Source organism: Mustela erminea, chromosome 1, assembly GCF_009829155.1.
Source record: "Mustela erminea isolate mMusErm1 chromosome 1, mMusErm1.Pri, whole genome shotgun sequence".
NCBI classification, from domain to species: domain Eukaryota; kingdom Metazoa; phylum Chordata; class Mammalia; order Carnivora; family Mustelidae; genus Mustela; species Mustela erminea.
The window spans coordinates 35,666,277-36,594,572 of record NC_045614.1 but is presented as its reverse complement, the minus strand read 5'-3'; the positions used below and the strand labels follow the sequence as shown (position 1 = coordinate 36,594,572).

Genomic DNA, 928,296 nt, shown 5'->3' with positions numbered 1-928,296 from the left:
ATTTTGATTCCATTCCTTCTGCCGGGACAAGGTGACCCCCCCCCTTCCCCCTCATGTGCCTCAGTGCATAAAACCCTGTCTTTTGTCCTCACAGGTAATGAGGCATATCTCCAGCTCCCCATCCCCAACTGAGAATACTGTGGTGTTGAATCCTGTCACCAACACAAAAGTAAGGTGGAAGAAAATAGCACTGCAGAGGCTTTATAAGCTAAATTGACATTTCAACCACAACCCACAAGAGTGAGCCAGGACATACAATTTGAACTTAATAGGTTGACTAGCTGTCAAAATAGAAGATTTAAATGGGACCCAGGGTTGAATAATATGTTATTCAAAATGTCTAGGATACAGACCAAAATTACTCATCATACCAAGAACAGGAAAATCTCAACTTACGAAAATATCATTAGCAGATGTCAACATTGAGATGGCAGAGATGCTGTAATTTTCAGACAAGGATTTTCAAGCAGCTGGCATAAAAATGGTCCAATGGGTAATTTTGACACTCCTGAAGCATATATAATAAGATAGGCTATCTCAACAATGCAATAGAAGATATAAAGAAGAACTAAATTGAAATTTTAGAACTGAAAAGTATAGTAAGTGATATGTTAAAAAGAACTTCAATGGATGGGTTTCATAGCAAAAATGAAATGTGATAGGGAAAAAAAATCAGTTAACTTGAAGATAGATCAATAGAAATTACCCAGTCTGAGACACAGAGAAGGAGCAGCTTGAAGGAAAATAAAATGAGCCTCAGGGGCCTGTAACAAAAGAAAAGAGATCAAAGATTCATCCCCTAAGAGTCCCATAATGAGAAGAAAAAGAATATGGTGCTCAAGAAATCAGCTGAAAACCTCCCAAATTTGTCAGAAGACATACACCTGTAAATTCAAAGGTCTATGTAGAGGGGCGCCTGGGTGGTGTGGTGGGTTAAGCCTCTGCCGTCACCTTGGGTCATGATCTCACGGTCCTGGAATTGAGCCCCGCTTCGGGCTCTCTGCTCAGCGGGGAGCCTGCTTACCCCTCTCTCTGTCTCCGCCTGCCTCTCTGCCTACTTGTGGTCTCTCTCTCTGTCAAATAAATAAATAAAATCTTTTAAAAAAAGGGTCTATGTACAAATTTTTCATTTCTCTGTGATAAATATGCAATTATTGGGTTCTATGGTAAGTGAATGTTTAACTTTGTAAGAAAGGTTGCTAAACTTTTTCAAAATTATATAACGTTCTACATTCCTATCAGCCAACATGTGAGAGATTCAGTTACTCTGCATACCCCCCCAGCGCTGTACAAATGCTTATTGTTATTCATGGTAGTTATTATCTACAGAGTCACCGTGAACATTACATTAATGAGTCCTAAATTATTGTTCTTTTGGGTTTATAGGGCTATGTTTCTGTGGGCCTCTGGTCACATTTTCATCAACCACTCAATATAGGACCTTATTTTATATATGTTTCTGTTTAAAGACACCTTATTCAGGGGGTGCCTGGGGGCTCAGTCTATTAAGTGTCTGACTCCTGATTTTGGCTCAGGTTGTGATCTCAGGATTGAACTGAGACTGAACACCACATTGGGCTCTGTACTCAGCACTCAAGTCTGCTTGGGATTCTCTCCTCCCTTGCTCTCTGTCCCTCCCCACTCATGCTATAAATAAATAAATAAATAAAATTCTTTAAGGATAAAGACACCTTATTTAACACAACAATGTTGATTAACATTGAACTCCTGGCCAAAAGCCCTGTAACCCGTGCTAGAACGAAGCTTATTTAACACATGTATTTTCTACTGGGTAAAACACAGCAAGCACTTCAGTACTGTGCTTAAATTCTATCTCAAACAGTGCTATCACCAACACAAAGCTCAAACTGCCAGAAAATGTGGTGCTAAGGAGACTGCAGAAAGGACTCTTATTTACTCTATAGGGCTTGAAACAAAAAGGCCAAGAATCCCTGTATTCAACCTCAGCTGTGAACATCTGCATTGGGCAACCCGGATTGTTGTACCGCTCCGAGTAGGTGCATGTCCAAATGACTGTGAATGCTCTCTGAATATTGATTTTGGGGATACAAATAAATTTTAGCAAGTAGACAAATTCACAAATACAGGACCCATGAATAAGGAGGACCCATTATACCGGCATCAATTTTATGGTTTTGACATGGTGTAAAAGGTACACTTCTACTCTACTAATTTTTTAACTTCTTCTGTCTTAAAATATTTCAAAATAAAGCATTATTATAAGGAGGGGTGACTAAATATATTATCAGACCTATGAACAATGAATTACTAAAGAAACATTAACATGACATTGACCTTTCTCAAATAATCCTTTTCAATTAAAATATACACATATATCTCATATATAAAATGCTAAAGGGAAAGACAATGTGTGGGTTTCAACTTTCTCCTTCCCTGTCTTCCTCTGAGACAGGTTCACTAACATGTTTAATCTCCACCTGGGTTCCCTTTGCATATTCCCTTGGCTTACCTGGTCATTCTAACATAAGATTGAATTATTATTCCAGGGCAGAGAAGACAATCCAGATATGACAATCCAGATATGACATTCTGTTTAAATGGTTAAATTCTCTGAGATGACCATGTATCAGAATGTTTGAAAAGACTGTTGTGTAGCCATCAGAATTCATCTATTGCCTTTTCTGTCTGATCCCCCACATTCTAGGTTTTGGTTCAAGTCTAAGAAATCTTTGGCTCCGATATACGGAAGTTGCTAGGAAAAGAAAAGGAACTGATGTTAATGAGCACCAACTATGAGTAAAGCACAACATGGTCCCAAGATCTTCCAGAAGAACAGAGTCAGTCTTAGAAAAAAAAATGAAAAGCCATCCCAAATACTCACAAATGTTATCAGAGCTTGTCGTGTTCCTACCTCACCTTTTTCAGAGGACTATAATTTGAGAGTAAATGTTGGGAAATAGTAATGTTAGAAACCCCAAGCCATTCTCATGGCTTTCAAGGCTTCCAACACCCCCCTCCCCTACCCCAGAGAAGGCAGTATAAAAATAAAGCTATCTCAGGGTGGTGATATTAAAATCAAAAGAAAAGAAATGTGGAAGCTAATGCTATAATTAATTTTATAATTACACAAGACTGTCCAGAACTGGGAGTTTGAGTTCTTAGAAAATAAATAAATTTAAATGAGAATTACTTAACTAAAAATTTGATAAGACACTAACTGATTTTAGTAAAAAGACATTACGTGAAGTATAGTCAGCAAGACTGGCAAAATAAGGAAGTACGTGTCTTGGAGTTTAACAGAACATCGTCCCAGTTGCCAAGACGCTGACTCAGCAGAAAACAGGAGCCCACAGGATGCTATTGGGTAGGAAGAGGTTGTTTTCATGGCTAAAAGGAGTGGGCAAGGCCTGGGGTAAAAATCTCTTCTAGCTCTGCAGTTCCACATGTGATTTGACTGCACAAGCTGGTTGGGCTCCTCCCACTGTGGGCCCCAAGACTCTGAACCATCCGAGGAGCAGGCAGTTCTTCTAAGGAGGGTTCTTCTGTGAGTAAGCATGACTCATGGACTTCTGTCTACAAGTGGGGCAGGGTTGGAAGAATCTGGGCTGTTTTTAGACCTTCTGGTCAGCTGTATTTGTGTAACAAATTTTGTGATGAACAGAAAACCCTCAGGAAAAAAAAAAGGGGGGTGCCTAGGACCTTGGCCCATCTGAGATTTCTTCAGGGCAGAGAAAAGTACTCCTTAAACCTGGGTCACCGCTTAAGGCCAGAAAAACAAGGACAAAATTCAGGCCTGAGAGAAAAAAGATGCTTATCTTCATTTGACCTCCAATGGAGACTTGAAGCCACATATATTTTTCACTAAGTATCCCTATTCTATTTTGTCACAATCTTTCTCTAACAAAGGAAAATTCCTTTTATCTTAAGTTTCTGTCTAAAAAATTCTCCTTGTCAGAAACATAGTGAGTATTGTGTTATCATGTGCAATGTGAAATCAGTGCTAATGACTGCGTTTGGAATAAAGTGTAGATAGACAAATTATAAAACCAAGCTCTATTTCATAGCATCCCCATGGAGGGACCATAGTGGATGTTGGTTTATTGAATCAAAGTAAAGCCTTTGTTGGTAAAAGTGCCTGATGACATAATTAAACCTTTGATCATGTGTAATGTTTGAGCCCTGCTTTAGCTTTTTACTACACATGTAAAAGCAATAGTAACTCTTTTAACACAGCTAAAAAAGAGGAAGACTCAAGAAACAAAGTTTTTGTTTTTTTTTTTTTGTTTTTTTGTTTGTCCCTGATCATTGGAATAGCTGTGGTGTGGTACAGATCAATTGCTAGAGATGCCTTTGTACATCAGATGTATTCAAGAGATACATTGATTCAGTCGCTCAGAATAAATCAGAGCTCATCTAATGGGAGGTTAAGATACTAGAAGCACATCAGCTTCAATTTTCCTGCAGTTTTCATCCTCCAACTGCATCTGAAATTTCGTTGTCCAGACAGTCCCAAGATACTGACGGAGACATGTAGTTAGTTTGCCCATTAGAATCTAAGATGTTTTTAAAGGTAGGCAGATCATTCTCAGGAAACTTGACTCTTTAAATAAGTCACAGTTGTTAGCAAAATGGCATGTTGAAAATGTAGGCCCATGGGGGTGAATGGTTCCCTTTGGATTTGCTTTTTTAAGTTTTTATTTAGAAGTAATTAGAGGACTTGCCGAGATAATACAGAGACACAGATCTCTTGTCTCTTTTTCACCCAGATCACCCACTGCTCCCTCTGACATAATTACCCATAGTATCAAAACCAGGAACTTGACACTGGTACAATGTGTGTGTGTGCAATTTTTGATATAAAATTATTTCATTACACAACAGTCTCCTTCATATGATCCTTCTAAGTCATGCCACCACCTCTACCACCTTCCATTCCTAAACTTTGACAACCACTGATCTATTTTCCTTCTCTATAGAAAGGCAGCTCAAGGCCCTTGACGTCCATCCTGGTTGGTATGTGCCCATAGCTTGTTCTTTTTTTATTGTTGAGTAGTATTCCGGGGTATGAATGGACCACAATGTGTTTAGCCATTTACTTTTTCTTTTTCTTTTTTTTTAGCCATTTACTTTCTAAGGCATAATGTGACTGCTTCCACCTTTTGGCTGTAATAAAAAAAGTTGCTATGAACAATTATGCACAAGTGTTTGATGTGGACATTATGTTTTCCTTTCTCCATGATAAATGCCCAGGAATGCAACTGTTGGGTCTTATGATAAATGTACGTATATTTTTGTTTTTTGATTTTTTTTTGTTTTTGTTGTTGTTGTTTAGAAAATGAAAAATTTTCAGGAGTGGCTATACTATTTTACATTCCACTAGCAATGTATGTGTGCCCTTCTCTTTCCACGTCCTCACCAGTACTTCACCAATGTTTGTTTTTAACGGTGAGTTTTTCAGAGTTTCTCATATACTCTAAATGGGAACACTTTGTCAGCTATGTGGCTTGTTAATATTTTCTCCCAGACTGTAGCTAGTCTCAATAACTAGTTTAGTCTCTAGCTAGTTTCTCAACTGGTTATTTAAGAGAGTAAATATTTTCAATTTTAACAAGGGCAAATTTATCAGTCTTTTCTTTGATTGTCCTGTTTGTGTCCTAACAACCTTTCATTAAGCAGTTGGTCGTGAAGATTTACTCCGATGTTGTCCTCTCTAAGTTTTATAATTTTACATTTTACACTTAAATCTATGATCCATTTTGAGTTATTGTTTTCTGCAACGAGTGAGGTTTAGGTCAGGTTTCATTTTTTCCCCTCTTTGCATGTCCAGTTGCTCTAACACTACTTGTTGAAAAGATTATCCTTCCTCCATTGAATCATTTTTGCCCCAGTGTCCAAAATCAGTTGGCCATACCTGTAGGGATCTACTTCTGGATTCTCTTTCTTGTTCCCTTTATCCATGTATCTATCCCTCCACCAAATATAGTAGTATATAATAAATCTTAAAATCAACAGAAAGGGCACCTGGGTGGATCAGTGGGTTAAAGCCTCTGCCTTCGGCTCGGGTCGTGGTCCTGGGGTCTTGGGTTTGAGCCCCACATTGGGCTCTCTGCTCAGTGGGGAGCCTGCTTCCTCCTCTCCCTCTGCCTGCCTCTCTGCCTACTTGAGATCTCTGTCTGTGAAATAGATAAATAAAATCTTAAAAAAAAAAATCAACAGAATGATTCCTTGACTTTACTCTTTTTTTTTTTAAAAGATTTTATTCATTTATTTGACAGACAGAGATCACAAGTAGGCAGAGAAACAGGCAGAGAGAGGGAGGAAGCAGGCTGCCTGCTGAGCAGAGAGCCCAATGCGGGGCTCGATTCCAGGACCCTGAGACCATGACCTGAGTCGAAGGCAGAGGCTTAATCCACTGAGCCATCTAGGCACCCCCCCCCTTGACTTTACTCTTATTTTTCAGTATTATTTTTAGGTATTCTAGTTCCACTGTTTTTCCATATCAATTTTAGAGCAGTTTTGCCTATATACAGAAACATGATTGCATTAAATTTCTTATTTTAGGAGAATCAGTCTTTACTAATTGGAGACTTCTAATCCATGAACATGGAATATTTTTTTACTTTTTTAGATCTTCTTTTTTCCCCCATCGGTACTATGTAATTTTTAGCACACAAGTCCTATACAGGTTTTGATAGGTTTGCAACTAAGTATTTCATATTTTTGGAATAATTGTTAATGTTTTATTTTTAAATTTCATTTTCCATGTGTTTGTTGCTGCTGCAAAGAAATACAATTTGTTTTTGAATGTTGATCACGTATCATGAGACCTTATTAAACTCATTTATAAGTTCAAAGTTCCAGGAGGTTTTGTTTTCTTTTTATATATTCTTTGGAATTTTTTCATATCTGCAAAGAGAGTCAGTTTTATTCCTTCCTTTCTGACACATGTACCTTTCCTTTCCTCTTTCTTTTCCCCTTTCCCCTTTCCTTATGGTACTAGCTAAAACTTCCAGTAGCATGTTGAATATGAGTGATGAGAGCAATCATCCTTGCTTTGTACTTGATCTTAGGGGACAAGCATTTAGTCTTTTAGCATAAAGTAAAATGTGAGCTGCAGGGTTTTTGTAAGTCCTTTTTATCAATTTGAAGTTCACTTCTATTTTTTTTTTCTGAAAGTTTTTATCACAAATAGGTGCTGAATGTTGTCAAATACTTTTTCATGCATCAAGTGATATGATATTGCCCCGTTTCTTCTTTAACCTGTAATACAGTGAGTTATATTGATTGATATCTGAATAGCAACCTCATATCCTTGGAATAAACCTCTCTTGGTCATGGTGTTTACTTCTTTTTATTTATTACTCAGTTCTATCTGAAAGTATATTGTTAATGATTTCTCTATTTATATTCATGTGGGATAATGGTGCATAGTTTTCTTTTTTTGTACTGCCTTTGTCTGGTTTGGTATTAGAATAATAGAGTGATTTGGGACATGCTCCCTCCTCTTTGATTTTCTGGGAGACACTGTTTAGAGTTGGTGTTAATTCTGCCTTAGACATGAGGTCGACTTCTCTAGTAAAACAGTGTGGGCTTTGAGAATTTCTTGTCTATGCACACTGATGTTTCCAGGTTACTGGTTTCTTTAGCACCCAGTTGGACACAGAAATGAGGCAGAAAGAAAACCCAAAGGATTCACTATCATGTTGTTCCCTGGATCCCAGTTTTCCTAGCTAGTCTGCCTTCTTTTTTCTACCTTTTTGACTTCTGTTATATCTGTCCAAAGTGTTTATTTATACTTGGTGGGAGAAACAAGGAAGGTACATATATTCTGTCTTCCCAGAGGTGGAAGTTTCCCAGAGGATTTTAATCTGGTGGTTAGCCAACAAGAAAAGTATTCAGGAAAAAGGGGAAAAGAAGGCAAATTTTCCAAACAGTTCTGTCTCGGACATAAATGGAGAGTGATGTGCTGGGTCCAGTGATAAACTATTACACCTCTTTGTTTCGCTTTCCTTTCTATAGAGATACAATTCTCCTATCATAAAATGCCCCCCTTTCAAGTGTACCATTCAGTGGGTTTTCAGTATATTCAAAAAGTTATAAAGAATAAAATCCTGAGAGACAAGATGGCGGGGAAGTACGAGGAGGCGCCCTTTCAACCTGTACCCTAAAGTGAGCTGATTACCTTCCAAAGAACTCCGATCACCCACGAAATCAGCCTGAGATCAGAATTATACATGTCTGGATCTCTGCCGGAGCAGAATACACCAGTGGGAAGCTAGAGTAACTGAGACAGAAGATAGAATTAGTGATCTGGAGGACAAACAGATAGAAAGGATCAGGAGGAAGCCTGGAATAAACAGCTTAGAAGCCACGGAACAGAATCAGGGAAATAAATGATGCCATGAAACATTCCAACATCAGAATTATTGGAATCCCTGAAGGGGAGGAGAAAGAAAGAAGTCTAGAAGATATAGTGGAACAAGTTCTTCATGAATCTTGTGAATGGAACCAGCGTTCATGTACTAGAGGCCGAAAGGTTTCCACCCAAGATTACAGATTCTCGAAAGTCCTCTAGACACCTAATAGTAAGAATGAAGAATTATAATTGTAGGCAGAACCTCTTGAAAGCAGCTAGGACAAAGAAGATCCATACGTACAGAGGAAAGCCCATCAGAATAAGGTCAGACCTGTCCACAGAGACCTGGCAAGCCAGAAAGGGCTGGCAAGATATATTCAGGGCACTGAATGAGAAGAACATGTGGCCAAGAATACTTTATCCAGCAAGACTGACATTCAAAATGGATGGAGAGATAAAGAGTTTCCAAGACCGGCAAGGCTTAAAAGAGTATGCGACCACCAAGCCGACACTGCAGGAAATATTAAGGGGGGTTCTATAAAAGAGGAAAAAGCCCAAGAATAGCATTGAACAGAAATATAGAGACAATCTACAGAAAGAAAGACTTAAAGGTAACATGATGTCAATAAAAACATATCTATCAATAATCACCCTCAATGTGAATGGCCTAAATGCGCCCATAAAATGGCACAGGGTTGCAGATTGGATAAAACGACAGGACCCATCCATATGTTGTCTACAAGAGACCCATTTTGAACCTAAAGATACACCCAGACTGAAAGTGAAGGGATGGAGAAGCATCTTTCATGCCAATGGGCCTCAAAAGAAGGCTGGGGTAGCGATTCTCATATCAGACAAATTAGATTTTAAACTAAAGACTGTAGTCAGAGATACAGAATGACACTACATCATTCTTAAAGGGACTATCCATCAAGATGATCTAACAATTTTAAATATCTATGCCCCCAATATGGGAGCAGCCAATTACATAAGAAAACTGTTAATCAAGATAAAGAGTCATATTGATATGAATACACTAATCGTTGGAGATCTTAACATGCCTCTCTCAGAAATAGATCATTGAAGCAGAAAATGAATAAAGAAACAAGAGCATTGAATGACACATTGGACCAGATGGACCTCACAGATATATACAGAACATTCCACCCTAAAACAACAGAATACTCATTCTTCTCAAGTGCACATGGAACCTTCTCCAGAATAGACCACATACTGGGTCATAAATCAGGACTCAACCGATACCAAAAGACCGAGATTATTCCCTGCACATTCTCAGATCACAATGCTTTGAAACTGGAGCTCAATCACAAGGAAAAGTTCCGAAGGAACTCAAACACCTGGAAACCAAAGACCACCTTGTTTAAGAATGCTTGGATCAGGGCGCCTAGGTGGCTCAGTGGATTAGGCTGCTGCCTTCGGCTCGGGTCATGATCTCAGGGTCCTGGGATCGAGTCCCACGTCGGGCTCTCTGCTCGGCGGGGAGCCTGCTTCCCCCCCCCCCCCCCTGCCTGCCTCTCTGCCTACTTGTGATCTCTGTCTTTCAAATAAATAAATAAAATCTAAAAAAAAAAAAAAAAGAATGCTTAGATCAACCAGGAGATCAAGGAAGAACTAAAACAATTCATGGAAACCAATGAGAATGAAGACACTTCGGTCCAAAACCTATGGGATACAGCAAAGGCGGTCCTAAGTGGGAAATACATAGCCATCCAAGCATCCCTCAAAAAAATGGAAAAATCCAGAACACAGCAGCTGTCTCTACACCTTAAAGAACTGGAGAATCAATTACAAATCAAACGAATGCCACACATGAGAAGGGAAATAATCAAGATTAGAGTTGAGATCGATGAGGTAGAAACCAGAGATACAGTAGAACGTATCAGTGAAACTAGAAGCTGGCTTTTTGAAAGAATCAAAAAGATTGATAAACCATTGGCCACATTAATCCAAAAGAAAAGAGAGAAAGCTCAAATTCATAAAATTATGAATGAAAAGGGAGAGATCACAACGAACACCAATGAAGTGGAAACAATCATCAGAAGTTATTATCGACAGTTATACACCAATAAGCTAAGCAACCTAGATGAAATGGATGCATTCCTGGAAAACTATAAACTCCCAAAATTGAACCAGAAAGAAATCGACAACCTGAATAGACCAATATCTAATAATGAGATTGAAGCAGTGATCAAAAACCTCCCAAAAAACAAGAGCCCAGGACCTGATGGATTTCCTGGGGGAATTCTACCAAACTTTCAAAGAAGAAATAACACCTATTCTCCTGAAGCTGTTTCAAAAAATTGAAGCAGAAGGAAAACTTCCAGACTCTTTCTATGAAGCCAGCATTACCCTGATCCCCAAACCAGGCAAAGACCCCACCAAAAAGGAGAATTTTAGACCAATATCACTAATGAATATGGATGCTAAGATTCTCAACAAGATCCTAGCAAACAGGATCCAACAGCACATTAAAAAGATTATCCACCATGACCTGGTGGGATTCATCCCTGGGCTACAAGGATGGTTCAACACTCACAAATCAATCAATGTGATAGAACAAATTAATAAGAAAAGAGAGAAGAACCACATAATCCTCTCAATTGATACAGAAAAAGCATTTGACAAAATCCAGCATCCTTTCCTGATAAAAACGCTTCAAAGTATAGGGATAGAGGGAACATTCCTGAACTTCATCAAATCTATCTATGAAAGACCCACAGCAAGTATCATCCTCAATGGGAAAAAGCTTGCAGCCTTCCCATTGAGATCAGGAACACGACAAGGATGCCCAGTCTCACCACTCTTGTTCAACATAGTATTAGAAGTCCTAGCAACAGCAATCAGACAACAAAGAGAAATAAAAGGTATCCAAATTGGTAATGAAGAAGTCAAACTCTCTCTCTTTGCAGATGACATGATTCTTTATATGGAAAACCCAAAAGACTCCATCCCCAAACTACTAGAACTCATACAACAATTCAGCAACGTGACAGGATACAAAGTCAATGTACAGAAATCAGTGGCTTTCTTATACACTAATAATGAAAATACAGAAAGGGAAATTAGAGAATCAATTCCATTTACTATAGCACCAAGAACCATAAGATACCTGGGAATAAACCTAACCAAGAGGTAAAGGATCTGTACTCGAGGAACTACAGAACACTCATGAAAGAAATTGAAGAAGACACAAAAAGATGGAAGACCATTCCATGCTCTTGGATCGGAAGAATAAACATTGTTAAAATGTCTATACTGCCTAGAGCAATCTATACTTTCAATGCTATTCTGATCAAAATTCCACCAGTATTCTTCAAAGAACTGGAGCAAATAATCCAAAAATTTGTATGGAATCAGAAGAGACCCCGAATCACTAAGGAAATGTTGAAAAACAAAAATAAAACAGGGGGCATCACATTAACTGATTTCAAGCTTTAATACAAAGCTGTGATCACGGGGCACCTGGGTAGCTCAGTGGATTAAAGCCTCTGCCTTCAGCTCAGTCATGATCCCAGGGTCCTGGGATCGAGCCCCACATCGGGTTCTCTGCTCAGTGAGGAGCCTGCTTCCTCCTTTCTCCTCTCTCTCTGCCTGCCTCTCTGCCTACTTGTGATCTCTGTCTGTCAAATAAATAAATAAAATCTTAAAAAAAAAAAAAAAAGCTGTGATCACCAAGACAGCATGGTACTGGCATAAAAACAGACACATAAACCAGTGGAACAGAGTAGAGAGCCCAGATATGGACCCTGAACTCTATGGGCAAATAATCTTCAACAAAACAGGAAAAAATATACAGTGGAAAAAAGATAGTCTTTTCAATAAATGGTGCTGGGAAAACTGGGCAGCTATATGTAGAAGAATGAAACTGGCCCATTCGCTTACACCATACACAAAGATAAACTCAAAATGGATAAAAGACTTCAATGTGAGATAGGAATCCATCAGAATCCTAGAGGAGAACATAGGCAGTAATCTCTTCGATATCAGCCACAGCAACTTCTTTCAAGATATGTCTCCAAAGGCAAAGGAAACAAAAGCGAAAATGAACTTTTGGGACTTCATCAAGATCAAAAGCTTCTGCACAGCAAAGGAAACAGTCAAGAAAACAAAGAGGCAACCCACGGAATGGGAGAAGATATTTGCAAATGACAGTACAGACAAAAGGTTGATATCCAGGAACTATAAAGAACTCCTCAAACTCAATACCCACAAAAGAGACAGTCATATTGAAAAATGGGCAGAAGATATGAACAGACACTTCTCCAATGAAGACATACAAATAGCTATCAGACACATGAAAAAATGTTCATCATCACTAGCCATCAGGGAGATTCAAATTAAAACCACATTGAGATATCACCTTACACCAGTTAGAATGGCCAAAATTAGCAAGTCAGGAAACAACATGTGTTGGAGAGGATGTGGAGAAAGGGGAACCCTCTTACACTGTTGGTGGGAATGCAAGTTGGTGCAGCCTCTTTGGAGAACAGTGTGGAGATTCCTCAAGAAATTAAAAATAGAACTTCCCTATGACCCTGCAATTGTACTACTGGGTATTTACCCCAAAGATACAGATATAGTGAAAAGTAGGGCCATCTGTACCCCAATGTTTATAGCAGCAATGGCCACGGTCACCACACTGTGGAAAGAACCAAGATGCCCTTCAACAGACGAATGGATAAGGAAGATGTGGTCCGTATACACTATGGAGTATTATGCCTCCATCAGAAAGGACGAATACCCAACTTTTGTAGCAACATGGACAGGACTGGAAGAGATTATGCTGAGTGAAATAAGTCAAGCAAAGAGAGTCAATTATCATATGGTTTCACTTATTTGTGGAGCATAACAAATAGCATGGAGGACATGGGGAGTTAGAGAGGAGAAGGGAGTTGGGGGAAATTGTAAGGGGAGGTGAACCATGAGAGACTATGGACTCTGAAAAACAATCTGAGGGTTTTGAAGGGGCGGGGGGTGGGAGGTCGGAGTACCAGGTGGCGGGTATTATAGAGGGCAAGGATTGCATGGAGCACTGGGTGTGGTACAAAAACAATGAATACTGTTATGCTGAAAATAAATTTAAAAAAAAGAAAGAAAGAAAAAGAATAAAATCCCATACCAATTAATAGTCACTCCACATTCCTTTCCTCCTGGCCCAAAGCTCTTCACTGAACTACTATCTCTATATTTGCCCATTTGTATATCTCATATATACATGGAATCATACAGTATGTGTTCCTTTGTGTCCGGGTTTGCTAACTTTGCATGATTTTTGTGTTTATGCATGTTGTAGTATGTATCAACACTTTCTTCTTTTCTTCTGACTGGTATTCTATTGAATAGAATATACCAGATTTTCTTTATTCAGTCATCAGTTGATGGGCATTTAGATTATTCCTACTTTTTAACTACTGGAAATAATGCTGCTATAAACATTTGCTTACAAGTTTTTGTGTGGAGATATGTTTACAGTTTTCTTGGTATAGATCTAGTAATAGAACTTCTGGGTCATATAGTAACCATTTTTAACTTTTTGAGAGTTTTCCCAGGTGTTTTCCAAAATGGCTGCTTCCTCTTACATTCCCATTGGTGAATATATGGAGGGTTCCAATTTCTCTACATTCTCATCTTTTCTATTTAAAAAAAAATTACAGTCATCCTAATGAGTGTGAAATGTTATCACCTACTGGTTTTATTTTCAGTTCCCTATTTATTTTCATTTCTCTATTGACTAATGATGTGATTTCCTTTTCATGAGCTTGTTGGCCTTTTGTATATTTTCTTTGGAGATGCACCTAGCCAAATCCTTTGCCCATTTAAAAATTTCATTGCCTTTTATTGTTAAAATATAACAGTTGGATATTGGATTCTAATCAGATCAAAGATTTGCAAGTATATTTCCCCCATTTTGTAGGCTGCATTTATATACTTTTGACAGTATCTTTTGATGCACAAAATTTTAAATTTTGATCAAATTTATTTTTTCTTCTGTTCCTTGTGCTTTAGAGATCTTATCTCAGAGCCCACTATCTAATCAAAGGTCACCAAAATTTACACTTGTATTTTTTTTCAGGTGTTGAATAATAATTTGGACTCTTGCATTTTAATCTTTGATCTATTTGGAGCTAATTTTTATATATGATGTGACGTTGGCCTAACAGTTTCATGTGGCTTTTCTAACAATTTATCACAAAGTTCATGGGTTGTCACATTTTTTGAAAATTAGTTGACCTTCAATATATGTTTATTTTCCTGGTTTCTCAATTCAGTTTCGTTCATCTATATGTCTGTCCTTATGGCAGCACCACAGTGTCTTGATTACTGTAGTTGTATACTAAATTTTGAAGTTTGCAAATGTGAGTTTTCCAATTCTGTTCTTTTTCAAGATTGTTTTGATAATTGTAGATCTTTTGTATTTCCTTTTGAGTTTGAATCAGCCTATAGATTTCCGTAAAGCAGTCAGCTGGGATTTTGATAGAGAATGCACATGATCAGTGTATCAGTTTAGAGGGCATTGAAATATGTTAACAATATTAAGTCTTCTAATCCATGATCATAGGACAACTTTTCACTTATTCAAGTCTTTTTGGAAAATTTTCAACAATTTTGTGTAGTTTTCAAGTGTACAAATCTTATACATTTTTGTTACATTTATTCCAAAGAATGTATTCATTTTGATATCATTGTAAACGGAATTGTTTTAAGTTTTTTTATTTCTCATGACCGAAGTATAGAAAGACAATGGAGTTTTAAATAATGATTTTGTATCCTACAACCTTTATTAAATTGTTTATTAGCTGTAATACCTTTTTTGTGTATATTTTAGAATTTTCATTATACAAAATCATGTTATCTGACAAGAGAGATAATTTTACTTCCTTCTTTTTAATCTGGACACTTTTTATTTTACTTTCTTGCCTAATTACTCTGAGGTAAAACTTCCAGGACACTGTTGAATAGAAGTGGTGAGAGTGGCCGTGTTTACCTTGTCCCTGATCTCAGGGAAAAATCTCCCGTACTTCCAACATTGAGTATGATGCTAGCTGTGGATTTTTCATGTGTACTCTTAAACAGGTTAAAGAAGTTTCCTTCTATTTTTACTGTGTTATTATTATTATTTTTAATCCTGAGTTGATGTTAACCTTTATCAAGAGTCTTCTTTATTTAGAGTTAGGTGATCATGTGTTTTTGTCCTATATTTTATTAATGTGGTGAATTGCATTAATTCTCATACACTAAACCAACCTTGCATTCCTGGAATTATTTTCAGGCATGATATGCAACTATTTTTACATATTGCTGGATTTGGTTGGATAAAGTTTTGTATTTTTCCATCAATATTCTTAAGAGATTTTGATCTGTATTTCCAATTTCCTGTTATATTTTTTGTTTAATTTTGGTAGCGGGATAATTCTGATACAATAGAATGAGTTGGGAAGTATTCCCTCCTTTCCTATTTCTGGGAAGAATTTGAGAAGTTTCAGTATTAATTGTTCTTTAATCATTTTGTAGTATTCATCAGTGAAGCCATTTGCACCTTTCCTTTTTATTGTGGAAAGATATTCTAAGTACTAACTAAATCACTTTACTTATAGGCCTAGTCAGGTCTGTAATTTATTTCTTCTTGAGTTAGTTCCACTTGTTTCTATCCAGGAGTTTTTCTACTTAATGTAGGTCATCTAATATATTGGCATATAATGATCATAGCATTCTGTTAAAATTCTTTTTATTTCTGTAAAGTTCATAGTAATATTCTTTCTTTTATTCATAATTTTAATAATTTTAGTGTTTTGGTTCTTGGTCACTTTAAAGATTTGCCAATTTTGTTGACATTCCAAAGAATCAACTTTTTTTTAATTTAAATTTTAGGTAGTTAGCATACAGTGCAATATTGGATTCTGGAGTGGAATTCAGTGATTCATCACTTATATACAACATCCAGTGCTCATCACAGCAAGTGCCCTCCTTAATACCCATTAACCATCAAGCCTATCCCCTACCCACACTCCTCCCTCAACCCTCACTTTGTTCTCTATCATTAAGAGTTTCTTAGGGCCTGTTTCGCTTCTCTCCTTTTTTTTCTCCCTTCCCATATGTTCGTCTGTTTTCTTTCTTAAGTTCCACATATAAGTGAGATCATATGGTATTTTTCTTTCTCTGATTTCACATAGCATAATATGCTTTAATTCCAACCATGTCAGTGCAAGTAACAAGACTTTTTTTTTCAGATGGCTAAATAATATACATATATCACATCTTCTTCATCCATTCATTAGTTGAACATTTGGGCTCTTTCCCTAATTTAGCTATTATTGACAATGCTGCTATAAACATTAAGGTAAATATATCTTTTCAAATCTGTATTTTTATATACTTTGGGTAAATACCTAATAGCTCAATTTCTGGGTCATAGGATAATTCTATTTTTTACTTTGTGAGGAACTTCCATACTCTTTTCCAGAGTGGCTGCACCAGTGTGGCTAGTGGCTTTTCCAGAGTGGCTGCACCTCTAAATCCTTACCAACACTTGTTGTTCCTTGAATTGTTAATTTTAGCCATTCTGAAAGATGTGAGGTGGAATCTTATTGTGGTTTGGGTTTGTATTTCCCTGATGATGAGATGTTGAGCATCTTTTAACATATCTGTTAGGCATCTGGATGTCTTCTTTGGAAAAGAGTCTAAAGAATCAACTTTTAGTTTTGATTTCGTCTATGTTTTTTCCCTACTCTCTAATTCATTTAATTTCACTCTCATCTTTATTATTTCCTTTTCTCTAGTTGTATTGGAGGTAGTGCTTCCCCCCTCCTTAAGGTGTAAAGTTAGCTAACTAATTTGAGAACTTTTTAAAATATAGGGGTTTACAGCTATAAGTTTTTCTCTAGGCACTGTGTTGGTTGTACCCTGTAAATTTTGGTATGCTGTGTTTTCATTTTCATTCATCTCAAACTACTTTCTAATTTCTCTTGTGATTTCATCTTTGACTACTTAGTTATTTAGAAGTGCACTGTTTAATATCCACACATGTATTCCCCAAATTTCCTTTGACTAATGATTTATAATTTCATCCCATTGTGGTTAGGGAATGTGGTTTATATGATTTCAATTCTTTTAACATTTTCAAGATTTGTTGTATAGTCTAACATATAATTTACATTAGAGAAGTTTTAATATACACTTTCCACTTTCAGTGTATTCTGTTGTTGTTGGGGAGAGTGTTCTATGGATAGCTACAGTTTAGTTGGTTCATGGTGTTATTCCACATAGTGGAGTAGAATTCCATAGTGTTATTCCTTGTTAATTTTTTATTTGTTTTATCCACTTATGAAAGTAGGATATTTAAGTCTCCAACTATTATTATTGAATGATCTATTTATTCCTTCAATTTTGCCAAATTTTGCTTAGATAGTTTGGGACTCTAATGTTAGGTGCACCTGTCTCTTGTTGACCCACTTTGTCTTAATTGACTCTTTTGTGACTTAACTGTAAAGCAATATTCTCAAAGTATTTTGTGTGTAATTGTCTTTGAAAAGGTAATTGAATAACTAATATTTTAGATCAGGAACCAGAAAATGTTTTCAGTAAAGAGCCAAATACTGTTTTAGGTTTCTACGGGACATACAGTCTCAGTTACAACCACTCCATTCTTCATTTGAAGTGAGAAAACAGCCACAGAAAACATAAAGCTAATGAGGGTGACTTTGTTCCAGTGAAACTTTATTTACAGAAACAGTCAGTGGGCTGGACCATGTGTACCAACCCCTGGCCTAGATGATTGTTTTTTGGCAGTGTGATTTATTAACAGGGTACTTTTGTCAATATTATTCTCTGTGTTCTTTTGGGCTATTTCCTCTGCATAATTCCAGCGAATAATTTGATTTTATGCACTTTACTCATATCACAGAGACTCTAATCGACCAACTTGTAATGAGTTTATTTGCAAGAAAAAATTCTTTCTTCTTTATAATGTCTTCACTTTGGGAGCAAGGATATGAAAACACATTCCTCTGTTTTTGTTTTTTACCAGCCAGGTCTACATTAGTAGAAACTTGAATATCAATATTTGACATATTATCAATCTGAAACAACACAGTATTTTCATCCTAAACCAAGACATCCTTATGCATGGATTTGAATGAGTTGCATCTGTGTTCAGAGTAAGTCCCTACAAATCAATTACAAAAAAGCAAACCAAGGTGTATCATATTTACGTGAGAATGTACGAAACTCTGTATTAGAGAATATTTGGCAAGTATTGAGACTTCAAGACTCCAAGAATACTCCTAAGGTTTCATAGGTACAGGGCAGGGAAATTGTACCCATTCCAACATACAGGTGTGACAACAGGAAAATTGAGTGCTAATTGATTACTTGCTGCTCAGCAGCATGAAACAGTCTGTAGCAGAGTCCAAAGGAATACATAATCAAATCCCAGCTATAAAGTAATGGAATGATAGATTTCTCAGGAAGGTTCTGGTACCAAGACATGTTAGTCAGAGCTGCAAGAATACCTTTATACTCTGGAAGGGAACAACAGACCCAATGCAAGGTATTTATCAGGATATGATTATTCCATAGCACATTTGTTCCCCCTGAGAGCCTTGAATTGCTGCCACAAACTTCATCAGCGAGAGGAGACAGAGGGGGAAGTTATCTTCGTTTAACAGACTTGGAAATGATGGCCCACAGTGGCTTAGTGACATACCAGTGAGCTTGTTCGCTTCAGCTCTGGAACCCCTCCGGGGATGAAACCTGGAGAGCTTCCCAAGCTGCCAGCCTTCAGCTGTATTACAGCAACAAGTACTTATCTGGCTTTGGCTGTGTCTGGTGAGGAGGATAAGAGGATAATAGCAGCCACTGGTGGTTGCAAGCGTCTCTGGTGCCAGGTCTGGTGTTAAGGATTTGACACATGCTATCTCATTTATTCCTTGCAAATGATGCAAATGATGTAGTGATTAAAATGGTCCCCATTTTGAAGATGAAGAAACTAAGCCTAAGAGCAGATGAACAACTTGACCATATTGAATCTTCTCTCTCTTATTCCAAAACTCTCTTTAAATACTTTCTGCACTTTCTTCAGAGAACACTGTTCTGATTTGCTTGGGAGGTACGTCGTGTGTTAAATGACAGTGATGTCATTCTGCTTTACTGACCAGTCTCCTGTGAATCTGGGCAAGCTAAATTAGACTGCCAGAGCTGAATTGGTGACCAAATTAAGTTGCCCCCAAATGATAGACAATGGTTTCTTATGACCCACGTGAATGAACTGGTTCTTTAGGGGTGATAGCTGCCTACTTCTTGCCCATTTTCCCCTTAAGTACAGGTGGTTCTGGAAGGTTAAACGCTATGTGAGTTTGGACAACCACAAAAGCTGTGGTAGGCAGATTTCTAAGATGGCACCACCCCATCCAGAGATTTCTGCCCCCTAGTGTCCACCCCCTGTGCAATCCCCTCCCTTCAGTATGAACAGGACCTGTGAATACGACAGAATATCACACCTGTGATTAGATTGTATGTCAAAGGTAAAGGGATTTTGCAGATGTAATTAAGACTTCAAGTCTATGGGGTTTGAATTAATCAAAAAGGACATTATCCCGGGTGGGCCTCAATTAGGTAAAATAGTGTTTTTTTGTTTTGTTTTGTCTTGTTTCTTTTTGAAGAGATTCATTCTCATGCTCACATTGAAGGAATAAGCTGGCCCTTTGTGGGAGAGCCACATACAAAGGACAGCAGGCATCAGAATGAGCCCGAGCTGGCATCCTATTAAGAAAATAGGGACCTCAGTCCTATAATTAGAAAGAACTGAATTCTTTCAACAACCACCTAAATTGATAAAGGACTCCAAGTTCTAGAATGTACAGTTTGACCAACAGGTGGATTTGTAGTCTGGTTAGGTCCTGAGCAAAACAGTCAGTTAAGCCATGAAGGGACTTCTGACTCACTGAAAATGAGATCATAAATGAGTGTTGTTTAAAGCCCCATGTCTGCAACTTTTTGCTGTATAGCGGCAGATAACTAATATAGAATCCTTTCTCAAGGAAGGATGTATTAGTCAGGGTTCTCTAGAAAAAGAACTGTTGTTTACAAGCCAGAGAACCAGGAAACCAGTGGTGTTACTTAAATCTGTGCCTGAAGGTCCAAGAGCCACATGTGCTGATGTCCCAAGGCAGGAGAAAGGGAAGGTCTCAGCTCAGCTAGAAAGCAATCTGCCCTTCCTCCACTTTTTTGTTCTATTCAGGTCCTTAACAGATTGGAGGACGCCCACCCACACTGCTGAGGACAATCTTTCCTCATTCAACTGATTCAACGCTAATCTGCCCTAGAAACACCCTCACAGACTTTCCCAGAAATAATGTTTCACCTGCTCCCTGGACATCTTTTAGCCCATTCAGATTGACACATAAAATTAACCAACACAGTGGGCTTTTCCCACTTCTCCTCTCTTGTCCCTCTTTAAACCCACTGTCCAAAGAGCAGCTCAAGCGACCTTTCAAAACTATATAGCAGATCACGTCTGTCCTTGCAGAAAACTCTGTCTTTCCCCATGACCAGAGTCTACTCTGAATCACTTCAGCCTTTAACACTGTGTATGACGTGGTCCTTGCTCTGTCCACATTCACTGTGCCATTTTCTTCCCTGGGCCTGTTCTCCAAACTCACAAGACTTCTCAGAAGACTCCATCAAGCCCTTTCCAAATCCAGAGCCTTCACCCACACTCTTTGTCTGAAATACTCTTTACTGTGCTCTGAACCACTTCATACCCTTCATTCAGGTCCCTTTTCCACGGACGACCTTCCGTCTTCCTTATTTAAATTACAAGTCTTTATTTACAACCAGTTATTCTGTCTGAAGAATATGTAACTGGGTATTTGTGTATTTTTAATGATCATCTCCATACTCCCCTCCACACCCCCACTAGATTCTAAGCTCTATGAGGGCAAAGGACACATTTTGCACTGGATGTACAGAATGCTAACCAGCAGTGGTATGCAGTTCATTAGAGCTACTCAGTGATAATTTTTTCTGTCTTTCAACGAGGACAAGGTGGAATATCTCTATGCAACCCCTGGAAGGTAGACATGAACATGGGCCTTACTTTGGCTGATTCAACACCAGAGGGCAGGATGATCACTACTTCTGGGTAGAAGATTTGAAGGACCGGTACATATGGAGAGAAACAGAGTTTCTCTCTCCCCTAGCAGTACATGATGTTCTAGACTCTAGCCAGTGGCCGAATGTGGCTATTGAAATTTAAATTAATTGAAGTTAAATAAAAGCCAAAATTAAGTTTCTTGGTTACATTAACCATATTTCAAATATTCCATTGCAACCTGTGGCTAGTGAGTACCATTTGCAGCAGTGCAGATACTTGCTATGTCCTTTAACATGTAAAGATCTGCTGGACAGAGCTGTTGTAAATGCTGGAGACTCTGGGCTTCTAAGTGAAGAAACTATGAAGTCCAGCCTTCAGTCACCTATAATACACATATTATATGAGTATGAAATAACCTGTGTTATCAGCAACTTATATTTCAGGTTTGTTTGTTTCTGCAGCAAAACCCAGCCTATCCCTGAGTGATAGTAAGTACTTAAGGACTTACTTCAGTAATTCTTTGCTAAGTAACTTAATGATTGAATTTCGTCTGAGGAAATTGGATAAAGGAGCGGGAGGGAAGAGCTCTTAAGAGCAGTGAACTACATAAGCAAAGGCTTGAGGTAACAAGATCTTTGGGAGTAGTACGGTTTATGTGATGAAACTTCAGAAAAGGGAGAGACCTGGAGAGTAGGAGTGAAGACCAAGAACTGGTGCACAGAAAATGAGACACTCAAGGGTCAATCCCAAACTTTCATCTGACTTCTAGATCTACCGAAGAGTTCTAATTTTTAGAATTAGATGAAAATGGAGATTTTCAAATCTACTTGAGAACATTATTATTAATTTGCTAAGAGAGAATGGGTAAAGAACTTGGGTGATGACTGGCATCCAGGAGTATGCATGCCCTTGTGGTTATAGAACTGTGACTATGGCCCACAGCTGAACAAGAGTCTGGAAATAGACTATGTTCTAAAGTCAGAATAAAGAAGGCAGCTACTTCCCTATAGCACTTAAGAATGACAGAATGGGCAGAATGAGTAGTCCCCCCTCCCCCACTTAGCCTTGCCCCTGCATGAGTAAGAGAAGGACAGTGGGAAGAGCTGCTGCTTCTACCTCTCCCAATAGGTCAATGATAAGAGGCCCTTCCTCTCCTTGGAGTCAACAGTTCTCCAGGAAAGTCATTTCTAAAGCTTGTGAGTGACTGAATTGCTCCCCTCAAAGTTTGGGGAGAGTTGGAGACAGGACATTCTTAATGTTGGTGAGATTCAGAACTGGACACAATGGGGCAAAAAGGGAAAAGAGATCAGAATAACATTTAAAAACATCCAGGACTGAATCTCAGTATAAATCCTAAAGAGACCATTGGACCAAGTAAACAAACAAACAAACAAACAAAAAATACCTAAAAATTGTGGAATTGGGCTGAAATGCTGACAACAGTGTTACTCAGCTGGGAAAGAGTGGGGGTGATTTTACATATGCTTCTTGAAGGTTATTATTAGGAAAAAGTTTTCCCCTATGAGTTATCCTAGTCATTTGAGACTCTTCAATGAGCCAATTACACCAGGATGATGCTGGGGTCATAGTAAGCCGTTGAAGATCTTCCCAGGTACTACAGTTGGAGAGAGGTTTTAAAAACTGGCTCTTGAATGTCTTCAGTTCCATCCCTTAAGCTCTGAGTTGATGAAACATAAAGTTGTCATTAAAAGAGAAAGTGGGGATACAATCTGATATTCTTAGAGTATTGCTAGTTTTATAATTAATTCACGGATGAGAGAGCCATTATGCAATAGCATCCAGAAATGTGGAAATTATTCGTTTCAGACAAGCACCCCTGGTCCTGTTACAGTTTTTGATTAAAATGAAAACTTACCAAGTTTTAGTCTTCAAAATGTGATAGCTTCACAGGCAATTGCAATCAGCTAGTTCCATTGTTGGATTTCTAATTCCAGGCTTTATAATAATATTTTTTTTTTTTTGGAGTCAAACATGACATAATGCTAGAACTCCTGGAGCTAGCAAAGATGATAAAATGTTTTTGCCACAGCAGGTGCTCTGCAAAATCCTTTATTAAAAAGGGCTGCCACACACAGGCAAAGAGTGTGATGGATTGTAAAGAAATTAAGAGTGACACGCTATGAATTTATGCCATCAAAATTTTCCCCTAATTAAAGCAATGGGAATGGCCCCCAAACAGAATCTGGCTGGGCTGGACAAGAATGATTGTCCAGCCTGGGGACTCCAGAAGAAGGATTCTTGACCCACTGTTCTCACAACAAGAAAGCTTGAATTAAACTATGAGCTAACTGTAAAAGGTAACCAATGTTATTTAATTAAAATCCTCTCTTTTCCATTATACTTCAACTTCTATTTCCAACATGTTATGTGGACATTTTCCTTTTTTAAAAAAGTGTGTAATTAGACTTGGTAATGTAGCTGTCCTGTTGAGTATCCACCTCCCCCCTGTCCTGCCCTGACAGGACAAGTGTTCTACTTCCAGACATCAGAAGGGCTCAGAGTCATTCCAGCTGGGACGGAGTGTGTGCTAGCAGTGACTGAGTGAAGCTTGACAAGTGTGAGCTACTAACAACTTCATGATTGCTGGGGAAGGAGTTGAATGACTTCCTTATCTGCACGTTCATTCTTGTGCAGAGGGAAACAGAGGTGTGTGTAGGTCTCCTGTGGGAGGCATTTAATGAGCCACAACTATGATATGAGAACAGAGGAATACTGAGTCTTTTCAAAGCCTTTGGAAGAGAAAAGATAGGTGGCCAGGATCATGTCTGGAAACAGAGTTTTTCAGAAACCATAATGTACTCGAACAAATAATAGACTGTAGAGTTAACAAGCTTCCTTCTCCCTGATGTTTGTTCATCTCCTAATTGTCACTTATGTGTTTCCCTCACTGAGCCAGACAGGGACACCCATGTGTTTCCTTCATCCGGTAGATTTATGGCTCCCCCCCACCTACAGAACTCTGAGGATGACATAAATAGCAATACACACTCACACAATATTTCCATACAATCCCATATACATACACCAAAGACTTCAATTTCTGTTTCTTAAATACATCTGTATTTCTCATCCCAATACATCATTTATTTTAATAACTTTTCTTAACTAGTATGAATAGCATTATTATTAATAGTGTGGACTTCAGAGCCAAACAGCTTCCAAGGTTTCTCCGAGCTGGGCTGTCTAGGGCAAGTTACATAACTAGATCTCTTTTGTAAAAGGAGGAGGTTAATACTATCTATCCTCCAAGAGTTGTTCTGAAGAAGGAATGAAATTATGCGTGTCTATCCAGCACATGGGAGGCACCCACTAAATGTTAGCTATGAATATTTACCACCATTGTAATTATTATCAATGAACTGAGACCCGAAATCACCCAAGCTAATAAAAAATTACATTTGCAGAAGCTGAAACTGGTAATAAATTACCCAACTATTTCAGGAAGACAAGGAGAGACTTCTGCCTTTATTCATAGACTCCTATTTTCATTATTCTCAGTGTTTGGGACGAGCAATGTCAGAAGGAGAGGGTAAGAAAAATGCAAGGAAAGGGAAGGTGGAAGAAATGAGAAGACGGAGCAGATGAAACTTCCAGGAGGTAGAGGGTAAGAAAGATGTAGAGGTGCATGATTCTAAAACGACATTCTTCTCTCTTTTTCCCAAACCAGCAGCTTCTCCGACTGTTCTACCTATTTTAATGAGGCCCCAGATTTCTGCTCACATGTTTGGGAAATCTTCTCCAAATGCTTTCCTGTCACAATGATTTTCATGGTGTCAGGGCTGGACCAGAAATATCCTTGCTATCAAAATCCCATCTCCCCATTAGTCTATTCTACTAAAACCACTGTGACTCCTTCGAATCCACAGTCCCGGGATGGCAAAGAGAGCTCAGCTCAGGTACCATTTCCCATTGGGTGGTTATGGACACTTGGATTGCTGTGTTGAAAAGAGTTCTGAGAGCCTGTCTGGCTACAGTAACAAAGAGAGGCACAACTCATCTTATGCCAGCCTCAAGTATGGAAGGGGAGGCAAGATTCTCATGTATTACTGTCCCTCTTGGGACCTTCAGCATCTGTGTCATTACCTTAATTGGTAATGAATCCAATCCTTCCTTGAGTTCACTCTTGTCTGCCATCATTTCACCTAACCCCCAATTTTTTTGAGGAATTCAGATAACTCAGTTTTTTTTCTCTCCTCAACTAACAGTTGCACACGAATACTTTGCATGCTGTAAATACTTGGTAATTATATGTTGACTGATTGACACCTGGGAACAGAAATTAAGGTGTTTGAGCAAGTACAGACAGCCACATGACAGCTCTTCCTTTCTACTGCCATTTTTTTTTTTTTTTTCCCTAAACACCCAGACTGTAACACCTCACCAGCTCCCTTGGTGCTTTTCAAAGGAAAACATACATATGCTGTATGTGGAAAGGAAGGGGTGTGTGTCTGCCACAATCTGCAGGATTAGTCTCTGTAACACACCAATTACTGAATCTGTGATGCCAAGTATTATTTCCTCTGTCCTGCAAGCCATTGGGAATGGCAGGCTGGAAAAAGCATCACTTGAAAGGGAATGCACATCCACTCATCTCCACGGGAACCACATTGAAAAGGGTGTTCAAAGCCAGGGCACAAGAGCTTAAGCTTGGCAAGAATCACCGGTAGGATGGAAAGCAAGTGCCTACTCACAGTCGTGCCTTTCAGCTTTTCCTATTCCCCATTGCTCCTCTCCATGGGCTCATTAAAAAGCCACAATGAACCAACCACTGCAGGAACATGCAGTCAGCAAGTCAGAATAATTATGGCAACTTTCAGGAAGCCGAGACATAGGTGCAAGAGACAGGCTTTATATTGGGGTTCACAGCGTAAGTGTGTGTGTGTACGCATGCACACACGTATGTGCATGTACCAGTGAAGCGGCACATGGAATCATATCAGCTAAAGCAAGCCAGAGAGTTTTGCATTCACCAAATAAGTTAGTGAGATATCACTTGGGTAGAAGCCAAAATGGCTATCCGCTAACGTGCTATGGATGTCCACACCTAAAGGATACCCAAGGGATTTACATTCTTCAGACTCACTCAGGATTTCTCATCCTTGGCTTTATTCATTTGGGCCAAATAATTCTTTGTTAGAGCAGGACTGACTTGTGCATTGTAGAATACTAAGGGCCATTCCTGGCCTCTCTACCCACTGGATACCAACAGTGCCCACTCCTTAGTTGGGATACAAGTGTCTCTAGGTATCGTGAAATGTCCCCTGAGGAAGAATCACCCACTGTGGAGAACCACCAGACAAGACTTTTCTCTTTCCGTTTCCTGAGGGTGAGAGAGACATCAAATACACACAGGGTTCACTGGTAATACAAATTATATATGTGTACCTTGTATTTTTATCACTCAGCATTGCCTTGGAGGAAAGTTCTATCTGTCCCAAGCAGCTATTATGTTAAAAATGTCTTTAGTGTATTAAATACTTGCAAAGAACACAGAATTTTAAGTTTGAAACACATCAGCCTACATTAATCAGAGCATTTTCATGCAGATAGAAATATATATTCAAACCCCAAGAAGGTCTAACTACAAATCACGGCAAAGCTGGCAGCATAACTAAAGTGGAAATGAGTCTACAATATCAATGAAAACGCAAAACATTATAGAATAAACATGTCCCTTACTGCATCCTTTTTGGGATTGTTATAAATTGAAAAGGAAAGAACATGTACAGTGGGAGTTCAACACAATACATTCCACCTGTCAAAATTACCTAGCACAAATAGATTTCCGAGCAGGTGTATCTAAATACTGCGGTCATTAATCTGGGTTTGCCAATGTCTTGAGTTTCCAATGGCAAGGTGGAGAAAAGTAAGTGAAATCCTTGTCAGCATTAATTGAATGACAAAAGAGTGTTCAAGATAGACTGTGTCATAATCTTTTAATAAAATCTTTATGACTTTTATAACCAGGCAGTCTTTCCATTTGTTTCTAGTCCTTCTATCTGTAGAGCTAGCTATATTCATTAACTTATTGGACAGTTATGGTAAGGAAAGAGGACAAAGATGGGCAAATGACTTCCAGGAACCTTTCCAGTTCACACATATATGTCCTCTTGGACAAAGACAAGCATTTGGTCAAATTGCTCTCACCTAATAAAGCTTAGTTGTTAATTTAGCAAATCCAGGGCTTGAATAAAGCTGTTTTAAGTGTTGTTCTTATCACTACAAAAAACAAGAATTAGGAACGTGTAGTGCCCTCAACATTATGGTTATACTGGATGATTTAACCCAGTAAGTAGTCGCTCTTTCGAACTGATGTATCACACTATTCCTTCCCATCCTAACAGCAAGGACGTTTTCTATCCAAGTTAAATTTATTCTCTGTCAACAGCTCTCTTGCACAAACAGGTGAAGTCGCTATGTCTTTTTCATTGTGAGGACAAGGTTTTCTATTTCATTTAATGAAATGGTTTATTCTTACTGAATTTGTTATTTTGCTTGATATTTAGGCACATGCAATGCCAGAAATTAATTCCTGCACTAAACTGGCACTCCACTTACACTTCCATTGTGAAAGATAGTCCGTTGCTTGCTGAAGTATTTCCCCCATGCTTCCATTCCAACCAAGAGTAACTGAAAATACTCTCGGAGCTTGCTTTCTTTCCAGATTTCAACCAGGGAGTCCAAACCAACTGCTACCGAACTTGTGAAAATGTAAGGTGTTTTGTTTTACCAACTGAAGTTAATATCTTCTATGGGTTTATACATGGGATCAAATGCTGGGATTGAAAACAAGAAGTCACCCCTTCAGACTCAGCTAGGAGAATACTGCCTTTGTAAACCACCAGGATTGGGTGGCTTGGGTGGCTCAGTTGTTGAAGTGTCTGCCTCTGGCTCAGGTCAAGATCCCCACGCCCTGGGATTGAGCCCCATATTGGGCTTCCTGCTCAGCAGGGGGTCTGCTTCCCTCCCCCCTCACCTCTCTACCTCCCTCTGCTACTCCCTACCACTCACTCTCTCTCTTTTTCAAATAAATAAATAAAATCTAAACCATCAGTTGGTCTATTCTTACTCTGTGCTGAAGCATTTTGGATGTAACTCCTATTAGCATTTAGTTAATGGTGTTAGGATTATTTATGTGAATGTCTTTTTCCCCTAACAGACTGTGAACTACTTGAGGGCTGTGAGCACACCTTATTTATTGGTTTACTCTCAGAGATTGTCCTTTCCTGATACTTAACATCATTATATTAACTTGTCTAGTCCTGTCTTCTCTGCTGGACTTGATGACATTGATGATGGTAACTTACACTTACATGATATTTTATGTGTGAAGCATTGTTCAAAATGGTTTATAATATTAGTTACATCCTATTTCATCCCCCAAACAGTACATGAGGTGGATACAGCTATAAACTTCATGTTATAATTGAGAAACCTCACATCACAGAAGACAGTTGCCTAAAGTAATCAGCTACTAGGTGAGGGGGCTAAATTTGAACCCATGTAGTCTGGCCCAGAGGCAGTTACTCTTAATTCCATTATGCTGCCTATTAGGGACCCAAACAGCAGTAAGTAAATGCATACAAGAAGGATAAAGGAAGAAAAAGATTGAATACATGAAGCAAAGAACAAATGAACAAGGAGCTGATAGTCATTAAATGTTTGCCAGGTGACAGAAGAGTGGAATCCAAGTGCCACACCAAAAAAAGTGAGTATCACAAGAGGGAAAAAGAAGGTTTTATAGTATAAATTAGAATATTCAAATGATAAAATATTGAATTGATATTAAAAATGATAATCTTGATGAATTCTTTACTGTGTATAAAAAAACATTATTGCCTGTGCAATAAGTGAAAAAATATGGAAATCAGTCTCTATCAGCTCTGTCCAAAGGAAATAAGAGACCAAATATGAATCACATAAGTGATTTTAAATGTGCTTGAAATCACATTTAGTAAATAATTTTTAAAAAATAGGTGAGGCACTTATGGTTTGTCTCCCTCCCAATCCCATCTTGTTTCATTGATTCTTCTCCTACCCACTTAAGCCCTCATGTTGCATCACCACTTCCTCATATCAGGGAGATTATATGATAGTTGTCTTTCTCTGCTTGACTTATTTCGCTAAGCATGATACGCTCTAGTTCCATCCATGTTGTCGCAAATGGCAAGAAACCATAAGTGACTCTTAATCTCACAAAACAAACTGAGGGTTGCTGGGGGGAGGGGGGTTGGGAGAAGGGGGTGGGATTATGGACATTGGGGAGGGTATGTGCTTTGGTGAGTGCTGTGAAGTGTGTAAACCTGGTGATTCACAGACCTGTACTCCTGGGGATAAAAATATATGTTTATAAAAAATAAAAAATTTAAAAAAAAAGGAAAAAAAATGGTGAGGCATATTTTAACTTTTATTTAACCTAATATAGCCAAAATATTGTCATTTCAAATAGGTAATTAACATAAAAATTATAAATGATGTATTTTACTTTTTTCCATAATAAATCTTCTAAATCTGGGATATATATTCCAGTTAGAACACATTTCAAAAAAGACTATCCACATTTCAAATGCTCAATAGTCACATGTGGCTAGTTGCTACCATACTGGACAGTTCAAGCTTAATCATATCATTCCTATTAAACATAGTTGGTCAGCTCATCTACCTATGTGTAAGAAGAACCTGTTGGCAGGAAGTGTACTAATACATTCATTGCTTTGGATCATAAGAGACTGCTATGAAAAATTAGATGCTAACAAAAAAGAAAACTGTAAAGAAATGGATACATTCTTAGAAAATAAAATCTTCCAGGGCTACATCAAGGCAGAAACAGAAAATCTAAACAGATTGATTATTAACAACAAAATCAAATCAGTAATTAAAACAGCCAATTAAAAAAATCCAGGAACAGATGGTTTCACAGGTGAAGTCTACCAACATTTAAAGAAGAGTTAATACTTAACTTTTTCTAACTATCCCCCCAAATAGAAAAGGGATGCTTCCCAGTTCACTCTATGAGGCCAGCATCAGCCTGACATCAAAATCAGACAGATGCTATAAAACAAAGAACATTACAGACCTATATGCTTGATGAACAAAAATGCAAGATTTCTCAACTAAATATCAGTGAATTGTATTCAAAAACACATTAGAAGTATCATTCACCACAATAAGTGACATTTATTCCAGGGTTACAAGGTTGGTTCAATATATAAACATCAATCAACATGATATACCACATTAAAAAAATGAAGGCTAAAAATCATATGATCATCTTGGGGCACCTGGGTGGCTCAGTTGGTTAAGTGTCTGATTTTGGATTTCAACTCAGGTCATGATCTCAGTGGTGTGAGATCAAACGCTATGTGGGGCTTCGTGCTAGGTGTGGAGCCTGCTTAAGAAACTCTCTCTCCCTCTTTCTGCCCTTACACCTTACCCCCTGGGGCTCATATGAGCTTTCTTTCTTTCCCTCTTTTTCAAAAAAAAAATCACATGATAATCTCTAAAGATTCATAGAGAGCATTTGATAAAATTCAATATCCCTTTATGAAGAAAACTCTGAACAAGTGGGTATAGAGGGAACACACCTCACACAATAAAGGTCAAGTATGACAAACCCTCAACTAACATCATAGTCAAAGGTGAAAAGCTAAAAGCTTTTCCCCTAAGATCAGGACCAAAACAAGGATGTCCACTTTCGCTTCTATTATTCAACATAGTACTGAACTCCCAGCCATAGCAATCAGAAAAGGAAAAAAAGAAAAGAAATAAAAGACATCCCAAATGGTATGGAATAAATAAAACTGTCATCATTTGCAGATAACATGATACTACCTACATAGAAAACACTAAAGAACCCCCAAAACTACTAGAGATAAAAAATTAGTAAAGTTGCAGGACTTAAATTCAATATACAGAAATCTGTCATATTTCTATACACTAATAATCAAGTAGCAAGAGAAAGACATTAACAAAACATTTCTATTTACAATGGCATCAAAAAGAATAAAATATCAAGGAATAAATTTAACCTAGAAGGTAAGAGATCTGTACTCTGAAAACTATAAAATACTATTGAAAGAAATTGAAGGTGACACAAATTAATGAAAAGATAGACCACACTCATCGATTCAGTTAATATTGTTAAAATGTTTGTACTACTTAAAGAAATCTACATATTATTTTTTTTTAAAAAATATTTATTTGAAGGAGGGAAGGAGAGAGAGAGAAAGAGAGGGAGAGAGAGAGCACCAATAGGGAGAGAAACTCAAGCAGACTTCATACTGAGCAGAGAACCTGACATGAGGCTTGATCCCACAACACTGAGATCATGACCTGAGCTGAAATCAATAGTTGAATGCTTAAACAAATGAGCCACCCAGGTGCTCCAACACTCTACATAATCAATGCAATTCCTATCAAAACACCAATGGTGTTTTTTGTTTTTTTTTTTTAACAGAACTAGAATAAATAATCCTAAAATTTGTATGGATTTTCACAAGACCCCAAGTAACCAAAACATTCTGGAGAAAAAAAGCACAATGCTGGAAGTAGTATCACAATTCCAGCTTTCAAACCATATGAGGAAGCTACAGTAACGAAAAAAGTATGGTACTGGCACAAAAATAGGCACAGAAGTCAATGGAACAAAATAGAGCCCAGAAATAAATCCTTAGGTATATGGGTCAAGGGACCTATGACAAAGAAGAGAAGAGTATAGAATAGGCAAAAGAGAGTTTCTTCAAAAGATGGTGCTAAGAAAACTGGGTAGCTACGTATAAAGGAAAGAAACCAGACCACTTTCTTACACCATACACACAAATATACTTAAAGTGATCCAATACTTAAATGTAATACCTGAAACCATAGAACTCCTGTAAGAATGCATAGGCAATAAAGTCTTAGCAATGTTTTTTTAGCCTTAGCAATGTTTTTGAAATTATGTTTTTCCAGGCAAGGGAAACAAAAAAAACAAATGTGTGGGACTACATCAAACTAAAAACTTATGCACAGTGAAAAAAAACCACCACACACACAAAGTCAACTGAATGAATTGGAGAAGATATTTGCAAATGATCTATCTGATAAGAGGTTAATATCCAAAATATATGTAAAAGATATAACAATATAAGAAAATCCACAAATAATCCAATTAAAGTGGGCAGAGGACCTGGATAGACATTCTCCCAAAAAAGAAATACATATGGCCAAGAGACACATGAAAAGAAGCTCAACATCACTAATCAGCAGGGAAATGCAGATGAAAACCATAATGAGATATCACCTCACACCAGTTAGAATGGCTAGTGTCACAAAGACAAGAAATAACAAGTGTTGGTGAGGATGCAGAGCAAAGAAGAGAAACCCTTGTGCCCCATTGGTGGTTGGTGGGAATGGTGCAGCCACTATGGCAAACAATTTAGAGGTTGCTCAAAAAATGTAACTCAAAATACTGTACAACCCAGCAATTCCACTTCTGTATATTTACCTTAGGAAAACAAAAGTACTAACATATGCACTCTTATGTTTACTGTACCATTATTCACAATAGGCAAGATAGGGAAACAATCAAAATGTTAATTGATGGAAGAATGATAAAGATGTGGCATTTCTATGCAATGGATTACCGCTCAGACATACAAAGGAATGAAATCTTACAATTTGTGACAACGTGAATGGACCTAGAGTGTATTATGCTGAGTAAAATAAGGCTGACAAAGAAAGACAAATAGCATATGATTTTATTTATATGTAGAATCTAAAAACCAAAACAAATAACAAAATCCAGAAATAAACTCATAAAAACAGAGAACAAACTGGTAGTTGTGGGGTGGGGGTAGCAGCCATTGGTGAACTAGGTGAAGGTGATTAAGAGGTACAAGCTTCTATTTTTAAAATAATTAAGTCATGCTGATGAAAAATACAGCACAGAGAATATAGTTGATAAGATTTAAATAACTTTGCATAGTGACAGTAACTACACTTATCATGGTGAACATATCATAATGTATATAATTGTCCAATAACTGCTCTACACCTTAAGCTAATAAATGTCAACTACAATTAAAAATAAAACATAAAAATAAAAGATTTGTTTTATCTAAAAGTCAAGGAAACATTAACAGTCTTCTCTTACAGTCTCTCAGGAAATGCAAATATTATAAAAAGGAGTAAAATCAGCATGACATGTGGAAGAATAAATTCAACATGAGTGTCCTGAAGATAAAATTATAATCAAGATTCTGATAGAATATGAAAAGAAAAAAGGAAAGAGGCCCAGATGACTTTGAGACAATCACCCTCCAAAGTAATGTATCTCAACATAGTAAAGGCCATATATGAAAAACCCACAGCTAATATGATCCTTGATGGGGAAAAAATGGGAAATTTTCCTCCATGCCCAGGAACAAGACAGGAATGTCTATTCTCACCAGTGTCATTTAACAGAGTAACCGGAAGTCCTAGCCACAGAAGTCAGACAACAAAAAGAAATAAAAGACATCCAAATTGGTGAAGAAGTGAAACTTTCACTATTTCCAGATGACATGATACTATAGAAAACCCAAAAGACACCAAAATACTGCTAGAAGTGATACAACAATTCAGTAAAGTTGCATGACACAAAATGAACATACAAAAATCTCTTGCATTTCTGTATACCAATAATGAAGCAGCAGAAAGAGGAATTAAGGAATCAATCCTATTTACAATTGTACCAAAAACGATTAAGATATCTAAGAATAAGCTTAACCAAAGAGGTAAAAGACATATATTCTGTTTGTTGTCAATATTTAAGAGTCTCATGGTATCCCTCCCTCTTTGTTTTTATCTTATTTCCCCTTCCTCTCCACTATGTTCATCAGTTTTGTTTCTTAAATTCCACATATGAGTGAAATCATATGATATTTGTCTTTCTCTGATTGACGTATTTCACTCATTTCTAGAGGGAGATGGGTGGGGGGATGGGCTAGGTGGGTGATGGGCATTAAGGGGGGCACTTGTTGGGATGAGCACAGGGCGTTATGTGTAAGTGATGAATCACTAAATTCTATTCCTGAAACCAATATTACACTATGTTAAATAACTTGAATTAAAAATTCAAAAAAATTGAAGATGACACAAAAAATGGAAAAACCTACTCATGAATTGGAAGAACAGGTATTGTTATGATGTCTATACTACCAAAGCAAGTTGCATATTTAATGTAATCCCTATTAAAATACCAACAGCATTTTCCACAGAGCTAGAACAAATAATCCTAAAATTTGTATGGGACCACAAAAGACACTGAATAGACAGAGCGACCTTGAAAAAGAAAAGCAAAGCTGGAGGCCTCACAATTCTGGACTTCAAGCTATATTACAAAGCCATAGTGATAAAAAAAAGTATGGTATTGGCACAATAATAGACACATAGATCAATAGAACATAAAACTCAGAAAGGAACCCACAGCTGGATGGTCAGTAGATTTTCAACAAAGAAGGAAAGAATATCCAATGGAAAAGCAACAGTCTCTTCAACAAATGGTGTTGGGAAAATGGGACAGCAAGAATGAAACTGGACTACTCTCTTACCCTATACAGAAAAATAAATTGAATATGGATTAAATAATCTAAATTTGAGACGTAAAACCATAAAGATCCTCAAGAAGCACACAGGTAGTAACTTCTTTGATATTGGCTATAGCAACTTCTTTCCATGTATGTCTCCAGAGGCAAGGAAAATAAAAGCAAAACCAAACTATTGGGATTTAATGAAAATAAAAACTTCTGTTCAGCAAAACAAACTATTGACAGAACTGAAAGGTAATCTACAAAATGAGAGAAAGTATTTGCAAATAACATATCTGATAAAGGGTTAGTATCCAAAATATACAAAGAACTTATGAAATTAACACCCCCCCAAATGAAAATCCAATTACAACTGGGCAGAAGTTATAAACAGGCATTTTTCCAAAGAAGACTTACAGATGGCCAACAGACACATGAAAAGATACTCAACATCAAAGATCATCAGGTTAAGACAAATCAAAACTACAATGAGATATCACCTCAACCAAGAAACCACAGGTGTTGGCGAGGATGTGGAGAAAGTTGAACCCTCTTGCACTGTTGGTGGGAAGGCACACTGGTACAGTCACTCTTGTAAACAGTACAGAGGTTCCTCAAAAATTTAAAAATAAAACTACCCTACAATCCAGAAATCACACTACTAGGTATTTATCTGAAGAGCACAAATATACTAATTCAAAAGGATTCATGTACCCTGATGTTTATGGCAGCATTATGTACAATAGCCAAATTATAAAAGCAGCCCAAGTGTCCGTTGACTGATGAATGGATAAAGAAGATGTGGTGTATATATGAAATGGAATATTATTCAGCCATAAGATAGAATCGAATCTTGCCATTTGCAACAACATGGATGGAGCTAGAGAATATCATGCTAAGAGAAATAAGTCAGAGAAAGACAAATCAATCAGAGAAAGACAAACCATATGATTTCACTCATATATGGAATTTAAGAAAAAAATAAGCAAAAGGAAAAAAAAGAGAGACAAGCTAAGAAACAGACCCTTAACTAAAGAGAACAAACTGATGGTTACAAGAGGGGAGGTGGGTAGGGATTGGGTAAAATAGGTGATGGGAATGAAGGAGTACAGTTGCTGTGTTCAGCACTGGGTGATATATGGAAGTGTTGAATTACTTTATTGTACACCTGAAACTAATATTATACTGTATGTCAACTAACTGGAATTTATTTTCATTATTATTACTTTTAAAATATTTTATTTATTTATTTGACAGCACAAACATGGGGAGCAGCAGACAGCAGAAGAGGGAGAAGCAGGCTCCCCTCTGAGCATGGGCCCTGACATGGGGCTCGATCCCAAGACCCTGGGATCTTGACCTGAGCTGAAGGCAGACACTTAACCAACTAAGCCACCCAGGTGCCCCAACTAAATGGAATTCAAATAAAAACTTAAAAAACAAAACCCTCCAAAAAAAAAGAGAGAAACTACGTGGGACGCGAATTTCTGTTAATATAAAATATCATGGCTTTCTCTCCAAGTTTAAGAACAAGACAAAGATGCCAGATTTTGTCATTTCTATTTAGCATAGTGTGTGAAGTTCTAGCCAGAATAATTAAGCACGAAAAGAAAAGTCATCCAAATTAGAAAGGAAAAAAAAATAATTTCTGCTTTCAGATGACATGATTTCTAAAAGAGAAACTTTAAAGAATCCACAACAAACCCTGTTAGAGCTAATAAATAAATCCAGCACGTTTGTAAGATATAGTCAACACACAAAATCTGTATTTCTACACACCAGCAAAAATAGTCCAAATAGGATATTAACAATTCCTTTACAATATCAACAAAAGAATCACACAATTAGGAATATATTTAACCAAGGGGACAAAAAATTATAACTGAAAATTGTAAAACATTACTGAAAAAATTATAGAAGATATAAATAAATGAAAAGACATCATGAGGTTATCTGGGTGGTTCAGTTGGTTAAGTGTCTGACTCTTGGTTTTGGCACAGGTCATTATCTCAGGATTGTGAGATCAAGCCCCACATCAGGCTCTGCACTCAGCACAAGATCTACTTGAGATTCTCTCTCTCACTCTCCCTCTGCCCCTCCTCCTCTATCTAAATAAATAAATTAATAAATAATAAAGAAAATCTTAAAAAAAGAAAGACATCCCACATTCATAGCCTTGAAGATTAAAAAAAATTATAATGCCATCTGATACAACAATGATGATTAAAAATGGAAGGTAAAGGGACCTAAGTGTAATGAAATATATGAAATGAAATTGTAATACTCAACCACTACAAAAAATACATTAAGAGATATACTAAAAAATACTATAAATGAATCAAGATGAAATTATATAAAAAATTTTTCACAAAACCCAGAGGAAGGCAGGAAAAGACAAACAGAGGAATGAAATCCAGAGGAGACAAATATGAAACAAATAATAGAATGGCACATGTAAGTGCTAGCATATCAGTTATCACCTTAAATGTAAATGGTCTAGGTAGAACAATGAAAAGACAGAGAAGGGCAGAGTACATTTCAAAACTACATGGTTCAATTATATGTTATTAACAAGAAACTCTCTTCAAATTAAATGATATAGGTAGATTGAAAATAAAAGGATAGGAAAAGACACAACACACAAGTTTTTACAAAAAATACTTGTGGCCATATTAATATCTGACAGTTGTAGAATTTAAAGCAAAGAAATTACTAGAGACAAAGAGAGATATTGTGAAATGATAAGAAGATTAATTCTTCAGGATGACAGAATAATCGTAAGTGTTTATGCACCAGAGTACAGTGCCTCAAAGTACCTGAGACAAAAACTAATAGGGCCAAAGGGGAAAAAGACAAATTCATACAAAAGTTGGACACTTGAACACTCCCCTCTCAGCAAGAATATGGAAGATTCATACAACATAATCAACCAATGTCATCTAATGACCTAGCTAGAAGACCCAACATCAGTAGAAAACAAAGTTTTTCAAGGGGTGTGGAGCATTCACCAAGATAAACTATGTCCTGACCCATAAATAAACCTTTACAATTTTGAAAAAGTTGAAATCACAGAGAGTATGTTCTCTGACGATTATAGGATCACACCAGAAAATCATTAACAGAAAGACAACAAAGAGATCCCTAATTATGTGGCAATTAATCAACACACTGCTAAATAGTCTGTAGACCAAAGAGGAAGTCTCAAAAGAAATTAAAAATTACATAGGATGGAATTAAAATAAAAATATAACATATCAAAATACGTGGGATACAACTAAAGCAGCACTCAGAGGGAAATTTATAGCACCAAGGGCGTATACAAGAAATGGAGAAAGGTTTCAAATCAGCAATCTAATTACATGCCTCAAAAACTAGAAAAAGAGAACCAAATTAACTCAAAGCAAGTGGAAGGCAGGAAATAGTAAATATAGAAGTCAAATGGAAGAGAGAATAGAAAAATAATATAAAACAATCTGAATCAATCATGCTGGCTCTTTGAAAAAAAATCACTGTAAATGATACGCTTCTACTAAGACTGACAAAAATAAAAGAGAAGAAGACACAAGAAGAATATCAGATATGAAATAGGTGACAGTTTTAGTCTCATGAATTTGACAACATAAAGGGCCCAATTTCTCACAAACCACAAACTATCCAAACTTAATCTAGAGGGAAGAGAAACACTGAAGAGTTATATAATCCTTAAACAACTTGAATTTGTAATTTTAAAGTTCCCCAAAATAAAATTTCTGGACCTACATTGTTTCCCTGGAGAAAATAAAATAAAATCCAGAGATTTTATTTTATTTATTTTTTAAAAGATTATTTATTTATTTATTTGACAAACAGGGATCATAAGTAGGCAGAGAGAGAGAGAGGAAGGGAAGCAGGCTCCCTGCCATGCAGAGAGCCCGATGTGGGGCTTGATTCCAGGACCCTGGGATCACGACTTGAGCTGAAGGCAGAAGCCCAACCCACTGAACCACCCAGTGCCCCTTTACAGAAATTCTAAAAAATTAAAAATTTTACACATCAGAAAATACAAGAGAAGGGAATACATCCTAACTCATTTTATGAGGCACGTATTATCCCGATACCAAAACCAGACAAAAACAGTACAAATAAAGAAAAATTCATACCAGTATCTCTCAAGAACTTAGATGCAAAAATCCCTAATATTAACACACTGGCCCAAATATATTTTAAAAATTTACACACCAGGAATAAATTAGAATTACTTCAGGTATGCAAAGATTGTTCAGGAATTGGGAAAAAAGTCAATATAATCTATCATATCAAAAAGCTAAAGAAGAAAATTCATATAATCTTATCAACTGGTACAGAAGCAATATTTGACAAAACCTAACAGCCATTGTGATAACTATTCTCACCAAGTTAGGCATAGAAAGAAATTGTTTTAATTGATAAAGCACATCCACAATTTACTACTAATATCATACTTAATTCTGTCCAACTTTTCTCCTAATATCAGGAAAAAAGCAAAGTTTTCTGCTGTCACCACTCTTTCAACATAGTACTAGAAAGTGTAGCCACTGCAATAGGCAAGAAAAAAAATAAAAGACATACATGTGGGAAAGGAACATATAAAATTATCCTTGTTGCTGATGACATGGTTGTCTGTATAGAAAACCAAGTAACGAACAACAAAAAAATCAGTGCTATAACTAATAGCTGTAGGTTCAGAATGGCTACGGTAAAGAAGATGAACATACACACATCAGTTGCATTTTTCAATACTAAAAAAAATATGCATAAAGAGGAATGAAAAATACAATACCACTAACAAATGAAAAAAGAAACAAAGAAGTAAAATAAGAAAATATACACTTAGATATAAATCTAACCAAATATGTACAGGATTTGTACATTGAAAATAAAAAAATATTGATGAAATAAAGAAGATATAAATAAAATCAGAGAAATACCACGTTAATGGACTGGGAGGCTCAACATAGTAACAATATCAACTATCCTCAACTGATCTATACAGTTACTGTAATTTAAGTAAAAATCCCAGAAACATTTTGTATAGACACATCAGATAATGCAATTCTGCAATTTCCATAGGAAGAGAAACTAGGGGGCGCCTGGGTGGCTCAGTGTGTTAAAGCCTCTGCCTTCAGCTCAGGTCATGATCCCAGAGTCCTGGGATTGAGCCCGGCATTGGGCTCTCTGCTTAGTGGGGAGCCTGCTTCCCCCTCTCTCTCTGACTGCCTCTCTGCCTACTTATAATCTCTCTCTCTCTCACTCTGTTAAATAAATAATTAAAATCTTTTTTAAAAAAGAAAGAAACTGGAATTTTAAAACGTTCTTTAAAAAGAAGATGAAGTAGGAGGAATCACTCTGATATTAAAGCCTACTATATGGTGACAGAAATAAAAACAATATGGTTTCACAAAGGGTTAGACGCATAGATCATTGGAATAAAAAAGATAATCTCCAAATAGACTGATACAAATATAGACAACTGGTTTTCAACACAGGTTTAAAAGTGATTCAGTGGAGGAATGTTGCCTTTCAACAAATAGTGTTAGAGCAGCTGAGAATCCATTAACAAAAAAATGAACCTCAATTTAAACCTCATGTTTTATACAAAAATTAACTTTAGATGGATCACAGACTTAAATGTAAAATGTAAAAACTACAAAACTAAAAAAGACACAGGAGAAAAATCTTTGCAATGTAAAGCTATGCAAACTCTTCAACTTGTCATCAAAAACAATTTATAAGAGGAAAAATAAATTGAACTTACTTTATCATAAGTCAAAAAGCCCACATGAAAAGGATAAAAAGACAACCTATACCCTGAGAGAAAATATTTGCAAACCATAAGTATAACAAAGACCCAGACTTTAGAATATTTTAAACAAATTTTTCAAAAGTCAATAATGAAGCATGAACACATTAATTAGAAAATGGGCAATAATCATAAAGGGACATTTCCCTCAAGAAGATCTACAGATAGCAAATAAGCACATGAAAAGATGTTCAACATCACTGACTATCAGGGAAATGTAAATTAAAACCAAAATGAGCTATTATCATCAGCCTATCTGAATGGATACAGTAAGAAAATGGGAATTATACTAAATGTCAGTGAGAAATGGTTCACTCATATATGCTGATGAGACTGTTGAGTGGTACAGACACTTTAGGAAATATTTATGTAGTTTTTTCTTTATAAAACCCAACATGCAATTCCCATATGACTCAGTAACTACAGTCTTGAAAATTTATCCCAGATTTTTAAAAAATGTAGGTTCATACAAAAACCTGTACATGAGTGTTCATCGTTTTTTTTTTCTTTTCTTTTTTTTTAAACAATTGCCCCAACTAGAAACAGTTCAGATGGCCTTCAACAAGAGAATGGTTATAAAAAGTGTGGTACAGAAACAGCATAGAATATACTCAACAGGGACGCCTGGGTGGCTCAGTTGGTTAAGCAGCTGCCTTCGGCTCAGGTCATGATCCTGGTGTCCCGGGATCGAGTCCCACATCAGGCTCCATGCTCAGCAGGGAGCCTGCTTCTCCTTCTGCCTCTGCTTGTGACTCTGTCTGCCTGTGCTCGCTCTCTCTTTCTCTGACAAATAAATAAAAATAAATTTAAAAAAAAGAATATACTCAACAACAAAAAGGGACAGATTACTGATACTCACAAAAAATGGACCAAGTTATGCTGAGCAAAAGAAAAGAGCCAATTCCAAAATGTCAAATACTATATGATTCTATCAACGTATATATTTTAATGTCAAAATTTTAGAATTGGAGAACAGAATTAGTGTTTCCTATTGTTAGGGAAATGGGGGTGGGGTGGGAGATGGTTGTTGTCAATAAAAGGGCCACATGGGTGAATTTCATAATGTTCCAAGTGTTCATTATTTTGACCATGGTGGTAGACACATAAACCTACACACTTGATAAAATTATATAGAACTAAACACACTTATATAGACACACACACAAATAAACACATGTGAAAGTAAGGGAATCTGAAAAAATATAGATTGTATCAGTGTCAATATTCTGGTTGTGAAATTATACAATAGTTTTGCCAAATGTTACCATTGGGAGAAACTGGCTAAGGGCACATGAGATCTCTGTATTAATTCTTCTATCCACATGTGACTCTACAGTTATCTCAATGAAAATTTTAATTAAAATACTGTGTTTATTAGTTTTGAGAGAAAAATCTAATTATGTAAAAAATACAGACTTTTAGAAAAAGATGTAAAATTTGAGAAATTTATAACAGCTGAAGGGTATTATGTGTAAAATGTTGATCAAAAGCATACATTTATTGTCCTTTTGGGAGAAGGCCAGTTTTTCATAGAAAAAAAAGAGTTGGTAAGATGTCACCATTGAGGGAGACTGGGAAAAGTGTATACAGAGACTCTGTATTATTTCTTACAACTGCATGTGAATCTATAATTATTTCCAAATTAAAAACTTCATTTGAAATTAGTGACAAATTCCCAAAAGATGAGAGGTCATGGAGAAGGAGAGAAAAACAGGGAGATAGTGCCAAGGGAACTGACACATATATTCAATGATGGGAAAAAGGAAGAAGTTAGGCCCACAGCTACAACTTGACCAAATAGAACAAGAATTTCCATAAAGACTGGAGTACATATTTCATTCTGTTGCCCTTGATAGGGTCTGTACTTTATGATAGTGATACATTAAAAAGAAATGTCTCAGGCAAGTTAGCTAGGAAAGTAATAAAAATCAGCATGAATCAGCAGTTGTTATTGCCAGTATTCAGAGGTAGAGGAGCCCATGTAATGCCATGCCTTAGACTGAATTGGGGAGGCTAAAGGACTGCATACAAAGAAATAACTTGAGTTTATAGACAGATTCTATTAAGATATAGGTCTAAATATTTCTGGGTATTTCCTATACCTATTTCCCCTCACCGGTTCAGCCACTAACTGAGACAAAAAATTAAGCAGCTATAAAGCTATTCTGTCATAATTCTACTAACAGCCAACACTGTAAGAAGACACTTGGACTCAGGTATGGGAAAACTCATTGTCCTGGTGGTCTGTACAGATCTGTATCTTAAGGCTGCCTAGAAAAAAGGAGGGATATTAGAAAAAAAAAATGTCAGCAGAAAAATCTCCAAAAATGTTCCTAAAGTAGAAGCACTACAAGGCACATATAAGTACAATGTAGTAAAAGTTTAATGAATTGGAAACTCAACCTTCTAATAGTCCTTAGGTGAAAGAGGAAACCAACAGTGAAATTGCAGACTTTTGGAAAATACCATCAATGACACTTGTATTTATTAAAGTGTAGAGGACGCAACAAATAAGGAAAACTTGAAAGACAAAGAATTCTCACTCTTCAGTAGTTCCAAAAAAAAAAAAAAAACCTGCATCAAATAAACAGTCAGTACAATAATATAAAAAGAATAAAGTGGGGGCGCCTGGGTGGCTCAGTGGGTTAAGCCACTGCCTTTGACTCAGATCGTGATCTCAGGGTCCTGGGATCGAACCCCGCATCGGGCTCTCAGCTCAGCGGGGAGCCTGCTTCCTCCTCTCTCTCTGCCTGCCTCTCTGCCTGCTTATCATCTCTCTCTGTCAAATAAATTAGAAAAAAAAAAAGAATAAAGTGACCAATGAGAAATTTGAAAGAGTAAAAATAAAGCAGAAATTAATTAATCTAAAAGCAAAAAAGGAGATGGGTGAGACCTCTAAGAGCTAGATATGTAAAGGACCAAGAAAATAGACCAATTTTTCTCTGGTTTGAAAAAAAAAAAAAAAAAAAGGAACAAAGAAAGGACAACTTTGGAATTAGAAACAGCTAAAAGCTACACATGGAGGAAATTTTTAAACAACACCACAATTGTGCGTAAAGTTTGCCCATTTAAAAATCTAGGTTAAGGAGGAGCAAGATGGCAGAGGAGTAGGAAACCTAAATATCATCGGGTCCCAGGAGTCTACTAGATAGTTGTCAAACCATTCTGAACACCTACAAACTCAACAGGAGATTGAAGAGAAGAAGAGCAGCAATTCTAGAAACAGATAAGTGACCACTTTCTGGAAAACAGGACGTGTGGAAAGTGAATCTGAGGCAATATACAGGCAGATAGACCACAGGGGGATGGACAAGCTCCTGGTAAGCAGTAGAGCAGTGGAGCACAAAATTGGAACTTTTAGAAGTCTGCTCCACTGAGGGATGTCACTCCTGAGGCTAAGCAGGTGGTGGAGTCCTTGCAGGGACAGTGTGGTCTCCGGACCAGTGGAGTCACAGAAAGACCAGCAGTGTCTGAGTACAGCAGAGCTATCAGGTAACAGAGCGGGGAAGCCAGCTTCAGAGACAGAGACCTGTAGTGGGCTTTCAACTCAGGGTTATCTTAAACTGTGATTCAAGGCACACTCAGGCTACTACTCCTCAAGCAGGGACCCCACAAGTGGCAGATCCAGAGAGACTCATCTTTCTCCTCTGGGAGGAGCAGCACACTGTGCTACAGGAATCTGCTGGGTTTGGAGACTCTAAACAGGGCCGTGCACCAGAGACAGAAATGCTTGGTCACAGGCTGGGTAAGCATAGGACATAGCCTCAGACCAGGGAGACCAGAGTGATTAACTGCTTTTCTCTCAGGGTACACTGAGGAGTAGGGCCCTGAGCTCTCAGCTCCTCCAGAGTTGGAGATTGGGAGGCCGCCATCTTCATTCTTATCCTCCAAAGATGTACAGAAAGCATTCAGGGAATAAAAGCTACAAGAGCAAACTAGTGCAGATTACTTAGCCTGGCTTCTGGCAAGGGCAGTGCAATTCTGCCTCAGGCAAAGACATTTGAGAATTGCTATCACAGGCCCCTACCCCAGAAGATCAGCAAGAACATCCAGCTAAGACCAAGTTCACTGACCAATGAGAAATGTGGAACTCCAGATTTAGGGGAATGCAACACATAGAATTCATGGCTTTTCCCCCATGATTCTTTAGTCTTTCAAAGTTAAAATTTTTTTTTTAAAGATTTTATTTATTTATTTTACAGACATAGATCACAAGTAGGCAGAGAGGCAGGCCAGGGGGCCGGGGGAAGCAGACTCCTAGCCGAGCAGGGAGCCTGATGTGGGGCTCGATCCCAGGACCCTGAGATCATGGCCTGAGCCCAAGGCAGAGGCTTTAACCCACTGAGCCACACAAATTTTTAATTTTTTTTCTTATAATATTTAAAAAAATTTTGCCTCTTTCCTATTTTAATGTTTTTAACTATTTTATCTTATCAATGCCTTTTAAAAAATCATTTTAAATTTTTATTGTTATAGTCATATTTTATCCCTTCATTGTATTTAACCATATTTTTTATATACATATAGGTTTTTCTTTCTTTAAAATTTTGGGATACTGTTTCTTCTAACAGATCAAAATATACCTTAAATCTAGCACATGGTTTTGTTCTAGTCTCCAGCCTAATCACATCCTTTCCTCTTGTGTTTTCTTTTTTCAACCAACTTCTTATCAATTCCTTTTTTAGAATCTTTTAAAATTTTCATCTTTATAGTCATGTGCCATTCCTTCATCGTATTTCCACTTATTTTTTTTGTGTACGTGCACACACACACACACACACACACACACATTTCTTTCTTTAAAATTTTGGAAGGCAGTTTCTTCTAACAGACCAAAATACACCCAAAATCAAATGTGTGGTTCTGTTCTACTCACTAGTATATGTATGTATATATTTTCCTTCCTTTCTTCTCCGCTAGTGTCAGGTCTCTTCCAATTTTGTTAGTGTATATTTTTCTGGGGTTGTTGCTACCCTTTTAGTATTTTATTCTCTCATTCATCTATTCTTATCTGGATAAAATAATAAAGCAGAAAAACTCACCTCAAAAAAAAAAAAAAAAAAAAGAACAAGAGGCAGGACTGATGACTAGGGACCTAATCAATACAGACATTAGTAACATGTCAGACCTAGAGTTCAAAATGATGATTATCAAGGTACTATCTGAGTTCAAATAAAGCATGGGAAATATTAGACAATTCCTTTCTGGAGAAATAAAAGAACTAAAATCTAATCAAGTTGAAATTTTAAAAAAGCTACTAATGAGGTACAATCAAAAATTGAGTCTCTTACTGCTAGGATAAATGAGGCAGAAGAATTAGTGATATAGAAGACCAAATAAGGGAGAATAAAGAAGCTGAGAAAAAGAGAGATAAACAGCTACTGGACCACAAGGGGAGAATTAAAGAGATAAGTGATACCATAAGATGAAACAATATTAGAATAATTGGGTTCCCAGAAGAAGAAGAAAGGGGGGACAGAAGGTATATTGGAGCAAATTATAACAGAGATTTTCCCTAATTTGGGGAAGGGAAGAAGCTTCAAAATCCAGGAGGCACAGAGAATGCCCCTCATAATCAATTAAAATAAGTCAACACCCTATTATCTGATAGTAAAACTTACAAGTCTCAGTGACAAAGAAAATCCTGAAAGCAGCTTGGGATAAGAGGTCTGTAACATACAATGGTAGAAATATTAGATTGGCAGCAGACCAATCCAGAGAGACCTGGCAGGCCAGAAAGGACTGGCATAATATATTCAGAGCACTAACTGAGAAAAATATCCACCCCAGAGTACTATATCCTGCTGGGCTATCATTGAAAATAGAAGGAAAGATAAAAACCTTTCAGGACAAACAAAAACTAAAAGCACTTGTAAACACTAAGCCAGCCCTACAGGAAATATTGAAAAGGGTCCTCTAAGCAAAGAGAGAGCCTTAAAATAACAGACCAGAAAGGAATAGAGACAATATACAGTAACAGTCACCTTACAGGCAATATAATGACACCAAATTCATATCTTTCAATAGTTACCCTAAATGTAAATGGACTAAATGCCCAATCAAAAGACACAGGGTATCAGAATGGATTAAAAAAACATAACACCCATTGATATGCTATCTGTAAGAAACTCATTTTAGGCCTAAAGGGACATCCAGATTCAAAGTAAGGGGATGGAAAACAATTTACCATGCTAATGGACATCAAAATAAAGCTGGGGTGGCAATCCTTATATCAGATAAATTAGATTTTAAGCTAAAGACTATAATAAGAGATGAGGAAGGACACTATATCATACTTAAAGGGTCTGTCCAATAAGAAGATCTAACAATTTTAAATATTTGTGTCCCTAACATAGGAACAGCCAACTATATAAACCAATTAACAAAATCAAAGAAACACATTGACAGTAATACAATAGTAATAGGGGACTTTAACACCCCCTCACTGAAATGGACAGATCATCTAAGCAAAAGATTAACAAGGAAATAAAGGCTTTAAAGGACACACATTGGACCAGATGGACATCACAGATATATTAAGAACATTTCATCCCAAAGCAACAGAGTACACATTCTTCTCTAGTGCACATGGAACATTCTCCAGAATAGATCCCATCCTGGGTCACAAATCAGGTCTCAACTGGTACCAAAAGTTTGAGATCACTCCCTGCATATTTTCAGACCACAATGCTCTGAAGCTGGAACTCAATCACAAGAGGAAAGTTGGAAAGAACTCAAATACATGGAAGCTAAAGAGCATCCTACTAAAGAAGGAATGGGTCAACCAGGAAATTAAAGAAGAATTTCAAAAAATTCATGAAAACAAATAATGAAAACACAACTGTTCAAAATATGTGGGACACAGCAAAGGTGGTCCTGAGAGGAAAGTATATAGCCATACAAGCCTTTTGCAAGAAACAAGAAAGGTCTCGAGTAATACAACCTAACCGTACACCTGAAGGAGCTGGAGAAAGAAGAGCACAGAAAGCCTAAACCTAAAGCAGGAGAAGAGAAATAATAAAAATCAGAGCAGAAATAAATGAAATAGAAACCTAAAGAACAGTAGAATGAATCAACGAAACTAGGAGCTGGTGCTTTGAAAGACTTACTAAGATAAACTCCTGGCCAGAATTATCTAAAAAAAAAAAAAAAAAAAAAAGAGAGAGAGAGAGAGAGAGAGAAAGGACCCAAATTAATAAGATCATAAATGAAAGAGGAGAGATCACAACCAACACCAAAGAAATACAATTATAAGAACATATTATGAGCAACTACACATAGTAAATTTAACAATCTGGAAGAAATGGATGCATTTCTAGAGACATAGAAACTACCAAAGCTGAACCAGGAAGAAATAGAAAACCTGAGCAGACCCACAACAAGTAAGGAGATTGAAGTAGTCATCAAAAATCTCCCAAAAACAAGACCCCAGGGCCAGATGGCTTCCCAGGGGAATTCGACCAAGCATTTAAAGAAGAAATAATACCCATTCTCCTGAAACTGTTCCAAAAAATAGGCATGGAAGGGAAACCTCCAAACTTATTTTTTGAGGCCAGCATTACAAATCAAAACCAGACAAAGACCCTATCAAAAAGGAGAATTACAGACCAATATCCCTGATGAACATGGATGTAAAAATTCTCACCAAAATACTAGCCAATAGGATCCAAAAGTACATTAAAAGAATTATTCACCATGACCAAGTAGGATTTATTCCAGGGCTGCAAGATTGGTTCAACATCTGCAAATCAATGTGATTTGCAGAAAGAACAAGAGCCATATGATATTCTCAATAGATACAGAAAAAGCATTTGACAAAGTACAGCATCCTTTCTTGATCAAAGCTCTTCAGAGTGTAGGGATAGAGAGTACATACCTCAATATCATCAAAGTCATCTATGAAAAACTCAGTAAATATCATTCTCAATAGAGAAAAACTGAAAGCTTTTCCACTAACGTCAGGAACACAGCAGGGACGTCCATCATCACCACTGCTATTCAACATAGTACTAGAAGTCCTAACCTCAGCAATCAGACAACCAAAAGAAATTAAAGGCATCCAAATTAGCAAAGAAGAAGTCAAACTATCACTCTTTGCAGATGATGTGATACTTAATGTGGGAAATCCAAAAGTCTCCACTCCAAGTCTGCTAGAATTTGTACAGGAATTCAGTAAAGTGTCAGGATATAAAATCAATACACAGAAATAAGTTATGTTTCTATATACCAACAGCAAGAAATCAGTTATATTTCTGTACACCAACAGCAAGACAGAAGAAAGAGAAATTAGGGAGTCAATACCATTTACAATTGCACCCAAAACCATAAGATACCTAGGAATAAACCTAACCAAAGAGGCAAAGAATCTGTACTCAGAAAATGATAAAGTACTCATGAAAGAAATTGAGGAAGACAAAGAAATGGAAAAACATTCCATGCTCATGGATTGGAAGAACAAATATTGTGAAAATGTCTATGTTACCTAAAGCAATCTACTCGTTTAATGCAATCCCTATCAAAATACCATCCATTTCTTTTCAAAGAAATGGAAAAATAATCCTAAAATTTATATGGAAACAGAAAAAGACCTCGAATAGCCAGAGGAATGTTGAAAAAGAAAGCCAAAGTTGGTGGCATCACAATTCCAGACTTCAAGCTCTATTGCAAAGCTGTCATCATCAAGACAGTATGGTACTGGCACAAAAACAGACACATAGATCAGTGGAACAGAGTAGAGAGCCCAGAAATAGACCCTCAACTCTATGGTCAACTAATCTTTGACAAAGCAGGAAAAAATGTCCAATGGGAAAAAGATAGTCTCTTCAACAAATGGTGTTGGGAAAATTGGACAGCCACATGCAGAAGAATGAAACTGGACCATTTCCTTACAGCACACATAAAAATAGACTCAAAAATGGATGAAAGATCTCAATGTGAAAAAAGAATCCATCAAAACCCTTGAGGAGAAAACAGGCAGCAACCTCTTTGATCACAGCTGCAGTAATTTCTTCCTAAAAACATTGCCAAGGGAAGCAAGGGCAAAAATAAACTATTGGAACTTCACCAAGATCAAAAGCTTTTTTGCACAACAAAGGAAGCATTCAACAAAACCAAAACACAACCAACAAAATGGGAGAAGATATTTGAAAATGACATATCAGATAAAGGGCTAGTATCCAAAATCTATAAAGAACTCTTCAAACTCAACACCCAAAGAACAAATAATACAATCAAGAAATGGGCAGAAGATATGAACAGACATTTCTGCAAAGAAGACATCCAAATGGCCAACAGACACATGGAAAAGTGATCCACATCACTAGACATCAGGGAAATACAAATCAAAACCACAATGAGATATCACCTCACACCAATCAGTTAACCAGTCAGGAAACTACAGGTGTTGGCGAGGATGTAGAGAAAGGGGAACCTCCCTGCACTGTTGGTGGGAATACAAACAGGTGCAGCCACTCTGGAAAACAGTATGGAGGTTCCTCAAAAAGTTGAAAATAGAACTGCCATATAACCTAGCAACTGCACTACTGGGTATTTACCCTAAAGATACAAATGTAGTGATCCAAAGGGGCACGTGTACCTGAATGTTTATAGCATCAATATCCACAATAGTCAAACTATAGAAAGAACCTAGATGTCCATCAACACATGTATGGATAAAGAAGACGTGCTATCTATCTATCTATACACAACAGAATACTATGCAGTCATCAGAACCCCCAAATCTTGCCATTTACAACAACCTGGATAGAACTAGAAAGTATTATGCTAAGCAAAATAAGTCAATCAGAGAAGGACAATTATCATATGATCTCTCTGATATGAGGAATTTGAGAGACAGGGCAGGGGTTGTGGGGGTAGGTAGGAAAAAATTAAGCAAGATGGGACTGGGGAGGGAGACAAACCATGACTGGCTCTTAATCTCAGGAAACAAACTTAAGGTTGCTGGGGATGAGGGCTGAGGGATAGGGTGGTTGGGTATTAGACATTGCAGAGGGTATAAGCTATGGTTAGTGCTGTGCGTTGCTGATGATTCACAGACCTGTAACCCATGAAGCAAATAATACATTATATGTTAATTTAAAAAATCTAGGCTAAATGGTTGTTGATTTAAAGAAATGTTTACCAAAATGGATTAGAAATCAGTATATCTACAAATAAAATTAGAAAGGGTACACAAGATCTGTCTTACAAAAAAAAAAAAAAAAGCAGGAGAAAAAAAATTGTTGTTGACTCTATAAAATTCTTTGATAGTTTTCAGAACACAGAAAAACATGGTGTTACAGGTTGAATTGTAAGCCCCCCTCAAATTCTTAAATTGAAGCCCTAATCTCCAAAGTGACTATACATGGAGATTGTGCATTTAGGAGATAAATTGTGTGAAGTGAGGTCAGTAGGTCCCTAGTCTGATAGAACCGATGGCTTTAGACACTAGAGAACTATTTTGCTCTCTCTCCCAGCCATGTGAACACACATTAAGAAGGTGGCCATTTCCTAGCCAGGAAAAGACTCTCTTACCAGAAACCTAATTAGGCTTTACCTTTACCTTGGCCTTTAAAACATTAAGAAATAAATTTCTGGGGACAGTGTGGTGGATGAAAGAAAGAAAGAAAGGAAGGAAGGAAGAAAGAAAAAACATTTCTGTTGTTTTAGCCCCCCAGTCTGTGGTAATTTGTTATGGCAGTCTTAGCATATTAATATAGATGAAAACCTTCCCAGTTTGTTTTTACCAAAGTAACATAAAATTAATTCCCAAGCCTGACAGACAATAATACCAAGAACTGATAGACTGAATCTTCTTCACGTTTCAAAACCTAAAGAAAATATTACCAACTAAATTTAGCAGAGTATTCAAAGAATTAACACTATGACATGGTTGTATTTTTATTTAAGTAATATAAGAATAGTTGAATACTGGTAATTTTATATTTTAATATATGTATGCATAGGCTAAAATAGGAGACAGAGAATGTTTTCTATGTAAGACCAACAAATCTTTTAGGTTTTATGGAAAAATCAGTCTCTGTTACAAGTACTCTGCCAATATAGCACAAAAGCATCCATAGATAGTACATAAATGAATGGGTGTGGTTGCATTCCAATAAAACTATTTATAAAAATAAGCAGTGGATTTTGCTGACCTTTGAGCCAAGGGAGAAAAATAATATTTAATAGGGGTGCCTGGGTGGCTCAGTTGATTAAGCATCTGCCTTCAGCTCAGGTCATGATCCCAGGGTCCTGGCATCGAGTTCCACATTGGGTTCCTTGCTCAGTGGAAGACTGCTTCTCCCTCTATATGCTTCTCTCTCTCTGATAAATAAGTAAATTAAAATCTTTTAAAAAGTTTAATAAATCTAGATGCTAAAAAGATATATGATGAAATTCAACATACAACACGAAAAACAGAAGTCTTAGCACAATGAATAATATAATTTTCATCAACATGAATATCAGAAAGCAGTCATCTTTTTTAAAAAAAAATTTTATTTTTTATTTGACAGAGAGAGAGATCACAAGTAGGCAGAGCAGCAGGCAGAGAAAGGGGGAACCAGGCTCTCTGCTGAACAGAGAGCCGGATGTGTGGCTCAATCCCAGGACCCTGAGATCATGACCTGAGCTGAAGGCAGAGGCTTTAAACCACTGAGCCATCCAGGTGCCCCGAGCAGTCATCTTTTATAGGGAAACACAAGAAGTACAGCTCTTCAAGTCAGAAAAAGGCAACTGATGCCTGGCATTATTGCTATTATTCAGTTACACTGGATATCTTTGTTAAAGCATAAGGTAAAAAAAGAGATAAATATCCTAATAGAGAAGATCATTTTTATGCAATAATGTTTTCTATTCTAAAATATAAGACATCAACTGAACAAGTATTGAAACAGACACAGATTTGAATGATGTGGTTGGATATAAGATAAATAAACCAAAAAAATCAGAAGTGTTCCTCTTTACAAAAACTAACATAAGATCCCAACAACGTCATTCTTCTAAATAAATGATTCACCCTGCAAAATTATGATAAGCCCCCCTGAAAGGAAACATGGCTACTGTAAGTCACTGTTAAGAACAAATACTGACTGCAGCTTTCAGATGTTTAAATAAAGAAGAAACTACTGAAAATTCCTGAAGAATGGGAAGAAGCCAGTTGTCAAGGGAAATACATCTAGTTTCCCTGAGTGAAACACTGACCCTTATAAGAATATTTTGTCTCCAATAAAATCACAAAAGCATGTTTTTGAATCATTTTTTTCATGTATTTACTCATTCATCAAATGATGACTCCAGTCCTTCACTTAGTGCTTGGATTTATTAAGGAATAAAAGAGGCAAATGTTCCTGTCTTTGTGGAGATTACACTCTAGTCAGGCATGATCAACCTTAAACAAAAAACTTACTAAGTAATATTTATTAGAAGACAAGGAATATAGTAAGGGAAGAGAGGTCAACAATTTAGGAGCAGGCAGGGGAGTGGCGGGTTGCCATTTTAAATAGGGGGTTGGGTGTGTTTGACCTTTTTGAAGAGGCACGTTTAAGCACAAATCTGGAGCAGGTGAGCCATGGTGGGTTCTGATGGAAGGAACATCCTGGAGCTGAGGGGTTGGGGGATGGATCACTTAGTGCGAACGCTTTAAGGCATGAATGTGACTAAGGAACACTAGAGAGAGCCAGGGACAACCTGACTGGAGTGGAATGAGCACAGGAGGGGAAGAGAAGTAAGACAGGAGCTTATTGGGCAACAGGAGATGATCATATGGATCTTACATCATTCCGTGAACCTAAACAAGAAGTTAAACTTTAAATAGCACAATGTTAGTATCGTGGGAAATAATTTATTAAAACATCATAAATGAATCCATTATGTAACAAGTAGATAAAAGAGGTTTAATAAAGCCTGTTTTGCGACCCCATTCTGAAGATTCACAGAACTGTACCACTGGGGCAAATAATACTTATATGTTAATTTAAAAAAAATACAAAAAAAGAGGCTTAATAAAACAGAAGAAATAATTTATAAGAGCCATATATTTGATAATTCAGTATACGACAGATGCAGTGTTTCAAATTTAGAAGAGCTGTCTATTTGGAAAAAATAAATGTAAATTAACCATACCATGGAAGAATAGGGAGCGGATTGAAGGGTAAGAGAGAACTGACCTACCATTGCTGGCTTTGAAGATAGAAGAAGCAAGTCCTAGCCAAGACATGTGGTTAGACTCTACAGGCAAAGAATGATCCTGAGCAAAGAAACTGGGACTTCAATCTTAAAACTGGAAGGACATGAACTGTGCCACCAACCCCAATGAGCAAGAAAGTCGATCATCTCATAAAGCCCTGCCAACAACTTGAGTTTAGTCTGATGTCTTGTGTTTAGCCTCTTGTCAATTTTTCATCTATAGAACTGTTTAATAAATGTGTTGTTTTAAGTTAAAAAGAAAAAGAAAAACATTAATTCCACCTGAGTTAAAAAATTAAGGATTAAATAATTTCTAGGAGAAAATACATGAAAATATGTTCGTAGTGTTGACAGTGGAAGACCTTTCTTGTCATAGAGATAAACCCAGAAATTTTAAAGAAAAGGATTTTTTGTTGTATATAAAAAATTCTAACATAGCAAATGGTATAATAAACAAAATTAAAAGAGAAACAAAAACCTAGAGAATTTTTGCAGTGTATTATCATGATGTGTTAATATTTTTCAACATGAAAAACAGTAAATAATCAAGATAAAGACAGCCTCCCAATAACAACATGCACAAAGGTAGGAGACCAAACGTTATAAAAAAGAAATACAGTTACCCATATAAACATACTAAGCTCACCAATAATGAAAGAAATGCAAATTAAGCACTAAGTCTGTTTTTCCTAGCAGATGGAAATGGATTTGGGGTGACAATAATGCTCAGGAATGGAGAAGGAAGAGGTGGGATCTCTCACACACTGGTAGGCTGGTGAACATTTAAATTGTCACACCCTTTGAGATCATATGACAAGGATAGCATGATTCTCAATGTGGAGTTCATTTCAAAATTTCATCCCTATAAATTTATCTCAAGGATCCAATAAGTAACTGTAAAGATATGTAAAATTACATATACAGGAACACTGTAATAGTACAGTCCTGTCAAACTGGTAAATTTCAATTCATAATGGATAATCAAATTATGGAACATTCATATAGTTCGATTCATAAGAAGCGATTGGCCATGATGAATTAATTCTACATGCACAAGCAGGAAAAGTTTTCCTCTCTACGTTAAGCTGAAAAAGCAGGTAACAAGTAGTATGGGCACACTTAAGAAAGAAGATGAATGTTACACAGAAGATTACATACGTAGACAGTCTGAAAAGGAGTATTCCTCAAATATTTGGAGTTGGGGAAAATAAACACCAAAAAAGCAATTATCTCTATGTGCACTATATTGAGGTTTTTTTTCTTTTCTTGTATTTTTGGATTAATCCTTATTGAAGTAGGTAGCATTTGTAAAAATTATTTTATATAAAAATGTGTTAACAGTAAGGAAGACAGTGAATAAATGATGAAGGATCTAGGCAATAAATTATTGCAGTATCCAACAGTCTTGTTAAATACATCCAGAATTCAGGGAAAATAAGCAGGTAAAATATAGGGAAAAAAGGGTAGAAAACAAAAAAATACATACAAGGAATCTCTGAAATACAATGAAAGTGTTGGAACAGAATGAGTAGCAAAGAAAGGTACAGAGGTATAGTTTCTGTCTTTAAGAAAGGCTTGAAGAAAAATTAACAGGGAGAGCTAATTGCCTAGGGCTTATCTAGTGACATCTTCTGAATATTATGAAATTAAAAAGCATCTTGTACATACACAGGAAAAATGTCACTTACAAAGGAACAAAATTCCAGCGGTATGTAGAGACTATAAAACTAAACCAGGAAAAATAAACAAATCACATACATTTGAGAAAAATATTTAACTCAGGAAATCTACTTCTGGCAAGATAATTTCTCATCCCTGAAGACAGTAGTAGTAAGACGTTCTTAAAGATTTAATGACACAAAAAGTAGCCTACACGTATATCCTTCCTCAAAACAATTACATGTATATGTGCATGTAAATTTTATGTATGCAACATATTTAAATTTAGATATATACGTAAAATTTGCAAATAGATGTAATGTTTTGAAATGAATTAGTTACGGTATAAGAGCAATTATCCCTGAAATAAAACAGGAATTTTACATGACACTGTGAATGGGGTCACGAAACAATGGAAAGTTAAAAATAAGTCTTGAAAGATTTATAATATTTTAAAAATCAGTCCTGACTAAGGTTTAAGATAGTGTTAAAATTAAGTAGTGGGTACAGAGAAGATATACAAGTAAGCTTAAGGACTAAACTACTATAGACCAGATATATATTTTTTAATTTTCTATATTGAAAGTTCATAACACCAAGTTAATTTTTTATGTCAAAGGTAATCATTAGTCAGGAGGTGGAATGGAATAAAGAGTTGACATTTTCTTAAGACCAAAGGTGATTTTCAGGGCGTCTGGGTGGCTCAGTGAGTTAAAGCCTCTGCCTTCGGCTCAGGTCATGATCCCAGGGTCCTGGGATCGAGCCCCGCATTGGGCTGTCCACTCTGCGGAGGGCCTGCTTCCTCCTCTCTCTCTCTGCCTACTTCTGATCTCTGTCTGTCAAATAAATAAATAAAATCTTAAAAAAAAAAGTCATTTTCTAGATATTTTCTAAACACCTGTGACTACACAACAGATTTAATTTAGCCAAATAGATATTTATGTTTCTCCTCCCACTGGTCATTAAAAGAGACCATGTATTGTACAGTATTGTTTTTCTAGCAGATTAAGGCGATGAGAACACAGGGATTTTTGCTGATCACAGATGATGGACATGATCTCAAACATTCAAGCATGGTTCATTATCCGTGAAAGGGTCCAGGAGGAATAAAGAAATGGAGAACAGGATGGGGAGATATAGTTAGCTGACACTGTCTTTTGCCCAAGGTCAACCCAACATAAAAACTGTGTCTTGTGCATGCCTGTGCCATATATTGATGCAGAGAAATGTACATGTAAAATAGCGATAAATGAAGAGGATTCTGGATGGGGCTTGCTTTCTTAGGCTCTTGAGAACCAAGAGCAAGTGCTTCTGAAATGGCTAGGTAGAAGATCCGGGGATGGCTTTTGAGACAATCCCTCTCAAATTCTAGTGCTTTTCAAGGAGACAGCTCTTTGAAGGGAAGCAATTTCAGTTTCCATAGATGCAAACTTCTGACAAGCATTTTTAAAAAATGCAGAGAGCCATTATGTTGAGTTCATATAAGAAAGAGTATCACTTGGAAAAGCGCGGCTTCTACTTTAAAGAGTAAAACTTACTCTTCATTAGAGGGATGAAAATTAAATGCTTGTGTAGGGTTATATCAATAGAAAAGGAGCATCTGAACAATCTTGCATGATAAGCATTGCAAACTAAGACGGGGCTGAGGACGTCGGGTGCCCCACAGGCAGGAATGGGAAGGCTGGCCTCAGTTTCCCTGTGGTCACTGGGAGATCCCTTGAAAGGTAAGGAGCCTCCCGGAGCCCTGGTTTTCTCAATCCATGTCCCTGTCTGATTTCCAACGCTCCTGAAAAAGCCCCTGAACACACATCAGCACATGATACTGGATGAGAGCCCAGTGGTTCAGGGTCCAGCGACTGTAGTTCAAATCCTGATCACAGAATCTGACCACAGAATTGCAGTGAGACCGTGGGCAATCTTGCTTTTAATCATTCTCATCTCCAAAGTAAGCTACAACCCCTTATCTTACAGGTACATCTGGACTAAACAGAGAGATATTGTACCTTACCTAGTCTGAAAGTGTTCCATAACTCCTTTATCAGAAGGAATATATTCTTGCCATAAGACAATGATACTAATAAAAGCTTGCTTTTTATATGGTGAGTGCTGTGAGGTGTGTAATCCTGACGATTCACAGACCTGTACCCCTGGGGCAAATAATACATTATATGTTAATAAAAATAATTTTAAAAAACCTCACTGCTTCTATGCCAGGCACTTAATTGTTGCCTACAATGATTCCATGAGAAAGGTTTTATTGTCCCCATTTTACTGATCGGCGGGCAGGCTGACAGGGATAAGAAACTTGATCAAGTAAGAAACACAAGCACAGAGCTTCTCCTGTATTTCAGGTCTGACTTATTCCAGAGCTCAACTTTCAGCCACCACCATTTAATGTCTGAATAATTACCTATATATTTAAGACATTTTGTGTACATTACACATTTTACCTAAAAATGACTCCGCTAAGATAGAGTATCCATTTTCCTTTCCCGAGCTTGAATCGAGGTGACTCATTTGGTGACATGCAAGCTGGTTCCTTAGAGAGTGAGAACAATTATAAGTCCCTCAGGAATCTGTAAATGGTGAAGTTTGTCAAAAAGTAAAGTATTACAAAGGCAGTTGCTATTAATTTTTAAGTAATTGCTAGATCATACTTCCCTCATCCAGGAGATAGATATATATATATACATACACACACACACATACATATTCTGACTAATTTGATGGGGCTGAACTTCAAAAAACAGATTAAGTCTTTTTAGGTTTTTACCTCAAAGATAATTAGCTTGAAATACAGGAGAGGAGAATAAATCACAAATACTGTTATTTCAAAGACATTTCCTTTCACTCGATCCTGATTCGCTTGACATGTCGATGCATAAAAAGTAATCTTCCATCTGTACAAAAGTTTTGCACAGTTTGCTCGGAAGGACCATTTTTATATTTCAGCCCCTGGATGGTAATTTGCACGGCTTCGTCTCCTCTCGTGTGACAGTTACTCAGTGATTGCCTGGGACCTCCTGAGTATAGACAGCAAATAGGAAAATGTGGTAAGAGTGAGAAACATCAGGACGCTAGAGATGAAGTAAGGGAATTGTACTTTATAAGCTTGAGAGAAATAGTTCAATTCTCCCTGCTGCTTTGGAAGACCACAAGCCACTCCTAAGCCATTCTCCATTGCTGGATTATGTCAGCTTGAGCTCTCACTGGCCTAGAAGGAACCTCAAGATATTTATGTCTGCCTGACAGTTTCCGGCAAGGTTTTACCTAATATAGCAACATGGACATCGGGCCAGTGCTCGGGAAATTGAAATAAGCATTTGTCGACAGAACCCTAAGTTTGCCTTAAACGAATTTATTTTTTTTAAAGTGTTGCCTTATTTCTAGCAAAACCTCTACTCTGGGACCATGTCTAAGGGACCCTAGATAAAGTCCTAGTTGATTTCTCTTCTTGGCTTTGCTTGATGGGTCATGCTCTATGCCCTCTTCTAACTTGTTTCCCAGGAGTTAATATTTACATTAGCCTTCTAAAGAAATACTCTTTTTTAAAGATTTTTTAAATTTATTTGACAGACAGAGATCACAAGTAGGCAGAGAGGCAGACAGAGAGAGACGTGGAGGCAGGCTCCCTGCTGAGCGGAGAGCCCAATGTGGGGCTCAATCCCAGGACCTTGGGATCATGACCTGAGCTGAAGGCAGAGGCTTTAACCCACTGAGCCACCCAGGAGTCCCTGAACACTACCTGTGTATCTGACTCTGTGGGTCACTGTCAATAACAAAATACTGAACTGAGTATTTTTCTGTTTGTTGTTCCTATTGGATTGACCAGCCACATCCCGGCAGCTATCCCCCACCATAGCACCCAAATCACTGGCATTTGGGTGCTATGGTGGCTGAGGAAGAGAAATATTTATTTTGGACAATTACTTGCCCTTCTCCAAATCCTAGACTCTAACTGCCAATCTTTTAATAAAATATCCTGAAACCTGACCACATCGTCGGAAATACATTTGTAAAAAAGCTTCCCTTTTGGATCACTTCCCATTGGCTACCTCATTACAATGAGAGAATGTGTATTAGTGACTGAACGTCTCATCAATTCTGAGAACTGGAGCTGTAGGCAGTTCATAAAATGGAAATCGGTAACTGGTTGGATTATTTGCATGTGTACCACATGTGCAATTGTTTAATTTGCAAAAAGAATGTGTATACTTTGCGCTCAAAGCTTATATTCATGTACTGTGGGGTACACGAGTGGGGTGGAGTGGAGTGGAGTGGGGGGTTGCTTTATGGTGGTGGAAAAAGTTGTTCTAATACAATTTGAGAGTCAATTTAGGGTTGCTTGTGTAGTAGGTAAGAAACTAAAACATTGTAAAATAGTCTATTATTCTAAAGTAATGCCTTACATGTCTTTTTTTTTTTTTAAAGATTGAGGTATAATTGACCTATAGCATTATACTAGTTTCAAATGTACAACAAAGTGATTTGGTATTTGTATATATTGCAAACGATCAGAATGGTAAGTCTGATTAACATTAAAGTTAACATCTGTCAACATAGCTAGTCAAAAAACGTTTTTTTTTCTTGTGATGTACATATCCTCTTCTGATATCTCTGGTATTTACATTCTACCTGCCAGAATTCATTCTAGGGCTACACTGAGTGAATCATGACCCTGTATGGATCAGATAACAGAATCACTGCCTGTCTTTTGAAGTGTTTGTGTGAGAAACGCAATTGATTAAGGTGAAATTGATCTCTGCAGATCACCGTGGCAACTCCCAACAACTCAGTTTTTTTGTTTTGTTTTGTTTTGTTTTTCCCTCCTGTGTCAAAGCTCCAACCAGACAGGCAGGGGCCACAAGGACCTACGTGACTCTCGCTTAACACAAGGTATTTTCTTGGCAAACATTTTTCTCCAGGATGGCCAACGATCATTTTGATACCACACTATCCCCTACGTGCCACAGGCTTTGCGGTCTGCTAAAATAATGAACACGGCCAAATCCAAACATGAGTCTTGGCACTGCTATCCTGAAAGCGTGGGATGGAGTGAGTTTTCACCCCAATCTGCTTATGCTAAGTGCCCATGTAACCAGTATAATATGTGATAAAGCCCAAGTGATTATGGAACAGGGTTTCATGTCACGGATATGTTTCCCATGATCTCTGTTCCCGGACTTCAAACCTCCTTAGTATCTTTATTGATTGTCACGTGGGCAAAGTTTGCAAGGGTTGCAGTCAGTCTGAGCTCCTGCCAATCTCTAATGCTCTTTGTAGTTAAGGTCACTTCAAGGAAAGTGATGAGGAGGGTGTATTGCCACCTCCCAGAACAACCCATTGGAGCAGGTTGAGGGAAGGTAGCTCTGCAGGCTCAAGAGCCATTTTGAACAACAAAGCTTAGCTCCAAATTTGACTTATGCTTGAAACACAGGAGTTACTGGGGCAGGCACAGGCAGGAAAGTGTCCCCTAGAGGGCAGGTGCTCTCTGCTTCTCAGGGGCAGCTCAGAAAACTTCACTGTTGAATCAGAGGACAGTGCCAGAGAAGGAGCTCTGAGCTCTGGGATCTTCACTAGGACTTGAAGACAAGATTGACAGATGGTAATAAATCTTCCACTGAAGAACCTGATGATTGGTTCTGCTATTTTTGTGTTGGCAAACCCTGAAAAAAAGAAAAATTCAGCCTAATGAAAGGATTTCTTAGGCACAGGGCTGGCTCAGTCAGTGAAGCATGTGACTCTTGATTTCCATCTTGGGGTGGGGAGTTTAATCCCCACTTGTGTGTAGAGATTACTTAAAAATAAAATCTTAAAAAAACAAAAACAAAAGCTTCTTAAATCCCAGAATTGGACTCATTGCCTCGAGAGGATTGGGCCAGGTGGACCCATGTTTTAGACACCAACCTATCATTCATGTTGGTGTTTAGAAAATAAATTTATTTTATCTTCATTTCTTCCACCCTGTACCTTGACAAAAGCAGAAAACTTACTCCATTCAAGAGTCTACTGGCCCACAATACTGGGTGACTAGTGTAGTCAGTAGAGTAGTAGAGACCAATGAGTCACTTTGGAAATACAAAACCATGATCCTCAAAAGGGTTTTACCTGATACAAAAGGAAAAACCTTATACTCAGAAACAATTAGAGAACAGTTATATTTTATAACTACTTAGAAGATCACTACATTCTAAGGCAGCCAAAAATGTTTTGTAGAATGTAAGGAATTGAGAAAGCTAAATAGAATTTAGATAGGCATTTTATTCATCTGCCTCTTTTAACATTGGGTGGGTTACACCACCATTTACTTGGTCACACGTTTCTCTCTCCTCCAGGAAAAGTGAGCTTCCAACTTTGGGTGTAAGAAAATCAAGTCCAGTTCTGGGTACTCTCTCAGCTACGTCGGTGTCTTCTCACATTCAGAAGGGGCTCTGAGCCTCTCCTTGGGTTATACCCTCTTAAAAAGATAGGCGAGAATTGTACAAAGTAACAATTTCTCCTCTTACAAGCACGTAGAAGTATTATTTTGTCTCTATTTACAACAAATGGATTAGAAATCTATTATTCAGATAAGGATCCTGACTCTGGGTTGTTCGTCCTGGGTAGCTGGCTAGGCCTGGGGAGGGGTCTACGGATGTGATGTGGCTGGACAGGTAGCTCAAAGAGAGAAGGGGAGCATCCAGGAAGCTCGGTGTAACGAAAGTAATTAGAATTATTTTGTGTATTTAGTGTATTTTTGAATTTTCAAACTGCCATATCACTATTTACAATTCATTGTATCAGTAAAAATGTTTATATGGCATGCAATACATGTGTTACATTTTTAATAGCTCAAGTTTTTAAATTTTAAAATGGGAGGAGAAATGAGTACAATTTCTTGCATCTCATCCTAAGAGATCAGGATCTGCAGGGGGTTCCCTCCAGAACCCTGCATTTGGGAATAAGTCTAGGTATCAAGAACGCAGGTTACATGTGAGCTACCTTTTGAAAAACAGTAAAGTAAACTCCAAATGTCTTGTTGGGAAGACAGTAGGTCACTTTTCTTTTCTTTCTTTCTTTTTTTTTTTTTTTTTAAGATTTTATTTATTTATATGACAGAGAGAGAGAGAGAGATCACAATTAGGTAGAGAGGCAGGCAGAGAAAGAGGGGAAAGCAGGCTCCCTGCCGAGCAGAGAGCCCAATGTGGGGCTCGAACCCAGGACCCTGGGATCATGACCTGAGCTGAAGGCAGAGGCTTTAAGCCACTGAGCCCTAGTAAGGTCACTTTTCTGGATATCTTCAGCAGCTAGTACAGAGCATGAACATAGTCACTACTCAATAAACATTTGATGAATGAGTAAAGGAGTGAACTGTTGGATGAAAAGACATACTAATCCTGAGTCTCTCAACCTCAGAGTTGACATTTTGGGCCAAATAATTCTTTCTTGTAAGTGCTGTCCTGAGCATGGCAGGATATTTAGGAACATCCCTGACCATCCAGTTGTGAGAACCCCAAATGTCACCAGACATTTATCTTAGCAGGGCCAAACTACACCCAGCTTAAAGCTACTATCCCAGACTAAGGCAACAGTAGAAGCATTAAACACAGTAAGCATTGAACAAACATTGGGGCTGTTGCTTAAAACCATTTGGGAAGTTGTGCTGCTGCAGATGAATTGGAGGAAATGCCGAATGAAAGGGTTGAAGGATAGTTCTGTGAGCCTTCTCATAAGATAATTACTTTCTCCTTCAGAATGGTCACCTGAGTATGGTTGTAAGAGAAAAAAATTAATTTGATTTTGAGAATCCCTAGCAGACGTCTAGCCCTTAATTTAGAAAAAAAATGTTATGTGTTGTAATTTATCAGTGTGATTCCTATTAAGTCAGTGGGGGGAGTCAATGAATAAACCATGTACAAGACTTCTTGGGTGTGATCTGCTTGTTACATTCAGGAGAATTACAATTGATGGCCTATATATGGACACACTTTTTTTCTATTCCCCCTGCCCTTTAAAAATCAAAAGCCACATACACTTTGTAAAAGGAACTCAGTTTGCCAAGAGAGCAAATAGGCAAATGAAATGTAAAAGATTAGTATCCTAAACAACATTTTCACTTTATTCTTTTCATTTCACATATGGCCACTTGTAGAGCTTCAACCAAATTTTTGAGTTTCTCTCAGGCACCTGACAATTACAATTTGAAGTACAAGTAGGCGAGGCTCGGTACCCTCTTCCCACAAAGGAAAAACTGAGGCTTAATGGCCTTATAGAAGCACACGTGGGTATGGACCTCAGTCGGAACTCTGTGTTTCACTTGGGGTTCAAAATCATGAACTGGGAACTTGAGCGAGACAGGTAAAATGAAAGAAATAATAGAGCAATCCAGCCTGAATTCTGCTGCTATAACAACAGTGACAACAGCCACCGACCACAGGACAACACATCTCTCAACTAGAAGAACTACCACCAGCACCACAAAGTTGTGCAACCACACAATCACGGCAGTTGTTCTTCCCACTGTAGGTCCATACAGAGAACAGCTAGGACAACCACCACACCTGCTCTTGCTACTACCACTCCCCCACCACTGGGGGCACTAACTGTACTCACAACTCCCTATATGCCACCAACTTCAAACCATCCTATGAGGTCGGTGTTGAACGCCATGAATCCAAATGGAGGCTGAGAGTTAATGAATGTGCTCACTAAACGTAGTAAATGAGGGTTCCAGAGAGACCAGTCAAACGAGGAGTCCTTGCCTCCAGTTCAATGATGTGCAGCTACACACCGAGGCCTGTGGCCACATGGCTCCACCTTCTTGGAACGTGACCGTCTTGTTTCCTGAACACCGCCGAGAATGTACTAGATCATGGATAAGCTGTTTCCTCTAGTCCTTCTCAGATGAACTGTCACTGTGCTTTGTAAGTCCAGAGCAGCTTGGCACCACACAGTGACATGGAATTGAATGTTTAGATGTGTCCCTCCTATGGGGGACAGCTAGCTAGAGCTGCGATTCAAGACAATGGGTGTTAGTAAATTTGTCCTCTCCTGGCCAATGGGACAATGTTGAGATCAGAGCCATCCCCCGGCTTTGCCTGTGTCCACACCAGGGTAGGCCATAAAATGAGCCATTTTTATTTGAACTTCGAGGTCCAAAAAATCATGACAATGGAAACCCCCTAAGTTAGACATCCTTTAAAAATACATTCTTTCAAAAAGAAAGCATGAGGGAGGATTTGGGAGTAGGAAGAACACATTCAGGACTGTTTATAAATAACAGAATTGTCAATGGCAGCCATGTACCTACTAGTGTTGTTCATAATGATGAAGTCCCAGAACCTAAGTCAGGTTCGGTGGGGTGAGGAGGTTCGGAGCCGACGACTAAAGAAAGAATTCTTAAGACGTCATTGGTGCAAAATGGTGGTTTATTAAAGCACGGGGACAGGGCCCGTGGGCAGGCAGAGATGCTGCTGCCCCGGGTTGTGAAGGTGGGCATGTTATATACCCCACGGTTGGGTAGGTGAGGACAAAGGGGTGTTCAGAAGGGCTATTGGGGCAAAGAATACTATCAGGATATTGAAGGCTTAGTTGCTATCGAGTAAAGACAATTGGGAGTCTCCTGGTGGAGTGTTCCATTCCTGCTATCAAGCATCCTTGTTAATAAGATTTAGGTTTAGAAGAAATTGAACTTTATTTACTTTTCCTTCTACCTCCGCCTCCTTCGGTTTCTCATGGAGGGGAGGGTGACATTAGGGCTATTGATAAGGTAACTTCTTTGTTCTAAATCTCAAGGACATTTGCAAACCAAAGGAGACTCCTACCTTGCAGGACTGTGATCTCTGCAAGATAACCATTTGCCCTTCTTTTAGGGCAGTCAGGGGTGCCTGTGAAATGTCACACATATGGAGGGGAGCGGATGAAAGGGGGGGGTGCAAGGCGCCAGCTTTTGCTTTGTTCTCAGCCAGCCTCTTGCTCCCTCATCATTCCCCCTGAACAATTTTGACCCTTAAATCTTTAAGGTGGTTGAAGGTGGAAGGTCTCATCTTCTGTAACTTCTTCGTGCTGAATAGGGGCGTAGAGCTGTCCCTACCTGCTCGGGTCAATATTGATCAGGGTAGGAACGTATAGGGGAGTTACAAAAGGTAGAGGCAGCTGAATCCAGCGCTGACAGTGAAGAGGCGTCCTCGCGCGCGACAAGGATCGTCTGTCGTGGTGAAGTCATTGTAGCAATGGAGTCTCGGCACCAAGTAGAGAAACATGGAACAAAGCAACATATTAAGGTTAATAAGACGATAAGAATGAGAAGCCCGAAAAGGAGATTCGGCCATAGTCCTCCTTCAAACCAGGAACTTAACCATTCACTGAGAGAGAGAGAAGGATCTTGTAGGGCCTTAATTTGGGTATTCATATCTTTTATTAGTCCTGTGACATTTTTGTGATAGTCTGGGATGTACACACAACATTCTGTTTTGATAATTGCGCATGTGCCACCCTGGGCTGCTGTCAGGACATCTAAGGCCATCCTATTTTGTAGGACTGCCCTGCGTATCTGTGACACTTCAGTATTAAGTAGGGAGATGCCATTTAGTGAATCATTGAGTGCCTTTGTAGTATATTTATTAAGGGCTTCTACATGCCACATGACATCCTCTAGTCCCGCAGATGGAACAAAAATGGATGCTAAGTGATCATACCATTTAAAAACAGATCGTGTCCATCTTTGTTTCAAGTTGGGGAGATTAGCTGGGGTTGCAGTGGTTTTAGTAATGCGCCCATGAATCCAGGCAAATCCTAAAGTACAGCGACCTATCCACCCTGGAGGAAGCCAGGGCCACAGGTTGGTTCCACATATCCAGTGGGTTCCATTTGGAGCTGGCCATCTAATGCCAGGTCGCCTTGCCCAGTCAGTAGCAAACCAGTCAGTAGCCTGGATTACTATTACTTGGGAACACATTTCTAGTGATAGCCATCCCAGATATCGTGTGTTCTTTGCCCAAGTATCACTCGTATGATTTCTTTGTTCCCAGCATAAAACTGCCTTTTGACTGAGCCTTCCAATCGTGGGTGTAAGCCACAGATATGTATCCCAGATTTGATATATATCATCCTTAGTATAGCGATAAGGAGGGTTTCGTAACTTAGGCCCATATTTGATTGGGGAGTTATGGCTTGATAGCAATCCCCTTTCCTTCCAAATAGCTCCATGGGCATGTAGTACCAGGAAAGCATATTTGGAGTCAGTATAAATGTTAATTCTTAGGCTTTGGCAATTGCAAAGTGCTAGTGAGCACTATGGCACACCTAGCTTATCTTATTTTTTTCTATGAAAACTATTGTCATCAGAAAACCAACTGTCAGTCGTATTTTTAACAGGGGCATCTTAAATCTGGACAAATAGAGTAAGCAAGATCAATAACCTCTTTTGCTCTATAGAGAAAGAAGTACAGGTCAGGTTCAGGCATACAGGTAACTAGGTTTAAAGTTTGACAAATTTTAAGTATTATTTCTGGCATATCTATAAGTATGACCCAATATTTAATTAGTTGGCCTCCATCATCCATTGGTGGCCTTTGGCTTCTAAGACAAATCTGGACCTGATGTGAAGTCATTACAGTCACGGACTGTCCCATAGTGAGCTTTGAGGCTCTTTTATAGGAGGGCTGTTCCATAGTAAGCTTTGAGGCTCCTTTTATGAGGGCTGTTCTATGCTTAGCTAAAGCATCTATTTGCAATTGCACCTCAACAGAGGTGGCCTCTAGGATAAATATGACTAAGGGATGAAACCAATAAGAAGACCTTTGAGTGGTCCAACCTTAACAATATCCTGATTACAGAGGATCATTGTCAAGTGAGAAAACTTGTCAAGAGATAAGGGGAGTCCCCCATGAATCATCCAGTCGACTCATAAAGAAAGTGGGGTCATCCATTATCTCCACAAGTCCATAGTTAATCCTATGGAGTGCGACAGGTTGGCTTTTAGGCAATTTCATTATTCCAGTTGTTTAATCATGTGCCGTAGGGTCTGCTAATATCCCCACAAAACAGTAAGATCGACTAAAGAATCTATTGTGTAACTTCTCTGAAGTTTACCTCAAATTGTTTAGCTTAGGTAAACATTTAAAGACAATCAAATATAGAATTTAACATCCATAAAGGTGTGTTACTAAAACAATTTTTCTCTCTAAAATAACCCTCATTTACAGAGATAGCCAAATCAGGACTAATGCACTTGTGAAACAAGTCCAGTTTTAACAAACTTGGCCCATTATTTACATAAGCTCAGCAAGAACAGTGAGTGTGATCAATAGATCTTTTAGAATCTGCTTTGCTGGAACTTCTTATGAGCAATCTCTAGGTTGAACTTTTAGTAGCCTCTCCGGGCCAGAAGCCAAGCCCTGTACTTGCCATCAGTCATGCCTGCAATACCTTTGGGCGAATTCCTCTTCCCGAGACTGCACCTACCAAGGAGTGACATTCTTTACTCACCTGGTGAGGCTGCTGGGAACTCTGTAAGCAAGGTATCAGGCCAACAGTCCCAAGGGGCTTTATGGCTCCAGGTTTCATAAAGTCAACCTTAGTTCCTTTAAACTGTCTGCTCATATCTGAGTCTTTTTAAATATGACATCCCAGTCAAAGCCTTGGTAAAATAACCAGTTTCCAATGGTGTCCTGTTACAAGGAGAACAGATTCTTATTGAACTTATGCAAATGACTGCTTGCCATGGAAGAATGCTTACTGAGACCTTTTGGTTTCAGAGGGTTCAGATAGAGAGAAAAGCTTGAATGTTTTGAGCACTTTTACAAATGAGCACTTTTACATCTCTATAAGTTAGAGATAAGTAGGAGGAAGTATCCCTAGTCTGGAAGAGCAAACATTAGAGAGAACCAGCAATGTTTAAAGTAAGAGACACAACACTATAATCTTTTAGTTCATTTAGTCCCATGTTACTAATTCTGGTGAATGCGGCTTTAGTCAGTTTTGGAAATTCTTACCCATTTCAGTTTTAGGATTTTCAAGCATATCAAATATCTGTATTTGTCCTGAAAGTCCTTTATAGGAATCTCCTTGAAGATAAAACTCATTTTACAAGAGAATTAAAACAATTAAAATGACAAAAACTCAGAATGGATATGGTTAGAGTTAAAAAGACACAGGAGTTTACAATTTAGCTGCAAGGAAATCAGGTTATTTCTGTGATACATAACATTTCCATAATTACAATATCAAGTGATGATCTCTCAAAACATTAAAACTTTAGGAAATGCATAGAATCTCTAGAATAGTTATAGCATTTTCCCAAATGTAACCCAAGGTTTATCACTGGTTCAGTAGTACTTCATGAGCAACTTCACATATCAAGGAAAAGCCTGAGTTAAAGAGATTTACAATTTAAATCTTGTCAACATTTGCTAAAATCTTAGGAAGTGTTGAATGAAGCACATGCCTAAATATAATTAGGGATGTTAAACACCTGATAAAACTGAACATAGAAACTGGTTTTTCTGGGCAGGCAAAGAGAAAACCATTTACATTTTTTAACAGCAGATCAATTGATCTAAGAAAACATTGTCCTTTTGAACAGAGACAATTTCAGTCTTGTACCAATGTACCTTTAAAACCCATTCATTTCGATCTTAATCCATTCTTGACCATAGCTAAAATTCCTTTTCTGAAGATTTCCCTTCACAGACCTTCTACAACTTTCCATTGCATTCAGGTTTTGTCCCAAGCCATTCCCTTCTAAACAACCATCTCATTTAGGACAAAATTACCTTCCTTTACCTTCAACAAAATTTATTCCCATTCCTTAAATCTTTTTTACATATCTCCTACTTTCCTACATACAGTTTCCCTTTATTTCCATCAGTCTTAGTTACACTAAGCAGAACTTTGTATTCTTAGAAACACCTTTAGTTATTAACCAATTGTGAACTGTTACAACAGAATTCTTCAGGTGGCAATTTATGAATCAGTTAAGTGGAAAACAAGTTTACCAGCAGATTTAAATACTCTTAGTTTCTTTGCAGTAAGAAGTCAAAAGCACAAACCTACATCCAGTAATTAACGACTTAGCATTTTATCCTGTTTGGTTAAGACCTAGATGTCCACAATTTAATTCCATTTGTCATCCAAGCAAAACTTTAAAACTTTCAGGTTACCAAAGACTTTGAAAGCTACTTCAGCAATTACCCATTAAAAATTTGAGATAGACAATTAACCATCAGTTTAGTCATTTCTTTGCTAACAAATTTTAACAAGTAACACAAGCTTATCTGACCTTCAGTAAACTTTGATATGATAGAATAAAAGCTTCACATTTACTGCTGTTAACTTCAAAGACAGATCTTATCTTAATTAAACCAACAAACTTAACTTAGTTCCAATAGTGATTTATGTTCCACCTGGGCCCACTCCACTTTGAATGTTTACCTGAGACATGCGTGGGAAGATCTGGAGTGGGGAGTGTTAGGTCCAGGGGCTGCTCTTCTTGCTCCTTGACAGTGGAAAGAGAAGGAGCTGTGGTGCATGATCTAGAGGCTAGTCATGCAGGCTGCACGCACCTTGGTGCAGAAACAGAAGGGGAAAACAGGAAACAAAGTGCTGCCAGGAGGCAGAGAAGGGATTCCCGGTTTCAGAGCTCATAAGCCCTAACAGAGGAGCAGACGCCATGCTTTCCCATCAGCCAGGGGGGAGGGGTTAGGCAGTCCAAGTCAGGCCAGAGAACACAGGGAAACTTCCCCGAAACTCTTTCGGCAGCTGCTTGGGAATATTCCTTATGGTCTCTGTCTCGAGTTAGACCAACCCCAGTTGGCTCCAGCTATAGCATTAACACGGGAAGTGAGTGAGGGAGAAGCTCCCACATCTATTAGGAGAAACAGAGAGAAATAAAGCCAGAGTCCCCTTTGCTAGGGATGGCCCAGCAACCTGGGTTTACTAGAAGAAGGCTTATTTACGTAATTTCCATCCAATATGTACACTGACGAGAAACAGTAAAGACTGAAATCCATCATGGTCTATGCGACATTCCAACACATGTGGTCCTTACAGCCAGCTTCCCTAGGAAACGGTCCCCGGTTGCGTTTTAATTCAATCGGGTACTGGTTTCGGCCGGCTCCCAGTGGAGGTCTCGCGGCCAGAAGTGGCTAGACCAGGGATGTGGAGGGGATCACATTAGATCAATCAGGAGGAAACCTCACACGGGAGTCTTAAGATTGGCAGCCGTCCTGGTGACTTAGGTGGCTGTCCCGTGCCCAAGAGAGACAACTTTCTATAAGAACAGGAATAGAGTGAGGCCATCGAGTTTCTGGGTCTTATTGCCATTCCGGCCAGGGTACTAGCTTACAGCCAAAAGGCAGACGCTCTCCTCCCCGTAGAGTAGCCACGGGCTAGAGGATTACAGCCTGAGCAATTGACATGCAAGTGTTCCAATAAGACCATACTCCTTGAAAAAGCCCTGGAATGAGAGTACAGGAAAAGGAGAGAAAGTACTCACCAATTTTGCACCGAAGCTCAGAGTCCAAATGTGAACTCACACAACTCCTGGCTGGCTCGCCAAAAATGATGAAGTCCCAGAACCTAAGTCAGGTTCGGTGGGGTGAGGAGGTTCGGAGCCGACGACTAAAGAAAGAATTCTTAAGACGTCATTGGTGCAAAATGGTGGTTTATTAAAGCACGGGGACAGGGCCCGTGGGCAGGCAGAGATGCGGCCGCCCCGGGTTGTGAAGGTGGGCATGTTATATACCCCATGGTTGGGTAGGTGAGGACAAAGGGGTGTTCAGAAGGGCTATTGGGGCAAAGAATACTATCAGGATATTGAAGGCTTAGTTGTTATCGAGTAAAGACAATTGGAAGTCTGGTGGAATGTTCCATTCCTGCTATCAAGCATCCTTGTTAATAAGATTTAGGTTTAGAAGAAATTTAACTTTATTTACTTTTCCTTCTACCTCCGCCTCCTTCCGTTTCTCATGGAGGGGAGGGTAACATTAGGCTTGAGGAACTGAGTTCTGTGTCTTTGGAGATTGGGCTATTGATAAGGTAACTTCTTTGTTGTAAATCTCAAGGATATTTGCAAACCAAGGGAGACTCCTACCTTGCAGGACTGTGATCTCTGCAAGTTAACTATTTATCGTTTTATGGCGGTCAGGGGTCCTGAGGAATGCCACACGTATGGAGGGGAGCGGATGAAAGGTGGGGGGTGCAAGGCGCCAGCTTTTGCTTTGTCTTCAGCCAGCCTCTTGCTCCCTCATCAATAATACTGAAAAATTGGATCCCACTTACACACATGTCCATGAAGAGAGGGCTAACTACATAGATTATGTCATCTTCCTAAAGCACAGGGCTGCAAAGCCATTAAAAATTACTCCTAATTCTACAAAGGACGCAGAACGATACGCATTTTATGTGATGAGATAAATTATCATTATAATTCCATTTATAAAAGACAATTCCTCATTTCAAATTCTATATAAACAAGGAAAATTAAAAATATATATATATATACACACACACACAAAAATGTACATCACTGGTATCTCTTGGTAGTGGATTAAACTTGCTCTTTACTTTTGTCTGTATAAATTTTAAATAATAGGCAAAAAAATATAAAACTTCTCTAATGAGGGAAAATCTAGAGGTAGGAGGCTAGAATCATATTCTAGTGACGATTTTCTGTCTCAACTTTGCATGCAAATTGTAGATTTAATTTACATACTATATTAGGAAATCAGACCTCTTCTCTTTAAAAATCCCAATCTCCTATCTGATCAGCCACATTATTTGTTCGCTTTGATTGGGAACAACTGGGAGTTTCTCACGAAAATCAAATCACCCCAGAAGATGTATTAATATGGCAGGCACAAAAGGGATGACCTGTAGGTTATGAAGGCAGCTCATGCAAACATCATTAGGATAAATACGAAGCGTCAAAGTCAACTACAGGGAAGGAAACTGCTTATTTGACCACATACATTATAAGGTGTGACGTAAGAAAAGCACCTTTTTTTTTTTTTTAAAGCACGTAAGTGAACACGTAGAAAGATACAGTCAGCTCCCTTGAGCCTAAGTTTTATATGACTTTCAAATTAAGCCTTTCCAATCTCTAGTCTTGCTTTCCAGACCCAATTTGGTTTGCTGATCTGTTTTCATCCGTCAGTTTTCTCTTTGAGTACAGTGCATTTTGGGCTCGTCTTTTTTTTCCGAGGCCTGGAGGCATTTGAATAGGGTGAGTCAACAAATGAGCTTAATTGATCCTGTTGGGCCTTTGTTTATACAAGGACGGTGAGAAGCTGCTGGTTCAGTTCTCTTCGGAAAATTTTGACTTGGGAAAAATGCATCTCTATCTAATTTTACTTGCTGAAAGGATAGTCACTTATCTATTATTCAACGCATACTGACCGCTAGATTACAAGCATCCTCACTTCAAAAGACACCTTTCCCCACTCCTGCTGGAATTCACGCTAGCACGCAGCTTGGTGATTCACAACAGCTGTTCTCCAAAAAAGGTTCAGGGGCTTTTTAAAAAATTTTCTCGCAGATTCCACCCCATCCCTACCCCCACCAAAAAAAACCCTTGGTAGTGTGAAGGCGAGAAGGAAAACTCATTTACCAGAGGATTAAGAACTAGCCCAAGGCCGATATCAAATTTACACCAAAAAGCTCAGCCAGACATAATCCGCAGGTCCCTCCTACCTCCCAGTCCGGCCAGAGTCTGCCTCTCCAGCATTTTCTTAGGCTGCCAAGACTCAGTTCCTTGGTTTCTCCTGAACACATTCCTCAAAACAATGCCCAGTGCTGGAGATGCTGTCTTATCTCCTCTGCCACAACACAACATAGAAAAGAGATACTTGATCATTTTCTTATACCCTGACCCAGAGTCTGCTGCTTAGCCATGCTTTGGGGGCTAGTACATAGGTTCCCTCCCCCTGCTGCCTCCTGACACCCTCCTTCTCAAAATGCTATCTCCTTCTGCTCAGCATTCGTAGCTGACCTTCTTGTTCTTTCCACAAACTCCCGTGTTCGCATCAACTCACTTTTCCATGTGCTCTGTCTCCCTTCTTGTTCCTGCGGGTAAACCACCTGTGCTCCTCTTCAAAGGCAGTACCTTCACTTCTGCCCACCTTCCTTCTCTCTCCTGCTCAAATACCCGACTCCTGCAAGATGCCCCGCCCCCCACGTCATCAATTCTTCCCTCTCTACCAGATTGTTGCCAGCAGCGTGAAACCACTGGTGGCTCCAAACTGACAACAGTCTCCGTTCATTCCATGGCTACTTCCTCCTGGAGTCTCCTTTAGCAAACTTCCTCTAGGAATTGTTTATGCTAATGGTCTTCACTTTGACCCTGAATGTATTCAATCTTTTACTCCCCCAGGCTTTTTTACCCAGATCACTGGGCTGAAGCCACTTTGTAATATCATCAGTGAGTTCCACACAACTGCTTCTAATAACCTCCTAACTAGTCTCCCTTTCCCCCCTCTTTGCTTCCCATGCAATACGTTAAACCCATCAATAAGAGTCAAATCATGTCACACTTCTGCTCAAAACGTGTTCAGGGCTTCCCAGTATACAAAGTTCTTAAAATTTTATGCAAGGTCCTATGTGATATCACTCCCTCTCTGCATTTACTCTCGACCCTCATCCATTTCATTCTGCCTCAGACATGTCATCTCCTTAGTACTCCTTGAATAAGTCAGACACCCACCTACCTCAGGGCCTTTGCACTGGCTGTTCTTTTTTTTTTTTTTTAAGATTTTATTTATTTATTTGACAGACAGAGATCACAAGTAGGCAGAGCAGCAGGCGGGGACGGGGAGTGAGGGGAAGCAGGCTCCCTGCTGAGTAGAGAGCCCTATGTGGGACGCACATCCCAGGAACCTGAGATCATGACCTGAGCCAAAGGCAGAGGCTTTAGCCCACTGAACCACCCAGGTGCCCAGGCTGTTCTCCTCCTGAAATGCTCTTCCCTCAGTTGCATGCTGGCATACTTCCTTAAATTCTCCAGGTGCCTGCCCAAATATTAGTCTCTCACTCTGGTCACCTACCTTGTGTACTCTATTTACAAAAACACTTAAAAAAAAAAAATCACTCCTGGGACTTCCCTTCTGCTATCTCCACAATTAGATTTGATTTTTTCCTGTTGCTTACCACATTTTATTTATTTATTTATTTATTTTTGGATTTTTTGAAAAAAATTTCTTTTCAGCATAACAGTATTCATTGTTTTTGCACCACACCCAGTGCTCCATGCAATACGTGCCCTCCTTAATACCCACCACCTGGCTCCCCCAACCTCCCCCCCCCCCCCCGCCATTTCAAAACTCTCAGATTGTTTTTCAGAGTCCATAGTCTCTCATGGTTCACCTCCCCTTCCAATTTCCCTCAACTCCCTTCTCCTCTCCATCTCCCCATGTCCTCCATGTTATTTGTTGCTCCACAAATAAGTGAAACCATATGAAATTGACTCTCTCTGCTTGACTGATTTCACTCAGCATAATCTCTTCCAGTCCCGTCCATGTTGCTACAAAAGTTGTGTATTCGTCCTTTCTGATGGAGGCATAATACTCCATAGTGTATATGGACCACATCTTCCTTATCCATTCGTCCGTTGAAGGGCATCTTGGTTCTTTCTACAGTTTGGCGACCGTGGCCATTGCTGCTATGAACACTGGGGTACAGATGGCCCTTCTTTTCACTACATCTGTATCTTTGGTATAAATACCCAGTAGTGCAATTGCAGGGTCATAGGGAAGCTCTATTTTTAATTTCTTGAGGAATCTCCACACTATTCTCCAAAGTGGCTGCACCAACTTGCATTCCCACCAACAGTGTAAAAGGTTTCCCCTTTCTCCACATCCTCTCCAACACATGTTGTTTCCTATCTTGCTAATTTTGGCCATTCTAACTGGTGTAAGATGGCTTACCACATTTTATGATACTATTATTTACTTATGTTTTGCATTTATTGTTTGTCTCCTCTCCTGGAATGAAAGCTCCTTGAGGGAAGTGGTAACAATTCCTGGTACAGCACAGGCTCAGTAAATAGATCCTGAATGAAGGAACTAGAGGCAAGATGACCACAAGTACTTAAAGGAACTGGCATCAAAGTACTTAAAAAAAAAATGCTAGTTGTTTGGCTTCATACATGACTACTTAATTATAGTCTGGGAGCAGGTCCCAAGAATCCAATAATGATTTCTGATAGTGATGATTCGAAGAAGGTTCAGGTGCTAGAGCTACAGAATTCTGAATGGCTCTTTGGTAGTAAACCAGGGAGAGGGGGGTCACTCAAATGGCTTGACTAGGCCAAAGATTCTGAACCAGGGATGACTGAGCTCCCCCTTGGACAATGTCTAGAGACATTTTTCTGTGTCTGTTCTGAGCAGGAGTGGGAAATAATGCTACTCACATCTAGTGAACAGAGGCTAGGAAGGCTCCCAACAATCAATAACTATGTGAGCCAAAAAGACAATGGTGGTAAGGTTAATCTTGGACTAAGCTAGTTTGATATTCTAGTCCGTTCACTTGCACAGTTTCTGAACCCTGGTTCCAAATCAGTAGCCTGGCAGAGATTTATAGAGAGAGACCAAAAGGCCATCAGGCAAAGGGAACATTGCGTTAGGAGTGGTTATGCGCCTTCCAGTTTCAGCCTTGCCTTTAATTGTATCCTCTTGATCTCACTATTCTCTCTATTTGGATCACTTTATGGACTGAATTGTATCAAATATCATATGTGAACGCGCTAACCCTTAATGTGGTTGCATTTGCCAATAGGGCAGTAAGGAGGTAATTCAGGTTCAATGAGGTTGTCCTTATAAGACGGTGCCTTTATAAGAAGAGGAGGAGACACCAAAAGTCCGTGAGCCCAGACAAAAGGCCACGTGAAGAAAGTAGCCCTCTGCAAGCCAGTAGGAGAGGTCGCATCAGAAACCAGCCATGCCAGCACTTTGATCTTGGACTTCCAGCCCATAGAATGGGGAGAAAATAAAAATAAGTGTCTGTCGGTGATATTTTCTATGGTCGCTCGAGATGACAAATGGAGATTGCAAATAAACTGTTTATGCCGCCTAGTCTGTGTTCCCCTTTCTTCTTATGGCAGCAGCTTGATTTTCCTTTGGAGGACCACCTCAACTGTTCCCTCACTCTCTATAGATCAAGGAGGGTTGACTTCAGCCTCTGGGTCCCAGGGCCACGAACTTGGCCTGGTTAATAAAAGCCTTTGTTCTCTTGATCACACTGACTGAGACCCAGCCAATGGAAAGTCTAGGATTTTTGTTGGATTTTTTGGAAAATTGGATCTTGCCTTCTGCCGGTTTGAAGCTGGGAGCCTGGGAAACAGCAGCTAGCAGCCAGGTGTCTCTACAAGGCTGCCTGAGCAGAAAGCAGAACCAGGAAACAGAGAGAAAGCAAGTTCTAATGACTTGCAACCAGTTGAGTCCTACCTCAAATTTTCTCACATATAAAATAAAAAGCTAGGGGGTGCCTGGGTGGCTCAGTGGGTTAAGCCGCTGCCTTCGGCTCAGGTCATGATCTCGGGTTCCTGGAATCGAGTCCCGCATCGGGCTCTCTGCTCGGCGGGGGCCTGCTTCCCTCTCTCTCTCTCTCTGCCTGCCTCTCCATCTACTTGTGATTTCTCTCTGTCAAATAAATAAATAAAATCTTTAAAAAAAATAAAATAAAAAAAAATAAAAAGCTAGATTTACCTTACAGCTAAAACATGAAAAGCTGCAGTAAGTCAGATGGAGAAGCCAATTTTGGACATCTTTCACAATTATCAGTCAGAATCCCATGCCAGGTGAGCCTCTGTTGCCCCTGTCCCAGCCCCACGATGTGGACTATAAATCTAGTTTGAGGCGTACAGTAGGGATTAGAAGACATCATGGGACTCTTCCCTGGGATGAAGTTTATATTGGAAACAGGAGAAGGCCTTGTCGCATTTGTGAGGAATTCAAGTTCAAGTGGTGAGACAGGCCAACTCTGTCCTCATGGAAGATGAGAGACAGGAGAAGAAATACAATAAATCAGAGTTTGGGCGCCTGGGTGGCTCAGTGGGTTAAGCTGCCTTCGGCTCAGGTCATGATCTCAGGGTCCTGGGATCGAGTCCCACATCGGGCTCTCTGCTCAGCAGGGGGCCTGCTTCCCTTCCTCTCTATCTGCCTGCCTCTGTCTACTTGTGTTCTCTGTCTGTCAAATAAATAAATAAAATCTTTAAAAAAAAAATCAGGGTTTAATGTGTGCAGGACAAGTGGCTTTGCTGGTAAGTCTTCATGTATTATATACATCCCACGACGTACCTAGTGTGGAAACAGGGTTTATCATCCCTAGGAAAAGACAGTTATAATTCAGAGCTATTAACAAAAATAATAGGGCTGGGGCCCTCAGGAGCTTTTCTTAGAATGCCTACCCACATTCTACCTAACCTAATTTAAGCGATGTCATGAGTCAGAATAGATCCCCATCAAATCTGTCATGCTTGTCATAACACAGCGTTTGAACAGAAGACATTCCTTCCCAGGAGATATTCCCGCTAAGGAACTGTGTTATTTAATGGGGTTTAAAGATTCCTTTTAAGTTGCAGGGACTGTTGTAGGAAATTTGCATTGGAGAAAGCAACTGTTGGCTGAGCTCCTCTTAAAGGGAAAGAAGTTTTCTCCAGGCTAGGATTTGGAGGGCAGGCACCATAGCTGTAATTAGCTAATGATGGTTGGGAAGCCTAGCAGAGAAAGGAAGGGGGGGCGATAGAGGGGGATATGGGACTTGAGTTTGAATTTGGAATGACAGACACAGTTTTTTAAAAGCTACCATCTGTGATTCTCACTTACTTCCAAAATAACCCCGTGATTATTCATGACGATATCTGCATTTCATAATGTCACCTCCTGGATGAGGTGACTGGACCAGAGGTGGACACCTGGCCCAGCTGTGGCCATCCTATCCTCTGGGGATTTGGAAATGAAGTAATCTAATCTGTTTGTGCAGAACTTTTTTTCCTTGAACTTGGGACATGTACATTGCAAGAGGTATACGCTGACAGAAGCCCCAATTTCCATTTAGCTCGGAGGAAGGCACAGAGTTAGCTTTGAAGCCTTTAGGAGGAAGCCCTAGAAAAAGCAGAAGGCGAAGTGAGAGAGAAACCCAGTGCACTTAGAACTTGCCGTCTGGTTTCCAGACCCAGGGTGATTCCTTACCAGGTTAGTGATTTCAAGACAAGTATGAAGAGAAAAGAGAGTATTTAATTATCAAAACCACATTCTAATTTCATTTCAAAAGTATCATCTCAGACTCCTTGCTTTTCTGCTGGTATGAAAGTGACAGAGTAATAATGTTGCTGGAGTTACGTAAGCAGAGATTTACTGAGGCATCTTAGTTTTCTTTCCATCTTTAAATTCCCTCCTTCTTGCCATCTTCACCTTTTCAAATGATAGTGATCGGCTCAGTACCCATACTTCACTTGAAAGGTACATGATGAGGGAAACAGAGGCAGAAGAGAAGTTACTAAATTTCCTTACTACCTAGAGCCCATGGACAAGTCCTTGAAACTGGCAGAATGATATTCCTCTAAGGACTCAACTGCCTCCACCTGAATACTTTGCCCAGGGCAAAAGGCAATCCTAGCCTGACGCCCTCCCCCCACCCCTAACCAGGATTCTGTAAGTCTACTTTAACATATAAAAAATTCCTTCTGAGACTTCATCTTTAAATCCTCCAAGATACATGCTGCAATCATCCCCAAGCATACAGCCCACCGATACACATCTGAAGGGTCTCATGACTAAAGGTTTTATTATACAGTAATAAATGACCTTTTCCCAACAATAGCTAGCCCCTCAAGATCCTGGAAACCTTGCTTCCAAAATTCCTTAGAGACTCACGCCATCCCTGACCACCCCTCCACCCCCCAACTTGCAAGTGTATAATGGACCACTCCTCACAACTCTGGGGCAGCAGCCGCTCTTCCTCCCCACGGGTCCTGTCCCCATGCTTTAATAAACCACCATTTTGCACCAAAGACCATCTCAAGAATTCTATCTTGGTTGTTGGCTCTGGACTCTACCCCACCAAACCTCACCTATATTCTAAAACTTTACACACAGACATTAACAAAAGTTGTACCGAAGAAAGGGCCATTGCCAAAACCACCCAGGAAGATTCAGCTTGTGCAATTCAGAGGATATCTGCTCTCGAAAAGGTAGACATTGATTGCAGATACAAGAAGGCTGGCTGCGTATGTCACCCGTGGACCCAAATCTTGCAGTTCCAAAACATCCGCCCTCATCTTAATGTCACTGGCTGGGTCAGTATGCAAGTGATTTGTTATTCCCCTGGGTCTGTTTTGCAGAGTTTATTTGGCAGTTCAGTAGCAAGAAGAAGTTATATTTTTCACATCAGGAAAAATTTGCGAATAAAATGAAACCTTTCATTAGTGACTGTCCTTTCTAGAAGCTCTGTTGCCATATTTATCACACATTATGACAGCACGTTCCTCGAACCTTACACTTTGTGTTTCCGGTCTCCTTGCTTTCTTTCCTTACCTATTGTTATCTGTCTCTTTTACCTCCCTGATTAGAAAAACCTCTCAAATGCTATTTTAGGAGAAGCACCATCTGGACTTTCTGGAAGAGAACATGGTTGGGGTGGAAGCAAGAAAAGCAGCCGCTAATTGTTCATGTTTGGGGGACTTCGGGCAGCAGGTAACAGTTGGAACATTTGTTGCTGGATCAAATTATGTTAGCCCTGCGTCCCTTACTCAGTGAGCATGGCAAGGAGAATTCCCCTTGTCTGTTAGAGAGGAATGGCTTAGATTTCATAGTCTCTGGAGGCCTGGGGCAGTGTAGACAGAAAGTGAATCATCCCTACAACCAACAACAAATGTTCCAACTGTGGCTGGGGTCAGGCTGCTAAGCATACGGAAATGGTATGTGCAACCTGGCTATCCATAACCATTCCTAACCAATTAGTCCTGGGATGGTCCTAACAGTGTTCCAACTGCAGCTGGACTCTCAGTTTGGCTGAGAAAGTTAACTCATGAACGTGGGTAATTTTGCCCCAAGGTGAAATCCTGAAATACTTGTGAGAAAGCACATTCATCAGGAGTTTCCCTGTAGGCAGATCAAATTTGTTCGGGCCTAAACATTAATTGGCTTAAATTCCTGGGAAATCAAGGGAACCAAGAGCTTCAGGAACAGCTGTATCCAGGGAACCTGTTGTGGTCAGTCTTTCTCCATCTTTCAGCTCTGCTTTCTTCTGTATTGGCTTCTTAGTCTCATACAGGACTTCTTAGCATGGTGTTCCCTGACAGCTCCATGCTTACACTACACTTAAAACCAGCAGAAATCCAAAAATTCCAGCAGAAAGAGATCTTCCTCCTTAATAGTTCCCCCTCCCCCCACCCCTATCATCCTAACAATTTTCCTGAGAGTGATTTACTCTGGTCTGGTGTGGGTAATGAAACTCCCTGACCAGACCAAGGAAGTATTCTTTTCTGGAGTCAGGTGTGTGTGTGTGTGTGTGTGTGTATGGGACAGGGTGTTGTCAGCTCTTACTTCTAAAACCCATAGATAAAGAGTGAGAAAAAGGTGACTTCCCAAGGAGAACCAAGATACAATTGCCAGAAGAATGGGGGCTAGAAGACAGGTTTACAAAACCAGTGTTTGCAGATACCTACCCTAAGGAAAGCCCTATAAGGATTGTCCTTCACCCCTGAGTACACAAATGTTGGTAATTATCCAGACCAGGCATCCATATTCACATACCTTCATTCACACTCACAGGTGATCTAAACACGACTCAGTTAGGTTTGACCTCGTTTAAATTGACCAGGATGCGCCTAGATGGGAGGGGAGCCCACTTAACTTTACTGAGTACCTGCCATATACGGAGTACTTTCATATATGTGATTTCATTCGCTCACGTTCTTTCAAGGTGGGTGTTATTTGCCCTGCTTTAATATGGAAACCAAGATGGTAAAGCAGTGAAGAATCCTGTCCACAGTCAGAGAGCTAGTGAGAATCTAGCTCTTGTCTTCAACCTAGCACATCATTTTTATGTTTACATAATTCACGAAGTTAGTTAATAAACCAGAGGTCTCATGTTTGGTGGTGATGGGGGGGGTCACTCCTAGACCCTCAAATGTGCTCTTTTTCTGGCTCTTGATAAAGTTTCTGTGGTTCAGAGGCTAGTCTATCTTAATGCTCACACTGTTGTGACAAATACCATAGGCTGGATGGCTTATACGATAGACATTGATTGCTTATAGTTCTGGAGTCAGGGAAATTCAAGATCAGTGTGACAGCATGGTTGGGTTCTAGGTGAGGGCTTTCTTCTTGGTTTTCAGTCACCTCATTGCTGTGTCCTTGCATTAGGAGATAGAAAGAGAGAGAAAGCAAGCGAGCTCTGCTCTGTTCTTCTAGTAAGGATACTAATCCCATCATGGGGCCCTGCTCTCAGGACCCCATCTTTACTTAATTACCTCCCCCAGCTCTAAAAACCATCATACTGGGGGTTAGAGCTTCAATTTGGGAATTTTTTTGTGTGTGTGGAGGGGGACACAAATATTCAGTCTACAACATCGTCCTACCTTCCATCCTTCCTGATTTTTAACTCATAGGCATTTATTCTGGTAATCCGTTTCCCAGTTGTGATTGCCTGCTGCATCTCTCTCCTAAACTTATCTATGCCACAATAGGGATTTCTTTTGGAAAATGAGCTGGAGTCTCTCTCTCTCTCTCTCGTCTGATATCAGGCATCCTTTGCCAAGCATGTGAACTCAGAGAAGGGAGAAATGGCTTTGTAGAGGTCACTTTCGCTTCTGTGTTCAATAATGCCCACATCTAAGAGCCGGAGGAATCACTTTTACTCTTTTACTCAGGTTTTACTGTATTTCATCCCAATATATCTTGGGATTTTTGAACCAGTAATAGTTATGAGCTGGATTCCAATTAACTTTCCCAAATAAAAAGGAGGGGCACAATGCCACCCCACTCATTTTGATAAAACACTTTATTTGGCATCTACTGAGAGGAACAGCCTTAAGGGGTTTGCTGGCTGGGCTGAGTAGATTAATAACTTGCCTTGGGTTATCAGCTGAGTTTTATCCACAAATAAATCCTGTCTGATCTCTTGGTACAAACCATGAGATTACTCCATCTAGTCCAGAGGCAAGGATTTTTTGCCTTGTAATTGAGCAGCAAAATGACTCTGACTAAAGCATATTTTGTGTGTCTCAGGGTTTGGCTAATTTATGAGTTAGGATCATGGGAGAAAGATGGTTTGCTCACTGTCATCAGAAATTTTATGGTCAAAGAGCATACAATGAAGCTACAACAGTGGTTTTCAGCCTAGGGGCAATTTTGCCACCCTTCCTGCACCCCAGGAGACATGTGGTAATGTACGGAGATATTTTTGATTGTCACCATTGAGGAGAGGAGGTACTACTGGAAGGTCACAGGCAGAAGTCAGGGATGTTGCTAAGCATCCTAAGATACACAAAACATCCCCACAACAAGGGATTATCCAGCCAAAGTGTTACTAGTGCTAAGGTTGAGAAACATTAAGGTAAATCATACATACCCAAAGATGATACTTGGAAAGAATATTTTCTTAAGCTCAAAGAGGAGACACCTTTCTTTTCGGCAGATGTTGCGGATAAGGAACTCAGTCCTTGTATTAGTCTTCAATGACTAATGTAACAAATGACCACAAGCAAGATGGCTTGAGAAATACAAATGTATCATGTTACACTTTGGGAGGTCAGCAGTCTCACTAAGACCCTTCTGGAGGCTCTAGGGGAGAATTAATTCCTTGCCTGTCTCATCTTCTAGAGGATATCTGCATTCCTTGGTTTGTGGCTCTCTTCCATCTTCAAGGCGAGCAATCTCATCACTCTGACCTCTGTTCCATCACCACATCTCTCTCTCTGACTCCCTGTAACACCTTGCCTCCATCTAGGAAGGAGTCATGTGATTACATTGAGCTCAGCGGCTAACCCAGGAAAATGTTTCCATCTCAAGACCCTTCACGTAACCACATATGAAAAGTACTTTTGCCATATAAAAGTAGCATATTCACAGGTTTTGGGGATTAGAACATAGATATTTCGGGAGAACATTATTTTGCCTATCATGGCCCCCTTCCTCTGTTATAACAATCTGCAAACTACCCCTGCTTTCTGAAACATCTCTGCAACATAGTATTAGAAGTCCTAGTAACAGCAATCAGACAACAAAGAGAAATAAAAGGTATCCAAATTGGCAATGAAGAACTCAAACTCTCTCTCTTCCCAGATGACATGATTCTTTATATGGAAAACCCAAAAGACTCCACCCCCAAACTACTAGAACTCATACAGCAATTCAGCAACGTGGCAGGATACAAAGTCAATGTACAGAAATCAGTGGCTTTCTTATACACTAACAATGAAAATACAGAAAGGGAAATTAGAGAATCAATTCCATTTACTATAGCACCAAGAACCATAAGATACCTGGGAATAAACCTAACCAAAGAGGTAAAGGATCTGTACTCGAGGAACTACAGAACATTCATGAAAGAAATTGAAGAAGACACAAAAAGATGGAAGACCATTCCATGCTTTTGGTTCGGAAGAATAAACATTGTTAAAATGTCTATACTGCCTAGAGCAATCCATACTTTTAATGCCATTCTGATCAAAATTCCACAGGTATTCTTCAAAGAGCTGGAGAAAATAATCCAAAAATCTGTATGGAATCAGAAGAGACCCCAAATCGATAAGGAAATGTTGAAAAACAAAAATAAAGCTGGGGGCATCACGTTACCTGATTTCAAGCTTTATTACAAAGCTGTGATCACCAAGACAGCATGGTACTGGCATAAAAACAGGCCATAGACCAGTGGAACAAAGTAGAGAGCCCAGATATGGACCCTCAACTCTATGGGCAATTAATCTTTGACAAAACAGGAAAAAATATACAGTGGAAAAAAAGTCTCTTCAATAAATGGTGCTGGGAAAACTGGACAGCTGTATGTAGAAGAATGTAACTTGATCATTCTCTTACACCATTACACAAAGATAAACTCAAAATGGATAAAAGACCTCAACGTGAGACAGGAATCCATCAGAATCCTAGAAGAGAACATAGGCAGTAATCTCTTCGATATCAGCCACAGCAACTTCTCTCAAGATATGTCAGAAACATCTCTGCCCCAAATTCTTATACTTTACTAGAATCCTGAGACTAGAGAAAAATAAAAAGCAGTTCTAGACCAATGAAGCAAAACAACAACATCCCTGGGGCGCCTGGGTGGCTCAGTGGGTTAAGCCACTGCCTTCGGCTCAGGTCATGATCTCAGGGTCCTGGGATCGAGCCCCGCATCGGGCTCTCTGCTCAGCAGGGAGCCTGCTTCCCTCTCTCTCTCTCTGCCTGCCTCCCCATCTACTTGTGATTTCTCTCTGTCAAATAAATAAATAAAATCTTAAACAACAACAACAACAACAATAACAACATCCATAACCATACGAAAAGGACAATTCTTCTCTTTCTTCTTTTTTGGGAATCCAGTGTGGGGCTTCAACTCATGACCCTGAGGTCAAGACCTGAGCTGAGATCAAGAGTTGCTTAACAGACTGAGCCACCTAGGGATCCCCAAAAAGAATTCATGAAGTAAGTTTCTGACCACTTGTTCAAGTATGAACGTAATTCCACATAAGGTTGAATACAACAATGATTATAATATCAAGAAGTTGGGAGAGTTGAACCACTCTTTTGGTCTTCAATCATTTCTTCTTTCTGAATAGAGCTTTGCAGTAGACAGTCTTCTTTTAAAGATTTGAATCTCTAGTAGTCTTTATTCTCTCAGACTTGCTTAATCAAATTTCCAAGAACACAGCTACTGTTTTGATACAGGTGTGCGTCAATGTTCAACTCAGTCCTTCCTGGCCTTCCAAAATGCAGATTCTGAACTTGAAATTCACCATAACAGAACTCCCTGGGGGGTTTGTATTAACTGCTTCAAACTGAGCCCTGCATGCTGACCATTGTGCTTTAAAGAACAAAAATCGGACTGGAGAAATGCCAGATAACCTCCCAGGTTTCAAGAAACTTAAAATGTTTTGGCTCCACTTAAAGGGTTTGGGATCTAGAAGAACAAAATCCAAGCCAACTGAGTAAACATTTATGGAACATGTACTCTACACTAGCTTGACATAAAATGCTAAGATGTAAAGATAGATACACAAATGCTGCTTTTAAACTTAGGATCCGGAAGGAATTTACCCTAATCTTTCTCATTCGGCTACGTTATCAAAGACATTTCTACAATAGCAAGGCTTCAGTATGTCCTCACCTCTTAAAAAAAAAAAATCTGTAAATAAATGTGACACTGTGCAAAGAAAATCAAGTCATTTCCTCCCTTAACTAAACCGTCAAACCATAGAATTTCTCTTGGGGTCTCTTTTTAGAAAGGCAACATGGCATAGTAGAATGCACACTAGCTCTCAAGTACAGAGACATCAGTATGAACCCCAGTTCAGGCAGGAAGACCCAGGGCAAGGCACTTACTATGTCTCAGTTTCAGTTTCTTCATCTGCAAAATGGGGCTACTAAGGGTTCCAACGAAAACACTGTAGGAAGGACCACAAAAAATGGAGGAAGGACTTTACACAGGGTGGGTGGTGGATTAAGCAATGGCTATTATCCTTCCTCTCCCTTTCTGTCTCTGGTCTCTGGACCCGCTTCCGTGCAGCCTCCCCAGATTGAAGTGAGGTTGCACGCTCATCCTTTATGGCTCCCTAACGTCCCCCAAGGGCTTGGAAAGAGCTTAATATGCAGACCAGTTACAATTGCTCACACTCCTCAATTCAAGATATTTTCAATATCTTTTTTTTTAAAGATTTTATTTACTTATTTGACACACAGAAAGATCACAAGTAGGCAGAGAGGCAGGCAGAGAGAGAGAGGGAGAAGCAGGCTCCCCGCTGAGGAGAGAGCCTGATGTGGGGCTTGATCCCAGGACCCCAGGATCATGACCTGAGCCGAAGACAGAGGCTTTAGCCCACTAAGCCACCCAGGTGCCCCCAAGATATTTTCAATATCTTGAAATGTAATTCACATTGGATGAATTACACTTGTCACATAATTGGATGTTATAAAAGCTTGTGCTTTTTTTTTTTTTTTAAATTACACAACTGAGTATCTTCTAGAAGGTGCTGACTTTACACTTTTTAAACTGGCTACTAAAGGAGTCATTCTTCCCTTTAGAAACAATCCCTCATTTTCATGGAGCACACAGGGCTGGCCACACAGCCAGCTGGGAGCCTTTACAACTCTCCATTCCATTCATCTGTCTCCCATTTGGTATAATTCTTCCCAGAGAAAAAAAGTAGTATTGACATTTTTGACCCATCCATCCCATGTTTCTAGAGAATTTGAACATTGACATCTTCATTTTATGATGTAATATTTTTGTAGTTTGGAGTTATGAGTAATTGAGAGCTTGGGATCTGGAGTCAGGGAGGATGTAATTTCAATGCCAACTCGGCTACTTACCAGTTATATGGCTTTGGGCAAGATAGTTACCTTTCTGTGTCTCAGTTTACCCATCTACAGAATAGAGACTATAACAGAACCTCGCTGGAAAGGTTTGGTGAGATTAGACAGGGTACTATAGTGCCTAATGTATACATTATTATAATTATTGCTGCCATTACTATTATCATTATTTATGATTTATTATTACCATCACCCTGCTATATTTCATTGGTTTATGGTTGGGATAAATTTAGATATTAAATGTAAAGGACTTAGCATAAAATCAGGCACATAGTAAGTTCTTAGTAAAAGGCAAATATTATTTTTTATTTTTACTTATGGAAAGATTTTATAAACAATAACTTAATCATTATCCTATGTTCAATTTCCATTATGCTCATTTCAAAGACAGATAAACTGAAGTACCAAATGGCTAAAAATCTTGCTCAAAGTCAAGGGTATTAGGTGGCAAAGCTGAGATTCTAACTCAGGCAATTATTCAACAGAGCTCCATTTTATTCATTTGGCTGTAAGATTCTGCTCTATCTAAAATCTGTCACCAAAATGCCCCTCATATGTCATTAAAGTCATGGCCATCCTGAAAGGTCAGTTAAATTATCTAGAGCTAGGCAAGATAAATGAGATTATAAAAACATTACTGGGCTGGGGCGCCTGGGTGGCTCAGTGGTTTGGGCTGCTGCCTTAGGCTGGGGTCATGATCTCAGGGTCCTGGGATCGAGTCCCGCATCGGGCTCCCTGCTCCGCGGGAAGCCTGCTTCTCTCTCTCTCTCTCTCTCTCTCTCTCTCTCTCTCTGCCTGCCTCTCTGCCTACTTGTGATCTCTGTCTGTCAAATAAATAAATAAAATCTTTAAAAAAAAAAAAAAAAGCAAAGGAAAACATTACTGGGCTTAGCACGGTCCCTCCCTTTCCAGGGCAAGACACCATCTGGCTGGCCCGGAGAGGGTAGGAAGTCAACATCATTAAAATGGCCATGAGTTCAGCATCCGGAACGACAGACACGTGCTCATTCAAGCAGACTGGTTCTTCGGTAAGAATGACCAAACGTTTTCATTGTTTTGATGGCGACTGAAGCAACTTCTAAGGAGCAGCTGCTTTACTCCCTTAAGAAGGAAGAAAGTTTTCAAGGGGATGGGGTTTAGGAACACTGCTTCTGACACGAATATGAAGCTGAAGGGGGAGATTGCACTGTAATGCCTATTAGAGCCGGTTTAGTTAGGGCGATTGGCTGAGAGATCGCAGAGGGTTCTGGGAAATCAGTAGGTTGGGTTACTCAGGGCACAACAGGGAGGCTGCCTCACGGAGGCAACACTCCTTGACTCAGAGCAGTCTGCTGTGCACGTAGACACTGTATTTTAGAGTGTGGTGGCAATGAGGGGCTTGATAATACTGTGCTCACCAGACACCATCTATTGAGCACTTACAAGGGCTTGATCCTTCCCCTGCTAATTCTCCCTGCATCCTCACACCAGCCATCTAAAGAAAGTAGTAGACCTGTTTCTTACCATTTCACAGCTGAGGAAACTGAGACACAAAAGCTTGAAGTCCCCCATCTGGCAGAGTCAGAATTGAAACTCAGTCTGGGCCAACTCTGTTACCCACTGGTCTAGTTACTCAGCCACACAGGGGGCTAAAGATGGGGGTGGGGGGAAGAGCAGATCAGAAGAATTTTAGTTAGCCGGGAAGTATAAGGGATGCCACCCTGTTTTCTCATCCTTACAATGAGAAGTTTGTATACAAAACATCCTTGGTGACTCTCTTTGGCCTTCACGAAGATAACCTGAAGAACAAAGACAACTCCAATGGATTTGAAAAGTTAAGGAAGGATCTTAATTAAGGCAACTCATCTGATTTTCCACTCTTAGAACAAACAGGTTAAAGCTGAGATAAGGAATGTAAAAGCCAGATTTATAGAGCTTTCCAAAGAAAGGTATAGATTCATCTATGGTACTGAAAATTCTGGCATTATTATACTTGAGGTACACAAGCTGATTTTCCATCAGCTTTCTGGATCACTCAGCATCATCGCTTCTTAAACTTTAGTGTATATGGAATCGCCTAGCAGGCTTACAGAAATGTAAATTGTAGAGTTCCACACACAGAGTTCTGATTCCAGAAGTCTGTACTGGGGACACAGCAGCTTGCATTTCTTTCTCTCTTTCTCTCTCTCTTTTTTTTCATTTTTTAAAAAGATTTTATCCATTTATTTGACAGACTGAGATCATAAGTAGGCAGAGAGGCAGGCAGGGAGAGAGGGGGAAGCAGGCCCCCTGCTGAACAGAGAACCCAATGCGGGGCCTGATCCCAGGACGCTGAGATCATGACCTGAGCTGAAAGTAGAGGTTAACTCACTGAACCACGCAGGTGCCCCTCTCTTTTTTTTTTCTCCCCCCCTAAAGATTTATTTATGTGAGAGAGAGAGAGAGAGAGTAAGAGTGCACAGGGAGAGGGCAGAAGGGAAGGAGAGAAACTCAAATAGACTCCCCACTGAGCGGAGAGGAGCCTGACCCAGGGTCCCACATCCCTGAGATCATGACCTGAGCAGAAACCAAGAGTAGGATGCTCAACAGACTGAGCCACCCAGACGGCCCAGCAGATTGTGCTTCTAAGTTGCAAGCTAATGCTGGTCCAGGAACCACACACTGGAAACCACTGATCTAGAGACCGTGGTATATTTCACGCAAGGCTTCATTTGCAGGCACACACAATAGCAGCAGCACCCAAAAAGCTCTCATCTCTTCTGCCACCTGCAGAATTCCCTTTATCTTAGCCTCTGAATTTGCCTTCAACAATTCCTCAGGGTAAAGACAGCTGTATTTCTGTAGCAGTGTGAGATTTGATTTCCTCATACCTCACTTTGTAGGGGTGAGAAAGCAAGAGTGCCTCATTCCTGGAAACACCATCTCTTTCTCCCAAATGTTCCATGAATCTTATTGGTTGTGATCTGTTCAGGAGCTCATCCTTGAGCCAATCCCTTGGGGCTGGGTGTGATTTTGGCCAAGCAGAGACTCTGGAATAAAAGTGGAAGGTGGTCCCCAACTGAAACACATGGCTGGAAAGGGCCAAGGAATGAATCCCCTAAAGAAAAATCAGGGACCTCACTTATCGTGGGGTGGAGTGGGGGGTAGATATTGGAGAGATAAACAACATATTCCCACAATTTTATAATAGGATGAGATCCTATGATGAAGGCAGCACTGATGTCAGAGGGAGCTCTCACCATACAGGTTATCTCAGAACAGGAATTCCTTCAGAAGGTAGACCCACTTCTCTCAGAATGCCTAGCTGTGCTCATGTGGGGTTCTACTCCATTTTCTCTTCTTAAATGGGTATTATGTGTTCAAGCTAAATGTTATCTCTTCCCGCCTACATGGCTTTATAGAACTAAGAAATACCAAGATCTTACAGTCAAGAGATACCAACTTCCAGTTATAAGATAAATAAGTCTGGGGGATATAATACACAACATGGTGACTCCAGTTAATACTACTGTATTGTACATTTGAAAGTTACTGAGAGAGCAGATCTTGAAAGTTCTTGTCACAAGAAATAAGAAAAAAATATCAAAATTGTGTGTTGGTATTGGATGTTAATTACACTTACCGTGTGATCATTTCACAATATACACGCGTATCAACTCATTCTGTTGTACACCTAAAACTAATACAATATTATATTGCCATAAAAATGAGAGAGACCGGGGCACCTGGGTGGCTTAGTGGGTTAAAGCCTCCGCCTTCAGCTCAGGTTATGATCTCAGAGTCCTGGGATCGAGCCCCGCATCATGCCCTCTGCTGAGAGGGAAGCCTGCTTCCTCTTCTCTCTCTCTCTGCCTGCCTGTCCACCTACTTGAGATCTCTGTCTGTCAAATAAATAAAATCTTAAAAAAAAAAAAAAGTCATGACCTCATTTTAAAATTACTGGTCAGTTAAAAAAAAAAGGTAACAACACTAATATTTAGTATATTTTTGAGTGCTCATTGTATGAGAGGCATTTTAAAAAAGCACTTTATATGTTTTAGCTGTACTGTTATTATTGCCATTTCCCAGATGGAGAAATTAAGGCAAAGAGGTTAGGTTACTTGCCTAAAGTCATGTGAGTAATAAGTGGCATATGCTGCTTTCGGTGTTAGTTGGGTGATTCTCAAATATATGTAAGCAACAGATCCCGCTGGGGTGTTTGTTAAAACACAGGTGGCTAGACCACACCCACAGAGCCTCTTATGGTGTAGGTCTGGGGTGGGGGCCTAAGAAGGTTCACAAGTGGTGCTGATGGTGTTTTCCAAAGGCTGCACTTTGAGAACCATGATTGTATATAGATAGATTCTGGAGTTTACACACTTCACAAATTTGGGGTCAAAAGGCCATTCATTCAAGTGATTGTAGCACTTGTTGCTTTCATTTTTTTACTCTACGTTCCTGGTATGGGATCTCATTTTGGGGCCCAAGTAGGAGTCATTCCTTTCTTACACCCAAGACCGCAAGCAGTCAGGCCGTGCACTAACCAAACCCTTTGTGCAGAGCTCCCCCAGCTGTCGCATGAGGTCGACTCGCCTCCTGCTGATTGTTCACTCCCAGAGTAACTCGCTACACCAGACGGAAAGGCCCAACGTCTGGTGGCCATCATTTACTGATTAATTAAATAAAAGCAAATACACCTAAACAAAGGAATACCGCAGAGCTGGAGAAGGATGGTGGTCCTCCTCGTATCTATTTTCTGCTTTTAACTGGCTCTATGGCTGATCCCATGAAGAGGTAACTTCCCAGACTTTCTGGCAGTTAGGGGCGGCCGTGTGATTAAGTGGTCCCCAGATGAGACGGATAAAGCTCTCATTTTATTTCTTTATGGGAAATTGCTTTTGCTTGTTTTCTCCTTTCTGCAAGCTGGAATATAGATAAGGTAGCAACATGGCTTGGATCTTATAGATGAAGACAGTACCCAAGGGGGTAAGAGAACAATGAGAGGCACCTGGGTCCCTGAAAGACTGTGAGGAACAGACCTTCCCTACCAGCCAAGGCCTCACATCTCCAAATTATTTTATGGGAAGGAAAGAGTGTTATGCGTATTGAAGTCATTGTACTTTAGGGCTGTTCTTTCTTTCTTTCTTTCTTTTTTTTAAAAATTTTTTAAAAAAGATTTTATTTATTTATTTGACAGACAAGTAGGCAGAGAGGCAGGCAGAGAGAGAGGAAGGGAAGCAGCCTCCCCACTGAGCAGAAAGCCCGATGCGGGGCTCGATCCCAGGACCCTGAGATTATGACCTGAGCCAAAAGCAGAGGCTTTAACCCACTGAGCCACCCACGTGCCCCAGAATGTTATTTCTTTATTAGTTTTTGCAATATAACTAACAAAAATGATATATGACGGTATATATTATCTAAAATTACCCCAAACTTAGTGGCATAAAGAAACAAGTGTTTATCATCTCACAGGATCTATGGGTCCGGAATTTTGGAGGAGGTTAGCTGGATGGTCTTTGGCTCAGTCTCGCGTGAGGTTGTAGATGAGATGTTGAATGACAGCCTTACTTGGACTGGGAGATCCACTTCCAAAGTGACTCACTCACATCGTTTTGGAAAGCTAGCTCAGGGCGCCTAGGTGGCTCAGTGGGTTAAGCCGCTGCCTTCTGCTCAGGTCATGATCTCGGGGTCCTGGGATCGAGTCCCGCATTGAGCTCTCTGCTCAGCAGGGAGCCTGCTTCCCTCTCTCTCTCTCTGTCTGCCTCTCCGTCTACTTGTGATTTCTCTCTGTCAAATAAATCAATAAAATCTTAAAAAAAAAAAAAAAAAAAAGAAAGCTAGCTCAGTTCTTTGCCTCTCCATAGGGCTACTTGAGTGCCCTCCCAGTATGGTGGTAGGATTCCACGAGGCTGAGTGATCCAAGAGAGAACAAAGAGGAAAGCGCAATGCTTTTCATGACCTGGGTTTGGAAATCACACTTCCTTCTTTCTGCAGGATCCCATTTGCACATGTCAGCCCTATTCAATATGGGAGGGGATTAAACCATAGGAGGGGTCAGCGGGGTCATCTTAGAAGGTATGAAACTATGTCCAAGATAAACTCTTGGCTGGTAGGGAATGAAAGGCAGGCCCAACATGCTGCTCTTTGTTTTGATTTTATGGATATACATAATACCTGTCCTCACATATACATGTGTGTCGAGATGCTCTGAGAGGACACCTAACAAACTCCTAGGTGAGATTACCTCTGGAGTGGGAGTCTGGGAACTAGGGGTGGACAGTAGCATAGTAATATCTTTTATCAATTTTTGTACAGTTGGAGCTATATATTTATTTGTAGCCAATGTTTAGTGAAAACACTTTTTGGTTAAAAAGCAAAAAAAAAAAAAAAAAAAAAAAAAGAAAACAAAGCACACAAAAATTGTATTTCAAACTTGAGTCCAATATACCATTTGTAAAAAAGCAAGTTAGTGTTAGAATTTGATGTTGCTCTTTTTTTCCCTCAGATTGTTAACTCAATATCACAGAAATGATAGGGTTTTTTTTTTTATTGTGTAAAAAGCAGTTTTCTGAAGTGATTTTTTTTTTTTTTTTTTGCAGAGTTAAGATCTTTGCTGTAATGCACAATATTTGGCAGGTATAGTTGGAAGTACTTGAAAACACAAAGTATTACCAATACAATGTTCAGTAGGCAGAAAAACAAAGAAACATAATAAACTCCTTTTTTCACTTTTGGAAGAACAACTTCTTTTATGTCACCCAAGGCATTTAAAATGCTCCTAATTGATAAGCAGCCCGTGTCTACAGAATTACAAAGTTATTTGCAAACAATGAACAAACTCTGTCCCCTGGAAGGCTTTACAGAGAACTTATTTTAGATTGTATTCTTCAAAAGAAAAAGGGAGATTTTTAAATTAGCTAGAACAATAACTTGGTAGAAATAGTAACAAACTTTTGTTTAGGACCCAAGGGTTGGAATGGTGAATGGGGTTTATATAAATAACTATGGAAAAGTGGAAAACTTATTTTTTTTCCATTTGTGATCATTCCCAGTCTGTTCACCATATCAGTGGATCTCAAAGGATTTATAGAGAGCAAACCTGCCAGTCCATGGTGTGACCAATGCGCCGCCCATGCCGTGTGACTCACCACATGAGTTAACATTCAAAAGGGCCTATTTCCTTTAAAACAAGCTAAGTTCAGTGAGTACGTACTTGACTGTCACAGCATGCTAAAATTGCTCTGGAAGTATCTTAAACCTACTCTCTCTTTCTATATTTATTGCATCCCGGACCTAGTCAGACAGTTCACAAAAGGGGTCAATCACGGGGCCAGACATTAAACAAGACTGAGCTACGTCACTGTTTGTAGGTAGGAAATGATTTGGGCCTGTAAAGTATGGTTAGACCTGTTTGTCTTATATACACTGCAGTGGGTTGACTTGTTTCTTGAAAAGATATGTTCAAGTCCTAACCCCAGTTGCCTGTGAATATACCTTATTTGGATGTAGGCTTTGCCGCAGATATAGTCAAGTGACGATGAGGTCATACTGGACGAGGGTGAGTTTGAAATCCAATGACTTGGTGTCCCTATAAAGAGAGAGTGAGCTGAAGACCAGAGGAGCCTCAAGGAGGAAGGCTATGTGAAGAATGAGGGAGAGATGAATTATGTGTCCACAGGTTAAGGGACACAAAAGATTGTTGGCAACTATCCCAACATCAGAAGAGGAAAGGGGAAGTTTTTTCCTCCAGCGCCTTCAGAGAGAGCGAGCCCTGCTGTCACCTTGATTTTGGACTTCTAACTTCCAGATCTCCAAGAGCATACTCTGATGAGTGTTTTGCTACCCAGTTTGAGCTACTTTGTTAGCACAGCTTTAGCAAGCGAATACAGACACCTGTATGTTGTGGGAAATGCTGTGGGAAAACGTTTTAATACATTCATTAGGTTGAAAAATGGTTTTTATGGCCAAATAAGTTTAACAAGAAGAAAGTTAAACAAAACTAAAGATTAACTCTCTATCAGTTCTCAGGCCTTTGCCATAAAATCAGCAATGCCTATTGGCTAAACACTTCCCAGAAGAGGTGTCAAAATGATAAGCATAGTAACGTATTTGATTGACGCAATAACTCTATGAAGTTGGGAACTGTGGCTCTCCCCATTTTAGCGTTGATGGAATGCAGGCAGGGAATGCTAGGATGACCAACATAGCTGATGAGGGAGGCTGGAGCCAAGATGCAAAGCCTGGAAGTCTGAGTCTGGAGCCTGGGCTCTCCCTGACATATAAGGAGCACCGGGGATCTCTAAGGTCTTGCATGATGTCAGCAGGTTCCTTTTTTTGTGCAGGATGAATACTCCATGTGTAATGATGGCAGCCCCGTTCTAGTGCTGAGGTGCTCTCAGGACTTGGGCAGTTCAGAATCTCTGAGAAACGAACTCAAGGGACTATCCATGGCCTCCAGGGATACAGACATTTTCAAAGAGGAAATTATTTTTATATCTAAATATTCCAGTTTGGAATCAACTTTTTTTTTTCTTCCACAGGATTTGGGATTTGGACAGGGAAGTGCACCTTGGTTAGTGACAAATACTGCCTGACAAAAGTGAAAGGAAAAAAACTTACACCCTTTCCCTTCCAGCAAATGGAAGGCGGTGCCAAATCAATGAATGGGCCATACGAGCTGAAGGGAAACTGACTAAGGTGTGAAGAAATGGCACGGTTGTGAGTCATACCGTGTTGCCACGCTGCCACATTTTAAATGAGCTCATTTAAAAAAATGAACAACAGAAAAGGAATCAGGGAGACCCTGACACAGAGCCAGGGGGGTATGGCTATTGGAAAGCAGAAGGAACGTGAGAAGTAGTCAGTCGGAAGCATTTCAACATGTACCCATTGAGTGAGGAATAGAAGCTGTAGAAGACCACAGTACTGGCATCAAGATACATTTTCTGGCTCTCAGATAACAACCTTCCTTCTTATTGCGTCGGGTATACAGGAGCGACCAGAAATCATATTCTCATGTTTCTATCACCACATCTACCACCACCCACCTGCATCTGTACTGATTTCTTTTCTTTCACTCCTGATACATGGCATCATCTGTCCCTTCTGGTCCTGCCAACGTACCCTGGATGCCAACGTACCCTTCTCTCTCACTCTGGGAATTTCTCCTGTGACCTCCCTCCTTCCCTTTTGTGTCAGTATTTGTTGGTTCTCTTTAGGATGAAATCAATCGGTTTATAGCCACACTGAAATTATTTCCCTCCTTAAAGTTTTTTCCCCCAGCCTTATTTTTCCCTCCAGCCAAACCCCATTTTTTCTCCTCCCCTTCCTAGCAAAACTGAAAAACTCTCTGTGCTCCTCTTGTCCACCTCTTTATGCCCAGTCTATCTTGAAAACACTCCAACCAGGCTTTTTATCTGGACCACTCCACTGTATCATTCTTGTTAAATTGGCAATGACTCTGTGTTGCCAAATCAAACAATTACCTCTCTGGCCTCATCTTATCCAACCTCTTAGCACAACTGACATGGCTGATCACCTCTTCTTTGAAACTCTTTCTTTGCTGGGTTTCCAGAGTACCAAACTCACCTGGAGTTTCTTCTGTTTCACTGCCTGCTTCTTCTTAATCTTCTTCATTGGACTCTCTTCTTTCTGACCTCTAAATGTTAGGACTCGTCCTTGGATCTCTTCTCCATCTACACCTGCTCAGCGAGAGTTCTCATTTAGTCCCATGGCTTTACATAGCATCCATGATTGGTTGCCTCCCAAGTCTGCATTTCCATCCCTGCATTTCTCCTGAGCTCTAGGCTCATATATAGAATGGTTTCCTTGACATCTCTCTCTAGCTGTTCAATAAATGACTTGCGCACACCCTGTTTAAAACAGAACTCTTAATTTTCTTCCCTTTTTGCTCTCAAATATGCCGGTTGAGATCTCTGGAAGGAGATGTTGAGATGGAGTTTGGTGAGCTGGTGTTCAGTAGGGATCAGCCTCTGTGGAGGTGAACGTGGAAAGGCGGTGAGAAGCAAGATTGAGAAAAGAAAGAAATTTTGTTGTGAGGCGGACCCAACAAAGCCTTGGCTTACCCCATAGAGAGTTCTGGACCCCTGCTTGGGCCAGGCCTTTAGACTCCCACTTTACCAATCATTGAATGTGGACTGCCCTCAGAAGAGTGATCTCTGGGTTGGGACAACTCTGCAGCTGAGCAGACTGGGAAGGAAGGCACTCACCATTGGAGGTGTGTATCTCTGATTGGGAGTCTTTGTCATTGGGTTACCTGCCCATTTTCTAGAGCAGATAACTTCGGAGTTTTAACCAAGCAGCTCATTGCGAATGCGGGTAGTTTGCTAATTATTGATACTTTGTCCCAATCTACAAGTATTCTTTGAGTAACATCAGGACACTGTTTTCCCTACTCATTCTACAAGGATTACAATGATCATCTCCCCAATACCACTACCTATTTTATTTCTTTTTAAAAGATTTTGTTTATTTATTTGAGAGAGAAAGTGCATGAGGCAGTATGAGCATGAGGGGGTGGGAAAGGGCAGAGGGAGAGCTGGCAGAATCAAGCCTCAGGGCTGATCCCAGGACCCTGGGATCATGACCTGAGCCAAAAGCTAATGCTTAACTGACTGAGCCACCTGGGCAGCCCTATTTTGTTTCATTTTAAGGAGATTTTAAAAAGTCACATGTATGACAATGAGGCTTTGCAACTGTGAATATCATACCTCCAGAAATATTTTATCTGTATATAAAGACAAGCAGAAACTAAATGTAAGACATTAATTCGGTACAGGGGTCTCTGTAAGTATCTTAAGCTAGAATGGACTGAGGAACTTTCAAGCGAGGCTTTTTCTAAATTCTGCTTGGCTGTGGAAAATAATTGAGAAACTGTGTAAAGACTTGTGTGTAAGGTGATTCCCTATTTTCTGTTCCATGAATTTTGGGGAAAAGGCCTTGCCTTATATTCAGGCACATATGTTATTTAAGATTACATAAAAACTAGATAGATAGATCTGTCACAGTGGTTGAAGTAAACCTTAATCTATATACTGAAGTCAATTCCTCACAGACCCAAACAACAAAACCACTTTTCTTCAAAGCAACACGTCTTGAAAAAAATCCCACAATCCTGTTTCACCTCTATTTAATTTTCTACATGGAGCGCCTCTTGAAAACCCAAGCACCTCATGGAGCAAGTGACAGGGCCTTAATTCAAGGCACAGACTTTAGAATTCCACAACACATGGGCCCAAGAAACCAATTTCATATTTTATAATCTGCTTTTAGTGAACTTGGCCTCTTCCCTTCTCTTCTGGGGTTGGTTTCCTCATCCTGGACATTTCGGTTATCTTAAGTCAAGAGATAATAATGAAAGTGCCTGTGGGGACAGGTCCCCGAAGCCCATGCACAGCACCTGGGTCTTCCAGAGGATTTTATGGATATTTCTGCCCCCTCATTCTGTCACCTTACGATTTGTCAAGACCTCAGACACAGAACAAATGAATATAGAATTGAGAAGTGGTGTGGAGAATAGACATGTTCTGGTTAATAAAGTTTTTTAAAATTTCTTTTTATTTTTTTAAAAACTTTTATTTATTTTTTAAAATTTCTTTTCAGTGTCCCAGAATTCACTGTTTATGCACCACACCCAGTGCTCCATGCAAAACGTGCCCTCTGGTTATCTTCCCCCAACCTCACTCTGCCTGTTATCACTAAACACCTAATGAGTAACAGCAGTGAATAGGACTTGGTAATATAGTTTAACTTTATTGCGAGATGTCCCCAGACGGCCCGAAGCCACGTGGAACACCCTGTGGGCCACCACATGGCATGACTGGAGGTCACCCCTACACTGCCTCCTACTCTATTTCTGTCCCATGACATTGGTTGGCTTAAAAAAAATTTAAACCCCAGTCATTATTACAAAACAACCCAAAGAAACCAGCTACTCTTTGTTGACCGTAGGTTTCAAGGTGCTTCATCTAAACTATCTCCTTTGGTAGTTAACATTGTTAAGCCCATTTTCTAGATAAGAAAATTGAAATTTAAAGAAGTTAAGAAACGTCACAGACAAAGGTATTTCAGGGGGTGGGAGGCGTGGCATAACTGCCAGAACTTAGCTCTTAACCTCTGCCTATCTCCGTGTGATCAGAGCTACAGCGCCTCCAGTAAATGCTTTACTTCAGTGCCCTTGTTTTTCAGTACAGTAGAGTGACTCATTTGAAAGTGCACAACAGCTAATCCCGACTACCGCTTGGATCTTTTCCATTCAAATCCTAGGTTCCAGGTACAATATGGTGATATCTCCAACGTGATTAGGATGCTATGAAATAAGGGACTCATGGCTCGCACTGGCTTTGGCTCAAAGGAAACGGACTTCAGATTGTAATAGAGCTGTGTGAGGGCAAGCACCTTGGAGAGAAAGTACTGACTCTTTAGTTCCTGTTACTTTTCAGCTTCTTTTTAATTCATGCTCCTCAGGCTAAATTGGCATCCTTCGGTGACTCCCATATAAAGTGCTCTCCCTGCCTGGGTGTCCGTGTGTGTGGATTTCTGGGTGTGGCTGGGAAGAAATCAGTTCCGTTCATCTGACTTTCTAGGACTTTGTTCTCACTTTTCTTATCATGCTTGTTTAGAAAGTGAAACCAATAGATTCACTAAAATGAATTTTTGAGATATTTTGCAAGCTGCATCTTTTTAAAGGATAGTTTTTATTTTGTTTTTTAAAAGAATTTATTTATTTATTTGACAGACAGTGCAAGTAGGCAAAGTGGCAGGCAGAGTGAGAGGGAGAAGCAGGCTCTCCATTGAGCAGAGAGCCCAATGGGGGGCTTGATTTCAGGATGCTAGGATCATGACCTGAGCCGAAGGCAGATGCTTAACTGACTGAGCCACCCAGGCACCCTGAAGGATAGTTTTTTAAGGATATATAGAACGTTTTCTCCCTCTAAGTTTTATCACTTCTCTGTCCAATATCTATTTACCTATCAATCTATCATCTACATATTTATCTATCGATCTGTAATTATATTTTTATTACTATAGCAGACAGGTGAGAAAACAGATTCATACACAAAACCAACTATCATAATAGAACTGCTCAGAGAGTTAATAGTTGACTTTCTATGCACTCTGATTCAACTAGGCTTTTGCAAAAACATTTCATTGATCCTGATGAAGAATTCCAGAACCATTTCTGAGCTAGCTGCCACGCCTATACATTAATAAAATTAACCAGGACAGTGACTTCATGCAGGGGGAGTGACTTCATAAAGGATGGCATAGATCGTGATCTACAAAACTCTTCTAACCGATTTCCTGGCTAGAGTTTCAATTCCTGTTTGCCATGGTATTAAGGCACATTATTTTTCATGGATGAAAACAAATGATTGTGTTGCAGAATAATTTGCCACCTCTTGTACTGGAGTTTGAGAGAACTATTCAAAGCCATTTGATTGATGAATTATTTATAAACTACAGTACTGATGTCTGGTAGCAATGCTATTGTTAAGGTTCTGCCAGACTTGCCAATAGATCTTGGCTTTTTTCCTTCCCTGACTGTGGATCACTTACCCATTTTAAATTGCAGCAAGTAGAAACTTGGTGGAGAGAATGATAGTTTATAACAAAAATCACCATTGGTTCAGTAGATAGCAAAGAAAATTGCCTTCTCCTCAGTCATTTAAATCCCCAGGCGTACCAAGTTTTGAGCTGAGGGAATTGGAATAAGCACACATTTTTCTCAAAATAAAACCAAGATGGTTTTATTTATCATATTTATATTTATTTTATTTTATCAAAAGGAATGATACAATATGTTTTTATATAAGATTGAGGGTAGGTTGAATATACAAATAAAATACAGGGCAAACTCATACTACCATTTCCACATTTATAGGGATCACTTTTCCCCTGTCACCATTAGATCTACCCCCTAAATTCTCTCAAGCCAGCATTTCCTAACATCCTGAACTGCCCGTCATTAGGATGGGGGAAATGTGGTGCTCATGGGTGTGACAGACATCACTAATAACTGCGGCACTATCACAACCCTCTTTGCTGCCGAGCCTGGCTTGGCCAAATGTATTTCACCTTTGCTAGTTGTCTGGGTGCTGGTATCCACTGATTTTGCACTTCTCTACTCCCATTCTATAGGAAGAGCAAACACATTTTTTTAAAAAACTAAATCCTATTTCAAATCAGTTTAACAACTCTTGCAGGCACTGTGGAGATAATGGGAGAAGAATCAGATGTTACTCCAGTGCAGAAATTAGCTCACTAAACCGCTCTGTGTGTGTGTGTGTTACAGTAAATGCCTAGTTCATGACTTTAAAGCCACAGTTACTCAATAAATAATGGGAATGAAAAGGATTTGCACAGACAGGCCATACGCTGGTTGTTTGTTTAAAAAAAGGAGTCACTATACATTAGAATAAATTCTAATAAATTCACTGTTCTCATCTTTCCTCCCCCCAATCCCATCAAGTTTATAGTAAGCCAAGCTTACTATAATCTAAGCCATCGTCATCTCCTATCTGGAATAATGCAATAGCATTGTAATCTTAACTTGGGTCCATGCTCAGAGTTTTGAGGGGGGGGGTGTGTGTGCCTTGAATTACAATGGAAAAATAATACATAATTTTCACTAACCTCTAAGTGAAATTGAGCATTTCCTTCAGTTATATCTACCTGCAGCAAATCACAGTGCTACAGATAGAATCTGTGACTTGTCACGAATAGAAACATAGGAATTGTCATGTTACAAATGTTGAAAATACCTCAAAATAAGCTTGGTATTATAATATCTTTGAAATAATGGTTAGAGTCATGATGAGATTCAGTTATTTAATGTCTTCATAAAGAGATATATATATATATATATTCTTCAATGACAGTTTTCCTTTAATGTTTTGCTAACTTTATTTTGTAGAACTATTTCCTTTGTAATCCTATGTATTTTATAAACATCTGAAAACATTTTTTTTTTTTTTTCTGAGAAGGGGTGAGATGCTGAAGTCCCAAAAAAGTTTAAACCTTCATTCTTACTGGTTTGCCTGTTTTCATTTGTAGTTGATTCTCAATGCTAAAATCTCAGTGATTCCTGTCAAAGGTTAGCACTCTCATGTCTCTGACCTCCTTCTACCCTCCAATGGCTTCCCAGCACAGGATGGAATCTAGAATCCCTGCCGTGGACTATGTAGAACCCTATGAGACCTACCCACCACCTTCCTTATCTTCTCAGATCCCATCTGCTCTGTCTCTTATGAATCACTCCACTTGAAATTTCCATCCTGACTTTGCTCTTCTTTTCATGTGCTCGTCTCTCTGGAAATTTTGTCTTTATTTTCATGGGTCCCTCCTTATTTCTTTAGGTTTGCATTCAAATCTCTTTATCAAAAAAAAAAAAACCAACAAAAACAACCTTCCCTATTTAAAACACTCCCAATATCATCATTCTCTATCCTCAGTCTGCCTAAATTTCTTCATTGTTTTATCACCACAAACATATCATATATCGGTTTCTTCCCCAGAAGATGCTCATGTTTGTATCAAAACAACAGGAAAATGTAAGGGAATGTGAGGAGAGTGAATAGGTCAGGGCACCGAGGTGGCTCAGTTGGTTGAGCGCCTGCCTTGGGTTCAGGTCAGGATCTCAGGGTCCTGGGATCGAGCCCTACATTGGGTTCCCCATTCAGCAGCGAGGATGCTTCTCCCTCTCCCTCTGCCCCTCACCCATCTCACACTTTCTCCCTCTCAAATAAATAAATAAAATCTTTAAAAAAGAAAAAGAAAACGAACAGGTTAGTAATGTGCAGGTGAGATAAAGCAATGATATGCCAAAGGGCTGAGCCAAAGAATCTCCCTCTTTCTCTAAAGTCTTCTCCTGTCTGGGGGATAATTCAGGTGGTCTTCACAGTTTGACAAAAGCCCAGGTAATTTGACGCTGGTCCTTGGCAAGGGGAATTCTGGGAAGTCCAAGCAAAAAAAGCATGTGGTCTGGAAGAATGAGGCCTAAAATTCTTGACCTGGGGCGAGCTATGTAACCTCTCCAAAATCCATGTTCTTCCGTTGGGGGGATAATAATACTCCTTAATCCTCAGGGGAGTTCAAGAGTGAAATGGAATAAGACAGGGAAGTAGTCCAGTGCCAGCCAGTTGGGGCCAGTGTCCAGAGAAAGGTCCGTTGTTGCCACAGTTATTGTATAGAAATGAACCTTCTATCTGCTTAGGATTCAGATCAAGTCTTCTTCACCTGGGAGCCTGAAAAACGTTTCACCGGGGGTTGTGAACACCAAATATTTTTGGCATGCACCCATCTCGATTTCTCTAGAAAAGAAAGCATGATGAACTCGTTTTACCACGCTTCCCCTCACACCGCCAGAGGGGGTCAGCGTAAAGGTGAGACCATAGAGGACTGTAAGGAATGGCATGGTTAGGGAGGCACAAGCCTCTGTTCTTCATGCCTCTGACAATTTATCTAAAATATTATAGGAAAATATTTGTGTTCATTGGGTAGACTGTATTGCAATACAGAAGACTAAATGTTCATGAACTCTAGAGAGAAAATACTATAGCTCGAAGACATTTCCTACCATGGAGGCTTAGGATGTTGCCCCCATATCCCCTGAGGAAGAGGGCTTGTGGCTGTTAATGGGTGGAAGTGATGAAGAGTGGGAGAAGAAACAGTGGTGCTTACATTTTATTGTGAATCAAAATTCTCTGCAACATGGATTAAAATGCCCTAGATTCTGTTTCACTGGTTAACCCACGAGACCCAAGGATGTGCATTTGTAATAAGCACCCTAAGGAATTTTGATACCTGAGGTTCAAGGCCCACTCTAAAAAAATAAAAATAAAAATAAAAAATAGAAAGATGTATTGAAATGAAAGAAGTTAGCATGAAGGCCTTCCAGCATATTCTAGCCTAGGATCAGAGGGCATAATGGAATACGGCAAACTCTATAGGTAACTAAAGAAAGGATGCGTCTGTATGGAGGGTCTTCTGTATCTATAGTGTTGGAAATCTGTACAGTGATGGGGCCAAGTTGAGGCTGAGAGATATTTACTATTTCCTCGTTGGGGACCTAGCTTATAATCACTGCAATTTCTATGATTCATTCATAGTCCTCTTTATCCTGGAGCACTTTTTCATCCATCTAGGAGTCCAACGGTAAGTTCTCAGTGGTCTCCCAGAATTCTGGATTTAGAAAGAAAATCTAGTGTGCAAAAACTACCAAAGAAACAAGACAAAGAATGGTAAATTAGGTTATTATTTGGCCAAAAAGAAAAAAAAAATCACTTGTTTTCACTCCTCCCTGACCTCCATGGGAGTAGTATATTTCCCAGCCCCTTTAATTCTGGGTTTGGTACGGTAACTTGCCTTGGCTAATGGAAAGTGAGGAGTTATGACGGTGTGTGAATTCCGAGCCCATCACATAAGATTCTGTATGTTTTTACTCACTGCTCTGTCTGTTTTTTGGGGTTGCTGTAACAAATTGCCATAAACCGAGCAGCTTAAAATAAATTTTTTTAAAGATTTTATTTATTTATTTGACAGAGAGAGAGACAGGGAAAGATGGAACACAAGCAGGGGTATTGGGAGAGGGAGAAGCAGGTTCCCCACGGAGCAGGAAGCCCGATGCAGGGCTCAATCCTAGAACCCCAGGACTATGACCTGAGCCAAAGGCAGATGCGTAATGACTGAGCCGCCAAGGCGCCCGAGATAAATTTTTTCTTTCACTGTTCTGGAGACCGGAAGTCTGTAGTCAAACTGTCAGAAGGGTGACAGTCTCTCCCAAGAAGCTAAGGGAAAATCCTTCCTTGCCTCTTCCAGCTCCCTGTGGCCCCAGGCACTCCTTAACTTGTTCCCATATCACTCCACTTTCTCTTTTTAAATAATTTTAAATTTAAATTCAATTTAGTTAACATACAGTGTATTATTAGCTTCAGGGCTAGGATTTAGTGATTCCTCCATTGCATATAACACCCAGTGCTCATGACATCAAGTGCCCTCCTTAATGCCCATCACCTATTTACCCCATTCCCCCCACCACACTCTCCTCCAGCAACCCTGCCTGTTTCCAAGAGTTAAGATTCTCTTATGGTTTTCCTCCCTCTGAATTTTCATCTTATTTTATTTATCCTTTCCTTCCCCTATGGTCATCTGTTTTGTTTCTTAAATCCCACATATGAATGAACTCATATGGTATTACCCCTCATGGACTGACTTATTTTGCTTAGCATAATACCCTCTAGCTCCATCCATGTCATTACAAATGGCATGATTTAATTCCTTTTGATGGCTGTATGATATTCCATTATAGTTATATACCACATCTTCTTTATCTATTCAATCAGTTGGGTGACATCTGGGCTCTTTCCCTAGTTTGGCTATTGTGGACATTGCTGCTATAAACATTTGGGTGCATGTGCCCTTTTGGATCACTACATTTGTATCTTTGGTGTAAATACCCAGTAGTGCAATTGTTGGGTCATAGGGTAGCTCTATTTTTAAGTTTTTGAGGAACCGCAATACTGTTTTCCAGAGCGGTTGCTCTGGTTTACATTCCCACCAACACTGTAATCCTCTTCAATATCTGTTGTTTCCTGTGTTGTTAATTTTAGCCATTTTGACCCATCTGAGGTGGTGGTATCTTATTGTGGTTTTGATTTGTATTTCCCTGATGCTGAGTGACGTTGAGCACTTTTTCATGTGTCTGTTGGTCATTTGGATGTCTTCTCTGGAGAAATGTCTATTTATGTCTTCTGCCCAATTCTTCACTGGATTGTATGTTATTAGGTGTTGAATTTGATAAGTTCTTTATAGATTTTGGATACTAGCCCTTTATCTGATAAGACATTTGCAAATACCTCCTCCCATTTCTTAGGTGACCTTTTAGTTTTTTTGACTATTGCCCTTGCTGTGCAAAAGGTTTTTATTTTGAGGAGGTCCCAATAGTTCATTTTTGCTTTTGTTTCTCTTGCCTCTGGAGACATGTATGCAAGAAGTTGCTGTGGCCAAGGTCGAAGAGGTTTCGGCTTGTGTTCTCCTCTAGGATTTTGATGAATTCCTATCTCAGTTGAGGTCTTGGTATAAGAAGAATGAAACTGGATGACTTTTGTACACCATACTCAAAAATAAACTCCACTCTCTCTTATCTTCACATGGCCAACCCTTCTATGTCTCTCTTCTCTTCTTCTGTCTCTTATAAGGATGCTTGATTTTTTAATTTAGGGCCCATCAGGATTATGAATCATGATCTTATCTTGAGTACCTTAATTATATCCGCAAAGACCCTTTTTTCAAGTAAGATCACATTCATAGGTTCATGAGATTAGGGCATGGACATGCCATTTTGGAGAACATCATTCAACTCAATACAGTCTGGGAACTTCTGGCTATTGCTATGAGAACATGCCTTAGTTCTTCAGTCTGGGCCTCAACAGAATTAAACCCAACCCACTGCCTGAAGCAGAGAGTACCAGCTGATTTGTCAAAATCTGAACAAGAGACAATTGCTGATTATGATGTGCCACTGAGACATTCTGGTAGTTTGTTATGCAGCAAAAGCTGACTAATATACCAGGGGTGAAGAGCATACGCATTTATTTCTCTCCTGGCAGATGACAATTTGCAAACCATGTCAGAGATATAGTTATAGTAAGCAACAGTAAGAAGTGACTTTGTGACAAGTTAATAGAGAAGCTGGTATGGGGATCTTGTACCAGAAATCTTACCCTCATGTTAGAGTGGAAATATTTATTCTGTCTTGGGACTCACATATAATGATATGACTGCTAATACAGTGGGTGGGGAGAGGAAATTATTAAGCACTTCTTACTTGCTTACTTCTCAATAATGTAAGCCACAGTTGCAAATAGTGATAAGGCTCCTTTTGGGTAATTTGTATTTTTTCCTTACAGAGAGAAACTAGCATTTTGAAATCTGATTAAATGTATCTTGCTACAGCACACTTTTAGCTGAATATATACCAGTCCTTGTTCAGCTTTAAGAAACGAGTTATTAGTCAAATTAGAGAAAGTAATGGATGAGACTGTGAAAAATGGGTTTGCCACCAAGCAAACAGAAGGCAATATATAGGAATGGAGGAGGCACCATGGGCAGTGGAATAAAATTACAGCCTCACTTATAGCCCATGGTCCTTGCCCACGGACTGAATTAAATAAGACATTTACTCATTTTCACAGCAACCTGTATAAACAGCTGCTGCAGAGTCTGTGAATGGATAGAAGGGAGCAGGTTTTGCCCAGTTTTGCTCCCCAATCCTGGCCTCAAGCGTGATACTAAGTATATGCTCACTACGTATTTTAAATGAACGTGCAGGAGCCAGAGTGAACTTGAAATGTAAGTCCCATTATGTCACTCCTCTTCCTCAAAAACCTTTTAAAAGTGGCTTCGACTTCACCCAAAGATAACTTCAAAGTTCCCCTGATGACTTTTAAAGCTCTCCAGGGTCTGACCCTGAATGCCCAGTCTAACCTTAGCTGTCTTCTTGTTCTCTACAACTCACTCATTCTTCCCCAACAAGACAATCCTTCCCATTCCACGAACTCAACAAGCATGTTCCTGTTACAGGACTTTGCATTTCCACCTCTTCTACCTGTGTTATTCTTCCCTGGATATCTCCATGGTTCACCTCCGCACTTCCTTGAAGTCCTTATTACTCAACTGTTTCTCTCTCCAACCGGCCTTCTAGGACCACCACATATAGAACTGCAGCTCCCAGCCCAGCTCCCCAACACTTCCTGCTTCCACTTACTGCTTTATTCATTTCATTTTTTCTTGTTTCTTAACCCAGTATAACAATGGATACGGATATATTTATTTCACTCTCTAGCTAGGCTATAGTCTCTCCCAAATGAAGAGATTTTTATATATTTTTTGTTTATTGCTCTACTCTAAAATAGGGCTTGGCACAGAGTAGTCACACAGTATAATTTGTTAAATGAGCAGTAGAGTGGCAGTTGTGTTCCACAGCGGGTGATTCCAAGAACAAAGAAATACACCTTGGCAATGAATGCTGTTGCCCCGGCTTAGGGCCATGACTGTTTCTGCAGAACTCACTTGAAAGGAACGCTAGTCTTCAGACAGGTAGAAGGCATGTAGCAGATAATTCTTCAAGCTGTTTGTGATTATCTAACCTTGACAGCTAGAATAATAAGCCAACTTGGTGCTAATGTGCCATGTAGTAGCATCAACGATGCTTCCGTTCAATATCGCTGTCAGTCTGCAGCTTGGTACCGGTCAACAGGAGACAGCCGGATGAGTGTTGTCATTTATTAAACGTGTCTCCCTAATTAAGCTAAAATAGTTATGCATTAGTATTTTCTTTCTCTGTTGTCTGAGTCTTAGGAGGCAGAAATCCAGCAAGGGATATGCTCCTTTGATACTTATGAATTGCCTTGGGCGGGGGAGGACTGTGAAAAGCTGTTTTTTTTCTGATGGAAAGAAAAAAGCAGAGGCACCTTAAATGTTGTGAGCTCTGGAGCAGATTGTGGCTGCATCTTCGCCATTATAACCAGCCGTGAAGGAGGGGCTTTAAGAACCAAGGCTCCCTCTCTGGCTCTCCCTGGGTAGAAAAGATGAGGGCCCAAGTCAATGGTTCAGAAAATGTCATTAACACAGCATTTCCCATAAATCAAACCAATTCTTACGGGAAGGAACCCCAGACCTTGTTTATGGAGAGTGTGTTCTATCTTGGAGTCAAGGTAGGAGAAGTGAGGAGGGGACCAAGATACCCATGTCCGCTGTATCTTATTCTGCTCTACACACATGCACACATCTCTTGAGTAGGCTTTCCTGAATACTGGGATTAAAGAATGTTTAAATCTGGTAAACCAAATTGGTAGGCTAAAGAGAACTCAAAGACACTCTTACTTTTTAAATAATCCAAATGATGGTGTATAAAATGAATAGGGCTGTTCTATGCAAAGGGAAAAATTCAGTCTATCAGATCCTAGGGCATGTATAGAAGACTGCTCTGAAATGCAGGGAAAGGGATATCTTGAATATTGGCAATGTATGGTCAAGGTACATTCGCCACATTATCTAGTAGAATTCTCATCATAACCTTGTCAAACTGATAATATCATCCTGATTGTTTGTTAAGCACCAGAAGGTTACTATCACTTGACTCAATAATGTAATCTTTTACTTCTTCCCTTCTTTTCACTTTACCCCCCTTCTTCCTCTCCTCCTCCTTCTTTCTTCTTCTTTACCAAAGAGGAAACGATTGTAATGAAGTTAGGTAACTTGTCCAAAGTCAAAGAGAAGCAGTAGTCATGATCTGAAACTGGGTCTTTCTCTCCCTAAGTCCTCATCACTATACCCTACCATTTCTTTTTTTTTTTCTTTTCTTTCAGATTTTTATTTAAATCCTAGGTGGTTAGCATAGAGTGCAATGTTGGTTTCAGGTGTAGAATTCAGTGATCTATCATTACATACAACACCCAGTCCTCATAGTATCAATACCCATCACCTACATAGTCCATCCCCCGCTCACATTCCTCCAATACCCCTCAGTTTGTTCTCTTTTTAAAAGTCTTTAATCATTTGTTTCCTTCTCTCTTTCTTCTCCCCCCTTCCATATGTTCATCTGTCTTGTTTCTTAAATTAATATCAGTGAAATCATGTGGCATTTGTCTTTCTCTGACTGACTTATTTTGCTTTGCATAATACCCTTGAGTTCCATCCACATTGTTGCAAACAGCAAGATTTCATTTCTGAGTACTATTTAATTGTGTATATAAACATATCTTCTTTATCCATTCATCAGTCAATGGACATTTGGGTTCTTTCCATAGTTTGGTCATTATTGATAATGCTACTATGAACATCGGGGTACATGTACACCTTCAAATCTGTATCTTTGTATCTTTTGGGTAAATACCTAGTAGTTCAATTGCTAGGTTGTAGGGTAGCTCTATTTTCAACTCTTTGAGGAACCTCCGTGATGTTCTCCAGAGTGGATGCCCCAGTTTGGATTCCCACCAAAGGTGCAAGAGGATTCCCCCATCTCTGCATCCTCACCAACACCTGTTGTTTCCTGTTTGTTAATTGTAGCCATTCTGACAGGTGTGAGATGTATACCTCACTATTTCACCAGAAACATGAAAATATTGGATGGACAGCACCTCAAAGAAGTACAGTATTACATACAGTATTACATAGAAAATAGCTCAGTATAAAACTAGTTTTCCAAAAATGGCATTCTTAGAAAATTCAAAGTTTCCAAAGGGGTCTGGATAAATTCAACTCTTGCCCACATCATTGACTACGCATCATATTTGACTTAACTCTTCAGCTGAACATGATTCTGCACATTTCTCATCTCTGTGTCTTTACATGAACATCATTCTTTCACACAAGATGCTTTGACTTTCAGTACAAATGTTACATAATTTCCCAAACCTATACAAGATGCGTCCTTTCTTTGGAGCCTCCATCTTTGGAACTTAGGTAACTGCCCCTTTACACACCTCATTGGGAGCCAGGTTTGTTCCTGATTTATGGCTCTGATGCATAGTAGACACTCAGAATATGGTTTATAAAATGAATAAATAAAATGAAAATAGATTAAAACTCCTTAGTCTGTAAAAAATTTAAGTCAGAGCTTCTTTTGCAGACTTCACCAAGCATCACAGATTGGCCCCCTGAAGAGCTGCCAAGCCTACTGAAAATCCGGCTACATGTGGTCCACTGACCTTGTCCCTTTTGACATCTGTGCTTGGCCTTCTAAAAACTCTCCACTTGTTATTAAGGAGGTATAGGTAATATAGAGAGGATAAACTGGAATTTTTTATCCATTGAAAAACCTTACATGCATTGAACAACATTTTAGTTGTTATGGTTCACATCAACACATGGTAGGGAATTCAGAGAAATGCTCTTCTCCTAGAAGCAGATGAGGCAATTTTGTAGGAGGAAAATGACACAGGCCTAAGAGTCACGGGATCTGGGTTATTATTTCAGATGTGCTACTTTAGCCAATCACTGAATCTCACTAAGCTCAGTTTCTTCATTTGCAAACAAAATCCATCATATTTTCTCTCTCTACTTTGGAGGGAAATCAGATAAGAAAATATTTTGTTGATCACTATATAAGAATAATTATATTTTTTCTAAGTTTCAAAAACCCATGGCTCTTGTTAGGACAATCTTGACCCCATAGACAACCCCCCTATACGGACAGACCAGCCAGACCATTAGGTATCTAGGAATGTGTAAGCAGAGGATATTTAAATCTACCACCAGTCATATTTCTTTTAAATAAGTTATTTTCTTATTTCTTATGTCACCCATATACTAGCAATACTATGAGATTAAAATTCACAAAGTTTCTTTTTTCTTTCTTTTTTAGTGTTTAATATGTTACAGGTTAATTGAGAGGAAAAGCAACTCCATGTTTGATGTGGCTACTGCTCCTCAAGTTTCCAAGTCAGCACTTAAGACCTTATCTTGAAAACCTTAATGAAGGTGAAACCAGCTAATAGGATAATGGGAATTTATGGATCTAAGTATATGCATCCTTTGGGGGCAGCTCTTTGCTCAGGGGGGAATGAAAAAAATGTTGGGAAAGTGATAAATATTTACTACCCTCTGAAAATATATTTGGAAGATGCCATCTTCCTCTCTGCTTAGGCTTAGGGCAGGTTTAATGCTGTGTCAAGAATTCAGAAGGAATTCTCCAGGGTCTGGGATTAATAGATACTTCCTTATCCCCCAGTCTCTTGTGTAATTCTTCCTTTACACACACACACACACACACGCACACACACACACACACACACACACAGCCCTCTGCAATATGCCCTGTGGAACTCATTTTCCCCTTTAAGCCTGCCTTTATGATGATACCCCAGCACAGCCTCCAGAGTTTATGAGCTCTCTTTATCATCCTTTTTGCTGGCTCTCCCAGGAGAAGTCAGTACTATTTTTACTGGTCAGATTCTGGGTACTTTAGGGAAAATTTGCTAGTGGATGGAGTCACTGCAAATCACTGCAAATTAAGAGGTTATACATATGGTATTTAGGGATAGAATTAAATTCTCAAGAAAGTTCAATGTTAAAATAGACCTTGAATGAACAAAAGCACATTTTATATCTAGAATTCTTCCCCTAAGGTCTGTCTTGCATCTGTAAAACTAGATTCCTGTGGCTCCTCAGACAAAAGCTTGAGTTTTCTTGTCTTTCTTGCCCTCCTAGAAAAGTGAGTGAGAATTTCTTCTTCATTCATACTTTCAGTTCTGAGAACCAGTTACAGTTCAGGGTAAGCTAGGGTAGAGACGTGAAAGGTGAGTAAAAGTAAGTTTTTCTGCCTAGGGATTTATATTTCTGTGGTTCTATTATTGGGTTCCCAGAAGTTTATTCTTGTATCTTTGAAATATTAAGTGACAAGCTTTCTCACGTTCCCACCTCTCCCCATTCTGTCTCAGGGACATGGGCATTTGTGGTCTTTGGCTGAAGGAATTAATGGGAGCAAGTATGTCACTGGTTATCATTTGGAGTTCATAAACTGCTTGTGAAAGCCTGTCTCTCTGAGTCAGTCCTGAGCCAGGACTTTGTTTGACTCTCAGGACATATGGTATACCACACCAGAAGAACAAATTCCAAGTTTCGTCAACCTAATTTTCTCTTTCTCAGAGGCATTGGCTAAACAGGAGAGCCTGGCATACACACACACATTAGACATAAGAGTTGGACGTAGGTCTCTTTCTGCTTTTCTCCCTTCTCTAGCTTACTTCTAAGATAAAGGTGCACATAGTCACTGGGATGAACTTGCTAAAATTCTGATTCTGATTCAGTAATTTGGGGGCAGGGGGAGGACAGAGATTCTGCCTTTCTATGCTGCTGGTCTACAGACCACACACAAGGACATCCCCAAGCTTTAGCTCTGCTTGCCAGATCATGGTCAGGTTCAGGGAGCAGGCACAGATCCCCCTAAAGTCATCTGCTATTCTGTTTTCTCCTCCTTCTCTCCCTTGTAGTTGCAATTCCCTTAAACCCTCTGGTGGAGGGATGACTGGGGAGGTAGGGGGGGTCTCCTGGTGCAAATACTATGCTGCTAACCTCCAGGATATCACCACGATTCCTGCATTCCACTATTCCATGGAAAAGTCTAGATTTCAAACTGCAGTAGTGAAGTACTTGCCATCCAGATGATGATGGCTGGTGGCCAGAAGAATGTCGTTGTCACTTTTATCCTTTGGCCTCGACTTATGTTTAAGTTTCTTAAGACATCCAGTCTCCATGGAAGCTGTCATCCATCAGATGACTGATATTTTTGGAGACTCCTGCGCCAGGGTTAGAAAGAACTTTTCTAAACTAATGACACCTGAATTAAAATAACATCCACAAACACAGCTTTAAACATAAATGAAGACTCAGCAAAGCTACAGAGGCACATTAGCCTGCTTAACGAGGCAGGCAGGGAGAAAGAGAGTGATTCTCGTTGGATCGAGATGTTAGCAGCCTCTGTAGACTGGCTGTTCCTTGGTATCAATAATAATACTGAATTTTATTCCTTTGTGGTTGTTCTATAAACATGACTGAACATTTGCTTTGCGTCAGGGACCATGTGAGGTACTGTGGGAGAAACAAAGATAAACAAGACAAGTGCCTACTCTTCACAAATCCAAACACAGGCTGGAACTAACACATTCCTAGCGTAAGACTTTAAAGGACTTAGCAGACCATTAACATATTCATCTGATAGATATTTTGGGGGGCCACTACCATGTGCCGGGCCACAGTGGTGAGAAGAATACGCAGGGTCCTCCTAAAGTGGAGCTTATGAGATGGCCAGTCACACAAATTAATAGGGGATGGCAAGTCGATAGAAGCATCAGGAACAGTAGTAGATGGGCCATAACGAAGAAAAAAAGAGAAACCAGGTGGAGAACAGAATCAGAGACGTGCTCTGAGGAGAGTGAGCTGCTCTGCTCATTTCTCCCAAGACTCTGAAGGATGAGGAGGTATGCGCGAGGTAAAGAGAGAGCAAGACGAGTCCAGGAAGAAAGACAGGTGCATCCTGAGGGAGGCGGGAAAGAACTGGAGCATTCCAGAACTAAAAGCAGGCCAGTGTGGCCAGATGGCTGTGAGGGAGAGAAAGGGGGGGAATAAGATGAGGCAGGACCAATAAGCAGAGGAAGGGCCCATGACGGCACCCGTGGGACCTTTCGCATAGTCGCCATTTTCTTCTCTATGCCCTGGGACACCTCGTGATCCAGTCTGCACTTTGGGAAGCCGACTCCGCCTGCAAAGGCAAGAGGGACCGGTGGGAGCTGCCTCCTGGGTCACGCTCCTCCTCCTCCTCAAAAGCTTTGACACTGACTGGCGTACTTCAAGTCAACTTGTCACAATATTTTTCATCCATCTATTTGGTAATTACTTACTAAATATCTCTTATATGCTGGACACTGGGGGAAAAGATGTTAGTGAAGCAGTAAAAAAAGTCTTCGCTACTCCCCTTCCTCCTTCCTCCCTCTGTCCTTTCCTCTCTGCTTTCCTTCCTTCCTTCTTTCCCCCCTTCCTTCTCTCCCTCCCTTCCTGAAAGTCAATTAAGTGGCTTCTGTGTGTCAGTCATTCTATAACGAGCTTGTGAATAATTCTTTGCACAGAGGTCCTTTAACTACTTATACCCTTGGGTGGATCAAATCCATTAGTTATTAATATCTACATTGGGATATAATAAGAAGGTACTTCCTATAAATGTTTATCATTACTATTAATTATCTTCTATTCCCTTGCTTTTCTCTATATTCTAAGATCAGGCCCTTTTAGAAGGTGTGAATTAGAGAAAAAAATCTTACAGTGTGTCCTCCAGTGAAGAGTGTGAGTTTTAGACATGACCTAAAAATACAGAGTAAATCTTATATTATACTTTTGGATAAGACCAATGTACTAGGCGCTGGGGGACATGAATTCTCATTTCCATTCAGCTATGTATAAATTGTAACCTTGGGCAGAATGCTTATTCTTCTTGTACAAAGTAAAAACGTTGAATCGTATAATCTCTAAGGCCCCGCTCAGCGGTAAGTTTCTTCTGTGGAAATCAACATGGGATTTGGAATCAGAAGACCTAATACTTCTGCTCATTAACTTGTGACCTTGGCAAAGTCATTTGATATTCCTGAAGCCAGATTCCTCATCCGAAATGAGGAGAAAAATGATGCTACTTCAAATTTCAACCCAGCATTTTAATGCAATGCCTGGCATTTAGTAGAAAGTAAAAAACTAGTTTTCAATGGATGGTGAATACTTTCCACCTTGTAAACTTTAAATGAGATCAGGTATACGAAAGAAGATTGGGAACTATTTGGTGCTGTTTCATCAATAGTTCATACATACACTTATTATGAACTCGACTTGTATGTGTGTGTTTTAAACCTTTTGTTGTGGTTTGGGTGGAGCAATGACTCTTTATCCAGTATTATTTGTTAAATTGAGGATACATCTCCAAATTCTTTAGTTTGCATTAAAACAGCAGAAAGTAAGGCTGGGAAAAATGAGTAGGAATGCCATTTAATGAGCTATTAAATTTCCCATCAGAAAGCCAGAAATTCAGAGGCAGTCCAAAATAGCAACTCTGCATAACCAGCCAAATAATAAACTACATTTAAGAGCCAACAATCCATTCTTAACACGCCTACAAGATAAAATAAACAGGGGGGAGAAAAGCCAGCTTTGGCTCAGAGACTTTGCTGTAAGGTAACTTGATTCATCATCTTTAACCCTTCCAATTTCCAGGCAACTGTCTCTTAATCTGGGCTTGCAGGTTTCATATGAGAACGATAAGGAGTTTAAAGTGTGAAAAGTTACCTCTGCTGCAGAGTGTTTGTCTTGGGCTGGAATTTCTTTGATTTCAACCTGTCGATTTCATTTAAATGCCAGGGTGGCTGTGCCCTGCTGCTCCCTACTCCCTCTCCCACCACTCCAGTGTATCCACTGCTGCTTTCTCATTCTGGAAAGAGTTGTAAGGGGACCGGCTGTAGTTTTGGTTTGGCTTTGATGTTCAGGAGCCTTCCCATCTTTCCCATGAATGATTTCTCTCATCGAGACTCATTTTGAGCTTGAGGTAGAGTTCAATGGTCACAAAAGACTAAAAAAAATTCCCTTTGGTATGTGTTCTAAAGAAAAAAACATTGCCTCCTTCTTTCTGTTCCAATTCATCCATCTAGAAGGTGGGCCAGTGGGAAGGCTAGAACAAAGACAAGCCTGAATTAACATTCTGGTTCCAACACTCACTAGTGATACATTACACCAGGAAGTCTTCTGGTGGCCTCCTTGAGTGAGCTGGGAAGGAGAGAATGCAGGGATGGCTGTGTGTGTAAATGGCATGAGAGAGAAGAGCTAATGTTTCCTCCGGGGTAGTATGGGCTGACTATCTTACTGGTAAGAACCACAACAAAAAGTGAAGCAACATGGAAAACAAACCAGCAATCCTTTAAGGGAGTGCCTACTGTGTGTCAGGTAGCATGCTACATCCATCATATATGCTGGCTTGTTTACTCCTTATGAAAACCACCTGAGATTTTCACACATGAGAAAAAGGAGGCAAAGAGAGATTAAATGTTTTACCCAAAGTTATGTAATTCGGGTGACACAGAGCTGGGATGCAAAGCCAGTTCCATCGCATGCTCTGCAAACCAGGGTCTGTACATTTTGTCACGCCAAAGAGGGTCTTAAGAACATTTGAATGGTGGTCTTTTCTTTCTGGATCTCCTGATTTCCAGGGCCTATACGGAGGAGATGGAGCTGGCTCAGGGCTAATGGAATGATTCCTTTCTGCTGAGAGAATGAGAGCTTAGAGTCCCCCCCCTCCATTTAAAGCTAAAAAGTAATTTGAAATGTGAGATGTTGGCAAAAAGGAAAGTCGGTGTGGTACAAAAGGGAAAGGGCATCTTGGTGATGTTCGCAAGTTAGTAGCAGGTGCCTACAGTTCAGGAGCATAGATGGCCGAAGGGGAAACATAAAGCCCAGCAGAGACAAAGTCTGTCTAGCTGGGTGGAAGGAATTGACTCCCAAGAGGCTTCACGGAGTAAGTGACTTTTGAGCTGTGCTTTTGAAAGAGAGGAAGAATGACGGCACATAGAAATGGGTATATTCCAAAGACAAAAATAGAATCCTTATCAGGGTGCCTAGGTGGCTCAGTGGGTTAAGGCTGTGCCTTCGGATCAGGTCATGATCTCAGGATGGTGGGATTGATCCCTGAATCGGGCTCTCTGCTCAGCGGGAAGCCTGCTTCCCTCCCTCTCTCTCTGCCAGCTTCTCTGCCTACCTGTGATCTCTCTCTCTCTCTCTGTCAAATAAATAAAATCTTAAAAAAAAAAATAGAATCCTTTGGCTATTCGAGGTCTTTTCTGGTTCCATATAAATTTTAGGATTATTTGTTCCATTTCTTTGAAGAAAATGGATGGTACTTTGATAGGAATTGCATTAAATGTGTAGATTGCTTTAGGTAGCATAGACATTTTCACAATATTTATTCTTCCAATCCAGGAGCATGGAACATTTCCCCATTTCTTTGTGTCTTCCTCAATTTCTTTCATGAGTACTTTATAGTTTTCTGAGTATAGATTCTTAGCCTCCTTGGTTAGGTTTATTCCTAGGTATCTTATAGTTTTGGGTGCAATTGCAAATGGGATTGACCCCTTAATTTCTCTTTCTTCTGTCTTGTTGTTGGTGTACAGAAATGCAACTGATTTCTGTGCATTGCTTTTATATCCTGACCCTTTACTGAATTCCTGTACAAGTTCTAGCAGTTTTGGAGTGGATTCTTTTGAGTTTTCCACATATAGTATCATATCATCTGCGAAGAGTGATAGTTTGACTTCTTCTTTGCCGATTTGGATGCCTTTAGTTTCCTTTTGTTGTCTGATTACTGAGGCTAGGACTATTGAAAAAGAAACCCAAAGTTGGTGGCATCACAATTCTAGACTTCAAGCTCTATTATAAAGCTGTCATCATCAAGACAGCATGGTACTGGCACAAAAACAGACACTTAGATCAGTGGAACAGAATAGAGAGCCCAGAAATAGACCCTCAACTCTATGGCCAACTAATCTTCGACAAAGCAGGAAAGAATGTCCAATGGAAAAAGGACAGCCTCTTCAATAAATGGTGTTGGGAAAACTGGACAACCACATGCAGAAAAATGAAATTGGACCATTTCCTTACACCACACGCAAAAATAGACTCAAAATGGATGAAGGACCTCCATGTGAGACAGGAATCCATCAAAATCCTTGAGGAGAATACAGGCAGCAACCTCTTGGACCTCAGCCGCAGCAACATCTTCCTAGGAACATCGCCAAAGGTAAGGGAAGCAAGGGCAAAAATGAACTATTGGGATTTTATCAAGATCAAAAGCTTTTGCACAGCAAAGGAAACAGTTAACAAAACCAAAAGACAACTGACAGAATGGGAGAAGATATTTGCAAATGACATATCAGATAAAGGGCTAGCATCCAAAATCTATAAGAACTTAACAAACTCAACACCCAAAGGACAAATAATCCAGTCAAGAAATGGGCAGAAGACATGAACAGACATTTCTGCAAAGAAGACATCCAGATGGCCAACAGACACATGAAAAAGTGCTCCACATCACTCCGCATCAGGGAAATACAAATCAAAGCCACAGTGAGATATCACCTCACACCAGAATGGCTAAAATTAACAAGTCAGGAAATGACAGATGCTGGCGAGGATGTGGAGAAAGGGGAACCCTCCTACTCTGTGGGTGGGAATACAAGCTGGTGCAGCCACTCTGGAAAACAGCATGGAGGTACCTCAAAAAGTTGAAAATAGAACTACCCTATGACCCAGCAATTGCACTACTGGGTATTTATCCTAAAGATACAAACGTAGTGATCCGAAGGGGCACGTGCACCCAAATGTTTATAGCAGCAATGTCTACAATAGCCAAACTATGGAAAGAACTTAGATGTCTACCAACAGATGAATGGATAAAGAAAATGTGGTGTATATATACACAATGGAATACTATGCAGCCATCAAAAGAAATGAAATCTTGCCATTTGCGACAATGTGGATAGAACTAGAGGGTATCATGCTTAGCGAAATAAGTCAAGCAGAGAAAGACAACTATCATATGATCTCCCTGATATGAGGAAGTGGAGATGAAACATGGGGGGCTAAGGGGGTAGGAGAAGAATAAATGAAACAAGATAGGATTGGGAGGGAGACAAACCATAAGTGACTCTTAATCTCACAAAACAAACTGAGGGTTGCTGGGGGGAGGGGGGTTGGGAGAAGGTGGGTGGGGTTATGGACATTGGGGAGGGTATGTGCTATGGTGAGTGCTGTGAAATGTGTAAACCTGGCGATTCACAGACCTGTACCCTTGGGGATAAAAAATATATTATATGTTTATAAAAAATAAAAAGAAATAGAATTCTTACTAACTGCAAACCAGACCAAAGTGTGATTTTAGGTAGGAGAAACACACCATGAAGGCAAGCAACTTCTGGCCAATAGAAATGTTGACCTCGGCAGTTTGCTGGAGTGGCCGAGTACACTCAAGTAGAAAGAACATTTACTTGGATAGAAGTCTGCTTTGAAATTCTAATTCTGGCACTGAGGTAGGAGGTAAGCACTCCGAGACTCCATTCCTTCAGCTGGAAAGCTGTAATAGCCTCTGCTCACCTTCCTCCCAGCTTTTAGAAACGTTCAAATATGATAAAGTAGACGAAGAAGTTGCAAGTGAAAAGAATTATCATTCCCTTTGGAAGACTTTTTTTCCCCCTAGTACATTCTGGAAATTTCTGAGGATAGCAGCTTCCACTGGAAAGTTACTTTGAGTTCCACTGGCTAAATGACTAAGTGAAAGCTCACGAAGTATTTGAATTTCTCAGAGAAATAAATGATGAAAATCCATTTTTGATGTATGTTTCAACAGAATTGAAGTAGGTCATAAGGAAATCCATCACATTTGCACACAAAGCACTTACAGGCGTGCACACACTACCATCTGTTCTTACCAGTCTTCTATTGAAGAATGACGTTTGGATGCCAAACGTCACAAAATATTAGGAAGGACAGAACCTCAGTAAAATGCCCTTTAAATGGAATAAGTGTGACTTTATGAGAAACTCACTGCACCTCTCTCCACTGCAGAAGCTAAAAACGTCATATTGTGATGACATCAAGCCACATTGGGCCCCATTTCTAATTTGTCAGATGTTTTCTAGGGACAGTTTATTTTATTTACTAATTTTTTTGTGGTCATTCTATATGCTTGATGATAGGACTTCTAGGTATTGGACTTCTGTAGGTTGAGATGAAGGTTAAGGCTTCCAAATTATCCTTTTAGGGTATCTACCTTCCTAGCCCCAGCTACTGTACAGGGCCACATGGAATATGAAAGATAATTATTTTATTTATTATTTGAAGTTTCTATGGGTTTATTAGGTAAAATAGAAATTATGCTGGAAAAGGAGCATTTAATCTACAAGATGAATACACACCCACCTACCCCTCAAACTCCAGATTCTACTCTATCATATCCTCAAATAGATTAAGATAGGCAGTCTTCCTAGGTAAGTGGCATCAACTCTGAAGAGGGAGGGGCATTTTATAGTTTTCCACATATCTCATTTACTGCTAAAGATTTTTCTCATTATGTCAAATGCTGACATTTAAATGTCCTGGTATCCACATAGAAACTTCTCTTTTGTTTCTTCCTTCAGGGCTTCTCAAAATTTAGTAGGCATATAGTTATAGAAGTGTGTACACAATCATGGACCTGAACTTTGGGGGATAATCTGCAACGTTTTCAAGGTTATTTCTGATTGGTCACAGTCTCTATTTTAACGTGATGACTTTAACACTTTGCCTTTCCCTTTGAACTGAACAATGGGACTCAAACCATGGAACAACTGATCCATACTGTGAATCACTGGGCTACCCCACACAGAACTTGGACATTTATGGCAAATGGAGAAATTGTTAGCACTGTGGTTAAGTAACCCAACAAGTTTGGGAGGAGAATACTGAGACACTGTCCAAGAATTTGCATGAAAACTGGAAAACAACATCTAGCTTGTGTTTGTGATATTCTGTAGTGAGCTATGACCACAGTAATGCCATGTAAAAATTACTCCCAAGCTCAGTAATTGAAAATCACAATTAAGTATTCCTGTGCATTGGGGTCAGGGCCTCAGGCTCCAGGCTGTGCTCATCTGGGCAGCTCTGCCTCCAACTGTGGGTCAGCTGGACCTGGCTCTGGGCTTGGAGTTGGGCTCAGTTTGTTCTGTGGTCCAGGCAGAAATAGCAGGAGGAATTGAGGGCAAGCTCCTTTCAACCTTGGAAGTACAGCTCAAGTGTATGCTTGTGTCATTACTAATGGCCTATTATCAAAATACGTCCCATGATTTGCAATCAGTAATTAATGCTACTCCAACTGAAGCAGTCCACCTATACCATGGAAGGAAGAGTTTGGGAAGCTAAAAGGACCAATCCTTGCTTGGTGAGTTAAGTTTTCCTTCAGCCTATTAAATAAACACCCTTTCCCAAGGTAGTGACTTGAGTTTTTTTCTATTAGGTTGTATTTTGGTTGTCAGATCCAGGCCATGGTGGCTCTCATTGGTTTCCCCAGCACTAGTATATGACATATCAGTAAATACAGATTAAAGGTTCACCAAACTGTGGAAAACCCGATCGTTGGTTTCTGTGATTCAATTCCTAGCTCCAAAATACAGCGGGGGTAACCTGAGACCAGTTACTTCACCTCTCTCAGCCTCCGTTTCTTTGTTGATGAAACAGACTCAGCAAAGGTATCTACTTCCTAGACCACTGCGAAGAAATAGAAGACAATGCAAATGAAGTACTTGTTGTGATAGCTTCTCGATAAATGATCTCTTTGTTCCTTATATGAAAACAACTCTCAAGAAGCCCATCCTACAGATGGACAAAGAAAGACGTCTAGGAATATGTAATATTAAGTTCTTCTTGACATGACTAGAGAACGAAGAATACTTTCATGGCACTTTTAAGAGATATTGTCTGCCAAGAGAACAAAAAAACCAGGTATCAGAACACAAGAGCTCTGACCAATCTGACTGCTAAGCGCCAGCAGATCCTCATTTCTGTCCTGCCTTATTATCTCGCATACTGGGTTTGTGGTCACTTCGGGAATATTTGCTGAACGTCCTGTCAGGGTTTTCACTGGAAGAACAAAGAAGTGTCTGGAAGCACCATTCATAGGACCTCTCAAGCTCATGCTATTTTTGCCCTGCTCTGAGCATTAGGACTTTGGAATGTGTTCATTAGTCTGAATTTGTAAGAAGTATCATTCTGAGAAATCTTTTCATAACTCACAAACTTGTCTAGACACAATGACTTAGGACCCAGACAACTTTCAGGAAATCACAGAGCTTTATTTGACTTGGCAAAATTTTGATCAAACGCTAGGCTGGGAGTTTTGTGTACTGACAATATCACAGCCTGTGTGATATTATCCTAGGAGCGGTTATTGCTCTTTGAAATAAAAATCCGGAGTCCGGTGACAACCCTTATTTTAGCGATTCTTGAAAAGAATGTCATAATATTAGAGCGTGTCCTGAATCCTTTGCATGTTTCCCTTCTCTTTTTGATCAATGTGTCCAATTAATTTCTGTTTCAACTGAGGGCACATATTATTATCATTTCTGTCAGATACAAGGTTGTGCTGAGTGAGACTTAGGAAGCCTTGTAGAGTCGAGAAATGCTGACTTTAAGAAGAGGGTGATCATACCAAGTCAGCATGAAGAAAGAGTCTTGGGTTTTTTGGAATACTCAAGAATTCTGCCTTGTAGGTATAGTGGGAGAACCTAGTCAGGAAGTACACCGTTCTTCTAAAATTGTCTGCTTTGAGTTGAAGGACAATCAACAAGGGGATAAAAAAATGGTTACTTTCATAAGCACTGTGTAGTATCTCCCCGTAGTCGTAATACTTTACTATAATTATTATAGATTGATTTATTGCTGCTTTCAATCTCTTAAGTGCTTTAATGTATGGCCAGAATTTCTGTTACCATAAAGGTAGAGAATCATTAATTTATCACCAGAAAACCATATCCTTTAAATGGCATGGGGAGAGAAGCTCAGTATTTACCCAGTGAATGAGAATCTGGGATCTAATATTCCGGGTTCTCAGGAGAACTTTGGGATTTGAAGAAGCAGAAAAATATCTGAGGAATGGCAAGTTTAGAGCTTCCTCATATTAAAAAGTTAGAGGGAATGGGTGCCTGAGTGGCTCAGTCATTGGGCATCTGCCTTTGTTCGTCTCAGGTCGCGATCCCAGGGTCCTGGGATTGAGCCTCGCATCGGACTTCCTGCTCAGTGGGAAGCCTGCTTCACCTTCTCCCACCACCCCCTTCTTATGTTTCCTCTCTCCCCCTCTCTCTTTCTGTCAATAAAATTTAGAAAGAAAAAAGAGAGTGATGATGGGGAATCAAATGCTCTAAAAAAATTATCATATGATTTCACTCATGTGTGGATTTTAAGAAATAAAACAGAGGAAGAGAGGGAAAAATAAAACAAGATGTAATTAGAGAGGGAGAAAAACCACAAGCGACTTAACCAAGGAAACAAACTGAGGGCTGCTGGAGGGAAGGGGGTGAAGGGAGAGGGTAAATGGGTGGTGGACATTAAGGAGGGCACGTGATGTAATGAACACTACCTGTTATAGGCAACTGATGAATCACTGAACCCTACCTCTGAAACCAATGATACACCATATGTTAATTGAATTTTACAAAATGCTTTAAAAATAATAAATAATAAAATGCAGCTAGTAAAAAAAATTGCTACACGCAGAACTTTGAAGGAGCAGAACACTAGTGATTGAGGACATATTGGTTGACTACACAAACAAATGAATAAATCAGTCAACAAATAAATAAGCTTTACCAGATTTTCTATGTACTAAACATGTATATGATCTTATATAAGAAGGCAAATATTGTTATGTCTATTTTGCCTTTAAGGGCTTAATGCAAGAAATTAAATAACTTCCAAGATCAAATGAGCTGGTAAATGGTAGAGTTAGGATTTGAACTCAGAACTGTCTAATCACCAAAACGTATTCTTTTTTTTTTTTTAAAGATTTTATTTATTTATTTATTTATTTATTTATTTATAGCACAGGGGAGATGCAGAGGGAGAGTAAGAGAGGGGAATCCCAAACAGAATCTCAAGCTGAATCCAGCGCTGAGTGTGGAGCCTGGCCCAGGGCTCGATTTCATGAGCCTGAGCTCATGACCTGAGATGAAATCAAGAGTCAGATGCTTACCACCTGAGCTGTCCAGGTGTCCCTACCAAAATCTATTCTATCAAAACTATTATTATTAAACAAAAAGATGTAGCTCTATTCACTACAGATCCACCCGCATTTAATCATATAAAAGTTAAACGTGATCATATGCTTCTCCTATTTAAATCCTGTGATGGTTCTCCCATCACTCAGAGAATAAAACCCAAACTCCTGACCTAGGCCAAGAAGGTCCCACATCATCTGGTCCCCACCCACATATGGGCCCTGATCTTTTTTACACTGGGCTCTTGTTTTTCTAATCAGCCCAGCTTCTTACTCCCCGCCGGGGCTTGCCTTTGCTCTCTCATCAGTCTGGAATATTCTTCTCCTAAATTTTTTTAGATCTCTGCACAAATGCCGCCTCTTAGAAATTTTTTCAGTGGCCACCCTGTCTACTGGGATGCTCTATTTCTTGACCTTCTTGTTTAAATCACTATTTGAAATTAGGTGTTTCATTTGCTTACTTATTGTCTCTCATTCCCAGTAGTATGTGAGCTGCAAAGATCCTCTCAGTATTATCAGTATAGCCCTAGGCTCTAAATTAATACCTGGAAACAACAGAGATTCCACTAATGCTTATTAAGCAAATGCATGAATTCATTCTCTGAAGCAAAGACTGAGTGCTGGTTGCAATCATGCAAACATTTCCCTTGTCTGGAAGACAGATAATACCTTGCAGGATTAGGGAGGTGAAGAATCATGCCTGGGTAAAATGTTGTCATTTTAGGAAAGCACAAGATTGATCAAGGGGTATAACCCCCCAGACTGTAAGAACAAGGTAGCAAAAAGGTGAAGGTGAAACAGCGACTTGCAAGGGTTGAAAATCTGTGGTTTTAGTCTCACTGGTCAGGTGAAACTTTATGACCTCAAAATAGTGCAGGAAAAAGTGAATTTTGGTCAAAGTGAGTTGATGACAAATTTGGCCTCAGGGTCACAAGGCAGGTATAATTTTCACCTAAACCCCCTTCTGTAGTGATGGCAGTGTCCTATCTGTGACCGTGATTCCAGTGTGATATTGTAAAGGGCTGCAACGGTCTTGGCCAGGCAACGGACCATAACAAGTCTCCAGCTAAGTTTAAAGCACTGCGGAATTCAGAATCTATCGTCTAAGAGCCAATTTGTGAACTCTAAGCTATAGCAAGTTTTAGAAGGTGACAAATCAATTCCCATTCAGCTCCCCTTCCCAAGGTTAAGGTATCTCTGAGGCCCGATCACCGAGACGCAGATGGAGTTTGGAATTTAACAGTTATTGTTTCGGGTTAGAAGTATAATCTAATGAAGTGTGCAGTAATATCCTGCGGTGAGCACTTGAACGTTAATCTGCTCGGAATAAGGCAGTGGATCTCCTCCGACCTTGTCATCTATATTGAATTTAACACTCCCAGTGAACGCATTTCGAGCAGCCCATGTCAAATGGATGCGATCTATTTCGATTTTCATTCTTCCCCCTAATAGTTTAATACAGCTGAGTAACTCCTGGGGCCTCGGTACAAATCAGCAGTTGCTGCCTGTGACGGGTTGGTGAGTGACGTAGCTAGAAACTGACCTTCATACAGCACTTCTCTATTTCCACCACTGATCCTGACACCAGGAGGTGGCTGTGAAACCCAACGGCTGGCTCATTCTCCCCCAAGGGTCCTCCCCCGCCACCGCCTAGCTCTTGGGGAGCCCTGGCGGACAGAGAATGCAGGAGAGTTGGGAACATCTGGTTTTTTGTTGTTGTTTGTGTTTGTTTGTTCTTTGTTTTGTTTTGTTTTTTCATAATTAGAGCTAAACTTCTTTGAGCAGTAGTTTGAGGCTGTGGGGTAACATAATGCAGTGGCTGCTAGTTTCTATATTTGGGAAAGAACAGGGAGGCTGGCGTATTTCAACAGCGATCAGTTCCATTTTCCTGCGTGCGCTGCTTACTGCCAAGAATAAGCGTTTATGTTTCCAGGATATTCGCAAGGATTCCACTGCAATAACCCATTAGCGTCCCCGTCTGAAGAGCAGGAAGAATAACTTTTTCCTACACCCCATCCAGCAAATAATTGATAATTATTTGATTAACATTATTGTATGGGTAACTGGAGAATCCAGGTTTCAGGAAAGGGGCTGCTTATGTCCTCTCTGTTGAAAATGAATACATTCATCTAGAAAATGGCATTGGTAACTGGGCAAAACACTCCCTTTGGACTGTAAGGGAATATGATATTCATTCTCTTCATACAAATCAGATTAAACTAGGTAAATTAAAAAAAAAAACACAATTCTGTCTCATGGGATGCCTGGGTGGCTCAGTTGGCTAAGCAGCTGCCTTTGGCTCAGGTCAAGATCCCAGTGTCCTGGGATCGAGTCCCACATCAGGCTCCTTGCTCAGCAGGGAGTCTGCTTCTCCCTCTGCCTTTGCCTGCCATTCTGTTTGCCTCTGCGCTCTCTCTGTCTCTCTGACAAATAAATACATTAAACAAAACAAAACAAAACAAACTCTGTCTCTCCTCGATGTAGATTACAGAGTTTTATGCTCTCAGGAAAACAACTACAGTTTACACACTCAAAAGTACAACAAAACTGGGTCAAAATATCACCTTAGTCATTTATGAAGAGTCTATCATGTGCTAGATATTACTGCTGGATTTCATAAAATGAAGTCATTTAAGAGATGAGAAAATTAAGGCTCAAAGAGATGAAATGATTTTGCCAGTCTCCCACAGCTGGTGAGCGGCAGCCCTAGGATTTTTCACCAAGTTCTTTCTGACTTTAAAGTCCAGTGTTTCCTCAGTCCAACTGTGATCAAGTTTTGAGGTTCTACCAACAATGGGCTGACGCCCTAAAGAGAGAAGCTATCTCTGAGGTCAGGGCTCTGTAGGGTCCTTCTGAAATAGACTACTCTCTGGTGCTTTAGGCACCGAAGTACTTTGAGGATCATACCTGAGCACTCAATTTCCATGAGGATGTAAATACCTGTCTGTTGCATTCATTAGTTATTCCTAGTGTCTGGTGAACAGTAGGTGCTCAGTAAGTAATTAGATGCACAAGGGAATGAATGAAGTCAACAAATGGCATGGACCAGAAGAGTCTAAAATACTTTCCTAAGTAGAAAGAAGTTAGATGATCGGATCTGGGTAAGACATGTAAGTAAAAAAAAAGAAGCATTGAAGCATACCCAGTTCAGGCCAGCATCTCTGCCTGAGTATTTCCATAAATCTTTGTGCATTTGGCTCATTCTTTCCCTTTAGAGCCGATCTCCAGTGTCATTTCCTCAGAGATGTTTTCCTCGACACTGGTGGGAGTTTACCTCAAATCTAGTCACTTCTTATTCCCTGACCCTGATTTATTTTCTTTATAGAATCCATGATGGAGGCTGTCTTCATTATTCATTAATTAATTTGTTTGTTTCCTTGTGTATCATCTGCTTCCTGTCTTTCCAATCCAGTTGGTATCATGCTTGTTTTCTCCACTCTATCCCCAGTGCCTAGGCCCACAGCAGGCCCTTAATAATTATTTCTTAAAAGATTGAAGCCAAATCCTGGAAAATGGGTTCACATCAGGATCTCAGAGGTCAAGGTCCAAAAAGCTGGTATTAGGTAACCCAATAGCATATAGCTGAATCCCCCAAGCTCTACATATTGTCCCCTTTGGAACCAGCCTTCTCTCCAGGACATCCTCCCCACAAAGACTGCTTGGACTAAACTATTTCCATCCCTTGGCCTTTCAAATTATTCCTCATGAACTGAACACAGGTGCTCAGTGATAGAACACATTCCATTCTGGGCATCCAGATGGCTTAGCTGTTAAGTGTCTGCCTTTGGCTTGGGTCATGATCCTGGGGTCCTGGGATCGAGTCCCACATCAGGGTCCCTACTCAGCAAGGAGTCTACCACTCCCTCTGACCCACACCAATTTGTGCTCTCTCTCTCTCTCAAATAAATAAATTTTCAAAAATAAAAAAAGAACAGGTTCCATCCTATGACATCAACGTTTCCTGCCCTCATTTCAAAGGGCATAAGGGGTCCAACTGGCCCCTGGCTGGAGAGAACTAAGAATCTCCTAGGACACAGTGTGTCGTCCCTGTGTCCCTGAACTCCAGGAAGCTATTATTCTCCAGGATCAGCCCATCTAGCATTTTCAGCTTCTCTATGACCACTGTTACCATTGACGCCTCTCGGTTTTCTTTTATAAAAGTCCTCTCACTTATGTCTCACCATTACTGCCATCTCGTAGAGGAAGAAATGGAGGCTAAGAGAGGTAGAGCAGCCTGACCCACAGTCACCCGGCTGGAAAGTGATGCTGGAGAAATTTGAATACAAGTTATTCTGACTTCAAGGATCATACATTTCTACGTCGACATGCAAAAGAAAAGCTGCATGGCTGCCTGAAGCTGAACGTTCCATTAGAACCCCAGTGATAATGAGGGGCTGGAGTGGAAGCCTTCAGTCTCCTTCCATCTGTGTCCTATCAAAACTGTAATTTTAGGTAATGCTCCTTTTGGCTTTAGCTTTGAGCTCCTTAACAGCAGAGGTCATGACCTCTAACTGGTTTGGAGGCCATGATATGTAAAGTAAGGCTTACATGACTTCAAAGTCCACAGTATTGAGCAGTCAATGAGTAGTTTGGAAACATTCCCTGGAGATGATTCACCTAAACAGATCCAGCGTCAGGGGTGGGCTCCTTATCCAGTGGTGACTTTTCCTCTCACTTCCCCTACCCTTGTTCTCCAGTGAGACGGATGGTTTCATATTCCTGCCATCGCACTGAGTTTCTCACCCTGGGATTCAATAAATGAGTCTAACCAAAGTAAATCTCATACAGGCTGTGTGGGCTGCCTTGGCATTAGTGCAGGAAACACTGCTGTCCATCATTGTTTGGGCTTTTCCTGAGAAAGCCTGCAGGTCCAGGGAAGTCCATCATTTTCCAAAAGGTACATTCTGTTCCTCAAGGCAAAAAAAGGACATTTGTCTAAACCCAAATTGCCCTCAAAATCATTTTTCCCCCCAGAGGCTGATAGGCTTGAAACAAATAGGAATGTGTTAGTTGTGTGTCACTCACACAAGGTGAATTGATAATAATGATCGTGCTTAGTGTTATGATTGCTGACATTTATCAAGTGTTTATTAAGTGTCAGTCTGCATGTTACAAAACTGCACTTGATCCTCATATCAGTCTTCTGAATTGGGTGTTATGGTTACCCCTATTTTCTAGACACTCAGAGACACTAAGGAATTTTCCCCAGGCCATGCAGCTAGAAAGTAGTCGAGGTGGGAATTGAACCCAGATACTCTACAACAATGGTTCTCAGTTGAAGGTGATTTTGCTTCCAAGGGGAATTTGCCAAGATCAGGAGACACTGCTTTGGATTAGCTTCTCATTTTCTAGTAGTTTTAGGTTTACAGAAAAGATTTGAAAGTAGTAAGAGAGCTCCCACATACCTCACATCCAGTTTCTCCTATTAAAAATATCTCATGCTAATAATTTATAGGGTACATTTGTAACAATTAATAACCAATATCAATACATCACTGTTAAAAAAAGTCTATACCTTATTTAGATTTCATGTTTCTTTCTTTTTTTTTTTTTTTAAAGGATTTTTTTTTTTTTAAGATTTTATTTATTTATCAGAGAGAGAGTGGGAGAGAGCGAGCACAGGCAGACAGAATGGCAGGCAGAGGCAGAGGGAGAAGCAGACTCCCCGCTGAGCAAGGAGCCCAATGTGGGACTCGATCCCAGGACGCTGGGATCATGACCTGAGCCGAAGGCAGCTGCTTAACAACTGAGCCACCCAGGCGTCCCTCATGTTTCTTTCTTGATCCAGGGTCCATCCCTGATACCAGAATATGTTTAGTCATCTGACTCCTTGGGTTTCTCTGGGGCTGTGACAGTTTCTTGAATTTTCCTTGTTTTGGAGGACCTTGACAATTTTGAGGAGTGCTGGTTAGATATTTTGTAGAACATCCCCCCAGTTGGATTAATCTTTGTATGTCTCATGATTGGAACAGGGTCATAGGTTTTGGAAGAAAAAGACAGAAGTAAACGGTGATTTCATCACATCATATCAAGGGTACATAGTGTCAACATGACTTATCACTGTGGATGATCACCTTGATCACCTGGCTGAGTAGTGGCTATAAATCACCCTTTACATACTGTAATCTTCAGAAGGAAGTCACTACCTGCAGATACACACCACCTCCTTGGAGGTTGAGTAACTACATAGTTCACTTCTAATTCTTCTGTAGAGTGACTTTACTATCCCCATTTATTTAATCGTTCAATAATTTACTTATATCAATACAAACTCATGAATACAGGGTTTATACTTTTGGGGAATAATCCGGTGCCACTTTATTTTGTTGCTCAAATTGTTCCAGCTTTGGCGCCATGGAGGGCTCTTTTTTTGGTTATGTGTCCTTCTGACATCCCCCATCATTGACTGTGTATGTGTATGTTGTTACAACTTTCTTTTCTTTCTGATACTATGAGACACACTATACTCATCTACTCTTTCCCCAGCCACAGAATCAATCATTTCTCCAGACACATTTGGGGAGAGAGTTCTATTGGGATCTGGTAAGTAGAGGCCAGGGATGCTGCTGAACACCTTGCAATACACAGACAACTTCCAAGGCAAAGAATTATCTGGTTGAAAATGGCAGCGGTGTCAAGACTGAGAAACTCTGACCTATTTCTATAAGTAAAAATGTGTTATCGTGACAATTATTATCTTCTCTTCATCTAAGCCTTTGAGGGAAAATGTAGGCAAGGTGGGGATATAATTTGTGGATGTCATACAAATGAAAACATCTGGCTGTTTCAAAGGTTCTTTTTGTACTTGCCCAAATTTTCCTTCCTTTGTTCTTGCCTTGAAGAATGAGATAGATTTGACAAAAGGAGGAAGGATTTTTAACATAGAGCACATAAAACAGAAGGTGCAATAAATGAAAATATGAAGTTAGCATCTGCTAAATTAAAAATAAAAGTTTGTGTCCCTGGAGAAAGCTCTGTTACCTTTCTGTTTTCCCTTCTAGCAAATTCTCCTTAGTAAGAAGAATGAAGACTTCTTTCCTAGCCTCTTCTATTGGAGGATATTTTAGAATTCACCCTGGGAGAAATTATATGGTTGAAAAATATAATAGTACATAGTAAATAGAAATATATACAGAAATAAATATATATACTTATAGAATATATATGGAGTGCCTCGTGGCTCATATATAACCCTCATGGGTTAAACCTCTGCCTTTGGCTCAGGTCATGATCCCAGGGTCCTGGGATTGAGCCCTGCTTTGGGCTCTCTGCTCAGTGGGGAGCCTGCTTCCCCCTCTCTCTCTGCCTACCTCTCTGCCTGCTTGTGATCTCTATCTCTTCAAATAAATAAAATAAAATTTAAAAATTATTTAAAAAACCCTACATTTACTTAAAAAAAGAATATATAGAGCGGGGAGGAGTCAAGATGGCAGAGGAGTAGCAGGCTGAGATGACATCAGGTCGCAGGAGTTCACTTAGATAGTTATCAAACCATTCTGAACACCTACAAATCCAACAGAAGATCAAAGAGAAGAGCACAATTCTAGAAACAGAAAATCAATCACTTTCTGAAAGGCAGGATGTGCAGAGAAGAGAAGCAAATCCAAGGCGATGGGAAGATAGACCATGGGGGGAGGGGCTGGCTCTCAGCAAGTGATGGAGCAAGGGAGCACAAAATCAGAACGTTTAAAAAGTTTTCTCCACTGAGGACATCACTCCAGAGGCTAAGCAGGGGTGGAGCCCTTGTGGAGACAGTGTAGTCTCAAGGTCCCATGGGGTCACAGAAAGATTGGGGGTGTCTGAGTGTAGCACAGATATCAGAGTGGGGAAGTTGGCTACAGAGACGGAGCTGAGGAGTGAGCTCTCAGCTCTAGGTTACCTTAAACTGAGATCCAAGGCACAGTTGGACCCTGCTCTTTGAGCAGGGACCCCAACAAGTGGCAGAGCTGGGGAGACCAGCCTTCATCTGCCAGAAGAGCAGAGCAACAGGATCTGCTGGGTTTGGAGACTCCAAATCGGTCTGTGTGTCAGAGACAGAAATGCTCTGTCACAGGTTGGGTGAACTCAGAGCGTGGCCAGAGACTACAGAAATGAGAGTGATTGAGTGCTTTTCTCTGAGGGTGTGCTGAGGAGTGGGGCTCCGAGCTCTTGGCTCCTCAGGGCAAGAGACTGGGAGATCGCCATTTTTATTCCCATCCTGCAGAGCTCTATGGAAAGCATTCAGGGAACAAAAGCTCCCAAGAGTGAACCTGAGCAGATTGCTTAGCCTGGCCCTGGGCAAGGGCGGCACAATTCCACCTCAGGCAAAGACACTTGAGAATCACTACAATAGGTCCCTCCCACAGAAGATCATCAAGAACATCCAGCAAAGACAAAGCTCACTGATCAAGACCAGCAGAATTCCAGAGGAGAAGAAAGCAAAGCACGGAATTCATGGCTTTCTCCCCATGCATCTTCAGTCTTGCAAAGTTAATTAAAATTTTTTAATTTCATTTTTTTCTTATTCTAATTTTTTTAAACTTTTCCTCTCTCCTCTTTTAACATTTTTTAACTAGTTTATCTTAACAATACCTTTCTAAAAAATCTTTTAAATTTTTATTATTATAGTCATATTTTATCATTCATTGTATCTAACTTTATTTTTTGTATACATATAGGGTTTTTTCTTCTAAAAAAGTTTGGGATACAACTTCTTCTAATAGATCAAAATATATCCTAAATCTAGCACAGGGCTTTGTTCTAGTCTCCAGCCTGAGCAAATTCTCTCCTCTTTCTTTTTCTTGGTTTTCTCAACCAACTTATCAACCCCTTTTTTAGAATTTTTTTTAAATTATCATCTTTACAGTCATATTCCATCCCTTCATCATGTTTACCCTTATTTTTGTATATATGTAAGTTTTCTTTTCTTTCTTTAAAATTTTGGGAGGTAGTGTCTTCTAAGAGACCAAAATACACCCATATTAAGTGGGTGGCTCTGTTCTATTCACCAGTCTAATATAGATATTAGACTGATGAATAGAAAATATATATATATATATATATATATATATATATATATATATATATATATATATTTTTTTTTTTTTTTTAAATTAAAAAAATTTTTTTTGAAATTTTTACCCTCTATCTTCTCCTCCCAATTTGGCCTCTCTTCTGATTTGGTTAACACATATTTTTCTGGGGTCTTTGCCACACTTTCAGTATTTTATTCTCTCATTCATATATTCTTATTTGGATAAAATGACAAAGCGGAAAAACTCACCACAAAAAAAAAAAAAGGAACAAGAAGCAGTACCAAAGTCTTAGTACCTAATCAATGTGGACATTGGTCAGATTTGGAGTTCAGAATGATGATTCTCAAGGTGCTAGCTGGGCTCAAAAAGTCATGAAACATATTAGAGAAACCCCATCTGGAGAAATAAAAGCCCTTTATAGAGAAATAAAAGAACTAAAATCTAACCAAACGGAAATCAAAAAAGCAATTAATGAGGTGCACTAAAAAATGGAGGCTCTTACTGCTAGGATAAATGAGGCAGAAGAGAGAGTTAGTGATATAGAAGACCAAATGTTGGAGAATAAAGAAGCTGAGCAAAAGAGAGATAAACAAATACTGGACCACAAGGGAAGAATTTGAGAGATAAGTGATACCATAAGATGAAACAATACTAGAATAGTTGGGATTCCAGAAGAAGAAGAAAGGGGGGGCAGAAGGTATATTGGAGTGAATTATTGTAGAGAATTTCCCAAATACAAAATAAATCATGAATGAAAGGAGAGATTACAACCAACACCAAAGAAATACAAACAATTACAATAACATATTATGAGCAACTATACACCAGCAAACTGGACAATCTGGAAGACATGGATGCATTCCTAGAGACATATAAACTGAACCAAAACTGAACCAGGAAGAAATAGAAAACCTGAAAAGACCCATAACCAGTAAGGAGATTGAAGCAGCCATAAAAAACCTTCCAACCACCAAGTTCCCAGGGCCAGATGGCTTCCCAGGGGAATTCTGCCAAGAATTTAAAGAAGAATTAAATTTTATTCTCCTGAAACTGTTAAAAAAAAAATAGAAATAGAAGGAAAACTTCCAAACTGATTTTATGAGGCCAGCATTACCTTGATCCCCAAACCAGACAAAGACCCCATCAAAAAAGAGAATTAAGACCAATATCCTTGATGAAACAGATGTAAAAATTCTCACCAAAATACTAGCCAATACGATCCAACAGTACATTAAAAGAATTATTCACCATGACCAAGTGGGATTTATACCAGGGCTGCAAGGTTTGTTCAACATCCACAAATCAATCAATGCGATACAATACATTAATAAAAGAAAGAACAAGAACCATGTGATACTCTCAATAGATGCTGAAAAAGCATTTGACAAAGTACTGCATCCTTTCTTGATCAAAACTCTTCACAGTGTAGGGATAGAGGGTACATACCTCAATATCATCAGAGCCATCTATGAAAATCCCAATGTGAATATCATTCTCAATGGAGAAAAACTAAGAGCTTTTCCCCTAAGGTCAGGAACATGGCAGGGATGTCCATTATCACCACTGCTATTCAACATAGTACTAGAAGTCCTAGCCTCAGCAATCAGACAACCAAAAGAAATTAAAGGCATCCAAATCAGCAAAAAAGTCTAACTATCACTCTTTGCAGATGATATGATACTTCATGTGGGAAACCCAAAAGTTTCCACTCCAAATCTGCTAGAACTTGTACAGGAATTCAGTAGAGTGTCAGGATATAAAATCAATGCACAGAAATCGGTTGCATTTCTATACACCAACAAGAAGACAGAAGAAAGAGAAATTAAGGAGTCAATCCCATTTAAAATTGCACTGAAAAACCACAAGATACCTAGGAATAAACCTAACCAAAGAGGCAAAGAATCTGTACTCAGAAAACTATAAAGTACTCATGAAAGAAATTGAGGAAGACACAAAGAAATGGAAAAATGTTCCATGCTCGTGGATTGGAAGAACAAATATTGTGAAAATGTCTATGCTACCTAAAGCAATATACATGTTTAATGCAATCCCTATCAACATACCATCCATTTTTTTCAAAGAAAGGGAACAAATAATCCTAAAATCTATATGGAACCAGAAAAGACTTCGAATAGCCAGAGGAATGTTGAAAAAGAAAGCCAAAGTTGGTGGCATCACAATTCCGGACTTCAAGCTCTATTACAAAGCTGTCATCTTCGAGAGAGTATGGTACTGGCACAAAAACAGACACATAGATCAGTGGAACAGAATAGAGAGCCCAGAAATAGACCCTCAACTCTATGGCCAACTGATCTTTGACAAATCAGGAAAGAATGTCCAATGGAAAAGACAGTCTCTTCAACAAATGGTGTTGGGAAAATTGGACAGCTATGTGCAGAAAAATGAAATGGACCATTTCCTTACACCACACACAAAAACAGACTCAAAATGGATGAAGGACCTCCATGTGAGACAGGAATCCATCAAAATCCTTGAGGAGAACACAGGCAGCAACCTCTTTGACCTCAGCTGCAGCAACTTCTTCCTAGGAACATCGCCAAAGGCAAGGGAAGCAAGGACAAAAATGAACTATTGGGACTTCATCAAGATCAAAAGATTTTGCAGAGCAAAGGAAACAGTTAACAAAACCAAAAGACAGCTGACAGAATGGGAGAAGATATTTGCAAATGACATATCAGATAAAGGGCTAGTATCAAAATCTATAAAGAACTTACCCAACTCAACACCCAAAGAACAAATATTCCAACCAAGAAATGGGCAGAAGATATGAACAGCCATTTCTGCAAAGAAGACATCCAGATGGCCAACAGACACATGAAAAAGTGCTCCACATCACTCGGCATCAGGGAAACACAAATCAAAACCACAATGAGATACTACCTCACACCAGTCAGAATGGCTAAAATTAGTAAGTCAGGAAATGACAGATGTTGGCAAGGATGCGGAGAATCCTATACTGTTGGTGGGAATGCAAGCTGGTGAAGCCACTCTGGAAAACAGTATGGAGGTTCCTCAAAAAGTTGAAAATAGAGCTACCCTATGACCAGCAATCACACTACTGGGTATTTACCCTAAAGATACAAATGTGTTGATCTGAAGGGGCACGTGTGCCTGAATGTTTATAGCAGCAATGTCCACAGTAGCCAAACTATGGAAAGAACCTAGATGTCCATCAACAGATGAGTGGATAATGAAGATGTGGTATATATACACAATGGAACACTATGCAGCCATCAAAAGAAATGGAAATCTTGCCATTTGCAATGGCATGGATGGAACTAGAGGGTATTATGCTGAGCTAAATAAGTCAATCAGAGAAAGGAAATTATCATATGATCTCCCTGATATGAGGAATTTGAGAGGCAATGTGAGGTTTTGGGGGTTAGGGAAGGAATAAATGAAACAAGATGGGATCAGAAGGGAGACAAACCGTGAGACTCTTAATCTCACAAAACAAACTGAGGGTTGCTGTGGAGAGGTGGGTAGGGATAGGGTGGTTGGGTTATGGACACTGGGGAGGGTATGTGCTATGGTGAGTGCTGTGAAGTGTGTAAGCCTGACAATTCACAGACCTGTACCCCTGGGGCTAATAATGCATTATATGTTAATAAAAAAATAAAAAAATTAAAAAGTATATGTAAAATATATAGAGATAAATATATAGAAATAAATAGAAAATATAACAATACATATTAAGAGGAGCAGACCTGTAGCTTGATTTAAGTAGTTATATTTTGATTCAAGTAGTTTTATAGTTTAGTGTGGGCAATGATTACTGCCTTACGTCTGATTGTCACCAGTTCCTAACACTTGTTCATGTCAAATTCATGTTCGTGATTGATTTTCAGACTGTCATCCTGTGCTAATAGGGCTCGCGTGTTCTATCTGATGTGCATACTTCCTCTCTTTCTTTTGAACAAGACCATTATTTTATCTCCCTTTTGCCACCATTCCCACTTAACAGGACATACAAATTCTTAGCAGACCAACCAGTAAAAGAACAACCTATGAACGAGGACAAAGCCAAGTCATTGAGAGAAAGTCAGAGCTTATGGAGCATGCCAGGTCAATCTCTGGGACACCCAAATGTGTCTTGGCAGATTGAAATGGATTGAGAAAGAACAAATTACCATCTATTGTGGAACATCCTTACCCCCCCCCCTCCCTCCACCACATACAACGATTCATGATGGAAAGGCAGCTTTGTGCAGGCAAAGGCACTGGACTCAGACAAGTTTCTCACCTTGCCTCCCTCACGGCCTCGCTGGGTGAAGAGCTAGTCACTATATCTCTTTGAGCCTTTCAGATACTCATTGTGAAACTGGGCTCATTTAACTACTTCACAGAGTTAAGAAGATTCAATGAAATGGTGAATATAAAGCACTTTTCATAATGCTTTTTTCATAAAGCTACATGTTGCAGATGTTCCATAAGTTATGCTAATTAGACATCCATATACACATTTATACTGATACGGTGATTAATAGAGGAATAGCTTTCTCAGAAAAAGTGAAGCTCAGGCAAATTAATTCACTGCTATTGATCTCAGGTTTCTTCATTTATAAAAGATAGGGTGGGACAAAATGATTTTAGAACTTCCAGGGCTGATAAAATTATAAAATTCTATGATTCTATTAAACTAGCTTTGAAATAATGAACATCAGCCACTTATGGCTGATATAACACATAACTGTTATTGCTATTAGTTATTATACGATGTCCATAGATCCTATTTCCATAGACCCAAAAAGAATGGATCATTTTCAGCCCCAATTCTCTCTCTGGCGCCCCACTTTGTAATCCCTCCCTTGTCTTTCCCCAGCTGGGGGACCTGTGCATGCAGATCTGGTGAAGAGCAAGGACAGCAGACCCCCCCGAGGGGCATTGGTGGAGTAAGACTTGGTGAGAGATTCAGTAAACCATGTGAACTTTGTGAAACCATGTGAATGCTTACTGAGTGATTCAGTAAACCACAGGAAAGCCATGGAGAAGAAGGAAGGCTGGGCATGCGCAGCATGGGATGGGAGGAGACGGGACAAATGAGAGCTCCAAGGAGTTTCAGGCATGTAGACAGAAGAGGAAAGGGGATATAGTCAGTGTTGAAATTTTTGAATTAAATCTCTTGTATTATCTCATGAATGCCTTACTTGATGGACTTTTCCCTTTGAACTTCAAATAAGTACATACGGTTCCTGCTCTACTGTCTTTGTCCATTCAGACTGCTCTAACACGATACTACAGACCAGGGTGTTTCTAAAAGCATCAGTTCTTACAGTTCCAGAGGCTAAAAGTTGAAGATCAAGGTGCCAACATGGTCGCTTTCTCCTGAGATCCCTCTTCCTGGTTGATAGCTGGTATATTCTTGCTGAATCCTCACATGGGAGAAGGAGTGAGGGGTCTCTGAGGGTCTCTTTTATAAGAGCATGAATCCCATTCATGAGGGCTTCACTCTCATGACCTAAGCACTTCCCAGAAACCCTACCTCCAAATACCATCAAATTCCAGGTTAGAATTTCAACACAGGAGTTTGGCAGGGGTGGGAGTGGGGGGGATACACGTTTGCAACATTGCATCTATTTTAGCACTTGGATACCTAATAAGTGTTTAAATATCACCTGTTCAGAACTGAATTCCTAATGTTTTCCCTAAACCATTTGCTTTTCTTATCATCTTTCTTATCTCATTTGGGGACCATGTTATCCTTTAAATTGCTCAGGACAGTCTTAGAGTCTACCATACTATAGTCTTTCTTCCACACTAATATCAAATGATTAGAAAAGTCAGTCAGTGCCACTGTCAAAAACCAATCCGATTATTTCTCTCCATCTACATTGCTACCACCTTGTTTAAGTCACAATTATCTATTGCCTAGAATATTGAAATAGCCTTATAGTTGGTTGCCCTACAACTGCCCAACACACCAGCTAGAGTGATCCAGCTAACATGGAATCAGGTCATGCCATTTCACAGCCCCAAATCCTTCAGTGGCTCTCTCTCATATAAAAGGTGATGGTGGTTAATTCTGTGTCAACTTGACTGGGACACAGGATACCAAGATATCTGTCCAAACATAATCTGGGTGTTTCTGTGAGGGTATTTGTGGATGGGCTTAACGTTTAAATTGATAAACTGAGTAAAGCAGATCTCCTTTCCCAGTGGAAGTGGGCCTTATCTAATCAGTTGAAGGTCTGACTAGACCAAAAGGACTGACCCTTTTCTGAATAGGAGCAAATACCTCCCACCTGAGTGCCTTCAAATTGGGTGAGGCCTCATGTTTTTTCCTGCCCCTAGACTTGAACTAAAATATTGGCTTTTCTTGGGTTTTGAGCCTGCTGGTCTTCAGGATGGAACTATACCATCAGCTCTTCTGGGTCTCCAGCTTGGCAACTGTGAGTTTTGGTATCTGTCAGCCTCTAGAATCTTATGAGCCAATTCCTGATAATCTCTTTCTTCCTCTACCCACCCCCCCAAATTTATATACACATGCACACACGCACGCACGCGTGCGCAGGCACACACACACACACACACACACACACACACACACATACACACCTATTGGTTCTGTTTCTCTGGGGAGCCCTAACTAATATACAAAATAAAATCTAAAGTTGTTGCAATGATATATAAGACCCTACACATTCAGATATCACTACACCTGCTCATGTTTTTTAAGCCAAGGGCCAGAAAACTATGGCTTGTCTCTGGGAGCCTTCATACCACAATGACAGAGCTGAGTGCTTATTGTGGATGCTGTATGGACCTCAGAATTGAAATCTTTTACTATATAGTCCTTCCCAGAAAAAGTTGGCTGACCTTTCTCTAGTATCATACTGGTCTCCTTATAGTTCTAAGAAAGGCCCAGTGCTCTCCCACCTCAGGGCCTTTGTACGTGCTGTCCTCTCTGCCTGGAATGCTCTTTCCTCAGACAATTGCCTTTACACTTTTGGACAAAAGTCGTCATCTCAAAGGGACCCTCCCCTCGTGATGTTCCCAATCCTCTTTTGCTGTGTTTTCTGCATATCACTTATCATCATCTAATTGGTTACACATTTTATTTGGGTCCTCATCTGTCATTTTCCGCTCACTGTAAAATCAATGAGAGGACACGTTTTGTTTAGTCTGTTCACTGTTCAATCACTAGTGGCATGAATAGTGCCATATCCCACAGAAATGGTAAATAAACAAATGGAATCCATCTTAATTTATTTCTGGGGTGTTGAACTGTGCCTCCTGAATAAGATACCATAGACTGACCACATGGGTCATAGATTCAATAGGGATTCACACACTTATTTAGCTTGTGTAAGTGTGGATCAGCCCAAATCACATTGAATGAAATAGCAATCTGAGCAAAAATATAAAAGAAACGGATTCCATTTCCTTCGAGAACACACACACAAATGCAGGGTGTATGCTTTGGGCATTACAAGTAATTTCTTTTAATCTTTTTTCTGACCCTCTCTTGCACTCATAAGCATGTGCCGTCCTTTGCTTACTCCCTTGACTCTCGGACTTTCCCGGAAATGACTACATTTGTTTTTCCTGGTCTTATTATTTTCTGATCCTCTTCTATTTGTCCAGAACATCTCAATTCTAATCCTTTAATTCCATTTAGTAAATACGAGTAGAAAGAACAAAAAAGAGAGATAAACCTTCAGCACAGAGACTGTGGACAAAAGTAGGTTATTACGAGGAATAGACATTGGTCTCTTATGATATAACTCCTGCGAGTCTGCTGGTCAACCTTGCACACTTGCTTCTCTTCATGGAAGCAGATATTTCTGGGCTTACATGTAGTGGATGGATGGAAGGGTTGTGGGGATCTGGTGACTTTTCTATGAGAACTTTCATTATATTCTTATTTAACCTTTTGTATACCACTGAAAAACCAACATATTTATGTATCTCTCTCCTGAACGCTGTACCACCAACCCCCTGTACATAGGCATAGCACAGATACAGATGTTATCAAATGTTGTATGTGATCTGTATCTACAGTCACGATGATATATAAGATTTATATCTATATATCTAGACTTAGGGTCTTTTCAGAATTCTATATACCTCAAAATATTTTTCAGAGTTTGGGATGAATCAGTACCAGTAGAAAATAAATTCCAACTTCTCATGTGCTTTATTTAGTCCTTGTTGATTCATATGGTCGGAAACTTGACTCAAACTGGTTTAAGCAAAAAGGAAATTCATTGGCTCCTAACTAAAATGTCTGTGGGATGATTTCAGGCACAGTATGATTTCAGAGTGCAAACTGAGTCAAGTCAGCCCCCACTTTCTCCGGAATCCCAATAGGGAGAGTAACCCAATTCTGTGGTAGCAAAAGCTATAGATAGGTGCCTTACCCAGACCCTCCTTAGGTCTTATTTCAGACCAGCAGAATCTGACTTCCAAATTCTAGCATCTATACCTCTTTGTTTGACATTGCTCTTTTGTGACTGAAACATCTACTCTGCTGCTGCTCAGGCAGGCCTGAGGTAACAGGGATGAGCAGGCCAAGGAACAGCCCTCTACCAGTGACTGACAGAAACCTGGTGGACTAATTTGGAGGTTTCTGTTCTACACTGACTCTGTGCCCCCCAGGATGAAGCTCCGATTCCCCTCCATTATAATTTTCTTGAAACCATCAACCAATATTTCCTGAGATCATTTCTCAAATAAACCATTCACACTCAAATCTTTACATCTAGATCTGGAGGATTCCTTCTGGTTGAACATATCACAAACCTGATCCTGACTGGGCAAGTTGGGGCCATACCCCATCCCTGCATCTGTCACTATGGCTTGGGGGATTGGTGGGCTCATGGGTTAGATTTGGACCACATTCTTTACTCCTGGAGCCAGAACCCAGTCAAAGCAAACGTATGTGGATTGAGAGTGGGGTGAGCGTGGTTTCCAAATGACACCAAGGGAAATAAATCTTAAGTAGCCCAGAAAATAAAATCAACAATGACTACTATTACCTCTGTCTGCTACATGCAACAGACAAGTCTATTAGTATGCTCACATTTTAGGCCCCAGGCATCATATCTAGTGGCCAGGTCAACTTTCTTGGATGCAGATAAGCTAGATTAGAGGCAAGGCTGACTCCAGCTGGTCACTGTTGTATACAGATACAGTTTTATTAGAACCTAGCTACACTCCTCTACTTATGAATTGTGACAGTTGTTTTCGTGCTGTAACAGTGGCGTTGAGCAGTTGTAACAGAGATCTCACGGCTCACAAAGCCTAGAACATTTACTATCTGGCCTGCTATGGTGTGAACATTTGTGTTTCCTCAAAACTCACAGGTTGAAATCCCAATTCCTTTATAAAAGAGGTCCCAGAGAGCTCCACGGCCCTTTCTGCCAGATTAGATTAAAAGAAGACATTTTTCACCTGGCAGAGGTGGCATTTTTGTCCTTCCACCATGCTGGCAGCCTGCTCTCAGATTTCCTGCCTTCAAAACGGTGACAGATAGATCTTAGGTGTTTACAAGCCACCAGTCTACGGCAGTTTGTTCCAGCAGCCCAAACTAATGAAGACGTGACCTTTGCAGAAAAGAATTTGCTGACCCCAGAGCTGAACAGCAAGCCCTTGGACTTCCAGACACTGTGTCGTAGATTCCAAGACAGCATGTGAGTGAGGAAACCTTATTCTCAACCCTGCTGTCTCTTTTTCTGTTCTCTCACAGAGACCTCCGTGTGAGGAGGAACATCTGAACAAATGGTGATTAACTTGCAGATTCAACTTGTCATACTTGCTTAAGCAAGAACTTTGTATTAAGTCACACAACCCTCCACACAACCCTTGTCAGCAGCTTCATGCCCATGGTACAGGTAATAGAACACACTTCATACAAAATGCAACCTGAGCTCTTCTAAACACAGTTGTTGCAAGCATGATTAATTCAGTGACATTCCTCACATCCAGCCCAAGAGAATGAATGACCTGTAAGGCCAAATGTTTGTGGGTTATGAACCTAAGGTGACAATCTCAGGTGTGTAAACATTAACTTTATTACTATGAAACCTTTTGATTTTAAGACTCAAGAATCCCCCAGAGAGAAAAATCACCCTAACTCTTTCTGGGATTATCTCAGTCCAGTCCGGAGGTTTTTACTCATTCCTCCTAGGTTGAAAGTCAGGCTCATTCAGAAGATCTTCCAGAATCGTCCTGAAGTTCTCTTCTTCCACCTAATTCACTCCCGATTTTAAATGCTCCGGGGTTAAGACAACTGCTGCAAGATGCCTCTGGGGAGACAAGTATAGATTTTGGTCTTATTCCATAGTCATACTTGGAATTTTTTTGGAAGGGGGGGCACATTTTTAAATATCTGCCCAACCTGTGTTGCTTGAGACTTGAGTGTGTGATCCTGTGTATTGTGGGACTTTACCCTTCATGGCTTAGGGTCATTGGCTCTGAGCTACTCTGTTCCTTGAGATGATCAAAGTTTTACTTTAGTTCTGATCCCAAGTCCTCTGGGTCATTCTCCATCCTTCATGTTCTTGCCCACAATTTCATTCAGATTTTTTTGGCCAACCTGGGTCCTTCAGGTCTCTCCTATAGGTCTGATTGCTGTTCTTCATCTTGGCAGGGTCCACAGGAAAGAGAGAATTATTCTTTTCCCTAGGACCTTATTTTCAACTCTTTGAGACTACTAATGACTAGAGTTTGAGAACAAATTGGCAGGGAGCCAATCCTCTGTAATCTTAGATCCTCAAATTAAAATCAGATGTGAGGTGGTTTCCTTTCTTTATCACCAGGGTTGAGTCCAGGAAAAAGAGACAGAGTAAATGCTCCTGTTATGTGTCTTCTCTCTTCTCAATCAAATTCTTTGCTTCGACTACTGCTTAGAATCTGAGGACACAGAGAATACATCTTTTCCTGCTTACCCCTCCATTTGGAAGCTAAGGATGTCACCTTTGTTCTCAGCAGTGGATTGTCCTCTGCAATTGGTGTTCATCCATTAGGCTGCTAAAACAAATGGTCACCTGCTACACTGGGAGGAAGTAAGTAGTACTTCAATTAACACATCAAGAGGCACCTGGGTGGCTCAGTAGGTTAAGTGTCTGCCTTCAGCTCAGGTCATGATCCTGGGGTCTTGGGATTGGAGTACTCTATTGGGCTATCTGCTCAGTGGGGAGCCTGCTTCTCCCTCTGCCTCTGCCCCTCCCTTCTGCTGTTTTCTCTCTCTCTCTCAAGTAAAATAAAATTTAAACAAAAAACACTTCAAAATTTTATTTTGCTACACTGAATAATAGGTTTTTTTTTGACATCCAAAAAAAAGACAAAGGATTATCCTAAATGATAATTAAAGTTAGCACTTCTGGGATGCAAAGAATATGCTAGACCGTAAGCAAAGCAATTCATAAACCTCATCTAATTCTCAAAAATCCCTATGAAATAGATGTCTCATAATCCCCATTTTTAGGGGGAGGATGACTTTCTTAAAATTCAATTTTCTCTGGAATTTATTATGCTTAATAAAATATGTGTCAGCAAGATTTAGAAAAAAATATATTTGCAGCTTAATAAATGGCTAAAATAGTTCTCCAGAATTGATTCATTCTGTATAAATGAAATTTGTACTCTTAACCAACATGTCCTCAATTCTTTTCCCAGTCCCTGGGAAACACCATTCCACTCTGTTTTTGTGAGTTTGACTATTTTAGATTTCACATATAAGTGGGATAATATAGTATTTGTCTTTCTGTGTCTGGCTTATGTCACTTAGCATGATGTTCTCCAGGTACATTCATGTTGTTACAATGTCAGAATTTCTTCGTTTTGCAAGGCTGAATAATGTTTCAGTGTGTTGCGTGTATGTGTATATTTCTATATTTCACATATTCTAATCCATTCATCTGGTGATGAACATTTATTGCTATGTTGTTTCCATATCTCAGCTATCGTGACTAATGTTCACATGAACATACTGATTTCATTTGCTTCGGATAAGGGGGGAAAAATTTGAGAAAATTAAATGAAATCATTTAAACAAGATCATGTGACCACTGTTGCAGAGATAGGGCTTAATCCCAAATCTCTGGCTTTCTAATGAATGTCCTTAACTCTTAAATGATACTACCTCCCCAGCGATGTTAGCAGCCCATATTTCTTTTCTTTCTTTCTTTCTTTTTTTTTTTTTTTTGTAGAAACATGGCTTTGCAAAGAGTCTTTATGGATTCCAATAAGACTCAGAAAATGACCTGTTCACATGTGAGAAGAACACCTATCAGCACTGATCCATTGTGGGTTCATATACGTCTGTCCTCAAAACTGTTACTTCCTTAATGGAAAGAATTTAAGTTAGCTTCATGTCCCTGGGGCCTGCCATTTAGTAGGTAGGTAGCACTCAAGTGTTGCATAACTGAAGAAATCAAGATCAAAAGGAAGAGATTCTATGAACTGAAGGCTTGCTCAATTCTCACAGAATAGTGTTCATTTTTGGTATATATAAATGTTGGACACATACTTTAGCCACATTCATGTCTTTGTTTAAAAGGACCATAGATACCATCGTGTTTGAATGGAGATATCAGTGATTTTCAAACATCCCACCCTTCATTCATCCACCCAACTTTCAGTATTGCCTGCTATACACATGATTCTGGGCCACGTTCTGGGGACATACAGCTTGCCCTTGAGAAACTCTCATTCAACTGGGGGAGCCAGAAAGGTAAAGAGCTAATTTCAATGTAATACAATAAATACAAAATGAGAAGTATGACTAGAAGGCTGTAGGACCCCAAGAAAAGAGTAGCTTCTAGCTTCTGGCCCATAGAAACATTAATGGAAAAGTTAAAGAGAGCAACTTTCTAGAAGGAGTTGACCGAATAATATAGAAATTAAGAGAATTACTGTGGTAGGCTTCACAAAGTTACACATTTCTAATCACCAGAACCTGTAACTATGTTTCCTTACGTGGCAGGTGGCGGGAGGAGTGGGGGTTGGGGGGGAGCTTTGAGGATATGGTAAATTAAGAACTGAGACAGGCAGATTATCCTGGTGAACCCAATGTAATAACAAGAGTCCTTTTAAGAGAAAAGGAAAATGGTAGAAGTTAGAGGAGATGTGAGTAGGGAAGCAGAGCCCCCCTCAATGAGAGGGGAAGAGAGAGACAGAGAAAGAAGGAGGAGGGGGAAGGGGAGAAGAAAGAGAGAGGGAGAGTGAGATATCAAAGTACAACATTGTTGACTTGGAAGATAGAGGAAGAGCCATGAACCAAGGAATGCAGGCAGCCTCTAGAAGCTGGAAATGTCAAAGGAGCAGATTCTCTCCTAGAGATTCCAGAAGGAATGTAGCCTGCTGACATTTTTAACCCAGTAAAATTCATTTTAAACTTCTGACCTCTAGAACTATATGATAATACATTTGTGTTGGTCTGTTATGGCAGCAGTAGAAGACTGATAAAGCTACTTTGCAGGCAGAAAGTCCTGATTAGAACTCTCACTCTGCCATTCCTGAGACATGTATCTTTGGATGGATATCACTTTGCTGATGGACAAGTATCCTTGGATCGGTATCACTTTGCTGGGCATACATCCTTGGCATGGTGTCACTTTGTTGAGCTCCACTTTGTTCCCCATATGCCTTCTTACGCCTAATAATGGTAGCACATCATAGGGTGTTGATCATCATGCTGCTGGGCATGCACCATGCACTGAACAAATACGAGCTACTACAAGGTGACCCTTGATGAAAGCCTTGAGACCCCCATAGAAACATTCCAGGCAAAGGGAAGAGAACATGCGAGACATCACATCATGAGCAGCTAGGGTACAGTGAGAACTTTGCTCTGGCTTTAGTAAAACATGCAGGGTGGGAGGAAGTCAGATATGAGGCAGAAGGGGTACAAGAGGAAGCAGACTGGGAATGCCTTGTATGGTATTTTAAAGAGTTTTAGCTTTATCTGGTTGACTAGGAGTGATCCTTAAGAGGAGGAGGGTCATGATAAGCTTGGGTATTTGGAGAGGTAGCTGTTTTGTTGGTTAAAAGAAATATAAAAATAGAGAAGATTTATTTAAAGGAGATAATGTAAAATGCCCTGCAGTCCTAAAAATAACGATGATGATTACTGTCATCCTCCTCCTCCTTCTCCTCCTCATCAAAGTGCAAGTATTTTGTGACTACTTATTTTATGCCAGACACTATGCTAAATAATTTTCAAAGGTTATCTAATTTAATGATCCCAACAACCCTATAACTTAATATATCATTAACCTCAGTAGAGAGAAAGAACCATGTATACTTAGAAAGTTAAGTGACTTGCCCAGGGTTACCAAGAAGTAAGGATTCAAGTCTAAGCTAGTCAGATGCCCGAATCTTATTGTTTTACCTGCTGTGTAGTTTTTCACGTCTGTCTCTCTGGGACTATCTCATAAGTGAAGCTATCTTTTGATGAAGTCCTTGGGTCCTCAGAAACCAAATTAGGGCTCCATGAAGGGCCCTCACTCTATTTTATCCAATCTCATTGTTCACAATCCATGCAATAGCTGGTTTCCAGTATAATAGTTTCTCTACAACCTTATTCTTCAATCTAGCACTTCTATATGCTAGAGACTGTTTAACCACTGCACGTCTTTATGGCTGTGGATTTATACTCTTCTCTGGGTTCAGCAGATGAAATAACAGCCATTGATGAGCCAGTGATGTGTTGCTGATCTGGTACTCTAGAAATACAGCCGATTAAGTTCATTGGGCAGAAGTGAACCCTATCATAACTGTTGCTGGTGACAGAAACTGCCATTAGTGTTGGTAGAGTAAATAAACATAATCAGTTTTTGCTTTCTGAAAGTGCATCAGAGACAGTATCAGCCTTTCTGGGTGCAGAAGATTCTATGATAGCAACTTGGTATCTTTCCTTATGTGAAATGGGTGAGAAGGATTTTGATGGAAGGAGCTCAAGGTTATGGGAGTTGTATGAAATGTCCTTTATTAGGGGTTGTAATGGAGAATGTGCCCAACTTCATTCATATACCCTTAAACACTGAGTGTTCCCAAATCCCCAGATAGCAAGATCAAGAAAGGAAGGTATGGAATTTGAGGTTACACACTTAAGCCCAAGAGAAATTGAAGAGTATCTTCAAAGGCAAAGAAAAACACTTGCGGTTCCTATACCAGAATAAGGAAGGTAAGGAGAAATAAGAAGGTAAGGAGAAATAGAAAAAGGAAAAGGAAAAATATGGAATTATGGACTTCAAGAGATAGAATGTTCTAGCTTATCTAGTTTGGGGTTAGCAAAGAGGTGATATTTGGTCCATTATATCCTGTGCAACCCTACAGGAACTATCTGGGGATTAATCCCTGATCTCAGTTTTCTCCCTCCTTCCAATTCCCTGCTTGTGTTTTCTGTTGGATGAACCAAAACAACAGCCAGGAATTATGGAAACCAGAGATATCATACATACAGTCAGCCTGGAAGCAGAGATAAGGTGAAAAGTAGATAAAGAAGGGCAAAAATGTGGCTCAGTCAGTTAAGCGTCTCCCTTCAACTCAGCTCATGATCCTGGGGTTCTGGGATGGAGCCCCATGTTGGGCTCCCTGCTCAGCAGGGAGTCTGCTTCTCCCTCCCATCTTACCTTACCCCCAGCTTGTGCATGCTTTCTGTCAAATAAATAAACTAATAAAATCTCAAAAAAAAAAAAAGGGCAAAAGTCAGACATCTACAACACTGTGAGGAAGAGTTAATCTTAGTCTAACAATTAGAAAGGACTCTCAAGTCCCTAGTGTGGTGACACCGCGGAATGAAACCATCTGATGACCTACATAACATACTAGGACAGATACTTAGCTGCCTGGTGGTATCTCCCTCTACTTGTAGAGAATCTGGCAGGGGTTTCCTGTGAAAAGACATAATAAACCTCTCTTCTCTCTTTTAAGCCAAATAGTTCATCTTAATAAATACTTGGTGACAAAGATTTTACTGTTGTGCTTGAGCTAGACCCAGAGTCAGACCCAGCTGGGGGAAAAGCATGCAGAGATGCCCTTCAACAGATAAATGGATAAAGAAGATGTGGTCCATATACACAATGGAATATTTTACTCAGCCACCAGGAAGGATGAATACCCAACTTTTACATCAACATGTATGGGACTGGAGGAGATTATACTGTGCGAAATAAGCAGAGAAAGTCAATTATCATATGGTTTCACTTTTTTGTGGAACATAAGGAATAGCATGGAGGACATTAGGAGAAGGAGGGGGAAAATGAAGGGGGGGAGATGTCAGAAAAGGAGAGGAACCACGCAATACTATGGACTCCAGGAAACAAACAGGGTTTGTTGAGGGGATGGGTTAGCATGGTGATGGGTATTAAGGAGGGCACATATTACTTGGAGCACTGGGTGTTATATGTAAACAATCATGGAACACTACATCAAAAACTAATGAGGTACAGTATGGTGACTAACATAACATTAAAAAAAAAAGAAAAAGAAAAACATGCTGAATAAGTTACAGGGCCCACTTGCTTTCAACAGCTGGCAGTTCTCACTCCTGTCTCCTTCCGCCCTACCTTCTAGACTATATCCACAGCACATTTTACCACACTATTCACTACTTAGACTAAGCTGTATAGCTGTTTTTGAACATGGGAACACTCCTCAACCTTATGAGAAGAAATGAAATATTACCACATAATTCATTAAGCTGGACACTCACCAAAGGCTTACTTTTCTATATATACATATACATATTATACTTCAATAAAAAGTTAAAATTTGTTAGCCTGAAGAAAGGAATGTCTCCACATAAAATGTATGCATCTCTTGTTTTCAAACATTCAAATGTGGTTATTTTAATATAGATAATTGGAAAGTACCTTTGTGTTAGAATTAAAAAAATGTGGTTTTAGTGGACACATAGATCTTTGTCTTCTCTACTCCACTTTTTTTTGCCTCTGTCTCTGGCTCTATGACTTCGCGTATGGCTGCCCCTGCTCCCCGAGCCTACAGATGATCATGTAATTCCATTCTGGCCAAGTAGTCTTCTTCTAGCTTCAGCGACTGATGTGAGTATGGATACTCAACTCAAGGAGGCTGATACAGTCCTCCTTGGACATCTCTGCTAGAAATCTGAAGCAGACACATCCCGTTTGCTTAGATAATAAATCGTCCGAATGACTGACTATACATGGGACTCCCGGTTATCATCTATCCATTTGCATGAAAATGAAACCAATGCATTACTGGAAGTAAAACTAGAGATGGAGGAGAAAAGGCAGCCAGACATCATCTGAGCCCCTGGAACCTGCTCTGTCTGGCATGTCAATATCTTCTATGCTTGACTCCTCTCCTGGACCTCACAGCTTAATGAGCCAATGTATTCTCTTTTTGCTAGTTTGGGTTATGTTTCTGCCATTTGTTTTATTTATTTCTTTAAAAGACATTTATTTATTGGAGCGCTTGGGTGGCTCAGTGGGTTAAAGCCTCTGCCTTTGGCTCAGGTCATGATCCCAGGGTTCTGGGATCGAGCCCCACATCAGGCTCTCTGCTCAGTGGGGAGTCTGCTTCCCTACTTGTGATCTCTGTCTGTCAAATAAATAAATAAAATCTTAAAAAAGAAGATATATATATATAGATATATATATATAGATATATATATATATCTTATATGAGAGAGTGCACAAGAAGTGGGAGGGACAGAGGGAAAGGGACAAGCAGACTACATTTAGCATGGAGCATAATGCAGGGCTCAGTCCCAGGAACCCAAGACCATGACGTGAGCTGAAGTCAAGACTCTTAACCCACTGGGCCACCCAGGCACTCCACGTTTCTGCCATTTGTAACCAAAAGAATTCAATCAACACAATGGTACTAGTAGTGTTGCTATATTTAGAATTATTATTAGGTTTCTTTTCTCCCAGGGTTGAAACATTATGGGCTTCTCCCTTGGAAACAGAAATGAAATAATTGTCCCAATATTTTCCAATCTCATTGAGCTTCACATTAAAGGAGAGATAATCTTATATGCATCAGCAAACACTAAGCCCAGTTTCTATATCCAAGGATCATTATTGTTTAAAAGGTAGATAAAGCTCTAACAAAATCATAGAATCTTCCAGATTTTAGATTCCTCCCACACAGTGGTCTTGAGACTCTTGACTTGGAACTTGCCCTGAGACTACATTTCTGAGAAAGCATTTAGCTCAGTAGAGCTCACCTCAGCTTACTGGGATTTGTAGGAAGAAAGAGAAAGGCAACACCTCTTTGGCTGGAGAAGCAGAGGAACACTGGTGTGTGGCTTCCACTGAGAACTTGAGATAACCAAGCCCTCAGAAAGAGAAGACTGAGTGACCAGCAAAGCTGTCCCAGCCTGCTGAAAACTGGCACCTGGAATCTGGCCAAGAGCTCAGAGGGGATGACAGCTAATTGTTTCCTTAACTCTGTCCTCATCCTCCTACTTTCTGGGAACTTCCTTATACTTTGACCTATAGACTCTCTTTATATTGCTATTTTAAAGAAATTGCACATGTTCCTACATTCTCTCTTGAAATAGTTGCAAAGATAAACATTGTTTCCTTCTCTTAGTTTGACTAGTTTCATAACAGGGCTGATGACAAACCTTCTAAGGGGACACTTAATGAGAACAAAACCCTTAGCTTAAAGGTATTTAGTCCAAATGAGATGTGATCCCAGGTGTTAAGATTTTACTTTCTAGTCTGACTTTGGCCTTTCCCTGAGGTCTGAAGATCTGGCCTGTGTTACAGTGTCATCATTTTTGCAATGAGAGGGAGTTACTTACTGAGGTGGTTTTCCTTTCCTCTGGCTTTCATAGCACTCATTTCTTACTACCCTGCCTTTTTCAGTTCAGGCTCCTATACAAATTGTCATTGACCAGGGGGCTTAAACAAAAAACACTTATTTCTCACAGTCCTGGAAGCGCTGAAGTCCAAGATCAAGGTTCCAGCAGATCTGGTGCTCGGGGAAGTCCTCTTCCTAATTTGCAGATGAATATTTTCCTTGAATCTCAGATGGTGGAAAGCAGAGAGAGAGAGAAAGATCTGGAATCTCCTCTCCATTCTATAAGGACATTAATCCCATCATAAGCCCCTTACCTTCATGATCTTATCTACCCCTAATTACCTCCCAAAGACTCTACCACCAAATACCATGACATTGGGGATTAAGATTTCAACATACGAATTTGGGAGGACATGAACTTTCACTCCACAACACACCCACACTTCTACCCCCACTTCTGGGCTGCTACCCTATCTCACCTAGATTGTGATCACAGTCTGCTAGGACTGGTTTAGCTGGTTCTCTTTTTGTATTTCTGTCTCTAGAATCTGTTTTCAAAGCAGCAACCAGAATTATTTTATTAAAAGCAATTTAGGGCACATCACTCTTGTGCTCAATACCCTACCATGGCTCCCATTTCACTCAGATTAAAAGCTGAAGTCCTCATGACAGCCCATGGGTCCCCCATGATACAGGTCTTTCTTATCTTGCCAACCTCATTCCCACTACTGTCTTCCTCATTCACTTTGCTTCTGCCATACTGATCTTCCTCATGTTCACCAGGCACGTGACCACCTCAGTCTTTTCCATGTGCTGCTTCTTTTGTCCAGAATGCTTCCCTTCAGATATTCTCATGGCTAGCACCCTCATTTCTGCAGGGTCTATGCTGAAGAGTCACCTTCTCACTCAGGCCATCTAGCACCACTTGATCTCAATGTCAAGCCCTACCCTCTAGAATTTCATATTGTCCTTCCTTGTTTCATACTATATTTTCCTAACTGGTTCCATTCCTTCTAGTAGAGTGCAGGCTCTATGAGGTAGGACGTTTGGGCTGTTTATTTCACTATCCTGAATCCTCAAGGGCTGAACGAGTACCCAACACATGGTATCTGTCAAAAGAGATTTTTAGAATAAACAAATGAATGGATGGATATTTATTTATTTATTTTTAAAGATTTCATTTATTTATTTGACAGACGGAGATCACAAGCAGGCAGAGAGAGATGGAGAAGCAGGCTCCCAGCTGAGCAGAGAGCCCGATATGGAACTCTATCCCAGGACCCTGGGATCATGACCTGAGCCAAAGGCAGAGGTTTTAACCCACTGAGCCACCCAGACGCCCCATGGATGGATATTTAAAATGGAAGCCAGGGACACATGGTGGAGGGGTGAAGTGAGGACATGTGGGGGAGATTTTTCAGAGAAGGGTTGTTCCTAATTGCAGAAGGTGGGGGGCAATGGCTTTATAGAGGCAGGGAACACACAACAGGTATGAAATGCTCTTTGGAGTCATACAAAAAGTAAGCTGAGGTAAATATATTGACACAGAACAATTGTCGACATATACTATGAAGTAAAAAAAGCAAGTTGCAGAGCAATGAAGACATAAAAATATGCAAAACTAAGGATCCCCATATATCTATTTGTGTGTTTATATATGTACAGACATAGATACATATCTAGAAAAAGGTCTGAAGTCTATGCCAGCAGTCAAACCTTTTTTTTTTTTTTCGGTGAAGGACCAGACTGGAAATATTTTAGGCTTTTCAGGCCCTGTAACAGTTGCTGCTGCATATTGTTCATATTTTTACTTTTAAATAACCCTTTCAAAATGTAAAAAGATTCTTAGCTCATGGAATGTACAAAAATAAAATCTGCCCGTGGGCTCACTGGCTGTTGACTCCTAATCTGGGGCTTGGTTAGTTATGGTGAAAGCAGTGGCCTTGGGAAGAATGAAGGGAGATTTTAGGTTTCTTTTTTTTCCTTTAAATGCTCTCTATCATTTGGATCCCCCCCCCCCACCCCGGGGATGTATTCCTGAAATGTATGGGCAAAATATACTGTGTATAAAATAAAGGAATGGGAAAAAGCTTGGTGCATAGTAGGCACTCAAGATTATTTGCTGAATAAGTGAGTAAATTTTAAATGAATTAATAACTAAATATTCAAGTGAGTAAATGAATGCATGGATTCATGAGCTTCCAGCCCTTTTGCTATGTTTTTGCATGGAAGCAAGGAAATTGCTTGTGAAGTCCTAGGGCAAACAGAGCATGTGCTGCTGAAGATTACATAAGCTCCTAATTTTATGTTTTCCATCATTATCAGTTTCATAATATTAGGGCAGGAAAACCTGTTAAAAAGTCATTTTTTTGCAATAAAAACCCTTTTACCTAGTGCATTCATCTTTGATTTGTATCAAGTTCTACTACAATACACCAGAGGAAAGCTTAAAATAATATTTGGTTACTTCACATTTTATTCCAGGCTTAAGTGGGCATTGGGCCACAAATATTTATTCATATTAAACCCACTTGTCTAGGTATGAGCTGCTTTGCAGGCTCAACATATCAAACAGTTTTTTAGAATAAGCACTTTAAACCTTCTTGGATTTTTGCAAAAACCTGTCGTTCAATGGTCTCTTTGCAAAGAAGCAAAATGAAACACGCACATCTGTGTCCTTGTGGAGAAAGGAGACTGTCTTGTCTTTTCTTTAGAATGCTATTTTTATAATAATAATAATGTAAATTACATACTGTCCTTGAGATTACTGTCTAAATTGCTAACAATTGTTTAAAACATCTCACCATGCTTTAGTAGCTATCCCATGTGGTTTCACAAAACAGCATATTTATCATCATCAACATAAATCTCATTAAAAACACACATTAGGCACCCATCTGTACTGTCCTGGTGCCACATCAAAAGATTTTGGGAAAAAAGAAAACCAACAGTGTAAGTCTGGGGAGTCCTTTAAAAGACACTATCAAGATTTATTTTAATCCTGCCAGAATTCTACCTCTTAAACATCTAGATTTCCCCCCAGTGTCATTGAGATAACAACTGACACACAACATTATGTCAATTTAAAGTGTACAATATGAGGATCTGATAATTAAATATCTAGATTTCCCCCCTTTGTTTGTAGGAAGTTCTCACCACTTAGTTGATTTCCTAGTTTTATTTTCAAAAAAATATTTGACTGAGGTCCACATTTCCCTGTTTTTAGGCTCAGAGTCACCATTTTCATACAAGAGTTTCCTTCAGCTATAACTGATGCTGTCAAATTTACGGCACTGAATGCCATTTAAAATAAATGCTAAAATACAACATTAACTGTCTGTGAGCAAATATCCTACTACAATATGTGAACTACCTAATATTTTCTTATCGTCCTAAAAAGTGCGAATTAAATTATAACATAATGAGAAACTAGCGGTTTGTAATAATTCTAAATGTGGCAAATCTTCACCAGTGCGTAAAGATTTTCAGTGACTATGGAAAACAGCAGAATGATTTGAGCCTTGAAGCCTTCTCCCAACGACCGAAGAGGACCCAAAACAAACAAGCATAGCTAAGCGTTTCATCCTGCAAGCGGCTTACTGAATTAATAAGACAAGTCAATTAATGTAATGCTCTGTTGCTTCGGGATAAAACATGAAAATGGAAAAATGTGGAGCTGTTTACGGTATTAGGATCAAGCAACCAGGAAGGCTCTGGAAAAAAAAAAAAAAAAGCCTCCTCTCTCCAAGTCTTAGACAAGAACTTGACACACGGCTTCTGCTATGGACTGAAATGTGTTTCTCCCAAATTCATCTGTTAAGGGACTATGTCTCAGTGTGACTGTGTTTGTAGACAGGGCCTATAAAGAGTAAATAAGTTTATATAAGGTCTTAAGAGTTGGGCCCTGACTCCATGGGATTAGCATCCTTATGAGAAGCGACACTTGGAGAGATCACTGTCTTTCTTCACCGCGTGAGAACACAGTGAGAAGGTGGCCATCTATTAGGTATGAAGCGGACTCTTACCAAATTGGTAGTAGCTTGATCTTGGACTTCCAGTCTCCAGAACTGTAAGAAAACACATTTCTCTTACTTAAATCACTCAGTCTGTGGTGTTGTGTTATGGCAACCAAAGCAGAGGGATGCAGCTTCCACAGGTGTTCTGTGTAGTAGTCTGGAGAGGAGACTGTGGTGAAGACCAGTTGGGTGTTCACTAGGTGGCTCTCTTCTTCTTCCCAGGCACACAGCTGGACTACATTTCCCAGGGTCCCTTGCAGGTTACAGGGCTGTCCCTTAACAACTCTAGAATGGCTCTCTGTGCTTGTTCTCATGTCTCTTTGCTGATGAGAAGCAGAGGCTCAAATGGAATTTTCCATGGGCCTAGAAATGGCAAAGACTCTCAGGTACTTTTAGCCTTGAGTCTCTGAACGCTGGCCTATGGATAAAATTCATATGGATAAAAGACCACAAGTTTGGTTAGAAAAACAGTATTTCTCTATTTTCATGAAACTCTCTGCTTGGTTAGTTTCATGAAACTCTGCTTGGTTGTTAAAACATTACATCCCTATGTTCACTTAATTTAGCATTTTCTTCTATTATGAATGTGGACAAATAATGACGAGGGTTGAAGTACTTCCTGTAACTTTGTCACCTAGGGAAATCATAGATATTTCATGTCACATCATAGTTGCATCTTCTTCAAAATATTTTACACTTAACACTGTTTTAAAATTATGGTAGTTATTAAGCCTGCTTCTAGATTTTATTATTTAATGATTTAAAAAAGAGGCACATATATTACTACATCAAATCAAAGAATATTTTGATTACTGAACTTCAGTATAATTTTCTTTAAATCCTACATATTTTATTGTATACATCTGAAAATTATCCTCCTGGAAGAGGGTTGACAGACTTTGCCAGACTGGCCAAAGGATCCAGGACACAAAAAGGTTAAGGATCTCAGTACAACATGGAAAGAACCTGTGACATGAAGGGGAAATAAACATTCGTTGGGTTAACCTACTGAGACTTTGAAGTTTCTTGTTATATTTGTTAATATTTGCAAATAAAAGAGTCTATATCCTCCAAAACACTGGTCAGCAAAAGTTTTCTGTAATGGGTCAGATGGCAAATATTTTGGTCTCTGTAGGCCATTGTAGTGTAAATGCTACCACAGACTGTATATGAACGAACAGGCATGGGTAGGTTCCAATAAAACTTTATTTATAGGCCCTGTAATTTGAATTTCTTATCATTTTGATGTATCATTAATATTATTTTTTAAAATTCTTTTCAGCCATTTAAATATGTAAAAACTATTCTTCGTTCACAGGCTATACAAAAGTAGATAATGAACTAAGTTTGCCACCCCCTGATCTAAGACACTAGTCAGGTGATACTTCTGCAAGGATTGGGGAGGGTAATTGTGTTAACTGTTCAACTTGCTGGATGACTCAATGCAACACTGTATCCCTTGTTGGACATATCACTCAACAGCCATCTGAAGCAATTCTTCATTGTGTATGCTTTGTAAATCTAAATATCATCCTAATACCATGTCCTTAATGTCAATGTTTGTGGTTCTTCAGCCTGGCTGTGCCTCAGAATAAGATGGAGAGAATTCAAAAACAAAAAACATCAAGGCCTTGGGCTTCACACTGGACCCAGGGAGTCAGAATCTCTGGGTTCTGAGCACTGGCATTCTCCCAAAGCTCCCAAATGATCTCATGTACAGTGAGGGAGGGAACACTGCTAAGTGCAGCAAAGATGGAGATGACGTTGCCTGCCTTCCACAGTGGGGGGTGGGGGGGTGGGGGTGGGAATGAAAACCAAGGTTTCTTTCTCCAGGGTCCCGGTCTTCCCTTGGTTTCATTTTTGTTAGGTTGAAAATGGCACATATCATTTTGACTACATAAATATAGGACATCTCCTGTCTTGTAGTACATATCATGTCATCAGAGCAGTATTGGTGTCAAATATGAATGAATGGGCCCAGCCTTTTGCTTGGAGATTGAAAACTGGTAGTTTGAAGAATGGTTTTGGTCATTTGGTTCTTTTTCATTTTTTCTGACTTTTACCTTTTTGTTTTTGTTTCCTCTCAAACTCTCTGCCTCCGACCCCCCCCCCACTTTTTAAAAAAGTATTTTATTTATTTATTTGACAGACAGAGATCACAAGTAGGGAGAGAGGCAGGCAGCGAGAGAGGGGGAAACAGGCTCCCCTCTGAACAGAGAGATGAAGGCAGGGATCGATCCCAGAACCCTGAGATCATGACCTGAGCTGAAGGCAGAGGCTTAACCCACTGAGCCACCCAGGTGCCCCTCCTCTTCCTTTCTAACATTTATTTATTGAGACCCTTCTCTGTGCTTGACTGATACTTATCTGGATGCCATGAGATTTGTTTTGGTTTTCCTCCGCATTGCCCTACATTTTAAAAATTATTTTCCAACATCTAAAAATAGGGAGATTTCACCTGATCGCTAGAGAAGATAGAGACAATGGACATTTCCACATGGTGACAGTCAGGTAGGACTGATTACCAAGGTCCCTTTACATTGGTGGGGTGGGAGAGGAGCCAGGGGCTTCCTGCTGAACTATGATCTCACCAGATCCAGACATCTTGTACACACTTATGTCTCATGTAACTGAAAGTTTTCACCCTGTGGATATTTGAGCTGTGATTTCCTACTGGAGCCACTGTTTCAGAAAAATATCCCATAATTATACCTTTCCTCTCACACCTGTCACTAAGTGTTAAATTCTTCCATGAAAACAAAATATTCTGTCTTCATATATACCAGAAGTCTGCAACCTATGGCTCATACGTCAAATCTAGCCTGCTGCTTATTCTTGTACATAATTTTGTAAATAAATTATATCAGAATACAGGCCTGTCCATTTGTCTATGTATTGTTCATGCTTTCTTTCAAGTGGTGATGGCAGATTTCAGTAGTTGCCTGCAACTACTGTTTGGCCTTCTAGAGAAAAAAGAGTTTGCTAACCCATGACTTAGCTATTTGGTGTAAGGCACTTGAATATCTAGACATCTATTAAAACCAGACTTTTTTCATTTTTAGCTTTTAATTCAGACGTTTCATATTACTGTGGTGTTCACTTACTTCCACATAGCCTGCTCAGCAACCTGGAGGGCCTTGCCTATCTTTAGAATATAGCAATTTGAGTAACATAGAACAAACATGGAGAGATCCTGCCTTCAAATTAATTTAAGTCACAGTCACTTCTTTTTCAGTCAACTGTCAAAAGAGTCATTAGGAAAAATTTTACTTCACCTTATTATCAAGGAGAACAAAATCATTGCCTGACTTTTCAGCAAATTCTCATTTACTCCCAGCCTGAAGGAAAACACTACTGGTTGGCTATCATTAGACCATTTTAAACAGTACAATTGCAACTAATTTATTTAACACATGTTTAAGTTACACTGCTTATGTTAGATCTCCAGTCAGCAGGAAAATAATCCAGTTTACTGGGTGAGAGCACAACGCTTGACAGTAGCAAGATACCTATCACAGGTCTTCATCCTTTCCCGGGAAAAGCTTGTCCAACCAGAAATTTTTTTTTTTGAGTTTCCTCTTTTAACTCCAGTTTCTCCCTACCCTTGCTTCACCAAGAAGTACTTGCTAAAATAAGATCTAGTCTCTACACAGTGCTTATGTGGCAATACTTCCTAAATCTTCCTCCATCCTGGGAAATGGACCGAGGAACCTCATGGACTGTGATTCTCATCAAGAGAAAATATAACCTGCTATCATCCACCATGTTGGTCCATAGCATGAAAATGTTCTGTGAGAAGGGGTAACAGTTGGTTTAATCACACATTTGTGTCTTCAAGTATCTTAGAAGTTGTCTAAGATTGTTCCCAAGACCTTGATGGGAATCATCCTAATAAGGATAATATGGTCAGCTTTATTAAGATATGTGTTAAGAGCCCTGAAATCAGAAGATCTGATATCTCATCACAGTTCTACCATCAAGAAGTCCTGGTGAACTTGGCAGGGTTGTTTCATTTACCTGGGTTGTGTATTCTCTCCTATTCGACACAGTTACCACCAGATGCTGTCTGAGAGCCCATCCCCAGCATTGCTATGACTGTGGGTGAGTCCATATGAGAGGAGTGTAGCACTTTGGACAGCACACTACAAAGGGAAGGAGTTCTTAGTCTGCTGCTCAGGAAGCCCTTGGAATTCCTACTGAAATTCCCTTCTGGTTTGCCTTTACAAGTCCCTAAAAAGATATCAGTAAGTTTCAAATGGCAGAAGAGGGGGCAATTTTTTGAGCTTCAGTAAGGATAATACATGCAAAGAATTAAAACACATCAACTATGTTGACTTCCATGAAGTCATAATGATACCAAAAAATGCACTGGTCACTTTGGATGATGTTGGCAAAACATCTCAATAGTTTGAAATCTGACAAACAAAGAGAATCAACCACTTATCATGCCTTCTTATAAAATCTGTCCCTACAGATACTGATGAGGAAAAATTCCTTTTCAGACAAGTGTTCCAGTTAATAAAGAAGGAATAATAGAATTTAAAATATCAGTATTTATAACTGTTAAGAAATTAATGAATGAGTAGTGATCCTCAATGACTGGCAATCAATCATTGATGATCAATGACATCACAAAAATCAACCAGACATTATGTACCTTCTGATGAAAGTAGACATCTTTGCTGAAGAAGTCTTTCCAGAGCAATGAAAAAATAAAAAGATTACAATGTGAATCTGATTTAGCCTCTTGATCTAATTACTAACTTACAGGAAATTCAAGGGACAAGATAATTTTAAACAATACTATGGAGATGTAGTCCACAAAGTGGAGACTTTGGAAAGATTCTACAGGACAGAGGCAATCCACTGTTTCAAATTTTTTTTCAGGAAAAAAAAAAAAAGCAAGACAGAAGGGAAACCTGCAAGACTTAGGAAAGATATCAATCCATTGTTATTCATGGAACTCATAACCATATTTGGACCCTGACTCAAGAAATTTACTAAAAAATTATAAGACAGAAGGTCATAGGTAGCACTGATTTGGCATTTGGTGATATTAATGATTCATTGTTAATTGTTTATTAGTTTTGATAATCATATTGTGATAATATTTTTTAAAAGATGCCTTATCTATTATGGTCTGATATAGTTACAGATGGGATGGTATGAGTTGCTTCAAAATAATCTGGGGTGGGGGTTGTCAGCAGGTATGGGGTTAAAAAACATGATGGGCTATGTACTAGTACTTGTTCAAGCTAGGTTATAGGTAAAGGAGTTTTTATTATACTATTCTATCTACTTCTGTTTATGCTTGATGCTTTCTATAATAAAAAGTTAAAAAAGAAAGAAAAAAAAAAACCAACTGCTCCAGTATGCAACAAGTCATGATATGCATATCCTCATGCGTGTTCAGAGACTGTGACCTTAGAGTCAGCAGTTCTCAGAGCAGAGAGAGTAGGGGGAGGGCCTCCAAGATGCACTTTTCCAACAAATGCTTAAATTAGGTTTTGAGTTGTCAGTCCCGAAACCCCTGGACCTTCACAGCCCCCTCCATAAAATCCATGTCTTCCTATTATGAGCAACTCTACACCAACAAATTTGACAATCTGGAAGAAATGGATGCATTCCTAGAGACATATAAACTACCAAAACTGAACCAGGAAGAAATAGAAAACCTGAAAAGACCCATAACCAGTAAGGAGATTGAAATAGTCATAAAAAATCTCCAAACAAACAAAAGCCCAGGGCCATATGGCTTTCCAGGGGAATTCTACCAAACTTTTAAAGAAGAATTGAATCCTATCTCCTGAAACTGTTCCAAAAAAAAGAAATGGAAGGAAAACCTCCAAACTCATTTTATGAGGCCAGCATCACCTTGATCCCAAAACCAGACAAGGAGCCTATCAAAAGAGAGAATATAGACCAATATCCTTGATGAACACAGATGCAAAAATTCTCACCAAAGTACTAGCCAATAGGATCCAACAGTACATTAAAAGGATTATTCACCATGACCAAGTGAGATTTATTCCAGGGCTGCAAGTTTGAGTCAACATCCGCAAATCAATCAATGTGATACAATAATTAAAAAAAGAAAGAACAAGAACCATATGATACTCTCAATAGATGCTGAAAAAGCATTTGACAAAGTACTGTATCCTTTCTTGATCAAAACTCTTCAAAGAGTAGGGATAGAGGGTACATACCTCAATATCATCAGAGCCATCTATGAAAAACCCACCACAAATATCATTCTCAATGGAGAAAAACTGAGAGCTTTTCCCCTAAGGTCAGCAACATGGCAGGGATGTCCATTATCACCACTGCTATTCAACATAGTACCAGAAGTCCTAGCCTCAGCAATCAGACAACAAAAAGAAATTAAAGGCATCCAAACTGGTGAAGAAGAAGTCAAACTATCACTCTTTGCAGATAATATGATATTATATGTGGAAAACCCAAAAGACCCCACTCCAAATCTGCTAGAACTTGTACAGGAATTCAGTAAAGTGTCAGGATATAAAATTAATGCACAGAAATCAGTTGCATTTCTGTACACTAACAGCAAGACAGAAGAAAGAGAAATTAAGGAGTCAATCCCATTTAAAATTGCACTGAAAAACCATAAGATACTTAGGAATACACCTAACTGAAAAGGCAAAGAATCTGTACTCAGAGAACTATAAAGTACTCATGAAAGAAATGAGGAAGACACAAAGAAATGGAAAAATGTTCCATGCTTATGGATTGGAGGAATAAATATTGTGAAAATGTCTATGCTACCTAAAGCAATCTACACATTTAATGCAATCCCTATCAAAATCCCATCCAGTTTTTTCAAAGAAATGGAAAAAATAATCCTAAAATTTATATGGAACCAGAAAAGACCTAGAATAGCCAAAGGCATATTGAAAAAGAAAGCCAAAGTTGGTGGCATCACAATTCCAGACTTCAAGCTCTATTACAAAGCTGTCATCATCAAGACAGTATGGTACTGGCACAAAAACAGACACATAGATCAGTGGAATAGAGTAAAGAGCCCAGAAATAGACCCTCAGCTCTAAGGCCAACTAATCTTTGACAAAGCAGGAAAAAATGTCCAATGGAAAAAAGACAGCCTCTTCAACAAATGGTGTTGGGAAAATTGGACAGCCACATGCAGAAAAATGAAATTGGACCATTTCCTTACACCATACACGAAAATAGACTCAAAATGGATGAAGGACCTCAATGTGCGAAAGGAATCCATCAAAATCCTTGAGGAGAACACAGGCAGCAATCTTTTGACCTCAGCTGCAGCAACTTCTTCCTAGGAACATCGCCAAAGGCAAGGGAAGCAAGGGCAAAAATGAACTATTGGGACTTCATCAAGATCAAAAGATTTTGCACAGCAAAGGAAATAGTTAACAAAACCAAAAGACAACTGACAGAATAGGAGAAGATATTTGCAAACAGCATATCAGATAAAGGGCTAGTATCAAAATCTACAAAGAACTTAGCAAACTCAACACCCAAAGGACAAATCATCCAATCAAGAAATGGGCAGAGGACATGAACAGACATTTCTGCAAAGAAGACATCCAGATGGCCAGCAGACACATGAAAAAGTGCTCCACATCACTCGGCATCAGGGAAATACAAATCAAAACCACAATGAGATTACATCTCACACCAGTCAGAATGGCTAAAATTAATAAGTCAGGAAATGACAGATGTTGGCAAGTATGCAGAAAAAAGGGAACCCTCCTATACTGTTGATGGGGATGCAAGCTGGTGCAGCCACTCTGGAAAACAGCACAGAGGTTCCTCCAAAAGTTGAAAATAGAGCTACCCTACGACCCAGCAATTGCACTACTGGGTATTTACCCTAAAGATACAAACGTAGTGATCCAAAGGGGCACATGCACTCTAATGTTTGTAGCAACAATGTTCACAATAACCAAACTTTGGAAAGAACCTAGATGTCCATCAACAGATGAATGGGTAAAGAAGAGTTGGTGTATATACACAATGGAACACTATGCAGCCATCAAAAGAAATGAAATCTTGCCATTTGCAACGACGTGGATGGAACTAGAGGGTGTTATGCTGAACAAAATAAGTCAATCGGAGAAAGACAACTATCATATGATCTCTCTTATATGAGGAGGTGGAGATGCAATGTGGGAGATTTGGGGGGTAGGAAAAAAATAAATGAAACAAGTTGAGATGGGGAGGGAGATAAACCATAAGAGACTCTTAATGTCACAAAACAAACTGAGGGTTGCTGGGGGGAGGGGTTTGGGAGAGGGTGGTGGGGTTATGGATATTGGGGAGGGTATGTGATACTGTGAGTGCTGTGAACTGTGTAAACCTGGCAATTCACAGACCTGTACCCCTGGGGCTAATAAGACCTTATATGCTTATAAAAAAAATTAAAAAATTAAAAAAAATCCATGTCTTCCACTTATACATATCTCAAATATCACTGAAATCTGTTAAATAGCTCAGAAATTATACAATTAACATAATGACCATTACTTCCTTGATAACTGGAAGGCGGTCTCCAACAGACTTTTAGCTTGACTTGAGTTTTTTTAATAATATGTTGGATCTGACCCAAACCTATTATGCTTCTTAGATACAACCTTGAATAAATGTGAACATAAAGCTAGATTTCACTTTATTCAAAGAGAGAATTAATGTTATGCTGAGATTAAAATATTTGACAAAAAGTTTTTATTTCCAGTTGTAGAATTTGCCAAGTTTTATATTAGGAAGCCAAATGGAATGATCCTGAAAAATAGAAGATACCTAATCCTACTCTGGGATTTCAAAATCCTCTTTGGTGTTTAGGACATTTTTGAATAAAATGCCTTCACTTCTCCTCTCTTTGAGATTATAGTCAATGTGTAAGCTGAATAATTATCTCATTAAAATCCCACCCCATAAGAGACAATGGTTCGTAGGAGCCTGCAGAAAGCACACTCAGGCAGATATCAGCCAGTGACCAACAGCCTGCGACGGTATTTTTGAGAAAGTCTGGGTCGCGTTGTACACCTTTTCTATGTTACTCTGGGGGCATATTTTATTTTGAAAAAGACTGTCAACAAAAATCAAGTATTTGGAAAATTTTTGACTCTCCTCGCAACCATTAGAGACATCCTTGTGTGTACCAAAACTCGGTTTAGGAATCACTGACTGAGATCCCAGTTTTAAGCCTTCAGCACTTGGAAGGAGCCAATTTGAGAAAAGAAAAACTGAAAAGATTCTTGGCTGCTTTTTGTGGTGCCAGCAGCCCATGATGGTGTTACAACCCAGCAAGCCGTCAGCTACTTCGATGCACATTTGAAGCCCTTCCCATGCCTCGAGGCTTTCTTAACTGCTGTGTTAAATGGAGAAAAACAAGCAAGAATAAAAAATCCCGGAGAAACATGAAAAAAAATCCTAAATAGCTTGGAAGCTTTGGGGTTTTTTTGTTGTTGTTGTTGTGTTATTTTGCTTTTTCACCCTCTACCTCAAAGCACCACAGAACTATAAAGTTGTTAAAGTCCTTCTGAGACACGTATCATTACCGGATCTTTTTTTTTTTTTTTTTTTTAAGATTTTATTTATTTGACAGAGAGGCACAGCGAGAGAGGGAACACAAGCAGGGGGAGTAGGAGAGGGCGAACCAGGAGCCTGAGGCAGGGCTCCCTTCCAGGACCCTGGGATCACGACCTGATTTGAAGGCGGAGGCTCTAAGAATGAGCCACCCACGTGTCCCTCATTACTGAATCTTGAGATGCTGCAAATTCTGAGAAACACCGCATATCTGAATAATGTGTATTTGAGAAAAAGAAATCCAAACAGAAACCTGCAAACATTTCACAGGTCACTGGAGAGGAGTATATTTTGCACTGTTGTCTTAAAAGTTGGGTGGAAAAGGAGGGAGAAGTCGGAGAAAGGACCAACAGATGCAGCTTGAACAGGCCTCGAAGTGGTCTTTAAGTGGCGGCAAGTGCTGTCAGTGGGTTCGAAAGCCAGCAGTGTGTGGTGCCAAGTATTTATACGTCTGAATTATTTTTGCATCCATTTATGATTGTCGTTCTCAACAAGGCAATACCTCACTTACCCTCAAAGGCCACGTGGAAATTTGTGCAATAGTTTCTTTTCTTTCTTTCTTTCTTTTTTTTTTTTTAAATATTTTATTTATTTACTTGTCAGAGAGATAGAGTACAGGCAGGCAGAGTGGCAGGCAGAGGCAGAAGGAGAAGCAGGCTCCCTGCAGATCAAGGAGTCCGATGGGGGACTCAATCCCAGGACACTGGGATCACGACCCGAGCCGAAGGCAGCCGCTTAACCGACTGAGCCAGGGATTGTGGGCGGCTGCTAATACGTGGTGAGCGGGGAGAGACCGTATGTGCCAAAAAGTGCATGAGATGTTTCTGCTTAAGGCAGAATTATTGTCTCAAAGCATTATTAATGTCACAGTGAACATCAGTGGAAGTGAAAAATCTGTTTTAAATGATCTGGGCCCAGAAGTGAACTCAGACACAAAAAGAGAAATTTTTGTATGCTTTCAAAAACCTGAGGCATAATTGGCATTCCATAAAATTCACCCTTTTAAAGATTTTTAAAAATTTATTTATTTATTTTGAGAGAGAGAGAGAGCACAAACAGGGGGAGTGGCAGAGGGAGAGAGAGAAGCAGGTCTCCACTGAGCAAGAAGCCCAACACAGGGTTCAATCCCAGGACCTGAGGATCATGACCTGAGCTGAAGGCAAGATGCTTAATGGACTGAGCCACGCAGTCACCTTCTAAAGCAGTGAACAAGTCAATGGTTTTAAGTATATTCCAAAGGTTGTATACCTAGATGACAGTTTACACTTGTAGTGAACAGAGCATAATATTTACAGATGATGAATCACTATGTTGTATACCTGAAACTAATGTAACATTGTGTATCCATGATACTAAAAAAAGAAAAGAAAAGAGAAAGGTTGTGCAATGCCACTAACTAGTTCCAGACAATTGTCATCAATCCCAAACAATAAACTAGCCGCCATTCTCTCCTCCCCGCTTCCCTCCAGCTCCTGGAAACTGACCCACCTCTTTTCTTTCTCTAGAGACTTGTCCATTCTGGACATTTCATAGAGATAGAATCACAGGATACGTGACCTTTGGTGTCTGGTTTCTTTGACTCAGCCCCGTGTTTTCCAAGTTCACCCATGTTGGAGCATGTATCAGCACCGCATTCCTTTTTAGGGTTCAGTGACATTCAGTGACATGTATAGATGAGACACATTTTGTTTTATCCATTCATAAAGTGATGGACATCTGTGTGGACATGATTTTGATACACACTAAAATTACTCGGGAGTGTAACTGACATGTACATGGGGAAGGATTGTCCTGGTTTGTTCTGAACTTGGTCAAGAATTAGTCACCATTCCAGAAAAATCGTATTAGTGCTAGGAACATGGATTCTGGATTTGAGTCAGCAATAAACCCACTTGTTTCGGTTTTTATTTATAGATGCTGCATTCTTGGCTTTATGTAAGTACACCATATCTGTTACTTCATCTGTATTTTAAAATATTTGTACACACACACTTTCGCTTAGTCTATAATTTAAAATATAATACGTCAACCGTATCTGAATAAATTTTACTTCTTAAATCCAAATTTAGTCATTAGAAGTGTGTTCAAATCTTTATGTATTTCATTATGTCTTCTAACATTATGTGCTAGAGCACTTACAGAATAAAATAAATATTAGTTTATTATAAGTCAATTTTCTTGCAGATATCTTTTATATTATACTTGTGAATTACATTAACTTTTTGGAATTACATGTATAGGGAATTTATATTATCCATGAATTTCATTTCAGGAGGCTTAGATGACGTCCTAAGGGGGCATTCGATCTTGCAGGGTTGACAAACATTGTATTAGGGCAGGATTGTAAAGAGATTATTTTGTAGGGTGATGTCCTTCTGACATAGGGCCCACATTTCTTTGATGGCATTTGCAAGCATGGAGCTTTGTTCCACACTTTGGAATATTTGGGACATTTTGTTGCTGGACTCCGGGTAAATGTACCACAATGATAAATGAATCAACGATGGATGTGGCACCTCCAGGTTCGCACTGATTATTCCCATTTAATAATTTTCTCCCAAAACAAAACTTCCTCCCAGAGCAAAGAAGTATCTGATGGTCTTTTATTTAGACGTATCTGGAAAGAGCACAGAGATCATAAGTAGCATAAGTTAAAATGGGAAGATGAAATAGAGTTGAGAGATTCTGTCCAGATGAATTTTCATATATTGACTATCCCACTACTCAAATGTGTTATTGCCTCTAAATCTGGTAGATAATGAGAGGATAACAATCATCTGCCAAACCATTGTAAATGGTAGTGGAGACATCCCTGGCTAAAATACTGGTGACTTGCTCAGTTTTACATCTTTGAACCAATCCCTACCTTCAAACATTTTGGTTTCGGTGGCTTTGTTTTTGGTCTGCTTCCCTGTGATTAAACTTCTGATCGGTTCATCCTTGCAGTTGAGGTTATACCTGACTGAGATTCTAGCCCAGCTCCCTAACAAAGGGCTGCTGGTTTCTTAGAAAATTCCTCTGATTCCAAGTCCTTTCCATCATCACCTCATCATTGCTGTAACCCATTGGGTAGGAGTGGCGTGGACTTGCTTGCTAATTGACTTTGAAGAAACTGATACCACTGAAGCTGGGAAGGAGGACCTGTTTTCCCTGGTGAGCAATACTTTGGGGACAGTTAAGGGACATCTGTACATCCAAACCAAACCATTTGGATATAGGCAGTGTTAGTTGCTCTTGAGAACTTGAGAATTTCTCGCATCGTAAGAATCTGATATTATCAAAGATCTCTAATTCTCTAACCCTAACTCTAACCCTAACCCTAGAAGACTTAGATCATCACAAATTCTGAGAAGTACGAGATTGTTCAGGCACAAATCCTCCTACAGAACTCCTAAGAGTTCTCATCTGTTTGAACACCCTTCACAACAAGAGAATCACTACCTACTGTGAAAAACCTATCAAGTAAATTGTTCTTGTTTTAACTGAAATATATTTAGTTATATATCCATGCACTCTGGGGCACCTGGATGGCTCAACAGGCTAATCATCTAACTTGGCTCAGGTTGTGATCTCAGAGTCCTGGGATCAAGCCCCACTTGGCGGGGAGTCTGATGGTTCTTCTCCCTCTGCCCCTCCCCACCTCATGCACACACTCTTTCTCTCAAATAAATAAATAAAATCTTTTAAAATTATAAATTCCATGCACTCTTTAGAAACTAATTTTATCCTTTTCTTTTTTTTTTAAGATTTTATTTATTTATTTGAGAGAGAGAGACAGTGAGAGAGAGCATGAGCGAGGAGAAGGTCAGAGGGAGAAGCAGACTCCCCATGGAGCTGGGAGCCCGATGTGGGATTCGATCCTGGGACTCCGGGATCATGACCTGAGCCGAAGGCAGTCGTCCAACCAACTGAGCCACCCAGGCATCCCTAATTTTATCCTTTTCTAAATGACAGAACTTTCAATATTTAAGTACACCTTTCATTCTTCATCTACTTATTCTTTCTCACAAATCTAAAGTTCATGTCCTTTGACTGTTCCTCACCAACAAAGCTGCTTTCCTCTACCTATCTATTTGCTTGAACTTGATTTAACCATCCTACTTTCTCAATGACCACTTTGATTTTGGACCAGCTGCAAGACTGGCCTGCATACTATGTCAATACTCTCCTCCGTGTGGTTAATCATAAAACAAGGCATAGGACACAGCCCAGACAGAACTCGCTTTTCTGCTACCAGAAGTATTTCTCCAGGATACAATCGTTCCATGAATTAGAAACCTTTGAATATGGATATTCATTGTGGTTATGAGCTCGCATGAACTTTTCCTATCATCCAGACTTTTCCATGATAGACTAGGGGCCAGCAAACTTCATAAAGGGCCCAGTAGTAGATATTTTAGGCTTTCTGAGCCGTAAGATCTCTGCAGCACCAACTGTTCAACTGTTGTTGTAGCTCAAGTGTAGCTGTAGCCAATATGTAAACGTGGCTATGTTACAATAAAACTTTATTTACAAAAACAGACAGCAGGACAGATTTACTGTGAGGGCCGTAGTTTGCCAATTCTTGGCCAAAAACTCATACCTTGTTAAAATCCGGACATACTGTGGTCATCAATGTCTTGAAATCTTTCAGATTGGTTAAAGAACAACGAAAAGTCAATGAAAGGTCAATGAACAATTAAAGGTCAATGAAAAAGGTGTCCGACAGGACTTTTTTTCCCTGGTTAATGCAAGTTGGCTCCTGGTGATCACTGCTTGCCTAACTATTCACAGAAATCACTTAAAACATCTACTGCAGAATCCTGCCCTGGGCTGGCCTCAGGGTCACTGGTCTTTACTTTTAAGAACTCACTTCTTCTTTTTAACAATTATAGCTATACTTAACCCATATGGGTGCCTCTCCCAGATACCTCAAAATTCCCTGTCACTAGGGAGGTCATTTTTTGATAGTTCAGAAATTTGAAAGTTTCGCGATTCTCTCTCAGAGATGGTGATATGCTGGAGCTGACTCTCACTGGCTGTGGGAGTCAATGGTGCATGGTAGCTTGAAATCAGCCAGGGTGGGGGTATTTACACTAAAGAAATCAATAAATAGTACAAAGCAGAGTTATCCCCCTCCCATGATCATGGCACACAGGACACTTGAACAACTGGGGAGAGCTAGATGCTCTGTTACAAATCTCTTGAATTTATTTCTTTCTGAACAATATTCCATTCTGATGTTTTAGACACTAGATAATTTTATTAACACAGGAAAATGAAAAGAGAAATAAAACAGTTGCTTGAGAGAAAACCCTAAATTTTCTATCACCTATACATTCCTGGTTTAGGCAGATTTGTCCTACTAGCTGTGAACATAGCTACAAGATGCTTTTTAGGGTGACCTTACTATTTCTGGAAGTCGATGTTAGTCCTTAATTCATTTAGCCTTTGTAATGATATTCTTAGAGATCTCTGTCATTCTTATACAGACTTTCCTGATTATGTGACTTTCCTAGATCTTTCACTTATGCCCTTAAATTTCTACACTGGCATTTTAGGCTACCATTTTATCCTTTTGGGATGATTTGGTGTTGTCTGCACAGAAGGTCATTTGTGAGAACCTCTTTAAGAAGTGTTAATGATTCCCTAATTGGGGATTGGAGATTACGGTTTTTTGGTGTATTTCTAGAATGCCATACTTGTTTTACCATTTGGTGAAAGAAATACTAGGATTAGAGATGAATTAAAATTTTCTCATTAACAATTCAATTAAACTTTGTTCATTGACAATGAGGTAGGTCAAATCAGAAGGGACAGAAAGCTTTCTCATTATGACTTACTTTTATGAGATGCAGCCCAGGCTTACTCTTGGCTCATCAAGATGGCCTTGGATAGCTAAGCCTATGAAATGGAATCAATGGATGTAGTTGAGACCTGAATGTAAACTCTCAGCTTCTCCATAAAAGGGAAAGAAGAATTCACTAATCTGTGCCTAGTTTGTGACAGGAAAGTGTTCCATTTTCTAAATAGTATAAAAAACTATTACTAAATAGTAATTTACATTTACTAAATAGTATAAAAACCCTCCTTACTGGGGCGCCTGGGTGGCTCAGTGGGTTAAAGCCTCTGCCTTCGGCTTGGGTCATGATCCCAGGGTCCTGGGATCGAGCCCCACAGCGGGCTCTCTGCTCTGTGGAGAGCCTGTTTCCTCCTCTCTCTCTCTGCCTGCCTCTCTGCCTACTTGTGATCTCTTTCTGTTAAATAAATAAATAAAATCTTAAAACAAAAACAAAAACAAAAACAAAAAACCTCCTTACTGGTCCCTTCAGTTTCACTTGTGTGCCTATCCTATCTTTTTCCTCTCTTGGAATAGAGTGGTCACCTTAACATTGCCTTAGGTGGGTCTGTCCATAAGAAGGCCCTGAGACAGGGATTTTAATGCAAGTAGTTTATTTGGGAGATGAATATAGGAAGCACTGATAAGGAAACAAGGACATGAGACAGGAATGAAGTGAACCCTCAAAATGTATGTTTATGAGCAGGTTTTGGGCAGCTGGGCCTCAATCTCATTTGGCACAACTCAGAGACTGAATAGAACTGTGGTGTCCCATAAGATAGCCATTAGCAGCATGTGGCTGTCTATTAAGTTAATAAAATTAAATAAAAATAAAAATTATTTCCTGTGTCACAGGTGACACATTTCAAGTGCTCAACAGCTACAGGTGGCTACCATAATGGAGAGCTCAGATAAAGAACATTTTCACAGTACAGAAAGTTCTACTTGACGGTCATGATGTAGAACAACCCTCAGAGTTGTCCCACCTGAGAATGAGGAAGCTGGGAAATTTGTATATCAAGTTTCATCTGCCAGTGGTCGATGGTTGCTCTCCTAATTCCCTGAGACATCTGGTCTACCCTGCACATGTATAGGACCAAGGACAGGATCCAGATGGACACCAATATTTTCTGGTGTAAGTATAAATTAGATTGTGTAACTGGCTAAAAACCTTTTTTCATCTCTTCCTGCCACAGTTTAGACAAAACTCGAACTTTTTTTGTGTAGCCCCATGATCTGACTCCAAGTTTACTTCTCCAAACTCATGCCACTTTGCTCTAACTACTCTGATTTGACAACATACAGAAAGAGACTTTGTTTCAGGCTTGCAGATACGTAGAAATTCTCCTTGGCTGAGGCCTTGGCATATACTAATTCAGCCACCTGCAACACCCACACTGCTCACCCTCGCTCACCCTCACTCCCTGTTTGGGTCTCTGCATGGCTGTTTCCTGCTACCGTCTAGTTCTTAGTTCTACCTCCTTCAAGAGACACTTCCTGCTTATCCTCCCCAAGCTCATGTTTCCCTTCCATTATTTACTTTTGTGGCTCCTTTTGCATGTCTTTTATCATGATTTATGGTTACTTGTTCACTGTTTTTTGTCTATTTCCCCTAGAATGATGTAAACTCTGGAGTTATCTCAGTATCTAGTACTGTGCCTGACACATAGTAACCACTCAGCAGGTTCTTGGTAATTGAGTGGAGTGAATGAACGAGTGAAAGCAGTCTCTGTCGCTGTGCTAGCTGTAAGAGCAGACAATGAAAAGTCATGCCTCTGCCATAACAAGGGTTCACATAGGAATCCGGTAGGACAATAGTCTGAATGACAAGAGACCAGATGTGGGGAAAAAGTAGCCAGGTAATGACATTGTGTAGTTGCTGAAAATTGTCTTACACAGCAGATGGTTCAGGTCATTAGCAATTCAAGATCTGGATAAACAGTCTGGACACCAGCAAGGTGCCTTCTCCAACATGCAATTACTTGCTTGTGCCAATGCCAACGCTTGAATGTAAGTTATATTGACATTTTCCAGTGGCTTAAAAACATTAGCAGTGGTAATGGCAAATGGCAAATCCCACAAAGTTGAGAAAGATCAGTTTAGTCCTTGAGCGTTCTATCAAGAGAACATGAAATCATATTTTGGCTGTTAGTTACCCAAGTTTCTTTTTTTGTTTGCCTTCGGTGGGGCTAGCATTGACATGGAACATCTAGGTGACACAGAATCATGGGAATCTGAGAAGAGCACAGCCACCACAGCTTACCTGCTGCTTTCCATTTATAACATATTTCCACTTTCTCTATTTTCCTCATTTTCCTATAACCTTTAAATTTGGGGCACGATCTCCATTTTATATACATAAAAACTCAGAGAGTTCAGGCTTTTCTAGGTTATAAGTAGAAAACAAGGATTTGAAACTTTGGGGAGGGGGTTGGGGGCTGTACTAGCTCATAATCTTGGGGCTCTTTGCAATGGATATAGTCCTTTATCAGCCTGAAATGTGAAAGAGAGAAGAAGAAATGTTTCAGGGGGGTGGGAGGGTTGGGGAGGTGGGGTGTGTGTGTGAGAGAGAGAGAAATGGTGGGTGGGGGAGGGGTGAGAAACCTTGAGAGCTTCTAGATCTGGAGGAGGATCCAGCTCAGGGCACAAAGAAGTCATGAATCTGCATATGTGGGAAGGTATCTTTGGAACATGAAAGCAGGGAGAAAAGGCCATTCCAATTGGGCAGCCAGTTTGTAACATTCTTTTTTTTTTTTTTTTTTAAAGATTTTATTTATTTATCAGAAAGAGAGAGGGAGCGCGAGCGAGCACAGGCAGACAGAGAGGCAGGCAGAGGCAGAGGGAGAAGCAGTCTCCCTGCCGAGCAAGGAGCCCGACGTGGGACTCGATCCCAGGGCGCCGGGACCATGACCTGAGCCAAAGGCAGCTGCTCAACCAACTCAGCCACCCAGGCGTCCCAAGTTTGTAACATTCTTTAAACTAAATGTACAAGCTCCTCATATCTATTAGCACCAACTGGTGGGTTCTGCTGACTTCATACTGCCTCTTCCCAGTCCCTAAATTTTGCTCCCACACCAGCTTGTGACCCCCAGGTTGGAATCTATGGAAGTTTAATCAATTAACTTCACTCTAGCCAGGGGCTGACCCCTTTTTGTAACCATGGCATGCCCCCAGTTGAGGACAGTTGAGGTGGATCGATGCCCCCAGAGTTCTCAGTGGAAAAGTACGACAGTCTGCAGGTTAAGTGCAGTGAACGTCAAACAAGCTCTAACTCCATTGGTTTTTCTACCAGCAGAGAATGTACGCAAAGACACAAATCCAAGAGAATAATGCAATGTTAGGCCAGACTTGTATTTCACTGGACGGTTTCATTCAAACTGGCATTTCATGGGTGAAACAGAGTTGTTAGCCCTTTTCTTTTAATGCAAATTCAATGGGTTATAAATAGCTAACATTTTGAGAAATCATACAAGCCTCTAGGTTTCTGGATTTTCCCAAAATAACAACCACCACCACGACCACAACAACAAATAAAACAGAAGAACTGGGCCACCCTGGCTCCCTAACGCTACAGGATAATAATATTCTGGAACCAATGCTAGCTGCTGAACAGGGAAGGAGAGAGAGGGAAAAGCAGGCTACTCGCGGGGAGCCTGATAGGGGACTCGATCCCGGGACTGTGGAATCATGACCTCAGCTGAAGCAGACGTGAGCTGAAGACAGATGTTTAACAGACTGAGACACTCAGGCTCCTGACACCACTGTCTTGAGGCAAGTCTGGCCCCAGAGTTCCCTCGGCACATGCGTGTGAGTATACTTTCAGGTTACAGCTTCTCCGAACAGGTGGGAGTTAGGGCTGCCTGTATGCCACCTGATCTATAAACCAGTCTGTTAGGACTGGGGTCCCAGCTTTCATGTTTGATAATCAGTAGTTATTATTTTTTTAAAATAATACAAATAGCTGCCAAGACAAAAAAATGAGAGCTTAACATGTGGTGAAACGTGAAGCAAACTAAATAACGAATAGATAAATAAATGAGAACGCTTTGCAGACCAATGATGTGAGAACATGTCACAACATCTCTTGATATGCCCCTAAGACCTTTTCAAGGAAAAAAAAAAGCCTTATTCTACCTAAAAGTTTTACCTAAAACTAAAAGTTATTCTACCTAAAAGTTTTAAATCTTTAATAGGAGATGTATGTGTGTGTGTGTGTGTGTGTGTGTGTACGTATGCCTGAACAAGGAATTAATGATTTTCTCTTTAATTTTCTTTGAAGTGTGAACATGTCTATTTTATCACTTTGTATGATGCCCGTGGGCACTAAGCCTTCTGATTCTACCACTGTTTTCCCTAGTCCAGAGCCCTCACTTTTCTTAATATATCTTATATCCTATTTTCTTATATTTATACACTTGATGGAGGTGGCTTGAGCCCTAGAATTTCCTAGACACTAAATCTTTTATTTGGAAAACAGACAGCTCATGAAAAGGGAAATCGTATACTTCTTTGTCAGGTAAACCTTAATAGATTCTGAAATGGAAGTGTGAAGCTTAATTAAAAGAAAAACTAGTATTATTATTTGACATTTAACCTTCCAGGAGGGAGTACATATCCTACGTAGGCGAGGAATGTGTGGATCTCCTCATATAAACAATTTTTATACCCTTCATAACTTACATCAGTGACAATGGCAGGTTGGTATAATATACTGCGCTATAGAAAACCACTGTATTGCTTTGTGAAAGTTACTCTGGATTTGATCAGAAAATGATGTTGAATTTTTGTGTTGGTGAAAACATTCTTCATCATTTGATAACAGAAAAAAGTCTCATAGTAAAACTTCTCAGCATGCTTGCCAAATCCATTAATAGATAAATCTAATCACACACACACACAAAAGTCAACAAATAAGCTTTACCTAACTCAAAAACCTGTCTTATGAAATGAGCCACATTTTCCGTTTTACCAAGAGACGGGCTTTGGATGAAAGCCTTTCCATTGGCTCTAAGTATGTCAGAACAGTGTCACACCTGATGTACAAGCTTGAAGTCATTATCAGTCATACCACACCGAGCTCTTTATTTCCAGCAATAACATGATAAAAGTTTTTCAACAACAGATGTAGGCACGGAGTAGCTACTGAGTCCCTTAACTGAGATGGGTCCAATTTAAATACAACTTGATGGTTCACACATTTGTATAAGGGCCTTGATGAATCCAAATTGAATTTGATGACATTTACAAATATTTGCACTGTTTTATTGGATGGTTGCCTGATTCTGATGTGGTCTTTTTCTCCCTTTTCTCTTCTTCTAGGTATTTTCAAGGGAGGTTATTGCATGAAGTGAACACTAGGAAATAAATTGGCAGACCCGGGCCTCTAGACTAACTCTTTCATTGACTTACAGGCTCTGGTTACAGAATGGGAGAAGCTGTAAGCTCCATGTATCATAAATTATGAGAAGCGTCTGTATGCATGAGGCCATAGAAAAGAGAATATTCTTTTTTTTTTTCCATTGGATTTTCATTCAGGACCGATGCTTTTAAAAGGATATTCCAGGAAATACTCATCTCCTTGAAAAGGCCACATGACCAGGGAATTTGGAGGCAATAATAATGCTAGTACAATTTGTAATGGCAAACATCTCATAGTTAATCTTACTGAAGAATGTTAGGAGATTTTATATAAAAATCCAGATTTCTGGTTCTATTGAAAAAACTGAAGATGTGACAAGGCCGTGAATATATCCTCACACAGAAATTAAGCAGTGACGTACCGTCCATTAGTTAAGTAACCACCTTACATGTCTAGATTCTGGAAACTCTTGACTTGGCAATGCATGTTTTAGTCTTTCTTGGAGATGTACATCATGTTTGGTATATTAAAGGCTCTGAAAATTTCCCCAGTAAATATTTCTGTTCTATTTTATTTAAAAACTTTTCCCCAATGTATTTGATTATGGATGTTTTTTTCCTCCCCATTTTGAGAATTGCCATTCCAGATCATTTTTTGCATTCAGGATTTCAGGTTTCTCTCTGAAGTTTACAAGTGGAAGTCATTTGCTAATATATTATTTGGTAAATGAATGTGGACCATAAATTCACGGGATTCTGATTTTGCTGTATGGATTTTATGCTATCTTCTGGCAATGTTTGTGAAGGTATTTGGAAAACCTAGATTTTGCAATTAGGAGTCTATTTCCATTTCTGTGTGCTTTTTATAGGCATTCAATATTCAGAGTCAATCTATCCGATTAGAGTATTTACATATTCAATCACACTTCAAGCTATATCGGCAGACATGAAGGAACTTCTGGATTTCACCCAAGGTTTACCTTTAAAAATCCCCACTAGGGGACCACTTGTGCTGGCGATGTAGTAAGAGGTCCTAACCACATGTATTCTAGAGAGAAGGCTTTGGAGAAAAAATCAGATATACTTGCCATATGCTAGGTTAAGTAACAGGAATGTTTGGTATTATTATGCTATCCCGGTAGATAATAAATAGTATTTCCTTTCTATAATCATCGTATGAGTAAGTTTTAAAAAGAAAATATGGAGAAAAATGTCTTTTTTGAGAAGTGAGCCCCATATGTCTCAATCAAGTGACCAGTAGAGGAACCCAATCATGGGATTTGACATTTCATCTTGCGGGCTATGTACACAGCAGTTATAGTAATGAATTTCTGATTTTCAAAATACTGGGATTAGAAATATTGGCTCTGATGGCAGCAAAGACCTCACGGAAAAAATTCTGGCTGACTACAAGTCTCTAAGCAGGGTGTTCTCTGGATTTGGCTAAGGCTGACTCAGGACAAATACATGGCAAATAAAGAGGACAAGTAGGTTTAGAAAGAAGTTATTTACCACTTTAATAGGGCTGTCCAGCATTTGGTCACATAGATCATTCTGAAATTTAATTGCTTTAATGGTCTTCCTGTCTCACCAGAAGAGATCTGAATCCTCTTGGAAAAAGCAAATCAAACATAGAAAGAGGTGCCATGATAAGACTTGTTGCTACAGCACTATGTACTTAATGATGCCAGACTTTGGATTTAATCGGAGGACATTTCTGCAGTCTAGGACAGCTATACAAAGCCTTAAGACATCGTATTTACAGAACTTATTAATACAGGGATCCATATTCTACCATAATTTTGCCAGAGTCTTAATAGCATGGTGGAGTAGCTCCCTCAAGAATCCTCATTGTCTTATCTGTGGAAAAGCTAGTAGTTCTAAAAATACTTTCCTGGAAGAGGTTAGAATGGTTATTATATATCAATTGAATATAAAGTATGGTTATGTAAGCCAAGCTTGCATGCTAATATTGCACAGGGTAGAAAGCAATAAAACAGGACAATGTGCTTCCTTGGGCCATCTGGTAGAAACAGAAGGAAGCTCTCGATTCAGTATTGTTATGATGCCTCAGATTCCAGGAGTCCACCTGTAGCTGGCCTTCCACTGTGAGTACCATGCTGAAATTTCAAAAGGGCACATGTCTTCTTCCTTGCCAATCAAAAAAGAAATTGCGACAAAACAAAACAAAATATCCAAACTCAAAGAGGTACACCAGCCGTCTCAAACTGTGGTATTGTTCATTTCTTGAAGAGAATATATAATATTTCAAAATATTATATATATACATATATTTAAAATGGTACAAAGGAACTATAGATCCAAATTAGAAGATAGTTGATCGTTCTTCGTAATCCCAAAAATTTTCATTGAGAAAACCCTTTTTTTTTTTAAACCCACTTCCCATGGTGTTGCCAAAAGCGTGGGGTCTTCTCACTATAGAATACTTCGTGACACACAGTAAAAGCACTGTGATTATCTGTTAACCAGTCAAAGTGCAAATAAGAAATCCATTTGGCTTGTAACGTATAAGATGTTTTAAATTCTTAAAATGTGTTTTCCGCAGAGGTGGTTTTCCTTTGCTTCTATAACAAATGCTTCCATTAGGTTCTTGGGTGAATCTGAAACCAAAGAAAGAAAGAAATTTCAGGGAGAAAAGAATGAGATGAAGGCATAAAGAAAGGTGAATAGGTAGAAAATGAGGACATCTTGAATTTATAGTACGTTGCTTCTTTCAAGTGCTCTGAAGCCAAAAATGTTAGTCTAGAACTGTAGTTCTCAAATGGTGATCAAAAAGCACACTGATAGGCCATCGTATTTTTATCAATTCATTACATTTATTTTGCCATAGCTGAGCAGATAGGCTCTGGGAGCAATGAATAACCATGACCGGATTCACAGACACGTGACCTACCCAGTGTTACACAGACCCCGGTGCTGAACAGGCCCCCACACTTCATTTAATGACCTGCTACTGCAGTCTTGAAATTACTACTTATTTTTGAGCAAGAAGCCTGTTGTCATTTTTGCCTTGGGCCCTTCAAGTTATGTAGTTAGTCCCATGTCTGTTTGATGAGAATTTGAACTAAGTAAGTCATTCAATGGCCTTGTCAAGTTGGCCTGCTGTATCATGTAGGGGGGTGGCATGAGGTAAAGTCACTGCCAAGGTTAGAACACATTTTCTTAGGAACACAGGAGACTCTTGTAGGATGAGGAACTCTTCCTCTCAATGACATGGCACTCAAGGGCAACTGAGAGCGAACTGTTACAACTTAGGGTGCCACTTAATATATTTGAATATGGTCCCAAAGACTTTGATGTTCAAAAAAAATGCATGCACAGAGAATCACTGGTGTGGGGCAGAAATGATGATTCTAAGAGAGTTGAAGTTTCTACTTTAGAGTTTTAGGCCATAGGTATTTTTCTTCATCATCTCTAAGTTTTTTGTTTGTTTGTTTGTTTTCTTTTTTTTTTTTTTTTCATCTCTAAGTTCTTTATAGTCTTGGGAATTGAGTGTTCTGAGTCCAGGGGTGGAGTCCATGAAAAGCTTTCAGGGTTGGGTGGCAACAGTAATAAAAGTTGGCTTTCAAAAGTTGGTTGCACCAGGGGCAGCACGTATCAGAAATCTTCACACATTTAAATTTTTATCCTCTCCATATGACTAACAGATTCTTCCAAAATTTGGTTTCTCATATTCCAGTAGTATTTATCCCCTCCTGTTTCCACTGTCTTCTTCATCAAAGGGAGAGGGAAAGTGACATTTGCAAAACTGAAATGGAATTGCCTGTCTTTTGTCTGTATCGAATTGCCATTCCGCCCCCACCCCTCCAACCTTAGGTCCTATCCTCCATGGAAGAACAGGAGATTGGTCATACCCACCATTCCATCCCCCAAACTTGACTACACTAACTTTAGATAGAAGAGTTTAAAATATATTTATTGGTTAAATAAATGAATCATTCACTCTAACCCAGGGGCAATTTTGACAACATAAATTGATTTATTTTTCCCTCCTGCAATTTCCCGATCCACCCACCCTGCACACCCCACTCCTGATAAAGCTGGGATCTATCCAAGCTGGTACATTACTCTTCTGTAGTATAAAAAGAACTGGCTGATGAGAATGGATGGAGATATGCAAAGTCAGAGCTGCCATTAGGAGGATGGGTCCGGTAGGGTGTGGACAAATGACTGTAGTGGATTTGTGTAAATCATCAATTTGACAAGATACCCATTGTGGTTAGGTGTGCAGTCTGAGGTCTGCTAACACCCTTTTAGGGAAAGGGAACTTGACTCTACATTGTGCAAATCTAACTGCTGATTATCTCATTAGTCTGAAAGACACTAACATACTGAGTTGAAGGAAATCCAAAGTTGCTTGATATGTTCCCAGATATTATACCAGATTATGCTCTATTATTTTAATCTGCTGATTTTTCCTTCCAAGCGCCTTTAGTTTTCTCCTCATTTTATTCCCTTCCTCATTATGATCCCAAACGATGAATGTTCACTTTTTACATGTGAATTATTACAGCATTGTCAAACAACTTATTTTCTCCAGGGAAAAGTCTAGCTTTCTAAATTAAGGCATCATTCCTGAATATACAGAGTATACATTTATTCCTGAATGCATTGGATGCAGTGTCCCCAATTTCTTTTTTTAAAATACACATTATACCATATTACACCTTATTATTTTGTATATATTACATAAAATACTTATTATAGGGAATTAGCTCAACTAATTTTTGGAGATTGGCAAATTCAGAATCTACAGAGCCAATTTTCCAATAGTGTCACCACCTTTCAAACTTATGTTTTGGATATATAAGTTTAAAAGAAAGAAATAAACCAATAGGTTTCTAAAACCATAAGAAAAGATTTTTTGTCAATATCTGAATTGGTGTGTCTTGCCACAGACTACCAACAAAGCAATTTTAATGAAACAATTGAAGGGACGGTTAAGTGGGAATAGGGTTAAAATTTAGCCTGGAGGCTTCACCCAGATGTACCAGACTTCTTTCCAGGAGGGTTTCTGTCACCAGCTTTACTGTACCCCCTGCTGAATTTTGGAAAACTTCTCAGGAGTAACTATTTTTTCTCTGTAAAATGACATTCAGGAAGCTTCCTCTTTCCCTAAGTTTTATTCTTTCCAATCTCCTGAAAGGGAAGCCTATGCTGGCTTCTACTTATCTTTTCTCCTTCCCTCTATAGGTTATATTATCATCTAAATCTAATTATCCCAGGGTTTTCCTTCAGATTGTGTCCCATTACCCTGGCTAGTTCCCATTCTGCAATATTTGGTCCTTTAAATGAAACAATGATTTTCTACTCTCCATCCTCCTTAAAAATGAGCATGATGAACCTCTGAATTAGATCACACTTTTTGTTTATCTATATTTCACAGACTGCTGAGAATTTTGAGTTGGAATGATTATTTAGGAAATAACTCATAATAGCAAGGTTTTGAAAAAAACCTATATAAGGAAAAGTGATATTCAGGACTCTATCTTACAAATCTCTTCATATTGGAGTTATTTTAAAAAATTAACAGTAGGAAGGTAACTCTCTATTGCCATTAACAAGCTGGGCGTGTTTCTTCTTCTTTTTTTTCTTTTATGTTTTTTTTTCCCCCTAAGAGCACTCTCTTTGAATAAGCCTTGTACATAAGAACCAAAGAGTTGATTTTATTTTTCTTCTTACTTTAAGAACTTGATTTTTTTTATCCTAAAGTTTACCTCTTAGATAAGAACAGAACAATGAAAGCCTATGACTCATAATTAAAGTACATCTGAATACTGAACTGTTTTAAATGTTAAACTACCAGAGGCAATATTTGAAGTATGTAGGCATATTTCTACTCTGACTGGGACAAACGAACAGGGCAAACTAGAAAAATTAATATAAAACCTATTTCGGAGCACATAATTTAAGGACTGGTGTCGGCATGCCATTTATATAGAAGGGAAAGTTCCTTTATGTATTAGCTGCACTTAATTGTGCCTTTGTGTTTAAAAGTGTGTATTTCACTGTGAATTTCTTTGCAAGGAAGTAGAGGAGATAACTAAGTCAGTAGTAGTGTCTGGGTCTTCTCAAGGTGTTAAAAGGTATTTTCCTAGTGTTTCCTTTTTTCCTTCTCTAAAGACAGTGTGGACGTTTATTAGTTGAGTGGTGTGTTGCTCACACGGCTATAGAGCAGTCTCTTGTTTCCTCACTTGAAATGGATGCACACATTAGAACAGGTACATCCTCTGCTTTCAAACCAACTGCATGGGTGATTTACTTCTCTTGTACACTCAGTGGTCTTGGTTGCGTTCATCCCACCCAGGACAGTAGCAAACACAGTACACTCCAGCCTCTATTGCTGTGAACAGACCTGCACTGTACTTCGGGAAGAACAGAAAATGTCTAGGAGGTATTTATAATATGTTTTAAAATACACTCTACAGAGGCCAAATCAAAGAAAATTACAGTCATAAAAAGTAGCATTAACATTTCTGTGTTTTGTTTATTTATATTCTGTCTTCCAAAGAGTCCTGTAGTTGGTACCCTTGGAATTTCACATACTTAAATCCTGAAATAATTGGACTTGTGCTATTGTTCTTTACCAAGTTTCAGGTCTGGAGGAACCATGGGATCAGGGCTTATGTTCAATAAAGGGAGATCAGTTATCATTTGAAAGAGGAAATAGAGATTTGGCAGAAAACATATCAGCAACCAGCTTGAAATAATGGTGATCGAATTCCAGTCGTACCGGTCATGATTCAGAGTAGCTGAAAACCGACTTGTGAGAGCATCTTCAGATGGTTTAGTAGAATTAGTTTCAGGCAAAATGTAACCTGAAAAGGGAAACCTGAAATCCATGCTTTGTCCGTTAATGAAGATGGTTTCTGGAGGTGAAGGTCATGAACTGGGCTCATTTCGAATAATCTCTCCTGAGGGTGTTTCTTTGAACTGAAATATGATAATCCATGCTGAATGTCTCAGGTGCACGAAAATGCATGTTAACAGGTAGGATGTTCAGGAACCTCTCCTGGCCATGAGCCAAGGAGGTATAACCATTTACTGCTTATTGTGGCCAATACTGGCAACTAAATTTGATATGCAAAGATTCTCTATTTATTTTTATATCTAAAACAGGTTTTATAAGGTATGATGTTTTCTGCATCACAAGGTTGCAACTATCAGTTTTATTTCTTGAAAGGATAATGTCGAGAAGGAAGATCTTGAAAGGATAACGTCATTATATGGGGGCGGGAGTCAGGGATGTCCTTTTAAATTTGAGTCACCCTTTTTGGAAGGCTCAAATTCAATATGTTGGAATTTCTAAGTAGTCGTGCTTGTTTTCAACAATACCCAATGCATTAAAATACATACACACGTAACAGGGCTCATGGTCACATGATACAGATACGTGTAATAGACACGTGTTAAAATATTAACATTGTTCTGTTAATGTTGAATAAATGCTGTCTTAAATGCTCCAAGCAACCCTTCCTCCCCTTTTAGTACTCCCACATTGTCCTATGATCTAATATCTACAGGGTCAATGGCTGGCCTGGCCGGGGCCCTAACCTGCCATTGCAACACCAATTCCTATGCGTTGGCCTCCCTATGCAGGTTGTTTCATATTTTGAAGGTAACTCCTTATTTTACCACAGAAACCAAGGAATGAAAATTCACATCACAAAAACCTTTCACTTCTTTAAAAAAATCATCAACTAAATCTTTGAAAGACCTATAGAACATGGCTGTACTTAAATGCAGTTTTTCTCAGCAAACCATCTGGATGAGTTAGGCAAGACCTTTATTTTATAACCTCTTTTGAGCACCACAGTTGTTGGCTGAATTATTTGAATAATTACTGTCTCTCTTCCCTTTGGCTATGACACCCCAGCCTTATTTATGAGCCAGTCACAGAAACACTGAAGTGCTCAGCATGGAAAAGTCAAGTTCAATCTCCAACTTCTTGTTGATGGATGGACACCGATATGAATGTTTAAGAATGTTTTCTGTCAGGGAAAGGCTATTTTATCTCCTGTTCAAAGCTTCTCTGGGGGCAGTTTGTAGAACCCAAAGGCAAACAATACAGTGGGTAACATGCATGAAACATTTGAAAGAAATCCACTTACTCTTGTGGTCTTAATTTTATTGCCCGTAGCGCACATCCATCCGGAATTATCAGGTAATGTCTTACACTCTTCTCCTTCTAGACAAGGCTCCATCTCACACCACCATTTGCCAATCACTATAGAAGCTGCATGGAAACAGGAAACAAGTATGTTTGCATTCATCCGAACAACTCGGGCACAGGGGCCGTGACCTTCTGGAAGTGTCAATTCCCTTTCGAGCACGCAAATTTCTCTTTAAGCTTCTATGATTGGCTAAGCATTCTCTCTGAAGAAGAGTAATATTTTCATGTATCAGTCTCAACATCACAAATATAATTTTATGCTGACTGGTTTGATCAAGCAACATTTTGTCAAAAATCTCCTCAGACAACGAAAGATGAAAACATATGGTTGGAAAGACATACTTTTTGGAGGAGCTTCTATGTTAGTTTTTACAAAACAAGGACCTGTACTATTTCTTTTTAGGGACAGGGACAAAAGTGTTAACTGCTCTTCAGAATGACAGAACTGTTCCCTCGGGAAGGCCAGTTTATCCACCCAGCATTAGGGTTAATCCCCCAACCTAATGCTTTTGAGAAAAAAACCAAAATGACTGGAAGCATGAAAGAAAACCTGCAAAATAAAAACTAAGAGTAAAAATTAATAAGAGTACTTGTTTACAATCAAAGGTATGTTTGAGGTGAACTGGGTTTCCTTTTGATGTTTCATCTGATGTGGCTGGAACTTTGGAAAGTTAAACCTCTGATTAAAAAGCCCCACTTTTCAGGGGAGTATCACAGATGACCACGACAGGAAGCTGGCAATGAACTTAGTGGATCTATTTATAGCACAGGCTTGTTTTTTGATCATAAGATTTTATAGGATAGTGACTGGATCACTCCGCACAAATCAAGAAGGTCCAATCTTCCCTAATGCCTTAACGAGTGAAGAATTATTTCTGCCATCCCAGATTCTCAAATGTCTGCCCGTGTCTCTTTCTGGCACTTTCCGATTGGCTTGTTTTCATACTGGCCTGGAACCCTAGTTCTGGAGATATTCACCCCTCAGCCCCTTACCCTCCAAAGAGGAGGCCCCACCGTGATGCTTTCTCTCATAAAGACAAAGAGGTCAGATGACATCTGTTAACATCACGGAGGATTCATATTTAAAAGGAATGGAGTAACATCCTCCCTCCCCAAAGTGAAGCAGGAGCACCCACTGAAATTCTTCCGCCATCCAGTGTTAGGCATTCTTTTTTTTTTTTTTTTAAAGATTTTATTTACTTATTTGACAGACAGAAATCACAAGTAGGCAGAGAGGCAGGCAGAGAGAGAGAGAGAGAAAGAGGGAAGCAGGCTTCCTGCAGAGAGCCCGATGCAGGGCTTGATCCCAGGACCCTGAGATCATGACCCGAGCCGAAGGCAGCAGCCCAAACCACTGAGCCACCCAGGCGCCCCCAGTGTTAGGCATTCTATGGAAGGAGTATCTTGCTAACTTACAAGCGAACGGTTTAACCATACGGCCATGCTTGCATTCAAGTTTTCCTCTTTCTATACTACCCTTACTTTGGACTTGCCTTCCTTTGGAATCCAGCCTACAGATTGCAAAATTTTGATATTATATGCAAAACCATGTCTACTCTGTTATCCAGTCAATTTGAGGAATTTTCCAAGGGTAATTTCCCTCTGTTTGATTCATACCTTATGTGTGGACCAGACTGAACGACATAAAATGCATCTCTATTGGAATACAGCACGCAAGTATAGAAAATAAAATCTTGTAAATAGTCTATCCGTATGCAAAACAACGTGGTATTTCAGTAAAACACAGAGTAAGTAGCAACAGAAGATACAGATCTTCCGCAGGATAGAGAATGATTATGAGTTTTTCTTTTCCTTTTTCTTCTCTTCTTTTCTTTCTTAAGATTTATTTATTTATTGGGGGGGGGGTAGGAGAAAGAGAGAGTACCAGCATGCATGTGCAAGTTGGGGAGGGACAGAGGGAGAGAATCTCAAGTAGACTCCTGCTGAGCACGGAGCCTAACGTGGGGCTGAAGGAGCAGGAGGCTGGCTGAGGACAAAGCAAAAGCTGGCGCCTTGCACCCCCCCTTCACCCGCTCCCCTCCATATGTGTAGCATTCCTCAGGCACCCCTGACTGCCATAAAACGATAAATAGTTAACTTGCAGAGATCGCAGTCCTGCAGGGTAGGAGTCTCCCTTGGTTTGCAAATGTCCTTGAGATTTACAACAAAGAAGTTACCTTATCAATAGCCCAATTTCCAAGGACACAGAAATCAGTTCCTCGAGCCCTAATGTCACCCTCCCCTCCATGAAAAACCGAAGGAGGTGGAGGTAGAAGGAAAAGTAAATAAAGTTAAATTTCTTCTAAACCTAAATCTCACTAACAAGGATGTTTGATAGCAGGAATGTAACATTCCACCAGGATACTCCCAATTGTCTTTATGTTAGTGCCTCATTAGAGGGAAAGTGGCCTTGGCTTGATAGTAACCAGGCCATCAATATCCTGATAGTGCTTTTTTCGCATGCGTGGGCTAACCGGCCAGGCCAGTTCTGCTTCTGTAAGATTGCTTTGTCTGCTTTTGCGCGTGGGTCCCCTGACCCAATCCACTGACGCCAAGTATGCCTGTTCAAACTATCGATCAATCAGCTCAGCCCCACCCGAAACTTGCTTGTATCTGTCTATAAAAATCCTGCACCGACCCAGCTCCGGACCTCTCGGCGTTATCGGCAACGAGCGGCGCAGAGGTCCAGGTTCGAACCTGCAATAAATGACCCTTGCTGCTTGGCTTTGACTCACGTCTCTGGTGGTCTTTTAAGGTGGGGGTAATATTCAGTTGGCATCAGGGCTCGATCTCACAACCCATGAGACCATGACCTGAGCGGAAACCAAGAGTCAGACACTTAACTGACTGAGCCACCCAGGAGCCCCAGGAGCACTTTTCTTTTCAATAGTGGGGCTCTGTATGAGGGTGTAGAATAGGGTCACATTCCAGTCATAGGTAAGGGACCATATTTATAGGTGCCTTGATAAGAGACAATAGTAAATAAGACACGCATGTATTTTGGAGGCAAGAAAAACACTTGTACTGTTGAAAGGGGACAAAAATAAATTGCCAGGCTTCCGGTGACATAAGATCAATGGCAGGGTTTGGCAGTGTTTATCAAGAGACCACAGTCCGAAGCTTCCTTTTGGCCAGCACTTAGTCAGCAACAGGCCGGTGACATTTGCCACACTTGTCCCCTGAAATCCCACCTAATATCTCATGATTGCTGCCCTGAATCGACACCAAGAATGGAAACCATCTGGTCTGAGCTCTGAGGGGAAACCACCTTTCCCGACAGTCTCCCATTTAGCGGTTGTGACTTTTTTTTCCGCCATGGAGGCACACAAATAACGAACAAACTGCCAGTAAGGTCAGCTTCAGCATCTTTACTTCCTTCAAAAGGACACTGTTCCCTCTTCTCTAGGCTGCTCTCTGCCCTCTAAGAGCTGGCTTACTTTGTTGTAAGCTAACAAAGGAGCTTCTCTTTCTTTTAAGCATTAATATCTTCTCAATGACAATGTAGACAATAGGGGAAAAAAGGCATCTTACAACCCACAGATCACCTTTAATTCCAGGGAATAAAGGTCCACTGACTCACAGGGAAAAAGGAAAGGCTTTCTAAGAATAAAAAACATCCCCAGACCTGCCTATAATCTCTAAAAATTCGTATTACACTTGCTTCTCCTAAATAGGGTTTGACGCTTGGACATTACCCTCTGGTTTATTAGAATTGAGTTCATTCTTCCAGTGTTGCTTTTCTAAAGATGCTATTAGACTGACTTTACTTCTGATTTATGCATTACATTGTCATTTTAACATACATCACTTCATGTCTTGGGTCAAACTACAGTCTTTTTTCATAACTTTCTTTCCCCATATACTCATATTTCCTGCAATAACTTCAAGAAAATTCAGGGAGGATTTATAGATTACTCCCTCTTCCATACTGGAAGCTACCTAAAACCTTCAGATTATTGGAAGAGGAATGATTTAAAGAGATTTAACACAGTGGGCTAACATAAATGTTACCTGTTTTTATAATTTTTCTCATAAGAAAACTGTAAACACAAATAACTCTAAATATCTTGCATTATAATGGTCAGTGCAGTAATAAAAATGACAACTGAGGTTCCTGATGGTTTCTTCTATGTTTCTCTGTTAGGTACCTTAAATGTTATTATCTAATTTTCATAGCAATCCTAAAGGTGGGTATTATTTTGAACCATGGATGAAAAACCTGAAGTCCAGTGGGGCTAAATACGTTTGCCCAGCTTACACACATAAGAAGTGTAGGAATTAAGACTAAAATGCAGGCTTGGGGGCGCTTGGGTGGCTCAGTGAGTTAAAGCCTCTGCTTCAGCTCAGGTCATGATCTTGGTGTCCTGGGATAGAGCCCTGCACTGGGCTCTCTGCTGAGTGGGGACCCTGCTTCCCCCTCTCTTTCTGCCTGCCTCTCTACCTACTTGTGATCTCTGTCAAATAAATAATAAAACTAAAAAAAATAAAATAAAATGCAGGCCTGCTTACTGATAAAATCCATGATTTGCATCATAAATGTGCAAACTCATTCTAGTTTTGTGTTCAGGATTCTCAGAACTCTTTAAAAGCATTTACTGGCTGCTGAGTGAATGAATGAATTCTCTCTGGTATATGATTACTGAAAATAAATTTCATATAAACACAAAACACTTGAGGCAAACACAAAACATTTAATTTCTTATAAAATTAATGTAAAAATATTTTGGGTAAGAGCCAGTTTACATCACATTTGTTTCTTCCTAGACAGAGCTACATATTGCTTGATTCTACTACTTATTGTGTTTTAGTAGTAAGTCCCAGCAGTGAACAATTTTTGAAGCCACAAGAAATTTGTGACATAGATGCCTAATTTCTATGAGGACTCTTTATCCCCTAGAAGAACTGAGTTAATTAAATATCAGCTGCAAAAACCAACTCTCTCTTATCTGTGGTGATTATAAAAGAGGCTCCCTTTTAGCCCTGGGGTTCTGGAATTCGCTCTATGAATGTGCCATATTTAGGAAAATATCCGGTCTCCTACTTTTTCAAGAATGTTCATCTTTCCTTAAGAGATTCATAAAATCACTAAAGCTACTTTAATCCTAAGTTTTGACTTCTCCCTTGTACCAGGTCCTGTTGCTACAGACCAAAAGAGAGACTTGTCAAAAGAGAATCAACCCATCCGTGATAAATCTTAAATGACCAGAAATCCTTTTGTTATTGTTGTTGTTGTTACTCACTTTGAGGCCTTTTTCCACATAAAGAGAACACAGTACTGGTAAGCAATGGGCTTAATAAGTACAGCAAATATACATTAGTTTGTTGAAGAAATGCCTTTCCCGTTTATCATTTCAATAGACAATATTTGGGTCTCAACTCAGTAAATGGTCTTTGAGCACTTTCTATAGTCAAAGGACTACCTGATTTAGTGGGATGGATCAAATAATGACCATGACATAGTCTCCGCCCTGAGAGCTTACAGTTTAGCTCAGAGTTTCTCAGTATGGGCACAACTGGCATTTTGGCATGGATTACTATAAGGGGTATAAATGAGCAAAATACTCCCTTGGCAGTAAGTACATCATTGTGCTGGAAATGTAGGCTCCCCCTGGGGAGTGGGAAGAGAAAAATCTTAATAAGATTGTGGAGGTTCTTGAAAGCATGAAGCTCAGGCTGGGTTTTTGTTTTGTTTTGTTTTCCTTCAAGGAATGATAAGTCACTGAATATTCTAGATTCTGTGTGCAAAGGGAAGAGACGATTAATGGGATGGTTGGGAAAGATGGATTTGGCCGTGATGTACAAGATGCAAGAAGAAAGAAACAAACAGCTGAAATGCTACGTAAGCATGGCTGCATTCACACAGGAGGGCTAGGTCTGGATTTTGGTTGCCTACTCCAGAATTGTGAAGAAGGGCAGAGCTGAAAGCAATGTCAGGAACAACTGCGGAAACCATATGACTAATAACTCAACTACATCTACTGTAACCCTCACTACATGGGACTAGTATTATTAGTTCATGTACCTGCCTATTCACCAGACAATGTGCCCCTGGAGGGCAGGGCTCCTACTACATTCATCACTGAATGGCACAGAGTAACTCAAGACAGGTTTAGAATTTATGAATGAGTGAATTAAAAAAAAAAAAAGAAACAGAGAAAAAGAAAAAAATAGTGCTTGTATGAAAGGATTGGAGGATTTCATGAGAAAGCGCATTCAAAGCACTTAGCAGAGTGTCTGGCATCCAATAAATGTTCAATAAATATTAGCTGTTATTATCATCAGCGTCATCATTTTTATTACTCTAAAGAATAAAATCACTGCAAAACAGAAAAGGCAATTCCTCACGAAGTGAGAGAGTGAACCATTGTTCTTCAATATTATGCCAAACTCTCAGCTTGCTTCTATGACTTATGAGAGTTTGAGCATAAATTAAATAGCTGAGCATACGATTTCATTCATGTTCCCAGAAGTAGGTTCTAAGTACATCAATCAAGACAAATTTCCCAGCTCATTTTTGTGCGACCTGCCATGCAGTTTAGGCAATGGCTGGAACTCCATGAGGGGACTGCAGCAGCTCTCCTGCCTTCCTTTATGCACAAGTTGTTGTAACAGCTGTTACAATGCTCTTCTTCAAAGGACCTGCCTGTGACTCCCTCTGTGTTATTGTCTTTATCAAAGTAAAGTTAAAGGCATAGAATAATGTGGCTGGCAATCATTCCAAATCCCCTCTTTCCTGCGAGCCCACATTTAAGGTTAGGATCCAGGGTAGAGAGACATTATGTAATAGTTAGCCTCTGAGCTCTTGGATATAAGATAGAAAGACCTGGGTTTGAATCTGAAGCCCACTACTCACTGGTAGTATTGCTTTGGAAAGTTGCTCAGGTCAACTCTAAGGTTCTTGAGTTATAAATGCAGTTAATAGAAATCACAACTGGTAATAGTAAATTTTAAAGTGAGGTCAGCATCCTAGTATGATACATAATAAACTTTATACTTAACATGTGGCAATTATTCTGTTACTTGTCCACATGTCCTCTATCCTCCTGTATATACATCTGTCCAATCATCTTCATAGAGAGTTAATGCCTTATCTTATTGGAAGTTCATACTAATTGTGGGATGCATATATTCAGTTTTTGCTAACTAGACTGTGTTTATTTCTAGGGTCTACAATATATTTCGGAAACATACATGGAACTAATGACGTGATTGATTAGTATTGCTTTCCTTCTACAAATTCTATTCCAGTGCTTTTCAAACTGGGGCAATTTTATCTTCCTTGAAGGTATTTGAAGACAAAGGTTATCTTTTATTTATTCAGAAGTTATTCACTGGGCGCCTGGGTGGCTCAGTGGGTTAAGCCGCTGCCTTCGGCTCAGGTCATGATCTCGGGGTCCTGGGATCGAGTCCCGCATCGGGCTCTCTGCTCGGCAGGGAGCCTGCTTCCCTCTCTCTCTCTCTGCCTGCCTCTCCATCTACTTGTGATTTCTCTCTGTCAAATAAATAAATAAAATCTTTAAAAAAAAAAAAGCTATTAAAAAAAAAAGAAGTTATTCACTAACTGCTGTTAATGATATAAATAAATATAAAACAGACACAGTTCCTATCCTAAAGTAGCTTACAATCTATTGTAGGAGATAAATACTAATTGTGACGATGTGATAATACACACAGACAAATCATGAGAAAGATACTAGGGACACTAATGAGGGGATCTGCTTTGAATCATCAGAGTGATATAGTAAGAAGAGCCCTTATTAAATATAAGGGTGCCTATATCTTTTCGATTAGTCTTTTCGCTTTAGATAAATAACTGATAGTAGAGTTATTTGATTATATGGTATTTCTATTTTTAAATTTTTGAGGAAACTCCATACTCTTTTCCACAGTGGCTGTACTAATTTACATTCTCACCAACAATGCATGATGGTTCATTTTCCTCCACATTCTCACCAACACTTGTTATTTCATGTGTGGGTATGTGTTTAAACCATTCTGACAGGTGAAGGTGGCATCTCATCATGGTTTTGACTTGCATCTCCCTGATCATGAGTTTATGTTGAGCAACTTTTCATGTGTCTGTTGGCCATCTGTGTGTCTTTTGTGGAAAAATGTCTTTTCAGGTCCACAGCCCATTTTTAAATTGGATTTTTTGTGGGTTTTTTTGGCGTTGAGGTGTATAAGTTTTTAATATATTTTGGACATTAACCCTTTATCAGATATGTCATTTGCAAATATCTTCTCTCATCTAGTAGCTTGCTTTTTTGTTTCATTGGTGGCATCATCATTTACAACAACCAAGATACGGAAGCAGCCAAAACGTCCATCAATAGATGAGTGATTAAAGATGATGTGGTATGCGTGCACGCATACACGTGCACACACACACACACACACACACACACACACAGGAATATTATACAGCCATAAAAGAGTAATCTTGACATATGCTACAACATAGATGGACCTAGAGGATATTATACTAAGTAAAATAAGCTAGACTGAGAAAGACAAATACCATATGATTTTACTCATGTGTGGCATCTAGAAAACAAAACAACTGAATCAAAAAAGAAGAACAAAAAAGGCAGCGTCAGACCTACACATACAGAAAACAAACTGAAGTTTGCCCGAGGGAAGGGAGGTGGGGGATGGGCAAAATGGGTGGGGAAGAGTGGGAAATACAGGCTTCCAGGTATAGAATGTTACAGAAATAAAAGACAGGCATAGGAAATATAGGCAATGACACTGTAATAGCATTGTAAGATGACAGATGGTAGCTCCACTTGAGTACAGCATAAAGTGTATAGAATTTGAATCACTGTGTTGTACACTTAAAACTAATGTAACATTGTGAGTCAACTACAGTCAAATAAAAAATGAAAGAAAGTCTTCATTGCTGAGGTAATTTAAAAACTAAGTAATCAGCAAAATTGTTTCCATAGTAAAGCAAATAAGTATATATATTATGAGGTCTAACTTCACATGAATTTTAAGATAAGACACAAAACATTAATCTTTTGCTTGTCACAGGCTGTTCCAAGCTGTCTTATCAGAATGCACGGGTATAGTTTCTACTGCTCTGAAAAAAGCTATCTGCTCTGGTGACAAGGAATATTCAGATTTTTTTATCAACTCAAGGGAATGCTCTTAATTCCTGCCAATTCTAATATTCTTCTTTGTGCGCTCTACACCAAGGTTGCAGTCCCTGGCTTATCATGCACTTTGAATACCTGATAACTCTATCCTTGTGCCCACTTATAAATTAAACACTGCATGTCTTGGTTTCACTAAATCAGTAGTTTTATTTTAGAATTTAATTCAATGATATTTTTCCCTTTGTAGACATAATTTTAAATCTATGTATAAGAAGAAACATCAAGAATCATGATTATTAAATAAATTTCCTATTGAACACTCCTGGATTCTCAAGTTTAACATTCTGTGATTAAAACATTCAAGAGCAGCCCCATAGTTTATGATAGAGTAGGATTTGTAAATTTGTTGAGACCCTTGCATTCTGATGCTCTGGTTTTTGCCAACCAGAGAAACCTTTGGTTATCCTTCTTAATTTTAAAAGTAATATCTACTCTTTTCCAAAATTCAAAGCATACATTTAGCAAAAGGAAAGTAAATGTAGTCACATTAAGCAGAAGTAGACTACTACATTTGGCTATGGATTTTCCAGTCTTTTTCTCTAATTATTCTTGACACAGCATTCAGAGTGATCTTTAAAATGCAAATCATTTGATATCAATCCTCTGCTTAAAACTCTCCAATTGTGTCAGCACATGGAATAAATTCTATACTCCTTACTCTAGCCTTCAAAGAGCCATGTTACTTGGTTCATCCTATCTCTCCATCCATTTTTTTTTTCTACCAGCTCCATCTTCACCCTTCAGCAATTGCTCTACCCCCTCTAGCTCTTTTGCAAACACGTAAATCTCTTTTCTGATTTGGCTCACCCTCTGTCCTGGACATGTTCATCCAGAATTGACATCAATTGAGCCTCAATTCAACTGTTTTGTTTTGTTTTGTTTTATTCTTGAGTGGCCCTTCTTGAAAATTTATCAAAAATAAGCCATATCCACCTGACCCTGACACTTTCCCCTTATAGCCTGCTTTGATTTTCCTCATAATATGTGCTACATCCTGAATCCACACACCATTTTCAGTGTACCTGGATATTTGTCCTTTCTTCCCACTTGGCTCTAAGTTCCATGAAGGTTTGGACTTTATATTCTTAAGTGGCTAGAAGGGTGCTGTCATATAGCAGATCATCAATATATATATTTTTAAATGGTTGAAAAAAATGTATACACTAACATATACAATATTTTTTATGTAAGTAAGACCATTCCACACAGACCATTTGCTACCCTTCTTTAAAATCTACCATGGAGGGGCACCTGGGTGGCTCAGTGGGTTAAAGCCTCTGCTTTCGGCTCAGGTTATGATCTCAGGGTCCTGGGATCGAGCCCCACATCAGGCTCTCTGCTCAGCAGGAGTCCTGCTCCCCCCTTACCTGCCTGCCTCTCTGCCTACTTGTGATCTCTCTCTCTGTGTGTCAAATAAATAATCTAAAAAAAAAATCTACCATGGAATCATAAATATTTTTGCACATCTCTAAATAAATGAAATGAATCATTACCTTAAGGCCTATATCACATCCCCTATTAAGGTGCATTTTATTTAACCAGTCCCTTGGTGTTGGAAATTTGTCTTTTTTGTTGCTAGTTGTTTGCTATTAGTAAAAATGCTTATATTAACACCCTTGTGCATACACCATTGCAAATGTATTTAATTATTTCTCCAGGGTAAATTCTAAGAAGTGGTATTTCTGAGTGAAAAGGTAAAAAAAAACACAAAAATGTTTAGCATTTGTGATATATAAACTGTCAAGAAACTGTTCATAACCGCTATTTCTCACCAGAAGCACGCATTTCTCTGCACAGTTTCCGAAACACTGGTTAGAATTTTTAATGATTTGAGTGAAAGCATAGATTTTGTTTGTCTTTTGGGGGTACAGAAGCATGGTCTTAGCCAGCTGGGGAACCCAGCCTGCTCCCAGTCTTCATATTCCACGTTGACTCTTTGTAGAATAGACCTAACGTAGTGAAACAACAACAACAACAACAACAAAATCTCAATTTCTTGGTGACTAATTTCTCCTCCAGGAAATCTAACCAAAAGGGCTGAAATACCGGAGGGGACTATCATGAGGTCAAACAGAGTGAAGGCTCTAAGCCAAACACACACAAGGGCCAGAAGAATATTACATTCCTTAGTGTAAACTTTTTTTCTTGGAAGTCCCTGCTGAATGGGACGTACTTACTCTACACGTGCATCATAGGGTTAGCAAACTCAGCATGGAGAATCTTGCTATTTCAGAATAAAACATGCATTTATGCTTGTCCCTTTGAAATTTGACTTCCTGGTGGCTGCTACTTCTATGTGGTCCATTTACATCCATGGCAACAGATTGAGGAGAGGCACTGTTAACTGGATATGGATATAGAGAAGAACTCCAAAATCTCTATTTTTTAAATCAGAAGAAAAGTGAGATTTTAAAACAAAATATTTAGGGGCACCTGGGTGGCTCGGTAGGTTAGAGTCTCTGCCTTGGGCTCAGGTCATGATCTCAGGGTCCTGGGATTGAGCCCCGCATTGGGCTCTGCGCATCAGGGAGCCTGCTTCCTCCTCTCTCTCTGCCTGCCTCTCTGCCTACTTGTGATCTCTGTCTGTCAAATAAATAAATAAAATCTTAAAAAAATTAAATTACCCCAAAGATACAGATGTAGTGAAAAGAAGGGCCATCTGTACCCCAATGTTTATAGCAGCAATGGCCACGGTCGCCACACTGGAAAGAACCAAGATGCCCTTCAATGGACGAATGGATAAGGAAGATGTGGTCCATATACACTATGAAGTATTATGCCTCCATCAGAAAGGAGGAATTCCCAACTTTTGTAGCAACATGGACGGGACTGGAAGAGATTATGCTGAGTGAAATAAGTCAAGCAGAGAGAGTCAATTATCATATGGTTTCACTTATTTGTGGAGCATAACAAATAGCATAGAGGAAAAGAGGAGATGGAGAGGAGAAGAGAGTTGAGGGAAATTGGAAGGGGAGGTGAACCATGAGAGGCTATGGACTCTGAAAAACAACCTGAGGGTTTTGAAGGGGCGGGGGGTGGGAGGTTGGGGGAACCAGGTGGTGGGTATTGGAGAGGGCACGGATTGCATGGAGCACTGGGTGTGGTGCAAAAACAATGAATACTGTTACGCTGAAAATAAATTAAAAAAAAAAAAAAAGCCTAGACAGGAGCAGGGTCTGGACACATATAAAAAAAATATTAAATAAATAAAGACATTTATAAGCAAGTTTTTAAATAAAAATTTACTTATTTATTTAGAGAGAGAGTGGGGTGGGAGGGGTGGGGCGGACAGAGGGAGAGTGAGCAAGAGCCTCTCTGCTGAGCCCAGAGCCTAATGTGAGGGTCAGTCTCATAACCTTGAGATCATAACCTGAGAAGAACCAAGAGTTAGATGTTCAACCTACTGCACCACCCAGGCGCCCCTTATAAGCAACATTTAAGCCACATGCACATGTGTATATCTTTTGAGTGCTAGCTCTCTGTGTTCTTACAATTTGGAAATGGCTCACTGGAGGAATATATTTATACACAAGTGTTTTCCCAATTTGAAAAAGTACTTTGTGAAGTTATTATTAAATTCTATAACATAGTCTTTGCTAAAATTGCTACAGATTTACCATAATCAAATAATGTCAGTTAAGTCCATTTTCTTCTTTTCATATGTAAAGTAATCACTTTTATTGTTATTGATACATTAAAATATCACTTTTGGTTAATTTCACTTTGCAACTAATCCCAGATATTAAATTATTTCCAGAAAATTCTTGGCCTCAAGCTCCTTTGCAAAACTAGGGCTCGAAATCTTGGCAGTAATGGGAAAGTTGTACACTGATTGTAAGATCTTTCATTTTAATCTTGTTCTCACTAGAGAAGATTGATATAAATAAAATTTAAATAGAAAACACATTTCAGATGCCAACAGTGAAAAAGACTTTGTCAGCCTAATGAAAAGGTATCAATTTTCTCTACTTTATTCAATAAATTGTGAGTCATTTTCTAAATGGATTAGATTAAAGGAAAGTTCAAACTCCCAGTGAGATGCTCTTGGCACTGATGGAGACTTTAGACAAGAGAGAAAGAACCAGGGCACATAAAACCTCTTAAGCCTCTTCAGATCTATAAAATTGATAGCAAGTAAGAAAGAGGCATCTCTAACCCTGAACTCACCTATCGCCTGAGAAGCCAAATCTTGGGGAATTGAACAAGACACCCTGTTTCTCTTATTTTATTAGGATGTCATGGTGGTTGAGTAAATTACAACTGAGAACATGGAAATCTTGGGAGGGGTGAGTCTTGGATAAAAAGCCTGTGGCTCTCAATGCTTTATACGCCTGTCTCATAGATGTATGATAACATAAGAGAACATTACGCTCTAATGAGATTATGCTCATACAGCCTCTGTGGGAGACTTTGATACCTTCAGGTTTATTATAATTAATTTAACTTCAGAAAATATAACCTAACTTTCATGTGAGGATGAAATGTGTAAACCTTGATCATAGAACACTCTTGGATCTAATCTGATTCCTCTGTATGTGTTTGAAATGGCAAAATCATTTTATAACTGGTTATTTTTGTATTTGGCAGAACTGCCCCAAAACTCGGTAAGCATATACATTCTCTTGCCAGCCTTTTGAGAAGTGGAAAATAACAATCAAGTGTTTTTATTTTCCCCTACAGAATACCACACAACTATCATGGTTGTTTTTGTGGAAATGCCTGAATAGTTTGGAAGAATTTAGCTTTCCTTATCAGAAAATATTTATAGACTATCTGCTGTATGCTTAGCACCATTTAATATAGGCAGTCTGAGTTACATAAAAACATGCTAGAGCTTTCACATGTGTTTTTAAGTAGAAGAGGAAATAAGAAATGTCATAAGGAAACAAAAGCAAGATGAACTTTTGGGACTTCATCAAGATCAAAAGCTTCTGCACAGCAAAGGAAATAGTCAACAAAACAAAGAGGCAACCCACGGAATGGGAGAAGATATTTACAAATGACAGTACAGACAAAAGGTTGATATTCAGGACCTATAAAGAACTCCTCAAACTCAACACACAAAACAGACAATCATATTAAAAAATGGGCAGAAGATATGAACAGACACTTCTCCAATGAAGATATACAGATGGCTATCAGACACCTGAAAAAATGTTCATCATCACTAGCCATCAGGGAGATTCAAATTAAAACCACATTGAGATACCACCTTACACCAGTTAGAATGGCCGAAATTAGCAAAACAAGAAACAACATGTGTTGGAGAGGATGTGGAGAAAGGGGAACCCTCTTACTCTATTGGTGGGAATGCAAGTTGGTGCAGCCAATTTGGAAAACAGTGTGGAGATTCCTCAAGAAATTAAAAATAGAGCTTCCCTATAACCCTGCAATTTCACTACTGGGTATTTACCCCAAAGATGCAGATGTCGTGAAAAGAAGGGCCATCTGTACCCCAATGTTTATAGCAGCAATGGCCACGGTCACCAAACTGTGGAAAGAACCAAGATGCCCTTCAACGGACGAATGGATAAGGAAGATGTGGTCCATATACACTATGAAGTATTATGCCTCCATCAGAAAGGATGAATACCCAACTTTTGTAGCAACATGGACGGGACTGGAAGAGATTATGCTGAGTGAAATAAGGGAAGCAGAGAGAGTCAATTATCATATGGTTTCACTTATTTGTGGAGCATAACAAATAGCATGGAGGACAAGGGGAGATGGAGAGGAGAAGGGATTTGAGGGAAATTGGAAGGGGAGGTGAACCATGAGAGACTATGGACTCTGAAAAACAACCTGAGGGTTTTGAAGGGGCGAGGGGTGGGAGGTTGGGAGAACCAGGTGGTGGGTATTGGAGAGGGCACGGATTGCATGGAGCACTGGGTGTGGTGCAAAAACAATGAATACTGTTACGCTGAAAATAGGTTAAAAAAAAAAAAGAAAAAGAAATGTCATAAGGTCCTCATTTCTAAATATTTACTTTCAATAATACTGAACAGTTAGATACTGTGTGTGTGATGGTGGCAGAGGAGGACCCTGAATTCACTTTGTCCCATGGAGCCACCAAATCTACATCCACACATATAGCAATTAGGAACAGTTTCTGTACAACAAACAATAGGGGGACCGCATAAAGAAGGGTAGGGTAGACGGAGAGATGGTAATAATGGGAATCCCACCCCCAGTGTGATGATCTCTAGTAGGAAAGGATATCATCGAGAGGCCAGTGCACCAACTTGCCTGTCCTGGAAAACAGTGGAAAAAAAGCAAGGAAACATAAACAAAAACAAAAACAGTAGCTTAAAGGCAAAGTAGATTACAAGTGAAGGAAATCCATTTACTAAGCTTAGATTGCTAAAAGGTGGGAAATACTAGAGCTCCCTCAGGAGGGGGAGGCACTAGCAATTTCCTACATTTCCCTCTGCCTTGATAGCAAGGGTGTTGGCACCCTAGCCAGCCTTCTAGGGCAACCCAGAGAGCTCCAAGCCCCCAGCTCACCTTAGCTCTCACTATTCCACCAAGGTGTCACTGATGCGGTGGGTCCCAGGAATCCCCTGACCCACCCTTGTTCTGTCTCCAAATGTTCTACTAAAGTGGTTCCACTGCAACGTGCCCCAGAACCCTGATCCACACCCACATCAACTGCAGGTGTCCTACCATGGTGGCTCTTGTGTGGTGCACCTTGCCCCTGACCCACACCTGTCCCAGCTCCAGCAGGTCTATCAAAGACCAGCATATGCAAGCTACATATGGAGGTTCCTACACCAGGGGACTCCTTCCCCACAGGGAGAGGTAGTAGTACCACCCAATTCATAGGATCAAATACAACAAGTCAAACAAAAGGAGGAGACAGGGAAGTATGTTTCAAATGAAAGAACAAGATAAAACTCCAGAAGAAAACCATAATGAAATAGAGATAAATAATTCACCTAATAGGAAGTTCAAAGTGATGGTCATAAAGATGTTCACCGAATTCACCAAAGAGTGGCGGGACACTCTTTGTGAAGAAGTTCAACCAAGAGTTAAAAAAATATGACAGAACTAGTCAGAGTTGAAGAGTACAATAACTGAAATAAAAAAATATTCTAGGGAGAATTAACAGCAGATTAAATGATAAGAAGAATGGATCAGCAATCTGGAAGACAGGGCAATATAAATCATCCAATCATAATAGCAGAAAGAAAAAAGAGTTTTAAAAAGAGAAGTTAGGGGGCGCCTGGGTGGCTCAGTGGGTTAAAGCCTCTGCCTTCAGCTCAGGTCATGACCTCAGGGTCCTGGGATCGAGCTCGGCATCGGGCTGCCTGCTCAGTGGGGAGCCTGCTTCTGCTCTGCCTGCTTGTGCTCTCTCTCCATCTCTCTAATAAATAAATAAAATCTTAAAAAACCCCAAAAAACAAAAACCTTACTTGAAAAAAAAACTTAAAAAAAAAGTCAAGTTAATTTAAGGAATGTCTGGGAAAACATCAGGGGTATTAACATTCACTTTATAGGTGTCCCAGATGAAAAGAAAAGGAGAAAGAAGGCAGAAAACTTATTTGAAGAAATACTGGCTGAAATATTTCTAACCTGGGCAAGGAAACAGATATCCAGGCTCAAGAAGTACAGAGTTCCAAACAAGAAAACCCAAAGAGATCCACACCAAGACACAGTATAATAAAAATGACAGAAGTTAAAGATAAAGGAAGAATCCTAAGCTTCTTTAAAAGAATAAAACAAATAGTCACAGATAAGGAAAAGCCCGTAAGACTGTCAGTTGAATTGTCAGCAGAAATTTTCAGGCCAGAAGAGACTGGCATGGTACATTTAAAGTGCTGAAAGGGAAAAACTTAGAACTGAGGATACTACCTGGTAAAGAATACTATCGTGGTCACGGATGGGAAGAATTAATGCTGTTAAAAGGTCCACACTAATCAAAGCATTCTACAGATTTAACGCTCTCCACATCAAAATACCAATGGCAATTTTCACAGAGCAAGAACAAATAATCTTGAAATTTGTATGGACACACAAAAAGTCCAGAATAGCCAAATTCATCTTGAGAAAGAAGAACAAAGCTGGAGACATCATGTACCCTGATTTCAAACTACACTGCAAAGTGATGGTAATCAAAACAATATGGTACTAGCATGCATTAGAACAGAATAAAGTATCCATATATAAACTCACAAATATATGGTCAATTAATCTATGACAAAGGAGGTGAGAATCTACAATGGGGAAAAAGCAGTCTCTTCAACAAATGGTGTTGAGAAAACTGGAACAACTACATGAAAAAGAAGGAAACTGGACACTGCCTTATACCATACATAAAAATAATTCAAGAGGGTTTAAAGCCTTGAATGTAAGATCTAAAACCATAAAAATCCTAGAAGATAATCGGCAATAAATGCCAATAAATTCCAGTCTCCTCAGGCAAGGACAACTACAAGCTAAAATTAACAAATGGGATTACATTGGACAAAAATCTTTCACATGGCAAGGAAAACCATCAACAAAACAAATGGTAACCTACTGAGTGAGAGAAGATACTGGCAAGTTATACATTCAGTAGAGGTTAATATCCAAAATACAGAGAATGTACACAACCTAATATCACCCCCCCAAAAAAAAATTTAAAAAAGTGAGCCGAGAGCTTGAGTAGATATTTTTCCAAAGAAGACTACAGATAGCAAACAGGCACATGAAAGGATGATGAACATCATTAATCATCAGGGAAATGAAAATCAAAACCACAGTGAGATGTCACCTTATACTAGCAAGAATGGTTAGTTTCAAAAGACAAGAAATAACAAATATTGGTGAGGATTTGGAGAAAAAGTACCTTGGTGTACTGTTGATGGGAATGTAAATTGGTGCAACCATTAAGAAAAACAGTATGGAGATTGCATAAAAATTAGAACTATCATATGATTCTGCAATTCTACTTCTGGGTGTTTATTTGAAAAGAAAAAAGAAAACACCAATTTGAACAGAGATATGCACCCCTATGTTCATTGGAGCAGTTTACAAGAGCCAAGTTATAAAAGCAACTTAAAAGTTTATGGCTAGATAAATGAATAAAGAAGATACGGCAAGTATACTATGGAATATTAGTCATAAAAAAGAATGAAGTCTTGTCATTGACAATTACACAGATAGACATAGAGGCTACTATGCTAAGGGAAATAAGTAAGATGGAGAAAGAAATACTGTATGATTTTACTTATATCTGAAATCTAAAAAACAAAATCAACCAACACCACAAAACAGAAACAGACTCCTAGAAACAGGAAACACACTGTTTGTTACCTGGGGAGGGGGTGCAAAATGGGTATAGGGAATTAAGCAGTATAAACTTCTAGTCACAGAATAAGTAAGTCACAGAGATGCAAGGTACAGCATAGGAAATATAGTCAGTAATGTCACAATTTTGTATGGTGACAGATGGTAACTAGATTTAATTATGAGGATCACTTTATAATGTATAAGAATACAAAATCACTATGATATACACCTGAATCTAATAAGGTATTGTATGTCAATTATATTGTGATTAAAAAAAAATCAGACACTTTATTTAAACATCCAGAATAAGCTTTTAGAAACTGCCAACACACATGGGAAAAGAAAACTCACAATATTTGCGCTTTGCAATTTGTTTTGTTCATGTTAATGATAGCATCAGGAAAGCCGAAAAATCAAAGGAAACCAGTAATATAAATACAACAATGTTTCAGGTGCAGTGATGGGCAAAATGTTCAGAATTAAGTTGTTCTGCCTCAAGCTGTATATCCCCTTCTCTTCTGACTTGAAAAGCGGCAAGTTTAGCTAAACTGGAAGTAGAATGTAAACCCGAAAATTCAATCTGAGGGCTGAGAATCTGGGAAGGAGGTGGGGATGGTTGTAATGGTTGTGGTGGTTTGAAACATCTCAACGTAATAGCAATCGTGATTTGGTAATGCTGATTCATTTTTAGTTTTCGTATTGATCATCTCTTTATGTCTGGTAATAGTGATATCCCCTTTTCTGGGGATGCCTGGGTGGCTCAGTGGGCTAAGACCTCTGCCTTCCGTTGGGGTCGTAATCCCGGGGTCCTCGGATCGAGCCCCGCATCGGACTCTCTGCTCAGCAGGGAGCCTGCTTCCTCCTCTCTCTCTGTCTGCTTCTCTGCCTACTTGTGATCTCTGTCAAATTAAAAAAATATATATATATCCTTTTCTGCTTGTAGAAATGGCCAAAGAATCTTTCTCTTTGTGCAGTCCTTTGCAATGTGATGTTGATCTCTTCCTATCAAGGGCAGGATGGGGGGAGGGGCGAGGGGTGTAATAGGTGTTGGGGAAAGGAGAGCACTTGTGAGGAGCGCCCCATGAGGTATGGAAGTGCTGAATCACTACATGACCAAATGCATGAAATTAACGTTATCATTATATGTTAACTAACTGGAATTGAATAAAAACCTTTTCAAAAAAGAAGTGGAATCTATTTCCCCAGCCCTTCTTTTCTTTTTATTTTAAATTCATTTAATTAGCATATAGTGCATTATTAGCTTCAGAGGTAGAGTTCATCAGTTGCATCTGACACCCAGTGCTCATCACATCATGTGCCCTTCTTAATGCCCATCCCCCAGTTACCATTCCTCTACCCACCTCCCCTCCAGCAACCCTCAGTTGGTTTCCTATAGTTAAGTGTCTCTTATGGTTTATCCCCAGGCCTTCTATCTGGGTCTGGTCATTTGATTATTTTGGGCCAATTAGAGATTAGCCAACATGACATAGGAAGAGGCTTGAAAGTGCTTGTGCTTGGGACATGCTGCCCTTTGGAACCTTCCATGATGAAAGGTCACATGGAATAGAGTTTACTATTCCACCTGAGGCTTTCCTGGATTAATTAGCCTGCTAACTATTAGACATATGACTGAGGTCATCCTTGACTCCATGAAGCTCCACGAAGACACTGCTGACCCGTCCTCAATCCTTCCACTTTCTGTCTTGAACACTTATATGGCAGTTGCGACTTCGATGGTTATCATAGCAGGAAGGGTGCTGCAATGCTGGCACTTATGTCACTAACGAACCAATATTACTACCCAATGCCTCTAGATTTCTTGTTACATAAGAAAAATTAATGCATATTATTCAAGCTACTCCAATTGGACATCTGTTACTTGCTTCCTAACACAATCCTAAGTAACACTAAAGGTCTTTAATAAATATTTGTGGTCTAAATGAATGAATGGATGGATGGATGGATGAATGGATGAATCTGGTGGCTTCTTTGTACCAAAGCCAGCTCTCTGTCATTTCTATCCACATAGTACTAGATATTCACAACAGCTGAATGATTTTTTTTTTGGCATTAAAATTCAGAAATTCGATTGACCTATAGACAATCCTGAGAGTGGCTTTCTGTCCTCATTATGTGTCTTCCTATTTTGCATGTACAATCACATTATCTTTCACAAGGCACCAGATGCTGAGGATAGAGAGTTGGCATGGCTCAATGTAAATTAGGCATTTTCCCAGAGCACTTCAGTGTCAGTGGCAATGTTGAGTTTTCTTAATTACAATCCAGACAAGCTCACAATGGAGTAATACTAACTATTATGGTCTAGAGAAGCTACATTCAATTTTACTAAACTATTAAGATTCATTTAGATGTCTCTGCTATGATTTGGGCAAGAAGAAGAGAGCATTTAGAAATTGCTCTCATGGTGAAGTTTTTTTCTGAAGCTTGCTATAGCACAAGAAAGAAATTGGGAGAGGGCTGAAAATTAGCCATCAAAATAGGGGGGAAATAGCACCTAAAGAAACTTCTAATATTTATTTATTTGCTGGTTTAAAATCATTTTCTGTCTTACCTGAAGCAAGCTGAAATCTGTCTCTACCTGAGTCCAAGCCATGGGGACAGAGCCTGAAAATATTTTTGAATTGATATGATTTAGGGAGAAGACAGGTCTAAAGAAAATTTTTTACTTTATGCTCTGGGTTTCTTAAGTTGGCTCTAACCCAAGTGCCAAGCTCAAAAACCATTTTCATTTCACTTTCTGAGATGACAACTTTTCTCAAAGAAAAAACAATCACCAGGGCAACACAGCTTCACATGAAATTCTGAGCAAAGGCATACTGCTTTGTATCATAGGATTTTGTTAGGTCATAAGAGCCTCTTTCTATGGGAAGGAATATACCAAAAGTACTTCCTTTCAATTATGAATCTCATTATGCAACCTTTCTTAAACCATGTTCCTCTTATATTCAGAAAGTTAAAGTGTATCGAGTATATAAATCCATAATACACACATATCCTAATATCAGTTAATTCTGAGATGCATGATGCTATGGAATATAGTTGATATAAAACTATAAGGCAATCAATAGCCCTTCCTAGAATGTAATTTAGACCAAGAGCCTAAATAGCCTGAATACTATAGACACATGGGTCAACTCCTACTGCTTGGTAGTTGAAAAAAAATAACTGATACTCAAAAATTAAATTAAAAAATTGAATTTAGGGGTGGCTGTGTGGCTCATTCATTGGGCATCTGCCTTTGGCTCAGGTCATGATCCTGGGGTCCTGGGATCGAGCCCCATATTGGGCTCCTTGCCCCATGGGAAGCCTGCTTCTCTCTCTCCCATTCCCCCTGCTTCAGTTCCCTCTCTAGCTGTGTCTCTTTCTGTCAAATAAATAAAGAAAATCTTTAAAAAATTAAATTTAGTCTTATTTATACTCATTGCTAAAACTGTTGTCTGGTAAATTACCCAAGAAGCAGGCCTCATGGACAAATAAAACAACCTGAAACCAGTATTGCTCTTGTCTACTATTTTGACCTCTCCAGCAATAATTTCATTTCCCCCTTAATTTACTAATTGAGTTTACCTTTGGGGAAACAAGCTTCTTTCATTCTCCCAATGCATGTGGTCATGAGACCTAGTCCCAACCTCTATGCATATCCCTCCCCCTCTGCCGCAGTTGTTGGTTCAGATGTGAATGAAACTACCCAAGACTGGGTAGTGAGACGTTGGCTCTGAAAGAAGGTCTCTTTGCCATAAGCTCGTTAAACTGGTAAGTCATAAATCTGACATGTTCGGGAACCACCCGCTCCCCCAAAATGGTTCTGTTTGAACACACAGGAAATCACAGCTAAGAGGTGATGACCAAGAGCCTTGAGCTCTGCTTGATGGCCTGAGTCCAGATATGCCTAACTTGGTATTTGGACTACTCAGTAGCAAGCCACAGACCTTCTTGTTTTGCTCAAGTCACTTTGACTGGTGCCTTTGTAACTAACAAATGGCATGAACCAGAGTTATATATATTTAGGTCATGGTTTTGATGCAAATGGTGGTGACAATGTGAGTTTTAACAAAAAGTTTATCATCTGCAATAAATGAAAAACAATCTATTACACATACGCATGGAGATGTATACATATTATGCAAATTTCCTGGGCAGCAAATCATTTAAGTGCAGTTGTTAAAAGTGAAATCTTTGGAGTCTGATTCCCTTGCTTTAAATCCTGACACTATTCTATGATCTTGGGAAAAGCATGTTTCTGCCTCAGTTTTTTTAGTCTCTAAAATAGGACTTAGATTAAAAGATGGTAGAATTGAAGAAATTGATACACATAAAGCCCAAGATCAGTGCCTGATACAAATGTTAGCTTTTAATTATTATTATACAAGGAAGCATCAGTTGACCTCATCCTGATGTAATTCATTTAAACATGAATGTACTGCATTTCTGTACTATGCTGGGGCTAAGGACAAACTGAATTAATTTCAGTCTATAACTGAAGCCTAAGAGCGCTCAGGTTAATGAAATATAGTTTAATCAATCAATGTGGTACCATGATAAAATAAATAAGACTTTGAAATCACAACACCTATTGAACACTTACTGTCAGCCGGGCAATGAGCTCATTGAATTGTATTGATTCTATAATTTAATCCTTGTAACAATTCTGGGATGTGAGCAAAGTTATGAGCCCATTTTAGGGAGAAGGAAATTGGAGCAATGGAACGTTACATAACTTGTCCATGCTTACCCAGCTAGAAAGAGGCAGAATTAGCCAAAGTAAGTTTCTTCAGAGCTGCGTAGAGGTCAGAAAAGTGATGTCAGGGATAAGTGCTGAAGGATGAATAGTGGTTTGCAAAGGAAGCAAAGTGGAGATGAGTAATCTCAGTGGAGCTCACACTGTGCACAACCCAGAGGTGTGAACTAGAATGCTGTGTTCTCACAACTCTTGGTGGCTCAGCATTTCTGGAGCACAAGGGCACGTTTGTGGGTGAGTGAGGGCACGTAAGGATGGCTGTGTTTGAGGTATTATGAAATCTGATCACAGTTTCTTAATTAACTACATTTTACACAAATGCAGTTGCTGTGGCAAAGCAAGGAGGGAGGCCATGAGGAGAATGGAAACAATCACTTTTGACCCCGCGCGAGCTGTCTCATCTCAGGTGAGATGGCTCCATCAGATGGATTTCCCCTCCTGGGCCATGGTTCTGCATTTGGAAAGTGCAATTTAGGAGATGGTTCTGGGCATGAGTTCATTCATTGGACGGAAGCAAGCAGTCTGGCCTCACTGAATATTTGCTTCTGTTCAGGTCTCCATCGGAGGCAGTCTGGAGGATGTTTGCTCAGGGTTTTAGCTCTCTCTGATTGCAGGTCCCTTGCCTATGGGCTCGCAGAGCCCTCCCTGCACCCAGGCTGTGAGAGGAACTGGGGATCCTTGGTTTATAAACACAGAGCCAGGGCAAAAGCAACGGGATGAGGCCATGACCCAGGTCAAGAGCTTCACTGAAGTTTTAAGCCACAGGGTATCCTTTTGTGATACTTAAACAAATTTGTATTAAAAGGGAACCTCACTTCCTTGTTATAAATGGAAAACTGGTATTTGCTGTAAGGTCTAAACAAAACAGAACAAAACAAGTTTACCGACTCTAGTTAGATACTGTCGTCCTGAGGTGAAGTCCTCAGTTTAGTTTAAAAAAATTGGAGACAGGGGCGCCTGGGTGGCTCAATGGGTTAAGCCTCTGCCTTTGGCTCAGGTCATGATCTCAGGGTCCTGGGATCGAGTCCCGCATTGCTCTCTCTGCTCAGCGGTGAGCCTGCTTCCCCCTCTCTCTGCCTGCCTCTCTGCCTACTTGTGATCTCTCTCTCTCTCTCTCTGTCAAATAAATAAATAAAATCTTTAAAAAAAATGGTGACAAGTAAATTTTAGGGGGGTGGTAGAAACATGAGTGTACCAAACTGAGATCTTCTCTTTCAAGATGGCAGACAGTCACAATAAAACAATCTCTCTCTTTTGTTCTGGCTTTCATGATCCTTGTTCTTGCCTAGTACCATAGCAGGAGGTAGCAACAACTAAATCTATCCCTAGATATCACACAATATCCAGATTGCTTTCAATCTAAGACCACTTTTAATTGAAATCAAATCCAAGAACTAGGTATTTTAATTGAAGAGATAAATAAATGAAACTGTAAAATACCAAAAAAGCTGCAACTTAAAGAGCTTAAGATTTTCAGCTGGTGTTCACAGTAAAAAATGTATAAACCAAGGCTAACATTTCTTGAAGGACAGTTCAGTTTCAGCTATGTCTTCGTGATGAAAAGCACCAGACTGAGAAGTCATCGGTCTGGTATTTTAAGACACATTTAATCACTGGATATGGAAGACAGTTTCCAGTACCCGAATGTCCAGAAAAAATATTAAGCCATCAAGTTTTATCAGTGACGACCAATAAAAGAGACAAGGTAAATTCGGTCCTAAATTTCATTATTAAGATGGGCTGAGCAACCTCTGACATTCCTTAAAAAGACCCATGGCCTTGAATGCTTAGGATTGTGAGAGAAATGATTTTTGAAGATAAAACAGGAAAAAGATGCATAAAGGCTCTTTCTGAGATGAACAGAGACCAAACGGCATCTGCTTATATCGAAGAAAGTGAATGATGTGAATTGGATTTGGCAAACCCATGGCCAGAGAAGCCTGTAAACAATGGTGGGTCTCTGCACACTTGACACTCTGTAGGTTACTACATTCCAAGATACTCTCAAAGGGTGAGTTAGTTTTAAGAGGAGCTCATGGCTATAATTTAAGAAGTTTCATCAGGGAAGGAAAAGAAGGGGATAACATTTTTGAACAAACCTCAAGTGCCTTATACAGAGTACTTCATTAATGCTCATAACAACCCTGGGATAGTTATTATTGGCCACTTTTTATAAAGCAGGAAGGTTCAGATTTTAAGTAGTCAGCCCAAGCTAATGAATGGCTGGGTTAGGATACAACTCAAGCTTTTATGAGCCTGATGTATTTTTTTTTAATTTTGGCATTTTTTTAAAAGATTTTATTTATTTATTTGACAGACAGAGATCACAAGTAGGCAGAGAGGCAGACAGAAAGAGAGAGGGGAGGAAGCAGGCTCCCTGCTAAACAGAAAGCCTGATGTGGGGTTCGATCCCAGGACCCTGGGATCATGACCTGAGCCAAAGGCAGAGGCTTTAACCACTGAGCCACCCAGGTGTCCCGGCATTTTTTTTTTTTTTTTAAATTCCACAATGCTGTTGGAATCACTGATTTGGTGATGCCAACATCAGTTTGTAACATAGCTTGTTCTTTCTACGTACCTAGCCTCTGCTTCCTTGCCTTTTGGCAATAATACCCTATTTTTCTTTTGGGGAACTATTCTTCTCAAAATGTCAGTCAGATGCTTTGGATGGAGCGGATTCCAACCTTCAGAAACAGAGAAGACAGATGACCGGGCTTGTCCAATCAGATCCACATCTATGTAGATTAGCGACTGTTGCAAAAAATTAGCTACTCCTCTTGTTGAAAAGTAAACTATCATTTCCCTTCTGTTGAAACTGGATTGGCCGTAGTAACTGGCTCGAGCAACAGAAAATAGCAGAAGTGGCATTCTAGGATTTCATAAGGTAGGTCATAGAAAACCTTGTAACTTCCACTTTTGCTTCTTGGAATCCTCTTTCTGGGAATGCTAAGCCATCTTGTTGGAAGATCAACTACCCTGAGACTACGCTGTGAAAAAGGATGTAGATAGCATATTGATGAAGCCAGCTAAGTTCATCCTTCTAACCATCTATGTTAGACCTGAGCAGATGAACCAGTTTTGGCTTTCCAGACCAGACCATCCCAGCCCAGTCACCAAATGAATACTGTGGAATGACCTCTAGTAATAGAATGTGGGACAGAAGAATCACCCTGTAGACACTTATAAATTACTGACTACTAAAATAATAACATGTAATAAAATGATTATTATTTTAAGCCACTTAGTTTTGGGGTTATTATGCAGCAATTAAAAATGAGAACAATCTCTTTGGCCACAATGATTGGTTCAGAGATGAGCCTGTGACCCGAGTCAATCAGTGACATTCACTGTATGAGTTTTGCTAATGCAATTGGGAAAAAGAAGCTCTCTTTCATTGTGAGGTGGTGATCAGGTAAGATAGAAAACTGAGTGTAACTACTGGAACAGAGCTTGTTTGACTGAGTTCAGAAGAGAAGAGAATAATAGGAGAATGGAGAGAGGGGTAGTGATACCTGAAAACATCATAGCCCTGGTCTTTCATTTCATGGCAAAATAAACCTTTTGTTTAAATTAGTTTATTTTTTTATTTTTGCCACCAAGAAAAGCTATACTAGGGGAAGAAAGGTGAAATGAAAAGGAAAAGTCTACAAACAATGAAATGAAGGATCTCTATGCATGTAGATTTCTACAGGTGTGCATATATTTTTTTAAGATTTTGTTTTTATTTATTTGAGAGAGAGGGAGAAAGAGAGAGAAAACATGAGCTGGAGGAGAGGCAGTTGGAGAGCGAGAGCCAGACTCCCCGCTGAGCAGGGAGCCTGACGTGGGGCTTTATCTCAGGATCCTGGGATCAGGATGGGAGCCGAGAGCAGATGCATAAGTGACTGAGCCACTCAGGTGCACTGAAGTGTGTATATTTTAAGTGAATATCAAAGATTCTGTTTAATGGTGGAGTCACACTTAAAGAAGGATGAAGGGGCACAAACTAAAGGCACATCTAAAAATATTTTTCCAGACCCATGGAGGAAGATCTCAATTCAAAGGCCATTTTTGTGGTTCTAAACAATAACAGAAGTTCAGATACATAGGACCCTGAAATCCTGACCGGAGCAGAAACCAAGAGTTGGACACTCAACTGACTGAGCCATCCAAGAGCCCCAATACTAATATCAATTTTTAAAAGGTACATTTCTTACACTGGCTATTCATTATTTTTCATTGATTGGTAGAATAATCTCTTCTTTTAAAAGTTCATGAATGATGCCTTCTAAAGTGTAAGGTTTTTGGAAGGGCCTCGGTTCTATATTGCGGGAAACCATCTGAGTCCACTAGATAATGAGAGAAGTAGAATGAAGCTCTTAAATTGGTAGTCCCAGTTATTGGGTTGCTGCTATGAAGTGGGTGAGAACTTTAAATGGGGAATCACTGAGGCTGAGTTTCTTGTAAACTTGATTAAGTTATGCAACATCTATAAACCTTGGTGCCCTGTTTCGTCAAATAGGGATGATCACAGTGTTCCCTCTTGGTGGCATTGTTGGAAGGATTTTGTATTAAACAGTTAATATAGAAAGAAGTTGGAAGAGGGCAAGTCATCTACAAGCACAATCCATATTATTATTATTTTTTAAGATTTTATTTATTTATTTGACAGAGAGATAGAGCACAAGTAGGCAGAGCAGAAGGCAGAAGGAGAGGGAGAAGCAGGCTCTCTTTTAAGCAGGGAGCCTGACGTGGGCCTCGACCTCAGGACCCTGGGATCATGACCTGAGCTGAAGGCAGATGCTTAACTGACTGAGTCACCCAGGCATCCCTGTGCAATATGTATTATTAATGATGACGGTGGTGGCTACCATCATCACTTACATTGCTTAGAACAATTGCTGGTATGTAACAAGTCCTTAATTAAATTCTGGAATTCATTTATATATTTATTATTGTCTTCTGTAATTCTACAATGATATATTTGGTTTTAATTTGAATAAGTAAACTATATGGAGAATTATAATAAAGGCAAATAATTGCAACAAATTCTCTCTGGCAACTAAGACCACTGGGAAAATACTGAAAGATTGTTAAGTTTGGTAAATATTCATCTGAATTTAATAGTATTCTTTTAAAATTTGAAACTATATTTCTTTTTACTAAATAATCCTTGATATTTACTTTCTCAAAGTATTTTTTTATGGCAGAAAAAACTCACATAATTTATCCAGTTGGCACCCCATTTCCTCTATTCAGTTAACTCAGGTTTTACTGTTTTGATATAAAAACAATGGTTACCTTTCCTAATGTATTTCTAAGCCAGTTTTAGAAGGAATGAGTTATTTCAACTTGTCTGCCAGTAGAAATATGTGATTATTCAACCTACTGAAGCTACAAAGATAATTACGTTAATAACATTTATGGCAACTGCATTTGCTAATAGTATTATTTTCACATTCGTTTTCCTACCTATTACTTCATGTTTAAATTCATCATAGCAAGAGGCTGAGCCTTATTTCCATATTTATTGCTACCTAGATATTTATACTATATGTTTATTTAAAAAGTAGCAATGGTTGTAATCTTGAATGTGCAACGCAAATGAAATATGATTACCAAAGGTCCAATGAGATTTTTTCCTTTCCCTCCTTTCAGGAAATTGCTAACACAGTGGAGAGATGTACCTGCATTTGAGTTATCTTAATATATGCTCTGGAAAATCAATACAATAGATACTTGACCTTCCTCTTGTTCTTCTGAATAAGCAAGTCCGTATTGAAATCAAAAGGTATAAAATCTTAAGTATCCTAACAAGCTGATTTACATCAGGGAGTGAATTTGTAACATATTTACCTGATAGGCAAAGAAGAATAATGACTTGCCTATTACTTCCTTTTATTCTTTTGTAGAACCCAATAAATCTGTCACTTTCCTGCATTTTTATATTTGTTTTATTCATTTTTTTCCTGTCTATGCAAAATAATACAGTGGAAAGAACATTGAACTGGGAGTCAGAATTCCCTAGTGTACATCTGCACTTTGTTAATGAACTGTGTCACCTTGTTCAACTTGAATTTTGTGAGTCTCCATTTCTTTACCTTAAGAAGTATGTGAACTCTAAATTCTAAAGATAATGTAAAATTTGATAATATCTTATGGGCAGATCGGAGCATAGGTGGCTGAGGGCTTTTGTCCTGAGATGTGTAACTAGGAAACGTGTGGTTGGACCAGTCAGCCAGGGGTGGCTCTCTGGGTTAACAAGGAAGCAGGCTCTTCTTCAGGAGACAAGAGGGTTAGACAGTGCTTCCTACAGCTCACGGTGGTAAGACTGGGTGTCAGTTTTCATTTTGGAACCCTTGAGTGGAAGGGAAAATATCAAAAATAACATGATGTTATTATGTATGTATCTGTGTATGAGTGTATGTGTTGCGAGGGATGGTAGGTGATCACTGATTCTTTGGTGGTCTGGTAGAGCTTGGCCAAGTGCTAAGCACTAGAAAACAGGGGTGGCCAAAGCACTATACATTTTCTTTCCTTGTTGCTCAAAATGCAGAAGTGACAGTCATATTAAGAGGCAATTATGCTTTAGTATAATAAGTCCTACTGTAGAGTAAGCAGTGGGTACCAACTAAGGCAGCACCGGTGAGAGACACCAGACTCAGCCTGGGAGGGTAATTAAGGAAGACTCGTGTTAAGAGATATTGATGCAAAAGAGTACTAGAGGCGGGGGGATCAGATTTTGCAAATGCCTGAAGATGAGAAGAAGTTTGAAATAAAAAGATGGGGACAGATGATTAAAAATCTTATAAAACCTAATATTGACTCTGGACTTTATCCAAAGATAATGGGGACTCGAAGTTACATGTAATATGGATCTTTCCCCCTTAAGTCCAGAAAGGGCATTAAACTAGTTATGATAGCTCTATAGAGCCAGATGCCCTGGTGAAATGGTCCAGTTCCCTTCAGCCTCATTTTATTCTTCTCTTCAAAGTCTCATTTCCCTTTGGTTTATCTTCCATCCTCTGCCTCCTTGGCAGTGTTCATATTCTGGGACCCTTCTTTTACTTTTCCTTGTGTAGTTGTCTGTCTTTCTCTGAAACGGATTGAACCAATAAATCACTTTCACATGGTAATGGATGAAAAATGACTAGATGTGCTATCCTTTCAAAGGGATTTGGGTTTTAAAAACAATTAGGATTATAAGAGTGATTTTTTAAAAAAGTCTCCCATTTTTCATGATCTCCATTAGTCCTTGCCTGTAAGCATATCTAAATTTTATAGGATTTAAGCTGAAATTCAGTTAATTGTTTGAGTCCTTTTTTGTTCATATAAATCTGAGAATGTATTCATTTTGTCTTGATAATGGCTTAATACTGTGGAAGAGTAGAATGTGGAATTCAAGAGACAGGGCTGCCAGATATACCTGCATAAGATCATGAAGGATATCTGGCCAGTGGCCTTCAGTTAAATGTACAAGTGTCTTTCTCCCTACTTTTGTGAAAGGAAGAACGAACAGGAAATGAACTCTAGCAAGGCCACATATATTGACAACACTTGATTAACTTGTGGTCTTTCTTTTCCCACCGTACCATAAAATACAGACTCTTCCAGATTCCTTTGGTAATTTGTTTGTGACAGTTAAACATAAAAGTATATGTCACCTAGCACTGTGCCTAACACATACCAGATGTTCAATAAATAGTAGTTCCTTTTTTAAAAAATAAATGATTTTATTTATTTATTTGACAGAGACAGAGATCACAAGTAGGCAGAGAGGCAGGCAGAGGGGGAGGAAGAAGGAGGCTCCCTGCTGAGCAGAGAGCCTGATGTGGGGCTCGATCCCAGGACCCTGAGATCATGTCCTGAGCCGAAGGCAGAGGCTTAACCCACTGAGCCCCCCAGGTGCCCCCAGTAGTTCTCTTTTGTACGTAGTGATTTATAGGGACACATCAATATCTAGAGGCGTTATATGACAGTGATTTGGAGGTCAGACAGAGTGGTGCTTGATTCTTCAGCTCACTGCTGGTGCTCAGACACATCCACACAACGCTCCTGCCTTCCAGCCTCTGCTCTTGCTCTTTCTGCTGCCTCTCGTCTCCTATCCCATGGCTTTGCTTGGCCAACGCCGACATCTTCTGGTGCTTGCTCAAGTCTAACTTGCTCTGTGAGCTCTAATTGTATCCTTTTATTTAATGTTATTACTTACCTCCTTTTCCCCCGGCACTGTGGATCTGACATCACCTATCCTATTTTTTCATGAATGTATAATTTCCTAAGTTAGCATATTATTGTCCTTCCTCCCTCCCTCCGTCCCTCCTTTCCTTCCTTCCTTGGTTTTTGGGCTGTTCCTGTCACAAACGATGAAAAGTAATTCTTAAATGAATGATTCTATCACAGGTCATGTGGTCACTCGGCCCAATGCTTGACTTTTTGAAGCATCTAGAAAGTGAATGACCATACATACCTGTCTACCACATAGGGTTGCTGTGAAGATTAACTGAGACAATGAAGAGGCTGACACCTAGGGAAAGCTCAAGAAATGCTACAGAAGATACAAATGCAAATCCAAGATGTCTTTCTGGACAATTGGAGTTTTTCCATGTTGTTATGTACTGAATGGTGTACCCCCAGATTTACAGGTGGGAACCCTGACCCCTTAATGTGGCTGCATTTGAAGTAAATAAGGCTAAATGTGGTCAGAAGGATGGGGCCCTGATATGATATGATTAAAGTCTTTATAAGAAGTGACACCAGAGGCGCCTGTGTAGCTCAGTTGGTTGAGCATCTGGCTCTTCCTTTTGGCTCAGATTATGATCTCAGGGTCCTGGGATCAAGCCCTGTATCAAGCTTCATGTTGGGTTCCACGCTTTGTGTAGAATCTGCTTGGGATTCTCTTCCCGCTGACCCCCATCAATAAATAAATCTTAAAACAAAATTGACGCCAGAGAGCTCAGTCTCTGCCTCACTCTCCATTTCCATGTGTACACACCAAAAAAAGATGATGTGAAGATATAGGGAACCATGGGAACCATCCACAAGCCAAGAAGAGAGACTTTACCAAAAATATGAACCTTCATCTTGGACTTCCACCCTGCAGAAGAGTGAGAAATTGTTCTTGTTGTTGTTTAAGCTGTCCAGTCTGAGTACTTTGCCATTTTGCATATGGAAAAATGGGTTCAAGGAATTATGAGCTTAATTTAAGTTCACACAGTGAGATATGTTAAGAATCTGGGTATTTGGTCAACAGGTATCTTTGTGATATCACAGTGCTTCTCAAATCTACTCTTACGGAAAATGTAACAATGTTAGAGTTTAAAAACTTGTAAGCCCCTTAATCACTTAGTAGGACAGATACGTTTGTTATAATGGATATTGTATTTCTCAGCACAGCTCAGCTGAATGTTAATATAGCTAACAGGTAAACTGAAGGGCAGAAGAGCTGAAGAATTCTAGCTACTAGTTTTAGTAGTTAGAAGTGAACTGTTTGATCTGATCTGACTACCTAGTATAGATTATAGAATCTATATAGGTATAGATTATAATTTGCAAATGCATACTGACATATCTCATTTTTTCCATATACATTTCAACAAAACCTTCTTTCTACTTTATCTCAGTAGTGTCAGTAGCAGGTGTCTCTTTCCCCAGCCCATCACATCATTGTTCTTCATCAGTATATGGTTGTTATTTGTTTTTGAGCAGATTATCTCATCTTTAGTTCATTTTCAGGGCCCAAAGGTGGCTCTATGGTAAGATAAATTAAGTGAATATCCAGACCAAGGAGGGTCAAGAGGCTTTAACTCAAGTTCTAATCCAGTCATTGGTAATGGCTGCCTGGGGCACAATGTTTAAGATTCTAAAGCAGGGTCTAGATTTGAGGAGAAAGAGTGCTTTGATCTATTATCAGTGTCTCCCATGGGTGACAGAATGGCAGCATGAAAGCTGTGGATTTGCTATGTACGGGGTACAACTTTAAATATTCAAGACCCTTCCTGGAAACACAGGCCTGGCCTGTGGCCATAAAAAATACTCTCCCAGCCCAGAAAAAACAATGTAGGCTACTTTAGTGCCATAGGAAAACATGCTTCTGATTTATCTGCAAGATGGCTGCTTTGGGGGATGATTCAAATGAAATGAATGGGTATATTTCAATCATTCCAAAATGAAAGACATTTTTAGGAGTATTTCATCTATCAATTCATAGAAATAGTCACTTCTAGGTATTACATTAGAGCAACCTGAAAAATTAACTTCCATGACAAATATTTCAAATTTTAAAACATTTTGTCAATGCAAGGACAGGTATTTCACCTTGAATTAATGGGTATCAATGAACCAAGCAGACCACAACCAAACACTGAGCAATGGAACTCAGTATTACTCTGATTATGCTTGCCTAAGACTTACACCAAATCTCAGATACTGCAAACTACCCTGGAGTATAAATTGATAAGGCATGGGGTACCTGGGTGGCTCAGTCAGTTAAGCAACTGTCTTTGGCGCAGGTCATGATCTCAGGGTCCTGGGACTGAGCAACAGATCAGGGGAGTCTGCCCCTTCCCCCAGCTCATGCTGTCTCTCTCTCACTCTAATATATAAATAAAATCTTAAAAAAATAAATTGATAAGGCATATTTGCTATATGCATGGTATGTAGGGGACACACTGTAAGGTAACTGCTTGCTTATTCATGCCCTTATTCATGTCCTTGTGCAATTTTTTCTGCTCATAGTGAGCAGGATCTGAAACTTGATTTAAAAAAATAGAATATGGAAAAAGGGATGGGACTGCCACTCCCATGATTATGTTTCATTATATAAGACTCTATCTTGGTAGACTAGAGAGAGATTTTCTTATTGACCTTGAGGAAGCATTCATGTGTGAATGTCTATGGAGAGGACCACATGATAGGGAATTATAAGCAGCTTCTAGGATCAAAGCGTGGCTTTCATCTGGCATCCAAAAAGAATCCAGGTCCTTCTATCAGACAGCTACAAGGAAATAAATTCTGCCAACTGCCTGAATAAGCTTGAAATTGGATGCTTCCCTAGTTGAGCCTGCAGATGAGAACACAGCCCAGCTGACTTTGATGACAGCCTGGTAGACAGTGAAGAGAGGACCAGCTAAGCTGTGCTTGAACTCCTGACATACAAAAACTCTGAGTTAATATATGTGTGTTAAGTTGCTAGATTTGTGATATATTATACAGAAATAGAAAGATAATATAAAGTGGTGGAGAATTTATAATGGAGACCTTATACTTGAACAGTGTGATTATAAAGTTATTAATGTGATTATAAAGTTCTACCCAAATGTCATGAGTATGAGAAAACCTGTTAAAAGATAGGACAATGTAGGAATAATACAACTTATATGTGTATAACTATACCCTGGACCATGGTTCTTAACTTGCTGTGTTTGCTAAACATGGCAGTTAAACACTTGAAAGGATTAAATTGTTTCTGCCTCTGTGGTTATCCACTGGGGCACTCCCCAAAACCTTGTCACTGTCTGAGAAGAAGTATTTGTTACCCTGACTCTGCTTTTTTATGTGCATAGGCGGTAGCTCTCCCATGTCTCAGTGGCTTAACAGAATGCCACACTTCTTACTTTCACTTACAGCCAGATGTACTCTGTTCTTACCAATCTACATCATCTACAAACTTTATAATCTGACATCCTTTTCTCATAACCTTTTCCTTTGAGTAGATCACTCCATTTCAGCAGGAATTATATTTATTTCTTAACCATATTTAGATTCTTTGAAGGGACTGTGGTAGAGCTGTGTACCACAGCACAAGGTTGAAACTACTGTCCTTTGGGTTTGTTACTGTTAGAGAGATTTTATGATCATTGATATTTTTATTAATGCAGATGGGGAACATTTTAAAGCTCACTACCTCAAATGTTTAGAGGCTGGATGGTAAATTTGTAGTAAAGGGATAAGAAAAGGATTGATGACCTCAATGTAGATTTGATAGAAGGTGTCCTTTTTCTTTTAAAGAACTGGAGTTAGTTGTGAGGACACTAGATATATTGTGACATGGCAGGGACAGCTAGAGAGCTTTTGTGATTGTGCTCCTGTATGGTGAAACTAATCAAGTCAGCTCAAAGACTCAGTGGCGGAAACAACATGGCCCTCATTCTTGGCTCTTAGTAACAGCTGGAGTTAAGAGACTCCAGGAAAACAACTGAGTCAAAGGAGGTCCCTCACGGGGCTGTGGCAGGCAAATCTATACTTCCTGCTCAGAGAACAGTTTGTGCTTAGAGCCACTCAGGTTAGGATGGCAGTGAGGCGGACCTACTGGTTATCAAAATAAAGGCCTACCAAGCAATTTCCCCCTGGCTCAACCTGCTGAGCTGGGCAAGAGAAGCTTGGTTGTACAGGAAAGATCCTTATGGAAAAATGCCTAGGTAGACTAAGGGGATATATGGACTCCATGGCTGGAAAGAGCTACACTTTTGTGTATTTAGCGGTACACAAGTGAGACTCACATGTGGTTATTCATCTTCTCCTTGTCCCAGTTTATAAAAAACCAGTCAAGTATGCACTAAAAATGAGTTTTCTGTACACTGGATAAAATTTTCTTCTGTAGGGCACCTGGGTGGCTCAGTGGTTGAAGCCTCTGCCTTCGGCTTGGGTCATGATCTCGGGGTCCTGGGATCGAGTCCTGCATCGGGCTCTCTGCTCAGCAGGGAGCCTGCCACCTCCTCCTTTCTCTCTCTGCCTGCCTCTCTGACTACTTGTGGTCTCTCTGTCAAATAAATTAAAAAAAAAAATTTCTTCTGTGATGACCAAGTTTACCCAGATTACATGATGGATTGTATAATGAGGATGATGATGGTTACCAGGGCCATAGATCATCATCACCACCAGCTACTGAATCATTCTTTCAGCCATGAGCACTTAATTTGAACACAAAAACAAATCTATCAGAGCTGTTTCACTGGCTTCCTTCTCAAAATATGTGTTATCAGAAAATGAGGCCTCGGGGCACCTGGGTGGCTCAGTGGTTAAAGCCTCTGCCTTCAGCTCAGGTCATGATCCCAGGGTCCTGGGATCAAGACCCGAGCTAGGCTCTCTGCTCAGCAGGGAGCCTGCTTCCCCCGCTCTCTCTGCCTGCCTCTCTGCTGACTTGTGATCTCTGTCTGTCAAATAAATAAATAAAATCTTTACAAAAATAAAAAAAAAAAAAAAAGAAAATGAGGTCTCATTCTGGGGAAATGCACACATACTTGCTTTTTGCCAGAAAGGCCTTCCTATCAGGTATGATTCTTCAAATAATTTTTAAGAAGTTAAAAAGTTAAAAGTTAAGAAGTTATCAAGGCAAAATTCACATAACTAAACCATATCATCTTTACCATTTTAAAGAGTAATATTCAGTGGATTTTAGTGCATTCACAATGTATAACTATCACTACTATCCGGGTTCTGGAACTATTTCATCACCCTAAAAGGAAACCTTGTGCCCACTCAGCATCACTCCCCCCTCCCTTCTCTCCACAGTCCTTGGCAACCTCAGGCATGCTGCCTGTTTCTAAAGACTTGCCTATTCTGGAAATTTCAGACAAACGGATAATATAATATTTGGCCTTTTATTTCTGGCTCTTTCATAAAGTATAATGTTTTCAAAGTTCATCTATGTTGTAGTATGGATTTCATTCCCTTTTAATGGCTGAATAATATTCTACTGTATGTTTACCTGTTCATCCATTGATTGACATTTGAGTATTTTTGACCTCTTGACCAATATGAATATTGCTACTATAAAATTTGTGTGAGTTTGGGTTTGAAAAGGAATCTTCAATTCTTTTGGGTCTTGGGATGATTTTAGGGCTTGATTTTGATTTTGATTTTGATTCTTTTGGTCTGGTCAAGACTGGTTCTAGCAACACCATAGCTCGGGCCTGTTCTATTTCTGACATCTCTGAGAAGGAGCTGTTTGATTTTCAAGGATGAAGGTGAACAAGGGAAATGCAAGTGCAAGTGGTGAAGTCAGGGAGGGAGAAGCATGCAGGCAAAGGGACGTGGGTCCTCTCTGAAGTAAATATAATTTTCCATCATCTATCATATTGATAGTGGTAGAGATTATAGCCACTTGCCTATGATGATTAGTCTGACGGTCTATGTTCATCTGTGTTCCAGGAATATGTTCAGTTTCTATCCAGTTACTCAATGGTTAGTAATCCATCAATTGTCTGAAATGATTAGGGCTAATTATCACAAATCAGGATATTTGGGCACTGTAAGCCAGGTTCCATTAACAAGTATTTTGTGTTTGATGACAGTCTTTGCTTCTATGTATTTTAAAGCACAAGAAGACCCAAATTTATTTTTCCTAGCAGACAATAAAAAGAGTAATTATCATCATTATCTGTAAAATGGAATTAATAACAGGCTTGCTGTAAGGATTAAGAAACTTAACATATTTAAATTGCTTAGAACATTGCCCTTAATGTGAGTCAACTATTATCATTATTATTACTCATTCCATGCACATCAACAAAAGTAATGTTAAAAAAAGTAAGTCAAACCATGCCATCCACCTGCTTACTAGGCTTCAGTATCTTTCCACTTTACTATTCAGTAGAGAATTTGCATGTACTAAGCCCTTGCCTGAATGATTTAGCCTCTAACTTTTCAAAGGTTTTTGGACTACTTTTATTCTGGCTTATTCCATGTCAACCACACTTTCTTTCCTAGAACAGATCAAGACTTCCCGGCTGCAGAGACTTGGCACCTGCTTTTCTCTTAGCTGGGAATGTTTGTACACTGTATTTCTTTTGGCATCCTTTCTCACGGATGTCTTACTTGCCAAAGAAGATTCTCCCATTTTTGATCTCTATTTCCACTCCTTTTGGTTAGGTCAAATGATAGCCTAATTAAAACCTGAAGCTATTTTATTTAATTACCCACTGACTATAGTTTTGTTCATCTCTGAGAGTCACTTGAAAATACCAATCTCTAGCACAGTGTTTAGATATTCATGGTATATATTTATTAAATATTTTCCAAATAAATGTAATCTATTAAATATTTTCCAAATAAATATAATTTCTAATAGTTTTCATTTCCACTTCTGGAAATTAAAGTTAACTAGGTATTTAAAGGTATGATCATTTTAAGATTTATTTATTTATTTATTTGACAGAGGGAGAGAGATTGAGAGCACAAGCAGGGAGAACAGCAGGCTCCCTGCTGAGCAGGGATCCTGATGCGGGACTTGATTCCCAGGACCCTGAGATCATGCCCTAGCAGAAGGCAGACGCTTAACTAACTGAGCCACCCAGGCACCCACATATGATCATCTTATACACTATCATGGTAGGTATCATCAATTCTCATATTATATATAATACCGTTTAAAAATTATTTATTTATTATTTTGCATATTTTATTCCTCAAAGGATTTGAGATAACAAATTCTATCCAGCCTTGGTTATGGCCTGACTTCACCTAAGGTATGTTTTGACTTTGCATTCTTTTATTTTCTTTTATTTATTTTTTTAATTAAAAAATATTTTATTTATTTATTTGAGAAAGAGACAGGTTGTGAGAGGGAGAGAGAGCACAAGCAGAGAGGAGAGGGGGAGGCAGGCTCTCCGCTGATCAGGGAGCCCAACTTGGGGCTCGTTCTCAGGACCTTGGGATCATGACCTGAGCTGACGGCAGAAGCTTAGCTGATTGAGCCATCTGTATGCCCCATTCCTAAAATTTTTTATTTAAATTAAATTAGGCAACATATAGGACATCATTAATTTTAGATGGAGGGTTTAATAATTCATCAGTTGCTCATCAGGTTTTCATCACCTCATGTGCCTTCCTGAAGGGCATTCATTTCATATAGTAATTCAATTTTAAGTAGAATCAAGAAAAGAAGAAAAAAAAGTGGAAAGATCTAAATTCTGCATTTGAAGGTCTTCAGCTTCCATGAATAATTTTCCCTTTCTTTTGGTAGTTGAATTTCAATTTCCTTTGGAGAATCATCCCATTCTTACTGTCCATGTATGTGCTTCTTGGGTTGAGAATGTTGCTGCTTCTTCTCCATAAACCATGGTCTTCTGGTCACAGTGATCGCTTACTGTAGTAACTGGCAAACTTTATTCTGTAGAGGGCCAGATAGTAAATATTTTTGGCCTTGTAGATGATAGTCTCTGTCCAACTACTGAACTCTGTTATTACATGATAAAAACAACCTAGACAACATATAAACAAATGGGCATGGCTATGTTCCAACAAAATTTTACTAACAATTGGGATAGGAGGAGACTTGGTATATGGGTTGTAGTTTCCTGAACCCTTGCTTATAGCACTGCTCCTTCAAAGTGTGATTGTTATGGATCTGCATCAAGGTTAAGACAAAAATTAAGAGTAAGTGTTTAGAAAAATTTATACCAATCTGACTGAGTAGTCTTATGTCTGTGAAATATAATAATAATTTGGGCTTGTTTTCTGTAGGTCTATTTTTTTTTTGCTTTCATTTTTATGTTAATTCATTTTTAATTGTATTTCACAAAGTTATTGGACCATGACAGATTAGATTAAAAAAAAAAGACAATTAAAAAGTCCTTCATGATGATAGGCTTGAGAAGCACTGGCTTAGGACACAACAAGACTTAAGCCAAACTCATCAGCCCAAACCAAGCTGATCTCAAGAATTTTATGAAGAGACTCATGTCCCCCTTGGCCCTCAAACCCAGAAAAATGTGCGGGTGGAGATGTCCAGAGCCACCTGAAAGAGACTACGAAGACTTCACCAAGAGGTGAAGAGAAATCGAGCATGGTGACATCATTTGAGACTATACCTTGTTGAAACCTGCGGCTTACTTGTCACCCTGTCCTTGTGTTTTGTCTGTTCTCCCAGCTAGTAAGTTTCACCATGGGACTTTACTTGTACGTAAGCTAAAAAATCCCTTCTGCTCCTTCAAAGAAAAAAAAAAAACAGTTAAAACTAGGCTTTCTGTCACTTGTCACCAAGAGAATCCTGACAAATATGAATTTTCTAACCCCTCACTTCCATTTACTAACTGTGGTATAATCACTTCCCCATTCATATATTCATTTCCCTGAGTATGAAAATAATGAGGTTTTACCAAATACTCTCTCAGTTCTATTAAAATTTTAAAACATATTACTACGCTTGCATTTTTATGGTAAATTAATTGTATTTATGTTCTAAATTTAAAACGCGAGTTCAAGGTTTTAGTGTGTAGTGTGTATTCTAAGGAAAAAAATTCTCAAACAATAAACAAAAAACAATAAGCAAAAGTAGCAAGGATTCAAGTTTTAGTTAAGTCGTGTCCTTGCCAAAACACATTTAAAAATCATCTAAATGCTTCAATAAACAGTAGGGGTTTTTTTTTTTTGAATTAACATATAAAGAGTTTTCATAGAAATACTGCCCCAGATAATTGTTATTCCTATCAGTTTGGCCCTGACAAAATGAGTTGCTTAGTATAAATAAAAATTCTGCCTGGATCTCAAAAGGTATTTTAATACCCAGGCTGTTTAGGAGAGTTGAGAGATAATGTATCTCTTCGATAATTTCTACAGTTCCCATTTTAATGACAAGTTGACTATTTTGACTTCTATCAGGATTAAAGCAAAAGTCTGTTGCAAAAGTAAGAGAAGGAAAATTTACTTCTAGGCTCTAGCCAATACATGTCAAAAATCCCGTTTACTGGAGACAGGCTTTCAAGGCTCTATTTCCCAGCAAGTGTTAAAAAATATCTCTTATACTCATGAAAGTCCCTGAAGACTGTTTCAAAGTCAATCACCCTGGCAGCCAATCCTCCAGACATAGGCACTGCTTCAAATGTTTCCTTCTACATGGTGGCCACTAAAATAGTTTTTGTTCAGAAAAAAAAAATAAATAAAATAAAATAAAAAGCCACCAAAAATTTTTGGAGGCATTTTTATGATCCAAAATAGGCTTTTTAAAATCTACTTGAATCAGCTTTTGAAAGAAAATGATCTTTGCATCCTCAAGCTGTCTTGCATTTCCATTGACATCTTGGGCTGTTAACTACCGCAATTTCAATCAGGGGTCACCTTGGCCTTGTTTTCTTAAAATAATAAACTCTGCTAGAAAGAGAGGCAGTGATTTGGGCCCACCTAGCCACCATGCGCTTTTCTAATCTGGCATTCACATTTTGCACAGATGCAGCACTGTTCTTTGCCCGTTTATCCTTGTGATTTATAGCCCAACACTTGTAGATTATAAACATCTATAAGAGTGGGGACATTCACTAATTTGTCTTTGACTCCCAGGACCTGGTTGCATACATATGTGTGGAATGGCTGATTATAAGATAACAAAAATTATGGGGTTATGGACATTGGGGAGGGTATGTGCTTTGGTGAGTGCTGTGATGTGTGTAAACCTGGCGATTCACAGACCTGTACCCCGGGGATAAAGATATATGTTTATAAAAAATAAAAAATTAAAAAAAATAGGAAAGAAAAAAAATAACAAAAATTATTATTATTACATAGTCTCTCCATTCCAGGCCCTATCACGAATACTTTCCCTACTTCTAATCCTCACTGCAACTCCCTGAAGCAGACAGTATTCTTAGCCCCATTTTACAGATGAGAAAAGGGGCACAGAGAAGTATTTTTCCAAGGTCATACAACAACCAGTAAGTGCTGGGCCAGGATTTAAACTGTGACTCAGAATCTCTAAACTGTTTCACAATACCTCGGATTGCGCTTTAAGCCACTGCTGATGAAGAAAGAACATGCTAACTACCAAGCGAGAGATTAGTAATCAGAATCACTCACAGGTGATGCTCTCCTCAGTATCATCAGATTCAAGTGGATCTTTTGGAAAAATTCCATTAGTTCACTACCAACTAGGGATAATTACCCAATGGCAGGTGACTGCTCACTATTCCTCTAATTCCCGGCCACCACTCTGTAGTACAAACCATCCTCTTCCTCCTGGGCTAATTATTTCCTCTAACACACATACCCTTCCTGTCCTTTCCAAGTGACAGCCACCTAAACAAACAAATAAACACACCATACTGATTCTGTCATTTCCTTTTTTAAAACCTTGATTGGAATCCCATAGACCCATAGGGAAAAAGTCAAAATCCTCATCTGAGCGTGGAGAGTCCTTAGTGAGTGGTCTGCTCATTTTTCCAGGCTCTTCTCAAGCTACTTTCACTATATCCAACCATACTCTGTCTGCTTTCATTTCCTGGGGGAAGCATGCTCTTTCTTAGCTGAGGACATTTGCTCAGGCTGGTCCTTCTGCTGGACACATTACCACTCCACACTTCCACCCACCCGACTGTGTCACTCTGACTTGCTTGTGCATTTCCACTCATCCTTCTTTTTGGCGTCATCTTATACAGAAAGGACCTTCCGATACCTCCCAATCCCAGATCACATTAGATTCCTCTAATTTATACAAACATAGCCTTGTCTTGTTTTTTTTTTTTTAAACCCTCATGATACCCTTATAATTACTTGTTTAATATCTGTCTGTCTTTCTTGCCAAATCCTCTGTATTCATCATAATAAGGTCTGTCATATGGCTGACACCCCATAAATAGTTGTTGAATGAATTAGTGGACATATGTTAAATCATTAAAACATTGTTACTTCTAGGAATTGTTACCTTGGAGAAGATAAAGGGTCTAAAACATTTTGAGTGGTTGATAGAGCACTGTAACAATTTACACAAGAATACTGAAAAATCAGAAAAAAAAGAGGTATATGTCAAGTATTTTTGTAAAAGAAACCGCAAAGTGGCCATTTTGGTCTTGTTTTTCTATTGTGTGTGTGTGTTTTTTTTTAAGATTTTATTTATTTAGTTGACAGACAGAGATCACAAGTACGCAGTGAGGCAGGCAGAGAGAAAGGAAGAAGAGCAGAGAGCCTGATGTGGGGCTTGATCCCAGTGGGATCATGACCTGACCTGAAGACAGAGGCTTTAACTCACTGAGCCACCCAGGCACCCCACTATTGGGTTTTTTTGTGAAGTCAGAAATCTCTCTCTTTCCTCCTAAAAGCTGGTGAGAAACAACAATATTAATAGTAGTGGTAGTGTTGATGGCGAGAACAGTAAAGATAATTATGATGATGCCGAATGTCCCTGCGTTACTATATGTCATGCACATTATATGCAGCATAATCATATATGTACTTCAGGACCACCCCATGAAATAAATAATGTTATTACCCATACCATAGAGATGAAGAAACCGAGCCACAGAAGCAGTAAATTATTCCCTACATTTACAAAAATAACAAGGGCAACCCAGTCTTAACATTCAGATTACATGCGTTTGGCCACTGTGTTGAGAAAATCTGTTTTAGTTATCTATTGCTTAAAATTTAGCAGCTGAAAACAGTGATATTCCTTCTTAGTTTTGTGGGCTGAATGGGCTCTGATGTGAGGTTCTTGCTTGGGATCTTCCACGAAACTGTAATTAGTTGTCACTTGGGGTCCTTTAGTGTCTATAGGTTTGACTGGTTTGGATATCCAAGATGATGTACTTGGGGGACCAACAACAGACGCTGCTGATGACTAGGAGCTTTTTGGGACTTTTGGCTGGAGGAGGGCTCCATGAGGCTTGGGTATTTCACAGCCCTAAAGCTGAATTTTGATAGGATACCGCAGCAGGATATTCCATGATACCAGAGGGAGTGGCAAACCTTCATGTGATCTGGAAGTTCAGAACCTGACTTCTCTCACATTCTATCAGTCAAGCAAACACTAAGAACCTTCAGGGTTGAAGGGCAAAGAAATTAAACTCAGTCACTCACCCTTGAGGGAAAGCAAATATACACACAGAGAGGAGAAACTGATGAAGACGGTCTTGGAAACTATCTACCTTAAAATTCTATCTTTTCCCTTTATTTATTCATATCTGCTACTCTTTAACCTTGAACATGCAGACTAAGAAGCTAGGCCTTGCTATATATATTCCTTCCAATTCTCATAGGAGAACAACTTCAGGCGTCTCTTAGACAAAACATAGACGCAGTGGTATCTGATTTGAGAAGATTTGCTGTTTGTCTTTTTTTTTTTTTTTTTTTTGCTTTAGGAAAAGAAGATTCACTATCATTCTATTTCAAGAGGCAAGTGGGAAAATCCTACAGAACAAACAAGAGCACTTCAAAGGAAGCTTCTTAAATCACTGTCCATAGGGATCACTTTTCCCTTTAAGCCTGTGAGGGAAGTTTGGAGTTGCCTAACTTACTTTGATGTAAATTCCTTCCTTGGTTTCCTTTCTTTCCTGACCCACTTGGGAGACGGAAGCATGTATCTTTCTGTAACCTCACAATCAACCCTGAGTTGCTTTAGATATTTGTCCTCAGGCTATGCCTGTAGCAGAGTAGACTGCGGAGGGGATTAAAACCGTGCCCCCGATCCAAAATAATGGAGAATGGTAGTTGGTAAATTAGTTGAAAAATTCAGTTAAAACAATAAATGACCAAAAAAGCCCCAACAATAAATCAAAAGTTGCTACATAAACCTTATATATATATATTAGTATAACTTAAAAGAGCTAAAGGTATACTTATTTGCTAATTAAAAAATTTAAGGCCAAGGACTTTTCTTAGAGTCAGAGACCGGATTTTGAGGTTCCCAGTAGTCATCCTTGCATAAACTATATTTATTATGCATCATCTTTAATGCCATGTTTTCTGTTATTTAAAGTGAGAACTTAAGGCAGAGCACAGAACACTTCCCAAGAATACTTTTTAGACAATTTTTCCCACCTGCAAAAGGGTAATGTTTCTTTTTCATTTAAACTTTTGAAAGCATTTAACTCTCTTCTTTTCCAGCTCATATTTCATTAGCTTATATAATATTTAATGAAGTTAACATATTTCAATAGCAAATACAATATGCATGAACAAGTTTGGAAACACTCTATCTTGCTGAGTATACAACTCAATTAGTGAGAGCACAAGTATTCCAATGAACCAGAAAATGGCCTACCAGCCAGCCAAGTCTCACTATGTTGTTGGCCTCTACTGGGATTTTTACAGAGAGAATGGAGAGTAGGAGTTCACCGGGTGTTCTGGTTAGAGGTCAGTTAAAGGAGTTTCTGCTGTGTTCTTTTGTTTTTCACACTGGCTGTCACTTAACCTCACTGAAAACACATCATTCACAGTCCAGAGGAGAATCAACATGATCTTTTTGGAAAGTCCTATGGAATCCAAGCCCAGTTTAAGTAAAAGTTATCATTTTTAAAAACACGTTCTATGTGCCAGGCATTGTTTAAAGTGTTTCATGTTCCTTATCTAATTTTATCCTTACAGTGACCCTATGGAGTAAAGGATCAGTTAGGAATGGCCTTAAAATGCTAGTGTAGTTGCAACAGGGACTTAAAAAGTTTAGGTTTCTTGTAGGAAAAAATGACTGGAACACTATTAGCCCAAGGTTTGCGTGCTACCATTAGGAATTCATTCATTAGGAGTAACTTCCATTTTCAAGATCATTACATGATCCAAGATGACCACTGGTGCCTTCATATCTGTTTTCTGGCAACAGATGGTGGAAAGGAGAAAAGTTCTTTGGGAGAATTTTCTAAGATCTAAAACGCAACTGTAAAGGCTACACTTGTCTATGAGGGAGGTTGGGATATATACTTTTTAGCTATGCAATTTGGTACTCAGCATAAAATGTGAGTTCTTCAACAAATGAAAAAAGTGTGGATAGTGGCATCAACCAGCAGACCAGGACCCAGGGAGTTCTTCCCACTGTCTCTGTTTCATAGAGGAAGGAACTGAGAATTATAAGTGTCAAGGTCTTGATCATCAAGGTAGTAAATGATAGGTCTGAAATTTATATCAGATGTGACCTTAGAGTTCATCCTTACCACCAACCCTGAAAGATTTATATCAGCCCTAATTTTTAGGAAATTCAAGCTTAGAGAGGCTAAATCTATCAAAAATTACATGGCAAGTAAAATCAGATACTGAAATGGAATCCTGGTGTATCAGATTCCCACGTGAGACCTCTAAACCATGTCACCGTACTTGACTCTATCAGGTGCTCTAGAGGGGAGTCAACATAAATTTCAGATACTGTCTCATCCCTCTGTGCACCATGCCCCCAGAGAACGTTGCTCAGTTGAGGAAAATCTCTCTCATTTACAATATGTAATTAACAATATGGTTCATTATTCTTAAATCTGTTTTCAAACTCAGTATCCAAATTTGCCTGATCATAGAAAATAACTGATGCATTTGTCAAGAAAAAAAATAAATTCCCAGTTCTTCTTCCTAGAAATTACATTGAGCAGCTCTAGGATAAAAATAAGAAATCTATGTTCAAACAGTGCCCCAGCTCATACCTATGAGCAGGCTAATGTGGAAACTACACATTTTACATGTTAAGTCAAGAGCTTTTTTTTTTTTTTTTTTAAAGATTTTATTTATTTATTTGAGAGAGAGACAGTGAGAGAGAGTATGAGCGAGGAGAAGGTCAGAGGGAGAAGCAGACTCCCCATGGAGCCGAGAGCCCGATGCGGGACTCGATCCCGGGACTCCGGGATCATGACCCGAGCCGAAGGCAGTCGTCCAACCAACTGAGCCACCCAGGCGTCCCAAGAGCTTTTTTTTAAAGGCTGAGTTCACACAGATCTTAAAGGTAGCATTGCATTCTCACAATAGTGGTGGGGTTTTTTTTTTGTATTGTTTTGTTTTGTTTTGTTTTATTTTTTAAGGCTTTTCTTCTAACAACAACAAAAAAACAAAAAATGTTGCCTTTCTTTTCCTTTCTAATCTTCTGTGTTTTCTACAAAATAAATATGGGAACAATCCCAACCAAACTGTGGGTTAAATTCCAGTCACTCATCTTGAAACATCACAATTAAAAAAGTCATCCATGAAAAAGGTCAAGAAAGAAAGTCCACAGTGAAACAACAGAGAACTTGAACAAACTCTCTTTTCTGATTCATTCATTGGTTTCTTCTTTCATTCATGGAGAGATCAGATGAACTCAAGGAGAAATGAGGCTATGCGGACTATCAGAGAAGCAACTCACTCAGAAATTCTCTCTGTAGTCTGGCTTCCCTGGGCTTTGCTGCCTTAACTTTCAGAAAAGAAAGTCTCAGAGTAGAAACCTGTACTGAGTGTTCTGGAAAAGGCTTGATGCAGAAAAGGGCATGAAATAGAATAGGGCCAGAAAGAGAGAATGATTCTTAATTTATCAGGGCTCAATCACAGGAGTAAAGGGAGTTTTTACAAAGTGTTTTGCCTTTTTCTGGAGCAACACAACTATAACTGGGGATTCACGTGGGCAAGTGTCTATGAGTGCAAAATATAGAACAGAAAACCCCTCACCCTTTAATATCATTTGTATGAGTGTATATGTATGTGTGTGTATGCATGTTTCAGTTTTTGTCTAGGGTTCAGAGTATACTAGCACAGATGTGCTTGTATACAGACTAAATAAATAAGTATGCATAACCTGAGGGTATGCTCTCAATTTTTATTATTTATTTATTTATTTATTTTTACTATTGAGGTATGTAATGAACACAATTTGATACAGAACAATACTCTCTCTTTAGTGAACTTTATAATCACCTGAAAGTCCTATTAAAATGTAGGTTCTTGGACCCACATCCAGAGATTATGATTTGGTAGGTCTAGGATGGGCCAATAAATTGCATTTTTAACAATTTCCCAGGTTATGCTGACTTTACTTATTCATAAACAACACTTTGAGTATCACTATCCTAGAGCAGTGGTTATCATACTTACTGGTCTCAGGATCCTATAGACTCTTAAAAATGATTGGGAGCACTAAATAATTTTATCTATTGAGATCTATAGATACCTAACAGAATTAAAAATTAAACTAGGGGTATCTGGGTGGCTCAGTGGGTTAGGGATCTGCCTTCGGCTCAGGTCATGATCCTGGAGTTCCTGGATTGAGTCCCTCATCGGGCTCCCTGCTTAGTGGGCAGTCTGCTTCTCCCACTGACCCTTCCCTCTCTGATGCTTTCTCTGTCTATCAAATATTTAAACAGAATCTTAAAAAAAAAAAAAGAAATTAAACTGAGAAACAAAAATTATTAACTCACTTAAACCTAACAGTAAGAGCCTTCCCAGTAACATAAATAGCATATTTTAACGGAAAATAGCTATATTTTGCAACACAAAATAATTTGTAAAAAAAATCATTTATTTTGTTTGTAAAGTTTGTAAATCTCTTTGAAGTCCAGATTAATAAACAAAAGTTGGAATTTCATATCTGCTTCTCTTTCCAATCTCTTGCTATATGTTTTTTGCTTGAAGTATATTAAGAAAATCTGGCCTCCCACTAATATGTGACAGGAAAGGGGGGATACTATATTACATGATGATTTATAGAATCATAAGAGTCTTTTAAGATAATTGTGGACATTTTTATTTGATACTCAAAACTCAAAAGTAGTCTTTCTTAAAGTTTAACAACAATGTAGCTCTAAAATCATATCAATGAACTTTTCATGATCAATTACAGAAGAAATTGTTAATCTAATCCGCACTTTGAATGATCTTATTTCCATGCAAGACTTTGTAATACCATGAATTGTCCATTGAAAAACATTGATTCACTGAGTTAAACAGACTTGCCAAATGTTGTCGTATGTTATTATACGATATAAAATGAATCACATTTGTTAAGATAACTCCCAATCATATCAGAAAGTCTTTAAGTACTGGGGATCTATCAAGTTAAAGTTTCCCAAAATTTTTTTTAAAGATATTATTTATTTATTTGACAGAGAGATCACAAGTAGTCAAAGAGGCAGGCAGAGAGAGATGGGAAGCCAGCTCCCTGCTGAGCAGAGAGCCCGATGCGGGGCTCGATCCCAGGACCCTGGGATCATGACCTGAGCCGAAGGCAGAGGCTTAACCCACTGAGCCACCCAGGTGCCCCAAAGTTTCCCAAAATTTCAGTGTCTCACTTGAAAGCTTGAATTTTATCATTGATAACAAATATTATCAATTCTTTACTTGGAAGTCGCAGGATTTTTTGAGGAGGGAGTGTAGAAAATGTGTGCCAAATATGAATTCTAAACAAACATAGTTTATCAACTTTCCATTTCAATAAAAATGATGTTCCATAAAAACGGTGGCTAGTTCAGCCTGCCATTTGGTCGATTATATAAGCCCTTCTCCTATAGGAAAGGATTTTACATGAGTTTACCGTTTTGTCACACAGACTATTAAAAAGATGTATGCTTAAATGTGTAAAGAAATGAAAACGTTTTACTGCTGTATTAGTAGGTAAACTGACATTTTTTATGTTACTGTATGTGGCAGTGAATAAAACAATAGTTATGGGTACATTTTGGTGAAACTGCCTTAATTCATGCTAAGGCAACAACAGTTTTATCTACTACTGCCTTCGTACCTTTAGTGCACATGTTAACACAATGAAAAAAATTATTTAATTATTATCATGAAAATAATTTTGAACATGCAGCCTCCCTGAAAGGTTTCTTAGGGTACCATCAAAAGTCTATGGATTATACTTTGAAAACCACTGTTCTGGGGAAAAATAGAGTCAGCATTACAAACTGAACTTGGCATATATTGATCTATCTATCCACCTATCTATGTATCTATATCTGTATATTTATATCTATATATGTACAGTTGGTTGTCAGTGTTTACAAATAAATTGAATCAGCTATAAACATTTAATAATTAGGACATTTCATATCAAAATCTGGGTTCCAGATTCTTCTTGATGGATCACAGATCTGATAGGCAATGGATCTTGATCCTTCATGGTGATAATGAGCATTGGTTACCCATTTACATGAGGCTGGTCCCTCCCTAGTGCCATCAACTCTGTCCAACTTATTACATTCATTCCATTTACCTTCCTAGGTATAGGGCAATTTAAATATACAAATCCTTATAATATGATAAATATGTGAGAACTGGAACTCAATATGTGAGAGTCAAAATCTCAACCTTTTTGCCCATTGGTTATGCGACTTAGTGAAATTAGCTCAATTCTTTCTTAATTTCAATTTCCTTATCTTTTAAATGGGGAATAAGAATATGGAAGTTGTGGGACTTATGAGACATTATGACAGTAAAGGGTCATGTCCTGAGTCTATCAGATCCCTAAGGGCACAGTACATGGTAGTTCTATTGGCAGTGTCAATTGGAATAGAGAGGCATTTTCATTTAATCTTCACAGTGACCCAATGAGATACATGATCCCATTTTAGAGATGAAGAAAATGAGGCAAAGAAAGGCAATCAATACATAGCAATAGCTCTGGTGGTACCACTAATAATAGTGAGAAAACAAATGGCATGTACTGAGCACTTACCATATTGCTGGTATTGTGCTAATTATCATATTGAGTCTTTTTTATTGAATGTAATTGACAGGGACATTATGTAAGATTAAAGTACACAGCATGCTGATTTGATACATTTGTGTATTGTAGTATGGTTACCACCATAGAATTAGCGAACACCTCCATCACATCACTTGTTTCTTTATTTTTATTCTTTTTTTTTTTTTTTATGATGAGAAATCTCTCAGCAGCTTTCAAATACACAATCCAGGATTATTAACCACAATCACAATGTGGGGCATTAGATCCTCAGAACTTATTTATCTTCTAACTTCAAGTTTGTACCCCAGGACCAGTATCTTCCCAATTCCTTTACCTCCTAAACCATGGTAACCACCTTTCTATTTTCTGTTTCTATGAGTTTAGGTTTTTAAGATTCCACATATAAGTGAAATCATACAATATTTGTCTTCTTCTAACTTATCTCATTTAGTATAATGCCCTTGAGGACAAATGATAAGATTTCCTTCTTTTTTATGGGTGAATAATATTCTGATTTAAGAAATGGGCAGAGAAACTGAATAGACATTTCTCCAAGGAAGACATACAGATGGGCAACAGACACATGAAAAGATGCTCACTATCACTCATCATCAGGGAAATGAAAATCTAAATCACAATGAGACATCACCTTACACCTGTTAGAACGGCTATTATCGAAAATAACAACAGTTGGTGAGGATGTAAAGAAAAGGGAAACCCTGTGTTCTGTTGGTGGTGTGGAGCTCAAATTGGTACAGTGACTATGGAAAACTATGAAGCTTCCTCAAAAAAAAAAAAAAAGAAAAAGGGGGCACCCGGGTGACTCAGTGGGTTAAACATCTGCCTTCGGTTCCGGTCATGATTCTAGGGTCCTGGGATTGAGCCCCTCAGTCGGGCTTCTCCTCCTCCTCCCCCCTCCGCCTGCTGCTCTGCCTTCTTGTGCTCTCTATCTCTCTGTCAAATATATAAATAAAATCTTTAAAAAAATAAAAAATAAATAAAAATAAAACTACCATATAAACCAGCAATTCCACTTCTGGGTATACACCCAAAGGAAATAAAAACAGGCTATTAAAAAGATACCTGCCCTTTTATGTTCATTGCAACAATAACCAAGATATGGAAACAACCGTAGTGTCCATGAATGAATCAATGAATGAACGAAGAAAGAATATTTGATTTAATCTTTATAAAAACCCTTTGATTTTATTGCCATTATATAGATGGAAACAATGAGGCTCAAGGAATTCAGGGAGTTTGCTCAGGAGCCATTGTAGTACTTGGATTTGGAGCTGGATGGGGCTCTACATTATTTATCCTTAAAAGCCCGAAATGCGGACTTCTATCTATAATATTGGCATGGGCTGAAATAGGCCCATATTTATCTGTACTGGTCACTGATGATCAATGGGCTGGGGTCTCCACAAAGAGGAGATCCGGGCTACTTACTCAGTCTTGTGAATGTTAAATCACATTTTTCCCCTGGTAGAGATTCTCTGACACACACCGATGAAAAGAAAAAGCAGAAACATCCACAAGACCCTAATGTTTCAATAAGATTAATTTATAATATATCATGTTATTTACCTTTTTGGTAGAGAGAACAGTCTGATACTGACAGAAGTTTCAACATTTAGAGGGATAAACGAATACTTCCACCTCCACAAATATGCCACAATTTGTGAATCAGATAACAGAGCAGAATTAACTGCCAGTGAAAATTAAAACTGCAAACACTTTTTTTTTTCTTTTGTCAAACCTAGAGGTTTCAAACAATGAAAGAACTTCATGTTATGGTTTAAAAAAAAATGTTGCTGTTTCTGACTGTAATTAGAACCACCTGAACTTTGCTGTAAAGTACCACCCAGTTTCCCCAAACCTTCCTGACATTGTAATATTTTGGATTTAGGTCACATTTCTGGGCGATTGACATTCTCTCTGATTTGCAATTAAATTCTGGAGTTTTCAAACACTTTCTGACACCTCATAACATTTTCATCTTTTCCTAAGTTTAAGAATGACCTTGCTTGGGTTAATTGATCCCAAAGGGCTATAATTTCTTGTATTTTATTTCATTTTGTCCTTGGCTTATTGTCAAAATTTACTGGAAATAAAGCATCCCAATAAACTCACAATCAGCGTTAAATGGCTTCAAAAATAAGCACATCAACAACCCACAGGTGATGCCAAATTGCCTCTGAAAAGCAGTGTAAACACTGTTTATGATGACAAGATGCCAAGCAGACAGATGAGAAATAGGTAACTCAGTTATCCAAATGCCTAGATACAAAGACATCTGGGTCATTAACATAACAATTGCCTTTTTATAAGGACTATTGCTAGGTTGACAATATCAAACAAAGGGTCAGGTCAAAGACCTGCCAGGTCACCATCCCTGAATTCTTTGCTAGGTAGCCGCATCCTGGGTAAGTACGTTGCATCATCTCTTACATTGACTATTCTACAACGACCCGACTAGAAGGATGAGTTGTTATGTTCATTGTATAGATGAGAACACTGAGACCTGAAAAGATGAAGAAACGTTTTTTGCAGAGCTCTAACCTGGTAAATGGCAGCTTTGAACCGTGTCTGTTTGATTTCAAAGCTCTGGGATTTGTTTATGGCGAAGGCATGGTGTAGATTAGGGACTGCACATGGAAATGCTCTCGGGGTAGGCAAATGGCCTGAATTTGTGAACAGTGACGTGTCTCAGGCCACAGAGAGTGGGCAGACCCACAATGAACTGCAGACTGCCAGCCCTGCCTGGTAGTTTGTAAATCTAAAATTCACAAAAGGAGTAGGTAGGCAAAATGAAGAACTATCATCCAGTTTTCCCAATACCTTCATTTACTGGTCTAATGTAAACAAACAAAGCAATGATCCCCCCCAACACTGGTTTCTATTTCTTTTATTTAGCTACTAATGGTTAGGCAACTGAAATCTATTTTAACAACATAGGGATAAAAAAAAGGCTCCCATGTTACCAAATTCGATGGGATTATAGGCTAAACTTTTTCAACCAGTGCTTGGAGTGAAGTCAGTGATTTCCAGCTCTCCACTTAAATCTTTTCACTAGTAAAGTAGTAAAATGTTCATGTCAATATGAAAATTTATTTATTTATTTTAATAATTAAAAAAAAATTTTATAAACATATAATGTGTTGTTAGCCCCAGGGATACAGGTCTGTGAATTGCCAGGTTTACACACTTCACAGCACTCACCAAAGCATATACCCTCCCCAATTCAGCATGAAAATTTTCTAAAAACTCAGTGTGCTCACCAGTGGTGAACTACCCTCAGACAGGTGACCAGGGAGGGGAGTGGCATCATCTGAATAAATAACTGAGCACTTGAATTTATTTTTTTTTAATTTTTCTAAAAGATTTTATTTATTTATTCGACAGGCAGAGATCACAAGTAGGCAGAGAGGCAGGCAGAGAGAGAGAGAGGGAAGCAGGCTCCCTACTGAGCAGAGAGCCTGATATGGGGCTCAATCCCAGGACCCTAAGATCATGACCTGAGCTGAAGGCAATGGCTTTAACCCACTGAGCCACACAGGCACGCCTGAGCACTTGAATTTAGTTGACTGGACATAAAATTCCTTATTAGGTAGACACAAAGTCTATTATAATAACTATAATTACATTTATTGGAGTGTCAAGAAAAGAAGAAGAATGAAAATATCTCCAATGTGCCCCATAAATATGTTAAGTGGAGACTGGGTTTCTCTATTGTACCAAGAGTGTTTCAGTAATTTTCAATCACACGTACTCGCCTTATCTAAACCTTGACTTTACTGGTAGGGGGAAAAACACATCGACTTTTCCTAATTCTCTAAGGAAGCCAGTGGCAATTAGAAAAACATTCATATTTATTTACGCCACTGTTCTGTGTGTAGTGTGGTTTGGGGTAGAACAGCTTAATTCAAACAAGTGGTTATTTTGGAAACAACTGGCTGGAATCAGTGAAACATCTGGTAAAGCCAGCTGGCGAGTTGACAGCATTTACCCTTCTCCCCCAGCTGGCTTGTGTATGATAAAGTATTTGCACTGACTACCAGAGAGATTCTGTAGCCTGTAGCTGGAAATCGTTAAGAAAAGACAGTCATTTGTTCTGGGTGGATTAGAAGCCCAGAAGGCTTGAGGGCTGGGGACTGCAAGCAATGAGCCCTTTCATGGTTTCCTTGCCTGTGTAGATACTGCCCCATCCACCTCTTTGAAATTCCAACAATCCCTCTACCTTTGCAAGAGCATGAACCGCCATGGAAGGTAATCAAAAGATGGGTTAAAATAGCCCTGGTTATGATTCTTGCCTTGAAATTAAACCTCAGCAAGCAAATTGTTTCCTTTTTTTCTGAAAAGATTTAAAATCCAATTTATTTGAGGTTTCTATTTAAATGGAAAGTACTGTAGCATCTCATGCAAAGTGAAATCAATCTCTTCAGAAAGAGGAGGAGGAGAAGGAAGAAGGAGAGAATGTGGGCCAAGCATATGTAGATTAAAACTTGCTTTTTCAAAGATTTTGGAATATGAGAAACTATCTCTGCCTATAAGATTAATGATGGATCCCTGAGACAGAACCACCCTATTTAACTGCTTTCCTGGATGCCTAATAGGCATCTCGAACTTAATATATCGAAACCCAATTTCTCATTCTGCTTCTGCCTAGCTTAGTTCCTTCCTAGGTTTGTTCAATCAGAAAATGGAACCAACAACCTAGGTGTTGATGCCCACCCATGGAAATCCTCTTTGATTCATCTTTTGCATCACTTCCCACATACAACTTATCTGATTTTATCTCCACAACACAATCCAAATTAATCTCTCTCTGCTACTCTTATCGTGGACCAACCCCTTTCATTTAGACCACTGCTATGGCCTGTTAGCTTGTCCCCTGGCTTCCATCCTTAATTCTGGGGAATCCATTCCCTATAGAGCAGAGTGAGCTCTACAACAACAATGTCCAACAGGGCAGTCACAACACGTAGGTGGCTATGAAACCCTGGAAATGGGGTTACTTCCAACTGAGATACACTCTAAAGTGCGAAATACATTCTATACTTCAGAGATTTAATACCAAGAAAAAAGAATGTGAAACATCCCATTAATAACTCTTTATATTGATTACATTTTCAAGTTATAATATCTTGGATGCATTTGGATTAAAGAAAATACATTATTGAAGTTAATTTCACCTGTTTTTTCAACTTTTTTTTTTATGGTAGCTACTAAGCATTTAAAATCACATGTGTGATTCACATATTTCTATGGGACAGCACTATTGTAAAATATCAGATTGTGGTCCTTGAAAATCTTATAATGGCTTCCCATGGTGTAAAATCCAAGCTTTCTACCATGATCTATAAAGCCCTAAGTGGCCTGCCCTCTGACCTCTTCTTGTGCTCCTCTATAAACCTCAGGTTCCAGTCACACTGATCTTTTGGGTGTCTTTAAAATATATGAAAGAAATTCTCCCTTTAAAGTCTTTGCTCTGGCTGTTTCTTCTTCTTGGAAGGCTTTTCTCCTGGGTATTCACTTGTCTCAGCCCCAAAGAACCTTTTTCTCAGAGAGGTATTTCCCAAACCAGTTATTGTCCTGTTGGTCTCAAATTATCTTGTTGGTTTTCTGTTTTCTTCCCCCATCTCACCCCAACTCATCTCAACTGGGACAAAAAACCAGGATGGTGTGTGCACTTGATGTAGCTTTACATGTAGAGATTACAAACACAGAGAGCCTATTGTACAGCAAGTGCTCAGCAAATATTCACTGAATAGATCAGCGGACAATTCTTGAATGAGTTTGTACCCATGAAGCATTAGAAAAACCAGGTGTTGGTGAACCAAGGCCAACAGGTCAACCCTCCCCCACCCACCCCACGCTCTGGTCTCCACGTGTCTCCCATTGTGTAGAGTCCATATGCATTTGCTTACATATTGTATATTGGCTGCCTCCGTGACAAGTGAGGAGTTGAATATTTTTGAAAGAGACCATAGGTGCCCTCTTGCCCAACAAAGCTGAAGATATTCGCTCTCTAGTCCTTTATAGAAAAAGTATGTCAACCTCTTATATACTTTTTTAAAAGTTATGCAAGATCCTTTAGGAGTTGGGTCTTCTCTGTCTCACCAGGATCTTCTCTATCCCATTCCATGCTGCAGCCAAACTAGGCTACATGCTGAGAACTGCTTGCACCCATCGTTCCTTAGGGGTACACCTTTGTACTTGTTTTGTTGGCTGGAAACATCTTTCTTCCCAACATGCCGCAAAACCCTATGTTCATTGCAAGAGACAACAGGTATGACTGCACCTGTTTAAGAAAGAAGCTGAATTCAGCAATTCCATTAACTAAATAATCTGGACGAGGAATAACTTTGGTTACCACAAGATCCAGGGGTTTAAATGATGTCCACAGGATCTGGTTTCTCCGCCATTGTTCTGTTCCTCCTTCTCTGTTTTGGCTCCAGTTATAGACAGATTTTTCCACTTAGATTACAAGAAGGCTTCCAAGATCTCCCCAAACTAAAAAGTTCCAGAGGTCCCAGGGAGACTGTTACTGAATTAGTTCCAGCGGAGCCGTATGTTCATGCTTGAATCTATCACCTTGGCCAAAGAATGTGTTGTTTTAATTGGTTCGGAACTAGGCTGATTGTCCACCTGCTGAATGAGGTCTGCAGACAGTTCTACCAGAAGGTAGAAAGTTGGCAAAGTGATCTTCTAAAGAAAATCAGGACCTTGTAACAGGAGAATCAAGAAATGAAAACCATATGATAAAAATCATGGATTTTTTTTATCTGCTGCCCAGTCCTTTAAGTCTTGGTGAAAATCCCAACATCTTCCTTTGGAGTCCTCACTGATTCTTTCACCACTGTTCCAGCTGGGTCTTATACCCATTCTGGTCTTCCAGGGCTTTCTTCTAGATCGGCAGGGCTCACACCACATAGTAATAAGTGGTTAGTTGGCTTCTCTCCTGGGAAACTTCCAGCTTCTTGAGATAGGACTTTGCTCTTTGTATCCACAGGGTCCAAACACAGTGCCTGGTAGACAGCAGGAGCCTAATACATGCTGAACACATTTTTATTAATATGTGCTTTATGCACTGTTTTCTTGAGTAAAGCATACGTGTACAAAGGTACATTTTAGGTGGATTACTCTTGTACTGACTAGTAGGGTTAATTTGGAAACATTGCAGCTAGAAGACCCTTATTATTTTCCAGGGTGAAATGAAGAGGGATGACAGGAGGGGCAGAACCATGGCAGAAGGGAAAGAGGTGAAGGGACTGGAAATTCTCTCTCTCTGACTCACTAGAAATTCTCTCTCTCTCTCTCTGAATCACTCGTCTGGAAACAAACTTCTAAATTATTGATCCAAAGCTTAGACAGATTTAAAAAGCTACTGTTTATTGATACTTGCTTACGAACTAAACACTGTGCTATCTACTTTATAGAAATTAACCAATTGAATCCTCTCAATACCTCTTAAGGTAAGTGATATTCTTTTTTTAGAGCTAAAGAAAGAGTTTCAACAATGTTAAGCAAGCTATCCAAATTATGCAATGTGTTAGGGTAGAATCTAGGTCTGAACAGATACTTAACTCTAGAGTTGCATTACTGATAGGGTCAAAAAGGGTATGCAAAGTGACCCGATTTTTCTAAAACTCTTTTATGTGCCCAAATGAGTGACTTTGGGATTGCAGGCTTATGTTCATTTTAATGATTGGAGCAAACCATCACTTGTTTATAGTAATGGTCTTCAGAAAACGAATACATTAAAGTACCCAGTGTTTAGAGACTTCCAAAAGTCTATCACTATGGTAAGGTTTCAGGAGATTTCTCTGACTGCACCCCATAAAGTCACATTTCAGGTAATGTTCATGAGCTGAATACAGAGCTCATGGCTTTGTTGTTATAGGGTCTGAGAGTAAATATTAGATCCAGTAATAAAATATTAGAATTCAATCATTTAACTTCAAAAGATCATTGTTGATAAGGTGGCCAAGCATATGATGTATTCTTATACTGCCCTGATTATTTGCTGAGAGAAGCGACAGTGACTGACCATTAACTGGATTTCTGGCCCACTTCTTGCTCTCAAAAATCTCCAGATCTAAAAGGAACAAATGAGATACCGAGGGTCTCGAGGGTCTGAAAATTTAATAGAACATGTGAGCTGGAAAGGATATTCCAGATCATTTAGGTCGATGGTTCTGAAACTTTAGTGGACTTCAGAATGACCTGGAGGATTTTGTTAAAGCAGGTTAACGGCCCCCCCCTTCAGAGTTTCTGACTTAGTTGGTCGTGAGCAGACCTTGAGAATTCACATATCTCAACACTTTCTAGGTGACGCTGATGCTGCTGGTATCCAAACCACACTATGGAAACCACGCATCTTATTTTGATATGATTTTGAGATAATCTAAGACCAGAGAAGGTAATGACTTGTTTCACACCAGGTTAACTAATGTCACAACTGAAAATGGGGCAAATAATAATTTGGTGGCCCCTCTCAAAAGAGGAGATGTGTGTTTATGAGTTTGTGTGTCTGTCTGTGTGTGAATGTCAATGTGTGTATGTATGGATGCACACTGTTGTTTCGTTGTTGTTATTGTTGGCCTAGGAAGCATTCTTTACTTCTTCTGGTCATGACAATGCCTCCCTGCTCTTAATTGCTATTATTTGGGTGGAGGTGGTTTTTTTTTTTTTTTCCTTAAGATTAATTTATTTGAGAGAGAGAGAGAGCGAGTAAACAAACACACAGAATGAGAGGGAGAGGGAGAAGCAGGCTCCCCGCTGAGCAGGGAGCCCGATGTGGGGCTTGACTCCAGGACCCTGGGATGTGGGGCTTGATCCCAGGACCCCGGGATCATGACCTAAGCTGAAGGCAAATGCTTAACTGACTGAGCCACCCAGGTGCCCCTTATTTGAGTAGTTTTTTTAAATCATGCCTCCCTGCAGAGATAAGCATATGAAAAGAGCCTGGAAATATTTTCAGAATTCATGTTATCTGTCTGATAGAGCATGTAGATTTTTCAGAATCTATCCTACAAATATGGTCTCATGTTAAATAATGATATTAAATATGGATGCTCATTCCAGCATTGTATTAATGGGGAAAAACAGCAAAGAACCAAAAGACCCATTAAAAAGAGAATGTTCAGCTGAATTATGGTATATGCTTGTATTGGCATCTTATGTAGCCATTTCCAAAACTAAGAGAGATGTACTGACACTGATTCCTGAAAGTCTTGTAGAACTCTCACTGAAGACATGGAAAAACTGTAAAATATAAGAAGTGAGAGAAAGATATATCAGAGTGCCGAGATCTATCATTTTTACAGGAAATAGAAATATGCGTATTCATATCAATATGCACCAGCACATAAGTGTATATGTATGTATGGAGTTATCATTTTTAGCTTATAGCAATATATATTCTTAAATATATTTATATACATATATATACATTCATATGCCACATATTAATGCATATGTGATTGCTATGAGGTAATACATATTCAAATGTATCATAAAATTAATTTTCTTTTTAGAATTTTTTCTCTTAGAATGTGGAACTACAGAGTTCAGGATTTGCATACATGATGCTTTTATGCATTTTTCAGGAAAGCATTCACTCATTTAAATAATACTTTTTAGGGTGCCTGGGTGGCTCAATGGTTTAAGCCTCTGCCTTTCGGCTCAGGTCATGATCTCAGGGTCCTGGGATCGAGCCTGGCATCAGGCTCTCTGCTCAGCAGGGAGCCTGCTTCCTCCTCTCTCTCTCTGCCTGCCTCTCTGCCTATTTGTGATCTCTGTCTGTCAAATAAATAAATAAAATTCTTAAAAAATAAATAAATAATACTTTTTAATCACTGTGCAGTTGCACATTAGAGCTTGGGCTATCCTTAAGTAAATGAAAAAAATGGGGTTTCTTCAAAGTGGAACAGAAGTTGAGGACCATTTGAAATAATGTCTTAGAATTGATAGTTTTAATCTACATAAACTTATATTTATTCATCATTTCTCATAGCTTATAAACTACCATGGCACAGATATGATTCTAGAATTTGAAGGGAGAATGATTACCTCAGCTGTTAGCTTCTTATGGAAAGTGGATAAATATTCATTGAAGGAGGGTTTCATGTTTCTCAGACTCTAAGTCTTACTGAAAATAATTTTTGTCTTTTTTCTTACTTCCTTTTCAGGTCCTAGAAGTCTCTAGAGGTTGCTTTCTCACAGGGATTGCTGAAGGCTCGCAGATATCTCAGTTAGGAAGAACTCAATGATTCTTGTGTTGAGGAGACCACCTACTATGCACAGGTGTCCTGACCACAAGGTAAACATTGCGGAGAATTCTCCTCAATTCTTCTGTCAGCGTGCCACGCCATGTTCTGATTTGTTAAACAATAAAAGCAGCAAAGTTAGAAGTACCTAATGAGAGAACAAGGGCTGCTGTTGTCACCTGTGAGAACTCAAGAGTCACAGGGACTATGTCTGCTCATACCTCCGAGGACCAACCTCAGTCTTGATCTCCAAGAGTCCTCCTAAAATTCTGTGATTTAAAAACTGCCCTCCGCTTTTTGGTGAATAAAACACAAGATTCAAGTCTCTTCTGACTCTTCTGACTAGATGAATGATCCCCAAGCCATTAGTTCAGACCGTATCCCTCATTTTTTAAACTCAAATTCTAAAACTCAAATTAAAATGAAATGAGGGGGCACTTGGGTGGTGCAGTGGTTTAAAGCCTCTCTGCCTTCGGCTCAGGTCATGATCCCGGGGTCCTGGGATCAAGCCCTGCATCGGGCGCTCTGCTCAGCAGTGAGTCTGCTTCCTCCTCCTCCTCTCTTTCTGCCTGTCTCTCTGCCTACTTGTGATCTCTGTCTGTCAAATAAAAAATAAAGTCTTTAAAAAAAATAAAGTGAAATGAGATACATAATGGTATGATTTAACACCCCTCCCCCCAAAACTTGATAATACCAAGAGTTAGCAAATGCATGGAACAATTTGAACTCTCACACACTGTTGGCAAGAGTAGAATTTGGTAGAATATTTTTGGAAAATCTTCTGATGGTACCTTCTAAAGCTGAAAATATGTATATTCTTTAACCCAGAAATTCTACTCTTAGATTTATATCCAACAGAGATACTCACATATGCTTGCCAAAAGAGGTGTAAGAGAATGTCTATAAACGTACCATTTGAAATAATCCCAAACTGGAAGCTACTTATATACACATCAAAGTAGAATAAATCAATAAAATGTGTCGTGTTCATTCTGTGAAATACTATACAGCAATGAGAAAGAAGAAAACAAATGATATGGATGAATCTCACCCACCAATTATGCTTAAAAATCAGACATTAAAGAGTAAATAGTATACAATTTCACTGAAAAAAAGTTCTCTTTTTCATTCATTCAGAAAAAAGTTAAAACTATATATAGTGTTAGAAGTCAGGGTAGTTATTATATGTGAGGGAAAGTAGAAGATAAAAGGAAACACAAGGGGGCTTCTGGGATGCTGATAATGTTCTGTTCCTTAACCACGTGCTAGATACATGGATACATTCACTTGGTTTAAATTCCAGCAGCTTTTCAGAAGGTATGTTATATAATGATAAAGACAACAACAAAAAAGACAATAGCTACTGTGATAAAATTTACTTATTTCATTGTATTCCCAATATTGAAAATTGTAATAACTATAACATTGGTAACACTTTTTTCAGGTCGCTATGTTTTACGTCTCCTTTTTAAAATATTTGATCATGGGGAAAAACGGTCTAGGAGCTTGAAAAGACAGACATTAGAAAGTAATCCACTTGAGGTTAATTTGGTTGAGGTCCTAGGTCATACCATATATTGTAGTCTCCACTGTCGAATAATCAACAGGTGTTAACTATGAAGCCATTCTAAGCCAATCTGGAGAAACACTATTTATTAGGTTTCCTTAATTATGGGAAAATATGAATATTTTCATATTCATTACTCCATAGTCAACCAATTCATCATTCTTACTCCATACTTTCAAATACGCAGTGAATGGAGAAGAGGTGTAAATTTTAAATAGCTAACCCTGAATTCTTTAGATTGTTTGTCACCTCAAATTCTTCAGTGCCTGGTACCTGTATTTTTTTTTTAAGATTTTATTTATTCATTTGACAGACAGAGATCACAAGTAGGCAGAGAGGCAGGCAGAGAGAGAGGGGGGAAGCAGGCTCCCCGCAGAGCAGAGAGCCTAATGTGGAGCTTGATCCCAGGACCCCGGGATCATGACCTGAGCCGAAGGTAGAGGCTTTAACCCACGGGGCCACCCAGGCACCCTGGTACCTGCATTTTTAAAGACTAGTTGAGTTCCATGCTTCTATTTCATAGCCTTTGTGTCAGAAAGGATAGGTTCCAAGCACTTTCTCACTGTGTCAAATGGCTGCTGGTTTCTGAAGACTGTGGCTATCTCAGATTTAACAGTTGAAGGTCAAGCCCTTCAAAATGAGAAGCCAACATTTAAAAAGTTGCTCTACAGGTTGGGGACAGAACCTCTTCACATCTGACCTTGAGCAAGATGGATTTTCGATTTCAACATCCATGGTAAACTTAAAGGGACAGAGCTTCTTTGATAAGGAAGTAGGACCTTAGCTAATCGGTTCAGTAGATCTCATCTCAGCTGTGAGAGACTCTACACGTTTCTAATAGTCAAGAGGAAAAACACAGTCGTAGGGAAGAAACAAAGCTACACTAATGTGATAAGCAAGAACTTTGTCCTAGGAATCAAAGTTATCTTTGCCACTTTCATTGCTTCTCCCTCTTATGCTATATTTTCCCCCTCTGCTAGAGACCACATCCTAGTGATGATTTATTTGGTTCCCTTTGTCTTAATCTCTTCTATGCCTTTCTAGGCATGACCCCTCTCTAAATTTTTCTTTCTGTGGAAAAGTAACAGAAATGGCTGGGAATATAATCAAGGAAATAATTTTCAAAGACTTCTGAAGCTGAGATGCCAAACCTATGATATATCTATATAAAGTTGGTTCTCTTGGCAACCACACTCTCTGAAAGCTGTGTTTAACTGTTTGATCACTAGAGACCAAGGACTTCCCAGGGAGTCCATACCTTACTGAGCTCGGTTCTAGTGGCTTCTGCCAAACAAGTTCTAAAGCTTCTAAATTCCCACAGCTGGATAGCTCTGGCTTGCTCCTATGGATGGTACAGCCAACTAACCCTAGTTTTGAGTAATGGGGCATAGATGTGGGAACCAACCCTAATGCAGAGCCTCAGGTTCTCAAATGGATGCGTAGACAGTGTTCATTCCTATTATACTCCCTCTTCCCAGGCCCTTCAAAGAAGTGAAGAAGCCTCAGTGGAGAAAATACAGGTTCTAGAAACACGAGGAATTATATCTTGAGTAATTTTAGCAACCTTGATTTAGTCACTTAATCTCTCTCACCTTTGTTTAGCTGTCTATCTATAGGAACAGTAGTATCTTCATAATAGCATTCTGATTAGAAAACACCTATGTAATGTGCCTAGGAAATGGTTTTTGGCATTTAAATTGTAGGCAAGACTTAACAATGATAGCTTAGCATTTTATTTATTTAGGTGCAGATGCACCATGCCATATGAAGCTGTAAGCTAATCCACTTTGCCCATGGTTACCTGCTCCATGAAGCCTTTCTTCATTCAACAAATATTTATCTCACACCTTCCACAGTTCAGGTGCTCTTATGCACTGGCGATTTAAAGCAGAACAACTTAGAAAAGGTTATAGCTGTTGTGGAGATTACATACTAATGGAGAGGAGATAAAGAATAAATAGGCACACAAGTAAATATACTGATTACAGATTATGATAAGTTCAGGGAAGATAAACAACAATAAGAAACTGGATAGAGTCACCGATAGAGTGACTGGGGTCCCAGGAAGGAGTAAGCTAACTTAAAGTCCAGAAGGTCTTTCTAGCTTGTAGGAAGCTGGAAGTGAGTGGCCAAATCTTAGACTAACATTTCCTTTGCCTGGAGTTCCTTGCTTGCCTCGCCTCACACTGCAGACAGACTTCAGACACGGGGTGCTCATCTCAAGTAATCATGCTATCTCTGGTCAATTCTAGTTGAGGAGTAGGCACGCTAAACCAGTGAGTCCCTTGCTACTGGTGGCAAGTTTCATGATGGAAACAAGGTCCCCACAGATAAGACCACTAGCTCTTTAGTGTCTGGTGATAAAGGCTAAAGACAAAAATAGATGGGAGAGTTAAGAAAAAAAAAATCCATTTAGCAATTTACACATCTAGAGATAACAGAAAATTCATTTTCCATGAAAATGAAACTGAAATGAATGAAAAATCCATTCTCCTGGAATGTCTGTCATGGACTCACAATGATAACAGTCATCATGGTCATGAGCGTCATCATCAGCATCATGGTCTTTGGCATGACCACCATCATTAATCTTCACCCTCCCCTTCTACATTCCCACTTTGTCGTGGGGAAGAAGCTCAGAATTAGAATCCCATTCCCCATGTGTTTTCTGGTTAGATATAGTCATTAAGAGGCATTTGAGTGAGTTTTGGAAGATGGGCAAGAAATAAAAGCCATTGTTCTCCGGTGGAAGTTTCAGCCAGTTCAGATCAACAAGCTCTTCTGGGCCACCGAGGATTCCCAGGTAGCTGAGATAATGGACAGTGGCTTACTTTATCATCTGTGGAATCTTTTGAAAATCAAAAATGTTGGTCTTGAAAGCAGCTGGACTCATTGGTTCTGGCGTGTATGCAATTACATCAAGAGTTCCTGAATGTATCTCCTAAACATTTCTTTACTACTCCTACCTTAGCCCTCCTATCCACTGTTTAAGCCTGTAGCTCCTGTATTAAAAGACGAGAGTGGCTTCAAAATCTCATCAAAATATCTAGTGGTTTCTGTCTTTCTGTTGAAAGCTTGACTGATATACCATTCTTTATTTTTCATGTTGTGTTCCATATAAGAAACCAATTTTATTAGTGAAAGTAATTCATTAGATAAGTGGGCACTTAGCTTAAAAGTAGCTATTATTCATTGGGGACTTAGGACATCCCAGGCATTGAGCTAATTGCTTTATACTCATTTTATTATTTCTAAATTGAGGTAATTGTAGATGCATGTGCTGTTGTAAAAAATAATATAGAGATATCCCATTACCTGGTTTCCTCTGATGGTAACATTTTGCAAAACTATGGTACAATATTACAACTAGGGTATAGTATTGATACAATCTACTGATCATATTGAGATTTTCAGTTTTATTTGTGTGTGTGTGTGTGTGTGTGTGTGTGTGTGTGTGCATATGTTTAGTCCTAAACAATTTCAGCACATGTTACAGACTTATGTGTCCACCCCCACAGTCAAGGAACTGAACAGTTAGTTCCATTACCATAAGGACTTTATATGCACTTTTAAAGTTCAGTCCCACAGGTGCTATGATTTCTGTAGGTGATGTCATTATCTATATTTTCCAGGTAAGAAAACTGAAGCTTAGGTAGTGTAAGTCAATGGTTCAAGGTTATGCAGCTAAAGAGTATCAGAACCAGAATTTGAGTCTAAGTTGTTTAACATGACCAATAGAAAGTTAGGACTGTGCCTGGAAGACAGCCAGTGAAATTCCCAGCATCTGACTCCACTTCTCACTGACTTTTCAAAGGAGAAAACAGGAGAACCAGTCTTGAAAGCTGGCAGGAAATGACAGCTGAATTATGGCTTTCCCTTGTTAACATGCCCCTTTTCCATTTCAAGAGCAATTAAATCTCTGGACGTTTTCTTTCAAATTCCTTCTTTCAACATCCAATAAGATGAAAATATAACAAAATACTCTAAATGCATTCTTCTCTCCTAGCTTTTTAAGCCTTTTTCAGCTCCGACCTAAACAAGTGATTGGAAAAGAACTGAAGTCGGAGCCATTGTGACACATTGTTCATCTCTTCTTTTTCTTCTTTTGTTTTTTTCCTCCTGTGACTTTCCCGTGGATCAACCATTTTGACAAGAAATAATTTGACACTGTGGAATTCATTTCCTACTAAAAATGATAGAGCTATTGATGAGTTGGCAGTTTTTAAAGTCATGCAGGCAGCCAGCATATGTCTTTCTTAGAAACCAGATTCGAAGATAATAGAAAAGCGCTAATGTGAGCTCCACACTGGATGTAGCTAACCAGTGAAGAAGCATCATAAATCTCACCAATATTGCCAACTCTCCACTATTGATGGTAATAGGGGTCTAGGAGAGCACAAATACTATAATTGAAATCCACTGATAATCTAAAAACTTCATTTTACCCAATAGTTTCAGTGCCCTCTTGGGCCAAACCTTTGACAGGAATGGATAACCAGTGGTCAGTGTGACTGATTTGAGTTTCATCTCCTTCTTCCTGTCCTGGCACAAGCTAGCAGCAGAGGTGCTCAGCCTTGAAAATGCAAAGTGCAGGAAGCAAAGCCTGTCATTGAGGGACTGGGGGTGGAATTTGGCTCATGTCTCATAAATACAAAGAACCCCAGTTTAGACTCTCCAGAGAGTTTTTTGCACATAGTCACAGAGGCACAAGGTAGGACTGAAGGAAAGTATATCTGTCATGCACAGTTAAACATCTATGCCATTTTTAGATCACTATTCTCGCTGGTTTAGTTACCACGAATTACTAATTTTTATATTTCCAATTATTAAGGTGTGGATAACACCAAGATACTGTTTCTTTCATTTTGCATTAAAAACTAAAACTTGTTAAATGTAAATCTTCACATATTTTATAATTTTTGAAGCCCTATGTTAACACTTCTTGGCTTATATAAACACTTTATAGATCAAGACCATCAAAACGTGACAACGTCCTGTGACACTGGAAGAAAATTTAAGGGAATTTAAGAGGCACTGGATAATTCCTTCTTGACATCTCAGTAAGGTAACAGTTATCTTCATTTATCAAAAGACAGAGACTACCTATTAAATATTTATGATATGGTATAAGAGGTTTATGAACCTCTCCAGATTTTGTACTGTTTACCCACTCATAAGTATGTTTTTAGTATGACTGTTCAGTGGTCAGTAAGTTAGTAAAACTAGTGAAATCAAGGACTGTGAGGGTCCAGGAGACCTTGAAAAGTATAAATATTGTTTGTTCAACCATGTTTATCATTAGGATAAATAGCTTAATATTTGTAATGGAGCACGGAGAACAAGAAAGACTCAAGTATCACACCTAAATGAGATCCAGTGTTTCCAGTGTAGTCTTTGGCATGTTATCAACCTTCTCTGGCCATATGAAGAGTAGAAATGGTACTATTTATATTTTGGGGCTGTTATAATTAAAGAGACTATATATATATATGTCAGTCAAGATTCCTGGGTTACACCATGAAAACAATATCCAGATCTCAGTGGCTTAACACAAAGTTTTATTTCCCCACGTACATGTCTCCTACAGGTTGGCAGCATGTTTGCTCCATCTCATTGTGGTTCATAGTGTGGGAATTAGACCAACAGAGCAGCCACTCTCTGGAGCACTGCCAGTTACCATGAAAGAGGAGAACCTCTGTACAGTTTTGCATTAGTAGGTAAAGTTTTGCTGAGAAGCGAAGCATGTCACTTTACTCATGCCTTTCCCAATCTCTAGAGTACCAGGAAGTGCAGAAGTCTACCGTGTGACAGGACATAGAGCAAGAAGTGGAATATTTGGCAGCCAGTTCAAATGGAGAGCCTGACACTCAGTCAATGGTAGCTAGTACCATAGCAATACAAGAGATGATCAGTGCTCATCATTGCTGGTCTTTCAATAGAGCTGTCTGTGGCAGAGAGACTGCCTGCAATTCCCCTCCCCCCATATGTCAATTCCCCTCCCCCCACATGTTATCTTCATCTTCCTTTTGTGACTGGTTCTCCCAAGTCTTGACTGGATTCATAGCTTCCTAAGCCAAAAGAGATTTTCCAGCCTTCTTGGCAGCCTGGAGTCTTCCAGTGATGAAGGGCAAAGGGATGGAGGTGAAAGTGGTTGTCCTTAAAAGGAAAATCCTCATCCTTCACTCTTTCCTCTTTACTGCTAGTTGGAAAATGGACTTAGTAGTTAGAGCTGGAGCAGGTGCTTGTTCTATAAGGGAACTTTGGAACTGAGTTCACCGATAGCTGCAGAACAAGAGGAAAGACCCATTCTAGCCCTAGAATATCGACATCTGGATTTTAACTGAGAAACGGGCTGCTATATTGTTTCAGTCATTGCTATGTTGGGCTTCCCTCCTCATTTTCCTGTCGATTGTGAAGAAGGATACAGGGCTTAGCAAATTTATACACAGGCATATCAATTAGGATGCATTTGGCTATAAATAGAACACCCAAATCTAGACACTAGAAGTGTCTAGATGTGGATGGTTCCACAGTTCTGATGCTCCATAGACTCGGGCTCTTTCTTTCTGATCTATGATCCCCCACACGTTAGATGCCATCTCTGTACAGTGGTAAGACTGCTGGTATAGTGCCGGCTATCCCCAATGGTGCTTAAGATATAAAGAGGCAGGGGCCTCTTATTATCTCAGTTTTTATCAGGAAGCAATATTGTTTATAGAAGTTTAAGAAGCGCTCCGCTCCTTTCCCTTCCCACCCCACCCCACCAAGAATCTTCTCCTCCATTATCTAGAATAAAACCACATGCTCTCCTTTAAATCAATCATCAGCAAAGGTGTGCGGAGATTACTGTGCATGGCTTAGGACATCATGACTCATCTCCTGGGACTAGGGAATTTATTGCCCTTCCCTGAGCCGACTTCTGCCAGATCAGGATTCTACAGATTAAGGAAGAAGGGGGAAACAGTGTCTGCCTCAGCAGTTAAAGAATCTGTCTAGTGTCTCTTTTACTTTTATACTTGGCAAGTTACATGGCTCCATGTTTATTCTTAAATAGACAGAACTACAACCTGAGGCGATAGAGAGAAAGGATACCTGTTCTCCCTTATGTCTACCCCTCCCCCCCCACCTGCTGTTTCAACTCACTTATTCTCAAGCAGCAGGTGCTGGCTAAACATTTTTTTTTTAAATTTATTTGACAGGCAGAGATTATAAGCAGGCTGAGAGGCAGGCAGAGAGAGAGAAGGAGGAAGCAGGCTCCCTGCTGAGCAGAGAGCCCGATGCGGGGCTCGATCCCAGGACCCTGGAATCATGACCTGAGCCGAAGGCAGAGGCTTAACCCACTGAGCCACCCAGGCGCCCCTAAACATTTTTTTTTTAAACAAATAGTATATTACTGCCCTTCCTTAAAACCCACTGAAAACTTCCCTCTGCATGGATGAAAACATCCACTCCTCTGACAGAGCCCTACAAGGTCCAGTGCTATATGACCCTGGCTTCCCTCAGTTCGACATCTCATGTCACTCTCTCCTCTCACTGTTTAGTCAGAAGAGATTTTGGAGTATTCTCCGAATGTTATAAACTCAATCTTACAGGGGAGATTATGAAGTCCAGTACTGTCATGGCTGCCTATAAGGCTTTACCTGTTGGACCCCTTCCTGCTGTTCACTCAGTCTCACTTCCAATGTACCTCCCCTGAGAGACTTCCTCTGGTTGTTCAGTGGAAAGGAGCTCCCTCCGCTTCAACGATCTGTACCTTTACCTGCTTTTCTTTTCCTCTTGGTATATTCACTATCAGTAATTATCTCATTTATACTTTTTTATATCTTTCATTTTCATTTACTGTTTTACTCCTACTAGACTGAAACATGAAGGAGAGGTAGGTTGTTATCCATTTTCTTTACCTACATAGTTCCGGCAAATAGACCAGTACTTGGTACCTGGTAAGTGTCCAACAAATGGACAGAAGTTGGGTGATGCTGGTGGTATTCGAGATCATCCCTGCCTGGCCCTCAGAAATGGCATAAATCAAGTTTCCTTTGCCTATAAAAGTGAAATGACATCCCATCAAAGGTGTGCTGACTCAAATCTATGGAGGGCCAGGTGAAGCATGGTTGTTACTTATGAAATGAAGTGGAATATATAGATACATCTTATTCCTGAGGGCTCTTCCAGAGGCTACTAAATTGCCTGGGTTTTTTTTTTTCAGCTTTAGAACAACTTTATACTAAATTGCCTGTTAAGCTATCATCCATAATTCAGCAGAAATGGCTCAAGAAAAAGAAAACTAAATGTCAATCTCACCTAAAAAAAAGTTCATCAGATTGGGTCACGACCCAGTATACTTTCCAACATCAACTAGCAGAGCTTGTTCTTGGGTATGAGGCCATGCTTAACATTTTGTATTGGGGGCTTCTTTTCTGTGTAAATCTGGAACAATAGGGCACAGATTCAAAGTTGGGATAGAAAGAGAGTTTACAAGTGACAAATATAAAGAAAATAAGCCAGACAATTCAGAAGGCAGGGGTACTTGGGAGGAAACCCAGGGAAAAAACCAAACTGATTATAGAACTAAAATTCCCATTTGCTTATCAAGAGAAAGGGGTAGGGGCGCCTGGGTGGCTCAGTGGGATAAAGCCTCTGCCTCCGGCTCAGGTTATGATCCCTGTCCTGGGATCTAGTCCCGCATCAGGCTCTCTGCTCGGTGGAGAGTCTGCTTCCCTCTCTCTCTCTGCCTGCCTCTTTGCCTACTTGTGATCTCTGTCTGTTAAATAAATTTTAAAAATCTTAAAAAAAAAAAAAAAGAGAAAGGGCTAATCAAAGAACTAACCGAAATGAAACCTTTTGATAAAAATCTTGTAAGCGACTGAATTTGAATTGCAAGTTGTTTGTTTCAACTCTCAGATGAAACTGGTATTTCCATTATGCTCCAGGAAATAGATGCTTGCTGAATAACTCCTTTAACTTTTTTGTGACATCTATTGATTATATGCATAGAAATTAAGAGAAGAGGCCAATTAAGTTTAAAATTTAATGGTGTTCCAATGCTGTTAATTTACTGGCTGGCTCAGTCGATGCGTCACCCTGCATCGAAATCTATGCCCTCCTCCCACGTGCTAGAAAAATCTTTGATGCCCTTTCAGCTAAAATTATAGTAATCACAAGAATCCAAAGAACTCAGAAGCAGGTACCATATAAAGAAGTGAGAGAGTGACAACAGCTGCTTACAACAGCTAAATCCATATTCTTACAGAGGCTGCTGAAATTGAAAATAACAAACCCTTTGAATTGTTTTGTTTATCTTAGTGCTTGCCAATTTTGGAATTCATGAAATGGTCTATAAGCCACACCCATAACAAAAGGTAAAATTTTCCCTACCAATAAGAGCTTGCATGTGTGTGTATTTGTGTGTGTGTGTGTGTGTGTGTGTGTGTGTGTGTGTGTGTGTGTGTGAGATAGAATTTTAATTTGCTCATCAGGAAATGAAAAGAAGTTTTGGGTACATATCATGATTTAATCTAAAAAAAAAAAAGCATGTTTTTTTTTTTTTAAGATTTTATTTATTTATTTGACAGAGAGAGATCACAGGTAGGCAGAGAGAGAGGAGGAAGCAGGCTCCCTGCTGAGCAGAGAGCCCGATGGATGCGGGACTGAATCCCAGGACCCTGAGATCATGACCTGAGCCGAAGGCAGAGGCTTACTTAACCCATTGAGCCACCCAGGCGCCCTGGCATGGTTATTCTTACAGGAGATTATTCCTTTTATCGTGAGATATTAGCATACTGGATAAGCCCAAATCTTAAACCATCACTCTAAGACAATGGACTTTCTTTGTGATACTATTTATTTATTTACTTGTTTATTTATAGATTTTATTTATTTATTTGACGGAGAGAGACACAGTGAGAGAGGGAGGGAACACAGCAGGGGCAGAGGGAGAGGGAGAAGCAGGCCCCCTGTGGAGCAGGGATTCAGATATGGGGCTCCATCCCAGGACCCTGGGATCATGACCTGAGCTGAAGGTAGACGCTTAATGACTGAGCCACCAGGTACCCCTTTGCGAAACAATTTAAGACAAATAATTAGAATATCTAACTTTTCACAAGATCTCTCAGTGAACTTTTATCTATTAGGGCAACCTATTACTTCCTTTTAAATTATATTTTATTAAAAATTATTTTGTATATATGTATATATATTCATGAGTACTTCAAAATTCAGAAAGATATAAGGAATGAAACAGAAACCTTCTAATTTCCTAAGCTCCTTTTTATCTACTACTGTAACAAGAATTTTCCCAAAGACTTCAAAAGTGTAGCTTTAGATTTTAAACCTAAAATCTATAAATAAATATATTTTAACAGCTAAAATATATTCTATCTTATTAACGCCTCACAACCAGTAACTTTCTTCTACATAGTATGATTTTACCAATTTTGCTATCATGGTTCCCCTGGGCAACCCTGAAAACAATTCCTGGGGCAATTATTTCTTTTTCTCCAAAGACATTAATCCATCTGCATTACAACCAAAAGTGCCCCCAGAACTCTCTGTCATGGGAGGAGTAACCAGAAAATCAGCCGTGAAGGATACATCTCCTGTCCTGCCCTGAGTCCCAGGGGAGCACTGCTAAGATTACCCATGATTCCAGTGGAAGAAAGGCAAATGGGACCACATGGCCAACTGTCTTCTGCTTGAGAAGAGATAGGTTTTCATTCTCAATGACATGATGATGATATGTTGTGGTTAGCTTGTGCTCTAACACTAGAGGTTCCACAAAAACCACAGAGACCGTTGTTACAGAAGGGGTATGGAAATAAAGTGAGGGAGGTGTATGGATTAAGACTTCCATCTCTCTTCGGGCTGGCACTCCTACCAAGATCCAGGACTCAATGAGAACAGTCAGGGAAGCTGAGAGCAGATTAGATGCTGTTAGGAAAAAATAACTGTACTAGCTGAAAACCTGTACATGGGATATATACATATACATATACACATACATATATACATACACATATATGTACATACATACATACATATACATGTATAGTGTAATTGGTGTGGATCCCTTCAGGATATCCTGGCCAGGTTATCCTTATTGTTTCTGTTCCCAATCTTGGGCTCTTAGAACAGAACTCTTTATGTTTTACATCTTGGGGTTTGGAGAAAATTTTCAGTTTAAGGTGTCTTCCTCTTTTTAAATATATATATATGTAGATATATATATTTAAATTTTTATTTTTTTATAAACGTATAATGTATTTTTATCCCCAAGGGTACAGGTCTGTGAATCGCCAGGTTTACACACTTCACAGCACTCATCATAGCACAGACCCTCCCCAATGTACATAACCCCACCCCCTAAATATATTTAAAAAAGTTTTCTAATGTTTTAGTATAGTGGTGCTCAGAGTATATAGTTCCCTGATCAGTAGCATCAGGATCACCTGGGAACTTGCTAGAAATAGAATTTCTCAGGCCCCACACCAGCTTCACCAGAATCAGAAACTCTGGCCGTGGGACTCGGCAACCTGTGTGTTAGCAAGCCACACAAAGCCCAGACTCTTCTTTCTGTGGCATCTGTGTGGGTGTATATTCACTCTCTGTGTTTTTGGGCCCCGCTCCTGGGAAGGGGCAAGGGATGCTTTGATCCTCGAATGTAGAGAAGAGAAAGATATCCTCACAGAGATCTTGCCTCTGAATGCAGGATCTAAAAATATAGCTCAACTTCTTTTACTGAAGGTTATGTTCCTGCTGGCATCTACTTTGTAACTTATTTTGCTAAAAGTCTGTCTCTTCCCTGGATCTGAGTAACAGTATTGAAAAATAAAAATCCTACATTCATGGGGTTATGAGACCCCACGAGGGGAATGGCAAAAGGAAAAATAAAATCACCTTTCCATTGATTTTTCTATGATGTAAGAAGGGAAAAACTTGGTGCATCAGATAGGCTGGGGTGGGTCAGGATGAGCTGAAATTTTCTTCTAAATCTGGAATGCCAAGATTTGTAAACACATGCTTTGTTTCTTCCCTTTTTCATTTTAAGTAATACCACCCCAATTACTTTCTGGTTCAATTTTTTTTTTTAAGATTTTATTTATTTATTTGACAGAGAGAGGGAGAGACCATGAGAGAGGGAACATAAGCAGGGGGAGTAGGAGAGGGAGAAGCAGGCTTCCTACTGAGCAGGGAGCCCGAAGTAGGGCTCGATCCCAGGACCCTGGGATCATGATCTGAGCCGAAAGCAGGCTCTTAATGACTGAGCCACCCAGGCACCCCTCAGTTTTTACTGTAGAAAGAAGAAATTTCAAAAAACCCCCAAGAAACAAAAACCCAAAAAACTTCATTCCCCGTTTCCTTCTGATACCTAAAACAGTTATTTTTTTTTTAATTTTTTATTTTTTATAAACATATATTTTTATCCCCAGGGGTACAGGTCTGTGAATCACCAGGTTTACACACTTCACAGCACTCACCAAAGCACATACCCTCCCCAATATTTTTTAAACCCACTTGGAGACTGGGGGGAAGACCCTAAGGTCATCATTTCAGAGATGGTGGAGCGATTGCTCTTCTCTCCAGCCCCCAAAAAAGGTCTTGAGCGCTTTTGTTTACCACAAAACAGGGGGTAAGTATTATGTGAATGTGAACAAACTGACATGGGTAACACAGCTCACTTTGAGAAATAATGATTACAACCTAGCCTCTCTGTTTCCCAGAGCTTCAGGAATCTTGGATTACAATGAGAAGTTTACCTTTATTTATGATCTTCTTTTATTTCACTGGGGATGATATTACTTCACGGACATTTGACTGGGGCATCTTAAAATGAAAGTCTTATATGGGTAACTAGGGAATTAGGGAACAAACAGCAATGAGATTTCTCTGTATTGATCTTATCACTCATTTCAAAGATGAGATAATACCTTCTATCAACTGCAAACACTTTCATTTAGCTCCTATAAAACTAGTATTAGTTCCATTTATTTTGTCCTCAGAACCAGGATTTAGTTATATTTATTCAATTCTCAGAACTTGTATTTTGCCAAAATGAACATTCAAGTCCGAATCATTTCTTCCTCCTCTTAGGGCATTCAAAGAAGGCGAGAGCAAAAAAAAAAAAAAAAAAAAAATGTTCGAAATAGGTTCCTGCTTTAAAAATTTTATTTCTAAGACACTCATTCTGAACTCAAGATCAAGTATAAAAATATGAATTTTCAAACAATATCAAGGGTCCTTCATATTCTAAGACCTGTGTCTTATTTTTCTTTTTAAATGCCGCTGAAGCTTATTAGCCTCAAGATTAAGAGATTATTACTTGTAGTGGATCCCCACTCAAGACCAAGACACTCATTCTCCCAGCTCCTGCAGCGGCTGGTGGGTCACTGGGAACCGCCCTCACCTGAAGAGATCCTGCTTGCCCCAGGTCCTACACCCTCAATAATATGGGGAGAGAAAGGCCTGCTTCCCTGCCTTAGGGGAAAATCCTGGAGAGCTATCCTGACAGGATGTCCTTCCTGCTACTCTGTGACACCCCTCCCACAGGTGCAGCTGTGGAGGCCATTACTCAGTATACCTTCTGCAGGCACATCTGCCTGGGAATCTGTATCCCAGGGAACTGATCTAAGATATTACTAAATATATATAACATGATTTACTCTCTTCTAGAGATGTAGTTATACACTTTTTAAAAGGTACGAACTCAGGGTGCCTGGGTGGCTCAGTGGGTTAAGCCTCTGCCTTCAGCTCAGGTCATGATCCCAGGGTCCTGGGATCGAGCCCCGCATTGGGCTCTCTGCTCAGCGGGGAGCCTGCTTCCTCCTTTCTCTGCCTGCCTGCCTCTCTGCCTACTTGTGATCTCTGTCTTTCAAATAAATAAATAAAATCTTTAAAAAAAAAAGGTAGAAACTTTAAATATAGGAATTCCAATCATATAGGATTCTCACCCCAGCAACTCAAAGTGACCCGCCTGTGGAGTGTTTGCACATCAGACAACTGGCAATGGCACAGTGGTAGCTTCCATCATGTGATTTATTCCCAGTGGAGAACCTATAGAGCCTCTTAGGAAGACTGAGGTAGGCAATAAACTCAGAATTAAAACCCTAGGTCCTAATATTGAATTGAGTCAATATCTTCGGATGGACAGCTTAACTTCCTCAAACCCTTGTGGAAATGATCAAAGACTGAAGAAGTAACCCTGGTAAGAAGCAAAACTGTAACTGTGGATTGTCAAATATCCACCAACTCTTTCTTACAAGAAAACCAGAAATTAACATGTTTTATAGATTCATTGCCTTACCCAAGAGTGATAATGGTCAGTCATTTCAAAGCATGATTCACAGGAAGACTTCATCAGAATGACCCAGGAAGCTTGCTAAAAATGCAGATTTTGGGATCCCCACCCCCATCTACTGAATCACAGTCTCTGGGGGTGGTGTTAGAGAGATAGCATTTTAAGTAGGCATTCTTGGTAACTGTTATGCAACCTGAAGAGTGGCAGGACAGGAGTGGGTGTGGGGGCTCAGGGAAGAAAAAAAAAAGGGTCTGAACATACAGCCATGATGGATTAGCAACAACAGTCACAAAGAGTTACCACTGAGAACTCAGGTGTGGATGGATGAAATGGTTTTACACCATGTCCAGATGTCCCAAGACTTCCAGTACTTCTCAGAAGCTTAGGAATGGGCCTGAAGGTAATGGACTCCTCTACCAATCCAGAGCCAGGGGCTGTATCAAGTAGGATACAGTGAGGGAATGTAGCTATAGGCTGTCGAGTTCACAGTCCTGGGGCAAGGCTGCTTGAAACACCGGATACTGATCTAACTCTAGGGAAGAAGAATGTGAGGACCAATGAGGGGACGACAGACAGGAAATAAGGAGGGACCCAGGTGTGTTTTGTGAGGGGTACATAGAATCACTTTAGTAGGAGCAACAGAGTAGATGAAACACACAAATGTTTAAAGACAGAGAACATTTAAGAGATGAAATACATACGGTGACCCTATTTCTTATAAAGAAAGTGCTGGGAGCACAGAAAAGCTGCCACAATTCTTTTGCACGTGGGTCAAATACAGTAGAGTTCATATTTGAAGTCACAGAATGCTCACGTTCATTTAACAACACAATTGCAGGCACGGTTATCAATGTACAAGTTGCCCTGCGTGCCCCGTTGATAACAAACATCTGTTCAACTGCTTCTACTTCCACAGACTGTGCGAAGAATTAATTTCTCATTTCAGTCCTTCTCCTTAAGCTTTATTTACTTCGACAGGCCCAAGAGTTAAGTTCAGATTTCCAGCAGAGTGCCAAGGTGAGAAGCCCCAGAAGTTGCTGCATCTTTATCAATAAAGAATAAGCATGGAGAAGATTATGGGGCATGTGAATGCCTCACCTGTGATGAAAGACTTGTATCTCATTGTCATTTAAATCATGGGTTTGATGAATAACATCCCAGGAATAATGAGTATTCAGCTTGACAAATAGTTCCTTAAAAATTATCTAACACAATTTTGGCATATTGCTGTTTGTCAAATTATTCCTATGCCAGATGCTTACACGAAATCTGTTGCCCATTGCCAAATGGCCTAGCTGCACATTTTCTCATTAGATAGCATTGATATTCTGTGCAGAGGATGTATCAAAATATAATTGGAGACAAAGAGATCTGTACTTGTGTTTGGCATGGACAATGCCTGTTGCCACTCCATACCTTCATTCACCTACTGGTCCTGCGTACTCCTCATCCTCTCATTTGGGGCTTCCAGAATGTGCCAGCCACTGAGGACAGGGCTATAGCTTGCATTTTTATCAGAATGGAAGTGGCTTGAAGAAGAGTTGCATTTATAACGTGCACTATTTCTGTCATTTTTGAAACATGCTGTATTTTCTGATTGGAGACATTTTCACATCCTAATATAGGACCTGTCACTCCCCAGCACAAATTACATGAGGGTGGGAGGAGTCCGCAATGGCTCTCTTGTCAAGACAGAGGGTTTTGGGCACCACCTCTGACCCACTCAAACCCCATCATTCTCAAAAAGAATTCGAAAATCTTGAGCGGGTAACTCTCAAGGTTAGCGAGCACTTATGTCTCTAGAGATTAATCTGGTTTTTCAATCTTAGTGAAATAAAGCAATGCCATAGCAGTAAGAGGGAAAAATGAGTATCTGGCTACACGTAGTGTTTCAAATGAATTCATGTTATCATTCAAAGAGGAGAGTACACAAGTCCGTGATTGACAACTACAGTATGCAACATTTACAATTCCCTCTTCAGGGAAATTCAGAATCGATTGAAAAAGAATGCAGTGTTTAGGAACTACTCAGGGGTACTTTCAGTAAAATGCTTTAAATAATGATTGTCCAAAGCTTTCTAGACACTTGGTAAATGTCAAAAATACATTAAATATGTTAAATGGGCTTGTTCAGCATGTAGAAAACAAAGCAAGTGATTTACAATCAATTTCACACATGCCCAGGACTGTCTCCCTGATGGAAAACAAGAACGTCCTCTTTGACTGGGGCACACAAAACACAAGTCTTCATTTTGGTACAGGATATGATCAACTCACAAGGCTGGTCAACACAGAAGGTGGGGCATTATCTAGAGAGTAAAATCTATGCGTTGGTGTTGAAAACAAGTTCAGGCGCCTTCCATGGCTAAGGAAGTGGCTGACAGCTGGAACTACATTCCCATGAAAAGTGGGGTATAAAAAAGTATACTTGGCTCCTTGAAGTTGAATTCCCATTCTCTGACCACTCCCTGTTGTCCTTTGGGCTTTCTCAGGCTCTTCCCCCCGCCCCCCCACCATCCATACTCTTCACCATCATCGAGGCACTCATACACTTGGTCCTTTTATCTTCTCACAGCCCATCATCCCCTCCCCTGGCTGCTCATTTATGAGTGATCATCTGAACCACTTTCTCATAAGGCATCTGGATTCCTTCACAGTTGCATGCCCCCATCACACGTGTTCAGAAACACTTTGATGCAAACACAGCACTGAACTCATCTTCTCCCCATGCAATGGCTGGTCTCCAACCTCAGTCAGGCCATCAGAACTGCCCTTTAAGCCTTTTATTTGTTATCAGCCAAATGTCTGCCCCATAACCATTGACTGTCCCAAACTTCCACCTCTCTCCTCCAGCTTGCACAACTCTCAGCAAATGGCTCTGACCTCCTCCTCAGAGAGCAAACCTGATTCGTCACTGTGGTCTTCCTCAACTTTCCATCTTGTGTCTTTATTCATTTTTGTACTAGTGTACATCTGACCTCTATTTTTCCCATCTTAGAGGCTGAATTTTACTCTTTTTTCCCCTTTTTTTGTGGTCAACCCCTCTGTTTTCTTTGGAAAAGAGTCTGTTCAGGCCCTTTGCCCATTTTTTAACCAGATTGGTCTTTTTTGGGGGGGGATGCTGTATAAGTTCTCTCTTTATTTGGATATTACCCCCTCATCACATATATCATTTGCAAATGTCTTCTCCCATCTAATAGGTTGCCTTTTTGTTTTGTTGATGATTTCCTTCTCCATGCAAAAGCTTTTTATTTTGCTATAGTCCCAATAGTTTATTTTTGTTTCTGTTTTCCTTGCCTTAGGAGACATATACAGCAGTATAACCATATGGGGCTTCCTCAAAAAATTAAAAAGAAATACTGTATGATCCCATAATTCTGCTACCGAGTATTTACCCAAAGAAAATGAAAACACTAATTCAAAATATATATGCACCTGTATGTTTATTGCAACATTATTTATGGTAGTTCAGATATGGAAGCAACTTAATGCCCCTGAGTAGATGAATGGATAAGAAAGTTGTGGTGTGTGTGTGTGTATATATATGTACATATTTATGTGTATATAGATACATATATGTATATGTCATAAAGATGTATATGTATACATGTATATATCATAAATATATAAATATATATATACATCTTTATGACTCTCTTTATGAGCTCTCTACATATATATGTTTCATAAGTATATATGTACATGTATATACATATACACACATATGTATACACACACATATATACTTATACACACATACACACTATTAATTATATGCAATGATAAAAAATGATGAGATTGTGCCATTTGTGACAACATGGATGGACCTAGAGAGTATTATGCTAAGTAAAATAAGGCAGACTGAAAAAGACAAATTACCATATGATTTCACTCATATATGTGCAATCAGAAAAAAGAACCCAATGAATAAACAAAAAGCAGAATCAGATATGAATACAGAAAACAAACCAATGATTGTCAGAGGGAAGGTATATGGGGGGATGGGCAAATGGGTTAAGGGGAGTGGGGTATATATGCTTCCAGTAATGTAATGAGTAAGTCACAGGAATAAAGCACAGCATAAAGAATATACAGTCAATGATATTGGCACAGCACTATATGGTAACAGATGGCAACTACACTTGAGGTGAAAGTTGGCAATTTACAAACTTATCTGTGGAATCACTACTCAGTACACCTGAAACTAAGATAGCACTGTTTGTCAACTCTACTCAACAAAAACCCCCAATAAAACAAAGTCAACCTCTCTGCACTTAGAACATTATTAGGAGTCAGTAAGTGTGCGTCGAATTAACAGACGAATATACAGATGGAGAGAGAAAATGACAGGACTATGAATTCATGGATAAGGTCATAATAGCCTTTATTTTCTTTGTGATGTAGGAGTGCCTTCAATATCATCTCTTTCTCCTGCTTTTGAGACATGACTGGATCAGTCATGTACCTTTTTCTATGTTCCTACAAGTTTCTCAAATCCCTTTAAATCTTATTAACATGTTTGAGTTTCTCGCATTCCAGGTACCAATTTCCCTTCTCCAACTTTCTCATGCATATGTGTAACAAATATTTCTTAAAGCTTTTATGAACTGTAATACTCTGTGGTTCAAAGAGGTATCCTGGCTCATGATATTTCTCAAATGTTCATTCACTGTGTGAGTGAGGTCGTCAGATATCTTAATCTAGAGAGTACTTCTTTTTGGAGAGGATGTTGGGACAACAGGCCTAAACTGGGTCACTCTAGGTATTACCCATTGCAGTGTGAAAAAAGAGCCGAAGAGTAATAAAACCAAGATCCTGGACTCAGGAGCTAGACTGCCGGAGCTTGAAACTGAGGCTCTATCTCTTACTTCCTGTGTTACCTTGTGAAAATTTTGTAACCTCTCTGTCCATGATTTTCCTCACTATAACATGGGGAAAACCGCAGTACCTCATAAGGTTATTGTTTTAAATGAGTTAAAATGAAAACACTTAAGACTCTGCCGGCAATGTGAATTATTCTTGGTATCTGTTATTGTCCTTACAACTTCACTGATGTCGCTTTCACTAAGATGGACAATGAACTTCAAATTTCCAAAATGAATGGGCCATGCTCTCTTCAGTTCTTATTGCATTTGACACTTCTTAAAAATCTATTCCTTTGCAGTGCCTGGGTGGCTCAGCTGGTTCAATGTCTGATTCTTGATTTTGGCTCAGGTCATGATCTCAGGGTTGTGAGATGGAGCCCTACGTTTGGCTCTGCTCTGGCTACAGAGTCTGCTTAAGATTCTGTCTCCTTCTCTTTCTGTAATCTTCGTAAAAAAAAACCCAAAAAAACCAAAAACCTATTCTCTGCCCTCCATAATATCCTCATGTCTGGATTCTTTTTATTTTTATCTGGTTACATTTTGTCTTTTTTTTTTTTTTTTTCCAGGTTGATTTTGTGGGATCTAGTCCTTAAATGTGCTATTCTCTTGGCATCTGCCCATGAGCCATTCTTGAACCCCAGGCTCTCCCTGAGTGATGGAATTTACTCTCATGGCTTCACCTACCAACCATCTGCTGCTGACTAGTTAAATCCAAACTTTTCACCCAGATCTCTCTTCTGATTTCATGCTCACATATCCAACTTTCTGCTCAACATTGCTACTGTGTGTCCCAACTTTACCTCCAACACAACATATTCCAAATTGATCTCATCTTCATCCTACATCTGCCTTTTCCTTTTTTATTCCCTTGGTTGATGCAACCACGACCAGCCTCCATATACAAAGTAGAAACCAAAGAAGTCATTCTTTTCCTTTCTGAGCCTCCAAGCCAATACTCATGAACCCTGTGATTCCATCACCAATGGATTGTATGAATCCACCTCTCCCTGCCAGGCTCAGCACCATAGTTTTTAACTCTCGCTCTTAGCCCGCCTTGCCTTGATCCTATCAGCTTCCCACCTGTTCTCCCTGCTCTACATGATATCCATCTCCCAGGAGTCCATCAGTCCAAGTTGTCTCTGGCAAGAGGGGCTTCAAATGCAAATGTCAAGCTTGGGCATGTATTGTCAGTGAGGGGAAGCATGCTAGAATAAGAAAGAACATATTGTCTCTTTCATTTTTCTTGAAACATGTGGTCCTGTTGGTCTTTCACTTTTTTACTTTCAACAGATACATGAACACAGAGAAATACTTCTTTACCATAGGAAAAATGCTGTATGCATGATGATAAATGGCCTTACTTATTTGGGCTCAGCATTGGCAAGGAAACAAAGAATGGTGGAACTAAGACCACCTGGAGAACCTCTGTCCACTGAATAGGACAGTCACTAGTTAGCTCTGGCCAATAGATGCCATGCACAATATGAGCTCAGAGATAATGTATCTTTCCAGTTTTGGAAGGAGGGTAGTCTCCTGATTTTTAAATATAGGAGGAATTTTAAAAATTCAACATACTGCCCAAACAAATATGATAGCTAGATATTTCCAGAGGGTCATGGATTTGTACTTTCACTCTAAAACATAGATTAGATCATGTAAATCACTAACTCAGAAGACATTAGGGTCTCCCATCCTCTACAAAATACTGTCCAAGAGCGTTGGCACAGCAGGTAAGAAGGCACGTGCTCTGGCCCATCTTTCTTCCCTTTTATCTCTCCGAAAGCCCTCTCCTTTATAGTATTTCATGCTCTGGAGATGGTCAAATTAGTCTCATATCCTGCATTCATAAGCTCATATTTTATTCTGTACTATCTCTTTTGCTGCCCCCCCGTCCCCAGCTGTACCATTAATACCTCCTTCTATTCAACTTTTATTCAACACGTAAGGCTTGGTCCTCACCTCCTGTAGTGGTAAGGTCTTCTCTGGCTCTTCTCCCTGAACCTCCCTCTCAATGTGCTTCCCTCACTACTTTGTGGGGATGTGTCTGTCTTTCCCATAGTAGATTTCAAGCATCTTGAAGGAAGGTTCTTGTTCCATTCATATTCACACCTTAGCAACATGAGCTCTATCCTAGTGTGGACACACAGGAAACAGTCAATAAAAGATGCTTCTTATTCCCAGTATGAATGAAATCTGAGTAACAGGCAACTCAAATTCTTACACTACCTTGCAGTGGCTTCTTGGAGAATAATTAAGATCTCTTAGAATTTACTAATAAAGGGTTTTACCCTTAACAGGGTCATTTCCAACTATGTTATTGTTTTTTTCTTTCCATGATCTGTATGACAGAGGTTTATTCCCATTTTACAGTGAGAAAAGGAAACTTAGAGAGTATGGGAGACTTATTCAGATCATATAGTTACAAAGAAGTTATTAAATTCTACTTCTACCTCTCCTATCCAGTTTTCCTTTTACAACATCAGAACTACTCTTAGTGTAGTTCAAGTTTCAGTGTATGGAAATAAGAGGGTCTGTGACCTTCGACAGAACAAAAATCACATCCTTACTTTCATTAACCTTTAACTGAAATTTAGCATCTTTTTCAATTACGCAAGAAGGTAAAAAAACCACACTAGAATCAGAAGGACCTGTGACTTTGTCTCAAATGGTAACCACGGAGATTTTCACATCACAGCACAGTTGCTGCAGATTATTTGAAATATTGTTTATGTTCTTCATTATTTCAAACTATGGCTGCTCTTGGATCCATGGATGGATCTTGTTATTTACTGCATTAATAAAGGAGCACAAATTTACTTCTAAAAATATTTTAACAAGTGGATTTCAGTATATTTGACTTTCTTAGTTATCTCATGTGTTTTGTATTATGCATTTAAGACATTATTCTGAGAAAGGGGTCTGTGGATCTTACAAGACTGTTAAAGTCTCCATGGCACAAAGCAGATTAAGAAGCTCTGAGGCAATCTTCTTATGTTGTCCCTCACTAGCAAAGGAGCTCAGGGACCCAAGGTCTGTCATATACACCCTGCCTCACTCTAGCAGCAATGATCACACCACTGACAGACTCTGGCAGACTTCTTGGGCTCAGATGCCAGCTCTGTTACTTAATAATCCTGCGAATTAAGTTAACTCATTAACTTTGGTGTATTTGTTCCTCCATGTGTACCAATTTTATAGGATTGTTGTAGGAGTAACCAAGTGTATATATTTAAAGTGTTCAGTTCTGTATCCGGCTAGTCATGCAATATGTGCTGATTCTTCTGATTACTATTTATAATAGTCTTTCTTTCTACAGCAGAACACAGTCTCACAATTCTTCTCAGCTTAGCCCTGCATTAACCACTAACAATTAATCAGAGGTGACTGGAGAGGTAGAGATTATTTGTCAGTCTTTGAATTATTCAGTTTATGGGCCTGGGCATGCCTCCCCGGGTTTTTGAGTTACATTCCCCTATGAAAACATATACTTTGAAACATTTCAAATATCAGCTACATTTATCTACATATTGACTGTATCTTTGGAATGAACTCTTGGTTTGCCCACAATCAGACCAAAAGCTAGAGAGTTTGGAATCTATGGCCACAGGTACCTCATGGAAAGGTATTTTCTGAAGACTAGAGAAGAGACTCCCTCGGAGAGCAGATGAGACCAAAGTAAATGATGCTTATGGATGAATGTAATGATCACATTCAGAAAATTTACAGGAGGGAACTTACACGGGCAGAGTGGAATAGCCAATAGTTAGGTTCTTAGTCCACAGTTCAATCTTGGCTACAGAATTCCCTAGTAGGGTAAACTTGAGAAAGTCTTTTTAGCTCTTGAAAGCTCAGTTTTGACTGCACTGGGTGGCTCAGTCATTAAGCATCTGCCTTCAGTTTAGGTCATGATCCCAGTGTCCTGGGTTCGAGTCCCATATTAGGCTTCCTGCTCAGTGAGAAGCCTGCTTCTCCCTCTGCCTGCTGCTTCCCCCTGCTTGTGTTCCCTCTCTTGCTATCTCTCTCTGCCATAAATAAATAAAACCATTTTTTAAAAAGCTCAGTTTTTCATCTACAGGAAAGAATAATGCTACCATGAGTATCTTGAGGCTGCCATGGTGTGTCTTGGAGCTGATAAGCATCAATGTAAGAGCACTACAAGACATGGTTAGGGAGACTTGACAAACCCAAGTTTTTCTCTCTTTTCTTTTCTTTTTTTTTAACCTCACTTTTTAAGTATAAGATATCACCTCAAAGCTATATAAATCCTTTTAGAGTTTCTTATCCAAATGGCTACAAATGACCAAATTCCACCCAAGAGAATCTGACAGCTTACCCTTTACTAGTGAATAAATTCAAAGGTGCAACAGACAGATATCTGATGCTCTAAGTAAAAAAAAACAAAAACAAAAACAAACAAACAAAAAACACAATGATCAGATCTAAGGAGCCAGCACAATGACGCAGACCTTCCCTTCTGACTACTCCACTGAAGACCTCATCAAGTAGCGATAGCCTTGAGAGGATGTGCTCCTGTCCAATGAACGCCTTGTTTCATTACTCGTGCCTCGCATCCAGATGCGCAGGTCTAATTAAACGGACACGGCAGTAAACCATTCATCACACTCCCTGAGCCCCTTTATCAAAGATTAAGCTTCCACTGTGCCTTTTCTAAGAGTGAAGAGTTTAAGATGAAACTTGACTTTGTGATTCCTTTTAGATGGAAGTCTTCTATCCATCTGGCAGAAATTGGGTACTGAAGTGTGTAATTCAATTCCTTTTAATTTTTGCTCTTTAATGACAGGCATATATAAATGATTTGTCTTTATAATTGACTGTGCTATTAGTGAGCACAGAGCTAATACCTAATTCCAAGGCAATAAAGGGAACACAATAAAAGGTACAGATGGAAGGAAAGGGGCCAGGTCTCTTGCCATTCTCTTACACACTCACTTCCCTGTACTTTAGCCAGGGGTCAGCAAATTCTTGCACCAAGGATCTGATAGTAAATATTTTTGGCTTTGCATGTCATATGGTCTCTCTTATGGCTATTTGTCTCTTCCATTGTAGTGTGAAAGCAGCCACAGACCATGAGTAAACAAGTGATCATGGCTGTGTTCCAGTAAAACTTTATTTGCAAAAGCAGATGGTAGGTCAGACTGAAGGCGCAAGATGGAGCTTGCCAAACGCTGCTTTAGGCTAGTGGTTTCCAGAGTAAGATCTCAAGAGGGCACCAGCAGCAACATCACTTGAAGAGATGTTAGAAATGCACAACTCTGAGCCTAGATGTACAGAATCCGAAATCTTGAAGATGAAGTCCCCAAATCTGTCTTTTAAGAAGCCCTCTAGTAATTCTGATACATGAGAACCAATGCTTTAGCCTCAGGGACCATATGTGTGATCCAGATAGGATTTCCTCCTACCCGGCTAACAGCTAGAACTCATTTCAAAAATTTTTCATGCTGAATGCTAATTTTAATGTCTGGAACTGCATCGGTATTTATATATTTGTTCAATATAAATTATCCATGGAGAATTCCTCTGAGAAAATTAGTCTGCCCATACTTCATTTCATAGATCATTTGTTCATTTGCTGACTAATTAAAACAATAATCTTGTAAAGCAGATAATCCTTCAGTGTTAAATTCTACAGAGGTGCACAGCCAACCACCACACAAATTGGGATCAAATTATGCACTGTTTGGTACTGTCAGAAGACTTTCTTCCAACTGGACTGAAGTGGTTGATATCACTTTCCCAAAATGCAAAATTAAAAATGGCAGAGATAGACAATGTACCATTCATACATCAGCTAAGCGGGTGTCTTGGTAAATCACCAAGTTTTGCAGTAAAGAAAATAAAATGTTCAACATGAAAATATATATATAAAGTATGAAATGCCTTAGAGATGTAAATATCGCCATGCCAAGTCTTGTCTAATTACCATTGGATCATGACAAAAACTAAACCAAGATAGTAACCATAATTACCAAGATAACTTTTCACACGCATTTTAAATTACTGGGAAGTTATTGGTAAAATGAGATAAATTTATCATGCAATTACAACCTTGTGAATTTTTTTAACTTCTGATGCTCAGAAGTTGCACAGTAATGCTGGAGATGATAAGGATTGCAGATCATAAATGTGGGAACAGAACACAAGCTCATCTCCAAGAAGAGCTAGCAGCAGCAGCACCAATTTACATTTCACATACATGACAGAGTGTTTATATTCCTGCAAATATTGTTTGGGAGATACAGTTGGATGGTCAGCTCTTCACTGAAGAGCTGTACCTTTTCACAACATGACATCATGAGAGAAAGCTCAAACAAGGACTGCATTTCGCCGATTTCCTTCACTTAGAAAGGGTCATGTGAAATAGTGGAAATAATGCATGGCATACGAGGGTGAGAGAGCAAAGACCTCAAACAGACTTGAGGGGCCCCTGGGTGGCTCAGTCAGTTAAATGTCCGACTCTTCACTCTGGCTCAGGTCATGATCTCGGGATCTCAAGATGGAGCTCTATGCTTAGCATGGAGTCTGCTTAAAATTCTCTCTGTCCCTCTGTCCCCTCAATACAGAGTCACACACTCTCTTTAGGTTTGGAAGAGAAGGAGGGAAGGTGAGAAGGAGGAAGGAAGGAAGGATGTAGGTTGAGGATTGTTTCCGAGAAATAACACTGGGAATGATTACTGGTAGGTAGAAGTTATAAGCGGAAATAGGTCAGTAGCCTTCTGAGTGCTTGAAAGAACTATGTTGCCTTAATAAGACGCCCAGATCAAAAAAAAAAAATGTATTTAGCCATCTGAGCTTGAAACAACCCTTGGGTTCCCAAGTTACTAAGAATTTGATGTATGCTGTGAATGCTGCGGAGCCCCAAAGAGGACACACTGCCTGGCACTCCATTCAGGTGGGGCCATGGCGGATGATGGACAAGGAAAACCTTCCATGAGGCAGAGCAGAGCCAAGGAGGGTCTTGGACTGGGATGTTTTTCATACCCTGCTGGGACATGTGTCCCTACAATTGCTGTAGGGCAGGATTTCAGATTATTAGAAAATGGTGACTGCTCTGTCCTACTCTGAAAGGGAGTTTTTCATTGTTTCTATGTCTGCTTCAACACTGTATTTGGTATGTGGGGTGGGATGGTGTGTTATGGTTTCTAGGAGGCCAGATAATGAGGAGTCTCATCCAGACCTGAAGAAACTACTCACGACCTGGAGACTCTGGACTTTGGGGTAACTCTTCTGTTGGGGGGAGGGGTATTCCTCATATGGTGAGATATTTGGTGTCTGGAGAGAAGTACAATGGAGGAGACACTTAGCTGCCCTCCAGAGCTTCACATTCTTTCATGGAGGAAAGAGATGACCAAGACGAGGCTGCTTTGTCTTGCTAGAAACTCAATATTCCAATTTCCTTACAACAATGTGGGGCCATTGCTACTCACCACTGCAATATGAGTAGAAGTGATGTGACCATTTCTGAGTCAAGGGCAGAAGAAGTAGGTGGGCCTTCTCTACTGTCTGCCACTTGATGTAGATGTTCCCGGTAGCCACGCATGATAGAGTTACAGAGTAGAAGACTCAAGGTTTCCCGAATCACCACACTGAAGAGAGCCGCCTGCCATTCAGCTTTCTGTGAGTCAGTTTTCATGTGAGTGAGAAGTAAACTTCTGTCATGTGAAGCCACTGAATGAAGCCCTGGGGCGACACAGGAGTATAACATTCGATTTCTGCCCCTCAAGTCTTATGAGATGCCTGGTGGAGAGTAGCAGTCTTGAGAAAAGTTGGCCTGTGGGATAGTGAATCTGTTCTCTTCCCTAGGTACTCAAGTCTATTTCTGGTTTCAGTCAGACTAGCCAAGTACTGATGCCTGAACCAGGTCATTGTGCATTACACAACCACCAGAACTACTTTTATTGAACTGTGGGAGGCCATCAGCCTACACCAAGGAATGTTGGCAAAGCATCCCGTGAATTTGGGGATATATAGTACAGGTCCTCCCATTCTTTCTTTCTTCTTCCCCATTCACTCACTAAATATGTATTAGCAGCCACTACGTGTCATGGACTCTATTAGGGTGTGGGGTGATGCTGTAGATTACTATTATTTTATATAGGATTCTCTTTTTTAAACCTGGAAATGCTTCTCTCTGGTCTTGTGCCAGAAATAGTTGTTCCTCTCCTAAGTAAACTGCCTGGATGAAGCCGGGAACTTCCTCAACCTTGTAACCACTCTCATTTCCCTCTTTGCATTGCCTGCAAGGCTTAGAAGGCTTCAGGCCAATTTGTAGCCCACTGCTGGCATATTTATAGTCCCTGTGACCTTCTCTCGATGTGTTCACTTCCCCCTTGGCCCCCTCTCAAGTCTCCTACGCTTGCTTTCCCTGGATCCTGACTTTCTTCATGTGTACATTACATTTTATCCTTCCCTGCTGTGTTGGCTGCATCCCTGTAAGTTACCTTTCATCTTCTTTCAGAATATTTATAAATGAACAATGAAAAGAACAGAAACTATTTTCAGCACCATTTAGAGATTCCTAATAAAGTGGGCTGAATGTGGACAACAGAAGTGAGTTGGCTTTCTCTATGAATGAAAGCCACGGTGTCACAAAGATAAGCCTCTCTCTCCCTGAGCACCAGGGATTATTAATACCCAGTAATTCACGGTTCATTTTTGAAGCTCTATGCTGATCTAATCTCAGTTGGTCACAGAGACATCTGTTGGTCTCACATTTGTGTTAAACTCACAACAGAGTCCAAGTTTTGGAATGGACTCGGAGCCACTCTTTAATTTATTCGATTTTGTACAAAATACACCTGCTTGCCTCACATTTGGGGAGCATGTTATTAGATGACCAATTAATGAACACTTGCTCAAATGTGAACATTAACCTGGAACTCAAGAAAGCAATTTGGCCCCAACTTGCCTCACTCAGTGTTTTTTTCTATTACTCCCCGAGGCACCAGCCAGACTAATTGGTGCCCTTGAAACATGCCTTGTGATTTCTGTCTCTCTGTCCTTGCTTCTCCTATTAACTACATCTGGATTAAGGACAAGAGTTTATATTCATTGAACACTTACCTGCCAGGCGTTTGGAGATCACCTTACTGGTTAACCCATTTAGTCCTTGCACTGATCCTATCAGAGAGATACTATTTTTCCCCCCATTTTACAGATAAGGAAACTGAGGGCAAAGGAGTAAGAGCTATATTCCTTTCATGTTGACATTTTGTCTATGTAGATAAATCTGTGTAAGTCACCTTTAATGCATTATACAGAGTTAATAAGTGAAAAGTTAAAAGCATGAAAATAATTGTTTCCAAAAAGAAATGGAATGTCAACTCACACTGCCTTGTTCTCCAGCCCATGCTCTGGGCCATGCTCTACTCCTGATGGTTACAATTTAGTATCCCTTGTGGAGCTTTGAGAAAATACAAATGCCCAACCCCTCCCCCAGCACAAGTAAATACAAATGCCTAGGGGTGTGGTTAAGACATGAACTGCTGTAGGTGATTCTAAGGTCCAGCTAAGTGACATTGCACGGTGTTCTTCAGTCTTCTGGGGAAGTCTCTTCCTAATCCCAGTCCTTTTCACTTCTCCTTTAGTGGAATTACTTCTCCCCTTGCCATAGTGCTCCTGATGACTTACCAAAAGTTTTCTTAAAGAACCTCGAATCCCATCCTTGACCTTCTGAATATACACAAGGCAGGGCTTTCCAGTCATAGGTCTAATTAAATGCAAGAATTTCTCTGCAAGTTACTTCCTCTTGTGTCACGTCCTCTCTGAGTTTTTGGCAGCAGAACCGTGATGCACCTTTGCTGAGTGAGCTTTAAGCCAAAGATGATAACTGACCTGTAGCCTTTCCTGCATTCCTTTCTTGTTTTTTTTTTTTCCTGCCAGTTAGAAATAAGGGCCCAGGTACAATGATGCACCTTTGCTGAGTGAGCTTTAAGCCAAAGATGATAACTGACCTGTAGCCTTTCCTGCATTCCTTTCTTGTTTTTTTTTTTTTTCCTGCCAGTTAGAAATAAGGGCCCAGAAACCATTTCTTTAATGCTTTGCTAGCTAATGATACACTCTAAGATAAAGTCAACCACGTCATGTGTGGGCACCAAACCCTTTAGTGCCTGACTCCATCCGTTTTGGACTGAGTTCCGCTTTAGCATGGCTACTAGGGCACCGCACGAGCTCACCAGAGTGACCACCTGCTCTCACTTCTTTCTATATCTGTCCTATGTGCTTCCCTCCCCAGGTATGCTGAACTTCTGTCAGATCCTTGGATTCATCAGACCCCTTCTTGAATCCAGACTTCTGGCTGTGCAGTTCTTTCTGCCTCAAACTTGCTTCACTTCGTCTTACCTAGATGCTTTTAGGTCTCAAGGTGAATGTAACTTTTGCTGGGAAGCTCTCCAGAGCCCTCCCCACCATGGGTTAAGACGATCACCTCCATTCTCAGAGTATTCTGGGCTAATCCCCATCACAGCCCAAATCATACAATTTTGAAATTACCGGTTTACTGCGCCTCCCCTGGATCTCAGTCTTTAAAGCAGGGTCCATGTCCTATCAGTTACTCTATCTCTAATGCTTAATATCAAAGAGGATGAGTCGATGTTTGTGGAAAGAGCCTTCCAGTGTGGGCATTTTCTTGGGCCATATTACGTATCATTTTTGGTTTAGACAGGGGGTAGTATTAAACACTTTTCTCCTGAATTCTATGGATCCTGTGAGATGAAATAATAAAAAAATGACAGGTTTAAGACAAATGGTGTTAAATCCAAAAGTTATACCAAAATTGTGTATGTCAGTCAGCCAGTAGGCTGCAAGGCCTTTTATGGAGTTTACCTGTCTGAATAATCGTCAAGTACCCAGAATAATTCTACCTTTGATCAAAAGTTCTGGGTAAACATCATACTTACATATGTTTTGCCTCCATTGGGACATAGGAAGAGTCAGGGATGGAATATATTTCTGGTTAAGGTCTTTTTATTTGCCTTAAAATGGAATAAAACATTCTCAGCATATAAATACAAGGAAAGGAGTAAGTAATGTCAAGTTCTTTAACATACTTTAAAAAGTCCTTTTTTTGAGTTTTTATGAATGAATCTATTTCTATACCATTTCTTATAAGTAGCAAAGAATATTTACACTGTGTTTTAACAAGTGTTGCTTGTAACAAATGCATAACTAGAAGAGGCTACATTTACACAGAAGTACAGAAGCCAGGGATAGGCTAACCTTTCACAGAACATCGTCCTTTAATTGCTGCAAAAGCAAACTTAGTGTGAAGCATCCCAAGTTACCACAGCACACAGCATCAGCAACACAACAGTAACACAACATACAAACTCTAGTTTATTTATTTTGGGTTGAGTAAATATTTAAAAGAGTTATCTGTCAATTTAGTTTTGTTGATAGTGATTACCCCTTCTATGAAGTTAAAAACTGCCTGACTTCTGATCGCCCCCCACCAAGTACAAGGAAGCATCTTTTCTCTGCTTTCACCATGCAGAAAAATTAAAGGAGTGTAATATTTAAGTTGAATTTGTAGAATACGGAGGCCAAAAGAATGTCCTGTTCTGGGGCACCTGGGTGGCTCATTTGGTTGGATGACTACCTTCAACTCAGGTCATGATCCTGTGGTCCCGGAATCAAGTCCTGCATTGGGCTCCCTGCTTGGCAGGGAGTCTGCTTCTCCCTTTGGCCCTCCCCCTTCTCATGCTCTCTCTCTCTTTCTCTCTCTCTCTCAAGTAAATAAATAAAAAATCTTTGGGGAAAAAAAAAGAATGTCCTTTTATGTATAAACTACACACACTCAAGTCTAATTCTGAAAGTCGCTCTGTTGGCTTTATTTCTTCTCCATATTAATGGTAGAAAGTCCCACGGATGATCCACCAGAGATGGGGAAGGGGGGATCTTTACTCTCTACGAATGTTCTCAACTCTCAGAACCAATATTTATCAAGAATAACTCTGTGTTAAGTGCTGAGCATGCTTTTCCTCAATTCATCCTCGAAGTTGTCCTGTGTAATGTCTGTTTTCAGGAATGTGGAAACCAAGGATTAGAATCACAGTAGAGCTGGGACTGGAACACAAATCTGTCTGACCCCACTGCCTGGGTACAAAAGGCATATGTTATTGGAGTATTTACTCCAGACATTGTGCTGGCAGTGCAGTAGAACCTGAATGAGACCTTCACACACCATCTGTTGTATTGCAGTGAAGATAATATTGACCTGAAATTTAAAGTGGGAATTATGTTACAGATGGTGACGAATAATAAGCACTGGTAGCATCCACCAGGAGGAATTACAGTAGTTACTGAAGGTCAGGTGTGATAGAGCCTTTAGGCAATAAGAAAGAAGAATTTTCAGTAATCAAGGCAAAGGATGACCATGGCTTGGGTCTGGTTCTTAGAAATGGGGACGGAAAAAAGGGAAAAGATTGGAGAGATGTTTAGGCAGTAGAATCAATGAAGTCCAGTAGAATGGATATGGGCCATGAGGAAGTGAGAAAAGGCAAACATGTTTCCCGAGAGGTTGGCTTGAATAAAGAACAAATGCATGTCTAGGTTCTTACAGGATACTATAATTAAATACCATAGATGGGGTAAACTTATAACCAGAAATTTATTTCTCACAGTTCCAGAGGCTGGAAGTCCAAGATTGGAATGCCAGCATAGTCATGTTCTGGGGACGGTCCTCTTCCAGGTTGTAGATGTTCAACTTGTATCTAAACATGGTAGAAGAAGTTGGGGGTCTCTCTGGGACCTCTTTTCTAAGGACACTAATCCCACTGTGAAGGCTCCACCTCATGACCTAATTACCTCCCTGAAGTCCTACCTCCTAATACCATCACCTTGGGGTTTATAATCTCAACATGTGAACTTTGGGGGGACATGAACTTTAGGTCTACTGCTGTGCAGGTGCTACTCGCTGATATGGAAGTCATCCTTGCATTACTAGGCTGATAGAAATGTGTGCTCCATTTTGAGTGTACTGAATGGTGTGTCTTTGAGAAATGCAAATGGTGACATTTAGTAATTTTCTGAACAAAGGGCCTGGAGTTTGGAAGAATGGATTAGGCTAGATAGCAACTATCTAAGTTTCTGAAGCCATGGAAGTGAATGAACGAAGTCACCTAGACAGAGTGTCTATAGCGAGAAGAGAAAAGGCAGCACTCCTATGAACACTGAGAAAAGACCAAAATGAAGGCTAAGTCAGTCTACACCTCATGAACCTTGTCTTTGACAGAATGCACACTCTCTGCTCCTTTCTGAAACTGACCATGTCTACTGAGATCTTTTATCTCACCCATGCTTATGTGTACCAACAGGCACTTGGAGAATGTGTACCAACAGGCACTTGGACTAGGATTGGAAGAGGATGTCCTCAATATCTTCCCTTCTGAATGGAAAACAAGCACCACTTTCAGCTTGCCTCCTCTCTTCATGCTCCTCAGGAGACAGGCTTCTATATCATTATCCGACATGCTTTTGTTTCTATGCACACATTTTTAGAAGCTCAAGAGCCTTGTTCTACGGTTGGAGATAATCAAATGAGGAAGAGGTATATAACTATTGGTATTTCAATCAAAACTGTAGGTCTGACTCAGGGTTTCTCAAAATCCAGATACACACTCATTAATGAAACTACAAATTTAATATTGTGTTCTTAAAATAATCCTGAGTTTATTAAGGCTCATATAATTAAGGTCTCACAGTCCTGGAGATTGTATTACAGATTTGTGATTTCTATGAATTATCTCATTTGATATTCTCATCACCTCTTTGACCTTGTCACCCCTGATTAACAGATGAGGAAACCGCAGATCCAGGAGAATAACATGCCGAATGAGAGCTGACTCATCAGGGGCAAAGCCAGGGTTGAAATCTACATGTACCTGGGCTCCAATTGGTGTGATTCAGTCTTGCCATGGAAATGTTCCTGCTGTATGTCTGGGAATGAATGCAATCTTAAAATCTTACATGGATGCTGCTATCAGACTGTCCCCAATTAAATCCTGGCTCTACTGTCTGGTAGTTGTGTGACCCTTGGTGAGCCCTTTCTTGCTCTGAGCCTTGATTTCCTCATCAGTAAAATCAGGACAATAATAAGAGTACCCATTTCATATTGTGAAATGTGATGTGAAAATATTAATGTTCTTTGATACATCGTGCTTAACAACTTTCACTCTGTGTAGTTATAAGTCTAATTTTTCTACAAGGGCCATTAAGTAAAGAATTTTTATAGTGTACATGTGACTTTATTAACATTGTTTCTCAAAAGCACGTGCTTGAATAGTTTGAAGGGAGTGGAACTGGGTAACATGAGAAATGACCATTTCTCTGTAACCTTCTTCTTCACAAAGTAGACTCATTAATGCCTACATACCCATTTAAAATTTACACGCTACCCCAGATTTCAGGAACAGGGTGGTCAGGCATCCTTTGGTAGAGGTATTTTAGAAACTGTTTTTTTTGTTTGTTTGTTTGTTTTGGCTACATGAAATAAAGCATTACCAGTTCATAAGGAAATGGAGTTGAAGAAGATACAAATTAGTCAGGAAGAAAATAAACTGACACGAGCCTGTAGTTAGCCACCATATTTAAATATATCCCCAGTTATAAACCCTTTGCCCTAATGCCCTGGTATAAAGAATCTACTGGTTAAATGCTATCTAATGTCAGACAATAGAATGGAAAGACAGTGACTGAACATTTCTATCAGAAGCTGTTGTTTGCTTGATTTGGGCGTGGTTACGAGAATTCTTTCAGCAATGTGAGTGGTTCGCAACAGAGAGAGGGTGAGACATTCAGGTGACAGCAACACTGTGGATAACAGTGTGTGAGGAAGGCGGCAATATCAAAAAGACAATTTGATTTGCCTTGCTTTGCCATTGTCTGAAGTGGGAGTATCGAGGTTTTGCAATCTGCTATCAGACACTACAGAAAGAAGTTTTTATCTCAGTAGAGGGCTCTCAATGTCGTCTCCTCATGCACAAAATTCCAGGTTGGCTTTACCATCCAATTTCCCACAACAGATACCACATCACTGCCTTCTCTAAGAATTTGATGAGCACATCTCAGTTTTAAGAATTATATTAGGATAACATATAAACATGTTGAAACATTACATTGTATACATGAGACTAATGTAACACTGTGTGTCAACTATATGCAAATTAAATGAAGAAGAACTATGTTAAGAACAGGAGATGCACAGCTCAATTATAGAACTACTGTTTAGCTCCCCCTATCTTTTCTGCCTCCTCTCACATATGATCTTATTGTTCTCTGGGTTTCAGCCACAGTGACTGTCTCTAAAGTTCTTGATCAAAACCCAAGGCTTTTGCCCATGCTGGCTCTCTGCCTGGAAAGCTCTTCACCCGGCTAGCTTGAGTTATACCTCGCATCTCCAAATTCCTGTCACTTTTTCACAGAAGTCTTGGCTTTCTGGCCTCCTTCGATTCTTTGTGATAACACCCTCTCCAAAGACTGAGTTATTTTCCTTCTGAACTTGCACTTTCTGCTTGGAACATGTTTGTGTATGATTAGATCGAGGCATGTTCCCCTGATGGATTATAGGCAAGTGCTTTGTTCATCATTAGGTGACCAAGTGTTTGGCATTAATTTCTACGACGCAATGTTCTGAAACAATTGTTGAGTGAATGGGTGAGTCTCTCTATCACAGAAGATCACAAGTCAACAAAAGCATAGAGGACAGTATGGTAAGCTCTGGTAAACGTTTACAGGAGACTTCAGGGATGTGGAGGAGGGTATCTATTGGTTTTGAGTATGATGGTTTGAGGGAGGACCGGTGGAGTTGGTAGTTTAAGCTGGGTGACAAAGTCAGCATTGGGTAATACAGGGTATGGGTGCTAAGGGCACATTAATTAGGGTCAGTACAGGAGTCCTGATTATGGCAGTAATGAAATTAGGGAATGGTGAGGGATTGAAGGATCTGATATGCATAGAATATGAGGATAGTGCTGTATGTGCTGGAGGGGCTGCTTAAATAAAAAACATAGCATGCCTGAATGGTGGTGTCATTCTCTGAGGAAGGGAATACAAGAGTGAGCTGGTACTCTGAACTTTGCTCCCCATGCTGCTTAGGTGATCTCCTACCTATCATTTCTAGCAGCTCCTCATTTGGGGTCCTAGGTCTCCTGCTGCTGCCATGTCTTAGAAGAAATTTCTTTAAGGCCTCAGGTTCCTCCTCAATAAATTGGGGATAAGAATAGTAACTATCTTATAAGGCTGCTATTGGAGGAGTTACATAAAGTAATAGACATATTTCAGAAAGCAAATATTGCAATAAGGCAGGTCAAATAATTTTTTAGTTTCCCGGTGCATATAAAAGTTATGTTTATATTATACTGTAGTCTATTAAGTATGCAATAGCATTACATCTAAAAAACAATGCACATGCCTTAATTTAAAAATGCTTTATTGCTAAAAAATGCTAAGCATCTTTGGAGTTTTCAGTGAGCTGTAATCTTGTTGCTGGTGGAGGGTTTTGGCTCCAGGTTGATGCATGCTGACTGATCAGGGTGGTAGTTGCTAAAGATTAGGGTGGTTGTGGTGATTTTTCGAAATAAGATGACAAGAAATTTGCTGCACTGACTGACTCTTCCTTTCACAAGTGATGCTATGCTGTTCAATGACATTTTACCCATAGTAGAACTTCTTTCAAAATTAGAGTCAATTCTCTCAAATCCTGCCTCTAAGTTTATGTAATATTCTAAATCCTTTGGGACATGTCAACAGTCTTCACAGCATCTTCACAAGTTATGTTATAATATACTGTAGTCTATTAAGTAATTCTACCTTAAGAAGCTCATTTTTAAAGAAATAAATAAATAAGTAAATAAATAAATGAATTTTATTTATTGAATTTGTTCGCTCATCTGGAAGCAACTCCTCATCTGGTTCAAATGTTCTCATGAAATTTGAGCAGTTCAGTCCCACTTTCAGACTCCACTTCTAATTCTAGATTTCCAGGTATTTCTACCACATTTGCAATTACTTTCTTCACTTGAAACCTTCAAAGTCTTCCATGAGGGTTGGAATCAACTTCTTCCAAACTCCTGTTAATGTTGGTATTTTGACCTCCTCCCTTGAGTCACGAATGTTCTTAATGGCATTATAAAGTGATAAATCATTTCCAGAAGGTTCTCAATTTACATTGCCCAGATCTATCAGAGGAATCACTATCTATGGCAGCCATAGCCATATATTTCTTAAATAAGACTGGAAAGTCAAAATTACTCCTTGACCCATGGGCTGCAGAATGGATGTTTGTGTTAGCAGGCACAAAACCAACATTAATCTCACTCTAGGTTGCCATCAGAGCTCAGATGATCAGGTGCATTACAGTGAGCAGCGTTTTCAAGAGAATCTTTTATTATAGCAGTAGGTCTCAACAGTGGGCTTCAAATATTCAATAACTATGTGGTAAATAGATGTGCTGACATTGAGCATTGTTGTTCGACTTCTAGAGCAAAGGGAAAGTAGATTTAGCCTAATTTTTAAAGGTTTTTTTTTTATATTTTAATTCCAGTACAGTTAACATACAGTGCTATATTAATTTCAGGTGTACAATATAGTGACTCGATAGTTCTATACATTACTCAGTGCTCATTATGATAAGTGTACTCTTAATCTCCTTCACCTGTCCCCCCCCCACTCACCTCCCTTCTAGTAACCATCAGTTTGTTCTCTGTAGTTCAGTCCATTTCTTGTTTTTTTCTCTCTCTTTTGTTCCCCTCTTTGTCTTGTTGCTTAAATTTCACATATGCGTGAAATCAGATGGTACCTGTCTTCCTCTTATTCCACTTAGCATTAAACTCTCTAGCTCCATTCATATCATTGCAAATCGCAAGATTTTTTTCTTTTTAATAGTGGGATAATATTCCATTATAGATATATACTCATCATCTCTATCCACTCATCTATCAGTAGACACTTGGGCTGCTTCCATTATTTGGTTCGTGTAAATAATGGGGCAACAAACATGGGGTGCATGTATGTTTTCGAATCACTGTTTTTGTATTTGTATTGGGTAAATACCCAGTTATGGAATTACTGGATAGTAGGGAGACTGAGCATAATTGTTAAGGGCCCTAGGATTTTTGCAATGATAAATGAGTACTGGCTTCAACTTAAAGTCATCCACTGCATTAGCCTCTAACAAGACCATCGATCAGCCTGTCCTCTGAAGTATTAAAAGCAGGTGTTGAGTTCTCCTCTCAAGCTATGGTAGTCCTAGATAGCATGTTCTTTTAAGAGAAGGCTGTTTGATCTACATTGGAAATCTGTAGTTTAATGTAGCTACCATCATTAATTATCTTAGCCTGATCTTCTGAATAACTTGCTATAGCTCCTACATCAGCCCTGCTTGCTTAACCTTGCATTTTTATGTTATAGAGATGGCTTTTCTTACTAAACTTCATGAACCAACCTCTGCTAGATTCTAATTTTTCTTCTGGCTTCCCCACCCCTCTCAGCCTTTGTGGAAATGAATTTGTAGAAATGAATTAGGGCCTTGGTCTGGATTAGGCTTTGACTTAAGGGCATGTTGTGGCTGGTTTGATCTTCTATCCAGACCACTCACACTTTCTCCGTATCAGCAATATGGCTGTTTCCCTTCCTTACCATTCATGTGTTTGCTGGAGTCGCACCTTTAATTTCCTTCAAGAACTTTTCTTTTGCATTCACATCTTGACTAACTATTTCATGCAAGAGGTCTAGCTTTCTTCTTATCTTTGCTTTTGACAGGTCTTCCTCACTAAGCTTAATCATTTCTAGCTTCTGCTTTTTATTGAGAGATGTGTGACTCTTACTTTTACTTGAACACTTTAGGGGTTGTTGTAGAGTTAGTTGGTCTAATTTCAATAGTGTTGTGTTTTAAGGTATAGGGAGGTCTAAGAAGAGGAAGAGAATAGGTCTGGGAGGAATAGGTCTGTGGAGCAGTTAGAATATATACATTGCTCCTTCAAGAGTGTTGATGAGAACAGGTGCCCAGCATGAAGCAAAACTAGTGTATAGGCACCAAAGGAGATGCTGAATGATAACTTCTAAGTTATCACATGTAGGCCAGTCTAAATTTGAAGAAATGGGACCTCCCTTTGAATGAGTGGCTAGCTAACCATGGGATCATTTCACCACCCTAAGTAATATTAGATGGCATGGAATGTGAGTCCATTGAATTTTCCACTGAATTCTTTAAATGATGCAGTAATGAGGGGCACTTGGCTGGGTCAGTTGGTAGACCATGCAACTCTCAATCCCGGGATCATGAATTTGAGCCCCACAACTCTGAGTGTAGAGATGACATAAGAAATAAAAGTAAGATAAATAAATGGCACAAAAATGAAGTACCAAATGATATCAAAGCTTATAAAGATTTCATTTATTTATTTGACAATTGGAGATCACAAATAGGCAGAGAGGCAGGCAGAGAAAGAGGAGGAAACAGGCTCTCGGCTGAGAAGACAGCCCAATGTGGGGCTCGATCCCAGGACCCTGAGAACATGACCTGAGCCAAAGGCAGAGGCCTAACACACTGAGCCACCCAGGTGCCCCAATATCAAGGATTATAAATGAAATAGGTAAGTTAGGGAAGCTGAACATGTTCCACCAATGTCTTAGCTCAGTTACAAATCTAGTCTTACCTAGTGGGTGCATGAAATTTCATTTCTATGTCCACTGCACCCATTAGGGAGCCCAGGTCTCTCCTCTCAATTCCTGGAATTCATAAGCATCCTAGAGGTCACCTCTGCACCACAGAAGCCTAAGGAGGCCTTAGGATACTGGTGATTATGACTCCTGTTGGACAATCAGGCTGCAATATGCTAGCTGCCGTTTATGGATGGTCTTCCTGGGAAGGCAGCCAAAAAGATGCGAAAAGAGTGTGTTGAGCTATCATGTGTGGAACTCTCTTGGCTGGTGGTGGGATCAGTAAGTCTACAGATGGCGACACACGTTTCTGGTGGTAGTGGCAGACAGCCTTTTCTCCAGTGGACCACATTTTTCCTACCCAAGTGTTCCTTCCTTTCTCCCTCCCTGACCTAACTCATCATATTACCTTGGAAACTTTGGAAAGTGAACTCGTCCATTATATATCTGAATCTTAGAATGACTTTTGAACTTAAATACCAAATATTTGGGCCTCTATTCTCTGGTTAGTGGCTGATTCCGTTGTTTGGGTTGGGGTCAGCCCTCAAAAATCCCAGTAGCTTGGGTGGATTGAGGAATACATTAATTTTTCAAAATATTATTCATCTGCATAAATTTCTACACAGGCTTCAGCAGGGGACATAAGTTTTACCATATCCTTAGATGAAGTTATCAGAACCTTCCATAAAGAAATGTACCGATATTCTCAGCAGCTTCCAGTGCTGTTGCAGAAGGACAGGGCTATAGATTTTCCTAGAAGTGTGAAATAATTCACAAGGCTTGCTCGTTATTCATATGGACAGCACATTAATAACATAGGACCCTGAAATCTTGCCTTATCTAGGCTGAAGCCCAACCAGAGGGATGAAGAGCTGACTCCTTAGATTTAGAACAACATTTTTTCCCCCTTTCCAAAAAAAAAAAAAAAAAAAAAGAATTGATTAAAGATACTCTCATATCAGACAAGAACAGGTATTTGAAAACACCTAAGCTTTTTGGAAATAATGGAAACCAATGGCTTTGGAGCTACTTTTGGGAAATTTTCTTTATGAATTTGGAATTTTGTGTAACCAAGTACATTCCAACTAGAAAAATGATAAGGATTTGGGGTGTGTTGTACCATGATTACACACACACACACACACGTGACATACACACCACTACAAATGTTTGTGTAGAGAATTTTGTACCTCCCAAGTGGCTACATTAATTGACATTAAAATGGGGCTTACTATGCTTATGCTCAAGCACATGCACTAAATATACTTTCACATATAGTTTTCCCACAGAAGTGAGACCAAGATCCTTAGAAGATTTCTTTGATGATACCCAGACATATGACCCTGATCCTATTGAAGAAATGGAGGGCATTATGTATACAATAATTGTTGCTAAATAAAGTCACTGTGCACAGTTATAATGAATGTAGTTTGTATTATGTTCCACAAATATCCAGTCCCATTATAAAATTTCCTATTTATCTTCTTCCTTTTTGGTGAACCAAATAAAGAAAAGTGGCTAAGTAATTGAGTTTGTAAGCCATTTATCACTGAGTATGATTTGTATGTAATTTTTCTCTCCTGCCTCTTTAATACTGGGTATTACCAAACTTTTTATCTCTGCCTATTTGATTGATGAAACATTACATTTCAGTGTTCAATTTACATTTCTTCAATTGAGTGATGATGGACCGTTTTTTTTTTTTCCATGTTTACCAGCCATTTTCTTAGGCAAAAACAAAACAAAACAAAAAACAGGCTCAGACCATTTTTTGGTTATATAACACCATTTTGATTTATCAGGTTGTCTACGTGTGTATCATGTGTGTGCATGGATATTTTCTATAAGGATGCACAGAAATCTGGTGGCAGTGGTTGCTTCAACAATGAAGATGTGAGAGATTCAGTGGGCAAGGGGAAGAGAAGAAATACTTCAATTTTTCCTTTCTTGCTGTTTTTGTGTATGTATATTTCAATTTATTTCAGGTTTATATATCAAAGAGTAATTTTTCCAGAAAATTAATCTTTTTATTCAACTTGAGAATAGTAAGGAAATAACTCTGAGCCAGGAAGCAGGAATTTCCAGATCTTTAGGGATCAGGCAGGTCATATGAATGGGCCAGAGTCAGGTGTGTCATAGAAAGGGGCGGGGCCTGTACATACTGGAGTCTCCCATCGAAAGGCACACAGTCCATTTTTTTCACTACTCTGCCAACCTAAGGAACAGGTCTGAAGGTACTTTCTGCCACTGGGCTGTCGGTTGGCAAGTACTGCTTTAAACTTAAAAAAAAAAAAAAAATTACATCCACTCTTAGTTTCAGAAGTATGGGAATATCTGAAGACTGAATTCCTGCTCTCTTTATTATGCAAAGGAACAAAACATAGAGACAGACCTTTTATGAGATGGTACAAAATGCTTTGTCACTTCTACATCTTTCCTCTCATTCCTCCTGCTAATGCAGACTTGGATCCCTCACATACCTGGGCAGGATTAGGTGCCAAGGAAGAGAGCAAAAGAAAATGTGTATGTATTTCAGAAATTATGCCTGAATGTGCCACTATTTTACTAATGATGCTCTAGTAGACCTTCTTCAATAACTGTAGAAACCCCCTTCAGAAATGCCTCCTGATGAAGTCAACTGAGCACACCATCCTGTCTATTAAACAAACTAGAGTCTGTCTTGAAAGAACAGGCAGGCATCGAACAGAGATGGTGATGAAGGGACCCCAGACTGCTGCTGTGTGATGCGTCCCTGACCCACCAAGGTAATTCATTATCTTGGTATTTCACTGGTGTGGATGACAAGTAACAAATGGTGGAACCAAAATAGGTCATCTTCCCTGTCCTCTAAAACGTCTAATATTTGTGAATAAAAATAAAGGCTTAAGCTTTTTCATATAGTTGCTCTGGAAGGTCCCTAGATGATTTCCAAACTGCAGTTGAGCCTGACATGTCATGGAGATATTATAAATCACATTACTACCAAGACCTGTTGTGCAATGTTTGGTTAGCTAGTGTTAAGAAAGGACACTGAGCTATTGGCATAGGAATTATCAGTCAGTCTCAAAAGACCTCAAATGCATTTCTGGAAACAAAAACAAAGACATAGTCCATATAGTCTGTACCAACCTGGCCTGAAGTCCATTTCATGGAATGTTGGGTCTATAGGGCACAGTTAATTATTGCAGAGAAAAAGGTTCTCTAGCTAAAGAAGTCTGGGACATAGTGGGTCCAAGTTCTTGTCTGCAGAACTTCTCAGAGCCTTTAATATGGTATCATATTTTGGATAGCTAAGAAGGGGCTATTACATGCAGTATTATATATATATATATTTCATACCACTCTGTAGAACACTACTGCGGGATTTCGAATTTGCTTTAGTTCTCAGACTTCTTTTTCACCATGGTGGTCTCTAAGGAATATGATAGTATGTGGGCAAGAAAATTTTATCATGTATTTTCCAAAGGAGCAATCTCCAGAAGTAATTTTTATAGATATTAGGGTTCTGGAATCTCATATAATGCAACTTGAAAAAAAAATTCAAAGTCTCAATCTACCAAATAAATCTTATTTGTTAAAATTAGTTATAAACTGTAAGAGTGGGGAAAAAAAACTGTAAGAGTGAATACAAATAATTGTTCTGGGAAAAAATGAACAAAGCCATTTTATAGGTAGATGTTTAACATATCACTTAAGCATTCATTGTCTCTTCTCTCTTTGATCACTCTTTTTCTCTGAACCCTCCTTTCCTTGTTCCTCTTTGTATGTCCTGTCTCACTGTCTGTCTCCTTCCCTGTAAGTCTATCTGTTTCTCTGGGTCTGAGTCTCTGGATATCTTGCTTGCTCTTATCTTATAGCCTATGTATGATGAGTCGAGTTCAAAACATCTTCTTATACAGTGGAGTTTTATCTTCACAGAAATAGGCAGGAGTATGAGGACTTTTTCTATTTTTTTTTAATTTTTTATTTTTTATAAACATATATTTTTATCCCCAGGGGTACAGGTCTGTGAATCACCAGGTTTACACACTTCACAGCACTCACCAAAGCACATACCCTCCCCAATGTCCATAATCCCACCCCCTTCTCCCAAACCTCCTCCCCCCAGCAACCCTCAGTTTGTTTTGTGAGATTAAGAGTCACTTATGGTTTGTCTCCCTCCCAATCCCATCTTGTTTCATTTATTCTTCGAGGACTTTTTCTATTATATTAACTGTACATTAATCCCAGTGATGAAAAAAGGTAGGATTTCCATCGTTGCAAAAGGTAAAAAGTTCTGTGATATAAGGTAGTCACTTCTGGCTGGTATCCAGTATAAGAAAACAAGAACACCATGTTTGTAGCAGTCAGAGAAATGATCAGAATTCACACTGAATGAAAGGAAAGGTCTATGCACTTGTCATGTAAACTTTTCCTAATTAGAGTGATGCTCAAATCCACAGATTAAAAGACCTTCTCTACAAACCAGTACTTATAAAGATGTTTCTCACATATTTGTCTAAGTCACAAATAGACATAAATTGCATGAGAATAAGGACCTAAATAGAGAAAACTGCATGAGAATTTCTCCATAAAACAGTCATTTAATCCCTCCATGCCTTAAACAGTTATATTTCAGTCATTCTATATAACACAAACCATTATCTATAAAAATGTTTTTACAGCGAATAATGGAACACTACATCAAAAACTAATGATGTACTGTATGGTGACTACCATAACATAATAAAATTTTTTTTAAAAAAACATAAATAATTAAAAATGCTATTGTATGAAAAAAAATTCTTCTAACTACTCAAAGGCCATGACCTCAGAAAGAGCAATTAATCAGTCCTCTCTGATACAGAAAGGGAAGGGGCAGGCATGGCCTGAAGGACCAGATGTTTCTGAAAGTGTGCACACTGTTGAACTTTCTCCCCCTTCTCACCCAGGGATTTTGGTCTCTTACATGAAAGGCTTTGGAATAGAATGTGTGTTTATGTCACAACCTCATCTGCTCATGCTTTATATAGGGCCCTGGAGTGAGATAGCCCAGACTGGATCTCTGGCTCTGCCACGATTGGCTGTGTGATTTTGAGCAAGTCACAAAATTCCTATGCCTCAATTTTCTGACTGGCAAGATGGAATAATAGGAGACCCCTTTAGGAGTTGGGGTTAGAAATAAAGGAATGTACAGACATGAAGGACCTCAAAGAGGAGTACAGGATAGGCCTTCAAGAAACTTCTGGCCATCATTTTGATTACTGTTATCAAAGATAAGGAAGGTGCCCTCCTTTTGCATTAGAGAATAATTAACATAACACGAGAAAGTGGGAATCAGTGTCATGACCTAATATCCAGTCAGAATAGTGCTACGCACATGTGCAAGGGTATAACACCTTTCAAAATATTTATAACTACCCATCACAACATTTAAGCTGTTGAGTGTTTTTCTTTGGTATTTTCACTTACTAGGCAATAGAAGATCATTTTTAAACTCAAAGCCCACTCTAAAAATTTCTCCCAATATCCTGTTTTCTATTTTTGAATACATTGCTAAGATTACACTGCAAAATTTATACCCCATTTTAAATTACCTGGTCTCTGATTTTGAATCTTAAAATAATAGAATATATACTTATTTTAAAATCATAGCTGTTTTTCTGGTTTTGAAAACACTGTAGATGACAAGTGACTTGTAATTTCAGAGGCAAGTAAATAACAGCAATTGGAACACTTACATGGGAAATGCACTATGTACAACAGGATATATTCAGGACAACTATGGTGTGTGGATTGTCAGCTGCTGTTGTGGAGAGAAGCTGGTTTCTATACATTTTTAGGCTCAGAAAGGGAAATGCACGAAACACTATAGTGTATCCAAGTGGAGGAGATAGGTAGATAAATGGAAGAGTATCCACCCCTAAAACCCTATGTAGCTATTAACAATAATGTTTTTGAAGAATATGTTTTAAACTGGGGAATGTTTGCTATATGTTAAATGAAACAAGCTGTTGATAAAACAGTACTATGACTTCTTATTTCAATTAAATCCGTGCCATGTGAGTTTCTTTTTAATGATGGGTTAAGCCAAAATGAACATGCACATGTTTTCTTACAAAGTAATGATAATCTCTGAGCAATAATACCATGTCTGCCTCTAATGTGTGGATTATTTCTGCAGTTTTCAAAACTCCTATAAGAAACATGCATTCCTGAGGATGACTCACTAACATTAATGATCTCCAGGATAATTAGATAGAAGCAGTTCCAGGAGAAGATGGTGGCTAAAATGTCACTATGTTCAATTAAAATGCAACAAAATTTTGTAAAACAATGTGCCTTTCTAAGCATTACCCATAAGTTACTAGTAAGATAGGAAAGAGCCACCATCATTCAGCGAGTATTTAATGGGAACAAGAAATTATGCAAAACACTGTACACATGAACAAGACTTCTTTAATCCTCATAAGTTGAAATAATTACCAGCTCCATTTCATAGCCAAGGAACAAATTAAAAAGCATATGTGACTTGCCCAAGGTAATTCTATTAGTAACTGGTATAGCTGAGTTCTGCTCCTGTCTGTCTAATTGCACAGTTCATGATCTTAATAACTACACTGGAATTACTAATTTATATCTACACCTCATTTTTCATTTGCATGTAGAGATTTGGGCCATAAAAACAAATTTGATCAAAGCAGCACAGAGACTTTTCTCATGTATGCCAATGGATTCAAGTTTTTAGAACAGTGGAATGCTATAGAAACTAAAAACCATCAGGTGACACTATACAATACTCTATAATTTGTTGACTTTTGCTTGGAAGATGGGAACCAATAGTCCGCCTGCCAGAAACTACCACTCTAAAGGATTCAGCGTTCCCAAAGTCAAAGAAGCTTGCTCTGAGAGACAGAATATTCCCATTATGTGGCTTAACTTCTCATAGAAACTTAGGGCCAGATGCCATTTTCCTCTCTGCCAGAATAAACAATGTATTGCTCTTTGTGTCTTACATCCAAATCCTGAAGGCAATTCTATTTCTAGATCATTAGAGATAAAAATGAACTGGAGACAAAATGGGGGTTCGTAATCAACAGACTCGAGGCTTTCTTTGGCAGACAACTTGAGACACTATCATGGTTTTATAATGTTTGTGGGCTTCAAGGGTCAAGAGTTTCCTCCTGCAAGTGGAGCAAAGTGGCATTTCTAGTCTAACTGCTTGCCTTTCCTGCATTAGAGGTGCCTTACCATGCTGACTGTGATTTGGAACAAAGAAACAATCGTAAGCGCAAGTTTTCAACCTCAGCTCCATTGACCTTTGGGGCTGGGTAATACTTTGTTGTGGGTGCTGTCCTGTGCATTATAGGATGTTTAGCAGCATTGATGGCTTTTACCCACCAGGTGTGAGTAATATCCCCCTAATTGCAAGAGATGTCTCCATCTCTTGTCTCCATTATCCAAAAATATCTCCAGAGAGTGCCAAATGACCTCTGGAAATCCATTAATGGAGAATTTACTGATCATAGTATATTCCCAAATTTGGCTTTTTCACATCCTTTAGGAGAAAAAAAAAAAAGGCTTGGTCTTACCATGGTACACAATGGGCAGCTGAACATGCCCCATGTACAGCTCACTGGTTAGGGTTGATCGGTCAAAGGCTAATGTGTGACACAAGCCGGGCCAGTTACATTTGGTCCTTTAGGAGAACACATTTAAAACACAGGAAGCAAGGCAAATATATTTGAGTTGTATTGTGATGCTGTGTAAGATCAGAGTTGGCATCATGGAGAAAAAAACTTCATACCAGCCCCTAAGTTATAGGGATTCAAAAGCTAAAATCTTGGAAGCAGGAACCCGTCCACACAGAGGAGAATGAAGGGAACAGAGATCAGAAATAATATGTCCCATGAACAAAGAAAATGAGATAGTGGATGTTAGAAGAATTTAAGAATTTCATGAGATTTTTGGTAACTGGACTCCCAGGATTCTTCTGTTTTCTTAAAAAAAAAATAAATTTACTTGGTCTAGCTTGAGTATGTTTCTCTTTCTAACTACCATATTTCATAATGAAAATATACAACACAAGCCAATCTAGAAAGTGTCCTGCTCTATCTATTTCTAGAGGTGGAAAAATGGGTCCTAAGCCAAGAGATTCAGGTTCTATTTGCTACTGTGTGACCCTGAGTAAGTGATTCATTTGAGTCCTGATTTTCTTACTAGAAACCAGAGTCTTGATTTTCTTACTGAAGAATTTGAACATCATCTCATACTTGGCTCTAAAATTATGAAAGATAACAATGGGGAGAGATACTTATGGTCTTTTGAACCTTGTGTTTTAAAGATGGTGGTCAAGACTTGGTATTACGGTCAGTTACTCTGGTCTTAAGAGTCAGTCGGTCTACAACTTCTCAGCCATGAGACTACTGGAACATTACATAACCCTTCTAAGCCTCAGTTTCTTCATGTTTAAAATGAGGGGGGAGGGGCTGTATCTGCCACAGTGATCCTTGTCTTCTGGCCTTCAAGCCCTTAGAGCTCACTCCCACACTGAAGGGGGATGACTTAAATAATCAAGAGGATATTGTGGAAACAGTCAAGGGTTAACTTCCAAGGCTAGATTACAAAAAAGAAGGCCACTATGGCTTCTCTATTATTCTCTTCTTGGTGAAACCAAGCTGCCACACTATGAGGACACTATGCTCCTATGGAGAGGTCCACACAGCAAGGAACTGAGTCCACCTGCCAACAGCCATGTGAGAATGAACCATCTTGAAACCATCCTCCAGCACCAGTCAAACCTTCTGATCTTGACTACAACTGTGGGAGAGACCCAGAGCCAGACACAATCAGCTAAGTGGAATTCCTGACCCACCAGACCTGTGAGAGAATGTTTGCTGCTTCAAGCTGCTATGTCATTGGGAGTCATTTGTTAACAGCAATAGGTAACTGTTCTAGGATTATTGGGAGGAGTAAATAAAATAATGCATGAGAAGTGTTTAGGACAGTGCTTGGCAGATGGTGAACATTCAGGGCACCTCTATCTGCTTATGAATGCATGTAAGGCACACAGAGCAGTGTCTGGCATAGAGTAAATGCTCGTTAAATACGCACAGAATAAATGTTAGCTGTTGTTATCTTTAGTACCGTCATCACCATCATCATTATATAAAACTTCAATCCAAAATCACTTCCCAAATGAGCTGGACCCTCCAATTTCTTGACTTGACAAATTATTTTACCTTAATCTTCTCTACAAAACATTAAAATAAGCTATGAGAAAGCCACCAAGCCAGAGATACAAAAATTCTAACTATACAGAGTACCATCCTTTGTACAACCTTCCAGAGTTTTGGCTGCTCCTTGTTTATTAACCTGAACCATACGTAAGTGAAAAATATATATATAACAGACAGTGAACACCTAGAAAAACACCTAAAGGGAGATGTAAAACCAGCTACTTACCATCGACACAGGAAGGTCTGTTTCTTGTCGTGCCAGCCACTTTTCCAGGTAGACAGGAACACTTGACTGTTTGTGACCGCTCCTCAATGCGATTCTTATTACAACATCTGTGCGCAGCGATCACTTCACATGTCCCTCCTTCTGGCAAGATAGAAAGAACAGGGACACTGATGAGAAATAATTCACTGGCCATGAAGACCTGTGGGGGAATGTGTGGAGGGGCTGGGGAAAGTGAGAGAAAATACCGAAAAAGTTTCCATGAAACATATCGATGGTGGTACTCTCTCCCATCTACTCTCAATAACATCTATTCACGCATGTCTGCAAAACTCTACGCTCAGTACGCACAGTCCTGGAGAAGACAGATATCCCAGCACTATCCTTCAAATGCAACAAAAAGCTCCGATGGACAGCCCTTAAGAAGCAATGATTCTAGGCTGTAGGTACTGAGAAGCGGCAACAGAATGCATGCCTGGAGTTGACACAAAATAAAGAGTCTGCCTGATTTAAATGCATTATACTTTGAAAGCTCACTCCTGTGTTATCTTTCCATTTAGAATCCTCTGAGCTCCCTCCCACTAATGACAAGCAACTGACATGCCAGTGATACAGAACCCGTGATGGCAGGAAGACTGCCCAGAAATTAGCTCTCCCCCCCACTGCCTGCCCACTCTCCAGGGGGCCGAATAAAAAACCTAGGTGGGGGGTCATTTCCCAAATCCAGATCTCATCTGAAAATGATAGAAGGAACTGCTGGAGAAAATAGGTATGTGCTTTAAATGGCATCTCAAATTATAGAGCTAGGCATATGGCTTCACTTAATTGTTACAGGTCAGCCATGCATTCAACATTTATTGGCAACCTAATGGATGTCACTCTCCACTAGGTTCTTAACAGGTGCACAGCTGGGTCTGCCTGAAGGTTGGTGAGCATTCAGGTGGCGCTTGCCAGCCTATAGGACAGTTCTTCAGGGACACAAAAGATACCCCAAGTGACCAGAAACCAAGAATTAACTTTTCCAATATCAAGTTTTATGTTCCAGAAGAATGTACTTTATTTGACAAGAATGGACTCTGAACATGTAGGATTCCGTTGGCATAAATTCAGTAAGCATTTGTCAAGCGAGCACTATATACAAGTTGCTGTGTTATAAATTGTTAGGGATATGTGTTCAGCCCATCCACGGTGGGCCCTTAGGAAACCCTGGAGAAAAAGAGAGGAGGGAAGGAAGAGAGGAGACGGGAAAGACTTAAGGCCCAGCTTCAGCCTATCCTAAGAATAGGATTCTCAAGGCAGGTGTAGGAATGGATTGATTTAGCTAGTCACCCTCCCTACCAGTGATATTGGAAAAGTCTGGAGACATTTTTAATCGCCATTACTGGTGGAGGGTGGGGGCTACTGGCCTCTAGCAAGAAAAGGACATGGATGCTTCCCACCCTCCCACAGGACACAGGGAAGGTCTCACAACAAAGAACTATCTTGTTGAGACTGTCATTCAGTGCCCAGGCTGACCTCAATGCTAGGGGAGAGTGTGGGCTTTTAAGCCAGTCACTTTTAGTCTAAATCTCAGCTCTGCTACTTACTGAGGGCTTTGCTTTCCTCATCCGTGAAATGGGAACAATATGAACACTTGCCTCACAGGGTTGCATGAGTATAAACCAACATAACACATGCATAGGGGTTAACATTGAGCCTAATACATGGTAGAGTCCATATGTGCTACCGATGATAATATCTGGCCATGATGGTGTCTTTTCTTGGGAAATCACCCCCTTTCTGCCTCAGTAATTCTGCAAATATGGTTTCTCCTAGAATACTCCCTCCAACTTTCCACCCTTCCACCCACTACCCACCACCCACCACCCAACTGCACTCACTACCACTTCTTTGAACTCAATGCAAAGATTAGTTCCGCCGAGAACATCTCCTCACTTTCACCACTGCTTGTTTTCTTGCCTTTCTACGCATTTTCTCATACACGTGTATCTACAGATCTGCAACCACAGGCAAACTGAAAGCTTGGTCAGGGTTAAGGTGAGCCTTATTGTCAACAACTGCTGTAGGTACACTATAACTGTTGCCTGAATGAATGAAGAAAGAAGTGCATTACCTTAAAATTAACACTAAAGGCAAGTACCAAGTTCTATGGACATAGGCCGAAGGGGAGACCCATTTGTTTTTGAAGAATTCAAAAGCTTTCTTAAGTTGCAAGTTGAAAGGTTGAATTTCAACAGGCCATGATGAAGGAAAAGCATTTCACTAATGTGAATGTTTGGCACATATTTTCTTAGAACAACGTCTTAGTTATTTATAGAGTAGTTTTAGATTTATAGGAAATTTGTGAGGATGGTACTGTGAGGTCCCATATGCCACACCCGATAATTTCCTATTTTTATTCCACTAATATTAACATCTTATATGAGTATGCTAAGTTTGTTAAAAGTAATGGATTAAAACTGATACATTATTATTACTTAAAGTCTATGCTATATTCAGATATCCTTAGTTCGTACCTAATGTCTAATTTTTCTGTTCCAGGGTACCATCAAGGATGCCACATTATATTTAGTGGTTTTATCTCCTTAGGCTTCTCTTGGCTATGATAGTGTTGCAGACATTCCTTTCTTTTTGACGACCTTGACAGTTTTGAGAAGCATTGTTCAGGTTATTTTGTAAAATGTCCCTCAGGTGGGATTTATCTGATGCTTTCCTTATGATTAGACTGAGGTTACGTGTTTTGCACAGAGGGAAAGTGCCATTCTCATCACATCATATCAAGGGTACATACTATCAACATGACTTACCACTATTGAAATTGACCTTGATCACTTGGCTCAGATAGTGCTTGTCAGATTCCCCCACTGTAACATCACTCCTCCCTGCCTTTCCACACTGTCCTCTTTGGAAGGAAGTCACTAGGTGCAGTCCACACTTAGGGAGTAGAGAGTTATGTTCCACCTGTCTGAGGTTACAATATCTACTAAAATTGCTGGGAATTCATCCGCATGACAGATGTGTCTCTTCCATCCCATCTACTTACTTATTCAATCATTTATGGACCCACAGATGTTTGTTTTACACACTGGGTTATAATCCAGAACTACATTATTTATTTTGTCCCTCTGAATAGTCCAGCCCTGGCCACTGTGAGCTCCTTCAGTTGGTCTCTGTGTTCTGTCTCCCTGTATTGCCCCCCACCCCTTTTTTGAGCACTTCCTTACTTTCTGACTCTATAAGATGCCTCAGGCTCATCTTACATATTTCCTACCCCATTACGAGAACAGATTCCTCCAAGGAGCTGGTCAGGGTGTTTAAAAAAGGATGTTAGCATAGATGGAACTAAGGAGCTGAAATAGGATTAAATTGGAGAAAGATGCCCTCTCCAGAAAGAGTACTTGGTGTGATTCTGTTTCAGTGAGGCACTAATGGAGATTTTGAAGTCAAGAATGGATAAGATCTAGATATTGTTCAAGAGTGACCCCTCCCCCCCCAGCTGCTGTGTTAAGGAGGAATTGGGGAAGCACAAAATGACAAAGCAGAAGAAACAAAAGGCCAACTCAAAGTTCTGAGCAGAAAGTAAGGGGGCTTGAACCAAGAACATGGGAAGAACATCATACTGTTGCTACATGCCCTTCATTGGGTGAGGGTTAATGAAACAATAGGGCTATTCACACACTGAACTCCTCAAACCAGATTCCTGCAATCAGGTTGCTTTAACTTGTAATTGTCAGCTCTAAGTACTCTTAGCCAGTTCAGTAATTGCTGGTTCTATACTTCATGAAAAAACCACCAATTTTAAAGTTACCACTTGGCTTTCATACAAGAATAGAGCAACATTTATGAGTGAAAATGGCATAAGCTATAAAAAAGCTTCTAGGATATATCTTGAATCTCATTTACACTTAAGTCAATCTGATTTACACTTAAGTCAATGACAGACATGCGAAATCATCCAGATCATTGCCCTGAGTTAAATAATGTGGACACTGAGGCAGCCACTGGAGGCCCAAAATCAGTCTCTCCTACCACTCTTGTAGATGAGCCAAAGGAACAGTTCCGGGTCAGCTCAGGACTCACTGACATTTACTGAATTCCAACTGGATGCCGGACACTGCACTTGGCACTTTACCTACATTATTTATAAACCTCCCAGTAACTGTAAAAGCTTTTGTCCCCACTTTACAGGTGAAAAGCTGAGACTCAGAGAGGTTGAATATGAATAACATGTCCCAAATTATGCAAATGTGAATCTGTCTGCTGGACTTCGAAACTCTGTTTTTGTGCATCTTGTCACAAGTCATCATTCTTTGTTGATAAAGAACTTCCAAAAGGAAGAGGACACTTTGCTTACAAAGGCTATCAAGGTTAAATATCCAATTCACTCTTCTCTCCCCAATTATACTCAGACCCTCTTGCTACCACCCTTCCTTCCGTCGCTCTCCTTTAGGGGTGCTGGTCTCCTTGTAGGCTACCGCCTAAACATGGCAGGCGTGGTCCCTCTCAAGGGTCACTCTAAAAAGAGGCAGGCGTTGCTCCAAAAGAGACGCATTTGGTCTTCTTGACAAGTTGAACTATGTCCCACCTGGGACATGGCAAATCCATGCTCTCTCCACATCTTTGCGCAAAATGTCATTTTTTTCGGTCACACTTGACCACCCTATTTAAATCATAATTCTCTTAGAAAGCATTCACGATCTCCCTTGTTTTGCTTCATGTCCTTACCCATGTCACCTCCAGAATATCTGCAATTTTCAATTACTGTATGTACCTTATTTATTTATTATCCTGATTGTCTCTATGTCTCCCCACCCCCCAAATAACCTCCTCAAGGACAGGAACACCTATTGTTTATTTATTAAACATTGTCTGGCATAGTATTATTAGTATTTAACAAGTGTTTAACAAGTGACACAGCCCCGTAACTAGTGTGACAACTACTGTCATACAGGAGTTAACCGCCTGACTGCTTACTATGTTCCTGACATCATGATAAATACATTATAAACTTTTAATTTATTTTATGTTTACCAAAACCCAATGAGGCTATAGTTGCCCCCATTTCACAGGGTAGGCAACTGAGATCAAGAGCAGCTAAAAAACTAGCCCATGTTTTAACTACCCAGATACCTATTCTCTGGCAGCATATGGACCAGAGCCAAGATCTTCTGACCTCCTCTGCAGTGCTCTTTAACCCAGTACCACTCAGGCATACATGCTGACATTTCTCTGAGAAGGGGAGGAGAACTCAGTGACTGGATATTAACATGTGCCCCATTTTCATGAAAACCTTATGTATAAAGTCAGTGACCCCAGACCATGTCTTCCTTGGGCTGACAGATGATGGATTTGCACACGGGAAGCCAGAGAGGTGTTGCTCTAAATAACAAGCTCATCTGGTCTTGACAGGTTCAACTACAGCTTCATTTTACACCACCTTGTTAGGTATGCCAGTGTGGAATATGCAACCAGGTCCTGGAGCCCATAGGACCCTACAATTTAGAAAGTCTGATTAGACCTGTCATAGCCAATTCTCTTGAATCCACAGGTTTATATCTGTGACCAACCTAGCCATAGTCAACCAAAGCAAGTTCATCTTCCAATCTCTCCAGACCATGAAACCCTGGTTCACTAACTTATGTTGGCAAAATAAAAATATTAGACGATTGACAGGAAGTAGCTCAGTTCTTTTATAACCACAGGGAGATAATTTTTCAAGACCCTCTGCAACTGTGGTCTTACTAACCTATTGTCCTCATTAGCAGGCTGCTTGAAAAAGGGGACTAGAAACTAAAACATCTCCCAGCTTTGTTCCTGATGCATAAGGATCATCATAACCCTTTCTGGAAACTGGAAAATTGTTCCTTTAAATCATTTTATCTGCATTTTAAAGATTACCTAGTGCACTGTCCTTTCAAACCTAACTGCCAAGGTTATTGCAAAATCATAATGATAATATTTGTCATGTAAATGTCTTATAGACTTTGCTTTGGTGCCAATACCAATTCACTCCTAAATTTTATCTTAATCCAACTCAAAATGATTTCAAGCCGAGCTATGGCCTCTCAAAGCAGTCATTTAAGTGCCCAGAAAATTGAGCTTCCTTTTTTGCTTACGGATTATCTGGAAAATGGCTACTTTTCTGGATTTCACACTGTATCTCTAGTTCCCACAAATACAATGATGAGGTGACCTATTAGCTAATGGTAAAGAATGTGGCATAAAGAATAAGCCAGTATAAAGGTTGTCTGTACTATTGAGATTTTCCAGATTATTGCTAATACCATTACTTGACTTTGTCTATGGGAAAACATCTTAGATAAAATATAAGAGATTTGCCTCGTACCTTAAATCTCATTTTATAAGAGGTCCTATTGTTCTTTTAGATTAGAAGGTAAATGCAGCAATTACCCAGCTAACACAGGTCAGTTGAAAACCATTAGATCTGTTAGACGAGCATCAATTCCTGTTCTCCCTCTACCACAAATTTTCTAAATGGTGCCCTTGCTTCTCACTCCCTTTGTCCATGTTCACCCAAGTGGCAATGGCCAAGGCCCCTGCAGGGAAGCTCCACGGGGTAGCTCTCCACTTTCTCTTCTGCCTTTTCTCTTCTGTTTGTCAGACCTCTGAGTACATTATCAAAACCTATTTTTAACAGGAAGAGAAAGTTTCTAATATCCAAAAAGGGGGTGGGGTGAGAAAGACAGCATTTCAAGATTATTTCTGGCAGCAGCAGTGCTCTCTGAGCTGGAGAAGTTAAAAAAATGCCAAGCCCAATATGCTTCTAGCAATGATCCCGCCTTCCCAGCTCAATGCATCACTGTCTTGCTCTGCACAAGCGAGGAAACACAAAGAAGATGAATTGCTAAGGCTAATGTTTCTCTTAAAACAAGTCCCCACTGATGACAATGATATGTCAAGATAGAAAGAGATGATGAGGTTAGAAATGACTGGCAAGCAGGTGGCCAAAAACTTGAAGGCTGGCATCACGAAACAAGGTCAGGCTCCCACAATGGTCATCTAAGAGAGCTCATACCAAGCCACTAGATTCCTCTGGGCTACGAGCTGGGTCAGCCATTTAAGAATGGGCACTTATGGGAAACTGCTATTGCCTGATCCTTTTCATCTGCCCGGGAATTTGACGTTCAGTAGTTGAGTGTGGTTTGATGGCCTCATGTCAATGACGAAGCATGGCCAAGCAATTCAAAATGATCCCAACACCAGGTTTTCTGGGAAAGGAAATGCTGGGGGAGAGTATAAAGTTGGAATAGAAGAGAATCATCTTAAAAATAAGAAAGGGGAGAATACAAGTCTAAACCTTATACTTTATTTTTATTTTATTTATTGATTTCTGCCCCCAGACTCATCACTCAGGTATTCTTTAGGTGTCCTTGAACCATACTGACAGTTAGATGCCCCTGCTATATGATTCTACAACCTCACATTCTCCCAGAATAATATTCACAATGTATTATTTTGACATTTCAAATAATCTTTTGCTTTTCCTGTAAAGGGTAAAGGCAGCAATTTTTCTTTTTTATCACTTTATTCCTAGTACTCAGCTTGGAATCTAGCCTATGTTTGGTCTGTAAATATTTGTTGAATGAACCTCTTCCCCAAAGATTAGCTTTGGATCCCCGTGGTATGATCTCTTCACAAGCCAAACTTCTCTTTTGCAGCGTATCTCTTAGCAGGAATGTTTGGTTCACTGCTTGTCTATCCTGCTGGGCTGGACACTCCGTGATAGCAGGACCACATCTTGTTTGCTTCTCTATCTCTGGTGCCTGGCATAAGAGTAGGAATTCACATGTTGCTAAGTGACTGAAGGAAGTAGGAAGGAATCAGATGAAGAAAGAAGGGAAAAAGTGAGGGGGAGAAAGAGTAAATAAAGAGGGAATAAAAGAAGGGAAAAGAAGAAAACAGTAAAAATTAATCTTCCTTGGGGGATCTTTTCCTATTTAAATCATCATTATGTGATCTTTTAAGAAAATGAACTTGAATGATAGATGTAGCTTTTGCCAGGAAGTGACCTTTTAATACACCTTCTAGAAAAATTGTCTTGGAACTTTGGTTTGGGGTAGAGCCAAAAGGCACAAAAGACAAGCTTTTTATTCTGCACAAATGACTAGAACATGAAATAGCAATTAAGAGGAACCATAAGGAAACTTCAGTCCTCATTAAAAGTTAAGCCAGGACATATCTGCTTCTGGTCGAGGGCAACTTTTGGAGGAAATGAATAAAACGTAATCAAGGAATGTTAAGACTGACATCATTATTCAGATCCTTCCATTTTCACTTCATTATACACGGTCCCTCTCTTTAAAAGCTGTTATGTCTAAGACAAAGCACAGATTTTTTTTTGAGATTCACTTTTATAGGATGTCGTGATCAAGGCCTTATAAATAGTTCTCTTGGAATGTATTGTAGTGGATGTCAGAAATGCATATTTAAGACTCTGTTAAAAATGTTTTATTGACCCAGTAGACTGGAAGGAAGCTCCAAGTGTCCCTGTCTGTAAATCACTGACAAGAGAGACACTAATGGATCCTTAAGCATGCTTTGGTCGAGGAGGACAAAATGGCTGCTTGATTTGTTTATGCTTCAGATTAAACAAATTACCATCTCCTCCCTCCTAGGGCTCTGGAGTATGTAGAAGACAGATGAATGTAGGAATAAAGAACAAATTCGGGGCTGGGCAGTCCTGTTTGAGGCAGTATATAGTATCATCAATAAGATCACAGATTCTAGAGTTAGGTTGCCAAAATTCAAGGTCTGGGTCTGTTGCTTCCAGTCATTTTCCGTGCTGTGCCTCAACGTTCTCATCTATGTGGATAAAAAACATTAATTTCAGCTGTGCTGAGGACTAAGGGAGTATGAAAATTAAATAAGTAGAGGCAGTTATAATAATACCTCCGCTCAGGGTGAGCTCTGAAAGGTATTCTGCTGTTAGTAATACTGTTGGAATCAGGAATATGACTGAGAAAAAATTTGACCCTTTCCAGGTTTTCTTTTGTTTCACTAACATGAACCATTCCTTACACCTGTATCCCTACTCTCAGTCCAGACCAATGACTGGGAAACATTTAGACCCTACTATTCCCCTAAAATGAGATCACTAAAAGTAATGTAAATACGGCAAAAAACTCATCACCCATTTCCCAGATTTCTCCTTTTTTTTTTTTTTTTAAGGAAGAAAAGGGCTTATGGATATGCTGAAACTCTACCACAGAAATCATTTTTAAGAACAGCTCTAACAACATGGAAATAAATTTTACCTAAAGATACACCAATGAGCTCATAAGAAGAACACCTTTGATTCTTTAGTGTTCTTTAAATAGTACAGAACTTTGACTCTTTCCAACAAGGTTGCCTTGGATAGCAACCGCAGGGGGGCAACCCAAGTGATGGTTTAGATATTCGATGATGAAGAATAAATAAGTTGTATTCTACTTTTTGGTTGAAGGCAAAGGTTAGAATAAAATGGGGGTTTTATTTATTTATTTTTTAAAAAGAGTTTATCTATTTATTTGACAGACAGAGATCACAAGTAGGCAGAGAGGCAGGCAGAGAGAGAGGAAAGGAAGTAGGCTCCCTGCTGAGCAGAGAGCCCGATGCAGGGCTCGATCCCAGGACCCTGAGATCATGACCTGAGCCGGAGGCAGAGGCTTTAACCCACTGAGCCACCCAGGCGCCCCAAAGTGGGGCTTTTAGAGGAAAAGCTATGTCCACTGTTGCTGTCTAAGGCACTACACTCATCTAGGTCCTACTCAGATCTCCTCCAACTTTTTGCCTAAACTGGAATCCCTGGGCCAGCTGGGTGATAGGTTATAAGGATTTTCTTCTCCATTGCTAGCCCTCAAGGCTGGGAATGAATGGAAACAGTTTTTAGCACAGACAGACAACCCTCTTTTACATGAGCAACTCCTCTGGCTATGTTAATTTCCTGAAGATTACGTGAAACACTGACCTGGAAGGTCGAATATGTTAATATTGAAATGATATTTCAAATAACCTAATTTGGGTTACTAGCTGGGTGACTAGGAACAAGTTGTAATCTCTAATCTCTGGTCCCTCCTAAGGAAAGTGCACATTTCTATAGGATATTAGAATTAGAAAATTGTGCATCAGTACACCAAACAGCACTCAGAAGGCAAACAATAAATAAAAGCTAACATTCTTATGGTTAACATAAAAAAAAAATGAAACCCAGTTTTAAAGACAACACTGGAGGCAGTTTCTTCTTGCACAAGTTGTGATGGAAGAACAGAATCGTGAAAGGCTGAAAGATGGAAGAACTTACCTTTCAGCCTCCAGGACCTCATGTCATATGTCTGAACTGTTCACGCAATGGTGGATCTAATTGTGTTTTCTTTGTTGAACCCTTGCCTATCTGCTCCTACATCTTTATTCATTTTCCTCATGGCATTTATTTAATGGCATACAACTAGTAATTCTCTCTGAGTTCGAAGTCCGACAACAATTATACACTTGTTTTATTCAATTAAAATGAGATTCTTCTATTATCCTTTGCAGGTTGAGTATAGTGGATGTTAATAGGAACATGGATGGTAATTATACATAAAGTCCATTAGGAAAACAGAAAAGTCCAGCCACAAAATAAAGCAGACAGTGCAATGAATCCAAATCCATCACCTCTAAGCCATAACTGTTCTCTGACATTTTTTCCTCAAGCTAAACAACAACAACAACAAAAAGTGTCCAAGGAACATCATTTCTGACTTGGCTGAGAAGTAAAGACAAGAAGGTTAAGATACACTCTGAGATTATCAAGGAAGAAAGGGACCATAATATACTTTCCTCTGAAAGAAGTATTCTCACTTTAGGGGCTGATGCCCACCAGTGGGTCCCCCTGCTGAGTCAGGAACTGGTCTTAAATCGCAGGCTCTTCCTTTAGTATCTGTTTAGCAGATATGGATATGAATAACCATATCCATCCGTGGGCTAACGATGGATTAGCTCCTAATTGAATTCGTAAGCATTCTGGAAATCTGTTCCACAAACATTAAAATTAGCATTTTGCATCCACTGGCTTTTATCATGAAGACTTTTGTCAGGATGCAGTCTCTGCAGAAGTGAGGGCTGGGGTTCCTACAAGTCCTAAGATGGTCCACATGTGGGGCAATGGCTAAGCGTACAGTGTTTAGGTTGGATTTGGGAGCTCTGGCGGCTGAGCTGAAATACTGCCTTCTCCTTTTATTAACTGTATTAACCTCAGGAAAATGTCTTAAGCTTTTCATTCTTAGTTTTATTGTCTGTAAAATGGGGAAGGTAATAGTGCTTTCCGGATGAGGATGTGAGGGCTGGTGTGTGAACACTGGCAAAGCACTTAGAACAGTGCCTGAAGTGTAGAAATAATGCAATTTCCTGCTATTAATATTCTTGTTATTATTCATTTTAGCCATGGCAGCCATCAAAACTACTAAATGACTGTCTCTGGCTCTCTTCCTCCTGGGCTTACTGGTATTCTTAGCCCCCTTGTGGGAGGTGGAGCCATGTGACTATTTCTGTGTTCATATAAGTGACTTATCACTTCCAGGCTGAGTTTTTAAATCCCCGTGCAGGACTCTCCCAGGCTCTCTTCCTGCTGCTGTGACAACCCAGAAATAGCTTAGATCGGGGGTCCGCAAACTTTCCCTATAAAGGTCCAGATAGTAAATCTTTTTGGCTTTTTAGGCCATCTGGTGTCTGGGGTTAATTACCAAACTCTTATTTCACCACGAGAGTATCCATGAACAATACCTAGACCAACGAGTGAGGCTGTCTGCTGATAACATATTTTATCTTTGGAAACTGAAACTGGAGTTTCATGGAGTTTTTATGTGTCCCCAAATATTCTTTTGAGGGTTTTTTTAGCCACTGAAAAAGGTACAGGCTGCCCTGAGTTCACTGGTGGTGCAAACCAGATGGTGGACCAGATAGGACCACTGGGCTGTCATTTGCCCACACCTGTTCCCTTGTTTTTAGATGGTGTCTGCTTCAGCAAATCTAGTCGTGAGTGACTTCTACAAACACAGCCCCCCTGTCGAACCACGAGAGGCATGGTGCTTGATCAAGAAATACAACTTGGTTGTTTCAAGCCAATAAGATTGGAGGATGGTTTGCTGGTCAATCTAGATGTTAGCCTAATCTGCCTAATAAATTATTAGAATAATAAATTATTCTTTAGAATAATAAATTATTCTTTAGAATAATAAATTATTATTCTATTTTATTATTCTACTAGAATAATAAATTATTCTTTCATATAATTTAAGTCAAAGAAGTCTCTTACCCCCATAAGAGCGTTTCGATAACTTCTATAAATATGTTTAATGGTAACTGGGGGCAGGGGGACAGTGTCTCCAAGGCTTTCACCCGTGAAATACAGTCTTTCAAGTCTGTACCTTCCTCGGAGAACTAGAACAAGATAGAGCCGCTTAGCTTCCTCTGTGCGTATACCTCATCTGAGCCAAGAATCTGGCCCCTGTCAGCTTGATATTTTATCGGGTGAGCTGAAAGGTAATAATAAAAGGATATATTTATTTATATGATGAGATTGTGCCTCACACTCACAGCCAGAGAGAGCAGAAACCACACATTTAGAGGGAAAGAAGACAAACAGAAACTCTGATTTGTGTTATACATTGTAGAAGTCATTAACTATGACTCAGGTAGAGAAACTTATTACTCCCCTTTTTGACAGTGATGACAATTTAATAGTATTTGACTCTACTGAGTTACATACGGTGTCCAGAGGCACTGAAAGGGACTGTTTATCAAGATGATAAACAAGGTTTCATTTCATCCCTGGCTGCATGGATGTGATCAGAAGTCTAAGGCCACCTGAAATCACTTAGTCGGGCCACCAGGCAGAGGAGAACCTACTTGGGATCGTCTGCACTTGAAATGAGCCTCACTTAATGGACCTTCTCTGCGCAGGTCAGAGCTAAGCAAGGTATGTGTGCAGGAGTGTGTGAGGACCGGAGCCGGCGGTGTGGACCTGAGGACTGAGGGAAGGATATTAGTCCTACTCAAAACCCCACTCTCTGGGAATCCCATACTTCATAGGTTTTAACAGAGTTAGTTTTGCCTTCTGGGTTGGGGAAAGCAGGCTGGATAGATTTTCAACACATCCAGGAGTGTAGAACGAGTTTGTATGGGTAGGTATAATAAACCCTTAGAAAATAAGTAGTTTTTCTTCGTGTTATCACTATTATTTCTGTTAGATGTGGCAGCCATGGAAGCCATTAGTCATGTCTACACTGCAGTACGTCCCTGTTCTTTCTGCCTGCCCAACAGACATTCCCACATCTACTGGTGAATCCTTCTTGGTTTTCTAGGAGAAGCCAAGGGTCTTCTTTCCTGTTCCCAAATCACAGAGTTTTGGAGATGCTGATTCTGTCCCCAGTCCAGGAGAAGACACAAGGCTTAGGACTAGCAAAGTGGACATGACTTCTCTTAGATTGCTATAAGGGCTGATACCTGGCCTAAGCCATACACAGTGAGAACCAACTGTAAAACATTTATTCCTGAGAGAAGAAATTTTTTTTCTAAAGAGTTTCTGATAAAAAGCTGTAAGTTTGGAGCTAGGCACTATCTTAGTGTCATGATAAAAAACTTCAGATAAATGGAGTCAACACAGAGGGAAGCCAAGTGGAAAAGTGCAGTGTTAGCAGGCACCATTGATGGTGCTGCTTGATGCAACTGTGCCTGAAGGTGGAAGCTGAACTTTAGCCAATACACGCCTTAAAAAAAAAAAAAATCACTTTAACTTATATATTCTGCTACTTACAATAAAAAGAATCATGAAATACAGTTATAATCTAGGCATCAAAAATTATCTGCAATTACTGTCTGCAATTATCTTTTATTCTTTTCTATGAACTTTTTTATAGGCAGGTCACTATGTTAGGTGCTTAAACTGAACTTGATACCACCCTAACTGCCACCTCCTCAGGGAAGCCTTCCCAACTTTCCTAATTAGGTCACTCATATCCTCCCTCCCATTCTTAATGCTCAGAGCACTGTGACTCTTTTCCCTTTAGCACATTTATAACTGAATTTAACATGTGTTCAACAAATACTTTTCATGACTGTCTGTGCCCTCTAATTAGTAAACAGCCACATGAAGCAGGGGCCATAACTGTTTTCATTGATCGTGGCATCCTGAATGCCCAGCACAATGCCTAACTGGGGAAATCATGTTGCTAACTCAATACTTCGCTTCTTTTTCATAGAACTAGAGCACTAACTTTGAGCAGAGTGACCAAATGTCCACACACTCAAAAATATTTTTCTCTTCTATTAGCAGTGGGTGGAAGCACGACATAGTTCTTATCACTGGGCTACAAATTATACCTAGGGAGACTTTGCCTTCCTGACATATTAACTACCCCTTTCTATTTACCATGTTCTCCAACCTGCCTGAAATGCAGGCTTGCCGGCTGGAACTACAGTAGTCACAGTGTGCCAATGAAAGAAAGAAAGGCAAAAACAAAACCAAAAACAAAACAACAACAACAAAAAACAAACCCAGAGAATCAGAGAGACTCCAACCTTGAGAGTTTTTGGCCACTGAACCAATGTCACTAAAACCCTACTTTCAATCATTTTCTTGTATGAGAAAAAAATAATAAACCACATGGCAATCTGTTTCACCTACCCATCAGTTGGGGTCTCTGTTACTTGAAACAAAATGTAGTTTTGATACATTGGCCCATGTTAAGATTTGACAGAGAGAGAGCGAGAGAGGGCAGAGGGAGAGGGAGAAGAAGGCTCCCCACTGAGCAAGAAGCCCAAAGTAGGGTTCAGTCCTGGGACTATGGGATCATGATCTGGACTGAAGGCTCACACTTAACCATCTGAGCCACCCAGGCACCTGAGGGTGGGACTTCTAAAAACAGACTTAAGAATGGAATACAATATAATTACTCCTATAATTAGGCTACATTATGTGGCAAGGATGAAGGGACGTCCCACCATGGATATCCCCATCTTTATCTCTGTGTGGGGTCATACTAGTATATACTAGGGAAATTCTCTCTCCTTTGCTAGCTTTGAAGACGTTTCCATGGCACAGAGGTGGGTGGCCTCTATGAGCTGAGAACCACAAGGAGATGAATTCTACCAACAACCTAAGGGAAGCTGGAGGCAGATATTTACTCAAGGTATCCTCTGATGAGGGTCTATGTGTCCATCAACACATACTGTCTGGTACATATTCTCACAAATGATGAGGGATTAATTAAGTAATTTCAGGTAAAGAGATGTCTATTACATTTGGTGTTGGATTCCATTTACCACAGACATCTTCCAAGAATTAACAGCCTCTATAAGATTTGTATGAATGTGAAAACATATGTTTTGCTCTTTAAGAATCTGTTCAGGGAAAAAGAGTACTTAGTAATTTTACTTTATAACATCGAAATATAACTCTTTGTTCTAAGTTGTGAGAATTAGGTCAAAGGATGTGGAATGATCAGGGTAATTGTTCCTGGTTTCTTATCAGGATTGAAATAATAAGCAGAAGCAAAAAACTCCTCTTGACAATCTTCACTTGTAGAGACTTAGTTTCTCAAAATGCATTGTGGTTTTGTGACTACCCTGAGAATTCTTGGCTGAAATACTGGCTTTATATCTGACTAATGGGCAGATATCGACAGGTCACTCTAAATTCCTGAACCTTAATTTACTTGTCTGTAAAGTGGGGATAATGGTGACTATCACCTTCTGTAGTTGAAACCCTCTGTTCATGCTTGCCTATGACTCACCTTAACAGCAACAGATTAACAGCATTTAATCCTTTGGGGACTGACCACCCCACCTTAGTTTCAGTCCATGGCATACCGGTGAACAAAGTCTCCAGGGTGAGATTGTGACCTAACGTAGGCCAAACAGCAAAGTCCATTCCAGTGACAAAAAATGGTTTGAGGATGAACCCGTGATCCAAGAAGGGTCAGTCAGACTAAATCTGAGAGTTAGGTGGAGGTATGGGGTAAAAAGCAGCTTGCTTTCTGCTGAGCTGGAAGATATGGGCTGACCTTTGGGGAGATTCTGGGTGAGACTGAGCTGATAAGAAGACAAATAGAGAGAAGCCATAGCAAGGGACCCAGCCCTCATGACATGTTTGAGCTGCCAGATTCAACATGGCGAACTCCACCTTTGAACTTTTTAAGTATGCCAATACACCCTCTGCTTTTTATTGTATGTGCATAGGCCGTTGGGGATTCTGTCCTCTGCTTCTCACACCACATCTCTAACTCTGATATCTAACTCTGATATCAAACAGTTCAATTCAGTTTTGACACTAACTACTTAGAGTTTGCACAGACCCACAGGTTGAAAGGATCAGTCCCCCAAGAATGAGCTCACTTCAGACACCAGTCACAAATGGGGTGCCCAAAACACCTACACTTCTGTCTGACTTGGTGATAAATTTAGAGATTCCCCAGACCCATTGTCAGGTTCAGTAATTTGCTAGAATGGCTCACAGTACTCAAGAAGACAGTTTACTTACATTTACTGATTTATTATAAAGGGTACAACTCAAAAATAGTCAAATGGAAAAGATGCATAGGATAAAGTATGGGGGAGGGGCAGAGTGTTTCTGAGCGGACCTTCCACCCAACTGCCCAGCACCTCAATATGTCCACCAACCCAGTTCTCCAAACCCTGCCATTTAGGTGTTTCTGTGGAATTTTCATTACGTACATGACCGATTGAATCATTGGCTACTGCTGATAAACTCAACCTCCAGCCCCTCTTCCCCCTGGAAGCAGGGGTGTAAGGTTGAAACTTTCAACCCTCTAATCATGCACTCAGTCCTTCTGGTAATCAGCCCCCACCTGGAAGCTACCTAAGAAACTTCAGCCAACAGTCATCTCATTAGCATACAAAAGACACCCTTGTTACTCTGGCAGTTTCCTAGGGTTTTAGCAGCTGTGGCAGGAACAAGAGGCAAGGACAAAATGTCTTTCTAGAATTCCACAGGAATTAAGTTTTAGGGTTCTAACATTATACTTCACAGACTCTTTGTGGGGACTAAATCTAAAAATGCACAAAAAGCATTAAGCACAGTGCCTGGGACATAATAAGTCCTCAGAGTGAGTAGTCATTTTTGTTGCTATTGTTGCTATTATAACTATCATCCTATCCTTTATTATGATGTGACTGGAATTTTGTTAAGCTAATATGCATATGGGTCTATAAGTACTGTTGAATATCTACAAATTTACTGAGAGCAATTGAGCAAGAATCAATTTTTTAAAGATTTTATTTGTTTATTTGAGAGAGAGAGAGAGAAGGAGAATAAAAGGAACGGGGCGGGGTGGGGGGCAGAGGCAGAGGGGGAAGGAGACTCTCCTTGAGCAGGGAGCCCTATGTGAGGCTCAATCCCCACACCCTGAGATCATGACCTGAGCTGTAGGCAGACAGTTAACCAACTGAGCCACCCAGGGCTCCCATGAATTAATTTGATACTGATTTTCTGTGACTTCTATTGTAGGTGAAGTCCAAATAACTCAGCATATTGATCCTCAGGAATTGATAGTTAAACAATCAGCTGAACTGACTCATCATCAACTGGATGGTTTAGGTTGCGTTCTTAGGAAATCCCAAGCAGCAGAGCCATGACATGATTGGCAAAATACTACAGTGAAGTCTCCTGGGCTCAGCAACTGCCAAGCATGGATTCAAATCCCAAATCTGCTGCTTATACATCATGTAAAACAGATCTATTTCTTAATCGCTCCGAGTTTTGTAAAACAGGGTCATAAGAACAACTTCTTCAAAAGGTATGAGGAATAAATGCAGTAATAAAGCCTGACTCAAACTGTATAACACCATAGTCATCGGCACTTCTCATGTTTTAATTACATTGACTGATATGAACAAACCAGTTCCAGTTAAAGCAATGCAAAGTGACCTTAACATTTTTATGGTCAAACAATATTGACCAACAGTCATTTGAGCAATGTAGAAGCAATGTGTAGAAGTAGGTTAATTTAAACATTTAAGTTATGTGTACTAAATGAGAAAGACATTTTCCCACCTAATGTAAAAGAATGCAATCTTTGAGATATTAAACTATTCTTTTAGATTAAGTTAGACAGAAAGAATGAGTGACCCTGCAGTGAGAAGCCTGGAAAAAAATAAAAAAAGGTCATTCTTCTTTGATTAGATGTCAGTTTGTCAGCAAACATTTAATGAATGATCATTTGAAAAAGCAGAATATGGTTACTGAAGAGTCAAGTTCCTTCAAGAAATAGTCATGTAGGTTAACGATTTTAATGAAATAACATCAGGGAAAAGCTGGCCAAAAAGAACATAAATTTCAACCTGAGGCTAAAGTTTTCTTCTTCACAGCAAATTATATTCAGGTTAATAGGGTCAACCTGGGGATTGCAGCTACTGAGGAAGCCTCCTGGGCTCATAACAAGGTTCTGCTAAAGTCAACAATGCACAGAAGCATTTGGAAGAAGCTATTTCCAGGTGGTATATGTGAACAGGTGAAGTCTTCGTGGCAAGGGCCTTCAGAGAGAAGGCCTTTCTCCTATTTTTCTCCATAGGTTTGTTTAGACATTTGTGTCCACCTAGAATGGTTTCCATCCTCTTCAACCATTTTTCACCTTCCAATCTCTCACCCCCAAACCCACCACTTTTTCTTTTCTTTCAGCACATTGTTTCAGAAAGCTCAGAAAAACAATATAAAACATAGCCAAAGGGCACTGCGTGGCTTGGTTGGTTGAGTATCTGACTCTTGGTTTTGGCTCAGGTCGTGAACTCAGGGTGGTAGAACTGAGCCCCACGTTAGGCTCCACACTCAGTGCAGAGTCTACTGAGGATTCTCTCTCTCACCTCCTCCTGCCCCTCCCCCCACTTGCACTATATAATTAAATAAATAAGTAAATAAAATCTTAATTAAAAAAAAAAAAGGCAGCCAAGAGAACAGATTCGGATCACTCAAGGTACAGTTATACTCCCAGTTCTGGTATTTGACTGTGGAATCATTGGTCCATTACTCCCACCTTCAGTTTCCTTATCTATTAAAAGGGTTTATTTTAAAACCCATGGTTGGGGGAGGTTGGATAGACAGAAATCACAGTGGGTCACAATTACCTTAGAAAATCATTAACTCCTTCACTGGACTGGAGACATGCCTACCATGTGGGAGGTAACGAGATTTAAGAGGAAGTAGAGAATAGGAAACACAGGACGACTAGCTCTTGCCCACGCACTCCGGGCAATCCCAAGAAGAATGGTGAGGGTTAGCACCATGTAAACTCTTACTCATTCACTGTTGGCTCCAGCTCTCCCCTCCTCAAGAACAAGCAGCTGAACTGAGGAGTTCAAAGCGTGCGGACGAGCACTCCTACTCAAGGTCTTGTAAGATGAGAGAAGAAAATCAATTTCACTCTATTATGATTTTATCTTAAATTTCAGCAATCAAAAAATTCTGTGGAACTTTATGTTCTCTCAGCCATTTAATTTAAGTACCTGCATAATACCCTCAAGTTTGCCATTTGGCCTACAAAGCAGAAACTAGTTCTGTCTTGCCCTTAACAGAAAAAGTTTGCCAATCTTTTTTGTAGTTGAGTTCAAACCCCAACTCTTTCCTTATGCATCTGATAAGCGGAGTGAGGGCAGAGAGAAATTAACTTTATTTATTTATTTATTTATTTATTTACTTACTTACTTACTTGACAGTGGGAGAGAGAGAGAGCACAGGCAGGGGGAAAGGCAGGCAGACGGAGAAGGAGAAGCAGGCTCCCCGCTGAGGAAGGAGCATGATGCCAGGACTGATCCCAGGACTCTAGGATCAGGACCTGAGCCAAAGGCAGAGACTGAGCCACTTAGGCATCCCAGAAATTAACATTTTTGCTGGTAAGAGGAAAAAAAGTCTGATTTGCCCCACTCCTCCTTCATCTCAGACAGTGTGCTTGACGTTGTAAGATCAATCATGACCATTAACCCTGGGAGATCACAGCGGCTTATCTTTCAGACTTCAGTATTTTTAATCCTACAGCACACTTAAGAATTAGTTTCTGTTATTATCCATTTTATAAATAGGAAAACTGAGACTCAGGAAGATGTACCCCAGGGCACAGTTAGTAAGGTTTGGAATGGAGTCTCTAGTTTTCTATAGATGGATATTCACGATAGTGAAGTGATACAAAATTATTGTTCACTTTGCTCTAAAAGTGTTAGCACTGATTTTGTGCAGCGAATGTCTGGTAAGTAAGCCACAGTGGAGTGGACAGTAAGGTAGAAGGGAATGTACAGAAAGAGACATGCTGTATGGAAAAGTTTCTAGAAATTCAAGTAGAAGAATTACAATTTTACACGTCCTTATTTTAGCCAGAAGCTTTAGGTACTGAGGCATGGGAGTGACTTTTGCCAGTTCCTTTACACAATCATTAATTCATTCAACAAATATTTTGATGATTACCTATTGTTTGCTATCACTGTGCTAGGCAGGAGGATACAACAACTTAAATAAATATCCTCAAGGTATTTACAGTTCAGTGGGAAAGACAGACCAATTAAAAAAAAATCCAATATGGTGATGTAAATGCTGATTTTGATACACACCGGAAAGAGGACATGACTCCAGTTTGGTGGGAAGGGGAAAGTTTCTAAATGTCTTAGAACCTGAAAGATGAGGAAGATTTTCTCAGCCAATGGCACAAAGGAGAACCAAAAAATTTCCAGGAGTCTCATTTAAAGAAGTTTTGCTGTAAGCAAAATGGCAAGCAATCAATGTGGCAGAAGATTCCTGTGGTCACATTGGGGGAAAGTGCTTTAGAGAGGAGAATAAGAGAAATGGTCAAAAGATAACCTGGTGTAAAATTCTTAAAATTCATGTTTAAAAAGTTCTCAGTTTAAGGACACCGAGCAACATGAGATTGTTTAAGCTTGTGCAGAACATTGTTACCCATCTTCTGTGATACACCCAAGGATAATGAATGCATTCATCCAAGGAATGTCCACGAATGTTCTGAGCTGCTTTAATCAGAATAGGCCCAAACTGGAAAGAACTCAGATGTTCATCAACAGCGGAAGCAGACCGTGGAGCGCGTCTACGTGGAAGACCGCACCGCAATGAGAAGAAGCCGCCGACTGCTGCACACCAACAATCAAGGAAAGTGGCCAGACGTCAAAGAGGTTACTTATATTAATGAAACTGTTTATTTTTAATTTTTTCAACTTTTTAAAGTTTTGTTAAAAGATTTTACTTATTTGTCAGAGAGAGCGCACACAAGCAGGGAGGGCGGCAGGCAGAAGGAGAAGCAGGCTCCCCCACTGAGCAGGGAGCCGGATGCGGATTCGATCCCAGGAGCCTGGGATCATGACCTGAGATGAAGACTGACAGTTAACCAACTGAGCCACCCAGGCACCCCAAGTATATTAAGGAATTTAAATGAAGGCTTTTTTTATTTGTGTGTTTTAGATAAGACTAACCTCTGGTGTTAGAAGTTAGGAAAGTGGTTACCTTGGGGGAGAGAGCAGTGAGTAGAAGGGGTCTCCACGGAGAGCTCTGGGTGGCTAGTAATCTTCTCTTTCTCGATGTGAATTGTAGTATCACAGATGAGTTCAGCTAATGAAAATTCATTGAGCTGTTCACTCATGACTTGTATGCTTTTTTCAACATACAGTATGTTTCCATTTAAAAAATTATTAAAAAAGAAGCAAACACTGGGGGCACCTGGGTGGCTCAGTCAGTTAAGCATCTGACCTCAGCTCAGGTCATGATCTCAGGGTCCTGCGATCAGGCCCTGCCTCTGGCTCTATGCTCAGCAGGGAGCCTGCTTCTCTTTCTCTCCCTGCCCCTTCCCTTACTCATACTCTCTCTCTGTCTCTCACAAATAAATAAATAAAATCTTTTTTAAAAAAGAAGTAAATAGGGACACCTGGGTGGCTCAGTGGGTTAAGCCTCTGCCTTCAGCTCAGGTCATGATCCCAGGGTCCTGAGATCGAGTCCCGCATTGGGCTCTCTGCTCAGCAGGGAGCCTGCTTCCTCCTCTCTCTCTGCCTACTTGTGATCTCTCTCTCTCTCTGTCAAATAAATAAAATCTTTAAAAAAAAAAAAAGAAGCAAATAATGGAATCTTTGACTTTCCTATTTTATAATATCCCTACTCAACAGGGTTTTTACTCTAAAATAAACAAAAGAAATAAATGAACAAAAACAAAGACACTCACTTAAAACAAACAAACAAAAAAACCCCTAAAGTTAATCTAATTAGTTTGGTAAAAATGATAGAAATGGCAGATATCCAGAGGGGATGAAGGCATGTAGGAAAAAAAAAAAAACCTCCTCAAACACAATTAGGAAATATCAACAGACACTTTTTTCCCTTAAGAATAGAATTTGGCAGTATTTATCACTATTTAAATGGACATAGGTTTTGGCCCAGTGACACCAATTCCAGAAGACTTTTCTACCAGTTTCTTGCAAAAGTTTACAAAGCTCTATGCACACAGATACTCAATGCAGCCTTATTCATGATAGAAAAATATAGGAGTCATTGAAGATGATATAAAAATGAATAAAGCATTTTTACTTACAAAGAGACCTAGCTGATGAAGATTTCTCTATGTTTTTGCTGATTAAAACAATCACCAATCCCTCCTCGCCAACATGAGCTTAAAAACCCTGGGCACATACCTACTCTGTTTAAGCTTAGAAAGAATAACTGAAAAATCAAGGCAAAGCACATCTCAGTCTTACAAGTATACAGAAGGTGGTCCTTGATCCAAGGTAGAGATTGTTCAGGCATATTTTCCAGGATAGCTATGGAAGGTGTTCACAGTGAGCCTTGCCAAAATGTGCCACTTTGGCATGTAGATAAATCTGAGCTGAAGATAATCATGCCCCAAAAGACACAGGAAGACTGTTCTACTTCCCCCTTAACTGCCCCCTAAGAATTTGGACAGAGGTCTGGTCCAGAAATAAACACAGGGAGGATGGACCAGGCATAAACAGGGGGGGGTGGGGGAAGTGGAGGGGTGGGAAGAGTGGGGGTGTTGGGAGGGTGGTGGGGAGCTCAGCAGGGCCTGGAGATCAAATTCCTCTCTGTGTCTCACTGTCTCTGCATGACAAGACAAACATTTTTTGTCAAACGTCTGCTCTTCCCATATTCCTGTGAGTTGTCCACCTCCTCTTGCAGCCTCAGACCCCATCTGCTTTGCCTTCGCTCAAGATGCATCCAAGCGTTAATTGCCTGTCTCGGAGATGCTCACGTCTTTGTGGGGCTCCTGTAATAGGTAGACTGCGGCTTGTTTTTCTCTGTTAATTTGTATTATGTCAACTTAATTAATAGATCACACAAAAGTACCCAGAAAGAGAAGAAGGGAAATTGTCTTCTCCCTGGCACTACCTGCAATCGTGAACTTTGAAAACACAGAAATACAGAAAATACGGTCCTTATCAACACAGACAAGGTGCTAGGTGGCAGAAGTCATAATTTTATTTTTCATTGGGGGAGACAAACCACGAGAGACAGTGGACTCTGAGAAACAAACTGAGGGTGTTGGAGGGGTGGGGGGTTGGGTGAGCCTGGTGGTGGGTATTAAGGAGGGCAGGGATTGCATGGAGCACTGGGTTTGGTGCATAAACAATAAATTTTGGATCACTGAAAAGAAATAAAATAAAATTAAATTAAAAAAAGAAGTTATTTGTACCTTTTGGTCCATGGCCAGGAGTACTGTTCTTATTTTCCTTGTAGGAAAAGGTCATGCAAAAAATACAAATAAACTGACTTGTATTATGGTTTATTAACTCACACAATAAAAACCCCCTTTTCCAAACCACTGATGTACAACGATTCTCTTGGGCCAGTTTCCCAGATGAATATCACTTAACAATGCAAACAATTACAATCTAATTTTCTACAAAACAGATTTTTTGAAGTAAAGCTAAAGCATCAATGGCTAATCACATGGAGATCTATATCCCATTGTGATACAATTGTTGGCTAATTATTAAGCTTTAGAAAGCCCATTCAAAAGGCTTCTCTTGCTGCTTAAGTTTATATTAAAAAAAAAAATCAAACGGTCATAAGCTTTTTAAAAAGAGCACATCTTTATTAAGATTGATTTGGCCCAGTGGAGTTGTTTGCACTTTTTGGCATATGGGACCAAATGGGTCCAGAGGAACATGGCACAATGAAGATCTCATTGGCATGCTATCCACGTCTGCAGGTGATGGGGATTTATTATGGGGAGCAAATTAAGATGCTGGTGGGAAGTTCCAAAAAGAAATTCTTAGGTGGGATAATGAGCTGAATACAGCAAGAAGGAAGTAATAGAGATAAATGTTATGTACTACATTAGAAAAAAGTCTGTAAATATAGATGGGAAGGTGGTTTAGCAACAGCAGTGGTTTAAAAAAGAGAGGTTTAAACTGATGATGAATTTAGAATGAGGCCTCTGTGTGATGTGGTTACTAAAACTGCTAATGTGCTTTTGGATTTCATTAATAAAAGTTTAGTACCTAGTTTAATGATTCCAACCATTTTTTCCCTTTACGTCCAGACTACCTCTTTATAAAGCTAGGATTTAAATCTAGTGATTGTGGGCGCCTGGGTGGCTCAGTGGGTTAAGCCGCTGCCTTCGGCTCAGGTCATGATCTCAGGGTCCTGAGATCGAGTCCCGCATCGGGCTCTCTGCTCAGCAGGGAGCCTGCTTCCCTCTCTCTCTCTCTCTCTGCCTGCCTCTCCATCTACTTGTGATCTCTCTCTGTCAAATAAATAAATAAAAACTTTAAAAAAAAAAAAAAATCTAGTGATTGTAATATGCATTTATTTGGTGGCATATCCTCCCCTAAGCCCTTTCTAAGAATCTTTTCCCCCCTCCCATATCTCTTCCAGCCAAGATTCCTTTGAGCCTAACTTTTGATAATGTCAGTTAAGACACAAGGAATTTTACTTTATTTCTAAAAATAACAATGTGCTGAAGTACTGAATATGCCTCTTCAAACTATATAGAGTATGCTTATTATGTGACCAACGATTAATATTCTTTTATAAAATAACACAAGTACCTTTGGTGGGATGGGGAAAAGTTACCTGGAATCTCAAGAATTAGTTTTAATTTTATAATCAAGAAAGGATTTAGAGGGGTGCCTGGGTGGCTCAGTGGGTTAAGCCTCTGCTTCGGCTCAGGTCATGATCTCAGGGTCCTGGAATAGAACCTTATAGGGCTCTCTGCTCAGCAGGGAGCCTACTTCCCCCTCTCTTTCAGCCTGCCCCTCTGCCTACTTGTGGTCTCTGTCTGTCAAATAAATAAATGAAATCTTAAAAAAAAAAAAGGAAAGAAAGGATTTAGATAACAAAAGGAATATAATTACTGTTTTTATATGAAACCGTATAGTGAATGGAATACATATTAGAAATAACCTTCCAAGGCTGTGGTCTCAGAAAGCAAGCTCTTCCACTAAATAAGAGAAAGAGAAAGAGAATTTTCATTTCACTGTTGGAAACAGCACAACCCTGTATGGTGATCCTTAACTATATGACAGAGAAATGACGTCCTGTGTGAGAGGAGAAAGAAGACTCACAAAAGAAATAGAAAATCTGAGAAAAAAGACTTGACCTAGTACACCCTTATTCTTTGGTTTCCCGGGATCAGCATAATGTCAGGCACAGAGTTATTTCTAAGTAAATGTTTGTTGAAGACTGAACACAAGGTAAAACCATACAAAGACTCTTCACTGAGACATAAAATTTCCATGATATAATGGCACAAATTCCCACGCATGAAAGTTCTCTGGATGCTATTACTTAATGGAAGAAAGCATTAGACCTGATTTTTATTTAATAAGTAACCCTAAGGAGACATTTTTAGATAACTGGAAAATTCTAAAAATCGCTCGACACACTAACCGAGTCTTTCATAATGTTTTGAAGGAGATCACCGTTGCAGAGTGAACTACGACTGCTGTTTGGAGTCTAGCACAGAGGACATGAGATCTGTAAGAAACCAATTATCCTTGGAAATACAATGTCTGGATTTAGAGCCAGCAGAATTTTTAATCCTGCCTTTAACCAACAACAAAGACATCTTTTTGAAAGTTTGGATTTGAGATTCATTCCATCACACCCTTCTTGTGCTTAAGGGCCTCGTACTTAGGAAAACGTCTATGTGCAGACCCCAAAAAAGGAACATTAAGGCACAGGGTGTATGGATTTAATTTCTGACTTTACATAGAAAATTTGGAGCACACATGTAGGGCAAGTGTATGTATTTCCATATCAAACCAACATCCACACTAAAGAATGATCTTTCTTTCTAAACTGAAGTTTCCTGCAAATTGATCTCATGGGGACGTGTTTTCCTAGGACCTAATTCTTATGCATATCATACATTTTAAAATGAATCAAAGGAAAATGGTATCTTCTTAAGCAAAACAAGATGCTTGCAGGCAAAGCTTCAGACACATAGCATCCCCACTGGCTCCAAGTCTACTTATGGAGTGGATATCCAAGAGGCCAGTAGGAAAGAAAGACAGTCTGTAGCAGTACTTCATCAGTTACACAGCTGGCTTTGTGGGGGCAGTGATGTTGGTGAAAGCAAGATTTCCTTCTTGAAAGGGGAGGATGGTTGTTGACGAAGATGAAGGGAGGGAGATGGACCTGTCACAAGGCTGCCTTTATTCAGGTTTGTCAACTTAGAGCAAGCGCATATGGTCCTGCATGAGTTCTCAGCACAGGTCAAAGGCAGTCGACCGGCCCAGATATGGACTTTTAAATATGCACTCTCTGTGCCATCTACATATGAGGTTAGAGACAGAGTAAAAAGAGTAGTAGCTACCACAGCCACTGTTGATTATCAAAGAGCAGCCTGATGTGATCTGAGAAATATGGTTAGAAATGCAGATTTCGAGTCATAAAATAGCAGTTCTGGGTCTGTCATTTTTACCACTTACTAGCGGTGTGACTCTGAGCATGTTACATAATAACTCTGAATTTTTGCTTCTCCTTATGCGAAATAGGGATAACAATAATACCTACCTAATGTCACTGGCTGCAAATAGTTTTCATGGTATGGGGTCGACATTGAGCCCCGTGCCTTGCTTAGAGCCGAGATCAGCAACCTGTTTCTGGAAAGGACCAGATAGTAAATATTTTAGGCATCAGGGGCCATGTGGTTTCCCTCGCCACCACTCAAACTGTCACTGTAGCACAGAGACAGCGTGACAATATGTAAATGAACGAGTATGATCATGTTCTGAGAGAACTTTATCTACAAAAGCAGGAGAGGAGCTCAATCCAGCTTATAGGCTATAATTTGCAATGGTTTAGAGATATGCTTAATCTCAGTATTCAAATAAACCTAAGGATATCAAATATCTGAAATTGTTTAAAAAATGCTACCTATTGTTCTGAGTGCTTCTCAGGGATTAATTTATGTAGTTGTCATAAGGTAGAAACTATTTTTTTTTTACCATTTTGGCAAAAATTAAATAGGCCCAGAGATGTTAAATAACCCAATCAAAGCTGCATGGCTTAATAAGCTAAAAAGTTAGGATTTGAACTCAGGTCATCAGGCATTTGAGTCCATACTCTTAGCCACCCAATGAAGGCACTGAGGTTTACATCCTAAGTCCTGGTAGATTGCGACTATATGCCAGGGGAAAGGCACTCAGCATTTAAACTTCAAACAGAACTCTCATGTGTTTGAATTTTGAGGAAATGCATCATCCAGAATTATGATCTAGATGAGACAAGGTGGTGAACTTAGAGGAATTTCAATTAGCTTTATCTTTGATCCTTACCATCACTATGGAGTTTTCTTGGAAATATGTTCTACCTCTCAGTTTCAGGTATTCAATGCTGTGAAGTTATCTGAAGGAAAATGAACTAATGATGATACCAATGAAGATGGATAGGGCTGACTGAAATGATTCAGGTCAAAGAGAACTTTAAGAATGATTTATTATGGCGTATATCCACTTGCAAAAACAATATACTATACTCAAGACTTCATTTAAACACATATATAAATTGGGGCATCTGGGTGGCTGAGTTCGTTGAGTACCAGATTCTTGATTTGAGCTCAGGTCATGAGCTTGAGGTCATGGGATTAAACCTGGTGTGGAGCCCCTTGTTGGGCTCCAGGCTCAGTGTGAAGTCTGCTTGTCCCTGTCCCTCTGCTTGTTGCCTGGCTTGTGCACTCTCTCTCAAATAAATAAATAAACAAAGTCTTTAAAAAATATAAATAAATAAATAAATATACATAATAACTTGATTTACCAAGAACTTTACTCGTCGACCAGGACTTATCCTGAGGAAACACAGTGGTTTTAATAGCCATTGGAAATGTTTTCAAAATAACAAGCTGAAGATTTTCCCTTCTACAGGGGACAATGGGAAATGCAGTTCTTTGTAACATGCTAGAAGCAGGCATTATCTCATTTAGTCCAGTAAGGTATGCTCTATTATTACCACAGATGAGAAAGTTGAGGTTCAGAGAGGATAACCTACCCAAGCTCATCTAGTTAGTAAATTCTAGCACCAGGATACAACACCAAGATATTAGATTCCAAGGTAAAGTATTGAGGCAATTAAACTCTATGCTGAAATGTCCCTTTCAGCTCAAGAATGTCACATAATTGATGGAGACTGAGGACTTGGGACCCCGAAGACCATATCCTGCTTTAAGACCAGAAGACAAACAAAATGCAGGGAGAGATCAATGGAAAACATCATCTAATTAAGATACCAGTACTCGGGTCATTTTGGTGGTGCTGTCAGGTAAGCCCCTGACTTGGCTCAGGTCCTGATCCCAGGGTTGCAAGATCGAGTCCCGCATGGTGGTCCATGCTCAGTGTGGAGACTGCTTAAGACTCTCTCTCCCTAACAGCTGCATACTCTCTCTCTCTCTCTCAAGTAAATAAAAAAGCCTTTTAAAAAATAGATACTGATAAATACTCACTGGTGAGTGTCTCTAGTAGGCTTAAAATATATATATATATATATATATATATATATATATATATATAGATGCAAAAAATAAAATATATAGGGGCACCTGGGTGGCTCAGTCGGTTAAGCATCTGTCTGATGGGACACCTGGGTGGCTCAGTTGGTTAAGCGGCTGCCTTCGGCTCAGGTCATGATCCCAGCATCCTGGGATCGAGTCCCACATCGGGCTCCTTGCTCGGCAAGGAGCCTGCTTCTCCCTCTGCCTCTAGTCTGCCACTCTGTCTGCCTGTGCTTGCGCTCTGTATCTCTCTCTCTCTCTAACAAATAAATAAAAATCTTAAAAAAAAAAAAAAAAAAAAAAAGCATCTGTCTTTGGCTCAGGTCATGATCCCAGAGCCCCATGTGGGGCTCCCTGCTCAGCAGGGACCGCCCTCCCCCACCTCTCATGGACTTTCTCTCCAATGAATAAAATCTTTTAAATAAATAAATAAATAAATAAATAAAATATAGATGCCTGGGCTGCTTGTTTAGAGATTCTCATTTATTTGATCTAGGGTGGAGCTAAGCACAGAGGTTCCTCCTCAAGTGTACATTTGAATAATCTGGCAGAACTTTACATATGTCTACAGAAAGGCTGGGCTGCAGGAGACATCCCCCCACCCATGCGAATTCCTTGTGGATGTAAACTACTTAGTACAGAGCCTGATATGGAGACAGCATTCAAAAGAATTCACCCGTGTTAGCTAAGAAGGTTAAAAATGAAGGAGCAGGCTGCAGGTCCATTTTAATGAATTGAGTTACACAAAGAAAAATGATTCATAGTGGTCCTTGCAAGTCATCTATAAATTAACCTGATATTGATTTTTCCTAGATGTGGGAGTTGATTGGATTTAATTATATACAGAATGTATAGATCCCAACTGACTTAAGGTCAGGGACAACATTTGATTCATCTCCATTCCTTCTGCTCAGTCACTTGTATAGAATATATGCAATATATGCCCACAGCGTTGATTTCCAAAGTGCTTTATGTAGGTAAGCCACAACCTATGACTTTAATGGACCATATTTTAATCAATACCAGTTTAGAAATTATTTGCTTGGTAATAGAAAGTCCTGATAGACATTATCAAATGATAACATCAGTGTCTGGAGTAGGAGACACAATAAAAACCAAGCCTATTTGGGAAAAAAGGAAACTCTCCCCTTAGATGACAATGGCTGATCGGCAAACAGATTGAAAATCAGGAGACCAGAGGTCTATTTATGTGTGAGAGGATTAGCGTTCAGGTAGGAGCCCTGAGAAAATGTCTGGCACAGTCGTATCAAAAGAGTACCTTCTTCTACAAAGATTTGGGTTTGATAAGATCAGCACCAGATAAATGTATCCCCAAATACAATTATTTTGAAATGTGATTAGCCTATGGAGAGTCCATGATGCCATCACCAAGACAGAAAGGTGGTTGGAGATAATGCTTTTCTTTTATTTTTCCACTGGAGGATGATTTTACAGGCAGGTAGATAAGAGGTGTTGGAAGTAATGCGATCCATAAAGAATGTATAGAGACAGAACTCCTGAGATCATTGAGATAATGTGAAAAGGCTGAGCTGGAGTTCCTAGCTGGAGTTCCTGGGACATTTATCTCGTAAGAAAGCATAGTAAGTAACTTAACAACTAGCAGACCTGCAAGTAAATGGCTTTCATCAGTGCAAATCACAAGGTGAATGCTAAACGTGATGCTAGCGTGTTGTAGTGATCTTTAGAAACAAGTGAGGTATGGTTATATAATACAGAAGGGTTGTAGAGTGTTTCATAGTCATTTTACACATGAAAGCATGCTGAATTCTAGAGTGCTCAAAGAGCCAATTTATTTCAAGAAATCTTAATCTATTAAAACCTTGACAATCAGGGGCACCTGGGTGGCTCAGTCAGTTAGGCGTTTGCGTTTGCCTCAGGTCATGATCCCAGGGTCATGGGATTGAGCCCTGCGTCAGGGTCTCTGCTCAGCAGAGGGTTTCCTTCTCCCTCTCCCTCTGTCTGCCACTCCCCCTGCTAGTTTTTTTTCTCTCGCTCTGTCAAATAAATAAATAAATCTTTAAAAGAAATAATAGGGGCGCCTAGGTGGCTCAGTGGGTTAAAGCCTCTGCCTTCGGCTCAGGTCATGATCCTGGGGTCTTGGGATCGAGCCCCTCACCGGGCTCCCTGCTCAGCAGGGAGCCTGCTTCTCTCCCTCTGCCTACTTGTGATCTCTCTCTGTCAAATAAATAAATAATGTTTAAAAAATAATTAAAAAAAATGAAACCTTTATAATCTGTAAACTCACAGTCCACATTCTATTCTGTACAAGATTATACTCAGCAGGGATTTTTTCTTCATAGATAGACAGATGATAGATTGATAATAGTATGGACGACAACTGAAAGTTGCTGATTTGTTGAGAACCTACTCCCCCTCCCTCCCTTCTTTATAGAGTCCAGCCTCTTACTGTTCTGCTGTATCCATGTTTTCTGTGCATATGACCATATGCGTATAATATGATCTCTGTCTCCCTAGTTTTAGTTGATCAGCGGGGGTTGGGTCTGAGTGGGGGGAAGAGGGCCACTGACCCAAGTTAGACCAAGGGGAATTTGGATTTCCTGCATTCGTGTGCTTGGCCTCCTGAATATATTTAATCACAAAATGCACGGATCCTGTGTTTCACGGGGTCTGAGAAGCTGATTTGCAGAGTAGAGGGACACAGAAAGGAGAGTGGCCTTGTGTTTGGTCTATTTATGAATCTTAGCTGCTTTCCTGCCTTCAGGTTTGAGGAGACACACTATATCCTTATAATAAATTTCCTTCCCTGTGTTTTATTCTTGCTCAAGTGGGTTTCAATTCCTGTCAGACAAGAGTGTGAACTAATACAGAATGGGTTCTAGCTGTTTGCAGAATCCATTTGCTTTTACTTATGAAAAAGGGTCCTAACAAAATGAATGTTTGCTAGGCAGAATGACCTGAGTTTTCAGTTTGAATGCTGATAAGCATTTTCCTCACACCAGAGTTAGATTTAAAAATCTGGCCTCAAATTAAGATTGGCATATCTGGTCTTCCAGACGGTGACTCCGTGTCTTGATGTAAAATGAAAGGACTTCTGTCTCTTATGGTAGCTCCGACATCAACATTTATTACATGGCCAGAGTGTGCCAGTGGCTGCTGAGCAAAACACGCTCAAGACGTATTGTTGGCCAAGGCTTCGCTGAGGAAAACAAAGCAGGTACGGGAATGGCAGTATAAGAGAAAGAGCAGCGGGGTTAGGGGAGATAACCTGCCCAGATTTCAGTCTTCTGTGTCGTTATGTAGCTTGAGCCACTTCCCCTAAGCCTATCTGGATAAAACTAACAGAAGACAGACAATGAGAAACGAGTCAGCCTTTAGAATGAACCAGCTACAGGTTCAAATCTCACTTCTGCCACCTAGTTGTCATGTGACTTTAACTCAATTCCTCTCTTTGTGAATCTCACTTTCCTCATCTGTGAAATGAAAACCTCTGCCCTTCTAGAATCACCGTCACTATACACAGCAGTGATTCATCACACAGAGGTTACCAGATTGAGCTCCTGAATTTATTCTTTCCTTCACTTACTTATTCAGGTATTCCACAAGTTAGTTTTGTTTTTTGTTCCCCCCACCCGCTGTGTTTTTTTTTTTTTCTTTCTTTCTTTCTTTTTTTTTTTTTTTCTACTGTTCCATGTTAAGGGATACAACTGCTCCAGTCAGTGACAGAAGTGATGGCCATGTCTTTCTGGGGCTTACAACTCAGGGGACTTTGGAGATATTAAACAAACTTCTTGGTATGTGGAGACCCCTCATGGGAGAGATACCCTAACAAGATCCTGTCTGAGCCTGTGGGGGTCCCTGTTTGCCATCGTTTTATCTATCTATCATCTATCATCTGTCTATGTATCTAAAGATTTTATTTATTTATTTGTCAGAGACAGAGAGAGAACACAAGCAAGGGGAGTGGTAGGCAGAGAGAGAAGCAGACTCCCTGTTGAGCAAGGAGCCCAATGTAGGACTCAGTCCTAGAGTCCTGAGATCATGACCTGAGCCAAAGGAAGACAATTAACCCGACTGAGGGACCCAGGTGTCCCTGTTGGTTATCATTTTTTTTGAAAGATATTATTTATTTATTTGAGAGAGAATGAGAGAGAGCATGAGAAGGGAGAAGGTCAGAGGGAGAAGCAGACTCCTTGCTGAGCAGGGAGCCTGATGCGGGACTTGATCTCAGAACTCTAGGATCATGACCCAAGCTGAAGGCAGTGGCTGAACCAACTGAGCTACCCAGGGGCCCCTGTTTCCTATCATTTTAAATTCAATGTGCATGAACATGCTTTTCCCCTTTCCTGCTCATTCTTTAACCACCTGTAAGAGGGGTTAGACACTTCGGCCATTTTCTCTTGGTGACAATGGCATGGCTATGATCTGTGCTTTCTTCATAAGCAGCACCCTCTTATTCCACCAATGGTGGTGGAAACTTGCATTTTAAAATTACAAGGATATAGTAACTGGGAACTTTACATTCGGAGGGACCAGCTTTTTTCCCCAACTCAACCGAGGCCAAATAAATCCATTTCCGTCTCCAGTGTGAGATTTGCCTGCAGACAGATTGGGGGTCCTGCACACTGGCTTCCTTTATAAACCTAGACAGTTTTTCAAATAACTTCTGTATTTTCTGACAGATTCTGAGGTTTACTTTTTTGTTGAGGCTATTCCTTTGTGTCTTTGAGTGCTTTTTTCTAATCACTGATTTCTCTGGTGCTGGCTTTTTTTCCCCTCCATCTGATTGGTTGTGCTATTTCATTGTATTAATTCAACCTTTGTTGAATCAGATCTCGGCAATTTCTTCCCTAAATTGTATTTTTCTAGTTCAGCTTCCATTTACCTCTGTCTGACAGCAAGGCTCTGCTGTATTATGTCCTGAAATTCCTTTACCCTGCATTTTTGTATCACCTGTCCATTCTGTACCAGGCCATTCATCATGTGTTTAGCCATTAGTCAAAATGGCATTTTGAGCACACGCCCAGGGCAGCACCAAAGACAGGGGACCCCATGTCCAAAGCCACCTGTCTCTCTTCCTCGAAGTGCTCATGAACTCAGAATCTGGGCTTCCACGCTGTCGGTCTCTGGGACCGATCATTCTCCATCAGGGTCTGGATCAGCCTCCCTGACAGTCTTGCTATTGACCTCCATGTACATCTTCAACTGATACTGGACCATCGTGCTGCTGCCAGCTTCTGGAGGAGCCCCAAATTGGGCAAAGTTATATTCTTCTGGGGCTGGCCAGACCACGAAACTATCAGCACTGCTCCTCTTATATTTCCAAATCAAATGACACCTCATTTCTGTGTTTCTTTGATGGCTTATTTTCAAGCTATGGGTACATCTTAAATATGCTAAATATTCATCCTATAATTTAAAGTATGAAACAGAAGAAGTTTATTTTTATTGAATACCTTCTATGTGTTAGACCTCAGGTGTCCCACAGCCTATAGAACATCACCCATTAAATATTGACCTACCTCAACTTTTTCAAATATTTGAATGAGTCACCATCAAATTTCATGTAAGAATCTAGGTTTCTAATTTCTCTGCAAAAGAGCAGAATATTTAATGACATTTGGCCTCCATGAGAATAACTATCTGGTGCTAAGGTTGACTAGTATCCCCATTTAACTAAAATTAGTATGTGTTCAACTCCTCACATCTCCCTTTTATCTCCAAATTGGCCACTTTTTAAAGGTTTTATTAATTTATTTGTCAGAGAGAGAGAGAAAGAGAGGGAGAGAGAGAGAGTGAAAACAAGTTGGGGGAGTGGCAGGCAGAGGGAGAGGCAGACTCCCCCCTGAGCAAAGAGCCCAGTGTGGAACTCGATCCCAGGAGTTTGGGATCATGACCTTGGGATCATGACCTGAGCATAACTTACTGAGCCACCCAGGTCCTCCAACTTTGGTTACTTTTAAATCTTCTATATCCTGAATGTAATTGACTATGACATCTGCATTAGGTGATTACAAACATTTTAGCTTCATAAAAACCTTGAGAAATAATTATTATTTGCAGTTTACTAATGAAGAAACAAAGGCTCAGAGAGATATCTGATGGGGGGATGAAAAAAAAATTATAATCTTCCCTTAACAGAAGACTCAGTCAATCAAATAAAGTATTTCTGGCTTGCTTAACCTATTCATGCCTTTTCTTCACCTATTTCTAGATGATTATACTAGTTTACTGTTGGAGGATAAAATAACTAACCAAAGATAGCTACAGGGCAGGGGAGGGAGGAAAAAAAATCAGTGTTCTAAAAGATTATACCCCCAAGTACTTTCTTGAAACTAGAAGATTCAACCACATGGTGACAATCAATTAAGTTGATAGATTTTTTTCTCTCCCTCCACTGGACCAGGCTACCTTGTTTGTTCACTCATTGGCTAGAAATTGGAACTGACTGGCAGGTGTCTTAATACACTAAATAAGGGGAATTGTGTGAACATCACTTCTGACTGCTCCCAGCCGCCTCTAGGACACTCTACAACTTATCCAGTGATTATGGAGTCCAGACAGTTAAAAACAAAAACAAACAAATAAAAAAGGAAGATTTCACAAAGATATCAGCCATTCTCCAATTTTCTAAGAAGTTTTTTTGTTGTTCTTGTTTTGTTTCGTGTGTGGCTCTTCCAGGTGGTTTCGTAAAGGCAACTTCTAATTCCTATAAGGTTTTAGATACCACTCTCCTTCCCCAACACAACAAAAATTACCATGGCATTTGTAACACCGATTTCGTTAAGGAGTCAAGTCATTTAGATGTTTTGCAATTAAAGTTCAGCTCGCTCTTTCACTTTGGTTAAATTCAGACTACAAAACTCTTCTTTTTTTGTGAATGTTCTGCAATTTAAAACAAATATTTATTCAACCATTAAATCTCTTGTGTGTTTTAAAAGCATATGGGTGGTCTTAGTTTCTTTTCTATCACCTTAAGGGAGGATTTCTCCTGTCTTTTGAAGGTACAGCCCTAGAAAATATTTTGAGAAGGACACGGGTTTGTTCTTAATAAGAATCCAAGAAAGAGAAGCTCTTGTTTAATAAGAAGAATATTTGTAGAAACAACATAAGAAGCAGAGCCAATTTATATTGAGATTGAAAACAATGTGAGAGTGAGTGATGGCAAATCCCTAAGAAATTGAGGATTTAAATGGAACAAGAGCTATAAAAATAGAATTGGCAAAGGGAGAAAGATCACTCAGAAATCAGATCGGAAAATACCGTCTTTGAACTGTGTCTGCGGATGCCTAATAGCCAACTGGGTAAAGTGGCCGACAGAACTGAGTTTAAAATTTGGCTCTTATAAAGATTCTGCAGATTTAAATTATTTGCTTAATTATGTATACCTTCACTATGGGCATGATTTCTTGCAAAGAATAAAAAAAACTTAAAAATGCACTTTATCTGTTTTGCAGTTTTGTTGAACTTCACCACTAATGTATTGACGCGTGATGTGAGCCAACGCATCACCTCTTTCTTCACATCCATGATAAAAAAATATTCTGATTCAAGGATTTCTTAAAAGCTCATCTCACTGGTGCAATGGCTTCTGCTTTACCAGCCTTCCATTACAAAATAATTTCCATGCCAGGCTCTTCAATTCTACTTTTGTTTGGGGTGTGTGTATGTGTGTTGGGTGCACATACACACACCAGGCTGACGGGTGATGACCCAGAATGTTCTTCTCTTGACTAGACAGCATTGGAACTACAAAACCTGTTTTGGAGAAGTCTCTGCCATAACCAAACACGTGCTATACATTCTAATAATATCGGAACTTTATATCAAGTAGAAAATAGCCATATATATATATATATATATATATATATATATAATCTCCTGCACAATAAATTTTATCTTTATTCAATGTTCTCCTTAAATGATTTCTTAACTCTCCAGCATACATTCAGAAGAACAAGAGAGAACAGGCATAAATCAGGAGTTCAGGATGTATTCACTTGTGGTGAGGTACAGCTCCAAAATCGTAGCTGATTCCAAGGATTTGTTGCCCCCAACTTCCCTTGGGTCTAGGTGAAGGAATTGAGACACTGGCAGCATAGATGGGACACATTTGTGTTCCCTTTTCCTCTTTTACCTGTGCAAATAAGTAAATCTAAAAAATGATGCTTGGGGCACCTGGGTGGCTCAGTGGGTTAAGCCTCTGCCTTCGGCTCAGGTCATGGTCTCAGAGTCCTGGGATCGAGCCCCGCATAGGCTTTCTGCTCAGCAGGGTGCCTGCTTCCTCTTCTCTCTCTCTCTGCCTGCCTCTCTGCCTACTTGTGATCTCTGTCTGTCAAATAAATAAATAAAATCTTTTAAAAAAAATAAAAAATGATGCTAAAGAATTAAAGGAGGGAACAGAGAAGACAATTTTTCATCACAAAGAACATTAAAAATCTCAAGATAGTCTCTGGTTACTTAGGTTGTCATGCTAGCTGTCTTTATGAGGCACTTCTGTCAATGTTCTATGGGATGGGGTTTTCTTTCCTTTGACTGTGTTACCTTAATGGGACTTAGAGATGTCAGGGCTTTATGGTCCATTGGAAATAATTTCATGGTATAGTAATGAGGTTACTGGTATGTGTTGCCCCCCCAAACTATCTCTCCATGGGAACTGGAAAACAGCTACTCCTGTGTACAAACTCTAAGACAGAAGGTTGGATGACCAGAGAAAACCAATATTGAGCTAATGTCAATCTATTAGGTATGTTTCATCCGATACATTCAGTTTGATAAAGAGATTATAAGAGAAAATAGTGAGGCTAAGTACATTTTCAAAGGCTGCCTAGGTTGTCTGGTACCTGGAGGGCAGATGGGGATGTAGGAAGGGGGGCCGGGGAAGGAGGTGGGGACTGGGTGGGTGGAATTCCTAGCTTTCTCCCTTGGGAATGTGAACAAAATGAAGATTCCAGGCAACTAACTGCCAGAATTGCATGTGTATTTATATGTAGGATGCTGTACTTTTCATTATAATTAGCATTTAGAGCATCAGTTGAGATTCAAATAAATGCATGGGACTCTGTTCATATAAATAAACTGTTTGCATTTGAGTTAATTTGCTTCGCCACTAGATACAGGCAGCAGCTAAGTGAGCGATTAATGCTGAACATTAATTTGGCAGACAATAGAGCCACTCCTTCCATCTAGGCAGTTGCCCTTTGTTTTTCTGTTACTCTCCTAGAATCTGCCTTATTAGAATGTTTATGCCCTGTTTTGTAACCTTGACTTAACATTGGAAATGCTTGGAGACCTTTCAAACAAACATATGCATGGGTCCCACCATGGAGAGCCTTACATTTTTGTCTGGGGTGTGGTTGGACTACAGTAATTTTTTAAAAAGCTTCTCAGGTGATGCTCATATGTGTCTGAGATGGTACACCAAAGAATCCCAGCTTGAGATTCTTCATATATTAGAAGCATCCCCTGGATAAGCACCCCTCTTCCATCCTTGTCTCCTCCCTTACAGGTGACTTGTGGTGCTTTAAGCTCATTTATCCTTTACCACCTGATGGAGAAAAATCATGGCATATGACCTTTGATGGACCTGGCAAGCTGTTACTAGACCAGAGGGTTAGGTGGTCATTTGATCTAATTTTCGTTTCCTTTTGCTCTATTTTCAACATCACCGTTGCGATGTTGTTAAAATTCAAAGAGATCTTGCACACTTTCTAAAACAACTGTATCAAGTTAAGCCCCTGGCTACTTCTCAAGAGTGGCCCTAATTATTTACCTGAATTATAATTTCTAAAGGGGGAACCAGAAGACATCACGTGCCAGAAACCTCTTCCTCAAAGCTTCAGATGGGACTTAAAAATTAGACAACCTGACCCTTTACATGTAGGCATTAAAGTCTAAACGACTTTAACATGGAACTTCACTCAGTACTTAAAGCAAACCCAGGAGGAAGATGACCCCTATCATTATCCCTATTTAAGAGCTACAGAAACTAAGATTGGCTTAGAAGAAAGGGAAGATGTAAACAGTGAGCTCTGGAAGCTTTGAATGAGTCATGGCCACAAGAGAGATCAGAATATACATAACTTTGAATATGATCTGGCTTTAGAGGCATAGATGCATTTCCTGGTTTTTCATTCTGTCTTATGTCTTATGTCTCATAATAACAAAAGGTCCTATTTATTAAGCACATACTATTCATCAGGCGCTCTGCGAAGCAAGTCATATTAATTATTTCATCTAATCCCCATGATCCTATGTAAGTACTATTCTTGGTCTCAGTTTATAAAAGAGAAACTCTAGGCTTACAGAAGTTGAGGAACTTGTCCAAAACTCAAAGTTGAGTTTGCACTTCCTTGCCTTGAAATTTTGAAACTCTGCCACTACTGCCCGGTGATAGTGTAGGGATTAAATACAACCATGTTCATTATATTGCACTACTTCCTGTGTCTTTACCTTCCTACCCAATGAGGTCCCATCTCCATTTTAAATCTTTCTGCTTAAGAACAATCAACACATGAGATGCCTGGGTGACTCAGTTAAGTCTCTGCCTTCAGCTCAGGTCATGATCTCAAGGTCCTGGGATCAAGTCCCACCTCAGGCTCCTTGCTCAGTGGGGAGCCTGCTTCTATCTCTACCTCTGCCTGCTACTCTGCCTGCTTGTGCTCTCTCTCTCTCTATCTCTCTGACAAAAAAATAAAGTCTTTAAAAAAAAGAATTAAAAAAAAAGAACAATCAACATGATATCATGTAATGGTTTGAAAACAGGGACTTGGTGGAAGGATGTTCAAGGAGGTCTCTGACCTTCTGTGTTCCTCTCAGCATCAGTGTGTCTTGCCCTTTCTGGAAGTCAGGATTCAGATCCATACACTCACTTGCCCTGCAGCAATTCCCTGGCTCAGCGACTACCTCGAGAGAGAGACTGGACAGGACACTCACCCATCCTTACTGGAAGAGTCCCACGTGGTAATTCACATCTTTCACCTTCTGCATTTGCATTCCCTCCTCCCTCTCTGCACCTGGCCCTTGGTCAAAGTGTTTCCTGGATTCCATTTTTGGAGCATCTAAACTGCCTTGCCTTCTTCTGTAATTTGGAAGTTCCACAAAGACTTTCAAGCGTAGACACGGTTTCGGTAGACAAGGTCTTTGTGTTAGAAGTCACATGCAACTCTTGTGTCCGAACTCGTGTATCAACCCAGATTGATTCCACAAAAAGGAGCAAAACAGTGTCCAGAAATTGGGCTTCCCAGTCAGAGAGACCTATGTTTGAAAGCTGATCTATCATTCACGGTCTGTGAAATTTTAGCAGTTGCTGAGGACCTCAGGGAAGAAATTCAGTTTCCCTAGCTGAAAAAGGACCAAAGCACACCTACTCCATGTGGTCATCCATAAGACAGCGCATCTGAAGAGCCAAGAACCACTCTTGCTTAGTGAGCTGCTCCCACAGAAACAGCTGTAATCATCATCACTCTCCTACCCCACTACTCAATCAAAGAGTCTTTCAGCTTTATGATCAAAGTGAAGGGCACAAGCTCCTTTACAGACAAACCCATTGTTATCCAAAGGAAAAAAAAAAAAAGAAGGTTTTATGTAGCAGACTCTCCCTAGCTAGACATTTGGATTTGAACCCCCGTCTGGTTCTTTCTGTGTGAAGTTTGGTTAAGTTCCTTCAATTCTCTGTGCTTCAGTTTCTTCATCTATGAAATTAGGAGGAAAAAGGCTGTTGTGAAGAATCAAAAGGTAATATGAAGGGGCGCCTGGGTGGCTCAGTGGGTTAAAGCCTCTGCCTTTGGCTCAGGTCATGATCTCAGGGTCCTGGGATCAAGCCCCACATTGGGCTCTCTGCTCAGCAGGGAGCCTGCTTCCCCCTCTCTCTCTCTGCCTGCCTCTCTGCTTACTTGTGATCTCTGGCTGTCAAATAAATAAATAAAATCTTTTTAGAAAAAAGGTAACATGAAAATTATCACATGGGAAGTTCCTTCGAAAAGTACCTTGCGTGTAGTAAGCAATAAGTCAGGATTAGCTATTTTGGTTAGGATTTCAGTTGAGTTCACGCCAAATTCACAATAGCAAAATAGATTTGAAAGATGTGCCTTCTATGATATTCTTAGGTAGCTGTCTAGGTTTCTAGGGAAACCTGCTTAGAGGTTATAAAGTTATATGCCTGTAAATTCATAAGATAAATGTATTTTTTAGAAATAGGTTTCCCTCGACATGCATCCCTCTCTTCATTATCCTCAACCTCTTAATTAAATCTGTCACTAATCCATCTTTCTTTCTTTTTGTAGGTTATTTTCTTAAAGTTTAGAGATGGACCTTCTGACTCATAACTCACACACATCATCTAGGCTATGAGATGGTTATCAATGGCCTTGAATCCTTGTTTCCTAACTGTGTCTGTTAGGATCCACTCAAAGTGTTCGTGAAGCATCCAAATGACCTGGCCACTAACTGGAAAAGCCAGACTCTGAAGGTCTGGGTTGGAGCCCAGGAATCTGTATTTTAAATGAACTCCACAGGATATGCTTAATGCTAGATACCTCTGTCCTAACAGCTGACTTACCTAAAGCTGAGAAGGGAAATAGTAATAAGACCTCCACTTAACACTTCTCGGTTCACCTTCTGTTGTCGCTCCCCCGAAACCCACTGGCTACATTTCTCAGCTCATTCCTGGGGCAATTTTTTCAAATTCACTGTGAAGCCTTCCTTTTCAGGATTCCTAACTTCTGGTAGCTCATGCTTTCAAAGCACCCCAAATCCTCAGCTGGAAACCGTTTTCATGGCATGTTGAACAAGATAGAAGCCACTCAAAACCCAAGACACTGTGGAGTGGAGTGAAATAGGTAAAAACCTTATGTGGGCATTTTGTGACCTTAAAAAAAACAGTAAGACGCCTGTACCTTTGTTTGGGTACCCATACAGAAAGAAGTTACAACTTGCCTTCATTTTGGGATGCATTGGAGAATTTCCTTGGTTATTCCAGGCAAGAAAATGAGCCAGTGCTTTAAAAAGAACCAGGATAAGGGGAACCTGGGGTGGCTCAGTTGGTTAAGGGTCTAACTTTTGGTTTCTGCTTAGGTCATGATATCAGGGTCCTGAGATGGAGCCCTGCAATGAGCTCAGCACGGAGTCTGAGTCTGTTTGGGATTCTTCTCCCCCTCCTTCTCCTTTCCCCTCTGCTCCCCGCTCCCCTGCTTGAGTGCATACGTTCTCTCTCTAAACCAAATAAATAAGATCTTAACACCACCACAAAAGATCCAGGATAAGTCTTCTAAAGAAAATCAGGCTTAAAAAAGAAAGAGAGAAAAGGAGGGAGAAGACATTTCTAACATCACAAATTATTTTCTCGTTTGTGTTTCCTTCAAATTACTGCTTCTCCGGAAATGGCTAGAAGACACAAGCTTTCTTTGGCCTACCATACGTAGGACAGTATAAATATAGCTTTGAGGTCAAGAGTTGCCATGCTTCCATGTACTACCTCTGAGACCATAGGAAAGTCTCTCAGCTTCTCTGAGGATTGGTTTTCTCAGCTATCAAGTAGGGTAATACTATCTACTCTGTAATATTTAATCCAAATCGATTTTGGATTTAGCCACCTACGCTACTCACCGACTTGGTAATTCAAGTATATCTGTAACCTTCTCAGAAACCAAGTTTCATGTGTAAAACAGAATAATAATGCATACATCACAGTTTTTTTTTTTTTTTGCAACACAAATAAAATGAAATAAATAAATACATAAACAAATAAATGCAAAATCACTGGACACTAAAGGTTACAAATAGTGCACATTCAGACATGTTGAATCTTTGGCTTTCTTAGGTCTTACCCAAGACAGGTGTGCTACAATTTAACCCTGTTTATTGGCTTGCTCAACACTTCCTGCAGGCAGCCAGGGGAGAGGGACTACCCACTTACCCTTATTCAAACACTTGAAGAAGACGAATGTGAGATCGTTCTTCAGATATCAGTAATTAAGTTTGAGTTTTCAGCAAAACTGTATGTTGCCTAATTACTTCTTTAGCATAACATGGTACTGAACTTCTATCCATCATCATAACGACTGGAAACATTCTTTCTTGTGAACATTAAACTTATGGATTTAAAAGACTCTTACCGGCTCTAATGTTCAATGAATAATAACCGATGTTAATAAATTTTAATTTTCAGGAGGGTACCATAAAGCCTTTCTCAGGGCTACAGTATGTTGTCAACATGCTAACGTATAGCACAGTGACTTCTGTTTTAGCAGCACATGTAAGCATTTCCATATGAGTCAGTGATTTTAGCATTGTTGTGTCTTCATATGGGGCTAAGCTGTGAATTTAAATAGTAGCATATGTCATACTTATGTATACAGGCAGTATTTTAAATGACTAACTATGACAATATTAGTGAGACTGATTTGAAATTTTCAGCCTGCTGAGTGAACATTTGTGATTTTAAAAATCTACACTAAGCGACATAGATGCTGAGTAACTAATAATGTGCATTTTGCCCTTTTCCTTCCGCCCACGGCCTTTTTGTTTGCAAATGTGTGTTGGGTGACAAGAGGAGCTGGCATCCTGCTCTGGGAGGAAAACTTGAATTAGTTATGCCAACAACAGTGCTGGGACTCCGTGATGTATAGCGTGTCCCGTATTATGGCCGTAACTAGGCAAACAGCCTTGCAGAGAGGATAAGCACCTATGCTCTACTAAGCATTTAAATTGTTAACCATAAATGTTTTGCATTTGTTAAAGTGGTTGCTCAAAACGGCTGCTATTAGCAGTGCAGTCAGAATCCTCTGGATGTTGTAGGCCTCCAAGAGGATGTGTTGAATAAATATCTTCTACCAAATCAACATGTCCTTTAGCCTTAGGAGTTAGGAGTTGGTATGTACCCGTGTTGTTCAAGGGGGGAAATCTGTACCAGTGTTGCATGGTTGTGAAACCTGCAGGGGTGTGGACTGAATTCTGGTAAATCAAAGTTGGAGTCTGGAAGACATACACAACTACCAACAGAAATGGGAAACCCGTGAGCCCTCTCGATGTATAACTTTATAAAGGAGTAAAGACTTGAAGTTCGGGCGCCTGGGTGGCTCAGTGGGTTAAGCCGCTGCCTTCGGCTCAGGTCATGATCTCAGGGTCCTGGGATCGAGGCCCGCATCGGGCTCTCTGCTCAGCAGGGAGTCTGCTTCCCTCTCTCTCTCGGCCTGCCTCTCCATCTACTTGTGATTTCTCTCTGTCAAATAAATAAATAAAATAAGACTTGAAGTTCCTCACGTAATTTATCTATGTTCTGTTAATATGTCTCATATCAAGGTCCCCGTTAATAGAATCTACAAAATGGGTCATTATGAAAATAGAAAGGCAGCCCCTTTGATGGAAGAAACCCTCTGCTTTGATACTGATTAAAACTCAGCTGCAGTCATGATTCGGCCATCTATGAAAAGGTATTTAGGGGCTGTATTTCTTTCCCATTACTATGATAGCAGATTACTACAAACATGGAGGTTTAAAACAGCACAGATTTATTATCTTACATTCTGTAGTTCTGCATAGGCATCACTGGGCTAAAAATCAAGGAGCCGGCTGGGCTGTTACTTCTGGGTGTCCCCAGGGTGGAATCCAAGTCCTTGCTTTTTGCAACTTCTCATGGCACATGGTCCCCTTCCTCTGATGTCAAAACCAGCAATGACAGGTTGAGTCCTTCTCACATCCTATTACGTCAGTCTTCTTTCCTACCTGCCTTTTCCATTTTTAAGGACCTCTGTGATTACATTGGGCTCTCCCGATAATCCAGGATAATCTCTCTAAAGTCAGCAGTTGAGCAACCTTAATTCTATCAGCAACCTTAGCCTCCCTTTCTCTTTTAAGACAACATATTCACAGGTTCCAGAGATTAAGAAGTAGAAGTTTTCTGGGGCCCCTCTTCTGCCTACTACAGTGGCCAATCCAAAAATTACTGGAATCTGTTTTTCAATTTCTGAAAAAAACGTGATTTTAAGAATATTTGCCTTCTGCCACAGAACGTGTAAGAAGAATTTCACATGCATGCACCATGTGTGAACAAGAAAAAAGCAGGTAGCTCCAGAAGAACAGCCTTATAATTGATGTGTACCTGATTCAAGAGTAGAAAACTGTGCATTGGACGGAAGTTTGTACTGCCAACCGGAGTCTCGCACACACTCACACACACATAGAGACACACGGCTTTCTGTTAAAATGGCAAAACTCACGTATAATTTAGTGCTAGATTAGCCATAATCTTAAGAAAATATCCAATTAATTCCTTATGTTCAGGTAATGTTTTTAAGATTGGTTGAGTGATTGATTTAGAGTAAGAGCAAGGGGACGGGCAGACGGCAAGAGAAAATCTTTAGTAGATTCTGTACTCCTCACAGAGCCTGACTCAGGGTTCCATCTCACAGTCAGACACCCAACCGACTGAGCCACCCAAGTGTCCCTGTGTAAATAACTTTTTTTTTTTTAAGATTTTATTTATTTGACAGAGAGATCACAAGAAAGCAGAGAGGCAGGCAGAGATAGAGAGAGGAGGAAGCAGGCTCTCCACTGAGCAGAGAGCCTGATGAGGGGCTCCATCCCAGAACCCTGAGATCATGACCTGAGCTGAAGGCAGAGGCTTAACCCACTGAGCCACCCAGGTGACCAGTAACTTCTGCCCAAGGTAGGATTAAAGGCAGATTTATGTCTGGAAACAGAAAATAAATTCTGATCATTTAGTGGGTGCCAAGAGCTTAAAATAACAGTTGTACAAGGATTATTGTCTTCTCCATAATGCCACGGTGAGTTTTCTACAACTATATCTAAGAACCATAACAATATCACTAACATATGCTGAAAGGGCTGTATGTCCGAAGGCTATAAAAAGAGGAACTGCATTCATTCATCAGCACTAACTGTAGCTGAGGGCTCTGGGTAGTGTGTGACGGCGACAGGGAGTTAGTTATCTAGGGATGTGGGATGGCACTGAGGGACATCTCCAGGAGGAACTGGTTCTGTTGAAGTTATGGCAGAAGAATGAGACATCCACAGGTTGTAACAATATTCAACCATTTAGGAAGTGAGCTGTATTTTCTAGTGATTGAGACGGTCCATCTGTTACCACCCGTGCATTCTTGAGCAAGTTACTGGACTTCTCTAAGCTCCAGTCTCCTTTCGGGGAAAATGGAGATAATGCTAAAACAGGGATAATGCCCCAGGTTAATTGAAATGTTAATGAGATGGTTAAAGTAAATAATTTAGTACAGAATCTGATATGTGGCATGTCCTTCATAATTACTGGCAGTTCCTGGCGTTTTATATATGAATATTCTTATTAGCTCAGTAAGAAAACATGCAACAGTATCTGAGATATAAAAGTAAGGATGATTAAGATATAGAATTAGAATGATTTTTTTTTTTTGTAAAAGCAACTTGAAATTATGAACACAGGTATTCTTATATTCTCATATAAGAATAGAAAAATGTCTGAGAATACGCCCATTAATAATAATACTGGGAGTGGGACTAGATACAGAGATCTTTGACTTTCAGCTTTATTACCATGGTAAGAATAAAGAGCTTTGCTGAATGCTGGCTTCCTGAAAATATCACCCAAACAACCCGCTGATAAGACAGTCTGTTTGATAAATCCGTAATACTTTTGTAAAAACAGCAACAAAGCACATAAAGCAACATGTAAAGTAAATTTAAGCACTTGCACATTAACATTTGAAGACTTTCGTAATCTGAAATCATTCCATCATCTCTCAACAATTCTCTTTCCAATTTCCAAGATTCAAAAATCTAAAGGAAAATGGAATGTCTTCCTCATAATTTCTTGGGAACCAGAACAAATGTAATTGGAAAGCCACCAACTCAAAGAATCCTGACGTCTCCAACAGGGACATAAAATTGCCTGGTCATTTCACCCTCAAGCTTCCTTTTGCACAACAAAGAATAAGAAAGCTTGGAAAGCATGCAGTTACCAGCAGCCCCTTTCTCCCTCTGCCCTCAGTCTCAGGAACACTTGTTAACTAACCAATTGTTTATGTCACTGGTGTTTTCTCCTTGGCTGGCTTAGCAGAGAAACTGACTACAGTGGGGAGAGCTCTTAAAATAGAAGGGGTGAAAACAGTCGAAAAAAGACGAACAAATCTTTTGTTGTAAATGCCAACACAGCTGTTTAAGAAATTAAACAACAATAAACCAAAACAACAAAAAAATTACTGGTGGGAACTGTATCAGCCAAATGCATTTTGCCTCCCCTATGGTCCTCGTTAACCTGAGAAAAGATCTTTTTCACCCTGTCAACAGCCATCTGCCAGTCATTCAAGCGATAACAGATATATACATAACGAGCATATGTTTTGTTCCATGAAGGTGGATAAGTTTCCACTGAAGTTAGTTACTAAGTAAGAAACATTTCTTGGTCAGTCTTGTCCTTTTAGAAGATTTACCTCCACATACTTGGGCAAGTACTTATATAATCCTTGTCTGTTATGTACAGTTCTGAGAGACACAGAAGAAGCAAATGTTACAATTAGAATTCTTGTCTATTGGGGCTTCTGGGTGGCTCAGTGGGTTAAGCCTCTGCCTTCAGCTCCGGTCATGATCTCAGGGTCCTGGGGTCGAGCCCCATATCGGGCTTTCTACTCAGCAGGGAGCCTGCTTCTCCCTCTCTTTCTCTCTGCTTACTGTGATCTCTGTCTGTCAAATAAATAAAATCTTTAAAAAAAAAAAGAATTCTTGTCTATTGAGGGTTTATAGTATCATTGGGAAGGTGAGAGAAATATTTGGTATCTTTATTTTTGTATGAAAAAGGCCACAGTCACATCACTCTTGAAGATTCTGCTCATCTGTCTTATAAACAAGGAGCCTAGGCTGGGAGCACAGTAGTTAAACACCTAGAACTAGAGAGACTTGAGTCTAAATAAGCAATGTCAGTTCCTTTGTATGAGCTGTTAAAAACAAGGCATTTAAATCTTCAAAAACTTTTCACGTATAAAATAGTTATTAGAATTAAATGAGATGATGACTTAATATTCTTGGCACAGCACCTGTCAAATGTAATAATCTCTATGTATTAACCATTAAAAGTGAGAATTATTGTGAGTCCAAGAAATCTGTATTTGAATTCTGTATTCACCCCCTTTACAACTGCGGGCAGATCACATAATCTCTCTAAACTGTAGTGTCCTCAATATGGGGACAGTATGAGTACTTGCCTCCCAGGATGGTGGTGGGAATTAAATGAGATATTATATGCAAGGAGTTTGGCTTAGAGCCAGGTACATGGGTATGTGCTCCCTGATGGTAGTTACTGGTTTTCTGGGGGGGAGGGGACGCTAAAACAAAATGGATGCTTTACTGTACTTGAGATTGCTGACTTTATGTGGTTTCTTCCCTTGAGTTTAAGAAAGAACCCAAGCACATGTGTGTCGTCCCATTTTCAGCCAGGTGCTAAGCCTGAGCTTTATCCATTTATACTCATAATCACACTCTGATGCAAAGCACATAATTACAGACCTGGGGAAACTGAGGCTCAGAAACAGTGTTTTGCCTGGGACTATGCATGAGTTTGAAATCCACGAGTCCAGGGGTACGTGAGCTTTATACCGTTCAGTAGCTTAGCTCCTTCCATGTGTTCCAGGCTTCCTGGATTGACCTTTTCCAAGTTATCCCATTCAGATCTCCAGTGCAGTATCTCTCTGCAGTGTGCTGCTCACCAGAACTTTCTGTGATGACAGCACTGTTCTAAGTCGGTGCTCTCTGGGGAAAGATGCACTATCTACTTCTGGCTATTGTTATTAGCACATGAAATGTGGATAATGTGATTCAGAAGCTGGTTTTAAAATTTCATTTAATTTTAAATAACACGCCTACCTCATGGCTACCAATTTGGACAGCAGATCTACAATATTCCTAGCGGATTATTGTCTAGTCCATGCTTGAACGACCCAAGTGACAGTTTGCCCATCTCGTGGTAAGGAGCCCCTTCAATTGCTTTCTATCTCTGAACATAAGAGGTGGGCTTTGTTTATGGTAGACTAACACCTGTTGCCCTCCAACTTTTACTTGCTTATCCTAACTTTTCTCTGGAGGTACATGAAGTATGCTTAATCAGATCCACAAAATAATATCCCCTGGCACATATCTTCATAATTGCAAAGCATTCTGGGATCAGGTTTTTTGTTTATTTGTTTGTTTGTTTTATGAGGTTACTGTGGGGAGTCAGCATACTGGGATGATAATAGAATGATGGGAATATCATTACCGCTACTAAGCACACACAACATGCCAAGTATTATTTTGATCCCTTGATATAAATTATCTCATTTATCTGTTACAACCACCTTACACATTAGGTCCTGTTTATGAGTCCAATTTAAGAAAAAAGAAACTGAGACAAAGGGAAGTTAAGTGCACTGACCCAACTCATACCTCTTGGAAGTGGTGGAGCCAGATTTAGAAACTGAGTAGCCTGAATTCAAAACCCATAATCTCTCTCTCTCTCTCTTTTTTAAAGACTGACTTATTTATCTGAGAGAGAGAGAAAGAGCATAGTGGAAGAGACAGAGGGAGAAGCAGACTCCTCACTGACTTGGGAGCCTGTTGCCTACAGAGCTGGATCCCAGGACCTGGGATCATGACATGAGCCTAAGGCAGGCAGATGCTTAACAGACTGAGCCACCCAGGGGACCCCCAAAGCACATATTGTGAAGCAACCTGGCTTCACAAGACCCACATCAAAGGAACTACAAATCGTGAATATCACATTACACTGACTGAGGGCTCAGGGCTCAGCACTCCAGCATTTACTAAGACAAGGTTTAAAAAAAAAAAAAAAAAAAGCATTATAGATCCAGTTTGCAGGAACCTCTTATTTCCCCTAGAATCCTGGCCTGGCCCAGCCAACGCCACTTCCTCAAATGGGCGCAATGAAAGGAACCAGAAAAGCTGCTCTTGCCCAAGGTATCAACCCCAGGTACCCACAGAGGCCCGGAAGCTCATGGAAAGGAGTGAAATGGTTTGGTTATTTAAACATGTTTTGATTTTCTCAGATTTGTTCTTGCCCATGTTTTGTTTTCGTTTCTGTTTTTTGTTTTTGTTTTTGTTTTGGTCTTTTTACACACTGTGCTCTCAGGTTGTCTTTTGGTTTCTCACTGTTCACAGAGATCGGAGTACAATGAATAATTGATACCCTCTTGATCCACCGCTCCCCCGCCCCCACTGGAGGTGTCCTGAGAGCAAATCATTTGTCACCCAGTCCTACTGTCTGAGAGGAAGTAGAGAACATAAGGCACACCATGGCAAATGGAGAGGCACACATCCCCTCTAGAGGCGCATGGGGACTCAGCTGCTTAGCACTGCCGTGGTCAAGTGCGTGAAGCTCTGCACATAGGACGCTTGTCATCAGAACCCCTGAGCTTTCAGGGAGGTGTGAAATCCAGGTCTTTTTATGTGAAATCTTTAACTTGTTAGGTATTGATAATTAATCCATTAAAAAAAACCATCCTGTCCTAAATGCACAGTCGTACCCTAGATTGGCTCTTGAGATAGAGAAAGGACACTAGAAGAAAAAACAAATGAAATCTGAATAAAATCTGGAGTTTAGTTTTTAAAAATTAGGAAAAAAAAAAAAAAAAAAAAGACCCTGGGGGCCAGACTATAGGGTCAGTTCATACATCCATAGCCCATGGGCTGCTCAGACGCCATCTCTACTCCCATCCAACATCCACATTTAATGATGAGGAAGCAGAGGCCCAAAGCTCAAAAACACTTTGCTCAAAGTCATATGAATCAATTGCATTTGTTTTGTCTGGAAACTCCATTTCATACCGTTCAGGCCAGGGCTGATTAATTCTGGAACTGTAATAGAACTTTCTGTGTCTCAGTCCATGCTTGAAATAAAGCAAGGCTTATGGGTTTTACCTGTGAAGTTAGTTCATCACATGTGGTAAGACATTACGCGGTGGAAATGCGCCACCAGGCTAGTGATGAAGGCGCCTCCTCTCCTTCCTTCCCCACTGGCCTTCTTCCCTGGCTCTCTGCCTCAGGCTTGATTTTTCTTTTCACTGCCTTTTCCTTGACTATTTAGGGCTTCCCTTCTATTGTTCCCCACCTCCCTATAGCCACTGTGGCATGAAAAGCCAGATTACACGGCTAACAGTGGCTATGAATACAAAGCAATGTGCTTACCCGTAAAGTTTAGGAACACCGTTCCATTAAAGCATCAAGAAATTTTCACACCAAGTAAGAATTATTACTGGAGAGCTGGTGCCACACCAGTCACATTGTGCGCCTGTGCAACCGAGCAGAAAACGATAAGGCTGGGATCACCTATAAATGACCAACAGGATATATGTGTCTTCAGTAAAGAAACAAAGAGGTGCCTGCAGGTAAGTCCGGCTTGGCCATGTGACCCTTAGGGAACAGAGAGGACTTAAGAAAGCAGACTACAGACTTCTTGTTTGTCCAGATATGGCCCAGAAGTTTTAGGTGAGCTGCATAAAACAGGTGGGAGATGAATGAAAAATCAGAGCCTGGGATAAAGGACCATTCCAGCAAAGGCAGCAAAGGAGAACAACAAACGTGGGGCGCACTCTTCTGCACTGGGTACAATTCAAGGACTGATAAGGGAGTAACTTCAGTGAAAAAGACAGAATTTTAAGGGGACAAGAAAGCCTTTTTTTTTTTTTTTTTTTTTTAAAGAGAGAGAGGGAGAGAGGTCTGGAGAGCGGAAGACGGAGAGAGAGAATCTTAAGTAGGCTCCACGCCCAGCCTGGAGCCCAACATGGGGCTCCATCCCAGAGCCCCAAGATCGTGACCTGAGCTGGAATCAGGAGTTGAATACTTAACCGACTGAGCCACCGAGGTGTCCCCAATGAAGCCATTTTCTAAGTGTCATGGTTTACTTTACTGGGTCCATTTGGCTAGTGTGGAGCTGGGTTTTCCAGATTCTTTGCTTTGTGACTATGAGTCAGTCTTGAACACAACCGAAGTCTGAGATTCTGAAGTCTGCCACAGTTAGAGGTGGTCAAGGAAAGATACGGACTCTTGGTTGTCCTATTCTCTCCAACTGCTGACTCTGCAGATCACTGGTGACCTCAGAGCTAATATTAGACTCTGGGACCACAGCCTTCCAGGGGCTTCTCTGCCAGGGGCTAGGGCTCCTGCCTTCCCACATTCCCATGCAAGCTCCTGCTTGTCCACTTTTCCCAGAGCTTTGTGAGGACCGGTTTGTGACTTTTTACACATCTTTGATTTCTTCAGACCCTCACTTCTCCAGCTTCTCCCGCAAGCCTGTATCCTTACTCCTAGTAGACAACCCTTATTCCTTAATACTCTTAGAAATCCTGCAGCCATGCTGGACTTTGCTTAATGTACTAAAGCAATTCTCTGGGTGGTGTCTTCCTGTTTACCAGATTACAACAATTACCTCAGATTCCCAGGACCTATCCCAGCCTCAATGAATGAGAATGCTTCAGACAGGGGCCCCGAGAGCCTGCACTTTGAATAAGTATCTCTCAGGTCACTCTTGAAATGGAGTAACTTTTGGGCTACATGGTTGGTAACTTAGGTTGCACTTAGAATGACCTGGAGAAGTGGCGCCTGGGTGGCTCAGTGGGTTAAAGCCTCTGCCTTCGGCTCAGGTCACGATCTCAGGGTCCTGGGATCAAGTCCCACATCGGGCTCCCTGCTCAGCAGGGAGGTTGCTTCCTCCTCTGTCTCTGCCTGCCTCTCTGCCTATTTGTGATCTCCGTCTATCAAATAAATAAATAAAATCTTAAAAAAAAAAAAGAATTACCTGGAGAGCTTTCATGAGAAATTCTGATGTCAGGGTCCCATGTCCAGAGACTTGAATTTACTTGATCTGAGCCTGGACATTAGGATTTAAAAGCTCCCATATGATGTCGATGTGCCACCAAGGGTGAGAAACCCTGCTCTTTTGGAATAAAGGTGAGTCACCTAATAACAGGGAATAGTTTTCTTCTGTCTTACTAGCAAAATTTGATAGGCACCATATGCTCCAGGAAAATAATTCTTTTATAGAATTTTCAAGTCAATGTTCCAGCTAGAAGGGGTCTCAGTGGTCATTTAGCAGCGCCCTCCATTCTGCCCTCAGGTTAGCACACTGAGGCCAGAGAGGTTAAGTGGCTGGTTCAAGGCCACACAGCTGGTTATTAGAAGGCCCAGCACAGAGCTCTTTCTGCCACAGATAAGCAACCTTTCATCAATGCTTAATTGTGCCTGGAATAAATGGTCTTCCATGTAATTGACTCTGTTCTGAAGAGGCACCCTGCTGCTTTTCTGTTAAAAGGGGGCTTAAATTACATCCAGTAAATAAGCAGGAAGTCCTCTATCTATACTTACCTCCTTGCAGCCGTTCTACAAATTCCATCCCACACAAAAGAAACACTGGGACCTTTTCAATGTGCAGATCCTGAGAAGCCGGTTGAGGAAATCCCGCGCCAGCCCAAGCATCTGCAGTTCCTGCCTACTTATAAAGGTACATCCCTCCTACTCCCCATGATTCTGATGCAAATAGTCCAGGGCCAGACACTGAGAGGCCCAACCTGTCATTTCATTCCAAACACTGGTGTAAAATATTTAATAGCTCTCACCCTATATAACACAATACTTGACATTTTGTTTTTCCAAATTCGTGCAGAACATTAAGCTCTCAGCTGTTCTAGATTGGAGATTATATCCACAGCTTCTAAAGAAATGCTCTATCAAACAAAGCCAATTTAATCACTGACTGAGTACATATAAATTCCTGTCTAACTGCCGTCATACCATCCATAGTTGGGCTCACCAGACTTTTAAGAGAATGCATGCTATTGATAGCCCAATATGTTTGCAGGTCAATGACACGGTTTATATCCCTTAAACCAGTCACAGACTCTGAAATCTATAGAGGCCAGAGAATTATCAATGATGCATCAAGCTGGGTGCCTGGGTGGCTCAGTGGGTTAAGCTGCTGCCTTCAGCTCAGGTCATGATCTCAGGGTCCTGGGATCGAGTCCCGCATTGGGCTCTCTGCTCAGCAGGGAGCCTGCTTCCTCCTCTCTCTCTCTCTCTGCCTGCTTCTCTGCCTACTTGTGATGTCTCTCTGTCAAATAAATAAAATAAAAAAAATCTAAAAAAAATAAAAATAAAAAATAAAAGATATTTAAAAAAAAAAAAATGATGCATCAAGCTGACTGGGTTGGGAGTTTCATGGGAGGTCCTGCGGCTGTGGCTAATTTATAGCTCATTTTTTGTGTCTAAAAAGCACAACTGTTACTTGGCATGGGACTATTATGATGCTGATTCTTCTGGTCTTGCTCTCCTATCCCACTCCTAAGAGATGAGAATCACCATCAAGATTCTACAAACTGGGGCGCCTGGGTGGCTCAGTGGGTTGGGCCGCTGCCTTCGGCTCAGGTCATGATCTCAGGGTCCTGGGATCGAGTCCCGCATCAGGCTCTCTGCTCGGCGGGGAGCCTGCTTCCTCCTCTCTCTCTGCCTTCCTCTCTGCCTACTTGTGATCTCTCTCTGTCGAATAAATAAATAAAATCTTTAAAAAAAAAAAAAAAGATTCTACAAACTAAGACTTGAGAGCCAAATCCGACCCCTCACCTGCCTTTGCAAATCAAGTTTTATTGGAACACAGCCACACTCTTTTTTACTTACCACCTGTGGCTGCTTTCTCCCTACAATGACAATTAGGTATCTATGACTGAGCTATTTGGCCCTCAAAGCCTTAAAATAGTGATCCCCTAGCAAAATTTGGTCCTTGATCATCTTGTTTCTCAATCCCTGACCTAGATTTGTTATGTGTCACATTTTAAAATGTCAGCTCAAATTTTTTTTTAAATAATTTAATTTATTTATTTAAGAGAGAGAAAGTGAGAGCAAGAAAGAGAACCTGAGCAGCAGGGGAGAGGGAGAAGCAGACTCCCCGCTGAGCAGAGAGCCTGATGCGGGGCTCGATCCCAGGATTCTGGGATCATAACTTGAGCCAAAGGCAGAGGCTTAACCCGCTGAGCCACCCAGGCCCCCCGCCAGCTCAAATTCTAAAAACACTGCATGTCCAAATAAAACAGATATGTGACAAACTGAATAATCATTCCTGTTGGCCCTTCCTCTGGTTTGCATGGTGAGAGTATGACTCTGGCCGAGCAGAGATGGGGGAATCATTTCTGTGAGACCTTTTCATAAAATAGCACGTCCAGAAAAATGACTCACTTAAGAACGGTGATATTTGGTGGAAAAATCTGGCAATTAGAAAACATTTTGCTTGTGGAAACAAAAAAACAAGCACAAAAGATTCTGAAGACAATTAAGCCAGATTTAAGAAAAAAAATAGGTCTCAAAGAAAAGGTACAGTCTAGGTAACAGACATAGGGAGATTCTATCTCAAAACTTATGTCCGAGGAAAATTAGCAAAATTTCCTGATTACATGGACAATGATTGAGGAGAGTTTCCCAAAAGAAAAACTTACCAGTCCCTTATAAAGAACAAGAAGCAGGTTGGTATCCAATCTTCTAAGAAGGTTTTAACATCAGGAATCCAGTTTATTTCAGAAGCAAAGCCTTCTAGAACTTTTATGAATTGTTTTAAAATTATCAAAAGCTATTCCTATTGCTTTCCCCTAACCCTTGATTTTATATGAGTCCTTGATCTTTTCTACCGCAGTTTTTCCGACCATTATACTTTTCATGCAGGAACGTGATCCCTGTGGCTGTGAGGGGATTGCAGTAATTCATTCCTACCTTTCATGTTGAGTTTTAAAAATTGCTTTCAGAGGTTTGGGGGGTAGAAGAGAGAAGGAAGAAAACAAGGGTCATAAAGAAGCTTGGGTTGAAATATTTCAAAACTGTAGCAAGATGGAAATCCTCTATAATTCACTGGTGTTTTAGGAGCCAAACTTAACTAACGGCTCAGGCAAAAGACCTGACTTGGGTCTTACAGCCTTAATTTCCTTTCCTCCACCCTCTCAGAGGCAGCCAAGAAAGAAAATTAGGAAGATAGCTCTTAAATGACTTGCAAATGTTGTTCCATCCTCCACCGCTTCCCAATTTCTAGCTCAAGAAAAGTGTGTGTGTGTGATGAAATAAGCTTCGTTATTCAAGGGATCAAACACTTTGATGGTAGAAAACAAGGAACTTCAAGTATACCAGCAAGACAAAGAGACCTACATTGTGTCTGAATCTGTACTTGGGCTTAGAACTCAGAAAGCATTCCATTGTCAAAAGTATATGGATAATAAGTCAAGCAGAGAGAGTCAATTATCATATGGTTTCACTTATTTGTGGAGCATATCAAATAGCATGGAGGACATGGGGAGATAGAGAGGAGAAGGGAGTTGGGGGAAATTGGAAGGGGAGGTGAACCATGAGAGACTATGGACTCTGAAAAAGAATCTGAGGGTTTTGAAGGGGCAGGGGTGGGAGGTCGGGGTACCGGGTGGTTCGTATTATAGCGGGCACGGATTGCATGGAGCACTGAATACTGTTGTGCTGAAAATAAATTTAAAAAATTAAAAAAAAGTATATGCATAAATAAAAACACTAGTTAGTATAGATTTACTATGTACAAAGCTCTAGAGCAGGGACTTTTACATACATTATCTCTTTAATTCTTACAGGATATCATCCTACCTTCTAGGAAATGATGCTGAGGTTAGAGAAGTTAAGTAACTTGTTTTAGATGATACAACTTGCAAGAAGTACAGATTATACTACTATGTATCATAATTGTATATATGTATAAATGTATTAATAACAAAATCAAAGAAACACATGAACAATAATACAATAATAGTAGGGGACTTTAACACTCCCCTCACTGAAATGGACAGATCATCCAAGCAAAAGATCAGCAAGGAAAGAAAGGCCTTAAATGACACACTGGACCAGATGGACATCACAGATATATTCAGAACATTTCATCCCAAAGCAACAGAATACACATTCTTCTCTAGTGCACATGGAACATTCTCCAGAATAGATCACATCCTCGGTCCTAAATCAGGACTCAACCGGTATCAAAAGATTGGGATCATTCCCTGCATATTTTCAGACCACAATGCTCTAAAGCTAGAACTCAACCACAAAAGGAAGTTTGAAAAGAACCCAAATACATGGAGACTAAACAGCATCCTTCTAAAGAATGAATGGGTCAACTGGGAAATTAAAGAAGAATTGAAAAAAATCATGGAAACAAATGATAATGAAAATACAATGGTTCAAAATCTGTGGGACACAACAAAGGCAGTCCTGAGAGGAAAATATATAGCGGTACAAGCCTTTCTCAAGAAACAAGAAAGGTCTCAGGTACACAACCTAACCCTACACCTAAAGGAGCTGGAGAAAGAACAAGAAAGAAACCCTAAGCCCAGCAGGAGAAGAGAAATCATAAAGATCAGAGCAGAAATCAATGAAATAGAAACCAAAAAAACAATAGAACAAATCAACGAATCTAGGAGCTGGTTCTTTGAAAGAATTAATAAAATTGATAAACCCCTGGCCCGACTTATCAAAAAGAAAAGAGAAAGGACCCAAATAAATAAAATCATGAATGAAAGAGGAGAGATCACAACTAACACCAAAGAAATACAAACAATTACAAGAACATACTATGAGCAAATCTACGCCAACAAATTTGACAATCTGGAAGAAATGGATGCATTCCTAGAAACATATAAACTACCACAACTGAACCAGGAAGAAATAGAAAGCCTGAACAGACCCATAACCAATAAGGAGATTGAAACAGTCATTAAAAATCTCCAAACAAACAAAAGCCCAGGGCCAGACGGCTTCCCGGGGGAATTCTATAATTAGAGATACAAATACTTTCTTTTTTGTTTTTGTTTTTTGTTTGTTTGTTTGTTTGTTTTTTAGATACAAATACTTTGAAGAATGAACACCATGGAGTTGGTAAATGGGAGCATCAAGATAGAACCCCGGTCTCCTGACTTTTGTGCCCTTTCCATAATGTCACCCCATTTCCCACCTGCAAATCTTCTAGCCCACCATTCCCAGGAGAAAGCAATACAGAGAAACAATCTCAATAGAACAGAGGGATTCGGAGATGTTAACCAGTCAATAAGCTGCAGAGAATAAAAGTGACTACCTCAAAATGGACCCTTCCAAAGGCAGATCATGAGCGACTATTATTAGAATATACATTGTCAATAATAGGTAAGGCTCTTCCACACACACACACACACACACACAGTAGTACCAAAGCTAGTGATCTTAGAGTAGGAATCAGCAAACTGTGGTCCTGTTGGCCAAATCTATTCCCAAGTTTGTTCATTTGTTTTAGTTTTAGATTCTACATATAAAAAAGATCATACAGTGTTTGTTTTTTTCTGACTTACTTCATTTGACATAATACACTGGAGGTCCACCCATGTTGTTGCAAATGGCAAGATTTTATTCGTTTTAATGTCTGACTAGTATTATTTCCTACATATCACATTTTTTAATGTATTCATCTATTGGTGGGTACTTGGGTTGCTTCCAGATCTCAATTCTTGTAAATAATGTACAGTGAACATGGGGAGTGCATTTATCTTTTTGAATTGGTATTTTTATATTTTTGCCTTTATCGGATAAACATTTAGGGTGAATTGCTTGATCACATGGTAGTTGTATTTTTCATTCTTTCGGGAGCCTCCATATTGTTTTCCATAGTGGCTGCACCAGTTACACCCCCAGCAGTGCAAGAGTATTCTCTTTTCTTTATTTTTGTTTGTTATTGAATTATTTGAGTTCTTCATATAGTGTGTTAACCCCTTATTGGATGTATGATTTGCAAATATCATCTCCCATTAAGTAGGTTGCCTTTTTGTTGATGATTGCCTTCACTGTGCAGAAGCTTTTCATTTTGGTACAATCCCATTTGTTTATTTTGGCTTTTCTTGCCATTGCTTCTCTAGTCATATCCAAAAAAACATATCACTAAGACCAGTATCGAGAAGATTACCACCTGTGTTCTCTTCTGGGAATCTGATGTTTTCTGGTCTTATATTGAAGTTTTTAATCCATTTGGTGTTAATTTGTGTATGTGGTGTATAATAGTGGCTATGTTTTATTTTTCTGCATGTGGTTGTCCAGTTTTTCCAACACCATTCATTGAAGAAACTCTTTTCTGCATTGTATATACTTGCCTCCTTTGTCATAAATTAATATATATATGACCATATGTGCATGGTTTTACTTCTGGGCTATTTTCCACTGATTTATGTATCTGTTTTCATGCCAATACCATGCTGTTTTGATTACTGTAAGTTTGTAGTGTCATTTGAAATCAGGCAGTTCAATGGCTCTAGCTTTGTTCTTTCTCAGCAATAGGAGTAGAAAGAGTTTTATTTGAGATCTTTTGTTGTTCCATACAAATTTTATGATTGTTTTTCCCACTTCTGTGAAAAATGCCACTGGAGTTTTGATAGAGACTGCTATGAATCTATATTGCTTTGAGAAATATGGACACTAACAATATTAATTCTTCCAATCAGTAAATACAGATTACCTTCTTTTTAATTAGTTCAATTTATCTCATCAATGTCTTACAGTTTTCCATGTATAGGTCTTTTACCTTTTTGGTTAAACTTGTTTCCAGGTATTTTATTCTTTTCGATAGAATTGCAAATGGGATATTTTTCTTAATTTCCCTGATACTTCATTGTTAATGAATAAAGGTGCATTAGTTTTTTTATATTGATTTTGTATTTTGAAAATTTACTAAATTCATTTGTTAGTTCTAATAGTTTTTTGGTGGAGTCTTTAAAGTTATTATATATAAAATGATGTCATCTACAAATAGTCACAGTTTTATTTCTTCCTTTCCAGTTAGATGTCTTTTATTTTTTTAGCCAGAGCACTAATTGCTCTGGCTAAGACTTCCAATACTACGGGGACACCTGAGTGGCTCAGTGGGTTAAGCCTTTGCCTTCAGCTCAGGTCTTGATCTCAAAGTCCTGGAATCGAGTCCCACATCCATCTCTCTACCCAGCGGGGAGCCTGCTTCCCCCTCTCTCTCTGCCTGCCTCTCTACATACTTGTGATCTCTCTCTCTGTCAAATAAATAAATAAAATCTTTAAAAAAAAAAAAAAGACTTCCAATACTACGTTGAATAAAAATGGCATCCATGGGGCACCTGTGTGGTTCAGTGGGTTAGGCCTCTGCCTTCAACTCAGGTCATGATCTCAGGGTCCTGGGATCGAGCCCCACATCAGACTCTCTGCTTAGCAGGGAACCTGCTTCCTTTCCCACTTCTCTGCCTGCCTCTCTGCCTACTGTGATCTCTCTCTCTCTGTCAAATAAATAAATAAGATTTTAATAAATATATAAATAAATTAAAATGGCATCCATGTCTTATTCCTGACCTTACACAAAAAGTTTACAGTTTTTAACTGTTGAGTATGATATCAGGTGTCAGTTTGTCACATATGACCTTTATTATGTGGAGGTACACTCCGTCCATACCAGTTTTGTTGAGAGTTTTTATTATAAATGGATGTTGAGTTTTGTCGAATGCTTTTTCTGCATCTATTGAGATGATCGTTTGATTTTTTATCTTTCGGTTCATTAATGTGCTGTATCACATTTCTTGATTTGCAGATGTTGAACCATCTATGCCTCCACTCGATCACAGTGTATCATCCTTTTTAACATATTGATGAACTTGGTTTGCTAATATTTTGTTGAGGATTTCTGCATCTATATTCATCAGGAATATTGGCCTATTTTCCCCAAAGATTTTATTTATTTATTTGAGAGACAGAGAGAGTGAGAGAGAGTGAGTGAGCACGAGGAGGGTGAAGGGCAGAGGGATTCCCCACTGTGCAAGGCGTCCGATGCGGGGCTCAGTCCCAGGACTCCAGGATCATGACCTGAGCCGAAGGCAGACGCTTCCCCTACTGAGACTCCCAGGTGCCCCGGCCTGTAATTTTTTTGCATGTGTGATGTTTTTATATGTGTTTTGTGTTTATGTATTTATACATATTTATACATTTTAATATTTATTTATTATCTGTATATTTTAATGTATATTGTTTATACATATTAATACAGAAATAGTATATATAATAATTTTTATAATAAAATATAAGTACTATATAACGTCATAAAAGCATAGATATGTAACACACAAATATATTATGTTTATAATAAAATCTATATAAAGTCTTTCTCTATATATTTTTCTGCCTCGTGTGAAGGAAAGAAGTTGGGAATCTGGTTTATAGCTCATTATTTAAGGTTATGGAACAATTCTAGCTAGAAATTGTAAACTTTGGGTAGTTACTCTGTGGATTGAAACCTCTAACCACGGCTTTGGGTTTTAAATGAAAAAATGTCTATCAAGCACTGTGTATAACAACGGTCAGACAATAGAGGGTCAAAAAATGTAGGGATCATTTGTAACCAACTCTTCTGCTCGCTTCATAAAAACCAGAACTTAATCCCTTCAAGTACTGCTCCTTGGAGACATTCATGCTGGGAGGTCCCTTTGTGAATAGGGTAGTGGCGATTCTGGACTCAGAGAAGAAACACGCCAGGTAAACAGAATCCCCTATTAAATACCTACATATAAAGCTTGTTGTATTTTGGTAAGCTCCCCATTCTTTTAGTACTTTTAAATATTTTTGCTTGTCAGTTAGGCACATTTGATCTATATTCAGGTAATAAGGTCCCAGAGAAACTGTGAATCAACAAGATCAACTCAATAGCTAGCCATTCTTTCTAGAAAAAATTCTCAGCAGATTTTTAGTGGCCGATAGAGCCGGGTACATAATTCAGAAAGCGGCTCTCTCTTGACAGTATTTCCCATCTTTGTCTCTAAGAAGAAGAATGTACATTTCATTATCAGCTATCCTCAGAGTATCTTCTCACTCACCCTTTTCCTCTTTACCTCCCCTCCCCCCCAAATACGGTTTAAATTTCTAATGGGATACCCTTGGCTTTCCAGAACCTTCCTTAAAAAAATTCAAAAGCTATCATCTGGTACACACAAGACTTTTTGCTGAGGCCTGTTTTTTGGTTTTGTTTTTTAAAATTTCTAGCTGTAAGAGTATTTTCCAGGCAAAAGCAAAAACTTGAATAAGATGGTATCTCACTGCCTTAATAAAACGCTTGAACATCATCTCCTGGGTCTCCTCGTCAAGCTGAAATGTCACTCTGTGGTTCACGTCAACGCGTTGCCTATTCCTCACATTCTTCTCCGACTTCTTACACTCTGAGTACTGCTAATCCCTTTTCTATTTTCCTTGAGTGAGAGGATTTGCCCGTGTAAAAGAGTGGCTCTCTTTCTCTGTTTGTCCTGGTGTATAAAGAAAGGCTGCAGTGCTGAGACTAAGGACAGATGGGAAGTACAAAGCAGCAACTGAAGAAGAACTCCCAGGTTCTTCTTCAAGGCCTGTTTGCCTGGACTTCCATGGAGATTACATGTGGCCCTGCATGTGCCCTGTGTTTCAGTCCCATGACATCCCCTTGCCTTGACGACAGGTCTGTGGAGAGTTAATAGCACACAGAGTGTCTCAAGAGGTCAACAGCTGGGTCAGGTCTGAAAGGGTGGTGTCTCCCAGGCCCTGGGTATAGACTGCTAGTGAAGGCTACTATTGTATAAGATTCCCTGTGCTATCAGTCTCCTAAGATCTACCTATGAAGGAGACACTCGATTTTACTTCTTTGTTTTAAAGATGGTGATGGAACTTAAATCAATTTATTGATCACTCTTGTAGTCACTGATTCAGAGTACAAGTTCTGGTGGTGAAAATCCTGTGTCACCGTCACCTCCCTGAATCTCAGTGTGCCCATCTGTTCAATAGGAACAATAACCTGACTCAGGGATATTCAAAGATTCAATAGAAATAATGACACAATGCACTTGGCCGAGTGCCTACAGGTAAAGACCCTGTACGAATTTATTCCTTCTCTCCTTATCTGTTATTGGCTGTGATACACTCAACGAGAACCTAGAAATTCAGAGAAATTGAGTGACTCCGCCTAAGTCACACAGCCAGCTAGCAGCAAAGTCAGAGTAGAACCGAAGTCACCTGCTATCTGGTTCACTGTGACCATCTGTCGAGGACAGGGACGGTGACACTAACAGCTCAGACCCAAGAAGCAGGTCTCATGAGAGCTGGCTCCCATGCACCCCTGTACTCTGGAGTTCGCTGATCAGATTATGACGTAGGAAACGTGGTAAAGAGCAATGGTGTGTGCCAATAGGCAGACTTGTGTTTGTAGTCTATTTCCACAAATTCATGCCTTAAATCAGAGGTTCCTGAAACTTGTCAGGTCACATGGTACCCACAGTGTCTCAGGGGTTTGTTCACAGGCAAAGCCCCATCAGGACTTTACCTTTCCAGCTACTGAGTGGACAGTACAAACATTTCACAGATATTTATATTCTAAAAGCTTAACAACCATTTGAAAATAGAATATATAGAACCTGAAACAGTAAATATTATAAAAGTTATATTTTATATATAGTAAAATAGTATATAAATATTTCACATACTCATGTATTTCAACATATGTATTATATATTTATAGATATTTATTTATTTATTTAAAGATTTTATTTATTTATTTGACAGAGAAAGAGTCAAGCAGGGGAAGTGGGAGAGAGAGAAGCAGGCTCCCCACTGAGCAGGGAGCTCAATGTGGGGCTCAATCCCAGGATCCTGGGATCATGACCTGAGTTGAAGGCTTAACTGACTGAACCAACCAGACCCACTTAGATATTTATTTATATTTAAATATGGAATTATATTTAAATGTATTTACTGTATTTATATATAAAATATATATAATATGAAATGGAATATATAAATATTATATATAAAACACAGTATTTTTCATTCAGAACATTCATGTAAAAACACATATATGACAAAGTATTATAAAATAACGTTGCAGCACAACCTCTTAGACATTAGAGTCAGATTAGACCCCACCACTCTCATGTCTTGTTCCACATTCATTTTCTCATAGTACAGGCTTTTGATCATAGCAACTGCTCATAAGGCAGCTGCACAGATAATATAACCTCATCAAAAATACTTAGCCAAAAGTACTGATGATACGGAGTTTGAAACTGAACAACCTTGAGCTAGTAGCTGATTCAGTGTTCAAGACTCATAAAGCATCAATGTACCTTTCTTGAAAACTTAAAAGATCCTGTTGGATCAATGTAATGGTAGGGGTGCCTCAGAACACAGTTTGAGGACCATGCCCTTAAGCCCTGCCTAACCCTCATTACCCTTACCTACAAATCTGGGGAGACTAATAGAATAAGGTTGGTGGAGCTAAAATTCAGGACTACGATTGCCAAGCACAGAAACCCATGGGTCCCAAACTTTAGTGTGCAGAAAAATTGCACGAGTTCTTTTTTTTTCCAAACATGAATTATGGATCCCTTATCCCCAGAAGTGCAAACTCATTAGGGATGGAGTGTGCCCCAGGAATCTGCATTCCTTTTCTCCCCAGGAGACTTAATAATTATTGTTATTAAATTCTTTACCGATTACATTCTACCACTCCTCAGGTAAGTGGTCTGAAGCCTGCATTTGGGAAAACAAAAATAAAAACAAAACCAGTGGGCGCCTGGGTGGCTCAGTGGGTTAAAGCCTCCCAGGATCCTGGGATCGAGCCCCACATCAGGGTCTTTGCTCAGCAGGGAGCCTGCTTCCTCCCATCTCTCTGCCTGCTTCTCTGCCTACCTGTGATCTCTGCCTGTCAAATCAACAAATAAAATCTTAAAAAACAAAACAAAACAAAACTGATTGAGATGTGATATTTATTTATTTGGGATGCATTTGGAGCACAGGGTTAACCCATGACATTTCCTTTGTTGTGGGTAATAGGAGAGCTCAAAATGATGCTGGAGGCTGGCTCAGTAAGTTTCTTTCGTCCAGTTCCCTAGTAATCAATGTATAGATTCTCACCCACTCCCACTATTAGCCACCTGATAGCACTTTGTTAAAACAACTAACCTATAGGAAATTTGATCCATGAATTAAAAAAAAAAAAGCCTAGAAAGGATAAAAGACACTTGGAGTGTGTGAAGAATCTCCTATTAAGTCTTAAAAGCCTGCACTGCATAAAGTGAAATTATTGTTATTAAATTCTGTACCGATTACAAGGTAGCAGCAGCTCATACTGTAAAGGCCAGACTGGGTCTCTGTGAAGTGTAACGTGCTAAGCACAAGGGAAGCCGACTTTGCTTCTTGAAGGATATTTGCCTACAGCATAATACCAATAATGGAAATAATATCAGATCACATAAAGTTGAGGCTTTTATTCTCTACAGAACTGAGAAATGATGAGAGAAGCACTCTGGGAATTTTCTCTTTAGATTAAATATTTGAATCATGACTGTCTGAGACAATCACATTCAGCTTGAAAATTACTTTGCTATCTCAAGCATGCTGAGAATAAAAGACACTTTCGGTATCACAATTAAGACATGAAAATCTTATTTTCCACGGGATTTGTATAGTTAAGAAAAGAGAAAAAAAAATCTGAATGGTACCTAATGTTTTAGCTGCATTTTACTCACTCCATCTTCCTGCCATCATATGGGAATAAACAAGTTGGCAGCCTCTTGGAGCGGAGTAAAGCCCTCATCAGTTCTAAGCGGGATCAGAGAAGAGAAACAAAAGAAAAGGCAACAGGGCAACCGCTTTGTGGTTCTGCATCGAGGTGGCAAACCTTGGGTTTTTCAGCACCTTCTTAAATCCACTTCCAAGCTGGCTTGGATCTCAAATTCCCTTGACACAGTATCAAGGCTTGGGTGTCAGAGGCAGCATTTACTTTGTGGGTTTATTCCCTTTACCTAGTTTTTGCCAGGGTCAGGTGTCATTTCTTTTGGAGGTTACCGAGCTTCCGGAAGAACTGGTCAGAAGGATGGAAACATTCCATCCATCTGTGTATGCACGTGGGATTGGCCTTAGGAGAAGGTGGTAACCAGTGAGTGATGTGATCATTTCTTTAGCAAGAACTCCTTCCAATAACAGGCCCTCACTCAATGATCCGCTCTCAGCAAAGCTCACTCTCAAATTGTCTTGGAACTGGAGACCTTTGTATCAAGGCTGCACTTTCGTTGCCTGTCTCCCCTTTGCCCTTTAACCTCCAGGCAAGCCGAATAACCAGGATTTCTTGATGCGTAATCTCTATTCCTCCATCTCTCAACCCTTCCTATTACGGAACATTATCTCAACCTTTCTCAACTTTCACGTGATAACATCTTACCAATTTCTTTTTTTCCTTTTAAAATTTTACTTAAAATCTATGTAGTGGTGCGCCTGGGTAGCTCAGTCAGTTATGCATCTGCTTTCTGCTCAGGTCATGATTTCAGGGTCCTGCGATTGAGCCCCACGTCATGCTCCCTGCTCAGAGGGGAGCCTGTATCTCCCTTGCCTCTGCCTGCCCCTCCCCTTGCTGTGCTTGCTCTCTTTCAAATAAAAAAATAAATCTTTAAAAAAATAAAATCTAGGGGGTGCCTGGGTGGCTCAGTGGGTTAAAGCCTCTGCCTTCGGCTCAGGTCATGATTCCAGGGTCCTGGGATCGAGCCCCACATCAGGCTCTCTGCTCGACAGGGAGCCTGCTTCCTCCTCTCTTTCTGCCTGCCTCTCTGCCTACTTGTTATCTCTGTCTGTGAAATAAATAAATAAAATCTTAATAAATAAATAAATAAATGAATAAATAAAATCTAGTTAGTTAACACATATGGTAACATCTTACCCATTACTGATGCCACCTTTTCCAGAAAGGCTTCTGTGGCTCCCAACACCCTGCTGATGAAGTCTCTGTTTTACTCAGTTTGGACCTACAGCATTGATCTCCATGGGCCTATCACTCTGCTCCCGATAGTAGGGAAGTGTGGGTATAGGTTGGATCCATGTCCTGCTCATTACATTATAATTCATTAACAGATTTAATTCACTTTTGCATCTTTTCTGGCATATAAACAGGGCATATAGCCTGTTACTGATGAGCAAAAAATGCATTAGTGAATCAGAGAAAATAATTGATATGCAGTTTCCCCTAGAAACTCCTCAAAGACTCTGATGTATCTAGGGTATATGTGACTGAGCCTTCCTGTTTCTGCGCAAGGCGATATTCACGGAAAGAGAAGAGAAGGAGCGCACACAGCATATGAGGTGCTCACTCAGCTCCGGGGTCAGGCGCTGTGGAGGACAGCACAGGGAGACACTTTAAAAGTACACTTCACCTAGTTTATTTATTTTGCTCGGCACTTGGCAAGGGAGGGACAATTTTTCCCCCTTTCAAATCCATGTCCATCGACATGAAAGGGACAAGAAGGCACAGCTATCTCTCATACTGACCACAACCTCCAGTGTAATCCACAGTTACTGCTCTGGATTTCATGTAGCCCCCCCGCCCCCCGATGGAAATGGCAGATGGAAAAGGACGTGTCTTCTTTGGTCCACTGAGACCTTGACTATTGAAGTTCAAAGAAAATATTAGTTTCTTTCTTAAACCACAAGGAACCGGTAACAGACGACCAGCTACAAAATCTCGTAAATCTCTTTGTAGTATATGTAATTGGCAGGTACATCAAAAACACAGGGGCTTGTTCTCAAGACTCCGAGCGCAGTATTTTCACCTTGCTGTCCCTTACACATGAAGCATTGTGTTGGTGGTGTCTGCAAACAAACTCAGGCAATGGGAAAGAACAATCAGAGGAAAATAAAAGAGAGAAGAAACTCCCCAATCAAACAAGGAGTATTATTTAGCTGGGAAGAGTTTCATGGAAGCTGGCTAAGAGCGGCGTTTTGTGACCAGGTTCTTCAGGCACTGGCATATTGAAAGGATCCATGGTGCAAATATTTACAAATTAGCAAACACGACCAATCAAAACCTTTTTTTTCTTTCTTTCTTTCTTTTTCTTTCCTTCCTTCCTTCCTTCCTTCCATCCTTTCATTTATTTTTTATTTTTATTTTTTGAACTGGTTTATCAATACACTAATGAGCAGACATTAGGGTAGTTGTAGTTTGCAGAGAAGAGTAAAAAAGGTAGAGTAAGATATTCTTACTGATTTTTTTGTCTCCTCAAAGATCTACATGAAGAGCACTATCAGTGACTACATATTAAATAACACTGGCAATGTCTAAGTAGAATGGTACACATGGCAAAAGTATGATTCTATTTAGAACAAGAGGATTATAAATCTTAGCTTCATGGAAATCAAAAGAACTTTTAATAAGATGCCTTTTTAATACATCATGTATATATAATACCTTCAATAATGATTGAACCTTGAATTACTTTCTCCGTCAATTTTAGTTGGCCATTATCCTCCATATCTGCTGTAATCACCTTTAAACAGTAATCATGATGTACACTAAGCCCCTGTTTCTAAAAATACAATTCTCCACATCTTTATGATTGTTTTCTATGGGAAAAACACCATAAAATGACAGAAAAACTTTAATAAGAGTCACAAAATAAAATCCTGTTACACTTTGTAGATAAGTACAGTTATTTCAATACTGTGCTCATTAGAATCTTATTTACCCCAATGATACAGATGTACTGAAAAGAAAAGCCATCTGTACCCCAATGTTTGTAGCAGCAATGGCCACGGTCACCAAACTGTGGAAAGAACCAAGATGCCCTTCAACGGACGAATGGATAAGGAAGATGTGGTCCATATACACTATGGAGTATTATGCCTCCATCAGAAAGAATGAATACCCAGCTTTTGTAGCAACATGGATGGGACTGGAAGAGATTATGCTGAGTGAAATAAGTCAAGCAGAGAGAGTCAATTATCATATGGTTTCACTTATTTGTGGAGCATAAGAGATAACACGGAGGACATGGGGAGATGGAGAGGAGAAGGGAGTTGGGGGAAATTGGAAGGGGAGGTGAACCATGAGAGACTATGGACCCTGAAAAACAACCTGAGGGTCTTGAAGGGGTGTGGGGCGGGAGGTTGGGGGAACCAGGTGGTGGGTATTAGGGAGGGCATGTATTGCATGGAGAACTGGGTGTGGTGCAAAAATAATGAATACTGTTATGCTGAAAAGAAATTAAAAAAAAGAAAAAAGGGGAAAAAAAAAGAATCCAATTCCGTGTCTCTGATAGTGAGAAGAAAAGGAAGCGTTGTTCTGATACACCCAATCACTGCTGTAATCCTTTATGTATCTGCCCCTCTGCCGGTGGTCACACTCATTTTCCTCTACTTCCCATGGCACTGCTGATGGTATTGGCCATACGGAAGACAGGCAGAACCCGCAATATGTCTCCCCTTAGGCCAAGTCCTCAAGAATCGTTGTCCATTTCTCTCTGTTCTGACCACAGACTGTGAGAAGCCATAGAAAGCTGCATCCCTTAGCCTGACCCCCAGAATGAGAAACAGCACAGACTTGAACCTAACCTACAGCCTCATCCAAGCTCAGAAAAGAAGACTAGCTGAGATCAGCCAAACTTCAGGCAACTCATTGACCCATGAGTGAAAAAAAATGCTTATTTTACACTGATGAGGTTTTGGGTTTGTTTTGTTTTGTTTTGAGGGAGAAAATGAAAGGAGGGGGAGGGGTGCAGTGAGAGTTTGTTTGTTTGTTTTTTTTAAGATCCCATTCACTCATTCATGAGACAGAGAGAGAGAGAGAGAGAGAGGCAGAGGGAGAAGGGGGCTCCCAGAGCAGGGAGCCTGATACGGGACTTGATCCTAAGACCCTGGGAATCATGACCTGAGCCAAAGGCAGACGCTTAATCGACTGAGCCACCCAGACACCCTGAGGGGAGAGGGACTCTTAAGCAGGCTCCACAATCCGCACAGAGCCTGACGTGGGGCTTAGTCTCAAGACCTTGAGATCACGACCTGAGCTGAAATCAAGAGTCAGAGGCCTAACCAACTGAGCCACCCAGACACCCTGTGAGCTGATGAATTTTGAAATAATGTGGTATGCAGCTGTGGGGTAGCAATAGTTGACTTATAATATAGTCACCAGACATTAAGCAGAAGTGGAAATTATGTGAAACTTTCCTTGTGACAGCTTGAATAAGTCAATCTTGCAGAGGTTTTGAGATGAGGAAGCAAAGTTTTGAACCATGGCTCAATTATTTACAACCCCTCTTGCCTCCATTTTGTCATCTATAAAAAGAGGACAATAATAATTATTTTGTAAGTTTTGGTGACGATGAACTGGGGATCCTCACCATTACATGATCCATTATGATAAAGGGCTTGACATAGAATCTGGTACAGAATAAAAGCTGAAAAATTGATAGGTATAAGTAGTATTTTTACTCAATAGCATTTATCAAACATTTACTGTTGACCAAAACACTAATAGTAACTGAAATCTGGAAGAGAAATGAAAAGCATTTTTGGTGTAGAGTCAGAAATCACTAATAAAACAAAATCACCTGCAAAACAACATCTTTAATATTGACTGTGTCGAACACAGCCAAAGATAATTGTTTTAGAATTAAACACAGGTTTGGAACAGGAATTTATTTTTTGAAATCTGCTAAGCACTGACCATATCAAAAAGCCTCTATAAAATTTGATGGATGGGTTCCATTATGAAAGTAAAAATTAAAGAGAGACCTGTCCAAGTGTTGTTAACAGCAGGTACTAAAGATCCATAACAGATAGCCCAGAGGTCATCATGGAGGGGACTTTTCAACAGAAGCTTGTACAGCAAAAGCAAATATTCACATCATTAAATGAACTCCAAGCCAAAAAGCCTTAAGCTTTGTACTTGAACAGAGGCTAATCTAATTTGACAGAAGCCCACTAAGTGGTTAGAAAATTCAAACATATTGTCTTCAGTGAATTAATGAAATTGGTTGGGGACTCAGTGTCTCAGATATACCCTAATGCTCTCTTTAGCTGTAAGAGAGAAAAGAGATAAATAGTAAAGAATGTAAAGCTTAGGTGGACGTGTATATCATTTCACATGGTCATGATTCCTCTCAGAAACCCCAGTATCCCCCGTCCCTGTGTCTCCCAGGCACTGTCTCATGATTACATTCAAAGGGCAGAACTTCAACTAGTCGATGGTGTCAAACATTAGAGGCCACAGAATCATGTGAGCAGCTTCTTTAAAATGTCTGTGATGCCGAACACAGCGCTCAGATCTGGACTCTGTGGTCTTTGGAATTCAGCAGTCTGGAGTGATGTTTGGGACTTTCCTTTTTTGCTTTTGCCCATTTGTACCAGGTAATGTCAAGCAGATACCGTGAAGACTGGACTTTGAAGAATACTGAGTTAAGCTTCATAGGAGGTCACAAACTAGTAGTCCATGGGCCAAACATGTGTTTTCTTTGGCTCATGGATTTGTTTTACCTGGTAGTTGCCAAAAAGGAGGAAATTTCACAAAAAACAGATTTCTGGATTTTCTTAAAAAAAAAAAAAAAAGTGGCTATAGCAGTGCCTAGGTTTCTGTGGCGAAGGCAGGTTTCTGCATGACAGAAGTAACCTGGACAGGAATAGTAACGAGGAGGTCTTTAGCATGAAACAGAGGCTCCCGTAAGCATGAAGCAAGAGATCACGGTTATAGTCCTGGTAGGGCAGGAGGTCGGAGCTAAAGCTCTCAGACTGAGAGCCCAGGTCACATAGCCTTCTAACAGTCGTACCCAACATTTAAAGCAGACATGGAATGAGTTGGACCCTCTCCTAGATTTTTTACATTTATTGTTTCTAATCCTCAAAACCACCCTGCAAAGTAGATATTATGTTCTTTATTGTAACATTAGAAAACCAATGATCAGAGAGATGAAAAGTTTTACCTAAGGCCACACAGCTGGCAAAGGGTGGTGCTGGCTTCATGCCCAGGTCGCCCTGGCTGCAAGCTCCCTTCCTTAATGACCCATTGCTTTTCCAACTCAGTACATTAAGGGGAAAGAGGAATGCGCCACAAATGCTGAAAGCAGTAAGCTAGGATTTAGGAATTGCAGAAAAGAGTTACAGATCAAAACTTGTCAAAGCAACGACGAAATGTTTTCTAGAACTCAACCTTCCATGTTGCCAGCAATATATCATGTGACCTTCCTCCTTTCTAAGGGCATTTTTGTTTGAGCAAATAATTCAAAGACAGCTTGTGTTTGTTCTGACTACGGACATCATCTATTATTTATCCTGTAATTTTTAGAATTAATGGAAATTCTTACAGTAAGTGGACTCAATGACCTGCCAAATTTGGAACATGATTATGCATCCTCTGCTGTCACTATTTGTGTTTGTGTGTGTAAAATGATTTGTTCTTAAATTTTGTAGGATATCATCCAATTAAAAAAAATTGGTCCCATTGTGCCTAAAAATCATTGGAATGACCTAGAAGTTTTAGTTATTCAGCATCTAAGTTCCATTTTAATTCACCTATTTTGAAATTACAAAGAGTACACAGTTCTTTATAAAATCATGTCTACTACATGAATATGGATATGGAAAAGTTGCTCCCTGGATAACCCATCCATCACTTGCCATTTATTGGAGTAAGAAATGGGCAGTGGTACCATAAAAAAAAATTTACAGAGTGTAAGCCAAAACAATTGAATTCTAGACCTAATATTTCCTTTTCTTGAAAGAAATGTGACTACTCTTCTTTTTTATGCCTCTACAAATAAAAGGATTAGAAAAAAAAATTCTTCAATTCTTTTTGGCTGCAAAACTCTATCAGTGTAGAAGAATTATTCTATTAGCCTATCCTATGAGGAGAACGAAAAAATCACTCCAAAATAGAGAGCATGTAACTAAAGCCTTAAGGCAGATCTATTTCCTCTGAAACTTGTGAGTAACTAGTATATTCACATGATGAAATCCCATGCCCAGTCCCTCAACATGACAAGTTACTAAGATTCACTAAAACGGGGTTCTGCTCTACTGCTGACTACACAGAGGGTTACAATTCTCTGCTCCCTTGAACTTAGGCATGTTCATTGGGTGTGTTCTAGCTAAGCAAAGAGGATCAAAAGTGACATGGGACACCTTGAGGGCAAGAGCTTAATTGCTGGGATGCAAATTTCCAACCCTCTTCTTTCCCATCCTTGATGGTTGACTACAAGGTGGTAGATTTTCCCCTTATGTAAGTGCCCGAGTGACTCTGTAGAGCTAAATTTCTCACTAAAACTTCATCAGATATTTAACATGAGTAAGACATATAAGACTTACAGTGTGTGTCAAAACCATGAGATTTCAGAATTAGTTTCTTCCCACAGAAGATGTCAGAGGCTGGTGTATGATCTAAAAGCATTGGTATCACTTGGGAGATTAAAAATGCAGAATCTTGGGCTCCACCCAGAATGACTGAATCAGAGACTGTATTTTTATAAAATCACCAGGTGATTTGTATGCACAAGTACTGATGGTCTCTTCCAATTTATGCAATGCTTAAGTAATTTTGTCCAATGTAGACACATTTGAAAGCTCTAGCATTCCCTCAATAATCACCACCTTCTTCTGCTTAAGGATTGTTTCTTCAGCATGTTCCAAAGCTGTCTCACAAATCTGACAAATGCAACAAAGGAATAATTAAAAAATGGCACATCAAAGCTACATGAAAATATACTTAATAGTATGAATGCCCTCTATTTCTAACTTGAAGAATCAAGAGGAGGAGAACACATTTAAATGGTCTTACTCATAGAAATGTCTTAATGGCATCCTAGAAGATGGCTTCAGTTTATCACAAAGAGCATGTTTCTCTGAAAGAGGTGACCAAGTCACTCCCTAATATTTTTAAAGGTTTGATATTGCATTAGTATCCATTCATTTGTTTACTCAACGAATATTTTTTGTGTAGCTACTATGTGCTTCCTCCTTTTTGTGGTAAAATTCAGGTAGCAAAATTTCACGACTCCAGCCATTTTAAAGTGCACTATTCAGTGGCATTTCACACATTTACAGTGTTAGGCAACCCTCAACACAGTGTACTTTGAGAACGTGTTCATCAGCCCAAAAGGAAACCCCATACCCTTCACACAGGCATTCCCTATCCCTCTTTCCGTGTAACCCCTGGTGACCACTAAGCTACTTTCCGTCTGTATGAACTTGCCTGTTGTTGTTATTTTTTAGATACATAATCCTATGCTCTGTGGCCTTTGTGTTTAGCTTCTTTCAATTAACATCATGTTTTTAAGGTATGTCTCTTGTCATGTGAACTTCATTCTTTTTATGGTTGACTATTTCATTGTGTGTATCTACCACATTGTGTTGATATACCCAGTTGATGGGCATTCTGGTTTTTCCATCTTTTGGCTATTGTGAACAGGGTTGCTATGAACATTCAAGGTTTTGTTTGAATGCATGTTTGTTTTTTTTTAACATTTTATTTATTTATTTGAGAGAGAGAGCGCGAGTGTGCAAGTGGGGAGGGGCAAAGGGAGAGGAAGAGAGAATCTGAAACAGACTCCACAGTGAGAGCAGAGACCAACTCAGGGCTGCATCCCACAACCTCGAGATTATGACCTAAGCCAAAACCAAGAGGGGATGCTTATTTGACTGAGTCAACCAGGTGCCCATGAAGACCTGTTCTCAATTCTTTTGGGTATGGAAACTTTTTTAAACTGAAAAAAGGCAAAACAAAACAAAAAACAAAACAAACCACAAATGAAATTCCCTGTGGTCAAGAGATTTAAATCTAGCAAGGGAAAAGACATTTAACTATTGAAAGTAGAAAATGTCACAATCTCTTAGACTAAGACAGTTAACATCATCTTTCAAGGCTAAAAATCTCCAAAGTTAAATAAAACAAATAAACAAGGTTAGAAGGGGTGGAAGTGAGTCACACTTAATTTCAATTCCACTTCTACCACTTACTGTTTGTATGGCCCTGGATAATATACTTCATTTCTTCAAGCCTTAATTTCCTCTTTTGTAAATTGGGACCATATCTTATTTCATAGGGTTGTTTTGGGGATTAAATGTGATCACACATGTAAAGCTTTATAAGAACTAAATAAGTGGTCATTCCTATTATAGGCATTTGAAATAAAAATGGGGCTTGCTCAAGGCAAAGTGCAAACATATAGAGGGGACCTGGCATACTTCTCTTTCCAGAGCCCCTTCCTTACTTGATTACTAAAATTCTCTACACGGTAACTAATGGATTTTATGCAGTGCAGTGAGGCTGGCGTGACTCTCCAATCTCAGGAAAGGGCACCTGACCCAGTTGGGCCGGTCCAGGGACTCTAACTGCCACTTCAGGGAATGGCAGGTGCCATTGAACTGGAGTCCAAGGTGAAAACAATTTTTTTTTTTAAATGAGGATTTGCAGGAACAAAACAATACACCTCTAGCACAACCCAGATGTAACCGGTGACTTCTTTCAGCCATTTGATCACGGTGCGTAGCTACAGCCAGTGGTAAGAAGAAAGACTTAGTCCAACACATGCATGTAAATGGTACTGACAGATGAAGTGAGAAAATCCACTGACACCTTTTCAGCCTCTGGATCCAGTTCTATTGTAATTAGGTACTAATGATACTTACTTACTTGAGTTTATGTATGTATGTATTTACTTATTTATTTTGCTTAAGCAACCTTGAACTGGGGTTCTGTCCCTTTCAACTTAAAAAGCCAAGACCAATGCAAATTTAACACAGGCCAGGTAAATGAACTTGTTTACATAATCCTAAATTTATGAGGCATGAAAAACCTGTGATTTCTCCATCTCTCTTCATCGAGCATCATCATAAACACAGTAGTCTGGAGGCTACTCATACGGGCACAGACTGTCTATGGTTGTCCTGTTTTCACTTTATTCATATAAAACTCTTCCAAAATATAGAGGAGTTTCCCAGCGGCTAGTACTGAAGATGTGTGCCCAGGGCTTGGAGAAAGTCAATGGCTATCATGTAACAGGAAGGCATTTAAACCAAAGCGAAACAGTAACCACATCGGAGTTTTGTTTAAGCAAAGCAGAAAGGCTCTTGTGGTCAACAACTATGACCTCTGAGCTTCGGAGCTGGTCTCGAAGGTGTCGTTAACCATCAGCACCTAGTACATATTTATGCTGGGACAGAACTTGCTTTGCACAGCTGTGCTGGCGCAGATGATCTGAGACAGACAGACATTGGAAGCTGAGACAATGGTGGACTAGAAGAGTGGCCACAAGGGGTGCCCACATGCCACAGTTGGTTAAACGTCAGACCCTTGATTTTGGCTCAGGTCCTGATCTCGCAGTTGTAGGATGGAGTCCTGCCTGTGATTCTGAGCTCAGCGTGGAGTCTGTTTCAGATTCTCTCCCCCTCTCCCTCCCACTCACTCTCTCTCTCTCAAAGGAAAAAAAGTTAAATCTTTAAAAAAAAAAAAAAGTGGCCACAAATAAGCGATGTTCTACTTCTCCGAAGAAGCGTAGGAGACATGATGAGAGGCACAGGCATCAGGATACCTGAGCACGTCATGACGTTATTTTTTCCCCATTTTCCACCTACCTTGAGAGCGACCTGCCAGTCCATGTTTGCCTTCCTATATGGTTTTTATTTCATTCCATTCAGTCTCCGCTCTTTTATAAAAATTAAAAAAAAATTTTTTTATTAACATATAATGTATTATTAGCCCCAGGGGCACAGGTCTGTGAATCGCCAGCCTTACACACTTCACAACACTCACCATAGCACATACCTTCCCCAATGTCTATAAGCCAATCACCCTCTCCTTAGCCCCCTCCCTCAGTCACCTCTCTTTACCACTAACTTTCTCTTCTTCTCGTCCATGCCACTGTTCCCTACGTTAAGCTCTGATCACTAGTTCAATTTCATTTGTCCCTCCTCTTTGGAGCTATAATGCTAAGTACACATTCATTACATGTAAAGAGCTTATTCTCTGAAATGAAGAAATAAAGAGTATGCAGGACTCAGTGTTATCTGTGAGCTGATGTTCAGACAGTGAATTCCAAAGTAAAGCACACAATAAAAACTGCATAATGTATCCATGCCTCATATTAGCCTTCTGCTTTATGTAAGTCCCTGGAAAGGGCCCTGAACAATTTGTGATAATCCACAGAAGTTGAAATGTGTGCGGGGCAACCACACGGGCTTCTTAATACCTCTCAGGAAATAGCTGAGATGCTTAGACTAGCTTTCCGGCCCAGCAGACACTATCCCCAGCAATTTCAGCTCAAGGGGCTTCAAAGCTGGGTAATCACTACTTTCCCCAAACACAAATCTGAAACTAAACAGGATCATCAAGAAGAAGAGACTGTCCTTCTGAAACTGGGGCGGCAATTGCCGTGTGCAATAAAAATAGCATCTTACTGAACATCAAAAGCAATTTTATGAAATTGGTAATTTCAACACTCCACGCAGCCCCGGCCAGACACTGGGGAATGCATTTGTGAGAGCAGCACAACATCCCTGTGGATCACCAACAGGCTGATTCATGAAAACTAGACATGTAGAAAATAGAGAAGTTGAGGACAGCTTTCCAGTTGAGCCACATGAGAAAAACAAGATCCTAGGCAGCAGTAAAGAGGAAAGCCTTGGGATGCCTGTGTGGCTCAGTCGGGTAAGCCACTGCCTTCAGCTCAGGTCATGATCCCAGGGTCCTGAGATCGAGTCCCGTATCAGGCTCCTTGTCCAGCAGAGAGCCTGCTTCTCTCTCTGCCTCTGCCTGCCACTCTGCCTACTTGTGCTTTCTCTCTGACCAATAAGTAAATAAAATCTTCTAAAAAAAGAGGAATATCTTTGTATAACAACAGATTCATAGGTCAATAACCTATATTAAGAAAGATGTACTTGAAGACACCCACCATATTTAGAAAGTTAATACCCTCTAATCAATTGGTTGTTTCAACACCCAGATACCTCTATTGAAAACGTCCTTCATATTATAAACAATTAAGAGATAATTCTCAAGAATTTGGAGGATGTCTTTTTGTAGGTTGTCTTGGCCCACGTGTTTCTCCTGATAGAGACTGAGAATGAAGGCAGCCCTGCATCTTCTTTGCATGATATCTTCTGTTTAAAAAGATTTCTTCAATGAAAAGTCCTGTCATTAACAAGAGGCTGAAGATTTTCATGACTTTTCGTTAATTACAAACACATGATATTGAACTTCAGGCAGAGCAATGAACACGCCAACACACACCCTTTTGTGTGTACTTGTTTTGTGTCATCGCTGTGCCAAGGATTTATATGAATGAACCTCTCAGCCAGCGTATCAAGTTAGTGGAGTTATCTCCATTTTACTGATAAGAGGATTAAAGCTTAATGATATTAAGTATTTTGGGCAGAGTTTCATGCAGCTGATTAGTGGTGAAGCCAGTGCTTGAGCCCCAGTTGGTTTAGGATCACAGCCAGTACTTAACTCATATAGCCTCTCCTTAATTATAAATCCATTTTTGTTTCAAGTTTATTTTTTAAGATTTTATTTATTTGTCAGACTGAGAGAGAGGGTGCACAAGCAAGAAGAGTGGCAGGCAGAGGCAGAGAGAGAAGCAGGCTCCCTGCTGAGCAAGGAGCCTGACGTGGGATTTGATCCCAGCACCCTAGGATCATGACCTGAGCCGAAAGCAGTGACTCAACTAACTGAGCCACCTGGGTGTCCCTCATTTCAAGTTTTTATAAAATTTATTTCTTGCTGAAACCCTAAGGTTAAGGCCTAACGTTCCTAAAATAGTTTCCCTGTTCCTATCGAAGTACCCGTGGGAAAGGGAGCAGTTTGGGCAACATGGTGTCTGGAAACTGGATGTCTTTGAAGTAAGATGTCCAAACCCCATTTTAGAGTTTTGGCTTCATCACATAACACCTCTCAGTCCCATCTCTTTATCTTTTCAAAGTAGACGTTAATACCTCCTTCCTAAAGTTGGATTGAGTGAGACAGTATATAAATATCTCTGAATTGTGTGCATCTAGTCCTGTTTAGATGCTAATTTGTTTTCATTCTGCCAAGATTACTCTTTTATTCTTCATGGTGAAAATGTGTCTTGTCTTTTCTTTCTTTCTTTCTTTTATTTATTTTTTTAAGATTTTATTTATTTATTTGTCAGAGAGGGTAAGAGTGATCAGAAGCAGGGGGAGCAGCAGGCAGAGGGAGAAGCAGGTTCCCCGCTGAGCAAGAGCCCTGGGATCATGACCTGAGCCAAAGACAGAGCTCAAGTGCCTGAGCCACCCAGGCATTCCATAAAGTGTATATATCTTTTCAAACATCAGATTTTGATGAGGCACTGGCCCTGTAGAGGAGGCAGTTAGCAAAGGGTGGCAGAGATGGAACAGGCTAAAACAGGGCAGAAAGGATGCAGTGAATGCAAAGACTCAGGTAATCACACCCAAGACTGATGTGAATATACACATAATTCAAATGGGAAATACTTACGTGTCACAGAGAGGATAAGTGAATCCAACATATTCCCAATGGTTCTTATTCGATTCTGTTATAATCCCTCCCACTCCCCAGGCTTCATTTCCCAAGGTCAGTGTCAATGACACAACCTAAAGGATCCAGCAGTCAGAACTCACTGAAAACAATGGCAGATTCTCATACAAACATGTGAGACAAGGGACACGCCCATGTTGGTTTCATTCAACGCTAACATCAGCAAAGAGGAAACTCAGTATTCTTTACCAATCTGTTAACTTCAACTCCATTTTTGTAATGTGAAAATTTAAACAAATGAACAAACAAACAAATAAATGAGATTCAGGAAAACAGCATTTGGGACTTGAAAGTCTATAGTAAATTCCACTGAACACTTCACGTAAATTTTTTTAAAGAATAGCCATATTCTTGGATTCTCAACATTTTAACTTGTCCTAATTCTATCTCAAATGACCCCCCTACACCAGCTAAGACCAAAAAAAAAAAAATCATTATATCTGCTTCCCCATAATGAATCCTTAGTGTTCCATCACCACTATCATGGAGGAGTGGTTGAGGATTTGGGATCTGGGTTCAAGTGTGCTTTATCACCAGCAAGGTATGCATCACTGGGCACATTATTTAATCTCTTTCAAGTCACAGGTGCCTCACTCCGCTTAGGGGGGCCTGTAGGAGCCTCACAGAATCATGAGAACCAAAGTGATGGAGAAGTCAATAAATGTCAAATATTACATGTGATTAATACACCAATAGATCTTAAAACCTCAACTGGTTTGTCTCAAAGGCCACTGCCATTGCTTCTCCCAGAGAGGAGTTCACCTCCTCTGCCAGCATCTGGAATGCAACAGGTACACAATAATGACAGTGGTCTTTCTCATCACCATCATCCTGGTAGCTACAACCACCAAACACTTATTCAGTGTCAGGCACTTCTCTAAAAACTTTACATATGATGGGGCGCCTGGGTGGCTTGGTTGGTTAGGTGTCTGCCTTTGGTTCAGTTCATGATTCCAGGGATCCAGCCCTGTGTCAGGCTGTCTGCTCAGAGGGGAGTCTGCTTCTCCCTCTCCCTCTGTCTGCAGCTCCCTCTGCTTGTGCTCTTTCTCTGTCAAATAATTCAATAAAATCTTTAAAAATGAATCTTTACATTTGTTGCCTAAATTATAAAAACAATCCTTAGCAATAGATACTAATATCTTTTTTAGTTTAGAGATGAAGAAGAGGTTGAGTAGCTCAAAAGGTCATGTAATATGTGAGGGCCAAGATTCAAACTAAACCACATGTTTTTCCCCCAACACTGTTAACCACAGGACTTAATAAGGAATAATGTATGTTTAAGTCAACCTTCCTTCTACAACCTATGACACTGATGCCAGGTGCCACCGTTTTCCTAGGGCCATGCAACCAGAAGCTCAAGTTGATATTTTCCAAGACCTATCTTCTCTCTGTTGCAATGGATTCTAGACTTGATCTCATGGACAGTTTGATATTAAGAGATGAGACAGAGAGAGGGAGAGGGAGAGACAGACACACGCCCCTCACTGGTGGACCCGTGTCAGCATGGAGCAGACCTGGTTCTAACAGTCAGACCATGGCATTTTCCTGCTAAATCCAAACAATGTCTCCAACATCAGATAAGGCTACTCGGTGACCATGATAAAGACCAAGGAGAGGCCATCTTCTAATCATACCTGAGCACAGAAAAAACAAACAAACAAAAAAAAAACAGAACATGATCCAAGCCACAAAAAAATTACCAACCCTCCACTTTGGCCAACAGCGACTGCTGTTTCTTTACTAATTACTGCTTTAGCTCCATTCTGTTCCTCCCACTTAGTTACAAGAGTGGTCATGATACCCAATCACAGAAATGCTCCTCGTTTCTGAAAGCACCCAATCCACAGCAAAAGCATGAATCTTCCTCCAAATACCTAACAAGCCAAATCTTACCACAAGCCCTTCCTCACAGTTTATTCACAGACCTCTCTCTCTCCCACCCCAGCCAAGAACCCTGCTTTTACTGCCGTGGGGGTGTTCCTGGTCTTCTCCTTGTGTTCCTGATGTTTGTTAATGCCCTGGGGTTGTACAGACATAGAGTTTTCAAGAAAAAAAAAAAAAAAAATATATATATATATATATTTTTTTTTATTACCTGAAGGTAGTTTTCAAAAAAATAACCATTTACTCTCTATGGCCCAAATTCCTAAAACAAAATGCATTTATTAGCAAAACATAGTAAGGAAATACTTTCTCCCACTCCCTGCATAAAAAACAAAACAAAACAAAACAAAAAAACCCTCACAAAAGAATGATTAATATTATTAGTTCAGCTCTATGAAAAGGTCTCTACATTATTATTTTTCCTATTTTGGACCAGCAACACCTTTATCATGGACCAGTACTGCCAGGAAGAGATCTAGGTTTTGGGAAGCCTAAAGCTTATACAATCTGGGGGTAAAAAATATACAAAATTAGGCAGATACGCTGTTGTCTACCGAGAATGAGAAAAGATACGCAATAATTCCTCAAGACCTAAGAGACGTAGGTGTCCTTCTTCTGATTTATCAGAAATGCTTTGACAGAAGTTATTTCCTAATCACAATCTGGCTTCCCCGCCCCACCCAGAACATAGTACAGGGTCCTGCGCAGGCAGAGGGTTCCAAAGCTAAAGTTTCACTGGCTTCATAGTAAACCCACTAAGGGCTGGCCTTTGATAAACAGGGCTTTATGTCATGCAGCCTCTGAGAATTATTTCTTAAGAAATGAATTCCAGCTGATCTCCCAGGCTAATGAAATGAACAAATGTCAGTATCACTGGGCTGGCCTTCATTCTCTGAGGGCTGGCATTCCTTTCCCCGTCCCTTTCAAGTTAAGATAAATATGGGCATTGCAGCCTTAAAAAAAAAAAATGACAATTTGGCTGTCCAAGTGATCTAGTTATACGTACAAGGATGGGAGGTTCAATAAATTTTGGCCAGAAAATTGTCGACTGCTGACCCGTGGTTAACTCAGACACTCTTGCTTCCTTTCTTTGGAAAACTCAACATTTGATTTTATTTGGTTTGGCTTCTAGTTCTCCCCAGTTTCTCTACACAGGTGTATTGGCTTCTATTTCCTGAGTCTTCAGGCTGTTCCCAAGTTCTGGCCACTTGAATCTATTCATTTCAATGAATTTTGCACAGCTGGGTAGGTCTGCAGGTGGCCGCTCTGACATTGTACAGGTGTCTGCATAAATCCTAGTTCCCTTCATCTGGAGGAGATAGCGCCTCTCCCTGACATATGGTTAGTTCACTGGGACCCAGGCCACACAGCCCCGGTCACACTGAAGCCTGCGTCTAAGATGAGACAATGCTTGGCCAAAGTACACGAGGCTGTAATGTACAATTTATTTTCCAAAACATCTTTTTTTTTTTAAAGATTTTATTTATTTATTTGACAGATCACAAGTAGGCAGAGAGGCAGGCAGAGAGAGAGAGAGAGAGAGAGAGAGAGGAGGAAGCAGGCTCCCTGCTGAGCAGAGAACCCAATGTGGGGTTCAATCCCAGGACCCTGGGATCATGACCTGAGCCGAAGGCAGAGGCTTTAATGCACTGAGCCACCCAGGTGCCCCTCCAAAAATACCTTTTAAGATAAGCAAAGACACTACTTTGCAGAGATTGTGTTTATGATCATGGACCCCATGTAGCCCTGATTTTCCTAGAAGCAGTGAGGCTGTGTGATGTCATGGCAGAAACTTAGACTTAATCTCGCTCACTTAACTCTTGTGCAGACTTAGTTATGAACTTAAGTGGGCAAGCCGTGACACTTCTCCAGATCTGTAGATCTGAATAAACTAGAGACAGTTACACTGATGTCTTAGGGTTGTGAAAATTAGCTAACAAGGACTCTCTGGAGTTCTTGAATAATGTGTGTGTCTTTCTAAGGAAATATGATGGTCCGGAGAGGAAGAGGAAGGACCCAGACTCTGCACATCTTACTGAAGTACTGATTTTACTTCAAGATTGACCTTTATGTCATTCAATTAGTAAGTATGTTAAACTACTATTTTTGTATTACAACAATTGTAGAGTTTGAAGCAAAATGTGAATGCATTCCATAAATTTAGCTATAATATAAAACTATAGAAAATTTTCCCTTACGTTGGTAATTTTGACAGACTGGCCCGAGGCCTATGAAATTAGAAAAGTAGCCTCCTCTGCCCTTAGGAATAATTCATAAAAGTCCTTTGTATTTATAAAGTACTCTGTGAGGTTCTGGAACAATTGTTCACATGGCTGTGGAAAAAGATCTCCCTGCCTTTGGGAGTGAATACAGGTGAAATGCATGGGAATTTATTTTAGGATTGAAATATGTCTGCTATGAATGACCTTCACCGCAGAAACAAGAGAGTGATTATTCATATGTAGGGCCCCGCGGAAAACCCTGGAGTTGCAGTTGGCTCTTTCCTTTAAAATGGTAGACAATGTCCCCCTGTGGTTTTCACGGCCTCTGAGTCCAGATGGAGCCTGGAGTGGGCTGACAGAGGGCTAAACGTGGAAGGCCAGGTGGGAGGAGGTGATGGGGATGGATAAATATGGGGGAGATGCTGGTGCCGGGAGGGTGAGGGAAGGAATGACCCCGGTAGGCAGGGAGAACTGATAGATAATTAAGAGCTACAATGGCTTCCTGTTACTCAAATATTTAGAGAGCCTGCAGCTTTGTGAAAATCCCTAGCATTTTTTAAATTGCAGTCTTTATTATGACAGGCAAGGCTTACCTAATGATTCTTCTGCAAATTTGGGCTATTTTCTTTCTTTCTTTTTTGTTTTTTAAGGTTTCATTTATTTTATAGAGAGTGCGTGAGAAAAAAGTGAGCAGAAGGAGAGAGAGAAGCAGATTCCCCGCGGAGCAGGGAGCCTGATGCAGGTCTCCATCCCAGGACTCTGGGATCATGACCTGAGCCAAAGGCAGATGCTTAACCGACTGAGCCACCCATGTGCCCCTTTGTGCTATTTTCTTACCTTTCAAGTAAAACGAGTAAAAAGAAACATCTTCAAGATTTGGCTCTTGAATATTTAAAATTTTTCATTTTTTTATTAGCCTACCTCTACTTCTCTCCTTTTTCACTCCACCACTGAGGGGAAGATAGATTAAAGACATCCTGAAATGTGGTGATGATAGTGAAGTTATCAAACACTCATTATGGGCCAGGTACAGGCACGAATCCCATTAAATCTTACAACTAACCTATGAAGTAGAGATATCTGTATCTCCATGTCACTGGCAAACCAAGAAGGATGCCAAAAGCAGCTAATTGTGTAAGGGGTTTTCCATGTGCCAACCGATGCTCTGATAACTTTTGTGTATTAGACAACATAGAGTTCATGATAAGTCTGTGAACTTATTCTCATAATATAATATATATATTATATATATTATTATATTATATATATTATATAATATTATATAATATATATAATATAATATAATAAGTCTGTGAACTTATTATAGAGACCTTATTCTTCCCTATTTTCTATGTAGACACCAAGTAAAAAGAGAGTAATTGTCTTCCCTGCATTCAACAGGCAGCAAAAGGCAGGTCAGAAGTCTGAACCCAGACTGTCAGGTTTTGGAGTCCATGCTTTTGACTCTGGTCTGTATTGACCCCAGTGTAGGGCAAACATGAAACTTCTACTCCATTCCTCAGGGGGAGATCAATGTGGTAGACCTTTTTCAGCTCCTCTCCAGTGCTTTCTCTGACTCCATGGGAAGAACACTGGTAACTCCCACTGAGGAAGAAGCTACTCTCAGGCTGTATATTTTCTGTCCTCAACTTCCTGCCCTTGGGGTCCAACCTTGAGTTCCTAGGGAGAGTTAAGCACCCAGTGCTAGGTAAGCCCAAGGGTAAGAGAGTCTTCAGAAATGGCTTTCTTCAGAAAGCTACATGCAAGCTGTGAGAGAAAAGGTGAGAAACCAAAGAAGAGATTGGTCTTGGTAGTCCTAGAGAGCCACAGTGGCCCTGGCTCAGAAGGAGATTGGAAGGAGGTGATTTTACTGGGGTTTAATTCCCAGAGTCTCTCAGTGAGAAGTGGAGCCATGGTGGGTCTCTGCAGCAGGTATTGAACCATGGAGGGGACAGAGCTGCCGAAGACATCGCAGAGGCAAAGGGGGAGAAATACCCGTTTCTCCTTCCCTAACACCTTCCAACCTCCCATCAGTGCCCCCCATTGTCTGAACCCAGCATAAGAGTCAAGAACATGCAGCCAGCCACAGACAGCCTGGCTGCTCACAGCACAGGGAGGCAAGGGGGAAGGATGGGTCTGAGGACAGAGAGCGCCAGACCCACACAGTGGGTACCTTCTACTGTCAGGGAAAACCACAAAGAAGTCAGATTGTAGCCACTTACCTAAGCCTTGCTCCCAACCTGGCTTTATCATTAATGAATCTAAAATATTACTATATTCTTCATTTATACAACTTCTATTATCTCTCAACTGACATGGAATATGGGGGAAAAGATAAGGGGACTTGATTAATGATTTCCCTCCATCCCAACCCAAACAGCACAACTGATGGTTAAACTGTAAACACTGAAGGATTTGTTTTGTGTGTGTTTTTTTTTACATATGTATGTATGTAAAATACATATTATACTTTCTATTGATAATATATATATAATACATATATTTTCTCAAATTGGACATGAAGTATTCAGGTGAAATTCAGGTGAAATCATTATTTTAGAAGAAACTCTGCTCTAGTAGTATTCTCATTACTTGCTTTATCAAAGCTAACAACCATTCTAATGTTACTATGAAAATACCAATTATTTTTATGATAATGAAGACTTTAAATAGCTCAGTAGGATAAATTAGATCCAAACCGTGGCTTAGCTGGTTCCTTCCATCTTAGGAATACTAAACTAGAATGAAGGATTTAATCCTTCTCATATGGCAATGTCTCTTCTGAACTATAAAGAAAAAAAAAAAAAAGATACTTCTCACTCTATTTCAAGGATGATGAATTAATTTTGAGATGGGAGTGTGAAAAAATGATTTTACCTGAGGGACAAAGTGCAGAATGAGTTTCACTTTGTCAAACTCTTTGCTGGTAACAATGACAAACATTACCAGTGAGTGTCCATGTGATAACATTGGGCAAAATGGCCCCCCTCCTTGATGCCTTGGATGGGCTAGGGTTTCTCAGGGAATTCAAATTTTGGGCCACATGGTTATCTGTTGAAGAGAGGGCTGTCCTTTGTAACCCAGGAAGCTTCAAAGCATCCCTTGCCTCTACTCACTAGACACGGGGGTCTCCCCAACTCGGTCATGACAACCATGTCTCCAGACCTTTTCAAATGTCCCCCAGAGGAGGAGGCAACATCACCACTGGCTGAGAATTTCTGCTGTAGAGATTTACATTTATCCCACTTATGCTATTGCTGGTTGTGACTATCTGTCACTTTTGTTAAATTAGCTCAGCTTTCAGCTTTAAAAACCATGCACACTGAAATGGATTCTACTAGTGTAGAAGTAATACCCAAGGATTGAATCTCTTTGTGGGATCAAATCTTTTTATGACTTATCTCTTTTATGTCCTTTTTAAAGTGAACCGAAACTTCAGTTTTGGCATGCCAAAGGACACAAGGTACCTCAAGTGAAATGTTTGCTGAACACGCCTGGGTAAGGAGGGAAGACAGGTAGGAAGAAGAAGGATCTTCAAATAAAATGCTGTCTTCTGAGAAATCTGCATTGGAATAATACCTTTAAAAAGTGGATGTTTGGGCGCCTGGGTGGCTCAGTGGGTTAAAGCCTCTGCCGTCGGCTCAGGTCATGATTCCGGGGTCCTGGGATAGAGCCCCTGCTCTCTGCTCAGCAGGGAGCCTGCTTCTCTCTCTCTCTCTGCCTATTTGTGATCTCTGTCTGTCAAATAAATAAATAAAGTCTTAAAAAAAAAGTGGACGTTTATTCATGTTATGAGTTCTGTTTTCTAGCTATGAATTTAAAATACTGGGATCCATGCCTTGTATTAGTGGGTGCATTACACGGTGAATCTTTATGGAAGAGGGCATCATTCAAAAGGCTTAAATCCAACTAATCTCAGGTAAATAAACCTGCTTAGACCAGATTACCCTAGGGTCTTTTAAGCCATCATAAGGAAACTTACATTCTTCAGATGCCAAAAGAACCACAGTTATCCAACAGTTTTAAGAAAAATACGTAACTTCTCCCATAATTTCAAAAGGAAACTGGAAACAAAAAACAACATAAACTCTCAAGGAGGAAGAAAAAGATAACCAGAAATCAAAACAATGCAACATGAACCAGACAATTAATTTCTTGTCTTCTCTGTGCCAATATACTACCAATGACCACAGATATGTCCCTCTGTGTCTGTGAGTTTCAGCTCCTCAGCGGAAACATAAGAGAGTCAGGTGCAAACACCGCAGGGAGGGGAACCAGGCCCTTGATGGGTCGCCGGGTAGTGAGACACAAGGGCTGGTCTCACTCCCCAGCAAGTCCCTGGGATGGAGCAAGCTTGCAATGAGACACTGAAAAGAGAGGAAGAAGGGAAAATATATTTTCATAATTCTAATGGTCTAGTCCCCAGTTTTTTGAATAAAGGACCCTGCATTTTCATTTTGCCCTACTCCATACAAATAATATAGCCATCCCTTAATCTACCATTTCTTGAGCACCTGGCCTGTTCCAGGTACTATGCTAGGTATGAGGCACTAGATGAACAAAACAAAACCCACTGTAGTCCTTGGGGAGTTTTCAATGACTTAGCTTTAGTCCTCTACCTTTTCACCTCTGACACTCCTTATAAAGACAGAGACTTTCTCTCTACACGGCTGAGAGATTAGCACAATCAATATGATAGACTGGATTTCCTAGCTTATCCAATATTCTAATTCCCATTTCTAGGTATCCCTTCCTGGTGAACTCAGCAGTGGCCATGCAACTTGAGGTGACCAAGGAAAAGTGGGTGAAAGTGCACTGTCCCTCGTGGACAGGGCGCTTTAAGAGCCCATGTGCAGTTCTCTAGGTCTCTTCTTCCAGGGAAGTGACTGGCAATATCCTTAAAAGATGGTTCTTCACTCTGGGTCCTGGGAGGGAGCAACACGGCGGGAAGTTGCAGCTGACATGTACCCCCATTAAGAAGTAAACTTTGGTTGTGACAGATAGTGAGTATGGGCGTTGTCTGTTAACTTGGTGAGATCCAAGCTGTTCTCATGAGTCCACACATTTATGCTGTTTCCCTCGAGAAGCACCTCTGCAAAATCCCCAGAGATTTAGCATGAGTGACGAGAACTTTAAACACCTTCATCTCTACTATTTCCAGGAAATAACAATTTTGAAATAGAGCATCATGGTTCTTTTTCCTAATAACCAACTTTGTATCACATTTATTTTTATTTTTTAAACATTTTTTTAAAAAATTTATTTGACAGACAGAGATTGCCAGTAGGCAGAGAGGCAGGCAGAGAGAGAGAGAGGAGGAAGCAGGCTCCCTGCTGAGCAGAGAGCCCAACATAGGGCTTGATCCCAGGACCCTGGGATCATGACCTGAGCTGAAGGCAGAGGCTTTAACCCACTGAGCCACCCAGGCACCCCTCCCTATCACATTTTTAGCCAGTCCCTTCTACAACTCATCGTCAAATTTTTGACTCTTTAACTAATAGGTGTTGAACTTTGATTATTTTTTTGCCTTTTCTAGCCCCACCAATTTCAATGCTCTCCAGTGTTCACCTGCTACCATCACAGGGCAACAGAAAACATAGAGAAGGAAGTAATGGAGGGATTAGGCTATCTTTCCATTGATCACTACAGCTGAGAAGCATCCATCCTTCACTTATGTCCTGTCTCCTTTTTCTGCCTATCTTAGAAAAACAGACCAGGAATTGGCCGAGGCCACCCAATTCTAATACTGGCACGTAGTTCTACTTCCTGGATTCATTCCACATGTATTTACTGAGACCCACTATGTGTCAGACACTTGTAGGGCTGGACTCATCCCGGGGCCTAGGGCGTCATCAGGCATGTACAATGGTGAGTAAATAATTTGTTGGGGGTGGGGAGGGAATTGAATGAATTTGGTTGCTCTCTAACCCACCTCACAAAAACTATAAGGCTTTTCAATGTTTTCTAGACCTGTTATTTTGCCTCGTCTGAAAGGAAATGCCAAGAAGAAGGAGAGAGAGAAAAGACCAGGCCACTGCAAGTGAGTAACCTGAGAGAACACGATGGAAAAAACCCCAACGTTATAAACACATTAATCAGCCAGAGATTTAAATCTAAAGCAACAGGAAACAGTACTGGTAAAGAATTAGTTTTGTTTCCTTTTCACCGGAGGGTAAATTCTGAGTTAGTTTAGGGCAGGCGAATTTTCCAGGCCACTGTCATCCACTTAGTGAGGTTTGAACCTCCTCCCGACCCCCAAGGTATTGTTTGATTTTGTCAACTTTACACACTAAGCAGTAAAATGCATATTTAAAATAAACCATTTCAATATGTGCATTAGCACAGTGATGGCGCCAAATAGTCTTTACTCAGCTTAGATGAGTGAATCCCTCATTTAATTACAACTGGAAAGGTTAGAAACTTTTTTATCGTACACACAGATTCTCTGGGAATTATCTGGCTCTGAAATATAATTAATCATCCTCTGTCATGCTTTCATTATATACACCGCTCTCCAGAGCCACGGCTTTCTCTCTTCTTCATTCATATTCCTCTGACCTTCCTCCTCACTGTTCCCGCAGACCTCAGGTGAATTTCGTGGACGACTCAGAAATGACTGGATATTGTTAAACCCATTTGTCAACCACATTATCAGCTCACAAACATGAGATCTCTGCATATGTTTAGCCTTTTCCATATATAGCCGTCCAAGTATTAACATGGATGGCATCTGTCAATGTTGACAAAAATTAAATTTCGAAACTACTGTAAATAATAAAGCAGTCATATAAAGATTATTTCTCTGGAGCATAAGCTACCAGTAAACACGATTTGCATATTGTGCTTACAGCTGTTTCAACATGAGCTGTTTGCTGTGGTTCATTAAAATGATTTGATTTGTCAGATTCTAGGATCGCTGAAAGTTTGTATGTAGAACTATTTAAGGAAGTTTTGGAAAATTTTTGATTTTTAGAGCCATGCACAGATGGCAGAAGAATAAAGTGAACGGAGTGATGCGTCTTCAGAGAGGAATCACTACAGTTCTAAGGTGTAAGAATTCATCATTAACTTAATTCCAAAGGAGTTCTGGGAAAACCAAGCTCTATGTCCCCACAAAGCTCATGGACATCCCCTGCACAGCTCAGTGGAGTCACATGGCCTAGTTATACCATTCTCAGCAACATGAGGGAGGACATAATGGTCTTCCATAGTGACAACTGAATATGATGGAATTAACATGTGTTCACCAACTTGCTAAGCATTTAAACTTGTTTTGGACAGTTTTGTGTGGAATTGACTTAATTCTCTAATTCTACAGCTCTCCTATCACTTTCCAATCAGAAATCATAAAATCTAATTGCTCAGTGGAACCGATAAGGGACATGTGGGTTGGCATTTCCTTCTCCGGGAAGAGCAGAACTAACTTGTTTGAGAAAAATCTCAAAATCTGGTTTTCATGCTTTCCAGAGGAGAATAGTCCATGGTATCTTACTTACTTTGAAGTCTTATTTAATAAAACAGAAAGCTTCTTTTTTTCATGGCTAACTGATGATTTCCTTCACGTATTTTCTTCTTTTATTCGATGTTGAGATATATATCACTAACATCATAACTATCTATATAAATCTCCTGAGAACCAAAATTAATGAGGGTATGTCAAGTTCCAGCCAACTCTTTCAAATTGTGGACCTGAGTATTGCTTCACATATTACTGGGATCGTTTCCATGCCAGGGCTTCCTGTGTTTCACTAACCTGAAGGGATCAGACTGAGCTTCTCTCCTTATAGGTCATGTATTTAAAAAGAACTTTTAAGATTTTGAATATAAAAGCCCTTGTGAAATGCATTAACAAGAGAATTGCTGAGAGCAGTGGACAAATGCCTCTCATGCATTTAGTGGCCATTAAGGTAACTGTGTGTGAGTGTGCATGTATGTGCGCATGCGAGGGAGCGTACAGCCTGGCACTCAAGCTGACTGAAGAGGGATGCTCTCTCCTTCAAAAATCAATCCCATCAGAAGAAAGAATTTGCCAACTGTGTTTATTTTGTCCAGTGACATGTGGTTTTGATGGAGGAAGAATTATTTGTAGATACCAATTTGTGGGACATTCATAGCAGGACAATCAGAGTGTAAGGGACTGAGGAACTGACCAGAATGTTTCTGTGTCGGCAGTGTGGCATTGCTGTAACTCGGCTGCAAAAGGCAGATATTAATTTTCTTTATGGAGAAGTATCCAAATAAAGCTCAGCTCTGAACATATGATCAGCTCCTCTATGAGCAGGAACAGGTGTTCCTATTTGAATTTTATAAAGAAGTGTACGATTGCCTACTTATCCACATGTCAACCATCACTATCTAATTGGCCCAGGTGTTCGATATACAGGGTAGTTTCTTCTGAAAAGGTAGTGCACGGGCTATCATAAGAAAAACAATCATCAAACACCAAATGGCACAAGACCCTAAAGCCCAGGAAAATCAGCAAGAAGGACTGCAGTCATTTTAATCTGATACAAGGTTAGTCACAAAGGAATGGAAATTGTGGCTTTGCTTAATGTTGAAAAATGGTCTCCTTTCTACATTTCTACTTCTTTTCGTAATCAAACCTGCAAATCACATTTGTTATTTCTCCAGGATGACATTCACACCTTTTCTGGAAGCGAAACCATCCTTCCCCCTTCTCCTTTCCAAGGAGTAGTTATAGACAGTTGTCCAGGTTATACACTGAGCAAGGACATTAGATCTGAGGGCTACTCTTCATATCGATATGTCTTCTTTATTGTAACATTTTGGTTCTTATTTTATAATTTTGTTAACTTCAGCATAGATGATTTATATATATATTTTAATAGTTTGGGGGGCAGGTGGTGCTAAGAAGTCTTGTTCTAAGAAAATCAGCTTTTAGAACAATTTTCCAGCAAATCAAAGTAAAGACTGTTTTCTGACATGGTATACATAGATTATTGCACTCTGATGAAAGATAAGCAAGTTGGAGAATTGAGAGATTCTGCTGGTCCAGCATCATCAAAAATAATTTGTGATTCTAAACAAGGAGCTTAAAAAGTAGACAGATTCTGGAATGCAAAACAATGCCATAATCCCCAAACTATTTACTTTCAAATTGTATTTGATTAGTATTAATTTGGTATGATGTTGTAAACAAAATTAATGTTATAAGCAACATAATGAGGAACTGAAATTCAGCACAAAGCACTTGAAAGCACTACAAGAAATAAATTCTTTGAGGAAAAAATGAAGTGATGTTTTAAAACTACACACAATAAAAGGTACATAAATATAAAATATTTTAGCATTAACATAGAGTTGTCCAGCAGAGAAGATGTTAGACTAATTTCAATTATGAAAATCATTCTCACTCACTCTCTGTGATCCAGAACTAAATTTTAAATTATGTTCCCTGCACTGTATGTTACATTAACATAATCACCTCTAAAATACACATTTATAATAGCTTATGAGACTGCTATTTGAGATGTAATTAGAAAAACTGCAGTGAACTGGGACACCTGGGGGCTCAGTGGGTTAAGCCTCTGCCTTTGGCTCAGGTCATGATCCCAGAGTCCTGGGATCGAGTCCTGAGTTGGGCTGCCTGCTCAGCAGGGAGTGTCTGCTTCTCCCCCTGCCTGCTCTGCCTGCTTGTGTGCTCTCTCTCTGACAAATAAATACACAACAAATCTTTAAAAAAATTGCAGTGAACAAGAGCTATTCCAATAGTGTAAAATACAAACTTAAAATTGAGTGAGGAACATAGTCAAGAATGTGATATTGAGGGGACATGAGAGGATGAAGTGCTAAACTTACACATGGGTTTCTAATATTTAGAATGACTCTTGTTACAGTACAGAAATATTCATGATAATAATGCATGAGAAATATTTCCGTAGGCCCTCATTTTAAAACTTACAGGATACATTTAACTTAGTACCGATCTTTAGTCAAGAACTTGGCGTCTCAAGACTAAAATGAAATTGACTTGCGATCCCCACCTTCTTGGTGGTGTTATTCAACACAATCATGGTGTTATTGTTGGTGGTGATCTTTGAAGCTCCCTTGTCTTTTTGAAAGGAAGACTTGTAAAGGTTTTATATTAATTAATGTATCATAATGCCTTTGGATTCTTAATTTTCCTGATTAAAATTTCCTGATTAAAAATGTACGTATTCTATTTTTTTCCATAGTATGATTTGCATCGTTTTAAAGAGTGTCTCAGTACACTCCAATAATTATCGATAAACCATACACCAACTTTGGAAATTTCACTAAGAGAGGGGTACCTTTTTCTAATTTGTAGAAACGTACCATATGGGCTGGCAGCAGACTTGGCTACTGGGGAAACGAACTTCCTTCTTCCCACAGACATGAAAGAGAATACATTATGTCTGGAGCTGCTAGAACTACCCACAAGCCATGTTAACACCAAGAAAGTAGAGCGTGGAAATCAAGAAGAAAGAAACTGACTGCTACTAACAGAATTGGAGCACTAGATCAAGCCTCCTTTAGAGCCATCCCTCCAATCTGTTCAATTTTGTGGGTTGATACATTTATTTCTCTTATTTTGGACTTCCACTCAAGCAGATTTAAGTAATTTCTATCTCTGCTAACAATAACAACAACAAAATCTGAAGTGTATAAATCTGGTGGAGTATTCACTCACAAATAATCATTTCTGGTAGCCAGAGGGAAAGGTGTTAGTAGGTAAACTTGTCTTTGAGTCTCTCCTCCATATTCTTTTCTTTCTTTCTACATTTGTGCATAATGGTAAGTGACATTGTTTTATAGACATGGGCTCAAACCCATCTTGGCTATTTATTAATGCTGTGACATTCCCATTATATGAGAGTTAAATGGGATAATTTAAGATTAATACTTTAGTGTTAGTAGGTGCTCAGTAAATGATAACCATTCTTCCTTTCCTCTTCAAGACACTAGGTATCTTTGCGTGCACTATGATTATTTATTTTACTACTGAACTCTGCATTATTATTTTCGACAAATGATGCCTTGAGCACCACCTATATTCTTGGTATATTATGGACAGACGATATGAAAGACAAGGTATGTTTTTCACTTTCAGAGAGCTTATGGTAGAGTGGAAGAAAAAAATGAATAAGAAAGCAAATGAACAAATAAATCTTGAAGATGTGATAAGCCCTATGAGGACAGCAAAATAAAATTGTGAGATTTAGAGTGTAGTAAGGGGTAACTTAAATTGGTTGACTCTGAGCTTTAGGTGTAAGTACTAAGGAAGAATTAGCCATGTGAAGATCCATGACAAGGGAATTCCAGGTCAAGATCAAAGGCTCTGAAGCAGGCTGGGCATTCCAGGGATAGGAAAATACCAGTATGATAGCATACTGAGGTAGAAAGCCAACAAAAATTAGAGCTGTAGGTAGGAAGAAGACCATTAGAGCCAAGTAGGCTAGGGTATTGGTATTGGTTTAGATTTTATTTTCATACAACCAATGCTTTTCAAACACCTTCTACTTCCAGGAGTGTGTATGTGTGTGTGTGGTGTGTGTGTGTGTGTGTGTGTGTGTGTGTGTGTGTTTATTGGTTCAAGCTATTTACTACTTTCTAACAGCATTTTTGTGGATATGTGTGTCGCTGATGAGCCTATGCTTAAAATAAAAGAAAATTATCCTCTTTTTTTTTTTTTTTAAAGATTTTATTTATTTATCAGAGAGAGAGGGGGAGAGAGCCAGCATAGGCAGACAGAATGGCAGGCAGAGGCAGAGGGAGAAGCAGGCTCCCTGCTGAGCAAGGAGCCCGATGTGGGACTCGATCCTAGGACGCTGGGATCATGACCTGAGCCGAAGACAGCTGCTTAACCAACTGAGCCACCCAGGCATCCCAGAAAATTATCCTCTTGATGGAATCATTTTTTCCCATGTCGATGTGGGGAGTGATGGAAACAACCCGCCCATTTTTAAATTTTGGGGTATTGATGGGGTTTTTAGGAACAAACTGACAATGGAGAAGCTTTTCTTTTTTGCATTGTTGTGAAAATATCTACTTTTGGGGTATTGATGGGGTTTTTAGGAACAAACTGACAATGGAGAAGCTTTTCTTTTTTGCATTGTTGTGAAAGTATCTACTTACTACCCTCTCCATTTTATATGATCTGTACAGGAAAGAGCCAATTCACTGGGAAAGTAGGAGGAGAACAGAGAAAAAAATGGATGTAGGAAAGTCCTTTTATTACAAAATGAATACCAGTACCTCCTTAAAAAACAAACCAACAAATGAAAAAGACCAGTAACTTTGGAGTAGGACCACTTAAGGGGTGGCAACATTTTCATGCAGACAGAATGCAACAAAGCAGGTACAATTTTGGGTATTGGGCAGCGTGTGTGAGCCTCACTTCAGGTATGAAGCCTTCCTGGGGCCTCTGAATTCACACAGTGTGATTGGTGTGTAAATCTCAGGGTCTTATCTTTCTCTTCTTTTCTTTTTTTTTCCCAGAGAGAGAAGGAGGAAGGGCAGAGGGGGAGAGAGAGAGAGAGAGGGAGAATCTCAAACAGACTCCCCACATAGCACAGAGCCAATGCCGGGCTCAATGTCAACACCTTGAAAATATGACTGAAGCTGACATCAAGAATCAGATGTTCAACTGGCTGAGCCACTCAGGTGCCCCCTAGGTTTTCAGTAGCTGAATGTTCCAACACTTTGAGGCCATTTTCAAATTAGGAAGTGAAATTACCATTCAGATCACCTGATTTCCTACTATACTTGCTATTTTGCGGAGTGATTTTGCCTGTTCAATCAACAGGGGGCAATATTAAAAACGATCACTTTCTTTTGAAGGTTGACAATATTTGGGAACATTTAAGAAGGCTAACACAGTCATATTAGAAACCAATGAAGTGAGCAATTATGAGTCTCTGGTGCAATGATTACCCATTTCTTGTGCATCTTTACATATTTCTAACCCTGACCTCGTGCTCACCTTCTCGCATGGAATTCACTGCTCTCTATGTCTTTCAAGTCCTAGGGAAGCCATTCTCTCATGAATTCTTAAATTCCCAGATGAAATGAATGTGCCAAATCAAAAAGGGAGTCTGGGATACGCTTCAGGTCTCCAGCCCTTTCAAATGTTTTGCCCTCCTCAGCGAAACACAGTAACCATCAGATAGTAAGGATAAAATATGAAAACTGTTTCAAAGAAAAGTGGAGGCAAATTCCCCATAAAAGTCACAAATGAGAACAGGACAAAGTCAGACATCCAGTGAATCTGAGACAATTAGAGTGTCCTATTATTTATTCGTGGAGTCATATGTTACTGCTGAATATAGAAGGTGTTACAGTTCTAAATACCCTATTTCTAGAGCTGTGGAATTTGCCTCTATTCTGTATTTGTATACCTGGCCATCCTCTTACCTATAAGACCACTCTAGAAAAATCATTCAAATTGCCCATCTTCTTTTTCATTTTGAATTCCAAGATGAGACCGTATTTCTTATGCTAACCCAAATAATTCCCAACTTTTGAAGATGAGGTATAAATAAATATTCTAAATAATTCTTTTTCATCACTATATTATAAAATGGACTTTGGCCTTGAGAAATGTGGGATGATAAATAACAGCTAAAGTTGGCAATGGTGATGGGGACTATATTAAACATTTAACATACATTATCCCAATTATACTATTATTATTAAAATTTTACATATGAAGAAACAGAAGCCCATAACAGTTAAATAGCTTTCCAAAGTCATATGGTGGAACTGGCATTTGATCAGTCCTTTCTGGCTCTAAAGATCATGTTCTTAATCATTACATAACGCTTCCTTGAAATGTCACCCAACATTTACTGAAAAAGGCATGCAAATATTTGGCAGAAACTGGTTGAACATATGCAAATTAAGCCATAATTAGTCTCTTGGGGAAGCATCAGGGTGAGCCTGGTGCTGGAATGTGGACATTCCAGAAAGATGTGGACAGGAATATCCTTTCTCTTATACCATGAAGACTGAATGCCAGTGACAGCAACCCCGCTGGTAGAGTCGCTGTCTTCGGCCCCTGGTCCAGAGGAGCCTGCCACTCTGTTTGGAACTGCACACAAGTACTTGTCGTTGGGAAAGGTTTTCATATAACAGAGCTTCAGGGACCAACCGTAGCTCCTCTAAGATCTGGGTCTTTCCAGTGGGGAGGCTCAATTAATTTCTATGACTCCAAATTTAAACTGTTCAGTCAAAATGTATTTTACCCACACACACCCAAATAGTTACTTGTTATTTCCCTTCAGGCACTAAGCCCCCTGGGGGGGAAAACCCCCAATAAAAGTGAGGTACAATGAGGGGCGCCTGGGTGGCTCAGTGGGTTAAGCCTCTGCCTTCAGCTCAGGTCATGATCTCAGGGTCCTGGGATCGAGCCCCGCGTTGGGCTCTCTGCTCAGTGGGGAGTCTGCTTCCCTCTCTTTCTGTCTCCCTCTCTGCCTACTTGTGATATTTCTCTGTCAAATAAATAAATAAACAAACAAACAAATAAATAAATAAATAAAATCTTTTAAAAAAAATGAAGTACAATGAAATACAACTTCAAAGAAACGGACTACCACACACAAGCAATGATCCAACAGTCGGATCTTCTCTTGGAATCTAAAGTTCACTAGTTCATATTTTCTATGCAAGAATAACTTCAGATATCTAGTCCCAATGTGAAATCACTTGTTTCCTCTTTTCTCTCCCCTGTCTTACTCAGTCATTGAAGGGATTAATTAGTACCTAATTCACGATAGCCAAATGTATTAAAACCATGCCTCACATAAGGTTTTACTCTAGGTAAAACCTAGAGTTTCATTTACTAATTTAATACAACTGCCTTGTGCTATATTTATCCCCATTTTACAGGAGGAAACTGAGGCATGGAGACACTCTATGACATACTCCAGTTCGCATAGCTAGTAAGCGGTGGTGGAAGGTGTGGACCAGCCTTTCTGGCTCTTGACTTGTGCTCTTAACCACCCCCCTCCCACCTGTCAATATCCATAATATTGCCTCTGTTCTTCTGGTGATATTTCTAAACTCATTAGAAGGAACCTTCTTCCACCCTCTCACCACACCCCCTCTCCAGAGTCATTATAATTATGTGCTCTAGCTAGAGAATTTCTATTTCCCACGGATCGAATGTCCCTACTACTTCTCTTTTAGAAAAATATGCTTTCAAGGACTTTCTCTTTTCCCCAAGATGCTGTTATGTGTTGAATGGTATCTCCCCCCACCACCCCCAAAAAGATATGCTTAAGTCCAAACTCTTCACAGGTGGTAAGCTGGTGAATGTGACTTTACTAGGAAATTAGAAATAGTGTTTTGGTGGGTTTAATCAAATTAAGATATGGTTATTAGAGTGGGCTCTAACCCAGGACGACTGCTGTCCTTACAAAAAGAGGGAAGTGCCAGAAGAAACAGACGCACAGGAAGAACACCAGGCAATGACAGAGGCCGGGAATGGAGTCATGCTGCTCCGTACCAAGCAATGCCAGAAACTGATGGCCGCAACTAGAAGCTAGAAAGAGACAAGAAAGAATTCTTCCCAGAGTCTCAGAGGGAGCATGGCCCTGGGCCTGCTAACACAATGAGTTTATATTTCTAGACTTCAGGATTGTGGGAGGATGAATTTCTGTGGTGCTAAACCACCCAGTTTATGATACTTTGTTTTGGCAGTCCTAAGGAACTCAGAGAGGCTTGTGTGCTCTATTTGCAGTCTGCTTAGCAGTGGGGGAGCCAAAATGGTCAGATCCCGATAGGGATTAGCTACTCTGTGGTTATGTGATCTACTCCACTGACTCTTTGCCTGGCCAGCCAAAACACACAAAGCAAATGAAAATACCCTTCTGAGCAACCACCCAAATAAACCTGAACTAGCAAACTTTTCACCCAGCAACTTCACTTTTACTTCTTATCATGGACTAAGCAAATAACTCATTAGCATCAAATGAAATTGTATCTATTCGGTTCTCTGTTTTAACACTGTGGGCTTGCCAAGTTTCTCTACGACTTCTAGTAATAAGGTATTTTTCTACTATGCTTTAGTGGGTATTAGAAAACAATAAACTGAAACAGTGTTTTACAAGCTTTATCTTCCTTCCTGGAAACCACAGGAATGGTTATCATTCTGTTATTAGTACAAATCCTGGGAAAAAGGCATTATCCTCAGACGTTAGTGTCTGGAGGGGGTATAGGACATGCTGAAGATCTGAGCCCTGCCCCTCATTCATATGATTTAGAGAAGAGTTACATATAAAAAAAAACAAAACAAAACAAAACAGCAATAACAGAAAGATAAAATGACGACCAGAGAGATCTTTTAGCTCAGCCCACATATAAAGACGACTTCAAAAGATTTCTCGCTGTGGTTAGATATTTGCTTATATTGATTTGGGAGCTTACAAATAAAATTTGGCAGCATTTGAATTTTGGATAGTTTATTCTAAATGCAACCTTCTCCTTTATATTTACTCACATCAGTGATATACCACTTAAATCACACAGATATTGAGTATTTTCTACTTTAATATGTGACAGGATGAAAATATGGTTAGAGTGCTTTCACATGGTTTGATACACCTTCATTTTGCCATATTTAAGTATCAAAGTTCAGATTTCTATCATTTTAAAATGGCTCTGCCTCACTTTTTCTGGATAAAGCTATTACTGTACCTTCAATTTTCCACTAAAATAGCATCTACCTTTGTTAAGCAAGTACTATATTGGGGGTATAGATCTAATATTTGAAATTCTAGGTAGTATATACCCACAGCAACATAGGAAAATAAAAAAGTTCTAATTTTTTTTCTTTTTAAAATAATTATTTATTTATTTGAGATAGAGAGGAAGAAAAGATAGAGAGCTTGAGAGAGCACAAGCAGAGGTAGGGGTAGAGGGAGAAGGAGAAGCAGACTGCCTCTGAGAAGGGAGCCTGACTCAGGGCTCATCCCAGAATCCAGAGATCATGACCTGAGCCAGAAGGAGACACTTAACCAACTGAGTCACCCAAGTGCCCCTAATATTTTTTTTCTTAAATAAAGTTTTAATAAGGGAAAGGATTTTGGGGTTTTTTAAACTACTTTTCATATATGTCATCAAACTTACAGCATCTGATAAGAATTTTGCCTGTTTGTGACATATTTTTAATTCTTCCAAAGGATTTTTATAATCAGGAGAGTTGGACCAAAAGGTATTTCTTTGCCCTCTCATTAGACAGAATAATAGCAAACTTTTGAGCTTTGTGTTAGGGTCAATCAAAAGCTCCTTTCCTCCCTCAAATCTCATCTGTCAGTATGCCAACATTTGGAAGGATTTTCACTATAACTATACATCTGGAAAATACACTGTGGTTCTAGGAACTTCCTGCTGAAACACAAATGCACGTCTCTGAAGGAGGTAACTTGGTAATCTGGAAATCTACACCTATACAGCTTTTTATACAGAGAAATTACTTTTTTTTTCACTATCTTATTTGAGTCTCACAATAATGTTGGTGACAGCAGAAACTAATACTTACTGAGCATTTACTATGTACCAGGTACATTGCTATATACTGTGAAGGGAATATGTAGTCCTCCCAACAATCTGATGAGGTAGATTATTCATAATTTTTCTATTTTACAAATAAGAAAACTGAGGTACAAAGGTTTAAGTAGCTTGTCTAAAGTCATACACAGCTTGTAAGGAGTAGAGCTGGGATAGAACTTGGGTGCTGTGAAGTGTGTAGTGTAAACCTAGTGATTCACAGACCTGTACCCCAGGGGATAAAAATACATTATATGTTTATGAAAAAAAAACAAAAAAAAAATTAAAAAAAAAAGAAGAACTTAGGTGCCATGACTCTAGAATTTCTGGCCCAAATTGTTCCATTTTTTAAAAAGTATTTATTTATTTATTTATTTGATACAGAGAGAGAAAGAGAGACGAAAACAAGCAGGCAGAGGGAGAGCGGGAGAGGCTGGCTCCCCGCTGAGCAGAGACCCTGATGTGGGACTCGATCCCAGGACGCTGGGACCTGAGCCAAAGGCAGATGCTTAACCAACTGAGCCGCCCAGGCATTCCATTCATCCCATTTTATAAATGGAGAGACTGAAGCTTAGAGAAGGTTTTTTCCCTGCTGGTTTATCCAGTGAGGAACTATCAAAGCAGGGATGGGTCTTCAGGTTTCCCTGATTTCTGGCTGGCTGGTCTTTCCTGCCATTCATTGGCAAAGGGTTCAGGGAGTACCTTGTCCATACCTGACCTTTTTCTAGATGCAGGGATGTAACAGTGAACAAGACAGTTGAGGAGGACTCTGTGCTCTTAGAACTTCCATTTTCATGTGGTTAATGATAAGTAACCAAAGTAATAAAAGGACAGAAAGTTAAAAAAAAAAAAAAACTAAGAAAAAAACTAAAAAAAACATGATCTATGCATGGCTGGGAAAGCTCCCGGCCATTGTCGTCTATCTACACATAAATTGCACTCGTTTTTCAGAGTGGTTAGCTGTTATTTGGAAAGGTTCTGCATGACAGAGTCATGATAAATGTCTGTGTGTTTATATACAATATATATATTAAACGCATATATATATTTTTTTTTAATTAATCTCTGTGCCCACTGTGGGGCCTGAACTCATGACCCGAGATCAAGAGTCATATGCTTTATCCACTGAGCTAGCCTGGCACCCCAGTCATGTTATATTTTGATGTGAGAGACCAAGGGATTCTTCGAGGAGGAATTCTCTCCTCGATATGCATACAGTGCCTGACACATAAGAGATGCTCAAAATTCTTCAGTGAATTTAACAGCCTATCTGGGAAACTCCTGGACTCTCTAAAGCACTAAAGGATCTTGTATTTTTACTGATGCGTGCAAGTCTAATATAATTATTACCTTGGCCACTCAAGCTCCAGATGAGTGTTTATCCCTTCTTTTCAATTATGGTAAAACACCTGATGTCTGGTGGTGATCACTGAATGTCTCTTAAGTGGATTTATGTTTGTCTTTACACACACACAAATGCACATGCTTTAGAGAAATTCGAGAACAGATTCTGAGTATTTGTGATTATCACAAGAGATCAAATAATAAAGGAGTAATTACAAAAATGAGGTAGAAGAAACTGAAGACTAGAAAGTTGAATAAACCTACCAAAAAAACTTGATCTCGAAAATATGTATATTTAACGAATCCTATTATTCTGAAACAGTCATTCTTTCAACTTGGCCTAGACGGGTCACTGATGTTCTTTCTTGCTTTTCCACGTAAGCAGCAACTGTCAGTCATCTGACAGATTTCAGACCGTTGTACAGAGCTCTTTTCAGTCTCCAGTGCCAGTTTTTAATTCAGTTATGACCCCGTTATCTCAAATAGTACAGGTGAAGTTCTCTTTGATTAAAAAGAAAAAAAAAATCCGTCTTCAGTCCTGCAGAGGTGTACTCTTGCCCTTAATCTACTTTACTTCCCCCCCACACCCCGCACCAGCCACGGGGCTCCTTTGCCCCTCCACCCTTGAGAGAAGGGAGGTGCCCAGTTGACTGTGCCACATTTGGAAATCTTCTCTTGAACTTTTCCCTGAGGCTTTTGTTTTGTGATGTATATATTGTGGCTTGTTTCTTGACAAAGAAAACCACTCAGCGATTGCTCGAGTGAGTGGAAGGTGCAGTGTTTATTCGGGAAATACTGTACATTCATGAAAGAGCGAGGAACTCTTGTGTGAGGGTATGAACTGATCCCCGACACCGGGTGAGTGAAAATAGTGAGGGGTGGGATAGTTCACATAAATGGTCTAAGTTTTATATAAGGAGGACACACATTATAATAGGTATATTTTGCTTGTGTTTTAAAGAAGGATGAATGGGAGGCAACATGAAACAGTGAAGGTAACCATTTATAAGGCCGGGAACAAGATGAACCGGGAGGGTAGAGCTGTGATTTAAGTGTTTCACTGAGTATCTTAATATTATTTTGATTTTTCAACCATAGGAATGTATCACCTTTTTAAAAAGATGGGGGAGGGGGCGCCTGGGTGGCTCAGCGGGTTAAAGCCTCTGCCTTCAGCTCAGGTCATGATCCCAGGGTCCTGGGATCAAGCCCAGCATCGGACTCTCTGCTCAGCAGGGAGCCTGCTTCCTCCTCTCTCTCTCTGCCTGCCTCTCTGCCTACTTGTGATTTCTGTCAAATGAATAAATAAAATCTTAAAAAAAAAACAACAAAAAAATAAAAAGTAATGGTTACACAAATCTGTATTCTATTCATGGGTTAAAATTCTATTGACCTATACACCTAAAACAAAACAAAACAAACCAGTGTGTGTAAAAACTGGGGAAATGTAAGGAAAATCTGTAATTACTAGTATTACACCAATGTCAATTTCCTGGTTTTGGCAATTGTACTATGGTTCCTTACAATTGGTACAATGGTTCTTATCACTGGAAGAAGCTGGGGAAGTGGTAATGGGAGTTCTCTGTCCTGTTTCTGCAACTATGTGAGTCTCAACTTCTTTCAAAACAAAGTTTTTTAAAGAAACAACAAGTTACAGAATTAGTTGAGCATTTCGAAGAATCAGCGTTTTTGGAAAAGAGAACTAAGATGAAACTTCTAAATAAACTTCCAAAAAGAACTAATGAAATAAAGAACATGAATAGATAAATAATAAATAATATTTGGAAGATAAGGGGCGGGGTTGGGTCTAACTACCAATCTGATCGTGAATTCAGGGGCAGGAAAGAGAAGTGGACAGACTCAGTGCAGGATAAAACCCTTCCTAGGAAAAGCAACTGCTCTGTGTCGCCATCTTCCTGGCCATCTCCTTCTCTCTGGCCCACTTCTGTCCGTATCATCACTTCTCCCTCCCTGTGTCTCTCTGCCCCAGGGTCTCTTCCGCATTCTTCTTCCCTTCATTCCCTTCAAACTTTTTTTTTTTCTGTTTTCCTCCCTTTCTGTGTGTGTGTTTCTTTTTAATATTTTATTTATTTATTTGTCAGAGAGAGAGAGAGACAGACAGACAGACAGACAGAGAGAAAGCCCAAGCAGTGGGGGGGGGGGGGAGCAGCAAACAGAAGGAGAAGCAGGCTCCCCACTGAGCCCTGTGTGGGACTTGATCTCAGGACCCCGGGATCGTGACCTGAGCCAAAGGCAGACACTTAACTAAGCCTCCCAGCCAAGCCCTTTCCTGTGTTCTTGTCTCTCTTTCTACCCATTGTACTATGTCATCTTGCAGACTGTCCCTCACTGTTGCAAACCTGTTCAATCTCTTCTCTTTTGTCTCTCCCTGTTCTTTCCATTTCATTCCATTCCCTTGACTTCCCTTCATGCAACAGCTTCTCAGTGGATGACCTCCACCCTATTTGTTCATTGCTATCTATAACCCACCCACCCCATGCCTACATGGCCTCTGACTTCAAGTAGTCCAAACTAACTAGCTAGATACATTGGACCCCTGCTGCAAATTCCTGTAAGAGGCATCTCAGTGGCTCTGCCAGGACTGGTGTCCACCTCTGGCTGCTGGGTGACAGGAAGTTGTGTTATTGGCTCATGCTTTGTTTATAGGGGCTTGTGGGCACAGGCAGACCAGAGAAGGCTTCTGCAACAACAGATACTTCAGTCTACATAACAGATGGAACAGGACTGACAGGTAAGGGCAGAGGAAACAAATTCTCCAGGTCTATGAACTAATTTAGTCTGAGAGGAAACATCTTGGTCTTCCTTTGGAAGTCTTTAGAAAGTATTAACAACACCGACTGCAACCAAGTGTTTGAATGACAAGAAGTTCTTACTGAATGAGAGACAAGATAAAATGGCACTACCTGAAGAGGCTAGACTTCCTGAGCTTGTTTAAGAACAGAGTTAATTCAGTTTCAGAGTAAATACTTGAAAAGAATCAAAAGAAAATCAAAAAGAATCAATGTTTTTCAAGGGAAGCAAAAGAAGGAGAATGATTTACAGAAATGTTCTTAATGTAGAAGTCTCCAGAAAAGTCAAAAACTAAAATATCACAAAGCATGTTGATACAAAAGAGGAAAATCCATTAGCGGATTGCCAAACATGACCGGTAATATCATCTATTTTGCTGAGGTTGATATTCTTTATAAATAAAAGGGTGATACACAAAATTGATTTTTTTTGCCCAGACAGTATTACCCATCAGATGGGCTAGTAGAAGGTTTACAAGATAGAGATGGCTATGCCCACCCTAGATCTACGGGATCAGAATGCCCAGGAACTGGGAAAGGAGGCTTTATCTAATTCGCTGTAAATCTCACCGGAGCGTCCCATGAAGATGCAGAACTGAGAGTAGCTGTTCTCAAGACTTAAGGAGAAGGTTCCACTCTAATTCTTGTCTTGCTGAAAAATTGAAGATAGCCTAGTGATGGTCTAAGCAGACCCAACAATCTTATATATGAAAAGGAATTCCCTATTGCTATGGGTATTAGAAAAAAGATTGGATTAGATTTAAAAGCTCAGCCTATCAACATTTGTGATAGAGCCTATCAGGTCTCAGAAGGTCTGGCCCCCACTTAACCCCTTCTATGCTATACTCAGATGTTTTCTTTGGCTTCTTTGAATGTGCCACACTAGCTTCTCCCTTAGAGTTTCAGCACATGCTGTTCCACTGACCTAGAAGATCCACCCTCCTTTTCTCTCCCAGGATCAAGTTAGTATTTTGTCATACTTTGGGTTTTAGTTCAATCATAGAAGCCTTTCTGACTTCTCCACTTAGGTTATTTCCTCCCTAACTCTTCTAATTTCATTGTGTCCTCTACCTTTATATGCTACTTGGTATGGTTAAATTTTTCCATTTAGTTATTTGATGGACAGGACTCCCCAGGGATAATGGGCTTCATGAGGACAGCAGCCATGTCTGTTCACCATTATCCTGAGCTCCTGCAGTGTCTCTACATGGTGAGTGCTATGGACTGGATGCTTGTGTCCCCTTAAAATTTACATGTTAAGGCCTAAATTCCCACTGTGATAGAATCAGAGGTAGAACCCTCAGGAAGTAACTAAGTCACAAGGGTAGAGTTCTCACGAATAGGTTTTGTACCCTTCTAAGAACAGATACAGACGAGAGGACTGCCCTCTCTGCTCTCCACCACGGGAAGATACAATGAGAACACAGCCACCTACAGCCTGAAAGAGGGCCTTCTCCAGGAACTCGCCCATGCTGGTACCCTGACCGCAGAATTCCAGCTTCCAGAACTGTGAGAAATAAAATTTGGTTGTTTAAGGCACCTAGTCTATGGTATTGTGTTATAGCAGCCTGAACTTAGAAAGTAAGCCATCAATAGTTAGTATTTAATTTAATTTAATTAATAGAGTTATTATATTAATATAAAGGCACTCAGGTGGGCCACTCATATGCTCAAGGAGAAAGGGCTTCCATCTGGACAAGTCTGTTCAACGAAGACCTAAGGGCAAGTTGACTAAAAGCTAACGCCGAGGCTATTTTTGAGTAGATGTCTTTCTGAACCCTTAAAAATGGCTTGTTACCTTGCATTCTCTCCAAGGGTAATCTGAATACATAAAGCTGATTCTATCTTTCTGTGGCTGCTTAGCATGAAAACATCTAGATGGATTTTCATTAAATCCAAGGTAATGTTTGGGATTACATGGCCTATGTAGAGATTTCAAGGTACATGTGACAGAAATTCATTTAGGGGGCTTTGGGGAACAATTCAACCAAACAGGCACTAATCCCTCAGAGAGGCCAAGACGAAATTCAAGAGGTTTTCCGCATAGAGACATACACGTGTTTTAAAATACTGAAGACAGGACAGGAAACATGGATGTCAAATATGTAACCAAGGGTAAAGTTCTGAGGGCAGGCAATCTGGGTCACCAGTGCTGATTGTGTGGTGGGGTGGGGCCCACACAGACGGCTCTACAGAGCTGGGCTTCAAGAAGTGAAGCAGCTGTGATTGATTGATTTCTCCGTATTAATTCCCATGAGCATTAATCGGATTCATTCCCCAAAGATAATTAATTTGATCTCTTACAAATGTACAATCAGAGCCCTCTGCTTTATATCAAATGATTTTTTTCACCTGTCTTGATTTTTATTACAGAAATAACATATATTCTTTGTTTGAAACTGAAATAATAGAGAAGCCTTTGAAATAAAACAGAAAAGTCCCTCTTTTTTTTTTTTTTTAATTCTCTATCTGTAGAGTAGTTTTAATAATGGGATGTGTATCTTTCCAAAACACAGACACACACACAAAGCATTGTGACCACGTTACCACTTAAACTCTTCTTCAAAAACCTCAAAAATCTTCTTTTATATTTAAAAACTGTATCTTGAGAACTTAAAGTCAAGATGAAAGCATTGATTTTTCTAACGGGAAACAAGACAAAGAATTGCTTTCAAGAGGTCCTAACACACAAGAATTCCAACTTTAGGATTTGTAATCAATCTTAGCAATAGAAAAGATGATTTGTTTCAACCTCCACAAATGTAGAACCTGATTTGAAAGGCTTAAATAATTAACTCTCTCTATATCATTAAATTTAAAATACCTTATGTTTACATTTCATTTTATAGCTCTTTCTCTTCCATGATCTCATTCAGAGCAAACTTAACAGCTTAGGGGGCTGTGTAAACCCAAAGGAACTGAGGCGCGGAGAAGGTAAGGAAGTTGCACAAAGACACACAGTGAGTAGATGGGAGACAGGATTCAAATTTAGAGCTTCTCACTATGGGCTCCCATTTCCCCCCTGTAAACCTGTGCTTTCTAATTTGGCAGCCACTAGACCACTGTGGCCAGTAGGCACTTGAAATGTGACCGTGTCACTCAGGAAAAGGAGTTCTAATTTTATTTAACTTAAAAACCCAAAATAATACAAAATATTTTCCCCTAGACACAGCCTAATTAAAATAAACATAACTGGGCACCTGGGTAGCTCAGTGGGTTAAAGCCGCTGCCTTCAGCTCAAGCATGATCTCAGGGTCGTGGGATCGAGCCCCACGTCGGGCTCTCTGCTCAGCAGGGAGCCTGCTTCTTCCTCTCTCTCTCTGCCTGCTTTTCTGCCTACTTGTGATCTCTGTCTCTCAAATAAATAAATAAAATCTTTAAAAAAATAAATAAATAAATAAAATAAACACAACTGATTGTTTTGGCAGGACTGCATTCTACTTTTATCACTGAAAATATAGTATCAGAATACAGGTGCATTATAATAGACACACTGGATTTCAAGGCTTGGTATAAAAATAAGAACACAAATACCTCATTAATGAATTTTTTATGCTGAATATGTGTTGAAATGATATTTTGGATATATTGGGTGAACGAAAATAAAATAAATTTCACTAACTTTTAAAAATATGGTTACATGAAAATTTAAAATTACACATGTGGCTTGGATTTTACTTATCTTAGGTAATGTTGCTCTGGATTACATGGTTCCTATCCATTCCTTAACCACTGGGAGAACTGTATGTAGAATATTAAAATTTGAATTTTTTTTGTTGCTTATCGCATAATTTGACAATTAACAGATATTGTAAGGTATTCCCTAAAAGAAGGGAAGACCCAAGCAAGGATCAAATTAGAGATAATTTTCTTAACTGCTTAGAGAACGTTTTGGTAATGTCTCTCGGAGTATATTTCGCTTGCCACTGAACAAAAAAAAAAATCCTAAATCTTAATCGATAGCATTGCAGAGAGATTCTCCGCTTTGATCAAGTTTTGCTTCTTTGTGTTTTAGACAAGGATCGCTCTTCTTCTTGACCTCGTTCATAAGAGGGCAAAAGGGAGCATCTCCTGGCAGGCCTCAAAATAAAATGAAAGGTTTCTTTCTTACCCTGGTTCTCAGCCTGGTAATTGCTCTTTAGTTTCCCCCAATGGTCTCCAAAGATCAGGTTCTTTGCCCTGCCTTTCACTTCCACCAAAAAGTGTTAGATACTAAGTAATATAAAAACTTTATGAAGAGAGTAATAGCTAATATTGGTAGGCCCATGTGCCAGGCAATAAGCTGTACCCTGTTTAAGCAATATCTCATTTAATCCTTTATGGATACCTAAAGACGTAGATGCTTACATTAGCCATGCGACTTGAAGTGGACAGTTTGCCTGTGATCATATATTCAAAAGAGACAAGGTTGAGGTATGAGCCTTTATCCATTGATCCTGAGTATGTACTGTGAACCTACATTCTAGTCAAAACGAAGAAAATGAAAAATGTTGGTAACAGGGTTTCTTATTCTGGGGTTTGGGGATGAATATCAGAAAGTTTATGAAGAATGTGGTGGTGTTCCTATATTTTGTTGGCATGTGATTATTTTTTTCTCCCAGGGAGGGATCTATAATTTTCATTACACAATTAAAGCATCCAATCAACCAGGAAGAGTGAACACCTTTGGACCATAGAGAATTAATTGAATGTTCCAGTTTTTTAGCTATCAGGTTACAATTGTTAGTATAAACCGAAGGTCTTTTTTTTAAAAAAGATTTATTTATTTATTTATTTATTTATTTGACAGACAGAGATCACAAGTAGGCAGAGAGGCAGGCGGGGGGCAAGGGGACAGGCTCCCTGCTGAGCAGAGAGCCGGATGTGGGGCTTGATCACAGGACCCTGAGATCATGACCTGAGCCGAAGGCAGAGGCTTTAACCTACTGAGCCACCCAGGAGTCCCATTTTTTTTTTTTTTTAAGATTTTTATTTATTGGGGCACCTGGGTGGCCTAGTGGTTTAAAGCCTCTGCCTTCAGCTTGGGTCATGATCCCGGGGTCCTGGGATTGAGCCCCGCATCGGGCTCTCTGCTCAGGGGGAGCTTGCTTCATCCTCTCTCTCTCTGCCTGCCTCTCTGCCTACTTGTGATCTCTGTCTGTCAAATAAATGAATAAAATCTTAAAAAAAAAGATTTTATTCATTTATTTGACAGAGAGAGACACACAGTGAGAAAGGGAACACAAGCAGAGGGTGCTTGTGCAAGTGGGAGAGGGAGAAGCAGGTTTCCTGCTGAGCAGGGAGTCAGATGTGGTGCTGCATCCCAGGACCTGGGGATCATGACCTGAGCTGAAGGCAGTTGCTTAACCAACTGAGCCACCCAGGCTCCCTAAACCCAAGGTCTTTCAAAAAAAAAAAAAAAAAGAAAAGAAAAAAGAAAAAGAAAGCTTTTCTTTTATACTAACAGTTTGAAGAAAGTGTGAGATTGAACATGTAGCTTCATGTAATTCATGAGGGAAAAGAAGGGAATTAGTCAATGAAATGCCTCTTACTATAAACTGTGGATGAGAATAAGGAAGGGATCATTGTTTTCTAGGAGGTTTTTCATACAGTGGGAGAAAAGAGAGGAGCTAAAGTTCATGAAAACACCTGAAATCCAAAATACATGCATATGAGAATCTCAACAGTTTTGAACGATTTCTGGAAGGATGCATGGCAAAGCAGTAAAAGGACGCCAAGAGGAAAAGCCATAGAGATGATGGTATGGCAAATGGGAACAGATGCCTGATCCTTCTTCCAATCTCTAAATAAGCTAAGTAGGATCTAAATACACGTAACAGAAACAGTAAGAATGTACCACATTGGGTGTAATGTGTATAGGAAGGAACTATAACTGAGGCCCAGGTTGACTGTGGCTGGGAGAGAAAATGATAACGGAAGAGTATATGCCATGAATGAAAGTTGAAACCCTCGTTGCAAAAACACAGACATATGTTCTAAAGATTTCAAAAGGTAAATTTCTCTGAAATTTCACTGAAACCGCTGTTAGCATCCTTACAAAGTTAAGGCCAAAGGAATTGTGCAATTTGAATCTTGAAATCTTCCTTTCCATCAAATGTAAACTCTTGTCCTGGGAACTTACATGTTCACTCTCATCCTAGTGGACCTAACTCCAGAAAGGCTGACTACCTTGAGCTTCCTTAGAACAGATGATGAGTCCACGCCATACTCATCTTCTTGTATACAAAAGGAGCTCAATTCTCCAATTAGTTTACCTATTTTGATCCTACCCACATGAAGAGTCATCTTCAGGAGTCTTTAAATACACGTATTTCTCAGGAAGGAAGTATTCAATCTAGTGGGATCTGTGGTTGCTAGGGACACAAACACATTTTGGGTTGTAATATTTTGCAAATTCTTTAAACATAAGCCAGATTCTTCCTGTAGGGAAAGGACATGTTATGTTGACATGAACTACCTGTACCTCTAGATCCTCCTTTCCTTTCACTCCTTCCTTTATACAATGACCTATTCTACAAGATTCTTTCGATGGTAGTACTTCGAGTTGTTAAAGAGTACAGAGTCTGTAGGCAAAAAGACTTTGGTCAACATCTACCAGCACTTACCACCTCTTTGGTCTTAGAGTCTGTGGGCCTAATTTTATTTTTCTTGTAAAAAGGGACCAAAAATACTTTCCACCTCATAGGGCTGTTATGGAGATCATGCCTATAAAGGGCTCAGCACAGCACTAGGCAGATAAAGAAGACTGTGTATATGGAAGCTAGAACATTGTTCTCGAAGATGTCTTTAGGTCTGTTAATTGTTCATAATTACACTGCCAGTTGTGTCTAAGATGAGATAGTATCTTATGGTGTATGACTTTGGTTCTAATTACCTCTTAGTCTACTAATATAATAAGGGAAACTTCAGTGGGAGTTTAATGTTTATTTTTTTTTTTATTGAACAAATATACATGGAGCCCATCTCGTTGGCAAATCCAAAAGTCTTTAGAACTGAGATGGATAGAGCTGACACTCCTTGAACGTTTTATGTTGGCCAGATTCGGCTCTAATCCTTTCATACGCATCACTTCCATTTGATGTTCACGTTGACCCTAAAACCATAATTTTCCCCATTCTACAGGTGAGAAAAATTAAGCTTAGGGTGAAATAAAACACATAATTGAAATTGAGATTAAACTGAAAGTGAGTTAGGTCTTCAGGAAAAAAAGGAGAGCTTGTTTAAAAAAAATGGTTCAATGCATTTTGGGTTGCAGTTGGAGATTTATCTAGGCCTGACATCCATGTGCTTGATAACGAATAATTTCTTTTTTATAATCATTTTTCACATGCAGATCAAAGGTTATAAATTAATAGCTAAACATACTGGGGAGTGTACATTCCTTTAAAAGCAGCAATATAGATATCAATTAAAAAGCAAATTAGAGATACCTTTTGACTTATGTGCAAAGAGGAGGAATGCTACAGTATTTAAGTGTTCTTAACTACTGGGTAGTCAGGTAATTAGGAAGCTGTCAAAGCTTGTTATGTTATCTCGTAGCAGTTGGTGTTCAGAATATTTCTTGCTACTGCTGCCTGAATGGGATGTGGTTAATATGCAGCTTCAATCAACAAAAGTTCAAAGGGGACAATTTAATTATGACTCTGTAACTTCCTAATTTTCAATTATTATGACACAGGGGAACTGCCCTTCACAAAGGGCAGTTAAAAGACATTTTACCACTTGCATAAGATTGCAGAAATAGACAAATTTGATCAAGCACCATGTTGACCATTTGCTTATTTTTTGAGGGTGGCAGTAAGCCTCCAGTGTGTACATGTGTGCTCATAGGATAGCAGACTGATGAATCAGTTTTTCTGAAGATGTTTTCACAGAACACTGATACTAGTTTTGAGGGATATTAACAGGTCTTCCTCAAAAAAAAAAAAAAAAAACCACTTTTGCAGAGAAAGAAATTGGAGAAATACGAGGTTAAATAAAGTCAAAGTTATATTTTTTTTCTTGCAGAATTTCCCCAAGATTTAAGTAATGTGTGTAATAAGTCATCAAGGGAGTTAGTATAAAAGCTATCCAAAATTACTTGGCCAGAAGATCTTAGTTTGTTTTCCTATAATACTCTACAAGAAGTTCAGTGAAATGTTCTCTGGGTTATGTTCCTAAAGTGGAGAAAAACCCTAAATGAAGGGTTAAAACACCTGGATGTACTAGTTCTACCACTGACTTGCTTGCTTATCAGGTACAAGTCTACTGGTTCATTCATTCATTTCCACTCAGATGAATCATCTCAAACTTAACTTGAACAAAACCTATTTTTTCCCCACTTTGTTTGCCCTACAAATATTTTCTTCTTCTCTTCCTCTTCCTCCTTTTTTTTTTTTTTATCTGCACAATCATAATCAGTAATACCATCACTCACCCAGTATCTCAAGTCAAGAACAAAGAAAGCATCCTGAATTTCTCTTTTTTTCTCATTACCACCCATGAAATTTGAAGGCTTACCTTCGAAACATACCTAAAATCCAACCACTCCATTCCACGTTCACTGTTACTACCCACATCTGAGCCATCATCATTGCCTACCTGTAGAACTATTGAGCAAGAATATTCAGAACATTCTCCCTGTCTCCTCTCTCCTCCATCTTTCCTACAGAAGCCAAAAATGCTAATACCCAAACTAAATTTGAGGTGAATCTAGATCTGACTCTGAAGGACAAGCAGGAAATCTTCTGGGAAGTAAAAGTGAACACTACTTCATGTGAGACTATGACTTTGAGATAGGGAGAGATTTTTTAAATAGTCTAAAAAAAAAGAAAAGAAAAAGAAAGAAAGAAAGAAAGGAAGGAAGAAAGAAAGAAAGAAAACATTATCCATAGCAGAAAGTCTTGATAAATTGGATCACAATAAAACTAAGAACTTCTATTCATCAAAAGACACCAAGAGAGCAGTGAAAACTCAGCCTACAGAGTGGGCTTTTATTAGCACATACAGTACACAGACAATTCATATCTAGCCCTTACAAAGAATGTGTATAAATAACAGCTATAAATCATACAAAAAGTGGAAACAATCCAAAGAATATGGGCCAGAGATATGAACACGGCTTCTTAAAAATATGCTATTTTGTGACCCCAACAGTGGCTATATACCTAGTGACAATTCACTGAGCTATACATTTAGGGTATGTAGCTTCCATTTTAATAAATGCTACAAAAATGTACATACCCAAATACTTTAAGACATGAGCTGACTTCCTTGGGGACGCAAGTAACTTGGCCTAGTTTAAATACTTCGTTATTTCTACAATGGTCTTCACAAGGCAAGTCATTTTTCCTTTGAAAAGATAGACATATTTCATTTTTTTCCCTACAGGGTAGTACCAGTGGAGCATTTTGAATAAGGATTGCATGATTATATAAAGCCCTCACTCTCCATATCATGGAACAGTCATTAATAAGTCATTGTATTTGCCCATACAGTAGCATTTAATACAGATGGAGGGCTCACTGTTGCGTTTTGCATAAGATGAATAAACAAAGAATCAAAGAGCAAGTGGTATTAATATTTTAAGTATGATATTTAATTTGAAAAACAGGACGGGGAGACATTAGCATGGAAAGCAGAGAAGGAAAAATGCCTGGGTGAGAAATGAGAAGAGACATCATTAAAACCAGGAGCTAGGTAAGAATACAAATACCAAGAATTCTAGTCTCCCTCGACAAACTGCCACACTAACTCGGCGCAAATGGCGACATAATCTTCCACGGGCCAATTCTCCAATAAGCCAAGCCAACGAAATGGAAGTTTCCCAGAGCCGATCTGCATTTTATTCACCTCATTTCTGCTTTCACCAACTCCTTTAGATTCAACACAAATATGAGCCCAAGGATAGCTCCATCTTTGCAAAGCTGCTTAAAAAAAAAAAAAAAAAGTGTTCTTTTGGTGCCTGTGGCAATGTCAGGCATCACACGTGGGCCTAGAGCCACGTTCTGTTTTACACGGTGACAGGTGAGCAGCAGCAACCGTGGGAGAATTATTACCTCGAGGAGCATATTTTTCTCTATCTGCTAATTCTGAATTAGAAACAGCCATGAACTCTCAGCCCTGCAAGGAGAGGGTAGATCATCCATGACCAGAGAGAAAAGTAATGGGAAATGAGAGCAAAAGCTTTCAGAACCCAAGGACAGGGCTTCGTGAAAGGGAGTCTGCAGTGTCTCCGGTCCTGTCCTCTGAAAGTTGGTGTTTAAAAAAAATAAATGAATCAAAGGACTCTCATCACTCTGAGGCACTCAGGAAAGTACCTACCTTCCCAAACAAAACCAGACAAAACCCATGACCAAAAAAATATCTTACCGATGTGAGAAATGTGCCAGTTAAAAGATCTAAAGATGGCCTTTATCTAAGGAAGTACATAGGCATAATTAGATTTCCCGAATGCCTTGCTTCAGGGCCCAGTGGAAGGAGGGAATAATAAAATCATCCTAATTGATAGTGTGTATAGTAAATGACACAGGCTAGGAAGCATCCACTATTGAAATCGTTCCCTCCGAAGGATATTTAACACACTTAAACGGCCTATGGGAACATCAGGAGGGGTCGTGAAAGCCTTTAGCAGGAGGGACAATGCAAAGCTGAGGTCCTTTAGTCGGAAAAATGTGGCAAGACCAGTCTCGCAGGTCTCACCCATTAGCTCGGTGTCCTGTTCTGGACCTCAAGTGAAAGAGAACTGTGCGTCATGCTCCCCGTCCCATGAAGGCAAAGAAAAAAATTTCGTTGCCCCTAATGTGATTTTCATGCACGATAACTTCAACTCCAAATGGCACTCATCTGTTTGCTCCTGGAGCCGAGTGGAAGAGGGTGCTGGTCAGGGCCGAACAGCTGCCATTAAAACAAAGCAACTCGATTAGCTTTTCATAGTTTGCAGGTGATGAATGAAGGGCAAAGAGAAGCCTGTTCCCCGTGTAATAGGGCAATAATAGGAGACTCATTTGGGCTGCTTCACTCCGCTCTGGCTGCTGTCAGCTCTTCCATTATGCACACAGGTTTTCAGGAAGGTGATAATTCAAGGAATCAGGAAAAATAAAAGGAAAGTGAATTAACTGTGGCTGAGACGCGGCAAACAGGGTCTCTGCTTGCGCGTGCAGAGCCCAAGGAAATATGAAGGCGGGTCACTTATAAGTCTAGGCCAGAGAAATGGCTGTTTCCTGGCATTTTTCTTTGCTGCGTGGTTAACTGCAGGACCAGGCCACCGCTGAGCTTTCCAGTTTGAAATGCAATGAGCCTCTATTCTGACCTCGGGGCACGGAGGACAGCATTGTTAGGAGTGTGATGCTGGGGTGCCCGGCTTTCCCAGGAAGATGGTGTCCTCTTGGTCGATCAGCACAAGGGGTAGAGAGTGCTTCAAATTTTCCTCGCAGGCTAACTCTTCTTTCTCTCCTACCTACCCTTCTGGTAAGAGGTTATACTCAGGATCTGCATTGCTCTCTATTACTACAACCTTGCATCTGTCCCCTGCCTGGTTCCCTAACAGTCTAGGGGGACAGCCCAGGGAAGATGGCAGCCACGACCTTTCAACGGTTCAATTCCAGTGGCTAGATAAGAGGGGCTCTGAAAACATCTGCTGAATGAAATTTAAAAGATGCTTTTTTTGCAATTCCTCACTTTCCTGGGCTTTCTGCTCGTTTCCCCTCCCAGGTCACCCTGTTTTATCCTTGTTAGCCTGCTCGGGGCTCTCCATTCGCTTTGCCTATTCTTTGCATTTTAATGGTCTTTGGCTTCTGCTGGCTGGTTGGTTCACGCAAAATATTATCTTTATCTGATTTCTTTCATACCCAGAGTTGCAAAGAGAAGGACTGGAGATCCTAACATCCTTGTCTCTGGATCAGACCTCAGTGATGAGCTCTTGGACCTACAGAGTTGGTGATCCCCTCTTGAATGGCTCACTGGTACATCAAGTTGTGGTTCAAAAAACAAGACTCATTCACTCAGCTCTCATCCCATCCTGACACTTTTTTGTTATTTTTATACTACTAGTTTTAGTCACCTCAGTCATAAAGGTGGACTTCATCTCCTAAAGTTCAACATTTGGGCATTATTTTTATTTCATAACTGTTTGCTCTTACTTTACTGGGTGAAATATTTAATGCCAATGCCAGACACCCTATCGTTTTATCTTGAGTTATGATACCATTATCCCACCCCACTAAATTTTATAAACCCTTAATATTTAACAACCAGCTCCTGGTATTTGTTAGGTAATTAGTAAGTTAAAGGATGTTCAGTTTTCTCCCAAGGACTCAAAAAATATCTTCAGTTAAAAACAACAACAACAACAACAAAAACAGGACCGAAACAAAATCCACATAAATTGCATTTGGCTGATAAGTCTATTCAATAATTTAAAATCTGCAATAGTTACCTCTTACCCTCTTCTTTTCATGTCACGTATTTGTTGAAGAAACTGGGTATTCAGAAAGTTTTTTGTAAAGATCATTAATTCCCTGTGACATATATTAATAAATCTCTTCTAAGATAATTTATAAGTTATTTGGAACTCTCAATGGATAAGGTGAATATAACAAGATCTACAAATCTTTAAGGCACAAATTCATTGATTTGTACATACAAACATGTATGTGTCAAATAATAGCACCATCCAGTTAGAACATATTTAGCCCCCAGAACATTTCCTTGTGCCCCTTTCCAGTTATCCGCTACCCCCAGAAGTCAACACTATTTTGACTGCCATCAGCATAGACTGGTTATACTTCATGTTAAAGGATTTATACACTATGGAATATTTTGTACCTCACTTCTTTCATAAATTCTAATGTTTTTAGGTTTCATCCATGCTTTTGAATGTATTTGTAGTTTATTCTTTTTATGGCTGTGTACAGTCTTCTATTGTATGAATATAGCATGATTACCCATTCTCCTGTTGATAGACATTTGGATAATTTTCAGTATCAATTATTGTAAATAAAGATACTAAAAGCATGTGCGTCTTTTTGAAGACATAGACATCCATATCTTATGCACATACGCTGGGTCACAGAGGAGGCATAGGTTTTGTTAATGATTGCTGGTTTTCTAAAGTGGTTTACTAGGTGATGTTCTCACCAGCAAAATATAAAATTTCCATTTATTTCACATCCTCTCCAACACTTAATATTATCAATTTTTAAAGTTTTAGCCACTCTGAATATTTTGGTGCTGGCATTTACTTTTTTTTTCTGAAGGACTGAAAGATATTAATAATCCAATAACTTTCATAAGTGTTTAGACATTAGTAGGAACACACTCTTACAAGTGATATTTTCTGACATCAATAAAGTGTAATTGAGGCTGGTGGGCCAAGAAACATAAAGACTCAAATCTCATCAAATTCTTCCCTTTCAAAATTCTTTGGCAGATGTGGGCATCTATAAAGACTCAATATCAAAAGCTTAATGTCAGCCTGGCTGGTTACAGATAACATTACATGGAGCAACAAGCATTCTCCTAGGAAAATCTCGATCTTGGCTTCTGGTTACAGTGGATGTATCCATCCTTTAACTTACTAATTACCTAACAAGATGTGTGAAAATGGACAACCATGTGTCTAAGAGGACTCAACTAATAAATGAGTATTTTGCAAATTGCGCAGCTCTACAATGTATTAAAGCAAGTTACTGGCAAATGAAAACAGCTGCATGCCCTAAAAACCCAGGAAAGAACACTCATTCCTCCTTTATGGTATAAAATGGCAGTCAGGAGGGATGAGCTGGGAAGGAAAGTAACATTGGTCAAGTACCTACAATGTGTCCCGTATTATGCAAGACCTTTAATGTAAATACAGTCTGGACTAATTCAGCTATCACTAAGATAGATCATGATGGGTTTTGTTACTCCATTTTACTGAAGATGAAGCTCAGGCTCAGAAACATTTAGAAGCTTTCACTGTAAATACCGGAGCCAGGATGTACCCAGGAATAGAGCAATGCCACGGAGTCTTATCTTACAAGGAAGATGGAGATTTTATTAAATTTCGAGATAATATTAAAAGTATGCATAAATTATGATAAAATCCTTTGCGTTTCCCACAAAGTCGGGCAAAGTGGCTTGGTGGTTGTAACCCTAAACAGTACTACTTAGGTATACTAAAGCTTGAGTATCAGTATGTCAGATTAAAAGAAAGAACAAAAGATACATACAGATTCGGGGCTCTCTGAACTTCTGCATTCGTTGTAAAATCTCTAGTGGTAAACATGTATGGCAGAACAGTCTCAAGCATTCCTACTTGGGTGCAGCATTTGCTCATTTGAGTATGATTTCTCTGTGCTCATAAAATAAATTACATCTGTCTGCTGTCCTGGGAATTTTATAATATAGTGGAATCACAGGTACAAGGAAGGTTATCTTCTAAAATCAACCAAAAGGTAAAATGTGTTTACAGTATGACTTCTTTATTCCTATGATTATGAGTATAACTGAGGTTCAGAGAAATTTGACATATATATGCCCAAAGGTCTAGTATATATTGGACAACAAACTGAACCCATTCATCTACTTCCAAGCTCAAAGTTGAAGACTATTTCCATGAACCAGCGGACCTGCATGAACCAGCTGCAGTAGACCCAGAATCATTTTACCTAGAATTTTATATACTTTAGACACTCAGTGAAAGAAAAGGTAGGGAAGCTTGCCTACGAAACTGTGTATACTGGACAAATACTTCACTCACTAGAGAATGAAGGTCAACAATTCTCCTCTTCAAAGATGAAATGCTTTGGGACAGTTCTTTCCAAGCTTCATGCTGCTGTGATCCTAACAGATGGTGCTTTCCAGGGAGCAGGCTATGCTCCCTGTATATGTACCCAGTTGTGGATTTCCTGAGTTTGCTCTAACTATATTCCATTCTCCCGTACTCAAGAGAACACATCAGAATCCAAGGTCGTTAAAACGTCATGACTTAAGAAATGTTGATAGTTCTCAATTTTGTATTAAGAAATGAATCATTCCCTTGGGATTCCTGGGTGGCCCAGTAGGTTAAAGCCTCTGTCTGCAGCTCAGGTCATGATCCCTGGGTCCTGGGATCAAGTCCCACATCGGGCTCTCTACTCAGTGGGGAGCCCGCTTCCTCCTCTGTCTCTCTCTCTCTGCCTCTCTGCCTCCTTGTGATCTTTGTCTGTCAAATAAACAAAATCTTAAAAAAAAAAGAGAAATGAATCATTCCCAAATGGCTGTCTTTTTGAAATGCTATTAGAGCTTTTGTTTGTTTGGTGACACATCCATAACCTAATAGGACACTGAGATCCTCTAGCTTTATATTTTCCCTAAAGTGAAAGGAACTGCTGAATGGTTTTGGGTTTGTCAGTTACATGATCTGATTTATATTTAAAAGTATATTGCTCAAGAAGAGAGAGAGAGAGAGAACTGTCATATGAAAGAGCATGGATGGACCTTGAAGGCATTATGTTGGGAAAAATCAGACATAGAAAGATAAACACTGTATAATATCACTTATATGTAGAATCTAAAAAATAAACAAAACTCTGAATTTGTAAAATAAAGTAGAATAGAACAGAGCAGAATAGTAATTACCAGGGACTGGGAGGTGGGGGAAGTGGAGAGATATTTAAGAGTACACACTTGAGGGGCACCTGGGTGGCTCAGTGGGGTAAGCCTCTGCTCAGGTCATGATCTCAGGGTCCTGTGATCGAGCCCTGCATTAGACTCTCTGCTCAGTAGGGAACCTGCTTCCCCTCCTTCTCTCTCTGCCTGCCCGTCTGCTTACTTGTGATCTCTGTCAAATAAATAAAAATCTTACAAAAAATAAGAGTACACACTTGCAACTAGTAGATAAACAAGTTCTGGAGATCTAATGCACAACATAGTGATTATAATCAACAATATTGTATTATAAACTTCAAAGTTGCCAAGAGACTACATCCTAACTGTTCTCAACATAAAAAAGAAGTGATAATGCAGTATAATAAATGTGTCAAATCAACACATTTTAAAACCTACACAATCTTATATGTCAAGGATACCACAATAAAAGAAAAAAAGAAAAACCTCTAGGTTTATAAAGTGTGACAGTGACACACTTGTGTGACAGTGGTACTCCAAGATGGATTTTAAATGGACAAACAAGAAGGAATCCTTTGAGGATAAGCTAAAGAAGAGAGAATAGAGTCAGATATCTTAAATTAAATCCCAGCTTTATTTTGAACCACCTGTTAGAGCTGAGGCAACCTAGTTCAGCTTTCTAAGTCAGTCTCCTCAGTTGTAAAATGAAGATACAGTCATGTCTACTTCATAAGGCTATGCTGAAGATTGAATCAATTAATACACATAACATGCTTAGAGTGCTTAGTACATAGTAAGTGTTACATGTGATGCAAAGACAATTAGGGAAGTAAATAGGAAAGATGAGCATAACTGGTCATGTTATTAAGAAATAGCCATCTTTAGCCTTAAAGAGGTCACTTACACATTGGAAATGCCCTTGAAATAGTTTTTAGTATCCTGATGCACAAAAGAGTGGTTAGAATGATTTTGAAGGTGAAGGAGAAGGTATCCATGTAATGTGAGACATAACAACCTTAAGTTCACACAGGACACCAAGGTCAGAAGAGATTTCTTGGGTAAGTATATGGAGATGTCCACAGATTTGCTTTATAATACCAGGAAAGGCAGTAAAATCTGGTCTTTAAGAGGATGGGTGCTAGACCTGGAGAACCACTGAATGAATTTCAGATCTATGATATACCTGCTGTTTCAACTTGAGAAAGTTGCTGAACTACCCTCATTCTAGGTTTCTTCATCTGTAAAATTGGGATAATAACTGGAACTACCCAACACGTTTGTTGGGAGGACTATGCACAAGGATACACAGAGTATTTGGAATAAGGTCTGATGCACAGTATGTTCTTAGTACCTGTCCATGATCCTCACCATCAGGAATAGAGAGCAAAGTGAATTCACCTACTGGAGCAGACCAGAAAGATCGATAATTTATTCTAATGGAAATCAAACAGGTAGAATAATGGTGCTATAGATGCATCTACTTTTCTAAGTGTCCTGAGTAAAACCTTCTCATGAAGGAAGAAAAAAAAATCAAATTCATCTGCTCCAACAGAACCATCACATCAATTAAAAGGCCTCCATGCCTTTAATTGAATTTTCAAGCTGATGACAGATTCTGTGTGAGCAATGGCCCCAATGACTGAAAAAACTGAGCATGAACTCAAAGTTGGTTGCAGTGAATAAACAGAAGTAAATATAATTGCAACCTCCTGGTTTTCCTTTCAGAGCTGCAGCTAAATGTTCCATTAGAATGGTTAACATGGAAATTGGTGTCCCCCAATCAAAACATCATACATAACTGAGTCTAGGACTTGAGGTCACAGCATATTTTCAGCATTTTTTATTTAAAAAAATGAAAAATCAAATCTTAATATGGTATGAAGATAATGTCAAGGGCAAAATGGTGTAATAGGAAAAGTTAGAAAATGAAGGCTTTAATATCCTAACATCATTTCTTTTTGTGTCACTTTAGGTTGCTTTGTAATGCACAAGGCAGGCAAGTTGTGACCATTCTTGTCTTTAACCTTCCCAAGACTCGATTTACTCATCTGTAACACCTCAAATAAAACATTTATCATGCCTATCACACAGACCTGTGGTAAGAATTGAAGGGGACAATGTATATAAACTTGAAAATGCTAACATCTTATAAAATGTTTTATTAGAAACTCTATGGGTTTCTTATTCCTTAAGAATACTCCAAAAGAAGAAGAAATAAGTTCCCCGGTGCCACTGAAATACTTCTAACAATCCTGCTGTGCAGCTGGGGACAGATGACCGAATCCAGAGGACCTGCATGGCCGACTCCTTTAAAAGTGGAAGTCAGGTTCTCTAGCAATCATGGGAGGCTGCCAGTTTATATCCATGCATCCTTTTAATCAGTACAACGTCCTGCCTAAAAGCCACTCTTTACCACCTGTGGAATTTCCGAATTCACTTAACCGGCTGCATTCATCGACACACAGAATGTTGAGACTGTGTAACCGTGAACCACAAAACGGGGCAGAAAGAATGCCACTAACTTTGTAACTTACAAAGAGTGATTGCCAGCCAAGGTTGTTAAAGGGATCGATAGTATTGAAAGAATGAGTTGTGGTGAGCAATGTATTGACCATTGAAAAGAATGATGGACAATTACGTCCCGGCCCAGCATCAGTGTGAGAAAAAGGTCACTGCTGAAAGATGTCTCCGTTCCCTCTTCAAAAAGTCCTTTTATGCTTGATTACAGTTCTTTTTCCTCTTCATTATTCTGTTTTCTCAAGTGGTACTTTCAGAATCTTAATGACAGTGAATAGCACCATCAAGCAGATGGTAAACATATCACTTACATTATTAGCATTTCATAATTTTTACACCCTGTATAGAAAGTCATATAGAATGAGAATCTTGGAAAACAAGACTGCCATTGGTGCATTACTTAAAATGCAGAAACTACGGTTGTATATCATTAAGGCTACAAATTGAAATTCCCTCAAAGTGGAAGAATGAACAAAGTTATGATTCTCTAGGTGGTGTTCATTGCCTACTGTCGTATATATTATATAATGAACATGTGTTACACTTAAAAACCTAGCTAATAATCGGCAGTATGATCCATGGGCAAAACTTATAAATTATGACTTAATATTACACGGAAAACCATCTCCTTGGCATTTTTATGCTTTTGTGAGATTTCTTCTTGAAAGGGGAGTTTCCTATTGAGTAAATGTTTGAATTTAACTTCTAAAAAGGAATAAACAGAGAAAGAAAGGCAACCTTTTTCTTCTCTGACTTCCTGCAGGGGTTATGTGTTATTATATCTGCATCTTTCACCTGGTTTTCGGATCTACACAGAGAGGATCATCACTGATTCAACTCCTGATTCATTTCTGCGGGACCCGCAGTGTGCGGCATCATCGTGTAAAAGGTTGACGCAAATACATGTGTCTTGATAAGATGGATGGATTGAAAAGGGACTAGATGAATCCAAGAAAGAAGACCTGTGTATCATCGAGGCCATGCAACATAGTAGTTCCAAAACTTACCTGTGCCCCAAACTGACCAAAGAGTTGTCCGAACAATTCATTCCCAGGCCCTTCTCCAAACATAGTGGATCTATTTCTCCCTGGAGGGACCTGGAATCTGATTTTATGAAAAGTATCCCAGTTGAATATTTTGTAGCCAGTCTAGACATAGTGTACATGGTGTATATAGTGATATACATAGTGTAGATAGTGATAGTTAAGTCTCTTTGAGATCAAGAAAGCCCTTATTGCTAAATCAGGCAGAGACCCCTGATTCACTCCACAAGCCATCTCTGGTAGTGTGGCCACTGAAGATCTACATACTCAAATTGGTCCATGGACCAGCAATACACCTGGAAGCCTGTTACAAAAGTTGAATCTCAAGCTGTGCTACAGACCTACTGAATAAAAATCTGCATTTGAACGTTATCTCCTGTGATTCACATGCACAGCAGTGGAAGCACCGTGTCTAGAAAAATGTTCCAGTGTAATATATAGACAGGCATCCACAGCATCTCCTGGCAGGTTATTAGAAATGCAGAATCTTGGGTGCTGCCCCAAACCTAGTGAATGAAAATCTATGGAGGAGGGATCTAGGAACATATATTTATATTTTAAACAAAATCTTCAGGTAATGTTGTGCGTACTAAAATTTGAGAACCACTAATCTAAGGCACCATGGTAAAGAGTTGTAGGTATACACTTGGGCTCACTGCAAAAAGATGTATTGGTCAATTAATAATATCTATCGAGGTACAGAAGGGGACAAGTAATGAGATTCATGCCACATATTTATTATCTCTGCTATAGATAGAAAACTAGACTCATGGATATGATGCTCTAAGAGCAAATACATCAGCCTTTGAAGAAATCAAAATCGGTACCAGGATAAGAAATAAAAGATGAATAAGCAAAAATAAATAAATAAATAAAGAGTTGGGGGGGGTGGCAGGGAAAAACAAGAAAAGGGTCAAACCGTATCCAGATAAAACGAGTGTGGCCATATTCTGGTAACTGTTAAAGCTGGATGATGGGTAATGAAAGTTTATTTTACCATTCATTCCACTTTTGAGTATATCTGAAATGCTTTATAATAAAATGTTTCAAACTAAATCCATCCAGTGATACACTATTGCCTATGTGGTTAGAAGATACTAATAATATTGATGATACCCATTGTTGTTCCACATTCCAAAGGTGGAAAAGGAAACCCTCATATATTGTTGGTGGGAGTATAAATGATTGTGGCCTTTTGGAAGGCCACTTGATAGTAAATATTAGAATGCTTAAAAATGTTTCATACATATAGACCCAGTAATTCTATTTCTAGAAAGCTTATGTACAAAAGAAGTCATCCATTCGAGTATGGATATAGTACAAAGATATACACTGTGGTTTTATTAACAATTTGGAGAAAGTCTACTTACTAGGATGGAACAGTTTAATCACTGTGATATGCTCATTGTACAGACTATGGTAACACTGTTATTGCTAAATGGCTTAACTCTAAACATACCAGTCTGGAAGATTGTCAATGGTAGATTGTTGAGAAGAGGAAAATGTCTACCATACACCTTTTTTAAAAGATTTTTTAAATTTATTTGACAGAGATAGAGGGAACACAGGCAGGGGGAGTGGGAGAGGTAGAAGCAGGCTTCCCGCCAAGCAGGGAGCCAGATGCTGGGCTCGATCCCAGGACCTTGAGATCATGACCTGAGCTGGGCTTGATCCCACGATCCTGGGATCATGACCTGCGCTGAAGGCAAACGCATAATGACTGAGCCACCCAGGCGCCCTCTACCATACAGTTTTAATGGGAAGCAAAAACAGCCTTAAGTTGTGGGACTCTCTTTGTAATACACATAAACAAGCCTACGGAAGTCTAATTCTAAACAGTTAACGTTTACCTCAGGGAAAGAAGACATCTACTTTTGGAAAGACATGTATCACTTTTAACTTTGTACAATTTTGTACAATTCTTTTCACCTTTTGCATCTTGATCCATGGGCCACAGTTCTAGCCAGCGGATTTAAAGAGGGGTCCCTGGGAAAATTCTGAAGCCTGAGAGAGCTTATTTGTGGGATCAGATTCATATGGCCCTTCCGTGGCTTTTTTTCCCTTCTTCCACTTCAAAACCTGGATGAACAGCTGAATAAGGAGTGGTTGTTTTGTAAGGGCTGGACCAATGGATCCAAGCTTAGCGATAGCACAATGGAAAACCAAAGAAGTCTAGGTTCCCGGTGGAAGTATGGACTCACTGAATGGGCCCAGAGTAGTTCTTTTTCAAAGTCCTTATACAAGTAAGATAAAGCTATTAATTTAGTTAATTTAATATTTTTCAGACTTCTGTCACTGAAAGTCAAACAGTTCCTGGCCAAAGCCAGGTGTCCAGGGACATCTGGTCTGAGTAGAGGGAGAACATACATACTAATACATATGCAAATAGGCTTCTCCGAAGCAGGTACCTTGTACATCTGCTCCACCATGAATCTCTAGCCTTAGCACAGTGTCTGGCACATAATTTAATGAAGGAATAAATGAATCTATTAAAGAGTAATATACTTAGTTGCCTCTAGATTGTGGGATTATAGATGATTTTAATTTTATTTTTTATACTTGCCTATATTCTCTGAATATTTAAGATGGGGTGAAAAAAAGCTCTTTTTAAAATTATTAAAACTGTACAGGAAAACTGTATGGTACAGCTCAATGATGAAGAGGCACGGTGTTGTCCCACAGATCACAACACGTTACGAATCGACTCTTATTCTCCTCTCTCCCTCCCTCCCCAAACTACTTAAAAAATAGAGTGAAAATGTGGAGAAAACTCAATATACAAGATGAGTATTAGTCTGATCCCCCATCAGAATGATAAAGGAGGTTTACTCTACAATTATATTACATATTCATAAAGAAAAATTTTGAAAGTGGTTTCTTTTACAGTGATGGATGTCTGAAAACTCACCATAAAAATAATAAAAAATTAAGCATCTTTGTTTAGCTGCTGCTAAGAATACATGTATGATTTACAGTATTTCAATTCAGGGGACACATGTATACCTCTCAAGAAAACTTTGCACCCATATCAGCTGTAACTCCTCTGGGTGGTACAACTCCCCCAACATCTTACAAAGAGTCACAGAGTTAAGATTTCTCAATCAGTGATCTTAATCGGGCCATAGGGCAATATATAGAGACAGTCAGGGTTGGCACCATGAAAGGGGTGCTACCAATATTTAGCAATGTTGCTACGCAATGCACAGAACTGTTCAGTCCAAAATGTTGATAGTACTGAGGTTCAGAAAACCCCAATTTACATTATGTTCCCCCTATCTTGTTACTTGGGTTCTATCTACTCCATACAAGTATTTTGATTGTGTTGACTTCAAGATTCTTAAAAATTGGGTTATTTCTATTTCTTTCTAGTCTTAGAATTTTAGTACTAGCTGTATGGTCACTTTATCTTAGATTCTTTGGTGAAACAAATGTTTACTGAGTGCCTCATAAGTCCTAGACATGGTCCCAGGCACTGAGTAGACACGGTCCCTAAACCCAGGTGTTTACAGTCCAGTGAAAGAGAAAACAACACGTCTGCACCTCAAGAACCAGGAAGCCCAGAGAGGTGACGGCCCTGGAGAGCAATGAAATTAATTTGGACCCAGGTCCAAATTTCAGTTAATCATTTCCTTCTATCTATTCAGTAAACCAACAGCACGGGCCTGCTTCCAGGTCTTGGCACTGTTAACTCTTCTGCTGGACAAATATCCTATTCGTCTAAATATCTTCCTATTTCTTCTCTGCAGGATCTTTCGTGCCATTCAGGCCTTCGTTCCAATGCCACCTCCTCACAGAGAAACTCCCGATTGGCCCAGTTACTATCAGCTCTAAGCTTTCTGTGTCTCATTGCTCTGGTTCATGTTCCTCCTCTGACAGTGTCTTGCTTCCTTGTGTCTGTCTCTCCAGCGGTGACTTTTTATGACTTTTGGGAAAACATTCCACAATTCTTTAAGGCCTCAGATGATTTGAGATCTGAGGATGTGGGTGGTCTTACTTGAGACCCACATGCCTTCCTTCTTTTTCCTTTCTAGTCACACTGGTCTTGTCCAGCTCCTTCATCAGAACATGCTGCCTCCCATGGGAATAAAAGGCACAGCATAGGGAATAGAGTCAAATGATACTGTAATAGAATCTTCTGGTGACTGATGGTAACTACACTTGTGGGGAGCAGAGCATAGAGGATAGAGACGGTCAATCACTCTGTTGTACACCTGAAACTCAAGTAACATTGTGTGCCAACTATACTCAAATAAATAAATTGAAAAAAAAAAAAAAAAAAACAGCTGTCTTGCAGCTTTTGGACTCTCTTTTCTCTGCCTAAAATTCTTTCCACCTCCTAGTGGCTAAGAGCTATCCATTCTTGAACAGTTATCTTTAATCATGACTGCTTCCACTATCCACCATAGTTGCCCTCCATGTTTCTCCCCACTTACTCCATTTGAATTACTGCTTCCTTGGCCTGCCTTCTCTCTTGATGGTGACCCCCCCAAAGACAGGCCCTGTGGCTTCCGAGTCACTGCTGTCACCCCAGGGCCTGCCATTAATTCCTTCCTTATGGTATGTGCTCAAAAAATCTAAATTGCTTAACTTACTTCATCCTGTATCCTAAAGCGAGTTTTGAAGAAATAAACTATTTAGTACATATTTTAAACTGTTTTAAAATATTAAAAGTTTTATTTTTAAAAAATGTTTTAGATCTCTTAAAACGATTTTGTTTATTTATTTATTGGTCTGAGAGAGAGAGAGAGCACAAGCAGCGGGAACAGCAGGCAGAGGGAGAAGCCGGCAGAAGGGGAAGCAGTCTCCCCGCTGAGCAAGAAGCCTGATGCAGGACGCAATCCCAGTGGGATCGTGACCTGAGCCGAAGGCAGCCACTTAACCAATGGAGACACCAGGCATCCCTAAAATATTAAGTGTTTTAAAATATTTAATATTTACTAACACCTTTTCTGCTTTTCTCAAGAAATACTAGAAATACTAACTTTATGCAACCTCCTCTGTGTTTTTACAAATTGCATGTGAACTAAATATTAATTCTACAACAACCAACAGAAATGCAAAAAAGGTCGTTTGCTAATAGAATCACTTCCAGAGAATCTAACTCAGCAGGAGAGAAACAGAAAAAGAGAGACAAAGAGAAAGCGAGCATGCGTACTTGGTCATCATCTCATTAAATTGAAGCAGAAGCACGTAATCGAACTTCTGACACAGGCTGGTGACATCCACAACGTACAGTTCTAGATGGGGGAAAAATGCAAATGCTAAAACCCTCTCTACTTCTGTGAGGTCCAAGATAATACGATCTATGGGTAGCTTAACTATAAGAGTCCCCCAGAGCTGTCCCAGTACAAAACACTGCCTCCCACAGCCATCCAGACGAATTCCTGGAGCAGCCGAAGCAGGCTGTGTCTTGTCCTTGAGGATATTAGTTGCAGAACGATTTTTGCAAAGCACACCGTGAAGCTCACATTGATCTGCCGGCAGCATTTGAATCTGCAAGCAGAAATGAACTTTGGCTTTTCCTGAATGTATTGGCATCCCACCCTGTTTTGTTCCATTAATTTACCATTTTTGTCTGAACACCAGAAAGAAAGAAACGTTGGGGGAGGTTTTGGGAATTTCCCCTTTCTAATTCCTCATTTAAATAAATCTTGCATCACGGCTCTTTGTAATCTTTTGCACTTCTCCATGAAAATCATCATTCTAAACACCATGGAGTGAAATGTAATTAATCTGTAATCTGGATTTATGAAATTGATAGCCCGAGTTTGGAATTGGAAATTCATTTGTGCACCCAGTAGACCTTTCTAAAGTCATTTCAACTGTAAAAGAAAGAAAATAACACCACTCCAAGGCCAGCCAACCCCCACAGTTCTCAATAAGGTCTACACTAATTTCTTATTCTTTGGTACATCAATATTCCCACATCTTTGCCTTGGGGAACGTCTGGGAAGCTGGTCAGAGCAAATCACCACATCTGACCTAAGCCAAACAGATTGATGGGAGGGTTCATCTGGCTTAGAGATATTTATATACGGGAATAAAATGTTGATCTAGGAGAATCCTAAGAGATAGTATTTTGCATGCCCTTGTTATAGTGAAGCTGAGTTCCAGAGATGGAAAGCAACGCAAACAAGTTACATAGATATTCATAAGGCTGAAACATTTCTTCTTGTGTGTGATACTGTTGTAACCCCCATCCCCCATTGTCTCGATCCTGGATTTCTCTAACAGTTTTCTAACTGCCTGCATCTACTCTTACACCCTCCAATCTCTTTCCCTACAGTAGCAAGAGCAGTTTTAAATGATAGCTTACATCATTCTAGTCCCTTGGAACAACAGTGCCTCAATGTACACGTGCGCGCGCACACACACACACACACACACACACGCACAAACACTGCAAGCTCTTGTCAACTCTACAAGACCACATATGACCTGACCCCTTCCTTTCTGGGATCACATATTACTTTCCCTCCCTGACTCACCTTGCTTCAGCCATACTTGTTCAGTTCTTCAAATACATCCAGACCTTACTTAACTCAGGGCCTTTGCACTTGCTTTCCCCTCTGCCCGGAATGCCCTTCTTTCTCTCCTTTGTGTGGTTGGATACTTTTTACTCTGTAACTTAGCCTAGGTCTCATCTCCTTTTACAGGCTTTGCTATAGGGAAACGAGGCTGCCCCTATTAGCAATATTACTTTTGCTCGTGCTCTCTTTCTTTCCTTCATAACATGTAGTATAATTTGCTATTATTTCCTGTCACCAATTTTTACCTCCTTCCCCCATTTAAAATATAACACCTGTGTCAGCACAGGGCAAGGGACAGAGCAGGCACTCAGTCCATCCTTCCTTGTAGGGCAAAAGCATGAATGTGACTTGAATCCAAAGCTCTAACCTCCCAGGCCAATGCATACCCAACAGTAGGAGGAAATGCAATGTTAATATTTTAGCAGTTTCAGCCCCTACCAAATGACAACTTAGCCTGATGTAAAGTTTAGCTCCATTTCAAAAGCATTCACTGTGTTCCCAAAGCACACAAAAACTAAAGCTACCAACATTTCTTTTTAAACTGACAATTTCTGAATTTTAAAGTCTGAGAGGCTCCTAAAGACTGTACTTGGAATCTTTCATTTCATAGATGAGGAACATGTAGCCAAAACGGATGTGTTACCATATGTGTCACACACACACACACACACACACACACACACACCAAAACAAAACAAAAAAACCAAAAAACCAAAAACAAAACAAAAACAAAAAACCAACTCTGCTTATTCTATTAACTCAACCTGTAGTCCCTTTTTAATCCAGTCTCTTGAAAAACCTGACAATTCACAATTTACCTGACATGTATGGAATTTTTATATTCCATTTACTACATTCTCATGTACTGAAGAATCACATACTCCATCACCAACTGTTTGTGTCCTTATACTATGCCAAGTCCTGGGTTAGAGAGAATGGGAGAAACAGCCTCTTGTCAGAGCAGGGAACCTGAGGCTGGGCTCCATCCCAGAACCTTGGGAGCCCACAGCAACTGCTTTACCGACTGAGCCACCCAGGCACCCCAAAATGTGTTTAATCTTATTTAACTCCCCATTTTCAGGTTACTTTGTCATAATCACTGAAGAGATGAGGAAGTCGAGGCTTCACAAGCAAAGTAGGTCTCCAAGCCGGAAAATGACCTGAGGACATATTGGTGCCGAGTAGATGGTGGTAAGCCCCCTAATCCTTCCCTCCTTGAAGGACACTCCAGTGGCCCACAGGAATGGATACGGTTTTCCAGAGTGCTGTGCTCTATTACAAAAAGGCAGCTTATCACCTGGTGAGAATAAGACTTTTTTAATGTAAAGTGATTTTTATCTTTGGCAGAAAGCAAATGCAATACAAAGCCATATTTCACACTGTTCGGAGCTTGGATCTCCTCATACATCTCCATAAGTCAATAGGATCGGGGAAAGAGAATTTTCCCCTGAGCATCTACTTATAGTTACATAGTACAAATAACTGTATACTTGACAATCACTTAGTCACATCTCAATCACTTGAGTAAAACCCTCTGGCTGGCATCACATCCCCATTTCTGAGGTGAATAAGCTCACTGTATCATTGTATACATTTATACACACACACACACACAAACACACAAACAAACGCACACACCCAGAGTATATGTGCGAGTAAAATCTGCTAAGGGACAAAGTACAGGTAGATTTAATCCCCCACTCTCAACTTCTGAACTCTTAACCCTTTGGAAACTGTCAAGTATTTGCAAAAAATACTTTGTCTTCTTTCATGCAAAGTCTTAGTAGACTCTGCATCTCTTTTCCAAGCTCTTTAAAGGAATAGATCTTTATTCCCTTTTGGTTCTTAGAAATCAGCTCTTTTTCCTGCTCACAATTCATTCTTTCTTCTCCTTGGAATAACACCCTGATTTTACTAGAGACATTATCTTTATCACATTCTCAGGGATGCTCTGTGCACAATCTTGACCAAGTGGAAGAACACAGTTCCATTCCTGGGACTACATAATTTGTTCCTGGACAAGGGTGTGACAAATCTACACCTCTAAAACTTGATCTCAGGACTTCCATGGGTCCTCTTGGGAATCAGGAGCTCTGAATTTCCCTAGAATTTTATGCCCTGATAGTAAGTAGACCTGGAGTGGCTAGGGGCCATCCTTGCTACCCATGGCAAGATCTTCCCTGAGACTGAAACCAAACTGGAAGCAAGCAAGAGACACCAAGAAATGGGGAGGGAACTGTTCGATTCCTGGCATCCTGCCGTCTCTCAACCCAGCTCTGTCCTTGTGAAGTGAAGTAATTCAACCCAAAAGATTCCACCTCCACTTTTGGGGGTGGGGGGAGGGAGGTTTTAAGTTGTTTTGCTTGGGTTTCTATTATTTTCAACAGACTCTCGATTAATATAGATTGGAAATCAATATTTTTAAGAAGTCTTCAATAAAGACAATAAGTTCTCTTCTTTTCTCACCATTTTGAGGTCATTTTCTAAATAGCTCATGTAGGCCAGATGGCTCCCATGTGTTTCCCTAATGAATTGTGAATTGAGGGTTGCCTCTTCTCTGCTGTTTAATCCATAATATGTCCCATGACCACCATTGGGTAGGTCTACCATACATCCCAGGAAATAGTTATCTTTGACCTTTCCTCTAGAGCCTTCATCCAAAGGATTAACACTAAGGATAAAAGCTCCACACCAAGTAGAAGCATACTTTTGGTTGGATCTGTTAGTAGTTCCAGATTCTATTTTCATACTTGGCCCACAGATAATTTGGACCTCTTGAAAAATCCTTTATGCCTACAGGGATCAAGTTCCAAATGATGGTACCAATAGGAGAATCAGAGTTGCATAAAAGGCATCAAGACACATATATAAACCCTGAGAATTACCTAACTTTGCACACAATATCACACTAGATATTTCCTAACTCCAAGTGTAGACAATGTTGGAAATTTTGGAACGTTCTAGCATCTTCTTGCTGAACACAGACACACCAAACATGAAGAGAATCACCTCAAAATAGTAATGGGTCACACTTCTAAACTTCTGTATACTGATGCTGGCTAAGCCTCCCCTGAGGTCACCCACAAAACCATGTAGGCAATCCTTACTCTAAGCTGGGGCTTACTTCCATCCTTAGTTCCATCCTTACTCTAAGCTGGGGTTTAGAGAGATTACCTCAGAAAACCATAGAGACTAGATTCAAATCCACTTCTGCTGGAAGCTTGAGGCCTAGGAGCCACTTCATGTATGCATCACAGCAGAGGGGAAGAATACATTTGGATGTGGCCCCCCTGCAGCCTGCCTTTCGGCACTGGGGCAAGTCCTCAGACTCCCTAGGGTTGACACGGGGACTCTTTCCCCCCAACCACAATTTGAGCCACAGGTTCTAGCAGGACCTTTGGTGTCCAAACTTGTTTATCTCTGACAGCACTAGCAAGGAGGGGACCCCTGTCTTGAAACTTCCTGAGGAGTATTTCCAGAGTTGGCCTCATAATCATCTCCAGGAACACTGATAGAAAAGCGACATCCCAGCCTTCACCCTAGACTTACGGAATCCAAATCTGCATTTCAGTAAGCCCCCCAAGGGCACATGTACCCTCAGATTTGCCATAGACTGGTTTGGAACAGGCTACCCGAGTGTGGTCCTTCGGCCAGCAGCACGAACATGGAACATCGGTGAGAGCAAGCCTGATGGTCGTGAAGAAAAGAAGAAAAGCAGGGGATAGGGAAGGAGCAAGGGAGGAAAGCAAGGAAGGAAGAAATCTTCACATTAGCTGGGAACTTTCATGTGCCTGATGTAACGGGGTATTAGAATTAATGTCAGTTCAGTCAGGCAAGACAGCTTAGGGTAATGAGTTAGTGTCAGCCACTCTGAAAGTTTACATCTTTTTTAATTATCATGATTACCCAACTGACTGGTTTCTTTCTAACAGCAGGGAGGTGTGGGGAGCAAGCCGTGAAGCAACATTAGCACCCCCTACAGCAAATGCATAAGGAAAACAGAGGAGAAATGTCACCAGACAAGAGGTGGGTATTTTTAGGTTTCTGGAAGAAAACCAAAGGGCTTCGTTTGACCCTCTTCTCCCACTGCCAGGGAGTCTGGCCTCTCCCCAGTATTCATTCATTCTTTTCCTTTCTATCCTTTTCACCTTTTATTTTCTTCACTGCATTTTCTCCCAGTGGGGGGAAAAATGATGATAAATGCCCATCCAAGAGAGGTCAAGTAGCACTGGAAGAAAATATTTCAGGAGCTCGAATATTGAGCTGACAATTGAACTGCCCACCCATCCCCCCCCCTCCACTTCTCAGCGCCCACAGTGCGTGAGTCACCGAGGTCAGGTGGTTTTGGTCTCTGGTTTGGATCTGTGCAACCTCAAAATGTCAACGTTGAGGCAACACCTTAAAATACGTCTATCCTTGTTGAAACTGAAACGGTGCTGTCTCCCCTCTCATTTTCTTATATCCTGACCTGGCTGTCCCTTTTTAGAACATTATCTTTTGGAGCCCAAACTTTGGGCATCTTCTCAGAATAAGAAGGCCACGTAATGGCTGTCAAATACTTTAGAACTTTATTTTTGGAGCCGGTGTCATAAAAGCGAGCGACAAAATGATTCTGAAAATATGTCTCACCTCTTTCCTCTTACACAGAGTCAGAAAATTTCGACACAAAGGACAAGTAAAATGCATTGTCTGGACTGCCAGTGGCAAGGGACTACGGCTCTTCTAATGAGTTCATGACTATGAAAAACTCCAGAACTGAGTTATCTTTGCCAGGTCATATTCATAGTAGCATCAGGCAGCCTTAATAACATCTGACAATTGTCTAGCAAAGACTTATCACATGCTAGTCGCCTTCCTATGAAAGACGACACATTTGAAGAAATAAGAGGAGACACAGAAATAGCACTCAGAGGAAAAGAAAAGGCGGAAATGAAAAGTTCCGTACAGAGAGAGAGACATAAGGCTTGGATCTCCTCACCCCCACCCCTTAAATACTCAAAAAGAAATCCTTCAAGCGACCTGTGCAGCCTAGAACAACATTTCCAGGATTTATCTGAGAAATCTTATCAGAATCAATGATCCTTTCACGAAGAGAAGGCCCCAGAAATTTCCCACACAAATTCACTTCAATCCAGGTGTGATAGAAAGTGTTCCGTCTATAGAGTGGGACCATTCTTGAGATGGCTAGGTACAAGGGCTCTAGGATCCCAGAGCTACGCTTCAAGTTGTGCCTTCAGACTTGATTTTTCGTAAAACTGGTGTGAGTCGCTTCAGTTTTTGGAACTCAGATTCTTCGTCTGAAATACCCACCAGAACCCTAACACAGGAGAATTTTGTTTGAATAAAGTAATACACGTAAATGGCTTAGTATATAAATGTGGGTACAGTTAAGTCTTAATCAATGAGTTCCGGTGGTTTCATTTCCCACAAACAAGTGGGAACAAATGTTTACTGTGAGAAGAAACTCAGCTTTGTCTTTGTTCACGTATCCCCTGGGAAGGAGGATCTTTTGCATGCGGGAAGACTGTCACTGGGAAATCGGTCTTTACTGACCCCCAATGCTGCTGGAGCCTTTGGCAATAAAGTTTCACAGGAGAAACTTATGTTTATTGATCCACAGAAACCTCCTTTGCTTGACTAAGCCCCAGAGTGGATGGGCCCCACTAAAAACTAGTCAGGTGGGACACAAAGCCTCAGATTATGACAAGACACCAATTAAACCTACACGCTTATCCCTGGGAGCTGAGTGGCATCCCCTGGGGAGGATGGATGCAGAAGACAGATAAGCTGCTGGACAAAGGTGGCCAGATTCTTTGGCATTCCTTTCTCACTATCTGCACCTCCCCAGGCATCTAGAAACTGCATTCCCAGTTCTGGCCATAGTCCCTTACTGTGTCTCCTGGAATGTCCTGTGCTCACTGCCCCCCCCCCCCCAATACCCAATTGTTGGCAGCCCTGTGTTTTAGAAGAGTAGGATTTCAAGCCTGGAACAGGTTTGGTAAAGGAGAGTAACCACACCATGAAGAGTAAACACATTTCTTTTCATGAAAGTTCTTTGTAAACCACGTAAAATGAGCCGAACGTCAGTATCACTAACCAGGACCATGAAAGGAGGTAGAGATTTACTTAGGGTCAGCCCAACAGGGCCTCCTCTTGGAGGTAAGAACATGAATTCTATTTCTGATAAAGCCTTCAACTTCACAACCAGGTGACACAGCTCTCTCCAATTAAAGATGCTTTATATCCCCATCACATTCTGTTAAGCCCCAGATCAAACTTCACTCTCTCCCCAGCACAGGGACACCTTTATGACATGGCATGAAAGTGTAAATGACCATTCAGGCTGTGAATGAAATTGCATTACTGGAGGAAGATGACGGCCCACTTCTGTCTCAATTCAACCCCAGCAGTGAGCACTTACCTTGAATGTTATCCTTCCCACAGATGCCTTCTTTTCATCACAAAGAGGCATGGTTTAGGTCCTTAGGTTCAGAACCCTGAATGCCAATGCAAAACTTTGGACTTACTGTGTCCAAGGAGCTTCATCTGAGGACATTGGCCAACCCAAGATGTTAGCATTCCACTGGCTATATAATCTTCTCCTTCCTAATATTTGTAACTCTGACTTGCAGGTCTTTAAGATGACATCCTAGAGGTGTGAGAGGTGGGAAGTGTCCTGGAGAAACAGCCCAATGCTACTTAGGACTGGCATCTCTATTAGCCACATCCAGACCGTTCTAGGGTGTGGGGTTAGCTTTTGTCCCTCAGCAGCACTTGCAAACCATGGGAGTGAAGGGACTTGGCTGTCTTGGGCTCGTTCTGTAACAAGCCTCACAGGGACAGCTTCTTCAGACTGGCCGCGAAACTGTGTTTTTCATGTTCATGTGATCTTTCCGAGGCCTGGCGATGAACTCAGTTAGCTCAGGCTTCACATCACATCTGTGCCCCTGAGAAGTTCCTCTCCCGAGAGGGACAGTTCAAAACATTTTTTTGTGATTTCAGAATTCATAGAAATTCCCACTGGGAGCATCAAGTGTGACGTGGCCAGACCTTGCCAGGAGTCAATAGGCCGGTTTTGGTAGGATGCTGGGTGAGTGCACTAAGTCATCTTTAATTAACAAACGAGTTGCCCTTGATGATGGGGAGTCATTTTCACATGAAAAGGCTTCTCAAATTAGGTTGATGTTGGAAGCAGCAGGGCCCCTGGGCCCCTTTGGAATACACAGTGAGAATGCTGTGGTTAGATTTCCTAGCAAGAAATGATTAAGACAAAGAGAATGAAATCAACACATGTTAATAATGGCTGAGAAAAATTAAATAGGAGATTGAGATCTAAATGAACAGAGCCTCAGAAAGGGTTTTTGATGAGCTCCTTTTTGAAAAAGGTTTCAAGTTAAACAGAACCATGAAGAAGTGAAAATAAAAATTGGAATGATGGAAATTATACTAAATTGAAAATGTTTCTTGCATTGCCAGCTAAGCAGCCTGAGAGTTTCTCACTTCAATATTATATAAAAATGCCCCTAATTTTTATGTACATTTTCACAACACGTGCTAATTTTATACAAGAGACATATGTTGTAGCAGATCTTAATAATTATCGATAAAATCATAACATCTTTTTTTTAGTTTTATTGAGGTAAAACTGTATGATATTTAAAATATACAGCATGATGCTTTGGTGTATGTATATACTTTGAAAAGACTCCCCCCATCAGGTTAACATATCTACCTTTATTTCCTTCACATATCTACCTTTATTTTTTTTTTTTTTTCCTGGTGAGATGTTGAAGTTCTTTTCTTTTTGCCAGTTGCAATTATACACTGCAGCTTTATCAACTGTCATTACTGCAGTGTACTTTTGATCCTCAGACCTTAGTGGTAACCTGAAGATTCTGACTCAGTGGGTATGGGGTAGGATCTGGGATTTTTAATTTTTAAAAAGCTCCCAGGTACTGTTGTTGTGTGGACTGCATTTTGCATAGAAAACTTACGGGGTATCTTTCATGATATCCAAAGCAAAACATGTCCTAAACAATGTTGGACTACAATAGCAATTAGACAATAAAAAGAAATAATAGGTATTCAAACTGGCAAAGAAGAAGTCAAACTATCTTCACAGATTACATGATACTTGGTATGGAAAATCCAAAAGACTTTAAACTACTAGAACTCATACAGGCATTCAGTAATGTGGCAGGATATAAAAACAATGCACAGAAATCAGTTGCTTTCTTATACACTAACAATGAAAATATAGAAAGGGAAACTAGAGAATTTATTCCATTTATTATAGCACCAAGAACCATAATATACCTTGGAATAAACCTAACCAAAGAGGTAAAGGATCTGTACTCGAGGAACTATAGAACACTCATGAAAGAAATTGAAGGACACACAAAAAGATGGAAAAGCATTCCATGCTCATGGATCAGAAGAATAAACATTGTTAAAATGTCTGTATTGCCCAGAGCAATTGATACTTTCAATGCCATCCCAATCAAAATTCCACTGGCATTTTTCAAAGTGCTGGAACAAAAAATACTAAAATTTGTTTGGAACTAGAGAAGACCCCAAATTACTAAGGAAATGTTGAAAAAGAAAAAACTGGGCATCACGTTGTCTGACTTAAAGCTTTACTATAAAGCTGTGATCACCAAGACAACATGATACTGGCACAAAAACAGACATATAGACCAGTGGAAGAGAATAGAGAGCCCAGATATGGACCCTCAACTTTATGGTCAAATAATCTTTGACAAAGCAGGAAAAAAAAATCCAGTGGAAAAAAGACAGTCTTTTCAATAAATGGTGCTAGAAAAATTGGACAGCTATGTATAGAAGAACAAAACTCGACCATTCTCTCACATCATACACAAAGATAAACTTGAAATGGATGAAAGACCTCAATGTGAGGCAGGACTCTATCAAAAACCTAGAAGAGAACATAGGCAGTAACCTCTTCAACATTGGGCACAGAAACTTATTTTAAGACATGTCTCCAAAGGCAAAGTAAACAAAAACAAAAATGAAATTTTGGGACTTCATCAAGATCAAAAGCTTCTGCACAGCAAAGGAAACAGTCAACAAAACAAAGAGGCAGCCCATGGGATAGGAGAAGATACTTGCAAACAACACTACAAAGGGCTGATAATCCAAGATCTACAAAGAACTCCTCACACTCAACACCCCAAAAAAAAGATAATCATGTCAAAAAATGGGCAGAAGACATGAACAGACACTTCTCCAAAGGAGACATACAAATTGCTAGCAGACAAGTGAAAAAATGTCCATCATCATTAGCCATCAGGGAAACAAACCAAAACCACATTGAGATAACACCTTATACCAGTTAGAATGGCCAAAATTAATAAGAGAGGAAACAACAAATGTTGGAGAGGATGTGGAGAAAGGGGAACCCTCTTACACTGTTGGTGGGAATGCAATTTGGTGCAGCCACTTTGGAAAACAGTGTTGAGATTCCTCAAAAAATTAAAAATAGAGCTACCCCTCAACTCTGCAATTGCACTACTAGGTATATATCCCAAAGAAACAGATGTAGTGAAAAGAAGGGCCATATGCACTCCAATGTTCATAGCAACAATGGCTACAATTGCCAAAGTGTGGAAAGAGCCAAGATGCCCTTCAACAGACAAATGGATAAAGAAGATATGGTCCATTTATACAATGGAATATTACTCAGCCATCAGAAAGGATGAATACCTAACTTTTGTATCACCATGGATGGGACTAGAAGAGATTATGCTGAGTGAAATAAGCCAAGCAGAGGGAGTCAATTATCATATGGTTTCACTTACTTGTGGTGCATAAGGAATAACATGGACGACATTAGGAGAAGGAAAGGAAAAGTGAATTGGGGTAAATCAGAGGGGGAGAGAAGCATGAGAGACTGTGAACTGTGAGAAACAAACTGAGGGTTTTGGAGGGGATGGGAGTGAAGGGATGGGTGAGCCTGGTGGTGAGTATTAAGGAGGGTATGTATTGCATGGAATGTGGTACATAAACAATGAAACTTAGAATACAGAAAAAATAAAATTATATTAAAAAAAAAGATGTTGGACTAGAAGGCTTCCAATACTAGTCATCAATGTATCAAGGTGTTATAAGACTCTGAAGTCAAACCATCAGCAGCTGGTCTTTCTTGTTCTAGGGAATTACCATTATCAGAAATTTTGATGTGGAAAAATATTCGCTGAAAACTAGATTCACCATGACAACTGCTCCGTTAAACAAAATGACTATAGTCACAAAACAGTTTGTTAATCTGAAAAAAAATATTTTAAAGAAAGTACTCTAAAACAGAAAACAAGCCATTATAGGTTTTTTTTTTTTTTTAAGATTTTATTTATTTATGGCAGGCAGAGAGAGGGGGAAGCAGGCTCACCGCCGAGCAGAGAGCCTGATGCGGGGCTTGATCCCAAGACCCTGAGACCATGACCCGAGCCGAAGGCAGAGGCCCAACCCACTGAGCCACCCAGGCGCCCCCATTATAGGTTTGTTTTGTTTTGTTTTGAACAGAGACAGTATAACATACTCTTAGTATTCAAAATAGTCAACAACGTGCCATACAGGAACTCTGACCAATCCCAACCAACACGCCACATCAACTTAAATCTTGGCAGCCATAAACAACCAGGCTATACTAGCTAAACATCAGTTCTGATTTCTAATTCAACTTGGCTGCTTAACTTTTTTTTTGTAAATTTTAGAATTATATTAGCTAAAAGAAAATTACAAAACTACTACAGAGAGCTCTTATATACTCTTTATTCAGCTTGGCCTAATATTAACATCCTATATAACCACAGTTCATTCATTAGAACTGAAAAATTACCATTGGTACATTACTATTAACTAAACTAGAACTTTCTTTGAATTTCACCAGTTTTTTCACTTTTTTCCCTTTCCTTCTCCAGGATCACACATTGTATTTATTATTTATGTCCTCTTTGTCTCCTCTGATCTTTGATTATGTCTCCATCTTTCCTTGTTTTTTCATGATCTTCAGGGTTGGAAAGAGGTATTTTGTAGAATGTCCTTAAAATTGAGTTTGTTTGATACTTTCTCATGATTAAATTGAGATTATGAGTTTGGGGGAATGATATCAACCAGGTCAAGTGTCTATCTCATCATATCACAGGTGCATGATATAAATGTCTTGCATTGGTTATATCAATCTTGATCACTTGGTTAAGATGGTGCCTTCCAGGTTTATCCACTATACAGACAGTTACCATGTTTACTTGTTTTTCTTCCATTTATACTTTATTCTTTGGAAGCAAGCCATTCAATTCACCCCAGATTCTAGGGAAAGGGTAGCCAGATTTTCATAGGAACCAAACATTCCCTTCTATGCCCACTCTATGAAGACAGACAATTTTCTCATTTGCAAAGTGGCTATTCTAATTATAATTAACTCAAGAAATTATTGTGAGGAGAAAATAAACTCATGTGTACTATGCACTTAGCTCAGTGCTTGGCACACAGTGGGTGTTCATTTGCCCTTCATTCACAGATTCAACAACTATTCAGGAAGCTCCAACCATGCCTGCAGCATTATCCTGGGTATCCAGATACAGAGTTTAGAAAAAAAAAAAGCAAAGAAAAAGAAACAGTTATACAGTCCCTGTCCTTGTGGAGTTAATTGTCTCCTGGGGAGGACAGATGTTAAACAAACACATAGAAAAAGGTAATGCTACAAACTGCAGGAAGTTATACAAAGGAAAAGGTCAGTATGCTTTGTCAGAAAAACAGATTAATGATGAGGGAGACTAATTTAAATTCTGGAGTAGGGTGGCTGAGCTTCAAAGAAGTGCTCTCTAGGAAAGTTATCTTTATCTGAGATCTGAAGGATGAGCAGGAATGAGAGGTAGGAAGTGTGAAGGGAAGGGGTCCTATGTAGAAAACAGTATGTGCACATATGCCATGGCTAGAAATACTTTATGTGTTCAGTGATTAGGGGAAGGATGGCACGGTCAGAGATACTGAGTGAGGGGGATGAGATGTGAAGTTGGAGATGGAGGCAGGAGCTTGATGCTTTCTATTCTCCCAAAGGCCAAGCAGCAAGGATGCTAAGCAGGGGAGTAACATAAGGTGGTAGACAATCCTAAGTAATCATGTGGGCTGCAGGGTGGAAAACAGACCAGAGGAGAGAAGAGGCACTCATTCTGGAGATGTGACAAATGTGGCTAGTGTAAAAGCTGGGAGGGGAGATGGTGGCTTTAGGGAGACGGAGACATTGTTGTATGCACTTGATAAACATATATGCAAACATCAAAACTCCTCCAATCTTCTTCTTTCCCCCTATTACCCAGCTTGATTTATGTTACAGCTAACCCTCCAGTTGAATTTTCTGTCCCTCTGTCCCAAAGTCTGCAAAAAGCATTCTTTACAATGCCAAGACAAGGTACATTAATTTATATACAAGACAACATATGCTAAAACATTCAAAAACAATCATACAAATGCATTCAATGACATCTTTATCTCTTATGATAGACATCAGAGACTTTGTTTTTTTTTTTTTAAAGATTTTATTTATTTGAGAGAGAGTGTGTGCATGAGCACAAATGGGGGTGGAGAGGTGCAGAGGGAAAGAAAGAGAGAGAATCTCAAGCAGACTCCATGCTGAGTGTGGGACCTGATGTTGGGCTCGATCTCATGACCTGAGATTACAACTTGAGCTGAAATCAAGAGTTGCTACTCGGGACGCCTGGGTGGCTCAGTTGGTTAAGCAGCTGCCTTCAGCTCAGGTCATGATCCCAGCGTCCTGGGATCGAGTCCCAATCCGGCTCTTTGCTCAGCAGGGAGCCTGCTTCTCCCTCTGCCTCTGCCTGTCGTTCTGTCTGCCTGTGCTCGCTCTCTCTCTGATAAATAAATAAAATCTTAAAAAAAAAAAAGAGTTGCTACTCAACTGACTGAGCCACCCCAACACCCCCAGACACCGCAGAGTTGATTAACAGATGGAGACATTATTCTCTTAAAGAGACAATAAAAGCACATAAAGAACACCACAGTTTAAGCATTATTTAAAATATGACTTTATACTACAATGTGAGGAAATAGGTACAATTATCTTCCCCACTTTACAGATATGACAGCTGAGGTACAAACATGTTAATTACTTAATTACTTAATCAATATCTTGGTCTCATAGCCAATCTCCATGCTTGGGACCAGTATGACATACCTCAGTACTAATGGAGTTTTAGCTTAAGAAAACACTTGGCATTTCTCCTGGGGCTAAAGGAAGAAGTGAAGAAGTATATTTAAGAATGTGGAAACCCTTCAGCAACCAAGCAGTAAAAACTCCTGCCAGAAGTCAGTCAAGACCTTGCGAGAATAAATTCTTGTATTCTACTCCACAACTGAATGAGCTGTTATAATGCCCCAACTTAAAGGTATCAGGAGTAGCAATCTGGCCTGATACTAGAATCTAATATTCTGAAAATATTTTAATTCAATTTTCTGGCTTTGGTAAATAGTACATACTGAAGCAATTAGAGCTACTGCTCCAAAGGAAAGAATTATTAGTAAATAGATTCACTATGAATGAGTCATTAGTAAATAGATTCATTAACCCCATTTCTCTTAATAAAAACATGTTTGTTAAGGCAGAAATCTCAGTTGTGACAGATTTAACTGTCTGTCAGCCAGAGAAACTGGAGTAGCCTTTCACTTTCTATCAGCCTGCCTCCAACCATCCCTGCTTGCAGACATGTTAGACAAAAGAAAACCTCAAGAAGCTCTGGGTCCCTTCAACAAGTAAATTATCATCTCTGACAAAACAGGCAAATGAACAAACAAAAAAACTATAAAGATCTCTAGGATGGGTTTTAGTTTTCCTTTAGTTATTCCTTATGTTACTGCCATTGATCATGGCATCCTCTGAATGAACTTGTAGAGGATAATTATCTCACACTACCAGAAATAAAGTGGAATATAAAGGATCCTTCCCAATAAATGTCACATTTAAGGAAAAATACTGATGACTGTTGACTATACAGCAAGCCTTTCAGAAAGGTTCTCAGTTCTCAATACTTCTTTGGTACAACAAAAGGTTGGCCAATGTTTTGCATTACCCAGGTTTAAGGATTACTTATAATCAGAACCAAACCAATAAATGTAAATGGATTATGTTATTCTAAGTTGGACACAAACCAGATTTACGATATATAGATTTGTAAGAGAAATCTCAAAGGATAAAAATAACACTTAGTAGAAGGTCACTTGAAAACCACACTGTTTCTCTATTCCTTCTTTACTCAGTCACATCTCTCAGATTGAATCACCCTACTTTGATCTAATAGTTTTGAGTTGGAGATGACGTAAAGATTTATCTGTTTCACTAGCACTTATTTATTGCTTCCTGTTTGGGCAAAATAGCCACTCTTTGGAGGAATTATTATTTCCTATTGTAAAATCAAATATCTTTGAGTGACAAGTAACTCATTACAAAATTCATTTCCTCTCCACCTTCTCAACAGGGCTAAGTGGCTGCCATTTCCAGGGGAGTTTTGGCCAGGGGATCAAATTACTTTTTCTGCTCATTTCACTGTGTAGGCTGGCATTATGGATTTGGCTTCCTGCCAGCAGAATTAATTTGGTATTCTGTGATCAGTCAAATGATCGCACTACTCCCTTTCTGCCTGCCTGATAGACACCATGGCTCTTGTGAGAGTCAGACATGAACATTCTAGAAGGTCACTACTTTCAGAAAACTAAGACTTAATTGTGGTGGACCCACTGCTAAAACCTTGAATGATTTATAATATTCCTACATATCTTTAGCTTCCCCCAGAGGTAATAACTATCCATCAAAGGACCTCTTTGGTTCCCATATGGATGGATTTCAGCAGTAGTATTTAGAAAGTGACTTGGGTAATTATAGCTCTACTCCCCACCATGATGGCATATGGAATAGTGTTTTATTTCAGAGACTTATGCAAATGATGGCACAAGTATCTTTCTTCCAGGTTTAAAAAATTCTTCTGAGGTTTGACTGAATTTTAGGCAGGAATTCACTGACATTTATGAAAAAGTACACTTTGCATCTTCCATCTCTGTTAACAGTCATCTTCGATGGTTCAATTTTGATGTAACTGATTTATACACTTCCTCAGTAATTATTTTCACTATCTCTATCACATAACCTAATATATCTTGAATTCTCATATTATATCTTTTAGCCATGTTGAAGACCAATGCTCAATATGAAACACATTCATTTCTGTATGTATCTGTATACTTTTCTATAAAATGTTCGGAACTTCAAAGAAACTGACTTCTTGATCATTTTTACAAATTTGCCTATTAGGTTTGTAGCTTCAGTTTGGACCTAGTGTCACATAATAATGACCTTCACCCCACATCAACATCTATTAGAAGGGGTGAAAAAACTATTCAATGTCACAACTGTGTTATTTGTACTTTGCTACCTATTTCAACATTCTACTGATTAAACAGAAACATCACCTTCTAACTTGGTATTGCTGGCCAAGAAGAATGTCCTGATAAAATTTTCCTCATGAGATTTCAGAAAATAAATGTTGTACTGTAGATCACTGGTACCAGCTATCTTCCAGCAGATTGAAACATGAGCATATCTCACCTGCCATACATCTCCATTAGGAATCTCCAGTCTGGTTAGAGAGAGAAAACCTCAGCACAAGACAGTTAAAAAGCAATGCAAATAAATAGATGAGTGTACAAAGGTAGCAAGAAAATCAGAGCTAGAGGAATGGCAAGTAGTGAGAAAATCCCAGCAAGTGTGGCTAGCGAAGGCTTCACAAAGAGTAAGATTGGCAGTAGACCTTAAGAGATAGATAGGAGTCAGTGATTACAGTAGACTGGATAGGCCATTAGGGAATGACGATTAAGGTACACAAGAGCAGAGAGATGAGACTATAAAAGGCACATTCAGTGTGATGATACCAATTTAACTAATACAGAACAAGAATTATAAATAGCAACCTCAAAAGTCAACCTTTATTGAATATTTCTATGTCCAGCCATTGTTATAAATATTTTTGCATGTATTAATTTATTTAATCATCACACCTGGAGTATGAGCTAGTTATCACTACTACCTACATGTTGCAGAGAAGTCAAAGAAGCATTAAGCAACCAGTAAACATTTTAAGTTTAGCAAGTCTTAGAGCTAGAATTTTAACCCAGTATTGTGGCTCTAGAAAGCACTTAGAGCTACTATTCTTATCTATTGCCAAATTTTGTGTCCATGTCTGTAAGGACCACACAGGTATGTGTGATGTCTGTGGATCTCTGACTAGAGAGAGCAATGCGGACTATGGAGAACAGGAGAGGTCATTTCTTTTTTTTTTTTTTTTTTTTTTTTTAAAGATTTATTTATTTATTTATTTATTTGACAGAGAGAAATCACAAGTAGATGGAGAGGCAGGCAGAGAGAGAGAGAGAGAGGGAAGCAGGCTCTCTGCTGAGCAGAGAGCCCGATGCGGGACTCGATCCCAGGACTTCTGAGATCATGACCTGAGCCGAAGGCAGCGGCTTAACCCACTGAGCCACCCAGGCGCCCGAGAGGTCATTTCTTACACCAAATAGGCAGCTATTGTTCTGCTTCCACCTGTGGGAACATGGGTCCAGTGTTCTAAGTTTTGATTTTTCTAGCAGAGAATCTAGGAATCTAATTTGTACATAAACACATTTTTTAAAAGGGCAATGGTCGACATATCACCTGAAGATGAACAAGTTGAGATACTGACGGATAAGGAGGAATGGGATTGAAATGTAGGCTCATACCTGATTACTGTGAGGCCAGAAATCTTGCAAAGATAGAGTATACAGAGCTGGACACTGATAGAAGAGCTTGACCCATGGAAAGGTAGGTCTGTGAATTTTATAGGGGAATAATTCATTGGATATATATATATGACTGGAGGAAGACATCAGAGGTAAGTTAGGTGAGGGAACAAGATGAGAAATAAGCCAGCTGAGATTTTGAGTGAGGGGATGTCAATAGAAGAAGAAAGCTAGTTTCAAAAGTTAAGTTTATCAATAAAGTCAATAAAAGAGCCCATGTATATGAAAGTCTATATTGCATAATTAAAATCTATGCTGTGATTACAAATGATTAAAACTTTGGAATTGCATAGAACCCCTACTCGAGCTACGGGCTTCCCAGATGTGTCCTATCAGTGGGTTATGTATCATCCCTTTAGTTTTGGTTTTCTCACAGGTTAAAGCATGTCAATGCCCTCCTTTACCCACATATGGCTTTCCATTATCCTCAGAAAGAAATCCAGGGTCTTTATCTGGTCTTCAAGGCCCTGGCATTCCTACCTCTCTCAGCATATTCCATTCACAGAAGCCATGCTCTGTTCTTTACAAACACTGTTGCTTCCCCAGGACTTTTGCACATGACGGTTTTGATACCTAGAACACTTTTGCCTGAGCTCACTGATACCATTGCTTCCCTGAAGTCTCTGCTCAGATTTCATTGTCTTGATTCCTTCTTCTCTTCCACCACCAGCTTTTGTCCTCTCATTTAGTATCTTTCTCCCCCACTAGAATGCAGGTCTTTCATTTCTCCGTCACTATATACATAGTAGTTAGAATACTGCCTGGTCTAGAGTGCGCATTCTGTGAATGTTCGCTGAAGGTATGAATGAATGAAATGAAAATGACAAAGGCAGGGAAGAACAGAATTGCTAATAGAGAAGTGGTATGTAGATCAAATGAGACGACATGTGTAAGGCACTCAGCATATAGCCATAGCAAACATTTAAAAAAAAAAGTATCTGAAAAAGATAGGAAGTGTCAAGATGGATAGAGAACTAGGGGTGAGCCCTGGAGCTTAGTGCATCAGATGTTGAACAGGCTTCTGAGCAGCTCGCTCTGTCCCCACTGTCACCACCCAAACTCTTGTGGGTCTATCATCTGAATTCAGTGAGAAGTTGATTGGCCACCATGGTGTGTTATAAACTACTATTTTGTTTTCTTTTGTTCTCTTGCTTAAAGATAATCTATAAACTGCCACTTATCGCTGCTTTGCTGATAATTTGGAGATTTGTGAATGGTATGGTATTAAACTAAAAGCGAGAAGTTGAAAGAAAGCAAATGCCATTTCTATCCTATGTATTGTAGCTCTTTCAAAAATTACCATTCCATTACCATAAAAAGGGAAATAGGGTTCTTTTTCTGATTTTTGTGCAATTATGCCCTTTATGAATAGTAATTGACTTGAAAATAGATCCCTGTCCTTCAGGGTCAGGCTCCAGGGAAGAAGAAAATTGCCAGAAAAATGACTAAGGGATCACTTAAGCTTGCCCAATTTGGCTAGAAAATTCCTTTTCTTCTCTGAATCCCTGTCTCAATGCCCACTCAAGCAATTTTCATTTTGCCTTTGGGGCTGGCCACCTGAAAAAGAAATAATAGATGGGAATTTTAAAGTAGGCAAAGTAACTTATTGCTAAGTCCATCAATGTTTTGGGAACAGAGCTAGTCTATTGACAATAGGAAGTATTATGGGTTATTCCTCCGGAGCCTGGCTAGACAAGGTAGGGGCCACCCTCAGGATAAAATCTGTGCCAGGAGTAGTGTAACTCAAGGTCTGGTTTCCAGGTCCCTAATACTGGGCATTGATATATTATACCTTCTCAGAATATTACAAGCAAAAATGTCTCCTTAATTCTGAGATCGTTTCCAAATGATGCCAAAATGCTTGAACAATAATTGCAAAGTGTCTTCAGGTATTGAGACATCATCATCATCATCATCATCATAATAGCTCTGCAAGGGGTATTATTATTATTATCCCCATGGAATGAATAAACAAACTTAGAGCCACTTTTGTCCAGGGTTATACAGTTAACAGGCAGAGAAGTTCGCATTAGAATCATTACACTGAAAAAAGAAACAGGGATAGGACTCTATGCAACTATGTAATGACAGGGCATGGTTATTCACTGAAATACTTTTTTCTCCAGGATGAATTTATTATATGCTTTCATATTCATAGTCTCCATATATGTTTGGAAGATGAAAAACCTGAAAAAAATTGTTCAGGGGGCCATTTTTCATTGTTTGGTGTTATTCAGGTATGTGCCTTTGGAGGACATGGAATTGAAACACATGCATCATAGCCAAGTGGCACACACTAGATTGGAAGCTCTGCGACCGGCCCCAGAGAGGAGATGGGGCTTCACGTTGGAGTGATGGTGTGTCTTCTCTACCTCTGCCAGCCTTAATTTAATTCTGCTCCTTCACGTCTAGTGGTGAAGTAGATCTCAGGGTCTGGAGGGGCGGGTAGGGTGAGACTTTTTATTTTTTCTTTTTCAGTTTTGCTTTCCTTTCTGAGCTCTAGTTGCTCAGTTTTATCTTCACCCACCCCAAATCCAGACTTGGCAGATGGGCAGTGGAGAACGCCATGTTGCTTTTGTTTCCTGAGAGGCCAATGCACATTTTCCGGTAACAGAATTTCAATTTCTTCCAGAGAAGCATCTTCATTTTATTCTTATATTGTTTGATACAAAGGACAATCTATGTTGACACTGAGCCCTGCCAGCTGTGAAGGTCTCAGGGATGGTCATGTGACCCACACCAGGTAATGTAGACTCCGTCTCAGAGCAACTGGTGATACACCAGCGAAAGATATTTTCTCCCAAGTGGAAGTGCTGACCTGATGCATGTGAAGCCTGGAGCTCCTGAAATATCTGGACTTGACAGGAAGGTTCTTCCCAGTAAGTGAAACTCAAGTACGAAAGGCAGAAATGGACTGGGGGAGACCAAATTCTAATGACATCATCGAGTTCCTGGATCTGGTTTTATTTCTGGATTATTGTACTCACTTAAGCTACTACATTTTAATTTTTTTATTTCCTTTTTTGGGTGCTTAAACCAATTTGAGTTGGGTTTCTGAAGGAAGCTGGCTTGTGTGTGGGCTGTCTTCTGACTAGGCATGCCAACTTTAATAAGATGTTTACTTTGATGTCTGGTTTCAGTCATTTTATAAACTTTTTCTTTCTAAGGGATTTATCTCATCCTTCATCTTTTCTCAATAATTTAATTTTATTCCTAGAAATGTCAAGCTTAAAGGCAAATTGAAATCTTCTCTCCACTAATGATTTAATTATGTAGCTTTATCAAGTGTTTGCACTTAGTGGTTCTTGTTAAGGCTTTGTATTAACCAAACTGAGAATTTCTTGGGTTCCTAAATCAAGTAGCCTCACCCTCTTTCCAAATAAAGTTTTGTGTTACAATACCACTGTATAAGGCTTATCAGAAATTATGACAATGAATATAGTGTTTCACAACAATTTGAGCTATTCTTCTGACAAGCATGCATTGAAAGTCAGTTATGTTTTCAACACTCACATTCATCTGATTCTGAATGTCCAGGTCTTAAAAGGATCTTAAAATGACATGTGGTTTTTTTTTTTTTCTCCCCAACAGTTTTGCAACTAAGAACTCCAGATAGGGTCAGGGTAACCCTTAATCCTGCCCTTAAGTTTAGAGTAGTTTGATGTTCAATTAACTTTTTTGTTTTGTTTTGTTTTGTTTTTTAGATTTTATTTGACAGAGAACACAAGTAGGCAGAGAGGCAGGCAGAGAGAGGAGGAAGCAGGCTCCCTGCTGAGCAGAGAGCCCGATGCAGGGCTCAATCCCAGGGCCCTGGGATCATGACTTGAGCCAAAGGCAAAGGCTTTAACCCACTGAGCCACCCAGGCGCCCCAAAATTAACTTCAGTTTTTAAAGGATACAAACCACAGCCCAAGAATTTAAGTCACCTTTCCAGTTACATGACATAATTCGCAACAACAGAATTTTTACACATTTCCACAAAAATGAAGACAAAGAGTGATCAGGCTAATTGATTTGGGCTCAGTGCAGAAACACTGCAGGGAGCTCAGAGCACAGGCTGCCCACCAGAACTTGATTCAGTCATCTAGTGGCTAGAATTTCCCCTTAATTTTCTGTGGTAGAGTCACAAGGCATGCTGCTGGCGCTTTTTCGTTCCTTTTTTTTTTTTTTTTTTTTTTTTTTTAATCAGACATGATGATATTCTTCTCTTCTCCCATGCAGGGCTGCATTTGGATCACTGGCTCAAAGGAACTTGCGGAAGAAGAAAAGGATCCAGGAAATGCAAATTAAAATGGTGGGGGCGGGACTTGGGGAGAGAGTGAAATACTACCCGCATCAAGCTGACAGCCCTCTAGAACCCCTGGCCCCAGTGCGCATGGATCCTGTCTAGCCTGTCACCTCCAGGCCTCTCAGCACCTGTAGCAGGAGCGACTTGAAGTGGCTTCAGGCAAAAATCACCCTGAAACTGACAAGATTCCAAATGTGGCCACGTGAGAAGGACTGCGGAAGTTCACCAGGGCTGGAATTAGGACAGGTGTTAGCTCTGGTGACATGTAAGACAAGAAAAAAATAATCCTCCCATGTTTTAGCTTTTATTTTGTTTGTGTGGGGTGGGGGATTGTTTGTTTCTTTGTTTGTTTTTGGTCCTTAAAGCAGAAGGAGAAGCAACTAGACAATTCCTAGCAAAAAGAAACTCTCCCCCAGAGGATGCATATGGAACCAAGAGATTTCATTAGTGTCTGAGGGGATATTCCAAGTGGACTTTCTTCAAGCTGATACACAACAAAATTTTCTGTGTTTTTAACTATACCTGTCTTTTACAATCCAGAAAAGCAAAGAAGGAGAGAGAGCCAGGTAAGAGGTACAGAGGGTAGTTGGACATTTTAAGAATAGCTCATAAGCAGTGAAGTTTCTTAAGTGTCAGGCATTTTACTAATAATTTCATGCAGTTCCATTTCGTTTGTATACCAACCCCATGAGGTAAGAATCATTATCCTATGGCATTTAGGTGACAGAGAAACTGAGGAAACAAGAAGCTCGATAAGCAGTAGGGCCAATATTTGAACTCATGTGGCTTAATGCCATGGTTTTGTTTTTCCTAATTCCACATTTTAATCTTTATTATCTCCTTATTATCCTTCAGAAACTTCAGAGTTACCTATTCTTTTCCCCATTCTTTCCCCCCATGGGAAAAATGAAGATGTGCCCATTTTCCAAGTAGTTTAATCCTGGCATTATAGTTAAGATGTGAACCAGTCCATGCGAGCAGAAACGGAACTGTGGACGGCTCCCTATTACACAACAGTAACAATCCTGAGATTGGGAGCAGTGCTCTGCCGTCTGGAAAATCCTTTCCTTGTGTAATCTCATTTCATATTTGCAACAGACCAGTGAAATCTGGAATTATTAGCTCATTCTACAGAGAGAACATTGAGACCAAGAGAGGGAAAACAGATGGACCAAGATTATCCTAAACTCTTTTTTTTTTTTCTTTTCTTGCTCCAATTTGGTTTCTCCAGGAAGGCTGGGACCTTTAGGGAGGCTTATTTGGACACAATGAAGGCAACAAATGGCTGGCGTTCGGATGGCTGTCTTAGGATGGAGTGTGAGGTTCCAGCTCATCTCAGCTGATTTCACTACCTTCCCAGCTCCACACAGGGAATGGGAACTGAAACAGCAGAGAAGAAAACCAGACTGTTGCTGATCTGGAGACAGGGAAGGGAATGAAACACATGGATCCTTTGTCCTCAGAGAGCTTCCATTTCTGGAAACTGAGTCACGTTAACTTTTATCCATGTCTACGTCTTGCCTACTGCTCTAGATGTGCCTTCTTTTGGCTCTGGTAAAAGACCCACAAAAAAAAAAAGTACAGTTTTGCTTCCAAAAAAAAAAAAAAAAAAGTACAGCTGATACATGGCACAAAGCAGTCAAACAATAAAAGCTAACCTTCATGAGCAAAGCATTTATTTCCTTAGTGATCTGCACTCACCAAGATGGACAGATTTAGAATTGGAGGCTGTTCAAGGTCATTCAGTAAGTAATCAGTAGGGGAAGCAAAACAATTCATCTTCTGATTTTTTGCTCTACCCGCAAGATTTTCTATTTACAAAAGGTGACCAAGTACCAAGTGTTTATGAAAAAAAGTAGAACTATGATTAAAACAAAAGCAAACAAACAAAAAGGAAAACCAAAAACTCCTACCAATTTCCTCCCAAGCAACATAAGGATGGCACTAGGTGGCCCTCTGGTTCACTTTGCTCTAATAGGCAACATCTAAGCCAGCCTCCCTGAAATGAAAAGTAGCCCATTAAAGATATATGTAAGTTGGGGGTGTAACATGTAAATCACAGAGAAATCATTACTATAGGTTAGTGTGCAGGAAAATAGCCTATCGAGATGTTAAAAAGGCATTAGAGACTCAATAAATAAGCAAAGTCATCCTTAACTATGTGACCTTTGTTAAAAATCAGAATGACGAACCTTCTCCAGAATAGATCACATACTGGGTCACAAATCAGGACTCAACCAATACCAAAAGACTGAGATTATTCCCTGCATATTCTCAGATCACAATGTTTTGAAACTGGAGCTTAATCAGAAGGAAAAGTTCAGAAAGAACTCAAACACCTGGAAGCTAAAGACCACCTTGCTTAAGAATGCTTGGATCAACCAGGAGATCAAAGAAGAACTGAAACAATTCATGGAAACCAATGACAATGAAGACACCGGTCCAAAACCTGTGGGATATAGCAAAGGCGGTCCTAAGGGGAAAATACATAGCCATCCAAGCCTCCCTCAAAAAAATCGAAAAATCCAGAACACACCAGCTGTCTCTACACCTTAAAGAACTGGAGAATCAACAACAAACACTTCTCCAATCAAGACATACAAATGGCTATCAGACACACGAAAAAATGTTCATCATCATTAGCCCTCAGGGAGATTCAAATTAAAACCACATTGAGATATCACCTTACACCAGTTAGAATGGCCAAAATTAACAAAACAGGAAACAACATGTGTTGGAGAGGATGTGGAGAAAGGGGAACCCTCTTACACTGTTGGTGGGAATGCAAGTTGGTGCAGCCTTTTTGTAGAACAGTGTGGAGATTCCTCAAGAAATTAAAAATAGAGCTTCCCTATGACCCTGCAATTGCACTCCTGGGTATTTACCCGAAGGATACAGATGTCGTGAAAAGAAGGGCCATCTGTACCCCAATGTTTATAGCAGCAATGGCCACGGTTGCCAAACTATGGAAAGAACCAAGATGCCCTTCAACGGACGAATGGATAGGGAAGATGTGGTCCATATACACTATGGAGTATTATGCCTCCATCAGAAAGGATGAATACCCAACTTTTGTAGCAACATGGACGGGACTGGAAGAGATTATGTTGAGTGAAATAAGGGAAGCAGAGAGAGTCAATTATCATATGGTTTCACTTATTTGTGGAGCATAACAAATATCATGGAGGACAAGGGGTGTTAGAGAGGAGAAGGGAGTTGGGGTAAATTGGAAGGGGAGGTGAATCACGAGAGACTATGGACTCTGAAAAACAATCTGAGGGGTTTGAAGTGGCGGGAGGGTGGGAGGTTGAGGTACCAGGTGGTGGGTATTATAGAGGGCACAGATTGCATGGAGCACTGGGTGTGGTGAAAAAATAATGAATACTGTTCTGAAAATAAATAAATTGGAAAAAAAAAAGAAATAACTTCAATATAAAATAGAAAATGTTACAAATATATACAAGTTTATATCTGGCAAGTAAATAGTGCTTTTCAAAATATGGAGAGAAGAACAAAGGAAGAACACCATTAAATTTTTACTAGCTTTGTACTGTTAATAAGGAAAAACTGATATATTCATGCTAACAGACACAGGATAGCACCATGAAATGTTACTTTAAACCAGTGAAAATAATGAAAAATATTTTAACAGGGATAATAAAGACCAGAATTTCAATCCTAAAAAAAAAAAAAAAAAAAAAAAAAAAAAAAAAAAAAATCAGAATGACTCTGGAAGAATTTTTGTTAAATAGAAACTGAATAAAAAAGAGCAAAGATATGTTCGATACTCTGGTTTTAACTGCTGGCAGGGTAAAGGGTGTTGTTTAAAAAATGATTTTGGATGAAGACACCATTTCGTTTTCTAAGATGGTTATAGATAATATAGCAAATGCCTGGTTCAGTGTCATGACCAGTTTCCAAACTTCCAGCTGATTTCTTGAGCTACAGAAACATATTGTGAGGGGTCTGCCAAAGGAGTCATCATCAATCCTGGCCCAACAACATAAGGAGAACTTGAGAGATGAAAAGCCTTGGTTCTGAGCTTCCTCTGGTGAGGAAACATTTTAGTATTAAGTCTGTCATGGGTTTTTAATCAGTGAGACCCGGATTCTAACTTTGTATCACAATAGCTTTATGATCTTGGCATATCAGTTAATGTTTTCAAACCTTTGTTTCCCTATCTCTAAAATGAACATAATAATATTGTCCACGTGGGTTTTTATGCAAAACAATAAATGGTTAATTTAAGTAAAATGCTTGGAAATATGCCTAGCACAGAGTACTTAAAAATTTCTAATTATTACTATGGGGGACATATAATTTTATTTAAGGACTATGAGTCTTTTTAAAGATCATGGTATGATTCAATGGACAAGGAATACATTTTTCAACAAATGTTGCCAGAGTAAATGGACATCACAGGAAATCAAATAAGCCTGAGCATAAACCTTATACATTTCATAAAAATTATGGAAAGGGAACTTCAACCAAAAACATAAAACACCAAAATCTCTCAGGAAAAAAAAAATAGAAAAAAAATCTTCAGGACAAGGAGTAGCGAAGAGTGCTTAGACTTGGCATGAAAGGAACAATAATGAAAGAAAAAACTGTGAAACTGGACCTTGTCAAATTTAAAAACTTTTGCTCAGCAAAGAGAGGACTTTGCTTTGCAAAGGAGCATTAAGGAGATGAGGCTGCAAGAAAGTATTTGCAAATCACATGTCCAATAGTAGACATAATTTACAGTAGATGGAGTTCTCCCCAAACTCAACATTAGCAAACATACACTCTAACTAGAAGATGGATGAATAATATAACAGATACTTCTCTGGAGAGGATATACCTTCCACAAATAAGCACATGGAAAGATACTTAACATCATTAGCCATTAGGGAAATACAAACTAAAACCACAAGGAGGTATCACCGAACATCAAAACGAATGGCTGAAATTAAAAAAACAAAACAAAACAAAACAGTTAATTAAAGCAAATGCTGGTGAGAATCCAGAGACAGTGGATCACTCAAACATTACTACTGGGAATGTACAATGGTATAGCCACACTGGAACATAGCTTGGCAATTCCTTTAAAAAGTAAAAAAGGAATTACCATATGATCCAGAAATTGCATTGTTGGGTTTTTTTTTTTTCCCAGAGAAATGAGAAATTATTCTCCTTGGAGTATGCACAGCATCTTTGTTCTAATCACCAATAACTTGAAACTATCCAAATGTTCTTCAACAGATAAATGGTTACACTGTGGCTTATCTCTAGCAGGGACTACTACATGGCAATAAGAAGGAATGGACTCTGGATAAACCCCAATGAGTTTATACTGAAAGGAAAAAGCCTTGCTGGAAATGTTGCATACTGCATGATTCAACCTATTGAGTATTTGTGGACTAACATAACTAGAGAATAGAGAACAGATTAACAGTTCGAAGCAGCTAGGAAGGGGAGGAAGAAGTGGGTGGGGCTATACGGGTGAAGCGGAAATCACGGGACTGTCATGACAGTCCCGTGAAGTATCCTCATTGTGGTGATGGTTAATGAAGCTACAGGTCTGATGAAATTGCGTAGATCTACACACGTGTGCTCACCTGTGCACCCACACACACACACACATGCATACACATGCACACAAATGAGTGCAGGTTAGTTGGTGGGATCTAAACGAGCTTGGTGAATTGCAACAGTGTCAGTTTCCTGGTATTGCTATTGTACTATAATCAGGCACAAGGTTGTGCTCTGCAAGCTGCCTGGTGAAGGCACACAGTTTGTTACAACTTCCTGTGACTCTGTAATATTTTGAAATAGAAAGTTACGAAAACTATGCTGATGTCAGTATTTTAGGTAAGAACTTTTGAAGCTCTGTACTTTATGTAAAGTTCTGGTGGGACACCTGAAGCCCAGGAATACCCATACTGTTTGGGAAGGAGAGTAAATTAAAATACTTGCTAGGAAATAGGAGATGGAAAATGGAGTTAATTTCATCACACTTCTTCCACGGCACATGCACACACATCTCCCGTCCTTCCTCAAGAGTCACCATATGCTAAGTGTTACATACAACGCTGTGATGTATTTCATGTATCCCTCATCAGAATTACAGTTTATGTAACAATATATGCCTGCACTTAATTCTCACCAGCAACACGGAAATAGGAGAAAGAAATCACATTTTCAGTTCTGTAACTAAATTTGTGATGTTAGCAGAGCACTTCAACTCTCTAAATAGTTTTTAATATGGTGATTAAACTAGGTGATGTTAAAGATTCTAACTATAATGAAATAACACCTAATTACTAGGAGCAAAAATTCATTAGGCACAAGTGCTAGAGATCTACTATATTTAATATACAGTAAAACCACTAATTTAGAACCTGTAATAATGTAGAGTGTTGCTTTACATAGCTCTATTTTAATATTTAAGAAAAAAAAAGGATTTAAAGAAAAAAACAAAAAAGGAGTGTAAAGAAGTTCCTAAGAGGAATATTTGAACAAAGCAAACTTTTTCAAGTCTCAGTGAGGGCTTTAGAAATTTCTGTGTATATGCAAGAATATAAGGGTTTATTAGAAACTCTTCTTATCAGGGTGCTTGGGTGGCTCAGTCAGATAAGCCTCTGACTTTTGATTTCAGCTCAACATTGTGAACTTAAGCCTCGTGTAGGGCTCTGGGCACTGGGCACAAGGCTGAGTATTCTCTCTCTCTCCCTCTACGTCTGCCTGCCCCCACCCCATGTCTAAAAACAAGCAAACGAACACAGTTCTTATGTATACATTGCTTTATAGGGACACTTACCATAGAGTACAGTCAGGGACTAGACCTTAACAAGAGATTCCCCTAAACACATTCATGCCAAAGAAATCTCCTGCCAGCTTCCAGCTGCTACCCTAAAAGCCATCCAGCTCACCAATCTACTAACCTGGCCTTAGCCTGTATTACTGAACATTCAGATGGAGCAAGGGGACAGACCCAAATCCAGAGCAATTAGGATAAGAAGGAAAAAAAAAAAAAAAACCACCAAAAAAAACAAAAACCAAAAAACAAAAAAGAAACCCACATGATTAACATGACAGAAAGGCAAAGTAAAATCTCTGGATCCAAATTTTTATTTCTAAACTTCAAAAATTGTATCCACATTTTCGTGACTCAGATAATTTGCAAGGCTGTGGGATTTTCCAATTGCCAGTTTTTAAAAAATGTCTTTTTCACCCCCTGTCTTTCCTGGTGGTCTTGCTTTTGGCTTTGGTTCCAAAAGCAATGCACTTTTTGGCGTTTGGGTTCTACTGGAGAGGAAAAAAATAAAACCTTGGTAGCAAGCAATAAAATGCGTGCAGTGCACATGTGCCTGCCATACCCTTTCCTCTGCCCATTTTTTTATCCATCGAGCTACCTGCCCCCCTCCCCCAGAGAAAATTAAGTTGGGTCTGGCTCTTAATGGAATCATAAGGAAGTTTAATAATCAGCTCAGAGGAAATGAAGACACAACAGTGTCCCACCCAACCCATGATACGTGAAAAGAATTATTATATCCTTGGAAAAGCACATCTATTTGGCGTTTAGCGCTGTGTTCTGGATCTCACTCTCAAATTCTATTACTTTTTTCACTAGTTCATTTGTAAGCTGAAAAACATTCTTTAAAAGTCATGGAGAGATGGACTTCTTAACATAATTTCTCGCATGACATACCGAGTCCAGACAACCTTAAAAAAACATCCCAAGGCTATCACAATATTTGTGATAACCATGAAAGAGAATTGTATCATCTCAGGGTATCCAAAAAAACAAACAAACAAACAAACAAACAAAACACACAGAAAATCACCAAGTAATCACTGTATTCTTTTCCTTCTATTTAAATGTATAGTAAAGAGACTTTACCAATTTTGTGTTCTAATATGGTCAAGCGGCAGAACTTCTTTTATATGAAATAACCACTCTAATGGGTAATTTTGTGAAAAATATAAGTATTATTTTCAATCCCAACATTTTCCTTACACCTCTGATAACTGACCTAACCACTGTGAGGACATAAAATTTCACACTATAATTTCCAGAAGGCAAGCTGAAAATATTCTGTGACGGTTCATATCTACTGAGATCTTTTTCCCTACCTCTCAAAGAAAGATATGAGAATATCCATACTAGAGTTGATTTTAGAGCCTCAAAGCTTTCTTTGGCAGAGAAGTATGGCCAAAACTCAGAAGTATTTAATGCTTTTTACAATTCTCTATTTATGGCTAAGTAGCTTTCTGTCTTTGTGCAACAAAGCCTAGACTGAGAAATAGGAGCCTATCTGCTTTTTTCCTGCAGCAGTACAAATCAATAAGGGGCTGGCCATGAATTCTTTGGAAAAAGTTCTTTATGAAATGCATATTGGGTTCAGAAGTCATGTTGAACTCTAAAGGAGGGATACAACCAAGATTTTGCCTCTCCTTATTCCCTGTCTACCTTGCTTCCTATCATACTCGAGGGCCAGATTCTAGGACACACTATGTCTAGGTCACCGAATGGTCCTGGTTTACCAGTGGGCAGGGCTGCTGTATGTACAAAGTCATACTATGTGACACAGTGTGAGTGGACTGATGTTCTGTGTGCAGCTGGAGTGAAACAAAGAAGAGTTTGGTGATGTTCTTAATCACGTAGCTTCTGGCACTCTCTTTCCTTTCCTTTCCTGTGTCCCAGGCTGTTGGCCAATAACAATAGCCTGAGACTTGCCTTCATGTTTAAAAGAGAGAGAAAAATCCCTAAGGTGTCCCTAATGGATAGAACTTCTGACTTGCTGTTTTGCACATGCTCAACTGCATGGAAAGAGCTATTATGTTCTTCTTCTTCTTCTTTTAAGATTTTATTTATTTATTTGACAGAGATCACAACAAGTAGGCAGAGAGGCAGGCAGTGGGGGGGGGGGGACAGGCGGTGGGGGGGAGAGATAGGGGGGTGGTGGAAAGCAGGCCATGGCAAGGGAGGGGAAGCAGGCTCCCTGCTGAGCAGAGAGCCCAATGAGAGGCTCTATCTCTATCCCAGGACCCTGATACCATGACCGGAGCCAAAGGCAGAAGCTTTAACCCACTGAGCCACCCAGGCACCCCAAGAGCTACTATGTTCTTAAGCAACTTCCCTGTTCACCTGTCTCTTAAGGGGACACCATAAAGTGGGGTGGGCTAGTTGAGGAGAGGATAGGGAATATTCCTAGATCATTCAGCATAAAATATCAAAGAGCAACCCATTCCCTCCATTATTTCTAAAAAATGTAGTAGAGCAAGCACTGGATTGGCCGTCCAGGGATAGGAAAGTTCAGATCCTGGCTCATATACGAACTTGGGGCGATCGTTTCACTTCATTCCTTGTTGTCTCATTTGTAAAATCACTCATTTTACAAAAAAGCTGCTGTGAGCATTGGATTTCAGAGTGCACGAGAAAGGCTTTTAGTGGTAAAGCACTATTTATTTATAAGGTGCTATTATATATTTAAAAGGCAAGTTCATTTCCAACAAAACCATCTGTCTTCTCATCTACAAATGTGTCAATGAGGTTGCCATGGGGACATGGAGCCGCAAAGGGTTCTGACTAATTGTCTGAGGGATTCAGTGATCAGTTGGCTGTTTGCTCTAAAAGGCACAAAAGAAGCAGATGGACTGCTTCCTTCCCCCTGACTAAACCTGCTAATTGTTTTGGCAACTAAGCCTCTGAGAGATTAGAAGGAACCCTTCTATGCATGCCTTGAGAACTCTCTGAAAGGCTTGGACCCAGCTCCAAATACTAGTAGTATCATCACCAGGGTTAATGCTTTTATTTGGAGCTTGGGCGGAGGGGAGGGCGGCGGTGGGAGTTGTAAGTCACACAGAATTGCAGGTGCCTCTCCTGGCTGCAGAGAGAAAAATATGGGGAAAAAATATCCTCTTGCCACACTTTAGGGAAAAACGAATGGTTAACTGTTGACCATAAGATGGAAACTCAGTTAACTGAGAAAGAGAAACCCAAGCAACTTCAACGGTAAGTAACAACTTGAGTTTAGATTCAGGACTCCTGAGTTCCCAGAAGTTATTGATATGCTCTCTAACATTTGCTTACACTGTACTAATTTTTTGGTCCCCAGTTTTTTCTTCATTCCACTTATTAATACAATGTTCCTGCCAAGTGGGAAGTGGCATAAAGAGGAGAATGGAGCACTAAGAACATTTCCTTACTTCCCAGGGACTGAGGTTACCCATAAAAGTTAATTTTGACACAAGGAATTATAAATACACATTCTCACTGTGATCCCAGTCTGTGCCTCACAAAGTCAGTCTCCAGAAAAAATTTAATATGAAAAAGGCATTATTTAACTAAGTACTTCCATTTGGGAAACCTTCTTGGAAATCAACCTAAATAAACCATAAATTTTTAAAAAGTGTGATATGCTTTAAGGTTTTGACCCCAAAAGCTCTCCACAGACCATTAATTTTCATGTGTTTCGAATAAAATTTCTATGGAGGCAAATGAGCCTTCATCTATGGATTTAAATATTCATTAACAAGGTAACATTTCCTTCACGGTAAGATTTCTTTTATAAAATTAAGTATGCATTGATTAGGGTCATAGAAAGAAGAAAGACCCCCTCCCAAAATGGATTTAACAGCCTTCAGTGTCCATGTTTTCTGTTAAGATATTACAAAATATTTAATCACCAGGCAACAATTTGGCAAAGGAAAGAATTAACAAAAACAATTCCACTCTTCCCTTTGATATTTAGTCATTTTCTGCAAGCATTTGATTAAAGTCTCATTTAACCCCCTACCAAGTTGTCATTGTCAGAAAAATGAAAGTTTCAAAAATTAGCTGCATTAATGAATCATAGAAATGTATTATGCATATGAAAATTAAAGCTTTATTCCTGGACAGTTCACCTGAAGGAAACACGTGATCTGACATTTGGCATCAAGTTGCTAATCCCTCTTTATAGAAATTCTGAATTTCTCTTCTGCCCAGTGCAGGAAATCAATAGGGAAAATTAGTTGGTAAAATTAAGAAGATCCATGAAGCCCACCAAGGTCTAGATCTCAGCCTGTGGGAGAAGGGTTTTCCTAGGGTGCTTTATCTGAGCATTAAGCGTAGTGAATGCTCATTATATCTCCTATTCCCATATTATTTAGGGTTCTCTTTAAATCTTCATATCCAATCCCTTGATACCCCAATCTTCTATTATAGATGACAAATCTTCTTATTAAACTTCCTGCGCTAGTTACTGTGTGGTTTCTCTTTTCTGATTGGGCCCCTACTGATTCAACATCTTTGGGTATACTTTTACTATTTTTTACAATGAGTAAGGAATATATTTGTAATTGAGTAAAAGCCAACAAACAGAAATTATAAATTAAAAAATAGGTAAGAAAAATACAGATGTCACTTACATGTTTATTATTATGATAATCTGCCTCAAAGATGTAGCATTCCTGCAATGCCATGACTTACATTTATGAATACGTGAATTCCTATATACTTGCTCAATTGTCCATTTGCACTTGATATGTGGGTAACATTTGAAAGAAACCAACTGGCAGTCTGTTGGATACTTGAGGATCAATAGTCTATGTTACGTATCCTGTCTCACAATGTTACTATATGCTTGTGATATTATTCAATGGTTTACTGTTTAGTGAACACAACCTAATTCTGATTAGAGCAGCTAATTCATCTCTGAGATTCCTGTGGAGGCCACATTAATTCCAGCATACATCTATTTTTATGTGACCAGACAGGGACAGTCTAATGGACACTTAGTTTCAGGAATAATTAAAATCCACTTAAAGATAAACAATTTCCCATGAATAATATTAACCCACTCTGAATAGGAGAGGCTGCAACCAAAATATCTTGTGCAATAGACATGCTTTAAACAACTCTACCCTATTATTTCTACCCCCCCACCCCGTATACCTGGTTAATATCAGCCTCATGAGTTGTGTGCGTGAATATCTGCTGTCAGCACATCTTGTTTTTATGGTCACGGTCATAGAGTCCATCAACAAATAATGAAAGGGAGTGAATTTAACTGGTCTTAGCCCCATATTTTGGCCTAGATAAGAACGACATTTCCTAATTCCAGAAATGATAATTCAAAATTCCATTCCGAATGATCTAGTTTACGGAAATGTATTTTTAAGTGATGAATTATTGAAATCAACCTATAGCCAAGACGATCTCACCAGTATGTATGTGTTTAAAGCCAAAAGCTTAGAATATCACTCAGCATGCCCTGAGGAATGGAACATATGAATAATTAGATGGCTCAGAATTTCCATTTCTCTTATGAATTGATCCCTTCCCTTGGCTCTATCCTACTTAACTATGAGATTTCCGGTATTCAGTCTTTATTGAGCATCAAACTTATACAAGAGATTGACAGAGGTTTTATATTGTGGTGGTTTTACTATTAACGCATACAGCAGGATGTTAGTCAAGACTCTCAGTTGCAGACGTCAAAAACCCAACTCAAGCCAACTTAAACAAATGAGGGAAATTTATAGTGCTCTGCATGGAAAAGTTCTCAAATTGTTCTAGTTTCAGAGGCGGCTAGAAGATAGTCAACCCATGTAGTAAGAACCCCATCTTTCTCTTTGCCATATCTCAGCTCCTTTTTCTCTGCTTTAACATCATTCTCAAGAAATTTCAATGCATGTGGTGGTTCTTGGGAGCTCTAGACTCAGGCCCTTCCAGCTTGAATTCCAGCTGAAAGGCAATTTCTCTTTGCCCACATACATACGAACATCCCAGGTCTGAGTCTCACTGGACTACTGTGGGTCACAGGAAGCTTTCATTGGCCAGGAATTCTTGATCCACAGAACATGAGTATGATCAGCACCAACTAAATCATAAGGACTCCTCAGACTCTCTGGGGAACATGGAAATAGGTATTGGGCAAAGATCAACAGAAGTTGTCCATTTCCAGCAGGTGCTATTTATTTCAGCTAAGTACTAACCCATAAGCCAATATTTAATCTTCATGAAACAACTATTTCTTTGAATCATTAAATGTGATTTATAGATAAGACACTTGGTCCTCAAAGAAATTAATTAACATGCCCAGGATTTCATAGGTGGTAAGTGTTAGAGTTGCCATCCATATAATAGAGACAAAGTAATTACTCCTGAAGAACCCCAGTCTGTAAGGGCATGACCTCTAAAATACTTTCCATGATGAATGTGGCAAGACGTAGGAGGCAGAGTTGTTTAACTCAAAATAATTCACTCATTTGGATTTGAATAAGATTTCTACCTAAATGACAGAACTCAAAGTCTTTCTACAAAATAGCAATATTAGAGGCAGTAGAATACTTATGGTCCTTAGAGAAGCAGCAAATACCTCCTTCTTCTTGATCTGAGATGAAAATGCATCTTGCCCTTTCAGAGCAAGACCTTCCAAACTCCAAGGAAGGTGTGTATGTGCAGTGGGAAGAGTCAGGAAGGACTCAGTTATTTATTCGAGACAGTAGAGTATTTACCTGTGCTATTCATTCATTCATTCATTCAAGGGTGTTTACTGAACATGGTCTCTGTGTCTGAAATTCAAAGCAGTTCACACCAAAGAGACACTCCAGCTACACTGCTTGAAATAAAATGGACTGGTTCTGATACGTTGCCCTTAATGATTTGCTTTTCTGGGACTGAACCATCAGAGAAAATCCAAATACATTGACTGCAAACACCAATTACACTGCGTGCGTTTGTCTTGTGTTTTGTTTTGTTTGTTTGTTTGTTTGTTTAGCTTCCAAAAAATATAAAATGTGGGTAAAATTAACCTATTGGCTAAGAACCTAAGCAAGAAGACTTGATCTTGGAAGGCCAAGCAGAACTATGGTGGGCCAGGTGAAAGCCATGAAAATGGAACCCGGAATAGTGTCACTTGTGAAGGAGTCAGGAGCCAATCCTTCTGGAAATAGAAAAATGGGAACGGTGGCTATACAGCCTGTTGGAAGCACTGGGTGCTTTTTTATACTTTAATTGCACTCAGAGTTGACAAGTCCCAAATACTCTGTCTTGGGTGAGCATTGACAATTTTATCTCCAAGAGAGAAGATTCTCAGCATGTGAGGGTGGCATTCCAATGGCCCGCTCCCCATCCTTATATATCTTCAGGGGATTTTAATGTCAAAGAAACCTAAATCTGTTTGCTTGGAAGGCTGCCACAGCAGTAACTTCCCTCAGCGAACGCCTTCGACTTCCCTCATCACCCACGAAGTCAGCATCTAGCTCCTTTTTGTAGGAGGCCAATTCCAAAGGCAGTTTCCAAACACCTGCCACTGCTGTTCTTTGACTGCACTCTCAAATGCCATGGTGGGGAATCTGTTCAAGCAATTACCACCCCAGCTGATAACCCACAGAAATATCAGCTGCTGGATCATCTGTGTCTGTTCCCCCATCCGGCGATGTTCCACGCAGGTACAGAGAGATTCTGCAAAGCCAGACTCAGAGCAGTCAGCAAAGAGATGAACAGCAGGAGTCTCCTGGCGTTCTGGCCACTTTCAGTCTCTCCTCCTCTTTCTTGCCTCATTTTTTTGTATTCCTAAAATGAGAATGGTTTTATGCTCTAGGTATGAGGAAATGGAGTGAGCAAAAATATAACAAAAATTATAAGGACATATTTTTGTAGGGTCGTATTATAAAACCTCAGCTTCATGAAAAATAAAGTAAGGAACCTCGGTCTTGGACGGTTTCTTCAAACATCTTTGTAATCCTGGTAAGCGTAGTACAGGAGCACCCCATGAGTCCATGCTATGTTGGCTCCAACTTGTGGCCTTCCATATCCATTAAGACAGAAAGCAGACTGGTAGTTATGTGGAGCCCAGGGTAAGAAGAAGAAATGACTGTCAATGGGTAATGAGGAATCTTTTCAAAGATGATGGAAATGTTCTGAAATTGGAGTATACGGATGGTCGTGTACTCTGTCAATCTACTAAAAAAAAATTAAATTGTGTGTTTAAAACAAGTGTATTTTATGGTATATTAAATTGTATGTCAATAAAACTGTTAGCAAAAATAAAATGGTTTGAAGGACAAATGGATTTGTTGATGGATGATAAAGCCAATATAACTTTAATTGTGCAAGCTGGGTGTTGGTCATTGATGGGTGTTTATTGTTAAATTCTCCTGCTTTTCTGGATATTGAAATGTTCATAATAAAACATCAGATAAAATATATGTGTATGAAATTTGGTATCTCTGGGCTTGCTGGAAAACACTGAAACTCCCACTTAGCATATTTCTGTGTAAATACACACACATACACAGATAAACACACACACACACACACTTAAGCTAAAAATATAAACAAGCAATCCCTTACTGTTTTTGAGAAAAATACACTAAATATGGTAAGATTCTTATGATTAACGGTGGCACTCAGTAAATAATGAATGGATGATAATCACTTACAATGCCACTGCTTTATCTTCTGTGGTATTCTAAGGACTTTACCTAAATTATCACATTTAATTTTCATCAACAGCTGTTTGAGGCTTGTACCATAAATAGCTCTATCATACAGATGAGGAAACTGAGGCCTTATGGGTTTTAAAATACTCATGTGAGTGGAGGAGTTCAAATGTGACAGTGATCCAACTTACAAAATGAACGCTCATATTCTGGTCTAATGAATCTATCTTGGGAACAACTCACACGACAGTGATCACAATTTTATAAGTCTACTTCCTCCTGTGGAAAAAAACACAAAACTCAACTGTGTATGTGATAATTAGTTTGGCCATGCTGTAGCTCTAGCCTATGTTTCTATATTTTCTACAGTAGAAAACATTTTGGTATCATTTGGGGAAAAATAAATGATGCTACTGCTTTGGTTACTGTGAGATATTTGCCCCCACCCATACCACAAACAAGTGAGAATAAATAGGAGATATTTCAGACCATAGAGCAGCAGGATTTTTCCTGTTTTAGAGTAAGCTATCCTAGCAAGAACTTATATGTTTTTTTTTTTCAGGTAACGTATAAGGATTTCTTATACACGTTTATTTCACATAGGTCAAACTGTTGTTTATGAACACAAAAAAAAATCAGAAAGAGCCATAGGAAATCTCAATTATCTGCTTCACTGTCAATGAAGAAAACCAATGAAGAAATATGCGGTATGACTTTCAAATCTACTCTAACACAAAGCGTTGCCAAGATGATGTGCCTATCTGGTTCAAAAAAAAAAAAAAACAACCAGTAGCCAAGTAGCCAGTAGCCAAGATCTCTAGAATGCGGTGAATCATTGTATCAGATGCCATGTTTGGAAGGGGCAGGGAGGGGGAGGCCATAGTAATAGGTGAGGGAGAGTGTCTTGCTCAAATTTATTTATTTATTTTTTTAGATTTTATTTATTTATTTGACAGAGATCACAAGTAGGCAGAGAGTCAGGCAAAGAGAGAGGGGGGGAAGCAGTCTCCCTCGTGATCAGAGAGACCAGAGCCCCACACCCTAAGATCATGAACTGAGTCGAAGGCAGAGGCTTAACCCACTGAGCCACCCAGGCGCCCCTCAAAATTTATTCTTTTGGGGCAATCTGTTTACCTTTACCCTCACAGTGTCCCTTTTCTTCTCCCCAATTCTCTTTTCTTCAACCTTCACCTAAGGTTCACTTAACCTTAGATCTATGAGGAAGACTCTTAGGTGGAGGAGACATCCTGGGCTGTTTCCTTTCAAGTAGTCTGACATCAGATGAGACAGTTTTATTCAAGTTTTGGCTTATTTCAGAGTGTTCTATTCAGAAGCAAAATAACGGTCACTTTCATACCCAGTATACTTTTGTATATTATACAGTGATGTACCACTGGAGCCAGAGAAAATGAAATAAGTACAGAGCCATATGTATAGCCTAATAATGTATTTTTTGGTAATCATTGCTATTTTTTTTATTTTAATTATTTTAATTTTTATTTTTTATAAACATATATTTTTATCCCCAGGGGTACAGGTCTGTGAATCATTGCTATTTTATTTCAATTTTTTTATTTATTGAAATTCAATTACTCAACATAGAGTCCATCATCAGTTTCAGATGTAGCTTTCAATCATTCATCAATTGCATATAACACCCCATGCTCATCATGTCATGAGCCCTCTCTGTAGAAGTGTTTTTGGGTCAGGTTATCAGGGAACCTCAATATAGTACTAGTTAATATTTATGGAGGACTTACAACCTATCAGGTGATGTGATTATGCTTTATATACACGACCTTCTTCTATCTTCAAAATGATCTCATCAAGAGAGATATTTTTTTTTGGTGTCCATTTCTACAGATGAGCCAACCTCAAATCCACCTGCTAGACTAGGTTGCATCCTATCTCCCCATTCAGGAGGTCCAGCTGCAGGCTGAATGCTTACTCACTTGTCAACCTGTCTCCAAGTTCAACCCTTTGCTGCTTTCTCCACAAGGAAGCAACCAAAATAAAGTATGTGTGCAACTCTAAGTTACAGCTAGTGATAAAAAATTTCCTTTTGGGGAATCACTTTTCACTTGTAATGTACAGACCTTGCTCCGTGGAGCATTTGTGGTGGGAAAAAAAGAACCATTTTAATAAAATGAAAAGCCCCAGATGCTCCCAATATTGAGTGATAAATTCACACCTTGTTTGGGAATTCACTAAGGATTTAAGCCAGATCTGTAGAGACAAAGTTAATATCTTTGACCGAAGTTGGAACAAAACCACAACACTTTCTTCTATAATATAGAAGTGATCACCTATATTTTCCATTTCCACTCAGCCTTTCATTTAATGTCTCCCCCCTTGCATGTGGTGGTCTTCCTTGATTCAATATTTCCCCTAATACTGTAGTGTGGAGTCCTGCTATGTGGGAGGTGGCATTCTAAGCTTGAAGTACTTATGCTTCAAGTTCACCTGGAGATAGGCGGTCTCCAACTTGGCAAGGCTTAAAAGGACCTGGCTGAATTCCAGCCCCTGTAATTATGTTCTAATCTGTCTTTATTCCCTCTTCTCATTTTTCATGTAATGTTCTTATAACACAGCTCAAACCACAAATTCATTGCTTTCTAGCAGGAAGGGAAATTAATGGATGTTCTGTGAGATTATCTAATGACATTTGATTTATTTTTAGTTCTACTCTAGTTAGATAATACCTAAACAGAGATTGCTAGGATACGAGCTAACCTACACTTTACAAAGTATCTATTTTCTATATGAAATACACAAAATTTGCCTCTGTTGGATATATTACATGCAATCATATGATACATGCAATGTTTGCACATAAGCTACACCTACTGGAAATATCTGCCTCCTGTTAAAATATTTTTTATTAAATACGTAAAGACTAAGTTTCACCAATAACAATAACTACTTGGCCCCAGGCTTATGCCCCCTGTTGCTTCATACATGTGCTTCTGGGTTCCCCCATTGTAATAAATGTGCTCTGAATGACAGACACCAGATCAGCATCTCTTACGTGCCCTGCAGCACCTATGGACAAAGTCGGGCACCCTTTGCTCCTCCAAATTTCTAGTCCACTTCCTGAGGGCACTCACAGACACCTGCTGCCTATAGTCTATGAACTATTTTCCCAAGGATGTGCATGGCAGGTAGAGTGCAATGAAGAGACACTGGCGTCAGGAGGGGCGGAGCTGGGAAGTGACCAGACTGAGGAGCACAGGTTCTGTGACTTGGGGCAAATCCCTTTTGAGCTTCCATTTTTCAGATTTCAAAAGAAAGACAGTATTTCATGCTCTGCTTACATCTGAGGACAGTGAGAGTCTTAAGCAATGGAACTCTCATATTTGTATCTTGTAAAATGTGCTATACAAGGGAAGCTCATAGGAAGTAGAAGAAGGCAAGGGAGAGGGGAAGAAATGATTAAGCCTCTTCTCTCATTTAAATTACAAGCTCCTTGAGGTCAAGGGTTAGAGATCTCAGGTTTTATTTTTGTTAAATAAAAACCTGTGTCTCCTCTATTAGAACCTCATAGAAAAGCATGATAGGGATGGGAAGGCATGAGGGAGGAATACTTGAGGAGGCCAAGTAAACATTTTTTTTCTTTTTAAGATTTTTTATTTTTTATTGGGTGCCTGGGTGGCTCAGTAGGTTAAGCCGCTGCCTTCGGCTCAGGTCATGATCTCAGCGCCCCGGGATCGAGTCCCGCATTGGGCTCTCTGCTCAGCAGGGAGCCTGCTTCCCTCTCTCTCTGCCTCCCTCTCTGTCTACTTGTGACCTCTGTCAAATAAATAAATAAAATCTTTAAAAAAAAAAGATTTTTTATTTTTTTTTTTATTTGTCAGAGAGACAGGCACAGTGAGAGAGGGAACACAAGCAGGGGGAGTGGGAGAGGTAGAAGCAGGCTTCCTGCGGAGCCAGCAGCCTGATGTGGGGCTCGATCCCAGGACGCCGGGACTCTGACCTGAGCTGCAGGCAGACACCTAACGACTGAGCCACCCAGGCACCCCAAGTAAACATTTTAAAAAAGATTTTATTTGTTTATTTGAGAGAGTGAGAGTGAGCATGAGCTGGGACCAGGCTGGGGAGAGGAAGAAGCAGACTCCCCACTAAGCAGGAACCCCCCCACCCCAAATATGGGACTTGATCCCAGGATCCCAAGATCATGACCCAGGCTGAAGGCAGATGCTAACCGACTGAGTCACCTTGATGCCCCCAAGTAAACATTTTGAAATGATAGTTCCTATGCCCATATAATTATGTCCCTCAGAAGCAGGACCATCATTTATCTGAACATGAAACAGGGGGACAGAAACCCTGCGGTTATGATAATATGGTCTCTCATCTCTGTTTTTTTAATGGGCATGAAAGCTTGTCACACACTTCCGAGTGCATCAGCCTGCCTGTGAATGAAAAGTGTTTTACACGATGCAGAATCATTTCATTTTGAGCTATAGCCTGACCCTTTGTTTTTAACTGTCTGATCAAAAAGTAATAAAAATAGTGGGAAAATGGAGACCTCTTGAGACCAAAAGGGAAAAAAAAATCACACTTTTCTATCAATCAGTTTTTCTTTGAACCTGAGTAAATTGAACTCCGAAAATGGGACCCGAATTTCAATTCTCCTAATGACTGCATGCCCAAGACGCACTGTGATCTACCTTTTGTAAAGAGACTTTTTCAGTCATGTCTCAACTATATGCTATAAATTTATACATAACAAATAATATCTTACTTTTCATCCTGTTGTATGGTTTTCAACGTATTTTCATATGGATTATGTTTATGCAATGCTCCCGATAATTGGGAGATGCAGAATTAGTGCTTCTCTTTCTCTTTCCTCTTATCTGAGGCTCAGAGACATTGGGAAACTTGCTCAAGGTTCTACAGGTTGCCAGGTAAGAATAAAGACAAAGAAGAAGGCAAGATGTGGAAGGCCAGACCTCGAACTACTAACTAGATGGCCTGAGGTCTCTCAGTTTGTAAGAGTAGAGGCAGGGCTTGAACCTGGAGAGCCTGAGCCCACAGCCCTCTCCCTTACTGTGCTGCCATTGTACTCTGCATGCTGGACGCCTGGTACACAGCCTCCACACAGTTAGTGCTCAGGAATTATGTATGTCCTGTCACTATTGGCGTCCATGCCCTGAGGCAGAGAGGGCAAACATGTTTCAAGAAGATGTGACCTCCTCAAGGTCGCCAGCTGGCTCTCCTTCTGTGGCACCATATTGTCCCCACAGGCAGGAACTCTAAGGCTATCTATTTGAGCTGTTGCTCTCAATGGTTGCTTTGGTGTGGGTCAATTTATTTTAAGTAGCTGACCCTGTATTAGTTGCTAGGTATATATGGGCACAGGAACATCACAGGTTGTTGAAAAATTTCCCACTTGTGCCTCCTCTTTCATGTGAGGCTATACAAGGTTAAACTCAGAGAAATAAATTCCATCCACACAACAAATATTGTGTCATGGGCCCAGGGTTTCTGAAATGCAAAATACCAAGGATATCATCACAGCCCCCTCCTCAGCAATGTCTTACACTCTCCTACCTCCTATAAATCTGGACTTCCCTCTTTCTATTAATTATTTCTCACATGAGCTGAAAGTCTTTCAGAAATCATTGGGTTAAATGCCTCCTCTCAAAGAAGGGGAAACTGAGAACCAAAGCAAGGAAGGGAATTGCCCAACACGAAAGCCTGTGAACCTCCTTCAGAAGAGTGACTCCAATGGCCAGTCAGGCCAGTGTATGTTTGCTGGTTGGTTTTACCAGGCTGTGTTCCTGTCCCTCCTGTTGGAAGTCACGGGTTACAGAGTTTTCAAGAAACAAGCTCTCATTTCAAACTTTATGCCCCTCTCAATCCTGGATTTGTAGAATCCCACAGGGTTTACCTCAGAAACTAAAGTCAAATTAGCAGCCCTTCAGCTTAGACTACGAAAATTTTAAAAACAAGAGGATTAACATTTATTTAGTTTTTTAGGATTTCGTCTGTCAGAGCCTGGACCCTGAAGACAGTGAAATCATATAATCTCTTGGGTTTAAAGGAAAAGTAAATAAGCTGGTGGTTCCAACTGCTATGAGAACAGGGGACCCATCGGAAGTAGGTCAGAGCCAGTCGTAGTCTTCTTCTTAGGTATAAGCGAGTCTTCAATTTGTACATCTACCGTCATTTACTGTCGGTGATTCACACATGCATTTAAACCTTTCTAAAATATTTTAGATTTTATGTTGAACGTGAGCAGCAAACCAGAAAACACTGGTCAGAGAGGGAGACATAAAATACCCTAAAATACTAGCAGTTGGCCAAGATTCGCATGGTTGATGGCTATTAAATTTGTGCTCAATAAATTTTATTCTCATTAACTGCATTCTGGACAAAGAAAACAATGGATTAAGGTTTAGTCAAATTAATATATTTGATGTTGGGGCATTCACATAAACATGGTCTTACAGCCCTGCATTCCATTTTAAATGTTCAAGTAAAAATAAGACAGGGTGAAACCCAGTCGGCTTTGATCAATCACCGATTTCAGTCTAAAACTGCTAACAACTTTAGGTCTGTCATGAATTACATTTGTCCTGGCCAGCATTCATCATGGCTCTGGGTAAATAGCCATTACTGATAAAATATGGCCATTTGTCTAAACTTCATCCCATCAGCAGGCAAGTGGAAAACTCTTGGATAGCTAAATATTTGGGGCATCACCTAGGGGACTTGGAGGGCCTCCCAAGAATTGCATGTTATCCGTCCCTTTGTAGATACAATTCTGCAAAGACTTTTATTTTTATTACAGGGCATGATAGTGATAAGAACTGTGTGTAAGAGACTCCAGTGCATGTAAGTGTACACAGACACACACACTCACTAAGGAAAATTAGCAATGGTCATAAGTGTTTTATTTCTAGGGCTGAGTTACCTTGGTTGTAAATACTGGGTGACATGGTTGAATAACAGAATATATTTAAAATGCTTAACACGGTGTCCAGGTCATACTATGTGCTCATTTATTGAAACAAACAAACAAACAAACAAATACACTTTGGGTTGGAACTTCCGATCACTTATTGCCAGAGATTTCCCTGCAAGTGAATGTGGAAAAATTGAGAGGCTTGGTAAGTTATCTCCCCCTTAAGTGCTTTGAAATTGCCTTAAAAATCATTTAATAGATCCTCAAGGAAATCACACTGATTATCTGGTCCAGAAAGAGAACCATCCGTCCTGATCCCCTACCTCAGGCACCAAACTTGGGTGTGAAAGACTTGCTTTTTTTTTTTTCCCCCTCAAGGGTTTATTTATTCATTTGACAGACAGAGATCACAAGTAGGGAGAGAGGCAGGCAGAGAGTGAGAGGGAAGCAGGCTCCCTGCTGAGCAGAGAGCCTTATGCTGGGCTTGATCCCAGGACCCTGGGATTATGACCTGAGTGAAGGCAGAGGCTTTAACCCACTGAGCTACCCAGGTGCCCCATGACTTGCTTTCTTTTGAAAGGAAAATGAAGGTTCAAAGGATGAGAAAATGCCATAATTAAGGGTTTTCAATAGAATGTGATTCATATTTAAAAAAAAAAAAAGGATACTCCCTGCCCCTCAAAAAGAGAGAGAGAGAGAGAGAGAATTCTTAAGGCATGACTTAGAACAATGATTCCTCCATTAGAATGAGTATTTAATCCTGCACAAATAAACTCCAGGAAGTTAATTCAACCAGATTAATGGATCAAAGAGATATTGAATACCCTCCAGGTGGAAAACAACAAAAAACAAAAACTAGGTGAGGCACTGGGAGGGAATGAAAAGTATAGAAATAGAAGAAAACAGCCCCACTTTTCACAGAACTCAGAAGCTGTCAGAGAGAGACAATTAGGTAAGCGACCAAGTCTAATTGCCTTCCTCTACACCCTGCAAATAAAGATGTATCAGAAAAGGAGATGCAAAGGACAATATAGTGCTTTCCTCTCTGGCATGAAATTTATCTTGTGAAAAAAACAATTATCTCAAGGCAGACTTCTTTCTCAATGACATCAGATAAAGTTGGCTCTAAAGGGCAAGATAAACCACCTGAGCCTTCATTCCCCAGGCATGCGGTGGTTCTAAAAACACCAGGCACTGCACGTTCTCACTTTCAACCTGTAAATCAGAACCACAAACCTTCAATGAGTCAGGCTTCCTCCCACATTCTGCTCCCTCTCAATAAAATCATGAAAGTTAAAATGAAAAATTTAGAGGATTTTTGGGTTTTCTCTGGACCCGCAGTTACTCATTTTGAGGGAGAAGCCTCTCCCGAGTTAGCCCCAAAGCACCTCCACATTCATTCTCTATCTCATTGCGAAGTTCAACAAATACACTGGGAATTCTCCTTCTACTACATAAATAGGTAACTTTTCTATGTTCTAATTACATTGCAAATATTATCATTTTAATGGTGTATCTGAAGGGATTAAAAAACCGAAACAGCAGTTATGTCCTGTTTTTGTGTATCATATTCACTGAGAATCTCCCTACTGTATATTTGTTCATTTTATTCTTTTTTAAAAAATTTTTATTTATTTATTTGACAGAGAGAGAGAGATCACAAGTAGGCAGAGAGGCAGGCAGAGAGAGAGGGGGAAGCAGGCTCCCCGCTGAGCAGAGAGCCCGATGCGGGGCTCGATCCCAGGACCCTGAGATGACCTGAGCCGAATGGAGAAGCTTAACCCACTGAGCCACCCAGGCTCCCCTGGATCCACTCTTGATTCTGGTGTGGTAGAGATCAGACTAGAAGCTGCTAAGATTATGACTAGAGGGCTTCCAACAGGGATGCTAGAGCAAGAGGAAGGCAGCTCTGTCACAAGGGCTATAAGCAAACCACTATAGCCAGGTCTCAATGGAGGTCACAGGCAGTCGGCAGAGGCAGTCATGGTACCAGTGGAGATGACAGAAGCCTGAGTCAGTTGAGATCACCACCAGCTCCAGGAAGCCAAGAGACCAAATCAACAATACTATCAGCTACCCTCAAAGTGCCTAAGCTAAAGAGATGAAGGGACATTAGTCAGTGGACAGGAGCCAGAGAAATCCATGACCCAAAGACCTCAATGTCTTATCTGCCATGAGACTGAGAAAGTCTTATGTCTTCACCCATACACCCAGATGCCATCTCAGAGAATACGTCAGATGCAGTGGTGGGAATGAGACTGAGCCATTTTTCCCCCCAGGTAATTCTTATACATGAGACTGAACTCGTCCTAAAGAGACTGTAGAGCTAAAAGACAGACTTGTTATCTTGACTGGAGATTGACTCACAGTTATTTTTTCCCTTCACTGCTGACAGGGTAAAGGACCTATGAAGAAGACCCTATCATTTATACATTATTTAAAGAAATGACATCTCTGCACATTCAAGTTGTACTGAGTGTTCAATGTCTTACCCTACTCGGCTCGCAGTCTCAGTGCAAATGCCCCCGTATCTGTGGGAATCAACTCGGTCTGAATTAATCCCTTCTTTACCTGACACCTCAGAGCTCACTTTCCTGGAGCGTGGACTTGATTCAACCGGTATTGCACACAATATTTGCATAACTGTGTCGCAAGCGTAAAAGCTCTTTGAGGGCACCCATTCCAGCGATCCTGTAATATTTCTGTCTTACCGAGTAAATAAGTTAACTGAATTTAGAGGCTAAATGGCATTTTTTTCTAATTAAGAATGTTTTGCTGCTAGGGTCTAATTTGTGCTCCACTACAGTTCCTATTGTGACTCGCATAATTAAATGGGGCTCTATAAACCTTGTAAGCTGGCTTATGATATTAAATTCACAAATGATGGGGGAGGACAAAAACTTGCATGCTTTGATGGCTGTGGTAGCTCTTGTGTCTGTTTGCCCACCATGTACAAGGTCTCCTCTTTGTTTTGGTAATGAACTGTAATCCACAGACTCGTAACTAATATGAAGCCACAACTGGTACCTGTCTGTGACAGGCAGTATTGAAAGTGGCCTCCAAGTTTCCCACACTCTGATGTAGGCACCCTGGGGATCTCCTCTTTTTCAGTGGGAGCAGGATCTGGGAATACGATAGGAGAGCTTTCCCTTGATGAGGTGACCATCGGTTGACTTGGAGGTAAGCACAAGGGAGATGATCCTGGGTGAAACTGACCAAATCAGGTGAGCCATTTCAAAGGTGAAGCATTGAGGATGTGCTGTCTGAAAGGCCTGAAGAAAGCAAGCAGCCACGTATGTGAGAAGAGAGGGTCTCCTGAGAGTGACACCTGGCGGACAGTCAGCAGGAAAGTTAGTGGAACGGACCTGTGTGTGGAGGTCGGAACAGATAGAGGGAGACATAACGAGGACACCTGTATTTGTGTGCAATTGCTGTTGGTAGAGCTGCAAAGGAAGAGCCACAAGGTCAGTACTTCCTAAGTACTGTGCATTCCAAACTATGTTTTGATGTTCAATAATGTCTACATTAGTAAACTACGTTCGCAGGTGGATTTAACTCCTTTGGGTTTTATTTTGCTATAGTTCTCGTCGAATTAAAATACTTTTTAAAACGTCTTTGGGTTATAAGGAAACCTGTTCTGGAGAGGAATATAAATTCATTTCGCACTGTCAGGCTGTGCCTAAGATTTATTTTTTTAAGACATAATAGCTGCAGCCATATTTCCCTAGTGATAAAAAGAAATCCCTTTAGTAATCCCTACAAAATCCAAAAGGGCTAAAATGCAATGAAGAGGATTTCTAATGGTAAGTTATAAATCCTTTTAGAGAACATCTTGGTTTAAAATAATTTTGAAGGAAAAAAAAAAGAATGCTTAGGAATCGAATAGTACTATTTAGAAATCCTCCAGCAATATCAAGGACACTCAAAAGGAGTTCCCGTTCAGAGCTGAGAAGATGAAATGAAGTTGTATTGGTGATGGTCATGGGCAGCGAGAGACTGAAGGTAGCAGAGAAACACAACTGGACACTCTCAAAGTGTGACAGAGGTCCAGGGGCCATACATTCCGTCTACCCCAACTTCAGATCCTCCTCTCCAGCAAGGACTGCAGGCAGAGATCTAAGTACCTTAGAAGTCAACATATTCCCCAGGGTAATTAAGGAGACATTTAGCTCAGTGTAAGTGTGAACCTTTACCGAAGTTTTACTCTCCGACACTCAGGAGAGTAAGTTCTCTCTCTTCCATCTGGACGTGTTTCCGGTATTTGACAGGAGCTGCTACGATTACTAGCTTTCATAAACTGGATACCTACGGGGCCAAGCATGAAATTTAAAGAAAGACACAAAGAGAGAAGTGGAAAACTTCAAGACGAGGAGAGTTATAAGCTCTGCGGCCAATCTGAAGTAAGGTCAATGTTCCCACTGACAGGGACAGCTGCTACTCATTCTCCACCCACAGGTGGTAATCTGGGAATTAATCACAACAACCAGAGATCCGGATCATCATGAATAAAATCCCCCCCCCTCTAAAAAAATGTCATGAATTAACCTGATCTTCTTAAAGACTCTAGAACACCATTAATATTTTAAAACTATTGGTCATTGGATGTGGAGAGGATAATCTGAAGTCTATATGTATTTAATTAAATAGAAATGGAAACCTTGAGACCCTTTACTGAGTTTCTGCAGTTGGGTTCTGAAAGGCTAGAATGTTTTACATTTAATTAATGCTGGAAAACTGAAGCAATAAATTCAGGGGGATGCAGATTCCAGGAAACATATTGCATGAAGATCCATCTGCCCTATGACCTTAAGACATGGTGAGTGCTTTGGACACTCTTCCCAGAAAGCCATGCAAGGATGTAGCATTTGACATATCATCTCTACTACTTGAAGAGTATTCATTGTCATCAAGTCTAAATACCCTTTCAAATAAAAACGATAATGATAATAAAATCTAACACACATTAGGCACCTTAAAGGGTTACTAAAAGATTAGAAGAGGTAAGTGCACTTATCTCGAGAGTTATATGAAATAAATCAATACATGTAAAATGTCTGAACTGTGCCTTATTTTAACTATCATACTAACTCTCCAGTTTTAAAAGAATTATTTTTTTGAACAGTATTAGACTTACAGAAAAACTATGACGATAGTACAGACCTCCGACAGACTCTACACCCAGTTTCCCCTACTATGAATGTCTTCCATTAGTGTGGTACTTGTTTTAATTAATGATTCCATATTGATATGTTAACTAAAACCCACTCTTTATTTTCATTTCCTTAGGGTTTTTTTTCCCCCTAATTTCCCCTTTCTGTTCCATGGTACCACCCAGAAACATTACATTTAATCATTTTAACTCCTTAGTTTCCTCTTGGCTGTGACAATTTGTCAGACTTTCCTTGTTATTGAGGACCTTAACAGTTTTGAGGAGAGTGCTGACCATATATTCTGTAGAACATCACTCAGTTTAGATTTATCTGAGATCTTTCTCATGATTACACTGAAATTATGGGTTTCTAGGGGGAAGACCACAAAGCCAAAGTATTATTTTCTTATGACATCAAAAACACAAGGTATCAACATGGCATCCGTAATGATGTTAACCTTAATCATCTGGCTGGTATATTTTTTTGCCAGATTTACCACTGGCCAAGGTAATCTATCCTCCTGCCCGCTGTTTTTACACTGTTCAATTTGGAAGGAACTCACTAATGCACAACCTACCCTTAGAGAGTGAGGAGCTTTGCCTTAGCTCCTTGAAGGTAGAACATCTACATAAATTACTTGGAATTCTACATAGATGGGTCTATTGCTTTCCATTTATCTCTGTGTTCACATGCTGACATCAGCAGGAGCTCATGGACAGGTATCTTATATTTTGGGGTATAACCCACCACCACTTATAATATAAATTTCCCCAGCTTTGTTCACTAGGAGCTCTTTCAGTTAGTGTCTGTGTCCCTTTGACCCTACCAGGGTGCGATGTTTACTTTTTGTGCATATGCTTGTTTGCTCTCTGGCACTACAAGAGAACCCAGGCTCATCCTGTCCATTTTCTGCCCCAGTCATTGAATGAGCCACTTCTGCTAGGAGCCCTGGATCCTTTTATTAGATCACAGTATTCGCAACCAAGATCTGGACGCTAAATGCGCTCATGACTGCAGTGACGCTTCTGTGTGTTTATCCACCAGCATAAGTACACATTTAACCCCTGCTTCTTTGGGACACACCTTTATCAACTATAGTTCATGTTTATGTACCATTTCTTTCATGTTTTGTTTTTACAAACTCCACATATTTCTGAGACTATGTCAGTGTTGTTTTATCCTTCTTTTCCTTTCAATGAGGTTGTTTCATATATGTGTATGGGTGTGTGTGTGTGTGTATATTATATATATTATATATAGATATATATAAATATTTTGTAAGATTTTATGTATTTGAGAGAGAGTGAGAGAGAGAGCATGGGGGGAGGGTCAGAGGGAGAAGCAGACTCCCCGCTGAGTGGGGAGCCCAATGTGGGGCTTGATCCTGGGATCCCAGAATCATGGCCCGAGCCAAAGGCAAATGCCTAATTCACTGAGCCACCCAGAAACCCACTTCATATATTTTAATATGATTAATCTTGTTGTTGTTGTCACAGTCTACATTCATCTAGGATTCCATTGACCTCTGAAATATTTTTTTTTATATTTGCTTACATTCAAGTTTATTCTTTGTTCTGTAAATTTCAGTGGGTTTCGACAAATGCATAGTGTCATGTACCCGCAATCACAGCATCAGATGGAATAGTTTTACTGCTTTAAAAAAAAAAAAAATCTCCTGTGCTTTATCTATTCAATCCTGAATCTCTGGCCATCAAAGATCTGGTAACTCTCTCTGAAGTTTTACTTTTCCCAGAATGCCATACAGTTGAAATCCTGCATCATGTAGCCTTTCCATAATGGTGGCTTTCACTTAGCCATATGCATTTAAGCTTCCTCATGTCTAAAAAACTCACTTCTTTTTAATGTCGAATAGTACTCCACTGTATGGATATGCCATAGTTTATTCGTGGATTCACATGTTGAAGCTGTTATAACATTTACCTGCAGATTTCTGTGTATCAAGTCCATTCGGTAATAGCTAGAAGCATGATTGCTTATCTTAAGAAAAGATTATGTTTAGCTTTGTAAGATGTCAAACTGTATTCCAAAGTGGTTATACCAGTTTTTATTCTCACCAGTAACACAGGAAAATTCCGTTTGTTCCACATCTTTGCCAGCAATTGTTGTTGTCAGTTTTTTTTTTTTAAAGATTTAAGCCATCCTAATGGCTTGCTGTCCTTTACCTGGTGTTTGTTTTATATTTATTTTCACCCAGTCTGCAGTTTGTCTTTCCATCCTCTTAAGGTCTGTCACAGAGCAAAAGTTCTAGTTTTAGTAAAGTTAATCAGTCTTTGGAGGATCATACTTTTGGTGTTTCATTGAAAAACTTACCATCAAATCCAATTCAACCCAGATTTTATTCAAGTCTCCATTTGCCAGGAATTATATACTCCCTTTTCTAAATGGCAAATTGGGAGGTGAAAAATAACTTGGCCAAGTTCATAGCGTCTGAATTTCAACTCCATTTGTCTGAACTCCAAACCCTATGTTCTTAGCATATATATATTTTTTAATTTTTAAGAACTGTGTCATTTAATGTGAGGATTAAATGAGATAATGTATGGAAAGTACTCTGGACATGTCGAATACAATCTATTATTGTTATTGTTTTGGTTTTGCTGTTATTAATATTCCTCTTAGGCATGCTTACTACCTCAGCTTTTGATTTCAGGTATAACTACTCTAATTTAGAGTGAACCCTCCCTGGCATACTGGACTAAGGATGTGGCACTGAATATAAAATAGTTTTATAGGGCTTTATATTGGTATGATTAAATAATGCAGAAATCTGAGTGCCCTTCATTTCACAGATCAGCAATGATATATAGAACATCTAAGCAAAACTACAACTTTCTCCCTTATTAAGTCACTTGAGCTATATCAATGAGAAGTCTCCACTTGCTCTTTGGGGTCTCTTTCTCCTTATCACCTTCAAAAGAAAACATTTGGCATTTATTATTTAAAAGGCAGGTGCAATGGATTCTCATATGAATGCAATAAATCACCAAGGATGGTTTGTGTATGAGGAGCCTGGGAACATCCTGCAAGGCATGTTGTAAGGGGCAAGTGAAGCTGCTGCTGGTAATTTAAAACACTTTTTGATCTCTTGCTTGTGTTAGACGCAGTAACAAGAATTTAACACATATTACATTACTTAACCTCAGTTATTCTTATTATAATTGAAAAGTCAGGAAACAGAGCCCCAGAAATATTAACTAAATTGTGTAGGGTCACACAGTGAGGAAGAATGGCCTAACAATTTGAGTTCTGGTCTCTCTGAACCCAGAACCTTTGCTCTGAAGCTCGCAGCTCTTCTACCCAATAGAAATCATGAGGTTGGGGCGCCTGAGTGGCTCAGTGGGTTAAAGCCTCTGCCTTCGGCTCAGGTCATGATCCCAGGGTCCTGAGATTGAGCTCCACATTGGGCTCTCTGCTCAGTGGGGAGCCTGCTTCCCTTCCTCTCTCTCTGCCTGCCTCTTTGCCTACTTGTGATCTCTGTCAAATAAATAAAATCTTAAAAAAAAAAAAAAGAAAGAAACTGTGTGGTTAAAGGGCTATAGCTTCATCATGCCAATTTCTTGTAAAGGGAAAGACCTCAAAGCACCAAAGGCATCAGGCGGGAGAATTTTGGAAGACTACCCCAAAAGTTGTACTTATGCCATGTGGTCAGGAGAGTGACAAAGCATCACCGCTTCCATTCATAAAGATCAATTCCGAATCAGTTTAGTAACTAAGCTATATTGCTCCCAGAATGTTGGACTGTATTCTACAAATAACTAGAATGAATGAGAAAGGTAGACAGAAGCATCTGGACCATGCTGAATACTGAGTTGTCAATGTATGCTAAGGAAAGGACTGGTAGCCTAGAAGATCTGTTCTTTCTAACAAGCTAATCCAAGAAATTAATGCTAATATGTTTGAATGGAACTGGGCAACAGCTTTAGTCCTTCCCAATGGTATAGCACAGTAGACACATATACAGCAGTTGTTGGTAACAATAGGACCTACTTTGAAGTTAACTCTTTTTTATATGTCATATGTTTTCCATATAATAATACCTATCTGAGATAAGGATGGACAAATGTCAAACACTTTTTTATTAAAGTCAAGGTTGAATTGATTCAATATTGGAAGAATGTGCTAAAGGCTCTTCCAGACTTAAGCAAAACTTTCTGGATGGCTCTGCTGGTCTCAAACATTTATCATGGGTATAATTCTTATACTGGAGGTTATTATGCAGAAAGATGTGGTGTATGACTTTCCATAATTTACTGATCAAATAACCCTGAACATATAAGTTGGGCATCGCCTTGGCTGGGTGTGAGATTGATAGAATCACAGGATTAATTTCCCCTAAGATTTAATATCTCCCATACATCCAATATCCTCCCTGCCTCACCCTGTAGGGACTTTGGAGGTAGAAGAAGGAAAAGTAAAGGGAAAGTATCAGTTTTGGTAAGGGCACACTGATTTCCTTCTGGAATATTACTTCTCTGAACTACATAGAGTTGAGCTACATTAATGAGCTCTTAAGACTTTTACTGTTAAGGAGAATGGTGCAAAATAGAAAATGGTGCAAAATGGTACAAAAAGGAAAACAGCAAAAAGTGGTGGAGTCCATTCATTCTGCAAGTGACAGCCTGAAGAAATTATGAACTAGATCCCACATCTTAAATCATGGCCAGGTACTGATTTCTGCATGTGGAGGGAGGGTGGGTAGATGGGTGTTGTGTGTGTGTGTGTGTGTGTGTGTGTGTAGTTTTTATTTTTTCCTTAAAGTTGTTTTTCCAACATCCCCTTCAATTTTCCAAGTCTCCTGGTAGTCATCCAGTAAATTTATTTTCTACTTTTATTAAGTGGATTTGCCTTTTTTAAATTAACTGACAACAAAGTGTTATAACTGATCATGTCACCTAAAAGAATCAGGTAACGATGTCTACCGAAGTGCAAAGAAACTGGTAACCTCACTAGGTGTATGCTTTATTTTTCCTCTGCCTAAAATGTCTTCTTTTATAAGTACCACTCTTAGAAAGTTATTAAACCCTCTGGAAGGTTAATTGGGAGAGAATGGGGGAGTATCCTGAGAACTTCTAAAGATGACAGCTCCCCCTGTGGCTGGACTGGGAGCTGCATGCCCCCCTAGCAGATCCCTTTACTTCAGCCACGTGGCAAGGTATGCAGAGGCAGAACCGAAGAATGAAGACAAAAAGAACAAAAGCAATGGCAGGTGAGACAGACCACCCATTTCCTACCCAGTGCCAAGAGTGATCAAATCAAGCATCATGTTGCTTCTTTTTCTACTAAAAACTTATCAATGGCTCAGTGGCTTCCATTGCATTTGGAAGTGGCCCCACAGGTTCATATGACTTGGCCTTCTCTCTCTCTCTCTTTTTCTCTCTCTCATTTCTTGTCCCTCTCCTCCCCACTCACTATGCTTTAATCACACTGATTCTTTTTTTTTCTTTTTTTTTTTTTAGTTCCTTTACAGGCCAAACTCTTTCCCTAATGTCTTCTGCCTTTGAGCTTTCCTTGGATTTGTTCCCCCACCCCCTCACATTTCCCTATCTTTACATCACAGGTTCCTTAACCATGCTTTCCGTCTTGGGTTGAATGTTTTCTCTTCATCAGTGGCTACTCTATGCTGTATAACCACCACTCTCCAGTTATTTCCCATCTCAGTGCTCATTCATTTCCATTGTAATGCTCATAGCAATATCTACTCACTATCTACGCTGAGAACGTAAGCTCCATGATGACTGGCATTCTGTCTACCTCAATCTCCACAGTATCCTTGGTGTCCAGAATGGTGACTAGCAAATAGTAATATCGAAGTAAAAATGTCTAAATACTGAGATTCAGACAGATTCAGATATAAGCATCATGAACCTGAAGGCATTAGTCAGAATCGGCTCTCTTTGTCACAACTTTCAAGTCAGGAACATTACTTAGTAATTGAGAATAGCATACAGAAAATATACTTTGTAAGTAAAAATTGTGTGATTCTTATCACCTTGCCTTTGTTAAGGCCTCTCCTACACAGAGTCAATCTAACCTGTACAACAAATAAGATACTGCAGAAATGGTGTGCGGTTTCCAAGGCTATGCTATAAAATCCAAAGCTATGAGTGCCTTGCTCTCCCTTGGACACTGTGCTTTGAGGGAAGCTAGCTGCCATGTTGTGAAAAGACTCTAGGAACCCCACAGAGAAGGCTAAGGGGTAAGGAACTAAGGCTTTGTTCGAATAGCCGGAATCAACTTGCTGGTTGGGTATGTGGGTTATCTCAGAATGGAATCCTCCAGCCCCCATCAAGCCTTCAGATGACTGCAACCCCAGCACTATTTTGTCTATAACTTCATGAGACTCCCTGAACTAGAAATGTATAATTCAGTTCTGGATTTCTAACCCACAGAAATGGTGAAATAATTAATGTTTTTTGTTGATTTAGCATCTAAGTTTCAGGGTGATTTGTTAGGCAGCAATAGATTACGAATATACTATCTCATAGAGTTTGGAACATAATAAATATTGCAATAATGGTAACTAAGAGCAGCTCATAGCAGCAACAGTAGGGTAGCTACCTGAATGGATTTAAAGAGGAATAGATCCATGTGCATGGAGAGGGGGATTTGGCTATTTGTCATCCTGCTGAGCCATGGGTAGTTGTGACATTATGTACTGGACATCAAACTTGGCTTTCTTCATTATGCCAGGCCAAAGGGTAGATACAGTTGACATGGTAGAACAATGAAAGAAAACAAAAAGAAGTGAACGTGAAGGCATTGGTCAGTATGCAAATACTGATTGGTCAGTATGCAAATGCCTAATTAATGTGCATTAATGCTGATGATCTTGCTGGTAATACCTGGACTCTCGGGATGGTCATCTATATAGATCACCTTTCATTTTAGAAGAAAGACCCTAAAAATGAAGACCTGTGACTAGCCTAGTTTTCCTGCCTTGACTCAAGATACTTGTGACAAAGCTTTCTAAGTTAGTTTCAGTTTCTCCAGGTTCTGATAACAGAATCACATTTCTAAGGTAAAACAAATGGAAGGTGTTAAATAATAGACAATTTTTCCCAAATAGGATTGGTGGCAATAGGAGAGATAATTCCAATTATTTTTCTCCCTTTCTTTTTCTTTCAAAAGCAAGTTCTTTTCAGATCCAGGGAAGCAACATGAAAAACAAAATAGATCTTTTGATGAAATCTGATGCTTCAAATAGTCTTTAGGTCAATTCTTAAGGAAAAAATTAAAACTGATGTTTGTGTTTTAAAGACAGGCCCAGAATTTCAGTTATCAGAGGTTTTATATCCATTAATTTGGACTAGGTATTCTAGAATTTCAGTCTGAGACCATAGATTAGATATAAATTGTGTTGGTTTTTATACTTTTTGCTATAGTTGTTTCTGCATTATGAAACAAAAATTAACAGTTCTTCGACACCACACACATGAACAACATAGACAAAAAAAAAGTCTTCAGGAGGCTGCCATTTTTACTGATACAAAATGAAAATATTTCAACAATTCCAGAAACAAAACATACTACTGCAATTCTGAATCAATGTGTGAACACACCGGATGCCAGAAACTCAGGGGTTGAGACCACAGAGAACAGATGTATGAGATAATACTGCATGTGGGAGATGGCAAATAAACTGGTTAAGAAGCAAGAAGGGACAATGACAGTATGATGTGTTACCCCCTCAACTCGTCTATGAGAATCACAGCATTTCTGTGTTGCTTTCCATTTGCTATGAAACCACATTATCTAGTTTTTGTGTAACAGTCTTGGAAATTACCACTACATGATGGAACATTCTAGATGGAAGACTAAACATGTTCTAGGCTGTATTCATTTTCTCTTCCACATAGCATACCACCACCAACCCTGTGGTGTAAAACACCTTATCATCTTGCTGTTTTTGTGTGTCAGGAGGCTGGCCCCTTTCAGCTGGGTCCTCCACTCAGGGTCTCTCTCTGCTGAAATCAAGGTACTGGCTCTCTATGGCCTCATGTGGAAGCTTGACTAAGCAAAGGTCTGCTGCAAAATACACTCAAGTTGCTGACAGATCGCACTTCCTTACAACTGTTTCCCCACTTCCCACACGCCCCGCTTTTTTCCCCACATGCTGGTTGAGGACCTTGGCACCCAGAGGTCACTCTCAGGCCCTTATTTTTAAAGGCATAAAAAGTAGGCGATTTCTCTGCAGCTCTGAATTTCTCTGATTTTTCTGTCTCTGACTATTAGACCCTCTTTTAAAGGGTCATCCGATGAGATAATTTTCTGTCATATTCAAGAGAAGGAGACTTCAGGGTGTGCACACCAGGGAGTGGTGATCTCGGGAGACATCTTTCAATCATGGTTACCACAAAGGCAGACATATTGGAGGGTATATTTGCCCAGAAGGACAGCATAGGTACAGGCACGTGCCTGCAACCAGGAGAGCTGCCTTGCTTCTCTTTTCCTGCAGGGAGATGAGCTCCCCAGGACACTGAAAGTTATGGGTTATGATATTGTTCAGGGAGAACAGACACAGCTTTATTCTCAAAATAAGAACGTGGCCTTGCTGTGGCGAAGCTCAGCTCAAGAGGCAGCCATACCCTAAGTGAAAGGATTCAAATTATTGGAGTAGGTTCTCCTGATTCGTGACTTAAGAGTGACTACAAAGGGCAGGATGCAGAAAGGATTCAGGTCTTTCCTCAAATCTGGCAGGACGCCACCTGTACAGAAAGTGTTCTTTCAGACTGTGGACCCAGAAAGGACTCGGGGCCAAGAGAAAAACTGTGCCGAGGTATATTGCCCTGATTCTGCTTGCTATTACCACCTTGCCAATCAACATGGTGTGCTCTAATGTTTTAAATACATGATGGGCTCTACGGAGGCTACCAGTGACTGAAATAAAATGACCAGGTTTGTCTTGGTGGACAGGTCCTGGACAGAGAAAGGAAACCTCCCAACCTTTATATATTCTGCCCAGCAGTGACTGGCATGTTCTTTTCTTTTTTTTAGCATGTTGGTTCTTACCATGGAAAATGTTTTAAGATTAGAAAAAGTGACAATAATTCCACCTTTTCTTTTCCCATACAGCTAAAAATACAAGTGGGCGGGGCTTACATTAAAGTGAGTATGAAGTCTACTGTTACTCCATAGCTACTTGGGAAGAGTATCTTTCCAAGAGCCAAAATTAGAGAATGCTATCAGTGCTAAAATGAAGTGTTACTATTTACTATTTACTGTATGACTTTGAATAAGCACCTTTTTTCTCTTATCTCCTCTTCTATACAATGGGATGAGTAAGAATGACTAACTTGAGCCTTGTGATCATCAAATGAGATATACATTATGCCAGGCACACAGTAAGAAATTCGTAATTACTACTACTACTGCTAGTACTATCATAATAAATTTTTATGGAATTGTTATTGTTATAAAACTATGACAACCAGGGTGCTTGGGTAGTACAGTAGGTTAAAGTCTCCACCTTTGGCTCCAGTCATGATCTCAGGGTCCTGGGATTGAACTCACATAGGGCTCTCTGCTTAGCAGGGAGCCTGCTTCCTCCTCTCTCTCTCTGCCTGCCTCTCTGCTTACTTGTGATCTCTGTCAAATAAATAAATAAAATCTTAAAAAAACAAAACAAGAGTGGTGATAGTGGGCATCCTTGTCGTGCTCCTGATCTCAACAGGAAGGCTGCAAGCTTTTTCCTATTGAGGATGATATTTGCTGCTGGTCTTTCATAGATAGATTTTATGAAGTTCAGGAATGTTCCCTCTATCCCTATACTTTGAAGCGTTTTAATCAGGAACGGATGCTGGATTTTGTCAAATGCTTTTTCTCCATCAATTGAGAGGACCATGTGGTTCTTCTCTCTTTTCATATTAATTTGTTCTATCACATTGATTGATTTGCGAATGTTGAACCATCCTTGTAGCCCAGGAATGAATCCCACCTGGTCATGGTGGATAATCTTTTTATGTGCTATTGGAGCCTGTTTGCTAGGATCTTGTTGAGAATCTTAGCATCCATATTCATCAGTGATATTGATCTGAAATTCTCCTTTTTGGTAGGTTTTTTGCCTGGTTTGGGGATCAGGGTAATGCTGACTTCAAACTGTGGAAAGAACCAACATGCTCTTCAACGGACTAATGGATAAGGAAGATGTGGTCCATATACACTATGGAGTATTATGCCTCCATCAGAAAGGATGAATAGCCAAAAGGATGAATACCCAACTTTTGTAGCAAGATGGACGGGACTGGAAGAGATTATGCTGAGTGAAATAAGTCAAGAAGAGAGAGTCAATTATCATATGGTTTCACTTATTTGTGGAGCATAACAAATAGCATGGAGGACAAGGGGAGTTAGAGAGGAGATGGGAGTTGGGGGAAATTGGAAGGGGAGGTGAACCATGAGAGACTATGGACTCTGAAAAATAATCTGAGGGGTATGAAGCAGTGGGGGGTAGGAGGTTGGGGGAACCAGGTGGTGGGTATTAGAGAGGGCATGTATTGCATGGAGCACTGGGTGTGGTGCAAAAACAATGAATACTGTTATGTTGAAAATAAAAAAAGAAAAAAAGAAAAAAAATAAAATCTAATTCACACACACACACACACACACACACAAAAAAACCAAAACCAAAAAAAAAACAAAAAAAACTATGAGAATCAATTGTTTATGGGTTCCCAATTAGTAGTTCTTAATGCTCAGTGTGTATCAGAATCACCGAGATGGTTCAACTGCATACACACAGCTGGGAACCTACTTCTATAGTTTTGGATTCAGCAAGTCTGGGGTGGGCACCTGAGAATTAGCATGGCACGCTATAGTCACGGTCTACTCTGTGAAGTTTGTCACTTCAGAAAGGCAGCAAGAAAAAAAGGCAATCCAAGTGGTAATGACATTCTAGCACATTGGCAACCCTGTAGCACTTGATCATATTTTTCACTCTTATGAGTTTATTGGATGGTTTATAGAAACAGAACCAGTTTTAACTGTGACATTTTAATATAATTTATTTTGGAAAACACAAAGAAAGCATAATGTGTAGGATCTTGGACCCCTGTCTGAAGAATAAGAAAGTTTTAGACAACAGTAAATTTATGGATCTTGATGACCAGGAAGTCATTCTGTATTAGTCAAGAGTGGGTACTACGCTCACTTTTTGCTAATATGGGGCTGAAAATACCTGTTTTGTGAAAACCATTGATCATGCAGTTTGGTAAAGTCAGGGTAGTCCTTATTGTGCACCCTAGTGTTAACCTTGACCATAAACCTTTAATTTATTGCATACTATGTACACAAAATTTATGGATTTAGTTGATGTTAGACTAGTATTGATGTAGCCCAAGTTGGTCCAGTGAGATACAATGCCAGCACTGTGTTTGGAACCATAGAAAAAAAGTAGTTCTCTTGGGCTCAAGGTAATTAATTTAAGTCAGGAACTGGGGGCATCGGTAGGTAGTTCTCTTGTCTTCACACAGAAAGAACTTGCCAGACAACAAGACCAATGCAGAGGACAGCAGAGCTTAGAAATAGGAGCATGATTAATGATGTTGTTGAATAATTGAATCCAACTATGCCTGAAGACATATTTTTTACATGTATATGAATCAATAAATCCTTTTTTTTTTTTTTTTTTGCTTAAGCCAATTTAAGCTGAATTTTTGATCTGAGACTGAAAGAGCCCTGAATATTATCATTTAGAAATTGTTGTATTTTTATAAAACATGAGTAACTTATCATTAACACATATTTTACAGCATTTCATGACAAATCAGAGACATAGTAAAGAGAAGAAAACGTAGCATTTATGTTAAGGCTGTCAACCAGCTATTATCTGTCATTGGTTGTCATATTACATTTTTCCCATGAAAGTATAATATTCTTTACATTGACAGAAAAGTAAATTCAAATCAGTCGTTATCCTACTCCTTTCACATACAGCATATCTCTTTTTTTTATCTCATCGTATTAGACATGTTTAAACCCTACCCCAAATTTCCTTACTATTCTCCGAAGGCAACTGGTTATTTAGGAGTACGTCTGCAGTTTTAAATTAAAACACAGAACAAAGAATGAGAACATGTAAAATCACTCTAATCTCCATGTGGCATGTGGAATGATAAGGAAATCTGAGACCGTGCCCATCATCATGTGGTTGTTGTGTTAGTAGGATGACCTCCTTCTCACTTCCACTGCAAGGGATTCCAAAGCACTGTAACCACAGAATTTTTTTTTTTTTGCATGTTTCCGGAAAACTTGATTTAACTGAAGAGAAAATCTGAACAATACCTAATTATTCCCCTTTCACTAAGTTAGTATTTTGCTACATAATCTTTTCTTATTCACGTGAGCAGGACAAATTCTAGGAATAATTGCTTTTTTTTTTTTCTTTATACATGCTTAGATAACAGTAATTTTATTTTTTTCTGGGACACAGCTTGTAATACTTCATATTTCATTTATAAGCTGTTCCTTTGGGAATTTACATCAATGACCAACAAATATAGTAATTTGAAAAACAGATTATCTAGGGACACTTTTCAGTCCCTGTGAGTCTATTGCCAAAGGCTAAGTCGTTCATCTTTGCCTGGTGATAGAAACATAAGCTACCTATTTGCTGATGGAACTGCCTGGCATGCATGCTTTAAATACCTACTTCTTACAGATATAGCAGGTGGGACTCAGATGATGGGCCTTGCCCAGAGTCACAGAGCCCTGATGGACTCCCAGCCTGATACGTTTTTCCATTTCCTATACTCCTTCATGGTCATTTAACTTTTCACAAGGCTTTGAGGAAAAGTCTAGAATATTGCAGCCGATACTAGCTGTGTGAAGAGGGACTGTGAAATGAACACAGCCAGAGCCCTGAACCTTGCAATGATTTCCATTGGGTTTATCGACTAAGAGTTTCAGCTCATAAAGCACAAACCCTTGTTACTGAACTGATTTTAATCATCTCAGGAAGAGGGCGATGTCTAAATATCACCCGGATCTTACAGAACAAGTTAAAAGAGATGCTCTGTCACATAATCCTCTCAGTGCAATGTTACTAAGTCATAGTTCATTTCCTTGGGCTCACCCAAGTTATGGAATCCCCATACATGACATACAAGGTCAGTTTTATCCCGTATGTGGAAGTGCAACTGACCAATCTACTCTATAATTCTATAATAGGATATGATTTACTATATGGGAATAGTTATGCTTGAAGTGAAGAGAAAAAAAGGAAGTGGGTTTATGGGGCATCTGGGAGCCCAAATGATACCGTGGAAACAGGCTCTCAACCAGGAAACTGTAGATCTTAGTTATCTCAAAGATTAGTCATTAACTCACTGGATAACCTTGAGCAAATCACTTTAGCCTGAGCATTTCAGTTTGCTCAGAAGGGAGTTGGCAAAGTTTACCACTGAAATCAAACTCTGTACAGAAAGCTTGTTATAGGGAATGCAATGGACATCTGGACATCTGTCTTGGCCGGCCCTGTGCTTGTTGCTTTTACTTTGTCCTTCTGTCTGGGTTTTACCTCTTTTTCACTTCATATTAGTCCCAGAGGCTGCCAGTCCCAATTACATATTCTCTGCTCCAGTGATGGCACATGATTCAACTCATCTGTCAGAGTGTCTCTCTCCCTATAGATACCGAGTACTGGTTCAGAATTGGGCAATATCATGAAGAAGAGATAACCAGAGTCGCTTTTGGAATTCATATGGATGTAGGGGATGGAGAAATGGACTGATTTTTCTGGGATTGCTGCTTATAATGCCAGGTGAAACTGGGCCTTCCTGTGACCGTCTCTGATACCAGGTAAAAAGGCACTATATAAGAATTAAGCCAACCCAGAGGAAAGTAGAGATGAAAAATATAAAAAGAGAGAGAGAGAATCCAGGTTTTATCTTTAGGACCTCTAGATCTAGCTATACCTAAGGACATATTTCCTTTCCTGGACTTCTCAAAACATAATCCAATAAGCTCCCTTTCTTCATTTATGATCATGTGAATAGCTACTGATTGCATTTTGATTAGTATCTCCAGCAATTGTTATTTTAATCTCTAGAACTGAACACTATATTGCAATTAAGTAGATGCTCATTAAATATGTGTTGATAAGTTGAATATGTACTACAAATGGTTCTAGGAAGTGTATGTCCAATATTTAAGTCTACACTGTTAAGACACATGATCTTTAGGAAATAGGTCACCATGCATTCATTCATTGAATATTTATTGGGGAACTTGTACATTCTAAGGCCTGAAGATGCAGTACTAAATGAAAGAAACAAAAATTCCTGCAACCACTGAGCTAACACTCTAGCAAAACTTGAGTCACATTATATTTAATTACATGTAATTCAAGTTTTGGGAACATTCAATCTACTATATTTGGGAACAATTAAACACAGCATACAAAATAACAATATATAGCTTACAGATGCTAGTTCTCCACATGCTCTTCTTTCACCAGCAAATTTGGAACCAAGTGTGCCATCAAAGCCTGAAGGTACAGTATTTGTTAAGTTTTTAAACAAGAATTCCTGCTTGCTGTTTTGACAAAGACATATTTATGCCTTGTCTGATTGCCCATTTCTGTAAAATAATTTTAAGTAGTCCCTGTCAGCTAAAGTTAGATTTACTACAACCATGCTGCCAGCAATTATTTTAAAAAAGGCACTGACATTTCCTTCTTTATAATTAGATGTTGCTACTGATATGGAGAATAAAGACACCATGGTCCTGAATTTCGATTGTTGCCTGATGCAACACTCATCACACTCCCTCAGCCTCAAAGGAGCTTGTCCTTCTGATTAGACGGTCATAGAATATACTAGGTCAAAGTCAGGCAATTCCAAAAGATACACCTGATCTGATGAAAGCATACAATCCCTGCTATACCCACTTAGTTCTCTTAAATTTTATCATTTTATTGTTAAGAAAAGCAATACAGTATGCTATGGGTAACTTTTAGCAGGGCATAAATGTTCTATTTATGGGCTACAGACTTTTTCATGCATTGTGCTGGCAAATCATTCTAAATAAACCAGAGTGTTGGCAATACCCAACATAGTAAATTATCACACATTTTCTTCAGTTGGTGCCTATATATATTTACCAATTACTGCTGGGGTATAAAGCTTGATTCTAGGCCTTATAGAAGAAAGAGAGAAGGAACACATGGTGAATCTGTGATAGGATATCTGATATACTGGGCATTCACTATGCTTTCTTGTCTAGCAGTTCTTTCTGCACTTATTCCTAGTGATGAAATACCTCTTTCTTCTCTGAAATCCATTCCACGCAGCTGGCTGGCGCTCTCTCTAACCTCTCTAGCTAGAGATTTGGTCCTGTGGTTGGCTCTGATCGAATGATCCAACCTATGTGGCCACAGTGATTGGTTCAGTTGCTGGTAAATGTCCCAAAGTGAAGCAATTAAAGTTCTTCTTAGAAAGGTTCTAAAGAAGGTACAGGGCATGATTACTCAGCAGAGATTGATGGTGGCCATCTTGCCCACCAGGTTGAGGAAGCCCGTTTGTGAGATGGACGGAGACATGGAGTGTTGGAAACAGCCATGTAACAGCTGGTTTCAATCATACAGGAAATGTAACAGGAAAACAGAAGTAGGAGAAGGAATGAAAGAAATGTCACCGTATTATTTTTGTTCCCCGTATGCAACTACACTCTGGGTCTTTGAAAATATTGGAGGTAATAAACGTCCCTTTGTTTTTTCCTTAAATTAACACGAACTGCATTTCTGCAGCTAAAATAACAATGACCGTACTTTGGGAAACTGATGCATCATTACAAATACAGACTGACAGAAGTATCATCCAAAGTGACTGGCTGATTTATACACGGACTGTCTACAAGATTCGCTGACCCATTTAATCCATGCCAAGCACCTACTATGTTCCAGTAACTTGGGAGAATAAAGACTGAAGCCCTTCAGAAGCTCAGTGTTGAGAGGGAAAGGAAAACATATCAAAAAGCTATTCTCCTGTGACATGATGATAGCCTTAACTGCAGTATGAGAACGGAGGTCTGATGACAGTATTCTTGGAGGCTGAGGCAATTTGGGAATGGTTCCAGAAGAGATGGAGTGCAGAACAATAAACTAAATTCCAGTTGTCCACTGATAGGAGAAATGCATTGCCATTTTGCCCCTTTTGAGAGCCCAGGGAGGAGTACTAAGTTATGTGGAACAGAGGAATGTGTGGGCCTGGTGAGAACTATTCACACATAGCTGAAAAGGTCAGAACCAGGTCCCTGATTCTTGACCCGCTTCTAACTTGCCCTTGTTGGACGATCATTTTTTTCCCCCAAACTTCAGGTCTTTGATGTATAACCCCCCTTCTGAGAACCATGATGTTTCTGAAATCCTATGTATCTCTAGTGCTATTTAAACCATGGGAAGAGAGAGAAAATATATATATTTTATTTTGAGTGGCAGAGTGACTTGGGTGCAAGACATTTTCATAGCAGTAGATTCCATCCATAAACACTTATTGAGCATCTACTACTTCCCAGGATCAGTGTGAGGAGCTAAAAGGAAGCACAAAACACATACGACATGGGCCTGTAGAGAGAGACATAGTGGGGGAATATGTGTTATATGATAATGACCTCAATGCAAAGTAGAAATCTCTATGGTCTGATACAGTCAGACACAACATGATCATTTTGGGCATGGCTTGGAGCAAGGTTTCTTAACCTTGGCAATACTGACATCTGGGACCAGATAACATTGCTGTGTGGGGCTGTCTTATACATCGGAGGTCATTGTATAGCATCTCTGGTCTCTACCCACAAGTGCCAGTATCGTCCTTAGTTATGACAACTAACAATGCCTCCAGCTGTCAAACCTTACTTGGGGTGGGGGAGTGGTGGGCAAATGACCTCTGGTTGAGAACTACTGGTCTTGAGGCCGTAATATTTAGAAAAATGCAAAGATCATATCTGGAATTCCAGCCTCTCTATATAAGAAATTCCCAAACTCTATTTAACTGAAATGTTAAAAAGCCCAGATGTTTATAACAGTGTGCTGAGACTAGAGGAGTAAATAAGAACAAGAAGCCTTATGTTATATCCTCCCAGGGCATAAACTTTCCCCCTGAGGATTTAGGAGGAAATTAAGCAATTTAGGTAGTAATTCAGAGCACCCATATTTATATCTAAGCAAATGCACATAAATTACAGGATAAACCCAATTTTAGTAGAAGCTCGAAAGAACATTTCCAAATGCTATGGGCTATTTCAGGCTATAGTCCCAGCCCCTTCAAACACACCCTCGTCCTCCTCTGCCATCAAAAGAACATTGGAAAAGCACACGAGGACCCAGACATAGATTAGCATACAGGGAACACATGCACTTTAAACAGGACTATAGGAAATGAAGCGGCTGGACTCACAGAGTGACTATTGCAGAGAAATCTGGGAGAAGACAATTACCACTGTTGATGATGATAGTGGTGATGAAGATGACTGATGATGATGATGATGATGATGATGATGATGATGATGATAAAGTCACACTTGTAATAAACACTTGTAATAAACACTTGATACAAGTCTCTGTATTACGCACTTCACATTTAAGACCTCACACCCTATGGGACAGCTCCTGTTGTCACTATCATTCCAAAGCAGATGAAGTGAAGTCTTCATACACTGAAGTACTTTGCCCCTGACTGGACAACTAGCATTATTAGTTTCCTGGGGCTGCCATAACGAATGACCATAGACTGGGTGACTTAACACATTTATTCTCTCATAGTTCTGGGAACTAGAAGTCTGAATCAAGTTGTTGATGGCAGGACCATGTTCCTTCCAAAGGCTCTTGGGAGGAATCCCATGTTGCCTTTTTCTAGCTTCTGGTGGTTGCCAACAATCCTCGTCATTTCTTGGCTGGTAGCTGTATCACTCCAATGTCTTTCTCCATCTTTGCATGGCCTTCTTCCTCGTGTGTGTGTATAACTCCAACCTGTCTTCTCCTTTTAATGACAGCCTTTAGTCAATGAATTTATGAGCCACCTCTAATCCAGTCTGACCTCATCTTAATTTGATTACATCTGCAAAGACTGTTCCCTAATAAAATCTCATTTACAGATGCTGGGGGTTAGGACTTCAATATATCTTTGGGGAGGACACAATTCAACCCACTATAGCAAAAAAAGGACATAAACAGTTTTCCCACTCAGGATCCATCTGCATCCTCTAACTATAAGCTCTATTATTTAACAAGTATTTATTTATTAAAAAAAACCACTAACCGTGTGTTAGATAATCTTCTAGGTGTGCTTTGAGTATTTGTTCTGTTAATTCTCCTAACAAGTGCTATTATTATCCCCACGGTACATAAAAGATATCTGAGGCACAGAGAGTTACAAAGCTTAACGAAGGTCTCCCAAGTCTGGCTCTTACCCACTCTGTCATCCTGACTTCCCCATTTGCACAGTCAGTTATAAATTACAATCAAAACCTCTGGGACATAACTGAAGGTCACTGCAGGTAAATAACCTATCCGCAAAATGTGATAAAAGAGTGTCTAGGCACATGGGATACATGCTGACCCCCAACAAAATTTACCCAACTTTTTTTTTTTAGCTCAGTTAACCTATAAGATGACTCTTAGTTCTGACCACCTTGCTAACATTTTTAAAAGCAGCATCACTTTGCTAAAGAGATCTTGAAGAGAAAATTTATTGAGTATTATTAGAATCTATCCATGTTTTCCCATTCGAAAATAATACTCTTGAATTGTTTATTAATTCTGTTTTACTACTTTGTTTTTACTACTTTGTTATTTCTAACTCAACCTCAATCCTGGTTAAAAAAAAAAAAAGGAAAAAAGAAATTAGCTGTATTAACTAAAAGTGAAAAGCTTGTTTTTTGAAACAGACTGCTCATGTTGTATCATTTCTGAAAATGATTCAGTTCTAGTTTTACAATATCTAACCAATTTAGTGCATACAACTATTCTTTATCCCTGAAGAATACCTTAAGTGGACATTATGTGGCAAAAAAAATCATACTGCTTGATCAAATGGTTTAATTTTTTTGAGTACAATCTATCTTTGATAATGATAGCACAGGATTTGCTATTTAATCAGCTGCCATCAAGTCTGCTCTTTGAGTATCTGTAGAGATAATTCTCTAGTTAGTCTTTTGTCTTTATTCATAGTGGTTGAAGAGTTTCAATTTGTATAATGGCATAGTCTAAGTGGAAAAAGCAAAGGTGACTCCCATGTAATGATACTTTAGCCACCAAGGCTGGCTAGATTATTATTCCCAATGCCTCACTTTCTCCCTGGGATAGAACCATACATGCCCTTTGTTATGTAACTTGGTAGTGAGTCCCCTTATTGGAGGCAGAGTACGTATCTCCGTCTTATTGACTTTGAGCTCCACCATTTAACTTGTTTTACAGTGGGTAGAAGTGCTAGTATTTCAATTCAAAGCCATGGTTTTAAGAAACATTGCAAGATTCCACCAGTTTTCTTGAAATTTAGCCCTTCGCCACAGGAAGAACACAACCCAGGAGAGACAGCAATCTTTCCTGAGTCTCAGAATGAATACACACAAGGCTAAAGAGAACCTGACACAAAGCCTGAAATACAGCCTCTCACAACCAAATTCAACCAAGACCAACTGAATCATAATGAAAGACAAACCCTTGAACCTATAAACAAATATTTACAGTCATAAGAAACTGGGATTGCTTGTTACACAGTGTTAATGGCTAATAGAGCTGGCTAATACAGCTACCATATACAACAGATGGATAGAAGATCTAGTCCCTTTTTTGTAACCTAACTCTAAACTCTAGGTAACCTGAGAGACTTGGGAAAAACAGAATTTCTGTAAATAATATCATATTTTCCTATGGGTTCACATAATCATTTCAGAGATGTTTCTGCCTAGGGAAAAAAATGTTGTCTTCAAAATAGTAATGAAAGCCACACTCTCAAGAATGCAGCAGACTCAACAAATACAACCCTGCCTAAGTCCCTGTCCTTGACAATGCAAGAAACTCCTGAGCATCACTTCATGCCGAAGGAAGGAGTCTCATCGGAAGAAGACTTAGTCTGGTTTTTTGCTTTCTTGCTGTTTAGTTAAGCCTCAGATGTAACTGCTTTGGACAAGTTTTTCTTTCCTTAATTCTGTTTAACTTGCTGTTCCCTTTCTTGACATTCTTGTTGAAAATGTTGAAGCTAGGACACAATGCTTTGCAATCTTTTATTTTGACGTCTTAAAAAATAAACCTCTTGGGGTGCCTGGATGGCTCAGTGGGTTAAGCCTCTGCCTTCGGCTTGGGTCATGATCCCAAGGTCCTGGGATCGGGCCCCACATCGGGCTCTCTTCTCGGAGGGGAGCCTGCTTCCTCCTCTCTCTCTGCCTGCTTCTCTGCCTGCTTGTGATCTCTGTCTGTCAAATAAATAAATAAAATCTTTAAGGAAAAAAAAACCTCTTTAATACAGAAGTAATCTATATTTGAATGACAGGGAATTGTCTAAAATAAAGATAAGGTATGTTTTTCCTAGCAGATCCCACTCCTCAAGCACCATAGTTAATAGTGTTGAGATGTAAAGTTAAGACTTCTCCAAATCTTCTGTTATCCTGACAAATACTAATGTTTATTTTTTATTTAGGAGCAAGAGGTAGGTCCTATGGCTGATTCCTTATATTTAAACTATTTCAATGGCTTCTCATTCCCCATAGGATAAAGCTCAGCTTCTTTAACGAGCCTTAAAAACCCCTGAACTGTTCACACCTACCATCTTATCCCAAATACTCTACTATATTTTGTACTAGTTGCTTTTTAGCCATCCTAGACCTCTCTGCACACATTTCTATACTCTGTTCCCTCTTCTCAACTATACCACAAGCCCCTCCATCCCTGATTTAACTCCTTGCCAAACATCAGGTCTCAGATGATCCATCGTGCCCTCCAGAACATCTTTTATCTCCTTACTCCTTACACTAGATAAAGCCCTTGATATGCTTTTAGAGCCTCCTTTGCTTCCCTACTAAAATACTCATTATGATTTTAATCACATTTGTTTATTTTCTCCAGCTTTTATCATAGTATAATTGATAAATAAAGCTGAAATACATTTAAAATATACCATAGGATGATTCGATATATGTGTACCTTGTAAAATGATTCCCACAATCAAGTTATTTAATGCATCTATCAGCTTACAAAGTTGCTTTTCTTTTTCTTTTGGTAAGAATACTTAACATAGACTGTTTTGGCAAATTTCAAGTATATAACATAATATTATTAGTGACAGTCATTGTGCTATATATTAGACCCTCAGAACTTACTCATCTTATAACCAGAAGGCATGTGCTTACTTTTAATTGTAGTGATCTCCATGAGAAAAGAAGCTTTGTTGCTTATTCCCTTAAAGACCCTGCAAATGGCACATAGTAGTCATTCAAATAGTTGCTGGGCCAGAGTGACACAATTCTCATAGCTCAGAAAAATACTTAGGAATTAAAGTTAATGATACATGTATGCAGGGCTTTAGGAACAAAAGGGAGACCAAAGCAAAGGAGAGAAACCAAGAACGTGGAAGAAAGCCTTACACTGAGAATTCACTTAATGGTTGAACCAAAAGGAAGCAAGTAATTCATTCAATGGCTATTATGACTGAGGAGATTACTCCAATACCATCAAATCAGGTCCTGGATAATGACTACATCAACCAGGATCCCTATATTGGCCATGGTGAAAACCAAGTGCCCATGATCGTTCGGTGTAGGGTCCTATGGGTATTTGCCTCCAAACTGCATGATGTAAAATTCCCTGTCATGTCGGGACCTTAAGCCAAGTATTGGCCTCACTGGAAAAAAGTCTTCTCTCCATTTCTTTGATTCTACTGTCTTTGCTGTAATAATAATAATAAGAATATAAATCTGTGATAAGCACAGAATTAGGCTGAGCTGCTAAATCCAAGTTACTAATATGGAGCTTGACCGATCCATAGCATTTCCTCAGAGACATCACTCTACCAGTTCTACAACAACACCTAAGCCAAATGAGCAGAGACACAAAGACAAACATTACTGGGTACAATTTTGGCTTAGGATCTTTAGTAATTCCATAAGTTTTAGTTTCTACTTATCTATGCAGGTGATGAACTCTATTTTGATGATAACCATGGTTTTTCACTCTTGAACAAGCTAATAAATGCTTCCATGATCATAGTCCTATATGTCTTGGGGAAAACATTTTAAGATCTAAATTAATGATACATGCTACCCTGAATATTACTCAGCTCTTTGCCGAGTTGTTGGGGATTCCAAAGGAGGGATATTAGTAGAGAAAGTACATCACATGGATTACCAAAAAAAAAAAAAAAAAAGATAGTATAATGTGTTTGCCAATGAACAGAACAACAGAACAAAAGAAACTAAAAACAAGATAGACACAGTATACACTAATCATAAAACAACATTCACCAGTCCCTTCTCAAAATGCAGTGTGAGGACCACCCACATCCAACAACCCCTAGGGGATGTTTCAAGTCCATACCTCACACTGGTTGAAACCAAGGTTTGAATTCAACCTGCTATGCTGATGAGTTGTTAAGGTCTCTAAAACATGAGCACTGTAATATGAGCGGTATCTGAAAATACTGGCATGTCAATGTGAATTGAGAGGTATTTGTTAAAACTGTGTCTTGGAATAGATACTGTATTCATTGTATTCAAACTCTGATCTCACTCAAATTTCATGTTACTTTGAGGAAGCCCCAGATACATATCAAATCAGGAATCAATGAAAACTTCATATTTTCCTGGCTCAAAAAGTATATTAAAAATATATATTAACAGCTCCTGTGTTGAATTTCCTATTCTGTGCTCTCACAAAACCCTTCCAACTCACTTGGGGTGACAGACTTCAAGAGGGAACTTTTCCCAGCTCAATACTTTGTCTTCAGAAAGCAAAACTCATTAAAAACCAAGTTCAGAAGGATGAGTGGCAGCGTCTTCAGGAAATATTTGCAAATGCTCTCCTAATGACAGGCTGAGATCACTTAAAGCTTATCCGCAAGTGTGGCCAGCCTCCCCGTATCAGAAAGACTTTCAAGCTGTAATGTAGTGAATCCTCGATAAGCTGTGATCTAATTAATCATTGCTTTCACTATAGTATAATGTAGCCATAAAAGAAGCTTTTGGTGACTGACAATGAATACTGAAGGAAAAATGTTAGAATTTGTTAGTATCTCTCCTTCCGACACCATTCAAAGGAGAGAGAGGGCTGATTCCAGACAATAGCAGTCCTTTTGACAGAATCTCCTTCAAGTGGAGAAGGAATTCATCTGAACCCTGGAGCCTGATACAAACATCTATGAAGTTCACCAGCTTCCTTTGTTCTTATTCATTCTCACCAAGGAAACTTCTCTTTCATAAATGGGTTTCCAAAGTTCGCTCACATGCCAGGAAAATTCCTAGTGTAGATAACCAAGAACACCAATGATGCCAATGAGAGTTACAGAAGAGGCAAGGGCAGTAACAATGGCAGCTCCCTTTGTGTCAGAACCTTATCCTGCATTGTCTCCTCTCATGTTCAGATCCTCCCTTTGAGGGAGGTATGATTATTAGCCTTATTTTAGAGATGAAGTAACTGAGGCTTGGAGAGATTAAAGAATTTGAATGAAGAATTTGAACGAGGATAGCCACATAATTAAGCGAACCGGCCACCATTCGGTCTATTTTTATCTGAATATAAAATTTACCTTCTCTAATTTTATTTTCTTCCCCATAACAGAGTACCTGTTGTGAGCTCCATCTGCGAACTTCTACCAGGCCAGTGCTGGGAGTGAGACACTCTCAATGAAGCCATGAAATCAGAGTTTTGGACAGGGCCGTGAGAGGGCAGCCATATTTAAATATGCAAATATGTAACTGAAAAAGGTTGCCAACCAAGAAGTGATATTTAAACTGGCAATACAGAGCCAGGAATTTATGGAATAGAATTAATAAAAAAAAAATACAAGGTTGAATGTTACTAAAGGTCATTACAAAGCAACATTTAAAACAAATTTGCTCTCTAGGGCAAGATTTCTTGTGCCAGAAAACAGTGACATATGGTTGACAAGTATGCTAAATTGAAGGAGCCAAGGATGGGACAGTCCTGGTTACTGTGTCTACTACATCCATGATCCCTCCGTCCATCCATCATTTTTTCCTTCTTTCTTTCTCTTTTTTCTTCCAATGGAGTAACTTTTATTGAGCACCCACTATGTGCCCAGCCATCATGAATATGATGATGAACAAGACATAGATCCCACCTTCGTACAACTTTAATCCTACAATTTTACATTTCAAGATTTTAAATCACTCTCCATGGATTTCAATTGGTACAAACAAGCCCCTGAGAATGTAATCACTAGTGGTCATCTAACTAAAATTAATAATTATAGCCTAGATCTAGAAAGACCTGAGCCTGGTCATAAGCCATTCTTATTCCACTTGGTCCCTTATCTATGAAGGAAATAGAGATGAGAGGCCACAAAGAATATACTTCATCAAAATTACATGGATTAATAAAAAAATAACTAAAAGAACCATTGTATAAAATGGTGGTCCGTGTTGAAATATCAACTTTTCTTACTTATCCATGGTTTTATCCTCAGGGCAAGGAAGCATAGAATTCAGAGAGAAGAGAATCTATTGTCTTTCTCTCTGAACCACTTAATGCTTAACAGAAACACAAGGACTGCACTACAAGAGCCAGTATTGCTTCTGTAGACATTAATACAGGTCTAACAGATACTAGTTTTGAAAGGCTTACAGAAAAATATCTAGGGAAATTCCAATCCATTTAGAAATTCCACATGAAAGCCAAATGACTAAAATAATTAACCAAGCTCTGAAATGGGAACTCACATTGCAAACTTCCTCTTACCAATGTTCTGGAAAGTTAGGTAGCACAAAACTTCATTTCTCCTAAGTGAGAATTTCTTTCTTTCTTTCTTTCTTTTTTTTTTAAAGATTTTATTTATTTATTGGACAGAGACAGAGATCACAATAGGCAGAGAGGCAGGCAGAGAGAGAGGAGGAAGCAGGCTCTCCACTGAACAGAGAGCCCAATGTGGGGCTCGATCCCAGCACCCTGGGGTCATGACCTGAGCCGAAGGCAGAGGCTTAACCCACTGAGCCACCCAGGTGCCCCCTAAGTGAGAATTTCTTAAACAGGATGCAAAACAGTGCTTAGAAACATGGCTATGTTCAAGTTAAAAATTTCTGTTGTTTAAAAGCAAGCAAGACAATGTAAAGGGCGTCTACAGAACAGAATACATAATACAGATATCAAAGTTCTTATATCCAGAATATAAAATAATTTCTATAAATCAGGGAGAAAAAGCTAGACAATACAGTAAAAATAGGCAAGAAATTGAAATAGAAACCTCACAAAACCACATCCCAAAGGCCAATAACTCATGAACAAGTGTTCATTAGTGATTAATAGAATGCAAATTAAAGGCAAAAATGCCACTGCAATACTCACCCAAATGGTAAAAAATAAAAAAGACTGGTGGAATCAAGCACTAGCAAGAATGTCAAGCCAAGAGAATTATCATAGACTGCTCCTAGCACCAATATAAATGCATAAAACATGCTGAAAAACTTCCTGGAATTTTCTACTAAAACTAAACTAATGCTTTGCATATAGTGACCCCAAAACCCAGACCTAAATATGTACCCAAGAGCAGTGCATGTTTCTAGAACACATACAATAAACTTCATAGCATCATTATTTATAATAGCTTCAAACTGAAATTCAGTATTACAGAGGATTTCTAGAAATGGTCACACAACTGTATGATAAGGTGATAAACTGTATTAGTTAACATAACTCATTTCACTAACATACTGTGGAACAAATGGGACCACAGTGTATCCACCCATCACCAAAATTCACAAAAACACAAAAGCAGTCTGTAGGGTATTGTTAGGATCATACCTTTGGCCATGCATGGAGGTAAATAGGAGAGGCATGAGAAAGTCTTCTGAGTCACTGATCATGTTTTCCTTAAGGATCTCCTATGCTCTCATTAAGCTCTACATGTATAATTTGCACACTTCTATGTGTTGTGATACTTCCATAAGTAAAAATTTCAAGGATACTTTGAAAGACTGCATATGCACAGAAAATTATTTCAAGTTATGTGGGGAGTAGACAAAGAAGCAATGCTCATATTTTATTTTTTATCCACACCAAATAATGACAAGCAAGATGAATTTAGCATAGGACTCAGGGCTTCATTATTGCCCAGATATTCCTAATTTCCATAAAAATTTGGCCTGAAACAGAGTGCAGACCTGAAGACAGGGTGAGTATCTAGGAAACTGGCCTGATTCATTGTCTCAACAAGTTCCTCATGTTTTCAAAAATCTGCTAATTACCCACAGAGGAAAGAAGGATGGATAATTTTTAGGAGATTATTTTATGGACTCAACACAGTGGTGTGTTTTGAAGGGGCCACCTCCTAGCAAAGTGGGAAATTAATGTGCCATCCTCAAAAGTTTGAGCTACGTTAAAAAAAAAATAAAGAAGAGGGTAGGAAATAGCTCAGGCAGATTAAGTGCACAAAAACAGTTCATAGGAAGGTAGAGACACCTATAGAAGAAACACTATCGTTTCTAGCTCCAAGTGGGGACAAGACAAGGTTTCTTTTCAGCAATGGAACTCTGACCCAGAGCCCAGCTTGTAAAGTACAAAAACTGAATGGCATTGGTTAAATGGAGTAATGAGAATGCAGAGCCCTGCTCCCTCAGTAATTGATGCCAACCGAGAATTCTTAGAAGCCTATTTGAGATATAGAAATATCAATCTATTGATAATCCCAAAACATTTTCCTTCAGTATGAGAAAGAAATAAATGCATGAAATCTATGATTTTCAACCCTAAAAATGCATGTGTTGGAGGCCACTAAAAGTCACACAATAAACACAATGAATGTGTTTGCTTCCTAACACACGTTTGTTGTGTACTACTAGATGCCTGTCCCTATGAGAGTGATGAGGGGTCAGATGGTGAGAGAAAGTACAGAAAAGCCTAGTATCTTCTCTCATATCACAGTGCAACAGGCTTTGCCCAGGGGTCCGTTATTATTATGAGAGGCAGCTGTATGAGGCTAGAGAGCACAGAATCACACTTGAATGTTGAAAACAGAGCCTGGAAACTCAAAGGTATTTTCAGCTCACTGCTTTGGCTTCAGGCTGTTCGGGGTACTCCGTGGACAGGTTAGGGAAGCATACCATGAACTGTTTAAAAGTCCTCCAACAGTTTCTAATTGCCCTTAGGACAAAATTCAAAATCTTTATGATTTAAAATAATTATTCCCAAAGAGGAAGAAATGTATTACAGAAGACCTTCAAGATGATAGTAGATCCTACTCCAAAGGGGTGGTACATGGCTCAGGCACTAAATTATCACGGATTGCTTGTTGGGAAAGATTGTTTTTCAATTATCTTACAAAGATAAAGTCTCCTATTGGTGCTAAGTTAGCTTTATCTCCTTCCTAATACCAACTCCCCTCCCTTGACAAAGAACAGTCTTCATGCGCAGTATCTTCAATGGTAAGAGCACTGACTTAGAATTTAACAATCTAACTTTGTTTCTGTTTAACTCATTTTAAAAGTGACCTGTTCATTACGGTAGATGATGCCAGTGCTGCGTTCACATAGTGATCTGAAGTCTTTCTTTAAAACAAATGCATTTAAGAAAAGAAATGATTAGAGGCAGAACAACATATTGAGGAAGTAAGAGGACAAGCGTGCCCAGGCGGGGCAAAACCCTGAAAGTGGTTTGAAGGCACTGAAGACTGATGAACACAGGTAGTTCCCTCCTCTATCCTGTCCCTTCCATGCCAAGATCCTCCACTCCCTTTTCCAGCCATTAAGTCACTCTAGGTTTCAAATCTACCCTCTTTTATGGACTCTATGCCCACAGATCAGATTTTCTCTAGTAGCATACGTCCTTTCTCTGTCTCTTCCCTTCTTTGCCTTTGCTTGACTGGTTCCTATAGACCCAGTGAAGGGCCCCTCAAATGCCCCATCTTCAGGGCTGCTCTTCCTGCTGCCCCAACATGGATTAGTTTATGAGCATGTTTATGAGCATCTGTCATCCAAACAGTGCGGCAGCTTCATGCAGAAGTGCTCCTGTCACATATCAGGGCAGTGCTCCTGTCACATATCTGAGTTAAATATTTATTAAGTTGATGAATGGGGGGATAAAAAGCATCCCAAACAGGAAATTGAATTTATACCACTGGTTACTCAAACGAAGAATGCAGAATGATGATTTCCTGGGTGCATGTGTAAAGCACACTTCCCTAGTCTTATACCCTTGAGAATCTGTTTCATCACACTGGGCTCAGGAACCAACAATTTTTACATGTAAAATAGTGGCCCACATGTTACTTTGACAAAGATTAAGTGGATACATGTGACAGTCAATATCCTTTGGACCTATTATCTCCCCCCCCACCCCCGCTGGAACAATTCTACATGAGTGTGTACTTAATCTTCGCTCATTTACTCAAATCCAATATTTATTCAGCACCTGTTTTGTTAACAAATGGGAGCTCCCAGGTTCCCAGTATATATAGGAGCCAATCAATAGTACTCATCTGGAGCTAGAAGGAAAGATATCCCCCAAACTATATTTGTAACATTTCAGGTTATTCTATTGGGGTAAAAGATAATTTTTATACTCACAAAAATAAAATCACTCTCAGTCTGTTCTTAAATGCATGCTTACACATACATACATGTGTGCACACACAGTGCTTATCAGCTTATATGTGAAAAATATGTTGATAAAGCTTCTAGCCAGTGTATCCGAAATATGAACTCTAACAATTTTCTGAGCCTCCAGCCCTGCAAGGCCCATCAAATCTGCTACTTGCTTTTGTATAGGATTTAGGATGAGATTGCTGTCATGTATCTTGTAAAAATGACTTATTTCATCACCATATCCATCTTCTGTCAATCATCTGAGTTATAAGTGTTAGCATCAGCTCAGTCATTTGATTCCCTTATTCACAGAAATTTATAGCAAAGTTCAGGGAGAACACGGTATAGGAGGCACTTTTTGCCGTCCGGCTCTTCTCTGAGGGGTATGAATGTAAGATGTCGTACTGACATCCTGGAGACAGGGAGCTTAATGTTAGTGTTTGGATAAGATGTTTGAGTTTATTGTTCAGGTTACGGATTAGGAACAATTACATTAAACTGTGATGAAGGACAATATCTTTTTGAGTATATTAGCTTTGCATTACAGAAGACCAAGCTTAGCTCATTATCCCTCATTGTGGTTATCTCTGAAGCACATGGAATTACACTGCACATCTGCGCATTCATTTTCCCTGACATGTTAACTACAGTATGACTGTTCAGTATGCATGGATTCCCATTCCCTGAGCAAAATGAAAACTACACAACTGACCCTGATCTAAATAAAATGTGCTTAGTAGCAAATATGCTCTCTTAATCCCTTGTATTAGCCACACAGGAAAGGAAGCAACTGACAGCACTTGAATTCAAAAGTGATGTGTGATTAAAAAGCTATGTTTCAAGTGGACTGTGCAAGTGGTGGGTTGATCACATAACCTTGTCGCTTGTGGTTGAGGGCAGGTAATAAATAGGAACAAAATATAAACAGGATCCAATAGAGTCTTCCTAAATCATAGCAGTTCACGTCTGAAGGTCTTCATTATAGTGAAACCATATAGTTCATTCTCAAAATGGGAACTTGACCAAGCCATTACTATGCACCTCACTTCATACCTCACTTGAGACAATGTATCTGAAACATAATAAGTTGCCGGAGTGTTCTAATGCATGATAATGCATGTCTTCTAGTTCATTATTTCCTGATGTTATGACATTGCTGTCCAATCCTGGAGCATAATGAGGAGCCCGAGATCTTATATTATCACTTAATGAAGCCCAATTAAGAATCATTAACCTTTGATCTACTTCGCATGCTTAATGGACAATGAGTGGTCCTGGGAAAACTTTAAAAGGTGAACTTGGGCAAGATTAGTCAGTGGGTTTTTTTGAAGAGTGAAAGTGGTCTCAAACTACCATTTTCACCAGAAGCAAGGGCCAGGTGATGCTGCTGATTGATAATAAAACTATATACACATCCCTCAGGTCAAATGTATTGAATACTGCAAGGATTTTATGATGGGCTAATTATTTGGGAGAGTTTACTGAAACAAGAGATAATAGAGAAACATGATTTTGATGACTTATGCTTTTAACATTTTATCTATTAACTGCTTGAACCTAGATAACAAATGATATTTCTTTTTTATTTTCAACTAAATCCAACTGGCATTTATCACCATCATATGCATAACATATAAACACTTATAAAACATGATTATTATTACCCAATAAGAAATTAAATTTTTCAACATTACTAATAAATGTATATAATGCATAAAGCATTATGTTTTACATAAGGTTTATAGGAATGCAAAGTTTATGCAAAGAAATAGTTTAAGGGCTACAATAAATTACATTAAAACACATGTTGAACTATGTATATGTGAATATCCTTAAGTGCTTGAAAAGGATGTTCAGGTTAATCTGAAAAAAAAAATCAGTATTGTATAGAAGCAGAAAAATGAAGACGTAACTGAGGTGTAATTTGAAGCAACAACCTAGCACTCATCATTCCTAATTTCCACTTCTGTATTTGAATGCTTTAACCTGTCAAAACAGTTTCAAGTAAAATACTACTGCACTGTTAATAACACTTAAGTCTTAACTATCACAATCTCAGAAGCTAAAGATACCATGCATAGCACTCTATGTCTTATGAATTTTTATCTCTAAACTGAACACAAGAACAGGTGCCATGTGGGGGTTTTCCAAAGCTTCTCAATAGAGAAATGTGCAGTACCCCCTTTTCCAACTGAGAAAGCAATGCTGAGTCTGCAGTCTCTAATACTCTCCTGTAGGAGTCTGGCTTTCTGAGAGCATGGTATGGTCAAGAGTGTCCAGCTTTTTTGAATAATCAGAGTATTTGGCAGCCCATCTGAAGGGGCTTAAAAGAAGATCTATGCGAACAATAATGAGAAAGTAATATATGAACAATGTTTCCATAGAACAGTCTCCTTGACACTTAACTCACCATTGGCAACATTTTGTTTCATAGCAACTGACTACCTCCAACGTCAGTGATCATGCTAAAATTACAGCATGGGAATAGAAAAATTCACTGCTTTGGTTTCTCTAAACCCAAGGAAAGTTTCTTATATAGGCTACTCAAAGCACCATCTTTCTCTGAAGGAATAAGATATATTATTTTTCCATTGCTGCTTAGCCCATTATTCTGATATTAGCAGCTTAACACAACACAGTTTCTTTAGGTCAGGAATCTGGGTACAGCTTATCTGGTCTGCTGCTTCAGGGTCTCTCGAGCTACAGCCAAGGGATCAGCCAGGAGGATGGTATTAGCTGAAGGCTCAACCAGTGAAGGATCTGCCTCCATACTCACTTGTGTGGTTATTGTCAGGATTCGGTTCCTTATGGGGTGTCGGACTGAGGGCATTAATTCTGGACTAGCCCTTCGCCCCAGGTCATCCTTGCTTCCTTACCTAGTGTGCCTTGTCACCATGGCAGCTTGCTTCATGAAAGCATGTCCTCTAAGAAGGCAAGATAGAGAATTCCAGCAAGATGGATGTCACATCCTTGAAAACCGAATCTCAGAAGATCCCATTACTTTTGTTGAATTTTGTTTTTTCAGAAGATGGTCACTAGCCCCAGTCCACACACCAAAGGAGCAGATCACACAAGGGCATGACAACTAAGGGCAGGCAATGGTTGCGGGGTCATGTAGAAGCTACCTATCAGTTGTGGTCTAACAACTGATGTTAGTGGTCTAATAATCGTGCACTTAAAAGGCCACAGGGATATAGCAAAATATTCTCCATGGGGCAGCTTGAAGCTCTTTACTCTCAGTAAAAAACTGAAGTATGTGAGATGCTAAAAGAAATAATGAATGGAGCACTGGGTGTGGTGCATAAACAATGAATTCTGGAACACTAAAAAGAAATAAAAATTTAAAAAAAATTTAAAAAAAGAAAGAAATAATAAGAGGCAGGGACCCTTGCAAACCAGGGTGCATGTGCTTCCTCTTTGCAAGGGCAAACACTACTTAGTTCCTGCTGATTTGGGCCAAGCAGGCAGGAATGAGGACCCACTTTTGCCAAATGACTGATTTTTCAAGGGATAATGTGAATCCTAGTTTCTCTCTAAAATCATCTACATTTCAAATACTGGGACAACACAGGTTGGCCAAACAACACTTCCTTATAGGTTTTCATTTGGTATCTTTCATCTTTTATTTACTACAAGCTCCTCTGCCATTTCTGCTTACGATTTGCCTCGCTCAATAGGAGTCTCATAATTAAAATATTATATGTTCTCAGTTCTAGGCAGGGACAAACCTTAATCAGGTGCCAGAATTTGATGAGCACTGGCTGACTTGCCTACAGTGTTTGTCCATGGTTGATTATTTACTTGCATTCACATAAACATACAAATGAATGGGTGAGGCCGATGAAGAACATGCAGAAGGATGTCCTTCCACATTTAAAGAGCATGCATTTGAGCAAAGTTGCCTTACTAGACTTCAAACCCAAATCAAGAGAAACAACTTTCTACTTCACAGATGTGTATCCTCCAACTCACTTAGTTGATAACTAATAAATGAAAAACCCCAGCATTTTTGGGGGGTACATCAAGAAGAGACAGACTAGGGGCACCTGGGTGGCTCAGTGGGTTAAAACCTCAGGTCATGATCAGGCTCTCTGCTGCTCAGCAGGGAGCCTGCTTCCTCCTCTCTCTCTCTCTGCCTGCCTCTGCCTAGTTGTGATCTCTGTCTGTCAAATAAATAAGTAAAAAATCTTAAAAAAAAAAAAAAAAGAAGAGACAGATTAGTTGATGTTACTTGGGAAACTTTACAGAGGAAACATTTTCAGTGTTCTCTGGGAGCAGACTTGCAAATAAGAAGTCCTTGAATAGAGCACTAGATAAGTGCTTGTTATTATATTATTATTTAATAATTCATCAACACATGGAGTGCAAAAAAAGAAAACCCTCAATTCAATTTTTACAACTTCAGTTTCTCTAGAAATACATGCCAAAGTAAAATGAGCAAAAAGGAAAGATGAACCAGATAAGCAGTAAAAAACATGGTGCAAAACAAAAATCCTAATGAGACTCCCACATTCACTCTGTGATGCTTTTGCACTCAAATTAAGTTCTGAAGGTCATTTAGTAGTTCTCTGTTATAACATGCCTAAAAATATTTTCCACCTAGAGAGGAGAAAATCAGAGAAATATGCTGATCTGGCACATGTTCTTGAATTTTAAATTTTAAAAATACCCAAAGTGGTGTTTTGTGCAAAGAAGGTAGGGAGATGTAAAATATAGTTTTCCTGGAAGTAAGTTATGACCTAATGAAATTATGAATGATGAGGTGATTTTCAAAACAACAGTAAATGCAATCTTGAGTGGTTCTGCTATAAAAAGCTGGTTTTACTTACCAAGTAAGTGCCTTCTGAGCACCATCTCCCCCAGTCCCTGCTGCATGGAAAATGAAAACATCAACATTCCAGAGTTCACCAGCGAGAAACTAGCCCCAGATAAGGAAGATTGGAAATTTTCCCTTTGATCAGTAAGGAGGAAGCTTAGGGAGACACTGTTGATTTTCTTTAAGCCATTCTCCATGGGGCAGCTTGAAGCTCTTTCTTAACTCTCAGGCTCACACATCATCTCTTCTCGGGCTTCTGTCTGTATTGAAACTGAATCTCAACTTCTCACCTGGGTTACAAAGCTCAGTGCTACTTAGCCCTTGCTTTCTTCTCCAAGCTAATCTTAATCATTCCACCTCCTCTTCCTTACGGCCTAGCCACAGGCCTTCTTTCAGATTCTTGTACAGACCAAGCCTTTTCTATCTCAAGGCGTACACAGCTGCTGATTCTTTAACAGGAATGTTTTTCCCTGAGCTCATCTTCCAAGCACTCTTTCGCCCTTCAGTTAATTAGCTTTATAGACACTGTTTGCTGGAAACTTCTCTCGAAACTCTGAATTAATTATTGTGCCCCTCTCCCCACTGTTACTTTCCATCTTAAACTTTTTTTTTTAAAGATTTTATTTATTTATTCAACAGAGAGAGATCACAAATAGGCAGAGAGGCAGGCAGAGAAAGCGGGAGCGGGGGTGGCGGGGACAGGATCCCTGCCGAGCAGAGAGCCCCATGTAGGGCTTGGTCCCAGGACCCTGAGATCATGACCTGAGCCAAATGCAGAGGCTTTAACCCACTGAGCCACCCAGGCGCCCCTCCATCTTAAACTTTTGGTGGCTTCTTTTCTAACACCTGTTATAATTCGTGGTTATTTATCTGATTGAGACCTTTCCACCAGATTAGCAGCTCAGTGAGAAAGGGACTCTAGTTACCCTTTTCACCACTACATCCAGCACCTAGTCAGAGTGTTTGGTGCATGAAAACAATTAATAAATACGTAGAATATGAGTAAGTGAATCAATAAATAAATGACACATTGGAAAGCCTTTTTGTTTAGGCCACTATGTTACTTAACTCAGTAATAGCCTCCATGCACCAGACCCTGTCCTTTGCAGGATTATCTTTTTTTTTTTTTTAAGATTTTTATTTATTTATTTGACAGAGAGAGAGATCACAAGCAGGCAGAGAGGCAGGCAGAGAGAGAGGAGGAAGCAGGCTCCCCGCTGAACAGAGAGCTGGATGTTGTACTCGATCCCAAGACCCTGAGATCATGACCTGAGCCGAAGGCAGAGGCTTAACCCACTGAGCCACCCAGGTGACCCTGAAGGATTATCTTTTTAAATTTTCTAACAATCCTCTGAAGTAGCTACTATAATCACCATCACATTATAGAAAGAGAAACAGAAGCTCATAAGTATGAAGTTATTCGCCCCAAGCCCAGACAGACAGTAAAGGGAGCAGTAACAGGATCTGAACCAGTTCTGTCTTACTCAGGAGTTCCAGCTTGTAACTGTTACACACACCATTAATATTAAATCCCTTGCTGAGAATCGGGAGTTCCTAATTATTTATATGGGGACTACATTTTAGATAACTGCCTAAAACCACATTTAAACGTGTGCCCAAGATGACAATGGATCTAATCACAAATTGACTGTGATAGGAGTTCGCTCCTATCATATTCTTGATTACTACAGCTAGAAGTCTCGGGATGGCAAGTTTCTCTCCCAAAGAGCAAAGTGACACAGTGAAGGAGGTGGAAAAGCCTGGAGCCCCAGGGTTGCTTCACGTAGGGAGGTGTCCCTCCAGCCACTCGCTCTGTAGCCCCCTCTAAAAGAAGTCAAATGTGAGTATCAGTTTTCTAAAGAGCTAGGGCTAAACTTTTTCGAGCATCAACACTGATTTACCAATTAAGTGCCCCAAAGCAGTTCAAAGGAGCATGGCTTGGTGTCTCCCTGGCAGAAATACACAGGGACCTAGGAATTCACAGCTTCCTCCTTCGATGAAGTATGGTACCATTCCTGCCTAATTAGAATTACTCCTATTCCCTCTTAATAGCTTTCCTATGCATATTTGTCCCCATTTATGAAATATAAACAGTGACACCATCTGAGTTACTGTAATCGTTACAGTTGGAGGAAAGTCTATGAAGGCATCCGTGAAAACACCAGTTCTCCATGATCACCAGTCCATGAAACAGCTTAATTCAAATGCCACCAAGAGTCAGATGAGTGGTATCGTGAATCACAAACAATGAAATCAATTTCCCCCCACATTCCTCCCAGCTCCCGCAAACAATCTACTCCCAGGTTGAGCTTTTGTGCTGACTTTCATCCCAGAGCACAACTTTACAGCAGAGTTATAAACCCCTAAATTGCTGATACAGCCTTAATTATCGCTATGCTGGTGACATCGTTCTAATGAACTCTTTGCTATTTTATGTGGCCTGGGATTCCCAGAAGGAGCATTGTCTAAATGTACAAACATACTGGTCAGGGTTTAGTCAGTTATTTTTAGAATGGGTTATTAAGTAGATATGTGTGTGTAGGTTTTGATGTAAATATGAATTATGAAAATTTTAATGTGTATGAAGCCATAATAGCAATAGCATTTGCTATTACAGAAGAGACTTGAAATAATATAAATCTTCCAAATTTAAAAATTTATCAAGATTAAAAAGGAGAAAAATTACCTATAAACTGTACTTATGTGTGTGTTATGTATTTCCTCTATTGTCATGTTTGATAATAATTTGACTTTTAAACTGAAGTACCAGCCACCATTTTTCAGTTCTGTAAAAACCAGTGTTCTCAAAATGTAATGTGCTTATGAAGTACAATCCAGTTAAAATTCAGATTTTGATTTGGTATATCTGGAGTGGGGCCTTGGATTATGCATTTTTCACAAGCTGCTGGTCCATATCTCTATTTATTCGGAATAGAATTTCTAAAAGAAATTTGGGTTACCACTCTACTGTTTTTATAGCATTCAAAAATCACTCTGAAAATATGTTGGGTAACAGATTCACACCCAGAAATATGTGTTTTCTTACAAGTTGGAGATATGATTTTTAAAAAATTAAAAATCCTGTAACTTGTTATCTAAACATTTTTTAGCTATTCATTCTAGCACTGTTTAAAACAAAAAACAAAAAACAAAAAGCTTCTGAAAAAATCAAGGACTTTGGAACTGAAGGTAGTAGCTTAAAAATACCATGAAGAAAAGCAAACGACCAATATGACACACTAGATGGCTAATTTAGGGAAAGAGTACTCAGAGGTAAAGTTAATGCTAAGAAGACAAAAATCAGCATGATAACCAACATTTGTAGATTTACATCTCCCATTTTTTAAAAAAGATTCTATTTATGTATTTGTCAGAGAGAAAGAGAGAGAGAGAGAGAGTACAAGCAGGGGGAGCAGCAAGCAGAGGGAGAAGCAGGCTCTCCACTGAGCAAGGAGCCCAATATGGAACTCTATCCCAGGATCCTGGTATTACCTGAGCCAAAGGCAGATGCTTAATGGACCAAGCCACCCAGACATCCCAACATCTCCCATTCTTTAAACATATCCTCTTAGGAAAAGGAGACTTGAATCCTGCAAGTTTCTTCAGTGTTTGAGGACTTCAAAATATACCCCCTACCTAAATACATGGACCCTATTTTACTTCAAGGAAAGCTGAAAATAAAACAAGGAAACTCACAATAGACTATTTTCCTGGTTCTCTTTGTTACAAACTTGCTATCTTAGGATGATCAGTGATGCTCTTTTGCAATATGAGGATACTACTCACCTTTAAGGAAAATCTTGGGAAGAAAGTTGGCTCAAAAACAATAATCTTAAAACTCCATTTAAAAAAGCATCACAGGGGCGCCTGGGGTGGCTCAGTCATTAAGCGTCTGCCTTTGGCTCAGGTCATGATCCCAGGGTCCTGGGATAGAGCCCCACATCGGGCTCCCTGCTCAGCGGGAAGCCTGCTTCTCCCATTCCCACTCCACCTGCTTGCATTTCCTTTCTCACTGTGTCTCTATCAAATAAATAAATAAAATCTTTTTTAAAAATTTAAAAAAATGTATCACATAGAAGATGTTAGGCCACCTTCTGTGATTACAGATTCCAATTTCTACTCTAAAAACAAAACAAAACAAAACAATAGACACATAAGACCGCTATTAAACTTCAAGATTTACTCAAAATATGAATATTTCATTGTACTGGGAAATTCAAATATCAATTGACACAGGAAAGTGAAGAGGCCATTCAAGTGCCTTATAGAAATGAATATACATTCTGTCATACTTATTAGATGAATTATATCTCCAACTTGAGAAAACACATATATTTCTATGTGTGAACTACCACTCAAATATTTTACAAAGGGGCTCTTGAATGGCTTATGTGATTCACAAATTTGACATGATATCAGATGAAATATTAATAATACAACAACACAGAGGGATGGGGAAGATAGTAGAGTAGGAGATCCTATGCTAACCTTGTCCCATGGATACACCTAGAAAATAGCCACATCAGTGCAACCAACTCAGAAAATAAACCCCAGGATTATGGAAGAGACTTTCCTCTGCTTATCCTAGAAAGGAAATCATATCAAAAAGAGTAGAAAGTCTTGGTTACAATTTCAGAGGTTAGGTTTCTTGACAGTGTCTTCTTTCTTTCTACATCCTGAGAACTGGAATAGAGCAAAGGAACACAGGGGAAGGGAGGGAAAACTGAATGGGAAGAAATCAGAGAGGGAGACATACCATGAGAAACTCTAGGAACCAAATTGAGGGCTACAGAAAGGAGGGGTTTGGGAGGATGGGGTAACTGGGTGACAGGTATTAAGAAGGACACATGTTGGGAAGATCACTGGGTGTTACACGCAACTAATGAACTGTTGAATACTACAACAAAAACTTGTGATGTATTATATGCTGGCTAACTTAACATTAAAAAAAAAAGAATTTAAAAAAGAGAGTAGAAAAGGCAGAGATGAAGCTGGGCATCAAATTCCTAGGAAAACTAATGACGAATGGAAGAGACACAATATGTACAGAGAAGGGAGGGGAACAGATTCCCCAACACCCCAGACACAGGGGGCTTGGACTAAAAAGTTTAGTTCCCATAACATTTAGCATGGAAAACCAGTGGGGCTTCATGAGTTTTTATAGCCAGTGAGGCTTAACGCCAAGTACTTTAAAAATTGGTGGGGTTGGCTCTGGGAGAGCTGAAGGGGATCAAGAAATGGAGTCCCCATCTTAAACATACGTAACAAGCCCACAGATATATAGCATATAAATAGTTTGAAAAGTGTCTGAAGGAGACACTTTCACAGAAGGAGATTTATCTACTCATCTTAGAATATATTCTGGCAGAGCAGGGATCTTTACAAGACTTCTCCAAGAACAAAAGAGCTTGAGGGCACCATTTCTCTCCCCAGCTTCCTAGACTAGATACCCAGACACCTGCAGGAACCAGTGAGAACACTCACCACCTCACTTGCTATTACCACATGCCCTGCCCTTGTATTCTCTTGTGGACTGCCCCATCCAATCCATCCTGTTCAGCAGGAATCCCTGCAAATGCTCCTGCCTAGTCTCATCCTGCAAGTAGCCCCAGCAGGGATTGCTACCACTCCACAGTGACTCCTGCCATGAAAAGAAGGTAATATACCCACACATCCCACCACACTTAGAATCCCAGCAGCTGAAAATTATAACTGGTACTACAGAGAGGGTGCCTGCCAATCAGTGCATTTGCAGCTCTGGTAGGCATCTGGCCTGACTGCTCTCCATGCCCACCAACAAAAGCCTCTCTGGGGACAAAGCAGGAAAAGTATCCTATTGGTGAGTGTGACTGTAGCCCTAGCAGGCAGACTGGAGGCAGACATCTAGTTTCTCTCTGGGCCCCACCCACCAACAAAGTCTCTCAGGGAACAGTTCAGTGCAACTAAAACATGAGGAAATGGGCTAAGAGAAGGCATCTGGTCTGATTACTGACACTACCCAACCTTGATGGCCCCAGGGTGGCCTTTAACAACAGAGAAACAAAACCCAGCCCAGAAAAGTCAAAGGGGCCACTGCATCCAACAAGACTGAAGGCAACTGTGGCTCAGTCAGAAGAGCAGGGCACATGCAACCCGTAAAGGAGACATCCCTGAAGTGCCTGTTTCTCCTAAACAGGGGACATTGTGCTACAGGCACCACAGGACCTCTTCTTCATAAGGCCATGAGTTTTAATATCAATAGACAACAATTACTTTCCTAATACAGAAAAACAAACACAGAGAGAAAGACAATATGACGAGATAGAGGAATATGTCCAAAATAATAGAACAGGACAAAACCACAGCAAAAGAACTAATGAAATTGAGATGAGTGATATACCTCACAGAGACCTCAAATCAATGGTCCTAGATATCTCCTAGACTTGAGGAAAGAGTGGAGGATCTCAGACCTTCCACAAAGTGATAGAAAATATAAAAAAGAATTAATCAGAAATGAGGAACTCAATAACCAAAATTAAAAATAAACTAGGGGAATCAACAGTCAATTAGAAGAGGCACAAAAACTAATCCAGGTTCTGGATAACAGAATAATGGAAAGGAACCTAACTAAATATTAAAAAGACAAAAAAAGTAAAAAGTGGGAACAGGTTAAGGGACTTCAGCAACATCATCAAACATAATAAGACATTATAGTGATTGCAGAAGAATAGAGAAAAAGGGGGCAAAATATTAATTTGAAGGAATAATAATTGAAAACTTCTCTAACCCAGGGAAGGAAATGGATATCCAAATTTAGGAGGCCCAGAGATCTCCCAGCAAAATCAATGCAAGGAGGTCCACACCAAGGCATGGAGTAATTACAATGGCAAAAAGTAGTGATAGAGAATTTTAAAACCAGCGAGAGAAAAGGAAACAAGGGAGAGCCCATAAGGCTCTCAGATGATTTTTTAGCAACAACTTGGCAGGCCAGAAGAGAGTGGAATAATATATTCAAAGTGCTGAAAGGAAAAGAAAAGAAAAGAAAACAAACAAACAGACAACAATAACAACAATAACCAAAAAACCCACAAAACCCTGCAACCAAGCATATTCTACCTAGCAAGGCTATTATTCAGAATAGAAGTAGAGATGAAAAGTTTTTCAAAAGTTTTCCAGAAAAATAGAAGTTAAAGGAGTTCATCACCATTAAACCAGCCCACAAGAAATGTTCAAGAAAATTCTTTCCATGAAGAAAAAACACCATATGTCAGACTAAGAACATTAGGAAAGGAAGAATTAAAAAAAAAAAGAAAAAAAAAGGTTGCACTTGGGTGGTGCTGTCAGTTAAGCCTCGGACACTTGGTTTCGGCTCAGGTAGTGATCTCATAGTAATGATCTCAAGGTTGTGAGATGGAGCCCCACATCAGGTTCTGGGCTCAGCACAGAGTTTGTCTCTCTCTCTCTCTCCCTCTGTTCCTTCCCCCTGCTTGCTCCGTCTCTCTCTAAAAATAATAAGTAAATCTTTAGAAAAAAAGGAAAAGAAAAAAAATTACAGTTACATATGAACATAATAAAAGTATTAGGTTAATCACTTATAAAACCAGTACAGAGGTTAAAGCACAAAAGCAGTAAAATCAATTATATCTATAAAAATCAGTCAAGGGATTCACAAAATAAAGGATTGTAAAATATGATATCTTACATATAAAATGTGGGGAAGGGGGGAGTAAGAATGTACTACTTTTACATAGGGCTCAAACTTAAGTCACATCAACTTAATATAGACTGCTATATGCATAAGACATTATACATGAAATATAATGATAACCATAAATCAAAAACCTACAATAAATAGGCAAAAAATAAAGAGAAAGGAATCCAAGCATATCACTAAAGAAAACAAACCATGAGGGAAGAGAGCAAGAGAAGAAAGGAACAGAGTTTAACTATAAAAACAACCATAAACAAATAACAAAATGGCAATAAGTACACACCTGTAAATGGACTAAATGCTCCAATCAAAACACATAGGGTTGCTGAATGGATAAAAAAGCAAGACCCATCTATACGCTGCTTACAAGGGCCTCACATCAGAGCTAAGGACAGACGCAGCTTGAAGGTGAAGCAATAGAAAAACATTTATCATGCAAACGGAAGGAAAAAGAAAGGGGGTGTAGCAATACTTTAATCAGACAAAAGAGACTTTAAAGCAAAGACTGTAGCAAGAAACAAAGTAAGACACGACCCAGTGAAAAAGACAACAAACCAATAAGTAGATACAACAACCACAGATATTGATGCACCCAAAACTGGAGCACCTCATACATGAGCCAACTATTAAGAGACATAAAGGAAGAAACTGACAGTAATACAATAATAGTAGGGGACTTAACACACTCTACTTACACCCATGGATAAATCATCCAGACAGAAAATGAACAAGGAAACAGTGGTTTTGAATGACACATTGGAGCAGATGGACCTAACAGATATATTCAGAATATTCCATATTAAAACAGCAAAATACACATTCTTTTCAAGTGTACATAGAACATTCTCTAGAATAGATCACATATTAGGATACAAAACAAGTCTTGATAAATCCAGAAAGAAATCATATCACATATTGTTTCTGACTACAACATTATCAAACTAGAAATTCAATCACCAGAAAAAAATCTGGAAAGAACACAAATACATGGGAGCCAAGTAACATGCTATTAAATGATGGACTGATCAATTAAGAAATCATGGAAACAAATGCACATGAAAACACAACAGTCCAAAATCTTGGGAATGCAACAAAAGCAGTTCTAAAAGGCAAGATTATAGCAAAACAGATCTACCTCAAGAAGAAAAATCTCAAAAAAAAAAAAAAAAAACAAAACACTAAACTTATATGCAAAGAGGCTAGAAAAAGAAGAACAAAGCCTAAACCAGAAGTAAGTAAAGTTTATGGCACCAAGAAATGGAATAGAGAGTAAAAAAATAACAGATCAATGAAACCAAGGGCTGGTTCTTTGAAAGATTAACAAAATTTATAAGGCTTTAGCCAAACTCATCATAAAAGTAGATAAAAAATTCAAAATCAGAAGTGAAGGAGGGGACATAATAACCAAAACCACAGAAATTATATACAAAGGATTATGAGATTATAAAAAATTATATTCTAATGAATTAGACAACCTAGAAGAAATGAATAAATTCCTGGAAACATACAACCTTACCAAACTGAATGAGGAAGAAACAGAAAATTTGAACGGACTGATTCCTAGCAATGACAAAATAACGCCCAATCACCAAAACTCCAGGACTAGATGGCTTCCTAGGTGAAGTCTACCAAACATTTCAAGAAGAGCTAATACCTATTCTTCAACTATTCCAAATAATAAAAAAGGAGGGAAAGCTTTCAGTCTTTCTACAAGGCCAGCATTACCCTGATATCAAAACCCAGAAAAAGACACTGTGAAAAAGAGAACTATAGGTCAATATCTCTGATGAACATAGATGTAAATATCCTCAACAAAATATTAGCAAGACAAATCCAACAATATTGTAAAATATAATTTACCACAGTCAAGCAAGATTTATTCCAGGAATGAAAGGGTGGTTCGATATTGACAACTCTATCAATGTGATGCATCACATTAACAAGAAAAGGATAAAAGCTATATGACCATTTCAGGAGATTTAGAAAAATGAATTTGGCTAAGTACATCCATTCACGATAAAAACTCCCAACAAAATAGGGCTAGAGAGAGCATACCTCAACATAATACAGGTTAGAGATGAAAAACCCACAGCTAAATTAATATTTAATGGCAAAAAACAGAGCTTTTCCTCTAATATCAGGTACAAGACAAGGATGTCCACTCTCACTGCTTTTATTCAACATAGTACTAGAAGTTCTAGCCAGAGCAATCACACAAGAAATAAAAGACATAAAAATTGATAAAGAAGAAGTAAAACTTCCACTATTTACAGATGACATGATACTATATATTAAAAACAAACAAACAAACAAACCAACCAACCACAACCTTTGGGGCACATGGCTGACTCAGTCATTAGGGCATGTAGCAACTCTTGATCTTGGGGTTGTGAATTTGAGCCCTATGTTGGGAGTAGAGTTTACTTAAAAAAAAAGAAAAGTGGTGTGCCTGGGTGGCTCAGTGGGTTAAGCCTCTGCCTTTAGCTCAGGGCATGGTCTCAGTGTCTTGGGATTGAGCCCCTCACCCGGCCCTCTGTTCGGCAGGGAGCCTGCATCCCCCCCCTCTCTGCCTGCCTCTCTGCCTACTTGCAATCTCTGTCTGTCGAATAAAAAAATAAAATATTTAAATAAAGAATAGTCAAAAAAAAAAAAAAAACCTTGAAGACTGCCAAAAACCTATTATAACTGATAAATGAATTCAGTGAAATCAAAGGATACAAAGTAAATATACAGAAATCCTTTGCATTTCTATGCAGCAATAATTAAGTAGCAAAAGAAAAATTAGGAAACAATCCCATTTACAATTGGACCCAAAATAGTAACATGCCAGGAATAAACTTAGTCAAGGAGGTGAAAGATCTGTATTCTCAGATCTATAAAACATTGAAAGAAATTGAAGATGATACAAACAAATGGAAAAATACTCCATCCTCAGTTTGGAAGAACTGAAATTGTTAAAATATCCATGCTAATAAAAATAATCTACAAATTTAATGCAATATCTCTTTCCTAATACCAACATTTTTCACAGAATAGAACAAATAATCCTAAAATTTCTATGAAACCACAAAATTTCACAATCAAAGTAATCTTAAGAAGAACAAAGCCAGAGGCATCACAATACCAGATTTCAAGACATACTACAAAACTGTAATAATCAAAACAGTATGATACTAATACAAAAACGGACATATACATCAATGGAACAGAATAGAGAGTCCAGAAAAGAACCCACATTCTTATGGTCAGTTAAGAAGGAAAGATACAGAATAGGAAAAAGATAATCTCTTTAATAAATAGTGTTTGGAAAACTGGGTTGTTACATCCCAAAAAAACTGACACTGGACCACTTTCTTATACCATACACCAAAAATAAACTCAAAATGGATTAAATGTGATACCTGAAATAATTTAATACCTAGAAGAAAACATAGGTAGTGATCTCTGTGACATTAGCCATAGAAATTTTTTTTTCTTTTTTTTAGGTATGTCTCCTTTAGCAAGAGAAACAAAAGCAAAATTGAACTGTTAGGACTACATTGAAATACAAAGATCTTACACAGTGAAGAAAACCACAAAAAAAAAGCCAAAAAGGCAACCTACTGAATGGGAGAAGATATTTGTAAATGATACATCCTATTAAAGGCTGATATTCAAAATATATGAAAAAAAGAACTCAACACCAAAAAAAAATAAATAATCTGATTAAAAATGGGCAGAGAACCTGAGTAATATTTTTCCAAAGAAGACACACAGATGGCCAAAAGACACTGAAAAGATGCTCATGATCACTTATCATCAGGGAAATGCAAATTAACACTACGATATCACATTAAGCGTTAGAATGGCTAACATAAAAAAACACGAAACAACTATCATATGATCTCCCTGATATGAGGAAGTGGTGATGCAACATGGGGGCTTAAGTGGGTAGGAGAAGAATAAATGAAACAAGATGGGATTGGGAGGGAGACAAACCATAAGTGACTCTTAATCTCACAAAACAAACTGAGGGTTGCTGAGGGGAGGGGGTTTGGGAGAAGGGGGTGGGATTATGGACATTGGGGAGGGTATGTGCTTTGGTGAGTGCTGTGAAGTGTGTAAACCTGGTGGTTCACAGACCTGTACCCCTGGGGATAAAAATATATGTTTATAAAAAATAAAAAATTAATTAAAAAAAAAAAACACGAAACAACAGTTGTTGGCAAGGACGTGAAGAAAAAGAAACCCTCTTACACTGACGGTGGGAATTCAACCTGGTGCAGCCACTGTGGAAAACAGTATGGAGGTTGCTAAAAAATTTAAAATAGAATTACCATATAAACCAGTAATTGCTCTACAGGATATTTACCTAAAGAAAACAAAAACAGGAATTTAATAAGATACATACACCCCTATGTTTATTGTAGCATTATTTATAATAGCTGAGACATAGAAGCAACTCCGTGTCTATCAATAGATGAAAGGATAACCCCCACACACACATATTATTAGCCATAAAAAAGAATGGAATCTTGCCATTCATAAAAATGTGAATAGACCTAGAGAGTATATAATGCTAAATGAAGTCAGTCAGTCAGAGAAGACAAACACCATAGGATTCCACTCATGTGGAATTTAAGAAAATAATGAACAAACAAACAAAGAGACCAAAAAACAGTCTTTTAAACATGGAGAATGGCGGTTGCCAGAGGAGAAGTGGGTGGCAGAATGGGGGAAGCACATAAAGGAGACCAAGACTGTGGCCTTTTAAGGTATGGCATTTTGACTTATAGTGATGAGCAGTGAGAAATGTGGAGAATCGTTGAATTATTACATTATACACCTGAAACTAATTTAACCCTGCGTGTTAACTATACATGAATAAATCAAATAGCACAGCAACACATAGCCTAATCGAAATTGCATGCATTCAAAGTTTGTGGCATCTCAGACAGTTTATAGTCTATCTTCAGTTACAATGTAATTTTGTTGGAGAGGTGAGGAATACAGAAGGTATTCTGGTAATTCAGGTAATAAGAGGTTAATGTCCAAAATACATAAAGAAGTTACACAACTTAATAACAAAACACAAGCAACCTGATTAAAATGTGATAGAGGACTTGAATACACATCTATCCAAAGACATCCACATGGCCAAGACATGTATTAAGAACACACTTACCATCACTAATCATCAAGGAAGGACAAATCATAGCTACAATGTGGTTTAGCTGATACCCATCAGGTGGTCTATTATCAAAAAGGCAAAAAATAATGTGTTGGTGACAATGTAGAGAAAAGGGATTCTCATCTGCTGTCAGGGGGAATGCAAATTGGTGTAGGCATTATGAGAAAAAATAGAGAGGTTCTTGAAAAAGTTAAAAATACAACTATAATATGATTTGGCAATTCCAGTTGTGGTTTTTCTATCCAAAGAAAACAAAAATGCTAAAGAGATATATGCACCCCTGTGTTCATTATAGCGTTATTTATAATAGCCAAAATATGGAAACAACCTAAATGTCCCTCAATACATGAATGGATAAAGAAGATGTGGTATACATATATACAAGGGAATATTACTCAGCCACAAAAAATTCAATCTTGCTATACGCAACAACATGGATGAACCTTGAGAGTATTATCCTAAGGGAAATAAGTCAGAAAAAAAAATACCATATGATTTCAGTTACATGTGGAATCTAAAAACAAAAATAAACAATAGAGAAACAGACTCCAAGGTATAACATACAAACTTAGTGACCAGAGTGGAGAGGGGCTGGGGAGGTGGGCAAAGTAGGTGAAGAGAATCAAGAGGCACAAACTTAGAGTTATAAAATGAGTAAGTCACAAGAATGTTAATGAATATAGAAATATGGTAAGTAATACTATCATAACTTTGGGGACAGATGGTAACTAGAGTTATTGTGCTGATCACTCCATAAGGTATAAAAATATCAAATTATTTTGATGTACACCTGAAACTAATGGATATTGTATGTCAATAATACTTCAATAACAGTATTTTTTCCCAAGGAATTGCTGAACTATTGTACCATTTTACAATTCAACCAGCAATGTATAGGTGTTTAAGGATACCTGTTTCTCAAAATCATTTCCAATTCTTATTTCTCTCATTTTTATCAAGGATTTTATTTATTTGAGAGACAGAACAGGGGGAGGAGCAGAGGGAGAGGGACAAGCAGACTCAATGCTGAGGGCAGAGGCTGAAGAGGGGCTAGATCCCATGACCCTGAGATCATGACCTGAGCAAAACCAAGAATCCAACATTTAATCCTCTAAGACACCCAGGCTCCCCATTATTTTTGTCATTCTTTTTATTTTATCCATCCTAATGGGGATGAAAAGGTGTTTCATTATAATCATTTCCCTTTCCTGCGTTACCAATTATTTTGAACATCGTTTTATGTGCTTATTTTCCATTTGTAAGCCTTCTTCGGTGAAATGTTTGTTATTCAAACCCTTTGCCCATTTTAAAGTTTCTTTTTACTGTTGAGTTATAAGAGTTTTTTAATATATTCTAGACACTGGACATTTATCAAGTATGCAATTTGAAAATACATTCATCCACTCTGGATTTGTATTTTGATTTCTTGATGGTGTCCCTTGAAACACACACATTTATTGATAATAATAAGTAACATTGATAAAATCAAATTCAACTTTTCTTCTTTCATTGCTTCTGTTTTTTGTGTCATATCTACTAAACTATTGCTTGATACAAGATCACAAAGATTTACTCCCATTTTCTTTTCTGTTTTATAGTTTTAGCTAATATATTTAGATCTGTAATCCATTATTAATTATTTTTTTATATAGTGTGAGGTAGGGCTCTAATGTCATTCTGCTGCATGAAGCTATCCAGATGTTGGATAGACAGTCATTCCCCCTCACCCCGAACTGGGTTGGCACATCTGTCAAAATCAATTAACTGTAATGTAAGTTATTTCTGGATCCTCATTAGTATTGCGCACACACCACACACACACACACACACACACACACAACAGAATATATATAATATATATAGCATAAGGATGAAAATTTTATCTGTTATATATATAATAATTTCCACCCTCTTGCTAGAAACACATGATCCTCTTTTGGCTATTCTAGGTTCTTTGCATTTCCATATGAATTTTAGGATCAGCTTTTCAAAATGTAAAAAATGTAGCTGGAATTGTGATGGATTACAATGACTCTGTAGATCAATTTGGAAAGTATTTTTGGCTTTAAATTAACTCAATCATGACCATATGATCTTTTAAATTAACTTTGACATTTAACTTTTTCAACAATGTCCTGTAATTTTTACTGTACTAGTCTTGCACTTCTTTTAAATTTATTCATAAGTAATGTATTGTTTATGATGCTAAAGAAAATTTAGTTGCTTTCCTAATTTTGAGACTTCATTGCTAGCATATAAAAACATAATAGACTTTTTTTAGATTTCTTTATGTTGACCTTGTATTCTGGAATTTTGTCAAACACACTTATTATTTCTAACGATATTTTATTAGTTCTCATAGATTTTTAGTGTATTCCATAGCATTTTCTATATCAAGATCATGGCATCAGCAAATAGGGATAGTCTTTCTTCTTCCTGCCCTATCTGGATACATGTATTTCCTTTCCTTCTGTAATTTCTTTCCCTGGCTAGAACCTCCATAACAATTGTTGAATAGAAGTGGTATGAATAGACAGCCTTCTCTAATTCCTGATCTTAGAGAAGAAATCCTTCAGTCTTTGACCATTAAGTGTGCTATTAGCTATGGGATTTTCACAAACATACTTTATTAGGTTTAGAAAGATGCTTTATGTTCCTAGTTTGCTGATTGGTTTTAGAAAGGGTACTGACTTTTGTGCATGTACTGAGATGATCATGTGACATTTCCTTTAGTCTACTAATATATTTTATTTCATTTTAAATCAACCTTGAATCTTAGGGAAACATTCTACTTTGTGATGGTGTATATAATTCTTTCCACATATTTCTGTGTTCTTACTAGTATTTTGTATGAAGAATGTCTATAATTATAAAGAATATTGAGATTTATTTGGTTTTGGTATCAGAATGCTACTGGACTCCTATAATCTGAGAAGTATTATCTTCTCTCTCTCTCCCTCTCTTTTTTTTTTTTTTTAAGAAGGCTTTGTGAAGGAGGAGTCAAGATGGCGGAGAAGTAGCAGGCTGAGACTGCTTCAGCTAGCCGGAGATCAGCTAGATAGCTTATCTAAAGATTGCAAACACCTGAAAATCCATCGGCAGATCGAAGAGAAGAAGAACAGCAATTCTGGAAACACAAAAACAACCACTTTCTGAAAGGTAGGACCCGCGGAGAAGTGAATCCAAAGCGACGGGAAGATAGACCCCGGGGGGAGGGGCCGGCTCCCGGCAAGCGGCGGAGCAACCGCGCACAAAATCAGGACTTTTAAAAGTCTGTTCCGCTGAGGGACATCGCTCCAGAGGCTAAACCGGGGCGAAGCCCACGCGGGTTCAGCATGGCCTCAGGTCCCGCAGGGTCACAGAAGGAGCAGGGGTGTCTGAGTGTCGCAGACCTTGCGGGTATTGGAACGGGAAAGCCGGCTACAGAGACAGAGCCGACAGTAAGCTCACAGCTCGGTGTTACCTTGAACTGGTCGCAGGCTCGGAGAGCTCGGAGCGCGGCCGGAGGTCAGGCAGACGGGAGTAACTGGGCGCTGTTCTCTGAGGGCGCACTGAGGAGTGCGGCCCTGGGCTCTCGGCTCCTCCGGGCCGGAGACCAGGAGGCCGCCATTTGTATTCCCGTCCTCCAGAACTCTACGGAAAGCGCTCAGGGAACAAAAGCTCCTGAAAGCAAACCGAGCGGATTACTCACCCCGGCCCCAGGTAAGGGCGGTGTAATTCCGCCTGGGGCAAAGACACTTGAGAATCACTACAACAGGCCCCTCCCCCAGAAGATCAACAAGAAATCCAGCCGAGACCAAGTTCACCTACCAAGGAGTGCGGTTTCAATACCAAGGAGAGCAGCAGAATTCCAGAGGAGGAGAAAGCCAAGCACGGAACTCATGGCTTTTTCCCTGTGATTTTTTTTTAGTCTTGCAGTTAATTTTATTTTTTTCTTTTTCATTTTTTGTTTTTTGTTTTTTTTTTTTCTCGCCTTCGGGTAAAAAATTTTTTTTTTTTAACTGTTACCTTTTTCTTTTTTAACGATTTTTTACTAGTTTATCTAATATATATATTTTTTCTTTTTTACATTTTTCTTAGGTGTTTTCCTTTTTTTTTAATTCTTTTCTTTTTTCTTTTTCTTTTTTTTTTTCTTTTTTCTTTTTTTTTCTTTCTTCCTTTTTGAACCTCTTTTTATCCCCTTTCTCCCCCCTCACGATTTGGGATCTCTTCTAATTTGGTTAAAACATTTTTTCCTGGGGTTGTTGCCACCCTTTTAGTATTTTACTTGCCCCTTCATATACTCTTATCTGGACAAAATGACAAGACGGAAAAATTCAACACAAAAAAAAGAACAAGAGGCAGTACCGAAGGCTAGGGACCTAATCAATACAGACATTGGTAATATGTCAGATCTAGAGTTCAGAATGACAATTCTCAAGGTTCTAGCTGGGCTCGAAAAAGGCATGGAAGATATTAGAGAAACCCTCTCGAGAGATATAAAAGCCCTTTCTGGAGAAATAAAAGAACTAAAATCTAACCAAGCTGAAATAAAAAAAGCTATTAATGAAGTGCAATCAAAAATGGAGGCTCTCACTGCTAGGATAAATGAGGCAGAAGAAAGAATTAGTGATATAGAAGACCAAATGACAGAGAATAAAGAAGCTGAGCAAAAGAGGGACAAACAGCTACTGGACCACGAGGGGAGAATTCGAGAGATAAGTGACACCATAAGACGAAACAACATTAGAATAATTGGGATTCCAGAAGAAGAAGAAAGAGAGAGGGGAGCAGAAGGTATACTGGAGAGAATTATTGGGGAGAATTTCCCCAATATGGCAAAGGGAACGAGCATCAAAATTCAGGAGGTTCAGAGAACGCCCCTCAAAATCAATAGGAATAGGCCCACACCCCGTCACCTAATAGTAAAATTTACAAGTCTCAGTGACAAAGAGAAAATCCTGAAAGCAGCCCGGGAAAAGAAGTCTGTAACATACAATGGTAAAAATATTAGATTGGCAGCTGACTTATCCACAGAGACCTGGCAGGCCAGAAAGAGCTGGCATGATATTTTCAGAGCACTAAACGAGAAAAACATGCAGCCAAGAATACTATATCCAGCTAGGCTATCATTGAAAATAGAAGGAGAGATTAAAAGCTTCCAGGACAAACAAAAACTGAAAGAATTTGCAAATACCAAACCAGCTCTACAGGAAATATTGAAAGGGGTCCTCTAAGCAAAGAGAGAGCCTACAAGTGGTAGATCAGAAAGGAACAGAGACCATATACAGTAACAGTCAACTTACAGGCAATACAATGGCACTAAATTCATATCTCTCAATAGTTACCCTGAATGTTAATGGGCTAAATGCCCCTATCAAAAGACACAGGGTATCAGAATGGATAAAAAAACAAAACCCATCTATATGTTGCCTCCAAGAAACTCATTTTAAGCCCGAAGACACCTCCAGATTTAAAGTGAGGGGGTGGAAAAGAATTTACCATGCTAATGGACATCAGAAGAAAGCAGGAGTGGCAATCCTTATATCAGATCAATTAGATTTTAAGCCAAAGACTATAATAAGAGATGAGGAAGGACACTATATCATACTCAAAGGGTCTGTCCAACAAGAAGATTTAACAATTTTAAATATCTATGCCCCCAACGTGGGAGCAGCCAACTATATAAACCAATTAATAACAAAATCAAAGAAACACATCAACAATAATACAATAATAGTAGGGGACTTTAACACTCCCCTCACTAAAATGGACAGATCATCCAAGCAAAAGGTCAGCAAGGAAATAAAGGCCTTAAACGACACACTGGACCAGATGGACATCACAGATATATTCAGAATATTTCATCCCAAAGCAACAGAATACACATTCTTCTCTAGTGCACATGGAACATTCTCCAGAATAGATCACATCCTCGGTCCTAAATCAGGACTCAACCGGTATCAAAAGATTGGGATCATTCCCTGCATATTTTCAGACCACAATGCTCTAAAGCTAGAACTCAACCACAAAAGGAAGTTTGGAAAGAACCCAAATACATGGAGACTAAACAGCATCCTTCTAAAGAATGAATGGGTCAACCGGGAAATTAAAGAAGAATTGAAAAAAATCATGGAAACAAATGATAATGAAAATACAACGGTTCAAAATCTGTGGGACACAACAAAGGCAGTCCTGAGAGGAAAATATATAGCGGTACAAGCCTTTCTCAAGAAACAAGAAAGGTCTCAGGTACACAACCTAACCCTACACCTAAAGGAGCTGGAGAAAGAACAAGAAAGAAACCCTAAGCCCAGCAGGAGAAGAGAAATCATAAAGATCAGAGCAGAAATCAATGAAATAGAAACCAAAAAAACAATAGAACAAATCAACGAAACTAGGAGCTGGTTCTTTGAAAGAATTAATAAAATTGATAAACCCCTGGCCAGACTTATCAAAAAGAAAAGAGAAAGGACCCAAATAAATAAAATCATGAATGAAAGAGGAGAGATCACAACTAACACCAAAGAAATACAAACTATTATAAGAACATACTATGAGCAACTCTACGCCAATAAATTTGACAATCTGGAAGAAATGGATGCATTCCTAGAAACATATAAACTACCACAACTGAACCAGGAAGAAATAGAAAGCCTGAACAGACCCATAACCAGTAAGGAGATTGAAACAGTCATTAAAAATCTCCAAACAAACAAAAGCCCAGGGCCAGACGGCTTCCCGGGGGAATTCTACCAAACATTTAAAGAAGAACTAATTCCTATTCTCCTGAAACTGTTCCAAAAAATAGAAATGGAAGGAAAACTTCCAAACTCATTTTATGAGGCCAGCATCACCTTGATCCTAAAACCAGACAAGGATCCCACCAAAAAAGAGAGCTATAGACCGATATCCTTGATGAACACTGATGCGAAAATACTCAACAAAATACTAGCCAATAGGATTCAACAGTACATTAAAAAGATTATTCACCACGACCAAGTGGGATTTATTCCAGGGCTGCAAGGTTGGTTCAACATCCGCAAATCAGTCAATGTGATACAACACATCAATAAAAGAAAGAACAAGAACCATATGATACTCTCAATAGATGCTGAAAAAGCATTTGACAAAGTACAGCATCCCTTCCTGATCAAAACTCTTCAAAGTGTAGGGATAGAGGGCACATACCTCAATATCATCAAAGCCATCTATGAAAAACCCACCGCAAATATCATTCTCAATGGAGAAAAACTGAAAGCTTTTCCGCTAAGGTCAGGAACACGGCAGGGATGTCCATTATCACCACTGCTATTCAACATAGTACTAGAGGTCCTAGCCTCAGCAATCAGACAACAAAAGGAAATTAAAGGCATCCAAATCGGCAAAGAAGAAGTCAAATTATCACTCTTCGCAGATGATATGATACTATATGTGGAAAACCCAAAAGACTCCACTCCAAAACTGCTAGAACTTATACAGGAATTCAGTAAAGTGTCAGGATATAAAATCAATGCACAGAAATCAGTTGCATTTCTCTACACCAACAGCAAGACAGAAGAAAGAGAAATTAAGGAGTCAATCCCATTTACAATTGCACCCAAAACCATAAGATACCTAGGAATAAACCTAACCAAAGAGACACAGAATCTATACTCAGAAAACTATAAAGTACTCATGAAAGAAACTGAGGAAGACACAAAGTAATGGAAAAATGTTCCATGCTCCTGGATTGGAAGAATAAATATTGTGAAAATGTCTATGCTACCTAAAGCAATCTACACATTTAATGCAATTCTTATCAAAGTACCATCCATCTTTTTCAAAGAAATGGAACAAATAATGCTAAAATTTATATGGAACCAGAAAAGACCTCGAATAGCCAAAGGGATATTGAAAAAGAAAGCCAACGTTGGTGGCATCACAATTCCGGACTTCAAGCTCTATTACAAAGCTGTCGTCATCAAGACAGCATGGTACTGGCACAAAAACAGACACATAGATCAATGGAACAGAATAGAGAGCCCAGAAATAGACCCTCAACTCTATGGTCAACTAATCTTCGACAAAGCAGGAAAGAATGTCCAATGGCAAAAAGACAGCCTCTTCAATAAATGGTGCTGGGAAAATTGGACAGCCACATGCAGAAAAATGAAATTGGACCATTTCCTTACACCACACACAAAAATAGACTCAAAATGGATGAAGGACCTCAATGTGCGAAAGGAATCCATCAAAATCCTTGAGGAGAACACTGGCAGCAACCTCTTTGACCTCAACCGCAGCAACATCTTCCTAGGAACAACGCAAAAGGCAAGGGAAGCAAGGGCAAAAATGAACTATTGGGATTTCATCAAGATCAAAAGCTTTTGCACAGCAAAGGAAACAGTTAACAAAATCAAAAGACAACTGACAGAATGGGAGAAGATATTTGCAAATGACATATCAGATAAAGGACTAGTGTCCAGAATCTATAAAGAACTTAGCAAACTCAACACCCAAAGAACAAATAATCCAATCAAGAAATGGACAGAGGACATGAACAGACATTTCTGCAAAGAAGACATCCAGATGGCCAACAGACACATGAAAAAGTGCTCCATATCACTCGGCATCAGGGAAATACAAATCAAAACCACAATGAGATATCACCTCACACCAGTCAGAATGGCTAAAATCATCAAGTCAGGAAATGACAGATGCTGGCGAGGATGCGGAGAAAGGGGAACCCTCCTACACTGTTGCTGGGAATGCAAGCTGGTGCAGCCACTCTGGAAAACAGCATGGAGGTTCCTCAAAATGTTGAAAATAGAACTGCCCTATGACCCAGCAATTGCACTATTGGGTATTTACCCTAAGGATACAAACGTAGTGATCCAAAGGGGCACATGCACCCGAATGTTTATAGCAGCAATGTCCACAATAGCCAAACTATGGAAAGAACCTAGATGTCCATCAACAGATGAATGGATCAAGAAGATGTGGTATATATACACAATGGAATACTATGCAGCCATCAAAAGAAATGAAATCTTGCCATTTGCGACAACATGGATGGAACTAGAGCGTATCATGCTTAGCGAAATAAGTCAAGCAGAGAAAGACAACTATCATATGATCTCCTTGATATGAGGAAGTGGTGATGCAACATGGGGGCTTAAGTGGGTAGGAGAAGAATAAAGGAAACAAGATGGGATTGGGAGGGAGACAAACCATAAGTGACTTTTAATCTCACAAAACAAACTGAGGGTTGCTGGGGGGAGGGGGTTTGGGAGAAGGGGGTGGGATTATGGACATTGGGGAGGGTATGTGCTTTGGTGAGTGCTGTGAAGTGTGTAAACCTGGTGATTCACAGACCTGTACCCCTGGGGATAGAGTATTATGCCTCCATCAGAAAGGATGAATACCCAACTTTTGTAGCAACATGGACGGGACTGGAAGAGATTATGCTGAGTGAAATAAGTCAAGCAGAGAGAGTCAATTATCATATGGTTTCACTTATTTGTGGAGCATAACAAATAGCATGGAGGACATGGGGACTTAGAGTGGAGAAGGGAGTTGGGCGAAATTGGAAGGGGAGGTGAACCATGAGAGACTATGGACTCTGAAAAACAATCTGAGGGTTTTGAAGGGACGGGGGGTGGGAGGTTGGGGTACCAGGTGGTAGGTATTATAGAGGGCACGGATTGCATGGAGCACGGGGTGTGGTGCAAAAATAATGAATACTGTTATGCTGGAAATAAAAAAAATAAATAAATAAATGGAAGAGGTTGTCAATACTCTTAAAAAAAAAAAAAAGAAAGAAAAAGGAACACAGAACTGTCCTGTGGTAAGGACTTGACAATTGGATGTTTATTAAACTAGCACACTCTTAACTCTAAGTGGATTCTGATACATTAAACTGTATACTGTGCTCCCAAGAGCAACCATAAAAAACACAAAATGTGTCACTGAGATGCAAGTAAAGGCATTAAATAGAATAAAAGGAGTATTTGGTTATAAACAAGTGGCCATGGTGCATGGCCTGCACCAAGGGGCTCTCCTGCAGGAACTCATTCACGCAGCTACAGCCCCAGCTGGGGATGGGGGCGCTGAAGTGTGGTGGTGGGTGTGGGCAGCTCCCAAGAACAAAGAGCAGCACTTCTCATCAGAAATGGACATGGATGTCAGGAAGTTAACCAGAGAAAACATGGCCTTTTAAGTTTCCTATTAAGATTCCTCTGATTTTTCTTTTCATGTCATTGTTTTAAAAGAACAGAAGGTCTTCTGATATGCCACTTCCCTTATTTTGATTTATTCAGGAATAATCACTGTACCTCATGATATTGGTAACAGAAATGTCTGGGGTTGGAAGCTGCACTTTATGGATTATCTTAATGGAATAAAAGAGCTTTTATTCATAAAAAAAAAAAAGAAGGCTTTGTGAACCACTGGTACTGTTATTAGTTTTTTTATTTTTTTTTAAGATTTAGGAGATCACCAATGAAATCATCTAGTCCTAAGTTTTTCTTAGTGGGAAATTATTTGATTACTAATAAAAATGTTTACTTGTCATAAGTATATTCACATTTTATATTTCTTCAGTTTTAGTAGTTTGTGTCTTTTAGGGATTTTTTTTCATTTTATATAAGTCATCTATTTTGTTTACAAACAATTATTTATATTATTTTCTTATTACTCTTTTCATTTCTATAATATCTTTAGTGATATCCCCTTTCTCTTTGATCCCTGATTGTAGTAATTTGAGACGCGAGTCTTCTCTCCTTCTCCTGGTTACTCTAGGTTACTCTGTAAAGGTTTGTCTATTTTGTTGATTTTTCAAGAAATAAAATCCTGTTGATCTTCTCCCACATTTTTCTATTATCCACTTCATTTATTTCTATTATAATCTTTCTTTCTTCTACTTACTTTAACTTGTTCTTTTATCCTTTTTTAAATATGGGACACTTCACATTTGCATGGCACCCTTTTGCAGGGGTCAGTCTAATCTCTGTATCATTCTAAATTAGTAAACGTACTGCCAAAGGAAGCAATATTTTTCTAGTTTCTTAAGTGGAAGATTAGGTGGTTGATTTTAAATCTTTCTTCTTTTTAAGTTAAATCAATACCTATTGTTATAAATTTTCCTCTAAGCAACTGCTTTTGTGACATTATGTAAGTTTTAGTATTTTATGTTTTCATTTTTGTTTATCATGATTTACTGTCTAACTTATAAGTGGTTTTTCTCCTTGACCTCTGACTACTTAGGCCTATGTTGTTTAATTTTCACATGTTTGTGGATTTCCCAAATTTCCTTCTGTTTTATTCAGGAAATATCAGGACATAAGGAAGTATTTAATTTTCCTTCTAATTTCTAATTTTATCACTTTATGGTTAGAGAATAAATTTATTAGTATTGATCCTTTTAAATTTATCAAGGCTTATTTTATGGATGTATATGTGGTTTATCCTGGAGAATGTACCACATGTACTTAGGAGAAGAATGTACATTCTATTATTGGTTGGAATGTTGTATAGATGCTTATTAAATCTAGTCAGCTTATAGCATATTTTAATTTTCCATTTCCTTATTGTTTTATCCATAAATAAGGTGTTATTGAAGATTCAAGTCTGTTATTATTGAATTATCTATTTCTTCCTTTGAATACACCATCCTACTACTTTCTAGGCTTCATGATTTCTTTTTTCTTTATTTTATGGGGGTGGGGTGGGGAGGAGAAGAGGGAATGAGAGAATATAAACAGATTTCTCAATGAGTGTGGAGCCCAACGAGATCTTGATATCACATTCTAGGATTATGACCTGAGCCAAAATCAAGTGTCAGATGCTCAACCAAATGAGCTACCCAGGCAACCCTAGGCTTCATGATTTCTGAGAAGGGATATTAATCATTTTAAGGAGGCTTGTAGATGATGAGTTGTTTTTTGTGATTGTTGTTGCTGCTGTTTTTGAGATTTATTCTTTGTCTTTTGATAATTTGACTATATGTGTAGCTATGTGTCTCTGAGTTTATCCTCCTTGGAACTCATCAAAGTGCTTTAATATACTTACTGGTGTTTTTTTAAATCAAATTTAAAAATATTTAGGTCATTAGCTTTTCAATTTTTTTTTCTTTTCCTCCCTTTACTTGACTCATTTATCTGTGTATTTGTTCATGTGATGGGGTTCCTACAGACTGAGGCTCTGTTCATTTTTCTTCATTCTTTTTAAAAGTGTCATTGAACAGAAATATAGAGACACTCTACTTAAAGAAAGACTCCAAAAGTAAAATGTCAATAAAAACGTATCTATCAATAATCACTCTTAATGTGAATGGCCTAAATGCACCCATAAAATGACATGGGATTGCAGATTGGATAAAATGACAGGACCCATCCATATGCTGTCTACAAGAGACCCATTTTGAACCTAAGAATACACCCAGACTGAAAGTGAAGGGATGGAGAAGCATCTTTCATGCCAATGGGCCTCAAAAGAAGGCCAGGGTTGTGATTCTAATATCAGATAAATTAGATTTTAAACTAAAGACTGTAGTCAGAGATACAGAAAAACACTACATAATTCTTAAAGGGACTATCCACCAAGATGATCTAACAACTGTAAATATCTATGCCCCCAATATGGGAACATCTAATTACATAAGAAAACTATTAATCAAGATAAAGAGTCATATTGATATGAATACATTAATAGTAGGATATCTTAACACACCTCTCTCAGTAATAGACAGATCATCCAAGCAGAAAATCAATAAAGAAATAAGAGAATTGAATGACACATTGGACCAGATGGGCCTCACAGATATATACAGAACATTCCATCCTAAAACAACAGAACACTTATTCTTCTCAAGTGCACATGGAACCTTCTCCAGGATAGACCACATACTGGGTCACAAATCAGGACTCAACCAATACCAAAAGATTGAGATTATTCCCTGCATATTCTCAGATCACAAAGCTCAATCACAAGGAAAAGTTTGGAAGGAACTCAAACACCTGGAAGCTAAGGACCACCTTCCTTAAGAATGCTTGAATCAACCAGGAGATCAAAGAAGAACCTAAACAATTCATGGAAAACAATGAGAATGAAGACACTTCAGTCCAAAACCTATGGGATACAGCAAAGGCGGCCCTAAGGGGAAATACATAGCCATCCAAGCCTCCCTCAAAAAAATGGAAAAATCCAGAATACACCAGCTGTCTCTACACCTTAAAGAACTGGAGAATCAACAACAAATCAAACCAACTCCACACATAAGAAGGGAAATAATCAAGATTAGAGCAGAGATCAATGAGGTAGAAACTAGAGATACAGTAGAATGTATCAATGAAATTAGAAGCTGGTGTTTTGAAAGAACCAATAAGATCAATAAACCATTGGCCACACTAATCCAAAAGAAAAGAGAAAGCTCAAATTAATAAAATTATGAATAAAAAGGGAGAGATCACAACTAACACCAAGTAGAAACAATCATCAGAAGTTATTATCAACAGTTATATGCCAATAAGTTAAGCAACCTAGATGAAATGGATGCATTCCTAGAAAACTATAAACTCCCAAAATTAAACCAGGAAGAAATTGACAACCTGAGTAGACTGATATCTCGTAACGAGATCAAAGCAGTGATCAAAAACCTCCCAAAAAACAAGAGCCCAGGACCTGACAGATTCCCTGGGGAATTCTACCAAACTTTCAAAGAATCAATAACATCTGTTCTCCTAAAGCTGTTTCAAAAAATTGAAGCAGAAGGAAAGCTTCCAGACTCTTTTTACGAAGCCAGCATTACCCTGATCCCCAAACCAGGCAAAGACCACACCAAAAAGGAGAATTTCAGACCAATATCACTGATGAATATGGATGCTAAGATTCTCAACAAGATCCTAGCAAACAGGATCCAACAGCACGTTAAAAAGATTATCCACCATGACCAGGTGGGATTCATTCCTGGGTTACAAGGATGGTTCAACATTTGCAAATCAGTCAATGTGATAGAACAAATCAATAAGAGAAGAGAGAAGAACCACATGGTCCTCTCAATTGATGCAGAAAAAGCATTTGACAAAATCCAGCATCCGTTCCTGATTAAAACGCTTCAAAATATAGGGATAGAGGGAACATTCCTGAACTTCATAAAATCTGTCTATGAAAGACCCACAGCAAATATCATCCTTAATGGGAAAAAACTCACAGCCTTCCCGCTGAGATCAGGAAGACGACAAGGATGCCCATTCTCACCACTCTTGTTCAACATAGTATTAGAAGTCCTAGCAAGAGCAATCAGACAACAAAGAGAAATAAAATGTATCCAAATTTGCAATGAAGAAGTCAAACTCTCTCTCTTCGCAGATGACATGATTCTTTATATGGAAAACCCAAAAGACTGCACCCCCAAACTACTAGAACTCATATAGCAATTCAGTAACGTGGTAGGATACAAAGTCAACGTACAGAAATCAGTGGCTTTCTTATACACTAACAATGATAGTACAAAAAGGAAATTAGAGAATCTATTCCATTTACTATAGCACCAAGAACCATAAGGTACCTGGGAATAAACCTAACCAAAGAGGTAAAGGATATATACTTGAGGAACTACAGAACACTCATGAAAGAAAATGAAGAAGACACAAAAAGATGGAAGACCATTCCACACTCTTGTATCAGAAGAATAAACATTGTTAAAATGCCTAGAGCAATCTATACTTTTATACAATTATAAATTATATAAAATTTATACAAAATTATACAAAATTCCACCAGTATTTTTCAAAGAGCTGGAGCAAATAATCCTAAAGTTTGTATGGAATCAGAAGAGACCCTGAATTGCTAAGGAAATGTTGAAAAACAAAAATAAAACTGGCAGCAATCACGTTACCTGATTTCAAACTTTACTACAAAGCTGTGATCACCAAGACAGCATGGTACTGGCATAAAAGCAGACACATAGACCAGTGGAACAGAGTAGAGAGCCCAGATATGGACCCTCAACTCTATAATCAAATAATCTTCAACAAAGCAGGAAAAAATATATAGTGGAAAAAAGACAGTCTCTTCAATAAATGGTGCTGGGAAAATTGGACAGCTATATGTAGAAGAATGAAACTCGACCATTCTCTTACACCATACACAAAGATAAACTCAAAATGGATAAAAGACCTCAATGTGAGACAGGAATCCATCAGAATCCTAGAGGAGAACATAGGCAGTAACTTCTTTGATATCAGCCACAGCAACAACTTCTTTCAAGTTATGTCCCCAAAGGCAAAGGAAACAAAAGCGAAAATGAACTTTTGGGACTTCATCAAGATCAAAAGCTTCTGCACAGCAAAGGAAACAGTCAACAAAACAAAGAGGCAACCCACGGAGTGGGAGAAGATATTTGCAAATGACAGTACAGACAAAAGGTTGATATCCAGGATCTATAAAGAATTTTTCAAACTCAACACACACAAAACAGATAATCATATCAAAAAATGGGCAGAAGTTATGAACAGACACTTCTCCAATGAAGATATACAAATGGATATCAGACACATGAAAAAATGTTCATCATCACTAGCCATCAGGGAGATTCAAATTAAAACCACATTGAGATACCACCTTACACCAGTTAGAATGGCCAAAATTAGCAAGACAGGAAACAAGGTGTGTTGGAGAGATGTGGAGAAAGGGGCACCCTCTTACACTGTTGGTGGGAATGCAAGTTGGTGCAGCCACTTTGGAGAACAGTGTGGAGATTCCTCATGAAATTAAAAATAAAGCTTCCCTATGACCCTGCAATTGCACTCCTGGGTATTTACCCCAAAGATACAGATGTAGTGAAAAGAAGGGCCATCTGTACCCCAATGTTTATAGCAGCAATGGCCACGGTCTCCAAACTGTGGAAAGAACCAAGATGTCCTTCAACGGACGAATGGATAAGGAAGATGTGGTCCATATACACTATGGAGTATTATGCTTCCATCAGAAGGGATGAATACCCAACTTTTGTAGCAACATGGACGGGACTGGAGGAGATTATGCTGAGTGAAATAAGTCAAGCAGAGAGAGTCAATTATCATATGGTTTCACTTATTTGTGGAGCATAACAAATAACATGGAGGACATAGGGAGATGGAGAGGAGAAGGGAGTTGAGGGAAATTGGAAGGGGAGGTGAACCATGAGAGACTACGGACTCTGAAAAACAACCTGACGGTTTTGAAGGGGCAGGGGGGTGGGAGGTTGGGGGAGCCAGGTGGTGGGTATTGAGGAGGGCAAGTATTGCATGGAGCACTGGGTGTGGTCCAAAAGCAATGGATTCTGTTATGCTGAAAAGAAATTGAAAAAGAAAAGAAAAGAAAAGAACCAAATGGTAAACATGCCCGAGGCATTTTACTGAGAATACAGGGGAAACTCTTCCTTGGTTCTTGACATTAAATAAGAGATAAGTGGTGAACACAGCATATGTATTAATGAAGAGGTTGCACTCTATATCTATCAGCAAAAGGAAATCTTCCTATGAGCAAGCTACATGAGAATTTTTAGAGGATAAGGTGCATAGATCTTACAGATATATATAGTCAATGAGGTGATTAACTTCAAACTCTCAATGTTTATAACCCCTGTTATACAGCTAAATCATCATAGCACTGTTTTATTTAATGTACATATTGATATTACTATTCAATAATTATTTTTGTTGTTTTATTCTTTGGTAGGTGTTTGTTTTTCTCCAAAAGCTACATACTTTCTATGGAAGAAAAAACTCAACAATCTCTCTAACACTCTAAAAGGCAAAGAGATATAAAGCTCTGAAGAAGAATCCAGGTATTTTTACTAGCCTTACTGTCATCTGAGTTTGGAGAATATTGTAGCACTTGGATCATTTGGCTAAGAGCAGAGTTAACAATGACGCCTGGAGGCTGGGAGGAAAGATGTAAGCGAGTGGACAAAGAGAGCTGTGTCTGTGTGCATTTTAAGCACAGCAAAGATGTTGTAAATATGTATCACTTAATCTATGATTTTAACTGCAATCAATCCCATTAAGACAGTTAATTTTTTCTATGTTAAACAGAGCTATCAGGAAAAAAAATAAGATTTCATTATTGGTGATAATCTCAGTCCTTTATCTCTGGGCAACTTTTTCATAAAGTCTGAAGGATGCTTCTGTTCTATTAGAAGATGTCTGCCCTATAAACAGATAAAATCAATTAATGCTTTCAGTGATATGTAGTCACAAAAACATCTTTGTATCTACTGCTTCTTTTCCCTATCTTGAAAGATGAGGTCAAAAAGTCAGAACCTTAATGACACTCAAATGTGATTTAAAGTGCTACAGAAGAAAAAAATGTTCTCTCTCTCAAAAAAAAAAAAAAAAAGTGTTTGGACTGTATTATTTAGATTGGCCTACATTCGACTTTTGTTTTTTCTTTTTTCTTTTTTTTTAAGATTTTATTTATTTATTTGACAGAGAGAGAGATCACAAGTAGGCAGAGAGAGGGGGAAGCAGGCTCCCTGCTGAGCAGAGAACCTGATGCGGAGCTCGATCCCAGGACCCAGAGGTCATGACCTGAGCCAAAGGCAGAGGCTTAACCCACTGAGCCACCCAGGCGCCCCTGTTTATTCTTTTTTCTGCCAGATCAGTTATGCTGATTCCCTCTAGTGAATTTCTCTTTTTAAAGAGGGCAGGGTGAGGGGGAAAGGGAGAGAGAGAATCTTAAAGCAAACTCCACACCTGGCATGGAGCCCAACAAGGGGCTCTAACAACCCTGAGTTCATGACCTGAGCCAAAATCAAGAGTCAGACACTTAACCGACTGAGCTGCACAGGCACTCCCCTCTAGTGAATTTTTAATTTCGCTTTTTATACCCTTCAATTGGAGATTTTCTTTTCTTTTTTTTTTTCTTTTACAATGTGTTTTTGACAATTTGGTGAAACATTTTTCTCATACTTGTAATTCCTTAGACATAATTTTTATTAAATACTTTTTCTTTCGTTCATTAAGTGCTTTTAAATCTTATTTACAGTCTTTGCCTACTAAGTCCAACATTTGTGTTTCTACTGATGGGCTCTCTTCCAGAGTTCGGGTTATACGTTCCTCTTCCTTATAACTTGTCATTTTAAATATATAATCTGGCAACTCCGCAAATCATGTCCTTCCTGACCCCATATTACTTCCCTATCATTACTGAAACAAATTACCACAAATTTAGTGGTTTAAAACTACACAAATTTATTATCTTCCGGCTTTGCTGGTCGTAAGTCCAAAATAGGTCTCGGTAGGCAAAAACCAAGGTGTTGGCAGGACTACATGCTTTCTGGAGGATCTGGGATAGAATCTCTTTTCCTTTTTTTTTTTTTTTCCAGCCACTATACACTGCCTGCATTCTTTCACTCATAGCCCTATTGCCTCTTCAAAGTCTTTAGTAGCTCCTCGAAGCTTTTCCACATTTTATCCCTCTCACAGTAACCCTTCTTCCTTCCTCGACCACATTCAAAGAGTTGATTTAGAGCATTTTTTTCAATTGTTATTTGAATTGGGACCACTTGGAAAATCCAAGACAATCTCTTCAAAGCCAGCTGTTGGCTAATTTAACTCCTTGCCAGGTAAGGTAACAGATTTCACAACCCCTGAGGATGACCACACCTACATCTTTGGGAAGGAGGCATTCTGCCTACCACAACTTCATAACATTTGCTACAGTTATTAGTGATGGATTAATGAATTTCCTGGATGAGTGAGGTAAAGTCTGAATTTTGTGTGTGTGCATAGAGCCATTAACATCTCTGTTTGATTAAGTTAGTTGTCAGCTAGTGACTGGATGGAGATTTCCTTAAGTAACGTGAATCAGTAACTCTTCCAGTCTTTGCTGAATATCTGTGTGTATCTTAGGGACATGCCTTCGGTGTTTTGACATTTTATAACTTGGAATTAGCTCTCCCCTCTTGCTCTGTGCTGAGTCTCATTATGAGCCAGAGATTAAACAGAGTTTCAGCATTCTCAGTTTATTTCTGACACTAGTACAGCCCTGAACATGTATGTTATCATCTGGGACTTTGTTGGAGTATTTTAAATCTGTGAGGGCATTTAAGATGGACATCTCATTTCTCAGTTCTTCCTTGTAAGCTTTTGTGTCACTTGTATTCCTGCCTCAGGATTAAATGACTGCAGCTGATTGTTTTGACAAATGCTCTGGGGATAAAGCTGTCTCCACAGACAAATCTGCATTAGACTATGCAAAAGAAAGCCATGAGGACTGGTTTTTTGAAGGAGCTACTGGACAAGAAAAATAGTGAAAATACTCTGGGAATGGGGTTATTAAGAGAACCCAAACTGTTTTGCCCCATCCAGTGCTTGACAGACCGTTGGGTTTCACAAATGCCATGGTTGTGAGGTTATTGGTTTCCATAGCTACTACATATCTGGGACAGGGAAATGGGAATAAAGCAATTTAAGATGTCACAAAGCTTGCTTTTCTCACTAATATTCAGCTGCTTTCTTTGAGTAAGTGCTACTGGAATTGTTAAAAGCTTTTCATTTATACCCAAATTTCTATGGAAGTTGATTTAGAGCATTTTTTTTCGATTGTTATTACTTTTATGGAGAAATTGATTTTTAGAGGTCTTTATTCCACCATTTTAGAAGGGCTCCCTGACAGGTCTTTCTTAACCTTCCAAATTTGCTTTTTCTGCAACTAATATTCTTTCCCATTACCTGGATATCAAACCTTCTGACCAACCACCGAAGGCAACAAGACTTCACTCTTTTTTGAGAATTTACTACAAGTACGGGTTATTTTTCTCTACCTCACCCCCACAATTGATTCTTCTAAAATCAGTTAAAATTTCTCTCTTAAGATCTTCATATAACCAATAGAATGAGATATCCATTATGATCACTATGACATTTGGCCTACATCCAGTAATTTGAATCTTTCATGTCATGCTCTTGCCTTTGGCAATAAAATTTTGTATTATATTTTCTATTGTTTAGTAACAAATTACCCAAAAGTTATTGGCTTAAAGCAATGATTATTATTTATTCGTCACAGGAATCCTATCTATTAAACAGATGTTCAGGGTTATATGATCAAGCAGAAATTGTCATGTGGTTTCTGTGGTAAAGAAAATTGGAACTGCCTGGTTGGGTGATTCCAGCTTGGATTCCATTATGTTGCAATCAGCTACTGACTGGGTCTAAAAGACTCTTTCCAAGGTGATTCAATTACAGAACTAGTAGTTCTGTGTTGGGTTTTTTTCAGAGGCCTCAGTTCCACTCCAAACCAGCCAAGGGTTGTTTGAGCACAAATACTTGGAGACATAAATCATTTGAGAACAGATAGAGACCCACTGTTATAGTATGTATTTTACTTAAGACCCTGTATAAGATATAAAATGTTAAAAAATATGACCCTTCCCTTAAAGAAGTACAAGTCTATTTATAAGGGAAAAGATAGACATCCTAGTAACAATACTACTGTAAGTGATAGTTTTTAAATAAAAGATTGTATACTCAGGAAATTAATAAAAAGTAGAGATTATATCCAACATCCCCAACAGGGGATCTGGTCTGACAGGGACTCTTGGTTGTGACTGAGAAATGAGAACACAATCGTCCATTCATTAGTCCCAATATATTTCTTCTCTGATATTAAGGGAAATATGCTTATTTAAATTGCTTAGGTCAGAAGCAGATTTGGATTCCTTGAACTGAGTTTTTCTAAAAAAAGACTTCCAATCTCAGGATTGCCAAATAACATCACAAATAATTTTTTGCTAAACCCGTGATACCAGAATTTATTGACCATTATTATAATCTGCCACCAGGATTTGAAGGAAAACCAGTGTCTTCTGTATGTAATTCCTATACTGGAATAGAGATTAGTCAGACAGCATTTATAACCAATCAAAATAAATGAATAGCTAGCAAGGAAAGTCAATCAGTAATCAAAAAACTCCCAAGAAACAAAAGTCCAGGACCAGGCAGCTTCACAGGCAAATTCTACCAAACATTTTTTTTTACGGTTTTATTTATTTATTTGACACAGAGAGAGAGGTCACAAGTAGGCAGAGAGGCAGGCAGACAGAGTGGGGGGAGCAGGTTCTTCACTGAGCAGAGTCCAATGTGGGCCTCAATCCCAGGATCCTGAGATCATGACCTGAGCTGAAGGCAGAGGCTTAACCCACTGAGCCACCCAGGCACCCTCTACCAAACATTTAAAAAAGACTTAGTACCTATTCTTCTCAAACTATTCCAAAAAATAGAAAAGGAAGAAAAACTTCCAAATTCATTCTATGAGGCCAGCATTATCTTGATACCAAAACCAGATAAAACACCACAAAAAAAGAGAACTAAAGACAAAACCTCTAATGAAGATAGATGCAAAAGTCCTCAATAAAATACTAGCAACCCAACTGCAACAATACATTAAAAAAATCATTTACCACTATCAAGTGGGATTTATTCCTGCAATACAAAGGTGTTTCAATATTCACAAATCAATCAATGTGATATATCACTTCAATAAGAGAAAGGATAAAAACCGTATAATCATTTCAATAGATGCAGAAAAAAAAATTGCAAAGTACAACACCTATTCATGATAAAATCCCTCAACAAAGTAGGTTTAGAGGGAACATACCTCAGCATAATAAAGGCCATATAGAAAAACCCATAGCAAACATCATATTCAATGGGGAAAAACTAAGTTTGGCCCTTAAGCTCAGGAACAAGACAAGGATATTTACTCTCACCAGTTTTATTCAACACAGCACTAGAAGTCCTAGGAACAGCAATCAGACAGCAAAAAACAATAAAAGGCATTTAAATTGTTTAGGAAAAAGTAAAACTTACACCAGTTGCAGACAACATGATACTATATATGGAAAATCTGAAATACTCTATCAAAAAAACTACTAAAACTGATAAATTTAGTAAATTTATAGGATACAAAGATCAATGTACAGAAACCTATTGCGTTTCTATACACTAATGATGAAACAGCACAAAGAGAAATTAAGAAAATAATCCCATTACAATTGGACCCAAAGTAGTAAGATACTTAGAAATAAACCTCACCAAAGAGGTAGAAGACTATAAAACACCAATGAAAGAATTAAGGTGACACAAAGAAATGAAAAGGCATTTCATGTTCATGGATTCAAAGAAATATTGTTGAAATTTGCTTTGCTATTTAAAGCAATCGACAGATTCAATGCAATCCCTATCAAAATACCAACAGCATTTTTCACAGACCTAGAACAAACAATCCTAAAATGTGTGTGGAGCCACAAAAGACTCCAAATAGCCAAAGCATTTTGAAAAAGAAAAGCAAAGCTGGAAGCATCATAAGTCCAGACTTCACATTATACTACAAAGCCATAGTAATCAAAACAGTACAACAATAGAAACATAGATAAATGGAACAGAATAGAAAACCCAGAATTAAAACCAGCATTATATGGTCAATTAACCTTCAACAAAGGAGGAAAGACTATGCAATGAGATAAAGACAGTCTCTTCACAAATGGTGTTGAGAAAACTGGAGAACTACATGCAAAAGAATGAAAGTTAACCACTTCCACCATACCCAAAAATAAACTCAAGATGGACTGAAGACCTAAATGTGAGACCTGAAAAAATTAAAACTCCTAAAAGAGAGCACAGGTAGTAATTTCTCTGACATTGGCCATAACAACTTGTTTCTAGCTAGGTCTCCTAAGGCAAAAGAAATAAACTAAAAATAAATATTTGGGGGGCGCCTGGGTGGCTCAGTGGATTAAGCCGCTGCCTTCGGCTCAGGTCATGATCTCAGGGTCCTGGGATCGAGTCCCGCATCGGGCTCTCTGCTCAGCAGGGAGCCTGCTTCCTCCTCTCTCTCTGCCTGCCTCTCTGCCTACTTGTGATCTCTGTCTGTCAAATAAATAAATAAAATCTTTAAAAAAAATAATAAAAATAAATATTTGGGACTACATCAAAATAAAAAGCCTCTGCACAGTGACAGATACAATCAACACAACTAAAAGGCAACCTATAGAATGGGAGGAGATATTTGCAAAGGACATATCCAATAAAAGGATAGTATCCAAAATATATAAAAATCTTACACATCTCAATAGCCAAAAATCAAATAATCCAATTTAAAAAATGGGTGGAAGACATGAACAGACATTTCTCTGAAGACATTCAAATGGCCAACAGACACATAAAAAGATGCTCGACATCACCTATCATCATGGAAATGCAAGTCAAAATTATGAGCTAGCACTGTACAACTGTCAGAACAGCAAAAATAAAAAAAAAAAAACACAAGAAACAACAATTGTGGGTGAAGATGTGGAGAACAAGGAGCCCTCAAGCACTGTTGGTAGGAATACAAACTGGTACAGCTATTGTGGAAAATAGTATTGAGGTTTCTCAAAAAGTTAAAAATAAAACTAGCCTACAACTCACCAGGTGTACTACTGGTTATTTACCCAAAAAATATGCAAACACTTCCTCAAAGGGATGCATGCACACCTATTCTTATAGTTGCATTATTTACAATAGTCAAGATAAGGAAGCAGCCCAAGCGTCCATAGATAGAGGAATGGATAAAGAAGATGTGGTATATACATATACAATGGAATATTATTCAGCCATAAAGAATAAAATCCTGCCATTTGCAAGATATAGAGGGGACTACAGTGTATAAGGCTAAGCAATGTGAGTCAGTCAGAGATGGATAAATACTATATGCTTTCATAATAAATGGAATTTAAGGGAAAAAACAAAACGATCCATGAAATAATAAAGAAAAATAAACTGAGAAACAAACTCTTAACTACAGAGATCAAACTGGTAAAACCATACCATTATGGTTACTAAAGGGGAGGTAGGTGCAGGACAGGTTAAACAGATGAAGGGGGTTAAAGAGTGCACTTGGGATAAGCACCAGGTGTTGTATGCAAGTTTTGAATCACTATATCGTACACTCGAAACTAATGTAACACTGTATGTTAACTACACTGGAATTAAAATAAAAATTAAAAAAATTAAAATAAAGAAACATTTTTTAATAAATTAAAAAATAAATTCTAGGTCTTTCCAAAATGGAAAGTTGTATAGTTTTTAACTACTTGCTTTGAGACTTGGCCAATATATATATATATACAACAGAGGGGCACTGAGTGGCTTATTGGACCGAGTTGCCAACTCTTGATTTTTGACTCAGGTCATGATCTCAGTGTCCTGGAATTGAGCCCTTCACTGGATTCCACACTTAGCACTGGGTCTGCTTGGGGATTCTCTCTCTCTCCCTCTTCCTCTAGTCTTTCCCCTGCTAGCACCTGTGTGCATTCTCTCTCTCTATATCTCTAACAAATAAATCCTTAAAAAAAAAATACGTGGAGAATGAAATGTGGTTGACAACATTATCTGCTTGAACATTCTGAAGTTTTTCAATGATTTGCTCTAGCAATGCTACAGCTATTCTTAGACACACACTTAATCATAGAATTTTGAGATTAAAGAAGTTATAGTTAGAGTAAATGCAACCAGGCTGGGAGGAATAGGACCTAAAACAAGGTGTAGTGATTTCTATTGAACTCAACAAATTAAGCCTATTTTATTTTGTATTTTAAAAAAATAAAACTGGGGGAAAAATGAAAAGAAGTTTATTATGACCAGTAAACAGAAAAAAATTCTAAATTTATAATAGCCATCAATTTCCCCTAAAATTCAAAAATTTGCAGTCAAAAACTGGGTAACAAATAGAGGACTCTGTCCACTGACCAGTGACATTGCAAGTGACCTTTAGCCTACCTCCAACTTTGACATTTCAGGTCTTACATGGATTTTTCCTTTGTTTTTAAACTTTATCTGGGGAGTCATTTAGACTTCTGGAAATTTCATTAAGTATTTCAGCCTATATAAGGTTTTCTTTGGTGCAGTGGTTCTCAAAATCTTGTGTGACAAAGAATTTAGAAGCACTGTCGTGAAAAACACAGATTCCTGGACCCTACCTCAAGAGAGATTCACTGGGTGAGGCCCTCAAGCTTGCATTTTAACTCCTAGGAGGTGATTTTGAAGCAGTCATCTAAGACCACCCCTTGAGAAGGAGAGCATTACTATATGGGACTTAAGCTCTTAGGGCATCCTACATTTTGATTCAGTAAAGCTGAGTTCAATTCCCAACCACAGCACTAACTAGCCATGTGACCTTGAACGGTTCACCCTTGATGACCTTGAATGGTTCCCTTGACATTCCTAGGACCCAGCGTGAATCATGGGGAAATGCGTTGTCTTGTGAGGCAACGTGCTGAAGACAAAACAGCAGTCCTGAAAGCCCTTATAAACCGTTAAGTCTCTGCAAAGGATATTCAGAATATTCTTACTGCTGAGGCATCTGCCAGAGGTGGCTGGTTTACATCCTTGATCTTATTTATCATTCAGAAGATATTTACTGCATGTCTACTCTGCGTAAGGCTTCGTGGCGGATGTACTTCCCTTGGCCTTTATACAAGCCTATAACGGGATTTCAGGACTCACAAATGGGCAATTAAACCTCCAGCCTCTTCCTGAGAGTTCTGCCCTCCCTTTGATACACAGAACTTTCCTCTGATGATTAAATTGGCACCTCTGTATAAAAATGTTCCCTTCTCATCCTCCGGGGAGTGTGCTTTCTCCCGTTTCGAGCTTCACAAGGGAGGAGTGTGGCAGGCTTTGCTGTATACTGCACATTGTTAATTTTTAATGTGGGAAGTCAGATTCTGCTGGCTTTCTTTATGTTACAGATTGTGCTGCTCGTCTCACCCACTAGGCAATGCATCTCCAGAGCCGTGGCTCTTCCTTGCTAGCGGTCTCGATATGCCAAGTTGTTTAGTTACTGTCTAAATAAAGAGACACAGGATCTAACTCTGTTCGTTACAAAGGACTGTTCTGACAAAACCTAAAAGAAACGATAAGCCATCTGATTGGCTGACAGGTGAGGGACAAAATGCACTAATAGGAAGGAAAAAATATATATACTCCCAATGATGGTACGAGAGGTGGCTCAGGAAAGGAGGAACTCTGAAATGCAGGTAGATTCAAGATCTACTCTGCTTAGAAATCTGTAGGTGTCACTAATCCATAGGATCGCCAAACCTTGTCCCGGTCACAGTCAAGTTCCAATCCACTTGTCTCGTCTCTGAGCTTGGGTCACACTGAATTTCAGCATCTGGAATGCATTATGGTCTCTCTCACCTGCCTTTGCTTGGACTTTTCCCTCCTCCATCTGGCATTGCTGCGTTCCTTCTCTCTAATCTCCGACCTCCTACAAACAACTTGAGGGCAGGCTGGACTTCTCTTGCTGCTGTAGACAAATAAACTAGTCCCTCCTAAGTCCTTCATGATCACTTTGCCATGCAGAGTGACACCTGTAGCCTCATCTTACTCATGATTATTTTTATTCAAGTTCCCAAATATTTACTGAGTACATATTATGCACCAGGCACTGTGCTCACTGTACTAGGTACTGGGGATATGGCAATGAGCAAAACAAAGCCACTTGCCCCCAAAGCATGACTACTGGTCTGTTCTCTCCTTCCTGGGAGACAGGAGGACAGGATCCTGTCTGTTTAGTTCATCAGTCTATTCCCATAGCCTAGAATAGTGCCCAGCACATAGAATACACTTAATGAATATTCACTGAATAAATAGACCTTATTTTAATACTAAAATGTCCTCTAGGAAGCCAGTCAGGAATCTATTTTGCATAATAGACTGTAAGTAATTTGAGAATAGAGGATGCTTCTTCTTTATCTTTTGCATCTATAGGAAAGAGCCAGGTACCTGACATACAGCAGATGCTCCTGAATAAATAAAACTGTCTAAGCTTATTTTTTTAGCCAAATCCATGCACTTTATATTCAAAAGCTAGTTGGCCAGCTTGTACAATTATTTATCCTGAGATAGCATAAGATCAAGGTATTACAATAAAAAACTACTTTTTCTAAATATAGGACAATAGACAGACATGGAAGGGACAGGATCTGTGTGTGAGTCTCACTGCTGCTGATTAGGCAGTTTTGCTAATAGCAGAAAGGATGTTGGCGGTTCCCACCTTATGCCAGAGAGGGTCCTGGAAATTTACCAATATTTTCCACTGTTAGCAGTGTTGGTCGATTCAGAATCACTCATCAGGTAGAAGGTGAGCTTCTACAGTTTCAATAGTTGATGGCTCTCCCTGTACAGAATACTTCTGGGATCTCATCTATGAGATCTGACAGACTTCTGGGATCTCATCTATGTTCAAATTCTCTTTTAGGTTGCCACATTGCGGGTTGAACTTGATCCTTTTCTCTGTCCATTACGAACAAGTGAATGAAGAGTTCATGTAAAACAACTACTCTTTGCTTATTTACAGTATGAAAGGAAAGGATCCATGTACTTCAAAATAGGGACATAGGTAGAGCAGTATTTAAATAACTGACTTTAAAAATATTTTATGGAGTTTGGAGAACAAAATGCATTCCCAAAAAGATACACCTCAGAGAATCTACAGAGGCCTTTACCATCATTAACTGTGCTTTGCAGTAGGGGAGAGGAGTCAATCTGTTGTATTTCAGATGGCTGGAATTATAGACTCAGAAGAGAATTATAGAATTATAGAAGAGAATTATAGAATCAGAAGAGAATTATAGACAATCTACAAAGTGATTAAGTCTATGATCAAGTCTATTTGAGAGCTGACCATTAAGTACTAGATTCTAATTTCCCCATATAGATACTTCTTACACCACACACACTCTCATACACACACTACGAAAACAATAAATGTGGTAGATGAGATCATGGGGTGAAAAACTAAGACAAAAATTAAAGAAAAGGGAAAGAGAATGTCATGAAAAAGAAGTGCTGCAAAAAGAATTTGTTGGGTTTATAAGAATTGGAAATATTCTACACAATATACCCAGGGCAGTCATTCAAGACAGGACAAAGGGTCTATTCAAAACTTGCCAGAAGACACCTGCATGATGGACTGTCAACATTCCGAGTAACAACTTAAGTTACAATGCCTCAAAGGCCCTTTGCAGAATTCCACTTGAATATCTATAAACTCTACAATAGTTCACATACATCAAACAATGTATTTTAAGATTGTGTTTAAAAAAAAAAAATGCCATTCAGAAGCAGGACTTCCCATGACAAGTTTCCACTCCACTTGAATTTTTATGACCAAATGAGAAACTCTGGAAAAGAGAGATTGCACTGGAAGTGCTGACTCAGCAGTAAATTGCAGAAAGGCAATGGGATACTAATTGAATGATGCTAGAGCAGAAATGGATCATTCCTGAGATTAGCATATCTGTTAAAAAATAAAAAAGAAGAATGTTCAGCAACCCAGCTAAAACATTTCACCAGCGGTCAGCAGAAAGGAGATTTTTGCATACTTGGAAGATTGGGAGATAAGGTCAGGAGATTTAAAAGGGATTCTCTAGTTTATAGACCTAAGAATTTGAGCTATGAAACTTCAGATTGGATGCATCTCTTTAGGCCTAACTTGTTCCAGAAGGATTTTCTTTAGTACAGTCCCTGGCAGATTTAGACAGTGCTTACATGGTCATTCCCATCCTTCTAGTGGATCTTCCTTCCAGTTTATTGGCAAGAATTAAGTCTCTTTAATTAGCTCATCTATCAGAAATGTATTAAGCATTCACTCTACACCAGGTAAAATACCCTGAGGATTAAGATCCAGCTCCCTTCCTCAAGAACATCAGCGTTTACAAGGGAAATACAGTCAACACAGCAAGTGATTTCAGCCCAGAGTGAATTATACAAGATTGAGATAAGTAAGCAGCGATGACTATGGAAATGCAGAAATAAGATACTTGACCCAGGTTGGGGGAGGCCATTGAAATAAAAGATTTAAGCCTTGGTTTAAGGGTCATCAATTTGACTCAGATTTTAGCATACTTTTCTAGAATGATTAACATAAAGTACCACATCAGATTCAGACATTAAAACCAGTTTAATGCCTATATATAGGTAGAACCAGCTGATGAAGTACACAGAGATATGGCCTTAGAATCGACCCAGCCGGGCGCCTGGGTGGCTCAGTGGGTTGAGTCTTTGCCTTCAGCTCAGGTCATGATCTCAGGGTCCTGGGATCGAGTCCTGCATCGGGCTCTCTGCTCAGCAGGGAGCCTGCTTCTTCCTCTCTTTCTCTCTGCCTGCCTCTCTACCTACTTGTGATCTCTGTCTGTCAAATAAATAAATAAAATCTTAAAAAAAAAAAAAAAGAATCGACCCAGTCTTCAAGCTGGCTATTTACTAGTTGAGTGGCTTTCTGCAAGTTACTTCACCTTCAGTTCCTATGAAACAGGAATAATAACACCAACTCATATGAACTCTGAGATTTGAAGGAAATAATGTGTGTAATGCATCTGATAGAGAGCACCAAAAATGTTCCCAAGACAATGGCAGCAGCAGTTTTTCTGCTTTTGTGGCTGCTATGATGACCAATATTATTATGACATAAATAATTATAACTTTTCAAGTTGAAGTCACCAAGCACAAAATTTTCATGGCTCTGCGTTTATTCCTACAGTTCTTAAAGTGTAAGTGAAGGATTTTGTTCATCAAAATAGTACTGGGAAGAACTTTCTCAAAAACTTTTTACGGTGACGAAAATATTTATATAGTAGTCACTAGCCACATGTGGCTATTCAATGTGGCTATTCAACGCTTGAGATTTGCCTAATGTGAAGAATTGTAGTTTTTATTTCATGTAAATGAATTTAAATATTTAAGTAACCTATAGTCTGCAAGTTTAGATTCCTCCCAAATTCCTGTGGTGAAATCCTAATCCCCATATATGGTGTTACTAGGAGGTGGGGCCTTTAGGCAGTGCTGAAGGCATGAGGGTGGTATTCCCCAGGAAGCGGGATTAGGGCCTTATAAAAGGGACTCCAGAGACATGCCCTAACCCTGGCCCGTTAGACGAAGCCACAAGAAGTGTGTGACCCAGAAGAAGCCCTCACCCGACCATGCTTGTGCTCTGATTTCAGACTTCCAGCCTCCAGAACGCTAAGAAATAAATATTTGTTATTTTCACCAACTCAGTTTCTGATATTCTGGCACAGCAACCTGAACAGACTAACCCAAACCACATGTGTGACTAGTGGCTATTGGATTACACAGGGCAATCCTAGGGTAACTGGTAAACCTAAAGTTACCAGATCTCACAGCAAGCCCAGTTAATCAGGATGAATGATTAGAATTTGCATTGACATGAAGCACCACAGAAGGTTCTTAAGAATACAGTTGTTGGGCGCCTGGGTGGCTCAGTGGGTTAAAGCCTCTGCCTTCGGCTCAGGTCATGATCCCAGGGTCCTGGGATCGAGCCCCACATCAGGCTCTTTGCTCAGCAGGGAACCTGCTTCCTCCTCTCTCTGCCTGCCTCTCTGCTTACTTGTAATCTCTGTCTGTCAAATAAATAAATAAATAAAATCTTTAAAAAAAAAAAAAAAGAATACAGTTGTTGAGAATCGCTGCTCTATTCCTCTGAGTGGTTTTGATTTTATGGCTATGTGTTTGCAGAAGGACCCTGAGGTATTAATTAAATAAAATATATTTTCTTGGAGGGCATCTCCATGCAAGGCTCTAGAAGTTGAACAGAACCTAAGTGTAAGTAAAGTCTGTTTCCTATTTTAAACAAATAGTGATATTTTCTAGCCTCATTAAGACATATGCAGCAAATAGGAATGAAAAGCTATTTATAAAGTACGTGAAAAAGTAATGTACATAAAAGAGGTTGTGAGTAGAGGGTTACTATGGTGGAGTTATCATGGAAGCCATCAAAAGGAAGCAAGCATGGAAGCAGAAACTATAAGAGCAGGAGTGAGAGTGGTTACAATGACAATTGGTAGATCCCTAGAATATGACTAACAGCTTTTATTCTCATCTAAGAAAGGGAGGGTATGTAATAATACTAACTGAGCACTTACTTTAAGCTGAGACACTTGACCTGTACCATGTTATTTAATTTTCCCCAAAACTTTAGGAGTAGACCCTAATATCAGGCTCCATTTCACATCAGAGGAAACTAACATAACTTTCTCAACATCATAGAGCCTGACTAGTAAGTGGTGTCAATGTGGGGCAGAGAAAATTGTAGATCCAGGGGCCAAAGGAAGCCATTAAATCTTAATTGAGCTGATTTGAAATACTCATCTAATATTCATTGCAGAAGATATATTTAAAACACACGAAAAGTTGGAAATAACAAAATCATAAACAGAAGTAATAGGCATCATTTACTGGGTACGTACTACTGCCAGGTATTCTGCTAGGATCTTACGTCCATTACAGAACCTTCCTGACAATCTTCCAAGATAGGCACTGAACAATGTGGGGACCAAGGATATTAGCAAGCATCTACCACAAGAGCCGTGGGAAGAACCATGTCAGGTGAAGGGAATTTTCCCTCTTCAGTTCACAAATATGCTCTTTGATTTAGGTTACCAGTATAGAAAAGCATGCAACAGTGAAGAGAAGCATGTAGCACTCATGTGATTGTGAAGTCATAGCCTGGTCCACGCTTTTGCAATGACTTGACAAATTTTATTGATTCCTTAAAAATGAAGGCTTGTGCCTTTCACCTCTGGGTCATAGCAGTGAATTCAGGAAATTCCAGGGGGACCTTCTGATATGACAATATCTGCTATGGTTTCCCATTGCATGATACTGAGGGATTCCTGCCCCCACACCAACCTACTCCCCATACAAAAAACTGGGGCCAGAGAATAGCAAGAGCTATAAAAATTACAAGTAAAAAGTTTTTTTTTTCTGTAATACAAACAAAAATATTTATCTCAAAATATGGCTTATATAATAAAAACAATTATACCATGAGTAATATACCTGGGGCTCAATTTCATTATCTCCACCATCTTTTGAAAATAGACAAGGTTGTCAGTTATGCACTGGGTTTTAAGTAGAGTATATAGTGTTTAAGCAGAACTGCATTCCGGACTCATACTTGGACCATGATCAATGTTAAATATATTTTAATAACTATAATGGCTCTATCACCCATATCTTCTAGATTTTTTTTTTTTTTTAGGATATGGCAAAGTTAAAACTTCCATTGTAATTTTACTCTCCACCCAAAGAACCACCAGGAACTAGTCAGTCTTCTAAATTCCACCCATATCTTAACATGCGCAGAACTTGAAAATGTAGGTTTATTATCAGAAGGTGAAACTACAGAAAATACATAAGAAAAACATTACAGTTCCACACACCACCAGAACCCAGAGATCATCTACCTGTTAACTGGCAAATCGTTTAAATTTATTTAGGAGCTTGTATTTCTTGAAACTAGCCATTCAGAATACTGAATTGAGAGAAAATCTGAGGCTGACTCATTAGAGAAAGAAGGTACAAGGATTGGCTAGTGATGTCTGCCATAATGAAAGCAACAGAAATGGAGGTAGAACTGTTTTACATTGCTGGTAACGCATTTTTACTTTAGTCATTAAGAAAGTGAATCCAGGGACGCCTGGGTGGCTCAGTTGGTTAAGCAGCTGCCTTCGGCTCAGGTCATGATCCCAGCGTCCTGGGATAGAGTCCCGCATCGGGCTCCTTGCTCAGCGGGAAGCCTGCTTCTCTCCCTCTGTCTCTGCCTGTGCTCGCTCTCTCTCCCTCTCTCTCTCTGACAAATAAATAAAATCTTAAAAAAAAAAAAAAGAAAGTGAATCCATTCTTAAGCAATTAAAAATAGAGCTACCCTAGGACCCTGCAATTTTACTACTGGGTATTGACCCCAAAGATATAGACACAGTGCACAGAAGGGCCATCTGTATCCCAATGTTCATAGCAGCAATGGCCACAGTTGCCAAACTGTGGAAAGAACCAAGATGCCCTTCAACAGATGAATGGATAAAGAGGATGTGGTCCATATATACAATGGAGTATTATGCTTCCATCCAGAAAGGAAGAATATCCAACTTTTGTATCAACATGGATGGGACTGGAGGAGATTATGCTGTGTGAAATAAGTCAAGCAGAGAGAGTCAATTATCATATGGTTTCATTTACTTGTGGAGCATAAGGAATAACACAGAGGACATTGGGTGAAGGAGAGGAGAAATGAGTTGGGGGAAATCGGAGGGGGAGATGAACCATAATAGACTATGGACTCTGAAAAACCAACTGAGGGCTTTGGAGGGGAGTTTGGGGGGTTGGAAGGGCCTGGTGGTAGATATTAAGGAGGGCACGTATTGCATGGAGCACTGGGTGTGGTGCATAAACAATGAATCTTGGAACACTGAAAAAATAAAATTAAATTAAAAAAAAAAGTGAATCCACATGGTTATGTTGTCTACCCAAGTTGCACATCAAGACCACAGCATCATTGGTATGAGGATTCTTATTGGTCAACTCCCACATCAAGGGTTAGCCCACTCTATCAACCTACAGTCATCCTATGCTTTTTTTTTTCCCCTCCCAAATCAACAGTACTTAGTTAAAATCCAATGAAACACACTGGAAGAGGCTGATCAATACATAGACGAGAGCAGTCCTTCAGAAGATTACACAGAAAGAAAAATAAATGGCTATGCCCTTGAAAGAAAAGCTACTTTTATTTAAGTTAATAAAGCTTTATTTGTTCTCTAGCCGTTAAGTTTATAGAAATTAAAAGTCCTGACTATTTGTCTTTTGCCAACATGAATTTAAAAGTGGCTTTAAAAAATCTCATTAACATTGTGCTTTTTTTTTTTTTTCTGTCCCAAGCTGATTCAATACAAAACAGATTACCTCCTGTCTGTGCCACTAAAGTGCACATAAATATTTTACAAACCAATTTATCTAAAAATTTTGTCATTCCTCATTTTGAGTCTGGACACAGAGCTCACTATAAAACACTTTAGGCTTTCCAGATAACAAAATCATTCAGGCAAGAGTGTATTATATTTCCTTTTTTGATTCTTGCCTGGGCTCAAAATATTCCTCCTTGAGTGTTTTCAGAATTTCACTATGTCAGATTGGTATATACATGGTTAATGGAACTTTCAGGGAATGACCAGAAAATACTCGAATGAAGTAATTTAATAGTCAGAATACTGATAGCATCCACAATTTTGAGCCATAGGGGAAAGAGAAAATAAACTTAGTTTTTACTGATTCAGGTGGGAAAAATGATAGTCCTAATGTGAATAGACTGATCTAGTTCACTAAGAAACACAGGGAGACAAGAGTTGGGGAACCCTTGGTACTAAAGTTACTAAACCAAAGTTAACATCTCTTCCTTCAGCTACTTTATCAATCAAAAGTGGTATGAGATATCTTTTGCCTCTAGATCAGTGACTGATAAACATTTTCTAGAAAAGGTCAAATAGTAAAGAATTTCTGCCCTATAGGCCATCCGACCTCTGTTGCAACTACTCAGCTCTTCTGTTCTAGTGTAAAAGCAGCTGCTCATAAGCAATACTTAAGTGAGTATGGCTGTGTGTTGATAAATCTTTATTTACAAAAACAAGTCATGGGCCAGATATGGTTTATAGGGTTATTGCTGGCTGACTTTTACCCTAGAGGACTAAAACCATAGGTCTCAAAGAAAAACCATAGGTCTCAAGGGGCTCTTCTAACATCCCTGGCTACCTTGTCTCATCCTTTATTAAGTCCTCCTTCAGGTTCCTTTTAGTCATGTGGCTTCCATGCTGTCTACTAACCCTTTCCTCCTCCAGACAAGCCTGGGAGCTCTTTGAGACCAGAGATTTTATCTCTATCATCTCTTCCTAGCAAACTGAACAATACCTGTAGTATGGAAGGCACTCAGTAATTGCTTGTTGAATGAATAGGTGACTGAGATTTCTTCCTTCAGTCACAATCTGGCTTGGCTGAATTCTAAAGATGCAGGCATTCCCCATTCCAACTTCAGGATCCTCTCCTTACCTCTCCACATGCAAAATGCCCTGTCCTGATATAAAATACATACATGAAGTTTTAGTATGCATTTATTTAAATTTGTATGAAATCAAAAGTGCTTACTTGACCAAAAAAAAAAAAAAAGAGAGAGAGAGAGAGAGAAGAAGAAGAAAAAAAAAAGTGTGCAAATGAAAAAGAAAAAGGAAAAGAGTAATTTAATTTGACTGTGAATTCTGGGTGTTCTCTCAAATGTAGGCCATCTCACTCAGAATATGATTCCAGGGTTAAACACTGTATTTTTCACACAACATGACCCTCTATGCAAGCCAATGACTTCATCTTCTACTGAATGCAATAAAGAGTAAACAAACTTAACCCTGAAAACTCTCCTCAGTAGGGCTTCTGGATTTATGAGTCCTCCTCATACCCATCTCCAATGCGCATCAATATGGCCACAATGTATCTAGTATCTATGTTGTCAAAATTCACTAAAGATAAATATATATCATCTTGATGAGCTATTTATACAAGTTATACGTTACACGTTGAATATGCAATCGATCATGCGAGCCCACTGAACACCACAGGTTCAATGGCTGCACAGTTCGCAATAGAAAGTAGGGACTCCCATGGAATGCTGGGAAGCCGGCCTCTTGCATCCCACAGTAAAACGGGCAGGCACTTCTGAGCTGGCAGTGCTGCCCGGCAACTTCAGGAGGACACATGCCAGTGTAAAGATTCGCTAAAATATGAAGCCTATTTCCTGTCCTCAGGCTGTCAGGAGAATAAAGATCTAGAGAAGCTGTTTGCCTGGGGTTTCAATATTCCTGGGGCTCTTCAGGGCAGATTTTGTAAGGGGGTGGAGGAAGGCTCATCACAGGTTCTAGTTTCAGCTGATCCTTACTGAAGGGTATTGATTGATCTCTGGAGCTTGTTAAGTCTAAGGTGTGGAGAATGGATCTCACAGTGGAGAGGGGCAACGTGAAAGCTGCCCAGCTCTCAGGGGCTTCCTGGGAACCAAAACACCACACAAATTTTCATGATCGTAATTTACGGCTTTCAAACCAAAGAGCCTTATTTTAGTTAGTAAGGAAACCGAAGGTAATGTCTAGCTATCCACCTAGCAGTGCCTGATGCCAAAGACGGCCCTAAAATGAAATTCGCAGTCAGAGATATGCTAAAGAGGAGATAAACTAAAGACACCAGTCCTGTTTGGAAATGACTGAAGAGAGCACATAAGAGTGTTTATTATCTTGGTTAAATAAATGGGAAACATAAAACCTAGGAGATGAGGCCATAAGATTTCTTTGTCATTTATATTGATTGGAAAAAAGGTCCCAAAGGACTCAAAACTATTTTAAAATAAACAAACTGTATTTTTTTTTTTCCATTTGTTAGGGTGCCTTCTAAGCAAGACCAGCAGCTGGCAGAAATTAGATCCCAGTTTAAAAAAAAAAAAAAGAGGTTTATCAGATGTTTTTGAGGAAGTGAACATTATTTCTGCGGTTATTTTTAATACCTCTTGACAATGTTCTACTTTCTCCTTTAAGATCATGGACCCAGCAAAGTTTCCTACCTGCCACTGAATACTGACCTCAGCATGGGTTTCAACGGGATGCTCAAGAACATGTTTCAAAGAACAAAACCCCCCCAAAAAAATACAAAAAAAAAGCTAACAAATAAAAGATAAATGTAATAAAACAATAATTTTCCTACGTCCTTTCTGAATATGACTCGAATGCATGTTGTTTATACCATACTGATTGCTTCTGAGATCAAGTTGAATTAAAATGCAAGGGCTAGACTAAAATAAGCTAACACTGCTACATAAAAGTTTGTTAATATTGCAAAAAAACAAAAAACAAAAAACAAAAAAAAAACCCTACAAAGCCTGAGAACACTTCCCTCAGGGTTTATAAAGTCAGAAGAGCACAGTGGTTAATGATGATAGAACTGTATATCTGAGTTCTAACTTATCTCCCTCATTCACTAGTTAGAAATAGCCATAAATCTCCTGAAAGTAACATAATCTCTCTGTGCCTCAGTTTTTCATCTATAAAATGGGTATGTTAGTATCTATCTCAAGGAGAAGGTGAACATAAATTAAAGCTAGCACTGGATTTAGTGTTTTCCCAGGCACATAATTTGTACTCAAAAGATTACAGCTACTGTTACTGTAGAAATGAAAACGAGGATAATGTTTGTCATTTCAGAGCTTATTCATCGTCAAGCATCCTAGCTCAAAATGTAGGTTACTGAACTGTTTCCTCTTTTGGATACAATATGGATAAAACAGGTTAACATTCCTGAATCAATTCAGCGTACAGCAGATACTGTAATAAGTCACGTTTTTGCATTTTCTTGTTTAGTGAACACAACTATCATATTATCCATTTTGCAGATAAGGAAACTGAGGTCTAGAAAGGCATGTCATTTACCTTAAGCCTAGCGTTCAGTAAGAAGCAAATCCAGAGGGAAATAAACAAGCAAGCAAACAAACAAGAAACTCTCTCCGATTTCAAACCCCATGATTATGACCACAAAGGACATTGCTTACAAATTCAAAATGCATGCCTACCTTTGGATCTTCATCCTTGTTTTCCAGAGACTTGGGGGAGCAAGAGTAAGCCAGGAAGTCCAAACCTCAGAGATACAATGGCTGCTGGTATAACAGTCTTTCCCTTCCTCTAGAATTTATCTGAGGATCCCAGATGCTCTCCTTTGATTCTGGGTCAGTAACACCAGTCCTGTATCCGTGCTTTATCCACTGTACCCTCAACTACTAGCTTATTCTGCCACTGCTCTTAGTTCCTTCAAAAGAACTCAGGATCACAAACGGTATCCTTGACCCAAATGCAGCCTGCTTGACCCTAGGGTTTAGACCAACCAGGTACTTGCAGAGGGGGAAAAACAGTAATAACCTAATTATTGGGACCACCTGCCTGCCCTCGCTTTTGTGCTCCTGACTGCTGCCAGCTACAGGGCTGGCAGGCTTGGATCAATTAGTAATTGTAACTGAAGCTGACTGCAATTAATTATATAACTTTAAGTTGTTCAAGCTTAATTCCCCCAGAAATGACTTCAGGAAACTGGAATACTGTGGATTGCAGCAAATGAAGAGAAAGCGCTCTGATTGAGCTTTCTGTAAGTATTTTCTTCAGGCTTAGACATACTGAATCCTCATATATTATGGGCACAGCCAACTAGTCCTATTTACTGATTATTAATGAAATGATGTGCTGATTTCTAACTGGTGACCCAGGACTAAAAAGTGGGGCTCTTCTTCTCCTAGCCTGTGAGGGAAGGGACTTTCCCCCCAAGCCATGGTGTGATGGGTCTTCAGTGATGGACAGAACAGTGCACTAAGTAGATTGTGGACTATGGGACTGTGGGGATGAGGGTTAGAGTTCTGGCTCTATCCTTAATTAACAGGACAAGGGATAACCTCTACCTCCATGTCTTCATCTGTACAATAGGCATAATATTAACACAAAACATGAATTCACTAATACACTGTTTGGCATAAAGTTGATGCTTGATAAATGTTAACGCATCACCTGCTAAACTTTGCCAAGTTCAGGAGGCTAGCGAACCTTCAACTGAGGCTCTGTCGCAGTTAGAGCTTATCCCCCGCACCCCCGTTACCAGGAACTACAGTGTGAGATAGTTGTTAATGACTCAGAATTTGGAGTCTGTGAAACATGGGCTCTTGTCAGGGGCTATACCCAATGGAGTGTGTGTCCAGGAACCAGTAACGTAACATCTTCAAATCTCAGTTTCCACATCTTCAAATAAAGAGAGGTGTTACGTATTTCATAGAGTTGCTTTAAATGCAATAAGACATGGTTCTGATATACATTAATGATACTAACAAGACCTTTTAACATGTATTTATGGCAAAATCATTTAGTAGAATTATAATTTATATTTTCTTTCCTGGTATTTGTCCCTAGCTCCATTCCACAATGTGAGACAAGCTCTTTTATGCTTTCTGCTTCAGGAATCTTGGTAGGGCTAAAAATTTAAGTCAAACTAAATGTCCCAATGAGAGATAATATGGGGCAGGGGCAGGGGGTGGGCAGAGATGATGCCTAGAGAGAAGTTATATGAGAATGGCAAAAGTTCAAGGAGTGAGAGAGAGAGAGGGGAGAACCACCCCCCGACCAGGAAAAAGAAAGGATGTCTGTGAGTCTTCAGAGCAGGGAAATTACTTGTATTCTTTGGCAAAGCCTAGAATACTAGAAAGAGCATTAGGTAGATATTTATATGCTCCTCTAAGAAAGATGAACCTAGGGCATCATGCTTTCCAACCTCAGCATGAATCCTCACGTGGGCATCAGGGAGGAAAATCATGAGCCTCAAAGAAACAGCAGGAGTTTGGAAAGAGGATGGGAGGATTGGTAGCTGCAATCATAGTAGACTAAAGAAGCCCCATTTTGCAACCAGTTATCTAGATTTTACTATAAAGATTATATAGTAGGAAGTAACCGAGTACTATTAAATAAATCTATTTCTTTTTCTTGGACACACCAGGAAATTACCTTCAGCAGCCTTCCTTATAGTTAAGGTGGGTCCTTTGCAGCTCAGTTTGACCAATGGAAAATGAGCAGGTACAACTCCTAGGCCTCTAAAACACTTCAGGTCATGTGTCATGCTCTTTCTCTTTGCTCATTAGCTGACTCCATGCATAGGATGCAGTAAGGGAGTCTGAGAATGGATGGAATGTTACAGGATCTGTGAACCATCAGGTGAAGAGTCACTTGCCAAATACGTAATCAGAGTATGAAAAGACTGAGAAATAAGTTTATATGATATTAACCCACTAAGACATGAATGCTGTTTATTAGAATGGCTAGCATTAATTACTCTGATTAATGAAATGAAATACCTAAGTAGTAGGGAGGCAAAAGGAGTTACAAAAAGCAAGTATTTTACACCAGGGGTTGTTCTGTGAACTAACTCAAGAAGTCATATGGCAAGGTTCCTTAAGAAGCACTCCAAGGTTGGAGTGACTGTCCCTTGGCTGTCTTACCCCGAGAAAGCCCCCAGATTGCTCAGACCACCATCTGACCCTTAACCACCTCTGTGATGTCCTCTCTGCAAATATGAATGATGCTAATACATGGAGGTTTAAAATAAATAAAATATGAACAAGCAAAACAAACTCATCTTTGAGAGCTCAAAGTCCTTCAAAACTATAAAAGAGATTTTCAATTTATGTCTAAGAAACACCCTCATCTCTGTCCATCTCATCTCTAGCTCATCTCATCATCTCTCTCTATCTTTTAGCTTTCCCAACAAAGTTCTCATTCTCTCTAGCCCTTCATCTTCCCACTTTTTCAGCTTCTCATCATAACCTTCCTGTTCTCCCCAATCTGCAGTCATCTCTAATTGGTCCTTGAAGGTGTCCTGTGACATATATTAAACCACTTTATTCATTTCAGGGATTGGAAGCATCTGGGAGATAAATTCCATTTGAACACTAATTGGGTCTGATGTGAATAGTTCACTATTGATCTATATGGAGACATACTTGACAGAGCACTGGATCACGTTAGCTTTGGTGACATTTTAAAATATTTGCTAAGAAAATTATGCTACACCTTATCACGTGGGAGAAAATGACAGCTGAGCTGTGAACAGAGTATAGCTCATTTTATCCATCCAGGGGCAGAGAAGGCTATCCATTGACTTTCTTGCTCACCATTTATTCCCCTTGCTTGTAAGATCAAGACCCAACATTCCTTTAAGGACCAAGCCTCCCTCCCTCTCAGTTCATGTGGTTCATGAGTGACTGATTCCGCCTCTCACCGCCTCTTCATCCCAGGTTCAGGACTGTGGACAAAACCCATTATGGCCAAGCTTGAGGATCCTGCCATCCCGCCGCCACCCCCCCCCCCCCACCAGTTCTGTTTGGTTCAGGGAAGTTATGGTAGTAATCTGTGTCTAAGTCCTGGGGTGCTTAGAAGAATTATGTTGAAAGATGTATTTCCCACCAGAAGTTCTAACCTGGCAGAATATAAGCCTGGAGATGGTGAGGGCCACCTTGTCACTACTTGGAAATGCCTACTTAAGAATGAAACCAAAACCAGGAGAGGAGCCCCAAAACAAGGACAGAATGGGGATTCATGGTGATCCTGTTTGAATACCTGGGTCTAGCTGTATTACCCACTATCAAATGAGTCCCCTTTTAGGCTTCATCCTGTTTGAACTGGCTTTCTCTAAAAGCATCAAGTCTACAATCATGACACTGAATTAAACAAATAGCCTCAGGGTCAGATTTTCAGAGGGGGTATAGTCAGGCATTTCCCTTTGGCTGTCCAAAATTGTCTCACTCACTGATTTGAACCAGGGTGACCACAGTAGCAGTTACTTCTTAAGGGACTTCCCAAAAAGTACAAGCTGTTCACCTGAATAAAATTTATATGCATTCCAGGGAGAGTTGAGAACTTTTTTTTCTTTGTTTGTTTGGTTTGGTTTGTTTTTGGTTGTTGTTTTTTAAATTACAGATTCCTAAGCCGGGTGTGGATAGATTCTGATTTAGGAAGTTTTTTGAACATTCCACAATTCAGCATTTTCAACCAGTAGCCTAGATGATTTTGATATAGGTAGCCACATTTTAAGAAATATTATTACAACAAGCAGATCAGAACTGAGGAACTAAAGTCATATATACATGAATTTCAAATCCTGTTTCTACTGCCTACCAACTATACCTCGGACAATGGCAAAAATCTCTCTTTGCTTCAGCTTCCTAATTTACAAATGAAGATAATAAAGCTATCATAGAGGGCTTTGCAAGATAATGTTTGTAAAGAATTTAGCATAGAGCTTATCATACCGGTAAGGCTCCAATAAGTGGTATCTGCTGTTAATTCATTTACATGGATGAGCTTCTCAGATAAACCAATTATTGCTACATAGAATCCAGCAGCATGTAAGACCTTGTAGCAATGAGACATAAGGTATATAAGTTTTGGTGTGGAAAAAAGGAGGCAGGCTCTAATTTTCAGCTTGGTAAATGTTCTGGTATACAAAAGAACAGGAAAAAGAAAAAAAAAAGAACAAGAAAAAGAAAAAAAAAACTATCCTGTCTATGATCTTGCCAAAAACCCACTTAAGACATAAAGTTTGCCAATATAGATTGGCAATGTAATGCCAATAATAACTAAATAATAACTATGCAAACACAGACATGCATAAGGCAATGGAACTGGCAGGGCATCACAAAACATTTTGTACCTTGTATATAGCAGGTATGGCTTTCCAAGGGAGGATGTTAGTGGTGAACGTGATGGAATGAAGATGTATAAGATGGAATTCTGTAAGGCATCCTGATGTGGAGGACAGGCTTTGAAGGATGTTTGGTTAGCCATGCTGGATTTATATCACAGAAACCCTGTTTCTTAGATGATCCACCCTGTTAATGAGTCACTTAGCTTCCAGATCCGAGTGTGTAAGTTGAGAAAAAAATAAACCCATTCTTGTTAGATTATGTTGAGGACCCAATGAAATCATTGATGTGAAATGTCTAATAGAATGCAGGACGTAGGAAGAAGTACGTACTATATAGTTCCATGTATAGTTGAAAAATAAAAGTAGTATTTAGGGATGTTTTTGTTAAAACTGTAAAGAAAAGAAGGAGAGTAAGTATCATAGAGGTTAGGATACTGTTGACCTTCACAGAGGAGGGAGATGTTGTGCCTTGAGTTGCATTGATGTCTTTGGTAATTTTCACAGCAGTGTTTGTTTTGTAATATTTGAGTGATCTGTTCATCTGTATTTTGTACAATTTTGAATGTGTTACATTTCAAAATAAAATTTTCACTTGAAAATTTAAAAAAAAGAATGCACGACATATGATCTATGTTCTAAAATGTAGCCATTAATATGTTTATTTATTGTTCTACTGGAGATCCTGTTTAAAAAAAAAAAACTGGCAAGAAGAGGATGTTTTTGCAGAAAAAACATACAAAAGATTTGATATTTCCACAAACATGACAGTGAAGAAAAGTAAGAATTATACACAATGCAACCCATCAATTTCAATACATTGGAGGAAAAAAAAAAAAAAGAGGAAGGCTTAAAAGAAGCAGTTCCTGTCAGTCAGTGTTGCACTCCTCATTTCACAGGTGAGGACTTGCTTGGCCTCTGCCCAGGGACATGGTAAAGTAGGAAGTATCCACCAGCACCAACCAAGGCTCTGGTCTGAAGCATCTCCACCAGCTATCTGCAAAATCCTGTTTTAATGATTAGCCTTTGCTGCCAGAGCAGTTGCAGAAAAATCAATTCTACAATTTTTTTCCTTTTCTAAAATGCCTGGGTTTCAGCTGATAAAGCAATGATTTAAGTCAATGGCTGAGGTGGGAATTCAAGTATGTTCTTAAAGGATAATCACTAGCCTCCTTCTTGGGATGCATCTGTTTTTAACCAATTTCTCAACTCTGAGTCTGGTAATTAAACACAGAGGTGTACAAAACATAAACAGGGAAAACTGGAGCCCGGCTTCATTAGTTTCTGGATCTTAGGTAACTACAGGTGTGTGTTAATGAATTACACGACGGGTAAAATAAAATTAAAGGCAGCTGCACGTGTTTACAAAACTGCAGCCACAAATTACAGGTATCTGTAGCATCCATAATTCATCCATAATTGACAATTTTCATATTACTGGAATAGAAAATCAAGTCATGCAGATGATTACAGCATTTGCCTCTCAGCACTAGAGATTTTGCTTCATTTTTCATACAGCACCTCAAATGAAATAAATTACAGTTTTAGGTGGAGCTGGACATCAGGGTAAAGGACCAGCATCTTGCATACAACCTAGCCCCCAGTTCCACCTCCCTGCCTCCAACTCCTGGCTCTCTGTTAATAAGTAAGTGTGCCTACTACCCACAGGCTTTAGAAACACAGGAGCTGAGTCCAAATTTGACTCTACTACCTAAATCTAGAAATGAGAGCAGAGTGTTTAGAAACTCTGTGTCTCATCCATTAATGGGTTCATCCAATGGAATTCCTTCATCCATTAATGGGTTAACAAAAGTGCTTACCTCAGAAGATCGTTAGGTTTAATTGAGTTCATTAAGATCGAGTTAATATAATTCTTCCTGTAAGTGACCTAAGGGGATCCCTGAAAATAGTTTGCTATTCACTTGATCGAGAAAACCCTACAAAAATCATGCAAATAATCAAGAGGTTCAAATCTTTGTGTTCTCTTTAAGAACACATATGAAACTGCCCAGGTCATCATGGGTACACATATTCAAAAAGCCGTCAAGCATCTGAAGGATGTCACTTTCCAGAAGCCATCTGTGCCATTCCGTTGCTCCAATGGTGGAGTTGGTAGGTGTGCCCAGGGCCAAACAGTGGGGCTGGACGCGGGGTTGTTGGCTCAAAAAGAGTGCTGAATTTTTACTGCACATGTTTAAAAATGCAAAGTGATGCTTAACTTAGTTTAAAGATTTTGTTTGTTTGTTTGTTTGTTTAGAGTGAGGAGGGGAGAGAGAACCCCAGGCAGACTCCATACTGAGCTGCGGAGCCCAATGCAGGGGGCTCCCAAACCTGAGATCATGATCTGAACAGATATCAAGTCTGACACTTAACCACTGAGCCACTAAGCTACCCCCAAACTGAAGGGTTTAGAGGTAGATTCTCTGATCATTGAGCACATCTAGGTTAACAAAGTCCCCAAGATGTGGTATGAAACTTACGGGGCTCATGGTCAGATTAACCCATGCATGAGCTCTCCCTGCCGCTCTGAGAGAGTCTTTACTAAGAAAGAGCAGATTGTTCCTAAACCAGAACATGAGGTTGCACAGAAGAAAAAGAAACCCCAGAAGAAACTTTGGAAATAAAAACTTATGGCTCCGGAGTAAATTCTGTGTAAAATAAATGCAAATGCAAGTGAAAAAAAAGATTGAGTTAATGTATGTACAGTACATAGAGTAATGGCACTAAGAGCTTAGTGAATGCTTAATTATGAACTTCTTCAAACCCCAGCTTCTGGAAACAGAAATGTGCATAGAAACACCACCTATCACACTGGATTGGCTGGACAATGAGACAATGCATCTGAAGCACCTAGTTTACTTCATAATACACGAAAACCCTCAACATTGAGCCAGTGGTAGACATTGTAATAACATCAACTTTACCTCAAATGGACTATATAAATTAATATTGCTAATTAAAAAAATATATTTTGTGTAAAAAGCCCATCTTGAGCTTCTAACTTATTAAGAAGAATTTTTTTTTTTTCTCAGTTGAGGTATTCTGATTCAGATACTGTCAGGATTAGGTTTTTACAAGGCATCTTGGACTCAAATAAATGTAATCCTGATTTAAAAAAAAAAAAACAACAACACTCCTATAAAGAGATGTCCTGTGTATTGTTCTAGCTCTACGTCCCCAAAGAGGGCTGGTGAGAATGCACGTAGAATTGTCTGCTCCTTGGTGAGGATGAATAAGGAGGCTGCTTTAAAGGTTACTAGAGCTGGGAGGGACACAGCAGGGGATGTGACAGAGACAGAGTTGGCAAGCTCCAGGGACACCGACCAAAGGCTTATTTATCTGAAATCTCTGTAACATTCCCCAGAATGAACTATCTCAAGCACCCATCATTTCACACATGAGAAGTCATGGGTCTGCCTTGGTGTGGGTTCCTATCCCTGAAATTTAGGAAGATAGGACAATGCAAATCCACAGTAATGGCAACATAAAATTTCTTAGACAAACTCATCTGAACTCGTGTCGAAGTTTATTGCCCATTAATGAGGAACCCAGCAGGTAGAAAATGCTCGTTGGAACGGCATGAAAGAGGAAGGTTAAGTACATAAGGCTTCCAGCAAGGTACAGATGGCCGTGCTACCTCAAATGGTCATTAAAAGGTCATATTTTTATCAGTGCTTGGGTAAATTTGTAGCACAATGTGGAGTCATCTTTGGTCATGATCTGTTCATCAGAAATAATAAGTAATCTATAACAGAAGCAAATGATTAGCAAATTGATATGCAATGTTTAATTAGACATACCAGATAACAAAGTTTCTCCTAAATCTTCCACAGAGAGCCAGTTTGGACTCAGGCACTGGGCAGAAGTCAAATACAAGACTGGTAGAAGTGCGGAGTCCTGCTTTTCCTCAAATTTCTGCAGCATCTGATCAAAGATACCAGACAACTTACCTAATTCTAAGAAAGGGAGATGACATTTCTCTTTCACAATAAGAATATCTTGCAATTTTTTTATCTGCATTTGGTGTAATAGTTTACCAACTGTTTTCTCTCTACAAGCTCACATTTAATTTGCACAACAGGTATGAGAAGCAGACAGGGCAGGTGCGAGCCCCATTTGATACCCAAGGAACACAATACCCAGAGAAACTCACTGTCTTTGTTAAAGACAAGTCTTTGTTAAACACTACCCTGAAGTGGGTAAAAGAGCTAGGAGAGGAACTTAGGTCCAGTGTAGCTCTGAGAAACATTTCTCTCTCAAATACTTCCAGGGTTTCAAGGAAAGTCTTAGGTCTGAGCCAAAGTAGACACAGATGGAGTCATACATTCAATAGCATGGAAGGTTTAGGGGATGTTGAAAAGTTCTTGTGCTCTTTCTCCACCCAGTCTGTCAGCTCCAGTGTCCTCACGTTCCCAGCCTGATTTAAGTCTTATGAGTCTGTTTAAACAAGAAACCTATTGTATAAATGTAGGCCAACCATTTCAGGAGTTGTCATGCTTACCATCTGACTACAGAGGGTTATCAGAAGGACCATTTGACCGCTGACTTGTCCCCAAGGGTGCTCTGTTAGCAGGATTTCCTCCTCCTATCCTGTGTTGTCCAGTGTCCATGATATATTGGAATCTTCTGGAGAGAGTTTAAAATCTCTTGATACCCAGGTTGCACCCTCAAGTCTCTGAAGTAACCAACTTGGTCTAAAGACACTTGGAAAATATATAAGGAAAATTCTACATTAAACCACATATAATGTCTTTGATTTTCACAGTAGGGTTTCTCAGAATTTTTGACGCATTCATGCATGATGTGGTTCTCCAAAATGGAAAGCTATGGGTGATCCTGTTTGGCAAACTTCTTTCACTCCAGAGTGCTTTTGGTGTTGAACATTTCCTGGCCCTCTTATTCCATACTGATCTAGTGAATTCTGGAAGAGAAGTGCATCTAGCAGGAGCCACAGGCACCTACAAGGAAAAGGAGTGCATCTAAAGAAAGCTATGATCAAGACAAAATTCCAAGTCTAGAACCTCACTACACAGTATGGTCCCTGCACAAGACTGCGGAATCCTGGGGAGCTTATTAGAAATGCAGAATCTCAGGGCCTGTTCCAGACTCAAGGAAGCAGAATTTGGATTTTGACAAAATTCCTGTGGAAGTCACGAGCACATTAAAATTTAAGAAGCCCTGCTCTATTCCACCATTTTTTCTAACCCCTTCCTGGGTTTTACCATTCTGGCTTTGAGGAAAACTTCATCAGTGTGTCGATGGTAGGTCTTCCTACAGTGCTCCACGGACAGACAGGAAAAGCTCAGACTGTGGCTGCACAATTCCAGGGGGCATGAGTCACAAAACAAAGTCACACTGTCCTCTAGGGTTGTTCAACCAAAGAAATATTTTCAAAACTAACACTATACCATGTACAATATAGAGACTTTGTACATCAGTTCTGCCTAAGAACTTAAATTGATTCAAGTACATCAATACCAGTTAACAGATTTTGAGAACTTAATAGGGTCTAGCACATTGATGTCACTTTACAATCATTATTTTATATTATCGATATGACACTCTAAGATATAATCTATTATTATCCTCATTTCTTGATGAAATGGTGGTTGCTATGGGTTTATAAAAGAGGTCATCCTCAAGATCAAGGAGTTGATTCTAACAGCATTGGGATTGGACTCTAGATCTAATTCTGACACCATGCTCTTACTACAGAAAAACTGGATTAAAAAATATATATGTAGGATAGACTATGGAGGTGAAAAATTATAGGAGAGTTTAGGGATCATACCTTTAGAGAGAGAGATTAATATAAAAAGTGTGGCTAGAATGTGTTCTTAGGGGACATGGTCTAGTTTTGCCCAATTCGAAATTAAGAACACTGTGCAAGTAGACAATGGTGAAACCAACATTTGCTACATGATTACAATGTCTGATCATAGTAACAAATAGTTTCCAGAGGCATTAAAATGTTTGCAAACAGTTACCCTCTTGTTTTATGCTCAGGGTAGTCCAGTGGAGAGAAATTTTACCGCCTTCATGTTTAGGGACAATGGAAGTCCCAGAAATTCAACAACTTTTCCTGAGATCTCGAAATCTAGAAGTGATGGTAATAAGATTGAAAACCAGGTCTTAAAACTTTCAAGTCCTAAACTCCTTCTACTGCAGCATAACCACCTTTCCAACCATCAGGTAAATGTCAGGCCCTTAAGAATAAAAGATGGTAGGGACCCTTCTCAGCTGGCCAGCCTAGCCTGGACAGCTGACAGACCTCAAATGAGAGGGCTCACAGAAATGAATTGATAAAACAACAATAACAAAATTTAGAAAATGCCTTCCAACAATTTTTCACACTTTAGCAGACGTTTGATTCTAACAAATGGTTGATTCTGGTACCTAAGAGCACAGAAAGTTATTTTTCCACAGGCCTTAAATTTGATTTTTTTCCCTTTCTTTAAAAAAAAAAAAAAATGTTTCTGCCAAGCTTTCTCAAAAAAAAAAAAAAAAATAGAAAGAAAGAAAAAAGTCTCCTCCAGACTTCCTGTGGACATAAAGGACCTGGTGGATAGTGGGGCTGCTTGACAAGCATTATCATTCAGGGAGAGGGAGAGAGAGGAATCAGGCCAGGTCGTAGATAAACACCATCCTAGAATTCTAGGGGCAGCAGAGACTTTGAGAGTTCAGTTGGTCCATTCCTCTGTCTCCAGGAATGACTTGTCTTTCTCCATCAATATGGGTCATGATAGGACAAGATCATTCTATTTTAGAGAATATTGGAAAACAGGTTATTCTGTAGATCAACCTGTGAAAACACCTCTTCACTCTTTTGTACCTTCACTTGGTTTTGTTCTCAGCTGAAAGCATTTTTCTCTCCCTCCTCCCCAATCACCCATTCACCCAGGGGACATGGGACAATGCCTGGAGGCTTTTTTGGTTGTTAAAACTGGAGAGGAGTTTACTACTGGCATCTAGAAGGTGGAGCCCCAGGATGCTGCTAAACACTCTTCAGTGCCCATGGCAGCCCCATAACAAAAATGGAATATTCTGAAGTTGAGAAACAGAAGAGGGAAGAAAATGCATTATTCTTTGCATATTGCTGTCAGAGTGTCGACAGAAAGGGAGACACCATGATATTCGTCAATATAAATACCTACCCATAGTGGGACTAAAGTTCTATGCTTCAGAAACACATTTCTTTGTAACACATTTAAAGCATATGTAGAACTCTTTTTTTTTTCTTTTTTCCTTTATATAGTCAGGCTGACCTCACCCTTTGCCAACTAGCTAGTCTTTGCTATTGGACAGTAAATTCCATGATGGCAGAAACCACATATGATTAATCTCTAGTCTCTCAGGTTTTACCACAGAAAACGGCATAGAGTAGGTGCTAAATATATGTTTTGAAAATCCCTATGTAAAAATTTATTTTATTTGGTTATGTAAAAACTGCTAGATGGATTTTCACAAAATTAAGGGCATATGCTAGAGATGGTCTGTCTTGAAGTTATAGGTTATTTTGTGTACTTGACATTTTGGCATTCCCGGGGTGAGGGGCATCAAAAACATGGATAGTCCACCAGAATAGTTGAAACCAAGGAATCTTTGTGTCTGTAATTGGGGCATGGCGTGCCATATGTGTGAAGATTTTGTAGAATAAAAAGTAACTGTGGTTTCCAAAGTGAATCCCAAAGTGAAAATCATAGGGCCAGGTTCTCTAACTTGTAGAGGTTGTTTCTCTTTCCACAAGGGCAACCCTCTTTAGTTATGTAGTGGTCCACTTTTTGGAAATGAGCCACCACTGAAAGGAAAGTCTTAAAGAGTATCAGAGCTGAGCAATTCATGGCACAGGGTGTATTTAAAGTGCTCTTGGAAACCTACCAACTACCAATATCACAGACACAACCCATTTCTGTTTTAACAGGAACTGCTTTAGCCCATCCTGTTAGAGTAGGAGGTTTCACCAACTTCCTTTAGACTTTAATTGATAACACACAAATCTGTTGCCACAGATGGTTGGGTGGGCAGCATCTGAAGCTGAGGTCTGGAGAAAGACTTCCCACCCCCAGCAAATGCAAGAACATTCAAGAAGTGTAGATGCAGGGTGCACCATGGAAACAGAATTGAGGAAAGAGCTCTCAATAGCACATCAAAGCATAAGGGGTTGGGATTAAAGGTGTCCCTCTATGAAGAAGGTTACAAGGTTCTAGCTTCTCTTTCTGTCATGCGAAAATAAGATCATCTGGTTTTGAATCCCAGATATACCAGCCATTAACTGTGTGACCTTGGGCAACTTATTTAATGTCTCCAAGCTCTGCTTTTCCCCATGTGCAGTGGACATTGATATCATACCTCTCTTTTTAGATTTTGAGAAGACTGAATGAGATATAAAGACATTTTCTATTAATTATTAGTATTTCCTCATGTAGGAAACTTCCATGGAAATAATCTCTATTCTCTTTGCCTTAGAAAGCTTCTCACCTTTTCCTAATATTATATGCAGGATCTAGGGAATTCTGTTAATCTAAAGGTAGAAAGGCAGAACCCAAGTGTTAGTAGAGCTTAGTGACCTCAGTCAGGTTCTTCAGGGACAACTGACGGAATCTCATATGATGCAAAGTGCTCACAAGAAAGTAAAAGTGACCTGGGAGAGTAGATATCTCAGAATGAAGATAAACTTCACTGAACTTGTCTCTTTCAACGCAGGGGATTGAAAGCCAACTAAAACTGCCTAAAAGAATAAACAGAAAGACATCTATGGACTGTCATTACAGAGGAGAAACCCAGTGTAAAACTTCAGGCCAGGTGGGATCCAGTTGATCAAAAGAGACCATAGGGCCTCTGCTTTTCCATCTCTTGGCTTTGTTTCCCTTTGTGTCGGCTTTGCTCTCAGGAAGGCCTTCTCCAGGGGTGACTCCCAGGAGCTCCAAACATGTAACCTTTCACGATCAAAATGTAGGTTTCCCATCCACTCTGGTAAAAGGCTGAGGATGTAATCTGTTTTGGTTAGGCTGGGTTGGGTGCCTATGCCTGTGGCTGGCACCACCCCAAAATCAGGTAGAGGGAAAGGACAGAAGAACAACCAGGGAAAGGTAAAAATGGATGCCAGTCAGGCAAAAATAATAGCATAAATTGCACTTGCTGATTGCCTAGGTTCTCTTTCTTCAGAAAAGTTTTCCCTCCTGTTATATTTTTGGTTCGTTATAGGATTGTATTGAGCAAGGGTTGAAATGAGAGCTGATCTTATACAGCTGGACTGAAAGAGGTTTCTTGTGAGTTAAGTATCATTTAAAAATGTCTTCCTTGAGGACCTCTGGTTGGCTCAGTTGGTAGAGCATGTCACTCTTAATCTTGGTGTCATGAGTTCTAACCCCATGTTGGGGGTAGAGTTTGCTTAAGAGAATCTCTTCCTCAGAAATACATGTCATGTTGCATGTTGTCTATCTCTCATGTAGCAGTTTTGCTACGTGTGAAAAGTAGACTCCCAAGTTCCTGTCAGCCACTCACCTTTGCCTCCCCTTTATTTTTGAATTTTACCTTATTTTTTAACCCCACCCCTCTCTGTTTTAGTTATTCTCAGACTCCAAAGAGCTAATGTCCATCAAAGCAAAAATGGGAGACTTAGCTTGGATATAAGATTCTAAACATAAATGCAATGTCTGATAACTCCACAGACAAGCAGAAATTTGAGCTTATTCTAGAATGTTTCTGCAACGTCTTTCTCGAACACAGGTCTGGTATGTTTCTTCTGAAGCTCATGAGAGTCATTCCAACTGACCATAAAAAGCTTTTAAGGATGACAGGACTTGGACTTGGACTTATAGGAATGGTAAAGGGCTAAAGGCTCTGATTTTAAATGTAGGCAGAATGGGCTCTAAAACCCTATGCAAACTGTCTTGCTGTTCTGAGACTATTTCCTCTTCTATAAAATAGAGATCAAGGTGATACTGCCCTCTGCCCATTGAGTGCTTTCAATATGCCCCACATTATTTTAAACATGTACCTTAATGCATTAAACGTCTGTATGGAACTCCATGAGGTAGGTACCATTATAATCTCCATTTTTCAGATGGTAGCACAAGAGGTTCAGAAACAATCAAGGTGACAATTCTAGTAAGTGGCAGGAAAATGTTCAGCATAGGGTCTCACAAATAACAGGTAATTAAACCTGTTCATGGGTTGGCGGGGAAGAGTTGGTGATATATCCCCTTTCCCCACTAAGAAATGCACCATCCAGAAGGAGTGCAGAGCATTCAAGATGACTGAAGACAAAGGGTATGATTCTTGATTTTAAAATGCAGCATTTTAATCTGGAAGGGGTTACTGGAAGAGGAAATTTGTTCTGATACTCCAGCAAAAGAGCGTCATACTCAGCTACCTCTGAAAAAGGCCCTGTGCTCTTCCTTCAAAGCTTTAGGATCCCATCACCTTTCTAAGCAATGAGCAAAGAGCAATGGGCTCCAAATTAGCTGCTATTTTTTTGAATCAATTCTGATGACTAATGTCAAACACTATTGTCTCCAAATTACCCTCCCACCTGATTTGAATAGACAGATGATGCGATAGGCTAGACCCGGAGACTGCTTTTACTCCTGTCTACTATGTGATATTTGCTGCAATTTGAGATGCAAAAGTGAAACTGAGCCCAAGATACCGAAGAGAAGTAGTGTGGGCTGACACCTAGTATAGGGAGGACTTCTTTAGAATTGCACTTGAGCTGGGTGTGGTGCATAAACAATGAATCTTGGAACACTGAAAAAATAAAAAATAAATAAAAGAATTGCACATGCATTACTTCATTTCGTCCTGACAACCAACCCATAGGTTAAGTAAGTATTGTTATTATCCCTATTTGCACATAAGAAAACATGAGCTGCATGTCTAAGATCATAGACAGTGAGCAAGCCATTGATGAAGAGCTCATACTCTTAACCACTATGTGGTGAGTTTCCTATGTTGATGTGAGTTGAGCTAGTATAGGAAATGAGTGCAGAAAAGAAGAGGGTTGCTCCTGACTGAAAGGGATTCCTATACCAGACTCCAGGCATTATCAAAATGCCTAAGTCAGGTATGACATAGCTGTAGGAGCCTAAGATTTTTGTTTTATTTTGTTTGTTTTGTTGTTGTTGTTGTTGTTTTTAAGGTGTTCTGGTCATGAAGAAATTATCGAGGCCCAAGAAACTTTCTAGTTTCAATTATAATTAGTATCTCCATAGATTTAGTTTAAGAAAGAAAAAGAAGCTGAGAAAAGACCACAGACTCTGTCTTTATCATAACAAGACTCATTGTGCCCAGAGTGAATCACTATTTCCCCATAACGTCGTCTCCCACTGAATTCCTGGCAAATTCTGCAGAAAAAAGCAATGCGTACAGTACATTGTTGCTTTGGTGTTTCAGAGGGAATTATTCATCCTCACATATTATTGAAACAGTGTTTACTTTACAGAACCAATCCCCAACTCTAATTTCCAGTGGTAGTTATTTCCCCTCTTGCTGCTATTTAGATGCACAATTAATTTCTCAGGTTAATCGACCTGATATTTGGTATGTCAACGTTTGCATGTATTAACATAAATAAATGTATAGAATGATAGATGTAACAACGTAGTAGAAAGTCATTTCCCAATGGAACTCATTAACAATTAAAACACATTGGTGGTTTCCAGAATTCTAACGGTATACCAGCGCAATTCCCAAAGACAGGACAAATACAATCTGGTTCTACATGGTCATACTCAAGGGCACTAAGTCACAGAGCAGAGGAGTTTCACATCCTGGTTCATTCAGAATTTCCCCCTTGGGTGGACGGCATTTACAGGCTCAATTCAAGCAGTCCTGGCAACTTCCAGCAATGTCTAACATACCCTAACTGAACCTGAAAAAAATCTGCAATGATTAAGTACTGGACGAAATGTCACTTCACCATTATGGAAACTAATTTTTGGTAATAACCGCAGTAGAACATTTACCAATGGAGTTTGTAGTGTGGGCTTTCTACTGGGCAGGAAGGCATAGTCCCACGTCCTACTGCTGTTGTTACTTACAAAAAAGCTGTAATGTGGGAGATGGTTTACAAGATTTAAAATCAAACTCTCTCGGGCTGAATGCAATCTGATGGGACATTCGCTCCTTCACTTAATCATAAAATTGAAGAACAAGGAAACACAGAAGATTTGGAAGGGAAAGAAAAGCAAGATATTTATATAAAATAGTTTAAAGTGACTGCTTAAGGGCTTTTGTTTATTTTGTTCTGTTTCTTTCTGCTCATAGGAGTCTCTTAACATATTCCAGGGGAAAAGAAAGATCTTCCTACAAAAGACTCTTATTTCTAGACCTTGAGAAGCAAGTTTAGAAAACAACAAACCCCTGACATAATGGAAAAATCATTCTGGTGCCTTTTCACTCTTCTCTTTTGAAAACTTCTCTCCTTGAAAATACTATTGTGAGATTTTTCCCTCAGCCAAATCCTCAGGGCCTTGAGTGGTTGACGGCAGTCCTTAATGAACAGGTGCAAAGCCTAATGACAGCATCTTGTAATTTCAGCAAACCACTGGGCCAAAACTTAGTAGCCACGGAGATACAAATTAATTGATCCAAACCATATCTCATCAGGATGCTCTCAAAACTTAGTAGCCACAGAGATACAAATTAATTGATCCAAACCATATCTCATCAGGATGCTCACTGATGGAAGAGAGAATCCAACATACCAGGTAATTTGTAATTACTCCTTTTTTGACTTGTATCCATCCAAGAAGGAGACAAATATAGAAAAAGAAAAAAAAAAATCCTTTGCTTTTGCCCCTAGTGTCTGTTGTTCTCACCACACCCTTTCTCCATTTAGGAACTCAAAACATATATATTTCATTTCCTTCCCAACGTGCTCATTTTCAAAAGAGAGACATAATGAATGCAGTCTGTGAATGGGGTTGCCATGGAGAAGCTGTTCCAGGTAAAGAATAGTCACTACAGAAAAATAGCATGTAGCTTGTCAGCAAAATGCTGCAGCAGCCCCAGAGGGATCATAATTTCTGCCCCCCCATAATCTAAATACAGCACGATTTGATTCTGTGGGTCTTCGGGAAAGGCTCTGTCCTTTTGTGGGTGTGCCTTGCTTTACAGAGGAGTTGAGTCCCGGTTATTTGGATTTAAATCAAAGTGCACTTCCAAAGCGCGCAGACACTGTCACACTTAATAGAACCCTAACAAAAATCCTTTGTTTAAAGCCTTTTCGTCTCATAAATAAGGTTTCAATGTATTGGGCTTACTGATTCTATGGGTGGACCCATAGAATTCAAACTCCTGACCTCTCCCACTGTGAAGAAAATAAAGGTCCATCATGAGCTGCCTTCATTTTCTATCTTCTCTCATCCCTGAAAAAAAGCATTAGCCCAAATCAGAGGAATATATACAAGTTCATCTTTCTGAAGTCCAGGCTTTTTCTCCGCTGGTTAAAAATTACTTAAAGACTATATAAGTAAATTGAGGTTCCTTTATCAGACGTCAGCACAACAGCCCAGGTTTCAATGAAAGAGACTCTATTTATATGCACGAAATATACACACATACCCTAAATATGCATGAAACATACATCTGTCATACCTACAGTTACATAAATGTAAAGTGGAAAGAGAATCTTGATATTTTGAAAGGAATGAAGAAACAGTGGTTGTGACTCAATAAGACAGGTTTAAATAAATAAATATGGCTATTCAGCAAGCCCACACAGTCTAATCCTTCAAGAATCAGCTTCCAGCTTTGAGCGTGCAATGAATACCACTGACATTTCTTAAGTGTCTATTATGTTCCAAGCACAAGGCTAGATCCTTTATATTCATAGCTGTGCTTGACCCTCCAAGTAATCTTACGGCGGTTTACAAACAAGAACATGGTTTAGAGTGACGAAGCCCCTTGCCAAAGGCTATTCTTGCAGATTGTAGCCAAGCTGAGGGTTTGAACCTGGGTCCTGTATACTCTTGCAGACTCCGTTTCATCCTTTCTGCTGCCTGAAAATCAGGAAATGCCAAAATTCAAATGCAGGACCTCAGCCATGCAAAGCATGTGCCCCATCATGGAGTACTGGGACAATATCAGAGGAGAAATGGCAGGATTTGTTTGGCCAGGGTTAGGTACCTGATGATGTATGGCAGACATGGCTCAATGGCTGTACAGAATCCATTCTCCCCGCCTCTTTACTAACAAGTGGCAACCTGCCGCCACTAAACCAGAGCACTCGCCAGACTCCTGTACAGATGTGCGTGGCCGGGGATATGAAATCCAAAGCTTTGGGTAAGGTTTTCAGCAAAGCTTTTTAAAAGGGTCTTACTTGGCTGGCATGTGTCTTTTTTCCCTTTCGCCTGCCTTGCCTTGCCTTGCCACCTAGACATCCGTCCAATGGCTGAAAGGCAGGTGAAGCAAAGTCATAATCACAAAGCAACTCAGAAGACAGAAACCTGGGCTCAGTAACTTTGCATACCTGTAGACAAGCGATTCTTCAAGTCCTAGTATCCTGTTATGTAAGAGAAACTTACCTCTATCTTATTTCAGCCACTTTTATTTAGGGCTTCTGTTATACAAAGTCAAAGTTGGCCCCAATTAAAACCTCCATGGCATCAGAATAAGAAGGGAAGAGGAGTCAGAATTCATAGCCTTGTCTTCCCAATATGATGCGAATCTCCTGGAGGTTGGAGAGCCTGCCTCTTACCTCTCCTTTCATGTCTTTCCCAATGCCCAGAACTTCTCTAGATAAACAGCAGAGTCTACAGTCGCTTGCTTACTTAAACCGTAGATATTTTAGAAGAGCCAAGAAGGAAGGTCTAACTTTTTGGATGTCACTTAAAAAAAAAAAAAAGTTAAACCCAATTTAAACACTTTAACTATTAAAAATAGGCTCTGGATAGATTCCAGCCGGCCACTGACACTGACAACAGCTCCAACTGTTCCTCAACCTGGAAAAAACAACAACCCAGAATTCAATTTACCTCCCTGCAAAGGAAGTATGTGGATATTTAAATGACGATTGGCAAAGAAATGACTTTTTACACATACATGCTTGCACGCGTGCACGCACACACACACCCACACACACACACACACATCAGAGGACCTTGCAGAAACTCCTTCCATTCAAAGTCTGAATGCAACTTGAGTGTCAAACTTCTGATTTACCTCCCTCCTTCCTCTACAGCAGTAACTGTGTCCTTGTTCCCTTTTAGATCATTGACTCTATTTGCTTTTGAAATCTCCAAATGCCTCTCCACCCCAGTACCGAGTTTGCATTGCGCTTTCCTCTTTCCCATTCTGGAAGGCTTTCCTTTACTGCAGTATAATCTTCTCTAAAGCCATAATTCACCCACTGGTAAGTGAGTAAAAGAACAGAATCTCTGTTCAACCATCTGGTTGTTGGGTAGATTCTGTAAGGTTATCGGTTAACAAGAACTGGCATAGGATCAGCTTCATGAGATGTACTCAGTAAATATTGGTGGCCTTGGTTGTATGACTCAATCAGAAATCGATTCCACAGGGACAGTCATTTTAGCTCTCCCTTTCTTCCAATCAAGCAGTCAATCAATCAGTAATTTTCTTTCCAGTCATCATCATTGTCATCATCATTGTTCTGGTCATTTCAACTAATTTCCACTCCTATTCTGAGGTCCAGTCCCAATCCTACACTCTCCAAGGGTCCAGTCCTACCACTATGATATCAGAAATAGCTTCATCCTTTATCATCCCATTCAGGCCCTGGGACTCTAAAACCCGAACTTGAACACAATGCCACAGCAATGTTAAGGCATGAGCATGAATGCTGAAGGTTTTCTACAGCCCAACTGCATGCAGTAAGACCCCCAAACCAACCAACTCAGCCTGCTCAATAGCTGAGACCTGTCCTCACTCTTTATGGATCTGACAGCCCACAGCAACAGTTAAAAAGTTTGTTTAATCTACCTCAGAGCAGCACTATTAAGTATGGCAGCAGATTGAAGAAGGGCAGCAGCATGACGGTGAGAAGTCTAAAAATAAAAATAAAGATGCAGAAATGGTGAGACGTGAAGACAATTAACCTACGCTCTTCCTCTGGGGAGAACAGAGGCAACTAATTGGCCAGCTCAAATAGTTCTGACAGTCACCTTAGAACCAGACTCTCCTTTTTGGGATGAGTGTGTGTCTAGGGATGATTATAGAGAGATGACATTACACATCACCCAGAGTGTAGGAGAATGTGGGATCTCCCAAGAGGAACTATAACAGAGTCACTGATGAGTAAAAATAAATAAATAAATAAATAAATAGCCACCACTTCATGATGGTTTCAAAGCTCACATGTGTAATCAGTCACATACAGTATAAGTAATCCCCTGGAGACACCATAATTCACCAATTCATTTATTCCACATGGATTGATTTCCAAAACAAAACAAAACAAATATCTATATCGAGATCTATATATTCTTTAAGATTTAGTTACGTATTTGAGAGAGAGAGCAGGCACATGGGAGAGGGGCAGAGGGAGAGAGAGAGAATTTCAAACAGACTCCCTGATGAGTGTGGATGCCAGTGTAGGGCTTAATCTCATGACCTCGAGATCAGGACATGAGCTGAAACCAAGAGTTGGATGCTTAACAGATTGTATTTCCTAGGCGCCCCTTCCTAAAATATTTATTAAAAACCCATCATGTGCCATGCATTATACAGATACTAAGAATAAAATGGTGAACAGGAAGGGAAGATCTCTACCTTCATGGACTTGCCTTTTATTGGGAGAGGTTGACATCAAATAAGTCAACAAATGGATATACAAAAACATAACTGTGTTATGAAGGAAAAAAGACAGGGCAATGGGCTAGAAATGGTCTGAAGAGGGGGCAGGGAAGCTTTTACAGCAAAGTAATATTTGGGCTGAATATCCACGATAAGAAGCAAACATTTCTGCAAAGATCTAGTGTAGAGAGTCTTTTAGGCAAAAGGAACAGAGATGCAAAGTTCCTGTGGCAGAGAAGAACTCAATGTGCTTGAGCAAGAGAAATATGACTAGATAGAGAAACTGAGATAAGAGAGGTTGAAGTGGGTAAAGCCAGATAAGAAGAGCTTTGGAGGCCACAGTATAAACTTTGGGTTTTACTCTAAGCAAAAGGAAGGTTTTAGAGCATTGTAAGGGAAAGCACCATGCTCTTGGCTTGTAGTCAATGCAACAAGAAAAATAGGGAGACTAGTTAAGAGGCTGCTGTGGAGGACTGCATGGTTCAGATGAATGGAAACAGGTGGGAGGATTTGAGCTGATCTTGGAGAAAGAACCACTTGTGCCTTTTGCCCAAAGGCTCTTCACTGCCTCAAATGTTAGCAGCAAGCTGTTCAAGCGCCTGAAATTTCTGGAATTAAATAATTTAGAACGATAATGAGTTATATTCAAAACTAATTCAAGATAGAGATTTTAGATCGTTTTGCTTCCAGATTTAGCTTCCTGAATGCACAGTTGCTTTGCTGAAGGCCAGCTCTTTAACCTGAGGTGCAGTGGGTTCTATATTCCAGGGCAATGTCTGCTCTGGCTACCTGGCAGAGTTACTGGGAGAAATGGGTTAACGAATCATAAATAAAGTCCTTGAGCCTCCAAGCCAGCATTTCCCATACTCTAAAAAGTATGAAAACAAGCAATGCATAATCAAATACAGGTATAGGCTTTTATATTGCAGAACTTATCAGAGCATTTAATGATTACTGGGTGTGTTAGCTGCCAATAGTACAGTATTTCTCAAAATTATTTCAAGAAAGAATTTCTTTTTTCTTTCAAAACACCTGGTTGCAACTACCATGGAACCCAGTTTGACAAACATTGTATTATAAAGATGTAAAATAACCTATTACTGAGACACCAGCAAACCTTTTAAAATTCAGAATCTTCAAGCAAAGAGAATACATTTCATATTTATAATTATCAGTGCTTTGGAGAAGAATTATGAGTTTAGGGAGCCAGCATCTTTACCCAGGTACCAAAAATATGAGGTACTGTTCACACAATAAAAAGAAAAGAGATGCTTACGTAAGACATTTTAGAAATTCAATGTTGCTTAATCCATAGAAGAAACCTGTGAAGTACCCATTTTGATCCCCATTTAACAGAGGAGAGAACTGGGCTTGGAGAAGTTGAGTGACCTGCATCAGTTCATCTAACTGATTTGTAACCAAGTTGTGTTCTTCTAACCATTATACCAATGGCTCATTTAAAAAAAAAATATATATATATATATATATATATATATATATATATATGTGCATATAGTTGACATACAATGTTACAGTAGCTTCAAGTGTACGACATAGTGATTCAACTTCTCTTTACCTTATGCTCTGCTCACCACAAGTGTAACTACCATCTATTGTCATAAAACTTTATCGCAGGACCATTGACTATATTCCCCATGCTGTGCCTTTTATTCCCTGGGACTTTTCAATTCCACAGCGGACTGGTGTGGCTTCTGTTCTAATTATAACCACAAGGAGCAGCAGAGAGCAGGGCAAGACAGTCAAGGGATTTAAATCCTGGCTTTCCCAGTTACCAACTGTGTGATGTTCGGCAAGTCACTTCACTTCTCTGAGCGCTGGCTGACTCATCTGCACCAGACAGATAATAACAATGCCCTCAATCCACTCTTAAGCTTGTTTTGAGGATAAAATGGGATAATACAAGTACTTAGTTCAGCTCCTGGCATGTTAGGAGTCCTTATTAAATGTTGTCCTTGCCTATCAGTTTGTATAGTATGGTGTGTATAACTTGGGACTTTTAAGGGGGCAAAGACCCCCTAAGGGGATGCTCGGCACCAAAGATGAAGAAAAGCTTCACCCTTTTCAGAGTTTTGATAAACAAGATTTATTCTGATGTCAAAGTCAAGGTTTAAGTGACAAAGCACAAAAGCTGCATGTTTTCACTTAATCTAGGGAGACTTTTTTTTTTTTTTTTTAAACAAATCAGCTTTGAGTAAAAGACTAGTATTTTTTTCTGGGATTATTCAGATTGGAGTTAACTCATGGAGCCTGAGCAATATGAGGAAAACTGGAATCCTAGTGAGGGATAAAGACTTAACTCTGGATGTCTAAATGCTTCTCAAGGCATTGCTCTAAGTACCACAGATTTCCTCTTCATGAAGTGTGCCCACATAATAACAGGTGGGGACAGGCATGGGGAAAACAGATCCTGAGAACATGATAGGTGTTCAGGAATGATATTTGTGCATGTGTGAGGAAAGGGTCTGCTCTGATTATGAATAAAGCCGCTGATCTAAAATCACACCTATTTTGCCTTTGTTAAATCTATAAGAAACCAGTTTTTGACCTTTAAAACACCATATAATCTTGTTCACAGTCCCCCTGTGAGTTCTTGTCTACTTAACTAAAATTGTTGCCTGGTTGACAAAGTTATGGCTGAAGTCCTGCCTCTTAGCCATTAACTTTGGGTTCTGAGCACAGTTTTTCTATTCATTACAGTCTTAAGTCCCTTAGCAGTTAGATACAGGGTCTTGCTTAGAATTGAATTTGGATGGTCTCATATCCTGATGAGTTTAAATTGGAACACAGGATGTTAGATTAGTATAATGACTATGGGGAATAAAGTGTCTGGAGTCAGCTTGCCTGAGTTAGTGTCTTAGCTCTACAACTTACTGTGAACTCTCTAAGCCTGTTTCTTCAGCTTTAATATCATAATCATCATCATCACCATCATCATCTCAACCCTATGTCAGTAAGTGATTATGAGCATTAAGGAACAGTACAGTACCTGGACCATAAACACTAGCTATCATTATTGTCACTACCATTGTCATCACCACCATCACCATCACCATCTATCAGCAGAACCACCATCATTACCACCATCAGCACCACCACTGGCCCCACCACCATCATCACCACTAGCCTCATCATTAACACCATCATCAATCACCACCATCACCATGACCATCATCATCATCACCACCACCAATACCATTATTAGCAGCACCATGGGCACCACCATCATCACCACAACCACCATCACCATCACCAGTGTTAATCACCAGCAACAATGTCATAGTCTACCCAAACCCATTAACCTAATTTCTTCAAGATCCACTTAATAACTTTTTATCTTCTTCTTGAATCTGGACATCTGTCATTTCTCCCAAGTCCATTTTACTTAGGTTTATGTTTTTCACATTACAAATAAAAGCAGTTTTAAACCTAGTAAGAAGTTAAGCAAAAGCCATTGTGGCAGCTAGTCGAAGCCTTTAACATCTCCCAGTTTTCCTTCTTTTAGGCAGTTTAATTCAAATGTTCTATCCTTCATCCATTTTCTGTCCCTCATGCACTGACAAGGCCCTTAATATTTTCTTATTCATCACTAAATAAAACTCACTGACTTTTAAAAAGCTATCTGTAAAGACCTCCTCCTCTTAAGTATCCAGACTCAGGACCTCCAGAAATATGATTGCTGAATTCTTCTTGTGGTCTGATCCAGCAAAACTCAGTTAATAAAGCTCATTCATGAGTTTTCAGTTTATATTAATTGTTCTTACAGCGAAGCCCTGTGGTACTCATTCTATATTTTCAGGTGAGGTAGCAATATCCTTACTCTAAACCAATATACAAAAACACTGAGTTCATCAGACTCTGCGGATCAAACCTCTAAAACACACATCTTCCCCTTTTAGAAAGGTGAAATTATGAACCTATCGTATTGAAGAGTTCACAACAACTTCTCTTATGTTATGAAACAGGAGCATGACCACACAGTGAAGAACATTCCACATTTTCAAGTCAGCCTGGGAGGACTGCTGTGTGTCACTATTGTTAGTGAGTGAGGTGTGGAGTCAAATGAACCGCCATCTGACTCGAGGAACCTCAGATTATAACCTCCTAGTATTTAAATATCAACCCACGATGTATTCTTGACTATGCATTTGGTCTATAAACTCCCTCTAGCAATTCATTTTTCTCTATTATTCCATCCATAACACAAAACTGGTGGATATTTGCTGATATGTAAAACATATGCATCTTTATATGTAAATATATATATATATATATATATATATTTTTTTTTTTTTGGAAAACAGATAACCATCGAATTCACCATTTATTTTCCTTTAGGATTACAGGGGAGAATGGCACACTCACCAAGACTAAAGGTAGAGGTAACCAGGCAAGACATGAGGGCCCTCCAAGGAGAGTTCGGACAACCTGTTGCCGCGTTGCTGGTACAGCATTTAGTAAAGAAAATTGAGCAGTGCACAATGAATCTGTTCATTACCAAGGTCTAAGAAGCATGTTTATTTATTTGTTCACTGATTGAGTCATTCAATAGCATTGGCTGAGTGCCTAGGGTGTGCTAGGCGCTAGGAGCTCAACAGTGGGAAAAAAAAGAAATGGAATTTACTGGAGATTGGCACAATGACACTGGCTCTGGCATTCGGGTTTAGAGCAGCACATGTGTCTCAGCTTAGTTCCCAGAAATCAGAGCCTGAGATAAGGACTCATTTGCAGGTAGTTTATTGTGAAAGTAACTCTGTGAGACAAGAACAAGGGAAAAAGGAGAGTGATACAATAAAAGAGCGAGCCAGATATCAGGGTGTGTTTTGAAGGTCTCTGCTGTAGGCCATAAGGGCTGCTGAGAATCTGCCGGGGCCTCTGAGAAGTGCACAGAACACTCTCCAGAACTGTCCAGCACCCTCTAGAATTGTCCAGCAGGAGGGTTGGAAGGCTGCTGTGTTTACCTATCAGTCCCTATTCCCATTTACTAAAGGGTCATTTGGGGACTCCCCTTACATACAGGCTGAGTGGTCTCCCTCAGTGATGGAGAAGCCTTGAGGCAGAAAGCAGGAAGACAGTGGAATGCACCTGAGGCAGAGGCTTCCAGGGTGAAGGGGAATCTGAGCCCCCAAGGCACCGTCCACCACAGCTGGGGCTACAGTGATGTGTAATCTGGAGAAATGCGACATGGGACACCTAAACCCAGGGACTGCCATTCTTTTAAGAAACATTTAATGAGGGCCTGCTTCACTGACTGGCCCTTTGTCAGGATCCCTCTGTGAGCTTAAAAAGCCAAACGGCTTCCATGTCTCAAATAACACACATCCTCAGGCAGGAACCATGTCTCTTTAGCACATTTCGAAGATCTTTCAGACCACTGCCACAGACCAAATAAACTGCTTAGGTGAGGAGATTCACTCTCTCTCTCTCTCTCTCTTTTTCTTTTTTTAAGATTTTATTTATTTATTTGACACAGAGAGAGAAAGATCACAAGTAGGCAGAGCAGCAGGCAGAGACAGAGAGAGAGAAGCAGGCTCCCTGTTGAGCAGAGAGCCCGATGCGGGGCTTGAACTCAGGACCCTGAGATCATGACCTGAGCTGAAGACAGAGGCTTAACCCACTGAGCCACCCAGGTGCCCCTCACCATCTCTTTTTAAAACATATTATATGTTCATTTTCCAATACAATAACAAAGTAAGGTAGTAATAATAATAAAACAACAACAACAATAACAAAAAACAACAAAAAAACCCCACAAAACCCAAAAAACCAATAGCAGCACAAATGACTCTCTCTGGGTACTAGGCTCTAAGTGCTTTGCCTATATCATCTCTTTCAATCTTCATACTAACTCTAACTCTAACTCTTCACACTAACTCACACTAACAGGATGATGATGATGATGATGATGATGATTACTATTGTTATTATCCCCATTATATAGATGAAGTGAGTAAAGTCATAAGAGGTTATAAGATATGCCCAGGGTGAAATAGCCAGTGAGAAGCAAGGCAAAGATTCACATGCATGCAGTCCGATTTCCCTCTGTCCTTAAACCTAATGGAAAACCTGAGCATTTTCCCTCATTCCAATCATCTGCATCCTTTTCATATCTATTTCTTGTATACAGTCAAGTGCATTCAGAGATCATAAGAGCTTCAGTCAATGCCTGGTGGAGGCAGACTTAGTTTGTTTCTATTCTAGAACTGAAAAGAAATACAGAGCTCGTCCATTAAGACCCCAACCTCAACCCATCACCCCTTACCTTTACCCCCTTACTTTTATTGACAGATACCCCAAGAGAGCAAAAGCTCCATTCCTTTGGGTACTGATCTACCGTAGCTGGCTAATGATAGAGCAGGTTCCGGAACCCCTGTTTAGTGAAGGTGCTAGGAGCGCAGGCTCTGAATTCAGACTGCCTGAGTTTGAATCCTGACTCTCGTAAGTTCTCCAAAGCATTGGTTTTCTTACCTACAATACAGGCATTGGTAACAATGCCTAATGTACTACATAATATTTGTAAATTCTGTAGCATAGTCTCTTAAACGTGGAAAGCGTTGGCTATTACCATTATTTCCTCTACTGCAATATAACAACCCTTTATGAAAGGAGCCCATGTTCTTAACTTAAAGAGTTGTGACTCCTTTTAAAAGTACATGAGGCTATGAACAGACTTCCCTCACAAATTCACATATATACATAATTTTATAGACAGTCTCAGAGACATCACAACCTGCTAAGCATCCCCATGGGCCACATAGGGATATCTCTAGGCAGGCCCTGTGAAGGTACCTCCCATATTAGCCAGTCTGCAGGAAATCTTACCCAATGAATTGTTTGAGAAAGCTTAGATGGCCGGAGGCTATATCAACTGCTAAGTGCAGTAGGAACAGAAAGGAAAAAAATAACTAAATAAAGAAGCGTCACTGCTTTTTTTAGCCCCTACTAATTATAAAACCCCTATTACCATTGAGTGGTGAAGCTTATAGCCAGACAATTAAAATTTTAATTAATTAAGCTAAAGGCAACATTAACTTATTGCAGGGGGAAAAAAAAAAAAAACCCTCTGTGCATGGTGATTAACATAGGTCAGCAAATCAGCAAATATTGCAAGGACTCCAAACTCCTGACCCTCACACTTGACTTGTCCAGTAGTCTGATGTTAGGAAATTGTGTCAAAGCCCAAGGGAGCTCAAGGATAGGGATTCCTAAAGTTTCCAGTGAATCAAAGACACTTTAAAAAAAAAAAGTATTATTCTTTATTAGAGAGTAAACGTTGTATAAATACTCTCATAGCATCGTTGGTTAAAAAAGCAAAGGTAATCCAGTATCAATACAAATAAAAATACAAAGTAAATTTTTAAAAAAGCAAAGGTAACAATATCAATACAAATACTCACTCACTATTAAATCTACAAATAAGTTTCAGGTGAACAACTATTTAGAGTAATTCCAGTTGAAACACTGTCATGTCAGTTGGTTATTAAACTGACCCCAGACCGTGTTACTGGGCTAACTGAGAAGAGATGAATTCATGCTGAAAGGAATAAGTTCAACTATTTAATTAAAACTATTATCGAGAACAGACCTCGGCCATTTCAGACACGTGAAAAAGCTTTGCCAGACCTGGAGGTCCCACTGCAGACCTGATCATCCACCATATTGTCTTGGGCATACGATAGGAAAAATTCTGTGTTATCTTAGACAGGACCCCTCGAAGGGGGTTCTATGCAAATTGTGCAAGAAGAAATGACTTTTTTCCCTTTTCCCCTTTAGAGTCCTTCATTCATCTCTTCCTATCAGACGACATCTCCCTCAGGCACTCTGGGAAATATTTAAAGGAAGGACAGCCTTTGGCAAAACTTTCAATGATATACTAAAGGCAGCAGCCCACTCTTTCCTTGCTTCTTGTCAACACTATTCCCCAGTGAGTACCTCTTACCTTCTTAACTTTTCTGCACTTAAAATGCATCTAGGCATCGAAGGAAGTGAACCTGAAAATGAGCGTGATGGAGAGTTGCCAGGGGAGAGAAAGAACACATTTTCCAATGGCAAGAGGAAACTCTTCTGTGGGAGCTGTCTGGGGTGGCGAGGGAAGGACAGAGGGGAGGAAAGGAGGAAGGAAGGAATCTACACAAGTATTTTTGAAAAAGAAGCTTCCAAACCTCATTATTTTCTTTACTGCTATTTTCAGTGGGTCAGCCCCCACTACCCAGTTAGTCATGAAATTTCAGTGAGTCATAAAAACACATATATATATGCCACGAAGTAAGTTAAGGTGAATAAAAGCAACTGAAGTCTTAATATAAAAATAAATAAATTTCTCATTTATTTCAAGTTCTGCTTATGGAATTTTAAGCAACTTGCTTTTTCCAGGCTTTGCATTTTTTAATGAACCCATAAAATATGCCAATAGCAAACTACTAGGTTTATCTTGACATTGGTTTTCATCAGAACATGGTCCTAAATTCATATTTAACTCATTTTCTCTCCTCATACAGGAGTAAGTATTCCTGTCATGTGGATTGCTTCAGCTGCACATCATGTTTAGCTCCATATAATCTTTTCATTATTTTATTGTCATCTCATTTATGATTCCATTCCAACCTGCACTTCTCCTGGGACATATGTGATTATTTCATCTTTTATAACTTACATTGCATAGAAGACAGAACTCCCTCTGGGCCAGTGTATTTATAAATATGATTAGGAGTATGTGGGTGAGTCAGTCGGTTAAGCGTCTGCCTTTGGCTCAGGTCATGATCCCAGGGTCATGAGATCAAGCCCCATAATGGATGTTGGACTCCCCGCTCAGAGGGGAGTCTGCTTCTCCCTCTTCCTCTGCCCCGCCCCATGCTTGTATTTTGTTCTCACAAAAATACATAAAATCCTTATAAATATAATGAAATCTACACATTAAAAGGAAGACACCTTCCCCTCCCCCCAGTTATAGGTGTCATTGCCTTGGAGAAGATGAAAGACGGCTGTATAATTGAATAAGAAATTCTCAAAATCATTAAGAAAGTTGAATTATACAGAAAATCTCAGAACTAAATAATATAAATGTATATATAAATAATATACTATATTATTTATATAATATACTTATATATTATATAGTATATATAATGATATACTATATTATTTATATATAATATATATTATATATAATTATATTTTATATAGGAAATATATGTGAAATAAGTATAAATAATATAAAGAGACCGTAAAAGCATCAGAAAAATTCGACTTTGGAGTTGGACAAAGTGAACTTTGAAGCCCAGAAACATGACTTATTAGTAGACATCAGCATTCTTCTTTATAAAATGGAGATACAAAGAATACCTACTTCATGAGATAGACATGAATATAAAGGGACTGTATGCCTAAGAGCTTAGCAAAGTACTTGACACATATCAAGCGCTATAGAAATATAAGCTGGTATTATTAACAGATACAAAGGACTAAACCACTGTTGTAAGCATTCTGCAATTAATATACTATGCTTCCAAATGATAACTGCCCACAAAATTCATATCAAGAATCATACTGAAGTTTCTGAAAGGAAGGAAGGATACTCTGCTTTTAAGTTATAGTTGTTTGTTATTACAAATCACAGTGTTTTGGTGCGCCTCGGTGGCTCAGTCAGTGAAGCATCTGCCTTCAGTTCAGGTCATGATCCTGGGGTTCTGGGATTGAGCCCTGGGTCAGGGCTTACAGCTCAGCAGGGAGCTTGCTTCTCCCTCTCCTCCCTGCTTGTTCTCTTCCTCTCTCTCTCTATCTCGCTACTTCTGCCTCTCTCCCTCAAATAAATAAATAAAATCTTTGAAGAAGAAGAAAAAAAATCACAGTGTTTGTATTTTAATTGATCTAGATGACAAAGGTATGATATTGAACACAGCAATAAATTATGTCCATTTATATTAGGATTTTTATATTCAACCATGAGCACTGCTTCATTTTGGGAGAATTGGAAAACAAATGATTATTGAATTAGGAACACCACGGAGAACTTAGTATCCCAGCTGGTTCATTCACACTCCAGACACATACTGTTCCTATTCAATTACAGCCTGTACATTCAGTTCAATAGTGTTCTTCAAAAACCTTGTTAGAACTTTAGATTTCTTGGAACACCAAAAATAAGCTTGAAGATGTGAAAGATCCACTGACACAGAATAATGAGTTCTGAGGGTTTTTAAAAACAGAGGAAAATATTCTTATTTCCTCTCTATCATTTAATAATTACTTAGCCAGAATGTCCTGAGTGAGGGATGGATATAGATATAATGTCATTATTCACATTCTGTACCTATATTCATATACAATATTTGAAAATTCTAAATCAAATTGTGTCCCATGAATAATTAGGATGAGATGCATTATAAAAAGCATTTTTTTCCGCCCATATTGAAACATTATTAGCAAGGGTACTAAAATATACTTTTCTTTATTAAGACTTGGAGAGATTTACATCCTGGCTTGTCATCCCAATACTGCTGACTCAGTAATGGGAAATAGCTAAGACAAAAAAAAAAAAAAAAAAAAGGAAGCTAGTGGAAGGAAGAGACACTATTTACTCTATGAAGGATCTGAATGAACTCTCAATCCAAGCTACATATACAGCTCTTCAATTTAATTAACTTTTCAGTGACGTCTGGGTGGCTCAGTTGGTTGAGTGTCCAACTTTTGATTTTGGCTGGATTCATGATCTGAGGGTCCTGGGATTAATTCTCATGTTGGACTCTCCAGTGAGCATGCAGCAGCCCCCCTCCCTACTGCTCACATGCTCTCTTTCTATCTAAAAAAGGGGGAAAATGACTTTTCAAGCATTTGACAATAAAAAATGGAGCCAGACCCTCATATTCCTAAAGTTGATAGGTACTTGAAAAAAGTATATTAACTCTTAGTACTTCATATAATCCTTCTTATTCTTTTAGGGGAGCTGAGTTCCCTGAGGATATCTTTTATGATCACTTTTAGAATAATTACCCCCAAAGGGTCATGGAAAAACAAATTTCTTCCATGAGTTTTTATAAAAGCACAAGCCCACAATAAACACCTGCCACAGAGAAACATGAAGATGGACAGTGGTATCTTCAAATGGCCCATTACCCAAAAGTTGTAAACTTAACTCAGGTAAGACGAGGCCAATGTCATCTCTGTAATTCTTCCTAGGATAAACAGAGCTAGACATAAAATGTCAAGGTTGTGGAGGCATTGTGAAAAGTGACTGGCAAAATTTGCAAGAAAAAAAAATAGGGGCCATTTGAATATTCTCCAGTCAGCCCCTGGGGTTAAGGACATCACAATTCTCTTAAAAGAAGAATGGACTGAAAACTCCCACCAAACATTTACATATGGGTCTCCTTTTTCCCTTTCTTTTAACCTCTAACTGTAGCATTCTTAACTGTTCTTTATAGGATTGCAAGAAACTATGCATATTAAACTATATGGGTGACCCTGAATAACCAAAACAATGTTGAAAAGAAGGATAAATCTGATGTTTCACACTTTCTGATTTCAAAACTTATTACAAAGCTACAGTAATCAAAACAGTTTGGTACTGGCATAAAATCAGACACATAAACCAATGGAATAAAATACAGAGCCTAGAAATACTCTTGCATATGTAGTCAAATGATTTTTTACAAGGTCGCCAAGATTTTATGATGGACAAAGGAAAGTCTCTTCAACAAATAATGTTGGGGAAACCAGATATCCACATGCAAAAGAATGAAGTTTGGTCCTAACCATATACCATATATAAAAATTAAGTCAAAGTTTATCAGACCTAAACATACACGCTCAAAACACAAAACCCTTAGAAGAAAGCCTAAGGGAAAGTCTTCTTGATATTGTAATTGGCAATGATTTCTTGGATATGACACCAAAAGCACAGGAAACAAAAGTAAAAATAGATAAATTAGACTGCATAAAAATGATAAATTGTGTATCAAAAGACATAGTCAATAGAGTGAAGGCAACCAACAGAACAAGAGAAAATAATTATAACTTATATATCAGATAAGGAGCTAATATCCAAAATATATCAAGAACTCCTACTACTCAACAACAGAAAAACAACTCAATTAATAAATGGGCAAAAGACTTGAGTCGATATCACCCATTCATGAGAAGGGACACCAACGGCCAAGTTGCACATGAAAACGTGCTCAACATCACTATTCATTAGGAAAATGCAAACCAAATCCACACTGAGATATGATTTCACATCCATTAGAATGGTTACTTTTTTTTTTTAAAGACTTTATTTATTTATTTGACAGATCACAAGTAGGCAGAGAGGCAGGCAGAGAGAGGAAGGGAAGCAGGCTTCCTGCTGAGCAGAGAGCCAGATGTGGGGCTTGATCCCAGGACCCTGGGATCATGACCCAAGCCGAAGGCAGAGTCTTTAACCCACTAAGCCACCCTGGCGCCCCTTTTAAAGACAGAATATAGCAAGCATTGGCAAGAGAAATTAGAACCCTTGTGTACTGTTGCTGGGAAGGCAAAGTATAATCATTATGGAAAATGACATGGCTGTTCTTTGTAAAATTAAAAATGGAATACCATATTATCCAGCAATTCCACTTTCCGAGTATAATATACCTAAAAGAATTGAAAGAAAGGTCTCAAAAGAGATCTTTGTACAAACATGTTCATATCCACATTTTTCATAAAGGCAAAAGGTGGAAGCAACCCAAGGATCCATTGGCAGATGAATGCATAAACAAAATGTGGTACAAACCCACAATAGAATATTATTCAGCTTAAAAAGGAAGGAAATTCTGACACATGCTACAACATAAATGAATGTTGAAGACATTATGCTAAGTGAAATAAAGCATTGGCAAAAAGACACTGTGTAATACTGATAGGAAGTACAGAGAACAGCCTACCTCATAGAAACAGAAAGTAGATGATGGTTGCCAGGGACTGGGGGAAAGGGGAATACTGAATTGTTGTAGGTGATACAGAGTTTCAGTTTGGAAAGATGAAAAAGTTCTGGAGATTGGTTGCACAACAATGTGAATATACTTAACTCGGCAGAAAGCACACTTAAAAATGGTTAGGATGGTCCCTTTTATGTGATATGCCTTTTTACCACTATTAGAAAAAAAAAAACCTGATGAGTCAAAAGGAAAAATCAAAGTTAGTTCGGACTACATGAAATTTTCATTATGAAGTAATGAAAACCATTAAAACTGAACCCTAACATTAAATACTGATCGTACTATATTTTCTGGTCTCAAGTTTTGTATTTTTAAAGCAATAGAATTATAAGGAACTATAAACATCAAGTAACCTAGCTTTTTTGAGCTACTGAAGAAGAAACTGAGGGATATGAACTTGGAGAATAGGTCCACTGCCCAAGTTTATAAATAGCTAATGGGATTACAAACTTAGAAACCAGCCCACTATACTTTCTGTTAACCATCTATTAAAAGGTAATGTACTTCCATACCTGAATGCTGAGAGCCTATCATTAAATCCCACTGGGGGTTATAACAAATCATATTATCTACTCTAATATATGACATTCCATTCTTATTAACTTGGCTTTTCATTTAACACATAATATTATTGTCACTTTTCTGAGAATGAGAGAGAGCTGGAACAAATCTCATATACGCAATCAATGTGCTCCTGAAAGGTTGTGTTAAAGTTGATTCACATAGTCCCAAATTTCACTGTACTTTAGCATAACCAAAACCCCAGAGTGGCTCCAAGAGAAACAAGGGAAGGAAGTTTCCAAAGAGAAACCACAGTACAATGAAACAATTAATTACAAGTAACATTCAAAAAAAGAAACTTATTTGGGCAAAAGAGAGATGCTTAGAGACACTAGTAAGTGATTATTTCATTCATTTAGTAATCAACAATTATGGAGAACACACTATTTTGTAGCTACTATTCCAGATCAGGGATTAGCTACTGTTTCTGAAAAGGAGCAGATAGTAAATACTCCAGCTTTCGTAGGCCAGACAAGCTCTGTCTCCAACTCTTCAACCCTGCCACTTTAGCATGAAGGCTGCTATGGATAATATGTAAATCAATGGGCAGTGCTGTGTTCTAATGTGATTTTATTTGTAAAAAATATGCAGGTGGGTTGAATTTTACCCATAGCCATAGTTGCTAACTTCTGCTCTATATATTGGAAGATAATGTTGAAGTAAGCCCAGAGGACTTGTTTTCATGAATGTTACATTCCAGTAGAGAAGCAAGGGGAAAAGACATACACACACACACACACATTTCAGATGATATAAAGTGACAGGAAGTTATTATTATTATTTTTTAAAGACAGATTGTTCCATCTTCTGAACTACAGGTTTTCAGATCTGGCAACTCAATAGACTGTCAGAAAAAATTGTCAAAAATGCAGACTATAAGTCTTCATTTGGGAAAATTTTTAGTTAGGTAAACCTCTAGGATAGAGCTTAGGGAGCATTGTTTTTTAAAAAGTTCTTCAGGTAAGACCTCTGCCAAACCACCCATGTTTTTGTAAGTATGATTAATAATAATTGGATTACTGTTATTGAGAGAAAAACAGAGAAATAATAAAGCTGAATCAATGTTCTAAAAATCAACTAGGTTTTTCTACACACAAAGGTCAACATACATTTATAAGTTGCACGGCTATATAAGAAAGCTGAGTGTATTTGCATTCTATGTAGGATATAAATTCCATGTTATTCCTTAAGAATTTCTCAAACTGACATTTTTTAAAAAAGATTTTATTTATTTATTTGACAGAGACAGAGATCACAAGTAGGCAGAGAAGCAGGCAGAGAGAGAAGGGGAAGCAGGCTCCCACTGAGCAGACAGCTCGATGCGGGGCTCAATCTCAGAACCCTGAGACCATGACCTGAGCTGAAGGCAGAGGCTTTAACCCACTGAGCCACCCATGCGCCACATCAAACTGACATATTTTTATCAGAGGGTAGTTTTATAGATCAATACCAGAGGGTAATATATCCCCAAAGTTTGTTTTTACCAAAAATATTTATGGTAACAATAGGACACATGTTACACAAGTATTACAAGCCATTCTGAATCATCCCCAGACTCAACACACTTTGAATTACATAAATAATCTTCTTGTCATAAAAAAATGAGATTTGGAAATAGCACTTAGGAATAAACTGATAAGGTAGAGGCACCTCCTGATTTGCATCCTACTGTGTTTTCTGCTGTCAAGCCTGTAAAACTGAGGGACAGGGACACACCTTCTGCATGGCTGAAGCCACCCAGGAAGCAAGGAGCAAAGCACTCAAAGGCATGCATTAGCTCCTTTGAAACTTCAACCTGGTCCATCAGATGTCAGTTCTCACCAATTCTGGGCCTCATTATTTGGACTATGTGTCAACATTGCTACACAACGTTCTATTTTAACACTTAACATCGTGGAATGCTAATAAAGGAGAATTTACAGCCATCTGGTCAACCAGCCTTTCACTTCAGAGACAAAGTAGTAGCAGTCATAGCAGGGGGAACAGTTAGCAGGCTGGCTGCCTTATCAGCAACAAATTTACATGGCCATTTTTTTCCCCACAGCTGTTATTCTTGAACTCCCATAATGCCTCTCTGTCTCTTTAACATTTTCATTGTGAAATAAACATGCTTGCAGCAAGTGCCTAAGTGCCCCAAACAAACATATAACAAACCTTCATGTAACCTTCACTTAGGCCAAGAAATAAAATTTTGCCAGGATTCCAGGAGCCTCCTGGTTGCCCTCTGGCACTTACAATCTCCTTTCTCTCTGATAAATGTAACCACAATCCTGACTTTTATAGTTACGAACTGCTTGGTTTTCTTTATACTTTTATCTCAGGTAAATTATGAATTATACTATAGTTTAGCTTTGCCTATTTCTGAGCTTTATGCTATAATATTACTATATTAATAATATACATTCTTTTATATTTTTGTATAATATTCAACATATATGATTCATCATGTTGCTGTTTTTAATTGTAGTTTTTCTTCTTCATAATTGTATAATATATATCGGAATATATCACTATTTATTTATAAACTGATGGATATTGGTTGTTTTCACTTTAAAACTATCATAAATAATGCTGATGTGAAAAGTTTTGTGTATGTCTCTTAGCGTACAGATGCACATGTTTCTTTTAAATATATATCTAAAACTGAAATCGCTGATCCATAAGGTATTTGTATTTTCAGTTGTATTAGCCGATGACAATCTATTTATCAAAATATTTGTGTAATTTTACATTTCTATGAGAATCATATGAAAGTTAAAGTTCTTCCATGTCTTGGGGCGCCTGGGTGGCTCAGTGGGTTAAAGCCTCTGCCTTCAGCTCAGGTCATGATCCCAGGGTCCTGGGATGGAGACCCACATTGGGCTCTCAGCTCGGCAGGGAGCCTGCTTCCCCCCTCCCCCGCCTGCCTCTCTGCCCCTTGTGATCTCTGTCAAATAAATAAATAAAATCTTTTTTTAAAAAAAAAAAGTTCTTCCATGTCTTTATCAGCCCTTGGCATTGTTAAATTTTAACTTTAGCCATTCTGGTAAAAGTTTCATTATAGTTGTGTATTTCTCTAATGATTAACAAGATTGAACTTCTCATACACTTGTCATTTATATATAGTATTTTTTTTTAATTATTTATTTATTTGAGAGAGAGAGCACAAGAGCAAGAGAAATTAAGAGAATGAGTTGGGGGAGGGACAGAGTGAAAACAGACTCCCTGTAGAGCAGGCAGCCCAATGTGAGACTTGATCCCAAAACCCTGGGATTATGACCTAATCTAAAGACAGATGCATAACCACCTGAGACACCAGGGTCCCCATATAGATACTCTTTTAAACAGTACCTGTTTGTCTCTTGCCTATTTGTATCAGTCAGTTGTTGCCGAGGTACAAATTATTCCATAACTTAATTATGTAAAACAAACTCAAAGAGGAAATTCTCAGCATTTAATCATTAAGTATAGTATCTACCAGTGTTTTAGGTAAAGATAATGTATTAGATTACAGACATTTTCTTTTTGTTGTTTTCTAGGAGCTTTTTTTCTTTTTTTCCTAAGATTTTATTTATTTATTTGACAGTGATCACAAGTAGGCAGAGAGGCAGGCAGAGAGAGAGGAGGAAGCAGGCTCCCTGCCAAGCAGAAAGCCCAATGTGGGGCTGGATCCCAGGACCCTGGGATCAAGACCTGAACCAAAGGCTGAGGCTTGAACCCACTGAGCCACCCAGGTGTCCTGAGTTTTTTAAACTACAGAATAACTTCGTTTTGTTAATTCTTCACTTTAACTGGAATGACTTCCCTCTTTTATTCTGTTAATGCAGTATTTTACACTTAAAAATCAATCATTGTAAAGCAACTTTAAATTTCTGAATAAACTCTACAAAGCATGATATATGGTTGGAATCAGTCTGCTAACATTTGTTTTTAATTTCTGCAACAATACTTATGCATGAGACTGCCCTACAATTTTTCTTTCTATAATTCCGTTTTTGGGTTTTGGTTGCCTATGTATACCTATTAAAATGAGCTGGGATTTTTGCAACTTTTTTATGTTTTAAGATTATTTATTTAAGATTATTGTTACTTGTTCCTTAAATGTTTGATTGAATTGGCAAAATAATCCAAACATCAAGTTTCCTTTTGGGAAGAAAAAAAATTTTTTTTTTTTTTTAACAGAGTGACTGTCTATCATTGCTATAGGGCCATTCATACTTAGTATGAATATTTTGTGTCGGTTTTAAGTAATTGTATTTCTATAGAAAATTTTCCATTTCATTTACATTTATTTATTGGCATGAAGTTCATAGTATGTTCCTTATATTTGTATCTGTAGGATGTATTACAAGGTCCCCATTTTTCATCTTGATATTACTTCCTCCTTTAAAAATTAAGTTCACAAGAGATTTATTGATTTTATTAATCTTTTCAAAAAACTAACTTTGCACAAATACTCATTATTTTGTTTTGTATTTTATTAATGTCATTTTCTTACTTTGGTATTTCTTTCCTTCTACTTTATTTGAATCTATTCTGCACTCTCTCTCTCTCTCTTTAAGTTCTGAAATTCTGAAATTTTTCTACTATTAACCAGAAGCCACTGATCAATCATATGCCTCAGGAAAAGTTGCAATAAAAATATATTTGAAGAAACTTTCTCTTCACATGCATCCATTGGAGACTACTGTTTTTTCTTATAAGCATCCTTATAAGCTGCATCTCACAACTTCTGATGCTAGTTTCACTATCATTCAAGTGAAAATATTTTCTAATTTACATTATGATTTTTTTTCTATGATCTATAGATTACGTAGGAGGATACTGCTAATTTTCAAATATTTGGAAATTTCTTGTTATCTATGTGTTCTCACTTTCTACATTAACGAAACTCAAATGAAACTCTTGTAGGAGGCTATATACTCTGTAAGTTTAATTTTTTGAGACTTGTTGAGAATTATTCTAAAATAACATAAATTTTTGTAAATATGACATATATACTTAAAAATGTGTTTCCTGCTGAGGTGCCTGAGTGACTCAGTAGGTTAAGCATCTGCCTTAGGCTCAGGTCATGATCTCAGGGTCCTGAGATAGAGTCCCGCATCAGGCTTCCCTGCTCAGCAGAGAGTCTGCTTCTCCCTCTCCTTCTGTGCCTCCTCCTGCTCATGTTCTGTCTCTGTGAAATAAGTAAATAAAATCCTTAAAAAATATGTTTCCTGCAGTTATTAGATATAGCATTAAATATATCCACTGAGTTTTCAATTTCTGGTCTGCTTGTTACATTAATTACTGAGCAAGAAGTGTTGGAATTCTCTACTATTCACCAGAAGCCATTGATCAATCATATGCCTCAGGAAAAGTTGTAATAAAAAATATATAAGCACCATCCAGAAGGAAATTTAGTCTAAAATAAATTGAACTTGAGTCATATCAAGTCTCCAGAACTACCTACTGACTTACTGGGTAAAGAGGGATAGAAAAACAAGGTAAACAACATCATGAGGAAGCAAGTACAGAATTCAGGCATGCCACAGAATGCATGCACTGGAAAAATAGCACACAAAATAAATGAAAAGGAAATGGATTATGAAAAAAATAAAGTACATTTGAGACAGGTTCCTAATCACTCACTATGATTGTATAATTATTTCTGCTCATGACTGTAACCACTTTTCTTTGCATATTTTGAGCCATGTTCCTAGGCGCACACAAATTTAGAATTGCTATTTCTTCTCAGTGAATTGAATGTTTTATTATGATGCTATTCCACCTTTTGTCTCCACTAATTTTGCCTGATAGCTGTTTTAGTTGTTATTAATATGACTACATCAGCTTTATTTGGTTAGTGCTTCATAGAGTTTCTTTGTCTCTTATTTTAGAGAAATAACCATCTGAAAAATAATTGGCTTTTAATTGGGACATTTACTCCAATTATTGATATATTTCATTAAAATGACCTATTATCCTTTTACATGCTTTAAAGTTGTCCTGTCCTGTACCTCCTCTTTACTTACAGGACACCACCCTTCAGGATTCTAGACCAATCAAAAAAGGTTTATAATGGACTCCACCCCTAGTAGGTTCTGGACTCCAGCTTTTTCTATCTCTCCTGTACTGGGAGCTGTTGAAGTCCTTTTCTGTCTGAGAACATCCTCTTCTAGACTGATAGATAACTACAATTCATCTCTTTCTTTCTTTTCTTTTCTTTTTTTTTTTTTTAAGATTTTATTTATTTATTTGACAGAGATCACAAGTAGGCAGAGAGGCAGGCGGGGAAGGGGGGACAGGCTCCTTGCTGAGCAGACAGCCAGATGTGGGGCTCAACCCCAGGACCCTGGGATCATGATCTGAGCCAAAGGCAAATGCTTTAACCCACTGAGCCACACAGGTGCCCCAATTCGTCTCTTTCTATCACACTCCACATTCAGTTTATCATTGAGTCCTGTATTCTACCTTCAAGATATATCCTTAATTCGTAACTGCTCTTAGTCTCCAAGGCCACCATTACCTTCTACCTACATAACCTCAATTATCATCCTACCTTGTCTCATTGTTTCCACCTTTGTTTTCTTTAGTCATTTCACCAAACATTTAAAATCAGCCACACAGGGGAATCTGACAGGCTCAGAATGTAGAACACATGACTCTTGATCTTAGGGTTGAGTTCAAACCCCATAATGGGGCTAGAGTTTACTTTTTAAAAAGCCACATAATTACATAAATCAGATTATGATGCTCCCAGTTTAAGTCTCCAACAGCTTTCCCATTAAACTTGAAGTGTCTTGTTTCCCTAATATTCAAACTTATTACTTTCTTACTTCTTCAAGGTATCACATGGTCTGGCCCCTGCCATTCTCTCTGGACATCAGAGTAATTTTTGGCCTATGAATAATCCAAATTAGTTCCTTCCTTAGTTTCTTTGTACTCATAGTCTCTTTTATCAGAAGAAAAAAAACTGAAACAAAAACAAAACAATTTCCTTGGTATATCTTATGGCTGGCTCCTCTTGGTCATTCAATTTCTCCTTGAATGTTTTCCCATTCATGATATACTTACCATCCCAACTAAAATTCTCCTTCTTTAGTGACTCTCTTGTACATTACTCCATTAATTGTGTTCACAGCATTTGCCACTCATAGAAAGTGTTCTTTTTATTTCATGCAATGAACTTCAGTCAAAGATAATGTGAAAATGCCCCCCTTTTTTTAATAGAAAAGACAGCTTGAATGTCATAATCAATTAAAAAAAAAAAAAAACCTAAGTCAACAAGAAAGAAATTACACATAAAGGCATGTGGCACAATGCTGGCACATGGAAGAAATTTTAAAATATGTTTGCTGAAACTGAAAACACAAAGCTCTGGATATCACACATAAATCATAAATCATTAATCCAGTCATGGCTTTGTGAAGTCATCCTTCATACAGCAACCTGATTTTCTTTCTTTTTATAGTTCATTCCAAACCTCTCATTTGATATTACCCAGCTTCCTTCCCAAGAAAACAGCATTTCTTTTCAGCTAAAAAATTTCTGTTTCTAGCAACGTATCCAAAGAAATAGTCACTTAAGTGAGCAAATAATTGGGTATAAACATGTGCACTGTAATAGGAGAAAAAGTGGAAAGCCTAAATATTCTTTCAGAGAGGTATAGTTGAGTACATTATAATGGGTCTTAAGGCCTAGTTATATGCGGCCCTGAGGAAGACCTGGAGGTATTTTATGCAAGAAGTTAATGACAAATTATCCATTAAAAATGTAGAAATATATATATATATATATATATATATATATATATATATATGATAAAGCTTTATTTTTTAAAATATCTCTTTATAGGTACACATATATACATAGGTTGTGTCTACAGAGTGAAATTGGCATTGGGTAATGACTATTATATTCTACTTCTAAATCCCTGCCATGTTCTAATACTTTACTTACGTATTATATTTTTTAAATAGTAGCAAAAGCCCAATAAAACTACTCTGGTTTTAAAAACCATATCCTATTTAACTTTGGTCATTTCATTGAGCTGTGTTTTTACATTTTCATCTAATCAGCAATGACATTATTCTCAAGGTGTCAAAAATTACTAATGCACTTATAAAGCTTTATGCTGTCTAGATTAATTTGTTTTTCTCACTTCAAGTCTATTCTGGCAAGCTCTGCCAGGAAACTCACCACTTACCAAACAATGCTGTGATATCCCAAGCCCAGTAGCTAGGCATAGCAGCCAGTGGCTAGAGCATATTCTAATGCTTAACTCTACTGCATTAAAAAAACAAAAAACAAAACTTCAAATCAGACATTTTTTTTCCAATTACCTTTTCTTGGCTTTATCACACTTGTCATTCCAGAGAGCAAAGTTACTTAATTTGAACATACTTTGGCCTTATTTTTTTTTCTAGGACATATTGATGCATTTAAATAATATTACTTATTAAAGTCAGCTCAGCTGGTACACTGTACTCAAAAACACCTCTCGCAGCCTTTTGTTTGAACAAGTTTACTTTTTATAATATAAAGTAAACACTTTAGAGCATCAGAATAATAAGCTATCATACACTATCTGACACATCCATTCTATAAAGTTACACAATAATCATCTACTAAAGCTGATCTTATTTTCAATGACACAAAAACCTTGAAAAACTTGCTCAGAAATATTGGAACATGATTGGAATATGATTAGAAAAGACCCCTACCAACTTGTTAATCTCTGTATTTCTTCAGCCATACATTTTAGTATTGTGCCACCAAAGTGAGGCATGAATAAGTAATTTAGTTCTCACTAAGTGTTTAACAGAATTAGTACCCTAATGGCTGGGACAGAATCATCTAAGGGCTGCTAAAAAATCAATAAAAACACAAGAAGTAAATTGAAATAGACATTAAATTATGTGCTAAGGGACTTTAGCCCTTTGAACTTGGATTTAAAAGGAGACTTTGTTATTTGATGCTATTGTCTGAGTATCAGAAATCCTATGAAATCAAGCCACTCCTAGGAACTTGACCAAGAAGGAAAATCCCAAGCTATTTAGTCTGACATAAAATATGACCTCTCTCTGAAAACCCATTTCATGGATTAATAGCAATTATAGCATACCTGGTAAATTTCATGCTCAAAGAATTGAGGCAGTGTGAGGCCTATTGGAATAAGACATTGTGGATTGGGGCCCCAAGGGAAATATTTAGCTCACTTCATGTTTGTAGTTTTATTTTTCAAGTGAGACAAAGAGACAAGAGAAACCCTTATCAACCACTCAACTTCTCTTACCTGTCATAACTGTCCTCTCATTGAAGTTTTCAGTACAGTCTCTCTACAAGAGATTTTAAAAAGCACAGTACAGATATTTCCCCATAGGAAATCCATCTTTTTGAAGTGAGGCTCAGTGATGTGTAATTAGTACAATAAAATTCACCTGTTTTAAGTGTATAGTTCTATAAATTTTGGCAGAGGTATATATAGTATAGTTTTATCACCCCTAAACTTTCTGTGTATACCTCTGTAGTTAATCCTCTTCCCTTACTCCCAGCCACTAAAACTGCTAATTTGATTTGTGTTCTTATAATTTTGCGCATTCCAGAATGTTACTTAAGTGGAATCATACAAAGTGTCATCTTTCATGTGAGGCTGCTCTTATTTAGCCTAATGCTTTTGAGATGCATCTATGTTATTGCATTTATCCGTAGTTTATTCCTTTTTGCTGCTGAGTAATGTTCCACATTTATAGATGTACCACAATTTGTTCATCCATTCACACTTATTTGTTTCCAGTTTCAGGTAATCATGAATAAAGCCACTGTAAATCCCAATGTATAGATATTTGGAAGGACATATGTTTTCATTTCTCTAGGACTGTAATTGCTAGGCCATACACAGAGCCATAAAGATAACTATTTAATAAATGCTCCCCCAGTCTCTTATTAGTAGCATTTGTCTATTCCTGTACAATAAATATTCCCACCCTGGCCTATTTCAAGCTTTCCAAAATGGTATTAGCAAACATGGGGTTGGAAATACATGCAACGTGCTGTATTTCTTCCTGCAAGATATGAAGGTTCTAGTTGCTCCACATTCTAGCCAGAATTTGCTATTGTTCAGGTTTATAAAAAATATTTTAGCCATTCCATTAGGTGTGTAATATTATATTTCATTATGGTTTTGAGTTTCCTTAATGCGTAATCATGTTGAACATACTGTCTTATTTACGTTTTGTGTATCTTTGTTGAACTGTCTGTTCGAACAATTTGCCCACTTTGTTTTCCTCTTATTATATTTTAAGAATTTTTTTTCTATACCCTGGACACAAGTCCTCGATCAGGTATTTGGTTGTAAATATTTTCTCCCAGTGAACTATCTTCTCATTCTCTGACTACTGTTTTTTAAAAAAGCAATTTTTAAAAATTTTTATAAAGTCCAATTTGTCATATTTTTCTTTTATTGTTTATGCTTTTGCATCCTATCTAAGATATCTTTGCCTAATCCCAGTTACAAATATTTGTCCATGTAATTCCTTCAAAAACTTAGATGTCTGATATATAATAGCCACCAGCTACATGTGGCTATTTAAATTTAAGTTCTAGTGAATTCAAATTAAATAAAATTCAAACTTCTGTTTCATGAACCACATTTCAAGTGCTCAATAACTTCATTGGTTAGTGACTAACCTATCCGCCAGTGCAGGTACTGAGCAGTCTCATCAGTGCACAGTGTTCCTTTTGGACAGCACTTTCTTAGGAGTTTTATAGTTAGGAATTTTGATATATTTAATATATATAAAATATATAATATATATTTTAAATATATAATATAAAATATATCTTCATATATAATATAAAGTATATATTATATATAAAATATAAAATATATCTCTGATATATTTCAAGTCAATTTTCATATGTGGTGTGAGGTATGAGTAGAGTTTTTGTTTTGCACATGAATTTCAAATTGTTCCAGCAATATTTTAAAAATCTACTTTCATTGATATTACCTTGTAATTTTTGTATGTGAAAGTTAATCACAAAGGCATCCCTTTGGCATTTTTTAAATTCCTTTAGAAAAAAGGCATACCTGGGGATAAAATATTACATACCAGTACTGTGACTGAGTTATGCCCAGCAAATTTACCAGGTGACAATTGTAATCCCTTCTGCTCTTTGCCTCCTCAACTGACATCTTTTCTGACATTCTGTCTAGTTGGACTTAGGGAACCAATCTGTGAAGATCAGGGAGATGGTTTACATAGGGAGGCAGCTCAAACATAAGGGAAGTTCTGCCTCTCACAAAGACACTACCCAACAATCTAATCAAGGTAGGAAAACATCACTTTGTCCCCTTACATACAAGAGATGGGCTTCTGCAAATGAACCTTTGTTAGTGAAGAACAGGTGTGAGTAAGTTTGTTTGTTTACTTAAAATAAGTTTACTTAGAAAAAATGTATTTCTCACATGAACTTTGGTATTTATCTTTTCCCATTTTAATTCTGCTGTGGAGAAATAAGTAAATACTTGATTCTGAGTTTTATCACAAAACCTCTTATGGTTTTTTTACCTTTCATTTCCCATTAGTAAGTGCATTTGACAGACATTCTTGCTTAAAGAACAACCATAGGATTGAGATAACTCACCCTGATATTTACAAATATTTTCAAAACAATTCAGGTGGTAGTAAAATAAAATACATTTCTTTAACAGGCTGAACATTTTAGAGTCTAAACACTGTTTCAGCACAGCTGTGCTTTAGTCCATTTGGAAAGTCCCCAATGTTAGGGCACTCTAAAGAATTATTGAACTGTATAGCAACCAACAATTCAGTTTGTACAATTGTTTAAAGCAGGAATCCTCAAGGTTTTCTATTAAGGACCAGATAGTAAATATTTAACTTTTTGCATGCCGTATGATCTCTATCACCAGTACTCAACTGAGCTGTTGTAGCACAAAAGCAGCCACAGATAATATGTGAACAAATGAATCTCACTGTCTTTCAGTAAAACTTTATTTATAAAAAAAACAGACTGGGTGTGGGCCAGATTTGGCCTACAGGCTATGGCTTGCATACCCCCGATTTAGTGTTAAGGCTCTTTATTCCAACTCTTTAAAAGCTCAATGCAATTTGTGTAAAGATAAATAAAATGTAAATGTAATTCATTTTCTTTAAAGTGATTTCTAGAAATGTGGTATTTTTAACCTCAGTATAAAAACGATGTATTTTTTCCTATTAATATATTTCACCATTTTATATATATTTTTCTCACTTAAAAATTCTGTATCTTGCCATACATTAAAAAAATAAAGACTTAATGGAGATAGATTCTTAGGGAATTATCCTTGGAATCATTTGATGCAAGCTTATCATGTTTGTCGTTATCTAAATAAATATAGTAGATCCATATGAATATGAATTCTGGCAATCTCCCAAGCCTCTTAATGACCACTATGGTATAACGGTGGCTACTGAGCTCAGAATGTAATAATCATAATAGTAAGGACAATAAAGATAAATTATACACTCAAAATAACCTAACATTAGACTTCAAATTTCTATCGTGCACTGGAGAAACACGAATGGTCGATCAGTAACTTGGGCTGATGAAAGGTATGTGCAAATGAAGTGAGAACCCTCAGCCAACAGGAAGGGGTGATCAGAGACCTGGATTCAGATTCTGACCCTGGTACTTGTTAACTCTGAGGCTTAGGAAAAATCACTTATACTCACTCTGCCTCAGTTGTTCTCACCTTTATAGTCAGGGTAATAAAACGACTTATTTCATAAGTTCTATGAGGATCGAATGATTTGGACAAAGTCTGACACAGAGCAAATATCCAATGAATATTAGCTGCTGGTATTATTTATTATTATCATCATCATCATCATAATAGTGCTGAAGCTTGTAATGTAGAGGTCCAAGGAATTCCAACTCTTCTAGACGTTTACTAATTCACCACAATGAAATTTACTAATCCTTTGTGTTTTGCCTCTGAGCCTTTCTAGGTGACTGGCTAATCGGATAAATGCATACAAGGATATCAGCTGCTGCTACTGAAAAATACAGATGTATTAGGACCCCCCAAGAATTATTCATGTTTCAACAACATTCAGTGTCTAAACTCAAGGAATGAATTGCTCAGGGTGGGATCACTGGGAAAGGCAGTTAATAAACAGATAGGAGAAAAATAAAACCTTTAAGTATACTTACTCCTTCCTCCCAGGATTTTTTTCTTTCCAAAATGTTAGGCTACTCCCCTGCAGCTAATTTCCTTGAACCTCTTTTTAAACAGTAGGCATTGACAGGTCTTAAAAAACCTGTCCCCACACTTGCAAGGCCTGAGTCAAGAGAACAAATGGAGACCCCCCACTTCCCAGCCCACCTGCCTCTCCTCGCCCGACTTCAGTCTGCACTGAGGAGTCTGACTCTGAAGAGTCAAACTCATGATTCTAAACACCAAAACCCTCCAGCTCCACTTCAGAAATATCCACTACTTGATAACTCCATACATGTACACCCCTAGCCTCCTTTTCTTGACCTTGAGGGAATGAATTCATAGGAAAAGAAACCTGAAAACAGGTTCAGGGCCACTTGTGCTGAGAATCTGAGGTCTCAAATACCCAGGGCATGGTATGTAAGTGTGTTTGGTGGGGCAGGCAGATTCTGGATGGACACATCCCTTAGCTCAAGATTTTCATGGGGAGGGGCAACAGCAAAAGAGGCTAGAACTGGACTGTAAAGCCCAAGGCCTAGAATGAGGCCTGTTGGCCTGGGTCTAAGGGTTGTACTGGTGACAAATGATTGATGAACTGGATCTGAGAACCAGAGAGACAATGTGACTTCATTCTACACAAGTGCTTGAAGTAGATTACCAACTGAGAGTCCAGACATCTTTTTCTTATGTTCTCAGAAATGGACCAATAAACTTCTAATGATCATGATACTATAACAGTAAGTTGACTGTCTTGTTTTTAATGAGTACTGGCCCAAGAGTCAATCTGACCTGAAGTTTTATGTGTATATATAGCAGTTTCATATGGGCAAAATATTTTAAGAGCCAGCTTCCTATATGTATTATTCGTTAACTGACATTAATGCCTCTACCCTGTTTTCCTATTAATTAGGGTTATGTAAAACTCCTGTTTATGCATAATTGGATGTTGGATAAAGCTACAGGATGTTGCAAAACTGTAATATCACAGTCACCTGAGATATAGATAATTAAGTGGTAGTAAAACAGCAGCCTTTTAAATCCTAAGCATAGGGTATTTAAAGAATTGGAAAGTAGTTTTAGAGCTTTCAACATGGGAGAGTTTAGAGCCTTCTAAACTTTAAGAGATCCCACCAGCCTCACAGTTCAAGCCAACCTTGATGTTTCTACCCGAATGAATTAGACAGAGGGAAAGAAAGGAAACATTCCCATCTAAAGCCGTGAAACTTCCAGACTCAAAATGCCACAGAGGTGCTAACCCTAATGGAAGAAAAACAAAATCAAAAATAAACTTCTGGGGCACCTGGGTGGCTCAGTGGGTTAAGCCGCTGCCTTCGGCTCAGGTCATGATCTCAGGGTCCTGGGATCAAGTCCCGCATCGGGCTCTCTGCTCAGCAGGGAGCCTGCTTCCCTCTCTCTCTCTCTCTGCCTGCCTCTCCATCTACTTGTGATTTCTCTCTGTCAAATAAATAAATAAAATCTTTAAAAAAATAAAAAAATTAAAAAATAAACTTCTGGAACTACACCAAAATAAAACACTTTAGACAGCAAAGAAAACCATCAACAAAACAAAAATCCATTCTGTCAATCTATTGAATGGAAGAAGATATTTGCAAATGATGTAGCTGATAAGGTATTAATATCCAAACTATTTAAAGAACTTACAGAACTCAACACCAAAAAAACCCCTCAAATAATACAATTAAAAAATGGTAGAGGACCTGAATAGATATTTTTCCAAAGAAAACATACAGATAGCTAATGGACACATGAGAAGTGCTCAACATCACTCAGTGTGAGAGAAAGGCAAATCAAAACTATAAAGAGGTATCACACTACGCCTGTCAGAATGGCTAGAATAAACAAGATAAGAAATAACAATTGTTGGTGACAATGTGGAGAAAAAGGAACAGCTGTACACTTTTTGTGGGAATGTAAATTGGTGCAGCCACTGTGGAAAACAGGACAGAGTTCCCTCAAAACATTAAAAGTAGAATACCACATGAACCAGTAATTTTATTCCTGGGTATTTACTTAAATAAAATGAAAACATTAATCTGAAAAGATATATGCAACTCTATGTTTGTTGCAGGACTATTTATAAAAGCCAAAATATAGAAGCAAACCAAGTTTTTAATTGATAAATTAATGAATATGATGTGGTATGTCTATATATGTATATATATACATAAATACATACATATATAATATTATTTATTATGTATATGTATACATAATATTGCTTAGCCATATAAAGGTTGAGATTTTGCCTTTTGCAACAACACGGATGGACCTAGAGTGTATTATGCTAAGTGAAATAAGAGTGAGAAAAAAAAAAACCATGTGAGGGGTGTGCCTAGGTGGCTCAGTGAATTAAAGCCTCTGCCTTCGGCTAGGGTCATGATCTCAGGGTCCTGGGATCGAGCCCCGCATCAGGCTTTCTGCTCAGCAGGGAGCCTGCTTTCCCCTCTTTCTCTCTGCTTACTTGTGATCTCTCTCTCTGTCAAATGAATAAATAAAATCTTTTAAAAAATACCATGTGATTTCACTTACAGGTGGGATCTAAAACAAAACAAAACAAAACAAATAAGCAAATAAACAGAAAGTAGAATCAGACCTATAAATAGAAATAACAAACTGACAGTTGCCAGAGGGGCGGTGTGGGGGGATGGGCAAATGAATGAAGGTGAGGGAGACCGACTTCCAGTTATGGGATGCAAAAGTCATGGGAATTAAAAGTACAGCATGAGAAATATAGTCAATAGAGGAGAAAAAGTTACTAGCTACTATAACACTTTTATCTCTAGAAAGTAAAACAGAGTCTGTGATGCATCTTTGTCTTTGACAAAACATGGTCTGACCCTGTACCCTAACTGCCCCTGCCCTCAACAAAGAAAAACTGTAGGTCCACTTAGCACTCCTCATGCAGTTTCTCTACCTCAGAGTCATCCACTTTGAGATCTGTGTTAACTTGGGTTTCTGGAGGGATGCTTCAGGAGTGACCAGTAACATAGGTAGAACCACATGAGCTGTCTGAGGCTTGGATGTTGGGAGAAGTTGCCAGTCTCAAATGGCTCTTCTCTGAAATGCCTGGGATTGCCCAAGAGAAATCATCCTCAGGAGAACTTAGCAGCAACATCACAGTTGCCTCCTTTCTCAGTTGCCTCCTTCTCTCAAGACCTGGGCAATGCTGCTTTCTAGTTCTGCCTGTGCTCCCCTTCTCCCCCTGCTTCAAAAATGTACATGGTTCCTCCTATTGGATAACCTCTGTAATCTGGCATCTAAGGCCTTAGAGATCTCACCTCCCTTCAGGGCCTCACCTGCCTCCTCTCCCTCAGCCCAAGCAATGCCTGAATTTCCAGTGTCTGGTTGGGTGGGTAGCTAAGCACATGGTTCTCGAAGTTGTAAAAATTCACACATACATTGGTTTCCAGCCTTATTTTGTGTTTATTATTTTACCATATTCTGACTCGGTCTACAGTTCTCTGCATTTTCCTCCACATCAGTTCCTAAACAGGGAGTTTCTTAAAAAGAGGGATGAAATCTCACTCATTCCTTATTTCAGAGCTGCAAACCTGAAACACATTACATGATCAGGAAATAACCCTTTATTGATTCACTGAAAGGGATATCAGAAAATCTCCTTTTACAGATCAGTAGACAGATACTGGTAAACGGATAGCTGGAATCATCAATGATGATCTATGAAGAAATGCTTAGCATAGAATTGAACCGAATGTAGTCTAACCATGCACAGCAAACCTACGGACAAGCAGTAGTATCAAACCCTACATTTGGGATGGGGACTAGAAAACAAAGGATCCATCTGGTACACATTACACTCCCAATGTAAGCCAAGGCACTCTTGCCATATGCCCATCACTCTTGACATCTCTCTCCATAGAACTTCCCTATCCTCCCTTGAAATAATTCGTACATGAGCTTGCCTCCCCCCACCTCCCTACCATGTGCTCCTCCAAGGTACATATGTCATCATGTGACTGGCATGACATGCTGCATGTAACCAGTGGCCAAAAATTATTTGTGAATAGGTGAACTAATGAAGGAGACCCCAGAGAGACGGAGATCTCCTAAAAACACAGTAATATGGAGAAGTGAATGCTTTTATAAATTTATTTTTATTCTTTTCATTTTTCTGGCTTTGAGAGCTGAAACTCTTGGAGTTCCAGTAGTTACCTCCAAGTCACAAGTGAGGAAGTAGCGCAGAGTAATAGAAAATTCTGTTCTTCACAGGGTAACACTAGCCATTTGGATGAATGTAAGAGGAATGTTTAAAATACAGTCAACACTTTAAAATGTCTTAAGTTGGCAGGTTGTGATGTTTTCTCCCTTTTCCTATTTGATACATTCAATTATTGACTTTCATCATGGTTCTGTTAAGATGCTTCCAAGTTTCCTTTGAGAGGAATAACATAATTCTGTGCAGCGAGAACCCATCCTGTCTTTCATGGTCAATGGCAATTATAGCTATTGACCGAGTAACATGTGCTGGTCGCTAAGAGCGCCACGTGAATCATTTGTCATTCAACAAAAGAGAAAAGTGAGGTTTGGAAGAGATACCTGCCAACACTTTCATGCACAGCAAGTAGGGAAACAGGATATATGCTCATGCTTCCCTGACAATGGAGGCATGTTCTGGACCACCATGCTGTGAGGCGCTGTGTACCGGGAGGCTGTCAAGAATGGCAGGAAGACCTTGCATCTCAACTTTCTATCCTCTGCCTCAGGGGAAACTGGTCTAGTGGCATACATTTGCACGGCTCTCCTTTAATCCCTCTATCATAGTCCTTACTACACTTTCCTGTGAATGCACTCACAGATCAAGTATTTACTATGCATTTACTAAGTCCCAGACACTGGGCACAACACCGAAAAAGACAGATAAAATAGTCCACCCGGTCCTTTGTTTGGAATGTAAGCTGCATAAGGGCAGGAAACACGTTCATCTTATTCTCTTTCCTATCATCACTGCATAAATGAGATAATTAAATCTACTTGGATTCAAAGCACTGAGTAATGGTTGTGAGACAACAGGATACACGCTCAAACTATACACAGAGGCATTTCATCCGCTGCTTAGTTTAGGACAAATGAGAAATGTTTAGTATTGATATGCTATGCAGTGAACACAGGATCAAACATAGATTGTGAAGGAAAACAAACAGAGGCAATAATTTATTTTGTTTACGCAAACATAAGTAGAAACTAATTGCTCTTCAACCTGAACATAATTGTTGTGGCCTTGAGGCTTAAAGGTGTTCATTTCAAATGAGGTTTATTATGGGAAAGAAGCATCATGTATAAAAACCTATGTTAATGAAGCCAAGATTCTGTAATTATAATCAAGAGAAACCCAACTCGGGTTATACCACCATTATGACCTCTACTGTGCTTGCGTATCAGATGATCATTTCTCTTAGGATGTGCTCATGGTGAACATGAGGACGGGAAAAGCATCTAGGGTGACAAAAGACAATTCTTTTGTTTAATAAGAGCAGTCTCAGAGCATCTGTTATTGAATCCCTCAGCCCAGAGAAGCACAGTGTAGACAGAAAGGCACATTTAGTGAAAGAAGCATTCGCTTGGGTCTCCAGACACCATTTTACCTGCTGAGTGTGCCTGGGGGCAGACACCTGCTAGATGGTAATTAGGTGTTTTCAAAATCCACCAATCCATCTGATCACTCTTCATCATTATCTCTCAGAACAGCTTTTCCAAATTCTCATTTCTAAGCTATATGAAAGTGCTTCGTGATCACAATTCTCTGAAGGTGTAGGGTATATACATACGCTTGTGTATTATTTAGGTATGTTAATGATACTGCCTTCTTTGTTAAACATCATACTCCTACAATAGTTGAATATGGAACTTAAGAGTAGAGACTTTGTGGTTCCAACTTCCAGCTCTGCCATTTACAAACTGGGTGGCCTTAAGGAAGTTACCTAACCTCTCTGAGCTTTAGTTTCCACAGCTAGAAAACATAGCTAGTGCTCCCACCTCGCAAAGTGGCTGGAAGAACAGAATAAGATAATGTATCCAAAACATTCAGCAGAGTGAGAGGCAGGGAGTTCTCTGAAGTCAGCTCTAGTCCTTTGGCAACTCATTTAGCCTTTTTGAGCCCAGTTCCTTTATCTATAGAATGGGGATACTAATAGTACCTAATTCATGGGCAGTTTTGCCAGGGTTAAACTAATTAATGCACAGAAAGTATTTAACCTAGTGTCTAACACTTAGTAAGTCCTCATGAAATGTTACTTGTTAATACTGTTGTAATCATCATCAATATCATCATCACCTAATAATCTGCTGTAGGTCAGGGACCATGGTTTACAAATGTTTCCTCAGCCCAGATGCTGGGGAGCTAAATTTATTTAATATTTATGGATAGCTATCATGGAAATTTTGGGGTGAAATCTCTACAGAGTAAAGACATACCACTAGGGAAGAAGGGATTTGATATTAAATAATAAGACATTAAACCCATGATTTGAAATCCAGTAAGTTCCAAAATTAATACAAAAGGCTCTTCAACTGTGAGTGCCCAAAAGCTTGGATAGCACCAGGCAAAGTTACCTCACTGCAAAAATATTTCTGAATAGTACTCTTTGAATTAATAAAAATTTTCATTAATGGTGAGGTGACTTAAACTCAGGCATGTTTCCATTTGAACTAGTATCAAGATCCTGGAATTTTTTCCCATGGGAAGTAAGAAATGAGAGAATGTGTAAGTAGCAGAGTTTAGGACCTAAGAGCTGTATCAAATGTGGGCAGAACAGGAGTATCCAGGGAGCTGTAAACACGCTTTGGAAAAGAGCCAGTCAGATCTCTCTGGCTTGAAGATGAGTGACCAGAACACTGCTTGCCTGAGGCCAAGCTACTGAAGGGTAAAGGGCCTCTGAGAGGGTTACAGCCCATTTCTTGTGATGGGTGGCCTTGTACACTCTGCTGTAGGAGTAATTCTCTGGGACTACCAACAGTTATTCTACAAGATGACTCCTCATTAACCAGAGAAAAACAGCCAGCAGGAGCTAGAACAGCTTTTAATTATTGTTGAGGACAGGAGTCCTTGTTCAGTTTCTTTTCCCTCCCTAATTTTCTCTTATTTTCCATATCATCCTCTAGGTTGGTACCTAGGGAAGTGGAACAGAAGGAAACTAAGAGTCAGTGAGTACCTGTGATGTACCAGGCTCAACAATGTAGGATAGGTAAACTTATCTCCATTTTACAGATGAGAATACTGAAGTTCATGGCAGTTAAATAACTGGCATAGCTAGTAACTGGAAGACACAGCATTAAAATTAATTTTCCTCTTCTCTCTTTCCATGAGAACTGACACATGTCTGTTTGTTCCACACTGTAACCTCAGTATCTGACACTTTCTAAGCATTCTTTAATGAATACTATTAAGACAACATACTTTCTCACCTACACACAAGACCTGATTCTTTTAATATTTGTGGCTAAATGGACATAAAGGAATCTATTTTTTTATTCATCCATCATTTATCTATTCAACAAACAGATATGAAACCTTCCTAAGTTTCCAGCACTAAAGGAACATCAATTTCCTGTCCTTGTGGATCTTATATTCTAAAGGAGGAAGTGACAAAATAAGTAATAAGTTGGATTAAAAAAAAATCTGTCCAAGAAAGATTCATTGCTCCAGAAGAGATGAATGATTTAAACACCCACAAAACCATCAAAGTTGGAAATCATGACTGAATGTATTAGAGTTTTGAAAAGTATAATATTTTTAAAAATATTAAACTGGTATACTTTTCATTCATCTTAAATCACCATACTCTGGTCTCCTTCCCCTCCCCTAAGGAGTGCCTTCGAGAAAGGGCAGGCATCATCTAGAATAACAAAATCCATGCTTCATGTTGACTGTCAAATTAGATTTATTTTGAGTCTATAACAAGATAATAGTTCTGACAGTCAGGCCTTGTCAAAAGAGAAAAAAAAAATTCTCAATACTCTCTTTCCACATCAAGAGACAAGTCTGATGACCACATGCATAGGGCTTTTCTGTATGCCAAGGGTAGACAAAACTCAAGATAGAACATAATATAAGTTCCCGTCTAAGAGAATGTTTCCAGGGAGGTCAAAAACGAGGGCTCTTATTTCTCATCAAGTTCTTTCTACCTTTGGGGATCAATCCTTATGGTTAGTTATAAAAACATAAAATATATTGACACAGGATGCTGTAAGCAGTCTTTCACCTGTAACTCAGTTAAGTGCTGCTAGCAGTGGGTACCCTTCTGATATAAGGCAGCTACCATACAATATAAATGGACACATGGCAAACTTAGTAGAAAGTGACTCCATCACCCTGACCCCACCTTCCTAGAAGCCACTGTGGTACACTTCATGGATCCCTTATGATATAGAAAAAATTTGAAAGCATCTCTTGGACACAACAAATGGTTGCTGAATTTAAGAACCAAGAACTTGCCACAGAAACACCAAGATAATTTTTAAGGTCTTACTTGTAGTTGAAATGAGGGGGGCTGATGCAAAAAGAACCCCAAGCCATCAGAAGCCAAATGAGACCAAGTTATAGCATGGGAAGTGGGAGGAGAAAGGACAGTCACTATGACCCACCAGGTGAGAGGGACACTAATCACCAGCTGTGAACTTGAAAGACACATAAAGAAAGATGTTCAGCCACTAGGCTGGACAAGAATGATCTGAAGGGAGCTAAATAAAAACCCAGGTGACAGTCCTACTACTCATACTTACTCCAGGTTTTCTTCCTCCAACACCATGAGTACAGAAAAGCTTTTTATCTATCCCTAATGCCATCTTGGATTTTGAAGAAGGACTGGGAAAATTTTGAGAGAAAACAAACATATATGAAAGTGACTTTCAACCATTAACTTGTGAATATTTATCCAAAAGAGACTGAGCTAATTTGAAAATGGCTATTTAAAACTAGCAGTGAATGAAATACCTAAAATTAAACTACTCCCAAGCAACCTTGTTCAGCTAGAGACAATAATGCTGAGTTGTAAGGTATAAATCTTGATCCCTGAGTAAAAGGGCTACTGACTCAGCAATTATGATTTATCCTGCTTTATCCTGTATGCACGTGGGGCCAGCTGATTTCATTTTGGCACATTTGGGGAGTGCAATTGCTATTCTGGTAGGTGTCCAGATACTAAGAGTTTCCATTTATGATTTCTGAGAGCTACTGTTTTGTTTGTTTGCTTTGCTTTTTTGTTTGTTTTGGGCAGAGAGGAGGAAGATGTACTCTTTTGCTTGCTGATATACCGTAAACTCTTTGAGAAAAACTGCTTAATAAACCCTAAGAAAGGTTTACTTGAGGTGGAAGGAAGAATTTACTAGCAGAAATGGCTCACTTTGTTTCTTCTTTTCTTGCCCGTTTCCAAGAGATCAGTCATCTGTCTAAAACTCTCCTTTGAATAAGTTTAAATCTCTCCCTTTTCTTCATAGTGTCTATGAAGACACTATTCTTCATAGTGTCTACCGAGACACAAGCAACGCTCTTCCCAAATCATATGCTTATCTCCATCTCCCAGATCCTTCCCCTCTGAGTAACACTTGGGCCTCTGGAACTTTGTTTTTCTCTGTAACAAGTTATTTTGACTAAGCTATTTTCCCTCTTCATGTTCGTTTATATTTTAGTAGGTCTTATTCCGAATAATAATAACAATAATAATATTCTCAGCAAAGCAGTTAGTTGGGTGTCAGAAAATGTTCTATCTTTCACTCATTTGTCAATGCCTTCAAGCCAAAGAACAACAGGAACACACTTTTAATTGAACAATGTTGAGTTTATTGACTTATTGCAAGGAGGGAGAACTCCACGGGGAATGCCATGGATCAGTTCCTTGGAGGAGGGGTTGTTAGGAAGAATATATTAAAGAATTTGGGATTAAGCGATTTAGATGTTGTTCAAAGAAATGGGACTTTGCTCTGCCTTGGACAGACAGGAAGCTGGGATAATTCTGTGATATGGATATGTTAATAACTCTTAGCCAGAAGATGAGAACATAGTGCAAGCGTCAAACTGATTGGTAAAGCAGTAACAGTCACTCACAGTAACTTGGTCATTTTGGTGGTTTGTTCATGTTTTTGTCTGTGTTCAAAAATGATTACAGTCATTGTCTTGATCAATTACAGTCACAGACAGGCCTTCCTGATGTTGATGTTCTGTGAAACTCCTTGTGTTCAACATAGAAAATCTAATTCTCAGGGCTGCTTTCTCTTCTCTCAGTTTGGTCATTTATTTCTCTCATTTGCAGTAGCTTATCAAAATGGATAACTATTTAATAGAATGGTTTGTTTGCTTGATATTTCATTTATACTAAAAATAAGCTCTATAAAGAAAGATACCACGTCTAACTAGTTCATCATTTTGTCCCAAGTGTCTGTTCAGTGCCAAGGAACAAAACAGCCAGCAGATTGAGAAATCTTGGAAGGTCTCACTCAAATCAGACACTGATCATTACGTTAAATCTTAATAGCTCACAACACTGAAGATGTAAGAATGCATAAAAAGTCAGCCAGTTAGTCCAGACTCCAAAAAGCAAAACTTTTCAGAAAAAAGCTTTTAAGATATACCACATGTCCACAGACGTAGCCATTAGGATATACTTTTTTTTTAAATTAGACTATGTGTTTCAGATAACCTGCCAAGCTATTAAAAATGCCCAATTATCAGTATCCCATCATCCCTAGAGAGAAATTTGTGCATGTCCTGGGTGACCGCAAAGAAGATTTCAAGAAACATTAACTTATATTGTCATTTAAGAGGGAAAGTCATTCAGCTATGATTGTCCAGCTGATTAGAACAACATTAGAGAAGCAAAAAATGTTCATCAAGAAAGCTATTCTGGAATTGATTGTTTTTTTGGACTTGATTTTAAGACATTTCAGGAGTTGGCTCATTGATATTTAACTCAGACTGGATGCTTCTGCAGAATAATTATTTTTCTCATGTCTTACAACACATATGAGTTTTGGTTGTTTGATGGATAGAAATCTTAGAAGAACCGATTTGGGCTCAGAGAAACAAAGGTCTTACTGACATTGATTTTTAGTAGCATCACCACTAACGTCCTAGTTTTCTACAACCTGTTGCTGATTCGATTAATTGACTATCTCATCCAAATAAAATTCATCCAGCCTCTTCTGGTGTCAGACACTTTGCCAAGTGCCATAGAAATAGTACTGAATAGAAGGTGTGATTTTTTGCCCTCTGAGCCTATAGTCACAAAGAAAAGCTGATACTGAGCAAGGACTGCTAGTGAACTGAGTGTGACAAAAGATGAGGTACACATTACTACCAGAGCATAACAGGAGGCCTATCCAGACCCAGAGGGTCACCATTGAAGGAGAACAGCAGAGGGTAAAAAATAGGAAACAACATTAGCTAAGGTGTCCTTGCATGTCTTTAGTTGTAGTTTCAAATCTTACATTTATAGTTCCAATGATTCAAGTTGCAATGTAATCTTAATATCCCAAATCTTAACGTAAAATTGAATTGTCAATATCCTGACTGGGATATTAACTACAGTTTTGCAAGATATTACCACTGGGGGAAAATGGGTTATGGGTACCCAGGATCTATCTGTACGTGAATCTATAACGATCTCAAAATAAATGTTTAATTTAAAAAAGTGAAACATATGTCTTGCAGGGATTTGTTTCATGTGTTAAAGTGAAGACTCTTGAGTTATCAACCAATGACATATAACTCTGCCGTCACAACTCCAAAAATACTAAAATTCTCAGCTAGTGGAATATCTGGTTCACATTAATTGTTCTTCACAGCTTTGGTGATTGAATGAAGGAGGGAATACTTAGTGAGTAGATGGGCTCAGGCTGCTAATCTCAACTGCAAAGTCTTGGTCACTGTGGTGAAATATTCACTTAGTGTTTATGAGGGGTTCTTGAGAGGTCAGCCAGCCAATTTCATTTTCAGAGATCACACATATAATAGCTTCTGTGAGTCATGAACATGTTTTTTAACTAGAAATTGTAATTCGAGCCAGAATTGTTTATATTTCTCTCTTTAATATTTTATCCTTTATTCCTAACAAGGCCTAGCCTAGACATCGAGGGACCATGTAAATACAGTTGGCTGAATTATTAAAATGATACTCCCCGAGCACGTCAAGGACTATACAAGGCTTTTCTAGTTAACATTTCCATCTAGACAAGGAGGGTCAAGACCGCACTTCAACCACAAAGATTAGATTTGGCACAGTCAACCATGATAATATGGACCCTGGGACCCTGGGATTCATGGCTTTGCTTCCCTGTAAAGTGTAATTAATAGTCCGTATTTATTCAACCTCTAATCTAAGTGAATTTGGGGATCTGCCTTTTCTCTTCTATTCTCCATATGCTACACTGAAGCTACGTGAATACACATTTTCCACATCTTCTCCAAGATGCACCAAGCCTCTGAATTGGGTTTTGAAAGTGTTCACACGGGTTAGTAAGTTCAGCACAGTCAGTCCATCCATCTACGCAACATCATATTGAAGAAGAGGAGCTGATATTTGTCAGATACTTACTATACAATAAGACAGTGTGCTGAAAATTTTATAAAATTCCTTTTACCTCTCTTAGTCTTAATTAAAAATTATATCCACCTTAAAAATGATTAAATTGAGGAATAGCAAGATTAATTGCCTTGATTAAGATTATTTAGCCAACGCTCATAATCCCCAAGTTTAAGTAGTCAGCTCTGGCCTCTTTCTTGAGTTTTAGACTCTTATATCCAGGTTCTCACTTAAACATCTCCAGCTACATGTCTAATAAGCACTTCAAACAGAATGTACAAAAACAAAATGCCGACAGCCCTCCTCTCTACCTCTATGAAAACCTCTGCTCCCTCCGTGTCCTCCATCTCAGTGACTGACAACTAGCATCTCTCTAGTTTCTCAGGCCAACAATAGAGTCATCCAGAATGTCTCATTCCTCTCACCCTACATGCTAGCCATCCACATATCCACACAGCCCTAGTTCCAAAATAGAGCCAGGATGTGACTATTTCTCACCATCTCCAGTGATACCACTGTAATCTCTCACCTTGTCAACCAGAATTGCTTTTTTCCATATGGTCTTTCCAGTTCCACATGTGACTTTCTGTAGTCTCTTCAAACACCCGTAGTGATAATAACCTTTCAAAATTTGAAATATCGAATCATTCTTTGGCTCAAAGCTCTCATTGTATTTATGATTTTGTCGTCCCTATCTCTTAGCATAGCTCAGATTGATGGAACCAGTATTCATATTAGGAGCTCAGACCATTTCAGTGGTAACTTCCAGCAGAAATACTGAAAAATCCACAGGCTAAAGATTGCCAGATTGATAGGAACTGAGAAATTATTTAGTAATATGTTCTCATTTTACAGAGCAGGAAACTGAAGCTCAAGAATATCTGATGACCTCTAAAGGTTAAGTAGCTACTAAGCAGTTGAGCTCAATATCATATAGAGAATTCTCGGCTCCTGGCCAGTGTTTTATATACATGATGTCATGCTGTCTCCATCCACCTGGTGACTATGAGTGGAAACCTCTCTATGTGTCAAAACCACAAGTGATCAATAAAACCAAAATCAATAGAAAGATAAATTCTGTGTATTTGCCTGATATTACTATTTGACTCGGGCTGTGGAGACAATCAGATAATACAGTTGCTATATTATTTTTTTAGTTAAATTAATATACGCGATGGAGGCTCTGTGAGCACATATTATTTCAAGGCCTGTATTACAATGTTAATTATATAAAATCTTTTAATGACCTTGGAAAATAATAACCCCAAGTATTGAGATTCTAACTGATGATAAGGACTGTCAAAATAAATATTGTTATTCCAAACTAAATTAAACAATCTTATTTTTTTTTTATCATGGAAGCATAGGAAGACAGAAATGTGAGCTGTGTCTGATGTAGTTATAGCTCCAGAATCTGGCCTGTAGTATTATCACGATGAATACTTCTTAAATAAATGATTGAATAAACGCCATTTAGCAGGAAAATGTTTAAAATAGACAAAACTTAGAAATAATATCAATGCCCAGTAGTAAGAGAGTTGATATGTAATTTATGAAAGAGCTATACAATGAAATAAAACTCCGATGAAGTAGAAATGTATTTATTGGCTTGGAAGACATTCAAACTATGCTGCTTCATTACAAAAGCAAATTATGAAAAGTTTATGTTTAATATAATATTGTGTTTTAAATACAAAAATGGTCGTTTGAAGAGGAGAAAAGGTAGGAGAGCAGGAAGAAAAGGAGAGAAGCAAGGATGAAAAGGTGAAAAGTAAAGAAAGAAAAGCAAGACAAAAAAATCTGAAAGGACATTTTCTAAAATGTTTTCTCCAGGTGATATAACTAATCTGTTTTTTTGTTTGTTTGTTTTCGTGTTAATGAAATGAATTGCTTGTATGGACATCAATTCTTGTTTTAAAAAATGTCTAGCACACAGAGTCAAATTTTATTGGCAACGTCATGTCCTCTAAATGAAATGCAAAATGGTGAGAGTAATTATTTTCCTTTATGACCACAATAGCAAAAAGCCCTCCAAACCAAATGAACATCTATTTCCCAGCATTTTCAATCATTGTCTCAAAAGGATTTCTACTGAAGTATCTGGGTATGAAAGCTTTATGGATTTTGCAAATCAGATTGAATTCCTTTCTAAATGCAATTCCTGTACAACAGTAGGTATCCAATGGTAACTAAGCAGGGTTATTTGAACAATGCATAAATATTTCATAGTGTGCGAAAAGCCACAAATGCCAACTCTAAAATGTCTGCAAACATGCAAGATTTCCAGTTCCAAGAATGTAATTATCATCTTGGGATTTGTGGGGTATCTTGTTGAAGACCCTTTTTATTTTGATATAACGATGATCTTGTAAGCAAAATAAGGCTCTAACATCTCATGTTTACCTCAATGGTCCTGCTGAAGGGGAAAGATTCTTTTTGTAAACCATTTACTAGAGCACTACCTAAAGCCTTTTGTTCTCTGACAAAATTTAAGCTTTTTTTTTCCACCAGGCTACTGTCTGGGAAAATGGGTTTACATTCACAATAGGCTATATGGCCACAAGTATGACAACTTCAAAATCATGATTATTGGGATCAATCTGCCATTGCTTTTTAGTAAGACTAAATTAGAAGTAAATAATGATCTTATCTTCCCGTCTCCAAATTCTGATTACAGAACAATTTTTTTAAAAAAGCCACCAGGTCAGGTATAAATTTTGAAATCAGAAGGGGAAATTCTAGTCAGAATGCTTTTTTATGCAGTTACTAAAGAATAAGTGAAAATGAGAAGCAAGAATGCTATTTTAACAGGCAACAATCAGAGACACCTGTAACAGTCAGGCTACAGAGATATAGAAAATACATGGCTCACACTGCTGAAATGAAAAGGCAAGGAGAAAAACAGGAAGCTCTGCTGATTGTGATGCCCACTCCCCCTCCCCCGAAAATAACTCATATCTCCAAGAGCTTCCAAAGGGACCTGGAGCTCTACACAGTCATGGGCACCTGACATTGGTCAAGCCCCTCTTCTAGATGAAGTCACTGACTGGTGCCCTCAACAATATGGGCCATATTCTAAAAGTGTTTGTGAGAATAAAACACTTGAGAATAGGAGAGGAGGATTAGGAGAGGAGGTGACCTTCAGAGGTTTTAATCCTGGACTACTAATCAAATCAGAACATCAGGTAATCCTCTGCTTCCAGATGTCTTGGTTAATGACTGGCCATTTTCGTATTTGCAAATAAATGGGCTGTGCCTTTTGTGAAGAGAGAAATGCCTTCAGGGCAGTAGGGAGAATTGTGAATTTCATCAAGTATCAGATGTTGGTTTTCTCAAATACCAGAATTATTGCTCAGCTTCTGCAATAAAGATCAAGACCTGAGGCTAGAGCTTTCCATGTTGGGCACATCTGTTCAGGCAGGGATGAATGTGTGCGGCAGTTTTATCACATTAAGTGTGGAAAGAGATTTTGGGGGAAGCACAGCCCCCATGAGAATGCTTATCAAAGTCTTCCTACTGAGGGAGTTCATTGAAAACCTACTAAAACTACAGAATATCCAAAGTTATTTAAACCCTTTTTGTAGTCCCTCAGTAACTAGGGAGTTCCAGGGAGTTCTAAATATGTGAGGAAACATGCATTACTAGAATAGGTGGATATACTCTTGATAATGGATAAAAGCTAAAAACGAGTCAATTTCACTTCGAAGCTCTGCAGAAAGCAGTATTTTGATCCTGAGTCTCTTACAAGGGTCAGCAGTGGTGATAACCTTCAAGTGGCGTATTTGACAATTTCTGAGGAACTCTGTTTTGGTGAGTGAGCTGGCTTTTCGAAAAACACAGACCATGAGAGAGCAAAAGCTGAGAAGGAAAAATATTGAGCAAAGATTGAATGAAGGTTAGTGGAGAATGGGCCAGGCACAAGAAAATATACAATGCCAAAACCAACAACGTAGTTGAAACCTGTAGTTGCCAGAATGAATAAGGAACTATTATTAATGAGGTTTGCAGGGACACTGTCCCCTCATTTCCATTTCCCATGAGCCTCAGTGTTGTGATGATGCCTGATCACAGGTTCCCTAGAGAGTATCCCTGACCTGCTGGTCACAAGCCCCAAGTCTGAGTTAAGTGTGGTCCTTGCCACTGAAAGAGACTAAATTAAAGCAAGGTTGGAATTAGAAAGAACAAAGAAAACACACTCTCACTGCTTACACATAATGATCATTTTGGGGTACTCACCTCCAGTCTTTTGGTGTATAATTTTATTTTAAATAATTTTCACATAAAATCTATAGAAAATAGGCAATTAAAATCCAGATAATTCAAACAAAGACAAAAGTAGCATCGAAAATATGTAACTGCTTAGAAATTAATAGATGTGGTTTGGAGGCTTGGTGCCGTTAAGTGCCTCAATTAATTTTCTGACTGCTTGCAATGCTTTTTCTTGCTAGTTAGAGCCCTCCTCCTTTCAAGAGGCATTCTCATTGGGTATGAACATGACATAGGGCATCCCCTTCACACTCTTTTACTTGGGTTCTTTTATGTCGCAGCACTTCATAACTACCCAAAAAAAAAAGTGGAATGGTGGTCTAGAAATGCCATTAATATTAAATATTAATCCCTCACAAATTAAGGTACAATTTGCATTAAGTTTTAAATGCATCTTTACAGCATCTCTGAAGAGCAGGTAGGATACCCCTTCTTTATATATGGAAAAAATGGATAAGCCAAGAGGGGCAGTGATGGCCTCAGTGTTATACAACAGCATAATCAGTAATGACAAGCTGGACCTTGGTTGCTCTTAAATTCCAATTCATTCAACTCAGTCCTATATTTATTAAATTTATTTGCCTTCAAGAGAGCCCAAACTGTCTCTGAGGACACACATAGGTGTAATTCAATCCTACCTTCAAGAATTCACTGTTTGGTGGGAAAGGCAGAGAGAAACAAATTCGCACACACTATACAAAGGAAATCACCATCATCACCATCACTGGTGTTATCACCATCATCAGCAAGGTAGACTATGCTCTAAGACTGTTTCATTTTCTTCATTTGAGTTCCATCTTTCAGTCCTCCAACAACCAAAGAGTTTAGGCACTTTCAATGGTTCTAGTTTACAAATGTGGAAACAAGACTTCAAGAGGTCACTTACTTGTCACAAAACTAAATGATGTCATGCTTAGAACCTGAACCCAAGTTGATCAGATAGCAAAATTCAGTTTTATAACCCCTGTATTGATGTGCTTCCTATATTTAAGATTTATATAAAATGCATCAGTGACAAAAAATAAGGAATTAATTAGGAAATAGGAATAATGCAAAGACTCCTATGGTTTAAGTGTTTTTGTATGAGCTCCTTTGGAGTCTTCCTGTCTTTTGTCAAACTCTGATCCCTAAAGACAACCAGACCAAGAGTCAAATGCCTGGGCTCAAGTCCTAGCTTTCCATTCATCTTACACCTAGAATATTTAAATGGCAGTAGAATCGCAATAAAAAACTCACATTCTTATAATTACTTAATTCTGCTGATGGAGATTTTTCTAAGATAACTGGGAGAGGTCTTTTTTTAATGAAAGATAATGGTTCTTGGTGCATCTACCATTATGTTGACATCAGCTGTACCTTTCTACTCATTTGAGTCACTTGGAATATGTCTAAGGGTTCGAAGGTTAACTTTCTTAGCCAAAATCTTAATTGCCGCTCTTTTGCTATATGTAATAAAATAGCATTTAGTTTTAACAGCCCCTTTGTTGAAGTCTTTGGTACTTAAAATGGTGTAACATGAAAACAATTCATTATAAATCTCCTGAAGCAACCTTTTCATCACAGAGTTGAATGTAACATCCTAGTTAGGTTTTCAATATTCTTATCACACACTACAAAGTTGGTTTCTGAATCAACTTATGGAAAGGGAACAGAGAGGAAGAAAACTCATTGAAGTTGAGTAATAAGAGTCTATTAGCCTAAGAGTAAAAGTCAGAGACATAGGGGCCCCAGACTTTTGTGGAAAGTCAAAGAAGCAGCTAGTTTTACCCCAGTCACAATTAGTAAGGAATGTAACAACTGTGCAACCTGTATAAAGCAGTCTCTGTGTTCCCTTTCTTCCCCATCCATCACCTGGGTCCCTGCAGGTCCTCCGAATTAGTCACCCCAACTGTCATCTTGTTTCCCCCAAACCCAAGTTCTGTGGATCTATCGGAGTGATGGCGAAAGTACCGCTCTATGATACTCCTGTGAAACTTCTCTATCATTTTAAAATCCACAATATAAACCCAGGACCTCTGGGACCCATCCCCCTGCCTCCTTCTTTAACCTCATATGCCAGATTTTCTCCTCTAGCAGCATGAAGCTGTTTCTCATCTCTAGGATTTTCTGCATAATGTGTGCTCCGCTGGGAATGCTACCTGCTAATACCACATCTGGTCATTCACCTAGTAGACTTCTCCTCATTCTTTAAGTCTCAGCTCAAGTATTATACCCTTGAATAGCAAAAACATGATGAAAGGAAATAATTAAACATCACTTACAATGTGCCAGGCACCATTCTAAGCAAATTAACACAGTCAATTCTTCCAATGACCACATTAGTCAAGTACTATTTTTATCCCCATTTTACACAATGGGAAACTGAGACACAGAAAAACAAAGTGACTTATTCAAGGTAATACGATTAGCAAGTGGCAGAAACTCAGGCTACCTGGCTCCAGAATTCCATTCCTTACCACGTCACCTCACCTCTTCTAGGAAGCCCTCCTTGATTTGCCAGTTATCATCCTACCTATCCCACTAATAAGACACAGTTACTGGCATACCCACTCTTATTTTCCATCCTAGTGATTTATCTGTTATATTACATATATACCACTGTCTCCCAAAGGGCAATTTCAGTAGACCTTCATCAGAATGATCCAACATGTGTGTTAAAAACCTCGGGGTTCAAGTTATTTATTTTCTTAAAACCATTAAAAAAATGCAGAGTCTTGCACCTAAAGCCAGACCTACTGATTTAAAATATCCAAGGGCAGAGCCAAGAATCTGCAATACAGACAACCTCCATAGTATATTCTTGGGTGAAACAATGTGGGGGCTTAAATCAGATAATGTGTGTAAGGTACTTAGCTTGTGGGTTCTCACATGGTAAATGACCAAAGCGTTAGCTACTATTTTCTCTATGGTTTCTTTGTTATTGTTTGATCCACAGAGAATACACAAGAATAACTTTTCTATTTACTACAAAATATGGTGGAAAAAGGGCGGCAGCAAGCATGTTACTAAAACCATAACACACGGGGTCTTTCATGAGCAGACCAAGAATAATTTCGGAGGAAATAAGAAGTTTGTGGTTTCCAGTTCCATGTTCTTTGGGGTTTGTTTTAGGTAAACCACAGGGGAAGAAAAGACACAGATACATTTTTATTTTAGCAGCTCTATTCCTGAGAATAGTGGCGCCTACTTAAGTAACATGGCCCCAAGTACAGGAATTGGAGTGATTAAAGATTTAAAAGCTTAGAGCCATCAGCATTGTCATACTGTGATATCTCAAGACTCAGAAGAGCAGAAATAGCCAGCTACTATAAGCAAGAGGAATCTGTCTGTGCTAGAAATAGGTGTCTGGTTCTAGAAAAGAAGACCTACAATTAAGTTAACCTCATGGAGAGTTCATTAAAGTCCTTGATAGACAAAATGACATTTTGAGCGTGCTATTGCGCAATCTCAAATCTCATTCCATGTTGTGTTACTGTCTATGCATCATATTGAAACCAGCTATTTAACTTACCTGACAGGCAGTGGTCAATTTAAAAAAATTTTTTTTTTTTTTAAGTAAGAGAGAGCGAACGAGTACAAGTAGGGTAGGGGAAAAGAAAGAGAGATGGAGAGAGGGAGAGAGAGAGAAAACTCCAAGCAGTCTCTTTGCTTACCACAGAGCATGACTCAGGGCTCATCCCACAATCCTGAGCCAACATCAGGAGTCAGACACCCAACCGACTGAGCCGCCCAGGAGCCACTAAAACTATTTTTAATTCAGAAGTGTCTGCCTAGTATGGGTTAGTTCCTAGTCTCTAAAGCCATTGACCTCTAGGAGTCTTCTAGAGCCTGAAGACCTTCAGTGAGTTGTATTTCTTGGCTATCAAAGTCATTGCTTCCACCTGAAGAACTGTGAGGATGACAACTAGTAGAAGAAGCAATAGGAAGTGTGATGCTGGTCACACACAAGTAACCATGCCTGTCTGCACACTTTAGTTTAAACATTTCCTAATTCCTTTACTAGAAGGATTATGTTCCTAATTATAATTATTTACTCATCTGTCCTTCTGCCAGGACTTCAATGGCAGGGCCACAGTCTCGTTCAACTTTGTCACACAATATGTAGCACAGAACTGTCCATCAATTAATGCTTATTGAATAAGTTGGAGGAAGGAGGGAAGAAAGGAAGGCAGGCAGGCAAAAAGGAAGGAAGAAAGGAAAGTTTGTTAATGGACGACTATAGTGCTTAGCAATTTGCAATTAATATTGATGTCACTTCCAAACTTGCAACAATGACACAATGAAAACAATTTTATAAAACTGTTGTGTCTACAAATAATGTAAATGTCTACCAGGTGCCATGCAATGTGTTAGTTTCTAAGTGCTTCTATTACCTATCAAGCCATGCACTTGAGTATGCAAATTCAGCTGCAGAATAAGACAAGAAATATGGCTCAGAGCAACCAATTTAGAAGATATATTTAGGATGGTTACAGAATGTAAAACAAGAACCTAAATGTAGATATCACAAGAAAGTAGATCTGGGGTTAATTTGAGAATAAATAATCTTATTGTTGATCCTCAAACTTGAATCCTGGCCAGTACAATGAAAAAAAAATTTATTCTACTGTAAAGTTCTATGCCATTCATTACAAATTAAATCTAACCAGAAAATTTATTTCTCAGTTATTCTGTGGGGTATTGGCCATCTTGTATGGTATGAAGACGCTGTACCAGTGACTATTTTTATGTAAGTTTCCTTTAAGACCACACGCCTCAAGCAAACCTGCTACTCTTCCACTCACAGAAATCCAGAACCATGGAGGGCATATAGCTTATAAACACTCTCAGAGTTCTCCTCCTCAGTTCCAGTTCTTTCCCTGGTATTTTGTTTCTCTTCTTCTCTGCCCTGTATCCACCAAAGTTTGGTCCTAGCTTATTCTACCTTTACTATGACCTCTTGATGCCTTTCTGTAATTTTACTATAGTTCCTAGAAACCCCAGAGGTTTCCTCTCCTGAAACTTGGATGTTAACTCTTTGTGGTCAGCTCCTCTCATGAAATTTATCTAATCTTGTCTTTCTGTCTAGAGCTGGATTCTCCTTCTACCTGTTTATTCTGTGTGATTGGGTGCTACTCAGTTGTTCATCACCTGGATTTTTTGTTTGTTTGTTTGCTTTACATTTTCCAGAACCATCTGGAAATGTTCCTACTCTAATTAGAGAAAGAGAAAGATGATGATAATTTTTAGACAATACACATTCAAAAGAAGGAACAGAATATTTATATCTACAGAGAGGTATATACCCATTTCCTGCATTTATTTATTTTTTAAACAAAAATTTACTGAGCACTTACTAAGTGCCAGAGACAATTCTATCTAGATGATGGGAATATAGCAGTTGGTAAAAGAGAAAATCCTTTGTTTTCAGGGAGCTAATATTCTTTATTTGCAGAAATGGGAACACACTTGCACACATATGCAAACACACAGACACATATATGGTTTCACTGACATAAAACAAATAGTAAATAGTGTACAATTTGATAAATTTTAATATATGTATATATACATCTGTGAAATCATTACCACAATCAAGATAGTTGACTCCTGATCCTTTAAAATCTCTCCTTATAACCCCCTCCCAAGTAACTAGTGATCTACTTTCTATCACTTTGGAATGGTTTATAATTTTTAGAAGTTTATATAAATGAAACCATAAAGTATGTACCCATTGTTATCTGGCATAAGTATTTTGAGATTCTCCCATGTTGTTGTACATATCAATAGTTCATTCCTTTTTATTGCTAAGTAGTAACATATTATATGAATATTAAACAGTTTATTTCTCTGTCTACCTGTTGATGGACATTTGGGTTGTTTCCAGTTTAGATAGGTGCATAGATATATATACATATATGTGCATCTATATAATTACATATGCAAATATGTACATATGTCTGTATCTATCCCTCTGCACACAAAGAGAAATATGCACACACATAATTATTATTAATAGATTAAACGGAACACATATAGGTATCCACTCAAAATTTGCATTATCCAGCACTTTATTTGGCTCTTTTGTGAGTTCTAAGTAGAAGAAAGTCAACAGTCATCATATTGTGATATAATAACAAATATACATTTGGTCTTCATCCTGGGTTCCTGGCTCAAGAGTTCCTCGAACCCTTGAAACATTCAGATTGTTAAGTGTCTTTTTGTATATTAATGAGATAATTAGTGGCTCAGGGTCCCTAGATACCTTTAAGAAGAAGGACCAAGGCATGCTTAATGAGTTTGGACTTCCAGCCCCAAATCCCTATTCCAACGAAGGGAGAGGGTATGGAGATTGAGTTCGATCACCAATGACCAACAATTTCATCAGTTATGCCTAGGTAATGAAACCGCCATAAAAATCCCTTAACAATTTGGTTCAAAAAGCTTTTGGATTGGTGAATGCATACTTGTGCCAGGAGTGTGGGGCAGACCAACTCCATGGGGATAGAAGCTCCTGTGTCTGGGAATCTTCTGGACCTCACCTTAGGTATCTTTTTATCTAGCTGCTCATTGGTATACTTCATAATAAATTGGTAATACTAAGTAGAACACTTTGCTGAGTTCTGTGAGCCATTCTAGCAAATTGTAGAGCCTGGAGGAAGGGACCACAGGAACCTCTAATTAGGAGCCAGTTCATAAGAAGTATAGGAGGCCTGGGACTTGAATCTACTATGTGAAGTGGAGGTAGTCTTATGGGACTGAGCCCTTAACCTGTGGGGTCTGTGTTAACTCCAGGAAGTTATCAGTAGAAGTGAATTAGTAGGTGTAGTAGGACACCTCCAAATTTGAAAAATTAGTTGGTTTGGGGGAAAAATATCCAACACAAAAGTGTGGGTAAAAACATTTTCAAAAGCAGGGGCATCTGGTTGGCTCAGTCAGCTGGGCATCTGACTCTTGGTTTTGAGTCAGGTCATGATCAGAATCCTGGGACTGAGTCAGGCTCTGTCCTCAGCACAGAGTCTGCTTAAGGATTCTCTCTCTCCCTCCCTCTCCTCCTCTCCCCCTTATTATGTTCTCTCTCTCTAAAATAAATAAACAAATCTTTAAAAAAAATTATTTTTTTAAAAAAAGCAATAGGTTTGGTAGACCGGGACTATAATTTAATTATTAAGCAGAAAAGTCTACTCAATTACATCAAAGATATCTTTAAACAAAGAGGGCAAGACACTATTCACCTTCTCAATGGCTCATGAGGTGCCTTTGTAACGTTCTTCCCAAAATACCCAGGACATTACCCATCACAGCCATTGCTCTCATTCTAGTTTAGAGAATCTTCTCCCAGAGTTCAAAGAGCACATGCTCAAATTTATATGATCAGGTATGAAGACACTTTGCAATCATTCTTGGAAAATCCTAAGTAAAACAAATGACAACAAACCAAAACCTCTATGACATGTCAGGAAAACACATCAAAACTGGAAAATGGCAACTTAACAACAATCAAAGTTACAATGGCACTGATACTTGCTTTCTGCCCCTGTTGGAGATAGAAGCACCTCCCTTACTAATTTGAAGGCTGTTGTAATTGACATAAAAGATGACACAAATTCATTGAATATACGACTAACGGGAAGCCACTTGCAAAATGCAGAATCTACAGTCTTATAATCCATTTGCTCTCCTGCTGGGTTTGGATTTCCTCATGACCGTACAGATCCAGGAGACAATATCATGAGTATATAATATACACTTATCATGGCAAGTGATAACTAGCTAAGAGGTACATATCAAAGTAATTTTTTTTCCTAAAAAAATGAAGGCATTTCCAGAAAGAGTGAGGAAAAAAGAATTTAAACAAAGAAAAAAGACACTCCTAGAGCTTGCACTTCTGTGTCTCTTATTAAATTTACAACATGAAGCAATTTTATCATCAAAATTATATAATGGCATAAACCACAATAGGATACTTCTCAGGCAAAAAAAAAAAAAAAAAGGAAAAAGAAAAAAAAAACCACACACAAAATGTTTTCTAAGGAGTTAAGAAGCTTTCTTGGACAAGTTATGTTACAATAAAATATTAATGTGTGCTCATTTGTCATGTGTTAATTAGCAGAATAAGCTGTAGGAAGTCCGGATTACCATGCAAATGTTAATTAGGTCATAATTTATGTTAAGCATTTCTAAGTTTAGGAACATCACGTCTCATTTAGCAGCAGTTGAACTTTAGAAATAATTTGCATGTGCAACTGCTCCTTTTCAATTTTAATATGACAGTCACTTCATTTTAATAAATACAAGAAACTGCATTTAAATAATAGCAAATTCAGAGCTAATTTGGTCACAGTCAGTACATTTCCATGGGAGATGGAAACTCTGTCCTTTAATCACCACACAGGTGAAAAAACATGCTTCTGAAGATAGTTTTTCTAAAAGAGCCAAGAGTCCTCCCCGTCCCCCAGCAGTTATCCAGAATGTTGATGCTTTTCTCCTTTTTGGAGAAAATGTCTTCTTACATGGTTTTTTACATGATCCAGCTTGACCATCTTTAGGCCCAACATCATCGTGTTTTTTTCTCTTCCCTTTGATTGGCTACAGACAATCACACACCGACATTCTCTAACTTGTCCCTGAGCCTGTTTTTACATATAACTGAGATAAAGTAGGGACTGGGTTCAGGTCCCTTGGTCAGGTCTGTAGAAGAACCCGTTGAGCTACTTTCCTCCCAAGTAACAGATCTCCTGGAATGTGGAGGCAGGATATTCATGGAAAACAAAGCCAGAACAAACCAGTCTGCGCCAAGACGGACCCCAGCACTGATCTCTCACCTACTCTCTCTCTCTGTAGAACACAAAAAACCACATCTGGGGTGGAGATTTAACATGTTAATTAGACATGTGATACATGAAGAAGCGTGATCTTTGAGTGCACAAGCCCAAAATAAATCTCTGTCCCTACCTGTTTAGACAGCACCCTTTTCCTGCCAAAGACCCTCAGCCCTCTGAAGACCGCTCCAGACTTCTCCAGGGAGAGGCAGCTGGAGGGCTTTTCCCTTTGCTCTGTCTCCCCTGCGCTCAAGCACAGGTCCCAGCAAGACCTTGCCTGAAACTCCCATTATGGCCTTTGGTCAATTTCCATTGTGCAGAGAAGCCAAGCGTCCGGTTCATAACATTTTCAAAAATCTTTATTTTAAAATTCTTTTTTGTTCTATGTCATAGCGATGAGTGATCCCTTCTACTCCTGAATTCCTAGAAACAACTGGAAACTCTAATTGGAAAGGTTGCCCTTATCTCAAGTGGGAAAGTTTGCAGAAATCAAAGCCATCCTACAGAGACTCATCCTAGGGTGAGTTGCCTCTTCATCTATGACGATACTGGTTCAGAGAATGGCTTCTCAACTTTCCTCATGTCATGACCCTCTCTGGAAGCCTTGATAAAGTCAATGAATTCCTGCTCAGAGTAAGGCTTTTAAACCTTAAATTAATATATGGGATTAAAAATGGAACTAACTATAGTGAAATATTTTATTTTAAACACGTGACATAGTGGTTTGTATCTGTGTTTCTTTATGAATGCACTGAAGCACTTGATCCAACTGCTGGTCTGCTAACAACTGTGACTTTGAAGCATCAGTACCAATGAACTTCATTTCAAGCCATCTGCATTTCAACTTCATGAAAATACCTAGGATTTGAATTGGTGAAAAGTCACAGAGGTACAATCTATGCTTCTGTGGGTTGTTAACCATTTCATAATGGAAGGAAATGTTATGCTTCAATTAGAGGATAACAGAAATAAAGATCTACTTATACTTTTTTTTCAAGTTCACATATCCTCTGAATGCTCTTAGGTTTAAACTACTGACTTGGAAGAAAAAAAAAATTCTAAACTTCTAAAAAGATTTCTTAATGTTTTCCTAATTTAAATTTTACACTATAATTAGGAAACATTTGAAATGAAATCATCTTTTTACTCACAAAACTACTTTCATTTTATACTTCTTGTCCATGTGCATGCAGTTTTTTACATATTTGTAATTAAAGGGCGTGCCAAGTTTATTATATCTTCAATGGTTTGCCATTACAGATAGCACTTATATTTAAAATATACTCTAGGTAAGAGATCTACCCTTGGCTCAAGAAGGGAAAGAATTTAGACACAGGACTGGGACATGAATAACCTTCACTCCCTTTACCCCTACACCTAGCAGCTCTAGGTTTATTTTACTTATGAGCTTCCAAATAAGTTTGATTCACACTTTTTTTTAATAGGAATTTGCTGCCAACATTTAAAAACCATAGCTCAAATAAAACCCCAGATTTTAGACTTCCCATTGGCAAGGCTGGCATTGCATTTTTCCATGGCAGCAATCCACTGGACCTGAGTCTGTTTCTTGTCTAGATACAGTGCCCTTCCCACCTCCAAAATATATTTTTTTCTTTTTTGGTTACCTACCTGGCTCCTGTGGATGTTTGAGTTGGCAACCACCCACTAGAAAATAAAGCTCATACTCCTTTGCCTGCCGTTTAAGACTCTCAACAACTAGTGTTTTCAACTAATTGTTTTCATGACATTTTATTCAAATCAAAGAGGTGCTGCCATTGTCGCAGGAAGGGAGATGGATACTTTCCCTACCTTGGGGTTTTCTCTCCCTTCATTTAACTCATTAGAACTGCTTCTTAACTATCTTTTTTTTTTTTTTTAAAGATTTTATTCATTTATTTGAGAGAGAGACAGTGAGAGAGAGCATGAGAGAGGAGAAAATTGAGGGAGAAGCAGACTCCCCATGGAGCTGGGAGCCGAATGGTGGGACTTGATTCTGGGACTCTGGGATCATGACCCAAACCAAAGGCAGTCACTCAACCAACTGAGCCACCCAGGCACCCATCTTTTTTTCCTCTTAACCAGATAATATTCATATTTCAAATTATAAGACAAATATTACTTCCACTATGAAGGTGAACTCTTTGCCTCTATACTCAATGTGCACTTAGCAGAGAACACATGTTTTGCCTTATGGCTTAGATTTTCCAGTAGACAAACCCCAGAGAACTACACATACAAAAAGACATTAATTACTTGTTGATTTTATTTGAGTTGGTTTGGTTAAGAACCTGCTTTTTATTTTGTTGATACTTTGCTATGGCTGTTTATTTATTTGGTGTTAATTTCCCCCATAACAGATTATTCTTTAGAAGGTGCAATGTTGGATTTCAGGGCCTATACATTATTTCAAATGACAGAAAGTTTTGTTTCTTTGACCATATTTCTGGCATCTCTGGAAAACATTTGCATAGAATCACAACTTTGGGTCTACAGCCCCATGTGGCAACTATTGGTTGAAAATGAGTAGCAGCAGCATCTGTTTACAAAGGAATATGACCTCCAGTTTGCCACAGTCCCCACCATTCCCTAGCAAGTCCCCTTGATTCATTTTAATTTTCCATATGACTTGCTTGCCTGGCCCCTTCTGAAGCATTGGTTTGAGACCACCCAATCTGCACAAAGACAAAAGTATTCAAGAAAAAACAAAAAGTGAAGTCAACCAAGGGGTTTTGATGGTTAAAAACCTAGTAGCAAAAGATAAATTGTCATTTGCCAAAATAAAATGCCACTTTCTTGTGCCTACTATGTGTTTGCTGGAGGCAATGGAACCACAACCATGAGATTGAGAAGAGACATTCTATTGCCTAAGGTATCATTTTATCATTTTTACCTTTGCCCATAAAGAGGAAAATACCATTTAGATGAGGGACAAATGTAATAAGTCCAGGGAACATAAAAAGAAAGAAATCTTGCTGTACCACTGCTTCAACTTCCTCCTCCTTCCCTGAAGGGTGTTTTGTGGAGAAAGATGATCTCATCCTCAAAAATAGAGATGTTTCCTGAATGTTCTTAATGTACCTTTAATCATCAACTACAGTTTTACTCTTCACTTATTTATCTGCTCTTCTTTGGTATCTACTTCTCTTTCAAGCTGCTACACATGATCAATAGTACTTATGACCTGTTCAAAATGCATCCGTTATTCTAGTCTTAAATCACCACTTTCAAGCTTCAAGCAAAACCCTTAGTTTTCAAGAATGTGATAAACAAGTGCACATTTATCATGCCTGGCCCCTTTCTAAGTTTGCGCATGACTCTAGCATTTCTACTCAAGTAGTATCCCTACTCTGACTCCCACTGGGTCTTTTCAGCTTCTTCTCATAAAGAAATCACCCCACCACATTGAAGTTATCTAGTCTCCTTCCTCAGGATTTAACCTGCTTTTTCTACCCTCCTTGAGGTACACGAATTGAATTAAATGTACAATTCTTGCTACAGAAAGTCCATATGAACAGAGAAATTTATCAAATTTATCAAGCACCATCTTTTTTTTTTTAATTTACTTAAGTTATTTTGATGATCAAATTGCAAACCCTCTTTCCACTAAGACATTTATTTAAATGTCCTCAAATTCTGCTACTGGATATATGCCATCTGCTCAGATCATTGATAAGAATGACAGAGTCACAGGTACCATGTCACAGGGCTTCCTGCCAGGAAGAGCTCCTCTCTTTCTGCTGGATACTGTTCACTCAGTTGAAAACAGATACTTAAACTTACTTCTACAACTGTTAGCTCCTTCTCCAAACAAAGCTGAAAAAAACCATCCAGAGAGAGAAAGCGGGCGCTAAAGAGAAACATGTAATCAGTCCAGATTTGAACCTGTGTCAAAACGCACTAAGGGATGAAGTTGAATCATTCATCCTGACAAGATGGTCGGTGACAGTGGGAGCTGAGGAATCCACATTTTCATTATATGGAGATTTCCAGCTAAGAAGAGCAATCAAAAGCCAGCTAATTGAAGTATCCATGAGCCCATTTAAAGAAGAAATATTGCTCAATAAAATTATACAGTCTCTCTCCAGCCCGCCCCTCCAACTCTTTTATCTTTCCTCTAAGGCATATGGGCCTGACATCCATGACAAAGACCCCTCGCTCCAGAGAAAGCTGGCCAAGAAGCAGTCCTGGTGAAAGCCTTTCTCTACCTTCAGAGGGGCGAGAGTGGGGAGGGGAGGTTTGCTATTCATACGCAAAAAGGGAGTTTACTCTAAAAATGCCACCCCTCATTTCCGTGAAAGGCCCATCATCTCACTGGCTGGCCCAGAATGCTCTTCCACCCAACGCTGCCCTTCTCTGTCTGAAATTCTACCATTCCAGCTTCAGCCCTTCAGGGAAGGGATCCTGGCCTCAAACAGTATCTTTTGAAATAAAAACGCCCATCCTCGGGGTAACAACAACGCGAAGCTGCGTTAGCCATCTGTATACCCGGTGTTGACACATGTGTACATAGTCCAACCAGCAGGCATAAGAGCCCAGATTAAAGAAGGCTGAGGTGACTGGAGCTGTGGTATTGATGTGGGAAACAGAGGCAGAAGAAAAATTATTAAATTTCCTGACCTACCGACAAGCCCTCAAAACAGGCAGAGTGACTCTCCTCTAGGGACTCAACTACCACCACCTTAAGGCTTTGCTAAGGGCAAAGGGCAATCCTAGCCTGAATGACCCCCTATCCCCAAACAGGATCCTGTAAATCTACTTTAACAATTCCTTTAGGAAACTTTATCTCTAAACCTCCAGGAGATAGTGTCTCATTCCCAAGGGAAGGGCCCACTGATACACATCTAAAGGGTCTCATGAAAAGGTTTTATTACCGGTAATGAATAACCTTTTCCCCAGACAATAGCTAGCCCCTCAAGGTCCTAGAAACCTTGCTTCCAAAATTCCTTAGAGACTTATGCCAACCCTAATCCCCTCCAAACTTACAAGTATATAATAGACCACTCCTCACATCCCCCCCGGGCAGCAGCTCTTCCTGCCCATGGGTCCTGTCCCTGTGCTTTAATAAACCACCATTTTGCACTGAAGATGGATCAAGAATTCTTTCTTGGTCATCAGCTCCGGACCTCACCCCACCGAACCTCACCTATGTTCTAGAATTCCATCAGTACGTATGCACACACACACACACACACACGTACACACACGTGTACACACACACACATGCACACACGGTTGCAGTGATGGACTTCTGAGTCAGTGGACCATGTAGGTTACAGGACCATATGGAAGCCTCAAAGACAAACTCTTTCTTCCCAGTGATGGCTTACTGCAGGCCCTGATTAGCAAAGGAACAAATCCTCTTAAGGATTCAGAACAAATTCTCTCACTTAGTCTCCTAAATAGGATGTGAAGAGCTGGTTCATCTGCTGCCCAGATGAGGAAGCCAGGAACAAAGCCCACGGAGCCCCCCACTGCCTCACAGAAATAGACATATGTGCACCCAGCAATGAAGGCTCAGGTGCTCTTCTAAGTCAACACAGTAACACTCTCTCTGCCATGGCACTTGGGTTAATAAATCCCAAGTGAGTCAGTAAATCAAACAAACACATTTTTTTTGTTTTACAAAGACCTTATTTCCTCTGAATCTTAATTTCTTTGGTTAGGGCTGGCCCTTGGCTAAATTGTGGAATGAAGATTATCCAGGAGACCGTTTTTTCCAATTTGTTTCCTTACATCCCAGGACCCCTTCTGTCATACACAAACATATACTGAGTGCCCCTTGTTTCCACAGTGATTAGGGACACTCCGATGGTACCTTAACTGGGTCTGTACTCTCTATACCCAGCATCCTCTCTTCTTGCTTTCAAAGCCCATTGGTCCTCCGGGCACCTGGGTGGCTCAATCGGTGAAGTGTCTGACTCTTGGTTTCAGCTTAGGTCACGATTTCCAGGTCATGAGATCAAGCCCTGTGTGGGGCTCTGTGCTGGGCGTGGAGCCTGTTTGAGATTCTCTCTCTCCATCTGCCTCTCCACACCCCCTTCCCTTCTTGTTCTCTCTCTCTAAAACAAAACAAAACACAACACACAAACAAACAAAAACTCTTATCCTCTGTGCTGTCTTCTGGGGTCTCTGAGATTTGTTCTCTCCATTCGAACATAACTTATTAGTGTGGTGGAATATAGGCTCTGGTGCTAGGTCATTTGAGTTCAAATCCCATTTTAGCCACTTACCAACTCGGTGACCTGAAGCAAGTTCTTTAGCTTCTCTGCCTCCATCTCATCATGTATCAAATCAGATAACCAATAGTCCCCACCTTGCAGGGTTGGTGTGAGGAATAATTGTGTTTATATAGGTAGCAAGATTATAGCAGTGCCTGGCACTTCCCAAACACTCAATAAGCATTAGGCATTACTGCTATTATTATAAACGGCATTGAGTGCAATGTTCCTTATCGCGTGCTCTTGTGCTTCAAGCCATTAGCATGAATTTTCTCCAGCACTTTTTCCTCAGCTCCTGTAGTAAATATGGAGCTGCAGGAAGAGGCACTTCGATACCATTCACTCCCTGAAAGTGACAGCAACAATTATGTATTACTCACTTAGCATGTGTGGATTTTGGATATAATAGCAAACATCTCCACAATTTGGTTCCATCTGCGGCAATCACTGGGTGGCCTCTGATCCTGAAACTTCTCAACTGGGGACATTTTTCTGTCACCAGACCTTAGTTCTCTAGGCAGGATTAAACTCAGAGAAAGAACAGCAGAGAATATTATATGAGCCTCCTTTATTTCCTGTGTCCCTTTCATTTAAAGTAATCAAACTCTCAAGTTTCTAAAAGTCTAACAACTAGGTATCAGTACACAGTTCTGTTCAACAAACAGAAGCCAGTTGTGTTCTGAGACACTAAGCCAGAGGGGCTATGCATGTGCCACTTTTCAGACACAAGTGTTTGTCCTTTCACTCTGGAATTCAGCACTAATTTCAGTATACTTCCAACAGCAATCCCGAAGTGAAAGAGCACGGGGCTAGGAGACATTTTCAGCCACACCCGTTAATGACTCGGAGACCTTGTGCATATCCATTTCCCTTCCCAGATCCTCCGAGTCTGTGTGGAAAAGGGTGAGGGAGAGAAGCGGGAAACAGTCTCACAGGATTGATTAAAGTTTAATCATGTATGAGAATGCTCTATAAATTGTGAGATCATCCCAAATATAAAGATCATTGTCGTGACGTCACCACATTGATAGTCAATGCTTCTGAGCTCTTACTATGTGCCAGGAACTCTTTTAAATGAATTTTGTAGATAATCTTTTTTTTTTTTTTTAATTCCATTTATTTATTTGAGAGAGAGACAGTGAGAGAGAGCATGAGAGGGGAGAAGGTCAGAGGGAGAAGCAGACTCCCTGTGGAGCTGGGAGCCCAATGTGGGACTTGATCCAGGGACTCCATGATCATGACCTGAGCCAAAGGCAGTTGCCCAATCATAGAAGAAGATATATATATCGCGACAGAAGCGATATATCATTAAAATGCCCATTTTACAGATGAGGGAACCATAGTGGAAGTTGTAACTTTCTGAAGGTCTCATTGCAGTTAAGTGATAGGGCCGTGGAATGGGAATTCAGTTACTGGATTTTTAACATCCACACTAGACTTCCACACGAAAAAGAAACATCAGTGCATCCTCTTTAGCTCTATAGCTTTGATTTCTTATATCCTGTGTATTAGTTTCCTATTGTGGTTGTAACAAACTCCTACAGATTTAGTGATTTAAAAAAACATACACAGGGACGCCTGGGTGGCTCAGTTGGTTAAGCAGCTGCCTTCGGCTCAGGTCATGATCTCAGCGTCCTGGGATCGAGTCCCACATCGGGCTCCTTGCTTGGCAGGGAGCCTGCTTCTCCCTCTGTCTCTGCCTCCCATTCTGTCTGCCTGTGCTGGCTCTCACTCCCTCTCTCTCTCTGACAAATAAATAAAATCTTAAAAAAAAAAAATCTTAAAAAATAAAAAAACATACACATATTATCTTAGAGTTCTGGAGGTCAAAAGTCTGAAGCAGGTCTTACGGGGCTAACATCAACGTGTCAGAGAAGTCGTGTTCCTTCTGGACCTTCGTTCTTTGCCTTCTCCTACTGAAGGAGGCTGTCCTCACTATCGGGCTTATGACTCCTTTCTCCATCTTCGAAGCCATAATCACATCACTCTGACCACTGCTTCTATCCATCCTCACATCTCTTTTCCTGACTCTAGAGCCTCCATCTTTCACTTACAAAGGACACTTGTGATTACACTGAGTCCATTCAAAAATCCAGGATAATCTCCCCATGTCAAGAACCTTAATGTAATCATATCTACAAAGTTCCCTTTGCTATGTAAGGAAACGTATTCCTATGTTATGGGAATTAGAGTGTGAACATCTTTGGGAAAGCAATTATTTTGTCTTCCACATCCTGCAATGGCCAAGTTACAACATTACAGTAAAGAATTGCTTCTAATATATAAAAATGGAAAGGGAGTAAATTGATTTCATCCCCACCATCTTTACTGTGACAAAAATCCTTGTTTAAGCGAGGTGGTAAAATTGATGCTGTTTCATCAAGCTAGTAAAACGATGTGTGGTCAGCAACAAAATGAGTGAGGAATACACATGGTATCACCTTCTCCAACACTAATCATGGGGGCTGGCATTGGGTGGATATAGGAGCTATTTCAAGGGATGGTATTTGGTCACATGATGTCACTAACTATAACATCTCTAGCTATAAAGCCCTAGATACTATTTGAGTGGCCACATTAGCAAATCTGCAAACCATGGATTTTTATCCCTGGCTCCCAATTCCGGGGTTGTACACCATACATTAACTCTGATCCAGGAAATGATGCCCTACCTTCACTGGGGGAACAACAGAGATGCCAGGATTGCTGGTAGAGGGTGAGAGCAATCTAAAATAGAAGACAGAGGGAAGAGAGGACAGACTACAATTGTGGCGCGGGTCTAACAGACAGGACTGTAGCTTTTTCGCATCAAATCTCCTGTTGGGAGTCCTGGCCAGCCACCTCCTTACTATGATGAAGTCAACTTAACATGGGTCGTAAGTGGATCCAGGTACCACCAGGGGTGGAAAGACCAAATGTTGAATTGCCACACATATCTTCCAGATCTTTCAGTGTCTCCAAATACTAGCAGCCAACCTCTGCATCCCGGGGCCTGCATGTTTTTTTTCTCTTTGTTTTTCTGAAACTGTGTTAAGAATACCATGGCCCTGGTCCGCAAGCTTGAAGTGCCCAGAATTTAACACGCTCCAGGAGCAGCCCTTCCCAAAGACTGTGAGGAACTGGTACGTAAACTTCTCAGTGTCCTTCCTACTCTACTGGGACATTTCTGGTGCATGTGCTCTGCCCTATTTCCCAGTTCACTATGAAAATGAGATCTAACTGCTCACTGTGGTACCTGGCTTACTAATGTTGTCTTGATGGGCTGCCTGCCCCCCAACATTTCATATTACTTTCTACACCTCTAAACAGCCTGGATCGACCTCAAGATCACCTCTGGGGCCATAAGACAGTTGGGAATAAGGTGACAAACCATCCTGGTTTGCTCAGGATTTAGGGGGTTCTTGGATAGGATTTTCAATTTTAAAAAACTAAGACAGTGCTGGAAAAACCGTCCTACATTTGCCTGAAACTAAGGACTTTTTCAGGACTTGGAACTTGTGCTGTTACAATTAGAGACAGTGCTAAGCAAACTGGGATAGATTTGTCACCCTTGTTGGAACACAAAGTCATCCTAGGAAACAAATCTTTGGAATTGGCTTCCGCTGCTACACTGGCAAAATGGCAACACAATCACCATCACTGGTAGCAAGTGGAGCGGTGTGCTATGATATCCTAATTGCTAACTCTCTCCCTTGAGGATGTATCGGGACGGGACAGATGGAAGAGGCTGCCCCCGTTTGCGCACGTTCTCAAACCCTTCAGAGATGTGGTGGCAATGATCAGTGAAGGGCTGTGGAATTGGGTAGTTGTGTCGGGTAGCAGGAGCAACTGAAAAATGAAAATGAAAGAACTCGCGTGAGCCGGACACCATGCCAGGGTTCCGTGGGGAAGCCAGAGTATCTCTCCAACACGATTCGAAGTAGCTCATCTTCTGCAGACTGAGGGAAGACCATGCTGAAAATCAGGGCCAGGATCCGATGTGAGAGACTCATCATAGGGAATGTTTAAGTCACAGCCCCGACAAGCTCTGTTCCAGGCAGGCACGGATGGAGCAAACAGGGGACCCTGAGATAATCGGATAGGCTCACCGGGGTAAATGAACCCTAGAAACTTGAACTCTCAGATTCCTCTGCACTTGTGCCGCGCAGAAGTTATCCACATCCCATGCATGGAAGATAACGTTATCTCCTTGCCTGGCGACCAAGCAGAGGCCTTTCTTGGGAGAAGGCCTTACGAGATGATACTTTTTCCTTTGAGACCTGCCATCTTCCTACATAGGTCAGTAAGAAGAGCTAGGCTTCACCAAAGAGTACCAGCTTTGCTTCAGGAAAAAAAAAAATTACTCAGCAACAGAGTTTTGGACCTGGCGAAGAAGGACCTGCAGAAAGTGAATAAATATGCTTGGTAATGGCTCTTGAGGGCGCTACCCTCTGAGGTAAGGGAGGGGAGCAAAATAAAGCCCTTGATGAGGGAGAGTTTATAGATATCAGGGCATATCCCACAATAGGAAAGCCACAAAAGCTAAACTATTAAAACTTCTTCCTCCTACCTCACATACACTTCACACTTCTGCATACATGCACACACCCAAGTATACCGCTATTAATGACCCTTGAGAGTTTGTGTACAAACATTTCCACTCTCTTGCCTCTTGGGTGGGCCATTTCTGAGGTGTGTGTTTTGTACCTTCCCCAGAGTTTCCCCTCAGGATCAAGTTCCAGTCACCCGATGTGGCTGGTGATTTAGTAATACACTTCCTATGGACTGCTTTCCCTTCCTTTTCTGGGGGTGTGTCCTTGACTACTCAGATAAAACGTTCATACTCAAGTCTTTACCTGAGAGTCTGCTTTTGGGAGACTCCAGACCAAAACATGGAGACAAACACCTCATTACTAAAATTTTGCAGCACACTCTTTAACCTATCATCTCAAAAATTAAAACAAGAAAACATAATAATCTAAGATCAAATTACAAGCTTCTGAATCAGGAAACTGTGTCTCCCATTATGCTGTGATTACAGATCTTAGAACACTGTCTGGCACATAGTAGCTACATTTAAGTATTTGTTAAATAAACAAATGAATGAATGAGAGAAAAGATTAATTCCCGCCAATTATGTAATTCAGGAGCTGGCAAAACTCTGTCCATAAGGGCTGACTAATGAGTACTTTAGGCTCTGCAGGTCACATAGCCTCTATCACAATTGGTTACCTTTGCTGTTGTGATGTGAAAATAGTCACAGATCATATGTAAACAAAGGAAAGCCGCTGTTACCTAATTAGATTTTATTTACCAAAAAAGGCAGGGGGCTGTGTTTGGCCCATGTTTGCACAACATTACAAGCCCGAGGTTTGCAAACCCTGGCTTTGCAAACCTTAATCAAAATTAAAGTAATGCCAAAATTTCAAATAGATAAAATCTAAAAAAAGTTCTCATTTATCTGATGGCTACTTTTTAAAATGACCATCAGATAAATGAGAACCTTTTCTAGATTTTATCAAATTTACCAGATTTTCTCATTTTTGGTGGCCCTACATTGCTCAAAGCTTAATCTGCCATTTGGGTCATTCTGTGCCACACAAATTACTGTAAAATTAAATTCTGCAAAGTGAAGAGTCCATCGGATGAAAGTAAAATAAATACATACACTAAAATATGGACACCAAGTTTTGGGCGGAGGAATGCAAAAAGATGGAGGAGAATAGTTGGTAGGCATGATTTTGTTTTTATTGCAGGAGACTCTAGTAGCAGCCCACACTCTTGCCTTAAGTGTGGACACTGTCCCCCATAGACGAAGGTCTTTATCACATCTGTTTAAATTTAAATAGGCAATCTATTGGGAGCCCTATGTCAAACAATTCTTCTTGGGATTTTCCTTTGCTCTGCTCTCTAAGGAAGATCCCACCCCCACCCAAGCACCCTCTTTCACAGCAAACTGCTTTATCTCTGTCTTTATTTCTGTCCTTATTATGTGAAATGTTTGTATATTTGAAAGTTGTCTGGGCTAGGGTTAGGGGAAATTGTGAAGACTTTGAAATGAGCCCAAACTCACTGCTGTTGAATGCTAGATGATGTCCCCTGGACCCTCCGGCAATCATCTGATTGTGTGCAGTATATACCTGGCATTGTCTTTCACCAGTCTATTTTGCAACTCTGAGAAGAAAAAGTTGAATTATGGATGGTGCTGGTGAAATCCATGTTTTCTTTAGAGAGCAAGGCAAAGGAGCCGGCTTGAGGTAAGGCAAAGGAATCCAGTGCAGGTGACATGATAAATCTTTGTAAATTCAATTCACCCTTGAACCAGTTGTTAAATATTACTGGATCCCTCATTAATTAATAAGTTAAATTAAATCTTTGATGTTTGTTCACTTTGTATTTGTATGGGAGTCATGGTTCTACCTTTTTGAAGATAATGTAACGTGAGACACAATTCAGAACCTGATGGGAGACTGTCTTGTTCCCTGTTGTGTCAGGAATACATACATGGAACTCAACAAATATTTGTTGGTTGAATGAATAAATGATTAAGTAAATGAACATATAAAATAAATGGAGATCATCCCACAGGATAGAAAGCTGAGGGACAAGCCTGGTGAGGATATAACTTTTAGGAATGCTCTGTAAGAATGGACAAGTTGTGCACAGTTTTATGGAGATTATTTTCTCAGAGAAAAAGATGCCTTTCTTTATAGTCCAAAGGTTCGACATGGACTAGGAGACAATGCAAGAAAAGTGCAAAGATATCAGAAGACCCAAAGGGTCATGGAAATATGGGGAAATTCAGGTGTAAACTGAGCCCCCAAACAAGAGGCTGTCAATGAGAAGGGATGTATTGATGGAAATGGCCTATTTAGAGCTGCAGGTTTAAAAAAAAAAAACAAAAAAAAAACCTCAAGTGAATTCATCTGTCAAGTTTAGAGAAGATCTCAATGCTTAAAAATAAGAAAAAGAAGAGTTCATGGTGATTTCTCGACAGTGAAGAGCTATTAACAATCTCTCCAGTGTGGTAAAATTCAGAACAGAAAGCATTTTGAATTGGGATTGTCCATTTCAAAAATCATGCTGTCATAATATTGAGAATTAAACAGGTATAAATAATAGCCTTGCACACTTCTCATTGCCAGTAATTTATGGGGAAAAGTCTTCTTTAAATCACAACAAAGATGATGGATTTAGGAGGCTGTCCTTTATCATCTCAAATACTGTCCTAGATTGATAGAAAGATAGAGAATATAAAGAACCATCATTTGTATTGTTAAAAAGATTCTCCAACCGTTAAAATTGTTTTGGAAGAAAATGAAGTATGTGGTTTTGTCAACCAAGCACCTGGTGTATTTTTTTAAAATGATAGTGTCATTCAAAAAAATAACACTCCACACCTAAATCTATTTATCTTGACAAAATATTTCCACGCATCTTTTTGAAGCCTATGAACCTGATGAATCATGATGACAATTTAAAAGTCGTCTGAAATATTGTGACATGCACAGTACCAAATGTTAGAGGGTAAAAGTTCAGAAGTGACATATCCAATCTAAACCAGGTTTTCTCAATCTCAGCACTAGTGACATCAGGGGCCAGATAAATCTTTGTTGTGCAGAACTATCCTGCACATTGTAGAATGTCTAGCAGTATCCTTGCCTCTACCCACAACATATCAGGAGTCTCCTCTCCCTTAGTTAGGACAAACACAAAATCAAGATACGCCATTTTTCTTAACAGAAAACCAAGTCCCAGAGAGATTATGTGACTTCCCCCAAATTCACACAGCTGGTGATTGGTGGTGTCAGGATTTGAACCAGGCCATCTGGGTACAGAGGCCACATTCTTAAACAAAACACTCCCAACTAATAACCATTTGGGGGGTATCTGGATATTTCTGCTCTCCTTTCTCTGCTGTGTAGGAGAAATAAATAATTGTGAACATTATCTCACAGTTAATTTGAGGAGAGATAAAAGTCACGTCAGGGGGAAAATACACACACACACACATACACACACACACGCATACACGATGCCTTCCTTCAGCTTCTTCCCCTCCCTATCTATGAGGGACAGTCAATTTCTATGCCAATACCAAAGAGAGAAGGACAGAGGCAAACTTTCCTCTCTCTAGTCTTGGTAACATCTATATACTCCCTTGCTTGTGCTCCATTACCAGCCCTTATCCAAAATACTCCCTCAAGCTCCAAGTAAACAATCAGAATTATCATTTCTTAAGGCCTTCTTTTTTTTTTTTTTAAAGATTTTATTTATTTATTTGACAGACAGAGATGACAAGTAGGCAGAGAGGCAGGCGGAGAGAGAGAGGGGGAAACAGGCTCCCTGCTTGGCTTGATCTCAGGCCAAGCCCCTGTGGGGCTTGATCTCAGGACCCCAAGATCATGACCTGAACCAAAGGCAGAGGCTTAACCCACTGAGCCACCCAGGTGTCCCTCCCCAGGCCTTCTAATGGATATGAAAGCTCTGTCCACATTCTGTTACGAAGATGTAGAATCCTCGTGTGCCCACCAACACAAATCCCATTTCTATTCCTCTTCAGTGTAGAAAAACGGACTATCATTCTCTTTTCTCTTAGGGATTAAAAAAAAGACCCACATATTCGATTGATCTAACACTACCATAATCCTCATCCGCAGCCTATGGTCCTCAAATAATGAGAGGCATTGAAATCACGCTGCCTTTCATGCATATATCCTGCCTAGTGGCTGAGTAAAGGCTGCTTCCAAGGGGAAAAGTCCTGCCTCAGTAGAGCCCACTTGCCCCCACCTTAGGCACTTTAGGCAATGATTTGGGGTTTATTTTCTTTTAACCTATGTATTATAAAAAGGAAATTTCTGGGAATATGAGTGGTTAGAAAAAGAAAATGAGGAACTAAGCCAGGGTCAACACATAAAGTTATAATTTGGACCATGTGATCGGTGCTCCCTAGAATTGCTCAGTGGAAAATCTGTGCTACTCTAAGTGGCAGCCCTGCCTTAAACCAATCTACAGGTTTCATAAAGCCCGTAGGTATCTGTCTTGCCCAATACATTCTTATAACCATAACCATAATATTATTCAGTACTAATAGTTTGCAGAGAGAGAGTACCAGAATACTTCTATTCAGCAGTAACAGAGTACTTAAAAAACAGCAGATATATTTCATAAAGTGGGAGAAAGGAAACAGGGCAGTCAAAGGTTTGTTACCTTAGTGATTTTAGGAACTCTAGGCTCTACCTTGATTTCTCTGCAATTACCTTGGCTCCTGCTTCATGGTCAAAAGATGGCTGCTGCAGCTGTAAATATCATCCCTCATAAAACCTGGCCAACTTAATGTGTTCACGTAATCTGAGAGGTCCTGGGAGTAAATGAACCCTCCTCCCTTGAAATAAGGTGTTGAACTCAAGAATCTTAGGTTTTTGAAGTTTGCAGGGCTATCATACATCTAAAATCACCCAGTAACTGGAATCATCCTGAAGCCTGCTTGTTTTATTCCATGGGTCTTCATGTGTAAATTTTTCTAATATACCCCTGGCCCCATTACTTAATAGAACTTAAGTGAGTTTCTGTTCCTTGTAACCAAATTGTTTAAACAACTCAGTTGACTCTACTAAAAAAGGACATTTCTCCCACTACAGTTTGAATCCAGTGAAATTATGTGGCATTCAAAAAGAAAGAACAGAATCTGTTAATTCTAGTACATTCTAGAGATGAGGGGTTTTGGTCCTCGTTAAAAGTAACTGCTACCCATCTAAAAGAAACTTTCCCTTGTGGCTTTCCAGGACAATTCAGTACACTGCTCGGTTCTTTCTTTGTGATGAGCCCCTTCTTGATTTTTTTTCCCCTCAGATCGTCTATGTATTTTTTTTTTTAAAGATTTTATTTATTTGACAGACAGAGATCACAAGTAGGCAGAGAGGCAGGCAGAGAGAGAGGAGGAAGCAGGCTCCCCGCTGAGCAGAAAGCCCAACATGGGGCTAGATCCCAGGACCCTGGGATCATGACCTGAGCTGAAGGCAGAGGCTTTAACCCACTGAGCCACGCAGGTGCTCCTCATCTATGTATTTAAATTAAACTGGAAGTCTGTTTCAGAATTATTTCATACTTGGGTTCAGGTATGTGATTTTATGTCACCATCTGATGAGGGTCTTCTTGAATCTGTACATAAGCTTCCTATGCTGAAAGAGGTGACAGCACCCATGTCATACTCTAGAGTTATCTGAAAGAGAAGTAAATTCTAGGATTAAGGAAGCTACAGCACTTCCAAGGGTCTATTTACCATGTCTTTTTTTTTTTTTTTGGTGAGGATGAATTACTTTATACTCTGCAATCAGTCACTTAAATATAAACTTATTTATCATAGGCAACAATTCCAAAAAATTATCTAGACCTGCATTTCAATTTTTCATGTAGTGCAGAAACTAAATAAAGATATGGATTTGTTTCAAATCCTGAAAACCACTGCCAAAATAACTGTATGCCATCCAACACTGTGGTTGCAAAAGTGAGTATCCTCCATGGGAATATTGCTTACATAAATAATGGAGAAAAGAGAAAAAAATGAAGGAATTACTGTAAATCTAAAAGGAACTGTAAACTTATTAGGGAAAATATACTGCCACTGGGGCAAGTTAATTAAAACCTGTCACTAAGCTAATTCCCTAAACTTTAGTAATTAATTGATGACAATATCACTAGAACATTATTTCAAATTATTTACAGCTCATAATCATGTAAGAATGAAACCTTCTCTAGGATGCAAGGTGTTCTCACTACAAGAATGTTCTCCTTTGTTAATTTTTTACTTCATATTCAAAAAGGAATAAAACTTGGAAAAATAATAAAATGAATAATTACAAGTTGAAAAAGACTTAAGAGATCATCCAAGAGCTGAATAATAAATAATATATGATTCCTAATAAATATAACTCACCTATACTATCATTCCCCTCTCTAGAGCTCACGGTAGATACAATAAACTGAGCTGGCTGGTCCCACAGTTCAGAGCTAAATCTCCCAGCCAAGATCAGCTGACTGTTAGTTGCATAAGTGAGCCAACTAAGATCAGCTGTCAGGTGCCCGCAGTCAATCCACAGAAACATGAGGCAGGGAAAAAGCCAATATTTTATGCCCTCTGATTATGTGGTATTTGTTACTTAGCACTAGCTGACTGATATGATTATGCATATGATAATGATGATTACTATCTCAAAAACTTCTATATGCCAGGCATTTTTCCATTTTATATCTAATCCTCACAACATTTCTGAAACAACAGTAATTTTATTCCCATTTTGGAGACTCATAATTGAGATCCAGAAAGTTGTAAAAACTTGCCCAAGGTCTAACACCTAGTAAGTGGTTGGTCTATGGTTTGAACTTCTAAGTTCCAAAACTCCATGTTCTTTCTTAAACACCACACTTACTCTCTCTTTTTATCTCCTATCTAGCTATCAATAGCAATATACCAATGTAAAATAATGAAATTTCCCTGAAGAGACTATTTATGTTTCTTTAACCGTAAGAAAACACAGCTTAAAACTGGAGGAAAGCTTGCATAGAGAAAATAGTAGGACATAAGGTCAAGGAGAAGACTGGACACTGTGTTATCCAGGGCCTCCCAGCTCACTCTAGAGAGTTCAGATTTTACTTTGAGCAAAATGGGGTTCCCCATGAAATAGGGAGCACAGAATGTGCTCATCTGTGTATTCAGTAAATATTTAATAATCACTTAACTAGACACGAGGGTTTCCATGTGAGCGATGAAAGGACAAAAGTCCCTACCATTGTTGACTTCACAGCGCAAGGTTCAAGAATGAGTCAGTAATTGAAGACCCAAAAATAAAGTCAAAAATATAATGAGCATTAATGACACAAGGAAGGAGTACATAATACTTTGAACACCTGAAATAGAAAGAAACTGAATGAATGATTAAATGAATGAACAAACAAGCTGATAGAAAGGATTTCCATTCAAATCTAAGGGCATGACATGTTTATCATATGTCATGTTCCAAGAGTAGAATCTTAAAATGCAGGGCGATGAATTTTCTCACCTTTATGTTTGAGTGAAAACAGTGGCTAGAAAGATGGGGAAGGGGTTCAAGATCAGAAAACAGGAATAAGTTTTCCTTGAATCCCCAAGTGCTTCTCTCAAAATAACATACTCAAAAAAAATGCCAACAGCGACAATATGGGCAGCTTTTGACTCTGGCAAGTAACATCAAAGAGCCTGTATATTAGAATGACCCAAGAAGAAAGAAATCTAGGAGAGGAAAGTCTAAATCCTACAAACAGCCCTAACCTCTTTTTAGGATTGAGGTGGGGAGGAAGAAAAATAAAACTCTAGCCTTACTTTCAGAGGCCAGAGAAAAAGAACTCATAGAAAATTCTATGAATAATGAACTTGCATTTTTATTTTTCATGTTGTAGATTCAATTTTTTCTTTAGTAGCAAAAGAAAAATCAACCTGCTTTGAAGAATTCTGATATTAATTAAAGGAAATGAGTAGCTTCTGAAATAGACTAAATGCTTGTGTATTTTGGCTTGGCTCATCTCTTCATTATCTTTCATAAAAACACATTAAAATATGTGTATACATATTTCACCAAAAATAAAAAAAATTATGAGTAATTTCTCAGAAAATCAATACCATTGACTATTCTATCTGGATAGTTCCTTACTTTTAAAGGAAATTCTTTTGGTAAGTTAATATTTCAATCAATTCTTAAAAACACTTCTTTGCTCACCCCAAATAGAAGAATTGAAATAGACTCAGGGGAGGGACCTAGGTGGATTTAAAGTGAACAGAAATGAGAAATTTTTGAGAAGACAATTTTAGGAATCCCTTCTTTCCCTCCACATTACACCTTCCCCTTCCAGCTAGTAGTACCAGAGTCATGAGCGAATAGTGGGCAAGAGTCAGACGCTGCTTGTTTTTTTTTACAGAAAACACTGTATTCTTCTATTAACACATAAACTCAGAATAGCACAATATAAGTGGTGATTAAGGTGGAAATTAATGTACACCTGAAGTTTTGGGGAATCAAACCAGAGTTACCAGCCCTGTATCTCTCATCTGTAAAACAGGAGAAAAGTAGTTTTCATCTTGGGCATATGTTGTGAGGATTAAATCAGTATATACATATATCTAGGTTATGCACTAGTATAGCCATTTAAATATGAATATGTAAAAATCAATGTTTCCATTAATCAGAATTGAAAATAGTATCTGCTATGCATAACTCAGAGGAATGAAATTACTAGAAAATAAAGGATTATTATGATATCAAATATGGTACATGTTGCTTAGGTTCTTAGACAGGAAGTTAAGACTATGAACAAAACATCCTACAAACTCAAGGTGGGTGGTATAAATTAGAATAAGAGAAGAACAATCATAAAAATGAGAGTGGTGGGGTCTATGGTAATTTCCAACCAATTATGGAAAAATGAAGGCTTCCTGTAACTAGAATTGTCAATTTTTCTGGAAAGGCTGGAGCCCTAGATTTTTGTGAAATTTTATAATACTGGCAAATAATCCAAAATTTGTGAACATGACGACAACACTGGTGGTATTCAGCCAAAGCTCTCTCTGATAGATGTTTGCAACCTCAGTCAAACCGTGCTATGCAAAAATCCAGAGCTAGGATGGAAAATTCAAAATCATGGCTCTGTTCAATGGACCATATGTTCTTGGGTTCACTACGCCCCCTTTCACTAGAATAACCCAGATTTTATCTTCTAGATATTGAACTTCCAGATAAGATACATTTCTGAATCAACAGGTTTGACTCATAGAACGTGGGGAAAATGTTGGTCTGTGGAGAGGAGATTACCAGGGAGTATTGCTTTTGCCCATTTTGGACTGGAAGCTTGCCCTGTGTCCGTCCTATTTCCCCATACAGGCCCAGCACCTATCATAATGCCTAACACAGTAGACACTCGATACATGTTTTTCAAAGACCAAATGATGAAACAAGCAAAATGTTAGCTTCCAAAGCTTTTCAATCCAGGTTCATTTTCTGAAGCTCTCTACATTTAGGTTATTCCTATTGGGAAAATAGGAGACAAAAAAAAAAAAAAAAAAATGTGTCCCTCATAGGGATAGAGCAAAGTTGCATGAAATAATTTATATGAGTAATAATAATCTAGCTAAAAAATGATGAAACAAACTGAATTTTGGTAAATTGAATAAGTTAGATTCATTATTTTTAACCAGATTATTTTACAAGCAAGAAGGATGTGTTTTATTTAGAAGAATCTCAACGAGGCACTATTTGGAATGTGAACAATGACATAGGAAGGAGGGGAAGTGGAAACCCGGAATAAAAGTTTTCTGGTTTTGGATTATACATTTCTTTATAGTGAAGCACATGCCTTTATAATTACTAGCCATAATGCTTATGAATATCATCATGCCATTTTATGAAAACAATTTAAAAGATACAATCATGAGATGATCAATTTATATGATGGCAATAATCCTTGATGTATTGGAAGAAACAGAGACATTGACTTAATTTGATTTTCAAAATAATATTCTGTATTTGTCAAGCTGCATAAACCATAAATGTGCAGAGATTGAGGCACTGGTATCTTCATTAATGATGGGTTATTAAAAAAGAAAAACTTGCTAAAAGGGGTAGGAATTTGCTATTTTCCTCAAAAAAGAATGTTTATTTTATACAAATTAATTGGCCACAAGCACTTGGACAACTACGGGCCTGAAACTTTAGTGCTTATCAAAATCTCCTGGAAGGCTTGTTAAAACAGACCATTAAGTCCCACCCCAGAGATTCCAACTTGGTAAATGTGGAGGGAGGGAGGGCCCGAGAATGTGCACATTGAACAATTTCTCAGGTCATACTGATGCTATAGGTTTGATGACCATGTTTTGTGAGCCACTGAACTAGAGGAAACCATCATACTCTTTGAAGATAAAGCTGTAGTAGCTACAGGTAAATCATTAATCCACCATTGGAGCACCAGCATAAATACACCCTGCTTAGTGCTAAAAAAAAAAAAAAAAAAAAAAAAAAGAAAGAAAAGAAAAGAAAGAAAAAGACATTTTCTTGGACACACAGGTTGTATTCAGCTTCAAAGTCATTAAAGCAGTGACTGGGTTTCTTGACTCAATTCACTTGAAAGCCACCTATAGGAGCAGTGAACCTCCCCTGGGACAATGTTCCAGAGGTGGATTATTTATCAGAAGAGCTGGAGAGTGTTTCAAGACAATTAAGATGAATGGCTGACTCCGCAGGAGAGGAAGCTAAAAAGGAATAAAACAATCATGTGTGGAACTGAACAATGGAGTAGGTGAGCAAGACTGCCTTGCAATAAACACTTTTTCATAAGAAAACGCAGCAACCCAGACACAAGGCCCAGGTAAAAGTGTTAAAAGAATAATTTGAAATCCCCCCCCAATCCTTATTAAAATATGGACACAAATGCACAAGAAGGGGGCACACAGATGTTGTATCAGATTTTCTCTGTACCCTGTCTACACCCGCTTAACAATGTTTCCGCACACCCACAACTTCCTACTGTAAGCACAAGACTGAGAACTTCCTATAGACATGAATGCAGGGTCATGCACAGCCCAATCACAGGACATGTCAAAAGTGCTGTGGGGTGGGTACCCCAGCAGTAACTTACAGCCAGCAATAAGCTGGTTCTTTTGAGGCATGTTCTACACAATCCCCATGAAGGTCACAGTGGGACTGAGTCCCACTTGTCCCAAGCAATGATCTGCTATGGAAGCAACACTGTTGGCTTCTCTCCCCATCCTGTCTTATTTCCCTACTCCCTTACTGGTCTTTCCTGAGATGACATCACCAGTCACCCAAGGGAACCATCGGCCTCTCATCCTTGTTTCAAGGTGTGCTTCTGGAGAAATCCAGCTGTTCACCAAAAAGTTGTTTAAGATAATAAGCAGGGGAAGCTGGCTGGCTGAGGCAGTAGAGCATGTGACTCTTAATCTTGGGGTCATGAGTTCAAGCCCCGCATCGGGTAGAGATTATTAAAAAGAAGAAGAAGAAGAAGGAGAAGGAGAAGGAGAAGAAGAAAGAAAAATGAATTGTCCATCATCGTAGAAGATGAAATCCAGGGGTGCCTGGGTGGTTCAATCGGTTAAGCATCTGCCTTCTGCTCAGGTCACGATTTCAGGGTCCTAGGATTGAACGCCGTGTGGGCTCCCTGTTGAACAGGGAGCCTGCTTGTCCTTCTCCTTTTGCCCCTCCCACCCACTCGTGCTCTCTCTCTCTCTCTCTAATAAATAAGTAAATACCATCTTAAAAGATGAAATCTAACATAATCATTTCATGGGCAAAATGTGTAGACTAATAAGAATAACATTATATCACTTACATAAAAGACACTCATAAAACGACAGTATATACTCTTATGAATGCATATATATTATGGAAAGGCTAAGAAAGTGATCCGGAAAGATTCAAATCCACAGATAACCAAGACCCTCCCTGCAAGGAAATGTGGTTGGCTAAGAGTACTTGGGCCTTCTTTATAATGTTTCCAGTTTTATAGGGAGAACATATTTATATATTATTCTGTATGGGTAATTCCTAATACCGATAAGAGTGAAATCATTCATAGATGTTCCTGTGAAAAACATTAAAATTTAAGACTCAAAAAAAAAAAAAAACCAAAAAACGTTTAGGACTCTACAGAGAAAGACAAATACCATATGATTTCATTCATGTATGGCATTTAAGAAACAAAACAAAGAAGAAAAGGGAAAAAAAATAAGAGAGAGACTCTTGTATGTTAACTATTCCAGAATTAACGTGTAAATTGTTAAAAATGTTTAAGATTAACAAGATTGAACAAATGACTGCTGGTATATTCAGAAGATAAGAAACCATGAAAATGATACAAACAAAACAGTAGCCATCCACCCACCAGTGCTGACCCAGGCCTGGGTTACAGAGCTAAGGGCCAGGGAGGCATAGCTTCTGCCCATCTGAAGTTCACAGTCTGTCAAAGAAGGAAGACAACTAATGCAGAATCTTTTGCCCTGCAAGTTATATGTGAGTTATGAGACACATGTATGTGATAAATTGGTAGAAAAAAATGGGCCACGAACCAGTAGCTTACCATAGCATCCCATTTTCATTAAAACAAAGGCAAAAACAAATATATTGACTCAATGCAAAGAAGATGGGAGACTATACAATGAAATGGTAACAGCGATGATCTCTGGGTAGTGAGATGCATTCAAAACCATCTTGGTTAAGCATGCACAAGGAACGAGAGTTGTTTATTTTTCCACATTTAATGTAAATGTTTTCCTGTAAGCATTGACCCTTGTGTGTAGTTTTTAATTTTTTCTGAGACAGCCTCTATTTAAATGACTTGTAACTCAGAAGGTTTGTGCAGTCTACATCTGTCCCATAGTGGTTTCTAGCAGACCCTTCCTTCACCTCATCAGTGTTTTTTTTTTTTTTTTTTAAAGATTTTATGTATTTATTTGACAGAGAGAAATCACAAGTAGATGGAGAGGCAGGCAGAGAGAGAGAGGGAAGCAGGATCCCTGCTGAGCAGAGAGCCCGATGCGGGACTCCATCCCAGGACCCTGAGATCATTACCTGAGCTGAAGGCAGTGGCTTAACCCACTGAGCCACCCAGGCGCCCCCTCATCAGTGTTTTGAAGCACTTGGTAGTTAGGTCAATACTGCAGCCATCCGGCATCATTCATTCTTCCGATTTCAACTTCCTGTACTTCAGCTAGAGTTCATGCTCTGTGCCAAATGCCATGGATTCAGGAGAGTAGAGAGAGACATGGCCCCTGGCCTCCTATGGCTTCCAGTCCAGAACAGAGGACGGAGAAAGCAGGGCATTACCGAAATTGTTACCCTGAGCTCAACAGAGGACTCCATGTCGGTTATACTGAAATTAGACCTTCCCAGGATTCACTGACGACCCATGTGACGTAAAACTTTGGTTTTCAAAAGCTTTTCATTATTTGTCTTAATTTTCTAAATCCATTCTTTCTCATCACCTTCCCAAAGTGACTCATTAAAAAGGTAGATGGAAGACTTTTCAGTCTCCATGATCTATTGTTCTTAAATGTGGCAATGGCAGTTTTTAGAATTATGATAAAATATGGTAACGTATTCTTCAAGGCAAAACAAGAGTACATTAAGTTCAATATATTGTAGGCAAAATTCAGCGTTGCTCTGGAATTTCCTAATGCTGCTTCTGTGGTCTGTTAATGGGACAATCAGTTGACAGCCCTGTATAATATAATAATTCAAATGACATCAGGCTTTTATGAAATTATATGGAGCAGTTCTTTGTGGTTCTCTTTGTGTTTCTTTTCCTTATTCGTCTGTGTCAGAGAGGAGAGAGACCACACAAATTTGTGGGGATTGGGTTCCCACTTGCCCAGAATGGCACACAGTAAGGATATGTTTCTCTTCTTCTATCCTCTCTGGCCATAAGATGTTTTAAAAAAGGATTCACTTAAAATTGAGTCTCCAGATCTGTAAAATATATCTTGCCAGAGACCCTCCCTCTCCACATTGCCTCTAGGGTAATCTTTTTAAAATGCAAATCTCACCACGTCTCTACCCCCCTCCAAAAAGCATATAAAAGGATCTCTTCCACCTACCGCAGGAAACGATTAGAAGACTTAGGGGCTGAATGTTTTCCCAGTAACCCTGAGAACAGTTTTTAACTAAATCCCATGCATGTACTGTATATTCTTCCAAAAACGGATTGCCTCCTTTATGGAGTAGAAGAATGTCCTCGGGAAAGAGTGAAGCTGTTTACACGTAAACAGTTCATACCTAGATGTTTTTGAAAAGCAGCAACAAGAGGAGAGCTCTCCAAACTTTCAACCTGAAACGAGACTATGGGCTTCGGTTGAGTCAGGAGGGAACTGTGGCCGGTGGGTTACCCATCACAGACTTGTAAGATGAGAGTACGAAACCCTCAGCACAAAATACACGACCCTACACACTTGGCCCTCGAGTGTTCGGCATCATCTCCAGACACAAGCACCTTCAGATGTCACCTTCCAGGCATTCTGCGCTTCTTGCATTTCCCGGAACACTCTGCTTGTTCATGCCGCGGTGCTTCCTACTTGTTCTTCCCTGGAGTGCTCTTCTCCTACCTTCCTCTGCCCGGAAAAAAACAGACTCATCCTTCAAAACTTAGTGCAGCTGCCATGATTTCTGTTCATTTGTCCCTGACCTCCCCCAGCAAGAAATTAATTACTACCCCAGCAAGAAATTAGGCAGAGGAGGTTTAAGCTCTCTAGGATTGCTGCAGTCACTCTGCGGCATCTAATGGGCAGGCATCTGTGGGCTCCATCGGCCTAGGGACTCCAGAAAGCAGGACTTAGTCCTACTTCCCAAGTTCCTGACCCAGGACTTGGCACTTCAGTGGTGCAGGGTAAATGTTCAGTAAATGAATGATTGTACAAGTGAAAAAATAAAAGGAAATTCAACGGGACAGACGAGGATTCAAAATCCTACTGATTTGGGAAGGACCATAGACTAGGTTCTTCTTATTTAAAGACATGGTTTTGTCATATAATTTTCTGGATTTCTGGAAACCATACCAACAAAGGAATGGAAAGGATTGCCCTACCAGTCAATACCTTTCAGGGAATCCACAAAGCACACTTTGTCCTCTAACATTTTTTGGCAGAAAAGGGCTGAGATTTGGGGGCAGAACAGAGAGATAAGGAGAATAAAGGTAAGTGGTCCACCCTCCTAACGTTGTACAACTAGCTTGACCTTGTAGGAATCAGCCACGCCCTTCCTATCAGAATGCCTGCTCCCTCCAAAGACCATCACACCCGGGAGTTGGTAGACTCATAGACTTTTACTCAACTCAAGAGAGAAGGTCTGCATAAAGAGGTGACAGGTCCCATGACATTACAGAAAACAATAAATTTATAAATATGCCAGGACAACTTTGGGCTTTATATTTTATTCATTATTTTAAAATTTACTTACAGTAAAAGGCATCCTTTCGGGTGAACTGTTGTAGGAGTCCTGACAAATCCAGACGGTCAAGTTAACTACTACCGCTCTATCCCCATATAGAGCATTTCCATCGGTCCCCCAAATTTCCTGTGTAGCCACCCCTACTCCCAAGCCTCGGCCTGGACACCACTGACATGTTTTCAGTCTTTATAATTTTGCCTTTTCCAAGATAGCGTATAAAAGGAGTCATACAGGACGGTGACTTTCACGTCTGGCTTCTTTCACTCGGCGTGACGCGCCGGGTTTTGACCCTCGCATAGATTTACCACCGTGCTGTTTACGTGCTCTCATTCATTGCAGGGTGTCTGGAGTATTTCTTCCTTGTTAATGACTGTGAAGAGATGTTCTATAAATATTCATGTATGGTTTTTGTGCGAACATAAGTTTCATTTCTCTTGGGCAAATACCTAGAAGTTGCATTGCTGAGTCATATAGAAAACGGGTGTTTAATTTTATAAGAAACTGCTAAACTGTTTTCTGAGGAAATTGTGCCATTTTTCATTTCCATACAGTTGCTCCACATCCTCACCAGCCCTGGGTATTGCCAGGTTTTTTTGGATTTTGTCCCTCTCATCTAGGGTTTTTTGCTCGGAAAGCAAAGGTGGGACTTTTAAACAGATAAACCAGAATTATATCTAGTGTGATGAAATAAGTTAGTAGTAGCAGTGATATAGTTAACAATGGACAGTGTTCTTTTTAGCAAATATGTTAAATACTTAGTCAATTTAAGGGGAAAAATGTGAGAAAATTACATATATAGAGAGTCTGGGGTTTGAAAACAAGAAGATGTGATTATAAAAGAAATAGAAGCTTTGTGCTAAGTGAGAAATGCCCCCACCTTACCTGTAGGAAATTGCAGCCATTGGGCTGATAAGACCACAAGCTACCCTGGACCATGGATCTCTGGAAAGAAAGGTCTGATTTTGGATGACAAATCCAAGGGATGCTTGTTTTCTAAAAATCTTGTCTAATGGGAGGCAAGGGCTGGGAAGGGAATGATACTTAAGGACATAAAAAAAAAAAAAAAAAAAAAAAAAACAAGTCAAGCTAGCATCGTTGTGGAAAAAAGGGAATGCCAAAGCCCACTGCAGCAGCAGGCTTATCCGTCATGTTGGATGGGTGACTCAGAGGTATAATCTTCAGGTAGAAAAAGAGAATTTGTGAATAAGTTCTAAGATACCTCCAACCTAGGTGCCATTGTGCGGATGGATGTGTAGCCATAATAAATAGTGCTACTCTGCCTGTTTTGGAATAGAGATTTTTTTTTTTTTATTCTTCCTTTCTGAGATAATATCAGATATTTGCCCATATGTGTTCAGCTAAACATTCATCCCAACATTGCTGTCCTCCCCAATCTATAGTGTCCCCAGTCTCTCTTCTCTTCCAAACTATCATGTGCACAGGGATGGAAGAGCTTTGGACCTTATAGCCTAGATCAAAAAGCATCCTTACTCACCAGAGACAAGAAAGGATAATACCAACATTCTCATTCTCTGGTGCCAGCAACACAAGAACTAAAGGCAGAAAGTAGCACTTTTGTCAAGAAACTAAAGGCCAGGCTGGAGTCGGGTCAATTCAAGGTCATCTTCAAGAGCCTGGGCCTGGAATCAAACTACTTGGGCACAAATGCCCCTCCCTGCAATATACTAGGTGGGTGATGTTGCTGGGCAAGATCTGAGGAACAGTCTTACGGGATCCTCTTATGTCAAATGGGATTAATAACCGTGGTACCTTGTAAGCGTATAGTGAGGATTAAATGAATGTACACAAGTAAGGAGATTAGAGAGGCGCCTGGAACACTGGAACATGATCACTGTTGCTAGCTAGCTATCACTACTCTTAAGCTGATTATCATTATCACCACAATTAACATCGTTATCCATCAAGTGAAGGAAGTATTCTAGGGCCTCTGTCTTCTTTTAGGCTAAAATCACATGGCCTTGTTTTTGCTCTAAGTCCAAGGTTCTATATGCTTGGCTCAATGTACAAATTAAGTCACGGGCACAGAGGTAGGTATGGGTTAGCAAGTAGGCAGTGCTGTACCAACAGAAGTCAATGAAACATCTAATTTGTACCTCAAATGTTGGGGGGGGGGTCACAAGGACCATGTTTGCTCCTGACTTCATTGCGTTGCCCCTTTTGTCTCATCATGTACTTATTTGTTTGACATTGATACTACTATCAGCCCTTCCTGCTATGAAAGGAATGATACAAAAAGTATATGAAACTCCAAACTGGAAGGTGCTATTGGAAACCCAAACATGATGTCTATTTGTCCATTTATTCTAAGCCCATGGAGGTTGCAAACTATATTTCTGGCATTTCTACACTGATAAAGATGTCTTCTAATAAAGAGTTATTGACAAGGAAACATACTCTAGTTACTTTCTCTAGAAAAGAATCAACACAGCTTATTTAAAAAAAATTCTTTAGTTTTGGCTAATATGCATAAAAAGGCATATGCATAAAATGCCATCAGAAGGAGTATTAAAACCCAAGGGAAAACGTTCTTGTTTAAAAGAAAGACATCTCCCACATCGTGCAAAGTCAATACCCATGTCAGAAGTTAAATACTTGCATTGTGAATGCCTTCAAAAAACACACATGCGAAAAATTAAAAAAAAAATTTCCAATGTTCCTAAAGGAAAGATATAAAGGTGAATGACTTTGAGATAGAGTATTCCAGATATGTCAGGTGTTGAAAGTGAAAGTACAGTCCCCAACTGTGAGGACAGGGAGACGGTGAAGATTTGAACAGCTGAGCAAGTTGGCAGGAAAGGAAGTGAGTATGAAAGCTCAGACATGGAAAAATGTACAAGTCCCCAATTTCATACAATCAAACAGCAACTAGGTCAATGGAAAAATGTGGAAAATTACAAGAGACGTTTTCTAATTTTGCTGAGAATTGAAGGCAATTGAGTCACTTTTTCATTATCATAAAAGTGTTTCACAACTAGTCACTACCTTCCTAAATGACTGTTAAGTATATATATTTAGTATTATAAACATATATATCTAGTTTTTTATATACTTACACATACATAATTATATTGTATTAGTATAGGTACTTAGTAAGTATGTGTATTTTTATATTAAATATATATTTTTCACTGTCTATATAAACTATACATATAAATATTCTTTCCTCTGACTAAATTTTGGGAGAAATGAAAGGGTACCACACACAGGAAGGGAAACAGATGGAATGAAGAATCGGGAGAGGAAGATGGAATAAAGGTGAAGATCAACAGAACCAAAGATTAATTAGTAAGTGTTAACATCCCTAATTCCTGGGTATGGGGGTGGGTCCTGAGGAAGATCCTTTTGCTACAGTGGGCAGGAGGGTATGAGGATAAAGCTCCAGAGGAATAGATTTCTACACCTGAGAAATGGCTTAAGGTCACCCTGAGGAAAACAGCAGAGGAGCCTGGGATGGGGGCAGGAAAGGCAAGAGAGGGCCAGGGGGTGTGGGGAGGAAAGCAGGCCAGGTGACTAGGAGAGGAGTGGTTCGGGCTGTAGGAAAACATGGAGAGGGATACAAGGGGCTTGTGGGAGGACTGCTCTGAAAAGCAAGATTTTAGCCAAGTCTCTGTCTGTGTTTATAAAGTGTAATTACCTTTGTATGAGTTCTACAAACCTATGTCAGCAAAGACCTGTGTTACCTCTAAAACGTCTGCCATCCAACCGGTGTTTCTTTTGGATGGATTCACGGGACTAGATGGGCCTTTGGGTGGAAGCTAGAGATCCACAACTTACCTGGGGTGAGTAGACTAAAATCTGCCGTCATTTGATAATTTTAGCACGTCTTCTTACATTTCTCCTGTCAGTATTTTAGCGCACTTGCTCGCTTAGAGAGAACACTTGCCTACCCTTTAAAGCACTATAAAAACTCAAAAGCATTTTCAGAGCTACAACTAATGAACCTCAGGTGCAGACCAAACAAGCCCTTGGTTTGTTCTGCAAAGATGAGACTGCCCAAACCCCAAAACAGTCTGAGAAACATAAAGGTACCGGCATGAAGCTTAAGATTAAAAACACAGCGAAATCTCAGAGAAGAGAAAAATACCAAGACTCAATTTTTAGTATGTACAATGAGTAAATAAACCCTACAGCTTAGAGAAGGAAAATCTATAAGAAAATACAAATAGGTATAATTTAGAGATTAAGTATGAAAACCATGGCTCTTCGATTCTGGCACGGTTTATCACAATGGGATATGACTTTCAGGCTGCAGTTAGATCAGGACTGAAAATAGAGGCCATGGGAAATCTAACAGAAGACACAAGTCATTGAAACTAACCCTCTGACAAAAACAGTAGAGCTCGACATTATTTGGAGTGGACGTTTATACAATGAAGACTAAAATGTCCTCTTTTTTTCTTTTTTTTAAGATTCATTTATATATTTGCAAGAGAGAGAGAAAATCTCAAGCAGACTACACACGAGGCCTGATGTGGGGCTCAGTCTTACCACCCTGAGATCATGACCTGACCCGAAACCAAGAGTCAGACACTTAACTGACTGAGCCACCCAGGTGCCCCCTAAACTGTCTTTTTATTTTTTATTTATTTATTTTTTAAGATTATTTATTTATTTACTTATAAAGCCCTTAAACGGTCTTTTTAAATAAAACTTTTCAAATCACACGTCTCATTTATTCACAATTCTTTTAAATTATTGGCCACCCTATGCAAGGCTTTCAGATTTATGGCAAGTCCATCCAAACGAGAACATCCTGACACAAGGAATTATTCCTCTTACCTTTCTTCCAGGGTTAGTTCCCTGACATCTACTCCACCAATGAGCTCTCCTCCCAACCCCACTTCTCTTCTCCATGCCTTTATTCAGCACCTACTCCTCCTTGCCTGGTGTTCATCCTCATTCTTTAGCCATTGCCCACTATATCATAAGACCTTTGATGAGAAGAGCTACTTATATTCATCTTCTTTTTTGGTTCCTAAAACTCTAGTCCAGCACCACACAAATGTCGGAAGGACGAAAGCAGAATCAAGGTAGTACAAGACACTGATCACACCAGACATCCCCTAGGAAAAATGACCTCGACATCAGTTCTCAGTATGGATCATTCCAGACCCTAGTTCTTACTGAATATTAACCTTTTTCTAAAAAATAATTCTATTCAAATATTCCTTTTTTTTAAAAAAAAAAAAGATTGTATTTATTTATTTGACAGACAGAGATTGCAAGTAGGCAGAGAGGCAGGCAGAGAGAGAGGGGGAAGCAGGCTCCCCGCTGAGCAGAAAGCGCGATGTGGGGCTCGATCCCAGCACCCTGAGATCATGACCCGAGCCGAAGGCAGAGGCTTTAACCCACGGAGCCACTCATGCACCCCTATTAAAATATTCTTAACAGAGACATGCTAATTTCTACCCCTAAATAAGGATGTTTTTCTTCTTAAAACTTTTATCTTAAATTTTTTTTTTTTTTAATTTGCTGGGACTTGATTCTGGGGTGGAAACTTCAAAAGTGAAGAAGCAGTTTCAAAGATGAGAACTGACACTTCTGACCAAATAACAGCAACATGTTTTAGTACTCGACCATCTCAACAGCCACAGTATTTTTTGTTGGTACAGTTCTTTCTGGTATTGAATCTAAGCTGTTATAATGTAATATATGAGCTGACTTGTGGTCTTTTTAAAACCACTGAAAAGGGGACATCCTTTCCCTTCCTAAGAGGGGTACATTTCAGCGTAGGATTGCTATTAGGAGGGAAAAAATCAGCATCTTATTTGGGAAACCTCTCAGGCAAAATGCACTATATAAAAGATATATGGCTTAAAACGCCATTAAGTTGTGTGTTGGTCAAAAAAAAAAAAAAGAAAGAAAGAAAGAGAAAAGAAAAAGAAACTTGTTTTACTGATATGACATTACTGTTTGCCACTATTAATAACGCTATCCATGTTATTTCCAGTTATAGTCACTGTCTTGACATTTTAAATATATTCTCTTATTTCTTCATCTTACAAAACACCAAGTTATAATGCCTTGAAAATAAGTTAATTAGAGGCACTTAGAAGGGTATTCAGATCATGCCAGATGAAAAGCTGAAATCAAAGTTCTGCTGAGGTTCTTAGCTCTAAAATTTCAAGTAAACTGACTTCTTTGAAAACAGAGGTGTTTTCTTTGAAAACAGTCCAATGTCTTCAGATGTATTTTCACATTGATTTCCTTATCTATCATCCCATACAAACATCTGACCTGTGGGTCATAGGCAAGGCAAGAAAACCAATGTGAGTTACCACAGGAACTTCCCCAGGGGGTGAGGGGGCAGGGAGTCCTGTTTATCTTGTTTTTTTTTTTTTTACCACAGTCCCCTGTCCTGACACACTGTAGGTGTGCAAAAATACTTGCACTGTAAATGACAACCCTTCATGCCACTTAAGGCTAAGACAACATTACATATGGAGTGTATCAGCTATTATACATTGTCAGTAAACTTTAATAATTAAAGTAAGCTCTAGCCCTGCATTGTACAGAAAGTAGTCACTAGCTACATTTGGCTACTGAGCTTGAAATGTAACTAGTGAGACTAAGGAAATAAAATTTCAATTTAATTTAATTTATTTAATTTAAATGTTAAAACTAATATTTGGCTTATTACTGGAAAACTTTTTTTTTTTTTAGAATATATTTATGTATTTGTTTGAGAGACAGAGATGGGGGTGAGGGGCAGAGGGAGAGAATCTACAAACAAACTCCCCGCTGAGGATAGATCACAACTCCGGGGCTTGATCTCACAACCCATGAGATCATGACCTGAGCCTAAATCAAAAGTCAGATGCTTAACTGAGTGAGCCACCCAGATGCCCTTTAGCAGAAAACTTTTAAATATGCTTGAAAGAACCCAAGTATGGGAATCAATTTGTTCAACTTTAAATTTTATAAAATCTAAATAGAGATCAATTATATCCACTGAAAATCTAGTGTCTGGGTTGAGATATGCTGTAGGAATAAAACACACACCAGCTTTCAGAAACTTAGTACAGAAAAAAAGAATGTCAAAGATCTCATTAGCAAGTCCTTATGTTGATTACAGATGGGCATGATCATTGTAGTGGGCTGGACAGTGGTCCCCCAAAAGATAAGCCCTTGTCCTCATCCCCAGCATCCTGAAATATTTCCTTATTGGCAAAACAAATGTGATTAAGAATCTTGAGATAAAGAAAAAAAGGATCTCAAGAGGAGGCACTTCTCCTGGATTATCCTACGGGCCCCCCATGACAGGTGCCCTTTTAAGAGGGAGGCCAAGAGAGGTTTGACAGACAGAAGAGGGGGCCGTATGGGTAAGGAAACAAAGATTGTAGTGGTGGGGCCACTAGTCAAGGAACACCAACAGCCAGGAGAAGCTGGAAGAGACAAAGAAGGAATTCTCCCCAAGAGCTCCCAGGTTGTGGCCCTGTCTGCATCTGGATTTTGAACATCTGGTCTCCAGAACTGTGTGAGGATAAATTTCTATTGTTTTAAGGCACCCAGTTTGTGGTAACTTGTTATAGCAACCACAGGAAACCAGTGAAATAATATTTTGGATATGCTGAGTTGAAAATAGCATTAAAATTAGTTTTACTTGTTTTTTTTAAATGTTTTAAAATGTGGCTACGAGAACATTTTAAATTATATATGTGGTTCTCATTATATTTCTATTACACTCCACTGCTCTAAAACAAACTATCAGAGACTATCCCTCTAAACAATATTTTTCCTGAAATTTCCATCTCTCAGGTCACATGTGGAAGAAGAAGCATAAAAACCTTCTTAAAGTCAAAAAATGATGGCATGGTGGCATACTATCTCCATTCCTGGGACGTGGTAGTGCTTGATTCATGTTTAGAAATTAATTTTTTATTAAATTTATGTTTATTTGCAATATACTCGTTCATTACATAATTGATTATTAATGTTCTTTTCAAAATTTACATTCAATTAATTAACATATAATGTGTTCTAGCTTCAGAGATAGAGGTCAAGTCAGCAATTCATCAGCCTACCTAGTGTTCATTACATCTCGCCCCACCACAACGTCTATCACCCAGATACCCCATTTCCCCCACCTCTCTACCCTCCTGCAACCCTCAGTTTGTTTCCTATGGTTAAGAATCACTTATGGTTTATCTCCTTCTCTGATTTCATCTTGTTCTATTTTTTTCCTCTATGATCCTCTGTTTTATTTCTTAAATTCCACATATGAGTGAAATCATATGATAACTGTCTTTCTCTGTTGACTTATTTCGCTTAGCATAATATCCTCTCATTCCATCCAAGTCATTGCAAATGGCAAGATTTCATTTTTTGATGGCTGAGTAGTATTTCATTGTGTATATATTCCATATCTTCTTGATCCTTGATCATGTCTATTGCTGGACAGAAATTACTCTTTTCCTCTCTTTTTAATTTAAATTCAATTGGCCAACATATGGGACATCATTAGTTTAAGATGCAGTATCCAATGATTTGTCTGTTAAGTATAAGACAGAGTAAGAAATTAATTTTTTTTAGTATTTAACTTGTAGATTTCTCTATTCATTCAAAAACATTAAAGTGGTAAGTCCAGTTAATAAATTAGATGAGAGAACTGGAATTTTTAGTTTCCAATAACAGGAAATGAAGGTTGAAATCTAACAAGATGGAAAGGAACAGGGACAAATTAAAAGGCCACACTTGAGTCCAAATAGCCAGCTGTGAAGACAGAGACTTGAAGAAGATGTGTCTTCACTGTGGCATGTGTGAAAGAGACCTGGGGGTTCTTACGGATGATAAATTCAATCTGAGTTGGCAGAGAGGCAGAGCTGCTGGAAGAGCTACTGTGACCCAAGGCTGTTTAAATAAAAATTGGGATTCCACAACTGATAGTCCTGTCCCAGCTCACAGCTGCACCATTTCATATGACCCTCAATTAGCCTGGCAAAAGAATGACCAAGGAGAAATATACTAAAATAGTTTTACATTTGAAAGAAAGGCTCTTCTATGGAAAGGGGAACCCTCCTACACTGTTGGTGGGAATGCAAGCTGGTGCAGCCACTCTGGAAAACAGCATGGAGGTTCCTCAAAAAGTTGAAAATAGAGCTACCCTATGACCCAGCAATTGCACTATTGGGTATTTACCCTAAAAGTACAAATGTAGTGATCCGAAGGGGCACGTGCACCTGAATGTTTATAGCAGCAATGTCCACAACAGCCGAACTATGGAAAGAACCTAGATGTCCATCAGCAGATGAATGGATAAAGAAGATGTGGTATATATACACAATGGAATGCTATGCAGCCATCAAAAGAAATGAAATCTTGCCATTTGCGACTATGTGGGTGGAACTAGAGGGTATTATGCTGAGCGAAATAAGTCAATTGGGGAAAGACAGTTATCTTATGATCTCCCTGATATAATGAAGTTGACAGGCAATGTGAGGGGTTTGAGGGGTAGGAAAGGAACAAATGAAACAAGATGGGATTGGGAGGGAGACAAACCATAAGAGACTCTTAATTTCAAAAAACAAACTGAGGATTGCGGTGCGGAGGTGGGGAGGGAGAAGGTGGTGGGGTTATGGACATTAGGGAGGGTATGTGCTATGGTGAGTGCTGTGAACTGTGTAAACCTGGCAATTCACAGACCTGTACGCCTGAGCCTAATAAGACATTATATGTTAATAAAAAAATAATAAATTAATTTTTTTTTTAAAAAAAGGAAAGAAAGAAATGCTCTCCTATGGAAGACACAGTGAGATTGCTCTGTTCCCACCATAAAATTTAAAATAGTCCAGATAACCTTCCCCAGCACCAGTTTCCTCAGGATTCTACTAAGTATCAGGGGGCAGAAATGGAGCTAATAATTTTAACTTATCCAGTATTAAAACGCACTAACACAAAGGACAACAAACTTCCCACGTCTTAGAGGAAATTTAGGAAAGTTTCCACTCTGGAAAACAGCATGGAGTTTCCTCAAAAAGTTGAAAATAGAGCTACCCTATGACCCAGCAATCGCGCTACTGGGTATTTACCCTAAAGATACAAATGTAGGATCCGAAGGGGCACGTACACCCGAATATTTATAGCAGCAATGTCCACAATAGCCGAACTATGGAAAGAACCTCCCTTCCAGGGAGGCTGAGAATGTTATTTTCATTATGAGTGACATCACAAGGTAACTATATACCCCTTTCTAGAAACAAAGTACACACCTGTGAGAGGGTAAGACACTGGTTGGGAGCAAAGGCTATAGATTCAGACTGCCTGGGTTTAAATCCCAGCTTTATCATTTACTAGATGTGTGACATTGGCCAATTTCCATAATTTCTCTGCATTTCTTTTTCTTGACCTGAAAAATGAGGATACATTCCTACCTTCTCTGGTTTTGGTCACAAGGTATGGCCACAGGCTATGAGCTGTGGGGGCAATAAATGAATATTTATCATAAGCCATTTGATGGGTAATAGAGGAAATGAACTCTATCTCATAAAGCCCTAAAATTTCTCTTTTACTCATTCATTCATTCATTCAGTCAATCAGTCAGCAAATAGTTCTTTTTTTTTTTTAATTTTTTATTTTTTATAAACATATGTTTTTATCCCCAGGGGTACAGGTCTGTGAATCACCAGGTTTACACACTTCACAGCACTCACCAAAGCACATACCCTCCCCAGTGTCCATAATCCCACCCCCTTCTCCCAAACCCCCTCCCCCCAGCAACCAGTCAGCAAATAGTTCTTAAGGGTCTTCTTGTGCCGTATGATGCATCAGGGAACAGACCTGATGAAAATCTCTGCCCTTATGGAACCCACATGCCAATGGAGAAAAACAAGCATTACATTTAATAAATAAGTGAATGATATAGCATGTTAAAAGTCAACAAGAGCATTTGCAGAAAGTAGAACGTGGTTTGGGGGGGGGTCTCAAGATCTGAGAGGAGGGTGAAATGAAAACAAATAACGTGGACAGCGGGGAGAAGGCGATACTTGAGCAGACACTTGAAACGGACAAAGACATGGACCTTGTAGATAACTGGGGAAGCAGACTTCAGGCAGACAAGAGCCGAGGAGCATAGAAGTGCGTGTGTCTTTGAAGGGACAACAAGGAGGCCAGTATGGATGCAGGGAAGGGAGCAAAGAAGACAGTAGTGGATGTCACCGAGATAATGGGGGAAGCAAAGGGGCAATACTGCGTAGGGCCATCGACTTCTCCTGAGAGAAATATGAAACTACGGAGAGTTTTGGAGGGATGAGTGACAAAATGTGACTGGCTTGTCAGCCTTACTATTCTGCTTTCTCTGTGGAGAATACAGTGTAGGCAGCACACGCGAAAGAAGGAGACCAGCCCATCTGAAGGGTTAACCTGCTCCACGCTGACAGGCTCCTTACACTTGCTGACCCAAGGCCCTTGATGTGAAACAGAACCAATTTACTTTGAGGAATGCAGACCACACTGGCCTGGGGGAACGAAGGACCAGAACCTTCCCGGGTCACAGAGGCCAGCAAGTCTGTTGGAAGCGGCCTCAGCTTTCTGATTAGCCCAGCAATTTTTTTTTCAGCAAAATGTTTTTTTTTTTTCTTTCTTTTAGATCATACAAATGATTTTCCTGATCTCCCTTTGTGTATGTGCAGACCTTGCTCCCCTTTGCGGGAAGAACTCAGTCCTCCTGCACACTGAGAAACAGGAGCCTCGCCCCCTCACACAAGCCAGGAGCTCTGGGATAACATCTGTACCTGGTCCCAGGAGGTCTGCACATGATCAGGAAATGCTGTGGGCCACCACAGTCCCTTTGCTGATTAACCGCCCTAACCCCCTTTAAAAACCACTGGGCCAGCCAGAAACTTCGGAGTTGGCTCTTGGACAAGAGTCTTCCTTTCCCCCAGGTTGCCAGCCTCCCAAATAAAGCTCAAATTCCCTTCCAGTCAAAACTCATCTCTTGACTGATCATCTTTCCAGTGACAGGCAGCTGAACTTGGATTGGCTAACACCACCATAGGTTTCTGTAATAATCCACTTCAGGGAAACTGGCGGCTTGGCTCCAGAACAGCAGTGGAGGTGGTGAGAAGTCGTTGAAGTCTGGATATAGTCTGAAGTTAAGAGACATCGTTTTGCTGTTAGATTAAGTGTGAAATCTGGAGAAAGGGAGTTGAGAGAGAGTCTAAGACTTTTGATGTGAAGAACAGAAGGAAGGAATTGCTATGAACTGAGATCAAGAAAACTACGAAAGGAAGAGGTTTTGGGATAGGGGCAGATGATAATTAAAAGAATTTTACCTAGGCCAGAGAACAAGTCCCAAGTTCAGCATGCCTCACATCAATATGGTGGTAAGATTCTACCAGTGAATCAACAACCACTTGGCAGGGGGTATTTTGAGGCAAATAAAGGGTCTGATGGCAGCTTGTTCTGGATGTTTGCTAAAGTAATTTCCAACTCTTAGGTTACAGAAGGATCATATTAAAATATCTTAACAATGTATGAGGGAGTGTGTACGTATGTGTGTATGTGTGTGTGCACATGTGGCAAAGAGATAAGAGATAATCTAGAAAATCCTTTAAAATCTTGACAAAATAATTACCTCACCCTTATCCCGCTTCCAGGAAGTGGGAGGTCAGATATCCACGTTTCACAAAACGAAACCTGCTATGTGAGTGTTGTCTTCCTAAACCATTGATGGGAAAGTAACACTTGTTAATGACATCTGTGACGGATAAAGTGTTGATGGACCAAGACGGTCTTCCTATTTCTTTCTTTCTTTCTTTCTCTAGATTCACAGTAGTACATTGCATTGCAGCTTTTTCCCCTCCATCAGCACAGCCCTTTTTCTTGGGGCGGGGGTGGCTAACAAGGATAAATCCTATATCTTAAAAAACAGCTCTCGGGAAACCTAACTTACCCTCAAACAACATTTCTTCAGTTGAGATCACTATGGGTTAAGAGACTGTTTTATTAAAAGAAGGGGAAGAGGAATAATATTACTGTACTCCCAGGGTTTGAAAATAAGTCATTTAGCACCTAGAACTGCAATGTTCCCTGCTTATTCCTAGCTTCATTATTTTTTTTTCTTCCAAAGTCAGCATCCATCCTTACAAGCCTTTGTCTTTCGCTGTCATAAAAGCATTTATATGCATTAATCCTTGACAAATGGGCGCATTTCATCTGTAACTGATTTCTCTGCCTGACAACTAGACACAGATACAGTACTAAAATGAAAATAAGAATAAAAAATACTGAGGATCATGTAAAGATATCACCTACTTACTCAACATGCCCTGTCGAAGTTTCATCTGAAGAAAACAACAGCCTCCCAGAGAGCGTAGTGGTGAACGCTTTGACCTTTTATTCACAGATGACCATTCTGAACAGTGAAGAGCAGTTCACAGATTAGATTCACACAAAAGAGAGGGTGGAGGGAGAGAAGGAGAGAAGGAGCAAGAAGAGCCTTCGGTGTTTGCTGGGGGAAAGAGACTCTGCCTAAGAAAAGGTCAGGAACTCCCAATGTCGCAAAGGTTTGCTTCACATTCTCTCAGCTGTGGAGCAGGGCCTGGTAACTCCCAGTTATTCAAAAGTCGGCTACGTGTGAACAAACAAGACAAAGCTGGATGCCTGGTGTCACGTTGTGTTTTGATTTTATTTCTCTATTTAGACTCATTAACCGAATTATCCTCTTGCTCTTAGACCGAGAGACTGAACTTACTGGAGCTTTCTCCAAATTCTAAGAAAAGGGAAGACAACTAAACTTGGATATCTGAGAGTTGAAGAGTACAATAGCAAAGAACATGTCCTTTCCTAACCCCTAAGGCATTTTTGGGTTGCCGTGAATGCTGTACACTCAATATCACCCGTTCTTGGCCTCCTGGGCTCGTTATTGTGATAGAAACCCATTTCGTGGCCCCTTATCACTGGGTTGAACCATATGACCAGGGCTGGCCAATGAGTTGTGAGCAGAATGACATGTATCACTTTCAGGCTGAAGGGTTTTTTTACTGATCTTACCTCCAAAACTCTCTCTTTCTTCTGCCATGATAACAGAACTATTTCAAATAGATGCTGCACTTCATTCTTTTTTTTAAGATTTTATTTATTTATTTGACAGAGATCACAAGGATGTAGAGAGTCAGGCAGAGAGAGAGGGATGCAGGCTCCCCGCCGAGCAGAGAGCTGATGTGGGACTCTATACCAGGACCCTGAGACCATGACCTGAGCCGGAGGCAGAGGCTTAACCCACTGAGCCACCCAGACGCCCCTGTTCTTAATTCTGATTGAAGATAGCACGGAGCACAGCTTCTAGGCAACTTCAGGAAACCACAGATGAGTCAGGCATAAACTTCGCTAAAATAAAGATTGCCTTGTGCAGTTGAGATTTGGAACTGAAAGATTACTATATCAACTACCCTATGCTAAGGGGCATTTATTTCCATCTTAGTACCGTCCATCACAATGAAAAGAATACTGGTAGAAGCAAAGAATTTCAGTCATTAACAGCTTGGGATCTGGAACCAGATTACCCCAGTTTTAATCCTGGCTTCACACTTATTACCTGCACACTTTGGACAAGTTATTTAAATTCCTTGAATGTTATTTCCTTCATCAGTGGAAAAAAGAGAACAAAAGTAGCTACCTCCAGGGCTAAGTGTAAGGATAAATGAAAGAATACGGAATTCTTAGCACAATGCCATGCACATAGTAACTACTAAATAAAAATCTATATTTAATGTATATCTAAATCAGACAGAATTAAGGAGTTAATTTTTTAGGCTGAATTATATATTTATCTCTTCCAAAGTCAGTTTTGACTCTGTGTCCTTCTGTCTTCAAAATATTTACAAGCATTAATCCATGACAAAGGAATGCTATTTCCCTGATATTGTGATCCTCCTCAGATTACATATCTGCCTTCATAATTCTGTTATTTTTGCTTCAACTTCTTTGCTACCTAAACTCCATCCCTAACTTGGTACAGTTATTCCTATTTCTTCTGGTCTCTTCTGAAGTACTTTTTTTCCACCAAAGCCTTGACCCAGATCTTAGATTCTCCTACCATCAAACAACTCCTCCAAGGAAAGAAGGGGATGTGAAAAGATGGTCTGGAGCCCCTCAGGCACTACAGTGAAAAACAGGGATATCTCCCCTGGTCGGATCCCTAGTACACTTACCGAATACTGGGTTTAAGATTATAAATACTACGTGAAGTTTCCCCTCTAAGAGTTCTATTATAATGACAACTCTCTTTAATTAGCATTTTATACTGCTTTCTGTTGATGAATAATACCATACCCAGAAGAAAGAACTTCATACCAGATCTTATTCACACAAACAAGTACATCAATAGAGCTTTCTGCTTACAATAATAATAAACTACCCTTACTTGTTTTCAACAATTTAATTAAATACAATTAACTCTAGTTTGTTTTGGCAGCCTATTAATGTCACAATTGAATATAAAGAGACTCATGAAAAGATTAAAATTAATAAATCCTTTATACTATTATAAAAATTACTTCAATGCTGTGCTTGCCAGAAATACTTAACAGCAGTTTTGAAGTATGTTAATGAGGATAGTAAAAAAGAGATAATAAAGTTCTATCAAATAACTGAGCAAGGCTTCTGTGAGGTTTTGACCTCTTCAGAAGAGAGCTCTTGCCTGTTAGGTATAGTGTTAAAAAAGACTCTGAAACATTAATCGTAAATTTATCATCCTCTTACAGTATCTTTAATCCATGTCTCTAACTGTTCTTCTCTCTTCCTCTCATTCTCATTAAATTATATTTATAAAATTGTTTATGTTCGCCAAAGGCATTTATTTAAGTTATGTGGTTATTCCCATTGTGGTTCATATTAACATTATCCTCTACATTTCACAGAAAGGGAAACTGAGGCTGAGAAATGTTAAGTGACTTGGCCAAAGATCCTATGCATACTAGCTTGAATTCCTTAGTGTCTTAAAACACAAGAAACTAACGATGGCACTTCATTTGGGGGGAGTGGTTGTTTTGTCAGTCTCAAAACATTAGACCCTGTGATTCTTAAGCAATCTTTAATACACAAAGATATATTTTGTATTCATAGTAGAAAATATGGGGTACACATATGAGTACACATAAATGGCACCCTGATGAAAACTATAAACATTTAGGTACTAACGCAATTATCAGTATGTACCCTTTAGCCGATGTACGATTTAGCCTGTAATAAAGAGTGCATAAGTTATTGTAAAAAAGAAAAAACACCTAAGAAATATAGATAAATATAATCAGATTCCAGTTGACCAGTGGGTATTTTAATATGGTTATAATAAGGATATAATCCATTCTGAGAATCACAGAGGACCAACACTGACTTTTGAACTATTTCCTGTTAATGAGTTATTGGTCAGATGTTTAAATTAATTTTAATGAATCTTCATCATTATTTGGCATTGCACAGACTCTACTAAAGTTACTAATTATAGCACCTTCATCAATAATTACATATGAAAATGCTGTTTGGAGGAAAGTTGCTCTAAGTTTTGACCTGCTCATACTGACTTAGAACCCATGGCTAAACATTACCTAGAGATTAACCATAAAAGCTAATATCCAAAATCTATTAAAAAAAAAAACAAAAAAAAACTTACCAAACTCAACACCCAAAGAACAAATAATCCAGTCAAGAAATGGGCAAGAGACATGAACAGACATTTCTTCAAAGAAGACATACAAATGGCCAACAGACAAATGCAAAAATGTTCAACATTGCATAAGGCAAAGACAAATCACAACCACAACAAGATACCGTCTCACACCAGTCAGAACGGCTAAAATTAATTAATAAGTCAGGAAACAACATATGCTGGCAAGGATGTGGAGAAAGAGGAACCCTCTTACACTGCTGATGGGAATGTAAGCTGGTACAGTTACTCTGGAAACAGACATCTCTACTCTTCATTTCTACTCTTCTGGAAAACAGTGTGGAGGTTTCCCAAAAAGTTGAAAATAGAGCTACCCTATGACCCTGCAATTGCACTAGTAGGTATTTACCCAAAGGATATAAATGTAGTGATCTGAAGGGGCACTTGCACCCCCATGTTTATAGCAATAATGTCCATAATAGCCAAATTATGGAAAGAGCCTAGATGTCCATTGACAAATTAATGGATAAAGAATTGGTATGTATATATATGCATATATCTATAAATATGCAATTGAATATTTATATTCAAATGCATATATATATATCCTCAGCCATCAAAAGATGGGATCCTTTTTAAAAAGATGTTATTTATTTATTTAAAAAGATGTTATTTATTTATTTATTTAAAAAGATGTTATTTATAACATCTTTTTAAAAAGGTGTTATTTAGTTATTTAAAAAGTGAGAGAGAGAGAGAATGCATGAGTAGGAGGAGGGGCAGAGGGAGAGGAAGAAGCAGACACCCCACTGAGCAGAGAGCCCAATGTGGGACTCAATCACAGGATCCCAGGATCATGACCTGAGCCAAAAGCAAATGTTTAACCAACTGAGGCACCCAGGTGCCCTCAGGTTGTAAAACTTCTATGTGCATCCTTTTTTCATATGATGAAAAAAGGATGTATGTGTTGGTATGAGGCACTTCTCTATCATCTTTGCTTTGACATTCATATACTTACATAATAATTTAATAAGATGCCATATGCCAGATACCTATTGCATGGGAGGTATAGAACAGACATCTCTACTCTTCATGCAAGCCTGCAAAGTGGGAATTTTATAAACATGGATCCCCATTTTGTGGGTGAGGCAGAGAGAGTGACACTAATGTGCCCACATTTAGTGCTAGTAGTGTAATAATGACAGAAGTGGGATGTAAACCCCTAGTTTACCTTGCACACCAAGATGTTCCAATCTGTATAGGTTCCTTACGCCAAGAGCAGTTGGTGGCAAAGAGGGTGAGGTCAGGTAAAATACCCACAGTATGTCAACTCTATCCAATTCTCAAAGATATATGTAGATGCTACACTAACCCTGAGTTAAAGGGTACTTTACCCTGCTTCAGGAAGTTTTCCATGTACTCTATATGTATTAACTTACTTAATTATTTAAATCATTATTTTTAAATGAAGAACATGGCCCACCTTGAGTGGTGAATTAAATTACATATAAAAACAGCCTAGACCCTTAATGGACAGTATGTTTTATCTCAAAAGTAAACAGGTCCTCATAAGGCACTTTGCACAGTCTGCAAAATAATAGATGTTTAGTGATGATTATTTTGGGGTGGTTGTGGCTGTTTTTGAAATCATCTCGATCTCTTTGCCGTGATCGTATAGTGGTTAGTACTCTGCGTTGTGAAATCATCTCTATCTCTTTTAACAACTCAATGATTGAAGTGTTGTACCTTGAAGGATTCAGAGGTTGAATCTGGGTTGATTAGCAATGTCTGCACTGGTATAACCATAGAAAGAGTGGGCTATTGAGAAGGAATTTACTATCCTTACCCACAGGGATATTTTTGGAAAATGCAGAGAGATTTATTTTGATGCTGAGAGGAATTTAAAAGGGAGACCTCCCATCAGATTCTGTAAGCAATTTCTACCTAGCATGTTACTGGGCCATGGATCTAGCAAGTGTAATGTGAAAGACAGAAAATTCCATATTTTAGTGAAAAGACACTACTGCAAATGATCAAACCACTTACTAGAAAGGTCAGCCCACTTTATAATAGCCTAAATAATTTATAAAGTCTCAACATGATAAATGCCACCCCAAAAAATCTTACCAAAAAGTTAAATTGCAGTTAAGGAGAATCCTTTTCCAGTTTGAATGATTTAGAAGTTCATGTGAAGTAAAACAGAAAATCTACACTAAGACTGAGTCTAATCTATATAGATTTATCTTATGTTGTTGCTTTGTCACGTGGAGCACAAAAAAGGGTCTCCACACTCTAAAAACAAAAACAAAAACAAAACAACCCAGGAGACTGAAAAAAAAAAAAAAACTTGAAAATGAGGTGCTATTATCCTAATAAGAAAAGAAATCATGTTTTCAGCCAGGCCTGTTGCATAGCAAAAGTAAGATTAGAGCATTACTCAGCCAGCCACAAGATTCAAAATTATTGCGTGATATAGCCAAGCTAAAGGCCCAAGACAGGGTTGCCTGCTAATGCAGAAAAATGCCCCTCAACACCAAATTTGTTTTGTAATTTATTTTTTTAAAAGGTTTCATTTATTTGTTGGAAAGAGAGAGAAAGAGAGGAAGAGCACAAGCAGGGAGAGTGGCAGGCAGAGGGAGAAGCAGGCTCCCTCCTGAGCAAGGAGCCTGACATGGCACTGGATCCCAGTACCCCCGGGTCTCAACTGGCTGCCCAACCGACTGAGCCACCCAGGCATCGCTTGTTTTATAATTTAAACTAACCAGGACTAGCTGGTTCCTAAGTGCTAAAGTCGTACCTGGTTGTGATGGCAAGAGCACCCGACTGAGAGTCAATGCCAAACCCAAGTTTTCCTTCCAGCTTTATTAATATTATCACAGTTTTGCAGTGTTTTGCACAATGGAGATAACAGTACCTCCCATGTAGGGTTCTGGTATAGATCATATGCCTTATTATAAGAATCAACCCATAGTAAGGCCTACCCACAGCTGACACTCAGGAAACTGAGCTGAAAATATTCAAAGGCTGGAAAAATTCTCAATTTGTCCTTCTAAGCTAGATGACTTTGAACAAATCAGTGAACGTTTTTTTTTTTTTAAGATTTTTTTTTTATTGGCAAAGGGGAAAGATGTTCTACCCTGCGAGTTTATTGCGAGGATTCAATGAAATATCAAATGCTTAGGGTCCTTCGTTCACTCACTCATTCAGTAGGTACTCACTGGCCCTTACCATGTGGCCGACTCTGTGTCAGGCATTGTAAGACTGTTGGGCTCCCTACCCTCTCCGGGCTAACAATCTAGTTGGGGGAAGGAGGGTTAAACCAGTGATTAGAATAAAGTGACATGGGGCACCTGGGTGGCTCAGAGGGTTAAAGCCTCTGCCTTCGGCTCAAGTCATGATCCCGGGGTCCTTGGGCTCTCTCCTTGGGGGGGAGCCTGCTTCCTCTTCTTTCTCTCTGCCTGCCTCTCTGCCTACTTGTGATCTCTCTCTGTTGAATAAATAAATAAAATCTTAAAAAAAAAAAAGAAGAAGAAATTGACACCACTGTCATTAGTGTGGAAGTGTAGTTCTCTGTGCCTGATAAGTCATCGATAAAAAGTTGTTGAATAACGAGTATTGAATCTGTTGTATGTTAGAAGTAGACATGATTATCCTCAGGTTTTGATTTAGGGATACGCAGTTTTCTCTAATATAATAACCAGACATTTACAATCAGCTTGTAGTGACATATTTGGTCTTTTATTACACAAAGGTAACAACAACTCAAAGGTGTGAAAGGTCTAATGGGTCACTGAGAACTGGACAGAATACAGTGGCTGGATTTTTGTTAATTATCTGACTTGCTTTCCATAGAGACTTTATTTGCAGATACTGGGACTCTTCCCTTCCATCTTACCTAGCTCTCCACCTATGACCATCAGTGTACATTGAAAGGCAGCCCGTGGATTAGAAAACAGTAACAAAGAAACAATAAATCTTGTATCCCCTTTAATTGGAATAATACAAAATTTCTCCAACTGGTTTAAGGCCAATAGCCATCCAAGTCACGAGCCCACCGTATCACTAGTATCTGCCTCTAGATTTACGTGTTTTGTTCCCCTTGGTTGAAACCATCACCCTTCATCCTCCCAGCTATCTTCCTAACCAACATTCAAAGCCCAACACAAAGTCACCCCCTCTTGGGGCTTCCCAAATCCCCTCTGCTCAGATAAGTGGTTTCATGCTTTATGATCACAGAGCACCCTGTTTGGTTAGAGCTCATATCAGAAGCCACTATGCATCTTAGACATAGAAATACAGAAGAATGGAGGAAGGAATAAAAACTTCTAGAGGAAATGAAAAGAGAGTTGCGTAACTCTCACAAGCAGACAGAATTGTCTAAAGCTGTATCATCGTAGATAGTAGTTACAAGACATGTAACTATTTAAATTTTGATTTAATTGCAGTCGATTCATTTTTCTTATTTTTCAAGGAAACATTTTATGGCATGTACTTTTTTTTGGATAGGAAATAGATTCTGGAGATAGTCAGTCAATTAACCCACAAGGGAGATGGTCAAAGACTCCCAGCTTGCACACCAGTGTCAGTCAGTTGATAGGCGGGGCCTGGAGGGGGACTGAGAAAGATTCTGAAATCACATCCAGGCTCCATGGGAACAATCACTGTGATTGATTACCTAGGCCTGTGATAGATGGAGGGCTGGAGATTGGCAGCTTGTGTCCCATAAATCTGCTTTTACTTCTAAACAATCCCGGGAGTAGCTGTCAAAAATGTTGCCCTACAAATGTTCACCCAGTGACCTAGTTTCTCAACACATGTCCAATACATGGCATCTTGCATTTTCATCAGATAAAGAGATATGAGAAGCTACAAAAACAATTCACCTATTAAGACCTCATCCAAGAAGCTTCCAAACAGCACCTTATCCTGTCTTATATCTTTTTTTCTTTCAGAAAAAAATGGTTTTATTTTTATTTTTTGCCATGCCACACATTTTTAAATTCAGAGATATATGTGGGGCTGGTCTCTCATTACATTTTCTTCATAAAACAGTAGTATTCAAACTTTCCTGTCTGCAGCACACCAAGGAGGTGAAATACCCGATTCCTATCTGTTTCCACTTCCCAGTGGAAAAATACTCAGTTAATAAATACTTGGAAAGATACATTTATGAATCACTAATTATTTTTATAAAATAAGATGAGCCTATTAACATGTTCATAGATTATAAAATGATGCCCTATGGATAGAAAGATAAACCAAATACGTTATGTTCCTTGAGAATTGTGTTGCATACGTTCACAAGCAGTATATAAACAATGTCACTATAGAAGTGTCACCATAGAAATAAGTTTGAGAGTGATTGCATATACATGTTTTCCAATATGGATATAGGTAAATCATTTCTGAGCCACAATTCAGGAATGTCTTCAAGTCTATTCTTTGGTAAATCTAAAATCCCAAATATGCAAACACGCATCATTACAGACTATAGGGTTAACAAAACAGCCCACAGCAAATTTAATTGATAGTGATGAAACCAAACCAACACTAATTTATAATTAAAAAGCGAAGACCACAGCAATTCAAAATCACTAAACAACTCAAACAACACTCAAGATACACTGGTAACAAATTATCCCTCCCCAAACTGCGTGAATTCTAATTATTTTCATGCAGGCACTTTGCAATGTTCCCAAGAGCTGGCAGCCAGTTTTCTTAATAGAATGGTGAAGTAGGGAAGCTCAGTAAACCTTAGTTACATGTCATTCTAATAGAATGATAATTCAGTTGCTATACTAATAAGTAGACTGTACTCAGAGGCAAAATAAGTGCACACGAAATCTGAAAAGAACAAGAGCAGGAAACAAAACAAAACAAAACACCGTTGAGTTCCAAGATAAATTTATAACCCACTAGTGGACTGCAGACTAGATTTTGAAAACTATAATAAAGTATTAAATTAAAGGTTTTATACAGGCAACATGACGCTGCTGCCTGATCTTCTCTCTGTTTCATTACATTTATAGTTTACTCTTTCTGCCAAACTTTAATCTAAAGGAAAATTAATTTATTTTTACCTAAGATTCAAAATGAGACCTCTGTTCAGGCCCTTGGCTTCATTATATAAATGCTCTTCGATTATCAGACTCTGTTACTAGCTCCTTCAACAGTTAGTAGCTTGTCTACAAAATACCCAGAGACTCAGCCCTTTAGCATTTGGGATATAAGTCGGGATGGGACAGAAACCACAGGCATAAGCTAAATAAGCCAAGACAGATGTGCATAAAAATTCCCCTTTTAGCCCCACTGCTTTCACCTCTTTCTACCTGCTCATGTAAAAGGATTTGACAAATTCATTAGAAATCAAAAAATGGTGGAGCCAGAAATAATCTTGTCTGAGGTCACACATTAATAACCCGCAGGTGGGATATAGCCCCGAGTCAAGTTTTGTTTGGTCCACTTGACACTTAAAAGATAAAGAAACTATCCATAAAAGTCTAAGTCTCCCACTTGCCTTGAACCATGGGATGATGTAGTCATACTGAGCCTATCTTGGGCATAGCTAAGGATATGGTCTTCCCTCTGGAGACCCACATGCTCTTCAGAAGCCACCATGATCCTCAGGTTGGCCCAATCATCTTTGCTAACTGGCTGGTGCACGAAGGTATTTGCCATGTCCATCTACGATGGACAGGAATATACTTTATGTTTGCGGCATGCATAGATGGCCTCTTTGGAGCGTCTATGCACAAGATGAAAACCACTGCTTCCTTCTACCCTCTTACTGCAGGCTTGCAATTGACAATTGATCCTGAATGCCCCAGTGTCCCATCCCTACTGTGATGCTCCTTCCTCGTTACCATTCGATATAAAAAAGGCTTAATGTGGTACTTTCCTGCCAGTATTTGCAATTTTAAAGGATGTAAAGTTCTTGCCCAGTGGATGAGAAAATATTTATTGAATACTTACACAACATTCATTCAGTGGGAAGTCTGACCTACTAGCCTGCTGACCTGAATCTAAGATACATTATCAATTTCAAGAGCATTACCATGCTTTTTCCTCCTCTGTGCAGTAGCTCATCTAAACCTGGCATTCTGTATTCACTTCTTTATTCACTTCAAAGCCTATGACTCAGTCCATCCATTTTTCATCCACATGAGGGGGAAACAAAAAGTAATTTGGGCATATGCAGACTCAGTCAGCTCGCCTGTCTTCTTGAGTGACATGAAAGCGTGTCTAAAAGAGAAGGTCTAGTAAGGGCACCGTGAAGGTAAATACAGGTCATCACATCAGGAGAACAATGACCTTGGCTGAGGGTGTAAGTCTTCCTCCCTCCCAGACTCAGGGTCAGGTTTGGTCTGACTCCTTCCCTGCATGGAAGAAGAGTATGCTTCATGAATAGCCACATCACTGAGCGCATCTACCCATCTTCCAAGAGAAAATCGCTTTGATTATATCAATTCCCTTTTCTTTCTCTGGATCTTTATTATATAAAAATGGAGGAGGAGAAAGAAACAGAGGCCAACAGGGTACCTACCCTAAGTGCTTTGAGGATATTAACGTTAGAGAATCTAATTAGTTTACACAATGGTTAACAAAATAATTCATTTTCTTTTTACCCCAAAGAAAGGAAACATTGCTGTCTGTTATTTCTCCCTGCTACAAAGATGAAGTGAAGTTTTCTCTTGATATCAAAAAATTTGAAAGCAGAGGCCTTTTCCTATTTGCTAAGAGAAGTTTCTCTTTAGTCCCTTAAGACCGCGCTTATAGTACTTTCTAAATCTGTAGGAAAAAAAACTTGTGCTGTGACTGAAAACCTTAGGGATTGAAGGTTTTACTGCATTTGTAAGTATATTCCTTGGGTTATTTTAGTTAATGGAACTGCTGTCAAATAGAGTAAATAGCTACACAAACTATTGCACAAACACGCACATACACACATACATACGTGTGTTATACTGACAATTTACTATTTATACCATTCTCTTTTTGTGGTATCCCTAAATTATAAACACACTTACAAAGGCATATGCAACGATCCATACACACAAGCAGTAATACATGAAAGAGAATTACAGATTTTACCAGAACATTCATTCCTTCTTTCCTTAAAAATGTAACAAATACTTTTGAGCCTCTATTATATTGTCTAGTTCCTTACTAAAAGTGAGAGATAAGCAGATGGATAGCACAGTGGCTCACACTTCTCAATGCACGTGATAAGAATAGGCACTTTAGATATTGCCCAAATTAAAAAGATTTTTTTTGGGAAATTTTTAGTTAAACAAAATCAGGCTTCCTATCTGAAATCTTTCCAGAACTTGTATGCACTTACATGCACTATAAATCTCTAAGAGGAGAATATACCAGACAATGAGTACTTCCCCAACACTTAATAGCCTTTTTCCAAGCAGCATCTTGAGGTTACTGTATTTTGTGAACTGGAAAATACTGGCCTAGAGATTTCCTTGGATTAAGGCTCTTAAAAGGAAAGGTGTCTCATGATACTTTCCTACCTAGTCTTCCTTCTTTACCTTTAAACTGACAACACTGTTTGATACATTTCTCATTTTGCCCATAAAACTAGAGCTACTATTTTAAGTTTTCGGTTAAAAAGTAATATTTTCCTATATTAAAAACAAATCTTAAAAACACATAACTGGGGCATCTGGGTGGCTCAGTCGGTTCACCGGCCAGCTCTTGGTTTCGGCTCAGGTCGTGATCTCAGGGTGCTGGAGCGGAGCCCCTCTTCACTTCTGGCTCCCCAGTGAGTGGAGTCTGCTTTGGAATTCTCTCCCTCTGCCCCTCCCCTGCTCTCTCTCATTCTCTCTCTTTCCGTCTCTCTCAAATAAGTAAATCTTTAAAAAAAATTAAAAATATAAAAATAAAAGCCAAAAACTATAGGAAATAAGAAGTCCAAGGCATTCTCGTCCTACCATGAGGTTTAACTGATACTACGTATAAAATGCTTATAGCTTTTCTGACATCTTTTTATGCCTGTGTTAATATTTTGTTTCCAAAATGATTTTGAAACTGCATATTCTGTTTCTTTTCTTCTTCTTCTTCTTTTTTTTTTTTTTCCACTGAGCTGTATATCATGGGCATTTTTCCTTAGGAATACATATAAACACATCTCATTCTTTGCAGTTGTTACATTGAGTCCCATTGTGGGGGATTTATTTTACCAATCTCTTTTCCATGTACATAAAGCCCGCCTCCAGTTACTTGCCATTAAATTAACTAGACCTTTGCATACATTTTTTCCACACCTGTCCAATCATTTTCTTAGGATAAGCGTCTCGAAATGGAATTGTGTAGGATTTGCACATTTTACATTTTGGGAGACGTTGCCAAATTGTTTTCAAAAAATGGTGCACCAATTTACATACTAAAGCTTTGAGATTTTCACACAGTTTAAAACTGGAAGACTTTTTCAAAAAGTTCAAGTTGCCATCTTAAATGAACTTTAAGAAATTAACAACTGAAGGCTAATGTGTACTAGTGCCGCTTCTAAATATTTGTTTTCAGTGTGGTCTAAGATCTATTTTCCTTAACTATGATTAATTGAAGCCATAGGCTTGAGCTCACATAAGTAACAATATTTATATAGCCTAGTGATAATTCTCTTATAAATTCAGGGGATTGACAGGAAATATTTATTTGCATCTCTACTTGGTTTTGATACTTTTGAAGTCTTATCAAACGTCCATAGCTGCACTCTGACTCTGGGACAAGGTCAATAACATCAATCAGATGATCAGTGGATTATCACTAGCACCAGCTTACACCAAATAACAACCTGTCTGCTCTAATCCTTAGGTCAATTCACTACACTTAGCAATCCAGTACTGGTAAGAATTCTTAAAAAGCCAATATGCAACCACTGTTGTTCTGATGATATCTTCTATACTCCAGTTGTAAAACAATCCTTTATTGTAATGTGCCTTGGTATTCTAACACATGTTCCTTAATCAGCTTTCAATAAAGTGATACTGAATACTAAAGATAAGATATACAAGAATGCTTTTTAATATTTTAACCAAAAAAATCACACTTTTAAATGTACGGTGATGTTCCACTATGCAATAATTAAGTCATAAATGTATACCTCCCTCTAACTACATAGTTTGTTTAATATAGTTTTAAATCAGGCCAAGCACAAGTTCAATAGACAATTCTAGTCAGAGTGATCTTTCCATATATTATTTCCATACACACCTGTCATACAATAGCATCGACTCAAGAATAAATGATTCATTAGGCATTTATAACTTCTTGTCTCATGTAATTTATCTTTGTAATTTTAAATTACTAAAGAATCCCAAGGATCTTTTCTTACTAAAGTATTTTGAAATGATCCATACTTTATTAAGTTTCAAGAATAACGCCCCCCCCCCACACACACATACCCACACACTCAAAATTAAGTAATCATTAAAATTACTGTCATAATTCATATATCCATAAGGGGGAAAAAACTAATTCTAAATTAGAAAGTTACATCCAGCAAACCTTTCCACCTTTTTCACCTGTTACATACCTGATGCTTAGAAAGAGTTGAAGCTGTCTGTTTTAATTACCTGAAACCAGGGAACACACCACTTTTGGGTTTTCATTGTTCAGTCTGTATCTTTTTAAGTTATGTGTCCCCTTCTAGCTTTACTATTTATATACATAAAAGGCACAAGTATTCTTCAAGTTGTTATGGTAATTTCCTACATTATTCTTAAAATAAAAACTTGATTTAGCCAAATATTAAATTATTGAAATTACAAATCTGTTAATCTACGGCACATTTTACTCATTTGTGTAATTTTAAAATTCACTTCCATTTGATCGACTGTTTTAATCCTTCCTAACTGGTGAGTAAGTGAAAATAAATGGTGCATTCCTAATACCATAAATATGAAAAATAGAAAGTACTTAGAGACTACAGGGGAATCTATTAAAATGAGTCTGTTTTCTGGTTAACATATTCTCATTCTGTTTGTGTACTAACCCACTGCATTGAGAAGACAGATCTCAAATTCACCGCCTCACAAAAACATTGTGCAGATTTCATGTTTTGACAGCAGAAATTGGCCCAGATCTCTAACCATTTCCCATACAGGACCCAGGCTGGCTGGTGCCATCCAGGTGCGGCACAGTCTGATGAGGGGGACAACGCGTCAAATTCCACTCATCTGTCAGTGTAGTGGATTATTTCTTGAGAGACTGAAATTGGCTGCTTGGGATGGGAACACCATCAATCTTACTGTGTAGGGGATGGCGAAGCTGCGGGTAAGCGGCTGGCAAGAGGGGAACCAGCCGTTCCTAAGCAGGTGAGGAGGCAGCTGTAAAGCCTTCACTCTCCCCCCATTCAGGGCTCTGAGGGAAAGATTTGTCATTTTTCACATTTCCCGGATACTTGGTATGCATGCAGTGTCCTCCTGCTCCTGCTTTATGAAAGAGGTGATTTTTCAAGCTTAGGCAAATGTGGCAAAGCTCAGGGTCTGCCTGGTGTCTCATTTTTTCTCATCATGTCACTTGTTTTAACTGATTTGAGAAAATGAGATTATGTTTTTCCTTTTTGCTCATTTATCCAACTATTTATTTATTTATTTGCTCATTTAGGGGTGGATTGTCACAGATAACTGGCCGTGATTTCTCTCTTGTTTTCATACACATTTCATTAGTGTCCCTGAAGATTTAAGACTCACAAAGGGAAACATCACAACTCTCATCAAAAAAAGCATACATTTACTCTTAAAATCAAAACGGATTGTATTAGAGGAGATTGCATTTCAGACTGAATCTAGAATATTGCTGTATCCAAGATCTATCGCTTTAATCTTTGCAGCTATTGCTGAAAACCCAAGAAAGTTGAATAAACCTATTACATAGAATCATTGGACTTTCAGTTTGATGTCATTTTAATCTTCCTGCATCTAGAAAGGAGTACATATAGTTTCTTAATTTCATCAATGAATCTGAAATGGATCTCAAATATATACGCATTTGGGGTTAAAATTGGGTTCCAAGCTACAATTTCTTGGGGTAGTCGACATACAGATAGACCATGCATTGGTGATAATAAGCAATTTCTACCAATAGACAGTGGAGAAAGCAAATACTGAATTTGGTTTTAGTCAACACTTAATGACATGTTTCTCAGTTTAAAATTATAATCTTTTGATAACAAGCCCCATAAAGATTTGAGTTTACTTAATAGAGGTAGCATAGCCATAACCCCAGGTCCAACAAAACAAAACAACAACAACAACAACAACAAAAAAACACCCACAAAAAACCCTCCTGTATTAAATGATGAACAGATAGTCTAAGTGAAAGCTCACTGCAACGTATACTCTATTTCACGACTATACACATCTAGCCGAAAAGGCAGTGGTCTTTTTCTAGCCAGGTATTACATAGTTTAAAAAAAAAAAAAAAATCAGGAGATTAACACAAGGTTTTGTCCTATGTGGATTGTTAGCTGTGTGAACAGCAAAACTTTACTCATTCAGCACCTCTACCGTGTACCTTTGTAGATGTCAGAGTTACTGATATTCACGAAGGAGCTTCACAGTTTACAAAGCACTGTCACAGAAATCATTTTATTTACACCCCCACAATATCTCTAAATAGGAAATTGGGCCCAGAGAAGAAAACTGACTTTCCCAAGGTCAAGCCACTTCAAGTTAAGCACCCGAGATGAGGGCCGGTCCTGAGCGCTGCCATTGCCTTGTGCCACCCCTTACCAAGTCCTGCCATGGACACCTTTTTTGCAGTTTAAATGAGTCCGTGCGTTGACATAACTTGGAAGTTTTCACAGATTATGCGAAACAGTTCGCACCCCCTCAAGGAGGCTACTGGGCGTGATTATTCTGTGCCCTGAGAGATATTATGCCCTCCTTGGGAAACAGGCCAGGGAGGTGACATCAGACCGACCTGACTTCCAACGGCAGTTATTGGCTGTGCGGTCTCACACAAGTCACCAGATCCCTCAGAACTTCAGTCTCCTGGGCAACAGAAGGATTGGGGGCGGTGCGTGTGTGGGGGGGGGCGGTGCGCGTTTGGGAGGGGCGATTACACCTACTTATAGACGGATTAAGACAACGTGAGAGTGTGCCTAAAACAATCACAATAGTTATTTTTGTTACGAATTCTTACTGTTAGCGATTACAATGTATGCCGATTTGCCGCGTTATTTGTAGGAATGTAACAAATCAGACATTTCTGCCTGAACAGATTGGTAATTAACTAACTGGAGGTAAACCCGGGCTTCCATAACCCACGTTTGTTCTTCCTTCGCCACGGCACCGAAGCCTCCCAGCGTGGGGGTACCCGCTGGGGGACGAGGACCCACAAGGCGGAAATGCAAGCACGCGGCGGGGGTGGCAGAGCGGTTTCCATGCCCACCTGCAGGGGCACCAGCGCCCCCTCGCCTTCCCTCCGAGACTCAGGGCGTGGGGAGTGAGGGTGGCTGGGGCCCTGACGCAGCCCCCAGGTTGAGGCCGCCCAGATTCCTCCTCCCACCCCGACCCCTCCTCCTCCCGAGTCCTCGGCGGTGCCGGGGGGAGGGGTGGCCCTGGCTCCTGCAGCGAACCGGCTGGGGCGCTCCCCCGCAGCCCAGCCTGCTGCGGGCGCGCGGGAGGACCCCAGGTTGCACCCTCGCTCTTTCCGTCCTGCCCGCAGCCTAGAAGCAGAGCCCGGGGAGGCAGCACACAGCGCCCCGGGAGGTGTTGCTGGACGATTGCGCCGACGAGCCCAGGACTGGTGCCCAGGCCGATTGCGGAGCCTGAGATAGGCAAAGGCGTGGACGCTGGACCGCGCGCAGCCGGAGCCAGCCGAACGTATGGGAGGAAGCCAGGAAGGCATTTGAGAAGGGATGGAGGGCTGGGAGCACTTCCGAACTGAAGATCAGGAGCTTGGCGGCGCAACTAGTCCCCGGAGCCCACACTTGGCGATGGGGGAGGGCGGCGCAGGTGGAGGGAGGAGTAAATGAATGCAAAGGCTGAAACTAAACAGAATATGGAAGGAAATCTTTTCAAAGAACCGGTAAGGGTAAGGACAATCAAGCTGGGGGGACAGTAATGAGAAAGGCAAAGAAAGTGAAAAAGAAAAAAAAAAGCCAGATTGAAGAGTGAGGCCATGGAAGGGTAAAAGATATACTTTAAACAAAAAGACGAAGAAAAGCAAAATGCATCCGGAAATCAAAATTCAATATGGGGCGGGGGTGGGGGAGCGGATCAGGCTAAAGGGAACTTGTTCCTGAAAGTGCCAAGGAAGAGGGAGAGAAAAACACCACGGAACAAACTGGAAGAACAGAAAGTGAAGGAAGGAAGGGAGAAAGGAAAGGAGACAAATTAAACCAGACAAGAAATAGTAAGTTATTTTTAAATTTCTTTTTCATTAACAAACTACTTCCAAAGTTAATTTTGGCACTAACATCTCCACAAAATCCTTAGCCACATACACACCGAGATTATAGTATCTACACTGGATAAGATATACAAGGAATATCCATACACATTATTTTATTGTTGCAAAGATCCTATTTTGCCTCTCTAAAAAAAATCAAGTCTTGCAAGTTATCCCATCTTCTGCAGAGTTTTGGCTATTGGCCAAAGCATCCCAAAACCAATGACTTCACTTTTTTAAGGTGTGAGGAAGGGGGTAGGGAGACTCTTAGAGAAAACCATTTTCTTTTTTTTTCTGAGAGATTCATAGAAATACCTCCAGGGCATTTTAGTATCCCCCTCACCTTGCCCCAAAGCATCCAGCCAGCAATGTGAGTCTTGGAATTCAGAGGCAAGCTGCCCGCAGGGTAGCACTTTCTGTCACTTACATTCAACCATCTGTTAGGGTGACAGCAGTGAGACTTGGAGGCTGCAGGGGAGCCAGCGCCCGACTTACCTGGTCTGTGCAGGTGGTGCTGCTGGAAAGTGTGCTGAAGGGATCCATGGCAGAGGAGCAGGGCACAAGCACTTATCCACAAATACAGGACCCAGGACATCGCAGAGACCATTGCCATTCTCTAAAGAGAGCATGAGATAGCAAGGATTACCCCCAGCTTCAAGCCCCCAGCTCAGTCAGTCCCACTGATGAGAGAAGGAGGGTCTCAGACGTCATGTCCCCTTTGCTACTTTGCTGGCTGAAATTAACCCAGCAGAGGTCATGCCATGAAGGGGGATTGAGGGAAAGCCTTCCTGGAGAGATCATGAATTCTTTGTGAAATTCTGCAAAGCCAAACTCCAAGGACTGCCAGAACACAAAAATAAATAAAAGTTTTTGACTCTCCGTTAGGCAGTTTAAAGCACAGTATCCTGCCTATACAGCCTGTTTGACACGATGATCTTTAAACTACAGTTATTCCAGGCTTTGAAAAGCTGCATACTCCTGTTCATTCTAACTTCATTGTTAGTCTGACATAAGCCTGGAAGGAAAGAGTGCATTTTTTTTTAATTCTACAGTCATGAATTTTTAATCATTCTGCTGTCTTCTAAACTAAGTAATCATTTCTCAGAGGCATGTTGTAATCTCCTGATAGAACCGGTCTTTTTTGGCTGGACTTAAAATCAGACGGAATTGTCTTCAGCCAGAATGAATTTCAGAGGCAAGATCTATGCTTCTATCCTAGAGCGAGCCATAATTTACAATATTGCTTTGCCACCTAAAATCCCATCGTGGCATTTGTTGTATAGTGTTGATGAATATGCATACACAGGTGGTGTATGTATTTAGGGATGAACATATACCTTTTCTCAGGCGCTGAAACTTTGACAGTCTTATCTGCACCTATAAGGATCTTACGAGCTACAGAGGCTCAACTGCGCTACATATTGTCCAATTTCTCAAACAACACCTTATGCTGCATTTCATATTGCCAAATTAATCAAACTTGAAGCACCGTCCTTACTCAGCCAGTGATACAGAAGCATTTTTCTATACAAGAATCCAGTTAAGTCTATTGTTTTCTCTTAGAGCTGTAGAACCCAGACTGTTCCTTTTAAATTTTTTTCTGCTGTCAAATGACACACTACAAGTATTTCAACTATACATTTAAATCTGCTAGTGACCTCCCAGTGTGGTTTCTTTATTCAAGGAAACTGGCACTGTTTCAAAAACTGTGATGTTCGGAAAGCAGAATATACATTATATATATGTGTGTGTATAAAGACATAATACAAGATAATTTATGGGCTTTAGGAGAGAGATGCAGTTTTTAAAAGGGGTTTAGGACTGTAATAGACAAATGGTGACAACCATAATTAAGTGCAAAGTAGGAAAACATTATTTGCAACAGCATGGTGCCTTTCATGCCTCACTCTGTGATTCAGATGGACCACTCACTTTATAATTAGTTTCACTGCCCACTGTTTACTTTTGTACACATCAGATTCAGCCTCACTGTTTTCAGAACTATCAGTATAACATAGATGCATTCTCTTCAGTAGAGATAAATAGCAACACCCCTTTTGTGAATCTTGAAATGAATGCATTTAAGGGCCTTTTCAAAATACCCTGCAAATTATAGAAAGACAAAATAAAGGTGACTGTGGCATGCACTGACTACTTGTGAATTTCAGTTAAAATGCACTGGAAATTCATCTAAACTTTAAAAAAGCCTACCACAATCAAAACTTAACAGTTTTTCCATGACTCTGCTTTCTCTTGCTCATTTCTTCACCCCCATAGCTTTTAGCACTTAAAAAGATTACTGTGACTTCACATTTGCAGTATTTTCCTTCTTTTTCCTTTTTTATTTAACTTTTTAAAAATTCTCAGCATCGCTTCCAAGGCTCCTGCCTATCAGCTCACTGCTCACTCTCTTGTCTCTATGTTAATAGGTGTTTTCCACCAAATAATGCATCCAGCCTTACATAGTTCTCTAAATATGACTGAATAGGTTACAAATCTGCTTTTTGAATCTTAAGTCCTTAAAGAAGCTTCTTACCTGAAAAATCCAGCCAAGAGCAGAGTACTCTATTAGTGTTCATTGGAAAGCTCTAACACTTTCTAAAATCCATCTGTGCACAATTGGAGGTTTTTTTTTTTTTAAGATCTTCCCAATAATCTTCTTATCAGGATTAAAAAATATGTTTTTCTCTTCCAATGCTATTTCCACTGTAAAGAAGACATCGGGTTCATTCAGACTGTATTGTCAGAAAAGGAGCCAAGGTTTGAGGGGTAGAAACCTTGTCATTTTCACCTTTAAATCATCTCCTGGCGTCACCTCTGTCTGATGAGACCTTTGAAGTGATCCTGATGAGAATCAGTTTACAGTTAATGACGGACCATCCCCAGTCCTGTGCAGTCAGGGCAGAGTAAGGCAGCAAAATGTAGGAGCAGGGCTGCTATACGGTGCTGGTGCTGTAAGTAGCAGTAGTCTGTTTCAATACATCCCTCCTCTGTAAAGTATCACATGTCTTAAAGTGACATTACCCTCTGTTACAGCTACAGGGAATTGTAATGCCTGCCCACTAACTCTTCAGCAACTCAAGCAGCACTTTAACACTATATTGTCTGGTATGTTCTGTTAGAGCTTTCACTGATACCATTCATTTGCCAAAAGGGTAAAGAGGGAAGGAAGAACAAAAAAAGCATTTTGCAAAATACTGATAGTGTTAATGGGTGTTCGACTACTAATAGTAAAAGCAAAAGTACACTATATGGGCCATTTCTTACCCCTTCGTGGCCTTCGAACCAGTATGTGAGCCAAAAATATTGTTAGGTTTATACAAATTTAAGTCTGTCGATTGTTTTGGCAGCTAAATTTGGGAATATGGCATACTTGGAATATAATATAGATGCTTATATGCATAAGCCCAATAAAAATCTTCTGAGATTTTTGAACATGTTTAATAAATAGAAACATGTCATTTTCAGCACCAGACACTGGGTTTTGACAAAGAAATATGCTCAAAGCATTTTTTAAAAAATCTCCCTCACCCTCAATAACATGCTGGGGTAGGGAGAGGAAACACTCAGAAACCGAACGTTTTGTTTCTAGTACTATGGTTCGGACACTCTCTTCTTCGGAAATAGTGTGATTGTATCTCAACATTAACAATGCACATAAGGTGACCTACTTTTCACTTATAGACTGCATGAGTACTGATTCTCAAAAACACTCATTCAGTTATTTCATGAATTGCTTATAAAGTACCTACTATGTGTCAGATGCTTGAAGACAAGGCAGAGAATAAGATCAGTGTGATCGCCAATGTCATAGGCCAAATCTTTCATATTTTTTTTTTCAAAATCAAGATGATTCTCATGATTTTCCCTCCTCACAAACCTTTTGAAATGCCTCAGAGTATCTCTGCCTTGCACAGGTGTTATAAAGAAGGGTCAAAGGGGCACCTGGGTTTCTCAGTGGGTGGAGACTCTGGCTCTTGGTATAGGCTCAGGTCATGATCTCATGGGTGGTGGGATCGAGGCCCACATCACACTCCACACTCAGAGGGGAGTGTGCTTCAAAATTCTCTCCCTCTGCCCCTCCCCACCTCAAATAAATAAATCTTAAAAAAAAAACAAAAGATAAAGAACGGTTGATGCCACCGTGCGACTTGGGAAACCATCACCTTTGCTCATGTTACACAGAGTGTAAGAATGAGAGCCCCTGCAGATGTATGGGTCCTTCCCACGGGTCTTTCCCACTATGTAATGTACATGTAACAACACCAAAGTAGCCACCGCCTGGGTGGCTCAGTGGGGACCTCTGCCTTCGGCTCAGGTCATGGTCTCAGGGTCCTGGGATGAAGCCCCTCTTCGGGCTCTCTGCTTGGCGGGGAGCCTGCTTCCTCCTCTCTTTAAATAGATGTCTTAAAAAAAAAATCAAAGTAACAGTAGTGCATGTGTCATTTTTGTGGTTCATTATTGTTGGGTTGGTGATACATATGGAAATTGTATACCGATGGTGCAGTATGAAGGCACAAATAACAGCAGTGTGGCACCTAATGTTTATTAAACCTTTCCTATGAGTAGTACTACTCTATAATATGTTGGTTATAAGGTATAATTTAATCCTTTTTACTCACCCCATAAGGTAAATATTATTATTATTATCTCCATTTCATGGATGAGGTGTGTTCCCAGGGGGGACAGGGAGATTAAGAAACCTGCATAGGGTAATATAGCTTGTAAGTGATAGAGCTGGTTTCAAACTCCAATGATCTGGTGCAAAAGCCCATGTCTTAGACACTCAAAGAAAATACTTCATAGTTGGGCTGACTGGGTGGTTCAGTTGGTTAAGCATCTGCCTTTGGCTCAGGTCATGATCCCAGCATACTGGGACTGAGCCTTGCATCAGGTTTCCTGGTCACCAGGAGTCTGCTTCCCCTTCTCCTTCTGCCCATCCTCCCCTGCTCATGCTCTCTCTCTCTCTCTCTCTCTCACACACACACACACACACACACTCCCTCTCTATTATAGAAATAAATAAAATCTTAAAAATGTCAGGGTTGAAACAACCCCCCAAAATTAACCATTACTTTTTCTCATTTCTTTACCATTAAGATAGTTTCAAAAAAGTATTATTTATCCATTTAACAGGTATATATTGAGTACATTCTTGGCTTTTGAAATATAGAAGTGTGGAAAATAGTCTGCTCCATGAATTTGGTTTTTTTTAATTTTTTTTTTATTTTGTTTTTGCTATGCTAATGCATTCAAGTTAAAAGGAAGTTAGTAGTAAGGGCTACCATTTTGAAAAACTAATCATTATGTTCCTCCCTTCTAGGGATTAAATTAAAGCTAAACATAGTTACTACAAATTCATTCAATTTAATAAACTTGAAATACTAAAGGATTATGTTCAAGGCACTCAGATAAGCATTGTTAATTTTTTTAAAAAGACTGAAATAAAGACTTTCTATATATGCATGAATGGAACAAGACTATCAATGTAGTTTTATGTTTTTCTTCCAAATACCTTGTAGTCCATTGTATTGCAGCCAATGACCATTTGTCCTAAATGATATGAACTTCAACAAATACTGGAATTTAAGGCAATTTTGTCTATTCTTCCAACTATTTTGTAAGAGCAAACTACCTGATCACATCTTTCTTTCTTTCTTTCTTTCCTTCTTTTTTTTTTAAGATTTTATTTATTTATTTGACAGAGAGAGATCACAAGTAGTCAGAGAGGCAGGCAGAGAGAGAGAAAGGGAAGCAGGATCCCCGACGAGCAGAGAATCCGATGCGGGGCTCGATGCCAGGATCCCAGGATCATGACCCGAGATGAAGGCAGAGGCTTCAACCCACTGAGCCACCCAGGTGCCCCTGATCACATCTTTCAAAAAAGTTGGCCTCTCCACCATCTGGCCATAGTAGGATTGTGTCTCCTGATTCCATTATGGCTGAGTGGGCCATAAAGTTCTGACCAATGAAGTATCAGCAGAATTGATGGTGACTTTTTGAGGCTGCAGCATTTAATTGTTGAGGCAACCCCCTCTTTTGCCCCCAGAACAGAGATTAGTCACACTATCAGCCTGGATCCTTGAGTGACCACATAGAGCCCAGGCCCTCCCTTATCCCTACCAGCCCATAATGGATATACACAGTGACTAAGAAATACTTTGTTCTTCAAAAAACTAAGATTTGGGAGCTATTTGTTATTGCAGCACAACCTAGTCTACTCTGACTGATGAGGATTTTAACTTGTACTATCTATGTATTAATTGAATTTTTATGTTCTGCCTTAAGCTCTGAGGAGCCAGCAGTATGCACATAAAACCAAGCTGCTGGAATCCCTCAGGACATTGGTCATCCATGAGTTATAGACTGATCACTCATGCGGCCTATGGTTATGTCCTGCTCACGCAGGCACGATATTTCAAAAGGCGAAGGACTACAGCACTGTAGCCCATCCAGTTTCATTAATTCAAGATAGCTACACAGTTAGGTGTTCAAACCATAAGTTAAGCCAAACTCCTAAAGGTACACACTTCAAACACAGTATCTGTGTGTATGCCCATGTGTTTATGTGAGAAAGTGAAATGCCTATTTATTAGAACTCTGCTCCATGGAGAAACCCACATTCATTCCTACCAAAAGCCCAATTAAAAATAACTAGGGGTAAAAGCCAAAACACTCATAATGCTTAAATAGCCAAGAATATTCAGCAAGTCATTGCCCCATGGAGAAACCCACATTCTTTCTTACCAAAAGCCCAATGAAAATAACTAGGGGTAAAAGCCAAAACACTCATAATGCTTAAATAGCCAAAAATATTCCACAAATCATCCTGCATAATAAAAAGTGAGATAGAGAGATAGAGGATATAACAAGGAGAAACCTAGGAGGGAGAAAGAAAATGGTGGGGGACAGAAAGACAGAGATAGAAATACATTAGAGGCTCAGGAAGAGAAGGACCAAGAACAAATGTTCAAAGGTGATTTCTATATCCTATAGAGTGTTTCCTGCCTCTCCAAGTGATCATTAAAGTCTTAAAAAAAAAAAAAAAAGAAAGAAAGAAAGAAATCACATATACTTTGTATTATTAAGTTACATGGGAAACCCATTGAAGGGGCCAACTCCCCCATCCAGGTGTCAGGTACCACAAGAAAATCCCTCATGTTCCTGATTACCACACTTCTCATTTCTTGTATTAGAAATAAAAGCTATTTGGGGCACCTGGATAGGTCAATCAGTTAAGTGTCTAACTTCAGTTTAGGTCATAATCTGAGTCCTGGGATTGAGCCCCATGGCGCTCTCTGTGCTCAGCGGGGAGTCTCCTTCTCCTTTTCCCTCTGTCTCTCCCCCTACTCATGCTCTCTCTCTCTCTCTCTTTATCTCTCAAATCTTTTTTTAAACAAAGAAATAAAAGCCATCTTATTTCAGCTTAAGAGCAGTCCATTTAATAATAATTTTGCTAATTATAATTCACAAATATGCAGAAAAAAATTCAAGACACGCAACATTTTATGTCTATGCATATTTCTAAATTGAAAAACAACTAAAGGAATCTAAATAAATTACATCTGGACAAAGAAACATGCCAAGTTTCAATCCAATGCAAATTAAAGTGGCTTACATGTGCACCATTTAAATCGTATTTCTTGAAATTAAACATTTTGGTTGTGATTTCCAAACCCTGATGTTTTTTCTTATTTCATTTCCATTGTCTAATGAAAATGGAAGCATGGATGAAAGGATCATTGTCACATCACCTTCCATCTAATCTATATGCCTCTAGTAGCACTAAAGCCCAGTTTCTTTTCTTCTTTCTTTCTTTCTTTTTTTTTTTTAAATGGTCACTGGGGCTACCTATCAGTTGGCTGACAACCTCTGCTTTAAATCATGTTATGTTCATAAGAAGGTAATATACCTTTTCCCTTGGCTAAGTAATAATGTTACCCTATCTTTTTCCCATTTGTGTATGTAAATCATTGGTGTTATTTTGCTATTTTTCCCTACGACTCACCAAATTTTCCATTCTACCAAGCAGTCCTATGTGCCATATACCAGATACATAGCAATATGCCTAGCTTGTTAGTCTTACCTTTGGGGCCTAAATGATTTGTATGTACTTGCCTTATTTCTCTATTCTGTACCTCCATTGCTTCAAAATATATTTAAGCTAAAAAGAAAAAAAGCATGATGAAGAGGAAGCAAATGAAGCACAATAAGAGAACAGGAGTTATAATAATATATAATATTAATGATGACTGAGGGTATATATAATATATAATTTATAATAAAAATATCATGATTAATAGTATATAATAATGATGATGGTGCTACTGTATTAATTCCTATTTTGGAGGTGCTCTTGCTATGTATCAATCCCTGGCTGAGCCTTTACATTCAGTGCAAAAGTGCTGGGGAACCTGGATGGCTCAGTCCTTAGGCCTCTGCTTTCTGCTCAGGTCATGATCCCAGGGTCCTGGGATCCAGCCCAGATGCCTGCTCAGCCAGAGGCCTGCTTCTCTCTCTCCCACACACCCTGCTTGTGTTTCCTCTCTCGCAGTGTCTCTCTCTGTCAAATAAATAAAATATTTTTAAGAAAAATACTTACAAAAGTGCTAATAGATCTATATTTTCATGATCTCTGCTTTTAGGGTAGAAACTCAAATTTCAGAGAAGTTAAGTATTTGAACTGAGGTCACACCTCTCATAAGGTGGAAGGATTATGATTCAGACTTATCTGTGATACCCAGAACCTAAATTCGAATCAAGCAAATATAAGGAAGTGATATTAGCAAGAAACAATATGTTTTACGTGATAAAGATAAAACATATTGTTTCTTGCTAATATTGCAAGTAAACAAAGATGAACCTGATGTCAAGTTTGAATATGAAATGCAAATCATCCAATGATATAGAGGGGGCACTATTTTGACTCTAAGCTTTCTTTTACTTTCTAGTGAAGTTAAGAAGAGAAAAATTATTTCTTAAAAATCCATAGCATTCTCAAGGTGAAAAACAAAACAAAAGCAAAGAAAAAAGCTAAGTTACTCTTCAAGAGAGAATAAGAATCATTAATAGTAACAGAGCATGAACAGAGGCTAAATCATTTTTTGTAAAACTAGTGATATGTAGTTCTATATTTGGATCTGGGTACATAAAGTAGAATTTTCAGGATCTGCAAGAAAAGGGAAATGGAAGACAAAAATTTTTCTCAGCCTAGAAGGAAAGATAACCTTCATGTCGAAGTCTCATTTTTCACCTCTAGCAGCCTATCTCTACAATTACTTTATCAATTATAATTCCTCATTGCTTATCTTGTCTGTCTTCCAGGCAGAAGAGGAAGAAAGAATAAGGTCATTGCTTTTGCTCTTTCACTTCTCATGTCTTTATTCTTCTTTTAGAACACAGAGAAAGTTGAAGCAACAGTTTCACTTTCTTCTCTGCAATCAAAGCAATAAATAAACTGTTGTGTTAGAGACCAAGTGGTCTCTTTATTACAGGAAAATGAACATCTATTGTAAGCACGTGAAGGCCATGAAAATGACCGCTTTGATGATAATTATAAAAACAGTAACATGATGTCTATGGTTCCGAAAACACATCCAAAGTTGTATTCATCATCACTAATCCCAATATTTCAAGCCAGAAATGAAGAAGGTCTTTCTCCTTTCCCCTCTCTATGAACTCCCACATCCTGTCACTCCTATTAATTTGACTTTCTATCTGTGCCTGAAATCTACCCATTCTCTCCCTCTTCATTCAAACACCTTGTTGAGGCTACCATCATCTTTCATCTGAACTACGATATATTTGCCTAACTAGTCCACTTGCCGTCAAATGTGCACCTCTCACCCATCGGTCCCCACTCTGCAGCAAGAGGGAATATGTCTGAGGTGCATGTTGATCATGCCATTCCTGTATTTAAAAAACTTTTAGTGGCTTTCCATTGAGCTTAAAATAAAGCACAAATTCATGACCATGGTTAAGAAGACTCTGCATCAGCGGGTCCCTGTCTGCTTCTCTGGCCTCTCTTTTATAACACTCTCACTCTTGACTCCTACTACAGTCCTCTCTTGGGTCTTTGAATGGGACAGGGAAACTTTTTCCAGGTGGTCTCTGGCCCCAAAAGAGATCAAGTTCTCCTGGTATATGCTCCTGTAGCCCTTATGTTGTCATCTCTATAGCCTTCCCCACCATTGTAAATAACTATTTCTGGAATTACTTGCTTGATATCTCTTTATCTCCTTACTCGAGTCATAAGAGCAAGGAAAACCAGTATCTTATTTACTAATGTATCTTCAGAATTGAGCATATATATGGTAGCTGGCATACACTCAAATGTTTGCATAAATAAATGAATAATAACAAATCAATCAAAAGTAAAGTATGAGTTCACTATCAAGATGCCATGCAAAATGAACTTTTCTCTAGAAATAAGTAGATGGTGTGCCCTCCCCACTACAGTTTGCTAGTTCTTTTGGTAGCCAATAACATGCTTTTGTAAAGTGGTGACATATTCCTGATGACTGATTTGTTCTATCAGTCAACTACTATGAACTAAGTCAAAGAAATTGGCGCATACATTATTTAAACCCATACTTATCTGCCTTCTAAATTTGTGTTGTACTTTTTTTTTCTCTCTCTCTCTAGAAGAAATGAAACTGTCCTGAATTTTCAGCCCTGGTTTTCAGTACTTGATATCTGTCTGAATACCATCTGATGATAGAGCTCACAGCTGATCCCTGAAGAATAAAGAAAAGTCTACAAATGTTAAAAATCAAAAGAAAGCACTTAGAATTTCATTATATTGAACCTCCACCAAAACCTCCTAGTACAACCTCTCTGCTCTAGAGGAAATTAAAAAACTTAAGAAAGAGAATAAGCTTACCCAAGCTTAGTGGCCTGGGTGACACTAGAACACAAGTCTCCTCATTTAATTGCTCTCTGTCTCTCTCTCTCTCAGTCAGCACTATCCAGTAGCACTTTCTGTAATGCTGGAAATGTTCTATGCCTGTGCTGGCCAAGATGGTGGCCACTACCCACATGTAGCTATTAAGTACTTGAAATGTGGCCAGTACAACCGAGGCAATGAATTTTTAATTTAATTTAATTTTAATTAATTTCAATTTAAGTAGACACATATGGTTTGTAGATACTGTATTGGATAGCACGGTTCGAAAATATGCCAGCTAGGTTAAGAAAAATAAAACCAGCGATAGCAAATAATTTTCAGTAAGCTGGAAGAAAGTTGAAAATGAGCTAGGTTCTTGAAGGAAGGGTTAGTGGAGTTTCTGAATCAAACCTGTGGTGTTTGGGAGGTGGGCCCTACCTGCAAACTCTTAACCTTTAAGAAATCATACATCTTCTTTATTATATACTCTAATTTGAATTGTTTTTGTTGTTATTTTCTCTTAATGGAAACCGAGAATATTCTACCTCCTTTGTTCTATCCTTGTCCTGGAAGGTTACTATCAGGTAATATTTCTTCCAGTTTACTGAAAATTATTTGATAATAACCCTAACCCTACCTGTTTAAAAGAAAAGAAAAAAAAAAGAATCCTACCTGTACCAATGGTTAACCTCAACCAACAGACAAACATAAATCCTCTTTGCCTAGTGTGGGCTTAAATCCCATTAAGTTTTCTTGACACCCTAAGTTTAAATATAATTTGTCTTCGAGTAAATCTCTTTACTGGTCTTTGTCTTATGTCACTATAGTTGATTATCTCTCTCTCTCTTTTTTTTTTTTTTTCTGGTTTGAGATTTAATTAAGGGGGAAAGATAATTTCCAGAAATAGGAAAAAAAAAAAAAAAAACTAGAGAAAAAAAGAAGTGTGTATGTGTGTGAATTTATACATATACACATAAAAATAATCTGTATCTCCTTGGGCCTCCCTTCTTTTACTTCTTTATTTTTTGACTTTGACAGTAACACAGTACAACAGAAAAGCTAAGAGAACAGACTCTGGATTTTATCCACACCACTTACTGTTAGATCCTATGCAAATAAGTTCCCCTAAATTGCTCATTGATACCTAATTCAAAAGATTATTATAAGGTTGTGTACCACAGTGCCTGACATTCTAAGTCTCTATAAACTTTTAAAATTTACTTTGATTTATATGTGTCACTAAGATTTCACTCTAAATTTTTTTTTAAGATTTTATTTATTTATTTGGCAGACAGAGATCACAAGTAGGCGGAGAGGCAGACAGAGAAAGAGGGAGAAACAGGTTCACTGCTGAGCAGAGAGCCCAATGTGGGGCTCTGTCCCAGGACCCTGAGATCATGACCTGAGTTGAAGGCAGAGGCTTAACCACTGAGCCATCAGGAGCCCCAGTTCTAAACTTTTTTTAAAGATTTTTATTTAAAGGGGAGAGAGCATGAGTGGGAGTCGGGGGAGGGGCAAAGGGAAAGGGAAAGAGAGAATCTCAAGCGGACTCCACAGCCAGTGCTATGGTGGTGCCCGACTCTGGGCTCAATCTCCGCCCACTGAGATCGTGACCTGAGCTGAAATCAAGAGTCAGACGCGTAACCGACCGAGCCCCCCAGGTGTGCCTAGCTCTAAATTTTAAGATGTTTCTCTGTGCTTTTGTAGATTCACCATTTTCTGGGTGCAACATTCTGCTCTTCCTTCCATTTCTACCTGCCTTCCCTCTTCCACTTCCACCTCCTAAATCAACCCACTTTTTTTTTTTTTTAAAGATTTTATTTATTTATTTATTTGACAGAGAGAGAGAGATCACAAATAGGCAGAGAGGCAGGCAGAGAGAGAGAGGAGGAAGCAGGCTCCCTGCAGAGCAGAGAGCCCGATGCGGGACTCGATCCCAGGACCCTGAGATCATGACCTGAGCCGAAGACAGCGGCTTAACCCACCGAGCCACCCAGGCATCCCAGTTAACCCACTTTTTTAGGTTCTGTGTTGGTCTTTCATTCTTCATGGAGGATCTCTTGGCTTCTCAAGTCTAGACTGGAGAGGACCCCTCTGCCATCCCATAAGGTTCAATGCCAACTGCATTTGCTCCCAGCATCTACTGCTCTGTACGATATTTGTCCGTTCCCTTGTCTCTCCACTAGACGATCTTTCATCTCTGTATTTAAGTAAAGCATGATGCCCTTCTCTTCAGCAAACACACTATGCCTTCTTGGTTCCCAGCTATTGCATGTCTCATTCCATCTTTGCGGAACATTGGATTCTTTGCCCAAATGGCTCTTTTTAATCCCTCTGGCCTTTCCCAGTCCTTATCATTTTGTTTGAAAATATACAACAGCTTTCCAATGCACAGGATATAATGTCTGATTTTGTTGTGAAGCCATAGGCTGTATGCCCAGCATAACCAATTTATACCCATATTTCCAACCTAAATATCATTCTAGTCCTTCCTACCTACTGCTACCCTCACCATACTCCAGTCCCTCTGGTATTCTCTCAGTAATACATTCAGGTATTCCTTTATCCAGCAAATATTTATTCAATGAACAGGGCAAAGAACAGAACTCAAGAAGTGGTGAAAAAGATAATCCTTACACCATCAGCTCCAAATAACTTTCCAGATGCAGGGCCTCTGTATGTGCCATAAGCTCCTGTTTTATTTATGACTGTTCACTCATCATCTGGCAAGGTACCTGGCACATAGTAGGTGTTCAATCAATATTTATAGAATAGATGAGTAAATGAAAGTGAGAGTGAATGAATAAACATAGCCATTTCTCATTTATTCATGTTTTAGGTGTTCTATGAATTTGCAGCAATATTCTGAGCAAGCGGTTGGCAGTGGGCTGAGAAGGGAGGAGGCAGGGAAGAATTTCAGATGATGTGTCTGTGTGTGTATGGGTGTTTGTGTGGGAATCTGAGTCTGAGAATGCCTAAATGTGCATCACCAACCACATCCCAGTGCCAGAGAGAAAGGCTTTTTGCACTGCTTCTTGTTTTCTCTCATCCACCCCTTTGTCCCTTTCTCCCAACACCCCATATTGACAGCAGGCCATCCCCACTCTTGGTTTCCACCCTCACATTCAGGTTTTTTTCATACTGTAATGGGGACCATGTGGTATCTCTGGGAGTCCCAGCTTAGACAGGAGAATCTAGCAGTTACTAGTTTAGAGTAGGAGAGAAGGGAATTAGAAAAAGGAGTTCAAGGGAAACTTAAATGTGACTCCTGGGGGTAGAATGTATTTGATCATGCCCCCACTTAGTACCCCAAACCAGAGGTTCTAGTCTTGACTGTGAACTACAATAAACTGGGAATTTTATAAAAATTCTCAATGTCCAGACCTCCACCCCAAATCAATCACACCAGGATGCTGGAGTCGGGACCTAGGCGACAGTATTTTTCAAAGCTCCCCAAGTGATTCCCATTTGCAGCCAGCTTTGAAAACGACTGTACTAAAGCAAAACTTACTGCAGTGGACTTCTGGTCACTATAGCAAATCCAGAAATACTCATGATTTCTGTTAATTAGTTGCCAACTATGAGGCATGTTCACTGTGTTTAATCTGTTTAAGGTTAGCACAATGCATGCCTCTTTATTGAATGCTTACTAAGTGCTTGATATGATCATAATGATCATGTAAACTTCTATTATTAATTTGTTTTTTTCCCTAGTTCTTATTTTACTGTATAGATTATGTGAATTAAGTTTTCTAAGCAAGAAATAGCTGGTAAACTTCATGGTTGTCTCCCTTACACACATCACCCGTTCTTGATTTTCAGGCACACAATCCCTTTATTGGGCTGACAGCTGGTTTGGGGAATCTCTCCCATGGTTCAGGGAAGCCCCACTCCCTGGCCATCGTCAGGCAAGTTGTGCCAATGATATGTGAGGGGAAATTTGTAAAGACATTTCTGCATTCCTCCAAGACAGATTCAGGAAAGGATTTTCTCTTTTTGTCCACACCTGAACAACAAAGCAGGTCACTGACTCAAAGTCATTAACAGGCACTAGAGATCCTAAAGGGGTGCCAGCCTTAGATCAGGATCAGACCAGGGAAAGCCAAGTGTGCAAGTGATAGAAATGTCCGTCTCTTAACCAAACCATCCTTAAAGTCCACACAACCCATCCTAAACTCACCCTGTGATCGTTTCAGGCATTTTGAGTAGGGCTTCCCATTACTTGGAACCCAAAGGATCCTCATCGACAGAGCATTACTAGAAAGCCTACAACAGTGGAAACATTAAACCGAAAATATCCCAAAGATTATTTAATCCAAACTCATATTTCAAAAATAAGAAGATTAAGACCCAAAGCACTGAAATGACTTGTGCAAGGTGACACAACCTACCTTGTCTTATATTACCTAGAATTGGATCTCAGTCACCAGTGTCCTCATTGCCAACCAGTTGTTCATTCTACTGAACTTCAAAGTTATCTTCATTGTGAACATTTGTTTTAATTCTCCAGTGTTGCTAAATTAGCTGTGATGACCCTAATTTTTAAAATGTCATTAAATTTCCTTGGAAGGAGCTCTCTCTAGAAATAGATATTCTCAGCACTCTCTTAAAAGACCTACTCAAAGCCTGCAGATACCATCTAATTTTTAAATGCAGACGTCATAAAAGAATATGTAAAACTGTTGAAAATATGTATCACACAACCCACCCCCAACCAAAAAAATATTTAAAAGTTCTATCCAGCTAGGCTGCTTCAGTAAATTATGTTGCTGAATATATAAAATACTTGAATCTAAATTTAAAAATGCTCCCCCTCCCCTTGATTAACCAGATTGTCCCCTCCCCTATATATAGGAACACTATGTGCCTGAGCCCACTTGCCATCTGTCACCACATTTTCTAAACTTCTCTTCCACCCCCTCCTCTTACACAATCTTATCACATAAAAATATTAGATTTCAGGGATTTGTATAATTTCATTAAATTTTCTGAGCCAAGTAAAAATAGAAGAAGTACTGGTGTATCAAACTGACTCAGTTTTTGAGTGCCCAACACGTATCTGTGATAGCCAGTAATGTCTCTTAGGAAGAATTTATGTGGCCAGGAATAATAAGGTTTTTTTTCCCCCTAATTATGACATCTCATATTAGGAATTTACAGATGTTCCCCTTGTTACAGAGAGGAATTTGGAGAGCTTCCAGAGAATCCTGACTCATATACCACCCTATTGCTTTGTTTATTACCTTTTATAAAGTTTTGTGAGTTTTCTCTGATTAGAAAAACACTTATAAGCCACTTGGGGATTGTCCCTGTTACTGATTTCCCATATCCTGCTGCCCACAGTTTGAGAAATGATTTTTAACCATCTAAATGCAAGGTACCTCTACTCACCCAAGTGCTTATGACAGAAACTTTAGAGCCTTCCTTGGTTGCTCTCTTTCCTGCTTCTCACATACAACCCTTCAGAAACCCCAACCAATGTTTTTATTTCCAGACCAAATACCAGGTCTTTGAGGAATAACCATGGAGACTGGCTAGAAAGTAACAAGGGTACTACACAATGAGGAACTGTAAGGGATGGCCCTCTGAACTTGGTTCTTTCCTGCTTTTTTGCATATGCAGGAGAAAAGAGGCTTGTAAGGAGCATCCTGTTGCATCTACCAAGCACCTTCTTTCTCCCATCCCTAACCCTGGTGATACTGAAAGCCTCATCCATCACAGTGCTCCAACCCTTCTCTGATCACAGGGATAGTTAGATGACTCAGGCCTGCTCAGTCAGGAATTCCCATCCCCTGACAACAGAGCTTGGTCTGACTGTGAAAGTATTAACCAAGAAGAACACTAGGGAGAAAGAGATTTACTTCCCATATGACATAGACTTGTGGCTACTGGTGGCCATTTCTGTCTGCAATGAGCTAAAAATCTGCCTGTGGCAGTAAGGAGTACAGGCCCAGCCAGATGAGAAAAAGACAAATGAAGAATGAGAGATGGAAAAGCAGAACGAGGGAGGAGAATAAGAATAGTCTAAATCAGGAGTCAGCAAACTGAAGTCTGTCTCCTGTTTTCATAAATTTAGTTTGATTACAACACCAATACATCCATTTTTTTAATGTATTATCTATAGTTGCTTTTGGTTACTATGTCAGAGTGTGGTCAGAGCCTGAACAAGGACACATAAAACATCTTGTCCTTTTCAAAGATTTCATAGTTTACTGAATGGCAGAAATGCAAATACATATTTATAGCACAGTAAGATAATGAGAAAAATCAAAATACAGAATTAAAAAAAACACATAGAATCTAACAAAATAACAATGGTAACAGGATAATAATGTTACTGATGAAGGCAGTTATCATTTTATATATACTGTCACTCATCCTCCAAACAATCTTGCAAAGTGAATATGTCAGTCAGTATAGGATAAGTTCTGCAGCAGTGATAAGCAAGCCCAACAGCTCATGCCACGCATCCACAGTGGATCAGTAGAAAGCCCTTCTTATTGTTGATAGGCAAGGCCACAGATGTTAAAGGCTCCTTTTCAACGTATTTCTATATTTGATTCACTGAAGAAGGGGACCACAGTAATTTACACACTGCCTCTAAAAACTTCTGTTCACAAGTGAAGCACATCACTGCTACTCAGATTTTATTAGCCAACACAAGCCATTTAATTATGCCTAAACTGAAAATCAAAAGTGGTGGAATGTGTTCAGAAGATCTGGAAATATTTAGAGAATGCTTGGGAACGTTTACCCAGATAGGGGTTCTTAGTCTTCACGTTTCCAACGAGGAAATACAGTAAGAGAAGTTAGGAGACATCCTCAAAGCCACAGCTAACAAGTAGTAGTGTTTGAATTGAACCTGAGTCAGTATGACTCTAAATTCCAAGCTCTTTTATGTTGCACCTTGTCAATATCTTTTCTCACCAGCTTCATGCTGGAAAATATTAAAGTTTACCAATGAAAGGAATGGTGGGTTGAATGATGGAGGACCAAGAGAGAGTTGTAGACCTGATGAGCTTGTAAATAACAAGCGCTTTAACCTTTTTGATAAGGACATTTACGATATACAACCAGTGTTTAAGTAAGATATGGATGGTAGTTTTGATTAGAGAATTAGACTTGGGGGGGAATGGCTAAGGGGAGGGAAGGACAGTAGAGAAGCAGGAATGAGAAAGTACAATTTTAAAAACTAAAGGATCGAGGGGGAAAGAGAGAGAATGAAAGGGGGAGAGAGAGCAAGAAAATGAGAGCTGTAAGGGATATTTTAGACAGAGACTGTTCCTGTTCTTCAGTACCTTAAGTATAATTCTTTCCTAAAAGGTTCAGGTTCAAATATTTATGAGACAGAGTTACTATTCCTTTTAGAGGCTTGTCAAGTGTAAAAGAGGAGGAAAAATCTGTTTTTGAAGGGAGTTTACAGTATACTTAAAGTTTATTTTAAAAATAAATAGGACTTGATAGATAGGGCAATAAACAACAGGCCCCACCAGTAACCTGCCAGGAGCACTAACAGGAAGCATCTGTAAGCTGCCAAGAGCCAGAAATAAGAATGAACAGTTCTTACTGTCAGAGAGTCACAGGAACATTCACAAACAAAGAGAGTATTTGGGGTGCAGCCTTTCGAAGCCAAGTTACTCTATCATGAGCACACTCACAGTTTATGTAAAAAACACCCACACAGGTGAAGTCACATCTGAGTCAGATGTTTCTGCCTTCCTTTGCCATGATTCCAGGTTTTGTTTCAGATTGAAATTGTTATGTGGCATTCGAAAATATGTAGGGACCTTTAGAAAAATTTAATCTTGTAGGGATAGTATACTTTGCATGACCTCAGTAATCAGGAACACGAGACCCAAAAGGTGTTTATGTGTTTCCCTCAAATTTTATTTTATTTATTTATTTTTTCCCTCAAATTTTATTTTTAAAATTATTTATAGTTATTAAATGTATACATGTGTGACTCACTAATTTTGTGTCTCTGCTATGCTGGGCAGGATTGCAGAACCTGGGAATGCAGATGTGTGGAAGAGAACTATCTTTCTCTTTACGGAAACTTCTATTTCAGTGGAGGAGAAAAACAAGAAAACGAATCAATGAGGTGATTAAAGACTGGGGTAAGTGAAGTAAAGCTATAAAAATAATGATGCACCAGAAACCCTGGGGGGATGAAGAGTGGGACTGACTTTAGACAGCTGTCGGGTAGACCATTGTGGTGAGGACCTTTGAGGTAGGACTGTAAAGGTAATAAGCAAACCATGTGATGACATGGTATGATATATATTTAGGCCTGTTTAAATTAATAAAGTCTTTCTTTCTGGAGAGAAAAATATAATAGATCTGGGTTATAAAGCTCATTGAATGAGGACTCAAGAGGTCTGAGTTTCTTTTCTGCCATTTAATAGCTGTGTGCCCTTAAGCTAGCCATGTAAACTTTATGAGTCTGGATTTCTTCATCTGTGAAATGTGTGGGTAGGGTCAGAGAATCTGTAAGGTCTCTCTGGGCACTGAAAGTTTATACTACTTCCTCTTCTGTTCCTACTGTATGTGCGTGTGTATAAGCACGTGCGCGCGCGCACACACACACACACACACAGGATGTGTGTATTAAGTCTCTTATTTTTTAATTACTGTAAGGAACAGATTCAGGAAAAATAAAAAATGCTTACTCAGTATAATTCCAATATAAATGAAAAACACCATGCCCACATTTAGCTTCTACAAAAAAACTCTACCTTAGCCGATATACCACATTAGTCTATTCCATAAAGGTCCCTGGGAACAAATGTAAGTACCTTGTCTTAGAAGATATACCCACACTCCTCCCACACTACCTGTCACCAGCCATAGCCTCTGATAGTCCAACAGCAATGACTCTTCTTCCATACCCTCCTCCCGCCCCAGTGTGCCCCAATCCAGCTGCATCTGATTGCACCAGAAATAAATACTTAATGCAAAGAAGGATCAGCCATAGGTAGGCCACTGACCTGGAAAATAGAGAGAAAAGGTGAGTCAGGCCCACAGATTTACTTCCAAGGAACTTGGATTTGGGGCTGTGAAACATCATATGGGTTGGTGACAGAGCCCAAAACTAAGGACATCGAAAAGGCTGCCAAGGCATAATGATGACAAAGAATTTGAATGAAGTGTGTCAACTCCATAACTGCTGAGTCTCCCGAGGCTGTTGAGATTCAGACTCATGCTCCAGTTTCATCTCCCACGAGACCCTGACATTATAGTTTTTCCTGTACCTAGGTCTATGAAATGTCCGTGTCCTATCAACAGCCCCCATTTCTACTTGAACAAGCTTAGCTAGATTTCTTTCAGCCACAATGCATTCACTAAAACAAAGTGTGACTCATTCCATAGATAAGCTGAACTCCGTGGAAATGATCATGGTGACCAGATTTAGAAACAGGAGTAATATTTTAAAATGAAGGAAAGGTTCTTCTTTCAGGAAATAAAGGTCAGAGGGCCATGAGCTGCTTGCACGGGGATGTGTGAAAGGCATCTGCGGCCAAAGTTGGATACCAGGAAACGTGCCATTTGGGGGTGCTCTAAAGTTGCTCTGGGAAAGCCTGAAAGAGCAGACCAGAACAGGACTATGTAACCCACAATTTTGCTAATGAGATGCACTCAGCTTTGTAGGAAATAAATAGCCCCTCAACCTTTCAAACACTGGCTTCCCCGTTCTCCCGTCTTCCTCCGAGCACAGTGCATAATCTATAGTGAAAAATAATCATTCTTATTAGTGGAGGCATGAAATTCTCTCCCTCGGGGACCACACCATAAGGCAGTTTTTCCTAGTCATTCTTTAAAGAACACTGTTTTCCACCCCTGCTTCACTCTTCAGAAGTTCTTTTTTTTTTTTTTCTTAATTCTGTGGCTTATGCTCTTCAACTTAGGGACCACGGGGAGGCAAATCAAGCTTGTTGTTTTTCAGAAGAGGGTGATATGGCGTGATCGTCCAATAGTCACTTCCAACTGCCATCTGTGACAAGTCTGTAAAACATTTCGTTTGCATAATATATGGGAGCGCTATTAAAATACAGCACACTGCTGGAAGAAGGGGGAATATTCTAAGTCAAATTATGTCTCCTCATAAAGCCGTCCCCCTGGTACTGGCAGTAAAGCAGAGTTCTTCTGTATTGCTTTAAATTAAAAAAAAAAAAAAAATCTACTGCTCAAGGAATTACCAAATAGACGTCCAACCTAGTTTAACCCAAGGCTGTACCCGTGTTGTGAACTTCTAATGAACGTAAGGCTGAGCAAAGGTCATTTAGCAGAAATATGCCCGTTTGGATTGAACATCTTCTCTGCTCTAGGGTAAGCAAGGACAGAACAGCAATCAGTTTATAAAAGCAGGCGCTGTGTGCCATCCATAATGTAGACCTATATATCTGACCTAAAAAGGCCACTGTTCATATTTCCTGAAAGGAAAAATGTATATCAAATGCTTTACCTGTAAGAAAAGATCTCTCTGTTTCCTCAGAAGTGGGCCAGCAAACTATCCTGACAGCATGCTGGAGAATCTAGCAAAGGAGAGGGGAGGGTCTTTGGGCTTTTCATTCATTCCCTGTCTCCATCTCTAAAATATCGATGACATAATTGCTCTAAAAAAGGACATTTTGTCTAGGTCCAAAATTTAAAATCAGTGCTATTTTTCTCCACTGCAAACTGGATTGTGGCTACTAATGTGGTTTTTAATTTTTATTTATTTGTTTATTTTTAATTTTTTATTTTTTTGTTAACATATAATGTACTATTAGCCCCAGGGGTACAGGTCTGTGAATCGCCATGTTTACACACTTCATAGCACCAATGTGTTTTTTTAAAAGTCACCAGGTTAGCAAAGCAAAGACCCTGGTAGTTGCTTACTAGCGGGTTGAATCACCTCTACAGCCTATCCAAACTTCAATGATCAATTGGAGAAAACCTGAAGGAAAAACAGGACAGAAGGACAGGGAAGAGGGTATCCTATCTTCAGAGTTTTAATTTGCCCAATCTAATAAAGCAATATAAATTATCATTGAACAACTTAAATATCACCTTCGAAGCATTCCTGTTGAAATGCAAGCCCTGGAAATAACCTTCAGAACCGGAACCATTTTTAATTGTTTGGTTCCAACTCTGCACAGAGTGCTCAACCCAAGGCTGGAAAAATGTATAAGTGATTTTGCTTCCCAAACAGTCGGAATGACAGCCACTCCTATGTCATACTTGTTTCAAGACAGATGGTGAGAGCACAGTTTACTGTTCAGTTTCAATTCACTGCTGTCTTTTGTAAGCAACATGGTTAAGCAAGCTGCTTAAGAGAAAGGCTCCAAAGCCATTTTGCTTAATTTTAACAATACCAAGATGAAACCCTGTGCTTTAATATTATGATCCACGTCCCTGGGGTATGTCATGAAATAGGACTTAAAATTGTCCTCCCAAACTCATATAACTGATCAAATTCAGACATGCCCCTAAAAACAGAATGCAAGAGAAGTTTATAATTTCCTGACACCATTGGGCATTTCTTCATGTGTGTAGTTGTTTTCCATTTTTCAGATCTCTGGCTCAGTGTGTGTTTATGGCTCCATCTCTTTTATTCCCAGATGCCACTAAAGAGAAGCAGAGATCCACCAAACTTAAATAATCTGCATCGGGGGCACCTGGGTGGCTCAGTTGGTTAAACGACTGCCTTCGGCTCAGGTCATGATCCTGGAGTCCTGGGATCAAGTCCCACATCGGGCTCCCTGCTCAGCAGGAAGTCTGCTTCTCCCGCTGACCTCTCTCCTCTCATGCTCTCTCTCTTTCATTGTCTCTCTCTACCTCTCAAAAAACAAAGAAAATAATAATAATAATCCACATCCGGATTTGTGTTTTCCTCTAACACTGAGTGCCTGTTGTGGACCAGCCACTGTGCTAAATGCTTATATTTGTCATCCGTATTAATTTCACAACCACTGAAAGATAAATGCCAGTTTATAGATGAGAAAACAGAGACTCGGAGAGGCTAGGTACCTTTTCTGAATTCACGTGACTCCTAAATAGCAGAACAGAAATGCAAATCTGGGTGTAAGGTTAAAGCCTCACATTTTAGCTTGGTTCACTCATCAGCTCTTTCACTTAATTTCATTACTTAAGGAGAAGCTTCAGCGATGACTTTAATAATAAGGCCTGAGCAAGAGCAGTCTTACCTTTGAAATTCCAATCCAGGCTTCTGTTTTGGTGAGCTCCTACCTGGCCTCTAAATGCCTGTATTATTTTGTGCCTAGATCAGGTGAGAGGAAATTGATTTTCTTTGGAGTGGGTACAAAGATAGTTCAAACAGGCTTTGCCCCATGACAAAGGCCAAGGTGTACAACTATGCTCTTTCTTACGTTTAATCCCATACTCCAGTGCAGTGTCCAGAAGTTCAGAGACCCAGTCTTACAGCCATGCTTGAAGCCCAGATGTTGGCACTTAGATATTCGAGTATTTGTTGAATGAATGAATGAATGAATGAATGGAGGCTTCATGACTTCCAGAGACCTCAGTGTAGGAGACTTTCACTCTGCCCCGATTTCACCAATTATACTTTGGATATCTGTCCATTGCCTGGTTCCTGGTAGCCAGTTCAATTATTAATCTAATGATAATAACCTAATTATTAACCTAATAAGCCCCAAAGCTTCCCTTGACTCTTTCCCCCTTATAGAAATCTCTATCTGCTCACAAGCTTACCATTAATTTCAGAATGAATTTTCTCTTATGATACTATTTTCTCCATACCTAGCATCCAAGGGATGATGGACAGGGGGGTGGAATGCAGAAATTGTTTTTTGTGCTTTAAAGATAAATCATCAGACTTATTAATGATAAAATGTTAGTAGTCTCCTTTTAGTTCATTCAAAAAATATTTTTTGACCTCCCATTGTGTTGTAAGGGCTGTGGTTATTCTGAGGATGCCAACCACACAGCTAAGAATGCTTGACCTTATAGAACTTCAATGCTAGAGGTGGGAGTCAGGAGTAAACCAAATAGACAACTAAAACATAGGGTGGATCAGGAGGTGATAAACAGCCAGAAAAGAAACCAATGACAGAAGTGAGAAAGGCAGTGATGTAGGCAGGGTGCAATTTTTAATAGGTGGGGGCTGTGGGTTCTATTGTATCCCCCCAAAATGTACACTGAAGTCCTAACCTCCAGTACCTCAGAATGTGACCTTATGCAGCTGTCATTAGTTAAGATGAGGTCATGCTGGAGTAGGGTGGGCTCCTGAGCCAATATAACTAGTGTCCTTCTACGAAGACAATGTGAAGACACACAGGGAGGCACCATGTGTTGACAGAGGCAAATGTTGGAGCAATGCTGTTACAAGCCAAAGGGCAGCAAAGATTTATGACCACCACCAGAAGCTAGCAAGAAAGGATTCTATTCAGAGTCTCTGAGGTGCCATGATGCTGCTGACACCTTGACTTGGGAACTCTAGCCTCCAGAACTGTGGGAGAATAAATATCTGTTTTAAGCCACCCCATTTGTGGCACTTTGTAATGGCGGTCCTAGGAAACGAGCAGAGTGGGGGTCTGGGAGAGTGCCTCATCTATGAGGATGACATCTGAGAAAAGACCTGAGGTTGAGATAGAGCCACCTGTGTGAGTATCCAGGGGAGAGGGAACAACACGTACAAAGGCACTACAGTAAGAGTGGATTTAGTATATTCATGTGGCTACAAGAAGGCCAGAGTGGCCAGGGTAGGCTGAGGAGAGGCAGCATAATGAAGTCCATGAGTAACGAGATCTAAATAGCATGGAGTCTTATAACACAATGGTGCTCAAACTTTAGCTGGGTATCATAATTACTTGAAGGACTTATTAAAACACAGATTGCTGGCCTCTAGACCACTAGACTTTCTGATTTAGTAGATCTGGAGTCAGGCTTAATAATATGCATGTCTAACAATTTTCTGAAACTGATAATATTGGTCTAGGGACCATCCTTGGAGAAACATGATTGTAGGGCATCATAATGACTTAGATCTTTGTTCTAACTGCAAGATTAGAGCAGAGGGGTGACACAATTTGACCTTTGTTTTAGCAGGACACTGTGCTCATGGGTTGAGAAGAGATTATAAGGGGTGATCGGTGGACGTAGAGAGAGACTAGTTAAGGGAGTATTAGAATAATGTGAAACACCTATTTAAAAGTAGATATAAACTAGTATGTGTTACATATGACCTAGGGTGTTCTTTGTTTGTTGTTATTGTTGTTGTTTTTGGGAGTGGGGGAAGTAGGGAGAAGCATGTGGATTAGTTCACAAAAAACAAATACACAAACAAGATATCTAAGTTACCTGGTACCTTGAAACCTTGGCATCATCTTAGAGAACAGCTCTTATTTAATATGGATTTTATTACCTCTGAGCAGCACTAGCTTCCCCTCCTCTCACCTGTCTGCACAGCCAATTCGGCAATCAAGGCCATGTCACATCTTGAAATTTTTAATGGGCTCTGCTGGCCATCCACTGGAGTTTTGAATTCTTGGATTGCTTTTGAAAGAAAAAAGGGTCCCTTTCCTCTATCCTAATACCAACTCAGAATTCTTTGAATTTTAAGAGTTTTTGCTTGAGTAGCTAATGAGGACTGTAGTACATATGTCCTGTTAAAGCTCTCAGATCATTCCCAGAGTGACCTTTAAAAAAGTCCTAAAATAGATTAGAAAATATATTATCTTTTTATATAAAGCCTGAATCTTATAGTGGAAGAAATTTCAAATGTGAAGAATAAAACAAAATACTAGGATTAATAATGACCTAAAAAAGTAATATTTAGAAGAGGAATAATACAGCCAGCCTTTTTAAACATTTGATTTCTATTAACACATTCTTTTTTCACTCAGTGTGTGCTCTCACCTTCCTATTGATCTACCATCTTGACAAGACGCTCCTAACATCTTCCCAGACTGCTTCAAAACATAATGGTTTTACATCTTGGCTGTTTGAAAGACATTCTTAGTCTTGTAATTGGGTTTTTAAAAAACGCCTTGACTTAAAAATGATAGTTTTTTAAGATAACCAAAATCCTGGAGACACAGCCTATGGTCTTTCTACTGAAGAGAAAAAGTGGAGCACCTTCCAAGTCTTACCAAGACCACTTGAATGCTGTCATAGTCTATCATTAGCTATGTGACCCTAAGGTAGAGATTAACTTCTCTGTTTCTCAGTTTCCGTATCAATAAGTTAAGGGAGTTTGGACCAAATTATGAAGGTCTCAGTGAGCTCTAGAATTAGCTGATTTAAAGTGCACCATTGAATCCTAGATTTATTTTGGCTTTTAAAAAGGAAAGGTATTTTACTTTGTGTTCTCTGGGATATTAAAACTTTGAACCAAATTCAAATCTTTCAGGTGGTAGGTTGGTAGCATAAATAAGTGAAGCAGATGGATAAGGGGAACAAAAGTCAAAGACCAAGAAGTGAGCACATATGGGGGGGACCATGGTGACTTCAAACCATCAGATGAAGGACATCTGATACTGAGCTCTAGGCTATGTGTGCATCCTAGGAACAGAGATGTGGGTTTGTTAATTTCAAATGTTTCAGAAGCTTGAAGTAGTCATTTTTTGTTTAAAACACCTTGTTCTTTAAACTGATGGTTACCAGAGGAGAGGTGCATGGAGGGTAGGTGACATAGGTGAAGGGGATTAAGAGCACACTTATCTGGATGAGCACTGAGTACTATATAGAAAGTTCAAATCACCATATTTTACACCTGAAAGTAATATACCACTGTATATTAACTACACTGAAATTAATGTTAAAAAATAAAATAGGGGGTGCCTGGGTGCCTCAGTGGGTTAACCCACTGCCTTCAGCTCAGGTCATGATCTCGGGGTCCTGAGATCGAGCCCTGCATCGGGCTCTCTGCTCAGCAGGAAGCCTGCTTCCCCCCAGCCCCGTCTGCCTCTCTGCCTGTTTGCAATCTCTCTGTCAAATAAATAAAATCTTAAATAAAATAAAATAAAATAGGCATAAAAAGCCCTCCTTGATCTTTAACGGACAAGTCATTAATATTAAAACCATCATCATCACTGTGTAGGCCAAACCAACATATCTTCCAGCTAAATCTGTTCTACAAGCTATTAGTTTACATGATGATAGACATATTGGTTAAGATTCATCCCTTTGGGGATTGTTGTTGCATCAAAGTGTCCATAAAGGGAAGATCAAGTTGCAAGAGTCCTTATCTTAATTAATTTTCTCATTGAAAAATAGCTACTAGTCTCATGCATGTCTCTCCAAGGAAAAAGTTAAATAAAGCATTTATAATAGCCAAAGATGGGACGGAAAGACAGACATAGGATATGGAAAAATACCTACAGAGCAACACAAATTGATTTTGTAGAGGAGGTTTAGGTAACTGAGATTTGAGCTGTTTAGCCCTAAATCAAGATATGTTCTATTACTGGTCAGTTCAATTGGCCAAATGGTGAAGAGCAGAAATCATGGTTGGGCTGACTGATCAATCAACCCGCCACAGGATAAAAATTTATCTTCTTTTCCTTTCCTTCAATTTTTATTTCTCCCATAGATTCCATTCATTCACAGCTTCTACCTGAAATCACTCATTGGTCATAAATCACAAGTGCCTCAATACCCAAACCTAGAAAATAGACAAGTGAGGATATAATTAAAATTATAAAGACTTTTTCTTTGATGCAAAGCATCATAAGATTAAAAAGTAAGCATCTTTTGGATAGCTAAGTATGTATTTACTTAGTATGTGGAGATTCATAAAAACAATTCAAGAAAATCTACTTAGGTTTATGGATTTTCTATATAAATAAAATTAGATTTCTCAGTTTGTCTTCTTGTTCCTGCAGCGCACAAAAAGTAACAGGATGAATTTTCACCAATTTTGGAGACTACAATAGAGATGGCCTGAGTGAAAATATGAGTTATATTTGGCATGTCAAGTTGGATTCCGCCATAAAAAACCTGAGACAAAATCTTGCTTAGTTTAATTAAGGGATGATCCAGGAAGCAGGAAGAATGGAAGCAGAAGAAGCCAATGAAGCAGCATTCTTGAACTGGAGATGACTGTAAGAAACTGAACTCATTTATACCTGGGACCATCTGAGAACCATGTGGAATATGTTTCAGAATGGGTCTCTCCAAAACCAGAGAGATTGGCACATTTATATATAGACTCTCTCCCTGCAGTGGTTGAGATTTGCCGTGGGTGTTACCTTCCCTGCATATTAAGAACTGTTCATGGCTTTAGAAAAAGTCTTGAGGCAGAAGAACAGAGAGATCCTGGAGGCATTTTAGGTAGGATGCCATAGCATCATAGGAATCACGCATCACATTTGCAATTACAGGTGGACTACAACAAACAAACAAACAATCAAACCTCATGAAAGTATGTGTGCAAAACTGGAACCCACCAGAAAAATAGGATGCCATCTTTCAGATCAACTAGGACTGAACTAAGATACAGAGAGACAGCTATATTTGCCAATTGAGAGAAAGCCTACGATCCTCATGGTCGCTAACCCCACTGAGTGCAATCTCTATACAGAGCTTTTCCATGTGTGTTTTACATACATTGACCCATTCAATCCTTCTCACAACTCTATGCCACATGTACTATTTTTACCCGTGTTATAATAATGCAAATGAAAGACTGGGAAAATGAAGTCACAAGATTTGAATATACCAAGAGAAAGAACATTAACTGTGACTTGAATCTTGAATTGCACCTTGAATCTCAGGCACTGATTTGCTGCAAGCTGCTTCACATGTGGGTAACCCTAGAGAATATGCCCAAACTAGTACTGTTACTGATGTATTTTTTTATTATAGTTTATGATTCTCTTAAGTAATGATCAGCACACTAGCAAGTCACAAATTAAAAGTGTTCTGAACATGTAGTCAAATTCTCTGTGAAAACAGAGCTCAAGTTAGAAATGTATCATGGGTATTGAACTTTCAAGAAACACACCCACTGTATATCAAAAGATCCACTTACATAAAACAAGGGTTTATGCAATGTACCTGAAGAGGAATTTATACTAAAGGAAATTATGTTCTTTTAATAAAATGTATTTTTCTCTCCTACTGGGTATTACCATGGTGGAGCTCTAAAACAGAAGTAGGCATTTACAATTTGTTAACTTGTACCACCACTTGAGTACCAAAGACTTGTGTGCCCCATGGAGAGATCGTACCTCTCTTCCATGGTAACTAATGACTCCTCTACACTCTGGTGTGGTTTTGTTTTGTTTTGTTTTGTTTTGGTGTTGTTGGGTTTTTTGTTTTTTTGGTTTTTTGTTTTTGTTTTTTTGTTTTGTTTTGTTTTGTTTTTTGGGGGGCTTCCAATACAGGGTTTGAATACCAAAGGGAAAAAAATGGAAAAACAAGAGGAAATAGAAAATGAACTGCTGAAAAATAATGGGCAAAGTTATATCATGTCACAATGAGCATTTTTATTCAGATTCATTTAATTTTGTTTAGACAGGTCAGGCATGTAAGTGTTGCAGATTTTGTCAAATGAGTCCCAGTAGGTGAAATTATTTAAAATGCTCTCAATGTTGCCCCACCAAAGTGTTCAAAACTGATGCTTTGCAATTAAGAGATTTATCCATCTGGATTGATCTTTTTTTCTTCACTGTCACGACAGATATTTCTGCGATTTGAGTTTCAATTTTGGCTAAACTAGAGGGATTTTGTTACACTGTATTCCATTCTATTCTATTAGTTAGCTAGTTAATTCAATTTCCTGGGATATGAAATCATACTGACAAGCAGCTATCACACTGTCACAGAAATCTTTTCTGTGTTGCTTAAAAATATAAAAGTGAATAAAATAGAAAGAAAAAGTAGACACCTAGACAGTGTAGACATAAATGTCAATGGACTTAAGTGCAATGTGAGAGTTGGCTTGTCCAACCTGTGAACATACTGGCAGAGATGCCAATGTCTTGCTTACTTAACCTTTCTTAGAAGATCTTAATTTTCAAAAACATATGGTTTTATTAATAACTGGCCAAATAATATTTATACATGAAAATTTTTTTAAAATCAAAGCCTACAACACTAAGTATGTTTCTCCTTTTTTCCCCTAATATTATAATAAAAGGAAAATGGGCACCTTGGGGTTTATTGCTTGGTCTTCAGAAACTCCTTGATATCCTGATACTGTGTGCCAAATTATGGGCAGATATACTTAGGGGACAGAGTCCATAGCTGTCATTAAATTCTCAAAGAGGTCTAACACATTTCCCCACATCTCTCTCTCTCTCTCTCTCTCTCACACACACACACACACACCCCAAGTCCAAGGAAAAAATGAACACTCAGGCTGAGATAAGTTGACCTCTAATTACTGTTGTCAAGCTGGTCTCAAGTCATCATCAAGTCATCAACTGGTCTTCACTAAGGGATATCAATGAGTCACCCACTCTATGGCACAGTATCCATTCTATACCAGAAAATCTTCTTGGGTCAGCAAAATGTTCTCATGAACCCCTGGATGGCGTTCATGTTTTGGTGATAACCAATCTAATAAAATGCTTGAATGTTTCTCTTTGCTTTAAACAACAGGTTTAGTGCCAAATTTGTGGGCCCTGTGCAGACAATGTACTGGACTATAAGATCTACATTTCCGTAAACTAATTTAATCCTGGCATATAACAGTTTTCTTAACCTTATACCCAACTTCTTCAAGTATTTATGTATTTACTCTGTGCTTTGTATATTTTTACAAGCTGCTTTAATTCCTGTGGAAGTAGAACTCGTAAAGTTCCTTGTAAGAAAAGTTAAACCTGGGGCAATTAGGTGACATTTCTATCATTTGGGGCCCTGAGTTTGCCTGATTTTTCCTCGTAGCACAATAAATAACTCTGTGACAATGTATTACATAACAATTTGTTTCGAGTTTTGTCTGTCACCCCAAAGAAGATAAATCCCACCAGGAGGGGATATTGCCTACCATATCCAGGACTGTATCCCTAGTGCCTAAAACAAAGTATCATCCTAGTAAGACCTTGGTAGAGATTAGCTGAAGGAACTTAGTTATCTGAGTGCAGAGGAAATGTTCTCCAGAGGCCATCCAGCCAACTCACTCCTCTATGCTGTTTTGATTTCTCCTGATGAATTCTCCAAAGTGCTCACATAGAATCATGCTTAAGTTTTGCAATCTCCCAAGTTTAGACAGAAATCCATTTGAGATACACGAATGTTTCCTATTTATATAACAATATAATTCTTACCACTTGTTTTAAGTGATCCTAAAAGGAGAAAATCATTGACTTTACAAGAATTTCATAATTGGATATCTGGGCACATTTTAGTAAAAGCTAATGGATCCATATTTATTTTCCTGTGAGCTGCTTTCCCATAGTGCCTTGAAAGACACTCTTATTAAACTTTTAAGGATATTCAAAACAAGCTTTCTTTTATGTTTCTAAACAAAATTAACATACTGTTCCTAGCCTTATACTGACTTTAGTTTCATGGCCCTTAAATTATCATTTATATACTCAGTGTTCAGCAAAGAACAAAATATGTGTCCCATAGAATTTGTGGTTTGTTTTAAGGACACATGAGAGTACAATTGAGACCCATGTCATTCATAACACACTCAATCTAGACAAGACAGCATACCATTAAATGCAGCTCCACCTATTTATGCTTTCCCGCAAGAGACTAAAGAATGGAAGTCATTTACGCAAATATGAAATTCATGAAACACTTTAATTCTATGACAACCATACACCCAGGACCAGAAAAATCATTTCATCTCATAAAGTTTTAGAGACCCCAGGCAAATGTAAACAGTCGATGCTGTTAGACATTAAGAATTCATTACGAGCACTAAACAACTAAACTGAAAATCTACTGATTTATTTGGAATTCCATGGGATTGTGGTAGGAGAGTTATCAAATAATTTACCAAACTTCAATATAAAAGAATTACCATTTACTGAATCTGACATTAAGGCTTATTGGCTTATTTCTTTCACAACATGGTTTCTATTCAGTGATTAAAGTCATGGGAAAATAACATCTAGGGTCTACCATTAATTCACCAGTAGTGATCCATTTTAATATAAGACTACGTTGTTTTTATGAACTGATTCAGTGGTGATTAAATACTCCTCAGATCTTGTGATCAGATATACCTTCTGTCCGTGAGAACTGTGTAGCTCTCAGAGACCAGGGTTTGGTATTTATATAGAGAGACTAGTCAATCAATGTCTTTTGAAACAACTGTCCATATAGTTTCATCACAGTTGGTTCCAGATAATTCATCTTCCAGACTTTCTAAACTCTCTGTTCAGTACAATTCTTGGATATTCTTCACTTAAGTGAGTGTGTCCTTGCCAAATACTTATCTCCATACGCCACATATAATTACATATGTGTACCTCTACACACATTCAGATACTGTGCATGTCTATGTACCCAGATATTGTTAGCATATGTATACATCCAGATATATGTGGATATACACATACGGATATATGTGTTGGTATGCACAGAGACACTGTGAGCAACTATACATATGGCAAAATGGAAATGAGGAACTAGGATTCAGCCAGGTAGCTCTGTGAATAGTAGAAATTATATCATATGGGTAGAACAAACAATACCAGTGGTGACACATAACCATTATAAAGAGAAAGAATCCAAAGGCGTTGTTGCAAGAGTGCAGGTTTGCAAAAACACAAGGACAGATGACCAAGCAAATTGTATCTTGGAAAAATCTGTTTCTTGGCAGATAAAGTTTCTTGGGTGATAATGGATACAATAAAATTGAAGTGGTCTGAATGAGAACAACACTAATTCAAAGCAGGACCTGTGGCTACCAATACTTGATGGTAGGGGATGTAGGAAGAGAGGGATATGCAATGTCTGGTCACAGAAGTGGATGGCACAAGGCAATTGTGTTTCTGTGGTGAAGGCTGGTTGCATTGGGTTCCTGGTAAGTGGAAAAGGGAAGCAGGAGACAGAGAGACAGATGGTGACAGATTTGAAGATGCTCCACTGGCGGCCCTCAAGATAAAGGAACAGAACTATAAACCAAGAAATGCAGACAGGCTCTAGAAGCTGAAAAGGCAAGGAAATGGATTCTTCTCTAAAGCACCCAGAAGTATTCCAGTCCTGCAAACACACTGACCCTTCGTCCAGTAAGAATTCTGGTGTACAGAACTATAAGATTAAAACACACACACACACAAAACAACAACAACAACAACAACAAAAAAAACACCTTTACTTTTTACAACCGCTAAGTTTGTGGTAATTTGGTGTAAGAGCAATAGGAAACTAACAGACCCACTCTTTCCAGGAGTAGCCACTTCTCATGTTACTCTTCTAGACCTATCTTATTTTGTACTCATTGAATCTAGTAAAACAGAAGGATACTTTTGGTTGAATAAGTATTATCTTCTGTTCTTCCTTCCACTCCCTCAGTTTAGGATTGAATGATTTATCTGTGGAGAATTTGTGGTAGCTGGAAGGACCCAAACTATTCATGTCATCTCCACAATCAAATTTGACTGTTCAAATTATTAAGCCCAGTAGACTTTATATTACTTCAGATAAATTACTTAAGATAAATTTTAAAACAGTGTAATAATAAAGGGAAAAGTTGACATTTTCATTTAATAAGCAATTGAATTAAAAAAAATAAGAAACTGAATTAATTCAATTGATTTTACCTAATTTTAAAATTATTTTAATCCATTAACACTGGCTCTGTCACACTAAAAATCCAAAGATTTGCTTTTATAACTTCAAGATTCTACTGAAAAATTATAAGTTAAATTCTTTTGTCTCTAGACAGGGAAGAAGCAAAAAGTCATTTTCACGACCCATTTCCCATTCTGTCTGCTGGCTCCTTAAATCAATTTACATGTCCCTCAAGGAAGTGTGTCCACATATTTTGTCCATCATAACCCTGTTAACTCCTCTCCCTGTGTGTCCATTCCCACTGAAGAGAACAGATCAAGGGGTTCTATGGGGGTGCCTGCTTGGGGCTCTAGAACTGTGAAACTGGGGCTGCCTCCTTTCCCTGTTGTCATTTGTTGCCAGTGAGAGTCTAGAGGGGACAAATGCCCTAAATTCACCTTCACTGGAGACTGACCAGGGATAATTAATTCACTATCCCCTTGTTTTGTCACTTTGCTTTAAAAACAAACAAATGAAACAACTAACAAGGAATGCAGCATAACACAAAGTCAAGTTCACAGCTTTGGAATCAAACCAGGGTCTGTCCACTGGCTGTCAGTCTTCCTGATGTGTGACCTTGGGCAACCAACTCAGTTTCTTCCAGCTCCCATTTTCAATTCTATGCAAGGGGACAGGTATCAGTATTTATTGTACTTGCCTCTTATGAGGATTAAATAAGAGACTGTCTTCAAAGTTTTTCTGTACCCCTGGCCTGTGGCAACTGCTCAATAAAATACCTCTTGCATCTTTTAAATTACTATTTGAGCACAAGAATTTTTCCTTAAATTCTTTTGGTGGCATCTTCTTCATTTATTAAGTAAGGGAGTTTGACTAAGTAATTATCACTTCCTTTTCAGTAGTAAAAATCTAAAAACAATAGAAATATGAGGACTATGGTTGCAAAAGTGAAGGCATATTTAGGTTAAAGGGTATGGAAGGACAAGAAGGTATTTCAATATGTTTCTCCAGCTTTCTTTTATTAATAAGTGATATCATATTTGCTATGAAGTTCCTTGGTGACATGGATCATTTGGGAATAGATGGATCTGCAAGGTTTTTTTCAATCAAAATTTTTAATAAAATAAAAGCTAATATTTGTTATGACAGGCACTGTTTTAAGTGTTGTATGTTCACTAAGCCAGCTGTTCCTTGAGAAACATGTGTATATATGCATATACATTTATATGAACACAAACATACACATTTTGGGAAAGTTTTATATATATATTCTCTTTATATATAAGTAACAATATATACATAATATATATTTCAATAATATTTATTTATGAAATAAATAAGCTTATTTATTTATATTATATAATAATATATATTATTCATATTTGTATTTATAAAATATATTATAAATATATAAATTTATATATAAATATTCTCCTTAACATAAGATCCTAATATATATTATAGATATCTAATAAAAATTATATGTTATATATGTTATACAATTATAATTAATATAAGAACTTACTATACAATATATATAATACATATACACATAGGGAAAGTATGTACATGGCATTTACAATAGAGAAAAAACTCAGGTGGAGCTTACCATTATAATTATTCAGTAAAATTTTACTTTATCATTAAGTTTACTTTATCATTAATTTTATTTTATTATTCAGTTTTATCCTATCTTTATAGGATAAAATTGATTTATAATCTAATTCTCTCCCTCTGCCTTTACACTTTTTTTTTTTTTACAACACATTAGTCCTTTCAAACACACTTGAAATTCTAATTTGAAAGTCATTTCACATATTTAGGAAGGGTTAATAAATTTTTAAATAGCATAACAGGGTCTAGATTAAAGTGTAGGGTGCCAAATACAGGAAATAAACAGATGATTATGTTAATATGAGTCTTACATACAGGCATAAAAGTCTCAATCATTTTAAAAGGGGCAACATACTAAATAAAGAATAAAACCAGGGGTACACACCCAAGAAAAATGAAAACTCTACAACAGTGTTGTCCAATAAAAATAAAATATGAAGCATGCATGTAAGCCACATATATTATTATACATTTTAAATAACCACAGTGAAATTACTTTTAATAATATGTTAAAATATTTTATACTCTTTTTTATACTTTTTTTATACTTTTATACTTTTTATACTTTTAATAATATGTTAAAATATTTAATAATATGTTAAAATATTTTTTATACTTTTTTATACTTTTATACTTTTTATGCTTTTAATAATATGTTAAAATAGGTGAAATTACTTTTAATAATATGTTAACCACATTAAATCCAAAATATTTTCATTTTAACATATAGTTAATATTAAAATTTATTGAGATATTTTACTTCCTCTTTGTCAAACTAAGTCTTTGAAATCCAGTGTTTTTGATACTTAAAACCATTGAGACTCTGTACATTTTAAGTGCTCAACAGTGATGTATACTAGTGACTATCAAGTCAGACTATATATGCTTTCATCTATCCAAACTGCTGCTAATATCCAAGGTGTGACAAGAAATGAATCTATGAAAATCATATTTACTTCTTTTTTTTTTTAAGATTTTATTCATTTATTCGGCAGACAGAGATCACAAATAGGCAGAGAGGCAGGTAGAGAGAGAAGAAGAAGCAGACTCCCTGCTGAGCAGAGAGCCTGATGCGGGGCTCGATCCCAGGACCCTGAGACCATGACCTGAGCTGAAGGCAGAGGCTTAACCCACTGAGCCACCCAGGCACCCCCATGTATTTACTTCTATTTTGAGATTCAAGAATTGTTTCGGTAAGGTATCTGTAGGTTACACAGAATTCACTGCTTGTTCCGGGTGACAGGTTCGGGTTTTACAAGTACTGGGATTGAGAGACGGGGGGAGAAGAACATGGCAGAGACAGAAAGCCTGTATCAAGTCTTGGCTTGATTAAGTCACTTAAAAGACACATAACTCATTGTTCTCATCTCTAAGATGATGACTATTACATGTTTTATTTACTTACTTGTGTCGGATTTTGAGGAATAAATGAAATAATTTAAGTGAACTAGCAGAGAAGAACATGATAAAAAGAACGGTGACTACGGTTGTTGCTGAGGTAATGTTGCTGATAGTGATAATGATACCAGCATTGTTGTTTTTCTTAAACTAAAATCTATATTAAATAATCCTTCCATGGAAGAATAATTCTATCAAATAAAGCTTTAGTTGAAGCAACAAGTCATAAAATTATTAAAAGTAGAATTACCGGTGTTACATAATGATTGAATTTGCTTAAGTTGCCCTTTATTTTTCATCAAAATTATATCTTTAGTTCTAAAATATATATGAAAAGATAAAGGAAGTAGCATGAAAAGCATAATGGGGATGACTATTTATATTTCCAGGAGCTATATGAAATAGAAGTATATTATAGGCAAAAAAAAGTCATTTTGACTATATTATCATAATAAATCATTATGCCAGCACTTTGTGTCAATAAAACAGGTAAACCAAAGAGATACTGTATTTTACCAGGAAACATAAAATTTTAAGAACTAACAGTTTAACAATTAATTTAACAATTATTTTAGTAATGTGGTGAGTGCTGTGAAGTGTGTAAACCTGACGATTCACAGACCTATACCCCTGGGGCTAATAATACATTATACGTTAATTAAAAAAAAAAAAAAGAAGAAGAAGAAGAAGAAGAAAAACAACAGCAATGAATTATGTTGTTAGCCAGACTGATAACAATTCATTTATTCTAGACTGGTTTATTGCAAACATCAAATCCTCTTCTAAGTAAGAGTATATCACTGTATGTATATAAAAGGAGTTACAGAATTTCAGATGCAGTTAAAAATGTAAATTGTACTTAACCTTCACAGAAATGTCAGGCATAGGTCCATGACAGAAAAGTCTGCATTGATTCACATTTTTGTAGAAGTTTTTTCAAAAACTTTGTGTCAATTAGTTAAGATAAAGCAGAGAATATCTACTCTTTAATTACAAAACAACAGTATCATTTAAAGTTCTATAGCAAAGAGTACTAAATAGGTAAAGAATCATATGTGTAATGATAAAATATATCTTTCATCCTATGTGTAATGATAAAATATATCTTTCATCCTTTAGCTAAAAGAATTATTTTCTGAAATGAAATATTTTGTAGAACTTCAAAATGTAAAACAAACTAAATTTTTATTTTATTAGCTTAAGTTAATTTTATGCTCAAAGGTATATTTTCTTGTTATGGTCTACCAATAAAAAGGCAGTTTGAATCAATTAAAATATTGTAAAATAAGTAAGATTATCTCCAATCTTGGGGTCCCATTCTCTCTGCATTTGTATATTCATATGTGAATAGCTATAATATGAGCATAAACCATAAGAACTTCTTGATATTTACCAATTTTAATCATAAAAATGACAACATCACATCAACCAATAGTGGTAATGTGCTTAAATAGTTCCACTTGGGATCTTTCCATTTCCTTTAATTTACAGCATCCAAAAACTTGAAATAGAAGAACAGTCAAATTTACTTCAAGGTATAGCCATTAATAACACCAAGAATTTGCTCACACATACTATTCTGAGAGTAAGAGTCACCACTTAAACTGAGCGGTTTATTGAAGGCTCTAACTCTCACTAAAAAAAAAACCTCTAATAGATGTATATCAAGCAGAAGGAAAATTATATCACATGCAAGGGCGGAGTTGCAGGAGGAGATGTGAGAAAAGATACTGCCACATATGTGGGTAAACAAAACCACTAACAGTATTGTCTAATTTGGGAGGGATTAAAACTAAAACAGAGAAAATGGTAATATGTAAGTTGGGAGGAAGGTGATCTGAAGAAACTGCTTTAAGTTCTTATTACTCAGTAGTGTGATAAAGATATTGATTAACTTCAGATGTCATTAAGATAGGTAGCAAGTTACAATAGCTTGGGTCATTACGACAATAATGGATATAGGATATAGACGTTCCAAACAAATCAAGGGATAAAATGGAGTGAAGTAAACATAATTTTATCAATTTTATCAAAATAAGATAAGAAAGAAGGGGGAGAAAAAAAAGAAAAGCAAGAGTTACAGTGCATAAATAAGACAGCAATAAGTGCTAATATATTAGGAATCATGTGAATGTAAATGGGTTTAATCATCTAGCAAATTCTCTAGTCTAGTTATACAAAATTATCTGTTTTCTAAAACTTTAGCAGCTATCTTCCAGTTATAGGTGATAAATGTAAAGACTCAGAGGAGTTAAAAGAAAAAGGATGTATCGGGTAAATGGGTATAGATGTAATCATACTAGCCATAATACACTTTGGGACAAAATAATAATTTTATACAAATAGTAATCATTTAGTACTAAATAGCAATTTAATTCACTAAGAAGATATAGAGTTGTAAGCTATTATAACCCTAATAACATCATTCAAAATACATAAAGTAGAAAATGACAACTGTAAGGTGAAAAATAGGCAAGTTCACCATCAGAAAAGAAGGATGATGTAGGTTTTGTACAAGCAGAAAAAGATTTAATAGGAATATAGAAAAGTTAACACAGTTATCAAGCTTGATCTCATCTACCCCATATCTACTTGATCTTCTGGAATTCCTTGCCTTCCTTTCCAGAGGAAGGGAGGAAACCTAGCGCAGCTCCCTGTTTTTATGAATGCAGGAACGCATCTAGTCCTCTACTTACAGAGACTGCAGGAGAAATGTGGGAGTGATGAAGGCACAGAGGGCTTCATAAGCCTCACATAGATACACTTGGACGGCTCCCTTTCAAACAAAGGTGCATAGTGCCCCAATTCCATGACAATAAGTAAAGTTCTCTCATGCTTATAATAATTGTTGAAACTATCCTAAACAGGACCGTGTGAATGCATATTACACACAATGTTATCACCACACTATGTGTTATTCTCTTAGGAGAACTATACCAAAGGAGAGCATTACCAAATATCACCGGCATTTCATTGAGCTTGCTCTCACCTTCCTGGTTTTCAAAGAGCAGACAAGTACATTTCTGAATTTTAATACAATGACACTTTAGAATTAATCTCAATTCATTAGCATGTTCTCTGGATTTCGAACATCACCTATGCACAGAAGTAATGTGTGTAGTCCAGAGAGTAGGGGTGATATTCCGAAGTCTGGACAAAGGAGTTGGTTAACTGGGCTTCAAAAGTTTGGTGTTGGGAATTCTAATGTGTTCTCAGAAATTATGTGAATATTTGTTGGGTTTTGTTAATTTTTTTAGGTAGCTAAAAACAAAGTTATAAATAAAATCAGAATTAAATGTACTAAGAACAGTAAATCCATCTCAGCAGAGCACAGCTAAGAAAACCAGCAGCCCAGGGGTGCCTGGTGGCTCAGTTGGTTGAGCGTCTGACTGTTGATTTCAGCTCAAGTAATGAGCTCGGAGACCTGGAACCGAGCCCTTTGTTGGGCTCCATGCATAGCTTGGGGTCTGCTTGAGATTCTCTCTCTCCCTCTCCCTCTGCTCCTCCCCCTGTTCCCTCTCTCTCTCAGATAAATAAAATGAAAAAAGAAAAGAAAAGGAAAGGAAAGGAAAAAGATCAACAGCCCATGGTACAGAGGATTGCTACACAGAAATTTAGACCCACAGGAAAAGCGAAGTATACTTCTTTTGGGTACTTTCTTCTAATGAGTTAATTTCAGCCGACCTATGTTTATTCATTATGCTTGTCCTTTGGGGGTCATATCCCTACCACCATGTAATCCAAGAACAAGCACAAATAACTAACATACAGACACACGCGCGCACACACACACATACACACACCTCCCACACGCATGACCCACTATGGTTAAGTACTATGCATGGTAAACTTCTGCTGGAATTTATTCACCGACTGTTTTATTAATTCAACTAAAATGATTAAAGCTTCTACCAAGTGTCAGGCATCATAGCAGACACTGGTGATACAACATTGACCAAGACAGACAAGATTCCTGCTCTCGTGGAGCCTGTGTTCTAAATCAGGAAATAAGTAAAGCCAGAAAAAGAAGGAGGGAATGAGTTATTTTCAAAGAATGTCAAATTCCTTCAAGAAAAGAAAACAAGACTACATGCTAGATGCGTCTTTTGCAACTTTAGCACTACCGATATACTGGGCCAGGGAATTATTTGTTGTGGGGCATTAAGGAGCACCCCTGGCTCTTCAGTACCAGTAGCACCTTCTCAGTTATGACCACCAGCAATACCTGCAGACATTGCCAGGTATCTCCTGGGGTACAAAAATCACCTGCAGCGAGCTCCTTTGCAAGAGTGGCCAGAATGAAAGTGTGTGTGTGTGTGTGTGCGTGTGTGTGCGCGCGCATGTGTTTAATTGGAGGTCAGGAAAGTCCTCCTTGAGGGCTTAAAATTGAAGGGCTGGGGGGAAGAAGAGCAGAGAATGATTTTGGAAGAAACCTTTCCAGGCAGACTTGAACAGTAAGTACTAAGGCAATACGGTGATAATGAACTTGGAATCCTAAAGGAACAGACAGAAGGCTTGTGTAACTAAAGAACAGAGGCAGGAGATGGTATCAGAGAGGAGACAAGAACAGATCACAAGATCACACGGAATCCTACAGGCCATGGTAGAGAGCTCAGTTTTTTTTTTGTTTTGTTTTTTGGTTTTTGGTTTTTTTCCTTCCTGAAGGATTATGAGAAGTTTAGATGCAGGAGAGAATTTCTGATTAATTGTGAAGAAAGAAATGTTTCTGGCTAGATCTTTAAGAGTAGATAGGCCTGGCTTTTTACAGGCTGGGATGAAAGAGGTAGAGATAAGGGATGAGAGATGATAATACATGGCTGGCCTAGGGTAAGGGATGCACAGAAATGGAATTCCAGAACAGTCAGAAAAAGCATTGAATGCAGAAGGCAGGGATTTTAGAGGGACACCTTCTATCCTAACACCTCTGGAATGATAGCGAAGAGGAACTCTCTGAAGGAGAATGTGTTCTAAGCAACAAATTGGCAGCAGCTGTGAGCTGTGGGACCCACTGTGTGTGTGTGTGGACTCTGGCTCAGCCCCAAACATGCCCCTTGAGGGAGGGAGGGCCCTAAGCCAAGGGCAGGCCGAGCTGCTCAGCAGAAGCCAGAGACTAACAACCCAGGGACAGGCGACTAACAGCACAAAGATGTCAATGGCTTGATTCCAAAATACTCTCGGTAGAGGTTTAGAGAGTCAACTCTTTCAGATCAAGGGAGACAAGCATAATACACTTTGGCTTTTTATTCCAATTCCCTCACTGTTGTATTAGCGCTACTTTTTTTTTTTAAGTATTGGCACATGTAAGGTATTATTTTAAGTGTTTTCCATTCATTTTCCTCATTCATTCTCCCAAACAACCCTACAAGGTAGATTCTGTTGATTTTAGCATTTAAGAAGAAAGGGCACTAGAGCCTAGAGATGTTCAGGCACTTGCCCATGGAATCTGAAACCTAAGCAATCTGACTCGAGTCCAATCTCTTAACTACCATATCATACTCAGGTCCAACAATCTGTCCCATATGCTGTTTAGATGAAGCAGCTGACACCGATGGAATCACTTGCCAAAGGTCACACCCAGCTAATGTCTGAGAAACAATGAACAATAAATTGTTAGCATTTGAACACCTACAAGTTTCAGTTACTTTTCTAAGCATTGTCAGTGCATTGTCTTATTTAATCTTCATAGAAACTACAAGAAAAGTCTTATTACTTGTCTCATTTTATAGATGAGAAACCTATGTCTAGAGATCTTGTCACTTGTTCAAGTCACCCAAGCAGCAAGTTGTGGAAATGAGACAGCAAATGGCCAAGGTTTCAGCCCTAACACTAAATCACAGGAGCTGGTTCTCTTCCCATAAGAAGAAACTATTTCAGAAACTATTCCAGTCTTCCTTGACAAAAATCAGGTATGTGATGTAAAATAATGCAACATTACTTGAAAGAATTTTACTAACAAGAACGTTTGATTATGTTCTAACAAAGGCAGTCCCTTAGAAAGCCTCCATTACTTCCCCCCCCCCACTTTCCATGTAGAAGTTTTGAAGAAAATATCTTAAATTCATTTATCAATTCATTTCACATGATATCTTAATTTCCAAATAAGTTTATGAAAAGAGGGCTCAGTGCATTGATTCTGCAATCTCTCATTAATGCCTGGGCTAGTGAATGAGTTCACATGTTTCTAAGTTTACTTACTTTAGGTGAGGATCTATCCTTAACACTCTCGGCACCCCCTACCTTCAGATCTTCAAACCAAACACATTTTGAGAAATCAACAAAGACTGAGAGTCCCAGAAGGTACTGTTTTGGAATCTGCATGCTTATCTGACTTCCCGTGGCCAATGTAGGAACAGCCAGGCTGCTGCTACGTCTGCCTTAGCACAGTTCCTGGCACCACTGTGATGTAAGAGAATGACCCAATCAGTTGGTGACACAATCTGTTGAAAAGTGTATATTCTCAAGGAAGAAAATTGGACAAACTAAAAAGCATCTATGAAGCAGGGAAAGAGAGCCAATATTTGGCATCAGAAGTTGCAGATTTGAGCCTCGCTGTACTGTTTCAAAGCTCTGTGGCCTCGGGCGAGTCACTGTAACCGCTCTGACATGACGGCCCTTCATTACGCAGGAGGCAACATAATCCTGACCCTGGCTACCGGACAATGTGCAATGCAGATTGATGAGACAGTTTGGGCATGGGTGTTTCATGAATGGTGTGATGCTCTAACAAAAAATAGAGACATTCCTCAGAGAGATGTCAAGTAGCTAGTTACAAGGCTGTTTACTGAACTAGACATGGTGTGTCTCTTCTCTACTGTCAGGTCTTTTTGACAGTGGCAGTGTGCCAAAGCAAACTGATCCATGTCCATGTGTTCGGGAGTTAGAGAGGGGACAAGGTCGATGGGAGCAAGATTTTATGCTCGAGGCAGCTGCTCAAGATAGAAACTAAAAATTCTCAGTGTTTCAAGGCACTAAATCTAACCTGTCTAGGTAAAACTTGAGTGAGATAAACCCTGCAGACCCAGGAATGACTATCTTTGAAAGGCTCAATACCAATAATAATTATTATTTAGACATTAGGATCTAACGGGCAGCTCTGCCTCAAACTGCAGGCACACTTGACCTTGTCTCCTCATCATGTGTTGGGCACATGTGTGCTTATTCTGGAGTCCAGGCAAAGATAAAAGCAGCTACCCACAGGCAAGGCTTACTCAAGGCAATGGCAGGAGTGCAAGAGAGCAGGTGTGTGACCACATTTTAGACTTCTGATTTAATCTCCATTGGTCCTATTCACTAGGTACTATGTGTTCAAGCAGCTGTGTATAAGAGCTTTGCCCCATTTTTCACATAATCTTCACAACAACCTTGTAAAGCAGGGTTCATTTCATTTTAAAGACAAGGTCATGGAGGTAAAGAAAAGTTAAGAAACTCTCCCCAAATCCTACAGCTAATAAATGCAGGGTCATGATTCCAGTATAGACAGTGGGAATCCAGGACCTATAAGATTTGCCAATACATTCTAATCACTGCTTAAATCCTGACCTATCAACACTGCAATGAAAATTTGGCTATTTTCTTTTTTTTTTTTAACAGTTTGCATTTTAAAGATTTTATTTATTCACCTGACAGAGAGAAATCACAAGTAGATGGAGAGGCAGGCAGAGAGGCAGAGAGGGAAGCCGGCTCCCCGCTGAGCAGAGAGCCCGACGCGGGACTCCATCCCAGGACCCTGAGATCATGACCTGAGCCGAAGGCAGCGGCTTAACCCACTAAACCACCCAGGCATCCCGAAAATGTGGCTATTTTCAAAGTGTTGAATATATTTGGTTTCCCATACCATGACACTTAAAAATATATGAATTTTGTTTTATTTATATCATGAAATATTTGCTATGCACAAAGCAAATGTAACATGCATCTACTGTAGGGTGCCTAATAAAAGAAACACATATGAACCTATCACCAAGAACTAGAATATTATCAATACTATATGTTCTTTTTCTGTCTTTACTTTCTGTCTCTTCCTTGAAGGTTACCATCATCTTGAATTTTGTATTTATCATTCCCTTGTATTTTTAAAAATTATATTGATTGTTGTGTGTATATACATACACACACAATCAAATAATTTTGCTTGGTTGAACCCTCAACTTTTCTGTCTTGTGTACCTATAATTAATTCACTTTTTTATTGTTGTACAGTAATGCATTTAGAATATACCACAATATAGCTATTATCCCAAGAAAGAATATTGGGCTACTTCTAAAGTCATCCTATTAAATATGCTTTTATGAACAATCTGACGAGTAAAGTATGAGAGTTTCTATTATCCTACATTCTTTTAACTTAATTTTTAATTTTATTTTTTAACATACAATGTTATATTAATCTTAGGTATACAATTTAGTGATGCAACAAGTCCATGTACCCCAGCAAGTGCACTCCTTAATCTCTGTCAGCCATTTTACCCATCCCTCCACCTACCTTCCCTCTGGTAACCAGCAGTGTGTTTTCTATAATAAAGAATCTGTTTCCTGGTTTGTGTGTGTGTGTCTCTTTTTCCCCCTTTTATTTCTTTTTTTCCCCCCTTAAATCCACATATGAGTGAAATCATATGGTATTTGTCTTTCTTGGACTGACTTATTTCACTTAGCATTATAGTCTCTTGCTCCAATCATACTCTTGTAAATAGCAAGATCTCCTTCCTTTTCATGGCTGAATAATATTCCATGTGTGGGTATACACTGTATATGTATGTGTGTATATATATACATATATAGGTATACATATACGACATCTTCCTTACCCACTCATCTACTGGTGGACACTTGGACTGTTTTCATTGTTTAGCTACTGTAAAAATGCTGCAATAAACATAACGGTTCATATATCCCTTTGAATTAGTGCTTTTGTATTTTGGGGGTAAATACCCAATAGTGTGATTGCAGGATCATAGGATAGTTCCATTTTTAACTTTTTGAGGAAACTACATATTGTTTTCCATAATGGCTGCACCAGTCTATATTCCTACCAATAGTGCAAGAGAGTTCCTATTTTTCCACATCGTATTCAATACTTCTTGTATCTTGTGTTTTTTATTTTAGACATTCATCAGAATATGTGAGGTAATTTCTCATTGTAGTTTTGATTTGCATTTCCCTGATGATGAGTGATGTTGAGCATCTTTTCAGGTGTCTGTTGGTCAGGAGGATGTCTTCTTGATGTCTTCTGCCCATTTTATAATTGGATTATTCTCATTTTAGTATTGAGTTTTATCAGTTCTTTATATATTTTGGATACTAATCCTTTATTAAATATGTCAGGTGCAAAGATCTTCTCCCATTTAGTAGGTTGCCTTTTAGTTGTGTTATTTCCTTCACTGTGCAGAAGTTGTTTGTTTGTTTGTTTTTATGTAGTCCCACATGTTTATTTTTCCTTGTATTTCCCTTGCCTCATGAGACATAGGCAGAAAAACATTGCTACAGACAATGTCAGCAACATTATTGACTGTACTCTCTTCCATGATTTCTATGGCTTCAGGTTTCACATTTAGGTCTGTATTCCATCTTATGATTATTTTTGTGTATGGTGTAAGAAAGTGGTCCAATTTCATTCTTCTGCATGTTGCTCTCCAGCTTTTCCAACACCATATGTTGAAGAGACTGTCTTTTTCATATTAGATATTCTTTCCTGCTTTGTGGAAGATTAATCAACCATATAACTGTGTGTGTGTGGGGGGGGGAGGGTTTCTGTTTGTTTTTATTCTGTTTCATCAATCTATGTGTCTACATTTTGTTCCAGTATCATACTGTTTTGATTACTAGAGCTTTGCAATGTAAATTGAAGTCTGGAATTGTGATACCTCCAGTTTTACTTCTCTTTTTCAAGATTGCTCTTTACTGAGGTCTTTGGCACTTCATACAAATTTTAGGATTATTTGTTCTGTGATTATTTGTTCTGTTCTTTGGCACTTCATACAAATTTTAGGATTATTTGTTCTGTGATTATCTGGTTCTGTGAAATATGCTGTTGCTAATTGATGGGGATTGCATTAAATCTGTAGATTGCTTTGGGTAGTACAGACATTTTAACAATATTTGTTCTTCTAATCGTGACCATGAAATTCTTTCCATTTCTTTTTGAAGAATTTGTCTTTGAATTCTTTCATCAGTGTTTTATAATTTTCAGAGTACAGGCCCTTCACCCCTTTGGTTAAGTTTATTCCTAGATATCTTATATTATGCTACTTCTTATCAACACTTGGTGTTGTCAGACCCCATAAATAAAATAATATTTTATTATGATGTTAATTTGAATTTCCCTGCTTACTAAGAAGGTTTGGCACACATTCATTAGATAACCTACCATGTATGTTTCCTCTTCTGTGAACTGCATATTCATGACCCTAGTCAATTTTCTTCTTGGATTATTTATTTTTCTTATTGGTTCGTAAGAGTTATTTATATATCATATACAGTATATTTATATACAGTTGTCCATTATTTATATTACTAACATCTCTCAGTTTTTATGTTATCTTCTCATTCTCTTTATGGTAAATAGTCAAAAGATTTATCAATAATTTCCTTCATGGGGTGCTTGGGTGGCTCAGTGGGTGAAAGCCTCTGCCTTCGGCTCAGGTCATGATCCCAGGGTCCTGGAATCGAGCCCTACATCGGGCTCTCTGCTCAGCGGGGAGCCTGCTTCCCCATCACTCTCTGCCTGCCTCTCTGCCTACTTGTGATTTCTGTCTGTCAAATAAATAAATAAAATGTTAAAAAAAAATAATTTCCTTCATGGTTGAATTGAGTTGAATAGTAATTCCCCAAAATTCATGTCCACTCAGAACCTGTGAATGTGACCTTCTTTAGAAATAGCGTCCTTATGGATATGATCAAATTAAAATGAGGTCACACTGGATTAAAGTGGTCCCTAAACCAATCACTGGTATTTCTTATAAGAGGAAAAATTAGACACACAGAGAGAGGAGACACGGGGAAGGAGACCACATGACAACAGAAGTAGAAAATGGAATGCTTGTACTGCAAACCAATGAACACCAAAGATTGCCAGCAATCAGCAGAAGCTGGAAAGGACAATTGGAACTTTGGAAATGGGACTCTGGAAGGCACATGGCCTTTCAGACACCTTGATTTCAGATATCTAGATTCCAAAACTGCGAGAGAATAAATTTCTGTGTTGTAAACCAGTCTGTGGTAATTGTGGTAATTTGTTTGTGATAATTTGTGTAATTTATTTGTGGTAATTTGTTTGTGGTAATTTGTTCCAGCAGCCTCAAAAAGTTAGTACAATGGTTAACAATTTTTGTGTTAAGATTTTTTAAATCCTAAAGCTATGAAGATACCTTTAATATTGTGTTCTAAAATTATAAATACTACCTTCGCATTTAAGTTCCTAATTCAAGTCTGATTTTGTTTATGGGCATGGATAGAAATCCCATTTTATTGGACTGCTTTTTGTCTGTTTTTCTGTTTGGATAATGGATTGTTCCAGCATCATTTACTGAAAGATTCTTTTTTTCTCCATTAATTTGCAGAAACCCTACATGTATAAAAGTGCCATTAAAGTTGGGGCTCTTCTGAGTCTGTTCCATTGGCCAATTTGGCTAACGTACTAATCTAAGCTAATTACTGAAAATTTATTATCATTCTTCTTACCTGGTAGAGTTAATATGTTCACCATTCTCTGCTTTATTCTTTACAAGTTTCTTGGCTATTCTTGGATATATAATCTTCCATTGAAAGTTAAAACAAGCTTATAAAGCTTTTCTCAAAAGTCTGTTGAGATTAGGATTAAAATTTCATTTAATCTATAGGTCAACTTGGAAGAATTGACATTTTTACAATATTAACCCTGTCTATTTATAAAAATAATTACATATTTTTATTTACATTTTAAAATAAGTTAATAGAATGTTAACAATTTTCTCCACCTAAGTCTTGCACATTTATTGTTGAATTTATTCCTAGGTACCATATATTTTCTGTTGCTAATATAATATTTTTCTTTCAAAATTATGTTTTATAAGTTTTTGGCTGTTGTATATAAATGCAAATTTTAATTGTTGGTATTATACCAACCTTATTAAATTCTATTGTTATATTTACATGCCAAAAAATGATGAGAACTTTTTTTTTCCTTTGCAATTCTTATACTCTTTGTATCTCTTTCTCTCTTTGCTGCTCTTTCTGTGACCTCCAGTATAGGGTTGTATAGTTGCAGTAAAAGAAGCATCTTTGGCCTATTTCCTAGTTTTAAAGTTAATGCTTCTACTGATTTACAATTAAGAATTATGTTTGCGATAGGGTTTTGTAGGTTTTGAGGGCTGGTTTGGTACTCCTTAAGAGATTAAAGAAATTTCTCTCCATAGTTTTATTGCAAATGAGTGTGGAAAGTATTAAATGCTTATTTGATATCTATTGAGATCATGTGGTTTTTATCCTTAAACACATTAATGTGGAAAACTACATAAAGATTTTTTGAAATCACTTCATTGAAGTGTGATTGACATACAAAAAGTTCTACATATTTCATGTATACAGCTTGATGAGTTTGGAGGTAAGTGTACGTCCATGAAATCATCACTATGCCAGAAGCATATCTATCACTTCCAAAAGTTTCTTCCCACCTCCTTTACTTATCATTATTTTTATATGTGATAAAAACACCACACACATAAGATGTATCCTCTTGGCAAATTTTTAAATATACAATACAGCATCATTAACTACAGGGACTAAGATGTACTCAAGATCTTGTGAACTAACTAATCTAGCCTTACTGAAACTTTACACCTCCGTTTCCTCCTTCCTCCAGCTCCTAACAAGCACCACACCACTCTCTGCTTTTGTGCATTTGACTATTTTAAATTCCTTATGTAAGTAGTATTATGTAGCATGTGGCCTTCTGCCTCTGACTTATTTCACTTGGCCTGATGTCCTCCAGGTTCATCCATACTGTCACAAATGGCAGAATTTCTTTCTAAGGTTAAGCAGTACTCCATTGTATGAACACATCACATTTTCTTTATCCATTTATCTTTTCATGGACATTTAGGTTGTTCCTGTGTCTTGGTTATAACAAATAATGCTGCAGTGAACATGGAAGTGTGGATATATTTTAAAAATCCCGATTTCAACTCCTTCAGACATATACTCAAAAGTGGAATTGCTCTATCATATGGTAATTATATTTAGCAGTTTTTAGTAACTTCTATATTGTTTTCTATAGCAGCTGCATCAATTTACCTTTTCACTGACACTGCAAAAGGGTTCCCTTTTCTTCTCATCCTTGCCAATGATTTTGTATTTTCCATAAAAGCCAACCTAACAGGTGTGAGGTGATATCTATTATGGCTTTGATTTGAATTTCCCTGATGATTAGTGATGCTGAACATCTTTTCATGTATTTGTTGGCCATTTGTATGTCTTCTTTGAAGAAATGTCTATTCAGTTTCTTTGCCCATTTTTAAGTTGGGTTGGGTTATTTGGGGGTTTTTGGCTATTTACTTATTTGAGTTCTATATATATTTAGATATTAACCCCTTATCAGATATATGGTTTGTAAATATGTTTTCCATCCAAAGGTTGTCTTTTCATCTTATTGATGTTTTCTTTTGCTGTGCAGAAACTTTTTAGCTTGATGTTTCTTTTTTGTTTTGTTAGTTGAGCTTTAAGTGTGTCATATTAAAAAAATCATTACCAAGTGTCAAGGAAATTTATCCTTATATTTTCTTCCAGAAATTTCATGGTTTCAGGTCTTAGATTTAAGTATTTAAACCATGTTAATTTTTGTGTCTGGTGTAAGATATGGGTACCATTAATTGTTTTACACATGGATATCTAATTATCCCAGCACCATCCGTGGAAAACACTGTCTTTTCTACATTTAGTTTTTTTGGCTCCTTGTCAAATATTAGTGACTATACATGCTTAGGTTTATTTCTGGGCTCTCCATTCTGTTCTCTTGGTCTATTTGTTTTTTGTTTTGTTTTGGTTTTGTTTTGGTTTGGTTTTTATTATTTTTTAATTTTTTTTCTAATTTATTTTTTATTTTCAGTATAACAGTATTCATTATTTTTGCATGACACCCAGTGCTCCATGCAATCCGTGCCCTCTATAATACCCACCACCTGGTACCCCGACCTCCCACCCCCCACCCCTTCAAAACCCTCAGATTGTTTTTCAGAGTCCATAGTCTCTCATGGTTCACCTCCCTTTCCAATTTCCCCCAACTCCCTTCTCCTCTCTAACTCCCCATGTCCTCCATGCTATTTGTTATGCTCCACAAATAAGTGAAACCTGGAAGAGATTATGCTGAGTGAAATAAGTCAAGCAGAGAGAGTCAATTATCATACGGTCTATTTGTTTTTATGACAGTACCATACTGTTTTGATGACTATAACTTTATATATAGCTGGAAATCAGAAAGTATGTTGTCTCTTGCCTGGTTCTTCTTAGGATTCCTTTGGCTATTCAGGGTCATTTCATTTGTGGTTCTATATAAATTTTTAGTATTCTTTTCTTTCTATTTCTGTAAAGAATATCATTGGAATCTGATAAAGCTTGCCTTGAATCTCTAGATGGCTTTTGGTACTATTAACATTTTAACAATATCAATTCCTCTAATCCATGAACACAGGATACCTTTCCATTTATTTTTATCTTTGGCTTTTGCATCAATGTCTTACTGTTTTCAGAGTAGAAATCTTTCACCCCTTTAGTTGAATTTATTCCTAAACATTTTATTGTTTTTGATGCTGTTGGAGGTGAAATTGATTACTTTTTCAGAAAATTCATTGCTAGTGAATGAAAACACTACTGATTTTTGTATCTACAACCTGATGGAATTTATTGACTAGATCTAACAGCTTTCTAGTTGATTCTAAATGATTTTCTATTTATAAAATAGTTCTAGTTAGGACTTCCAGTACTATGTTAAGTAAGAGTAGGTGAGAGGGGGTACACTTCACTTGTCTTGCTCCTGTTCTTAGAGGGAAAGCTTTCAACATTTTACCACTGAGTATAATGAAGCTATGGGCTTGTTATGTACACCCTTTATTATATTGAGGCATGTTCTCCTCTAGAGCTGGTAAAGCTCTTTGTTTGCTCTCTTAACTCAGCCAAACTGCCCCCTAACTACCCTAGCCAAACATGGGTACTGGCTTTGTTCTACAAACCATGAGCTCTGCTCACTTCTCTCATCTTATGGCACTTGGTCACACAGCTTCAGGGAATTCTGGTCAGATAGTGTGAAAGACACTCTAGCTGGTGGAGCTACCTTGCCTGGGTGGAAGAGGGAAGGGCCACTCCAGGCTACTCTCAATTTCCCAAACAGGCTCTCCAGTTGGCAGGGGCTGAGAGTTAGTCTTGGCTTAAGCTTTGAATTAATTGCCCTGTTTGTGCATCTCATGGCAAATATTCACACCTAGTACTGGCTTTGCCCTTGGCAAAGAGCTCTGGCTCCCCACCTCTTAGCTCAAAGGCCATGGGGCCATGCAGCTTCCAGAAGTTGCCAGTCCTTCCAGTCAGATTGGGGCCAGAAGACACTTTCCACAGTATGGGGGGCTGGGATTCAGCTTCTTGCCTGGACACAGGCAAACCTCCAGGGCAGGCAAACCTTTCTTGATTGAGGATCCCAGCACGTCTGTACTCAGCTGACTTCCCTGGTTGGAGTGAGCTCCCAACTCAGTTCTATAGATGAACAAAGCTGCTGGTTGGGATTATAACTTGGGCACTGCAGGTATGATCCATGTACTATTTCTTGCAAGCCCCTCCTGTCTTCCCTGTCACAGTCAGATTCCCTGCAGATACCCTTGCAATTCCTGTGGTGCAAGATCAGAGTAGGGATCGCTGCAAAGCAAGCCACAATGCTGGTTTTTCGTTGTATTCCCCGGGTTCTCTTTTTGAATTGAATTTGAGACACTGAAGGCTGAAGAAACACCTCTCTGCATGATGCTCTCCTGGCCTGGGAGAGGAACAATGAGGTCAACATGTAGCCGCTTCTCTTACCCATCTAATCATCCTGTCTTGTTCTGTGTGACGCAAGGTGCTTTAGACTCACCCCTGGTGTTCTTGGATTCTTTCAGTGATGTCTTGTTTTTGAATAGTTGTTAGTTGTCCTTCTTGTGAGGAGAAGCAAAGTCAGGAACAACAACATTGCCATCTTGGTGATGTCATTCCTCTAATAGTTTTTCAATTATTTTCTGTATGTATTTATACATAGAAACCATGTATCTTAGCCTTTGAGAATGGTTTCAATGTTAAAAAATGGGCATACCAGATGCAAAAATAGACTTTTACTTATCAAAGACCTATTTTTGTAACTTCAAATGTTGCTTGCTCATTTTACTACATCTTTCATTTCTTCAAAGTGTTCACATAGTAATTTATATTCCATATCTGATATTCCTCAATCAAATAATAAGGTATCTAAATTTGATTGTTTGCTTGCTTTTGCTGACTCTCACTTACAGTGTTTTTTGAGCTCCTGTGGATTGACCTTAGTCAATTGGGAACGAGAGTGGCTACCCTGAGGATACTTTGCACTATGGAGAATTTGCTTTCACTTCTACTGAGAGCCAAGGGATTCTACAAGCCTGGGGTATCTTTTTTTATTTAAGATTTTATTTATTTATTTGAAAGACAGAGATCACAGGTAGGCAGAGAGGCAGGCAGAGAGAGAGGGGAGGAAGTAGGCTCCCTGCTGAGTGGAGAGCCCGAGGCGGGGCTCGATCCCAGGACCCTGGGACCATGACCTGAGCCAAAAGCAGAGGCTTTAACCCACTGAGCCACCCAGGCACCCCAAGTCTGGGGTATCTTTAGACTTTTCAGGGCCACAAACTTAATCTAGGAATCTCAGGTTCTGCTCATCTAATCACCTTTGATAGTCATAGTCTTATGAAATGTAGAGATAAACAATACACAGGTATCTCTCTCTATATATATATATATACATATATATGTAAATTAAATATTAAATATTAAATCCTCCTTGTCCCATCTTCATTCCAGTTGCCAATATGATGATGGCTTCTTCCAAGTTTTGATGGTGCAGTCTCACAGTGACTCACTCCTTTCCAAGGGGGAATCCCTTTCTAACATTGTATCCTTATCATTTTACCCTTTCAGTGTCACTAAATAGCTTCAGGGATTCCTTTAATGAGAAGTTTTTGCTACACTTCATATCCCTTTTGCTTCCTTCCTGAAAACTTTTGAGACATCACGGTATGAAATTCCTAAAAGAAGCCACTTAATTTCTGGAAGGGTGAGGTGGTTAACATCCATGGGGTTACTTTTGACCACTCGGGGCTGGGAATGAATGGATAAATGTGTCTCTACCCTTAAAATGGATAGCTTAGGTGGGAGTCCTGATCTGTTAGGATTGAGTAGGATTGCCTTTTAAGAAGACAAAAAGAGCTGCCTCTCTCCTTAGTGCAAGCTCACAAACAAGAATCCATGTGATCACACAGGAAGATGATCGTCACTTACAAATCAAGAGACACAACAGAAGTAAACCTGCCTTGCCAGCCCCTCCAGAACTGGGAATAATAAATTTCTGTTGTTTTAATAATCCAGTCTACGGTATTTTGTTATGGCAGCCCAAGCTAAGTAAGAATAAATGTTTTATTTATTTATTAAAAAAAATTGTATCAAGGGTAATTCAAGTAGTGCTTGCCTTCCTCTTCTCATCACAAACTTACAATCCTGAGCCAATATCTTTTCTGTCTTGGCAAAATCTCAGGCTCCTTTCTAGTATGAATCATTTTGCAACATTTGAACCGCAAGCTTTCAATGTCATGAGATATCTCCGAGAATCCCTTTAATGTAAAGTTTCCTTGCTGAGGTCACCCCCTCTAGGACATCTTCTTCCCACTTTTGTCACAATCCCTTTCCTCATTTATGTTGATTGCTTTGTCTTCACTAAGTTCCCCTGCATGTCTAGGTTAGTTAAAAGATGGCATTTCTATTGTTCAATAATTTGAATCCTCTATCTGAAAACCATTAGCTCTGTGACTTGGTAAATTATTTGTTCTTAATTTTTTGCATTTCAGTATCTTCATTTGTAAAACAGAATAACACACATAACAGAGTTTTTTTTCTTTTGGTTATCATTCACGGGGAACTTAAATACTATGTAGGATGCTAAACATGTTAATGTAATGCCTAGGAAAAGTTACTTTTACTGTTTCCTTTTCTTTAGAGATCTTAGTGTTTTCCATATTGTTTGGTATTTGTTTTAGGTGATTTTTTTTTTTTTTTTTTTTTGGTCTTCTCCCAAAGATGACTTACATGTTTAAAAGACATTCTGCTCGGGGCGCCTGGGTGGCTCAGTGGGTTAAGCCGCTGCCTTCAGCTCAGGTCATGATCTCAGGGTCCTGGGATCAAGTCCCATATCGGGCTCTCTGCTCAGCAGGGAGCCTGCTTCCTCCTCTCTCTCTCTCTCTGCCTGCCTCTCTGCCTACTTGTGATCTCTCTCTGTCAAATAAAAAAAAAAAAAAATTAAAAAAAAAAAAAAAGACATTCTGCTCATACCCTTTGCCTCTCTCCCACAAGATTAAAATACACTGTTAGGGTCCGTAATCAAAGGAGTGAGACTGATACAAAGCGAAGGTCAAGCAAAGCTTTATTTCGCGCCCAGCATTGAGAATCAAACTGACCGGTCAGGGCCGTCTCTTGCAAAGAGGCGACCCCTCCCAGCCTCACAGACTAACTTTTATAGAGGTAGTTTAGCCAGGCTATACACAGGTGGCCAATGAGATTGCAATATGCAGAGAACACTGCACAGTCATGCTAAGTCTGCCACACACAGGAAAAAACTGCTAGGTAACACACGGGTGGCCAATTGAATTTCAATTTGCCCTAGTAGATATATGCGTGCCCCACTGATTGAATGTCTTCACCTGGCCTGACCTGCCCTTGTATCTAGGCTTTGCAAGTAAGTTCCTCTGGGAGGGGTGGGGTCAATCTAAGTTCACTACATAAACACAAAATGACTCCCTCTGGCCAACCAGGCCCTTACAACACTATTCAAAAAAGTCATGACCTGGGGTGCCTGGGTGGCTCAGTCAGTTGAGTGGCTGCCTTTGGCTTAGGTTGTGATCCTGGGATTCTGGGATCAAGCCCCCTCATTGGGCTTCCTGCTCAGCAAGGGGACTGCTTCTCCCTCTCCCACTCCCCCTGCTGTGTTCCTTCTCTCACTGTGTCTCTCTCTGTCAAATAAATAAAGAAAATCTTCAACAAAAAGTTAAAAAAAAAGTCATGACCTGCATATGAATATGAATAGTCTCCTTTTAAATGACTTTTTAAAGGAATAATTAAAATAATAAGTGGTTAAACTGTACAAGGTACAATACTTCTTTTGACCTTTCCATTAAAGTTACAGAAATGAACCAACTCATAGAATCAAAACAAAAAAATGAATAACATCTGAAAATGATTATATTCTTGGATTTATAAAGCCCTTTGCAGAACAATACATACAATAGAGAAACACCAACTTTTGAAGTTTTACCACCATTGTTTATGTAGAATAATAAATACTATCTTCCTATAACTTGTATTATTCTAACTTTTTCTCATCTATTTATAATTTATTGAGCAATTCACAAAAATGCTACTATTGACTTTATAAATCATAACTCCCTAATCAAATATTGATGAAAACTTTAATTCCCCCAAATCACACATTCTCTAGAAGTTTATTATTTGAGAAATGCTTTATTTCTTGAGTTGCAAAAGGGGAACTTGCATGTATAGGCAAACTTAAGCATATGCTAAGGAAAGGAAACCACAGATGTTTCTTCTATATAGAACTGGTGTTAAGACTGTAATGCACAGACTGCTTTGAAAGGATTGTTTTCTAACTTTCATCCAACCGTGATCATATTTGGGAAAGAAAACTAAAGTCATTGAACACACTGATAAAAAGGAAAGATAATTGAATTAAAAAGTTTTTTAATGACTATACAGCATGAGTTAGCCATTACTGACCATAAACCAGCTGCCTTCATTTTTAAGTTAATTCTGTAACTTTTTGTGTGTTCTGTTTTCATAAGCATGGGCTGTAGTATATCTTCCTTGTAATAATCAGAGGTTTTCTTTTTAAATAACTATCTTCTTGGAATTGTTAACCTAAAACCTTACAGTCGATTATACATATTAATCATAGGAAACTTCAGCTATTACAGTATTTTAGGTAAGAGGTAATCACACTGTCTAAAAAGAAAGAGGTAGAAAATAGCAAGTGTTAGAAACTGTCATATATTTCTGATGTGAGTGTGAAGAAGCAAGCACTTTTGAAAACTGACATTTCCTACCAAAATTGAAAACATACACAATCCATGTCCCCAAAATTCCATCCCTAAGTGTATTCATAACAGAAATGGGCACACACTTATAAAAGAGTGAGAATTCAAGTATTCATAGCAGCATTATTTCTCACAGCCCCAAACTGGAAACCACGTAGATGTTCACCCTAGTGGGATGGATTAATAGTGGAATAGCCATTCATTAGCAATGAGAACGAGCCATCTGCCATATGAACTCTGATGGATCAACTTATAAACTCAATGCCGAGTAGAAGTCAGATAGGACAAATAATGTTAAAATGTGTATAAAACCATAGAATAGCCAAAACAAGTTTGAGAAAAAACAAAGTCAGAGGTATCACAATCCCAGATTTCAAACTCTACTATGAACCTATAATAATTAAAACAGTAGGGTACTGGCACAAAAATAGATATATAAGTTAGGGGCACCTGGGTGGCTCAGTGGGTTAAAACCTCTGCCTTCGGCTCAGGTCATGATCTCAGGGTCCTGGGATCGAGTCCCGCATCGGGCTCTCTGCTCAGCAGGGAGCCTGCTTCCTCTTCTCTCTCTGCCTGCCTCTCCACCTGCTTGTGATCTCTTTCTGTCAAATAAATAAATAAAATATTTAAAAAAAAGATATATAAGTTAATACAATAAAACAGAGAACTCATAAATAAACCCATGTTTATATGGTCAATTAAACTATGGCAAAAGATCCAGGAATATACAATGGTAAGAAGACAGTCTCTTCAGTACATGGTGTTGGGGAAACCAGACAACTACATGCAAAAGAAGAAACTGGACTCCTGTCTTACACTATGCACACAAACCCAACACACATTAAAGAGCTAACTATAGTTAGGAGTCTATTTCTTGGTTTACCTCTCTCTCTTTTTACTCCTAAGCTCATTCATTGTTTCCTAACTATAGAGAACAAATTGATGGTTACCAGAGGGGAGGTAGGTGGGAGAATGGGTTAAACAGGTGATGGGGATTAAGGAACAGATTTGTTGTGATGAGCACCAGATGTTGTATGAAAGTGTTGAATCACTAAATTGTATACCTGAAACTGATACTGTACTGTATGTTAACTAAGTGGAATTTAACAAAAACTCTTAAAAAAGACTTAATTACAAGACCTGAAACCATAAAATTCCTAAAAGAACACAACAAATTCTTAGACATAGGGTTTAGCAATCTTTTTCAGAATCTGCCTCCTCTCACACGGAAAGCAAAAGCAAAATAAACTATTGAGACTGTATCAAACTAAAGTGATTTTGCACAGCAAAGAAAATGAATCAGCAAAATGAAAAGGCAACCTACTTCTCTTATTACAGAAGATATTTGCAAATGATATATTCAATAAGATGTTCCTTTGTTTTTTTTTTTTTTTAATATGGAACGCGTCATGAATTTGCGTGTCATCCTTGCGCAGGAGCCATGCTAATCTTCTCTGTGTCGTTCCAATTTTAGTATATGTGCTGCTGAAGCAAGCACTTTATTTCTAACATATATAAAGAATTCATACAATTTAACAACAAAAACAAAACCAAACAACATGAGTGAAAAAACAGGCATAGGCTCTAAATAGATCGTTCTCCAAAGAAGACATACAGATGGCCAAAAAAACATCAAAAGATGTTCAACCTCACTAATCATAGGGGAAATGAAAATCAAAACCACTGTGAGACACTCTCTCACACCTGTCAGATGACTAAAATAAAAATAAAATAAAATAAACCCAAGAAATTACAAGTGTTGGTGAGGATCTGGAGAAAAGAGAACCCCGGTCCACTGTTGGTAGGAGTGTATATTAGTGCAGTCACTATGGAAAACAGTAAAGAGATTCCTGAAAAAATTAAAAAGATCATACAATCCAATTCTATTTCTAGGTATTTATCCAAAGAAAACAAAAACACTCATTAGAAAAGATATATACCCCTCATGTTCATTTTAACATTATTCATAATAGCTAAGATATGGAAACAATGTGTGCCTGTCACCAGATGAATAGATGAAAAAGATACAGCATGTATATAAAATGGAATACCATTCAGCCATAAAAAGAATGAGAAAGATCTCGTTGTGACAACACATTGTGACAGCACATGTTTGTGTGACAACACAAACAATTGTGACAACACATAGGGATCCTGAGGATATTATGCAAAATGAAGTCAGTCAGACAGAGAAAGACAGATACCATATGATCTCACTTAAATGGGATCTAAAAATCAAAACAAACAAATAAACAAACAAATTAAAAAATATGTAAATATAGAGAACAAACTGGTGGTTGCCAGAGGGCAGGATGGTGGGGAGATAAGTGAAATAGTTCAGGGGGATTAAGAGGTACAAACTTCTACTTATAAAATAGGTGAGTCATGGGGATGTAAAGTATAAGGAACCTGGTCAATAATTCTATAAACTGTAATAGCTTTATATGGTGACAGATGGGTCACTTACCATGATGATCATTATGTAATGTATATAGATGTCAAACCATGATGCTATACACCTGAAATTAATACATTAATTCATGTCAACTATACTTCAATAAAAATAATTAATTAGGAAAAGAAGTCAGACACACCAAAATGTACATATCAAGGGCCTGGGTGGCTCAGTGGGTTAAGCCTCTGCCTTCAGCTCAGGGCACAATCTCAGGGTACTGGGATTGAGCCCTGCATCGGGCTCTCTGCTCAGCGGGGAGCCTGTTCCCCACCCCCAGCCTGCCTCTCTGCTTACTTGTGATCTCTGTCTGTAAAATAAATAAATAAATAAAATCTTAAAAATAATTTAAAAATGTGCATATCATATGGTTCCATTATATAAAGAATAATGTTGAAAAAATTAATCTATACTGTTCAAAAGTCAGAATCATGGGTAGTTGGAAGTGGGTGGAGTCATGTCTGGAAAGAAGCATGAGGGTCTTGTGATGTGCCTGCTTATGAATGTGCTTCCCACAAGTTTGTCCAGTTTGTGAAAATATATTGAGCTATACACTTGCATGTGCATATATATTTCTCTATGAAAACTGTATTTCAATTAAATTTAGTGTTAAAAAATGAAATGCTGTAACAATTGTGTCTGTTCAATTTATATATTGTTTTTCATGTTAACTTTATGATAATGAACAGCTAAGTGTAATTAATAACAGCACTATCATCTTTCTGCAGAATATTTTTTTTATAAATTAACTAGTGACTCATTTGTAAAACACACAACAAAAATCTAGTTCTACAAAATGGATTGAGTAGGGTTTTCATAGCATTGCGGTAGCAATATGATAGTTATGTCATTTATTTTTTGGATAGGCTTAACTGTATTAGCACACCTGAAAATTGCAGAATAAATATTCTATATTCCACTTTAGAAAGGCATTTTATTACACAAACATTAAAATCCACTCCTTCAGATAATAAAACAAAGGTAACTGAATTTGCAACCATTTGAGGTTTAATGTCAGAACTTTGTTCTTAAAATGAAAAGTATATGGACTCAATTATCTTTGAAAGGTCCCGAGTAGTACAGCATACCAGAGATGGAATTACAACTCAGTCTGCACAAGATATATGGCTTTTCCTCTATCATTAATTCAATCATTTTTCTTCCTATTTAGCATGAGATAAAGAAGCTGGCTTGCATTTATAGCCATTTTATTAAGGGGTGACAAAACGATCAGAAACATACCAGCCCCACATACATCTGGGAGCTCTAATGACCTGAGGTAATAGATTTATAGTTCAGAGTTCCTGTAAAATGTATGCTCACTGGATAAAAGGGCAAGTTGGATTTTCCATAGTATTTAAATTAATTTCTCTTTCATTCTCTCTTATCTTCCCTCCCTGACCCCAATGTAGCGCACCAACATGGGAATTCACAAAAATTAATCCCAGATATGGGACTGTATTGTACTATGGAAAGGTCTGAATTTTACAGTCACACAAATCTGGAATTAGTGGCTGGATCTGCCGCTTACTGTCAACTGATGACACTTAGTGGACTTGTCTGGAAAACAGGAATGACATCGATCTTATCTTGTCATACTAAAAATGAAAGGTAGGGCGCCTGGGGTGGCTCACTTGGCTAAGCACCTGCCTTCAGGTCAAGTCACGATCCCAGGGTCCTGGGATTGAGCCCCATATTGGGCTTCCTGCTCAGTGGAAAGTCTGCTTCTCCCTCTGTCTGCCACACCCCCTGCTTGTGTCTCTCTCTTTCTGTCAAATAAATAAATAAAACCTTTTTTAAAAAAGTAAATGTATATAAAATATCTTATGAGTTGTAGAGTATTTGGCATATAATGAGTGCTCAATAAATGACAGCTATTATTACTGAGTTAAAAGAAGGTGAAAGCAAATAAACGTTATGAAATTACTATGATCCATTCCTAAACCAAAGTTGAACGTTACTCTTTTTCTAATTGGAGAAGTATGTTTTTACTTTAAGGATATATACATTTCACCTAACCCAGGGTCCTTGGTCCAAAGCTCAAAACTTGTGGCCATGGTGGTTTCCTTTTTAGGATCCATGCCCCTGGCATAATGGCTTGGAAGGCCATCCACGAGGAAGTGGAGTCTAATTCCCCGGGGCCAGGCATCGGAGCCGACTTAGGGCATGCTTGGCCAACGAAATGCAGCAACAGAAGCAAGTGCCACACTAGGTTTGGGCTTCAAGAGGTCACGTGAGCTCACTTTGTGTCTTTGGGGAATCTGTTTTGGCCATGAGAACAACCTCAGAAGGAAGAGATACAATATAGGTAGGAGGCCATCCACCTAACTCTCCCAGTTGAGGTTCCAGACATGTGCAGGACCCCAAACTCATGAGCGGATCCAGCCTACCATTTTCCTGTGGCCACCCCTGAATGATCGCAAACACATGGGGGTGACCCGCACGTTAGAACTGCCCAGCAGAATTAGGTGCGAAATAAATGCTCATTATTTTAAGTCATTATTATGGGCGGTTTTTTACTCAACCATATCTACCTGCTAAAGACCATATGTTTTCTCATCAGTTTTTCAAAATTTTCTTTTAAACTAAGAGCATTAGTTGCCTTTGGAGGTTCAGTAGAGTATAGTATCCCTGTATATCATTTAATACGATCAGACATTCCTTAAGATTCTTGTGAGACATATGTATACACAAACTTACAGTTGGTTTTATAAAAATGCTTTATTGACTTCAGAATCTTCTAGATTTCCTTTTCAGTGTAGCCCCAGTAGATCTACAGTGACAAAGCCAATACTTAGGTCCTAATTTTCAGTATGCTCTGATACACACATACACATACACACACACACACACACACACACACACACACACACACACAGACATGATTCTCACCCAAGTGTTGAGGTAAGGAATTTATTTCAGACTTCCTGTATAATTAGGAGACGTCTGATTAAGAAGATCAGCTTTAATATCAGCTTAGTATAGCTGTATGAAGGAAGGTACCTTTAAACTCCTTTTTTTTTTTTTAAGATTTTATTTATTTATTAGAGAGACAGAGAGAGAGCACAAATAGGCAGAGCAGCAGGCAGAGGAGGAGGGCTCTCCATCAAGCTGGGAGCTGGATGTGGGGTTCGATTCCAGGACCTGGAGATCACGACCCGCGCCGAAGGCAGACACCCAAACAACTGAGCCACCCAGGCGCCCCTTAAACTTCTTTTTAAATTTTTTTTTTTTTTTAAGAATTTATTTATTTATTTGACAGACAGAGATCACAAGTAGGCAGAGCAGCAGGCAGGGAGAGAGGGGGAAGCAGGCTCCCCGCTTAGCAGAGAGCCCAATGCAGGGCTCAATCCCAGGACCCTGGGATCATGACCTGAATGGAAGGCAGAGGCTTTAACCCACTGAGCCACCCAGGCGTCCTTCTTTTTAAATTTAAATAAGTACATACAGTGAAAATTAAATTCATCTTCCTCCCCTGACTCATTCTAAAGACTGTCTCGTTGCCAATTTCTTAGGCATCCGTTCAGAGATATCAAATCTGTTTGTATACATAATGTATATGTATACACAAAATTATGTGTGTGCGCATTTGTGTGTATGTATGTATACTTGTTCCCCTCCTTGCTCCTTTGCATTTTACAGTTTATCTTAGAAATCACTTCACATCACTAAATACAGATTTTAAGACAGACCTGAAGCAAGACAAGCCGACTTGACATACACAGTGGTTCCTGCTGCTGAGTAACTGGGAAGGGAAGCCGACTGGTGTCTAGAAGACTGTTCATTTCCAATTTTCTATTCAACTTCTGATTTTTTTTTAAGGATTTATTTATTTATTTGAGAGAGACGGGGGAGGCAGAGGAAAGGGAAAATCTCAAGCAGAACCCAAGGTGAGGCTTGACCTCACAACCCCGAGATCATGATCCGAGCCAAAATCAATAGTCAGGCACTCAACCCACTGAGCGCCACAGGTGCCCCCCATTTTTTTTGATTCCTTTCATTGAAGAGAGAGATGGGGTATGAGTGCCAGGAAATTAGAGATCATTGGAGACTGTTCACTGCTCCTCTCCTTAAACAACATTTGATGAACTCATGGTATGGATTTAGCCCAATCCGTAGTCACTGATTTAAATAAAATAAGCCCCAGAACTGGAAAGAACAGAGAAAATTCAGCTTCAGCTTGGATCAAGTTCTTTTGAGTGTGTAATTACTTAGAACACACACACACACACACATTTAGTGACTTAATAATATTAGTGAGTCTTATATTTTCTATAAATGCCTATGTAGGAAATCAGTCTATATCCTTAAAAGAAAATCAGATGCTGAGGAAAGCATCTCTGCTACCAAATGCCAGGAATGTGTGATTTATACACCCAAAGTCCAGAAATGATTAGATCATATAGGAGATGATGGTACAGATACGAGTCCTGAGTTCAAAGACAAAGGCCATATTTACTTAGAAGTCAAGTTTATACAATTGAGAACTCTGCATTTTTCATAGGAATGCTTGTGGCTTGATGACCACCCTTCCTAAAATTCCTCTTAAAAACAGTGTAAGTACACCACAAATGCATCTAAATTCCTTTTAGCACAGAAAAACATCAGTGATACAGTTTCTAAACCCTTCTCAGTCTGTTTTGTGTCACATACGAAAGACATATAGTCTGTTTGGTATTTTCTTTTGTTTGTTCATCAGTCAGTTGATTTTCCTGTTACCACCAAATTCAGATGACACTTGCTAAGTCCTACGTAAGTCCTAAAAACGTAAAGTCAATAAAACAGTAGCAATTTATTATAAGAAATTGAATCTGCAATTTTTTTTTAAAGATTTTATTTATTTATTTGACAGAGACCACAAGCAGGCAGAGAGGCAGGCAGAGAGAAAGGAGGAAGCAGTCTCCCCGCTGAGTGCAATTCTCTTTTTAAAGAATCAGATTACGTTTCAGATTCATTTTTCTACCATAAAAATTTCTAAGGGCTTAAAATTTAGAACACTTTTTTAGCGATGTTATAGGGACTAAGGTGGGCGAAAAGGGGAGGGGAGGCAGAAGTAAAGGCAACATGGAGGAAGAGAGGGAGAGAGAAGGAAGGAGGAAGAAGCAGCGAAGAGGAAGTGTGGCAGGACGCAGGTCGGGAGGAAAAGAGGAAAAGGAACAAGGGAGAGAACCAAGAACCCTTCCTTTCTAAACCAGCAATTCCATGAAGTAGTAATTCTATTAGAGAGAGACCCTTAGCTTACTTCTGACGACTAGCGGATATTCTTATCTGAACTTTAAATTGGAAGATTAGTGTGTACTCTGGCTTTATCACAGAAATGAAGCAGCCAGCCCATTTTCTTAGAACACTCACAAATAGGCTTCGGAGAATTATATGCTGAAGACTTGGTGACTGCTACAAAAATAAACAAAAGCTTTTGGTTTATTTCTCATTAGATGAAAGCCTATAAAACACTGAATGTTTCAAGAGAGAACTCTGATATAAAAACTCGGTTTAAGAAAACATTAACTTGTACATCTGGAGAGATAAGGGAGGGAAACCGTTCATACTACTTTTTCCCTCTATTTTATTTTCTCTTCCTGATAATTCTGGGAATAACATGTCCTGTATTGGTCCAGTTACCGTTAATGCTCTGAACTTCTTGTTCTTGCCTGGCAGGGCTCCATCCATCCACAATCTTTCTACTATTAAATCTATTTCTCAGTATAGGTCACTTGAGTCAAAATCACTCAGTTATGGATAAAATATAACCCTCCACTAGGGGGACATATTTTTATCTCAACATTCAAAGAGTTGCCTTCTTAACATTCACCAGTGTTAAGAGGCTACACTCATAATTCTTTTAAAGGAGACTATAATTTAGAAATCTGCTCTACCCTTGATAATTAGGCATAACTTCTATTAATATAAAATGAGAATTATGTGACTTATAGGTGGCAAGATCAGACCTCTTTGTTTAAACTAATGGTGAAAGTTACGACTTTTCCATATTGTGAAAGACTCCTCTGAAACATACCAGCATTTAAGAAAATGCCATTAGGAAAAAAAAAAAAAAAAAGAAAATGCCATTAACCCTCAATGTTGTTGCTTAAAACCCAAATGGTGAAAAAATATATATATTCAAAGCTCTACATCAAGCCTGTATATTGTTGGTGTCATTTACTTCTCTCATCCTTTGTTTTAGATCATGGCTTACATTTCAAAGCAAAGGAGAGTCACTTCACTAGTATACAATTGACCACAAATAATAGATTCATTTTTTTTCTTATTATCACTAGTTTCTGACTACAAAAGGTCCAGGTGTAACCTTTACCCCAAATCCCACCTTATATTTAAATCACTATAAAAGCAGACTATATTACATATTTAAAAGAACTGAATGCAAATTTGGTTATATTGAATGTTTAACAAAGACCAGAATACCAAGACAATTCATATCAAAAACTAAATTTTTTTTTAAAGATTTTTATTTATTTATTTGACAGAGAGAGAGCACAAGTAGACAGACAGACAGGCAGAGAGAGAGAGAGAGAGGAAAGCAGGCTCTCCACTCAGCAGAGAGCCCTATGCGGGACTCGATCCCAGGACCCTGAGATCATGACCTGAGCCGAAGGCAGCGGCTTAACCCACTGAGCCACCCAGGCGCCCCCAAAACTAAATTTTTATACTATTGAAAAACTCACTGCATATCCAAGTGGCATATTATAGATATTATTTAGGAATTTGTTAACCTTAAGTCCTAAAGTTTTCCTGTTAGTACACAAATGACCCATATCACCTATTTTAAAAGCTAACAATAAATACAGTACCCCTAGTTGGGCTGATGGAATTATCAGATGCCTCATGACAATAGTTCATTCAGATCAAGAAAATTTTTTTTTTTTTAACAAACTCATATGTGGAATTCAAGGGGTAAGGTGGGGGGATTCGGGCAAATGAAAACCCAAACAGATCCCTGAGACACTAAAATGTATAATATACACCAACTAATGTGTTTTACTCTTAGAAAAGCATACTCACTAATGACTTAATTACTCATATTTTTTTTAAGATTTATTTATTTATTTGAGGGAGAGAGAAAGAGAGAGCAAGTGAGCAAGGAGAGGAGGAGAGGGAGAGAAACTCAAGCAGACTCCTTGCTAAGCAGGGAGCCCAATGCAGAGCTTGGTCTCACCACCCAGTAGTCATGACCTGAGCTGAAATCAAGTCAAACACTTAACTGAGCCACCCAGGCGCCCTACACTTTACTGTTATTTTAGACACACTTTGAATAATTTTAGTTATTTCATTTCTTGGTACATAGGCTATTATAAAAATATAAGAAAGAAAAGGGAAGCTAAGACACACTTTCAGCAAGACAAAAAATAATACAGCATCTGACACAAGTATTCAAAAAGTCCAGCTTGCTGGGATTAGTAAGGGCATCTCAAGACACCACTGTTGTCCACATGATTCAATAATAGCATAAAAAGATAACCCTAAGCTATCTCACACAAAACACAAAATTGTATTCAAAATACTACTTAAGATGGCAAAGAAAGCTATAATTCATTGTAGAAACTCTTTCATTTTATGGCTAAGTTTTTGTTGTTATTGTCAACGTTTTACTCGCAGAGATAACTATAATTACCTAAGCCAGTCACCTGTGAGAACCCAGACTTCCCAATATCATAAGGTAAACAAGGTTATTATGTGGGCTTTGATTACGCACTACCGAGAATCGATTTTATTTGACCCACATTGAGTCCCTATCCTAGGCAAAACACATGCTAAGGAAGATGCACTGGGAATGCATGAGCTTATGGTATGTCCTACCGAAATTTCTCATCCATTCAATTTAATTAACTCATTGTTCCCGTCATTCATGACAATGGCCGTGAGAAACTTTCTAAGACTATCTTTTATATACCCCTCCTCACCCTATTGAAACACAACTTCAACAAAGAAAATGGATGTGACAATAGTGACAGCAAACAGTTGGATAGCCCTTGCTAAGTTTTAGGCACTCTTCTAAGCCCTTTACAGATACTACTTCATTTAATCCTTAAAACCTTCTTGCGAAACAGGGACAATTATCACCCTAAATTTAGAGGTGAGGAAATAGACACAGAGAAATTAGGAAACTTACTCGGGGTCTCACAGCCAATAAGCAGCAGAACTGGGAATCAAATGCCATCATTTCCTAAGGAAAGTAAATTATCAGCATACTCATGAATAAGGATTTTTTAAAGAATATAATTGAAGTACATTAAGTATGATGAAGGTCAATTATCTTAGCTTCAGAAGTATCAACATGGCATGTCTACATTTAAGTAAACATTTGAAACCCTCCAAAATTTTTCATTTTGTTCCCAAAGACTGGCCAAGTATGTGTGTATGCATTGCTTATATCCAGTTCAAATGCAAACTGACAACAATGGGCCTGAATGCTAGAAGTATCACATAGCCTCGTATGCAATGGGCTAAGAATATTTTCTTTTAAATCTGGTGTGTCATGAAATAAACAAAATTTGTCATTCATCACTACTGGATCCTAAGTATTAATATTTCAAATAAACAAGAAAAAAACAAACCAGAAGAGATGAAAATGATGTTGTGCATGAAAAAATGTTCTTGGTAAAACCAAACTTTGCAAGACTGGATTCTTTTGGTTGCAAATGGTTGTAAATTCATATCAAACTAATGTAGGCAAAAAGAATGCGGAGGAAATATTTTATTCACTCATAAAACTGCGAAGTCAAGATATTCAGCTGATTCCAGAAGCACAGTGTCCCTAGGGCTCTGCTATACTTAGCTTCCCACTCTTCTGCCACAGGGAAGGCTGCTGCCTCTGGCTAACTTTTCCACAAAAAAGGCACAGAAAATAGCAATGAGTAACCCCAACACTGAGTGATTAGGTCACAGTACATTTCTAATTAGCCTGGTTTGGATCAAGGGCCCATCCCAATTTAATCACCGAAGCACAAGGATCAAATATCATGACTGGCTCTGCCAGAAGGTTTGGTTGGGATTATCTGCCAAACCAAGACCTCACTGACTGGGTAAAGGACAATTTTCCAAAAGAAAAAATATGTTTAGTTACCTGAAGAAAGGGAAGATATGCTGGACAGGCAGAAACAACTTCTGACCCCTACTGTTTTGATGCCTATTTCTCCTTGGGAAGAGCACAGATTTCATGAAGATAACAACTAATTGGTACTGATGGTGAATTATGGGTCAAGCACTCTGATAAACATTTCACATGCCTTACTTCATTTAATCCTTACAACAATCTCGAAGTAGACATTACTGTTATTGTTTCCAGGAACGATACACAAACTATGCATCAATTCACCTATACCTGCTGTTTACACCAGGACTCTCCTGCACTGGCCTATGACCCTTTTGATTGATTAAGTCCCATGCACATCAGTTGATGTGTTTTGAATGACCAATCTTGGTTATTTCCAATACTTGAAAAGGAAATGAAGTCTGATAATTAAGAAAAGTAAAATCAGGAGCTATGAACCCTGAGTAAGACCAGTAAGTGTTTTTCATGATTAGTGATTAGTGTTTATTATGTTAGAGACTAAACATGACAAATACTATAAATTCATTATACTTTAATTGCTTAAGAACTTCACTGAGGTATAATTCGCACATAATAAAATGCACTAGTTTTAAGTGTATAGTCTTACAAGTTTCACCCCAAAATACAGCCTTACAACTACCACCCACCTAACACAGAGAATATTTTCCCCATTTCAGTAAGTTTCCTCTCACCCTGTTTCAAACAATCTCCTCTCCTCACCCTTGGCAACCAACAACCAAAACTGTTTGGATTTTCTAGAATTTCTTTTGAATGGCACCGTGAAGTATATATTCTTCTATATCTGAGTTCTTTCATTCAGCACATAACTTGGAGAGTTATCTATGTTATTGCATATATCAGTAATTTGCTCCTTTTTCTTGCTGAATAGTATTCTCTAACTTTTAGATGTCACAAATAACGCTGCTATACATATTTTTAGAAGCATATGAATCCAAGGTAGACTTATGTTTCATGTTTTGGGGGAGTAGATAACTGGAAAAGAGCCAATAAGTCATAAGTGTAAGTGTCTATTTTACTTTATAGGAAACTAACAACCTGTTTTCCAAAGTGACTATAACATTCTTGCATTCCATCAGCAATGAATTAGAGTTTCATTAGCTCCACTTCCTTACAAAGAATTAATATCAGTCTTTTTAATTTTGGCCATTCTAGTGTGCATCCGGTGGTTTTTCTTTGTTAATTTAATCTTCAAATGGCCGGTAACATGGAGTATTTCCAATGTGTTTGTTGGTCATCATGTCTCTTCCTCTCTGAAGTGTCTGGCCCAATTTTTGCCCATTTTATCGAGTTGTATGTTTTCTAAGTTCTTCATGTAGGATACAACTTCTTAGATATAAGACTTTGTAAATATTTCTCCCAATCTGTCAATTACCTTTCTTTTTTATTGAGTCTTTCAAAAAGAAATTGTTTTTAAATTTTAAAGAAGTCCAATTTATCAATTTTCCTTTTTTATACTTTATGCTTTTCATATCATACTTAAGAAATTTTTGGTTGAACCAAGAACACAAAGATAAAAATGTTTTTCCTGTTTCTGTCCAGAAGTTTTATCATTTCAGATCCTACATTTAGGCTTATGATTCATTACCGTTTAATTTGTGAGTGGTATAAAGTAAGGGCTGAGATCCCCTCCTTTCCCATACATATATCCAATTATATTATTTTCTATGGTTGTAGAAAATTGACACCAATGTATTGGTTTAAAACAACACAAATTTATTATCTCACAATTCAACATAAATCTCACTGAATCAAAATCAAGTTATTAACAAATTGGTGTCCCTTTCTGGGGGCTCTGAGGGAAAATCCATTTCCTTGTCCTTTGTACCTTACAAAGGTTGTTCACATTCCTTGGCTTGTAGCCCTCTTCCTCTATCTTTAAAACCAGCAACATTAAGCCCAGTCTCTCACCATGACATCTCTCTGGTTCCCTCTTTCTCCCTTTTCCTCTATGATGTCTATGATAATATTGGGCCCACTTCAATAATGTAGTATGCTCTTCCTATGTTAAGGTCAGCTGATTAACAAATTTAATTCCATCTGTAATCTCCATTCCTCTTTGCCATGTACCCAAATATACTCACAGGCTGAGGATTGGAATGTGGATACCCTTGGGTTGGGGAATATTATTTTGCCTATCACATCAACTATACCAGGAATATTCATTGAAAAGTTTCTTCTTCTTCCCACCAAATTAACTTGGCACCTCTGTTGAAAATCAGTTGACCACATATGCATGGATTCATTTATAGATGGTATTCTGTTTCTCTGATTTGTCTATTTTTTAATAATGACTATGGCATGCCTTGTTCACTGTATATTTATACTAAGAATTATACCAAGACTTAAAATCAAGAGGCAACCCACGGAATGGGAGAAGATATTTGCAAATGACAGTACAGACAAAAGGCTGATATCCAGGATCTATAAAGCACTTCTCAAACTCAACACACACAAAACAGATAATCATATCAAAAAATGGGCAGAAGATATGAACAGACACTTCTCCAATGAAGACATACAGATGGCTATCAGACACATGAAAAAATGCTCATCATCACTAGCCATCAGGGAAATTCAAATTAAAACCACATTGAGATACCACCTTACACCAGTTAGAATGGCCAAAATTAGCAAGATAGGAAACAACGTGTATTGGAGAGGATGTGGAGAAAGGGGAACCCTCTTACACTGTTGGTGGGAATGCAAGTTGGTGTTGGTGCAGCCACTTTGGAGAACAGTGTGGAGATTCCTTAAGAAACTAAAAATAGAACTTCCCTATGACCCTGCAATTGCACTACTGGGTATTTATTCCAAAGATACAGATGTGGTGAAAAGAAGAGTCATCTGTACCCCAATGTTCATAGCAGCAATGGCCACAGTCGCCAAACTGTGGAAAGATCCAAGATGCCCTTCAACGGATGAATGGATAAGGAAGATGTGGTCCATATACACTATGGAGTATTATGCCTCCATCAGAAAGGACGAATACCCAACTTTTGTAGCAACATGGACAGGACTGGAAGAGATTATGCTGAGTGAAATAAGTCAAGCAGAGAGAGTCACTTATCATATGGTTTCACTTATTTGTGGAACATAACAAATAACATGGAGGACATGGGGAGATGGAGAGGAGAAGGGAGTTGAGGGAAATTGGAGGGGAGATGAACCATGAGAGTATGGACCCTGAAAAACAACCTGAGGGTTTTGAAGGGGCTGGAGGTGAGAGGTTGGGGGAGCCAGGTGGTGGATATTATGGAGAGCACGCATTGCATGGAGCACTGGGTGTTGTGCAAAAACAATGAATTCTGTTAAATTGAAAAGAAATTAAAAAAAAAAAGAAATCAAAAGGAAAAAAAATCAAGTAGTATAAGTCCTTCCAATTTAACCTTTTCCAAATTCTGTAAGCAATTCCAGGCCCTTTTTAATTCCATATAAATTTAGAAACAGTTTGTCACTTTCTACCAAAATTCGGACAGAATTTTGATAGGAATGGAATAGGGTCGATATTGGAGAATTGACATCTTAATAACATTGAGTCTTCACTCTGTGAATATGGCATTTCTCTCCATTTTTAGTGCATCTTTAACTTATCTGAGCAATGCTTGTGATATGTAGTATACAGATCTTACACATTAATCTTTGTTAAAATGATTTCCAAGAACTCTACTTATTTTAGGTGTCACTGTAAATGCAGCTATACTTTTAATTTCATTTTACAACTGTTCATTATTTATATTAGAAGTAGAGTTCATTTTTGTATATTGCTGTCATGCTGCATAAAGTTAATTTGCTAGTTCTTATAGCTTGGAAAATATATTTCTGAGGATTCTACATACCTGATACTGTCATCTGCAAATAAAGATAGTTTTCTTTCTTTCTTTTCAATATAGATGCCTCTTCTTTCTTTTTCTTGTCTTGTTGTACTGATTTGGACCTCCAGTACAACACTGTGTAGAAGTGGTAAAAGCAGATATTCTTGACTCATTCTAGATTTTAGGCAGAAGATGCTCAGTCTTTAACTACGTATAATGCTTACTATGAGTATTTGTAGATGTTCTTTACCAAGTTGAAAAAGCACTTTCCTGGGGTGCCTGTGTGGCTCAGTGGGTTAAGCCGCTGCCTTCAGCTCAGGTCATGATCTCAGGGTCCTGGGATGGAGTCCCACATCAGGCTCTCGGCTCAGCAGGGAGTCTGCTTCCCTCTCTCTCTCTCTCTCTCTCTGCCTGCATCTCTGCCTACTTGTGATCTCTGTCAAATAAATAAATAAAATCTTTTTTTAAAAAAGGCACTTTTCTAATGCTGGTTTTATGAAGGTTTTTTTTGTTGCACAAATGTATGTTAAATTTTTTCTACTACTATGAAGATGATCAAATAACCCTTTTTTCCTTTTATTCTGTTGATGTGATATATGATATATTATAGTCATTAATATGTGAATGTTGAACAAATCTTGAATTCCTGGGACTATACTCTCTTCTTTGTGATTATCTTCTCTTTTTATATAATGCTGAATTTGATTTGCTAAGATTATGTTAAGGATTTTTGCATCTATATATATGTAGTCTCTTCTCTTGGAATATCTTAATCTGGCTTTGGTATCTGTCTAATACTGGCCCCCAAAAGTGTGTTTGCAAGTGGACCCTCCTATTTTTTTAAAGAGTTTGTGGAAGACTAGTATACTTCCTTCACTAAATGTGGACTTCATTAGTGAAGCCACATAGTTCTACATTTTCTTTCCTGAACATTTTTAAATTATGAATTCAATGTCTTTAATGGACATAGGGTTATTCAGATGTTCTATGTCTTCTTGAGGCTGTTTTGGTAAAATGTATTTTACTTTTTTTTTTTTTTGAAGATTTTAATTTACTTATCCATGAAAGAGGAAAAAGAGAACATGAGTGAGAGAGAAAGAACACAAGCAAGTGGTGGGGGGGTGGTTAGAGGGAGAAGCAGACCCCCCCACTGAACAGAGAGCCTGACGTGGGACTTGATTCCAGGACCCCAGGATCATGATCTGAGATGAAGGCGGATGCTTAAATGACTGAGACATTCAGGCAGGCACCCAGTAAAATGTACTTTTCAAGGTATTTGTCCATTTCATAGAAAGTATCAAACTTATTGGCATAAAATTGTTCATAGTATTTCTTCACATTGATTTCTGCTTTTACTTATATTATTTAATTATTTCTTACTGAATTTAACTTGCTCTTTTTTGCTAGTTGCCTATGGTGCAAGTTTAGAGTTTGAGTTGACATGTTTCTTCTTTTAAATATAAGTGATTAACCTATAAAAGCGTTGCTGAGCACTGTTTCAGCTACTTTCCACAAAACTGAATATGATTTATTTTCATTTTTATTACATTCAAAATGATTTCCATTTCTTCTTAGGATCAAGGAGTCCAATGCAGCACCTGATCCCAGGCCCCAGAGATCATGATTTAAGCCTAAGGCAGGTGCTTAACCAACAGAGCCAGTCAGGGACCCCCATAATTTATTTTTTAAACTTAAATCTATATTTAAATTACACATAATATATTTGGCCATTTTAGCCATTTTTAAATGTATGGTTCAGTGGCATTAAATACATTCACAAGTTGTGCAACTATTACTCTCAATCATCTCTAGGACTTTCTTCTCTCCCCAAACTGATCTTCTGGACCATTGATCAATACCTCTCCATTCTTCCTCCCCTCCCCGCCCCCCGCCAGACCATGGACACCATATTCTACTATTCTCTGTCCCTATGAATTTCACTACTCTAGATATCACATATAAGTAGAATCATATAGTTGTTCTTTTCTGTCTATTCTATTATAGTTAGAGAACATCCTATGTATGATTTCAATATTTTTATACTTACTGAAACTTCTTTTATGGCCCTGCGTTTGGTGTATCTTGGTCAATGTTCCATGTGTTCATGAAAAGAATGTATATTCTGCTGTCACAGGATAGTCTTTTTAAAAAAATATCAGTTTGGTCAAATTGGTTCATACTGTTCAAGTCTTATTGATGTTCTATTTGTCTTGTCAGCTACTGAGAGAGGAGTATTGGAGCTTCTAACTATACTTGTTAATAAATATTAAATTGTCTACTCTTTTTAGTTCTGTCATTCTTTGCTTTGTGTATTGTGAAGTTATCTCATTAGGCACATAGACTTCTATAACTGTTTTATCTTCCTGTTGTGTTTATATTGTTTTGATTAAATATCACTGTTTCTAGTACTACTCCCTATATTAACATCTAATATATATAAATATATTCGTCCTCCTCTTGTGCTTACTATTTGAATATTGCATCATTTTCCATCCTTTCACTTCCAATTTGTGTCTCTGTGTTTAAAGTGCATCTCTTACAGACAGCATATAGCTGGATCTTTTAAAATCCAATCCAACAAGCTTTGCCTTTTAAGTAGAATAGGTAATCTACTTATATTTATTGTGATTATTATATAACAGGACTTCAGTCTGCCATTGTGCTATTTATGTCCCATTTGTCTCTTTTTGCTCCTCCCTTCTTCCTCTCTAACTCCTCTTTGGTTTTGTGGACATTTTAATCTCTGTTAACTTTTAACTATGTTTCTCTGTATTTATTTTTCTTAGATGCTTGGGAATAACAACATGCATTGTTAGCTCAAAACTATTATATTTAATACTGAATTAGTACTTTTATTAGAATATCAGAGTCTTGAAACAGTATAATTTCATTTATTCTCTCTTTCATGCTATTGCTTTCATATAAGTTATACCAATGTAACTTGAAACTCTACACTATGTTTTTTGAAAAATTAAGAAGAGAAAAAAGTTACTTGTATAATAGTTTATATTCCACTACAAATGTATCTTTTCCAGGGCTTCTTATTTCTTTCCAAATATCCATGTTATCATCTGGTGTCATTTCTTTAATATAAAGAATTTCCTTTAGTATTTCTGCTCCCAGTCTCCTAAGCAACACATTTTGTAGGTTTTTCTCAAGAAATTCTATTTCATCTTTATATTTGCAGAATACTTGCACTATCTATAGACCTCTTGGGCTGCCAGTTCTCAGTTTTGCTCTAACTTTTCAGGAGGAAGAATATGTAACTCCAGTGTCTTCTGGCTTGCATGAGTTCCAGCAATGTCACTTGTTGATCATATCGTTGCTTCACTGCATGTAATGTGTCTTTTTTCTCTTGCTGTGTTGAAGATTTTCTCTATAACCTTGGTTTTCAGGTGTTTCACTATGGTGTACAGAGACTGGATTGCTCTGTATGTATGTGTGTGTGTTCATCATATTTGAATTTCTTGGACCTCTAAGCTAATGGGTTTTCTTTACAAATCTCAGAAGATTTGGCCATTATATTTTCAAAATATTTTTTTTCTATCACTTTCTCTCCTGACCTCGTGGGCCCCACTTGCACATATATAAGAGTAATCAATATGGCACCAAAATTCTTGAGAATTTTGTTCATTTTTCCTAAATATTTTTCTCCATTTTGTTCATATTGGATGATTTCCACTGATCTAACTTTAATTTCACTGATTTCCTTCTTCTGCTATTTCTAATTTTCTGTTTTGCTCATATAATGATATGTTCATATCCAGAGTTGTACTTTATAGTTTTAGAATTTCCCTTTGGTTTTTTTTCTTATAGCTTACACTTCTCTGTTGAGAGATCCCCTATCTGTTTACTCATTAATATTATATTTTCCTTTAATTATCTGAATGTATTTAAAATTACTTCTTTGAAATCTTTGCTCAGTACATCATCAAGGCTTACCAATGTCAGTTTCTACTGACCATCATTCATAGTCAGGCAAAGAAGTATTTTGGTTCAAAATGCATGTTGTTTTAAAACTATAACTTAATTTTTGGTTTGAAGCTATGTGTTGTAGATTACACCTTTTAGTATCTCTGGGATACACTGAAGATTACTGATTTGTTTGTTTTATTTTTTTGTTCTAGTGGGTCATTTACTTTCTTAGAATCAAACTGTGAAATAGTCCTCCCTGTTATGTGCAGCAGCTGGCGTTTGATCAATTTTTTTTGGCTTCCAGATGTTGCTTATTTGGCTTGACCCCTGGGAGTCCCCTGTGCCTGCATAGTTTAGCTGTCAGCCAAAGACTTGAGGAATACTTTACATTCAGATTTTAGGATTCATTCTCTCTGTGGTTCCCTTTTTCTGGGGGCTGTCTTCTAAATTTCCAATTGTTTTTCTAAACTAAACTTCATACCTCTGATATCTAAGATCAGTAAGGAGTCTACTTTCTGCCACCTGAGTTGTGTTTGATTTGGAAAATACAAGTGGTCAAAATTGCAGCAAACTCAAAACCTTACCAGCAGCAGTTTTGAATTGCAACAATAGCTGACCCTCTAGTTTCTATTTCAATTCTTTCTGGTCTCCCTTATTCCAAGCGTATGTAGTTGTGTGATCAGCTAGGGGTTTGGTGAGAGTTTATACTCAGATTTTGGGCTTCAGTACCTCTGCAGCTCTTTCACTTCCAGAAATTTTTCTGTAAATGTCGAACTTTTCTGTGTTCTGAACTCTATCATCTGTTACTTCCAACTGGTAAGGGAGGTAGGGGTAGTTTTTACTAAGATAATTGTAATTAATATGAAGTTGTAAGGAATAATAGAGATCACATACGTGCTCTACTCAATTTCCCTCAATGGTAACATTTTGGAAAACTACAATACAATATCATAACCAGGATATTGACTCTGATACAATACACTGATCTTATTCATACTTCCTCAGTTTTCTTTGTTTGTGTGCATATGTGTTTTATTCTATAAGATGTTATAAGTTTGTGTATCTACCACCATAGTCAAGATACTCAATGGAAGGATAAAATCAGAAGAATCTCTTGTGTTGCCCTTCTATGATCATGTCTATCTTCCTCCTGCCCCCATCCCTTCTTAATCTCTGGCAACCACTAATCTGCACTCTATTTCAAAAACACTATCATTACCAAATATCACATGAATGGAATCATACAATATGTATTCTTCCGGGATTGGCGTTTTTCACTTAGCATAATTTCCCAGAGATTCATCCAGTTTGTGGCATTTCTCAAGAGCTATTTCCTTCCCATTGTGGAGCAGTATTCATTGGAATAAATACACACCCAGTTTGTTTAATCAGTCACTTGTGGCAGGACATCTGGAATTTTTCCAGTTATTATGAATCAAGCTACTGTGAACATTTGTGTATAGCTTGTTTGGTTTGTGTGTATGTGTGTATGCATGTGTGTGAGTGAATATAAGTTTTCAGTTATCTGGGATAAATGCCCAAGAGTATAATCGCTAGGTCATACGTAATTGCCTATTAGATTTTTTTTTAATTGCATGTTAGTTTTAAAAGAAATCACCAGGTGCCTTGGTGGCTCAGAGCGTTAAGCCTCTGCCTTCAGCTCAGGTCATGATCTCAGGGTCCTGGGATGGAGTCCCACATCAGGCTCTCGGCTCAGCAGGGAGTCTGCTTCCCTCTCTCTCTCTCTCTGCCTGCATCTCTGCCTACTTGTGATCTCTGTCAAATAAATAAATAAAATCTTTTTTAAAAAAAGGCACTTTTCTAATGCTGGTTTTATGAAGGTTTTTTTTGTTGCACAAATGTATGTTAAACTTTTTCTACTACTATGAAGATGATCAAATAACCTTTTTTCCCTTTTATTCTGTTGATGTGATATATGATATATTATAGTCATTAATATGTGAATGTTGAACAAATCTTGAATTCCTGGGACTATACTCTCTTCTTTGTGATGATCTTCTCTTTTTATATAATGCTGAATTTGATTTGCTAAGATTATGTTAAGGATTTTTGCATCTATATATATGTAGTCTCTTCTCTTGGAATATCTTAATCTGGCTTTGGTATCTGTCTAATACTGGCCCCCAAAAGTGTGTTTGCAAGTGGACCCTCCTATTTTTTTAAAGAGTTTGTGGAAGACTAGTATACTTCCTTCACTAAATGTGGACTTCATTAGTGAAGCCACATAGTTCTACATTTTCTTTCCTGAACATTTTTAAATTATGAATTCAATGTCTTTAATGGACATAGGGTTATTCAGATGTTCTATGTCTTCTTGAGGCTGTTTTGGTAAAATGTATTTTACTTTTTTTTTTTTTGAAGATTTTAATTTACTTATCCAAGAAAGAGGAAAAAGAGAACATGAGTGAGAGAGAAAGAACACGAGCAAGTGGTGGGGGGGTGGTTAGAGGGAGAAGCAGACCCCCCACTGAACAGAGAGCCTGACGTGGGACTTGATTCCAGGACCCCAGGATCATGATCTGAGATGAAGGCGGATGCTTAAATGACTGAGACATTCAGGCAGGCACCCAGTAAAATGTACTTTTCAAGGTATTTGTCCATTTCATAGAAAGTATCAAACTTATTGGCATAAAATTGTTCATAGTATTTCTTCATATTGATTTCTGCTTTTACTTATATTATTTAATTATTTCTTACTGAATTTAACTTGCTCTTTTTTGCTAGTTGCCTATGGTGCAAGTTTAGAGTTTGAGTTGACATGTTTCTTCTTTTAAATATAAGTCATTAACCTATAAAAGCGTTGCTGAGCACTGTTTCAGCTACTTTCCACAAAACTGAATATGATTTATTTTCATTTTTATTACATTCAAAATGATTTCCATTTCTTCTTAGGATCAAGGAGTCCAATGCAGCACCTGATCCCAGGCCCCAGAGATCATGATTTAAGCCTAAGGCAGGTGCTTAACCAACAGAGCCAGTCAGGGACCCCCATAATTTATTTTTAAACTTAAATCTATATTTAAATTACACATAATATATTTGGCCATTTTAGCCATTTTTAAATGTATGGTTCAGTGGCATTAAATACATTCACAAGTTGTGCAACTATTACTCTCAATCATCTCTAGGACTTTCTTCTCTCCCCAAACTGATATTCTGGACCATTGATCAATACCTCTCCATTCTTCCTCCCCTCCCCGCCCCCCGCCAGACCATGGACACCATATTCTACTATTCTCTGTCCCTATGAATTTCACTACTCTAGATATCACATATAAGTAGAATCATATAGTTGTTCTTTTCTGTCTATTCTATTATAGTTAGAGAACATCCTATGTATGATTTCAATATTTTTATACTTACTGAAACCTCTTTTATGGCCCTGCGTTTGGTGTATCTTGGTCAATGTTCCATGTGTTCATGAAAAGAATGTATATTCTGCTGTCACAGGATAGTCTTTTTAAAAAAATATCAGTTTGGTCAAATTGGTTCATACTGTTCAAGTCTTACTGATGTTCTATTTGTCTTGTCAGCTACTGAGAGAGGAGTATTGGAGCTTCTAACTATACTTGTTAATAATTATTAAATTGTCTACTTTTTTTAGTTCTGTCATTCTTTGCTTTGTGTATTGTGAAGTTATCTCATTAGGCACATAGACTTCTATAACTGTTTTATCTTCCTGTTGTGTTTATATTGTTTTGATTAAATATTACTGTTTCTAGTACTACTCCCTATATTAACATCTAATATATATAAATATATTCGTCCTCCTCTTGTGCTTACTATTTGAATATTGCATCATTTTCCATCCTTTCACTTCCAATTTGTGTCTCTGTGTTTAAAGTGCATCTCTTATAGACAGCATATAGCTGGATCTTTTAAAATCCAATCCAACAAGCTTTGCCTTTTAAGTAGAATAGGTAATCTACTTATATTTATTGTGATTATTATATAACAGGACTTCAGTCTGCCATTGTGCTACTTATGTCCCATTTGTCTCTTTTTGCTCCTCCCTTCTTCCTCTCTAACTCCTCTTTGGTTTTGTGGACATTTTAATCTCTGTTAACTTTTAACTATGTTTCTCTGTATTTATTTTTCTTAGATGCTTGGGAATAACAACATGCATTGTTAGCTCAAAACTATTATATTTAATACTGAATTAGTACTTTTATTAGAATATCAGAGTCTTGAAACAGTATAATTCCATTTATTCTCTCTTTCATGCTATTGCTTTCATATAAGTTATACCAATGTAACTTGAAACTCTACACTATGTTTTTTGAAAAATTAAGAAGAGAAAAAAGTTACTTGTATAATAGTTTATATTCCACTACAAGTGTATCTTTTCCAGGGCTTCTTATTTCTTTCCAAATATCCATGTTATCATCTGGTGTCATTTCTTTAATATAAAGAATTTCCTTTAGTATTTCTGCTGCCAGTCTCCTAAGCAACACATTTTGTAGGTTTTTCTCAAGAAATTCTATTTCATCTTTATATTTGCAGAATACTTGCACTAGCTATAGATCTCTTGGGCTGCCAGTTCTCAGTTTTGCTCTAACTTTTCAGGAGGAAGAATATGTAACTCCAGTGTCTTCTGGCTTGCATGAGTTCCAGCAATGTCACTTGTTGATCATATCATTGCTTCACTGCATGTAATGTGTCTTTTTTCTCTTGCTTGTTGAAGATTTTCTCTATAACCTTGGTTTTCAGGTGTTTCACTATGGTGTACAGAGACTGGATTGCTCTGTGTGTATGTGTGTGTGTTCATCATATTTGAATTTCTTGGACCTCCAAGCTAATGGGTTTTCTTTGCAAATCTCAGAAGATTTGGCCATTATTTTTTCAAAATATTTTTTTTCTATCACTTTCTCTCCTGACCTCGTGGGCCCCACTTGCACATATATAAGAGTAATCAATATGGCACCAAAATTCTTGAGAATTTTGTTCATTTTTCCTAAATATTTTTCTCCATTTTGTTCATATTAGATGATTTCCACTGATCTAACTTTAATTTCACTGATTTCCTTCTTCTGCTATTTCTAATTTTCTGTTTTGCTCATATAATGATATGTTCATATCCAGAGTTGTACTTTATAGTTTTAGAATTTCCCTTTGGTTTTTTTTCTTATAGCTTACACTTCTCTGTTGAGAGATCCCCTATCTGTTTACTCATTAATATTATATTTTCCTTTAATTATCTGAATGTATTTAAAATTACTTCTTTGAAATCTTTGCTCAGTACATCATCAAGGCTTACCAATGTCAGTTTCTACTGACCATCATTCATAGTCAGGCAAAGAAGTATTTTGGTTCAAAATGCATGTTGTTTTAAAACTATAACGTAATTTTTGGTTTGAAGCTATGTGTTGTAGATTACACCTTTTAGTATCTCTGGGATACACTGAAGATTACTGATTTGTTTGTTTTATTTTTTTGTTCTAGTGGGTCACTTACTTTCTTAGAATCAAACTGTGAAATAGTCCTCCCTGTTATGTGCAGCAGCTGGCGTTTGATCAATTTTTTTTTGCTTCCAGATGTTGCTTGTTTGGCTTGACCCCTGGGAGTCCCCTGTGCCTGCATAGTTTAGCTGTCAGCCAAAGACTTGAGGAATACTTTACATTCAGATTTTAGGATTCATTCTCTCTGTGGTTCCCTTTTTCTGGGGGCTGTCTTCTAAATTTCCAATTGTTTTTCTAAACTAAACTTCATACCTCTGATATCTAAGATCAGTAAGGAGTCTACTTGCTGCCACTTGAGTTGTGTTTGATTTGGAAAATACAAGTGGTCAAAATTGCAGCAAACTCAAAACCTTACCAGCAGCAGTTTTGAATTGCAACAATAGCTGACCCTCTAGTTTCTATTTCAATTCTTTCTGGTCTCCCTTATTCCAAGCGTATGTAGTTGTGTGATCAGCTAGGGGTTTGGTGAGAGTTTATACTCAGATTTTGGGCTTCAGTACCTCTGCAGCTCTTTCACTTCCAGAAATTTTTCTGTAAATGTCGAACTTTTCTGTGTTCTGAACTCTATCATCTGTTACTTCCAACTGGTAAGGGAGGTAGGGGTAGTTTTTACTAAGATAATTGTAATTAATATGAAGTTGTAAGGAATAATAGAGATCACATACGTGCTCTACTCAATTTCCCTCAATGGTAACATTTTGGAAAACTACAATACAATATCATAACCAGGATATTGACTCTGATACAATACACTGATCTTATTCATACTTCCTCAGTTTTCTTTGTTTGTGTGCATATGTGTTTTATTCTATAAGATGTTATAAGTTTGTGTATCTACCACCATAGTCAAGATACTCAATGGAAGGATAAAATCAGAAGAATCTCTTGTGTTGCCCTTCTATGATCATGTCTATCTTCCTCCTGCCCCCATCCCTTCTTAATCTCTGGCAACCACTAATCTGCACTCTATTTCAAAAACACTATCATTACCAAATATCACATGAATGGAATCATACAATATGTATTCTTCCGGGATTGGCGTTTTTCACTTAGCATAATTTCCCAGAGATTCATCCAGTTTGTGGCATTTCTCAAGAGCTATTTCCTTCCCATTGTGGAGCAGTATTCATTGGAATAAATACACACCCAGTTTGTTTAATCAGTCACTTGTGGCAGGACATCTGGAATTTTTCCAGTTATTATGAATCAAGCTACTGTGAACATTTGTGTATAGCTTGTTTGGTTTGTGTGTATGTGTGTATGCATGTGTGTGAGTGAATATAAGTTTTCAGTTATCTGGGATAAATGCCCAAGAGTATAATCGCTAGGTCATACGTAATTGCCTATTAGATTTTTTTTTAATTGCATGTTAGTTTTAAAAGAAATCACCAGGTGCCTTGGTGGCTCAGAGCGTTAAGCCTCTGCCTTCAGCTCAGGTCATGATCTCAGGGTCCTGGGATCCAGCCCTGCATCAGGCTCTCTGCTCAGCAGGGAGCCTGCTTCTCTCTCTCTCTTTCTCTGCCTGCCTTTCTGCCTACTTGTGTTCTCTCTCTGTCAAATAAATAAATAAATTCTTAAAAAAAAAAAAAAAGAAAAAGAAATCACCAAACTGTTTTCTAGTGTGACTATACCATTTCTCATTCCCATCAGCACGAGAGATCCAATTTTTCCATTCTCTCCAATATTTGGTATTGTTATTATTCTTTATTTTAACCATGCTCATTGGTGTGCAAGACTATCTCCTTGTGGTTTTATTTGCATTTTCCCGATGGTCTAATATCTAGCATATATAGATAACCTTAACAAATAATCAATTAGAAAAGGGGCAAAGACATTTAAAAAAAAAAAAAACCATTTCACTGAAGAAAATACACAGATGGCAAAGCCTATCTACAAGTCATTTGGAACTATTTCAGTAGGAGCAATTACCTGACATCTTCATGCTACCATTAGGGAACTGAAATTACATAGAAAAACATCTATATCATTAGTAGAACACAGAATAGAATTTTATTATATATTTTTACAAAGCACTATTAAAAACAAAAACAGAGTCTTTATAGATAAAAGACTAAAAATAGATATACCAAAGTTGCAATAATTATCTTTGATGATACTAACATGAGTAATTTTTGTCTATTTTCCATTTCTTTCTACTAGTGGGTGGTTAGTTAGCCTCTATAATTACTAAATTATTTCAGCATTTTTACTACTTACAACTTAATCATTGCTGAAAAGATGTTTCTCAAAGAGGTGAATGAAAATTACAAATGGCATATTATGCACAATGATGGGAATTTTTACACATTCCCTGAACTGAACTTTGTGATGGTAATACACTTGTAAGTTGTGATAAGGAAAGGATATCGCTTTTCTATTATGAAGCAAGTGTTTAGGTAATGATTTTGAATTGATTATTATCTATACAGATAATGTGTCTATAACATATTATTAACTGTAGTAGCATCTCATGAATAATTTCAGTAAGTTTTAACCATATCTTAAAATAAAGACTTTAAGGCTGGACTCCTGATGTATTGAAATTAGTATACCAACAACTCAGGTAAAATACATCTAAGGCGTATTATCTAAAGATGGGAGGTATTTTGAGTTGAACATTTTTAAAGTAGTTTCGCATACTATAAATAAAAAACTAAGTAATAAACTAGAACTTTTATGGATAACTTGGCAAAATCTCTTAGAATAAGCTGGGCCCTGGGCAGCTCTTTCTTATTTGTTAAAGATGATACATTCAAGTATAGTAAGTCAATTAGAATTTCCTATAAATGCAGCTGAACATTATGGATTTGCTTAGACAAATCCGCATAATCCATTTAAAATTTATTTTGGTTCATTTTTCCCCCAGGATCCACAGAGAAATCTGTCCTCCCCCCAAATCAGTAAACCCAGCATATTAAGTTCAGTATTTTAGACTCAATTATTATATTCAACATTCCAGAAAGTTTTGCTTTCAAATTTATAAAAGTTCATAAACACATATAATTAAGAGAGAAGTAAAAATGACTTACTGGACAATCAAACCATTCCCAAGCCAAGATTACAAAATTCTGAAATCCCTTGGTGGAGCACATAAACCTTTCTTTTTCACCATAAAGCCATTAACATTTAAAAATTGGCAAGCTTGGAATTTCATGTAGTAAATAACTTCTCATAATGCTACCATCCACAAATCAATGCCAGTGGCCCATGTTCCAACATGACCTGCCTGTTTATGGAAGTCAATGAATATTGTTTTTAAGAATATTCCTTTTGCCTAGAACAGTAGTTGGAGGGAAAATCCTCAGAGTATAATATTAATAGTTAGTATGCTGATGATTAATGTACATTTAAGAGCACATAAATTAGAAGTTCAAGTCATGAATACTGCAAACACTCCACTAATGCACATGCTTCTAAAAACTCAGTGGGCCATAATGAGGAAGTTAAAAAAGAGTAGTTTAAAAAATTTATATATATTTTTATTTCCCTTTGGTTTTTATAATAAGCAACTACTCAAAGGAAATAAGCTGTCAAAGAAAAGTTGCAATAAAGTAATCTGGGGGCTGGACTATATCGGGGAATAAGAACATTTTTTTACTGGTGCTGGAAATACTGTCCCAACAGACAGAGCCATGGCCTGGACGTGGGAGCTCTGGTTTGCTTCCTAAATCCACAGGGGATAAGATTTAGGGATTTAACTTACTGCTTCTGAAAGACATTTTAAGTTATTTGACTGGAGTGAAATGGGCAATATGGTTATACTGATATTACATACCTCAGATAGTCTTTCAAAGATTTCTTAGCAGCCAATATCCCCAATTTACTTCATCTGGTACATTGTTAGTTTTTGCTTTAGGGACCTTATTTTAATGTGAAAACATCCTTATTATACATATCAAGTATGTACAATAAATTTAAGTCCAAGGAGCTTTCTCTTTTGGCGCCATTTCCGTCTTGGAAAATGTGGCTGAATGGGTAAATTTTAGACCTTGATAGAACTATTCATGTGGGGGTGCCTGGGTGGCTCAGCGGGTTAAGCCTCTGCCTTCAGCTCAGGTCATGATCTCAGGGTCCTGGGATCGAGCCCCACATCAGGTGCTCTGCTCAGCAGGGAGCCTGCTTTCCCCTCTCTATCTGCCTGCTGCTCTGCCTACTTGTGATCCCTCTCTTTCTGTCAAATAAATAAATAAAATCTTTAAAAAAAATGAAAAAAGAAAGAAAGAAATACCCAGGTGGCTTCTCAGAAGGTGGTATGCCCCAGTACGATGCATTGTTCTAGTTTTGTTGGTTGTTGTTTTTTTTTTTTTCCTTTTGCAATGATACATTTTGCAGGGTCAGATGCTAAGAATTGGGAATGCGCAAAGCCCACTTCCATCAGAGAATTTATGCTTTGGTGTATTGAGTTTTCTCATAAAATCATTTATGCCTTTCCCCAAACAGTGATGCCCAATGACCTAATATTGGCATCCTATAATACAGTTCCCTAAGAAGCTCCCATCTCAGATGGACGATCTTGAATTCTACCTTTCCCACCACCCTGGCATAGTGACTTTATATGAAAATTGCTGTCACTGAATTCTACTACAGTATCACTGATCATTTGAGGTGAAATCTGTTTTTTTGTTTTGTTTTGTTTTTGCTATCATGTTCAGGGAGATGATCTACAAATTTCTTATTTATGTCCATGAAATTAAATAAAGTTCAAAAGTAAGAGTTATCTGTCACTAAACAGTCATGATTGGTAGGACATATTTTTTGAAAATGTGTCCACACTTTATGGAAGGTTGTTTAATTCTACGAAAGAGTGAGGGAAAGTGGGGGAGTGAGGCAGGGAGGTAGGGAAAGCAAGGCTGGTTGGAATGTTCCAAACCTCAGCCTCCTCAGCCCCTTACCAGCATACCACCATCACTCAGTCACTCAGAAGCCATGCTGAAAGGCCGTACCCTGTTCCCTTGAGAGGAAAAGTAGCAGCACTTTATCTGCTGGTTTGTTTCCCCGCTACCATCACTTCTTGGCCAAAGTCTCTCCCATGGGCTATTAACTTTCCTGTACCTTTGGTTTACAGGTTATTATCTTCCCTGAACCTTCTGGAAGGCCACTAGGAAAGACACATGTCTATGGGTACAGAGCTATGGCTGGAACTGCTATGGCTTCTACCATAGCTGAGCACAGTGATTTTCACACAGTAATCTCCTTTCCATCCCCAGAGGAGGGAAGATCATAAAAACTTTAGAACCATAAGAACAGGAGCCTCCACTGGGGCCATTCTAACAGGAAGCTAAGCAAGCAACTGACGCCCACAGTGAGAGTGCCTGTAGGCTGAGCAGGTACAAGGAGACATTTGACCTGGAACTCACATCACCCCCAAGGATCCACACGAAATGGGCATGGTTCTTTCCCACAGATAGGAGACAGGGATTCTTTCTGAAGTGTCTTTGAGCAGCACAATTTCATGATTATATGGCAGCAAAAGCCAATTGTACTATTGTTTAGCTCATTTACACTCTACATATAGAGAATCACAGAGAGATTTCAAGTCTTTTTTTTTTTTAATGATTTTATGTATTTATTTGACAGAGAGAAAGATCACAAGTAGGCAGAGAGGCAGGCGGGGGGGTGGGTAGCAGGCTCCCTGCTGAGCAGAGAGCCCGATGTGGGGCTCGATCCCAGGACCCTGAGATAATGACCCGAGCTGAAAGCAGAGGCTTAACCCACTGAGCCATCCAGGTGCCCCGAGATTTCAAGTCTTAACTTGAAACTTTTAACCCTCTTTCCACACATCTGGTGAGTTCAAGTCAAACATGTCTGTGATGCCAGAAGGGTGTGGCTGCTTGAAAGTGGGGCATAGATACAAATGACTTCAGTTACTCTTCTATTTTTTTGTTTTTTGGGGTTTTTTTTTTTAATTTTTTTTTTTTAAGATTTTATTTATTTATTTGACAGAGAGAAATCACAAGTAGTCGGAGAGGCAGGCAGAGAGAGAGAGGGAAGCAGGCTCCCTGCTGAGCAGAGAGCCCGATGCGGGACTCGATCCCAGGACCCCGAGATCATGACCTGAGCCGAAGGCAGCAGCTTAACCCACTGAGCCACCCAGGCGCCCTGTTTTTTGGGTTTTTAAATTTTTTTTAAATTGTAATTCCAGTATAGTGAACACACAGTGTTATATTGGTTTCAGATACACAATATAGTGATTCAACACTTCTGTACATACAACTCATGGAGACAACTGCACTCCTTAATTCGCATCACCTATTTTACCCATCCCCCACCCACCTCCCCTCTAGGTTATTATTCTATTTTTAAAAAATATAGCAGACACTGAAATTTAAAGTGACAGGTAACATTCTACCTAAAATATGCTCCACCAACTGGTGCCACTAGTTGGTCTTCTTCTCTCACAAGTTTTTTGCTTTAAAGTTTCCCTGGGGTTTGGCTGGGCAAATTACTGATTGAACTGGGCCTCTGGTCACTTTCCTAGTTCTATTCCCTCAGTAGGTACCAATCCCGACCTTCTTCCGATAAAATACACTGTCCTTACCCTCTGATAGATGTGAACAGCTCACTGATTTAGAGATGTGTCTCTGTATGGGCATGTCTGCCTGAGAATGGTAGCTTCCTGCATCAATCAGTCTTTTGTGCAATTAGGAGCTTAATATCTATTTTTAAATAATTGCAAAGATGTTGCTTCAGAGACAGTGGCAGTAATGAAAATGGCACTGACATTGTTGCTTCATATGTCTTATGTGGAAAAGCTCCTTGAGAGCAGAAACCATTTCTTGCTTCTCTTTGTGTCCTCACTCAGTACCTAAGCCAGAATCTGCCATATTGGAACTACTTGGTAATTACCTATTGAATATAAGTGCATGGCACAGAAAAGATGAAGAAGATTGGTTCTGAAAAACACAAATGGTGGGAACGAAAATTCATGATTTTTCATGATGATGTTATGTGGACAATTATATGAAATACAGCTATGTGAATAAACAGGATGGAAATTATATCGTCTGTGCTAACATGGCAATTTTGTTTAAAAGCATATGATCACAAACATATGCATGCAGACATACAAAAATAATGTAAAGGAAAACATTTAAAGAAAATCTAACAAAACATAAATAACAGGCCCCAGTTGCCAGTTGAATCATTGGTAATGCTTGTTGTATTATTTCTATTTTTTCAGATTTTCTGAAATGAACCTATATTATATTTTGTAATTTGAAAAATGAAGCAATAAAAAGTCTTGACTCAAAATTCAATAGAGGAAAGAGAGACAGAATGAGAATAGGAGATAATCATCTTATAATTTATCAAAGTATAAGATAAGAACTATTCTTTTTAGAGTATTACTAATAATACAAATAGACTTTACAAAATAATGTACTGGACATCAGGGTAAGGCAAAGTAAATTCCCTACCTAGAATATGCTTCTGCTACATGGTTTTCTAACACTCCAAGACCTATACCTGTAAATTGATGAGGATGGAAGATTCCTTAAAGAATCAAAGAATGAGGATTTGGGATAATACTGTGTCCAGCCACTGTTCATGCTACATACCCAGGTAGAAAGTGATTCAATCTCCCTAAACAGTGTCCTACTGTTCCAGAGATAGGAAGTCATGCCATGTTCCTTGCTCCAAATTCTTGTTCTGTGGAACTATTTGAAACCTCCATTTTTTTTTTTTTTCCAAATCTTACAAAATACAGAATGGAAAGAGAGGATCAGAAGAGCTGTAGAACAAACAGGAAGCATGATTTTAGATGAGTGGTTCCAACAGGAGATTATTTTGGTGATGAGGGAACATTTGTCAATGTTTGGAGACATTCTGGGTTATTACAACTGGGGGTGGGGGGAGGAGGACAGGTGCTATAGGGACCTCATAAAGAGAGGCTCATCACCTTACAATGTAAAGTATAGCCTGCCAAACAGAATTATTTGACCCCAAATATCAACATTATTGAAGTTATTGAACATTATTGAAACATGAAACACTATTTTAGAAGAGAAAAGAATGGGTTCAAAATGAGACATATGGCCTCTACCACTGTCAGGAAGGTAGGGCATTGGAAAACTACTTGGAAGGGCCAACTCCAGGCCAGAACCAACAGAAATACCAGAAAAATACTCCCATTACAACTATGGGTTTCACAGTCAACATTCTGCTTCTTAAATCCACGTTATTGTTCAAGAAGACAAATGGCATGCCCTCGACCCTAGTCTGAAACCATAATCTCAGGATTACTCACTGGAGTAGGTCAACAGAAAACTCAAGGCTTCCCATCAAAGGGAAGATGCTCCATCTGCATGCAGATAGAACAGAAGCCTAATTGCACCTATACTTTATTTCTACTTTCTGAAACTGTCCTCTGGAACATCCAGTTGGCATAGTCTAAATCATGAAATGATAGGAAAGGAAGGCATCATTTTTACAAACTGTACCATAAAACAAGGGTAGCAGGGATATTGACTGAGTTCCTCCTCTGTATCTATGATGATATTACATTTATTTTGAAATCCAGTCAGTACCACCCTCTGGATATTTGGTCATTCCCAGCATTGTCATTCCTCAATTCCTAGTCTGATTTGTCTCTCAACTGGCTGGCTTTTTGGTTTTCAAGACATTTTTTTCTGAATAAGGGCTTATAGACTCTACTTTCTCCAATTTTTTTTATGTTTCATGATGTCGCTCTGTAACCACTGGAAATAAGAGTCACTCTGGCAGGCAATAATTCCTTTGGTGGTACTCTATCAAAAACTACAGACATACGGGATGCCTGGGTGGCTCAGTCGGTTAAGCTGCTCCCTTCAGCTCAGTTCATGATCCCAGGGTCCTGGGATAGAGTCCTGCATCAGGCTCCTTGTCCAGCAGGAAGCTTGCTTTCTTTCTCTGCCTCTGCCTGCAACTCTGCCTGCTTGTGCTCCCTCTCTGACAATAAATAAATAAAAAATCTTTTTAAAAAAAACCACACACACACACACACACACACACACACACACACACACACAAAACTACAGACATTCTTTCTCACTTTTGGCATTGGATATTACTGTAGGAAAGTCTGAGACCAACCAGATTCCTTCCAGTACATGATTTCTTTTTCTGCCTAAAACCCCAAAACACTGACTATGTTCCTGGATCAACACGTGCTCACTGATATGCAGATATAGTTCTTTCTTCATGTTAGGGAAATTCTTTAGTGTTATATTTTTGAATACATCTTTTTTGTTCTGTTTTATTTTGTTTTTATTTTGGTGGGCATATTCACCTCTGAGAGATCAGTTATTTGTATGCTAGTTATTGTAGTCTTCTTTCTGTGTTAGCATTCTTCTTGTTTGAATCTCATCAGGATTCACAATAATTATATAGTCATCCCTCTATGTCAATAATTCAATTTTCAATGTTGATTCTCTTACTTAGTATTTCTAATTATGGTATCTGCTCTGTAATAACATTGTTTTTGTACTAGATTTGTTTCTTTGGGTCTACAAATTACTCTGTTGTTTGTGTAACTGATATAGGAGAAAAGTTGGACCAAACAGGATGCAATGAAGGAATATTTCTTCCCACTGTCCCTGTCAACCTGTGTGCTCACCCTTTCTTGTTCTCACTGAAGAGTTGGAGAAATCCCACAGTTTCTCTTATCCTTTCCAGTCACATGAAAGGTCTCATTTTTAGTAACTAAAAAATTTAGTCTCAGGGACATTATAACTTTAATTTTACATTATTCTTGAATGTTGAGAAACACTACTTTAGAGGAGAAAAGAATGGGTTCAAAATGAGACTTATGGCCTCTAACACTGTCAAGAAGTAGGGCATTAGGAAACTACCTGGAAGGGCCGACTCCAGGCCAGAATGAACAGAGATACCAGAAAAATACTCCCATTAGAAATATTGGTTTCACAGTCAACATCTTGCTTCCTAGACACACATTGTGCCAAGAAGACAGATGGCATGCCCTTGAACTTAGCCTAAAATCATAACCTCAGGATTATTCATTGGGACCCATCAACAGAACCCTCAGATCTTCCTGTTGGGGGCATGTCTGTAGACTGAGCAGAAGCCAAAGTGCACTTATACCTTATTTCTACTTTCTGAAACCTTCCCCTGGAACATCAAGTTGGTACAGTCTAAACAAAGGGAAGCTGGGAATGGAAGGCTTTACTTTCACAGCCTGCACTAAGAAATGAAGGTACAAGGGATATTAACTCTCCTTCCTCAGTTCAATATACTTAAAACAGAGAAGTCTGTAGTGATGAAAGGAGCTGTGGTTGGCTTCTCTTGTTCCCCTGCCCATCCTCCATAGCTTCTTCCTCAGATGGGCTTCTGAGGCACGAAGAATTTAACCCAGAAGGATGCTGGGGTTTAGTGGCTAAGCCTGAGACACTCTCCCTTGTAGAGCTTTAACTGTAGCTCCCATGATACCAGCAATGCCTCTTTTCCATCTGGCTGCTTTCAACTTTCCTCCTATTCCTGTACTTACTGCTCTTTATTTCTCTCTTGGGTTATTTGGCTCATCCTGGGAGTTCTCTTGGGTGGAATCTCCTTCAGAATGCTTCTGTGAAATCATATACCATTTCTTATCCCCCCAACACACACCTCAGGTCTAAGCAAGATAAGATAGCTGTCCCCCTCCCTTAGTCGTCCTCCAGCATCACATCCCACTTGGGTTGAGGTAAAAAGACACTCAGCCCTTCCCTCCTCCATGAAGGAATAGTGTGAAAACAAAAGGGTATACCACACCAACATTTTTCCTTCTACTTCCCTCCAAACTTAACTGCCTACACAAGCCAGAGGTGGGTATTCTCAAAACCTAGCAGAATTAGGTTTGCCATTTTTCTAAAATTATACACAGGATTTCTAAAATTATACACAGGTCTGACCACATGATGACATGGGAAGGTCAAAGTTATGAGAAGAAGAATTTATTACTTACCTTTCCTGAGAGAGGGGGACATATCATGCCATACAGCCATAGAGGAAGCATCAGGATGGTCAGGAGGAAGAAGACAGGAACAAGGAGAAAGTCCAAGCCTCAGCTTTTATTGGGGTTTCTATAAGAAAGTCAAGGCAGGGCAGAGTAAGCAGCTAGGATTGGTTAGTTTGCATAATTCCGACACATAGTTGAGGTACAGGGGCTGCCACTTGTTTTCTGGGATGATTTAGGGCAGGAAAATATTGGCTTAGTGTGTTAAGAGCTAAATAAAGGAGGTGGTTGTAGCTATAGACTTGTTGGGTTACTTATGAGAGATGGGACTAGTTGGGTTACCTATGAGAGATGTGTTCCTGCTTGAGCTTTCTGCTGTCTTTAAGAATTAGCCAACCCTGGAAGGGACATCTCTCCCAAGTTCTATAAGACCCCCAGATCTCAGAGCATCAATAATACAGAAAATATGGAATATAGTTAATTTAATTGACCCTATGATAAATGAATTTCAAATAAATACGAAATCTAAACACACACACACACACACACACACACACAGAATAACCATCTCTCACCATATCCTGCTTTCCTGATTTAACTTCCCACTTTAGGATATGAGGGCACTTAGCATCTGTTGTCTTTTTTAATATAAGTACATCAGGTGCAAAAATCAGAACAAATTTATACAAGAAAATGTATTGTATTTCTATTGATGCCACGCCAAATCACGAAACATATAGTACCTTAATCCACAACAAATGTATTAACTTATAGCTCTGTAGGTCAGGAATCCAACATGGGTCTCAATGGGCTAAAATCAAGATTTTAGTTCACAGGACTATAATAATTTCTGCAAACCGGTGGAGATATTTCCAAAGAGGAACATCTCCTCTTTGAGAACACCATTTAAGGTAACTTGCCCTCCTCTGGCGAATGACAATGAGACAATTTTCCTCAAGTATTTGAATTTTAAGTGGAATAATTCAAGATTGGAATCCATCGGAGCTATTTCACCATATCTGAGGGGACCTGAAAAGACTGGTTATGTGTCCATGCCTCCTACCTCCATGGCATTGATTTTTGTCTCTTCTGAGGCCTGGATTTTTATCTGTTCTCTTGACCTTTTGAGCTATACCTTATCTTTCCAACAAGTTTGCTGTCATTGTTGTTTTGAGAAAGAGAGAGAATGTGCACATACACATGTGAGCAGGGGGTGGTATGGGGAGGGGCAGAAGGAAAGGGGCAGAGAGCTCACAGTGGAGTGGGGGGAGGGGCAGAAGGAGAGGGAGAGAGAATCTTAAGCAGAGCTCAATGCACGGCTTGATCTCACAACCCTGAGATCATGACCTGAGCCGAAATCAAGAGTTGGATGCTTAACCCACTGATCTACCCAGGTGTCCTAAAAAGTTTTTTTGTTTTTGTTTTTGTTTTAACCCAAGTTAGCCAGAATTCATTTCAGTTGCTTTCTACCAGATAAAAGTGATATCTAGTGTTAATGTAGACAGAAGAAAAGGGGGAAAGGTTTTGAATAGCAATTCTGCGCTGTTGATTTCACAGTCAAGTTGTGTTTCTGTGTTTCTGTGACATATTGGATGCTGAGAATCACCAATCGATAATATCTTCATAAAGTATAATACTTCATTTTGCCTCACTCCAGGAAGAATTCATTTTGTTTGGGGGAAGTCAATGAAAGAAAGATAACTAATAAAAATTCACTGTTTCCTTATAGTGATTTAGGTTTTTGCTGAATTTGAAATTTTTATGCCAATACTCCATGGGTCACTGATTTAGACAAATTAAAGGCATAAATCATATGAAAGCTGTAATTGCTAGAGTGGTTTGGTTTTCACTTTATATTTATAAAATCTATTTGTTTTTGCTCTATTTTATTGTCTCTGCTTTACCTGATTTTGTTGTTATGCTAATATAGTTCCTTCCTTGAGATATCCACTTATCTAGGTCCTGCTTAGAGACTGTGTTCAATCATAGTTGGGGCATGCTAGGCCTTAGCTGTTTTCCAAATATAATTAACGTCTTTAAGAAGGAGCCAGTATTTCTACAGTATATTCATGATAGTACCAATCCATTGAAAAGTTCTCTGGGAGATATCTAGGTTAATAAGTACCTAGCCAGCATACTATAATGTAGAAATATTCTTTAAAGAAATCTGTTCCTTACTTAATAATTAATTATAAATAATAGCTACTTTATTAATTTGGGGGACATTTATTATATGCTAAATTAAATTTAGCTTTCTTAGTAACCATATAATTTAGGAATTAATCATGCTCAATTTATAGATAAGGAACCCAGAACTTGGGAACTGTAAGTGATATGCTTCGACATGATCCAGAGGCAGAGCTGGGATTTGAAACCAGACATGGATGACTCCAAATTTATTACCTCCAAAAACTCCAACATTTCGCTTTCTCTCAACTTTTCATTCATCTCCTAAATGATTCAAAGTGTGTTTATATTTTTTTTCCTTACACTTCCCACAAAATGAAAGCCCAAATCTTTCCATGACTTACATGGAAGACTCAGAAGTCTCACCTGGGTATTGACTTTCTTGAAACTCTGGGACACCTAACCAATGTCAGAGTGATTGTTTGGGTATTTAGTGTGGACACCCTGGAAACTTTGTTAAGCCAGTGAGTGATGAAGGGTTTGAATAACCCCTTTGAGAACAACTCTTATGAAGGTGTGCTTTCCAAGCAATGATGGATTTGAAACTTTGGTCCCCTCACACTTGCCTATAGGACAGCAAGTGGAAGATTCCAATACATAGGACTGATCCTTTTCTTGGAGGAATCATACTACGCATCTTATGGAAGAAAAGCAAATAAAGTAGAATGGCAGGATTTTACATCTGGCAGGAATCTCAATACAGTCCATTCTTCCCTTTTCTATATTAAAAAACTAAATCATAATTAATGATACACATTCTTCTTAGCATTTTAGAGTTGTCTGTCTTTCTCCTCACATATGCACATTTTTGAATATATGTGACACAATGTAGTACATTGATAAAGTTTAGGCTTTGGACTCCAATCCTGGTTCTGTTGTTAACTAGTTGTCTAGCGTAGGAACATGAAATTCGACTGCTCTGTCCCTTAGTTTCCTCACCTGTGAAAAGGGTATTTTAAGTTTCTACTTGGTTTCACAAAGTTTTTGAGGGTTAATACTTGCAAAGCACTTACAAAAGTTCTGATATTATTATAAATAACAAATGCTGGTTATCACCTTTACTTTGCATATTCTTTCAGGTGTGTCTCACACTGTTAAGGGAACATCTGATACAGAAATAAGGGCCCTCAGTAATAAGTTTCAAAAAGAACCACTGTATACACATGGCTGTATGGGCACTGGCATTAAGCTTACTACATCAGTTTCTGCTAACTTTTACTAATGTGAGAAACGAGCCTAAAATCTCAGTTTTATTTCTGGATTGAGCTTTACATCTACGCCAACTAAAGTTAGGTTGCATGTCATCTCACACACGCTTCATTTTTGACAGAGCTGCCCATATCTGGAACTTGGCTGGCCTTGTGACAGAGGGAAAAATAGGGAGAATTAAAGAACCACCAATGATTCTCCAAGTGTCTACTCAAAAATGACATATATCACTTTCACTTGCAAAAGCAAGTCACTAGGGCTAGCCTAACTTCAAAGGATCAAGGGTAAATAATCATCCCACAGAGAAGGAAGAAAACATTTTGAAGAACCCTGTCAAACATAGCTAGTATTTACTGAACAACTACTATATGCCAAGCATTGCTTTACATAGTATTAGACACATTACAGATAGATAATATCTATAATACAATAATATCTAGTTATACTAGATCTTCACACAAAAAAACTATAAAATAGTTCTTTTCTTCTTTCACTATAAAGGAAGAAGCTTATACACAGGAAATTTTGATTTATTCAGCCACAATTTTTGCATTCAGCTCTCTGATGAGCTTTGCATTGCACCTCACTGTGGAGGTACAGTAATGACCAGGAAAGTCATGACCTTTATCTGCAGGGGACCTGAGATTAGCAGAGAAGACTAGTTCACACATAATTATTTGAATGCAATTGTGATAAGTGCTCAAGGAAGAAGTACAGGACACCATGAGAATAAATGCAGAGAGGAGTCAAGAAAATGATCTTTAAGTTGAAATATAACAAATGAATAGAAGTTAGCAGGATGAATATATGGCTGGACCTCAAGTTCAAAATGTCCAAGGTGGGAAATGATATCCCCGATTTCATAGCAACACAGTCACATGATCAATGGGACTATATCAGAATCATGGACAGAGAACTCAGGTCCTTTAAAGGGAAGTAAAGGAGAAGTCATTTAGCCTAGAAGTTAGGAGTACAGACTCTGAACCCACATCACTTTGATTCAGTCCTGGTTTTCTCACTTATCCATGTGCAATAAGACAACTTAACTTGATATTGTCTCAGATTAATGAGAATTAATGGGAATAGAAGTGGTAACTACTTTCAAATTTTGTTAAATTAATTAATTTTTGTAAAGCTCTTAAATTACAGCCCCTAGTACCAAACTATTGTTCAGTAAATTCTAGCTTTTCTTTGTTTTTATTTTTCAGGTATGTAGAACAGGAAACAGCAGCCTATCTGTTGAACAATCAGGTGTTGAGGTGGGCAATTAGGACAGTGAGCAAAATGATAGTAACAATTGAGCCTTTATGTACTTACTGTAATATAATAAGACACAACAGAGGTGCGGACTCCCTATTCCATTTTGCCCAGGGAAGTGTACTCAGCAAGGGGCAGAGGTAGCCAATGCAGATGTGGGAATGCATCTCATGGCTGCAGAACAATGAAAAAATGCTCTTGGATGCACAAGGGCCCATGGGCCAGGGCAGGAAGAGAGAGGAGGAAGAAAGGGTCCAAAGGGAAAGGTACTAAGTCAAAGTAGTGAGAAACACCTTAGCCATGACCCCGATCAGGAGGTCTCAGCAAAGATGTCTGGGACAGGAATATAGGCAAGCATCGAAGTGAGGCTGATCTAGGTTCCCATGCCCTTGATGGCACCTCCTTCCAGAAAATTGCAATCACTGCCTGTGTGCCAGCTCTGGTGTGGGGAGGGCAGCTCTCTCTGATCTGGCCTGCTGGGCAAAGCCTTGTAATTGCTTCTGGTTGGGTCTCAAAGACCATAAATAGGATTTTGGCCTGCAACCAGACTCCTCAACATTCAGTGAGAGTTATAAAATTTTTTGGCCTGAATTGTCCCTATGAAGTTTCCCAGCTGCTGATCATACTGTGATTGGAGTAAGAATTGCCAGCAGGTCTTCTGGAAGGGTCTCCAGTTGCCAATCTCACTTGTCTGCTTTGCTTGTTTGTTTCAATAACCTTCTGCCTCATCTCCATGGATTTGGAGACTGACTTTCCAGTAGGTGGAAGTGATTGCTAACAGCCTAGCATCTTGCTCAATGCCACTGAGGATGAATGTCCCAGGGGAATCATCCTCATCCTGGGTGAGGCTTCAGGTCCATTGGCAGAAAAAGCCTGCATCTTATCATAAGAAAACCATGAAAAGGCCAGTGTGATGGAGGTGTGATTAGATGGAAGCTCAAAATGAGGCTGGAGGACAGAAAAGAACCAGATCAAAGTGTTAGCGAATTGACCAAGGTCATATAACTAAATCAATAGGGTGTCAGAACTCAAAGTCCCATGTGTCTGGTTCCAAAGGCCTGCTGAGGGCATTGAGCCAAACACATGCCATCATTTGTGCATGATGATGGTGGAGGAAAATGTCTGAGTATTTTGGCAAAGTTGCTCCTGGAGCACAGGGAGAATGTGGGGCCATTAAACACAGTTCATTATCAGGAACGGAGGACATGCTTGCATTGTTTTGATCTTTTGGTCTTAACAAGGAAGAATGAAGCTCACAGAGCTAGGAAGCTGGTGACAACTGACAGGCCAGATGAACAACCTGAATCCAATAGTCTATCAGTGCAGATGCAGCTAATACCCTCTCCAGCAGTTAGCTTTTCCATGCAACATAATGAGGGAAAAGTAAATCTGAGTCAATGATACATCTGCTCATAAACTTCCATTTGTTAAATATGAAGCAAAAATTCTGACAGCCATAAAACAGGGTGAACAGTTGTGTGTTTGTATTAAAATATCATTGAGATAAGCAATAACCAGCTATCCGAGCAAAGGAACATCTGCGATATTATCATGCTATTTCTGGCTGAGTCATCTCATGCTGGGAGAAAACACGGAAATGGAGATATCACTTGTGGTGTTCTTAATTGAGTTAAGAAAGGGCTCTGTTTTTTATCTTCTCAGGGTAGGTCCTAGAAATGAAACAAGTATAATTTAAAAATAAGTTTTTAGCTGATTGTTATAGTTCACTGCAAATCAGTCCTTGCAACTTACTTTAAAAAAAAAAAAATTTGCCATGACAATTAGTGGAATAAAATGTGAGTATTATAAATTTAATAATTAATGAATCTACCTTTAACTTTTTAGTGTTTGGAAGGACTCTTTTGTTTGATCTCTGTGGAGAAGAATAGTATATCGGAAACATTTTTAAAAATGCTGTTTCCTGTAGAACACATCAATGAAAATAGAAGCTGGTTTTTTGAAAGAATCAATAAGATCGATAAACCATTGGCCAAACTAATCCAAAAGAAAAGAGAGAGGGCTCAAATTAATAAAATTATGAATGAAAAGGGAGAGATCACGACTAACACCAATGAAATAAAAACAATCATCAGAAATTATTATCAACAGTGATATACCAATAAGTTAAACAACCTAGATGAAATGGATACATTCCTGGAAACCTATAAACTTCCAAAATTGGATCAGGAAGAAAGTGACAACCTGACTAGAACAATATCTAGTAACGAGATTGAAGCAGTGATCAAAAACCTCCCCCAAAACAAGAGCTCAGGACCTGATGGATTCCCTGGAGAATTCTACCAAACATTCAAAAAAGAAATAATACCTATGGTCCTGAAGGTATTTCAAAAGAAAAAATAGAAGGAAAACTTCCAGACTCTTTCTATGAAGCCAGCATTTCCCAGAACCCCAAACCAGGCAAAAATCCCACCAAAAAGGAGAATTTCAGACAAATATCCCTGATGAATATGGATGCCCAGATTCTCAACAAGATCCTAGTTAATGGATCAAACAGTACATTAAAAAGATTATCCACCATGACCATGTGGGATTTATCCATGGGATGCAAGGGTGGTTTAACATTCACAAATCAATCAATGTGATAGAACAAATCAATAAGAGAAGAGAGACGAACCACATGGTCCTCTCAATGGATGCAGAAAAAGCATTTGACAAGACGAAGCAACCATTCCTGATTAAAATGATTCAAAGTATAAGGATAGAGGGAACATCCCTTAACTTCATAAAATCTGTTTATGTAAAACCCACAGCGAATATCATCCTCAATGGGGAAAAGCTGACAGCCTTCCATTTGAGATCAGGAACATGGCAAGGATGTCCACTCTTGCCACTGTTGTTCAACATAGTACTAGAAGTCCTAGCAACAACAGTCAGACAACAAAAAGAAGTAAAAGGTATTCAATTGGCAAAGAAGAAGTCAAACTCTCTCTCTTCACAGATGAAATGATACTTTATATGGAAAACCCAAAATTCTCCACCCCCAAACTACTAGAACTCATATAGCAATTCAGTAATGTGGCAGGATACAAAATCAATGTACAGAAATCAGTTGCTTTCTTAATCACTAACAATGAAAAAATAGGAAGGGAAATTAGAGAATCGATTCCATTTACTATAGGACCAAGAACCATAAGATACCTGGGAATAAACCCAACCAAAGAGGTAAAGATCTGTACTTGAAGAACTACGGGACACTTACGAAAGAAACTGAAGAAGGCACAAAAAGATGGGAGAGTATTCCATCCTCAAGGATCAGAAGAATAAACATTGTTAAAATGTCTATATTGCCTAGAGTCATCTATACTTTCAAGGCCATCCCAATCAAAATGCCACAGGCATTTTTCAAAAAGCTGGAACAAACAATCCTGAAATTTGTATGGAACCAGAAGAGACTCTAAATTGCTAAGGAAATGTTGAGAAAGAAAAACAAAACTGGGGGCATCACATTGCCTGATTTCAAGCTTTACTACAAAGCTGTGATCACCAAGACAGCATAGTCTTGGCACAAAAACAGACACATAGACCCATGGAACAGAGTAGAGAGCCCAGATATGGATCATCAACTCTATAGTCAAATAATCTTTGACAAAGCAGGAGAAAATATCCAGTGGAAAAAATACAGTCTCTTCAATAAATGGTGCTAGGGAAATTGGACAGCTATGTGTGGAAGAATGAAACTTGAACATTCTCTTACAACATACACAAAGATAAACTCAAAATGGATAAAAGACCTCAATGTGAGGGAGGATTCTATCAAAATCCTAGAGGAGAACATAGGCAGTAACCTCTTTGACATCGGCCACAGCAACTTCTTTCAAGATATATCTCCAAAGGCAAAGGAAACAAAAGTGAAAATGAACTTTTGGGACTTTATCAAGATCAAAAGCTTCTGCACAGCAAAGGAAACAGTCAACAAAACAAAGAGGCAACCCATGGAATGGGAGAAGATATTCACAAATGATACTACAAAGGGCTGATATCCAAGACCTATAAAGAACTCCTCAAACTCAGCACACACAAAACAGATAATCACGTCAAAAAATGGACAGAAGACACAAACAGACACTTCTCCAAAGAAGACATACAAATGACTAACAGACACATGAAAACATGCTCATCATCGTTAGCCATCAGGGAGATTCAAATCAAAACCACATTGAGATACCACCTTACACCGGTTAGAATGGCCAAAATCAACAAGACAGTAAACAACAAGTGTTGGAAAGGATGTGGAGAAAGGGGAACCCTCTTACACTGTTGGTGGGAATGCAAGTTGGTGCAGCCACTTTGGAGAACAGTGTGAAGATTCCCCAAGAAATTAAAAATAGAGCTTCCCTATGACCCTGCCATTGCACTCCTGGGTATTTACCCCAAAGATACAGATGTAGGGAAAAGAAGGGCCATCTGTACCCCAATGTTCATAGCAGCAATGGCCACAGTCACCAAACTGTGGAAAGAACCAAGATGCCCTTCAGTGGACAAATGGATAAAGAAGATATGGTCCGTATATACAATGGAGTATTACGTCTCCATCAGAAAGGATGAATATGCAACTTTTGTATCAACATGGATGAGATTGGAAGAGATTATGCTGAATGAAAAGTCAAGTAGAGAAAGTCAAATATCATATGGTTTCACTTACTTGTGGAGCATAAGGAATAACATGGAATACATGGGGAGATGGAGAAGAGAAGTGAGTTGGGGGAAATCAGAGGGGAAGACAAACCAAGAGAGACTGTGGACTCTGAGAAACAAATTGAGGGTTGTGGGGGGGGGCTTGGGGGTGAGGTAAGCCTGTTGATGGGTATTATGGAAGGCGTGTATTGCATGGAGCACTGGGTGTAGTGCATAAACAATAATTTGGAACACTGAAAACAATTATTAAATTTTTTAAAAATGCTGTTTCCCAGGTTCTTGCCATAAGAAACCCTAACTAGTAGGCAAAACCCCCTCTATAGGAGGTCCTAATAAAGTGCTTAGTAATTTATTAACTAAACCCCTTGAATAGGGATGAGTCCAAAAAAAGACAGTTATTATGCCAAATTACATTCTGTGAAGAGCATTAAAATAATGTAATCAAAATTTTATACTGTTGCAGGAAGCCCTAGAAGTAACTTACTATGAACCTTTCATTATATAGATGGTAAAAATGTACCCACAGAAATAAGATCAACTGCCAGGTCTACACAATTAGTAGGCGGGGGCCATAGGCCATAGAAAAACTTTGAGGTCCATCATACCTTGATTTAAACATTGTATTTATTGTCTTGAGTAAGTTACTTAATCATTCTGAGCTCATTCATCTGTAAAAGGAAGAAAACATTGCAAAGTCTCCTAGAGTCCTTGCATAGAATATATCAGATGATATATTTAAATTGTGAGGGTAGAGCACTCAGAGTAGATACAGTAAATAGTTCTTATCAGGGGCACCTGGGTGGCTCAGTTGGTTAAGCATCTGCCTTCAGCTTAGGTCATGATCCCAGGATCCTGGGATTGAGTCCCAAGTCCACGTCACCCTCTGTCCCTCCCCCATGCTTGTTCACTCTCTCTCTCTCTCTCTCTTTCTCTCAAATGAATAAATTAAGAAAATAGTTCTTATTAGCTTGAATAGAGCTGAGACAAAAAAAAAAAAAAGGAGAACCCACATAGCCAGTTAACTCTAGCAAGCTATTTCTGCATATCTAATTTTAAAAAGAGAGAGAGAGAGAGAGAGAACGAAAATCAAAGAAATCTAGATCTTAAAATAATTCGTCAAATTTTCCAGGTCTATGTACCAAGCCCATGAGAAGCATATACCTCTAAGGATTACCATTACACCTAATAAGTCAATAATTTGAATCACAACTTATTTTAGGGGACCATTTCCAGCCCAGGTAATGCAAGGAACAAAGCAAACTTAGCCTGAGGATTGACCGAGTGCAAAAGACTAAACTAAACTATTAAGATAATACTGCCATTTCACTTTCTAGGTGGTAGAGAGGAACAGGCCCATGATCATTGTTCCCAAAAAGGCAAATGGTGCCCATTGATTTTGGTACAGTCATGCTTTGTATTCAGAAGGTTGGACACACATATGTGCTCAGCCTTCCCAGAAGCCTAGTGAAAGCAAAGAGCCCCACAGCCCAAAAATCATTTATGCAGGCAAATTCAGCCTGAGACATGAAGCCACATTATGGACTCAGTTTTAAAGACAATGATCTCTGTATGCCTCAGATATGGAGATCCCTTTGAAAATTACCTTCAAAGAGCAAAATACAAAATAAACAGCTGGTGACTTGAAACAGAAATATACTTTTAAGTAGCACAAACTGGAGTCATCAACTTAAATTTGTGTTCTTTAATAATATAAGCTGCAACTTTGTACAATACCTTTTATCTATACTTTATTGATCAGACAACACATTAGGACTATAAAAAATTAAATAACTCATTAGAAATCCTGGAAGCTTGGAAGGGTTGCTACACTTCTAATGCATGGCTCCTATTTAAATATAACTAACTACCTGTACAAAGATCCAATGAATTTACATCTTCCTTCCAAATGCTCAACCCCTTCACTAACAAGTTAATCATCATGATATCCCTATAAGGTCTGAATACGCCAATGTTTTGCCTTTATTTTCTATACTGGATACTATGGGAATAATTACTTCCCAGTGTGATTGATGTTCTTTGGAGCACAATAGAACAGGCATCCCTCGTGCAGTATGACACCCCTATTTACCCTCCAAAAGATGGCTTCCTATTAAAAATGTTATCTAAAATTAGTCCAAGCTTTTGTTGCCTGTGTTTTCCTCTATAAGCCCTTGCTTTGAAATCAACATCATCTATGTTCTTGCTTTGCCTGAGTTCTTACAGGTGTTGATTTCAGTTGAACACACGAGAGATGTCCACCAGCACTTTGCGTTCTCAGAGCCCCATATACATCACAGGTCTCCCTCCCTGTCCTGCAGAAAAATTTCAGAACCACATGACCCTAACGATACAGCAAATGAATATCAAGAGTTGGCTAAAATGAATCGTGTCTATATGAAAACCTAAACTCTCTTTAAGATATCACAAGACTAACACTTCCAGGTTTGCAACCCCAAATAAGGCACTTCCAGTCAGTAGCTGGTAACATAAAAATTTCTACAGAAATTAGCAAGAATGTCACCAGCCTATGTCCTCTAGACAGTGATGGTTTGGTTTTTAAATGTTACTTTGGATTTTTGTTTTTATAAATACTTTATTTAACATTGTACAAGAATCTATTTGTCATCCTTAATTATGATTTACATTAGTGTTTATATTGATTGGTTTTTGATTGGCTCTGAACTCTTTGTCCAGAAACAAAAAAGTAATTTCCATGAAAAATTGTCATGAGTTACTTTCTGTGGTGTTTAAAAATGTGTTCGTTAAAAATGCATGCTTTTATGATGACTGGGGCAGAAATCATTTTTAACTACATCTAATCTCTAGTTATTGGGTTGTGTTAATAAAATAACACAAGGTTTACATGTAATTGCCAAGTGGTGTTAATGTTTTACAAAGTCTGATTTTCCCAGCGATGGAGTTTTTAGGTTAGATTACCTTAAAGTGTTTGAATTTATATTTACACTGAATGAAAAAGAACACAGGCTAATGCCCCATTTCTCACATTCAGTTTAGAATTGCCTGGAGGCTCTTATTATAAATCATGGACTTGCCTCCAGGCCTAATGAACCATCAGAGGTCATTAAGGCTAATTGTTGTGGGTGTTTATCTCTGAAGTTGGAAAGTAAAGATAATGATGATGCTGCCCATTTTAAGAGTAAAGAAATTGAGGCTCACTAAGTCACTTAGATATTTAGTAGCAGGGCCAGGACGTAAACTCATGTATGTCCAATTCCCAAACCTATGTACTTCCCCACAGTGCTTTAAGATATACCAAATACATATGAAATTTATAAATTCATATAAATTTATATAAAAGATTCACAGAGAATATTGGTAAGACAAACAAGGGAGACAAGAATAATATGAAAAGTCAGGAAGAACAAAAGGGGGAGTTTTTTCAGGAGACTATAAAGAACTCATATTGACTCTGATCCATTTTAATGTTTAACTGAGGGAGAAACTCCATAATGGGAAGCACCTTGAACATCAAGTTGGGGAAAATGCTGGTTAGCAATATAGTGGTTTCCCATGAAACATACTAGTCTATCTACTTCTCTGGAAACCCTTGGTTCAGACCACTGTCACCTCTCAATGGACCACAACAACCTTCTAAGTACCCTTCTAACCTATGCTCTTGTTTTCCCAATGTATTGTCATGCTGTGTTCACAGCAATCTTTCCAAAATGAAAATTTCATATCATAACTCCACTTAAAACCCGTCCTGACTTCCCATTATCTTCAGAATAATGGAACCCACGGTCTTCACCGTGGCTTTCATGGTCTCTTAAAACCACACCTCACCAGACTTTGTTACCTCTCCAGTCATCATCTCTAAAGATGTATTCTGTATGTCTCTGTCTCTGCTCAGTATCTTACTGTGTCATAATAAGTCTTGTGCTTGTCTACAAATCCCATTAGAAGTAGTATTCCCCTGGGATAGGTTCAAGCTCTATCTTGTTTGCTAGGGAATCCCTAGTGCTTACTACAGTGCCTGCTAGTAATTGCTTAACAAATATAATTTGTCAAATTGATGAAGAGATGGATGGATAAATAAATTATGTAGGGTGTGGGATATGACAGGACAGATGAGACAGGATAAGAAAGGATAGACATGGAAAATGTAACAAAACAATTTCGTCACCATGGATGTCAAAATCAAAGAATAATATACTTAATAGCGTAGTGTATCCAAGCACACTTTCAAAAAGGAAAAAAAAAATATTTTCTTCAAATTATCTCCATAAGATATTCACAAAGTCTGGAAACATAGATTACATTTTACTCTCTATAATTTGAAGATTTCTTTGATGACATTATAGTAGTGATCTATTTGCCTACATTTCTAGACTTTTTGGACAGCTACAGATATAAGCAACATACAAACAAATTTTACAATACTTTTTGTCCCAATTTCCATCTGATGTGGAAACAATAACAGACCTTCCAGTCAGGAAAGGAGGAGTCAGTTGACAGAAACAGGTTGATCTGGAAGGTCTCATTAATCTGGAGTATGCTGGGGTACCTGGGTGGCTTAGTCCCTTTAACTCAGGTCATGGTCCCAAGATCCTGGGACTGAGATCCGCATCAGGCTCCCTGCCTAGTGGGGAACCTGCTTTTCCCTCTCCCTCTGCAGCTCCCCCAAATTGTGCTCTTTCGCTCACTCTCTCTCTCGAATAAATAAATAAAATCTTTAAAAGTTATCTGGAGCATAGGTGGCATGCTATAGGATGATCTTCTCTATCAGGGAGTTCTTCCAACCTCCAGCCACTTGGGAGCTACTGAGACAGGCTGGAGGACATGCTGATCCGGAGGACGGTCTTTGGTGTCACGCAGATCTAGATTCAAAGTCCCACGGGGCCAAGTGTAGCCTTAGAACATTCCAGACCTCAGTTTCCCAAACACAACTCTCCATAACCAAATTACATTTTTGCAGCATCTCTCTGCTAGGAAGTGGACTTCCTTCCTGATGTTGTGGTCATTACTGAGAAGATCATTAGCAAGTAAAAATGTTCCCCAAAGCCTCCCCCTTCTTTTTAAAAGGCATACTTAACAGACTCCAAGTTCCTCTTGGGTGAAGAAGTAAACTGAATAAGAGGCTTGTCTACCTAGAAATCAGGACAGTTTTTGATCACAAAACTGGAAAAAAAAAATCTAGATGTTTCTAGTAGTGAAGGAGCATATATTGCCCTTGAAGAAAGGCATTCCTGTGTGAACGCTACATATTCAATATAAGCATCTAAAATTATAAACAAGTCTCTGGGAACTGTAGTTATCCTAGAAGGGAGAACAATTTTCACATTAGCTTCATGTACTACCGACATTTATTACTTATATGATGTATTACTATTATTTAAAACAAATAGAAAAGTACTATGGTGAATTGTTCTATAAAAGTAGGGACCTCAGTCTATTCTTAGTCCTTTTGCTCCAGGCCTGGAAACCTTTCCAGAGTGTCTTATTTTTGTATTTTTGTGTCAGGGTAATCACTTTGGGACATTATGCTATATATTGGTTTCTTTAAAAATAACATCTCTGTATCAAATATTAAATTCTTGAGCTTTTCATTAATTTTTAGAATATTTCAGGATTGTGGGTTATATTTCTTTTCAAAGGAAAATCACTCTTGGCATCTTCTGCAGTTAGAGCAAGAAACATACTCCTCTTCAAATTGCCTTTTTTATTTTTTATTGTTGTGTTACAGCACAACCTTCTGTGTATAGCATACAAATGATAGGTGGTAAAGATATTGTGGGTTTGCATGCATAATAAATATGGTTTCATTTCAGGAGTTGGTGAGTATTTCATAATGCAAGAGTAGAAAATGGGACAATTTGAATATTTTGGGAGGCTTCAATATATATTCACTGTGCATGCATATACATATTTACATATAATTTTCAACATTCTTATTTATAAGCAAATAGCCAAATAGGCAATTATTTGTATGTGGGCCAATATGACACAGTCAATGGTTTGGAAAATATAGGCTAGTTAACTAACTCATTATTGTAAATAGAAAACGCAAGTAAGGTGTATCCGCTATTTGAAACATAAGCCCCTGAAGACAGAGGAGCTTGCTTCCTTAGACTCAAACGTAAGAGGTATGTTTGGATATACGGTCTCTCCTTTTTGTGACATTAAAGAAACCATGGGATTAGGAGACATTTTGGAAAAGGCCTCTTAGAGTAGAGATGTGGCTCAATGTTTTCTATAGAAGAAGCCAGCAAATCAAAACCAATGTATTCCCTGTGATTTTACATGTTAATTCCCAGGAATATTCTATTAGTTGGATTGCAGCTTCTAATGCACTTTGTCACTCGAGTCACAAACGGTAATACCTGCAGAGAGTGGTAAAATAAACCTAATGAGCCCTTACATTAGTGTCAGAGTCTCTGATGAAGTCAAGTGTTTGGAATTACTCAAACGGAGTAGAAAGAGGAGACCCACCACTACACAACAGGGCGTTGTGGCAAGCGAAGGTGTCGTCTGCGTGCGAGGAGACAGCCAGCGTTCCGTCAGTGCCCGTCCCGCTAAAACACTGAATGAAAATGACTGATCTACAATTTGCATCCTCTTTTCAGTCCATCAGCAGAACATTATTAAAACCAGTCAGCCAAAACCCATTAGAACAGCACTCACGTAGGAAACAATGCCCAGGTCTGCTTGTTCTCCATTTTTATGCACTGCTACAGGACTATAAATATTCATCGTAATGTAACTGAAAATTATTGAAGTGAGAAAAAAGAGAAACAGGGAAGCCATTTGCTTCAATTCATAAACAGCATCTGTTGGGAAGTTATTCATAGATTGCTTCGGGGCCTGCTGAGCAGCAAGCCCACAGAAAAGGATGCCATTGCAAGCAAATTGGCGCAAACTGCATGGAGATGCTATTAGACATGATTCACTGACAGCCAGGGAGAATGATCAGGCACTGGGGTGTTTTATGTGTGCTTTTATCACTGGGACACAGAACTCCCCTCCAGCCAAAGTCTCACACAGTTCAAATTAGAAGAGCAACCTTCTAAGAGTATTATGGCCTCACCAGTAGCTAGAGAAAGTTAGAAGCAGCAGCCAGACTCCAGGTGATAGAGCTTGTTCATCTGCCTACACCTTAGGCACACTCAGATCCTGCCTCTACCATCTCTGGCAGATTTGCACATCTTGGGACTGCGGTGTCTGTCAAAAATCAAACTTGGGAGTCAGAAGTTTCTAGAAGGCGGAAACTAAATTTCTGGTTCTGTTACCCTGAGAGGAATGAAACTGAACGCTCACTGCTTACCAAACCAATGCTAAGAAGAAAAATTAACAAGGAATGCTTTCCAATCTGGCATGAGTGGCGAAGTCGTATTTCATCAAAAACTGGATTTATAGCTTCCTAGTCAAAGTCCCAGATTCATTTCAAAGAAAATAAACACAGCAAGAGCTTTCAAATGGGAAGTGATCATGAATAAAATAGATGGGTTGATTTAGTAAGTGTTTATACTTGTATATTGATTTATGTTTTTGTGGTGAAAAGGCGTCTTCAAGACTGAGAAAGAAAGTATATATTTTAGATTTTTTTGTTGTTGTTGCTGTTGTTGTTCTTGGGTTGGTTGTTTCTTTTTGTTTTTGTTTTGTTTGTTTGTTTGTTTGTTTGGCAATGTTGAATGTCATCCACTTCAGGATGAACCCAATGATCAATCTTAATATCACTAAAGGAAAGAAAACCAGACACAGTGTGTCCCCTTATATGACACAATGGGAAGTTCTACCCTGCTCCATGGAAGACTCTTGTGGCAGCATGTAGCCTCCCCCCACCCACCCACAGAGCAAGAGAGAGAGAAACCTAATTCAGATCAAGCCTTTAGATCCAATTATGTTTTATAGAAGAAAGACAGGGGACTAGAGAACGCGTTAGCAGCATGATGGAAGTAAAACCAGCAAAATTCAGCCTGTGGAAAAATAAATTATAAAGAAAATAAAGAAGGTCTAGAAAGGAAGAGGGAACTTATAGGTTAAAAAAGACTGAAGATCAACTACAGGCAATTGTCCAGATTTGACTGTGACAGCTATATGCCTCGCAGTCCCCCTCAAAATACATGAAATCAGGAGGATTTGGATGCTGGGTGTATAGTTGTTGGTTTTAATGAATTACTGTTAGTATTTTTTGTAGGGTGGTCACATTTTTAAAGAGTCTGTATCCTTTAGAGATACATTTGAAGTACAGGTTTCAAAATAACCCATTTGGGCATGGAAGGAACAGGAGGGATACAGATGACACAAGAATTTGCACAGTTTGAGAAGTACTGAAGCTAGGTAACGGGAGCCTGCGAGTCTGTTAGCAAATTCTCTCTTCTCCTTAAAATTTTTTATAAAAAGTTTTTATAACTTCATAGTTACCTTAGCCACTATTTGCCTGAGTTGGCGTACGCCAGCTCATGAGAGTTGATTGTTAAATTTTCAGAGATTTTATGAGCCTGTTGTTAAACACACAGTGGCTGGAAATCAGCCACAGTGGGTGTGTTTATACCATGGAAATCAGCAAGTACTGTCGTTTCGGCTTTTATTTTCCCTCACCCTGAAGAACTGATTGTTAAATATGAACCAGCACACGACTGGTTAGGACCCCAAAGTCCAATGCACAGAACTCTATATAGAAGTTGGAAATTTTCTCAATTAGTACAAAAAGCTGCCTTTTCAGCTTGGGTTCCTCTAAGCAATCCCTACCTGCTCCTAACACCTTTTTGTTGCTTCCAACCCCAAGATAGGGCAATCTAGGGGTCTACCCTGTAACATTCTACCTGGGCACCAACCATTCCTTCCTATGGTAAGTCCTTAACGGTTCTCCTTTCATCAAAATTTACCCGATGTGTGGCCCTTTTCTCTCAGGACTAGTTTGACAGAGCACAGGGTTCAGATGATGAGATTAACAGATTCTGGGTAAGTAGGAAGAAGCCTGAATCCTACAGAAATAATTTTCCTTGGAAATATCTGACCCTATGGCAGGCTTCCTATTCTTTGGTAGTTCTATACCTCCAAAGCTCCTTTATACACATTGGTTCATTTACTTATTTATTTATTCTTGATATTTATTAAGCAACTGTCTATTAAGTAGAAGATAAACCCTCCTTAGTACATTGCCTTATTAAATCCTCAGAATTAAAAATATAAGCTAACAAAGGAGCTAGGATTTTGTTCCTCTGACAGATTAGGAGATTAAAAAATACATTAGAAATAAAGTCTTATCAAAAGCCACCTGAGTAGAGACAAACTCAAGACCAGACCTAAGAATATTTTCTATCATGAATCAAGAGTCTTTATAAAACCTCCAACTCACCAAAACACCTAACTTACTGTTGGGGTGAGCAAAGCAAGATTTCCCGTCCTCTCCAAGGGCAAGTTTGTGTAAATACATGAACCGCAAAGGAAAGGAATCTCAAAAGCGTTTTTTTTTTCTTTTTCACATATATGAGCATGAAGGCTACTAGTTATTTAAGTCCAATCTGTAAGCATTTAAGGGCCTACAAATGAATGGAACACCTGCCATGTGGTATCAGAAAAGGAAAACATCCTAGTTTTTAAAAGAAAGGAATGTTGGCTGCTTTAATTTGCAGTTAGTTTGTATTGCCAAAAGGGTGTGTTTTGTTTGAAATACTGTGATTTGCAAAATTATGTGTTTGTCATAACTGGGTTTCTTCATGCATTTCAACAGAAACCATGTCAACCTTGCCCAGAACTATTTAGGAGGCTACGGTTGTTGTCCCATTAACATCTAAATTTACCACATTTGTGTCCTTTTCAAACTAGATGAGTAAGACAAACAAATCAACTCTTGTGGTTTCCTTCTGCCTTTCTATGACCATTAATTTTAACTCAAACCCTGTAATGGCTGAGTGTGGGGGACAAAATGTGATCTCCATGCTAACACTAAATAAAGAAGACATATTCTGTTTTCACGTGTTCTTGATAGAAATTTGAGTAGAAATTAAGCATTCCTAATGACTCATCAATATCATTATCCCTTGTTACTTGTCCATTTGTCTATTATTGACTGACTGCTATATGCCAAAGACTGTGTAAGTCCTTGGGATATGATAATAAAAGTCCTTGGTCCCAAAGAGCTCACAGGGATATGAAAAATAGACTTATCGGTAAAGACACAAGGATATTAAGAGCACACAGGGTGCTAAATACCAAGAAGCTCAATGGGAACACAAAAGAGGAGCATCTCACCTTTAGTTTGGAATAAAGAAAAATATTCTTAGAGATGGGGACATCTCAGCTAACACCTGAAAAACAAGAGAATTTTTCTTTTTTCTTTTTTTTTTTTTTTTAAGATTTATTTATTTATTTATTTGACAGACAGAGATCACAAGTAGGCCGAGAGGCAGGCAGAGAGAAAGAGTGGGGGATGCAGGCTCCCTGTGGAGCAGAGAGCCCGATGCGGGACTCCATTTCAGGATCCTGGGATCATGACGCAAGCCGAAGGCAGAGGCTTTAAGCCGCTGAGCCACCCAGGTGCCCCCAAGAGAATTTTTCTGTTGAAGTCATTAAACTGGGAGGAGACACTGCAGACAATGGAAATAACATATGCTGAATTTGGGAAGATCCCCTCCTAGAAATATTCTGATTCAGTAAGTCTGAAGTAAAGCCCAGGAAAATGTGTTTTGAACAAGCACCCCAAGAGATACTAGTGCAAGTGACTAAAAACTTTTTGAGAAGTTTGAAAGCAACATGGTAGCTTGAAACAGTTTGGAATGTGGTCATCCTAAAAAATTTGGAAAATATGCTCAGGTCCCCACACAGCACCTTCCTTTGTACCATTAACTAACTGGAGCCATGTATCTTCTGTGTGTACGCATAGGAGGCTGAGGGGGTAGCTCTAGATGTGGACCACTAGGGAGAAAGGAGTGCCAGATCAGCAGTACATATAAGGAACATACCATAAGATGCATAACATTAGAGAAAAACTTTCTGAGTTGCAAGATGCTGGACTAACACATGGTGGAAAGGGTGCAGTATGTAAAGGGAGGGTACAAGCACTTCAGATAATAGAGATTTGTAATTTCAAAGTCTGGATTGAATCTATGTTTGGCTACTTCCTAGCTGTGACATTCAGCAAGTTTTATGACTTTGTTTCAGTTTCTCCATATATAAAATGGAAATGATAATTGTTTCAACTTGCAAGACTAATATAAAAGTATATGAAGTGATCTATCAAGTAAAATATGTATGGGTTCTGGTACATAGTAAGTGATTAATAAATATTTACTGAACAAAAAAAAGAAAACTAGTTGTTATTGCTTTTCCCTGTAGGGGTCCTAACCTCAATAAATGTTTTTCCAAGTGATAACGTGATATTAAGCAATAATTTCTAAAAAGCTTATATGTTATCAGAGAACCATGGTTCTCAGCTTCAAAGGACTTTCTAAGATCATTTGATTCTTGTTCTATATTTTGCAGTAGGCAGAGTATGGTGAAAATGACAGATATTTGGGGATTAGATAAACTAAATTTGAATCCTAGTTCACTATTTACTACTGTGTAACCTTAGCCATGTTTCTTATACTCCTTAAGGCTTGGTTTATACAATAATACAATGAATGTATAACTCAGGATTTAAAAGAGGCCTATGGATTGATTCACTCAAGAAAGTATGAACTGACCACAGTTGACCCTACCAATGCAGGGGTTAGGGGTGCTAAAACCCCATAGAGTTGAAAAATCCATGTATAACTTTTGATTTCCCTGAAACCTAACTACTAATAACCTACTAATGCCTGGAGGCCTTACTGATAATATAAACAGTTAATTGACACATGTTTTTAAAGTTATATATATTATATACTGTATTCTTACCATAAAGGAAGCTAGATTAAAGTTATTAAGGAAATAAGAAAAGAGAAAATACACTTACTATACTGAATTTATTAAAAAAAAAAAAAAAAAAAAAACTATGTGTAAGGGGACCTGTGCAGCTTAAACTCAGATTGTTCAAGGGTCAACTTTATTTGCCAAATATGAGAAACTGGTCCAGGATCTGAAAATCAACAGTGAATGAAAATGCAAGATCCCCACCTTCATCTACCTTACTTATAAAAAAAGAAAAAAGGATAGTTGTATTATTTCTCTAGAGATGTGTAACAAATTTCTATAAACCAGGTGGCTTAAAACATCTGAAATTTATTTTCTCAGCCTGGAGCATTGAAGACTGAAATAAAGGTGTCACAGGCCCATGCACCCACCAAAGGCTCTGCAGAAGAATCTTCCCTTGTTACTTCTACCTTCTGGCAATCCTTCTGTTTTTTGGTTTGTAGACCCATCACTCCAATCTCTGCCTCTACTATCACATGGTACTCTCACAATGTGTATCAATCCAAATTTCCCTCATCTTTTTTTTTTAAAAAGATTTTATTTATTTATTTGACAGACAGAGATCACAAATAGGCAGAGAGGCAGGCAGAGAGAGAGAGGAGGAAGCAGGCTCCATGCTGAGCAGAGAGCCCAATGCGGGGCTCTATCCCAGGACCCTGAGATCATGACCTGAGTCGAAAGCAGAGGCTTTAACCCACTGAGCCACCCAGGCGCCCCAAATTTCCCTCATCTTATAAGGACACCAGTCATTAGATTTAGGGCCTATTCTAACCCAGTATGACCTAATCTTAACTTTATTATATTTGGAAAGACCCTACCATAAGATCACATTAACAGGTACTAGGGGATAAGATTTCAATATATCTTTTGGGGGGACACAATTCAATCCACAACAATAGGAAATGAACAACCTAGCTATGTAATTTCTGGTAGGCTATTCTAAGATCAGTCTTCTAGGAGAAACTCAGTAAATGATAGATAATATGGGTGACATACTTTGCTCACATTTTTCAGATAAGGCCACTGAATTTCGCATTGTTCATCAAGGATCACAAAACCAATATAATGGAATTAGAAATCTAGTCAAATAAATTCAAAGAAGCCTCTCTGTAAACAGCAGTATCTCCTAAAGTTGGTTATTCATATGCCTTATGGCTCCTAAAAATGTTAGGGGTTAAGTACTCTTATCTTTAAGTATTCTTATCTTTAACACATTTTTTTGTGTTTTTTTGTTTGTTTGTTTGTTTTGTCAGAGAGTGAGCACAGGCAGACAGAGTGGCAGGCAGAGGCTTCCTACTGAGCAAGGAGCCCCATGTGGGACTCGATCCCAGGATGCTGGGATCATGACCTGAGCCGAAGGCAGATGCTTAACCAACTGAGCCACCCAGGCCTCCCTAAGTACTCTTATCTTTAACAGATGCAGTGAAAAGAAGGGCCATATGTACCACAATGTTCATAGCAGCAATGTCCACAATAGCCAAACTGTGGAGAGAGCCGAGATGCCCTTCAACAGATGATTGGATAAAGAAGATATGGTCCATATACACAATGGAATATTACGCATCCATCAGAAAGAATGAATACCCAACTTTTGCATCAACATGGATGGGACTGGAGAAGATTATGCTGAGTGAGTGAAATAAGTCAGGCAGAGAAAGTCAATTATCATATGGAGTCACTTATTTGTGGAACATAAGGAATAGCATGGAGGACATTAGAAGAAGGAAGGGAAAAATGAAGGTGGGGAAATCAGAGTGGGAGACGAACCACGAGAGACTGTGGACTCCAAGAAACAAACTGAGGATTGTGGGGGGATGGGTTGGGTATAGGGGAGTGGGTTAGCCTGCTGATGGGTATTAAGGAGGACACATTGCATCAAACACTAGGTGTTATATGTAAACAATGGATCTTGGAACACTATATCAAAAACTAATGAAGTACTATATGGTGACTAATGTAACACAATTAAAAAAACCCTCAATATTTAAAAAAGGGTACCATCTTTATTTTTAATAATTCTGTCTTTATTCTAACATGTATTAAAAGACATATTGCTAACACGTAAAATTCATGATTTCACAGATATCACTTCTTACAACGTGCTTAGTACAGATCTGTCATTTGAAACAATTAGAGTTTTGCCTTTTGGCTAGAACCTCCATCTTCTTGTAATTTGCCAAATGACCAATACAAAGCACAATAAGCACTCAAAAAGCAAGACAGCTTCCTGAAGTGTGAGAAGAAAATGCTCAGGAAGAGAAGAAGCCAAAGAAAAAGGTTCAATGGAAACACCAGCTGGCCCCAACCAGAGAAGCACACTTTGTGAGAACCAACGGAAAGGAGCCTTAGCTGCTAGAACACATTCCCTAGGAATTAATGGCATTATAAGTATTAAAAAAGTAAGTAAATAAAAAAGTAAGTTAAAAAAAACAAGTAAAACAATCTGAGGGTTTTGAAGGGGTTGGGGGTGGGAGGTTGGGGTGCCAGGTGGTGGGTATTATAGAGGGCATGGATTGCATGGAGCACTGGGTGTGGTGCAAAAATAATGAATACTGTTATGCTGAAAATAAATAAAAAATAAATTTAAAAAAAGTAAAAAAGATAAGTAAAAAAAAAAGTAAAAGACCTCAAGACTGTAAAAATAAATAACTAAATAACTAAATGAATAAATAAAACAACTAGGCATTTAAGTAAATCAATTCATAGAAAAAATGACAAAAGAGTTGGTAAGTGGCTACAGAAAAAAATACTGCAGTGGTACTTGGGTGACTCAAGTTTTAGAAATGTCACACTCCCACATGATGTTTCTTTGTTCGTTCTGTCAAACAAGCGAGTATGGCTGGCTTTCTGCCTTGCCATGAGCCTGATTGGCAAAGTGCATTGTGGGAAATTTCATTGCATTGAACATAAAGATACAGTGTGTGTCTTTGTGTCAGCTGCCTGTTAAACTGATAATCACTTCTCTTAAATCCAATCTTAACTCCCTCTGAAACTAGTATCAAAGCTTAATGATTAGAATAATCCAGACTGTATGGTAATGGCATAAGGATATACATATAAATTAAGAGGATAGAATTAGATATCCAGAAATTAACTCACACCTGCACGGTCAATTGATTTTCCAACAAAGGTGTCAATATAATTCAACTGGGAAAGAACATTCTTTTCAAAAAATGGTACAGGGGCAACTGAATAACCCCATGCAAAAGAAGGAAGCTTGACACCACTTCATGTCATATACAAAAATCAACTCAACATATATAGGAAAAGAGCGTATTATCGTGTGTGTGTGTGTTTGTGTGTGTGTATATAAATATTTTATTCCATTCTGGGGATTGTCTTTTTACTTTTTTGATGGTGTCCTTTAACCTGTTGATTTCTTTGGTTGCTTGTTCTTTAGGTGTCATAACTAAGAAATCATTGCCTAATACAAGGCCATAAAGATTTAGACCTGTGGGGGCGCCTGGGTGGCTCAGTGGGTTAAGCTGCTGACTTCGGCTCAGGTCATGATCTCAGGGTCCTGGGATTGAACCCCGCATGGGGCTCTCTGCTCAGCAGGGAGCCTGCTTCCCTCTCTCTCTCTCTCTGCCTGCCTCTCTGCCTGCCTCTCTGCCTACTTGTGATCTCTCTCTGTCAAATAAATAAATAAAGTCTTTAAAAAAAAAAAAAAGATTTAGACCTGTGTCTTCCTCCAAGTTTTTTAGTTCTTACATTTAGGTTTTTGGCCCATTTTTAGTGAATTTTTTAATATAGCATTCTCTCGATTTTTGTTTATCTCAGAGGGTCTTAATTTCTCCTTAATTTTTAAAGGATAGTTTTGATGGATTTATTGGACACATTGAATATATCACCATACTCTTTCTAGCCTACATGGGTTCTGATGAGAAGTCAGGGATTAATCTTATTGATAATCCCTTTAAATGAGGACTCATTTCTCTCTTGCTGCTTTCCAGATTTTCTGTTTGTGTCTTTCAACAATTTGATTATATTTTATCTAGGTGTGAATCTCTTTGAGGATATCCTGCTTTGAGTTTATTGAGCTTCTTGGATGTGTAAATAAATGATTTTCATTAAATTTAGGAAGCGTTAGCCATATTCAGATATTCTTTCTACTTTTACTCTCTTTTCCCCTTCTGGGATTCCCAGTGTGTGAACACAATATCTGTGAATGTCCATTGATTGGGTGTCTGAGGCTCTGATTACTTTTCTTTCTTCCTTTTCTTTTCTGTTCCTCAGACTGGGTAATCTCAGTTTTCCTGCCTTGAGATGCAATGATCCTTTATTCTACCTACTCAATTCTTCCACTGAGTCCTTCTAGTGAATTTAAAAATTTCAGCGATTATACCTTTCAACTCCAGAATTTCTATTTGGTTCTTTCTTTATGACCTCTATATCATTTATTGGTAGTTTCTATTTGGTCAGAAGTTGTTCTCATATTGTCTTTACTTTCACAAACATGATTTCCTTCAGTTTTTTTTTTTTTTTTAACTTATTTAAAATAGCCAGTTTAAAATGTTTATCTACTTGGTCCAACATCTGGGATTTCTCAGGGAGTTTATTTATTTTTTTTTAAGATTTATTTTTTTTTAAGATTTTATTTATTTATTTGAGAGAGAGAGACAGTGAGAGAGAGCATGAGCGAGGAGAAGGTCAGAGAGAGAAGCAGACTCCCCATGGAGCTGGGAGCCCGATGCGGGACTCGATCCCGGGACTCTGGGATCATGACCTGAGCCGAAGGCAGTCGTCCAACCAACTGAGCCACCCAGGCGCCCCTTCTCAGGGAGTTTAATCAACTGCTTCTTTCTTTCCTTCCTTCCTTCCTTTCTTCTTTTCTCCCTCCCTCCGCCTCTCTCTCTCCCTTTCTCTCTTTCTCCCTTTCTCCTTCCTTCCTTTCTTCCTCCCTTCCCTTCCTTCCCACAATTGTACTCCTTAAACGCCTTCACCAATTTAACTCATCCCCCCCCCATCCACCTCCCTCTGGTAGCCATCAGTTCTCTATAGTTGAGTCTCTTTCTTGGTTTGCCTTTCTCTTTTTCCTCCATTATTTATTTGTGTTGTTTCTTAAATTCCACAATGAGTGAAATCACATGGTATGTATCTTTCTCTGACTGACTTATTTCACTTAGTTTAGTACTTTTAGCGCCATCCAAGTTGTTGCAAATGGCAAGTTGTTGTTTTTTTTTTTTTATGGCTGAGTAATTGTCCAATGCGTGTGTGTGTGTGTGTGCGTGTGTGTTGTGTGTATCATATCCTCTTTATCTGTTCATCACTTGATGGAACTGAAATAAATAAGAGTTGATGAGCTATACATTCTTGTTTCTTTGCATGTCTCATAATTTTTGTTGAAAACCAGACATTTAAGAAACGTATGTAGAAATTTTGAAAATCATAATCTTTACCCTGGACTTGTTATTATTGCTGATTACTGTTTATCTAGTGATGTTTCTGAACTAATTCTGTAAAATCTATATTCTTTGTCTTATTTGGCCAGTGAAATTTCTGCTGAGTTAGCTTAGTGATTGCTAATTATTTTAAAGAGATTTTAAACACTGAAAACCAATAGGCATCCTAGTCTTTGTTTAGGAGTACCATGTGCATGTTGGGGCACATCTCCTCTTTTTTAAAAGACTTATTTAGAGAGAGAGAGAGTGTGCACAAATGGGAGGGGCAGAAGGAGAGGGAGAGAGAATCTCAAGCAGACTCCACGTGCTAAGCACAGAGTCTGACATGCGGCTCTATCCTACACACCTGAGCCCATGACCTGAGCTGAAACCCAGAGTCAAATACTTAACCAACTGTTCCACCCAGGCACCCCTGCATGTTGGGGCACATCTTAAACTCAGCCATTTGACAATTTTACCATAGTCTTCACCTCATGCTTACACAGAACATCAAGGTTAGCCAAAGGCGAGAGTTTAGGATATGTAACTCAGGTCTTTCCTAAGCATTCATACAGTCCTGGGAATGTGTACAGAGCTACAAATGTGTAAGGCTTTCTAAATTCCCAGAAATAGGTGAGAGTTTTCTGAAGCCTTTATAGATTTTATTTCCCAGCTCTTCCTGTTAAGCTTTTTTGATTAGCTTATTGTTTACCTCAATTGTTGTCCATTGCCTCAGGAAACCACAAAGTGAAACAGTCACCCCTACACATTTTTGACAGATGTCCCAGGAAAAAGTCTTTCCTCACCAAGGCATTCTACAATGCATGAGCTTTAAGCCTGATTAAATAAGGCAGCTTTATAACTGGGGTCATCTTAGGAACCATCAGACAGGTGAAATAATGACAGTTCTCTAGGAATGTGGCTTTGAAGCAGCTCCAGCCACATTCTGTCCCATAATGCTTTCACCAAGACTGTGGTCTGCTGCTTTCAATGTTATTGTGGAGCTATAGAGAAAGAGATGGGAATAGAGCAAGTTAACAGGTAACAAAGCTCACTCTTCTTATGAAGATTCACCTGTCTTTCTTTTCATGAACATTTCCCCAGAGTGCTACAAGACTCTGTTAATTTCTAAGGTTCTGAAAATGTTGATTTGGATAACATCTTCCAGTTTTCTCATTGCTTTAATGAAGAAGAAAACTTTTGAACATCCTTATTCATTTTCAATGATGTCATCTCTGTCCTCTCTTTATCTGTAAGAGCAAGGTTGGCTTCTAACCAGCACTGTGCTGATTCTTTTCTCTCTCTCTCTCTTTTTTTTTTTTTTTCCTTTTTAACTCTCACTCTTAATTTAATTTTGGAAAATACACAGTGTCATAGTTGGGTAAAGACACCAATGTCAGGTTTGGTAAATGTTTAGAAGATGAGGATCACTGAAGGCGAAGTCATTTTTTATTTATTTTTGTCCCATCCCAAATGGTGATCATGCCACTAAATATGCTGTTATTTACACTGAAATAAAACTGTCTACTAAAGCACACACATTAAATGACATCCATGTCCTGACTATGAGAACAAAATATATAATGAGATCATCACAGATGCTCAAACTGAAAAATACAGGGTGACAGCTTCCTTGCTAATCATACCAAGAAACATAATTCCTCTGAGTATCCTCACTTTACCAATAACCCACCTTTCAACCTTTACTCCAATTCACTTTCACCTGGGAGCCATTTTCCCAAAGAAACAACATCACTGTGATTGTTTTAATCAATGGACAAATGTTACTAAATTTAGGAAATAGTCAAATATCATAGCCCCAATGAGCTCTTCATGCTGGGCAGTTAACTAGGTTCACTCACTAGCTAAGTGACACTTTCTTTCACTTTACCTGAGAAAGTTGAATATTGGTGTCTGTTGCAAACATCTGAGGTCATCACTGCATAACTTATAATGTGAATTTTGAATACCAAAGACCAATACTTGTAAGGAAACTTCAGAGATTTTATAGATGTTTTCTAGAATATGAAGTAGCCAGTGACTTGTAAGAACAAAAGTAGCATTCACCAGCTGCTTCAGACGCCCTTTCCCACCAGGCTTGACCTTTTCCTCAATGCTTCCCCAAATTCCAAATTCATTTCTGCCTGGGGGAAGGAAAAGCATTTTCTCCTGCTATTGACAGCCAAGATGCTATAGAAGCAACAGCTGGCCAGAAGTGATTCTACCTTCCTGTGGAGCCAGCCAAGTCATAGAACTGGATCATTATGTTTCTAGGTGAAAATCCCAGACTGGTAATTCTCTGGGCTTTTTTAAACTTCTTTTATTTGAGGAACATTTAGCATACCATCCCGCTATACTCAAAAGAGATATCCAGAAATATATAAGACCAAATAGAATGATGAAAATTATTTCAATTGGGGCTACTGCATCAATATTAAAACAAAACGCATGCCACAGTACCTTACTGCAATTAACCCAGAAAAACATACACAAATTAAGGATGGTTATGGTTCTGAGATCTCACTGGCAGTTGGGAAATGGGAATTTGTGTTTTAGCATAAGAATTATTCATTAAGTGGAAACCTAGTGTTCCAAATTTGACCCGTTAACTTTAGGGAATTTATTTACCACTTACTACCTAAATATTTATTATTTAGAAACTTTGAATATGTGGGGTGTTTTGTTTTGTTTTTTTTTTTAATATTGGGACTAAAATGTGAACAAAATGTATTTGTTTATTGTTTTTTCCAACCACTGTGTTAAGTGAGGGCACCTAACCACTATCCCAACCAGGGAACAGTTCCAGCATTTCCCAACTGCTCAGTGAGGTTATTTGGATCTGCCAAAGACAAGGGCACCAATACAAGTGGTGACTGCTCCACTGGACACATTTGTCTGTCTCTGAGTATGGCCTGAAACATCTGGCAGGGACAGAAACTCACAGCCGCCTTGCTCACTGTTGTAGGCAGATCCTGAATGATATGGATCTGGGGAGGAAACACAAACCAATGTCCTAGCCCACTTATTTTAATTCAAACAGGGAGATAAGGAAGTAATGACCTTGCTTCTAATGTGAATTCCAAGAAAGGAGGTGAATAAATTGCCTCCACTCTATCCAAACCACTATTAATTTATACAAATACTGGTCAGTTAAATTAGATTACATTTGTAGAGTGGTTGGCACCAGGGCCTACCTAACACATAGTGAGGCTTATAGTAAATCTTAGTGGCAATTAATAATAAATCACATTCTGAACTACTTAATGATATTTTGCATGCATTTAAAATTTCAACAGAGAAAATGACCTCAGTGCAAAGACACCAACACAAAGTGTTCTTTTAAACACATCAGGCATCATATAGTATTTCAGATGTCCTGAGAGCCTAGGTGTTTTGCTTTTGCACATGTATGAACACCATATCTGTTTGTGTTTGGGAAAGACAGAAAGAACACCAGCAACTATGGAGGTGAGGGGTTGAAAGACATATGATCACTTAATGAAAGTGAAATGTGAGGTACCTGTTACTTTTATCCGTCGCACACACTGTATTGCCAATGAACCAATAACGTTTAATCTTTGAACAGCTATCGATGAAGCATTACCCACCACTTTGTCTCAATATCCTTTGTGTAAGAAGCCTAAGTTAATTTCTGCTTTAGGATTCGTTGCAAGAAAATCGTTGTCTTTATAGATTAATATATCTGCTTTCTATTTTCAGAAACCACATTGAGTCACTTGTTATCTTTCTTTTGTTGCTTCAGCAGCTTTATTGTTAACACCTAAGTTTATCATCCAGGTGGGTAAAATCTGCTCAACCAATACACGGAGTGCTAAAAACATCAACTCCTTCTGCCTTCTCCAGATGGTTTGGAGATGTCTTACCCTGCCCAGAGTTTGAAATGACTTAGTCTATAACGGTAAAAAGAATGGCATAAAATACCATTTATAAGAGAGCGAAGTAGCATCTTGGTAAGTTGTGCTATTCGTGTTTAGAAAACAAGTTCAAATACTACTGCCAATAGTTTCTTGCCTCTCTAGTTTCTCCATATCCATTCTTTGTCTTTGCTCCTATGGTTCAACTGGTTGGGATGCCTTCCTCACTTCTCTCTTCTTGTATGAGCCTGGTCAGTAGTCAAAGGCTTCAAGTTCCATATCCTTGGCAGGTCTTTTACCTAGAAACCACTCATGCCAATTAATATATTTCTGTCCCCCTGAGGAAAGTGAACTGCATGGGAGAACAGCTGACTCCAGGAGGTCTCATGAAAACCAGGTGTTTATATGCCTCATACTTGTGGCGGAAACTTGTGGAGCAAAAAGTTTCTTCTCAGTAAGCCTGGGGCTTTCTGGAGGCCATGTTAATACCCAAAGGGAAGAAATTGCTGGGAATTTAATAGTGATCCTGTCTCACGAAATCAATGTTCTTGTGAGAGATACCAACAAGTCAATGAGTCATCAAAACTGCTAACGTTGGATAAAGACAGGGAGCTATGGGAGCACTCAGCAAGAGCATTGACCCAATTTGGGAAGACTTCTCAAAAGAAGACATCGTATAGATTTTCTGTCACCTGTTCTTCAGGGGTTAAATGAAAGATGTTACATTTTTATCCTTAAACTGAGTGCACAGTGAGTAATAATGTTGACACCTAGCCATAGGTATTATCATTATAACTCTAAAACTATAGCTTTTCCTTAAAATTCGCACCCAACAAGATGTCATCCCCCATTCTATTTTAATAGCTAAGTTTGCATTATTCATGATTATTGCCTCAAAAACATAGATTATCACAGCTGTTCAGCCATTATATATATAGTTTCCAACCCCACCACCCACTCCCAATCAGAATTTTGGCCATGGCCCCAGTTGGTACTAAGAGAGAACACATAAACGTTAAATACCATAACAATCTGTGGTAGAGAGAAAAAAAAATTAGCAACCAACAGTGCTGCAAAAATTTTAACCAGAAAAACAAAAATATCTCATACAAGCACCTATTTTTAAAAAGTGATATATTCTGACACAGCAATTCTTTGATAGGTTTAGCAAGCCCATCAAAAAGCTGATGGAGTGGACTCAATATAACCTTCTTTTTATGACTCTCTTACTGAGAAAATAGTCAAGTTTGTCAGGGTTTGAGCCGTGGATTAAGTGTCATAAAGTAATGAAGGACAATATGAAGTTCGTATACATAAATATAATTGGATAGGCAGATAACTTCTTAATTCTCTCTCTATGTAAATATGTTTTAATTATATACCAGAGATTGTAAGAACTGAACATTTTCAGCCCTTTGTTAAAATTTTCAAACAAAGGACCAGTAATATTAGGTTGTTCAATATCTCCTTTTAGGAGTTTTTCCCAGCCCACTTGTCCTTTGGTTCTTTAAGTACAAAAGACTATGGGAGTAATTGCACTCCAAGGGATCCAGGATGGAAGCTGTCAGGCTGTCCTTCAAAACACCCTTATGAGTGACTTCATAATGAAAAACTTAAACAACAAACAACATAACCTTAAAAGAGAATTATGATGAAACTTTTCTTGACTAAGATATTTCAAAGGTGGATGAATACTTGAGACATGAATCCACAAGAGTAGGGCTAATGAGACGTAATAGCCAGCCTCCAAGACAGTTCTTAGTGATTCTTGACTTCTGTACTTATGCCCTCGTGCAGTCCCTCCCACAATGAATAGGACTAGCCTAAAAAATCAATAGGATATTGCAAAACAAAGGAGTGTGACTTCTGAGGTCAAAAGATGTTATGGCTTCTGCCTTACTTTCTCTTGGATCTGTCACTCTTGGGAAAGCCAATCCCCCACTGAAAAGGACCTCTGCAGAAGGCCAAGTGGGAAGGAACGGAAGCTTCTTACTAGTAGCTAGCACCAACTTGCCAGCCATGTGAGTGAACCACTTTGGAAGCAAATCCTCCAGACGTAGTCAAACCTACCAATGGTGATATATTGATTTTAAGTTCATGAGATGCCCTGAATCAGAACTGCTCAGCCAGGCCACTCAGAGGCTTCCATATACACAAAAGTCATGGAATAATAAAAGATTATTGTTATTTCAAGCCACAGTGGTTTGGGATAATTTGTTATGCTAGGATATATAACAATTCCCTAGGCTGATAGCCTATTACTTTCTTTTTCTTTAGACTTTAAAGGTATTATTTATTTAATAATGGAGTGAATATGTTTTCTAAATATTCATCAACTCTGATGACAGATAAGCTATGAGGTCCATAATATTTTTCCAGTGATCTACACATGTCCAGCTTGAGATTTGACAGATCCTTAAGACTGAAGGCCTCTGTACCTCCATTCAGCACATACCCAGCGCACCACTGGCATAGTGGATAAAGTGCTCATCTGTATCTGCAAGGAATTGTTCATGAAAAGTTGCTAATATTTATCTATGCACACAGAATGTCTCTCTACACCTTGACCTTCACAAAATCAATAATTAGAAAAATTGATAAAGATCATAAATATCCTCAATTTCAACCCCTCCTCAACATGCCAGCTGTAAGTTCTTCAAGCGAAGTCTTAACACTTCCAGTGACAGGAATTCATTATTCATCACAATCCACTGAAAAATGCAAGCAAATATATTCAAGCAAAATCTCTCTCTCCCACTGAATTCCTGATATTTGCCTCAGACACTGAAGAAGTCATATGCCTCTCTGGTCGGTCCTTCAGATATCTGAAGAAAATTCTATTTGAGATCTCGCTTACTTAGGATAAAGTATCCAGGTCCAACTATTCCCCATAAGATATGATGGAACCCGCAGGGGTGGCTGGGTGGCTCAGTGGGTTAAAGACATGATGGAACCCTTGATATCCATGATAGTCTCCTCTGAACATGCCCCAGTTTCTCTTTAATCAGAGCCCATCAGCCAGCAGCCTACAAGGCTATAGGCACTGTTTTGCTCTGTTTGTTTTGTTTTCAGAGATTTGAATCTGGATACTTTTAGATGTAGTATGCCATTCTCGGTTACCACAAGTCCCACAAATCCTTGCCATCTTAGAACTCAGTTCCCATCATCCATTCTTACCTTCTGACCCAGATCTCCCAGAACCCAGTATTCCTGACTTAGAAGGAGTTAAAATTGCTGCTTCTTCTCTTACATATGCCACAGGTGGAGGTAATTCAGAAAGCTTCTTCTGGTCATTACTGGGAGGAAATCGAGATTCATCATCTTCTTGCTTCATGCTTAAGTATAGCAAGTTACCCAGTGTCTACCAAGTATCTCCTGAATGTCTCAAACCGGGAGCTGTGTTAATAATACAGAAGATAGAACACTTCATGCCTCAAGACCAGGATCTGTGCGTCTTATCTGCCCCTCTTCCTCTGCAGGAATATAGAACATAATGACTACTCAACCCATGTGATAAAAAGGAAGAAAGCAGAGAGCAAGACAAGGACAACATCAACAAACTTCAACTGTCAAAATGCAAGCATGGGGAATGCAAATTCTTGGGGAATCTAAACAAGAGAAAGAGGACTACCCGTTGGTATGGCCAAAAGGAGGGGACATAGAAGGGGGTTAAATTCATCATTGAGCAATTGTGATCCTGTTTGGTCTACCATGAGCCTCTTTGGAGAATGACCCCTTTGGGTGTGTTTAATCAGTGCCTGGTAATAGCTAACTCTGATTTTGCACCCCTGTGTTGGCAACCTTAAGAACTAGAAGATATTTTTTTGTTGTTGTTTACTGCATGATTTAGTGATGATATAAATTTGAGAGAGATAGATCTAAAGTCATTTTACCTTTCTATTAAGGAAGAATTTATAGTGGGTCAAAAAATGTAGGCAGTGAGTTGTTCTCAGTAAGGAATATTAAGGGGAAAATAAATAATCCACAGCACTCCTCAAGAGGTCTATCTTTGTTGTTGTTTCATGGTACACACATCCTTGCAAGCCTCAAGTAGAATAATTACTTCTCTAAATATCAGCCAAAGGGGGACAAAAACCAGCAAACAACACTCGACTCGACTTTTAATTCCAGGGACAGCTAGAACACCATTAAGCTGTACTCCAAGTCTTTGAAGTGCTAAAAAGTTCACTCAGAAAACAGAATATGGCCATGTTTCCAATTTAATGGCTAATGCAGTTCCCTCTCTCTCCAGTTGAGAAGAACATTCGAAATATGACAGAGTGGCGTTGGAAGCTTTAAAAACCCAAAGCAAAGCAGCAGGTCTTTTGGATCAGCTAGAAAGAATGTGGGAATAACAACCTCTTTCCCCTTCATCATCTTTATCCAATCATAATGGACACTCCAGAGAGCCTGCAGAGATTACTGGCTAACACAGCCAGCTTTCTCTGAGGTCAGAGAGACCTCAGGTTGCCACCTAGTCTGAAGCCTACAAACCACCCTGATTCAACCACCTGATTTCTGTGACACTCAGTTTTCTCCTCTGAAAATGGAAGTTATAGTAGTACCTACCTCATGAAGTTCTTAAAGGAGTAAATGAAGTGATGCATAGTTATCATTATATCTCTAAGCTGTCTATCTACTGAGACCTTACTATGCGCCAGGCTGAAAGCTAAGGGGTGCATTACCCCATTTCATCCTAATGACAGTGTTTTCCTTTACAACTTCATAGAGGATATTCAAGAAGAAGCAAGTTTGAGGGAGAATGATACCCAATTCCAAGTTGAATTTGAAATATCAACAGTGGTAGGAGGAGATAGCATGGTCTCTGCATCTCTGAGCCACAACCCCAGGTCCTCCTTGGATAAAGCCACCCTAGAATTTTAGACCATTCCCATCTGCCAAAACTGCCTTAGGAAAGGAGTTCACATTCTAAATATAATCACGATGCTCTATGTAGTGGTTCAAAGCCTGTACGTAAGTTTGCAGTGTCTATTTAAGTGGCTACGTTACATAAGCGATGGTTGCTTTCACCTAAGACTTCTATTTTTTACCTCTCCTCCTGCATAGATCTTAATTCAAATCATCCTGATATCATTATTGGATTTTTGATGCCTCTTAACCTTTATTGTTATCAGAATTAATCTTAAGGGAATTCTCCACCTTTTTGGCTTATCATGTTAGATTTCCATTTTCATTTTGGTATTTTTCACATTAGAGCTCTCTTCCAACTTCGGTACAACGACTGGATCATCAGGGGTCTTTTATGATGGACTTGAAGCAAAACAAAACAAGACAAAGCAAAATCCTCCTCATTCTTTGTGGAAAGAACATGGAGAAGCTCTCTAATATTACCTATAGTCCAACAGGTTGAACCCGACATAGTATCTCCATACTATTTCTAACATCCAACGGACAGCAACTGACATACTGTCTACACCGAGTTGCAGTCTGAAACATTTACACTCCCATCCATCTGATGCCTTAGTTCTCAAGCCATGAAAGAAAATGTACAACAGAAGAAATATTAGTAGTTTAGAGGTGACTATGTATAGCAGTAAGCTAAGGCATGTAGTTATAGTAGTTATATAAAAAGATGTCAGTCACATCCTCATTTTGAAAACCAAACTTTCTGTACAAAGTGATATTCAGTTTCTGCAGCTGAAAATTGTTAACCAAAAGCAGATTTCACTATCAACAATGAGCAAATTGAACATTGTATAATTAACTATTTTACTTTGCATGTGGACAGATTTTCTTATGGTATTTAATACACATGCTTTGTTTCCTATATTCTGACACAAGAAATGAAGCAGAAAGACATATCAAGAACTGATGAGGAGAAACTTTCTATTCATCAAAAATTTTCATGGGAAATGTGAAAAGCCAATAGCTGTTCATACAGAAAGAATTATTTCCATTTTCTACAGGATCACAAAGGACTAAGGACTGAAATTATTTAAAGTTAACACATAGCCCACTAGCTATTGAGAAATAAAGCTATAAAGTCATTAAAAATGGGTGTTAGTTGCAAAGTTTAACAGTAGAGTTATATATAGACCATATCAAAGTCCTTTTTAAAGTGAGAGCAAAAACCAGTACCCAGAGGTTTATTGATAAACTACAAATTCCAGAGAACAATGTTCACTGTGAAGGACTATTATGTATTGGTTATATATATTTTAGAAACTTACATGGACTTCTAAATATTTTATTGGCTCATTCCCTAACCACCTGTGGAAAAAGGAATCTTTTCTAAAAACCATTATTTGCAACTTTTTTCCAGGATCATTTTCCTAAAAATTCATGAGCCCATTTCCTGCAAGCTCAGTGGATAATAGCAGGACTTGATTCTCAGTCCCATGTAGGTTTGACTCTCTAGCTTGTAAATCTGCAACATTTGACTCGTTATTTAAATTTTGTTTGCCTCAGTTTCCTAATCTGTAAAATGAGGATTGAAATGGTCTTAGAATAAAAACATGCAAAATGTTTTAATAAGGAAAGTTAACCCTTTTTTCTTTTCATTTTTTAATGAAATTGAAAGATTAATTCTAAGAATATCCTTTCACCTTTTGGCATGGTTCAAGTTTATGTTCTTGATTTTGAAGAAAATACTTTTTTTTTTTTTTTTTTGGTTACTAATAATTTGTGTTCTGAGTTTGACTCCTTCCTGTCAACTGTGAAAGAACAAGAAGAGAAAACATTTGCAAAAAGAATGAGAAGGCGGAGAAGGAGGAGGCGGCAGAGGGATCAAAGGGAAATAAAAGAATTACTTAATTTTTTTTTTTTTAAAGTTCTGGGAGGTTAGAATCCAATCCTAAGGATAGCTGCCTTAAAAGACTGAAGATCATTTACCCAGGAAGATCCAGGTATGCAAACTGATGTGAGGATAACTTGAAATAACACTGTTCAAGTAAACTAGTGGGTCATATAGATGATCGGTCACCCTCATCCCTAGTTGCCCAGCCATCACAGAAGGAAGAACCTGTCAGGTGATCCTCCCTTGAAAGCCAAAAGAACACCGCATCACCTATAAACACCCGGCAGGAGAGATTTGTATTTATCGTAGAAGATTTGATAGATTTCAACTCATTTGGCCTGGTGACACTCCATGAATATACCTCTCAATTTCTTAGGCACCTGTATGTCCCTCAAATGGTAATAAGACTGTGGGCATTGATTAGGGTAATGACAGAGAGGCTATCTGTGTTTGCAGGGCAGGTGGGGTAAAGTTAAACTGAATAAACCCAAGATTCTCATGCTGAATCAATGATTACATATCGCATGTTAATTCCTACCTCACCGGGTTCTTGTAAGAATTAAGTGAAATGACTTAAGTAAAGCTTGGTATTGTGAGGATTCAAAACAGTAGCTACTTTCATTATCACCATCATCATCATCACAGTGGCAGTGCCTCCTTCTGTTATCAGGACATTAGGAAACTTCAGCAGATATAAGGGGCCGGGAATGAATGGCAGAATACACTCTGGAATTTTATAAGAGGTAGCCTTGGTCATCAGAAGCTTCCAGCAAATACAAGAGAGATCATGAGGTCATTACAAGAAAAGCTGTCTCTGACAGCTTTTAAATTTTTGACCTGGAAATAACCTTGAGATCATCTAATTCTAGCTCTAGATATGCACTCACCTCTATGTATAGACATACAAACACCGATGAGAAGTGAAGTTTCTAAAGGTGCGTTTTCAGTAACTGATTACCTAGACAAAAGTGTATGATATATCCTCCTGACTTTCAACTAGCCTAGGTCTGAACACTGCTCTCAATTCCATTGGAAAATCCTATTTTTTAAATCAAAATATATTAATCAAGACTCTACTGAATTGCAAATGAACCCCCACTGAAATTCAATGAAGTAGGAATTTCCTGGCTCACCTGAATGAAATGACTAGAAGAACTTTAAGCAAAAAAGACTCAGATGCACAACAACATCACCAGGATTCAGTTTTTCTTTATTTTCTTCATTTTCTTTGAGTCCTCTTCTCTTGGGCAGCTTCTCTCTCTCTCTCTTTCAGTTTCTTTCTTTTGAATAACAGTCAATGCACCAGCCCTAGTGAAAAGGGGACTTCACTTCACAACAGTCAGATCCAAAGTCCCCAGACTGAAGAGTCTGTGCCTATCTTGGGTCTGAGGCTCCATTTCTGAGTCAAGCATTGTGACCAGAAAAATGGTCTATGTTGACTGCCCTGACCTGGGTCACATGGCCCCTCCTGGAAATAGAAAACTAGTCTATCCTCACACAAAAATAAGACCAGGAGGTTATTCCCCAGAACAAACTGGGATACTGTTAGGAGAGGGGGAAAAAAAAAAAAAGATGCAAGGCAAACAAAAATAACAGATGTCTACTAAAGCTACTTTTATGAGAACATAGAGAATATTAGGATAGGCAAAATCCAAATATAAATTCAAAGTTCTCCAGGATACATTATTATTGTTTTCAGAGCATAGGCAGCCATCCAAGTCTTAAAGCACTTCTGCAGAATGCAAAAGGTCAGAGAGCTGCAGACTTCTTGCTCTCATCTCTCTTCCTAGACTTACAGATACTAAATCTAGCATTTACAGTTAAATTGTGGTTCCTTTACCATCTTAATGATCGGTTTTGTCCAATCAGATTGGTCACTTAATTGATCCTGTTCCGTTTGAAAGACAACCAAAAACATCGAATTGACCTTTTCAGTCTAGGATTTTCTTCAGTCCTAGACAATGTCTCCTTCATTCTCATTTACAGTTTTTCCATTCATTTTTTTTCTTCTACTTTCTTCTTTTCTACTTTTCCCATATACACTCTGACTCATATATACATTCTTACAGCAGACCACTGAATTCGACTTTATAGTTTTCTTTACTCTCTCTGAGTCTACTAAAGATATCTTGATTAAATTCTACTCCATTTATCCAACAAATATCTGTGTTCCTGGCAGTAGTCTCGGTGTCTGGGTCATAGCCACAAACAAGTCAGATGAGATTCCTGTTCTCATAGAATTCACATTTTAGTACTAGAAAGAGGCAAACATATTACCTACTTGTGATTCCTTGCCTGCTGCTATCCACCATGTACTGTGGTTGGCATGAATTATGGGTAGATTTTCAAAGCACATGATTTACTTTAATCTTCCCAGCTCATCGTGGGAGGTAAAGCAAGTTCCACTGACTTCATTTTACGGATATTATTAAATAGAGAGGTAAAGTGAGACCATTAATTTAATCATTCTAGGATCTACTAACTACCTTAAAAAGGCTGGATACTATTTTAGGCTTGTGGAACAATAATATTGACATAGGCATTATCCTCACAAATCTAGTGAGGGACATTGAATAATAAAATGACAACTAAAAAAAATATATGAAATCAAACAGCAGATTAGTGATAGACCTACAATAGTTTACAGCATTTCAGACTTGAGTCTGCTCTCCTCACACACAGTATGACTACTCCCTGCCAATGACCACTTGACTGAAACCCATACAACAATAAGGCTCCAGCAACAAAATTCTACAATTCTCAATCATGCCAATGCTGCTGCTTCACAAGGAACTCCACTGACCCCACCTCTTCCAACACCTCTCCTGTTCAACCCTCTAATGAAGGTCTTCATGAATGTAATGTGATAAGACAAGATGGATAGGATAGGAAGGGACAACCCAGCTTCCATCTCAAGTGATCGGGCTCCAGAAACAAAGCTCCTAAACATTCTGTTATACTGCCTCTGCCAAAGAAGACTTTAATAAAGGAAAAGTACAATTCACAAAAGAAAAAACGAAATGTGCCCAAATGAAAAGCATCAGCTTAGATATAGTTTAATCTAAAGAAGCAAAGGAATGCAAACAGTTATTTGTATGCATACATAAATAAGAAGCAGTATTCAGAACAGGAAAAAGCTTCTGCAAATGAGTTGAGAAAAAGATAAGCCAATGATACAAACAGGGAAAATAGAAACCCAGTAGTCAAACACACACACACACACACACACACACACACACACACACACACACAGCTTAACTTCAACTAGCAACCAAACTACTGCAAATGAGAGTAATAATAGCATACCATTTCATACTCTCAAGTAGGGGGGAAGTATCTGACCTCATAAAGTGTTGATAATAGTGTTCACTTCTAGAAGGAACTGAGTTGCTACAAACCCTTTGCAGCATAATTTGGCAACATATCAGTAACTTCTAAAAGGGACATAATATACAATCTGACAGCTCCATTCCTAAGTATTTACCCTACAAAATTCTTGCACTTGTATCCCAGAAGACTGTTTGAGAACATTTGAACCAGAATTCATGAAATTGTATTATAAAAAGCCAAAAATCCACCAATAGTGGAAGAGATAATTAAGATGGAGTAGAGAATTTAACATGAAAAAGCTATACCCATGTGATGCGACACACACAGCTATCAAAAACATAATGTGAAAGAAATGTACATACCGCACATTGTAATTTTTGGGTATTCTGAATACTCAAATACCAAACAAGCAGTTTGGAAATATGAAACAGAAAATAGAAAAAAAATGTCTAGAAATCGAAATCAATGACCTCAAGTATGCTCCCCATCTTAGAGGATGGTGGGAGAGGAAATGGGAAGATGGAGGGGTAAAGGGAATGCTAGCATTATCAGTTATGTTTTCTTTCCTTTGCATTAAAAAATATGAAACAAGACTGATGAAAGGAATCTTTATCAATGTGAAAATCCCTGCATTTTTGCATAGTATTCTATATTTTACATTTTAACTCTATTTGCTGCTTTGTGGTCCCAGATGACAAGAACATCATGATAAAGAAATGGGGCTCTGGCATTAGAACCACTTGGATCCCAAGGTCATCAGCCTTGCTGTGTCTCTGGGTAAGCTACTCAACTGCTCTCTGCCCCAGCTTTTCTATGTGCAGAAGGGGAAAAGCAAGAGTATCACCAGTGTAGGGATGTTGAAGGAATCAAGTGAAATGTAAAACACTTCTTAGCACCAAGATTGGCACTGGTCACTGGTGGTTAGTTTTGTGATGACAAGCGGTAGGGAGAGCTGGATGGCAGTGAGCATACTCAGGAACCTACCACTGAGCCAGAGTCCTTGCCTGTATCACAGTGCCATCCCCGGCTTCCAGGTTAGAAAAGAGGTCCCAAGGGTACAACTCTTACCGTACTTCATCTATAGCAGGGGCCCCATCAATACTTAACTGAGAAAGTTACTCAGACAACCCTAGTGTGTGGTCAAAATAGGATCTCCAAACAAAGAAATCAGTAATATACACATCTTAGCATGTTCTTTACTTGAATACTTTCATGCATTGCTTCATTTAATAAATATTCCCAGAATGCCTCTCATACTCCACTGCTACTCAGTAGGGTCCACACATGAGCAAAACTGAGACCCACAAAATCAGAATTTGTATTTTAACAAGATCCTGGGTGATGTACAACCAATTTAAGGTTCCCTAAATCAGGCAAACCTGCGTGGCTCAGATGGCTAAGCGTCTACCTTCCGCTCAGGTCAATATCTCAGGGTCCTGGGATCAAGTCCTACATCAGGCTCCGTGCTCAGTGGGGAGGCTGCTTCTCTCTCTGCCAGCTGCTTCCCCTGCTTGTGCTCTCTCTCTCTCGAATAAATAAATAAAATCTTTAAATAAAAAGTTGCCTAAATCAACTGTTTGCTTGTTTTGTGTGTGGAATGCTTGGGTTTAAATCTTCGTTCTACTATTACTAACCACTGGACTTTTTACCATGTAATTTGGCTTAGCTGAGTCTGCTTTCCCATCTGCAAATAGGAATGTACACACCTACCTCATAGTCATCGTAAGAACTAAGAAACTGTTTGCCTAGAAGTGCTTAGCACTGCAGTGATACATAAGCTGCCAATGGTGTTAGTTTTTGTTATTAAGTGAAAATATGAAGGAAATAAAAATTATCCAGATGAAGACATGGAAAGAAAGAAAGGGAGGATATTGATCATTAGGGGAAGATATGGGGTCAGAGGTAAAATGGTCCATGGAAGTGTAATGGTGAGAAATTAGGGCGGGGTGGAAGAATGACCGAAAAAAAAAAAAAAAAAAAAGCAAAACAAAATGAACTTTGTCATGTGTTAATCCTGCAATCAATATATAGCTACATTCTATAATCACTTCTGCTCTCAAACTTAATGCTAATCAAATTTTCTCTTTCATTCCATAAAAAGTTAAACTTTTTTTTTTTTTTAAGAGAGGAAAGCTTTTGAGAGGGGGCAGTGGAGGTGAAGGGACAGAGAGTAGAGGGCAGAGGGAGAGAGAGAATCCCAAGCAGCCACCACATTCACCACAACCCACAGAGCTCGATCTGAGGAGGACCCTGGGATCACAACCAGAGCCAAAACCAAAAGCCCAACAATCAACCAACTGAGTCACCCAGGTGATCCATAAAAACAAATTTTTGGTGGTCAGGAGGGTTTGTTTTGTTATTCTATATTTCACGTTTTGTTTTTAAACACTTCGGCTAGAAACATCCATGTACCTGTACAGCACAGGTTTCCTGCTCATCTGGAGTAGAGTGTTCTGTCTACTCCTTTCAAGTACCAGACATAAAATTGAGGCCTTGGACAAAGTCTTACGTCCTTCTCTGGGGGCTGGCTCCCCTCCCTACAGTTCATGGTGTTCTATTCATGCTCTGGTTTCCACCAGGGTTTAAGCCATGTGCTTTCTCCCAGGATCATCTTCCCCTCTTCCCCTACTGCACCCCCTACTATACAAAGTGACAAGAAGGAATTTTTTTTTTAAAGATTTTATTTATTTATTTGACAGAGAGAGAAATCACAAGTAGGCAGAGAGGCAGGCAGAGAGAGAGGGGGAAGCAGGTTCCCCGCTCAGCAGAGAGCAGAATGCGGGGCTCGATCCCAGGAACTTGAGATCATGACCTGAGCAGAAGGCAGAGGCTTAGCCCACTGAGCCACCCAGGCTCCCCAAGAAGGAGATTTTAAAAATAACAATTTTAATGTTATGACACTGTTTAAAATCCTCAGGAGGTGCCCACTGCTGTTCAGATGGGGGTGAAAATCCTGCCTATAAAGATGGAACCCTTAGAAGCTTAGCTTTCTAGTCAGGAACAGCACAGATTTTCCTGATATACTCCCTGCAACTATAGCATGACTCTCAGCGCTTCCCACACACCATGACCTCTCTGGCCCACACGACTTTCACACAGTCAGCTTTCCGCAAGGACTGCTCACCCCTGGTCTACCCTGCACTGGTTCAACTCAGCCTCAGATCCCACTCTAAGCACAGTCTCTTCAGTGAAGCCTCCATAACACATGGTTGGCCAATTGTAGCCAGACTATTTAGCTGGATGTTCTCAGAGCACCATCTTGTTTTCCTTCAGAACATAGCAGTGGGGCTTAAATTTGACTGCCCAGTGTGTCTGCAAATTCACACTCTTGTTGAACTGTCCCTTTTTATATGTGCCCTGTGAGAAGTTTCCCCTTCTGTTTTACGCACAAGGCAAACAGAACAGGAGCACCTACTCCCCTCTCTTGTTCTTGGGGGTTTTATCCTCTAGCTTCTGAGAATTTCCCTGACTTTTTCCTACATTCAAGTGTTTCTTATTATAGCTCACCCAATGCTTGAGTATTTTACAACTGGAGGATTTCTAGTTATCCTAATACATAATATTACAAGAAAAGTAATTACTCCACCTCAGAAAGTAAATGTGTTCTCATTGCATTATCTAAGAAAATGCGTCCATGTCACTACATTGCATGGCAATGTATGTATTACACTCATCAGATTTCAGGTTTTTTAAGGGGGCCTGGCAAAGAGTAGGTACTCAAAAAACATTTATTGAATGAATGAATAGATCAGAGCTTGAGGGTAAGGAGATATTTCTTGGAGCATCTTGCTGAATAGCAGGCTGATAAAGTTTAACCAAAGGCTATATGACAAATTCCAAGATGTTCAACATTCTCCCAGGCACTTCAGATGAAAGCCTCAAAGTCTTTGATCACCAGAAAATGTGGCTCTCCCACTAGTCTAATGTCATTAATCTTTAATGCATTTTCACTCCATCCATCCTACACTTAAGTTTCCATATTCTTCATTAATTCTGACATCAGCAGGCTGAATTCCTCTGAGGCCCAAGGCACTAGAGCTCTCCCTTCAAATACCAAAGGCACATTTTTTAAAAGACAGGCATAATTTTTGCCCACAAGATTTTGTGTAACAATATTACCAATTAGCCTCTTGTACCGTCCAAATAAATTGCCTACTAGTCATCACTTTAAGGGATTAATTGACCATGCAAATACTGAGAGTCATAAAATTCTGCTGCCAAACAGAGACCTAGTTAAGGCTTCTTTAAGGATTTCTCCTTGGGAGAAAACTCTTTTATATTTCAATCATATTATATAATTTGAATAAAACTTACAAAGTCCATTTAAGTTCTTTGTCCCTAGGATCATCCTCAATTTATTTACTCTTTGCCACCTAGAATTGGCCAGACTTTCTTCAGGCATTTCACACGAAGGGAAGCAAGATGCTTGAAGGAGAATACTAGAATTCCAGCTGGTTTCCTTTACCTCTCATTGTACCTTAGATAAACTATAGCAGAATTCCCCCTGACTCATCTGAGCTTTGTGAACAGTCAGAATATTGGCAATGGGAGGTTTCTTAAAGATCATCTAAGTTCAATGAAAGGTTGGAGAAGTGGATAAGGCAGAGCCTATTAGAAAAGGGTGCCACTGGAAACCCTGGGTGGCTCAGTCAGTTAAGCACCGGACTCTTGGTTGGGGCTCACATCGATCTCAAGGTCGTGCGATGGTGCCCCCATGGGGCTCTCCACTCAGCAGGGAGTCTGCGGGAGATTCTCTCTCCCTGTCTGTCTCCCTCTTCTCTCTCTACCACCACACAGGCTCTTTCTTTCTTTCTCTCTCTCTAAAATAAATAAATCTTTAAAAAAAAAAAAAAAAGTTCCACCAGAAAGTAAATGGCAAGATTAAATAATGGGGATAGTTTTAATAAAGAAAATGTTTACAAAGGGTGAAGGAAATTATGAAAGCTGTAATAGTGCCCTGATATTTGTGCCAGCAGAGCTGTCACCACATCTTTGCTGGAAGGGGTCAAGAGAGGGAACAGTTACAAGAACTTGGAAAGAAAGACATAAGCTCTGAAGGAGCTCTGATCTTTGGTCAAAGTGAAAGCCAATCCAAACTGATCCCTTATTTGGGGAAAAAAAAAAAAAAAAGACTAAATAAAGTGACAAAGTGATCCCTTAGAGAAGGAGTCAAGGGACTAAAATAGACCAGCCTCCTTCTCCTTGCCTTCTTCCACATCCCACTTTAACTTTCTGCTGGCTGCACCCAACAGGAAGCCAGAAAGCAAGGGAGTTCACCAAAGCAGTCCACAGAGTGTGGCCTTCTGAGATTAGAGCATGACTAAAAAAAGTTGAGTGTACATCTAGAGGGTAAAACAGGAGCTATCCAATATAGCAGATGCATCTAGGGAAGACTCTTAAAAACACAGATTCCAGGGACACAGCCCACTCTTACTGAATCAGAATCATAGCAAAATTCAAAGGCACATGAATTTTGGGAAAACTGCAAAGGCAATGATGATGCATACTTATGATTAAGAATAGCTGGCATTTTTAGCTTAAAACCTTAATTTTAACCTTTATTTCACAGCTCTTAGTAGCCCAGAAAAATGAAAAATGTTGGTGCTGCGAATTTGTCTTTTTACCAGGAACATCAATTTTCATTAACTATCCAAGCAAATGGGGCTATTTCGGGACATAGGCTTTCAACCTGAGTAGGTATTCATCCTGTTCACACCGGTATTGCTTTGCCAGTGGTTAAAGAGTTGAAACATTTATTGGTTGGTGAATAGCCACTGTCCTAAGTTCCTAAGTATCCAACCTCTACCTCAGCTGTCCAGAACTTCTCCAATTCAACAACTAAAGGGTTAACACTTAGACTAACACCCCAGGATCCAGGTTGCTTCGATGTTTTAAATACTACATCTCAATCTTCAACAGACTTATTCTACTTTTTTACCATACTTTACCTCTTGACCAGGAATTCTAATGTATAAAACTGATAAATCTGACAGAATTATTAATAAACCCAATAGACAAAGACTATTACCGAGAAGACATAGAGACCTTCTAATCAGCTGGATGTTTTGCTCCTAAATTAACAGCAACGAATTGTATATTTTCCCTGTATCAGTTTTTAACATTGAAACCCAGGGACTGTCGACCTTGAATTCAAGAACAACTGAAAGGGTACTGACCCAAGGAAATGGCATTGGCAGTCAAAATCCTATGCTTGAATTCCGTTCTGTCATTGCCAGCTAGTTGATCTTGGTCTAGAGGTTTAAACTCTGGGTCTTGGTTTTCTTATCATTTCAAGATCTAAAAACAAAACAAACAAAAAGCTTACAATGTTTCTGGACAAGGTTCCCTAATTGAACACAGATCTCATGTTTAGATTTTTCAGTTAGTTGGGAAGGAAAAAAAAAGGGAGAAAATGTTAAAATGAACAACAACAAAAAAAAACGACAACACATTCCAGTGTATTTTCATATAAGTAACAAAACACCTGTCACATATGATGTTATTAGGCTTCAGTGAATGCATAGTAATGACTTTGGACACATTTAATTCTCATGTAAGTCCTAGTAGCGAGCATTCTTCAACCCAGTGTGCTGAAGGAGAGATGAAGCTTTGAAAACGATACATTTAAGAGCACACAACAGCAGAAACCATCTCCTAGCTGATTTCTTGGATTCCCAAGAGATGCATGGACCTGCTACTTATGACAATAAAATCATCAATTTATGGTCCCATTATTATAAACAAGGCCTTTAAAATTGCTTATCAACCTGTCACTTATATCTCATCTCAGAAAAAAAAGAAAATTACAAAGCATTGGTTTTTAAGGGGAGACCCTTACAAAACTGACATATAAAGAGAGGTCCGTCCGCTCAAGACTTCTCTATTTATCTGGATTGGCCAAATTCTAGATTCTTAATGTACCAGAAAGACTGAGTCAAAAATCTTTACAGATTTGTAAAAATAAATAAATAAAAGAAATTTTTTTAAAAAAGAACTATTGATTTCTCTTTGTACAAGACTTTGTTTACATGTTTATTAACACAACCAACATCAAAGTAACTCACGGCTCAGGAATTTAAGTTGTAACAAGAAAGCACTTTCTTAAGAGAATGAAGGCTTAATCACATAATTTGGCACCCTTTCAACTCTTCTCCATCTGAAACCTCTGTCTATTTGATCTGCGAGCCCATACACATCAGGGAAAATGGTCTCATGGGGTCTAATAATGTGCGATTCAATAAAGACCACTATGGGGATAAGAACGAAATATACTTCACTGATTTTCAAGTATAGAATCAGAGGAAAGTTTTAAAAAAAAATCAATGTTTTTCGGTTTATGAAAATACATTGACTTTTTTTCCTGCTCACAGACTGTAGAAAATGCATCACTATAACTCATTTTCACCTAATCCAAGGCTCTAGATCTTCAAGAGCTTTTCCCTCCTGATCTCGGGAAATCCACACTACAGCCACATGAGGAGACGTGACCACTGTCCCTGGTTTGCAGAGGCTTTAGGGATTTGTCTAAGGTTGTAGTTTTTAAGAATGACCGCTTGATGGAAAAGCAGAATCTGGAGCTCCATCCTTGCCTCTCAAATCAAAAACCTGGAGGTCTTAACAAGTTCTCCAGGTGATTCTGATTCATGGCCAAATGTCACCTGGTAAAACTTACCTGGGATCGTCATCTTCAGCCAGAGCTTCTAGCTGGTAAAATTGAGTCTCTGAAAACCCCTCCCACAGAAATTCTGTCTCAACAAGTCCCAGATACAGTTAAGGACTAACTGTGTCCTCCCCAAATTCCTATGTTGAAGCCCTAACCCCCACTTCCTCAGAATATGACTTTATTTGGAGATGGGCTCTTCAAAGAAATAATTAAGTCAAAACAGGGCTGTTACGGTGGGCCCTAGTCCAATATGCTTGGCGTCCTTCTAAGAAGAGACTAAGACACTCAGAGAGAGAGACCAAGGGCACACAGACACGGGAAAAAAAAATCATGTGAAGAGACAGGCAGAGGGCAGCTGTCCACAAGCCAAGGAGAAGGCCTCAGAAGAATCCCCGCTGTTACCTCATCTTGGATTTCAGCCCTTATTTAAATCACCCAGTCTGTGGTGTGTTGTTATGGTTAAGTGTCTGTATTTTCAGTCAGCACCACAGGTGAGACTCCAGTCTGGCAAGTCTGAGAGACTCTACCCTTCACATTTGCCACTCAGATGAGATTCTCAAAGTAGTAGTGTCAACATCTCAACTCCTGAAGCAGAATCTGTATTTTAATAAAATTCTCAGGTGATTTATATTATAATAAAGATTGAGAAGCACTGTCCTGCAGGACATCCTATGGTTGTCATAATTAGCTGATAAATATTTATAATATTTGGGACATATTGCCCATACATACATAGATACATACAAATATAGATATATTTATACTAAAAAGCCATTGTTTACCAGAAATTAAAATTTACCTGGACATTTTCTATTTTATCTGGCAACCTTACCCCAGCAGTCTGTCCTAAGGTGCAGGGGAGAAGCTGGATAGGCTCACCACAATGAGTTGACAACAAGAAAGACTCATCTTTGGTTTCTGAAAGCTCCTCAAGGGCTGTGTGTTTCTTATCCCCAGATTGAACACTATAACAACACTCAAAAGGCCGGGCATTTCCATTAGTCGAAAGAATAGCGGATCTCAAGGATCTTGTCTAATCTTCCGGTAGTGAAATTTCTCATGGAAACATTTATATCCATCCTCACCAGTAAAGCCGACATCTTGTTATCTAAGAGTCAGCCCTCAGTCAGAGCTCCTCCTCTCCCAAACAGCCTCAGAAACAAAGTCATGTGGTCATTTCTTATGGTGGTGCCCTAGCTTTCAAAGTTTAAATGGCTGGTCATTAATTTCGTTATTTCTTAAAAATCACAGAGTGTTAGTGCTGCCCAAAGTCTTGTAAATCTCAGAATTTGACCTCATAGTGCAGTGATAGTAGTCATAACAATTACTATTGACAGAGCAGTTACAAAACATCAGAGTAATTTACATTCTTTCAAATTTCCAAAGGAATAGGTATGATGACCTCATTTTCGAGCAATAACTTGGCTACTGTTAGTGGTAACTCACTTTATGGTGGGCACTGTGTTATAATGTTTTATTGCTTATTCTATCCTCATGCTAATCCTCTAAAGTATATACTACTATTTGCCCCAACTTTCAGATAAGCAAGTTATTTTCCCAAGGTTTGCAGAGCTGGGAAACAATAGAGCAGAGACTCAAACATAGGCAAAATATCTCTAAAGCCTTTACTGCTAATTACTGACAACATCCCCACACCTGATACAGGTGGCAAATCACAGTCAGAGAATTTAACCCATTTCCATCTTGTCAGAGCATATTTAAATGCAAACCTGTGATTTTAAGAACTCTCCTTTATGGGAGCCAAGTAGAAGCCTTAAGTGACTAAGGGACCAAACTAGGGTCTCAGTGATTCAGCCAGTATTAGGACTCTGCGCTGAAGAGGTCCACCTCAAAGATTTCCCCACCATCTCAACATGGCAGATGGACAGGAGAAAACAAAGGCGGCTGGGTCACTTGGCAATTCATGGTTGCCGTGGATCTCCAGTTGATAGTAGCACTGTATGGGTATAGCAGAACTGGGCCAAGAAGACACATTAAGAGAGGGCACAGAGAAGTGTATCATTTGTGTAAGGGCTTAAAGACTAACATTTGCAGAGTATTGGAATATATCAGAACTTATTTACTTATTCATTCAATAAGCCAGCATTGAGTACTCTCTATTTGCCAAGCATTCGTCCAATCTCTAGAGAGTTGACCTCGGTTTGAATAGAGTAACAGAGCACCTCAGACAGTCTTCTTTAACCATAATGGGAAATGGTCTTTGTATTCCACCAAATAGTAGTAGCCTCTTCCTCTTAGAATTTTTGAACTTACTAATCAATTTAAGGGTTTTTTCTTAAGATTTTATTAGTTTATTTGACTATTTGATTTGAGCAAGGGAGCACAACAGGAAGAGGGGCAGGCAGAGGGAGAAGCAGGCTCTTTGCTGAGCGGGGAGCCCAATGCGGGACTTGATCCTAGGACCCCAGGATCATGACCTGAGCCAAAGGCAGAGACTTAACCGATGGAGCCACCCAGGCGCCCTCAAATCAATTTAAGTCTTACACCACCATAGTCTGCATATACTACCATATCTGGGCTTTGTTGCCTAGTAGCAATATGAACACTGGGGAAGTTATTTAACCTCGCTGAGCCTTGATTCCCTCACCTGAAAAATACAGGTACAAAGAGAATCTGGCTCATAAAGTGTCTGTGAGGATTAATAGTCAATGTGTGTAATGTAGCAAGAAGGTATCTGGGGCGTAACAGTTGCTATAAAGAGTAACCTTTCACTGACAAGTAAACCAAGGCTCCAAGATCAGATTTCTTCAGGGGTGGTGGACCACCTGAGTCAACATCTCTTAGGATGGCTGTTAAAAAAAGTTGGTTTCTGGGTTTCATCTACAGGAGAATCTCTGGTTATCTCAAGCTCGCCTTGCCCTTCAGGTGATTCTTATGTACATAAGCGTCTGAGAAGCCCCGTCTTGGAGGATAAGAGACCTGTTCACCTCTCAGTAGCAATATCTTCGCCCCCCAGCGGGGGAAAGACAGCTGAGTCCTCCAAAAAGGACTCAGTCCCTGGGATGTATCAGAGTGCTAAGTAAAATGGGATTTTAAGCGTCCCCCCCCCCCCACCAAGGTAACAAGTCACCCTACTCACAGGCAGAACCAGAATTTCAAGGAGTGTCTGTGACAATGCCACTCTGCTGCAGCTCCTCCAGCAGCAGGAATAAAAATGTGCCCAGGAGAAACTCACCAGCCTCTGAATGTAATAGAATAAAATCTCTCAAAACATCTTTTCTTGTGTTGGACTTCAGGCCACTTTCTCCATTGAAATGACTGTTCTTTCTGGTACAGTGGTTCCCCCTTTCCCTAAGGAAGCTTTATACTGAACAGCAGACCGTTGAGTCCCTGCTAGAAGGGAGAGGGCAGGTCCTGCCAAAGCCAACCCTTTTTATCGAGCACGCCTGTCTACCAAGGAAAACCTCATAGTTCTGGAGGCTATGAAGTGCTCACACCAGGAGGGCTGCCTACAACCACGATGGCCTTCAGGTCCAGCAATTTCATTCCGAGATTTTTCTTTAAATGGGGGTTTTGAAGGGTCAGAAGGGGAAAAGTCAACCAGCTTGAGCTCTTCAACACTGAGTGTTCAAGCGGGAGCTAAAGGGGGTAGGGCTGACTTTAGATTAAAAGACACTCAAGAGACAAATGACCCTAGGTAATTCAGGCTCTTGCATGGGGTCTGACTTGAAAATATACCACAAAAGGATGTAAAATGGATTTTATACAATTAGAAAATTTCTATTAGACTATATTAGGTGATATTAGGAAATTATACTTAATTTCATTATGTATAATAATATGATGGTTATGTAGGAAAAATCCTCATTTTTATGAAAACATACTGTAGCATTAGAGCAAAATGTCATAATGGATGTGTTTTATTTTTCAATGCTTAAGAAAAACACAGATCAAGCACATGTGGCAAAATGTTAACAGACTAAATATAGATGCTGGTCTTATATCGATGTTTATTAAACAGTCCTTTCTGATTTTTTCACGTTTTGAAATTTTACATAATAAGAAATAAATTTTAAAAACTCTTGAAAAGGACAGTTTGAGTCCAGAAAATCCAGTTGTAGAAATTTGTCAATATTCGTTTGTTTATTAAGCAAATGTGCCAAGCAGTAAGAAAATAATTAGACAAGTATTAAAGTTGGTTTTTACAGTGTTATATGCAATGGATTAAAAAGCTAAATAGCCAACGATTAGAAACTGATAAGCAAATTGCAGTTCATGTCTACACTGGGGAGGTATGCATCTCATAAATACAATGATTGCTATAGGTGTCTATTTCCAGAGTCTTAAAGATGTTCAAAATACAACTGTCATATGAAAAAAGAAGATACGAAACAGCATGCATGCTGTTTTTGTGAGATCCTTTTTATAAAAGCAATAGTGCATTTATTTAATAGTGGTATTATAAGCTAATGTTCATTGAGAACTTTCTGTTTTCTAGCCCCTGAGGCACATTATATGATTATTTCATCATTATCAGCATTTTTCAGATTGGGAAATTAAGTAACTTGACCAAGATCATCCAGCTAAAAGAAACTTTAAAGCTAGGACTGTGGGATTTCCAGGCCCAAAGCCCTTGTGCTCTGTAGGGGGCCACCATCGAGGCAGACAACAGGACCCAACACCAGCACTTTTATACTGGTTCTGAATGTACGGTGGGAAGATGGGGAACTATATCCCTGATGTGTTTCCCAATAGCTTTTTTTTTTTTTTAATAACACTATTACCTGGGGCTCTTTTTACAAATTCAGGAACAAATCATATAAAAAGATAGGGAAAAAATGCAACAATGAACAGAATTTCCCTGATCTGAGCTCAGACATCCATCATCATCTGACTGTGGGATGCTGTGTGGTTAATCTGCTGTCACCCTGGGAGAACAGTTTACTGTTCCTAGTAACCTGCTCTGATTTTCTCTTCCTGTTGACTTGCACCTGGCTTCCGACTCAGTGCACCTAATTCCACTTTGGTGCAGGTCATAGTTCCCAAAGATGGTCACAACTATATCTCTCATCCCACATGCTTCTCTTAACCGTGACTTGTATGTAACTTTGCTACTCCCCAATCAAGAGGTGGCATCCCTTCCTTAGATCCTAATGGAACCCCCTGACTGCCTTAATCAAAAGTGATTTTATGAAACCTCCCAGACCCCATCATAAAAAACAATATGGCTTCTACCTGATTCTTCTTCTTAAGGATGTTTACTTTTAGGATGCCACCACCAGGCGGTGAGGAAGCCCAGGCCACATGAAGAGACTGTGTGTAGTGTTCTAACCCACAATCCTCGCTGAGGTCCTAACCAACAGTGAGTATCACCCACCAGCCCTTTGAGATGACTCCGAGCCCAGCACCATTAACTGCATCTATGTGACACATCCAAGCAAGATGCTCCAAAACCACGAGAGATAATAATAAATTGTTATTTTTATATCACAAAGTTGGGGATATTTTGTTACATAGTGATAGCCTACAGAATTGTATAGTACATTGTAGCTTATGAAGCATTTCTATGTTCACTCTCATACAACTCTTACAATTCTATGGATGCAGTTAAGATAAAATCCTCTTTATAGAGGGAAAAACTGGGGCTTTGGGAGTTAGGAATCTGGGATAATAAATATCAGAGATCAAGTCTTATTTTAGGTACTTATGTGTTTACTTAAGTGTTGAAAGACTCGGTTTCTTCATCTATAAAATGGGTAGAGTGAGATTACCACCCTTACTGGGCTGAGCAGTAAGTCATCTAATGCACATGCAGGGACTAGCACTACCCCATCTCAGTACACACTTCCAGCTTTCAGGCCCTGAACCTTGGAGAGATCTTTGACTCCTTTTTTTCATTTCTCACATTCAACCATCAGCACATTCTAGTAGTTCAAGCTCCAGAGTGCATGCTGAACCCCATCATTTCTCCCAGTCTCCGCTGGCCCAAGCCATAGCTATCCTTCTCCTGGATTTGGGCAATAGGGTCTCTAAGTGTCTCCCAGTCCTGCCTCTGCCTTCACAGGGGTCTGTTTTCAGGACAGATTAGGAAGTGATCCTCTGGTCAGGAAACTACATCATGTCACACCTCTTCTCAAAATTCCCCGTGGCTCCTCTTTCTCCTCCAAGCAAATGTCAAAGTCCTTCCACTGGAGAGCCAGCTGAATGGGTACCATCCGACAGCTGTCAACCCCTTCCACTTCATCTACTTCAACCCTTCCCTCTTGCCCACTCCCCTTCTGCCTGGCTGGCCTGCTTACTCACTTTCCAGCCTGCAGCCCCAAGTTCTTTGCACTTCATTGTTCCCTCTACCTGGAAGACCCTTTCTGCAGGCGTCTACCATGCTAATTCCCTTTCCTCCTTCAAGATTTTGCTCCCATAGTAGCTTTCCTGGACCATCCTATTTAAAATTGCAACCTTCTCACACCCCCAGAACTTCCCATCCACTTCCCTCATTCACACTCTCTTTATGTCACCATCAAACATGCCATGTACTTCAGTTTATTTATTACTGGCTTGTCTATTTCTACCAACCTCTGCTAGAGTGTAGCCTCCAGGAGGACAGAGATTTCTACCAGTATTGTTTATCACTGAGTTCCCAGAATCTAGAAGAGTCTCTGGCATACAGTAGGTGCTCAATAAATGTTTGTTGATTATGAATGAGTGCCTGACAAATGGTTTTTAAAAAAGAGGGGGGTAGTTACCATCCCATTATCAATTGGGATTAAAACCCAAGTTTTCTAACTCTATACCTACTAGAGTGAGTTGAATAGTGGCCTTAAAAAGATATGACAAAGTTTTAACCCCGGAATCTATAAAGGTGACCTTATTGGTGAAAGGCTTTTCCTAGATATAATTAAGAATCTCAAGACGAGATCATGATGAATTTAGGGTGGACCCTGACTCCAGTGACAGGTATACTAATCAGAAGAGGAGAAGATGCGTGATGGGAAGAGAATGGCAGAGATTGGAATGATGTATCCATGAGCCAAGGAACCCTAAGGATTGCCACATAACCATCAGAATTGGGGAAAGAGGCACAAACATATTCTCCCTCAGCTCCTCCAGGAGAAACCAGCACTACAAACACCTTGATTTTAGACCTCGATGCTCTGGACTATGAGAGATCAAGTATCTTTTGTTAGCTCTCAGATTTCAGGTAATTTTTTATGGCTGTCCTAGGAAACTAATGCATCTCCTGGGACACCAAAATTGTCTCCGGTTTGTCCTAATAATCTGGGCTTGACCTTGTTTTGCCAGCTGGCTTCATCCTAACTTTACTCCCTTTTGTACGGGGACAAACATCTGTCACAGCCTTAACTCCAGCCTGACCACTGCTTGGCCACTTCTGTCTCCAGCCCAGTCTGGCTTCTGGTCCTGACACTCCCCAGCTTGTCTGGGGCTTGGTACTGCTGCAAGTTGCTGATAAGGCTTTTCAGTTCTGTCTTTCTGCCCATGTTTCCGATCTCTGTTTCCAGACCTGGATATGATACAGCATCTGGAGCCAGAGTCATTGCCCTCCTGAGCCCCAGCCTGTCTGTGGGGCTGGCTGCAAATCACCCAGGGCTCCCTACCTGCTGGTGATCTCACCGCCCCTCAGAACCCGTTGGCCAGACTGCATTAATAAAGTGCTGGAAGTACCTTAGTTTCCTGTAACTTTTTCCAGCTTGATGTCTGCTGTGATGTTTAATTTATGTTGTAAGAAATAAAAGAAGTGCACTCCTTCCTGCTTAAAAATCTTCACATCTGTTGAGATCCTCACTGTTGTTCCTGTGCCATGGAGACAAAGTATCAGAAGAGGATTCTGTCTGAATCCAGAAAGGTCGAACACCACCACTCTCCCAACGGGTCGCAGCAGCCTCATTTCAGATGTCCCAAAACCTCTAGATAAAAAAACCCTTACACAGATGGTCGCTAAATTTCAAAACTCCTTTCTTCCTAATGTGTAAGCAGGAGTTGGCTACGGAAAAGATGGAGTTCCAAAGTCTTTGCCTCCTGCTAACCAAGCTGCCGTGCTTTCCTTCCCAACCTACCCTCATTTTCCAAGTCTCCTCCAAGCCAGGCAAGATAAGGTAGAGATGCCACCCTCCTTCCCATAATTCTTTATACTTGTGCTGAGTGCTAAGCCATCACTTCATAATAAATAAATAAATAAATAAATAAATAAATAAATAAAGCACTCATCAAAGGAAATTCTTTATCTCGTTGAAGAGGTGATGGCTAAGAAAAATAGTTTCTTGTCTGTGTTGAAAATGTTCAGTTCAAAAAAGGATTTCTGTTTGATGGAACCAGAATGTATCGAGTACTTTTTTGGACCTGGAATAATTCAAGAAACTGCCGAAGGGCAAAGAATTTTATCTATGCTCAGTGTAGCCCTAGTGCTCTGAATGGTCCCAGCACATAGTAGGTGCTCAACAAATACACGATGAATGTTGAATCCTTAGGAAAGAAAGCAACTGGAGATCCTGGGAGAAACTGCCAGAAGTTATCCTAAAATTTCGAAGTGACAAGTCCTCTTTGGGATCATCAAGTCAATACCTGCAGCAGCTGGCACTTATGGTGGAGTGCCCAGCACTGAACTGAACATTTTAAATTTATTGCCTTATTTAATCCTATTACTATCCCCATTATGCATATGAGGAGATGAAAAATCAGAGAGGGTAGGTCACTAACCTAAGGTCACCCAGCTGGGGATGGCCAAGTCAGGATTTGCACACAGTTCTTTGAAGCCAGGACCTGTATTCTTTAATTCTGTGCTATGTTGCCACTTTTTTATAGTTCCATAAGCTGACGCCAAGAGAGAGGAAGAAGGCACCCTAATTTGGGCCTTAAGATGTAACAGAGAGGGCTTAAACTTTGTGTTCCACAATCTCTAATTCAGCATTCCTGGTAATAGGACCACACTGCCTCTTATTATTTGTAAAACACCAGTATAAAAACTTTAGCTCTTTTCGGAAAAAAAGTGCTTTCTTATCCTGCTACTCTTTCCTCTGGGGTTGAGAAAGAAATCTGGTTGGTGCCTTTAAAGAAGAAATTTAAAAATCAAAAAATTCTTTTGGGAAAAGGCAACATGTTTGATCATCAAAAGAAAAAAAGACTTTTATTCACATAGAAAAAGTTAACCTGTTTAAAATATTAATATACTGTTTATATACTGCCTTTCTTCCAGGAACTGAAAGAGTTTAATATAGCTCATTAATTCTTAGACTATTTCTGTGAGGAAAGAAAGCAAGCATCATTATCTATATTTTAATATGAGAAGGAAACCGAAGCAGAGAATCAACTGGAGAGTTGGGAAACAGTCAATTCAGATTCCAATCCAACAGTGAAAGACGTGGTCATTATGTTACAGTATAGCTGGAATGTTCATTGGATGTGGATCATTTCCCTGAAGTACATTGATCTTTGTTGAGTACTAGATGCCTCTAGAAGCCCATGATGTCACAGCATTCATCAGTGAACCCTGTGATTAATAGCATTTTTCTGGAAGTATAAGTCAAAACAAGTGCTTCTCAAGTGTGAGCATGTATGAGAATCACCAGGAGGGAGAAAACATACATTGCTAGGTTTCTCAGAGCTTCTCAGGGTTTCTGATCCAAGAGATCTGGGGTGGCATCAAGAATCTGCAGTTTCACAAGTCCTGGCCCATGGACCACACGTTAGAACCACCCGTCTAGAATAGTAGCCATTACAGGTGGTCCACTAGAGTCAAGCACTCGGGCCTGGAAGTAAAGCTGTATGGACTTGAGTCCTGGCTCTACTAATTTACATAATTCTTTTATATTTCTATTTTTCTCTTGAAAAACTGGAGACTATGATAATAAATTCACCAGTGTGTGGCGGAGAGGGAATGCTCCATAATTGTTGGCTACCCTCGTTTTGTCATGATTCAGACTACACATGCTTAGCAATCTTCCTTGGTGCTACACAGCCCTCGCTAACAAGGTATCATAAATTAGGAAATATCCCTTCTAAGGAGTTGGGCATTCCCTAGGGAAATTAACATCAGGCAGAAATCTTAATTATGAGAATGACCATTAAACTCATAGGTCCTGAAACTTTGATCAACGGGTATATTGCTTTGGGATACAAACTTTCAAGGCTTGCTTTACAAGTCCCATTAGCAAGGGTAGAGACCCTAACTTTGATACATTTCCAGAGACTTAAGTAACAAATTATCAATGTTAATGATGCTGGCGAGGATAACTATGTTTGATGGAGGTATATTCCCTAATACTGAACTCTGAATTTTAATGAAACAGATTTTCCTCTGTTCCGAGGCTATGGTTGTTCCCCACCTGGAAGAAAGGATGTGGAGTTATCATGCCAAGTGATAATGGTGTGCTAAATTTTTTAGCCAAGTTTCCACAATTCTTCCAGGGAAATGGACAATTTAGTACTACGAGTTTAAATCAAATCACCTAAGATCTCCATGGTTTGCCCCTTCGAAGGCATTAGGGGGGGGAACTGTTCAAATAATTGCAAATTATAATATAATTGCAAAATATAATAAATGCAAAATATTCATTTCAAGTAGTTAATAAGCTTCCTGTTGTTCATAGCATTTTATGGATGTGAGCAGGTAGTGCTATGCATTTTTAAAAACAGCTTAAACAGACAGTGCTCATTCAGCAGCTCCTAAATGTCTTACCCTACACTTCTCCCCACATTGCACCCCTCTCCACCCTGCAAGGATGGGCGCACACCCTATCCCTGATCACTATGGCCGGGCATTGACTTCATATCTTGGCACTCAAATCAGATTCCCAAAGGAAAGTGCAAAACTGGTCCTTAGTTATAATACACAGAGCTCACATAGTTTACTGGCCCCTAATGAAGGACACTACAAGTATTCATGCCCATGTGTTGCCCTTCCCCTTGAATATGGGCCAGCTCTGGGACCAAGGAAATGTAGCAGAAATGCTGATGTGCCTCTTTAGATTGTTTTTTCTTTTTTTTAATATTTTATTTATTTACTTGAGAGAGAAAGCAAGCAAGTGAAAGAAAGAGCATGAATGGGGGAGGGGGCAGAGGGAAAGGAAGAAGCAGACTCCCCAGTAAGCAGGGACCTTAATGCAAGACTCGATCCCAGGACCCCAGGATCATGACCTGAGCTGAAGACAGATGCTTAACCAACTGAGGCACCCAGGCACCCCTGTGCTTAAGTTGTAAGAAAGTCTATGGCTTCTGCTATCATACTGTGGGGGAAGCCTGCTATTGGGTAAGATCTGACCATCCTAAAATGGCCATGCTGTGAGATGTCCAAGCTAGACATGTCAAGAGGCACATGTGCATGAGAACTGAGGCCCCAGATTCAGAGAAGTGCCCCGCTGACAGCCAGGTGGCACCAACCCATGGGAATGAGGCCATCTTGAAAGCAGAGCCTCCAGCCCCAGTGGAGCAGCTGAACTGTGATTTGAGAACACATGAATAAAACCATTTTTGTAGGGGCGCCTGGGTGGCTCAGTCAGTTAAGCCTCTGCCTTCGGCTCAGGTCATGATCTCAGGGTCCTGGGATCCAGTCCCACACCGGGCTCCCTGCTCTGTGGGAAGTCAGCTTCTCCCTCTGCCTCTGCCTCTCTCTCTCTCTCTCTCTCTCTCTCTCTGTCTCTCATGAATAAATAAATAAAATCTTTTTAGTAAATCATTTTTGTATAACCCTCCAAGTATGGTGTTATTCCATTAGGCAACAGCAGATAACTGAAAGAGCTAACTCAAAGAATAGCCCAGCCCTGCTCAGCATATGCATAATGTGTAAAAACTCATCCGATGCAGGCTTAAACAGCCCACAATCTTTTTCTGGTGCTTTGTAAAACATATTGATTCCAAGGGAGCAATTACGCACACATTATTTGATACCAGCTTATGATAACAGTTTTCTTTTACTATTTGTTCTTGCCATTTTTGGTTTGATTTTTATATCAAGAAGAAGACCGATAAGAATCGGGTTTGCTTTTCTTCTATGTCACTCAGTCCAATAATCTAGGCCTGGCATTTCATTACCTCTCATTCATGGTTATCATAAAAGTACCAGAAGAAAACCCAGATGGTCAAATACACAAAGGGAATGATGTGATTGACCTGATGGTTTCATGTGCCTTTAAATCTGAATGCACATCAGTGCATTTGGGGACTGACCCATTCCTTCGTCCAGCTTTATACCACCTGCCTTGGCAGAACTACACATTTCTGTAGGTTGTGGGGACAACTACATAGAGTCAAAATTTCTAATGTTTCATCTGTAATGCCATTCAGAATTCTACCACTCATCTTTCCAAAATGAAAGAAAGCAGATGAAATCCAAAAGCATAGATCAGCAACCTGTCACTACGTAAATATTTTTAAAATCTCATTTTGTTCTTTTAAACCCAGAGGGAAAGCTCACACACATCCAGTGGTAACAACCAGAGACTTCTTTTCAAATATTCTTAATTCTCTATGGAACCATTTCTCCAGATTCTCATGTGCCCTCGACATCTTCCTTCCCCCCAGAGGATAGCCGGTGGTTACATCAACTGTTTGCTAATTCCATCCTGCAACTAGGGAGACTGGAATATGCATTAAGACTGTGTGTTTACCTTTGCAACAGTAGGGTTTTCCAAAACTTCTGCAAACAGATCCTTTAACCTCAAGGTATATTTCCTGGGAATTGACTAGGAGGAGGCATAAACCTACATGGAAAATGAGCGGTTCTGTTTGCGTGGCACTCTCATCTTCCGCTGCCCACAGGGAGGCAAAGAAAGCACATTGGGTAGAGACTCAACTTGCACTCAGACTGCACTTAATTACATGGCCTCCTGGGCCAATGATTGCATGCTGGAGACTCAGCCTCCCCACCTATAAAAAGAGAATAGAGATACCTCCCTATGAATGAAGCAAAGTTAACAAGATGTTTGAGAAAGCACATTGACATGTGCTCTACAAAGTCAAAGAAACATCTTCATTGTTGCTATTATTATAATAGTGTTAATCTCCTTAAGTATGAAGAACAGCAACCAGGTGTTGACCATCTGTTAAACTCTCTTGGCATGGAAACTTCTTTACTTGAGGTGGTAGCTGTATGATCTCAGACAAGTTATGCTTTCCTCCCTAAGGCTCTATATTCTCCCCAGCTGATATGATGGATTAGTTGTGAGAATTAAGTGGAATGACGTTGGAGTGTAGCACTGATGACTTTTGCACTCTAACGTAGGTGGGTGCTCCAACCTGGGCTTTATAATCAAGGACGGTCCTCCTCCTATTGTGTTCCTTTTAAAAGCATCCAGTTCCCAACATGAAGAAGCTGCTGTTGAAGTACTGTGCTGTCCCCTATACCCCCCAGCCCAGCTCTGAGCTGATCTGCCACTACAGTGGACAGTTCCTGGCAAGCTGGCCACCTTCCATCTCGAATGTCTCTAACTTTCCCACCTGGGACTTCATTTCGTGCCCCAGGAGCTCACTTACCCCATGCCCTGGGGAAAGCATCAACCAATGATGTATAGAACCTAGTAGATAAAGAGCCAAGCTTCTCATTGAGACACTTCTAATCTGTTTTCTGGAAGATTCCTCAGAGGGCAGTCAGGAATACTGAGACTCAGCTGTTCATACCTGTAACCTGCTCACCAGCACTCCTTTTCAAGGCCTTTCCTCTGTGCCTTCTCTCACTTTCCCCCTTCCTTCCCTGGAGCTTCTGGGTCTATTTCCCAAATAAACAATAAGACAAAAACCATGTCTCAAGGTGTGCTCTTGGGAAATCCCAAAATACCAAACCATGCAAAATCTGGGGTGGGTGTGCCTGATTCACTAAGCCGGTCATTAGCCGGTGCTTTTGCTGTAAGGCAGACTAGAAACCCGCCTGACATTTTCAGCTTCTACTGAGACCACTCAACGTCTCTTCAACCTCTGTAGCAGCCTTACTTTCTGTGCTCTCCAAGCAGATGAAGTCTGTTTAGATACATATACAAAAAATTAACAAACATCTCTTATTCACTATTTCTTTCATCCACAGAAGAAAGTACACCTAGCTTCATAATTCTTCCAGCATGTAAATATCTTGTAAAAATGTGAACATCACCTTTATCTTTATAGCAGTGTTTCTAAAAATCTGTTCATATGCTCTCATTGTACTTCAGCCCCCTCCTTTATCCTCATGAGGTTTCTGTGGCCTTTTTTGGTCTGATGTTCAATTTAACCAGCAGGCTCCCTTTGTGTTAACCCAAAGCCTAGAACAACAAATGAGTTGCTGCTTTTGGTCCTCAACTTGCTTGCAATCTAGTTAAGGAAGCCATCATGTCTATACATAGCCCGGATCCAAGGTGGACCCCGGCTTATGCTGTAGTGTAGGGACCAAAGGAAGGAGGCTGGGGCAAGGAAGGGTTTGTTTTCAGTAAGAGCAAAAAGCTTGGACATTTCACCATTTGCAGACTCTGGCACCTCTCAGTAATAGGAAACATGACCAGCAAAAGCCTCAGCACTAATCGGAAAATGTGCAAAAAGTATTTAGGCCCTTCAAACAATCTGCAGCTACGAGAGCGTTTATGTGAGCGACCCAGTTTGTCATAGATTTACAGGGAACGTGCCGGGCCACTGCCAAGCGGTTACCCAAGTGAGTCTCTGATTAACTGCAAGGTCAGGGCTGGTTCATGTAGAGAAGATGGCCCTGTAATTGACACGGTGTTGAAACTCTGGCAAGACAGGGAGTTTGCTCAGGAGATTTGAACTGATGGTCATACTGCATGTGTTTTCTTCCTGCCTGGGGAGAAGCAGCTTTCTGATTCACAAAAGCAGGGCTGGCTCAACCTGAGGCGCCACAACACAGAGTCAGGAGCTGGTTTCACACAGTGCTTTGCCACCCTCATATACACATTCCCAATTCTAGCACACCACCTAGTATTCCATTAGTTGCAAAACCACAAAGATTCTATCCCCACAGCCTCCACCCTTTCTCTTCCATCCATCACCACCTTTACCTCCCTGGTTTTGGAGGCTGGTGGATCATATCTGGACTTCTGCCATCGTGTCTCCCTGTCTTCCTGCCACCAATTTTTCCTACCCCATCCGGTCATCCCTTCTCTGCTGAAAGCGCCTTTCTGAAGCTTGATTTCAAGCAATATAATGGAGTGATTAAGAGAGCAGGCTCTGGCACAGACTTGAGTTGGAGTCTTGGCTCTGCAGATTAGACGATATTAAATGGGAGTGATGATCTACATCCATGGTTAGCAAATCTGGCCTATCGCCTGTTTGTGTAACAAAGGTTTATTGGAATGAAGCCACTCCCCATTCATTTACATATTGCCAATGATTGTTTTCCTGCTGCAACTGCAGGGTCAAGGAGCGGTGACAGGAATTATATGGCCCACAAAGCCTAAAATATTTATTATCTGAGCCTTACAGGAAAAGTTTGCCAATTCCTGATCTATATATCACAGGCGTGCAAGAAGAATTCAATGTAAAAACACATGAAAACACGAATGTACCTGACACATTATAAATGCTCAGTAAATGGGAGCTATGATCATTGCCATTGTTTTAGAATCTCTATTCACTTCACCTTACTTCCAGGTAATCAATTTAGCCAATTAAGCAGTGCTCTCTACTCTATCTGTATAAATCATGACTGATGGGCAGGGCATACCAAAAATGTTCAGCTAGCCAATCACTTTGCCACAAAACTATATGCCCTAGAGAGAAAGGACTTGAGAACCATCCATTTAACCCTTTCTGATTCTAGTTCATCCCATATCTCCAGTTCTCTTAAATAACTCTGCTCCATTGTCCAATCTTCAAATACCCTAGACCCCAAAGCATGTATCTTTATATTCTCCCAAATGGGCCCTCCTTCCTGAATACCAAATTTCCATTAAATGCACTACCATTGATGCTGTCTGGAACCGAGCTTAAAGATTCAGAGAATGTTGGAATTCACAAAACATCAGAATTCTGACTTCTTGGTGCCTGGGTGGCTCAGTGGGTTAAGCCGCTGCCTTCAGCTCAGGTCATGATCCCAGGGTACTGGGATTGAGCCCCACATCGGGCTCTCTGCTCAGGAGGGAGCCTGCTTCCTCCTCTCTCTGTGCTTGCCTCTCTGCCTGCTTGTCATCTCTCTCTGTCAAATAAATAAATAAAATCCTAAAAAAAAAAAAAAAAAAAAAAAAAAAAAAAAAAAGAATTCTGACTTCTTCAACCAGAAGAGAATCGTAGAATTCAGCTATCTTGCTTTTTACAAATCAAGAAGCTTTGTTCCATCACTCAAGGCATGTATTTGTAGCCAAATTGTATTCATTCTTCTCTTTAAGTGTTTCTTTTCCACACTATTTATCCAGGTCCACCTGTTCCGCCCCCCTTTCATGCAAACACTCATTCCTCTATTCACTTCCTCCATCGTTCATTTATCCCTCTGACATTTATTGAGCATCATTAAGTGGCACATGTTGAGTGAGGCCCTGGGGAGGTGACAGTGAATAAGACCCGGCACCTGCCTTGCAGAGTTACCACAAAGATGGCACTGAATTTTTATTAGGGATAATGGAAACAATTAAATCCTAATATTGACAGTCAGGCATATGGATCATTCCCTTTTCCACCCCTCTAGCAGTGCAATTCAGCTTTTTTTTTTTTTTTTGGAGCTCCAGATGCTTTGCACTGGTTAGGATATATATTCATTTGTCTCTATTTAGATATGGTCTGAGAGGAAACATGTCTTCTCCTTGTACCAAAAGCTTCTTGTGATTTATTTCAAAAATTGCCACTGGTGGTTTGGTTTTATCCAGTGTTTTTTGTTTTGTTTTTGGTTTTGTTTAAAAAAAAAAACTGTAAATTTCTGGGCATTCGACACAGCTTCTTTGAGTAACATTTCAGAATGGAAAAGGAATGGGAGAAAGTGAATGGGCTTGTCCCTTCAAATGCAGCAATGTATTAATCACGATATATCCGTCACTTACAATAGCTTGAGGAATGGGGTTCTATGATTCTTTTTTAAGTTTTTAAATAACTAAGCATCTTATTTATAACAAAAATTTATTTTCATTTTAAATTTCTTTTTTTAATTTTTTTTTTTAGATTTTATTTATTTATCTGAGAGAGAGAGAGAGAGAAACAGTGAGAGAGCATGAGAGGGGAGGTCAGAGGGAGAAGAAGACTCCCCATAGAGCAGGGAGCCTGTTGTTGGGACTCAATCCCAGGACTCCAGGATCATGACCTCAGCTGAAGGCAGTTGCTTATTAACCAACTGAGCCACCCAGGTTCCCCTTCATTTTAAATTTCTGAAAGTAATCCAAATTCAGTAAGAAAAATAAAATCTTTTTTAAGTACTTACTTACCTATCAGTAGATTCTTAATCTATCAGTAGACGCCATAACTATGCTTATGTATTCAAGTGATAAGTTTAGGGTCACAGAGGTAAAGTGATCTTCCTTATGTGCCATCGGTTACAGGGCAGAGCCGAGAAAGAATCCCAAGGTGTTTGATTCAACACCATTGCCTTTAACCACTCCACTCTCTAGTCTATATAGTTGATCCTTGAACAACATGGGTTTGAACTACATGGGTGAACGTATATGAATATTTTTTTCAATAAATGCAGTACAGTATTATGAATGATTTTCTCTTCCATATGATTTTCTTCATAACATTTTTTAATCATTTTTTTAAAGATTTTATTTATTTATTTGACAGATAGAGGTCACAAGTAGGCAAAGAGGCAGGCAGAGAGAAAGAGAGGGAGAAGCAGGCTCCCTGCTTGAGCAGAGAGCCCGACTCAGGACTTGATCCCAGAACTCTGAGATCATGACCTGAGCCAAAGGCAGAAACTTAACTCACTGAGCCACCCAGGTGCCCCTCATAACATTTTCTTTTCCCTAGTTTACTTTATTGTAAAAATACACTATATAAATCATATAATGTACAAAACTCAGGTTAGTCTACTATTTATGTTACCAGTATGGCTTCTGGTCAACAGAAGACTATCAATAGTTATGGTTTTGGGGAATTAAAAGCTGCATGTGAATTTAACTATAGGAGGGAAGGGTGAGTTCCCCTAACTCCTAGTTTCCCCTTTCCTCCACTGCATTCTCTCTCACTCTTCCTTTAATCATGTTTCTTTGCAAATAGCATATACTACAGTTCCTTAATTTTCATTTAATTTTTTTTTAAATATGACTTGTTTTGGGATTTTTTTTGTTTGTTTTTTTAATTAAAGACTTCAAGTATATTTGAATGTCTCTCTGGTCCATTTCTTTATAAACCTATCCCATACACTTATCAAATTAATCCACTCCTAACAATCTTCTTCGTTTCTTTGTCATATTTTACAATCTTCTAATGGTCTCTACTACCTACAATGGCATTATCCAAAATAAGTTCCTTGAGATGTTAGCAGATATTCCATTTAACTGAAAGGGGAAAAAAAAAAAAAAAACCTTGGTATTTTAGTTTCTTTTCCTTAGGAGACAAAGACAAGAGAGAAAAATTTAGATATTTTTTAAAATGTTGTAATTCTAGGGGTACCAAGGTGACTTAGTCAGTTAAGCATCCAACTCTTGATTTTGGCTCAGGTCATAATCTCAGGGTTGTGAAATCAAACCCCTCATCAGGCTCAGGGCCAGATGTGGAGCCCACTTAAGATTATCTCTATCTCTCCTTCTTCCCTTGACCCCCTACTCTGTCTCTCTTTCAAAGATATATATATATATATATATATATATATATATATATGCTTGAATATATATATACACATATGTATGTATATATATACATATATGTGTGTATATACACACATATATGTGTGTATATAGCATATATATAATAGCATATATATATAAATGCTATAAAAAATATATATATATAGCATATATATATATATAAATGCTATAAAGTAATTGGGAAAGTACTTTCAGGAAAACATAACTTTTTCTTCTGAAGCAACCAGACACCTTTGTTTTTGTGGCTGAGGTCTTGTGAAGAATACTTCCAGAATCACTGAATTAAAGAGCTATTAAGAAATTAAGAAGCATAAAATGTTATGTAATTCGTGATCAGTTATAGCCTAACCAGTTTGGGGGAAGCTAATACTTTCGTACCAAAAAGTTAAAATTTATTCCTTACTATTGAAGTTAAAAGTTGTAGTCACGCACTGGAGTAGAAGAAAGATGAAAAAGTCCTAAAAGAACCAGGCTATTGTTAAAGATAGTTTCCTCACAAGGGCAATGGTGTTAGCCAATAACAAACTTCAATGGTGTTAATTTGAAACTATATTCTAAAGGTGGCAGAGCCACCAACCTAGAAAGGCCAGAACTTGCCCCCACGAAATATTACTCCTTAGACTGAAGTGAAGGAGGAGTAGGCTTTTATTGTATTAAACCACTGAGATTTCAAGGTTGTTTTGCAGCTGGTGTGACTTACCTGACAGAAACTGAGGCCCAGAAATGTGACAGCATGTCTGAGCTTCCACATATATTAAGGGTACAGCAATCTTGTACTCTTTCTACCTAAAGATACTGCTTTAGATACAGGAGAGTTTATTTTTTCACGTCTCTCTTTTTTAAAAAATCATTTTGTAAAAGGCCCTTGTTTGCAGTAATCATGGGCTTCTTTCATAGCTTACTTCAGGTAAATGTAAAAACTTCAATGACCACAACATTAAACCAAGTCATTATAAAATTACAGAGGCAACTACTTGAAAACATTTAAAAGCACTCAATAACACAGCACGTTCAGATAAATGAAGTCACATTGCTTAAACTTCCTACTTTTATCTAGTAATAGAAGCGGGCAGCCTGACACGACACAAAGGGTCGCACGGTCTCACAGTAAAAACTGTATGTACTTTAGACAACTCTCCTCCCCCACACCAATTGTTCTGCTTTCAATTTAATGATATGGGAATTTCTGACTTTAAAAATCCCACAATGTAGGGCATTGTGTCTTTAAACACAGTCCTAAATAGAAACCCTAATAAATCACCGTGCTTTGGACTAGAGCCATGGCTACAGTATAAATTGGAAGGGAAGATAAATGATTCTGTAGGGGGACATTCACCTAAATAGGTTTATCCTCGGTAACAATGACAATCCCCTCCCTGGGTTGTAGGCATATAATAGAATCTCCAGGGAAGTTGGAAAGGTAAGATTTGAATGAGGCGAAGGCAGGTCCTTCCTATTGTGCAGATATGTCCATGTCAATATTGACCAAGAATCCAAGATCTCAATAGCAGAAGATTAAATAATGGGTACATTAGAGCATTTTTTTTTCCAATAGAAGGCTAAGACCTGGACCATTCATGCATTCTGTGTGCTTCTCACAATGCATCCTAGACTATAAGTTTTATGAGATCAAAACCCTATCTCTCTGTTCATCACTGTATTTCCGTGTCTTCATTAATAGTTGACATGTAGAAGGCCATAAAATTTGTGGAAGAAAGGGAGGGAAGGAGACAGGGAGGAAGAGAGAAATGGAAGGAAGAAATGAGCATCTTGTTGTACTGAGTGGTCTCTGCTTTTTGGTATGACATGGCTCCAAAGAGAACTCATCCATTTTACCAAGTGTAAATGGAAAAAATAGCAACAAATTGTAATATGTGGGGGAAACCAGCTGTGTTGGGACTTTCTGAAAGTATTCTCAAGGGTAATATTGACTAGACGCAATTTTCTGCTTATGTACTTTAAAACCCAACTGTCAAATAATAAGCAACTCTACTGTAATAGTAATTGTACACAAGTAATTGTTTAAAAATAATTGTAACAATACTTGTGTAACTCAACTCAGGAGGCTCATATAAGAACTCAGTAAGATTGAGGCACCTGGGTGGCTTAGTGGATTAAAGCCTCTGCCTTCGGCTCACGTCATGATCCCAGGGTCCTGGGATTGAGCCCCGCATTGGGCTCTCTGCTCAGCGGAGAGCCTGCTTCCTCCTCTCTCTGCCTGCCTCTCTGCCTACTTGTGATCTCTGTCTGTCAAATAAATAAATAAAATCTTCAAAAAAAAAAAAACTCTGTAAGATTAAAACATAGAATAGAATTGTGCACAGTAAGGTTGTAGTATGCAAGTGCCAGGCAAAAGTAGTTTGCATCATTATCTGACTACACCTACTAGTCTCATCCTTTTCTAGTGAACTTAGTTACATAACACAACTAACTGTATGTAGTTTTGGTAGTTACCTGACAAAAGGAATTTCTGCAGCTGAGCTCCTGGTGGTGACGATAGCCAATGAACAGGAAAAGTAACCAAAGAAGGAAATAACTGCTACTCGTTCCATCAACCAACTTAGCCTTGTAGCACTATTGACATTCCCATCGTGGCTCTGTGAAGCTTGTCAATAGAGATGCTCACAAACAATTAAAAGCTCTTGCTACCACTGTTAAGCTTGTAAGCATGTATTCATTACTATTTGTGAGGTGTTTTACAATCTAATGACAACTCATTTGGTTAGTCACTGTTAAAATGGTGTTTAACCTATATCTTCGGGTAGACCCAGGGTCAAGTTGAGGCTCTCCTTTTTTTGTCATATGACTTGGAACAGGTCACTCATGTTCTTTGCATCCTCTTTCTCATACGTACACCATGTCAACCATACATGTCAAACTTGATGGATCTTAAATAGCTCTTAGTTCTCACCTTAATGCCCATGCTGTAGTCTTGTCCATGTATCTGGCATCCCTCTACCCCCAGGAAATTAAAACCAACATTTAATTGATGCCTTCCTTTCTTTTACCCACTCCCAACATCCAAGCATCACTAAGTTCTCTAGGTTCTTCTTCCAGACTATATTTCACTTCAAACCACTTCTCTCTTTCACTGCAATGACCCTACCACATACCACTATAACTTTCTGAACTTTGATAGCCCCCAGATGCATTTGTTTTCCTCTCTTAGTCCTTGTCGTAACGATTCTTCTTAAACCTCAGATCAGAGTATGCCACTACCTTGCTCAAAGCTTTTTAATGGTTTTCCTTTTATTTCTATTAGTATACAATCCAATTTTTTTCCCTATTCCCTACAAAAAACCTTTTTTAATACTTTAATGATTGTCTACTTCTGTGAATTCATCTTCAACCCTTTCCCCACCACTCGCTACTGTCTAGGTCAAACTGTTCCTCTGTTCTTCAAACACATCAAACATCTTTCCAACTGAAGTCTTCGACATTATTACTACTCTTCTTTCTACCTAGAATGTTCCCTTGACTACTTTTCAACAGATAGCTCATTCCCAATCCTCTAGGGCTCAGTCAGCTGCTCAGAAAACCTTTTCCTAACTACCTTCATAAAAGCCTCTTATTCCTTGTTAATCTCTATAAACCCAATTTTCTAGTAACTACCCTAGCCTACAGTCATCTTAACTCACTTAAAAATTGTTTCACCCACCAGAAAGTAACTTATGTTACATCAGAGACCTTCCCATCACTCTGTGTCCAGTATGTGGCACACTGAAGACACTCAATAAATAATTCTGACTGTTGGAATGAATGTTGGAATAGAAAGGGTTGTGTGGCTGCCTGGGTTGTACTTATGAAGGATGGGTTTCCCTAAGATAATTATGACTATACACAATTTTATTCCTGTATATTTAGAACCCCTCTCCTTAGTAAGATATAACTCTACTGCAATCATATCTGTGTATCCTAACTTATTAGGCTTCTCGAAACTCAGTAAGATCAAAATGCATAATAGGCATTCTTTTCAATATAAAGCACTCTGCAAATGTCATAGGTCCTTTTATTACTGTCATATTTTGATTCTTAGTGTATCCTCTTATATTAATATTGACACATAACATACCAACATTCATGAGAGAGTTGGGATGGTTTTGGAGATAAAGAACAAAAAACCCATTTCAACCCAGCTAAAGTGATACAGGGAATTTAAAGGTTCACATATCTGAAAACTTCTACAGATAGGGGAGGCTAATCAGGAACCAGGCTCAGTTTCTCCTTAAATTCTCTTCTCTCTCTCTGTTGGCTTCATGCTTAAGCTGGTAGTAAGAAGACTGCCATGATTTGCCAACACAATGTACACATCCAAGAGATGTCATCTTTTTCAGTGGTTTTCTCTTTTCCAAATGCCTCCAACAAACCCCTTTACTTGCACTGAGTCACTAGCCGTCTCCTGAACCAATTCTTTTGTCCAGGAATGGTCTTAGGTCCGAGTTCCTACACCAGTTACTATCAGAGAGATGGGAGACAAATCAGACTCCATCTGGGTGCTGGAAACAAGCCCTCTTTTACTGAAATACTGGTGCTACAAAGAGGAAATAGAAATACTTAAGGGTAAATCAGGCAAGCATTTATGAAGATTAAATGGCTTATGGCAGTTAGAACATTTAGACATACCGGGGATGTGGGGGAAAAAATGCTTAATAATATAAACAGCTCTTCTGTTGGGACTAAAACTAATGTTTTCTCTCAATAAAATTCCAAAAGCATGGACAACAAAGAACTGGTGTGAAACCAAGAAAAATCATGGTCTCACACAAAATATTTTATAGATGTTTAAACTAACATGAGATCAAATATTATGGTATATTTTCCAGGTGAGGTTTTGACATGAAAGACATCCATGAAAGGCACAATGCTAAATGCTGCAGAAAACATTCTGCCTAAAATATAGCCTCCTCTTGGAGCTTGGAAACTAGCACATGACATATGTTCTAAATCAACATACAATAACAATGTAAATTAAGCACCACATAAGCAGAGCTATATCAACATGCAATAATAATATAAGTCAAATCTAATATTTGTACATAACATAAATATATACACATACTATATTTACATAATAATAGAAACACTAAATGTTTTAAGAGCCTGGGCATTAGAGCCATGCAAAATAGGGTTTGATCCTGGCTCTTGGGTTGGTATCTGGGTGATACTGAATAAGGTATTTCTCCTCCCTTAGCTTCAGTCTTCTCACCTGTAAAATCTACCTATCTCATGGGGTTGTTGTAAAGATTAAACTAAATGAGCTGATGCAAATAAGTTCTGTCACTGTGTCCAGCAACTCACAAGTGCTCCATAAGGATTAGCTACTCTTAGAATCACCATCCTCATTATGACTCAGTTTTAGAGAATTCCAAAAAAGAAGCTAATGAGCTAGACGGGGTTTGGTTTTCAGTATTAAAGGAAGGGTGGGATTCAAACAGGAGAGGAGATGGTTGATCACATCATCACAGGTCCCACTTAGGAACTCAGTAAATAACCCGCATTATATGGGGTAGGGAGAACCCATTTCATGAGAGATCATATTTGTACAGCGTTTTCTGACAATCTTATTGATAAGTGGCTATTATCTCCCCTTACTCCCTTTTCCAACCTAATTCACATGTCTTCTGTTTACAAACAGGGAAACTAAGACTCTACCAGGAAGGAAATGGGCAAAAACCTGGGCCTCTTAACTACTGGGTTTTTATTGTTGTTGTTGTTGTTTTAAGATTTTACTTATTTATTTGACAGATTGAGAGAGCACACACAAGCAGGGGGAGCCACAGAGGGAGAGGGAGAAGCAGCCTCTCCTCTGAGCAGGAAGCCAATGCTGGGCTCGATCCCAGGACCCTGAGATCATGACCTGAAGCAAAGGCTGACACTTAACCGACTGAGCCACTCAGTCTCCCCCTAACTCCTGGTTTAAAAAAAAAAAAAAAACACATATATATATATCCTACAGTTTCCACCCCCTTCCGTGTAAAGGAATTATGAAATAAGATTGTTAAGGAGCATCTCCAGAGATTGCAATGGTCAGAAACTCAGGTGAACACCCAATAAACTGATCCATTCTATTCCAAGTATCAACACAGAATAGTGGGAAAGCACAAAGTCCGGTTACAACTTTAGTTCTTCCTCTTATGTGGCTCTGTGACCTTGGCTAAGTTATGTAACTTCTGTATCCCATTTCCTTCATCCATAGAAAGGGGTAAGACTATAGCATCCATTTCACCGAGTAGCAATGATTAAAGGAAACAATGCACATAGATCATGTAAAACTGTGCTTAGAACATAGAGAGCACTCAGAAATGTTATCAATGATTATTGAGAAAAATGGAAGAACCTATCCTTGAGAGCACTGCTGTTTGTTAGTTGTGCCCACCAACCTCTTGCCTCTGAGTATTTGCAACTCAGAGTCCTGCTGCTCTCTTCCAGAGTTGTAGCTAAGTCTCTTTCAGCTCTAGGAAAAGTACTTTCAAGAAGAGAGGAGGGCAGCCTCTGCCTTGTGAAACTACTCCAGGAAGCAATCACCCACCTCATCACACACATGATTCAAACTAGGCAAAGTGTCCACGATTCTATTTCCATGAGTGTGCTACCAAGACAGGCTACATCATTTGTAGGAACTAGTGCAAAATGAAAACACGGGGTTTCTTGTTCAAAACCAACCAACAATTTCAAAACAGCAACAACAGAGGATTAAGCCAAGCACTTCTCCTAGGACCCCTCTGAGCACATGCCCACGTTGACTGCCCATGAAACCAGCCCTGTTGATGCTTTAAACATCTCACTTCTCTCCTTCTTGTCTTCCTTTGTAGTCATCATGCAACTTTTGCCCCCAGCAGCTGTCAGGAAGTATTCTTTGCTCCCTGGATCTTTGCATTAATCTTGCTTTGAATTCTGGAATCCCACTACCCAGATTCACATTTGGATTCCAACCCTCACTAGCCTGTCTGACCATGGGAAGAATGCTTAACTTCTCTTTACCATTCCACTCTCTTCTGAAAATTGAGGATAATGATAAGAGCAACCTTATAGACCTATTATGAGGACTGAATGAAAAGTTTTAAGTAGTATCTAACACAGTGGTTCTCAACTCTGGCTGGGAGCTTGGGGTTCTCAACTCTTGCCTGGGAGCTGTGAAAAAAATGCCATCGCCTGGGCCCCACTCATGACCAGTTATATCAGTCTTGGGGGTGAAACCAACACAGTAGTAGTTTTACAGAGCTCCCTAGGAGATTCACAGGAGCAGGGGGACTGGAGATCACTGGTTTTGTATATGGTGAGTACTCAGTAATAAATAATAAAAAATAAATGCTATAATAAATAATATAATACAAATATAAAGAATATAGTAATGAATAATAAATGCTGGCCAGTTATTATTACACGATTTAGCGAAACAAAGTAAAAAGGTCTATATTTCAGTTCTTCCGTTGGATCTACTCTGTGTCTGGCTTCTTTCTCCTGCTCTCCTTGGCTTTGATCCAGCATGTACCTGCAACCAATATAAATCAATACGGAGGATGTCTTATGGTGCCCCCGCTGAGACAAAGGTGCCTTTGAATACAGGTCTGCCCATTAACCCAGAGATGAGAGGGGGAAATGTCAACTCCTCCAACAGGGGTCCTTTCTTTGATATCAGGGTAGTGTATACTCTGAAAGCTCAGCACAATGCAGGTTCTGGGGGGCAGGGAGGACTTCAGTCAAGTCACCAGAGATCCCTAAATAATGCAAGGCAAGGAGAGACAAGGCAGTGGTGAGAATGCTAATTTCTTGAGCTTGTATTTCTATCCCGTCAGTGTGAATAATCATCTTTTTGAAAATGTCCTTTTGTCATATTTATGATGGTGACACATCCATTATGAATACAGTAGCTCATTTGCAACATGACCTGACAAATATTGAATGTTCTAGGCTACATTTAATTTCAAGGTAACTGCAATCATTTGTGTCTCTTAGTAGACAGAACGGGCTCTAATCACATAAGGATTGAAACAGCCGGGCTTTTTTATGACTTGTTCTCCACGGTGAAGCCACCAGTCAGGACTTGGAGTGAGGTTGGGGTAGGAGCTGGAGGAGTAGTCAGTCAAATTAATTTGGCCTCAAGATCAGGAGGATCTCAGTTTTGAGGTAAGGTTCATGGACACATTGTCGGAGGAGAACTGGGGGCACTAGTCACCAATGGTTTCTTCATGGAAACCCACTGACCATCTTCTCCAGCTAAATCAGGGAAGAGGGCTTCAGATCCAAAGCCGTTGGGACTGAGAATACAAAAGCCGACTTGTGGAAACTCCCAGAGATCCCAGCCCCAGCATCCCCTTGTTGAGTAAGTGCTATGTTTGCTGACACTGTGGATCTGAGGGAAAAAAAGTAGAGCCTCCCCACAGCTACTTATATTTTGTTGGGCTCTCTAAATCCTGAGTGCCCAAGGAGGCAACTCTTAAGACATATTACAAAATAACATAAGTTTAGACAGCAAAAGAATCATAATAGTTAGGACAGTGCTTTTTTTTTAATTAATTTTTTATTTTTTATAAACATATATTTTTATCCCCAGGGGTACAGGTCTGTGAATCACCAGGTTTACACACTTCACAGCACTCACCAAAGCACATACCCTCCCCAATGTCCATAATCCCACCCCCTTCTCCCAAACCCCCTCCCCCCAGCAACCCTCAGTTTGTTTTGTGAGATTAAGAGTCACTTATGGTTTGTCTCCCTCCCAATCCCATCTTGTTTTATTTATTCTTCTCCTACCCACTTAAGCCCCCATGTTGCATCACCACTTCCTCATATCAGGGAGATCATATGATAGTTGTCTTTCTCTGCTTGACTTATTTCGCTAAGCATGATACGCTCTAGTTCCATCCATGTTGTCGCAAATGGCAAGATTTCATTTCTTTTGATGGCTGCATAGTATTCCATTGTGTGTATATACCACATCTTCTTGATCCATTCATCTGTTGATGGACATCTAGGTTCTTTCCATAGTTTGGCTATTGTGGACATTGCTGCTATAAACATTCGGGTGCATGTGCCCCTTTGGATCACTACGTTTGTATCCTTAGGGTAAATACCCAATAGTGCAATTGCTGGGTCATAGGGCAGTTCTATTTTCAACATTTTGAGGAACCTCCATGCTGTTTTCCAGAGTGGCTGCACCAGCTTGCATTCCCAGCAACAGTGTAGGAGGGTTCCCCTTTCTCCGCATCCTCGCCAGCATCTGTCATTTCCTGACTTGATGATTTTAGCCATTCTGACTGGTGTGAGGTGATATCTCATTGTGGTTTTGATTTGTATTTCCCTGATGCCGAGTGATATGGAGCACTTTTTCATGTGTCTGTTGGCCATCTGGATGTCTTCTTTGCAGAAATGTCTGTTCATGTCCTCTGCCCATTTCTTGATTGGATTATTTGTTCTTTGGGTGTTGAGTTTTCTAAGTTCTTTATAGATTCTGGACACTAGTCCTTTATCTGATATGTCGTTTGCAAATATCTTCTCCCATTCTGTCAGTTGTCTTTTGATTTTGTTAACTGTTTCCTTTGCTGTGCAAAAGCTTTTGATCTTGATGAAATCCCAATAGTTCATTTTTGCCCTTGCTTCCCTTGCCTTTTGCGTTGTTCCTAGGAAGACATTGCTGCAGCAGAGGTCAAAGAGGTTGCTGCCAGGGACAGTGCTTTTAATATGGTTTGTAAGCATTAAGTCCTAATTGTTAATTTAGTAAATGAAGACAAGTATTTCTAGAATAGGATAGATTAGACTGAACTAGACAGGATCAGGGTGCTTTCCTTTCAGTTAAGTAGATTAAGGACTGGGGTTAAGTATTTTTTTCTAAGAGTTTTGCTTCATCTGTATATGTTTATGTGTGTTTGTAGTAGGTTGCCATATAAAATAGAACTTGGTGGGGCACCTGGGTGGCTCAGTGGGTTAAGCCGCTGCCTTCGGCTCAGGCCATGATCTCAGGGTCCTGGGATCGAGTCCCGCATCGGGCTCTCTGCTCAGCAGGGAGACTGCTTCCCTCTCTCTCTCTCTCTGCCTGCCTCTTCATCTACTTGTGATTTCTCTCTGTCAAATAAATAAATAAAATCTTTAAAAAAGAAAAAATAGAACTTGGTGCTGTGGTTCAAAGTCCAAAAAGAAGGAAGTTTGCCAAATTAGAGGACATAGTCTCTTCCTGCAGAATTTACAAACTGGTGAGTCACAGAACAGATATGGCCCGTTAAGTGGATTGGGAGCTATATTATTATTGTTTTTATTGTGTTTTTGTGGTTCACAAGAAGAAGTTTTGAAAAAAATCTGAATTGATGGCAAGCAGTTCAAGTCAGGAAGTTTTGTATTTTACAAAGATCTCTCAGCTTTTCTTCAAATACCAGAATCTGAAAAAAGTGAACCTGCATTCCCCCAGGGTAAGAGAAACTTTTTTCTCACAAAGGAAAAGTTCTGATAGGTAAGTCAAATGGATCCATTTCTACATTATTTGCCATCCCTGTGTCCCTTGTTAAATGATTTTTTTTTTTAATTTTTATCTGCTATGTGCTCCTTCTTCTACCTACTTGTCTGGCCTTATCACTCACCTCCCCTCTGTTCTAGCCAAACGAGGGAGCTCACTTATCCAAGAATAGTTCCCACCATCTTTGATATGTGGTTCTCTTTCTCCACTCCAGCCTCTCTGCCAGTTGAATGAAAACTTTATCAAAGCCAGTTTAACTACACAGACCTTCCAGAAAGCTTTTCTGCATCATCCTTTATCTTGAGTAGTTCCACCCCAGAATTCTACTAGTACATTATGCCTTTTTACGGGCCTTACAGTACTCATAATTCTCTAAAATGCATCATTTTTATTTATCATCGACTGTCTCTCTGAGCAGGTCATGAGTACCCTGAATGCAAGAACCACATCATATTCATCTCTGCTTTCCCATCCCATTGTTCGGAACAGTGAATGTCATATAGCAGATACTCAATAGTTATTTGACAAACTACAAAAAGACTTCAATATAAGGTTATTCATTACAGCATTGTTTGAAATAGCAAGAAATTGAAAACAATCTAGTTCTCCATCAGTTGAGTTTGAGTAGATCAATCATGGCATCTCCATAAATTGAGATACTCTATAAAACTATTAAAAAGCATTTAGATCTATATTTGGAGATATAGAAAGGTATTCAGGACATATTACTAAAAAAGCAATTGATGGAACCATAGAGATTTTTCCAAATAATTTTTAAGTAGATGTTCTGTATGTAGAAAAGACCCAAGAGAATATGAACTCATTCACTGCACAAATATTTACAAAATCCCTACTATGAGCCTGTGACTATTCTAAGAGTGGCAATAGAGGATAAAACAAAGTAGCCTCTATGCACATGGAGTTAACTTTTCAGTGAGGGAGAGAGTAGAGAGGAAAACCATATTTAAGACAATAATAAATACAAACAAGAAAAATAAAACAGGAAACCTGAATAAAGAGTGACAGGGATGGTGTGTGTAACATTTCATTAGGTGGGGTGGTTAGGAAACACCTGTCTGATGAGAGATTATTTCCTCAAAACCTAAAGTAAGACAACAAGCCAGGTAGTTTTCTGGGGTAAGTAGATTCCAGGCACAGGGAACAGCAAGTGTAAAGGTCCTGAGGTACAATTATAGTTGGTGTGGTGGGATACATTAGGTAAAAGGAGAGGCCATAGAATATGAAATAAGTGAATTAGAGAGAAATCACATTACATAATGCCCTATTGGAAATTCTGATTTTCATTCTGAGTAAATAAAAAAGATTGGCAGATTTTAGAAAAATAATCAAGAATTTTGGTAAGACATGTTCAGTTTGAGATGCCTACCAGAGCTCCAGATGGGAGGTAGATAGTTGGATACATGATGTAGAGTTTGCCACTGAAGCTTAGGCTGATACCACAGATTTGGGATAACACATAAATGGTGTTTCAATCTATTTTCTATGTAGCTGAGACTACTTTGAAAAATGAATGAAGAAGGCAAAGAGGTCTGAGGCCTGAGTCATGTGGCATTCCATCATTTAGGGTCCTGGAAGATTAGGAGAGTCCAGTAAAACTTACTCAGTAAAAGAGATCATTGAGGAAGGAGATAAAGGAAATAGCTATGTGTAGGGAACCACGTGAAGAAAGCATGGTACTCTCAAAGAGGAGGAGGAGATGAATTCTAGCAAATTCTGCCAAGAGGTTGGATAGGAAGAGAACTGAGAATTGACCATTGAATTTTGTGACATGAAGGTCACTGATGACCTGAAAAAAGGCAATCTTAGAGGAATGGTATGGACAAAAGTCAGAGTAAATTAGGATCTCAGGAGAAAATGGGAAGGCAGGACTGACAGTGAGTTTATACAACTCTTTCAAAGCGCTTTCAAGATTAAAAAGTATCAGACAAATAGTTACATTCTAGAAATCAACTGGCCTTTTCTCCACAAAAACATCAATGTCACAAAAGATAAAGAAAGGTTCAGGAAATGTTTCAAATTTAGAAAGACCGAAGAGACACAACCACTACATTATATACATGATTCTTTTTTTTTTTAATTTTTTTATTTTTTATAAACATATATTTTTATCCCCAGGGGTACAGGTCTGTGAATCGCCAGGTTTACACACTTCACAGCACTCACCAAAGCACATACCCTCCCCAATGTCCATAACCCCACCCCCCTTCTCCCAACCCCCCTCCCCCCAGCAACCCTCAGTTTGTTATGTGAGATTAAGAGTCACTTATGGTTTGTCTCCCTCCCGATCCCATCTTGTTTCATTGATTCTTCTCCTACCCACTTAAGCTCCCATGTTGCATCACCACTTCCTCATGATTCTTTTTTTTTTTAAGATTTTATGTATTTATTAGAGAGAGAGAATAAGCACAAGTGGGTAGAGGGGCAGAGAGACAGAGAGAGAAGCAAACTCCCTGTTGAGCAGAGAGCCCGATGCAGGGCTTGATCGCAGGATCCTGGGATTACAACCTGAGCCAAAGGCAGATGTTCAACCATCTCAGCACCCAGGGGCCCTATATACATGATTCTTGATGGAATCCTGGATCAGGGTAAATTGTTATAAGCAACATTATTGAAAAAAACTGACAAAATTTAAATATAGACTGCATTTTAATTGAGGGTACTGTATTAATGCTAAATCATATGGCTATGTAATGGAATTTTTTTTTTCCTTAGGAAACACTCAGAGGTAAAAGGGTAGGATCGTTGTAATCTCCACTCCAATGATTCAGAAAAATAATACTAAATATATATATATATACATTAAGATGTACATATAAAAGACAAATATATCTATATAAAATATATGCATGTATAATATTGTATAGTCTACATATTTTATATATATGTCTATATATATATAAAATCTAGGTGAGTTCATGGGAGTTTTCTATGTGATTCTTACAACCTTTTATATAGATCTGAAACTATTTTATAATAAAACATTTTTGAAAGTACTATAGTGGATATACCTGAGTAATGAAATAATAAATTTGTTTTCCCATCTCTTCATCTCTATTTTCTTTCTCAACAGCAAACAGGGATCGATTACAGGAAAATACATTTTTGAATACAAAAAATATATATCAATTAACTTTATCAACCACTCAAAAGGAAAGTGTTTCAATGACCTGAGCAGATACTAACTCCATATATATATTTGTCATATTTTTTGAAATTATAGGACAAGATTTATAACAGCTCTGTGATGATGAGATTATATGGACTGGAGGAGATTATGCTAAGTGAAACAAGTTAAGAAGAGAAAGCCAGTTATCATATGGTTTCACTTATTTGTGGAACATAAGGAATAGAAGGGAAAAATGAAGGGGATAAACTAGAGGGGGAGATGAACTATGAGATATTTTGGACTCTGGGAATCAAACTGAAGGTTTTAGAGGGAGGGGGGTGGAGAGATGGGTTAGACCAGTGATGGGTATGGAGCACTGGGTGTCATATAAATATGAATGACTCATGGAACACTACAACAAAAACTAATGATGTACTGTATGGTGACTAACATAACATAATAAAAGATTAGTTTAAATTAAAAGAATGATGAGATTATATACCCATATCATACCTGTGGGCCATTAATGTTCGTTTATCAAGAAAGAAGTTAATAAACTAGGATATTGCTTTGAGTATTTTAATATTAATTATAATGATACAGTACCACATATATTGATCATTTTAAGTTATCCTTAACTCAACTGCCAGAGCTTTCTTAAGGGCTTAAATTATTACTTCTATGTTTTGTGTGTTGTCTAGACCCTTCACAGAAAAGAAATATGAAGCAATTAAATAGACACTTTAGTCTCTCTCCCTGAGAAACGCTTATAGGGAATCTCTAAAAAGGAGAGCAAAAATAGGGTAATCATAGGAGATCTGTTTAGTCAGATTCTCACCCTGGGGAAAATCCGATTTAACACTTATTGGCTATCAGTACAAGCTTGCCATTACCACATAACAGATTTGTGGTGGAAACTCAATAGCCATGTGTTGATTAAGTGACAGGGAAAGCAGGAGACTTTTTATCAGAGACAACTTGACTTCACAAGATCTATCAAGGTTAACATCAAGTCCATCTCAGGATGTACAGTATAAACACCACAGTGTTTGGAGGATGAGTGAAGTTTTTTAAAATGTCAATCCATCTAACAAAAAGGATAAAGTAACTTTGTTGACCACAACCCTTAGAGCTCTGTATTGACTTAACAGCCAAATAATAAAAATGGGGGTACAGGGTGTAGTAATCAGTTGAAGAAGTTTGAATAGCAATAATTTGGCTACAGGGATTTGCAATTCAATTGAACTAAGTCATTTTAGGTCAACCTTTAAAAAATTATAGGTGATATCTTTTCAGATTTGTTATAAATGTGTTTGAAGGTATTTAAAACAAATACACACACACACACACATACACACACACACACACACATATCTTTCTTAATTTCAGTCCCTGGCAGCATGACAGATCAAATAAACTAAACCCCTTGACTAAAACTAAAAGAAAATGAATAAAAGTATGAACATCTATTTTATTGCATTAACAAATCAGCAAGAAGATAAGGATTCTCCAGAGACCTACAGTTAAGGGAAAACAGAAGTTCAACACGGTAAGCGGAGAACAGCTCATTTTCACCCCAAGGGCATCTTCTAAGTCCTGATAACTTTGGGCTTTACTTTTGAAGGCCTCACAGGGAATGAAGACCCAAGAACAATCTTTCAGAGTGGGAGGCCTAATAGGAGAGTCTACACATATACCTGAGCTTAAAAATCACACCCTCAGCAAATAAACTAGACATAAAATTGTACCTCTCAGGAATAGAAACTAAATTAGCTATTTAAACCTTGTTTCTGGATGGAAGCCAGGAGGAAATATCTAAAAATAGAAAAGAGCCCACATACAGAAAAGAAATTAAATTTCCTTATATGAAAAGCATTTGAAATATGGAATTTTTTAAAAAGATAGCATTTGCAATAGCACTGACAAATCAATCAAACCAAAAATGTACAAGGCATTACCAACATCAAAAAGCTGTGAAACTTTATTGAAACATATTAAATAAGAGCTAAGTAGATAGCTGTAGAGACGTACTATAGTTCATAGAAAGGAAACCTCAAGATTGTAAAGATATCACTTCTTCCCAAATTGATCTAAATGTTCACTCCCAATAGGTTTTTCATTGAAACTGGACAAGAAAACTGTGACATTTCACTAGCAGGACAAAGACTAAGGATAGTCAAAACAGCCTATCACAGGAAATACATAGTGGAGATATCTGTCTTACCAGGTATCGAGTATTATAAAAATCTAATATTTAAAATAAGGCAGGAGTGCCAGGGTAGCTCAGTCGGTCAAGTGTCCAACTCTTGATATTTCCCTGGGGTCATGATCTCAGGGTCATGAGATTGAGCCTCCCCTGAGATACCTCCATGATGGGCTCTGTGCTGGGCATGGAGACGTTTGAGATTCCTTCTCTCCTTCTCCCCCATCCAACCCAATCCCCAGTGTAAGTATGCTCAGAAGGATTTCTTAAACACTACAGAAGTAAAAATCATGAAGAAAGAAACTTAAGCTCCATTACCTTAAAATGAAGATCATCTATTCATTTAAAACATCCTGAAGAAGAAACCATGAGTACTCCCAGATAGCATTGTTTGTTCTACAGTTCCCAGCCTCCCTTGCATTACATCGGGGACCCATGATTCGATGTAATTTGAACGGTTGTGACATAAGCCACTTTTAGGCTTGGCACTTAAAAATAATCTGTGTAGTCCTCCTCCTGTATTTCCCTTATGTCAGCAACTTGGAAGGCCATGCATTTTCTGAGGGACAACTTCAAGACAGAAGACCTCCCTACTAACAGCAGACTTCGTTACTCCACTGAGACTCAAGGTTTATTTTTTACTCCGGCTGAACCCATCCTATACTAACTAATAAACATCACAGAGAAAATTATAGCTACAAAGCAGATAGACACTTTCAGTACCTCTACTCAACAAAAGATTAGTATCCAACATATTTTTATAAAACTCCCATAAACTAATAAGAAAATTAATAAGAAACTAATAAGAAAACTAAACTAATAAGATAAACAACCCAACAGAAAAATGGGCAAAAGATCTGAACAGCTTCTTTCAAAATGATCAACGACTACACACAAAGACATCCATTCTCCTTAGTAAATGTGAAAATGATGAGGTATCATTTCACTCCCATCAATACAGCAAAATGTTTGAAGTCAGAGAGTACCCAGTGTTAACACAAATGCGGAACGATAGAGATTCTCATCAACAGCTGACAGAAGTACAAATCAATGCAATACTTTGGAAAACACCGTTAGCATTACCTAATAAATGCTAAGAAGCTTATACTTTTGAATTCAGCAACTCTGCTCTGAGGTATTTACTCTAAGCCAGTGCTGCCTGCCTGGTAGTAACTTTGATGTCGAAGGAGATAGTCTATCATCTGGTTGTCCTGTATTGTAGCCACTCACCACATATGGCTGTTGAGCACTTGAAATGTGGCTACTGGGATAAAATAGGTGAATATTTTATTTTATTTTATTTTAAGTCATGTTAATTGAAATATCTACATGTACCTGTGGTTAATATATTGGACAGCACAAGCCTAGGTGTTGGAAAAAAAAAGAAAAGAAAAGAACTGTGTCACTCATGCTTTTGGGAAGAAAGAGCAGATGGAGTCTTTTCTACTTCTCCCACCAAGTGTAACTAAAACTCTGGAGGGCATGGGGTAGAGCTATGTAACTATGCACAGTGAAGAGAAGGCAAATGGGCTAGGACCAAAGATAAGAAGGCAAAGTAGAGACTGAGAGAAAATATTTACAAACCACATACCCAACAAAGATCAGATAACCAGAATCCTTAAAGAAGACTTAAAACTCAACATCCCAAAAGTCAACAATTTAAACAGAATAGGGGTAAAAGACCTGAGAAGACGTTGCATCAAGGAAGATCTATGGATGATAAAGAAGTACGTGAAAAGATGTTTGGCATCACTAGCCCTAACAGAAATGCAAATTAAAGCAAAATGACAACACCAAAAACTGGCAAGGATGAGAAGAAAGTGAATTATTCAGGCATTGCTGGTAGGAATGGAAATGGCACAACCACTCTGGAAAAACCGTTTTACAGTTTCCTGCACAACTAAAAACGTAATTGTGATATGACCCAGCAATTGCTGTCCTTATCATAGAGAAATGAAGACTTAGAGTCGCATCCAAACCTGAGCCCCAATATTCACAGCAGCTTTATTTGTAATAGCCCCAAACTGGAAACATCTGATGTTGAACAGGTGAGTGGCTAAACAAAAGATGGTATATCCATACCATGCTATGACTCAGAAGTAAAAGAAATTGAAGTATTATTACATGCAACTGGCTGGCTGAATTTCCAGAAAATCGAGCTGAGTGGAAAAAAAACAACCTTAAAAGGTTATATACTGTATAATTCCATTTAGAAAAAAAAAATTTGAAAAGAGAAAAATCATAGAAATGGAAAACAGATTTTTGGTATCCTCAGGCTAAGGACAGGGGTAGTGTTTGGGAAAAGTGAGTGTGGCTGTCCTTGGGCTGATAGAAATGTACCTCAATATTAATATCCTGGCCATGGAGCTGTACGAGAGCTTTACAAGATAGCACATTTGGAGAGAACTGGGAAAAGGTTATATGGGAGGTCTTGCTATTCTTTCTTGTAAATATCTGTGAAACTGTAATTATCTCAAAAGAAAAATTCTAATTTCAAAAATACTGGAAAGAACTCAATGTCCATCAACAGTAAAATCCAAGTATGAATTGTGACATATTCATTTAATCATTGGAGTAAAATAAATTCAGTGGAGAGTATTACCTCTGAAGAGAAGAGAAAGCAATATTTTCAGGAGTCAGCCCTTAAGGGAGTTTCAGAGAAAAAGTGATATTTTTTCCCCATAAACTGAGTAGTGGGAACATAGGCATTCATTGTACCTCTATTCTTTATAGCTTACATGTATTTTATAAATTTGAAAAGATTTAAATTTTAAAGTGCTTTTCAAAATTTAAAACCTTTTATTTTGATCTGTTTTTAAAGGATATTTTCAGTTCACCAATAAACTAGAAATTTAAAAGTTCACACTCCTCAGTATACGTGCTGGGTAATTTCAATAAAAAGTTAAGTAACACATTTAGCAATTAAGATTAGGATTTATGTTCTGCCTCCATACAAACTGTGTTAGAAAACATAGGAAAAGGATCAGAATGCAGTCCGAGACCAGGCAGCAGTAACACAGGAGATAAAAGAGGAAAGAACACAGAATTTAAGGTTAAAATGAAACGAGTGCTTTCTAAACGGATGTAGCAAAAGGATGTTGGGCTGGGTGTTAGGCCAACAGTGAAAAAAGGTAAAAGCAGATGGAGGCTTTACTTTTTTGGATGGAGAGGACCCAGGAGGCTCTCTGGCCCTCTATCAGATGTGCTAGCATTTCTAGCTCGCACATGAGTGTATGAGTAGCTTTAAGGAAAAGGAAGACTGTTTTTAGAAGATGGCACTAGGGGCGCCTGGGTGGCTCAGTGGGTTAAAGCCTCTGCCTCTGGCTCAGGTCATGATCTCAGGGTCCTAGGATGGAGCTCTGTATCGGGCTCTCTGCTCGGCGGGGAGCCTGCTTCTTCCTCCCTCTCTCTCTCTGCCTGCCTCTCCGCCTACTTGTGATATCTGTCAAATAAATAAATAAAATCTTAAAAAAAAAAAAAAAGATGGCACTCATTAAAGGAAGGGCCTAGAAAATTCTGTGAAAGAGACAAAACCAAAACATCAAGGCAGAGGATGCTAAAGAAAGAAATTCAGTGGAAATGTCTATCAAATTTTGAACAAAGTCCATCTGGGGAAGGGAAGGGAAGTCCATAAGTGGCACGATTTGGGAGCTACATAGCAATTCTCCTAATACTAGGCGACCCTTACTGAGCACTCACTGTATTTCAGGCATGGGGCTGAAGGCACTGTCTCATTTCATGATCACAAAAATCTTCTCCAGGGGGCCTCTTATTTTCCTGATTTTATAGGTGGGGAATCTAAAACTCAGTGAGGTGAAGGATACCACTAACAAGTAGCAGAGCCAAGACACAGACCCAGCTCTCTGTCAGAGGCTAGAACACAGGCTCTTAATGATTTCAGCCCCAGAAATGGGAGGGACAGGGAAAAGTTGCAAATCCAAGTGTCCTTCGGCTTTGGAAAGGAAGGGAAGGCATAAAGAGCAGCCAGGTAAGTAACTTTATACTGGTCTAGCTTAGTTCACTGCCAGAAAAGTCTGACCAGCCTTGGCTTTTAACCTGGGAAGCAATTCCATGGCTAAGACTCTTACCCTTTGCTCTTGGCTTTTTTTGTTTGTTTCAGCGGGTCCTTGTTGCTGGGGGAAAACCAGTTAGATACTCTTGAGTGTCTGAGATTATACTACAGCAAGGGTAAGAGAAGAAAAACAAAAAGCTGTCAGAAACTTACAACGTTTCCAATTGTAACACTTCTGCTGACTGCATGAGAGAGGTCTTAATGTGAGGAAGGAAATGCTAGCTGTGATGTGGTCAAAGCAAGAAACTGGGAATTCTAAAGCAGAATATCCAACTGACCCATCTGCCCGAAAAAAGTTGTACCTTACCTCTTCTACATATTTTGAAGGAGGGCTAAAAACCGTTTCCTGGTTCTTTGGAAAAATGAAAAGTCACTTTCTAAGCCACAACAGCATCCTGAAAAAGTAGTTGTGCACGAGCCCACCCCCCCCCCACCCCCGGCCAAAAGGCAAAATGCTGTCTGAGAGCACAAAACTCTCTTGCCCTTGGTGTAATTTAGCAACGCTTCTATCCACTGGCAGAAATAGCAACACATTTTCTGCAGATCAAATTTGCAATTTCTTAGGAAAATATCTTGGGTTTTGTATATGCATATTCATAAAATGAAAATAACTTGATTTGCTGGCACTCTGGGCCTGGAAGCAGAGGGGCTCGGGAGAGAATTTTCCCTGGGGGTTCGAGAAAAAGAGCAGGGCCAGGGAAAACAAGAGAGTGGAGGGAAAGCATGGGTCAGGTTTCTGGAAAGAAGAGCAATGGACAGCTGTTAACAGTGCAGATGTGCTGGGGAAAGAATAGAGCGTTTCTACTCCAGATACTAGATGATGAACTTGAAAGCCCGGCTTGCCTGACCCAGATGGTGGAGACTCTCACGTCTGCCAGTGCAGAGCTGAAGGTGTGTCTGGATGCAAGCTGGCTGGGACTCCAGCCAGGGAGACAGAAGTGAAGCTGGGAATGAGAGGGAAGCGTTCTGATCTTTTTCAACAGAGGTGCCCTTCAGAACCTATCTACCGCAGTGGCAGCAGCTTGTAGAAAAGCAGAGGAAATAATCTGGATATTCTTTGTTTGCCTCTGCAGTTCCACTCTCTGCCTTTCTCTGTATTTTACTGATTGATGGATGGATGGATGAAAGGGAGAGATTTCATTGCATTTATTTTGCAGCACCTTCCCAGCTAGACTATGAGGCAGCAGGGACTGGCTTCTTCCCCACTGTTGCTAGCCATGGGATGCTTCTCCATCTCCTCCAACTTTTCTTAACACTGCCCCCACCTATGTACTGATCCCCTCCTGATACACTACACAATGGGGGTCATTCTCCATTTGAACGTTTGTCTGTCTTCTGCCAGGACCCTAACTCAGGCAATGAATTTCTGCTGGCGAGTAAACGAGTTCTGGGAAGGCAATTTGAAGAGGGGGGGAAGAGACTAGTAGCAGTGATGGGAGAGAAGACTCCAGGACAGCATGCTGTTTGTGGTCCTTGGCTGTCCTCTAGGAAAGCAGCACTACCACCGAAGCCATCTGGCTTAGGTTATGGTGTTGCAGAAATTAAGCAAATGACATTGGGTGTCATTGGGAGCTTGGAGGTGGGAGGCAATGTGAGGTTATGAAATACACACAGGTTTGAAGGTCACACAGATTTGGATCTGTTCTGTAGTCCTTTTGCAGCCCAGAGGAAGTTACTTAAATCTCTGAATCTGTGTTTTTTAATCAATGCTAAAAGATAATAGTACTTGAATCTTGGGAATTTTTTGTATGATGGTTAATTATTAAGGAAACCAAAAGAATGCATGTAGGACAGGGTCCAGAGTGTTACAGGTTCTAGATCAGTGTTAGTTCCCTTCTTTCTTCTCTGCTCCCAAGCAACAGGATCAGTGATGGGAGGCCATGGTCTGGCAGAGTAGGTGCTTCTGGGGGGAGAGTTGATGATGATGCTGGACAATTGTTTTGCTAATAAAAGGCTGAGGTACCCAGTGGAAGGTGCACTCTGACAGCGTCAGATCTGAAGTCAAGGTTTAGATCATCCAAAAAGTTAGTTAACTTTATACAGGACTTACCTCCTATCGGGAAAGAGAATCATTTGGGCCAGATCAGCTTTTCCTAAGGTAAGACTACAATCTAGAAGTTGACGGGAGATTGGGAAATAAAGAGCAGAGCCTGTGTTCCCTCAACTTCCAAAAGGAAAATATAGAAGGCAATAGAAATGAAAGTAGTGCATAAAATTACCTAGAGCATAAATAATGTGTTGGCGGGCCATATGCTAGATACATTTGCAGATGTGTGGTTTGTTTCTTTTTTTTGACCTTGTGTGGTGGTAGTTTTAAATCTTACATTATTTAACAACCTTCAGAGTCAGGAGACATTACCCGAAGGTTCAGATCACCAACTTCTTTTGAAGGTCTGGCCATCCTATGCCCCTTACCACACAACTTCCTATAGGGTATAGTGGTAATGGGGCACAGCTGCCATGCTCAGAGAGCACTAAACTCCTGTTGGCCACAGACTTCACCTGGACCCCTTCACTCAGGTGTTACACTCCAGGCTCCCAGAGACATTTGTAAGTCCCATTATGAAAGGCTCTGCAGTAGCTTAAAAATTGCCTTTTATTTTCTTCATAATAATAATAATAATAATAATAATAATAGCAATAACAATAACAACAATAATAATAGAGTATGATGTTATAATACAACTAATAATTGACTCAAGGAACAATTAAGTGACTCTATTTTGCCATAAAGAGACTGACTGTGACACCTCTCCCACTGTTGGTCTCTGCCAGAGAAACAGCCACATTATTTTGAAAACTAATACATGAGGGGAAACCAATCAAAGATATATTCTGTCTTTCCTATATGGAGTCTATTTTCAGGTAGCCAATAATTGATGCGAGGAAGCTCCTTTTTTTTTTTTTTTTTTTTTTTTACAATTTTATTTATTTACTTGAGAGGGAGAGAGAGAGAGAATGAGAGGGGGAGAGGAAGCAAGAATCTGAAGCAGACTCAGCATGGAGCACAGAGCCAGATGTGGAGCTCAGTCCTACAACAGAGAAGTCATGACCTGAGCCAAAACCAAGAGTCAGTCTCTTAACTGACTGAGCCACACAGGCACCCTGGGAAAGCTCCTTTAACAGAGGTTTTTCAGCTAATAATCACAGAAGGAATGATAGAATATCATCATTTTATAACACTCAGTGAAATAGTGATAAGCATCAATAGTCTCTAACACCACACAATAAAGCCAGACCAGCTCCTTATGGGTTCCTGATGGTTGCCAGGATACCATCTAAAATATCCATTCCCTCCAAATCAAAACTAATCGAATCTATAATCTAATCAAATCTATAATTCTAGCAATACCATCATGCATTCAGAAATACAAGGGAACAGAGAAACTGGTCAAATGACACCATGGGGATACAATCCACATTATCCAGACCTAGGAAATTTTGCATTAATTCAACCAATAAATACTAGGAAAAAGTAATAGAGTGAGGAAATATTCCATAAATGAAAGACTAATGGCAATGTACTCAACTTATTTGGGTTGTGGTTAAAGCAAACTGTGAAAATCAAAGAATAAAATCGTAAGACAATCAGAAACACTGAGTGGATGTCTCATGGCATTTACAAGTACTGTATTATTTGTTGTAAGACTTACACTAACACTTTTTGTTATTAATAAATTCATTTTTTAGAGCAGTTTAAGAGTCACAACAAAATTGAGCAGAAAGTAAAGAGAGTTCTCATTATAATTGATGAACTTACATAGACACATTATCACCAAAGTCCACAATTTACATTAGAGTTCACTCTTAATGTTGTGCATTCTCTGAGTTTTGAAGGATGTAAAATGACATGTATCTACCATCAAACTATCATACAGAGTTATTCCACTGCCCTAAAAAATTCCTTGTGCTCTGCCTAGTCATCTCTACCTCTTACCTATCCTCTGGTAATCTTTTTACTGTTCTAAATAATTTTTCCTTTCCCAATATGTCATATAGTAGGATCATACAATATGCAGCTCTTTCAGATTAGCTTTTCTGACTTAGGAGAATGAATTTAAGGTTCCCTCTTGTCTTATCATGACTGGATAGCTCATTTTTTTAATAACCTAATAAGAGTCCATTGTCAGGATTTTCCAGCTTGTCCATTCACTTATTAGAAGGTGTCTTGGTTGCTTCTCAGTTTTGATGATTATGAATAAAACTACAATAAATATCCATGTGTAGGTTTTTGTGCAGACGTTAAGTTTTCAGTGACTTGGGTAAATATCAAGGAGCATGCTTGCTGCATTATATGGTAAAAATATGTTTAGCTTCATAAGAAATTGCCAAACTGTCTTCCAAAGTGGCTGTACCAGCAATGGATGAGTGTTCCTGAGACCTCACATCCTCACCAGTCGCTGTTGCTGTCTGTGTTTTGGAGTTTGTCCATTCTAATCAGTGAGTAGTAGTATTTCATTGTTGTCTTAATATGCATTTCCCTAATGCCACGTGATAGGGAGCCATTTTTCATAAGTTTATTTGCCATCTGCATATCATCTTTGGTGTCTGTTAATGTCTGAGGCCCATTTTCAGATTGTTTTCTTATCGTTGAGTTTTAAGAGTTCTCGGTCTATTTTAGACTACAGCCCTTCATCAGATGCATCGTTAGCAAATATTTTCTCCCAGTTGGTGGCTTGTCTTCTTGTTCACTTGGCACTTGGTACTTCCCAGGGAAGAAGTTTTTCATTTTAATGAAGTCCAGCATGTTAATTATTTCTTCCATGGATTGTGCCTTTGGTGGTGGTGTACCTCAAAAGTCATCACATCACCATGCCCAAGGTCACACGGACTTTCTGTTGTTTTCTTCTATGAGTTTTGTACTTTCACATTTTACACTTAGGTCTCTGATTCATATTCAGTTAATTCTGTGAAGGGTGTAAGGTTTGTGTTTAGATACTTTTTTAAAAAAATATTCATTCATTCATTCATTCAGTTTGCATGTACATGTCCAATTGTTCCAGCACTATCTGTTGAAAAGATGGTTTGTTCCTTGTGTTCCCTTTTCTTCTTTGCCAAAGATTGGCTGACCTCAGGTATAGGTCCACTTCTGGCCTCTGTATGGTGTTCCACTGGTCTATTCGTCCATTCTTTCACCAATACTACATTGCTGTGATTACTTTATGTCTACAGTAAGTAATGAAGTTGAGTAGTGTCAGTCCTTCAGCTTTGTTCTTCCTCTTCATTATTAAGTTTGCAATTCTGAATCTTTTCCTTCTCTACATAAATTTTAGAATGAGTCTGTTGCAATTCAAAAAATTATTTGCTGGGATTTTGAATGGGATTACGCTGAATTTATAGATTAGGTTGGGAAGAACTAGCATCTTGACACTATTGAATCTTTGTGTTCATGAGTATGAAATATCTTTTCATTCAATTGGTTCATCTTTGGTATCTTTCACCAAAGTTTTATAGTTTTCCTCATATAGATTGTATACCTGTTTTGTTAGATTTATATGTAAGTATTTTACTTGGGGTGTTAATATAAATGCTGGTGTGTTTTTAATTTCAAATTCCATTTGTTCATTACTGGTACATAGGAATGTGATTGAGTTCCGTATATTAACATTTGCTGTAATTACTTATCAGTTTAAGGAACTTTTACAGATTCCCTTGGGTTTTCTATGTAGACAATGTTGTCATCTGCAAACAAAAACAGCTTTATTCCTTTCTTCCCAATCTTTATTATTTTTATTTCTTTTTCTTGTGTTACTGCATTAGCTAAGACTTTCAGTACAATGCTCGATTCCTAGCTTATCGAAAGTTTTTATCATGAATAAATACTGGATTTTGTAAAAAGCTTTTTCTACATCTATTATTATGATCACATGATTTTTCTTTTTACCATGTTGAGGTGATAGATTAATCTATTTTTGAATACTGAACAAGCCTTGTATACCTGAGATATCAAGGTGTATAATTCATTTTATGCATTGTTGGAATCCATGAGCTAATATCTTGTTGATTTCTTATCTATTCATTAGAGAATTTGGTCCACGGTTTTCTTGTAACATCTTTGTTTAGTTGGTGTTAGTGCTGCCCTTGTAGGATGAGTTAGGAAGTATTCCATTCTGCTTCTACCTTCTGGAAAAGATTGTAGAGAATTTGTATCATTTCTCTGTTAACTGTTTGGTAGAATTCAGCAACAAACCCAGTTCTTTCTATTTTGAAACGTTGTTAGCTACTGATTCAATAAAATGTTTCTTATAATGGATTTGGCTTATTCAGATTGTCTATTTCTTCTTGTGTGAAGATTAGTAGATTATAGTCTTTCAAGGAATTGGTCCACTTCACCTAGGTTTCCAAATCTGTAGGCATAGAGACATCCATAATATTCTTTAACTATCCTTTAAAGTCCATAGATTCTGCATTGATGGTGCCCTCTTTCATTTCTCATATTAGTAATTTATGTTTTCTGCATTTCTTTCTACCTAGCTAGAAGCCTATCAATTTTATTAGTCTTTTCAAAGGACAAGCTTTTGGTTTTGTATGTTTTCCCTATTGATTTCCTATTTCAAATTTTATTTATTTCTGCCCTGCTCTTTATTTCTGTTATTTTTTCTTCTAATTTATTACTTCTTTTCTTATTTTTCTTCTCTAACTTTGAAAGGGGAAGCTTAGATTATTGATTTTAGATCTTTCTTCATTTCTAGTATATGCATTCCATGCTAAAATTTCCCTCTAAACCCTGCTGTCACAGCTATCTCATCAATTTTGCTAAAGTTATATTTTCATTTTCATTTAATTCAAATATTTAAAATTGTTCTTGAGATTAACTCTTTGACCCATGTGTTATTTAGAAGTGTGTTATTTAATATCTGAGTATTTGGGATTTCACAGCTATCTTTCTGTTATGGATTTCTACTTTAATCTCATTATGCAGATATTGTATAGTTTCTATTTTTAAAATTTGTTAAGGCATACTTTATGGCCCAGAATGTGGTCTATCTTGGTGAACATTTCATATGAGCTAAAAAGAATGTGTAATCTGCTGTTGTTAGATGACTACAGATGTCTATCGTTGTACACCATATCCAGTAGTGTTGTGTTGTTGAGTTCAACAATTTTCTGTCTGTTAGATATGTCCATCGATTAAAGAAGGATGCTAACGTCTCTAACAATGTTAGTGGACTTATCCATTTCTCCTTGAAGTTTTATGAGTTTATGCTTCATGTATTTTGATGTTCTGTTTTTAGGTTCATACTCATTAAGCATTCTTACATTCTCCTGGAGTCCTGACCTCTTAATTGTTATGGAATGCTCCACTTTAAACTTCATAATTTTCCTTGATCTGAAGTCTGCTCTGTCTGAAATTAGTATAGCAACTCCTATTTCTTTTAATTAGTGTTAGCCTGGTATACCTTTCTCCACCCTTTTACTTTAAATGTATATGTGTCTTTATATTTAAGTTAGTTCTATTTTTTTTTTCAATCCATCTGGTAATATCTGTCTTTTAATTGGTGTATTGACATTTTTAAAGCAAACATTGAGATAGCTGGATTAATATCAATCACATTTGTTACTGATTTCTATGTGTTGCACTTGTTCTTTGTTATCTATTTTTTTAATCAACTCTTTTCCTGCCACTTGTAGCTTTCCTTGAGCATTTTATATGAGTCCATTTTCTCTCCTGTCTTAGCATACTAGTGCTAAAATATGCTAAACATATTTTAGTGGTTGTCTAGACTTGCCTGCAACATACATTTCCTGCTATGTATATAGGTCATTTGCATAGTTCAAACATACATGTATATATATATTTGAAAACATTTGTTACTATTATTTTGAACAAATTCTTATCTGTTAGGTTGATTGGGAATAATAAAAACAAAAGTTTTTTATTTTATCTTCACTTATCCATTCTTTTATGTTCTTCCTTTTAATATGCAGATCCAAGTTCTGTGTATATCATTTTCTATCTAAACAACTTCTTTTAACATTTCTTGCCGGACAGGTCTACTGACAGCAAATTCTCTCAATTTTTATCATTTTGAAAAAGTCATTATTTCTTTTTCACTTTTGAAAGATAATTTTATAAGGTGCATAATTCTAAGTTGATGGGTATTTTTTTCTCATAACATTTCAAATATTTCACCCTACTCTCCTTTTGCTTGCATGGGTTTTGAGAAGTAAGGTGTAATTCTTCTTTTGTCTGTTTGTTCTACTGAAAAATGGGTTCAATCAGGAATAACAGAGAATTGCAATCCAGGACAAACAAGCTATGACAAAACCATAGGCTTGTCCCAGAATATAATTCTGATCTTTGCTCTCTGTAGGCAAAATTTTTTTTTCTGGTTTCCCCTCCCCCAAGATATTTTCTTTCTCTTTCATTTTATAAAGGTTGAATACAATGCACCTTGGTATATGGGGGTTTGTTTGTTTGTTTGTTTGTTTTTGTCATTTATCCTGCCTGGTATTCTCTGGGTTTCCTGGTTTGTAGTCTGATGTGTGACATTATTTGGGGGGAAATTCTCATTCAGTATTGCTTCAACTATAGCTTCTGTTCTTTTCTCTCTTCCTTCTTCTGGTATTCCCATTATGTGTATGTTACACCTTTTGTAGTTCTACAGTTCTTGGATATTCTGTTTTCTTTCTGTTAGTCTTTTCTTTTTTTTTCTTTGCTTTTCAGTTTTGCAAGTAGTTACTGTCATATCCTCCAGTTAAGAGATTCTTTCCTTAACCATGTCTAGACTACTAAGGAAGCCATAAAATTTTCCTTTATTTCTGTTATAGTGTTTTTGATATTTAGTATTTCTTTTGGATTCTTTCTTAGAATTTCCATTTCTCTGTTTACATTAGCCACCTATTCTTTCATGTTGTTTGCTTTTTCCATTAAAGCATCTAGCATATTAATCATAGTTTTAAAATTTCTGGAATGATAAATTCCAGCATTCCTCTCAGAGCTGACTTTGGTTCTAATGCTTGCTCTGTATCTTCAAATTATCTTTGTTTCTTTTAGTATGCCTTGTAATTTCTTAATGAAGAGTATACAGGATGTACTGGGTAAAAGAGACTGCAGTAAATGGGCCTTTAGTGATGAAGTAAAAAGGGAATGGGAAGGAAATGTTCTGTGGTCCTATGAGTAGGTCTGTCTTTTGTCAAGCATGTACTTCTGGACTATGAACTTCACAAGTACTTCGCAGGAATTTTTCTCCTGACTTAGGAGAGGTAGGATGGCTACAGAGGACTGGAGTTGGGTAGAAGACTAGAGTCAGCTGAGGTTGGGTAATTCCCTCTGCCTAGATTAGTTAGGCCCTGCTAAAATAGTTTCTCTTGAGGGCAGGCCTTGTTAAGAACAGAATTCTCTCATGTATTTCTAAATGGTTCCTTTTCCCTCCCCATTGCTGGAAGCATGTGGGAATTTTTCTCAAATATTTACTGTGGGAACTTGATAGAGCTGCTAGAGGAGGCAAAATTCACAAAATTTCAAATTCCAAAATCACACAAATATAGAGATTTGACTGAGTCCCCCAGAACTTTTTGAATTCTCAGAGTTGTCCACACTGAGCCTCTGGCAACTCATCAAGAACAGTTCAGGTTCTCCTTCCCGGCATTGGTTCCCAAAGAGGGTTTTGCTTATGGGTTTCTACTCTAGTAATTATTATTCTCTGTATCTGCTTGTCTGCCTCTCCAATATCAGGGCAGTGGTTTGCCTGCGACTTCGTGTCTCTGACAAATATAAGAATTGATTTTTCAGTCTATTTGGCTTTTTACTACTTAAGACAGAGTGGCAACTTGTAAGTTCCAGACTAGAGACTAGAAGCCTACTTTGTTTTCAAAGTGAGTCCCTATATTTTAAAGATACATGTAAACTCTTTGTAGATGGAATGATATGGGATGCTTCAAAATGACCTGAGAGGTTAGAGGATACACATGAAGCAAGACTGGCCATGAGTTGATTGTTTTTGAGTTGGGTGATGGGGAGAGTACACAGGTGCTCAGTGTATTAGTCTCTATATATTGTATATGTTTTCAATTTTTCAGCTTTTTTTAAAGGTTTATTATTTGAGAAAGTGAGAGAGAGAGAGCATGTGCAATGGGGGAAGGAAAAGAGGGAGAGGGAGAGAATCCCAAGCAGACTCCCTACTGAGCACAGATCCTGACATGGGGCTCGATCCTATAATCCTGGGATCACAACCTGATCTGAAATCAAGAGTTGGACACTTAACCAACTGAGCCACACTTTTTTCACAGTTTTTAATGTGTCCTCTTTTTCACTCCCTGATGAATTTCCAACAGCTACACCTTTCTAACAGCCAGGCCCATTTCTCCCCTCCCTCCCTTTCTCTCCTCTTATTCTCCTCTTATTCTCTCCTCTTATTTCTCCCCCTCCCTCCCTTTTCTCTCCTCTTACTCTTTTCTCCAAATAATTTACAAATGTTGGATACAGTTCGTGGATATCCTAAGAGAAAGAAAAGTAATTATGCCTTAGCAGTATTTCCCATTCCTCAGTCCTTCGCAATTTTTTACCCTTACCCTGAATACACCATTCTATTATTCTTCTTAAATTTTTCTTTAATTATCTTTTAAATCAGCTTTTTCTTAACTTTGCCCTAGGAATATCATCTATGAAATCAAAATAAAAGAGGTTGTAGCAGTATTTTAATATACATGAAAATAAATCTTTAACCTGTTGTAGATTCACAACTCTCTTGGAAGATTTCCTGGGGTAATCTAAAATCTACCCCCACACACAGAGGGCAGAGAGAGACTGAAGAGGCAGGCCACTCCAGGTTTATAGGTGGCAATCTTAATGAAAGCCAAAGGAACTTACATGTGAGGCCTGTCTTGGGCAGCAGCAAATTGAATGGATCCCTGCTCCCACTCTCCAAATCTTGAGAATTTATAAAGAGTCCCCAACTGGGCTCAGTCACATACGCTGTGCAGGTGTTTTCAACATCACATCACTATCTCAAGGCTATGTCCTTGGCAGCCGCTTCTGGGACAGGGAAGGCAAGCAGAACCCACATTCCAAGGACAAGAAACAGGATAAGGAGCCTCTGAGTGTCCTGGTCCAGCTCACAAGTCAATCAGTTGTAGTCATGTCTTTTTTTAATCATGTTCCCCAGGAGCAGTAAAATAAAATGCATTGGTTCATGGACTTCTTTCAATCAACATACATTTCACCAAAAGATATGTATACTATCCTCTGGGAAGTACTCCACTAGTTCAATCATGGAGAGAGGTATGTAAATACCCCCCACACTCCCTCAAATTTTTTAAGTCATGTTATACCTCCCTGTTCCTGTGCTAAAATTTGGAAGATGAGTAAGTGGCAGAATTAGAATCTTTGCTTCTTCAATGTGGCAGTTTTTCTTAAACCTGAATTTCTTTGAGAAATTGCACCTGCTTTATTATGCAAATTCCCAATCATTTCAGAGAATTTAACTGTTGTCCTGACTATCCATCAAGTGAGGGAGGTATAAATACATGTTTGTTTCTTGAGAGATGCTTCAGAACTCCAACTAAAAGAGAGAGCTGCTGTTTTGAATACACTTTGTTTTTAATTTCTCTGAGAAGGGAACTCTGAATGAACTGATCACAGAAGATGGTATTTTGTTTCTGAATGCAGTCATGTAAAAATCAATGTACATATAAATGTGGCAAACCATTTCAACTGTGCCTTGAGTTTGGTTTCTCTTTTACCATTTAGATTGAGTTTTCTTTCATTGAATCAGTGCTTTAGAGACCCTGAGGTGGGGCCAGGATGGGGAATGGGGGTTGTGGTGATGGTGTGGGGATAGAAAAGAGTATAAGTTTGGGCTTTGATTAAATCTTAAAGAACTTGAAAAATGACAATTCTTTGGTTTTTGTTTATTATAATGCAACAGGACCAACAGATGAGTGATTTTAAGAAAACAAATGCTCCGATGAATTGGTCACATACTACCACCACCATTAAAATCTGAGCATTTACGGCTAAGAACCCAACAAAATCCGTGAAATCTATGTGAGGAAATGTTCTGAAAATTGAACGACTCTCTAATACTGGAACTTTATAAAAGCAACCAGAACAACTTCTATAAATGTACCAGGCTTTAAATTAGCCTTAAAATAATGAACGTCAATTTTCAACCTTTTTAGGGTATTTTCTATCAAAGAATGTGATGAATGTTGCAATATCACTTTTTACTCTGGTGCAAAAAAATATTATTCTCAGTAGACATTGCAACATAAAATAAAAATGCTTTTATTACCAGTAGCAATGATGTGACAAGCCTGATAAATGTAAGTTTAAGATTCCTTTGGGTTTTGGCATCCCTTCACACTTATTTTCGAGTTACTAATAGATTCTGTAGGTTTGACTAGCCATCATTTAAGGATGTCATTTAGTCTGAAGTGACAGAAAAGTAAAATGTTCTTAAATGCCCAATTTTTCTCTTTTCCCTGACCGAGTTGTTAATGACTAAAAGTAATATCTTTTATTCATGTTGTCTGAGTGATGAAATGGTCATTGTGAAATGATGAATATCAAGCAGAGATGTTTTCATTTAACACTCTCCCCAAAAAAAAAACTTTAACAGCAACCTGGCTGCCCTGTTTTGACTGTTTTTGCTTTTGTTTTAAGGAGACTTGGATTGACAGATAAATTCTTCCAACTGGATGGACCTTAAAGGTCTCTGATGCAAAACCTAGATGTACTAGAGAAAGCCTGCCTCAAATGGGTTGGCTTACAGGTTAATGAGTACTTTGGACACAAAACAGGGTTCTACTGTTTTCTTTTATACTATGGAAGTTCCTCAAGTCGTGACAGCTGGCTACCTACATGTAAATAGTTAATGACAAAATGATTCATTGCTTTCCAAACAACATGTCCTTTGAAAGTTATGTGGTCATATTTGAAATGCCCCTTAACAGCCACATTAGGGATCTTTGGGCTTGTTATCATGAATTTTGAAATGTAAATAACCCGCTCAGGTCATTCAGGGTGTCTTGGGTTGAAATTTAACTAGCTTTTAATATTTTCACTTGCCATTTGAAAAAATACAACTAATTTCTTTACAAACAATTCCAAGGGAACATTAAACATCCCCAAACTTGCATAAAATAAGGCTTATCATTGCTGGAACTTTTCATCCATTCATTCTTTTCTTCGTTTATTAATTTATTCCAAGAAAAAATTTTTTTTAGCTGCAACTGTATGCCAAACACAGGGAGAACAACAGTAAACAAGGCAGAGAGATCTCTCCTACAATGTCTATACCAAGGAGAATTTAGTGAGCAATAAATACATCAGATTCATATAGCAATAGAGGGACAGAAAGACATAGAAGAATGGGGTGCTCTTTTATTTTATTTTTTTTAAAGATTTTCTTTATTTATTTGACACAGAGAGATCACAAGTAGGCAGAGAAGCAGGCAGAGAGAGAGGAAGGGAAGCAGGCTCCCTGCTGAGCAGAGAGCCCGATGCCAGGGGCTTGATCCCCGATGCCGGGGGCTTGATCCCAGGACTCTGGGATCACAACCTCAGCCAAAGGCAGAAGTTTAACCCACTGAGCCACCAGGTGCCCCTGGGGTGCTCTTTTAAATGGATGAGTCAGCAAAGGAATCAATGTCCTTGAGCAGTGATACTCAGAATACCTTCCCTGGACCAGCATTATCTGTATCATCTAAAATCATGGTGAAAAGGCAAGTTCTTGGGCCCCACCCTTGATCTATTGAATCAGAAACTTTAAAGGTCAACCTGGATGTCCTGTTTATAGCATCCTCCTCAAGAGATTCTGATGCACTCTTGAAATTTGGGTGGGGCCAGTGATCTCATTTTAACAAACCTTCCAGGAGATCCCGAAGCACCTCTGCACTTTGAACTTCTGAAGACTCTGAAGTAATGGTGTACCCTCTATTCACTACACAACTGCCCCCGATCTCCAAGTTATTTCCCATGTCTTTGCTCTTCAGGGAGAGTTTAATTACTTTTCTAACAATCTTTCTTAACTCTACTTCAATCAAGTTTATGTTGATCCAGTCTACTGAAACTGCTCATACCAACATCACCAATGACCTCACTTTGCTAAATCTAAGGATCTTCAGTCTTTGTCTTACCTGAATTATTCACAGCATTTGACACAATTGACCAATCTTCCTTTCTGAGGCAGTTCCTTCCCATGGCAGTCTCCTACCTTGCTAATGATCCTTCCAACTGGCTTCCCTTTATCTGCTCCGCTTATAAATTGCAGTGCCCCAGACCTTAGACCTAGGAGCTCTTCCTCAGTGCTCGCATTTAGTTTTATGGGTTTAAATACCATCTACATACTTTGAACTCCCCAACTTAGATCTCTATCTTTGACTTCTCCATAAACCTCAGACTTCCACTTACATGTAGATGTCTAATAAGCTTCTGAAACTTAACAAGACCTTAACATAACTTTTTGATTCTCACCCTGAAACTTGCTTCCCCATCTCCATAAGTGACAGCCTCACCTTCTGAACTGCTCTGGCCTCAAATCTTGGAGACCACCTTGACTCTTCCTTCATTTTGTATTCAATATACAATCTTTCATTATATGCCTCCTGTTGTCTTGACCCTCAAAATTTATCTAGAATACCACTATTTATCACTACCATCACTCCTACCAATCTGATTCAAACCACCATCATATGTCATGTGGAGAAATGCTCTGGCATCCGAATGGGCGTTCCTTCTCTCACACTTGTTCCCTACAGTCTATTTTCCACAGGAAGAATCATCTGTCTCATGCAAAGAAAATGGTAATGTTTTTACCATTAAACATTAAACATTCAACATTAATGTTTAAACTACTCTGATAAACTGTGGTCTGAACCCCTGTTTACCTCTTGGAGCTTCTCTTCTACCAACCTCTCCCTTGTTCCCTCTCCTCCATTCAGTTAGATTCCCAGCTTTCCTCCAGGCAGGCTTTTGCCCCAGGGCCTTTGCATTTGCTTTTCCAACTGCCTTGAGTGCTCTTCTTCTAGATATTGTCATGGCTCATCTATGACTCCTTTGGGGTCTGCTTAAATGTCTTCTTAGCAGTGACATGTGTTCTACTTACCTCTTTACTCATCTGATAGAATGGAGCAGCCTCTGAGATACTATCTAAAAACTTATGTGATTTGTCTATTGTCTATCTCCCTTCAGTAGAACTGAGGACAGAGACTGCCAGTTTTGTTCATTGCTTTATCTCCAGTGACTAAAACAGTGCCCAGCATATGGAAGGTCTTTTAGTACCTATTTGAAGAAAGAATAAATTTAATGCTTCAGGTCTTAGAACAAATATCCACCTCCTCAGGATGGATTAACCCATCTAAAATGCCCTTCCACATCTCTACTCTCTGGCCTATCACCCTGTCCGTTTCTTTATATGATTGTGAAGCTCTGTGCTGTCTCATTAATAAGTAATTTATGTGGGTATAATGTCTTCCTACAAAAGACACTATATTATACATCCCATGGGAGCCAGGACCTCATCTATCTTCATGATGCTTAGCACCTAACAGAGTGATGCATCTCAAATATCTTTCAAACAAGTATGGGAAGAAATAAGAAGCTTACTCTGTGCTCTCTTGGCATAATCCTACTTAGTTACTCTTCCTATAACACCACTGAGACATATGATGCCATCTCCATTCTATTCATGAGAACACCAGAGCTTGGGGAGTGTAATAGCTTGCTCAAACTCACTTAGAAAGAAATCATAAAACCCAGGTCAAGATCTAAAATCTACCTTCTTTCCATTCCATTCCTCTATAGGGAAACCAGCCACCCGGACAATAGGGTCTTTTATCATAATACCCTAATATGAGGAAGAAGGTATTCTGTAGAAGGTGTAAATAATGAATAATGTCTTTATGGCTACTCCTCTCTACTACTTCATTGTTACTTTAAAAGAGAATTTCACATTTTAACCCAAGTGAGTAATAAAGACATTAAGACCTATGAGAGAAAGATATTTCAGAAAGTAAGGCTTTTTTTTTTTTTTTTTAACGACTCCAAAATGGTAGCTAAGTTTTGGACTACATCTAAGGGATGGTAGAGTAGAAGGAGTATTGAATCTGGAGTTCAGGTCTGCCACAAATTAGACTTTGAGAAGAATCATATCACTTCCCTGAGTGGCAATTTTCTCAACTAAAAAGTGAGGATAACACCTACTTCAAAGAACCACAGAGATAAGAGCACTAAAAAGGTCCATCAAATTGTCTGTTGTCACTTTGATGTCATTGCCATCCATTCTCCCCAAGATCAGGTCCTCTGCATTTCACAGGAGAAGCCAGAACAATTCCCCAAATCCCTTTCACAGAACACCTTCCAGTTGGATTTGACAGGAAAAATCATTTGTAGAAGATGTGGGGAACAGAACGGAAAAACAGTTGATTACCATGAAAAGGCAATGTGACAGATGTGGTATTCTCAGCAGCTTGCAAGTAAATTTCCATGCATCCCTTACTTCAGCCTTGCAGGACTCTGGGGCTCTCTCCCCTAGTATGGCAGCCTGGGCGGCTCAGTGGGGCTTCCTGGAGCTCCTCAGGATCATAGCAGCTTGTAGAGTGCACCCGCACCAGCAGGTTCAGGGCTGCAAGCCAGGGGCGCCTGGGTAGCTCAGCCGGTTAAGCGTCTGCCTTTGACTCAGGTCATGATCTTTCATGAAGCCATCAATCCCTTCCCTGAGGGCTCTACCCTCAAGATCTAATCATTTCCCAGTGTCCTCGGCTGCTAATACGATCACACTAGATGTTAAGAATTCAAGAGATGAACTGGGGAGGGAAGGGGACACAAACATATAATCCATAATAATAAGAGAGCCCATTATAAACAGGAAAGCCCATTATAAATGGGAAACGCACTATGTAGGAAAGATGTATGGCTCTCTATTCTTTCCCAGCAGGATTTCCCACAAACGTGAGCACAAACCCCTCCTTTTTCCTTTTGGGTTCAGGGTCCTCAAAGTTCCTCCATTCTAGAGTTTTTTAATCCTGACACCACTGACATGTTGGGTGGGATAATTCCTTGCCTGTGGGGGGAGGGGGTTGTCCTGTGCACTGGAGAATGTTTCATAGCAATTCCAGGCGTCCACCCACTAGACGCCAGAGGGAGCCCCTACAGGTCTGACAACAAAAACACCTCCAGGCCTTGTCAAATATCCCCTGTGGGGTAAAAGGCACCCTCTCAGACTTCCTCTTTTCCAACCACTGTGTTCCGGGCCTGTAAGGGCACGGAGCCTGCCTCCAATAGAACGCCCTCACTAGGCTTCTGTGCTGACAGCAGACAGGCTCTGCAGGCAAGTGCATGCTTTTATAGCACCTGAAGGGAAGCTGCAGAGGGCTGTGTTTAGTATACCCTTTGGTTTACAAACATCAAAACCCTTTTTCGTAGCAAAAGCTGCAAAAAAAGATGCCCATCAGCCTGTTCACACTGATTATATGAGGGATGTAAGCGGGACTAAGAGTAGGAGAGCTGATGAGCTCTTCAAAACACCTCCCTGCTGTGGTTTGACTTAGAATGAGCCAAACTTTTCCAAATCGTGTTTCAAATCATTTTACTGATTACAATTAAACAGGCACTAAAAATTAGAGCACACAGTATGTGCAGACCCTACATGAGGCACAGTGAAAGAGACCAAGACAAAACACATAATGTCCCTGCCCAAAGCCACCAGACCTTTCTGGAAAGATTAAGAGAGTGTTCTGGAATGTTCCTGAGTGTCCTTGGAAAGGTACTCAAGGTTGTGGCCCCTAACACAGAACAGCAAAAGAGAACAACACTGAAGGTATCATTGCCTTGCCGGCCAGCAGCCCCCATCAATATCTTTGCTTGATTATCTGGTAGTAAAGGGAATCACCTGCAAGTTCCTCTGACCCCGATCATAGGCAAAAGGTATTTTATTCTCCACATGCAAATTGCTGATGATCCCCTTTCCCTGCTCAGTCCCTCCTTACTTTAATAAGCCCTCTATCCGCCCCCCTTCTGAAAGGTAAAGCAAGCTCTGTCCCAAAGGAAAGCAGAGAGAACTACTGATTGCTGGTGCTCCCTCATTCACTCAACGTCAGCCACTAGGGTTCTAAGTTCTTTGAGTGGTATTACTCAACTCTAGAAGCCTGTAAACACCCAGTATGTTTCTCAGACCAACTGAGGGCAAGTCACTGGGCTCAATGCCGATCATACTGGAACTGAATACAAGGGCAGGGTACAGCGTGGTGTAGCAATCTGACTTTTAACAACTCCTCGGGGAATATTTTTGCACAGAAAGTATACTATTTTTATACAGTATGGACTTAATAAATATTTCTTAGTCATTTTAAATAGATTTGGATGAAACCAAGTGACTCCTTCATTGAATACTGAAAAGTATCAAGAGATGTTGAGTTGAAAAGGTATGAGTTTTTCAAGCCTGGCATTTCCCTTCCATAAACCTCTGTGATTTGAGTAAAAGCAGAGTAGCTTTCAAATTAAAGAGCAGTCTAACAGGCCTTTAGAAATAGATATGAAACATCATGGCAAATGGCCCCGAATTCCAGGAGACTTTGCAATTTAAGTCTGATGTCTGGGCACCCTATTAGTCAGCTGTATTCCTCTGAGAGGTGTTTGAGAGCAAATAATTATTAAGAACATCACCAGAAAGTTATTTCATCACTTTCCTAATTTCATTTCAGAGGGTATAAATTTCCTTCTACCTGGATGTCTGCCTGAAGCAATCAAATCATCTCCGTGCCAGCCAGGTGAAGGGGACTGATATGTGAGCGTAATTCTTAGAGCATCTGTACTTCTAAGTTTCAAGTCACTGAAAGTTTCAAGCCATGTCCGAACTCAGAAGGGATGTGCTGCCAATTATGATAAAGAAGGCGGAAATAGCAGTGTCTCCTTAAAAAAGAAAATGGCCAAAACCAAGGAAAAGAAGATTTTAGGCACACAACAAACAGAAGGAAATAGATTTAAGAGAGTAAATAAACATTAAGTCTTTATAGGAAGGTTGTTAAATTACATTTATATTGAAAGGATGAAATTTTTGGAAAATAGTACACTGAAGGCTTCATTTTAAATTATAAATTTTCATCTGAAAAGCAAATTGTCTTAAAGGCCCCATTTTATTACTCAGGACTGTTTTCATTTTATGGAATATTTTGCATTATATTTTAATTAAAGTTATAATTACAGAACTAAATATAATTAGCTTCTTTCTTCAAAAGAAATTGGAAGTGAACTTACTTTATTAAATTTTCAATTTGTTTCCTGCAGTGTTACATAGTTTATCCTAATTAATTGAAGGAGAGCTCATAAATATTTTATCAACATAGGAATATGATTAAAAACTCAAGAATTTTTCCCTTGATTTTTTTTTTTAATTTTATACCCTTAATTTTTGGCTTGTGCTCAGATGTATGCAGATGAAGTAGTAGGATAAAGTCCCTTGATATGTTCCCTCTTGACCTGATGCTTAGCATCTGGTTGTGGAATTTATTCCTCCACTTTTTTTTCCCTTTGGGGTCAGTATTTTGAAGTCATTTTGAAGGTTTCCCAAAGGAAGAAAGGAAATTGACAGGCTTTATTCATCCTTACTGAGTGGATACATTAGTGGATACTAGGTATCATGGCCAGACATGGTATTTCTGTTTGCCTCCCAGCCCCCCTAAATCCTCATGAAATATACATTCCACATGTATGGGTACTTCCTTTGTTTTGTTGGCTGTCCATCCACAGCACCAAAAACAGCATCCAGCACCACATAAATTCAATTCTATTTCAAATGAATGTCATAAGCACTCTTACATAGCATAGAAAGAGAGAAAGGAAGAGAGGAAGAGAAGGGAAGAAGGAAGCAAGATGAACTAATTCAAGTAACTGACTATATGCTTCTAGTGTACAGCTGAATGGGGTAGGGTGGGGTGGGGTGAGGGCAGGAATTGCAAACAAATCCTAAGCGATTTTAAATTTTTTTTATTTTTTATTTTTTAAGATTTTTATTTATTTATTTGACAGAGAGAGACGTCACAAGTAGGCAAAGAGGCAGGCAGAGAGAGAGGTGGAAAGCAGGCTCCCTGCTGAGCAGAGAGCCCGATGTGGGGCTCAACCCCAGGACCGTGAGATCATGACCTGAGCTGAAGGCAGAGGCTTATTAAACCACTGAGTCACCCAGGCGCCCCTAAGCCATTTTTTATGAGGGCTGTTCTTTGTAATGGTATGGGCAAAGCCATTATGAAACGATTTTAGACGTCTTACAAGATTGAGCAAAAGAATAAAATTTGGGAGCCAGGTGTTCCAGTGAGGAAGAAGGTACATAAAGACATGGGGAGCACCTGGGTGGCTCAGTCACTTGAGCTTCTGACTCATGGTTTCGGCTCACATTGTGATCTCAGAGTCATGAAATCAAGCTCCTGTCAGGCTCTGTGCTCAGTGAAGGGCCTTTGTGAGTGTCTCTCTCTCTACCACTCCCTCTGCCCTTCCCTCTGTTAGCACTATCTCTCCCTTAAATAAATAAATAAAATCTTTGGGGGAAAAAAAAAAAAGACATAAAATGGGGAAAGACAAGGAAGAACATTGAAGTTTGTAAATTGGGGATATTGATGTGAATTCATGATTTCAGAGATGTTCATGAATGTGTACATGCATGTCTATGAGAACATGTTTAAACATATATGTATCTAAGCAGTGGCATAGAAATGTGTACGTACATGCAAATAATTCCTAGCTCTGTGCATTGAGAGGGCCAAATACCACACCCCAGCAGCAATGAGCACACCCAGTGCTTAGAGCTAGACAGCTAAATGACTCCCCACATGATTCCCCACTAGAAGGAGCCAGGAATACTTAAAGCAATAACTGATACCAGGGCTTGGATGAATAAGTACAAAATGAGCCTGGCACATCTTATTGTGTGACCCAGTAAGAGCTCAAAGAATTAATGGCAGCATGTCTAAGAACACAGAAGCCAGATTAAAGATGTCCCTACTAGCCAAATATCAGACAATTTCAACACCAAAATAATTAAACACAGTAATGAATTTAAAACCATTTTGGGGCACCTGGGTGGTTCAGTTGGTTAAGCAACTGCCTTTGGCTCAGGTCATGATCCCGGAGCCTGTGGATCGAGTCCTGCATTGGACTCCCGGTTCCATGGGGAGTCTGCTTCTCCCTCTGACCTTCTCCCCTCTCATGCTCTCTCTCTCACCCTCTCTCTCTCTCTCAAATAAATAAATAAAATCTTTTAAAAATAAAAAATTTAAAAAATAGAAGTGCCTGGGTGGCTCAGTGGGTTAAAGCTTCTGCCTTCGGGTCAGGTCATGATCTCAGGATCCTGGGATCAAGCCCTGCATCAGGCTCTCTGCTCAGCGGGGAGCCTGCTTTCTCCTCTCTGCCTCTCTGCCTGCTTGTGATCTCTCTGTCAAATAAATAAATAAAATCTTTAAAAAAATAAAAACCATTTTGGAAAAAAGAAGGAATTTACTATTCCATATTGGTAATATGAATGAATGAATGAAAAGAGAAGGTTCCTGCTTAATAATAATGTGCATAATGCTACATGCTGCTAATGAATGTGGAAGAAGCCCTGGGTCAGAAAAATGAGCATTTTTGCAGTCATTTACGAATTGGATTTACGAATGGATACTCAAATGTAGAGGGATAACTTGATGAGGAGCAGGATACATACATGCTCTTTAAGAATCTCCCACAGATTGTTCATATGTTGCAAGGATAAACATACTGGTTGCACAGTGGAGAAAATCAGACAGCACCTTGACAAAGTGATCAAAATTAATACTTCCAAACTCAAGCAGATGCGTGTCCTCCCTCCCACTGTGACACCTGAGACATGCCATCACCTATGCAGGGCTCTGTTGTATCTGGCTCTCCTCTGTAGCCTGAATCTAATAATAAGGAAACACTAGACAAAGTCCAAATGAGGAACATTCTATTAAAACACGTGGTGTGGACGAGGAGTGCGGTTTGGGGCAGGGGGTGGTTTGCTTCTCTGTTTGTTTTATTTCTTTTTATCTTTTGATCCCCCCTTCACTCATCCCCTACCTCCCAGCTCTGACAACCACCAATCTGTTCTCTGCATCCATAAGCTTCTTTTTTTCTTTTTTCTTTTAAAATTCCACAAATAAGAGAGACCATACAGTATTTGTATTTCTCTGACTGACTTGTTTCACTTGCCCTAGTGCCCTCAAGGCCCATCCATGTTGTAGCAAATGACAAGATTTCATTCTTTTGGGAGGCTAAATAATATTGTGTGTGTGTGTGTATCATAATTTACTCATTTGTCCATTGATGGACACTTGGTTTTTCCCATATTTTAGCTATTATAAATAATGATGCAGTAAATTTAGAGGTGTATATATTTTCTTTGAGTTAATGTTTTCGTTTTCTTCAAATAAATAATCAGAGTAGAATTGCTGGATCCCATAATAGTTCTGTTTTTAATTTTGGGGGGAACCTCTGTACTGTTTTCCATAGTGGCTATACCAATTTACATTCCCACTGACAGCTCACAAGGTTCTCTTTTCTCCACATACTTGTGAATACTTGTTATTTTTTTATTTTTATTTTTTTGATAATAGACATTCAGGTATCAGACATTCAGATAGTAACAGATGTGAGCTGTTATCTCATTGTGATTTTGATTTGCACTTCCCTCATGATTATGATATTAAGCGTCTTTTCATGTACCTGTTGGCCATCTGTATGTCTTCTTTGGGAAAATGTCTATTCAGATCTGCTATGCATTTGAGACAAATAGGTTTTTGGTTTTTGTATTGAGTTGTATAGTTCTTTATATCTTTTGCATATTAATGTCTTATCAGATATATGACTTGCAAATACTTTCTCTCATTCAGTAAGTTGTTTTGCTATTTTGAGATGGTTTCCTCTATTATGTTAAAGATTTTTAATAAGATGTAATCCCACCTGTTACTTTTGCTCTTGCTTTTGCTTTTGGGTCAAATTCCAAAAGTCATTGCTAAGACCTATACCAAGAGTTTAGTGCCCATGTTTTCTTCTAAGAGTTTTAAAGTTTCAGGTCTTACATTCAAATCTATAACTTATGTTGAGTTAACTTTTATGTATGGTATAAGATAGTGGTTGAGTTTCATTCTTTTTCACATGGCTGTTCAGTTCCCGCAGCACCATTTATTGAAGAGATAGTCCTTTCTCCATTGTATATTCTTAACTCCGCTGTCATAAATTGACCATGTATGCATGGCTTTTTTCTGGACTTTCTATTTTGTTCCATTAATTTACGTGTCTGTTTTTAATGCCAGTACCATTCTATTTTAATTATCATTGCTTTGTAGTTTGAATCAGGAAACCTGATACATCTTTCTTTGTTCTTCTTTTCTTCTTCCACAATGTTACTTTAACTATTTGGATTTTATGTGGTGTGTGTGTGTGTGTGTGTGTGTGTGTGTGTGTGATTCCATGCAAATTTTAGGATTACTTGTTCTATTTTTTTGAAAAATGTTATTGGAATTTGTATAGTAATGCAGTGAACCTGTAAGTTGCTTTGAGTATTATGGACATTTTAATAATACTGATTCTTTTTATTTATTTATTTATGTCTTCTTCAGTTGCTTTCGTTAAGGTCTTATTCAAGCAGGATTCATTCCAGGGATTCGAGGATGATTGAACACTTGCAAATCGGTCAATGTGACATGTGACATTAACAAAATGAAGAATAAAAATCATATGATCATCTCAATTGAAGCAGAAAAAGGATTTGATCATTTGTTTATGCTAAAAACTCAACAAAGTGGGTATAGAGGGAATGTATTTCAGCATAATAAAGGCTAACCATGGCAAGCCCACACCTAACAGCATACTTAGTGGTGAGATTCTGAAAGCCTTTCCTCTAAGACCAAGAACAAGACAAGGATGTCCATCCACTCTCACTGCTTATATTCAATATTGTATCAGAAGTTCTAGCTATAGCAATTAGGTAAGAAAAGAAATAAAAACTATATATGGAAAGGAGGAAGTAAAACTGTCAGTATTTGCAAATGACATGATATTATATATAGAAAACCCTAAAGATTTCATCAAAAAATGTTAAAACTAATAAATGAATTAGAAAAGTTGCAGTTTAAAAATCAACACATAAATATCTGTTTCATTTCTATGTACTATAATAGTTAACTATAAAAAAAGAGAAATAAAGAAAAAATCCCATTTACAATTATATCAAAAAGAATAAAATATGTAGTAATAACTTGAACCCAGGAGGTGAAAGACCTGTATCCTGAAAACCACAGGACTATAGTTTTTTTATGTTATGAACATTGCAAAGAAACAAAGAAAGGCTGTAGAAATGTTCCATATCAAAGGAGACAAAGAGGATACCTGGTGACTCAGTCTGTTGAGCGGCTGACTTCAGTTCAGATCATGATCTCAGGGTCCTGGGATACAGCTCCACATCAGGCTTCTTGTTCAGTGGGGAGTCTGCTTCTCCTTCTGCCCCTCCCCTCTGGCTTGTGCTTGCTCTCTCTCTCTCCCTGTCTCTCTAAAATATATATATATATATATTTATATTTACTATATATATATATATATATATTTAGTAAAGCAATAGAAGTTTATAAAGTGAAGATACAGAAAAACTATCAAGATTGAGAAAGGACCTAACAGGGTTGCCACTGGGTTGAGAATGGTTGCCAATGAGGCCTTTAGGGTTGGTCTTTTATAGAGAGATAACCAGGGAACTTATATCCTTTTAACATCTCTACTGGTAACACCTTCAAAGGCTTCCTTTTTAGGGGCTGGTTATTCTTTATTGGTCACAGGTAATTATCATAAAAACACCCGCCCTGCACTATCTACCCAGCACACCTAGGGCAGGGTGGTCCCCCACCAATATTTTTTGAAAAATAAAAATAAAGACAGAAAAGAAACATGAGAACAAAATGCAGTACTTGACTCTAGACTGGATCTTGCACAGAAAAGGAAAAATGCTGTGTAAGACATCTTTGGGTTAACTGATATGCTTGGAATATAATAAAATTGCATCAATATAAATTTATGAAATTGTAAGATGTTATATAAGGTTATGTAAGGGGATATTTCTACTATTAGGGAACACATGGCGAAATATTTTTAGGTAAATGTCCATGACAGGTATAAATTATGCTCAAATGACTGAGAAAAAGAAAAAGAAAATGTTAAAGAAAAGGGGAAAAGGGAGGGTGCCTGGGTGGCTCAGTTGGTTAACCGTCCAACTCTTGATCTGGGATCAGGTCATGATGTCAGGGTCTGAGATAGAGCCCCATGCCCCCATATCAGCCTCCATGCTCAGTCTGCCCATCCCTCTCTCTCCTCCTCTGCCCCTGCCAGGCTTGAGTGATTGTGCGCTCTCTCTCTCTCAAATAAATAAATAAATAAAATCTTAAAAAAAAAAAAAAAAAAGAAAAGAAAGAGAGCGAGAGAGAGCACATGTACCAGTGGTAAAGGAAAAGAAAATATCAACAATAGGGAATCTGGATACAGGGTCTCTGGGTATTCTTTATATTATTCTTACACGAAAATATTCTATTTCTACTCTACTATATTGCTCTATCTGTACTTATCTTATTAGAAATCATTTCCAAGTAAAATTCTTCTCTTTTTTGATTATTATTATTTTTATTATATCATTCTAATCACATACAATATGTCATTAGTTTTCGATGTAATGTTCCAAGATTCATCGTTGACATATAACACCCAGTGTTCCATGAAAATAAAATTATTAAAATTAAAAGGAATTTATTTCTTAAAGGATAGTCTTTTCAGAATGGTGATAATATTGAAGCTGGGTGATGGATATATAAAAATTTCAATATTCCATTCTGTTTACTTTGTCTATGTTTGAAATATTCCACAATAACGGAGTTTTTTCATTTTTCAGAACTGGTTTGACTCATTGGCTGGTTTTTGTTTAAGTGGCTGATGTCATGTATTGGTCATGGACTATTTAGAAGGATAACACTTGTGAAATGGACATCTCTGCATAGGACAAGTTAAGTGTCCATACCATACCCAACATGCTCTCCAAATTGAGGCGTGCACAATCCCCCACAATCGTCTAGTCCAACACTGGGACTCTTATCTTTGTTTTTATCTCATTGAGCCCATTCAAACTTTCTCTCCCTCTCCCTCCCTGCCTTCATCTCTGTCTCTCTCTGAAATTTAAAGATGTTTGTTCTTCTGCATGTGCGTTGTGCTGTCATAAATTAAGATACCTTCTGACTTTCTTTTTCATGTTGTTTTCTCACTTTCTTCTAGGCTTTTCCATCCTTTTTTATCACTGCTTTACTATTACCTTACACCTCTACAGCATAACTATGCTGTCAAAACACCTTTCACATACAGAATTTCACATCGTTTGTAACCATGTGTTACACATATATATATATATAAATATATATATATATATATATATATATATATATATAAAGAACCTGAAGAGGTAGATGGTAAGTCCAACGTCACCAGGTTGAGGAATTAGAAACCACTCTGTCCACTCTGACAACTGTGTCTTTTTCTGCTATGACTATGCATAGCTCACATTTCCTAGTCTTGGAGCTACATCTTTTACATTTGACCATATTGACTTCAATTCCATATGAAATATTTACATATGTTTATCACTTTGTCATCATTTAGCATGGCATCTGTTTGCTGAAAATGAGTCAGGTCTCAGCCACAGCAGCTTGTCAGAGTGGCATATGTAAAGGGAATGGAAAGCTGCCTTTTTGGTGGGTTTCCTTAAAAGAGGATTATTTTATTAATTATTGTCTGCTATTTCATTATTTCACAGTCTCAAATATGTCTTTGCATGTTTCTCTTCATTTCAGACTTATGACAACCATGGAAAACACCTTTTTTTTATCCTCTTTGGCTGATTTGGTGGTTGTGAATTCAAAATCTTGCAAGGTGAAAAGGTTTGGAAAAGCTCATATGGCTGAGGGTGCAATGACCCAGGTCTCCCGATTCTTAGATTCATGGTCTTTTTATCAAACATGCCAAGTCACATTATTAAAGTAAACACTATGATATTATGCTTTTCAAAAATGTTAAAAACTGATTTTATAATTGAAATAAGAGCTACTATTTAGTGAATGTTTGAGTATTAATGTAAATATATAAAAGAATATTACATAGAATGTTTTCTGGGGCTTCCAGGAATCAACTAAGGGTCAAAGTCCAAGAGGCAGTAAGTAACCCCTTATTCAAAAAAAAAAAAAGGTGACTGAACTGGTCCTCTGACACTCACCCCATCACCCATCCAGCCTATCTAAGCAAGAGATAAGAGCTAAGAGAGGCTGATTAAAATAGGATGATTGTTGGTCTGGTAACCATTCCATAAGCCACGTGAGAGGATTTCCAAGGAGAGATTGAAAGCGAATTATAAGGTGAGAAAACTAAGAAATAGTTTTCTATTCAGGAAATAAGACTATTTCCTGGCAGACTCCTTTCAAGTCTACAGAAAATCTTAGTGTTCCCCACTTATTCCTGCCTCTACCTTCCAGTAGGGCTCAGAGACAAGATTTTTAAAGGAGTTTTACATATGCCCCCTAAGTTGGGGGGCATATATGTAACTAGCAGCTGATACTCAATATCTGCTTGAAGTTTTCTGAAGTTGGGAGGGAAAGCTGGCTGGACCCAACCACACAATAGGGGAAGGAAAGAGAAGCAGTGGGAACAGCCTAATCACAGTATGGGAAGGTTCCCATGCACCAAGTAACTTGATGACCTGACTCAAACCATTCTGAGAGGACCACGCCCAAGATCGCTCCGTGAGCAGAGCAGGGGAACCCATCAGAAATAGGCTGTCTGTGGGTCAAGAAAATAGTAGCTCATCAGTGTCACCAAATCTTCAAACAATGGGAACCAAGCATTTTGATTAATTGTGCTGCACATTGCTGTCTTAAACCAAGTTCCCTAGAAGCAGATATTGAGACAAAGATTCAGATACAGGGATGGAGAGGTCTCAAGAGAAATAAAGGAGGAAATGAAAGAGAAAAGGGATGGGAAAAGAGTCAAGCTAGTCAAGTCAGGTGAGTCTAGCCTTGATGTAACCCATAGATGGAGGTGGTCTCTGTCACATAAACACTCAGCAGAATTGCTCTCCCCTGAGGCAGAGGGCTGGCCTTCTCTTACATCCGTTAGTCAACAGCTATTGGCAAATGGAATGAGAAAGGGAGCTTAACCAGGGACAGTTCTCAGGAGAAGCAGCAATGGAGTAACTACCCTCAAAGTAACTAGAGGGTATGTTCACTACACCAGGAAGGGGATCCTGGTGGGGAGGCAACAGCACCCACTATACTCACCCCTCTTCTTCTAAAGAGAATGTTCTCAGTATGTTCCAGGAGGTATTTCAGAGACTTTGAGCCCCAGGTACTCATTGGAGCCACCTGTTTATGACATAGCTATTTTTTTCTTTTTTTTCTCTCTCTCTTTCCCCCATTTTTTTCACTTGTACTACATAAAGGTCACTTTGTGAGGGAAACTCAAACTCAGACAATTATCCAAATGAAGTCATTCTTATCACCAAGTGTTACCTAACGTCATAAGGTCCAACTCTATAGGCTCTAAACAGCAAGGAATTGAAAACTGTAGTTGGGGGAAAAAAGAATAAAGCACTTTCTGGCTTCTACCTCCATGAAATTGAAGTTGGTTAATAAATTGATACCCCTGTATTATCTCATGTCATCCACACAGCGACATTCTGAAGTGTGTGTGATTATCTCTACTTTACAGATGGGAAAACAGAGATTCACAGGAGGTAAGTGTATGGTCCAAAGTCTGTTAGCTGAGATTCAAATTCAAATAATCTGATTCTAAAGCCAACATTCTTACCAGCTAAACCACATCACCTTCCTTAAGGTTTTAGAATCATGACACAGATATTCATATGCTCATTTCTAAAATTAAATATAGTGCAAGAATGCATTAAGTAAATCAAATATAGTGCTCCAAAAACAACTCTTAAGACAATGGTCTTGGGAAGTATACTTTTTTAATATGATGAAGGGGCATATTTTTCCTTTTCTAATGTAGCCAGGAAGATGAAAAGGCCAGATAGCGTGTTCTGTTTTTAAACTGACAACATTATTGATATTTTTCAAATTATTACAAGAAAGACCCAGCATTCACATGTTTTATTTAAGGCACTTCCTGCATTGTTTAGACATTACATTATTTATGTCAAAAATGGTATATTGGATGAACATTTATTCACCCAATAACATTTATTAGTTATAACCAAGCCATTTTAAGACCAGAGTAAAAGATTGGAAAAAAGCAGGGAAATAAACTAGTGTCTTATTTCCCTGGCACTTGCTCTGACATGTAAAGATTTGGCTCGAGTTATAGACTACATGCTCAACATTTTCTCTATGGGGTCAACACAGCTCCCTAGGGGGCAGGCTACTAGGAAAGGCTATTAAATCTGCCTGGTAAGTAAGTAGGTGCCAAGCACAGCTTCCGTACAAAGGAGCATGCTGTATGGTAACAAAAGGTACAATCACTGGTATCAGATAGTCTTGGTTTAAATGAGGCCTTGACACTTATTAGTTATGCAATCTTAAACTATTTGTGTTCCTTAAGATGCAGTTTTCCCCAAATGAAAACTGGAGACAATAATAGTTGCTCCCTAGTAGGGTCTGGGAAGATTTAAATGTGTCATGAAGACAAAGGGCTTATACATATTTGACCGCAAAGCGAGTACTCACTAAATGTTTTTCTTATTAGAATAGAGTAGAAGGGTACTTTGATGAAAACAAATACAGTTCATTTTGCAAAGTTTGGGTCTATGCAGTTCCAGTCCCAGGCATGCCATACTTTCCTGGAGGTCAGCACCTAAATGGTGTGCACAGATTCACTGTACACTACACATTGGGTTGGCTGCATTACTGACATCATTTATCTGGAACGATGTCACTTGTAACGCTCCCCTATGGAGTGCCTTTTGGGGGATTAACCCTCTCCCCTGGGAAAGCAGCAGAGTAGTAAGGGATTGCAAACAGTGGAGAAAGAATATATGTCCGTACAGAGTGCTGTAAACCTCCCTTACCGTGGTTGTGGGATGACAGCATTAAGTCACAGGAAGGAAGCGTCAAATGAATTACACATGCCTTCCCCAAGAAGTGGTAATAAAACAGTGGAGTACCATGTGCCATCCCATATTTCATGTGTGTCCGATAAATTCAACTCAAGAATTTCATCTTCATTTTTCCCCATTTTAAGTCTCTTCCTTATTGCCCTTGCCATGTGACTCTGAGGTTTATTTTTTCATTTGACATATAATTATCAAGAGCCTTGGCTGTTCTATAGAAGGGTGTTGTCAATCTTAAGTGAAGGCTATAGTGGTTATTTCCATGGATATCTCACAAAATTGTATTGTTTTCCTGTTATAAAGGAGGGATAACAGAAAAAGCCAGGTTAAAAAAAAAAAAGTTTTATTAAGCACCGTTGGCACTCTCTAGCCAACACCATTATCTTATGTAAATTAAGAGTAAATGTTAACTGATTTCATGGTTGCACTTACGAAATGCTAATACTATAACAAGGAAGGACATACAGCAGAACCTCAATAAAGGATAACAAAGTAAGAATATTATTATTTTAACTGATTATTATCTTTGTGTACCCTATGCCACTGTACCTCTACCACCCATTCCCCAACTCTTCTCTTGCTCTCTGCAGTCAGTAATGAGTCACCACGATAGGATGGTCGTTAAGAGTAGATGAAAAATGGCAATTGAGGGTCTCTTAGAATAACAGCAACATAGAAATTAATAGTATCTCTTGGATTGGTTTCATCCAATAACCTACCTAATATATGCATGTGATTAACTCCTAGTGACCTAAGCTCCCTCACTTATAAATTAGAAATAAAACAACTCTTTTGCAGGTTTATTTTGAACTTTGCATATAACATAAATAATTTATGTAGCATAGCTTCTGGCATATAGTAGACACTCAAAAATCGTGGCTGTAACTCTAAATATTCTAACTAATAATATATGCTCATTGTTCCCAGGGTGAAAACAATGATTCAAATCTATCTTTAATCCCCCAAATCCCTCCAATGGGATGTGACGGAGGTGTGATACTTTCTATCTCAACATCTTCATCTCCCTTTGCAGCCCATTTCATTCTGTTCACACTAGTTGTTCTAGGACATCAAGGCAGGTCCGGGAAAGCTAACAACCTCATGGAGAGCATCCAGGAACTCTAGGTGGAGTTTGCTATAAGCTGCTGTAAGTACACAAGAATCCAGGCATAAAGTGGGCTGTTTTACTCATAGTCAATTAGACCTCTGATTCTTTATATTTCTCCCTTAATCCCCATGGCTTTGGTTTTAAGCAGAGCTGGGTCATGTGGAATTTTAACAAAGCCTTCTGAAAATCCAAAAGAACTACACTCTCTGGGTTATTATGTAGCCTCTTTTATGACCTTATTATATAAGGGGTTTAGTTAAACAGGATTTTCTTTTCTCCAAATTAGTACAGAACATACTTTACTTTTTTATGTCTCAGCAAGGTTTCTAAAATCCTTCGCACATTGTGGTTCATTTAGCCCAATTAGAATTCCATGAACAAAAGATAAACCACAATTTAGAAGACAGAGAGAGAGAGAGAGAGAGGGGGAGAGAGAGAGACCAGGTATGTAAAATGGTACTGCCATTCTGGAAAACAGCTCGGCAGTTTCTTTAAAAAATCTGTACATGCAACTACCTAGACCCAGCAGCTGTAGTCCTGTAGAAGTTTCCCAGGGAAATGAAAATTCACATTTACAAAAAAAACCCTGTATGTGGACAGGTTTTACAGCAGTTCTGTGTGTAATAGCTAAGAACTGGAATCAGCCCAGATGGCCCTCAGCAGGTGAATGGTTAAACAAACTGTGGCACATCCACGCCATGGAATACAACTTGGCAAAAAAAGAGACAAACCACTGATACAAGCAACAATGTAAATGATTCTCAGGGAGTTATGTTGAATAAAAGAAGGACACACACAGGTGATTCCATTTTTGAAACATTCTTGAAATGACAGAATTTTTAAATGGTGGGAGAGACTGGAGTGCTAGGATCACAAGAGGGAACAGGTGTGGTTAGAAGAGAGAAACATAAGAGAGCTTTGTGGTGTTGGAACCTTCAGTATGGTGACTGTGATGTGAATCTAAACCCAGGACAAAATTGCATAGAACACAAATGAACATAAATAAAGCTAGGGAAACCTGAATAAGGTTACTAAATTTTATCAGGACCTGCATCTTACTTATCATCCCATACTATAATTTTGCAAACTGTTATCATTGGTATATGGAATGTGCATGGAAACTTTCTGTATTATTTCTTATAACTGCATCTTAGTCTATAATATCACACAAAATATTTTTTCAATTAGAAAAACACTAAATGGAAAAAAAAGAATAAGAAATTAAATTGAAGCTACTGAGAAAAAAAGAAGAAAAAGCTTTACACAATGTCAGTGTTGAAAGGAAATTACACAGTTTAAACCCCTAGAAAAATCTTAAATTATTAACTAGTGTTTGCTTACCCTCCATTTATTTGAACCTAGAGAGGACTGGCCACATTCTGAGTGGTGGCCAGTCCTCTCTAGGACTACTACCAGTTTCCTTAACTGAAAAGTCCTTCCTAAAATTGAAAACAGAAACTCTTTTAAAGAAGCTGCATCCTTTGGTCCAACAGAACAACCCTAAACCCCAAACACATGGTAACCCTTCAATATTTCAAAAGAGCTCAATTTTGGGTGGTCTGAGTTTGATTTTCTTTACGATAAATATTCTGTCACTTTTCTCATATATCATGCATCTATGGGTCTTCCCATTCTAAATAGGTCTTCTCTAAGCATATTCTTTTTTTTTTTTTTAATTCTAATGTCACAGAGTTTTTCTTACAGTGATTGTAGTGTTCTGAGTGTTGTATAAACAGTAGACAGTAGAGAGAATATGAATGTCAAGGTAGAGGAGAGCGAGCAGGGGAAGAGAAATAGGTGTAGTTTTAAAAGAGCAACAAAACTATCCCTTCTCGGAATTGCTGGAATTGTTTGTAGCTTGACTGAATCAACGTTAGTATCTTAGTTGTGATACTGTATTGTTTTGCAAGACTACCATTTGGAGAAACTGAGTGAAGGGTATACAAGATCTCGCTGTATTGTTTCTTAAACCCATATGTAAATCTAAGTTTATCTAAAAATATAAAGTTTAATTAAGACAAGATGGTGTGTGGGACAGACCTCAGCTTCTAAGCTGTCATAAAAGGCTGCATACTCATAAAAATGAAATAAAACAAACCAAAAATATCAAGGTTCCAACCACCTCTGGGTGGGTCACAAGATGTTAATATCTTTGGGTAAATACGCCTGAAGTATTTATGCATGGCTCCAAACTCCAGGCCAGAAAACAATTAGTATGTGATCTCTGGTGTCTGAATATTTGGAGAAGTATGGATATTTATAGTATGCATTTGGAGAACTATTGCACTGTCCTCATGCCTTGGCTTTCCAAAATTTATCCACACATGCCAAAGATCTTGGAGTTCCCTTAATTATTCTTTCTTTTACATCTAATGCCCAATCTATCAGTAAATTGTTATTTTTTTCTTTTTTTTTAAGATTTTTATTTATTTATTTGACAGATAGATATCACAAGTAGGCAGAGAGGCAGGCAGAGAGAGAGGAGGAAGCAGGCTCCCTGCTGAGCACAGAGCCTGATGTGGGGCTTGATCCCAGGACCCTGGGATCATGACCTGAGCCGAAGGCAGAGGCTTAACCCACTGAGCCACCCAAGTACCCCATCTGTTATCTTTGCCTTCAAAATATCTCGTGATATTTTTGAAGGCAACATGACCACTCTTTCATCCACTCTACTACAACCACCATCTTTTACCTGGAAATGCTTATGGCCTCATAAATGCCTTCTACAACCTCCCTGTTCCTCTACAGTCTGTTTTTAACAGAGAAGCTTGAGTGATCCTTTAAGGCATAAGTCATATTATAATATCTCTCTTCAACAGCTTCCAAACGCAAAGAAACACAATCATGGAAGAAGTAAAAATTCTTGACAGCACTTTCCATGTCCTGCATGATCTGACTCCCATTGTACCTCTCTGACCTTGTGTCCTCTACTTTGTCTTCCTCCAACCATCAACTCCAGCCTCGCTGGTCTCTTTGCTACTGTTCAAATATGCCAGTCAAACCCACACCTCTTGGTCTCCACACGGGCTTTTCCCAAGATATTCACATGACTAACTCCCACACCACCTAGGGGTTTGCTTAAATGCCATCTTATCACAAATTGCTTGTTCCTTTGCCTACTTATGGTTGTAATAGAACTTAATGCCATCTGCAAATTATTTATCTTATTTCATTTATCAGTCTCCTCCATTAAGTGTGAATTTTGTTCATAATGCAATAGGAATATTACCTATGATATAGAAGACATTCTGTATTTCTTGAATAAACTAAAAATCTGCAATGGGTGAATACAGCATTTCCATAACAAGAAATATTGGTTAAAATTTTGATAAAATTCTCTTCCTTCAGGTCTAAACCCAGCCTGCCTGTTCCTTTCTACAATGAACAACTCCTTCACCAAATCCATAAACTCCTCCACAACACCCACTGCTTCATTTTTGTCCTAATTGCTCCATATCTGGTTTGTGTTCTCAAGTAAATTAGAAGCTGAAGGGTAAGAGCTGTGTTCTAGTTTTTTAATCCTCCCCCATTACTGGCAGAGAACAAAGCACACTGCAGGTATTCTAGAGATAAATACTTCTCCACTCATTTCCATCCCTGGATTTCATGATCCTTCCCATACTTTTCTCAATTTGATACCTATTTTATAATGTATTTTTTTAAGGATTTTATTTATTTATTTGACAGATAGAGATCACAAGTAGACAGACAGACCGGCAGAGAGAGAGAGAGGGAGGAGGAAGCAGGCTCCCCACTGAGCAGAGAGCTTGATGCGGGGCTCCATCCCAGGACCCTGGGATCATGACCTGAGCCGAAGGCAGAGGCTTTAAGCCACTGAGCCACCCAGGCACCCCTTATAATGTATTTTAATCTTAGAATGATGATGTCCTTTTTTTTTCCAGGTGTAACTGAGTACTCACAGCCCTCTTGCTACTCAAGGTTTTCCACTGATATAGTTGACCATATAACCTTGTACATGCACCCTACTTGCACTTCCCAGCAGAAGGCTCTGTGACCTTGTCCTTGCCATTAGTTCACTTGGAAGGTAAAGGATGTCGCCAAGAATATTTAAGTCACAGATGAAAGAGATTTCAGGGGGAAGTTCATCAACAAGGAAGGGGGAAATATTTTGTAGCTCACAGAAACAAGGAAAGGTTTCAGTGAAATCCTTCTCGCTGTGGGAATTTACCTCACCATGCATATTGAGGGAAGCGACCATTTCCACTAGACTTTAGAAATGCAGATGCAGAGAATTCATTTTAAGCATATCAGAAATGTAGCTTTTTATCTGACTGTTTCTACCCTTAAATGTCATTCCGAGTTTAAAGCCCTTGAACATTGTTTTATGTAGACTCCTTAGAGACAACTCTGTAGATTGCAGATTGGGTTTGTATAGCATCAAGTTTGAAGAAAGGATGAGGGCAGTAAGAACAACTATAGGGAAGGAAAACTCATAGAGGAGACTGTATTGATGGAAATGGGGTACCAGGGAGGGAAATAAACCACATTTTTGTAAAAGATAATAAAACACAATAACTGCTGGGGATGGGGGAGACCTAAAAATCATGTATTTCACCCTCTTCAAGTAATGCAGGCAAGGAGAGCTGCCTATAATAGTGAAATAAGTTACTCAAGGTTGCACAGTGGTTCAGGATGGAAAATCCGATTAGAACACAGCGCCCCTATCTCTCTCCCAATTTATCTTCTTTAACACAGGGTTTCTCAGCCTTGGCACTACTCATATTTGTGGCCAGATAATTCTTTGTCATAAGGGGCTGACCTATGTATTTTAAAGAGGTAGTAACATCTTTGGTCTCTTTCCATTCATGTCTGTCTCCCAAGTTGTGACAACCAGAAATGCCCCACAATTGCCAAACATTCCCTGGGAGTAATACAATCCTCTCCCTCCTAATGATCAGTGGTGTCAAACCACTATTGGACATGATCAATGAGTGAGAACCACTGAGAGGTTTCCACTTCCAGCACAACGACTAATCTTTCACAGCCAGTCCTTGTACTCATGTATACAGGATTGTAGCTGAAGTGACAGAACGCCGTCTGAAACTAATTTAAACAAGGTGGTAAAATGTGAATGAAGTGCAGAAGGCAGGTACTAGGCTGGCTGGCACTAGATGGCATCTAGGATCTTCCCATGACTCCCTTTCTCGTTTCTCTTGCTGGCCGTATTTTCTCAGGGCATTCATCTGGGAATGCACATAACTCCACAGAACTGGAGTCACTGCTTATAACTCAATATCCATGGGTAAGGAAGAATGATCCTGCTCCTCCAGTCAAGAAAGTCCTAGAAAGGCAAGGATTGGAGACATGAGTGAGCCCAGAGTGAGTCATGTAGCTAACCTATGGTTTTCACCAGAATAGGAGGTGTGGGCGAAGGAGGTGAGGGATATTGAGCAGCCCTGTTTTCACCAGAATGAGAGGCGTGGGGGGAAGAGGTGAGGGATAATAATCACCAGGATAACAACAGCAACGTTAATAAACTTCCCTGGACAGTGCTGTGAAAATCACTGGAAATAACTATTCTAATTTACATTACCATTTCCTTTAAATCCATTATACATTACTAGCTAGGTGGGAGGCTCATTCAGACTAGATGGAAAGTTCATGTCTCTGGTGCCCAATTTCCTAGCATGGGTACTTTTGCTGTTAACAAGGCCCATGCCAAACCCTGAAAGGGTCCAGAGTAAGAGTACAAGTGGAGGTCCACAGATCATATAGCTAAATATTTAAATCTCTCTTAGCACACTAAATATTAATACATTCTTTCTTCTTACATTGGCAAGTATATCCTCATAAAGACACAGAAGGTCAGGTTTGACTTTAGAATTCTCAAAGTCCTTGGTATTCTGATGCAGAAAGTGGTAGCACGGGGAAAGCCATCCTCCATCCCCCAAGCCCTGGTCTCCTCATCCTTCTCTCACCCATGCAGTTGCATTTCACACCCATGGTCCATCAGCACATAACTGCCCTCAAATGCCCTGCAGTTGTAGGTCTGCCCCAGAGGCAGTATGGTCTATCCAAGGCAAGAGAGATTGAGGTAGGATCTCATGCAGGCTCTGTAAATAGAAGCAGGAACACCTGGGCAGGAACTTCTAGGTCCAGGTATCAGCAGCTTGTTCTAGACAAACTGCACAAGCTCCATGTAGACACAAACACTTGCCGTATGAACTTTCACCCTGTAGAGAGCCAGAGGTGGGTCTCAAAAGCCTGGGGCCCAGAGGTTTCTTCCTACAAAGACCTAAAGGTGCTATTATGTGGAACAAAATTCTGTCTTCTATAAAATAGATAAAAGGGGAAGAGCAAGATGCCACAGAAGTAGGAGACTAAAATATCATCAGGTCCCAGGAGTTCAGCTAGATAGTTATCAAACCATTCTGAACACCTACAAACTCAACAGGAGATAGAAATGAAGAAGAGCAGCAATTCTAGGAACAGAAAATTGACAACTTTCTCAAAGATAGGATGTGCACAGAAGTGAATCCGAAGCAATAAGAAGGTAGACCATGGGGGAGGGGCTGGCTCCAGGTAAGCAGTAAAGCAGTGGGAAACAAAGTCAGAACTTTCGGAACTCTACTCCACTGAGGGTACATTGCTCCAGAGGCTAAGCAGAGGGTGATGCCCTTGAAGGGATAGTGTGGTCTCTGGACCCAAGGGGTCACAAAAAGATCAGGGGTGTCTGAAGGTGGCAGAGCTCCCAGGTGTCAGAACAGGGAAGACAACTGCAGAGACTAAGCCAAGCAGTGGGCTCTCAGCTTGGGATTACCTTAAACCATAATCTGAGGCACAGTCAGGCCACTACTCTTTGACTCCACAAATGGCAGATCCAGGGAGACCCCCCTCCTTTCTCCTCCAGGAGGAGTGGTGTGGGAGTGGGCTGCAGGAACCTGCTGGGTTTGCGCTAGAGATAGAAACACTTGGTCACAGGCCAGGTGAGCTTAGAGTGTAGCTGGAGACCAGGGAGATGGGACGGACTGGCTGTTTTTCTCTGAGGGCAAACTGAGGAGTGGGGCGCTGAGCTCTCAGCTACTCTGGGCCGGAGATAGGGAGGCCGCCATCTTCATTCCCATCCTCCAAAGTTCTTTGGAAAGCATTCGGGGAACAAAAGCTCCCGAGGGTGAACCCAAGCAGATTATTCAGCTACTGTTAAAATAGCCATATTTTATCCCTTCATTGTATTTAAGCTTTTATTTATTTATTTATTTAACCTTGTTTGTTTGTTTGTTTGTTTGTTTTTTCATATACATATAGGTTTTTTTTTCTTTAAAATTTTGGGATACAATTTCTTTTAATAGATCAAAATATACCCTAAATCTAGTGCTTTGAACAAAATGGCTTTGTTCTAGTCTCCAGCCTGATCACATTCCTTCCACTTTTTTTTCTCTTTAAACCATTTTTTTATCTTATTAATTCTTTTTTATTATTTTTAATTTTCATTTTTATAGTCATATTCCATCCCTTCATCATGTTTACCCTTATTTTTGTACCCTTATTTCTTTCATTAAAATATTAGAAAGTAGTTTCTTCTAACAGAACAAAATACACCCAAAATCAAGTGTGTGCCCCTGTTCTATTCACCAGTCTAATCTCTCTATATATTTTTTTCCTTTTTCTTTTTTCCCCCATCCTTCTCCCCCCAGTTTTGGGTCTTTTCTGATTTGGTTAACGTATATTTTGCTGGGGTCGTTGCTAACCCTTTAGTATTTTGTTCTCTCATTCATCTATTCTTATCTGGATAAAAAAGCAAGGTAGAAAAACTCACCACAAAAAAAAAAATAGAAAGAAAGAAAGAAAGAAAGAAAAAGAAAGAAAGAAAAGAAAAAGAGGCAGTACCAATGGCTAGAGACCTAATCAATACAGACATTAGTAATATATCAGAACTAGAGTTCAGAATGACAATTATCAAGGGGCTAGTTGGGCTTGAAAAAAGCATGGAAGATGTTAAAGAAGCCCTTTCTAGAGAAATAAAAGAACAAACTCTAACCAAGCTGGAAAAAAAAAATAGCTATTAACAAGGTGCAATAAAAAATGGAGGCTCTTACTACAAGGATAAATGAGGTAGAAGAGAAAATTAGTTATATAGAAGACCAAATGACAGAGAATAAAGAAGCTAAGCAAAAGAGAGACAAACAACTACTGGGCCACAAGGGGAAAATTCAAGAGATAAGTGATACCATAAAATGATTCCAGAAGAAGAAGATAGAGAACAGAGAAAGGAACAGAAGAAAGAAACAGAGAGACAATATGTATTAACAGTCACCTTACAGGCAATATAATGGCATTAAATCCATATCTTTCAAAAGTTGCCCTGAATGTAAATGGGCTAAATGCCCCAATCAAAAGACACAGAGTATTAGAATGCATTTAAAAAATAATAAAAATAAAAAAGACTCATTGCTATGCTGGCTGCAAGAAACTCATTTTAGATCAAAGAGTCCTCCAGACTAAAAGTGAGGGGGTAGATAATAATTTACCATGCTAATGGACAACAAAACAAAGCTGGGGTGGCAATCCTTATACCAGATGAATTAGATTTTAAGCCAAAGACTATAATAAGAGATGAGGAAGGACACTATAGCATACTGAAAGGTTCTGTACAACAAGAGCTAACAATTTTAAATACCTATGACCCTTACATGGGAGCAGCCTATTATGTAAACTAATTAATAATAAAATCAAAGAAACACATCAATAATAGTACAATAATAGTAGGGGACTTTAACACCCCCCTTACTGAAATGGACAGATTATATAAGCAAAAGATCAACAAGGAAATAAAGGTCTTAAATGGCACAGTGGACCAGATGGACTTCACAGATATATTTAGAACATTCTATCCCAAAACAACAAAATACACATTCCTCTCTAGTGTACATGGAACATTCTCAATAATCATATCCTGGATCACAAATCAAGTCTCGACCAGTATCAAAAGCTTGGGATCATTCCCTGCATATTTTCAGACCATAATGCTCTGAAACTAGACCTCAATCACAAAAAGAAAGTTGGACAGAACTCAAATGCATGGAGGCTAAAGAGCATCCTACTAAAGAATGAATGGGTCAATCCGGAAATTAAGGAATTTTTAAAAATTCATGGAACAAATGAAAATGAAAACACAATTATTTAAAATCTTTGGGACACAGCAAAGGTGGTCCTGAGAGGAAAGTATATACCCATACAAGTCTTTCTCAAGAATCAAGAAAGGGCTCAAGCATACAGCCTAACACTACACCTAAAGGAGCTAGAGAAAGAACAGCCAAGAAAGCCTAAACCCAGCAGGAGAAGAGAAATAATAAAGAGCAGAGCCAAACCAATGGGATAGAAACCAAAAGAGCAGTAGAAGAAGTCAACAAAACTAGGACCTGGATCTTTGAAAGAATTAATAAGATTGATAAAGCCCTGGCCAGACTTATGAAAAAGAAAAGAGAAAAACCCAAATTAATAATATCATAGATGAAAGAGGAGAAATCACAACGAACACAAAAAGAATACAAACAACTCTAATAACATATGATGAGCAACTACACAACAGCAAATTTGACAATCTGGAAAAAATGGATGTATTCCTAGAGCCATAGAAACTACCAAAACTGAACCAGGAAGAAATATAAAACCTGAACAGACCCATAACCAGTAAGAAGACTGAAGAAGGATAAAAAATCTCTCAACAAACAAGAAACCAGGGCCATATGGCTTTCCAGGGGAATTCTAACAAACATTCCAGGGGAATTCTAACAAACATTTAAAAAATACTTATTCTCCAGAAACTTTTCCAAAAAACAGAAATAGAAGGAAAACTTCTAAACTTTTTATGAGGCCAGCAGTACCTTGATTCCAAAGCCAGACCAAGACCCCATCCAAAAGGAGAATTACAGACCAATATCCTTGATGAACATGGATGAAAAATTCTAACCAAAATACAAGTCAATAGGATCCAACAGTACATTAAAAGAATTATTCACCACGACCAAGTGGGATTTATTCCTGGGCTGCAAGGTTGATTCAACAAACACAAATCAATCAATATGATACAATACCTTAATATAAGAAATAATAAGAATTATATGATAGTATCAATAGATGCTGAAAAAGCATTTGACAAAGTACAGCATCCTTTCTTTTTTTTAAGACTTTTAAATCTTAAAAATAAATAAATAAATAAATAAAAATAATAATTTATTTGAGAATGAGAGAGAATATGAGAGAGAGAGAGAGAGCATGAGAGGAGAGAGGTCAGCAGGAGAAGCAGACTCCCTGCTGAGCAGGGAGCCTGATGTGGGACTCAATACCAGGGCTCCAGGATCATGACTTTAGCTGAAGGCAGTTACTTAACCAACTGAGCCACCCAAGTGCCCAGTACAACATCTTTTATTCATCAAAAAAAAAAAAAAAACTCTTCACAGTGTAGAGTTAGAGGGTACATACCTCTATATCATCAAAGCCATCTATGAAAAACCCACAGCAAATATCATTCTCAGTGGGGAAATACTGGGAGCGTTTCTCCTAAGGTCAGGAGCACAGCAGGGATGTCCATTATCACCACTGCTATTCAGCATAGTACTAGCAGTCCTAGCCTCAGCAATCAGACAACAAAAGGAAATAAAAGTCATCTGAACTGGGAAAGAAAAAGTCAAACTCTTGCTCTTTGCAGATGATATGATTCTTTATGTGGAAAACCCAAAAGTATCTACTCCAAAACTGCCAGAACTCATAGAGGAATTCAGTAAAGTGTCAGGATATAAAATCAATGCACAGAAATCAGTTGCATTTCTATACACCAACAGCAAGACAGAAGAAAGAGAAATTAAGGAGTCAATACCATTTACAATTGCACCCAAAACTGTAAAACACCTAGGAATAAACCTAACCAAGGGTTAGGTTTATAACCTTTCTATAGTACTCAGAAAACTATAAGGTACTCATGAAAGAAATTGAGGAAGATACAAAGAAATGGAAAAATGTTCCATGCTCATGGATTGGAAGAAAAAATATTGTGAAAATGTTTATGCTACCTAAAGCAATCTACACATTTAGCACAATCCCTATCAAAATACCATCAATTTTTTTCAAAGAAATGGAGCAAATAATCCTAAAATGTATATGGAACCAGAAAAGTCCATAGTAGCCAGAGGAATGTTGAAAAAGAAAGCCAAAGTTTGTGGCATCACAATTCCAGACTTCAAATTCTATTACAAAGCTGTCATCATCAAGACAGTATGGTACTGGCACAAAAACAGACACAGAGATCAATGGAACAGAGTAGAGAGCCCAGAAATGGACCCTCAACTCTATGGTCAAATGATCTTCAACAAAGCAGAAAAGAATGTCCAATGGAATAAAGACAGTCTCTTCAACAAATGGTGTTGGGAAAATTGGACAGCCACATGCAAAAGAATGAAACTGGACCATTTCCTTATACCACACACAAAAGTAGACACAAAATGGATGAAAGACCTCCATGTGAGACAGGAATCCATCCAAATCCTTGAGGAGAACACAGGCAGCAACCTCTTCGACCTCAGCTACAGCAACTTCTTCCTAGAAACATCGCCAAAGGCAAGGGAAGCAAGAGCACAAATGAACTATTGGGACTTCATCAAGATCCAAAGTTTTTGCCCAGCAAACGAAACAGTCAACAGAACCAAAACACAACTGGTGGAATGAGAGAAGATATTTGCAAATGACATATCAGATAAAGGGCTAGTATCTAAAATCTATAAAGAACTCAACACCCAAAGAACAAATAATCCACAAGCAATTGGCAGAGGACATGAACAGATATTTCTGCAAAGAAGACATCCAAATGGCCAACAGACATGAAAAAGTGCTCCACATCACTCGGCATCAGGGAAATACAAATCAAAACCACAACAGACACCAGTCAGAATGGTTAAAATTAACAAGTCAGGAAATGACAGATGTTGGCGAGGATGTGGAGATAGGGGAACCCTCCTACATTGTTGGTGGGAATGCAAGCTGGTGCAGCCACTCTGTTAAACAACATGGAGGTTCCTCAAAATGTTGAAAATAGAGCTACCCTATAAGCAAGCAATCTGAATACTGGGTATTTACCCCAAAGATACAAATGTAGTGACCCGAAGGGGCATGTGCACCTGAATGTTTATAGCATCAATGTCCACAATAGCCAAACTATGGAAAGAACCTAGATGTCCATCAACAGATCCATTCTGTATCTGAATGGATACAGAAGATGTGGAATATATACACAATGGAATTCTATGCAGCCATCAAAAGAAATGAATTCTTGCCATTTGCAATGACATGGATGGAACTAGAGGCTATTAAGCTAAGTAAAATAAGTCAATTAGAGAAAGACAATTATCACATGATCTCTCTGATATGAGGAATTTGAGAGGCAGGGTGGGTTGTTATGGGGGGTAGGGAAGGAAAAAAATGAAACAAGATGGAATCAAGAGGGAGACAAACCATAAGAGACCCTTAATCTTATGAAACAAACTGAGGGTTGCTGGGGTGTGTTGGGGGTAGGGGTATAGGGATAGGGTGGCTGGGTTACGGACATTGGGGAGAGTATGTGCTATGGTGAGTGCTGTGAAATGTATAAGCCTGACGATTCACAGACCTGTACCCCTGGGACAAATAATACATTATATGTTTAAAATAAAATAAATAAAGTAAAATAATAAAATGAAATGAAATGAAATAAACCAAAATAAAATAAAATAGAAATGAAAAATAATGCACCTGTGAGGATTAAAAACCATTAAGGGTGCTTCAAATCTATTCAACCTCATAACCAAATTAATAAGAAAAACAACAATTGGCAGCTTGGAAGAGAATTTGAACACTTAAGAACGCAGCTCAGTGAGACTGATCTGGCTTGTGGGCAGAGTTAGTGCCCATGGAAAGCAGGGCTGTGGCTAAGGTGGGGACATAAGGAAAGACAACATATTACAAGAGCTCAGCAAGTTTGACGGGGAGGATGTTGGATATAGGCATTTATTTTTAATTATCTTTAAAATGAAATTGAACAAAAGAAAGGAAGAGAAAAGGAAAGGAAAGGAAACAGAATGGAATTGAAATCTCCTGTATGCAGAGCACAGAACTGAAGGCGCTTCCTTTCCCTCTTGAGGGTTACAGTTGTTGCCATTGTTCCAGCTCTCCTTACCTAAGAAGAAAGCACCTACGACTCCAACATTGCTTTCATGTTTAAACTGACCTCATTCCCGTTTACAACTGCATTTGAACTAATTAACATTATGGGAAAACATGTAGTAGCAGGACAGACCCTGTAGCTCATTTATCTTTATCATTAAAATAATGATTTCTTTAATAATTATTGGAAGAATGAAATTCAGTCTGCCACCCATTGAAATCACAATTTCATGCCACACTAATTCTATTTCTTGTTCAAAGCCCCATTCAAAGGCCACCTATTCCAGCATGCTTTCTTACCTGAGAGAGGATGAAGTGATCCTGTCTGCTCCTACAACCCTGTTACATCCTCTCCCTTTAAATTATTTATTACAGTTGTCTTCTCTCATTGAGAGCAAAAATTAGGTTGTATTCATCTTTCCATAGGTCACTGTACCTCATCCAGAGCTTGGCTATGGGAGGTGTTTGATAGAATGCTATAGCAAATGAATAAAATCTGAGATCCACATGATGTAATGAGCGTTGGGTGTTAGACACAACTGATAAATTATTCAACATTAAATCTGAAATTAATGATGTACTATATGTTGGCTAACTGAATATAAATTAAAAATTTTTTAAAAAGGTAAATAAAATCTGAGATCTAGAAGCCACAATTCTCTGCTCAAATTCAATCTTGAATGATGAAAATTAGATGGTGATCCTGTGTCTCTATCCACCCACTCTTGCTTGCCCCTGAGAGACAACTGGTTGTAGAAAAACAGACAACAAAAATATAACACAATAATAACAATTATTGTTATATATAATAATTAATATATGAGTGAGCTAATGCACATTAAGCACTTAGATTCATGCCTTATTTCTAAAATTGTTGTGACAATAATTACATATAATAAATATATTTTTTTTTTTTTAGATTTTACTTATTTATTTGTCAGAGAGAGAGAGAACGCACGTGCACACAAGTAGGCAGAGTAGCAGACAGAGGCAGAGAAGCAGGCTCCCCACTGAGCAAGGAGCCCGATGTGGGACTTGATCCCAGGACCCTCGGATCATAACCTGAGCCGAAGGCACCTGCTTAACTGACTGAGCCACCTAGGTGTCCCTATATATAATAAATATTATTTACATATTATGTAATAATTATTAGTAACAATTATTATTACAGCAATCTTAGAAAATAAGGTATGAAGCTAAGTGCATAAGTGCATTAGCTCACTCAGAAACCATCCCAAATGTGAATAGCAATACCTCTGTTTTACAACTGAAGAAACTCATGCTCAGAGAGGCTAAGTGACTACTCCAAGATGGCAGAGTCAAGGTGAGGGATGGAGCTGGAAAATCGTGTGAATATCAATGCCTCATCTATAAAATCAAGACAAATATTTTCCCTGCAGACCTTACAGAACCATTGTGAAGTTGATGTGAGCTGCAAAAACCCTAAGAAAATATTAACTTCTTACATTTGCAAAGAACATTAGAGGCTTTTAAGGTGCTTTCCCATGCACCAAGCATTTAGAAAGCCCAAGAGGTCTCTGCAAATGTAAAGTATTATAAATCTGCTATGCTGTTTTTAATCCCTTACATGTTTTAGGCACTACAAGGTAATAATAGTATCAACAACTAATACTAAAAAATGCTAAGCTTGGTGCTCAGAGCTTTACACCGATTGTCTTAATTTATACAGAAAAAAAGAGGTTAGTATCTTAATAACCCACTTTATAAGTAAGAAAATATATGGAAATTAAGCAATTTGTATAATTCATTTTTAGTACATTAGCATGTTAGGATTTAAACTTATAACACTACTTAAAATAACTTATTTCATAACAGAATTCACCCAAGATGTCTTGATTATAACACTGTGCAGAATTCAATGTACGTGTACTCATCACTGATTACGATAACCTACAAGTACAGAATTTGGGGAGGAGATGCTTAAATTTTGAATAAATTGTGTCCTCTAAAGCATCACACACAAGATATACTTAGCTAGATTCTCTTGAAAAATTCTGTGTATGTCAATCATTTCCATTCAGGAATGCCTCAATTTTCCCAACAGCTATGATACTGTAGAATTATATATTTGCAAGTAAAATATCTGTAAATCAAATCACATTGTGAGTGGGCTGGGTAGAGCAGTTCATCTTAAATTAGGAATTTAATCAAATAATAACAAAAATGTAGATTACTCTTCTAAGCTGTGCCATAAGTTAATATCATTATGTACCAAATTTTCTCAAAGATAATAACTGGTTTTTTTTACTAATAGATTTTTTTAACCAGTGTCAGATTTACAGGAATACTGAGCAGACAGTACAAAAAATTCCCACATCTTCTACCCAGCGAGCTCTGTACACAGTTACTGCTACTGTTCATACTTTACAATAGCATGGCACATTTGTCATAATTATAAAACAAATCCTGATGTGTTATTATTAACTAAATCCCGTATTTTATTCAGATTTCATTAATTTTACCTAATGTCCTTTTCTGTTTCAGGAATCCCACTCAGGCTACCATATTACACTTAGTTCTGTTATCTTTGGGCTCCTCTTGGCTGGGACAGTGTCTCAGACATTCTTCGTTTTGATGACCTTGATAGTTTGAAGAGTACTAGCAATGTATTTTGCAGGATGTTCCTCTACCGGGTTTGTCAGATATGTTACTCACAATTCCACTGAGGATACAAATTTTGGAGAGAAAGGCCACAGAGACAAAGTGGTGCTTCCATTACGTTATACTCAGTGTACATATGATCCACATGATTTATGGCTATTGATATTGACCTTGAAAACTTGGTTGAAGCAGTGTTTGTCAGGTTTCTACACTGTAAATTTACTCTTTTTTCCCCATCTTTCCATACAATACTTTTGGAAGGAAATCATGATGCACATCTCTCAAAGAAAAGGGATTTTGGGTTCCCTTTCTTCAAGGTGTAATACCTACATAAGCTATTTGAAATTCTTCTGCATAGGAGACTTTTCTCTCTCTACTTATTAATTTAACTATCATTTGTATTATGTATATTCTTCATGAATATTTATTTTATACTCTAAGTTAAAATCCAGTGCTATTTTATTTATTTTCTTGCTCAAAATTTTCCAGCATTGGCCATTGAGAGCTCTTGTAGTAAGTTCCTATTTTCCTTTCACATACCACCATCAATATGGTATGTATTTTTCTGACCCTTGCTTACTTTCTGGGGTACAAGATGCTTCAGGCTCATCTTGCATATTTTCCCCTCCTGGCTTATAATCAGCCAAGTCACCAAGGAGCCTTTGTTACTTTTAAGATAAAATGGCATTAAAAGCCAAGATCTGCCTGCTAAGTGTGCTCATTGCTACTGAGGTGTCATTTCTTTTAGGCCTTCTCAGTTTACAGAGTAAAGAAATATATGTATGTACATTAACCCATGTATACACACATATCTATAAAGGTTTCCATATGTAACAATTTGTATCTACATTAAGTTCAACAGAGTTTCCTTCTGATGTCTCCAACTTTAACCCATTATCACGTTGATTATTCTAAGCTCCTCCCCTAGTTATCTGTACATCCCCACTCCAGCCATGAAAAATCTGGCTTCCATTATTTGACTTAATTATTCATCTTAAATATACATGTATTACAGTATCAGAATTATTAACCAGAATCTCATAATACAATGGCATCAAGTGAAGTACAGTGCTTTTGTGCAGTTCCCTTTGTGTGATTCCTTTGCCTCTAGTCATCCAAGCTATTCATCTCCAAAGTTACTTAGACTAGGATCTTTTACTCCCTCCACCTCGACAAGGTTACCTCACACTTTGTAATACATTTAGATTTTCTTGTCAAATCTTCAGTGTTCCCCGGGTCCCCTGACTTCCTAAATTATATTTTAAATTTATATATATTACAGTCATTCTTTATGTTGCAAAGTTCTATGGCTCTTGAAAAAAGCATAATGTCATGTATCTAGAACTACAATATCTTACAGAATAATTTCATAGCCCCCAAATCCCCTGTGTTTTAGCTGTTCTTCCCTTTTCCCCAAATCCTATCAATCACTGATCTTTTGTCTCTATAATTTCATTGTATCTAAGGATGACATAATTGGAATCATACATTATATAGCTTTTCCAGACACTTTTTTCATGTATCAAAAATGCATTTAAGTTTCCTTCGTATCTTTCCATGACTCATTTCTTTTTTATTGCCAAATAATATTCCATTGTAGGAATGTACATTCACACAGTTTATTCCTTCATCTACTGAAGCACATTTGGTTGCTTCCAGTTTTTGATACTAGGAATAAACCACCTATAAACATTTGTATGCTGGTTTTTGTGTATACATATATTTTTAAGTTAACTAGGTTTCAACTTAATTAGGAGCACAGTTGCAGATTATATGGTAAGACTGTGTTTCACTTTTTAAGAAACTGACAAAGTATCTTACAAATTGGCTGTATCATTTCACCTTCTTACTGGCAATACATGAGAGCTCCTACTGGTCTGAATTCTTAATGGTATTCAGTATTGCCAGTCTTTTGGAATTTAGCCATTATAATATATATATATAGGAAAGAGATCTCTTTGTTTTTTTAGTTTACTATTCCCTAATAACATATGATGTATGAGCATTTTTCATATGCTTATTTACCATTTGTATATCTTATGGTGAACTGCCTACTACATAGTTCAGATCTTTTGCCTACTACATAGTTCTTTCTGTATTTGAGATACCTATTTTTAAAAATATATGTTCTAAAAATATCTTATCCGAATCTGTGCCTTTTCATTAACTTAAAAAATAATCATTTACAGAGAAGTAGCTTTTAAATTGAGTAAGATACAAGGTACAAATTTTTCTTTCAGAGATCATGATTTTGATACTATATCTAAAACCTCATTGCCAAACCCATGGACAACTAGATTTTCTCCTATGTTATCCTCTAAAATTCTTAGTGTTTTAGTATCACATTTAGACTTCTGATCCATTTTGAGTTAATTTTTGTGAGAAGAATAAGATCTGTGTCTAAATTCATTTTTTACATATAGTTGCTCAACTTTTCAGTGAACATTTATTTTAAAAATTATCCTTTCTCAGTCTAATTTTGCACATTGTACAGGTTCAGTTAACTGTATTTGCTGGGGTCTATGTCTGGGCTCTTCTGTCCCATTGATCTGTTTGTCTACTCTTTTACCAATATCACACTGTCTTTATTACTGCAGCTTTATAGTACTTCTTGAAGTCAGATAGTGTCATTCACCAAGCTATACTCTTTTTTGTTTCAGTACTGTATTGGCTATTCTAGGTCTTTTACATTTCCATGTAAACTGTAGAATCAGTTTGCCAATATCCACAAAATAGCTTGCTAGGAATTGATTGGGATTTCCTTGAATCTACAAAAGACTTTGGAACAATTGATTTCATGGCAATATTAAGTCTTCTTATCCAGGAACATATACTATCTCTCCATTTATTTAGGTCTCTTAATTTCCTGTATTAGAGTTTTACAGTTTTACATATATAACATAGACCTCATATTTTGTTCAGTTTATATCTACTATTCCTATTTTGCTGCAAATATATAATGTATAATATTTCAATTTTCATAATTTCAAAATGTCATATTTTCAATTTCAATTTTCCATTGTTCACTGCTGGTATATACAATTAGTAATTGACTTATGTATATTAACCATGTATCTTACACCTTTGCTATAATCAATTATTAGTTCCCAGGGGGTGGGGGTGGTTGTTGGTGGTGAATCTTGGCAATTTTCTAAATAGACATGTTCATGTGTTATCTGCAAATTTATTTTATAGAGACAAAGTTATTTTTTTCTTCCCAATTTTTATACATTTTATTTCCTTTTCCTATGTTATTGCACTAGCTAGGATTACTAGCAGGCTTTAGAATAAGAGTGTCAGGAGGGAATATTTTTGCATTGCTCCTGATCATAGAAGGAAAGCAACCAGTTTCTCACAATTAAGTTTGATGATAGTTGTATTTTTTTGTATGTTCTACATCAAGTGGAGGATGCTCCTCTCTATTCTTAGTTTTCTAAAAGTTTTTATCAAAAATGGATGTTGAGGGGCACCTGGGTGGCTCAGCGGGTTAAAGTCTCTGCCTTCAGCTCAGGTCATGATCCCGGGGTCCTGGGATCGAGCCCCGCATTGGGCTCTCTGCTCAGCAGGGAGCCTGCTTCCCCTTCTCTCTCTGCCTGCCTCTCTGCCTACTTGTGATCTCTGTCTGTCAAATAAATAAATAAAATCTTTTTAAAAAATGGATCTTGAATTTTGTCAAATTTTTTTGGCATCAATTAATTATGGTTTTTCATTAGTTGGTTAATGTGATGAATCACATTAGTTGATTTTGAATTTTGAGTGATGGGCCAGTCTTGCATACCTGAAATAAATGCCACATATCATGAAATACAATTATTTTTATACATTGTTGGACTTAATTTGCATATGTTGTTGAGAATTTTTGAATCTAAAAATTGTTCATAATATATAGTTGACTGTAATTTTCATTACTTGTAATATCTTTCTCCAGTCTTGGTATTGGGATATTAGGGATATGCTTAGAATAGACTTGCCTTATCAAATAAATTAGGAAGTATATTCTGTGCTTGGTTTTTTTGGAGGATATTATAGAGAACTTGTAACATTTCTTCCTTAATTGTTTGGCAAAATTCACTAGGAAGCCATTTGTGCCTGGTACTTTCTTTTTTGAAACATTATTAATTATTTATAAATTTCTTTAGTAGATACAGATTTAGATAATCTGTCATTCTTCCCATGAATACTGATGGTTATGTCTTCCAAGGCATTAGTTTATTTAAATTATCAAATTTGTCAGCACAGATTTGTTTACAATATTTATTATCCTTTTAACACGCATGGTAACAATAGTGATGACCCATCTTTCCTTTCTGATATTAGTAATTTGTGTCTTCCTTCTTTTTTTCGTGGTTAGCCTGGGTATGGTTTATCAATTTTATTGATCATTTCCAAGACCAGATTTTTGTTTCATTTATTTTCTCTACTTATTTCCTGTTTTTAACTATATTGATTGCTTATGTCCTTTTATCTGCTTATCTTAAGCTTAATTGCTCTTCTTTCTCTACTTTCCTAAGGTTTAAGTTCAGATGATTGATTTCTTTCTTTCTAACATACACATTTGATGCTGTAATTTTTGCTCTAAGCACTGCTTTCACGGTATCCCACAAATTTGGTAAATTGTATAATACATTTCATTTACTTCAAAATATTCATATATTTTTCTTGAAACTTCTTTGATCTACATGTTACTTAAAAGTATGTGGTTTATATTCTTTTCTGTTCTGGTTTTTTTGTTTATTTTATTTTTTAATTTAAATTCAATTAATTAACTTATAATGTATTATTGGTTTCAGAGATAGAGGTCAGTGGTTCATTAGTCTTATATAATACCCAGGGCTCACATCACATGCCTTCTTCACTGTGTATCACCTAGTTACTCCATTCCCCCACCTCCTTCCCCTCCAGCAACCCTCATTTTGTTTCCTATGATTAAGAGTCTATTAGGGTTTGTCTTTCTCTTTGGTTTCATCTTATTTTATTTTGTGGCTTGGAACCTAAATATTTTGGGATTTTCCAGCTTTCTTTCTTTTACTAATTTCTAGTTCATACCTTTGTGGTCTAATCCCACACCCCCGAGGTCAAATAATGTTTTTGTAAAGTTGAAGATTAAGCCTTTGTTATGGAGAATGCCCTGGGGTATATCAAAAAGAGTTCTTTTCCCCTTCCACCTGAACAAAATATGAGAGTTTTTCCCTGGATCATCACCGTGAGGATAAGGTGAGCTTCCTCAAGGTAAAATCCATGAGAGTGGGAGAATTTCCTTAAGATTCGGCCCCCTAAAGTTTCAGTTGAGTCCACACTCAGCTTTCAGCAATTCATTCCTATCAGTTCTTCACTCTAGTGTCTTCTGCTCCAGGTCAATTGATCTTGGTTGTGATTCCCTGTATTTCCTTGTCTCTCCAGACTTTGAGAATATGATCTGCCTTAAACTCAATACTCTGACTGATTTTCGTTTTGTTCTTTTTCTTGTTGTAAGGATGGGAGTGGTTGACAAATGACTGTTGAACCCTTGGCATATGAGAACTGAAATGAGAACTTCATACATTACTTTTTAAAGCACCCATTTTTTATTCTTTTTGGATTTTTTTTTTTTTTCTGATCCCAACTCACATAGCTCTTGATAGGTAGTAAGATTTAGTGAGAATGCCCTGGAATTATACTTAGGTTTCTTTTAGCTCCATTATTCTAAAATTTAATCATTTACAAGTCTATGAAAAACTTACTAGAATTGAGAATGCTGAAATTGAAGAAACTAAGTAACTTTCCTTCAGTTACACAACTAGTTAATACCAGAGAAAAGGTTAGAATCTCTAGGGTCGTCTGCATTCATTGTTTCTGCATACTTCACTGTATAATGTATAATTTCTCTCTATAATATCCCTTCAAAACAATATAATTTAAAAAGATTGTAAACCTAGTGTAGTTTGTGTTTATACTTTATCTTGTCCCCCACCCCTCCAAAAAACTTTATAATTCTACACTATCTAATATCATACAAATTTATTTGGTCCCCTTCCTTGTAGATGCTATCAACTTATTTTTTTTAAGATTTTATTGATTTATTTGTCAGAGAGATAGAGAGAGCACAGGCAGGCAGAGTAGCAGGCAGAGGCAGAGGGAGAAGCAGGCTCCTTGCAGAGCAAGGAGCCCGATATGGGACTTGATCCCAGGATGCCAGCATCATGACCCAAGTTGAAGGCAGTTGCTTAACTGACTGAGCCACCCAGGCATCCCATAGATGCTATCAACTTATAATTAATGGGACAAGGTAAAACTTTGCTACAGTAAAAATGAATATAATGAGCAATATAAAATTGCATTTCTCCATTAAAGGATTTTCTCTTTAAATACTCCAGGAGTCTGATATTATTTCATTGGCTTTTAAATAATAAGCACTTCCTAAAATCCAATTGGCTATTTGTTTAGTCTGTCTCTAAAGAAAATAGCTAAGGGGCGCCTGGGTGGCTCAGTGGGTTAAGCCTCTGCCTTCGGCTCAGGTCATGATCCCAGGGGCCTGGGATCGAGTCCCGCATTGGGCTCTCTGCTCAGCAGGGAGCCTGCTTCTCCTCATCTCTCTCTCTGTCTGTCTCTCTGACTATTTGTGATCTCTCTCTCTGTCAAATAAATAAATAAAATCTTGAAAAAAAAATAGCTAAAATGATAAAAGATCATGGTGTAAGTGTCCATGCTGGATCTGTATGCAGTGTTTAGACAAAATGCCAAAAAAAAAAAGGTTATAGAAAATAATGTGAATTAAGCTAGTAATGCATCTTTGAAAAAGGAGTATGTTGATTTGGAGACTCTCATTTGTATGTACCCCATTTCTCTACTGACAGTAAACATGTTCTTTTTAAGGCACCTAAAAGTCTGAACTCTTAAGAAGCTGTACTCCAGAATCAATGTTGGTTTTGTCTCCCACCCCTTCATAGACAGTCTTTCTTTGAAATCAATTCCTCTTTGGGGCTAATTGTTTAAAAGCCATGACTTCATTTCCAGGTTAAATACATGTCTGTACGTCTCTAAGAATTGAAAGAAGAATACTAAACAGATAGAAAAGAAAATCATCTTGTGAAAACTATTCTCAATTTATTGAAAAATGTCTAGAATACTAAGGTATTTCTAAAGGCAAATCTTTAGTGTGACAGATGCATAACAATATCCACAGGCTGAAGGGTCTTTCTTAGAAAAGCATCCTGTAGCTACTTTAACAAGAGTACTGGGTATGATCTATAATTCATGCAAGTATATGGAAGCTTTCTGCTGCCATCCAAGAAAGATGGTTTTCAAAGCTACAGAGTGCAATAATCCAATATTCCTTGTAGAGAGTTCCATACATCTCATACAGATTTTACACTGGAGATCATTTCAATCCTGAAGTCCTCAAGAACACAATGTGATATTTTCAAAAAAACACAGATTTATGCTACATGGTTTTTCTGCAGGCTTGGAGAACAGCCATTAGATATCAAGCTGAGGATGTATTTCTAGTTTCCCTCATCAACATTACAGTGGTCACTACCAAATAAATGGGTGTCTAAATGCTTCAAGAACTTCATTTTTGTGTTCAATGTGTTTCTCAGTGGTAAAATGAGTTTGATGATCAGAGTATACTCTTGGTGGAAAGCAAAATAACCGTGAGAATAATTCAAACATTTCTTTTAAAATATGGGACTTAGGAAATGAGATCAACTTCTGTTGAATTATTTTGCAGGCCCAAACAGGTGAGCTTCCTAAAGGGGTTAAACTATTTGCCACTATCAGAAAGTGATGATGGCATAGTCAACCAGTAATAGGTAGTCATTGTAAATTCTGAGTAATATTACAGTACATTCAAAAACATGTCATCAAAAAATAATAGTAATAATTAAAGCCATTTTTCAATGGACCAGTCTATGTAATTTATTTTTTTTTTTTTAAAGATTTTATTTATTTATTTGACAGAGAGAGATCACAAGTAGATAGAGAGGCAGGCAGAGAGAGAGAGAGAGAGAGGGAAGCAGGCTCTCTGCTGAGCAGAGAGCCCGATGCGGGCCTCGATCCCAGGACCCTGAGATCATGACCTGAGCCGAAGGCAGCGGCTTAACCCACTGAGCCACCCAGGCGCCCCAGTCTATGTAATTTAATCTTTAATCAAATTCAGTTATAGGAAATTCTCCAACAGTAGTAATCTTTAAGTAGCCACCCACCTCCAATACTTCTCTCATTTCTTTTATAAATTCTGCTAAATGGCATCAGTCTACTGCACAGCAACCACTTAGCATATAAAATTCATTCCCAAAATAGTGCCAGTAACTGGAGAGAGAAGATGCCCACTGTAAAACTGAGGAAAACTTTATAACGTAGGGCTACACTGCCACAAAGTACACATGAAAGCATGTTTGTTGAATAATGAAAAATATCAATAAATGAACAAACCAATCAACAGATTAATTAACTAATGAGTAAGTGAATTTTCCTCTGACTGGTTTGCTTTTCTCTCTCTCTTTTTTTAATTCCAAGACTACAGGTTTTTTGAAATAAGCTTTTTTATTATAGGATAGATTTAGATATAAAGAAAAGTTACAAAGATGGTATAGCCATTTCCATGTATTTCATATCCTTCCTCTATTGTTAATATCTTACATAAGGATGGAACATTTGTCACAATTAATGAACCAATACTGATGTGTTATTTTTTACTAAATACCATACTTCATTCAGATTTCCTTAGTCTTTACTTAGTATCCTTTTTCTGTTCTAGGATTTCATCTCAGATGTGACTTCCATGAAATTATTGTGTCTCTTTAGGCCCCTTTTGGCTGGGATAATTTCTCAGCCAAATTTGTAATGACCTTGAGTATTTCAAGAAGCACTGGTCGGGTATTTTGTAGACTGTTCCTCCAGTGGGTTTTGTCTGAAGATTTTCTCATGATTAGACTGGAGCTATCAGTTTTTGGAAGACCACAAAGGTAAAAAACCATTCTCATCACATTAAACCAAGAGTACATGCCAACAACAAGACTTATTATTGGTGACGTCAAGCTTGATCATTTGGCTAAGGCAGTGCATTTCCACTGTAGAATTACTTTTCCTTCTTTCCACACTGCCCTCTTTGGAATGAAATCATTGTGCATGGCCCACACTTAAGAAGTGATGAGTTATGATCTACTTCCCTGAGTACAAATTATCTATATAAAATATTTAGAGTCTCCTGCAGAGGAGATTTATCTATTCCCTCCAATTTATTTATTTATTCAATCGTTAATTTATATCAGTATAGACCCATGATATTTGTTTTGTACTTTGGGTTATAAATGGTATTACTTTATTTTGCTGTTCAAATTGTTCACTGTTGGCCATTGGGAACTCTTAATTGATTTCTGTATCCCTTTGACATACCTCTATCATTATGCATTTCTTCTTTTTTTCTTTCTTTTCTTTTCTTTTTAAGGCACGCACTTCCTTCCTGATTCTACTAAATGCTCCAAGCTTATCTCATTTATTTCCAATCCCTGCCCTTGAATCAGCCATTTTCCAAAAGATCCTTGTTATTTTGTTTGGAGAACGGTATTAGAAACCAAGATCTTGGCACTAGGTTCTACAGGAGTTTTTATTGTTACTAGTTTATGCATTTGTTCATAGGATGTTGATAATATTTCCTCTGGTGGTCACCATATGTAACTTTTAGCAAATTATCTGAAAAGTTGGAATAATTCTTACTTCATAGAGAGTCACTAGCCAATGCATGGTATAAAAACAAAGCAAACAATAACTCTGTATTACTATCAATTGTCTAGAAATGAAGCAAATAATGTTTGTTTCCCAGTTTATTTTAATTTTCTAGAGGACTTGTTTTTGTTTTGTAGTACTTTCATTACCTATTCAGGCCAACCTGGGTGGCTCAGTTGGTTAAGCATTGGCCTTCAGTTCAGGTCATAATCCCAGAGACCTGGGAGAGAGGCCCACATTTGGTTCCTCGCTCAGCAAGAAGCCCACTTCTCCCTCTGCCTGCTGCTCCCCATGCTTGTGCTCGCCCTCTTCCTGACAAATAAATAAAATCTTTGATGTATTTTAATTGCCTACTCAAATAGATAAGCTAGAGGTTTCAATTCTAGGCCTAGCTCTGTTATTAAAAAGAATCTAATCAGGGGTGCCTGGGTGGCTCAGTGGATTAAAGCCTCTGCCTTCAGCTCAGGTCATGATCTCAGGGTTCTGGCAAGCCCCACCTCGGGCTCTCTGCTCAGAAGGGAGCCTGCTTCTCTCTCTCTCTCTCTGCCTACTTGTGATCTCTCTCTGTCAAGTAAATAAATAAAATCTTAAAAAAAAAAAAGAATCTAATCAAATCATGTAATGTCCCCTTTTCTATAATGGGAATAACACTGTTTGCTTAATCTAATGCCATAGGATTAGTCTGTAGGTAAACTAATGTTTATACAAATGTATTGGTGACAGCATTAGTATCCTTTTGGTCAGTATTATTAACCTCTGACTCTTCTGTTGCTCTTTGTCACTTCATTTTCTTTTCATTCCTTCAAAAAGTATTAATGATGCCATCTTGAATCCTTCCCTTAATATAAATTCGAATGATACGAGGTTTAGTACCTAAATTTAGATGTGACAATTGCATTCAAATTTTATTACAATAAATCCAAATTAGGTAACTGTTTTAGATGCTTAAAATGTAATTAACATTTTTCTAATTTGCCCACAGATAGTATTTTAAGCTGATGAGCCCTCTTGGTTCCTTCTTGAGAAACTTTAATTAAACCCAGTATAACTAAGCCTACTGAGTTACCAGGTCATAATGAATATGGAAGGATAGATGTTTGACACAGCAAGGGAGGACAGGACAGTGTAGCACCTCAAATATTCCCTCATATCAAATTATTGATATAAAGCACTTGACTATGATCCTAAGAGGCAAGACCATCCACTCTCTAGACATGATCAGATATCAAAGTCAACAGGTTTTGCAAACTGATCATCTTATTTCCCTTTACCAAGGTAAAGGCAAAGCAAGGCGCCTCACCATGCCTGATAAACTACAGACAGTAACAGTATAAACACAGGAGTGAGGTTGATCACCTTAGAAGGCATCTTCCCTAAAAGACTGATATAATTTTTTTTTAAAGATTTTATTTATCTATTTGACAGAGAGAAACCACAAGTAGACAGAGAGGCAGGCAGAGAGGGAGAGGGAAGCAGACTCCCTGCCGAGCAGAGAGCCCGATGCGGAACTCGATCCCAGGACCCTGAGATCATGACCTGAGCCGAAGGCAGTGGCTTAACCCACTGAGCCACCCAGGCGCCCCTATTGGCCTGTGTTGGGGAATATGGGTAAGGAAGAGTGAGTATTTATCTCTAAATCCTTTGTGCCTCACTTCCTCTAGGATACCAGTCATATCCCATATGAAAACCAACTACAACTGATCTTAAGACTTAATGGCAACATGTTGAAAAGAGAACTAAACCAGGTTCCTATGCTTGATGTGTTAAAAGGCACTGTTATCTCACAATTTACTTTTATAAACAGAAAATTCAAGTTTAAGTATCTGTCGACACTCACTAATTTTTTTTTTAATGATTGGTATAAAATCTGCTAGCAAGTCAGCAAACTGGTTAATAAAATATTTCCTGTGTATCATCTAATTTCTTAGACCTTAAGTATATCTGAATTCTAAAAAGCCAAATATGTTAATAATCCTATGATGGATGTGGTCTTATTTATCAATAAATGTTTATTTTAGATTTGCCATTTTAACTGATTTGTCCATTTCTGTTTCTTCCCATTCTGTAGCTACTTTTTTTTATTTTAAGTTGCCAGTGGACTCCTCTATCAGCAAGAACTTGAAGGATGAATTAATAACAAGGCTGTGCAGAGAGAGAAAACCTTCAAAATCTACACATACATGTGTTACCTGGAGATGAAGGTAGATTTTAGAAGAGAGTGGAAAAGATAGTATTTCCCACTATTTATAAGTGTTTTGCTTGATTTACATCTTGCTGCTAATAACATGAAAGAAAGGAAGAATTTGAGAGTTTCTGACAAGATCAGGCAACTCCCTGAAAAATCTTAAGGCTA

The 928,296-nt window shown here is 38.9% G+C and overlaps 1 protein-coding gene, 1 long non-coding RNA gene, 1 other non-coding gene and 1 pseudogene across 4 annotated transcripts; 1 reads left to right on the top strand and 3 right to left on the bottom strand.

The window, feature by feature from the left end:
- Window positions 1-176,737: 176,737 nt before the first annotated feature.
- On the bottom strand, window positions 176,738-693,056 carry TAFA1 (TAFA chemokine like family member 1). 2 transcript variants are annotated; one of them, XM_032324669.1, is made up of 5 exons: window positions 692,569-693,056; window positions 690,528-690,648; window positions 295,840-295,977; window positions 185,170-185,294; window positions 176,738-179,658 (listed from the first exon to the last, which is right to left on the bottom strand). In XM_032324669.1, exons 2-5 carry the CDS (start codon window positions 690,643-690,645, stop codon window positions 179,641-179,643), a joined length of 399 nt encoding a protein of 132 aa, XP_032180560.1. In that variant the 5' UTR covers window positions 690,646-690,648; window positions 692,569-693,056; the 3' UTR covers window positions 176,738-179,640. The 2 variants fall into 2 exon arrangements, with proteins under 2 accessions (XP_032180560.1, XP_032180550.1); XM_032324659.1 differs by having other exon boundaries at window positions 295,840-295,980; window positions 692,569-693,053.
- Window positions 532,555-532,654, bottom strand: LOC116581687 (annotated as a pseudogene).
- A 41,252-nt stretch (window positions 693,057-734,308) lies between the features above and the next one.
- LOC116600634 lies at window positions 734,309-753,413 on the top strand. The gene is made up of 3 exons (XR_004289736.1): window positions 734,309-734,394; window positions 739,486-739,487; window positions 753,402-753,413. It is a non-coding gene; the product is annotated as an uncharacterized LOC116600634 (long non-coding RNA).
- On the bottom strand, window positions 748,303-748,409 carry LOC116581306. Its single transcript, XR_004281997.1, has one exon. It is a non-coding gene; the product is annotated as a U6 spliceosomal RNA (small nuclear RNA).
- Window positions 753,414-928,296: the final 174,883 nt, after the last annotated feature.

Bases quoted from the DNA above. Each gene is read 5' to 3' on its own strand.
- TAFA1 (XM_032324659.1), bottom strand. From the start codon at position 690,645: ATGGCAATGGTCTCTGCGATGTCCTGGGTCCTGTATTTGTGGATAAGT. The intron at 295,981-690,527 runs GTAAGTCGGGCG...CTATCTTGCCAG, and splicing joins GCACCACCTGCACAGACCAG to AAGGAGGGACATGTGAAGTG. The intron at 185,295-295,839 runs GTAAGTAGCTGG...GTTTCCATGCAG, and splicing joins CAGACCTTCCTGTGTCGATG to CTTCTATAGTGATTGGCAAA.